Here is a 1073426-nt window from a genome sequence, read left to right as displayed (position 1 = left end):
ATCCAGCTCCATTATAGCCTCTTCGTCCTGGCAATCATCGGAACTGGTGGTGTCTTCACAGGCACCAATCCCTCCTACCGGTCCTGGGAGCTCGAGCACCATTTAAAGACATCGCAGGCCAAGTTTATCATCACCGAGCCTGACCTGGCGTCCTCAGTGATGACTTCAGCTCAGCAGGTCGGTATATGCCATGACCACATCTGGGTCTATGATCCCAACGGGAGTGCCATGCTCTCCACCGGCCTGCAATCCTGGACAACGCTCTTAGACCATGTCGAGTCGGACTGGCTGCGACCTATCGCCCCGAAGAAGACTACGGCCGCTCGCTTCTTCAGCAGCGGAACTACCGGCCTTCCCAAGGCCGTGGAAATCACCCACCACAATCTGCTTGCTCAGCATTGCCTTGTGTTTGAGGCACATCCAAGACCGTATCGAGTGGGTCACATATCCTTGTGTTGCTCACTCTGTTGCCCAACTAATAACAACAGATGACATTCCTCATCGCTCTTCCCGTCTTCCATGCCGCCATAGCCCCCCTCGTACACATCAGCGCCCTCCGCTCCGGCTATATAATGTACATCATGCGTCGCTTTGACCTGACCCGATATCTTGACCTAATCAATCAATACCCCATCACAGATCTCATCATCGTTCCACCCATCCTCCACGCGCTAGAAACATCCACCCATCCCCACCGAGACACTGCACTCCGCAAACTGAAAAACATAGTCTGCGGCGCCGCCCCTCTGTCTCGAAACATGCAGGCTAAAGCAACCCGGCTCCTCGCACCCGGCGTGCCTCTGACGCAGGGTTGGGGCATGACCGAGTCATGCTGTGCATCGATGATGTTCCCCTACCCGGAATGTGACGAGACGGGGTCTGTGGGGAGACTTGTTCCAAACATAGAGGCGAAGTGCGTCCCTCTTCAAGACCTGCTTCCCAACAATCCGCATACCAAAACTCCTTATTAACATGTCGAACGTAGACTTCTCGATGATAATGGAAGACACATATCCGCCTCCAACACACCAGGGGAACTCTACATTCGTGGGCCCACAATTACATCGGGGTACTTCGACAACCCCATCGCGAACAACTCGTCCCTTGACACAGATGGGTGGCTCCGAACAGGTGATATAGCCATGTGCGACGCGGACACGCGGAAATGGTACATTATCGATCGCAAGAAGGATTTGATCAAGGTTCGCGGTTTTCAGGTTTCCCCATCAGAGATCGAGGCTGTGCTGTTGACGCATCCGCGCGTGGGTGATGTCGCTGTTATGGGTTTTGTTAGTGGTGATGGCGATGATGGTTGTTTGGAGCAACCACGCGCCTATGTGGTTTTGACGGCTGGGACTGAGTGTGTATCTGATATTATATTGGAGCAGTATGTGGCGGACAGGTTAGCAAGGTATAAGCAGTTGACTGGTGGGGTGAGGTTTGTTAAGGTCATACCGAGAAATGCGAGTGGGAAGATTCTTCGTCGGGGTTTGCTAGATGGGGACGGGATTGAGAGCGATGGGGGAAAGGGGAGTACAGTGAGGATTGGGGCCAAGTTGTGAGGACTGTTCGAGAAATCTACCAAATCAATGTTTCTGTGGACAGGTGGAAGATAAATCCCTGCACTAGTTGGCATTAGTGGAGGAGTGCCCAGCAACTATGCGGATATTGGACTCGGGTATATCGTAGTGAGCCAGCCATCGGACACGTTTGGACGGGTCATTCACTACGACCTTGGTAAAGGGTCAAGTGGTAGGCAATTCGCACGGCGTTTAGTAGGCATTAGACCTCGGCATGGTCCGACTCAGATTCCAACTTTTAGAACCAGAGTCGGATCGCGACTCTCTCAGGCTCGATTTAGGTTCGAACCTAAGGGATCCGGAATTGCATAGTTCTACTCAATTTCCATTCAGACAAACCTAGCACTGTCGAGTGCCCGCGATTGATCGAATTACATCAATGCAGGGTCCTTGTCATTGCCTGATCCAGATGGGACCCTACACCTAAACCCCCGCTTGTATATTATTTTCCTCAAGTGGTATCAGGAACAGAAAAGCCCTCCATCTTCCAAAGAATGTTCCAAATCCTTTATAAAGTGTATACCTCACATAAACCCCACGTGTATGATTTTTCCCATACTGGCATGCGGGAACAAAGAACGGAGAGGGCGGCCCCTAATAAGCCCCTACCATAGGCCGTAGGCCCAAGAAAAAAGCCTAAAGCATATTGTGGGCCCGAAAACCAGGCCTAAAGCCTACCTATTTATGGGTTGCGCTGGGTTAGGCTTTGGGCTTTATGGGCTCTATAGAAGCCTAGTTCTGTAGAAGCCTAGTAAGAAGCTAATGTAAAGACTATATTTATATTATAAGGCTATTAACTTTATTACATGTAGAAGACTAAATGTACTGGGAGCAAACATGTAGTGGTGACCACTTCTAACAGCTATGCCTCTTATTGGTGTTCGAGTTATCTATGCGGTTGCTAGTGCGTTTGCTCATCACACGGCCTCCGGAGGCAGCTTGCCAGTGCGCGTTATCTTCGGTACTCTCCCCGAGCTCCTGGTGATGGTCAACTATTTAACAGCCGGAGTGGTCACCCGGAACTTACCTCGCAACCGTGTGGAACAGAGACCTGAGCCGGCATACGACACGGCCTACACCTCTATATGAGACTGACTTAAAAACCCTCTTCTTTTCTATGACAGCTGTCTTTAGCGTGCTTTTTTTTTATAAAACATGATTGATAAGAAAAGTCTGGATCTTTATTCCCCTCATTTCTTTGAGAAACTCATAAAAAAGTGCTATGGCTCTATTTGGCGATTTAGTTGTGCCCAGATCTAGCTCAAGCGCAGCAGCTTTATTGTGTCCAGGATGCGGCGATAAATTAAGAATATAAATAATATACTCAATTCTCAAGCCAATTAAATCAATCAATATTTTCCCTTGACACTTCCTATGTAACTATAGCTTGGCTCAGGGGCGTGCTCAGTTGTAGCCAAAAGCGGCAAGGTCTAAGCACTAAAACGGAAACCCATCGGTCTAGAGGGCCTTGGAATACCTGGGCACTTTAATAATGCAAGTACCTTTCATAGGCTTCTTTAGAGAAGCTGTTAGTTCATCAACGCTATAGTACACAGTGTCCTACTTCCATCCCAAGTATTCCCCGTGGATTATAACTGGTCTTACAACTAGATCCCAATGCAGAAAATCGCTGGTCTAGCCAAAGGTCGTCCAACCTATGTTTTTTAAGGAAACTAGACCCGATGTACCTGAACGGGTACCTGCACAATATTGTGTAACTTTTGAGATCATAGTACTCACCCGGTGAGAAAATACGATCAACGGGAAAGTGTCCTCCGAGTATCTATGTAACCTAGATCTATGTATATAGCTTCCAGGTTCAAAATTTGCCACCTCATGAAGCTTATAGCACAAAACTTCCGAAAAACCTATTTGGAAGATTTGAAGATATCCGAATCAATTCTCCGATGTGTTAAAAATGAGAAATATAGTCTGTTCTAGTCCGTCATAGAGATAGACGTAGTCTGTTATAGTCTGAAAACAGCTGTACCTGCGGATCCGTTCCCGTCTCCACATCCCCACTGCAGCTTGAAACCCAAAGTCCAATGCTACAATGTAGTATATGCATTTATTAAGACTGAATTTACAAAAGATCAAAGCGTAAAACCCACTTTTAAAAAAACAAGTCAAAAAACCCGAAGGACAAAGCGTTGAGGGGTTGATGTCACATGTTGAGAGGTCCCCGCGCTGGATTTCCTTGATCTGGACCATCTTCTCTCCACTCCCCAGCTCCCCCCAGCTCTCCCCACCAGATATGTCTTCTACCATTGACAGCTCCAACATTCCTACAGATGGCACAGGTAAGCTTGAAATTACTCGCATTTTCAAATAGAATTCTAATTCTAACCAAAAAAAAAAAAATTTAGGTGTTATCCAGCTGGATCCTTGGCTGGAACCCCATCGCGATGTCTTGAAGCACAGATACCAGGTAGTTGAGGAATGGGCCAAGACCATCAATGAAACAGAGGGTGGCTTGGACAAGTTCAGCAAGGTGAATTATATGTCCATCGATTGCTATTCTCTAAACTAATGCACTTATCAGGGCTACGAAACCTTCGGACTACATGCACAACCCAACGGGGAAATCAAATACCAAGAATGGGCACCAAACGCAACAGAGGCTTCTTTGGTCGGCGAATTCAGTACGTTGTGGACGAGCCATATTTGAGGAGCTTGACTGAGACTCGCAGACAACTGGGACGTCAATGCCAACCCCATGACGAAGAACAGCTTCGGCATCTGGAATGTAACCGTACCAGCGAAGGACGGCGCCGCCGCTATTCCCCACGACAGCAAGATCAAGGTAAGCATATCAGCCCTACACATCAATAGAGCATCCCGCTAATATCCCCACAGATCACAATGGTTCTCCCCAGCGGCGAGCGCATCTACCGAATCCCCGCTTGGATCAAGCGCGTAGTCCAAGACCTGACCGTGTCGCCGGCATACGATGCCGTTTTCTGGAACCCGCCCGCGGAAGACGTATACAAGTTCCAGCACCCGCGGCCCAAGAAGCCTGAGAGTCTACGCATCTACGAGGCCCACGTCGGCATCTCGTCACCGGAGACTAGAGTCGCTACATACAAGGAGTTCACGAAGAACATGCTCCCCCGCATTAAGTATCTGGGATATAATGCAATTCAGCTAATGGCCATCATGGAACATGCGTACTATGCTAGCTTCGGGTACCAGGTGAACAACTTCTTCGCGGCGAGCAGTCGCTACGGATCCCCAGAGGATCTGAAGGAGCTTGTTGATACAGCCCACAGCTTGGGACTGGTTGTGCTGCTTGATGTGGTTCACAGCCATGCCTCCAAGAACGTCATTGATGGACTCAATGAGTTCGATGGAACGGATCACCTCTACTTCCACGCCGGTGCCAAGGGCCGTCATGAGCTGTGGGACAGTCGTCTGTTCAACTATGGAAGCCACGAGGTTCTACGTTTCCTTTTGAGTAATTTGCGCTTCTGGATGGAAGAGTATGGATTCGATGGATACCGCTTCGATGGTGTGACCAGCATGCTCTATTCACACCACGGTATCGGAACGTACGTGCATTCTTCTACTATATTTCTGAAGAGCCTGCTAACTAAAAGAAATAGTGGCTTCTCCGGTGGGTACCACGAGTACTTCGGACCATCTGTCGACGAGGAGGGCGTAACATACCTCACCCTCGCAAACGAGATGTTGCACGAACTCTACCCAGACTGCATCACAGTCGCAGAGGATGTCTCCGGCATGCCTGCACTGTGTCTACCCCACAAGCTAGGCGGTGCTGGCTTCGACTACCGCCTCGCAATGGCCATCCCAGATATGTGGATCAAGCTCCTGAAGGAAAGCACAGACGACGAGTGGGACATGGCCAACATCTCCTTCACGCTCACCAACCGCCGCCACGGCGAGAAGACCATTGCCTATGCCGAAAGCCACGACCAAGCGTAAGTCCAATCCTCGAGCACCTCCAACCACCCATCCATCCATCCAGTCAAACCAACCAACCAACCAACTAACATAAATCCCCACAGCCTCGTCGGCGACAAGACCCTAATGATGTGGCTCTGCGACAAAGAGATGTACACACACATGTCGACACTAACTGAATTCACCCCCGTAATCGAGCGCGGCATGGCCCTACACAAAATGATCCGGCTCGTAACCCACGCTCTGGGCGGCGAAGGCTACCTAAACTTCGAAGGCAACGAATTCGGACACCCAGAATGGCTTGATTTCCCACGTGCCGGAAACGACAATTCCTTCTGGTACGCTCGCCGCCAACTAAACCTAACTGAAGACCCTCTTCTACGGTACAAGTTCCTGAACGAGTTCGATCGCGGGATGCAGCTGGCCGAGCAGAAGTACGGATGGCTTTCTGCGCCGCAGGCGTATATCAGTTTGAAGAATGAGAGTGACAAGGTTCTTGTCTTTGAAAGGGCTGGGTTGCTTTGGATCTTCAATTTCAATTCCAAGAAGAGCTTTACGGATTATCGTGTTGGGGTTGATGTCCCTGGTACGTATCGTATTGTGCTAGATACCGATGAGAAGGAGTTCGGTGGGTTTGGGAGGAATGTTAAGGAGACGAGGTTCTTTACTACTGATTTGAGTTGGAATGGGAGGGGGAATTTTGTGCAGGTTTATATTCCTACTCGGACTGCTTTGGTATGTTGTCTTCTCTCCTTTCTTTGCTTTTTCGTCTGTCTTTCTGTGTTTGGTTTACTGACTTTATGTGTCTACAGGTCCTGGCTCTGGAAGATACTCTGTAATGTGAACGTGGATGCCAGTCCATGTCTGTGTCTTGCACACGGCCGAGTCGGGGGTTCAATATCTTGTGCTGGCTAATGCTGGTTCTGGGTGTTGTTCTTTGATGGTGTGCTTGTCACGACTTCTTCGATGGGTAATGTCCTGCATTTTGTTTCTAATCACAACTATCTATGTCTAGCAGTCTCATATCATATACATTGTTTTTTTTAACGCATTCGCCATTGTAGACTGGACAGAGAAAGCTTTTAAGATACTGTGCTGCACGCTTCTCTGTAAGTAAGAATAATTTGAAATGGACCAGATCATATAATTTGGACAAGTAAAGTGATGAGAACGAACTACGACCGAGCTAATATACATAAACCAGCTAGCTGTATATGGAAATGCACATCCACATCTCCCAAACCATCCATGAACTAACTACATCACACTAGATCTACCCCTACACCTACAATTGCTACATCTACATCTACATCTACAAAAACCCAGGACACAATCACAAAGGAAATGTCGAGAATCAGGTTTTGAACTCTAAATACACAAAATAATGAAACACGCCGGTCGAGGGGGGGTTTGTGTAAGGTATCTCCAATCCAGACCGGCTTTAAAATCCCATCAACTCGCTAAGATAGACGAACGCATATCAACCTCCCCCAAACCACCAACGTAAACCCCGAAACTCCTCATCCTCAAATTCCCAACACCACGATTCAGCCCTCAATAATCCCAGTCATTTCATTTTCCCTTGCTCGGGTTCCTTTCGGATCGAGTCTAGAAAGAACGAAACAAGGGTATTCCAACGTTGAGCGACGACGATGCAGTGCAAAATGGAAGTGAAATCAAATCCCTTTCTTCGTTGCATTTTGTTTTTTCTCTTAGATCGGGTAATGTACATTGTAATATACACGCCTCGAAAAAGGGAAAATGATGTTGTCGCATACAACGTTGGAACGTTTTGAGTGTTCTGACAAAGGGAATTAAAATGAAAACTGGGAGAACCAATAGAGAATAGGTGAGGGATAAGAGAGGAAAAAAAGGAGAGAAGGAGCTTGAAGATGGAAGGGGGAAGTTAAGACGGGCGCTAGCTAGCAAATGACAAAATTACATTTAGGCCTTGTTCTCAAGCTCAGCGAGAATCTTCTCACCCTTGGCGCGAGCGGCGTTGATGTCACCAACCATGTAGAAGGCGGCCTCGGGGAGGTCGTCACCCTCACCAGCAATGATGGCCTTGAAGGAGGCGATGGTGTCCTTCAAGTCAACAAGGGTACCCTCGATACCAGTGAAGACCTGGGCGACGGCGAAGGGCTGGGACAGGAAACGCTGGAGCTTACGGGCACGCTCGACGGTGAGCTTATCAGCCTCGGACAACTCATCCATACCGAGAATGGCAATGATATCCTGGAGGGACTTGTACTCCTGGAGCATCTGCTGGACACGGGTGGCGGTGTTGTAGTGCTCGTCACCGATGATACGGGGGTCGAGCATACGGGACTTGGAGTCGAGAGGGTCGACAGCGGGGTAGATACCCAACTCGGAGATACCACGAGACAACACAGTGGTGGCGTCCAAGTGAGCGAAGGTGGTGGCGGGGGCAGGATCAGTCAGATCGTCAGCGGGCACGTAAACGGCCTGGACGGAGGTGATAGAACCCTTCTGGGTGGTGGTGATACGCTCCTGCATGACACCCATGTCAACAGCCAGGGTAGGCTGGTAACCGACGGCAGAGGGGATACGACCCAAAAGGGCAGACACCTCGGAACCGGCCTGGGTGAAACGGAAAATGTTGTCAATGAAGAGCAGCACGTCCTGACCCTCCTCGTCACGGAAGTACTCGGCAATGGTCAGACCGGTCAGGGCAACACGGGCACGGGCACCGGGGGCTCGTTCATCTGACCGAACACAAGGGCGACCTTGGATTCACCCTCAAGCTGGATGACACCGGTCTCCTGCATCTCGTGGTACAGATCGTTACCCTCACGGGTACGCTCACCGACACCACAGAACACGGAGTAACCACCGTGGGCCTTGGCGATGTTGTTCTAAAAAAGGTCAAAAGTGTAAGCCATTTGATCCCGAGTTTTTCAATGCAAGAAAGAGAAAGAGGGCAATTCTTACAATCAGCTCCTGAATGAACACGGTCTTACCGACACCGGCACCACCGAAGAGACCAATCTTACCACCACGGGCGTAGGGGGCGAGCAAGTCGACAACCTTGATACCGGTGACGAGAATCTCGGCAGAGGTGGACTGGTCGACGAACGCAGGGGGATCGGCGTGAATGGGAGCGAACTTGGTGGCCTTGACGGGACCACGCTCGTCAATGGGGTCACCAGTGACGTTGATGATACGGCCGAGAGTGGCGGGACCGACGGGGATGGTGATGGGAGCACCAGTGTCCTCGGCGATGACACCACGGGAGAGACCCTCGGTACCTTTAGATGACGTTAGTTGAAGCTCTCATACAACTATAGGGTCACCGCTCAGTGGGTCCCCCAATCGGGTAGGGAACGACACGGTGGCCCGAGAAAGGGGTGAGGAAGGGGGTGTGAAGCTTACCGTCCATGGCAATAGTACGGACGACATTCTCACCCAAGTGTTGCTAGAAGGCGATTGTTAGCTTGTGTTGCAGACTTGAAATCAAGGTTCAGCCAATCAGATCACGTACAGCAACCTCCAGAACGAGCTTCTGGCCGTTGTTGGTGGTGGTAATGGCGTTGTAAATGGCAGGGAGCTTCTCTCCGCTGAACTTCACTGTAATATGGCGAATAGAAAGTCAGATACGGTTTTGTTGATGATTTTGGGGTTGATTGCGATGGTTTCGGTGATGGATTGGGTCCAGGGAAAAGATTTTCGCGTGGTCCCCATTTCCGTCAGGAGTCGACAACACGTACCGTCAACGACGGCACCAATGACCTGGTGAACCTTTCCAGTCAAAGTGGCATCGGAGCTAGCGAAGCGGGCAGTGAGAGCCGGGAGAGCATTGGAGCGGATAGGCTGGAAAGCGCGGGCGACGGGGGTCGTCCGGGCAAAAGCAGCCCTCCCAAAGGACCGGGCGAGACCGCTAGAGAGAATAAAAAAATTAGTTTCGATAAGAAAAGGAGAAGAGGATTCAATTGATGATCAAATCATACCTCTTGAACATAATGACGGTGTTGAAGAGCGAGATGTGATGAAAGGAAGAGGTGAGGTTGGAACGGGAAAAGAGGGAAGAAGAGGAAGGGAAGAGGTTGGTGGATGGGGACTGGTCGCCCTTAGCCTTTCCGGGGCGGTTTTGCCGACGATCCCGTGATGAACCGAGCACCAACTTGAGCTTTCTACAGGGAAAAGAGCTTAATTTTCTAATTGAGAATGGTTTTTTAGATATCAATCTTGCTCTCTATTAATTTTAAATATCCATTGAGACAAATCTTGTCTAGTGAGGTGGTGACCGAGGAAAGAGCTCAACCCGTTGCTCTGGAATTCGCGCACACACACCGGGGCTTGGCGGCCGGGTGCAGGGGGAGCCACAGCATATTATTGCCTTTTTTTTCTCAATGACATCGTTCCCCGGGAGAAACCTTAGAAATCTTTATGATATTGAAAGAGAAGTAAGCTAATCATTAAGGTGTTTCAAAGGGTATACAAAGTATATTGTGAAAGTCAATGGCCCCTTTGGTCCGAATATCGGAAAAACTCTGACGTGTTGGGGGGTCAACCAGTTCCGAATCGATAGACCTTGTTAGTATTTAGTAACTACGGAGTAGTTATATAATTATATTTACTATATTCATTATAATTTATGTTGATTCATGTTTATATTGTTTTTCTACATAATCTCCATAGAAACAACGGACCTAACCCTTATTATATCCCTTTGTTACCCTCGAAACCATGTTCCCGCAGGGATTCTCCGCAGTTACGTTGGCTTCCGATTCACTCCGTAGACCACGCCATGTCGGAGTAGGAAACTATTACACGTATTTTTTATATATCTTATACTCATCAAAAGCTCATGTTCTATGGCTACAAAAGAGATACATTGATTATAGCACAGTACGGGATACACGCATTTTCCAATGCTTGCCAAGAAAGATAGAATGGGGGAACAGTCAACAGTCGCGCGCACGGGCGGAGATCCATCCTCCGATACAAAGACATGTCGAACATGGCTATGGAAAGAGTAGCTGGCAATAAAATCGACTTCTAGGTCGTGCGATGGGTGTCGCCGTCCGCGCGTAGATATCAAATCATTCCCGGTCGGGCAACGAGTACACCTATGACTTCTCGGCAGGGGGCTCTGGACGAAGCCCTTGCCTTCGTAACCCTCTTTGCTGATACCGTGAATGGGGTTGATCTTCTCTTTCTGTAGTCGGATAGGTTAGCATCGTCCAATATGTCTGGGGCAGAGACTTCTCTCCCGCCTGCGATTGAAAAGGGGGTGAAGGGATATGTACCAGAGCATATTCGTTGGAGGCCTCCTGCCACTCCTTGGACATGGTGCCAGGCTGCTTGCCGGCAAAGGCGTGGACGGTGTAGAAGAGAGCAACGGAGACAGCAGTGAGCTGGAGAACCTTGGCGAACACGCGCAAGCCCTCACCCTTGGGGGCCTGGGCGCGGGGACCGTGGGCACCGAAGGCAATGTAGTAAGCTGTAGGAAAGAAAGAATTGAAGTCAGCGAAAGATGACTACTTATAAAGACAATTGTGGATGTTCGAGGGGTCACGCCATCCCGAGACCAATAACCTCGGAAGGCTCAGGGTAGTCGAAGCGAAAGGCTGCCTTTCAAGCCCACTTGTTCTAGGGATATCACATACCAGCCTTCTTCTCCTGGAGGGTCAACGAGTGCCAGTCGACCTTCATGCGGTCACGGAGCTGCATCCAGAGCTCGGCCTGCTCCTGAGGGGGCATGCCCTCCCAGCGCTTCTCGATGTTGGCGAGGGTAGGGTTGGGAATGGCATGGTCCGAAGCAGCGCGGGTCTGCAGGGCGTTCACAGAGGCAGTCGGGGCAGCACGGATGGCCGCGGTGCTGCGAGGGACAGCGCGAGAGATGGTGCGAAGAAACATTGTGCGGCAGGCGGGAGGTGGCAGCACCACGTCGAAATCGGGTTCAATTGAGGTAATTAGAGGGAGGTCGAGGGGTTGGAAGCCAGAGAGCACGCCAGGGCACGGCTTAGGAGAGAGTGGAGGAGGATCGTGGATGGGGAATGACTTGAAGACGTTTCTTGTGGTTTGAGGTGGAAAGGCGAGGATCCGGTCGGGACTAGCGCAGTTTTGGTTTGGCTGCCTCCTCATTGGTTCATCGCCCAAACCGGCTCTCTCTACCCAGTAAGCATCATCATCATTTTCAAATATGGCATGATGTTGATATTCTTGGGCTTATCGAACTTCTTTTTTTATTTTCGACCGTTATTATTCCTCTATCCGCAAATTTCCCCAATTTCAACCTGTCGCTCAAGTCTTTTGGCCATGGTCGGAATCTTTAGCCGCCTTTATAAACTAGCCCCAGTCAAGCAATAACTTTGCAAGAAAAGCCAGGAATTGTTCGGTTTGCTTAACTATTCTACAATTCGACATGCATCCTGAGGTTCTCGTCACCCACCATGTGCAAAATAAACCAACAGGCAGCAAGATTCGGTGCCCGATTACCCAAATACCCTCAAACCTGAGGTGAAAAAAAATCATTCAGAACGATTGGAACAAGCTGGAAATGAAATCAAGACTCTTTCAGGCCTCTCGCGAAATGAAAACAAACACGGGCCAAGTCGTAACGGTCTTGCATTGCAACTAAGAAGAAAGTGGGAGAACGATGTGCAGAGAAGGATATGAATTGATCGTTCCGCGGCGCCGTCAAGGGCGCACCCCTATCAGTCGCGCAGCCCGGATCCAGCCGGCGCTATCATCTATGCCTTGCCACCGCTGGCCTCCTTCAGGACTGTCTTCCACTCGATGTCGGACTTGTCATCGGCGTGGATGGAAGTGACGACGTTGAGGGCGTTCTTGAGAACCTCGCGGGTACTGGCGTAGATCATGGACCACTGAAAATGAAATTAGTCATTGCGTTTGAGCCTGGGGCTGGGCCTTGGTCTGGTGGGAATCTTACGAGGGTGGGGGGTCTCGCTAGGCACCCAGGAGATGAAGATAATCTTGGAGCTGTGAGAACAATCCAGTCAGCGGGGGTTGTCTAAGAAACAATTGCGGAAATGGTAATGCGCACCGCTTGCCCTCGCCGGCAATCTCGTACTCGACATCGTAGACGGCGTAACGGGGAGAGGCACGGCCCTGGCTGTCCTTGGCATCGGCGAGCTCGTTGCGGAAGACCTCGTAGTCCTGGTCCTTGCCAACCGAGTCTACGACAACCGACTTCTTGTCGTCGGCGATCTTGTAGATGATGTACTTGGTCTTTCCGTGGCTGCGGCTGAAGTCTTGGAAGGCAGTGATGCAGTCATCCTGGATCTGGACACTGTAGGGGGCGAATGTCAATAAATGGTGAAAGTGAGGGGAAATAGGTCGCGAGCGCGGGAACCGACGACGACTTACCCGGATGCGAGCTGCGCAATATCATAGTCAGTACTGGATTTTGTATACCATGGGTTTGGGGGTCAATACTAACCGACATGATGGCTTATGTAGATGAGGGAGACAAAAAAGGACGGGGCTGTCTAGTGCTATGTCAGTGGCTGAGATGGCCAAACTCAGGGGGTCCCTCGAGCTTCTTGGTTTGACATGAGAAGTCAAAGTAGCATGCCCTCCAATGACTTACAAGAATTGAAGGAGGCGGAGATCGAGCGACGGGGACGGATGAGACGGGGAAGATGGAGTTTGAGGGGTGAATTGTTTCCCAGGTGTTGCCATGGCCATAGTGGGGGTGGCTGCACGTGATATCAGACTTTTGATAATTCGAGTGCTCGGTACCTGTTTACAAGTTGAATAGCATGTAGATAATTGATCTTATAGGGTTTGTTTTTAGGATTTTTAGGATTTCCGAGGCTGTTAGGGGTTTTGACCTGAAAAATGGGGGAAATGGCATATAGTGACTGGTGTATGAGCTGATATGAAACAATATTTGTGTCCTCATGAGTTGTTTCCTTTTGCAGTCTCGAAGTATCAGGTACTCCGGACATTATGTACACTAGGATTTGAAATCACATCATCTTAGGCTATAGCTGCATAACATGTACTACATACATACCGACAACATAGATGTTCTGAGCCTCCAATGTGGGTGTCTGCGGGCTAAAATTGGCCGGGTCAACCATGGGACACGTCAGTGGCTATTTTTGTCCTGGCCCACCATGTACTTTGTGCTTGATGCATACAGTACCGAGTAGTTTTGACTATGTCTACTATTTTACTACCTAATCAAAAATTTTCAATATAAACATATAACTTGGTAAGAGTAGGAATGTAACTTCATACCCAAAATATATATTTTCGCATACACTCCGGAAAAGTGTATGTGTGTATATATATAACTTCATACCGGACCAATATATATATTCGAACCAAAAATCCAAAAAACACGTAAATATCACATCGGACGAATTCATTTCTCATTCCTAAATCCATAAACAACATTAAACGGACCTAAGTATATAGTTATGCACCACCCCCAATCCCAACCCCAACCTAACCCCTAGGACCTACATATGTAGATACACACAAAACACAGAAGCCTAAACCTTCGCCGCCGGCGCAAACTTAGCCCTCATCTTATCCGCCACCAACTTCTCATCATAAATGAAGTTAACACTGTCATGCGCAGCAGTCGCCTCCGCCCAGCGCTTGAACCTAGGAGCCTGCTCGAGCAAAGTCGACAACTTAGCAGAAACAAGACCATGCTCAGGCTTCGCAAAGCTCAAAATCCGCAACAAGAACGATCCGGACTGAACCTCCGCCAGGGTCAATTTCTCACTACCACCAAAGAACGGACCCTTGCCCTCCGTGTCTGCCAGAAGGGGCTCGACCTCCTTCACGACGGCAGCGACGAGCTGCTCGGCGGCGGCATCGCGCTCGGTCTCATCGGCGGCACGGATACTTGCGAAGAAGGATGGGAGGACTTTGCTGAAGAAGGCATCGACAAAGAAGCTGAGACGGGCGCGGTAGAGGGCGTTTTCGGTTGGGGAGGATGGGGGGAGGAGGTGGGTTTGGTGGGCGTCTGCGAGGAATTGGGCCACGATGCCGGATTCGGTCACGATAGTTCCATTGTAAGTGATGGTGGGGACCAGGCCGCGCTGTTGGTGAGGTTAGTATATGGGTTATAGGTTATAGTGTATGAGGCGTGGTACGTAGTGTAGGTGGTGTGTAGATAAAAAGAGTGGGGTGTTGGGGAAAGAGGGCTCGTCACTTACTGGGTTGATCTCCAGATACCACGGCTCGCGCGGTGTGTTCAAGTCGATTATGACCTCTTCATACTCGAGGCCGATTTCCTTAAGGGCGATGTGTGCGCGGTGAGCCCAGGGGCACAGGTGGTTGGTGTAGAGGACGATCTTTGGGGAGGACATGATGGATTGATGTGTGGTAGTTGTGTAGAAGTACCTAAGATGCTAGGGAGGGAAGTTATATAGAAGAAGACACGCCATTATAAATGACATTGCGAAATGAGGGGTTGGATTAGTAAAATGCAATTGTTAATCAATCGCGAAATCGAGCTTAACTCCGTTGCCGTTTCCCGTTCCGCGTTCGCGGCTAAGGAGCAGATGTGGGGGAACCTGAAGACAATCATCCTTTGATTATATATCTAAGGCAATAGAGGCAATAGAGGCAATAGAGGGAATAGAGGGAATAGAGAAATTATTGTACCTTAATTAAGGTCCTTGGATAAAATTGGTCTAATTATGTACATACATTAAAGCGTGCACTATATGTGTCCGATATCTTCTGATCAACCTTCAGCGGCGCTCATCCATCGGGGTATAGAAGTAGTCTCAAGTGGCAAACCGAGGTGTAGTACGTAAAAAGACCGGAAATGTGCTCCAAGAGCAAAGAGCACATTGACCGAGCCCGATGCGCCAGCGACCGGTTCCACACGGATCAAGTGGAAGAAGATAATGGGGAAAAAAGTGTCAAAATAAGGAAAAGACGAGATGACCGTCATAAAATGGGGGGTATATCGAATACGAGTATAAAATGAGCATTGAGTCGATGTTTGAGATCGTTTGGGGGATGGCCAGCCGGGGCGTAAAAAAGCACAGGACGGAACAGAAGGATCAACGCGCTGTCGTCAAGACGTAATTTGGCATGAAAACTTAGAATTGAGAACCGTGCTCAAACGTCCTCGTCTTCCTGGCCGCCATCGATGATCTTGTGCCAGTGTTGCGGCAGACAGATGCAGACCAAGGGGAAGGCCTTGATCTCGCCTGATGGCATGGGCGACGAAGGATGCATCCGTGAGCCATTCGAGACACCACTGTCGCGTTGTTCACGGTAGTGCATGTCTTGGTCCTCGGCGCGCTCTGGAAGTCGCACACCCGTTGCCCAGCCGTCGTCCCAGATGCCAATTACCCTCAACATCTCACCTCGGTCGAGTTCGAATTCGTCACCTGCGCGTGGCGAGTACGCCCAAAGGACGGCAACCTTGTCGCCAGCGTGAATCTCATCTTGAGAGTAGTAGTCGCGGAAATAAGACAGCTGCTCAGATCGACCACTGGTTACTGCTTCGGGGAAGAGTATTGGTTTGTCGGGCCGGAGCGAGGCGAGCTGTCGCTTTCTAGTCCTGCCAGAATCGAGTTGCTCGAGAGTGAGCCATGACGTTTGCCGGTTACTGGTGGGATTCTCTTGGACATAGCTCCTGGACTGGCACCCGTCCCTTCTGAGTCTGACATGTCGCTGTACTTGGCTCCGCTGCCGTACATTGCCGCGGAGGTGCGCGAATAGGCGGGCGATGATTGACTGGGCATTTCGCGAAGTGCAGACATCCGTGTGACTCGACCTCCTGGCACCATGTTGTATGACGTTGGGCTTGGGGGCTGCTGCATTGATGACGATCCGCCCTTTCTCTGTGGGTTTGGTTGATTGAGTGCAGCTTCGTTTTGGGTCTCACGACGACGGCGGCGCATGAAAATGCAAAGGAAGGCGAGGAGAGCAGCGAGAATGGCAGCTCCTGCAACGGCGCCAATTACGATTCCGGCAATTGCGCCGCCCGATAAGCCATGGCTAGGACTTCCAGTGGCGGAGGGTGACGGCGTGAGAGGTGGTAGAGTAACAGTCGGTACTGCGACACCGTCACAGCGACTCGTGGCATTGGATTTCGTGCAGCAGCTATCGGTCCCATTGGCACAAAAAGTGCAGAGACCAATGGTATTTGTCGCAAAGCCGCAGTTGTCCGGCTCATTCGCAGCTCCCTTGATACAATCTCCAGAAAGGGCGTTGGATGGTTTTTCGCAGATGGTCAATTCGGCGTAGATTAGGTCCGTGTAGTTCTTCTCGCTACTGGTGCATAACTCTGTATTTGCCATGGTCTCCTGCTCACTCCGGGCCCAAAGTGCGCATGTATCGACGCAAATTGGTACCGATTCAGCCGTGGAAAGTTTGCAGTCGGATATGGAGCTTTGCACGACACTACTGCACAGAACACTGGTTGTATACTGCGCATAGTAGTTGTTGGGCGCGCTCGAATTCATGCCTTGGCATCCCAGTAAGTCATCATACCTGGGGCTGTTAGTGACTCTTCTCCCGGTCCATTGGTGCCAACACATACTTTGTCGAAATATATGATCCATTGATATAGTTCTTTAATGAATTATCGAAATCCGTCAGATTCGATACGCTCTTGAGGAAAGGGCTAGCAGTGCATTGTCAGCAATCGTTTCCCCCTCCCCATGCCCAATCGGGCGCATTTCCACTCACAAGTCGGCATATAGGCTGGAACTGGTTGAAATGGACGAGCTACTCCAGGCAGGGCAGGCACTTGACCCCTTGAGGGAAATGCAGTTCGGCATTCCGGGCAATATTGGCGGTCTGGCCTTGTAAATGGCCCCCCTTTGGGTTATATCGGCGCGGAATGTGTCAGGCTGCGATCGAGAATGTTTCCAGCAGTGATGCGAATCGGATATTCGAATGGGAGAATCGGATAAAATGTGTCGACCCCAGGTCGAAACTCAAGCTCGAAGAGAAGAAAAACGCGTGAAAGGCAGGTAAACGAGTGACTAGGGGTTCTCAACACCCGGAAGGAAAGGTCAACCGAGCCCCGTAAGCCTGAATTCGAAAAACGGAGAAAGAGATGACAAGACGAAGTTCTAAGATTGGAAAAGACAAGATTAGACCTTCAAGATGGTCTGGGCTTGTGGGTAACAGGGGGCTAGGGAGATGAACTGCTGGGAAAAAAGGGCAATTATGAAACACGGGAAATAGGCATAATCGGCAGTACAGGATCAGACACGCTAAGGTCAATCTTGTTATATTATTCCATACAGAGTAAATGGAACTTGAAGAAAGACAAGGATAACTAATATCATGAAAAAAGGGGGTGGGGGGGAAGTAGGTCCGCGTTGTTTATCTTTTTTCCTCTCTTTTATTCTCCGGACTCTTTGGGTATCCAAATTCAATTGGGATTGAATTTCTACCTGGTACATAGTACATAGATTGTACTCTATAATACAAACATACGACAATGACAACGGTCATCCAAGTTGATTATGATTGGCGTTTATTGTCAGATTCTGACTCTGACTCTGTTCATCACCAGCCTCGCTAGTGACCCGTTAGCGGCTGGAGGAGACGATCGCTATCACCTTTTGCCGTCTGGAAAAACTCGAAAACTTGGGGAAACTACCAGTCTCTGGAGCTTAACAGTAATTTCCCGAGTTTCCCTTGCTTCCTGCACAGAATTTGGCAAATAGATATAGCACATTTCAACGTTGTGAGCTATCGGTTGAGAATGCGAGGGATTGATATGCAGACGGAATACGGAGTACGGAGTACAGGGTACCCGGTCGCAAGCAGCAGGTACCCGGCAGCCGCATGTACCAGGTACTTCCACAACTAAGTACATGTTAGTCGAAACTGCCCCCCCGGCTTGGGCAGATATCTGACGAGTCTGATTTATTCTATAGATCAGTAAATTTACTTACACCTTACATTTAAATAGATAGAAAGTGTATACTCCGTATTGTAGAAGGTTATACTCCGTACAATAACCAACGTTATGCGATGTATGATGTACAATGTAGGGCTCTGGCGAATTATAGATCAGTCATGTGACCATTGACATCATCTGATCTGGACCAGGCTGCCGTCAGACAATCTGCGACTCGTCCAAACGGTGGAAAACCTCACCATTACCACAAATTTCCAGTGTGCTTAATACAACTCACATTTTTCTATCAGATCTCAGAGACACCGTGAGCCATGTGCAGCTCCGACATCTTCCTAGCGGTCCTCGCCGTCTTCTTCCCGCCTATTGCAGGTAAGTCTAAACCCGCAAACCCACCTGCACTCGGTAGTCACAATGCTAACCAAACCCTTGCATCAACAGTCTGGGTCAAGGCTGGGTTCTGTACCGCAGACTCGATCATCAACATAACCCTCACCCTACTCTGCTTTTTCCCGGGTCTCATCCACGCATGGTACATCATCCTCAAGTATCCGGAACCAAACTATGATGATGCAGCCTACGAGCCCATCCCTGGTGGTGGCAGTCGACGTCGCGATCTAGAGAACGGCAATGTTACCTATTACTACGTCTCTCACCAGCCTAGCCAACACCCCTCCCAGCGTGGATATGGCACAGTCAACCCTCAAGGCCAGCAGGCGCCTGCTCCAGCAAACAAATCACACAACCAGACCGAAGATAGTGGGAATGCGGGGAGCAGCAGCGCGCCCCCGCCACCCACTTATGCCGAGGCTGTGAAGGGTGACAACAAGGTGCAGAGTCAGGAATGAGTATGAGGCTCAACTCGTTGGCTGTGCTTGTGGGTGGCATCCTCGGCTTGCCATTATCTCATCGGCCACTTTGTTCCCGACCCGGTTGTACTATCCATACCCCTCTGCTTTGCTGTTCTTGTACACGCACTTCCTAAGAACTGCATCGTTATGTTATGACTTGACGAAGGAATGTGCTATGTAATTCTGAATTTTTGATTTTGTTCACTGACTGTGGATGTTCTTCGATTGTATGTTCTTTCTAAGGCTCTGGACGCGTGATACTATACCGATACTTTCTATCCTAGCCTTGGGTGACATTTAGCACTAACTAGGCCTTTGGGTTGGCAAGTCCTAGATATAAATCATTATCAAAGCCCCACTTAAATAATTTCCACGTTGAAATGTGTTTAGTATTTTTTTGGACCCTTGTGGCATAGAATTTAGTGAAAAGCAAAGGATAGTATATTGATCTGACAATCAATATATCACTTGTACTAGAACCGAAACTAGCATTGGTATATGGCCCAGAGCACAAGTTGAGTTTTAAGAAACTAGAAAGTTGCTTGGTTCCCAAGAGTTTAGGCATTAGTTACTTCTCACTCTAACCAATTATCGGAGTTATGCCTTGCTAGATACGCAGTTCTAGTGTGTTAAATACATACCGAAGGATAGTGTATTGATTAAATGCCATTCGCGCGTGTATTTTCTCCGCATATTGCGGGAAATACTAATAAAGCTTCAGGTTTCAGCCTCCTACGTCGGCACTACCTAGGGCCGATGTTTGTTTAGCCTCACATGTGCCAAGGTAAGGCGGGTTAAGAATTGCGATGCCTAGCATTCGCTAATCTGAGATCGTCATCGAGACTAGAATTGACACCAGAGAACTAGTGTCAGCCTAGCTTCGACCACATTTCTTCTCTCATCGTTCTTTTATAGTACTATGACTGACCGGGAGTTCATATTTAAGAAAACCGACAGACTGATCCTACGTGAATGGGCCTATCTTTTGTCTCGTGAGAAAAGTACACGAACTACCAATACGGCCTCCGGCGGGATCCCCGGGCTGCGACTAAGCCTAAACAATAAATTTGAACATAACAGGAAACGCCAACGGCGCCATGTCTTACTATCCTAGTTAATTCGTAGCTAATTTGTAATCACTTCCTTAGCTATACGCTAGGCATCGAGAAACTGTACTATGATCATCTACCTGGTGGAATTAACTACCCTCCACAAATACTAAAAACCCACTAAATTCCAGGCATCTATTTCGGTACGGAGTACATCTTCCCCAGCATGAGATGCTCTTTGACTAGGCTTCACTTAGTAGGGTAACATCATAGCAAATTCACGGGGATATACGCACTGTTTTCAGGAGTATTTATTTTGTTATCTTCCACGAATCACCATGGGCTTACAGCATTGCGCGAGTCAAGCAATACAGAACAGGCAACAAGGAGAATCTTATTTAACTCATCGTATTGACCTCGAAGTGTTAGAATTTTTATACAACATATAAAGTTCTGTTCCTGTATCCACTTCCACTCTCTTCGGGCTACAGAGCCTCAATTCAACTCGATCCTGTGCCTGGCATGGAATTGTCAAGATGCATGAACGACATTTCCTTTGGTCCTGCTGTCGAAGGTTGCCGCGGAAACTTTGACTTTACGCTGAAGTTCGAAAAAATAATCCTCTCGATACTGCCGTCCGCTATTTTTATTGCATTGTCGGTCCCTCGAGGCATTTACCTCGCCCGCAGACCGATAATAGTGGGCGGCACAACCTTCCGATTTACCAAGATCGTGCGTTTTCATTCGGCTCCTACTGAACATTGGAACAACTTGACTAATATGCCTTGGAATCTATGAAGGCAACAGGGGCAATATATACAGTCTTGCAGCTTGCTCTCCTCATTATCAGCAGCATTGAACCATCTGAGCTGCATGGCTTGTCCATCACAGCCGATGTGTTAAGCTTTGTTGCGGCGATAGCCATATCCGTCCTGATTTCTCTAGAGCATTCCCGCTCACCTCGGCCCTCTATTTTGCTCAGCGCCTTTCTATCCCTGACTATCCTCTTTGATATCGCGCAAGTGCGATCCCTCTGGCTGCTGGCCCAGAGCTACAATGAGATTACCTATGTGAGGATTTTCACGGCAGCCATTGTCTGGAAGGCTGTTCTGGTCTTGTTGCAATCACTACATCTCCAGAGCTGGTTATCCTGGGACCAAAAAACGCATAGTCCCGAAGAAACCACTGGGCTATATGGACTAGGCAGCTTCTTCTGGCTCAACCCCCTCTTCCTGTCAGGATACAAAACGATTCTGAATTTGTCAGATCTTTTTCCACTTGACAATAGTGTTTCTGTGGAGACCCTACAAGCATCCTTTGGCCAGTATATCAAGCACGCCGAGTTTCACGGAGACAAATATGGCTTGACGAAAACACTTCTTCGCGCGTTGGCAGTCCCAATCCTGCTGCCAGTGGCTCCTCGCATTGCCCTGATCGGATTTACTCTATGTCAACCTTTGCTTATCGAAGCCGTTTTGAACTCGCTCGAGGAACCTCAAACCTACCTGACTACTAATAAGGGCTACGGTTTGATTGGTGCTACGATCCTGGTCTACATAGGAATGCCACTTGCTACTGCTCTTTATTGGTATCTGCATGAACGAGCTTTGTTCATGTCACGGGCACTTTTGGTCTCTGCGATATATGACAAGACGATAAAGGCAAAGACTTCGGCCGCGGACGACTCGGCCGCTGTTACGCTTATGAGCAGCGATGTCGAAAGGATCAGGATGGGTCTCATGCAGCTTCACGAGTTCTGGGCAAATCCTATCCAGGTAGCTATTGTGTGTTGGTTACTTCAGCGCCAGCTTGGCACGGCATTTGTGGCTCCTGTGGTCGTCGTCCTTATTTGCATTGTCGCCTCAACTGTCCTAATGCGTTTTATTGGCCCGAGGCAAATGGCTTGGATGAAAAGCATCCAGAGGCGGGTCGGCCACACAGCGAATGTCATTGGTAATATGAAACATTTGAAGATATCGGGGCTCACCGCACCCGTTGAAGAGTCAATTCAAAGGCTGCGTCTTGAAGAGTTGAAGGCTGGAGGCCACTTCCGTGCTTTTCTCGTGGGTTCTGTGGGAATTGGATTCACGCCAGTTCTCTTGGGCCCTATCTTTGCATTCGCTCTCTCATCTCGCGAACTGAATGTTACGACTATATTCACGTCACTGTCATATCTCCAGCTTCTCTCAGGACCATTGTCATTGCTATTTCAAGTTCTTCCTCAGTTGCTTGCGGCGTTTTCGTGCCTGACACGAATTCAAGCGTTCCTTGAGAAAGAGCCTAGGGAAGACTTCCGTCAAATTTTGGGAACAAATGCATTGTCCAAGAAAGAGCATTCGAGTGAAAAATTGCCATCGAGCGTAGAGATCAAAAACGCAGACTTTGGCTGGGAAAAGGATGTCTCGACTTTGAAGAACATCAATGTTTCCATGTCCCAGGGATTGAATATGGTTATTGGTCCCGTTGCCTCTGGGAAGTCGACGTTATGCAAAGCTTTGCTTGGAGAAACTCCCATTGCATCTGGAGAAGTTCTCATAAGAACCAAATATCACAGGATCGGATACTGCGATCAAGTTTCCTTCCTCCCCAACGAAACCATCAGGGACACCATCATAGGCTTCTCAAATTTTGACGAGGAAAGATATGCCAATGTTATCGAAGCAACAATGCTCTCTCAGGACCTGCCTCTTCTCTCTAAAGGAGACCAAACCAAGATCGGCAGTGACGGACTCGCTCTCAGTGGTGGACAGAAACAGCGAATCTCACTTGCCAGAGCATTGTATCTCCAATGCGATGTGCTTATTCTTGACGATGCCCTTGGTGGACTAGACTCCAACACAGAAGAACACATCTTCCATAATGTTTTTGGACCTTCAGGAATCCTCAAGGCAAGAGAGGCAGTTGTGATACTTTGTACAAACGCCATCCGACACCTCCCATCAGCCGATTATATCGTTGCACTGGGAACTGACGGCACCGTCGTGGAACAAGGTCGTTTCCCTGATCTTGTTGCGAATCACCAATACGTTCATAGCCTTGGAGTCCAGGCTGACGCCAACGGTATATCCCACCCAACAACAATACCCAAGATACCACAGCCCGGGATTGAGATTCAAACGAAGTCGGGCCAGGCAAGCACTGCCGACGATGAAGCATCCGTTGCCGAAACCGATGACAAGAAATCGAGCAGAAAACTGGGTGACCTTTCCATCTTCGCACACTACTGCCGGAGCATTGGTACTTTCTGGCTCAGCAGCTTCTTCTTGATTGGTCTTCTTTGCGGATTCTTTTACAACTTCCCTACGATCTGGCTAAGCTACTGGGGCACAGATTCTTTCACTCGATCAAAATCTTTCTACATTGGTATATACGCTTTTTTCCAATGTCTGGCCTTAACTACAGTCATCAGCGAGGCAGCCATCGGCATGATATTAATCATTCGCAACGCTGGGTCACGTCTACACGAGGCAGCATTGCGAACAGTTATTTCCGCGCCGCTGCGTTTCTTCTCCCAGACAGACACGGGAATTGTCACAAATCTGTTCTCCCAGGATATGACGCTTCTTGATGGCGAGCTTCCACAGGCTTTGATCAATACGTCCCTACAAACCTGGATCGCGGTAGGTGGGGCGGCAGTTGTTGCAACATCGTCTCCCTATATTCTCGTCGCTTATCCCTTCATTGTGGTGATTCTTTACGGCGTTCAGAGATTCTATCTCCGCACATCTCGCCAACTTCGGCTGTTGGATCTAGAGGCAAAAAGCCCGCTTTAGTATGTCTCCATTGTTACTGTATTATGGTATCCTTTACTAATTCTTAATGTCTCTAGCACGCACTTCTTGGATACGATCAAAGGCGCAGCCACCCTGCGAGCTTTTGGTTGGATAGAGGACTCCGTCTCTGTAAACCATGCTCTTTTAGACACCTCGCAACGCCCTGCTTACCAGTTGAGCATGATACAGCGATGGCTGTCCTTTGTGCTCGACATGGTCGTGGCGGTTATTGCATTGTTAGTGGTCACTCTTACTACTCAACTTCGTCCCAGCACTGGCTTCACCGGTGCGAGTTTGGTGTCAATTATGACCCTTGGGAAAACTTTGGCTACTCTGGTGCAAATGTATACGTTGCTGGAGACCTCAATTGGAGCCGTCTCCCGCTTAAAGTCTTTTAGCGACAATACTGTTCCGGAAGATCTACCTGGCGAGGATGGCATTCCCCCAACTGCATGGCCAGTGAAAGGCAGGATCGAAGTCAAAAATATGTCTGCATCATACGGCGGTGCCGAATCAACCGAGAAGTCGGAAGGCTCGGACAAGCTTGCGCTTCGAGATCTTACATTCACAATTGAAGGGGGACAAAAAGTAGCAATTTGCGGAAGAACAGGAAGGTGAGTCTGAAACGATCTTTAAGCAGATATATTCATCGGTGTTCATTAGTGCTTAAAACTGACGGTTACTTTTAACAGCGGTAAATCCTCTATCATTCTCCTCCTACTACGCCTCTTAGAGCCACTTCTTCCATGCACTGGCGAACTCACCATTGACGATGTCTCACTCCTGACAATCGACCGCTCCACCTTGCGCCTGCGGATTATCGCAGTGCCCCAAGATTCAACATTCTTCCCCGACGGCACTCCCTTCCTCAAAAACCTCGACCCATTCAATGTTGCGAACGAGGAGGAGTGCCAGGCAGTGCTCGAAATGACAGGGTTATGGGCCCTGGTATCTGAGCGCGGAGGGCTCACCGCCGGACTGAGTGCCGATGGGCTTAGCCATGGCCAGAAGCAGCTGTTCAACCTGGCAAGGGCGGTCCTGCGTCGGCGTGTTCATGCTCGCCATCTAAATACCGAAATTGGGGATGCTTACATCAAGTCGCGCACTTCCGCAACTGAGGCTCCGGGTGACACTGGTGTCCTTATCCTGGACGAGGTCAACCGTGGTGTTGATATGGCGACGCAGAAGACCATGCAGGATATTATACAGCGTGAGTTTGCAGGATACACTGTTGTTATGGTCAGTCATGGGCTCGATATGGTTATGGATTTCGATAAGGTTTTTGTTATGGATGAAGGTAGGCTCGTGGAGGAGGGCAAGCCGATTCAATTGGTTGACGAGGTGGACAGTCGGTTTAGAGAGCTGTGGATGGTTGGAAAGCATGAAGTTCCCTCGGCAGTTGAGTAGTTTGATCAGACCTATATTATTTGTTCTCAGTATGTCTCTGCTCTTGTTACATAGTTTCTTTCCCTTTGTTATATATATATATATATATATTTTTTTTTTTCCCTAGTGCTTCAAGATTTTTACTGCTTGTTGTGTTTCTTTGTAGCCGGAGCTATGGATGTCGGTGGCATGAGGAAGTGGGAGAACCCAGGAAAAACCATTTCACTAATATGTCAGAACATTAAATGCAATTACTCAAATATGTATATACTACATATGTATACAATAGGACATTTCAAGATTATATTCATAGAAACATGCGAAACGTGCTACACTAACAGCAATCTGATAAGGCTATCCGAGGCCAAGTCCCGTCCCGAGATGATCCTAGTTCTCTTTCGCACCACCACCACCTCCTGCCACAACCCTGTGGCCCTCGTTTTGGCCATGCAGTCTATGCCACAGCTGCTTAGGCAATCTTTCCGGTCAAGCCTCCAACTCACAAGCACCTCCTCCCCAGTACGAGCGCACTTCCGCCCTGCATTCTCCGTCACCAGATCGACTCCGCGGAGCTTCTCCGCCTGCGTACAATGTCAATTCCGCCGACAGCTGGGCTTATATTCGGCCTTCAATGACCGAGAGAAGTTCTCCGCTGATACGGAGAGGTTAATCAGGGAAAAGGAGAAGGAACTGGCTGATTTGGAGCTCGCCTCGCGCGACCCGGCCCCGATCCCAGGTGTGGAGGCGGGCAGTTCCCTCGATTCCGTACCTCCTGTGACAGAAACCAATGAGACCACCGCACAACCACAAACAAAGGAGAACGAAAAGGACCAGTCAGCTTCGGCTGAGGAAGATGTTAGTTCCGCTGGTGCAAACAGCGGGGGCCTGCCCTCGTACCTGGAAAGCCGTCGGTCAAAATGGTCCAAGCAATTCAGCACAATGATGGACAATGTGCAATCCAATGTCTTTGTAGCGGGTCAGCGTTTAAACGACCTGACTGGATATTCCAGCATTGAAGCTCTGAAGAACGATATCCAGTTCCACGGTATGTAGCATACGACCACCGCCCAAACCCCAACCCGCTCAATCCCAGGTACTAATCCTGCCCAATCATCCAGAGAACCGACTCCGCACCGCCCGATTGAAGGTCAAGCAAGCCAAAGAAGAGTACGCCGCAGCAATTAACCGCCGCTCAACCTCCCAACGCGAAGTAAACGAGCTCCTCCAACGCAAGCACGCCTGGTCCTCAACAGACCTGGAGCGATTCACTCTCCTCTACCGCAACGACCACACAAACGAGGTTGCCGAGACCGAAACCTCGCAAGCTCTATCAGCCGCAGAGCGCGAAGCCGAGGAGGCAGCCGGACAACTGAGCAAGAGCATCCTCTCCCGATACCACGAGGAGCAAGTCTGGTCTGACAAGATCCGCCGCATGTCGACATGGGGAACATGGGGTTTGATGGGCATGAACGTCCTACTATTCCTTGTCTTCCAGATCCTCGTGGAGCCGTGGCGTCGGAAGCGACTCGTCAAGGGATTCGAGGACAAGGTTGTTGAAGCATTAGAGAAAGAGAAGATCCTGAATCGGGCCATGTTTGCCGAGAACGCTGTTTCGATCTCGGCGTTGCCGAATACCACCATCCTCCCCGAGGTCATTGATTCTACCGACGAGAACCTGGTCGAGACCGCTCCTTCTCTTTTGATTGAGCCGAAGCTTGTTAAGCTGGAGACAGATGCAGCCACTACGGGGTCTGTCATCTCGGTGACTGACGCTAATGCATCCCAGTCTCTCCAGACTCGTCTCGCGAACATTACTGCGCCGGTTCTGTCGCTCGAGTACTGGAAGCAGGTGGTTGGCGAGTTCTTCAGTGACCGCAGCATTGCTGCCTCCCAATACGATCTCACTACTGTGGCTCTTCAGAGTGCGGCAGCTGGTGCAGCTGTGACGGGCCTACTTCTCGCCCTGATCGGATCTCGGTAAAAGAATCATTCCCTTTGAGCATGTTATATTGCATTACCAGCGAGAACTCAACATCTGGTTCATGTTTGGTCTTTTTGGATAATAACTTGCCCTTTTGCTTGGGGTGGTTATACTTGTACATACAATTGAGAAAAATAGATAAGCAGTTGGATATAACCTTGGAATTGAATTTAGTGTACGACTACTTGAGCGTTGTCTGGATATATATCAAAACACCGAAGCATTGGTGTTAATTGTGGCTATTACAAAAAGAATTAAAGAAGCGTTGATCTAGAACAAAGGAAATAACATGACTAGGTGATACACTAAACAAAGAACATATGTACTTAAGGAGACCATAGGATATCCTCTGAACTCCACAGCTCGTGTGTTTGCCATGGAGAAAGATCAAGATCCAGGAAGATAGGAACAAAGGAAGAAAGAGGCTCATTTTTTTGTCCATATTAAAACACAGGTCTCTTAATCTTGACAAGACACACGGCCGCTCTGTCTAAAAAAGGGGAAAAACAACACACACAAGCACAAGCACATACACAGATAGATAGGACACATAATCCATCCATCTTTATCTCATCGACACTTCTAATGAGACAGTCCGCCCGTTGGCGGCGATCAAAAAAAGGGTGTATTCGAAATTCGCTTAACCGATAACCAGGGTCTCCTCCTCGGGGAAGCTGTAGGTGGGGACCTCCAAGTTAAGAGGGGCAGGGCCTCTGCGAATGCGACCGGAGATATCGTAGTGGGAACCGTGGCAGGGGCAGAACCAGCCGCCGTAGTCACCGGCCTCACCGATGGGGACACAACCCAAGTGGGTGCAGACACCTGTAGAGGGAGAAGGAGAGTTAGAATGTTGGGAGGTTTGCCAATCGCAGGTTTACTTACCGAGCATGACGAGCCACTCGGGACGCTGGACGCGGTCCTCATCGGGCTGGGGGTCACGGAGACCCTCCCACTTGGCCTCACGGGCCTCATCGATCTCGCTCTGGGTGCGGTGACGGATGAAGACGGGCTTACCACGCCACTTGATGATGACCTGTTGGAAAGGGTGTTAGATAGGGATACTGGGTACTGGAATGTGTCGAATGAGGTGGCGAATGGAAACACGTACGTTCTTGCCCTCAGGGATGGCACCGAGAGAGATCTCGACCTTGGCCTGGGCCAGGACATCGGCGGAGGCGGACATGTTGACCAGGAAATCTGGAGAGAAAGGAATAACATCAGTCGTGTGTTCAAAGTCGCCCGAATTTCCCGATAATTCAACAATCTTGTTCAATCCCTTGTATTCCATGCCAATGTTGTTTCCCATCTCTTTCTGATTCGAGGAGTTCGCAAAAACCTACCCTGAACAGTGGCCTTGGCACCGACAGCGCTTGCCAGACCGAGGGAGCCGGCCATGAAGTAGGAGAAGACCTGGTTGGAGCGGGGCGACTTGTTGGACTTGTACTTGCTGAAGTTGGGGATCTTCAGGGTCGAGCCACGCTCGTTAGCGCTGGCGAAGGGAGATTCGAAGGACGACTTCGCATCGGCAACTCCCCTCCGCTGCTGGCAGGAGGTGACGGCGGCGCGGGAAGTGGGCAGCTGCTGCCGAGCGACGGTGCGCAGCAGAGTGCTGGAAGCGGAGGAGAGCGACATTGTGAGGGCAATTGACCACGGAGGGAATTGAGCCGCGAGTTGTGGAGAGCGAGGTGAGGATGGAGGGTGGATGAAGTCGGAAGTTGAGGTTGGAGCCAGAGCTTTCGCTAGCGATCGGAATCACGGGGCCTGTCATTGGCTGATCAGTTCCCGTTCACTCCCTAACAAGAAAAACATTCTTACTTCTATACTATTTGTATATAAGTTATATTTAAACGTATTTAAACTTATTTCTATTGATGATATTGTTTAATTATTGCTTATGTTTTAAAACTGACTCGTCAATTGTATACTATCTCCTTTTCTTTTCTGTCAATATCTAACCCGACCCAATGCGACCATACAAATCCCAAAACCAATGCGCAGGGAAACCCATCAGAAAACTCCTATGCAAATAACAAAATTCAAAAAGCAAAAAGGACACTATAGAGCAATCAATCTTGCATCTCCACATCATGGTCATGGGTGGCCACGGGCTCGACTGTTCGGTCCGCAATCAACGCGCTTACAGGGACCATAGGCCGAGGAACCGACGGAGATGTTGCCTTCGAGTCTTCTCTTTGTGGGGTGGCATCTCCCGTAGCTGTGCCATTTTCTGGTGCCGGAGGTGCACCAGTACCGTTGAGAGTACGCTGGCCCTTCTCCATGGCGCCTTGATTCGCCGCATCCTTCGCCTTCTTTTCTTTGAATTGTTTGTAGGTCGTAGTCTTAGGGATCACGTCGGAAAGGAACTCGAGATTGTCGGTGTGTGATACCGCCGAAGCTATTGCAGGTTAATATGCTGTTTGACTCTTGCCAACTATAGGCATGATAGGCATCACCAACCAAGATCTTTGTACTGGACGGTCTTGCGTGGTTTTCGCTCAGATTTGACCACGTTGTGCCCTTGCTCAGCAAGATATTGGATGAACATCTCCTAAATCTAGTATTAGCCGGTGTGCGAGTCATGGAGGTAGAGGGTTTGGCGTACGGTAGCCATGGCGATAACGAAGGTTGCGTTGTTCGAACATTGTACGATATCCTCGTCCAACTGGATAATCTTCTTGATTCGAGCAACTATAGAAACGTGTTAGTATGCCGCCTTAAAGTAATAGTAGTGTCTGGGGCGTACTCGGAAGTGCGCTCTGTCCGGTGATCTCATCCGGCTCTCCCACGGTTTTTGGAGCCATGATGTTTAATTCTGGTGGGATAAAGTATTGGCCGAACAAAAGTATACAATTTGCAGTATGCGCTAGTCCAATATTCCCGTTGTAGACGTAAGTGGGCGCGAGCGTGGAGTCGAGGAAGAGTAAAACGCGTGGCCGCGTTATCTCAGGAGGCTCCCCGTTATCGATCCATGGATACTTGGCGACTTCGCTTTGTCACATCATCTACTTTCAAGACCTCTATTCACCTCTTCTGAATTGTCGCCTATAGAGGTGTTGAACAGAAGCACCTCAGAGGGATCTGACTTCAAATCTGGCGAGTTCGTCCTCTCGCAGCGAATTGCGACGTCCATCGCGGACACAAGAACAGATCATCGAGCCAACCTTAAATCGATTATGCTGACCCTACCCCCTCGATCAATGTTATGACCTCTCCACGCCTCTCCCCGGCCTTTGATAGGTCCCTTTCAGTTTCACGAGAGCGACGCAGCTCCCGAAGGCCATCTGGTCGTTCTATTCCCCCATCGACCAACAAGCCGATTCCGACAACCAAGAAGCACCCGCCATTTCAGAGGAGATCAGTGGGATCAAGCGCTATGAAGATTTTACCACAATAGACTGGGTTCAAGATGCTGTCTACGAGCAGTCACGGCGGCGCGCGAAACGGCGCAGCGGCACTAGATTCTGGGATCAGGAAGGCATTTTGGGCTGGAGACGGAAAATGTACGAGTCATACGATGCAGGCCAAGCATGGCTTGTTGTTACGCTTGTGGGAATGGCAATTGGATTAAACTCAGCTTTGCTCAATATCATCACGGAATGGCTCTCTGATATTAAGCTGGGCCATTGTACTACCGCATTCTATCTCAACGAGTCTTTCTGCTGCTGGGGCGCTGAGAATGGTATGTTCAGTAGGTTGTACAGCAAAATCATTATAAACTAACCCTTTCCCTTTGATAGGCTGCCCTGAGTGGAAACATTGGACTTCATTTTGGCTGTTCAATTATGTTTTCTATTTCTTTGGCGCGGTAAGACCTATGCCCGACTAATTAATACTTGAGAGATTATGAATCCATAGGCTAATTTGCGAGGTAGTTACTACTTTCATCCATCGCCGCAGTCCTGGTCAAATCATTTGCGCCGTATGCCGCAGGCTCTGGTATCTCAGAGATCAAATGCATTATTGCTGGCTTCGTCATGAAGGGTTTCCTAGGTGCTTGGACTCTTCTAATCAAGTCGATTGCCCTTCCACTGGCTATTGCGTCGGGTTTGTCTGTTGGCAAAGAGGGGCCCTAGTGTGCATTTTGCCGTGTGTACCGGAAACGTGATATCACGGTTCTTTGGTAAATACAAACAAAATGCATCAAAGACGAGAGAAATCTTGACTGCCTCGGCGGCAGCTGGTGTGGCTGTCGCTTTTGGCAGTCCAATTGGAGGCGTGCTGTTCTCTCTAGAGGTGAGTTCAATAGCGCGCTACCTCATGGGACGAAAGCTGACAGTAATTAGGAAATGGCAAACTATTTCCCCCTCAAGACTCTTTGGCGCAGTTATTTCTGTGCCTTGGTCGCAACGAGTGTGCTGGCGGTACGTTCCCCATATTGTCAATTGATTCTGGACCATACCTGATCCATTATAGGCTGTCAATCCTTTCAGAACTGGTCAATTGGTCATGTTCCAAGTGGAGTATGATCGCACATGGCACTTTTTCGAGCTCCTCTTCTTTATTGGCCTCGGTGTCTTCGGTGGACTTTACGGCGCATTCGTAATGAAATGGAACCTTCGAATGGCTGCCTTCCGCAAGAAATACCTTTCACAGTGGCCCATAACCGAGTCAGTTGTTCTCGCGGGACTCACTGCGATCCTGTGCTATCCCAACATGTTTCTGAAGATCAACATGACCGCAATGATGGAGATCTTATTCCGCGAATGTGAAGGTGGCCATGACTACGAAGGACTATGCGAGTACGAACACACCCCTCTATAGGCATGAGAGGACACTACTGATTTATTGCAGATCCAAGAACCGATGGCCGATGGTCTTCTCACTAGCTATTGCGACTGTTCTTCGCACTGGCCTGGTAATTATTTCCTACGGCTGCAAGGTACCAGCTGGTATCTTCGTGCCTTCGATGGCCGTCGGGGCTTCGTTCGGCCGCATGGTTGGAATCATGGTACAGGCATTATATGAATCATTCCCGCAATCGGCATTCTTTGCTTCGTGTGACCCAGATGTTCCTTGCATTACGCCGGGAACATATGCGTTCCTGGGAGCTGGGGCAGCCCTTAGTGGAATCATGCATCTGACCATCTCTGTAACGGTCATTATGTTCGAGCTGACTGGCGCACTGACCTACATTCTACCGACCATGGTAAGTCTTCATTCCAAATGGCATTTTTTTCGTTTGACCACACTGACATTCTTGTACAGATCGTGGTAGGCGTCACCAAAGCCGTTGGTGACCGATTCGGCAGCGGCGGTATCGCCGATCGAATGATTTGGTTCAACGGGTTCCCATTCCTAGACAACAAAGAAGACCACGTCTTCAACGTACCTGTATCCCACGCAATGACCACAGGCCCGCTCTCGGTGCCAGCATCGGATTTCCCCGTACGCGAAGCAGAACATCTCCTAAACGACAACAAGTTCCAAGGCTTCCCCGTCGTGGAAGACCGCACTTCCAAAACCCTAGTCGGATACATCGGCCGAACCGAACTCCGATATGCTATCGACCGCGCCCGCAGCCAAGGCATGGTCGCGCCAAACGCCCGGTGTGTATTCACCAAAGACGCAGCTGATGCAGCCATTGCGCGCAGGGCATCCGTCTCGCACCACGCTCGGTCAGATACATTCGATGCAATCGAGCAGAGCGCTGGAGCATCTTTCGTCGATTTCTCACGATATGTCGACCACACACCGCTGACCGTTCACCCGCGCCATCCTCTCGAAACGGTCATGGAGATTTTCAAGAAGATGGGCCCGCGCGTTATTCTCGTCGAGCACCGCGGTAAACTCACCGGCTTGGTTACTGTCAAGGACTGCTTGAAGTATCAGTTCAAGGTCGAAGCCGAGGAACATACTCTGGCAGCGACGAGTTCTTCTGAATTCGGTGCGCTTGGTGGACATCTGAATAACCCTGCTCCTGAAACACTGGAAGACCGCTTGTGGCGGCTCATTCAGAATGTCGCTGGGTTTGTGTCTGGTAAGGTCTCTCGCCGGCCGGTCCGGCCGCGTGACCGCACTGTACCTAGGCAATCGGAGCCGGCGGATACCACAGCAGGCAGGGATGATGATGCAGCGGTAGAATTGGAGGATAGAGAGGATCGGCCGATGATCCCATGAAAAGCGGGATCGCTACGTTGCTATGTTCGTACGTTACCTTACGTTAATTGACAGATGATTGCTACATATCAAGCGTTGCTCGTCCATCTATTTCCCCATTGCAAGCTCCAATATGTTCAAGCCGACAGAGGCAAGAGTTGGAATTCCGTATATCTCACCAGAGTAAAAGGTGCCCAATAAATCTACACTGACTAACCCTATCACACCTTACTCCCGTTTAACTTTATACGGAGGTTACTGCAACTAGGATGGTTTAACTCGGAACTATGAACTACGTCCTAGGAACAAGATATCATGTTTGCTAGTATCGTTTGTTTGTTTTTGGATTTTCAAGGCAGAAGTTGCTGTGTAGTTCGATGAGGTGAGTCAGAAAAAATGGTAAAATGTATTCATCTCAAGGCAAGTGAGGTGCATGATATCATCCCCTTCTCTAAGCCATATCTCCACTAATGCCCCCTTGGATCGCAATTGTCAAGGCAATTCTGGCGAATGTATCCACGCCCTGTGCACTGGAAACCAACTATACGTTCGTGCTGTAGTCTTGGCATGATTCTACGTAGTATATTGCGACCGTTGATGGTGAGTCGCACGCCGTCCATCCTTTTATTCGGAAGGTGGTCACGTAGGACATCGCTCAAGTTTGTGATCAAAAGGTATTGAGTTGTCTCCCGATTTGTGTCGATCTTCCTGACGATCTCCTCAACCATCCTGGCTAGAGTCAAACGGTCGATCTCCCTTTGGATTTGTTCAACTTTTGGGTTATTCGCCGCCGCGTTCGGGGAGTCAAACGTTCAGCGTCATCGGGAATATGGAAGTCCGATTCTAGGGAGGGAAGACTGATGTGGGAATCACGTTCAGAGAAATCGCGAGGGGGTTCGGACATTGAAATTTCGTAATGTGAAGTTCGTAGCAGGCGGACAGCTAAGAGGTCACAGGCGGGTGAAGTAGATGGGGGTGACATGACTGCGGTATGCTTGTTGTGGATCTCCCTTCGCGGATTAGAGAAAGCTGCTACAGCTTCCCTCGGTGATGTATCGATTCTTCAGCAGCCTCCATTAACATTCAGGTCATGTTGATAAGAATGTTCCGAAATCTCCAAGCACGATACGGCCAGCGTGCTTAGGTGCGCTACGGGCCGTATTCCTGCATTTCGTTGTGGATGGATCGGATGTTCATGTGGATTCTTCAGCAAACCCTACACTGGGTATCTTGCGATTCATTTCCGTCCAATCGTCCAAATTATTTGTTCTAAGTTCCATACTTGACTGGTTGGATTGCCAACCAACAAATCATCATTTCGGCGGTCTCTTGCCATAGAACTTCTGTACTTGACCGAGATTCATCGGTCCAGGCTTCTAGGTCCACTCGCACTCGCATTCTGGCGAGTGGTGTGAACGACAATGACAGAGTGATATGGTCGCCATGGCGCGTTTCTTATATTCGAGTTCCTCTGTCACCACTAGGCATCTTGACATAACTGAGGATATGATTCCGAGACAATGACTTCAAGGGGTAGGGGGAACTTCCCTCAATCTCGATCCCAGACATCTGTTAAGCTCTTTGCTCCAAATCTCCCTTGATTTCTTGGTGATAGGTGGGGGGCTCTATGCACGCCTAGAGACCATGTCATTTCCGGTACATCCTCTATCCGAGGACTTTTGGCAATGTACCCCCAGCATCCCATAAACATGGGATGCGTGGAGCCTTGCCCAGGACGGCTATGGAGGAAGTCAGAAGGTGACTGTAAGCACGATAAGTAAGAAAATGACACAATAATCAACGTGATTTCACTCACCGGATGGCCTGTTTTCTCCTTTGGCCCGAATAGGGTATATCAGGTATGAGGGTGAGCCTTGAGATGGTCCTTTCAAAAAGAACGGGATCTCTAACTTGAGTGTGTGAGGTAAAAAGTGAAAAGTACGGGATCAAGAGGGAAAGAGAAAATATCGACCTTGAACCGTCCAGAAGTGGTCAAAATCAGGAAAGTGCATGTCTCCAATCCTCGTGACCAGGTACAATCCAGTCCAACATACCATCCAATAACTTACCTTCTCACTACCCTCATCACCTCCAACTGTGACTCATCCAATGATAAAAAGGATACCTGCCATGCTCTTCGGATCACCAAAATAAACACCAACAAGGCTCTTGCCACCTGAACAGTGAACAAGGAAAGGGCACACGGAAAGGATCGTGATATTGGAGGGGCTCGGATACAAAGGTCAACGACCTTGATAACCATCACCGAGATACCACCAATATGTTCGCCATTAGCTGGGTCCACAATCAGCGCGTAGCGAAAAACCAAACCAACCCCGTTATACCCGGGCGGAGTTGGAGATCGTCCCTTATGGGCGCGAGTTTCTTGTGGAGACTCTTCATGATTCTCGTTGCATTTCCATACACTACCAGATCTCCATTGGTGGGGTTGGCCTTTGCTGCACAATCTGCCGAGACATCATGGGAATATATTCAATTCCACCGTGTCTCACTGTGTCTGCACTGCATTGGAGAGCTAGCGTTCTCCTAATATCATCTGATCCTCATGGGAGCAACTTCAGAGACGTTATTGAAGCCCACAATAAGCTACGAAAACTTGCCAAAGCCATGGACATCCCAAGGGGAGACAGCAAGCCAAGTTATACCGCTTTGTCTCTTGTGCTCTCATAGCCTCGTTGATGGAGTGAAGAAATGCCAGCTTGTGGAAATTGCCACTGGGGCAAACTAGGGAGCATGATGCCCAGGCCAGGCTTTATTCGTCTGAATGACGAAAATCCGTATGAACATGTTCCTCTGCCGGACCGGTATATTGGAATGAATATTGGGTATGGGCCAAAACCGCCATCGCCATATTCATGAACATGTACTAATATGTGCACATCAGTATGTCTTTCCTAGTCATCTTTGACCCTGACTGCCTTCTACGTGGAGCCTGAACCGTCGAAATCCGAGGAGATAGATGGCCCGGTCCCATCTCCTTCCGATCACTTCAGCCAAGTGTGCAACCCGGAAATGGACGGCTCTGCTACCATGTCTCCTCTTCTCTTGCCTGAAAAGGAATCAAACATGAGGAACCAAGCACGAGTGGCCATCGGACAAGCAGAAGAGTGACGACGCAGAGGCTTCTGAAAAGCCTAGGAAATCACCGTTATGAGATTCCAAGTGCAATAACCGCCTGATGCAATTCGAGAACAGCGACTAAAGCCACGGTCAACAAGGTTCAGAGGCCGAGCGACTTCAAATGCTTTGAGCACCAGTATCATAATGTCTCGGACGTTCTTGGATTGAGCACCAACGTTGAACGCCAAGTAAAGTTGGTAGGAAACTCAAAGTCCCTTGGGATGTTGGGTTGTTCGATGAGCCGCATATACGTACATAGCTTCTGTTGTCAATACCGAGCGCCTCGAACACAATGGACCATCACCAAACCGGAGGATCATAGTCGTCATCATATCCCCCCTCACCTCCGCGAGCTATCATCCGAGGCTATCACCGTAGGCGAGGGATGGGAGTACACGCGACATTCATTGTTGTCTCATTCTGGTAGTAGTTCCTTCTCTTTTTTCTCTTGTTTTCCCAAAGTGAGTGAGTGCTGTCGATAAGTACAAATATAGTCGACATGTTCTATAGTGGCTCTTGAAACTAAATTGAGCAATGCACACAGAGTAACTCTTCTTATAGGTCTAATTCTCACATCACGTAGAGCATGTATTCCATGGCTTTTGTGCGACAAGGCCACGTCGTATACCGAAAGTTTGTTGATCACGTTGAGCAACAAATGGTCAGGAGGATTCGGCAAAGACGGCACCTTTTTCCTGTAAAGCGACACTGTATTGAGTCAACAGAAAGGATAAAGTTCGGAAGATAGCATAAGTTGGAGGAAAGGAGGTGCGAAGTACTAAAACTTGATGTTGGCGCGAGGGCCTTAGAAGAAATCCGTTTGACCTTCCTATTCCTTTTTCTCTTATTTTTCCCCCGAGTTCTGTCGGTATTCATACATAATATACAATTATTTTGATTCTATCCTGCTTCCCTCCAATATCTTTTGATATCATGGTTCGTTTGTATGTGTTATTGCTTTTGTAGACTCGTCATCCCCCGTATCACTTCCTTCTCTCCTCGTGAAAAGTGAGAGCGGAATACTATCTCTACGGTAGCGACGTGGAGTACTTTGACTTCGACTACCCGAAGGATAAACTCGGTGGCTGGCAGAGTGTGATTCCCCGGTGCTGCTAGGAACCAGTCTTGGAAATAGCTTGGTCATGATCGGCTTGGTTGCCGGGATGCTGGCAGCAATGATAGCGACAGCCATTTCAATTCCTGACCAAATAGATATCCCAAAGGTATCCCAGGAGGGATCCGAGCTTTGATAAAATTTCACAATATAGGCCATCCGCACGATGCTGGCTATACATGCACTGTTTTATCTAGTTAGCACTAATGCGTGTATCAAATAAAGAGCACACTTTGCACATACAAGGAGCCCAATGATAGCAAACCGGCGATGATGAATCTTTTCCCAGTTCTAAGATGAAGCCCCAGAACTGTTTTCAGTGGCAAGAGAAGAATCCAAATATCCGTCACCAGAGACAGCGCGGCAGTCGCATACCAAAACGGAATAGATGGGAAGCAGGTATAATGTTTATATTTCTGTTCGTCGTAGACAGCATCGACCGGGGAGCACTGAAAGATGGTCGCGAGGATAATTGCGACACTCATGGCTGTGACGAATGCGATTGTTGCAAGGGAGATTATTCGGATGTTAGGAAACACGCGTAGGTATAGCAGACATATTGATACCTTGATCAGACCGCTGATTAGGGTATAAATGATGTGAGTCACGTATTGAACCTATATGTCGAACATCGATTAGCTTTCTTCTTGTGATTTATGTCCCTATTTCTCCTATACCTTCGCTGTAGGCACCACATCTGCTTTGGGGACATCCCATTTGTGTCTCCCTGTGCCATACTTGACTCCTAGTCATAACATATCAGAGATGGGATGATCATATAAAGGGCAGAGGGCGTACCAAGTCCCGCGATCACCACATTCAAAATTGCGAAGATCATCGCGGCCACCATCATCCAGTCATCTACACCCAACATTTTCACAATGAAGACCCTTGAAACCACGCGAAGGCCCACAATGAGCGTCGCGACGCCTGTTATCGTGCCATTGATGATCAGCAATAGGGGTCCACGGTTCTCAATCTAGACGGATATACAGTTAGAGAAAACCCCATGGGGAGAATGTTTCGCCTTTGGGTGGGACCTTGACTTACTTCGGATCGCGGGTGAAAGAATGTCTCCATAATACGTCGATGTCCGACTCAAAGTGAGGAGAAAGGGCACGAACTAAACCGCCATGGAAGCCCCATATTAAACGGTCTCTATACCAGAAAAATTTAAGGGATTTTTTCCAGCTGTCGGGATAAATAGTATATTGGCGACTGGGGTGCAATCGCTGACATGGCTAGGTCAATGACGTTACAGAAGTCCGTTCTCATTGTAGAAATATTATTCCGCCGGGTCCTAACTCCCCCCGGAACTTAAAATTAACTTCATACGGAGAACGGAGTATATACCACTTTTATAACTATGGCGTATTCTATTGCAATTTAACTACGGAGTATACTAAAGGAGGATCCCATGTGATATGATTCGATGTACCCAGGCATAGCGATAGCCTTGTATTAAATGCCTTAGTTCGAATGGATCCGTACAAGGTATGTAGGGGTGAAATGAAATCTAGGGCCGATACAGCCCCGAAGTGAAACAATTGGTATTGCCAAGACAGAATACTTCTGGCCCCCTAAACTTGTCGCGATTACGGGGTACTCCGTAACCTAATTATTATTGCAATCTCCGTATCTCGCTTTCACCTACGGAGCACCGATCGCACTACTCCGTACGGAGTACCTAATTGACCAAGGCTTTGTCAGTGGATGTTGAGACATACCTAGACCCGGCGTTTTACCTCGGTGGAGAAGCACATTGTAAGGAGCGAATGGCGCTGTGAAGGGCTTAGAAAAAATGCGGAACTATGACTAGTCGATAATAGTTCGGGCCTGGCCTTTTAGCCTATGCCCCGGATAATATGTAGTACCCTGTCCTCGGTGCGAACTATATCTACAGGAACATGCTAGTGATAGACTTCTAATCCATATTGGTTATAGGCACCTAGAATCAAGCGGTGAAACTCCACCCTCCACGCGTCTTCCAATATAGTTTGCTGGGATGTTTAGTCCTTTGGAAATTAATGCTCCTATTAACTACCCTAGTACCTTAAACCTTGAACCTTGAATTGCTTTCTTTTTTGTTTTGCTTTACACACCTCTCGGCCTGCCAAGCACATCCTGATGCCTTCTCTTTTGCAGAAACTCCTGTTGGGAATTCCCCTGGCATGCCTAGCAACCGGCCATGCCCTCACTGATTCCGTCAGCTCGAATTACAAGATCGATGTTCACTCTCATGTCGTTCCACCCATCTGGAGGGAGGAATTGATCTCTGCAGGCTACCCAGTCAAGAATGGTACTTTGTATACAGATGGCTTCCCTGTCTCGAATTGGACACTGGATTCCCACATTACCACCATGAACAGCCTTGAGGTGAATTATTCGACAATCAGTGTCAGCGCCCCCGGCGTCTTCTTCCCTAAAAGAGGCCAAAAAGGCCAAATCTTTAGCCCGCAGAGTCAACCTCCAGCTTCATAAATACACTCGAACTTACCCAACTCGACTTGGAGCTCTCTGCCTTCTTCCTCTCCCTTACGTTGACGAGGCCGTCGAGGAGTTGAAGGTACCCTTCCACCCCTAGTAGATCATATCAAAACCTGGCCAAATCTAACTCTGAAATTGTAGTTTTGTCTAGATACCCTTGGTTTTGTCGGCGTGGGACTGTACACCAACGCCAATGGCACATATTTGGGTGACAAATCCCTCGACCCCGTCTTCTCGGCCTTGGACAAACGCAATGCCAGCGTGTTTGTCCATCCAGCCTCTCCGGAATGCACATCTGTCGCCAATGGCTGGCCCATTCCGATGACCGAGTATCCTTTTGATACCGTCCGTGCCATTGAGAACATGCTACTGACTGGTCAGCGTGCGCAATATCCGGATATCAAGATGATTTTTGCTCACGGTGGTGGCGCAATCCCCTTCCTGGCTACCCGCATCGCTGGAATGGCCTCCCTTCCCTGGTTGGGTGGGCTGTCAGTCCCTGAATCCCTGGCGCAACTCGCCGGATATTATTTTGATACCGCGGCCTCGACTTCTGCTATTCAATTGGCGGCTCTGAGGAGCTTTGTTGGCACAGATCAGATCGTGGTTGGAACTGATTGTAAGTGGACAGTACTAGTAACGTCCCCGAGATGTGCAGGTGCGGTATACTAACACGCCCAGATCCGTATGTTCCTGCCTCACAGGCATCGGCGGGATTATCCGCGATGCAGGTTAATGGTAACTTTACCACAGTGGAAATGGGTCAGATCAATAATCTGAATGCTTTGAAAATCTTCCCGCGGATTGTCAAGGCTTTGAAGCTCCACTGAGAGATGTATATTAAGCATTGCTTGTAGGTGGATAATTACTAACATAGAACACGAAAAGAGCTCGGGGCTCTTTTTAATTACTGCATTCTTGATTAGCGAGCTACTTCACATCTATAATCCATTTTTCCATTTTTTTTTCTTTGTCTGATGATGTTACCTACACGAACCCTCTGAAACAGACCGACTCCGTGGACAAAGCAGTGACGGACTATAGCAAGCAAGACACCAGATATATAGCTTCCGGACAGGCGAAATGTACTCCCGAGGCTCAGTATGTCCATGACCCTCTCAACTTTTCTGTCTTTCCCCGCCCCTCCCCCCTCCTCAGCTCATAACTTGCAATCCCAAAGAGGAGGGCTAACCTAGAACGTGGGTGGTACCAACCCCAATGCACCATATAGACCACTTCACACATATGCTAATGAAGTACATTTGATATTGTCAGTCTTTGGGGTTCCAAATTGTGCAGTGAGGTGCAGTTTTTAGTTCAGATATTTCTTACAATGATGCGCTGAAATGAAGTGAATTTGAATTTGAATTTGAATTTGAATTTGATATTGTTTACATTCACATAAGACTAAAGCAGAAAAGCAGACAGACACATAGAACAACTTCCACCCGAATCATCTTAGCGTATCTCTGCAAGCGCAGCCACTCTGTGTAAAACCTGTTGTAAAGCCGGACCAGAGTAGCTGAAGCCCTTATCCTTCGGATCAACAAAGCAGAATTGGAACGGACGACATAGTTTTTTATCCAGAGACTCCTTCTCGAGTGGGTATTCTGGGATCTTCCGAAAGCTCAGAAACTTGTTCTGTTCTATTACACTGTGGAGAACCAAACTGTCAAGATGGTACGCACCTCCACCCAACTCGCGGAGAATGGACCTCCAGCCTCCAAACTCCAGGTGTACAAAAGAGAAAGTCGCACGGCGAAGAGAACCTATGACGCTGTAAAGAAAGATCGCCAAAGCAGCCGAAGATTGGAATGACATCCGAGAGAATGTCAACTCTTGTAGTTCTGGCAAGCACCCAACCGATGAAATCTGGGCGAAAAGTGGAGCTGCTTCGCACTTCCAGCTGAAAAGGATCGCAAGTTTTCGGAGAGATTTGGCACATTGGATCATGCTCGCCATCCAATCAAGCGTATCGCGCTCGGCATCCGGAAGCGCAAGGCTCAGTTCTTTGAGGTGGGCGAAGGCTGGGATCCTAGAATTGGTGATAGGAAACAGAGTCAGGTTATCGTTGTCCCCGTGGGCCCTTCTTCTGTTTTTAATTATATCTATCGAGAAATATTCCATTCGAACGTGCTCAGTAGCTATAGCTTCGAGGACAACGCCAGTGGCCTCGTCAAGCGTGATGCCGTCGCAGCCGAGATGTGTGGTTGTATAGATTGAATTGCGCAGCTCGAAGGATTGGCAATTGGAAAATCGTTTAACCACATCTCGCCACGCTTGGATATAGGTTTCTTCTGATGTAGTATGAGGGGATAATGGTCCCAGGCAACCTTGTGAATTCCTGACGATCTCTAACTTGCGGACAGAGGGGCAAAAGATGGCGTCGTTGGCTGCTTCCTCGACCCGGGTAAGTGACTTTGGTGAAAGATCGGTCTTCAATGTGTGCACGAAAGTCTGTACGAAGTGGTGAAGGCTGCCCTGGTACATCGCTCGACAAGTGAGCCGAAAAGCGCATAGTTCGGGGGATTCGGTAAACTTGGCGATTTCCGCCAGTATTTCAACTGGGAGACTATGCATGCCTGATGAGCATCCTATTTGGATCCCCATACTGGACTGAGGAGTAGGAAACTCGATAAGATGAATTTGGATGCAAGAAATATGTGGGTTGGAAGGAGAAGAAGAATAGTTGGACAGTCGAAGATAAACAACGAAATCGTAGGGGACTTGGTAATAAAAAATAAAGGAAGTATCCGGGAAAGGAGATATTAGTATAGGATTCTTATGAAGCGAATAAGATAGAGATGGATGAAAGAAAGATAGTGAGTTTGACAAAAGAGAATAACGGTGAGTGGGAAGAAGAAGAAAAAGAACAGTTGGGAGTTGGGCAGTGGAAGTAAAACAACGAATTCGAAGCTCCGGTCCTCTTTTTGGGAACTATAAGGTTTATCGATAAAGGCAGTATAAACTGGTCACATCAAGGCCGCTCCTCTTTTGATCCATAGGGCATCGGAGCCACATGCATTTAACTGTATATAGTTTTGTTATCAAACCATGACATAGGGGAACAATAACACATGACAGTAATATATGAGAGGGAGTAAAGGCATAATCTGAAGTTATATTAAGCCATATATAATTAGGGTGGTATGACTGAAGGCCTGGGTTGTCAGGCAGGTGCGCAGGCGAAAATATAGATCAAGCTCGATGAGCATAACCCTTTCCCCGTCATGATTTGATGCCGATATGGTAATACAAAGTGATGAAAGGAAATTGGACAGTTTTTTGCCCACTGTGGAAGGTCCAATTGGTAAGGTCAAGATCGGGCTGATCCAGTAGTTTCCAGGTTTCCTTCGCGGTGCGGGTTCGGAGACAGGATATAAGCCCATCAATGAAGATAGTTAGAGGCGCCACGGGTAGAACGAATGTAAAAAATAGATGGACTGGTGAATCCCAGTACCAAACAAGAGTTACACAGAAAGTCCAGAAGAAGACTAGAGGCGAGCACAGACAAGTCCAAAGATCGCGGGATGTGATTTCGAATATGCTGAAGGGAATTGAATTAGCTAATGCAATAAATGCAATAAATGGTATTGATTTGATTATAACTTGCATAAACGAGTCCGCGGTCTCAACTGCACTCTTCAGAATTCCCGCTGCATCGTCATCTCCAAAGTGGTGGAAACAGATGTTGAAGATCCGACACTCTTTTTTCGAACTTGCTGCAAATCGAGGAACAGCTCGAGCATCTACCGGGCTCTCAATATAGGTAACGTTCTGCTGCTTCTTCGAAATTCGCTCCCACTCTTCAACATGGGGGTAAAGATCGCTTAAAATAAACTGAACAGGGCCATTGCCTTCGGACTCAAGTTCTTTGTTGAGCTCTGATTCGAGGACTGGCGTAGGCCCACCGGCACCGGCGCAGATGTCCAGAACTGTGTATGAGGAAAGATCTTTGAGATGCTCTTTGAAAACCGCACATGCCTGTTTGGCAAGACTTCCATGGCTCCACCCAGGAATTCGGAGATTCCACAGTTGGGTGAGAACCAGTTGCTCATGTTGGTGAAGCCATGCGGGGCACCAGGTTTGATCGCCAATCTCTAGAAGATGTGATCGAGGCCAAGAGAATAGTTGCATCGTGTGTGTTTCAAGATACTGGTGAGAAGAGTTGTCTAGTGAAAGAACGCGAGATAGGCTGCTGGCAGGGAAATTGCCCAGTCACGTGCTGCCACACAGACTCTGGTGTCACTTTTCAAATAAAAACACTGCGACAACAGAATACACGTTCCGTTGATTGTTTGATATCTCTGGAAGGTTGTGTCCCCTTAGATATCACCTGTGGCTGTATCTAGGGCCCCTCGGGATGTTTTCCCCGCCAAATCCACAACTCCTTTGGAATATATAGTTTTAATCTCCAGGTCGAGGAGTGTGTTTTATGCCATGGTATATTGATTTCATCTCCTATGGACTAAGCCTGAAATCCTACGTATCCATCGATATATTGCCTGCATACGAAGTGCATGGTGGTCTCACTCGAAATTCCCACTAGTCCTAATCCGGAACTCAACGCAGTCCAGGGAACATCACTTTGACATCAACGGAAAACATGAAGGTTGTTATTATTGGTGGAGGTCTAGGTGGCCTAGCCTGTGCAGTTGCCTGTCGCCGTGAAAGCATTGATGTGGAAATTCTTGAGCGGTCCCCTGAAGTCCACGAAGTTGGGGCAGGCATCCAAATCCCACCAAATGGCGGTAGGATAATGCGCGACTTCGGCCTACTTCCCCAACTACTCGAGAAAGGAAGTCAGGTGCAACAAGTAGATTTTCGAAGGTACAAAGATGGTCGCCTTCTGCGATCAATGCCATTTGGAGATGATATCACGGAGGAGTTCGGGGTGCCGTGGATGTGCGTGACTGGCCTGATCCTAATGTTTACAGACACTCTTAACCGCTTTGCAGAATTATTCATCGGGTGGAGTACCATCGCATTCTTCTTGATGAAGCAATCCGACTTGGTGCGGTTCTCCAACTCGGGGCAGACGTAAAGGATGTTTACACCAAGCAGCCAGCCGTTCTCCTCGCTGACGGGAGATGCATATCGGCAGATGTTGTGATTGGTGCTGACGGTAAGTTGATAGTTCCTTTGCCGGTTATATCGTTTTCTATCACTGACAAGGAAAGGCCAAATGTCTACGGTCAGAAAGGCTGTTCTTGGATCTCCTCATTCTCCAGTCCCTACGGGCGACATGGCCTATCGAGCAACCTTTTCACGAGAACAGCTGGAGGCTTTGGGTGATGAAAAGGTAAATGAACTGTGTCAGAAAATTGCAGTTACAAGTTGGCTGGGACCGGAGAAGCATACTATTTTCTACCCTCTCCGGGGTGGAAAGGAGTTCAATCTTGTTCTCATGCGGCCCGATAATTTATCATCGGACTCTCGCAGGGCGCAGGGAGATATTAACGAGATGCGAGAGAGTTATGCTGACTGGGATGAAACGTAAGGACTCCTGGGATAGTCGACTCTGATTCCCCTCTAATATGCTTCTCGCTTTTCTAGATTGCAAAAGCTGGTTTCTTGTGTGCCATCGGTATATAAATGGAAACTGACCCATCTCTCCGAGCTGGAATCTTGGACCAAGGTTGGTACATCACCATGTCCTTTCAATCACAAACTCGCTAATTGGGACACACTAGGGATCTGTTGCTTTACTTGGTGATGCCTGCCACCCCACTCTGCCATATCAGGCACAAGGGGCTGCGATTGCCGTCGAAGACGGGGCAGTCATTGGCAAGCTTCTTGGTCTATTGCAGGCTCATTATCTGGACCCTAAAAATTCTGGAAGCAACCCGTCAATATCAATGCGATCTTCAGCCCAAGATCTCACGGCTACTGTTCTAACCCTCTACGAAAAATGCCGGAAGGGACGCACAAGCCGAAACGTTCAAGGAGCAATCATGAATCGGAAGCTTTTCCACATCCCAGATGGCACTTTGCAAATGATTAGAGATTTTCTGTTGGGGTATGCAGGAGTTACCCGGAAGAGTGATTGGACCTGGCTGTCTTCGTTCCGACAAGGGCAGACCCTCGGTCTAGATGTGCTGGGGGACTGTGAAAAGGTCTTCGGGGAGTGGAGATTGACACACTAATTGCACATCGTATGATGATGGGTACTGGCTATACGGGTAATACTGCGTATCTATCGTCGGAGCTTGAACCGTTTTCAGTCTCGTAGATTGGGTACATACAATTAAATTAATCTGAATCCACTCGCTCAGTATTCCCGGTGGTCTCTCTCTCTTCCCTTGGAAAGAACGTTACCTAAGTGCGTATATCGCCAGACCAAGAATTACACTGACATACCATTTTTTTCCAACAGCGATGATGCTACCTTAGCTCCAAGCTTCCACGGGGTTACTCGAACACTACACATACCAGCTTCCAACCCCTCGCGACCGGCTCTACCTGCGGCTTTCCTATTGTCTGTAGGTGTAGCTAAATTTAACCTAATGGACCAATCCATGCCCAGGTAGTTTCTAGATGTCGTGATCTCTGGAACAAGATAAATTAGCTCGTCGTTTGAGCCTGAAAATCACCCAAAATCGGTCTACCGGGACTAGTGTTACCCCAGGGAATACCCCCATCAGGGACCGGGCACCTTCTACGCCACTATGGGGACCAGAGCCTCATGCTTAGTGGCTGTGGTAGATGCTCGGCCACAGTTTGTAAGATCCGTGAGATTTTGATAGTTCGAAGAAGTCCGATTTTGGGCATTTTCAGACCCAAACAATGAGGCAATTCATCTCGATCTGGCGTCGATTATGTCGATTGTGTCGATTATCGTCGAATCAAAGACAACCATTAACCGGATATGTGTGGGAAAGTGACAGGGTGCACAACCCCCTTGTTCAAGACCAATGCGAAAATGAAAAAAGATAAACCTCCAGTGGGTTTGCAGTTTGCAGGGTTACAAATCAAACGCCAGGCCAGATTATTCACCGCCTATATAACTTTATTCTGCCGCCCGTCGCCTCCGTTAAATCCGATCGGCCAGTCGGGACCCCGAACTCCCGTACTATCGCCGGGGAAGACGAAGAAGTTCCGAAAAAAGGAAAATCCAAAGAAAAAGAACCGGAAGAAAAACGTGACTCACTGCCAGGGACCCCCCTTTTTCCAAGATTTTCAAGGAATAGCTTGATGCTGATTGGTGTCTATCTACTCCGTCTTACTTTTTCAGCCACCTGACCTGTTTGACGTTTAAAACCCTCAGTGTGGATTCCCGCTTACTATGCACGGCACTACGGAGTAGAGTACCGCAGTACTGGAGACTTGTTCTCGATGTATCTTCGAGATGACCCGTCGGGAAACCCCCGCGCTACAGGGAAGATCTGATATGCCAGATACAATGCATCAATGTACTAGTACAATCATCTCGTAAAAAGTGAGATACATAGTTAAATCAAAGGAATGAAGCGGAGCAGTCACAAAATATTACGTAGGTTGTAGATTCCAGAGTCCGAAGTATCAAGAGGATTCTCCGGAGAAGATCGGCCCTAAGGAAGTGGTCCACCTGTGAGACTCCATCTCCTTCCAGAAAGTCTACGGGTAAATATTATGACTTGCCTCCCCCCTTCGTTTCTTTTTCAGGCTACCACTATTCTCTCTTTTCACACAATTTTCGGGCCCTGGTCAACAGGTCCTTTTTAATATTATTCTCTTAATCTTGCATTTGCGCGTTCATTGGCGACAGACAGTCGTCAAATGAACCTGCACTTTCGATATTATCTTGAGTGCAAGGTAAGAAAAAAAAGGCACGTGAGATTTATTGACAACAGTACTAACTGGGATTAACAGCATCGCCTCTTTGTTCTAAAGAGGTCGCCCATCAGATAAATGGTTTTCAAACCATTCACCCACCTCGCGCGCCAGAGTTTCACCAAAGCCTTTACTCACGGCTATGCTCAATCCGTAGTCGCTGCGTCGCAGTCCTACGCGTCGACCGCCCCCTTTAACCCTCTCGCCCAACCCGCCAAATTCTCCCGCACAACCCAATTACAGAATGCGTTCTCCAATGCGTCCAGTTCGTCCGGCGCTGGCGCCAAGGCAAGCCAGGGAGGATCAGGAAATGGAGATCTCGGTTTAGCGGCCTATTATGCCGCATGGCAGAACGCCCAACAGACCGGGGATGATAGCGACTGGACTCAGTTCGAGTTCAAGCGCCGTATTGGCTGGAAGCCAACCGAGGACGCGGACAACGTTAACGAAGACCGGGCTGCATCCGATCTATCTCCCCCTCATCCTACCAAGGCTGCCGTGAACGAAGATGTTAGTGCGCAAGTGGAGGAAGCCGTGGCTCGTGAGATTCAGATTCAGGAGGAACAGGCACAGGCCGAGGAGGCTGCGCTGGGCGCAGAAGCGAGTGTTGAACCGGCTGTGGAGGATGTCGCCGTTCCGGAAGTGTCTGAAGCCAACCACATTGCTTCGGATCGCATTGTGCAACTGGCCAACTCCCACAAATTTGCAGAAATTCCCGCTGCGTTCGAAACTCTGCTCCGAGAGGGATATACTCCGACTGTCGTGGCATATAATGCCCTGCTGGTCGCTGCCATCCGTCTTCACCCTGATGCTGCCCAGGCCATCCCCAAGGCCCTCGATGTCTACTCCGACATGCTTCGTCGTAGGGTAATTCCCGATGAAGATACCTATGAGACTCTGGTTCAGCTTCTGGTCACCCGGGCCCATGATATCATTAAGGCCAAGGAGACACTGGAGCAGGAACGCGTTCGATTCGGTGGTATGGAAGAGCCTGGCAAGTTCATGCTTCAGTCAAGTGAATTGGAGCGGGATCTTCTCGCTGAGGATACTTCCCTGTCCATCGCTGTCAAGCTCTTTGATACCGCTACCGCGCGACACAACCGTCTTGTGTTCCCGGGCGATATGTACCGTCATCTTATCATTGCCTGTGCCAAGGAAGGCAAGGTGGAGGATATGATCCGGATTTACGCCCACATGGAATCGCAGAAGATGACTCCGCATGCCACTATCTTCCCCTCCATGATCACCGCATTTGCTTCCACTGGAGATCTGCGGAGTGCCGTTGAATGTTACAACGAGTACCGAGGGCTCGCAGTCTCCGATGACAGCGGTGTCTTCAGTATCGTTCAGCGCCAGGATGGCCAGGTCTATGCTGCTTTGATCCGTGCTTACCTGTCCTGCGGTAAAGAGGAGGGTGCCACGCAGTTCCTTAATCGGATTCGTTCTTCGTTCGACGAGGTAACCGAAGGTCGTCAAGACCGGTGGTCTGCAGTGGAGTCTGTGATTGTCGAGGAGGCACTTGTGCAACACTCGCTCAACATGGGCGACCACAGCAAGGCATTGGAGCAGGCCAAGAATGAGTTGCATGATGAAGCTCGGAATCAGGCCATTTCCCGCATCTGTATTGCTGCAGCCGATGCAGGCGATCTCCCCACCGCTTCAGCGGCTTACGATAGTCTGCCCACTGCACCTGACGTACGACAGAACCCAGCTATTTCCCTGCTGGCCCTTCAAGTCCGCCGGGGCAATGTTTCCGCTGCCCGTTCTTTGTGGATCATGCTGAACACGGTGGGTCAGGCAACCCCGGATCTGGTCCAGCCGACAGCTATGTATGCCGTCGCTCTGCTCAAGAGTGGGAATGTCGAGGAAGGTCTTCACCAGGCCCGCCACATGTTTAAGCGTATCCGCAACGCCACCCAAGATCAACACGCTGCCGTCGCCAGAGAACAGATTACCGAGTCACTTCACCTCTTCGGTCGCGTCCTTATGCAGTCCGCTGTGATTCTTTCCCCTCAATCGTCTATGACCCTGTTGTGGTCCATGCTAGAGAATGGTGGTCTAGTGTCTCCTCTCGCTGAGCACGCTGTCGCCAACCTTGGTCCCATCGGTATCTCCCAGCTCAAGGCTGCCGACCTCACCCTGGCGCTCCAAGTCCAGGCAGGCATGCTGGTCAGCAGCGGTTCCATGCTGTTCGATGTCGCTCATCCCGTTCGCTTTGCCCACATGCTCGACGTCGCTCTGTCTTCTGCTCTCCCTCTGGATCTCTACACCACTGGCCTCGTCGACCAGGCCGTTGGCAAGCTCTTTGTCAGCCGCCCTGATGTCGTCAAGAAGTGGCAAGACTATCTGGAGGCTGGCTCCCAGACCTCCGCTTCACCTTCGCAGGTGTTCCTTTCGTCTGATCGTCAAAGCCCCGTCTCCATGGCGGAGACCTCGATCACTACTCCGTCTGCGGCTCCCGAATCGTTTGATCCCTATGCTCACGCGACCGACTTCCGCGGATCCGCTCTCATCGCAGAGGAACTTGAGAAGACCAGTGGACGTACCGAGGCTCACCTCAATGAGGCTCTGACTCGTCTGAACAACATGCGCCGCATTGGTCGTCACCCGCGCTACATCACCTATGCTAAGCTGATTACCGCCGCGGCCAAGGCTGGTCGCATGACCCTGGCTCACGACATCCATAACATGGCACGGGCTGATGTTCCCCTCGATATGAACTTCAGTGTTGTCAAATACGGTTGGGTCTCCATTCTCGATGCCATGGTTGCTGCTTGCCTCACCCTTGGCGACCGTCAACTTGCTGCTCAGTACCACCAGGAGCTTCTCACTCTCGGTTCCGCACCCTCGGCTAACACTTTCGGCTTGTACATCACTACCCTCAAGGAGTCTACCAAGACCTTCGACGAGGCCACTGAGGCCCTCAAGGTCTTCCACCGTGCCGTCGCTGAAGGCGTGGAGCCTACCTCCTTCCTGTACAACGCGCTGATCGGCAAGCTGGGCAAGGCCCGCCGCATTGACGACTGCCTTGCGTACTTCGCCGAGATGCGTGCCAACAATGTGCGCCCGACCAGTGTTACCTACGGAACCATTGTGAATGCTCTCTGCCGTGTCAGCGACGAGCGCTTTGCCGAGGAGATGTTCGAAGAGATGGAGTCCATGCCCAACTACAAGCCGCGTCCCGCGCCTTACAACTCCATGATCCAGTACTTCCTCAACACCAAGCGCGACATCAGCAAAGTCCTAGCCTACTACGAGCGCATGCAGACCCGCAACATCCAGCCCACCCTACACACCTACAAGCTTCTCATTGACGCACACGCCTCCCTGGAGCCAGTGAACATGGGCGCCGCCGAAGCCGTGCTGGAATCCATGAAGGCCGCAGGCCACCAGCCGGATGCTGTGCACTACGCCTCGCTAGTGCACGCCAAGGGCTGCGTTCTGCACGACCTCGACGGCGCACGCAAAGTTTTCGACGCCGTTGTCTCCGACCGCCGTGTTCGTCTCCAGCCATGCCTCTACCAAGCCCTCTTCGAGTCAATGGTCGCCAACCACCGCGTTGCCGACACCGAGGAAGTCGTCCAGAACATGCTCACACGCAAGGTCGAGATGACCGCCTACATTGCCAACACTCTGATCCACGGCTGGGCCGCCGAGGGTAACGTGTCCAAGGCCAAGGCCATCTATGACAGCATCGGTATTCAGAAGCGAGAGCCTAGCACCTACGAAGCGATGACCCGTGCGTTCCTGAGCGCCGAGGATCGCACCAGTGCCGCCACCATCGTCCAGGAGATGATGTCGCGCGGATACCCTTCTGCGGTGGCCGGCAAGATCGTTGATCTCATCGGTGGAGCTTCCGCCTCTCTTTAAATTCTCTTGCCTATTTTGTGACCAGGTGATACCCATTTAATGTTTTGCACCCCTACAATCTCTCTGCCAGGGCTGGATCCCTGTGTTGGGATATTTCCGGTTCGGCGTTTGCAGGGCGGCAGTTGGATATACCTGGAGGGATATCTATTTGTTTTTCTTCCCTGATTTATATATTTTGGCATCCAGCGAAGGTTCGGCGTTTATTCCGGTGATAAAAAGAGGCGTGCATTGAAGCACTGTATACCATTGTTTTTTTTTTTTTTATGTCCATAGACACATCTCAACTCTCCCACCGCGTTATAGACGCAAATATCAAAATGAAAAAAATTGAATGAGTCAAAAATATATTTTCCTATCTTTGATATATATACTTAGGTGCATTGTAGTATTTTCCGAAGAGATGGCATGACGTCTCGGAAGGTTCCGGTGAGACCCAAACATCCACACTTCATAGAATTCCTATTGCGGAAATCATAGCTTCTTGGAACTTGGCCTAACTTCAGCTAATCCCTGGCAATTGAGACATTACACTTATTCTGTTCCCTCCCCATTTTAATGCAGACCCGGTTACCCTTCACTTTCCGTTTAACCGTTGACTCATTCCTCCGCACCGTTCCCCGCCAACCCCGCCAACTTCGATATTCCACAACCAACCAACCCAGCAATCGCAAACCAGCAATGGACCACGAACATCATACAGACGCTCATCGGCGCCCGAAGAAGCTAATCTGTAAGTGTACTCTACATACCGAGCCAATCCCTCTACACCAAGCCAATCCTTCTACACAAAGATCCCTCCTCATCCTCCTCCCCCCATGCCTCCAAACCTCAAGCTAACCCTCCAAACCCCAGTCGCACCAGGCGACATTGCACCAAACTCCAATGAACCAACCCCAGAACCACAACCCCAAGCAATCCCCGCCCCAACAACCACCCTAGAAGCCCTCCGCACGTCAACTTCAACCCCAAACTCCACAACGGAAACCGAAGTCCTCTCGAACGCCGCACGCGCCCACCAATTCGGCACAAACCCACCATTAACAATCTCTCAAATCCACGGCACAAACCCACTCCACCAATTCAACACCTGGTTCCGCGACCCCCGCCTCCCAGCCTCCTCCGCGCCAGAGACATGCACTCTATCAACAGCCTCGCTCCCCTCAGGCCGCGTCAGCGCGCGCGTCGTATACCTCAAAGAACTCGACGAGCGTGGCTGGGTTGTCTACAGTAACTGGGGTAGTCGTGAAGGCAAAGGCGGACAAGTTTTCGGAGGCGCGAGTGGTGATACGCTAGATGCCATGCCGGAACCGGACTCGGACTCGGAACAAGCTACCATCACGGCGGAGGTCGGGTCTGGAAATAAATGGGGCGCACTGACGTTTAGCTGGGCGAGTGTTGAGCGGCAGGTTAGGGTTGAGGGGTTGCTTGAGCCGCTGAGCAGGGAGGAGAGTGAGTTGTATTGGCGGACGCGTGAGCGGGGCAGTCGTATTGGGGGATGGGCCAGTTGGCAGAGTCGGGTTTTGTGGGCTGCGGAGCCTGAGCAGATGGCGGAGAATCAGAGGAGGAAGAGTGTGGTTAGCTTGCAGGGGGAAGGGAGATCGGGTTATTCCGCTGGATATTGAGCTGACGGATGTTGAGGATGGGAGGGCATTGTTGGAGGCTAAGGTTAAGGAGATGGAGGAGAGGTTTGCGGGTGTTGAGGATATTCCCTTGCCGCCGTTTTGGGGTGGTGTTAGGCTTGTGCCGGAGTCTGTGGAGTTCTGGCAGGGACGTCGGAGTCGCTTGCATGATCGGTTCCGATATGTGCGTGTTGAGGGGCAGGGCGAGGATGCTAAGTGGCGGGTTCAGAGGTTGTCGCCATAGGGGTGGATATAGATTAGTTGCATTTCTACTGGTATTGTACTTGGCCTTTTAAATTAAACAAGTGTTGTTCGAGTCACGATCTATGGATGTCTGATGTTTCGTGTCGATCATCCATATCAGCTTATCGCAATCCTTATCGATTATCAGTCTTGGCACGCGACCTCCTTCAACGTCACTCTAAAACATCTAGCCCTTGAGTCCTACGCTACTTGGATATAGTCTGCAATTCTATAAAAAACAGTCCGATATATCACTGGATATACAGTTATATCTCCACCGCAGCCATGTCAGCCTCAACGCCTCCGTCAATCCCCCAATCCTCCACATCCCCCTGGATCATCCTCGCAGTAACGAGCGGCGCCTTCGCTGCATTGAACGGTGTTTTCGCGAAATTGTATGTGGATAATTCACTCCATAACTCAGTATCGGAGCAATGCTCTATAAGCTATAAGCATATATGCTATAAGCTATACGATCCGTGTAACCCCGAAGTTAACCTCGGAACGTTTCACAGAACCACGGACGACCACACAACGGCCTTCGCACAATCCCTCGCCCACCTCTTCGGTCTAGAGTCATCGCCGGTGATTGAGATGCTTACTCGAGGTGTATGTTTACACCCTTCTCTTAATATTTCTAAAACCCGAGTTCAAAGATTATCCATCTATTTACTACAACATATATGTATAACTACATATATATAAATGTTACATATACTAACCAAACATTTTCCACAGGCCTGCCTCGGCCTAAACGTCCTCTGCAACATAATAATGTGGGCACTCTTCACACGCGCGCTAACAGCCGGTCCATCCACGGTTAAAGTCTCGATCACGAATACGGCGTCGAATTTCCTGGCGACAGCGGTTTTTGGAATGATTGTTTTTCAGGAGGCTGTTGGCGGGCTTTGGTGGTTGGGGGCTGCGATGATGGGGGCTGGGTGTATTTTGGTTGGGATGCGGGAGGGGGCTTAGATTTTGGATTGCGTTGAGATTTAGGTGTTATATATATGTTTTTTTTTTAGATCTATAGTTTAATTCATATGGAGATCTTGGATATGTTGATGGGCTTTTGGTTTGGCTTTGATAGTAGTTGTACGGAAGTTGAGGGTGGGGTTGTTAGATGGATTAATATATTTGGGTATTTGCAATGAGGTAAGACGTGAGTGACATGGTGTGAATTAAAGAGAAGTGAAGCTGTTGAGGCTCCTACCTTGAGCTACCTCACTCGTTGCATTCTTTGAAAATGACCACTATCCACGACCCTTGATGCAATTCGAGATCCCCCGAATGATTTGGGTAATTTTAGTTCTGATTATATAGATAAGGCAGCGAAACTTCTTTCAACACCCAGAAAGCACGCGGCAGATAAATCTGCTCGACTTCACCCTATCACCTATCATTGCTCTCTTTACTGTCAGTATTAGCTGGATATATCGAGGTTGGTAAACCCATCTCTATATATCATGTCTCTACTTGATCGGTATTCACCCTACACATATATGATACCTTGTCTTTGTCCTTAGCACCTAGGTACTAACTATAGAAATAGTCGGGACACCGGGGCTCATGGCCTAACTTTTGGCTAGCCTATCCGCTTCTAGATTACTTATATCACAAAAATCGGCCTTACAAGTTGGTTATCCATCTTTCAGAGATCTCTAATAAACACTCACCGTGATGGATGATGATATAGAAAGCTATATAACCAAAGCCTTCCTCGAACTAGAAGCAATCCAAAGAGGAATTGATGATAGACAGGGCTTATGGATGTCAAAACATGTCGCCAAGCGTTATAATTAATCCCCAACATGTCAAACCATTCCGGTCGAAAGCCTCCTCTGCTGTCCCTCGTCTGTTCCTAAGGGGAAAGGCATTGAGTTCTCACGAAGACAACTGAAGGAAATCGTAGAGACGATTTGGGAAGCTAAGCCACTACCCTAGGGAGCCTAGAACGTGCAATTGGGAAAGACATGAGGAAGGTAGAATCTGCGCTTCGCTACATCATTGGTGATCATTCCGACCTACCCTATGCACGCGGCTAATTGGCCGATTCCCACACTACATACAGGTGTCAGATTTCAATTTGCGACAGCGCGCGAGAGCTACTGCTGCTGGTGCATTCAACACTTCCTCCCATGGATGCCTGTTTTATTCCCTCCTTAATAGTAGTCTAAGAAAAGTAAAAGTAGTGAGATGAGAGTGGGGAGAAAGTGAGGTGAGAATGAGATGAAAGTAAGGTCAAAGGAAAGGAGCAAGGTGAAGGTGGGGTAAATTCACTGAGATGTCAGATATAATGAAAAACAAATGTGTGCAGTACCTGAGATTCTGTCATAGCTCATTGTGCCAACCAACGAAGATATGGCGGACACCTTGGTCTAGCGGTTTGAAAGTTTGCAGTGTATCTCTTATCCCTCAAATCGCTTTCCAGGGTGTCTGCCCACTTTACACTTTACATGTCGTCTATACCCGGCACCGTGCTGATCGCCGGTCAATCCAGTTCATGAACTTTTATTTCTTTTAACCTTCGACGCTCTACCCTCTCATCCATAGCATCCATCTATCTAATAGACTGCTTTCTTCGATTTGATCTATTGCTCATAGATCTCTTCGCTTATACATCTTGACTCTTGCCCGATAGGCCACAGGGTCACCCAGATCTGACATTTGGGTAGGATTGCGGTGTATTCTACTCACACCTCCCAGTATAATACTTGTTAAAGATGAGTAAGAAAATACAAAAGCATGCATTTGTTTTATTGTACCCAATACTGCCACAAATCCTCAAACAAATCACGCTATGTGATACATGTTCCAGAGCTTCCGGTTCCCTAAGGAAGACATCCGAAAGCACATCCAACATGCCGGCAGCGGCGGGCTTCTATAATCAAATATAATATTCCAGCCTCGAGTTTCCAACATATCTATCGATGTTTAGAATGCCAGCATCCTAAACCGCCTCCAGGTTCAACTTCAGCGAGTCTGCAAGTGAAGTCCAACCAGGTCTTCCCAAAGCCTGAAGCAAGGCCAGACCACGTCCGTTGGATATTTCAGAGATATCCTTCTGGCTCGGGTCCGTGAAATCATCGACCCATTGGTGATTGGGTCGTAGTTCACGAAGATGCTTCATCACGTCACTGCCTAGGAGTAAGCTATGTTCACTTTAACGAAAATGAGTAATCGAACGTACTTCCAAGTGAAATGCTCGCCGTATGCGATGATACGTTCATTTTTGACATCAGGGTTTGTCAAAGCCGCCACGTGCAGACGTGCGGAATCTTGCACGTCGACAAACCATTCTATGAGAATAATTAGCAAGGCATACCTCCCATCAAGCGAGCGGCGTGAGATTTAAGTCTAAGAATACAGAAGAAAAAGTGGACCATGCCGAATCTTCGCCACAGCTAGGGGGAAACTCACGATAGTCGACTGTTTTGGCCCATTCGGTATTCCCATTGAAGATCTGCTTCACAAAGTCTCCGGAACTGGATGGAATAGAAGGATCCAGGACTTTGCCGAAATTGACGCCCAGGACAATAGAGCTCACGACAAAAGGCGCCTTTTTCTCAGTCGCGTACTTGAAAACAGCTTGCTCGGCCTGTGTTTTGCTCGCCGCATAAACCGACAAGGCACGATCCATTGTGTAAGGCGGAGGAGCCCACGCCTTCTCAACGGCCTCCTCATTGTAGGAGGTTTCATCCAGCTTTTGAGCAACATTGAACACCGCAGGTGCAAGAGCAGTTGTCGATGCAGTGTAAACAAAACTCTTGACTGACGGTGATTGCATCGCCGAATCAAGGATGGAGTGCGCAGAGGAGACAACCTCTGTGACGACAATGTTGGGATCAGGGTTGAAGCTCACATTGCTGGCAACATGAGCTATGCCGGAGACGCCTAGAAGTTTACGTTAGTGGGTGCGGTAGAAAGCAGAGGATGTTGTATCTTAAAACAACCTTTGACGGCCTCGTCAAAGGCCCCAGGCTTGGAGATGTCTTGGACAACCACCAAGTCCACTTGCCCTGCCCCAAACTTGCTCTCCCAATTCCTAAGCAAACCTGCAGCCTTTTCGACATTTCGAACAGTTCCACGGACTTTGAAGCCCGCCTGGAGCAATTGGTCAGCAACGTGAGAGCCAATATAGCCGGTAATGCCGGTAACCAGCACGGTCGAGCCCAAAGGTAAAGTGGAAGCCATAGCGAATATTTGAATCGAAGTGTAGAGTGCTTGCAGTGTGTCCAAAGAGAGTTGTAGAGATTGTGCTGAAATTCAAACGGGAGACTTCTGATTAAATAGCCACGAGAAACTCCCCTGACGAACCTTAATAAATTAGGGTATGAGCTTTCTGCTTTGTAATCTAATTATTTTGTCTAACTATCAGTATATTTGATGGAAATAAAAATGGAAATGATAGCCAATGATTGGAAATACTTGATTGGAAATACATGGATCGAACCTTTTGGAATGCTTGGCTTGAAACGTTATCTCTCTGATAAATAGGCGGTGACAGTGAGGTCAAAATATAGTCTGAGTGTATAATTTCCTATTACTTCGTTGTACCGGGCATTGCATTAGCCTGCAGAGAAAGGAACAAGGTATCGGAAAATGACAATGGAAGGGGGAATAACTCTTCTTGGACTGTGAGCAGCCCTACTATACTTACCAAGTCCAACTCTCCCATTCCTACACCTGGTCCGAATCAGGTCCTTGTTCGTGTGAATGCCATCTCACTTAACCATCGTGACCATACCGTTCTTCATCACACTTACCCTCTGCCAACGAAAGCGAGTCTTGTCCCATGTAGTGATGGTGCAGGTACCGTGGTTAGCACAGGACCAGGTTCTTCCTGGGAGACCCGCTGTGGAGAGGCAGTTATCTTGCATCCAAACACGTGGCTGCAGGGAGACCTGAGCAACTTTGATGTGGAGAGCGTGTTAGGGGGTGGTGATGCACATGGTACTTTGACCAAGTACATCGTGCTGGATGATGTGCAAGTTTTGGAGTCGCCGACCAATTTGACTGTGGAGGAGGCTTCGACTTTGCCAACGGCTGCCTTGACAGCTTGGAATGCGCTTTTCATGGGTCCTATCCCATGCCAACCTGGCATTTCAATTTTGACTCAAGGAACTGGTGGCGTTAGCTCTTTCGCAATACAGGTATGGATAGAATTACCTCTCGCACATTTGAACCTCCCTGTTTCACGTTATGTCCCCACATTATTATTATGAGAGCGCTCCTTTCCTCTAATTTTACTCTACTGACCATGTGCTGTTTTGAAATAGTTGGCTGCCGCTGCAGGTGCCACTATAATCGCGACATCCTCCTCCGATGAAAAACTTAAAGTTGCTAAGCAGCTAGGTGCCACCCACTTGATAAATTATCACAAGACACCGAATTGGTCGGAAGAGGTCCTTCACATTACGAATGGCCGTGGGGTTGATCATGTAGTGAATGTCGCTGGTTCAAGCACCATTGAGGAATCACTGCTCAGCGTGCGGCAGGGCGGAGTTGTGTCAGTCCTGGGTATGCTTTCAGAGTCGAAGAAAACAGATCTGGTGCCAATGCTTATGATGGGAGGGAAAACACGTGAGTGGAGCTAGTGAATAAGCTACTTGGAACCCAACTTAGTTAGCTAACACATAAACAGTCCGAGGCGTTCTTGGAGCAGGAAACAAGGAGATGCATGAACAACTGGTGAAGTTCCTCCAACATCATGATATACATCCTACTATTGCGCGGGTTTTTGAATTTGATCAGGCTGTTGATGGATTCGCATATATGGCAAAGCACAGCGAAGTCGGAAAGATCATCATTAGAGCCTAGAAACTTATAGCTATCACCAGGGACCCTGTATAAAACTACATAATCGGGATGAAGTGCCCACCTGGGCAGATTAGTATTAGTCCCTTGGGCCTAATTATCAGGCCCCAGCCTCCATCCTAATGACTCCCCGGTTATACATTAAAATGTCGTCTGTACGATTTACACTTTCTCCGTCTTTTTCTGTCTTCTAACTATACAACCGAGAAGGGGGAGAAAATACCCAAAGGAAGCACATCTGAAATAAAATCTAAAAAAGACTGCTGAAAAGATTACCAAGAAAAGACATAACAAGAAAGCATAAGCGGCCCACTATTCCCTGGACAAAACAACATGGCAAGAATGTTCTTTCAGGCATCAGCAACCACTCTTCTGCTTATTCGAGGATGATTTGCTCGGATTGGCATCAGAATACGTGCGCAGGGAAATCGCCAGCAAATGCCACCGATATCCTCCATATCACTTCTGACCGTTGTATTCCAAGGCCCGAATTCATACATTTTGAGAAACGGACGGAGCGATTTCGGGCCGAGTGTATTGTTGAGATATTGAATATAACTTTTGTCATGCTCCGCGAAGGTGATGAGTATCTGGTGACGGTCCTGTGGTATGTGATGACGACTCAGAGTTGTAACATGGCCAGTCAAATGGTTTTAGGGGTGTATAAGAGAGGGCGACCTTACCTGCCCGGGAGGTTCAAAGCGCCAGTGAGATCAGGATCTGATTTTATCCACCATATGGGTGGCTTCTTGCATACAGATAGAATTCCTTATATCTCAGGCCGCAAAGCCCGCACTTGGCGCCAGACAAGAGAAAACCGAACCATACACCTTATCAATACCTTGCTCCCCTGTTCGCTTCTTCTAAGCAAGTTGAGATCTTCATCAATTGTCGTCAAATTTAAGATGAGGCACTCAAACGGGAGCGGGCTACTCGTCGCCACACGTTGGCTAGGATTGAGAACCTAATCAAGCAAACCCCGAGTTACTTGGTTCTTCCTGGTAACAGAAATGTAGCTCTTATGATGTATGATAATGAAATTGCCATCTCATGTCTTCCCAGAAACGATGTCTACAACTTGAATAATGAAGATTGCATTTGGGCTCCAAAATAAATCCAGTCGACTGGTAGCTTAGAAGTAGGATGCACTGTATTTTGTATTCTAGTAGTTCCAAGGCTTATCTCAGTATGGGGATGGTCATGCTCCCGCCGCGATTGATTATTTTGTTTGCGGCAATGCGGGGAAATTGCGATGGGTAGCAGCTCTGATTGGTCAATTGTTGATGCCTTGCGTGGTGGAAGGAATTGAGCCTCATCTATATATAGATTCCTGCTGGTCCACCACTGATTCATGTCCATTTGACAGATCATGCTACTAGGTAACTGTTTGTAAGAAATTACGGATCATGGAGCTTGCACGGTGCTCAACTAATACACGACTTTGAGATGTTGACCACAACATTGGATCTCAACATAGCCAACGGAAGAGACGATGTCTTGTACAGGCTTTCTCGGACTACCATTATACCAGGCATCCAATCACGAGGTCATGCCTGGAAGAATGTAGCCCATCGAGTCCTCTGCGGTTCTGGAAGAACACGCATACACCAAGCTGACAGCCCACCCGCAAACGCAAAATCCGCGGTCTCCCATTTCTCTGCAAGTCTCTCCTTCCATTGTTCTATCCAGATAATCTGTTTCTCGCCATCAGAAGAAACCAAGGGCACCATGCCTTTAGGCACGCGTTCAGAAGGCCGAAGAAGCCGGCCGGTATAAAAGAATTTGTGCTCAGGATTGCAAATACCCGGGATTTTGGAAAGATCGCCCGACTCACACTGACGGTAACATTGTTGACAAAATGTTGAGAACGCACAAGAACGGCAGAAATACCAGTATTGCATGGTCCCAGTTTCCCGCTTGCAGCCCGAACAGTCGGTGCAACGGTCGTATACCGTATCAGAATATAAGTCCAAGGCATCGTCTATATCATTATTGTCATCACCACCAGTGCCGGCATCCAGAAACCGATCCTCGTCATCGGTCAGTTGCACATTTTGGAGTTCATCAGAGACTTCAAGCTGCACATCATCGTCGGATAACTTGGTAGTACCTGTCCTATTGCGAGCCACGCTCGTTCGTGGCTCTGTTTCTTGCTTGATCAAGTATAAGGCTGCCTCGAGATCTTCGTCGCTATCTGTGACGGCAAGGAATACGCCGAAAAGTCGTATATAGGCATCTATGTCGTTTGAAGGATCATCATCTGATAGCAAAGAGATACACTCTTTGACACACCACCGGAGAGCATATCTGGCGTTTGCGATATCCCCACGGTCCCGGAGCCAACTCGACAGGACTAGACAGATGTCGTTGAGTTCACTGTTTTCCTTCAGAATTAAAGGCTGTTCACAGAAATAGATATCGACATCTTCTAGGCACAGGGAAGCTAGTTTACTCATTGCCCGCATGCGAGGACCCCTGTCCCAGCTTTCAGAGGAGACCGAGGAGACAACCTCATACCAACCCTGTACCGCTGCATCTCGTTGCCCCTTTTCAAATAAGACTGTCGCGAGGCGGTATTTAATTTCCACGGGGTAATCAGATTCAGCATCGACTTTCTTCAGGACTCTGGCGATAACATCAAGATAATTCTGATCGTAGCGGTTCAGGGCATAATGAATGACCCTATACATCATGAAAGCTCGTAAAATGCAACATCTGAGGATGAGGCCCTCAAAATCCATAGGTATGCTTCTACTAATGCTGGCTGTCTCCTCGAAATGAGTGAAAGCAAGATCAAACACGGACCGCAGACGGTGCGGTTGGTTCAATTCCAAGAAGGTCATGAAGAAGGGTAAAAATTCATAATCGCGGTTCTCGCTTTTATGTTCCAGGAACAGATTCCACGCTTCCTCTGTGGTTGCAATTGCATCATCTGTCAAATTGGCACGATGTTTCATTTGCGCCTTATTTAGCAAGCGATTGATATCATCATCGGCGTCATGATCCTCATCACCCACGAAGGTGCTCCACAGGGACTCCGATAATTCAAGATGCTTCAATGCCTCTTCGTGCATTCCAACCTTAGTATATGCACGAGCCATGTCTCTGTGAATGACGAACAAGGACTCGCCACTGAATGCCGAAGTTGATTGGTTTCCGTCGAGCGAAATTTGAAAATGCTCAAGAGCTTGTGCGTAGCAGTGTTTCATGAGCGACTGAGCAACTCGCGCATGCCACATAGGTGTCTGCTGAAGGTTTTGTGACTGGGCAGGAATCAAGACGCTGGAAGGCTCTCTATGATCCCACAATACTTCTGATATCTTTGATGTTATATCGTCTGCACTAGACTCCTTTATTCCTCTTTTCATCGCATTGTATACTGTCAAAATGACAGGGACGATGTCAGGCAATGCATCATTATACTTAATTTCCTCTGGTTCTAGCCAGAGTTTGCTCCAGCGGGTTACCAGAAATGACAGGAGAACTGTGAAGGGACATGCATCACTTGCAACCGCTGATGCTCGGGCGTGATCCACAAAGCTCTGTTTTTGACCTGGAAGAAGCCAATGGAGTACAATCTCGGCCCTCTTATTTGCGGTATCTTGATCTTGAGCGTCCAGCCAGTATGAACCGAGCTCTGATGGCTCGCCAATTAGGTAAGGTGTGTGTGCGGTAATACCCCTGACAGTTATTGCATCAAGGAACCACTCTTTATCTTTCCTATTGCTGAAGCTAAACAGACTCGCAAGCAAGGTGGAAATATCTCCTCGTAGATTTCCCGCCTTTTCAGGATTCGCACGGGTGAGATGTGATGGCAGGAAACTCCCAGCATATACCCAGAGCTCTCCCATGAATTTCTCGGAACAGGGCGTGTACCACTCGTTCATGGCATAGAGTAAAACATATAGGAAGTTTGCTTCGGCTTGATCGACGTTAACATGGATTGGCCCAGACGACTGCGCAGACGTCCGGAAAAATTCATAGAAGGAGCTATGCCGAAGTGTCACAACCCGACCGTCTTCGTCTTCATCAAGGTCATATTCGTCATCGTTGGCTCTTATATAAAACAGAGAGGAGTAAATCGTACGAATATCATCTTCAAGATTCATGAACTCCTCCTTCAGGGTGAGCTCGAGGATAATTTCAAGCTGCTGCACAGTCAGTGGCTTTTGAGCCAAAGCGACAAAGGAGAGCAAGATGTTCAATTGCTCAATTTGTGATGCAGGCTCCGCTCGCTCGGATGTCTCATCATCAGACAACCCCTCCCACTCGGATAGTTCTTTACTCAGACGCTGCAGTTCCTCACGAAGCATCGCGCTGATTCCTCGTGGCATTGTCCTGACCACTTTTCGGATCTGCTCTTTGGTTCGACAGCGCAAAACAGATTTGATGACGAGATTGGCCCATTCCCACATGCCCTCAGCTTCCTGGCTGATCTCGCTGATAGTTTCTTTGAGCAAATCAGGATGTCCACGAAATAATTTGGTCTTCTGTAGTTTCTGCGAAACGTATTCGTGGAGGTCGTCCTTATTCTCCTGGTTACCGACTTCAATCTCCGGGATCCAGTCCAACGAATGCTCGTCGAGCATGGCACGCACCGAATCCCTACTAAGAAGCACGATTCGTAAAGGGACGGCTCGGCTGATATTATCTTCTGCTAAAAAGCCTTTCTCCAGCAGACTGAAAAGGACTTCTTGTTCCTCTGTGTCAGCCTCATCAATACCGTCAATCACCAAACATGCTGTGGTGGCTGATGGGACGTCGGTAAAGTAATTTAAGAAGAGTTTCTCCCAAAGGACGTAATTGTTCCCCGCGTCTTCTTTCATGCAGAACTCTTCGGCATGCACCGCAAAGCTAGATTGTTGTGTGGCTAACTGCCATGCTATGGTTCGCAGGGCTTTGTTGAGGGAACGTAAATCGGCATCGTTGTTCTTGTAAAAGAAAGAGGCAACCATGGGTGCCGGGGTCACGGGTGACTCGTTTGAAAGTTCGGTGATAATTTTTGATGCCAGATGAGATTTACCTACTCCAGGGCCACCATGAAGCCAGAGGAGCGGTTGAGATCCTTGCCACCAGGACCGAAGCCTATCTTCAACCCAGCTACCGGATCCCGGTATGCGATTCTGGGTGATGGAAGAAAAGACCTGGCCTGATGCGGAAACCGGATCTAATGCAGCTTTGACCATTTCCATCCTCTCGCGATCCTTTCTATCATCATCTCTATTCAGCAATTCCTCGGTATTTCTCAGAGCTTGATGGGTGAGATTCAGCCCATGGGCAGAAACCATCATATGCTCCTGGCTTGTCAGCTCCTCTAGCTCACCTAGCAAAGAGCTAATTGACGTATCGTTAACAAATATATTCTTTGCCCACTTTGAAAGTCTCGCCTTGAGTGAACCTTGGCTCAAGAGCTTTTGTGACGCTGCGCAAACTCTTAGAGAATTAACCAGCACTTTCACGATGATTGTTTTCATTCCCTCGCTGAGGGTGATCCCCTTGTATGAGTCCAGACGCAGAGCGAAGTTGCCCAGCTTATGAAATAGGTCGAGGATCCCGTTGAATACGTCACTGACCCTGCGCGCCGCTCGGACCAGAAGGAGCATTGCACCCATGATCGATGATGCTGGAGGGAAAGCTGCAGCGACAGCACCAGCAATCAGGTCACCCCAACTTTCAAAGGGCGCCATAACCATCTGCATTGCATGTAAAAGGGGCCGTTTTTTCATTCGAAAATCTTCAAAGTTGTCCTTTTCGGATTCTAGCTGGCGAGACAGGTCCTCAGGCCCCTGTACTTTGGGGAAACGCTCCGCCGTTAACGAAATCCCGGTTTCCTTGCCATAGTCCTCGCAGGCACTATGCCAGAGAGACGGCAGACTATCGGAAGGCTCCCTTGCAGTCACTACCATGGTGAGCAGGTGATTCAAATTCTACAGAAATGGAAAAAGAGGGAGGTGCACACATGTTGTTCATAGAAATGAAATCTCGTGAATTCAGTCTTATAATCCCCCGCAATAGTGGGGGCTGGTATTTCACGCTGCCAAGGTTCCTTATTAGGAATAGTTGGGTGCAGTAAGCCCTCCAGAGCTGAGTATCTCGTATACAACATAAGCTGGCGTTGTCAGAACCTCATAAGAGCTATCACATGTAGAAGCCATTTCTGCTAGGAACTTCCTAATGTTCTGATATTTGGGACCCTCTATAAGTGGGTGTAAACTATGTAGCGACCTCTAACAACCTCTAAATATAAATTAACCATCAATAAACCGTTGATCTTTTTATAGGCCTACAAGTAACCTATTTACGACTATATATATAGTCAATTTTAGCATACTTAGAAGATACATATGATGGTGGAGAACTAGATCCTTACTACGTATTAGGCCCTGTGTAATTTATTATGTAATCTTTTATGTACATCTGGGCAGATCTCGAGGATACAAGTAGCAGATAGTTAACTATAGATTGATAATACTCGTTCCTACGCCTCTCTCATTTCACTTCTTGGGCTGATCGCCCGGGTTCTTTTGTATGCAAGGTTGGGTATGAAGCTGAATTGAGAGTGTTGAATTGACCCGTATACCATCGAGCATACAGCCTCCAGCGTTCTCCTCTTCAATATGTACATATATGTAGGTGCATAGAACGGAAAAATCTGAGAGACTCTCCGTAAATGCCCAGACCGCTCGACCGTGAATGTCATGACATGGGCCGGGGTTTTGCTTGTGCTTGCATGCTGAACGGAACGACAGTTTGCTTCTGGGGCTTATTTATATTGTGCCTCAAGTGTCAATTTATTTATATTTCAGACCCACTGGATGTATAGGTGGGACAACTTGGAGAATTTTTCTTCATCACACCCATCTTAGCGACCAACATTAAGGTTAGAAGTTCGATGTCATGCCCAGGTCGCACCTGGCCCCGGAGGCCCCGCATCTAGAGCAGGGCCCAAAGCGACCCACAAGGGAACAGATAAGAATTAACCAGTTGAATCGTGTATGGCCAACGTCTACGAACATTGACCTCTCAGTCTCATCACACATAAAAATCTGACGTGTGTACCAGCAGCCTAAGCACGGTTAAATCGTAAAAGAATTTCCCCGCCATAGCCATTCCTTTCCCTAACACCTCCGGGTATCAAGAATGAACCAAGTGTTTTTTTACCGGATACAACAAAAAGTGAAAACTAAATGTATCTACCATAATATTTGATCTTAAAGAGTGTGTGATTGTTTAAGAGTTAAAAGAAGAAACACATCAAATAATCAATGATCTTGAAGGGTGTGTTAAGGGACAAACTTAGTATATATATATCAGTCAATATCAACCATATATATTTATTACACTGCTCCCCAGACACAGATGGGGACTATGCTGATCTTTCTTGCGGTAAGACGTCAAACTACCCCAGCGCGTGACCGTAACTGATGTAGCTGGATTATCAGAGCCCTGACTTTGTGAATGGCGAGAGTGTATTGAGTGGATGGCCGATCAAATGCGTAATCTCCATAATTGACAGCAGGTCACAAGTAACCACGGGAAGTAGTGGGGTATAGTAGTAAAGACCCCTCTCTCGTCACTGACACTCGTTTATTTTTCTTCTGCATCAATCATACTACCTATGTTGTCTATACCATTGGAGTAAGCTGAAGTCCAAGCCCAGGCACCGTGCGCGTAGTAGATGTGGGCTAATCACCGTTTTGGCCGAAAAAGGCAGCTCGGACCAACAGGAAATTCGTGTAGTAACAAATGCTATTTCTCCAAATCTGCTTCGGAGACCTGAAATGCTTGTTTGATCTACATACGTATCTTTCAACTCCTCACTTTTTTTTTAACCAAAAAAAATAATAATAATAATAATAATAATTCAGCCTTGTCCCCCACTTGATGCTTGTATCTGCTGGTAACTACACACATACAACAGTACTTTGTTATCCACTAATGCATGGCTTGAACTATGACGTGAGAATAATTATAAATGATATTCATTATGACTCACACCATAGACTTGTACAAGTGCATATTCTAATCTACTTACCCTTATCCTCCCTCAGTTCTACATAAAGATACCCTCCTATATTTCGGCTGAGCCGGAGATAGAATCAACGCCAAGTGCGTTCTTTATACGGAGTAGGAGCATAATACTCCATCTGGAATCCACGTGACCGGAGGCAATACGGGAATACGGGAAACAGGGTCTCTCGGACTCGGAGCTCGGGAGCTCTTGAGTTTTCGCCCGGACGATCTATGTGGGTCTCCAATATCAAGTCCCTCATACTTTGTTCAATCACATTCACAATCCGTTTAGGGCTTATTTCCTTTATTTTGGATTTTGGTTGGTAATCAAAGCAAAAAAAAAAAACAAAAAGCTTCTCGAAGGTTTGATATCGTGGAATATTCGTTTTCAGAACCTTGGAAGTTCTGGAACACTTCGAACGTTGTGTAACACGGGAGAAAGTTCCGGGAGCCATGGGTATTTCAACGGCTAAACGGAAGTTCATGGATATAGTATTTGGTGGGGGTTATACTTTTATATATTGTACATTTCATATTTGACATCCCACATTGGGGGATCGGCGTGTACAATGATGTTGACTCACCGATTATCATGTATCAAGATATACCCATATAGAATACCGTACTTTGTATTCAAACTATAGAGGTGGGCCTAGATCGCCGCTCCAATGACGGTGCTAATTTCCTTTAAGGAACCCGCGTCATCCGCACCTGGACATGTCGTAGTCGCATACAACGACCCCGTATCTCCTCCGCCACAGCTGAATCTCGGAATTCGGAGAGAGAACGTAAGGCCCTAGACAAAGGATAGCAAAAAAGTGAAGCAATTGGGAAGTATGCTTCTTGGTTATCCGAATGGAAAAATCCCATTCTCCGGATCTCTGCCGTCTTAAACCGATCAACCCATTATTGCCGGGATAACCGGTCAGAGCTTCCATGTCTGGTGACGAAACCCACTATGTGGCTACGGAACCATACATCTGTCTTGGCAAATGGCTCACTCGTATTAATCCTGGACAAAGAGATTGACCGTGCTTATAAATCGGGCCATATCCCCTACAGGGCTGGGGCCACTGGCTACTACACATCCTCCTTTCCTCCTGGGCGACGATACCTAGTATATACCTCTTTTTATATTGTTACTAGCTTGTACAAAGCTCATCCACCATGGCACAAACACTCTCGGAGACACCACAACATCCCGGACGCAGCGGACGAGGCTCGGAAAGTGATAGCTCGCTCGACGAGATCGCGCAGGAGAAGCACAATGCGCTGGTGACAACACTCGGTCGTCATGGGAAGGACCTTGACAATTCAGCATCCCCGAAGCGGTGGAAGAGTTTCTGGACGGCATTCCGACACCTCGCGCACCTGACCCCAAAACAAGTTGACGATTTCATGGCGTCATATGTCATCTATAACCTTGACTGGTCCGATGAAAAGCAAATGACCGAGTCTCTGGGCCCCAACTACCAAGAGAAAGTTGGCGATTGCTTGAAATCCTATTACGGAGTCCTGAACCACCTTTGCGCACTGGGCGATGTCGAAAAAATGTACATCCCACCCTGGATGAACCCCAAGTCCAGCGTTCTGGAGAACCAGATCCTGTACGAGCGCTCAATTGCACAAGATATTGGCCTGGGAAGAGGGAAGAAGGTGCTGGATCTGGGTTGTGGTCGCGGGCGCGTCGCAGCCCACATGGCGCAACACACCGGTGCCCAGGTAACGGGTCTCAACATCGACCCGAACCAGGTCGAGCAGGCGACGACCTTTAACAAGGAGCGCGGACTCCAGAATAACTTCGTCACACAAGATTTCAACGACCTTCCTCTGCCCTTCGCCGACGAGAGCTTCGATGCATTTTACCAGATCCAAGCACTAAGTCTGTGCAAGGATCTTCCCGCGCTGTTCCGCGAGATCTTCCGTGTCGTCAAGCCGGGCTCGAAGATCTCCCTGCTGGACTGGATTAGCTTGCCGGCTTACGACGCTAGTAATCCGGAACACGCGGAGCTCATGCGCCGCGTCAAGCCGCTCATTGGTGCTGTCGGTACACCCACGCAGGAAAGCCTTGAGGCGGCGTTGAAGGAAGCTGGGTTTGAGGTTGTGCGGTCGGAGAACGCTAGTATCGATGGTCTCCAGGCCCCGCTTATCGATACCGTCGATGTATACTTCCGCACCCTGCGCCAAGCAATCCTTGCACTGGTCAAGGTGCACGTGCTGCCACGACACTTCAAGACTTTGATCAACCGTCTATGTTTGGATGGTCAGGCTTTTGTTAAGATGGATCGTATGCGTCTGGCTACGACAAGTTATAGTATCATTGCACAGAAGCCTAAGGCGTAGGCTTGGCACAAGGTTCCTCGGCGGGGCGGGGACACGTGAGGCAGTTGGACGGAATTGCATAATTCCCTGCTATCAGACCTCGGGACTCTGCGGACATCAAAAGTCGGATCAATACATTCCAGAGCACACCCTCCTTCCACCTCCACGCCGTCGCCCCTCACGAATCGATTGGGCATCTCGACACACAATACATACCCTGTACATTTATAATCAACGGATTAGAAGGTTGTCGGATTTGCGAATGGGGGAGTTTCGGTCATTTATTTTTTATTTTTTATTTTTTTCATTCTTTTTAGTGGTTTCTTGAGCAATAAGGGGTTTTCATGAAGGGAGTTCAACTGCATATACATCGGTCTGATTCACAATACATAATTTATTCAAATATATCTTATTCTGAATGACTATCTAGTAAAGAAGCAATAAAACAAAGCAAATAAAATAAATAAATACTCAGAAAGCATGAAATGAAGTTAAAGAATCCCCCCAAAAAAAAAGAGGAAAAAAAAGCAAAAGAAAAAAGAAGAGGTCGCGCCCGGGATCGAACCGGGATTGCTGGTATCAGAAACCAGAGTGATGGCCATTACACTACACAACCAACTTTTTTGATGTACGGAAATCGTTATATTGTTACAAGAGGCTGATCTTCTATTCTACTTTTCTTTCTGCAACATCCCCACTAGTCCCTATTAGGAGAATTCCATACACCCTTGTACCCCTCTAGAATCTGGGAAATGTTCAAGTCTCCTTTGAGCTGCATCTGCATGGCAGCGTAAGCTCAGCACATCTTATCTGCACTGTTCCAACCTGCTCCTTCCCCCTCTCCAAACCAACCCTCGTGACCGCGGGGCAGTCCCTCCATAATCTTCAAGCGCCCCGTAGATCCCATCCCGGCTTTTTTTTTCCCCCACAACAATCATATCTCCAATTTACCAGTACTTCATGTCTCCTTTACCGTCTTCCGTCACAGCGCTGTCTGCGCCGGGCAAGGTTCTTTTAACCGGTGGCTATCTCGTTCTAGACCGCGGGTACACGGGTACCGTGTTTGCGCTCGATGCCCGCATCCATGTTATTGTCCAGCAGCTGAGGAGGGGTCACCGCCGTGGGGCATCAGGATCTGGGCCCGCTGTTAGTGTTGAGGCACCGTCTAATTCGAGCGCCGAGGACCAGGATGGCCAGGATACGGTTGTTGTGCGTTCCCCGCAGTTCCTCAATGCGGTGTGGGAATATGGTGTGCAGCGATGTGGGAATGGTGGGGGTGTCAAGGTCATCCAGAAGGGAGATGGGTATGCTTGGCTGTGTCTATCTCTTTTCGCGAACACAATTGACTAACATCACCTTGCTTTCTCGTTAGACCGCGCAACCCCTTTGTCGAGACCTCTCTCAGCTATGCATTGACGTATATCAGCTACGTTGCCGATTCTAAGGACTTCGGGTCCCTGTCTGTCACTATCATGGCTGACAGCGACTACTACTCCGAAACCGCTGCCTCCAGGGGCCCGGCGTCGCAAGGACGTGGTGAGCGATTTGTTAACTTCGGCGTTCCTCTGTTCGAAGCCCACAAGACGGGATTGGGTTCTTCAGCTGCTCTTGTTACTGCGCTTGTCTCTGCCTTGGTTATTCACCGCACCATGCAGCCGGAGGACCTCGGTGCTGGTCGGGACAAACTCCATAACCTCGCTCAAGCGGCCCACTGCGCAGCCCAGGGTAAAGTCGGATCTGGATTCGATGTTGCTAGCGCTGTCTACGGTTCGTGCCTCTACCGACGATTCTCGCCGTCAATTCTGGAGTCCCTTGGTGATGTAGGCTCGGCTGGTTTCGAGGAGCGCCTCTTCCCCATTGTGGAGGACTCCGATCCCGAGCATCCATGGGACACCGAGTGTGTTGACTTTGGCATGCAGCTCCCCCGTGGGATGCAGCTGGTTCTGTGCGACGTGGACTGTGGTTCCCAGACACCCTCAATGGTCAAGAAGGTTCTCGAATGGCGAAATAACAACCGCAAGGAAGCCGATATTCTCTGGGCTAGTCTCCAGAATAACAACGAGCGACTCCGTCAAGAGCTCAAGCGCCAGGCTCAACATCCGGATGCTAACCCCGAAGGCGACTTTTCTGATATTCGCACCCTTATTCAGCGAACACGCCAGCATATTCGCACGATGACCCGCCGGACGGGCGTCCCCATTGAACCAAGTGTGCAGACCGAGCTGTTAGACAGTGTTTCAGAGATCGAAGGTGTCATTGGCGGTGTCGTCCCGGGGGCTGGAGGATACGATGCCATCGCGCTCCTGATCCAGGATGATCCCACTGTAATTGCGCGTCTGAGAGAGCATCTTACAAACTGGACGAGCTCGATCGAGGATGACTTTGGAGGCAAGATCGGCAACGTACGACTGTTAGGTGTGCAGCATGGATCTGAAGGTGCGAAAAACGAAATGCTGGAGCAATATGCCGGTTGGGTCTAGGTTGCTCTCCAAAACAAGGCAACCGGTGTCCCAGCCCACCATGACTTATCAACAACGTGTTTCGGCTACCAGCTTAGCCTCCCCTATTGCATCCTGGGCTGGACCCTCCAGAAAATACACCGGCCTGTAGGATAATTAATTGCCCACATTATGGGCTGAAACATCGACTTTGATTCGGGTGTGCTTTCTATCTTTTACCTCCCCCTACTCGTGCGCTCGACCAGTACCCACCTATCTGCATCTCTATCTTCAGACTTAGCCCCCCTGCATATGCACTACAAGTCCTATGCTTGGCCGAGGGTTGCTCGTTCCCTTTTTCTTTTCCCCGACGTCCCCCTGCGTGCGACCGTGGTCTGTTTGCCAGGTGTTTCAATATGGACTGGACTGCTCTCAAGGGAATGAACTGCGCACGTTGATATTCTTCAACTTCATGATACCTAGCATATGAGATATTGAATACACATAGAATCCACTTGCATTTCATGACAGTGAAACCATGAAACAATGACAACTGCATGTTTACTCCGTATTATAGTCATGAGATCCCAGTCGTCGTACGGAGTACAGAGCGTACAGAGCTACATATGTGGAGAAAGTGACCTGTCTTTATGCAACTATCCCGAGATGTCCAGATCTACTCCGTACATAGTAATTAACGATGTAGCATACAAACAAGACTTCTCTTGGCCTAACTAATTTCCCCGGATCTTCAATTAATATTCCTCATCGATATTTATAATAATTACTACAATATTAATATCCTAAAGTGCTAAAGTACTAAATTATTAACAAATTATTATTATTTTTCTTTGACTCAAAAATAGGGGAAAATTAAGGGAAAATAAGGGAAAATAAGGGAAAATAAGGGAAGATAATTTGGCAGTTTCAAGGTCGCTCAACCAGGGTCAAGAAAGTGTCTGAAAGTGTCTGTTAGGCTTGCAGATCCCCTTTTGCCTTCTTTCTTCCCTCTTCAACCTATTCAAATTTCAAATACAATCGAATATCTATTTGGGAGGGAGGTACATATATGTACAGCCATTCCATTCCATCCATTCCATCCACACTAGTTGAGGTATTATCTTGCGCCTCCCGCTTAGTCCTGTCTTGACTCCTCACATTTACATCTCTCCCTCTATCTCCTCCCCATTCCAACTCTCAATACCCTTCCTTTCCAAATCCCCGTTGACAGCCCCTTTCCAACGGGGAAAAGTCAATCGTCACCTGCCATCGGGGCATCTCAAAATGTCTGCAACGCTTCACCCGGAGTCGGGGTCAACCTGCAGAGATATCAACCAACCCCCAATCACAGCATCTCCGCAGGATCAACAGACCACGGCCCCAACCACCGAGCTCCAACCCCAATCAGATCTTGTCGCTGATACGTCCATCCCTTCTGTCCATGATCAAACACCCGCGACCCAGGCCCAGAACCACCCCGCAACTGGCTCAAGTGGCGAAACTGAATCCGCCCCCGTGACAACATCACCTACAACCACCAACCCTCCTCAAGCCGACAACGCACCCGCTGTCGTGCTGGCACACACCACTACACCGCCTTCAATGGATACCGAAGAGCCAAAGACTGCGCCCGAGACCTCAACGGAGCACTCCGACGACGGCTCTGGGAAGGAACTCGAGGAGGATACCGATGCTGGTCCGTCGCTGGTGATTACGCTGTTGTTGACGACGGGGTCGCGACACCCGTTCACTATCGATGGGAAATATCTAAAGAAGCGATCGGTGAATGTTGAGAACTACGATCCGTTCTTGATGAGCGTTTACACCCTTAAGGAGTTGATCTGGCGCGAATGGAGATCTGGTAAGAATTCACCCCCGACCTAGACCTCTACATGGGGATCGGATGGGCAGAATACATCTTGATGTGTGATGTCATGGAATAAAAATAGTTAAGCTAACACTGTTGTCGATGTAGATTGGGAAACCCGTCCTTCGTCACCGAGCTCTATCCGTCTTATTTCCTTCGGGAAGTTGTTGGATGATAAGTCGCCTGTTTCTGGTATGTTTTTGTCGCAGATGAATGGGTTGCCATGGTTATAGACTTTGATGCTAACAACCCGACTAGACTCCAAGTTCAGCAAGGAGCATCCAAACGTCGTCCATATGACTGTCAAGCCCCAAGAAGTCGTCGACGAGGAAGACGCAAAGGGAGCAAAGGCACAGTACAGCCGGGAGCGCGAAGCCAGTGAGCGCAGCCCCGGATGTCGATGTGTGATTCTATAATCTCGCTCCCCCCCAGCTACGGGTCTCATGTGTGAACGGCCTGCTCCCGGAAACGATGATTTTCTGTTGCGTACATCCTTCCGCCATGATACCTAACCTTTCCTCCCTTGTCCGTCTTTTGCCAACCCTTCATTCTCTGTCTACCTGCTATTGCAGCGATACGCCTAATTCTGCCTGGACGCAGGATCAACATCCCTGTTTTGCCGAGTCAACATGGGCGCTCTGGAAGCGGCGTTTGGACATTTATTTCCTCTGACTGGACCTACCATCCTGGGACTATGGGTTTCGACTTATTCCTCTTATTTCTGTGCCATGTCTGGATCCCCCTCTTGTTCTGTCATCGCCATATCGTCTGCATGCGGGCCTCATTCATCTATCCATGGATCTTCTCTACTGGAGTGCTTCGGGTTTTCTTTTCGACTGTGTCTTCCGAGGGCTCGATCTGAGATTCATTCTTTGCTTTTCGCATTGCTGTCACCATTATTCTTACCCCGATTTCTCGATATATACCCCCTCCAATCCAACTTTCCTTTTCTTTGTTCTCTATCATTTCCTCTGTGTGCTTCCTTTCCTCGTGGACTTTCGTGTACTTACGACTTTGACCCGTTGTTCCTTCTTTTCCTTATGTTTCATTGCTTTTGCTTGCTTTTATAACGGCCTAGGGTGATTACTAGTAGTGTACAGGGTGTTTTTGGACAAGGCCCCACGGTTGATATATTTCTTTGTCATATATTAAATTACTTCTAAAGCGCCTATATATTCCCGCGGTCTTGATTAGAATTGCTAGTTAGGCACTTGAGGTTGACGAACAATCTGGAGTAGCATACTGTTCATTTATACTTTAGAAGCCTTGAATATATATTACGGCTGCAGGTGGATTTTGCAGTACTGCTTGGTAGAAATAGACCATGGAATTGATTCAATATTTCGAGAGTACCGCACTGTCTTAATAACAGACAGACAGACACGTCGGAAATGCATCAAGCCCAGTGATCTATCATTCTATTTGACGACATAAAGGTAGGAGTATGACGAGGGACGTAAGAGGAGAATAGTAGAACACATCGACATAGAAAAGCAGAGAACCAAAAGAACACCATATCATCAAAGCCATTAGAAATCCATCTTGAGCCTCTTCTCCATCTCATCATGGAAAGCAGGCGGCTCACGGAGGTCATCACCTGAAGAGCAACCAAGTTAGCCAAAAACACATCCAACCCTCCCAAATATAAGAATGCAACATACCATGGTAGATATCCTCCCACTGAACCTCACTATCCCGACCTCCAATAACAAGAATATCCTCATGAACATTCCCACCCCGCACACCGCCAAGAACAGCAGGTCGGAAAGTCCCATCCCGAACAATCTTCAGCTCCATCCCGCGACGAATGGGCTCCGCAATTCCATACGCCCGACGCAGTCCCTCCATCTTCATGGCGTCCTGTGTAGCCCGCCACGCGAGGAGTCGGGCCTCGAGAGGGTGCGTAGATGATGGAACCTCGCTGCTGGAGTTCGTGGACGACGCGTGCGCCGTGGCGGTCTGCGTGAGCTTGTTGCGGAGAGTATCCGGGAGTCCGGGGGCGGAGGGGGCACCCTTAGATGGACGGGGTGCTTGAAGGCTTGCTTGTTGGCGGGTTGTGAGGTTGCTGGTTTGTGTTGCGTTGCCGCTTGGGGGGGGCGATGCGGAGTGACTGGGGTAGTTTTGTTAGTTTATGTGGTTTGAAATTGGGGTTCAGGTGAATTGAAGATTTCAAGGATGGGAGCTTAGGGATAGTTGATGGTGGTTCTAGATGCTTTGCTTATGGGCTGGACTCCAGGGTGAGGTCCCGGGGTCCGTAGCTTGATAACGTACCATGATGACGGATGGATAATGCTAGGATTTTCAAGATCAAGGGTCGAAATCACAGATTGGATAACTCTGGACGTGTATTCAAAGCTTGAAAAGATAGAAAAAGTAGAAACAAGAGCCAAAGGGAAGGATGCAAGATGACAAGCACCGATGATGCTCCAGGCAGAGAGAAGCAGCGCGGCCAGCTCCTACGCCAGACGGGAGAGACCAACAACGCAAAACCAACCAACGACCATCCAAAATCACGTGCCCTCCACTTCCGCCGGGCCAACTCAATTCTATCGCGAGATTCTTCAGCGAAAGGGGACCCAATACGCACATCTCACACCACCCACAATGACCCAATTATTCTCCCCAATAGCCCTCCGGGCTCTACGGACCCTCATCCACCGTCCTGCGGTCTCATCGCCCCTCTGCCGCACAATCACCACATCACCCGCTATCTCCTTCGCCGCGAAACAATCCCCCATCACCTCCCGCCTCAACTTCCACCCCGTCTTCCGCACAGCTGCTGCCGGCTTCGCTGCCGTGCCCAAGCGGCAATTCTCTAGCTCGCCGATCATCCGCGCTACGTACAACCAGGTCCGTCGCGGTATTCGGACTGGACAGCGGGCTCGTCGTGGTGGATCGCCTGCGCTGAAGGGTACACCTGGGTTGAAGGGTGTTTGTCTTAAGACTGGTGTTACCAAGCCTAAGAAGCCTAACTCCGGTGAGAGGAAGGTTGCAAGAGTGCGGTTGAGTTCTGGAAAGGTCATTACTGCTTATATTCCTGGTGAAGGTAAGATTTACTTGCAATTGGATTGGGCTGGTGTTGGGAAGAGGATTCTGTGGATTCTGTTTCCGGTGCTGGTCTTTTTTTTGACGGGATTTTGGCTAATTTTCTTCTACAGGCCACAATATCCAGCAGCATAGTGTTGTCCAGGTCCGTGGTGGACGTGCTCAGGATTGTCCTGGTGTGAAATATACCCTTGTTCGTGGTGCGATGGATTTGGTAAGTTCTTTTCTTTTCCCTTCCGTTGATATATATCCACTTTCGGGGTGTGTATGTCTTTCTAGATCTTTTACTAATTGTATGTTACTAGGGTGGTGTTGGAAGCCGCATGACGAGTCGCTCGAAGTACGGTGCGAAGAAGCCGAAGACCAACTAAGAAGGATTCGGAGATACAGGTTGATTGTGATTGACCTGCTGTGAGATTATACAATTTTTGGCTTTGTTTTGAGCAGCTGCTGTATAAGAGATAGCCTCATGGGGCTACTTGGATTTTGCTTTTTTTGCTCTTCGCTGAGCAACGCCTGTTCATATTTGCATGTAACACTACGGATTGCGACTGTTTATTATCATATTATCTCTTTCGATATTCAAGCTCTTTAAAGTCAACTGTGTTGATATCTTTGAAATTTTAAGAGGTATAGAAAATGGCCCCGGGAATATCACCTTACTCCGGACCTAACAGAAAAGACCCCAAACAAGGACGAACGCTCGAAAATCAATAGTAACACATGTCAGGCATCGAAGTAAAACCTCTTGAAGGTAACGCGATAACGGGAATCAAAATGAAACAGTTGAAAGGTAAATGTGCAGCATTTTCCCCAAGCATGGTAAAATCAATAGCATATTGCTTCATTCAGGTGATATACCCACCACAAGCAGAGCAGTGGGCAAAGTGCACCGGATTCTACCAAGGTTTTGTAGTTGCCGCGCAAACGGGTGACACTGTCAGCCTCCAAAAATGCGCAGCGCTTCGTATCTAGACGAGACAACCGACCCGCGCATTGTCGGTAATAAGGAAACGACTGGGCCATCCTTCAATGGATCCAGAGGGTCATGAGCAAAATGAGTAAATCAGTCGTATTTCGTGTCCCATCCGTTCGGCTTCTCCGTCTTGGTAATATCGAACCAATGCTTGGTGCCTGTATCGCAATTAGTTTCGTACTAGAGGTATAGATCAGTGGGGGTATAGACATACAAGAGTAATCCTTCCAGTCGAAGTTATCCTTCGGTTGGCAGGAACATCTCAAGTCGAGGCGTTTCTTTTCATCCGAGGGGCAATGTGTGAATGGGACATGGTAGTACGCGATGTCATCCCAGAAGTGGATTTCCTCTTTCTTCAACATCATAGAAGCGGCAATGGAGTGAACCGGTGCGTCGCCCCATCGCTCATAGAAGAAACCACCGTCCTTGTCCAAAGAAGTGAAATAGTCAATATAAGCGTCGGACCGCAGCCACTCCAAGCTGCCAATTTCAAAGTTGGACCACTAACAGAAAGATTAGAGAGGTTGGAGTTTCACCTAGTTTGAGGTACTTACGAAGTGGCAGTTGTTGTATGTTTCTCCGCCGTCATTGCTGATGAATTCCATGGCATTTCCCTCGGAGATATACTCAGGGTGGTTACCTGTGAACTTTTTCACGCTATCCCACAGGGTAGGAATGGTCGCCGCATACTCATACAGACTGATGACAAAGCTGTACTTCTTGTTGTTCTCTTTCATGAAGCGGAACGGATCAGAGTCGACATCACAGTAGAGCTCAATGCTAGGCTCAACGCGCCAGTAGTACTCAAAGTTCATCATGAGCGGGTGGCGGAAGAAGAACCCGGACTCGTAACGGCACATATGGCGGTAACTCTCCGAGCCGCCGTAAATAATCTTCTTGCGGTCCATTTCCTGTCGCGCTTCTTTGGCCTTGTCCTGGTCGATCCACTCTGGATATGACCAGTGTTCTTCGGGGATGAGGCCATAATGAGTTTTGCCGGAGACCAGTGCGGTGGTCAATTTCTTGAACTCGTCATCGAACTCTTCGTCGTTCAGGAATACCCAATCATAGTTGTAGTTGTGGTTGAAGCGGTCTTCGACTGTTCGAATGGACTTGACCATATCCCAAAGGTCGGAATTGCGCGCGAGGGTGACAAAGGTGGCATTTACACGTTCGCCATGGTGTGAACCGATAACTTGCGGTTTTTGCGACTTGACTGAATCGTATGTGGGGGTCTTGGGTGTAGGAGTGGTTAACCCGGTGGTAGGCATCGGGATGGAGGATTTTGAGACGAAGAAGAAGAGCGCCAGTGCCTACTGGACGTTAGCAATGGACATCCGTGAGCATGACAGAGAGACTCACCACGACGGCAAAGACTAGATAGCGCGCATATCGAATAGTGATAGACATGGCGATGTGGGGGAGGAACAATGATGATTCCCCGATTAGTGGCAAGGCAACAACAGAGGTCAGATCGGCGCAGTTAGAACCAATCTAAATTAAAAAGCGAGCGACATCAATGGAGAATAAGACAAAATTAAGATTGAGGAGTAGTCAGTGGAAATCCCGAAGGTGTTTTAGGGGGCGGAGGGGAGATTAAAGGTGGAAAAGGTCAAAGGCCGCGCAAGACAATGACAACCGCTTTCAGCCACTTGGGGTGTCATCCAATTTGAGACATTCTAGTGCTCAGGGGATATTATTAGGGTCCCGGGGTGGGTTAGTGAGATCTATGTTCATTCGATATTCGATGGAGATAATGATGTCAAATCCACTTTGAAAAAAAAAGAGATAAAGGGGGAAAGGGTTCTCGTTATACAAGTTGACAAGGGTCTCTCTTATCAATTTCTTATTGTTACTATATTGTTACTATTCGAGTGTGTATATACTCCGTACATTATGGATATATGTAGTTATATATATCAGGTGGACTCGAAAGTGCTTAAATAGCCCTATAACATCTTATCTCCTTTCAATAGACATTTCTTTACATATTCAAAGCTGTAAAGCTGCACATCAGAAGTGAAGATCGACAGCTGTGGCTTGGCAAAAAGCACTTTCTGCCTGAGGCATCCGCACTCCAGAACTTCCCGTCCATCGATCGCACCTTTCCCTCAACCTCCCCCACTAAGCTATTCACCTCCCCACCTCTTTCCCATCATTTCTCATCCAGAGGATGGCTTTCTTTGGATTTGATACAACCCTACCCAGGGACCGTGATGGTACCGGGGCCAAGGGGTTCTTCGAGAACCCAGATCCCTTCGCCGATATTGCTCGAGCTAATGCGCTGGGAGATGACGACGTGTGAGCCTATCTTTTTTAATGGCTTGGAGTGGGCCATTATACTTATCATCATTTAGGATTGATTTCGAGGATACCTACGATGGTCTCGGAGACCAGCTTTCCGACGACCAGGACGAGTTCAACGATGACACGTTTGGCGGAGCCGGGCCCGATACATCTGTTGGCAGAGACTTTGATTTCTTTGGAAAGACTGCTCAGGTTTCCGACGCCATTGGCGAGGAGCAGGTTCGCTTTAGCCTACAGAATCCCAATGCGGGTCGAGTTGCCCCTCAGCCCGTCCAAGCTCCTGTTCAGCAGGCTGCCCCCCAGCAGACCACTAAGCGCTCAGGCTATGAGAAGTACTCGGACCCTGGCTATATTCCAGACTTGCAAGCCAAATCTAGTGTATGGGGTGTGTCGCAGAAGAAAACTGAACCCGCTGCCGCTGCTGCCCCGAGCCGGAAGATGATGAGCTTGGAAGAGGTCGAAGCACAAATGCGTTATCATGGCCATACTTCCGCGACCCCAGCCGCAGAAGCCTTTTTGCGATCCATGGTGGAGCAGCCTCAGTACCCACCTCAGCTCCAGCACCTTCAGACACTTCCTGATGGGTTCCCTCCGGTGCCTCCCGAGTTCATCCAAGCACAGATGAAACAGGGCCACCTACCCCCGCAAATGTCACACCCACCGCCTGGTATGCCAGAGCTCTACGGTGGCCCTGGACATATGCCACCCGGCGGGCCATTGCATATGATGCAAAACGCCAACCTCCCCCCGCAGAACATGCCGCCTCCTGGCCCACGCCATGGAGGGCCACCCCAGGTCCAGGCCCAGCGCCCTCAGCAACCTCTGCCGCAGCAACCTCTTCAACATCAGCAAGGGCTGCCTCCTACCCGGGGCTCCAACAATGGAATGCCGGTGATCACTAACCCGCAGCAACTCATGCATCTCACAGAAGAGCAGCGTAACAGTTATTTAGTAGAGGATGCCAAGCGAGCAAAGCGCAATCACAAGATTTTCCTCCTGTCGCGCGGCAATGGTCTGATGACCCCGCAGGACAAGAATTTCATCACCCGTATCCAGTTGCAACAGCTGGTCGCGGCTGCTGGAAATGTCGCAGATTCGGACCCTGAGGCTGTGCTGGCGGAGGACTTCTACTACCAGGTCTACAGCCAGATTCGTGGCGCACCGCGCCAACACCCCCACCAACCCCTTGGTCACTTCGCCCAGACCTATCTTCTTCAGACAGGTAACCGGCTCGGCGGGCATCGTCGGGGCAATTTCCAGAGCGCCGATAACCACATGCAGCGAATGCAGCAGCAGGTCCAGCGTGCCGTAGAGGCAGCAAAGGCCAAGCCCAAGAATAAGCAGCTCATCATTGAGGGCAGCTTGGGCAAGATCTCATTTAGCAATGCCAAGGCCCCCAAGCCGATGCTGAACATTAAGCGCCCTGATAGCTCAGAGGGACCTAAGCCCAAGAAGCAGTCGGACCTAAGTCTCAGTGATCGCAAGTCGATCCTTACGAATCTCGAAGGTGTTTACAGTGCATTGATGGCGATGGAAGACATGGAGCGCACGATGCCGCCACCCCCCGAAGAAGGCGACGCCGAGGCGATCCAAGAACACATGGAATGGAGACAGAGACTTCACTCGCTCAACCAGAAATTGTGGCGGTCATTGAAGGTGATGGAACCTATTGTCCCCAACTCGACGACACCACACCCCTTCATCGCATTCTTGTCATACCCCAAGGGCAAGAAGGCCATTCCCCGCATCTTCCGTCACATTGACCAGGAACAACGTGTCACTATTCTCACCATGATTGTCGTCCACCTGGATAGCCTTGATGTGGTCCGTCTTGCTCAGCCCGTGCCCGGCGAGGCCCAGCCCTCGCTCGGTGTGCGCGAAGCCATTGACCTTTTCTCGCTGGCCGTCATGCCCTGCCTTTTGGGATATGTGAATGAGGCGCCATTCAACATTATTATTGGTCTTTTGGGATTGGTCATCAACCAAACCCATGTGCAGACCGTAGCTCGCACCAAGGTTGGCTTGGGTATTTTGACCATGTTGCTCAGCCGCGCCGAGATCGTCAAGGAGGCTGGTCAGGCGTCCGAGCACGATTGGCAGCAGTGGGTTGAGAAGTTCAACGTGCTGTTTGATACTTTGGAACTCGGCTTGAATGACATTTTCCCTGGATCGATCAGCTCCGGCGATGATATGTATGTGTGGCAGTTCCTTGCCGCCGTGGGCATTGGTGCCAGTCCTGAGCAGCAGCAGCGTCTGGTTATTGCCGTTAAGTGAGTGCTTCCGTTTCGATATAGTGATACGCGACAACAGTGCTAATCAATTTCTTACAGGGACCGAGTCATGGAAACCGTTGGATACAGCAAGACCCTTCCTGCCGATATGGGCAGTCAGCGTCTGAACAACGTCAACCTTTTCATGCGAGCTATTGGTCTGGACGTTGAGCTTCTCGGCTAAACACCTCGGTTAATTAGGCTAATCTAATTTTGAGCCTCCCTGGGTATCTACCCTTGGCGTGTTAACCACTTCTGCCCAAGCTTTTTCAGACTTGAATGAATGAGAATGAGCCCCGAGGCCTTGAGTACTCCATATGCTCATGGCAATGCTGAAATGCTGAAATGCTGAAATGCAACGCTATCTACCACTATCTACAAGGGACAAAAACAGGTACTACCGTCCGTACCTGAACCCGGTTTTATTTTACATTTTTTTTCCCAATACCAATTTCACTTCTACGTTCTATATTCAAACAGTAAATAATAATATGTGGAAAATTCCCCGGGAACGGGCTGGACCCCTTACATATCTTATTCGGCATTGAAATGACGTTTGCAGGAAATTTCGGTGTCTCGGGGGATTGGGTGATTTCTCTTTGCCATTCCACATCCCTGCATATCCTTGCCCGTTTTGAGACAGTGGGCTGTTTTCACTTCCCCGGTCAGAACACATCGAGTATATAATGTCCGCATCAATAATCAAGAGTCTAATATACCTCAAATAGGAGCAGAAAAGGAAATTATAAGAGGTACAAATGCGTAGATTAATGGATATTTGGGAAATTAATCCTAAACTAAAACAAATAACAAAAACACCCAACGTCAAACCTGGCCGCATCATCGCATATCCACGTGGGGAGACGGCCCAGGTCCCCCCACCTCCAATTTCCCCTTAAAAAGCCCTCGTCCGCTTTTTACTCCGGACTCTTCGTGTTTTACCGTCTTCCTATTAATTATTACCCGGAATTTCAATCATGTCTGCTGGTTCAGTTCTTGTTGCTGGGTAAGTGGTTGAATTACCTCTTTAGCTTACATTGGAAACTAACGCCCCGCTAGTGGCACGGGCTACATTGGCTCGTTCACCACCCTCGCCCTTCTCGAGGCTGGTTACAAGGTCGTCGTTGTTGACAACCTGTACAACTCTTCCCGTGAAGCTCTCAACCGCATTGAGCTTATCTGTGGCACAAAGCCCGAGTTCTACGAGCTCGATGTCACCGTGGAGAACAGCTTCGACCAGGTGTTCGAGGCCCACCCCGACATTGACAGCGTTATCCACTTCGCTGCCCTGAAGGTATGTATACGATGAGAAGAGGAGGAAAAAATAACCCCTATCGTATAACCCAATGGCTAATCTAATTGTCCTATTCTAGGCTGTTGGCGAGTCTGGCGAGAAGCCCCTGGACTACTACCTGGTCAACGTCTACGGCACCATCAACCTCTTGCGCTCCATGGTCAAGAACAATGTCACCAACATCGTCTTCTCCAGCTCCGCCACCGTTTACGGTGATGCCACCCGCTTCCCCAACATGATCCCCATCCCCGAGGACTGCCCTCTGGGCCCCACCAACCCCTACGGCAACACCAAGTTCGCCGTCGAGAACGCCATCACCGACCTGATCAATGCCCAGCGCAACAACGCCATCAAGGCCGGCAATGAGGCCGAGGCCAAGAAGTGGAACGGTGCTCTGCTCCGCTACTTCAACCCCGCCGGTGCCCACCCCAGCGGTATTATGGGCGAGGACCCCCAGGGTGTCCCCTACAACCTTCTCCCTCTTCTTGCCCAGGTTGCTACTGGCAAGCGCGAGAAGTTGATGGTCTTCGGTGATGGTATGCAACCCCCACCCCCTCACCGTATCCTCCCCATTAGCAAAAGCCCCAATCTAACATTTCCCCCTAGACTACGCTTCCCACGACGGAACTGCCATCCGCGATTACATCCACATTCTGGATCTCGCAGACGGCCACCTCAAGGCTCTGAAGTACCTCCGCGCCAACAACCCCGGTGTCCGCGCCTGGAACTTGGGTACCGGAAAGGGCAGCACCGTCTACGAGATGGTCCGCGCCTTCTCCAACGCCGTCGGAAAGGACCAGCCCTACGAGGTTGCTCCCCGTCGTGCTGGAGATGTCCTCAACCTCACTGCTAACCCTACCCGCGCTAACACCGAGCTCGGATGGAAGGCTGAGCGTACCCTCGAGCAGGCTTGCGAGGATCTCTGGCTCTGGACTAAGAACAACCCCCAGGGTTACCGTCAGGAGCCCCCTGCTGAGTTGCTCGCTCAGCTCAAGAAGTAAATTTACTTCGAGTGATGTGATCTTGTTTGAGGCTTGTAATGGATCTTGCCTTTGTTGATATAGAAATCCTGAAACCCTGGATTTAGTTGGTAGAATACATGAAACGAATTTCCTTTTTTTGTCATGCTTGGTCTATAATTTTGAGCTTGTCTTCTCTTTTATCGCAGAGTTTTAGCCCTTAACTCCATCTATATAATAATATCATGCCCATACCTACATACCAAAAAAAAAAATAGATATACACATACACATATCTTCTCTTATTTCTGACCCTTCCGACTCCTCCTCGATCCCTCAGTCTTCTTTCCCTTCTTCTCAGCAGCCTCCTTCTTAACCTTCTCATCCTCAACCTTCTGCTTCTCAATCTTAACCTCCTTCTTCTCGAAAGCCCTCATAATAGCACTCTCCTTCTCCGCCTCTTCAACCATCTTCCCACTAAACTCCCAAAGCTTCTTCCCAACCTCATCATTCCGCACATCAGCCCGCGCATAATCCATCTCCCGACATTCCTTAATCAACCATCCACCCGCACCCCGTCCATATTGCTGCTCCATAGCCGCATACAGAATACTCTGCGCACCCTGCGTAGGCGACTTGAACACCAACCACCAAATAGGCCAGGTAATCAAGTACAACAAAAGACCCCACAACGACCCACCAGTCAACCACCGCCGCATCCCCGGAGTCCGCGTCAGACCAGGATCAACAACGATAACCCGCGTGCAAGGCGGCAGACTATCCGGCCGCTCGTAGGAATTCAAATGCCGCTGGAACGAGTGCGCGAAGATAGTCAATGCAAGCTTGCTGAGCGCGTACACGCCCTTCGGCTGTTCGTACAGAGCCGGGGAAGTCTTCGTCCGTTTCGTGACAACCTTTTGTTTCCCGCGTGCTACCGACTCCAGATTGCTGAAGTTGCCGCCGATGTAGCTAGAGCATGTTGTGAAGATCACGCGTACGTCCCGGTGTGCGGGCTGGGCGCGCAGTGCTGGGCTGAGGATGCTGAGGAGGTGGAAGTTGGCCAGGTAGTTTGTTTGCCATTCTTGGTCGATGCCGTCGATTGTTAGGGTGCGCGGTGCCGAGGGCTCAGCTATGCCGCCCGCGAGGATTATGCCGTCTAGTCGACGGGGTGGGATGTTGTCGATCCATTTTGTTGCGAAGGTGCGGATGGAGTGCAGGGAGGAGAGGTCGACTTGTTCGGCGTAGATGAGGGGATTTTTCGTGCTGGTGCGTAGGTCGTCGATGTATTCGGAGAGGAAGAGGTCTGAGGGTGGTTGGCGGGTTAGGAGGATTACTTGGGCGCCGCGAGTTGCAAGCTCGCGGACGACTTCTGCGCCTATTCCGGACGTTCCGCCCTGATGGGTTTGATGTTTGTTAGATTTGGCTAATTGGATGGTTGGACGATGCTTGATGGGTGTCTTACCGTCACCATTATGACTTTTGATCGCATCATTCGCTCGGAGCCGTTGCGGGCTCCTTCGAAATAGTATTTCAGTGCCGCCAGGGCTAGCACCCATGGTGCTATGCGGAGGACTGTCCAGGCATACGGGATGGACGAGACGCCATCCCGGAGACCCTGGGCAATGATGGGGATGGGCATATTTAATTGAGATGTGAAGATGTGAAGAGAAAGGACAGGTGTGTGTCCAAAGGGATTTCTCCAACGTACACGTCCGCATCTCCGCTTATCTCTTATCGCCACCATTTTAATTCCGCTCCGCCCCCCCAATCTTCTTTCGCTCTTCTTCCTTTTCTCGCCTTCACAGCTCTACAATTCTCAACCATGGCCTCCGAGGACGAAGATTATTTCCTCCCACCGGAGCAACAACGCCCCTTCAGCTCTGGCATCCGCCGAAAACGCGTGCAGTTCGTGCGCTCCTCCGATCTGGATACTACAACAGCCCCAACTCCCTCCTCTTCCTCCGGCACCAGCATCGCAGACAAATACCTCTCTATTGTGATGAGCCAACCAGCCGCAAGTACATCACCGAGCACACCAACCCAGCGCGCACCCTCACCACCAATCCGCACACACTCCGCGCCACCAACTCAAGACATAATCCCCCCGCCTCCACCCACAGAGCCCGCACCCGCGCCAACCCCTGCGACAGAATACTGCGAAGTGTGCAAACTACCTGTCCCCAGAGCTACAGAAAATGCAACAGACAAAGAACTACGTCCCCACGAAGCCTCCCTCGCGCACCAGATCTGTCTCACTCACTCACACCCGCCATCCCACCTTGACCGCACGCGCTCAGGTCTCCGATACCTCTCCACCTACGGCTGGGATCCTGATAGCAGACTTGGGCTCGGTGCATCGGGTCGTGAGGGAATTCGTGAACCTATCAAACCCCGTGCTAAACATGGTACGGCTGGACTGGGGACGGGCCTTGATCGGGATGGAGATCCGTTGCCGCCTAGACCTGCGCCGGTGAAGGTGCAGAAGCTTAATGCTAAGCAGGCGCGGGATAAGATCGCGGAGGATAAGAAGAGGGCGGAGAGGATAAGGAAGGCTTTTTATCAGAATGATGAGGTTTTGAAGTATCTTGGGGAGGGGGTTTAGGTGGTGGGCTTTTATGGATGGATATGCTTCAATTGTTCTTTTTTGGTCTTGATTTTGTGTTCGGTGATACCCCTATTTGTTGTTTTATTTGTTCCAAGAATATCTAGTCACTTATGCGGCCTTGTCATGTTTTTTGGTCTCTCTTTTTAGATGTACATGAAGGTTGTTAAAAAAAAAGCATAATTATTCTGCGCAAGAGACTTGTCTATGTATAACCCTCGATATTTGATGGGTGTAGAAGCCACTGTCGCAGGACTTACTCTCATAGAGTGTGTTACAGACTTGTAGCCCCTTCTTATAAAAGATAGGCATGTTTTAGTTATATTCTAGAATATAATCAAATTTATGTGGATATCCGTTTCAAATAGAGATATACAATTTGTTTCTGTTTGAGTGCTTGAATATTTACCGTTGGCATTGTAAATTGAAACTGGTGTCCAGATTCTACCTAACATAAACTGTAGTACAATGAATACATTCCCATGAATTGAGTCTTTATAGGACTCATCTTGGGGAATAAATGAAAAAAAAAACCGCTGACAATAGCGCCTTGAATGCTAGGGACCAGACCAGACCAACAGAAAGACAAGGAAAAGAATGGTATCACAAAAGCGCTGGACGGGGACAGCAGGACACAGAAAACAGCGTGGGATCAAGAGAAATAGAAATGGCGAATGCTACTTGAAGAAACGGTATTTTTTCTCCTTCTTCTCCTTCTTGTCCTTGTCTTTCTTGTCCTTATCTTTCTTGTCCTTCTTGTCGTGCTTCCCGCTGCCAGATGAGGCAGGGCTGCTTCCGCTTCCGTTTCCGTTTATTGACATACCAGCCATCAGTGCCTCGGGCGGAGCTGGCGGGTTGAGGTGCGCTGTTGAGACTGGCTTCTTCTGTGGTGGGGGAGTGGGAGCTGGAGGGGCCTCGCGCTCGAAGAGATGGGCCGGGGCAGTGGGTTTGGGGCGCTCGTATGGGAGGTCGAGACGACGCCGGTCAATACCAAGGTCCCCTACCTGGCGAAGGAAGAGACCCGGGGTCAACATGTGAGTTGTGGCAAGGTAGACGTCCCGGTTGTATGCCGCTGAGATTTCGTGACAGGCCCGTGACTCGCCGTAGGTGGCACCACCGGCCATAAAGACGATTATGCGCTGTCGAGGCTGGTCGACGGATCTTGTGCGTGCCCAGGTCGGTTTTGCGCTGCGCAAAGAGGCTTGCTGTGACTGCATTTCTTGGGCAACTATAGCGCCGTCCGTTTCGGTGTGCGGACGTGTGAAGGGGAAAGTAGTCGGGTCCAGATTGCCCTGAAGCTGGTCTTCGAGCATCTGCTTGATAGCTAGCTCGTACCGGTTTAGGCTGAGTTCCTCTGATTCGGGTGGTGGGTTTCGTCGGTTGAAAAGAGGTTGCACTGGTGGCTTTTCATCCTTTAGAGGTTTCTCGACACGAACTCCAAGGAGTTCGAGGTTGGCAATCACCCCGCCGTCTTGTGGTGGGAGTCCAGCATGCGCCATGAGTTTGCGAATGTCACCACCTAGCAATCCACCACGATACATGATATACAGAAGTATCAGTCGAAGCCGATCTGGATGTACGACTGAGTCGTCATCGAGGAGCTGTACGAGTTGCGCTGCGAGGTTCTTTGCCTTTTTGTAGTTCTCATCCAGACCTGTGGCGAATGACTGCTCGGTAGAGCTCACTTCCAAGAGTTTGCGGGACTGGAAGTAGTTCATACACTCTTCTGCCATATTGAGGTGCAGCGTGTAGGCGTCCTTACCTTGTTGGAATTCTGTTAGTCCGCCCAACATATCCTTGATGGTGTTCACGTTAGATTTGTCGTTACTGAAAAAAAGGCCCTAGTTAGTATTCCGACTCTAGTATGGGGGTGGCCCGTTGAAACTCACTCGTCTGCAAACTGAGGGTTTGCTGCTCGGAATTTGGCAAAGTCCTCGCCCAGTTTTCCAAGCACATCCTTCATATGCATATGGCGGTAGTCCACCCAGACTCGGTCATTCTCGCCAATCTCCATCTCCTTAACCTCCTCATTTTTGTTGCCCTTGTTTAAAACTGTCTTATAGGTGACTTTGTCTCCATCTGTGACAGGAAGAAGATCATGGACCATGGCTTGGTATGTAAACTCGTGAATGAGGGGCGCGAACAAATCCATGGAACGGTCTACTACGAGTAGGACGCCTCGGGGGCGGTTTGTTTGGGGCGGGAAGTCACGCTGATACTGCGCAAACTGGTCCAATTCATTTTGAATGAAACGCGCCAAGTGAGAGCACATAACTCCGGCTTCGTGAGTCGGAGACCGGGGCCGATAGTACCGAATCACGGGGTATTCACCCAGAGAAGCGCAAAGAGAGACGATCTTGATTCAATGTCAGCAAGCTCAATTGGAATACTTGGAGGGTATATCTTGCCTTCTGGGCCAATTCTTCTAAATGGCGCCGAATCAAGTTATTGCAAGCCGGGTGGAAGAGCATCGGGAAGCTCCACGGGTCCCGGAATGTGATCAAGCGGGATTCTCTGGGGTAGAAATTGATGTTCATAGTGTAAAAGTCTGCAATGCGCTCGCGCGCCATTTGGGACCGGTCAAGTCGAGATCGCAGCTGCGGGTCGAGGGCTATAAGCTGTGTGAGCGAAATGACGTCGTGATGGCTTCGGGTTCACCAGCCCACTAACATGAAGTCCACACCAAGAATGCCTTTCTGTATCGGCCCACCTCGAAATCTGCCATCAGACAGTCGACCACGTACGATTCCGGGGACAATATGTACAACGCGTCCATATCGGGATTGGACGGTCGTCGATGTTCGATCTGCTCGACGTCTGTGGTGTGGTGGTGATTAGTGAGATCGCTTGAGTCGCAAAGAACAAGACGAGCTCACTGGAAACATTGAGATTGAGAATTTCCTCCTCCTTCACAGCGCCGTCGACCAATTTCTTGCTGGTCTCATCGACCACCAGAACTTTCCACTATTAAGGGGAGGGTTGCCGTCAGTATCCGCGGTAGAGGGGTTGATTGGAGGGGTCGGGCTCACCTCATGGCCACCGGTATTGCGGATTGTGTTCAGTATAACTATTACAGACAGTATCAGGTCAGCCAGGGGTTCTTGCAAGAAGTAGTAGAAGCAGTCACCCACAGTCGCGTTGAATGTTAATTATCGAGGAGCCCATGATGGCGGGCAGCCCACAGCTTGGGGCTTTAGGGTGAAGTCTGGAACAGAAATGTAAGAGCACAAAAAGAAAAGCAGAAAGAAAGTAAGGAAGATTGAATAGAGGTTTAGTTCAAGGAGGAGGAGAGGTGGCCGTCTGAGGTATATGAAGGGAAGATGGTTTTCCCCACCATTGGAGCTTTAAAGTGGATCAAGTCGATAAGGGAACTTTTTGGTTTCTCTCCTTATGTCCCTTGTTCTTTAATCTACCCTTTCTCTTTGTTACGGACTTTCTTTGTTCTCGAATTGTTCCTCTCTACGGGATTGGAGCCCCCGTCGTCTAGGAATGCAGCCATGGACTGGCGTTAGTCGCTCCCTCACCTTGCGACCTTTGGCTCGTTTCGCTGTACGATCCTTCGCCACAACCTCGATTCTACAACGCTCGAGAAAGGTCAAACCCGAGATCTCCACAGACAGGAAAGACACAAAAAAAGGAAAATCACATGGAGGAGGTTCGGCCGCAAGGTCCACCCGACAGGATATTGCGGCCGCACGAGATTTCAACGAATTGGTGGATGCGACCCTGCGCGATGTATACAACAAGTTGAATAAATCAGGCGACTCACTAGAAGGATGGACCCAATTCGAGCGCCAAATAAAAAATGCCTGCAAATCAGATGATAAGAAGGCATCTGCACAATGGGGACCCCTTCGGCAAACAAAGGTAGCGCTGCAAAAGGCCTACCTGGCCTCCGGAATTCAGGGCCTGCGGGAGGAGATGGAATACATGCAGTATTCGGAAAACATCACCGCCAGGTTCTCAGCACCCATCTTAGAAGCACAGCAAGAAGTGGCCGACCTTCGATGGCCAGCCGAGTGGTATCCGCGCGCACGATCGATGCAGCGAACAATCCATCTCCATGTCGGGCCGACGAATTCCGGAAAAACCTACCATGCACTACAGCGGCTGGCGAAAAGCAAGAATGGATTCTACGCAGGTCCGCTAAGATTGCTCGCGCAAGAAGTATATCATCGATTCAAGGCAGATGGGGTTCCATGCAGTCTCGTCACTGGTGATGATGTCAAATTTCCCGACGATGATCAGGTGCCGCGCATTACCAGCAATACCGTGGAAATGGTTAGCCTGGGGCAGGAATACGATGTTGGCGTGATCGATGAGATCCAAATGATTGCTAACTCGTCAAGAGGATGGGCATGGACTCGAGCGTTCCTCGGTGCTCAGGTAGCCGAACTGCACCTGTGCGGTGAAACCCGCGCTATACCGTTGATTCGGGAGCTATGTGCACTTACGGGAGATAATTTGGAGGTCCACCGCTACGAACGTCTGAACGCCTTGGAGGTGATGCCGCACAGTCTGAAGGGTAATCTTAATAGCCTTGAAAAGGGTGACTGTATAGTCGTCTTCTCCCGGAAAGGTATACACGCCATGAAGGCAGACATTGAGAAGACCACCGGCAGACGCGCAGCCATCGTTTATGGTGGTCTGCCAGCAGAGATTCGGACCCAACAGGCAAATTTATTCAATGACCCAGATAATGACTATGACTTTCTCGTGGCGAGTGACGCGATTGGCATGGGTCTTAACCTGTGAGTTCTACACTCCCCGTTTATATCTGTACTCCATACTAACCAACAATAGGAGCTGCAAACGTGTTATTTTTGACACCCTCGTAAAGCGTGTCCCGACTGGACTTCAACGGCTTACTGTCCCCGAGATTAAACAAATTGGTGGACGTGCTGGTCGATATCGCCCAGCCAATGCCACGGGAAGCACAAATGAGGAGCCTAACGTGGGGCTGATCTCCTGTCTCGAAGAGGTTGACCTTCCGTATATTCAGCAAGCCCTGAAGTTGGAACCCCCACCGCTGAGTGCGGCAGGCATCTTCCCCCCAGAATCTGTTTTCCGGAAATTCGCTGCCTACTTCCCACCAGGCGTACCTTTCGAATATCTGATCAAGCGGGTCTTGGATATTGCCAAGGTCAACCCTTTGTTCTTCTTGTGTGATCCTAGCAGTCAGTTGGAAAACGCCGAAATTATCGACACTGTTAAAGGACTGCCGTTTGAAGACCAGTTAAAGTTCATGGTTTCTCCAATGGACCGTAAAAGTTCAGGTGCGCGTGATGTTACCGGTGCTATGGCGGATTGTGTAGCCGAACATCATGAAGGGCGACTGTTGGACATCGCCTATCTCAACCTGGAAGTCATCGAGCAGCCCGTTTCTGGCAGCAACGACTATTTGCATGATCTGGAGAGCCTTCATAGGGCAGTCATCTTGTACCTGTGGCTCAGTTTCCGATTCGGCGGTGTCTTCACTGACCGAACTCTGGCAAGCCATGTCAAGGAACTTGTTGAGGAGCGGATGGTTCGAGCATTGACTGAATTCTCCGCCAACAAGAGGTTGCGGAAGGGTGCTTCTCTGAAGCGCCAGATTGCCTTGCAGAAACAGCTGTTGGAGCAGGAACGCATGGGAGTTGCTGGAGACTGGATGCAACCATCTGGTGAAGGAGAGCAGATGGAAATAAATCTCTCCGAAGAAGCTGCTTCGGAGGTTGGGGAGGCTGCAGAGGGTGAGTCGTCCGACGCTGATCTCTCATTATATGAGTCCTCACCAGACGCGGAGGGGGAGCAAGAGGGTGCATCCCCGGACTTGGAAGACTCGGAGTCTGACTCTAAGGAGTCGTACTATGACACAGAAGTCCCCAAAGAGTGATGAATATGTACAACAAGAAATATGTATATTAGATGTATAAAACCGATCTCCAATACCTAATACCTTCAGACTTATTTTACTCTTACTTCTTTCCTCTATTGTGCGTATCTTTCGGCTTGCATTCACATTTTGATGCAATATGTTTGAAGATCTCCGACATTTACTATATTATATTGTCCCCATAAATTGATGAAGTCGCACTTGACTGTTTTCCAGCTGCTAATAAAAGTGCATACCGGCTTATCTTATCGGTGGCAACTTCGGCTGCACTAATTTTCCGCCTTCAAGATCCCGAACCGCGAGGGAAGAGCTACAGAGTAGCAGTGTTTTGCGCGCTCGCCAATTTAAACGTCACTTCTCCAGCTTTGCTGGCTCTATCTTTTATCTGGTCGGATATCTTTTGTCCCACCGCCCATCATGGATGACCTCGAGTCTCTGGAGCTGTTCTCGCTCGTCTCGCGCGTGACGAACGAGTTCGAGAATCACCTGGGAATCGCCGACAAGACCCTCGCAGAGTTCGTGATCGATCAGCACCTCAAATGCAACGGCAAGTTTTCCGATTTCAAGAAATTTTTTGACGACATGGGCGGCGAATTCCCCCAAAGTCTCTTGGAGAGTGTCGACCGCATGGTGCTCACGATGCACCCCAAGTACAAGGGAAAGAAAGCAGAGAATGACAAGGGAACTTCTGATGCCAACGACGATATGGCTTTGCTTGATGCTTTAGAGCAAAAGTCTCGCGTGTTCAAAGGCCTTGCGGTCCCCGATACGGAGAAGCGCTGGGCGGAAGAAGACTACACAGATCGCCAAGCGGCAGACGAGGCCGACGCACAAGCAGGTGCGATGGACGACACTTTCGCCATGCTTGAGGGCTTGGCAGGAAAACCGAAGGAGAACAAACCACATACATCGAGAAACGACCGTGGAACGAGGAAGCGGAGCCGGAGCCCCGAGCACAACGATTACGACCGTGGACGGCGCAGAGACAAATACCGCTCGCGATCAAGGTCTCGAAGTGCCCAGCGTTATAGCAAAAATGATGACCTCGTGGACGAGTTCGGCAGATCAATTGGAAAATACAACAACCGGGAAGACAGCCGTCGCAATGGCCATGGTGACCGTCGGAGACACCGTGATCGTGACGAGGATGATGATTTCCGCCGTCCTCCACCTGTCGAGCTAGATGACCACCCCGTTCTGTTTAAGATCTATGATGGAACTGTCACGGGTGTGAAGGATTTTGGTGCTTTTGTGAATCTAAAGGGCGTCAAGGGGAAGGTGGATGGTCTTGTTCACGTTTCAGCAATGCAAGAAGGGGCGCGAGTCAATCACCCCTCAGATTTGGTTTCGCGCGGACAACCAGTCAAAGTCAAAGTCGCTAGTATCGAAGGTACTCGCATCGGACTGTCCATGAAGGAGGTGGATCAAGCGACAGGCATGGATCTGGTTCCCCAGAAGCGCCTTGCTTCTGGTGCCAATATGGAACGTCTCGATGGTGCATTCGCAGATGATAGGTATGGCAGCCTCGGCTCCGATGTGCCCGTTATTGAAGGATCCGGAGGTCGGCCAATGAGGAACCGAAAGCGCATGACTTCGCCAGAGCGGTGGGAGATCAGACAATTGATTGCCTCCGGTGTAGCCTCTGCAGCAGACTATCCCGATATCGACGAGGAATATAACGCAACGCTCACCGGCGAAGGCACTTTTGAAGAGGAGGAAGATATCGACATTGAGGTCAAAGACGAGGAGCCTCCTTTCTTGGCTGGCCAGACGAAACAATCCCTCGAGCTTTCTCCTATTCGTGTTGTCAAGGCTCCCGATGGTTCAATGAACCGTTCTGCAATGGCAGGCACCAACCTTGCTAAGGAGAGACGCGAGCTGAAGCAGCAGGAAGCACAGGACAAGGCGGCCGAAAAGGCGGCGAATGTTGATCTAAATGCTCAATGGCAGGATCCCATGGTTGCACCAGAAGAGCGAAAGTTTGCCGCTGATCTTCGGAGTGCGCAGCAGCCCAAGCAGGACGAAGCTGTCCCAGAGTGGAAGAGAGTGACGATGGGCAAGAACACGTCCTTTGGAAAGCGGACGACTATGTCCATGAAGCAACAACGCGAGTCTCTGCCCGTCTACAAGTTCCGGAAGCAATTGCTGGATGCAGTGAAGGACAATCAAATGATGATTGTCGTCGGAGATACGGGCTCTGGAAAGACCACGCAGTTGACGCAATACCTGGCCGAGGGTGGATATGGAAACAATGGAATCATTGGTTGCACCCAGCCTCGCCGTGTTGCTGCCATGTCGGTGGCTAAACGTGTGGCTGAGGAAGTTGGCTGCAAGCTTGGAGCAGAGGTTGGATATACCATCCGTTTCGAGGATTGTACCAGCCCAGACACCAAGATCAAGTACATGACCGATGGAATGCTTCAGAGAGAAATTCTTCTGGATCCAGACCTCAAGAGATACTCCGTTATCATGCTTGACGAAGCGCACGAGCGGACAATCGCAACTGATATCCTCTTCGGATTGTTGAAAAAGACAGTCAAACGACGACCCGACCTCAGATTGATCATCACCTCCGCCACACTTGACGCTGAAAAGTTCTCCGAATATTTCCACGGTTGCCCCATTTTCTCCATTCCCGGCCGAACTTTCCCTGTCGAAGTCATGTACTCTAAAGAGCCCGAATCCGATTATCTGGATGCTGCACTTATCACTGTCATGCAAATTCATTTGACAGAACCGCAAGGTGACATTCTGGTGTTCTTAACGGGACAAGAAGAGATTGATACAGCATGTGAGATCTTATTCGAGCGAATGAAAGCTTTGGGGCCTACTGTCCCTGAGCTGGTCATCCTACCTGTCTATTCTGCACTACCCAGCGAGATGCAGAGTAGGATTTTCGATCCGGCACCTCCAGGCGGACGTAAAGTCGTCATTGCAACGAATATTGCAGAGACCTCCATCACAATTGATCAGATTTACTACGTCATTGATCCCGGTTTCGTGAAGCAGAACGCCTACGATCCGAAGCTCGGTATGGATTCTCTTGTGGTGACCCCAATTTCTCAAGCGCAAGCCAAGCAAAGAGCCGGCCGTGCCGGAAGAACAGGGCCTGGAAAATGTTTCCGATTGTATACGGAGGCTGCCTATCAGTCTGAAATGCTTCCAACAACCATTCCCGAAATTCAGCGTCAGAACCTCTCACACACCATTCTCATGCTCAAGGCAATGGGTATCAACGACCTTCTCCACTTCGATTTCATGGACCCACCGCCTACCAACACCATGTTGACAGCACTTGAAGAACTATATGCCTTGTCGGCGCTTGACGATGAAGGTCTTTTGACTCGCCTCGGACGAAAGATGGCTGATTTCCCCATGGAGCCTGCGCTTGCCAAGGTGCTCATTGCATCTGTGGATGCAGGCTGCTCCGATGAAATGCTTAGCATTGTCGCCATGCTGTCCATCCAGTCTGTCTTCTACCGCCCGAAAGAAAAGCAGCAACAAGCAGACCAGAAGAAGTCGAAATTCCACGATCCGCACGGCGATCATCTGACCCTCCTCAATGTATACAATGGGTGGAAGAACGCAGGCTTTAACAACTCCTGGTGTTTCGAGAACTTCATCCAAGCACGACAGATCAAGCGCGCCCAAGATGTGCGCCAGCAGCTGATGGGTATCATGAACCGCTACAAGCACCGCATTGTCTCTTGCGGCCGGGATACCATGAAAGTGCGACAGTCCCTGTGTACCGGCTTCTTCCGCAACGCAGCGCGCAAAGACCCCCAGGAGGGATACAAGACCCTGGTGGAAGGAACGCCCGTGTACATGCACCCCAGTTCCGCAATGTTCGGTAAACCGGCCGAGCACGTTATCTACCACACCTTGGTCCTCACGACTAAGGAGTACATGCACTGTACTACTGCCATTGAGCCGAAATGGCTCGTGGAGGCGGCGCCAACTTTCTTCAAGGTTGCACCTACGGATCGATTGTCGAAGCGTAAGAAGGCGGAACGCATCCAACCTCTGCACAACCGCTTTGCTGGCGAAGACGATTGGCGTATCTCTGCCCAGCGGCGGCAGGGCAGAGGTGGCGGTGGTGGAACTTGGGGTTGATTTTTCTTGTCTTTCCAATATACCAGGCATGGTTGCAATCATGAGTTTTTTTTTTCTTGTGTCTTATATCTCTTTACCGTTGTGCTTTTGCATGAATCATTTAGCTTAAAATATGGGAGTTGCTTGTTTTGGATCTAGTTTTTGTATGATATCTAGATGGGAATGTTATTGGTTCTTCCATTCACCACCAAGCATTCTAAATGATACTGGCATCCTGCTAGCAAAAAGCCCTTGTCGTAAATAAACTAAACCTTCCTAAGTAGTGCAGAGTATATATAATCGACCATCTCACTATAAATATACAAAAACTTCTTATCAGGCCGGGGTACATGTTGCTTTGATCCCTTCCTAAGTCAACCAGAGCTAATGTAGGATAGTTTGTTTTACGGGGAGGTGGAATGGTAGCCATCAAAATGCAGTGGAATTAGACCACGAGGGAGATTGACACTCGGGAAATGCGTCCTGGTAGATGAGGGCCATCGCAATCCATCTGGTCATGTCAGTAGGTTCCACAGAGTAGCAAGCATGCCAAATGGTTTTCTAGCTTACAGGTTCTTCGTTTGCGTGTAGTGCCAGCAATGCCAGAAGTGGAGGGTTTGGTCTTCTTGGTATTACTCGCGTCAATCATAACCTATGACTTTTGTAATTTCGCGAAGCTGGTGAGCGAGAGTCTTTTTGCGGTGGACGTCCATTGTGTCAATCTTGCGCTGAGTGTCTTCCTTGAGAGTCTTAATCTGGGAGGTCTTTTCCATCATTTTTAAGCACAACTCAATCTGTTTATGAGGAGCCGCGCTATTCAGCTCGGTATTGAGGGCTGCGATATCCTTCATGAGGTCCTTCAACTCAGCCATTTGGCTTTTGATGACATCTCTAGTGTGATCCATGACTGGAAGAGTGAAGTGATAGGTAAATCAATGGGTTTGATGGGAGGATATCTAGAAGAAGTAGAAGAAGGTGAAGCGGCAAAGAAGTTGGGATGGAAAGGAAGGGATCTAAGAATCAGATGGTGTAAATAGCCCATTGAAGCCCTTTGCTAGGTGTCAGGATGGGTTAAAATGTGAGAGTTGAAAATATAAATATAGGGCCATCATTACCAAATATTATGTTGTATATATTGAAAAGTGCTTCTTATGGCGTTCATACATATACAACAGACATTTGGAAAGTCATTTTAAAAAGATATCTACAATGACATCTGAAAAGACAGTATAAGGCCGTATAAGCAGCCAACCATTTAATTGATTCTTCATGATTATACACTATAGTAATTCTAAAGGGTTAAACCCGTACACGCCCCAAAAGCTAATTGTCCGAGAGTCATATGGCATACTCCGTAGAATCTGATAATGATCAGCATTAGACACAACAATACAGAGACTGTTAGCTTGTTAACACTGCAGGACCCCGATAAGCCCGTTGTATGTATCCGGGCCATTCATATCGCCGTCAATAGAGTATTAAGTGCCATTCCCATACAGGGATGTTGCTGACAGGCTGTCTAAGCCATCATTTCGAGGATATCGTGTAAAGGACGGACAGAAATGGACCAGATATGTACAAAAGTGAAGGATGGAGATGATGTCTCCACTTATCGGAGGCTAATAGCACACCGCCCTGGTATTCATCGGGCAGAAGGAGGCGGTGTATCCACACTTTTGTACCGGGCGGGGAGCCCTCGACCAATCAACGAGCTGGAAATGTCGATGGTATCGGAACATCGATAAAAAAAAAAATAAGTTACAACACCAACCCATCAAATCATGTCGCACATCACAGAGCATCCCTCTCGGGCGAAGAGAAGAAAGCTCGATGATCCTAAGCCAGAGAAACTGACCGTCACATCCAATATCAAGTCTGCTGCTTCATTGCGTGGACTGTTGGCTGTCCAGCAAAATGCCCCGTTGGCAAAGCAAGGTGAGGCAGATCGCAAGCCACCCAAAGCTACACCAAACCTGACTAGAAGATAGGTATAATCAAGTTTAAAGAGTTTCTGCTGTCAATTGCACAGACAGAAAAAGAGAGCGAAAAAGCAGAGAAATTGCGTGTCCTCAAGGAGTATTGCGATAAGCAAATCACCAACTCCGGGAAGGAGGATGAAACCTCAGTGTGCTTTGCAGACATCATCCAATCTTGGTCATTTGGCGATAGCAATAACAATGAGCCTTTATTGACTAGTGTCCCTTCTGTTCTTGCGATCTTCCTTAAGACGATTTCGTCGGAACTGGAGTTCCGGGAATTCGGAATCGCGCTTTGCAAGCATCTGCTGCAGAAAGATCAGCTGAGATTGTTCAACCGCGGTCTGACAGCAACCAAGTCTAAAGAACACTTGATCTCACCATGTCTCCGTTTGCTTACGGAGATCGTGACTTTGACGGCGGAGCAGTGGCACGACAGCTGTACCTTCGCCGGTACATTACCTTTAAGCGACTGGAGGTCTTCTTGACCCCCAACAAAGCACAGGAGATCTCAGAGGATGAGTCCAACAAGTCGACCCTCAGACGCAACGCTCAGCGATACCTGCTAGCGAACCTGAGAGTTCAGCATGCCTCTGAGAAGAATGATATCATTGAACAGCACAAGATCACCAGGTCTTTCCTCGAATACATCCGAAAAGATCCGCGGGACACTGTACTAGAAATTATCAAGGCTATCGAGAGAGACGTGGTACAAGACTCCGCTCTGTCTCGCAAATCGAAGAGCAAGTTTTTCAACAGACACAATCTCGAACGACTGGTCACGCTGTATGGCTATGATCGCGAGTCAGACGAACCTAATGCTGGAGGTGTTATCATCGCCAATGAGATCCACCGAGTCATGATGAATGTGTGCAAAACTGCCGGACTCGGCGTTCTCCTCCCCGAGACCGGCTGGTATCCCGTCGGAACCGACCCAGAGACCTTAGCTGTTGATGATGATGCATGCATTGAATTGGGCCTGGATTCCCCTATATACGTCGACAAATACCGGGATTCTGTCCCCGTGCGCAATGGCTCCCTTTCATTCCTTATTCAGTGCCTTCGGCCTGATGTGGATAGTCTGCAGATTGAACTGCTGGTATCAATCTTCAGAGTGGCACCGGAGCTCGTTGCCGATTACTTCTCGAGGAAAACTATGTTTATTTCAGACCCCAAGGCCACCCCTTCGTGGATGGCCGAGTCCGCTTTCCTTTTCTCAACTGTGCAGTTACCTGTACCTGCAAACTGTGGCTGGAAGGATAAGCAGCCTATCCTGCCACCGCCGGTTTCTATCGTTATTGAAAATATTCTCCCTCGCCCCCTCGGTCAGAAGATTATGACCCGCTGCCTCAACCAGAATGCAGAGATTATCACCCTGTTCGCTGTGCGAATTCTGACTCTCGCATTCACTAAACTGCGGGCTGTCCTCAAAATCTTCCAGGCGGATCACGGCCAAGGCCAGCTATTCTGGAACCAGGCTTCTGCCAAGTTGCTGGCAGAGTTCTCTCGCCGGTGCCCCGCTGTCAAGGATGTCGTTGTTCTCTTCCGACGAACAGAAAAGGATGACCTGACCCAGCAAGAAGCGGTTGCTGAACTTCTAACCTGTTACTATGAAGTGATGCCAGACATTGCTCTGGAGGAAAACTTTGACGTCTCACTAGTCTTGGTTGATGTTCTCAAGCGCCTGGAAGCCCCAGACGTTAGCGCAGATGATTCCGAATCGCTTTTGAGCCAACTTCAGAGCATCCTCCAGATCGCACAACAGTCTGCTTCATTGCGTTGGTGGCAAAAGCCGGCATCCATGCAGTATTCACCCTTCACCTCGATCCTCAAGGTTCTCATGGACACCTCAGACAAGGACTCTTCGCGCCGTATCTCTACCCTGCTCAAGACTGTTCTGGTTGATAACTCTGTTCTGCAAAGCTCCCCACACGCATTTGCCTCTGTCTTGTCCAGCCTTGAGAATTCCGAGGCTGATGCTTTGCACCAACAACTGGTCTTCTTTGACAACTGTGTCTCACGTGTCGCTAAGAAGCCCGTTCACTACTTGGATTTGCTACAGTCATTATCCGAGGATGCGTCTAGAACTACTAGCGCGCTTGTTGCTGCCATTGTTGAGCAATGGCCATTTGTCGTCAAGAGCGGTGATGCATCCATGGAGGCTGCCGTTGGAGCCTGGGTCGCAAGTCTTCTGGGTAATCTGAAGCAGGCGGGCGAGAGCACCAAGGTGCTCAAAGCTGCTCGGGATGCGTTGGTTGAAGCAACCGAGACTAAGAAAATCAAGTCTCTTCTTAAGAAGTCCCTGAAGGAGGCAGATAATGTCGATGATGAGGACAAGATGGACATTGACTCTGGCTCTAATGTGCCTAGTTCATCCAACAAAGCCTCTACCGTTGACCTCGATGAGATCTTTGGATCTCTGCCCACCGAAGGCACAACCCACAATGCCCTGAATAAATGGGAAAGAGAGGACATTGCAGAAGCAGTGGATCAGGGCCACGTCGCCGAGTTGATGCTATGCCTTTGTTCTCAGCACGAAGAAATCCGAAGACAGGCCTTCGCCAACATTATTCGCTTCATGGCCAAACTCAAGGAATCCACCTACGCTGAATGGCGCACGGTGTTTACTCTATCCGGTGAGCTCCTGGAGACAGTCAACAACATTGGCATGGAGAAGCCCGTTCCTTGGATCGTTGGCGAGTGCGCTGCAAACTGCCTAGAGGTTCTCACGGATCCCCTCCACAAGGTCTACGGCAAAGTCAACAAATTCCTGCAGAAGGCACCATCTTGGGAAGTCGAGAAGATCCCAACATACTGGGTTGACAAAATCCTCCTACACGAGCCTGAGTTGGATGACGGATATTTCGATGAGATCGACTGGCTTCTGAATCTGTTTATCAAGGCACTCCGAACCGAGGCTGTAAGTTTCTACCTTTTCAGTTTTATATTCCAAACCCACAATTGCTAACACATTGAATGTAGGATATGGAGGTTTACCGACGAGCCAATGTCTTCGAGCGCATTCTTTCCCTCTACCAGTCCCCAACCCTTGGCCCCGCAGCCCGACGAAAGATCCTGCACATCGTGTACCGCGCCGCCCAGGTCGGTGGCAGTACTACCCTGATCACGCGTTCTGGTGTCATCAGCTGGATCCAAATCCAAGCTGCAGAGGCTGGTCCCAAGGAGGTTGCTCAGCTTGCGGCACTTGCACGTGCTTTGTATGAGAAGTGTGATCGTGAGCGAGTCGATGGCTGGAGTAATGGGACTCTTGGACGGGTCGTTGATGAGATTCAGGCGCAAGTTTGAGGCATTGGGATTTGTACAATAGCAGATTGGATCATTGGCGTTCTTTCCTTTCTGGTCCTGTGTAGTTGGGTGAAATTAACTGTCACATATCCATCTATCTTCTACAATATACTATTACACATACCCAATCAGGGTGCTACTGGTTTTGAAGTCCAGGGTCATGATCTTCACATGATGTACTGCGATTGCGTATTTACCCATTGACTACGACTCCCCCATTCGGATGCAAGCTTTGGCCAGAGATAAAGCTACTATCCTGACTTGCAAGGAAGACGAAACATGTTGCAACCTCACTAGGCTGTCCCGGGCGGCCCATTGGTGTACCGCTGAACTGTTCCTTGGCGGAGGTAGTCATGGTTGCTGGGATTAAAGGGGTCCAGACTAGACATGTTCTTATTAGTTTTTATATATTTGTGTTCAGTTTCGGTCTGTTGAACTTACTTGGTCCAGGACACACACAGTTCACCCGGATTCCATTCTTGACTTGCTGGTTAGACAATCCCCTGGTAAAGGCAACGATGGCTCCTTTTGTGGATGTATAATCAAGCAGATCAGGGCGACCAATATAGTGGTTGACCGAAGCGCAGTTGATTATCGTGGAGCCGTTCTTCAAGTGAGGAATCGTGTACTTGGAGAGATAGAAGATGGGATGGATATTAGTGTCGAATGTGCTTTCCCATTGAGACCTATAGAAACGTGTTAATGTCGGATTCCAGCAGAAAAGAAACAAGAAGTAGAAGAAACGTACTCTTCCAAATCCTTGATATCGTCAATCATCGTTTGAGTCCCAGCATTATTGACGAGGATATCAATTCCACCCAAGCTCTTAAGGGCAGTATCAACCACCTTTTGGCAGTTCTTTTTATCCCTGATATCGGTTGCAAAGCAATGACAGCTTTGTCCGGTTTCTTCCACTCGTCGCTTGGTCTCCTGCGCATCTGTTTCCTCTTCGGGCAGATACGTGATGAGGCTAGATGCCCCTTCCATGGCAAATAGAATAGCAACTGCGCGACCGATTCCTGAATCACCACCAGTAATAATGGCCTTCTTCCCAGAAAGCTTTCCCGCAGCTTTATAGGTCTGGTACCCATTATCCTCAGTTGGGAGTTTGCTAGAGGTGGGCTTGGGATCTTCCATTTCAGCCTGTAAGCCAGGCTTTTTGTGATGCTCTATAGGAATTTGATGGCCTGTAGTAATTATTAACAAGAGCGAAATTACTATTTCATAAAATTTTAACTTACCCTGCTCAAATTGAGATTGAGGTCCCCGTGAGGGCTTTTCCACTTCCTGTTGCATAGTGATTTCGGACTGTTGTAGTAACAGAAATAAAATAGTATGAAGTTCAGTGAGAGATCCAAATAATATACTTATATATGCAGTTTAATATAAGATGTATATACATTACTTTTTGTAGGATCGATCGCGTCAGAATGACGCATATTCATTTCACAACCTGTTCATGTTCCCAAATCCTGCTTCAGCATCTTGATCTCTTGGCCCTCTTGATTTTGGATCCTAAATTATCCACATGTTTTCTCTTTTTTCCCTTTTCTACTTCTTCTTCTGTGTACTGTAGACACAGTGAAATTAGCCAAAAGTGGGCGCGTAAGGCCTAAACATCTCCGGATTAGTATAGTCCACGTCGCATACTTAATCGTTGAATTTTCGAGACCTACGTTCTCCATGCTCTAAATTTCTATCATATTGTTTTCTATGTTTAAATTCTTACAATTGAAACAAATCATATGTTACCAGAGTTCATATCCTACATTTTATGGCTCCTACTAATAAAAGGGCGATAAGACCGTCTAGGATTCTCGCACTGTTCATTACATGTACTTGTACGCGATATAAATATTTATATGTGTAATTCCTGAACACGAAACTGATTTACCGGCAATTCAAAAACCCCCAAAGCTTCTAAACCTGCGTGGAAGGGCTATATACACTCGTCTTTTGGACCCGCGCAGCGAACTGTCGCATCAGCCCTTGTAGAGAAAGACACTCCGATATTCCTATAGTTTCTGTTATGGTGTCAGTCAATTTGTCCACCACTTCAACCAATATGAAAATATATGCCTACCACCAATCGCTGTTATTGTCGGTTCGACTTTTCAGCAATCCGTTGAAACACCGCCGACGGCTCTAGGAACGTCTCTGCCCGATAGCACTTCACATGCCCGGCATCGTCCTTCCGGACAGAGAACACGGCAAAACCAGGAATGGTGATTTCATCGGTGTCTAGGCTGTCTCCTTTGACAAGATACCGGATGGTCGCGGCTTGATAGATACGAGGGGCGACATAGTCGAAGTAGCGAATATCGTGAACCATCATGTCTAGTTGGCCGAGGACGGTCTTGAACATCTGTCGCACCTCGCTGCCCTTGATCGCGGGGTTATTTGCATATTGCATCTCCATATCGTCGGTCATGAATTCGTCCAGCCACTGATCGGCGTTGAGGGTAGCACTCGCCCGGTGGAACTAATCGATATAAGTTGGTTGTCTTGCTTTGCTAGAAGAAATAGGCTTACCGCTTCTAGCCACTCCAACACGGCGGCGTTATCAAGCTCGGGGCCGGCTGACATTATGAGAATAAAACGAGGGTTTGGGTATGGGATATTTTGGAATGCAAAGTAAAATGGGCTTTTAAGGCTGGGGATTAATAGTTGATTGTACTAGGTTTATAGAAATATGTTATATCTTATATAGACTGAGCAAATAGGTTAGGAGCTGGGGAGTAATGGCGTCGGAGAAGAATGGATTCGGAGATGAATGGCTTCGGAGAGAAATAGCTCGGAGAGAAATGGCTCGGGAACGAAACGATATAGCTGAGACTAGACTAACGGTCTATATGAATAATTCTAGATATAGATATTTTAAATACAACTACATGCAATGATATTATTTTATCCTCGTATTGTTACACTTCCAAATTTACTCCCAAAGCTGATAATCTGGGAAATACTTCTCATGAATCCTCCGAGCATATTCCACCAGCGCCGGGTAACTGTTCACAATCTGCTTGGTTTCCGGAGCCCTTCCGAAAAGTCAGCATCCATCAACAGGTATGTGCCATAAGGCACAGCTTGGAAAAGTGCACTTACGCTCCACAGACCAAACCCGAGACCACAAAGCCAAACAACACAGCATCAGCCTCGGTGGGTGCATCGCCGCCCCACACCCAGAACGGCCCCTCCCGATCCCGATGCTGGGCATACGCAGCCGATACAAGCCCGTCAACAGATTCCCAGATTTCCCGTCGGAATGCAGCGATTTCCTCGCCTGAAAAGAGGCCGGTTCCTTGACCCTGCATGTTACGGACGTTCTTATTGTAGATTATGTTGCCGACAATCACCTGTACAGGCCAAGGTACACCGGCCAGGATCTTCGAGCGCATAGTGTAATAGTTTACCACCCACCGCTCGTGGCCCTGATAGAAATAGAGCTTATCCTCTAGTAGGGCCTTGAGGGAAAGATCCTGGGCTTTCTCTACGGGAGAGAGTCGGCGATTGAGATCTTCCAGATATCCAGACTCAATGAATGACTTTGCGATTAGGGTGGAGTCGGAGATCGATTGAGACTGCCCATCGCGCTCGAGTGTGATGTATGGTACCTTGCCCCTAGGGCCTTTTGGGGGTGAGCCTGTGTCGACGTTGTAGCTGATATCGCCAAAACGCAAGCGGGCCTCGAGCTTAGTGACAAATGGCGACCAGGTGTAGCAGCCTTTTTCGGGGAAGCCCCGGAAAATGGTGATGGTGGGGGCTGACTTGAGGGATGCGGCCATAATGAGCTAAGATGGATGGGTGATGAGGGTTGAGAGAGAACTGTGGTAGTATTGGACAGTCTACTATTTGAGAGTCTACTCTTGGATAGTGGAAGTAACAAGAAAGCGGGAATATAAAGAGCTAGAGGCAGAGGGAGACTTGGGAAATATACAACGGCTAGATGTAGCCGCATCGGAGCCTAAATAAAGAACATAAGCGCGATGGTCTAGAACCAATAAATATAGAACTAACTATACCTCTAGCGCAACGAATACGAATAATCTATAGGCGGTAACGGTAGTTTGGTGATGGAAATCTAGTCCTCGGTTTTTGGCAGCTACCGGGCCGAACCTCAGCACGGCCCGGCGTCTGCGGGTTTTGGCCCTGCGCCACTTTCACTTATTTTTTGGAAAGAGGAACCCCAGAAGAAAGGAAGGATACAATAGTATATTCTATTATATATTATAATATTGTAGAATATCGCAGGCATAAACTTTGACTGCCTAGACTAGCTCACGATTTTTCATTGGCTTATTTATAGGTTCCTAATTCTGTACAAAACATTTAGATTAGATCTATAACATTTGGTTTTTGTAACTAATCTTACCAGATGAATACTATTTAGATAATAAACTACACGTTCAACTATCTTCTGTGCGGATTAAATCAAGAGTTATAGTATTGACAATTAGAATAATAGAAATTTGCCATTGACACTTTCAGCATTGAATTCAAGTATAAAGAGCCTTCCCCCCCCATAACACAGGAACTCTACTCACACCCACTGTTTCTTTTTTACTCATCTCTATTATCATGAAATTTTTGTTGTTATTAAATTGTGGAACGTCTGGTGTTATATTGATGGTCATTATACATTTCATTTCACTTCAGTTCACCTTCACTTACTTTCACCTCATTCTGTTTTTACTCTGCTTTCACTTTGTCCCTTCTTCGGTCTCTGTTACTCTCTCTATTATGATAGCTTATGAGATTGCTAAACATTTGGGTCAAGGGCACCCGAGGGTAATTGCCTCATTACGCTCATCTGAACTTTAATCTTTCCTTCCCATCAGGTCCCCTATTCACCTACATCTCCTTTCACAGGCACAGCAAGATGTCTATTCTCGGATATTCTGGAATCCTGTTAGGTACACAGGCTACCTTCCATACGCCCTCACACCAGGCGTGGGCTCTCGAGGAGAAACTCACCGAGGATTTCCAAAGAATGACCAAGCGTGAACCTGAGTTGGGTGGTGGACCTTCCTTCGCCGTGTTCAAGTACCTCTGCCACAGTGCGACAGACAGTAACAAGAAGGCATAGGCATTCATGAGAATTTACTTTCAGATTCCCAACCCCGGAACAGAGTACCAGCAGCCCGAGCTTCTAAGACAGCAGGCTGCTCCACCTCGCGAGCATTTGGAGCTACAAGCGTTAAAGGATCTCAGAGAACAACACTGTGATGTGGTCCTAACACTCCTCGCCTACATAGAAGGAAAGCAGGGCAGTGATGGCCTCGTCCCAGATTGTTATATAACACATCTTGTGTGGGACATGGTCCCCGGGAAGCCACTTGATACGGGTCAGTTCTGGAGGACTGAATCGGCGCTGTTGCGTGAGGCTGTCCAGATGAAGTTCCGTGAGATCTGGGAGTATGTTCACAGAGCCCCTATTCACGCGTCGAGTGTGAAATTAACAAACCTAGGAGAGTTGAAACGTCATGGATGGCAACCAGGACTCCCTATTTTGCAGAAGATTATCTACGACGAGTCAACCGGGGATCTGTATGTGATATACGCCATAGAAAACCAAAATAGACTAATTATCTTTAGGCATATTGCAGGTTTCCGAGGCCCCGAGCGCTTCGATCCCGGCGAGAAATTTTCCGACCTGACCTTTGTCCTCTGGCGTTTAACTAGGCCACCTAGGAGGACCGGTTGGGAGAAAGACCCTACTAAGTGGGCCTGGTGATCAGCATGGATGTTTATTTCCCTTGCCTGAGCCAGACGCACTCTAATTCAATATTTGCTGCAATTACAGAAATAGAAGTTGAGATCATTCTACATATCCCCTGTTAATGGTTGAGTAGAGGAGATTCCCCCTCGGTTCATCCCGATTTAGAAATAGCGTGCCGCAGGCGATGTAACAGTTACGCCTAGAGGAAGGCGATATTAGTTCTCATGAAATGCTGAAGGTGAATCACCAAAGCGCGAGAATTGTCCTGATTCAGCGGTGATGCGACTCCAGGGCCGAGGCCCCGGGCTTAGTCCACCACGTCGGAATACCGCATCCCCGGGTTTTGGGAGGTTCAGCCCCATTGGTATTAACAATGAGATATTTAAGGGGTTGTAATAGAGTTGTTGTTTGAGAGAGCGGTCCTTATGCGGACTTTGCGGGACCCTTCTGCCGTATCATATTGGCGGGTTTTGGCGCAGCTGCTAAACCCGATATCCGGAATGTAGACAAATCCAGAATCTGTATTGTCGGTGTCTGACGCAATGATTCAATCCGAGCTTCCATCTTTTCTTTCAATCCGAGCTTCCAATCTTTTCTTTCACCGTATAAAGTCTGAAGCGACTCGAATTAAATATTTTGTGACAATTTACTAGGGAAGTTCTTACACCATCAACATGGATTCTGATATCTTAACAAAAGTCGTTGCAATTTCGTCATCCTTTTGGCTGTCAGGTATGTATCTCTCTATCTCTAATAAAGAAAGGGCAGTATACTGAACATGTCAATAACACAGGCGAAATATTCACCTACTCTTGGGGTGCAGTGCCTGCAGTCTTGGTCGCTACCCCAACCTCCCAGCATTTGGCTGCAAAGCAGTGGGCCGCATTTTACCACAAGGGTCACGCATTGGGACCACCTTTTGCCATCCTCGGAGCAGGGGGCTTTGTTTGGTTGGCTTTGAAGTCCCACTCCTTGTTGTACTGGGGAGCTGCAATCCTCAATGTTGGTATTGTGCCATGGACACTCCTCACCATGTTACCAACAAACACGAGCATATTCGAGGTTGCGAATAGGAAAGATTCGTCGGAAACCCCCGTGGGCGATGAAACACAATTGGCTCCCCTGCTGAACAGATGGGCGAGTCTCAATGCCATTCGCTCGTTTTTCCCGTTCGTGGGTGGTGTTTTGGGATTGCTAGCAGCCTTGCGCTAATCCCTATACTACCTATCCTACCTATGCCGGGTAGAACAACCGAGTCTTACCACAATCTGAGCGTGGAGTACTTTGGCTTAATGGTCTGTTGCTGCTTGCTATTTTATCCGACTGGCGTCTGCTTGCTTGCCACTCCGACACCGGCGTCGAGGTGTGCAACCTGCTGATGGGCCGGCGCCGGGGCGGTGCGACGTGGAAGGGCTGCGAGTCTCAGCGGTGGCACTGGCGTGGGGCTATCGGAATGTTTGACGGCGGAGTCACGGCGTATAAAAGTGCTTGACGAAGAGGAGGAGCCCCGTACGGAACTGAGGGCCACGAGTAGCCGGCGGAAGTTTAAGCGGAGGTCCAACTGTTCGAGATGCCAAGGTTGACGAGGCTGATGCAAATTGAGATTGAGGCTGTGAGAAAGTCATAGCAGTATCATACAAAGCCTAAATTTTCTGTTAGTTGTGCAGGTATCACTTTTTAGATACTGCAGGTATTTGTGGTAGTGTTAGATTTGGTCTGCCTTAACATTGTAGAAAATTCAATGAAAAGGAACTAGGAAATTGTATAAAACCCGGATGAAAGTAAATAATTCTTTGATAGACAAAGTAGCTACCATTATGGAGTAGATAGAGACCTGCAGTACCTTGAAATTGAGCTGCGGAAGGTCTTGGCAAGTGCTTATATAAGCTCAACCCCTCCGAAATCGTCAGGTCCCAACCGATTCGGAATATCTGCTGACTGCGCTTTGTGAGACGACCAGAACCTCGAACCGCTATTCACATCTGCGAAACCTTTGCACAGCTGACAAGATGCCCCCAAAACCAATATCCAGCGCTATCTCAAGCAGTCGCTCGACCACATCTTCCAGAACAACAAGAAATGGGTCTCGTCGAAGAAAGAGACAGATGCCACCTTTTTTGACAAGCTTTCTGCTGGACAATCGCCCGACTATCTGTAAGTAACATAGACATGACCTCGTCCTCGTCAAAATTGTTCATGTCGGGACACGTCTAACGACCACTCAGGTACATAGGTTGTAGCGATAGCCGTGTCCCTGCCAACGAGATCATGGGTCTGGAGGCGGGTGAGGTCTTCGTTCACCGTAATATCGCCAACCTAGTGCCCAATGTCGACCTCAATGTCATGTCCGTGATCAACTATGCTGTGCGACACTTGAAGGTCAAGCACATCATTGTGTGCGGCCACTACAACTGTGGCGGGGTCAAGGCGGCCTTGACACCTGCTGACCTGGGTCTCCTCAACCCATGGCTTCGAAACATCCGTGACGTTTATCGCTTGCACGAGAAGGAACTCGACGAGATCCCCGACGAGCACGCGAGATACAATCGTTTGATTGAACTCAACGTGATGGAATCCTGTCGGAATATCATCAAGACCGCGGCTGTCCAGCAGAGCTACCAAGAGAATGAGTACCCCATCGTTCACGGTTGGGTTTTCGATCTCGGCGACGGACTGCTGAAGGACCTCAAGGTTGACTTCGAGGCTGAGTTGGCGGATGTGCAGAAAATATACTGTCTGTCCTCGGGTTCCAGCTCGGAGCATTGAATGGTCGCGATCACAATTGCCGACTGCCAGTCACGACTTGGGCGTTCGGTTTGTTGTTGCTCGGCCTGCATCTTTCAGACTTCTCTTCCGATGTGATTCGCCCTATCTCCATGGAGGCGTGCATACGTTTTTGTGGGAGTGAGTGATCTGTCATAGTCAGCTTTTCCTGTTCATCGATCAGTTCTGCTTCTTGTTTCTTGTTCATGCCCCTCTGCGCGCAGTAGACACCAGGCATATCAATCATGCGGAATTGAAGAATCTCCATCCAGTTGTAGAAAAGGTAAATGGGAAAGAAAGCCATGGAATGAAATGGGCGGTTCATTGGCAGAGAGAAAGAGACAGGAAGGGTGTCTGAACAACTGTCCTAGTGGTTCTGCTCCCCGTCCGTCGCTCGATAGGCCTTCTGGGTCTCTGGATCATACAGGATCCCATGGACATGTAATCTTCCTAGTGTAATTGAACTGGTGACTTCGGGTAATTTGTGTGTAGTCTCGCAGGACAGGTCGCCATCAATGATCATATTGCGAAGGTTTCTGAGCACGAGCAGGTGGTGGGATATTCAGGACGGCATAGTCAAATCCATATAACCGAGGTTTCCTGTTAAAGAGTAGGTATATAGTTTCCAAGGTTGCCTTGAGAGGCTCGTCAGGATCTGAAGTCGCATTTCGCTCATGCTACCATTGAAGGGTAAGTAAGTAGTGTTGTGGGATGCTGCAGACCTCTGGGCGAGGTATCGCGGAGAACAAGAAATGTCAAGTTGCAAGGGGATTTCGGCAAAGAACTGTTCACTGGGTGCCTTGCCGATCGTTATCCCATTGGGTGCGTATGTGTCTCATGGCAGTCGAACTGCCGGGGCCGATGGTCGGTTCCGAGATATTACCGATTCGGCCGAAAGCTCCACGTTGGAGGCTAACCTTGGATTGTTGCAACCCGTTTCACAACCAAAATGGGAAATATCCCGACTTCCAGTTCACCTTTGGGAAGGCACAACCTGGAATGTACGGAGTACTCCTGACAGATTAAATATGTTTCAAGGTTGTAATTGGGCTGGACTCAATGGCACACTTAGCTACATACAATACGTAGTATGTAGTCACTTATGGATTTAAAGTTTGAGCTCCCGGGGTCCTTACGACCTTCCAAGATTGGCAAGGCTGGCAACCCCGCAGAGAGTCGGGGACTAAATTAGGTCATCCCATTTGCCGTGGGAATGATCACATGGTTTTGAGACAGTCCTTCAAGTTCCAGAACTCCTGGTCTTGAGGTTCGGGATATATTCCAATATATTCCTTTGGAAAAAATCCATTCATCTCGGATTCACCAAATATGTTCAATTAGCAAAATGAAAGCGAGCTAGATGATTTGCCGGCTATTCGGGTAGGGCACAATATCTTTTATCTAGTAACAAAATACTTCATTTCATCCAGTTCACCGCAGCTCCTCCCATTTGGAGCGCAGACCTTCTTATATGCAAGTGTATAATCGCTCGCGCAACCTCGTCTCTTCGCATTCACTCCGTTCCATGCAATTGGCCTGCACCTCTTGGCACCTTCGGGCGTATAGCGCCGCACCACGAGCCGCAGCGAAGGTTGGATATATTACGAGTTTGATATTGACAACGTCAGGCGAGCGTTTAGATATAGAATCTCCCAAGGTAGCTAGGGAGCGAGGGTGCGAGGGTGCGTTACGCTTTCGCCTGCTAAAAGGAGATGCGTAAGGGGATATTCAAATTCCCGCGGGAGAGGATCTGGAGTTGGGAACGAAGGTGGTCCCATAACGCGGCTTCCTTTTTCTCGAGAAGATGGTCTAGTCCAAGATCGTAATCTACGAGCTGGCCTCAACACGAGTAATCCGATTAAAAGCTTCGTTGGTGATACCTTCCACGATGCGAGTATATAAGAGATTGCGGTTAGAGGATACAAAAAGCACAGTAAGATCGGGTGACTGCAAATTCGTCATTGCAATGGGACAGATCCAGGTAATCAGTGCATAGTCCATAATCATTCGCCGCATAAACAGCATCTACTTCCACTATCCAATTTGCGTAATAAATACTACCACCTACCCATGTGCGCAAATCTAACATTCGAAGTGCAGCGTTAAGTGTCGCTGGTTTAAGCAATGGAAAGCCGGGATCCGTAGCCACGAATGGGCTGTGGGTTGGATTGGGCTTTGCGGAGAGCTGGGCGTGCAGGATTCCAGGGAATTCAGGTGAATGGGCTGAAGGGGTTAAAGAGTAGGGCAGCAAGAGGGACTTTTGAATGACCAAACAGTTCGACCTGGCAGTGACCGGGACATCAGGCCGGACTTTGGCGGTACTTGGCGCTATAGGTGTTCGAATCTTCCGGGAGGGTGGGGCCAAAAAAACATGATATTAAGCTTTAGCGTTGACCGTGGCATTGGATTCAACTGCCTCGTTTTCCCAATGCTAGAGCCTACAGGGTAGATGAGACCATGAAAACACACTGCATTGTGGTAGTTGTATGAAGATGTTATGGAGGAGAGGAGAGTACTAGACTACTACTATGGACGGTAAGGATCATGTGGCCGATGAGAGATATCAACACCCAACTTATCGATCTGCAGTGCACATCATTCCCTCGTTGACTCGGTCGCTAGCCAAGACTCTCAGCGAGTTTATAGTCAACTGGAGATTGAGAATGACCCTGGCTCAACGGGAGAGCCAGGTTGAGGCCTAATAGATACCGTCTAAGCAGCTCTAGTCAGACTCACAGGCGTAGCAAAGTCCACGCCGGCTTAGGTGGAAGGATGAGATATCCTACATTTCAAATAAGATAAAAAAATGGTACAAACAAATTGGGGCTGGTATCAGCCATGAAGCTAAATATCGGCGGTATATGCAATGCTCATTCCTCTAATTCCAGCTCCGGATATTGTGGGAGCTGCCAGGTTTCCTTCTCATCCTTCATCAGCACCTTAACTAGGCTATCTATCTTAAGCTTCGATAGAGTTGCCAGAGCAAAGTATGATATATTTAACCCGAGCTTGGAGCGAAAGATGGCGAGATTCATGGGGGGAAGTTGCTGAACTTTTTCCACGTAAGGTCGTAGCACTGTTTCATAAGATTCTAGCGCTGCGCCGACGTTGTCTCCATGTCTCGCGAGTTCGCCCGCAAGCACGTATGCTCCGACGAGTGATGCCGTGGTTCCAAGCCCAGTTAAAACACTCGGGCAGTATCCGGCATCGCCCAGCAGAACAACTCGCCCTTTGGACAATGTGTCCACTTTGACCTGAACAACCGAGGTCATGTAGAAGTCATCAGAAGTCCGCATCTCGGCAAGGACTCGTTTGCTTTCCCATCCAAAATCCTTATATAACGTTTCCCATAGGTCTTTCTGTTTCTCAACCGGCTGTCCAACCATCTCCTTTAACTTGTCTGTGGTGGATGCCGTAAGCATGGCTTGCGTAAAGTCCTTGTGCGCGCAGCGAAGCGACAGCACTTTGAGCCCAGGTAGAAGACAGCTTTTGAACAAGGTACTGTCGAACTCTTCCTCTGATTTTGGCATATGGAAGTATGCGACCGAGTAGCCCGTATATTTGAGCGTGGAATCGAAGTCCTTCTTTGGCTCCCATAGCATACGCCGCGTCAGGGAGTTCTGGCCATCCGCACCGACAACAAGATCGTAATCGTCCGAAGAGCCATCTGAGAATACGACGTTGACTTTGGAGTCAAGCTGTGTAAACTCAATCGCATGTTTTCCGAAAAGGTACCGCAGCCTCTGCGGCTCTTTTCCTGGGGTTTTTGTAGCGATCGCTTTGCTCCCTTCATATAACACCGCTACCAGGTCCGCCCTCATGATCTCATATTCGCTTGTCACACCTTTGTATCCTTCACCGGTTTCGTTGACGTTGAACCTCGCCCACTCTCTGCCTTTCGTGTCAACGAAAGTGAAAGCTGTCTCGTGTATACTCCTTGCTCGGACCGCATCGATCAGTCCCAGCCCCTTCATCAGCGGGGTACCATATGACTTCAAATCAAGCTGGGTTCCACCGGTACGGAACTTGGATGCTCTCTCGACTATAGTGATATCGTGACCTTGTTTGGACCGCACGAGGAAGTTGGCGAGGGCTGTGCCGGCGATGCCAGCACCGTTGATAAGAATTTTCAGAGGCATTGCGGAAGAGCAATGAGCAGGGGCGTTGGATGAGATAACGAATTTCTTCTCGTTTGAATATTTACTTATTTGAATCTTAATACTATCAATCATGAGACGCCTTACTGATGTGGTGCTCTTTATACACTCGTCAACGGACGTATGCGGCTGCGGAGCTAGCGACGGACGTAAGCCTCAGAGGTCGTAGAGCGGATGTAAGGAGAGCGGGCATAACAAAATCATATAATGACGGACGTAAGCCTCAGGGGTCTTAAAGCAGCTTTAGCAGAGCGGGTGTAACAAACCCACCTAGTAAGGGGCCTAGCCGGTCCTATATGCGCATAAGAAAACATGCAAAAATCAAAAATCCGAATGCCTTGCAGATCGACATCGTGACTGCCAGACGCCCATTAAGGTCGCCAGGCGCACCTACGGCACAAACCGTTTCTTCGCCTCAGCCAAATTTCTTACGGCCGAGAGCAGCGCCGCCTTTGTCCGCTTCTTCAAGTTCCAGCACACCACCAATGGAGAGACTTCGTCGGCACCGAAGACCGGCATTCTCGTGCCTGGGAGATCTGTGCTCACATGGCGTCTCCGTCGCGGTTCAGTGTGTGCACAAGGTCTTTCGAGATGCGCCCGTGACCTCCCCCGTCCAAAGCAGTACGCATAGTCGGACAAATGTCTCCTCGCCAGTTGATACCCCATCCTAGTGTACCCAAAGCCGAAAATGTCGCACACATAGAACCGTAAACGAAAAGGGCAGCGTGAGTTCCAGGCCTCTCGTCGCCAGAGCGGATATATCACAATCCACACCAGGCACTCGCGGGGCAAACAAAAGCCACTGCAGCTCAGATCCCACCAACCACCCGTGCCGAAGATGAGCAGCCAAGTAAACATGCTCTTCTACAACGAATACAGCATCTCGAGAATCGTCTGGCAACGAGTCCCGTACCTATGCACTCTGAGCCGGGAGGGACAGTGATAGGTCGCCAGCCGGTGCATCAAGGTACACGGGTCAGCCTTCACAAGACAAGGACCTTAAAATGGAGCTACTGGGTGAGTATGACTGAGACGATGCGGGCGTCACTTTCTCCTTTTTGGATGGAGTACCGGAAAATTTGCTTTGAGACTTTGACCTGGAATCCTTTTTGCCTGATCTGTGGCTTTCGTGGCCTAAATCTTCTGTTGGAGGCTGTTCATACGGTTGGGCCCCAAATGGAAGGTTGAATTGGGCATTCTAGATCTAGTATGAGCTGCCAAACAATGAACCCCTGATCTGACTAGCTTTTTTCCATGTTTACTGATGAAGCCATGGGACTGGCATCACGCAACGAAGCGGAGAATCAGTCTCCAGGGCGATACCTAGGCAGCAGCAAATTGACGTCCAGATTCGCACTTGTCCACGACTAGATGCCTTTAAGCCGACGCTAACATTGCTTGTTCCGAATAGCGCTCTGTGGGCAGGTTTGCATCCGTTTCGGTTTTCTTGTAGCAAAGCGAGGTTGGGCTAGAGTGACAGAGTATGGTTGTAGTGGTAAGGCGAGGCTAGAGAGATAGAAACTGATAGGAAAAGAAGGGTAGTTATAGCTTTTACTCATGATTAGAAATGTACCTTTTTGCTACACGGGCTGAAAATTTAGGTGATATCTGCGCTGAGTGCCATGAATAGAGCGGCGAGCCGCCCGCCCACGCCCGAACCGTGAGCGCTAGGCGACCACCAACTTAGACATGCTGTTGTATGTTTCTTTGGTCTATCATAGGTAGTATTAAGATGTAGATTGACCAAGTAGTTAGTTGTAGAAAATTTACTACGGGATGAGGTGGTACTGGGAGATAAATCTTTTCCAAGTATATATCAACTTTTTGACCATTAAACTACTTGATTTCACCAAGATCCTAGATAATATTTTAGGTTTCATTCCAGCCAATCTATTCAACGATTTTTCAACTTGAATACCGCTGGCTCATTATAATACCAGTTCGTATAAAAAAGTCCTCGCAATATGGCGCCCGCCATAATCAATCAATTCACCTACATAGTTAGTTAGCATTAAAAGAAGTTTATTGTTGCCCAAGCAAGGGGCAATCAAGATCATATTGAAGACTCATGAAAAAATCAGCAATTGCCACCTTCCGGTCCGAGGGAACACGTCCTCTTGAAATGGCCGCATACGGAACAGCGAGCACTAAGAAAGATAGGTTTCACTGTCTCGAGGGGCTCCAGGGATATATCAAGATGGGAGGTTACAGATTTTTATGTTCGTTATTGGGATAGATCTCCCCAAATTGTCGTGGATTATTTGTGAGTAGCCAGTGGTCTCACAATTTAAGGAATAAGCTTCACAACACACCATGAGAGCTAGCCATTGATATCAGCCCTGTATTTGCATCAGGTATCAGTTTCCAGAATCATTTTATCTAATAAAGACAATAATGACTCAATATTGCCACCAATTGGTTAAAGTTTCAAGTGGAACACCTATTCTCTCTTGCACGACTATTTGAAGAAACATAAACTGCGTCGCATAGCATAAACCAGGTTGATACATCAGGTACAGACTTCAATACACCTCTGCGTAGATGTCTTTCCATGGTGAAGTAAGCATTCATTATAAATAAAACACGCACTCCGTAGAAGTCAACTCCGTGAGATTGTTCCTCTTCGCATTGCACAAACGGACCACTCAACCCTTGCGTTCAGGATCACTCCCTAGCCTAGTCTTATTGTACTCCTCATCCGAGACGGCGTCAAGCCATGATGTTGCACCATGGGCAATAGCTTGGTGGATCAGATAGCTTCCATCACTCGCCCCATGCCAATGTGTTACTCCTGGAGGACACCAAGCAAGGTCTCCCACCATCAAACGCTGGGGTTTGCCTCCTTCATCGCAAATCCAGCCAGATCCTGCGACAACGCGTAACAGTTGACCGCCATGATGGGTATGCCAATTAGTTCGGGCACCTGGCAGAAATAAGACATCCGCAATTGTTGTTTCGTTATCTTCGTGAATCGTATCAATCCAGCCATGCCCTGTGAAATGTTCATCTCCAAGAGAAACATTACTGCCGCTCAATTGGGGAGTGTGGATGATGGTTGAGACAGGCTCAGACGAAGTGAGCTTATGCAGCAGAAAGATGAGGAGGAAAACAGGGCGCCACATATCGGTAATCGGATTATTGCATCAATTGGATAGGGTTTCTCGAGACAGAGAGGTTAAAAGATGAACACTGAAGACAGTAGGCTTATATATGCTTATATGTTCCTCAGAGTCGCTTGCTTCCGACAAGTTGCCTATAAGAGCCATTTCAACAAATAGCCAAGAACAGGCATACCCCTTTATTTCCCCTTCACCTTACAGGTACAGATCACACCATTTTGAGACAGAGGACGATCCTGAGGAATGCACGCTACTTACAGAGGGTCTGTGGGGATTTTGTAGGTGGAATTTTGGGTGTATTCTCGGGTTATCCCGCAAAATGGTACCAGGGTCTTGGTGGATATGGTGTTACAACATAGTTCAAGGTGACCCTGGTCACGAGTCATAATAATTGGCACCACTTAAAGCTTTTCGGCTGCCTGCGAGATTTACTATGAATGATGCCCCCCGTATGATCTTTTATGAATGAGCCATCCCGAAATGGTATCGCCAAGAATCCTGACGTGCTGAAAGATCCGTCAACCATGACTAGATCGATTGATGGATGGAAGATCGACGTTAGTGATCGGCAGTGTGGGGAATAATGTAAATTGATGACACCTAGAGCGTTATTGGTCTACCTAAGATGTTACCGAAATGGACGCGTGAACTGCTGTTCCCTCTTAGCCAAATTGGGCGGGTCACAATTATTATTTGAAAGCAGTCGCTAGTTGTAGGTAGCTAAAATGATTCCGTGGGATAGTTTGTAGTAGTATCAGGAACGATCAGCAGAATATGGGGTATCTCAATACCTCTGGGGTATGTAAAGAGTCGCATTGACAGTGACCGAACACTACTGCTCTGGTGGCATAAAACGGAGCATATTGGAAATTGGGTAGTTTAGAGAAATTAGTTTAAAACAAACCTATAAAAAAAAACCAGGGCTTGAAACAGGCAGGCAGATGGCGGCAATAATCGCGAATAATCGCGTGCCAAGGTTGTGTCGGTCATCGACCCTGGAGATAGGTAAACCCCACCAATCGGCAAGAAGAAATGTCATCAAGTTGCAGCTAACAGCCTAGTTCCCTTCGCCAGCCAATTACCAAACATATCATGACCCCACTGATCAACATTACATAGTGGAGAGAATTTAATCTGCACATTCACACTGATGTTCGGACACACAATGAATTCCACCTAATCTGCAATTATTCTAGAAACTGGCCAAGGAACATATACCATTGCCCATTGCCCCAGAGCGACATATGTGATATGCAGCTAAGAGGAAATCGGATCTGGAAGGACCACATTGTCCGAAATCACATATACCTGGATCGAGATTGAGGTCTTAGAACTTAGGAACTGCATCAAAGTCAAGTCCGAAACTCTGCAAGTGGTCAGGATGGCATGCTGATGTCTCCCCAAACGCCCCTGTCGATCTCGAACAACGTCGTTGCCTGATCATTTCCTAAGTTACCCACCCTATGGCAGCCCCCTCTCCCTCCTATACTAATTCCCCGTAGTCACTGCGAAAATATTCGAGCCTAGTTCTGGAGTCATGCGCCACACTTGCAATCCTTCAACGGGCGTACTTTCTTATCACTATATAAACACTATATAAAACACATCGTTTATTGTATGGAAGTGACGTTAGCTTCTAGAACATTGTAAATTACGTAGGCTAAGTATTTTTCATCATTTCTTGTTTCTTTTAACGTCAAAAAGTGAGTGCCAACGAGTATCTGGGTATTGGCAATGGGGCTGTGCACCTTGCTGTTTGCGTTGGGTGCTTGGCCTTTATTCTGATTGTTTGGCTTATAATGGTGCTGCTCTTGGCTAACTCGCATCCATGATTTCAGTCCCACACGCTCTTAAGTGATCTATGGTGTAAGAACCGCGGGGATCTGCCCACCTTTTCTGATTAGCTGATAGTTTGCATAGTACTGATTATTTCGTTCAGAAACTGCGGAATGTTCCTGCATATCGCACCACGGCTAGAACGGTTCGCATGTAAAGGTCGACATGGACCGTTAACCTGTCACCGTGAAATCACTTCCAAGACTCAAGAGTCAATTTGAACAGTCTTGACCTTCGGTATAGATTTGCCAAGCAACGGGATATAGTTCGAAATTCCCAAGTCTGACGACGGACTTGGCATCTTCCCCCGCGGCGGAACTGTTATGGGTTTGAAATTTAGCATCCGAAGTTTTTCCGAACCGGAATCTATTCCTGACCCGTGCTATGAAGCTGGCTGGATGAACCTGAATGACTGTTCCTGAGATAAGCGGGCAAACTAATTTAAATGCCACAGTATAAGAACTTATAAGGAGGACAAAGAAGCCTTGATAACTCCCACACGAACATCCCGAGGTTTTGCCTACCTATTCCAATCTGACTACTATTATCCAGTCTCATTTGCTGGTCGATCTCCATCATGAGATTCAAATCTTTGATTTTACAATTCTTATCGCTTTCAAGCTTGAGTCACAGTACCTCCATCCAGGCTCGGACTCAACCAGTCGCTACTATCACAAACGGTACGCTGATTGGAACTCGAAACTCGCATTATAAACAAGATTTCTTCCTCGGTATCCCGTACGCACAGCCACCAGTTGGAGATCTCAGATTCAACCAACCACAGACCATCAATCAATCGTGGTCTGAAAAACAAGCAACGGCCTATGGCCCTTGGTGTCACTCTCTCCCTTTAACTTTACCTGGTTATACACAGACAGGCTTTGAACATGAGGAGAGCGAAGATTGTCTAACCCTCAATGTCATACGACCGAGTGGAGTTAGTGACAATGCTTCTTTGCCTGTTCTAGTCTGGATCTACGGCGGTGGATTCTCAGAAGGAGGTAGTGCCGATCAAAGATACAACATGTCTTTCCTTATACAAGAATCTGTTAAAATGGGTCAACCTACAATTGGAGTTAGCTTCAATTACCGACTTTCTGGATTTGGATTCCTACAAGGCCGTGCGGTCAATGAGTCTGGTGCCGCAAATATTGGTCTCTATGACCAACGACTTGCTCTTCATTGGATCCAAGAGAACATCATGGCATTCGGTGGAGACCCGTCCAGAGTCACAATCCAAGGAGAATCGGCCGGTGCTGTATCAGTTGGACACCACTTCCTCGCATATGGAGGACGCGACGACGGGCTGTTTCATGCAGGTATTGCTGAAAGTGGCGGGCCTCTCACCACAAGAGCTTTGATCTCTCTGGATGAACAGGATGTCCTTTATAACCGTGTCCTCAACTCGACCAACTGCACAGGTGAAGATGATACACTCCAATGCCTTCGCTCCGTACCAGTAGACGCTCTGAAGGCTGCCTTTGAAGGTGTTGGCTTCTATCCCGTCATGGATGGCGGGATTATCACGAATACCCCCTCCATCGCTCTGAGGGATGGCCGCTTCGTGAAGCGTCCGCTTCTTATCGGAGCTAATACAAATGAAGGAGCTGCATTCTCGTACAGCAGAGGCCGTGGGCTGAACACTTCAGCCGACTTCCGCAATATGATTGTTCAGTATAGTGGGAACAAGGTTATCAAAAACAGTACTCTTGAATATCTTGTTGATCAATATCTCAACAGACTGTCCCCCAAAGTGGCCCAGGCTCAACTAGGGTCTGTTCTCTTATCTCCAAGTCCTGAATTTGGTCGTCTCTGGGGAAAAGTGACACTTTACGCGGGAGACTACCAGTTCAATGCTGGTAGACGTTATACCACGCAGAAATGGGCCCAATACGGCGTTCCTTCGTATAGCTATCGCTTTGATGCCGTGCCTAATGGTATACCACGTGAGACCATGGGGGCCACACACTTCCAGGAAGTTTCCTTCGTTTTCAAAAATTTTGATGGCGACGGGTATCAGGTCAATCCACTGGAATCAAACTCCACGGAACTTCAGCAGAGTTACCATGATCTGAGCACGCTCATGAGCCAAATGTGGCTGAACTTTGCAAATACACTGACCCCAAATGGTCACCAAAGTAAGCTTACACTCACCCCCAACAACCCTTTTGTTGCAGACTATTTTGCTAACTTCGCAATAGATTTGAAAGCAAACGTGACCTGGCCCGTTTATAGGAATGGAAATGGGACAAACATCGTGTTCCACTTGAATGGTACCTATCTGGAGCCTGATAACTGGAGGGCAAATGCTATTAGACGCCTGATTGGTTCCTTACACGAGTTCAAGCTTTAATCTTGTTGATATGGTCTGGATATCCTTCTTTATGCTACAAACTGTTCTATATTATTATTATGTCGTTTGGTGGATTCTGGAATGGTAAATAAACCCAATCCGCTTCACCATATAGGATGGCGCAATGTCAAATCCACTATACACATTCTAACATTTCCATTGTCTCACACGTAACATAATCGTTTTTCTACCAATGAGGCATATATTTGGCCGTTGACATGGCGATATTTTTGCTCGGGGTCCTCACGCAAATTATAACTAGTCAGTGTTTTAGTTTCATATTAGATAACTTACTTAATGCTTGCCCTGACTTGCATACCGTTGGCTCGTCACAATCTGGCTTCGTGCAAACAATTTCTCGCAAACTACTGCCCTCCATAATTAAACAGTATATACTGCATCATTAGTTTTAATATGTGGTTTTTGTTTTCCGGGCAGGGTTCAGTCTCATTTGTATACAGGAGACTTATGAACTACCTAGCAATGTGAACCCATTGCGGGTTTGCGGGTTTGCGGGATTTGGCTCAGTCTAGGCATGGGCTTAGCCCTTATCACCCTAAGGGTGAGAATTCTTCCCCCGTTCTCATCCCTCCCGCCTCAGTCTCAAGACCTCTTCACCTATATCACCCGCACTCAACCTAGAGTGCCGCTTAGGTGCCAGGGCCAATTTAAGTATTGACTGCATAGAATATGTGGCTTAAGTACGGCTAAGCGGACGGGAAGCCCTGTTTCCCACACCCTACGGTAGTATGTATCGTGCAACGTATGGGAGTGAAGTATAGATTGCTATCAATTGACAATCGACTAGTGGGATATGAAAATGACCGTCGGTCGTGCGCGCCGTACTGACCCTCTCGGCTGAACTATAGTATCCATATTAACGCTAAATCCGACGAGTAATATAAATAAATAAGGCTTCCTAACGGTAAGAAAGTAGATCGATCGTAACTAGAATTTTCAGGGACTATTTGAAGTATAGTTAGAAAGCTGTTTCCCGGGTTTTAGACTTCGGCAGAACCCATTTTGGTCGGAACCTCCGACTCGTATTCAGCCCGTACTCAGTCCAGTTGTCTGAAATCTGTTGTTGCCGTATTGACACTGATTCATCGACTAGAAATATCCCGACGATGGCCAACTCGGGGTTATATAACCCAGCTTGTCTACAGTCATTGTTGAGCGAAGTAGCGAGCCCGACTTAGCGAGTAGGGTCTCGCGGTCTCGAATAGTCGCATAATATTGTATACTGTTAGTACCATTAAGGTACGCTAACTTATTTTGGATAGCATGTCGAACTTGGGAATATTTATGGAGAAGAACATCAAGACCGAGGATAATTCTAATGAAAAAGAGTCTACCCCATCGCCGATGCATTAAGTCTTTGGTGACCATTTCACGGCTAGAAAAAGAGACATCTATACCGGTGGTACTTATACTCTCATAATGGAGCGGTGTTTTTAATCAATGTATCGCAATTGTGTACTCTATACTAGTAAGAATATCAAAGTCATTGACTGGTAGCTATTTACCACTCCTACTAAGGAAGTTAGTAGTGTAGTATTTGTTATTAGTATGGCCGCCGATTGAGCCTGGACTATTATTTTTCTCTACTTCTACGGCAAGGGCATACGTTTGATTAGGAAGTAGTTTGGATAAGCTAAACCTTAATTGTAAACGGAAGTATCTACATATGTATATTGCTCGTTATTGTTGAAGTGAAGTGTATCGAATCTACTAAATCGCTCGGTCATCTTTCAGGCAAGCTGTGAGGCTTGTGAGGTTGCAGTAGCCAATGCATTATTAGCCACGTGCGAATGACTGATTCCGTGTTGCTGACACGTCAGATGTTCAGGGGCGTGCAGTATAGTGGTGTGGTGTTCAGTCATTCAGGTGAATGGTCTGAAGAGTAGACTCGAATTCCGAGATTGAACTAAATGATTATATAATCAATTTTACAAGTCTCCCGGAACTTACGAGTCTCCCCGAACTGAACCCCCCCGTATTGTCTCATGGATGGAAAGTTCTAGGGAGGGGATATGCGCCACTACTTATATAGACGACCTTTCTCTTTTACACAAATTCTTCGATTTTATCACTTGCAAGGGCCCACAAAAATGGACGACGGGTTGTTATACCCCATTGTCTGCATACAATTTATTCCACACTATGTAACCGAGACCCTTCGCTAGTTATGCATCCCATATTGTTCTGATTCAAGTCCATAGATCCTTACTCATATTATCGTCAGCGCCTACCGCCGAAGCTTTCTTTCACCGCACCGCCTCTACGTCGTTGAAGATGACGACAACATCGAAAGCTACGCAACAAGCGCCTCGAACGCGCATTTTGAATACGACACATCTGCGTTCCACGGGAAAACCATCGATGATATTATTTGCATTCTTCAAGAAAGGGTTACTGGAAACACAGTAGCCAAAAACGTGTTCTACATTGCGGACGACCGGACGATCAGGGATCATAGCTTACTCCTGGTTCATGTTCAACCCAAAGAGAAGGATCAAACCTTCCTTAGCGTCCGACTCGCATGTGAATTTGTAAACCTGATGGCGAGATCTTTCCCATATCCCGAATCCCGAAGATTCATCCAGGATTTTCAGAACGACGTCGATGACGATGGCGTGTATCGGGGTGGGAGAAAAGACCCTTACATATATTGTGGGACACGGACTTCTTATCTAGATGAACACGATGCATTAGAATAGGGCGAACTAAAAGCCCTATCTAATTGCTTCCCTCGCGCTGGAATCCATCTTTATCTTCCGGACGTGTAAAAGATCATTCTTGACGCTAACTAGTTCCACGTTCAACCATATATTCATCGGACTAGTTCTCTGATGGATATCATATGAATATATTCTTGTACCACAAGGACCAACGGTTAGGCCTGCGTGCCCAAAGGGGCCTGAATAGACTGAAGAATAGGGCGTTCGAGGATTTCTAAATAAAAAAAACTTTCAAAAACATACAACAGTGAGGATTCGCTGGTGGTCACCCACCCAACTACTAACTCACCGGCGTGTGGCTTAAGTACGGCTGAGCGGACGGGAAGCCCTGTTTTCCACACCCTATGGTCGTATGTATCAGGTCGTGTGTGGGAGAGAATTATAGATTGTAGCCGATTTGGAATCACTGGTAAATTTGGCATAGCGCGGCTGGGGTCGTAGGAGTGAGTGCGCTATAGACAGGGGGGAGAAGTTGTATCAGAAGAAAATACAAAGTATAATACTCTGACAAAGAGCTCTAATCAACACGAAAACTCTCCATAACGCTAATAAAATTTCCATGCAATGATTTCTAGCTAATTAGGTCCGTGATCCGGTCTCGTCTTCCATATGACAACATCTGCCCCCAAGAAATGTTCAGGGAGGTAGCCGTGCCAAGCGCCCAATAGACCTGCCGGATATTGGTGTGCGCCCCAGCAAACGCCAATTTCCCAAAAATCTAGCAATTAGGTATCTTTTATACGACTTGCTTATACAAAAAGTACTTAGGCACCCCGTAGACATAACATAGTAGTAATAATTCTTATTTTAATATAGAAGAATAATAATCATTTAAAAATGACACAAGATAAAAAAGGTTATACGGAGAAATATAGATACTATCCTGATTTTAGTATACATAATATTCTTTGCCGGAGTTTGATTAAATAATATAGACTTCTTTTATACTATATATATCTGCTTATATCTTCCCTAATTACAGAGTAACTTGAGAGTCGAGATGACTTTTATGGCGCCTAAGTATCTTTTATATGGGTAAGTCATATAAAAGATACCTAATTTCTAGATTTGTATATTGGGCGCTTGGTACGGCTACACTACACCAGAGTCACGATTCTAAGACCCCTTCCACCCTATATCATACACCGGATAAATATCCAGAATGGTTACCCTCATGTCCCATGGGTCCTCTTTCTTCCCACGTTGGTTTTTTATGAACGGCTAGGGAATTCCCGAGAGCAGGGATGCACAAGTCGGAACCGGTGACTTGATTTTCTTTATGTCGCCGGTCCGACCCATTATTACCAGACGATTTCTACACCACGCGCTTCAACGCGATTTACACAATTAGATTGAGAATATGTCTTTGTCTCCAGATGAGATCGGAACTACCAAATCAAAACATGCTGGCGGTACTGCCCAACCCCAACATGAGAATAGTACTGAGGAACCAGAGGGAAACCCAACGGCGATGCACGGTTTCAAGCTCTGGGCTATTTTCATCGGTATATGCTTCGGTGCGTTCTTGATGTCCTTGGATATCTTCGTTATCGCAACAGTACTATTATCACCCCCCGTCCTGTCCCAGGAAATCAGATCATCTGACACCATGGATAGGCCATTCCATCCATCACGTCCGACTTTAAGGATACGTCGCAGCTGGCATGGTATCCGGCTGCCTATTCACTCACGACATGCGCATTGACTCCGCTGGCAGGAAAGCTAAGCGTAACCTTTCCCCTACGCTGGATCTACATTATATTCTTTTCCATATTTATGATCGGAAGCCTTATCTGTGGCTTTGCTCCAAATAGCAACAGCTTTATTGCGGGTCGTGCAGTTGCAGGCATCGGGGCATCCGGCGTCGCGAGTGGTGGGTTTATTATTGTTCTTACGGTTGCTTCGGATAAAGCGAAGCCGCTCCTTATGGGTATCTGTAGCAGTTGCTTTGCTATGGGTCTAATCCTTGCACCTGTTATAGGAGGTGCTTTCACGCAAAAGGCAACGTGGCGGTGGTGTTTTTGGGTCAACCTTCCTCCAGGTGCTGTGACATTAGTTGCAATGTTTTTGTTCTTCACACCTCCATCGATCCAGCGCGATCGGACAGCTCTCCAGCGGATTAGGAATCTCGATCTTATTGGATGTGCAATCTTTATTCCCGCTATCTTTATGCTGCTTCTCGCTATGATGTGGGGTGGCACGGAAAAGCCCTGGGGGTCGGCAACAATCATCGGTCTCTTTGTGGGGTCAGGTGTGATGCTCATACTGTTTGTTATCTGGGAGCATTTTAAGGGCGATGACGCTATGATACCGGAGAATCTCATTACCAGACGAACCGTCGCCTTCAGTGTTTTCTTTTCCTTCTGTCATTTCGGGTCTCTCGGCATCCTGAACTACTACCTTCCAGAGTGGTTTCAAGCCGTGGAAGGCGTAAGTCCACTAGAAAGTGGTACGCGGATTCTAGCTTCAGTTCTCGCTCAGATCGTGGGAACACTATCTTCCGGTATTCTGGGTAAGCCCAATGCTCGCAGTTTACCTGAAAGGTCTCAGAGGCTAAAACTACACAGCGCGGAAACTCAACTTCTATAACCCATGGCTCTTCGCTGGGCCTCTTTTTATGTGCACGGCCGCAGCGCTGTACACCCAATTCACGCCTTATAATACACCATCCAGCCATTGGATCGGTTTCCAAGTCATCCAGGGTCTCGGGGTTGGTATGGCTCAGCAAATGCCTTCTCTCATCGTCCAACTAGCAGTCCATGATAAAGCGGAGCTTATGCCCGCTGCCGTCTCTCTCAACTTATTCTTCCAATATCTGGGTGCTACAGTCACACAAGTTATCGGAGGCATCGTGTTCCGTTCAATTCTGGGCAAAACCTTGGACGACCATGGTCTAAGTGCTACACAGATAGCGTTATTATCTGCCGCTGGGACTGCCAATATTCGTGAAATCACCAATGCGAATTTCCCCAGACTATTGCGTCCAGTTTTGGAGTCTTATAACAAAGCTATCACTTCCACATTTGTGAGTGGCCCTTCCCGAGGCGAGGGTGCAGAGGGATTTTAGCTGACTGGTGGATATTTATAGTTTGTTGCAGTTGGTACGACATCCGCCGCATTCTGTTTTGCTTTCGGTGTTAAGTGGACAAGAATCCATGCGGTAAAGAGTACTGATCCTGAAGCGGAAGAGGTTGAGCAGAAGTAGGACCCTGGCAAGCCTCTTCTACGAGTCTTGGGGGTAATAGTAAGCCATTATCCGCGTACAGCAAGTCAGGAAGTGATCAATGTTGAGATTGATGAAGCAGGGAGAAAGACTCAGTAAGCTATCTACTACGCTACGTATTTAGCTATAGATCTCTGGCATATAAATTCTACAGGCGAACTTTCTGATAGTATAGAACATAGCATAGAACATTTGAACATTCAATAGATGAATGTAAAAAGGACTGTGAAATCTTCAAAAGATTTACTTGGTAAATCGAACGCCACATGTGCATTTTAAACGTTCGAGCCTATTTTAGGAAACACATTTGCAAGGCTAGTGCTTAGTAGAAAGCCGACGGCCTAAGCGTTGGACGGCAAGTACAATGGCTTCTCCAAAATATTAGGCGTTTCAATACCCTTGGAAATCGCCTTCTATAGGGACATGAGGTCAAAATTCCGCCCAATATCCAATATTCTAGGGCCCAATTTGGAGATCCCACTGTAGAAATACGGTATGAACCCACTATTTTACGACCTAAATGAGTACTATTAACTGGGAGTGCTGTAAAGCACTAATACAGCAACTCAGTTGGTGCATGGGTTGATCAAAAGCAGGCGGCGAAGGAATTAATTATTATTTATTCCAATTTAATTATAGCTCAATTTCAAACCCATTAAGATATGATCACTCCAGGCCTGGTAAGTGAACTGACCTGGGGCTCTGTCCTCCACTACGCACTGACCTCTCCCGTTCGCTCCTTAATGTACGGTCTTGTCATGTAATCTTGCGGCAGTAGTTAAATATAGTAGTTAGATAGATTTAATAGATACACTCCTACAACTGTCCGAATTCCCTTCTTAGCTAGCGTCCTAGGTTCCTTTATATCGTCGGGGAGAAAGCCCGACTACGAGTGCTGAATCGACCCGTATACCAGAGAGCATACAGCCGGGAGCGTTCCCCTCTGAAATATTTCATATATCATACATTAGTTGTAATTTGCGGATCTCACGTCAGGCATGGACTTGAAAAAAAAATGAACTAAAGTGGATCATACATATGTACCTGATTGATAGCTACGTTTCATCTAATTTTTACCCCACCTGCGAACGGAGTGCCTACGAGCTTCATCCCCCAGTACTATTTAGTGGACATCGGAACCTGCAAAATTTTCAAGGGAGATTAAATCCCCGCGGCACTTAACGTTCTGAAGTCAGATCCTCTTGCCGAATGATTGACCAAGCTGGACGGCAACTACGCCGAATCTCAAATTTCCCGAGCTGGAAGATTGGCCCCCTGGTGGTCCACCCCTGGTTGGCATGGAAGCCCTGGCGCTTACAGAACCTGGTTACAGACAGTTAGTATCCTGAGCGGGGTATAGACATACGTACGCTTGATCGGCCAAATGACTGGGGGCCAAAATATGTGGGAATACTTTGCGCCTATCTTGCTCCCTGGCCCCTCGAGAGTAGGCAGTTGAGAACGCGACCACCAATGGTGATCGACCCGCTACCAGACTCTCGGCTCATCCACGGCCTATAGTTGTCGCTTTCTATGGTGGGGCAATCACGGAGGGCACGAGTGGGATGCAGACTACGATTTAGTGCCCTCTAGGCTGATATTGGTGGGAAGCTAACTGTAAAAGGTATGATTTATGCCAATGTCGTTCAACAAACAGGAATTAAAGAGAGTTGCCGCCCGAGGTCTTTTTAAACCCACCTTTGTAATACATACACACATGTCAACATCGTTCTACTTTATCTTTTATTATATAACTAGCACGGCGGGATGATGCGTGTAGAATCCAACGGCCAGGGGAAGCTCCGAGCGGCGTGTGACCGATGTCACGAACTCAAAAATCGATGTACACGGACCGGTGGATCAGAGAGTCGGTGCGATCGGTGTGAGAGGCTTGATATAGACTGCGTGTACAATACCTGTGCCCAGATGGGTCGCCCAAGAGTCTTTCGGCCCGCTCATAAAAGCACCTCAGCTGGTGCCGGCGACACTCATGTGAGGCACATAGCTAAACGACGGGCCGCCCGGTCAGGACAACAGCCTACCGCCAACACCAACTTAACGCCCGTTGAACATGTTGAACATGTTGATCCAACATCTAGTAGAACTCCCAAGAATCCCGAACCCATTCTTGGTCTTCTGGACCCTTCCCTTATCCCTCAAGGTACATACGCACGCAATGAGCCCGCACTCAGGGACTGGCAGGTGGCGCAAAACAACCCCTGGTTAGCCATACCCAGCGAGGATATGGACTGGTATTTACAACCATATTCTTCCAACTTCACCAATCCCCCCCCATGATGACCCAACAGTTGGGCATGACCAATCATATAATCCAGTGGACTCCCAACACGGATACAAAGGAGGGATTTCAGATAACGCGAATTCTGCAATGGGGATGTCGGAAAAAGCAATTCCGGCGAATATTGGCATGGATGAACTTCTGCGGCTGCAGTGCCATTTGAACGATCTGTTGACAGGCGCGAGTGAGTCAGCCACAACCCACCAGCTGGCCTTGAATGAAGTGATGGTGGCATGTAAAGATCTGTTAGAGTTGCTCCCAGGTCCCCAATCGGACTGCAGCAGGCCATCCACCCCCGGGCGTTCTCAGGACAATTCTTGTCACGCCGCATTAGACCCACTGAGGATAAACTACATTGCTGTATTGCAGGTAGCTACGTCTTATGCATATGTGCTACAGCTGCTCGATCTCGCAGTTGATAATCTCAAGCCCCAAGCTGGGAACTTGGCGCTTGTCAGCCCGGGCATTTTCAATCTTGAGTCACCACCGGCAATAAGAACTTCCGTGAGGGCTTACATGGTTTTCAACATGGTTCATCAACTGCGCGACGCTATCAACCTGCTGACACCTGAACACAAGGGAATACCGTCACCCCATGTATCACCCATAGGCATGTTGCAAATAGCCACTACGACAAATTCCATGCAAGCTGCCGTGTATATGGTGCATGAGATGGAGACGTCGTTACTTGAGAAGTTATCACAAGTTATGAACAGTCCATAGTCAGGGCCAATGGTGCTCGGGGTTAGTGGAAACCATGTATGCTTTAAATAGTATGTCTTACATCATGATAGTTCCGTCGAATACCTATGTTGAATACCGCAGTGAAATACGGACTACAGGACATTGAAACTATATAACCCATTGGTTTGTTGTAACGTTTTTCGCAATAGCAGCCTACATACTATGTATATTACTAACCTAACCCAATCATCTAGCAATTGATCCCCTATTCCAGGATTACAACCCACGATGCCTAATATATTCTGAATAGTTTATTCGACGCCTTTTTTTTCGGTTCATTGTACAATATATTATATTTCTACTTCTAATCAGGTACATACGACCATAGGGCGTGGAAAACAGGGCTTCCCGTCCGCTCGGCCGTACTTAAGCCATATGATCTACGCAGCCGATTCTTGAGGTGGACGTTAAAGTGGCAAGGAAAATTTGACTTGGAATGAGTGTGAGTGATATATGTGAGATTTCTGGAGACTGGGGTGAGAGGGTGGTGACAATTCTGACATCAGGTGATAGACGCCCCTGTGCCTAGTACCTAGGTATATTGCAGTGGGGGAATTGCTTTTTACCCCTCTCATCTCTCGCCTTAATCTCTCTACTCACTTCCTCTCCCTTCCTTTCTCTCTTCTCTCTCTCTTTCTCTACTGAACCTCACGCCAACATGGACTTCCCTACCCGGGATATATTCCCTTTCCGTCTGGATATACAGTTAGGGAAAGACTGGTATTGTGTAAGCTGACTCTACGTTGCTTTGTAATATCCAACTCTGATCAACGTCTAGTGTCTTGAAAATTGTAAATCATACAACGCGGCAGACGCAAAAAAATGTGGTGAATGTCAGCATGAGAAATGTGCGCAATGCCAAGGCCCGACATATGGGATGTCTCAAGTGGCATATATGTATATCTGTGTAAAAAGCCCCTACCCACTCCACTGTCGGAAATCTACTGACGATTCAGTGTCAATGCGGTGATGGTCCGAAACTGTATAATATGCAACCAACGTGTTACGTATGCAGCCATCAAGCATGTTCTAATTGCCCCACTGCTCAGTGAATTCAAACTTGTTTCCCTTGCCCATGTCTCCACCGGGGAAGTATCGTCTGCAGTCCCACGGCTGCTGTGATTGTGCCACCTGTGAGACAGATGAGACAAAGCCAGTATTTCCACCATGCGTTCTCGCTGCCGACTTGGTTCATACTGAAGATACCCTATTTTGTGCATTAGTATAGCAACTAGTATAAGAAACTGCGTAACGCACCGTCACCAGAGTCACAGGGAGGTATATCTGGCTTTGCATTAGCTAGGCTTAGCAGATAAGTGACGAGACCCACTATACTGATATACGTCAAAAGACGGATATTGTCCCCCTGGCGGGTGGCCGTGATACTTTCTGCGAGGGAGGAAGCATTTACCAGCTTAGAATATATTAGAGAAATATGCAAGTGTGAGTTCGGCAAACTAGACCCGACATACCACATCCGACATCTTCTCCAATGTTTCGATCTGCTGGTCCAAAATCATCTGGACGGTAGCCAGCTCGGCGGTAAATTGGCGCACCTGATAAAAACACTCGCGGAACCTGTCGTACAGGGCGCCCTCGGCTTCAAGTTCAAAATAGACGCCATTGTTCGCGTCAAAGGAGACTAGCGTCGCGATTACTCTGGCTAATAGGTTACGAAGCCTCCGTAATGTGCCTAGGATCCAAGTATATTCTTTCGTTTTTCTCAGAGACGGGTCGTCCTCCAGGAATAAGTCATCCTAGTCAGAAATTCAGATTGTGTAGATAGTAAGATTGCAAAAAGTCCTGTAGAGTGGGTATTTACGTGCTTGTCAAGATTCCCCGCGATGATCTCCATCAAGACCGCCCATTCCATTGTGATCTGACTCATGCGAATGACTAAGATGGAAAGGAAATAGTATCGAGGGTCCCAAATAGGAAACCGGCTCATCCGCAGACCCGACGATGGCCCATCCACCTCATCCTGGAGGTACTCGGCGATCGGGTTGCTGGCTCGGAAGTACGCATCCTCACAGAAAAAGGCGGTCCAGAAGAAGTCATCAACCCCGAACACGATCAGGGATAGTTGGGCCTCGTAAACGGCATCCTGACCAGAAAGACGAAAGAGACGGTGTTTCCGAAGTCGTCGATTGTCTTGGAGTCGGTAGTCGTCTCGTCGAAGGGCGTAATGTGGCAGGTGGAATTCAAGGGTGAATCCACGCGTCTAGATTGATTGTCAGCGATCCTTTCATTTCTTCTTCCAGAGTGGAAATACCTGCGAGACTCCCATGTACGAGTCAAACGCCACGTATCGTGACAGAAATGACCGCACCTGGGGAAGATGCATATAATTGACGTTCGAGATCAACGCGAGGGCCACCAGAGGTGTCAAATCGACCATATATCTGTTAAATTAGACACAGTTTACCAATAACAAGGGGTAAATACATGATTCGGCGCTCTGCACGACCTGATCTCTAGAGGAGACGTCAGTAAAATAGAACCAGTATCCAGATGAAAAGGAACGTACATCTTGATTAAGATGCGTGTAGAGTGTCTCCGCATCCACGCCGCAGACACGAACATTCAACCCCTCAGGAGGGCGTCGCATATACTCTTCGGACCCCCATTGTCGAACTGACAGGAAAGACGCACTTTCTGGCATGCTCATAATCTTTAAGCATGGATCACACCGGTCATCGATCACAGCAAGCACTCGCCTATCTGCTGGTGAACTTTGGCCGCCCCCGATAATGTCTGTGAACGAACGCAGGGCTCCAGTCTGTCCAAGAAAGAGTTTCAGCAGCTCATGGCGCCGGGGTGGAGATAGATTTGGGTTAACTCTGTGGAAGAACTCGTCAATCACTGATCCATCGGCGGGGACGCGTAATCGATTATCCTGTCCGTGATAGAGGGTCGTCTGACGGATAGAAAATTCTTTGCGCCATTTCAGAGAGCGTAGCGGAGGACGAATAGGGCTGATGAGGGTCTCCATGGAGTGGAAGCTGGAAGGGAAACTGTGAGGGCCGGAAGAGCCCGTTTTTGTGAACGCTTGATACGTGCATAACCAACCTAGCGTTGCTCAGCCCGATTAGGCACCTACGCATCCCAGGACAGCCCATATAAGCAAAGAATAGTACTCAGAGCATGGACAGCAGCTGAGTTTGCCCCAAAACCCAGCGCTATATACATAATCAAGCAAAAATTTCAACCAAATGTTCGTGCTCATAAATAGAGCTCTCGGTAATACCATGAATGAGATACAGCCTTAGGGGGAGGACCTTTGAGCTATCTTACAAGCCATACCAGGAGAGATGCCCGATAGGCATATACTGAGAAAACCCGTTACTAGAGGGGGGTGTCATTTGTTTAGCAGTTTCGTGTAAAATATACTCGACGAGATCCCACCCCCATCATCTACATAAAGGGTCTACAGAACCGAGGGATCGACGGCCATACCTATGGACTACCATGTTTCAAACCAGGATTCCGAAGTTAATGCACTGTATAAGAGTGTAGAGGCAAATCGGATTTCGAATACCAGTGTGAGGTGAAACACAAGATCATTTCTAAAATTTGGGGTAGTGACTAAATATGATCGAATTGAAGATATCCGAAAGGTTTAATATATTGCCACCGGATGTGATGTATAACAAGGTGGTTTAAAGGCCACTGAGTGAAAATCACCCGCCTTCACCCGAGCGCCGCACTGACCTTCCTAGCTGAGCGGCAGTTGACAGTCATTGGATTATAGCGTTCATTCTGGACAACTACACTCTTGGCACCTGCACACAGCCTCAATTGCCAGCTCAGCGAGATTTCAGGCATCAAAACGTCAGAAACACTTATTCCACATACGTCGCACAACTCCTCTTCCAACAAATCAACGATTCTCCTCGTTCATGGCGGATTCTCCGATGGCCAGGAGTGGGACGCTGTATGGCCGCTTCTCGTCGCCTACCACGTGCTAATTCCCGACCTCCCTGCCCACGGGCGATCGCTTGAGACTAAACCTCTGGAAATTAACGACGCTGCTCGCCCTCTTGCAAGTCTGATCGAAGCTAAAGCACAGAAGCAAATAGCTCATGTAGTCGCCATCAGTATTGGCGCACATGTCGCCGCTACTATGGCCGCGCAGTATCCCGAGCGTGTCCAAACCCTGATCGTTTCCGGCTTCAACCTCTTTGCGCCAAACCTTATCTCGCCTATATTGCCATACCTAGTCTACGCTGCGCAAAGGACTAGCGGCCGTAGCGGGTGTGGGCACTTATTTACAACGTGTGATATATTTAATATACTGTTTTCGTCACGAGATTTAGAGCCTATCGCAGCCCGGTCATTAGTGGTGGCCGCAACGAGAGGAATTAGCGCCGACAATTTTAGCCATTCTCGCCGGCTGTTCGAGACGGTAATGGATAACGAGAGTAGGCTGGTGCAGCACCGGGGCATGCGTCATCCATGGAACGCGGATGAACCACAGCTCTTTGCGAATGTAGTGATAAGCTGGATTATGGGCGGGGATTTACCAGATAGTTTCGAGCCGATTCCTTGACTTTCTCTCACAGCGACTTGACATTTATGGGGTATATTCAAATCACAAGATAGGATAGTCAGGCACATATGGCACTTCGAGACAGTTAACCAGGTCATTCATTGAATTGAATGCTTTGCCATCTTCACACCGTTACAACAAACTTGAAATTCATGTCCTTCGAGCAAAGAATCTGAAAGTGCATAGTGACCTTGAATCAATCAAGTATTGGGGGTACATTACTACGTGGTTCCACCTTGCCTACCCACACCTTGCAGTTACAGTGGTACCACGCCGCCCTGCAGCGAAAGCCTTGAGCTGTGCCTTCCTTCTGGCTGAAAGAAGGAAGGCTGAAACTCCCTATCGCTCAAGATAGATCCACTAAGAGAGACCATATCTCAGAAACCTTAGACCAAGTATACACATGCAAAACTGTGAACATTACGTTCCTTTCAAGGTAAGTAGCCCTCCCGTATAGAAATGAATAAACTTTAGCTAAACGAATCCGGTCTGAAAGTTGAAAATGACTCTGTCGAACGAAATCGGTTCTTTCAAGGAGAAGGGGATGTCGGAAGTTCTGTTGAACGGAGCGACAGCGCGAGTGAACGAGGAAGGAGCGAGAGCGAACGGTTACCGATTCGAGGTAAGAAGCTTCCCTCATAATCAGTTGCACAGGCCAGCTAAGGAGAAAAATAGAGCGCCGAAGGACTTGAGGAATCTTACTGGGCCAATATCGACCATGCCGCTGTTGAGCTCTTTGAGTGCACCCTTACTAGTGGTGATGGGTTGGTCTCGCCGGCAGACTACATTCACCACATCAACATCCCCCGGGGAAACCACTTGGCTCACCAAGCATCTATCATCAGCGCAGCATGAGCAATTGTGATGGGCGAATATACCAACTCGAATGATGTCCTGTTTGGAGAGCTCAAAGGCGGCAAAATCTCGCCACTCTGAGTGCCCCTGAAGCAAGAGGACACCATTGAGAGCTTATTGCATCGCGTTGAGGAGAATCGGAAGGTGACCTAAGTCACTCTAGCCGCGTCGCTGCGCAAGGTCCAATGTGTTATTGCGTTCTATGAGCATGACGGAATGGAGGCCAGACCATATATTGGTCCGCTGAATGACGAAGTCATGCAGGTTAACTTCTTTCTTCATGCGAGCCGCATACACATCAAGGTGCCCTACGATCAAGTATCTGTGGAGACATCAAGAATTCACAGGCTATTTCAGCAGCTAGGCCATGTTCTCACCCAATTGTACGAAAACCCGGGGGAGACTGCCCTGGGGAAAGTGAGCAGCGTCACTGCAGAGGACATTAACGACATGGCGGAGTGGAACATGGGTTCTCGCAAATCCTATGTCTTGGATTCCATCAATACTAGCTTTGAGCGGCAGGTGATGGCTTCGCTTGATTCCTAGGCTATCAATGGGTGGGATGGGAGTCTATCGTACGCTCAACTCTACAATCGGGCTAATTTACTGGCCAACTTCCTCTATGAGACTGGAGTCCGGCCACATGGTCTCGTGCCTCTCGCATTCGAAAAATCAGTGTGGTTCACTATATCTATTTTGGCAGTACTGAAGGTCGGAGCGGCCATAGTGCCACTGGATCCTGACTGGCCGAGGTGAGCGTCGGGTGTACATCGTGAAGGACGCTGGAAGCCGCTTGGCTCTCACGAATGTGGTCAGATTCATAGACGACCATCCGGAACTTACGGTAATTAATGTCAGCGAGATGGTATGGGCGCCGCAGACGGAGCCCAAGAGCAATTTCGCGCATACTGTCACGCCCGCGCACGCCGCTTATGCGTTCTATACTTCGGGCTCAACTGGGCTGCCTAAGGGATGTATCATCGAACATGGTGCATTCGTGGCCTCAACATTAGAGCGGGTGAAGGCCCTCGGTCGTAATAGAAGCTCTCGTATGCTTCAAGCGACAACTTATACTTTCGATCCTGCAATGGAGGACATCCTGACCACACTCCCCGTTGGCGGCTGTGTCTGTGTTCCCAGTAAGCAGGAATATATGAACAACCTCAGCGGAGCAATTTGCAAGTACAAAGCCAGCACATTGAACATTACACCCAGCTTTGTCCGGTCTCTGCGTCCGGAGCAGGTGCCCTCGTTGAAGACGTTGATCCTAGGAGGCGAGAAGATGAACGACCGGATCTTGGAAACTTGGGCAGGGGCAGTGTCACTGCTCAACGCATACGGTCTTATGGAATGTTGCATCAAGAGTACAATAAACCGTGTTAGTGCCGATGCAGATCCACGCAACATCGGTTATCCCGCCGGCTGCTCCATCTGGCTAACCCGGCCTCATGATCACGATACGCTGGCAGCTATCGGCACGGTCGGAGAGATTCTAATCCAGGGCCCGAATCTCGCGCGTGAATATCTTAATCGACCAGAGCTAACCGCACAATCGTTTCCTCAGAATCTGCGCTGGGCATCCCAAGCTGGACTAGGCAGCGACACACGATTCTACAAGACAGGAGACCTAGCGCGTTTCAATCCAGATGGCTCGATTTGTCTTCTTGGCAGAAAGGACAATCAAGTCAAGATACATGGGCAACGTATCGAGCTGGGAGAAATTGACTATCATCTGCGCCAGAGTTTCCCCGCTGAGGCCGAAGCGATTGCCGGTGTGGTAACCTTCAAAGACCGAGAAACCCCATATCTCGTGGCTTTTGTACAGATGGTGAACCAGCGCTAATCTCAGATCAAGGCAACCGGTGTTCTGGCGCTTCTCGAGGATCCAGCTCAGGTGCACCAGCTGCAAACAAGTGCAGTCGAACGACTATCGAGGGTACTGCCGACTTACATGGTACCATCGGTCTTTTTGCCCATCCAAAGCTTCCTCTACTTCTCTAATAGCAAGACATCTCGACGAGGCATGTGCGAACAAGCCACAAATATGTTTCTGGAGACCATTCTGAAGAAGTTGGGCCGGGTGGGCCATGAAACCCATGACAATTCCTCATGGTCTGCGGATGCGCTGGCTCTCCGCCAACTTTGGGCGACAGCACTCTGCCTGGATACGAAGATGATCGGAGTCGAAGACAATTTCTCCTGTCTGGGAGGCGATTCATTGGCGGCCATCGAGCTGGCGCGCTTGTGTCGATCCCAGAACGTCGATCTAACCGTCGACGACATCATGCGATGCCCAACCATTCTCACTCACTTGGAAGACAAGCACGACCGCCGAGCGAATGGCGGGACTGCTCAAACAGCCCCCTTCGCGCTGTTGGAGAAGAGTACAGATATAAGCAAGCTGTGCGAAGAGGTCTCGAAGCCGTGTCAAGTTGACGTGGGCTCACCTACACCGGGAAAGGGTGTAGGTGAGTGCTTAGTCACAATTACTAGGTTACCTAGTCCGACCCAGACCCATCGGGTTTACGGGTTCGGGTTGCGGGTTAGAACTTCTTACCCATTCTCGGGTTTTGGCGCAGACTAACTGAGGCTACTATACAGCACATTCATTCTCACCAGAGGAGATAAATGAGCCAGGAGCATCAGCCCAACTGGCCGATGTCATCGCCACATTTGTTGAATGACCAAAAACCGGTAAACCCCTTCCAATAAATCAGTCGGGAGCCTAGACCTTGACATGACGCTTGCATAACTGAGGGAGGTGCCATGGAATGCTTGGCACATTTTATCCATGGCCCGCTCGCAATGATCCAGAGTAATCTAGAACCAAGTTCAAAGACCACAGAAGATACCTAGGATACAAGGCAGGGATTATTGCACATTTTATTACTGAAAAGATAATTAAAAATGGTTGTCGGATACTGGGCATGTGAAACACTGGCTGTCAACAGATGGTATTTTAAACGAACACACATGCGCTCACTACTTCATTTTGTTCAATAAAAGCTATTAACCACCACCCTGGACTGTCTGTGTAATTACGATAACTACATATATTGCTGCAATTGCTTCATCCAACTTTTGCCCGCCATACCTTAGCTACCGTTGATCTCTTCGCCATGACCACTATCGTCGTCCCACCAGCAGAGGTCAATCCAAATATGGCGCCCGACCACGAGGTCAGCCTCTTGCTCGACCCGGAAAATGTCCTCACCGCTGCACACGAGCTAACGGACTCCATCCAATCGGCCTTTGATGTGAAACCGCCCGTCACCATAATAAATGTGCAGTTCCTTGACACGAATGATAAAGAGATTTATTCCTCCAACTGGAGCACTCGGATCCGCAAGTTTGAAAATGAGGGTAAACTCGAGCTAACGTATAAGAGGCGGTATACCATCACAAACAGCAACATCAACACCGCTCTTGATGTGGCTAACGAGGATGGTTTCAATGCTACCGACAAGAAATACGAGGCACAGGTCGAATGGGATTTCCAGATGAAAACACTTTCTATTTCCCGCAAGAAAAAAGGACTGGATGTTGGGATTGGCCATACGGACCTGCCGGTGGAAAGTGACTCGCGTCAGATGCTAGTCGACGAAGCGCCAGACAAGTTCGACAAATGGAAGCCTTACAAATCGCAGCCAAACAAATGGCATCCTAAAACCTGGGGCACCAGCGCCTTGAAGGAATCGCGCATTTTCGGTCCGGTCCTCATGAGTCGCTTCACAGGTTCGTGGAATGGGCTAAAGCTTTACCTCGAGATCTGGCCGCTGCGGAACTCCACGGGTACAGGCATTGAACACTTCGTCGAGGCTTCTTTCAAGACAGACTCCGAAACAACCGCTTCCGTTGAGCAGAGCAATCTAGTGGCCTTCTTGAAGAGTAAGAATTGGTTACTTCAACAGGACTCGTCAATGACGAAGCTCATTATGGGCCGTTATTGATGGGCAAAGTTAGTGGGCCCTCGGTTCGTTCTTTACTTGACTTCCGCGACGAAGGGTCCAGGAATGAAAACGTGGCATAGGCACGGTAGGTTAAATTGCTGATCAGACCGAACCGAGCTGGGTCTCTGTTGTCTAGGTTCTCCGTTTGCTATCGTGTATATTACACCGAAACTGCCGTTTCTTATTACTAAAGTCGTGTGATGGTCTTATAATATTTGGCTACTCTGTAGGACGTAAGTTAATAACTTTTCAGTCAGTAGAGCAAAATCGCTCTAACCGTGACGAGAGAGAATGTTTTAATAGCTCCTAATCATATCCCCAGACTTCGGACCAGTGACAGAATTTTCCTGAATTCCTCGAGCTAGTCTCTTTCAGACCTTGTCGCATAAAGAGGGTATGCGAGAAAAATAACAAGACGAGGCCAATCACGGATGTTTTCAATTCGCAAATGGCTCCATACAAATCAGTATGCTAAATTTACATTTGTCGACCCCGTTCTCATGCTAGTCATCTACTCTTTATTAGACTCTTCAGGGCTAGACCTCGGCATGACCCATGGGTGGGTTTGGGTCAAGACTGTTGAGTATCACGGTGGCTGAACCTTGCAGCAGGGATTGGGAAGCTGCATTTGTTGCTCAGGGTAGTGGATCCTACGAGCTGTGAGCTCGGTAGGTTAGCGACTGTAAGAGAGAGAGATGGTGATCACAAGGGTCAGATTGGATTGTAAGGCTATTGGTGTTAATCAAATTGTTCCTGAAGTATGCCCAAATCTGTTTAGTATCAGTCGCAGCCTCGGCCCTATGTCTTTCAGTCCCACATCTGCTCTCTAGCTTTAGGCTCTGTAGCGACGTCAAATGATAACATGGCAGTCGGGCTGCGGCTGTCACCATCCTCATGTGTATGGAGTAGATTTACGCTTTTGTCTTTAGACAGGCAATAATAATGATATTGATTAGTAGCAATAAAGGTAGTTATAGATACGACATAAGCCTACATCTCTAGATAACTAAACGCCATCAATATCGAGACACCAATGACCTATAATGACTTACTAGAACATTACAGTAACTAGTGGCTGATAGGATTCCCAATCTAACTATGTCGTCCGGATATTATATAATTGTGGATATTTTAGTCCTTATGTAGGCTAGAGATTGACCTCCACTCCAAAAGATAGTTCAGTTCCTTGCAAACATGTTACATGGATTTAGAAAGGCAGAATAAATCATAAGAGCGACGGCACAGGGGGCATTTTTTGGGCTTCAGTAACAAGATAGCAATAAAAGCATATCTTAGAGATATCAATCGAGCGTGTTTGGGTGCACCTTCCTAATTAGCCCTTTCAATTGTTTCTCTAGTCGAGACGCTTCAAACATGGGGATCTTGCGATGACTATTCTTTAAAACCCACCCAGAGCCATCCGACTCCTCCAAGACATGAGAAGGCCAATAAGCTGGCCTATCAGGGGACTGAAGGTTACGTGACGTGACCGATTCATGAATACTTTCGTTGGTGATGTCTTCTTCATGACCGAGAGCTTTGCACCCTAGCGGTTTTCGCGCTGAACGACCTTGAGAGGATTTTAAAAGTGTCGAGATACTCCACTTAACCGGATTAGCATCACCAGAACTTGTGGCCCAAGGCGTCGAGCTCTCTGGGTTGACTCGTTGCGAAAATCCATCATGAAAATAATCAAGATCGATGGAGAGTTGGCCGTCTTTCGTGCATTGAGAGACCATCCACGCTAGTGCAATGTCGGCTAGCCTTGGATCTGGAGCTCCACCACCCACGTCCGTATGGTAGCCTGAAAACCATACCTGACAAAGCTCTTGCCCGGCATTCTGTTTTGGAACATACCATAGTACGGGCTCATATGTGTTCCTTGATTCATCGAGCGATAGGGCCTGGAATGCATGTTGGACATCCGGCGAGAGGATAGTGTTTGGCAGTTCAAATTTCTCCCCTGCGCACCAGCTCAACCAGCTATCATGAAATCCAACCGTGTCCCAGACCCCGATAATCTTGACCGTAAACTGTTCCAAAGGCTTTGCTCGAAATCCAATGCGAAGACGCAAATTGGAATCTTGGTATTTCTCTCTATCAGCGGAAGTGGCTGTCTTTTTCACCATGTAGTAGTCGTTGTAAACAGTGGCGAAATTGTCCATCCCACGGGAGGTAAGTAAACCGAAGCTAGTGACGAGGCCAGCGACAGCCCGTGCTGTGTAAGCACCTCGAGAGAATCCGAAGAAGAATATTTCATCCCCGTCATCGAAGTTATCAGCAAGAAAGCTATATGCTGCCCTGACGTTAGAACTGAGGCCCAAGCCAATTGCCCCTTTTAGGTTAAGAAGAAGAAACTGTCAGTAATTATAGGAAGAGACAGAACAGAGGGTAGGAATGACATACCTCCACCTAATTTATCACCAATAAGACCGGTTCCAACACCCCTCTGATAATACACTATCTGCGATATACGCTTTTTCTGGCCGTTTTCCTCAGTATACCCCGTACGACTGATTGCCCGACTTATGCGAGTCACATTTGTCGGTGGCTGAAATGTATCTCCTGTTGCGTTTGCCCAAGTACCTATAAATCTATAAGGACAGGCTGTTATTACTTGGGAAAGGCAAATGTTTAAACATACCGTCGCAACAGACGACGAGTCGCTTGCGGTTGGACCAAGGAAATGTGTCTGTTTCTGGTAATACAGAAGCCATAATATATAGCGTCCTAAACTATGTCTCTTTTCCACATTAACAGGTTTGTTCTAGAGTGGGATTTTTAAAAACACATAATTCAAGTGTCAAGAGTAGAGGGAGGGCCTTACTATTTCAATATACAGACCGAGAATTAGATGTCTCTGCTTGGTACAATTGTAGGCAAGGATCTGGGCAATGTGATGTTTAAATAACTGACGTACCATACAAAAGTAGCTAGTCATGTGGATGATATTCGTAGATACAAACAACCCCTCGTCATATATATGTTGACCCCATGATAATGGTCATATCACGCCACTGACGTACTACTGGCAACATAGAACAATAACTAATGATCATTTTGATGTTTCAAAGCTGTTTTTACAGTTTAAGCTTATTAGCTTATTCTGCATGATACGCAGTTTCATTAATTGTCTACAAAACCAATAGGGATGTTCCACTGGTACAATACTCAGAGTGATATTCTTGGCATGAGACATTTTAGTCCCTCATACTTAAAATAAAATAAAACTAAAACCATTGGGCATGTTCCACTGGTACAATGCTCAGGATGATTGATCTTCTTGGCATGAGACATTTTAGTCCCTCATACTTAAAATAAAATAAAACCAAAACCATTGGGCACGAAGCTTTTGGTGCCACTAGATATAACCACAAAACGCCGCTCTGAATTGTGATCATCTACTGAAAAACGAAAATCTGGTAATTTATGCTAATCTGTCCATCTTGATGATCTCATGCTCGAAAGACTTGTCACCAGTAGATAGATGTGAGATCATTGTTTAGGTGTACCGCATTCCAGAGTTAGGGTGTGCAATGCTTTGCAACCTTGATTAAGATTTAGAGCCAGATCTAGAGCCCGTTCTCACTCATGCGCGAGGAGGTACTGTTATGGAAGGCGCGAAAGGCCTCCCTTAGTCCGACAGCCTCCAGAAGCAACTTGGAACTCAATTAGCTCAGTGGGCTCTTATTTAACAAGAAAGATCCTGGTTATCTTCAACCGTGTCGAAAGTGGGTATCTTGTTGCAGGTGATCAATTTCTATATCCGTTGATCTCTTTCCAGCACCGGAAGACAGAAGCATATCGTGGGTTACCGTGCCCATGGAATCCCTAACCACCGTTCGCGATGGGAGATGCTCCGCAATCGACCGTTCCAGGCTTCGAGGTATGATGCGTTGGTAATAGTCATGAGATTGAAGCAGAGAATTCTCTCAATCTTTGCCTCTCGTGCTGGCCAGGGATATAAAATACCCGTTGAACTCCGGCGTAAAGATCACTCCTCGCTCTACTGGAGAACTGTGTAGTACCAACTGAACACTCAGATTTACCGTTATCGTCCTATTGTGAGAAACAAAATGGGAGTTCGTGACTACGGAATTTGGAAGGGAACCCCGGTCCTTTACGAGTTTGAGGATCGCTATGAGGACCATGATTCCCCTCATCTGTCGCTGTACTACCATGACAACGAAGGCGACCCGCCAGGTTTCGATCGTGACTTTCGACGCAACAACAGGGGCCATCCACCAAATCCCAACCACCCAAAGGAAATTCCGGGCCTCTTCCGTGCAGCAATCAATATCAAATCCACGGATGATGAGACTCGACTTGCCTATTGGGTGAAAGATAACATGGAGGACCATCTTATTGTCCAGAAATTGACCGGGCTGGACTTTGACTTTAATCCAATCAATAGCGTGCCTGAGCTCAATGGCGAAGGCCTCGACTATATCCGGGGTAACCTCTTCAATTCAAGGAGCGGCCGTGTGCTTTTGCATGACATTCCAGGCACCAACAACGATATAATCGATGTCCTGGAGCCCGAAATCACTAAAGCAATTGAAAAAAAGGCGACCATATATTTGTTCGGTTCTAAGTTCGATACGAATAATGGAATTCACGAAGTCCATATGAATCAGGGTAACATCGGGAACTTTACCCATAGTGATGGAGTCTTTCAGGATGGAGGTCTTCTCATCCAGTACGAGGATCACTGGACTGGCATTTTTATTGCATTTGCCTCCCAGGCAATACACACCGATGATAATACTGGCCATAAAATCCCTGGCAACACTCTGACGTGGGGGGACTTCCTACCCAAGGATATTGAGGAGAATTCGGTGACCATTACGAAAGCGCTCGTCAACCCACGTGAACGGGATGATAGCTCTGCAAGAGACAAGGAGTCAGTGACGCTTGAAAACTTTACAAATCGCCGAGTATCCTTGTCATCATGGACGTTGCGTAACTCCGCTGGTGATGTCCAAGAGCTTCCTCAAAATGCAGTCTTGGCCGCCGGGGAATCCAAGGACTTTGACGTACCCAACTGTCCCCTTGACAATAATGGTGATACAATTACTTTATGCAACAAAGAGGGACTGAGGGTCGATGGAGTGAGCTATCGACGCCGCCAGGGACAGACTGAAGGCCATTCTATTGTTTTTACCCACTGATTTCAGCCAACTTGTAACTACCTCAGGGTGTGTCTACACTCTGCATTTGAGTGAGGCCAAAGACGCAGACCACTAATAAAAGTCGAGCAAACCAGAAAAACACTACTGCTGCCTGGAGTATCGATTTTTGTGTTAGCTCTTTTTGTGCTAAAAGTGTATTTATTGTGTTAAAAGTGGTTTTATTCTAGGTCGATTCTATTCAAGTTACTTTCCGAACATACAAGATGAAAATAGTGCAAGATGTTTTTGGACTAGATATAATACTTATTAATATTAATGACTTCTCTTAGCGAGCCGCTAGCCCCGCCGGCGGGTAAAGTCCGCGACCCTACCCTTCTGCGTGGCCGGAGGTTATATGAGAGCACGCAAGTAGCCAGATGTTAACCGTAGTTCAACAAGAGAGGACCTCATGTAGGTCCATGCTGTCACATTTTGGTCTTCTGGTAAGTATTCCTCAAAGACTCTAGTAAAATCTCTTGTAATCTCTTCCATAGTCTCCTTGAGGTTCCTTATGCATCTTGGAAGTTGATAGTTTCTTCAATATTAGCTGGCATAAAGTACGAGCAACCAATCTTTCTTGTCAGACAATCAGCTTCTGAAGAGACCTTGCACCGAGGATATGCAGCTCAGCTATCTTCGCCTGGATCTCATGGTCTGTTGTCTTTCCCGGTTGACCAAGTTCTGGCAAAACATCCAATGTGGGCATAATGTACTGGCTTGAGACAGCATTATAGACATCCCATGCCTTTGAAGCAAAAATAAATCTTGTCTTCATGTCGAATGTATTTTTCAAAATTTCCTGGTAGAATTTCAATCAAACTAGAACGTATAGAAACAACATCGGAGAGGAAAAGGGCTTGCCATTTAAATCCCCGGATCAACGAAGCTATCCCACCTCTTAAAGCCACTGTAGACCCGCTTGCTCCGCTTTACAGTGTTGCTGATAATTTTGTTCATGTCAAGCAGAAAACGCATGAATGTTCTATCAAGTCGTTGAAGATCTGTCACCCTGTTAATAGACCTTTCCACGATATGTGCGACCCCATCCTGTGGCATTCAAGGTCAGTTTCAGTTTCAATCATCTGGATGATGAAGCAACTGACAATCAACTTTGAGTCTTCACTTAACTGTGCCAATGCTGCTTCAAGGTGGGCTCTAGGCTCTTCGAGTTCGTGAATCTCTTGTTCCCATTTTGCTTGAGCCTGCTCCATGTTCAAAAGATCTGCCTTCAGAGTCACGGAGTGCGCAAAGGCAAGCACGCCAATGGCTACGACCGCAGGGGCCAGGGTGACGCCTTCCAAGACAGTGATAATTAATGCGGGCACGCCACAGCGCGTGACTTTGCGTTCATTTATAGGCCTGGAAGTTTCATAGGAGTAGCCTTGGTAACTCACCTAGTCTCTCAACGTTGCTTTCATACCACTCCTTCTTCTCTCGAACTTTCTGCATTTGCTCCTCTTTCTCCTTCATTATCACCTCTTCTTTTCTTTTCTGGTCTTCTTTCTGCTCTTTCTCCATCTGCTATATTCTTCTCCAGTTTCTATTCCTGTACATACGACCATAGGGTGTGGAAAACAGGGCTTCCCGTCCGCTCAGCCGTACTTAAGCCACACGCCGGTGAGTTAGTAGTTGGGTGGGTGACCACCAGCGAATCCTCACTGTTGTATGTTTTTGATTTTTTTGGACGTTTGTCCCTATGTATCAGATTTTCACCAGCACATACATACATACCTGGATACAAGTAATGTTTCATCAACTGAGAGATGAGTGTTTTATAAAGGCTGGCTTACAGTTCTAGAATGTTGAGAATTTCCCCTGGGGATGTGTTGGCTTCATTCTATCGATTGTCTGGTGATTCATGTAGCTCATCACCACATAAGTTATTGATCGATTAGTACTTTAAGTAGACTTGGCCAGTCTAGGTTGGATCCGGGGGGCGGAAGTAGTTTGGGAACACACAGGTTTTTAGGAGTAGCTGCATTTTTGTCCAAATACCGAGGCTTCTATTCGAACTTCGCCCAGACGGAGTTGGGTCCGTTCTTCGAGGATGTGTGTCGCATGCTAGTAGGAGCTAGTACTAAACTGTATTGACTGAAGAATAAGCCTATGTTGTTTTGAAAAAAGGTAGGATAAGAGTGGAAGGACACGCCAGGGGTTTAGGGGCGTGTAGGATATTCATGTATCCTCCTCCATAACGTACCCGGTAGATAACTAACTAGTGGTGTTTTTAGCATTCAGGCGAATAGGCTGGAGTGATAAAAATGATAAAAAGTACAATCAAAAAGACAAAAAACATACAACAGTGAGGATTCGCTGGTGGTCACCCACCCAACTACTAACTCACCGGCGTGTGGCTTAAGTACGGCTGAGCGGACGGGAAGCCCTGTTTTCCACACCCTATGGTCGTATGTGCTTGAGGTTATGGTGAGAAGAATTATAGTCGGCAATCAAGCAGTGAAATCACAGACATAAAGAATCATCATCGGGATGACTTCGGCCGATTCACCATATAAGACTAGTGGATTTCGTGGCGATAGATGGTTCCTTGCAAGTTTTGCTCTTCAGGTTGAATGAGGGGTTTGGAAGGATTTCAGCCTGCAAAAGGAGTATTCCTTGGCTATATAACAGGCCCACTTCCGAAGTTAAAAGGGCCCTAATTAGAGACCTCGGATGTGGCTGGCAATTCAGCCCGTTGGGCTTTCAGAGACAAGTAATTCCATAAGGACTGAAGAAATTTATATATCGAACGTCTATCCATTATACTGCGAGACGGTCAAGCGTATCGCTTCGTTAGAGTGGGCTCCACGGTGCCCGATGACGTGAAGCTGCAGTGTCCCTTTCCCAGTTCATCCCCTTCGGAGTTGATCGACTCGACCGGCAGGCTAGTGGTCTGACCCCACTTCAATTTTCCCCGGATTGCAACATCTAGGTTCTCATGGGTGGGTGGATGACAGGCGGCACTGATGGCAGCAGAACAAGATGCCGCTAATGGGGCGTTTGACTTGAGTCGCCTGAGTCTCAATATACACAATGTAAGTATCATAACAACCCCGACTAAGACCGAAAAGAGGATCAAAGTAGAGGAGTAGCCTAGACTACTGGTACTCCATAATTCTCGGTCGAGCGCTGTGTATGTAACTTTCTCCAGATAGAAGATTGATTGGGAAATTGTCCAGTGGAGGGTCATGTATAGGAGAAGAACAGGCACGCTGTAGCAGTACGGAATTCTGAGCCAATATGTCGATCGCTGTTGGCTACTCTTGACAGGCCAAGTGACACGGAGCACCTTGCGTTCGATTCCGTAGGAGCTATACTCAGCAGCAGCTAGCATACTAGTCAGTACCGCGTTGTAGCAGTAGTAGCATATTGTAACCGCAAGCTGCGGTATGTTGGCAAATACCACAGATTGTAGCATGCCTTTAACACCAACAACATCGAAGGTGTAATAGTCGCTTTCATCCACATCTGATGAGAAAAGATTCTTAAACTGGCTCGTTGAAATCCATTGCCATCGCTGTCCTGCAAACCGACAAAAAACATAACGATTCTGGTGATCAGGGTTATAAAACATCTAGTGTGATTATTAGCCAACTTTCCCTTGAGAGTCAATAATCAAGAATCTGTGTGAATGAATGTGAGATATACGAAGATAGAGTTGCGATCCAATAAGGATAAAGAATAGTGGAATCTCAACGGCGGCAGACTTTTGTACTGACTGACTGGCTTCGCAAATGTTTTGTTCCCATTTGCAGAATGTCGGTCGATGTAGAAAAGGGTACTGCGGGTGGATATTATCGAAATAGGCCCGTGATAGATTAGCCGAAACACTCGGTGATGGTAGTCGTATTGTTCTATCTGGACGTATATCAGAATGACTCTCTTCTGTGTCTTCAATATTACGTGGTGACGATGATGATTGCTCGCTTTTGAGGCCCATTGTTGCACTGATGATCCTCGAGAATGAGACCGCTGACGAAGGACCGAAATAGTGGGGCTCACCACCTGCGGTATTGAAACACAGCAGGGAAAATTCAGAAGAGAGATGGTCGACTTGCCCAGCGTCATCACTTGGAAGTGATGGTGATGCTGCATTCGTATGTGAAGAACTCGTGTATGCCCCCGGTGAGTCCCGTAATTGGGTGAATGTAAAGCTTCCAACGTCTGGACCGAGGTCACTGGAACAAACGGAGTAATAGGTTCGATGTTCGTGAGCTCATGCTGATCATCTTCTCCTAAAGGTATGTCGGGAAGTGATTCTCGAAGACGGGCTTCCAGATAAACCACGCGCGATTCAAGCGACTGCATGTAGTCAGTCACGCGGGCGATGTAACCCCGTGGCAGGGTCTTCGACCTGACATTCTGCGCCACATCAGTCAAGGCCACCAACCTAAATGAGCAATCAACATACCTTGCTGGTTTCTCAAACAATGATTGCATTTCAGCGTTTGCCCATTGCACTAACCATATGTCAACCTATATGTATTTCTCACTCTTCGTACGACTTTCACCTTCAGTTTCTTGCGCTTACACCCGATACAAGCCAGCATTGTCCGCTCCCCAAGCCTTGGTCTCTTTGGTGCATTTCTCATGATTCAAAGACTTCTTAGACAGTATGTTGATATGTTCGACAGTATCGCGGGGAGATAAAACGGTTGAGATAACGTGACCAATGGCATTTGATCTACCATTTACCCCTCAATCCTTTTTTTTCACTCGAAGTCCGTATAATCTGTATAGCTACATTAATGATGGATTGTCGTGCCTAAGAGGGTTCAGTCCTATCCCCATCTTGTTCTTACAACTACGAAGTGCGGATATTGACAGGTGTTCCCACAGCTCGGGCAATGCGGAACTAGGTCTAATTGAGATTGTCCAATTTGTGGCTAACATGAGGAGTTTCAATTGGCAATTCGGGAGGAACCGAGCATTATTGGCGGGGGCCACCCCCTGATAACATACCGGGAGAATCCGAAGTCCAATGAGTGATAGCGCAAGAGATATGATGCACGCAATCAGAAACCCGAGAGATTACACACGATACCCGAAAGGTTTCAAAAACATACAAGTGCAATTTGGAATCTGAAAACTAATTCGAGAATCTCCCCGCCAATGAAACCATGGCCGATCAGGAAGACGGAAGACATGATGAAATAGTTGGATGAGTTTCTCGGTTGATCAAGTGCGGTAGAGTGAAATGAAGTGCGATAAATTGCGATCCATTGAGGTCAATGAGTCTTCCATTTTAAAGTCTTCGAAGTTCAACTAATGATGCAATGGCTAGGAAATATGGATGAATAACCCTAGAAAACTCGATAAAACCGATCGGAGACACCTGTATAAGGTTGGTTTGTAAGCTTCACTCTACATCTCTTCAACTACATATGCAATTAGTATCTAGGTACCATGATTTAAGATACTAAACCTTGAGTAATTTGATTTAATTATGTTCGCAAGCTAACGTCACACATTTCTCATCGTGGAGTTTGCATCTATAGTAGATAGAAATTACTATGAATTGAAGAACCCCGAGCATCTAGTATACCCTGCCACTATAGGTAGCATTGTTAGCAAAGTGAACATGGCTAACGTTCAAATTTTTGTCATTAAAATATCAAGGTTCAGGGAAAAGCCGAAACCAATAATCATCCAATACCAGACCTATCTTGTTCACCGGTTGAAACTCTCCTTTCTAAAGCATAGTTGGCTTTTCTTGTCGATGAATATTGCGCAAACCCCAATATCATTCTCGGAATATCAAATTAACACCTCTAATATACATTCAAAGTGACCAAGTATAGTGGATCTGTACATCGATCTGACAAACACATCTGAAGCTAACCGCCGGTATTCACTCTAGCACACAGCGGAACGCCACGGAACATTGAATGGTTCCCAGTTTAGCGACTACCATAGTACGAATTCACCGGGCTAGGTCCCTGGGCACTCCCGATAGAAGTCTCAAACTGCAGTCTCCACCACTCGACCAACTCACGGTTTTCCATGAAAGTTGCAAATTGAGTGAGAGCCGTGAATTCATCGTCCCACACGCTTGTAGACTCAGAAGACAAGTCCTTCCGTACCACGTAGCCCCCACTACCCTGCTGGCGCTCGTCGCTAAGCAACCAGCTCATAAACAATTTCGCACTTTCAGGGCGAGGGGTAGAAGCAAAAATAGCACCAGTCTGTGGCCAGAGCAAAGCAGCGTCTTCGGGGGTTTTGCTAGCCAGGTTTTTCGCACCGCTCAAGTTTGTGGTGAAAGACAACGAGCGAGTTGAATTGGTCTCGGCAATGTAGTCAGCAGGTTCGCCAGTTCCCCGAACCCACTGAACGTCCTGCTCGACGATTGATTCAAACCATTCCCAACCATATTTGTCGATGATGACAGAGAAAAGGTAGGTGATAGCGTCGTCGTCATTGGGATACGTCAAACTCAATTTGCTCTTCCACTCTGGGCGGACAAAGTCTCCATAGGAGGATGGGACATTAGACTCGTTCAATAGTCCGGTATTGTAAATGAGATCTCCAAATTGATCTAAAAAGAATAGAGCCAGTTAGCTTAGGAAAGGATTTATGAAGTGGGAAGACATGATCATGTTGCTCACATATAAATGCTCCCACAAAGGCACCATGGGGATCCTTGACCGCGGTATAAACCTCCTCCCATTTCAACGGCTTGTAAGGCAGCAGCCGTCCTTCCCTCTTCCAGCGACCGAAATCGTGGAGCGTCTGCAACACCGCAATGTCTGCGCCGTCGGTTCCATTGCGTTGGAACTGACGATTGACTCGGCTGTCATGATATTTTGAAACATCGACAGTTAGGTTGAGCTTGATTTCGGGGAATCTTGCTTGCCATGCTTCAATGGTCGATACACCCTGGCTTACAGCTTTTCAACAGTGTCAGTAAGAACTCGATCGCAATTTAAGAAAGGTGTTATTACCATCGCCTCCCCAAAGAACAATTAGGTCACCCGTCTCCTTCTTAGCAGCCTCGTAAATTTCGTCCAAAGTTCGATTCTCAATAGCAGGATCATGGCTGGGGTAGGAGTTCCAATTGGGCAGCACGCTGCAGCGACCAAGGTCGGCCAGGCCCAAGAGGCCAAGGATAAGTGATTGTCCAGCGATCTTCATAGCAGCTTCAATCGGGGGATTGAGTTCAAATGTCAAGGAGACTAGGTGAACAAGTGTTGTGATGGCTAATAAGGGCTCTCATAGACATTATATATAACCATGCATGTATGTACAATTGATCTGTAGACGGAATTTTTCCGCGGTTATGTGAAATTAGGGGATTCTAAGTTTATCTGTGTTATTATGAAGCAGGTAATAGGGTGGCAAAATTAAAAAAACCAAGAGGAAATGAGAATAGGGGTGAGCCAAAGTACGGTGTTGTGATAGTCGTTGCTTGGGTGGAGTTTTGAGCCAAGCAACTTGATTTAAAATCTGAGACATTTCAACGTTGTCGTTTTCCGCAGTCTCCAGATTGCTCTTAGTAAGGTAGCCACATAGATTGATAACTACGGAGATAGTGCATGATGACTTGCGAATATCCCTACCTAGTTAGAACAAACCCCTTAATTGAAAATAGCTCAAACTTAGGAATGTCTGTCGATTCAATCCATCATACTCCGTACATGCTTCGCTATCAATAGTTAGCTACACCCTACCTAGGCAAGAGCAGCAAGTTTACAAAGTATTAGTTAGGAAAAGTCCTGGAATTGAAGCATAATCGTATTGTAAGGTCGCTGGATACCAACGGCATTCTTGCATACTACTTACAATTTTCCAAGCCCGAGAACTTCCTTGCGAAGGAAATTAAACTGTCATCCGGCAGATCCTGCCAGTAAATAACGAGAATATGGGTCCGTTTATTCGCTGTGGATACATGTCATTTCGGAAATTTTTCCATCTTACTGTGCAGATTCTGGATTGAGAGCATGCGTCGTTGTGTTCAATCCCAAAAAAGGTATCCGTGAGCATGCTCACTCATTTGAACTTGCAACCGAGTGTACTTTTTATAGAGCTAGCTGCCCAAGAAAACGTGACCAATTTCTCCCAGTCTTCAAATGCACAACCATCCCAGCCAAGAAATGAGGCCGAGTCATCGAATTCCTTCCCCATCTCCATTCCCGAGAGACTTGAAATTTGCGTAAACCCCGGGGGTGAACCGGCGGCTCACGTTTGTAATTTTTCCATCAACCAATACTCATCGTCTCGATTCTCAACTGGTAGACTATCAAGGGACATGATTTTGCTTACAGGCCGATCTGGATAATTCCCGGCTCCGGCGCAAGATCTGCTCCTGCCGTCTGTAGACATCGGCCTGGAGATTTTTGAGATTATCATGATACCGCTCTGCCTGTTGGCTCCTGGTAGAAAGCTTCTTTAGGACCCCCTATTGCGTCTTGGAGCTCTTTTGTTAACTCTACACTGAAACCTTCTTCCATAAATAATGCAAGGCCCACAATAAGCGCTGTGGCAAAGCTCACGGCTCTTGAAATATCAAATTAGTCTTTGTTTACGTTCTTGCTGGGATTACTCACTGTAGTACGATGGTGTATAGCGTTCAATGTCATATGCCTGAATATAATACCTGATGCCTTGTTTTGGCTTGGCAGTAAAATGAAAATAAGTAAATTTCTAATCTATTTTGGGCGGCGGCCTAGTGACAAAGCCACCCCGGGATCTTCTTTTCTATATATCTCCTCTCACATTTTTTCAGATTTCATATATTAACCTATTCTATTAGAAGATTTTACACCTAGTCTTACGGTATCTTTCTAGCTATGACCGTGAAGAAGAATTATATTTAAAGAAAAGACGTTCAACGGAACTTCCAAAAAAGAAAAGAAAGAACCTTTCAGTGTAGCTTCTGGACTTTGATATCAAGAAACATCTCTCTTCTGGCAACTTGGATGAACAGGCACTAGCCATGAAAAACGTCACTATCAATTGAAACTGAGGCAGGGAGGGGAAGCAGACGATGAAAAGGGACAGTGGGAAGCAAGGAATGGGAGCTGGAAGGTAGGAGTTGCACTCCACTACAATCATTATTTAATTTCTTATATATGGTTTTGGATATATGTTTCGGTTTATGGGTTTTACGGGTTACAGGAATGGGCTGGTTTCACACTCTTTACGGTCGACATCTGTACACTCTTTGGGATGCACAGGATGCTTTTGGCAGGAAGTCACAATGTTCAAAGAGGAAGGAATGACTTCAAAAGTTAATTCGCTCCAAGGCTAGCAGAAGTATTCTATTTAGTCTTTCACGCATTTTTCAGATCCAAGTGGAACAGATCTCAGTGCCGTGAAGATGGGGTCAAAATAAGGTCGTCTGCTAAACAACAAGCCGCTAGTCATCGTAGAACGGTGGGGATCAACTCTGAAGGTATTCTCATTTTGATTGGTCAAGATCTATAGCCTCGTCAATTTATCAAACTCATCCATAGTTCAATTGTTACGACTTGACAGTATGGCTAGAACAGCCTCCATTTAGATAGTTGTATCGAGTACTCGCCTCCACGTACTTGGAACATTGTAAGAGCGAATTCAGTATGACCCGTTCTCTCCATAGCTATGTCAATCATGTAGAACAAAGATCTGAAGAAGTTACTCTTCATTATTAGTATTAGTGCTCCAGGTAGAACTCCTCAGCTGCTCACAAGAAGCAAGCAGTAAGTATATATGTACATAGTTCACTATCGGCTTGGCATTCACGTTCCCTGCAAACAAGCCAAACTCTTTCCCCCTCCCCCCCGCAAGCACAATACCTGTGGGCCCGACGGGTCCCCATCTCCACATTCCTTCACTCCACGTAGAACTAACCAGCATTATGGGACACTCTTGCTGCGGAGGCACGTCCTCTCAACAAGATGCGCCTCACAAATCTGAGGTGAAAGAATCCGATACTTTGTCTGCGACTTGTTATGGCGGTGCGCCAACGGAAAAGTCCAATCAGCAGAGCTCTTGCGGGGGCCGTGCTTTCCAAAACAACAAAACAAGTAACAATAGCACTACAGCTTCCTCTACCGAAGTTGAACAGTCCTGGTGCAACAAACCTACGACTTCTTATAAGGGTAAGGCTCGCCCCGAAGATTGCAAGGGAGGCTGCTGCAACGACCAGCCTACTGAGGCTATTGGTGAAAAGGATATCCCTTCTTGTGGTGCTTCTGCTTGCAAGGAAGCTTGTTGTGTAGGAAATCCTACCAGTGAAGCTGGGAAGTCAGACTACAGTGTTTTCTGCTCCAGGACCCCATTGTTCTGCGACCCTGCTACTTCAGTTGAACCTCCTGTGGCAGAGTGCTGCGAGGGCAAGTCTTCGCCCTGCTGTAATGAGACGTGCCTCGACCGCCTGGCTTTACGTGAATGTGATATGGGGTCAAGCATTCATTGCATGGAAGCATGTGGATACTGTATGTTGAAATGGAGTGGCTTATTGTCATATTACTCTACTGACTTTGGGTGCAATGCAGCTTTTTCCTCGACATCTACACCGGCGGATGGCGCAAAGATCAACCGTAGAGCTTGCGACCATCACCACCGTTCGGTTAGAGAGCAGTATGCTGCTAAGCTTTCAGCGCTCGGGTGTATCTGCCGTGCTCTTCTTGCCCTAGGCAAAGAATCATGCTGCGAGCCCCAGAAGCGCGCTTCGCTGGGAAAGGGGTGGTGTTCTGAAAGACCACTGAAACAGTCTTTTTCGCTCAGCTCGGTCGAATCTCGCCACACAAGTGGCATGTCTCCAAGTCGATCGCCGCGTCGAAGTACCGAGCATGGCAGGAAGGACAAAGTTGCACGTGGTATTGAAGGCTGTGCCAGCAGAGGTTGCTCTTCCAAATCATGTTGCAAACCTAATGTTACCACATCCAGTGTCAACTTCACTGATCCCTGTGCCCCCGAAACTGACGAAATAAAAGGTAAGTCTGCAAATGGTTCCTGCGCTGATATTTGCTGTACCTTGAAAAAGCCTACTCTTCCAAAAGACAAAGACAAGAAGAGTGGGGCTTTTAGTATCACCCCCGATCTAGAGGGCCAGGCCACAGGCGTCGAGCACGTGGCTCTTTCGATATCTGGTATGACCTGCACTGGCTGCGAGACGAAACTCAACAGAACCCTCGCGACAGTGACAGGCGTAAAGAACTTGAGGACAAGTCTGGTTCTCTCTCGGGCTGAATTCGACTTGGACCTCAATCTCTCAACTGTGGACTTTATTATGAAGCATCTAGAGCGGACTACAGAATTCAAATGCGAGACCATCACCAGTAATGGGTCAACTATGGATATTGTCGTTTCTGGAGATCCATTTTCGATCGCCAACCAGGCTTGGCCGGAAGGCGTGAGTGACATATCGCTCGTCGAGGGGTGTACTGTTCGTGTTTCTTTTAACCCGGAAGTGGTTGGGGCACGAGATCTCATTGAAAAACACTGGGGCGAGACTGCAAAGCTTGCGTCCACCTGTGCTGACCCAGCACTCGCAGCTGGAAGCAAGCATGTCCGCCTTTCCGGACTCATGACTCTGTTGTCTGCAATCCTCACTATCCCAGTGTTAGTCATGGCATGGGCCCCCATCCCCGACAGAGAAATTGCCTATAGCTCTGCCTCACTAGCTTTGGCTACTGTTATTCAGGTTGTGATAGCAGGGCCGTTTTACCCTAAAGCTTTGAAGGCTCTTCTCTTTTCGCGAGTCATTGAGATGGATCTTCTTATTGTGTTGAGTACCAGTGCGGCATACATCTTCTCTGTTGTGTCTTTCGGCTTTCTCATTTCTGGTAAACCTCTTTTTACTGGCCAGTTCTTCGAGACAAGCACCCTTCTAGTTACGTTGATCATGTTCGGACGATATATCGCCACCCTTGCCCGACAAAAAGCGGTGGAGTCAATCTCTATTCGATCACTTCAAGCTCAGACTGCCCTTCTCGTGGACAAATCAAACTCTTCAGAGGCCAAGGAAATCGATGTTAGGCTACTGCAATATGGAGACACCTTCAAAGTTCTTCCTGATATGAGAATCCCAACCGACGGAACTGTCATATCTGGTTCATCTGAAGTAAACGAGTCAATGCTCACTGGAGAGTCCCGACCTGTTGAAAAGAATCCCAAGTCGCGTGTCATTGGGGGGACAATGAACGGGTCGGGAAGCCTAATTGTCAGGCTAACTCGCCTCCCGGGCGACAACGCCATCAACACCATCGCTGCCATGGTCGATGAAGCCAAGCTTTCTAAACCAAAGATCCAAGAGCTTGCCGACAAGGTGGCTTCATATTTTGTTCCTGTCATTGTTGGCTTGACTATCATCACATTTGTGGTTTGGGTTGCTGTTGGCATAGCAATGCAAGGCAAGACCGGTTCCGAAGCAACCGTTCAGGCTGTCACCTACGCCATCACCGTGCTTATCGTCTCCTGCCCTTGCGCCATTGGACTTGCCGTACCGATGGTGGTTGTAATCTGCAGCGGTATCGCCGCGGAACGAGGAGTGATATTCAAGTCCGCGCATGCTATTGAAGTCGCCCACAAGGCCTCTCACGTGGTCCTTGACAAGACAGGAACCCTGACCCAAGGAAAGCTCGGCGTAGCTGTTGAGCACTACCTTGAAAACGGAGAATCAAGTCTGTCACTTCTTTTAGGCTTGGTTGGCGACAGCAAGCACCCGGTTTCGGTTGCTGTCAATAATCATCTTGCCCACAAGGAAATTGTTGCAACAGCTGTCCCCAACGTCAAAAGCTTGACTGGCCGAGGTGTAGAAGCAAGACTAGGTAGTCAAACGCTGCAAGCTGGGAATTCTCGCTGGCTAGAGCTTTCCGCACATCCCTTGGTGCAGCCGGTTCTCTCGCAAGGCTATACTGCGTTCTGCTTCGCCATCGACGGCGCACTACTTGCGGTATTCGGTCTCGAGGATTCTCTCCGAGCTGATGCAAGGCACGTGGTCAATACTCTACAGAGACGCGGCGTGTCAGTCCATGTGGTATCAGGCGACGACGAAGGTGCTGTGCAGAATGTGGCCACCAAGTTACAAATTCCCGATAGCCATATTCATGCTCGTAGCTCTCCGTCGGACAAGCAGTTATACATCAAAGATCTGCTAAGTAATTGTTCGGACGGTAAAGTGCCAATTGTCATCTTTTGCGGGGATGGCACTAATGACGCCGTGGCGCTCGCCCAGGCAACTATCGGCGTTCATATGAACGAAGGTAGTGACGTTGCCAAATCTGCAGCCGATGTCGTGCTTATGCGTCCGGATCTGTCTGGCCTTGTCACCATGATGGATGCCAGCAAGGTCTCTGTGAGACGTATCAAATTCAACTTCGTTTGGAGCTTCGTGTACAACACATTTGCCGTGCTCCTTGCGGCTGGGGCCTTCGTGAATGCCAGAATTCCGCCCCAGTTTGCGGGGCTGGGAGAGCTAATAAGCGTGCTACCCGTGATCATCGCTGCTGTGCTCTTGCGGTGGTCTAAGATTTAGCTTGTGGGTAAAACAATCGTTTATTTTATCCAGATTATCTTCTCGCAACCGAAGTGATCTTTTTGGTGGGCTAGTGTATCTTTTGATATGCCAGCGTGGCTTTGTGAGTCAATGTACGGAAAGCTGATTGTTTTCAACAAACAATCCTCTGCATCTCTTATGAAATCTAACGTTTTTATTTTCTTTTATATAATTTCTCCGTATTAGTATAAAAATGGGTTCCAATACCGTGTGAGATGAGATGAGAGAAAGGAAGAAGATATGGGAGAAATTGTTCCATTTTATCTTCAGACTCTTCCATTTCTTTTAGCGGTTTTCTATATAAATATGTTCGGTCATAGACACATACAATTAGTTTGTCTTGTAGGTTTTGTTTATCAAACATGGCAATGACAGGTGATATGAAAACTTGTGGCTGGCACTGTCATATGAGTCTGTAGCGTTTGACCAGGTAAGACCGAAGGATATATAGATTTCTGAGACATGGGGATAAAACGCGACCGCATTGTATAGCACTCGCACTGCTATAAATCGCATTTGCCATTGAATATGAACCCCTGGATTTGTTCTTAAGTATGAAGATAAAATACAACTAAATTTCATGGGACTTGTATATTATCGTAGAATGCATTTGTTGCTTAACATTGACCCTTAGATACGTTCTTGGATATAAAGATAAAACGTGACTTGATTGTATAGACCTTACCTTGTTGTAGATCGCGTTTACTGTTCAATATCGACGTTTAGATGTATTCTTAGATATAACGATGAAATGCGATACAACTTTATATCACTGGCACTGTTATAGATCGCATTTAGTGTTCAGCATTGACGCTTCGAATTGTTCTTGAATATAAAATATGAAAATAGCCCAAATATAGATGATACATCACTTTCCATATTTGCTCACCAACTGGCGAATGTAAAGTTGGCTCCCGAAACTCTGGTCACCGCCATCGCCACAAGGTGGCTTGTGTGCTTCTCCTCATCCAACCTCTTTTCCCATAACCACCCAACGCTGCCTGTTACCTATTCACCATATTTTGCTTGAGATATTCCATACCTTCGCATACCCCCCTTTGATTCCCCTATCTGGTTTTGTTACCCCTTCAACCAATGAACCGATCATCGCCGTGAAGAAGACCACACACACACACAACCTCACAGACCGAGCCGCCATGGCGCGACGGTACGAGATCGATGAGCTGATATGGCTCCGCGGCTCGCCCCTTGTCGCAAAACCTCCTGGTCTGCCTCCAATTGAAGAGTGGATGTATGTTGGCTCCAATGATCGCAATTCTTTGGCTGTCCCGCACTGTCAACGTCAAGACTGACCGCAACCTCTAGGCCTCAACCTGACCCAACAACCACACAACGCAAACCCCACGGCACCCGTGATGCCAGTAATCCGACCGAGACTGGCACAAACAGAAGACCTAGCTTTTTTGAAGCCAAACATATCTCTCGGGGGTCCAACTCTGGTATTATTATCTCCCTTTCTATCGATCATCAGACATCCTGATCGATCTGTAATGGATGCACTTGCTAATGTGGACTCTTTATCTTTTTAGAGGACATTGTACTCGGCCCCCGAAAACCGCCTTTGCTTCATCTCGCATTGGCGGCAAAGGCTCGTTTGATCAGACAGACCGACCCGCGGTGCGGCCAAACGATTCGGACGAAACGAAGAACGACCGATTCAACTTCAGAGACAAGTTTTTCAAGGACCGCGATGCCCCGGATAAAGAGTTAGATCGACGAGAGGCCAAGCCAGGGCCACTGACTGCCCGACGTGGGGAAAGAGAGGACTGGAATGCCGGGCGCCCACGTCGCACATTCGGCCCAGATGAGCAGGAGCGCAAGCCCAGGCGAAACGGCGAGTTTGATCGATGGGAAAACAAAGAAGGACCTCGCGATCCCAATGCTGAACGGGTGGCCCGTGACAAAGATGGCCGATTCCCCACTCGGAAAGAAGGACAGCCCCCGCGATCCAAATATGAAGGAAGCTGGTTCCGCGAGGAACAGGCCCAAGAGGGCGCTGACGCCGATGACGATAAAGCGCCGTTGCGCAACCGAGAATGGCGCCAAAACCAGACCCGACACGGTACCGAACGTGAGTGGAACCGTGGCGCCAAATTTGAACAAGAACCTGAATGGCTGGATGCCAATGACCGAGACGAACCACGACGAGCACACACTCAGGAGGACTTTGAACGGTGGAAAGAGCGTATGAAGGCTGGATCTGGATCATCCGCACAACCCCCGGCACACGCTGAGGAGAAGAGAGAAGCACACGTTGAAGAGCAAAAGCCAGAGACCCGCCGTACTGATGGTGAGATTTTCAGCAATTCCGGCGCTCAGTTCATGTCCGACGAGTCGATGGAACGATTCTTCGGACTATTAGGTGATTCGAAGGCTCAGCCTCAGACCCCAGAAGTCAGTACTCCTATCGCTGCCGATCCAGTTGCCAAAAAGGAACCCTCTCCATTTCCTGGGAAGCCTGGAAAGTCATCTCGTTTTGCGGGTCTCTTTAGCCCCATGCCAGAGAGCCCTGCCAGAGAGCCCGAGCCGATGCCTTATTTCAATGCCCCACCCCAGCCCCAGCATTATCAACAGCCGCCTCAGCCGGCGCCTGAGAGTATGCCTTTCCCATCCCACAGTGCGGACCAAGAAGGCTTCCAGCGCATTCTACAGATGCTTGGTGGACAACGCTCGGAGAATTCTACGCCGCACGAAATGGGTCTGCCCCAGCAGCAACGGAATATCTCCATGATGCATGCCGAGCAGCAACATGCCGCCCTATCTCTGTCATCTCCTTCCAGGGAACACCCCCATCGATCTGATTACATGGGCACTGGCCCTGAGAATCCAATGGCCCAAGTTGGCCCCAAGGATCCCCAGGCGCTGGAGAGGGCCCACTTGCTTCGTTTGATGCAGCAAGTCCGAGTCGGTCCACCACCTGCGGGTCATCTACCCCAGCAGTCTCCCAACCCGGGCATTGCCCCTCCCCCAGGTCTGATGCCGGAAGGCATGCCACGTCCTCCGCCAGGACTTTCTTCCCAAAAGACGCCCACTTTCCTCGACGACCCGGCCATTGCCAACATGCAGCGACCAGATAGCGAGCACCTCCGTCGCCGACCTGCAAATGGTCCGCCCATGGGATTCTTTGATGATATGCCGTTCCCTCAGGGTAATCAGGGCCCCATGACCCCGGGTGGTCCTATTACTCCGGGTGGCTCACGGCCTCCTCAGGGCCCGAGTCAGCCTCCTATGCCGCTTCAGCGACCCCCGGGTCTCGAGCATCTACCACCTCCTGGATGGACTGGCCAACCTGTCCCCCAGCAGGGTAATGTACCAAGCCCTATGGGCCCTCCTGGAATATCCAATCCAGGCCGCGGCATGAACCCCAACTTCCCCCCGGCATGCTTCCTATGCCCGGAAACGCGCCTCCTATGAATGAGCGCCAAGGTTTCCCTCGCGGTCTGCCTCCAGGCATGATGCCACCTCCGGGTTACATGAACGGCCCTCCCCCTGGCTTCCCTCCTATGCCACCAAACCCTGAGGCCATGATGGGACTTGGTCCCGGTGGTCAGGGTCCCTTTGGGCCTGGCAACCCTGGCCCACAGGGCCCTCCTCCCTCATCTAGACACCTTCTGGAGATGTTCGGCCAGTCCAACGGCGGTGACGTCCGCGGTGGTATGGTCGGTCCTGGCCAGTTCAGATAAACGGAAGATATTGGAAAATGATTTCTAACGCCTCCTTACATTTTCGCACCATTTACCACTGCCCAGTGACTATTTATGATTATCTACGCTAGCTTGGTGAAGCCGATGTACAGGAGCACGTGATCTCAGGTTTCCATTTTCCCTCCACCCAGATCCCACGGTAACGTCACACTTCCTTTTGAGAGAACAAAATACCCATTTTCTTGTCTTTTTTTCCGTTCCTCGATGTATTTGCTCATGCCTCATGCCATTTGGGCAAAGTGATGCCCGTGTTCAATAACTGCCCCCCTACTCCGCGTTTAAGCCTTTGCTGCGTTGGATTTGGCTTCTCTGGTGTGATTTTGCTGCATCTATTACCGGGCCTTTTCTTTTTCCTCTCCCCTTCATATTTTCCTTGGTGTTCTTGAAATCTCTCAAGAGCGATGTGTCCTTGCTGTGTCTTCTGGTGTTGGATCTGATGAGTATAGTCGTGACGACTATAACTCGGGGTTGGCAATATGTGTCGATAAGGTGGTGGATGGATGGTCTCTTAACTATGACTTTATTGGGTCTCTGTTCTTCGCTGTTTAACCAGTAGACCCATACTTTGTTTCTATAGATACCTGACCAGCCACAATCTATCCACCATTTTTTCAAGACTGGGATCCTTGTAAAATGTTCCATTTTCAAATATGTCTCGGCCCCGGTCTCATGTCAAGTCTAGAACAATTTCTATCTTGCGGCTCCCATATCAATCAAACACGTGACCCTATTGCAGCCCAGAGGTAATACCCCACTACATACATGGATATGTATTACCCTTCCTTGGTTCTGAACAAGATATAATATTGCTCCCTTCTATACCATGGTACATAATTTATTTATTTGCTACAGTGGTTGCAGAGTGTTCCTTTTCTGGTTACGTATCGGCTGGGATCTTCTCCGTCTCGCTCTCGCTCTCTTTGTATCCTTGAGACCCTTTGATAGAACAGGCTTGTATTTGTGGTGGAACTTCATGACCAGATCACCAGTTATTGTGAACTATCGCATATAAAATTTCAATAATTTTAATGGCGATTACAATGTATCTTTTTATAAACACATCGCGGGCAAAAGCTATGGTTGGAATTACCTAGCTTGTACCCCGCATGCCGTGAGCTGATTCGGTGAGGTGAACGCACGTGACAACTCTTGCCCCCATCGATCTATAAAAACGAACTATGGAATGACCTCTAATGCCGGACCATATTTGGAGACCCATAACAATGTGCACTTGTTAATAATAATAATAATAATAATAATAAAACAGATAAAATGTTATTTTGATGTTCTTATTCTAATGTAAAATCATTTGGAAACCCCAACATCGTGAGACTGTCTCGTCAACTCAATTTCCAAGGTAGTTGGACTCCGACAACTCGGCGACTAAGCTTGCATGAACGCAGCTCGCATGAGCGTAGCTCGCATGGATGACGACTAATCGAAGTAAAAATCTCCAAGTCTCCTTCCTGGACATAAGTAACGAGGGGTATAAATCCCATTTGTCTCCAATCTTGTCTCTGTCGTTACCCGACACAGTGCCAACGCCGACACTACCTTGTACACAAAACAGTCCAGGGTTAGGCCAACGAGCATCGAGGGCAAATTCTGAAGCTTCAAGTTATCTCATATTGTAATTCAAACAGCCAAATATACCCCCTGTGTTGATTCCATGCTAACATCCTCGAAACACAGGCAACGCGTTTGGGCCAATCGGTGTGGGTTACTACTCGATCCTTTGAATCAACGATATTGCAACATGTCTTATCCTAAGGTATGATCTCTGAAGTCCTTTTTCCAAGTCAAACATATTGGTTGGCTGGAGACATCCGCGATGTCAAGGCTCGCGTCGCTCGCGAAGGGCATTGTATACTAATTGAATCGCTGAGTAGTCTCACAAGATGGACCCTTCCAACGTCGAGGTGAACCTCACAGTGGGCGAAGATAGGGTTAGTGAATTTCTCGGCGCTTACCTCGTTCGCACGCGCGCTGTCTATTTGTGTCCCAAAAAGCTAATGTTTGACGCTCTCGCGCGTCCACCACTTAGGTCGCTCACATCGAGATCAAACTTGCGTTTCCTCCCCTGCCACCCCCCACCCCCACCCCCGGAGGAAGACCACTTTGACACAGACCCTGCCACTGCATACAACTCTACCGGAGTGAAGCGCAAGCGCGAGACTACCCCAGAAAGTGAGCAGGCAAGTTCAGTTATCGACGCTGTTTACACGGACTACTCGCCTTCTTTTGGCGACTCTCCCCTGTATCGGCTTGGTAGGTTTTCCCCTTTGATCCCATCTTCTTTTTATTCTTAAATAATTGGACGAGAAACTCATCATTCCAAATCTAGGAACTGAGGAAATTGATGACAAGCGTGAGCCTACTCCCGGTGCAATGGCTCCCCTGGATCCCCGGGAGCTACCTGATCCCTCACCCATTACCACTCCCAACACGCGCGTCTGGGAATCTCACCGTCCTTCGAATTTCAACTTCACCATTTACGAGGACCCAGAGGGCCAGGAGACTCCCCATGTCAGCCCTTTGCACGAAAGCTTCAACGGTATCGAAGAGGACAAAGAGAACATCTTTCTCACTTCTTCCGACTATGCTAACTCTGATGAGGAAGAGGAAGACACTCGACCCAACCTCGCTGGACGTGAACCTTCCATCGGACTTCTTGATGCCTTCGGTCTCCCACTCAATCGTGAAATGTCTGATTTCGTCCGACCTACTACCCGCCCAATCTTCGAACGCCACATGCGCCGCGGCCGAGAGGTCCTCCAGACCCTCTGGGTTGACGAGCCACAGGTCCGCGAGGAGCATGATGGTCGGTTGCATAATGACGCTCTGACTGACACCCAGGCTCAGGACATTGTTGAAGAGAGCATCCAACGAGGTCGAGCTAGACTCCGCTCTGACCGTCAGCCTGCTTTGCGTGAGAGTGCCCCCATCCAGGATCCGGCCACCTTTAACAATGTTCGCCGCGTCCTTGATTTCCAGCAGCCCGAGTCTAGTCGCCCCACCACTCCCGAGCTAAACGAGGGTCGCCGCTCTGTCACCCCCGAGGAAACCGAGGAGTCCCAGCAGTCTCAGCTGGAGGAGGAGCAGGATCAGTAATCTGGGGACCTACAGCTTCGTGGTCTGAGATTGTTCGCGATCTGAAACTGTTATGGTCTGAAAGTCTCCACTCAAATTTGTGTTCTTACTTCGAATACGCTTTTACGATTCACGGCATGTATGATTAGTTTATTGATAGCCGATGAATCTGTGCTGTTAGTTTACCAAACAAAAAGTGCTTTCTGCGTAAACATTCTCGTAATACTAGATCTCTTTTTAGATCTCTCTTGAGACATCTTTCTCGATATCTTTCGAGGGGTCTTTTGAGAGGTCTTTTCAGATAGCTATAAATCTCTATGTAAAATAATCAACCGCATACTAATCCGCAATTTTTATAAAACGACCTTTCCATATATGATTCCAGTATAATGAACAAAGCCATCACTTCTCGTATCCTATTTGTATAGCTTAATTAGGCCTATTGGGATATCGGGTAAAATTCATATTGACCAGCTAAAATTTGGCGTCGCTTCTGCTATGCAAATGCACTGAGCATCCTAGAAAAGACTTCCTCCACTAAAATTAAAGACCTGTTTCAGCCATAAGCAGTTCATCTCAAATCCCTCCCGCGACGCACAATTCCATGGTCCATATCTTTCCTGTTTTTGGTGTGTTGTTGTTTTTCATCCTTTTTTTGGTGTCCTTTCGTATGCATCAGGACGGGTAGCCTCCTTTCCTTTCGTTCTCGCTCCACATTTCCTTGCCCATGCTTCTGCTATAATGATACCAGCAAGCTAGCTCTGTTTATTAGAAGGCGCAGCTCAAATGGCCTTTCCTGTGGCAATGGCTCTGGCAGTGGCTTTGGGCGTAGATTTGGACGCGCGGGTGCGCGCGGGATTTGATGCGCCTTGGGCTGCATCTTTGTGTGGTAAGACCCTGAATCCCTTCGTCGGGTCATCAATGACTTCGCCAAACATCTCCAGCAGTTCCTTGAGCGTGCTGCGGTCCATAAGCACATTTTGACTCATAACCTCGCTGATCTGCTTGGCTTTGCGCTTCTGGGTCCTGTCCATCCAATCGTCAATGGACCCTTTGACCATGAAAATGATGCATTCGACATCTCGCTGTTGACCAATCCGCCAAAGACGAAAGAACGCCTATTATTTCACAAGTTAGCTAACACCGGGAGTTTCAATTCTCATTTACAACTTACTTGGTCTTGGACAGGTTCGTTCCACCATAGGTCAACCAGTATGCACTTGTTTGCAACAGAGAAATCAAGACCTAGACCACCTGTCTTAATCGATGAAATCATGATCTTCGTTTCATCGTCACTCCGGAAATTATCCAGATGAATTTCTCGTGACCTATTGGCCATTCGACCCGTAATCTGGTAAAGCCATGTTAGATATGCGCTCTGTTGGTTCATTGTTTTCGAAAAACTTACTTGAGAGCATTTCCAGCCGTTATCTTCACACAAGTACTTCAAAATCCTAGTGCTGTTGACATACTGCGTAAAGATCACGATCTTTGCGGTGCTGTCTTCTTCAAACCACTTTTTGACTTGAGACCTGATTGCATCAAATTTGGCGCCTGGCATAGATCTCCCAAATTCTGCTATCCAGTCTTGTTCTTTGTCAACCTCTTCTTCACAGGGAACATCACCCTCGTCGGGGTTTTCGTCTTCCGCTGTCTTGGTTCTCATGTTCGCTGTTGTCGCTTTCGTCCTCAAATTCGATTAGATTCCCGTCGGCCAATAACCATTCCGAGAAAGTGGAACCACGGCCTGTATCCGTCCGGTGTCTCTTGGATTGGCCTTCCCTTGCTGTACTTGTCTCTGGTGTGGCTGGTCGCGTTTGCTGGCCCTCTTGTCCAAGAGAAGAAGACTTGGCAGCCTCGACTGGAGGTGTGTCAAAGTCATCGTAGATTCCGTAGAATGCAGCCTTTCTGATCGGAATTCTACACACACGGCACGATCGAGCGACGCCATCAGTGTTTCTTTCTTCATCGGGCAGTGCGTCAAAACAGTCTTCGCAGTAAAGGTGTTGACAGTCCGTGATAATAGCCCTTGTTGGGAGCCCCTCACAGCCAGGACAGAACCAGGTGCGATGGTCGCTTTCATAGTATGCTTCTCGTCTCAAGAGATCTTTGATTCTATCCTCGAACTTTGACACAAGCTTTGCGCAATTGCCGGGCGGGCGTGGTCGAAGATTTTCGTTTTGTGCTTCAGATGTTAGAGGAGCTGTAGGCATTCCCGTTCGATATTTCCCTGCAATACAACACTTCGCAAGTTTGCTTGATGGAGACGGGTTTCCCGGGCTTGTTTCATCCTTCACCCAAGCCTTTAACCGTGTAACCAGTGTGGTGTTGAAATTGCACACTCGCTTGAGGTAATCTTCTGCGGTGAGTGGATGACTAGCGAACATCTGTAGCTTTAGGATCATTGTCAAAACACATTTTCTCTGCTTTTTCATTAGAGTCGCTATAGCAATTTTAGTAGTGAATTCAGTTTACTGCAGTCTTGGAGGGCTTCCAAGCTCACAATTGACTTTCTCGAGGAACTTCTCCGCGATTGCGCTGTAGATCTGCTTCTCAGCTGGGTAGAACTCAATCTTAACCTCCTTCAGATTGAATCTTTTGAGCTCAATAAGGGGTCTTCCCATATGACGGCTCTCGTGCGTCTTGCGGTGGATGATGGCTCGAAGCGTATTGATCAACCGATTTTTACCATGGTGCGTCCCCTAAATTGGCAAAATATTGTTAAATGTTAAATCCCTTGAACAAAAGCAAAACTTACATCGCAGTAGTTATGCATGAACACTTCGTAGGGGTGGCTGTTGGGGACATCGATGAATGTAAATAAAGCATAAAGTTCATCAACGGAGCTATGTCGGAGAGTCAGTCCAGAATTCCTTCTCGAATCCATTTCAAACATGGCCTGTGCTCACTTATGCAAAGGTGTTCCGGTTAAAGCCCATTTGAAATTCCCACTTAGAGAACGAACTGCAATCGATGTCCTGGTCATCCTGTTCCTGATGATATGTGCTTCTGTGGGCTATACTTAGTGCCAGTCTCCTTTGGTTTCCATATCCAATAATGATTCACTTACCATCAAGAATGATCCTATGCCAGTGTATTTGATGAAAAACACCTGCTTTCTCGTCATATTCCTGATTCCACCACATTTCGATGGCGGCTTCAGTCTTCATGTCAGGGGGCAACTTTAGATTAGGATAGGAAGAAGATATATCTGAGTACGTTGTCAATCTAGCTATTATTAGTAAGGATGTAGTGTGTCTCTGGTTGGAAGCAGCACTTACACAATGTTGCATTGCCTGAGATAGTGGACGAGGTTATTGGTTTTCACCCGTGCACCAGAGCAATGTGCAATGACGGTCCCGGCTGCTTCAGTGTCACAATGTTGCCGAATCTGCGACATCCTATGACATTCAGTATTAAAGCAGGATATTTAGTCTTCCTGAAGGAGGGGTCGTACCAGGTCTCTATCAAATTTCTCGGGGCGACAATCAGTGTCGGACCTTCTGGCTCAGTTGGCACTTTTCGATTCACAATGCACGCTAGAAATGCTTAGTTCTGTATTCCACCACAGTCTCTTGGCTCGATTTCCCTTACCCAGTGTCGACAGGGTCTTGCCAAAGCCCATCACATCACAGAGTAAACCACTTTTCAGCTTGCTCGAGGAAGTCTCGCGTTTACACTATATCGATCAGTAAATTTGAGGTTCAAAGGAAGAAACCCGAACTCACCATCCAAGAGGCAGCCAATACCTGCTCTAGACGTCAGCCGTTTATTTGGTTAAAGTCAATGTAGAAATGGACACAAACCTGGTTCACCATTAGGGGTGTTACCAGCCCTCTGACCTTCCATTTTCCTTTACCGTCTGACCTTGCTGATGGATTAAATGTCTGTGTCGCTTCATTCAGGATGGATATGTCTCCACGTGCTTCAGCCTGTTCTGCAACTGGGATACTAGCGAGCATCTCTCTGAAAGCCTTCTGCTTGTTTTTCTCCGTAGAGACAAACCCGGGGGGTAAAGGATCCTTTCCGTTTTTGGGACCATCATCGCGTCGGAAAATTCTTTGGATTTCTTCATTCGATAACAACGTGTGTGGACGTCGAGGTTTTTTCCGGTTTCCTCTTGCCTTAGGTGCTTCCTCCGTTTCAGTTTCAGGTTCAGTTTCAGGTTCCTTGGCCTTGGCACGCTTTCCAAGTCCTTCCTTTAAAAGCAACTGAGCAAGGCCAATTTCTTTGGCCTTTTGAATCCCCGCTGTCGATACTCGTGTAACCACTCGCTTTACTCGAGCAGGCTTTTTCAACTCTGACTGAGTTTGCTCTTTGGGCTGAGAGTCTTTGGATTGAGACTGTTCTTTCAAGGCAGGGCGAGAAGAATTATCGCCCTCAGACCCCTCTTCCGATTTTGCTTGTGCAGTCAGATCAAAATGCTTGTCATTCCTAACCTTTCTCCTTCGTTGGAGCTCTTCTTCTCTCCGGTTTTCGAACTCAATCTGCTGTTCGATGGAAGGGGATTGCAGGCTTTGAAATTGTTCCTGGTATTCATTGAATCTAGGTCCGTCAGATTACCATCTCCATGAAGAGGTTCCCTCAACACTTACCCAGAAACATGATCTTCGTCTAGCCCAAGCAACGGATCGCTGGTGCTGGGGGAGATAGATCGTGGGGAATCATAATCCTGTACAAACAAGCTTTCCACAGGGTGGTCAATAATTTCAATCGGTGTCATAGCCGTCTTCTGGCGCTTGTTAATGGCAGTCCATAATTCAGCACGTGGCATCGGACGTTTTTGAGCTGATGGATTGTCGTTATCTTCTGTGAGGTCAATGACGAGACGTCCTTCAAATTGCTGGACATTGTTGAACTCCTGTGGTTCCATTTTGATTCCTGGTTCCAGTTTGATATTTGGTTCTTGTTTGATGGTCAATGGATTGCACCTGTCCCAGGTTTTGATTCCATGGCCGTTCTCATCGAGAAACTCTTTCTTGATCTGTGGCCGGTTTAATCCACCAAAGGTAGATTGATCATTATCCGAACTCTGCAGTGCTAGGTATATTGTGTTTTCAGACATGTATTGGGTCCCCTCGTTGGGTCTGAAAGTGAGATGGTGATCGTTCAGTTTGAGATGGGAATAAGGCATCTCGGGGGCCCTGTTCTTGCGGGTTTCCTTCTCTTTTTCGGAGGACTGCATGTTGACCATGTAAGGATGCAGGAAGGTAAGAGCTAAAGGGTATAAACTGGATTGTAGAGGGCAATGGAGCAAGTAGGGGTGTGAATATGAGAGAGGAGGGATGTTCGGTGGGATGGACAGAAGCCTTTATACCCACCACCACAGAGACGAAGCAACCAGAACGGGATTGCTTAGGATTTGAAAATAATAGAAACAATATGAAGGCACTGACTCATTGTATAGTATTAGGAGTAGAAGAAGGCAGATGTATAGGGTAGAGGTAGAAAGAAAATATGAGTATTCGGTGAGATAGACAGAAGCCTTTTATAATCACCACAGAGACTAAGCAATTAGACGTGGATTATCTAGAGTTTGGAAATAACAGAAACAACATTAGGGCACTAGCCAATTATATAGCACTAGGGGTATAAAAGTGGGAGAGTACAGATAGATAGAGTAAAAGTGAAAATGGAGGATACGAAGTAGGAGAGAGGATGGATGTTCGGTAGGGAGGAAGTAGAAGCCTTTTATAACCACCACTTCTATGGCTTGACATTTAGAAACACGAAGCAATCAGATGCGGATTTTCTCGAGTTTAGTAAGCTGAATAACAGTTTTGGCGAATCGCGTGGTATTAAGGGTATGAAAGTGAGAGAAGACGTACGTATATTCGCTGTGAAGGGCGTAGAAGCTTTTATGACGACCACCCGTAATGAGACGAAGCAATCAGGTGAAAGCCAGTTCGAGCTTGGTTTTGTAATTATAGATGATAGTGTCATAACGGGAATATGAAGGAAGAAGGTATAGTGCGAAGGAAACAAAACCCTCTTATGACCACCACGTCCAGGTTTGAAACCTAGGGAGACGAGGCAACCAAATACAAATTGACTCGGGTTTGGCAGCAACAGAATAAGGGGCCTGGCTAATTTTGTACTATCAGGAGTATGAAAGGGGCAGAAAATGGAGAGATGTATTGTGTGACAGTAGAAAGAAATTATATGGCGGGGAAAAAGGTTATTTGGCCACACCCGCTGGTATATCAAGACTCAAATTTTGCTTGGCACTATAGACGACAATGTGGGAACTAGAATGCGAAGCAGGAGAGATGAAAGATATAGTGTGAAGGGGCCAAAAGCCTTTTATAACCACGGGGTCTAGGAAGACCAAGCAACCAGATGGTAAGTAGGTCGGGTGAGCTGTTTCTATAGAGAATACCATCGCTCCGGCAATGCGGAGGACAGCGGAAGGATGTGTGGTGTGAAGGGCACGAAGGTCGTTTATAATAACCAGCCCCAGGAATCGAAATAGAGAAAGAACCTGAATATCATTCTTAATATAGGGATGAAACTTGAGCTCCGGATCCTATCTTAGAGGTCTATCGTGACGGCCGATTCATTAGGGCTATCGTCACTATCTTCATTGCTCGTACTTTAATCCATATGGTCATGAGATGTCTAGCCTAATTTAACTAGTTTTTGATGTACATTCCTTTCATCTATTTTCGACTTAATAATACACTATTTTAGGATAGTTGTATGATGCTTCTATAAAGAGAACAGTCGCCCGCTTATACAGCCCCTATATCACCTATCTAGTACCTACGTATATCCTTTTAGACCTAAGAACGGATATATAAAAAAATGCGGCATCCCCAGGGCATTAACGCGGGTACCAAAAAAGACAAAGAAAAAGACATCGAACAGACATGTTGAAATATTGCTTTGATAGTACAGCTAAGAAGGATATCGAAGATGATGCAGGTAAGAAGTCTGTCGAATGGTTCTTACATTTCAACTCATAAAATACCTCAATATTATCTTTCCAGTCAACAATCTTGACTCCTTTAAAGTCCATTCACCTTCTAGCCCACACTGTGACCCCCAAAAGCGCCCACTCGATCCCTCATAAATCGTTGGCTGAATAAGGCCAAACATCGTTCCCAACAAACATTGTATCTCTTACCATCTCTGCTTGATCTTCTACGTGATCTTCATAAACCCTATTTGCTCAAGTCCGAAAATATTACTGAAGCATCATATATTTTACACTCGAACTATCTCTTCTCGTCTTCTCGTCTCTCATTCTCGATTTATCTTTCCTACTATACTCTTCCTACACCTAGACACTCTCAACTTATCCCTATTTCCCTTCTTTATTCTTTCAACATCTACTCCATTCCTGCCATTGTCACGGTCTTCGCCGTTCACTTCCTCAATATCTCTCCCTGTACTCAGTTTCCCATCCGTATCTCTCATTTCTTCGTCATATTTCTTAACACCAACTTATATTTTCTCATTGATTCTACGATCTCTGGTTCACTGATCTTCGACTCTCAGATCTCCAACCATCATTCTCTCGCCAACCCCTGCTTCAGTCCACTCAACTCGGCTCTTTTCGTCACCCCTGCTTCAGTCCACTCAACTCGGCTCTTTTCGTCACCCCTGCTCTAAATCCATTCTTCGCATCAACTCGAAATGGATCAACGCATTGAAGAAATCACGAGGCCAGTTGAGGAAGTTCCAAAAGAGCCTCCTAAAAAGGCTCCAAGCGAGCGTTTAAAGGAGGCTCCAAAAGAAACTTCAAGCGAGGCTTCAATTCCTGTCGCCGATATGCAGGTAAAAACTGAGCCAGGGGACCAGGCAACCAGTCCCGCCAAATTCCCACACCTGGAAGTCAGCATCACAAGTGTCAAGCCAAATGAGCAACTCCGCAAGGTTCTTCTCGGTCTGAACAAAGTGCACAACAATGAGGACCCCGAGCCAAATGAGTTACCCAACAATCCCGAGCAAGAATCGCTGGATCAAACAGACTCGGAGGAAAGCTCCGACAACGATCAAGCTTCCGATGAAGATTACGAATCTTCCTCGGATGATGAATCTGATGCTGATGAAGAGGAACCGTCTTCTGATGATGGTTCCGTGTTTGATCCCAAGGAATCGTCGACCAAGCCAACAAAAAAACGGCCCTCAAAAGAGCGACAAAAGAAGGCGAGGAATCCGTTAACCATGAATGAGCAGGTCAAGAGCTTGATGAGCAGCGACATACTGAGCGCTGCAAATGCGAATGCAATCGATATGTACCAAATCCCTGTTTCCCAGAAAAAGGATAAGTCAAAAGCGCTCGCGGAGGAGGTTTCGAAGCTTTCAATTGAGGACCAGCCGCAAGCCAAGAAGGACGCGAACGCACTAATTGAGTACTCTAAGAGGTTCACTCCTTCAGCGAAAATTGTGGATATGAATTGGCAGGTCGGCGGACTCAACACGTTGTTGAAACACCATCAGGTTCGAATCTCTATCAAACCGAATTTATGATATGTGACTAACTATTGAAAAAGCTCAAGGCTGCTGCGTGGATGGTGAGCTTGGTATTTAGGTGTTGTTACATGATGTTTAGCTAACTTAATAGCATGACCGCGAAAACTCAACGGAAGAGCCATATGGAGGCTTGCTCTGCGACGAGATGGGCCTCGGGAAAACACTCACAGTTCTCGGTAAGAACTAAGAATATAAAGCTATGGTATCAGAAAGCTTACATTTTTACAAGCAACTATCGCGCACGAAAAAATCCCACATCGTTCACACGCTCCTACCCTACTCGTTGTTCCAAGAAGCTTGATTGGTCAGTGGTATGTCACACTCCTAGACTCATGAAATAAGACTGTTTTATTAACTTGGCTGTTATAGGATCAGTCAAATTAATGCCCATTGCGTATCAAAGATAAGCGACAGCGTTTTCGAGTATTGCACCGGTTCACAAGCAAGCCAGAGCGATACTGTGAAAGCGATGAAAGCAAAGCGTATTGTGTAAGACAACATTTGAAGCCGGTTACTGTCTGCTTTATGTCTAATGACTGACTTTATAGGATTACCACATATGAGCAAATCTGCAATTCATATCCGAAGTTGAAGCCACCAGTGACGAACAAGTCTCCCGAAGAGCTTGATGTCTTGAAGGAGAAAGAATTCAATCTCAGAGCTGGACCTTTCCATAAGGTTGAGTGGCACCGGATCGTCCTTGATGGTATGTACGTTGGCGTTGCTATAACATATCCACATTGATACTAATCCAACCTTGTAGAAGCTCATGCAATCAAGAACAAAGATTCCGCAACCTCTATCGCTGTCCGAGCCTTGAAAGGCAAATTCAAATGGGCCATGAGCGGAACACCTTTACACAAGTAAGCATCAGCTACTGTGGGTTTGAAATGACTGGAATCATGTGTACTAACTATATGTTCCAGCGGCGCGGAAGAACTGTACCCATATCTTCATTTCATCTTTACCTCGGGAAGAATGGAGTATGAGACTTTCTTGAAGAGGTATTCCAATGTTAGTATCATGAAGCCTTTACTTCAAAATCTGAAACTAACCTTTCACTAAGGGGTTGGACAACATCCTGGAAACCGTGCTACACCGCAGCACATACAGTACGCGGCTTCTTGGCAAGCCGATCGTCACACTTCCAGGATTCAACAGCCGAGTCGTGGAGGTCGAGCTTTGCGCAGCTGAAAGACTGCTTTACAGGGAAATCCAGGACCTCGGTATCGCGATGATCGAGGGTAAGCTTGGCAATTCTAGTGATGAGCAACGCGCTAACACAACCTATCAGGTACGGCTGATACAAAACAAAAACAAAGCAGATGCATCTTCGCCGTTATAACAATGCTGAGAATGTTTGTGAGCCACCCGCTCCTCATTCAAAAGTCTCTCGAGGCCGTTCTCAACACAGGTGTCATTGAAGGGCTCAAAGATATGGCACAACTGGAAGGTGTGACCGAGACCACATCTGGAATCATTATCGACTTGATTCTCGCTCTGGCAAACAAGATCGCTTCCCGGCCAAGGCTTCCAGGAAATTTTTCCGAGCTTCGGGACATATATTACAAAACCATCGTCCACATCCGTCTACACGAGGGGAAGTATCAGGAATTTCTACGCAGGCAATGCCCTCGTTGCGAAGAAGTTGTCACAGAAGATAAGTCATTTGTTGTCACGTCCTGTCAACACCTTTACTGTAAAGGATGTTTTGATCAACTTCCCGACCCAAACGGAAAAATCGATACTATCCCCCGAGTCTGCACCTCCTGCCAGAACCCCATCGAGGAGGCCGGATATTCCGATGATGCGCCAGAGAACTCACCAAAGAAAGGCACACCAAAGAAAAGAAAGCAGTCAAAGCCAAAGCCAAAGGGCAAAAAGATTTTTGACAGCCGAACTCCAAAGTTCTTCAAACAAAAGTACCTACGCAAAGATCTATCAGATGATGATTGGGGTGAGCCCAGTGATGATGAGGATGATTGGATTTCGCGGGTTGGCGATAGCATGCCATCCGCGAAAACCACAGCGGTTCGAGAACTCGTCACAAACTGGGTGAAAGAGGATGAGGACGTCAAGATCGTGATCTTCGTTCAGTTCCTGAAGACTGTCCGGCTTCTTCAGTACATGTGTGAGGAAGAGGGCTGGAAATACACAGTTGTACGTCCAAGGTTGGGAAAAGGCAACAAGTCATAATAACTAACAACATCCATACAGATTACAGGCAGGGTATCTCCCATCTCGCGTGATAAGCAAATCGAGCAATTCGGCGAGGAGAAGGACATCAAGATCATGATTTCTTCCCTGAGGACTGGTGGCGTCGGTCTCAATCTGACTATGGCTAACAAGTGCATCCTCGTGGATCCTTGGTGGAATGAAGCAATCCAGGACCAGGTAAGGGAGCCAGAATTCAGATCACAGAAGGGTTGAAAGGTCAATAGCAAGCTGACAATGAATTTTCTAGGCGTACTGTCGGCTGTACCGCATCGGACAACTGCGCGTTGTGGAATCGGTCCAGGTTGTGGCCAAAGGATCCATTGACGACTATATGATCGAGTTGCAGAAAAGGAAGACCCGGAATATCCGTCAAGTGTTCAGTGCAGAGGCGCTCAAGGAGATCCTTGGTCTCTCTGGGGAAATCTGTGAAAAGCCAAACGGTGGATTTTCCATTTTCAACAACAAGGGAAACAAGCATGCCAACGCTTGGGTCCGGGTTGTCGAATCGGGGGTCCTTAACGAGGCGGAATCTTCGGAAGAAGACTAAAGAGGCTGGTTACTAGGCGAAGAAGAAAAGAGAAGAAAATATAAAAAAAAAAAAAAAATGAAAAGGAGGAAAGGAGCAGAGCGGAGGATTTGAGCAGTGGCTTATTTCAGCTTCGGCTGCGAAGGGCATTTTATTCTTATTGCACTGCCCATGGTGTTTCCTGGGCAGGCATGTACACACTCGTTTACAATCATTTGACTTCAGACAAGTGACCCTGCTTTTTAGTCGATGGTCTAAATTATAAAAGACTTGGAAACGTATAAATAAAAGAGGAAAAATCATCCATATTATTCAGAGCCCTAACCAAAAGTGGTCGGGTGAATATAATACATCATGTAATAAATACTCGAAATCAAGAATCGTCAAGCATAGTCCACGATGTCCAATTGTATGGCCAAAATCCTCACAACATAACATTGACATGAGACATGAACAAGCACCACCGATTGATTACTTTAAAAATTATAGAAAGGAAAAGCGAAAGGCGCGGGAAGTGTGTAAGCTCCGGGAACCAATCTTAGATGGACAAATATAACAAAATGCCCGAGTTAGAGCCAGCCAGTCAAGTGGACTAGCCAGCTGGGTATCACAGAAGAAACCAGGTCGGCAATGGCATGTCTGTATACAAGGCGTATGAACAGGATGCATGCGCCGGCCGGTGAGACAGAACATTGACTAGACATTCGAACGAGAACTACATCAAGATCGAGCAGGGAGAGAGGGCGTTTAGTAGTCAATCTTCTCCTCGTAGATGGGGGGCTGTCCCTTCTCCTCGTTCCATTGGATCTTGCATTTCTCGTCGAGATAGGCATCCTCGTCCGTGATGGGGATGACGCGCGAGGTGTGCGCGACTTCCTGGGAGCTGACTCCGAGGGCGTCGCGGGGAATCCAGAGAAGAGGAGGCTGCGAGGTGATGGCGGGGTGGCAGTAGGCGTCACGCTCGACTTCAGCGGGGTAAACTGGGATCTCCGAGGGCTTGGGAACCAGCTTGCGCAGCTGGTGGTAGTTGTGGTACAGGTCCGGACGCAGGAACTTGGTGAACATGTTCGGCTTAGGCGCCGAGGACGAAGTATCAGTGAGACCCTTCTCGGCAGAGTCGACGCTGCCGAGGCCATTGTCCACGTTGGCGACGCCGCTGTCGCGGGGGGCCGAGATGGAGCCGCTGGCGCCGTTCAGGTCGTCATCCTTCGACTTCTCGTTCAAGGTACTGACGTTGCCTTTCTCCGCGGCGAGCAGACTCTCCTCCTCGGCCTCGAGGTTCTTGGGCAAGTAGTTGAGGAGGGGCTCCATGGCGGTGTTCATCGAGATGTGGAACAGGATGACAAAGATCAACAAGATGATCATCAGGATAAGGGGACCGAGAGCCATTCTGTTGGCACCGGTGCCAATGGCGAACAGGCCAATCAGACAAACCATGGACAGATAGCAGCCGACAGTGAGCTGCTGCAGACCACGGGTGTAGGACCGGCCCTGGGTGTCAATAGTTGCGTTCGATACGTACAACAGGTTGTACCGGAAGGCGAAATAGAACAGGTAGAGACCAATGGTACCGAAGCCCATGACAAGCGGCGCAATGCAGGAGTAGACAATTGCTATAACGAAAGTAAGTATCGTAATCAAAATACACCAATTAGGGGGGGTTAACATACCAACGACGGTCAACAATGTGAAGGCAGGGTAAACAGTGCCCCATCCGAGACCAGCCAAGCTTGACCAACGAGTGTACATCTTGCGAGGGGTGCTATCGAGCAATCTGCCCAGGATCTTGCCGAGGATGAGGCCAGCAATCTGGAGAAGAGCACCGGCGCTGAACGACAATCCCTGCAAAATGATGTAGGAGATGTAGAAATTGGATGCGGTAGGGATCTTCTGGGCTAGCAGCGAAGCAGCTGAGGATGGGTTGTCCATGATAGATTTAACGACACTGGTGGCGGATGAGGCAACAGTCACCACCAGGAAGACCTGAACAACTTGGAAAGCGAAGTACCAATTCTGGACGGTCAGTTCAACGGCAGCGAGACTAGGAGCGCCACCCAACTTCGCCATCAGGCGAAGGATGATAGGGACCAGCGCCATCAGGACAGCCATCATGACAGTGGGCAAAAGACCGGTAATAACACCCTTAATCCAGGACGGAACACTGTCGATGAACTTCAGGAAAGGAACGATCTTGGTCAAAGAGTCAATGTTGGAAATAGCACCAACCACGGCAGTGGGAATGGCCCAGAAGACGATCATAGCACAAACGAAAGCAAGGGTGGCAGCGTAGCGACCGAGACGTTCCCACCACTTGATGCGGAGGTTGGACCAGATAACCTGAGTAGGGTCTAAACCAATGTAGCGAGGGCTCATGTGCAGAGGGAGGTTGTGGGCGACAGACTGGAAAGCAGACTGGGCATCAGCCTGATTGTAGAACTCGACAAAGACGGAGGCGACCAGCTTGGTTTCACCAGCGCGGTGCTTGGCCTGCAATTCCTCGATTTCGGGAGAGAGACGCGCGATTTCCGAACGGGCCCAGTTGATAGTATCAACCTTCTCGCCAATGAGCATCTTGAGACGGTGGGTGGGACGTTTCTTAGCCTCCACCCAGCGAGCAGCAACGGAGCCAGACTCATCATCAAACTGGCCATTGCCAATGTCAGTCTCGGGGTTCTCAGCCGAGCCCTGCTTCTTCAGGGCCTTAGCGCGCGCCTTGTTAGCAAGCACAATGAGCTTAGTCTCCGCACCCTCGAGCTTCATGGCAGCAGCGTCACGCTCCTTGACTTTCTCCTCGAGCTCCTTGGTATCGGTTGCGATCCAGACATTCTTGACCTTGTCGCGGCCGAACATGGTGCGAAGCTTGTCCTTATTCAAGAGGTCCTGGGTAACGGTCGTGAACAAAACGGTGCGAGAGGAGAGGCGGCTAGCGTAGGCGGGCGAGAAAAGGTACGCCTGGCGCAGGTTAATATAGAAGAGGTGCTCGCGGGTGATCATGAAGAAGATGAAGCCGACAAAGATCCAGGCGAGGAAGCAATGGGCGTAGTAACGACCGTATTGAGTATCGGCAATATTCGAGATGCTCAGCTTGTTGAGTTGGATCTTTCCACCACCACCAGTGGCATTGACAGGCCACAAGATGGGGAAAGTGATACAGCAACCGACGAACAAGATGACGGAGCACAATTTGAGGAAACGAAGCATGAGGTAGGCATCCATCGAGTGATGCTGCAGGACGTAGGTGTCGGGTAGCTGGTACATGGCCTTGATCCAGTTCCAGCTTCCGGTCGGAGTCTCGGGGGAGCGCTGCCAGGGACGAAGGTATCCAATGTAGGTTCGGGGCATATACATTCTGCGATTGCTCTTACGCAGGATGATGAAGAGCAACACCATCACAACGAAGGAGATGAGGGCGGGGATTAGGGTGGTGAGCAGGCCAGACAGGGACGGCGTGGTGTCCTGCGGGTTATCGCTCTAGTATCGTTAGTAAAGATCCAGCTACCTTAGGTGTGCGACAGGGCTTACCGAGTCCCTGGCAACCAGCCAGTGGACGGCGTCGTTGGCCATTCTGAAGGTATTCGCAATGGGTATATTCAAAATGTCCAAAAAACACAATTCAAATTCAAATTCACGTGTGTGAAGGATCGGGGGGAAGGGAGAGGGGGGGAGGGGGTTAAGTCTCCCCAGGTATGAGGAAAAATAAAAAAGATAAGGGAAAAAAAAGAGAAAGAGAGAGAGAGAAGCTTAAAGTTTAGTAAGGACCCATGGAACCCATGGACAACAGGGAGGAGAGGGGCTAGGATCTTCGATCTGTCTACGTAATTGGAGCACCTTCGATAATGTTTTCGTGTTATTTGGGGATATTTTCCTATTTTGGAATTTTTCATTTTTTAATTTTTGTTTTTCTTTCTGTTTTGCTCATTTTTCCTATTTTTTTTCTCTTTTTTTCTCCTGCAATTGAACTTAAATATCACAATCTAGCGTTGGCCAATCCATGGGTGGCAAGTGGGCAATCCAGACTTTTGTCCGCTGTGGTTGAGATATGACCCAAAGATCCATCCATGTTCGTCGCAATCAATGATCCATCCACGGGTGGCCCCATGGCTCTTATTCAATCACATGGAATGAATTTCTCTTTTCTTTTTTAATATACCGAGTACGGAGTAAAAAAATTGGATTTTCACACCCGATCCAATTTTTCCAGCCTTCGACACGGACATCTCCGCCACACAACCCCAGCCACATCTACCCTGTACAACCGAAATGAGCTACCGTAGCTACTTAGCTACTTTACCCGACGATCATGACGCTCAATTGACAAGGATGTTAATTAATTCGAATTGTGCAAGGGATGCTGGGAGACAAAAACAAACTTCTTGGAATACTTTGTAGGTACGGAGTACTCCGTACAGAATCCTCGGTCGCACATATTCGAAATTTAGGAAAGTCCCAGGGAATTTATCTTTCGGGCCTTGGAGAATCCAGGGGTATGTAAATTGTGTCTCCACAGGTCAATATCGGAGTCCAGGAAGATGTGAGGTTTGTTCGATGCTTTTTTTTTATTGCTCTTACAATTGCTATTGCTTTTTTCTTTTACTTTCTACTTTGTCAGTGGACTATTAACTTCATTGCGGTCGTGTCATTGCATGCCTATTCCCACTACGGAGTAAGTCATGAGGTGATCGTCAAATGATAATTTCATACCAAACACGGAGTACCTGAGCTGGGTCCAATAACTCCCGTAGATCGGGATTTGTCGCCACACAGAGCGCTAAGGCTAGCTAGTGGGCTACACTATTGACCCGAATCTGTGTGTTCGGTGGGGCTAATATTTGCATGAAACCCCCTTCGCGAGTCCATCAGTGTTGTACTCCGTAGGTAAAGTTACCGAGCCCTAAGACGACCATGACATTCTCACAACTTGAAACCTTAGCTGCGCCCCCAAACAACAGGGGCTGCATTTATTACTCCGTATACGTCAATGAAAAAAAAAAAAATCTATGTAACATTCTGGATTCTACCTAGGTATCATGAATCGTGGGTGATGAATTGATCTCCTGTAATGTATATTGTAACGTTAGAGTTACAACCAGCGAATTGTATGACGATCGATCTCACAATTCACGGGTGCATAGCTGTAGGCGACGCAACACGCCTACCTAGGTACGGGCGGTACATACGTATTTGGTTAGCGTCGGGTGAGTTTGTGGAGATATCTCGGCGTTACGCATGCGCTTGGGACTCATGGAGACCCGATCTTTCTTTGCCAAGTCGTGTGGCAACGTCTAAAGGATCATAGATTTTTCTTTATTTTTTGCTTATGATATATGCAGAGAATATCAAATTGTCGGAAAATCTGGAAGGGGCAACCGGCCCTGGAGCTTCCAAGGTTCCCCCTTCCTTAGTCTCCACCTGGGCACTGGGGTGAACTCAATGACGCTTAGACTTATCCTGGTACTCGGGTCCAGGACTGCCAAGATTTTTCACTCGTGCCTGAGTTGTGTGTTGACACCATAGTATACCGGACAGAGTAGGTGTGTTGAGTTAATCAAAAAAAAAAAAATTATCATTGAGAATTATGTAAACTATGTCGAAGGTCCTCTTCAAATGCAGTGACCCCACGGATAGGTCTTTGAAAAGATAAGAAACTCATCAGAATCTCATTAAACTGGAACTGAAGATCTGGCCGTAGCCGTTTGTGCGCCTGGAGCAGCTCGCCAGTGGACCATCCCCGTTCGGGATCTTGTAGATCGGAATCATGTCCTTCCTCCAGCAGCAACCATAGAAGGGTTTCACAGGCTGGATCTCGATCGAGATGGTGCTGTTTCACCGTCGTACATAAAAAGCGAAGGTATCGGTCAGTCTTGTTTGGGGACTCCTGGAAATCCCACAATGCAGCCGTGATATAAATGAGCGCCGCCGTTCGGCTGACCTCTTGGGTATGCGCATCGCGGACCACATAAACGCGCGCCTCGGGCGGCACTTGCGAGGGCCGCGGTCCACTAGACAGCAGGGAAAATAGAGGACTTTCCATCTCGAAAGCCTTGAGTCTATAGGGTGCTTGGAGGATGTATTCGGGGGAGCTGTGTTTTCGCATAAGGTCTTCAGCTCCGCGCAGAAAAGTGAGCAGCCATTGCTGCTCGGTCAAACTGATCGGGGGGCCTTCTGGCATCATAAGGTATCGGATGTAGTGGATAAATACTTCCACAGGCCTGTTGGTTCCTGTTCTCGGTCGCATAACCTGCACCGCCCGATCGACATATGTGTGGGCCAGTTGCCGGCTCCCGAAGCGCCCTTCGTGCAAGGCCATTCCACCCAAGGCCATTGCAAGATCATCCACCCCGACTAGCGCCAAGCCTGAGGTAGCATCATCGATAAGTTTCGCAGCTTGAACAACATGGCGCTGAATTTCGGTGCTATCGGACATGCCGTACAGTTGTGCTTTCCACCGCGCGCAGTATGACAGGACTACTGCCTTGAATGAGAGAACGTTTCCCATAGCAGTACGGAAAATCTGGTTTTTCACGTGAAGGTTCTGCCCGGACCAGTACGTCAACTTGTTCCTCCAATAATCAGCCAATTCAATATCTAGGCTGTCGTATTCCATTGGGAGACTGGCAAACGGATCCCTTCGCGAAGCATCGAGTATCGTGATCGGCGACCCAATGTGTTGTACCATGGATGTATGAGGTTGTGATTTCAGATTTGAGAATCTGATTTGTAGCTGTATCATACCATGAGATTAGCATCCCGATCCATCGTCTTGCAACTAAGCCTACACCTAGATTAGGCTAGCCTTGGCTGTGGCCTAGATACTTGACTAAAGGAAAGTGATTCCCATACCGAAGTTTCCCCGTTTGGGGGGGATTGCGCAGCTGTCGAAGGCGACTCCAGTCGCGTCTGTTCGACAGTTCCTACCTCTTTCTTCGCCGGATGTGAGGTATAATCTGGGGTTTTCTCTGTGGGGGATATCCCGCGTGACATTTTGTGCTGTTTCCTTTTTTCCTGTACATGGTGACGCATAACATGAGCGCGCTTTTCTTTGGATGACGAGTTCTGATCAACAAAGTAGAAGTGTTGGTTCTTAGGTGCGTTCGTCGATTCAGCGGCGCGTCGTCGCTTTCCAGGTTTGGCTGTTTTGGGGCCATGCCCAGATGCAGAAGGTGCTGGTTGGGAAGATTCCGCTGGTTTGTGCATGCAAGTTGAGAGGTTGGCCCGTAACGGCGGGCCGGAGGGCTTACCCGATGCATCCGTGTCAGACGGGCCCAACGGCGGGACGGCGCTGGGCCTGGTCGGTGTCGATACTAACCGACGTTCGTTCTCAGACATGTCGAGCTGCAAAAAAAAAATAGATTTCCTTTGATGACACAATAAAGCAATCAAGACTGCATAACCAAGCAATGGTTACCAAGATTCCTCCAACCAAGGACTCGAGATTTGGAAGAAACCATCGCAAGACATCCAAGTCCTATAGCATGACAGTGTCAGAAGGTTCACGGAGAATATGTACGGAAGAAAGGGTGCAGAGGAAACCACGCTAGCACAGAACAGTTCTAACTTACAAGGTAATACAACGCGAGGGGAATATAATTCCCCGGGAGGGAATAATGGGATGGTTTCAGATGCTCCAGTGCGGGCACCACCCCGGGGGAAGAGGAGCTCTTATATAAGCGCCAAGCATCAACCATTTACCCAATGTAATTTCCAACCTCCGAAGGTGACCCATACCTACATATGTACATACATAAGCACATATACATATATATATATATCAGAAAAACAAGCATGAACTGCTTATTGACCTGTTCGCTGTCCTACTTGGGACTTGAAAATGATCTCGGATTTACATTTGGAGTACGGAGTATATTGTATTCCATTTCAAATATATATATTACGGAGTACGCCGAACTATAAAGTAGTACTCGGGATTTGGGATATGTCATTTAAAGTGGGCTTCTGGCGGAGGGGACTCACGGTCCTATCTCCTTATTTGTCACTTGTTGAATGAAAAGGGGTGTTGATTTGCAACTCTTATTTATTAGGATTGACAAATAATTCCGGTCATAGCTGTAGTTTCCAAGTCTGTACTGTCCTATTCCCCTTTAATTTCATACGTAAATGTAAGATAGATATGTTTCAGGATTTGAAGACCAGAAGTTAGGCTATAACTTCGGAAACATCGGGAGCTAGCATTTGTGCGCCTTATGAGAACGATAGTGGGGGCACTAAGCGGAAGACTCAATGTTATTTGCAGTGAAGATGAGGAGGACCTACTTCCTATATGGGTTAGCGTATATGCTTACATACGGAAACCACTTAACGCGTCGGTGTGGGATCAACTATTCTTCCGAACACGCGTTCGCGTCGCGCTTTAGTTGCCCAAGGAGACCCGCGAAGGAGACCCACGAAAAACTAAGATAGCAAACTGAGTCGACGATATCACCTCTCCACATTTCTTTTTCCCCCTTCAAGACGTGGGAGCTTAATACCCTTTTTTTACATTGGCCATTTTTAGCCGATTAGCTCTCTGCCATGTCTTCCCTTTTCGACGCCGTGATCCAGTCCGAGCTGGGCTCTGCGCCTTCTCGTCTCCGATCCGACAATCTGCCCAGCTCCCGACGCTCAGAGAGCAATGGCCCTATGAGTGATATGAATGCCTTCCCAGATGACCAAGTTGTCGGAGCGGGAAGCTCGGCAGTCAGCCGTATGCGAAACCCATATGCCCCTGGCCCCCCGCCGGTGGTCGATGAGGCGGCAGAGAAAGTCCAGCAGGCATTTGAAGAGCTGCTCGAGTCATACATCGATGAACCCTCATCTTCTGCGCCACCCTCATCAGGGGAGTTTCTTAGTGACAAGTATTATATTGCCCAGATCAAGGGGATGAAAAAATTCGAGCTGTCGACTCTCTACGTTGATTTCACACACATCCTTAATCCTGTCTTGGCAGATGCCATTGCCGGCCAATACTATCGATTCCAACCCTTCCTCACCAAAGGACTTCACAATCTCATCGCCAAATACGAACCTGAATACTTCGTCTCCCACCGAATGACTGCCAGCGCCTCTTCGCGAGCCAGTACCTCAGTTGCCTCAGCATATGCGGGCGTTTCAGATAACCCCGACCTTGAGCGTCAGATCCGCGAGAAGACTCGCCACCAACAAACTGACAAATTGTTTGCCCTTGCATTTTACAACCTGCCTCTGGTTTCCAGACTGCGACAACTTCGGACGAATCAGATCGGGAAATTGCTGTCCGTCTCTGGAACTGTTACAAGAACTTCGGAAGTTAGACCAGAATTGTCGCTGGGAACTTTTATCTGTGAAGGTTGCAAGACTGTCGTCCCGAATGTTGAACAAACTTTCAAATATACTGAGCCAACGGAGTGCCCCAACAACACCTGCGGTAACCGCGTGGGATGGCGCCTGGATATCGGAAAGAGTACATTTGTCGATTGGCAAAAAGTCAAGCTCCAGGAATCATCGCACGAAATTCCAACTGGTAGCATGCCTCGCACAATGGATGTCATCTTGCGTGGTGAGATGGTTGATCGCGCCAAGGCCGGTGAACGCTGCGTCTTTACAGGTACCTTGATTGTCGTTCCTGATGTCAGTCAATTGGGTCTTCCCGGTGTGCGTCCTGAGGCCGTCCGCGATGACAATTCCTTCCGAGGTAACGAGGTCGGTGGTAGCGGAGTTTCTGGATTGAAGTCTCTGGGCGTGCGCGATCTGACTTACCGGTTGGCCTTCCTATCCTGCATGGTTACCCCAGACACAACCACTCCTGGCCAGAAGCCAGAGCAGCAGCTGAGTGGCCAGTCAAATAACATCCTGGCCTCCTTGAACCAGAACCAGGAGGCTGATATCGGGGATGAGTCAGCCCAAGAAGCTTTCTTGCAAAGTCTTACTCCGGCCGAAGTCCAGGATCTTAAGCGACTGGTGCACTCCGAATATATTTACGCCCGACTTGTGGACTCGATTGCCCCCATGATCTGGGGTCATCGTCAAATCAAAAAGGGTCTACTTTTGCAGTTGATCGGTGGTGTTGGCAAGTCGACATCAATTGAGAGCCTGAAACTTCGTGGTGATATCAACATCTGTATTGTTGGCGATCCATCGACCAGTAAGAGTCAGTTCTTGAAGTAAGTTTTGTCATCTCCTCACATATAGCACTTGGTTACTGACATGGCTCCTTAGATACGTCTGCTCATTGCACCCTCGTGCAGTATACACCAGTGGTAAAGCCTCATCGGCAGCTGGTTTGACAGCTTCAGTGGTGAAGGATCCCGAGACAGGCGAGTTCACCATTGAAGCCGGTGCCCTGATGCTTGCGGTAAGTTCTAAATGTGGCTGCGATTAAGTTTGCGTTCAACGCTAACATTTTCCTTGTAGAACGGTGGTGGTATTTGTGCCATTGACGAGTTCGATAAAATGGATATCGCCGATCAGGTCGCTATTCACGAAGCCATGGAACAGCAGACAATCTCCATTGCTAAGGCTGGTATCCATACTACTCTGAATGCCCGTGCATCCATCCTCGCTGCTGCTAACCCCGTTAATGGTCGCTACGACCCAAAACAAACTCTTCGGAACAACTTGAACTTCAGCGCTCCCATTATGAGTCGTTTCGATGTGTTCTTTGTTATCCGTGATGATCCAAAGGAGTCCGTTGACCGCAGCTTAGCCGAGCACATTGTCAACGTGCACATGAACCGTGATGAGGCTGTTGAGCCCGAACTGAGCACAGAACAACTGCAGCGCTACATCCGCTTCGCCCGCACATTCCGCCCCGTCTTCACTGACGAGGCGAAGACACTGTTGGTCGAGAAATACAAGGAGCTGCGCTCCAATGATGCCCAGGGAGGTGTGGGCCGCTCTTCATACCGTATCACCGTTCGTCAGCTCGAGTCTTTGATCCGTTTGTCCGAGGCTGTCGCCAAGGCCAACTGTGTCGAAGAGATCACTCCCAAGTTCGTCATCGAGGCATACGATCTTCTCCGCCAGAGTATCGTGACTGTTGAGAAAGATGATGTTGAGATTGAAGATGATGTCCCTACTCACGCCAACGGCGCCGATGAAGACCAGGAGATGGCCGATGGCGACAATGAGGGTGATAGCCCCATGCGTGATATCGCAGAACCTGCCCCAGCCCCTGCCCAGCCGGAACGCCAGAAGACCAAGATCACTTACGACAAGTACGCCAAGATCCTGAACCTGGTCGTCCGGCGTGTACACGAGGACGAAGTGAACTCGGGTGAAGGTGTCGAGCAAGAAGATCTTCTACTCTGGTACCTGGAGCAAATTGAGGGTGAACTCAACACCGAAGATGATTACGAGCGTGAGCGCGAGTTGGCAGGCAAGGTCTTGAAACGCATGGTCAAGGTTAGTCGACCTTCCTTTGCTACGGCAATATCTGCAAATTCCCATCAAGTACATGTGACTAACAAAATTATTCTATAGGACAAACTCCTGCTGCGTATCTCCGGGTCTGGTCTCACAGATGGAACTGGCGATGACGCCCAGCAAAATGACGGGAAGGTTCTTTTCGTCATGCATCCGGATTGTGCCTACGAGGAGATGTGAGATGGGATTGTGCTTTCTGTCTCTTGAATATGTTGCTTTTTCTTTATTTCGTACTGTCTATCTTTCAGGGCCGGGCTATGTTGGGCATTTTCAATGGGTTAAATAGAAGGAGCAGGGGGTTATGAGTGATGATATCCGTTTAGTTGCGTCTTATATTCAATAGGACATGAATGATACTGAATTCAAATCAATCCAAATTTCACAACGCTAATTGAATCCTGACACCCTCGACCTTGGCGATAGAGCCTCCCGATCTTCCCCGAGAATAGGGCAGATGTGTGTTTCGAATCCCAGCACGATGAATCGGTTCGCTGCGGCTTTCCAGCCCAATCGTGGCTATTCGCCTCCATATATGGAGCAAAGAAGATAGAGCGCGGCGTTCCTCATCATAAAATGATAGGACCAAGATGTCCTGTGGAGCACAGCCCGCTACAACCAGTTTCTCTACTAGAGTAGTGATGAAGTTCACATATTCTGGATTTAGAAGGGATGTTCCCTGCTTGCGGCGTCAAACTGACGATTTCGCCACCGAGACAAAGAATGATGTTCCAGGAGCACAGGTGAAGAGGTTCACCATTTCCTCGAAAAACCTGATTGAGTGTGGTCTTCCTTTACACGATGGGTGAGTTCTGAGTCGACCACCACAGAACTGCTCGCTCACATGCTTGCAAATATCACCCGTCATTCTATACTGCACATTTAATTCCGTGTAGGGGTGTCCAGTCTTGATCATTCTCAATTTAAGAACGTCAGAGGCTCGCAAAAGGTTGAATTCGTAGAAACGATTAAAGTGTGCGATGTAGGTCTCTTTTTGGGCCTCCGCTTCTCGAAGCAAGCCAATCATCCGAATAGCCTCGTATTTCCTCTCGTTAAGAAACACAGTGAATGGGTTTGGGGTGTGGGTGAGTATCTCATACGGATCGGCGTACCCATATTCGGACATGCTCGGCCATCCAGACTTTATTGGAAGGCCCAAAAGGCCAAACTCCGGTGTCATTGGAGATCCGTATATTTTTATCTTCCGGGCTTGCTGCTCCCTCAATGCGGGGACTGGGAGTTCTAGCAACACTGCTTCATTTTGCAAATAATGAATCCCAGTCCAATCCAATACCTTGCGCTTCGCAGCACCAAGTCCCTCACGCGTAAGAAACTTCATCTCGCTCATTTCATCCAGAATAAGGTCGTGGTTTCCCGCGATTCAAGGGTGCTATGGGCTATTAAGTCGCCCGCGTGGATTAGGATGTCTCCGGGTGGCAGAGAAGGGGTTGCATTGTGCGTATCTGAAATGCACATTATGCTAATTGGAGGGTGATTCGAGTTATTTTGAAGAGGAATTATCAAATAACAATAAATAGCATCACTATGTTAGAACCCGGATTAACATAGAGTAGTGTGGAAGGTGGGCGAATTCAAATCCCACACCTTTATAAGTGAAAAAATGATTCAGATTTTAGGAAGTCACAATACGTTACAAGGCATCCAAAACCAATAAGAAGCTTTGGTAGTTCAGTGGTAGAATACTACTCTTCCATATCATTTCATCCGAAGTGGTTGATAAGTAGTGGCCGGGGTTCGATTCCCCGTCAATGCAATATCTTTTATCTTTTTGGTCCACATATGTTCATGTTTCGAATTATGAAGTGATTAATTACTTTTTTTTTTGGTTATTAGACAATAGATATTGCACGGTTGTTCTAAAATAACTACAATTGCAAGGTACAATCCCAATCAATGACATCCATGGATGGATATCGAATCTCGGGAAGTCAATAACTCTTATAACCATGGTCGGCCAGTAACTCAATATTATATATATATATATATATATATATATTCAATATTTTACTCCGTATACCGCACATGACTTCTCGAGTATTGCAAAATGAGTGATTTAGTCATTGGATTGAGAAATACCAGTCAATCAGTAACCTGGCTCTCTATTACTGAGATATCTTCGATTTATTCTGCCATAGAATACAGTGTAGGTATCCCAACTGCAGATAGAATCGATGATATCTCGTACTTTACAATAGTACCTGTGAACATGTGACACGTAGGTACTTTTGTCAAGACTAAGGTGATTGACTTCGTACTCGTATTTAATCCACTCAAATCACCCCCATTCCCCTGCAAGTAAGCTTCTTTCGAGTGCCCCAGGTGGATTTTACCTTTTGACAATCAAATACCCGCATAAAGTTTATGCGGTGTATCATCACACCACGTACGGAGTAGTATACCTACAAGCGAGATTTGATTCTGCCGCAATTTAGATATCACATTCAGAAGTACCAATATCTCCCCTGAAAGAATTGAAATAACAGAAACTAGCAGAGTCTTCCCTGCTAGCAAGCTAGTAGAATCCTGTGACCCTCTTGCCAAGGAGGGAAGGAGGTTACTATAGCCTATGCACCGTGTTCACATCCTTGTTGTAAATTCAGCACTAACAGAGAAAGGGCCACTGCCGTCAAGCGTCATGGAGGGGGCCTGGTTGTTATTCGGGATTAACTGCGGTAGGATACCGTGGTGGCTTGCTTGGCTTGCTATGTCCTTTGACACCTGTCAATTCTGGCTAGTGGGAGTGGGGTCGATAATATCAATTTAAAATACAAATTTTGGGTTGTAATTTATGCTTGTTTTTGTTGATGTCTGACATGTAGACTGTAAATGCATCATTGAATCTCTTATTAAGGGGTAGGACACATTTCTGCATGTACAGACATGAAGCACTGTTGAACCATCAAAAAAACAATTCGTTAATGTAGAACGACTCAAAAATTTCTCCCCCGTCTTACATCGTACTTTCATCCCGTAAACAAAAAAAAAAAAAAAAACAACAACTGGAATAATGATCCGCGCTACCTAAAAGGGGAAGGTAAAGTTGACAGCGAATTGATCGGCATAGAGACGGGCGGGGGTTCGGTATACAATACATATTAAATTACTATACTTATACTGTATTAATATTAATATTAAGAGTGTCAACTTCGAGGCTAAGCATCTTCCTTAATATATTCCATGTTTTTATTAGATTGAAATAAGATCTTCCAATTTAGAGCCTGTGCTCAAGGTGAGACGATTATCAAGGGGACATTAGAGATAGCGATTCTCTCGGAAGAACGAGAAAGAAGGAATATAATACTAATACGGATAGACTGTATTCAAGATGGTTCAGTTACGTACTTCGTATATTCGAGAAGCAAGATCCCTGCACTTGCATGCTGCCCGGTGGGAGCCACCATATATATTATTATATACATTATCATTATGTTAGCTGCCACATCTATCGACCGAAAGAAAATGTGTCTAGACCATGCATAGTAATATCATGTCCACGCACACACCCGAAGCTAAACCAGAGGCGTTTTTTTTTTAGCACATAGTACAACTGTACTCTATACTCCGTAGTTATGGAGAGTATGTATGTCTCAGCTGAATTTTCTCCCAAGGCATAGCGAAAGATGTGTACAAAGTACTTCTTCGCACGTAGAAAAACAAGGCTTTTCTCTAGTAAGCACAAGTAGGCACCCTTAATGGGTCGCATGATGTACATTGTACCTCGTACTCCACAGCAGTGTGTGCCATGCATGCATACGTACAAATCCTTTGAAGATGTACTTTGAACCTGAAACAAATTAAGGAAATTGCCGCCCTAGCCCTCGTGGTTGTCGTGGGGAACTAGGAAGATGATCTGAGCGACAATACACACGAGTGATACTCTATGATCTGTTATGGAGTATACAGCATATAGTTGTACAAAGAACTGAAGTTTACCCCTAGTTAAGGCCCCCCCCACTTGTGTCTTCAAGCTACTATGTTACCAGACTGTTTACTTAACTAGGAAGGTTGGGTATCACTGGCTCCTGGACCCCACAACGGAGCCTGGCGACCTTGCTTGGCGAATCACTCAAAAGACATGCATGCCGTTGTCTTCCCGTACCGAGACAGGGGACGGCAACGGTTATGCATTAGGATATTGCCGAGCTGAATCCAGGATTATTACAGGGAAGACAAGGATAATGACAAGGATCCAAATTCATTTGTACATTTTCACATTATTGGCGGAACTTGACTCAAATCCGTTGGAATGTTGGGGCCACCACGCCATCAACGTACGGTGTAGTACTCCGTACAATTCTTTATCGTATGTTGTAGACCTTATATGTATGGAAACTTGGTAATAAAGCTGAAATATCCATGAAAAAAACACCTCAAATTCCTGCCATAAATATGTACTGAGAATGGATGCAAGGAACGCAGAGAGGCCCAGGAAACTCAATGGGCAAGGACAGAAGCAGAAACATAAATAACAATAAAAACGCCGATTCCAACGCCGTGCTCCCTTGGGAATGAGTCATGAGCTGATGCAAGAGACAGGCAGGAGATATGTACCCCCAAACAAGGACAAGATTGAAAAAATTGATCAAAGACAGTGAGAAAGAACAGTAAAACATGGATCGCAAATAAGGGAATGAATGGAGTAATTGGTATGCGCGCCCCAGTAACTACAAATCAGAACACAATCAAAGATGCAGAAAGGCAAAAAAAAAATGGAAGGCCAATCAAAGAGAAGGAGATGGTCTCAACAGATCAAAGGTATCAACTGGCTGTAAAGGTTTTGCTGGAAGGGTTTCAACACACGCTAAATCGCTAATATGAGGTCAAGTGTTGGCGTTGCTAGTGTTTACACTCGGATCCGGGTGGATCGGAATGCAGTGATGTCAATCGACTCAGCCGAAAGAGATGAGTTATCATCGACTTCAATGGGGCCTGTCGTGGCCATCGAGGGCTTGTTCGCAGCTATGGCAGCAACCATGGCGAGTCGGGCCGCGGATGGAGTAGGGGGCGGCTTGGGAGGTCCTTCTTCTGCGGTCCCGTCTTGTTGTTTTTGCTCGTGTTCTTCTTGTTGTTTCTTTTCTGCCATGATACGGTCGACCTCGTTGATAGCCGCCTCGAGTAGCATCTTGAATTTCTCCTCCACGCCATCCAATTCCGTGCCACAGTCGCCAGATCGGAGGACTTGGTAAGCTGCTGTCTCGCAAAGCGCATGAGCAAGTTCCAACTGCTTGTCTGCGAAGTCAAAAGGGGAGTCTTTCCGAAGTGCGCTGGTCCCAGAGATACCGACAACTCCAGATGTGGTCCGGGTGCTGCGAACACAAGAGAGTGACCCTGTCTGTCCCAATCCACTCGGCATATTCATCATGCCTTTGCTCAACAAGCCCGAGCGCAGTCCAGTGCGCGGCATCAATGACATCTGTCCTCGTCTGATGTTGTTCCTGGCCACCCCGATATCGCGTACAATTGTCTCGAGCGTCTGTTGTGTATGGCCATCATATTCAATGATGACATTGTGCCGTGTGCTTACCAACATGTTGTGTTCTTCATTGGACTCGACTGATGGGGCCTCATCTGTAGTGCGCTTGCGGCCTGAACGTTGGCCTTGCTCGGGCGCATCCTGTGGTGTCTCCAGGGCCAGAGGTTCTGGGCTGGGACCCTTTCTTTCTGCGATCGGAACGAGGTCATTGGTGTGGATGGAGCAAACAGAGCTGTTTTTGCGTCGGCGGGACTTGAAGGTTGCGTGGCGTCTGTACGCTTCGGAGTATTCATCATGTTTTTTGTGAGTGTGTGCTGCGAGCTCTGAAACGCGAGTGATCCATGCAGGAATGTTGTCTTTCATGTGGGTGAAGGCCCCTAGAGCATCCATTGATGCCATGGCCATAAGAAATTATTGAATCCCCCGGTGCCACCCTTTTCAGAGGCTCGAAATCAAAGAATGGGCGGTCAAAGTATTATAATCAGGTAGGTGTTTCTGTTGTTCGTTTCGTCGTAAATCGTGAGTTCGACCAGAATTCGTAAGGGTGGAGAGACAAAAAGGGGACGAAGAAAGCGAGAAGAGAAGCGATCAGTAACCCCTCAATGATATATGATCTGCAGTTCAAAGTGCAAGTAACGGTGAAGCAGAGAGGGGGAAAGATGAAGAGAATAAAAGAACCTTTGGGAGAGAAATCGAAGAGTATGGTATTGGTATTGTAAATACTTTGTTTAGTGGGTCATACCTTGGTACGGAGTACGGGGGTACCGTATATTAATAATATTAATATATATCTCCGTACACTACTCCGTACACTAACTTACCTGACGTATATTTGATAGGAATCCCGTGTACACCCTGCACATCTTAGGGCTAACTGCATCTACGACTCCTCGTCTTTCATTAATGATTGGACCGCTTGTACCATCATCACTCAAGCGGTGAGGTGGATTACTGCATGTGTCAGTGTCAGTTCATGCAGACTAAAGAGTAGTGTTGCCATAGGGAACTGAGTACCTAGGCATACGGAGTACTCCGTGCTCCATTAGTACTTTAGAGGAATTGAATATGGTCTTGGGCAAAAAAGTTGGTGATGATCATTATGAGAATGAGCCTGATCATCCAAACGCTGTACTCAAGCCACCCATTCTTCGGAAAGTTCAGTCTCCCAGCAACCGAAATACATGGGGATATTCCCGGAGACCTGGAGATTGTTGAAGTAGACCAGACAAAATAGAAACAAAAAGATAATTAAATTTGATGAGAACCCTGTACTCCGTACGGAGTACCTAGGTACTTTGTAGACATCAACCGGGTACCTTTCCTAAGATAGGTTTGACACGTAACGGTCGGGGACCAAAAACCGGGGACTCGGGGATCACGGGGAATACAAGTATTATGAAAGTCAAATACTCAAATACCGTCAATACCTTGGAACCATGGAAAAAAGCAAATGGAGCTGGGACACACTATTGGGGAGCCGGACGATCCCTCCCGCGGAAGAGCCGGGAGTGTCCCTGGTTGGAGGTCCGGGTCCCACTGTGTTTTGATACGCAACGGTGGTTGGCTGATCGGTGGAAATCGAGAGCTGGCCATTGGCATTCGCTAATGTACAGTCCTGGGAAATTCCCTGTATCCAAATGTCCATATCAGGTCCCCTCCAAACCACTTTGAAAATAATATGTATATTCTTTTTAACGCCTACGAAGTACATTGACTTTTCTAGATCTAGGCTTCACACGTGAAATACAAATAACTCGTTCAACATTGGGGTATGCTAGTATGGAATATACATGTCGAATCTACTACCACCTAGGTATAGGGGTTTATTTTTACAAGGGACGATTCGAGTTCGAAAATCAATGGATTAAGTAGGTGTCCAGGGGACACCAGAAACGTTTCTCGAAAACAAAACAAACAGATCCATGGGTGCCGACCAGGCTCACGTGGCTTCAAGCCACGTGAATTATCCTAACCTGGTCGCGTACCTAGGTACTTCCCATATCAGGGACCGAAGAATGTCCTCTCAGATCAAAACCACTCAAATCTCAACTGACCGCAAATATCCACCCCAAAGCATGAGGACCAAAGAAACTAGGACCGAGGCGTGGGAAGGGTGCGGTGATGTACGTTGAGAACGCTCAACGACCAGAGACGGCCCAGGTCTGAATCCAGCCATCGACAGTGTGCTGGATAGCCTGGGCGGCGGCGAGGGTCTCACGGTGGGCCTCATTCAAGGCCTGGGGAGCGGCGAGGCCATTGCGGTGAGCCTCGTTGAAGGCCTGCATGCTCCTCTCCAGTCTCTGGAGGTTGTCCTGAAGGGTACGCGCCCAGATGGCGTGGACGGACATGGTGGAGGAGGCATGGAGGTTATCGGGGGAGAGGTCACGGGGCCCGGTCTGAGACTCGGGGGCGGCGGTGGTGTTGGCGCGGCGAGTGCGCTTGGTGGGTTTCTTCACCACCGGCTTCTCCTCGGCCTCAGAGGGCAGGGAGGAAAGCTCGTCGCTGGAGTCCGCCGGAACGGGACTCATCTCCTATATCCATGCGTTAGCTGGGTGACAAAACCAAGTAGAAGCCAGAGGGTTGATGTTACGTACCTTGGCCTTGGCCTTAGCCTCGGCGGCCTTGCGGCGGCCTCTGGTGGCTACGCCGGGGGGAGCGACAGGGGCGGGAGTCGCCGCGGGAGTTGGGACGGGAGGAGGAGGAGGAGGACCGGAGGGGGGAAGACATGCTGGCTGTGACAGCTTCAGCCTCAGTGACCTTCACAGGTTGGTTACGGTGGATGCACCGCTTCTTCTTGGCCTTGCAGTCAGCACAGGCAGGGTTATTGTTGGGCATTTTGATGTTGGACACTCTTTGAATGTGCCGGTGGTAAGGGATGAGCTGGGATAATGCGGGTAAGAGAATGAGATTTGAGGGGACTCACTTTTACTAATGAGATTAGAGCAATTGAGAAGTGAAAGGCGTCGCGCGTGTGACGCGGATTAGTCGTTGTCTTAGTCGTTGTATTAGTCGTTGTGGTCGATTTGCGACAGCCCTGGAGGTTGGCAAGAGTGAGATTCCTTTAAAGCATGCGACAACCAGAAAGACAACAACCAGAAAGACAACCAGAAAACGACACGACCTCACACCAAGCAAACCACCCGTGGACGCAAATCAAGCAGATTTGATAATCACACCCACTCGACGCATCCTCCAACAAACACCTACGGAAACTACCAAGATATTGAATGGGGGTCTTTGTTCACAATATTCCATTAATGCGCATAGATACAGAGCCTTATAACTTGAGATGAAAACATCCAACGTAGATAGCCCAATTCATGCTTATTCTTTGGAATACAAGTGCACCTAAATGTATAGAAAATACAAGTTTTTGCAGTACTGGTAGAATCACGGCCACAATTCAACCTCATTCCACCGAGAACCATCGTCTCCTTCAATCAACGTCCAGTTCCATCTTTTGGCGTCCTCTTGATCAGTAAGATCTAAACGCTCAACCTCCTCCGGTCGAATGACGACAACTCGGAAATTTGCCCTTGCAATGGAGTCATGAAGGTCCAGAACCTCTTGACCTAGTTTGAGATCCGGTTGGCTGGGAGTTGAGGATCTAGGTTGTCCAGGGTGAGGGTTTCGGAAAGAACCTATATTCCCAGTCAGTATGGGCTACCGATGATAGGAAAACAGGGCTTTCAATCTGGTATAAGATCAATGTAGGAATAAAACACAAGAACCAAGATAGAGACAACCAACATACCTCTTGCGATAGGGGAGTGGTTTGCAAAGTATTTTGTGACAGCCTTTTCCCATGTCCACTTTGCGACGTCACTGTCATTACCCCCTTGACCCTTAATGCTTTTCTTATCTCATTTCGAGAAGTCTTCTCTTCCTCTGCATCCTCTCCACTTGGGTTGCCGATTGCATATGCCGTCCCCTTGATGCGCCACTGAGTCATGAGATCCTTTAGCCAGAACACTGCTTCAATCGCGTGACCAGAGGACTCCAGCTGAGGAAGCTTGTCCATTCGAGCATCGGTGGTAAATGACAGCATGTCACTTTCGAACACGGGTGGATTGCCACCACCTTCCACCTGCTGATCCATAGCTTCCTGGCCCTTATGGTGGAGCTCGAGTTCTGGGAAGAAACCACGACAGCCGCAGGTTCGCACGCGAGGTACAGGACGCTGTTGAGCATTGTAGCCAATTGTTGCAATTGTGAATTTATATCCAGGTGTTTGTTCGAGATGAGAGCTAAGGATATCGCGCCATGGGGCAGGCTGTAGGTTCTCTGACGGTGTACTCATTGTGGCAGCCTTTGTTGACAGACTCAAAGAACTGTTGGGGAAACTTCCACTGTATGCTTTGATTGCACCGAGGCGCCGTAGGGCTACCTGCAGAGAGCTTTGATGGCCGATAGAAGCTGAAGCTGGAACCATATGTCAGGATGAAGGTCTTGACCTTTTTCTCTCGCAAACGCCGACGATCAGATTGGCGGGGTAGAACTGATTTCTAATACTGGGTTCAGCCTGCAAGGTGAGAGTAATGGGGAGAGAATATCGATTGGGTGTTATGCGTACATGTATATATGTACGAAGCAAATTTGGAGTAGAATTAGAGATAAGCGTAGAAGAAGAGTGACATGGACCATGGTTGGTCAATATGGAGTGACATCACGTTTCGATGGTCCGTGCATAATTATGTGCAGCATCTGTGGTGGAGACTTGCAATCGCCAACCAAAAACTCAAATGAAACCCAATCGACATAAGTTGCCATGCATAGGTTTCAAAGGGCATGCATCTGGAAGAGATTGGCAAATGAATGCCGATTTGAAGTGAAATTGGCTGTCAATCGGCCGATCTTTTCGTCCCCTATCTATTCAATAAACAAATCGGCCCGACAGTACTCAACACCACGAAATGTCCCTTGCGAAATCCCAGCACGCCAACTAGAATCCAAAACCCATCCACTAGGATGGGAACAAATTCAAGCTCAGGTTGAGCCCTATTTCGGTGACAATTGGAATTTCGCCAGCGAGAAGGAGAAAAAGGGGTTCCTTTATATTGGGCTCTCCCGCGCCTTTAGTCACTTTTTCCCATTGACGCTAGATGATCGCATTGATTTGACATGCAAGATGCTTTACTTGTCTTTACTTATTGATGGTGAGTTCTCATGACCGGAGGTTGGGTTTGAACATCTATTGACCTTTGAGATAGATCAACTTGAAAAAATGAGTTTTACACAAATGCTGTCCTATCGGGACAGGGTTATGACAATTGCCCTTGGAACAGCGAGCCCCGACAGAAGTATCTGCCTTGAGTGGATGCTTCACGATACTGTCCTGGCCATGCGAAGTATGGATGAGGTTCTGGCAAATGACGTTGCCCAGGGATTTTGTCAACTTCTGCAGGCTCAGGCATCTCAAGAGAGGAGCACAATAAAAACTCTCGGATCATACCTCAAATTTAGGGAGATAGATGTAGGCAGACCGTATGTATTGTCATTGTTGCTTATTTTCGGATATCATTGTTGAGTACTGATGGCTAGTTTAGATTCTACACAGCTCTCGTTAGATTCGGTGCCAAGCTCTATCTCACTACCCCTGAACTCAAAAAGACCGCTGCTTTGGAAAGCACCGCATTTAGGCATGTCAGTGTTATGAATGATATATATAGCTGGGAGCGAGAATGGAAGGTATACCAGGCGAACCCAACCGACGGTGCCCGGCCATTTTCCGCCATCTACATTCTTGCCAACGAGACAGGGCTACCATATCCAGCATGCAAGCGCTTGATGTATAGCTACTGTCGAGAATTGGAGCTCGCTCTCAAGCAATCCACTGATGAAATTCGACACAACAACAGAGAAAGCTGGACACAAGATCTCGAGATGTACATCAAGGGTCTGGAATACTTTATGTGCGGCATCGAGTTATGGAGTCAGTGGACTCCGCGATACCGACAATGAGGCCTCTTAATTTCCGGATCAGGACTATCTTGACGCAGATCCCATCAGTAATCCGAGCCTTCGCGGCTACCTGTATGAAGATTTGTTCGAATAAGGAATTGACTGAGTTGTATATTATCTCTGACTACGGATCGAGAAGGATATTCAAGAAGCACATAGATTCAAGAAGTATATAGAGAGTCATATAATTTACAGCACCACAAAATGGAGATCAGAAGTCCCTGAGCTTGAAGCTTTAACTAGGTTTGGACTCATATTCCTTTTAGGACCTGCCCTGACCGGACGCTTGGGTTTATCTGATGGACCAGTTTGTTGATTTGATAAAATTAAATATTACATACAATTAGACGCTAAGTTATTCCTAAGCTTGCTCGTTATTGGCATTCACTGACCGTCTCTCATCTCGATAACCCTTAAATGCGTAGATCGCACTGAGGAACATCCCTAATCCACCAAGACCAATAGCCAAATATAAAGCGCCCCTATATCCTTTCAGAAGATCATCGGGGGTGTGACCTCCGTTGTTTATGTGAACTTCCACAGTACCGGCGAGTCCCAAACTCAGCGAGATGCTGTAGTTGACGACAGTAGTCACCAAGGATGCAGCGACACCCTGATGCTCGCGCTCGACCGCATTCGACAACATTAGAGTCGCTGCAGGAAAGGACATATCCATACCCCAAGGGATAACTAACAAACAAACGAATGTCAGGGCCCAATAGGTCTGATGCACCGGAGCAATTGCAATCAGAACATTGCCTAACGTGAAGGCAGTCATCGACAACAGCATGATCAGCCCGGGGCGCATGCGGCCCATCAGCCATCCAGTGACAACACATGCGATGATGCCCATCGGGCCCACGGGGACAAACTGAGCAGAGGCTAGAAGCGGAGTCACCAGACGGAATTTTTCTTCGAATCGCCAGAAGTAGTAGATCCAAATTCCGAATGACCCCCAACCGCAGGCAACACAGCCAAGGACAAACGAGACATCGCGACTGAATGCGTGGAACGGTATGAGGGGGTGTTCGGCTACCCAGAATTCCACACAGAAGAACGCCGCGATCAGCAAAATTCCAATGATCAGAAGGACATAGACGTAGGGTTCGCTCCATCCCACGATAGGCGCCTGGTTCCAAGCGATGTTCACAAGCACTAGGCCGCCGATACCGCAAGCTCCGCCGAGCACATCAAGAGCTTTTAACAGGCCCAAGAAGGATTTGTCGAAGGGTGTATCATGGTGAATAGACGGGACCACGAGCAGGCCTAATCCAGCGCAACAGAGAGAAACGATAGCCTGGGTCCAATATGTCCAGGGCCACCAGGCCAGCTGAGAGAAGATCGCACCGAAGACAGTTCCCAAAAGGGAACTGTTCGGGGCAGCGGCACCGAATATGGCAAAAATCATATTCTTTCTCTTTCCTTGTTGGTAAGTGGCTCCAAGAATAGCCAATGCGTTGGGCAGCAGCAATGCACCACCGATGCCTTGGAAGACACGCGCAAAGATGAAGAGTATATAGTTAGAATAGACGCTGAGACCTGCAACAAGAGACCAGAGCGCAGTCCAGCAGAATCCGATGATGAAAATTCGACGATAGCCGAATAGATCGCCGCACCGGCCAGACACCAGGATGAATGTGCCAACAGTCAAGGAGTACCCAGCCATGAACCAGCTCAAAATGCCGGGGTCATCTATACCAAAGCTATCGCCGACAATATCAAGCGGCGAAAGACATACTCCAACATTGGTTTGTGTCATAAATTGACCCATGCAAACAATGGCAACGAAAAGGACCTCGCGGATGGGCGAGAAAGTCGAAGCGAGTGATCGCGCCGACTCGACCGGCTTTAGATTCATGCTGTTGTCCCCCATTATCAACCAGAATCATATATCCAACCTCTCCAGGTGTTGGGGAAAAGAGTGAAGGATATGAAGTGGAAGATTTGAGTCGGTAGTTCTTAGGTCCATCTCCCATTTATTTTTTTTTAGGGGTGGCCAGGCCTATGGCGTTAGAAAAAAAGAGCTGGGTCTTGCAGGAGAGATGGAAATAGCGTTGCCGCTGATTATGGCTTGTCCTGTTAAAATTCATAGCTGACAACCTTTTGTGGGCCACATCGTGAATTTGATCCACCACGAACTGCGAAAGACGTTCGGCTTCGGAGTTGACTTCAATCATATCAGCAAGACGAAACCTCAAAATTCTGACTGAAATAAGAAGTGCCATTCTAGTGCTATTCTAGTGCCCATGATATCTGAGTGCGGGAGAAACGGGGACTCATTCTTCATTCGATGGTGGGTGTTGTCGATATTCTAGATGATTTTATATCCGATAATTCGGATATCCGGCAATAAGTTTTACGCCACAACTCTGGATTTGATTTATTAATTTATTTACATATCCATAACGCACGCGTTTCAAACGAGGGTTTTCTATAGAATCACCCAAAAAGGCCAATTTGTAACCCGACGGTGTAGGGCTACTGTGGACTATTGACGAGAAAATTATGACTTCTCGGAGGTGCGATAAGACACTTAATCGTCTATTTAAGAAATTAACCCGGCCACATATGAACACGTCCCGTCGCGTCCATATGAGCACGCACTCAGTCGGAGTAAATATCTTCATAGTGATGGAACTAATCACATTTACATCTTTTTCATCTATATTCTATATTCTATATTCCATATTCTGTCATTCCTCTCATGCTTCTAGCTTTAACACCGATGGAGTGGCGAATATTTAAAGAGACTCATAATAATTTCCCATCTTTCATATAGATGCTGAAGTAAGGTACCAGTGAATGCTGTTAGAACAAAGCCAACCTCGAACCAGCCCCAAAGAAGAAAATGCGATGAACCCATAGGTCGACCCCTCGGGGTAGAATGGCTTAAATTGTACTCCGTAGTTGGACTTGTTTTCCGTATTCTCCTTATATACTCCGAGCTCGTCATATGAGAAGCCAATCACTCCAGAAGGATCCCGCCAATCACTTAATATTGCGTGGCAATCGCCATAGCCAGTCTCAATCCTGTCAGATAAGATATCTCCAAACTTATGGCCAACCAAATTAGTTCAAGCCATCAAAAAGAAGTTAGATCTGGTGGAGACTGAGAGCACTAGAGTCTGGTCCTGATTATCAAGCACTGCGGGGGGACTAACCGGGGAATTCCGATTAAAAACATTGACTTGTCTAAATAATAATTCAAAGAGATTGCTTTTTTTATATTTCATTTCAATATATATACATATGTTATATATGTTACATATAATTGCTTTTTCCCCTCATCAATACCCGATTTATGCAACACCGTTAGATCGGCAATCATGACAGCTCCACTGGACCTGTCACATCACTTGTCCTATGCGACCAAGAACAAGAAACCCAGCAGTGTCAAGGGGTTCTATAAATACTTCCAGACACCCGGAATTGCTAACTTCGCTGGAGGTAAAAAAAAAAAAGGAAGATAATTCCACTTACTTCTAGCATATACTAATTTGACTAGGTCTGCCACATGCATCCTATTTCCCCTATGATACACTCGAAGCAAAAGTCGCTCTACCCCAGCGATTCGAATCCAAAGATAAAAAAGATTCACACTCCGGCCGAGTAACAGTCCCCAAGGAGAGTACCACACCAGATATCACTCGCAAAATCGACTTAACAACCGCCCTCCAATATGGCACCGCCGAAGGATACCCTCCTTTAACTACTTTTCTGCGTTCGTTCACAAGAGACCATCTCCATCCAAATGTACCATATGTGGGGGGTCCCGAGGTGGTGTTGACCTGTGGATCGACCGATGGCTTTTCCAAGGCCATTGAAGCATTCACGAATATATGGAATCCCGACCGGGATTGGATCCAGCAGCGGGAGGGTGTCTTGTGTGAGGAGTTTGCTTATATGAATGCTATCCAGACGGTGTCGCCTCGCGGGTTGAATGTCGTCGGTGTCGTGATGGATGGTCAGGGTATGCTTGCTAGTGGGAAAGGGGGATTGCAGGATGTGTTGGAAAATTGGGATTTCCGGCGTGGCAGACGGCCTCATTTGATGTATACTGTGTCGTGAGTATAGATCCTTGGCAAAGAAACGGAAAAGCAGAAAGAAAAAAAAAAGAGGTGAATGTGTGCTGACAGGATGACAAGAACTGGCCAAAATCCCACTGGAGGAACTCTCTCTGTCGAACGCCGAAAGGAGATCTACGCCCTCTGTCAGAAATACGACGTGATTATCATCGAGGACGAGCCATACTGGAACTTGCAGTTCCCATCCGCTTATGAAAAGACGGTTCATTACCGTGGCTCATCTTCACAACCAAATCTATACACCAAGAACTACAACGCAGAAGGCAAATCCTCAGGCTACGCCTACCTGGACTCACTCGTCCCTTCCTATCTATCCATCGACACAGAGGGTCGAGTAGTGCGACTCGATACATTCTCCAAGACCATTGCACCGGGTAGTCGTCTCGGCTGGATCACAGCGCAGCCGGCTATCATCGAACGTCTCACTCGTATAACAGAAGTGTCAACTCAACAACCATCCGGATTTGTTCAATCACTAATAGCGGAAATGATCATTGGTCAACAGGATGATAAATCCACCAAATCATCCAAACAGATCGCTTCAGGCTGGCACATGGACGGTTGGGTACGGTGGCTGGAAGGGTTACGCGCCAGGTATGAAACGCGCATGCAGGCTATGTGCACGATTCTAGAAGAGAACAAGTATCTCTTCCATGGATCGAGTGAAGACCACATCGATGCCTGGGAGGTCGTTGATCGACTGCAGATGTATGAGTTTGTCTGGCCGATGGGTGGCATGTTCGTGTGGGTTGAGACTCGGGTTGATACCCATCCCTTGTGCTCACAATATCCCCCCCGAGCGACTCGGACAGGCGCTTTGGATTCATTTGACCAAGAAACCCTATCTTTGTCTGGTCGGCCCTGGATCAATGTTCGCTGCGACACCTGCATCTGCCCAGAAAGCTTATCGATATATTCGTCTTTCTTTTGCCCCTATGGAGGATGATGAGGTGGCACTTTTCACCCAGAGATTGGTGGAAGGGTTCCGGTCGTTTTGGCTGCGCAAGGATCTTGATGGCTTGGGTGATGAGGATGCAGTGGATGCTTTGGATCTACCGGGTGTTAACTTTTTAGGGAACGGGTGCTGATCGACTGAAATTGTTTCAGAATGTTCTTAGATAGAAACGCCACGAATCAACAATGACTGAGATCCCTTGTATTGTGGCACAACGTACGGAGTACAAGTAACGTGGATAGATACTTCAAAGTCAAGACTACAAATACAATAAAAAGCCCAGCCCGAGCATGTTCCAATCGAAGATCTTGAAGATCATGTAGAATTTGTGGAGATCTTGACCACGTTCCTGGCGATCCCGCAGATTCCCGGTGGATGCCCCTTGAAATCCCCGATGCCTGCAGAACAAATGGACCATGTGCAGCCAAATTAATGGTCCAAATGCGCGCTCTAGTTGAACAGGTTATTTGCGCTACGGAGTAGATATTGATGAAACCATGGTAGAAATCATTCTTCTCATCTGCACATGCCACGGAGCTTCTACCCTTAATTCAAAAGTTGGTGCTGCTACCTCAAATGTTTCAGTACTAGCCCGTCGTGTTGGATATACAACATAGTATTTTGTTTAGTGCCCTCTGTCTGACAAAAACTGTTCTCGAATCACGACATTGTACTTTGGCAGGGTCCTCCGTGATTAGGGTGGAAAATCTCCGCATTGTATCCACAAGTGACGCGACTCGCCACTTGTCTTCTAACATTTCAAGGGGCTACCCTTTTATTTTATCAGATCAAAAGTGTAAATCTCAAGTTCCCCAAAAAAGGATACCAATCAACGAAGTAGTTACAATGGTTACCTACAAAGTACATAAGTACTCCGTAGATATGTAGATATGGAGTACGGAGTACTGAGTATACCTAGGTAGGATGTTAACATGGCCGGATTTTGCATAGCCCCCTGGGACATAATCTCGCTCACTGAAACAGATGATACGAGAACGAGATAAAACACAGCAGAGTCCGGTTATCTTTGTGTGTCTTAGGAAAAGTTTCACGAAGTGGAGATTCGGCACGATCTACATTCCGAAAGGAAGAAGATCGGCATGCCGTTATTATTAATCCCGACTCTTCCAAGGTGGATACTTTCTTACTTTCTTCCTGACTAAAGATGAGTAAGATCCACTGCGGCCATCTTCCGCTGATTGAAGTGGATCGATGGAAGAGAGATTATAGCATCAACTAGGGACTTATGTATTGAGAGGCACTACAGGAACTTTAAAACTTGCTTACCGGCGCCATAACGGGAAAACAACGGAGATTTGAGGTGTCAGGATTCTTCTTATATCCACAATTGTAACCTCAGAAGGATTTACTTCTAATTTCGGTCGCCACTTGCTGGGCTTACGCCTTGGCTATGTATCCGATTCGGGAATAGAATGCCTACAGAGTAGTGGTAGATAGTGGTAAATAGTGGATTCTTCTGTTCTTCCCTTGGCTACGGAGTACGGAGCAACAGGCACGTAAATCGCGTGTTGAGGAATTAGTCTGATCTGACAAAGTGTTCTGTCATGTTCCTGAATCAAAGGTGGATCGCCATGCTTGCAAATCATAGTGGAACCCAGAGGTATAAATCGTTCATGTAGCCACGAGGAAATCACTAGGAAATAAGCTCTGTTATATTCCTTGTTGAACACTCTCCCCTAGAACCGGGATTATAGCAATCATGCGCAGCCTCTTCGGACTTGCCCTGCTTCCACTAGCAGTTGCAGTTCCCCATGCCTCCCACAAGTCGGACTCGACTTACGATTACATCGTTGTCGGAGGTGGCACCAGTGGCCTCGTTGTTGCAAACCGACTGTCCGAGCAAAAGAACACCACGGTCCTCGTGATCGAAGCTGGCGGCTCCGTATACAACAACCCAAACGTGACCAACACTCTCGGATACGGCAAAGCGTTCGGTACAGACATTGACTGGGCCTACGAAACGACAGCCCAAGAATATGCCGGTGGATACTCACAAGTCGTGCGTGCCGGAAAGGCACTCGGAGGAACATCCACCATCAACGGCATGGCCTACCTCCGTGCCCAGGCAGCCCAGATCGACGCGTGGGAGGCCATCGGAAACAAGGGCTGGAACTGGAAGAATCTTCTCCCCTACTTCAAGAAGAGCGAGAAATTGCAAGATCCGGCCAATTACCCATTCTTGGAGGGATCGGGTGTTGCCTTTGACCCGGCCTACCACGGCTTTACTGGGCCCGTGAAGGTTGGCTGGTCTTCAACACAGTTGAACGACGGTCTGGCTCAGAAGTTGAACGCTACCTACCAGAACCTCGATGTTCCTGTTCCCTACAACCGGGATGCCAACAGCGGAGACATGGTCGGATACAGTCTGTATCCCAAGACGGTTGATGCCGACCTCAACATCCGTGAGGATGCTGCTCGTGCCTACTATTACCCTTACCAGAACAGAACCAACCTCCATGTCTGGCTCAACACACACGCCAACAAGATTACCTGGAAGCATGGACACGAGGCCACCGCAAGCGGTGTCGAAGTCACTCTTTCCAACGGCAAGAAGACCGTGGTGAAGGCTACCCGTGAAGTAATTCTCGCTGCTGGCGCATTGAAATCTCCCGTTCTGCTCGAGCTTTCCGGAGTCGGAAACCCACAGTAAGCATAGCACTGCCTCCGTTCAACATTTGACGAAAGCTAACCCAAACTCCCCAACTAGCATTCTTTCCAAGCATGGAATCGCCACCAAGGTTAACCTGCCAACTGTCGGCGAAAACCTGCAGGATCAAATGAACAACGGCCTCCAGTTCGAGTCAAAGAAGAACTACGGCAGCGACAAGAGCGCCGACTACGTCGCCTATCCCTCTGCTGACCAGCTCTTCCCCAACTCCACCGCACTGGGAGCTGAACTCCTTCGCAAGCTTCCCGCTTATGCAGCTCAGGTTGCCTCCGCCAACGGCAACATCACCAAAGCCCGCGACATCTACCGTTTCTTCAAGATCCAGTGGGATCTGATCTTCAAGGATGAAATTCCTGTTGCAGAGATCCTCCTATCGGCATCTGGATCCGCATACAGCAGCGAATACTGGGGCTCTGTTCCCTTCTCTCGCGGCAGCGTTCACCTTTCTTCCGCAGACCCCACCGCGCCCGCTATCATTGACCCCAAGTACTTCATGCTGGACTTTGATCTCCACGCTCAGGCACAGGCGGCACGGTTTATTCGTGATATCTTCAAGACTGAGCCATTTGCTGATATGGCTGGTGCCGAGATCACTCCCGGCCTTTCTACTGTTGCTGCGGGTGCGGATGACAAGGCCTGGTCCACTTTTATTTACAGCAAGTGTACGTGCATCGTTCGACTTGCCGAGAGAAATTTGGTGGGAATGCCATTGCTAACATTTCGTTTCACTAGACCGATCAAACTTCCACCCGATTACCACAGCCGGCATGCTGCCCAAGGAGCTTGGTGGTGTTGTCGATACGTCGCTGAAGGTTTACGGAACCTCGAACGTTCGTGTCGTGGATGCTTCCGTCATGCCTTTCCAGGTCTGCGGTCACCTCCAGAGCACCGTGTATGCGGTTGCTGAGCGTGCCGCCGATATCATCAAGGAGCAGTCGTAATTTCACATCGTGCTCCTATATTAACATAGTGTACGAATATTGAACAACTAGTATTTATTCTGAACAACAATAATCGGCCGTTCTGTAGCTTCTGTACTTGAGGACGTAGATCTTCAACAATCGGGTATATTTGGCTTATGGTCATGCTATCGAGGCTATATTTAATTCAACCTTGTTATTTTTTAGGATATCTGTTGAGATGTCTCTTTTTTTAGATACTCTTGCGTTATGAATCACGTTTCTGGTGCTATCTATACATTACAACAAAGTAGTACAAGTCATATTAGCTAATCTCCAAGAAATACTATAAATGCCTTCCAAGACGAATATAAACAATCAGCAACCCGTTACCACACATATCGGAATTGTCGGTCTTGTTTATCCGTGAGGTCTGTCTGTGGCAACCCATTCTCGTCCAGTTTGACCTCTTGATCCACACTAACAACACCAGAACTGGCAGCTTGTTCATCACGTTGCTTATTATCCCATACACACAAGAAGCGGAATAAAACCACCACGACGAAAAGCAGACACCATGTCACGATGGATGTTATCACACCCTCCGTATAACGAGGGCTGTGAGTCCATAGTTGAGGCGAGGCAATGCAGGCAGCACAGTAACCGATGAAAAACATGCCGTTCACAACAGCGCGTTTTGTATTTCCCTTGAAATTAGATGCCGCAAGTGAAAGAAGTATTGTCATAGAAGCAGTAATGCATGAAGACTGAAATAGAATGGGTTAGCAACAAAAACCTGGCCCAGTCAATAGAAATACATACCAGCCACGATGCAACTATTAAACCCCATCGCGCACTCACGTCCAACTTCATCAAGAACACAGTCCCAATCAGAGGTGGGATAATAAGAATAAGAATGACCAGCGTTCGCTGATTAGGGAGGATAAACACTAGACCGACACCGATCCACAACAAAGCAATTTGCACAGCCCCCGAAGGAGCCGTGTATAGCATAGTCTCGAGATTAGTATATCCAATCGACTTGATTACAAGAGATGCAAAAGTCAATACCGGCGACTGCATGCATACCAAAACACCAAACCAAAAGACAACCCACGCCTTGGGATCCATTATTGCCTCTTTGAGCTGGGCAACAGAAAAAGAGGACTTGTCACCGCCATCCCGGTCCTGTGCCATGCGTAAAGACAGGACTTCCCTCTCGCGAGCACTCAAGAACCATGCATCTTTGGGGCCATTCGGCATAAGGAAAAAGAACGCCACGCCGGCAGCAGAAGTTATCGCGCCACAGATGATAAACAGCACGCGCCAGGGAGCGATTGGAAGTGAGGAGTTTTTGCCAATGCCATACATCAGGAAGCAGCCTAGAACCTGTGCGAGACCATTCATGGAAATCCATAATGCCGTGCGGACATTGTGTTCTTTCTTTCGATACCAGATACTGGTGATTGTTACGAAGGCAGGCGAGACGGCGCCTTCGCTGAAGCCAAGAAGGAAGCGTACGGTGGCAAATCCGGCGAAATTCTTCGGTGCTGCAAGGCACATGCATACAATGCCCCAGATAATTCTGAATTGGCGGTTAGCACATGATGGGAATAGACATAGTACATAATACCGCGAAAGCAAACTTACACAGTCACACCGACAAATTTGGTCAAGGGGAGTCGGCTCATGAGATAAATAAATGGATACTCGGCGACCAGTTGGCCAACATAGAAGATTGAGCTCGACCATGAGTATTGCGAGCTGGTCATGTTGAGGTCTTCAATCAGACCGAAGACACCAGCATAGCTGAGACTCTGCTTGTCAAGATATTGTAGAAAAAACACGAAGCACATCTGGAAGTATGCATCATTAGCCTGAAAAAACAACCGAGGTAGCTTGAACCCCTTACCAGAGGCAAAACGACCAAGTCAATTTTGCGCAGGACAGCTTTCTCTTCCTCCTTGGTGTAACTTCCATGAAGATCAAGTACTTCACCACTTGCTTGGTCGGCATTGTCGCTGCTCGTAGCATGCTTCTTCAAGTTGTCCATGGGTGGAATTGGTGCCCCTTGATATATCAATGTTTTGGATTTGGACAAGCTTAGACTTGACTCAACAAAATAGTTAAAGATGAGATTTAAATTTCCAAAATAAAATGAGTATGCCCCGGATTTCCCCCTGCTATAAACGAAGGCTTATCATTCAATTGACGAAAGATGCGGAGAAGGTACATCGGATCGATGGCGTCGGGAATCTGTCGATCAATTTGCCGAATCTGACATCTCTGTTTTCTCTCTTGCTCGTTGGGTATTTAAATTCTATGAAATTCCATTAAACTCCATATCTTTAACTTATCCAACATTCTTTCATACTACATATCCCACATATCCCACAATCCCATCATGTCACAAACCATTCTACCTGGCTCGGACATCAAGCCATGGACCCGCCCCGCACCGCAGGGATATAAATTCATCAACGCCAACGTCGTCGATGTTGAATCAGGCAAAATCAAAGAAAACACAACCCTCATAGCCACCGAAGGCAGAATAACATATGTCGGCCCAGAATCATCCATCCCAGCCTTACAAACCAAACTCCAAACAGTAGACTGCCAAGGCAAATACCTCTGCCCCGGTTTATTTGATGCCCATGTGCATCTATGCGCAGTCCCAGGCTTCAGCGACTTATCCAAAGCCTTTGGAAACCCAAATGACGTCCAACTCTTACGCCAGCCTTACACAGCCTCGCAGATGCTGCACCGCGGCTTCACCAGCATCCGCGATTGTGGCGGTGCCCAGCTTGCTTTGAAAGAAGCTATCGAAGACGGCGTCTTCCCCGGCCCACGCATATTCATTGCAGGACATGCCCTCTCGCAATTTGGTGGCCATGGTGATCTGCGCGGCCCGCACGAGGCTACGGCATGCTGTGGCGGTACCCATAGCAATAATCACTTGGGCCGTATGTGCAACGGTGTGCCGGAGTGCATGGCTGCGGTCCGTGAGGAGATTCGCTGCGGTGCGGACTTTATCAAGATTATGGGCTCTGGTGGTGTGGCTTCGCCAACGGATAAGCTGGAGCATCTGCAGTTTACAGCCGCAGAGATTCAGGCCATGGTGGAATGTGCCGATAATGCTGGCACTTTTGTCACCGCTCATGCATACACCGTCAAGGCTATCCGGCATTGTATCGATAATGGTGTCCGTGGTATTGAACATGGGAACTTCGTCGATCCATCCACTGCAAAGTTGATGGCGGAGAAGGGAGTCTACTTGACCCCTACACTTATCACGTATGCTCAGATGGCTTCCGAGCGGTGGAAGAACTATCTGCCCATTGAGTCTCAGACAAAGAACTCGATCGTGTTGAAGTCCGGTCTTGAGGCTTTGAGGGTTGCCTCGGAGGCTGGTGTGATTATGTGTTATGGCTCTGATTTGCTGGGCTCGATGGGCTCTGCGCAGACCCATGAATTTGCACTGCGATCGCAGGTTTTGTCGTCACTGGAGATCCTGCGTAGTGCTACTGTGAATCCAGCGACGATGATGGGATACGCGGATGAGCTAGGTCAAATCAAGGAGGGATTCTATGCTGACCTCGTGATTCTAAATAAGAATCCGCTTGAAGATGTGACCGTCTTTGATAAGCCTGATGAACATGTGCTGGGCGTGATGAAGGATGGTCGTGTCTATAAAAGTAGGTGGGATGCGTTGCTAGAGGATGGTCATATTCCCGTGAGAGTACAATGATTATGTTGTTGCGCACTGCACTGCATTGAATGGCGGTTGGTGTTGTGAGTGTGAAGACAGAAATAAACACGTACGAATCAAATATGGTTTCACTTCCTTCCTCATTATTGTCCTTGATATTTATGTAAACCCAGAGAAGTCGAGGACGTCGATCCCAGTCAAGCCCATGAGAAAAGTTGGATCATCACTCTGGAGTCCCGACAGAAGGTCATACTCGATAGGCTGGAACTCACGCAGCATAGTTGAGCCATGTGCTAGGGTTTGAGGGATTGAGCTTTCCGAGATGTACGGTTCACCAGCAGTTCTCCAATCGGACATATTCTCGTTTGACTGTGGGTGTAGTACAGTATGTGAAAGCGGAACAGCGGACTCTACCTCATAGATTGCTCTTTGATCTAATGCCCGAGGATGTTCCAATCTAGCAAGCCATTCAGCCCATTGATTGTAATCAGATGCGGAGGCCGAAGCTTGTACATCTTGCGTTTCGTTGGCCGTAGAGGACGCCCGATGGAGCTTCTCCGCGGCCTCGTTTGTTATCAACTGTACAGCCTCCACAAATTTCACGCCCAATTTGGCTGTCATGTTCCCAGTTGCCATTCTCCGAAGGCAATCTAAACCAAACTTCACTCGAGCATTGTATCCTGAATCGCGTTCCGTAACCCCAGCCACTAGTGTCACGATCGTTGCAATACTGCATCCCTGGAAGTCGGTGAAGGAGAAACGAGTGATGTTGCGGGTTTTTGTCAGATCTTCGAATAGTAGGAGAAGTTTTCTGCCGGCCTTGGCACAATATCGAGATTGCCTCAAAGCAGCGTCGCTTGGATCAGGAGGGCGCGACGCAGGAAACATATGGCAGCGAAGCCTCGTTCGGGCGACAGTTACGAGGGCGACTTTGCCCATTGTTATCCACGCATAGTAGTAATTCAAATAGAGATGAAAGATCGTACGGTATCTTGAGTCTTTTGGGTCCGTGTTGTCAAGCCTGAAGTCTGGTGGTAAAGACTTCTTCCATTGTCGAAGCTCAGACTCCAGGGCTTCGGATTCTGACCCCTCTTCCGCTTCGGTGAGAGCGCTGCTTGAATAAAATATAAGTTTATATTGTTCTATCAGAGTTGACGCAACATACCATGGTTCGGCAATTCGATCAAGGATCTTGATAAGACGACTGTACGCCATCTGGAATTGAATATTGTTGTATCTTTGCAGGCGATCGAGTGCCGGGAGAGGCGATGGATGTGGCACTTTGATTAGATTGGCATCAATAGAGCGAGGTTTGCTTAGTTTGACGGTAGTACATCTGAAGTGGTTAGTTAGGTTGAGCCTGACGATGATTTTGTTATTTACCTCTCAAGGGAATAGATTGACCACCATAACCGACACCGGACCTCTCTCTCCCGATCATCAACTACTTGATCCTCCGGGTTGAGATGAAGATCAAATGCCAGGGCTTTGCGCAAAGCCAAGCCCATATAGATATAGGATGATCCAATGGCATTTGCTGGCATTAGGTAGACACCTAATAGAAAAGGCGCTTGAATGGATCGGAGACAGGGTCGGTCAATCAGGGCGGGGATAAGCGTTTTGGCATGAGTGTAGAACACTTGGCCCAAATCATCATTATCCCGATGTAGGCTGACTGCGAATCCTTCTGGTCTTTCTAGTGGCGTCCATTGGCTGCCTAGTGCGAATGTTGCCATTGCAAGACAGACAAAGCTCAAATCAGATCTCAACGGCGAGTTGGTGTCCATGTAAAATTGGTCGATATCGGACAGCATTTGGTCCTGGTCCAAGTAAAAAAATGTATCTGTTCCGTGTTTAATTAATACCGAAATTAGGAAGTCGGCAACTGGTCGTGGGGGAATGCATCAATTGCTGCACGTAAACATGCCATCTCAGATGGATGGGGTACCTTTGGACGCGTCATATGCTTGAATTCGTTAGTTAGCATGGATTGAGAATCACAATATGAATATGACTCACAGCCTGCATGGCGACCATGTCTCTTTGTTCGGGAGCAGCATCTCTATCTAGCGAAAAGGCCTCCCTCAAGCGGGAGAGGATGTTTGGCCACGGGGCCCTCTTAGATTGACCTGCAACAACATGTTCGGCGAGCCTTTGGGACAAGACTGATGCCGGAGAAAGTGGATCATTGTGGTTGACACTATCTTGCAATAGCTGGGGTTGGCTAGTGCTTGATGTAATGGGTACGCTAGGTTCAATGAGGTCAATAGACGCAGTATCTTGAACAGAAGCCGATCTCTCCCTATCTCCTGTTACATAGATGTTTTCTCAAAGGTGATCGACTCACTACCTTCTAAACCTGCAGATTAGATTATTCGTAAAGCATCGTTGACATCTTCCCGGCATTGCCTCCACACACTTGCTTTTTCTGGTCTTGCAGCGATCGCATCTGGGCCAGTCAGTGGATACGCATCATGTCGGATGAATCAAACATACGCTCGGGGTGCTCTTTTGCGATCCTTGTCGGCAACCCGTCTCCTCCTTCGTCGTTTTGAGGCAGAGTCCATATTCAATTTGGCCAGTTATCCGAAGGGGGACCTGCAAAGGATAAGAAAAAGGACAATTTCCCGAAACTCGGCAATTTGGCCCGTTATCTACCCCACACTCCCTAATCATTGGCAATATCTGAATTGATTAAAGATTAAAGAATACGAGATAATTGGGGTAGCTTGACTCACAGCCCATATCTGGCTGATGGGTAAATTATGTGTCGGTGATTCAAGGCATGATACTACCAATAGGAAACTGCAGGCATCTGATCTTCTTCCCCCTTATTTGCTGGTTTGCGTGCTTCAATGGTTCCACGTTGGGATACCGTTCGAATTGACAATCTCATCATTCTTATGGCCGTCTCCCTCTCAGCTCCTAGCCGAGTATGGGTCTTGCGCATTGTCATCCCTCTGGATCGCACTGATCCCCATAGAATCCCGATACCATAACCAGAGCATGTCCTGTTGTTCCCGATCCAAGGCAAGGAATTGCCTACAAAGTTGAATCTCAGCCGAGCTGCGTAGCTCTAACAGCCGAATTTCCTCGTCCCGGTTTTCCCGCCTCAGTCGTTGGATGGACGGTAGCCCAGAAAGGATATTGGTGATGTTTGCCTCCACTCCACGTACCCGGGCAAGTGCACGGTGGAGGTTTTCAATATCAAATAACAAAATCTGGAATTCCTTGAAAGAGGATGCAGGGGTATGCGACAAGTTCGGGGGGATGGCGATTTCAAGGTAGAAACTGAGATCTTCCCCGTAGTACTGCACCAAGCTGTGTTGGTGTTCAGGAGACAGAGCTTCGAATGTCGTTTGGGCTTTTTGTACAGCCTGATCAGCGCTCTCTTCCTGGTCCCGCGCAAACCGAGTCACCTTTTCGACAGCTCTCTGGATTTCCGAGTGCTGGGTGCTGATATTTGGGAACGAGTCCAGAAAGCGATAAGTAGTCAGACAGCAATTCGTCGCATGGACAACTGTTTTCAAGTCATCAAGAGCTTGACGAAGCTCTGGAGCTAAGAATTGCTCATCAGTTGACGACTAGGTGGCAGGGGAGAGGTGTTAGCGTAATCATCCTAAAGTTATCTAGGTAGCTATACCCATATATACTCACTTCAGCCATCTCTTTGAAAGTTTGAAAGGCAGTTGTGTTAGACGGGATACGAGGATAAAGATGGAGTGCTTAGAGAAATGGAGGCTCTGGGACACCTGTTTGTTCAGGCCAAAGATTGTAATTGATTCATCTCAAAAGATTCAGTAAAACCTAAAACAGTATCCTTTCTGTATCTTTTCTTCTTCTTTTTTTATCTCAAAAGCAGAAAGATATCGGAAGGTTGTGAAGCTGATGTAATTTCCCTGCAGGTGACTTCTTAAAGTGGTGACTGCCCAAGTTCATTCCAGCAACTCATCTTCCTCCTCCTCCTCTCACAGCACTCTCACATCTTCAGCCATGGGGTTAGTTCATCTATCATCCAAAATATTACATTGCTAACAAGAAAGTTACACGCACTATTATGCCATACATGTCTGGGATACTCCTGAATGGCAAAAGGCCTGGGGCCAGCTCATCCAAGATGTCCCCAACATCATCAAAGAAGCCCGGGTTCCTCTCAGTGGCCCAATCGAGGATGAAGACGAGATCACACCAGTGGTTGTGGACTCCGAGAAAGGCATATACCTGAACGGGGTTGGAAGAAATGCCCATGAACCCTTCATACTGTGCAAGCCGGGCAAGTGGACTTTCTGCAAGACTGCTCGAAAGCCATATGATGTTGTCGTCACATCTCTCCTTCTCAGGATTTGGATGCTGGCACCGAAGAACCTGGATCTTGGGTATGCTACATTTTACCTCCATCCAGATAATTCATGCTAATTATCTATAGCTCTGATGGTGGCTATGAAGACTGGGCCGATGCGCGTGACCTCTGTGCCACCTTGTGGCCTGGAGAGCCGATCGATGCCATGTGGGCACAGGGTGATGAGGAAAATGACGAAGCCAAAGATGAAAGTGACCAAGCCAATTAAATACGCAAGCCTACCTTTTAGGGGCCACTGAACCACTGAATTTTCCTATGTTTTATTCGGTTCTCTATATGGCTCACACTGATCACCTTGACATGCCGAGATCATGAACTTACTCTTTATTTTTCTTTCAAGCTTCTATCAAAACGTCCTTTACACATAGAATCCGAGGGTTGCGGGGGTTTCCCTAGGATCAGCCGTGCCGGTGAAACACAACTAGTCTCGTTTCTTTTCTCAGTCCGGGTTCTTCCCGCCAAAAGAAGCGATATAGGTGCCATGGGACAAAATCCCCTTTTCAGGTATTGACGATGCCTGAATTATGACTGACAGAAACAATGAGGATAGTTGAATTAATAGGTACCTGTGTATTACAGACACCTTAACAAAGAAGGTACCCTATCCGTTCTGTGGGTTGATTTACTATCAGGCAAAAATGCTATTTGTACTATACAAATTTATATGATCACCACATTTCAAGGTTTTTATAGCTTACAGCTCATAGGGTCTCGTCGTGTATTTTTAGATGTTCTTTTTTGGTGTCTTCTTAGATATCTGTTTTAGATATATGTAAAGGTGATAAGAAGCAATACTTTTTGCAGACGACCTTTCTACATACGTGTACGTAATTATATGTTTATGCATCCCGAAACGGGGGCTTTCTCGCATGACACGTATACTGCTGGATATCAATCCTGTTTTGTGACCTTAGTTAACAACTATTCACTCACTCAACCAACAATCCATTCACGTTCTTGTCGGTCGTCCCAGGCGACTGGAACTAGATACCCTTCATCTGGCCATGGTACAAAGCTGGCAATAGATTTGATTGTCCCCAGGGCTTCATATCGTGCATAATGGACTGACTTCTCCGTCGTTTGCAGTGACACCACTGCACACGATCTCAGTGATCCAGGAAGAGACCCTTCTGACCCGTGCACAATAATCCCGTACGTTTTATTTGGCTCGAAAACGACAGGGACTTCAGTCTTCACCAGACATACACTGGGCATGTTGTCGGCATCTTCAAGATTATGCTCTTTGATCCACTGCAACCAGGTCTGATGTCCCTGGTCATTGTCGATGTCAAAGAGGCCAAGGTCAAACACGATGCGGGACGGGAACAACCACGACGGGTAAAGGGTAATCTGAAGTCCGCGGGGTGTAATATTTCCTGGTCCGCCGGAGAGGTATTGGATTTCTTCAGTATACTGGCACACTTTCATTGCCCAGCGCATCCCCTCTTCTTCGAACCGTGGCCCGGGCTGGAATAGCACGCCTTGAGGAAAATTGTCAATCAGGCTGTAGAACTTTCTCATCCGTTCATCGGAACCCTTGACCTGGAGAATTTCCTTCACGTCGAGATTGAGGATTCCCGCTAGAATAATTGGACGATCGGCTGCCTTGCTGGTGGCTCGCGTGGCTACATTAAACCAATTCCATCGAATTAGTTGATCTTTGGTAACGTCGCTTTTGTCAAATGGACTAGCAACTAGGTTGACAAAGCGTTCGAATTTGGATGTGGAGACAATAGTAAGGTTAAAGAAGCTGAACCAAACACCCATGGCGAAGTTTGCAATCCTCTCCTGCATGACGGGGAGTTTCCCTCGGTCAAGCTTGGTCAGGAGTTCGTCGGCAATAGTGGCAATGTTGACTGCCTTGTCAGAGAACAGCACGTACAGCCTGCTCTTAGCGGCCAGTCCTTCTTGAAGCGTCCATAACCGGCGCATCCAACCCGAACAGTGCAGCACCCTCAGGAGAAGCTCTAGGTGACTTGTAGAGCTGGCGCTCACATGTCTCATTTCCGAATCAATGATCATCGTCCGGTAAGCTATAATCGGTTAGGTCACCACCTAAGAACGTCCAGTAGTTTGTTAAAAGCTCGCACTAACCATCCTCGTATACTTCACGAATGCGCTGAATCGCCAGGCTCCGAACGTCGGACTGATGTGGTATGCACAAGGTGTCAATCCATAACAGTACTGAATCGCCTCTGCGCAGAGTTTGGCTGCCCGCGAAATGGGCAAGTCGAGCCGCGCTAGTGTGCAGTGCTGCAAATGGACCGCCCTCATAGCGAGGGACATATTCACCGCCAGTGAGGACACGCCTTGCCTCCTCGTAAAGGAGTCTTAATTGGCAGTTCGGGAGACTGTTACCTTCTGTGTTGCCGAGCCCATCGGACCACACATGCGAGATGGTCAAGTATTGCTTCCCGATGCTCTTGCTCACAATATTAACCTTGAAATTCTGGTTGCCGAGCTCGTCCACGTCATCAGGTGTGAGCATCAAAAGGGGAACCCCTCCATCCCGGAGAATTGTATGCAGCTGCTCGATATTTGCCTGGAGGTGCGAACAAGTGCAATCTTCTTGTACGTGCCGAGTGACATATTCGCTCTCATCGACGTTGTTAGCCACGCATTCCGTATTCTTGCAGAACTTGTGCGTTATCTTGTTCCAGCCAGGCTTGACACGCATTAACTGAAGCAGATACGCCGGGGTGTCCACTCCACCACCGGCCACGCGGCACTTCGCTGCCTCCAAGGGGCACCATCCCTCTGCGACCATGCGCTTAGTCTCACTTTCTCCGGTGAACATCCATCGCTGGACATGACGGGTCTGGGTCTGAGGACCGTCTCGCTTGACTGCAATGTTCCAGAAAACATAGCAGACCAGCCGAATGGCCAATGACATTTCATCCCGCACATAATAATTTCCATACCCAGAAAGTTGCTCGCAGACTTTCTTGACAATGTCAACGGCTCGCTCGCCAAGTTTCCTCTTCTTCCATTCCTTGGCGTTTTCGACATATTTATGGAGATGCTTTGTCGTGATGTACTGCTGGGGGTCTTCTTCCTTGCACAGGAGAAAATCAGACTGATCCAGCTGGTCCCCGAACACATAGTGGAGCATGCCGAAGTAGAGCCAGCACTCTATTCCAGAGTGGAATCCCTGTGGGATTCTGCGTAGAGGGAACTTTTCAGCTCCTGTTTCCAATTTCCACCCATGGCGGACTGGGAACTGGTCCCAATTGCCTCCATCGTATAGTGAACCGTTGTACTTGATTCGAAGAGGCCTCGGGGGTTCATCAGGGAAGAACACATGCTCCGCCATTGTGATAGTCTGCCCAACGAGGGACTTTCACAGGCGCACTTTTCCAGTCAGATGAAGCCCCGCGCCAGCATAGCGCTAAAACGCTAGTCTCGTACTGGTTGGTCGGTTCCCGTGCCAAGAAATGCTCGTATTTGCTCTCCACGTTGTTGTCTCCCGAGGTCGTTTGCTGCTAAACTGTTTTCCTTGTCTTCATGCTTCCCATCTTCGTATTCAGCCTCTGTTGCTCCAATATGTATTTTCAGGTCATATATAAGTAGTAATTCTGTGATATGATATGTTATTCTTTCTACGCCGTGGCATTTTAAGCCCTGAACACAATGGAGTCCTAGTGACAAGTAAAAATTGGAGAAGGCGTGCGTAGTCGCGTACAATTATTCGGAGTAGAAGAAAGCAGTTGTTTGCGCATGGAAAGCAAAGTTTTGGAACACAATGCATGCATGAAACGACGGCTCTTTCTCCTTTGCTTGGATCAACAAGAGAGAATACCACCCGCGGGGGCAGGACTTGGTGGAAAACTGTCATAAACTGCGGTATCGTACACCACTTTTCAGCCTGCCTGCGTCCTGCGCATCTGTTTGTTAAACTCTTTCCCTTTCGCCGCCCGTAGTAGCTGGCGTCGAAGTTCCGGTTCATCGCTGGACCACCATTTTTCCTCCCACGGTTGTAGGCCGCCGCCTCCAGGAAAGAACTCTGGGAGCAGAGCTCGACCAGCCCCCTTGAAGTCCAACTCGAGCTCCATCAGGGTATGCATTACCTTGAATTCAGCGAATACCATTGGTATCGGACTTGTTTCACTCCCTGAGTTCGGATGCATAGCCAGTCGAATCGGTATTCCCAACATCTCCGGCTGACGCGGAGCCCCGGCCGTGATAAGATTTTGCACCATGCCAATGCCTCCCACCGCGAGTAGATACCATGCATGGTCCTGAATCCCCGTGCTGCTGAGGAGAAGCATGAGCCACAGCACCGTTAACAGGAACGTCATCATGCGCGTAGTATTGCCAGGGCTCATCAGTCGTATCAATAGGCTCCTACGTGCCCGTGCCCGCCCCTCCTCGTCCTTTGGCAACTGCCCCCCAGCCATGTCTTCCAAATCCAACCCGCCCTTCGACCCTCGCACCACGATCACATGCTGCATGCCATTACCAAGCGTCAATGCAACATCCTTGCGCTTATCCAAGATTCGACACGCCCACTTCTCCTTCCGCCACTGCGGCAGCGCACCAGACACATAGGCCAGGATGGTTCCGGCCACTGTCACCAGGAAGATACTCCAGTCTCCGTACAAGCCAAACGGTATCGCACTGATGCCTAGTTGAACCACCGTCACGATGATTCCTAGCCAGTGCACCCAGTCATGACCAGGTCTCGCCACAGGATAGCTGCCATCCAGCGCCCACTCGTAAACAGCAACGCAGAGACGCGCCTGGTAGGGGCTCACAAATTTGCGAGGATTGGCGTATGTTTCTGCCGTTGCTGCGCCCTTCTCTGACATCTCCGTGTCTGCAACCCCGGCTTCCTCATCCCCGTACAAGACCGGGTGGTTTTCCAGTCGCTGTTCCACTTCTTCCGGCATCCAATATTCGTAATTCTGAAACACCCGCCCCAAAGTCCAGGACCGGTTGAATCGAGTATACCCCGTGCTTAGGTTGATTACCCGGAGCGAAGAGTCAGGGCTTGGGGGCATCATGTTGTCCTCGCTTTGGGCAGTGAGTAGTGCCGAGATAGCGTACGACACCCATCCGAAAGAGAAGGTGACCGGGGTGATAGGTCCGCCGGAGAGGGCTGCTAGAGCGAGCCCAATGACATCTCCGCCAATAATCAAGAGGATCGAGAACAAGTCCGATGGATTGACCCACTGTGCGCGGAAACTGGCTGCTGCTTGATCCATACTGTGGAAAAGCTGGATTCTACAGCTTCGGTCAGCATTCGATGAGAGAAGACTTCACCTGCAGTAGCGCTGGGGCCCCGGGGCTAAACGCTAAACCTCGCTTACATCACGAAAAAGGCGGTAGAGAATCAGGCATGTTAACATTGGAAGGCGCCAATTCCCCTACGAGCCGCATCCGACCCCTGGCCGTTAGATATTGGTGCTTGAATATGCCTTATTTTCTTACCTGAATTGTGCGGGCAGAAAATAAAGATACATGCCCGAATTACTATAAATTAGCCCTTAGTAAGTAAAGAAGTACCTGGATTCTTTAAGGTTGACAAAATCAACACCTTACAAAATAAGAATATGACGCTATTCGCACCCATACAAATCCTATGATTCGTTTATTTCTAGGCGTTGCCCAGATGAAGCCTTCCCACTACGTAATCCTCCAGTACCCAATCTCGTACGCTTGCTCTAGCCGCGGTTCGAAACCATCCTTGAGTAATAGCTTCACAATCGTCAGATAATGGGATGTACTCGGTCAGGGCGGGAGGGGGCGCTTTACCGGCTAGAAATAGGCGATAGGCGATGGTGGGAATAGCTTCAATATTACCGGGGAGCTGGAGTTTCATTTACAATACACTGTATAGAGCGGTATAATAAGGCGGTAGACGGTCAGGCACCAATACCATTACAAACCACATTACAAACCACATCCGACCCCTGCCCAGGTGGCCGCTATACACCTGCGTAGCCGACAACCTTGGAAATCGTGGTGTTTTTAACTTCGGCATAACATAGTCTGGTGATTCGCTCCCCACCGCACTAGGCAGGTTTGGGTACTTGAGAACGAAGAAATTATATATAGTAGGTTCTAATCGCGGTCAGAAATAATGGTAGATATACCCACCCTCTACAGAGCATATTTCTAACGCCCGTCAGAAATAATAGTAGATATACCTAGCAGTCCATAGTCAGCTAATATTCAAATTGATAAAATACCATGCATAGCCCATTACAAGTCCCTGGGAAAATAATATTAACTAGCTAGCACAAAAATCATGTCAGTTCACCCATCGAGATAGATAGGTGGAAAGGGCAAAGGACAGCACTCTGAGGTTTGATTACAGGAACAGGTCAAATTGAAAGTTGTAGCTAATAGGTGGGTGATGTGATACTCGTCAGAGAAGAGCACCTCTATTCACAGTACAAAGGGACATGGCGATATTGATGATATTGAGCAATATCCCATAATCCCTTTGCTCGTTGTGAACAAATATCGTCACGCACCGCTGGAATTGCGACGTGCTTAGTCATCTCAATCAACAAAGGCCACACTTCAGGTTGACGGAGAATTTGTAAATGACTGGACTTTGGATCTCGAAAATCCCATTGTCTCGACCATACTTCTTGTCCAAATTCTGCACCCAAACTCGAACTGTATTCAAAACCGCAAGAATGCCAATCACCACAAATTTCAAACTGCCAAGTTCGGCGAAAGAGCTGGCGCTGAGCCCGGACTCGAAATTATTCATTGCCTTCATATCTTCACCAGATCCAATTACCAATCAACCTTGGTGCCCAGACGTACGGGATGCCTTGCCACATATCAACAAGGCATTTGAAGGAGATGATGCGCCAGAATTAGCTATTATCGAGGTTGGACAAAAGCCTGAGTAAGTTTTACCATTGTCGTGCCTAAACTTGTGATGTTTTCTTTCCAAATTATATTGAAAACATGTCATCCGATACATTGAGCTGATATCTATCAGATGGGGTAACCCTCGGAATGTATACCGCACAACGTGGGGCACTAACAACATTCCCGCGCTGGTACGCTATGAGCAAGTCAATGGGAAAGTCACCGAGACGGGAAGATTGGTGGAAGCTGAAATTCTCAACAAGAAAAGACTCCGGGAATTCATTGTCTAATGGTATCTGCCCATACCAAATTGCACTCGATATCTTTAAGTTACTGGTCGGTTTGCTGGCTATCAAACCCAAATGTCAGTTGCGTCACGCGAAACATGGATTTACCACCATCTGAGATCTCGGAGTATTGTGAAACAGGCGTAAATAATACCAGTAGATACTCTTTATACATATTTTGTCCATCCGTAGAAAGAATCATAAATATCCCGAGGATGTCTTAAACCTTGAATCCACCAGGCATTAGAGTCTGGAAAACACCCCGAGAATCATACTTCTGCGCAATATCACGGAGCTTTTGGTGGTTCTCAGTACCATAGCCAGGGAAGATAGACTGGAATCCAGCAGCATCGCCAATGTAGTTAAAGGCATCGTAGAGACCGGCCTTCTGGGTAGCATTGTTAATCTTGTACGTTGTCTCTTCCACCCAGGAAGCAACAATTTCATCGTAAGCCGACCCAATCCACTCAACCACCTCCGCGTAGCAGAGATAGACCTGCGAGGAGTCCAGGCCGAGGGCGTTCCCGCCACGAGCCTCGGAGGCCTTCATCCAGTCGGCGCCGATAGGTTGCCAGTCCAGCTGAATAGTGGAGATATTGGCGGTAGGGACCTGCGCGTACAGCTTGGGGAGCTCGTTGAAAAAGGTTTGGTTGATGATACTGATTCCACTGAGGAGCTCCTTGTAGCTTGTGCCCTTAACGGTTCCGGCGACGAATACGTCACTAAGTCTAGTTAGCTACTAGTCCATGGTATTCCGAGCGGAAGATCATACTTGATGCCATCAACCACCACTACGGCTGTTTCAGCGGTAAATTCGGCGACCGTCTTAAAATCAAGGGTGCTGCTAATAGCTGGGATATCGGTAAACGGCTTGAAGATATCGGGGTAACTGATGGTGTCGCTGTCGTAGAACAGAATCACGGAGGCGAGAGTAGTCTCTCCGGGCACAAGGGCCGGTACAATGTGCGTCTTGGGGTCATAGATGTCAGATGCGTAGGTAGCCGCAGCCTAATGAAACTAGTTAGTAGCCAATCCTAAAGCAACCAAAAACACCAATATGACATACCGCCAGGAATTGATCTATGTGCTCAGCAGATACGGTGTGCGTACCAGCCCAGACCTTGACTGACTTGATAGTCTCCAAGTCGAACCGGGTGACGATGCCGAAGTTACTACTTCCACCCTTCAAGGCCCAGAACAGATCCGGATGGCTTGTCTTGTTAGCTTCCACAATCGAGCCATCGGCAAGAACAATCTCGTAGTTGACAACGGTATCACAGCCGAAACCAATCTGGTTACCGTAGAAGTTGACACCGCCGGCGAGTAGCAACCCAGGCACACCGACAGGACCGAGACGACCACCAGCAGCAGTCAATTCGAACTTCTCCAGATATTCGTAGACATCACTCCACCTAAACCGAGGTAAGTAAATATTATCACCGGTGCAAACAGAACGAAGCAAAGAACTAACCGGTGAGAAGGGCCAATGGACACAATGGACTGATCCTTCGACAACTCCAAAGTAGTCAAGTTCGACATAACAATCAAAACACCATCATCGATATTATTGGAGCCCTGCGACCATCAGAACAGGGTCAAACATCTTATTATAATTAGTAACTTGAAGATCAAAAACCTACCCGAATACCCATGTGTCCACCGCCCCGAACAGCGAACTGAGCATTGGCATTGGCCAGCGCCACGATACCCTCCGCAAGCTGCGCGCTGGACTGCGGTCGGAACACACAACCAGGGGCCATCAACTCTGTGTTTGACCAAAAGTTCGCTGCCTCGTACTTGTAGATACTGCTGCTGGCGAAGAACAAAGAATCCCCCAGGGGCGTTTGCAGCGCCTTACAGCCTGCCGCGACATTTGGCGATGTAGCAGCGACTGTCGATGCTGCAATTACGCCAACTAGCGAGAACATGGCTAATGTTATGCGCATGGTGAATGAGTATACCTGGGTAGTATACAACTTTGGAAACCTGGTCAATGGAGAGCGGGGTGAAACGACAGGGATGGGAGTCTTGGCTATTCACTGCCTGGGTTGTTACTAGATATGGGCGTAATTCTGAATGACTCTGGGGCTACTCCGGCTTGTCTAGCTTCTCTAGCTTCTCTAGCTTGCCCCCTAGCCAGTTCAGATTGGATTGTTTTGGGCGGGGAGTTCATTTCATCCACTTCGTATATAGTGGAGCCATTTTGCCGAAATTGTGATCGACGATACAGCTGTTGTAGGGTATGTGGTAGGGTGATATGTATAGGATTCCAACGAGATTCTATTTCTATGATCCGTGTGCGGAGTAAACTATATACAATTGAATGATATACATTGCCTTGAATGTGAAGATGTGGGATTTCTTCAAGTCGTCCAGGGGGCTGGAAGCTTCCGACCCACCTGAACTTATAGAACCTGAACATGATTGGATTGAAATATCGGACTAAGCATGCAGCATTTGTTTACGTGAGGTGTTATAGGGTATCTATCTCCACTATATCTTTTGCCCATCTCACAACCTCGTCCCATTCCTCACTGTGGTGCATAAGATGCTCAGCAAGGCTTTGTACTATTGTCTTTCCAGCCACTCTAGCCCACCACATCCCCTCAAGACGTCCCAGCAGAGCTCCCCAGCAAATGTATATAAGTAATGCTAAAGGCTCTTCGCTTTGAACTTGTTCGACAAAATCCCCACCAGCCATAACTATCCACGGAATGACCATTCCTTCGGCTAGAGCACAATGCTCAAGTGTATCGATAGCGTGTCCATAGATCTTTTGTGATGGACCGTCGATACCACAGCAAAGCTTCTTTAAAACGGGAGGGAGGGTGCCATCTTCCGAAAACAAGAACGTTGGATCAGCTCCAGACCAAGGTTGAATGATAAAATGAAATGGCCCTTCATCAAGTGACGGGCGAGCCTGGTCAATGATCGAATGAATTCCTTTCACCAAATGGAAAAGAGATTTTAAATCAGGGGGCACTCTCACTCTGGTCGCGAGCTTATCATCGGTGTTGCTTTCCAGTGATGGGGAAATAACAGTACAAGCCATCATTACCACCGAACACGCAAAAAGCGCATCGCAGTTTATTGGTGACACGTTTTCAAGTTCTATCCGAAAGGCAGGCAATGATCTGCTCTGGTAATGTAGGGCATCACCTAGAAATTCTGCCTTTTTTGAACTGTGTATAGGGAGTTCAGCCGCCATGTGAAATGACGTAAGGGCTAGCAGTCCGTCCATCAGGAATGGGTAATGCAGTGCTTGTTCTACCACGTATGTTTGGAAAACTTCTTTCAGTATTGGCGAGAAACTACTGCATGTTTTCAGTGTCCAATGATGCATCAGTTGCAATTCCCGTGTGCGGGAAACCGATGGAGTGCTCGGAGTACTCTGAACAAATCCAGGAAGCGGCCTTTGATGTGAGTTTTCAGGCCCCGTATTCTGTAACTGCGTACTTGTTGGTGGATGTTTCTCGTCATATGTCCCAGTCCAGCTGGAAGGTCGAAAAGGGTTACTGGTGTATTCACACACTGCATTTCGAGCCTTGCAAGTCGCGCAAGGAGGTCCACTTTCGTCACATTTTATCCGCCGTTTCTTACATCGGTTGCAACCATCCCGGGATTTCGTGTGAGGGCGTCTCTGGGGCATGTCACGATGAATTTATGAATTCTGCGCCGACATGAGGTTGAACAGGAAGGTAATAAGCATTCCAAGGCAAAATATTAATCCGTTGCTATATCTGAAGGGCGGTGAGGTTATCTGTCTCTCAGATGTTGTATGCTTGAAAGATTCTCCCAACATCGGATTCACTTATGTATTACAAATATAGGGCATCTTTCCCACCCATTTCCCCTCAATCGCCTCATCCAAAACCCATCTCGCAACACTAGCCCTACTAATCCATGTGTTATCTATCCCACTACCCAAGTAGGTTGCATTAACCGGTGCCTCCTTTCCGTTTGTAAGCCCCCCAACTCGAAATAATCCCCATCGGAGGCCATCTGTGTCGGATGAGGAAGAAATCGCTTCTCCGACACCTACCATCTCCTGATATTGACCAGAACTGAATAGCTTCATGAACCATTTTCCTGCCCACCACATCGATGTTATAACATCAGATTCATCTCTGAAAGATGGAGTGCAAAGGATGAGAATACGGGTTATGTTTTGGGAGGCGAGTTTTGGAATGAGGATTTTGTAGGCATCTGTCAAAGGCTAGATAATCTGTCAGTATCCCATCAAGACGTTACAATGATTATAGAATGAGCTCATACTGTGCCCTGCACTCCAAATGCTGGTCCTGCAAAAGAGATAAAGATGTCTGCTCCACATTTTGCGGCTTCTTCCAGGTCCGAATCGGCCTCAAGCGTGCCTACAATAATCTCTGTTCCTTCGCTCAGGCGGATGTGTTCGGGAACTTTGTTGGCATTTCGGACAAATAGTGTAAGACGATGCCCTTCATTAAGAGCGATATCACAGAATAGACGGCCGATAGCACCTAGGTCACATTCAAGTTAGAAATTCTGCATCGGATCGAATGATAGAGTGATGAATACCAGAAGCCCCTAGAACAAGAATATGCATCTTTTTCGAAATTCTTCAAGTGTTTTAGCTTTGAATCGGAGATTTGAAAGAAAGTCTCTGGGGAGGGCATTTTATACTGCGTAGGTAGTGGACTATAGATGATGCCAAGCATTAGCCCCACCAGAATACGCATCTTGTTTGCCAAAAACGGCAATTTAAACGCAGTCTTCTAGTGAGGCAGATCTTTGAACGTCAGGCCAATCAACACCCTGTTAAGGAAAGGTCAACATCAGTCCTGGCCACTGATAGATATCCGCTTCGAACGTATGATCTGCGAAGGCTATCGCCACTCTTCTAGTACCTTCCCTCGGACGTCCATCTACAATCCCGACAGTTAAATGGGGCCCACGGCTATATAAAGGCTGGGTACGTGTGGGTGGAGAGATGAGCGGAACGGCCCCTTTTACGGATTTGTGTATAAAGCTGAGGCCTTTTGGTTACAATTCATCTCCGGCTAATAGTCTTGACCCTCACTGCATCAGATTAGTGGACTATGCTATATTGTATCTTTGACTCACTTGGCTTTACCGAATAGGGACAACGTAAAAATAAACGTGAAGTGGGACTGAAGATAATAATGTGAGGCTTTGACCTTCCACGAAGCGTAAGATTAGAGAGAGAGTGAAGAGGAAAGGAAGAAATAGTAAGGTAAATATAGGGCAGGTATACCCAGGTGTATAGCAAATAGCAAAGCCAGGTATACTTAAGGTACTACTTAACTTCTTATAAATCAAAAAAGATCTTGTCCCCCGAGAAGATTGATGGCTTGCGCGAGCTTTTCTCTGCGGGCAGTAGGTGCCCATATTTTTGTCAGTGGGTTCCTTGTCATCCTTTTTGACTCAATCCACGACATTCAAGCCGTATATGAGGGAGACTGTATCATAGAAGTCGGGGGGTTACGAACAGTCTATAATGATTATAGACTTGAACCCAGCGCCAACATCTTTATATCCGGTATAGAAGTTAGCGAAAAACATAAGAGTCTCGTATAACGATAATGTTTTCCGACTAGATCCTAAGAGCTAAGAGCGCTCTTTTATGCTTCCGCCGTCTACTACCCTAGTCTGACACTTATGTAATTGGAGACGTACGAAGTTCAAATAAGAAAAATAAGGTTTCTCGGATTAGGAAATAGGTTTAGCTGGCGACAGAGAAGAAAGGGTAAGTTTCTTCCCTTTTTCCCGTACTTACTACTAAGGACTCCGAATTATTTATCTAGATCGGTATTATCTCCTATATATTCGACGATCTAAGTTCAGTTCTTCCGTTTCCCGCTAGCCATCGGCACTACCTTAGCCTTATTATAGACGACAACCTACCTCAACTTATCAGCCCGCCTAGCTATGCCGTTATATCAGAATAGGCGTTATACTCCAGTATACTCACCAGGTCTAATATATACCTAACCCGGATGAACACAATTGTTAGGAAGTAGGTTCCACTCGAAGGAACGGTGGACCCTAATGCAATCAGAAACACAACGCTCATAGGGACCGAGTACCTATGGGACCGCACTACGTATTCATAGACCGCGTCACTTTATGGAAGACGAATATGCTTTTTTTTACCAACCTCGTATATACCTTAAAAAAACATTTAAAGTATAGCTCAAAGGATATCTCAAAAGACAACTAAAATGGACATAAAATGGCCGTACAAGCGGCCGATAATAATTTTTGTCTTTTATATGCCTCCGGCGATGAAAGAAGCGGCGAGTAGTTATGAACCAGTGGCATACTTAGTTGCCCGTAAAGCACTCGTTAAGTGTGTGTTTTTTTTTGTTTTGTTTTTGTTTTGTTTTTGTTTTTTTCACTCCCTGAATCAATACGGTCTTCCATAATTTCCACAGGCAATAACCAACACCGGGGAGGGATTCCCGCATATATCCGCGCCGTAATAAAGAACAGGCCGATTCAGACCGTCGAGTGTTCTCGGCCCTCTAGAAACCTTCAGTTTGTTCTGGCTTAGGGTTGTTTGACGATTCTCAGAAATTCTTGCTCTTTGCTGTCATTTTGAGACCACCCGGGCCACCATATGACTTATCATGTGGCCGTCGTTTAGTCTTAGTCTCATAGTTAGACAGAGAGAATGGATCATTCCTCCCGCACTAGTTTTTGCTGTTACGGATTCATAGTATGGCCTGCTGCGTTTAGCCTTCGCTCGGCCTTTACATCCCCAATTCTGCCTAAGTGTTATTTATTATGGAGCTCATTCGTTGTCAGAGGAATCAGAGTCTGTGGAGATTCCACTATCGTTCAGGTACTGGAACATCACTTGTCTTACGTGATCGCCATACAATACGAGACTTAGTCCCGTTAGAGTAGTCAAGCCCCTTCTAATATGTTGAAAATAGCTTTCAAGCATGAAAGGCGGCTCGGGTCAACACGCGGGATGAAATGTTAAACTGAGGAAATAGAGGAATTTGGGGTAGGCTCGTATTATGTGGGACACTGCTTGAATGATATTTGATATTTGATTGTTGATTAATTATATTTTCCATCGGATCTGCATTATACGAGCTCTGTCCCTTTTTATCCCTGGCACCCTGTCACTATACTGAGGTTGTAAGGAATGAAGAACTCGTATTGCACAGCCCTTGCCTGCCAAACCTTATTATCCCTGAATGATAGTCCCGATCTGAGAATCTAAGAATAGCTTCATTCTAATTCCCCGCGAAACTTAGTTGAATCTCGCCCCGGTCGATGTTGAAAATGAACTTCACATTGGCCTGTACAGAGTATACGGGTTGTTGATCCCAACCCAGATCAGGAATAGTTGTCCTCGTTTTGGTTCGTGTTATTGACAGAACGCGCGATGGCATACGAGCTTTACGAGCATGGTTTTCCCAATTATATTGATAGCATCATCTCGTAGAAGAAGCTTGGAGAAGATATAAATTCATCAAGTCCCTCCATGTCTATTTTCTTTCCAGTGACTTGTTCCTTGCTGGTGTGACCAACATCAATTATCACCACAACAATGCATTTTAAAAGTACTCTCCTCTGTCTCTCCATTACAGCTCCCTTCTCGGCAGCCTACCATCTGGCTGTTACCGATCAGCACTCCAAGTCCGTTCGCGTCTTCCCACGAGATGCTTCCAAATGGAACAAAGACGCCATTCACTGGTCTTTCACTGCCGACCTGAACCCATGGCCCTGGCAAAAGGATGTTTGGGCCGACCTTTCTGAAGTCAAAATCCGCAAAACTGCTGACCGGGGTCTGGTTGCCCTGGTCGCTGCTTCAGGTGGCAAAGTTGGCATGGTCGATATCAAATCGGGGCAGAAGTCCACGACGATAGACGATGTCGTCTGGTCAGCAACACCTGATGGTAACCCGCATTCCCTCGAACGAATCCCTTATCTAGGAGCATTTGTTGCTGCAAGCTCGGCCTCCCATAAGCTGACGCTGTATGTTCCAACTGATGCGTCAGATGTCAATAATCTGAAAAAGATCAAGAAGAGCCATGAATATACTGTTCAAAAGGCTCATGGGGTGCTCTGGCATGGTGGCAAGTTATGGGCCATCGGAGAGGATTACCTTCACAAATATGATGTGGTGGGGAAAGGGAAGGACATCGAGCTCGAGAGGGATGGGAAACCAATCCCTTTGCCTAAGGTGAAAGGCAGGGCGAGAAATGGGCACGATCTTTCTGCCAGTTACAAGGATGATGACATCTTGCTGTTGACGCATACCGCAGCTGCGTATAAGTACAACACAACCAGTGGGGAATTTGATGTTCTCATGGGGGTCGATAAGCTGAAGTCTCTGGTTCAGCATTCTTCTGGAGAGTATGCCTGGGTACGCGGGGCAAAAGGTGATATGGGACAGTATGTGTCGTTTAGTGATGAGAGTGCACCCAAGACCGTAACGGATAAAAGAGGGTGGGATGATGCTGAATTCTACAAGGCGAGGATCTTTGATCCTGGGTATGAATGATCCCTGGGTATCGGGTTGATGTATATATCAGAAGCAAAATCGTACAGAGGAATTTGTTTGACATGTAGCATACAGTTTTGTGTTGAGATTACATCTCGCTCCAATGCAAACTCCATACTTCACAGGGATTGAAGCTATATAAGACAGCGGTGGTGAAGCTATGGAGACGAACCTCATCTTTATATCGAGTGGGGAACTCCAATAAGCGACGAAACCGCCATGGGCTGGTAGATGCGTCGTCAAGTAAAGGATAGTCGGCAGGCGAACCTTTAGTCTTAATGCTGCTTGAAGTACGCACCTCGGTGATTGTTACTCCAGATGCAGCCTGATAGACTAACACGGTATTTTCTGTTGAAGCACCAGATGGTCTTTTTCAATTTGATGCTCACAATTCACAGCTGGGATTTTATTTCCAATCCCAAACTAGGGGCACATGAATAAATGAATACCCAGATACGATACACACTGAACCCCACCCGGTCAGAAAAAAAAACCCAGAAAGCTAAGCTCCAGAGAAGAAAAGAAAGACAACAAAACGCGATTGCATGTTCATGATCCATGACACAACCCAAGAGAGAGTCAGATATCATCTCTCACATCTGCATGGCCTCATCACCATCGACATCCGCTCCACCGGGTATCCGTCCCTCGTTAAGCTCTTTCTCCAACCTGGTGATCTCCTGCAGACTCTTCGCGTCGCGAATCAACTTCTCAACGCGTTTGCGCTCCTTGTCTGTGAGCTGTACTCGGACACCCTTTTCAGCGGGGGTGCGTTCAGCCGGGGTGGAGACGTCAAAGGTGCGGGACTTGACACCCAGAATCTTGGATGCGAGAGATGATGGTGCCTCGTAGGTGCCGAAGAGTTCTTTAGCCGTGGCGCGCTCTGCGTCAGTTACTTTCTGGAAGTCAAGGAAGCGAATAGAGGGAATGCGCCAGATGAGCCAGTATCGGTAGTTCTAAGAGAACCAGTCAGCTTAGCTTCCAACAGAATCAAGGCCGTATAATATATATAGCCAGATCTAACTAGTATATGCATGAAGGGCTAAACAAACCTCTTTGCGTGCCACTGGATTTTGGAGGAGAGACAAGTGTGTCAGCCGTCCCAAGGTCCGCAGCGGATCGAGGTCGGCAAGTTCAGACACATTGTTTTCAGTCAGGACCAGGGTCGTCAGGTTAGGCACTGAAGTAGCGAGTGCCGGTTGGATGTGATTGATACGGTTGCGGGCGAGGAGGAGGGTGCGGAGGCGAGGGAAGTGGGGGAAGTTTCCGAGAGAAGAGATGTCATTATCGGTGAAGTCGATCGCATCTTGATCCTAGGAGGCGTCAACATCGGGTTCGCATAGGAATAACTGGGTTGACTGCGGACCAAGAAATTGGTCTAGCAGCAACATGGAGAGAGACAATAGAGACAAATATGTCTCAAAATTTGGGAAGAATCACAGCACTTACTTTGGCGATACCCAGGTTCTCAATTGTGGGGATCTTGTGACCTACACGACCACACAAAAAGACGATATCAATCCAGCTCTTATCAAAAGTGTAGTACCTGTTCTTTTCAGGCAGGTTTGTAGTGGGTGAACGCACCTCGGAGATCCAGCTCACGATCTGTGAGCGGATTGATATATGTTAGGGAACTTTGAATGAGCTCAGCGGTCAAGCGCATGGTGACGGTGGTGGCGGTTACCAAAAGTAAGTGGTGTATGAGATGGTGAGTTTATCGCGACGGCATAGGGGAAGTGTTCTGGAAGAATATTGAACAAGCTTAGTGAATCAATGCAACGAGTCAATCGGAAGCTACTTGCGCCAGTTTCTCTCTACATCATTTTTGCCAGGCGGTGACAAAGCTGTCACGTGATAACAATATGCCTGGAAATATTGGCATCAACGTGACCTGGGTGCTTGAACATCGAACATGTAACTACCTACATATCTCCAGGCTTACCAGGTAGCATAGTCGATTGATGAGTATTAACACTAAGATGTACAATTCAAATGCAGGATAGACCTTGGCAATGTATTAATCTATATTCAGGGGAAAAAAACATTCTCAGCCATTAATAGTACACACCTCATTACATGTAAATCACCGGCCGGAGATCAAAAGCACCGCAACCAACCGACAAAAAGGTACTCCAGAGCACAGTGTTTGAAATATGATATGAAGAATCGAAAGCAGCCTGCCACAGCGCACGCAACTCGATAAAAAAGATGAACTCCCTTTGCATATGAAAAAGAAGAAAAAGAAAAACCAGACAGCGCCGAAATGAATCGACGCATGTTAAAACAATCAAACTCCAATTGAAAATGCCATGCAGTGTAAGTAATTATGCATAATTCGGGTCAGGGGAATATGTCGCGTTAGTCGTCGGCCAGGGGGGTCATGCTGGGTGATTTTTGGTGGGATCTTGTTGGACTGCCAGCTCTTGATCGACGGCCGTTGGTTGTAGGGCCTAGGGCAATGGGAGCCAGGTGGTCCCTGCTCTCCGTCCTGACTACCAAGCCTGCTCGATCCATAGCGATGCCTGAGCCACCGCCACCACCGCTAATCCCAAGACCAATCGTCCCCGTCGAACTATTATCTAACGCGTATTTGAAACTGGGAGTGTTGCTGTTGCTGCCCCAGCTCGACGCTCGCTTCGGTGGTCCCAGTCTAGCCGAGTCTGCCTCGGAAAGACGTCCACCATCCTCGCTCCCGTCGGACTCGGTAGCACCAAGCTCGTAATCTTGAGCACCGTCCTCGAGAACTCGCTCGTAAGAGGGGGTGCTTCGACTGATGAATGGCAGCATCGATTTGAGTCCCTTTCGTTTCTTAGGGTGATTAGGGTGCGATGGCCCACCACGGCGTAACACGTTACTCACGCGGTTGAAGATCCGTGATCGACGGCTGCGTCCGCACAAGAAGAAACCGGCCATTACAATAATGAGCATGAAGAGGACGAAGCCTGGGATCCGGCGCGGGGAATCACCGTCAAATAGTGTGTCATGCCAGTGCTCACTGTGGAAGCTGTCTGAATCCGGTAGTAGTTGAACACTGGGATACTGGAAGTCGGCCGGGATACCGTGCAGGTTGCTGCCAAATCCAACCGGGAGACCTCCTTCGATCTCTAGAGGTACCTGAGAAGATGCATACAAGACGATCTTACCCAAAGTCCAACTCACTTCGGTCGAGTCAATCTTGTTGACTGCCTGGAACGCATCAAGATAGCCCTTTTCTTTTCCATGAGCCAAGACTTCTTTAGTTCCATTGTGCGAAGAGCCCGTTGTATCCTCCAAACCCACGCGAGGCACTCCAATGCCATCATGTAGCATATTGATGATCCATGATGCCTTGAAGCATACTTCGTGGGCCTTTTGACGATCAACTTTCTTTCCCCATTTGTGCTGTTCAAGGCCGTGCTCAATGGAGTCCCAGTCTTGAGAGCAGAACATTTGAACCCGTTCTTGATATGTGTTGAAGTCGTATGCTTTATCCTTGTATCCCATCTCGAAAATCTCGTGGGTGGTATGCCAGTATTCGCTGATCCCGATAAAATGGTTCACATCAAAGTCGATAGCTGGAACGTGGATACCGTTTAACAGACACGGTTCATCTGCACACGGAGCATCCTTGTCCAGCAATGGGAATGTCTGACGGAGACATTCGTCGAATTTGCCTGTACCTAGCAGGTATGTTTCCGTCTCACTCGCCGACACGACTTTACCGTCAAGCGTAGTCCGTAATCCACTGGGAAGACAAGGGTCGGGCAACTCTTTGATATCTGGCCCAATTGCCGTCCGTAAAGCATCTAGATAGCGTCTTCGGGCTTCGTGCACGCCGAACTCCAACCACGAAGTGACAAACACCCTGTGCTCTTGAACCGATCCATCAATATTCCGCAATCGCAACAATTTGAGGTCCTCGGCATGCTTTTCTGTCTCCGTAACATTCGGAGCGAATGCAATTTGGGCCGATGCGCCACCCATATCGAGGAATCCGTAGGTGTTGTGCCCCTTTCCATGGTCGTGCTTTTCCGGGGCATCAAAGGATCCCATCAAGTAATTTGTCGCAATCCATCCATATAGTCCTTCTGTCACACCCGGAATCACTTGGATGTGAACACCACAGTCTGGTAGCAAAAAGTCCGAGTTGTCACGGGCATAAGAGCAGATCTGATCCAGAAGCAATTGTCGCTCGAGGTTTCCTAGCAGTCGCATGCCCGCAGTGGCGAGGAGAAATATGGGTGTATCCTTGGCATCCTCGGCAGGAACGATTCCCTTGGCGTGGTCTAACAGTTGAGCGAGATGGTCTGATCCAACCAATTCGGGTCTATTGGCGAATGAAGAAACACCTTTTTCGCAGGTGGGTTAGTGTCGGGTTGTTGGTTGATATTGACTCACGGACTCACCAGGGTGAATCTTCTTCGTCCATTCCTCCTTGGTTTTGATTTCCGGTAGCGATTTCAACTCCTCCACATCGGCGTGCTTTCGTGCAGCGGCATTTCGTAGCCATCGGTAAACGTGTACGCGAGTCCCCTATACGGTTGATTAGTGATCTGACTCCGAGTCTCCCAACCCAGGCCGACATACAGACGATCCCGCGTCCAGGACAACACCATAACGCCCTAATAAAAAGGTCAATTTGCCGCATCATGAAAAGTGGAGGTGGGTCTACATACATTTGCCCATTTGGACTTTTGATTATTCGCAGATCATGACAGACTTGTCAAAAAAGAAAGAGAACAATTCTTCAAATTAAAGAGCAAGAATATGGGGTAAACGAATGACAGGAAGTACAGAAGACTTGAGAGAGAAGAGAAAGAGAGAGGAGAGAGGGACTCCAGCCAAGAAAGATAAGGAGAGTGCCAAAAGCGGCCTGGACGCGACGACTCCGGGGCGGTACGAAACATGACGGGCCGCACTAGGAATTTTAAGTGGCGAAAAGGGCCCAGATTGGTCTGGATTCGGGAAAGTGGGGTCATTTAAGGGTAATGTAACTTTCTGTGACCACTTAATCCCTGTTTTTTTTTTTTTTTTTTTTTTTTCTTTTTTCAGCTTATTTTCATTTCATCGTACAATACCACGAAGTATAGCAGTATAATAGAATAACTAGGATTACTACTCCGGAGTCTAACATCTATAGTAACAAATATCGACAATATTATTGTACTCTCTCGAATATACCACATACACCAAGGTTATTTACTCCTGCAGATGTGTACACGTCTCACTGCGGCATGCAGATTAAACGTTTTAATCTTGACAGGGACAATTCAACTTGGATCCTGACTATCTCAACTTCATTATTTATTGTAGATACATATGTGTTATGGAGTACATTGTAAGCGGATATGTATTCCAGCCTCGTCATCATGGAATGTAAGTTGAAAAGGACCCTCGAACAGGGCTTACAGGGCTTACAGGGCTTACAGGACACTAGAATGCCGGGGAGAGGGGAAAGTATACGTCAGCCCCTCCCTTCCCCGGCCTTGGAAGCCGGAGATTCGTTGCGTCACTCTGGTGAAGGGTATATATGTCTTGGCCAAGGCTTTTCATGTTTTTCCCTGTGACTAGAATGATAAAGATAATCCCTATTATGGTAAATAAGCCTTTTCCCATGTATGAAATAAATGCGACCACTAGTTAGTATATGGATACTACCTAGTATCACTTACTATGCTCGGATTTAACACAAATTACAAGTCACAACTTTTTTTTTTTTTTTAGACATCTCTAAAATATCATTCATAAAAGAGAGGCAAACAAAAGGACAGAAATAAAATTAGAAACATTGAGGTTAGTAGATCCGAGACAGGTTACATGTTCTACATACAATTATGGGGGCTGGAGTCACAAGATGTGGTTGTAACCCTGTCACGTCTTGGTTTCCTGAGAGCCAACCACTACAGGAACCTGCCCATCAAGCATACTCCTGGGTGATGAAGACCCGCATAAATCGTTGAGGAGCACCCGCTCACCAATCTGCTCATCGATAAACTGCGCGCGGTCCAGGCCAACCATTTCTGCCTCCTCATCCACTCGCAACTGCATCCCCGGTATGAACTTGAGAATGTAGAGCAGGATACACGAGACAATAAAAGAATATGCCGAGATAGCACACACTTCGGCCAATTGTTTCCCAACTTGCACTCCATTGCCGTCAATACCCCCAGTAGCCTCGGTCACGCCATCCAACGCCGCAATAGACTGCGACGCAAAGATCCCGGTAAGGAAGGCCCCCACCATCCCACCGATACCGTGCAGCTTGAATACATCCATCCCCTCATCTATGTGTAACCATTCATTGATGTCTTGGAGGAGGGCACAAACGATACTCGTGAGAAACCCGATGAGGGCAGCAAGCCACACGGACACAAATCCGGCCGCTGGCGTGATGCCAACTAGCCCTGCGATTGCGCCTTCGCACGCTCCTACCACCGAAAACTTACCGCGGTGTTTGATATAGTCAACCAGCACCCATCCTAGTACTCCTGTGCAAGCCGCAGTATTGGTGTTAAATGCCGCTAGCATTGCCCGCACGCTAGCATTGAGCGCCGAGCCGCCCTAGGAGATGACTACTGTCAGATTTGGGTTCAGAAAAAAAAAGGGGCACAGGTATAACATACGTTAAACCCGAACCATCCAAACCAGATCAAGGCCGTCCCCAAGAAGACTAAGGTGGTGTTGTGGGGTTTCGCCTGTGAAGGGCGGTCGATATTCTTGCGCTTCCCCAGGACAAAGGCATAAGCCAATGCCGACCAGCCAGATGCGATGTGAACCGGGCCGCCACCGGCGAAATCAAGCGACGGGAGATTATACAACCACCCGTTGCTGTTCCAGGTCCAACAGGCTAGGGGACAGTAGACGACGGTCGCCCAGCAGAAGCTGAAGATGAGCGAGGGGATCATGTTGCCTCGTTCGAATGCTCCGCCGACAACGATCATGACCTGCCGCAGGATTCCATTAGTTTTGACTTCGCGACATTGAGTTGCGAGGTATTGATTACCGTGCACGCGCAGAATAGAAGCTGATAAAAGCAGAATACAATCTCTGGGAGATCGGCCGAGCCAGGTGATGGTGCAACCATCACACCTCTCAGACCAAAGTTCTTAAGGGTCCCAATGAATGGACTTGCATCCCGAGCATAGGCCAACGAGTAACCCCAGAACATCCATTGAAACGTTGTTCTGGCGAGATCTTTGTTAGTACGATGTACACGTGGGGTTGGAAGCAGACCTCGACATACACAGCCACAACCATGAACGCCTGGAAGAGTAATGCCAGCGCTGATTTTCTGCGTGCGAGCCCACTGTATAGAAGGCCGATCCCGGGGATGATCAACCAAACAATGAACGCGCAGAAGATGATGTAGGTATAGTTCCATTCAACGCCTGCGTATTGAGCATTTACGTCGACCTTGAGTGGGTCTCCACCTGTTGGGGTAGACGCATTGTATACTGGCTATATTATATGACCATGTCAGCTGTGTGCAAGTGTCATTTCAATACGTAGACTTACGCTGTCGGCCATGATGGGAGCTAGAATGGATCGCAATCCTCAATTCTTGGTTCGGGGGTCCGCAGCACATATATTCTCTAGTAGAGTGGACCTTCACATGGCTCATAATAGCTGGAGTAATGATTTCCAAGGATCTTATCTATTTTATGACAGCAGCCAAGACTCCATTGCATCAATGGGGAGGTTTAGATCTATAGTAATCACCCACGATTCATGGGAAATCCCCGGGTCCCTGCAATTTCTATGACTGTCAGATCGATTATTGACGATAAGAAGACTTAATCCGATCTGATCTAAGATAAGGATCCGAGAGGATGTTTTTCATGGAGTTTTAACCATCCAATTACATCTTGTTCTCGTGTTCACCCCCGGATCTTACAACCCTCTAGGGCTTAGGCTGTTATCGAACGGGCTATCTTATCTGGGGGACAAGCTTGGCATATGGTTTACACATGTCTTGGACTTTGAACAGTCCCGAAAATAATTCGGAGTGGTTGTATATTAAAGGAAGTATTACTCCGTATATTAAAAGCGAATAGGGTACCAAACCAGGATCTAAGTGTCCCTGTATAAATACCTCCAAAGCCTCGTCCTCACAAAGTCCCCACCCAATAGTTCCTTTCTCCCCACGTTGCCATCAGCCAGACTACACTACTACCAGAATAAACCTCATGATCATAGACCAACTTGCGATCCCTTACATATCTTTATATTCTAGATCATAAGATATGAATCTTGTGGTTAGAATAAAAGCTGTGGGGCTTTCTTATTCTTTCTTATTATTGAGGCTGAGTAGTCACTGTGGGGCATGTCATAGGAGATCTAAGACACAGAGACCAGCCAGTCGCCCAACTCTACTCCATACCTAGGTAGAATTGAACTACTCGGTAGGTAATAATCAGTTACTGACCAACCTATCATTTGGCGTATAGAATCGTGATCAGGATGTTGCATCTTTGGCTGGAGGAGTTTCACCGCACACTTGGTACGAAACCTGAGCCAGTGTTTGAAGCTATTAAATATTATTGCAGTTTCATTTGTCTAGGTAAAATTCTGAAATTGATGCTATCTTGACATGTTGATTAGGGGGGCTTTTTATAGATACGTATATTAGTGGGCGCGTAGAGTGGGGTCTATTATTATGCCTCATGTATTGACATTGGTCAGATATATAGATATAGATACAACCTAGGAATGTGATTGCTGCATAAGCCAGCTTCATGAGTAATTTCTTTCCAAAGTCAAAGGGCAGATTCACTTGATTTAGCCATCTCATCCAATACTTTCAGCCCTATAATATTGTGATGGACCCCACGGGAGGCTGAGCCCAGAGAGGATAAGAATAGAAATGGGAATGCTGTGGCTAGGGCGCCTATTAGATATGTATACTCCGTACTTGTGGAATAACACTCCATACTACGTATAGACTCCATACTATATAGATTATGATGTAAAGAGAGCATACAACTTGCACAGCCACACCTTGTGAGCCGTTCCCCAGTGAGGCTCCGTGGGAGAAAAAAAAGCGGAGCATTTTTTGGGAATTCCTGTTTCTTCTTTGAACAAGGCTGACAGGCATTTACCTGTGCCACAGACTAAGCTGTAATAGATTAGTTAGATTATTTATATTAGTTATATTAGTATATTAATATATGTTCTTATTGGAGATTCTCTTGTTAGTCCTGCATAAAATTATAAGTGGAGGGATGCGCCCGGCGCTTGTTCAGCTGTCCCCCTCATCTCCGACTGATCTTCGGCCCCCATCGCTTCTTTTTTTTTCTCTCTTGAATCTTCCCTCTTCATTTACTCTTTGCTTTTTGATTTTCAAGTTCAAGTTTAATATTTGGGGCATCGTCTGTCCAGTTCCCTCACCTTATGTATTGGGAGCGCCAAAAGACCATACCAGGACAAGGTCATCAGGACACAACAGGACACCAAAAACAAGGCAACAAACTCCAATATATAATCACAGAACTGCCTGCATATATTATATCCAACACCCCCAACTCGATGCTTTTTTAATCAGCTTGATTTGATACTTCCCATTTTCGCGGTCAATCTTAGGCTAATTGACCGCCGTTTGAATATGTCGCGCGCCTCCCCACTCAGCGCTCAGGGGCAATCGCCAACAGATGCGATTCAAGATCGATATGCTCCGGATCCTTACCTGTCAGCCGCATCCGATCCGGAGGAAGTCTTCTTTCAGGCCAGTGCCATTCGACTAACGCCAACACCATCGCGGGGAAGTCCTGGCCACAGTGCGGGACCTGGCTCATCCCCTCGTGAGGACGCTCGGATCGACTCCACAATCCAGGGCTATTTGAACCCGAGAACAAGTGATCATACGGACCGAAGCACTTGCACCTCCCCTATCTCTGATACAAGTGTCTTCGTGGAGCCAAAAGATATCGAACTGGATAGTGGTTCGACATGGCAAAATGAAAACCTGCCATCATGCAGGATTGGGGAGGGTAATGTGCCCGTCGATTCGGCATGGGGTTCGTCCATGGCACCGAATGCCTTTCAGTGGACGAGCTCGGACCGCAACCCGAACCCGATTCCATCATCCACGCTGGCAGGTCTAGAGCCTCATAGCAATTCTAGCGCACAACACTCAATCCCCACCTCGTATCAGGCTGGCCTCGGTGTCTTGAACGCAGCCGCCGAGCCATCAAGACTCCGCGTCTTGACCAACGAGGAGTCGACCACCGAGCTGACGTCGAGCCCAACTAGGGGAAGAAGCCCCGTCGTCAAAATTACAACTTTCACCCGGGGCGATTCGCCCGCGGAACGCAGCACGTCACCGCAAGGACGTTTCGGCCAGTCCTTTTCACACCTATCTGCTAACCCAAGCGAGCTGGAAGACGAAGATGATGGTGATCATCACTCGGTCTCGTCTGTTCCCGTGAAGCGATCTAAGGACGGCGGATGGATTCCAAACCCATCAACCCATCTAGCTGGCATTGATCCAAGGTCCCGTGGAGATGAATTTGTACCAAGTCCCAATGATATTCATTTTCAGCGAGAAAGGAACGAAAAGAATGAGGACATTTCCCACTGGTCTGTATCGGTAAGCGCCGCCAACAGTGATGCCGGTGGGGACTCGCCTAGTCCACCACGCCCACGCCCACACCATGTTTCCAGGAGACTTCGAGCGAGGAGTACCGGCGATCACCCTTTGAAACAAGAAGATTATTTCAACCTAAAATCCCGCACCAGAGACGCATCATTCCCTGGACCCGGTGTACTAGTTCATGAGAGCAGCGACGACATCAGCGAAGATGAAGCAAGCATTGGCACTTACTCCGACGAGCCCTCAGCCGATGCAGATGAACCTGGCAGATATGATCGCAGCACCCCCGATGTCTATTCATCTTTCTCTCCGACCGAAGCTGAAGAAAGTGTGCGTCTTTATCCCTGGCATGATCCCCCCCCGCGATGCGACACCCAGATTGCAAGCGATGCAGCCGGACAGCTCTACCGACGCTATGATAGCTTTTAACAAACGTGTGCGAGATCTTGAAACGGCATCGCTCGCGGCAACCATTGATAACAATAGCATTATCAATGTTAGTGCATCTCTTGAGAACTTTTCCTTCACCGAACAACCCAAGAAACGCACCAGTCTGTTTAAGCGTCAATTTCTGCAGGCATCCTCGATTCTGAAGCGCCAAGCATCTGACCTTTCCATTGGTCAATCTAATAGCTACCCCGGGCTTCCCCATCGTGATACAGAGGACACACCGGCAAAACCGAGTTATTCACCACGAAATGGGTTCCTGCACCGTCGCCATTCGCGGTCGCCAAGCTTGAGCAACGCACTTCTTTCAATGACCAGCCAAATGACGGCTATCGGGGGTAGTCAGCCTGTCCAAGCAATATCGCCTACACCCTCACCGAATCCGGAGAGGGGTTCCTTGAACATCCAATTTAAAGGTCGAGGTCGAAGCAGAAGCGAGATCCCCCGACCAAGTAGCCCCGGGCTAATTAATCTTATGACCGCTCATGGTGGACCACCAGTTCCAAACATCACATCGCCTCGAGTCAGTTCGGACACCGATCAAACACCCAGAAGTACACCTGTGGACCCTGAAACCGGAGGCGCCGAAGATGAGAATGATATGGACACCAGTAACAACAAAGGCGTGGTTATGGATTTCCCTGCTGTTCAAAGTCTCCCAGTACCCACAATCGAAGGGTTCAGATCGCAGATCATGCAATTGAATCCAAGGCTTGAGCCGGCTTTGATTCACCGCCTATCACATGAGCAAAATCGTCGATACAAGATCTTGGTTGATTTGCAGCAGAAGCATTCTATTGCAGCTGCCAACCATACGTGTAAATCCGGCAACTTTTGTACTGTTCAGGGAGGGCAACCCACTCTGTTGCAGGACCCCAAGGCCCCCAACGATCCTGAGGCAGGACAGATCCAGTTCCAAGTGACAAGTTTCAGTTATGGACATGAGCAACAGTATTCTCCAGAGGACGGCACGGGGGCCGCGACACAGTTCCCTCCCGGAGTGCCCCTTCCGCCAGTCACTCGTCTTCCCGCCCGGTTTGAGTGCCCCATTTGCTTCGAAGTAAAAACATTCCAAAAACCATCCGACTGGTCCAAACACGTTCACGAGGATGTGCAGCCATTTACTTGCACATTCCCCCACTGCACCGAGCCCAAGTCATTCAAGCGTAAAGCAGACTGGGTTCGCCATGAGAACGAGAAACACCGGCACCTGGAGTGGTGGACTTGTACATTCCCCGAGTGCAACCACAAATGCTATCGTAAGGACAATTTCGTTCAGCATTTGGTGCGGGAACACAAAATGCCCGAGCCCAAGATCAAAAAGACGGGCAAGGCTTCTAGCACGGTGGATGCTGAGGCTGTACCGAATAGCCGAAGGGAGCAAGAGCTTGATCGATTATGGAAAATGGTCGAAGAATGTCGGCATGACACCACGCAGGCCCCCCAGCAGGAGCCATGCCGCTTCTGCGGGAATGTCTGTAGTGAGTGGAGAAAGTTGTCAGTCCACCTTGGCAAACACCTGGAGCAACTAGCCCTGCCCGTTTTACGATTAGCAAAGCCGAGCAACGCTCCAACCCATGTCGCCAACCCCAGCCAAGTGGAGACAAATCGCGGATCAGTGGCTGCAACCTATCCCTCTGTCGCGCCATATCACCCTGGACACGGAGGACCCGAAACGGCCTCCACTCATCTGCAGCCGCAGTATGCGATCCGAAACACTAGCACGCCCGCCAACCCGGCGTTCTCAATCAACAACGTCCCGCTGACAAATTATTCCACCATCTCTGGCGGCGAACTTTCCATGGAGCCCGAGTCCATGACAGACTCTCTCACCCCTGATCAGTTCTCAGCATACACGCAAACGACAGACCAATTTGGCCAAACTACACTCCATCCCACTCAGGGCCAGGTCTATCCCCTGCATCAGAACTCGGTGACGTACCCACCGCCTTATAACGCCGTTCCGAGATCGAGATCCCCCGAGGCAGATCTCATGCAGCCCTCGTATCCCCTCGCTCAGTTTCTCCCTCATCCCTCTTTGTATCCCGATAATTACCCGGCTTACCAACCCATGGAGTCCAACATCCCCTACACTTCTGCGACTTACTCTTCTGGATGTTCCTCTCAAATGTGATTATAGATACGATTCCCTTGAGATCATCTTCCCCCCCTTTTTTGTTCTTTTCTTCTTTCCCCCCACTTTTTTTTTTTTTTTCCATTACTGCCGATTCCCCTTCCCCGTTCTACTATGAATTCTTCCAGATCAGCTGCATCGTAATCGATGGCACATGATCACTAGAAGGAATTCCTGTACCCTTTTTCCAGCATCAGCAGAGTTATGCAAGCAGATCCCAATTTTATGCATTTCTGGAATGATGACTATGATGATGATTTATCATGATCCTTTTTTTCGCATGTACTCTCAATATCTCTGTACATATTTTGGGCGCTCGGGAATTCCGTTTCAGACCGAATGGCGTATTTGCTAAACGGCGATGTGCATGGCATATGAGAGATCAGATTTATGTTTTGGCTTTTCCTCTTCTGTACTAGGCTGTTCCCACTTTCGACATGGTTCCACGGTTCATAACATAAAGTGTACCAGCCCTGGAGTGGACATCTGGAGATCAAATGGTAATCTGAGACATACGAGGTATACGAGACGAGACCGAGTATCTATTCGATTAACATCATAAATTCAAATACTTTCGTTTCAAAGTTAGACAACCCCCTTGACTCCTAAATCCGAAACTGCATAACATGTTCTCCGTCCTCCGTATCGCGTATAAACGTGCGAATTTATCTTATTTATCCCTTGCGGCACGAACATGGCAAGCGAGTATCGCCGTCGATCAGCAATGTCGATCGTCTGTCCTGTCACAGCCCAATCCGGACCTTGCTCCCTTGCAGCCCCCTCCTCCCTTTTACAGACTTATCTTAAGATCCCCATGAGGGGCTGGATTTGTCTTGCATGCCTCGTGCAGAGGGACTAACGACATTTTCTGTAGGTGTGTAGGTGTGTGGGTGTGATACGTGTAAACTATGGATTTATCTCAGATTATGTTAGAAGCGGGCTGAATCAACCCCGGGAACCCCGGGAGATGAGGGGAAAGTAGAGCCGATCGTCAATCGGACGACCTTTAAGGTGATGGTCCATTATTGGATATGAATCATCAGCCTCATTGTTAGAGAAGATATCATCACAATAGTTACCTCCTGTATACTCTTTACTCTGTACCAAATTATAATATTTACCCGGGTGAAGGGGCTGTGCAATCAAGGGATGACATGTTGCATTCCACGCTGGCAACACGCGAGGGTGAACTTTGTCTTAGCCCTTTTACCTTTCAAATTTCAGTATTGCTTTTTATTTTTATTTTTATTTTATTTTTATCAATTTCTTCCTTTTTCTTTTCTTTTTTTTGAGCATATTCCTAATCATGTTCGCTTAACACATTCCAACCCTTGAATCGCCTATCGCGTGGTGAAGTCAACCGGCTCGGGGCGAGGGTGTGGAGCTTGCGTGTAGGGTTTGGCATTTGCATGCATCGTGAGCCTTTTAATACTGTGCCCCTCCCATTTTGACTGGCTTATTCTCTCTCGACTTTACGAATTTTTCTTTCTTTTTTATTCAAGACTCGATTAGTATAATATAGCTATGGAGGTTCGTGCCCTGCTTACTCTATAACACCCCAGCTCTCCACATGAATCAATCATAATCTAACTCCACCCCAAGGAAACACAGCTGGACTGGAATGACTCCACAGATGTCCTCCAAGGCATCATGGTTGGACATGAAGGACATGATATGTCTGATTCTAAATCTTCACTCCCCTTTGATGCCGCAAACCCACTACTAGACCTCCAACTTGGATCGCTCGATCCAACACTTAACCCACTCCTAGGCCAATGGCCTTCACATTCCCGAGACCTATACTACTCCCAATACACTCACTCCCGTCTGACAGGCGATCAAGATGCCTGGAATCCGCTGCTGGCCACCGGTGTTCCGGCCGCTTCGTCCATCTCACATATGAACATGCCTGCCCAGATGCCCGACCAGGATTGCTGCTTCTCGCACCATCGATATAGTGAACCCTCTGAGAACGGGAGCCAGTACATGGATAGCTATCACTCTACAGATTCCGGGTACGGTGCGACCAGCTGTGCAACGCAATCTGTGGTTGCTTCGTCGTACAGCGTGGATTCCTCGAGCCCTCACATGGACATGGCAGAGAATATGTCCACCGAGTCGGGGTCTTCGTTTGATCGTCCCCAGTATGGGTCTGTGTCTGAGCCATCTTACACATCAGAGTTCATGAGCTCGCCGTCGCAGTTGGTTGATACCTCGATGCGATGCGAGCATCCATCGTGCAAGTGGGTTGGGAAATGTCCTTCGGACAAAAGGTGCGTCGTTTGGGTTTCGGTTTGAAATGGGGATGGCAGGAAACTAACTTCGACAGAAAACACGAGGCTCGCCACAAGAAGCAATTCAAATGTGACGTCCCAAATTGCCCGCGGAAGGACGGGTTCGGCACCATTAACGATCTTGCTCGTCACAAGAAATGCGTTCACAATAAAGAGCCCGAGCGTGGGCCCAAGATGACGTACATGTGTTTCGGGGCAAATTGCCCTCGCCCGAACAAGAGGTGGCCGCGTCTCGATAATTTCAAGCAACATCTGAACCGGATGCATCATGAAGAGGATGGGGAGGCACTCCTAAAAAAGTGGGTTCAAAATGAGAAATGCAATGTTCCAAATACTAATTTACAAATAGGTCCATGGATTGGTATGAGAAAGTCATCCTCGACCAACCAGAACAGAGCTTGGATGAGCGTAGCTCAAGGGATGAGTCGGTATTAGAGCCGGAAGAAGACGAGGTGTCCGTCCAGTCGACCGCCGATCTCAAGCTGGAATACGGTTCCATATCTCAACAGAGGACTGATATCTTCACATTTGGTGCTGCCACGCCGAGACCCCCTCAGTATACTACGCCGCCTAGTGCAGACTCGACATCTTCTCAATTTCCCGCCTTTGGCTCCCTAGGTCTGTCAAGAACAAGGCAAGATTCGTCCGCTGAACGCGGTATCACGAGGCCCGATGGATCGGTTGCAGACGCAGCTGATAACTTAATCAACGCCATGACTAAGATGATGAACAACCGCGGGCGGAGATCAAGTCAGAATATTGATGAGGGGATCGATCTTGAAACCGACGCCGCTCAGCTCTCTCAGCCCCAGCGGCAAATGCTGCAGAAAGTGCTTTCGGTGGCCCTGGAACGGTTATCCGAAGACAACGAAATCACCACACAGGAACCTGATAGCGAAAAACGTGGTTGGTTCCAATGTGACGCATGTCCAAAGCAGACCCGGCTCCGCTGCGAAATGAAGTAAGCCACCCCCGGCCACTTCCGTATTCTTATCAGGGTTCTAACCACAAACATCATCAGGAAACACCAGAAACGTCACGACCGACCCTACGGTTGTACATTCCCCCACTGTGCCAAGTCCTTTGGCAGCAAAGCTGACTGGAAGCGCCATGAGAGCTCCCAGCATTTCAATGTGCCAAGTTGGTTCTGCACAGAACATGATGTGCAAACAGGCGCCTCATGCGAGCGGTTGTTCTATCGAGTCGACACATATACCCACCACCTGCGGCAGCATGGGATTCACGAATATCACGTCGCAGCTTCGGCTGGCAATAACCGGCTCGACCTGGCTGGCCAGTCGCATTTCTGGTGTGGCTTCTGTAACCACAGAGTCCCACTACAGAACCATGGCCCCGAGGCCCTGGATGAGAGGTTCAATCACATTGATATTGAGCATTTCAAGAAAGGAGAGAGGGGTCAAGACTGGCGGTTCCCGCCTTCATCGCTCCAGGGGGACAAGATGGATCATTCCAAGGATGTTGCGGCACAGACGTTTGACCACAGTCGGAAGGCTGCAACGACTGGCGAGCGGAAACGCAAGTATTCCGCGGCATGACATACCAGGGACTTTGAATCCTGGAATCCTGGCTTCTCGTAATATAATAAGGATATTCTGCAATATTTGGTTTATTGGGATCATCAAGACAATGTTTCTCCAAGTCTGGAAGCGTCATGGCATTATTCAAAGCCACAGTATAATATGGTGCTGAGCATCAATGAAACATAATATGGTACATGTTTTCTCAAGATTCTCTCAAGATTGGATTCATTTCTGAGTGCTAGTAATCTCCCGGGCCTCTTTCTCTAGCACGGCCACTTTCTCTGTAAGAAGGTAAGCAACATGCATGATGTAATAGTAATTAATTAATTCTCGCTGATCTCACCATTCTTCGCCACCTTGATCTCATCCATCTCCAACTTCAACCAAGTCCAATAAAGGACTTGATAGACGAACACGCCCCCCAAGAAGACCTTGGCGAAGGGGCCAGTAAAGGTCCGATATTGGTTCATCTGGATAGAACATTAGAAGGTTTCAATTTAACCCTGCAGTCTGAAAGAAAACCATAGACATACCCCTTCCTTGTATGCACTTGGCTTCTGTGATGAGTTGAATATGGCTTGTGTGGAGGTGAAGGTGCGTCGGCTCATGGGAACTCGAGCAGATTGAAAAGACATCGCAATCGGTGTTAACCGACGAGCTGATTGCGAGAACATATTGTGATTTTTAAGGTGTCTTCTTTCTCGTTGATATCCAAGGAGACGCGCCAGGGTGATGTTGAAGTTCGTGTTCCATTTCGGGTATGGCGGTCTTGGCATTTGTTCCTCAGGTGTCGATTTATTATACCTCTCGCTTCTCCTTCTCTCGTGATGATACAGCTTATCCAAAACAAGTCCAGATAAAAGGGGGTCAAGAGATTTTTGTTCTTCAAAGGTCCACTTTCTTCATTTCGGAGTTTATTACTTTCAACACACAGAGCTAATCTTTTCGGGCGCCGGCGCATGACCACCGAATGATGGCATGTATAGTCCTAACCTTTGCAGTGAAAGTACCATACATCTAATTCATCTCCAAAAACATCTCCTCCAGTATGTTCTGCAAAACGGAGTCTATGTAGATCGAAACGACCTACAACTATCAACAATCCCGATGGAAAACCAGATTCGTGTACGGCAAAGGCAACAAAACAGCTCGTTGTCGGGTCGTTCTCCTCGTAAAGCTTACCACGTGTGATTGCCATGTCCGTGAATTTGCTCAAGAGGAGGAAACACTGAAAGAAAAGGGTCGGACACTCCGAAAATTGCGAGATGCCGACAAAGACGAATCACGGCTCCAGAAACTAGATGAAGAGCAAGAGGTGCTCCAGAAGAAATACTGGTATCAGGAATGGGAGCTCTACAATTGGCAATGCGGCATTCCCAGTGGCCCTATAAAACTTGCCTATGCATCATTAAGAAAGGATCCGAAATGATACATGCGAAAGGAACTAATCCAGGATTGTGCTGGGTGAGGTGGTTGCTGCGGGCGTAGCTGTGGGTGCTGCGAGAAACGCGAGCCTACTCCCGGACGGAACATGAGAGTCGGACACACTGCATCACTGGGTGAGGTTACTGCTTGAGCTTTCGAGAATGTGAGCTCACTAGAACGGAGAAGGACAAGATTAGAGATAGGCTTATAACGACTCTCCAGCACTCGAATAGAGTTTATCTTCTCACATTGTCTCACGCTTACTTACGCTTACTTGTTAAAGGGCGAAAACGTCGAGAAGGCCGAGCATGTTGACCTGGTGTCAAATCGGTTCAAATGGAGGGAACTTACCGGAAAGGAGTAGGTGGCTACTCGTGAAATGATGCCTTTGACACTTTGGCTTAAAGTTGAAGATTTAACGGGTGGACTATAGACAGATATCCAAAGGATTCCATTGCTATTCTAAAAATACATATCTAGAAAAAAAAAGGGGGGCAATTCCTATAATGTCATGGTATTAACGCAAGAGGAACTGCCAAGGTATATATTGGAAAGTCTCTACGATTTTCATCAGTACTTTCATACGGCATAAGTGAAATAATGTCAATAAAAAAGTCCTCACAGCAAATTAGAAGACTGAGAATAAGATAAATTGCACTGGAAAGACAGCAATGTATTTTCTGAATTGGCGGGATGGGTGAAATGAGTATCGGTGCTTGTCCAGGTTGTAGATCTCCAGGGCCGCAGGGCAGCACGAGCCACTGCTGAGTCAGCGGCACATGATATCAGGTCCGGTCGAAAGCGTCGCAGAAAAAAGACAACCAAAAGGAAAAAACAAAGGGCCCTATTCTCGTCTTCTTCATGTCCCAAATTGCCCTCTGACACCTCCTGTCATCATTGTATCATGTCACTCCCCCACACCTCCATCAATCCTGAATGTGGCGTATTGGGGCATCAAAATGACCGAAACTATCCATTTAGCTAATTCTGGAGAAGAATGCAGCACTACAATAGCTCGATTCATGGGGGCTTGATTCATGGACTGAAGGGTGACAATGGCCATTGAAGCAATTCCCCCCATTGAGAGAGGGTGGCACGTGCGCTTTGTTGACTAATTATGGGCGCCACAATAAGTGGCTGATACATTTTGGCAGTCAGCCCCAATGAGCGCGAGTCCTTTCCGCCCTTCTTCCCTGAAGTCTTTGTTCCTCGAGTTCCCATCGTCTTCTACTTTCTTTTACTTACAACAATTCTTTCCGTGTAATACGCATCTATCTTGGTGGCTGACAGCTTTCCAACACTTTTGTTTTCCCACGCGTTCCCGAGTCCGTGAGACCCTTCCACCTCTGCCCCAATTGCGCTCCACCACCGTGCCGTCTCCGCTAACATACTGATCAGCAATTGTCGGGAAGAAAGTATCAAGGTTGCTGTTGCGACAGGCAGTTTTTTTCCTCTTCGATCGAGTGGTCCAGCTGTTGCTGGCGACAACTGAACCATTCGTAAGTGCTGTCTCTCCTGCCCGCATCGCGCAACGTCGACATCCCGCCTCTTTGCATCTTTATATCTTCCTTATTATCAGGGCATCTGAACCCCTTGACTGTGCTCTCATTGTGCTTTCCAAATTGGAGTGGTTTGTGCTGACTCTGTGGTTCCAAAGTGATCCCCTAATCACCAAAACTCCGTCATGGCTCGTGGCGCAAAGCGTACCCTGGACGAGGTTGCCAACAAGTCCGACTCCGACGACGAGGACTACAGCGACCATGCTCACTACTCGCGTTCGACCGGCCGGAAGTCGAAGGCCAGCCCCAAGAAAAGGTCGCGGCCGGCCCCAAAGAAGAGACGGCGCAGCTCAGACGACGGTCTCACCTCGGAGGAAGACCCGTCCGAGGATTCTGAGTTCGACGAGGTGGAAGAAGAATCGGAGGAGGAGGAGGAGGAAGTTGAACGCAATGTCAGAGGAACCGCACGTCGACGAACCACCCAGAGCCGTCGCCCGCAATACGAGGAACCTGATTCGGAAGAAGACCCGCTCATCGATGATGGTGAGAACGAGACTCGAGATCCTGCTGCACGCAAGAGCACCGTCATCACGTTGAAACTCCCTCCCAACTACTTGGCTTACTCTAAACGTGTAACCCGCCGTACCCGTGACGCTTCAGAGGATATCTACGCCCTTACCAACTCTGGTCGTCATGTACACACCGTTGAGCGAGGTACACATACTCCAGAAGCTGAGATTCCATCCTTGTCTCGCCGCATTTCCAGAGTCGACCGCTTGGCCAAGCGCACGATCATCGATGAAGAGGATGAAGACGCCGAAGGACATGAGGATGTCGAGGATGTCATCAACGAAACGACTATCCAAGGCTCGCAAATGGAGGTGCTGGAAAGTGACGTGCCTCAAGGCGGTGCTGAGGGTGATACATTGCCTGCAAATGATGGAGACCACGACCCAATTGATGAAGAAATGCCGGATGAAGACGTTGTCCCTGAATCGGAAAATGGCGACGCGAAGATTGATCATTCCGAACACACTGATGAACCCCCAACTACTCGGCGACGAGGCAGGCTATCCCACGAGCAACCTCACGAGGAGAATACCGCGCAAGACGCCGAGACAAATGAAGAATCGCAGCTACGTCGATCCAGCCGTAAGCAGCCGTCTCGAAGCTCACAGCGGAAAAGCAAAAATGAAGAAAGTGATTTCGAGCCAGAGGAGGAGCTATCGAATGATGAGGAGGAAGACTCGGAGCCTGAATCGCGTGCCTCACCTCGCAAAGAACTTCGAGCTCGCGAGGAAGCCGAGGATAGCTCTGCCAGTCGGCGCCCTGGTCTACGCCAACGGCCTTCTCGAAAGCGCGCCCCTTCAGAGGAGGCAGAAGAACTCGCTGAAGAATTGGAAGACCTTACTGGCCGTGCCCGTCGCCGTGCGAAGCAAGCGGTCGTGTACGAGAAACCACGTCGCAATCGAAAGGACGTTGATTATCGCATTATTCGACCCGAAATGTTTCAGCCCAATGAAGACACTGACAACGAAGTGATAGGGTCTCCATCCCGGCGTGGCCGTGGAGGTGGAGGCTGGCAGCGTACTTTGTTCTCCACGTTGGGCCCATTCGGTGGGGGTGGTAATTCGGCAATTCTCGGTGTACCTGGTGGCCCTACTGCAGTCGGAGGAGCGGACAGCGATAGCAGTGATGATGAAGGTGCTCAACAGCCAAATCGTGCTCCTGGTGTTGGAATTGCAGCCACCCACAACCAGTCGGCTGACCCTGGTCAGAACTCGGCCGGTACACCTGCAAACCTTGGCAAGTTCAATAACAAGCAGGCTTTGGCTGACGCTGATCCCCTGGGGGTTGATATGAATGTCAACTTTGACCATGTTGGTGGTTTGCAAGGCCACATTGACCAGTTAAAGGAAATGGTTTCTTTGCCGCTGCTGTACCCGGAAATATTTCAGCGTTTCAAAATAACTCCTCCTCGTGGTGTTCTATTCCACGGTCCTCCTGGTACCGGAAAGACGCTGATGGCTCGTGCTTTAGCCAACAGCGTGAGCTCAGAAGGACGCAAGGTCACATTCTACATGAGAAAGGGTGCGGATGCACTGAGCAAATGGGTCGGTGAGGCTGAGCGACAACTTCGGCTTCTTTTCGAAGAAGCGCGTAAGAACCAGCCCAGTATCATCTTCTTTGATGAGATTGACGGTAAATGAAGCCCCTCTGAACTCATAGTTGACAATTGCTAATATTCTATACTAGGTTTGGCTCCTGTGAGATCCAGCAAACAAGAGCAAATTCATGCCTCCATTGTCTCGACCCTACTTGCCTTGATGGACGGCATGGATGGCCGTGGTCAAGTAGTTGTCATCGGTGCTACCAATCGACCTGACTCTGTTGATCCTGCTCTTCGCCGACCTGGTCGTTTTGACCGCGAATTTTATTTCTCGCTACCTAATATCGAAGCCCGTCGTGCTATTCTCGACATTCACACCAAGGAATGGGATCCCCCGCTTCCAAGCAACATTAAAGATGAATTGGCGGATATGACCAAGGGATATGGCGGTGCTGATTTGCGAGCGCTTTGCACCGAGGCTGCAATCAATGCCGTACAAAGAAGATACCCCCAAATCTACAAATCAGATCAAAAGCTCGTGATTGATCCGAAGACAATCGAGGTGGCCCCTAAAGATTTCATGCTGGCAATCAAGAAGATGGTGCCCTCTTCAGAGCGGTCGACCTCATCTGGTGCGACTGCCCTCCCTCCGAACATTGAACCCCTGCTTCGTCATCCATTGTCCGAAATCAAATCCTTGCTGTCCGAGATTCTCCCACAGCGAAAGAAACTTACTGCTCTCGAGGAGGCCCAATACGAGGAGCCTGATGATGGTGCAGGCTTCACCCGAGAGCTCCTTTTGCAAGAGTTTGATCGCTCGCGTGTCTTCCGACCCCGACTCCTTCTTCGGGGCCCCCATGGCATGGGCCAGCAATACCTCGCAGCCGCACTACTGCATGTGTTTGAGGGCCTACATGTTCAGGCGTTCGATCTTCCCACTTTGTTGAGCGACTCAACCCGCTCTCCAGAGGCAGCTGTCATCCAGCTCTTTACCGAAGTCAAGAGACACAAGCCGAGTGTGATTTACATCCCCAACATTCAACTGTGGTTCCATACTGTCGGACCTACTGTGATTTCTACGTTCATGAGTCTTTTGCGGTCGGTGCCTCCTTCTGACCCAGTTCTTTTGCTTGGCATTCTTGAATCACAAGAAGAGGAACTGGATGAGGGTCTACTGAAGAACATGTTTGGGTTTTCCAAGAAGAACCTGTATGATCTATCTGCTCCAAATCATGATGCGCGTCGTGAATTCTTTGGAAAGATCATTGAATTTGTCAAGACTCCTCCAAAAGGATTCCCCAACCCCGAAAATCGCAAACTTCGTCAACTTGAACAACTGGAAGTCGCGCCACCTCCACCTCCCAAACCCGAGGCAGAACTCACCAAGGAGGAGATCAAGGCCCAAAGGAAGAAAGATTACATATCCTTGAATCTTTTGAAAACCCGAATTCAACCTATCATGGATCAGGTCAAGAGGTACAAGCGTTTCAGGTCGGGCGTAATCGATGAATCCCAAATCCGATACTTGTGGGAGGAAGAAAATCCCAACATTGTTACCAGTGATCTTCCCCCGGATCAACAAAACACATTCCGGCCTTATGAGAAAGCATACGACAAACATGGTGTGTTGGGTCTCCGTGAAACTGCCACTGGGAAATTCTACTACAACTTGGAGATCGTGACAATTGAAAAACGCCTTGCAAACGGATACTACAAGCGTGCCATCGACTTCGTGGCGGATATAAAGCGAATGGTCAAGGATGCTCGTCAGACCGGTGACCCGGAACGCATTTTGCGGTCAAGTGAACTTTTGACCAATGTCGAAGTTGATATCGCCAGTGTTATGGTGGCCGAACCAGCTCTTATGGCAGAGTGTGAGCAAGTCTATTTGCGTGAGATGGCTCGCGAAAAGGAGGCTGCGGAGCGTGAGAAACGTGCCCAAGAGGAGAATGCAGCTCTCATTCCTGACCCTACCAATGAGTCGCACGGCAACACTGAATCGGCCCTTTCGACTGGCCCAATTCAACTGGGCGAGGAGTTCCCTGACAATGAGGATGATAGAAAAGCAGCTTCACGTCCCGTGACCCCCACGTCCCAGTACAAGAGTTTCGCCAATGGAGATCATCACGGAGGTGGTTCGGATCTCAACGAGTTTGGTTCCCATGCTGTCGGCGCGAGCAATGGTACCCATGGAGATGGAGACGGCGACGTTTTCATGTCTAATTCTGATGATCACTCAGGTAGCAAGGACACCCAGGGGAGCTCATTCGGGCCCTCTGCACAGCCGAAGCCTCCTTATTCCCACACGGCACCTTCTCAGCAGATTCGTCGAGAATCTGGTCTTTCCAGCTTCTCTCAGCGAGGCCCCATGACTCCAATGGCTCCCGGATCTCAGCCCGCTGATTACATCAATGAAGCATCCACTACTCAGACGACTTCTGATAAGAAATCCTCCGAGCATCTGTCAAATCAAAATGACCACACTCAAAGCCCCCATGTCTCGAGAACCGACTACCCCGACCTTACTCAATACCCCGATCGCGTGTCGCAGGAAGACCACCTGCCCGATACCCAGCAAAATGACAGCAGTCAGCCTTCTCCCAATCCCCGGGACTCACTGCTTAGCAATGCAGACACCCAGGAGAACAGTGGTTTGAATGGAAGCCTGTCGCAGTCGAAGCCGCAACCCCCGCTGTTCGACGCACCCAACATACCAGCCACCAATGCTTCGGCTAACTTGCAATCGATCCTGAGCGAAGAGCCCCATGAGCCATTCGTCCTCGATCTTGAGGTTGTTGAGCGTCTGCACACGCAGCTAACCCTGTCAACCAGCGGATTCTCAGTGGAGCAGCTGGAGCAAATTAACACCAATCTGATGGACTACGTGTGGCACATGCGTGGAGAATGGAACCGTACTCGCGTCGCCGATGGTCTCGGCAAAACATACAATGCAGTCTTAGAAGACATGCAGGCGATGCAGGAGATCGGGCCTATCAGCCAACAAACCAAGGATATCCTGGCCAACCTGAGTTTCCAGTGAGAGCTGGCTGATGGGTAATTCCAAACTTTCACCCTTTTCTCTCTTTTTTTGTCCCTTTTCTTACTTTGTCAATATGTTGACGTTCATATTCCCCTTTGATCTGGCGATGGTTTTTTTCCCCTTCTTTTTTGTTTTTGTTTTCTTCCTCGTGGCGACATGGATGGATAGGGGGAGCAAATGTGTCAATTACCCAATTTTCTTAATTGTTTATGCAAAAATTAGTTTTAGTGGGTTATTTAACATAGGAAATGTATGTAGACTATGAGAATAATGGTCCAAAATGTTGTTTCCCTTCGTAATTGTAACTCTTCACTCTTCGTGGCTTTTTTATACTTGAGAATGAACATGTGACGTGACCCACTAAACACCCTGGCCTTTCGAGCTTGACCAACACCACATTTCGCAACTTCAAGACCCTTCTTTTCTTTATTTCACCTCCCACTGGTACAGCTTGAGTATTTCTACCTCATCCTATTTCCCGGACCTTCAATCCCTATATTCTTGTCCCAAAAACCATATCGCCGCAATGTTCGACGTGGACTGGCTCAGTCTCGCCGTCCCAATCGCCTACCTAGGCATTCTCTTGGGATCGCTTGCTACATTCTCCTCCCTCTACCGCAAGCGCAAGTCCCGTATGTGAAATAATCTCAGAAAGCCTCGAGCTCTCAACGTCCAACCATCTCGCGCGCCGACGTGTCCGATTGTCCTTGAATGCTAATATACGATTTGTGAATATAGACAAGGCAGCATCTCTAGAGCCATGGTTCCCCGCCCACCTCCAGCGCGATATCTACTTCTCTCTCCTCCATCTTGAACCCTCAGCAACCTCCACAAAAGAGAAGAAGGCCCCCGCCATCCCCGACTCTATCTTCAAGGCTTCTCTTCTCCGTCGCGCAGCCGAAGACATCCGTCGCATTATGGCACTGCGCAGCCAGAAGCAAGCTCTCACAACACTCGTTCAACGTGGTAGTGTCGGGGATGATCTCTGGCAGCGATTCCAGCGCGCGGAGAAGGAGATGGAAGACGAGGTCAAGGATGTAGTTTCAGAGGTATGATAAGCTCTGTTTTCCGTCACCGATAAACCATTCTTCTTGGCGAACAAATGATCGTATATGCTGTTCTGCTTTGCTAACCAAAATAAAACAGGCCAACGCCTATGTCCCCGGCTGGGGCCAGACTATCTTCCAGTCCGCCAACGAAATGATGAATAACGATATCTACCGCAAGCGCATGGACGATCAACAAAAGAAATTGGAAGAGGAGCGCCAGTGGTGGAGCAAGAAGAAGACGAGTATCCAGGAGGGATTTATGAAGGAGTTGAATGAGGGCTCGGCCGCTTCTACCGAAGAGGCGAAGACTACCAGCACCACAACCAAGTCCGTTGAGGCTCCTCCCACAACCTCTACCGCCGGTACTTCTGTCCAGGGCAGTGATGACGATGCTGTTCTTGTGGAGGCTGAAACATCCTCGAATACGCCTGCTTCTCCGCCAAGCGCAAAGAAGAAGGCCAAGGGCAAGAAATAGATATGACTTTTTTCCTCTGTTTTTTTCTGTTTTTTTCCAGTTTTTTTGTACTTTTATCTGGGGTTCAAAATACACTCTCATTGCTAGGGGTTTTGGGCCACGGGTTCAGGAATTACATTATTATACCAGTTATAGTTATGGGTGAGAGATTGAATAGTCAGGAAACCTATCAATATATCACGAACCGGCAAATTCAAGGCCAGATTCAAGTCCGAAGTAAAGATAATGCTCAAATTCAACGTTTTTTTTATATGGACATCTACCAGTCATGTGACTATATCGTTGCCCTATAGTACGCACATTATCTAGGTACTAGGTGGTATAGACTGCGCGCATGTCTAGTAGAATGGATAAGGATAATATCAGTTTGAGAAATACTACATTCTCCAATACGCTGCAAGGTAATGCCACCAGGTAGTCTGACTACAGAGCACAAAACTAGCTGTCCATTTGCCGAATTACTGGAAACTAATCCATAGGAAATAAGTGACAATGAGGGTTTTTAAGTAATAATAGAAGGACAAGGCCTAGGGTATCAATGCCCTAGTTTTCTGCCAAAGACAATCACATTTCCCGAGGATAGGTCCTGAATAGAGATGGTGTCTTGGAAAATAACGCTAAACATACATGATAGAACCATCTCTAAAAAAATCTTTGTGGATATTGAATCAGGAGTGGTTTGAGGAAGGGGTTCTCAAGTGGACTCGGTTCCCGGATAAGGCTTTGGGCGGGGATAGGTAAAGATCGGGGTGGGTTGAGGTAGAGGTGGCCACTTTTTAACTTGAGACTGCAGAGCCAGATGGTCCCCTAGGAGTGTATCATAGCTTTGTATCCTATCCCGGAGTGCTGTCACTTCTGCGTTCTGCACTGTCAATAGAGCAGACATGGTCTGGTTGACTGAGTATTGGTTATTTCGGTCCCGCTGAGTCATGCGCAATTTATGTAGTAGCATGGCCGTCTTAGTATCGTTCTGAGTACTGTTAGGGACTTGGGAAGATAGAGCAGGAATGGATGGACTAGCCAATTCGGAATGGATAGCGGAAGACGTCGCTGGGGATGATGTTGTCTGCGTCGGGGATAGGTTCTCTGAACTTGAAGAGACCTTCCAGAAGAGATATTGCCCGACTAGACACGGATTACACGAATGAAGGAGCTGCGCAGGCATTTTGAACCTCCCCTTCTCCACGGTTTCGAGAAGGTGGGCGTATTCAGTGCGGATTTGGCCTCTCCATCGGAAGGCTGTTTTGTACTTTTTTCGGATGCCGGGCTTAAAGAAAGCCAATGTCTTGATTTGTTCGTGGGTTAAGCGTTCCTTCTCCAACCCTTTAAGGTCTGCGGGCAGATCCTCCTCCGTATTCCAATCCAATTGCCACGAGGTCTCGTTGCTAGGGGTAGCCATGACTTCATGATAGTAGTGATACACAGGATCGGTTTTTCTTCGTTCAAGGTGTCTCATTAAATCCGGATGTTTGCTCACTGATCTAGTGCAAATTTCTCTCCATTCCCCTCGGGCAGGCTCGGCGGGAGTTGGGTCAGGGCCAGATCTCACTTTCTTGTTCGGGGTTGGGTCAGGAGTCTGAGGTCGGGGTCGCTTTTGGTTGACAATCCGAGAGGCTACTCTCTTCTCTGGTTCAGATTCAGGATCTAGTTCAGATTCGGTTCTCGGTTCTGAATCCCAGTCCATATCCGCCAAATTAGAGGCTGAGTCACGAGTAGGTACATGAGGACTCGGTGTTCGAGGTCGGTTTTTCTTAGATGGAAAGCTTGCCGGGGGTTGGGTTTTCCCAGACTTGTGGTGCCCAGGGATGATTCCATTGCTATGGATGTGGGCTGGTGGAACTAGCTCCTCGGGATGAATTGGACCAGTTGAGTAGACTGGATTACTCGCAGATTGCAGTCCCTGAAACGAATTCTCGAGAGTAGGTAGCCGAGTGGCCGTATACCCTTCCAGGCCCGATGGTGGTGGCAGGAATAGGTCATAACCTAAGCTTGGGAATTCGGGGTAGGGATAGTCTCCGGGTTGCAGTTGACTGGCGTAAGATATCAATTGTGGTCGTGTATCCCGGATCGGGATATGAGACGGATGGTGTAGGCCTAGTTGGAACGAGGTGTTGCTATAGGCCGTGGTCCCGTACATAGCTCGTGGATTGAGGGCTGGTTGAGACGGGTCCCTTCTAGGTCTCATCGCCTGGCCAAGCAGAGCCTGCAAGCTCTGCGCCGACATTGAGCTTGTGGGATTTCCGGTCATTGGTTCAAGCGAGTTGGGAGTTCATGGAGGTAAGGCTAGATATTGACCCGACGTCTAGCTGTAGAGGGTTGGGTGGAACAGCTGGATTGGCGTGACAATCCTGTGGACTGGAGCAGGTAGGGAAGGAAAAGAAACATTGAGCTCAGGTAGTGAGGGGGGAGGAGATATAAAGAGGAAAAAAGAGGAGGAGAGGGAAGATCAAGGTAGAGAGGAAAGATGGTGGATGTTACATCAATCTAAGTACATTATGTCTAAACAACCAAATAATATACACAACCCTAGTTAATTTGGGTGTAAAACAAAACCCGTCAAACGCCAATATTTCCCATGCAATGGAATAGCTTGATTGACATGGTCAATTACAGAAGCTTGCTATCGTCTACCCCCAAGGGTGGCCCCAAGTCGATATGTTCAGCCAACATCTCCTTCGCTGCTACCTCGAGTTTATTTTCGACTTGAATTGGATCCAAGGCATCTGCTCGGCTCATCACGATCCGTAGTAGACTGGCCATAATCTCCAGTTGATACTGTTCCATCTCACGTGGATCCAGCTGTTCAAGACTCAATCCTTGCAATCGCAGGTTTTCAGCTTTGCGATCACCCAACAATTCTAACAAACGGCTAACTTGGCCGATATTCTCTTTGCTTCGTGGCGTCGAAGACAAGCGGCGGAGGCGCCGTTTCGGAGTGTCGGCCGGTACACCAGCAAGTCGTGCAATTTGAAGTACTATCATGCGGGCAGTCGTGTCATCAGGTGCGAAGCCGAAGGTTGAATGCATCGAGTGTATGACGACCAATGTGCCGGGGAGGTCTTTGGAGAGACAGAAACATCGCACAATCTGATCAAATAGAGCTCTAGGAATCTGTGCTTGGGTGTTTTTCTGGGTGCGAGGAGATAACTCGGAGTACCAGGATATCATGTTGGCATAGAGCTGACGTGCTGATGGAAAGCCCGCATCGAAGGCAGTACGCCCACGGTCGTATTGGAGCTTGGCACAGTCCCAGAGGCAGGCATATGTTTCCATGTCGGGCCGGATGGCGGTAGACATCGTCTGGAACTTGGCCCAAAGTTGTTTCACGTCTTGCTTTCGGAGCTCTGCGTATAGAAGGTGGTTCATGAAGTAAGAGTTCGGCTTGATATGAGCATCCCCAAGGCACTTGACCAAGTATTTGACCATGTCATCGTCACCTCGGCGTGTGTAATGAAGAAGAAGGATAGAGAATGTCTCGATGCTCGCAGGGGGGACCTCTCTCTGCATAAACCGGGGCATGCGTGCAGACTCTGTCTCCCCAGATCTGACTCGAAGCTGAGGGGAAATCTCGGCTGGTTGGTATCGCCTCCATACAACATCGATGCGCTTCTGGATCATGGCCCAGCCAAGTCGCTCTGCCTTGTCGCGTGCACTAGTATTCCCATCACGGAGCCAGCCCGCAATGATTCCATTCAAGTGCTTACTATCAGGTTTGACACACCGCTCATACATAAGTTCAATGACTAGAGCAGCAGAGTCGACCTCGCCCATACCAATGAGCTTCTTCATCCAACTGGCATAGAAGAACCGATTCTGAAACTGGCGAGGCAACACCTTGAGTGCCGATAAAGAGACCTTGTTTACCTCATTTTCGTTGATGCTTGATGCATGAAGATTACCCGCCAGACCCAACGCGGCTTTGTACAAAGCAGTCGAGTCATTGGCTGGGTCTTTTCCGGTCACCATCATATCCTTGAAGATTGCAACTGCAGTATCCAATCGACCAGCCGTGAGAAGGGCAATGCTGATTTGATCATAGTCTTCCATGGTCATATCTGAGCCCAAGAATGTCTTCAACTGCAGATAAAGTGCCCAGGCTTTTACTTCAGCCTCCTTTCCGGGCAGTCTTCCCCATGCTGTGATGACAGGAATGAGTACACGCGGCTGACGAGTTCGGTCATTTGCCAGGAAAGCCAAAGCAATATCTTGAGCTCGTTGTGGGTTGTTGTCTGCAGCAAACAACTGCACTCCGAGCTTCCAGTATTCTTCTAAATCCTCCTTCTTTTGGGACAGCTCTGCTTGATATGCCTCCCATTGCTCCAGGGCAAGGTTGGTGGAGCCATTTTCATGCAGAGATGTGATATAGAATAGGATTTGAGGCGTAGCCAGTTCATGGCCGATAGATTTAGCGTCCTGGACCAGGATTTGCAAATGCGTTGAGCGTGTAGCCTGGTCAGTCTCTCCTGCTGCTTGTGCCTCCCATATTGTTTCAAGTGCCCTCTCAGGCATTATTGTTAAAAAGCCTGGGATGGTCTGCTTGCATCGTCGGTACCACCTCCATAAGTCTTGTCGAGCCCGCTCGTCTGACATCTTTCCTTGGAGTTGTCGTAGGGAATTGTTGAACTTTATAGCGTAAGGATGAGACTCCGCCCCTGCACGCTTTGCTGCGGCAGATCGCCTGGCGGCTAGTTTGCGCCGACTCTTGACGCCATCCTCCCAATTCTCTTCTTCCCTGGCGAGACCTTCAAACTCCTCTCGTAGCATATCATCAAGCTCTTCGTCGAAAACCTGATCTAATCCAGGCTCGTCTGCAGGCTGAGGATTTTCCTCGTCAAATTTTCTCAGAGCTTCTAAGGCAATCTTGCGGTCCTCTTCTGGCAAACTCTTGATGAAAGGGCTGTTGGGAGCGAAAGGTCCCTCCTCCAAAACCTTCAATTCCTCCTGGAGCTTCGCGAGCTCCTTTTTGACCTCATCTCGCTCCTCATTATCTTCAGCTTCGGGATCGATTTTGCGTCGTGATTTGCTCTCGAGGGATTCTTGTTCGTAAAATGTGACTTTGTCGTTCGGTCCGCCAAATTTAAGACGCTGCGGAGCTACGGCGGAGAAGGCCCGGCGTGGAGCGCGTGTCGATGGGCTGCGGGCCACATGCTGACACCAACGGGCTCCTTGAATAGCCTGGCGCAGCATGAAGTCTGAAGTCAATCGGTCATCGAATGCGACCAAAAAAGTTGGAGAAGCGAAGAAGTTCAAGTTCGGGAGAGAACCAATTATCGCCTGATTGGGTTTAGCGTCCTGTCGCGCTTCCGCCCTTGAAGTCATCCCCATTGCGATAACCAAGTCCTTTCGAGCAGCAACATGGATGCTGATGGATTGAACGATGCCTTGGGCTTGTCAAATGACAAGTCCCAAAACCTGGTCTGTCTTGAGATTTGGTATGGACCTTGAGGTTGCGTGCTAACAAATCATCACAGGGTGCGTACATCTACCAACCGCCCAAACATGGAAAATCGGTGGGCGAGCGACCTTCGAAGCGCCGCAAAGTCTCGTCAACTACCGACAAGGACGAGCAGCCTGATCGACAACATTTTGTGCCCCTTTTGAATGGAGACGAGAATGCCGAGTCCGTCCAATTACGATATGATGCCTATCAGGAGCTCTGGTCAAAGCAACAACACAAGATTCAGGTCAGTCAGGCAAATTAATGGGTGGTCATAGGGATAAATTACTCACAAAGCCTCAAGAATATCCTCGAGGATGTCGATGCTGGAGTTCTGACGGATGTGTTGTCCTTTGTCAGAGACACCTCGCCTCAGACGTACGTCCCTATCCCAATGCGATCCACGAACGTGCTCTAACTAGGGCTTTAGATGTGATGGATGTATTCCTACAGCTCTGGTGACAGTTGGTTCAAATGTATCTTCACTCAGCAGATTGCTATCACGGCTTAATGGTCAATTGATATCGACCGAAGAAGGCAGTGTTGTGGTATTGGAATCAGGGGACGCTCCCAATTTGAAAACAACGTTGAAGAACATTATCCGAGCTACCGTTACAAACACGGATGGCAATGATGGATACCAAAAGTTTCTTACAGATCGTGCTGTATGTGGTCGTATTAAAAGCATTGGATTATTGTACTAACCGTTCACCAGGGACCTCGACTTCTTGGTTACGATTTAGACCTTCTTCACGACTATGTGCAGAGGAAGGGGACCAAGAAATTGGTCCTAGCTCTTCGAGATAGTGAGGCTTTTGACCCTGGCCTCTTGACCGATCTTTTGTCTCTATTCAAGTGCGATTGACGTTCCAGACTTTAGTCGATCTTCTAGCTGACCTTCTACTAGATCATGGCTTGACCGTATACCATTCACCGTCTTACTGGGCATCTCTACCTCTGTAGAGCTGTTCGAAGGCAGACTGCCTCGCTCGTGTGTTGCTCTCCTTCGGGGAAAGCATTTTGAGGTCCAAGAAGCCGGAAACTGTGTCGATCGCATCTATGAGGCTCTCCAGACTGACCCAAACACCAATCTTTGGCTAGGTCGCAACGTCACCAGCACTCTGTTTGAGAACACAAGTGACTATTTTCAAAGTCCAGAGGCATTCAGTCGCATGGTCAAGGTGAGAACTGTCCCGAATAGTTTTAAAAACAGACATCTAATTTTTCTAGTATGCATACATGTCTCATTTCTTCGCAAATCCTCTGGCGGTACTAGTAGCCAACCCGGGTTCTACGGTTCTCGCCCAAAACAAGCTTTGTGAGGCCGTCAGAAACCTGCCATCATTCCGAATGTAAGTGTCTCCGGTTCTCATCTTGTATCTCCACTAATTCCGTTCAAGGTTCTGCGAGGACCTAGTCGAAGAGGGCTCTATCAAGCAAGTCCGAGATATGCTAGAAGATGATGAATATCTTATTCAAGAGACGCCCAAGTACCTGGATGCAAACCAGCAAAGAATGCAAAACATGTTCCAGGCAGTCCGCGTCGTACATACCTGCCTTCAATACACACAGAGCGCAAAAAAAACCAATGTGTCGGACCTTTCCATTCGCGCACTCTCTGGCGAACTGTCTGAGTCTACTATTGTGGAAGAAATGGTCGCCACGGCGAAGACTCTAGATTCTGACAAACTGGATGAACTCCTCGTCCGTCTCCGGAAGATTATAACGAGTCCAGAAGCCGATGCAATCCAAGAAGATCTCAGGACTTTATTGGAAACGTGCTTGGACTCCGGTCCACTGCGTAGTGGATACAACATCAACAGCACCGTCACAAAAACCACTGTCGTCCAGCAGCGTATCCGACTAAGCAAAGGGCAGGCCGATCTCTCGGAACAAGCCGTGGAATATACCAACATCGTCGACCGACTGGTTGCTCTTTTGCAAGTGCATCTCACAGAAACCCTTATCAACCCACAAGATCTGTTTCTACATGAAGCCTTCTTGTTTGATCTGCGAAATCCATTGAAGGAAACATTTGCCCCACGGCCGCGCTTTGCAATCGAGCGCGCCCTAGCTACTCCCTTTGATTACCTGCTTTCCTCCTCGGATCTAACTATGACCAAGGTCTCGGCCAAGCAACCTGCCACCGCAATTCTTTATCAGTTGTACCTTGATTCAGGCGCTCTGGTGAACGTCCATGATCTCTGGCAGGCTTTCTATGGTGTATTTGAAACTGAAGAGGCTGGTGGATGCGATGACCGAGTCGTAATGTCTTTGTTCTATGGTGCTCTCTCAGAACTAAAGGCATTCGGTGTGATCAAGAACAGTCGGAAGAAGACTGACCACTTGGCCAAATCAGCGTGGATGGGGCTTTAGTTTTATATTAAGGTTCAAATGAGATTCATTGCACATCATATTTCTGGCGTTGGGTATCATGAACATAAAAATACAGTAGCTAACAGGCTACATATGTAGTTTTGAAACTAGTTGTCTGTTGTAGACAAGTTGAAGATCATAAAGAGCACACACTCACCGCGATCAATCCATAGGTCGTTGAATGATGTCGTCATTTCCAATTGGCCGTCCACCGTCGCTCAAAACCATAGCTTCTCTCCTGCGTCGACGAAGCGCTTGCTCTTCGGCACTCCCCTCCTGAAGTCTACGCGAAGGAGTTCGGCCAAAGGAGCCCCCTACCTCATCCGCATCTACCATCCAAACATCACTATCCGCATCGTCCTCATCATCATGGTCATTTTCTTCAATCATGCTGCCCATTAGTCCATGTTTCCGCAGCTGCTTGATCCCATCGGGGTGCGAGGAAAGCGTGCTGAAAATCGCGCTCATGACTACGTCATCTGACCACCAAGTTTTCATGAGGATCACCACGTCCCGCCGGCGAGAAGGCTCAGCTATTGCACAGGGGAACGGATATCTAGAGAGCCATCGACTGATGATCCCCGCTTCCAGTGCACCGGGTATGTTCTCTGGCAACAGAACATTCAGAATGTTCAGCGCCTTCTTCTCTCCCATCGGTCGTGTCTTTGGCAAAATGGGCGAATTGGTCGTAGACGTCTTCTCCACATGTTCTTCTAGTAGGTTGCAAAGGCAGTTGATGATGGCGGTAAAGGTGGGTACGTCGGCGAGTCGACTGCAAATGGAGGTTCGAGTTACTGCAAAACAATATGAACATTCATAGACTGTCAAAATGAGGCAGATTGGGTGGCATACGGGCTCGGTTGGAAACTAAAAAGTTCAATGCATTCAGAGCTCGTCGTTGTTGAACCTTGTTCTTGGACGCCAGTTCCTCCAATAGTAAGTCACGAGTATCTCCCTTGGTAGATCGTTCTGAAATGATGCGCAAAGCCCTAGAAAGTATTAGCTGGCGCACAAAGTGGCTCGAGAGAGCATTGTTTTGGCGTACGCGGCTCGGAGATCATGGCTTGTGCTTTGAGAAAGCTTCAAGAGGGTGTCTAACTTGAGGGCTATATGATTCGTTAGTACCGTAACATATTGGATATAGATATCTGCGCACCTTCTTCTGTTCCCTCGCTGATGATCTTGTCTTCCTTTTCAACATGTTTAATTTCTGTAAGATCGACGACTTGGCGGAGGTCTGTAGCGATGCCGCGGATGGCAAAGAACAGTGAGACGCCTAGATAAGTTAATCATCTGAGCCGAGCTCAATTCATCGGGTGGATGCGCCCATACCTAGGCATAGCCATAGCACTCCATCCCCAGAAAAGGGAGCCATAGTGGTTGTGAGAGTTGGAGAGATGCGGAGAACACAATCGGCAGAATCTTGATCGGCGCAGGCCGCGGAGGCGGTGTACCTGATTTTTTTGATGAGAATCACGACGGGGAAAAAAACTCGCAACTCTCGAATTCAAACCCAATCTCACAAAATGCCGCCTTCTCAGCTAAAACAGCTGAAGGCTTCGCTCCGTGAAAATGGAGTTCTTGGTCCTCAGAAGTCTAAGAAAGAAAAACGACAAAATGCGAAGACCGGAGTCGGTGCGAAGAATCGCAACCAGCGCGAGGTCGCTTTGCAAGCCATTCGAGATCGGTTCAACCCTTTCGAGATCAAAACGATAAACAAATCCAGCAAGTTCGATGTCACAACCAGAGACGGCAATACGACCGCTGGAGGTGGCGCTCGCCCAGGTGTTACGAAATCACTGGGTGAAGAAAGAGTAGGTTTATCTACTTTCCTCAAGTACTACCATTACAAAGCTGACCTCAATTAGCGACGCGCCACTCTTCTGAAAGAGATGAATAGCCGAAACAAGGTCGGTGGGCTTATCGATCGTCGGTTCGGTGAGAATGATCCCACCATGACACCCGAGGAACGGGCCGCCGAGAGATTTGCGCGAGAGAGCCAGAGAAAGATGCGGAAGGAGTCCATGTTCAACCTCGAGGACGATGAGGATGAGATGCAGCTTACTCACATGGGTCAATCTTTGTCGTTCGATGGGCCGAACCAAGACGACTTCGAGGCCGGAGACTTGGATGATGCGGAATCCGACGAGGAAGCGTCACGGAAACGGAAGCGATTCCCCGATGGCGATGAAACTCAGGACCAGGATCAGGAGGACTTTATCGACTATGGAGACGAAGAACAGCCAGGGCGCAAAAAGACCAAGGCCGAGGTCATGAAAGAAGTCATTGCCAAGTCCAAATTCTACAAAGCGGAACGGCAACAGGCCAAGGATGACGATGAAGACCTACGGGAAGCTTTGGATAAGGAACTTCCTGATCTTTTCGAGGCTCTGCGGGGCATCAAGCCTGCGCCCAAGGCTCCCAAGCCAGAGGCACCGAAGCAGGATTTCTCAGAGATGAACCCAGAGCGTGCTGCCATGCTGGAAGAGTCGCAAAACAGCAAGGATCCAGAGAAGGAATACGATCAGCGCCTCAGGCAAATGACATTCGATCAGCGATCAAAACCCACAGATCGCACGAAGACCGAAGAGGAGAAGGCGGAGGAAGAGGCTGAGCGACTCAAGAAACTTGAGAACGATCGCCTTCGACGTATGCGTGGAGAGCAGCTCACTGATGATGAGGAAGACAATATGGATCAGGACGAAATTCCCGAGGATGACGAGTCGGAAATTGACGATGCTATGCATTTCGGCCTTCCGGCTTACCCCACTGAAACACGCCCTGAACTCGGCGTGGAAGATGAAGATGATTTCATCATCGACGAAGATCTAGTCGAGACAGATTCAAATGCCAGCCTCGATATGGGTGACAGTGACATGGAAGAGGAGGAAGGTTCGTCAAGCGATGAGTCTGACGGGCCAGATGGGGAGGATGATAACATCAACGGAATGACGCTACCGACAGAAGATTCCGCTGCCGCTTCGACTGCTGTCGAGGTTAACAAGGAGGCAAACGGAAAACTCGCATTCACGTATCCTTGCCCAAAGGACCATGAAAGCTTCCTGAGTATCACGAAGAACGTGCCTGTCGAGGAAATCCCGACAGTCATCCAGCGCATTCGAGCATTGCATCATCCCCGGCTCAGGCCTGGCAACAAGGACAAGCTTGGCCGATTTGCTGAAATTCTTGTTGAACATGTTTCTTACATGGGCAACAAGACTGAGCAGCCTCCATTTGCCATCCTGGAGAATATCATTCGTCACATCCATTCTTTGGCCAAGACCCATCCTTTGAATGTGACAATCGCATGCCGAGCGCAACTTCGTGAGATTGGCAAGGAACGCCCACTCAATCTCCTGCCCGGCGACCTTATCCTGCTTACTGGCCTCTCAACCTTCTTCCCCACATCAGATCACTTCCATACAACAGCCACACCCGCTCATCTCTGCCTGGCGCGGTACCTGGGTCAGTGTACCACCACCTCACTCGCAGACGTTGCAAGTGGTACATTTGCCGCAAGTCTTTGCCTCCAATATCAGAAGGCCTCCAAGAGATATATGCCGGAGTTTATTAACTACACTCTAAATGCTCTTTGCAATCTTGCTCCTACAGAGCCAACTGTCAAGTTCGGAGCCTTCCCCTACAGAAAGTCACAGGAATCTGTTCAACTCGTGCCCTCCAAGAAGGTCACACCTCGCAAGCTGCAATTCCGCGATGTGACCACTTCTTCTTCTGACCCTCAGGCGCAGGAGGAGCTTAAGATCTCCCTCCTCACCACTCTCGTGTCTCTCCTTGGTTCCGCTTCCGATATTTGGGCCGAGAAATCTGCTTTCACCGAGATCTTCACACCGGTCCGTGCAGTTCTGCAGTACATCCGCCAATCCCTCAAGGGCAAGGTCTACGCGGCAGCCCAGGAGCCCATCCAGAGCACCCTAGATAAGATCGATGCCCATCTCGCACAGGCTCGTCTCGTTCGTCGCCCGCTGTTCCTCCACAACCACAAACCCCTGGCCATCAAGACAGCCATTCCGAAGTTCGAGGAGAACTTCAACCCAGACAAGCACTACGATCCCGACCGCGAGCGTGCCGAGTCCAACCGTCTCAAGAAGGAGTTGAAGCGCGAGCGCAAGGGCGCCATGCGCGAGCTCCGCAAGGACGCCAGCTTCGTTGCTCGCGAGCAGCTGCGCGAGAAGAAGGAGCGCGACTCCGAGTACGAGAAGAAGTACAAGCGTCTTGTTGCGGAGATTCAAAGCCAGGAGGGCCGTGCCGCCAACGAGTACGAGCGGGCACGTGGCAGGCGGTAATCTTGCTTTTTGCAATTTACATTTCAACTTCCTGTTTCACGTCTGTTCTTTTTTTTCCCTTTATATATCACACTTGGTTGTGCATCCTGTTGGGCTGGTATATACATCATTGTTCATCTGGCGTAAGGCTGGGAATAAAAGTCAAGTTCATCGAGATCCACAATATCTACAAAATTCGCTAGTCCTTTTTTTTCTTTTCGTAAAGAATTGACTTGTTCAAGGTTATTCACAGTTTCAATTCCTTCCAAGGGGTATATATACTATATGCTACTGCTTCAGATCAAGACCAATGCTGGTCAAATATTTACATCGGTTTCTCTGTCCCTGTGGCACTGTCTCCATTCTAGTCTCATTGGTTCGAATGAAGATTCGCTGATATCCATCACCACCTTGACCCCAAGTCTCCCATTTGGGGCTCGAAGGAAGACGTTTGGTGTTTGGATCCAGAGACGTAATGAAGCTTGACCAGTAACCCTGCATCACAGGCATGATACCTGCGTTGGTGGTGTAGTACGAAGCTGGAACTTTGTGCCCAGTATTGGCCGGACCCCAGATCGCGTTCACTTCGATGGTATGCGGTGTGCCCAATCCCGAGTACTCGTCGTCGGGGTCCTGAACTGCGTAGTGGTAGTTCCAGCTTGGGACACCTGCGGCGGCGTAAATGGAAGAGATGTCAATTCCGGGACAGATGTAGCGAATCTCGCCGTACGCCGTGCTTGCCGGCCGCCAGTAGGGCCCAGCGCCAGGGAATTCCTTCGTCTGGTTTGGAGTAAGATATATACTGTTGATCCTGGCAAGATGGGTCTGTGTTATTGCTGGGAATTGGTTCTGGATGAACGTATCTGCCTCGTCGACGCTGGAGATGCTCTTGGTAACGAATCTCGTGCCTTCATTGGTGTCATCGCCAAATATCACTGGCACCTTGATGAATTTGCCTTCATGGAAGAGGCGATACGTGTAGTCTGGCACTAGGTCCTCGTCGATTGTGGGACCGTACAGGTATAACGGCTTCCCTTGTGCTCCTGGGTTGGGTCTTTCGACGTTCTTCGCCTGCAAAGCACTGACATCGAGGTTACGCAGGCATGCCAGGGTGTTTTGACTACTGTCACATGCCGTCGCAGTTACCAGGGCGTCATACGCAAATTGACTTTCGGTAACATTGAGCATCTGGGCAAAGCTTTGTGACTCTGCAGCAGCTCCAATAAACAGGCCTTCATCTCTTCCGCCATACGCCGAGAGCATGAGAGTCACCGAGGCAGCACCTGCACTACCACCACCAATGACAACATGTTGGGGGTCTCCTCCAAACTAGAGACAATGTCAGAACCCTGATATCAAACAACAAAGTCACACGGGAAGAAGGAAGAATGACAGCTTGACCTACCTTGCTGATATGCTTCTGGACCCACTTGAGTGCCTTGCGTTGGTCTTTCAGGCCATTGTTTAGACTGGCTCCTTGTTCAACCTCTTCTCCGGCAAGAAATCCATAGGGTCCAACCCGGTAGTTGAAAGTGACCACCACCATATTGTTTCCAGATGCCTCGATCAACCCAGTGCCGTTATAGTTGGCATTTGAATTGACTGCAAACCCTCCTCCTTGGATCCAAAAGAAGACAGGCAGTTTCTTGGAACCTTCTACTGCAGCTGTGGGGGCATATATATCAAGGAAGAGACAGTCCTCTGAGGTTCCTAGTGGGACTGCCTGGCCTTCACTTGCTGCCGTGGGGATACATATGCTTCCATGCTAGTAGTGAATGGTCAGTAGCTATCTATCTAGGAAGAACTGAACACACAAGAGGTGCATACCTTGGTTGCTTGCTGTATTCCCTCGACCGACAAGGGATCCTGCGGGGCAGCAAATCGCAGATCTCCTACAGGAGGAGCGGCAAACCGCATACCAAGCCACTGTGTGACTCCGGAGTATGCATAACCCTCATACTTAGCATAGCCCAAATCTACCACTGTAGAAGCTGATGCTAGGGATAGCAAAGTGCAGATAGCAAAGAACTTAGTCATGGTGTCTGGCAGTCTGATTGTGAACCGGTGGATGCCATGGTTTATAAAGTGCTCCGCGGACACAAAAGAAAAGCCGACCCTTGTCGATCGAAGTCACGGTGACAACGCATAGCACTCGGCTATCGGAAGATAATACGGGGACAAAGCCCTTGCGCCACTGTTGCTTTATTGAGATATGCATACTTCGACGCTTGCGGGGATGTGTCACATGTGCAGCAATGGAGCTTTTCGGAGAAGAAGAGCGTCCATAAAAGACACAATGCATAGGTTTTTCTACCCGTCAGCAGACTAGTCGGTCCCAGAAGTAGATGATAGACACAAAAGTCCATGATTTAGGCGTTCTTATGAGTTATTTTGCTACCAAAGCAACTATCTAGTCAGATACACTCTACGCCACATACTTTTAGGGGAAAAGGGACTGTGAGACATTGAAAGACACCTGAAACCATTCAATCTAAGGGTCTAAACAAAGAAGGGATATATGCTCTAGGGGAAGTTGTCCTAATAGATACCTCGATACTCTAGATAGCTTCTTTGTTTATGTCACACCATGTAGGTTGTTTTTGTTTGATCTTCCACATTTGTTCCCCAATGAGATAGATCAAAAATGATTTTAAATGGAATCTAGTTTATACCAAATTTAAAATAGCGCATATAATGGTAATGTACAAGTGTCCAAATGGACTAAATAGGGACTAAATATGAACTAAATGGATTAAATGTGCCCAAAGTACATCGAAGAGCCCCAAAATTAATTTGGAAAGCCCCACTCCCCCGCAAAACCCAAAGCGTTTTCTTTCCGCCTGCGGATCTGCCATCTCCCGGTCCTTCTCCCTTTTTCACTTATTTGGGGCTTTAGGACTTTTAGACCATACTTTAACTCTTGGCATGATGGCTTCAGAAGATGAAGATGACTATATGAATATGGTCATTGAGGAACCCACTCAAAAGGAGACCTTCACCCAAAAAAAGCGCCGCGAACTACGAGAGGTACCGTATCCTCCACATTCTAACCTCAACGCCCATCTCTGTCTTCGGCTAAATACCAAATCAATTCTAACATTCTTTTCCATATGCAGGCCGAAGCCCGAGGCCGAGTCCCATCCAAAGCCGAACGCGCCGCTCGGGAAGCCGCCCGCCGAGAGGAAGCCTTGGCCACAAGCACCCTCAACCCCACCAACAAAGGATTCCAAATGATGGCAAAGCTTGGGTTCAAGCCTGGTGGGGTACTGGGCAAACCTGGTGCCAATGACTCTGACACTACCAACACTCCCGATTTCCTAAAATCACGCGCTGAACCGCTAAACCTAACCTTGAAAGAAAACCGTGGCGGAATCGGGTTGGACACGGAGAAAAAGCGCAAGCTCCGCGAGGAAGCAGAAGAAGCAGCGAAGAGAATTAAACATGAAGAGGGAAGTTACCGAGATCGCGTTCGTGAAGAGCGCGAGTTGAAACGCATCGAAGCCCAGGTGCACGCGGCGCAGAAAGTTGCAGAGAGGCTGGATGGGGAATCGGAGAGTGGGGCTACCACCGACAAAGAGAAAGAACAAGGGCCCTCGGCCAAGGTCAACAAAGAAGAAGAAGGTGACTCCACAGATCCTAGTCAAGCACGCGACGGACCCGATGCCCCCGCGACAAAGAAGAAGCCGATCAAGCTCACATCCCAAATCAATGTCCTTTACCGCGGTCTTATCCGTGAGCGCGAACGGAAGGATAGTGACCGCCAGGCACGCCATGCTCTCCAATCCTCACTCCCTTCATCCTTCTTCCCCAAACTACGGCTACCAGAATACAATGACCCGACCATGGACCGGGAGGATAAAAGGGCCCTTGGCCGTGAACTGGACAGTGAACCGGATCAGAATACCTCCACATTGGAGATAGAGTTAGAAGAAGACGACGAGGAGCTCGATGCCTTCAATGCGCTAGAGCCGGCTGAGCGGCTACGCAAGCTGGTCCTCTTTCTGCGTGAGACATACCGGTATTGCTTCTGGTGCAAATATACCTACGAAACCGATCTTGAGCTGGAAGGGTGTCCCGGCCTGACCGAAGAGGATCACGATTGATATATTCAAGCCGTTTGTACCATACGGGATCCCTCTTGACATAACAATGAGCTGACGGTTTTGGTATCGTACCTAGCACGTAGCCCAACCTCTTACGAAAAGGTTTGTATCTCTACAAAATGTTACATTTATGTCACGAATGCCCAAAAAAAGTATTCATTATAAACATGCAGCTTCAGTCCTTCTTGTTAAACCATAATATACACGAGGTCCTTGGTATCATAAAAAAAAAGTATGTAGATAAGAAGAGAAAGAGAAAAAGAAAAAGGAAAGGAAAGGAAAAAGAAAACATAACAGCCTTGATAGGACCTGTACTTCCTGCGCAGGAGATTATGCAATATATGCTGGGAGTATGCAATATATGCTGGGATCATGCAATATATGCTCTCGAGGTCATTTATACCAACGCACTCGATATGACAAGGATATCAACAAATTATACGAGTTGATCAACCAACTCCTCGACCGAACGATTCTTACATTTCTGTAGGATCTGGTAACACGACTCGCAAATGCGCAAGCAGCAGAACACACAGCGATGCCGGATCTCAATGTCAAATTTCTGACAGGTCATACACGGCATTGGACACCACGTATTCTGCGCCACGGGCATAGCGCGGTGCTGCTGGTAGCATGTGAGATGGATCTCATTCAATTTCGGCGCCACGGGTTCAACATCCGGAGGGACGAAGGGTGAGGGGGCCAGTTCCTCGCGCGGCAGTTCTGGGACTGCTAGTGGCGGTTCGGCACTGTCGGGGGTTGGGATGAAGTCTTCTGGCAGGGGGGAGTTGGGCTCATCGGCAGGAGCTGGAGCTGGGGCCTGAGCAAGGGTCGGGACTTGAGGTGGGGGGAGTATGTCACTGGGGTTGGCTGTTGTTGAGGCGCGTGGAAATCAGGCTGTGATTTCTTGGTTCGCATACCTGTCATCCGAGGGGGAGACTGCGTTGGGACAGGGACCCGTTCCACTGGGCGTCGTTCTGGGATTGCATTTCCGGGAATTGGAGGGAAGTATGGGTTGTTGGATGAGGCTGGAATGTCCACTTTCGGGGGAACTGGTAGTTCCTTGTCCGGCGGGGGGGGCCGGCTTTGGTGGTGGAGGGGCAGGAAAGGCTGCCGGTTTAGGCGAGGTTGATTCATCGGACGGCAAGTCAGACGGCAAATCCGATGGCAAGTCGGATTTCTTTTGGAAAGAGAATTGTGATTTCGTTGCTGAAGACTTCAGTGCTGCGAGCGAAGGCACACGAAGGCCGCGAGGGCGCTTCTCGGAATCGAAGATTGCCATATTCGGTCAATTATGTGTATATTTATCTCACACCAGTTTGAATATATGAAATGGATCAAGATCAAGCCTTTTAAAGGGAGACAAAGTAATTTAAGGAGAGAAAGAATAGGAAAATTAAGAGAAAAAAAAATAATCGTCAAGTGTAAGAATCCACTCGATAATTAGCATCCAATTGTTAGCCGATCCAAATGTGCATTATGGTATTATGATATGGTCTATACTCCTATGAAAACCTATGAAAACCTATTAAACCACATTCCACCTCAAATTACTCGAATCTATTGGCTATCCATCCATCCATCCATCCCTCCAATCTACCCTGTTTCAGATAGTGGAGATGGGGATCGGTCTAAAAAGCGCTAAGAAAAAAAAATAGATCTATCGATTTTGTAATATAACGTGCTCTGGTTATACGAGTTAGATTATACTAGTAGATTATAGTCAAATTATATAGTAGATTATACGAGATAAGCTGTGTTGAGATTGGATTATTACCCCTGAACTCATTAATAGATATCCATTCCTACTGATATCATATCGAGATCCGATGGTTCCTGGATCCATCATATGTCGACCTCAAATTCTCATCATTATCTTTTTATTTCTTTCTTTTTTTTATGGCACTTTGCTTATATTTCAGCAAATGATTTCAAATTCATTATTTAGCGATCGGGTTCAGCAACGGGTATATACGACCTGCGTTCTCGTGCGGCCTAAATCAGTTAGTACATTGCCACAAAAGATCTACCAAATAGGCATTGGCCTACCTCGACATATCGCTCAATCCATGGCTTGCAGGCAGCCCAAGCCAGTAGTCCACCGGTAGCAAAAATAAAAATAAACACTACCGCCTCGTCTTTCCGTGAATCTCGCTCTAATATCGCAGAACCCTCCGTCAGCACATCTCTTATCACATCCAATTCGGTTCCTCTCGCCTAGTCCATGGGTCCGGCAAATCACTTACGGAAGCAAGTCGTGTATACATCTTCCTCCTTGGCGCCTTTGCAGGTCGGTAGCTCGTAATCGAGACAGAACTTGCGATTGCAATCATTACAGCTCAGGGATCGGTATTTCTGAGCTCGTTTGATGTATTCATCGGTATGCTCAATCTCGGAGCTAAGAGAGTCGTGCTCGTAAAAGCGGAGGACGTGGTCGATGCCGGAGGAAGTTTCAGACTTGGCGGGATTGAGGGGGATGATCGTACTATTGGAGAAACAGGTGCATTTGCAGAACGAAGTTGGTGCTGTAGGCATTGAGTATTAGTATCACATAAATATCGACGCAAAGATGGTAGCCATTGGATCTCCCACTTGGCGCATTGGGGCGTCGGAGAAGAGAGGCGAGCACTTACTGGATGCTGCTACCAATGATGTGACAGACAAAAATGTAAAGAGTAGCAGCAGCAGCTGTATACTGCGCTGTGAGGACCAGGTAGAAGACATCCTGGGCACGCAGTGGACAATGCGACAAGTCCTGGGTTGGCGCGAGTTTAATGACGATGGATGGTCACATGACTGCGTACGCAATTCGACAAAGACCAGCCCTGGGGCGAAGAAAGGTGTCTATAAGTTTTTTTGTTTTTGTTTTTGTTTTTTTTTTGTTAACATATATATCTATATATTATGCTTATATTTGATCAACTTGGAAAGGAAATTTGGCTTAAATTACATAGTATTTGTTGTTGAAGGGCCACTGGCAGCCTTACTATGTATACAGTACCACATCAGAGTCACATCAGAGTCTAGATACACATCACTCAACTTCCCAGAAAACTCTCGGATTTTTCAAATCTATGACTTTCCCTTAATTCCCTTCTTCCGGTTGTCTCTCTGTCTCTGCTCCTTGGCAGCATCACGTCGCCTCTTCTTCCAAGCGCGATTGTTGTCACCGCGATTCTCCCAGAACCACTTGGCGAACTCGGTTTCTTCCATTTTTACGCCGGCTTGCGCTCGAGCTTTTGTGACAGGACTGTCAATCGAAGCGTCCTCATCATCCGAGTCCTCACTCTCGTTCCACGTCATGTGTCGGGTCGCCGCAGTAGTGTCGGGAGTGGGAGCTGCACTGCGCTGACCTCGGTTTTGTAGGTCGTTCTTTGTGAAGGGTGTGAAAGGTGTCTGCGGTTCAGCCATTTGAGGCTCATCCTCGGATTCAATGTCATTGCCAAAGAAGCTGAATCCAGCCTCGGCCTCGGGAGCTGGCTGGTCATCGGATGCTGTCGGGGCGGCCCGCTTGAAAAGAGCCTCAAGGGGGTGGACCTCCTTGGCAGATGAATTTTGTTCTGCCTCTTGCGCAGCCTCTGTGGGTATCTCATCCGAGTCCGGCTGGTTCGGTGTATCAGCATCACCGTCGTTAGCCTCCGTAGACTTGGCGGTCTCTTCTTGGTGCGGCTTGACATCCTCGTCGTCAGAAGATGAAGATGAATCTTCAGGATTCTCATCGGCCTTGCTCTCATCCACGTCGCTCTCCGAGTCACTGCCCTCGTCTGAAGATGAGCCACTCGACGAGGTATAATCTTCAGACTCGGATGATTCCTCTGGAGTCTTTTCTTTGCGCGAAGGCTTTTTCGTCTCTTTGGCAGCCAATTTGGCAGCTCGGCGCTTCTCCTTGGCTCCTGGAATCTGACCAGGCCGATAATTATCCTTCGAGATCTTTTCGCTGGCAGGTTCTCTCAGATTCCCGGTGGAATCCACCCAGCCTTTTCCATCTTCAAATGTAGCCGTAGGCGCTGCGCTTTCCTCCGCGGTGCGCAGGAAGCTTGGCTGGGTCACCGTCTTCTCAAATTCATGGATGACATTATCCTTGGACTTTTTCTTCTTCTTTGCTTTCTTATCGTCGGAAGTTGCGTCAGATGCTCGATTGGGTGGGATCGTTGCTCGGAACAGGCATTCGGATTTGTCGGTGTACTTGGACTTGGATTGCAATTTCTCTTCCTTGCTCTTCTTCTTCTCTTTCTTCTCCGACTTTCGTCTTTCCTGCTTGGCATCACTGGACTCGGTCCATCCTCGTTTCACTTTGCGGCCTGCGGGAAGCTCAAAGCCTTCCACCACACCGTCCTCGGGCGTTTCCTTCTTGGACTTCTTAGACTTTTTCTTGGCGCTAGAGGGGGCTTCAGGCACCACATCCTCTTCCTCCCGATGTCTCTTTTGAGGGCGGGCGGCCTCGACTTTGAACTTCTTGCCCTTGAGGATGGAGCCGTTCAACTTCTTCTTGATCTTCTCAGCTTCCATATTTGGCAGAGTCACGTATCCGTAATTATTTTCAGGGAAGGTTGAAATCTCGTGGAAAGATATTTCTGTGGCCAAGTTGCGAATAGATGCTGGCAGCACAGACGGAAGGATCTCCTGGGTGAAAGGCGTGATATGCAGTCTGGTTGTTTCAGTCATTGCCAGAGGATGCTTGGTAGATGAGAAAGAGTAGGGGTATCACTAATGCATGGCCTGTGGAGGATGTCAAGGTTACAAGGGTAAATTGGGGAAAGATTCCACACCTTCAACACCGCTCTTCAACCTTTTTTTTTTTGGCAAAAAAATAATGTCCAGACAGATTTTATGCCACCGCCTTCTTAAGTATGTGTGGTCATTGGCTAAGATGGTTCCGAGGTTAAAGATCACATGTTGGCCTGGTATGTTGGCCTGAATTGGCCTGAATTGGCCTGGATTGGCTATTTCTGCCTGACTATTCCCTAAGGATATCCATGCATGTACCCAATGACTTCACCTTCCAATTCACATAGTTAATTAGGTAATCTTTTAGATCTGCAAAGTGCAGCATCTTAAGGCGTATGATGTATACATCTTAAAAGTGGAGTGTGGAGTGTACTTTGTAATCTGCCCATGACTTGACGATGACGAGGATCAACTGATGATCCTGGGTTGAGTAGTAAAAAGCTTGCTATTTACCTAGGTAACCTGTTTATACGTTAATAGTTAGTAAATAACTACATGTACAAAGTATATTATATCTAGGTAGTTACATGCGTTTATATCAAGACCTAGGTAGTCATGTATAACTCGATAACTATATAACCAATTAGTCTAGACCTTTTAAAATGAGATAAACAAGTATGCTTTGCCCACTTATGAAATATTAAATCCCCCCAAAAATAAAACAAAAATAACATCCGCCACATCCGATATTTTCTTTCTTTCGAATTGAATTGAATCTTTTGAATCTGTACTCTGTAAACACTTGGAAATTGTGCTTGGGGGGTTCCTCACCGATCTCACTTCCCCAGTTACTCCGGACAGATCACAACCCCCCCGCTCTGAGAGTTACTCCTCTTACCTCCACTCTACTATTAGCCTTCCAACTTTCTGCTCTTAACCTCTTCTCCTTTACCCTTTCCTCTACCCCATTTCTGTCCACCAATACAACCCTTCCCCCTCCTTCCCCCTTGGGGGCCTTTTCCGCCATATCCGATTCGGATCACCGTGACTGTGAATTAATCTTTCCCCCTCACATCCTCGCATCCTCACATCTATCTGGACTCCAACATGGGAAACTCCCAAACCAAGGAGTCGCGCTCCGCAGCCCCGTCAAGTCGTCGGAGTCAATTATCCCCGGGCGCTTCCGATGCCTCAAGTCGGCCGTATCATGGTTCTCGATCAGCAAGAGGCAGTCGGCCTGATCTTTCGATTCTTGGAATCAGCAATCATGATCGAGAGGTGGCCACATTAGAACATCGGCGGGAGACAAAGCAAGAACGCGAGGCCCGTCGCTTGGAGAAGGAACGGGTGGCGCGTCTCAAAGAGAGGGAGCGTAGTATGAAGGAGGAGCATGTCGACGGAGGTTATCTCGTGACACAGGGTGTGTATGTGGGGACAGAAGACTACAATAAGGTAGTGGTGCGCCAACTGATGGTAGGTTTGCCTGAAATACCCCCTCGATGCGAAATAGCCAAGGCTGACGGCAGGGTTAGATCGAACGCCGACTGGCTCCCTTCTGGAGAGGTCTCAATGACTTCTCGGAGTCGTGGGCTGAGCATCAGATTATGGCGGCTGCACGAGGGATGCCCATTCCCCAGCCCGACGAGATCCCGCCCGAGTTAGAGTACAAATTGTCCAAGATCCCGGACAAAGCCCCCGTCGATCCAACAAATATTCAGCATCTTACAGTGCCGATCACGTCCAGGTCGCAATCTTATAATTCAGATGCTTCGCAGTCCTCCAACCCCCCTCAATCATTACCCTCCGCATCTCCGATCGCTTCTGGGACATCCACCTCCCCTCTCTTCCGAACCAGGGCGAAGACTTTGGCTGCTTTGACTACCTCCAAGCATAACTCACAGACAGATCTAACGCCCCGGGAACTGCAGCTTCCCAAGGACCCATTTGTGAATGGACAGCCCATCGAAGTGAATTTGTACAAAGACGCAAGCGAATGTCCTATCTGTTTCCTCTACTATCCGCCGTACTTAAACCGTACCCGATGCTGCGATCAACCTATTTGCTCCGAGTGCTTCGTGCAGATCAAGCGCCCGGACCCGCACACTCCAGAGCATGGAGAGCCTAGCGCGAATGCGCCTTCGGTCGAGGGAGAGCAGGCGGAGGCAACCGAGTCACAGTTGGTCTCCGAGCCCTCGGCGTGCCCCTTCTGTGTCCAGCCTGAGTTCGGAGTCACCTATGCACCGCCCTCGTTCCGCCGGGGCCTGACTTATGCTGCAGACCCCAGTGCCCGGCTCTCCCCTAACTTCACTTCCCCCGTATCTTCCACCTCCTCCTTATCATCTGCCACTGCCCCCGTGCCGGGTCGCCGCCGTGCGACCTCACTATCGGCCACTGACCCCACAGTGGTTACAACCGATAGGATTCGACCAGACTGGGCGACCAAATTATCGAATGCACGAGCCCACGCGGCACGTCGATCCGCGGCAGCGACTGCCCTTCACACGGCGGCGTATTTAATCAACCCCAGTACATCTCAGAGTGACTCGCGTGGGTTTGGTATCGGACGGCGCGGAATGCGAAGAGCCACTGGTGGAGAAGGGTATAGCGGCCGGACCGCTTCACCCGCCCTTAATGCGCTAGCTTTCTTGACGGAGCGTACGGGTGCTGATCGGACGCCTAGAGCAACTGGACAAGACACCGATTCTGCTTCTGCCGAAGAGGGTGCGAGTAACCCGGCTGCTGGTCGATCAAGTTCAAGGCGCAATCGAATTGACGATCTTGAGGAAATGATGATGATGGAAGCTATCCGCCTGAGCTTGGCCAGCGAAGACGAGCGCCTCAAACGGGAGGAGAAAGAGGCAAGAAAAGAGGCCAAAAAGAGAGAGAAGGAGAAGGGAGAAAGAGGCCAAGAAGGCCGATAAGGTGGCTCGCAAGACTGGCTTGTACAGTAATAATGCTAGCGCCTCCGCTTTGGATGTCCTTGGCGAATCCAGTTTAGGTAAGGGGAGTAGCTCATCCTCTGTCATAGGCGAGGATGTCATTGGTGAAGAAATCGCAGCTGGTAGCAAAGGCAAGGGAGTTGACCGCACACTGCCATCGACTGCAGAAGAAACGAACCCCCCTACGCTGCTTGATCCAGCAGCACCAGCAAGCCATTCGGCGGATCAGTCCGAGCCGTCCCGACAGTCTCACCTGCGACAGGTCTCCAGTGCCTCTTCATCGTTCTCTTCTGTCATGGAAACTACCCCAGAGGATGGCGCAAGCGGTCCCGCTACTGGAGAGGGCAACACCAACTCTCTTGAGCCAATGTTCAATTTTCGCAGTTTAGCTGCCGTGATTGGAGATGAGGAGAAAGTGGATGACTCTGCGGAACACGTTGAGGATACCTCTAACAAGCCACAAACAGAGGGCTCTTCCTCGAGTGCCACTCCGTCGGTCCACCAGCCTTTCACCGAGGTGAACCCCGAATCAGCGCCTATCATTGAGTCTCGTGAGGAGTCTCGTGATCATTCTGGTACCCTTCCAAAGGAACTTGAGACTCGCTCTGTCGAGATCACCAGTTCCCCCACGCATCCGGAAGCTACTTTGTGAACCCTTTGGTTTTGTTTCTGTTTCTGTTTCTGTTTCTATTTTTTTTCCCCCAGTTTGGCTTTGTTTGGTATCTAGATACAATCCGGACCGCATGGCATGTGTGGATTAGCCGGCGCATGGGATTGATCACTGGTGAAGGCATATCTCTGCTTATCTTTTTCTAAGCTCATTGTTTTTTTTTTTTTTTTACCTGCCACGTCGGGCCTTCCATATCATCATTTCTTACTTTCTGGTCAAGGATAGAAATTTTTTGTGTTTAGCATTCAGATCGGTGAATAGTGAGATTTCTGATTTCTTCAAACTATCTATGCAAGGAATATGTCGATGGGTAGATACATACAACTATGACAACTTTGTACATACGTATAATCTTGAATAGTCGGCTGCTAATGTAGCTTCCTTGACGATGTATTTTAGTAATCTGATCCATTTGGCTTAAAATGATGTAAGCGATATACTCTATTATCCTTCTACAATATATTTTCATTATATAAACGTGCAAAGCAACCTTGGAAAGAAGTACATACCTATATGTAAGTATATATGCGGCTGATTTATGGGTCCAACTCAAATTACTCTATGACTTGTGATTGGTCAAGAAGGGTTTAAGAAAGCAGAGTGGGGAAACCTTGGAAGACTCCCGAAGTCCATTGTTGTTTATTTGTCTCACATCATATATATAAAATTATAATATCATGTCATGTTATATCATATTATTAACCTAATAGTTAGCTATTATTGAACAATATCCAATATCCTCGACCATTGCCAAGATACCCGAACAAAATATGGTTCGCCACCCAAAGAGTTTTCATCACAACGTGGGAAGTGTTAAATTACATATATAAAACAAGATCCTCAAAAGTTAAAATAGATCCATATTTTAGTTATATGACTATTTATGTGGCTATTTATAAAGTATTAGGAATGCTTAATTGCGTTAGGTAGGGATCAGGGTCAGATGTTGTTCGTTCTCGGCGGTGGAAAAAAGGTTTCTTACCAAGGTTCTCCCTCTCCGACCTTTCAACCTCACCCCTTCTCCCACCTTGTCTTTGGTTTACACACCCCAGAAAATACAGAAGTCGACACTCTTGAGACAATAATAAAAATAGAAAGCAAGAAAGCAAGAAAGAGAGCAGCCCTCCCGCTCCGCTCATAAGGTACGAGCAGTGCGGTGGATAACAAGATCAACTTGACACTGCCGGGGTGGATTGCCGTAAGATTTGAACTGCTTCTGAAGAACTATGGCATTGACACCACAGGTAAGATCTCATCCGTCGCCCGATAGCTTTCCAACAGCACAGCTTTTCCTCCTAGGTATGTTTTATCCCGGGCTCGTACTTGGCAATGACTAACACAACAACAGCAATATGCCGGATTGCAGAGCCCATCGCCTTAACTTCTATCTTCCCCTATTCGTGGGTGATGGTCAAGGACTTTCACATGGATAATGGCAACAATGCCTCCTTCTATGCCGGTATTCTGATTTCGGCATTCTCGCTCGCAGAGGCTCTGACCGGTATGTTCTGGGGTGCTCTTTCAGATCGCGTCGGCCGGAAACCCATCCTTATATCTGGCTGCGTGGGGACTATGGCCTCTTTGATCCTGGTAGGGATGGCCCCGAACTTTTGGGTCGCGCTCGCTGGTCGAGCTCTTGGTGGAGCCTTGAATGGGAATATTGGAGTAATTCAAACAATGGTTGGCGAGCTTGTCAGACGACCTGAGCATGAACGTGAGTCTATTACCATTCTGTCATATCTAGTGGAGTTGGGGGGCCTAATATTGCACACAGCTCGAGCGTATGCCATCATGCCTTTTGTTTGGTCAATTGGAACGATTATCGGCCCAGGTATGTATAGCCTTCGTCTTTACATGATTGGATTTTACTGCAAATGCTAATTACATCCAGCTATTGGAGGCTTGCTAGCAAAGCCCACTGAGGGGTTTCCCTCCCTGTTCCCAGCCGATGGCCTGTTTGGCAAATTTCCCTACCTTTTGCCCAACCTCGTTTGCTGTGTTCTACTGATCCTCAGCATTATCGGCAGCTGGCTGTTCCTGCAAGAGACTCATCCAGACATGCCACCTAGCGGGACCTATGGACATTTCGACCAAGCAGCTGAGCAGCCGCTTCTGGTTACATCTGGCGCAACTGCCAATGCTGGCGTGGACCTGCGAGCGGAGTCTTACGGGACCTTTAACCGGGTTCACCTGCATAATGATGAGAGTTGGAGTGTGCAAGCCGATGGCTCCTCGCCTACGTGGAAGAAGTTACCAAAGCCCAAAGCTCTTACCTGGCAAGTCATTATGCTTGTTGTTGCGTTGGCTATCTTTACTTACCACTCAATGACATATGACCATCTCTTGCCCATATTCTTGCAGGACAAGGACCCGCGAGGATCATCACATCCGCACCACTCGCCCTTTGACATTCCGGGCGGAGTCGGTCTTTCCACTCGAACTGTGGGTGTGATCATGTCCACCGATGGCATCATCGCCCTTGTCATCCAGAGCATCATTTTCCCCATCCTGGCACATTACCTGGGAATCTGGCGGCTCTTTGTCATCGTTACGGTGCTCCATCCAATCGCATACTTCATGGTTCCCTTCCTAGTCTTCTTGCCACGCCAGCTCATCTATATCGGTATTTATGCTTGCTTGATCGTTCGCAATACCCTGTCCATTATCGACTATCCTATCCTCTTGATTCTCATCAAGCAAGCTAGCCCCTCAGACTCCGTCATGGGCAAAATCAATGGCTTCGCTGCTTCCGCTGGGGCTGCATCTCGGACTCTTGCCCCTCCGATATCCGGCTTGCTTTACAGTTCTGGGGCTGAGATTGGCTGCACTGCTCTTGCCTGGTGGGGGAGTAGTCTCGTTGCGCTCATCGGCGCTTTACAGCTGTGGTTCCTCCACCGCGATAAACGATCATCAGTAACCGTGGAGCCAGCAGCCGTGTGTCATTATGTTGCTCTTCCAGAGCAGCCACACGACGACATCGTTCATATCATTGTCAATGGAGATGATGCGTGCACAGAAGGGGCAATAGTCTCGGATTAGGAAACAAAGGGCGAATAGGGACTTTTTTTATGTATCTAGAGTTCTAAGTTCATAAGTTCATAAGTTCATAAGTTCATAAATTCATAAATTCATAAATATTATGATATAATCAACAAAGGTATTGGAAATTGTTCTCTCTTGTAGGATGTTCCACCTCATCCAACAAGGGATCATGCTTTCTATCGATTCTACATGGTATATATAGTCTGCTAATCAGTATTCTTCTAGCTATAACATCGATGAGCAAAGAGACATCAGAGTGATATTTTGCATACGGCGACCCTAATACTATGAGGCAAATGGATCAGATACAGAGGTTATTGTGTTGTATAGTCCGAGGCTCTGAGGCTCCGATTAGATAGTTTGGGTGCACCTTTCCCAATTAGGCTTAGTTTTGTTTACCCAGCAACGTCAACACGGCAACTCTTTTTGTATACACAAACTCTGCCTTGCTCTGCTTTCTTTTTGTCCAACTGAACGGGCTCGGAAAACAGTCCAGAGACGACTTTTTTTTACGACTAACCTTTTTCCCCCTCTCATTCCCCAGGGGTGCTCTTGCTTTCATAATGCCAAATCCACTCTCGCCCCTCTCATCTTCCTACCAGAATGCGCGCGCACAATCTCAAATGGCGAATTCTTCGCCCTTTCTTCACAAGACCCTTGACCAACCCTCAGAACATGTTGCCCCTTCAAGTCCATTGAAAAAAGGATGGACAGGCCACGCGGCGCCGAGTCCGAATACCTATGATGAAAACGAAGCCCACTACCCTAACGAACCCGAGAACGAGTATGAACACGAGAATGACGATTTCAATGATGCCGAGTCATATCAACCCGGCGCCAGCTCACCGTTCCAGTTTGATGGTCGCGAAGATACCGTGGATTTCCAGAAGCTGCGCGAAATGCGACAGACCTCGTCCCAGTCACACCCACAACTTGAACCGCTAGAGGAGGAGAGCCCTATGAGCTCTCCATTCCGTCCACATGCAATGGAAGATACAGTTGATTTTCGAGGGTTGCGTGAAGTGCAGCCCATGTCACCTGGCTTGGACAAGCGGCTGGATCTAGGGGAGCCAATAAGCTCTCCCTTCCGTCCTAACGCCAGTGAAGATACAGTGGATTTCCAAAATATGCATAGAGAGCAACAGTCGTCTCCCCTACCATGCCCACAACTTGAGCCGCTGCAGGAGGAGAGCCCCGGAAGTTCGCCGTTCCGACCTCATGTCCGAGAAGAGACAGTGGATTTTCAAAAACTGCGCGAGGTCCAGCCCATGTCTCCTGGATTGGGACGGCGGCTAGCTCTAGAGGATCCAGAAAGCTCCCCGTTTCGCCCTGATGCGCGGGACGAGACGGTTGACTTCGATCGCTTGCGCGAAATGCAGAATGACTCGCCAATTCCTAAATCGCGGCCATTGCCCGATCCCGCTAGTTCACCTTTCCGCCATGAGGCAAGAAACATAACAGCCGATCCATCGGAACAAGATGATATGCAACAAGATCCGTCAATGGTGTCTAAGTATCCTTCGCCTATTGTGGCACCGAACTCGCCCATCGGCCCTGAAATACTAGAGACGCCGGCTGATTCACCGAAGCTGCGCGAGTTGAAACAAGACTCACCGGTGGCGTCTAAGCGTTCATCATTTGCTGCGGAATCGAACTTGCCCGTCTGTGCCGAAGCAGCAGAGACAGTTGATTCTCCCAAGGTACATGCACATGTAAAGTCACCGGTAGCATCCAACTCCTCTTCCCCTATTCCAGGACCTACTTCATCCTTCCGACCGAGTCCCAAGGAAAGCACCATCGATCTTCATGAGTCGCGCCAGATTTCTCGTGCATCACTTGGGGTGAGTGACCAGCGCTCAGTTGCAGCAACTCCCCGCAAAAGATCTTATGACCAAACACCCCAGGATCTGGAGGACGATTTACAGATGAATGAGCGCCATAAGAAGGGTATGGTGAGTCGGCCAGATGCACCAGCGATTCACATCAATGCCGAAGAGGAGCCGAGTGTACTCCATGACCAGAGCGTCCTCTCCACTACAAGTGCCGTCCACGACCGATCAGCAATTGGCAACAGCATGATAGAGGACAGACGCAATGAAGGAATGAGCACAGTACTCCATGAAGATGGCGACAAAGAGAATATCTCACATGAGAATTCGATGGTCGACGACTCAATGGATGACACTTGCTTGAGCACATTCTCCGCCATGCCTGACATGACTACATTTGCAAAGCTTCGCGCCCAGTCGCCGATGAAGTCAATGCGAGACAGTGTCGCCCCTAGCCCAGCTCCCACTAGGGACGGGCATCGACACAGTGTTGATCCAACCACCCCGGGAACCGGTCGCAGGGCATACAGGGCGAGTGCCTATCTAGATGGAAATTCGCCAATGGGATCGCCTACACCGAGACCCAGAGGCCCTCGGGACATGGCTCATCCAGTTGACTCTACCAATCTTCTTGATTTCTCCGATCAAATGAATTTCTTCCCTCGTCAATCTATGCCAAGTACTCGCTTCTCCCCCTCGCGGCGTTCGCCTATGCGATCTGCCCGGCAATCCATTCGATCTCCCGGGAAGATGTCGTCCCTGCTGGACTTTGATATTCCGGCTGCACCTACACCTCGATCCATTCCCACAGTCACTCCCCCGTGAATTGGAGTCATTGAAGTCCGGCTTCTTGTCTGACATATCTTCGCTCAAAGCCACTCTCAGTGGCAAAGAGGCCGAGGTTGCCAGCCTAAAGCAAGCAGTAGCAGACGCGGAGAGACGAGTCGGTGAAGCGCTGGAAGAAGTACGCAACGAAGCCGCCGGCAAAGAGGTGCTGGAGATGGAACAGGCCGAGTGGGAACGTCGAGTTAATGAGATGGAAACTGTTCTGCGGTCTGCCCGCTCCGAACTAGTGGAGGGAGAGCGTGAGCGTGACCGTCTGTCCCGAAAGGCAGAAGAGGCCGAGAAAAACAAGGAGACTTTAGAAGGCAAAGTTGTCGAGCTCGAAAGTCAGCTTTCCGCTGCACGTGCTGCGGCTGTGTCTAGCACTAGTAAGGCTAGCTCATCTCACAAGTCTTCCAACTCGGCTGAGGATACTGCTCGCGAAGTTCAGGATGCCGTGGAAAAGGTCGCTCGTGAGCTTCATGTGCTCTACAAGGGCAAGCACGAAACTAAGGTTGCGGCCTTGAAAAAGAGCTACGAGTCTCGCTGGGAGAAACGTTTGCGTGAGGCAGAGAAGAAACTCACTGCTGCACGCGAGGAGAATGAACATCTCCGTGTCGAACGTGATACTGCGCAATCCGATTCAATGGGCGCGGCTAACAACAGTTACTTCGCTCGCGAGAATGACGAGCACGAGGCCGAGAAGCGTGCCATGGAGGCCCAGATCAAGGGTCTGCAGCGAGAAATGGCTGCTCTGAAGGACGATACCGAACGAATTCGTGCAAATCTGGAATCCGAACGTGCCGAGAAGGGCGAGCTTGTTGCTGCTGTTGACGAGTGGCTAGCCATGCAGCAGGCGCCCGTCCCATCTCAACCTCGAGACCGCGAGCCCTCTGTGGCATCTTCTGTGCACAATGACCACGTTGACGAACCAGCTCGACCATCTCGCGAAGTCACCCCCGACGACTTCCGTCTCAGTGTCAGTCGTTCTGTGTCTGGAAGCATCCGTCCCCCTGCCACTACGGAAAAGAGGATCCCTAGATTCGGTGCTCCCGGCGGTCATTCTCGTGGTAATAGCGGTGGCAGATCTGGCATTGCAATGCCTACTCCCGGCCGAGGCGGGATTATGAGTTCAATTGAGAGGATGGGCCGTGGTGGTGTTTAGGGTGTTTATGGATATTACTCGAATACTTGTTTTGTTTCTTTTTTCTTTTCTTTTCTTTTCTTTTTTTTTCTTTTTTTTTTCTTCATGGGTCATTCTTATCTTGATTCCCCGACAGCAGATGTGATTTGCGGTTTACCTAAATTTGGTTTATGATGTTTATGTCTGCTTCTATTTCTCGGCGTCTGTTCAGATTGGTCCACGCAGGGTGGGAGGTGTTTATTGGAATTGGATGTCTCGACAGTGATATGAAATGATGTAACGAATCCAAAGATCCATTTTATGATTTTCAAAACCATCCTAGGCAGTGAGTAAACGACTGGAGTCTTGCTGTGCCGTTGGGGAGCATCAGAGGAATCTCGGATGCCAACATTGCAGTCGGTGTGCTCTTAGTTATTTTTTTCCCAGATCCAATTCCCTATTTTCAAGTATATTAACACATAAAAATATCAGCATTGAAATAAACCCAGCTCACCAGCTCATGGATGAACAACCGAGACACTAAGAGATGAAAGACAATGGGGCCAGCGGCTATCTATAGGCTATATGAGGCCTAACAAAAGAGTGCTTGCAGGAAGCAACATACACATCCAACAACATTGTATATTAGGATAACCAGCATATACCTCCTCCTCCTCCTCCTCCTCCTCCTCCTTTTCCCCTCTCGACTGTATTCTATTAGCAAAATGTATCCTCTCGACATCCTTATTGCTAGCTCGAATTTTACTGCAGCAACGATCTTTAGCATACACATCCATCGCTTCGTTGCCGACAGTTCCTTGGCTATCACCGCTGCAGAGCGTTTGTGGAATCACTGGTCAACAAATATCCTGCAATGGCTCTCCCGTCCTGGTAAAGACCTAACCTGTCCATTTACGGATATGACCACGCTGACCAGTCGCAGATATCTTCGCCGCCATCACAGCGTGGTGAATCGCTTTCACCCTTGTCATGGCGCTCTTCATGTTTCTTGGATTTGGACCGACGGGGATTATCGCAGGTCTTCTGTGCCACTTTCTGTAGGGGGGATTGTTTGAAGTCGTGCTAACCCCGGTCTGTAGGATCTTTGGCGGCTGCGTTTCAGTCGTATGGTGGATTTACCCCAGCGGGGGGCATATTCGCAACTTTGACTAGTATGGCGATGCTAGGTACACTCATACCCCTGGGCATGCTTATCGCTTCAGCTTTTGCAATGGGTGTTGCGGTTGTGGTGTGGAAAGTAGCATCCTAGAAAGACATTTTTGATCTATGTACACATCCGACCTAACTCCGTCTCAATACGGGAGTCATCTTGAAATACCGGAACATACATCCTCTAACCATGGAATGTCATTGCCACCGTGCCAAAGGAAAAAAGAAAAGAAAAAGAAAAAGAAATCCCCCCCGGAAATGGCAATTTCTGACGGGGTCCACGGGTGATGGATACGGGGCACCCGAGTGTCACGCGCAAAAAATATACAATTAATACAATTACATATATTATACTCCGTATAGATATTATATATATATCATGTATTATATATTATAGAGGATTCCTCTTATCAGTCCGTAGCCAATGATTCATTGGAAGTTTCCTATTCTCCCCGCATTTGGAGGGGCAAGTACGCCATGACCCCGACTTTTGGGAAAACGATCTAAGCTGACATCCAATCCAAGGTTTAGCTTGTGGCTGAGACTTCGGCTTTCCCCCGGACTGGGAAAACGTGGGGTGAAATCATGCCGGACTGCCGCGTATTTCCCTCTGAACGCTTGGCAATTTGACATCCTCCATCTCTTTGAGTTATTTGGTCGTTTGGTTATTTTAACTTGTTATTAGTGACATGTCTGAGGGGATACATGCATGTTCCGCAATCTGTTCCGCAATCCTGCAGCCATGATTGTATTGAGTTGCATTTGCGTATATGTCATATAAAAGCTTTATTCCGGAACTACAGAGTACTTGAATCGTATCAGATCAGATCTAGATGGAGATTGTATATTTTGTGATCTAGAGAGATATTATGAATATATATATGAATATATATATATACATGTGTATATATAACCTCTCCGCTTGAAACTGATCGGTTCCGGTTCGGATGACAAAGTCGGCAATGTATCGGAGCATGTAAGCTTTTGTCTTTCGCCCTTGGACTTCCAAGTTCCTTTTTTCGGAAATTCTAAAGAGGAACTAGGTCACGATTACCCTCTACCCCAGGATCTGGTGATTTCGTGGGATTTATCTGGGGCAACGGAATATGCCGGGCAGAAATAAAAATTTCAAGATCCGGTAATTAAAAAGAAAGTGACCTTTGCCAGGTTCGTGATTGGCGTCCCACTGGATCCGCTCTCAGTCTCGTGAGGGACAGAATTCTTCATTTCTTTGATGTTCTCCATTGGGGAATTCCCGGTTTTGAGGTTTTTGAGAGTATGGCGTCATTGTGGCCATATTTGAATATCTCGAATGGAATGGACAGTCAAAAGTAAAAAATAAAAAGTAAAAAGTAAAAAGTAAAAAAAGTAAAATGAACTTGAAGGCATAGAGTGAGTACCTTAGGTATGTACTTGGAGAATGTTACATGCGTTCTTCCGGAAATCGGCACTTTGGGTCCACGTGAGGGTAAACTCGGCAGGCCGTGTGAAACACGGTGCGGGATATACATCAATTCATTTGGGCCCGTTCAGGGGTACTCCACGGATTCCGGCTAGTTCACCGTCGTTATTCCGGGGCGTGGATGTGGATTGTGGGTAGTGCAATACAATATGTAGAGTCAAATAACTATGAGAACTAAACAATATAACTTGTAACATAGATAAAGTACTCCAGACAAAGCATAACATACCTATTGTACAAAGTACAATCATTTAATTGTCGCACAGAAGAACGGTGTTCCACCTGTAGAAGGCCTAGACTGGAAGATTAATAATAATATAACAGAGCTGCGTCAAAATGGAGCCTTTAGGGCCGTGCTATTACGTAGGTATAGCCGGGTTATGATATTACATGTAAGGAATCAACGATGAAATTCTGTATAGTTTTGGATATATATAAAATAGTTGGATCTTTACATTGATATATACATACATACATATATATATTGTATGGAGCATAGAGTATATTAGCATTGTGTATAGTCCAGTATGTACAACATAAATATGTTTAATTTGAAAAGGTAAGACACCAAGAGTGATATTACTCATCGGTCCAGACGTTCAGACACCCTCAAAAGGGCTAATCTCCCTCCACATGGGCTCCGCTTGTCGGAGACTGGAGAACTCTCTCCAGTCTTGGCTGAAAAGTCTGGGTCGGGGGAATGTGCGAAAATCCTGAAAACTCCCCTTTTCCCACGTTGACCCGCAATCTAGGATCTTCACGGGGTTTTATTTGATTTATTTGATTTATTTTAGCTCTGTTTTTGTTGGTCGGTGTTTCTCGGAGGATGAGGGACCCACTTTGAAAAGAGGGAATAAGAGTCTGAATTCTGAATATGCTATCCAGAGTTAAGGGGGAACGTTTATCAAGAGATTCAATGTGAACTGCTTCAAAATTTCGTACTTATAAGAGACTAGTATGGGTTGAGTCTATAGCCGACTTAATAGGAAGATATAGCCGACCTTTAGGTGTATAGTGTTTTTGAAGAGAATGATATCATAGACCGATAGACTTTCACATGGAGCCCCCAAAGACACCTGGACACGTAACGTGACCGGGCCGAGGGACGGTACAGACCAAACAGAAGCCAAACAAAGGCCAACCAAAAGGCCAAACAAAGGCCGCAACGGTGTCCGAAGTACCCCGGTTTGACGGCCTTAGCCCCCTGAGTTAGTGGCATATTACCTAACTAGGCAATCCTGACAATACCGTATAATATTTTTTGAAATACATGGGGGAAACCAGTAATTTATTCCGTAATTGATTCCCTGCGGATCTCTTCCCCCTCAAACCTTGGCTTGTTGGTGGATTCAACCATGGTAATAGAAAGTGTGGGAACCTGGGGCATAACTTATTTTGGATTTTTCAATTTAAATAAAAAAAGGATTCCTCTCTCGATTTTCTACTTTGGACTTCTTTTTCCCTTTTTCTCTTCTTTTCCCTCTTCACATGTTAAAACACATCGTTCCCCCTTCAGTTCTCTATCACATGCCCAGTGTCTCTATATAACTCGAATGTCCCCCATTCGCCCCCGGACGCAATAACACAACATGACTGATACCGAATCTGGGAAAAGAAAGGCCTCCACGGCCGGACTCTCCGCTCATAACCGTCCCGTGAAGAGACGCGCCTCCAAAGCCTGCTGCTGTTGCCGTGCCCGTAAAGTGCGATGTGACGTGGTTGAGAATGGCTCTCCATGCACGAATTGCCGGTTAGATCAGGTGGAGTGTGTGGTCACAGAGAGTAAACGCAGAAAGTTCGTGGAATTGAAATCCAATTTACCAATGATAAGAGTCACTGACATGTGGGATCTAGGAAATCTCGCGTTGAAATAGAGAACCACTCCGAATCTCCAGAGGCCTCAGAGGAGAATCCTTTCCATCGACTCAGTGATCTTTCAGGCTTGGCCGATTTGGTGCCAACGTCCCCCTCGCAGGCCTCGGTGGATTTTGACCAGGGTCAACATATGCCTCATCTGCTATGTTCGTCAATTCTTTCCAAACTTCTGAAGGACTCCATTTGGCTGACAAGCAAAACACAACAAAACAGATCAAAATCAGGCTCAACGCATCGGCTCTGATGATCACTATCGACGCCGTATGGCCCCGAACCCAGCAGTTCCCGCCTCAATGCCATTGGCGAATGTGACTTCGCAAATCCAGCAACTTTTAGACCCCAATTTTGGCAATACACAATCTGCCAGTGGGTTCTTACCAGATTACATCCGAGGACTCCCCGCACGGCTTCAGAAAGAGGATATTGACTACTTGGCTGTCAAGGGTGCCTTGACCATCCCCGACGTGGCGCTACGAAACGAACTATTGAAGAGCTACATCCACTATGTTCACACCTATATGCCCTTGCTCGACCTGGAGGAGTTCTTGCAGAATATCGTCCAGAACGATGGAATCCACCGCATCAGTCTGTTGCTTTTCCAGGCCGTCATGTTCGCCGGTGTCGCCTTCATTGATATGAAGCATCTGCAAGCCGCCGGCTACCAGACCCGCAAGGTTGCCCGAAAGGTCTTCTTCCAACGTGCCCGTCTCCTGTACGATTTCGACTACGAGGTGGACCGCATCTCGCTCGTGCAATCGCTTTTGCTCATGACCTACTGGTACGAGACTCCCGATGACCAGAAGGACACCTGGCATTGGATGGGTGTCAGTTTGTCTTTGGCCCACACCATCGGCCTACATCGGGATCCCGGAAACTCGCGGATGGATGTGCGTCGCCAACGCATGTGGAAGCGGATCTGGTGGAGCACTTACACCCGTGATCGACTGATTGCCCTGGGTATGCGACGGCCCATGCGTGTCAAGGATGACGATTGTGATGTGCCCATGCTGAGCCTCGATGATTTTGAATTTCACCCTTTCTCGCCCGAGATCGTAGCGATCGTTGGCAACTCGGAGATTCTCCAGAATGTCAGCCATCAGCGCGAGCTCGCCTTGATGTTCATTGAGAAAGCAAAACTCTGTCTCTGTGTCAGTCACGTATTATCTGCCCAGTACTCGGTCCTTAGCCATAAGTTTGGTGGCACCATGGAGACCACGATGATGCTCGTCCCGAAGAAATCCACTGCGGAGACTTTCGAGGTACGAAGTTGTGACCAGGAGTTGGAGGACTGGCTGGCCAACCTCCCCGTCGAAACCCAATATGTAGCCTCTAGTGGATCGAAGCTATCTGAAGCAGACGAAGTGCTTCACTCCCACCGTGCCTTGTTGAAGATGGTCTATCTCACCACATCTAGCGCTCTGCACCGCCCACAAGTCCTCCCCGCCATCCCCTACCCATCTACAGACGCCGAACTCCAGGACATGTCCCGGAACAAGGTGCGATTCGCTGCAGTCGAGATCACTGCCATCGCTCAGGACCTGCATTGCCTCGACCTGACCCGGTACTATCCCACCACCGGCGTCACAGTCCTCCTACCCGCAGTGATCATCCATCTCCTCGACATCAAGTCCACGGACCCAAGCATCCGCATGACCAGTCTCCAACGCTTCTATCAATGCATGCGCATCCTCCAGCGCCTGCGTGAGATCTACGCCTCCGCAGACTTCGCCACCTCCTTCCTTGAAGCCGCAATCCGAAAAGCAGGCATCCAGCTCACCGTCTCCCCCAAGACGTCCAGTCTTCTTCCGCCTCATCACATCCCCCCGATCAACCTACCGCATCCCCAGACCCCTTCCAATCCACCACCACTGCCGTTCCCTCCCGTCTGCACACCCTGACGCCCCCGCCGGATTCTCTTGCTCAGAAGATTCCGGACCTTACATACCCCAAACTCTCCGGTCCTTCCGCGGGCGGACGGTCTACCGGAGACCTTTTCGCTTCGACGCCACCGCACTCCGACGGAAGCGAAAACGGCAGCACAAATAACCTCAATCCGAATGCCAACCGCAACAAGGATCGTGATGCCTTTGCTATGCCCTCTGAAATGAGTCTCACTGAACTCATGGATCTGGCGAATGATGCCGAGGTTACCCAGAATGACTTCGATGCCCTCATCAACTTTGACGATCCGGGCAATACCGATTTCTTTGCTGATGACAACGCCCAACAACATGGTGCCCCGGTTCAGGAGAAGGGGTTTGATTTCGACGTTGATAACGTGAACATGATGGGCTTTGATGCTGATACGAAGGCTGTTGATTTCGCCCATCTGGCGGATAACGGCATGTCCGAGCATGAGTCTATGAAGCTTTCAGACTGAATACCACATTCGAGAGCCAACTCGGGCTTGGCTACAGTCAATCCCTGACTTTTAAATACGATGGACGGCTCCTCGTGTGCCCTGGGTATATTCTACCTACCTACTGGAAGGTTGCACAGGCGAGCGGCTCGGCACTAAAATTCATGCTGCATCATGTATAGTTTCTTTTTTCAATTTTTTTTTATATACACAGCATATATTTATAATGATGATGATTATGACTGCGGTTCATTCGTTTGCCCTTGAGTCTCCATAAAAATAGGATCCCAGAAATGGGTGGGAAGAGAGATATCTAGGAAATCTCCAAACAAGGTGTCAATATCTGTAAACCCATCCTGCATAGATGTATCTAGATCGTCCACCGGAGGTTGGAGAACGTCCATTGTGATTTCCGGCGCCGGGGATACAGCTGCAATTCCATCGCTGTTATTGCGCTGCCTCTTGGCTCGGGGGGGGATCATTGCCCTGGGGTGCGGGATTGATCGACTCTAGCCTCTTTGATACTGAGCTATCGGTAATGACTGGTTTGTGCGAGGACTCTGCTACCTCTTGTAGCAGAGGTGAACCCGTATGGTTTGTCTGAGAGGATTGTGGGTTGCCTTGAATCTGGCGCAGGGCTTTTTGACCCAGCCGGGCCATCGCCTCGGCGGAATACCAATAAGGGCTAAGATTTTCTAGGACAGAACGGCACGCCTCAAGACTAGCTTTCGCTCGGTCAAGGTGCGTAATAAGTTTGCTCGAGCGGAGTTGCCGGTACGAAACACCCATCGACAAGGTGACAGAGTATGGCACGATCGGAAGAGGTGGTAGGTCATCTGCACACTCCGAGGCGACGATGGAGTGAATTCGAACAGCTGCTAGTCCTTGTCTGACCGAAGAGAGCCTGGTGCCATCAATATTCTCGGTGGGTTTATACCGACAGGACAAAATAGCAACAGAATGGTAATAAAGCTCCAAGAATCCTGCTCGCGGTTAGTTCGAAGCCCCGACAAAGACAGGAGAGATCTCTATGACAGGCATACCTAGGGTAGCAAAATCCAGATCACCTTGGGTGTCCTCCCCCACAATATCCTCAAATGCAGGGAAACCCTCTTCCCACCCGCTAGTGGTTTCTGCGGAGGGTCGGTAGAACGAAATCACAGTTGCGAGCAGATCTGACACGGCAAGCCACACCTCAAAAGCCCCTCGTGACGTCTGATCGCTGACATTGGGTTTCACGATCCCGATATCGCGGTCAGCTAGAAGAACCGGTCGGCCACCGATACTTGCATGCATCTTGTCCAATGTCCATAGACACCAGAAGAGTTTAGTCAGGGAATCGGTGGAGGTTTGATTTGGCCGGCCGAGATGTAATCCTACCGTCTGGGCCTGGTGGATAGCTTGACAGAGGTGTGAAGATGCTGCCTCGGCCCCTTCGAGGCCCTCACAGTGCAAAGACATTAGTGCAAGAACACGGATCCGTGTCAACCGATCCGGTTCTAGCTCTGCGTTCATAGCGACAACCAATCCCTTGTAAATCTCAGAACAGAATTGGCGTGACGGTAGGATTGGGCCGCCTGGCACAAGGCGTAAGTGGGGACTGGCTGCGCGGGTCTTTGCTGCGGCGAGGCAGATGGCCTTTTCAAGGAACACTGATGCCGAACCTTCTGATTGAGCTTCGCAAAACCCCTGGTCAACTATTGGTACAATATGATTGACCTTGGAGAAGTAGATAGCGGACAAAGGCTGGCGCGTCGCGAGGGGTAGTTGTTCGCATGCTTGCATCCCCGCGATAAACCGTTGGTGAAGTAATGATGCAATGGTTTGGCCATCGACTGCCCTTTGCGTTGGGGGATTGGCTGCATATTCTTCGGCTGTGGTTTGTCCTCTCTGTACGCTCCGAGGCTTCGCTTTCTGTGCAGCTGGGGAGTTGATCCAGAGCCCGATACGATCCCGGAGAGGGCTTCCAGTCGGCTCATCTAATCTTTCCCGAATCAGGGATTCTGGATTGAGATCGCCCACAAATCGCTCGGTAGTAGGGACCGAAAACGATGCTGGACCATCAGATATTGTTTGCAGTGGGTCTATGTGCGCGGATACAGAAAGCTGTTCGCGATTCAAGTCATCTCTGTGGATGTGCCTCCCAGGGTCATTGTCCACTTGGGGTGGTGACTGTCGATTCAGATCATTGGAGGGCTCCCATTTAGGGATTAAATGTCGGCACCGTTTCTGTTGCAATGTTAGACGGAGGCCATTGCTGGAATCAATGTTTCTATCGTGTACGCACCTTTGATCGTTGGCACGTGGGACAAGCTCGCAAGGCTCGAGTGCGATTCCGCGACTGAGGGATATCCGGAAGCCAAGTGAGTTCCATCTAAGAAACCCATTTACGGAGGTGTAATTCCTTGGGTAAAAAAAAAAAAGTAGTATACTTCTTACCTCTTACTTTATTTAGTTATCTAATTTCCCTAATCTTCTTAGGGGATGTTGTTAGATACCTCCCCTTGAGGTAATCTCACCGCCACCTGAAAATACAGTACCGCCTTCCTAATTGGGTGGTTGCAGAAATCGATTACTCTTGTAGCTCTTATCGATAAGAGCTTATCGATAAGTAATAAGCTTAGGTACATGAGGTCGTATCGTGTATGCATTTACCCCTATACAGACATATACATGGACATTTTCAATAGATTGAAATGGATTGAAACGACAATTAGCTAGTGTACATTATACAGATCGGTCCGAAATCGATCTGAACATCCTATGAAATGCGCTTGAACCTTTGAACTCCTTAAGTATCCATGGCTGAAACAACATTGAAACAAACATAGCCAACGCAAGACTCTTCTCGGTCAGGAGGATGACATGTATGCATGCAGTTGAAGAAGCCTAAACTAGTTTTGAAACATTCTCTGCTGCTTCAGCTGCCACTAGGGCTTCAATAGCATCATCATCATCAAACTCATCATCAACCTTGCCAGGCTGGACTTTGACATCCTCAGTCTTGGCAGGTTGAGGCTCAACTGGCACTTTGTTGGTCAAAGCGGTTGAATCATCCTTGTCAGAGACACAAGGGGCCGGCAGAGGCTTTTTGGACGGTACTAGGCTCCAATCAATGATTCCATCTTCTCCGTATCGCGAAGCAAGCCAATCATTGCACTTCTTGAAGTGCCCGTTTTTGAACTATGTATATATCATCATGTCAGCGAAGAAGGCGTTTAAAGGACAAATTCATAGAGGATGATCTACTCACGAAGCCATTATGCGCGCTCAGAGGACTGGGATGGACAGATTGTAGGATGCAATGCTTCTCTTTGTTGATTTTTGCCACTCTGGTTCCGGCAGGCCGGCCCCAAGCAAGGAAGACGACGCCGTTGGTTCGGACTCGAGCAACGAGGTCGATAACCTTTTGTGTGAATTTCTCCCAGCCCTTGTTGGAATGACTGTTGGCTTGGTGGGCACGAACAGTAAGGCAAGTGTTGAGCATCAGGATGCCACGCTCAGCCCAAGGTATGAGTAGCCCCCCATTATTGGGGGTGACTCGAAGTCAGGGTAGTCGATCTTGATACCCTTGTAGATATTGACCAATGATGGCGGGGCTCGTACAGGGGCACGGACGGAGAAACATAGCCCATGAGCTTGGTTGTGATTGTGATACGGATCCTGGCCAATGATGACCACTTTGACATTGTGCAGCGGGGTGTGTCGGGACCTACAGTCTGATCAGCATACGGATTGGGCCCAAGTAGGGTGTGGTCCAATTTACCAAGAATAGATATCCTCCTCTGGCGGGAAAACCTTGACATTGGAATCTTTCTCCTTCTTCAGGAATCGCTTGAGGTTCAAGAATTCAGTGCTGACCACTTCATCCTTCAAGTGAGCCAGCCAGCTCTCATCTAAGGTCTCAATTTCCAACTTCAATAGTTCCTTTTGTTCTGGTGTCAGGGAAGCAACCCATTTTGCCTTATCAAAACTGCTTGACCGTGGGGTTGGAGCTGAAGTTGAAGTTGATTGATTGCCCGGGGGTTCGGCTTTGGAGCTCCAAAAAATGCAGTGATGCTTCCACCTTTGGGTTTTTTCGAGTCAGGGCCGGAGAGATGCTCTGATTTTCGTTTTATGGCAGGGCTGACCATGATGGATGGGTAAATATGAAGACTAATGGGGATTGACCACAGAAAGTTGGAAGTTGTCAGGAGCTCCGGGGCGATAAGAGAATAAGAGATCGACGCGTTTCACGCGACGCGATTGATCAGCCAGGCTGAGCTTGGCTGAAATCGATGTTGTACAGAGGACAAGTCACAAAATAATAACAATTAGAATAATTCACTGATTCACTGATTTACTGATTTACTGATTTACTGATTTACTGATTTACTGATTTACTGATTTACTGATTTACTGATTTACTGATTTACTGATTTACTGATTTACTGATTTACTGATTTACTGATTTACTGATTTACTGATTTACTGATTTACTGATTTACTCTAGACCACTATAAGTCTGGACTTTGATAACAACGATCTACAGGGAATAGATGGCATCGAATATAGTCCAAGTTCAGACAAAGAATACAACATATGAAGTTACACATTCAAATCCCGAGTAAGCACTTAAAGCTCATCGTGAATATCCTTCTCATCGGATGCGGGAGACTCAGTGGCCTTGGGGGCCGCAGTGACCTCGGGACGCTCCTCGGGTGTCTTGGCGCCATCGGCCAGGCCGTCCACCTGGTACTTGCCGTTCTCCTTGATGAAGGTAACGAGGTCCTCAACGGTACGGGATCCGGCGTACTCAATAGGGGAGTCCTTGGCACCAGCGGGGTAGAGCTTGATAGTGGGGAAGCCAGTGATGGAATCGGGCACATCGTTGGCAGTGGCATCAATCTTGGCCACGGTGACCTTCTCGTTCAACTCAGGGACATCGGCGTACAGCGCAGCAAGTTCCTCGTACTTGGGAGCAAGTCTGGTGAGAGTGGGTTAGAGATGGAACAAATGGTAGATGAGCTGTATGAAAACTTACGACTTGCAGTGTCCGCACCAGGGAGCGTAAAATTCAACCAGGACATCCTTCTCGTTGTCAATGACAACCTCCTGGTAGTTGCGGCCAACAACAACGGTAACAGATCCCTCCTGAGTCTCGGGAATGGGCTCGGACTTGAGGCTAGGCTCAACCTTGCCGTCAAGGACGTCCTTGATGAACTTGCCGACATCCTTGGCATCGACCTTCTTGTTCTGGTCGTAAGGGTACTTGGCGTTCTTGGTAGTATCCTGGATAGCGAAAGCAGGGAACTTCTCGGGCTCAAGGTTGAGGTTACCAGCGTGAGCGCCGAAGAGCTTAGCATCAAGGGTAACAATGTTAATAGCTCCACGGTGGCTCTCAGCGATGGGACGGAAATCAGCAGCGAACTGCTCGCGCTCCTCGGGAGTCTCGGCGAAGATGTAAGCCAGGGGGATACCGGCCTAACCATTGTAGAAAGTTAGTTTCTTTTCTTGCTCAAATGCGAGATAGAAGAGGCTAGACGTACCGCCATGTACTTTGAGTAAGTCTCGGGACCAAGCTCGCCAACAAGAGGAGTGCTAGCGGTCTTCACCCATTCGAGGATGGCCTCATCCTCCAGCTTTCCGTCGTACACAGCCTTCTTCTCATCGAAGTCCTTGTAGAGAACAATCGAGGGCTGCTTGGCGCCCTCGGCCTTGGCGAGAGCAGCGTCGTTGGAGGCAGCGAAGAGGAAGTTGTCACGCTGGGATTCAGCGAACGAAGTGAAGCTCTCGTTGGCGGCCTTGTCATCAGAAGCCACGTATCCGATAATCACAATCTTGTCCAAGGCCTTGAATTCCTCCAGGTTCTCCTCATTCACGTTCGAGACGGCGGGCATGGACTGCTTGGTCATGTATGAAACGATTCTATTGGAGCAACGCGTTAGTTTCAAAAGGGCAATAACCATCAATTCGGAATGACTTACGCGTCGGACTTGCGGGCACCAGCGTAGGGCTTGTGTGAGTCGGGGCCACGGAAGACCTTCAGAGTAGGGTAGCCATCAACTTCGTAGGTTCGGCACAGCTCCTCCTCCTCGGTGCAATCCACCTTGACCACAGGGATATCCTTGGCCTTCAGCTCTGTGGCAGCCTCTTCATACTTGGGGGCAAGGGCCTTGCAGTGACCGCACCAAGGTGCATAGAACTCAGCAAGCACCAAAGGGTGCTCCTTGACGAATTCATCAAAGGTATCGGTTGTCAAGGTGACGACATTGGTGTCAGCGTCGGCAACTTCGGGCTCAGCAGCATGAACCGCTGCAGTAGCTCCAAGGAGGCTTAGGACTAGAGGGGCGAAAGACCGCATAATGAAGACTCTTAAATCAAACAAAAGCCCAAAATGCTCAAGGTTGAATAAAAGAAAGTAGAGACAAGCTTAAAAGGTCCAGAGAGGGAAGGTTTTATTGGGGGGTGGGCACTTGAGGACAGTTTGTTCACTAAAGGTGGAGCTTTGTGACTGGGCTATGCAGGGCTGCAAGGGCGGACCTTTTCCCTTCAGGTACCTGGTACCTCGACAACCAGGCCAATTTATAGGGAAATTGGAAGTACTCCGTACATGGCACTTAGTAATTTATTATAATAACTACATGTAACTAGTTCCCTAGGTATGCATATATAGTAATAGTCTATAATGGTAACGGAGACATGCCCTTGATATTTGACGCATATCTGCGTTGTTGACAAGTGGCCTGTATTTACATATTTACATATTAATTTAACCATGTAATCTACAGAGTACATAGGTACATATGGGCTAGATATATGTATCCCCTATTAAAACATTGATTTCCCTTCATAGATTTACTCCGAGGCTAGTTTATCAATAGGTAGATCCCGAAAATAAAAATAAAAAAACAAAGTAATTCTCGTACTTGTCAACATCACAGTCAAACATACTCCGTACTTTAATCTTCACTCCTCAATCGAATCCCCTGTGGGTTGACCGTTAGATATGGTCCCATACTCAGACCCTTGTGGCATGCTATCCAATTCGGCCCCCAACGCTAAGGCATCTCGTTTCCCACGGTCAACATCCACCAAAAGCATAAGTGGGAGTGGCACAATAATTAAAACCGCCAAGAACACAAATGCCGGTCGAATCTCACCGTAGCGATCCGTAATGGCGCCAACAATGGCTGGCCCGAAAATGCTAGACCCTTTGTCGGTAATTGCATAAAGCGCGTAGAAAGCTGCTTCGTAACCTGGGGGAATGAGTTGCCCGAAGAAACTTCGACAGTATGAGGATAGTCCACCCATGACAAGGCCATAAACGGCCCCCAAAGGATACATTTCCCAAGGCTGATGTAGACCAAGCCCCACGCGTTGCACAGCAGGAATGAATCCAAGAAGACCATACAGCGGAATGAGCTCAAACAGGATAATGCACGCAATGATTGTCTGTGAGGCTCGTAGATTCAAGAGATTCGATATGTAGCTCCAAGAGAATGCACCGAGCACTCCTGCAAGCATGACGATCACATTGATCAGTCCCAGGGCAGCAGGTTTCATGTTCAGTTGGGTTTTTGCAAACAGTACAGCAGTGCCACTGACAGTGGCAATTCCATCACTGAGAAGGAACCAGGCAGCAAGGAAGATCACGATATCTTTCAGTTGTCGCGCCCGCGCCACAGTTTTTCCAAGAGATTTCCAGGCATATGCCATGTATCCGATCCACGAATGGAGTGGTTTGCCATCGCTGCCGGACAAAGGCGGACCTGGCCGAGTGCGCAGCCACAAAGCTGCCGGGATGGTAAAAACAAACCACCATAGCCCAATCAAGAAAAGTACAAGGCGTAGTGAGAATGTTGGTGGACGTACGACCACAACAACTAAAATAGAAAACACCTGTAGAATCACTGCCCCGATATAGCCTATACCGATGCCATTGGATGAAATTCTAGTTGAGAGTTTAAGCTCCAGGGAAGTGATAGTGGCGGCGGTCGTTTTTGTGGCTTCCCTGTTAGGCCCGAGTAGCGGCGTGGAGTCATCCACGTCTGTTCGGCTAATATCCCCGGTCGAGGATAACAAAGGGTCGCCCCTAGGGCTCGTCACATTATCACCTGACAGCGTCGACTCTTCACTTTCCTTGAGCGATGGGTGGTGGCGGACCAGAACAGGTAGAAACGAATTTAGAAGGACAAAAGACGCACCAAAGCAAGTATTTGAGATGATTGCAAGCAGTCCACCTAGGAGGTAAACTTTGGGGACCACAACCAAAAACAACATGGTCGCAACCGAGCCAATGAAAGCAAAGACAATCAAGAGTTTTTTGCGATAGGTTCCATGGTCAGCGGCCCCTGACATTGAAATTATCAGGACTGCCTGAACCAACACGCTCAATGAAAAGGTATATAGGGCAAAGCTTGCCGTGTTGATTTCAGCGCCGAGGAAGTAGATGATGCATTGACCGCCATCTGACACCTGGGGGAAATATACTGGTGCATCCGAGCCGGGTGGTGGCAGCGAGGGGCTCCAGGTTTCGCTGCACGGTGTGGTTTTGTCAGACAGCAGAACGCCCCGATCTCGAGCCATCTGCTCCAGCGTTATCGGAAGAAATGAACCTTTCTCAGATCAGATACAGTCTAGGATGAAGATGTATGGAAGTAGAAGCACACGTACCCATAGCACAAACTACAAAGACCTCGGCCGCCCAGCCATAGCAATACCAGCCAGCAAGCTCCCTGTTGCTGGTCGGCCGGGTGTCATCGCCAGGATATTGAGGAAGAGACTCAACATTCTCCTGTATACTCACACTCATGGCTGGCGAGGGAAAGCCAGATTCATGGCCAGAAAAAAAAACCGAAACAAGAAGGCATACAGTATTGTAAGGTGATAAAGCTCAGTTAAAAGTCATTTGGGTTAACAATGCCCAGGTAGTAGGAGTGTTGGGTGATGGGATCAAAGGGATGTGAGGTCATATGAAGGGTCAATGCTGACTTGGGGGGGAGCTCTTACAAGGTATTATGGTATTGGGAAGTCACTGAGAACTTCATGGCCAATATTAAATTGTACTGTCGTGGTTGTAGCAGTACTTCCAATAATACATGGGTTTATTACCATACTGACCAAAGTGATACATCACAATACAAGGCACCAAGACATTCAGGCATTCAGGCATTCAGGCATCGAATAGAAGGCGGTAGGGTAAATGCATGCAGCGCATCGCGCTTTCATCAAATCATCTTGGGCTTGAGATATTATTGTTGACCCAGTCCTCTTCTGGGTACTCATTTTCTCTCTAGGTGCTTCTTCTCCAGATGATCTATGAAACTTTAAATTTGCCTCAGTTACTTTGACCGTTACTCTCTACCTTTCGTTTCCTGCCAGCCCACCAGATTGTTTTGCTGCATTCCTCGCATTGCGACAACCCTGCTATTATCCTTGAAATAATTTAGATCCCCGATCGCGCCTCTCATCATAGCTAGTCGCTAGACAGGTCGAAGCTGAAACCTGTGCAATCCGGAGCATTTCCCACTGATTCCGATCCCGACCCGTGGCCATCCTCGCCCGAGCCTCGATCGACGTTTGAGGCCCATTTGAAGCCAAAGCCGTACGCCAAGCTCCTCCGATTATGAGCGTGGCGTTCTGTTTGCACGGCCCGTGAAACGCATGGCATTAGATTGAGGACCTACCTGTGGCCTTATCTTTGATTTCGGCTTCCCTTCCTACCCAGCGTCGACTGGATCGAGCCCGGAGCAGTGCCTGTGTTGCGTCGCTTGTTCTGCGCCGTGCAGAGGGCCAAGGAGGGGAAAGCTTCGACAGACACTCCCAAAGCAGCTAGGCTGTGCTTCCAGAAATGCCCGGTGTCGTCATGGACAATGTCAACATTGAGGGATCTGTCCGCCGACCGGGCCTCAATGAGGCCAGAAATGGTGTACCTAATGCCTTTGATAATGCCGAAAAGTCTGGTCAGCTCTCTGGCATGAATGGGTCAGCTTACGTCAATGGCGCATCGAGTGGAATTGCTCCTTCGGATCAACATCCAAGAACGCTCGCAGATAAGGCAGTGGAAATTGTCCCGACATCGCCATTCAAACTACCACATATCACACAAGGGTTCTTTCCGTTCGGGACATTGGTCAATCGCTCAGTACAGGAATGTTGGAATGAGCTCTCGGAGTTGATCACAGAATTGGCTGCGATACAAGTGCCAGCCTCGGGTGGTTCGATATCAAGCAATGGAAAACCAGCCGGCAACCAGTCATCGGAGAATGTGCATAAGAAGTTGCGACTGTTGGATTTCGCTCATGCGAAGAGAGCCGAGTTCATCAAACTCCTAGTCCTCTCTCAATGGAGTCGCCAAGCTGCAGATGTCAGTAGACTCATTGATATCCAAGGGTTCATTCGCACACGACACCAATCATACGACGCAGCTCTCCAGTATGTTGGCGAAGTGAAACGAGATCTTGTTCGAGCACAAGTCGCCAACCCGGATTTAAAAACGGCGGTTGAGGTATTATCAAAGGGACGGGTCGCCTCTTTGCCAGATGTGAGTCTCCCCAATGGATTCGCAACCTGTAACAATCTAACATCTGACATAGCTCGGTTATAAACCCCCTATGCCACTGACGGCACGAGCAACACTCAAAAAGCTACTTAAACTCAACCGAATCATCAGCGTGCGATTGGCATTACACGATTCAGTGCCGCCGCCATTGCGCAATTACCGGGTCCATGATGGCCGGGTGACATTCACAATCTCTGGTGAATTTGAACTCGATCTCTCAGTCGCGGAAGAGTCAAAGTCTTCACAGTTTTTCTTTGTAGACATTCGCTTCCTTTTCTCGCCATCATCGCCTATCCCCAAAGGTCGAATATTCAATGAACTTGATGGTAAGATTAACGATCTACTCCGTGATGATGGTTTGACGGGATGTTTCCAATTTCTCCATGGTCTCGTTCTTACGAACAAAATCAACATTCTCTTCAAGCAAGCCGTGGACCTTTCTCGGGGCCTCTGGGCAGATGCGTTGCGTATCGAGCTACTACACCGAACACTTGTTGTTCAGTACTGGCCTCAGAGATCGGGGCCGAAGAGCTGGCTCGAAATCGGAGTCAAGAGTGGTCACCGCGGTGGCAGTTCTAGCGACCCGAAGCCTGGGATATCCCATCTCGGCTTCCGATGGATGCGTGACGGCCAGCAGGTCAGCAGCGATGCTATTCGGTTTAACCCAGGTGATCTATCTATGGAGCTTATTTTGAGAAGCGTCATTGCTTTACACACGTCACATCTTCTCTCTACCGCATTTACCACCCTCAAAAAGCATGTTCTGTTCTCGAATCACACACTATCACTACAGGCTCAACTATCACCAACAGAACCTGGAGATTGTCGCCTTGATGTGCAACTCACAGCCTCACGTTCTCTTCGGGTTTCTATCGAACCTATGTCAGGGTCCATTACCATGTGTGGGACACCACATGTGTCGGAACGTCTCGATGGTGATCGAGGGCTCTATAAATCATCGATTGAAGAGATATTATCTCGTGTCGCCCGCCTGCGATGTATCACTGCGGTGGATGAGATTGACTCCGGCACAAAGGCACTCGGTCTCGAACCTGTGAACCAGAGAGTACTTGGGCTTGATCCCCGCAAGTTGTTCCCTCCTGGTGTAATGCGGACCGCTTTCTTCACTCATCGGCTTTGGAACCGGCACTGGGTCGCTGCAGCGACCAGTAGCATGGATGGTGACCGCTGGTGGCTTGTTCAACTTCGGCCAACCGAGGCAACGAAAATGGGACCATTTTATAGTATTGGCGATCATAGCGCGGGTGCTCCGCAGGCCCATGTGGTCAGTGAAACTCTTGTTCCTCTGCAGAGACGACTCAACTACACAACGTGCGCCGAGCTGGTCCATGGGCTTACTGGGATCCTGGCGATCCATGCCAATGCGCGTTATCTGGCAGACTTGCCAGCCATGAATTTCTGGCCAACATTCAAAGAATTGCAGCTAGAAGCGGATCTCACAGTCCCGGATCTCTTATTCAACTATAGTTCGTCCACACTTCCACCTGCTTTCCGGGTCACCTTGCCCTTCGGGGCAAAGAAACAGTCGCAGTTCAAAGAAATGATTCGACTGGTTTTCCATGGAATCGACAGCCAGACCCGTTCTGTCATAATGATGGCTCACGGCAGTTTGAAAACCCGCATCAAATCCTTAGTCCCACTTGTCTCAAATACGGATCCTTCTTTGGTTATTGAAGACACGGGCTCTGGCTTCGCGCTTCGTTTGCTTGTGCCAGCTGGGCATTCTGTCGTCGCTTGTCTGTTTGAACTCTTGCAGCGACTTGAGTGTGTTCTCTCTATTCTTCAATCCCTCATCCGGAAAGGAATGGAGCCCCGATCTTTGTCCTTGTCGCGAATTGATTTTGCCTACGGGCCCGAGAACAAATTCTCTGCCTTCTTTGATATGAGCGCTAAGGGGCCTTCTCTGTCTGACTACGTTGACGTTGCAGATGCTATTTCGAAGAATACCCCACTTTTCCAACTGAAGCTGGGCATCAAATTCGAAAGCTCCAGCCCTCATCGTCGGATTCAAGAGCCCCTCACTGTGGCTTTGAACCAGCGGTTCACTGAAGCCGGTGTTGAATCAACCCTCCAGCTCTTGGCTACCACCCTTCCTCTGCTGCGGTCATTGGATCAGATCACTCCTCAATCGAATCAGACGGATCTGTCAATCGTGCACGTCATCGCGCGTAAACCGACTGTATACCTGATTCATTATCCTCGGCTGAGGTCTCGTTTCCACTTAAGTGCAGTGATGCACCAGGATCACTTGGTCTGGATGTTAAGGGATGCCAACGGAATGGACCAGTCTGGTCGGGTCCAAGTTTCTGCTTTTATACAAGAGAAACTCTACCAGTCCAAAGGCGAGGGCTGGAATGGCCTTGGAGATGGAGCGGTAGCGAGTATCAACAAGGTTGGGAACCTCATACTCGAGCTTCATGAGTGCCTTAATGCTCCGCATCTTCAACTCGACAGAGAAGTGGAAGTCAAACCTGAGCAAATTCCCAAACAATTGCACATCCAAGGTTCAACATCTGCCGCTCTGCAACCACTGGGAAATACCGATGTCATCACCATTGACTAAGAATTGCCATGGCCCGTGATTCCCATCCCCGTCTTCTCCAGGGCTTCGGCGTAGCTCAATATCTTTGATTTGAGCCTTTTCCGTTTTAATGCAAGAGCAACCACAATGTTCTCTTCACGATGTATTCCTAGGTCTCAATATGACATAGCATCTAAATGTATTTCTGTTCATGATGCGTGACATTCAATTAACTAAATCGTTCCTACTAGGTTAACAGCGCTCTTCTCTGATCTTCCCCCGGTTGCGTAGCACATCGTACTCAACCCATCTGGCCATGGGAGCACCACCTTCCGGTAGCAAGCGCCCGGGGTTCATAACATGACAGCCCTCGTAAGTCATGCAAAACGGTGCAGCCTCGGGGTCTGCAAGTACCAATGCGGTTGGCAGCGGGTACAACTGCAGGGCTGAGGCATGGTCCCATAGGACGGGCCGCAATGGTAGCGGAAATGGGGAAATTGTTCCCTGGTCCAGGATAGTCTTGACGAGTCTGCGGGCCATTGACGCTCCAGACGAGGCGGTTGCAGCCTTGGTTCCCTGTTGCTGGCCCATATCTTCGATTTGGCTCTCGCCCTCGGCAAAGACCACATCACCGGCAGTAGTGCTCGAAGGTTCATGCATTGTAACATCTGACTCATTGTCAAGGGTGGTGTTGACAGCGCTTCGTCTCAGCCTTCCCGATATATCATCTCGGAAGATGGCGATGTCATGCACTGGCCCGAACCACGAAAGACGTGCCGGATTTGAAGTCCAAATTGCATCGCCTGCGGGTTCGGGGGCTTGTGACCTATTCAGCTCTGAGTTCGCCGTAGCAAATGCGCGTCTGACTCGAGAGGTGAACAGTTCCGGGATGGGTTGTCTTGGTACTGTTGAGGCTGCACCAGCAGAGAATGCCGATGCCCAAGGATCATTATCACCGGGCACGAATACAAAGGTCGAGTGTTGTAGCAACGCGGGGAAATCGGACAAGACCAGCGCCAAAGAGTCAAAGTATTCCTTGTATTCGATACTCCCGGCTCGGCCACCTCCGCTGATAATAGCTTTCTGCGAAAAGTTACCGATCAAGACAAAGGCTTGTGGGCGTTCAGCAAGAGACAGATCATTGTAGGTGCTGAATACCTTCTTCAGGGCGTCCAATGTCTTCATGTTGTCTAGATTGACTTCGCTCATGATAGCGACTTTGAGCCTGGTTGTTTCTGGTGCTTCCTGGTCCCCTCGTAGGCATTTTTCCTGGATTCTTCTCATCCGTGCACCCTGGGCACGTTCACTTCCCAATCCGAGAAAGTCAACCCATCCAAATCCACCACTAGAACTCAGCTGTCCGCTGCCGTGGCTGTTGCTTGTTCCTAGCGAGATATCACGTCGCTCACAGGGAGGTCCGCAAATTGATATACCGACAAACTGGCCTCCGATTGCACCTCCGATTCCTGTATTTCCTCCCAACGCAGCACCTTTTACCATCTCTTCCTCTTCGTATATACCATCGACAAGCACAATCATGCCTGGTGCAAACCACGCGCCATCTTCGGGTATCATTCGGGCATGGCTCAAGTCCAACGCTACACTTCCAGTCAAGTCCACCAGGGACAAGTCTCCAGTAGGGGAAATTGCAAGCAATCCTAATAGTAGATGCGAGGTTCCACTTCTGCCGAGCAAATTTGCGATTGGCGTCAGTTTATAGGATTGCCGGTGGGCAATATTGGACGAAGAACGTTGCAGTGAAGGAACACCCGCGACACCCAATGAGCTTTGAAAAGATTCATTGCGGAGCAATCGCTGATACACAAGATTGTATCGATCTCGGAATAGTGCAGTTTTGTAAGATGGCGATGGAAACAAGGATGGCTTTGACTTCAATGCTTCGAAGTATTTCTTGTCGACGTTATACGTCAAGCGCGGAAGATCAAAAGCGTCGATCACCTTGAGCCAATGCCTTGGGTGAAGTGACAGCTGTGTGTCGTCTTCCTCGGTAGCCCCTTGTTTAGAGGTATCACCCGCTATTTCAACCCGTCCATCATCTACACCCAGGCTGGATGCCTTCAAGGAACCATCTTGGGAGGTCGTTTTCCCAACAACAACCCTTCCACCACTCATACTACCCTCGAGGGTTTGCAATATTGTCTTTAGGGATGCTCCTTTCCCTTCCTCAACAATTACGCCTCCGCCGGCTCTTTTCCATATCTTGGCAACCTCATCCAGAACTCGTTCTGCTAGGCCTTCCTCGCGCCATCCCGAGCCACAGTTCTTGCCCACAAACACTGCTAGCGTTTGAAGCGCAGATGATGATATTGTGAGGTTATGTTTGCGAGTGAATGTTCGAAAGGCTACTGGGCGTAGAGTTGATGGGGGAAGTAAGATTGGTAAAATCGAGGTTTTGGAGGGAGGCGCGTTTCCCTTGGGTATTCGAAATGGACGTGCTGGTGTTCCAAACGCAGGCGATGACGAAGGAATAGGGTCCCCTGTCGCCATTCTGAAGCGATCAGGATGTCGCGGTGTCGAGGCGTCCATATTGTCTCAATGTTTCAAGAAACGCGATCGAGATAAATTTGGTACCGGTTCCGAAGCTCAAGCAAGATTCAATTCAGAATAGAAAAGGCTCTGGTAAAGATTCAGATAAAATGCATAATAAGAGGGGGGAAGGAGGGAGGAGACAGAGAGAGAGAGAGAGAGAGAGAGAGAGAGAGAGATCCAGAATTCAATTAAATCAAAGACGCGTGACACGCGCGCCGGAGCTAAAGCTTCTTCCAATCTCTTTCTCTCTCGCTCTCTCTTTTTTTTCCACTTCACTCGACTCTCCTACTTTGGTCTTTTTTTTAATTATTAAGACTATCCTTTTCCTTTCTCACTCTGTTTCTTCTTTCAAATACTCTTCACCAAAATCATATTCACCATGGCTAATCTACAAGATGTTCAATCTCCCGTCTCGGAGCAAGAGAAACGAACCCAACTCGATGACTTGATCGCACGGGCTGCTGCAAAGGATGCGACCAAAGATCATGACTCTGCCTCCGAGTTGTACTCCCAAGCTACTGAACTTCAGGCCGAACTCAACGGCGAATTGTCCCCCGAGAATGCCGATTTACTCTATGCCTACGGAAAGTCGTTGTACAATGTGGCTGTGAGTAAAAGTGATGTGCTTGGGTCCAAGGTAGCTGGAGAGCAGCAACCACAATCCGGCACCGCATCTTCAACAAATACATCTTCCGCCGGATCGAAATCCACCAGTGATTCCCTTGTTCAAGACGCGATCGCCAATTCTATGACGAAAAAGTCGTCTTCCGCCAAGCACGCAGAGAGAGAACCAGAGCCCACAGAATCCAAGCCATTCTTCCAATTTACGGGAGACGAGAACTTTGTCGACTCCGACAACGAGGATGAGGAAACTGCTGAGCAAGCCGAGGATGAAGAAGAAGAAGACGATTTCGCCAATGCCTTTGAGGTCTTGGATCTTGCCCGTGTTCTGTACCTTAAGAAGTTGAGTGCTGCCGAGGAAAATGACGGGGGCAAAGGAAAATCGACTGTGGTGTCCTCGGACATCAAGCACATCAAAGAAAGAATCGCAGACACGCACGACCTTCAAGCTGAAATTTCACTGGAAGCAGAAAGATTCAGCGAAGCGGTTACTGATTTGAGAACTGTTCTCGAATTGAGAAACTCGCTATATCCTCTGGAAGATCCCTCTGTTGCTGAATGCCATTACAAGCTCTCCCTCGCCCTCGAATTCGCATCAGTCCAACAAGGCGGCGAGGAGGATGGCAACGATAAACCCAAAGTTGATGAAGAGATGAGGAAAGAAGCCGCCACCCAAATGGAACATGCCATTGCGAGCTGCAAGGTCCGAATGGCCCAGGAGGAGAAGAAACTTGAGGCCGAGAAAGACGGGGATGAGGACAAGGCAACTGCGACCAAGCGAAAGATCGCCAATGTCAAGGAGATCATCACCGAGATGGAACAAAGGGTAAGTGATTCCTCTCTCGTCTGTCTTTTCTATATTTTGTTCGAACTCGTTAATAATGAAATAAACCAGCTTGTTGATCTGCGCCGACCACCTGTCTCAATTGAACAGAATGACCAAGCCAATGATGCTATGCTAAAGGGTGTTCTGGGTCAGATTATCGGTCAGTCCGCGACGGACCAGAAAGCTCAGCTTGACGCAGCTAGCAAGGGAGCAACAGATCTGTCTGCCTTTGTCAAACGTAAGCCTGCAAAGCAGGCATCCCAACAACCTGAAACTGCCTCAAAAAGGCCTGCTGAGGAATCTGCGGAGAATGGCTCTAAGCGATCTCGCGTGGATGATGCTTCTTCGTGAACAAGGTGGTCTTGCATCCTCTGACCGAACCGGAATGTTCTTTCTTTCTCTTTTATACATACTAGAACCCATCTAAATTACCAGGGTGTTAATGAATTCAATGAATCGGATCCCGTGCGATAATGCCGGACTTTCCAAAAAGAAAATAGATCATAGATCACGAACTCTTGTTCGCTGGTATTATAATGGATTCTTATCTAATGGGAGAAAAGAAAAGGTAGGAGGAAAAGACAAAGACATCAAGGTTGCTCAAAAGGGTATCATGTCACATTATGCAATGGCCCACAGGATCCATCCCCCGGATTTTCTATAGCTTATGAGATTCCCCACATCGCAGGACGACGTTTGATCTCACGGTTTCTCCGACGTGCAGCAAGTCCAGGGCTCCATATTCCGGCGAACAGGTCCTCGCACTCATCTTCGTCCTGGCTGTCAAACTCCGTATCTGCTGGGCTAGACTCAATTTCATGTCGGTGATCGGCTTGCATAGTCTGATTCACACCGGGTGGGGATTCCCAGCATGAAGAGGCGGCGATTTTCTTAGTTTCCAGAATGAACTTGCCGACCTTGTACCGCTGTGATTCTTCTTCCGCTGCAACATACTTCCAGCCCAGGACACTGTCACAGAATGTGCAGCTAACATCGCTGACTGTATGTGCTCCCGTAACAAGCTGACGAGGAACTGGACGCTGCAATATCGTATTGGGGAGTGAGGCTGTTGGTGAAGACGAGGCGCTGACCGACACAGCAGTGGCTACTGGCTCCGCCGACACAAGATAGGCACGGCCATGGCGACCTGTGAACCCTTTGCTGATAATTTGGGAGGTCCAGCACAGATGTGAGGCACAGCCTGCACAGCGCAGATAGGAAACATGACCGTCGAGATACTTCTCGGTCTTGGTGTTTTGGGGTCTATGATCCGTTGGAGAAAGCCCCGCACTGCGTTTTGTAGAAAACACAGCAGGAAGGAGGAATTTGGGGAACTGAAGAGATTTGACGCGTTCCTTCGACATTTTAGGAGATGTTTAACCAGAAGTCTTCACTCTGATAGAACCTTAAAAGGTTTCCCAAGGTTGGGAGTGATGCCCAAGTCAAGAGATGAATTTAGGTGAGGTCATCTATGACTTATCTCTTATCTTATCCGTGCGGCTTTTTTTCCCGCAAAAGCGGGGGAAAGTGACATTCTCATTAGAACAGTAGACATACATTATTATATATACTATATCATATAGTATATAGAATAGTATAAAGCACAATACACATGAAAATTAACTGGAAAAAAATGAAGCGATACTCGATACTCGGAATAAGATATTTGCCTTGCGCAACAAGCTCAAGCATCAAGATACTAAAAGAAAAAAAAAAGGGTAGGGGGGAGGTCCATAAACTCCAGTCCAAAACGATGTAAGCGAATCATGGATGCTATCGCTAGACTTCAGCAACCAAGAAAAGCCATCTATTACTAAGACATGACCCTTGGTCACCACGTGAGACCCAGGGTGCCAAGGTGGTGAGGTTGAATCCACACCATCCTAGACTTCGCACGAGCTCCATCTCATCAGTGCGCTGGGAGCGACTGACACAGGCAACTATTTGCGAGCACCCAAAGGTAGCAATATCGGCAAGTTCAAACAGAGCAATCAAGCTGAGGAAGAAGGTCAGCGGATGAATCAAAAACACATGGAGGCCAGCCACTAAAAACAAGGGGTGTGCATACCCTGATTTGAGGCCGTGTTCAAGTGCACGGTCCTCGAAGAAGACGAACAATGTCCGCTCCTTATTGTGTTCAGCCACAAATCCGCGGTAGATAGCATCACCAGAGTAATCCCACACTTCTATCCATAGCTGGATTCGATGACGAGGGTTCCCGACTTGATTTGACTGGATATTTTCGAACGCATCCATCCCCAGTGACTCCTGTCCCACGGAATTCCTCTCACCCAGGAATGTCGCAGACAGTCTGTCACAGAAGAGTCTCTCACACTCTTCCGGGATGTTATGCGCTGCCTCCCCCCTTGTACTCTGGCTTATTTCCAGGCCAGATTCGTTCCGCGCGGGAATCGAGGATGTCGTGGGGAGGACTTAGAAGAGACGATTTAGTCCCCGAAGGGACCTCAGGGATACCACTGTACCCCTAAATTTGAAAATTAGATACCGAGCAACATTGATGCGATTTGGCGTTACGAGGTACTTACCGGCACCCAGGGTAGTGCAGTAGTGGAAGCCGTGGACCTCGGAGGTCGACGACTCAGCACTGTAGCAAGTAGCGAGAACAGTGCTCTGGGAGTCTTGGTCGAGGAACCGCTGCATTTGATTGGAATTACTACTGTGGTTATTCATATATTTCGCCATGATAGTCGATCTTTCAGGTAATTGTTCTGGGAGGGATTTGATGGATGGTTGTAGGTCAAGATATCGAACTAGATCGAAATTTGAAATTTGAAGTAAGTGGAGAAGACACGATGAAGACGGTTGGTTTTTTTTTGGAGTGATAAAGAATTCGAATGGTCTTGATGTTGAACCGAGGAAAGTGAGAGAAGTTGGATGGTGTGGACGGATGTGGACGGTGGAAGTCGAGACGGTGTGAATTGGGCGATTTTCCCCAGTCACCTGACCCTCTCTCTGACCTTCTCTCTCCCTCTCTGTCTCTATTCTTTTAACATATGGAACTATTATTTTGATTCTATTTCCTCAATTTTTCTCCCATTAACTCTTATTATTCTGATTGTTTCGTCTCGTATACATGATTTCTAGCCATTCAAATCTATCAAAAGTGTGTGATCAATACCAAGTTCTAAAGTGATCGGAGTATTAATGCCTAACGGAGAAAACAGTAAGGAACAGTGTCGTTTTTTACCACCTTCATAATACACCTTAAAAGATATATAGAAAGACCACTAAAAAGACATGAGAAGGTCGCATAACAGGCCGACCATTCTTGTTTATATTGATTGAACAGCTAATGCTAGATATTAATGCATAAGCCATGTCAGGCCCTAGGGGGAGTGCGTAAGAGAGAAATAATTCAAGGTTGGATTATTCTTATTGCAGCTATGGTAGTAGTAGTACACATTCTGAAGAAGGTTAAAAGAAAAAAGAAAAGAAAAGAAACCTCCCAGGATGACATGAGAACGAGAAAAACACATAAAAAAGAAAAAGGGGGAAAGCCGCTCTAGATAATATGCATATTCACAGTGTACTAGGAAAACCATAATGCAAATCCATATAAGCCATGGTCAGCATTTAGCTATTCAGAGCTCCCTGTAATCGCTAGGCCGAACTCGTCGGTTTCTAGCCTGATGACGTTGCGGATTCACAGGTTGACGGAAATATGGTGAATCTTCTTCCCGGGAGTATGGTGTGCTGAAAGCCGTTCGTTGCTGATTTGAGAAGTTGTTCATTCCAGAGTTTGGTCCCTGGAAGCCATTCTGGGGCATGGGGAACATCATTGACGGGTCACCATTGAACATATTGGGAAATCCGTTGGGCATACCACCATTGCTTTGATCGAACATTCCAGCTTGAAGGGGATTGAAAGGCATGTTCATGGGATTCCACCCCGGGCCCATGCCACTGGGAAAGCCATTGGCAGACGCCATCGCCATGGGATTCATAAACCCCATGGCTTCATTACCGAATCCAGGAGCTGAGAAAGGCATCATAGGCATGCCTTGCATTGGTCCAAAGCCGTTGAAGGGCATCTCCTGATTATTAAAATTGGATGGGGCAACACCAGGTGCACCGTCTTGAACGCTATTAGCCTGGGTCGGAACATCGGAGTGACCGTCATCTGCCTTCTGTTTCTTTGGCACATTACCCAGCTCGGGGTTTACGGTTTCACTCCGGCTGGTAGGCTCGTCCTCGGCAGGTCTTTTCTTGGATTGTGTGGGCGCTGTCTCTTGAATTTGATTGGGCGGGCTCTGCTCTTTGTTGGCGGAAGATTCCTTGGCTTCAGTTTCGGAGATCTCGGGGACAGGAGTACCATCCGGGCCTGCAGGGATCTTTTCCTTCTCTTTCCTGGCTTCAGCCTTGTCGGCTTCATATTCCTTAATTTTTGATGCCGATTCATCATCAGGAGTGAGGTTATCAAGTAAGACACCCTCAGTAGCACATCCCGGGCAAACAAAGTCACTTTCAATCAAGGCATTTGAAATACAATCATTGCAATATGTCCTCTGGCAACATGGTGTCTTTGTTGGCTCTAAAAACATCCTCTTGTCAATTGGACACTCCAGACCTCGAGCTTGCAATGCTTTGCTCTCTTCGGCTGCTGCTGCTTCGGCTGCTGCTGCCGCCGATGCCTTCGCCTTCTCTTGGTACAGTTCCCAGGCTGCTTTGTCTGGCTTTGCAATGACAAAATCACCATCAGCATTCACCATGACCCCGGTATTCCTTGAATCTTCAGTAGAGCCATCGGGGGCCAGAGATTCTGGTTTGTCGACTTTGGTTTGAAGTGAGCGTGGTATGCCAGTTGATCGCTTGACTCGATATTTGCCGTCAAACTTGGGGTCGTTATTCGTAGGGCATGCTTGGATCCAGTGGCCTACGTACAAAGGTTAGCGGTCTGTGGGGTATGATTATTGAGCTAGAGGTGCATACCTTTTTCCCGGCAGCGATAGCAAAGATACCCTGGAGGCGGAGGGTGGTCGGGTACATTGACGGGTTTCCCTCTGCCACGACCAAACGGTACGGGTGTTGCACTAAATGAAATCAATATCTCCAATATAATCGAGAGTCCGGTTAAGAGTGCTCTTACTTTGCCATTTCTTGTTGTTGCTCCTGCCATTGGCTAGCCTGTAGGTTGAACAGAGCGTTGATCTTCTCTTCTTCTGTTTGTGCATTATTGAGTTCGAGGACGTTGTTGTTCACGGATTGTCCCGTTCCGGGTGCTACTCGGCTCATCGAGGGTTCGTTGCGAGGGGCACTGCGAGCATTGACTGGCATCTTGCCTGAAACATAACGAGCAGCACCGCCCTTCCCAGGGCGCGCTGCTGGCAATCGGCGGGCGATCACGGAAGTTGACCGAGGGATTATGGTGGTGTCATCGTCGTATTCTGTTAGATGTCAGAAGAATTCCTGTTAATAAGGAGCAAATGGAGCAAATTGGAACAAACATACCCTCTCTGGTGTCCTCGTTGTAGATCGACAGCTCAAAATCACTCCCATCGCCCAATCTACTTTGGCTGATAATCTCTCTTTTGAGCTCAAAGACCGAAATACCAGTGCCATCGAAGGTGACCCTTGAGGGTTCTTTCTGGGACTTGAATTTGAAATGAACGGACGATGACATTGTATTCAATTTGGGGGGGGAGGTGATGCAACAAAGATGGCCGCGGGTGTATTAAGACCCAGATTTAGAGGCACCGCCGCCGTGTACAGTGAGCAATAGGGGATAATAGAGGGAAAGAAACACTCGTGAGATGAAGTGAAACTGGTGTATCACCAGTCACAACAAAAAAAAAAGAGGTCGGGAAACAGATTTTATCTGCTCAAATGACAGAGAAAGCACGAGATATTTTTTTAAAAAAAAAAAAGCAGAGATCAATAGACCACTGAGACAATGGAATGTGTGAATGAATCTTTTTGAATGCTGAATGGTGAGTGTTCAGGTCACTGCATACAAATGGAGATCAAAGAATTGATGAATACGATGATCGAAGGAACACTGGCGCTGAATAAAAAAAGGTGTATTCTTGGAAGAGAGATTTGATGGTCTGCCCCGTCCTTCAAGTGATTCGCAGAGCCACCCTAGCACCCTGACCTGTGTGATTGGACCTATCTGGAGATCCTTGCAGACACCAAATCCAGTTATAGAGAGACCCTGTTAGGAATGAGTAAATCCACTGTCAAACAAGCGCTGGAGACCGTATCGCAGATGTCAGGTAATGTGGTTGATCACGAGACAGTGTCATCGAAGGGTAAAACAGAAGGCCAAAATTTAGCAAGAGGGGAGTTAGGAGAAATAATGGATGTGCGGGAATGGTGAGGGTGGGATCTGGGGGTTTTTTTTCGTAGCACCGCAGGCTAATGACTGGGGGAAGGAGAAGGTGAAGTGGCAAGTGAGGAAAAGTCAGATGATTTGGACGCTGCTTCCACCGCCTTCTAGACCGCTTTTGATCATGGTTAGAGTTACCACGTGACCTTCTGGGCCGGAAACATAGTTTGTTATAGTTAGTTGTACAAAGTAGTTAGTTATGTAGATTCTGTCTGTATCTTAATTGTTTAATAATAATTCTAGCACTATCTACTATTCTCTGTGGCACAGAGGCCCTTTAAGTATCGAGGGCATGGAATTCATCATCAAAAATATTGTATATTAAACTTTTTTTTGGAGGGGGTGAACTTCATTTAAACTGTATACATAGTAATCTTAGTTGATGAGCTCCATCCTCATGATCTCTATCCTCTATTCTCGTATAAAAACATAAAAGTTGCAAAAGATGCCCATGTGAAAACATCACAGCTTCGACGCAGCCGAGTCTTTAGATCTCAGCCTCAAATTGGCGGACCAGGAATCCCTCGGTTTGCAGGTGGTCTTTCACTTGAGTCACAGTATATTCACCGCGGTGGAACTAGGACAGGATTAGAAAGTCTGTTGCAAGAAAAGATAATTGGAAGAATATGAACTTACCATTCCTGCTCCCAATGCTGCATCAGTGGTGGTTTTGTTGAAGACCTCTGCAAAGTGCGCAGGTACTCCAGCCCCACTTGAAGCAATGACGGGAATCTTGATTGAAGCTTTGACATCTCTGATCAATTCTAGATCAAATCCACTGTTGCTTCCATCTTTATCAATGCAATTCAGAAGAATTTCACCAGCTCCCATGGCCTCGACAGCCTGCACAAGCTGTTGCACATCGATATCGCGAGTTTCCCTGCCACCTTTGACGGTGCACTGATACCAGCAGAAACTTTGCCCATTTGAGTTGGGGAACTGGGTCTTAATTGTGTGGTGGTGGGTGTCTTCTGGCTTATCCACATATACCCGCTTGGGGTCGACACTCACCACAACAGCCTGTTTCCCATAGGCCTTGGATATCGTCTCGATTGCTGTTTGGCCACTCAACTTCTCACCGGCGTTGTAGTAGTCCTCAGCGGCAAAGACAGAATCGGAGCCAACGCTGACTTTATCGGCTCCGGACTTGAAATACATCGTGGCCACATCCAGAGCAGGGACCCGGGTGCCATCAGTATCGACGGTGTCTTTGATTCCTCCGCCAATGGTCAAAGGCACAAAGACCGTCTCAGATGTTCGTCGCAGAATTTCAAGCATGGGCGTATCAGCAATAGGACAGTTTCGGAAAGAGGTGATATTCAAAAAGGTCACTTCATCTGCTCCTTGCTCGTAATATTTCTTAGCCATGTCAACAGGCTTACCAAGGTTGCGAACGCTGCCGCCAGCGTCTGCTCCACTCTTCTCTCGGACATCATATTGGTCGCCCTTGGTGACAACCAAGTCACCAGAGTCGTTTGTCCGAACGTCGAGGCACGCAATAACGCGACGAGTGAGCCCATTTTCTTTGCCAGTGACCAGGTCCTTTGAGAGCGACTGGAATTGATCGCCATTCAAGAATGCGCGTATGGCTCGTAGCCCAGCCACGCCACTCTTCTCCGGGTGAAATTGAGCGCCAAATATGTTACCCCGACTGATAGCTCCGATGAACTCTTCCTCACCGTATGTGGCTGTAGCCACCGACCAGCCATCACTTTCCAATACGCCCGGGTTGTAGGGGGCCGCATAAGAGTGGACGTAATAATACTTGCTGGTCGGCCTCAGACCATAAAAGCTTTCGTGTTTTGTGCCATCAGATCCAGTGTTGATTGCGGAATTCCATCCAATGTGCGGTACACTCTTCGAGGTATCGTCGAATTTTTGAATGCGCATAGGAATCACACCCAGCCCTGGAACGTCATTGTCCTCCTCTGAGCCCTGGAAAAGGGCTTGCAGACCAACACAGATTCCCATAAAAGGCTTCCCTGCTTGGATGTGCTGTCGGATAGGCTCCAAGAATCCTCCTTTCTCCAATTGGGAAAGACAATGGCCAAAATGGCCAACGCCAGGGAGTATCAGTTTCTAATATTCCATGGTTAGCAATGGCACGATTGCGAGCCAATCATGGTGGAATTGGTCCGGGGCCTTTGACTAACATCAGCATTCTTCACATCCTCCGGGGATTTAACCCATTCGACATCATATCCGACTTGGTTGATCGCATTGACCAAGGAACGGATGTTTCCCGCAACATAGTCCAGCAAGTGGACAGTAGGCATGGCTGTAGGGACTTGGGCCAAAAGCACACTGGTGATCGCAGCTAGCAGCGGGTAAGTAAGGTATTGGACTATCGAGGTTGAGCTACCAACACAGTAAAGAATCCAGCGATAAAGACCGTCGAGGGGTTCTTGAGGACCCCGCCAAAATTCGCACGCTGAGTCATACCTTTTTTTTTTCTGCCAGACAAAATGCGGAGAAAAGAGGTACATTGGGGTACCTCTTTAAAACGTAAAATTACTATGTAATCTAGGTTCTTTTTATGGTTTATAAGTACCTGTGAGTCATACATACATGTATGTACCTAGGACATTTAGTCTCCATCAATGACTTCCTCTTTAGTTACCATGTCATCTAGGCAAGTTACTTTGTACAACAACTTTGCCATACCCCTGGGGTGGTTCAAATGTTTAGTTACTGATGTAGGTGTTTCCTCTTCACTCAGGTTAAATTGCCCCGCGCCCTCACTGTTGCATTGTAGGTTATTGGTTTTCGGCTGTGACTGGTCTCTCGGATGCCTGAAGATAGATGAGTCCATTTGTAGGCTGTAAGCTTATAGTCAGTTATGTATAAAAGAGGTGAGGGTGTAGAAGGAAGATTAGATACCGGGTGGAATTGCCGTAGCCGTACGCCTGCTTCTTGTAGGATGGCTGCACTCTGTAGGTCCAAGTTCGATTAATTGGAACCCTTGAAACGGACAAGCATTGACTTACGTCGCTATCCATGTTGTACCCTTGAGAGTAAACGACCTCCGAAATTCCAACTTGGGCTATCTTGACAGTGCATGTCAGGCAGGGACATCTACAATTCAGTAAGCTTTTACCTTTGGCACGGTTCAGTGAAGAATGAAGTACACTTACGTATCACAGTAGAGTATCGCCCCCTCTCGAATCCGCTCTCGGCCTGCTTCCAGTAATGCATTTTCTTCGGCGTGAAGGCAAAGACAGGTTGAGAGACCGACTCCTCCTCCATCCCCGCGATTGCACCGTGGACCTATAAGGATTTTTAGTGAGCGAGATGAACAATAGGGCCATTGGGATTATTCGGTTCGGGGAAGCATCGTACATCCACCTTGGTTGCAGTTCTGGAGATGCCGTGGTGTCCCATTGTATCCCGTACTGATGACACGACTCTCCCGGACGAGCACACACCCCACTCTTCTTTTCATGCAGTTGCTTCTTTGGGCGGCAAGAGAGGCCAGCTGCATGAAATATTGATCCCAGTTTGGCCTCAGCCGTTGTTCATCTGCCAGGTCGAGGATTTCCAAAGCCGAGTGTAGCTCTTCGAGGGAAGAAGAGGAGTTGAATAGGCGCAACTGTGCTTTGTCGGTCAAGTAAACACGCCCAATATCCTTGTCGTAAAGATTATGGTCGTTCCACATAACGAACTTTTCAAGCTCAGGCGGATCCAGTTGTCTTCTCCAACATCTTTTTGTTTATAAAAGTAAAACAGTCAGCGCCGGGGCTTCGGTCAACACATAAAATCACGAACCTGTCGGCAAATCGTTTCCATCGGAGGCTGACTGGTGCATCGACGCTCACAAGGAGGAAGAAGGGGCGTAAGAGGAATCGATCCAGGGTAGTGGCATCTGCAATGTCTGTGGTAACCCAGCGTTCTTGCCATCTTTTTGTCGCAAAGTCGAGTAGAGAGTCGGGATCTTGAAATGTAAGTTCTGGCGACTTGGGGTCCTCTTTCTTTCTGATTTCTGACGCTTGCAGTCGCAAGTCATCTCCCGACTCAGGGAGATGGGATTGGGATTTGTTGGCGAGTTCAAGAAGCTGAAACCCTTGCTGAATCAGGTACTCGGCAATTGCATGTTTGCCAGCGCAAATGCCTTTTGATGTGTATCCTCGTTAGTTCATCCGGTGTGGGGGGGGTGAAAGATTGATTTGCGACAATTATCTGCTGACCTCCACATAAGCCGATGAGCATTTTCAGGTGTTGAATACTTGTACTGTGCAAAAGAGGGAAAGAGGGAAAGAGGGAAAGAAAAGAAGCAGAGTGCCCAAGTGGGGCAGAGTAAAGTGAAAGTCGCGACGCGATCTTATCGGCCTGATCTTATCAGCCTAATAGGGAATGTTCCAATTCCAAAAGTTAGGCCGAAGAGATAGTACCTGTGTAAGTATTGTATATGTATGTATTATAAGTACTGTACCGTATCTATATATATGTTTATGTAGATCGCGTGTTCAGCATAAGTCAGCTGTTAATCTCACGAGACATGGGTGCCCAGGTGATTGTAACCTGGTTGATTTAATATGTATACAGAGTAGAGAGTGTTAACTATATATTTAACTATATATAATTATATATACATGTACATATGTATTCTAAAAAATCCACTATTGTTGACCTTATAAAGCATACCTGGAGATAAAACCCGTGGACCTTGAGATTATCGATAAGCCCCTCTCTCGTGACATCAGACCCTTGGACCTCCTTTGACACTTCTCCCCCAACTTAACTATTACATGCAACCTTCCAAGTCTGTATCATTCAGAGACTTGATAATCTCTTCTCTCTATTTCTCTGGTCCTCCGAAATGCAGTACACACCGTTTGCTTCCGACATCGAATTACCTTTCTATACTTCACTGGCTTCCCATAAGATCAACCATGACAAACTAGATGACGCTGCCCGGCCCGTTCTAGGACTATACGAGATCCGCCCGTCTGATCCCGAGGCTGCTTCCTGTCGAATTCAAATTCATGGAAATGCCCTCACCAGCAGCGAGTAAGATATAACGAAATTGTTCAAAAGGACCATTCTAACAGCGACCTAGGGTCCCAGCTGGCCACTACAGAGCAGAGGGCATGATCAAAAATGTTAATACCATTGAGGAATATCGAAACATGGACAGATCCCAACTGCTCCATCAAGCTGGACAAATGGTAGGGATAACCATAACTAGTTGCCTCAAGAGGGAAAGAGAGATATACATGCTAATGAAAACTCCAAAGATATGGGATGCCATTCACGATGGAACAATACTTTCATGTCCCTCCTTACTATGCAGTTTTGTGATTGTATCTTTTGCAGACCTCAAAAAATACAAGTTTCACTACTGGTTTGCTTTCCCAGCAATCCACTCAGATCCTCCATGGGTCCCCGTGCAACCATCAGATCAAGCACCCCAGCTACACCAGGATCATAATATTGACAATTACAAGGGAAAACATCTATCTCCACATGAGAGCACTGCCTTGGTGGAAGCAGTGCAAACATGGTCATATATTGTGGATCATCGACAACGAGGGTTCTTTTTAGCTCGAAGAGCCAGACAGCGTTCCGATAACGTATCCTCAGGCCATTCTGAGACGAAGAATACCCAACAAGACGATACATCAAATAGCAGCTGGCAGATAGCGTCACTTTCCGAATATGAAAATGGGTTTTTCAAGAATGTCGCTGCTGAAGACCGCTATTTCTGTTTCTCAGACCCATCAAATTATGAGCAGGCCCCAGGCTGGATGTTACGAAACCTTCTCGTTTTGATCAAGCAGCGATGGGGCATCGAACGGGTGCAGTTGATACGTTATCGCGACGTGCACGCGAGGCGTGATCAGGGGCGCAGTACAGTAATTCAGCTGGAGTCAAGTTCAAAACAAGAGGTCCAGACTCCGATATTACTGCAAACTCCAAAGATGTTGCCGCTGCCAAAAGTGACTGGCTGGGAACGTAACTCGACTGGGAAACTGGCCGGGAGAATTGTTAATCTCACAGAGTACATGGATCCCAAGAGGTATGGAGTTAATTTGGAGATACCCAACCCGAAAACTTGATCAAGGGAGCTAATATTTCCCTAAAGATTAGCAGATCAGTCGGTTGATCTCAACCTCAAGCTTATTAAATGGCGAATCAGCCCGACGCTCGATCTTGAGAAAATCAAACACACGAAATGTCTCTTGCTAGGAGCCGGTACATTGGGCAGCTACGTCTCCCGGAATTTGTTGGTATGTAGAAATCAATTTCCGCGCTCGGAAACACATGTTCTAATCATCATCTATACATACAGGGGTGGGGCGTGAAGAAGATTACTTTCGTCGACAACGGGACCGTTTCATTTTCTAACCCTGTTCGGCAGCCACTATTCAATTTTGAAGATTGTTTGAACGGTGGCGCACGAAAGGCACATCGGGCATCCGAAGCTTTAACCCAAATTTACCCGGGAGTAGAGACTACAGGTCATGCGCTCTCGGTGCCTATGGCAGGCCATCCTATGGTGGACGAGGAGGTGACAAGGGCCGATTTCGATCGTCTGAAAACACTCATTGATGAACACGATGCTATCTTCCTCCTTATGGACACCCGAGAGTCACGATGGCTGCCCACGGTGATGGGGAAGGCGGCAGGGAAAATCGTGATGAATGCAGCTCTAGGGTTTGATTCCTTCGTGGTGATGCGTCATGGTATCATGAAGGATGAAAATCCAGCCGAGCTTGGGTGCTATTTCTGCAACGATGTGGTAGCACCAGCTAATGTAAGAATACCCAAAAGAGGGGCCCGCTTTATACGGAGCTGACTGCAGGATAGTCTATTAAAGATCAAACCCTTGACCAGCAGTGTACAGTGACCCGCCCTGGAGTGGCTCCTATAGCCTCTGCACTTTTGGTGGAGCTTTTTGTGTCACTACTTCAGCACCCCCAAGGCGCTGCCGCACCGGCCCCCGTGGCCCGCAACACTGAGCGTGATGATCATCCCTTAGGCATCGTGCCCCACCAAATACGAGGATTTCTCTCCAACTTCGAGAACTTGTCTGTCACCGGCAAAAGTTATCCAAGCTGCAGTGCATGCTCGGACAAAGTTGTCAGTGCATACCGCGAGCAGGGTTGGGACTTCGTGCGAAGAGCCTTGAACGAACATGGCTATGTGGAAGAATTGAGTGGACTAAAAGAGGTCAGTCGGTACATGTAAAACGATTCAATCCCAAACTGACACGTATAAAGGTCCATGAGAAGGCGGAAGCAGCACTCGCCGATATTGACTGGGATGAGGCATCTGACAATGAAGAGATCGAGATCCTTTAGGTAGACAGCGTGATTCGGCTCTTCGGATACGCTGTGATCTGCCGACATGTAAGTCCGGGATAGCTTTAGTCTCACGATTTTCGCTCTAGGCCAACGAAAAAGGCTTCCTTGGATTCCTGCCAATTGCTTTAGTTGGTGGATGTGTATAAATTGGACAAGGCAAATCCTACACTGCGAGATGATTCAGGTTTTAGACGATGAACCTTTTTAAATAATTCCTTCAGCTGCTGCTCCAGTTCTTTGTCTTCGGCGCCTTGGTAGAATTTGCAGACGAAATGACCGCCTGCCTTCAAAACATCCGAACTGAAGCGCAAAGCCGCGTGGCAGAGATCCTGCATAAAGTCAGAAGGGGTTCACACCCATCAAGGGAGTAACAGGAATTCATACCATGCTTCCAGCATGATCTCTGAAGCTGACACCGCTGGTGTTCATCATCCTATTATAAGGAGCACTTAGACTTCGTTTCCAGAAACCGGAGGTCTGGTGCCAGGGAGCAGACATATCGCTAAGAACCACATCTACCGTTCTTTCAAGTATTTTATCGCCCCTCATATCCGTCTTCTCGGCCTCGATAGTGCATTCAGGATCCGAATTCGGTTCCAATAGACTGACATTGGACTCGTCCAGAAAGCCGGGTTGGCGCGGCCTCCCTCTCTCTGGACTGCGGAGAAAGTCTCGGATGTATGTTTGAATTTCGGGTGCGAGGAAATTGCCTTGGATTGTAGACACTCCTTTTGGTGGTTGAGCCGGGATGATATCGACGCCGAGGACTCGACCATGCGGTTGGGTACGGCTTGCAGCAACCTTCTCTGGCAGTTAATTACGGCCCATTTGACAGAAAAAGGGGAAGAAGTAAGTCAAAGGGGGAAAAAAGGAATGACCAACACACCTGCGACCATGACCCTGGAGCATAACCCTAAATGCAACGAATTAAACAATAATTCAAGTTCAGGTTGAATGACTAGCATACCAAGTCAACAACTGTCTGCCCAGCCCTGAAGATTCGATATTTCTCATCAATCTAACGACAGATGCCAGGGTGTCAGATCAACCCAGAAAAAAATAGAGTAATGTCAGTGCTGGATTACCTGCAGCAATTTGAAAGCAGCACGGCTTTTCAGCCCTTGGACAGCTGCCTCCCTGGTGAACTGGTCCTTTTGCTGCCGGGCTTGCCAGCGCTTGGATGATGCATGCCTTGCTTGACCAATTGCCTGCCAGTGATAGGCATTCTGCGAAAATCGAATCGAACGTAAAGCAAACATAATGCGAATTGAACAATGTCAGGGGAAATAATTGGAGTCAGAGTCTTGAGAGCAAGAAGCTTTTTAGTTCTGCCGGCAAAACAGATAGGACCGCCCAACCCTCGAGTCGGACAGCTCTTATCTATTACCTGCATCATATATGTACAACTTATGTAGTTAATAGTTAACTACATAGTTAACTAGTTATAAAATACACTATGTAGAGCCTGGACCAATAGAAATGAATATTTCTTCGGGTATATCCATTAAAACCGTCTGCGATCTTTCTTCAAGGGAGAAAATCCCATGGGCACTGCCCCAAGACCAAGCGCCCGTGGTAGACTAGTGGTACCAGGTTGTGTTCTACTCCCCAGCGTTGAAGCCCGACCATTTCCTATTGCAAGTTTTCGCCCAAATTTCTTATTGGGTTGAGGCTCTTCTTCTTCTTCTTCATCCTCGTCCTCAAACAAACTTCGATCCCGCTGACCACCAAGTTTGCGTTTTTTTGGCTTGGCCTGTTCATGCTCAAACTGCTCATGTAATTCATCAGTCTCAGTGGCTGGTACCCTGCGATCTAAGCGATGGGTTGGTTTCTTGAACTCATTTTCCGGCGCTGAGACAGGAATTGCGCCATCACGTGCCCTTGATTTGGTAAATTTGGTGATTGGGATGCGGTCTTCTGTTGGAGATAGTTGGCGCCGGAGGGCAGAACCCATACGCTTTGTTTCCCCCAAAGTACTCTGCTTGCCAAGTGGTCCAGAAGGAGTGTCGGTATCTCCAAGAATATCGTCTTCGTCTCCAACTGAGCTCATTGGCGAATCCGAAGGTGCCCCTGTGCGATTCAAGAAGGGGGTGATGGAAAACGCCGACTTATCACCAGGCATGGCCGAATCCCTCTTCAATTTCTCTTGCACACGAACAGCCCCAGGAGTTGCAATTGTCACGCCGGCATGGCCACTCGGACCGGGGCGCTGAAGCGGGACTGTTCGAGAACTGGATCCAGAGTCATTTCCGGCGTGTGATTTGAGGCTGCGTCGCTGCTGAATTTCAATTTGGGTTTCCTGGAGCTTGTCCTTGGTTGACCGTAATTGTTGTTTGAGCGAATCGATCTTTCCTTCTAACGTCGCCCGCTGGTTGGCCCATGACGAGTGCTGATGGTGGTTGTCTCGTTCCTGCTGCTGTCTGGCTCGTAATTCTCCTGCTAGCTGATTCCGCAACTCTTCAACTCGGGCAGAGAGCTGAGTGATCTCTATCAATTGCTGTGATCCCTTGGCCTGGGTACGTTCATGGGCATGTTTTTCATTGTCCAGTTGAAGTTCCAGAGAGTTTATTTGCCGTTCCATCTCATGTTTCTCGGAAATGATAGCTTGATAAGATGCATTTTGCGCTTTGAACCGCTCAAGCTCTGACTGTAGAGTCGAAAGGTCTTTGGAGAGATGAATTTTCTCTGTAAGGATAGTATTGTAACTGGTCGAACTATTTTTCTGGGCTGAGAGTTCTTCCTGTTGCTGTCAACATGACAGATTATGAATCCAGCCTCTACATCGAGTTAAGACTTACTTTGAGTCGGTTAATCTCACTCGAGGACGCCTGTGCTTGAAGCTCCAAATGATCGATTTCCTGGCAAGCCTCCTGAAGTTGAGCACATGCCTCTGAATCAGCACTTGTGAGTCCCAAAAGATGCCCATTTGCTTCCTCCAACTGGGATCTGAGAGCGTCGTTCTCGAATTTTGAGAGCAAGAGCTCCATGCGTTGTACGCGGTCCCTCTCGCAATCCAGAAGACGAGCGGAATCCGAAAGAGTCTTCTCATACTCCTTCTCTAGCCGCATAGTCCTCATGGACATTTCAAACTGCATGATCAAGTTAGAACATTGAGCAAATGCCCATCGATCCAGGGAAGAAGCCACATACATCCAAGGCGGATGCTTCTTTGGCCATTGCCATGACGACAGGATCCACAATAAGACAGTAGCCCTTTGATATAAAGAAAATAGAAAGGAAAGGCCTATAGGTTAAATTATACCTCTCCAGAGCCAAAAAAAAATACCTAGGTAAGATATGTGGTGTTGTATCCAATGTTTAAAAGTATATGATATAAATCGTCACAAAGGAAGACGCGCCGGTGTTTTGGCGTCCGCCCCCGAGGATATATTAAGTAAGCCGATATGCCCGCCCGATTACGTTGATAGTGGACACCTAGACTTTATCACTTCAACGTGTTCAAACATCTTCAATTGCAACCGATTGATAATTTTTTCAATCAATTGCACTTTATAACTAACGTGTTCAAAGCTGTCCAGCTCCTTGGAATGTCAAAATGAAGCTCTGGACAGCCCTTTTTCTCCTTTTCTCAGTCGTGTCCGGCGTCCTGTCTGCGAGCTCAACACCGGACAAGTTTGCAAAATACCAATCCCTGTCTCGTTCGGGGTCTGTTGATCTAGACAGTGCGTCATATGAAGACCTCACCTCGGCACCTCGGGATTATTATGCTGTGGTTATCCTAACTGCCACGGATCCTCGTTTTGGCTGCATCCTATGCCGCGAATTTGAATCCGAATGGGACCTGATCGCCCGAAGCTGGACTAAGGGCACCAAGCCTGATGACCTCAAGGTAGTCTTTGGAACACTGGACTTTGATAATGGCAAGGCTGTTTTCCAAAAGGTAGAGCATCTTGCATCTTTACTCAAGACTGAGCTATATGACATCCGACTAACCTAACCAGCTCATGCTGCAAACTGCACCCGTACTCCTTGTCTTCCCTCCTACCATCGGTGCCTTTGCCAAGGTTGAAGGGAATCCCCTCCGGTTTGATTTCACAGGGTATGTTTTTCCACCAAGGCTCTTGCGCCGGGTCCCTATCTCACTGACACATCAATCCCAAACAGCCCGGTGTCAGCCGACCAGGTCTACTCCTGGATTGGACGTCATTTGCCCGAAGGCCCTAAGCCTCAACTAGTTCGACCCATCAACTACATGCGGATTGTATCAGCGATCACAATTCTGATGGCAGTGGTGACCGCTATTGCGGTCCTTTCTCCCTACCTGCTACCAATTATCCAGAACCGAAACCTTTGGGCTGCAATCAGCCTTATCGCTATTCTTCTGTTTACGAGTGGTCAAATGTTCAACCACATCCGAAAGGTTCCATATGTTGCTGGTGATGGCAAAGGTGGTATTAGCTATTTTGCTGGTGGATTCCAGAACCAGTTCGGGATGGAAACTCAAATTGTCGCTGCCATATGTAAGTGATAATCACGAGGCTCATTGATACTAAGCGTCATCCCCATGCCGAGCTCCTAGGTTAACATTTGGATCGCACAGACGCCGTTCTCTCCTTTGCTACGATCGCACTTGCACTGAAGGTTCCCCGGATGGAAGATGTCAAGGGTCAGCAGCTGGCTGTCTTGATCTGGGCAACTGTTCTTTTTGCAACATACAGCTTCCTTCTCAGTGTCTTCAAAACCAAGAATGGTGGTTATCCATTCTATCTGCCTCCGTTTTAGAACGTTCAAGAGTCTACCTGGTCAATAGCCTGAAGACGGCAGGCAGTACCTGGAAACATATCTGTCTACAAATGATCATTGATATCCTAGTGGTTAGATATCTCTAGGGCTTCCTGTATATGATGACAGAAGTTCACATCGATCAGGACCACTTGGAGGAACCACGGTGCTTGGCGAATTTTGACCCATAGTGCCTCTTGTCCTTTACCATGAAAATTTCTGCATAACAAAGACATGATAGAGGGTTCTTTCAGAAGAAATTTCACAATTAGCCTGTAGGCACACTTGACTATGCCTAGCCCAGTAGGACTCCAGGGGACCTTGGGGGCTACTTGTAAGCAAGTATACAGGCCCCGGGCCAAGTGGAATTCTAAGTAGATTATATAGATTTATTGTAGATACCTATATGAAAATTATCCCTTTTATATATGTATTGACCTTGAAAGATTGTTCTTGATTTCATCTGGTAGATATCTCTCCCATTCCTTGAAACAGGCCCATAGGCCCTAAGTACCTAGGCCCCACCTATGTGTTCACATCCTCTCCTTTACAACCCCTTCCCATATGAATCCTACAACTTCCGCGGTCGGCTTGAAGTCTTGATTTCCTTGATTTGAGCATACCTCATTGCGTCCACTGTCATAGCTGGGTTAAATCACAGACATGGCTAAACCTGACGATGCCCATATGGGCAAGATTCTGGCGTCGTCAGCCACGGGCACAAGCTTTCTGATCCTGATTCAATTGGCGTCCAGGATATTTACCTTTGCCTCAAACCAATTGATTTTACGCACCCTTTCACCCGTCGTACTGGGAATAGCAGCGCAACTGGAGCTCTTCCAGGTTTCCATCCTGTATTTCTCGAGGGAAAGTATTCGGATGGCCATCCAAAGACAGCCTATTCCATCTTCGCCCGACAAAGGATCTTCCCTTGAAACAGATGCTGTAGCAACACATTCGCAATCTGTGGCGTCTCAAGCAGTAGTGAACGTGTCCTACTTGAGTCTCGCCCTTGGGATTCCTTCTAGTCTGGTGCTAGCTATGCTTTACCAGCGCTTTGTCCCAGAGGAAGCATCGGAGACCGCCTTCTTTTACCACAGTGTCATCTTGGTCGGAGCTGCGGCGCTCATGGAACTTAGCATCGAGCCCTTTTTCTCGGTGGTGCAGCAACATATGCTTTATGAGAAACGTGCTGTTGTTGAAATGCCAGCGGCATTTCTGAGAAGTGCGGTGACATCCTCCGCCTTTATATATGCTTCTCAAGCCAACTATGACCTCGGTGTGCTACCATTTGCTCTTGGTCACCTCAGTTACTCGCTGGCACTCATCTGTGGCTACTCGCTGGTCCTACTCAGAGGAACCAACACAACCCGGTTCTCTTTCTTATTGACACGTATACAATCCAGGTAAGACTGACTTGATCTCGTCCAGGCTATAGCACGAAGAACGACCCAGTGACCTTTCATAGTGACCCATCTAACTACTTTCTTGGGCGGTTCTCACGCCAGTTAACGTCGCTTGCTGCGAATGTCTTTTTCCAATCTCTGGTAAAGCATTTGCTCACACAGGGCGACACTATGATGCTTGCAGCCCTTTCGGGTCTAGAAGATCAGGGCATATATTCTCTTGCGTCCAACTATGGTGGGCTCATTGCACGGATCATCTTTCAGCCACTGGAAGAGAGCAGCCGGAACTTATTCTCGGCACTACTGAGCCGCGATGAGGGCGGGAAGCTGAAGAGTATTCATATCCGCACTACCAGAGATCACCTCGTAGATCTTCTACGAGCGTACCAGTTGATGTCAATCTTGATAATCCCTTTGGGCCCAATGATGGTTCCTCAATTGTTGCATATCCTGGGAGGCCGTCAATGGGCTTCCCCCAAAATCAGGGACCTGCTCTCCGTCTATTGCTATTATATTCCATTTTTGGCATTTAATGGGATTACTGAAGCGTTTGTGTCATCTGCAGCAAATTCGCAACAGATACGGAAGCAAACAGCGTGGATGGGTGTCTTTTCCGCCTGCTATGCCTTAGCGGCCTATATGTTCCTAGAAGTAGGAAACTTGGGTGCGTATGGATTGGTCCTGGCCAACATTGTGAATATGGTGGTTCGAACTTTTTGGAGTTACAGTTTTATCAAATCGTACCTCCATCGAAATGGATGTAGCCTGTACACGAGTGAGGTGGCCATCCGGCCTGCTAGCTTCATTCTGTGTGCTCTGGCGAGCTGTTTCTTGGGCCGATTTGGCCTGGAATTGGGAATTATCAAAGCATGTGCCTTAAGTGGCAGCTATGCTCTCCTTATGTGAGTACTGATCTGATCTGATGTTGATTTGTTCTTAACGCCTAACGAAATAACATAAAATAATAGAATCTATATAGAAAGGGAATATTTGATGGGCCAATTGACAAGGCTTCGTCACATTTTATCCTCCAGATCCTCCAGCAAAGGCACCAAGTCGGAATAAACCCAATTAATCGTCAAATGTGATCTTTGTTGCTGTTTTGTCCATATCAACGTCCTTGTAAAAGGCACCGTAAACGTCGTGCTGCTTCTTCTTGACTGTTGTGCCAAACTTCAACAGCGCCTCTGGCACATCTTGCTTAGCTGCCTTGAGAACATTGATCAATCTATTTCACCATTAGCATTGCCCTGATAATTCTTCTGTTCAAGGATAGGAGAAATATGAGTAACATACCCGCCAGACAGTCCCTTGTCAGCTTCAGTAAACATAGTGATGGCAAGGCCCTCAGCCCCAGCACGTCCAGTTCTTCCAATTCGGTGCACGTAGTCCTCAACGGTAAGAGGGAAGGTCACATTAATCACCAATTTCACGTTTGGGATATCGAGACCACGCGCCGCCACATCGGTTGCAACAAGAACGGTAGCATTGCCTTTCTTGAAAGCATCAAGATTTCGGAATCTATCGGATTGGTTCAAATCACCATGAATACCGGCGACTGCAAATCCCTTGTTTCTGATAAGATTTTCAATGCGCATAGCCTCCTTCTTGTAGAGGCAGAAAACCAGGACTTTCTCGGGCGATGAATGGCCACGCTGGGATTTAGTGAGCAGTTGCACAAGTCGGCCCTCCTTGTCTCGGCCATCAACAACCTCGACGACCTGCTTGATCCTTGTGTTGGCTCGGGGATCCGCAGATGGGTCTCCGCCAATGGTAACAGTCACCGGGGTCTTCATAAAGGTTGCTGCAAGATCCCGAACTGACCGGGGCCATGTTGCCGTAAACATGACAGTCTGTCTCCTGGAGACGGGCATTGGCTTGACGATGTCCTTGATATCCTGCTCAAATCCTTTGTCAAGCATACGATCTGCCTCATCCAAGACGAGGTAGTTGACCTTTCCAAGATCAATCGAACCATCATTCTGGAGATCCTTGAGACGGCCAGGGGTGGCAACCACAATGGCGGCCTTTTGAAGAGCCCGACGCTGTTCATCTTTACCCACACCACCATAAATGCACGTCACCTGAGTCTTCTCAGTGCCGCCAAATTTAACAAGCTGGTCATAAATCTGCATTGCAAGCTCTCTCGTTGGTGAAATAATCACTGCCTTGGGTTGACAAGGCTTGCTTGGCTTGGAGTCGATCAATTTCTTCAGACACGGCAAGCCAAAACCCAGGGTCTTGCCACTTCCAGTCTCTGCGATACCAATCACATCACGGCCAGCAAAAAGAAGAGGCCAGGTAGTGGACTGAATCGGCGTTGGCGCAGGGAAAGACTTCAACTGAGTGTACAGACCAGCATCACATTCGGGTAGGTGATCAAACGAAAGGATTGGGCGGAATTGGGAGGCGTCGGGTGAGGAAGGATCAGAGATTTTGATCACGTTCTTGGTCAAGAAACTGTCAATTTCTGACTGAGGGATCTCAGATAGAGCAGACGCATCAGAATAAGACGCAGTCTTCTCATCTCCATTTTCCTGCTTATCTTTAGAAGCTTTTGCGGGCTTCTCGGACTTTTCGGACTTGGACTTTTTTTTCGGTCGCTGCTCAGTTGCCTCGAGATGGCTTCGCTTACCCATGATGAGGATTGTAGAAAGAGTATATAACAAAATATTAAAATATTATTGGAATAAAAGATAAAGAGCAGACTGAATTCTCAGCCTGGATTATTCCAGCAGAAAAACAGGAAGAAGAAAAAAAAAAAAAAAAAAGGCAATGGTGTATTGCCATTGGTTTCCGTCTTTGTTGGCTTACCGCCTTACACCTTACACCCGTGGATAGTTCACGGATATACCCCTAGGCCATCCATGGATGTGTATGTATGTTTCTCATCCTGAAACTCCTGTGGTAATGCTCTGCCTAGGTGTGGGGTGATAGCCCAGATTGATTGCTAACACTAAAAGTAACAGTATGATAATGTGTGATAATGAAAATTACTAGTTGAGGCTTTTTTTTAAAATTTCTTGGACATACTAAATAGGCGAGAAAGAACAAATGTAAAGTAAGAAGCCATAAATAGAATGATCATGGCGCAGCTCGAGCAGTATAAAAGTACAGATGAACATTGATGGAAAAGCTCTGAGCGGATGTAGAAATAGTAAAACTAGTACAAGGCTGGACAAAGCTGGACAAAGATATTTCCTTACTTCCCATGTACTCACTCAATGCTGTAGGAGTCAATGATGTTGGCAAGGCGAGTGGCTTCATCCGAGTAATTGATTGCTTGGGAGGATGAGACCTGATATCGCACACTGGATGGCATAATTAGTATGAAGTTCACATGATTGGAATTATTGTCATTTCATCATTCTTACCGCTGCTGGTCGCCGAAATTGTCCATCTGAGCTCGGCATCTGAAGCTCCAGGTCTGGCAATTGGCAGCCTGGAAGACTTCACCAAAAGCAGTTGGATCGTCTTCGCGAAGTTGCATTAACTCGTCGGCCGTTGTGCCCATGATGTTTCTTCCAGTGTCATCAAAACAGCTAAGCCAAAGCTGGCCAGTATGGTCACTGACACTAATAGGCATGATGAAGCGATACTCAGGCTTCGGGTGGGTCTTGTCACACTTTTCGCACCGCCACTGTCCTGGATCAAGTTCCGTTACCTTCTTGTTGCAGTTTTCAGAAAGGCAGGCAGGGTAGCACCAGGTGGAATCCTGCTTGATGTAGATCACAGTTGCTTTCAGGGAGAAGTAATCAGGAGTTTCAGACATGCCAAGCTGCTCTTCACGAATTTGTGCAATGGTTTTGAGCCGATCTGTTTTGCCCGTGGAGTTGGTCGCATTTGACAAGGAAGCATGGGATGCAAAGTTTTCCGACCTGCCTTGAGCGTCATACCAACCTCTGAGTCGGTGAGCCTCCCCAATGTCAGGGTCAACAGTCATTGAGCCCGAACTTAGAAGACTTAAACTCCTTCCGCCAAAGTCAGAAACCTTGACCCCCTTGAAGGCAACAACAGACTCAGGCGCCACACTAAAATTGGTTGCAGTTGCACCCCAGATTGTCAAGCGGACAGAAAATCCTGTGTTATCGACCAGCGTAAGCTCACGTTTATCATATGGTTTGCCGGTGCTTTTTGATGTAATCTGGGAGGTCTCCCCAACATCCTTCAGCACGCCAATGACATCGGTGGTCGTGTCTTTTTCAACAGTCTGCAAATCAGCAACGGTGGTGAAGTTGAATCGAATCTGAGGGACATCATTTTGCTCCTCGGCCTATCACAAAATGTGAGCGACGCATTTGGTTTGTAAAGAGATAGATGTTACCTTCTCAACGATGGTATCTCTCTCAAATGTGAGTTCATAATCGTTGTTGAGATTTGTGAATTGTTTCTTGGCAATTTGGACCCGGCAGGGACTCGAAATGTAATAAACACTGCCCTCCTGGAAGAGTTCATAGAGCATGTCACACTGTTCATTGAAACCGGTTGCTCGAATTTCACCACTGTCGTCCAGCAAATTCACACTGAACAGTTTACCCTCACCATTCTTGTTATGCCATGTTTTGATGCTGGACTTGCTCGTGCATCGCGCTTTCATCGTCCATTTGTTGGAATAAGGGGAGATGGCTTCAATCGGGAAGATTGTGGCATGGGCGGAGGAAGTAGACATAGGGGCGGACATTGGCTGGGCTCGCCTGTTTGGCTGAGCCTGTGCACCCTCCATCTTGGAGCCGTAAAACCCGTTGCTGGATATTGTTGTCGGTTGGCCCACTTCCTCTTCCTCGGCTTTGACTTCAAGTGGTTTAGGTTCACCGATTTTTTCGGCCTCGCCCAGTTCCTTTAGAACCTCAAGGTCCAAGATGATGAGGATTCTATAATAGTCAGCACAATCAAAATTGATAGAGTTCCCTCACATACTTCTTTCCCTTGACAGAGTTTGATTGAAATGACTTGAGTCGTACGAAAGATCCCTTTCGGAGAGACCCATCCGTCACCACCGAGTTGGCTTCTTGAAACAGTCAGTAACCCCGTTACAAAGAGTACCGAAAGGACAGCACATACGAGTAGCAAGCATGGTTTGAACATAGTTTGCAATATCACTGAAAACAGCCCGGTAACGTTCTGGTTGGTTGGGTTGAGCTGGTAATGCCTTGATCTGAACGCATTGAACAATAGGCTCTCGTACTTGGGGTTTGGTTTCATCAAAGATGGCACTGTTAATCAAACACATGATTAACAAATATAGAGATGTTTGTATCAAATGGATACAAACCTTAGAGCCCCAATAGTGACTTGGGATGCTGCCTCGGAAGCCATGATGTGATGAATTCAATTTTCAATAATTGACACAGTCGAGAAAGAAGTATTGGGAAGAAACTGAAAATGATAGAATGAAGGGATAGATCGGGGAAATAAAAAGAGGAAGAAGAAGTAGAGGTAGAGGTAGAAAGCAAAGAAGACCAAACTTGACAGAGCAAGTCCAGATCAAGTTGCAAAGTAGTTGTAGGACAAGGTTGGAAACGCGTGTTGAGAAAAATAACGCGTTAAGTGGCACAACGCCCCCACCACATGACTTGGTGCCTCAGGATAAAATTGATAACAGCACGTGCAGGCGGTGAGGAGCAACCCCACGCATCGTAGCTTTGGCTTGATCTGCGGTATCTGATGTTCTCTCTTTTGTCATCTTTGCTTTCAATGGGATACTGTCACGTCTTCTGAAGTCTCTGTCAAAAAGCCAAGAATTATTATTGGCACTTCGTTCTGAATTCCCGAGATACCCTCTCTGGATATGGCCTCTTGTGTCCATACCGGTGCTGCGGGTTTGTGACATCACCTTGATAATCGCAAATCGAGCTAATGGAGAACACTCCTTTATAGATCTAAATCCACCAGGATCCTCCCAGGCGGTTTATCGAGAAGACTGCACTCAGTGCTTTGATTCTATTGTATGCCAGCCACCTTAGTCCCTATACTACTCTACTGACTCTGACCTTGAAAGGACGATGATGCTGGTCTGAATGTTTGTCTCCATTGCTTCAATGGTGGATGTGCTGGAAACAGAGACCATGCCCTGCTTCATTACAAGAGATTTGGTCATTCACTGGCCTTGAACATTCGAAGGACCCTCAAAAAAGTGCAGGTATAGCCTCCAAACACTTCCTGAGCTTGTGACCAATGATTCTCACACCTCTGATTTATAGCGCGACGAGCCTCCACCGAAAATTTCAAAACTTTCCATCGCAGCCGAAACAGAAGAGGATAGATATGACATTGCTACGTCAGTGGTGTGCTATTCGTGCTCTCAGGACAATGTGGACAAAGCCAGTGGCAAGCTTCCTGCTGTCATTGAAGGTGTTATGACCGCAATGACTTTCTCAAAAAAGGAAGAAGTCAAAGCTTGGGAGCAAGAGTTTGTTCCCTGCGAGCATACACTCTGTCTAGTTCAACAAGACAACACGCAAGCCGTGTCGACGGGTATTGATCCCCTGCAATACTCGACTGGGGCCGGTGCTAACGAAATTGCAGATTCAAACCATTGCTCAGAGTGTGACTTGGGCGAGAACCTATGGCTGTGTCTGGAGTGTGGGAACAAGGGTTGTGGGCGAAGTCAATTCGGTGGGAGCAAGGGAAACTCACATGGGCTTACTCACGCAACTTCAACATCCCATGCTGTGGCTGTCAAGCTCGGCTCTATCACGGCAGAAGGCTCCGCTGATATCTACTGCTATAAGTGCAACGAAGAAAGAGTAGACCCCGAACTGGCGACCCACCTTGCGCACTGGGGAATCTACTTGGCTGGACGTGAGAAGACAGAGAAGAGTCTGATGGAGATGCAGGTCGAGCACAATCTAAAATGGGAATTTTCAATGACGACCGAGGATGGACGGGAGCTGACACCGGTCTTTGGGCCTGCATTTACAGGCCTAGCGAATCTTGGAAACAGCTGCTATCTCTCCAGTATCATGCAGTGCATTTTTTCTGTGGCTGGATTTCGTGAGCGATACTATCAGCTGTCGGAAGAGCCACCACTCTGCCAAGCACCAGCACAGGACCTTGAGACACAATTGAGAAAGCTTGCCGATGGTTTACTCTCAGGCCGGTATTCTCAACCTGATTCTCGCGTTATGTTGTCCGCGAACATCCCAGAAGTCGCTCACCAGAAAGGTCTAGCACCCGCAATGTTCAAGTATCTTATTGGGCAAGGTCATGAGGAGTTTGCGACCATGAGACAGCAGGATGCATTTGAATTTCTTCTTCACCTATTCAAGTCGGTCAGCCTATCGAAACACACCAGCCCGCAGATTAACCCGGTACAGGACTTTCGCTTCCAAGTTGAGCAGCGTCTTCAATGTTTGCATTGCAAGAAAGTCCGCTACAAAGTGGACGAGCAAGATAACATTTCGGTTGCTGTTCCCGCACGTCCTGCTGCCACTTCTGATGCAACAGGAAAGCAATATGAATCTGTGGATTTGTCAGAGTGTCTAGACATCTTTACTTCGACAGAGGTCGTCGAGCTTACATGTCCCTCTTGTGGCAGCCAAGGTGGCTTTTCGAAGCAGTCATCCTTCAAGACATTGCCTCGGGAATTGGTGGTCAATGCTCGTCGGTTTGAGCTCGTCAACTGGGTTCCTACAAAGTTGGATATCCCTGTGCTGGTCGACGATAAGCCACTTGATTTCAGCTCTTACCTTGCTGGTGAGCATGATGCGAGTGAGGAGCAACTCCCGGACATTGAAGAATCCAACATATTTGTCCCGAATCCGGAAGCGCTTGACCAACTAATGGGCATGGGGTTCCCTGCTGTGAGGTGTGGGAAAGCTCTGCATGCCACTGGTAACCTGGATCCGGAAGCTGCCATGAATTGGCTGTTTGCCCACATGGAAGATCCAGACATTGATGAACCGCTGGTGCTCGATCGAGTCGGAACCTCTAGTTCTACTGCGCAAGATGCGACAAAAATTGCCCAGCTAGGAGATATGGGAATTGAAGCGTCTCGTGCCCAGAGAGCATTGGCTGCGACCGACGGCGATGTTAACAGGGCACTTGATTGGGTTTTCACTCACCCAGATGATGTGGTGGAAAAGGAAGAGCCGGGTGTCGGCGATCACGACGCACCGTCTCATGGTGGCTCGGTTGGTATCACCAGCTTACCCGCTCGCTATGAATTAAGGTCGATTGTATGCCACAAAGGCACATCTGTTCATGCAGGGTGAGTTGTTTGATATATTTCTATTCTCATTTCCTTGGGTTAAACTAACACATGCTAAGGCATTATGTTGCTGTGATTCGCAAAACATTTCCAGGTCAAAATGGCCTGTCTTGGGTGATGTTCAATGATGAAAAGGTTGTCAAGTTCGAAGATATCGAGGCGATGAAGAAAACCGCATATCTTTACTTCTTCACACGGGTCTAGTGGTGTTTTAGGGTCCCTAGGTCAACCCTGGTGCACCTATGTTGTTCTCTTGTGATATTAGCACGTAAGTAGACGGATTAAATATCTATGCTTTGTTTTATCTCTACCCTATATGGATATCCCTGGGTACTTTTAAAATAGTCCTATCCGATTCTCAATGACAGAAATTGCCGTGTACAACAAAGATAGGTATAATAGAGACGTTTGGCAAGCCACTCTATTTACTAATGCATTTAGGTAGGCAGGGCTTGGGGTTTAAATTATTTCCAAGATTTATTTTAATCTGTGATTACTAACCTGTAGATGGATTACGATATCACCCATGGACGGGCGGGTGGGCATTGCCCACGGGCCTCATGTGAGCGGGAAATAGGCCCTATCGAGAGGCTTATGGACGGGCCGTGGGCGTCGTAGGCGCCCGTGGGCCTTTTTGTTGGGTAAAATTCCTTTAACCTCGTAAGTCATAATGTTTATGTTTTTTTTCTGTATATATTTAAATAATTTGATATTATATATATAGTAGTAGTAGTAGTAGAATGTAGTAGGTTTAGAGGCCTTTATATAATAACTTAATATACAATTACTTTTTTAACCAGGGTTAGAAATAAGCTTTGACAGCGTTTATATAATAACTTAAGTATTTATTATAGTTATATATTTATACTAATATAAAAATTAATTATTACTAGATTTATTACGCTATGGTGGATAAAGATCCTTACGGCTTGGAATAGACCCCAGCAGAGCCTATTTTAGGTCAGAGCCTCCGACCAAAACCCAACCTATTAGGTTTGGGGTTTCACCCTCTGTAACCTAACCTAGCCCAAACCCAATTAGTTGAACCTAATAGCCTAATAATAACCTATTTAAACCCATTTTTATATAAAATATAGGTCTTAGCGTTTATAACGATACTAAGTTATTTAAATAACTATTTTTTATAAGTATTCTAGTTTATTTATCGAATATTACTATATTATCACTAGACCTGGCAGTGACCCGCGGGTGACCCTCACGACTCTCGAACCGCCCCGCCACTGGGGCGGTTCGAGGGTCCAACCTTCCGACCCTGAGGGTAGTCTACCTAGAGGTTGGACCCTCGGAGGGTCGTTAAACAAGATAAACAGGAAAATCTCGTGATATATATAATTTATATAGATTTGCCCTATATTTTTGAGTATCCTGATTACACGTCCGAAGTTCTTTAATATTAATTTTTGGTAGTATATTATTATAAAAACTTACATTATATTCTTAGACCTGGTTCCTATCTACTAGACTACTATATATCTATTAAGCCTTTTTGAAACCTTCCGAACTCTTCTAGACGATCGAGGGAGAGGAATTTCGCCCTCTTTATCTATAATATCCTTAGCACTAGATTATATCTTATCGCCTTTGCTTAGTAAGCTACTTCTTTATCTCCTCCTAAGTATAATATTAGATAATAGTTATAAAGTAGGTAGTAACTATACTACTTACTTCTATTAAAGCTATAATCTCCTAGGAAGATAGGTACTCTTAGAGAATTAGCCGCTAATTCTCCTATAGATTAAATCTTATTATATGTATAAATATTATAATAATATAGATTATCTTTAGCTTTAGTAAACCTCGCCGGTAATAATAAATATTACGTATAAAGTTAAATAGTCGCTCTATATCTATACTAGTAGCTAGGATAGATATAATATTATAGGTAGTATTTATAAGAATCGGCTATTTATATTAGTTTTCTTTCTAGAATATACGAGGTAATAAACGCTATAGGGCTAGATATTTATTAATATTAGTTAGATATAAAGAATAAGGATAGACCGTTAGACTTACCGGAATTAAAATATTAAGTTAGCTTATCCTCCTATAGAGCGATAGACTACTAGGAGTTATTTAACTCTAATATAGATTTAAGCTCGGATATTCTAACCCTAAATAATAGACTACTTAGTAATAACTAACTATCCCTGCTATTAATCCGCTCCTTATAGCGCTTAACCTAAATCTTAAGACTATCTCGGTAAATAGCCTTCTAGCTAGCTTCGCTAAGATTATCTAATTCATATTCTTTTACCAAAAAGTATTAAAGCTTTTAAGATAGAGATAAAATTATACTAATAATATAAAGATACCTATCGATACTATCTATATCTTTATAGTATTTTAAAAGCTTTTCTAATATAGCTTTAAGAGTAAATTATATAAGCTATTTCTATAGAACCTTCTTCTAAGTATAACGATCGCTTTCTTAAGATAGTTAAAAAGGCTGTTATATATACTAAAGATAAGATAGATACTCGAGTCTTTAGTCTTATAAATTAGACTTATAAACTTATAGAATAGTTTAAGAGTAAAGAGTAAATATTTAATCTACCTCTATTCTTCTAGACTTAGTATAAAGTAAGGCTGCTTATACTACGAGTAGAGGGTATCGAATATTAGCTATAGTCTCTTTACTTACTAGAGTATTAGGAAAGTTAAATTCTACCGTATCCTAATATCTTAGATTGGAATAAGCTTAGGCTCTTTATCCTAGAGAGTATAAAATATATCTCGCCGCTATAGGCTTATATTAATATAAATAGTAAGGTTGCGAATAGACTGCGGCATATCCGCCCCAATAGATATCAGATCGATCCTTATATCCGCAATTTGCGGATATTGGATATAAGTTGATATCCACATCCGCACTGCGGATATAAGTTCATATCTATATCCGCACTAGCATAACTCTCGCTTACTTTCCCCCTTATAGCCTATTATATAATCTTAATACAGCTTACTAATATTTCCTTACTACTAAAATAAACGTATATTTAGTCCTAATAGAACCAACCCCTTAAATCGACAGTCAGTACTTTAAAATTTTAGGAAATAGATATATATCGAAGGTCTCCTTATACGGTATTTATAGGTAGTCTTATAGTTTTCTTCGTCCGATATTATATTATAAAGGTCGCTATAGATTAACAATTTTATAGTAAGTTATATATAGAAATATATATTTACCTACTATTAGCTATAATAAACTTTATAGGAAATAGAATATAGAAAATCAAAACTATTATTATTTAATAAAATCTTTCAATTTTAGGCTTAAATAAAAGTTAAAAGTCCCAACTATCTACTAATTATTTTTTTAATTCGTTCCGACTACTAGAACTTAAGAAATCCGAGATAGAAGTTCTCGAAATACAGACTTTATAAGTTTCGAGGTCTTACGGATATCTTATAGATATCTATAAAATATCTATAATATATCTATAATATATCTATAATATATCTATAATATATCTATAATATATCTATAAAATATCTTATAAAATATCTATAAGATATCCGTAATATCCTTAAGATATCCTTAAGATCTATAGGATATCCTCTAATTATCCGTACTAATATATAATATAGCTAATTATCTAGATAAACTATATTAAAAGTAAGTCTAAGTTAGAATATCTTAGTATATTTACTTTACCCCTAAAAACCTCTACTAGTTTAGATATAAGCCTCTCTATTCTTTTAAATACCCTACTATATTATATAATATAATCGTTAACTTCTTAATATCTTAATTATAGTTCTTATTTACTAATTTAGATATAGATTTAGCTTCTAATCGGATTTATCCTAATAACTTCTCTGATTTTTTAGGTATCTAAATACTAGTCCTATCGATATTACCGACTTATTTAACTCGTTTAATCTTTACGCCCTTATCCCTTACTTATATCAGACCTCCCCTTTAAAAATACTAGGTTTTATATCTATCTAATTCTATATATAATAATATAGAGGACTTATAGAATAAATTTATTAGTTATTAGCTTATAACTAAGTATAGATCTTAGTCTAATATAAAGAATACAATTCGATAGGAATTAAAAAGCAAATCGGATATCTAGAATAGCTTCTACTAGGTTACGAATAATAAAAATAAAAAGCCGAAGATTATATATAAGGCATACCTCTATATAATTAGCTATCTAAGATTAGACCTCGTCCTTACCCGTATAGACTCGGAACCGACCCGACCCTCAACCCGTATTTTGCGGGTTTCGAGTCCTTACCTAGGACTCGCGGGTAGAACTCGGAGGGCTAGGGAATTAGTACGGGTCACCCGTAGGCTTATTTCGGGTCTATAAATAGGACAAATACCTAATTCTTAGTAGTTATATTAATAATAAAAACTTAGTTTATATTTTTGATTATTCTTATATTTTTCACTTTCTATCTTATAGCTTCTAATTTCTATTTTCTTTATAGTTGAATTTAGAGAAAATAAGGGCATTCTAATTATAAAATAACTATCTTATCGTTATATTATAACTATTTAGACATACTAAGCGTACTCGCGCCCTTCTAGTTATACGGTTAACTAGAAGATCTATATCGTTCTTAATATTATCTTCTTTAATACCCTTATCCTCGCTATTTCTATCGTCCTCGTTAACAGATACGATACTTCTCCGCCGTTTTCCTAAAATAACTATACTTAGCTATAGTATCTCTACTACTATAATATTATCCTCCTTATTATTACTAATCGGTTTTAGATTATTTATACCGTTTTCGCGTTCTTCGCCTTCCGCTTATATTTCTTAGAATAAGAGATACTTATTTAATAGTAGACGCTCCTTATCCTCTATCTTAAACTTTAATATAAATATATAAATTATAAGCTCTTAAATAGTCGATAGTTTTAGAGAACCCTAATAGTAATAATATATATCGCGTATAGAGTTAAAAAGTCGCTTAACTCTAGCTCTAGTAGTTAGAATAGTAAGTATATCCCGCGCTAAATTAGTAAGCGTAGGGAATATATATTTATTCTCTCTTTAAAAAATATAAGGCGTAGTCGTAATAGTAGCTATATTTAGGGTTAGTTATAATATAATAAGGAGGTCTAAAGTACTTACGACTATTAAGATACTAGCTTAGTTCGTTATTAACTAATAATACCTCTAATAGAGGTAGTACCTACCTATATATCTTCTTAAGTTTAGATAGTCCTAAGTTTAAAGATACCGCTCTAGGCTCCCCTCTATATATAAGACAGTACTTATATAGTTTAAAGCGATCTTTAAGACTCTTCTAATACCGACCTCGCTAATTAACCTCCGGATCCTTCTAATCTTAACTTATAAAGAATTAGAGCTTATTTTATAGGAATATAATAGTACTAATTATATAAAGATTACTATATATATTATTAGTTATACTATAGTACTATAATAGTTTAGTTTTAGTAACCCTAAGGGTATTAAGTATTACCTTTTTCTATAGAACTTTCTTCTATTAAAGCCGTACTTTGGATTACTTAAGATAAGTAAATAGCTTATTATATATACTAAATACTAAGTAGATAGTAGTATCCTTTATCTATAAAAGTATAGTAGTAAATTAGTAGAAGGGATAGGTAATCTAGAGAAGATATTTAACTTAGCGCTATTACTCGCGAGTAATTATAAGCTCGTCTATCTAGTATTACTTATAGAATAGCTTAAGAAATAGTTAAAGCCTTTTTATATATTAGAGTATTAAAAAAATCGAGTTCTAGTAAGTCTTTATATCTTAAATTAGTATAAGCTTTAGTTCTATAGACTAAAGCTTATATAATAAATCCCGCTATTATAGACTTATATTAATAAAAACTACTAGTTACCTAATCTATAATAGTATTAAGATTAGCGTTAAGTATAGATCTAGGGCTAAAGTCTTACCTTATCTAGAGTATAGATAATCTTAAACGTTTTAAATAGTTTTATTAAAGGACTTTTATAAGGGCGTTTACCCCGGCCTTTATACTAATCTAACTTAGCTATCTTATTTATTAGTATTACTTTTATTTTACTAAAAGGATTATTAAGGCTTAGTTAGATTATATATATAATATATAGTATTTAGATAATAGCTAAATTATTATTAATCTTAAGTAAGTTAATTAAGTTTTAGAGACTCGATATTAGCGTATTATTATTTAAAGCGTTATCTATTATAATAGCGAGTATATAGTTTATAATATTATATTATTATAGAAGTAATATCAAAATAGTATTAAGATTAATACTAAAATAAGATCTAGAAAGAGGCTTAAAACTAAGAAGGATCTCTCGATACTCCTAATCTTAGTTAAGAAAATAGCCTATTATAGCTATAAAAGCCTATTAAAATAGTAATATCTAGCAATCTAATATAAGCGATAGCTTAGTATTAGGGGGAAGTTTTCGAAGAATATCTTATTATATCTTAAGAATAAAGTCCTTAAGCTGATATCTTATAACTTTAGAAGATAGTATTTAGAGGGGTATTATAGGAAGTCGAGTATAAGAAATAACCTCTAAAAGACTATATACTTAATAAATTAGAAAGAGAGACGAGATATAGTAATTAACCTAAGAATCGATCGCTCCTATCTATCCTAGGAGAAAGATACTAGCTTAGTAGTAAGGCTACTCGCCTAGTATATAAGTTAGAATATAATAGGCTATATAGATTTAATAGTCTTACTATATATTCTATAGCTTTCTTAATATTTAGCCTTCTAGTAGTATTCCGGTAATTAACCCCTATAATATACTTATTTATTAAAGATATTCTACTACGGCTAGCTCCTAAGTAATTAAGGACTCGGTTATAATTCCTATATATTATATAAGGTTTTTTATTATAAATATCGGCTACCTAGTCGAATTTATCCTATTATTTAGCGGAATATTTCCTATCCTACTTTACCTTCTTCTACTTCCTAAAATATATATAGATCTACTAGGCTATAAAGTCGGTATTATCTTCTATTATCTAAAGAATATATTATTTTATATAATTAGGACTAATCTATTATAGATTATCGGGGACGGAAGGGGGTAACGAAGATCGCGCGAAATCGGAAGGAGGTAAGGAGTTTTAGCTCCCTATAGGTTTAGGTATCTAGAGCTAGAGAACTAATAGATCGTTAGTAAAGTCGAATAAGGTATTATTAAGCTAACTATTATTATTATAGAGAGATAACTATAAATCAGAGAAAAACGAACGCTAAGATATAATAATTATATATCCTTCTAATATAATTAAGTAAAAGATAAAGGAATTAAGGATATACTCTTTTTTACGACTATAGGTCTTAAATAAATATACGATAGGACTTACTATAGATTTTAGTATCCTAGTTACTATAGATAGATATATTATATCTATAGACCTACTTTAGTTCAATTTTATCGTTAATTAGTTATATATTTATAGGTTATAAGGGTAACCCTTATAACCTATAATAAAGTCTTAGTAGTTTTAAACTCTAATTTAAATAGGGTTATAATCTCTAATTACTATTTAGAGTTATATTTTATATAATCTAAGGGTTTCTAATAAACCTAAATAAAAGATCTTATAATTAATATTAGAGTAAGATAAAATCTAGTAGGAGATTTATAGTTAAAAATAGAAAGATAAAATAGTAGAATTTAGCTAAAGTATAGACTCTATACTTATAGGTAAAATATATATTTCTCTTATAATATATAGACTACTAAAATATCCTTCTACTATAATTTAAACCTAGATTCTAGTATTTTTATTGCTTAAAACTAGTATAAGGTATACTATAAATAAGATATATATAATGATTTCCTAAATTTATATATAGTTAGGAAGAGTTATTATAAGTAAAGAGAAGGGTAAACAAAACAATAGTAAATAATAGTAATTTATCAAATGAATTATCTATTTTGTGTAGCTCAATTAGGAAATAATTATGTATTTGCGGGTGACGCGGGTCGGTGAGGGTAAGTCTTGGCGGAGCAATGCGGGTTGAGGGTCGGCTCCCAATTCCCTCTGAGAGAACCGACCCGCATGCGGGTCGGTTTTCAATTCCAGTTTGAGGGACTCGGTGCGGGTGAGGACGAGGTCTAGCCTTAAGGGCCTTTAGTATAGCCTTTTCTAAGGCACTTTCTTTCGTCGAAGGCGGGTCTATACCTACTTAAAATAGGTAAATAGTCGGTTATAGACTCGGAATATATTATATATTGTTATTACCTTAATCTTTAATAGGCTAACGGTCTATTTATAGAAAGGCTTTATAATATAGAGTAAGTATTCGATCTGCCGCTACTCGCTTTTACTTAGCTAGAATTCTAGGCGCTAATATTCTATATAATATCTTTAGTAGCTACCGGAAAGTCGATTAGCGCGCTAGAGTATAAGATATATTGAGTTCTACCGACTTCATATATCCTAGATTGGAGTAAGCCTCGGTTCTTTACTTTATAGATTTAGAAATACCTCCCGTCGCTATAGACTAGTATTAATAAAAACCGTAAAGGCCCGTACCTAGTAGTATAGTAATTAGTATAAAATGAAATTATAAGAATACTTTTATTACTTTACCTTAGCTAGTATATAAATAATTCCCCTTTGTCTCTTTTCTTATTAAAGAATACTCCTGTTTTCTTCTAACTAGACTATTACCGTTTTATCGTTTTTTAGATCAGCCTTTATTAGGCTAAGGAGATCTTTTAGACTCAATTAAATTATATAAGTAAGGTATAGAACCCGTATAATTTCGGTAAAATTAGGAAGCTCTATCCGTTCGATTGAATTATATAGACTATTAACTAAGGTCTTATTATTTAACGTATTATCTATAGTAATTATAATTACTCGATTTATAATATTCTGCTACTAAAGAATCTTAAGGAGAATATCTACAAGATTAGAGCCTATATACTAGCCGTAAACTAGTATAAAACCTAAAAGGATCTTATAATAATCCTAATTAGTATCTATAAAATAACCTATAATTGCTATAAATGCCTATTAGAAGGGCGAAGTCTAGTAATTAAGGGTAAGCTTCTATTAAGAAAGCTAAGCCTCTGTAATAAGATCTTCGAATTCTTTATACCGAAGGACCTCGAATAGAAAGCGTAAGTTCGCTATAAATTTAACTTAAGCTCTTTCGAATCGCTATTAGTTAAAGACCTTATAGGTAACTAGTTAGGCGAGTAGACTAAATATAATAAAAGTATTAGTATGAGATAGATAGAATATAGAATTAGATATATATAATACTATAAGTTCGAGTGATTGCTATATATCCTATTATATAGACCCCTTTTTCGATATAGTTATATATACGCGACTAGATAAATACATAGCGAGTAACCTTAAACTATTTACTAATAAGGATAGGTATAAAATTGCTTTTCTATATCTCCGACAGAGTACTATTAGTTTCCTAGTTTAGAAGTAGGCTTCTTAATTAAAGTGCTTCTAAGCGGTAGAGGTATACCTTATATCAAAGTTCACTTTATGTAGCGGAGGGTATAGTTATATACCTACTGTATAACGCTACTACTTAATAAAGTCGGGTTTGTTTATTAAAGTCTAAAGAACCTAGAACTTCTGATATTTAGGACCGATACGACGGAGGGTTAGAGGAATTGGATTTAGCTCTATTTAGAGGATTAAAGATTCGGGCCCGCTATAAATTGGCTACTAGCTAATTGAATAATCTAGCATAAGGGGCTTATTAATAATACTAATACTATAGACTGAAGAAGGTAGAGGGTTTCCCGCTTAGGAGAACGAAACCTAGGATAAAGGGCTAGCCTTAATATATAGTTTATATTAAGATATACTCGAATAATAATTCTATCAAAATAGAAGAGGGTATAAAAAGGATATCTCTGAAGCCTACCTTTACAATTAGGAGAGTCGCGTCTAGTTACTAGTAGATTCTAAATAATAAGTAGCGCGACTATATATTATAAATAGGTAACGACCTACTTATTATATCTTACTTATTAGTTTATTTAATAGGACTTCTGTAAGACTCCTGTAGGACTCCCGTAGGACTCCTATATAAAGGGGAAGTTAATAGATCTAAGGGTATCTAGAATCCCCTATAACTTTAATTAGAAAATCTTTACTTTTAAACCTACTTTATCCTAAAATTTTATAATAACTATATAGTAGAGAATAGTAATTCTAAGATAAAAATAAATAACTTAGGGGTAATATTTCTTATAGTATAAGAATTAATTATATTTTACTATATATCTATCGAATTTTTATAATTATAATAATATTTAAGAAATATAGTTTAGTACCTTACGTAAATATATATATCTTACTTAACTACTTCTACCAAATATAATATTTATGTCTCTTTTATACCTATAGGCGATAATAGTCTATTATATAACTTTTTATCTCAAAGGAAGATACTTTTTAATATAGACTTAAGTTATTTATATACTTAATTGCAGACTATATTATATAAAAAAACCATATTGGTTGATATTGGAGGTAGGGACGCTTATATACCTATAAATAACAGTATTTTATCTAATTACTTTACAGATTTGTATAGCCGAAAGAGGAAATTCTTAGCAAAATTATGCTAGCGTAGGACTACTAGGGTTATGGGACTAGAATCTTTTTAGTCCTATCTATGTGAGTAGATGGGACCAGGATATAGGACCAAAATTTTTTTAGTCCCATGGGAGTTGTCAAGGCCTAGCTAGTACTATTATAGGGATAGATAGAATATTCCTTACTATCCTTACTAGGGTCGGGAAGCTTTACTTATATTCCTTCTAGGGGAAACTTTCTATCGCTTAGTTCTATAAATAAGATATTATATAATCTTATTATTATCTAGTTTTATAAGCTCTTCTAATAGCTAGTTTTAGGATATATAAGTAGTATTAAGATTATAGTTATTATTCTTATTAATAGCTACTCTAGAAGTCTCTAGTGCCGCTAGATCATTAGTATTATAAGTAAGTATCTTCCTATATCGATTAAACTCTCGGTTTAGGACCTCTTGATAACGATTTATATAATTAATATCGCCCTACCAATCAGTCGAGGAAAAGTACCGGACCTTCTTTAATAGAGAGAAGATTATTACTAGAGCGTAGATATTACTATAAGGCTTATATTCGGTAGTAGTATAGTACTTAAAGAGCTTTTTCTTTACTATTTAGAGTACCTATAATATCCGTTTCTTCTAGATTATACCTTTATTCTTAAGCTTCGCTTTAGCTATATTGAGATAGAAGAAAAGCTTATTATAAATACTACAGATATTATATATAGTAATATCCTTAGTCTTTAATAGTATTGTTATAAAATTAAAAAAGAGCTTTATTAGAAGAAGATATTTAACTTAATACTACTCTTCTTAATCGAGTTTAAAATAAAGATATTAATAATTAGTATAATACTAATTATAGAATAGCTAGAGCTTCTTAGCCTAATTAAGTATTAGAAATATTAAATTCTATCGTATCCGAATATCTTAGATTAGAATTAATATAGGCTCCGGCTAAAGGGCTATAAATACCTCCCGACGTTATAGGCTTATATTAATAAAGACTATTAGTCCTCGGACCTTCTATACTTTTATTAGTTTAGCTATTATAAGGATCTAGGGGTAGAAGATATACCTTTTTTAATATATCTATAATCTTAATACCGCTAGAGATATTATACTTATTCTAGAAAGAGTAAGTTTTTTCGTTAGACTACTCTAACTCAATCTCCTTATTACTTAGTACTATATTAAGCTTCCTAAAAAGCTTATTAAGACTTAGCTAGATTATATACGTAATATAGAAGATATAGAAGATTAAGATATCTAATAAATACTAAGACTAAAGATTCTCTTAGATACTCTATATTAAAATATTATTATTAGTTACGTTATCTATAGTTACTAATAGGATATAATCCGAGATACTATATTCTATTAGGATCTAGATTATAGTTTTACTAAGATTTTTACTAATATAGAAGCTATAGAGAGACTTAAAGCCTAGAAGAATCTTATAATAATCCTAGTTATAATCGATATAGTAACTAGTAATAGCTATAAAGGCCTACTAGAAAGAAGAAGTCTAGTAATCTAAGGCTATCGATAGCTAGTACCCCTCTAGAAGTCTCTATAGAATCCCCTTTTAGTTATTCTAGACTATAATATCGGGATAACGTCGAATAGTTCGTACTAATAGAGTTATAAGTTTAGTAGATAATTACTAAGTAACCTCTAATATATAGTAGAATTAGGGGTATTCGATTACTCGAAAGGGTAGATATATATTTAAAATAAATCTTAGAATAGTATCGAAGAGACGGTTTTAGGTAAATAATATACTAGTAGTACCTAGCTAGATTATAGTACTTAATATTAGCTATTAAATTATAAAGAAAACGAGTAAAGACGACTTATCGCCTTATCGTACCTCGACCTAAAGACTAACTTACCTACTATAGTAATACTAGTTAAATAACCCGATTAATATACTATTCTTTTAATAAGCTAGTCGATTCTTAAGCTACTTTTCTTTAAATATATTTTAGTTTTAAAGTATAGTATTATAGGCGAAGAACTAGTACGTCGGAATCTTAGATAGCTAATTATATAGAGGTATACCTTATATATAACCTTCGGCTTTTTATTTTTATTATTCGTAACCTAGTAGAAGCTATTCTAGATATCCGATTTACTTTTTAATTCCTATCGAATTATATTCTTTATATTAGACTAAGATCTATACTTAGTTATAAGCTACTAACTAATAAATTTATTCTATAAGTCCTCTATATTATTATATATAGAATTAGATAGATATAAAATCTAGTACTTTTAAAGAGGAGGTCTAACGCGGGTAAGGGATAAGGGTATAAAGGTTAAATAAGTTAAATAAGTCGGCGATATCGATAGGACTAGTATTTAGATACCTAAAAAATCAGAGAAGTTATTAGGATAAATCCGATTAGAAGCTAAATCTATATCCGAATTAGTAAATAAGAACTATAATTAAGATATTAAGAAGTTAACAATTATAATATATAATATAATAGGGTACTTAAACGAATAGAGAGGCTTATATCTAAACTAGTAGAGATTTTTAGGGGTAAAGTAAATATATTAGGATATTCTAACTTAGACTTACTTTTAATATAGTTTATCTAGATAATTAGTTATATTATATACTAGTATAGATAATTAGAGGATATCCTATAGATCTTAAGGATATCTTAAGGATATTACGGATATCTTATAGATATTTTATAGATATTTTATAGATATCTATAAGATATCCGTAAGACCTCGAAACTCGTAAAGTCCGTATTTCGAGAACTTCTATCTCGGATTTCTTAAGTTCTAGTAGTCGGAACGAATTAAAAAAATAATTAGTAGATAGTTAGGACTTTTAACTTTTATTTAAGCCTAAAATTAAAAGAATTTATCTAATAATACTAGTTTCAATTTTCTATATTCTATTTCCTATAAAGTTTATTATAGTTAATAGTAGGTAAATATATATTTCTATATATAACTTACTATAAAATCGTTTATCTATAGCTATCTTTATAATATAACGTCGGACTAAGAAAACTATAAGACTACCTATAAATATTATATAAGGAGACGTTCGATATATATCTATTTCCTAAAATTTCAATATACCGACTGTCGATATAAGGGGCTGGTTCTATTAGGACTAAATATACGTTTATTTCAGTAGTAAGGAAATATTAGTAAGCTGTATTAAGATTATATAATAGGCTATAAGGGGGAAAGTAAGCGAGAGTTATACTAGAACAGATATAGATATGAACTTATATCCGCAGTACGGATGTGGATATCAACTCATATCCAATATCTGCAAATTGCGGATATAAGGATCGATCTGATATCCATTGGAGCGAATACGCCGCAGTCTATCCTAAACTATTTATAAAATACCTTTAACGTATACTTTAGTATTTATAAGTTCTTTTCGGTAGGCCTTCGATCGAAAACGCTAATACTATTATAGTCTGTAGTTTAAGATTCGTTAGACTAAATACTTATCCGAGAAGATCCAATTTGAAATATTATTACCCGACTATATACAGTACTATCGTCGAACAAAACGATATCGTTAGCAAGCTAAATATCTTCCGATCGGGATTTTCCTTTTTATCCTATATTTAATAAGGCCGGTTGGCCTTAAAATATTAATAATAGACGAGCGAGAAGGGTGACTAGGTATAGTAGTACTTAGCTCCCTATAGGTCTAAAAGGATACCGGCGGGCTAGAATATAAATTAAATAAAGAGTTCTATTACTAAAGATCTTTAGACGGCCGGTACGAGGTCTTAAATCTAGACTCTAGTATTACTAGAAGCGTTTGATTGTATTATAGATAGTTTTGCGGGTATATCTAAAATCAAGGCTAGCTTCGACTACGTAGTACCGCTCTAGTAACTATAAATAATAGCTAAGCGTTAGGTTAGGATATAGATAGTTCACCTTTTTTTGTACGTCGTAAACCTAGTATATCCTTCGTCAATACTATAGGGAGGTGTAGGAGAGAGAAAAAAATACGGGTGGTTGTTAGGGTGATTTACGAAGTAGGGTAGTGGGTAAAGACTTATTGAACCCTATAGTAGATATAGTAAAAGTAAATACTTAGTACTAATATGAAAAACTCTATTATCTTATTATATATATCTATATATCTATATATAGATACTAGTCATATGTTCTTACCCACTGCCCTACTTCAATCTGACCTAACAACCAACCTATGTTTTTTTTTTCTCTTCCTACACCACCCATACGACTTCGAATCTAATAAAAATAGGACTAAAAAATAGCAAATCGGCGTAGCTTTCTACTAAGCAAAGAGCAGCTATCATATACGCCTATAATAATAGTACTATCTAGGTTTAATTAGCTACCGATTTTAGCTATACGCGTAAGACTATTTTCAATACTATTTATTAAGCGCTATCTAGAAGATAAAAAATTGGAAAATCGTAAGAAAACTAGCCGTCCCTCTGTATTTACTAAATAAGCCTATTATTATATTCTTTTATAGGCCTATCGGTATCCGTTTTAGACCTATAAGTAGCTAAGTACTACTATAGCTTAGTATCTATTACCCTTTACTATATATATATCGAATTTTAGAGAGATTTAAACTTAGAAACGGCGATCGAGACGGAAGATACTAATTAAGCCCTCTCTTATATAAAAGAGGCTTAGATTTAGAAGAAAATAGCGTTAGGAAAGCTTTTAATTATAGATCTTTTCGGATAAGTATTCGGTAGAACGAACCTCTAACTTTAGATTATAATAGTACTTCCGTATAACCTTAGAGGGCCTTCGAAAGGACTTTATAAATACGAAGGCTTATATTAAAGATATTTTATAAATAATTTAGGCTAGAATCTAGCTTAGTAGTCGAATAAAATTAGTTATTATAGAATAAGATAAGGACTTATCTTCGGGGCGAGGTTATACTACAAATTTATATATATAAGCGCTTAAAGAAGGTTTAGTATCAATCTATACCCCCTATATAGTATTTTAGTAAGATAACGTAAAGATTTATATAGCTTTAGTAGTAATACGAGAGTGGTTTAAAGCCTATAGAATATATATTAAGAGCTAGCCTATATATTTACCCGATTTAAACCCGATTGAACCGGTATAGCGCTAGTTAAAAGTAAAGCTTTTTATATTATTTCCGGAGCTTATTAGTATAGGAAGGAGCGAGACTAACTAGCTTTATTTTAAATAATACCTAGTGAAAGTATAGGATATATTAGATTAGTCGAAGATAGATATATTAGTATTAAGTATAGGAAGACGTTTAAAGGCAGTACGGAAGGCGAAGGGGTATTATATAAAATATTAAGCGAGAAATTTATTGTGTGATTATTAAGCTTACTTATATTTTTATTTGAAGTATTAAAACTTATAAATAGTAGTGTAGTGTAGTATGTAGTAGATATATATATTTGGTGACGGAAGCTATAAAACTGGAGTGGGTAAGAATATGTGGTAGGTGATGTATATATATTTGAATAGGTTGGGTGAAAATGCGGGTGGGTAAAGACTTAATAATAGGTATGTAGTATAGTCGGCTTTATCGGGCTTATTATATAGTATATTTAATTATTCTCTAACTAATTTATTATTATTCTAGAGTTTACTATAAGCTTTAACGAACGTATTAAACCTTCTAATAATAGGGGTTTTCTTTAGTTGTTAATGTAGAGACATATAAGGATAATAATCCTTCTTTAGTACTCTTATTATATCTTAGGGTTTAGTATATAAGTAATCTTGGATTAGGTTTCTTTATTAATAGCAATAGGCTGTTTACCCCTATTAATAGTCTTCTATGTCGGAGTTATTCTAATTAGTTCGGAATCGGAGTCTTAGTTTTGTAGTACTAAGACTAGTTATAATAATAGTTTATATAGTCGTACTACTTCGTAAAAAGGGTTTAAATAATACTTATAATTATATCACTACGTCTTTTTAAATAAAGAGTATATTAAACGAAGATTTTAAGTATAGAGAAAGAAAGAAGCGATTGGTAGGGACTAGAAGTAATTTATAGGTCCTACTCCTTGCTTAGTACAAATATTATAAATATCTATCTTCCTCGCTTAGCGTTCTCAAATATCTTAGTTAGGAAATAACCCTAGTCGGTAACAACTGGTAGAACTCTGAATCGTTATATATACTATCTTTTCTTTATTCCATATAGAGTATAACTATAAAGAGATACTATTTAGCGAGTAAGCATAGTATGAAATCGATATCTTCTTTATATTAATTACTAGGCCCTTCTTTAATTATATAATATAACTATAAAAGACTGAAGATATTACTACCTATGATATATATAGGATCTATAATAAGCTATACCGAAAGTATATTCTATAAGAGAAATAGATATTAGAGGTTATTAAAGCTAGTTAGTCTAAACTTAAAAAAGTTTTACTCCTAAGCTAATAATCTTTAAAGGAATATCTTTATAATTGATATAACACTTATATTAGTAAATAAATTTAAATTCTTTCTTTCTAATAATTAAGATTAAAAATAATAAGATATCTATTAACTTACTTTTAAATAAGCGTTTATTCTATATTAAGTATAGGTTAAAATAAGTACTTATAATCTATAAAGCTCTCTAATAATAGCCCGACTAAACTTGAAAGTAGAAGTAATACTTAAATAAAAGAGATATGTAATGTATTTCAAAACCGAGCGCCTATTACCCCTAAGTAGCTACCTTACCTAAATTTATTTATTTCAAGTATCAATTTCTTAATTAAAACCCTATTAAATTCGATATACTAAAATCATCTATCTAGCCGGGTATCTATTAAATCTATATTAGGTTTCTCTATACCTACCATATCTTAGTTTTAGACTTCGGTACGACCTACTCTAACCCGAACCTAACCTAACCCGAACCTAACCTAAAATAGGTTTAAGGTCTATTACTTCGACCTAACAATAGGTTTTAAGTTATAAGGTATAACCCTAAACCGATTAGGTAACCTATTAGGGCCCTAATATAGTATAAACTAGATAAATAGACTTCTAACATATAACTATATAATTAATATATTTTTTACTTATAATATCAAGTATCTTATTTATAACGCTCTTCTATGATAAATTAAGAGTATTTAAATTGATTAAATTAGGATATATTTTTCTAATATTACTTAATATCCTTATCTACCCTACTCTTATACTTCCTCTCTAAAGCCCGTCCCTAAGTTATAGCCTCTAATAACTCTAGCTCTATTACCTCTTTATTTATATCTATTAAATAAGGATACTTCTTTTATAGTCTAATATCTACTTATTCTTCCTTTTTATTATTACTAATTAGGTTAAACTTAATATCCCCTAATGTATTCGGTAAGCGAGTAGGCTATATAAGCTAGTAGGCTACCCCGAAATACTATACTAAAGGCGATTTTATATCTTAATAATAACGTATTGATACTACTTATAGAGAACGTTAGTAACTAGATTACTAGCTATATTCTAAACTTTTTGAGAGATTTAAATTATTATTTATTGATTTTGCCAAAAATAATTATTTTATAAAAAAAAACATATAACTCAATTCGTACTTATTTAGAATTTATAAAACTTTATAAATATATTAGGATCTTTATTTTTAAGACTATAATATTATAAGAATATAATATATTTTGTAGCCGTCGAGATATAAAGTATCTATAGAACGCCTTTAGTATAGTATTTCGGGGTAGCCTACTTGCTTAGTGAATACGTTATATATTTATCGTTCTACTCTTTTACTATTTTAATATTAGCAAGTATAAAGAACTATTTAGACTAATTTACTTTAATATCTTTAATATTCAATCTTATTATATATAGAAATAATATAAGCTCTTTAATTATTTCGGACTTTAGATAACTATATTAATGGTAAGAAATATCCTAAGTAGTATTAAAAAGCTAGTCGATACTAGTACTAATTACTAAGATAGAGATAATATCGCGAGTAAATAATATAATTATAAAAATACGAGATTACTTTTTCTATTAGATTTAAAAAGATTTAATATTAATTAGATCTAATAGTATAAATATATAAATATTATCCTATATAAAGAAGAAATAGATTATAAATATATATTACTATTAAGATATTATATTATCTTATTACGAACTAGCTTTATACATATCTTATTTCTTTTTAGTATTCTATTTAGCCTAGAACTAGATAATACTATTGTTAAAAGTATCGTGGAACCTCTTAATATATCTAATTACTATTAATAAAATAGCTAGTGATAACTATAGACGCCTAATTATATAGAGAAATCTAGTAATCTAATATAATTAAGATTTTTATATTATTGGGTATTATTTAGAGGATAGATTTCTATCATTCTATAATTATATTATATAAACGACGACGTATTATAGTAGTAGTAGGTATCGGAGAGAGAGATAGTATAATGCGGGCTAATTAGAATAGCTTATAAAATATCAGAGATCTAATAAGGTAGAATAGAAGTTAATTAAGAGTAACAAATTATAGAAGATACTGATAGAAATAGACGGGTACGACAATATATGGTAAATCTGATATATGTAAATACTCTAACTAAAATGACAAAATCCGCTCTTTTCCAATCTCGGCGGATATAGCTGATTAAGTAATATATATATTTTTGTATAACGTATTCGGTAAGCGAGTGGGCCATGTAAGCCAGTGGGCCACCCGACCCAACCTACCAATTTTAAATACAAATATGTCAACCAAAACGCCATTAAATTAAATATAGTAAAATCATCTATCTAGCTAGGCATCTATTAATCTTATGTCCTATTTTACCACAACCACTACACTTTAGCGGGGCCCGTGTACGTGGTTGTAAAGCCGGCGAAGGGCTTCTTCGTAGAGGGGAGGGAGGTACTTTAATTGCTTCCACCGGCTCAGTATCCAATTGAGAAGCTTCCTGTACTGTAAGGCCTGCTTCTACCTGTATCTAACTCCGGGATTTGCCTCGCTTTTGCTTTTGCTTCTCGTTGGCGGCGCGTAATTCCTTGATTTCTTGCGCTTATAAAATATGACTTTATAGCTGGAGCTGGAAGCCTTTTATAAGCTGGTTTAATACACGATCTGATGGGCTAGGCGGGCTTCGAGATCCTGTACGAAGTAAAGCTTTGATTGACGAAGCTTATCGACGTAGATCTTTCTCTGTAAACGGAGTTTTTGGCGTAAAATTCCGGCTTGATTCACTCCCCCGGCTTGGAGGGGGGTTAGGGTTCGAAGCCGAATATTAAGCTTAGAGATCACTCTCTCCGGTTTAAAAGGGACTAAACCGGCTGCCCCGAAGCTATTTTTAATAGTCTCCGGTTTAAAAGCTTCAATTCGTGCGAGAGGGTATACTTTGAGGAAGTCAAGTTTGTTAATATGATTGATCCCGTTCTATATCTTAGTTTCAACTATCCGACCGTACGTACGTTTTAACACCGCAAAACAACCAATATCAAGAGGTTGTAAAAGATGAGATAAATATATAGGTATACAGATTGGTATCACCTTATTTTGCTCGCAAACTTCGTCAAATTGAGGTGTTAAATGACTTCCGTAGCTATCAAGTATTAAAAGCCGGTATATCCCCTTCGTACGCGAAGTACTAGGAATAAAGAGCTTCTTAAGCTACCGAAGTCCAATTTTATCAGAGGTCCAACTATTAGGACTAACTTCAAAGCGCCAATCCCCCGGGAGGCCGTCAAACCATGATTTAATAAAGACTTTGCCTTTAAAAATCATACACAGAGGAAGGACCCAGCCAGAAGCATTCGTATATTTAACCACTGTTACCCATTCACGATTTCTAGGTTGTAAAACCGGCCTCCGACCGTAGTATTCACTCCTCGTAATAACCTTCGCAGTTACAGTCAATCCCATAGCAAAACCAGTCTCATCAAAGTTATAAATATCGTCGGGATCGATTCCAAATTGAAGGATTGTCTTTTAAACCAAATCAAACCACTCCCTAATGATTTTAGGGTCTTCGCATTTCGCGCGCTCGTAATTATATTGTTTCGAGAATCGAGAGGAGAGGAGAGGACGCCGTTTCACAAAGTTATATACCCATTTTTCGCCGACCGAAAGAACTGGGGTAGTTCCACGCTTTTGAAGCAGAAGATCTGCTATTTCTCGTACTATAGAGGGCCGAGGGGCTGCTCCACGTAGATCTATAGAGAGTATCCATTTTTCAAGAGATTCCTCCTCAGTTTCAGTCAATTTATGGTTGTTGGCGCGTGTTTCAGGACGAAAGAGATCACCAGTAAGGCGGCGTTGTAAAGTTATACGCGGTATATTAAAACGACGCGCCAATTCGCGAATTGAAGAGATTTCTTTATTTTTAAAAGCCTGGATAGCTAATAAAATCCTACCCTCTTGCTCTGCTGAATTGCTAGAGGATCGGGAGCGAATTGGTGGCATAGTGGGTGGTTGAACTAACTAAGTGCTAATTCATGGACGCGTTTTGGGTTGGGTGGCCCACTGGCTTACATGGCCCACTCGCTTACCGAATACGTTAGTACCGTTATTATAACGGTCTATTAATTTTCCGGTTTATAAAGACCTAGTAATTTCAGTATATATAAATGTATAGTACTCGATATACCCCCCGGTTCTTAAAGACTGTATCTCTTCTAACTACTTTGTAACTGCTTCGTAAATAATTCGTAAGTAATTTTAACTAACCTCGCCTATCTCCCTACTAATCTCGGCTCAAATCGTCGATTTATATAGTTTCCGTAAAATAGCCTCTATTTTTAGAGGTTATATAACGAATTATATAACCTATATCCCTTATTTTAACTAACTCTCTAAAGTATTCCTACTTCTGCTTCGTTAGAGCTTTAGTAAGCCTATCTACTCGTATTGTAGTAGTTAGTACCTAGTCTATATATACTCGACCTACGCTAACTTCTTACTTTATCTAGTATCGATTAATATTAATATACCGGAGGTTTATATATATCGCGGCCCCTTCCTTCGTTAATAAATCGATAGTTTACTAATTATTATATATAATAGATAGTAAGTAATCTAGTTTAAAGCCTAATATATTAAGTACTTATCGCTATTACTATATAGTTTGTCCTACCTCTATTAAAACTAGTAGTTCGGCCTTAATAGTCGATATAGTAATAGTCTTATACTTAGTAGCCTTCTAATCGATTAGGCTACTATATAATTTATAGATATACCCCTCCGAATAACGTATCGTTTATAGATTTAACCGATTTCGCCGCTATCGTTAAGGTTATATCTCGATTTCTAGATTAATCCTCTATATCTAGATTTTTATTTAATATTCTAATACCATATCTAATAGTCTAAAATCATATCTTATAGAGATATTATATAATATAATTAGCTAGTTATATCTATATATTTTAGTCTTAGATTTATAAGGAATTTAGCTACTTTAAAGGTTACTTTTATAGTATCTACTCTAGTAATAGTAGTATACTATATAGATCTAACCTTAGTCTAGAAACTATAAATCTATTATCGTAATACTACCCTATCATGAGGCACTAAAAGGCTTAATAACTACTTAGAACTAGCTTATATCTAGTTCTCGAAGCCCCTATTGCTTCTTTAGATTTTAATCTAGTAAAGCGGCCTCTTTAGCCTATTTAGAGTAATTAACGGTAATAATATCGTCTATATAAAAGAAGATAATAATATCTTCAATTATAAAGATATATAGATCTTCTTCTACTAGGGTAAAGCCTTATTTTACTAGTATCTTTATTAATTCTTACTACTAAAGCCTTAGTAATATACGTAATCTATAAAGGGCTCTATATAGGAGCTAGTACTAATTTAGTACTTTAAAACCTAGTAGATACTTAATATAAACCTTACTTTCTAGTATTAAATTTAGGAATATAGTAACTATATCTCTCTAAATTATATCTAAATTAAAAGCGGTAACTAGTACTCTTACTATTTTAATAGCTAGTATAGTAGCTCTTTTTTTCTTTAGTTAATATCTACTATAGACCTCCTCTTATATAGATTCTTACTTAAACCTCTCGAGTATACTATCTATATTAAATTTATATATAAATACCTACTTTAATAGTAATATCTAGATACTATTTTTATTCGGTAATATAATCTAAGAGAAAGTCTCTTTAGCCTTTAAAGTCTTAATTTTAAATTCCGCCGCTATCTTTAATTATATAGTAAAAGAATAGATTTTTATCTACTTTTAGTTCTCTAGTAGTAGAGCTATCTAGTCTCTATATAGTCTATTTTATATATTAAACTTCTTTATAATGCCTATTATGAAGGTATATAAAAGGTCTAATAGCTTAGTTAATAGCGTCTTATCTAGTAATAGATATATAGTATAGTTTAGATCTACCTTTAGCCTCTATATTTTAGGGCCTAACATAATATTGGATTTATTAATTAATATAGAGATCTCTCTAATAGGCCGATCTTCTAGCTCTAGAGTAGGTATATACTATATCTCTTATCATAATTAACGCTTTATCTCTACTTTATCTTTATTATATTAATCCCCCTCTCCCCCTTTAGCTTCGATCGACTATATAATATTAATTAGATCTAGCGAAGATAATAAGATAGGATATCTCTTATATAGCGTACTCTTAATCGTAGTAACTGATAATATTACTCTTTATAGTAAAGGTCTCTATAGTAATATAGAAAAGCTTTTAGGGATCTATTTATAATCCTTTAACTCTATTATTAAAATAGGTTCTACTACTAAAGTAGGCCCTACTAGCAACTTTAGTATTGAAGGTAAATTAGGTATTTCTTTTAAAGAGGGGACCTTGAGTATTACCTCCCTATTATCTCTTAGAGTTTAAGCTTACTAACGTATTTCACCAGTGAGCTGCGCACACCCACGAGCTGCGCACCCCACCCAGCCTACTAATTTCAAATGTAAATATGTCAACCAAAACTCCATTAAATTAAATACACTAAAATCATAATCTATCTGGATATGTTTCTCTTCTATGCCCTGGCAATCTGCATATTCCATAGGCCCGGGGGGGGCGTATACGTGGCTGTATAGCTAGTTCTCTAGGTATGCCGGCGCTAGGGGGAGGTGCTTCAGTTGCTTCCTGTTGCTGTATATTTAATGCAGAGGCTTCTTGAACTGAAAGGCCTTCTTCAGTAGGAATAGGCCTTCGGGATCGAGTACGCTTTTGCTTATGCTTCTCGTTGGCGGCGCGTAATTCCTTGATTTCTTGCGCTTGTAAAATATAACTTTGTAGCTGGAGCTGGAAGCCTTTTATAAGCTGGTTTAATGTACGATCTGATAGGCTGGGCGGGCTTCGAGATCTTATACGAAGTAAAGCTTTGATTGACGAAGCTTATCGACGTAGATCTTTCTCTGTAAATGGAGTTTTTGGCGTAAAATTCCGGCTTGATTCACTCCCCCGGCTTAGAGGGGGGGTTGGGGTTCGAAGCCGAATATTAAGCTTAGAGATCACTCTCTCCGGTTCAAAAGGGACTAAACCGGCTACCCCGAAGCTATTTTTAATAGTCTCCGGTTTAAAAGCTTCAATTCGTACGAGAGGGTATACTTCGAGGAAGTTAAGTTTGTCAATATAATTAATCCCGTTCCGCATCTTAGTTTCAACCATCCGACCGTACGCACGTTTTAACACCGTAAAACAACCAATATCTAGAGGTTGTAAAAGATGAGACGAATGCGTAGGCATATAGATTGGTATTACCTTATTTTACTCGCAAATTTCGTCAAATTGAGGTATTAAATAACTTCCGTGGCCATTAAGTATCAAAAGCCGGTATATCCCCTTTATACGCGAAGTACTAGGAATAAAGAGCTTCTTAAGCCACCGAAGTCCAATTTTATCAGAGGTCCAACTATTAGGACTGACTTCGAAGCGCTAATCCCCCGGAAGGCCGTCAAGCTATAATTCAATAAAGACTTTACCTTTAAAAATCATATACAGAGGAAGGGCCTATCTAGAAGTATTCGTACATTCAATTATAGTTACCTATTCACGATTTCTAGGTTGTAAAACCGGCCTCCGACCGTAGTATTCACTCCTCGTAATAACCTTCGCAGTTGCAGTCAATCCTATTACAAAACCGGTCTTATCAAAGTTATAGATATCGTCAGGGTCGATTCCAAATTGAAGGATTGTCTTTTGAACTAAATCAAACCACTCCCTAATGATTTTAGGGTCTTCGCATTTCGCACGCTCGTAGTTATAACGTTTCGAGAATCGAGAGGAAAGAAGAGGACGTCGTTTTACGAATTTCGTAACCCAATTTTGGCCGACCGAAAGAACCGGGGTAGTTCCACGCTTTTGAAGCAGAAGATCCGCCATTTCTCGTACCATAGAGGGCCGGGGGGCTGCTCCACGTAGATCCATAGAGAGAATCCATTTTTCAAGAGATTCCTCCTCAGTTTCAGACAATTTATGGTTGTTGGCGCGTGTTTCAGCGCGAAAGGTAGTCCCACGAAGGCGCGTTCGAAGGGTTGATTCGGGTACGTCAAAACGGCGCGCTGCTTCGCGAAGAGCGCTGATTTCTTGCCTCTTAATAGCCTGTATAGCTAATAAGATTCTACCCTCTCTCTCCATTGAATTTTGAGAAGATTGAGTACGAATTGGTGGCATAGTGGGTGGTTGAAGAAGAAGGGGGTAAATTAGTTGACGCGTTTTAGGTGGGGTGCGCAGCTCGTTAGTGTGCGCAGCTCGTTGGTGTGCGCAGCTCACTGGTGAAATACGTTACTAAGTCTAAAAGAGTAGCGATAGATTAATTATCTTCTTTAGATTATATATCTTTCTTTAAATTTACTACTCTTCTTTCTAGAGCTAAGGATATTAGTATTTATATAATCTTTACTATCTATAATAAATAAGCTCTTTAGCTACCTTAAAATAGAAGAAGGTTATAAAGAAGTAGCTTATATTTACTTCTCTTAAGATAGTAGATTAGTACTATTCTCTTACTTTAATAACAGCTTAACTTTTTTAAAGGAAAGGATTAGGATAATCTAGTTAATAATTAGTATATTATCTATTAAGTATATCTTAAAGAATATTTTTAGTCCTATAAGAAACTTTATTTAGATATATAATTATTATATAGAGCTTAATTATCTATAATTACGATTTTCGTGCTTAAAATATAATATAGGACAGAAGATTCTTAGCCCTTAATATTAGGTAAATATAATAAGCCTAAGAAATACCTTAATAGTAGTAAGTTGTATCTTTTTATTATCTATCTTATATTAACTTATATTTAAGGTATTAACCGGGTCGTCGAACTACGGCTACCGCCTTCGCGGTATCCGGGTTCCCGGGTCTAATTGCATTTTTTCCTAACTACCTATTTTTAAAAATTCACTACATCCTCAATTCTTTATATTATATCTCCGGATTTAGAAGATCGTATTACTAATACCTTAATAGCTTTCTATACTAAAAAGAAGCTAAATATTAAGGTTATCGCTAAAGAGTTCGGTATTAGCTATAGTATATTAAGAGGACGGCTTAAAGGTCGTAAGTCTCGAAACGACTATATACCTTACCTAATAAAGTATGAGAAACCGAGTAAGAAAAGGTATTAATTCTATAGATCGATATCTTAGATTAGGCTTATTCTCTACTATCTACTACCTAAATTTAATATACTACGCTATAAATTATCCGGTATTATAACCCCTCTCGGATACTCCGTAAAAATTAAGCTTATGACTTTATCGCTCGTCTACTACTATACTTTAAATATCTTACCTAAAAACTAATAGAGAAAGTATAGTTTTAGGCTATAGAACCTAGTTATATTATTACTTAGTATAATCGTCTATAAATTACGTTTAAAGGCTATAATATTAGCCCGAGAAATCTATATAATTTTAACGAAACCGGGTTTCGAATTAGCGAAAGGAAGGCTTAAAGGTTATTTTAGCCTAACGTAATTTATATAATAGTACCGATAGCTAAGCCGAATCGCTTACCTGTATTAAACAAATCTTAGCTATAGGTTAAGTTATACCGCTATAGCTTTTAGTAAAAGGATAACTCTATATAGAAAGTTAGTTTCTTAATACTAATTTACTAAATAATTATATAATTTATCTAACTCTAAATAGCTAGACTAATAAAATTATTAGTTTTATATAGCTCTAGATATTCGATAAATTTATATTATTATATATTAAAAATAGGGAATATTATTTTCTTTTAATAGATAATTATAGTTTATATTTAACCTATAATTTTATTAAATTTTATTAGATAAAATATATTATTCCTTAGTACTTATTCTATATATAATATATAATTACTAACCTCTCGATGATATATATTTCTTAGTCTTTAAGTATTACTATAGATAATATAATAATAAGAGTATTCTTTAGGATAGTAATATATAATATAAAGCTAATTTCTTTATAGGTATTTATAATATATATATACGATTATTAACTGAGTAGATAATTTGATATAAGTTCCGAGAAATGAGAATTTAGCCTATTAATTTAAATAAAAGTCTTAAAGAATTAAAGTTAGTAGATAATAATCTCCCCGAAATATTAGGGTTTATAGTTTATAATATTATATCTAGAATAATACTACCTCTACTATTAAATTTACTATCTATAACTATTTAAAAACTCTAAAAGCGAGTAGTAAAGTTATAAAGTATATATAAAACGATACTATAATTTCTTTAAAGGTATAGGATAGTCTTTCTTATATTTAGGAGGTAGACTTACTTTTACTAAGGTTAGTACTTAATTCGCGGAGGATAATATTCGTATTTTATAACGGAAAAAGTAATTTAATACTACTAAAATAAAGCGTAGGCTACTTAAACTAAGCCCTTGTTTAGTAAAGAACTATAAAAAAATACATCTCCGACTATACCGACCGAGAAAGACTATAGATTTTAATAGATCTTAGAAAGCTTAGCGGGAAGTAGCTATTTTGAAAGCGATTAACGATAGCGATATTAAAAACCCGGGTGATATTGAGGATAATAATAGTATAGAAATAGCCCGGGAATAGATAGATAATCTTTATTGTATTAATTTAGAAGGTTATACTATTTAAATTCAATAAATTAGTTAGTGTTGGGGGACAAAAATGCAATTAGACCCGGGATTCAATTAGATCCGGGAACCCGGACACCGTAAAGGCGATAGCCGCAGTTCGACGACCCGGTTATATATATATCTACTATATGCTATACTGTACTACTCTTTATAGGTTTTATTAATTTAAATCAAAATATAAGTAAGCTTAATACCTATATAATAAATTTCTCGCTTAATATCTTATATAATATCACTTTACCTTCTATACTACCTTGAAACGTATTACTACCCCTAAATAGCTACCCTACCTAAATTTATCAATTTTCAATATCAATTCCTTAACTAAAACTCTATTAAATTAAATTTACTAAAATTATCTACCTACTTAGGAATCTATTAAATCTATACCTAGTTTCTCTATACCTACTATACTTTAGTATAGCCTATATATATAGTTTTAAAGCCCGTACTTTATATATACCGGTATCGGGAGGAGGTACTTTATCTACTTTTACTAGCTTAGTAACTAACTGAAAAGCTTATTAAATTAATAGGTCTTTTTCGGTAGATATCTACCTTTTAAGATCTTACATATTTTTACTTCTACTTCTTATTAGCGGCGCGTAATTCCTTATTTTCCTCGGTAAGTAAGATAGTATCTTATATTATAACATAGAAGCCTTCTATAAGCTACTTTAATATATAATCTAATAAGCTAGACGGGCTTTAAGATCTTATACGAAATAAGCTTTAATCAATAGAGGCTATCGATATAGGTCTTTCTCTATAAAAGTGGTTTTAGGATAAAATTCCGGCTTAAATTACTCGGTATTTAAAGTTAAATATTAAGCTTTATAAACTTAGTCGGGTATAAATAGTATTAAACTAGTTACTCCGAGGCTAGTATAAAAATTAATATTATATTATTTACTTATAAATTTCGTTAAATTTCGATATTAAATAACTATTATAACTATTAAGTATTAGAAGCTAATACCCTTTAATATATAATAAAGTAGTTAATATAAAGGGCTTTTTAAGCTATTACAGGCTAATTTTATTAGAAGTCTAACTATTTGGGCTAACTTTAAAACACTAATTATCTAGAAAGCCATTAAACTATAATTTAATAAAGACTTGACCTTTAAAAATTATATATAGAAGGGCCTAATTAGAAGTATCTATATACTTAGTAGTTATCTACTCTCAATTTCTAGATTATAAGAGTAAATGCCGACTATAGTATTTACTCCTTATAATAACCTTCGTGGTTATAGTTAATCCTATTATATAACTAGTTTTATTATAGTTATCAATATTATTAAGATCGATTCTAAATTAAATAATAATTTTTTTTAACTAAATCGAATTACTTTCTAATAATTTCGGGTCTTTATATTTCGCGCGCTGATACGCGTGATATTGAAAGTATTTATAGTAAGAATGATAGAGCTGATATCTCTATTTTTAAAAGCCTAGATAGCTAATAAGACCCTACCCTCTTACTCTATTAAATCTTTAGAGCTTTAAGGGTATATTAGTAGTATAGTAGGTAGTTAAGGAGAGAAGCAGGGTTTAAATTAATTAACGCGTTTTGTAAGGGAGTAGCTATTTAGGGGTTACTAGTAGCCGCTCGGTAGTATAGTACGTTATATAAAGAGATATAAGCTAACTAAAAGAAGAGATATATAACTGATACTTATTATTTTAACCCTATAAATAATAATAATAATAATAATGATGATGATATAGAGGATTAGACTTCGGCACAACCCACTCCAACCCGGACCCAACTAGATTGCGACATCGCCCGTCCACAGTAGGCGGTGGGCTATTTGGATTTTCGCGTGCCCGTCTATAATGCCTAAGGCCCACGGGCATACCCACTATACCCACAATTGCATAAAGTCACCTAAAATAGACGTATAACTCGCTGACTTTATATAATAAATAACTGTTATTTATACCTATTTTACTAACTCTATATAAAATCGCGGTTTTAATCTATAATATCTATAAATTTTACTACAATATCTAAGTATATAAGAAACTAATATATATATAATACAACTTAGAATAAATTTTAATTGAAATATACAATATTATATAGTATTTTTATTAAATTATTAAATTATACTATAACAGTTTAAAGATATATATTTAAGTTAGTAATATATACCTACTATTTTCTATAAGTAAAATACTACTTATAGATTCTACTTTATCACTTACTCTAGCATATTTCTTATAGGTAGATCGAAAGTAAATTAGTATAATTCTTATTTTATAAGCTTATATTACTAAATTCTATTAATTAAATCACTAAAAGATTTATATTATTATTCTAAGAGTTTTAAATCCTTCGATTATAACTTAAAATAGGTATTTAGGTATATATCTATAGGTATATCTATAGATATATCTATAGATAAAGATACTTATAGCTAATTGGCTTATAGTAGATAATAGGTCTATACTTAATTTACGATCTATTAGATCTATATAAAGTACCCTTTACTAGTAACCCCTATTTTATATAGTCGTAAGTTACCTATTATAAGTAGAAAGCTACGCCGATTTACTATTTTTTAGTCCTATTTTTATTAGATTCGAAGTAGTATAGGTAGTATAGGAAGAGAAAAAAAATATAGGTTAGTTATTAGGTCAGATTGAAGTAGGGTAGTAGGTAAGAACATATAACTAGTATCTGTATCTACATTGAACTATATAGTACAACACTACCTATTACTTAATTTACTTTTAATAAAGATAGGGTTTAAGCCCTACTATCCTTAGTTAAAATATACTTAATATTTAGTATAATAACCCTTAGCCTTTTATATAGCCTTATATCTCCGCTCTATATTCAGAATCAGCCTATCAATTTTCGCCTATAGTATTTCCTGCTACGTATATATAATATAGCGCTTAAAATAAGCCTAATCCTTCTTCGAACGACCTATATATATTAGCTGAGGATATAATTCGAATAACCTTATTTTTAACTATCTCTATACTAATTTAATCGGGTTTAAATTAGGTAAGTATATAGGGTAATCTTTAATATATATACTATACTTTTCAAACTAGTTTTAGGTATTTTTAGTGATATAAATCTTTATATTATCCTATTAGAAGATATAACCCGGTCGATAATTCTTAATTAACCCTTTTTTAAGCGTATTAATATATAATATTACAGTATACCCTTTTTTTTTAGAGACTTAAGGTCTATTTTAACCTCCTAGTCTATTATAATAAATAATAAATAACTACGAAGCTAGATTATACTATAAAATATCTACTCGGCCCAACTCCCAGGTGGGAGTTGGGCCGCACGGGCTCGATGCAAAAACTGGCTCGATGCAAATTTTCGCCCACCCACCATTTTTAACACCATTATACTACCCCTAAACATGCCTTTTTCATCTCAAAACCTGGAAGATCGAATTGATAGTGCTTTAAAAGCCTACCATGCAAGCGAGAAGCCTGTGATTTCAGTGCTGGCGCGTGAATTTGATATTCCGTACTATACCCTAAGGGGTAGAATCAACGGTCGCAAATCTCTTACCGGTCGTCCTGGGACCAACAAAGCCCTAGGTATAGAGCAAGAAGGTGCATTGATTCATTGGATCGATACCCTAAATACTGCAAATGCTCCGCCAACTGCAGATATGATCCAGAAGTGTGCATTGCAAATTCTTCATCGCCAAGATCTAGATCTAGATCTTGGTAAAAATTGGGCATACCGTTTTATTAAACGCCTACCTAATAAATACGCCTATATTAAGCAAAAACCAATGGAAAAGGACCGCCTACAAGCAGTTACACCTGGCCATCTTACTACTTGGTATACTCGCTTAGGTAGTACTATTCAGCGGTTGCAAATCGGTTCGAAGAATATCTACAACTTTGACGAAAGCGGCTTTAAAATTGGCGAAGGAAAAGCTCGAAAAGTTGTTTCGACTAAAGCTGGTCAATCTGCTAGTATTGGAACTGGCGGGCCTAGTGAAACTCTTACTTCAATTGAATGTATTGCTGCCGATGGCTGGGTAATGCCACCTTGGTTTTTAGTAAATGGTGAATTTCATATGGAGAATTGGTATAGGACTACCAATCTCCCTAACGATTATTGGATTACCCCTACACCTAATGGTTGGACCGACGATATAATAGCCTTTCAATGGCTTCAATCATTTGAAGAAATCACTAAAAATCGCTGTACAAAGACGGGTTTTCGGCTTCTTCTTATGGATAATCACGGCTCTTATCTTACCTTTGAATTCGTCAAATTCTGTGAGGATCATCAGATTATACCTTACTGTTTCATCCCACATACAACGCATATATGCCAGCCGCTTAACGATGTGCCGTTTCAAGTACTAAAACATTATTTTCGTAAGAATAATAATGTTATAGTACAGTGGGGTGGCTCAGTAAAGCAAAAATCTGACTTTTTTTCTAGCATTGATAAGGTTCGAAATCAAGCCTTTAAAAGCCGTACAATACGTTCTGGCTTTACGAAATGCGGGATTTCTCCTTTAAATGCAGATATTGCTTTAGAGAAGCTAGGATGGAATGATCCTGATATTCCAGAGCCAGTACTAGAGGTATGGGATAGTGATACCCCCCTCCAGAGTCAAGCTCTATACCAAATTCGCCGGTAATAGATCTTAAAACCTTCAGAAAATACGCTGAAAAAATACGAAAAAAAACCGACGAAATTGGAGATCAGATTGATGCTATTTCTCCAAAGCTACGCCGTCAACTAGCTCCATTTCTAGCTGGTGCGCTTACTTTGGTAGAGGCCGGCGCTCAATATGCACATGACAATGTTGATATTTTGGATCTAAAACGACGGAGGGAGGCCAATAAAAGCAAACGGAGGGTGAATATGGGTGGTCCTCTTACTTCATTAGATGCAAATAGGCATATTAAAGTGAGAGATGGGGTGGAGAGGAAGAAATTAATACAGCAGGCGAAGAAGAAGTGGATTGCATCTGCTACTGCAGAAGCAACTGCTGCCGCCAGGACGTCGAAATCGGGGGATTTAAATAGTGCATAAGAAAGCGCTGGACTAGATGAATCTGTAAATATTAAATATACGATAGATACTATAGGGGAAGGTTGTTAAATGGGATGTTTAAATTGATGGGTTGTTTAATTTTTGCATCGAGCCCGTACGGCCCAATTCCCGGGAGCGGGAATTGGGCCGTGCATTAGGCCGAGTATAATATATCTTTAATATATACTTTCGTATTTATAAGATCTCTTTAGTAGTACTCCTACTAAAAATACTATACCTAAATTAGTCCGGAATTCGAGGTTTATTAAATAGAGTATTTATCCGAAAAGATCTAATTTGAAACGCTATTCCTAAACTAGTTTTATAACTAACATTATATAAATTGATATCGTTAGTAAGATAGATCCTTTCTAATTAGGATCGTATGTTTCGATTAGTAGTTTTTAATTCCGAGTTACTTTAAAACCTTAATAATTAGTAATTATAATAATAAATCGGGTAGATATATACTTAGCTATTTAAACGTCTAATCTAGGTACCGCCGGGCTTTAATAAATAGATAATATAGAGTTCGATTATTAAATAATCTTAGCCGGCCGCTTCGAGGTAAAGATTCGACGGTTTAGTAGTTTTAGAAGCGATTAATAGTATTATAAATAGTCTTCCGAGTATATCTAAAATCAAGCGCTAGCTACGTTTGCGAAGCTCTATTTCTATAAGTAAAGAGGATCGCCGTACGCTGAGCTAGGGATAGCCTACCTTTTCTCTTTTAAATAGGCTATTTTCTACCGCTATTATAGTATAGGAAGGTAGTATAAAAGAGAGAAAAAAAATAATACCTCGTTATTAGGTAATATTAAAGTAGGGTAGTAAAGACTTAATAACAGGTATATATTATTAAGTTTAAAAAGGAACTCGAGAAGGCTATTATTTATCGAGACAATATAACTAATATATAAAATAATATTCCCTTTCGACTTATAAATTTATAGAATATAAATATCACAAATTCCGGTATACCTATTATAGAGACCGCTACTACTTATAAGATTATTAAGATACCTAATATACTAATATTTAGTAATAATAAAGATATCCGATTAAAAACCTAAGAAACTATTATACAATAGAAACTTAAGCCTAATACCAACTATTACCTACTATCTATCTATCGTAAGCTCTATATATAGAGTCGTTATAAAGATAAGACCTAATTATATTTTATAACTTATATAAGTACCTATATTCGGTAAGCGAGTAGTCTATATAAGCTAGTAGTCCACTACCACTAAAAACCGTCGATAGATTAGTACTTAGTTAATTCAACTACCTACTATACTACTAATTCGCTCCCGATCCTCTAGCAATGTAGTAAAGTAAGAGGGTAGGGTCTTATTAGCTTTCTAGGCTATTAAGATCAAGCAAATAATCTCTATTTATAAAGTAGCGCGCTATTTCGAAGTTCTAAAGCTAACTATCCTCTATCGTCTAAAGAGTACTCCTTACCGCACGAATTCTTATATAAATTTATATAAATTAATAGATCTTAAAGAGCAATATTTTTAAAAATAGATTATCCCTATAGATTCTTATAGATTAGCCTCTCGCCCTTCTATTATAAGAAATAGTAGATCTTCTTTAATAATATAGAATTACTTTAACTCTTTCAGTCGGCAAAAAATAGATTTATAATTTTATTAAACAATATCCTCTTTCTTCCCGATTCTCGAGATACTATAATTATAAACGTATAGAATATAAACACCTAGAGATTATTTAAAGGTAAAGTCTTTATAACTTATTATGCCTAGCTTAATATCTTATATCTTACTAATTCTTATAGTAAAAAAGCTAGATAAAGGTCTTTATTTCTATATAGATTTTAGAAGGTTAATTATAATAATTAAGACAGACTATTACATTTTTCCTTTAACTAATAAACTATTATAATCAACTAGTAAGGCTAAGATTCTTATATAATTTAATATAAAAGAAGATTTCTATCGGATTAGTTGAATTCTAGAGCGGAGGATCTTACAACTTTCTATATAAGGTACAGATTATTTAAATATAAGATTACGCCTTTTAGATTAATAAATAGACCAATAACCTTCTAAAGATTTATAAACGGTATATTTAGAGAATATCTAAACCAGTATATAGTTATATTAGAGATATTATCTTAATTTATAGTAAGAATAGTAAAGATTATAGTTGTTAAGTACGTAAAGTACTTTACGAATTATAAGATTAGTCTTTAAGTAATATTATCGAAATCTAAGTTCTCGGTAGATAAGACTAAATTCTTAGAGTTTATTATAGGTATTAATAATATTAGAATAGGTTTAGAAAAGACCTAAATTATTTAGTCTACCTCTTTTAGAGTTTTATCTTTGAAGCATATAAAGCTATAGTTTCTTTTTTAGTAAGTAATATTAGTTCATCTATAACTATATATTTTTTTTAGTTTTAGTTATATATCCCTTATATTATTTTACTCAATAATCATAGGTATAAAAGAGATAAATTCATTCAATATAATAGAATCTTATAATATAATATAATTATTAATATCTCTTATAAATATTATATTCCTTACTATAGTAACTATATGATAGATCCACAAAGTTATAATTATATAAAATATATATATTAATTCTATAGTGATAATAAATAATAATGGATACTTTATAAACCTACTAAAATTAATATAAATATAAAAGAAATTATAAAAATAGTAAATAAAATTAACAATAAAAATACTTTATTTTAAGACGTAATATTAAATATTTGAAAATCAGAGTAATAAAATATTAAATTGTAACTCCTTTCTAATAAAGTAATTAGATATTAAAGATATTCTATCTATTTAAAATTTAATCAAATTAAATTATCTTCTTAATAAATGTAATATTTAGATATTTAGGCCTGTATCCTCTTTAGTCCTGAAAAGGATAGGCTTATCTTTTCTTATTAGCGATTCTTCTTTAGTTTATATTATCTAAGAATCTTAGAATTATAATAGATTTCTATATATTTTTTAAGATAACATACCATTTCTATTTAATTAAGAGTTACTATTAATTATCATACTATCTATCTGATAGGATTCACTCAATTTTTTATTCGTCTTTAATATCTTTAAATTCTATATATATCGCGAATTTAGCGTTTTCAAGTATAGATTTAAATGATAAAATATAAATTACTATATAGAGTTTTTATATACTTTCTAATAGCTTTAAATAGTAATTATCTAATCTCAATCTTTCTTTAATTTTAAGTAGTTTTAGTTTTAAGTAGAGTAAGTTATTACTGGATCGCTTAATTCTCATTTTAATATTGTAATGTAATAGATAAATCTTTTCCCTTTTTCTTAGGTTAGATCCCTCTTTATAGTAATTATAATAATACTTCTTTTATATATTAATCAATAAAGTTAATATCTCTAGCTAGTTATATATATTTCTCTAGTTCGCTAGTCTTTAGCCTTACTAATTCCGCTATAACTCTCTGATTATATAGTTTTCTATATACCACTAGATTATATCTAGAGTTTATAAAAAATAGTATCTTATTTATTATAGAATATACTGTATTATTATATATTTATTATACCAGTATTAATAGTCTTAGTTATCTTACTAGTAGTTTATATAGTAATATAGATCGTATATTATAAAGAGTCTAAGCTTAATACCTATTAATCTATCAGTGATTTACCTCTATTTAATATAGTGTTACTTAATATCTTATAATTTACGACTATATACTTTAATATAATATTCAATATTCACCGGTATTAATAGTTTCGGTAGTTAGGATTATATAGGCATACTTAGTAGGCCTATCGACTATAACTACCATTATATTATATCTTTTAAAGATTAGTAGTTTTATAATAAAATCTGTTATAATCTATTCCTACAACTTAGTATCTTTAATAGCTATAATTCTTTATGGGATATATATTGTACTAACTTATCTTATTGTATATATCATATATTCTAGTATAAAATTGGACTTTTCGTTATATACGTATTTAAAAATAATAGTTTCATCCTTTTGATTTTTAGGTATCTATATATAATATTATTATAGTATATTTTAATAACTTTATTCTGTAGTTTAAATTCATATAGGTAGAATAATCTAATTTTATCCTTAATAAACTTACTACTTTATTTAATAAATTAATTAAGTCTATCTTCTTTTATTATATCTCTAATTTAGTATAGGAAGTTACTATCCGTTAGTTCTATTATTACCACTAATAATTATCTAATATATAAAATAGTACTATCCAAATTTTATTTTTAAACTATAGATTCCGCTATTTTAATATTAAGTTAGTAGCCTAAGGCCTCTAGACAGTAATCTATATCCCACTCCTAATTGAAATCGATTAATAAGAACCGTATATAATAAGAAGTAGTAAGTAGAATAGTACATTCTTTACTATATAAACATAAATCTAGCAAGGTAGAAATAAGATTAGCGGAAAATAAGTCATTTAGTAGTACAAATAAGTAATACCTAAATTTGCACTATTTCTAAGGCATTAAATTGCCTAATCGGGTTAAAGGGTGGTGTCATCCAGGGAAAGGGGGGGGCGTATATATATACTTAATATTATATTAAAACTATATTTCATTTCTCTTATATTTAACTTCTTATACGTACTCCGAATTATATTTTTTAACCGTAATTAGAAAATTACTCCTAGGAGGTAGGTATATATATTATTATCTCTCATTATAGTTAGAAAAGTTCTTCTAAAAGCGTATATAAAATATTTTTAAGGGATCTTCTAGGGGAGTAAGTAATAAAAATAGGTTTTCTTTGATTAGACCTATTTAAATAGAGCTTATATAGCTAATTATAGCTTACATCTTTTAATCTATCTACTTTATCATAAGACTAAGGTATTTACTATTTATATACCTTTCTACTCTAAGTATATACTCTCTCTACCTCTCCCCTTTATCTTTATAGTATTCCTAGTTCAGTCATAATACCCTAAAGCTAGTATTCTAACTTTTTACCTACTCTTCATAATACGGATATAGGATAATCGTAGCTATCTTCGGGTATTTAGAGTTATAACTAATAATATATCCAATAATTTAACTAATAATAAGATAATAGTTAAGGCTATAGTAGACGCTCTCTGGCGATAAAATAGTAATCTAAATACCCTATCTTACTTATATTTAGACTTCGGCACAACCCACTCTAACCCGGACCCAACCCAACCCAAAATGGGTTTTAGGTCCATTGCTTCGACCCAACGATGGGTTTTGGGTTATAGCTCATAACCCAAAACCTATTGGGTAACCTATTGGGGCCCCAATATAGTGTAAACTAGACAAACAGACTTCTAGCGTGTAACTGTATAATTAATGCATTTTTTGCTTATAATATTGAGTATTTTACTTACAGCGCTCTTCTAGAAAAAATGAAGAATAAATCAAATAATTGAACTAGTATATATTTCTCTAATATTGCTTAAAATCCTCATCTGCCCTACTCTTACGCTTCCTCCCTAAGGCCCGTCTCTGAGTTGCAGTCTCTAGTAACTCTAGCTCTGTTACCTCTATATCTATATCTATTAAATAAGGAGATATCTCTCGTAGTCTATTATCTACTCCTTCTTCCTCTTTATTATCACTAATTAATATAAGCTTAGTATCCTCTATATATTTATCGTTCTGCTCCTTTACTAACTTAATCTCAGCTAGTATAAAGAACTGCTCAAGCTGCTTTACCTCATTATCCTTAATATTAAATCTTGTTATATATAGAAATAATATAAGCTCCTCGATTGTTTCGGACTTAAGACGACTACGGCGGTAGTAACAAATATCCCGAGTAGTATTAAAGAGCCGTTCGATACTAGTACTAGTTACTAGGATAGAGAGAATATTACGAGTAAGTAACGCAATCGTAGGGAAACGAGATTAGTTCTCCCGCTAGAATTGAAGAGGTTTAATATTAATTAGATCTAGTAGTATAAATACATTAGTATTATCCTATATAGGGAAGAAATAGATCATAAATATACTACTATTAAGATATTGAGTTATCTTATTACTAGCTGGTTTTACGGATATCTTATTGCTCTTTGGTATTATATTTAGCCTAGAGCTAGATAATACTATTGTTAGAGTATTAGTCGGTCCTTAATTTATTATAAGGCGCTCTTAATACGGAATTAATAATTACTAGAATGATTTCCGGTAGGTATTACGCTAGTAAGGCTCCTAATTATTAGATAGAAAGAACTGAAATCTACTGTTAGGTACTAGTATTGTCCTAACTATATAGATATATCCTTTAAGATTGTCGGTTTAAGAGTAGTACTTATTAAGTTTTAAGCGACCAGCTATAAGTACTTTAAGTATATCTGATTTCTATAGAATACGCTTACGTTTAAGTAGCGCCTCTACTTTAAAAAGTAATTAAAGAGGGTATTATAAATCTTAAAGATAAGATATATAGTAACCTCCTTTATCTTCGAGAGCTCTATTATATAGTTAAAGAATAGCCGAGTAATTTATAGAAGATAGTTAATTTGACGCTATTCTTAAGTATTAAGTAATATCTCCTTATAGTTATACTCCTTATAGAAGGGCTAGAAGAAACTACGTAGTCTCTTTATACGATAAAGTATTAAGAAGGTAGAATTCTACCGAGTCCTTATATCCTAGATTAGAATAAGCTAGGATCCCTTTTCTTAAAGTCGGAGAAAGGCCGCCTAGCGTTACGGACTTATATAGATATATATAGTAAGATAACGGACCTTATTTAAGGTATATAAGATCCTCTATATCTAATACTGAGTATTTGCCTTTACTACAGATAACTTCTAATCAGTCCACTTTATTTCTATATTCTTATTTAGAGGGATAGCCTTTAAACGATTAAGGAGCTAATTTAAATAAAGCTAGATAATATAGGTAAGATAGGGTATTCGGATTACTATTATATCGCTAGAGAGCGCCTACTAAATAGCCTTAACTATTATCTTATTATTAATTATATTATCAGTTGTAACTCTAAATACCCGATCCTAGATCTTATACTCAACTAGAGTTTTAAGAAGTATACTACTTAGATTTAAACCGGTATAGGAGCTATAAAGTAGTTTAAATCTAAGAAGAACCTCTTAGTATACCTAGTTACTATTAATAAAATAGCTAGTAATAGCTATAAACGCCTAATTATATAGAGAAGTCTAGTAATCTAATACGATCGAGATTTTTGCGTTATTAGGTAGTATTTAGAGGATAGATTTCTATCGTTCTATAATCATATTATATAAACGACGACGTATTATAGTAGTAGAGGGTATTAGAGGGAGAGATAGTACAGAGCGCGCTAATCGGAATAGCTTATAGAATATTAGATATTCGATAAGATAGAATAGAAGTCGATTAAGGGTAAGAAATTAGAGAAGATACTCTTCCTATACCGATTATAAAAAAGGAGCCTCTAGTAAGCCGTAATCCTATATATCTAGGAGTATTAGGGAAATTAGATAGCTAAATAAAGAGGTAAGGAGATACTACTTTTTAAAGGAACTAGGTAATTTCTCCTTTCCCTCCCTATTAAGCTTTACGACAGCCTACTATCTTTAAATACTTTAATATTGTTAAGGTACTATAATAGCCCTTTCCGCTAGATAATAGAGAATAAGGATACTCTAGGATCTTTAAGCAGCGCTTATATATTACCTTTAGCGTACTATCTTTAGTATAGGCAACTTAGTCGAAGTTGCTCTATATATTTAAATTGCGATTTAAATCCTAGGAAATCTTACTTTTCTGCCTATAGTCGGTTTATAGCTACTACTCAACCTATTTTTTATATACTATATTATTATAAAGTATATATACCTTTCTCCGATCGGGGCTAACGCGAGTAAGAGAGTATAGAATTAGTAGAAGGTTAGGGGGCTAAAGAAAGTCAGTATTAATAGTATTAAAAGGCTTAATTATAAGCTAGCTACTAGATAGGGTTAGAACTCGAGAAGAGGGTATAAGATAGCTAAGGTTATCTATATCCGTATCGTAAAGAGTAGGTAAAAGGTCAGAATACTAGCTTTAGGATATTACGACCGAAAAGGGGAATACTATAGAGGTAAAAGGGAAAGGCAGAGAGAGTATATACTTATAAGAGAAGGGTATATAAACGGTAAATACTTTAGTCCTATAGTAAAGTAGATAGATTAAAAGATATAAGCTATAATATTATTTAATTAGCTATATAAGCTCTATTTAAATAGGTCTAACCTAAGAGAACCTAACAGGACCCAATAGAACCTATCAAGACCTAAGAGAACCTATTTATAACCTATCAAAACCTAAGAGAACCCATTTATAACCCATCGAAACCTAAGAGAACCTATTTATAACCTATTGAAGCCTAAGAAGACCTATTTATAACCTACTCCCCTAGAAGATCCCTCAAAAATATTTTATTTACCCTCCCAGAAGAGCTTTTCTATCCGCGGTCAGAGATAATAATATATATACCTAGACTTCGGCAGAACCCATTTTGGGTCGGAGTGTCCGACCCAAAACCCAATGGGTTAAACCCAATAACCCAATAATAACCCATTTAAACCCATTTTTACATAAAAATTCATAAAATTCATAAAATCCAAGTCTTAGCATTTTTAAATATACTTTTTTAATAGTATAAAATACTTTTTATATAAATTTGTTTTTGTTTTGAAATTGAGTTACTATACTAGATATATATATATATTCAAATCTTTGAATTTCAACCATATAATTTTTTGGTTTGTTTTGTTTGCACTATATTAGGGCCCCAATAGGTTACCCAATAGGTTTTAGGTTATAAGCTATAACCCAAAACCTATCGTTAGGTCGAAGCAATGGACCCAAAACCTATTTTGGGTTGGGTTGGGTTGGGTTGGGTCCGGGTTAGAGTGGGTTATACCGAAGTCTACTCCTAACGCGAAAGCTAGAGCTAGAGCCGGAGCTAATACTAATCCGAAAGCTAGTTTAGATTAGTTCTAGACCTTCTTAGCCCTTAGTCATATATTTTACTACTCGCTCTAGATACCCTTACGCGAATTAAGCCTAACCGTATTAACGAGTTTATTATCTATATACTAGAAATGATAAAGGAGTTCGTGGATTAGTAGCTTAAGACTGGCTATAGTAGGTCGAAGTAAAATCTTAATTAGGATATAAGTCCTACTAAACGTCGTATAGATTGCTAGAAAGGGTTCTAATAAGTTGCAAATACTAAAGATAGAAAGCTAGGCATTATATACAAACGTTATCGTATAGTTCTCGTATATCTAGCTACGAATTATATAGGGATATTAACAATATAGAAGCACCTTAATAGTCTAAGATATAGATAACGAGTACCGAAGTAGGTACTCTAGGGAACTAGTAGTGTCTACTAGCTACTTAGTAACGTAGTATATTTACCTATATTTCTTATTGAATATTAAGACGAATCCTTAATTAACTATATTTTAGACTAAGAGAAGATTAGTACCTACCTTTATATAGTAAATATAGGAGTAGAAGCTATTTAATCTAATTACTGTATTATATTTACCCTTCCTCTTTATCGAGTATTAAGAATTCTACGACCTTATCTCTTACGCCTAACTAATACCTATACTACTAAGTATCCTATTAAGAAAGGTTATTTGTAAGCGTCTCCGAGAGTTCGTTAAAGAGTCTTAATAAAAGACTCTATAACAGCTCCTACCTAGTATAAAGATATTAATTGCCCTTAACTGTTAGACTTCGCTATTTAAATATACCTTTATAGCTATTATAGGATACTTTTTAGACTAGGAATAAGAGTATCGTAAGGTACTCCTTAGCTTTAAGCTAATTTCTAGTACTTATTCTAGCGTTAACCTTAGTGAAGTTATTATTCGAATTCTATAACAGTACTAGATTATTTACCGTATACTAGCGATAATAACTAATAATACGTCTAATAATAAGACACTTATTATAGCGGTGAATAAGTTAATTAAGGATCTATAGTCAGACCCGGAGATAGATTCGATAATTGTTTAAATACCTTATCTTACCTATATTATTTAACTGAGTCTACTTGATTTACTTAGTAAGATTAAGGCTTCGCCGAGGAATAATAATACTAAGTTAGAATTACCTAACGATCGGTTACGTTAACTCCGCTCGCGCTAATAGAAGCATAAGATCGCTAATATATTAAATAAGGTATACTTCTATTTATAAACTATAAATAATACTAACTATTACTTATAGGTCCGAGGTCTTATAGTCTTTATTAACAGGAGCCCTTAATATAAAGAAAACTTCTTAAACCTCTAGTCTAATACTTAGTTATAGCTCCTCCTAATCTAGGATATTCGTATACGATAGAACTCGACGTTCCTAATACTCCGGCGGGTAAGAAGACTTTATATTATATACAATTCGTACTATACGGACTTTAATTAACCCTATTTTATATTAAATTTAGAGGGGTAGCGATAGATTGACTATCTACTTTATATCCTCTAGCCTTTTTTTATATTTACTATATTAGTATATCGTACTAAAGACTCGAGTATCTACCTTATCTTTAGGATCTATAATAAGCTCTTTAATTATCTTAAAAGGTTAATATCTTAACTTTAGCGGAAGAAGGTTTACTAGAAATAAATAATACTCTCTTCCTTTAAAGCTATAAAAGAGAAATTGATCAAATACTATAGTATAACTAATAGTATTAAGGGTAATCTCTATATAATTAGGACAATCCTAGTACCGTCGAATAAAATACAATTCTTTTTAATAAGTAATTAGGATCTAGATTTAGAGACTAGAAAGGACTATAAAAAGGAATACCGTAAGAGTCTCTAGTCACTTTTAGAGAGGTATCGCTAATATATACTATCAGATATAGTTTAGTCTAATAGCTATTTAATAATAACCGAGTTAGAGCTTAAGAGAGTATATAGGCGTGATCTTTTAAAGGGATTAACTAGTCCGTAATATAATAAGCTTACTAAATATCTCTAGAGTAGTAAGTTAGCACTAAGTCTATATAATTATAAAACTAATATTCTTAGATACTATCGATAGTTTAGCTAGACTCTTCTAGAATAATTATTAAAGAGAGTTCCCTATTCTTACCCGTATTGCTCGTAATATTATATCAATTCTAGCGACTAGTGCTAGAGTTAAACGTCTTTTTAACTCTGCCCGGGATATATACTACTACTCTTAGCAGTTACTGCCGGGAAGCGCCCTATAGTCTTTTCTAGTGATAAGGAGGAATCTGAAGGCGATGAACTTCTAGAGATAGATAAGGACAGGGTCTCCGTATCGCCTGACCTACCTGATATATAGTATCGTATATTAGGTAGGATACGGAAGAAATCGAGACTACTAGATAGGTATATAACTTAATAGTTTAACTCTTAAGAATATACTGTATAATAGATATTATCACTACAAATGTGAGAATTAAAGCCCTATTCAAACATGAAACTATGACCTATAATATACACTTAATCCTCTTGTAAGGCTATACAGTAATAAATCTTTAGCTTACAATTACAAAAGAATATAGCCCAATTCTATATAATTTATACAATTACCCCTAAGTCACGTTTCTAGTATATTAGTCATAGTTTTCGCACCTTGGGGGCACCTCAGGGTTATCCTTATGAGGTACGGTGCTCAACCTACCGCACCTGAGGGTCGGAATCTTTGAACCTACACCGCCCAAATGGAGGTGCAGGTGCAGGGTCGGTAGGGTTACCCGAGGTGCAGTGCCAGGTCTACTAATACCAAGCCTAAAGTATTATTATCTCTATTCTTTGAGTAATTAAAATACCCAAAAAAACAGTGGCATTCTTCATAGGTTATACAGGTCACATTTTTCTATATGTTTGCACTATTCACAGTCCTATAGGAGTCCTATCAAAGTCCCATGGGAGCGGACTGGACCGCTTAGTCCCATTCTTGGCACTCCCATAGGACCACTCCCATAGGAGTTGGCAAGGTCTATTTCTAACCGCGGTCAGAGATAATAATATATATATCTACCCCCCCAGAAGGGCTTTTCTGACCGCGGTTAGAAATAATAATATATATACCTACCTCCTAGAAGTGATTTTCCGACTGCGGTCAGAAAATATAAGAGAAGAGAAATATAGCTTTAATATAATATCAATTGTATATAAAATCAAATAAGAATAAGATATTTCTATTTACATTCATAGTTACCCTATAATATATATATACTCCCCTCTACCACAAATATATATTTTCAATAGTCCACAGTCAATAAATGCTTAAATTAATAGAACACCACTATACTATAATTAATATGAATTTTTATCAGTAATCAATATAATACAAAGCCTATTAGCTTCAAATTCAAGGTAATTATATAAATTTTCCAACTTAATATTGTGATAATATAGCAATATTTGATAAACAAACCAGAATAGCTGTAAAAAACAGTAATTTATTTAAATGACTTAGCATTGTTATGAACGCCAAGACCTATCTTTTATACAAAAATGGGTTCAAATGGGTTATTATTGGGTTATTGGGTTTAACCCATTGGGTTTTGGGTCAGAGGTTCCGACCCAAAATGGGTTCTGCCGCGATCCTTATATCCGCAAATTGCGGATATTGGATATAAGTTGATATCCACATCCGTACTGCGGATATGAGTTCATATCCATATCCGCACTAGCATAACTCTCGCTTACTTTCCCCCTTATAGCCTATTATATGATCTTAATACAGCTTACCAATATTTCCTTACTACTGAAATAAATGTATGTTTAGTCCTAACAGAACTAACCCCTTACTTAAATCGACGGTCGGTACTTTAAAATTTTAGGAAATATATATATATCGAAGGTCTCCTTATACAGTATTTATAGGTAGTCTTATAGTTTTCTTAGTCTGATATTATATTATAAAGGTAGCCGTAGATTAACGATTTTGTAGTAAGTTATATATAGAAATATATATTTACCTACTATTAACTATAATAAACTTCGTAGGAAATAGAATATAGAAAATCAAAACTATTATTATTTGATAAATTCTTTTAATTTTAGGCTTAAATAAAAGCTAAAAGTCCTATCTATCTACTAATTATTTTTTTAATTCGTTCCGACTACTAGAACTTAAGAAATCCGAGATAGAAGTTCTCGAAATACGGACTTAACGAGTTTCGAGGTCTTATAGATATCTACAAAATATCTATAGGATATCCTCTAATTATCCGTACTAATATATAATATAGCTAATTATCTAAGTAAACTATATTAAAAGTAAGTCTAAGTCAGAATATCCTAATATATTTACTTTACCCCTAAAAACCTCTACTAGTTTAGATATAAGCCTCTCTATTCTTTTAAGTACCCTACTATATTATATATTATAATTATTAACTTCTTAATATCTTAATTATAGTTCTTATTTACTAATTCGGATATAGATTTAGCTTCTAATCGGATTTATCCTAGACCTTACCAACTCCCATAGGAGTGCTAAGAATGGGACTAAGCGGTCCAGTCCGCTCCTATAGGACTTTGATGGGACTCCTATAGGACTGTAAACAGTGCAAATATGGAGAAAAATGTGACCTGCATAACTTATAAAGAATACTACTATTTTTTTAGGTATTTTAATTACTTAAAAAATAGAGATAATAATACTTTGGGCTTAGTATTAGGACAAAAATAGTAGATTTATAGTACTATATCTAGAGCGCAATTTCTGATAGATAGTAGAATTTGATATTTTAATAGCTATTAAAAAATTCTATATTAATCTATCTCTATTATATATAAGTATATAAATCATTATCTCTTCGTCGCTTACGTTCTCTTTAGGGACGTTATTAACTGAACGGAATTACTAGTAATTAGTAGCGTATAGAATAATCTAGCTCTACCTCTTCTATAGCGGTATCTATATTATCTAGATTAACGTTATTAGCTTTATCGTCTATATTATCTTCGCTATCTTTACTATTACTAATTAGCTCTAATATATAGTTAGGAAGTCCTACCTCCCTTTATTTATTAATCTCTATTCTTTCGTCTTAGTTAAGAACGGATTTAGGTTAAATAGTATCCTTAGTTTCTTTATCTCTAATATTAAATCTTAATAAATAATAGAGTATTATTATATCTTAAATTATCGATTTATTTAAAGAGCCCCGTCGGTAATAGTAAATATCGCGAGTAGTACTAAAGAGACGCTTAATACCTGCGCCTATAGCTGGGATCGAAAAGACGTCTTATATAAGTCCTATAAGTATCGGAAAGTTACGCGTATTCTCCCTTTAGAAATAGTATAGATTCGTTACGCTCTATTCTATAGAGAGTTAGTAATATAGTTTATAAAATAGTAAAAAGATAGTATAAATCTACTAAGATTAAGATATCTTTTAAGTTCTTCTTCCTAATTAGTAGCTTTTAATAGTAGTAGGGGCGGTAACTGATCCTTAGCGAGAAGGCTTACTATTTTATTCTCTATATAATATACCGAAGGTATCGCTATAAGTAGTACTTCTCTTTCTAGCTGATATTTTGAATAGTCTTTAAGATAGCTATAAAGCGAAGACTTATATATATTATATTAAGAGGAAATAGTATTATTAAGCTAAACCTAATCTAACTATTCTAGGTCTTTAAAAAACTTAAGCTTATATTAGGGAGTAAGAATAATACCTATAGCGTATAAGCTACTATAGGCTTCCTCTATTAATTAGTAGTATACCGAAAGCTTTTCCCTTCTAGCTTTAAGAGCCGCTAATATAGCCTTCTTCTAGGGTACCTTCTTATAACAAAGTCGGGCCTAAGATTATTTAAAATATATAAATAGCCGGTTATATATTATAAAAATATTATAAATAGTTATTATCTTAATCTTTAATAGACCGACCGTTTATTTATAGAAAGGCTTTATAATATAGAGTAGGTAATCGATTTAGCGCTACTCCTCTTTACTAATATAGAACTTAGGGCGCTAGTACTCTATATAATACTACTAGAATATTATCTAAAGGCGCTTAGTACGCTAGAGTATAAGATATATAGAATTCTACCGAGTACGGATATCTTAGATTAGAGCTAGCTTTATTCTGTCGCTCTAGAGATTTAGAAAGGCCTCCCGTCGCTATAGGCTAGTATTAATAAATATAGTAAAAGCGCGAACCTATAATTATAATTAATATAAGATATCTTTATAGAGGTTAGATATATATCTTTATAAGTATATAAATAATTCCCTTCTATAGCTTTACTTACTAAAGGATACTCCTATTTTCTTCTAACTATACGGTCGCGGTTTTATTATTCTTTAGATTAGCCTTTATTAAGCTAAGAAGATCTTTTAGACTTAGCTAAATTATATAAGTAAGATATAGAACCTATATAATCTTAGTAGAATCCGGGAGATCTATCTATCGGATTAATTTATAAAGACTTTCAACTATAGTTTTATTATTTAATATATTATTAGTAGTAATTGTAATTACCCTATTAACGATCCTATAGTTAGAAAGAATACCGAGGAGAACCTCTACTAAGTAAGCGCCGGTATACTAGCTATAAACCGGTATAAAGCCTAGAAGTATCTTATAATATACCTAATCGATATCTATAAAATACCTTATAATCGCTATAAACGTTTATTAGAATAGTAAGGTCTAGTAGTTAAGAGTAATCGAGAGCTTTATTTTAGCGGGGAGGTAGGAGAGTAGTTTTTACTATTCTACCTAGATAATCGATTAGAGTCGATACTATATAGTTTTCGGTAAAAGAAGGCTTAAAGGTTATAGTAAAAGCTATACCTCTACTATAAGATCTTAGAATTCTTAATACCGGAGGATTTAAAATAGAAAGCGAGAGTTTATAATAAATTTTACCTAGGCTCTCTTAAATCTTTATAGATTAAAGGCCTTTCGAGTAGATATACGGTTTAACTAAGAATAATATAGAAGTTAGCCTTAAATAGATTATTTATAAAACCCTAGTCTTACCGAAAGTTTAAACGATTATTATATATCCTATTAGGTTAAGTCCTTTTATACGCTAGTTTTATATACGCGGCTACTTAAGTATATAGTTAGGGATTTCGACCTATTTAAGGTTAATAATAGATACGATAGTATCTTTCTATATCTCCGATAGAGTATTATTAGTTTTCTAGTTTAATAGTATACTATCTAGTTAAACTAATCTTAAGCAGAAGATATATATTATACTTCGAAGTTTACTTTATAGAGTAGAGGGTATAGATAAGTACTAGTTATATTCCTCTATTATTTAATAAACTCTACCTTATTCTCTATAGTCTAGAGAATCTAGAACTTTTGATTTTATAGACCGATTTAACGAAGACTAGGTAGAAGAGGTATTAATTTAATTTCGGACTAAACAACTAAAGATAGTAGTACGCTATAAATCGGCTATTAGCTAATCGAATAGTCTAATATAAGAGGTTTATCTATTAAATTAAGATTATAAAGTAAAGATAGTAAAGATATCCTAATTTATAAAGAGGTAATCTAGGACGAAGGGCTAGCTTTAATATAAAGATCGTATTAAGATATAATATTCTAATAATTATTATATTATAAAGGACTAGGGTAAAGAGGGGAGGGACTTAAGAGTATAATAAGGATAGAATAATCTTAACTTACCTCTTAAAAATCTTCTAATTAACGATCGTATCTATCCTCTATACCTTAAATACTCTATAGTAGGCCGAGTAATAATTAGCGCGAAGATAGATTATAAGATAGTAAGACCTTCTATTTATAGCTCCCCGATTAGTTAAGTAAGCTTTAGAATAGTAGGGGTCCTACGGTTATCCTAGACTACGACATCGCCCATAGACGGGCGGGTGGGCAGTGCCCACGGGCCTTATGTAAGCGGGCGATAGGCACTATCAATACGCCCATGGACGGGCCCTACCCTTAGGGCCCATTGTCCATGGACACCGTGGGCGCCCGTGGGCCTTTTTAGTAAGCAAAATTAGCGCAACACGTGATTTTAATTGACAGATTTCAAAATATTTCAACTAAATTTATATTCTTTATATATTTACAATCATAATTCCGGATTTTTAATAGAATATATATAAATATATATACTATAATTTACTATATATCTAATTTTTATATATATTTAAGACAACTTTATATAATGGTGGGCATCGTGAGCATGCCCGCCGTGGGCATGCTCACGATGCCCACCATTGTATAAAGTCACCCAAAATGGACGTATAACTCGCTGACTTTGCATAATAAATAACTGTTATTTATACCTGTTTTGCCAACTCTATATAAAATGGCAGTTTTAATCTACAACATCTATAAATTTTACTGAAATATCTATGTATATGAGAAACTAGTATATATATAATACGAATTGGAATAAAATTTTAATCGAAATATATTATATTGTGTGGTATTTTTATTAACTTATTAAATCATACTGTAACAGCTTAAAGATATATATTTAAGTTAGTAGTATATACCTAGCATTTTATATAAGTAAAATACTACTTATAGATTCTACTTTATCTCTTACTCTAGTATATTTCTTATAGGTAGATCGAAAGATAATTAGTATAATTCTTATTTTATAAGCTTATATCACTAAATTCTGTTAATTATATCACTTAAAGACTTATATTATTATTCTAGGAGTTTTAAATCCTTCGATTGTAACTTAAGATAGGCGTTTAGGTATATTCCTATAGGCGTGCCTACGGGCGTACCTACGGGTATACCTATAGACAAAGATACTTATAGCCAATCAGCTTATAATATATAGTAGGTCTATACTCAATTTACGATCTATTAGATCTATATAAAGCACCCCTTTTACTAGTAATCCTCGTTTTATACGGTCGCAAGTTACCTATTATAAGTTTAGATTACTTACTCTCCTATAGTCGTTATATTATCCCTTATATTATATTAACTATATCCTAATCTAGTACCTATACCGTAGGGCCTTCTTCACTTCCTCCGAGCTCCTAACTAGACCTCTCTTACGTCGCCGATATATTTGATCCTAACCTTAATCTAAATATTGATCCTAGTCTCTTTAACAGCTAATAGACTTCTATCTTACTAATAGAGTCCGAGTTTACTTAACCGGCTATTCTTAATTACTCTCTTAAACGTATCGGCCCCGATCGGAGAAAGCAGTTTATCCTCTACAACGCGATAAATAACGCGTCTAAAGTAAAGTTTATCGAGTAGTAGCGTACTATAGTACGCGGCAGTAGTATTAAAATATAATAAAGGCTACGATAGGATATAAAATATATATCAGATATCTAGGAGAACTTCGACTAGGTAGTATATTATATTATAGGCGAACCTTTAATTATATATCGGACGTATAGGATTATATTACCTTATCTAAGTATAAAGCAAAGCGGTACTAATATACTTAAGCGGTATCTAGCCTTAGGTAAATACTAAAAGGGTAGTAAAAGTAAGTCTATATAATAGTCGATTAAGGAGACTATATAGTATATACCGGTAAGTCTTATATTATTATACCCTTTAAGATAACTAATATATTATATATTAGGCACTAGAGTTATCTTATAACTTAAAATTCTCGAATAATAAATAGGAAAGAGAGTAGATTAAATATCTTACTAGTCTGAACCTCCCTTTCCGGATACTTAAGAGGAAGCAATTTACTTCCTTAATTCGAATAGTATAAAAGGCTCTAGCTAAACCTACTTTACTCTATCCTTATACTACTTAATACCGGCTTAAGAAATTAGTCGACGAGGAGTAATATTCAATTCTCGCTATCTTACTATAAGATATAAAGCTCTTAATTGCCCTCGACTACTAGATATCGCCTTTTTAGTAGGCATTTATAGTAATTATAGGGTACTTTATCGACCGAGACTAGAATTACTGTAAGCTCCTACTTAGTTTCGAACCACTTAATAAGGCGTATTCTAGTATAAATCTAAGTAAAGTACTTATAGAGATCTTTAAGAAGCTTAATATTACTAATCGTATATTAGCGATTATATTAGATAACGCGTTAAATAATATAACTTTAGTATAGGCAGTTTAAGACTCTATTAACTCCCTTAAACTACCGAATAGCCCGGTAGTTATTCGAATCCCTTATCTTATATATATTATCTAGCTAAGCCTTCGCGAGCTACTTAGATCGGTAAAGGCCGATCCCTAGAACGATACTATAGATCGGAATATTTTAGATATCTAAGTCTAAGCCTAAGCTCGATCGCTCTGTACTTTATAGAGTAAATAAGTTATTATATAAACCCTTATTAAGGTAAGTATATCACTTTATTTATTACTTAATATATCTAATAACTATCTAGATTCGAGGGCTTACTATATTTATTAATATAAGCCCCTAACGTCGCGATAATTTCTTCCGTCTCTAGACTAATAAAGTAAAACTTACGCCTATCTAAGATATCCGTACCCGCTAGAATTCTACCTTCTTAATACTTCGTCGTACGAAACGCCTTAATAAGCCCTATGATAAATACTATAATAATATTAGAACTTAGAAATATAAACTTAGTAAGGCAGAATAGCGGTAGGTCGACTACCTCCTATATATCACAGAGCCGTTCTATCGCTTTACTATAGTACTTTTAAAGACTAAAGAGATAATAGTATATTATATTTTTAGTATTTATAACGCCCTCTTTAAGTACTTTAAGGAATTGATTGTACGACTTACTCCGAAAACTATACCTTAGAAGAAGGCGATACTATAAGCCCTTAATACTAGGATAGTAAAGCTTACCTCTTACTATATAAAGACGAAAGAGATCTATAGTAGTCTCTATACGATTAGAATAATTCTTATACCCTAGTATAAGCTTTACTTCTTCTTAAGTAAGGCGTAAGGTATATCGGAGAACGATATAAACTAGAGTAATTAGTATAAGGAAACGCTTCGCTAGTTTATAGCTCTTTATACCTAAAGATATACTCAAACACAGTCCCTACGAGAAGAGTAACCCCCTAAGCGTTACTTAGCTAGTATAAGTAATCTAGACGCCCTCCTTAACCTTCTACCTTATATCTACTCTAATCTATTAACGTCGGAGTACAAACTTACTAAATACCTTAAAAAGCGTATATTATATTCACTATTATTACGAGTAGGAATACTAATACCTATAATAGTAAGGAGAAAGGTCGATCCTTTACAATTCTAGAAGGAATATAAGAATAAATTCCTAATTCTTTCTAGTATTGCTCGCGATATTCTCTCTATTCCTATAATAGGCGCTAGAGTTAAACGTCTTTTTAATTTAGTACGGGATATCTACTACTACCGATATAAGCGGCTAAGTATAAAGATAGTCTAGGATATTATAATATTCCGGTATAAAACCCAGTTCGATATTGAAATAGAAGAACTACCCGATAAGGATACGTCCTTAGATTCAATATAAGAAATAGACGAATAGAGAGAGGCTAAGCTTACTACTAATATACCTAAACTAATTAGCGATAGTAAGGATTCCGAGGATAATAATCCTATTAGACTGATTGAGTATAAGTTTATAATAGAGAGTCAGCTTCCTTATCCTTCTATAGTACTAAATACGCGGAAGCGATAGAGAAGTAAGCTAGTCGATAGCGAAGATAAGAGCAGTCCTTATCTCCCTTATTATAGAGATAAGGGTAGTACTTAGACTGCGACATCGCCCGTCCATGGGCACTAGAAAGTGTCCACGGCCCGTGGGCCTTTTGAAATTCGACGCCCATCGCCCATCCTTATGCAAAAATAATGCAAAAATTACCCTATTCGGCGATTTTATGTACATAACTAGTTCTTGGCAGTACCCACCGTGCCAAGAGTGCCCGCATATGTCTTGGCGACGCTAAAAATGTCTCCACAAAAACGGGCGTTGTCGCAGTCTAGTAGTACTTAAAAGCGCCCTAGTTTAAGAGAAGTAAGGAAGCGTAGTAAACCTAATAATAATCAATTTATATCGTATTAGTATAAATATATAAATATAATAAATACCTAAGTTATTATATAAAGGCTTCTAAGGCTCATTTCTAACCCCGGTCAAAAAAGTGACAATATATCAAGTTATTATATAAAGGCTTCTAAAGCTTATTTCTGACCTCGGTTAGAAAATTGACAGTAGTATTAAGTCATTATATATATAATCGAATTACTTAAAAATACAGAGAAAAAATGCATAAATAATATAGGTCACGAGGTTAAGAAATTCTACTTACTAAAAAGGCCTATAGGCGCCCACGGTATCTATGGACAATAGGCCCTAAGGGTAGGGCCCGTCCATGGGCGTATGGATAGTGCCCATCGCCCGCTTATATAAGGCCCGTGGGCACTGCCCACCCGCCCGTCCATAGGCGATGTCGTAGTCTACCGTGGACGGGCGATGTCGCAGTCTAGGTTATCCTATAGGAGTCCCGCGGGAGTCCTATTAAGTTAGGGGTATAGTTAGTTTTAAGGGTTAACCCGATCCCCTAGTATTTTGATAGAATTTCTTATATAAAGGCTTCTAAAGCTTAATTTTCTAACCCTAGTTAAAAAACTAATAGTCGTATTAAATTATTATATAAAGGCTTCTACTACTATTTTTCTAACCTCGGTTAGAAAATTAATAGTCGTATTAAATTATTATATAAAGGCTTCTAAAGCTTAGACCTGGCAGTGACCCTCCGGGTGGTCCATGATCTTAGACCCTCCACCCGACCCTCCAAGGGTCGCTCGCGGGTGACCCTCCACGACCCGCAGCGACCCTCGGATGCATAAATTTCGAGCGCTAAGCCTAATTAAGGTGGATAAAACTGCTTACGTCTCTTAATAAAATACAGTTATTTACATCTGTTTTGTCCACTAGATTATGATCACCAATTTATTGTAACGGGCCAGAGCCCGGCTTGGATCACGTGAGGCACGTGCCCATAACATACATAAACCCCCATCGCCAGTAGATAGTTACCTTTTCTCTAAGATTGATGTAAACAGCATGTTGGCCTAGCCTAATTGAATCAATAAAGCTTCAGCCCTTCACATACATCAATCTTCCGATTCTTATCGTTAAACCATCGGACCCCAACGGAAAAGCCCTAGAAGCGACAATCCCTAGACATAGCAGAAGAATTACCCCTGAATCACCCCCGATTCAGCGACGAAGCACCAACAGAATACTAGTAACCATAGAACCTCAGGCTCAGCAGAGTACACCCCCACAGTAGGTGGAAGCTATAATGCAACAGATGATAAGGAATCAATAAGCCTATAGCGAAGTAATAGAGCAGTTCACTACCTCCTAATAGCGGATAGTAACTGCACAAGAGTAGTACGCGGCAACCTAGGAACGACTCTCCGCCGTATAAGGAGAGCGAATCCGCCGCCTCGAAGAGATAATAGTACAATAAGGTATCAGCAATCAAACCGATAAGATTACTAGCGAAACGGTCACGGAATAAGTACGAACCGCTACCGAAACGCCGTCGAGTATCGGAGAGCCCTACCGCCGACTAAGAGCGAGACTCCCCGACCTAGTGTTATTCGTAGGAAGTGTAAATGACTGGCCTATATAGCGTATCACGATAGAAAATAAACTAGCAGTCGATAGCGAAGCTATTAGTGCTATATACGAACAATTTATATACGTATTCTCCCGGCTAGAGAAGCTCGCCTAGAAGAATACCGGGACGTATATAAAATACCGACGAAACGACGGTACCCCGGAAGAGCTCCTAGATTACCTAGAAAAGATCTATAGTAACCTAAACGTATAAGTACGGGCTGCCCGACGCCTTTATTAGATCAATCAATCTGAAGGTATAGCTTTCTCGAAATTCCTACTACGGCTAGAAAAGGAGTTCGCCGACGCTAGAGCACTAGAATAGCCCGACGAAGCTAAGCGACAGATCTTACTCGGTTCCCTAAATCGAACTATAAGCAATTCGCTAATAAATTGTGGTATACCCGCTATCTTCTAAGGCTTAATCTCCCGTCTTTACGAAATTAGTACAGATATAGACGCGTTAAATATAAGTAAACCGCCTACTCGCCGCTCTACGAAATCTATAGATAAAATAGATTAGACCCCGACGGTATCGGTAAACCGCGTCGATCCGTACGCGAATCACTAATAAATCAGTCGCGAACGCTACGAACAACTAAAGAGAGTATAATAGGTTAGTGAAGAAGAGATAAGCAGCCGCTAGGAAGAAGGCCGCTGCCTACGTTATAGAAAGCCCGGCTATTAGATTTCGGAGTGCCCGCTCTTACTAGTAAGACGCCTAGAGCAGAAAAACCGCGTGGCGGTAAGTAAGCCGAAAAGGAAGAAGGATCGCGATAGTAGCGAAAAGCCGCCGAAATATAAACGAACCGCCCGTATTAATAAATCGCGAGTAGTAGTCGAGGAAGATACCGAACCTAGTTCGATAGAAGAGAGCGTACAGACTAATAGTAAGTCGGAAAACGAGTAGCTCCTATTCTTAGCCGCGAGTAGGAGCGAAAGAGGGTCGAGAAACTAGACAGAAGCGAGGAACTACCGTTCCTAATTAACGTTAGAGTAAATAGAATCTAGTTTATAGAAGCACTAGTCGATCATAGCTATCTAAGCTACGCAATAGTAAATAGAGTACTCGCTAAATCTCTCGACCTTCCGCGTATATAGATTCGTCCCTAATAGCTAGACAGAGTAATAGCGAATTAGGGCCGAATTACCTACGTCACGTATTTCAATACGGATATCTACGGCCACTAGAACGGTACGATCTTTACGTATATTATTAAGGACTAGATAGACAAAATCATTCTTAGCCTCCCGTAGATTAAGGACGTCGATAGAATATACTCGCCGAGTAAAGGATATATAGACATTTTCTCTAAAACTAGAGAGAAAACTAGATACTAGAATCGAAAGAATAGGACTATCGGACCGGTCGGTATAAAAGCACTACGTATTAACCGCGCTTTAGCTAAGTCGATTCGGCAGCTATTCGATAGTACCCCTCGACCGGATCGTCTATAGATTGGGAAAGTCACGCTAGACAATATCGATAAAGCACTACGACCTAAGAAGTATATCGATTTGAAGGAAAAGCTACCGAAACGGTACTAGTAATAGCTAGATATCTTTAGCTAACAGTTAGCTGATAAGCTACCACTATATCGACCTAGAATCGACTATAAGATACTACTGAATCGCGACCGAAATAGTAACGAAGAATACCCGCCTTACAGTCCACTATACGGAATAAATAAAGAGGAGCTTTTATACCTACGAAAAACGTTAACAGATCTACTAGATAAGAACTTTATCTGTATTAGTAAGTTACCCGCAGCCGCCCTAGTACTCCTAGTGAGGAAACCGGGCGGGGGAGTTCGATTCTATATCGATTATAGGGGGTTAAACGACCTAAGCGTAAAAGATCGCTATCTACTACCCCTTATCCGAGAAACCCTACGGAATATAGCGAAAGCGAAGTAGTTTACGAAACTAGATATCATCGTAGCGTTTCACAAAGTACGGGTAGTACTAGGAGAGGAATAGAAGATAGCGTTTCGTACCCGATACGGCCTCTTTAAGTAGAATATTACGCCTTTTAGCCTTACCGGAGCGCTAGCGACATTCTAACGGTTTATCAACTAAACCCTATAAGAGTACCTCGACGACTTTATATCAGCGTATATCGACGATATTATTATTTACTCTAGCGGTTCGATAGAGGATTACCGCCGAAAAGTATACGAAGTACTACGGAAGCTTAAGGACGCGGGGTTGCAATATGATATTGGAAAGTCGGAGTTCGAACAGAGCTCTATTAAATACCTTGGATTTATTATCCGTATAGGCGAGGGAATTCACGTAGACCCGAAGAAAGTGGAAGCAATACGTACGTAGGAAGCCCCGAAATCAGTACGCGATATACGCGGATTCCTCGGATTCGCCAACTTCTATAGATCGTTTATACCCCGATTCGCTGCCTTATCGGTACCGTTAACCCGGCTTACGAAGAAGGACGTAGTATTCCAATAGGATAAAGCTTGCCAGCAGTCCTTCACAGAACTCAAGGACCTCTTTATTAACGCCCTAATCCTAGTATACTTCGAAGAAGAAAGAGAGACGGTAGTAGAAACCGATATATCCGGATAGGCTATAGGAGCTGTACTATCTCAACTAGACTGCGGCACGATCCGCAATATCCGCGGATATCCATAATCCATATCCGCAAAGTGCGGATTTGGATATTTTTTGATATCCAATATCCGCAGCCTTAAGGATTTGGATATAGACCTCATATCCATTGGATATCTGCGGATATCCAATGGATATCAAACAGAGCAAACACGCTAAGACATGCCAAGAAACTTCCTATTTAGGAGGTTATATGACTAAAATCCATAGAGATATGCATAAAAATTACTAGATCTAGTAATTTTAGCGAGATTTTACTAGTGCGGATATCCAAGGATATCCGCACTGCGGATATGGATATCAACTGATATCCGCACTGCGGATGTGGATATCAACTCATATCCAATATCCGCAATTTGCGGATATAAGGATCGATCTGATATCCATTGGAGCGGATATGCCGCAGTCTAATCTCAACGATAAGACGACGGCCAGTTGGCCCCCTGTGCCTATATCTCGCAGAAATTGACCCTAGTAGAGTCGAACTACGAGATCCACGACAAGGAGTTGCTAGCGATCATACGCGTATTACAGGAATAGAGGCCTAAGTTAAAGATAGTCCCACGATTCACTATCGTAACGGACCATAAAAACCTACGATACTTTAACAAAGCGCAGCACCTTAATAAACGGTAGATGAGATAGGCAGGCTTAATGGTAGAATTCGACTTCACGTTATACTATCGGCCTAGAAAGCTTACAGTGCTTCCCGATACACTCTTACGACGGGGCCAAGATATACCATAGGATGCTACTGACGAACGACTATCGAATCGGTTCCGAACCCTCTTCGAAAAGGTCTCGGTTCGACTAAGCAGACTAAGATAAGCAGTCACCGATGCCTTAAAGGAAGAAGCGCGATTAGACTTCAATACCCTAGTTTCCCTCTTTAAAGAACCCGAGTTATAGGAGGAATAGAAGAAGGGTAGGGCGACAGATAGTATATATCAGCTATACTCCTAAGCTCTATAGTAGGGAGACCGCTGAATCGCCGCCGAAACGGGCGTAAAGACTAGCCTATCGGAATATTACCTCGATAAACGAGGGCTACTATATTTCCGCTAGTGATTATAGATCCTAGACAGCGAGCTATTACGCATAGGGATTATCTAGAAGATTCACAATTCTTATATCACCGGGTACCTAGGACGAGACGCTATATACTCGATACTATCTCGACGGTTCTTCTAGCCCGGCGTAGCTAAAGATATACGACAATTCCTACGAAACTGTACGGTATATAGAAGGAGTACAGTTTAGCGCGATACGAAATATAGGTTATTAAAACCGTTACCGATTCCCTAACGAATCTAGGCCGAAATAGTAATAGATTTTATTATAGACCTACCCCCGTTAAAGGAAAACGGAGCTACGAATCTATTAGTTATAACAGATAGGTTGACAAAAGGGGTTATCTTAATTAGTATAATAGAAATCACGGCAGGACGGGTAGCGGAAGTCTTCTTAACGTATTTCTATATATACTACGGACTCCCGCTAACAATTACGAGCGACCGAGGCTCGTAATTCGTAGGTAGGTTCTAGCGAATCGTCTATAAGAAACTATCGATTTAGCGACGATTATCTACCGCCTTCTACCCCCAATTAGATAGAGCAACAGAGCGAGCGAACTAAGAGGTCGAACGGATTATATAAACGTTTATTGCCTACGCTTAGGACGACTGGATAGGGCTACTACTAATAGTAGCTATCGCGATTAATAACCGAGACGCCTCCTTAATAGGTTTATCCCCGTTCTTCTTTACCTATAGGTATTATATCGACCCCTTAGGAATCGAAGACAGTAGTACGAACGCTCTCGGAACAATAATAACTCAGCCCGTACGCGCTAGCGAAACGTTCGTGAATCGACTACGAGAAGCCACCGATTAGGCATAGTTAGCGATTGCAGTAGCGTAGGAGAAGCAGTAGGAATATACAAACCGATCTCGGTAAGCAGCACCTACCTACTATATAGGAGATCGGGTATAGTTGAACCTACGAAACGTACGCTCTCAGCGCCCGTCGAAGAAACTAGACTAGATTTATATACAATACTAGACTGCGACATCGCCCATGGACGGGCGGGTGGGCAGTGCCCACGGGCCTTATGTAAGCGGGCGATGGGCACTATCAATACGCCCATGGACGGGCCCTACCCTTAGGGCCCATTGTCCATGGACACCGTGGGCGCCCGTGGGCCTTTTTAGTAAGCAAAATTAGCGCAACACGTGATTTTAATTGACAGATTTCAAAATATTTCAACTAAATTTATATTTTTTATATATTTACAATCATAATTCCGGATTTTTTAATAAGATATATATAAATATATATACTATAATTTACTATATATCTAATTTTTATATATATTTAAGACAACTTTATATAATGGTGGGCATGCCCGTGGGCCTTGGGCGTTATGGACGGGCACTCGAAAATCCAAATAGCCCAAGGCCCACCGTGGACGGGCGATGGGCACCTTCTAGGTGCCCATGGACGGGCGATGTCGCAGTCTATACAATACCAAGTTGAAGAGGTACCTACGTCCTACACTATGCGCCTCAATGTGCCTTCTAGCATACACCTAGTCTTCCACGTAGAGTTGATTCGACCTACCGCAACGGACCCGTTTCCGTCACAAATAGACTGCGACATCGCCCGTCCATGGGCACTAGAAAGTGTCCACGGCCCGTGGGCCTTTTGAAATTCGACGCCCATCGCCCATCCTTATGCAAAAATAATGCAAAAATTACCCTATTCGGTGATTTTATGTACATAACTAGTTCTTGGCAGTACCCACCGTGCCAAGAGTGCCCGCATATGTCTTGGCGACGCTAAAAATGTCTCCACAAAAACGGGCGTTGTCGCAGTCTAGTCACAAATCGTGGACGATTCGCAGCTACCCCTAGTTCTAGTCGATGGCGAGCTGGAGTACGAAGTTGAAGAAATATTGTCGATACGGGAGAAACGAGTTGGTAGGGGAATACAGACTGAGGTTCTGGTGAAATGGGTGGGATATGCAGAAACGATATAGGAGAGGTTGGATCTGGTTGAGAGCTGCTCAGCACTTGATGACTACGAACGACGATACGGGCCCGTTCCGAGGCCCTCTCGGCACCGTTTCAACGCCGACGGCAACATCATCGTGCCTATTGTGAGGATCAATCTAAAGGGGGGTACTGTAACGGGCCAGAGCCCGGCTTGGATCACGTGAGGCACGTGCCCATAACATACATAAACCCCCATCGCCAGTAGATAGTTACCTTTTCTCTAAGATTGATGTAAACAGCATGTTGGCCTAGCCTAATTGAATCAATAAAGCTTCAGCCCTTCACATTTATGACCATCCAAGTTGTTAAATATTCTAAAGTTATTTAATAATATTATATTTCAAGTATGGTTCTCTCAGTTCTGTACTTTTTTTATACTATGCGACCGTATGGAACTAGTACTTAGTGAGGTAGAAGTAATCAGTCTGTATCATAGTAGAAATATATATTGAAGATATATATCTATATATATGATATTGCTTAAAAGAAATATATTTTGTTTCTACCCTTTGGATATAAGAGAATTATATCCAAACTAGTTTAGAAGGCTTTATACAATAACTAGATATACTATCTATTTTCTGACCTTAGTTAGAAATATAGGGTTTAAAAGGCTTTATACAATAACCGGGTCGTCGAACTGCGGCCACCGCCTTCGCGGTGTCCGGGTTCCCGGGTCTAATTGCATTCCGGGTCTAATTGCATTTTTGTCCACCAATACCAACTAATTCATTGGATTTAAATAGGTTCGCCTTCTAAATCAACATAATAAAGGCCATCTATCCATTCATTGGCCATTTCTGCGCCTGTTTCGCCCTGAATTTCTCCTGAATCTTCAATGTCGCCGTCCTCAATTGCTTTCAAAATAGCTGCATCCCGCCATGATTTCTTAGATCGGTTGAACATCTGCAGCCTTTCTCGGTCGGCGCGGTCAGATATATGTTTTTTACAGTCCTTAACTAAGCGAGGGCCTAGTTCAGGAAGCCTACGCTTTGTTCTAGCAGTATCGGACTGTTTTTTCCGTCGTAAAATGCGAATATTGTCCTCCGCGAATTGAGCACCAACCTCGGTAAGAGCGAGCCCGCCTTCTAAAATGCGAGTAAGGCTATCCTGCACCTTCGGCGAAATTGTAGTATCGTTTTGTATATGCTTTACGACCTTACTACTCGCTTTTCGGAGTTTTTGAACTGTCGTAGGTGGTGAATTTGGTAGTAAACTTAATGGTAGGGGTGGTGTAGTTCCGGAAGCAATATTATGAACTATAAAACTAGGCATTTCGGGAAGATTATCGTTATCCAAGCCTAATTTCTCAAGGCCTTTATCCGAATTAATCGGCCAAATATTAGTTTCTCGGAACCCGTGTCGAATTGTCCGCTCGGTTAATGATCGTATACGTATATCATGAATACCCGCGAAAAAATTAGCTTTGTGTTTCGTATCACTACCCTAAAAAGCAGTCTCGTTATTGTATTGTTTATAGTAATGCTTTAAGACTGAGAAAGGTATATTATCGAGAGGTTGGCAACTATATGTTGTATGTAGAATAAAGCAGTAAGGAATAATACGTTTTCTCTAACAAAATTCAATAAAATTATAGGTCAAATGTGAACTATGATTATCTATTAAAAGAAGACGATATTCCCCCTTTTTAATACGTAATGATATAAACTTATCGAATACTTAGAGCTATATAAAACTAATGATTTCATCAGTCCAGCCATTTAGGGTTAGACAAATTGTATAGTTGTCTGGTAAATTGGTGTCGATAAACTAACTTTCTATATAGAATTGTCCCTTAACTAAGAACTATAGCGGTATAACCCAACCCGTAGCTGAGACACATTTAATACCGGTAAGCGATTCGGCTTAACCACCGGTACTATTATATGAATTGCCCCGGGCTGAAACAATCTTTTGAGCCTTCCCTTCGCCAATTCGAAACCCGGTTTCGTCGAAATTGTATAGATTTCTCGGGCTAATATTATAGCTTTTGAGCGTAATTTGTAGACGATCGTACTAAGTAATAACATAACTAGGTTCCGTAGCCTAAAACCGTGCTTTCTCCCTTAGCTTTTAGGTAAGATGCTTAAAGCGTGGTAGTAGACGAGCAATAAAATTGTAAGCCCAGTTTTTTCCGAGCGTGCGGGCGGGGTCGTGACGCCGAACAATTTGTAAAGCAGTACATTGAATTTGGGCTGTAGATAGTGGAGAATAAGCCTGATCTAAGGTATCAATCCATAGAATTAATGCCTTTTCTTGCTCGGTTTCTAATGCTTTGTTGGGTGAGGTACGGTCGTTTCGAGACTTACGACCTTTAAGCCGTCCTCTTAACATGCCGTAGCTAGACCTGGCACTGTACCTCGGGTAACCCTACCGACCCTGCACCTGCACCTCTATTTGGGCGGTGTAGGTTCAAAGATTCCGACCCTTAGGTGCGGTAGGTTGAGTACCGCACCTTATGAGGGTAACCCTAAGGTGCCCCTAAGGTACGAAAACTATGACTAATATGCTAGAAACGTGACTTGGGGGTAATTGTATAAATTATATAGAATTGGGCTGTATTCTTTTGTAATTGTAAGCTAAAGATTTATTACTGTATAGCCTTATAAGAGGATTGAGTGTATATTATAGGTCATAGTTTTATATTTGAATAGGGCTTCAATTCTTATATTTACAGTAATAATATCTATTATATAGTATGTTCTTAAGAGTTAAACTATTAAGTTATATACCTATCTAGTAGTCTCGATTTCTTCCGTATCCTACCTAATATACGATACTGTGTATTAGGTAGGTCAGGCGATACGGAGACCCTACCCTTATCTATCTCCGGAAGTTCATCGCCTTTAGATTCCTCCTTATTACCAGAAAAGACTATAGGGCGCTTCCCGGCAGCAACTGCTAAGAGTGGTAGTATATTATAATATACCTTAATATCTTCCTTATTATTACTAATAGCGTCGAAGGAGTATATCTAGATATTAAGTGCTTCAGCTAAAGCTGCTATTTTATGATCTATAAGATACTCTTATAGAATTAGCCGCTGCTCCTCCTTCAAGTCAAATCTTATTATATATATATATAATATAATATCGCGAATAGTCTCTAGGTTTAATAAACCCCGGCGGTAGTAGTATATATCCCGGGCAGAGTTAAAAAGACGTTCAACTCCAGCACTAGTCGCTAGAATTGATATAATATCACGGGTAATACGGGTAAGAATAGGGAACTCTCTTTAATAATTCTTCTAGAAGAGTCTAGCTGAACTATCGATAGTATCTAAGAATATTAGTTTTATAATTATATAGACTTAGTACTAACTTACTACTAGACTGCGGCACGATCCGCAATATCCGCGGATATCCACAATCCATATCCGCAAAGTGCGGATTTGGATATTTTTGATATCCAATATCCGCAGCCTTGAGGATTTGGATATAGACCTCATATCCATTGGATATCTGCGGATATCCAATGGATATCAAACAGAGCAAACACGCTAAGACATGCCAAGAAACTTCCTATTTAGGAGGTCATATGACTAAAATCCATAGAGATATGCATAAAAATTACTAGATCTAGTAATTTTAGCGAGATTTTACTAGTGCGGATATCCAAGGATATCCGCACTGCGGATATGGATATCAACTGATATCCGCACTGCGGATGTGGATATCAACTCATATCCAATATCCGCAATTTGCGGATATAAGGATCGATCTGATATCCATTGGAGCGGATATGCCGCAGTCTACTTACTACTCTAAAGATATTTAGTAAGCTTGTTATATTACGGACTAGTTAATCCCTTTAAAAGATCACGCCTATATACCCTCTTAAGCTCTAACTCGGTTATTATTAAATAGCTATCAGACTAAACTATATCTAATAGTATATATTAGCGATACCTCTCTAAAAGTAACTAGAGACTCTTACGGTATTCCTTTCTATAGTCCTTTCTAGTCTCTAGATCTAGGTCCCAATTACTTATTGAAAAGAATTATATTTTGTTTAACAGTACTAGGATTGTCCTAATTACATAGAGATTACCCTCAATACTATTAGTTATACTATAGTATTTGATCAATTTCTCTTTTGCAGCTTTAAGGGAAGAGAGTATTATTTATTTCTAGTAAACCTTCTTCCGCTAAAGTTAAGATATTAACCTTTTAAGATAATTAAAGAGCTTATTATAGATCCTAAAGATAAGATAGATACTCGAGTCTTTAGTACAATATACTAATATAGTGAATATAAAAAAAGGCTAGAGGATATAAAGTAGATAGTCAATCTATCGCTACCCCTCTGAATTTAATACGAAATAGGGTTAATTGAAGTCTATATAGTACGAATTGTACGTAGTATAAAGTCTTCTTACCCGCCGGAGTATTAGGAATATCGAGTTCTATCGTATACGAATATCCTAGATTAGGAGGAGCTATAACTGAGTATTAGACTAGAGATTTAAGAAGTTTTCTTTACGTTAAGGGCTCCTATTAATAAAAACTATAAGACCTCGGACCTATAAGTAATAGTTAGTATTATTTATAGTTTATAAATAGAAGTATACCTTATTTAATATATCAGCGATCTTATACTTCTATTAGCGCGAGTAGAGTTGATATAACCGATTGTTAGGTAATTCTAACTTAGTATTATTATTCCTCGGCGAAGCCTTAATCTTACTAAGTAAATTAAGTAGACTCAGTTAAATAATATAGGTAAGATAAGGTACTTAAATAATTATCGAATCTATCTCCGGGTCTAACTGTAGATCCTTAATTGACTTATTTACCGCTATAATAAGTATCTTATTATTAAACGTATTATTAGTTATTACCGCTAGTATACGGTGAATAATCTGGTACTGTTGTAGAATTCGAATAACAACTTTACTAAGATTAACGCTAGAATAAGTACTAGAAATTAGCTTAAAGCTAAGGAGTACCTTACGATACTCCTATTCCTAGTCTAAAAAGTATCCTATAATAGCTATAAAGGCATATTTAAATAGCGAAGTCTAATAGTTAAGGGCAATCGATATCTTTATACTAGGTAGGAGCTATTATAGAGTCTTTTATTAAGACTCTTTAACGAACTCTCGGAGACGTTTACAAATAACCTTTCTTAATAGGATACTTAGTAGTATAGGTACTAGTTAGGTATAAGAGATAAGGTCGTAGAATTCTTAATACTCGATAAAGAGGAAGGGTAAATATAATATAGTGATTAGATTAAGTAGCTTCTACTCCTATATTTACTATATAAAGGTAGGTAGTAGTCTTCTCTTAGCCTAAAATATAGTTAATTAAGGATTCGTCTTAATATTTAATAAGAAATATAGGTAAATATACTGCGTGATTAAGTAGCTAGTAGATACTACTAGTTCCCTAGAGTGCCTACTTCGGTACTCGTTATCTATATCTTAGACTATTAAGGTGCTTCTATATTATTAATATCCCTATATAATTCATAGCTGGATACGCGAGAACTGTGCGACAATATTTATATATAACGCCTAGCTTTCTATCTTTAGTATTTGCAACTTATTAGAATCCTTTCTAGTAATCTATACGACGTTTAGTAGGACTTATATCCTAATTAAGATTTTACTTCGACCTACTATAGCTAGTCTTAAGCTACTAATCTACAAACTCCTTTGTTATTTCTAGTATACAGATAATAAACTCGTTGATACGGTTAGGCTTAATTCGCGTAAGGATATCTAGAGCGAGTAGTGAAATATATAACTAAGGGCTAAGAAGGTCTAGAACTGATCTAAACTAGCTTTCGGATTGGTATTGGCTCCGGCTCTGGCTCTGGCTTTCGCGTTAGGAGAGGGAGTCTTCGGGGAGGAGGAAGTATAACGCGTTATATAGTACCCCGTCTTAACTATCGAAGTAAGACGATAGGTAGATGTCTAAGAGCTGAGATATAGTAGGTTTAGTTAGCTAGATACTAGAGAAGAAGAAGATAAAAAATATACTGATTGCTTTATATAAAAAGATATATAATCTTTTTGGGGCCTCTATTTAACCCTATTTAAGATACTAGAATTGATCTATTATCTTAAGTATCTATAAGTAGATCCTATTAGCTAGTTCAGTAGGTAATTTGTATAGTAACCCTACCGTACCTCAATATACCTTACCGTACCTAAGGGGTAAACCTAATTAAACCTTATCGTACCTCGGTATACCTCGCTATACCTTAGGGGTAAACCTAAATAAACCTCACTATACCTTAAAGTAACCCTTAGGTTGAGAAAATATTATAATTAGAACAGCTAAGTCTAACAACTGGGAAGTTTGAACTCAATTTATGATATATCTGTATTAGATATTCTTAATTCTCTAAGACAATATAATAGAAGAAGATTTGACGGTTACAATAATATCAAAATAAGGTGATTTTGACAACATCTTGAAGTTCTTTACACAAAACTGTAGTTATACGTTTAAAGATATATAAGGTAAACAGTATACTCGATATATATATCTGCAACTTTATATACTATTTTGTTAATAACCCTTATTGACCACTTCCAACGTCGAATTTCTTTATATTTATTTAGAGTTTATAGGTAAAAATACCTACTGTTTACTTTTATATAAGTATTTGTTCATAAATCCTTATGTTGATAGAGTATTCACTGATATGGCTTCAGGCTAACGGAACAGGTGTAAAAAACAGAGATAAATCATCTATTTTATCCAGCCAAAAGGGGTAAGGTATCAGAAATTTATGCATATGCGGGTTGATGAGGGTAACCCTGCACCGAACCTGTCGACCCTCAGGTGCGGGTTAGGTGCGAAGGTCCGCACCTGAACCTCCTGAGGTGCAGGTGCAGGTGCGGAGGTACTGTACCTGTGGGCGGTGTAATGCCAGGTCTAGCCGTAGCTAATGCCGAATTCCTCGGCGATGGCCTTGACATTTGGCTTCTTTTTAGCATGGCAAGCTGCTAAGGCATTGGTAATGCGATCCTCTAAATCTGGAGACATAATATAAAGAATTGAGGGTGTAGTAAATTTTTAAAAGTAGGTGGTTGGGAAAAAATGCAATTAGACCCGGAATGAAATTAGACCCGGGAACCCGGACACCGCGAAGGCGGTGGCCGCAGTTCAACGACCCGGTTAACTGGATATACTGTCTAATTTCTGACTGAGGTCAGAAATATAGGGTTTAGAAGGCTTTATACAATAACTGGACATACTATCTATTTTCTAACTGAGGTCAGAAATATAGGGTTTAGAAGGCTTTGTATAATAACTGGACACACTATCTATTTTCCGACCGAGGTCAGAAACATAAGGTTCATTAAGGGTCCGGACGAGGTTCATTGAGGGTCCGGACGAGGTTTATGAAGGGTCTACAAGATTCATTAAGGGTCTACGAGGTTCGTTACAGGTGACCCTTATAAACTAACCAATAGTAATAGTTTATTAAATAGGTTGATAGATCTACTTAGTAAAAATAGTAAATTTTAGTCCTTTACACTTTAATTATAGAAAAGAATTTACTATAAGTTATCTACTCCTTACTACGTTTATATTTACCTATATTAAATATATCACAATTTTCTAATACTTATACTTCCTTAAACTACGAGGGGGCTTCGTTAGACGCTCTTCAATACCTTCTCCCTAACGATACACTATTCACAACCCCTTACGCGTTAAGAAGTCAACAAACCTTAATATCGGCATACGATAGTTATCAGTTCGCCCCTCTCAGCTCTTCGCAATATATACCTTTACCTCCTTATCTTACGATACTAAATCCCGACCGTATCAATTCCTTCGCCTTATACTATGATATAATAAGTAAGGAATTTGTTAAATAGTGGCTTTAGACAGAATTCGGGAAGTCTAAACGCGTAAACTAGGATACGCGCTATTAAGTAGAATACTAGAACAATTTCGACTAAGTAGCGAATACTAAAGATAGGAAGCTAGGTATAATATATAAGCAATATCGGAAGGTTCTTAATTATCTAGCAGCTGCTTATATAGGTATATTATCTATAAATAAGTATAGGAAGGGGGTTAACTATACCAAATTCGCGTTAAGAAGACCGAATATTAAGAATTTACTTAAGATAGCTATATATTATATCCCCTTATATTATCTTCGTTACTAAATTATCTATAGGTATTAAATAAACTAGCTCTTATCTTCTTATAGGATATTTAGGAGCAAAAGCTACTAAGTCTTATTACTGTTTTATATCTCCTATTTTTATTCCTTAAATACTAGGAGTTTGCCGATATTATTAAATATATACGCCTTACTCTGACTATACTAACTATTCCCTTACGACGAACTATCCGTAAACGGTTAAAGGTATTTATTAATAAATATTAAGAAAGACTCCTCTAGAGTCTACTACTAAAGATAAAGCTCTCTCTTATACTAGACTGTTAGATATCGCTATTTCAGTAGGCGTTTATAGTAGTAATAGGCTACTTTCTAGACGAAGATTAGGAATACCGCGAGGTTCTCCTTAGCTTCGAGCTACTCTCTAGTATATACTCTAGATCGAATCTTAATAAAGTTGTTACTTAGATATTATAAAAATATAATATTCTTAATCGAGTACTTATAATTACTACCGATAATACCTGTAACGGGCCAGAGCCCGGCTTGGATCACGTGAGGCACGTGCCCATAACATACATAAACCCCCATCGCCAGTAGATAGTTACCTTTTCTCTAAGATTGATGTAAACAGCATGTTGGCCTAGCCTAATTGAATCAATAAAGCTTCAGCCCTTCACATACATCAATCTTCCGATTCTTATCGTTAAACCATCGGACCCCAACGGAAAAGCCCTAGAAGCGACAATCCCTAGGCATAGCAGAAGAATTACCCCTGAATCACCCCCGATTCAGCGACGAAGCACCAACAGAATACCAGTAACCATGGAACCTCAGGCTCAGCAGAGTACACCCCCACAGTGGGTGGAAGCTATAATGCAACAGATGATGAGGAATCAACAAGCCCATGGCGAAGCAATGGAGCAGTTCACTACCTCCCAACAGCGGATGGTGACTGCACAAGAGCAGCACGCGGCAACCCAGGAACGACTCTCTGCCGCACAAGGAGAGCGAATCCGCCGCCTCGAAGAGATGATAGCACAACAAGGCATCAGCAATCAAACCGATGAGATCACTAGCGAAACGGTCACGGAACAAGTACGAACCGCCACCGAAACACCGTCGAGTATCGGAGAGCCCTACCGCCGACCAAGAGCGAGACTCCCCGACCCAGTGTTATTCGCGGGAAGTGTAAATGACTGGCCTACATGGCGCATCACGATGGAAAACAAACTGGCAGTCGATGGCGAAGCTATTGGTGCCACACACGAACAATTTATGTACGTATTCTCCCGGCTAGAGAAGCTCGCCTGGAAGAACACCGGGACGTATGTGAAACACCGACGAAACGACGGCACCCCGGAAGAGCTCCTAGATTACCTAGAAAAGATCTATGGTGACCCAAACGCACAAGCACGGGCTGCCCGACGCCTTCACCAGATCAATCAATCTGAAGGTATGGCTTTCTCGAAATTCCTACCACGGCTAGAAAAGGAGTTCGCCGACGCTGGAGCACTAGAATGGCCCGACGAAGCTAAGCGACAGATCTTGCTCGGTTCCCTAAATCGAACTATGAGCAATTCGCTGATGAATCGTGGTATACCCGCCACCTTCCAAGGCTTAATCTCCCGTCTTCACGAAATTAGCACAGATATGGACGCGTTGAACATAAGTAAACCGCCCACTCGCCGCTCTACGAAATCTGTAGATGAAATGGATTGGACCCCGACGGTATCGGTAAACCGCGTCGATCCGCACGCGAATCACCGACGAATCAGTCGCGAACGCCACGAACGACCAAAGAGAGCACAATGGGTTAGTGAAGAAGAGATAAGCAGCCGCCGGGAAGAAGGCCGCTGCCTACGTTGTGGAAAGCCCGGCTGCTGGATTTCGGAGTGCCCGCTCTTACCAGCAAGACGCCCAGAGCAGAAAAACCGCGTGGCGGCAAGCAAGCCGAAAAGGAAGGAGGATCGCGACAGTAGCGAAAAGCCGCCGAAACATAAACGAACCGCCCGTATCAAGAAATCGCGAGCAGTAGTCGAGGAAGATACCGAACCTAGTTCGACAGAAGAGAGCGTACAGACCAATAGTGAGTCGGAAAACGAGTAGCTCCTGTTCTTAGCCGCGAGCAGGAGCGAAAGGGGGTCGAGAAACTAGACAGAAGCGAGGAACCACCGTTCCTAGTTGACGTTAGAGTGAATGGAATCCAGTTTGCAGAAGCACTAGTCGATCATGGCTGTCTAAGCTACGCAACAGTAAATGGAGCACTCGCTAAATCTCTCGACCTTCCGCGCATACAGATTCGTCCCCGACAGCTAGACGGAGTGGTAGCGAATCAGGGCCGAATCACCCACGTCACGTATTTCAATGCGGATATCCACGGCCACCAGAACGGTACGATCTTTGCGTATATCATTGAGGACCAGATAGACGAAATCATTCTTGGCCTCCCGTGGATCAAGGACGTCGATGGAATATACTCGCCGAACAAAGGATATATGGACATTTTCTCTAAAACCAGAGAGAAAACCAGATGCTGGAATCGAAAGAATAGGACCATCGGACCGGTCGGTACAAAAGCACTACGTGTTAACCGCGCTTCAGCCAAGTCGATTCGGCAGCTATTCGATAGCACCCCTCGACCGGATCGCCTACAGATTGGGAAAGTCACGCTAGACGATATCGACAAAGCACTACGACCTAAGAAGCATGTCGATTTGAAGGAAAAGCTACCGAAACGGTACTGGCAATGGCTGGATGTCTTTAGCCAACAGTTAGCTGATAAGCTACCACCACATCGACCTGGAATCGACCATAAGATACCACTGAATCGCGACCGAAATGGTAACGAAGAACACCCGCCTTACGGTCCACTATACGGAATGAATAAAGAGGAGCTTTTATACCTACGAAAAACGTTGACAGATCTACTGGATAAGAACTTCATCCGTGTTAGCAAGTCACCCGCAGCCGCCCCAGTACTCCTAGTGAGGAAACCGGGCGGGGGAGTTCGATTCTGTGTCGATTATAGGGGGTTAAACGACCTAAGCGTAAAAGATCGCTATCCACTACCCCTTATCCGAGAAACCCTACGGAATATGGCGAAAGCGAAGTGGTTTACGAAACTGGATATCATCGCAGCGTTTCACAAAGTACGGGTAGCACCAGGAGAGGAATGGAAGACAGCGTTTCGTACCCGATACGGCCTCTTTGAGTGGAATGTTACGCCTTTTGGCCTCACCGGAGCGCCAGCGACATTCCAACGGTTCATCAACCAAACCCTACAAGAGTACCTCGACGACTTTGTATCAGCGTATGTCGACGACATCATCATTTACTCTAGCGGTTCGATAGAGGATCACCGCCGAAAAGTACACGAAGTGCTACGGAAGCTTAAGGACGCGGGGTTGCAATGCGACATTGGAAAGTCGGAGTTCGAACAGAGCTCTGTTAAATACCTTGGATTCATTATCCGTGCAGGCGAGGGAATTCACGTGGACCCGAAGAAAGTGGAAGCAATACGTGCGTGGGAAGCCCCGAAATCAGTACGCGATGTGCGCGGATTCCTCGGATTCGCCAACTTCTATAGATCGTTTATACCCCGATTCGCTGCCTTATCGGCACCGTTGACCCGGCTCACGAAGAAGGACGTGGTGTTCCAATGGGATGAAGCTTGCCAGCAGTCCTTCACAGAACTTAAGGACCTCTTTATTAATGCCCCAATCCTAGCACACTTCGAAGAAGAAAGAGAGACGGTAGTAGAAACCGATGCATCCGGATGGGCTACGGGAGCTGTACTATCTCAACGACAAGACGACGGCCAGTTGGCCCCCTGTGCCTATATCTCGCAGAAATTGACCCCAGCAGAGTCGAACTACGAGATCCACGACAAGGAGTTGCTAGCGATCATACGCGCACTACGGGAATGGAGGCCTGAGTTGAAGATGGTCCCACGATTCACTATCGTAACAGACCATAAAAACCTACGATACTTCAACAAAGCGCAGCACCTTAGTGAACGGCAGATGAGATGGGCAGGCTTAATGGCAGAATTCGACTTCACGTTACACTATCGGCCTGGGAAGCTCGCAGTGCTTCCCGATGCACTCTCACGACGGGGCCAAGATATGCCACAGGATGCTACTGACGAACGACTATCGAATCGGTTCCGAACCCTCTTCGAAAAGGTCTCGGTTCGACTGAGCAGACCAAGACAAGCAGTCACCGATGCCTCAGAGGAAGAAGCGCGATTAGACTTCAATACCCCAGTTTCCCTCTTTGAAGAACCCGAGTTACAGGAGGAATGGAAGAAGGGCAGGGCGACAGATGGCACATATCAGCTATACTCCCAAGCTCTACAGCAGGGAGACCGCCGAATCGCCGCCGAAACGGGCGTGAAGACTAGCCTATCGGAATGTCACCTCGATGAACGAGGGCTACTATGTTTCCGCCAGCGATTATGGATCCCAGACAGCGAGCCATTACGCACAGGGATCATCCAGAAGATTCACGATTCTCATATCACCGGGCACCCAGGACGAGATGCCACATACTCGATACTATCTCGACGGTTCTTCTGGCCCGGCGCAGCCAAAGATGTACGACGATTCCTACGAAACTATACGGTATGTGGAAGGAGCACAGTCTGGCGCGATACGAAACACGGGTTGTTAAAACCGTTACCGATTCCCCAACGAATCTGGGCCGAAATAGCAATGGATTTCATCACAGACCTACCCCCGTCGAAGGAAAACGGAGCCACGAATCTATTGGTTATAACGGATAGGTTGACAAAAGGGGTCATCTTAATTGGTATGACAGAAATCACGGCAGGACGGGTGGCGGAAGTCTTCTTAACGCATTTCTATATGCACCACGGACTCCCGCTAACGATCACGAGCGACCGAGGCTCGCAATTCGTAGGTGGGTTCTGGCGAATCGTCTGCGAGAAACTATCGATTCAGCGACGATTATCTACCGCCTTCCACCCCCAATCAGATGGAGCAACAGAGCGAGCGAACCAAGAGGTCGAACGGATCATGCGAACGTTCATTGCCTACGCTCAGGACGACTGGATGGGGCTACTACCAATAGTAGCCATCGCGATTAACAACCGAGACGCCTCCTCAACAGGTTTATCCCCGTTCTTCTTTACCCATGGGTATCATATCGACCCCCTAGGAATCGAAGACAGTAGTACGAACGCTCTCGGAACAATGATGACTCAGCCCGCACGCGCTGGCGAAACGTTCGTGAATCGACTACGAGAAGCCACCGATTGGGCACAGTCAGCGATTGCAGTAGCGCAGGAGAAGCAGCAGGAACATGCAAACCGATCTCGGCAAGCAGCACCTACCTACCATGTAGGAGATCGGGTATGGTTGAACCTACGAAACGTGCGCTCTCAGCGCCCGTCGAAGAAACTAGACTGGATTCATGCACAATACCAAGTTGAAGAGGTGCCTACGTCCCACACTGTGCGCCTCAATGTGCCTTCTGGCATACACCCAGTCTTCCACGTAGAGTTGATTCGACCTGCCGCAACGGACCCGTTTCCGTCACAAATCGTGGACGATTCGCAGCCACCCCCAGTTCTAGTCGATGGCGAGCTGGAGTACGAAGTTGAAGAAATATTGTCGACACGGGAGAAACGAGTTGGTAGGGGAATACAGACTGAGGTTCTGGTGAAATGGGTGGGATATGCAGAAACGACATGGGAGAGGTTGGATCTGGTTGAGAGCTGCTCAGCACTTGATGACTACGAACGACGATACGGGCCCGTTCCGAGGCCCTCTCGGCACCGTTTCAACGCCGACGGCGACATCATCGTGCCTATTGTGAGGATCAATCTAAAGGGGGGGTACTGTAACGGGCCAGAGCCCGGCTTGGATCACGTGAGGCACGTGCCCATAACATACATAAACCCCCATCGCCAGTAGATAGTTACCTTTTCTCTAAGATTGATGTAAACAGCATGTTGGCCTAGCCTAATTGAATCAATAAAGCTTCAGCCCTTCACAATACCTTAAATAATATAATATTAGTTTAGGCTGTAAACGACTCAGTAAAGACTATCCAACTAAATACTGATTCTACGATTATTCGTATTCCTTATATTACTTATATTATCTAAATCAGTCTTACGGATTTGCTTAGGAAGATAAAGGTAGACTGCGACATCGCCCGTCCATGGGCACTAGAAAGTGTCCACGGCCCGTGGGCCTTTTGAAATTCGACGCCCATCGCCCATCCTTATGCAAAAATAATGCAAAAATTACCCTATTCGGCGATTTTATGTACATAACTAGTTCTTGGCAGTACCCACCGTGCCAAGAGTGCCCGCATATGTCTTGGCGACGCTAAAAATGTCTCCACAAAAACGGGCGTTGTCGCAGTCTAGATAAAGGTATCCCTAAGTAATAATACTACTGAGTTAAACTAATCTAATGATCGTATAAGGGTATTACGTATACGCTAAAGAAAGTATAAGATCGCAGATATACTTAATAAGATATACTATATTCTAAGTATTACTTCTATATACTAATATCTCTTTTAGGTTCGTAATCTTACTATTTATATTAACGTAAGCCTATAGCGGCGGGATATATTTTATACTCTTTAGGATAAAGAGCCTAAGCTTATTCCAATCTAAGATATTAGGATATAGTAGAATTTAACTTTCCTAATACTCCGGCGAGTAAAGAGACTATAGCTAGTATTCGATACCTTCTACTCGCAGTACGAGTAGCCTCACTTTATACTAAGCCTAGGAGAATAGAGGCAGATTGAATATCTGCTCTTTATTCTTAAACTATTTTATAAGTTTATAAGTCTTATTTCTAAGACTAAAGACTCGAGTATCTACCTTATCTTTAGTATATATAACCGCCTTTTTAACTATCTTAAGAAGGCGATCGCTATACTTCAGCGGAAGAAGGTTCTATAGAAACAGCTTATACAATCTGCCCTTAAAGCTACGTTAGAAAAGCTTTCAAAATACTATAAGGATATAGATAGCATCGATTAGACTGCGACATCGCCCATGGACGGGCGGGTGGGTAGTGCCCACGGGCCTTATGTAAGCGGGCGATAGGCACTATCCATACGCCCATAGACGGGCCCTACCCTTAGGGCCTATTGTCTATAGATACCGTGGGCGCCTATGGGCCTTTTTAGTAAGCAGAATTTCTTGACCTCGTGACCTATATTATTTATACATTTTTTCTCTGTATTTTTAAGTAATTCGATTATATATATAATAACTTAATACTACTGTCAATTTTCTGACCGAGGTCAGAAATAAACTTTAGAAGCCTTTATATAACAACTTAATATATTGTCACTTTTTTGACCGGGGTCAGAAATAAGCCTTAAAAGCCTTTATATAATAACTTAGGCATTTATTATATTTATATATTCACACTAATACGATACAAATTGATCATTATTAGATTTACTACGCTTCCTTACTTCTCTTAAACTAAGGCGCTTTTAAGTACTACCCTTATCTCTATAATAAGAGAGATAAGGACTACTCTTATCTTCGCTATCGACTAGCTTACTTCTCTATCGCTTCCGCGTACTTAATACTATAGAAGGACGAGGAAGCTGACTCTCTATTATAAACTTATACTCGATCAGTCTAATAGGATTATTATCCTCGGAATCCTTACTATCGCTAATTAGTTTAGGTATATTAATAGTAAGCTCAGCCTCTCTCTATTCGTCTACTTCTTATATTAAATCTAAGGACGTATCCTTATCGGGTAGTTCTTCTATTTTAATATCGAACTAGGTTTTATACCGGAATATTATAATATCCTAAACTGTCTTCGTACTTAGCCGCCTATATCGGTAGTAGTAGATATCCTATACTAAATTAAAAAGACGTTTAACTCTAGCGCCTATTATAGGAATAGAGAGAATATCGCGAGCAATACTAGAAAGAATTAGGAATTTATTCTTATATTCCTTCTAGAATTATAAAGGATCGACCTTTCTCCTTACTATTATAGGTATTAGTATTCCTACTTATAATAACAGTAAATATAATATACGCTTTTTAAGGTATCTAGTAAGTTCGTACTCCGACGTTAATAGATTAGAGTAGATATAAGGTAGAAGATTAAGAAGGGCGTCTAGATCACTTATACTAGCTAAGTAACGTTTAGAGGGTTACTCTTCTTATAGAGACCGTATCTAAGTATATCTTTAGGCGTAAAGAGCTATAAACTAGCGAAGCGTTTCCTTATACTAATTACTCTAGTTTATATCGTTCTCCGATATACCCTACGCCTTACTTAAGAAGAAGTAAAGCTTATATTAGGGTATAAGAATTATTCTAATCGCGTAGAGACTACTATAGATCTCTTTCGTCTTTATATAGTAAGAGGTAAGCTTTATTATCCTAGTATTAAGGGCTTATAGTATCGCCTTCTTCTAAGATATAGTTTTCGGAGTAAGTCGTACAATCGATTCCTCGAAGTACTTAAAGAGGGTGTTATAAATACTAAAAATATAATATACTATTATCTCTTTAATCTTTAAAAGTATTATAGTAAAGCGATAGAACGGCTCTATAATATATAGGAGGTAGTCGACCTACTACTATTCTATCTTATTAAGTTTATATTTCTAAGTCCTAATATTATTATAGTATTTATCGTAGGGCTTATTAAGGCGTTTTATATAACGAAGTATTAAAAAGGTAGAATTCTAGTAAGTACGGATATCTTAGATAGACGTAAGTTTTACTCTATTAGTCTAGAGATAGAAGAAATCATCGCGACGTTAGGGGCTTATATTAATAAATATAGTAAGCCCTCGAATCTAGATAGTTATTAGATATATTAAGTGATAAATAAAGTAATATACTTACCTTAATAAGGGTTTATATAATAACTTATTTACTTTATAAAGTATAGAGCGATCGAGCTTAGGCTTAGACTTAGATATCTAAAATATTCCGATCTATAGTATTATTCTAGGGATCGGCCTTTACCGATCTAAGTAGCTCGCGAAGGCTTAGCTAGATAATATATATAAGATAAGGGATTTAAATAACTACCGGGCTACTCGGTAGTTTAAGGGAGTTAATAGAGTCTTAAACTACCTATACTAAAGTTATATTATTTAATACGTTATCTAATATAATCGCTAATATACGATTAGTAATATTAAGCTTCTTAAAGATCTCTATAAGTACTTTACTTAGATTTATACTAGAATACGTCCTATTAAGTAGTTCGAAACTAAGTAGGAGCTTATAGTAATTCTAGTCTCGGTTAATAAAGTACCCTATAATTACTATAAATGCCTACTAAAAAGGCGATATCTAGTAGTCGAGAGCAATTAAGACCTTCGTATCTTATAGTAAGGTAGCGAGAATTGAATATTACTCCTTATCGACTAATTTCTTAAGCCGGCGTTAAACAGTACGAGGATAGAATAAAGTAGGTTTAGCTAGAGCCTTTTATACTATTCGAATTAAGGAAGTAAATTACTTCCTTTTAAGTATCCGGAAAGAGAGGTTCAGACTAGTAAGATATTCAATCTACTCTCTTTCCTATTTATTATTCGAGAATTTTAAGTTATAAGATAACTCTAGTACCTAATATATAATATATTAGTTATCTTAAAGGGTATAATAATATAAGACTTACCGGTATATATTATATAGTCTCCTTAATCGACTATTATATAGACTTACTTTTACTACCCTTTTAGCATTTACCTAAGGCTAGATACCGCTTAAGTATATTAGTACCGCTTTACTTTATACTTAGATAAGATAATATAACCCTATACGTCCGATATATAACTAAAGGTTCGCCTATAATATAATATACTACCTAGTCGAAGTTCTCCTAGATATCTGATATATATTTTGTATCCTATTATAGCCTTTATTATATCTCAGTACTACTACCGCGTACTATAGTACGCTACTACTCAATAAACTTTACTTTAGACGCGTTATTTATCGCGTTATAGAGGATAAACTACTTTCTCCGATCGGGGCCGACGCGTTTAAGAGAGTAATTAAGAATAGCCGGTTAAGTAAACTCGGACTCTATTAGTAAGATAGAAGTCTATTAGCTATTAAAGAGACTAGGATCAATATTTAGATTAAGGTTAGGATTAAATATATCAGCGACGTAGGAGAGGTCTAGTTAGGAGCTCGGAGGAAGTAAAGAAGGCCCTATAGTATAGGCACTAGGTTAGGATATAGTTAATATAATATAAGAGATAGACTGCGGCACGATCCGCAATATCCGCGGATATCCACAATCCATATCCGCAAAGTGCGGATTTGGATATTTTTTGATATCCAATATCCGCAGCCTTGAGGATTTGGATATAGACCTCATATCCATTGGATATCTGCGGATATCCAATGGATATCAAACAGAGCAAACACGCTAAGACATGCCAAGAAACTTCCTATTTAGGAGGTCATATGACTAAAATCCATAGAGATATGCATAAAAATTACTAGATCTAGTAATTTTAGCGAGATTTTACTAGTGCGGATATCCAAGGATATCCGCAATTTGCGGATATAAGGATCGATCTGATATCCATTGGAGCGGATATGCCGCAGTCTACGGCCAGTACTAGCAGAAAGGATAGTGCAGTTCAGTCTCAATCGTCACAGTAACTGTACTACTTACCTCTATTAAAGCTGCGATCTCCTAGGAAGATAGGTACTCTTAGAGAATTAGCCGCTGATTCTCCTATAGATTAAACCTTATTATATATATAAATATTATAATATCCTAGATTATCTTCGGCTTTAGTGAACCTCGCCGGTAATAACAAATATTACGCGCAGAGTTAAATAGTCGCTCTACGCCTATACTAGTAGCTGGGATAGACATAATATCACGGGCAATACTTGTAAGAATCGGCTATTTGTATTAGTTTTCTTTCTAGAATACACGAGGTAATAAACGCTACGGGGCTATATATTTATTAATATTAGTTAGATATAAAGGATAAGGATAGATCGTTAGACTTACTAGAATTAGACTGCGGCATATCCGCTCCAATGGATATCAGATCGATCCTTATATCCGCAAATTGCGGATATTGGATATGAGTTGATATCCACATCCGCAGTGCGGATATCAGTTGATATCTATATCCGCACTAGTAAAATCTCGCTAAAATTACTAGATCTAGTAATTTTTATGTATATCTCTATGGATTTTAGTCATATGACCTCCTAAATAGGAAGTTTCTTGGCATGTCTTAGCGTGTTTGCTCTGTTTGATATCCATTGGATATCCGCAGATATCCAATGGATATGAGGTCTATATCCAAATCCTCAAGGCTGCGGATATTGGATATCAAAAAATATCCAAATCCGCACTTTGCGGATATGGATTGTGGATATCCGCGGATATTGCGGATCGTGCCGCAGTCTAACTGGCCGCCTGCGGGGGTTTCTGCCAGATGTCTCCGACTTATAGATGTTTGTATGGTTTGTATGAGGAGACAGGACCAGGACCCACAAAGGTCCTGCTAGGCAGGTTTCCTTTCTTCTTCTTTCCTTTTACTCCCTGTACTTAATATTCTCGTTAAAATGCACTCTTTTGTTTAAGAACTGGCTGGTAACATAATATTAAGTACCATTCTCAATTTCACGAAGCAGTACGACTGTACGGACCATCTATTACGATTAGTCCCGGTCACGCTTCACCCCACTTCCCGTTCCTTAGCATCGTACAAGCTAAGACTCGACCCGAACCGAATTTAGTCTAACCAATCACGATGGTTGGTACTAAACGATACCCGATGAACCGTGGTAAGCAGCCGGTTGCTGCTATGCCTAATAATAAAGAAACTCCTAAATATATGACAGATGTTCACGAACCGAAGACCCTAATTACCGAACCGATAAGACTAGTTAAGACTAGAGAATCTGACGAAGATAATAATAACGCTAGAGAAGGATCTTCCTCTATACGCGATCGACTATAGAATACCCTATCGAAGGAACGATTCTATAAACTTCTTCGTTAGTATAAGAAGCTGGAATAGAAAAACTAGGAACTTAAAGACGAGCTTATAGTTCTTCTTATAGAAAGAGTTAAAGCTACTGATACGATTAAGAGCTTTAAGATCGAGCGTAACGAAGCGATCGCTTACTATAAATATATAATTAGAGCTTGTAATAGCCTTATATACTAGCTCGTAAATCGTACTAGCGTACCGATTATAGAGGCTGGTCGGAAGACTACGAAGATACTAGATACTCCGATACTTAGTGACGGTAAATAAGTCCGATTTGAGACCTAGGAGACTGTAATACGATAGAAGCTTAAGGCAAACGCTGACTACTACCCGTTGCCTATTTATCGTAAGCTCTATATATAGAGTCGTTGTAAAGGTAAGGCTCAGTTATATATTATACCCCGAATAGGTTCTGATTCTAGTAACCCGTATATAGACGCCGAAGATATAATCGTCTATCTAAAGACTGTTTTTACGAACCCGAACCGACGTACCGAAGCCTATATTACCTACTATAAACTAATAATAAAGCTAAAGGATAGCTTTACTGACTTCCTTACTAAGTTTATATAGCTCGCTAAAGAGGCTGCTGTGATTAAAGAAAACTATAAACGTGATTTATACTCGAAGCTACTATACCTACTATAAAGCTAGGTAATATAGGCAGTCAACTAGGATATTATAACGTTCGAATCTTTCTCTAAGACCTACTAGAGTATATCTTATAAGATTAGTCTCTAGTAAGAGGTAAAGACTACTTCCCGTATACGATCTACTGCTATTACCGGCAGTAATATAGGAATAACTACGAAGTCGATATATATTCCCCGCGTAAAACGCGAAGAAAGCTCTAACCCCGGAAGACTCTCGAACTCTAAGCGAGATACCTTAATAAAAGAAGGTCGATACTTTAACTGTAAGGAGTAAGGATATATCACTCGCGAATATCTAAAGAAGAAGCTAGCTGGTACTATTATTATAGCCTACCCTTCTCCCTATATTATTAAACTTAACGACGATAAAGATAATAACTAGGGAAAAGCTGATACCTAGGTTAAGTCTCCTGTCTAGGTAGACAGAAGGTATCACTATACTCGTTAGATTTATATAAGTTAATAGGCGGTCCTAGAGATAGTTTAGTTTTTAATACTAGACTGATATATAATAGACGCTCTTTCTCTATTTTAGCGTTTAGTAATACTAGAGTAGATAGATATATATTCTTAAATCGAGGATTAAGTGTACTCCTCGGTAAACGATTTAGATTGAAAGCAGAAAGCATAGGACAAGAGTGTCCTATTCGAGGATTTGACGGAAAGCTTAGTAAGCCGATCATATATACTACTTTTCTTACGATATACGTAGATAGCAGAGTGTAGTAGTAAATTCCGATACTAATCGCGGATCTCGGAAAATACGATATGATTCTTAGAAGGAAATAGTTTGTAGATTATAACGTCTTACTAGACTGTCGTTGGTATCGGATAATCTAGCTAGATAAAAAGACGCTCTTAGACTGCGGCATATCCGCTCCAATGGATATCAGATCGATCCTTATATCCGCAAATTGCGGATATTGGATATGAGTTGATATCCACATCCGCAGTGCGGATATCAGTTGATATCCATATCCGCAGTGCGGATATCCTTGGATATCCGCACTAGTAAAATCTCGCTAAAATTACTAGATCTAGTAATTTTTATGCATATCTCTATGGATTTTAGTCATATGACCTCCTAAATAGGAAGTTTCTTGGCATGTCTTAGCGTGTTTGCTCTGTTTGATATCCATTGGATATCCGCAGATATCCAATGGATATGAGGTCTATATCCAAATCCTCAAGGCTGCGGATATTGGATATCAAAAAATATCCAAATCCGCACTTTGCGGATATGGATTGTGGATATCCGCGGATATTGCGGATCGTGCCGCAGTCTAGACGCTCTTCGACGATATATCAAGTAAGATAGTAGTACCAACGCCTACTGCTATTCTCTAGAAACCGAAGCTAAATCCTGATTATTAAGCTGATATTGATCGACGAGACCGTCTTTTCGGTCGAGAAGAATCGAAAACAAAGGACAATTATAGATATATACAAGAACGGCAGTACGGATTAGACCTTACCAACTCCCATGGGAGTGGTCCCATGGGAGTGCCAAGAATGGGACTAAGCAGTCTAGTCCGCTCCTATAGGACTTTGATGGGACTCCCATAGGACTGTAAACAGTATAAACATATAGAAAAATGTGACCTATATAACTTATGAAGAATGCCACTGTTTTTTTGGGTATTTTAATTACTTAAAGAATAGAGATAATAATACTTTGGGCTTAGTATTAGGACAAAAATAGTAGATTTACAGTACTATATCTAGAGCGCAATTTCTGATAGACAGTAGAATTTAATATTTTAATAGCTATTAAAAAATTCTATACTAATCTATCTCTATTATATGTAAGTATACAAATCATTATCTCTTCGTCGCTTGCGTTCTCTTTAGGGACGTTATTGACTAAACGGAATCACTAGTAATTAGTAGCGTATAGAATAATCTAGCTTTGCCTCTTCTATAGCGGTATCTATATTGTCTGGATTAACGTTATCGGCTTTATCGTCTATACTGTCTTCGCTATCTTTACTATTACTGATTGGCTCTAGCGTATAGTTAGGAAGTCCTACCTCCCTTTATTCGTTAATCTCTGTTCTTTCGTCTTAGTTAAGAACGGATTTAGGTTGAATAGTATCCTTAATTTCTTTATCTCTAATATTAAACCTTAATAAATAATAGAGTATTATTAGATCTTAAATCGTCGATTTATTTAAAGAGCCCTGTCGGTAATAGTAAATATCGCGAGCAGTACTAAAGAGACGCTTAATACCTGCGCCTATAGCTGGGATCGAAAAGACGTCCCGTATAAGTCCTACGAGTATCGGAAAGTTACGCGTATTCTCCCTCTAGAAATAGTATAGATTCGTTACGCTCTATTCTATAGAGAGTTAGTAACGTAGTTTATAAAATAGTAAAAGGATAGTATAAACTTACTAAGATTGAGATATCCCTTAAGTTCTTCTTCCTAACTAGTAGCTTTTAATAGTAGTAGGGGCGGTAGCTGATCCTTAGCGAGAAGGCTTACTATTTTATCCTCTATATAATATACCGAAGGTATCGCTATAGGTAGTACTTCCCTTTCTAGCTAATATTTCGAATAGTCTTTAAAATAGCTATAAAGCGAAGACTTATATATATTATACTAAGAGGAAATAGTATTATTGAGCTGAACCTAACCTAACTATTCTAGGTCTTTAAAAAACTTGAGCTTATACTAGGGAGTAAGAATAGTACCTATAGCGTATAAGCTATTATAGGCTTCCTCTGTTAATTGGTAGTATACCGAAAGCTTTTCCCCTCTAGCTTTAAGAGCCGCTAGTATAGCCTTCTTCTAGGGTACCTTCTTACGATAAAGTCGGGCCTAGGATTATTTAAAATATATAAATAGCCGGTTATATACTATAAAAATATTATAAATAGTTATTATCTTAATCTTTAATAGACCGACCGTCTACTTATAGAAAGGCTTTGTGATATAGAGTAGGTAATCGATTTAACGCTACTCCCCTTTACTGATATAGAACTTAGGGTACTAGTACTCTATATAATACCGCTAGAATATTGTCTAAAGGCGCTTAGTACGTTAGAGTATAAGATATATAGAATTCTACCGAGTACGGATATCTTAGATTAGAGCTAGCTTTATTCCGTCGCTCTAGAGATTTAGAAAGGCCTCCTGTCGCTATAGACTAGTATTAATAAATATAGTAAAAGCGCGAACCTATAATTATAATTAATATAAGATATCTTTATAGAGGTTAGATATATATCTTTATAAGTATATAAATAATTCTCTTCTATAGCTTTACTTACTAAAGGATACTCCTATTTTCTTCTAACTATATAGTCGCAGTTTTATTATTCTTTAGATTGGCCTTTATTAAGCTAAGAAGATCTTTTAGACTTAGCTGAATTATATAAGTAAGGTATAGAACCTATATAATCTTAGTAGAATCCGGGAGATCTATCTATCGGATCGATTTATAAAGACTTTTAACTATAGTTTTATTATTTAATATATTATTAGTAGTAATTGTAATTACCCTATTAATAATCCTATAGTTAGAAAGAATACCGAAGAGAACCTCTACTAAGTAAGCGCCGGTATACTAGCTATAAACCGGTATAAAGCCTAGAAATATCTTATAATATACCCAATCGATATCTATAAAATACCTTATAATCGCTATAAACGCTTATTAGAATAGTAAGGTCTAGTAGTTAAGAGTAATTAAGAGCTTTACTCTAGTAGGGAGGTAGGAGAGTAGCTTTTACTGTTCTACCTAGACAATCGATTAGAGTCGATACCGTATAGTTTTCGGTAAAAGAAGGCTTAAAGGTTGTAGTAAAAGCTATACCTCTACTATAAGATCTTAGAATTCTTAGTGCCGGAGGATTTGAAATAGAAGGCGAGAGTTTACGATAAATTTTACCTAGGCTCTCTCAAATCTTTATAGATTAAAGGCCTTTCGAGTAGATATATAGTTTGACTAAGAATAATATAGAAGTTAGCCTTAGATAGATTATTTATAAGACCCTAGTCTTACCGAAAGTTTAAACGATTGTTATATATCCTATTAGGTTGAGTCCTTTTATACGCTAGTTTTGTATACGCGGCTACTTAAGTACGCAGTTAGGGATTTCGACCTATTTAAGGTTAATAATAGGTACGATAGTATCTTTCTATATCTCTAATAGAGTGCTATTAGTTTTCTAGTTTGATAGTGTGCTACCTAGTTAAACTAATCCTAAGCAGAAGATATATATTGTGCTTCGAAGTTCACTTTATAGAGTAGAGGGTATAGATAAGTACTAGTTGTATTCCTCTACTATTTAATAAACTCTACCTTATTCTCTATAGTCTAGAGAACCTAGAACTTTTGATTTTGTAGACCGATTCGACGAAGACTAGGTAGAAGAGGTATTAATTCAATTTCGGACTAAACGATTAAGGATAGTAGTACGCTATAAATCGGCTGCTAGCTAATCGAATAGTCTGGTATAAGGGGTTTATCTATCAAATCAAGATTATAGAGTAAAGATAGTAGAGGTATCCCAATTTACGAGGAGGCAATCTAGGACGAAGGGCTAGCCTCAGTATAAAGATCGTATTAAGACATAATATTCTAATAATTATTATATCGTAGAGGACTAGGGTAAAGAGGGGAGGGACTTAGGAGTATAATAAGGATAGAATAATCTTAACTTACCTCTCAAAAATCTTCTAATTAACGATCGTATCTATCCTCTATACCTTAAGTACTCTATAGTAGGCCGAGTAATAACTAGCGCGAAGATAGATTATAAGATAGTAAGACCTTCTATTTATAGCTCCCCGATTAGTTAAGTAAGCTTTATAATAGTAGGGGTCCTATAGGTATCCTATAGGAGTCCCGCGGGAGTCCTATAGGAGTCCTATAGGAGTCCTATTAAGTCAGGGGTATAGTCAGTTTTAAGGGTCAACCCGATCCCCTAGCATTTTGATAGAATTTCTTATATAAAGGCTTCTAAAGCTCAATTTTCTGACCCTAGTTAAAAAACTGATAGTCGTATTAAATTATTATATCTTCTACTGCTATTTTTCTAACCTCGGTCAGAAAATTGATAGTCGTATTAAGTTATTATATAAAGGCTTCTAAAGCTTATTTTTCTGACCTCGGTTAGAAAATTAGTAGTAGTATCAAATTATTATACTTCTAAACCTACTATATACTAATACTACTACTATATATATATAATTAAATTACTTAAAAATATAAAGAAAAAATATATAAATAATATAGGTTACGAGGTTAAGGAATTCTACTTAGTTACTAAAAAGGCCTTAAGGCCCGTAGGCAGTACCTACCCGCCCGTCTATAGGCGATATCGCAGTCTAAATATTAATTTCTATACTAATAATATGATATTAAGAGTAGTTTTAAAATAAAAGGATAAAATAAAGACCTATCTATAGTATCTAATACTATAAAAAAAAAGGATTTATTATATTTTAGTATAATTTTTAATATATATAGAGCTTAGTTGAAACTAGAGAGTATAGTATATATATGAATATATATATCTCTACTAACTGACTATAATACTAAGTTAACAACTTCTTCTTAATCTCCTATACCTAATTTTATATATTTGAGCTTACTTTTGCTTAAATATAATATTTAAATATATAGCTGAGATATTTATCTTCTATTTTTAATAGTATACTATATAAAAAAGTTAGATTACTACAAACTTGAAGTGAGAATATTGATACACCTATAAAAAACAGTATTTTATCTGCTAAGTTAGCATTTTTATACAACCAAAATAGGAAATGCTTAGCAAAAATATGTATGCTATAGGACTATATAGGAGTCCTATCACTCCCATAGGACTCCTATAGGACCACTATGGTAATAGGACCAAAATTTTGGCTAGTCCCATAGGAGTGATAGGACCAGGATATGGGACCAAAATTTTTCTAGTCCCATAGGAGTTGGCAAGGTCTAGTACGGATATTGGTAGATCGAAGAATAACGGAAGATAAGCCGTAATCTAAACGACGAAAGCAAGATAGCGGTCTCGAAGACTTAACGATAAGAGAAATTACTATCGATCGATATTAGTACTATTGGAGGTATCGGTTTTAATAGACTCTACGAGAAAGGAAGGGTTAGCAGAGAAGTCGAAACCTTTACAACTTCGCTCTATAAGATTGACTATATTATCGATATAAAGAGCGTATAGACTCGGGACCCCGAAATTAATTAGATCTTAATAACTCTCCCGAAAGAATACTATAACCTAGTAGAAGTCTTTTCGAAGAAAAAATCCGATAAGTTACTACCCTATAGACCTAGTATAGATTATAATATTATTCTTAAGGTAGAAGCGTAACCCGGATATTATCCTCTCTATAAGCTGTTACTTAAAGAGTTGAAAGCAGCGAAGAAATATATCCTCGATAATCTTAAAAAAGGATTTATCGTTCTAAGTTCAGCTCTATATATATCCCCGATCTTAATAGTAAGAAAACCTAATAGGGGACTTCGATTCTATATTGATTTCCGAAGACTGAACGTAATTATAAAGAAAGACTATTACCCTCTACTACTAATCAATAAGGTACTATAACAAACGAGTAAGGCTAAGATCTATACGAAGCTTAATATCTAGTAAGGCTTCTACCGAATTCGTTTAATACTAGGGGCAGAGGACCTTATTATATTCCGTATAAGATATAGATCCTTTAAGTATAAAGTAATACTATTCGGATTAACGAACGGACCTGTAACCTTTTAAAGATTTATAAATAACGTTCTTCGAGAATACCTAGACGAATACGCGGTTACCTTTATAGATAATATCTTGATCTATAGTAAAAACGTTAAAGATTACTAGCGATAGGTTAGAGAGGTACTCTATCGTCTATAAAAAGTAGGGTTATAAGTTATATTATTAAAATCTAAATTCTCTATAAAGAGGACTAAGTTCCTCGGATTTATTATAAGTACTAATAGTATAGCCGTTAATCTAGAGAAGATTCGTATAGTCTAGTCGTAGATAGTACCGACTATAGTAAAAGGAGTATAGTTATTCCTAGGATTCTATAATTTCTACCGACAATTTATTTAAGGATATAGTATAATTTTAAAGTTATTATATCGGTTAATAAGATAAGACGTCCCGTTCGAGTAGTTAGAGAATTATAAGAAGGTATTCTAGACTCTAAAGAAGAAGCTAGTTAGTATACTAATCCTCCGGCACTATAATCTAGTTTAACGGACCCGGGTTGAGATAGATATATCCGACGGAGTTCTAGAAGTAATACTCTCTTAATACTATAAGAAGGAAGATTTTTAGTACCTAGTAGCGTTCTATTCGAAGACAATATAACCTATAGAATTGAACTACGAAGTACGCGATAAAGAGCTTCTCGCGATTGTTCGCGCTTTATAGGAATAGAGACCTAAACTCGAAGGTCTATTCTAGAAGGATCGTTTCGAGATTCTTACTAACTATTAGTCACTTAAGTACTTTATAATAACCCGACAAATAAACTAACGATAGACGAGATAGAATAAGTTCCTATCTTAGTTCCGTTTCGTAATTAAATACCGTCCCGGGAAGAAGAATATTATTACTAATATTTTATTACGAAAAGAGTCTCCTTATATAGATAACGGACGATAGTTTATAATACTTCCGAAAGACTGTCTTAAGGAAGGAGTTTACCTAATCTATTTAGCTCCTATTTACTCTAAAGAGGCAGAGATAGTAGGGATCGTTAAACGGATAAAGTAAGCTAATTGTTAGAGTTTAGAGTTAGACGAATTCCGTTAAAAAGTATAGGAAGGGGGTGGTTCTCGATAGATAATATAGGACGGATTACTCCTTTATAAAGGACGGCTCGAAGTACTAGACGACGGGGATCTCCGTACTCGACTGCTTAATAAGATATACCGGCAACCTTTAACGGCCTATCTAGGAATAGAAAAGATAAAGAAGCTAGTTTCGATAAGATATTACTAGTATAGATAGGTAACTAACGTAAAACGATATATTGACAACTGCCTGATCTATAAGCGTATAAAGGCCTAGAGAGATCGAGTACCTAGATTGTTACGACCTCTGCCGATTCCGGAGCGACCTTAGTAGTATCTCTCTATAGATTTCCATTCGTTCCCGAAGGACCGCTACGGGTACGACGTAGTTTTTATAGTCGTAGACCGTTTAAGCAAAAGACCGATATCGATCCCTTATTAAAAGGAAATAAAGGCTAAGTAGATAGCTCGTTTATTTATTAACTATATTATCCGAATCATAGGAATTCTAGAGACAATTGTCTCCGACCGTAGAGGTCAGTTTATCTCCGAATTCTAGACTGAATTCTATAGGATCCTTAGAATCAAGAGAAAACTGTTAATGGCTTACTACCCCTAGACGGATGGACAGAGTGAGATCGCAAATTAATATATAGACTTCGGCACAACCCACTCTAACCCGGACCCAACCCAACCCAACCCAACCCAAAATGGGTTTTAGGTCCATTGCTTCGACCCAACGATGGGTTTTGGGTTATAGCTCATAACCCAAAACCCATTGGGTAACCCATTGGGGCCCCAATATAGTGCAAACAAAACAAACCAAAAAATTATATGGTTGAAATTCAAAGATTTGAATATATATATATATCTAGCATAGTAACTCAATTTCAAAACAAAAACAAATTTATATAAAAAGCATTTTATACTATTAAAAAAGTATATTAAAAAATGCCAAGACTTGGATTTTATGAATTTTATGAATTTTTATGCAAAAATGGGTTCAAATGGGTTATTATTAGGTTATTGGGTTTAACCCATTGGGTTTTGGGTTGGGTTTTGGGTCGGACACTCCGACCCAAAATGGGTTCTGCCGAAGTCTATTAATATATAGTATAGAGATTACGACCGTATATCGAGTAGAACTAGGACAACTAGTCGGAGATCTTACCGATAGTTGATTTCGCTGCCTCGATCCTCCCTTAGGATACAATAAAGAAGTCACCTTTCTTTGTAGAAAGAGGATACGAACCTTCGATAACGTTCGACTGGAAAGATCAGGAGACGGTAACTCTAAACGAGTAAGATACGGTACAAATACTCTCCGAGTTATAGGACATCTAGACTCAGACAAAGGAGCAAATCGCGAAGTCGCAGTAATTGCAGATTCGTTAAGCGAATAAATATCGTCGAGAAGAGGATTTCGGAATTAGTGATTCGGTATTCGTTACAACTAAGGACTAGTTATAAGATCGATCTAGCAGGAAGCTTTCCTATCTAGCGAGTGGACTATATAAGATTATCGAGAAGGTAGGCAACTCCTACAAGATAGATCTTCCGGAAGCGATTCGAGTGTACCCTATCTTCTATCTAAGCAAGTTACGGAAGGTAGCGACGACAGAGCCTCTGGAGGGACAATATATAGATCCGTCTCCACTAATATAGGTCGGAGAGATAGACGAATAGGAAGTCGAAAAGATTCTAGACGTCAGATTGTACTATAGGAAGTTACAATACAGAGTACAATAGGTGGGACATAACCTCGATTTACAATAGTATCCTGCCGGCGACATGAAACATACACTAAGGAAAATACAGGAGTTCTATGCGCAGTACCCTGCAAAGCCCGGTCCCCCTATACGTTTATAGGAATGGCTTAATGCTGATGAAGAAGACCGAGTCCTCGAAGATCACGTTGATGACAACAAGCCAGTATTCAGGGACTGAATGCATTCTTAGTCGGGGGTTATGTGACGATTGAGACTGAACTGTACTATCCTTTCTGCCAGTACTGGCCGCCTGCGGGGGTTTCTGCCAGATGTCTCCGACTTGTAGATGTTTGCATGGTTTGTATGAGGAGACAGGACTAGGACCCACAAAGGTCCTGCCAGGCAGGTTTCCTTTCTTCTTCTTTCCTTTTACTCCCTGTACTTAATATTCTCGTTGAAATGCACTCTTTTGTTTAAGAACTGGCTGGTAACAGTTACTACCTCGTTTGAACCAATCAGTAATACTGAGGAAGATATAGTTTAGACTGCGACATCGCCCGTCCATGGGCACCTAGAAGGTGCCCATCGCCCGTCCACGGTGGGCCTTGGGCTATTTGGATTTTCGAGTGCCCGTCCATAACGCCCAAGGCCCACGGGCATGCCCACCATTATATAAAGTTGTCTTAAATATATATAAAAATTAGATATATAGTAAATTATAGTATATATATTTATATATATCTTATTAAAAATCCGGAATTATGATTGTAAATATATAAAAAATATAAATTTAGTTGAAATATTTTGAAATCTGTCAATTAAAATCACGTGTTGCGCTAATTTTGCTTACTAAAAAGGCCCACGGGCGCCCACGGTGTCCATGGACAATGGGCCCTAAGGGTAGGGCCCGTCCATGGGCGTATTGATAGTGCCCATCGCCCGCTTACATAAGGCCCGTGGGCACTGCCCACCCGCCCGTCCATGGGCGATGTCGCAGTCTAATATAGTTAAAGGAAGTCAGTCACTACCTACTTTACTACCATTACCCAATATTGTACTTAGGAGGAGACAAAGAAGTGGCTCACTAAGCGAAGGCGATAAGATACAATCTAGTACCGAGGATAGTATAGATAAAGAGGGCGAAATTCCTCTCCCTCGATCGTCTAGAAGAGTTCGGAAGGTTTTAAAAAGGCTCAATGAATATATAGTAGTCTAGTAGATAGGAACTAGGTTCAAGAATATAACATAAGTTTTTATAATAATATATCACCAAAAATTAATGTTAAAGAACTTCGGACATGTAATCAGGATACTTAAAAATATAGGGCAAATCTACATAAATTATATATGTCACGAGATTTGCCTGTTTGTCTCGTTTGACGACCCTCAGGGTCGGAAGGTTGGACCCTCGAACCGCCCCAGTGGCGGGGCGGTTCGAGGGTCGTGAGGGTCACCCGCGGGTCACTGCCAGGTCTACTAAAGCTTATTTTTCTTACCTCGGTTAGAAAATTAGTAGTAGTATTAAATTATTATACTTCTAAACCTACTATATACTAATACTACTACTATATATATATAATTAAATTACTTAAAAATATAAAGAAAAAATAGATATATAATATAGGTTATAAGATTAAGGAATTCTACTTAGTTACTAAAAAGGCCTTAAGGCCTATAGGTAGTATCTACCCGCCTATCTATAGGCGATATCGTAGTCTAGATATTAATTTCTATACTAATAATATAATATTAAGAGTAGTTTTAAAATAAAAGGATAAAATAAAGACCTATGGTATCTAATACTAGACTGCGACATCGCCCATGGACGGGCGGGTGGGCAGTGCCCACGGGCCTTATGTAAGCGGGCGATGGGCACTATCAATACGCCCATGGACGGGCCCTACCCTTAGGGCCCATTGTCCATGGACACCGTGGGCGCCCGTGGGCCTTTTTAGTAAGCAAAATTAGCGCAACACGTGATTTTAATTGACAGATTTCAAAATATTTCAACTAAATTTATATTTTTTATATATTTACAATCATAATTCCGGATTTTTAATAAGATATATATAAATATATATACTATAATTTACTATATATCTAATTTTTATATATATTTAAGACAACTTTATATAATGGTGGGCATCGTGGGCATGCCCGCCGTGGGCATGCCCGTGGGCCTTGGGCGTTATGGACGGGCACTCGAAAATCCAAATAGCCCAAGGCCCACCGTGGACGGGCGATGGGCACCTCCTAGGTGCCCATGGACGGGCGATGTCGCAGTCTATCTAATACTATAAAAAAAAAAAGGATTTATTATATTTTAGTATAATTTTTAATATATATAGAGCTTAGTTAAAACTAGAGAGTATAGTATATATATAAATATATATATCTCTACTAACTAACTATAATACTAAGTTAACAACTTCTTCTTAATCTCCTATACCTAATTTTATATATTTGAGCTTACTTTTACTTGAATATAATATTTAAATATATAGCTGAGATATTTATCTTCTATTTTTAATAGTATACTATATAAAAAAGTTAGATTGCTATAAACTTGAAGTGAGAATGTTGATATACCTATAAAAAACAGTATTTTATCTGCTGAGTTAGCATTTTTGTGCAACTAAAATAGGAAATACTTAGCAAAAATATGTATGCTATGGGACCATATAGGAGTCCCATCACTCCCATGGGAGTGATGGGACCAGGATATGGGACCAAAATTTTTCTAGTCCCATGGGAGTTGGCAAGGTCTATGCTGGACCATCCACCGCTTTCCCCTCTTTCTCCACAAGCCCGATGCATGATCGAGGAGGTTGCTGGAATAGCATCCCCGTCCAACTTGCCCCCTCTCTGAAGAAGGGCTCATCATCCTGAGGATGACTCTGAGGTATCTCTACCTCTACTTCCATGGGCGGTGGTCCCCACTCCTGTGCCCGCCTTCCGCAAAACCATGGCCATATACAGTCTTTTATTAATGGGTTGCGAATCCCCTATACCCTTGCGGCAGAGTGTATCGAACAGGCTTCAAAAACAGGGCGGCTTGCAGGTCGGACGAGTATTTGATTAGACCGTGCCATCTCCGGCAGACCCTTTGCGCCGACGTGAGTAATGTACGCATGTCGGTTTTGAGCAGGATCATCTCGAGGATCTCGGTTATAAGAAAAATCCTGTGTGGATTTAGAGACTCCATCTTTCAAAAACAAGGTGAAAGGTGTGTTATAGTAAGAAGATGGTTCTTCAAGAAAATATTGGCCATACGTTAGTAGAGTACTCAACTTAGGTACAGTTTCGGGCAAGCTCTTCCAAAGTTGCCCTAACTGGCTTAGTCGAGCGGGTGGGGCTTACCTTTCCAAGGTTCTGTACAACGGAACGACCCAATCATTTCATTCCAAGCCTAGCTATATGTAGGCAAGGGCGTTCCTGACAAATTTCCAACGTTCCTTTACGACTGTTATTGTCCAGCCCTTAGCCATATATAACCCTACGGCTAGGCTTTATACTAGGGCTTAGTATTATACGGTCTACTCCGGGGGACTACCTAGAGGCGAGGTTTATACTATCGCGGGAGGCTCTTCTCCTTAGGATTAGGTGGAATTGAATTGATGAGTTTACTGATAGAAAAGAAAGACTGGTAATGGGTTGACGATAACTTAAGAACTACAATTACACCGCTGGGGATTGTCCCCCCAGCCAGCGGAGGCGGTCTTCCACGCCCGCTCTCCTTCCCTCCGGCAGAAAACATAATACCGTCCGTCCTGTATCCGTTAATTGATCATCCCGAGAATTGATCCCTCAGAGATACCCCTGAAGACTTGCCGTCACCCCCGACGACAATTGGCGGAACCCTTCATCTCCCCCTTGGCGTTGACGATAACTCCTGCGCTATCCTCAAGGTACAGGAAGATACCGTCAGGGCGGCGCCCGGCTTGCTCGGGCAGACAACGACAGCGAGCACAACCTTCTGCGGAGCTCGGCTTTTCCTTCTTGACGGTGGCCATGACCATGTCTCCGATCACCAGCAACGGGGAGATGGTTTAGGCGGGCTCTGTCCATTTTATGCATTTCCTTCATCAGAATCGGTCTCACTATCGAGACCTATGTAGTCCTTCGCTTCTGGGCGACCAGCGATCTGTAAATTGAGGGCACGTTGTTGAAAGTCGTTGTAGGCGCGGGAGCCATTTTGTATGTATTCCAGGTGCATAACCAGGTGACGCGTAGACATCTCAGCCGTCATAGAGAGAGCCTCTTCCTGTTTCTGTTCGTCAGACGTGGGTACGGTCCGGGCGACCCCGAAACCCTCCAGCGTTTCCTCTCGTCGCAGGACCTCTGCTTCCAGGGCTTGTCTCTCTGTAGGCTCAAATCGATAGGAGGCCGCTCCTGTAGCTAGATGGAAACGATAATACAAATCATAATAATCTAGCCTCATGGCGCGTCTCTTCGCATGTTTGGATTCTTGTTCGGGCGACCTCGTTAGCAAACGTGAACGCTTAACAGCCTTGGGTAACTTCCTCGGGGAAGCCGACGCGGTCTCACGAGCGGAGTCTGGATGCGGGTAGAGTCGTTCCTCGAAGTCAGCTGGTCGATGAGGCTTATTGACGTCTGAGGAACTCGGGTCGTCGCTAGATGGCATAGGTGTAACATGATCCCTCTCGGAGCGCTTACGGGCCGGCGTCCGGAAATCTCTGTTCTTCTCTGCGATCCCTGCAGTGGGATTCCCTCCATCCACGCTGGATTTCTTGCCCATGTCGACCTCCCTCGGTGGGATATTCACCCCCCTTGATTTCGTAGGCGGCTCCTTGGGATCGGGCGCTGAAGGAACCAATGATCCCTTGGGGGTGTGAGCTTCCTTGGACGCAGCGACAAGTTCGTTGGCCCCCGCGGCTGGCTCAAAGACAGACGCCGCGGGATCCGAAGTTTTCGTAGAGATGTCGGTCACCTTGGATACGACCCCTGGTCCCCGGGATGCGGTATCCGGTCCTCGCGACTTGGTACCAGACCCTATCGGCTTCGTGCTTGGCTCCTTTAGCACAGTCGGAACCGAGACCTTCTCGGGCCTATCAGATTTCTTGGATTCAGCGTCGGGTCGAGCCGGGGGCTTCTTGGGATCGCCGGATCCCTTAGGTGAGGCATCGGACTCGGTTTCCTTCGCTACCGGCTTCTTGGGAGCAGGTGCGACTGGGGCTACAGATTTCTTAGAGGTGTCAGGTTTCGTAAGCGCAGTACCTGACCCTTCCGACCCCGCCGACGCTGGTGGATTAGACGATTTTATCCGTTTTCTCAAGCCCGAGGGTTGCGTCCGGTCGTCGTCCCCCTCGCCTCCCCGTATCTTTCTCGGGCGATCTGCAGATCCTCTCTGCGAGGTGGATGATTCATGCTCTTCCTGGCGCTGTTCCTCTCGTCGTTTCTCTATTTCTTTTCGGAAATCAGCTGCGGTGCGCTTCACGGCCTCTCGGAACGGATCCTCCACACGTTTCCTCGTGATGCCTAGGTCTTTCTTCAGCTGGTCCATGGCCTCCTGGTCGGCTAGATCCTTGTCCGATCTCTCCCAGTGTGATCCCTCCGGCGGAGCTGTTCGTTTGTCCCAGCTCGGAGCTAGCCAGTAGCTCAGTGTCGTCGGATGCACGCTAGGGTCCTGGCTTGTCTCCTGTTGGTACTCCCTGCGCTCTAGCATTTCAGCCCTGCGTCGTTCGTCGCGGATCTGGATGGACTTTTCCTCTTCCGGGGTACGGGGCCAGCAGACCTGGTCCTCCGCAACTGAGCTATGTATCACTTCGTTACCACCAAGCCGCCCCTTCTTTTTGTACGTGAACTCCCTTAGCTTTTGGAAGACAATGGCCTCGTAATCGTCGAAGCCCGCTGGACGACGGCTAGGGACCTTAGTCCCTGTCTCCGGGATTGCGAGTGGAACCGATGTCTCCTCGTGATCCGTCGGAAATCGGCCGAATATCGATGCCCCCCACTAGCTCTAGACGCATCGGGGGCGTCTTCATATCGCTGAGAGACTCGCTCACGAGACGATCCAGAGCTATTAAGGCTTCTCCTAGTAGATGTCGGTGAAGAGCACGAGCCCTCCGTGTCGAGAAGAGAGTGTTACTATGCTCCGCCAGGATTTGATCTCGTACGGTGACCATAACATCGATATGTCTGGAGAAGTTCCAGAAAAGTTCCTGGAGCGCATGCTCATCCACCTTCTCCTCGAGGACACTGTAATGATGGTATGGTGTAGACTGGGCGCTATTTATTGCGCTGTTCATGCGTTGGACCACCCTCGCGCGCTTTTCCCATGGATCGACACTCCTTCCGAAGTCTCGATCGCGGAAGAGAGGGATAGGATAATCGTTAGAGATCAGCCGCTTCTTTCGTCTCTCTCGTTCTACGACTCGGTAGTCGTCTAGGAGGCTGCTCTGGAGAGTAGGGAGGTTCATCGCGACTCCCATATTCCACCGTTCACGCATCCAGGCGTAGAGATAGGACGATTGGGCTTTATCCTTCAGGCTTTGCAATACCGTATGTTCCCTAAAAAAGCTGACCAAGGCCGCGGAGCAATTCTGAGCTTTAACTCGCTTTGGGATCGACCGCGGCAGCTCCCCATAAATATTGACCATTCCTACGTTCCATCTCGCGACCACTCCGACTGTAAAGTTCGGAAAAACCACTCGGTAGTACATTCTCGGCCCGGACGTGGGGCTCCCGCGACGGAGGATTGATAGGGGTGAACGGGGGCGTCATCACGATGATCCGATCGTGCTCTGGCGGATTTGAAAGAGAAGGTGGAATCAGAAGGTAAGGGATGGGATATAGTGGGGGTGGATGAGAAGAGTGGGAGCTGGTGGAGAGAGGGAAGAAGAAATAGAGAGAGGAAGAGAGAAAGGAAGCAAGAAGGGAAAGAGGGGAGTAAGAGGGGAGAGTAAGAGGGGAGGGAGGGTCTCCTCGATATTCTCTCTTCAGGCAGTCGCAACGACAATAAAACAAAATAATACAATTCGTCATGGATATATTTCAAACAAAACATCGTCCCATGATTCGGAACACGTCCAGCAACAACAATTCTCAACGACATTCGAATCCTCCGATGATTCCGACCGCCCTCGTATTAATAACTCTCGCGGCGACACTCCGCGGGTCCCTCGTTCTGACTCTCCAGGTCCTCGATCCCCCCGGGGGCCGGATCCTTGGCCTACCTGTACTGTTGACGGGACCCATCGCTATCAACAGACCCGATTCCCTGCATCGCTGAGATGCCTATGGAGCCCAGCAGAGATCGACCGACCGCTGCCCTAGGAGCAGAGCCATCGATATCGCCGACCGATCCACTTCGTACGGTGGCATGGGAGCCGTCCATGGGATCACGCTGTCATTAAAATGGAATTCTTCATTCTCGCGACGGTAGTATAGACGCATACTTGCTCGTTTTGGATCCGTACAATCGAGTCACCATGGGCCGAAACCCGGCCTGGGTTGATCTTCACAATCTTCCTGGGCCCAAACCACTTCGGGGCTAGTTTATCTTTGTTACCTTTCTCTCTCAGATCCCGGACGAGCACTAAGTAAGTGAGTCCCCTCTTGGAAAGCTTCGCGCCGAGAATTCGACTTCAGGCGTTCTTTCTCCTCCGCCAAGGCATTAGTCAAAGCGATTGCCTCCATGTCTTCCTGCCTGCGCTGTCATACTGTGGCTCCATCCTCGTGATCCTGGGGACTGGACCTTCCTCCCGGAGACGATACCGCTCTAGACAGTTTGCCCTCAATTTTGTCCAGTCTCCCAGAGCCTCACTACTCAGACGGTTGTGCCAGGTGTCGGCACGTTCTACCACATTTTGTCTGAAGAGAAGTCGACAGTCGCGGTCCTTCTTGTTTTAGGGAACTTTCTCGTCCGATTGGTGGGCTTCTCCCTCCCTTGGACTCAGCTGTTCCTAGTTCGGAAGGCTCGTCCCCGATGACTGCCCCTCGCAGCTCTTGCCTAGCGGAGGCAAAATGGGCAGTGTCTGCTAGAATGGCACCAGCGGCCAGCTACCATAGGTCGTCACTATCAAAAGGCTTCGAAAGTCCTTCCTGTAGATCTCCGGGGGACTACCTAAAGGCGAGGTTTATGCTATCGTGGGAGGCTCTTCTCCTTAGGATTAGGTGGAATTGATGAGTTTCCTGGTAGAAAAGAAAGACTGGCAATGGGTTGACGATAATTTAAGAACTACAATTATGTCGCTAGGGATTGTCCCCACTAGCCGGCGGAGGCGGTCTCTCTCCTACGCGCCCTTCCTCCGGCAGAAAACATAATAACTACCCTGTCCTTTAACTACCCCGTCCGTTATCCGTTAATTGATCCTCCCGAGAATTGATCCCTAGGTCCTTTGTCCCACTTGTAGATCTTCAATGGAAAATTCATGGCCTTGACAGGGGGAAATTCGGAGATTCCCGAGATCTTACTCTTGTATTCATGATGAATAAGAACTTGATTAATGGTAGAGGCTAATCCAACCTAGAAAAATGGAGATATGACCTGTGAATAGCTTCGAAAATACAATTGAATTAATTATAGTATGGTGGAAATCTGTGCGATATCAATTGTGGGGCAAGCATAAGATCTTGGCTAAGCATTTTGGGGTAGCCTACTCCGTATACCATCTCAAATTCGGACTAAAGTTGCTTCCCCTTCGCTCAGCAAATCATAACCCGTACACACATCCACCCCCGGTGGTCGCTTACAGGTAGCTGGTAACTAGTACCTACTTATATTTATATATTCTTTATATCCCCTCCATTGTTTAAAAGGTATGTAGTCGATACCCGATTTTATGCCTAGACTTTCGGATCTTCAGGTCATAAGCTTCATTCCCCCCCGGGGAAAACTCCGGGGTTTTTTTTGGTTCATGTTTATGTGGGATGGAAGTGGAGCATGTGAAATTAATTAAATGCGATGTAACCCCCAAGAGGGATCTTGGCAACATGATAATGATGTGAATATATTTGTATAAAATATATGTATATATACCTAGGTATGCCATTATCTTAGGTAAAAGAGGCTGAGAAACAGATCGAGATCCCACCCAGAGCTATGGACATATGGACCATGACACAAGCCCAAACTCCAAGAAATCTCCAAGGGAGAACTCCCCGAAACAAGGAATATAGAACCACCAGCCCTGTACATAATAGGAACGCGATGAAACAGCTCGTCCCCATTTCCCGACTTCGAATGTTGTTGGATGTGATCCTTTCCGACGGGGCTGAGCACCTTCCATAAGAAACAGTACGACACGACGACGTGTGATGGGCCGAGACGCTAAGTTTGGATAATAACACCTTTGCGGCCGATCGCTTCTTCAATATGGAATCCAAAGACGAGTCGGTAGAGGTCACGGAGCCAGGAGTATTGGCCGCTTTGCAGCATTGCCTGGCATGCATGCGCGACATCAATGGCACTCACCCGGGCTTGCAGACCAACGCTTCTGAACGTCGGGTCAAACGCCACAACCTTTCTATAATTCTTCAATAAGGACGTCTGCCACATGGCGGAGCCAAATGCATCCGACGGAAGTGATTTCACAAAAGACGAGAGATTCTGCTTCCCACCCCGTTGATAACCACTCATGATAGCGGCTTTAGTGATCAGGATCTTTAGTCGCGTGAGGTTCGGATCTTCCGAGATAGTGGTCACTGTGTTGGCCGAGGATGCCGTGTGACTAGATGACCTAGACTGCTCCGAAATGCTGGATGCATTGGATGACCACTTGGTATGAGGGTTACTATGCCCGTTCCCATAACCCAGTACAAGTATATTCGGAATCGGAGCGTCGTCAGGTGAGGCCGTTGCAGTGTCCTCGAATATGGTGGTTGGAGTCTCGGGGTTGCCGAGTTGGCTCATTGGGTCGCCGAAATCTAGCTCCGATTGTTGCGACGTTTGATGAAATACCTGCGAGAACGTGGTTTGGCTCGGACGAGGTGTTCCCCGATCCGAGTTGCGCAAATTATGGAGGGTCCAGCCCTCACGGAAAAGATCGCAAAGCTCCCAGCAGGCTTGAACCGCAGACCCCAACAACTCCTCATCCAGTGGCTTCTCTTCCCTCTTGCTTTGGCGAATGCTGAACAACATCTCGGCTAATGTCCAACATGCACTCAGCAGAGAGTCTGTCTCCGTGATGCGGGTGCGCTGCTTCATGAGACGGTGGCACAAGGTAATATAGAAATCCAAGGTTCTTTCGCGAAAGGCATCGGGAAGATTCCGATCGTGAGTGTTGTACAGATGGTTATTCAGCTCAAAACTCACTCGTAAAACCGAGTCAGATAGGTCAGTATCACGAATACGGGCTTCGAATAGCGCCTGGCAGAAATCCCGACAGAGATCAAGAGTCGGATGGATTTGCGATGCGTAGTCGTCATCGCGTGTGTCATAAAGTTTCTGGCATAGTCTCCAACATGACCGCCATGCATCCTCTTGCATATCATCACTGTGGGATTTGAGGAGACGTTCTCGATGAATATAACTAAGATTGGCCAGCGTATTGCATAGTGTCCAGCATTCGTCGAGAGCAGCTCTTAGGGCATTGATTTCAGCCTCTTTGCTGGTTAGTCCTGGATCAAAATTAGTGTCATTTGCTACAGCTCAAATGTATCTGCGTTCATGTTATACCTTCAGGGATATCTTTGGAAAAGGGTCAGCAAGGGCTATCATGGATCGACACATGACTTAAAAATAAATTGGCTATATTACCTTGTAAGCTACTCGAACGAGTGCGTCTCTCAAACTCTTCAAACTCATATCTTGTTTGTGCGCGTGGTGTCGCTCGTTCGGTACAATCGTTGTCGAGACTGAGGGATGTTGTCAACGGAGGTGGCGATATCGGACTATTGCCGAACTGCATGCATAATTCTCATTAGATATATAACCCGGCGAGGGGCTATCATGAAAATACTTTTCTCGGCCTTGGAGGTATATTTATTATGTCAGTTTGCTCATCTGAACCGACTGATGGCGACTGTGACTCCGCTGTGTCCTTGAAAGTAGGCTGCATTGGCGCCTAGGTAGATTCACCATTAGCCAACGCGACAGTAATCCTCGTGGGACTCATACAAAATCACCAAATCCTGGCGGAGCATGTATCACCGACTGTGGTTCATCGTCGTCCGATCTGCTGTTTCCCACATGATTTGGGTATTCGGTTTGAATCTATAGTGTGAGCCCGACTGAGATTCCTAGCCCACAATTTGTACATACTGTAAGCTCTGGCTGAGGAGGAGGAACCCCAGATCCACGTACAGGATCAGGAGAGCTTTCATTTCCCTTTGAATCATCGCAATCATCGCAATCGTCGCAGTCCTCTTCATTGGCCGAGGCCCCCGATAAGCTGTTTATCGGCTCAGAAGCGGAGAAGCGGGAACTCTCATTCCCATCGAGGATCCCATCGAGAGACCTATTTTTATCCATCAGCGATGTCCTTGAAGAAACTAGTAACTGTCTTACATTGATCCCGGGCGTGGAGAATAGTAGGCCGGACTTGAAGAGTTGACGTGGTATGGTAGGACAGATAGCGGTGACCTGACGGCCATGGCCGAGTGTATAGGGTATCAGAAAACAAAGCTCAAGTTAAAGTGGAATAAATTAAAAAAGAGGATGGGAGAGGGGGGGAGCAACACTTGAGGGAGAGCTGAGCCCGGTCCCTTATCGCTTACCTAGCGCATACTACACGTGATGTCTATTCCTTCAATACATCTTCATACTTTGGATGGTTAGGATGAGGGGGGTGGTTATATAACTTATATTAGATATGGCGTTGAGTAGGAGTTCCTCAATTGACATTGACAATGTCCTAATCTGTAAATTGAGGGTCAATTGCAGGAAGAACCTTGAAAAGGCCTTCAGAAAAAAAAGTGTACTGTGAAGCAATTCCATGTATAGTTATTCCGTTCTAGTAATCCATCTTCGATCTCTGATTGGTTGGAATTGAAGGAAGCGCTTTTGTCCTGAATGCGGGATAGTCTGATGCAGCTCCCCTCGATCTAAGTGGCTGATGGAGTTCGAGATGCATGTTCATCACGGCGCCTATTCGACCCCTCGGGAATTTGCGAATTTACGAATTGTATTTCTTCTTGGGTTGCATAGCTTTGGGCTTTGCGAATCTCAAGATCAAACCGGTCATTGCCAATTGTCATGTAGGAACATGACAATGCCTATAAGGTCTGAGTATGTTATGTCAGAGAATCAATTCACTCTGTAATTCTGACAAATATACTTCCAACCAACAGAGGGCTATTATGCACGAAACTAGTCACAGCTCAAGGGTGGACGAAGAGATACAAATAACCAAGCAGAGTGGCGTTTGGGGAACAACAGGGTAGGGTTGAGCTACAAATGGTGTTTTCCCAAGGTTGGGCTAGACTGCAAGCTGCTGAGCTGTAAAATTCATTGAAGATGATGATAACCAAAACGCAAATACCTCCCTTGACGCCATATGTGTAGAGTGCAACGCCCTAAATGCAAATACCGGAAACACCTCTTGAGGAACTTCCTCCCATCTCTGGTGGAGCCTGGGCCACCCGTCGCATCTCAAACCACTTCACTGCCCCCAGAGAAATCCAAACCCGGCATTTGAATGTGGAGATCAGCCAAAAAACCAATGACCACCTCATTAGGCTTAAGATGGTGGTGTTTCTTTTTTTTTTCTCGCAAACTTCGATATGTTCCCCATGTCTTCTGGCTCACAGAAGGTAAAAAGTTGGCCTAGCATGACCGGACAGTAGGGGAGAAGAGGGTATTTGTGTGATGTTTTGACCGAAAAGCCTCGGCTTGAGTCGATGGACAGGTTGACTGGCGTAAGGAATCGTTTGGCTTATACTTGAGCCTTGGAGCGATCTTTCTCGGCAGAATTGTAACTGTCCAGAATGAGCAACAATCACCGAAATCCTCAAATGACAAGAGACGTACCGGAGAAGTTTCTCGATCAGATCAACGTGGGTCATGATCATTCGCCGGCAGCAGTACCGCCTGCAGCCAAGTTGGTCCATAGCGTCGCTGTAAAAAAATGTTTGTTAACCAGGCATAGATGCCATAGACTGGAGGCTGCCATACCCATCTGGAACCCCGTCGTCCAAAAGCTGCAGGTAACGCTCCCAAAGGTCACCGACAACCTAGAATCGGGAGTTTAGTAAAGGATCATATCATGACGAGCTCAAAAGTAGCTGATTACCTTGCCACAGGAGAAACAACGGACGGGGATAATCATTTCGGCGATTCAACTTGGGATATGATTCGGAGAATGAGAAATCGAACAAGCAAGGATTGGAGATGAATGATGTCGCTTTGAGCCAGACTTTTTTTCCCGCGAAGATCGAAAGGTCGATCTAACCCAATCAGGAGAACTGCGATTTTCTGCCAAAGATCCCCGCCTTCTTTTTCCCTTGGGAAAAAAAAAGTAGACGGATCTGCCATGAATATCCCCAGACTGAAGTCTTTACAACTGTCACTCAATTAGCAAGAATTATGATTGTCTGAGTCGCATCAACTTACATTTGAAGGGTTTTCTTTTCTTTTGGTCTTTTTCTCGATCTTGCTTCACCCGCAAAAATGGTGGCCAATCAGTCAGCACGACAGCAAAAACGATCCCGGCTTAGCGATGCGGCCTCTGAGAAGCCTGCCAGGTCAAATGAAGAGCGATCCAAAAGGCGTAGAGTCTCCGGAGCCAACGAAAACCAAAGCCTGCAGACAGTTGAGCCAACCGACGCTGTGAACGAGGGTTCCAGTGGCGATGTCCAGACACAAGATGTTGAGACAAAGCAAAAAAGCCCCGCGCCATGGTCTTTCTCACGCCCTGTTGGCGGCCGTTACAACAATTTAGATCCAATCCTGACCGAAGATGAAGCGTGAGGACTCTTTTCTGTCGACAGAGAGTGAGACGCATTCTAACCTTTTTTTCTATTATAGATATCTCCTGGTGGGACTCGACACAGCCGTTCAAGTATTCGCAACCTCAACCTCTCGCCTGTCACGTACATTGCAAATGGAAGCTGGCCAACAGATCATTGGGTTCAGCATCTGCCCCGAGGACCAGGAAAGTCTCTATATCTTCACGTCTTCGGGCTCTATCAGCAAATGGAATTGGAGTTCCGGGAAGCGCATCGCCCGCTGGGAGACCACTTGTACCACCGTCTCAATGAGCCTAGCCTCGGTGGGAAAAGAAGGAAGCACGGCTCCTATTTCATTCTCTATCATCTCGCAAAAGGATGGAAAAAGGCAAATTTCAATCAACACACTGGGGGACAAGAAGATCCAAGGTACCACTGCCCTCGAGACCAGCCAGAAGATCAATAGTATCAAGGTCACCCATGACGGCCGAGTGATCATCGCTAGTGATGGTAAACATCTCTTTATGGGTACTACAACCAGCGCAGAGCTTGAAAACCTTGAGACTGTCCAGTACACCTGGCGCGAGGCGACTCTGCCTGTCAATGCTACTTGCTTTGACATCCAGATCCAAGGCTCGGAATCCATCGATCTGGTAGTGGGAGAGAGTTGCGGTTCTATCTTGATTTACCAAAATGTTTTGAATACGCTCTTCGGCAAGGATTTCAGTGATAAGAGGTCTTCGCCTAGGAAGTTACATTGGCACCGCGGCTCTGTGAACACTGTGCGTTGGTCTAAAGACGGTATGTCTACTTGTATACATGTGTTTTTGAGAGAGGTGTTGCTCACATTAATCAGGAAACTACATTATCTCGGGTGGTCAGGAGTCGGTCATGGTTCTCTGGCAATTGGACACTGGCCGGAAGCAATTCCTTCCTCATCTTTCTTCCCCTATTTGCAACATCGTCGTCTCCACCAGTGGCAGCTCATACGTGGTTAAATTGGCCGACAACTCAGTTATGATCTTGTCAACAAGAGAATTGCAACCTCTCACCACCATCACAGGATTGCAGCTGTGCCCAGACATGTCAGGCTCTGTGGAATCCTCAAAGGGATCTGTTGTGGCGAAATTGCACCCGCAGCAACCAGAGCGATTGATTGTGGCCGTTCCTGCTTCCCACCAGCTTACTCAAAACCAGCATGGGTCCCAGCCTGCAAATGCGGCTGTGCTTCAGACATATGATATCCGTGCCAACTCCAATATCTCCCGCCAAGCCCTTGCGCGAACCAATGCGACCACTTTGAGCGTCAGCCCTGAAGGGTCTCAAATTGTCGCACCCGATGTTAAGCACTTGGATATAGTGCACGATGCGAAGTGGATGGCTACGGTTGATACCTGGGCCCCTCATCCCCAGGATGTGGAAGCCCTAGATCGCTCTTCTAATGCTAAATCCACCGCCGCCCTCCGCCCGGAGGTCTTTTTGAAGTTCTGGAAGTGGGACGCTTCCTCTGATACATGGGAACTGGTCACACGTGTTGACGGTCCTCATTTCTCCAAAAACCACCACTCAGCTGTACTTGGTCTCGTGTCTCGGCCTGGTGCCCACGAGTTTGCAACCCTAGGTGCCGACTCTGTCCTCCGCTTCTGGTGTCCAACTGCGAAATACCGAAGCGGGCTAAAGGCTAAAGATCAACCAGAACAACTTTTGAACACATGGAAGTGTCGTGGTACCGTTGACCTGGAGGGATGTCTCAATTCAACCGAAGATTCTTCTCTGGATGCGGCTTGCATGAGTTTCTCCGAGGATGGTTCAGTCCTGGCCGTCTGCCTGCCGTCGACATCGGCTGCAAATGATGGTCTCGTTCTCCTGATTGATGCACGAAACTGCTCTGTGCACTACCGACGCACCAGTGTTTTCCTTGGAAACCCCTGCTCAACGAGTTTCCTGGGAAGCCATTTGATCGTTGCTTCTACTCACTCAGTGGCTGTCTGGGATACGGTCGACGATGTCGTCAAGACTATTCAGTCGTCGGAGTCTGTGGATTCGCCTGCCGGAAACTCACAGCTCATTGCCGTGAATGCGAGAACGAAGTCACTGGCAATCGTTACGAGTTCGTCACACAAGAAACGACGCAAGGTTCGATTCCAAATCAAGATCTACGACGTCCCATCCTTCGAAGTGGTCTTCCAGGAAACCCTGCAGACCTCCCCGGTTGCACTGCTCTCAGATGCTTATTCCGGTGATTACATCGTCGTTGATTCCGCGGCAACTGTGCAGCGACTTGGATGTCTGGATAAGGCTTCCCAGAAGAGCCAGAACAACCAGTCTCGTGATGTGTCCGGCCAAATCGACAATGGATTGGCAACTCTCTTCAACCGGGGACCGGAGAGGCTTCTTGCTCAATCTGACGAGGTGGAAGACTTTTCTGCCCAAACCAAGGGACTGGCTAGTGTATTTGGTGAGACTCCCTCGTTCTCCTTGCCCGCTATTGGAGTCCTTTTCAGGAACGTGGTCCAAACACTCGGCGCCAACTAAGCTGATTGTTTTGGTCCACGGCGGTTTCTTTTTCGGTGCACGGGTGTAGCGGTTGACAGGGGTTTTCTGTTTTTGAACATTGGAATTGTGAACAGCGAACAATGTAGTATATGTATATGGTTCACCTTAGGTAGCCCCCAAAACTTCATGATTTATCTTTTACTACACAAGCCCTGGTGGTGCTGACCATCCCGTAATGCACACTTGTGTCTAGAGAACCAGAGATTGATGTATTCCTAACCATCCAAGGAAGAAAGAACCTCTTATTTATCTTATTCCTTGCGGTAAACTTCCATTTGTTATCCTAAAATGGGGGTAATAACACTGTTTAGCTAAACCGAATCTACGCCTTGCCACCAGGGCTGACGGTTTTCAGATCTGTCCCAAGGTAAAATCAAGCAACGCCTTCCTGTCGTGGACATGGGTCAAGTACGCATCCAATTCGTGATCATCGTCGATTGAGAATGGAATCTCATTCCCTTCCTCATCCCTGTCAATGCCCTCGATTCGGGTGATGATTGAATAGGGATACCTGGCACCGATCAATTGCCGGAGCTCTTCCACTGTTCGAGTGGCTAGCTTTTCGAGCCAGGGTTTTTGGGTTGTTTCTTGCGACTGGTCCTTCGAACCAACCTGGAACCAGACGGGGGTATGTAGTAGTGCAGAGCTTAGCATAGGATCCACATACTCAAAGCCATTGCCTGCGTCGTGGTGTGGATTGGTCGTGAAGGATGGGTCGTTCGCAGCCTGGAGTAGTGAGGGGTCAATTTGCATATCGCCAATCTCAGTAGCCGTAATGGGTGCACTGGCCAGCGCCTGAGAGGCTAAAGTACTAATCCCATTGCTGATCTCGTTTCCTAGCATGCTGCTCATAGATGAGGTTGTTGGAGTTGGGTTTCGAGATTCGGTACGTGCCGAGGATCTCTTACGTGCCGGATCTCGCTTTGTCTGGTCGTCTCGAAGTCTCTTCATTACATCACGACAGAGTACTTCCAGGGCCTTTAGTCTGTTGCCGTGATCTGGGTCGGCTGGCCCAGGTGCGAGGATTTGCTGAAGCAGCTCTGAATTCGCAATCCATTGCTCTTTCAGCTCTCTCCAGTGTTCATCGCCGGCTTCTAACTTGCTTGTGAAATGATCCACCTTCAAGGTGTCATAGAACGCATTTCGGATCTGTCGACTTTCTTCCGGGTTGATCCCCAGGGCGTTCTTCGCCTCTGCGATTGTCATGCGTCTTTCCAGAGTCCGCATTCGTTTGGTGACATCGGTGCACACAACATCGAGGGCAAGGGCCTTTGCATCGCGCTGAGTAGGATCTGTATTAAACACCTGTTGGAGGTGTGGGGATTCTTGGATCAATTTGTCTTTCGCAGCTTGCCATCTCTCAGGACCAGCTGCGGTTTTCTTGATGAAGCCTGCTTCTTCGCAGATTCGCTGGAAATGGTCTCTAGTCTGGCGGTACATAGTGTTGTCTAGGCTGAGATACTGCTTGCTCTCATCGATAGTTGTCTCCGACGGAAAGCGTGGAGGCCCGGGAGGGTCAGCCGGCAGCCCGGCCCATCCTCGAGTTCGACGACGACGTTTTCGCGAAGCCCAACGTTCTGCACTTTCGGTCTTTAGGCGGTCCAATCGCTCTTGGCGTTTTGCGATGACCTCTGGGGAAAGAGCGGGGGACGCGGTGGCTGGACGTTCAGCATCTGGTTGTGTAGGAAGAGGATGCGGATCATCGAGTGCGCTTTCGACCTTGTAGACCTCCTGTTGCAGGGCAAGCAGGCCCTCATCCTCCGGCGGGACAGCTTGTTCCTCGACATTTGACTGTGACTTCATTCCGTTGGGGACTCGCAGCAGCCAGCGATTCTTTGCACGCACTCGCATTAATTCCCTCTCTTTAATCTCGAAGCCTTCATCGTTCAATATACGAAGCATATCCCGCTGGCTTGTGTTTCGTTCCCAAAGCTGTTTGACTCGGGCGACGAGCTCGATATTCTTGTGCGCTGGATTCTGTTTTGACGGAAAGCCCCATCGTTTGAATTGAGTTTGAAAGGCACGTTTGCTAGAGAAGAAGCGAAAATCAATTGGTGTTCAACGGATAAAAGCAAAGATATATACACTTACCTTGGCGCAAACTGACAGGCAGTTCGCATGTAGTCCATGATCTCCTCCAACGCCTTTTTTTCCTGAATGTACATCTGGAAGCAGATTTCCCGCTTGCCAGACCAATCGTACACCATGATGAAGGAGACGCTCCCCTCCGTGGAGGCGCGTCTGTTGGAAGAAATAGATAGAGCTGGAAGATGTGGAGCTTATCAGGCGGTTGTTGTCGCTGCTGTGCGCCGTAGTCTTTGGGGGAATTTGGGGAAGACGCGGACAGCGCAGCTTGAGCACGTGACCATATATACCCCTTGACAGCATTTACAACATTAGACGTTTACATTTACAAAGAACGATTGTATAATGGTATGAATTTCATTTCATAATTTGGTCTGGTACCTTTGGGGAATCATATCCCACATTTCTCGTTTCCCATGCATAAAAAAATGCCCTCGGAGATGCTATGTCCTTTATCCCTAGGACACTCGACCTGCGATTGCCTAGAGATGGCAAACGCATGCGTTGCAAAGACAGCAATCCAGACGCCGTGTATCCTGCTCATATCGAGCCATATCCCCATAAAGGTGCAAAGGAAAAAAAAAAAAAACTCCTAGATCAAACACCAGGGGAACAAACAAATCGCTCGCTCATTGGAAGTATGAACTTGGAACAAAAAGAAAAGGGGGCTAAACAAAGGAAAAAAAAAACATAAGAAAAAAATTCGAAAGATATTAGAATCAATGAAGTTTCTTGATCTTTCGTCGCAGTTTGAACACTCGAGTTCGAAGCCAGGTCATAAAGAGAACCCATGTGCTCTTGGATTGGGATTTCCATGAGGCGGAAGGCTCCTCGCTCCCATGCACGATGGATCTTTGGGGCTTCTCGGAGATCTCCTCTCTAGACTGCACAGGAGACTCAAGATCTTCCGACATGTGTCGTTTCAAGCGACGTCGGGAGCCCCTCTCTTCGGCTTTGATTTGTTGTTTTTCGAGCCGACGGTTTTTAGCGGCCTCTTTTTCCTCAAATGCCTGACGGGCAGCCTGGACTGTGGCTGCACGGGAAATAGGATCGGTGCTAGTTCGAGTTCGGGATCGGAAAACGAAGTCGAGAGACGTTCTAGACATCGGAGATGCAGCACCATCAGTCTCCCGCGAATACCCAAAGGAAGGTCGGCTGGTCACATTGGTTTGTGAAATACCGGGGAGACGGGTGAAAGAATCATCTTGGATCTGCAATGACAGCCGGGGTAGGGCCAAGCCTGAAGAAGTACGGTTTTCTTGGATAGAAGAAGGTTCCGACTCGGGGCTTTCATCCAATTCTTCGCTATCATGGCTCAACTCCTCGTAGGACTGGCCCAATGGTGGAGTGTACGCTCGAGGCGTCTGCCGCATGGGATGCACATACTGTGATCCGGGCTTGCTCGCAGTTGAACCCGAGCCATTTGAGAACTGAGATGTTCCACTGGTAGATCGATTGTGGAGACCAGAAGGTGTCCTCTTGTAAGTCACACCTGCGAGGGTCTCGCTACGTTGCTCCCGCTCGAAGTTCATGTAAATTCCCAACCCCTCTTGGTCAGTGGAGGATCGGGACAAATCGATTGAGGTCGACGGCGCATCGTCCCGGGAGAGTTTCCGTAGAATGGGCTTGATATGGACCTTGGGTTTCATAGATTTGCTTTTGTGGGAGCGAGAGTCAAGCGCTTCGGAGGATATATTGCGTGTAGAAGCATTCATCAACTGGTGTTCCGAGTTCCACGGTTCTTCGCCGGGTGTGGTATTATGCGTGGCCATGCTTGAAGCCATGGAGCTGCGCGCTTTCAGGTTGACAGGGGAATGCGAGTTGTCGGCCACATTGGAAAAGGAGAATTGATCTTGGGAGTTGTTGGGATCTCGAGACGGAAAGATATGATAAGATGCAGCCCGTCCAGTTTCAATGCCTGGTCTCGCCTTTATAGGACGTTGGAGCGATCCAGACTCCCCCACTAGTCGGTTTTTCATAACGGGAAAGACCGACTCACGGGAGTACGAATCGTCGACGCGCGCCATAGTCGGAACCTCTTCAAGTCACGGCTTTTTAGTAACGGACTGTGTGATGCATGATTGTCAACACCAGCCGAATGAGAACCAAAGTATGGAGAGTTCAGAATTCAAGACCGAGGATGGGTGGGGAAGATTGTGAAAAGAGGAGATCGTAAGAGATCCCAAGTAATAGTAATCAAGAGGGGGCGCGCATCAGCGCATCAGCACATCAGCGGGGAAACGGAAGACTAAGATAAGCGCTTATGGCGGGAGAGATAAAGGATCTGACATTTGTGGTCAGGGTAGAACCTTGAAAGAGTAGAAGAGAGAGAGAAGACAGATAGAAAGGAGGTAAGCAAGTAATTTTGAAGAGGGGAATAGCAATAGATATAATTCAAGAAGAAAAAGGGGACGGCGGTGAAGCCGGAGACAGACGGGATCGAGACCGCATGCGGCTTTGTCTTCTCTCTCTCTCTCTCTCTCTCTCCTATTTCCCCCTATATTATCCCCTTTCCTCCTATTATTGGATCTTCCAATCCTTCTAGTCCTTCTAGTTCTTCTAGTTCTGTCTAGTTTGATTAGTTTATTTCGATTAGTTTAAATGAGTTCGTTTAGTTTGATTAGTTTGTGTGGTTCGTCTGATTTCATCTTATTTTAATTTATTCCCCCTATACTCCGTCATCCTATACCCCCATCTACACGATATCCAAGATCATCCAAGGTTATACATAAAAAAAAGTCCTCCCGTTCATGATTTTTATTACCTTCATATATATCTAAGCAGACATTAAAAGACATATGAAAAGAACATATAAAAATTACATTCAAAAACACAGAGGGTTTTTAGATCTAACATCTCTAATACCATGATAACTAGTACGGAGTACATAGTACCCTATAATACAATAACTCTCCTGAAATATGTTGTACGTATCCGTTGCGTATTCATACGTATGTATTGGTCTATATATATCCACACGTATCCATACATACCCATACGTATCTATACGGACCGATGCCAAGGATATGCCAAGACCTAGGTACAAGCCAAGCCCGTCTGACGATTCCCCCCACCAAAAGAATGTTTTGACACTGTGTTGTACATGGTGGGGTGGACTATTTTGGTCTTTTCTTCTTTCTCTTTCTCTTTCTCTTTCTTGTCTTCTTGTCCTCTTTTCTTTTTCTTCCCTTCTTTCTTGCACATACAATATCATCCCCGATCATTGTACTACTTCTCAACCATGGGTCTGTCTCTGCAGAGCCTGGGGTTGTCCCTGTTGATTCTGGTTGCTTTCTCCGGTCAGGCATATGCATTTGGCGCTGGTAATATCGCTTCTCTTTCCCGCCTCGAAGGTCAAAACTGGCGTCATGGAGACATCGAGGATGCCCTTCTGGCTCTCTATATGGCAAGAGTCGCCGGTGGTAAGAAATTCGGCAAGCTGGACGTGAAGCGCGTCTACTTCGGTAATTGGTTACGTGATTACAGCCAAGCAGTCGATGTGGGCACCGTCAAGTATGTTAGTGCCGAAGCTATCCGTATCCTGCTCTGGGTGCTAGGCTTCATGAGCTTTGGGTGAGTAGTAAATGTGGAGATCGAATATCGAGGCTGTTGGACATTGCGCTGAGACCTATAAAAGATACGGAACCAAGGAGTTTGAGGTCACGACGGAACGCCTGGGATGTTACCAACCCACGGAACATATCGATAACCCCTTGGGATACGCCACGGGCGAGGATGCGCGTGACTACGATCGTCGACTGCGTGGCCCCGTCGACGAAGAGCGAGAGCTTTCGGTAGACCCCCGCACCGGTATGGAGTCTGATCCTGCGGTGGTCGATATTGGACTAACCCAACTGGAAACACAGGCTTGAAACATTACATCGCAACGGAGGACGTAGGTATCGACACCTCGGCTGCGTTGATTCGCCGTGTACTCGGTCGCTCAATTCAGATGGGTCGTCGTTATGGCCAATCCAGGAACAAGGACGACCTATATGAAGCTCTACGATTGTTGGGCACTGGATTGCACTGCCTGGAAGATTACGCTGCCCACTCTAACTACACTGAGCTCAGTCTGATTGAACTGGGAGAGACAGAGGTCTTCCCTCACGTCGGACGAGACACCAAACTGCAGGTGAACGGTGTCGATAACGAAGTCTATCCAATCGTGACTGGTACCTTTGGTGGAGTTGATTTCTTCCATTCCGTACTGGGAGAGTTGTCCGATAAAACAATGCAGTCTGAAATTGAATCCTTGGAGAATGTTGTCGCCCAATCGGAGAACCAGGATTCCTCCGAGAGTTTCTTGCAGACTCTCCTAAGCAAGATTCCCGATGGTCTGCTTGGTGACAGCAGCGACCAGACTGGCCAGATGGATGACTTCAAGTCAAAGGCAGATGATGCCAAGCATGACAGCGAAAACGTCAATCCGCGTGAACCTGAAGAGTGGACACTCTACCTGGACAATGTTCAGAAGCAGATCTACCCGGTCCTCGAGTGGCATGACAACCTGTTGAAACGAATCAATGAGGCCATCGAAAAGATCCCAGTCTTGCCCGAGCTGATCGAGCAAATTCAGGATCAAATCACCATTTTTGTCTTCTCTATTTTGGCTCCTTATGTTCTTCCCATTATCAAGCAGGTTAAGTCCGAGCTCGAAACTGGTTCATCCGAAGTGATTCAGAGCAGCCGGGAGCAACAACACATTGTGTTCAACGATGATGACTGCTCAAACCCTACCCACTCAATGCTCTCAAAAGACCACTTCTCAAACATTTTGAATGAGCCCGCTGGTCGTATTGCGTCAGCTGTTGTCAAATGGTCAGTTCCTCAGCTTATGTCATGCTGGGACGATGAGAATGCCGATATCGACCGGACTCTCGACAGAATCATTTCGGGTGTTTTCCATCACCCCGCTCTTCGTGAGTCTGGACGTGACGGAGCTGCCGATATGCGTCAAATCATGTTCTCCACGGTCGAGAAGTGGTGGAGCGAGAAGGATGACGAGGAACGGGATATCCTCCGCGAGCAGCTGAGCCGCGATGGTGTCCTTGAAGGCAGGAACCATAAGGATGGCGTGCAAGATTGCGGGCACGGTTGTGGCAAGCCGCTCGCTCTTCCCAAGCCTCACGGCAGCTCTGGTGAAGGCCAAGGGTCCGGTGGCTCCGGTGGCTCTGGTATTGAGAACCTAGCCTCGGAGGCCGTAGGAGGAGGCGCATTCGGCGGTATACTCGGTGGACTCGTAGGAGGGATGGGCTCTATGCTTCTCAACAACAGCGGTTCGAAGCCTGATAGGGAGAGCCCAGAGCCTCAGAACTATGACAGTGGGAATTCTTACCAGAGTCGACCCCAACATGAGAGCCACGAACAATATGGAGGGAACTCGTTTGGTCAAATGCAGCCCCCTCACCAGAGTGGATATGGACAACCAAGCGAGCCAGGCTACGGAGGCTACGGTCAGCCCCCGGTTCATCGCGAAGAATACCGTCCTCGTCCCGACGGATACGAATATCAGAGCGAAACTGTCTATCAACAGCCACCTGCGCGCCGCGATGAGTACTCTAGCTACGCACCTCCAGCGGAGAACTTCCGCCGCGAGGAGCACTACCAATACCAGTCGGAAAGCCAGGGATACTATCAGGAGCAGACACGGGAGACCTACCAAAGTGGCCACTCCGAATATCAGCGTACAGAGACACACTATGGACACGGAGGCCCGCCTCCCCGTGAGGAATATGGGCAGTAAGTTAACTTGATTATTTGTTATTGGCTGGTCTCTTATATTGACCGCAATATACAGGGAGTTCTCTGGATATGGTAGACCGCAGCCTGGCTACAATGATTTTGAGAATTCTGGCTATAGGCCCCAGGAAGGATATGGTCAGCGAGAGGGCGGCGATGGATACCGCGCCGAGCGACAATATGAGCGACAATATGAGGGCGAGGAGCGCCCCAGGTACCGTTCGGGCTCTCGCAGTGGGGGTAGCGATGAGGAACGTTCTCACCGACACCACCGACACCACCATCATCACCATGAACGGTCTGGTTCAGATTCGGATTAGGTAGTCTCGACAGTAGACCCCCAGGATACAGTGTTGGGCTAGTGGAAGATCCTGTCGCAATGGATGAATATACAGACATCTACCATTCCTTGACCTCTCCGGGAGCCGGTTGTTCAGTGCGAATAACCTTGTCACAGTTGAGCAGGCGGAGTGGATCAAGAGCCAATTTCAGCTAGGAATGCAAATATGAGTATTAGTGGTATGCTTCATGGGCGTAGACAAAGGGTATATTTAGATTTGGGGCAGGAGGGGAAAGGGGAAACGAATGAGAATGTATGTGACAGCTTACCCGGCGCATTGTGTTGATTGTAGTTTCACCCAACTCGTGCTCGAGGTAATCTCGCTTGACGAGACCAACACCGTGCTCCCCGGTGACAGTGCCCTCCATCTCCACAGCGCGTTTCACCATGCGGTGCACGACTCCCTCCGCTATAGCCTTCTCACTGTCGCTGAAGAGGATGATCGCTATCAGCTGTTAGCGTATGTCGAATGTCGAACGACCTCTGGGTTATGTCAAATCAAGGCAATAATAGCTTACCGTGGAAGTTGCCATCTCCAACATGGCCACAGATTCCGGCTAACAGGCCATTCTTGGTCATATCTTCCTTGGTTGCCTCCATGATATCGGGCAACCTGCTCATCGGGACTGCAACATCGGTCGTCCAGACGTGGTCATCCGGATTCTTTTTCATCGCCATGACACTCCACAGCGCCTGTTTGCGAGCACTCCAGAGTTCTTCCATTTCAGACTTGCCACGGGCAAACTCGAAGGTATTTCCCGAAGTTTTAGACACGATCTTTTGCACCATCCCAATCTGCTCCTTGACCGCATTTGGGGTACCAGTGAACTTGAAGAATAGGGTGGGGGACTCCTTCCACTGACGGCTGGTAGTCTTGCTGGCATTGATGCACCTCATCTGGATATCATCCAAAATCTCAACACCAGCGACAGGGATACCGGCCTCCACCACGTTGGTTACACACTCGGCAGCATTCTGAATAGTGCCAAAGCTTGCGACAGCAACATTCTCGCTCTGGGGCTTGACCGTCAGCTTCAATGTCGCCTCCGTTACCAGACCAAGAGTGCCTTCGCTGCCAATAAACAGCTTAGTCAAGTCATAACCAGCGCTAGACTTCCTCGGCCGCTGCCGAGTCTTGATAATGGTGCCATCGGCGAGGACAACAGTGAGCGACAACACCCACTCACGCATCGTCCCGTATCGGTAGGCATTAGTTCCCGAGCATCCTGTTCCGACCATACCACCAATCATCGCACCCGGACCAGGATCTGGTGGGAAGAAAAGGCCATCTTTGGCAATCTCCTCGTTCAACTCTTCCCATCCAACAGCAGGCTGGACAACAACATCCAAGTCACGCTTGTGGAGCTCCAAGATGCGGTCCATGCGACGGAAATCCACGCACACGCCACCTCTCGTAGATGCAAAATGTCCCTCCAAGCTCGTGCCGCCGGAGTAAGGGGTGACGGGAATAACGCGCTGGTGACAGACCTTCATGATGCGCGAGACCTCCTCGGTACTTGACGGGTAGAGGATCAAGAAGGGCTTCTCATCCTCTTTCTGCGAATAGGAGGACCAATCGGATCCGGCATGCGATTCCAGGTCTCCACTTGCAGTCGAGACATTTTCCTTGCCCAAAATTTCGACGAAATCAGCCCACGCTGCTTGGAGGTTGGAAGGAGAGACGTTGTGTTTTGGAGCCTCGATCTCAGAGAGGGGGTCGTAGACGAGGAGGGTAAAGCTGCGGGTTTGATAGATCCGAGGTAATAGGCACCAGTTGAGAAGAAAACCAAAGCTACAGCGCGATTACAGATTTAGTTAGCCAATGACCTATCCAGAGGGGGGGAAAGCAGGATTATCTCGGCATCGCATACCGAAGACCAGGGCGGCAGAGCGACCTGCGGGGGACTGGGTCTGATATTGGGCGAATTTCTCTTGTTCGGCACGCTCGCGCTTCAGACGTTGTTGGGTGCTTTCGTATAGTTGACTCTTGAATGATTGGTTTTCCTTGGCTTGCTTAGCCGAGGATGCAAAATGACGCAGGAGGCGGGGGGGTGGTCGAGTCCGGAGACTCCGCGCCCCTAGAATGAGAGCATTGAAGACCATTGCGATGTGTAGAAGAAGTGAACCTCTCGAGGCTTTCCAAGCTGTCAGGAAGCTCTCGGAGAGACTGAGAGGTGAGAGGTGGAGGACGGACCGAGTTCCGGGGTCTTGGCATCCGGGCCGATACTTTTTTTTTTTTCCAGCTTTGAAGGGATCTATAGAGACACTACATAATAGTATATAAGTATATAAGTGTATATAAGTGTATAATAGTGTATAAGTGTATATAAGTATATATAATAGAGATAGCGTATAATAGGATATAATAGTATCCTATCTAACTATATCCGAGTACAGTAAAATTAACGGATACGTCACTTGACCAAAATGGTCACATGTCCCCTCTATTATTACCATTTGTGACTTCACACAGGAAGGAGAATCCCGCGAGGAAAAGAGTCCGGTTAATATCATCGCGGCTAAAAAAGATAGAAAAAGGCTCCACATCCAATGTGGAACTTGTCTCTGCGGGGAGCTCTTCGGTTCAATTCAAACTGGATTCTCCCGGTTATTCTTTTTCCTTTTCCAGAGTTTCTCTTATATATATATATATCTCTCTCTCTCTCTATTCAAAGATTCCACTAGTCTCGCTCAATATATTATCTCCTTCTCTACTATTCTCTCCATCCCCCCTCCCCCGCATTGTTGCCAATTTCCCCGGAATTCCCATTGCCCCTCCAAACACATAATGGCCGCAGCTCAGGTAGGACTCGACTCACAGTTGAAAATAATACAAGTCTAACAGATACCCAGAACCTTTCATTCGTCCTTCAGGGCATCCATAAGGTCAAGTTTGAAGACCGCCCAGTTCCCGAGCTGAAGAACCCTCACGATGTGATTATCAATGTCAAGTACACCGGTATCTGCGGCAGTGATGTATGTACCATGCTCCAGAAACAGTTATGACCCAGATTAACTAATCTCCGCCATAGGTGCACTACTGGGAACACGGCTCGATCGGTTCATTCGTTGTGAAAGACCCCATGGTCCTCGGACACGAGTCAGCAGGCATCATCAGCCAAGTCGGATCAGCCGTCAAGACCCTAAAGGTGGGTGACCGGGTCGCTATGGAGCCTGGCACCTGCTGCCGCCGATGCGAGCCCTGCAAGGCCGGAAAGTACAACCTGTGCGAGGACATGCGCTTCGCCGCGACCCCGCCCTATGACGGCACCCTGGCCAAGTACTATACTCTCCCCGAGGACTTCTGCTACAAGCTCCCCGATCACATCTCCCTGCAGGAGGGAGCACTCATGGAGCCCCTCAGTGTTGCAGTGCACATCGTGCGCCAAGCCAACGTCAGCCCAGGCCAGTCGGTGGTGGTATTCGGTGCTGGCCCGGTGGGCTTGCTTTGCTGCGCTGTGGCGACTGCGTTTGGCGCCTCCAAGGTCATCGCCGTGGATATCCAGCAGCAGCGTCTGGACTTTGCCAAGGACTACGCCACTACATCGACATTCATGCCAGGCAAGGTTGCGGCTACCGAGAACGCCGAGCGCCTGAGAGAAGAGAATGGGCTCGGCGCTGGCGCCGATGTGGCGATTGATGCTTCGGGCGCCGAGCCTTCTGTGCACACGGGCATCCATGTCCTGCGCAATGGAGGCACATACGTCCAGGGTGGCATGGGCCGCAGCGAGATCCAGTTCCCTATCATGGCAGCTTGCTCCAAGGAGCTGACCATCAAGGGTAGCTTCCGATATGGCAGCGGAGACTACAAGCTTGCCGTTGGGCTGGTTTCATCCGGCAAGGTTGACGTTAAGAAGTTGATTACCGGAACAGTCAAGTTCGAGCAAGCCGAGCAGGCCTTTATCGAGGTCAAGGCTGGCAAGGGCATTAAGACTCTAATTGCCGGTATTGATGTGTAAATTCCGTTATAGAATTAAAACACTGGGGATAAATGGGGGCGTTGGGTTTCTATTTCTATTTTATAGCCGATTGTGAACGAGAGATGAATCAAAAGTTGATGTGCAATAACTCCTCTTGGGGGCCTGAACTGTCGGGCAAATACAGTAACATGTAGAAATGATCAAGGTCAACGAAGGGGGGTATCGTGCAGTGTAGTAAAGCGAAAGACCAAACCAAAACAGAACAAAGAAACAAATGTACTCGGGGTAATACCATACTAACAACACCCTTGATTTGGGCGACTTCCAGAGCCCAGGCGGAAAACATCCTCCCATTCCCTCATCCCGCTCTTCCAGTTAGGTGTGCCAGGAGTTTTGCCTTTTCGACGGCTCCTGCGCTGTAGAGGCACGGAGTTATCGTCCAACGTCGCTCGACTTCTGATACTCGAAGCGTCGCTACCCCCATATAAACCTCCATCCCCGTACTGGATGCCACTCTGTGGGTCATCGGGGTCAATCTCACCGAGCTCGATCTTGGTCAAGATGATCCGCGCCAGCCGATTAAAGACTTCCTCCACGCCATCCCCCGTCAGAGCCGAGATCTCCACAGCGACGGGGATATTCGACTTTGCAGCCCAGTGGGATGTCTCCTCGGAGCTAACCTCTCTGCCTTCTGAGGCACGAGTGGCCGTCAATCTAGTCCCCGTCCCCATCAGGCTGGTGGAGCGAATCGACCCATTCACATCCCAGGGGATCGACGACTGTCTGCTAGACGTACTAGACGGGGTCGGAGGTGGGCGGGAATTATCTTCGAAATCAGACTGGGCGTCGGAGGTCAGGTCAGCTTTATTCCCAGCTAGGATGACGGACAGATTCGGGGAAGCAAGGGCGCGGGCATCCATGAGGAAGGTCGGGAGGGAGGCGAAGGAGGCGTAGGAGGCAACATCGTAGATGAGGATTGCACCTGCTGCGCCGCGATAGTATGATCTTGAAACCGATCGAAAGCGTTCTGTGCCTGCTGTATCCCAGAGCTGGAGTTTGATGCGTCTCCGGCGTGAACCCGTGCCGAGTTTCACGATACGCGAGGCAAATTCCACGCCGATGGTTTGGGAGGAGAGTACTCGCCCTGAATAAAAAGATATGTCAGTAAGAGAGAGAGAGAGAAAGAGGATTGGGGGGTGGTTGTACATTCATCTTTCACGAAGCGGTGTAGTACACAAGACCTGTAATTCAAGGATCCCAAGGATCCGACGTCAGCCGATGATCTAAGCTTGTATGTAACCATGGATACCGAGGTACCTATAGGAGGTATAGGATTAAGATAGTTAATACTCACTTTCCAGCACCGCTTGGTCCTAAAAGGATGACTTTGGCGAGGTAATCGTACATGCTCCCCAGCTCCTATGGATTGTATTAGCGGTCTCCGGGGAATTAGGGGGAGATTCATGTACCTGGTCTGGGAGCGAGGAAGTGGAAGAGGCATTTGAAAGACCTCTTTGACGTGCCATGAGCGTAGGGAAATGAATTATTGGGGTGGGTGAATATGAAAGAGAAGGGTAGCTTTGATGGGGGGAAAGTTGGGTGCCCGACCGGTGGTCTTGCACTATTACTATTACTATTGGAGTGTATCTATATATCTATATATATTATTGTATACTACTCCGTACTATATATTAACTATATGAACTATTAAATATTTCTAATAGAAATATCATGTTCGATCCTTTCATAAAAAAAAAAGTAAAAAGTAATTAACGTGCTTTGATACCTCGGTACTTCGTATTCAAACAAGGCGCATTTCTAACGTATAGACTTTTTACTCTATTACTCTATTATATTACTCTAACAAAGGAGAGTTTCTTACACTTTGGGGCTTGGAGCAAGGCTCATTCGACGTGGATTTACAGGGCGTAGATTGACGTAGTGTTTGGAGTATGGAGTATTATGAATAATAAAGTAATATCGTAAGATATAGTGATGAGGCTCAGTAGATAATACCGTAGATAATACCTAGGATATATAGGTATATCTTGAAGACTTAAGAAATCATGCCTATTAAGGCTACTCCGTATACTCTGTACTCCATATAAAGGTCATCCATATGTGGAGAAACAGGGATTGAGAGATCTACAATGTACATATGCACATACTACCTAAGTACTCCGTATGCACAATTATATCATTTCGACAGTGGCAACTTTGAAACCATGGAAGTTTGGAAGTTTTCTAGAAAAGAGAAAAGAAATGACGAGAGTGGCAGTGCTTACGGGGTATATACTCCGCTCATAATATACCTGGGTAGTTAATATGGTTGATCCCTTTCGTATTCGTTTGACTAAAAGGGGCGGAGGGTCAGGGTCCGAGGCTGAGTATTTTGGCTTTGATGAATTTTTTATTGTCATTTTAATTCCTTGGAATTGCTTAAATCTACGCATTTTGAACCCTTTCTTATGTTCTTGGAGCCCAAAATCCTTTGAGTCGGACTGAGTTCATCAGAATTTCGTCATACCGTTACTTCCTTTACTTCGGTACTTCAGTACTTCACTTCGCTTGGATTTCTCCTTTTTAACATCTTCTCCATCCTTCTATTCTACTACTCAATACTCAATACTCACCATGAAGTTCACTTGGGCGACAACGCTCCTTTTACTTTCTACCAGGGTCACGGCCCTGACCATCCCTCACACCGAGCCTACCGATCTCATTGAACGAGATGTGGTCTCCCTGGATCCCTTGGATTCCACCCGGGATACAGATGTCATAACCCTGGAAAAACGGCGGGGCGGTGGTGGAGGAAGCAGAGGCGGCAGCAGCGGTTCGTCCGGCGGTTCGTCCAGCAGTTCATCCAGCAGCGGAGGAAGCAGTGGAGGCCGCACCGGTTCTTCTTCTTCCGGTTCCTCCGGTTCCTCCGGCTCCAGTGGCTCCAGTGGCAGTAGTGGTAGCAGTGGAAGCAGTCGCAGTGGTTCAAGCAATGTTGGTGGTACAACCAGTAGCGGCTCTGGCACTCGAGCAACCTACGGTGGAGGAAACTACTATGCTGGTGGTGCGCGCACTCCCTACAAGTCTGGCTCCCGGTCCGCTGGAGGAATCGCCCCCTACGTTCTCGGTGGAGCTGCACTGGGCTTCTTCCCGGGTCTTTGGCTGTACAGCGCCTATGCCTACCCCTACAGCCACCACTACAACTACTACAATGACCAGGACCACAAAAACGAGTCGCTCCCCATTGTCTGTGTGTGCCAGGAGTACTCCGAGTGTGGCTGCGACGACAACACTAACCGCACCTACTACGAGTCCCTCTTCAACGGCACCGTGCCCAAGAACTCCAGTCTGGTGCGTGTGGTCGATGTGAACGGCACTCAGACCATCTACATCAATGGTACCTTGGCCAATGGCACCACCGCCGCCGCCGATGAAAGCTCGAGTTCGAGTAGCACCTCCTCGGCATCCGGGCCTGTTGCGAAGGTCCTGCATGCTAGCGGGTACTGGGTGACGGTTGCCGTGGTAGTGGCCGCCGTTTGGGGATTCTAAATGACAAATCATGCTTTTGCTTTCTGTTGTTTTTTGCTTTCTGACTGCTAGGTTATTATGGCTCCACCTGGCTTGTGTTGATGATGAGCCTTAATGCTATGATAAATGATTGGGATGGATGTTTGCTTGTGACTTTGATACCCCCGGCTTAGGAACTTGTGGCCTGTACAACGGTATTGTTTATATCCATAAGCGCTTTGTTTCTGATAATGTGAAGGCGATATTGAATTGGACCTGAAATTGTACAGAAGTGAAGAACAAGTAGAGACGCGTGGATATTCCTAAATTGGACTAGTTGTATCGTCCGAAAGGGTTGAAGTAATTATGAGTCTGAGAAAGACATTCAACAGAAGAGAAAGATCGGAAAGTTTCTGATCTAGAGGCCCGAAAACCACAATTCTTGACAACGTCGCCGAACATATGTTGGCTGATATACTAATGTATACTGCTATGCAGGTAGGAGTGATCTCCCAAGAATTCTTCATGCCTTGGTGCCTTGGTGCCTTAATGCCTTGGTACCTGTCCCGTTCTTGGAAACTCCCTTTCTCCCCTTTCTCTTGAACTTGCAACCTTCTCCTGTTCTAAACAGTGTCACTCTTTTGTTCTCCCAGCTATTACATTCTTTCATAAGCTGCATTCACTCTTTTGACTCGAATTACTCTCTCTTCGCAATTCGTAATTCGCAACTTGCAATTCTCAATTCTCAATTCGCAATATCATAACAACTTTGAACCAAACATCAACAATGCAGTTCACCAAGGCTCTCCTCTTCCTCTCGGCCCTCGCGCCCGTCGCGTTCGCCGCTGAATCTGCCTCAGCCGACTGTATCACCAAGACCGTCACTCTGGTGCCCTCCGGATACACTGCTCCCCCGTCGTCCACCCCGACTCCTACTCCAACCTCAACCTCGATCGAAACTTCTTCGTCGACCTGGACGCCTGTCATCACTAGCACTCCTTCCTCCAGTGCTACCCCTTCCATGAGCCACATTGCCAGCTCCTCTACCCCCCTGATCAAGGCTAGCAGCACCCCCCTCGGTGAGAGTGCCTCGGCTACTCCTTCCGCCCCTGCTACCGCCGGTGCTGCTTCAATCCACCTCCCTGGTTTCATGGCTGCTGGTGCAGCCGCCATCGCCGGTGTTCTCATGATCTAAACTCCATTTTCTGACTCATTTGAACGAGTGAATGTTTGAGTTGCCTCCCCGATCTTGGTGTCGACTTTTGTCGCATTGCATCCAATGTCAACCTTTGATACTGGACTGCTTCGGCCATCTAGAATGGCCTCCACTTGATCCTTCCCATGTTTTATTTTGGGAGATATTTTCTTCTTTACATATTCTTTCTTCCTAACATACCGTTTCTTTTTCTACCTACTTTCTGGTTACGGTGGTTTTGATGTGTTTTCCGATGTTTATTTTCTGATGTTTATACCCTTTTCTTTTCCCTTCGATACTCCCCCTTTTGATCTCATCCAAGCATTTTTTTGACCTTAATGCTACTTCCTTTCTGTCTTGGTTGACTTTGGATTCTTTCTCCACATTGATGCTTGCATCTTTGCTCTTGGATGTCATACTACTACTGTTACTTGACGAGTGTAAGACTTATGAGCTTTACTTTTTTTATGCAATTGATACATTTCATTGTGGCTACGTTTCACCTTTGCTTAATCTGTAATCTTTCAACCATGAGCGGAGCGTATGGTCTTTAGATATAATAGTCTGAATTTCTAGCTTCTCGATGATAGCTTAGCTATGGCTTCATCTACGGCATATGCTTGACAAAAGAACTGGCTGAATCAAGCGCATCGATAATCGTGAATAACTTAGGAGAGGATTGAAACTGATCTTATCTACTACAATGACCCCAAGAACGGGCACACCAAAAAAATATCGTACAGAAAGGTGAGCTGGAACTAGCCTACTCTTTGGAGAAAGCAGCTTCATATCTGTCGAGCAAGTTAGCCAACATCCCTCGACTCAGCAAACGACACAACATACCTCTTGCCTCGGAAGGCCCACAATCCCCAGTTTCCACAAGAAACATCATGAGGGTCCTGATCATTTAGATCCCAGCGCAGACTGCGGAAGATATTCTCCCCGGGCTCAAGGAGCACGTCAAATTCTCCACGGCACTTCTCACTCACCCAGTTAATATCACGCTCCAGATCCCACTGGGTATACCCAGTACAGATGATAGGAACCTTAGTCTCAAGCAACTGGGGCAGCGTCTCCTCCCACTCATGCGAGCTAGCCGGGTGACCCAGACCAGGGTGGAAGAGCATAAAGCAATCAAGGTAAGGATCGAAGGGACCGAAATACTGCGCCTTGTTCATAGTGTGGAAGTAGTCCACGTAGGTAGTGATCTTCATCTGGCCACCGAGTCTGTCCTCGACGATGCCGCCGAAGGGGTTCTCAGGTGTGCGCTCGGGAAGCGGATACTCTCCGTCTCGATTCGCCATGCTCTCCGGTCCGATGAAGATGAGGTGCAGCAGGGCGCGGGGGTACATGTACTGCAGCTGCAGCCAGACGTCGCGGGGGAGGGACGACTCTGCGCGGGCGCCGAGAATGAAGATTCGTACCGGGGGCGCCTTCAAGCGGAGACCCTTAACGTCGATGCTTTCACCGGCTTTAGGCGGGTGGAGGGAGTAACGGAGGGCTGGGGATGAATTAGTTTGCCGTGTGGAACTATTATGCTGCACAGAATCAGGACTTACCACTCAGACTCTTCAATCCCTCCGGTGTGAGTCGTCCACCGGAACGAACACTGTACGGGCTAAGCTCGTGCAGGACACTGCCGATTGTCTGGGGGTAGGTTAGCATGCGCGTAACCTGACGCATGGAGCGGTCGTCGTTGATAGCTGCGAATTCACGGGTGTAGAGGTAAGTGTCCCAGTTAGTCATGTTGATAACGAAGTTATCATCCTGAGGACCGGGGTAATGGAATTCAGGGAAGAAGCGGCCGGAGTTCAGGTCGTGGTCGTCTTCATTGATCTGGCGCAGCGTGTCACAGATCTCGAGGTGAGCCTCGAAGTCATCCATCCAGTGGCCCTCGGAGCAGTAGACAGGCACACCACAGTCAGGGCACTCGAAGTGCGAATGGGCCGGGGGCAGGTTTGCATCGTCGGTGGTTTTTCTGGCTTCGGGGTCGTGCGGCGAGACGGCCGCGCGGGTCTGCTGGTGGCTTGGGTGCGGGCAGAAGGCATTTTGCTTGATGAACTCCGCGCGTTTGCGGATTGCCGGCGAGGGCGAATTCGAGAAGGAGTGGAACAGGTTGTCTGGTTTCAGGACGGCCCGAGGGTTGACGGAGGACCCGGTTGCCGTGTGAGCTGCCCGTTGGGGGACAGGCGAAGGCGAGGACTTGGGAGCACAGCAGGACTGGCTGTGTGTGTGCTTGGGCTGCTCTGGGGCGCTACCCAGCGATCGGTTGTTCCGTTGCGAGCCAAAGCTGCGGATGAAAGACGGGGAGATGGGGCTTCTTCTCCGCGTGGTGGCGAGGCTCTGCAGGCGAGCCTGAGGGGCTGAGGCCCGAACTCCTTGACGGAGAACCTGTAGGCACTGGACACAAGTGTATCCTGCCATTGTGATGTCAATTGGTTGTGGAGGGGAACTGATCAGACCACGGGATAGCTCTGGGGATGTTTTTGCGGCGACACGTGACTGAGACCATCTATGAAACGGAGATATCTTCAACTTGGGCTTTGAATTGTCAGTTTTATTGTGTCAATTAGGTGGATTTTATTTAAAGATAATTCTATTTACTATCTGATCTTGCTCAGGTGAGCGCATATCCACAAGAAAGCTATCCAGAATTCATTCGTTTGTTTTTATGACAATTGAGAGTCTTGTACAAAGCAACCAAGCCAAAATAGCAAGCCAAGTACTTCTCAGAAGATATCCTCGGATCGACTCCAATCCTGCGCATCTCTGGACTCCCAGTATTTTCCATTATGAGCCCAGAATTCCTCCCCGGTAATAGGACACTTGTCACGGGTGAACCATTGCGGCGCGTAGACCTCGCCGTTGGTTTCGCGTTCTCTGCGCTTGGCACGCTGCTTCTCTTCCACACGGTGCTTCTCATCAGCAGCCAAATCATATTCGCCATCTTCCATAGCACGCTGGTCGGGTCGCCGCCTGGTATCGGTAGGAGGGAGCCACTCCTTCAGGGACTCGGGGAGAGCATTGAGCGTGATGACGAATGGAGTCAGGTTGAAAGGTATACCAGTAGGACGAGCATGAGCCTGCCAGACCAAAAAGGTCTTGGCAGACTCGGGATCCTGGCCGGAGACAGGCGCCTCAAAGCCGGGGGGTGTGGCGAGCGTAGATCTTATCGTTCCAGCGACCACCAATGCTCCACTTGGGGGAGCCTTCGCTGTCGACGACCTTTCCTGTCACCTGGTAGGCTGATGAGGCCTTCCAGCCACGGGGCTTGAAGTCAAGGTAGCAAACTTCGCCGGTGGTCCAGTTCTTGATTTCCATCAGACCGTAGTTGTCCACTGTGGGGTTACCGGTGATGATGCCGATGACCGACGAGGTCACCTTCTTCCATGTGTAAAGTTCTTCTCCGCCGGTGGAAGGTCGCAGCTTCAGGAACCATGTGCCCAGTAGGTTAATGTCGAAGGATTTGCCGTAGAACTTGGACTTGAGGGAGGATTCACCCTGAATACGTAGTTTTGCTTAGCCCTGTGGACAGACATTGGGTTACGAAATCGGATGTACTTACCCAGTAGTCCCATTTGGGCGACTCGGCCCACGCAGCTCCAATCGGTGGGTGGTGGCTGACTTGCTCCACAAAGAATCGATAGCCCTTGTCCGGACGCACATACTCGAAGGTTTCACCTAGAAGAGGGTTGAAGGGCTTTGCGACACGGCCAATGGTCGAGGCATATTCACTTGCAGCGTACGAGGCGACGTATACCAGGCGTTCCATTGAATCGGTCCGACCGGCAGCGATATCAAGGAGGTCAGTATATTCAAGATCCTCAGCTACTCGCTGAAGCAGTGAAGTTGGTTCGTTGAAGGATACCGGGAGTGTCATCTTCGTCATGTCCTTTCCAATCATAGATTTCAGGATGCTCTAAACAGTAGTTAGTACTGCCGAATAAAGGAAGAAGGAAACACCACAGCTTACCCATAAGGAGATCTTTGGCCGATCATCAGCATCCATCTTAAGTCGCTCTCTAATGGGATCCTCATAGCCCTTGAAGGAGGGTGCAATGATAGTACTCTTCACAGCCCGAAGCTCAGCACTCTCATCTTTAGGTTGTTCTATATTGTCCTTCTCGGCATTCAAGTCCTCCACCTCGATTTCACCAGCATCAATAGCATCGAAGAATTCTTCTCCGTCCGACTCTGAACCACAGAGACTACTGAGCTTGGAGTAGGTCGATGGGTTGCGACTGAGTGCGGGTATCGTGGATAGTTTCTGTGCAGGCTGAGCTCCCTCATTTATCGCCTCGGTGACGCCAGCTTCAGTTTGGCTGTCCTCAAGATTCTGGTTGTCTGTTGTCAAATGGGGAGTCCCACCGGCGATAGAACGGCTACTGCCTGTTGCGCTCTCCAGGGCTTCCTTCAGAGCTCGCTTGGTCCGCTTCCGCTTCTCTTCAGACTCGCCCATCTTGGATTGCAGCTCCTCATGCTCGCGGGCCACACGTGCCATGCTTTCTTCCCACATCTGACGAATGGCCTCCTCTCTACTGAGACGAGACTGCCAATAAGAGTCTCGGTCCCGTGAGATCTTGAGCAGATTCTGCACTAGACCCTTGAGGCTGCTGACTGCAGCTTCATAGGCACCAAGGGCCTGTTCCAGGGCTGGATCCGCGATGGTCATTTCCGGATTTTTGGATTTCTCGGCCTGTAGCGAGGCAGCCACATTTGCAAGAAGATCCAACTGAAGCTTCGCAGATTGTGCGGTGATATTGAGAGCATCCTTATCAGCGGCTGGCATCTCATTCTCGTGGCTTGAACCATAGTCGATGAATTCTTCATCCTCGCCCTCTCCATCTGGCGCAGATGTGACATGGCTGATTACTCTATTCATGTCGTTTGGTGCAAGGACCTGGTCATAAGAACCACCATAGGCGGAGCTATCCTCGTCTCCGGGGGGATATCCAGGGTGGTGCGGGATGCATAAGTACTGAGCCTTGTACCAGTGCTGCTACCACCGCCCAAAGATGGAGGAGCGAGACCCCTTGTGCTGGGCTTGTGAGAAAGGCCAGACTCCGATGGTGCATCCGTAGGGCGTCCTTCTGTCTGATCGATCTTAGCCTGGCGAAGCACCTCCGCATTCTTCGACCGCTGACGCTCCTCCTCCTTCGCCTCATCCTTAGCCCACTGGATAGCATTGTTGAGAGACCAGAACCAGCGTTTTGCCTCTACAACATGGTTGGCCTTGAGGTGGTATTTGACCGATGACTTCCCGTGAATTTCAAAGCGCGTCTTGTCCTGCGCATCCATGTTAAGTCTAGCAATCTTCATGTTGATCGCACCGCGACAGGCAGAGCCTGCATCATCTATAGAGCTTGTTAGAAGGGGTTGGTGGCACGAGGAGCGATGACAAGACTGAAGATAACACTTGAACTTACCCTGATGCTTATAATAACTCAAGACTCCATCCTCCAGAACGAACCAGCGCAACTTGTACCCCGTTGTGTAATTCGTCCATTTCTTGAGATAGCCTCTCATCTCGCGGGCGTCCTTACCTGCAAGCGGTGCATCGCCAACCGAAACGCGACCGGCAAGGCCTTGGGCATTACTATTTCCGAGAATAGCCCTTTCCTGGATACCGCGCTGAGCAATAACAGCAGCGGGTGATCTCTTCAAGAGAGCGCGGGTTTTATCATCTTTGGTAACATCCTGCGGTAGCTTCCCCTTCTTATCACGACGGAAAGGATCCGCGCCATGTGTCAGAAGGATTTCGATGAGCTGCGCATCTTTATTTCTAGCACCCTCGTGCAGAAGCGTGCCACCGGAATGGGCTGTCGTCAGGTCGGTAACCAGATCGTAGCTGTTCACATCCATGATACCCTCCACTCGAGGTTCCTCGAGTAAAGCTTCCAAGCCCTTATAATCAGATTTTCCAATCAAAGCCTGGATTTCCTGGTTCTTGCTATCAATGAAGAGAGACCGCGCAAGTTGCAGTTGCTGGAAGATTTCAGGGGTACGGGCCAAATCGAGAGCCGTCTGACCCCGATAGTTGACAATAGAATCGTTGATAGATGGACGGTTCAACAATTCGCGAACGAGCGGGGCCCGGCCCAGTTGGGCGGCAATGTGAAGTGGCGTGTTTCCATCCCGATCTCGCGAGTTGATATCCAGGTCCTCCGCGGTGGACAGCACATATTCCACGACTTGGGGTTCGGCACACTGCAGAGCCAAATGGAGGACGGTCGTGCCGTTGAGAGCACTCACGCCCTGCGGGTCGGTAGTATCCTTAATGGCCTTGGAGATGGCGGTGGTATCACCGCTGCGCAAGATCTCGAAGAGACGAAAGGTGCGAACGGACTGCTCGAGTGACATGCTGCCGGCCTCCATTTGGTTCAAGGAAGGCAAGTCTTCCACTGGGTCCATGTCCTCGGCGGATTCTTGAATGGCCGGTGGCGGACTCAAGTCTTGGCCTTGTTTGCGACGGCTGTGGCGGCTGCTGCTGCGGGTGTGTTTCAACGAGCTGGGGCTTGAGGAGGCGGAGGCGACCGAGTTGGTGTCTCCGCTATCATCGGGGTCTTTGTCTTCGCCCCTGGACTTGTCACGATGGAGGAGGGCAAGTGCTATTGAGCTTCGAGAGCGCCTGTGTTTGTGCCTGAAAAACAGTGGAATATCAGTATAAAGTACGTACACCGTGTACTCCGTTCACATGTGACTACTTCGAAGGTCACAGGCTCAGAATAAATAGACCAAGGCAGTTAAGCCAAGGTATTCCCCGGGCCCCGGAGTCTCACAACTGTCATGATGCATGATGAACCATGGATCGAGAGTTTCCTAGTACCAAACTTCAAAGTTGGAAAACAAAGACTTACCCTTCGGGTTTATCAGACATCCTTGCACACTGGACTATATCCAATAGTGTCGTCTGAGGTTGAGGACTTTGGAATGAAATTCGGGGGGGGTTCTCGGGCCCTTGTTTGGGGGGCAAATGATGTTGATTTCCGCCTTGGCATGAGGGTACACTACAAAGGTAGGAACCTCTCGAGTCATCTTTTTTTTTTCAGGTCGATGTTACAATATGGTGAACTGAGGACGGTAGTATTCATTGTACAGGTATTTATACAAAGCAAGCCCATATCGGCTATACAGGCCATAGATCATTGAGACCATCTATATCTATCATACAGTATACCTAACCTTGGAATATACAGAAGCTCGTAGCTTATCGAGTCTCCCCACTAACCAAGATCACAACGCTACCCAATTGTCGCTTCAAGTCTTCCTTGCCAACATCGTGAGTATCCTCTACCTCACCCCACATATCAGTCTGCCAGGTCACCTCCAGACTCGACGCCTCAGCCGCCTCCTCAATGCCGAACTTTTTCGTCTCGGGTCGTTGAATATGGCGGAAGTTCTCACTCCATTCCACCACCAGGCGGACCGCGATGAGAAGACTCTTGGAAGCAAGGATTGCCCGCTCAAGGCCAGCCAGGTCATGTGCAGACAGTTCGGAAACCCAGGTGCGGATACTGTCTTTCGTACCCTTCGGCTGGGAGAGGGGGATGATGCTGTTGGCGTCGAGGATAGGAATGATTTCAAGGCCAGGCCAGACCTTGGTGGACAAAAAGCTCATGACGTTCCCCGCGATTCTCATTTGAATCTGGCGAAGAGACTCGATGGGCTTTCCGTCGTCCGTTGTCCGTTCCAACGCGTGCCGTTGTCGCTCGGGCTCCCAGCAAAGTAGTGTATCAGTATCTAGGTAACGCATGGCAGTGGTGATAATCTGTTTTCTAGTGATGCTGTTGCCCTCGGCATCTTCGCGGGCGATATCGGTGGCGCGGGCTGCGAGGGAGGTCATGGGGATAAGGTGGCTTCTGAGAGCCTGCTGGGCAGAGGTCATCACATCCCACTCCAGTGCAACAGCGTGGGCAAGGTGAGGCTTTGTGGAAGGGATAGATAAAACTTCTTTCGCCGGGGTTCTAACGGGTCGCTTATCAAGCAGGACTTGATATTCGTCTGTAGAAGTGAATATGTTAGCTGAAGAGTTATCACCAGACGAGATCACTGAGAAAGACAGCCAATGCCCATTTCGCTCATACCTGACTTTCCATGCACATGGACATCCTTCCAAAACCGCTTCTTCAGCGCAGCGGTGAGCTTGTATCGCGATGCTTCGCCCTCGGAAGCTGGGAGCTCTGCATCGCTGGATTGTGAAATGTCCTTGAATTCTGATGACGGGGTAGCCGGAGCTTTAGGAGGAGGGCCGTGTGCCGTCACTGGGTGTGCCACGGCTGATCTGAAGGGAGACGAGTGGATGCGCCGACATAACGAAACAGGATGACGGGCAGCGGCGAATAGCTGCGAGGGAAGCGCAGCGCGAGCAAAAGCGACCATCTCTTAAAAGAAGGGCCCTTGGCAATTGATTATATTAGAGAAAGAAAGGGTTGAAGGACGATTATTGGTTCCTGGATCCAAAGGAGTTGGGAACTCGAACATTTTGGCCCGGGAAGTCTTGGCTTGCCGCGCCACATCTTAATCCCAAAGGGGATCTGTACATATAAGTACTACTTAACTAGTTAACCAGTTAACTGGTTTAACTACCTGACTAGGTATCAAAGTACAATCTACATAGATTGTCTCGCTCATATACATAAGAAATGACAATTATCTGCTCATTTTGACACTATTTTCTTACCACACCCACACCTCTTTGGACTGGTTCTAGACCAAATCATCTGCATGGCTCATCTGCATGGCATCAGAATTGGAAACTATGACATGCCTTCCCTCCGAAGTAGCTTTACAAGATAGGGCTCTATTCTCGATATACATCCCTAGTCAAATAATATGCGTATATTCCAATCAATTAGAAATTATCTGCAGTTTGAGAAAGCAACGAGAAAAAGACTAAAAGTTCAGAATACCACCTCGCATCTAAGAAAAAGGACCAAAAAAAAAAGCTCTCACAGAAAACTCAGGGGAATCAAAGCTGAACAGCAAAATGAGACGCAAAGAGTCAAGCACAGAACAATCGCAAAACGACCTCCGCCCATGCTTTTGTAATTTACAAGAAGAGAAGGGGAAAAAGCCTCGATGATATCGAGACCACCATTTTGTTTTTGATAACCAGGCAATGTGCAGAGAAAAGAAAAACAATGGGCAGAAGTAAAGAAGCCAACCATAAAGTGATATATCACTGGTATCACTCATTGGTTAGAGGACTGATATTGGAGAGGAAGAGCGTTGCCACTTTGAAGCTCGTATCACACTCTCGGTAACTTGGCGACACAGGCCAAATAGACTGGGCAGAAGGTTTGGCGGGGAAGGATAAAGGTCAGGGCGGATCTAGAATCAAAGCAGAGCATATGGGTGTCGTCACGGCGTTTCGTCATGATATAAAGGGCCAAGTCAATGGGCTAGAAGTTCTCCCCTGTTCCCAGTACAACCAATGAGATATGGTAGACTATATCGAGGGGAAAGGGAACAGGGAATGGTTCTTCGGTAGGAGAATCGAAGAACTCATTTAATGAGATATTGCGGATAATACGGTTGCTTCATTCGATCGGCATCCGTCCGCTTCTTCATACGCTCAGCGTCATAATCATCGGCACCATCACGGCTACCCCATGTTGTCTGTAAAAAAAAACTCAAAGTCAGTCCAGGTCTGTATGTAAAAAGTATGCGAATCAAATCAGAAAGGCAGATGCGCGATCTACGGGGAAATAGGAGAATAGTGGGTAAACGGAGCAAGCGAGATGATCAAAGCGTTGTGATGCAGAGTTGTCATAGGAGGAAGGTTGCGCTTGGATACACTCGTATGCAGATAAGGAAAAAATAGGGAAAAAATAGGAAAAAAAACCAAAAATAGGGGGGAAAGTGAAAGATAAAAGGAGAATTAAAAAGAATTAAACATACCACATTCAATGTCATCACGGCATACATCTTAATCGCACCGTGTAAATAACCGAAGATGATGGAGACTGGTAGTAAGAACACATCGACGGGATAGCGAAGATAATGACCCAACAGCTTAATCCACTTGCTAGTGAAGATCCAGAGGTAGAGCATAGTCATAGATTGATCGTGGAATGACTCTCCCCACGATCCAGTCGCCTTGTGGCACAACCAGACCAGTAAAATGTCGCCTAAAAAGGCAGGCGGCGACAAAGTGGTCAGGTGAACGGCATAGGCACTCCAGGGTTGACGACTATAGAAAATGTTAGCTCTGTTCTGCAGGCGAAAAGTGATTTCTTTGTTTCTCCAAGGTCACACCACAGCCTTACACCTAGACTCGGAAAAGGTCTCTTTTTGATCCGATCAAAGAGAAAGGAGAGAAAAATACAAGACCGAGATGGAGGGAAAGGAAAGGTAAAAGAGAAGAAAGAGAAGGTAAGACAACTCCAAAAGGGAAAAAAAAAGTTGCACTCACTGCCAAATGTGCTTCTCGTGAAACATCGAGGTCAGATTGCTCCGCCAATTACTTCTGGACCAGCGGGCGCATTGCTTCAAGAAACGAGGGTTGTCCTCGAGAGTTGTCAGCACCTCCGCCTCTGGGTGGTACTGCATATAAGTTTCCCATCCGTGCGAGACCATCCAACGGGTGATAAAGTTATCATCGTCGGCGTTGAGTTGATACTTGCCCCACCACCACTCTTCATTGGTGAAAGCGTAGGTGAAGGCCTCATTCTGCAGAATTCGCGTCCGATACGCCACCGTTCGTCCCGACATGCAGGGAAGTCCACCGTCCACATGGGTAGTTGCGCCGCAGTCGAAGTTGCGTCGTTCCAGGTACAAGGCACCCAAGAAGCCCCAGAGGCGTTGTGAGAGGCTCGGCGCAATGGCCCGGCGCAATCGCTGGCAGGTCACCACACCACCATATTTCTCATCCTTTTCGAAGGGGGCTAGAATCCAAGGGAGCAAGGTACGTGGCCAGCTCACGTCGTCATCGGCGAGAAGAGTAATGGCGGTTCGGACCTCGGGAATGGCTTCGGTCATTTGACGGCGCTTGTTGGGGTGCTTGACAGTGAACAAACGGATGCGAGATTTCGATGCTGGCATGGCGCTCAGCATGCGCTCAGCCTTGGTGCGATTGGCTTCGATTGTCACCAAGAGCAATTCGAAGGGTTGATTGTCGAGAATTGTCCGGATCGTCTCCACCAGCTCATCGCCACAGCCCTCCAACGATGGAATGATCACCGTCACATCTTGCGATGTCAGTTTGGGATTCTCCGGTGGTGGGATTGGCTTGAATGACCAAAAGGAGAACAAGTTGAACACGAGCCGGGTATAACGATAGAGACTGGTTCCTGGTTAGCTATGTGGTAGTGGTCGGATTGAGCTCCCAGGCCTATACTCACAAGAGTGTGACGAATGCTCGCATAAATGGGAATGCCATGGTGTGAAACTCGACTGTCCCCACGTAACCCTAACTATTTTCTTTGGGGCAGATTCTCTTTTAGAGATGTAGAGGTATACAACATTCAAATGTGCTGTAGCTATTGACCAAGTCTGGTAGTCAATTGCCTCTGTCGGCTTCGTCAATCCAAGTCTTTAACGAATGTCAAGGAGACAATGCTTCCTTCAATTCCAAAGGAAAATAGAGAGGAAAAGGGAAAAGAAAAAAAAGGAAGATGAGTACTTTGATTGAGGGAGGGAGAGATTAAAGTAGGAAGAAAGGCAGCACATGCGAACTAAACAAAATAAATAGGATACTCTTGAATATAATATTTTAATATTTTAATATAAAATGATTAAAATGATTTAAATGATTTTTAAAAAAATAGTCCATAATAGTCAAATAGTGGTAAAATAATCGTAAAAATCCCTAAAATCACTAAAAACCAAAAGCCGAACTAAAAAAGCTATGCCCCAGTCTTGGTTGTCGTTTTGAGTGTGCTGCAGGTAGGTTTTGCCTCGTGCGTCAGAGACCCTGGATCTAGAGGCCGTCCATGAGTGGGGGATATTGGCGGCCCATGCAGAGTATTCATTTTACATATCTTACATACCGAGATATATTTATATTTATATACATAATATACATCTATAGATGTATATCTGAATGTACATACTTTATATCATGTGGACAAATATATATCAAATTCAAGGTTTCAAAAGGAAAATTACAAAGTTCAGCTTGCTCATGCTCAACATGTTCACCCTGTGGGGAACATATGCATGTACCTTTCTTGTTTTTTTTTTTTTTTGTTCGTCTTTTTACTTTTTTAATTTATACTAACTCGTTTAGTGATTTTAGTGATTTAGTGATTTAGTGATTTTACAGTAAAAAATAAGATCGTGGATAGGCAACGGTTTGGGTTGGATGCATAAGGGATACCTGATAGTTTGGTTCTTTCTAAGCAATGCAACCCTACGAAAGGTACTTTGTTCCCAGGTACCATAGAAATAATATGTATTATTATTATTTATATATCGGCAAAAAGGCAACACAACAATTCAAAATGGAGAACATATCCGATCATGCACGACTACACTCTTTGCCTCGGAACTCCAATGACTTGCCATTGGTGCTCAGGCAACCGGAACTCATGGCCACAGATCTGAGATATCTCTATTTATATATGCGCTCAGAATTTACGGAGTACGTTGGACCATATTCTCTAGCTTTGATAAAACGGTGATTTGTGGAACAATTGCGACTTTCTGACAATAACACACCATTCTAATTAGCGTGGTCCGCAGCAAAATGGAGTCCAGAGAAGATCCGCCAAAAGTACCCGGGCTAATAAGGCGTTCTATTTTTTTACCTCATTTCTTTTTTTTTCTGTACAGAGTAAGATTAAGCAGATTAAAACTAGCGTGCATATTGGTCGGAGCAAAGTGCCTAGGTGTAACTTGGAGTCGAATGCTTATTACATGTAGTACTACTACCTAACTCATAGTAGTACTAATAGTAGTACTATAGTCGTCCGTACTAGTCGTCCAAATGTTAAAAAAAGGTCAAGTGAAAAACAAAAAAATGCAAAAAACAAAAATACGGGTAACGGGTAATCCTGGTGGCGATCGCTAAAGGTGCCCGTGTAACAGCCTGTTCCTCTTCACAGTGGGGCAATACCCGGTATGCCCAGATTGGATTTTTATATAGGAATATTACTAAGAGTTTATAAAGATATGAGAAAATGGGGAAATTGAAGGCAATGGCCATGAGGGAAACGTATGAAAACGTGTCAAAAGGGCAAAAAAGGAAGGGAAAAAAAGAGCATGCCGACAGATCGCCTGATTGCGCGTTTAATGCCGAAGGGCAACCAGCTGCCTCGGTGGCGTGAAGGTAAATATCCCGGTCACGAGTATACTGGAATGTGAATGAAAGTGGAAGTGGAAGCGAACCTGGACCGTGCTTACAGTAGTATAATATAGTTAGTAGGATATAACTCATATTGGCATAAGAATTTAGTATCGAATATCGAATATCTAATATCCCTCACTAGGTATGTTGTGTATATACTATGCTATATCATTACCCTATTTTATACCTCCTACCCTATTTACTCTACTCCGTAGTTAGTTATACCACGTAGCATGTAGCATATGCTCAATCCAGACACATCCCCTTATGAAACCAGGATCATGATTGGTACCATCCTCACGAACCCGGTCATCTCCTTCCTTTCAGAGGTAACAACCGCTGACTTCGCGCCAGTGTGTCGCTTTGGCGTCTAACGGTGTTCCAGCCTTAGCGGAATGGGGGCACGGCCGGAGAGGATGGGATTAATGCATCTGCAAAAGGCCTAATATGGATATATCGTTGGTCGTGATCGTCCAAACTCGCAATCTGGTACTTTTGAGATCAATGGCTAGGACCTCTTCTCTTTTCATCGGGTTCTACAAGTGGTAATCCAACGTGTTTTTTTTTTTCCCTCTCTTTTCTATTTTCTTATCTGCAACAGTTCCATCTGGGTTCTCTGCATATGCAGATTCCGTACCTTGTATATTTAGCGTGCTGTGCTCTACTTTCTCCCGGCCGAGCCGATGAGGACTCTTTTTGAAAAGTACAAAATAGCCACGGTCTCCGACCGTGCCCAGATCACGTCTTGAGTGAAACAGACGCGTATCTCGGCTGCACGGACTCCCCGTAATGTATTGAACCCGCTTCAACTCCACCGGCAGCCGGGAATGGCCGGATTTTCTACTACACTTTTCAATATGATTTGTGAAAGGGGAGAAAGAGGGAGGGGGGGTTGTGGATTTCCGTGGGTTTACGCATAGACCCGAAGTCAGTCCGGGATATCAAATAAATGAGGTGGGGGCTAAACGGGATCCTCGACTGTCACGGGAAAAAGGGGCGATGACATGCAGTCGATCAGACCTTTTTTGCCTTTTTTTTGCCCTTTTTCCCTTCGGCCATACCCATTTTGAGATGATATTCTGTTACCCCATTCAGCTTTAGCTCAACTCTTCTATCGTACCTTAGGTGCCTAGTATTATTCAGAAATTTAGATCGGCTGTGGGGGGAGGGGGCAGGATTCGTAACTTTCTCAGTGGATCGAACAAAGATACTACTCCGTACATAAACCCATTGTGATATCCTGATTTTACCCCTCAGTTAGGAGAGAAAAAAATAAGTCCACATTGAAAACCCACATCACATCATACAATGTCTGAAAATCCGAAAATACCTAGGGAGTAGGTATACCTTGGTAAAGTATACTCCGTATATGGCAACGTAATAGCTGTAGGAGCTAGGACGATCGAGCTGTAGTTCCCGTGTAAATAGGATGATCTTGGCCGGGGTATCACTCTCTGATTCAAAAGTGGAAACATCCGTGCCATTCTAGCCGCTCTCTGGTGGGTTAGCTGCAGCAAATATGCCCTGGGCTTTTTGGTGGCTGGTCTCGGGATTATCGCCGACTTTGATTCTCCACTTGGTATTGAAAATACTGGTATTTTTTTCTTTTTTGAACGGTAAATTGTGTTTAGGAGAACACACGGCCGGCTTCTCCGTTTTAAAGCTACATACTCCGTACATTCATGGATATATATACGATATATATTCGATATCTGGATGGACACATGCAATTATATTGGTTAACCCTATCTCCTATAGCACTTTGACTTTGATGGCTTTGGTCATGAATTCTGAACTCTCGGTCCGACACTGCGGCTCTGGTGTAATTGCATCTTATAGACTCGTGGGCAGATCAGACGCATGTTCGTAAACGAACATGGCGAGCACCGAGCGCACGCTTATCTCCGTATTGCTGACAGTGCGCGTTACTCTTTCCTACTTTGTAGGTATTGACTACCGAGGTGAAGTCTAGCTACATGTAGTATATTCAATATATTATATAACTATTTAGTATGTTGTATACATTGTGTATATTTAGCATTGTGTATATTTAGTACATTTATTGATATGAGCCTCACTTGTACTCTCCTCTTTCATTTCTCTCTGGTCTCTCTTGTCTTTCCTTAGTTCCACCATTGTCATATATACATATATAACAGCTGTATCAATATCAAACCCTAGGATGTGAACCAAGAACTCTCCGAACTCGTCCCCCCCCTGCAAAAGGACAAAGATCGTAATCCCCTCGGCGCATCCTGACGTCAACTAAAACGATTTCCTGCCGTTCATGCAGCTGGGATAGACCGGGGATACGGAACAGCGGCAGAGACGCACCTGCTCATCAGGCATAGGACCGTGGTAGCGGAACTGCACCTCGTGCATCCCCCCGGCCACTAATGCGCTGCAGTTACCAGGAAGACCGTGGCCGAGAATAAAGGGAAATTAAAAATAAAAATACCGTTCTAGAACACACGTGCAGAAGCTCATTTACGCTATGCAGGGTACGTCTCCTCGGCGTTAGCCGTTGAAATAGGCCGTGCAAATTAGTCCACGGACATGGAGACGTTAGCCGTTTTGTTGACTTTTGATACATAGTATGTATTTCTAACCTGAGCCCATATTAAAGCTATTTTGGACTGTGTGATCAAGGCATAGCTAAACGGGGCATATCAAAGCATAAATCCATGAGCCATAAAAATGCGAGAAAAAAGAAAGAGTAAAAGGTTCAGCCCTATGACCTGGCCCTGGACCTGGATCTGGACCTGGACCTGGACCTCCTTACTTGGCAGATATCACACGTTCATTCCGGCTTCCATAGCCAGCCTGCAGGGTCAAAACAAGACTCGAAATCGACGCCACCGAACAACCCAATCGCCCCATAGAGGTCATAGTCCCCTTCCAAGCCTTCAACACCTCCAGAATCCGCATCGACCTCCTCATGCAGATCCCAACCCCCAGATCGGCATCCATTCCGCGTGAAGAAGATATGCACCTTGCATCTCTTGCTCTTCTCGTCTCCACTGTAGATATTCTCCGGCAGCTCAAACTCCATCCCCAACCCAACCGTCTCACCTACCTTAAACGCCGTAGTAAAATCCCGACCCCCAAATGAATCATTCACAAATCGACATCCATCATCCGAGAACACTCCCAACCCACCTCTCTCCCAACCAGGTGATCTCCATGACGGATAAGGCTGGGCAGCAAACCCAATGGAAAGCCCACTACAATCCTGGGGTGTCGGTCCCGCCCTCAGGGCTAATAATTTCACCTCAAAGTAGATGGTTTTCTTCTGCTCACGCACAAACGGCGAGTCCGCAGCCGGGAAGTACATGGGCAACTGGGTAAGAATGACACAATCCGCATTCCCATCAGCACTGTGTCCACACCAGCGACCACGTGCAACGGCCGAGACATGACCACGCAGCTCGGCTGGCTGCACGGGTCGAAGGTCGTAAGTCTGCACGTCATGATAGACTGCAGTTGAGGGCTGAGCTGGGAGCCAGAGGGGCACGGAGTCACAGAAATCATGGGCGCGCTGGGCGTCGTCTTCCGAGGCGTTCCCCGTGCCTGAAATTAGATAGCCGGTGATTGGGGGTGGTGGAAATGTGGCTGTGTCTGGGACTGCTTCTTGCCAGTTGTGATATGGAGGTGGATGGCCTGAGGCTGCAGTCTGTGGCTGGGTACCGGAGATCCCCCAGGATTGTTGTGATGCATCATAACTTGGCGGTAAGTCGTGGGGTTGGGACATTGTGTAGCTTTTCTTTGGTGTTACCGGGTAACAGTTTTTTTAAGGCTGGTGGTGCAGAGTCGGGGAGATGTAAAAGGTGAGATTTTGATTTTGATGCCAAGCGGAGGGGTGTGACTCCTTGACTTTGGGCTTCGTATTGGATTCTCTCATTCTGACAGTTTCACCTTTTCAAGAGTTTGGAATTGGACCGATTTCGTTTCTTTGGATTTGAGTGTTGGTTTTGGATTTGAATTCTCTTTTTAATTTACACACCTAGGTATACATAGTATAGAAGATTATATGTAGATATATATATCTAACCATCTAACCATCTATAAATCGACAGATCAGAAAAAAAAAAAAACAAGAAAAGCACTAAGAATAGCCATAGCCAATAGCCCCCAGGTGGGTTTCAGCTGCAGCCAATGCACATTCGGAATTTCTTCGATTCTCGACTGTGACTGCTTTTTATCTTTTCCTTTCCATTTTCTTTCTTTTTCTTCTTTTTCTTCGTGTTTTCCTTTGGCCGTGGGCCTTTGTCCCTCGTTTTTGTTTCTCTGCTTGACTTGCGACTTGCGACTTGCGACTTGCGACTTGCGACTTACGACTCACTCACGTCCCACGTCTCACGTCTCACGATTCATGATTCCTTGATCCCCGGGCTATTTCCTAGTCCAATGTCACTCGCTTCTTTTCAGATCAGACATTCGCTCAACCAGTTCAACGCCAATGGAGGCCTCCACAAATCCGCCCCGCAGGGCCCGTCGATCATCCATCTCGGACCACATCCACCGCGTCTTTAGCAAATCCAAGGATGTAAGTGAACCACAGTAAAAAAAAAGTGGAGGAACTTCATTTGACCCCTTGAAGAAACGCCACAGTCAAAATGGTGAATTTGTTCCCCCGGTTCCGTTTCAAGCCCGCGAAGCTCTCGCACATGAGGCAGCAACCGACGATAATTCTCATACGAGACACTCTCTGTACGATGAGACAGGGCCCAGCTCGCTCTCTTACTCCACCAACTCTCGCTTGCCCTCCACCGGTACACCTGGCTCAAGTCTATCAGTCGCAAACGGGGCCCCTGTAGAGGATGAGACTCCGACCCAACAAATGACGCCCTTGCCTAACCATCCCAGCGCAGATGTAGACAATATCTGCAAATCGCCAACCTGGGAAAAACCTAAAAAGAAAGAAAAGCGAGTCACAAAGCGCCTGGAAGCCGAGAGAAAGGAATTTGAGAAGCGCTTGCTAGCACTGGAGGATGCCCAATCCAAGGCCGACCCCGGAGTCTATGGAAGATCCTCTCGCCGCTTGACCAAGAAACAACCCGTGAGCAACTCAAGCCGAAGCTCCAGTGCAAATTCAGAACGTCCGAGATCGTCAAGTGGCCTGTCCTCGATTTTCCGGCGTTCACGCCGGAATTCAAATTCGAGTGAGCAAGATTCTCCGTCTGCCGAGTCTAGCCAGCTGAGGACTGATACGAACCCACCATCTCTGCCTTTGACTCTACCGGAAAGGTTTGGAACGGCCATCACCCGGGAGCTACAGTCCACGCATGGCACCGCACTAAACCTATCCGCTTCGCACAAAATCTCCAACCCAACCCAGAATAACCGGTTGCACGCCTCGGCAAAGTCTGATGATCTCCGTGAGAACTGGAGAATGGCTGAAGCCTGGAAGACAAAGGATGGACGTGAAACCAATCGGTCAGTGTCAGAGCAGATTCCCAGCCGTACTCGGTCCATGATTGGAAAAGGTACTCGAAACGGCAAGACACTAGCATCGGGCGATCTGGACAGGAAGTTGTTTTCTGCAGCTCTGAAGCATGACCGGAAGAGTGTGCCCGCGGCAGGTAATCCCCTTGATCGTGCGACTCGCAATGACCGTTCTGGCAGGGCTTCTAGCATGCCGATGTCGCAAAGCATGAGCCAGCCCAACTTCTATTCATCCGGTCATCCTGATTCGCCTGCTCAAGTTATCACGGCTCGTCAGTTGCAGGAGTTAACACCTCCAGAAACTCCCGACAATCCGCCGAGTCCATCCAGTGCCAGGCCGTATCCACCACCACTCAGCCCAGCACTAATACTTGCTAGGAAGAGTCGAGTGGATCCCTTCCCGCGAGCATACAAGTCGTCTCCCCTCGCGCTGAATCCTGCAAATACGGCTGAATCGTCCCAAAATGATTCCAGGATTCCAAACCCACCGACAGCACAAAACCTTGATGCAAAGCCACCCCAGTCCATACAATCCCCCGCTCAACCTCATCCCGAGGATCGGGGAAGAAGCCGATTACCTATCGCTTCATCGCATACCCCCAAGCGAACTTCAAGCCGTTTCAAGGAAGACTTCCAAGAAACTCCACAGTCGATTGAACTGCCACAGATCCCAGTCAAGAGCGACAGACGGAGTCTCGAAATTCGGAGAATGCCAACCACGTCAGACGATACCCTAAAAGACATTCCGGCGTCTACTTTCCAGGTAACCGTCAGATCTCCATTGCATACAGGAAGTGTTTCACCTGGCGAGAGAAACAACCAAACGTCTAAAGACCTGTCGGATGATAATTATATTGTTCCTGCGAGATCTCCCCGTCGAGCTTCTCGCACTTCCACCGAACTCCCTGGAAACATTCTTGCTATTGGAGGACCCGGAGGATTCATACCAGGACATAGCCGCAGTCCTTCGTACACCTCCTCTCATGACGGCCATTCAAACTATGATACTGCTGACGAAGATGCACCTGAATCTCCTGAATTCAAACGAAATTCGCTGACTCGCGTGGATACCACTCCCTCGGCCTCTGCTGCTGAAACTTCAGTCGCACAGGAAGCTCCCGTCAGCCCCCTCATTCAAGCCAGTACACAGCCAGGTATCCAATCTGGCATCCAACACGGCACCCAGTCCATCACGCAACCTGACATCCAACCTAGCACCCAACCCAGCACCCAGCCTATCTTACAGCCTATCCAGCAGCCCGCCTCTCTCCCCAATGGTTACCGGGGCATACAACCTGGCATACAACCTGACACTCAGCCCGACTTTCATCCTAGCATGCAGCCCAGCACCCAACTGGGTACCCAATCTGGCAGCCCCCAACCCCGTCCAGGTCCCATGAGCATCCTCAAACGAAGATCCCAAAAAGCGAAAGCAGCCCGCACCCCACAAACCATCGCCAAGATCTTCGTAATCTGCTGTCGCTGCAAGTACTGGCACGACCTACCTTCCGAAGTCTACGCGCGTCTCGCCTGCCCCGAGCGTCTGGGGTCAGATTCCAAGCTGGGTGGATCCCGCTCCAAGAAACAACCCGACAGTGGTACCCACAAGCTGACCGGCTCACGATCGCTGCCATTCGGTCAATTACCAGCTCCCCATGCTACCCAGGGCACGCCCGATCTACGGCCTGCGCCTCTTACTCCCCGGAAGGTGACCTGCTGCTGGTGTGGACATAACATGAGCCGGTCTTGTTGTGAGGGTTGGACCACTGTTGTTGAGATGCGTGAGCGTCACCACTGAGTGCGATGGGCTCCACGACATTGATGACACTTATTGAAAAAAATCTGAAAGCCACCTATGATATGAACGACTATCATGATGTTATGATCTTCTTTTTTCCCCTCTCTTTCTAGTTTCATGTCTTGTGTTTGGGATTTCTGTATCTGCACTCATGTCCTTGATGGTTACGATCTTTGGGCTATCTTACAGACAGTTTCCCATAGAGTAATTGAATCAAATGTATGTGAATTGAAGCATGACTCTAATCAAATCTACGCGTACTCGACTGTAAATGTATTCGGTGACTACCTAGGTGACTAGCTCTACCATTAAAGAGGGAGTGAGTAAACACCCCTAATGTATTCCGTGGGACTTGTAAGTGACTATAATGCCCAAACGCTTAGCCACTTGTCAAAGAACACACACGAGAAAGCCCCGTTTGATTTGGGCGTGGATCTGCATGGGCCTCAACAATGTTGATGTCTCATGCATGGGCACCCGGGTTGCTACGGAACCCTCCCCCTATGCTGTCACATGGAGGTTACGGTGAAAGGGTGGGTGGGAGGTCGAGAGGGAGAGGGCTGGGGGGCGAAGAGAAGAGAGAAGAAGAGGAAGAGGAAGAAAGGTGGGAGGGGGCCTCTTATAGGACCACACCCCAGGTTCCTTCCTTAAATTGACACTCTCCAACACACCTTCCCTCATAGTCCTATATCCCCCATGTCACCCAATTTATACTCTCTTCCTATAGAAAGCAAGCCCCTTCTTCTTCTTCTTCTTCTTCTTCTTCTTCTTCTTCTTCTTCTTCTTCTTCTTCTTCTTCTTCTTCTTCTTCTTCCTCTTCTTCTTCTTCTTCTTCATCCTCTTGTTCATCCTTGTCCCCCCGGGGAATCCTTCCGACTCTTCAAGATGACCAGCAGAAAGAGCCCACGTTCACCACCTTCCTTTCTCACGTTACATGTCTCTCATTAACCAGGCCGTCATTGTCGATATCTTCATGGATTATAGATGTTCGGTGAGGCATTACTAGTAGGACCCAAGGACAGTGGCACCTGTTCCTCAGTATTTTGGCCTTTTTCTCGCTTGATATCTTGTTATATTGTTATATTAATAGCAGTATTACCACAGATGAATCGAATGACTCAGATGTAGATACCATGCCCTTGACTCGTTCAGTTTGTAGACATCACCTCGTTTGCCTATGGAGGCAAAGGTGATATAGGGAAGTTCCAGGAGCCTAGCAGCCCAGAAACGCTTGGTGCAACCTTCTCCTCCAATACCTCTCTATACTGATGGCGATGAAAAGTATTTCCTGGTTATATGGGTAATTTTTACCTTGATTTCCAGGCAAAATGTGGGATGGAATTGTTACAAGGTTCACGCTGGATGCTGATGTTATGTTATGCATTCTTGTATGAAGTTTCAAAGGACATGTCACAATAAAGATTGAAAATTTTCATTTCTTTTTGAGTTCTGTTAGTCAATCCATTCATTGAGAACAGTCGTGAGAACAGTCTTGATAGATAGTATATCCCCCACACCTCAAAGTGGCAGAAAATTGGCGGTAGAGACATGCTGAGTCATCGTTCTTTATTTTTCCCGCCTTTTCTTTTTTTTTTTTTTTTCCAACTTCCTCTGGACACTCTCTGGACACCCAGTGGACATTCAAGCCATCCCTCGGAATTCAATGCTATTCTGATCTATGGTGTCTATCAATCCATAACTATAAACTAACCCAATTACAGATATATATCAACTCCCAGACACGTTCTGTCACCTGCAACTCCTCAATCCAGCTGCCCCAGTCCATTTGGACATGCTCAAGGGCTCTCCTTCTGGAGAACAGTTACCACAGCGCTACGTCTTGTGGCCGTGACCGACTGGAGCTGGATTGCGAGCTGGGTACTCTCGGGTACTCATGCTCACTTTTGAAATACAAAAGTTGCCAGAGCAAGCAAAGGGCCTTCATAGTTCATGTTATACTTGCTCGAGTCTTTCCCTTTGGGAATTTCACTTTGTCTACGAGAGCATGACTCCTTGCGCATCTACATTCATCAGTTTAGATCGAATCGAATCTATTGCTTTCCCACGTATCTATCTTTCTCCCAAAACTACAGCTTGCTCTTCGAGTCACCAACAATATTCACAACAACCTTTCCCCAAGTTTCTCTCCCACCCAATGCCTGCAAAGCCCTGGGCACACTCTCCAACCCAACAAAGCTCTCATCCTTGAACGCTGTTCCCCTGAACTTCCCCTGCTTAACAAGGTCAAAGATTCCTTGCCAAACCTCACCCACAGTCTCCGTCTCAAACTTGGCATACTGCCCCCAATGCAAGCCAACAATACTCACATTCTTCAACAGCACCCGATTCAGCGCAACCTTCTCAATCTTTCCTGCCGCAAACCCAATAACCAACAACCGCGCATTCCACGCCACACACTTCAAACTGGTCTCAATCATCCCAACAGGATCATAAACGATATCCACCCCAGCAGCCCCATTTCCCTTCCTATTCTCCTTGCAAATCCCCTTCACAATCTCCGGCCACGCCTTATTGGTGTAATCAACCACATAATCTGCCCCAAACTCCTTAGCAATCACCCTCTTCCTCTCGGTTCCGGCAGTAGCAATAACAGTCGCTCCCATAGCCTTAGCAATCTGCACAGCAGCAAGTCCGACTCCACCCGCAGCCGCATGGACAAGAACCCAGTCCCTGGCCTTCACGCCAGCTCGCTGCACAAGACCGCCATACGAGGTCGGCGCCGTGACGAATAGGCCCGCGGCATCTTCAAAGCTCCACCCCTCCGGTATGGGGAGGAGGGTTTGCTCTGCGGCTAGGACATGTGTGGCGTAGGCTCCTTGTGTAGCGCCGAAGACACGGTCACCGAGCTTGTAGCGGTTGTTTGGGGAGGTGGGCACGGCGATGATTGTGCCGGCGAATTCAGCGCCACCGATCCAGGGAAGCGGCGGTTGGTTTTGGTATTTGCCTTGGATTTGGAGGATATCGAAGAAGTTTGTGCCGGCTGAGTGGATTTCGATGAGGTATTTGTCCGCTGTTGGGGTTGGGGTTGGGACGGTTGTTACTTTTAGGTCTAGAGGGCCCTATAAGTGGGTGGTTAATTTGGGGTTGGAGTTTGGGATTGGGGGTTGGCTGTAGGTACCTTGACGTATTCGCTGACTTGGACGGCACGCATTTTGATGGTGGTCAGAATGTATATTGGGATTGAGGTGATAAGTTCTGAACTTTTGGAGTGAAGACCTCGGGAGATTGAAGGGGATGTTCAAATAAAAAGAGCTCTGGAAGGGGCGCATGGGGTTTCCCCGCAAGATGCCGAGGTTCCTCTTCGGGTAACTAATTGGGTCTTGGCATTTATAGAACACTTGGTCTATTTGTGTGATATTGATATAAATAGTATACATGGGGTTTGCGTAAGCCTTGAATGGTCTTATATGGTTGGCCTAAGGTTACATTAGAACCGTTGTATGTAAGGACACTCTGATGGGTTCTGCATGTTCTTTCATATTAGATGTATGTGAAGGGTAATATGCATAAACAGTACAGAAGCTTTTTTAGCTTTTTTTTTTATATATAAATGAAGATAGTATACATATGCATAATATAGATGCGTCAATCTTAATTAATCAATAGGTATCAATATATACAGTTTCCTTTTCATCCAAACTCCCCCAAACCAAAACATAATCGGGTATGACAAAACAAACAACCACCCATATTTCACACAAAAAGGTATCGAGGTAACAAGGTATCAATGTATCACAGGTATCACAGGTATTTAACAGAAAGAAGAGCGTCAGTGCAAGTTATAACCTAGTATCCAATGCCCGGAGGCTTCTGCACATAATGGTCATGGCCCATGTAAGGCATGATTGGAGCACACATCACCGAATGAGGCCCACCGGACTGGGTATGCGGCGGCGAGGCCATAGGATGCGAGTGGCCATGAGGCTGGGTATGTGGGAGCATCTGCTTCCTATCATGTTCGGGCCGGGCAGACAGGTGGCCAGCCATATCATACTGCAACGACATAGCACGCTTCCAATTCTTGGCATCATAGGCATGAGGGTACTCTGGTACCTCACCGTAGTGGTGGTGGTACTGGGGATGGTAGAGTTGGGCTTGTGGAAGGTAGCCGTTCATCGACGGCGTCATGGGAGCAGCCGTGGACTGGGGGATGGCTGGGGGAGTGATAGCTTCAAAAGGCAGCGAGTACCACTGAGATGGGTTGAGGCCATAGTCTACTGAAACAGCACGGGGTGTCCAGCCAATGCTGCCGGGGGTCGTTGCCGTGCCTGGGCTTGGGAGGCACGATTCGGGTGAGAGTGGGTAGGCTGGGTAGGATGGAGCCACGGCGGAGGTTGTGTTCAGCATGAGACCTTCACCGATTGGGGAGGTGTGGGAGTGGTCAAAGGATGTGCTTGTTGGACTGAGTTCTGAATAAGAGACGGCTGTTGTGCGGTCTGGAATGAGGATATGTTCGCCGGAGGGGCTTGGGGTGAGTTGTTGGATCATTGGAGAGCTCCATTTCTGGTCCTGGTCTGGGACGGGATGTCCGTAGTTGGGTTGTGTCATGGGCCATTCATGGCGGGTTGGTGTCTCTCTTGTTGGTAATGATGGTAGTGGTCTTTGAATGGTGGATGCTTTGCGGTTCGCATCCTTGTCTGAATCTTGGTCTTCTCCAGATGCTGCAACCAGACTCTTCTTTCGGGTCTGGCGGGATGGCTTGGTCACTCGCCATTTCTTCAGTCTGCTTCGTAGTTGGGTTTCACTGGATGTGTTAGTTGATAGTCCATGATAGAGTCCATAATAGAGTCCGGATATCGGTATCGGACAGGGAATATGAACATGAATGTGTACACACCTAGGATTGAAATCATCGGTACGTATCTGCTTGATAACTTGCTTCAAGGGCCATTCGTCTTCCATATACAACTTGGAAATCAATGCCTTCTTCTTCTCCCATACATCGGATGAGATGGATGTCTTCATTGTTGACGCACAGTCCAGGGGAGAGTGGAAAGGGGGGGGAATAGTTAACGAAGATCGAGGTGATCAACAAAAAACAGACAGGAAACGGGCGAGACGACGATTATTATATGTGAAGAGGAATAAATAATAAAAATATAAAAATATAAAAAAAAATAGAATAAGGTGAGTGGTTTGTTAGGGCCACACCTAACCCATCTCCCATCTCCCATCCACCCAGTTCCCAGTTCCCACTTCTCACCTCTCACCTCCACATCTCCATTGTCTCGGTTCTGTCATTATGGAACCCTACAGCACACAATCTATCCATTGGGGATCCATTGGGTCTTAGCGTCCGTGGCGTCCAGCACGCGGGCGATCATCAACGAGATTCGCAAAGCAAACTCCATTGGTTATAGATCTCGACGATCAGGGCGATGTCATTACTCCAAGTGGAGCACATCACCCAAGCGGAACAGCTCACCTACTAGGTCTTACTATCCCCAGTTGAGTGCTTGGCGCGTTGGAACAAAGCGGATATGGGAATTCGATTGATCATCTCCCTCTCTACGGTGTACGGGCTTTGAATGTTTCTTTTCTTTTCTTTCATTCACGAGGTGACCTATCGAGATGATATTCAGATCCATGTGTTAGGTCCATTTACCCGATTAAGTCCGACGAGAATGGGTGAAATCCCAGCAGAACGGTCCGTACGAAGACAACACGGCCTATAGTTCCCCAGGAGTGATTTACTGTGCATTGGGACCCGGTTCAAGGCCCCAGTTTTATCCCAATACGGTCATACTCCAACCCAGATAAGCCCTCCTCTCACCCGCGGATGGCGTCTTAGGCCTTATGGTCGCCGATCACCGCCACCTCGGGATCCTCTCAAATGGACGGTACTGACGGTTCCGACGGTTCTGCACCGGACGTCTATCCAAAAGCAGAGGCCGTTGACTCCAAACCCTTTCTGTCCACTGGAGATAACCATGTGCTACAAATTCAATTCCGAGAAAAGCAGAATCATGTGGTGAAATCCAGCATTCGAAAGGGCCCGCATTACTATAGGAAAAGAGCGGTGCCTATCCCCCAGACCACCAAGGCGCCTATGCTTTTTTTCTTTTCATTTCTTTTCATTAATTTTTTTTTTTTTTTTTTTACGGCTGGAAGTGAACCCGCTAAGGCATATGGTGTCAGAACTAGTGCAAAGCCCCCTCTTGACTTACACCAATGGTGACAGGCCCGTGGAGTACCAGTTCGTGCGAGTGCCAATCGATCTGGCAAAGTGATCGGCGACGATCTGCCCGGAGGGTACTCAATTGTGGATTTATTGACCTTCACGTTGGTGACAATGCTGGGTTCCCCCTTTAAACGGGATTATTCAAACCAGCACGGAGTACGGAGTACCAAGTAATCGACAAGAGAAAAATATGAGAGACATTCAACATCCAAAGATGCACGGTCCCGACACTGCATGAAAAGCCAGTGCCAATCATTACTTGCGTTCCTCGACCTGCATATGTCACATCTCGCGCGAACTGCAGATGTCCGGCTTCGGCTGTTGGATCTCCCATCTCCCCATCTCTGGTCCATCTCCAGGCCATCTCCATATCTTCACCTTCACCCATGGGTGAGAATTTCTTATTCCGTCCCCATCCGCTACTTCGGGAATGAAAATCTGGAGAAATGCCGACTTCTGATCTGAGATATTACTGTCATTGGCCAGATATGAAAAAAAAAACCCCCTCTCTTTGTTTTCTAACATATTATAAGCTACTGCTCCATATTCAATCTCGGGACTCCAACGAGGCAATGAGACATCCGATAGCGCAATCGGCATTTGCTCACCCGCGCGCCTCCAAACTAAAAGGGAGAGATCCCTTTGACATGTCTACAGCCGCCCTACAAAGAAATATCTGTTGTTCTGGGCCTTATGGTTTTATCTTCTCTCTTTTTTCTTTCTCTCCCCGGTCCAATAACGAAATGCCATCTATCTATCTACAGCTTGTCAAAATATCACAACATACTTCGGACAGGGATAAATCAAGTCAATGATGTAAATTGTATCGAGATCCCCGGATCACCGTGGATCTGCTGCACCTCCAACGAGGTACTTTCCAAAAGCTTAATGAAGTACGGAGTCTCTCCGCGAAAGCCCTAACTTGCTCCCTATTCTCCTCTCACCCGAGTTCGGGGGAGACATTTGGAAGATCAGTGGATCCCTGACTCCAACAAGTCAAACTCACGTCAAATCAACAAATCAACGTGCACATCGGTAAATACTCGGTGACATTCCCAATATCTCCTTTGCACCCACTTTTTTTTCTTCTTGAGATCATGTGCAAGAAACGTGCTCCGTATCCGAGGCGTATCTCAGGCTGGACTGCAGAATGAGGCTCCACTTCCTACTTCCTCATGGTTCACGTTGTCTCCACCATTACTTCAACCACGCGGTCGCTTTCAATATCCTTCCAAGGTTGATCGGAGAACACTTACCGAGGTAAGTGAGAATTGGCTTTGGGGAGGGGAGATCGACCCATGGTCCTCATTGGAGTATTTTGAAGATATCAGACAAGAATAGGGGGAAAGCCGAGATGATCGCCATTTGTTTTCTTCATGATAATTTCCATGGATGCATATATATTATACTACCTAGGTATATTATACTATATTTACATAAATACATTAAGATAGTTATACAGATATTAAAATAGGACAGACAACATGAAGACCGGATTCACTATTGAGTACCAACTACACCGTACTACTACTCCATACTACTCCATCCACGATGTAACATGGCTTCTCCTACTCCACTGCAACCTACTCCGTATGTACAATAACAATAGACAATTCCCCGGTTCCCACGCTATTGATATTAATATATAAAGATCAAACTAAATCCCAATAGCCTCTGAGATCCAAGGGTCCGACAGTTGGAGTCAAAAAGATCTGCCTATGCCGACCCAGGATGGATGCCGGCCCACTCGTCTAGTTAAGGATAATCTCCGGCAAATAGACTATTGATTTGAAAATTAATTAGTGCGGATTTGCGTGGATATGAGTCTATTTCTGCCAATTGATTTCTATTATCTTGGGGTAATGTAGGATTTTAACACATTTGAATGGGAAAAGAATAGAGTATAAGGAAAAAGTCATGAATAAAGACAGCTAATCAGAAGAGAAGAAGAAAAAAAAAAACCATTATAACATCTCAAACGCCTAGATTATACATAGAGACTATTACAAAAAGCTCATCGAGAGAAAACAGGGGAATATTGAAACATGAAACGGAGTGGAGTCAAAAAGGAGGTGAATGAGCATTGATCTCGCAATGGCTCTAGCGACGCCTCTTGAGATGATGCTCCTTGCCCTTCTTGGATTTCTTCTTGCTCTTATCCGCCGGCAAAACCAGGGGTTCATCCCTCATGTTCCACTCCATGAAGCGCAAGAGATAGTCATCAATGTGACCAGGTTCCGATTCTCCATCGGGTTGGTCACCAGACACGTGTGGAACCGGCGTAGCCCCATCTTCCACGGCCAAGGGCGTTCCCGCCTGAGCCGGAGTTCCATGCGAGACGCTGTGCTCCTCGAAATCGCCATCGTCGGCGTGCTCCTGTTCTTTCTGGGCGTTCTTCGCTGCATCCAGATCCTCCTTGTCTTCGGCGGCTTCGAAGACCCGGGTTCCACCGACGCGGTTGCCGAGGACTCGGTCCATGGCGGCACTTGCTTCGTCTTGCCCGTCGCGCTCGTCGGGTTCGGCTATCTCTTGCGCGTTCAGCTTGGTGAAGTAGTCGGTGGTGAACTCGCCTTCTTGGATGATGACATCGTCCAGCATGCGCTTCTGGTTGGCTTTGCGGAGAATATTGGATTCAATGGTATACTCGGATACGAAGCGGTAGATATGGACATCGCGTGTTTGACCGATACGGTGGCACCGATCCTGACATTGCTTGTCCATAGCCGGGTTCCAGTCTAGATCGTAGAAGATGACTGTGTCGGCGCCCGTGAGATTAATACCGAGACCACCGGATCGACTGGATAGGATGAAAGCGAGGATGCGGGGATCGCTATTGAATCGTTCCGTGAGCATTTGTCGGGACTCCACTTTCGTAGTTCCGTCGAGGCGGAGATAGCGATGGCCATGGATATTGAGGAACTGTTCGAGGATGTCGAGCATCTTGGTCATTTGAGTAAAGATCAAGGCTCGATGGCCGCCGGCTTTGAGGTCACGTAGGAGTTTGTCAAGGCGCTGGAGTTTTCCGCAGTCGTATTGAAGCAATCTCTTATCCGGGAATGCAATAGAGAGGCGCATCCGTGCCTCATGGAAAGGATCGTATGGCGGGTTTGGGCGATTATTCGTCAAAAGCCGGGTCTCGACAGGGGTCAAGGCGGCTTCGTTCATGCCTGCGGCGACGGCAGCGGGGGTGACGCAGGCGAATCTCTGGACATAGCCATGCATCTCAAGCGCCCGTTCCTCAACGGTCAAAATCATCGACGCGAGGACGGAGGATCGGCTTGACAACCAGTCGGCCATTGAACGCTTGCGTAGCGGTGCATTAGATAGCGCGTGTTCCTTGGTCCCAGCCCGGAGGAATTCGATAAGGCTACTACCGTATACAGGCCGACGGCCGTGCCGCTTGGACTCGAAGTAGAGACATCGCTCTAATTCTGCCATTCTTCTCTTGCGACAGGCGTTCTCCAATGACTCTAAGATGGTCTGCATGTTGGATCCATCAAAGCCCATCTCCCAGTTGGTTCGGTTATACTGGCGTTCTCGAAGAGTCTTGAACGGGCCAATAGCCATCAGCCTGATACTGTCGTCGGCCAGCCGCCGTGAGATATCTTCCCGTGATACGGGCGCGAGGTTGAGGAAATCCAAATCGATCTTGGTGAGTGGGTGTTCAAAGAGGAGTCGGCGTCGAACGAGGGATTCCTTGATATTGAAGTCCATAGCCACGGATCGCGGCATTGCAAAGGAGGTGGAGATGGGTCGAGTTTCAAAGAGATCGGGGTGATTGCACACTTTGCGGAGTTGCATTAGACAGTGGATGATGGAGAGGAAATTCCCGGACGCGAGGGTCTCTTTGGTCTGGGCCATCGACATGAAGCCGTCGTAGAGGTATCGCTGACGTTTTGATAGCCTACAGTAGACCACATGCTCGTACTTGCCAGGCATTTGCTTCTCGACATCGGCCTTCAGTCGACGAAGAAGGTACGGGCGGAGAACAGTGTGAAGTTTGGTGATCACGCCCTTGGCCTCTTCGTCCATAGTCTCCCTGCCGTGCTCCAGAATCTGTTCAACAGGGCGCCGGAACCATTCAGAGAAATCCTTTAAATCAGCGAACCCATCAACACCACCATTAGTACCATCCGAAGGCATCAGGAAGAACAAAAGAGACCACAGTTCCGTGAGGTTATTCTGGAGGGGTGTACCCGTTAGGAGAAGCCTAGCACGGGACTTGAACGTAAGAAGGGCTTGCCACCTCTGTGAGCGGAAGTTCTTGATGTTGTGTGCTTCGTCAAGAATCATGTAGTGCCAGTCCTTTCGCTTGAGAGACATTTGGTCCTGCAAAACGAGTTGGTACGATGTAATCAACACGTTCCAGGCGTTGTCATCTGTCCAGCCTCGGCGTTTCTGTTTGCGTTCTTCTTGGTTGCCGTAGTAAGTCATAATTTTGAATCCCGGGCACCATTTCTTGAACTCCATTTCCCAGTTGAGCATGACACTGGTGGGCACGACTACCAAATGCGGCCCCCAGACACCATGGTCCACTGCAAGGTGGGCAAGAAGGGCAATGGTTTGAATCGTTTTGCCCAGACCCATCTCATCTGCCAGGATACCATTGATGCGGTTTTTGTAGAGACCCGCAAGCCAATCCAATCCGTAGTGTTGGTATTCACGTAGTGTACCACGCAAGATCTGTGGAATGGGTGTCTGTAGGCCTGGAGCAGGCGAGTGGCTTATTTGCAATGCCTTTTCGATTGCAGGCTCAAGCGATGAGACGGACTCAGGCTCGGATGGCTTGGTTGCAAAGGTTCCCGGTGATGGCTCACTGGACATATCCCCGCTTGGTCGGATGTCATCAACGTGATCTACTTCCATAGGTTGGGGACGATCGATGTCATCCGCGATGTCAGCAGGAGTTGCCTCCTCGGTCTCTGGCTTGGAAGAGTCCGACTCGTGGAGTGGGTCAATGCCATGTGCGATACCATCAGTGGCTGCATCCTCGGTTTCGGCTTCGGCTTCGGCGAGTTCCTCTTCCACTGGGGTATTCACGGCAGGTGTTTCGCCTCCAGTGGCAGGAGAGGCTTCAGAAGCATTAGCAATATGTAAGGGTGTGCCTTCTGTTGAAGTGCCCTCGCTGGTCGTTGGTCTAATTGGGACCAGGGAGACTTCATCTTGGTCTTCGAAATCAATGTCATCTTCACCCTCCGATGCGGATTTGATATCAATGTCTTGTTCGCGGCCCTCAGCTGAAGCTTCATGGCCATCTTTTGGTACAGGGGTTTCATTTTTCGAGAAGAAACCCAGCAAGCCAGATCTGGTTTCATCGTCTTCATCCGACTCCTCCTCACTCAAGTCTTCTTCTTCTTCCTCTTCGTCACTATCACCCATATCATCATCCATGTCTGTGGAGGCATCACTATCATCCATCAACACTGAATCGACCTCGTCTAGTTGATTGTCGTCGGGGGTAGCATGTGAATCGAGGTCACCTAAAACAGCATCAGGCTCCAAGGACTCGTTGGGGTTGGTCATTGCCGTGCTGCCTGAGGCTATGGACATCCGGTCGGTATAGTCCTCAGTCGGTAAGTTGGCGTACTTTAGCCGGAGCTCTTCTGCGGTCAATGTGGCGTCGTCGTCCACATTAGCCTCGTCGTCGGTTCCGGATTCAGAATCTGACATGTTACTCTCGTCTTCTTCGTCGGGGCCAGACGAAAAGCCTGATACGTTATCCTCGTCGTCACTCGTCACTGGAGCATCGCTGGGCAATTCGCCCAAAATCTCCGATCGACGTTTCTCGAAGAGCATAGTCGACTTCTTGATGGCGCGATCAAGAGCCTGCTGATCTTCCATCTTCCGCTCTTCTTCCCAACGTGCTAGGCGGACCCTATCAATATCGGCACGGGTCAGGTCGAACATCTTCTGGAGATCCTTTGACAGCTGCTTGCGTTTTCCACGCATCTCCTCCTGCTGCTCACGTAGAATATCTTCGGGATTCTTGTGGCGTTTCCGATAAGCGTCAGCACACCACTGCGCAAACAGTTTGGCTGTTTGCCGGTGGCGTTTGTGTTCTTTGTCAAGGAGCTTCTGGAAATAGAGCGCGTGGGAAACCAAGTGATCCTGGTGGGAGTATTGTGGGGGAGGTTCCTCCTGCTGTTCCGTGATATATGCCGAGCAGACTTGCGCACTCAAGGGCCCACCAGGCTCAGCGGCAGTCATAACTTCATGACGTTTGCGTGCCTCTACTGCAGCCTCCTCCTCTGACAAGATATTTGAGCTATCATTTTGATATACCCATTCTCTGAAAGACGTGTGTTTCTTCTGCGGTATGTGGCCGGGGTGTCGAATAGGAAGGACAGGCTTGTTCAATTTAATGCGCAATTTTGGAATTTTCAATGATCCTTGTTCGAGCTCCTTGCCATCCATATTCACATCATCTGAAGCTGCATTGACCTCCTGTGATAAATTCGAAAGGGATTGGCGATCACGAAGAGAGCGAGAACTAGTACCGTTCGCATTGGCACCAGACGGGCGAGGAAGGGTAGCGGAGCTGCGGGATTTGGCGCGCGAATGGCTTGGTTTCGGTGCTGGAGATTGTGAGATGCGTAGCGGCTTGTTGGCCGCGACGCGCGACGGCGCTCTAGGCGATCCATTGGCAGTGGCCTTTCCTCCCAGTTTCCCATTGACGTCGGCGCGTGACTGCGTTACCGATAGCGGCGAGGATGTAGCCGGCTTGCTTCCATCACGAGAGGACTTGCCAACATTCTTATTCTGAGCCCCCCGCGTATGCCTCTTGTCCGACCCAGGTTGAAGCTCGATTGGGACGGCGTTTGTCCGCGAAGACCTGCGCTTGCCTTCGGAGAGGAACGATGTAGGTCCCTCAAAGCCAGCCTTTTTCCAAGGCGGGGATGGTGGTCTGGGAGTGGTCCGTTGTGACGAGGAGGAATCTGTGAGTCTTCGTTTCTTCGATGGGGGTTCTTCGGGTTGATGAACAGCTTCGACGTCTTTCGGCTCGGGAGGAATCGACTCGCGAGGGGCAGAATCCGACGAGTTTTCGATTATAGACCCGTTGAGCGGTGTCAAATCGGATACAGGCGTTACGCGTTCATCTTGGGGTGATGGGCCGTTGGGGGTGCCGTTTTGCATGACTTGTAGCCGCAGACGACAGGGGCCGTTGGCGGCAGGTGACCCCAGTTATCCCAACAATGACGCAGTCGAAGTAGAAGATTTTGGCATCAGCAAATAGGGACTATCGAGTAGAGATACTACACGAAGTTTAACATGCTTATCGGCGCTGTAGCGTGGACGGGGACGGAAAAACAACGGAGATGATGAGAATACGTGGAGAGTGGTTTTTTTCCTTCGGGCGAGCAATTACCTGGTCGCGCCGGCGCGTGGATGCCTGAAGTCTTGTGACTGGCTGCCTCAGGCCACAACATTCCGCAAACCTCCATCCGTTCATCATCGATATTCAACCCCCTCTACCCAATTGGCTCTCTTGCCTTCCTTTGACAACTCATTTGTTGCTTGTCTTTCAGCATAACCGTGAGTCTCTTTATTTAGCTCCATCTTATCTTCAACGACTCTCCAGCCTTTCTGACCTTCAATTCCTCTCCTAGATGCTGTCTCAACGGATCCTAGCCCGGCGCCTGCCCCAGGTTGCCGCCCGAGCAATTGCTCCTCGCGCATCCTTCTCCCAGATCCCAGCTCTCCGTGCTGCTGAGGTTGACGATCCCCTACAGGTATGGCACCCATATGGCACATATACGATCTCTCTACTTGGTATCCGAGAACCTAACCTCCGACACAGAACAACAACTACCCCAACCCTCCCGCATTGAAGCGGGCACACAGAGACCCCCACGGTGGCTGGTGGGATGCGCAAGAAAAGCGCAACTTTGGCGAGCCTGTGCACGAGGACAACGAAATCCTTGGTGTCTTCAGTCCCGAGCAATATACCCACGTCACGGCCGGCAAGGGCTTCTTCCACCTCGGATGCTTCGTCGCTGCTTTCCTCGGCCTGGTTGGCGTTGTCAGCCTGAACTACCCTGACAAGCCGAGTGTCCCCAAGGCCTACGTCGATGGTCTGGAGAAGGAGCTGGGAGGTCCCAATGCTTTGCCGGTATGTATTGGCCATGATATTCACAAGGACCTCTTGCAAGGGCAACAGAGCTAACCATTTGCTTTAGGCTCACAAGTCCGGCGACAAGTGGTGATTGACATCTGGTTTCTCTTTTTGTTTGTGTAAATACCAGTACGATTTTCTATCCTCGCGTCTTTGGGGACTGGTGGTCGATTCACCAGTCCCATGTTTCATCAAACCCCGAAAAAGCCCGATCGCATGCTCGGAATGAATTTGGATTAAAACTACTTTTTGTGCGTGTCGTATGTGCCGATATCTTACATTGATCCATTTGAAAGTTATCATGGATGCTATAGTTAAGATAACACTACGATATCCTTTTGGGTTGTCTTTTAAATATTTCGGGGGGATATCCTTCTAGATGTCTTGTTAGATTTCTTGGAATCATCCTTCTGAGTATCTTTTTAGAGGTAATCTTTGACTTTGAGGTCAATATTGATCTTCTGAAATAACCACGAAACCCTTGCAGCTTTATCAGTTTAGCCTCATCCAGGGAGAACAAGGATCAGGTCTCCTTGGACCAGCAATACGCAATAAGCACTTGTATAGAGAAGGAAAAGAACAGAAATGATAATAAACCCCGTAGTATAGTCAGGGTAAACATAGCATTGTTTTTGGGCGGGACGCCTCTACGTCAGTTGGTTCGGGAGCTTTTTGTTTCACTTCCCACCCCCCTCCCTCTCCCCCCTTCAAATAAATAAACCCACCACTCCAGCTTTGTGCCTTTCACTTCGGTTTGAAAGGAAGAAAAAAATTCTTTTGAAAAATCCGCTTCTCGGTGCTGGGTGCTGGGTACTTCTCAACTATCTCCATGGTCCCACGCTATCTATTACCTCCTAACGCTGCACGAATTTAATTGACAACTCCATGTCGACAGCATCTACCCAATCCCGAGGAGTCAACCGACGGATTAACAGCCTCCAAAATGAGGGTCGTCATTCGCGCAACTCCTCTGTATCGCGACGCCGCCCCCTAAGCGCCAACGTGGCATACAGCCATGCCATTCGGGTCGCCTACCTTGCCTATCTCCTCAATCCTCGCTCTCGTCGCATCCAAAATGCCCCCGTCGCGCCGGCGCGGCCAAAACGATCAGCCACTATGCATGATTTAATGAGCGATTTCTCCTTGGTCAGGGACTCCAAAAGCACCAGGATTCCGCATGGCTTCGTGTCCGAATTGGAGAAGCGGTTGACTGGCGTCTTGATGGGAAAGGAGAAAAGGAAGGAATATCAGGATCACCTGGTGGTGCGGACATTCGCTGTCTTTCTCAACGTTCTGAAAGAGGACTCGTTCCGCAAACGCATGGAGAAGGACCGCCGAGCTGAAGATCTGCTCCTGATTTTCTACTCCAACGCAGTCAAAGAGATGGGCAAGGGCAAAGAACAAGACGATGATAGCTGGAAGTTCATGGTCGATCGACATGTTGCGCTTTTTGTCCGACTTCTTGCCCTCACCTTGAAAGATCACGAGTGGTCCAAGGACCGCCCAGAATTGGCCAATCGATTAACGGTGCTGGAGAACAAGCTTCTCCTACAAGATCAGGACCTCATGCAAACTAATGGGCCTGCATCTACGACAGAGAGTGTTGGCACATTGAGTTATAACGTGAAAGATATGCCCCTGGTGCAACATGTGGCCAAGATCTTTGGGATGACCACATCCGAAGCACAATCCGAGATCGATAAACACAAGTCCACCTGGACCGAAAAGGCCGCTCTGCAGGACCTGAAGACCTATCAAGCCCATCTGAACCTCCAGACACATAAAACCTTGTCAAGAGAGGATTTTGAGTCGGACGAGGGTTATGATGCCTGGAAAAAGAGCGAAGGCCCTGATCTCTCACAGATGATGCTCGCAATCATGCAATCCCACCCCGACCTAGCCAAGAGTACCCCGGGGTCTCTTCCTCAATTTAATTCGAGTTCCCACGACAACTCCGACTTATCAAGGACATCGTCTGGTCGGACTGACAGAACATCTTCTATCATTGATCAGCCTGTTGATTTGAGTGGGCTTTCTCTAGAACAGTCAGATGAATCCGATACATACACATTCATACCATCTGACCCTAGGTCTTTGTACAAATACATCTTGACCCAGACCTTGACCCATGATCTGCGGGATCGGGAGTTTGAAGCTACTCAGGCCACCTCTGATGTGCCTTCAATGAAACTGTTGTCAAAGCAGTCAACGGAGATGCTTAATGAGATATGTCTCCGCTGGCGGATTCCAGCCTGCTCCCGGGTTGTGCTGTTCCTCGAGGTGGCTCAGACTAAATTTGTTGACAATGAGATTGACCTCGACACCCTTGACTCGGCGTTTACTTTTGTGAAAGAAGTGCCTACCGGGGAGAACCGCAAGCGCAGTAGCTTTGTGCCTTCCACAGTCTTTGATCGGCGACGATGGACCATACATGATCTTCAAACGATGCAAACGCTGCTATCCAAACTTCATGAGGCTTTGCTCCGAGAGCTATATGAGGCTATGATGGACTGCTTTGAGGCAAAGCCACGCCCACTCGGTCCAGTTATGTACATTCTTGACACCCACGTCCAGATGGATCCCAGCTATGTTGAGGATCCTGAAGACATCAATCGATTCAGCACGTATGTGCAAGAAGGACTTGCCGAAAAAGCAACAGCAAAATATCAAAGCCTTCTTAGTCAACTAATCCCCATGGAGCAAGAGGCTTGGGATCCCGATCATGTCATTCAGCTTGGAGACGCAATCTCAAAACTTGCGCTAAAGATCCAGAAACGCTACCGCAATAACCCGGAGATCATGGGGTGGGTTTTTTTTTCTTTCTCGTCTGTCTAGTTGATCAGTCCCTAACTTACAAGTAGTGTGAACCCCTATACCACCTTGTGTCATAACGTACTCCCTATGTTCGCCGAGGATGTACATGAAATGATCATTAGAATTCTCGAGCAGGCAAAAGCGCGCGGTGAGGAGATCGCTATTGACGAGGGCTTCGACTTATACAAGCAGCTCGCTACGATCAGGCGGTTATTCCATAACACCCATGAGGAGTAAGCTCCTAGACTCCCATACTATTTCTATGAAATTACTAACTTATCTTAGTGCTCCATTCCCATTCCATGTGGAGAGTCTCCTTCAAGACTTCGTCTGGAGATGGCTTCGTCTGACTGATCAAAAGATCATGGATTGGGTCAACCAAGCCACAAGACAAGATCCATTCGCCGTTCGTGCAGATGGAACAACAGACCTTGCGCCTGAAAACGATCGTCACAGTGTGTCGGTCATTGACATTTTCCGGTCTTTCAACCAAGTTGTTGAAAGTATGGTGCAACTAGAGTGGGACGATGATCTTCAATATGCGAAGTTCATGACGCATCTCTCTAATTCAATTGGAAAAGGCGTGGCAACGTACTGTGAATCCTTAGAGAAGATGTTCACGCGGGAGATGGATCGTCTCACACCCGAGCAGGAGGCAGCATTGAACCAAACCACCCAAGAAAAGCTGATGCAGTTCGCCAAAGACACCTGGACAAACAAGGATAAAATCGAGCCCTTCCAATTCTCGTCGGAGGTACGTTATTGTCCCTTTCGACTAGGGAAATATCTCGGCTAACATTTTCCACAGTCCCTGGTAAAACTGAACAATATTGAGTATGCACTTGCTCAGCTCGACAAACTCGAAAGTGACATCAACGTCGACGGGTGTGCCGAAGTCATTGCAAGAAATACTCCGCCTCAGCTCAAGAAGGTCCGCAAGTCTACCACCTATGTCTTCACAATCAAGGTGGTGGAGGCAGAGGACTTGAAAGCATGCGACATTGGTGGTGGCAGCGATCCATATGTCGTCTTGACGGACGAATATCAGAAGCGAATTGCCAAAACTCGCATCATCTACAATAATCTTAATCCCCGATGGGAGGATGCCGTGGATCTCACTACGCAAGGCCCTCTGAATATGATCGCCACCATCTGGGACTGGGATGCAGTGGGCGATCACGACTATGTTGGTCGCACGTCAATCAAGCTGGATCCCGTTCACTTCAGTGATTTCTTGCCAAGAGAGTATTGGCTCGACCTGGATACCCAGGGTCGGCTTCTGCTTCGAGTCAGTATGGAAGGCGAGCGAGACGACATCCAGTTCTACTTCGGCAAGGCTTTCCGTACACTCAAACGAACTGAAAGGGATATGACTCGAAAGATCACAGAAAAGCTTTCGGCATATATCAGTCACTGCCTTTCCCGGCGAACACTCAAGTCTTTGCTCTCTCGCGGACTCAGTATATCTAGTGTCTCGAGCTTCTTAAATCGCAACCGAGCGCAACCAGCTCCTGCCGGACCCACCCCGGCAGATGTCGAAAACGCACTGACTCCTCTGTTCAATTACTTCAATGACAACTTCGCCATCATGAACAAAACCCTCACACCCGAAGCCATGAAGATGGTGATGGCTCGCCTGTGGAAGGAAGTGCTCGCTACTATCGAGAGTCTACTTGTACCACCTCTGTCGGATAAGCCATCCCACCAGAAGCCATTAACCATCCAAGAAGTCGACATCGTATCACGCTGGCTCGTGCTACTGCTGAACTTCTTCCATGCGGTTGACGACGAAACCGGCGAGGCAAACGGCGTCCCAATCGATATCCTGAAATCACCCAAATATCACGAAATTCAATCTCTGAATTTCTTCTACTTCGAACCATCGGAGCATCTCATTCGCACCTCAGAGCGGATGGCCTCGGCGACTGTCAACCGCCAACAAGCAGCCCGCAACCGCAACTCGGCTCCTGTCCACCTCGGTGCCACAGGTGCCGGCTACGGCGGCTTGGGTCTTCCTGCTGCCCGTCGCGCCAAGAGTATCATGCTTTCCCGCAATTTAGGCACGATGAGAAAGGCCAAGGAGGAGAAACGGCGGGAGGCGCAGGCTGATCCGAACGACGACATGATCCTGCGTATTCTTCGCATGCGCCCTGAAGCTGCCGGCTATCTTCGCGATCGTAGTCGTCAAAAGGAAAGACTTGCGGCCGCTGCTGCTGCCGATGCTATCGTGAAACAGAGTCTGATGGCCGGTGCTGGAAGCCGCATGAGCGGTATCATCCCCCGCGGCAGGTGAACATCCACCTTTCTAGCAAGCTCTCCTACCTTTCAGCTTTTATTTCCTCTATTTTCCTTATCCATCAAGCCAGTAATGTTGTGTTCTTTTATTTTTTCTTTCTTCCCTCTTCTCCATTTCCTTCGTATCTTGCATTCTGTCTCATTAAGCATGGACCCTTGACTCTTATGATTCCCAATTTGGCATCTGCTTGTACTCGCGCATGTATGTTCCTCGAGAGAAACGGGATCGGAAATGGAAATAATCAAGATGAAGATTTTCCCGAGGATTTCTACAACATAATTCGATCGAATTCATTCTTATTCTTATTCTAAAGTGTCTTTTATATCGTTTTTCATGACTCGAATAGAAGTAAGTCCTAGATTAAATCGATTCCGGAATCTACTCCAGAGCAATGCACTCAATCTCAACGGGCACACCCTTGGGCAGCTGGTGAACAGCAACACAGCTACGAGCAGGCTTGTGAACGAAGAACTTCTCGTAAGTAGCGTTCATCTCAGCGAAGTTGGCCATATCAGTCAGGAAGACCTAAGAAAAAGAACTCAAGATCAGCAAAGCGGTCCTTCTTCTCATAGCTTGTGTATACTTCTTCCTGACGAAGCCAAGTCCAGAAACATCACAATAACAAAAGTCCAAGGGAGAAAACACATACATTGACCTTGACGATCTTGTCCACGCTGGAGCCAGCAGCGGTCAGGATAGCCTTGATGTTATCGCAGCAAACCTGTGTCTTGGCGCCGATGTTGCCCTCAACCAAGTTGGCGGAGGAGTCAGCGGGGATCTGGCCGGAGACGAAGATCTGGCCGTTGGCGCGGATGGCCTGGGACTGTGGTTTGATTGTTAGATGGTTATCTTGTAATTGTATAATGTGTAGGTATGTGGAATTGGTGTGTTGGAGTGGATTGTTTCGGTATGGAGGGGTAGCTCCCAAGGTAGATGGAGCTGGAATTGCAGATGGAGGGGGGACGACGACGTACGTAAGGGCCGGCAGCTATAGGAGATGTGGGTTAGCTATTGCTCTTTGTTTGTTTTGATTCTTTTTCTGGAACTGGGTCTGCTTTCGATGTCTAATAGACAGGAGAGGAAGCATAGCTGGCGGGACTTGACTTGACTTACGAGGGCAGGCATCCTTAGCGGAGATGATGGACATGTTGGCAGACATTATAGAAGGGAATTGAGGTCTGAGTGGGATTGAAGGACGGAGGATTTGAGATAGAGATAGAAGACGAGGAGTAATTCGTAGCATCGGGAAGAGAAGAGGTTAATTATAGGAAAGGTGATGATAACGAAGGTGCCCCGCTCTGCAAGTTTCCCTCGGAGAGCGTCAATGCTCCCCGATGAAGTCATGCTTTTACTTTACGTTATGGATTTGGTCGTTATTGTTGTTATTGTAGCTGTTATATATATTATATTGGACTTTGTATTAAATCGAGATTCAATTGGGCTAATGCAATAGCAATGCTTGCTTTAAAAAAAATTAAGTCGTTTCGTCGTGATGCGTTAAAAGCCTGCGCCTTCCATGAACATACTATACATGTCAAGATTCTTCAGGGTCATGATTTGCCCAGGTTGCCGAACTGCCGCAATAGGTTGGCAGTCTCCTCGGCAGAGTACCCAAAGAAGACGGGGCCATTGAAGGTGAGGTGGGAGGGAGTTGAGAATGTTGAGGGCATGTCGGGTTTCGTAGTCGAGCCCTCGCTCACATGAGCAGTCGGAGCAACCTGGGGAACAGGCACTTGATCTGCGACAGCATCCTTGGGCCAGGTCTTCGGCCACTCACCAGTCCAGGGGGTCTCGGTTTCAGGCTTTGGAACTTCGGCCTTTGGTTTATTGTGGCCGAATGGACAACCGGGTTTCTTTGGTGTAGCAATGGCATTGTCCTCGGGCCTTTCATCACTCCGAGATGTCTCCATTTCGGGCTTTGCGGCTTCGGGCTTTGATTTGCCGTGACCGAATGGACAGCCGCCGGTGGGCTTAGCACTAAGGACGTCGACATCGGTGGGTTTATCAGGGTTGTCGGCTTGAGGTTCGGGAGATGTGGGGATAGACGCCGAACCAGAGAACGGGGCTGAGGCAGGAGGAAGATGTGTGACAGGCACTGAAATGCCCCAAGGCCTGCTTGGGGATTCACCCACGCGGACTTCACGGAGGGGACGGTCAAAGTGACTCTGGCGGTTATCATCCTCATTCTTATCCTCTTCGTTCTTCTCCTCGTCCTCCTCGTTCTGGGCACTGAGTGTACTGGGATCCACATTCTCAGCCCATTTCTCAACACGTTCACTCGACGCAGAATGCGAGGAGTGGCCTTCCCCGTTGGTTTGACGGTCCGGCAAGAAGGCTTGGTGCTTGACACCTAAGCCAGCGATCATGCTGGTCAAACCACCATATTTGGCATCCAGTTGTCTCATGTCCTGGGGGTTTCGCTGATAACGCTTGACGCAAATTGCGTGACTGCGGGGGATCTCATGTTTGTGTCGTTCAACGTATTCGGCGATTTCTTCTGGGGAGTGTTGATCGAGGAATCGGATCGGGCATCGGGAGACGGGGCATCCTCCTTTTGATGACGGGGCCGATGGGGTGTGGCTAGAGCGTCGGTCTTCGAGTTCAGCCTTGATTGGGTCCAAATGCTCGTGGCCGCAGGTGGCTTCGATCTGGACCTTCGGCGCAAAATTTTTCCCACTGGGGGCCTCACTAGCATTTGCACTCTGCATCTTATTCGGTTTGGAGAAGGGGCAATGTAGATTTCCCTGGGTGCCATTCGTTGTGAAGTCCTTCTCCAGCGTGATTGCTGGAGCCGGTGCTTGCGCGAGGATGCACGAGTTGGAGGATATTTGGGAGAGACTATCTTGAGAACGGAGCAGAGATTTGCATCCTTTGACTCCATTCTTGATAGCCAAGAAAGTATTTTCGTCTACATTTTGATGTGCAACGAGGGTCTTGATTACATCCATGGAATTCAACGGTTGTTCCTCAACGCGAGGCTTGCTGTGTACGAGGCCCTGACGGTATTCTTCTTGCTGGGCGAGCAGCTTGTTTTGAACGTCAAATGCACGATGTCTATCTTGAGGAGGCAGAATTTCTATCACATCTGTGTACTGCAAGATACAAAGTTAGCAATGTTCATCTTGTCAAATGTCATAACAGCCAGGCAGTCATGGTCTCAATCAGATAATACATGTTAATCCGTCATTGCCACAAAGTGACTCCTGATCTAGAGCTTTTCCTCGTCATGCGAGACCAGTATGCGGAAGCAGGGGGAAGGGGGAGAAAGGAGTGTGTATTTACCTGTTTGAAGACATTATCCATGTGCTGAAACAGCTCATTTTGTCTGTGAGTCAGCCGGTACACGGTTAGTAGGAGTGCATCGAAAGCTTTGCCCACGGCCTCGAGCTGGTCATGGTGCAGATCCGGCTGCATCTCGGCAATCATAGCAGGTGACATTGAATGTATTACAGGGTATCAGAAAAAATTCATCTGAGATGGAAGTGGCCTGTTGAGGCTCTCAAACTTCAAAAGCATGAGAGATGGAAAAAAGGAAAACAGGCGGATTTATAGCGATTGGGTCGACACCGGAAAAACTTGAAGCGAGGTGGTCTGTGCTGATCATGTGAGGGGGCTATCCCGTTTTAGGCTTGGGGCCGAGGCCGAGTATACTTCGATGTACCAAGGGGGGTACAAAGATCTACCTTTTTCACTTTGAATAAGGTATCTATATGCAGGTACATGCAGGTACATAGAAGCGGAAACTTATCAGTAGACTATGTGAGAGTTTATAGTGTCTTGGAAGTGTAAGTGTGAGACAATGAGCCAGTACAGTCAATCTGCCCACCTGGGGGTATCCAGGTGAGATTACTTGAAGAACATATGATTGTTTTTGTGGCTTTGGGTATTTGGTGCTCTGGCTTATGGTGTATAAATAATGTAAAATTACGTGTTTGTGTGATTTCTAATCTATGAAATCAACACTCACCGAGCGGATGTTGGGGTATATATATATTTGCAATAAGCGGTCCAGATTAAAACATATATACTCCGTATATGATTGGTGGTAGCTAGATTACAGTAGAAGCAAACATAGGAGTTGATATTATATTACACAATAATTCAAGCCGAATCAATCCAATTATAATTTTAATTTTGGAAGCGTTGACTCTATTCATTTCGAACTCCCACCATCTTTGGCTTATGTAGCACTATATTGCAGCCTCCTTCAACAGCCCGGCCGGGCTAGCTCAATCGGTAGAGCGTAAGACTCTTAATCTTAAGGCTGCGGGTTCGACCCCCGCGTTCGGCTATTCCTAAAAACCAAACCTGAGATTTCTTTTTTTGTTCTTTTATTTGATTTATGAACTATGATTTATAACCGAGTATCCCCTTCCCCTGTTGATCTCGGTCATTTATTTAGTGTTTTGTTTATATCGTACTTTTGTTCTGTCCCTCAGCCCAAATGAGGGGCGGATCATTATACAATTACACAGAGAACGGACAAATCCCCCCCCACCATCTGCACAACAGACATCCCGGCATGCAGCGCGCATGTCTGTTTCCAGTAAAGCCACTGTGATGAGTTTCAGATCACGTCGTGGCCTACGACATTCTATTGGCCCGGGGCTAGGTGTAATGGCTGTATGATGTGTCAAGGCCATCCGGCGCATATCCGTTCAGATGGTCTGATCCAATGCCGTCCTAAATATCCGGTCTGGACAACATCCAGGGTGAGTCATTTATGATGACCTCTTGAGATAGTTTGGTAGTTTTAGTTCTAGTTCGGGTTTCTGCCTGCTGGACCCCTAAAGTAACCCTAAACCCCAGGTCGTAGTTCAACGGTCTAGGCTTTTGGACAACTGGAACACAAAGGGATGACGAAGGAGTGGTATCAGTTTGCGACAACAGTCCCCTGACGATGAGGGGACTGAGCACTAAGTTTACGGGGGGTTAATTAGGGTCTCGCAGATCCGACCCCGGTTGGGCATATCTAAGAGCTACGCTGTACTCCGTGGTTTGTACGAATATAGTAAGGTGTACTCGGTATACTTACTAGTTTACTAGTGTTTGTAGTAAGTACGGTAGTTGTACCTTCTAGAAAGAAGATGCAATTGCGTGACCGCAGTATCAAGGTATTTTACCGTGGCGGGATCTGACCGCTGATTTGTATACATTACTGTGTATACTTTGGTATATTTGATCTAGAATATCTATTATAGTACTATATATCACTATATATATCGCTATATATAGTAGTATATTATTATATATTACTATATATACATCTATAACATGTATAAAGTATATAAAGTATATATAGTAATGCAAATATGGAATATAAAATACTCCAAAGGTCAAAAAAACAAGTAACGATCTAGACCTGAGGGGCAAACCGATTATCCTTATCTGTAATTTTCACCCATTTCCTTTTTTTTCCCTCCAAATATTTTTTGGTTTTTTTAATTTTTTAAACCCTTTTACTTCAAAGCCTCTTTCCCCCTCTTTCCCCCCTTCCTTTCTATCATCATGTCCTCCACTCTCCCAGATGCCTCCAAAGTCGGACTCCCCGCCTCCGATGCCACCAGCGCCGCCGAACTCGCCAGTCTTAAGGTAAGACTTCGCGCGGCCCTGCGCCAGTTCCCGGATTTCCCCTCTCCCGGAATCTTGTTCGAGGATATCCTTCCTATCTTCGCCGATCCTTCTCTGCACGAGGCCCTGATCCGCTCCCTGGAACTTCACATCATCGCCAACCACGGTGATCAGAAGCCCGATGTCATTGTCGGCCTCGAGGCCCGTGGCTTCCTGATGGGTCCCAGCCTGGCGCTGCGTCTGGGTGCTAGCTTCGTCCCCGTGCGCAAGCAGGGCAAGCTCCCCGGTCCTTGCGAGACCCAGGGCTACGAGAAGGAGTATGGTCAGGATTTCTTCCAGATGCAGGCCGGTTCCATCAAGCCCGGCCAGAAGGTCCTGGTCATTGATGACATTATTGCTACTGGTATGTGATGAGAATCTCCGGTACTTAAATACCCTTCGTACTAATAAACTATTTTTAGGTGGCTCTGCCAAGGCCGGTGGTGAGCTGATCCAGAAGATGGGCGGCGAGCTCCTCGGTTTCATCTTCCTCCTCGAACTTGAGTTCCTCCACGGACGCGACAAGCTCCCCGCGCCGGTTTACACTCTCCTCTCTGGCCAGGCTTAATTTATACACACACCGCTTTCTCAAAAAAAAATCATTCTCTTTCTGCGACGATCTCAACTGCCGATTATAATGACCCCATCCTTTCCAAAAGCCCGACCACACCCGATCTTGCGGTGAGCGTCTGCCATCCGCTCCTCCCGGGCCCAATCAAACAATTCACTCGAACTTCGAGTCTGGAGCCTTGTTTCGCTGGTCGACGGCACCCGCCACAGCTGGCGCAGAGCTGCCCGGATAATATCCCCAATATAGACAAATAGCTTTTATCAATGCAACTTGATATGTGTATAAACTGGCTACTCCTATCTTCTTATTGTAATAGAATAGGTTTCTGTTGAACCTGACATGACCCAAAGATATTGATATACTTTTTGGAATGCATCTTATCAATCTATAGTATTTCACTCCTTAGGAATGAACTTCCTCATCACCTCCTCCACCCATTCCTCGGGAACCCCTAAATCCACAGATTCCCGAATAGCCCGATTCATCCTCGCAATATACTCAAATTTCGGCCCCGAAAGCTTCACGCAGTTCTCATCGACATAAACCAAAACAGGCACCTTCCCCTCATCCAGCCCCGCCCTAAACTTCTCCGCCCCATCCAACCATTTCACAACATCCGCCTCGACAAACCACTTATTATAAGAGCCCCTTCCCTGCACTTTGGGCCTAATAGAAACAGGCACACCATCCCCAGGCCCCGCATCAATAGCAGATGTATCAACACCCTCATAACCATCTAGAATCCTCTCATCGCCAACATCCATCTGGTAAAGAACACCGTAGACAGTATCCTCGGACCCGGAGATTGGGATCTTATGCGCAGTCTCGGAGTCTTGATTCGCAACGCGCAGACCAGGTGGTGGGAGGACATTTGCGTAGCCGGCTTCGCAGATTAACCAGCGCCAGTGCGGGAGGGTTGCGATTGCTAGTGGAGTGGAGGAGTGGGTTGGATTTATGCGACAGCGGGTTTTCATTTGGGATGGCGAGAGATTGGAGCCGTAGGCGAAGTAGAGATATTTTGGATATTCAAGTGGGTTTAGGGCTGGCGGGGGGGGTTGGGGCCTGGGTGTGTTTTTCTGCTGGTTGCAGGGTGATTGGATCGGAAGACATTGTTTCTGATGAAATTGGATTGGATTGGATATTGTTATGTGTAGTTCGATGTGGAAGGGAGGAGTTGAGAAGAGGTAGGAATATGAGTCAAAAGAGTAAACATGTGCATAAGCTTAGCTCCGATTGCGTTATTTTCATATCAATCTCTACATATGAGGTCCAACCCATCTCTACTACTATACTTCTTTTTACTTAGGCGTATACAAAGGCAGTAAGGAAAAGAACTTTTCTATGTATAACTTTTGATCGAATCTCTGCGTTATAATTTACCTACATTGGCCCGAAAAAGTGCTGTTCAATTAGTCTATATGAAGTACTAAACTACCGGGGATCTATAGAAATAGAGATATTAACCTATATAGATATTGTTGGCGGAATTAGGGAAGCCCAAGCTGGTTAAATTCTTCCTATTTCTAAATAACCTCATCCTGCACGTCTTCGAAGTCTCACGGCCACCTTCTTCGTAGGTGGTAACGTCCCGTATGGCGCCCATCGTGTGTCCGGCCTGACCTGTTCAGCTTGCTGAACATCGACCAGCTCACATTCAAACAATTCCAAGAGCAATCCCAGCGTGCCAATGATTTCATTCTTGGCGAAATGGCGACCTGGGCACATACGGTGACCTCCACCGTAAGGCATCCAACATTCAGCCAAGCCTTCAAGACTGAATTTTGCATCTTTGTCCTTTTGAACAAGAAAGCGTTCTGGCCAGAATTCATCCAGAGGTTTGGCAACGCTCTCGGGTCTTGTGGCTGCCCAGGCTTGTCTGTTATAAGCCGTAACCGAAGAGAATATTGTCATTATTATATTTTTGCCAATAGTATAATCTGAATCTAGCCTGAAGTTGGCATCTTCATTTGTGCGTATTGTGGTGGTTGTGACGCGGAGGCGTAATACTTCTGCGTAAGTGGATTGCAGCAAAGGTTTAGTGGAAAACTTGGGAATATCCAAATCGCCAGTTTCGGGCTTCAGACAACCTTGGAGCTCGATCTTGAGATTTTCTTGTAATTCCAAGTCCTTGAAAGATTCGAGAATATACCAGAAAACAGCGGGAACGGCATTTGCATTAGATCTGGGAGGCCATTCAGTCGAGCACGTTTCCTTTTAAAATGAGGAATTACTTACCCAAAAAGAAGGGCAAGGTTCTCCGATACGATTGAGTCGTTATTCATGCCATACTTCCTCATATAATCTTCACGCGCTTTGATGTATTTGGACCCGAAGAATTTATCCCACTCGGGCCCGTCTTCCCCATGCTGCCTATAATCCGATTCGCGATTTGCGAGCCGATTCCATGCTTTGATATTCGCCAGCAAGCGATCCCGAGTCTTGTATTCCGATGGAATCATCCACCGAGGCAAGCCACGGGAATAGTTGGGGACCTGATGCTCGAATTCCCAAAAGTCCTCCACGATGCCAGGATACATTTCTAGCAGTTGCAAACCCATCATAGCTTCAATAACCGAGGGAGTAATCTGACTCTGCAGCCATGTGTAAAAATCCGAGATCTCTATCCAACTATCAGTTGGAATCTCGAGCCCAACTAGCCTGTTCTTGAGAACTGAAAGGTATCTCTCTGAGATTGCTAGGAGGTGTTTTCCAGACAAGTACTTGAGACTGGTCTTCGCTTGGAAATCATGCATATGCTCCGGCTTTTTTCCCGGTGTTGAGGCGCTGGGATCATGAGCAGCATAGAAGTGCAAATATTCTTTGGGCGTACAGAACCATTTCTCCATGACAAATGCCATCATAGGTCTGTTTGTCAGGGTTCTAGAAGACCGTAGTATGGATCTAATATGAATTGGGTTGACAATCATTGTGAATCCGAAGGGTCCAGCGCGGACTCCAATGGGTGAAAGATAACCCCAGCGTTTACTAAAGTACTTGTTAGGTAATATCACGACTGCGTATAACTAAGTGACTGACACCGTGTTATCCAGGAAGCTGGCCACGCTCCATCCTAGGTCAAAGGCATGGTATAGTCCTGGGAGGTAGTATGGAAGGGTTGGTGCTGGTTTTCCGGGCCTCTGGCTGTTTCGAGTCCAGATGAAGTTAAAAAAGGATAGCGTATATGTTGAAACAAGAAGCGTCAACAAGGCGAGGACTGCGACTTGGAAAGACGTAGAAAATATGCCAAGGGCTGGATTGACAAACAATGGACTTTCCTAGGAAATAAAAAATGCTATTAGCAAACTGAAGCTAAATCTGGTCCAGTTTGAGACATGCATGGATACCTGGTAGAGTATCAGAAGCTTGCTGTGACTCTCAGAGATGTTCCCTGTGCTGGAGGAGACCCCTTTCAAAATATATGAAGCCATGAGTGCAGAAACAGAAATCTTTTTGAATATATTCCCGGCGAAAGGGCATTATAGCTGATTTAATATACAAGTGCGAGTGTATCCTGATATGTACTAGTTCAAAATGGGCAAGCTTACAGTGGACTCTGCATCTACCCATGTCAACCCCGTCGGGGACCGTTAATAAAATAGATTGTTTCCCTATTATTTGGTATCCAATGGGGTTCCTTCAAATACAAAATATATCTAGGCTTATGGTCGCTGGCGTATCCACAATGCATCATGTCTAGGGAGCCAATAGCTTCGAGGACATCAACCTCCGCTTATAGGTTCTTTTTGGAGGGAACGATGGATTGTCGGGACACTCCCACCATGGCCGAGTAGCTTTGGTACATACAGACTATAGTGACAAATTAGCATTATCATTCAACAATAGGCGATAAGCGTTTAGCGAAAGTGAATTGCTTACAGCCTGGAATAAGAATCCAAAAGGAGTTGAGGAAGATGAAGTATCCCCAATAGTAGAAAGTCTCTGGACGAGAATAAGACACTCCATGGTAGGATTCCTCTAAAATGCTTGTCCCATAATACAAGACGTCGCCATAGAATTGGCCCATAGAGACAATGATCTGTGTTGGATGGCGGTGCGGAGACTCCGTAACGATCATCCATGCGATGGAATAGCATAGAGGTCCCCATGCAAACTGTGTAAGATTTTAGTATAATTATTTACAGGCGAAGATGTAGCACACTTACGGCTGTAATCGACTCCATACAAAGTACGAATGGCTCCATAGTCATGTATCGAGAATCAGCCTTGGCATACTCCTTCCACATTTGACCAAGAAGATCTAGCCTACGTGGCATTGTCTTGTGGTTATACACAAAGTACCCTTCTAGAATGAAGTGTATACATCCACCTAAGGAGTGTTAACCAGGCTTTATCCGGTGTGGATGTAATATTGAACTTACTAAAGATGAACCATCCCACCAGAATCTTATCTGCTCGCGATATACTCGGTTTTATCGTCTTTAGAACAAAAGAACTAAACCCGATAATACCAACGGTTGCAATAGCAAAAACGCCAAGAAGTGCAGGGATGCTCATAGTATTGGCGACATAACCAATAGCATTGAGTCCTGGGGGTAAAATGGGTGATTTGGTATGGTTGCCATGTTCTTCAGGGAAATGGATTCCAGGGAATCAATCGATAAGAGTGGTGCCCACACGATTTGGTGTATGCGAATGGGCCAGAAACGAAACTACATAGCTGATAGAAGCTTTTAAGGATTGGGAGAGATTGAGACGGGCCGTGCCTGGATGTGAACACGCCACTCGGAACGAGCTTCTGCACCGATTCTTATTAAATATAGCAAGGATTGGTGGTAGCCTACGCCAATCACTCCGTGCGTGTGGACTTCCCCGCTTAGATATGAAGTGCGGCGGGTACTATGTGTATATTAGTTTGGACTTCCCGAGCCAATTAAGAACATTCAGTTAGAGAATAACAGGGCGTGGTTGGTCACAGACAAGGCCGTGGATTAGATCTTCCCCGTTGTAGAGCAAAAATGGCCCCTATCGCAGTCCCCTTTCCATCTAGGCATACTCGGACATTCCAAACCCGTTAATCCCGATGGTCCGAAAACAATCCTCTGGTCAAATATTCTCATGTCAATTGACAAGAGCAATATGGAGCATATAACCTCGCACCGGGAGATTGGTCTTGACATGTTTGGTCTCATAATATTACACTTGCCTAACTAATTACTGCATAGCTGTATCATCTTGATTGTATCCAAGCGGAAGCCAATAGTGGTTGATAGTGGCATATGGGGCCAAATTAAGGTTCTCTTGGATGCCAATGACATATTCCAACACCATGGACATTAACTCTGATGGTAGTAGAAACCCCATATTGCCTTGCTTAAGGGAGGCTAAGGAAGTCTTGGAGATATGATGTAGAAATAGTTTGGACAGGAACTGCTCTGATAGGAGGCTGGGGTTGAGCTACTTATTACTTTAAAATTACCATTGCATATTGAGTTGGAACCGGTAATCATATTTTTCAGCTTAGAATCTTAAATTTCAAGATGAAAGATTGTTTAATGTGTTACGTACTTCCCTATTCGGATGTTTTGAAGGTAAAATACATCCATGGATACAGAGATAAGTATCCATGGAGATCGAAGTTGTCTGCCATGGGACGTTGGTATACTATGCCTTTTGGAAAGCTGGACTGAAGATATCTCTATCTACTTTGTCTCATCCCGAGAGAAGAGCGTCTACCAATACGCCACAATGCCGAGCTCGAAGCACGACATCGAATCCAACTCCTACGGCAACTCGAAAACGAACACTGGAAATGCTGCGTGGTGTGTATGAAGTTACACCCGCGCTCGGCATTTAAGCCCTCCAGACAATCCACGAAAGCGAGCTCTTGCTACGAGTGTGGTTTACTTACTAGTCACCCTGACGTACAAGTCGTAATCAAAACGGCCCTTATGACTAAATCCGTCAAGGGGATCTCAAATTCAAATCTTCGTATGTGGGCAATGCCTACGATTTCGAATTATCGAAGGGATTACCTGGCGCGCTGAATGGTATCTGTCCACACAAGGAGACCAAGAAGTGGCTCAGGCAATTCTTTATCGAAACGGGATTGGATTACTCTGTGTGTTGCAGGGGAGTTGTAACACCAATGAAGACAGAGCCCCATCTTATAAAGATCCTTACTGTGAGGAATTTAGGTTATAGAAACTGGAATCAGCGAGGATGGAAGAACAATCGGGATGATCGCGGTTGAACTTATTATATAGCGAGGACACACTTGATATTTGACTATATTGTGAGACTGGTTCACCCGAGAGAACTTGCTGTCATATCGTTATATCGTCTATTTTTTATCTGAGGCTGAAGTCCGGAGTTAGAGTTCCAACCCTTGCAAGGCGATGATCAACCACTTCACACCTTTCGGTCATTAATGACCGATATATCTCCACTAGATCTCCACTAGATATCCCCACAAGTGACTATCCGACTGAAATAACTCGATGGCCAATTGCGGGGGTTGTCTATTCGTGCATCCACATACCGGAAACCAACTTCCGCCAGAATTTGATATATCAAGTCTTCCACAAGTCAAAGGATTCTATATTTTCAATTCTAAAAAGAAAAATACAAGAAAAATCCAAAATGGCACCCAACAAACTAGCAATCGCCAGTCTCTCCTTGAGCCAATATCCTGGCCACCTCCTCGACCACAAAATCCGCGCCGCAGCCCAAGCCGGCAGCGCGGGAATCGAAATAGTCTACAACGACCTCCTCACCTACAGCCAAAACCAAAACATCTCTATCCACATAGGAGCCCAAAGAATCTACACCCTCTGCCAGGAAACAAACATCCAAGTCCTCTCTCTAGCCCCCTTCGAAAACTTCGAAGGTTCAACAACCCCTCTAAAAGAAAGACTCACTCTCGCCGCGCACTGGCTCGAGATCGCCCGTCTACTGCATGCACCTTACCTACAAGTCCCATCAATCTTCACAGCAGACTGCAGTCGCGATGAAAAAATAATCATCTCCGACCTCCAGCAACTATCCGACCTAGCCAGCTCCATCAAGCCAATAGTATCAATCGCCTACGAGCCCCTGTCATGGGGAACAAACTGCTCAACCTGGGAAAGCGCGCTGTCAACCGTGCAGCGGGTTGACCGTGCGAATTTCGGACTGTGTCTGGATACCTTCCATGAAGGGACGCGGTTGTGGGGTGATAATGCTTCTCCGACGGGATTGCAGATGGATGCGGAGACGAAGTTGAGGGATTCGTTGAGGAGGTTTGTGCGGGATTGTCCGCGGGAGAAGATTTTCTATGTGCAGCTTTCTGATGCGGAGAGGTTTGAGACGCCTTATTCGTTGGCGCATCCGTGGGCGTTGCCTGGTGAGGCGAAGGAGTTTACTTGGTCGAAGCATGCGAGACCTTTTCCTTTGGAGGTTGAGCTTGGGGCGTATCTGCCTGTTGTTGAGATTGCCAGGGCGTGGATTGTGGAGATTGGGTTTGAGGGGTGGGTTTCCATGGAGGTTTTTGATCGGAGGATGAGGGATGGGAAGGTTAGTCCTGAGGCTGCGGCTAGGCGGGCGGTTGAGTCGTGGAGGAAGGTTCAGGTTGAGATGGAGGGTAAGTCGAGGCTTTGAGTTGAAGGGTATTGTGGGTTGTATATAGAACTAGGGTGGATGGTGAGTATAGTAGACTATTATCAAATGAATCCAGTTCGATTCTCTGTGAGCTGGAGGGTTTGACTATACAAGTCTAAACCTATGTACATCTGTGAAACATAAAACAAGCGCCCACAAATGATCCGAGAGTCTTCCAAAAGGGTATAGTATATCTGTGTGAATATTCAAACAATGTGTAAATTCGTGATTGGGACACCACGAGAGCGCATGCTATATCGTCTCTTGACTCCGATGCCGTTTGCATGGCGTAGTAGCTCATATGTTTCCTCTCCGCCACCGACCATGACCATGCTGATGAGGTAGTTTCGTGGAATGCCGCTGGCTGTCATTTGAGCTTCATCGAGGTGTGGACGGATGAGAGTGGATTCAGCGCGGACGGCGGCGAGCGCAGAGCGAGACCCAGTTTGTTTCGTTGACTCTTTCCTCTGCTCGTGGAACCCGTGTGGTGGCACGTCATCGTATGAAACGACGACAATTAACTTCAGCGCGGATCGCGTTGGTCGGTATGCAGGGATGTTGCGAAGCTTTTCCGAGAATGTGCAGCCGCCACGTTTGATAACAAGGACTTCGTGGTTATGGGCGACCTCGCGGGGAATACCCTCGTTGCAGAGATCACCGGCGAAGTATATACTTGACCACGACAGGCGGTCTGTCGATGGGTTGCCGAGTAAGGACATTGTAACTGCATCTTCAATATCTGGAAGCGGGCTGGCCCCAATGCCTGAAGAGATAGCAGCGGGGAGAGTCAACCTGAGTGGAGCGGGTTCGGTCGGTTCGTTGTGAAGTAATGACGACACCGAGTGCATCAGAGACGATAGCATGGCTCTTACTGTTGAGTCCGGGGAGTCAACAATTGCGGCATCGTTGACCGAAGAGGCGGGGCTGTGGCCTGCGAGACGGGGCTCTGGTGGGTGTGGACTTTCTGGTTGAGTTTCTTCATCTCGTGGATGAGCCGAAGCATTACGTCGGCGAGAGGGCTCTGGGAGAACGTCAATGACGAGGTCAAGCATGGCATTGTCGCGAACACGGGTGAAGTTCGGATCATACGGATCGACGACATCAAAGGTGATTTGGCGAGAGAGGTATACCTTCTCATCTTTGCCCAATGGCACATTGTTGATCACCTGCACCCGGTACCCGTCTTCCTCCTCCCCAGTTGTGGCTGTTGGGGGTTCCAACCGTACATCCTGAACCATACTCAATCGGAGTCCTCCAATTGTTTTTACAAGTACTCCGTCTAGGACACGTTCCAAAGCTCCAGGTCCCATGTTTACGCCGCCTGGGAGTGATGGGAATGAGATGTCGAGCGTGGGCCGAACGGCCATGGGCGCGCTGGTGGCGTTGAATGGGACAAGTTGAGGTGGCAGCGTCCACGGGTAGAATGTGTAATTGGTTGGTGATGAAAGGTCAGACACAAAGACGCTCTGATGTCCAGGTGAGTCTTTCAAAATAGGACCTGCGGCCACTCCTCGATCAGGCATCAGATCCAGCCGCGCCAAGTTGGCAGCATGGAAGATGTCTGTTCGGGATGCCGTGGAGGACACGCCGAAGAATGGAGAGGGGATAATTTGACATACTCCCTCGGCAATGTCCTGACCTTGAGATGGCGTTTGCGGCGGGCGAGGTGTAGATGCCGATTTTTTCGGAATGATGAGAGGATGGCCTTCGGTGTTAAAAACCCAGGGAGCATCGATCTTGTTCAATGGATGCTCCAGGTCAAACAGCAGGTAGAGATATTTGGCTGTCTCTCCAATGAAGAAACTTTCCATCCGGTCGATGAGCTCACCAGTCAAAACATTCCGAATGCCAGCCCAACCACACTTGGTCCAGCAACGCCGCTTGAGGTCGCTGAGAACCATCTCTCCAACATGCAGATACCAAGGATCTTGAGTTGCGCGATAAATGTAGTAGTTGGACTCGATGAACTCGGGCCGACCTCCATACCACGGCATACCGTTGTCGATGTCACCAGTAGCCACGTTCCATCGTTCAGGGATGCCCGAGTAACGTGTCCAAATGGCGGTAGTCAGCAAATGAATTTGGATAGCTTCATCTAGCTTTCCATCCAGGGCAAGGACTCCCGGATAGAAAGCGCTCAGGCTATCAATCCAAAACGCTCGCGTCGCACCGGTGATCACATCCCCTACAATAAGGTGGGGATGTTGATAACCTTCGCCTCGGAATAGGTGGCGATTGATCGCGGTGTGAGATTCTTCCCAGACCTGTCGGAAGGCCTCGGCAGTATGCTGGTATTCCGTTAGAGGAGCATAGTACGAGTCCAATGCCGCCCAAGGACTGTCAGAGTTGAAAGGCAGACGCTCGCCCTCGGACAGAAGAACATGAGCTTTGACGGCATACTCGTAGAAGCTGTCAATACCGGCGCCGATCTACTAACAATTAGCTTATACTTCTACCTGTCAAAAGAGATCCTGCTTACTCCGGCCCATGGTCCCACCCATTTCCCCGACTCGACATCAATGCCAAATCCAAGCAGTCCGATGTCACTCCGGCGGTTCCAGACCGCCCAAAATGCTCTCTTACCCAAGTCCTCGTATCGCCCATCACCGGTGAGTCGGCTCAAGACGGTCAGCTCAAGGACCAGACTACCTGCGCCGGCGCTACAAGTCTCAGCAGGCTCAGATGCCGAGTTTTTGGATTTGCGCTTGCCCCCGGCATCTCGGGTGTTGGGATTTAAAGGCGCATTCTCATAGAATGGGATCCCGTGGCGCAAGTTGACCCGAGGGTAGGGAAGGCCCGTCTCTGTATAGAATGCAGGGAGCAAACGGTGGGCCAGATCCACAGCAAGTCGAAGTAGTTGGCCATCATAAACAAAGCCATTGCTCCATCGGATGCCGTGGTCACTTTCTATAAACATACTTTTATCCCATGCGCTGGCGAAGGCAGCTTCCCGTTCTGATGGCTCGTATCCGGTGATGGGTAGCTCGCCGACGGCGAAGAGATGGGCGCTGAGCAATCCACCTGGAATAAGTTAGCAGGAGTACATTAAAAAAAAAGCCGGAAATTGAGCACATGCGACATATCGATAAGTCGATAAGCTATGAAGGGGAAGTAATCATACCGAGTCCTCGAATCACAGTTTCAAACAATTGTACCTTGCTATCCAGATCAAAGCCCCTTGACCGCTCACCCTGACCAGCAGGGCCGTCTGAGCCATCACCATACAACCTAACAAAACCCTCGACACCATCCTGGAAATGCGCTAAGGCTCGCTCGCCACTGTCCGGGCTCGAGGACAGGATGGCCAACGTCGACAAGCTGTCAATCAAGGTCAAGGAATAATTTCCCAGCACATCATTATTCTCGGGATTCTTCTCGTCGCGAACAAGAGGGCCACATGTCAGGGCGCGTAATTCGTCTTCGGGGAACGCGTATTGGAGGTAGTTCTCGAAACCATGGAAGAACATGCGCTCAGTTTCTTGTCTGCGGGAGGACAGGGATGTATTAGTTAATTTGTATGGCTCTTTGAAGAAGATTGACTGTAGCATATAACTAGCATACCTTAGTTCTTTGACTTGGCTATCTCGCATGCCATGAACGACGGTGAGCCATAACAGGATGGCCCAAACCACCATGCAGGCGGAGCGGAGGTTAAACATCACCTCCGTCGCGTGCGCTTCGAGCAGATCTGAGCGCCGTAGGGGTCATGGATGGGGCGCCAGATGGCCTTTTATTTAAGACCTCTCTGAAAAGAGACTGTTCAAGGTGATCACCCTGTTCAAGTGGAGTGGGAAGGGGATTCGGCCAGATAAGCCTCTGGGGAATCTTTTTTCTTCCCGCTTATTGCATCATTCCATACTATACTATGTTGTATACTTTGTTTGTACAACTTATAGATTGAAGATTTATAAAAAAGTAGTTTATTAGCAGTTTATACTAATTTATAGATGTAAACATATTATGCATTGTAGACTTTAAGTGCTACCCTACTATATATACCGTGGATACAGATACCAGATATAGAATAAACAATGATAATGATAATGTATGAAATGTCTTGATTATAACAATTTACTACAGAAACCGAAGAAATCAAGCTTGACTTATTTACTCAAGTCGAAGGAAAGAAAAAAAAATTACACCTATTAAGAGGTAGCTGTACAGGTATCAAAATAGGTATCATTCATTCTCTCATCAACCCTACTTGCCCAGCGAATCAAGGGTTATACATATAAAAGGCGTTTTGCACATTCTAAGCCATTATAGCTACATCACTAATAAAGGGAACATATTAAAACTTTTAAAAGGACGCCGCCAAGCCGTTTATGACCATTATTCCATAGGGTACATAGATAAAGCTAGGATATACGCAAACGCCTGAACCCTGCTTAATATACAACGACTGCAAGATCATACTCTAAGCTTGTATGTCAGCAGCAGACGCATCGAAAACATGGAGTGATATAATCCCACCATTCCCTTTATCCTTCAAGAGAAACGTCCCTCTGTGTGCCCGGAAACGTAGGCATCGTCAGAATGCTTCGATGGCAGGGGAACACCCAGGCCACTGTTCACTGGTGACAGAGCGAACGTGTATGTGTATGTTGGTCCAAAGGAGAGATCATAACCACGACCTTTCTGTTTCCAACCTTCACGTCTAAGTGCCAAAAAATGCTTGGCCACACCGTAGAATTGTACACATAGTATAAAGACCTGCAAGATGAGCACGGCATGCCCGACGGTGCTTGAGACGGGGGAGCTCCGGTACGGAGGGCCAGAACTACGTTGGAGGTTAGCAACGAATCTTCCAGATAACCTCATACTTTGAGAAAGTAGAAACTTGAAAAGGTTGGAACGATATACAAGTTGTATAATCATCTAAGATGGCAAAGGCATAGCCTCATCCACAATATTCCTGCAAGAGGAGCAAGCGGATTAGGATGGTCATCATCATGCCCTTTACATCGTTAGACTGCGACGATTGAAATAGTTGCTATTGATGAAGTTAGCAACGAGGTATTCAAGTAGCATGCTTGTAACAGTATCACTGGAGTTCAAGAGCAGATGTCGAACTAGCCGGACATTAAGATTGTCCAATTCCTACATTGCCCCTAGGTCAACCTAATACAAAAGCCGCATATGACTGTTCTTGTGGATAACCTGAAATGTTCAAGAGCAGGATTGCTTTGAAATTTAGTTCTTATTGTACAATTCATAGATCCGGATGCATAGCCGGACAAAGTCACCCCTGGAAGCTGGAAGATGCTCTCTGACTTGGGTAGCACAAGCCGCGTCCAGATCGGGAACGGATGCACATGGCATTTGAAAAAATGAATTTGACGCCCGCTGATCTTCATTAAAACATTAATACCTATCATATATGCTTATTTGCCCAGCTCTCCAAGCACCAGGTTCCGATCGGAGGAACAAGAAACAACTGTGACCAGGTTAGAAATTGTGGGCTGGCTTGAAAACAGGGGAAATACTCACTGATCGGTTCATCATTGGGGGAGAAGCGCACGTCATTGACAGTGCCCTTATGACCGGGAAGTTTATACAGCAATTTGCCGGTCTTGGCCTCCCAAACAACCACAGTGCGATCGCCACTACCTGCGGCAATCTTCTCGCCCTTGGGATCCCAGCTGGCACGGATAAGGTTCTTCTCCAATCCGACGGGAGCGCCATCGTAGGTCTTCACTTGACGGTTGGTAGGGGCGAAGGGACGAATGTCCCATGTGCGAACAGTAGAGTCATGAGAGTTCGACAGCAAAGTCTGTGAGTCTGGCGAGATTTGTAGCGATGTGATGGTATCTGTGTGTCCGGCCATCGAGTAGACTATGGCCTTCTTCCGAATATCCCAGGCGTGGATTGTATTGTCAATACCTCCACTGTAGATCTCATTACCTGCTTCGGACAATGCCACTGCGGTAATAGGGAGTTCGGTCTGGAGGTAATCCAGAGCATCCTTCTGCCGAGGATCCCAGATACCGATGGACCCATCATCACTACCACTGACTAGAAGCTCTTGTCCTCTTTTGCTGATATCGAGGCAGTTGATGATCTCCTCATGGCCCACGTGACGACGTACTCGTTCCCCGGTCTCGACATCCCAGCTTCCGAGGGTCATGTCTGCGGATGCCGAGAATAGTGCCCGCGAATCGCGTGACCACTGAAGATCCAACACAGCCCCCCGGTGACCGGTCAATTGGCCATAGTTTTCGCATTGTCCGTATGTATTCCACAGTACTGTTCAAGAAATCTCGATCAGTAACATATTCGGCGGCCGCATTCCCGGATAAAGATGAGACATACAGATGGAACGATCCATGGATCCAGATGCGATATGTTGCGCGGTAGGGTCGAATCGAACTGCGAAGACTTCACCAGAGTGGCCTGGTAGGTTCCTTCTATTAGCGCGTGTATAGCGACAAATTGGCGACAATATCTCACCTGTCAGCTCCATGATAGGAGCATCCAAACCACTTGTGCGAGGAACCTGTAGACTCGAATTAGCTGGTTATATTCTGTGAAAGCCCCCTGAGCTTCAACGATGAATCTGGCGCGTACAGATTGAATGAGAGCTCCATTTTGAGAGGAGCCCTTCACAAGCTCGGTTCCTGCGTTTTCGGCGGCCTTGTTCCGCTTGACCACGAGCTGGTGCGAGGTACCAAAGCCCTCTGGAGCAGGGCGCTTTTCACCAGACATTATCACAGCAAGCACCTCTGTTGAATTTGGAGAGGTAAAAGAATTGGTTGGTGACCAATCGCGACTTAGAGCGAAAGTAGTGGAGAGCAAAAGTTCAGGGCGAGAAGCTGCGGGAAGAATGATAATCCCACCTAGGCTCGGCGGTGAGCGTGCTGTGTCCGGCGGACGAAAGCGACCATCGAGGCTTAATCGTATTGCGATGACTTTTGTCCGGCAGAAAATAACATGGTAATTTACCCCACTCACCAAGTAGTATACGTATTAATTAAAAGGCGGAGAAAGGAGCGGTGAACAAAATCAACCAATAGAATAAAAGTTCAACATGGTCAGTCTCGTCGCCTGTAGGATGACCGTGTACAATCAGCAACTCCAGCAATCACGGACTCCCCACAATCACCCTGATCAGCAGTTGACAGTCACATTTACCTCTGTTTGTCTGGATTTTACTTAATTTTCCTCTTTCATCAACAACCAGAGTCACCAGAGCATAATCCTAAAGATGTCGTCCACGAAAACCTCAAGAATAGGAGAAGAGTAAGTGGAACTCCCAAAATCGGACGCCTTATCCAGTGGACCTTCTACTAATCAATGACTTTTGAACAGAATATGGAAGTCAGTAAGCCCCAGTGCCCGAATACTGGGACCCCAGAAGCGTTGACCGATTGACTGCACTGTATCTCCGTCCTCGAACTCGAACTAATCAGCTTTCTTCATATGCGCAGAACAAGAGTCGATAAAGTCAACGCGGAGCTGGTCACATTAACCTACGGAACAATTGTCGCACAATTATGCCAAGACTACGATAGCAACTACCAGGATGTCAACAAACAGTTGGACAAGATGGGATACAATATCGGAATGCGACTCATTGAAGACTTCCTGGCCAAGTCAGGTGTCGGCCGATGCGCCAACTTCCGGGAGACCGCTGATATGATCGCGAAGGTGGGAGTTACCCTAAGACATGGGGAATGGAGATAATAAAGCTATGATGGCTGACAATCTGATCAGGTTGGCTTTAAGATCTTCCTGAACGTCACACCTACAGTCACAAACTGGACGAGTGACAACACCCAGTTCTCCCTTATCTTTGAAGACAACCCCTTGGCGGACTTTGTGGAGCTTCCCGATGATGGGCGGGCTCAGGACGAGCTATGGTTCTCCAATATTTTGTGTGGCGTCCTCCGGGGGTCCCTGGAGATGGTAAGTTACTAGCACCCCGGTCCATTGGAGTGGGTTCCCTTGTTCCGGGCCCCATCGCTGACCCAGATTTTAGGTTCAAATGCAGATCGAGGCGCACTTTGTCAGTGATGTGCTACGCGGAGATGATACTACGGAGATGCGGGTCTCCCTCGTACGATACATTGAGGATGAGATGCCACCGGAGGAAGAGTAATAACCTTGTGAGATGTGCATTTACACTACTTTGAAGAATGGGCGTTCTGGGGTTCCTCATTGGTTCTTTTTATTTTATTTTAGGGGGATAGCCCTGGAGGGTCCCCTTACTCGTCATTATTGTTTCCGATAATCACTCTATTTGTACTCCGTACACCTGTCTTTTCGCAAATTAGGGTTTATGATGTATCCTGCACTACACCACGCGATTTATCACTGGCATAGGTTGATACATTATAAGAATTCATTTTGGCATCAGATTTTGGAAGAAGAAAAACAAAAAAACAAAACTGGGAATCGGGGCAAGGTGAATTTACGATCAGTCCATCGAAATCGCATGATCTCCCTTTTTTTCCTTTTTATACGTGTAGATCCCTCGGCGAATCTGCCGTTCAGGAGCTTGATCTGTATGGTCATGACCAAACATGTATTGTAGACTAAACCTGCAGTTCGGTCAAGTATATCTTAACGTATATAGTTTCCGGTGGGCACGTAAATAGCGGTCAAGGGAACATCCAGGTTAATGTATTTGTCAAGTATTGTATGTCACAAACGTAACACCATACCGGTTCTGTATCACTATCTCCGCCGCCCCTCAACTCTTTACAGATCGAATTTCCCTCCTTTCCATCTTTTCTCAACCTCTACCTAGACAGGACTTGTCCACAGCAATTGATTCTTCTCTCAATTTGTTCAATTCTCCTAGATCGCTCCATCTTCGGTATATTCAACCTTCGTGGTGGTCGTGAAATAGTGGCTTACCCTTTACTTTTTAGACTCCCGCTGGGATCCATCGCAGGGCCCATCAGGTATCATATCACCCTTCTGACTTTCCTTCCTGCTTCCCTTTCTTTTTCTATATTTGTTCAAACCACCATGTTACCACATATATCTTGCATTTCTTTTCCGATCATTCGCTGATGACGGTTTCTATTTTGTCGCAGACCGCAAATTCAATGGTTATCAGATCGGTGCATTCCCAGAAATACGCTTGACAGCGCCATCCCCAGCCCCGACCTCCGACCAGGTTGATCCGCTCCGAACAAGCGATTCTCCCGCAGAGCGCAGCGCCTGTCAATGTACGTCCCCCCCCGGCTCTCTCTCACTGAATCCGTTCTCCTCTTCCCACTGTGAGATCCACATCTCTTAGACTCCCCTTTTCTATTCTTTAATCTGTTCTTTTTTTTCTGTTTCTTGTCCTTGGGTCTTCTTTTTCTTTGTACACGGGTTTGGTGATCTCCTGTCCGCGATTCTGCCCGATCGGGTGTCTGGCGCCGCCCCCCATACCAACCACCTCACTTGTGCGCTTTTTTCCGCCTCCTTGTACCTCCGTCATCGCCCACCCCCATATAGACTGCGCACTTGCTCCTGCACTTGGTCATTTCAAGCGTTTAATCCTCTGGCAAGCGCTCATCAATTTCTCCAGTCAGAGACACCGAACCTACTTCGTCTGCGCCTCCGAACCTCCATCCTCTCGTTTCTACCCCGTCGCGTGGTTTCTCCAGAAGAGACGCCACCGGTGATCTTCCGCGATAATATACCCATTTCATCGTTACGCACACGCGTTGCTCAGCCTGCGAGCATTCGATATTCCTTCAAAAGCGCTGACCGCTTTGCCTCCGCATCAATTCCTACGCGTCGCTTCTATCACCCCGCGTTAGGCTTGATAGCCTGAAACGGAGGTCGCGCGTCGGAAGCTTCTTATATCCGATTTGAAAATCTCACGATACAACAGGCAAGGGTGGCTGCAGTCCCACCGTTCGCCACCATGAACCAAATGAATGTCGGGATGAACCCCGGGGCTGGGGGCCCTGTGGGTGGAGTTCCTATGATCAACAACGGATCCACGGCTTCTCGTAACGACGGCACTATGAACAACCCCGAAGTCATGATCAATAACCTCAACACCTATATCTATGATTACTTTTTGAAGCGTGGGTACCATGATTGCGCTCGCGCTCTCTTGCAAGATGAAAACATCAAACTCAATACCGACAACAATTCCAAGACGAGTCCTGGAAATCGGCGTGATGGCGATGTCAATGGCATGGACCCTGATGCTATGATGACCGATGGGAAGGATGGCGACAAGATCAAGATCCCAGATGATCTCCCTCGTCCAAATATTCCTAACGAGAGCCCCTCTTCATTCCTCCTCGATTGGTTCAGCCTTTTCTGGGAGTTCTTCTGGGCTCAACGCAAGAAGGGAAATAGCACTGATATTAGGCAATACCTACAGCACAACCAGGTGTGTGAACGATCGTCTTCATCGAGGGCTTGGAAGATGGATGGACTAATCCTGATTATTATTACTGTTCTAGAACTTCATGCGTCTGCGAGAACAGCAACACAATCAATTTATGAGGCAGCAACCCATGATGCCCGGCCAGATGAACCAGCTCCGGAGACAGAATGGCATGGTGCCTCCTAACCTGCAGAAAACAGTGCTGCAGAACAACACCACTGGACTGTATGCTCTATCTGAATATCTTCTTCCCCATGCGGAGTCTTAAGTTGGGGGTGGACGTGCTGATGAGATTTTTTCTAGCTCGCAACAACAACAGATGGCGCAGTACCAGAAGACCCAGCAGCTGCAAATGATGCAACAGATGCAACGCGATCCGGACATGGAGATGGGGGGACATCGACCACAGTCACCAGCCTCTGCCGACAACGCTCCCTCGCCGTCGAAACGCCCCCGTCTTGAAGGCGCCGTCAACGGACAGCAACTGGCACCGAATGGCCGTGGACAAGTACAAGGAATGCCTGGACAGCCCAACCCGCAGGCTATGATGATGCAGAATGGAATGCAGAGGGGAATGACTCCGGCACAGTTCCAGCAGTTCCAGGGACAAGCTGCGCAACAGAAATCTATGCAGGTATATGCTCAAAACTTGGCCCTTCATCACTCTCGCTCAGCATCGAATTCCCAGGGTATCCCAAATGGTGGCATGATGAATCCCGGTGTTATGGCCAATCAGGCGGATCTGGTGCCGATGCCAGACGGCCAAGGAATGTATCCTATGGCCGCTGGTCCTGAGTACTACGGTGCAAACGGTCAACTTGCCCAGGTCCGACCCGGTGGTCTACAGACACCTGGCAGTCAGCATGGTAACCATGCTCTTCAAGATTATCAGATGCAGCTTATGCTGCTTGAACAGCAGAATAAGCGGCGTTTGATGATGGCTCGTCAAGAGCAAGATAGCATGGCCCGCACTGACGGCCAGCCCCAGATGCCCGGACAGGGAGGTTTGCCACCAGGTACTTCCCCGGGCAGCAGGGCGGGCGCGTCTCCCAATCCTAGCGACCAAATGAAACGAGGCACACCGAAGATGCCTCCGACTGGACTTCCCGGGTCCCCAAGCGCCGGCGACATGTCCCAGCGTGGATCACCCGGATCCATGAACCTCAACGGTGGTCCGATACCCCCAGAGATTGCGGCTCAGTTCTTCCCTGGACCGAATATGCGACCTCCTAGTTCTAACCCTGCCTTCACCGGAGCTCAAATGGGTCAGCCGATTCCGGCCAATGCCGGCCAGCGTATGCCTAGTGGACAATGGCAGCCAGGACAACCGCAGATGCCCCCGCAGCATTCGCCTGCGAACCAGCCCCAGGCTGGAACCCCGCAGGAACGAAGCGCGATGCCTCCGCCCTCGGCGCCACCTGTCACGGGTCCTAACGCTGGTCGTGGCCAGCCGGCGTCACCTCAGACGGCTGGGAACGCGCCACCAACGCCCCAGCAGACCGCCAAGGCTCCACCCAAGGGCAAGAAGGAAGCTAAGGACACCCGCAAGGTTTGTATACTCTCGAATAATGCTACAATCTTTGTATCCGCTAATTTGAATTCAAGCGACCCAACAAGAAGCAAGCTGCTGCTGCTGCTGCCAGTGCGGCCGCAGATGCGACTCCATCCACGGAAGCCGCAGAGCCACCGACCCCATCGACCCCCGTCACGCCCCAGCATCCCAACTCTTTCAATGCTAAGAATGGAGCGAATGGAGCGAACGGGCCAGCTCAACCGGCACAGCCTGCATCGGCACCTGCTCCTCAGACCATGGTGCAGCAGCCCCCTGATCAACAGCAATCTTTCACTGACCTCAGCATTCCTGATGTATGTTCTTTCACCATCTCACCTCGCCTGCCACAATTATGCGTTTACTGACTCTTACCAAAGGCTTCTGCATTCAACCTTGACTTCAGCGCACTGGAAAATCCAGACATTCTGGAGAACTTCGACTTTGACACATTCCTCAACACGGATGCCGACGCCACTGGATTTGGGTTTGACCCCAGCATATCCTATTCGGCCGATGGTGTTGAGACAGGTGCCGGTGATGGCCTGTGAACGTGTAAAAGTCTTGACGGTCCTTCAGGTGCTTCACCTCCGATATACCCTTGTTTGTACATTTGATCATTGCTCTAGTGCGTTTTCGCGGATACTCGATCTGTTCTGTTTTCTTGTCTCCCAATTATCTGGATATGTGTGTTCTGCGCATGTGCTGTTGTGAGATTGGCGTTGTTGTATCTTGTTCATCGCATCGTCTCCTGTCCCTCCCCTTGCTCGTCCTAGGAAGCCAGCATCCACCAACTGATACCAGGGACTGCTTGGACTGACCGGGGCTCTTCTGTATTCGAGATTAGTGCACTGTGACCTACGAGTTTTCTTGGCTTCTCTTCCTTTCTTTCTATTATTACTATTATTACTTGTGGATGTGGTTACTTAATTCCTTGCTTTGCCTGTCTGTACGGGCAACGTTGATACCTCTCAGTATGAAGTCCAATTCCCCACGGCTGATCCAGTGCACTTTCTTCCTTTCATTTCTCAGGATTTCCCTGACCTTTTTTTTGTCACATCTTCTCTCTTTTGATTCATCTCGAACAATCTTCCAACAAATGCCGGCCGTTTTTTTTTTTTTTTTTTTCTTTTTGTCTTTGATTACCAGTATCACTGGTAGTGGACTCTTCCATCTCTCTACTTCTATCACCCAGGCCATATATCCTGTGGTTTTCTTCTCTTCTCCTTTTCCTCTCTCCACCTCTTGCCTGTACTCTCGGATCAGACTCAGATACCCCTTTACTCCCGCCCAGCCTATGTCATCACTGAAACTAGACATAGGAGGGACCAGAAGGGAAAATGGAACTGGTACAAAAAGGAACCAACCCAAAAGAACCAGGAATTCCTCGACTCTACTTGTTGTCGCTGTTGGTGTTGGTGTGTTGATGGGATGTGACCGGATTGATATTGGGTTTGGATATTCCCCTGCTAGCAGATTCAAGGAGTTTCAATGTCGTTATGGTTATGCGTTTCATGTTATTTTTTTTCCTGGTCTCAAAATATGGATCTGAATTCAGATCTGGACAGTTATTTCCCCGTCCAACTTCCTCCAGTCTCCAGTTTCCAGTAGATGTAGACAAACAGCCTGCATGGTAGAGACAGTATAAGCAAGTCAATTTAGTAGCCTCGTCTTAATGCAGATTTGAAGTCCTTTGTGGACTTGTATACTCAGTAAGTCTCACAGACACGTATGTCATGTTGATACCGTTCACGGGTACCTGGGTATTACCATATTGGAAGTCGGAAGGAAGTCAGAAGTCCATAATGCTACTTTTCCTAATTAGGAAGGGCCCTCACATATAAAGTCCTCCCATTTCCTCCTTTCTCTTCCTTTCATCTTCCCTCTTCACACTCCCTCTCTTCCCCTATCCTCCCCTCTTTCGCCTCCATCATCCTCCATCATCCCTCCTCTCTCCTCCATCCTCCCCCCTTACCCATCATCCATCTTTTTCATCCTCTCCCCTCCATGGTCTGCCATCCATGGTCTACCATCTCTCTATCCATTTTATGAAGCACATGTTTGTTCCCCTTTGCATTTGTTCCATTCTTCTCTGCTACCCACATGACAGTGCACCACCCTTGTTGTTTTCTCTTACACACTCTGTGAGCTTTTTTTCCTGTCAGCCTTTCCCGATATTTCCCCTGGTCATATTGTACTATCCTGATACTTGCATGATCTGACGTCTTATACAGACACATGACTTGTGCGAGACAACAGTTTATTTGCAGTGCATCTGGGATATTTACGGTACGTCCCCTCTGCAAACGAGACGACAACTGGCTGACACTTCTGTTTCATCAGGTACCCTCGTTTCAGTCTTTCAACCTTTGGTTTGAGACAGGTCTCGAGACAACCCTCCGAAGGCACAGCTCACTGTGGGATTCCTATTCTGAAGGCTGTCACTGGTCACACGTTCCCAGGCTGATACTTGAACGCTCCAAAAGGGTCATGAGTCTTCTTATGTCACCCAAAGGAACATTGATAAGTCCCTGTGTACTCATGAGACGACACATGGCTGACATTGTTCCTTTCACAAGTACACCAGTCAACCGATACTCTGACCTCTGGCCAGAAACAGTTTTTGACACAGCCTTCCACCGGAAATGTGAGCTTGCCCCGTGAAGAGGACTCTGAGGGCATTCTCTGACGTCTGACTGCGCGCAAGCGTATCACGTCTTTGGGGAGCCAAACCCGGGCCATCTGAGACCCACTGTGGTATCGTCCTGGGGGAGGTGAGTGGTGGGCTATCTGAGACCCAGCGTGGCCTCGACCCAGAGGAGTGGTGTTGCCCAGTGAAGATAAGTCTGAGGGCATTCTTGACGTCTGACTGCGCGCAAGCGTATCACGTCTTTGGGGAGGTGAAGGATGGGCTATCTGAGACCCGGCGTGGCCTCGTCCCAGAGGGGGAGGACTCCGATGGCAGACAGGGGGAGGACATAGGACGGCCACCCACCGGGGCTATAGGCATATACGTTCTACGAGATGGGAGGCGGAGGATAACCCATGGTACCCGAGGAATACACTTCCGAGGGATTACAGGCATGGATTCTCTGAATCCTTGGGTGGCCACAGACGCTATCAAACTCCAAATTTTTGGGCCTTTTCCACCAGAGACAGCACTCTGGTTACATCTACAGCTTGATTCATTGCAATTCGAATCTTGCTGATGAGACGGACACTTACACTCTGCAAGTTTGACCTCGGTCTGCTTGTTTGTCTTGTCTCTCCAACCACTTGAACCATTAGTCAGGGACAGCGCCCTGGCATTAGATAGTATCTGAATCAATCTTTCTTTTTATTTGATTTTCTTTTGTAGCCAAATGTATTCTTGTAGAGGGGTTGATGAACTGGACCAAGGTATTCCTGTATATCCAAACCAAGTATAGCAAGCAGATTGAAGTTGCTAGAAAGATGTTCGAGAATCTTGGAGTTTGTTAACATTAGGGAGGCACTTTTAACATGGTTAGTGTAAGTGTCTTGCAATGCTACCTAGGTGGTCATTTGGTCTTGTGGTGTTTTGGAACGTAATAGTAACACGTTCTTGAGCGGATTTCTAGATACAACGTCAATGATCGATGTTGTAGCTGGAACAGTAAGCAGAATCAAGCCACAGTGAGGACTAATGGGGACGTCGCGAAGGAGGGACACCACTTGCAGTGAATGTATTGTTGGTGGGTGCAGAATCCTGAATCAATGTTAGGCCAGGAATTGATGGCCAGGAGGTTGCTGGCCGTGCTGTTGCTGATGCTGATGCTGATCATGTGGCTGCGAAGGGTAGCGAACCAAAACTGGCTGGCCCTGAGGATACGACTGTCTCGAGGAGGTGGGCGTGTTGTTAGTAGGTGCAGGACGTTGGATCAAGGTCAAGCCAGGGATCGGCGGCTGAGAGGCAGGGTGTTGGCCATAAGATCGCTGGCCCTAGGTATCCATAGGCAATTCAGCGGATAATTGATTCTGATGACTAGCCATAGCACCATGTTGGCCCTGGTAATAGGCGTACTGCTGTATATGACAAGCCCAGTTTCATCCTGGCTGGCAGAGATTGCTGTCTAGGTGGTGTGCATAAACAAACAAAGAGAGAAGATGGGTGGTAGATGCTCCTGTGAGGGAGAGATGGTTGTGAGATGAAGCATGAAAACGAGAAAAGGCACGAGGAGGAGAAGAAGAAGAAGAAGAAGAAGAGAAGAGAAAGGGGAGAGGGAGGGAAGAAAGCGAAGCCGTTATATAGTCGTCAGGTGGACCAGAAGGCGGTTGAGAAGGCGGTTGACGTTGACCAGGCACGAGGTTTGAAACTGCCTTGTGCTATCACTTAATGTCAGGTATATGCCAGGTATTCAATACCCATACTACTTCCATTGTTATATCATGTTTGAATAAACAGTAACAGTAGTATAGGCATTGCATGTATGGAGCAGCACTTCGCATAGCGAAAGAGGGATAAAGACCCTTCATAATATCATGCAATGGAACACGCATTGATTGAAGTTCGCATAGAACAGTATTCCTATTGACTCCATGTGTGAAAGGCTTTGATTGAAGTTCGGACAAAGATGTAGCATTGTGGACTTCACAGATATATGAACTGCATTCCAGGTAGAACAGTATTCGTGCTAAATTTGGTTAGTATAAGACGTATCCATTGCTTTAAACAGAGTCATACATTCACCTGTTAGCTTCATGTAGTAAAAAGTGTTGAACAAGGTTCGCATGGCATGTTTTTTTTAAGGTTTCAGACTGTGTAAGAGTATCGATTGGAGTCATCATACAAAAAAGTACACTTCTCAACTTCTACAGCAAAATACGTAGAAGTCGAAGTTCATGTAGAACGTATACCTGTCAATTTTGATTAGTGAAGGACGTATCAATTGCAATTTAAATAAGAGGTTGTACCTTTATTAACTTCATGTAGTAGAAATTGAACGAAGTGCACATAAAGTATGTTTGTCGATTGAAGTTCGTATACAACAGTATAATTGTCAGCCCCACAGAGTAAAAAGTGTATTGGTTGAAGCTCGCATAAAAGATACATGTCGGCTTCATGTCAAGACTGAACTGAAACAAATGAATGAGGTAGGTAAGTATAAGTTGAAAAGCATCACCGCAGCCAGTTCGATCTTATAAAACCGATTCATTCTCATCCTGCGCATTTTCGACATTCTTGGGGTTGCAGGTTTCCTTCGTAGCCTCCTTACCGTTAGGTTGCGCTTTTGGGGTCTCCTGACTGGCCTCTTTCTGAGTCTCCTTCTTGCTCTGGACTTTCTCACTCGGACTTGCCCCAGGTTTGAATGGGGTCAAGTTCTTGGGCTCGCTTGATCCTGAAATATCACGGGTGCTCGCTTGTGAAATTTCTCTGAGCGTGGATGCACGGCGGCTTCGAGTCTTGTAGCCTGCATATCGAGCTTCGGCTGCGGAAGAAGGCTTTGAGGCAGATGTTGCACTAGCAGAAGTGGAGGGAGTATTAGAGGGTGCGCGAGTACCCGCTGGAGGCGCTTTCGTTGGAGTTAGAGCTTGAATCAACTCATTGTATTGCTCATCGTCAAGGCATGAATTGATACTAGGTTGCTTGCTGTGTTCGTAGCTCATCCCAGTCATGCTAGATGAAATGGCCCGGCTGCTGGTTGATCCCGTAGAAACATAATCTGGCATTGGGACATCCTCGCGGGAGGATCTAGCACCACGCTGTCGCCAGGCTCTATCATCAACGAAGGCTTCGATGGCAGGTTCCACAATGTATGCATCCTGCGGGTCCCATCGAGGTTCTTGGGGATAGCCATTCCATTGTGTGGAAGGAATTGGGAAGCCACGGTTAGGAGTCCAAGCATTGTAAGTTGATGAAGCACTGCCGCTGTAAGTAGCTGCATTGCTGCTAGACTGGCTGCTCGTGTTAGCCGTGATTGTAATTCGATGTTCGGGTCTGCCAGGCTTGCTTGGTGAATGCCCATGAGCGCCATCGCCAACTACCTTGGAGGTACCATATCTCGCTGCCGACCCATACCGGGATGCATTCGGAATAGCAAGCCACATGTTGGGATTAGGCCAAGCAATGTCAGAGAATTCCAGCACATCTAGTGGTGCATGTTGGAAAGAAAAAGCAATGACATGCTTGTATCGTTCGAATGGGGGTGAGCGATTGGGGCGAGAGAAACCTTCTGCAATGACAACCTTGATTCTACCCTGAGAATCCCCAGCATCCCAATGTTTCTGCTGCAGTATCTCAAAATGAAATGGAGGGAATCGAAGGGTGTCTTGGTTTCCATCTCGGTCAAGATCTGCTTCAACCGTGAGAACTTGGAATCAAAGGAAGAGAAGAGGAGTTGCATACTAGAGCTCAGATCTGCCAAATGAGGGTCAGTAGCTATTCAATAAAAAGCAAGACAGGGGAATGAAAGATGAATCCAAGCGAAGGGAAATTTCTAGAAGCTTGAAAGTACGTTCCGACGACGTAAGCGACGATGTAAACGCGCGCAACTTACCCATAATCTGTGGCCAAGTAGTTCTCTGTCCATAGATACTGCCCCTGAAAGAAATCAGCTCAATCTGATCATCAGAGTGCATACACCGTAAAATACTCACGCAGCAAAAACCCCATCAATAAAGATCCGAACCTCAAAGAGTAAAACATCCTCTGGTTCCATGTTGGACTCGATCTGGACACTGGGATGTGGCCTCTCCCAACTATGAACTGAGACCTGAAACGGACTGTCTTTGGGCAGACTCGGAATGAATGTTGTGAGAACTGGCAACTGGTTAAAAACGCCTTGCTCGGGATGGTGTGTATGATGGCCAAGGAAGACTGCATTGTGTAGATAGGGCGAGTCTTTATCCTTGGTCACAAAGCATTGTGTCTTGAACTCTTGGATAGGAACCTTCGAGCCTTCAGGGAAAAGAAGGACATCCCAGTTTCTGTAGCGCATGGTGTCATGGGTAAAAAAAAGGATGAAGGATGGATTGCTCATGACGAATATGGTCGAAGCTGGTCGAAGCTGGGTATACACAAAATGGAAGTCGTGTGGGCGGTATACAGCAACAGAGTCGTTGTTGCCAAAAATGATATCCAAGTATCCAAGTATCCGAATAACATCGAAAATAGTAGGAGGTATATCTATATGCCTATCGATAGACTATCGATAGGAAGTAGATGTGAGTACATATGGACATAGTTATGTATACAATTCAATACAATTGTTCACTTTTTCTCATGCGGTGAATACTAGCCCTAAGGACTGTAGCTATATAAGCACACAAGGAAGTAAAGAGATGAAGGGATGGACATTCCAGTGTCTAGGAAATAAGAGGTTTACAATGGCCCAGAAGAATTGTCTCTGGACCAGTTCAGGTGAAATCTTAGCCCTAACCCAGTAGACTTTTAAGACATCATATAGCAGACAGGAGACAACAGAAAACAGACAACAGACAGAAATACACCAAACTAACCACCAGGGACCAACTACCTGAACAACCAGATATGCTGGAGTCCATTGAAGCCTCCACCTATTGGACCAGCCATAGGGGCAATGTTTATATAGGTAGATCCAGAAGCAAAGAGCCGACGATACAATACCAGGAGAATGGAGAGCTTGATAGTGCAATGCAAACACCAAACAAGCATACAGGACATTATTGCATACGATCAAAGCAATTTAGAATCGACAAACGCTGAGGCGCACGAAAGAAAGCGTGTTGTACAAGCCGGCATTCAGTCTTCAACAAGGAAGAAACGAGGGTAAAAAAAAAGCACAACGCAAAGATTCTCAAAGCGAACATAATTCAATTTAGCTGCTTGAAGAAAAGAAAAAAAAAGAAAAAAAAGGAACAAAGGAAATAAGGTGGTAACGGTGGGGGGGAAATGGAACTTTTCGCAGAATGCCTGCCCAAGGAGTATAAGGGAAAAAGAAGCGCATGACAATTCGGACTTCCATTACACGCAAACAAAGACCCAGTGGCGGGAAACCCCGTTAGCATCAGGGCAGAGAGACATCGAAAATAAGATAACGAAAAAATAATAAAATACGAAAAGGTCGCAGAGGAGTGTGGGGGAAAAAACGGGGGAAATCAAAAGGAAAGATACATAAGAACAAGACAGATCAGAAAGGGGATAAAGCTCAGATCTTGCTAAGGTAATAGCGCTCACGTAAAAAGGAAATGCGTAGCACAGGAGACAAATGCTCATCAAGAGCTATAGCCTTGGCCAAGAAACCAGGGAACGAATTTGTTACACAATAGAATCATCATTGGAATGACACAAATAACTCCTGCTGGTGCTTTCAATCAAAGGGAAACGCTTACTGGAAGAGTGTGTCAGCCGACCGCCTGCTTCACATTTGATCCGGGATCGGGCTGCCAGGGTGATCGCTCACCTTCATGGGGGCAAACCCGCCATACTGGTGGGCCGGGGGCATGCCCATGGAGGGGTACATGGGAGGCGGCGGGGGAGCAGGGCGGTAGGGGCTGCCGGCGGGGCCGGAGTTGTTCTGGGAGCGGCCCCAGCTCAGGCGCACGCGGGAGTTACCGATGGGGTAGCCCTGCATCTGGTTGATGGCCATCTCGGCGGCGTGGCGCTGCACGAATTGGACGAAACCACAGCCCTTTCCAGGGGGAATCTTAACGTAGGTGATTTCTCCGAAGCCCTGGAAGAAAGAGCGGAGCTCATCCTCGGTAACGTAGCCGGACAGACCACCGACGAAAACAGTGGTGTTGTTGGGGTCGGTGAACTGGTTCATGGGCTGGGGAGCACCGTAGAAAGGCATAGGAGGGCCACCCATGGGAGGGTACATGCCAGCGGGACCGGGCATACCCATGGCAGCAGCACCGTTGCCACCAACACCGGGACCCTTGTTCTTGGGGGTAGCGGTGGAGATACGCATGGGGCGGTTGCCACAGTAGACACCCTGCATCTCGGTGAGAGCACGCTGCTGGTCGTTCTCGTCGGAGAAGCGAACGAAGCCGTAGCCGCGGGACATGCCGCTGATGGGGTCGGTCATGATCTTAGCAGACTTGCAAGAGGGGAAGCGGCTCTGGAAGAGGGAGACGAGGACGTATTCGTTAACCTCAGGGCCGAGGTCACCGACGAAGATGGAGTACTCGGGGCCACGGTCATCACGGCTGGAACAAGGGGGGTCAGTTTAGAGACGGGAGGAAGCGAAACGAAACGGGATTCTCGCTTACCTGCGATCGGCAAGGCCGCCACCGGTAGCCCAGTTGAGCTTGAAGACCCGGTTGGTGTTGGGCATGGGGGTACCGTTCAGAGAAAGGGCCTTGGCAGCGGCGGCAGGCGAAGCGAAATCGACGAAGCAGTATCCAGCATTGCTCCTACTACCCACATTAGAAACAATTTTGGGACATTCCAAATGATAATTACGGTGTCTTACCCAGAGAACTTGTCACGGATCATCTTGACGTTGACCTGCTCACCCATCTGGAACCAGAGGTTGCGGATGAAGTTCTCGTCGATCCAGGGCTCGAGCTCACCCATCCAGAGGGTGGTCTTGCCATCGGCACCCTGCTGGGGGACGGGAGCGGAGTTGGCGTCACCAGGAGGGGGGCCCTGGAACTGAGCGGCGGAGGGGTCGGCCTGGCCGGTCATGGTGGTATCAACGGGAGCCGGGGCGCCAGCGGCGGCGGGGTCCTGCTGAGGGAAGTTTTCGTAGCCGTTGTAAGACATGGTTGCAAGAATCAAAGTCCGGAAAGTCGACGTAAGAATATAAGATGGCTGAGCGACTAGAACTTCGTGGAGTCGTTAAAGAAAGACCGGCGTGAGATCAAGTCGTAACGAAGCCAAGCAAAGAGACGGGCGTGAAAGGCTGGTAAAAGGATATAAATGTTAGATTATATCGATATCGATTGAAATTAAACCAGATCTGCACATGCGCAAGTAAAGCAAGGGAAGTGAGAAGTGAAAAGTGAAAAGTAGACAAAGGCACTCAAATCAAAGCAAGTGAACGAAACGATGCGGAAGAGAGAGGGAAAAAAAGTGGGTAGTCAGCATTTTGCGGGTTCTTCAGGCGCATATATGATTCCGAGCCTCAAAAAGAGGTGCCGGAAATCGCCAAGACCAGTGCTTCGGGCACCATCTAATCTGAATGATGATGGTAGCTATGATTGGAGGGTGGATTGGCCGAAGACGAACAATCCAAAGGCGAAAATCGGATGCGCGAGACGAAAATAGACTTGTTTCCACTTGGGTTGCTAGGCGATCATCATGCGTCGACCGTTTCCGTCGGTTCAATGTCCGAATGCGACCGTCCGCCCTCTCAATCCAGCACAATTTTCGGGAAATCCAGGCACCCTAGATCTGACCGATTCCTCATATTGACGATGATTTTGAGGTTTGAGTGTGTGCGACCGGTAGATAATCGTCCCGAAAGCGCTGGTCAAGGCGAAGGTGTTGGAAGCGTAGGCGAATCACCATAGTAAAATCGTGGAGAACCCTGCAAAGAAGCTCGCGATCTAGGGCTAACGCGCGCTGGGCTGCGCCAGGTGACATATATGGGGGGAGGGCATATTTTATTGAAACGATGAAACATGTAATATGCGACAAAAAAAAGACCACTTACCTAGATGATTCGAGGAAAACCTGGGAAAACACTGGAAATGCGCGAGGCAAAAAAGAGTAATCGGCAACAAGGGAGGAAAAGCAGAACTCCCGATAAACTAAACAGAAAATTGAAACCGAGATCTTCGAACAATAAGAAAAGGGAGGGGAAGGTAGGAGGGGAAAAGAAGAAAATGAAGAATTGGAAATCTCGCGAGATGAAGAGAGAGGGGAAGTGGGAAAACGCATTACGTGAGTCTGTGTATGGTATGTGTATTACAAGGTATGGTATGTTCCGTTCCAGAGTTGAAGTATGTAGTCATTACTAGTTACGGAGTACAACATAGTATATACTATATATTATATTGTATAATAGTAGGTAGAATAGGTTATAAAACTACATATATGTACTTTATGTATATACGTTTTATCAGTATCAATAGTATATAATAACTATCAACTAGTCGTACACTTTTAACCGGTAGTTGCAGAGTGCCTTGCCTCCGCCGATCAGAACTCTTTTCCTTTCTTTGACTCCAAGGCAGGTACGAAGTACTCCGTACAGATGCCAACAATATATAAACCACCTACATAATACTTATACATAACTATCCAAGCTGTCCCCAGATTCCTGTCAATGCTGCATGATATCAGTCATGCGGGGGCTCGCTAGATTCTTCATCGTTCCAGGATCCCGGGAAGCCCGGTAGAATTCAAGACGATACATCATAGCCTCTGACCCGAGGTCTACATTCAAAGTTCTTTTGCCGATGATCGACCCTAGCCTTTTTTTTTAGAGTCAGCTCTTCCGCTTATCCGTATGTTCAAACACACATAGCAAACACGTCGGAAGTGAAAGAGAAAGAAAGAAAAAAAAAGATCTAAACAAAATCCGATCAAATCTCGGTGAAAGACAGACGATCAAGGGGCAGGAAGCCCCAATGCATGAAATCTGCAAGGACCTGTCGCCGTCCTCGCAATGTGACTTGTCAATCGATCAGGTCTGTGTGGGCCTTTCCCGAGGTCATCGTCATATGCTGAGTAAGAGTAAGAGTACGGAGTAGGCGGAGCAAGATCAGGTACCTGTTGGGTACATACAGTTAATGGATCTGATATCTCATTTTATATGTGAAACTAGGGCTATCCATGAATGCATTATCAAGTATATGTAATACATATTATCCGATGGATTATGTCTACATATATCCATACTCCGTAGTAGGACTAGTAATATCATAAATAAGCAACCTGGGAAAGACAACTCTTGCAAACCTTGGAGAACAGACGCCACCGAACCATGGAACCCAACAGCCCCATACGGTAATTATATTTCCACAATACAGCAAGGTCACCCCAGATACCCGTCTAGCTGCAGCCCTGAGCTGAAAGTCCAGCTCCAATCTTCTCGAAGCAAGGTTCTCTAATCCATGTCCTGTAACTGACACGCAAGGATTACTCAACCCGGTCACCCCTCCCTTCGTATTCTACGAATACCTCAACCGCGCACGTCCGGTCATGAAAGAAATATGAAAGAATACCAGAAAAAGACATCAAAGAGAAAGAAAAAAAAAATTTAAAAAAAGGCTCCATCAGAACCATGGCAGACTTCTTATGCGGAGTTCTGCTCTTATTGGCCGGGCTTTGGGGGCCGCTCGTATTGGAATTACTACTTTACCAGCAGAGATTTTCATTCCATTCAAACAACCTGCTTGGCTGATCTCACTTTACGCGGTACGCGACACGGTTTTTTTAAAATATTGAATTACTGTATCCAGTAAATATGGTCCAGTGACATGCTTCCTACTACAACATATAGTTATGTACACTCCATACATTGTATCTTTTATTTTCTATGGAAGGGGTGTGCAAGGGATGATATTCATAACGGATGTTAGGTTTCAGATCCAACCCTCTTGTATGGAAACAAGCTAATCCAACCCTTGCATGGTAAGACACGGATTGGGAGCCTTGTACAGAATGCTTTAGAGTTAATAAGGTATATATAGCCCTAAACAATTCAGATAGACTACAACGTACATAAACCATCCCACTATATCCATAGCTCGGTTCTAATAAGATATAACATTTAACAGTTCTAACTTGGGCATATTCCAATCCAAATACCAAATATACGAACCATGGAAACAAAGCACCTCGTTCCCACCATCGGAAATATCATCCAAAGCACATATATATATCCCCTCCACCTAAGTATCATAACACGGCTACAATCTTATTTGATTTCACATGGCAAAAAAACTAGTCAAAGCATAATCAATTGTACAAAGTATATTGTATATCGCACATCTAAATTATAGCCCCTCGGACATACTACTGGTCATTGCACTCCCCGAGCTGTGCAGCCCCAGGCCACTAGCTGGCCCCGATAGCCCCCACTTTCAGGGCTCACATCCACTTAGTTCACTCCATTCTGACCAAAGAGAGTGCAAGCCCTGTCTGTGACTGATACCTGAATTCGAGGTACGGGCACGCTTACTGTATACTCCATTACTTTGATTACCGATTCCAGAGTCGGCATTTGTTGAGTGAATAATATTCGACTTTTTTTGCCTGGACCCCACTGGCTCTTGTTTTTTATTTTTTGGTCCTGATTTTTTTTCTTCTTTCACGAGCTAGAAGTTTCTAGAAGTAATATCTGGATCCATAAGTAATATTAGTACTATTCACTACGGAGTATCTATTGTACAGTGTGCAAGCTGAAGTGGGACTTTCTTTCTCCAGAACTATGTCACTATTTTGTGTGTGGCCTGAGCGTCTCGTATATTATTGAATGTACACCGACGTAATCGCAAGAGATCTGTTCTAAAAATATCCTCTTCACCATCTATTTATTACTTGGAGCCGCATGGGCAAAACACATAGATCAGGCAACAGGATAGAATATATATACTGAAACAGTTAAACTCATCCACCCCCTCCCTCCTTCGGATCTTGTTTGGTTTGTATACTCTGGGGCCACATAAGCAAACACATACAACATAGACACAACAGCGTAGAGAAAAATATATATATATATATCAATTACAAACAATTAAACTCATCCATCCCAGCCTCCACCTCAGGATCCTGCTCTGCAAGTAACATAAGACTCTTCTCATAAACCCGCGTAGCCTCCAACATCCACGGCTCATCGGCCTCATCACCACTATCCTCGTCCTCGTCATCTCCATTCCCATAACCATTAGCAGCATTACCCCTCTCATTCGACGTCGCCAAACAAGAAAAAACCTGATACCTAGTCCTCTCCGCCAAACTCCGAATCCGCACTTTCTGCGTCTCCGTGACGAGAGACTGGCCCGGCTGTGCGCCAGGCAGAACGGCACCAGTGAGTGGGTGCGTGCTTGTACACAGCGCTGCGAAGACGGAGTCGAACTTGTGGAAGATGTTTAGGGTTGGAGGGGCATCGAAAGGGAAGGCTGGGAGGGAAGTTTGGGTTAGGCCAGCTAGGGTTATGAGGGCTTCGGTTTGGATTGCCGCTGGATGGATTGGTTAGAATATAGAGTATACATGTAACAAGAAAATGAAGGAGAAATAAAAAGATAGTAAAGAAAGGGATATAGTATAAAATAATATAACCCTCTTTTACAGCATGGATGTATAAAATATAAAACTCACGTGTTGCCGACGCCCAAAGCGTATCAATAAGACCCTCCACATCCGCAGCAAGGTCTTTGAAGCTATCGTACCTGCGTTCCGAAGCGGGTGTATCCGGGGCATCCATGCCCATGTCGGATTTCATTTTTCGGTACGTGACTCTCTCTATGCCGGTGCTGATTTGGCCTCGGAGCTGGGTTTCTTCCTCCGAGCCCGAGGGAATGGGTTGGCTTCGCTGTTGAGGGAGTGATAGAGTTGGTGTCCATTCTGGTTGCGGATTTGAGCGGATGGTTATCGGGATTTCTATGTCTTCCCTGTTTCTGGATCTGGTTGGGAGGGAGATTGGGACATCCTCAAACTCGACGTCGGAGTCGGAGTCGGTTTCTTGGTCGTTTTGGATTAAGGCGGGAGACATCTTGGGTTTTGCCTCTCTCTTTTGATATGAATAGAACGGGTCGATTCCAATGATCACGATTCTCAATCTTGTTGAAGTTTTTATAGATAGAGGAGCAAAAAAATACCGAAAGAGGTGTAGTATGCCAGTGGGATAGGGCTGTTTCTTGCTGGATATATCGTGTGAAGCTTGCGTTTCAGCCTGGGCTTGGAGAATGCGATTTAACCGAGAGTAGTATCACATGATACAACTAACTGTAGCCCTTGATCTCTGATGTTTTCAAATTGTTTTATACTTTGACAGAGATATCAATCCCATCCGTAGTAAGATGTACGGTTTCTCCAGAGGTGGGATGTAACGCCAAGCGTTGGTCTGTGCGGATCCGGAATTGGAGACATCGACAGGTTGGGTTGGCTATGACAACTACAGACAATTGGAACTACATGTATATATAAATAATTGGATCATAAACTATTGATATTGAAATAGCATGTATGTATGTATCTAACCTATTTCGAACCACAATTAGCAGATGCAACACCAAGAAGCACAATAAATCCCAACAAGACAGAAGCTCCAGTTCAGAAAGCGAGAAGATATATAAGCTGGTGTTTGCAGTAATGGCATAACAGCGAGCAAAGCGCGTTTTGCTACTATGGCCCCAGCGTGTTCATCCTCGGAGAGAACATAACAAAAAAAGAAAAGCAAAAGCAAATACTCACATGTACATAGGACACCACCTCGAACCTTTTATCCTGTCATCGAAAAAAAGACACCCAGAACGCCATGCTATCATGCACCAGATTACTCAGGCTGTATAAAATGTCAGCATAACCACTCCCAAAAGACCAACCAAACAAGCAAGAGAAAGAAGAAAAACCTACTCGAATCTTCCCCTTCCGAGCCTTAATCTCCGCCAACTTCTTCTTATCCTCATCAAAGCGCCTAAGCAACTGGTTCTGTCTCTCCTTCCTCTTCTCCCGAGACTGGAACCGATAAAAGTCCTCAAGTCCCTCATTCTTCTTCTTCTGCTTCTCAACAAGCTCCCTCATCTCCTCCTCCCTCGCCACAGAATTCAACTTCGGTCCATGCGAAACAGTAACGAATCCATCCTCATCCGGCACAGCAAGACGCTTGTGATCCTCGCGCTTGCGCGCCTCAGATACCTGAGTGAACGTAGTCATGAACTCATTCACCGCCCGCAGCAACGTCCCGCGATCGGGGTACTGCATGCGCTCGTGCGCGATGTACCGGTTCAGTCCGAGGACGGGGATACGGTCTGTTGGCAGGCTGTCACCCCAGACGATGGTGGTGCCGCGCTTGGCGGCCTTGGTGGCGGCTTTCAGACTGGATTCCATGCTGGGCTTGTCGGCGAAGATGACGACTGCGTGGGCGCCGCTCTTTTGCAGTTTGCGGTCCCAGGTTGAGGGGAGGGTGATGTCGTCAAGGTAGCGTTCGAAGTCATCGGCGGTTACGCGCTTGCGCTTCTTTTTGGATTGGGTTAGGTTGGTTTCTGTGGTTGTTGCCGCTGCGCGCTTTTTGGTCTGCACATCTTCGAATTGGACTTTTTCTACGCGGCCTGCGGCAAGTTGTGTGCCGAAGAGGTGGCGGAGGTGGGCTTCTGTTGTGTCGATTGGGACATTCACGATGAAGAGGGAGCGGGTGGAATCTGGGTCTGGGATTCGGGGCTCGTGTGGTCGCATGTAGAGGTAGTGTGTTGCGGGTTTGGGGAAGAGGGGGGTTGTTGGGAGCTGGACGGGTAGGGTGGTGTACCCTTCCACCTTCACGGATTCGACCTTCATTTTGAATGGAGGTTTGATTGCCGGATTGTTGCGTTGATTGAGCTGAACTTTTTCTGCAGATTTGCTCTTGGCACAGAGTTTTGCCGGGGTGTCAGAGCGGCGGCGAAGGCGGTGAACCTCATAGTTAGGGCTTCGACTACATCGACATGAACATAACTTGAACTCTTTGCTATTCTAACCTATTATCTATGATATAAATTGACTAATGGTATAATATCATCACGGCGTCAAACCTGATACATCATGGAGATCGTGACCCCAGAGAATTTCCCTTAAAATCGATAAATCGTCTTGACCATACCCCCTTCAGGCCTTCTCAGGATCATTGATCCCACCATTGGTAATAACATAGATTGCTTCACGCTCAGCGCAGTCTTATATGGAATTAGAAAAGTGACAAACGCCAAAATATATCGAAGTACTCACCAGGAGAATCCTGGATCTTCGCAACTCGCTCATCACCACGACCTTTCCGAAGAAGCACGCGAGTAGTGGACGCGTGAGCGAGAACATGGCCACCAACGGGCTTGCGACCATCAGCTCCAGCAAAAAGAGCATTAGCACCGGGGTCACTCTGGACCTGGTTTGTCTAAATCGAAGCGTGAGCCACAACACCTCGAAACACATAAGCTCGCACTCACCATCAAGACACAAACATTGAACTCTGCAAGTCAAACTAATTTAGCCAACAGACACCAAAGAAAAAACACAAAACTAAAACCTCACCTTCGGCCATATGCGCCAGTTTCATCAAAAACTGATTCAACTTCTGCTGCCGATCCGCCAACTCCCCACGTCCACAATAATCAACCCGGAAACAGTTCATGATACTATCAATAACAAGCAACCGATACTCGCCACTGGCGAAAGCCTGAGAAAGCGTATTCAGTAGCTCGAGCTGGTGCTCGCTGTTCAGTGCGCGCGCATAGGAAATATTCTCCTGCGCAGTATCCGGATCCATACCAAACCGCTCGGCGATTTGGGCAATGCGCTCGGGTCGGAACGTGCCCTCTGTGTCGATGTAGGCGACTCTACCGGCTGCTCCGCCGGATTCTTTGGGTAGTTGGGCGATTACGGACATCGTGTGTGAGAGTTGTGTTTTGCCGCATCGGAATTCTCCGAAGACTTCGCTAATGCTCATGCTTTGGAAGCCGCTGATATGGTGTTAGATGGGGGTTGGCCGGGGTTTTAGCTTTGGGAATGGGTGTTATTGTACCCACCCATTGAGGATTGAATCAAATTGCTTGCTGCCGGTTGAGATACGGACGACTTTCTTGCGTTGGTGGTGGAGTTCCATTGCTGTGATGAAACCGGAGGCTGTGGGGAGACATTTTTGAATTGCTTCTTTGACCTTTTCGACTTTGACCTCGCTGAAACCTTTTATTTTCAAGAGGGTCTTGCGGGTGGCGCCGTGGACGGACTGGATGAATGGTTAGGTTGGGGATGGCATGGGCTTGGAAGATGCTTGGGGGTAAGGTGGTTAGGGTTGAGGCACTAACAGCAACAGTGTAGAAGCCATTGGCCTTTAGCTTGGTGATGTCGGCTGCTCCAATGCCATGGGCTTGGATGCCATCGATGTCTAGAATGAAGTTCTGCAATTGTAGATAATCCACTGGTTAGATTGACACCTCGAGGTTATGCATGAGGATGAAGTTTATTGTACCTCGTCATCGTCGAATCCATCACTTCCTACTGAGCCTGGCATCTTGATGAGATCAATTAGAGACGGCTCTGCTAAGACGTGTGATGGGGGAGAGTGTAGAGTGGACAAGAGATGTGAAGGGAGACTCGACTCAACCTGAGTGATCAAGGTCACGGGTTCGGACTGCTACTAAACACACCGCATCTATACTCTACAAGGACAAGATGATTGAGATATTTCTTTTTTAGATTCTCGAAATGTGTTCTCAGGACTCTTCCCATCTGGAAGTCCTCTTTCTTTCAAGTTGCAACGGTCCCCGAATCCAATTCCACTCAGCTTCCAACATATCCTCTCAATGCCACACTTCATCTCCTCGTTCTCTCCTTGGCCCCATTCAGGAAAACCGCAACCAAGAGTCGATCGAAAACCAAGAAAGATAATCCATGAGAATAGACAACAGACGCCAATTCGTAAGACTTGAAAAAAAGTCAAGTCGAGGACTTCGCGAAAAACAAAACCAAAAAGAACTTTTTCTGTTTGTTCGTCGTATACATGATAGGGTGTCAAAAAAAAAATAAGTAAAAAAAAAGAACAAGTTCCAAAAGGGTGAAACGGGGGAAATCAAAAGCTGTTGTTTTTAAGGTCCAGAACCAGACCCTCCCCAAAATAGAGGTCGTGATTTAAATATGTGCAAAGGAAGAAATGGCGGAGAGAAAGGACCGATCGAGGTATAGGGAAAGTGACCGTAATACAGAATCAAGGAAGAAAAGGAACTCCAGGCATTCCTCCAATTGCAGATGCATAGTGGAGAGACAGGGCCGAACACATTTAAGCGACGGCAGGAGTAGGAGCCGCAGCAGGGACAGTGCTAGCCTCAGTGGTAGTCTCAACAGCGGCGACAGCAGGAGCAGCAGCCACAGCGGGCGCGGCGGCAACGGGGGCAGCCTCGGCAGCAGCAACAGGAGCAGCGGCGCCCTCGTTGGTAGGGCAGTCGCGGGAGATGTGGCCAGCCTGGGCACACTTGTAGCAGACCTTACCGGCGGAGCTGAGGGGACCACCGTTAGGAGCGGTGCAGTCACGGGAGATGTGGCCGAGCTTGCCACAGGCGTAGCACTTCATGGCCTGAGCCTGGCAGTCACGGGCGAAGTGGTTGGGACCACCGCACTTGTAGCAGGTTGCGGCACGGGGGTAACCGCTGAATCCACCACGGAATCCACCCTGGAAGCCACCGCGAGCACCACCGGCACCGCGGCCAGCGGCGGGACCGGTAGGGGGAGCACCGGCTCCGGGAGCAGCGGGGTTGGTGCAGTTGCGCTGGAGTGGAGTTAGTAACTAGTCTGGTCCGAAGGTTCGAGACTGGGCTCGGGGGTTCGGAAACATACAGCAAGGTGGCCGGGCTGGCTGCAGTTGTAGCAGCGGCCGTTGGCACCACCGTTCAGGCGCAGGGTGGGGCAATCAGCCTGGACGTGACCGAGACCCTGGCAGTTGTAGCACTGCTTGGCTAGATGTTGTTAGCAAAGCTGGAATGGCGGGAGTTTGATATAGAGTGATCGCTTACTCTCGGTGGTACGGGGCAGAGGGCAGGCGCTCGACTCGTGGCCTATATGAATAACTTAGAAGCTTGTTTTTGGAGTACTATGACTCAGGATCGAACATACCGGGCTGCTTGCCTATGAAATGAGATGAATTAGCACTCAGTTAAGATAAGAGGATGACCTCTCGGGGAGATATTCACGTACAGTTGTAGCAGAGACGCTCAGTGGAAGAGCAGACCTCTACCGAGGGATTAGTTTGACCCCAGATCTAGCAAGCTCCCAAGCTATACTAACCAGCGTAGTGGCCAATAGTGCCACACTTGTAGCATGCACGACGAGACAACATCATTCTGGCGGTATTCTATCCATCGCAAGTCAGCCCGGTGCCGGGTTTATATGGTTTCGTATAGCTCCGTCGATAAGCAGCGTCTTCCCCTCCATTGCCGGAATTGTCGAAATGTGTAATGAACATACGTCGTCTGGTTTTGTTTTGACTTCAATTCCATTGTGTATCCGACGTTTTCCGAGTTGAGCACAATCGAATTTGCGGATCTCAAAAATTTTCGAGCGAAAGAGGGGAAGACGTAGATCGGCGGGGGAGAGCACGAGCTTGAACGGCGAACGCGAAACGCCATATCTCACTCACCCTCACAGTAACTCTTCTCAAATCCTTGTCAAAGTCTATAGTACCCTCTTTTGGTCAGCTTTTTTTTTTTTGAGAACCCTTGGAGAAAATGAGGCACGTTTCTGACAGCCCACTCAAGAAAAAAGTGGGACGCAGGGAACCACACAGAAAAAAAAGAAAAAGCAAAAACAAAGAACAAAGAACGAAGAATAAAAAAGAAATCGAATTCACTCACACTCAACAACTTCAATAACCTCAACTCCAACTGCGTTTTAATTAAGAGAATGCACAGAAAAGAGGAAAAGTGGAAAAGGAACAAACTCGTCAAACGGCTTTAGCTCCCGGGCTTTTCCGTATTGCGTAAGGCGTTTATTTACTATTTGTATGGTTGTATGGTTGTATATGTTGTATACTCGACTATATAACCAAAGGTAGTAATATAGGTAGGAGATAGGTAGTATGCTATATTTTCGATATTGAATGTTAGGGAATACCTTACCCCTACATTCCTACAGATCCATTCTCCCCAAAAAAGTGCAATGCAATTCATTTCTTCGTTCCAGATCTCCGTGAGATCCGACTGGTTACATCCTAATCTACTCTTCCCGCTCCAGGATGGCCGGTGCCTTAATTTCCCGTCCCTTGAGGAATTCCAGGTTTTCACCGGCCTGTAATGCATGTTAGTTGAGTCAAGATGGGAGAAAGAGGAAAGACACATACGTAGCTGATCAGAGGAGAAACTTCAACACCAACGGCTTCGCCTTCGGTAATAACAATACCACCAGCAGCCTCAACCCACCGTTGACCTTGGGCCATGATGTCTGCACGGCTGGTATCAGGGTCGTCCTCACCAGTACCACGGGCGTTCTTCAAAGGAGAGAACTCGTCGTGACGGTGCACCTCAAGGGTGGCGAACTTCTCCAGCGGGGTCATGGGGAACACGTCGAAGACGAACTGCTCCAGCTTGATACCGTTAGGCTTCTCGGGCTTGACAAGGTTACCAGTCTCGGTATCGACACAGGCAATCTTCTTGCGCGCCACGTGGTGGGGCAGCTGGTGAGCCCAGTTCTCGATCGACTCGAGGAACCGGAAGGAGTAGTAGTGATTGACGATGTTAGCGGCACGGTACTTGAGGACGTCGGGTTGCTTGGGGTCCTTGGCCTCGGCAGTCTCTTTGTCAATCTCAGAGTACTCGACAACATCAGGCTTGCCGTTCTTCAACAAGATCAGGCCCACGGACTCAGTGGCATTGCGCTTGCGCACCACCTTGGTAGCGATGTCGACGTTCTTGGAGGAAGCAAAGCCAATGAAGACCGGGTCGGCGACCTTGACAAGGCAGTTGTCCACTCCGTAGAGGTGGATGTGCTCGATGCCACGGCGGCGCATGTCCTCGCGCACACCGGAGACCACGAGGGCCTGGTAGATGCCTCCGTTTCCATCAGGGGCCACGGCGACCTATAATTCAGGGTCAACAAATCTCTCCCTACATGTTTTTTGAGCTACGCCCGTATACTACATACCTTGCCCTTGGTCTCGAGCAGAATCTTGCCGTCATTGGAGATACAAGGCAGAACACCCTGCTCGAAGATCATAACATTGCTCTTGTCGAGACCGAAGTAGTTGTTCTTCTCAAAGAACTCCTCGGTGGGTTTGCGTGTAGGTCCACTGGTCATGATGTACCAGGGGATGACCACGTTCTGACCACCGATGAGAGACTGCAGCTTGAGAATACGCTGAGCCTGTAATTGGAATAGCGACTTTTCGCTCAACAGACCAATGTCGAAGCAACCCTTGGGAGCAGAGCTGCCGAGTCGGGTGCCCTGTCCACCAGCCATCAAGACCACGGCCACCTTGTTCGCCGCCACCTCCTTCAGGCCAGCTTCGTACCATTTCTGAATATCTGAGGGGTCGGAGTCGAGGATGGAGGCGGAGGCAACTTCAGGGAGGGGCTCGAGGGTCACGGCCCCCTGCTCGGCGGGAGGAGGGTTGAGGGACTTGTCGGCCAGCTCGTTGATCCGAGTGGGGTCAAAGTTGGACAGCTGGTGGAAGAGCTGTGACTTCTCGACGGTGGTCAATTCCTCGACAAAGGCAAAGACATGCCCTTGTCCAGCATCTGTGTATTTCTTCTGTAGTGCTTGGAACTCCTCCACTGAGGGTTCACGGGGAACCTCTGAAGTGGCGGTGCCCTGGATCTTTCCAAGAACATTGGAGACAGCATCTTTGATTACGCTTGCCATTTTGGAGAATATTTTTTGGGATGAGAGAAAATCAGGAGAGATAAATTGGAAGAAAGGAGAAAGAAGAGGAAGGGGAAAAGTAAATAAAAATAAAAAAACGTGGGGTGAAGCTCCAAGCTGATTAAGTACTTCAAGTTACACCTTAAAGTCCACGCCACACGGTACATGTGCTCCAGTTGGCTAATATATCCCAGACTATTACGAACTTAGTGGACATCAGTTTATTTTTAGGGATCTGCAAAGGCGAATGATAGCGAATTGTCCATACAAGAAAGTGGCTAGCGAGCGCCGAGTGAGACCTGCCCACTGCCCAGTGGTATCCCACTAGTCAAAGCGGGGCCTTGGCTTGTTGCTACGGTAAGGGGCGAAGTCCCAAGTGGAGATGTACTATGTTCAGAGCATGTTGTACTATTTATTTGACATTGAATAGGGGATATTTGAATACTATCGTCGGTCACGATCATTGTACCGGCCTCGTTCTCTCCGTGAATCTCGCCGTGAATCTCTTCGTGAATCCCGTTGTGGACTCCGACTATAGGATCGACGACGGTACCGATCCCGTCCATCCCGACGGGGGCTTCGACTTCCTCGATCTCGACGAACACGACTGCGATCTGACGGAGCTTCCCGTGGGGCCTCGCGGGGTGGAGCTGGAACGCCCCTATTCTTGTTCTTGTCAAACATCATCCGATACCTAGCATCATCCTCATCGACAGGCGCATCGTCCAGCTCTCGGTACTGGCGTTTCGCTTCAAGGTCTGCAACACCACCAAATCCTCCTCTCTCCCGGCGCTTGGTGACTGTGGAGTTGCGCCAGCTTTCGGATAACTTGGATACCTGGGGTAAATTAGCATATTGGTCTAGGCAATAGTGGTGATGGGGGACTCTTACACTCTGTGAGAAATCCACATGTATCCGGTGGTCATCGATCAAGACACCCTGCATCTTGAAATAGGCCTGTTCACAGTCCTTTTGTTCCTCGAATTCAATGAACGCATATTGTAGACTGTCCCCGGTGCGCTTGTCCCGAATAACTTCGCAGGATAAGATCGTTCCAAATCGGCTGAAAATAAGATTCAGATCCTCATCTAGCATTGGTTAGCACAATATTACGGGTTCCGTAGGGGAATGCGACAAACCTTGCGTGACCGGATTAAGCTTGCAAACAAAAAGAATATTCTCTGGTGGCTTGACATCGGCGAACGGCAGATCTCCCACCATTTCTAATGTCAAGGCTTGTGCGCGAGCCTCACGCTCGCGACGGAGCTTGTCCATAGCCTCTTCATCCATATCATCATCCAAGTCTTCATCGTCCGCGATCCTGACCGTGGCCAATTGAGCCTTGGAGGGCACCGGACTTTCAGGTGGTTCAACCAGATTCGGCGGGTCATCGAAGGGATCGTCAAGGACAGTAGTGTGTCGAATGCGAATATCTTTTAATGGTCGACCTCGGTCGTCAATAAAGGATTCATTGATTTTCTCTAGGACATCAAAGCCCTCGACGACCTGGCCGAAAATCACGGCCTTGCCGTCTAAATAATCCAGATTGTCTCCGAGTGTAATGATGAATTGACTGGCGGCTATTCGTTGGTCGGGATCGTTCTTGGACGGTACCGTGGCCATGCTCACCGTGCCGCGCTCCAAGTGTTTCAACTTGCGCGACACCTCGAGCGGAAAAGTTCTTTTCGACGGTCCGTCCAGCAGACCCCAGACTGAAGATCCTCCATCGCTCTCGGGTGCGTCAGGACCAAGTGGGTCGCCGGTCTGGAAGGTGAAGTTCTTTTGGACGCTGTGGATGGGCGAGAAATTGTAGTACTTGAGCTTGCATAGCTTCAAGAAGCTAAAAGCACACCAAATGAGCTTAGTTTCAGGTTTCAGCAGACTGGGGAAAGCCAAGGAACGGAGCCACTCACTTGTTACACGCTTTGGGTGCATCATCGACCAACAGGTCAATTACAATATCGCCTAGGGAGGTCTCTAAAAGCGCGCTCATGGCGGGGAATCGGTCGCGAGATACCGAATTAGGCGCTTGGTTGACAACCTTGGAAGGCAAACCCTGATTTGGTAAGAAATAAAAGAGAGAGGTAGAGACAGGCAGCGATAGAGAGACAGAGAGACACTGAGACACTGAGAAAGTAAAAGTCCGAGAAATGTGAAATGCAAGAAGATGGAGCTTTGACCAATCACCGCCCGCGGGGATCCCCCAACCGCAAGGAACTGAGCCTCTGTGTTTCTTTCTTTTCTTTTCTTTTCTTTTTGTACTTTCTGTTTTTCTCCCTTTCTCTCCTTTTCTCTCTATTTTTACAAAGATTTTTCACGAATGGGTACTTGCTGCGTAACAGCTCTAGGGCTCTCCGGATGATCGACCCGGGAGACTTGTGCAACGGCGCTTGTCAATCAAGCTGCATATCTTCCGAATGTCCCCGTTGGACAAAATGGATATAACCTTACGCTTTTGAGATCGATGTGCAGCGGGTCTTATTAAGGGCCTTGATCGACCCTGGGATTCCAAGTTTGAACTGTTTGTGTGCTTATATCCCTCATGCAGCAGCAGGCCCAGCTAAAAGAAGCATCTCTTGGCAGAAATTCGACAAGTGGCTGATTGTTTACTGGATGCCAAATCCTGGGAGAGAGGCCAAGCCACCCTGTTGTACTCTTTCGCCTTCTCTTTCTTTCTCCACTGAGATCATGGTGTCTCGCAGCTTCCATGGGAGGTACACGGTCCTCTTCTTCTTTTTTTTTCTAGGACAGTACCAACTTCCCCCGTGAGCTGTTCCACAACAGAAACGTTGGGAAGGGGAAACGGGCGGCCTCCTGCAGCAGGATCCAACGGGTATCATCATCATCACAGACTAACTTCTTGGAAAAGAGCCACACACGTGGGATAGGATATGATCAATCCTGAATGAGCCTCTTGCCTAGACTTCTCTCGCCTTCTCGATTCTAGGGTGCAGAACTCCGGTCAGTCAGGGGTTGCGTCCACCGTATCGTCTGCAACAGAAGCCAGTCTCAATCCCAACATGTGTTCCTGGCGAGTCAACTCAGAGTCAGCTGGCATAGCCAGGGCTTTCTCCTGACTCTAGAATCGTAATTCCCACTTCCCCCGGATGTCGTGCATCGTCAAACCTTGAACTGCCGGACACTTGTCTAAATACTTGCTAAAGACTCCATGGGGTCTAAATTTGTATTTTGAAACCCCGACTTTGATTGCCTTCCCCACTGTTTTGGCTTTTTTTCTTTCTATGTCTCTCGTGTCCTGACACTGGATGTCTTGAGGTGAGTTAGAATGGGGGTTTACTATACTAATATTGGATAACCCCTTCTTACTTCTTTGCCCCATATCATACTGTAACATGAAACCCACTCTCCACATTAGCTCCAAGTAGTAAAGTGTGAACCTTGTAAGTATCCCAGAAGTTCATGCATCCCAGTCGGCACTTTTGAGATCCCCCCCTTTTAGCCTTTAACGTCGATCGTGATCAAGATCTGATGGATATCAGAGTCCATATACTTGGATAAGTACTATATCCCTTTCTCATTTTATCCTCATTTTATGGACTTGATTTGCTTTTTTATTCCCCCTTCCATTTCGATCTAGCTGCGTACCGAAAGCACTAAAGAACACTAGGATCGACCCCCATGTGTTGATCCCTGGATTTTTATAGAGCGCGCTTGGCTCGGGGAAGCCAACTCGTGCGCTTGTCAAAGTGACAGGTGTCATGAGAAATATTTTGCTATATTTTGCTATATTTTCTTTTTTCCTCTCTTTCTCTATTGAGACATTTGGAGCATCCTGAGACAGGCGTTTGGTTTTCCCTCCCTTTTGATTATATTATTGTTGTTATTTTCCCTTATGAAAGACCGTGCGTTTGCAAGATAACATATGTTCCAGACCTCGACAGCCGAGGAAGTTCGGACTATTTTAACCTGCAGCTATACCAAAAACTATCGAGCAAACATTCACGGACATTGGGACAAACTCCCCCGCGGATCGTCAGGTATCTGCAAACAGTAGCTCGGCAGTTGCCCGTTTTATTCTCTCTATCTCGTTGAATATCCTGAGATACACCAAGTTCTTGACTTTACTGTTTCCTCTTCTAGACATCTAAAAAAGAAAGAAAAAAGGCGGCTTCAAATTGGCTGAAACACTACCTACCGGAGCCCTCTCTGTCTGGTTCTCGTCATGGCTATCAGGTCATGTCCGTGTGACGTTACCTTGTGGAACCTCTTCTTAAAACGCCGGGGGACAATTTTCTGTTCATATCTGGGGGCAACTGGGGCTAACTAGGGCCAACTGGGGGAAATCCGGGCGGAACTCTGCATATAATTTGGAAATAGAATAATAGAATAGAAATACGAAACATTGGTAATAAAATAATAAGATAAATAGGGAATAGGAAATAAAATCGAAAAAAAGAAAGGAAAAAAAGAAAAGAAACCAGGTCCAGGGTACTTTTGGCCTATGTACTATGTATGTCTTCTTCTCTTGGATCTCAACACACAGGCAGCATCGATAGAATAATAATAATAAAATATATAGAAAAAAGCAGGGGAGCAAAAATATCGTATCATGTCTATATATTATAAAAAAAAAAAAGAGGCAATCAATCACACCGATTGTTACCAAAACATGGCTTAAATCTAGCCCTATTTCCCAGAGACATCTCTTTCACTTTCTACTTTCCACTTTCTTCTCAACATTGACTTATAGGCATTTACTCTGAACTTTTCTTCTGGGTATTTCAAGGTTTTTACTTTGCTGAACAGTGAACTGGGTTATTGTTCTTTGCCGATATTATGGATCACACATACGGCAATCTGTCTGGACTAGACCAAGCGCGGCATAACTCAACCATTTCTATGGCTCGATCCATGCGTGTGGCCAAACAGGAGCGCAGTCTTGTTGTAGAGCGGGACGAAAAGCCACGGAAACAGAGAAAGCGAGCCCTAGTCGCAGTAAGTTGCTCTCTCTATCTTGATCACCTGGCGATTTCTAACCCTCCCCCAGTGCAATCGATGCCGGAAGAGAAAAATCAAGTGTAACGGTGATCTAAACACTGGCCTGGCTTGCTCCAGCTGCCGCAGTGTTGGAGCTACTGAATGCCAATACATCCGAGTAGGTCCGAATCCACAATATCCACAATGAAGGAGTCACACTAACCTAGTTTCTTTTTGCTGCCCAGGTCAACTCTTTGGCTCCCGAAGACGCTGCTAGAGAGGCAGCTAGACTCTATGCAAACAAGGGCCAGGGAAGGTCAATCCTCATGGGCTCCCCTCAAATGCGAGCCCCATACCAGCGAGAAGATTATGAACTGGATGTCCAGTCCAACTTCTCACGACATGTCGGCATGGACCACTCCTATGATGACCAGTCAGGCTACCACGGCCAGGCATCACCAGGGTACATGCTGTCTAACACCCAGGGAGCAATGCTCGACTATGGTACCGCATGGAGCAACCGGGCCTGGGACCTCCACGGCAGACCCAACGGCGAGTTCTTCGAAGAACAAAGCACCAACATGAACCATGCATACGGCTTCGTCCTTCCAGGCCAAGCCATGTCAACTGAAATGCCTCATTCAACAGGAGCAATGACAGCCTACACAGACGCTGTAGACCGCACCCTCCCAACACCCCCAACCTGTCGAAGCCAACCCCAGCAAAACATCAGCCTCTCCACCCTCCCAGACGGCCTCTCGGGCATGTCCCTAGCCGCTGATTCAAAGGGCTGGAACTCACGGTACGCAACCGGACCAGACGGGCGGGCAGTGGCCATGCCCGCCGTCTCAAGCAACGGTCTCTGCAACAACAGCCCCTCAGCCCCAGCACGCATCAAATCAACCGACTCGGACGATGGAACACCAGACCTCGTCTTCGGATATATCCCCATGTCCACCACAGAAGATCCCTCTCCACTCCCCGCAGCCACATCCTCATCCATGGCCACCTCCGCTGCAAACCCACCTTACCCAGCCCTGGACACGATAGAGAACACTCTCGTGGGCGAGTACAACACATCGGGACGCAATTTTTCTCGCAATAGCAACGCGGGGCAGCGCCTGCACACGCTGACTTCTGATTGTTCTCCTGATGTGTATGGATATGCGAGCAGTGAGCACAGAAAGTCGAGGGGCATTGTCGAGGGTGATGTGCGTTGCTCGGCACCGACGCTCGTTAATGGCTTGCCCTATACGCGTGTTCGACATGCGGACTCGGCGGTTGGGCTGCCGTATGGTTTATTGGCTGATGGCTTGTCGGATTATGGGCGGTCGGTTGATCTTCATCGGTCTGCTATTTCACCGTTGGGTCATCAGGGGGCGTATTGAGTTGACTTCAATCTGTCTTTTGATCTCGTTGTACCAAACACAAGGTGTATACCTACCCTGATGAATTCTTCTTCATTGTTCTCTTCTTTTCCTGGTTGGTCTCTTGCTTGGTTTCTTTCTTTCCCACAAGATATACAAAAGAGATACCCATATCAAGGCCGTTTATGCCTGCCTTTGTTCTGCCCAATTAATGTCTTTCTTATGTCTGCTCTCTGTTTTTCTGTTTTTCTGTTTGTCGATTTGGTTTTCTATGTTTATTCTGTTTGTTTTGATTTATTGTTCTGTTGTCTTTTTCTGTTTGCTTATGTTCATCCAAAAGAGAAAAGATCCAGGAGGGCACACCCGTCCAAGATTACTTCCTAATACCCCAGAGTGGCTTTATGCAGTGATTTGTATCTGTGGTTCGATGTCTGTTTCAAAAATATGCTAATTTTTTTCATGCCATGTGTGTTTAGTCTTGTGGAATGTCTTATTTTATATTGCTACCACGAGGAACTCTCCGGTCTGTGATATGTGATATCCGCGTCTTGACTCGGGGATCGTGTCAATCCTAGTCTTGTGTCTTCTAGTCATTCTTCAAAGCGTGGAGGGTATTTCTCATTTGCCTTGTATGGCACATCTGAAAGTAATGTCTAGAAAGTAATGTCTTTCATCTACTCTATCTGTTCTTACTCAGTATCTATATCTCCATCCAATACCAAATACAACCTCCCAGCTAACGATCATATCCCCCAAATAATACAATACATATAATAAACCCCATTCCCATGTATTTCCAATTAACCGCAATAATAAAAAGCACAAACTAGGGCTAACCATGTGCCCTGCACCCCGGGACCAGCACCAGGATCCTTCCTAATTAACCATAAAGTAGCACACAAATCTCTACATCAGCGAACTCCTGACTCCCGCCCTAGACCAGGATGCAGTGATACAATGATCCAACCGGCCATGCCGTATACAACCCTGACATGGACGTGTTCGGGTACTGCCGGAAATCCTACGGTAGTAGATACGTATAGTCAAACGACCAGTATCCTAACTTGAACAAGTCCACGTGGAATTGGAATGTACTATTTCCATATGGGAAATTATATTTAAAGGGGAATATTGAGGGAAAGGGAATTTGTTCTAGGTTGTGTAATCTACGCCCATCGTACAAGCAATCCACCCCGAGGGATATACTTACACAGCCACTCCCGGCTGGCTTCCGTTCGGGGGCTTGTTATGCTAGATTTGATGGCTTGGTCTGGGAACTTGGTTCCTGCATTGTACCTACTGGTTTATTCTTTTATTTTATTCTTTAAAAAAAGTCGAATGGAGTGATTGGTTGGCTTTCAGTTGGGGTGGCTGTAGTGGGATTTAGATTGTTGCTGTATATGTAGGCGGACACTACATATATATAGTTATATGTATTTTGCTTACTCTACTAAATGAAGTAGTCCATTATTGCGAAATTATTACAATCAATCACAAGTTTGCTCCGGCAATGATCAGCTGCAACATTCAGCCGGCTCGTATAAGTCTTCAATCTTCAATGGCCCTAAATTAGGGCTTTAGCGCCTTGGGGCAATAACCTTCAAGTGACTATGTAACCTAATGCATTGACGGGATATTTTCCAAAAAATTTATTTCGGATATACAAAAGGAACTTGATTAACATGCTTGCACCTACTAAGATATTGTTTTCCGAAAAATGAGGACCAATCGCTCACATGGTGACGGCGGTTAGTGTTTCTTTTAATAGACACTCCCTTGTCCATACCCTACCACCCCAATTGGTTCAAGTATAATTATATCGAGATACTATAAACGCCCGCATTTGACTCATAGAAGAATAAACCCTTATAAGATGTACCTAAATTCAAGGACTTCCCACCCGTAGACATCACACCCCGCATTATCCAAAGCTGCCACGCCTGACCAGCGGACCGATTAAAGAAACCATGACATCCAAACTCCTCAAACCCCTCGCTGTATTCAGACGACAATCCTAATCCCATCAATACATCACATCAATCACGAACCTAGGTGACGCATAGCGCACGCTTTCCGAGGAACCATGCACCGAGTCCGATGGAATGACAGTCATCGAAACCACGTTTGATTTTATACTCAAACTCACAACTGAGTTCGATGACTTAGTAGTTGAGATGACGACAATTGAAACTCCTTCTCCCAAGCTAGAACCATCATATCCGCTTCAACACTATCGCATATTTCCAGAATATGGAACCGACTTCCTCTGGCGAGCCGAGGGGGACATTGGTGACGACCAGCAAGGATACACCGAGTCAGAAGAAGAACTCAGCTCGTACCCGTCTTCTGTGCTAGAGGTTTATTATGCATGGGTAGATCAGTAGAGCACTAACTGGGAGAAGAGAATTAAAGATACGCAGGACTATCATGCCCCCGTCTTCGCGGGTAGAATAGAACAGGTGGCATGGAATGTCGCTGGGTATATGCTGGCTTGGCGCATTGTTCTCAGTCCTGGTGTTGGAAGTATCGAATACACCCCTGGTTTTACGGATTATCTGCTTCAACGGGGGAAGGAATCCACTGTGATGGAAGGGTTCTTGAGAGATCAGATTGAGCTTTTCGCCATAGGGGCTAAGGGGCTGCCATGATGATTTCACTCTTCGGTTTTTGTGTACTTGATATAGTTGCATTGATATAGGCAAGACGAGGGCTGACTATTATATCAATTGAGTTAGACATGCTTCATTATATGAACTATGTACTCCGCATTGAAGCATAGAACATGGAGGGGCATGGGGACATGGGGACATGGCTTTATATAGACTGAGCCTAGACTACGCCGCAGAGGGGCTTGAGGCTACAGTCTGCAGATCCAACTACATCAGAGGATCCATGACCCCGTACAAGTGTACAAACGTACAAGTACAAGTACAGCTACAAGACCGCCAGACCGAGTGAAGAGAAACAAGTAAAATGTAATTTCATCCCGGGCAAACAGCCGAAGCCCGGATTCTCATAACCCCGGCCGTCTTCACGAAGACTGATGATCCCCTCCCCAAAAAAAAAACATACACACAAAGAACCACAACACTGACGCCCTGTTTGTAAATTTCCATGGGGATCGCCAGGTCTTTTTTTTTTTCTCGGGAATCACCAGCTCCAACAAGCACAGGAAGAAAAAAGAGTATCCGTCCACGATCTTCACCAATCAACGGGCATCATTTTGGATTTTAGTCTGATGTTCGCTGAAAAGGAAGATAAACCACTCCCCCCACACACGACCGACCGCACCTGGGTTCGGACAAGCCATAACCAGGTGGGAAACTCCAGAGCCAAAGCCGTCACCGCCATTATCTTTTCCATCGCGCCATGCCGCATCATCGGTCCATGTTGAATCGTGCGAATAGTTACAGATGAGGCGTTTAATCCTTGTTCTTCTTGGGGCCCTTGACCTTGGCGACACCGCGGAACTTCTTGGAGCGGTTCTTCCGTTGCTTGCCTGTAGGGAGAGGAAGGGGTTAGCAAAAGAGAATATTATAATATCATGTCTTTTTTGCGATTGATAATCGCAAAGACGAAGAGGAAAAACATACGCTGCTGGCGGGAAGCCTTCTCGATCTTGCTGGCGGCACCGATACGGACGAGACGGTAGTGGGGCTCGAACTTCTTGAGGGCCTCGGAGGAGTCGTAGACCAGAGCGAAGCCAGTGCTCTTACCACCACCGTACTGTGTGCGGAAACCGAAGACGGAGACCTGGTCCTTGTTGGACTTGTACAGGTCGGCCAGCTTCTCACGGAGCTCGTCCTTGGAGACGTTGGGGCGGTTGGGGTGGAGGACGTCCCTAGATATTCGCGAAAAGATGTCAGATCGGTGTTTTCTGGGTTTTCGATGCTTGTTTCTGTGTGTGTGTGCGTATTGCGAGTTCCGATTGTATTCCTCTTTCTCTTTCTTTCTTGTGTTGGGTGATTGTCGAATTTCCATGTTGCGCGCCTGCGATGCATTTCCCACACACAGATCCAAAACGAGGGGGAAAATCAGGGGGGTTCTTACACGACCATCTGCTTGCGGGCAAGCAGAGGGTTGCGGATGAACTTGCGAGTCCGCAGAGTGACGGGAGTGTCGGCCATTTTGGTGTGTGCGTTGGATGGAGGAAGTGTCGACGGGGTCTCTGAGGATGTCGAACTTTCAATTTTCGTGTGGTGTGGGCTCGGCTAGGGTAGACGCTAGCCTAAATAGGGTATCTGCCTCAGGCTATAATGACTAAGAAATATTCTGCCTAAGGCGGAAAGTGTTGATCAGCCCTTGCTTATGTCATTTCTGACTCATCCACTTTTTTCGCCCGGGGCTCCAATGATATCTGCCGCATTGATCTCCTGCGATATCAAATTCATTACTATGTGCATTCAGCAACCATGACCGACTCCATTGATAAATTAGCAGCGCAATATTTCCAGCTGGTCGAGCTGCAGAACTTGGCCCTCCCACCAGGCCCTGTACTGATCCAGCCAGCCGTGCAAGCAGCCTTGTACGAGCGCATGTTCAACGAAAATGCAGTCTTTCCTATCCCACCAGACAGCTACCGAAGCCGAGTGCTGAAACAGATTCTCTCACGCATCGAGGAATCAATTACCAACCCCGAGGAGGATGTATGCTTACCCACCTGTTTAAATCCTTTCGTTTTGAGTCTTGCATTTTGCATTTTAAACTTCCTTTTTTTTCCTTTTCTATCCCATGTACATCCACCTCACACCAATGCAAAACCAAATCCCACTTTTTAAATTCCTTGATGTTCCACATATCTAACCTCTTCCCTCTAATGAATACAGGAGATCAACGATGATCTCATGGAAAGCTGGAGTACACTAGTCTCCCAGCCGAAACCCTCAGCCCTGCAACAAGCGCAGCAACTGTCCTTAGTCAAGTACACAGCACCAAAATCTAGTACAGGAACCTGCCCAGAGCGCACTGTGACGATCTCTGAATCCCGCGGCCTGATTCTTTCAGGTGGAACCACCGGAAATAGAACATGGGAGGCTGCTCTGCACCTCGGTTCGTTCCTGGCGTCTGAAGCGGGCGAGGCTCTTGTGCGCGGTAAGCGTGTTATCGAATTGGGTGCTGGGACGGGCTTCTTGTCGCTTGTTTGTGCGTGCTATCTTGGTGTGCGCTCTGTTGTTGTTACTGATCGTGAGCCCGCGCTTATTGATAATATTCGTGATTGTGTCAAGCATAATTTGAATGGGCGCGAGTCCATTCCTATTTATCCTGCTGTTTGGGACTGGGGGACTCCATTGATGAGGGAGGGGGATCTTGCCGGGTTGGGTTCTGATGAGGGCGAGGAGGGGACTGGGCTGAGGTTTGATGTTGCTCTCGGTGCTGATCTGGTAGGTGTATTTATGGGCTGTTTACTTGGGTTTCATGCTTACATGTCTAGATCTATGATACCGATCTTGTTCCCTTACTCCTATCTACTGTGCGGGATCTTTTCGAAAACTACCACATTAAAGAATTTATCATTGCTGCGACTCTGCGCAATGAGCATACTTTCCGCACGTTCTTGAATGCCTGTGGTGAGTCTTGAATTCTTGATACAACGTTGATCGTCATGACTTATGCGCTAAACATTCACAGAAACCAACTCATTCGCCGTTGAAACCCTCCCGTTCGAATCTACACCATCAGAAGAACAGACGGGTTTCTTCCATTCGACCAGCATTCCAATCCGGACGTATCGGATTTCGCGGACGAAATAAGCAGCCATTCGAACTGCGTTTACATCACGAGGTAATGAGTATGAGTAGAGAATGTGATATCATGCAAATGATGCAAAAGTTAGTGATTGCATAAATCTCGTTGCTACTGTATATAACTAGCCCCAAGGGAACTCTATGCAAAATTGTTCAACTCGATCTTCTTGACGGGTAAAACTCCAATGATATTGAGGTACTCAATGAAGTCAAGTCCAAGACACACGATCTTGTCTAAAAAACATACATTGTGAAAGGACCAAAGAATGTACATCGTATCATCTAGACAGGTTAGGAAATCAAAGATGAAAGCATGGGTATCATCGCAACTCGCGCCATTCCAAACCAGGAATCCAAGAAATGCAACAAAACCGTGATAGCAGGATGCAAAAGTAAAAATAAAGAGATAATAGATGCAAGATTAAAACGAGTGTAGCCGCTAAAGAACAATGAATGTGCAGGTATTTAAGTTAGGAGGAATCTAGTGAATCTCTTCAGCTAGACTCTCTCGCAGCAGGTTTTCGTCTATGCTTTCAGCATGAATTGAGATCGGAGCAGGAGGCGGAGGCCGCAGGCCCATTATCGGACCCTTCTGGTTTACGCCTGGATGTCTGAAGCGAAGAGCCAGCGGGTCAACTGATTTGGGCGTGGATGTAGATGTAGAAGGTGACGATGCCACAGACGTGGTTACCGAGTTTGTCGGATCTTGCGAGTCACTGTCGGCTGAGACAGGTGCCACGCCCCATCGGCCTAGGACCCAACCTCCCATGCGGCGACTTAGGGTCGTAGATCTGCGAGGTCCAAGGGTTGAGGTTGAGCTGGTGCTAGTGCTTTCTGTGGATACTATAGATGCTGTATCGGACTTTGTGGGGTTTCCAGCAGCCATGGAGGCAAGCAATGATTGGGATGTGTGCCCCGAGCTTACTGCACGATCGGCTGTGATGGCTGGGGCTGAAACCACAGGGGGTGTTGAGAGTAGTTCGACACTGGGTGACAAGATGCGGCGAGGAATCCGCATGCCGGGATGCCAGTCACCCATTCGCTTGTGGCGACTGGTGGGTGTATGAATGTCCATTCCAGCAACGGAGACGGAGAGCAAGCTGTCATGAGAAGAAGATCTGCGCAAGGAGGAAGGCTGTACATGCATGGTAAAAATTTCGTCGGTGGTCGTCAGTGACTCACCCATGGGCGGAAAGTATGCTACCGATGGTGATGGTTCGGATTCTTCTGGGATAGCTGGCTCTCTTGTGGCATTATCGCCCATGTTCGAGAAGTCTTGGCGGTTATAGAGATCATCTTCATATCCGGATAGGTCGTCAGGTGCATCGTGGTGATCAAATCCACCCATTGGTCGGAATGGTATATCAAGACCCTTCAGGTTCCTTGCCTGCATCAAAGGCGAAGAGAACACGGTGCTTTCAGGGCTGGTAGGCTCGGAATAGTCGGCGCCACGCTCAACACGATCAAATATCGATGACGTTCGGAAAGCAGAGCGAGGAGAGCTTGCCAGCGAGTCTGCTGCATATGATTGTGAGGACCACCGGCGGGAGGATGAATGGGGCGGGATGGATACAGAGGTCTGCGACAGAATGGTTGACATAGAGGATCCAGATGACTGGGAGCGATGGAGGGCTCTTCGAGGCGATTGCGCCCGCGCCGCTGAGTGCATTGCTACCGGGCTTCCCAAAGCGGGGCGACGTTTCTTCACGCGACGGTTGAGCGTGCCTTTCTCCTTCTTCGTAGTTGGAGCTGGACTTGGTGTGTGGAAATGATGATGAATGTGTAATTCCTGAGATACGCGTCGTTCTTCCTTTGCTCGTAGCTCTTCGCTCAGCGTGGTCGAACGCCTTGGCTGTGTATTGTCCTCCTCATCGACGCCGGCCAGCGGCTGATGAGAGATAACCTGTTCCCGTAAATTCTGTACTTCTTCGTTCGAGCTTTGAAGCATGTCACGTAGCTCCATGATCCCGACCTGCAGATTGGCGTTGTCTTGCAATATGTCCTTGACGAAACGAGAGACTACGTTTGTACTACCGGCGTTGCGGTTGAGTTCAGAAGCGGCAGCGGCACCCTTAAGACGCCCTGCCGCGTTGTCCAGCTCGCGCTCCACAGCTCTCTTGCGCTCCATGCGTTGGACGAGGTCAGCATGTCGATCCCTCTCCTCGCGTGCCTCTTTCTCAATGCGGTCGACTTGATCGTGAAGATCTCGCAGGGTGGTTTCTGCTTGTTTCCACCGCTGGACGGCGGATTTCTCGTCTTCACGCACTGACACAAGGCTCTCTTGGAGTCTAGACTGCTCTGTCTCCATGAGAGCTAGTTGCGCCTCGAGTTCTGCGGCACGCGTCGCAGCAGCTGTCAGCCTTCGCAACTCAGATTCGGTGTTCTCCAGAGTTCTAGTTAGGGATTTGATATGGTCGTCAGACTCGGCGACCGCTTGATTCAAATTGTCAAGTTGCTCCAATAAACTGCGATTCTCTTCGATGATGCGCGCGTTTTCCGCTTGAGCTTGTTGCTTCTCGCGCTCTAGATCGTCAATGCTGTCGACCAACCGATGACGGTCCTCTTCCGCTTCAGCCATATAACTTTCATGACGGTGGAGCAAGGCCTGTAGGGCAAAAGTCAGTGATGATGCCTCAACGCTTGCTGCCTGAGCAGTATAATCATGAAAGGTAGCCATGACAGACGCCAACACAGTGCGAGAGAATGGGAGATCGTGATCTGAGGGAGGCCATCTTTCAAATGATGTGGAGTCTGCACAAGGTATGCAGAATGTGCAATCCGAGTGGTATAAATGAAACGGCAAAAGTAAAAAAAAGTAATTTGATACAAAGTGGTCTGTGAGGAATGATGAATTGATGTATCAAACAAATATGCATGGCTCAGCCAGCCGAAAAACAGCTTGGCGTCTAGTCATACCCAACCAACAGCACATCATTTCGGGCAGCTATATTCGAACAAGATACGTACCTGACCCAGTCTAGCAGCAGTCTCCAGATCCTTCTCCAAGCCCTCGAGAGCTACATTGTTATGCTCTAGTAAAGCACAATCATTGCGGCCACAGCAGCAGCGTAGGGTGGTGGAACCGCTGGAATGGGTAGGGATGCTGAGGATCTCAGCGCTATGTGGAGAATCCATTAAGAATGTGGCCCCTTGGGGGAGCTGAGTGTTTGGAGAGACCTGATCATCAGAGAACCTTGCAGCTTCGAGGTATCACAGACTCTCACAGACTCCATTTGATTTGAGAAAGCGGAGATCTCCGAGTTCAGCTTGGATGAGATAAGCCTCCAGGTGTTCACGAGGCCTTACCGCTTTGATATTGCTGCGTTTCACCGCCTTGAAGTATAGGAATGAAGTTGACGTCACAAATAATTGGATACAACAATGCTACTAGTAATGAGGCAAGGAGTTCAAAAGTGTTATTATAATAAGCTAGGAGTCTCTCAATGGAAATTGTAGTTATATTCAAGTTTAATTAAACGGACTAAACATTGGGAAATCACTGGTGAACATTCAAAAGTAATCCCAGAGGACTCATCATTCTGGCTAAGAGATACGTAGAAGTTAATTTGACAAAAAAAGAAAACAGGGGTAAAAAAGAAACAGAGAGTCATGAAAGTAAAAGTAAACCAACATGAAACATCTGAGATCGGTAGCTCCCTTCACAAGAAAGAAACATTAGTGAAGAAGCGAAAAGAACCAACCAGCGCCAATCAAAGCAGAATATCATCCCGAACATTAATAAACGCCCCAGCGCCGCCGTCTTCACTGATCTCGTTAACCAACACTTCAGTTTGTTGGTATAATCTTTCCAGTGCAGCAGCAGATGATTTGCCCAATGAGACTATATAGTGCCGAGTTAGCGTTCTTGCAAGTAGAAACATAAACAAAGAAGCAGAATAAATAGACCGAGCAACATACCGAGAATAGCGGAGTTCAACTCTTCGGCTACAGCCACCCGCCCCTCGGCATCGAGGTAATGACCATGCACAGACCTCTTCGGATCAGGATAAGCCACCAATGAGAAGATATCATCCAGCAGCTTCTTATCGCCGCCATTCTCATCAGTGGGGTAATCGGCACGCAGTTGCTGGCCATACTGTACTGCCTCAGTGAGGAGCTGGTTGAACTGTGCGACGACCTCGGGCTCTTCGGTCTCCATGCCGTCCGCAGCCCAGCCATCGCCATCCCCATCGTCGAGCTCCATCTCCTGATCGAAGACGGCATGCTCCTGCGAGCTGGAGGATGTTGAGCCCCGGCGCTTCGCGGCGGTTGCGGCGGAGAGTTCGTTGGACCGTCGCATCATTTCGAGGAATTTGCGGCAGCGCAGTTTGAAATGGATTTGCGGGTGGTCTTCTAGGACGTTGGAATAGTAGGCTTTGGTGTGCTTGAGGGCCTTGTCAATGTCGCCATCTAGGATTGCGGAGCGGATTTCTATGGGCTGTCAGCGAGGGCTTGGCGCCGGGAGGAATGTAGAGGTATAGGCTTACTGTTCCGGTTGATGGCTTCGCGGTCTTCCTCGACCTCGTATTTCTTTAGTGGCTCGTTGCGGCCGTTCTGCAGGGCTAGTGTCTCGGTGGCCACCTCTTGTGCGAATGCACGGGCTGTGTCTACATAACCATCATGGGCTAGGAACTGCGCAACTAACTCTTGCAAAAGTGTCGATTCGTCCAACGGCGGTTGCAGGCCAGCCGTGGATGTTTCGTTAATCTCTGATAGAATGTTGAATCTCTCTTGCTGGTAGGAATTAGCTTGACAACTTCCGAGTGTGTAATGCAGGAAGCACAAACCTTGACCATGCCATCGATATCAAAAACGAAAGGTTCCTGTCCAAAGTTCGTCTTGAGATGCACTGGCGGTAGTTTCTTCATTCCAACAGACGGGAAAAGGTTCGTACTGCGCAGATCGTTAAACGCATTTCCTGTCAAAGTTAGCCTAAAATATCCTAATCACAATCTACACAAAAACCTACCCAAGAAAACACCGTTCTTAGTGAAGAACGCAGATCCGGTAGAGAAATTGACACCACATCCGACTGTATCACCAGCACCAAAAGTCGGTCCATATGCTCGACCTTGGCCTTGGCTCTCACCAAAGAACGACTTTCCGTCATCGCCATGGTAAGCCCAGGATTCCGTCTCCCAACCGGGCAGCCTCTCGACGGACGCCTTGGGGCTAGAAAACCCAATACCGATCATGCTAGAAAGAAACAGTGAGCTTCGACAATAAATATCCACTGAGTAGCTGATTCACATACCCCTCCTTCGGCTTTGACTCAATCTTCACTTCAAAGTAATAGATCCCGCACTGCGGCGGCATAGGGTGATCCGCACGCAAGGCAGCGGCTTCATGGTCATGCTTGTGCATAGGACCAGTGTAGCGCACATCAAAGTTCTCGTTCGACAATTCTAGGCCGGAAAACTTGTCTACAGAACTCCACTGACTGGGCAGCGGCATGAGGGGATCGGCCGGGGTGGGCGGTTCTTTCTCTATGATCTCATATGTCATGCCGCGGTGCGACGGGGCGATGCGGGGCAAGTGGACATTGCTGGATGAGGCGGATAGGGGAGGATTGGATGTTGTAGATGAGGGGTCTCGTTGTTGGGTAGCGATCTTAGCGCGGTGAGCAGTCTCGAGACGGGCGATGTAGCGGGAGTTGCGGAGGTAGGATGGGGTGAGGAAGGCCGGGGCATCGGCGAGGCCTAGGCCGTGCGGAAACTCGGCCGGGCGTAGAAAGCCGGCATATTTGCGAGACCAGGGAGGAAGTGACTCTGTTGAACCTGTGTTTCTCCAGGCGGAGTTCATGTGCATGTCTGCGGCATCCACGCCGAACGGAGCCCGGTGGACTCGGCTGTCGGACGGGTAGAAGATTGGGTGGTAGTCGTTAAGGAGATGTGAGAAGGAACTAGAGATTGGGGGAAATGCGTTGCCAGATACTACTGAGGCGTAGGAGGAACGGCGTGGGATGGAGGAGATGTTGGGGTACGAGGTTGGAGCTCGAGCTCCACCGGATGGGGGAAAGGAGCATCGGCCATGATGTTCGCGGGTCGCCCCCCAAATGATGCCACGAAATCAAGGCCACCGTTTTCTGCGTTCCTGTTTGTTCGCTTCTGGCTTTTGGGGGGTCCACACTTTCTGATTTCGTTGATTTCGTTTGACTTGTTAAGGTTGAGGGGTACTGTAAGTGCGTGGTAGTAAGCGTTAGCCATTGTAGTAGTCTGAAGTGTGTGTGGATATAGCAACCTCTTTGTATAGTACTTTGTACGTAGTAGTCGAAGTCACTAGATGGGTAAAGTGCGTGGAATTAATATCTGCTTCGGATACTGAAGTGCGTGGAAAATAAAAGATAAGTAAAATAATGCGTGGAAACAAGGCGCTCACGGCAGAAGGGTGACGTTGCGTGACAGGTCCGAAAGCAGCACACCTTACCACGTCGGAACCTCACTATTCTATCGAAAAAGAAATACGAAGAGATCCAAAATTCTAAAAAAAAAAAAAACGTGCAGAGCCTAGTAATAGCGAAATAACTAGAGAAGAAATCACGAATCCTCTTGCATAGATTGCGGGGAAAAGGGAACTCGGATGTTATACGGAGTAAGGATAAGAAGGAAAAAGAGGGGAGAAGAATCTAATGTCACGAGCTGATGTGGACCAGAACAGTAAAGCTCGGCTACTGTACTACTAAGGGTCGGGCAGACAAGGACTTTGTTCAGATGTATACTTCCAAGTAGTAAGGTACCTAGGTAGATCCAAGTATATAACCCTATACCATCGAGTATAACCAGAACTTGAGCGAAATTAACTGTGTTATGCTCCCAGAGCAAAGATCCCTGAACAGAAGATAGAAACATGGCCGATAAACAGCAAAACAAGAAGTAAAGGGCTATAATACAGAACACACATACCGAGTGAAATAAGCTAGGTCCCCGGCTGACAACCTCCCGGGCACATAAAAAAAAATAAAAAAAACAAGCCCTTCGTACAGAAAAGCCATTAGCCATAAACACTTCCCTCCGACGCCAAACCCAGATCCGACATAAAACCCAAAGGAAAAGAAAAGAAACAGAAGACGCGCGAAATCTATAAGTACAGCACGAAAGACCACATCCGAACTCGTCAGTCATATTCAAGCTGTCATAGCAATGGCCGGCGACGAGGGCTCCACGAGATGAGAAGCAGGGGTGATATCACCATCCCCGGAGTTGCTCTTCTCGCTAGGCACCGCACTGCTGCCATTGGCCGTGTCGGTGCCGGGGGCATGGAGTGTAGGCTTGGTGTCGCTGTCGCCACTTTCCATCGCGGAGACTTTGCCATCGACCGAGTCGTCGGACTTGGACATAGTGGGTGTGCGCCAGGATGGGAGTTGCCACATAATGCCGGTAAAGCTGCGTAGCTGCAGGGGCTTGCGCTCCCATCTGCGACACGCGGCTCCGGTGCGGTCTAGTGCGCGCAGACCGGCATTGATGGCTCCCGTATTGGCTTTTGGTCCCAGGCGCGCTGCGGCCGGGTTTTTCGTAGCATCGCCTTCCTCACTAAGATAGATGAATATGTTAGTATTTGATTGGGTTTTTCCTGGCATTGTGGTGCTGCATTGGAGGGTATGTGTGTTAGGTTTGCTTACAGTCTGGGTTTCTTCTTGGGACCAGGGCGTCCCCGTGACTTTGCAGTAGGGTCGGTTTGTTCTTTTGTTCTTTTGTTGCCAGGCTTGGGACCCGGAACCCCCTTCCGACGCGGTGTATCGCCTGCAGTTGCCCCTGTGGCGGGTGTAGAAAGGGCGTCGGCGTCGGAGCCATTGTCGGCGGAAGATGGACGGACAGGAGGGAGCTCGGCGGATGAAGCTGGTGATGAGTTGTCGTTGGTTTTAATGTTGGGGGTATTATTTTGGCTGAGCTTGATCTTGGGACTGGCGAACTGCTGGAGGGTATCCCCAGATAGCTTTAGAACCACCATCAAGGAGTTGGATGAATTCTTGGCTCCAGCGCGAGAGCGACCATTTGGAGTGGCGGCGGGCATGGTGGATGATTGAGGGGGGTCGGGATTGCGCGAGTGTACCGGATATGGTTGGATGGACGAGAGGGGAATTTCTGGTGACGGAAGTGTAGGCAATTCACCGTGACGTGGTGTGTGTCTCTACCGCCCGTCTCTTATAGATGTAGAAGAAGTATGTGATGGTTGATCGCATAGTCCGGAGTGAAGAAGATGGGGGGAGGGGAAGAAAAGGAAAAGGGAAAAAGGAAAAACAAGGAAGGGGCGAAGTAAAAAGGGATCGTGGGCCCTCTCATCGTAGAAAAAACTCATTCAAGGTGAAGCACAGGGGATGTGTTGAAGGTGTGGACTTCGGCCTTGTACGGTCATTTTCGAATCTTACAAACTTCCAAAAGGTTGGAAAGTCACTTCGGGACCAACGGGGAGAGCTTAATACTGAACTGTGACAATACAATACCACATTACCGATATACATATGTACTTTCCTTTTTTTCTTTCTCTCGAGACCTTCCTTGTGATTAATTTGGGGTGAATACTTGAACTTCAACATCTTGAACATCTTGAACATTTTCATGATCTTCATGATCTTCAGAGTCATTGGGTGTCTCTTCTTTGCTTAGACAGAAACCCGACAGTCTGACCAATCTCTAATCTAACAAATCGCCCAAATAACCCAACCCTAACCCGTTGATGGATCTCATTCCACCCGCTGCATCCCGAAAAATAACTCATTGACCGCATGATGTCTTGAGAGATGCGCCCTTTTTTCCCCTTCTTTTAGTCTTTTACAAACAGAGAAACCTCACACCTCTTTGAGATCAAGTCCAGGTGGACCCGTTCTGAACAGATCTGGTGAGGGTATCACGAGTCTTCTCACAAAGCCCCCCTACAAAGTACGGGCACTACGGGTCGCCACTTCGGAAAGGTGAACTTCGATTAGTCCACGGGTGAACCAAAAGAATTTGCCAAATTACGCGACTGCCAAGGGATCGTCCAGAATAAAGCACAAAATAACTATATACTTAATCGATTACGAAGAATTTATGGATACAATATCTGGAAATATGTAAATATACATCTAACCTTCTAGTTTCAAGTCTACACCTGAAAATCCAATCAATCGCGCTTACTGTCACCCTCAGCCTTGCGTCGTTCAACCACTTGTGCCACAGCACGTTGCACCTCAGGACTGGACCGCACCCCGCCCAGGATCAGCCCTTCCTTCATACCCCGCCGGAGTGTTGATACACTCTCACGGTCACCACGGAAAGGTGCCAGACCCATCTGTAGCATCCGCGTCGCCTCCATATCCGTGCCGCGCGTCAACTGGATCAACTCTCCGATCCGCTGCACAGTCTGCGGCGATATCTTATCGTTTCCATTCCCATTCCCGGCAACCTTAGCAGTGGGCGGTGCAGCCTGGGAGATGAAAATGTGCAACATGATGGAGGCGCGGCGTGCCAGCGTCAGGATCTGGAAGGGGAGAAGGTAGAATGAGTTTTTAGGGAGCCAAGCTTGTAGCGCCACGGGGAGGTATGTGGTAGGCATGAACACAGCCTGGGGGTGCGTAATCAAGCCGAGTTCGAGGGTCAGCATTGCGGCGAACGTGTAGAACCGCCACTAACAACAGAGTCAGCTTATGCAATTGAAAGTCTTCCAGTAATTATCTTGTGGACTAACATAACGGCCCCAATTCGCCCACCATAGCCAGTTAAGCACAAGCATTGTGACAAACCCGCCGATATACTGCGGGACAACCGACTTGACCAACGAAGTCATCAGGAAGTCGCGCATGGTCTTCTGCTCGCCCCATCCGAGCATATCTGTCCCAAACCGGTCATACGCAAATCGCTTCACTGGGTCCACCAGTGTTTCCTGCGCCTGTCGAAGGTACAGGAAGTAAGCATCGGAACCGCTGTCCAGCCCGACTTTATCGGGGTGATATTGAGCTGCGAGCCGGCGGAATCGGGACTTGATTGCGCGTTCATCGGCAAAGGGTGATACACCTAGTGCTTGGTAGTAATCGCCTGCAAGCTGTACCTGGTAGAAGGTCTCGTAAAGCGTGTAGAGGAGGTAACTGGTGATCACGAAGATGAAGATACGGCGACGATGGCGCTCATACCGCGGAGTCTGAGGGAGTGGCTTGGGTTCACCCGCCCGTATGGTTATGCCATAGTAGACACTTTGTAAGAATGATGTGGCATACTGTCATTCATATCAGCTTCCATTCCACGTGTTGTATAGCTCCGCATCGCGCTCCACTCACATTGGGGAGAAAAGCCCATCCGAAGAAAGGCAAAAGCGACGCCATGTCGAATAAATCAATATCACCCAAATAGCCTCAACTGCACCATAGCAAACAAGAAATCAGAAAAATAAAAGATAGATCTCTAAGCGCCACTTGGCGTTTACAACAATAAGACCCCCCCAAAGAGCAGTTCCCCAAATAGTCCCGCCCCGTCACCGCCCAACCCCACCGCCTTCCCGTCCCGTCATACCAAAAGCCAAATGAAAAAAAAAAAAGTTCTCGACGCCGAAAGAAAAAAAAGAAGCACTTCAATCCCTCCACATCGACACGACAAGCTCCGTGGAGCGCCCAAATTGCCTCCACGATGGCAATTGACGCAATGGAAATCGACAACCTGCCGGTGCGCACAGCGGACGCCGAGCGCAAACGCAAATCCAAAAAGGACGCATCCTCATCCGCATCACCATCTAAAAAGCGAAAGCAAGCCCCATCTTCAAAAACTCCACAAATCAAAGACTCAATCCCCGAGTCGCCCTTCACCCTCACAACAGCAACCCTCTACCTGCCCCTGTCGCCCATCTCCATCTCGCCAACGCACGCGCTGGCCTCGCTGCTGGCCGAGCATCTCTCGCCACTGCTTCTGACCTACTTCCCCCGCTGAAGGGTGTCGTCTTGGCTTACTCCAATGCCTCGATCTCCAGCAAGCCGCCGGCTCATCCTCGCGCTTCCTCGGATTTGAACCCGCAGCCGCTTACACTCGCCAAAACAGCGGACGAGTACGGTGTCTTGTACGTCTACCTGACCGCTACGTTCTTGATGTTCCGGCCGCAGCGCGGACAGGCCCTTGACGGATGGGTGAATGTGCAGTCGGAGGGATTCCTCGGTGCTGTAGTGTTCAATCTGTTCTCTGTTGGTATTGAGCGCAAGCGTCTGCCTTCGAACTGGAAATGGGTTCCGCCCGGTGAGGAGGGTGAGACACCGGCTTTGACCGATGACGACTCAGGCTCTGATAAGGATATGGCGGATTTCGATGCCGAGAAGGAATGTTTCAAGCCTGCTTCGCTTTCTGCGGAGGAGATCGCCATTAACGGTGAGGAGGAGGATGAGTCTGCTCACACCGGTTACTTCCAGTCTGTTTCTGGGCACCGCGTGAGTGGCTCTGTGCGCTTCCGTGTTGTTGATGTGGATGTTATTCCCGGTTCTGAGCGGGATCGCGGGTTCCTCAGTATTGAGGGAACTATGCTTTCTGCTGAGGAGGAGGAGAGGCTCTCTGCATCTGAGCGCCAGGGACAGTCTTTGCCTCCTTCTTTCTTCCCTGCGTCTCAGAAGGTCTCTGGGTCTATCCCCGTGATGAACGTCCCGGCGGCGTCGGCGGTGCAGGAGCTCTCGACTGTGGATGTGCATCCTGATGCCAGCCCCAAGAAGGAGAAGAAGGAGAAAAAGGAAAAGAAAGAGAAGAAGGAGAAGACCGAGAAGAAAGAAAAGAAGTCCAAGTCTTCCAAGTCGAAGAGCAAGGACGAATAAATTCGCTCTGTATACATGTCCGCATGAGCACCGATATCATATATCACTGTTGACTACATCCTGGATGGGCGTTCCGGTTTGCTTGCTCTTATTTTCCCTTTCGAATTCGAATGTGTATATGCCAATTGAACATTTAAAACACTTGATTCAAACTATCCGACATATTCACTAATATCTAAACCCCAAATCCCAATATCCCATCAGACTTTAACGGTCAAAACATCCGCACCACCAACAATCTCCGCCTTCCGCAGCATCTTCCCAACCCTCATCAACTCCGCAGACTTAACCATAACCGGGTCAACTCCCATAGTAGCAACCGCCACAACAGTCTCCCCGGCCGTATAAAACGCAACAAACTTCGCGTCCCCCTTCTCCTGCAGAATCACATCATCATACCCATTAACCGGATTGCCACAGTATCTTAACTGCGACCCAAGCGCCGACCAAAACACCGGAATAAACGCCTTATATTTCAAAGACGACAGCGGACCACGCTGCGCATGCACGATAGCACGTGCAGCCGCACGTCCGGAATTCTGCGCGACGTTCCAGTGCTCGATGCGGACTGGCGAACCGCCAGCGTCAGCGCCAGGGCCGTGGTAAGGATATGTTGCTATATCGCCGACTGCGAAGACGGAGTCTTGCAAGCCTGGCACGAGGAAGTGGGAAGTTGTTTTGATAGAGCCGTCTTTTTCGAGGGTTATGGATTTGTTGTCGCGGAGGAAATCTGTTGCTGGGCGGACACCAACGCCTAGGATGACGAGGTTGGCCGGGAGGGTTGTTCCGTCTTTGAGATGGACTGCGCCGACGGTGCTGGTGTTTGAAGGGGAGGGTGTTGCGTGGCTTACGTTCGCTGAGAGGTTGAATTTGATGCCGGCTTTTTCTAGGTTCGATTGGAAGATTCGGCCGACTTGGGCGCCCATTACGCGCTCCATTGGGGCGGTTTCCATTCCAACGATTGTCACGTTGTGGGATTTTGAGAGGGCGTTGCCGACTTCCATGCCGATGAAGGAGCTGCCAATTACCACGATGTTTCGTTTTTCTTGGCCGGCGGCTGTGAGGATGGACTCCACATCTTGGATTGTGCGGAGGGTGAAGATGTTGTTGAGTTCGCCTTTGAAGCCTTCTAGTGGGAGTCTGCGTGGGACGCCACCTGTTGCTAGGACCAGTTTGGTGTAGGGGATGTTCTGGCCGGATTTGGTGGAGATGGATTTCTGCTCAAAGTCCACGGCCGTCACTTCATCTGTGATGGTTTTTATAGCGGCTTCGGCATACCACTCTCGTGGACGCCATTGGATCTTGGCAGGGTCTGTGATTAAAGCTTTGGATAGCTTGGTTCGATCTATGATTAGATCGGGCTCTTGAGAAATGATTGTAATCGACCCCGGGTATTTTAGCTCGCGGAGAGCTTGAATCAAGCCAAGAGTTCCACTTCCTCTGTTTAGTGTTAGTGTGGGTACCCCATTATCTGGATGAGATGAAATGTAGAAACATGTGCATAGGGCGTATGGGACATGCAGCGGCACTGGGGAGGCACTGGGAAGCAGGGAAGCAATGTGGAGTACTATGAATAGCATCCCAAAAAAAGACGAAAAATAAGAAAGTCATCGCCCAGAGGCGATCCGGCAACTCGAGATCAAGCGGCACTCGAGCTGAGGATGGGCGGGTTCCAAACAGGCGGTGCTCTAATTCTAACCCTCTATGCCTCTAACTCTATGTTTGTCGCCAGCAACAACCGCTTGGTCAAGTGCCCGCCCATCCATACATCCAGACCGACAAGTTGAATATATCACGCGAAATGTGCACAATGACGAGGTAAGAAAAAGAAAAAGAAAAGGGAGACTTACCCTCCAACGACAACAACCTTCTCCTTCGGCTCTGACACGCTACATTTCACCACTGGATTGCGCTGTCCTGCCTTGACATCTTCTTCTTTAGCAAGGATGTATACGCCATCTTCTTTTTCGAAGATTTCGAACTTGTTCAGCGCGTTGGGAGCTGGAGCATCTTCCACATCGCCAGTTGTGACATTGAAACAAGCTATATGTATAGTATCTTGTTAGCTCTTTGTTCTTTTCTTTTGGTTGAACAAAAGGAGAACTCACCTCCATGCCAGGGACATGTAAGCCTTCCATCTCCAGTAACAACACCATTCTTCAGTGGTGCTCCGTAATGCGTGCACCGTGGACTTAGGGCATGGACCTTGTCTTCCAGTTTGACGAGGAGAACTTTTCCATCTTCAATGCCTTCAATTTCGGCCTCGATCTTGTCTAGAGAGTTGAGGGATGCGAAGGAGGAGATATCTTTTAGTTTGTATTCTTGAGACATTGTTGATAGATTGGATAGATAGCGTTTTGATTGGATTGAGTTGAATGGAGATGAATGGGGGCTAGATATTGAAGGGATTGAAGAAGAAGAGGAGGAGGAGGAGGAGGAGGAGAAAGAGGAAGAGGTCCAGAGTAAGCTGGATATGCGGGGTGAGGGAATATGGCGTAATGACGAGAGTAGACAGTTACACCGCCGGGGTACTTGGAGAGATGGCCATGGACTGAGACGGTACATGATTGAAGGGGAGGAAAAGAGAGAATGGAAGAATAAGTTGGCCAAATAGGTTATTCTCTTTGTTTCAATCCATTGACCGAAATACTTTGAAGAGTGTATGTCGTGCAATATACCTGAAGTATACACAACTCCCATGACATCACTTGATAAATGAGTCCAACCAATCACCGTCAGGGTTTTGTCATTGATCTACAGGTATTCCAAGTTTATTATTATGGCTATGTACCTTGGTAGGTAGGTCTTGATCTGGCTAGATATTATGTATTAAAAGATAAAAGTATAAATGTGAGCAAAATACTTAACTATTTATCTCCTATAGGCGATTTATTTACTGTGGCTGGCTAAATAAAGATATATACTCAAAATAGTACACCGTATACACACGTATAGCTTGAAGTCCGTACCCCGCGCACTATGAGTGGACAGCTGCAAAATAATTCCCCCAGGACTGAAGTATACTACTACCTAGGTATGACACCACTAGGGGTTTGTCATCTGCAAGAACATTCAGAATAATCATAACATTGTATTGACTTTCAGCCGAAATAAAATAATGTCCAGGAATAAAATGAATGTGCAAGGTTCCTAGACGCCATCGCTCTGCGTCCATACATATACAGACAAGGTAAAATGTGAATAGTACATCCATATCTCTTCAACTTCAATAACGATCCATAAAGCATATTTTCAGAACTTTCGCGACGACCGTCTCTTCTTCTGATTGGAAGGACTGATACTCACTTCCACCATGTGTTGGAGTCTCCCCGTAGAAGCTCGGGGTGGACGTCTAGACGGGCGAGGAATGTCCTCATCACGTTGTGACTTCCCATACGCTGCAGATTTAGAGCGCTGGGATGGGTTGGAATTGGAGGTGCTGGGTTCAGGTGATTCATGTGGGCTGGAAGTGAGGTCAATCACTTCGGATGCCTGGGAGGCGGGGATTTGGGAGGCGGATTCGGGTTCATGCACCCGCTGGGAGAGTTTGGAGCGGGTGGATGTGGCGGGGGATCCCGTTTCAAATGTCGAAGGGAATGAGGCTTGTTTTTGAGATTGGGCATCCTGCTGGGCACTCGTTGGTAGGTTAGGAGAGCGCGAATTGGATACCCGTGGGGTGTCAAGCGGCGAGAAATTGAGGTCCAGGTAGGAGTGCTGTACACTGTCTTCCAACCGCTCGGGACTCTGATTGCTTTCACTGTTGTTGTCTTCGTTGTCCTTGTCGACATCGCTCGTGATGAGTGAATCGCCGGGCTCCGATGGACCATTCCTTAATCTGTTCAGAAGATCCTTCCACGATTCAGAAGAGCTGTTGGGGGCTACATTGTCTTTTTCTTTTTTCGTATCGTTTTTCACAAACATAGAATCAGATGCACCACCGTGACCATTACGGTCAATGGTGGACAAGAGTGAACCAGATTGAGGACCACTCTCCCCCGACTCGCCAGGCGGCACAAGATTTTCCTCAACAACCTGGCGTTCATGCTCTTGATGCTCAGACATTTCTTGGTCCTCAGGATCATCGGCAAAGGATTGATTTGCAGAAGCATATGACAAAGCGGAAGGATCCTCGTCTCGATTGACTAAAGCAGATGGCGTTTCTCCTCCGATGAGAGTATGGCCTTCAAGCTCGTGACTGAGCTCAGCACCAGGGGTCATTTGCTGCCAGGATCGAGCAGAGTGAAATCCAGTGAAAGAAGGCGAAGGGATTGGAGGTGTAATACTGCGCTCATCAGATCCTCTCTGGACTTGAATCTGCGGCACGCCTCTGCCAGGGGTTTGTTGGATAGGCTCATCGGGCATTCCAGGGGATTCACGCGGGGACTCAAGACGGCTGACTTCATTTCCAATGGTGACAAAGGTTGTGTCGTCAAGGTACATTTCTTCAGATAGGGCTGGTTGGGCATTCGGTACGGATTCTTGAACTACAGAGACACTTGGACATGTAAGCATGAGCCATCAATCAGAGTTTATTTCACTGACATGCTATCTTCTCGAGTATTATTCTGGTCCTCAGATTCAGCACCCGACTGTGCTGCGGGTTGAAGAAGCTTCGGATCACTGAGTTCTGCAAAGGCAAGCTCCCGATAGCCGTCATCCTCTCCCTCGTCATTGGCTAGGTCTGGTACTTCAAACTTGCTGAATCGACGGGGCTCGTCAGACTCGGATGCTGAACGGGGCTTTCGGTCTCGCTTGGCTAGTAGTACATTAATCACTCCATGATCTTTAACAGAGCGCACCTCAGCTACTCGGTACTCAGACATCTGAGGCTGCCAGTTCGTGGCTTTGGACATGTCTAGCTGCCGGAATGCAATGATTGCGCCGACCTTCGCTTCGCCCTCGGCCAAATCGGGCACTGAACTTATGTCGGCGGGGACCGCAGGTAGGTCATCGAAGGTAGATTTTTCAGGCTCAGGAGCATCGTCATAATTCATCTGATCTCCTTCAGCTTCGCCTGCATAATGACCTTCATAGTAGGGAGCAGCTTCGCCTTCCCAATGGCCCTCATAATGCGGATCGGCCTCACCTTCGTAATGACCCTGATGATTGGCTTGGTCATCTCCGCCTTGGTATTGCTCATCATAGCCGTAGTAATTCCCATTTTCATCGTATTCCTCCTGCTCCTCATATTCTTCGTAGACCTGAACACGCTGCTTTCTCTTCCGCTTCTTGTTGGGGCCCTTGAGCTCACGGATCAATGCATTGGCTTCTTGGTCCCAACGTTGAACGAATGGATAAGGAGGCGCGGTCATATCAACTTGGGGGTAGAGACACTCGACAGCACGGATGACAAGTTTGTTTTGCCAATCAATGTCAGATGCATCTTCGTCCTCTTGCATCTGGTCGGTCTCTTCCTGGGTGTCTTGCTTAGAAGGTTTGCTTCGGCGCCCGCCTGCACTAGCTTTGGCAGCGAGCTTTCTCCGTGTTTCCTCTTCATCTTCCTTGGTCTTCGGGGTTCGCATTCCGAGAGATCCAAACAGCATGCGCCGTGAGCTAGCAATGTCCAGGGTACGTCGGTTCGAAGGTTCCTGCCCCGGCTGGTCTTTTCCGGGAACTTCTTGTGAAACAGGGGTCTCTCCGACGACAGATGCGGCAGGCGGGACATTTTCCTTCTCTGATGTCTCGCTTACATCAACACCATTACCCGAGGCAAGATCGCGAAGCAGTTTCTGGCGCTTGGCTTCGAACTCTTTCTGCTCCTGTTCTTTCTTTTCTCTCTTTTGCTTCTTGCTGGAAGATTCGGCAGATACTTGTTCCGGTTCCACAGGCTCTTGGGGTTTCACGAATGGCTGCGGGTTAAGGTATTGTTCCGGAGTATGCCAGCCTCCGTGCCTGTTTTCCCATTCCCGCAATGCATCGAAGCCTGCTTGTTCGGGGAGAGCACCAAGCTCCTTGAGCTTTGATAGACGGCGGCGTAGTTTGATGCGGTTGTTACTCTTCTTGGTGCGGATGGACCCTTCACCAGGAGCGCCCACAGAAACTGGTTGCACTTTTTTGACGGGCGCAGGGGCTTCCTCTTCAGAATCCGAGTCTGATGAATCAGAGTCTTCGGAGCTTGAGGATGAATCAGAATCAGAATCAGAATCAGGTGCCTCTGCCGCAGGCTCCACTTCGCTCGAAGAATCATCATCGGAATCATCATCAGAATCGCTATCGGAGGAAGACGCAGACGAGTCGGATGAATCAGAGTCGGAAGTTTCAGCAGCACTTTCCTCCGCCTGTGGCGCCTGCGGAACTTGCGGAACTTGTGGGAGATCGGGCATATCCTGCTCATCTCCCTTGTTGAATCTCACAGCCTTGGAGGCCCTGGGAGAGGAGTCTTCTGCGCGAGACCGCTTGCTGGAAAGAGATGAAGCAGCTGCAAGTGACCCCTTGGAAGTTGGTCGCTTGACTATCGAGGTAGCCCGTAGTGGGTGCCCACTGGCATTCCGAGTCTGGTTTCTGATGTCAACAAATTGAGAAGGTTCTTCAAAGTCCTCTTTGAGCGCTTGGAGTTCGCTCTCCAATTCATCTTCCTCGATTTCAGGCATCTCAGACATGTCCGCTTCACTGTCAGATTCCGCGGTGTGGTCAACAGGATGGCGAATAACCGTGGCCATAGACTCTTCGTGCTCGGGGGGCACAATAGAAAGCTCCTTTCCGAACCCGGTGTTTGGGGGTGGAAGCCACTCTCCATCACCTTCCTCCTCGTCATGTACTTCGTCAGTCACAAACTCTGGAGCGTGCTCCCAGCCAGAGAAAACCGTGCGTCGCTTCTTCCTTGGGGGTATGGTGATTGCAGGTCGCGTAGAGGTAGTTCTTTTCAGGAAAGGTGACCCAAAAGGCACGCCGTCGATCAGATGCTTGCCCTCGGCAGTAATTTGGTGGCGACCACAGAGCTTTCGGGTCCGGAGATCTGCCAATTGAAGGGCGCGGATACTAGAAGGTGAGAAGTTAGTTCAGTGTAAGATATTAGAACAATTATTAGATGCACATACACAACTTCGTCTCCATCTCGGAGCAACCCATCGACCTCCATAAAATGAAGGCATTCCGAGCCAGCGACTTCGACAACGTAATCTTCCAATCCCCACTGGCCACTGAACTCCGCATCAAAGATACTTGGTTCGGTTTCCAGCGGCACGACTTCATTCACATCCTCGAGGAGTTGTGCAACCGTGTATCCGCCACTCGAGAAGGCGATATTTGGGGTGCGAGACGATGCGACAGCTGCTGTTGATGCCGGGCGATGAGTCCCATACTCGCCTAGTACAGAAGTCGACGAAGTTGTGGTCCACAGAATGCGCGTGACCGGCAGGCCATGCCGTGAGATAACAAGGTGGAGACGCATGGTGGATGGTGTCAGTCGCGAGCTAAATCATTGACGCGGTGAACGGACTTTTTTTTCGTGTTGCTGTTGAGGGGTTTCGAGTACTGGGCAATGTTTCGGTGCGGGGTTAATCCAGTCCAAGCTGGTCTAACGGAGTTTGATTAAGATACAATGTGAGGACAGATGCCCATAGGAATGGACATGAGCTCAAGTGGAAGAAGAAAGCAGAGCTCAATCCGCGTGGAGGATACGCTAGCCACTTTTGGACTAGCGTATATCATATTTTGGACTCATAGATACCCTATGCTGCTATGCATTGGTAGCATTTGAACACAACTGGCGAATGCTCAATATACCACGTAATAGTAATCCCAATCCTCGTAAATACTGATCATTTTGATTTTGCACATGTTCAACGATTGAACTTCGGTACGGGCGACTACATATACAACATACAAAGTACTGCGTAGAGTAGATAGGGCGGATCTTTGGATCGGTGAGATGTCAGAAAGGAAATGAATTCATCTTACACTCTTTATCTTCTATGTTGTATGTCGGTTGTGACATTCTTGCCCTATCTTCAAAGTGACCGGATTGGGGAGTCTGCCACTTAAACTGTTTTCATCCCAAGCAGCCACCATTCAACAATCGTGAGTAAGACTTAAGGACCGGAGATGTACATATTAGCTGTGGATATTAACCACTGTTGGGTACAGAGGAAATATGCCGAATTTATTCCCCCGTCAGATTGTTGAAGCTTACCTGCCACCTCTCAGACAAAGTGAGAAAAAGACAAGGTCGAGTACTCGACACCCAGTCACTTTCCATGGGCTACTGTGGCCATCGCCCAACTTTGTCACCGACGTCAAACACACTCACCAGCGCCATGTATGGGAAAGATCTGTGATCAAGGTCGACCTCGTATCGCGAAATCGCAATGACGTGGAGTCCTTCGTTGCTGATGAAGCGGGTGTATATGGCTGAATTGAGCAGAACATAGGACAAGTCCTGGGGACAGTTCTCGAAGTACGGGCCACTGGTATGCCACCGGTCCATAAATATCCCATTGAATATTACCTCGCCGCCTCTTTCATCACCGCCTTCTTGAGGCATATACAAGAATTTTAGTCGGCCGCTTATGCGGCCTTGTCATGTTCTTTTTAGATATCTTTTCAGATATTTTTTTTTAAATATATACGAAGACGGTAAAAAAGTATTTCCCAAGTGGGAAGAATGGGATGGATTCCACGATCCTACGTATATGTATAGTATTGTAGTAAATATGATGTTGAGTGTTTGACCTGCAACTTGTCAAACTCTCTCCACACCTCATCCAAATCACTCCGTTGATTCTCCCACACATCCTCAGCAATAATACTTTCTTCAGGGGGTTTTGAAATTCGAGTTTATGCCACTTCCGGCTACTCCATCTAAAATCATCTAGGACGAATCTTCTGGTCAAATGTTTACCTATGCTATCATTTCAAAACAGGAGAGTATTATATAACGCTCTTATAGGCACATCTCCGGGTCTAAATTCGCATATCGTCTTGACGAACCAGAGGAGTTCAGAGATCACTTCTTTTATCGATTTCAACTTGCCCTCCCAGACCGGAACCCCGGTGCTCTTATACCAGATATCGAAAAGAACAATGCGGATTGGAGGGAAGATGAGAAGGGCTGGCTGTGGTAGGAGTCATGGTCACACTGAGTGCTACAATAAGTGGGAATGAATTTCATGCCTGAGATACTCCCATAAACAAAATTATTTCCACATTGGCCTGATGCACACTGAATGATATCAGCTTCATTGAATTGAGCATATTCTTCAGACCAAGTGTGTCTCAAACGAATTATCACATTTAATAGGCGTTACACCCGATGAGTTCAATTAAAGATCCCCTAGACACTAACACCTCCAGAGACTTATGATGCATTTCAAGAACAAGATATTAAAAACACTTTTCATCACCGAAGTTTGATGGGGGTATTGAGTTCGAAGGTAGCAATAATGCAGTTTGTTTGATGGGTGATGCTATGAGTGTTGGAATAATCACTAGCGCTAAGTGCGATGAAGCTCCAATTAATTTCAAACCCACTGAGCATGAAAGAGGAGAGAATATGATCAAATTAGTGAAATCAAGCAACCTATTGAGCCCATTAGCCTCAAGGATTTGAACTTCGCGGCACAGGCTTCCGATTAGGAACACCCAAGTTCATAGGACGAAGATTATTCCGTGAAGGCTGGCGTTGCACAGGTTGGGGAACGTTCAGCTGATTTCCCGCAACAGGCTCATATTGCGGTGGACTTTCTTCATCAACGGTGCCCCGAGGAAGTTTCATCATACTCGCGGGACGTCTCACGGGGGATGCGGGAGGTGATCCAGATGGTGACTCCGGGGGTGTGGTAGGTAGCATGTCGAAGGACTCTGTGGAAGCACGATTGTCTCGACGACGAGGCGCCGAGGATCCTTCTGCCGCGGGCTCATCCTCAAGCGCCTTACCCGGTGGGGCTGCGGACTTGGAATCAGTTGGAGATTCTACTGTGCGTTGTGATGAGGCGTCTGGTGGGTGATACTCGCGGCGTGGTCCATCCACTGGACTCAGGTGGTCTCCCATGGCATCCTCGTAACTGGGCGGTGCGTCGTCATATGCATCTCCGGAATTGACAGGTACAGGCTCGCCGGTTGGCCGTGGTGGCATGGGTGGTCGGCTGCTTCCCACCTCTGTTGGCAAGCTGGGCTGGGGTTTCTGTTTAGAGGGTGATGATGATGGCTGAAGTGATGCAGCGGCCATTGCATCTAGAAGGGCCTGTGGTGGAGCAATTCCTGAGAATACTCTGACTGGCATTCGCAGGGGCAGAACAATAAGTTGAGGCTATGCCATGGTCAGCCAAGAGACAACTCTAGGGGTTGGTGATTCAACATACCTGGAATCCATGGGTCAAGCCCACTCGAATTTCCAGCTCGTAAGATCTTTCAATGTTACATGTCTCAAAGGACGGTGCCACCGAGTTAGGTAAGGGATATCGATTCCACAGGCTTGGATCAATAGTCCAATCAGTGCCTACGGGGTCATCTGGCTTGCCTAACGGGATACCCAGATTGCTGCGGCTCATGATAACCCATGAGTTAATTTCAGTGCGGTTGAGGTCATGGGCCAAAATTTTTGTGTAGGATATTAGTTCCACCTGCAACATCTGAAGGAAGATTGCGTCCGGTCCCTCGCTCAGCCTCTTGGCGAGGAGACGGAGGGGGACAGGTTCGTTGCAAGTGAGAATAGATGGGTTGGGGAGTCGAGCATCCACAGACACCCGAGGAGGCTCTGCATATGACTCTCGGGGCGCAGAAGCAGATCCCCGCGAGAAGATACTCTTTTTCTTAGATGCCATCTGCATTTTGGAGAATTGGTGTTGCCGCCTGGCGTAGGTTTCCTCGTTGGGATTCCCGACTCTTGGTGGCTCAATTGGAAGGAAATTGAGAGGCACAATCTGAGAAGCCAATTAGCGAGCACGACAATGGCATATTATCTGAGTATATCACTTACCGATCTGATATTTTCTTTGTAGAACTGCGGCCGGATGACTGTTGCCTTGACGAAGTATTTGATATCTGCTACGCCCGGGAACCCGCTTAAAGATGGTGGGAGAGTCTTTCTGACGTGTCGATTGGTGTCTTTAGCTACCTCAACTTTCAACCCGGAGAAGCTTAGATTCGTGAGCATGCTATTGGTGGTGCTGCATGAATTATTGAAGGGGAACTAGCGAAGCGTTAAAAGTGTTCTAATTGCCATAGAAAAAAGCTCTTTACCTTGAATTCGAAAGGATACTCATATGAGCCTGCGGCAAAGGTATATGTAGGCGCAGGGGACTCATTCTGCATCACACCCGGTGTTGGGAAGACGGTAGCAACCTTGTACAATATCTGCATTCGTTGATTAACCAATGCTCCAGTCGATATTTTATCTCCCCAATAACTACAATGAACCACATCCTCTTACCTTGTGGACCTCAAGCTCCGTTCGCTTCTTGTCCGAGTGCACATTTTGGGGGTGCTTGGGACCGGATAGACGAGTGCGACTCTCGCACTCCAGTTTGACCTGAATGGCCCCAATGGCTGCTTCCGTCGGTAGCTGTAGCACAACTTTGCCCTTCAGAAAATCCAGATTTGTATAATGGGTGTGGCGGCTGTCCAAGACGATATTTGCGGACATGGCGGCGGGCGCCCGGGCCCTGGCGGGGCTCTCTCTCTTCGGTTGGTGCCGGCGTTCGAAGGGTCAAATAGGGGAAACACGGTCGCTGGAAAATAATGCGACAAGTATCAAGCTGTTGGAAGATACGAGTAAGGCAACCTCAGCGCGAGACGTGGGCCTGTGAGATGAGGGGGAAATGCGGATTATATGCGAAGGATCTCGGGAATGACGTTTCGAGCGTTCGCGGGATCAACTGATTGCCAAGCAATATACAACTGCCACAGTTTTTCGGCATAAGCAGGGACTTTTGCAGAATTAAAGCCTAGAGGTCTAGGTTAGGCTTATATGCTGCGCCTCAATCAAATCACAGCCACATTTCTAAGACAAAAGGCCTCAATTCCGCTAGTATCCGGAAACTATAGGTTCAACTTGTGTCTGTACACTGTTTCATATTAAATTATTTTGAAATATGATCATCTATTTCACTAATTGGCAGATTTACTAGGTTAATTTCACCCAATAATATCTCCCTACACGAGTACACAGGCAAGAAGAGGAAGAAAAATATCCGGTTTCCAGCTCCAGGCACCAGAATTTCCCATATCAAACCCGAAGCCACAACAGGGCTGATGGAAATCCAATTATATCTTTCTCAAAGTCCCTCTTTGGCCAACATGTCTAGTGAACAGCTTATTAGTCTCAAGTGATCCAATCAGACCGTAACACATACCTGCAATATCCAAGTAAAATGCAATGGCGTTAAACCTGCATGAAGATCAGCATAATTCCCAAAATACAATCTGTAACCAACTAACTTTCGTTTGCTGCCTGTTACCTCTCCGACTAACCACTTAAGGCGGTTGGTCCAGTTGATCAGGTCTAGATGGCTCACGCCTACCAAGGTTCCTTTGTAGCCTGCATCGCCTCCCCAGCGGCTACTAGACACGCTGACTAGGCCATCATTGGGCCCTTCAATCTCCGCAAGCACTCGGTGTGAAAGCCGAAACGCAGACCATATGCTTGGCTCCACGGCTGCTCCATAGGAGAAATATCTGGGGAATGTTGGCAGGGCGTAAAGTGGGGAGAATATGTGGCACGCACCTGACATCATCCACATCTGGGGTATTGGGGTTGAAGGTCTCGGTCATGTATTTCCGTGTTAATTGAGCGAATGCTCCCGTCTCGACATTTAGTCGATTAAGGGCATAATAGATCTGAGGTAGGCGATCGGCTGCACAGAAATCAATGTTATCTTCTACGTCATCCCAGTAAGCGAGTAAATGGTGACGAACCTCCAATTTGATCAAGTACATAGTCCGCCACAGATGAGCCTGCTAGATAGTTAGCAAGAAGGCGAATAAAAGGCTATGATGGGCCAGACCTCGATGCGGAGATGCAATAGTGGTCAGTGACAAGACTTTGAACTTCTCCGGTCGTATGTGACTAATCATATATCGTGAATCAAGACCACTTTGCAAGTCATTAATTAGCTTGCGCTGTATAGTATGATCCTCTTGTTATGTCTCACCCCTAATCACAGGTAAGCATTAACTCTATCGCAATCATTTAAGGTGTCTCACCATGCTATGCCTATACAAAAATCAGTCAGAATATGTCAATATGTGTAGCCAGTAAATGAAGGTAACATACGCAATAATATTAACATCTTTTCCTCGAGCCCCAGCCTCGATATTTCGGGCCAATTGCTCAGCCCGCGCCTCAATAGAAGCCGATGGGGGTACTGTTGCTGTGATGACCTCAATACCTCGCGCAGTCAACGCCTCTTTAATTCCACGCCAATACTGAACACCGGGTAGATATGGGCCAGCAAGGCGCAATTCATCAAACCCGAGCAAGCCATGGGCGAGAACAACAGGATACTTTGGTGCAGCTAATCGCGAGTCAGCAATTGTCCCATACCGTTCAAATCTAGAGGAACGAACCATATTTATCACGGATGATTGAGTATTCATCGACAATTACTTTGCCATGGTCCTCTAATCGCGGTTCGAGACTTGGTCTGGGTCTGCATGGAGACCCGTGATATAACCTATTGTTAGAGTGGCATACAGTCTGGCCGTATGAGTAGCAGGCTATTGAAGACCGTTTGAGCGCATTCCGCGTAAGAACTGCATATTTCATTGTTCTGCGTCGTCCGCAGATAGGTTGTCGAACGAGACCTGGCACGGAATGACGCAACGGGAAACAGGGTTGGTGCCTCAGGCCAACATGGACTATACTTCTGTTTACCAAGAGCGTAACCTATACAAAAGGGAAAGAATTGTTTACTCAGCTAACTCTTCGAAAGTCCGTTCATTATAGTGAGTGTCTTTGATACGGGGAAATAATTCGAAACGACAATTAAACATCCCAAGATCTACTAATAGACAAGTTCCAACAGCCACTCTCATATCGCAGCAATTTTGACCATTCAATGGAATAATGTAGTCACTGTATACTCTAAAGTTGTTGCAGCGACATAGAAACTGCAATAATAGCGAGGACTGTGACGATCTTCTCTTGTGTCACGATTGCCTGTTGTGAGAGCCACCAAAGTGCTAGAGAGAACGGAGTCGCCCAGAAGAAAGACACGTAGGACAACATGGTTGGAACGTAATATTCCTGCGAATCTGAAATTATCTTGTACCGAACAAAGCATAATGTCCTATAAGAGGCAACTGATATAGCCCGGCGACGTATCTGAGTAGTAGAGACACCCCTTAAAACCAATAGCGTCACTGGCGGCAGTATGTGTTGCTAACGGTGACTCGTTGCCCTGATATCCATTTAACGGAAACGAGCACTGACACCTGCGTAGGGGTTTATCTAGCACATTGAATCATCCTGCGCCTCTCGTTGTCGTCGCCTGGTATCGAGTAAGAACAGCCACGGGTATCAGGGGTGTGTTGTCTGGATTGGTGGATTGGCGATGTATTTGAAGTTCGCCGAAGCATAGCCCTCCACAAGAGGTTAAGAGTAATCTGGGTCAATAAGGAAGAATAACCGTGTCGCGGTGGGCAGTACTCAGACTGGCCGCAGATCGAAAAGCCTAGATTCAAGCCATATATTTGGGAACACCATAGGATATGAATACGACATGTGTATTCCAATATGAGTGTGATCCAGACTCAATCAAGGTCATATACACAGGGTTAAACCAAAAAGAAACTGATATTGTCCGACAATTGGATATCGATGAACAGACACGCAAGCGCATTCACGCGAGGAAAGAAAAGATAACCCAGAATATCTACATTATGCCTTGATCTTCTCAGATGCCACGGGCTTGACGTCGGTCGTCACACGAATGAGGTCTGCGATCACCTTCTCGCCCTGCTTCTTGCCGGATTCCTTGATCTCCTGGAGCTTGACCTCGGCTTCCTTGTCGGCCTCCGCCTCGGATACCTTGTATCCGCTTGAGTGCTAGCGAAACATTCAGGTTAGCACTGTGTACTACCCTGGTTATAACCGCCATTTAGAAGCTGTATCTCACCTCGCCCTCAAACTTCTTGTACTCCTCTTCCTTCTGGTTCCTGTATTCCTCGATCTCCTTCTGGGCCTCTGATTTGGCGTCTCTTATCCGCTGGGTACGGTCTGTATTGTTGCGAAACAATTAGTTCGATGAAGCGAATGGCGATAGGTAAGTTTGTATTGCGTACACTCTCTGGCTAAATGTGATGTGACGTATTAGTGTCTGTGATAGGCAGCGATGAGGGGTAAGCGTAAGTTGGACTTACCTTTCTGCACAATCTTCTGAGCCTCTCTCTCGGCCTGACGGTTCTGTGGTTAGTATCTCCAGGCTGCGCTCAACATACAACCAAGACCTACATCGAGGAGGGTCTGAATGCCCGCGGAGTTCTGAGCCGACTGTTGTTCACCGTTAGCGACTGACCATCAATTCCGAGATAGACTACTCACCATATTTACTAGAGACCTCTGAGCTTTGAAAATAGGGTAAAGGGGAAATAGGGCTGGACAGGGACGATTAAACGGCGAGTCTGGAGCTCCAAGCCTAGGTCGATCGGAGCCACGCATCGCCCCCCAGAGCGGTGGGGGTTCTGCCACCAAACGCCGCCCGGTGATCGATAAACTGATAATCCCGGCCTCGTTTTGATGAACAGCTAACACGCCAGAACATTGTTTGTGACCATTGTTTGCTGAACCTCTGTATCGGGCCGTGCTCTCATTTATCTTGCCATGTCTCGCGCATCAAAACTCACATTAGCAGCCACTGGCCTCGGCACAATGGGTATTATCGGGTTTGTCCACTGGGCACAAGAGGCGGACAGAGCGGTATGCTACAGCTTCGATTCTCTATTTCTGGCATATACTTACTTTTTTTGGATGTTAGGCTATGCACAAAGGAGTCGAACGTGATATGGAAAAGCAGCGTATCCGACTAGAACGCCAGGCCGACTTTGAAATGCAAAAGGCCCTCGAGCAGGAGTACCTCAAGCTCCAGACGGTACATAGCACCACCGGTGACTCAAATACAACCAGTCAAAACACGAGTCCGGGGTCATGATGCATATGTTTGACTGTGGATATCAAGCTACGTTCTTTTGCGCGATCCAGTTCGCGATTCGGTCTGGATACGTTCTGGTTATACCAATGAATTCAACGGCGGGCCAGGTCGCTGATGCATGGGAACAAGGAGTTAAAGTTGTTTGCATATGTGATGCTGTACAAATATTTGAAACATGTGGTGTATAATATACCCTCATCTGTACCATATAACATGAAAATCGTCTCTCTGCCAATTTAGGTACTACCTAACCGATATCTTATACCCAATGCTGTAGTTTCCAGGTAATCCGAGTTGCACTGCAATCCCAAAGCAAGCTTAAGACCTATAGCATATACACACCAGTGTGGTGACAATCATCGGACATTCTGTTATGATTTTCAGGTCTATAATTATGGGGCCATGTCGTGTGGGCCGTTTACATGCTCTTGTGTAATATATTAGGTGTCGCTGTTAGTCGCGGGCATGTTTCTTTGGAGATCTGCTGACATTCCTTCTTATCGTCAATCAACTCCGAACACCCACCAAAGGTGTTCCTGGACACCACCATTGCGAGCTTCATCCGCGCCATGTGGGCTGTGGGCCCGTACCCATGTGCAACATAGCTTTTCATGGGATCTAGACTAAATGAGCTTTTGCTTACAATTATTGTACTACTATCTATTTATAAATCAACCAATTGGACTTTATTCGTGGCTATCGATTGGATATGGTTGAGTTACCGGAAACGGCATTCCCAATCCGGAAGTACGGATTCATACAACCCCCGAGTCTCGAATCAAACATGGGCTCTAAATCTAGCAATAATCTCATCTATCTCAAGCAAAGATTATTTTTCTTCTTCTCATCTACCATGAAAGGCCTGGCACCTGCTCGGTGATACCAGCCATGATTCAGCACCAAATGGCATTCAAACAACGACCCTTGAACTTCATTCTGGTAGTTCTATCAGTTATGTGTGTTTTTTGGGTCTCAATCAAATCATACAAGACGATTTATATCCCCAAGTCAGATGATAACCCTAGCAACAAGTTGCAGAGAGTCGCAAAAGTGTCCATGCTATACGGAGAGACGAACCATATTTACGAAAGAGCGCTGCAGAGCCATGAACGCCACGGGGAGCGATGGGGCTACCCCATGCATGTCCTGCGACAGGACATCGCGGTCGGATTTTGGAATAAACCGAGCTATCTGCTATCCTTGGTGATCAATGAATTGACCAAGCCAGCCGGCGAGAGAATGGAATGGTTGATGTATGTCTTTTCTTTTTGTATATGCTTGGGTAATACTGACTTTTGTAGGTGGGTAGATGCAGACTCGATTATACTCAACAACGACATCCCCGTTGAAGTCTTCCTTCCGCCATCAGACCTGAAAGATATCCACCTGGTGGCAACCCAGGACCAAAACGGCCTCAACACAGGAATTATGTTCCTCCATGTCCATTCTTGGATGATCAGTTTCCTTACCGAAACAATGGGTTACCCTCTTTACCTCCCTCAAATTGATCTCGGCCGGTCTGCCGACCAGGAAGGCATGAGACGTGTGCTCAACAAGACGACCGGGGGCCCAAAGGGACAGGGTTACGCGGATGGGGTCTCCTACCTGCCACGGCCATGGATTAACACCTACGAATGGGACTGGGCGTATGAAGGCAAATGGGGAGATCTGCTCGTCCACTTCCCAGGACTGGAGGAGCGCCGATGGCCACACATGGCTAAATGGTTGGATATCGTCGAGATGACTCCTCATGAGTGGAATTTGCCTCTTGAGGAAACTGGATATCTCAACAAGACCACAGTGTACTGGTCGCAGATTCGAAGTGCGAAGGAAAGTATCAAGTCTGCGGAGAAGAAACTGAAGTCTGGGGAAGCAGTGTCCGGAAATACCAAGGAGGCAGTCGGTGCGCTAAAGAACGCATTGCGTGAGAAATCAGACAATATGGAGCTGGTACAACAGCTGCTCCAGGATCTTAATGGGTTGATCGGGATAGCGTAGGTGTTCGATATGGGAGGCTTCATTCGTTATTGGCTTGTTCAAAATCTCTCTTACTGGATGAAATATTTCAAAATCTAGATTTGATTTAAGCAAATTCTCTTGCTCGCTCACCGTCCCAGACTTCTGTTTTAGAAAATACCACCTTTGTCGAATTCATCTGAACCTACCATGAATTGATTATCAATAGTATAGAGCATTCTCCAGAACTGCAAAAGCAGACTCGATGCTATAGGAAAGAAATAAATTCCCCAAGGGTGATGCATGGGGATCTTCGTTTTGGCAACATACTGTGGAACGAAGAGTTGCAGCGTGTTCTAATTATCGACTTCCACTGTTCGCAATTGAACTTCGAATTGAAGAGACGGGAAGTTCGGTCAAAGAAGAGGAGTTCAGGAGACGCAGCGTCGGAACCCCGGAAATCCATCCGGCTAGCCTTTTAGTTAATGGCGCAACTATATAATATAAGACTTGGAATGAGCGGGTGCGAAAAGTAAATAAAAGCGTGTTAGTTCTCCGGAGCAAAAAGCGACAAGAGGTGAGTACTCAAAATGGAAGGCAGAGGAAATGATATTCCATACTTCATCAACATTATGTCATGTCAATTGACACCCTATTCTATGCCAAATCTACAGATTGGATCTCCATTTTACATGCATACACCATCTCCATGCGCCATCCAAGGTCAGGACTAATGTTTCCTCGCCGAGTCACCGCCATCTTTACTTCGAGTCTGATAGCGTGTGTGCTCTTCTGGGCCTACTCCTGCTTGAACAGTATATTTATTGATCAACCATCGCAGTGCGAGATTACTCAAAGCAAAACGTTGAAACTGAACACTGACTTTAGTTTAGAAAACACTTTCAATGGACCATCAAAAGCCCCCCATACTCCTCCACAGTCCACAAACTATACAATCCGTATATACATCCCATTACTAAAACCATATTTGTCGGCCACACAGGGAAAATGTTCTGGATTGCGGAACCATTGAGGTTCACCGAACCATTAGGCAAGAATATCCTCATTTTGGACGTCGACAGCCGCCATCTTGATAGCCCAAAGGGTGTTTTGAGCAAGGCTCCATTGAACGCGACCGGACTTCCCCCAGATACCAGTGGAAGACTCAACCACTTTATGTTCGGTAGGTAGTCCGTCCCACTTCTATCTGCTTCCACTTTGTGATTGACGAGTGTAGCAATGATTCACGGCTACGACTACCGACTCGTTCAAATCCCCCAGACAGTCGGTCGATCTGCAACATGGACCAAGGTTACTGCGATCAGGGAAGCGTTAAAACACTACGAATACGTTGTATTTATAGATGCAGATGCCATGATGCCCTATCCCAATCTGCCCATGGAATGGCTATTCAACTACTGGGAGATCACTCCAGAGACTCTAGTTGCCATGGCTCTTGATCCAGACGCACCCCACAACCGTGATTGGAATAGCCGCACATTTCTTAACACGGGTTTTATTATTGCCCAACAAAGCCCTCGTACCCATGAACTCTTTGAGGCGTGGGAGAATTGCCCTAACGAAACGCGCTATCCAGAGTGCGGGAGGTGGGGTGGGGAATGGCCACATGAGCAATCTGCATTTGGAAACCATGTTAGGTATGACTTCAACAGATCGGAAGACATTCGTGTCTTGCCTTGTACAGAGGCAAATGGGTGCCCTGAGGTCGCAGCTACCGGGTGTGCTGGGGAGTTGGTGAGGCACTATTGGGGTGACAAGAGTTCGCTGCCGGCTGGTGTTGGGGATGCAATCTTACAGTACTTTTTGCCGCAGTTGCACGGGACTTTTTATCACAATTCTCGTGCTTTGGTGGTGAATAGGACTGAGCGTGTTTTTGCATGAAAACTATATGGAAGGGAGCGATGGATTGTGAGATTACCAGCCATGAAGAACATTTACATTTATATTTAATAGTATATTATATAAAAAATAGAGGAGTGATTGAATAGATCAAGTACTTTTGAGACGCAAATGTACTATAGGTTCTTTTGTTCACTTCCAGTATATATCTGAAGATGTACCAAGTGTGATTTCGAGTTTGCTGAATAGCAAGCAATAAGAGCTTTAAAAAGATAAAGCTGTCCATAGGTCAATCTTCGCTCTATCTCGAGAATCCCACAAGGTATCACACAAGTCATGCCAATTCAAAGGTCCTATGTTGTATATCAAACCTACCCAGGACATATATAATGAGGCCGGCTACCCTCGGAGGCCGGTAGCATTCCGGCCTCCGAACGCTAGGGAAGTTAAATTTGTGCTTATCGTCCAATCAAAAAGTGGGATCTGGTCATCAATGCTTGGCAGCGCATGGACTATAGAGCATACATCATGACTTGAGTAGACAACATTGCCCATTTATCCGTAATAGTGATCTATTAAGTAGCCAAATTTTTTATTATAAGCATTTTAAACACTTGGCTTAGCATACGCCTCCACAAAATTCCATCAAATCCCAGGAAAAGTAGTGAAACCGCCTTTCAAACCCTGTGCTGTATTGGGCCTAGCGCCATCCCGTGACCGTCCTCTGCCCTCTCTCACTGGGCAGTTGTATAGATCATATAGATGCTGAGATGGATGTCAAAATATCTTGTTTTGGCCGAATATACTCATATAAAGTGCCTCGAGTCTTAGCTAGGATAGACAAAGCCAATTTCCATCATGTAACATCGGATATTGCAGGATCCACGCTATCTCCTATTGTCTTTCGTAATGTGGACTTGAGGCCGGAATTGTTACCGGCCTCAAAGTATTATAAGAATCTGCTCCTCACCCGCCCAAAATCTCAGAATTCCAAGTCTCCTTTCATCTCTCAAAGTCTCCTGGCTTCTTCCTCATCTTTTTTACCCATTTTCCCTACTCCCTAGGCTCTTGACTTGGTCTTTAGCCTTTGACTTACACATCTACACTCTTCCCTACACTACCCCAACACATCCTTTATTCCCACACCCATATAGAATAGACTTAAGGTCTTTTCTTTCACTTAGTTCACCTGATATCATCATGACTCGAACCCAAGTGCCTTACCCTTCCCCTACTACCCTGAAGCGGTTCCCTCACATCCATGATGACCCTTCATCCGTCTCCCACTCGCTAGACCCCTTCACTATCACCACCAAGACAGGCTTCTTGCCCTATGAGACTGCCCCTGTCGAGCTGCCAGAGGCCTTCAGTGCCCTGCTGTCTCTCGTCAATCGTCTCCCTGTCGTCAGGCTCGATGGCAAGCCCGGTCTGTTGGCTACCTATGAGCTTGGTCCTGCTGTCAAGGCCGAGCTTACCGACCTGACTGATGAGGTCGAGAAGCTGGTCCTCGCTGATGGCTCGTATGACCGCTTCACTATTGCTGCGGTATTCCGTGACTACACCTTCCTGGCCTCTTCTTACCTGCTCGAGCCTTGCTGGGAGCACTGGAACAAGGACCCCGAAGGTGGCTATGGACTTGGTCGTGATGTCTTGCCCCAGTCTGTTGCTCGTCCTATGTATCGCTGTGCTGAGATGTAAGTCTTCTCTCTTCTTCCTTTTCTTTTATTACCTTAACATCTTGTGAATCATATTGATACACATCTTCATCATATAACAACTGTGTAACTAACACCCATCTCTAGCCTGGACCTACCACCTTTCATGTCATATGCTGCTTCATATGCTCTGTTCAACTACACCGTCGCCGACCCTGCCAAGGGTCTGAGCGAGTACTCTAACCTTCGTCTGATTCGCTCCTTCGAGAGAGGTCTCGACCCTAAGAGCTCCGAGGCAGGCTTCATCCTGACCCATGTAGACATGGTTAAAGAAACTGGCCCGCTCATTGGAGGTGTCCTGAAGATCGTTGATTCCCTTGAACAGCATGGCTCCCGACAGGAAATCAATGACGGATTCCGAGAGATCCTAAAGTCGATGGAGAAGATCGAAGCATCCATGGAAGGTATGTAACCCTAAACGTCCTAATAATCCCATCTTTAAGATCTTCTAACCTGACATTAAAATAGACATGTGGGGCAATTCCAAGCCATCAGAATACCTCTCATTCCGCGTCTTCATCTTCGGCATCACCAACCAATCCATGTTCCCGAACGGCGTGGTTTACGAAGGCTGCGAAGACAACAAGCCCCTCTACTTCCGTGGCGAGAGCGGTGCCAACGACAGCATCGTAAGAAACCAAACATTACCAAAAGAAATAAGTGATCAGCTTCAACTAACCAAACTCCAGATCCCCCTCCTAGACCACCTCTGCGAAATCCCCATGCCGGAAACACCCCTCACCAAAATCCTCCACGAATTCCGCGCCTATCGCCCCCTCCCCCACCGCGAATTCCTCACCTACATCCGCGAAAAGTCCGAAGAAATTGGCGTCCAAAAATACGCCATCCAAGACTCCGAGACCGCAGTTCTCTTCCTGCGCACACTGAACCACATCCGCAGTTTCCGCTGGCGACACTGGTTGTTCGCGCGTGAGTACATCATTCGTCGTACACCGCATCCCACTGCTACCGGTGGCAGTCCCATTGTAACCGTGAGTACAAGTCCTATTTCTCACTGTGTGAGTATCAGTATACTGATTGTTTTGGTGTTATAGTGGCTTCCGAATCAGCTCTCCGCCGTTATGGAGCTCATGGTCAAAATCTACGACGATAATCTTGCACCGAAGGATGGTGTCGCTGTTGTCAACGGCAAAGAGGATGTTATTGCCTCGCACAGGAAGCAGGTTGAGCCTATGATGGAACTTGTGCGTGATCAAAAGGAGAAGCTCGCTAGAGAAGTTGAGCGGTGGTGTCAGGAACGAGGGGTTTAGGTAGCTGCCCAGGTGGTTTTTGCTTGGTTCTCGCTTTATTAATGAATTTCTTGAGATTGTGAGACTGTGTTGTCCTCTATTCTCGTGTGTGTAACTGTCGGTATCTGTTACTATCTTGTCTATTTACCGATTCAAGCCGATGTTTCACTGCTAGGCCCAGGCTCAGTACGAAATCCCAATTGTAGAACTGTAATCCTTGGGTAAAGGAATTTGACTTTGTGTTTTGTATCAGCTGATGCCTATGCAAGGGTCTGTGCTAGTTGCTTCTTGGTCACATGTTCTTTACCGAGACGGACTAATAACCCACGAGGCTATTCTGAGGATAAAGGAGGCAGGTTCAAGATCAATTTCATATTCATATCACGTATCGTTTCCGCCTGAGTCCAGGTCATTATATTGTACAAGGGTGATGTCCTAGGCCATTGTGTAACATACGCCAGAGAGATCATCACCAGATATTGTCAATCCCTAGGTGACAATCTTGAGTCCCATTTGCCGGCCATAGTCAATGGCATCACGAGACACATCGTCGCATCCTTTTATGATTAAGGCGTCAAGCTTTTCAACGGCCAATTCATCATTCCGGGCATCCGCAAACATGCGAATGGTACAGCCGGTAATTCTCGTCTGCGACAAGTCAAGGATTCTCAGGTTTGGCAACATTTCCGACAGACGTTTAGCGAACAAATCATCCATGCCAGCCATGCAGGCAACTCCCAACTCGGTTAATTCTTTTAATTCTGGATTAAATTCGTCGAGAAGGTTAAGAATGTCGATGAGCACCGCGCTGTTCATGTTGTGGCAAAGGTTCACATGAAGGGTTCGGAGGGGAGCTTCGGAATGAAGTAGGAATATAACGAGTGTTGAGTGATTGACCCATGGGGTGTCATTGAATATCAAGGTCTTCAGGTTTGGGAGTTTATTCTGTCCCTCCAACAATGTATTTCCACCAAGGTGAGCAGGCCCGATGGACCCTGAGAAAAACCGTAGAGTCTCAAGGCAGGTTGGAAGGTTTTGATAGAAACCGGAATGGATAGTCGCGCCCCGAAGATCTAGTATTCGGAGCGGGGGAAGATATTCATTCTCTTGCACCGGGTGAAATCGGAATGATTGTGACCGAGCAGGATCCCAAACGAGCCCCAGCTCCTCTAGATTGGGATATACAGACTGAGTTGTGTTAGCGCAAGGACGAGATACCAAATACAGAGAAAGATTACCGATCCTAACCCCGGAATCACTTCCTGGAAGATCAAGCCGTGAGGATTTTCTTGCGAAGACCCAATAGTTAGACTCTTCATATTTGGGAGATGTTCAGGCCATGTCGACGTGGGTGGTGGCCCTCTGATAGGATTGTCCCAAACACGGAGAAAAACAGCTTTCTCAAGTTGCGAGAGGGTAGATAAAATACTCCCAACACACGCATGAGAAAGGCTGATGTCAGCCCCACAAACGAGACTCTTCAGACGTCGAAAATCTTTGGTTTTAAGGTAGAATTCTTTAGGATAGTCATAGCGAACCATCAACTCCAGGTGCTCTAGTTGAGGACATCTGCTCAGCATGTCGAGCACCTTGGGTGTGGTAGAGGGTACGAGATTTGTAATAGTAGCATTGGTCAGTTGCGCCCGCGATCGGTGGATGTAGTTCCGGATAGATGTCCAAGGTACACGAGATCTAGCTCCGGTGAGGTCAACCTGCATCCAGAGGCTAGTCAGACCACCCAAAAACCGGTTCCATCCTTTGCAGACGCGCATGATTGCCCTATATGATGTTGTGAGCTAGGGAATATTGGAGGTGAGGATGGAAACTTACACGACCTGTCTGAAGGAGAATTGCTGAAGCGTGAGTTCTGCGAGCTCTAGTGGCAGGATCGTGAATGGGTCGCGCCGGTTTCCTCCTGCTAGCTTATCCTGTAGTTTCTTGAGTAACTGCTCGAGAAGCTGAAGACAGTTAGTATGGGAAAAGAGACATAACGAAATAAATATCACACTGAAGAGTGAACAGAACAGAAAGCCAAGAAAGAGAAACTTACCCCACGGCCTGGGTGATCAGTTGGAAGTTTTTGGAGGGCATATTCATAGATGTCTCGGGCCTTGTTAAAGTTCCCATCTAGACATAGAACTTTTGCCAAGCGCAGATATCCCTTTTTCAAAGTCAGCGATGAACCCACAATTGAGAAGGAAGCAAAGAGGCGGATAATTACGCGGTCGTCGTTGGGTGCAAGCTTAACCATAGCCCTGGCATCAGCGCGGGCCTGGCTGTACTGCTTCAACTTGCAATATGTGGCGGCACGATTATCCAAAATTCCAGCATCCTCATTGTTTGCCACCAATGCCTAGATATATACATGATTAGTATGAATCGTGACGGAACAAACAAGATGGGGCGTACTTGAGTGAAGGACTCGATGGCGCCTTGGAGATCCCCAACTTTGTAAGCATTTTGGCCTGCTCGCTGAAGAGTAGCAGCCTGTTCTATGTCGGTCTTCTTTTTGGATGTTACTCCGCGTACTACACGCATATCTGGCCTTGAAGCCATGTTGAAGAGCAGATGCAAAGGCGGTTGGTGAGAATTAAGTAGTGGGGTAGGAGGGAGAGGTTTATTGCCACGCAAGGGACAAATAAGACGTAGGGGTTGGGTGATTTCCTTATCTCCACGCATTATGCACACAACGACGCACCATGTTACTATCAGATATCATTCAATGGCTTCTGGATTGTGGGTTGGATCTTCTATTTTTTTTTTGAAAAAATAAACAAAAATAAGCAAAACAAAAACAAAGCCAAACGAAATGTATTATGTTCAATTTGAATACCTCTACATGGAAATCTTCGAGTATATCAAACTAAATTAGAGCTTGTCTTGACTCGCGACTCAATTCCGCAATAAAACGGGCAGAATAAAAACATCTTGTCTCACCGCCAATAGAACTGCACACTTGGCACGAAAGGACCACCGCACCTCCGTGTTTACTTTCTTCCCCATTCGGCATTTGGAGTTATCTGCGTCGACAATAGAAGTGATCGCTGCCATGGAGTCGCATAACCTGCAGGCAGCTTCGACCTATGTCAACAACATCTTACTGGCAAGGGGATTGCTAAAAGGTGGTCGTGCGATCGATTTTGCCGACCCAGAAAACGAAGATGGAGGGATAGACGGCACCATGGCTCGTGTGATCAACTTGGTCAACGATTTGGTCTTGAGACGAGACGTGCGTGTGCTGCACTGAGATGCTACTTGACCAGCGACTGACAAATTTTAGCGCGAGTCCGAACACCGCGAGAGCTTATCTACAACTATTCGCACGCTGCAAGCCAGCGAGGTGGAACAGACCACGGAGATCGTATGTCTTCACTCTACTCATGTTGCACAGCGCGCTAACCTTCATCGTTTGTGTAGGGAAAACTGAAAACGAAGACATCCGAGTTGACTCGCTCGCTTGCTCTGGCAGAGGCGCAAACGCGCACGCTCAAGTCCAACATGTCCAGCGCCGAAGCGAACATTCGAAGTTTCAAGGAGCAAGTCCAGCGCATGAAGAGTACCGTCCAACAAGTCCGGGCGCAATGCGCCAATGATATCCGCAAGCGAGACCTGGAAATGCAGAAGCTCAAGTCGCATCTGGCTGAACGACAACGAGGCAAGCGCGAGGGTCTGAGTGTGACTACTATCAACATCAACCCTGCCTCCGATCGATCCCGTCTTTTGGCTAGCGGCGGAGAACGGGTAAATGACCCCGGTTATACCTTGAAGCAGGAGACTACCGACTTCTTGACCGAGTTATGCCAGCATCTCAGTGATGAAAATGATACCCTGATTGAGCTTGCGCGAAGCACTGTTCATACTTTGAAAGATCTACAAGGCTTGACGCAAGCTGAAAATGGGAATGGCGAGAATGAGCAGTCGGGTATGGCTATGAGCGTAGGAGCTCAGAAGTCTTCTGCGGGGCCTGTTACTTCGCTTCCAAGCTCGTGTGAAGAACTATCCGCTCACATGGAAGGTGTGCTAGAGCATCTACGTACACTGCTTACCAACCCGTCGTTCGTGCCTCTTGAAGAGGTTGAGATAAGAGACGAAGAGATCAAACGACTGCGAGAAGGCTGGGTGAAGATGGAATCCCGGTGGAAGCAGGCAGTTACCATGATGGGTGGGTGGCAGCGCCGTCTTGCGGATGGGGGAGATTCTGTCCAAGCGGATGAATTGAAGCGCGGCATGAATCTCGATCTCAGCATTAACTCAACCGAGGACATGAGCATGCAAAGCTTGCCAGAGTCCAATCCCATCCCGACAATCCTGGAGGACCAAGATGAGGAGGAAGATATGAGTGAACAGGAGGAGAAAGCACCAGACCCAGAGATGCTCAATCCCCCGAAGATGAGGTCCAAAATTCGCAAAGTACCCGAGCGACCCGATCGTGTTTTGAGGGAACGCAGTGAAAACACCATGACAAAGCGTCCCCGGAAGGTCTCGTTCACGCCAGGTTTGCAAGGCTCACCATGTGTGGACACTACCGACGACGATACCCTTAAAATCAAAGCCTACAAAGTCGAAACTGTGACCCGCAGGCCACCCAGGCGAAAGACCGAAACAAAGGAACCCCATCAGGTATGCAACCAGAATGATTTCCCAGGATATTCCCAATGATATTTCCAGGACTAATTCGCCCTACAGCTCAAATCCCACGAATCACTAAGCGTGCACCAAAAATTGGCCGCCGTCGAAGACGAGGCCCGTGCCGCTCAAAATGAGCAAAAGGAGCGCGAATCACGAAAGAGAAGCCGACCCGAGAAAGCTTCCAGGCCAGCAAATCGGCGTCGGAGTACTCTCACCACTGATGAGCTTGACGATCTCATGGGCGTGGCCCGGTGAAAAATCAATTGATACCCCCCACTAGTCTGCACTGTACATACATACTTGGAGCGAGTGCATGTAAATATGGAGTCACTTTTTCAAAATCGCGTACGATCAATATAAATCTAATAATGTATGCCTCTTCCAGAGTTAAAAATGGACCTCGGTAACTTGGCCTGCGGCTTCTCCGCATCATATGCCGAGCTTGTTTTGTGCATTTACCTCAAACCATTCAACCTCATAACCAAATCAAATTCAATACCTACTTCTATAATTCTACACCCTAGGAAACCTACCAAAAATCTCCCAATTACTCAATTCCATTCCCCAGCAACACAGCAAAACACCTACCTCGGCACATCTACACAGCGCAACCACCATCACCAAACAATGTCCCCTCCCGCAGAGCCAGACACCTTCAAAGGCTGGGTTGCCCATGATGCCAAAAGCCCCCTAACATACACAACCTACACCCCCAAACCCTTCACACCTACCGACGTCGAAATCTCCATCTCCCACTGCGGCATCTGCGGCACCGACATCCACACCCTCCGCTCAGGCTGGGGCCCCACCGACTACCCCTGCGTAGTCGGCCATGAGATAATCGGCACAGTAACACGACTGGGCAGCGCCATCGAATCCAACTCCACCCCTGACGCAATCCGTCTCGGCGATCGCGTCGGCATCGGCGCACAGAGCGGCGCCTGTCTACGCGCAGACTGCGAAGCCTGCGCCGACGGCGAGGAATCCTACTGCGCCCGTATGACAGGCACATACAACGGACGATACAGCGACAAGTCGAAGTCATACGGCGGGTTCGCTGATAAATGGCGCGGACCTGCGCATTTCGTATTCCAGATTCCGGATTCTCTTCCCTCGGCTGAGGCGGCGCCGTTGCTGTGTGCGGGTGTTACTGTTTTTGCGCCTTTGAGAAAGTACGGGGTTGGGCCTGGGAAGACGGTTGGGATTGTTGGGGTTGGGGGGCTGGGACATTTGGGGATTTTATTTGCTAGGGCTCTCGGGGCGGATCGTGTCGTTGCTATTTCGCGGTCGTCTGGGAAGAAGGCGGATGCTGTTGGCGGGCTTGGGGCTGATGGGTTTATTGCTACGGGTGAGGAGAAGGGGTGGGCTAAGAAATACTCGCGTTCGCTTGATGTTATCTTGTGTACGGTTTCGGCGCATGATATGCCCTTTGCGCAGTATTTGAGGTTGCTTAAGCGGGATGGGACCTTTGTGCAGGTTGGAGCGCCGGAGGATGCGTTGCCGCCGCTTATGGCTTGGAGTCTTATTCAGAAGGGGGTTAAGGTCACTGGGTCCAATATTGGTTCCCCCAGTGATATTCGGGCTATGTTGGCTTTGGCTGCGGAGAAGAGGGTCTTGCCTTGGATTCAGAAGAGGGATATGGTGGATGTTAATCAGGCGCTAGTGGATATGCATGAGGGGAAGGCGAGATATCGGTATGTGCTGCAAAATGGGAAGAAGGCGAAATTGTAGATTTGGGTTTAGATTAAATTCCCAGCCCCTCTATACGAGATGAGTTACGAACAAGCATCCATGGGATTCATCTCCACTTCCAACGTTTATCTTTTGGAAGGTCCACGGGAGTCTCCACTTGATAAAAATAATTAAGATTTTAAACTCTCGTATCTCGTACTACGATCCTAATTAGGACTAGTGGGTATCCACCTTATCCTTATCGGGACAAGATTACGAAGGTACGAGTATACGGAATCTCCTTTCCATAACTCCACGAATTTTTTTTTTTCCAAGGGTTACCTAGACCCCGTTTTAGATCTAGAGGAAAATTCTGAATTAGAACATATATAAGAGTGGAGAGAGTGGCCTTTTAGATTCAGTTTTCCAAGTCATTCAATTCAACCTGGCCTTGCCTTTTACCTACCCAATCTACATTCAAGATGTCTTCCCACGCCGGCTGGATCGCCTATGACTACTACCCTTCAATGGGTGCTGCAGTGGTATTCATTGTCTTATTTGCAATTGTCACTTTAATGCACACATTCCATCTGTTCCGTACGAGAACATGGTTCTTCATCCCGCTCTTGATTGGCGGATACTGTAAGTATATCCATTACCCCCAACAAACCCCAGATATCTCCAGTACTAACATACCTCCCAGTCGAGCTAGTTGGATATATTGGCCGCGCCATGTCATCAAAGCAGTCACCCGATTGGACCATCGGACCCTATGTTATGCAGAGCACATTGCTGCTCATTGCGCCGGCACTCTTCGCTGCCAGTATCTACATGGAATTGGGTCGGATTATCATTATGGTCAAGGGAGAGCGGCTTGCCCTGATTCGGGTTAACTGGATGACCAAGATCTTCGTCGCGGGTGATGTGTTGAGTTTCCTGATGCAGGCTTCTGGTATGCTTTCCTATCCCTCTGCCTGTTCATGATCGCTTTAGATCGATTGGGTCTTTCGAAGCTTAATGCTAATATACTCTCACAGGTGCGGGAATCATGGTCACCGGTGCAAACTCTACCAACCCCTCATCCTCCGTCAGCACCGGCCAGAACGTTATCATCGGCGGCCTCATTGTGCAAATTGTCTTCTTCGGCTTCTTCCTGCTCACGTCGCTCATCTTCCAGAAGCGTCTGGGCTCTCACGCTGAAGCTCGTGCGGTGGCGGACCAGTACCCATGGCGCAAGCATATGTGGGCGTTGCAATCGTCCAGTGTCCTTGTTCTCATTCGGTCCGTCGTTCGTGTCGTAGAGTATGTGCAGGGCACACATGGTTATCTCATGGAGCATGAGGTTTTCATTTATGTCTTTGATGGATTGTTGATGTTTGCGATGATGGTCATTCTGGTGATCATTCACCCTAGCGAGGTGAATTATCTTCTTGGAAGGGGAAATGTCGTCACGGCTATGGGTGGGTTGAAGGTCATGGAGGGCTCCAACGCGGTTTAACGGGTTCGGATCGGAATTTGTTGTGATTATTGTGGGAAGATTCAGGTGGAGATTCGAATTGTTTTTTGCATTTGTTTTTGTTATGGAATTTCTCCTGCGGTTTCAGCGTTTTGAACTTGGGTATACGAATATGAATATGAATAGAACAGAAAAATGCTTCAGAATGTCAACTCCCAACCTGTTCCAAAAAGTTAACACCAAGGATCTCTTTCATGGCCCACTGGATCAGCGGCCTCCACTGATCGTCCAATATTGCCCACACGGCTTTGGAGACCCTCACACACCACTCGTCAAAGCACCAGCGATGCTTCAAATATTGCAAGAGCACGCCATAGTGCGCTAGCATAACGAGTGCCAAAGGGTCTCGTTCGCGCAGCAACTCCATAAACCGAGGCTTCAAGCGGATCGCCCACTTCCCGGCAATCGTATTTGCTCTCATCCCGCTGTAGCACCAACTGAGCATTTCCTCGAGATTTGCAATAGACCCTTCGTAAACCTGAAGTTCATGATTCGGATCTCGCGCCCCGCAGGCTTTGTTCGCCTCGCGTAGTTGTTTCAGCATAGCAATCGTGTCCGTGGGCATCACACCCTGGGTCTCCTCGATCTGCAAAATCGGACCGAAAGAACTGTCCACTAGGAAACTCGTAAAATCCCGCGGGGCATAGATAACTTGCTGCACACCGCGAGTCAAAACAAGAACCTGGTACAGGTCATCGACGCATTCCCACGGATCCTGTGGGCCGGGCGTATGCGGGAATGCAAACGTGTAGATAACCACGATTCCCGCAAAAGCAAACATCGCCTTGGCATTACTCTCATTCACGTCACCCAGCATCTCCCGGAACAGCGCCAGCGCTTGATTCTGGTGCGCGACAGCACGATTAAGATATGACCCTCGACGGGTCGGTTCCGGTCCTGTTCGAGCAAGATGAAGCGATGACAGGGCCAGAATGCCGTGCATCAGGAATGGGTGCGAGAGGGCCTCTTCGGGCACGATGGTGCGCCAGATTGGATCGGTGCGCTCATTGCGCGACAGTGTTTGGAAGGTCGTGTCGCACCACTGTATCATCAGCTCTAGGTCGTTGAGGTTCAGTGCGGACCCGGCTGGGGTTGTGGCATTTTCGCTGCTGAGTTGGGTCAGGATTCCGAGGGACTCTGCGGCCGCCGCGCCTGTGGTTTGACTCGAGGGTGAACGAAGGCCCGATACGGGCTCGCCTGTCTGTCCGCTATCGGACCCATCATTTGCCCACAGTAGAGATGATGACGACCCGTACTCACACTCGGTGTGGCGATGGGCGCAGTTGTTGCAAGATGGTCGGGACTCGTCGCACTATAATTGGATAAGTGGGCTATTTTCACCTTTTTCTTTTCTCTTTCATACCTTCACTCGGCGCCTCTTACATTCCACGCAGCCGTGGCGAGATTTCCGATGTGGTCGTCGGAGCGCCATAGTCATGTGGTTATTGGATTCATAGTTTGAAAGAAGAAAAAAAACCGAGGTTATTGAATTCCCGATATTTAGGGTTGTTTTTTACCTTTTTAAGGGTAGGCAACAGGATTCGATCTATTCGGGGGCCTCGGGCCCCGTAGTATAATAGTATTATATAATCAAACCCTGTCGATCAAACCATCGAAAAAAAGGCTTGTCCTCTCTGAAACATTGTCTCGCATGCACTGCCTCCTTTACTTTTGGACATTCGGAGCGAGCTTTTCATTTCACCGTTCAGTCAGTTCTACTGTACAAATTACGAAGTAATTGGATAATATGCGTTGTATTCGGTAATTTTAAACAATTTTAAGAAATTTTAAGAGAATGTAGCAGTTGCGCTAAGGGTATTTCTCATAGCTAAAATAACGCTAAATAAACCGCAAGTGTCGTCCAATATTTCCGTGAGTCTGTGACCTTATAATTATGTGCTATTAATGAGACTTCCTCGGCCTAACAAATCCCTCCCCCACCGGCTGAAGAGCCCCCGGCAGCTCCCCCCGCTGCATTTGGTTTCGCCCGTCTGATCCTCTCGACTACGGCAATTCCTGAGATAAGAGCCATAAGGTAGAACCGCGGCCCTAGATTCGAGTAGATATCCAAGTAGCCATAGTCGATTTTCTTTGAAAAGATGCCACCAGATGAAAGCACCGCGACGACGGTCTGACCGTTCTCCTTGACTAGTTTATGGTTTCCAGATCCACTGCCAAGTGAGCTGGTTTGTTTCCAGGTGAAACTTTGCTTTGTGCCATCGTCTAGCTCCATGCGAAACCAATATGCGCGCTTAAAGATAAAGCCTTCTTTGTGCAGGTACTCCCACTTCATTTTGTTGAACCGTTCCGGGTCCGCTAGACCAATCTCACAGTCCGAGGAGAAGTGTCGGAACTTACACACTCCCACAACGGGCCCCTTGGAGTCAGGACTGTGGTGGAAAGTCAGGTCTGGTTTTCCTATTGTGAAGGTAGAGTTGTCGATGTGGTAGAGGTGTGTTTTGTCTGTTGTGCTGACATCGTAGTTCTCGCTCTTGGAGTTGTGAGTGATGTAATACTGGGCGGCTGGATTCATGATGGATGTGATGAACTTGAGAATGGTATCATTCGGAGTAGGTTTGTGATCATTTGTGATTATTTCCTAAGAGCTGGGGACCAGTGAGTTCGTTATATATCTAAATTCTCAGATCAAGTAGAGACTCAGCCCTCTTCGAACAAGTATTATACGAGTCCATCCTTGCAAGGCTGAGGTTATTAAGTGTGCCTCGTGAGCCCCCATGCAATCAGATGCGTGGGATTTGGCCCCCGACTGCTGATCCCTGCCTGATGATCCTGGCAGTGCAGGGTAGTTGACGGGGTAGGAGTTGTGCCAATTTAAAGAGGGGTACCCTGGCTTGGCACAACTCCTACCCCGTCAACCACCCCAACGGATCAATAGAGACGCTTGGCAAAAGTATTTAGGCAGAAAGGCTTTCGGGTCCATAGTCTGGAGTGTCACATAATCGTAAGCTCTTCCGCATTAAGCCTAATTAGGTATAGCCAATCCATCCTATAATTAATTAGATGTTCCCGTCTTTTTTAGGTGTACAACATATATGAAGGCGCGGGAAAAAAGCATACTTTCTGCTAGAGACTTTTCTATTTATAACCTCTAGCCGGCCACTTATGCGGCCTTCTCATGTCTTTTTGCTGGTTTTTTGGATGTTTTTCTTCAAAGGCTCTGTTCATTTGTATATGAAGGCGGTAAAAAAACCATATTCAGTGTAAGAGACTTTTTCCTATATAACCTTTGAATAGTCGGCCCAGTCTTGTCATCTCGTTTGAGATGTTCGTTTATATGTGTCTTTTTAAGGGTCTTTTTGATTGTATACGAAGGTTATGGAAAGACATTTGAAATATATTCTGTGTAAGACACTTTTCTGTCGACGGGTATGGCCTTTGATGATAGTATACCCGTGGACGTTCAAACGTCTCTACATGGTCATGGTGGCCACGTGATGGCCATCCGCTCTTTAGCCCGATCTTCAAGGCTTAAAAGTTGTATGAGTAAGCAAACCACGTGACTGATCTGAAGTAATATCACATGATCAAATTCTTGATGCCTGGATGCCTGATAACTTTCGCCGTCGCGTCGAAGCGGAAAGTGAAGGGCAAGAAAAACAAGCAACTCTGGAGAAGAGGGAACTTCTCCGACAAACAATCAACTGCATCGACCTTCTTCGCTGCCTGGCGAATCAGTCTTTGTCGATTGATATTGTCGTTTGTTCCATCTAACAGTTCTTAGAGCTGTTGCGGCCCAAAACTTGCATCCTCTGATGCCGTCAACCCGTCTCTTCTCATCCTGAACAACCCCACCCCGCGATGTCGTTCCAAGTACCCTACGAGTCCAGTCCACCTGAGACTCCAGATAAAGATCGCTCTCGCAGTCTCTGGAGCAATGTGTCGACCACGCCTGCTGGCCCGCCGCCGTCCTCTGCAGGGTCATTCATACCACATTCTACATCCAACATCAACGGTGGCTCGCGCATCAACTCCTTCTCCACAAACAATAGCGCATTCTCTACAAACCAGAACTCCTTCTCGAGAAATGACTTCTCCAACTCTGTCTTTACCAAATCCGGTAACATCAACACAAATGACAGCATCTTCGGGTCATCCTTTGGATCAACGGACTATGCCATGCCCAAGCAGACTAAAGCCCCTTCCTTCAAGCCCACAGCCAACTCTAGCCTTCGCTTCGGTGTGCCCAACGGAGGCGGATTTGGGGATTCAATGAATTTCGGACAGTCTAATGGGTTTGCCTCGTCACAAATGAGTGACTTTAATGAAGAGCAGGAAGACCAGATGGAACCGGAGGAACTCGAAGAAGAGGAAGCTGAAGAGGAAATGGACATGAGCACCCAGGATAGGTCTAAGAACTTCAACTTCTTAGACTCGGCTTTCGGGAACCCCTTTGGATCCCAGCCCTCCATGGGTGCGCAGCGCAAACCGATCTATTCGAATCCAAGCGATGCCAAGCGACCGAAGCTTGACGAGCACTGGGCGCACCAGTCGCCTGTCCGCAAGACCAACCTAGCCCCCAAAAAGCCGTCCGCGATGCCATCCATTCTTCACAACCTTGCGGCCAGATCCCGCATTGCCCCTGTTACAGAGCCAAGTGAGATGATTCTCAAAACGGAGGATGCCCTGGGAAAACTTTCCGACGAGCTCAAAGCTGCCGAATTCAAACACGTCGATTTCGATGCTGTATTGTCCAATGTATCAAAGGAACTGGCAGAGAGTTGGCAGACTTTCGCCGATGAAAGTGGGATTGACCGGCCCTACGGTGCCCATTCTGGAATTGGACCCGGGGAGAAGGCCCCCAACCTCGTCAAAGCTACCTTCTTGGCTTCATTGCTGCTCCAAATCCACCACCCTCCTCGTGAAGCACCTTCGACTGCCCACATCAACCCCATGCGCACCGGAGCTGCTGGTATGGTGAAAGCCATGACAAGACCCCCCGTTCCTAAGCCTCTACCCCAGATCTTGCTTGACTGGCTCAGCGAAAATCACGCATCGCAGACCAAGGATCTCCAAGCATTGAAATATGTGGAACCAAACCCGACCGCATCCACGAACTTCTGGGATATTATCATTGCCTCTGTGCTGCGTGGTCGCTTGACTGATGCCGCAGATGTTCTCCGTTCCGCAGACTTCAACCACGCCCGATCAGCGTTGGAGGATGGCCTACCGCAGCCTGGCTACCGCGGCGCACAACTACAAAACATCCAGCGCTGCATCAACAAGGCTCTTCAAATTCTAGAATCATGCCCTGGGACTCAATCTAAAGACTGGGAGGTCACTGGTATGGATTGGTCTCAATACCGGAAGCGCGTTCTTTCGGCTGTTACTGATCTGGAGGAATTCGCCGAGGGAGAGGAGCGGGATGAATCAATTGTGCCGGTCCCAGAGAATCGTTTCCAGGCCGTCAACTTTGGCTTGTCCACTTTTAACTCAAACAAGAACCCAATTTCATTCGCTCAATCGGCTCGCATGGCAGAAAGTCGTGTCCCATGGTCAATTTACCAGAGCTTGAGATCTATCTACCGAATTATTCTGGGTGACCCATCTGCTATCAAGGGTAAGTCTCAAGACTGGGTGGAGGCCACCATTGCCTTGACTGCTTGGTGGGATGGCGAGGATGACACTGGTTCCGGTATGGACTTTGGTGCTACCTCATCCAGCGACAACTTCCAAGATTTCTTGCGCTCGCGTGGCCCAAAGAACCATGTTCGCGCTGTTGATCGCAACATGCGTGGCGCCTACCTCGACCGCCTCGAACTAGCCCTGAGCCACACCACCACCGATGCGTCCGACAACGCTGATTTCCGACCCAATACACTCAGCAGCGTAGAGGTCGGCCTTGCATCTGTCTTCGAAGGCAACGTGCAGGGTGTATTGGAGCTAGTGCAGACATGGTCACTTTGCGTAGCTTCCGCTGTCGCAGAAGTTGCCAGCCTGGGAGGCTGGTTTGAGTCTGCAAGCAGCCAAAAGACACTGCCTGGTCTGTCTGAGAATGATCTTATGGTTCTTTCATACGGGCAGGATAGCAAGTCTCCGGCTCGCCATTTGCACAAGGACGATATTCTCCACAGTTACGCATTCGGGCTGTATGACCGAACCGTTATTGAGAACGAACACAGCTCCCGTGAAGGCTGGGAGCTGGCTATTGAGGTATTGAGCCGCTTCGACGATGCAAACCAGATGAAGAAGGCCGTATCCGAGATCGTGGATAAGCTTCCTTTGGAAAGCCCTGCTCAGTTGGATAAACTAGTGGTTCTCTGCTCGGAACTTGAGCTGGAGGATCAAGGGCGTCGGGTATCTGAGGTGAGTGATGGAAGGGAATTGCTGACTATCTGACCTAGTGCTAATTTATTGACAGCGATTCGGTGACATGTTGACTTCGAAATCCGAAAACTTCGGTCTAGCCCTCGTCTGCTATGCTCGTGCCCAGAGCCGACGCAAGGTCAAGTCAGTTGTCGATCTTTTGATCTCCTACAGCTTGGTTCAGTCACGCGCGTACCCTGCCACGGCCGATCTCGATGAACAACTGCGCGCTTTGATGAAGGAACCCAAAGCATGCCTATCGTCCATTGCCCAAATCGACGAAGAAGCTGCTCGGATTCTCCAGTTCTACCTCAGTGGTTACGCGACGCTGCGCCGGTTCTATGAGATCCGCGACGAGGAATTCGAACTGCAAGAGGGTCAGCGACCACGGTATAAGCCGTTGGCTCGGCGACGCGCCGCTGCGCAAGCCCTTGCGGCTGTCATTGGGAGTGCGGCAGATAATATTTACGGAGGTCTCTATGACCCAGACCGTGATTCCGCTGTGCAGGTGGATGGACTGCTCGCTCTGCTGGGTGAAGCTTGTGCGTTTGTGAATCGTGAGTCTCCCAATCTAACAACGTCAAATTTCTTCGTTAATACTAACCCCCAACCAGAACCCACTGCTGTGCTCTCTGTATCTCAACAATTTACCATCCTGTCCGCCATCGAGGATCTGGAAACCGTCACCCCCCGTGTATACGCACAGTGCGAGGAATGTTTCCGCTCTACCCTGCTTGAATATCAAGCATCAACTCGCGGGGGACTAGATGGACCCCCCTCCCCGCGCGCGCTATTGAAGAAATCCGTGTCCAATTTCTCCGCCTCCAGCTTCGCCTTCATCGGCAACGACATGCTCGAGTCAGCGCGCACACGCTCCGGTTCAGGATCAGGCCCTACATCTGTAGGCAGTTCGGGCGTCCTGGTTCCCGCGCCAGGCGACAAGGCCGCCGATCGCGGATGGGATTGGCGTGCCGGGCTTCCCGAGACTGCCAAGGGCGAGGATATCCTCCAGATGCTCCGACTGGGATTGGCACGCGGGTTGAGTCATAGCGCAATGGGATCGATCTGAAATTACGGCGTTAGAGTGAGATGGAGGCCTAGTTTTGAAAATGGGTGTTTTTAATCCGGGAAAATGATTTTAGCTTAGCCCACTTGCACACACACACACACAATAACTACTTGTTCGGGACCCCGCTTTGTCTTTGTGACAGGCGCTGTACGATATCAGACCTGCTATGCCACTTAATCCTTTCAGAGCCAGTACCTAGGCTCCCTGCATATCTTGTAGCAGCAGTGTATCTGCAATGTAATGCGAATTAAGTATCCAATTCGACCTTCCGATTACCGAAATCGGCAATCATCAGCAAGTGGGCTTGACCCCTCAGCCCTACGGCCTTTGACGGTTAACCCACAAGGTATCTCCGCCCATTCAACGGGGAAAACGTAGCGATTAGCGTCAAGCTAAAAAAAAAAACCGGTTCTTACGAATTACTCCATTGGTATTTCGTACTCGGTTCTCCATACATAGGCAACTCGGTTAACGTTAGCGTCAGCAGCTGAATGCGGGCGCCTAGTTCCACTCCAACACAACTTTCACAAAATGTCACCGCTTGAATGTTACAAAATTGTAAGAGAATAGATACTATTCGTATGGAAATATAATTGTCAATATGCGGTCAACAGCCCTATATCCATTAAGCCGCAGTAGTCGTGGGAATGACAGGGGGGGCTGTGTTAGAGGCTCTCTGACTCAAAAACGCCCCGATGTCCACTTGGGGCACTTTGGATTGACGATCGAACGTCTTTTAGCCAGTTATATCGCGATCCGTCATTCCTGGATCCAGTGATAACCAGTGATAATCAGTGATCTTGGTATTCACTTACTGTTCTGTGGCTGCACAGCCTGTGGCTCACCGACTCGCTGTACTGAATTGCTCATCGCGGGGTGGCCTTCTTCACTATGGGTTCACCGTCTTTACTTCCCTGCCACACTTTGTAGATCATTTTTTAGTGATATTATTACTGTTGTTACTATTACTGTGCCAAGTGAGACTTTTAGAGTCAGAGAGGTGAACATTCCAGCTGAGGGGATGGGACTGGACTGGTCTTTTTACTCTGCATCACCACCCCACTATCCTCCATAGTCACCCACTACCATACATGGAGGGGTAAAAATGGATACTCTGCTAGACTTGACCCATGGAGACAGCATGTAGATATCCAGTACCTGTCCAGTCCCTGTCTACATGGTGGAGTATCATTCACACTTCTCTTCAGCCCTATTAGCCGATTGGGCGCGCCCCGTTTGGTTTCTGCCTGGGGCTACAACCCATAGGGCTGAGGGGATATGGCCTTGGATCTACATGTTATTTTATTTTATTTTATTATTTTATAAGATTATATGATTATACTATTATTACAGTGGGTATATTATATTATATATCCATAATTATGGATCATATCCATCCTATGATCATTGCATATATAACGCCTAGTCCCTCTATATACAAACCCTCTCAGTTTGTCAAACCAGTCACTCCCTCTGATTTCATTTCGGGTCATTCTTTCGCGAGACAGCGTGCTTTTCTTCACTTGTCCGTTCTATTTTCTATTTTCTACTTCTGTTCATTCAATCGGCTGGTTCGCTTTCTCCCCTTCGAGTCTCAAACAAACAAACCATCCTTCAACCATCAACCCATTACCCCGATACTCCATATACCATACGAAATGTGTTACAAAGTTGTCGAACGATACTCTGTCTGCAAATGCCTCTACTTCGAGCACTCTATCGACCCTTGCTCTGCTTATGGACAGCGTGGCCATGGAGTACAGGAAAAGACTGTGCTGGTTGGTTATACCTGCGACAAGCACTCCGGACGAGGGATATATGCTGTTTCGCCTGGTGCGAGATGCTGGTCTGATTCTGGGTATGAGAGTCAGGGTTTGAGTGGAAATGAGAGTGGGAGTGAGGGTGAGGAGGGAGATTGGGAGATTTGAGATGGACTATGTGTTATGGCTGTGCCATTACCATTCCACGGGGGTTTCTGGTTGTTTCGGGTTATTTTTCTCCTTCTTTTTTTTCCTATTTGAAGCTCAATGTTGTGTGTCGAATGGGGGGTTCTTCCGGTATTTATTGTCGACACTGGTGTTGATGATTCCTAGTGCCGGGGAGCTCGTGGGAGTTATTCTGCACTCTCTTTTTCCGCGCTTTATCAATGCTGTGGTCGTTTCGGACTGCTCTGTGGGACATTGATTGGTTCCACTGTCTGCATTTTACTCAACCGGGTGTTGAATACCACCAAAATGGGCCGATATGAAATGCTGGTCCACATCTGGGACGGAGAGTACAGGGCGAGTGTGCGAACGAGATCGGGTAACGAAAATACGTGTGAGATTATGCGGTATGGATGATGGGCCAACGAAGAAGCATGATGTTTTCAAGATATAATGCATTGTGGGCGTTTCTTTTGTCTTTGAACGTGTCTGTCGCTATATGTCCTGCTTTTCTAGTTTGTATGAGGCAAGGACTGGTTCCTTCTTGTAGCAAGCGGTAGTAATCCATTGCATTCATTCTTTCCGTGATTCAAAGAAAAGACAGTTGGGCAATAAGAAGTTGAGCATTATCAAACAAAATGGTGACGGGATCGACGTCATATGCTTAGACCGAAGTGTCTACCACGGATCAATAGTGATAGGCGCAGACGGTAAACAGAAAAATCGGATATCTGATGCGCGACATCACCTTATTAAAGGCAACCCACTACAGCATTGGGATCCTGAGGAACCGTTCATATCAATGTTTAGGCTCTTTTACGCGGGGTGTTTCCCATAGCGTTACCTTCTGGTCGAGGATTCGACATCCAGACAGTGAGAAGGGAAGCCGAATATTTTAGCGGCCCGAAGTGTGGCTGGTTCTTCATATGTAACAAGGTGTCAAAGCCGACTAGCGAGCGAAAATATTATACCGAGAAGGATATTAAAGCCCTCACTGTGGAGTTTGTAGATTTCCGCTGGCTCGCACGGCCATTGTCGAGGTTGTCTGGTCGAGGATGTTGGGCGCAGGCCTGATGAAACTCCAGGAAGAAATCTTTCGGCACGGGAGTCTCTGGAAGATTGTGCTCCTGGGCGATTTTATGACTGATCTCGGGTTCGGGTTCAGCAATAGTGGTCAGGATGTTGTGGTGGTATGTAACTGTCTCACGGGGTATTCATCATAAAACCATTAGCGTAAAATATTGAAATTCAAAGACAGTACATTCCATTATCCAAGTACTTAATATCGCCTCTTCTATAGTACAGGGAACTTCTCTAATCTAATTAAGTTGGATCTCTAGCAATTGTGCACCAACCGCAGTGTCAGTACCATTCACATCGACGTTGACACCACTACCACCACCGGTGGTGACATAGATCTTATTCAATTGACCCTCACCCCTTCCGAAGAAAACACCCGTAGGCTCAGCAACTTCCGTCGAGTCCTCGGACCCGGCAATAATCTCACTACCAATGGCAGTCCCATTGCGGGTAAAGATAACCTGCTCGATTGTATTTCCAGCAGAGGTAGAAAGGTAAGCGAATTTGTAGTTGGCACCGTAAGTCGAGTTAAGGGCGAAACCACTGGGAGCAATAGCGAAATCATCAAACGCGCCGCCCTCGTAGATCAGCTGTCCCGTGCTGGCAGTGAGGTTGGGGTATAGCTTTGCGCGATACAAGGCGCTGTTGGCGGTCCAGTAGAGGAAGTTGTCTGACACTTTGATGCCATTGATGGAGGACATGAGGCTTTCTTGTTTGATGGCCTCCCAGGTACGACCGGTGCGGGTGTCAATTGCGAAGATGGAATCTTGAAAGGAGGCGGTAGCAAGTATAATTGTATCATTGAATCTTGCCAAGCCATTGAATCCGGTGGGCGCCGTAGGGCGACACAGGAGTTTGATTTTCGGATTGTCGCTGTCTTTGGTGAAATCGACCTCCCAAACGTGAGTCGCATTCTTTGGTGGATCTCGGATATTATCGGATGTGGTATTGGCTCCAGTCACGTAGAAGACATCGTGGGCACCTTCGGTGATACCGGAGAGACCCAGGACGGAGGTGAAATCCTTAATCACCTTCTTCCGTGGATGCTTTTCGCTGGGATCGAAAGACAGGAGATTGGCTGGAGGACCAATCTCAGTGGCTAGGATGTTGCCATTGGATCGTATGGCTAGGTTCTCTAACCAGGTGTCGTTGGAGGAGAACTGATAGAGGGTACGTGTCTTGAGCTCGGAAGCCGCGACAGCGCCTAGATAGAGAGCCAATGTAATGAATGAACGCATGCTGGGATATATAAAGGAATAAAAAAGACTTGCGAGGAAAGCGCACTGATAGAATTTGTCAATGAAAACTAGACTGGTCCCTAAGGAGTTTTATACCTCTGGCGCTATTGTACTAGTGCGGAATGATTAGATTATTGGTCGGTTTAGACCATGCGGCACATACTCATGCTTCACCTATAGATTCAGTCTCACGAGGCAAGATCAGCCAAAGTCTATAGAAGCCGGAAAGGGGATACGACTACGTTGAAACCCCTTCCAAGGTTGGCACTTCGTTTAACTCCGAGGGTGTCGGTCGACATACCCATTTCGGTGTTTAAGGCCGAATATCTCGGTGATAATCTCAGTTGATCAGAAGATCTACATATTATTGCCTACAATACGGAATAGCTGGCTTCTTCTGCTTCTGATTCATGGTAAATTCCGGACATCCGGTTTCTAATGCTTCCTTGGGTTTACAATTAAATAAGGTGTGACGCTAAGATTTAATTGTTTGAAGTGGACGGTGGGGATACAACGCGTATGTGGCTCGGTATAATCTTGGAACATTCAAGCGGATCTTTCAGGGGGCTCTAATGGGACGTGCTGGTACAGATTACGACGATCGCCGTTTGCACTTCCTTGAAAATATCGAAGTATAAAGTCCCCGGCCATCCAACAGCTTCAACCTTCCTCATTTTTCTTGGCTTCTCATCGTCTTTCGTTTGTATCAGGAATTCCGGTATTATCCATGCATTATAAATCTACTGCTGCAGCCATCTGCGGCATAGTGCCCATCGTCTCAGGCGCACTTTACAATACCGTCATCGAAACCAAGTATGGAGGCGTCCAGGGCTACCCTGCTTTCAATGCCTCCAACACCGGCAACTTGACCCATTGGAAGGATATCACCGTGTGGAAAGGCATCCCATTCGCCGCCACGACTGGAGGCCAGAACCGGTGGAAAGCCCCCCAAACGGCTAGCGCATGGAATGGGACATTGGATGCAAAAAACTGGGGAAATGTTTGCCCTTCAGCAACTGATGGCAATAACGACTACACCATTGACGAAGATTGCTTGAACCTCAATATCTGGAGTCCTGCCAATTCCACCAATGCTAAGCTCCCGGTGGTCATGTGGAGTTACCCAGCTCTCTCGACTGCGGCAGACGCCCTCTTTGATGGTGGTGGGATGGCAGACCAGGGCATTGTCTTTGTTAATTACAACTACCGTACTGGGTCCTTTGGATGGCTGGCCTCTCCAGAACTTACTGAGGAGTTTGGAAATGGACAAAACTCCTCTGGAAACTGGGGTATGCTCGACCAGTTCGCTGCCCTCAAGTGGATCAGGGCCAACATTGCCCATTTCGGAGGTGACCCAGATCACATCACTGTTATGGGTCAATCTGCTGGGTCTGCTGCAACTCAGCATATCTTAAATAGCCCCTTGACCAAGGGATTGATTAGTGGGGCTATAATTCAAAGTGGTGTTCGGGATCCACATGATCCTTTGTGTACCAGCCTTGCTGAGGCGTACGCGACCCTTGATTCCTCCTACTCCACAGCGAGCTCTTACTTAGAGAGTCTGAATGTCTCTAGTATTGCTGAGGCACGTGAACTACCTATGGCGAGCCTGGTCACGAACTTCCTGAGTTCGAACTTTGACTTCTCGGCCACGCTTGATTACTACGCCATCCCTGACACTTACTACAACACTTTAACCTACAAGTTAGCTCAAGATGTGCCTGTCATCACCGGCAACACAAAGGATGAAAGTGGTGCGAGTTATGGTTTGGATATCACCATGTCAGAGTACCTGACAGACCTCAACGAGACCTACAGTGGCCCCTGGGTGCAGCGCTTCCTTCGTCTCTATCCGGCATATGACAACACTACTGCTTCTGGAGCATACAATTCCCAGTTCACGGACCGCTCCAAGGTTGGCACATGGCTCTGGTCTCAGATGTGGAACAAGGCCTACAATAGCCCGGTATACAACTACTTCTGGGATCACGCTCCTCCTGGCCAGGACCAGGGTGCTTACCACGAGTCTGAGATCAACTATGTCCTAAACAACCTTTATGCTACCGACAACTCATGGACTGCAGAGGACTATGCCATCGCCAAGAAGATGAATGGATACTGGGCCAACTTCATCAAGAATGGAAACCCTAACGGTGATGGGTTGACTTCTTGGCCTGCCGTAAACTCGAGCGAGCTCGTTCAGCATGTTGGAAATGGATGGGGCCAGATCCCTGTCGCATTTAGCAAGAAGGTCGCCCTCTTTAGGTCATGGTTCAGTACCTTGAAGAAGTATTAAATTGATTTTAAACTTCCCTAGTGGGCAACTGTAATGGAACGAATTACAGTTGAATCAACTATTGTTTATATTCAATTGGGGTTTTCATGAAGGGCAGATGAAATTCCACCACTATTAAACAAATGGTAGACCTTTTATAGATCCGGCAGTAGACGAGATAAAAAGTATGATCATCATCATTCCTCACGCGCTAGCTTCCTCGGCTGAACTACGGTATAAACTCTTTGCATCGTACCATGTCTCTGAAACGCTCTGTGTCTTGGCCTCAGCCCGGGAAAGATATGTACCGGCCTTATTGTAAGGCTAGGATAATATTGCGGATTTAAACCACATGCATACAGCAGGGTCATAGCTTAATACAACTAAGCCAGACAATGTAATGCATGTACGAGCCCAGTCCCACATATCTTCAGGATTTTATCGTCAGACCATAACTATTCTTCTACAACTTGATGCGTACTTCAACGGCACTGACTACCTATTGAAGTTTAGCGCTTCGGGTTTATCAGATCAACCCCTTGAATTTCCCCCACACCGAGTGATCTGCGGCTCATCACAGCTTTAATAATAGAGCGTAACGGTGGGAACGCGTCACCTGGTCCTCAGATCGTCTCAATTTTATCATTCTCATACCTAGGCACTCTGCCGCTAATCAAGTTTCTACTTTATATAAACACACCCCTTCGGATTCAATGTATACTTAAACAGAAACCATTACCATTCGATCCATGACCATTTCCTTACATCACTGGGAAGATGAAGTTTTATGAAGACCTCGCCCGCGGGGCTGGCATCTTTGCCCTGCTTGCCGTGGCAGACGCAGCCCTGTACGACCAGACCATCAAGATTCCCCAGGGAAAGTTGCAGGGTGCAGCTGCCTTCAATAGCAGCAGTGCACCGTCCACCATCTCCAACTGGGAGGACATCTCCGTTTGGAAGGGTATTCCGTACGCAGGCACCACAGCCGGCGAATACCGCTGGAAACCACCCCAATCTGCCCCATCTTGGAACGGAACCTACAAGGCTACTTCCTTCGGAGCAAGCTGCCCCAGCCAGTCGGCTGGTGACGGTTACAGCGAGGACTGTCTCACCATAAACATATGGAGTCCCGCTACCTCGGCTAATGCCAAACTACCCGTCATGTTCTGGTCGTATGCTGCAGGCGGCGAATCCTCTCAGTCGACCTATGATGGTGCTGGTATGGCTGGTAAAGATATCGTCTTTGTCAGCTACAACTTCCGCACCGGACCCCTGGGCTGGCTCACTCTGCCTGAGCTGGAAAAGGAAACCGGCGCGACGGGCAACTACGGCTTGCTAGACCAGATTGCTGCTCTCAAATGGGTTCATGAGAACATTGCTACGTTCGGTGGAGACCCCGAGGCCATCACTGCCGCTGGACAATCCTTCGGCTCAGGAGCCAGCTACCACATCCTTAACAGTCCTCTCTCCAAAGGTCTGATTAAGGGAGTTATCGCAGAAAGTGGTATCAAGGACCCATACGACCCGAATATGGTGGGATACGGCAGTGACTACCGGAATATGTCCTGGGCCTTGGATTTCAGCAACACCTTCTATGAATCATTGAATGTTTCCAGTCTGGCAGAGCTGAGAGCCTTGGACCTTTCGACTGTGTTGACCGGAACTGGTACCACCGACTTCACCGGCTTTGACCCAGTACTGAACAATCACTCTATTCCCCACAAGTACATCGTTAGCTTGGAGGAGGGAGCGGCGAACAACGTACCAATCCTGGTTGGTAACAACAAGGATGAGGACGGCATCAATACGACCGCATCCTACAGCGTGGCAGAGTATGAAGAGGAGATCACCGCAATCTACGGGGACTATGCCGCCGGACTCCTGGCTCTTCACCCGGCCAACACCACCGCTGCCGCCACGAATGCCTACAATGCCATCTTGCGTGCGGGATACTGCACCTCCACCTGGTCCTTCGCCAACCGATGGAGCAAGACCTCCGATCAGCCTATTTACTACTACTTGTGGAGCTACGATCCCTCAAGTAGTGGTGCCACTCATGGTTCAGAGGTTGTGTATGCTCTGGGTAACTTATATGCTCAGTCCTCAAGCTACAGCGAGACTGACTACGAGGTTTCCGAGAAGATGTCGTCTTACTGGGCCAATTTCGTTAAGACTCAGAACCCCAATAAGGGAGGGTCGAGCACCAATGGGACATTGCCGTATTGGGGGGCTAATGTTCCCTCGCAAAACAGTCAGTTTGATTTGGGCACTTCCTGGAAAAAGATTCCCATCACTTCCAGTGCCAAGGAGAAGGAAGTCCTGTTGAAATATTTCAAGTCGGCTACTCCTAGTCCGTACTAGGTGTTTGTATATTATTGAGATCGCCTGAATCTGTCTGACAGGACTGGCAGCTACAAATAGCTTCCTCCCCCTCTGCTTCTTTTCCCCTACCCAGTACAGTTAGAGACTTCAATATAGTTAGACTGTCTGCTCTATCTCGTTGTATCTCAACATATACATTGTATTGGATGGAGGGCACATTGATATTTAGTGCACAGAAACTTATGATCCAGGAGCACTCTAGCTATGTCACAATTTACGCCTACAGTGTACTCTCATATAATTTACCATCTACATGCTAGATCTTGTATGTATCAGTGTAATTGGTGAAGTTAACCAGTTAAATTTATTCAACTCAAAGGTCAACGAAAATCTTGGAAATATTCACATCCGCCGGTCGGAAGGGATACGAAACTTCCCCAGACGCATCTTTCTCTTCGAACGTGGTCGTATGAAACTGCCCAATAATAGTCCCCTTGAACGGAGCCGGCGGGTTCGACCACACCTTTTGCACAGCATAAGAAACACTTTCAATCTGGATACCCCGGTACCCTTCAGCCGCCGAACGTCTCATCATCTCTTCAGCCAGAATTCTCATAAGCCCATGACCAGAATGAGACTGGAGGGTATTGGTAGCGTTGCGCATCAGCACTTGTCCACGGGCAGTGGGTTTCCACGACGCAGGATCGCGCTGGTCACGTTCTTCGAGGGAATGGTAGACTGTTTCGAATAAGGGGAGTGCTTCTATCAGAGGTTTTATCTTATCCGTGTCTAGCTCGTCGATCCCATCGTAGGCCATCGCAATTGAGACTAGTGGGAAGTCCATTTGCTCTGCGAGATCGCTTTCGGTGGCATTGTCATCTTCTAGATTCCAGTACAGTTTGCCCCCCGTGGCTGCGGATTCGGGTCGTTTGAATTGGTATTCTTTGTCGAAGATACCGAGGGACTTTCCTGAGTCGATTTGGTGCTTGATTAAATAGTGCGCATGTCGGAAACTCTGGTAGACTCGCTGGGTTTTGTTCTCGGGATACACAACCGGCCAGAGCGGGGAGTGGAATAGATTCGTATGAATGCAAATTGCCCGGGCCCATTCTTCATGTTCTGGTCCAAGAACGCGGATTTCATACTGAGGTGGGAGAGATGGAGCCATTTTGGTCAAAGTACGAAATTTAGAAAACGTCAGATGAGGGGGACGAGAAGACTATTAATACTCGTGCAGATCGTATTAGTTGCTTACTTAATTGTCAGCTACGGGGGGTGTAACCATTTCCTCTCTGGTGGAGTGATAAATATATAATTAATGTAACTTGATGTAACTTCATGTAACTAATGTAAGTATGGGATGTTATTTTATGGTAGGAAAATCATCAAGGTGGCTGCCTAGAGACCCGACCTAACTACTAGCAACACTTGAGGGATCCATTAAGTGGATTCTTAATCATTGGAATATGAAACTAGCGAGCCCCGAGCTAGTATCTCCCTAACCTCAGCTGTTTCATCAAGTGCACGCCTCCCAATGTGGAAATCATTAAGAGCTAGGATGAAAATATTCAACAAATGCTCCATTTTCTTCAAAATGACTCTATAAAAACACCTTTGCGTGGCCCAAGCATGCGCGTAACCCTTGTATTTGTTAATGGAGCCCTTTGAAATATTTTCGATTCCAGTTCTTTGAGATATGACCCAGCCCCCTTCTTCGGAGGATGAATTTCGAAACACATCCCAGTTCTCGCCGGTTATCTGTGACTTGTGTAGTCTGATTGATCGGCATAAGAGTGGCGTGGCTATGTCTTTAAATAACTTACACACCTTACATAGGTGTTGAAGATCTTCTCGGGTGCACACCTGTAGTTATGTTTTTACGACAAAGGCTCGTGGGATACACCAGTACTGGAATTTTACCCCAAAGATGAGGTCCTATATATACGGTATCTCTTAGGCGGCCTTATGGTGCTTTGTGTTCAATTTTAAACAGAGGTTAACATATAATGAGGGTTGCATTTACGAGTTGGGTAGAGTAGTATTCATGGAGGATGGCATTGACGGCCTAGTCCTCGCACTAACATCTTTCCAACGAGCTTGGACACCGATACGTGACCAACAAGGCAGCCTATTAATTAAATGACACTTCCTCCTACACTCTAGTAGCATGGTTGATCGAGCATGTCTCAAATGATAATCATCTTATACTCTTTTTCTTCCGGTCCATTCTTTCGAGGAGTTCATTGTGTTTTCTATGATAGCTCTGAAAGAATACTATAGAGATACCATAGTGATTGAAGAACTACTGGTTATTCGTTACCGGTGTCTATTAGCGAGACATCCAAGGCGGATTGTGTTCATGCATATCAAATATAGAGATGTCGTTGATCGTTGGACTCTAAAGGGCAGCTATACGGTCACGGAAAAGTTGCCGAGTTCGGTCAGGGTCAAGTGGGTCAAATACTCAGATATTAGGCACCAAATAGGAATAGCTTGAACACATTGGGCAAAAGGCGACGGGAGAAAGTAGTAGTGAATAGCAGAGTGAACAGGAGGTTAGGGGAGGGGAGACTGACCCACCGCGGAAAGTAGTTCCACCGAACACCCGAGAGACCACCTATAAAACGTACTTGGGAAACCCCCTGGGCACTTCTTTTTTCCAGAGATCTCTCATATCCCACGAGTCATTGATGTGAAGATATCAATGCCGTGCATTCGAATATTTCGAACACCGTTCGTGTCTAGTTGGTCGGATGTATTGGCACCTACCTTTCTTTTGAACCCGACAGAAGGCTTCGTCCTCTCAAGGGCTCACTGATGACGCCAATGGGCCCAGAAATCCAATCAGCAAAACATGTTACAGAGAAGCTTGCAATCTGCTAGAACACCGATGAACCAGGCAATGCCTATGATGTATGGCAACCGGAAGATTCGTGTCGTGATAAAGCAGCTCCCGAATGGGGGGTGATCACAAGCATTTCCCGTGGCCAATATCTGTCATGTTAATAAGATAGTTAACTGCGCTCTGTTTATGCTGCGATAATGAGAAACTAGAAGCGTGGCCAGCGCCCCTTCATGTAACCTCTCACCAGCCATTCATCACCCGCCACCAGTGCGGTAAAAGGACTGGCAAAGAGGAGGCGCAAGTCACTTGCGCCATATTGTATTTGCGATTTTGTGACGGCGAGTAATACACAGCGTCGACTTTTGCCCCTCGTTGATCCGCTCATATCCATCATCGCCCGTCATAGTACGGAAAGATGTAAAGTACGAGCAGCAAGAGAACGAGGATTATTTCCTATGTTCTAACCTACTGCCTCGGAAGTGTTAGTATGAGCAGTAAGTGGACGGACCTTTGCCTATGTTCTAGCCTACAGTTCTTTTTTCACTTCTGGCATGCCCATGAGGTTTTTCTGCTGAGGCCATATGCGATTTTCGGATCTGCACTCCTATGGTCTCTTCAGCGTCCGTTGAGAACCATACTCATGGTTCACGATGTACGCAAGGCGAATTCAATCTCGGTAAGTATTGTGCTGGTCTTCTGCGGTCACTATAGCTTGATTCCAATATCATCACGACTTTTTATCGACTTATTCAAATGCAAACCATGTCATTGAGTATCAACCTAACTTCCTCTTTTCGAGTAAAACCAACTTGCGTGCTCATACGGTCATTTATACAGTTCAAACATCTGTGGATGTCCACGGCAAAACCTTCTCCCCCCTTCCAATACCGCTACCTCCCCCTCCCTTATGCTCCGCCTACTTGACTGGGTGATTTGAGTTCTCTACGTGCAAGATACCGGAATGAGTCCCAGTCTGACTGGTGTAGCTGGTTATTCCTGGTGGATTGTATCTCACAAGATACAAATAAACAGGAAAAAAATATTAATGTCAACTCCAAATATATACATATGCCCATCAGCTTCGGCCATTTTCTTGCAGAGCTCAGGGGTCCATAAACAAAAAGACCAACCCGCCTATCGTAACACACACGAAAAATGCAGTCAGGATTCCAGCTCCTGCTTTGTCTGCCGTCGTGATAGGTGCCAACGTCGCAGGCGCTCCAGTTTTCCTCGTCCCAGCATTCGGGTCACTTGTGCCATTTCCTCCTGTGGCAGTTGACACTGGTTTTGAGGATGCGCCCAGGAATTTCAGCATAACAGCACTCATGATCTGACTCCCACTAATCGCGTTCTCCATTGAATTCTGTCCATCATATCCGCCGTACCAGTGGTTTCCACAGAGGTTTTCGTTGTTGCCGGTGCATGAATTTGCAGCACCTGCAGCGGAAATTTGGAGTTTTGGTAGGATCTTCTCCTTAAGCTCGGGGATGATCAATGCGATATCTGCAAGCCAGGACACCGTAAGGCCTTTGAAAAGTGGGCCATTGGCGTCTAAGTAGCATCGGCTCGATGCTTCGCAGTTCCAGTCTGTAATCACACCTCCGTGTTGGGGTAGGGCAAATGTAGTAAAGATTGCGTCCACTAGGTTGTTTGTGATATTGAGCCACTTGGCATCGTTCGTCTGCATGGTTTAGTATTAGCATGTCAAAACAGATAAGAAAAAAAAAAAAAAAAAAAAAACAATACTCACGTAGGCATACATATATGCAGCACCAGACGCAAAGGTACCATAGTTGTAGGTCCATCGGGTGTTGTCAGGAAGACTGCAACCATCAGGACCTCCAGTGCCTCCTCGGACACTATCTGCCACTGCCCAGGTTGTATCATTGACCAGATTCACATGGGTAGACCAATCCCAGACTTTCTCCGCCCATGTAGAGTATCCCTTCTCTTTTTTGAACCAAGCGAGACGAGCTGCGAGCATGAAAAAGCCACCGTTCGACACCGCGTTCTTCATGGTAAACCCACTTTGCCAGAGCTCCTTCTGCCAGCGAATACCACCTCCGCAAACAGTCGTGTCCCACCCTTTGCCATCTGGATCTTTCTGGTCATTGAAAACACCCTCTGCAAGGGTGAGCCAAGTATCACCCGTTGGTCGATTCGGGAAATTATACTCCGCTGCTGTGATCGCCGCGAGGCCCCAGAACATTTGATCGTCATTTCCCTATGGAAGAGTTAGCACGATGCGATTTCAGATCCTAAAGCGGGGTATTTACTATGCCTGTTGCCCACGTGGGCATAAAGTCTCCGGTCGAACTCCCCTGATGTTGCATTCCGATGCTGACCTCCTCGTTATAGGTTGTGTCGTTGGTCGCGTGCCAATAGTTGAGACAAGCCAGAAATAATGCGGCTCCTGTCCACCATGATCTTGAGATAAAACCCGGGTTATCCGTTCCATTTTCTTTGTACCATGTCATCATGTTGTATGTCGCGATACTTCCAGCATCTTTGATGGATTCTACTCATTGGGAAAAAAAAGAACATGGTAATTAGCAATTCAGCTCTTCGAAATCAGAGGGAGAATATATATTCCCCCGCGATCCCACTCCTTACGTTGATCGTTAACATCGAGGTTAATCGCGCAGACATGACTGGCAAGCGGTAGAATGCGCAAAGCCAGTATGGCTATATGCCCAGCACCTTTAACCCTCATCGTCCTGGTAAACCGCAGGTGCCGAGAGTAGCCAAGGAGTTGATTTTCTTGGCCGGTGGAGTTTGTTAAAGAAAAGGAACCTCAGGAACGTGATTAAGCAAATGTTTCAGCCTGGACGAGGCGAAGCATTCACCATTGTCTTTCATTGGAGTCCCTCAAACAAAGTGGGACCCCCTGAAATGGATGGGGCCAAACCCTCGGGGTGTGTTTCAATCAAATGATTCGTTAAAAAAAAATAGTTGTGTTAATGTACGGATACGGTGACTTTGAAAAGACTCCTATCACCGTCCCACATGTCTTACCCAATCTCCGTGCTGACTGGCAATGTGCAGAGGTGCCCGGATACTCCGGCTCCCCGCCTAACCACGCTATTTTTATAATTTCCCCTTTCCTTTACTGTCAACTCATTAAGTCCGAAAGTACGAAGTAAGCGCCAAGCGTGTAGGCTCTGCAGGGTCAAAGGGTCAATCAGGGTCGAGGTCCCACCTTTCGGCCCGTGGCGCAGGGCCCAGAGCCAAGACTATGTCCGTGAGGTCAACGGCTTGAGCCTACCTAGGAGGTAGGTATATATAAAAGTTAAACCATCACACACTTACATTTGCTACCCCAGAATATAGAATATAGTATTAGTTCACCACAGCCCCTATGTAATATTGCGCAACCGCATTGACCCCCTCGGTTTTTAGAATCATATTCCAAATCAGGGGATCTCGTCAGGGGTATATAAACCTTGGATTGTTAGTTTGAAACATTAATAATTCCCCCACCGTAGTATTTATTCACTATAACAATATAGTTATAGTAGGCCCTAACATGTGTTAGAGACCAGAGTCCTGTTCAACCCATCCGAAGTAAGGCTCAGTCGGTCAAACTTGTATGTCATGTATAGGTACTCCAACATATATTCCGATGCAGAGACAACCAGACGTTTTTGTTATGTCTGATCTTCTACTCCGTAGTCTAGCGGTTAAAGGCTCTTACCCCTTAGGAGTACCTACCTACCTAGGTAGGTCCCGAGTCCCGCTTAAGTACTAATGTCCCCACACGATGGATTACCTAAACTTGAACCAGTCTTTCCAAAGTGAGACAACGATATATTCCGTAAAAGGGCATTTACTTCTTTTTCCATTTCTGCCGGTAGATCCTCGGTTATGAACATACACAGCTAAAACAAAAATTTGAGTTATGGATCATTGAATAATATTGAATTCTATGAACAAATCCGTTTGAGCAAGTAATTGTACATTCTAAATATGTATGGTAGCCATGTAATCTACAAGAATAGTCCGTGAAGACCAGGCACAAAAAGAGTCATTTAGGCATTGGATGCGCAGGAGAAAGGCTTGTGTGCAGACTGCGCATTGATCCGAATGCTCGTTCCTGTAGCCCACAGACCCATTCCACACTATTTCGTATTAGCATCAAATTCTCATCAATCAAAAAGAACAAAACTTACAATCAAGCAGCACAGTGCAACAAGGAAGACGTTAAGCGCAGTTAAAGCCATCTTCCGTTTGCTCGCAAGGTACTGTCCACGGTTCATCTTCAACCAAAAGAGACCCTCCAGACCGAACGAGAACCAACTGCAGAATGCCGCGGCGATCATGTTGAGCAGATCATTGAACACGGGGATCGCGTTTGCAATCAACCATGCGATAGTCCACATGAGGAAAGTGATCAAGACCCAAGTACCGTATGAACGGAAGGACCTCTCGCTCATCATATGCGTGCCGCGGAACATCCGCACGTAAATGCACTTTGCGCCGACGTGGCAGATGACCACGCCAGCGATGACAATCGTACCGATGGAGATGCCGAATGCGATTTTCGAAACCAGTTCACTTGCACTCAGCAGGGCGGGGCTAAGGACGTCCGGCCCGGCGTACCGGTAGATTACTAGGGCAGTGACGAGATACAGTGATGTATCTGTTGCTTGGAAGACAATCAGGGCCTTGGGGTAATCACGTGGATCTGCGAGCTCGGACTGGAAGCTGAAGAATGACATGTGGCCGGAATAAGCGAGGACTATGTTGAGAGTAGCGGAGAAGCCGTTCATCAGAGTTGGGTTGGTAATGGCGTATGCTCTGGGATCGGGTGCCTCAATGCCAACAGCGATCATGGTGATCATTACGGCGGTGAAGATTGATAGCGAGGCTAATGGTTGTTAGTTTCAGTTTCAGCAGGAGAAAAGAGGTCTATCGTACAGATAATTCCCAGGTATGAAACTTCCTCCAGACGTCTTGAGAGGGTCAGGATGAAGCAGAGGATAGTTCCCACCAGACAGAAAATGATGGTACAAGCACCGTGGTTAGTAAGAGTGTTCATCATGATGGAGAATGTCAAGACATGAGCTCCCATAAGGAAGATGAAGCAGATGACCTGGGCGACATTGACGATCTCACGACCCCAGGGACCGAATAAGATATCTGCGGCATCTGCCATGTTGTGGACCTGGGGGTATCGCAATTTGAATTGGCCGACAACGTATCCAGTGTAGGTTGTCAAAGCTCCGATACCAACAATAATGATACAGCCACTGTCAGGATTAGCATGAGTTTATAAGCAAGTTCCAAGGAATTCTCATCAGACGTACGGGACTAAACCAAGGACTGCCATCGACGACGGGAGGGAGAGAACTCCCAATGAGACAGACTGAGCAATCATCACTATTGACTGTTTAGCTGTGGTCCATGATTTGATTTAGTTCATCTGGGGTATATGTACAAATTGCGCAGTTCCTGAATGTAAATCTGATTAGCTTTCTGCGTCGACTTGCTGAGAACCATTATGTGTGTCGACCTACCACCATTTCATAGTCCTGTAACGCACTCCACCGACCTCTTCTCCGGCGAAGGGATCTTCTGATTTGTCTAGATCCATGACTTTCTCCATGTCTTTCTCCATATCTTTTTCCATGTTGGTATTATCAATGTCTTTCTCCATGTTGGTGTTGTCAAAGGGTTGGTTGTAAGTTAGCGTTGACTCATTGAGCACCGGCGGCGATGTTTGGAGAAATCTCTGACAGCCATGGCCGGCCCCACTATTTTCTTGGTCTGGGGAAAGAGAACTACGAGGTAAAAAGAGCGAAGCAATGATTGTTTGAAAGATGCAAATAAAGGTGAGATTTTGAGCGGGATATTCGGAATATTCGGAATATTCGTAATATTGGCCGAAATGATCTTTCTATACACTGATTCTTCACCCATGTCGGAGGGGGGACAGTCGACAGGCATTATTGGGCCCTGTGCCTGGACAATGGCTATCACATTGAAAGATATAAAAGAAACCCCAGATTCTTACTTCTTCCCCGCATTAGGTGGAGCGTATCTGTAACGAGTAAGACTCTAATCTCTAATCTCCCCTATAAAAAAAGGGTTTGTTGGCGTCTTCGCAGGGGCATGCAGCACTTCCTGTTCCGTTCCGGTTCCGGGCCCACAGTCTCTGATAAGCTGGGAAATCTCTTTGCCGCAGAATCTGTTGAAACGAACTGAACATAGTTGAGTAGGGAATAGACATCATAATTATAATGAATTTATTCATTCTGTATGCTGTTGAACAGAGCATTGTTCAACCTTCCTCCTCTTCCATTGTAGTGAGCGATGTCCAAAGCAAATTCAGCCGGTCTCCTCGGAAGCGGATATCCTCTTCCGTGTTCCGTCCGGCTTACCGAACATTGAAAAACTATTTTTATTATAATCCTAATTTTCATACCAGCAAAAAGAAAAAAAATACAGAGTCCACTTTTTATTTGGTGGGGTCATTGAATTTGTATAAAATAGGAATTAATATTCAAGCTCATCACGATCTATCATCGGCCGGGGTCTATCTCGTCTAGAAGTAACTCACACCTACTCCTGATAACGCACAACCTTTTGCTTATCTATGACGTAAACCTAGTCCCTTATGTAACTATCCATACATAGAAAAGTCCCTCGTGTGGTTTATTTTTTTTTTTACCGCCTTCATATAGGTCTAAAAAGACATCTAAAAGACCACTTGTAAGGTATCTGAGAAGAACAAATAAAAACACGTTAGTATATTCTTGCCTATAATGACCCTGATACCATCCAGAGCCAGATAGATGGATCGGATTGTTGGCAGTCTTAAGTGCAAAACAGCTAGTAAAAGACTTCGCTGTGATGCGCAACTTGCTGAATTGGCAAGCAATGAATGGAAATGCAGGTTCAGAAGCTAAGCGCATGGAAAGGTTTGGAAGAGTAACGTGGAAGGGAGAGGGAAGCTAGTTGTACCTATAGGCACCGTCATCATTACTAAACTCGATCACTTCCTTAGAGCGTTGCCTGCTCTATCTACAATTGAGCGCTATTCATACCATTGGCCTTTTTTTACAGATCTACGTGCTCCCAAAAGAGCAGACCGCAGCCATGGCCGTTCTTTGGAATCTACAAACTAGTATATAAGCTCATGTGGGCATTCCAGCTAACCAGTCTATTTATACTACAGCGTGATGTGTCCAAACGCCATATAGGTGGCTGAAAATCTAAACTCAATGTTTAAATTGTGCTGTTTATTCGACCGGGGGAAGTGTGGTCAGCCATCCTAGGCAGGTGATGCTTTCGTCATATACGGAGGAATTAGAGAGATCGGTTCTTGATAGATCTTGGTAGTATCGTCTTTAAGCTAGCTAACCAAACGCATGAGACCAAGCGACAAGGAAGCTAGAAGGGTTACCCCCTAGTTCCTTCTGCGCATCAACTCTCCTTCTCACCACCTCCAGCCATTGCTTTCAGCATGTTTGATATCTTCCGCCATAACAGGGTGGTATTTATCCCGTTCTGTGGAGTTTAAGACTAGGAGAAACATCGCAAAGTTGTAGTCTTTCCATCGTGCGTCTGGATCGACGCGGGCAGCCCGCCTGAAACCGGAGATTTTTCTGCTTGTCATTAGAATGAGAGTGCAAAAGATAAGAGTAGAACACACCTGTCACCTGTGGTCTTGTCGAGTATGATTTTTGACGGGGACGGCAAGATCGGCTGGTACCCAAACTTTAACACTTCCCTAATTCTAGTCAGCCCCAATGATCATAATCAAGCCGTTTTGTAACATACGTGTAGGCCTTCTTGAACTTGTCACGGATGAATTCTCGTTTGTCGTACGGAAGACTCCAGAACTCATCAATATCAAGGGGATCTCCTGGGACCCTTTCCCATACTAGGTGTAAGATATATCCGCCAGGGACAAGGTCGTTTGCGTCCTGCTTGCCGATTTGATATCCAAGGAGGCGGGGGGTGACAGTACACCCGCTTTCTGTAAGATGCTTCAAGGCGTCCAGCTCCACGTGGCCATGGTCATGTAGGTTGGAGGCCTGCGCCTTTCGAACGCTAGAGCTATCAAGTCTAGTGCCATCTAGCGGAATTTGTTTGTAGATACGCATAAAGGCGAGCTTGTTCTCGTTCCCAGCACTAGGCCTACAAAGATATTTTCCAGCAGTGAATGCAGGTCCCATACCACTAGCGAAGTCACTTTGGGTGATAGGCCTCGATTCCTCATCCAGCTTGTTGATAATGATCCAGTCGCGAGGGGGGTAATAAGCAGAGTCCGGGGGGGTCACAGTATGTAGTAATTCTTTCACCAATCATCTTGGGGAGAACCTGGACGAACTCGATTTCGGGCATGGTGATAGAAAGAGGTGATGGTAAGAAACGAGAAATCATAGGAAGGTTGGATTAATGTGAAGGTGAAAATGACGAGATACCTAGGTCACTCTACCTACCTCTACCATTTGGGGCTTTCTTTTCTGAATACAACCACTTTTACGAATAAGCATTGTGATAGAAGACCAGACTGAAATAACCAACGCAAGTCGGGTTAAGTTGACTTTCTATTTTGTACATACAAATCAATTTAACCGCAATATAATGGATTAGGAGAACATTGACGTTATAGGGAAAAAAACAGTTGAAAATATCGAGGAACTAGGTCACAGCTTTATCAGGAAATATTTTCTCTGGGTAGCAGTCTCGATATAACAAGCGGATTATCGTCAGTTCATACCCGAATTGATTGCTTAATGCTATTATAATACTAGCTCTTGGGTATACCTTTTACCAGTGTAAGAATCAGAACTTTTATACCGGAACACTAGGATAGACACGAAAGGCGCTTCGGATACAAGGTAAAGTTCATTAGATCACGGTATTATTTATTGCTAATTTATACTCAAGTACATCGATCTCGTTTTGTTTTCTTAAATGATAAGTCGGGCATTGACACACTATTGCAGCTCTAATGCAAAACTAGCGCCTTCCTCCAAAACGACAAGTTATTTATTCTGTCTATCACTAGTATATGGGGCCATTCTTGCTTACACGTATAGGAGGATATACTATCGGAAATCTGGGAGGTCCACTAGGATTAGTAGGCTCTTTGTGTCGAATCATTGGTATCGTAACGTGCAAATAAGTTCCCATCCTTCTGGTTGATAAATATTTCTAAGGCATAGAAACCTAGCCCAAGAGCAATCTTGTGGACTTTAGTCGGGCCCCCTTGAAGGCGGGAAGTCAAAAATAGTCACTTCCCTTCTTTATACGCGTATAAGTATATTCGTGGCTCCACCGAACCGAGACAGTGAAGATGATCAACCTCTCCTAGCTTTCAAGCAACATTATACATTTTTAAAGGAGACATTTTTCCTCATACAAATTCTACAAATAAATCCGCAATTGTTACCAATCTGCTGCAAAGTATAGCGATTGAGACTCACCCCACCTGTATTTGGTCGAGCCCATTGACTGAATATTTTGCTGATTATGGCAAAACTTGAACCTTATAAGGGTGGCTACTATTTATGGAAATATGTTCCTTCAATCGCCGCTGCCATTATTTTCCTGCTTTGCTTCCTTGCCGCAACAATATTCCACTTCCGGAAGCTTTCACAGACTAGAGCGCGCTTCTGCACGGCATTTTCCATCGGCGGATTATGTTGTTCACCCCAAACCTAGACATGTTCAAAAACAAAGCTAATAAAATAAATAGTTGAGGTCGCAGGTTATGGCGGTCGCGCCGCAGCCCATCACGATACAGGCTCTATAATACCATATGCTATTCAAAACGTCTTCCTCCTCCTCGGTCCAACCCTATTTGCGGCATCTATTTATATGGTCTTGGGTCGTATCATCCGATGTCTACACGCCGAATCACACTCGCTCATTCGCATCAATTGGCTCACGAAAGTCTTTGTTTCCGGCGACGTTCTCTCGTTTTTGATCCAAGGCGGAGCTGCCGGTCTCATGGTTTCCGGGAGCAATTCCAAAATGGGTAGTAACATTGTTGTTGTCGGCCTCCTCATCCAAGTTATGATGTTTTGCTTTTTCATTCTCACATCTGTGATATTTGAAATTCGCATGTATCGACGTCCCACTGCTAAGACTTTCGCTGGAGGACTTGATTGGAAAAAGCACCTTCGGACGCTCTATGCTCTCAGTGCTCTGGTATTGATTCGGAGCGTTTTTCGAGTCTTTGAATACGCAGCTGGCTCTAATGGATACCTGATGGAGCATGAGTGGCCGATATATGTATTTGACGCATTACTGATGTTTTCAGTCATGGTCATCTGGGCAATCTGGCACCCTGGGACTTTGCAAAAGTTCCTCGAAGAGGAGAATGCTCAAATAAGGATGGATCATGAATTGAGATGACAAGTCTTGTTGGGAAGAACCATGGCACTGGTGTGGTTTTATTACATTCCGGTTAAGGCTTATATTGTCTATCGCATATTTTCCGATGTCAACTTGTGAGCAAGATGTTCCTAATCAATATAAAGACCGGGAAACCCAAAATAATTCGTCGGGTCGAGCACGGATTGATTGCACACAAGAAGAATAACAACTTCCGCTGCGTCGAACATCAGACAATCAGTTCAATCATACTTGCTAGCCATTGAAACATGTTACCTGCATAGCAACCGAATCAAGTTATGCAACAAAGTTGAAATGGACAAGTTCGAGTAGACGTGATCGATATTACACGCAGTTTTCATGTTCTATGATCTTCATGTTCGTAACTTATTGGCCAATTTTTGCATCTTAATCCTCACCAGGTCTATGGTATTCTTTTATCCAAATATTCCCCTATTATTGGCGTTGACGTTGGCCTGTAGGTAACTTAGTGTTACCCAGGATATCAAGAGCGGGTTAGTGAAGAGAATACATTAGTTGTTCCAAAGCACAATCAATTCATCAAACAGCAGTGGTAACTCAGCGGTAGAGTGTGAGATTGCAAGTATGCATCTATCTTGAAGTCCCGTGTTCGATCCACGGTCACTGCTTTTTTGGGCTTTTTTTGGGCTTTCTTTATTATTATCATTATTTACAATAATAGTGGAACTCAATTTTTTTTTTTGATCAAGTCTACTTGCATTAATCTACGATTCCTCTACGGTCCTACCATATATACAAAGTAGTTAGTAGCTTCATATGCCTATCATGAAGTTTATGTATGGTAACTCCTGTTTTCCTTTCTTGTGTAGAAAACCAACGCTATTTGACTAATATTTCATTCGCTGAGGTGAATACTTTTATGGAAGGAAACCAATGGGTTGTATTAAGCTAGCTGCCAGAGAGAGGGAGACAAAGATCAAACAAGGTAGGAGGCTATCCGCCTGATGCGGGAACGCAGTCTCAACAAATACGTAATGCGTAACAAACTCAGTAAATTACTGTATTGTTGATCATGTGACCTTTAGGTAATACCAGTTGACGTCACGTTATGTGTAGAAATTCCAAATATAGAAGCATGTGAAGCAATATTCCAAGGCTGGAGAATATTTAGAATAATATGAAATAAACATAGGTATATACCTATACATGTATCTTCAAAATTGTAGAAATCCATGTACTTTGGAGAGACTGGAGCTCAGTAACGGCCACTTAAACCTTGTCCCAACGTAATGTTTATCACGTCACGGACGGGCCCGTGTTCCCTTCCCATCCACAGTCCAGTTTCCATATCTGGAGGTTAATTTAACCGCAAACTTGAGACTTCTACCCCAGCATTACCTCGCGGCATACTCTAGGAACAATGCTCGCCACTCACTGGCTACCAGCCGCCCGGCTGAACATCAACCAAGCGCGAAAGTTCTCCCTACTTTCCACCCATGCTTCATTCCCCGCGACCATGTATCGATACCAGCTGGACCGCAAGGCTACACTATATGATGTGACCCAAGACGAGACCCGCCACAGGAAGGATGCAGTTAACGTATCTGCTGATGGGTTGGTTCATGCCACAATCTCGAAGTCCAGTCCCTGTCTGTAAATTCCTGTCGGGTTCTTGTGCAATAGAATCTAACTATCTACATGTCAGACTCTAATGGGCCAATTTTCATGCCGAATTCTCGTCTTATGCAGCAAATGCTGCGATTTGATTTCGACCGGTACCAGGAAGAGATCAGTGATGGGAAAGCTCTTATGGACCCCACTGTTATCTGTATTCCCCGAGGTATGGTTTTTTCCATGTTGGATTTTGAATGAAAATGGAAGCTTATGAGCTTAGGTACTCCTATCCCATCTGCGCTAGTACTATGGAGAGAGGGCATGTCCCGCTTCTCCCTGCAGCCTTCAAGTCCTATGGAAATCGAAAGTGAGTTCTTAGACAAAACAAAGGGGTGTGTTGAGCGGAGATTAACGATTTGCAGAGCTGAACGACGCGCTCAGCGAGTTTTATGAGAAATCCGCTACAGTTATCGGCGCACAGGAATGGATTGAGAAACATCCATACCGGGAGAGTTCTCCTGACGATAACGAGAAGGGATGGATGGAGGTGTAAATACCTGGGTCTTTCTCTGTCAACTGTAAAATACGTACAAAAATGCATGGATAGCATTATGGACTGCAGATTACGTAGGTAACACTTATTGCCTTGGCATCTGGGGCCACCTGTAAGACGAAACAGGTTAAAGTATAGCGGACTGGTGGTTGAGTGCATGTAATTATATCTCACTTGGTTTTAGAGCTGGAATTGCGGTATGGCAGGGGAAAGTGCCAAGGGAGGAAAGTATGCAAGTTGGCGAACACAACCAACTGTGAGAATAAGTGCATTTCCAATTCTAGTAAACGACAAGCGAGCGGTCATTCTGTTTAATTAATACCTATATATTCAGGTAATATGCGTGGAAATTACTGTTGATTTCATAATTGTTCCAAAATATTGTCTTTCAGCTGGTAATGTGGAATAAAGACTGCAAGTTCCAAAAAGTCCCAATCACTGCCTAAAACGAATTTCCAAGCCGTGGAAATCTCCACGGCCACCATCGGAAGGTATGATAGAAGAGAAGCTTGAATGACTCTAGCCACATTGAGCCACGTATCGTCCACAACCGTGCGTGCTGCAAGAATAATTACTGTCAGTTGAGGAATGCCTTCGGAATCGTCTTTATCTGCTCTTCCCACAACGTCCACAGGGTCAATATGGTCATCTTCAATGTCAAATTCTCGGAGAACAGCAAATATCCAACTCAGCATTCGACGTTGGAGTTCGTCAATGATAGGATAAAGCGGATGGCTGTCTTGAATTTCGTATGTTTCGGCGGGTAATGGGCATAGGTTTGGCCCCCCAACCCGAAAGTCATGGTTGATGAAACCGTCATCCATGAAATCACCGTCATCATCACTAGAGCCCAATAGCCGTCTATTTCTGCCGTCACTGCTCGCTTTGCCATCTTCATCCCTGAAGCGCCTGAGGGGTTGTGTTTGCTTGCTCGTATGGCGAACATGACTGCTTTTTTTGGCTCCTTTCTTCAGCACAACTACCGGAGACGCATAGGCCATCTCGAGGTTTGGGCCACTCCAGTCAATGAAAAATGGATCGACGGGCGTGATGGACGTGGATCGTGATGGAGGTATTTGGAGTGAAACTTGGAAGGATGGTTTGATGGTTTGATGGCCGTTGAAGTGAGGTGAGGGAGGGCAGCTTCGAGGCTTGAACAGAAGAAGAAGAGTGCAAAGAACATCTTCATTTAGTTGCATAGTTACAAGTTCTACATTGCCTAGCACATAGGGAAGGGACAAACATCAACCCTGAAAGACGCTGAGCAATTCCATCTCAGATGTGCTTGTGGTATTGATATTTACGACCCTTGTCGTATATGCTATACTTATAGGTATAGCAGTATATCTGTAGTTTATTCGGGTCTATTACATACTCTTTAGCTTGATATCATACAGATTGAATTCTAATAATCGGTTCATTTGTTTGCATTATGCAAGTAGCAGTAGATATATATATCTCAAGTTTTACCTGCAAGTATGATGGATTTTCCTTGGTGTAAAATTTAGCCATAGGCGACTACAGAAGGGTTTCAACCGAAATTATCCAGCAAGGCTTGAATTTTGAAGACATAACAACAGCCCTACCTAGGTAGGTAATAGTTTATAGACACTATTGGAAATAAAAGGAGTGCAAGATCTCTTGGTGTATAATAGTGGGCCCTCTTACATCAACTAGCATCATTGGTCTAGTGGTAGAATTCGTCGTTGCCATCGACGAGGCCCGTGTTCGATTCACGGATGATGCACAACAATTTCTTTTTTAATTTTTACATTACATTTTTAATGGCAATAATTTGCCCTTTTCTTTTGCAGATTGTCTAAAAATCGTAACTGCTATTCCAAGGAACGCAGTGAACAAAGGCAGATTTCAACACGTGCGATTTTTCTAGCAAACTATTATTGACTTACTCTACTCCGTACTAGAACATACAATTCCCGCAGTCTAGTGCACTACTGTGCAGCCAAGCCAAGCCTTTGAGATCGTTTCCAATCCGTCTTTCAACCAATCCGTCTCCAACGTTGTCGCAAAGTCAAACCCATGGTCACCATCCTGGCCATGAAGCTTAATAATTGCACCGGGCGCTTTTTCTCGCACTAAATCGGAGAATCGCTGAGAGTCTTCAAATGGCACGGCTGAATCCTGTTTCCCATGGAAAATGAAAGTTGGAGGCAGTTTCAGATTCCCAGCAGCAGCGAGATTCTCAACTCTGTTCATCGGGAAGAGATTGTCTTCTGACCCGAGGAACTCTAGGAATCGACCATTTTGAAATACCGAGAATGCCAGCTTGAGACGATCTGGGGGATTTGCAGCAGTAACCACAGTGGGCGAGGGCGTGGCTCGCATGGCTGAAATGTGTTCCTCAATAATCTCATTCGGAAAGTTGGGCACTCCAAGCATAGGTTTGGGATATGCCTCTGTGTAGAACTTTGATTTCACATCGAGAATTGGATAGGCCGCAATGACAGCATGAATTTCCGATGGATAACTGAGCGCCAGTTGCATAGCCAGATAGCCGCCTGATACTCGGGTTAGATCCTTTGTTCGCCATATTTAATACTACCATGGAAGACCTACCTGCGCTTTCCCCAAGAACGAGGAGCCTGCCAAGGTCTGGGATAATATGACCGTCGCTAGCATCTTTGATTGTCTTCGCAAATTGCTGACTGTGTAACCAATTCCAGAAATCATCCATATCTTCCAAAATCTCTTTTCCGGATACTTCAGGTAGCAAACGGTAGTTTGGTGCCACAATAACCGCCCCTGTTGATATGGCGTAGTCCAATGTCCAATTGGCGAACCAAACAGGATACCGACTTGAACCAGTGAACTATAGGTGGGTTAGTTCATGATCGAAGGGTCGTAGCGCAGTCTGCTCAGCGCAAATATAGCTCATACCAAAAATCCGCCATGGATCCGTATCATGACCGGGCATTTTGAAAGTTCTTGCTTCGTCAATATAGTCTGAGGGATGAGAATATCGGCATTGATGTGAGAACGACCCTCGTCAAAGCTTTTGTAAGTCGTGTTGATCACTTTGAATGGTTGATATTTATCAGCGTTGTCAAACATCGAAAGCACCTCCACCAGATGCAGATAAGGATCGGTTGCCATTTTGACGCTTAATGTCGGAAAAAAAGGGATAGAAGGAACGGAGCAAGGAGAGGTCATTTGTTTATGTACCCCTGCCTTTCGTAAGACCTAACACCATTGTGGAGTTAAGGGCAAAAGGAGAGGCCGAGTGGCCCGAGATACACATAGTCCGGGATGTCAGCAGTTGAGATAAGCTTTGGAGCTGCCTAAGTGGTTATGTAGATTGACTACATATATGTAAGTAAATCAAATGAACTTATTGGCCTCTGATTCTGTGGATATTAATAAATTAATGATAATGGAGCAAGACTACTTTGGCTGCACATACGACTCATCCAGCTATGGTCTTGTGAATCCCTATAGATGATGACATAGATGCTAATGCAACAGGCTGTCAGAACAGGTCTTTATAAAGCAACACAGAAAGGAAATCTCCTATCACATATGTCTTTGTCAATAATAAACAAATCAGAATCGAACCATCCTGATAGCAACGAATAGGAGCCTGTTCAACGTCCTCATAGATATTGCTCTACTTTGCTGCGAGGGAGTTGATACCTACATTGAACGGAGTGAGTCATCTCCGAGAAGACTAAGTGACGCGTCGGTAATCAACGTACCTTTCCGGCTTTACTCGTGCATATCTCCGAACATGCACGTTATAGCCGAGCGAGTGGTAAATGCGTTGGTGGGGGCCAATCCCTGTACGAATAGATGTCGCGGAAGATGGCAATACGTCCTTCTTTGATTTGAAAGCTTACACGAAATGAGCACATCAATCAGGATGAGCCCATTAAAAGGAAAAAGAAAAAAAAAAAAAAACTAAGATAAAATAAAGAAAGTGAACAGGAACAAGTACATAGCGAGGATGTAGAAAGGGTGCAAACAGGACAAACAGCTATCGGCATATCGGCGCGTTTCCCCGCTGTAAATCAATTGCGCAACTAAAGGAAAAAAAGAAAAGAAACTACAACAACCCGGCTATTTTCGCCTATTTAGCTCTCCAAATTGCCCTGCAACTTATCGCAATCTACAAATCTCCATTGATTTACCACTGATAGACCGGAACCCCCGGTTAAGCAACAAAATGGGCAAAGACGCGTCCCCGCCACAGGGCATTACATCCCTGCTGGACACAGATCTGTACAAGCTGACGATGCAATGCGCGGTCCTCAAATACTTCCCAGATGTTTGTGAGTAGCTCTTACCGAGGAATGGGGGGATCCGGGGCTGATCTGGACGCAGACGTGACCTACGGCTACACAAATCGGACCCCGCACATGAAACTGCAACGCGGGGCCTACAAATGGCTTTTGGAGCAGATGGACAGTAAGAATATCCTTCCTTGTCGCAATCATACAGCTTCTAACTAATGCGCGCCTAGAGCTGGCTGTGATTCGCGTCACTCCCGAAGAGCGCGAATGGCTCCGTCAAAAGTGCCCCTACCTCAACGACGAGTACCTTACCTTCCTAGAGACCTTCCACCTCAGACCCTCCGAGCATATCAAGATCAAGTTCGTGCCGGAACAAGATACAGGCAGTGATGAAGATGAAGGCAACGTGGAGTACATCATCGAGGGCCTCTGGCTCGACACCATCTTGTATGAAATTCCGCTGCTGGCACTGACCAGTCAAGCGTATTTCATGTTCACCGACAAGGACTGGGACTACGAAAATCAGGAAGAAAAGGCATACCAGAAGGGTTGCACTTTGCTCCAGAATGGCTGTGTGTTCTCTGAATTCGGCTCGCGCCGTCGCCGCGACTACCATACCCAGGACCTGGTTATGCAGGGACTATGCCGTGCCGCAGAGGAAGGAAAGAAGCAGGGCTGGCCCGGTGTGATGGCCGGAACTAGCAATGTGCACTTTGCTATGAAATACAATAAGGGTGCTGTCGGTACCGTGGCACACGAATGGTACATGACCATTGCGGCTATCACGGACGACTACCAGAAGGCCAACGAGTTGGCATTGAGTTACTGGCTTGGCTGTTTCGGGGAGGGGGTATGTAATCTTGAAATTCTTAATATTGAGAAATGTCACAGACTGACTAGAGAAACACAGGTTCTTGGAATCGCTCTCACTGACACCTTTGGCACGCCGGCTTTCCTGGATGCGTTCAGCAAGCCTATTTCAGTACCAAACCAGAAGGGTGACATTAATCCGAACACGAAAACCTACGCTCAGAGCTACGCCGGTGTCCGCCAAGATTCAGGTGACCCAGCGTTCTTTGTCAAGCTGGTCCGGGACTTTTACGATAGCCAGGGCATTACCGACACCAAGAGTGTGGTATTCTCAGATTCGCTGGATATTGAGCACTGTCTGGAATACAAAGCAATTGCCGAAAAGGCAGGATTTAGCCCTACCTTTGGTGTGGGAACATTCTTCACCAGTAAGTTTGAGTTTCGTAAACCCGCAACACGCAAGATACTGACAGGTCATCAGATGATTTTATTACCAAGTCAACCGGAAAGAAATCCAAGCCCCTCAACATTGTTATCAAGATCGCCACCGCGAACGGCAGTCCCGCTGTCAAGCTCAGCGACAATTTGGGCAAAAACATGGGCGATTCTGCCAAGGTCCAGGAAGTCAAGAAGAAGCTGGGCTATGTCGAGCGCGAGTGGGAAGAAGGCGATGAGAGTCGCCGCTGGACGAAGCAGGCATAGACTGTCTACCCTTGCCATACTATTACCCACCGAGTCATAGAATATTTGCTAAACATTTGCTGAGCATGAGCCATGATCACATTGATATTGGGGAGGCTGTTATTGATTTTCGCTAGACATAATGTGCCAACTCCATAGAGAATAAGAATACATGATATCCTTGAAGACATCTCAATCCCATCCTTCCGGAATGAGACTTTGCAGCGATGTACATCTGAGTCCTGCGCACTCATTGTTTACAACACTTCGACGTCCTCATCGTCTTCGTACTCTCCGTCCTCTTCATCCTTGTAGTATCCGTCCTCCTTATCTTCATACTCTTCGCCCTCTTCGATCTCTTCTTCGTACTTTACGTACTTTTCGTACTCGCCCTCATTGATCGGCGCCTCCACATCCAGCTGCTTCAAAGCCTCATCAACAAACCTCACAGCAGCCTGAATTTCAGCGATATCAGTTAAAACTTCAGCAGCAGATGCATATTCCCCTCGCCAACACTTCTCCACGATATGACCACCGAGATAATCATTCTTCGGATACTCCCCATTGGCAAAGCGAGCACTGATGATCTTCTCATCTTCAAAGCTATCCAACTCAGGGAAAACCTCATGACCATTAATGAGATGATAGAGAGCCGATCCGAGAGCGAAGAGATCAGTCCGATAACTCGCAGACCAGAGATTCTCCCTCGGCATGTACGACTTGGCGCATTCACGGGTCAATCCATCAAGCATGGTCAAGCCGGTCTCGCGCGAGATGACCAAACCCTGGAAGTCGGCGAGGATGATATCGAAATTGTCGTCGAGGAGGATATTGTGCAGACAGATATCGCAGTGGATGACGCGCTTGGAATGCACAAAACACAGAGTATCGACGATCTGCTCACACCAGTCGATGCGGCGCTCGAGTGTCTCGTACGGGTGGTTCTTGATGTAGTTGCGGAGTGTGCCGTTGGGGTAGTATTTCAGGATGAGACCGTCTTCGGCAAGACCTTTGGATTCGACGATTCGGGGGTGAGGACCGAGGATTTGCAGAATGCGGTACTCGATTTTGATGCTCATCAGATAGTTGGGATCGTTGAAGTCAGAGGCGTATTTCAGGACTGATTTATCGTTTAGTCGCCCGACATGGCAGGAGCCACGTGAGATCACTTCTTCCACACCCGGGGGAATGCGTTCGTTTGGATCTTCGTAGCTGCGTCGGCGGACTTGGCGGAGTACATGGCCTGTCACAGGGAGCTGTTGGGATGTAGGTTGGTTGTGTTCATGGCTAGGGGGCGTGTATGTTAGTACTCACGTTCTGTTTAGGGATATTCATCGTGCATAGATTGCGTATCACAGTAAACGATAATGATGGGTCAATGCAAGCATTTGGTGTATGGGAAAGAAGAGCATGATTGGAAATAGAGAGAAGAGACAGGCAATGTACTATACGCGCGTGAAGAGAATAACAAACGATCTTGATGCTGAGTTTCAGAGCACATAGCACACGGCAACGACTAAGCGGCTATACCAGGGGAAGCCATAGTATTCTATCTAAATATGAGGAATTGGGAGTATTTACCATGTAGTTAATCATCTGAATTGGAATAGCTAAACAGTCTTTATCTTGTGCGATGCTTTTGATAGCTTCTGGTGTTTTCTAGTTCTGAGTCCAGTGGCTATCAGAACATAATAGACTCCCAAGAGACACCTTCCTGACAGAGCTGGGCTTCAGTAAACATAAATCAAGACAAGTACAGTTGTATAAAAGAAATCAGCTTCTCCACTTTGATCGTGCCAATCAATCCATTCTAGGTCTCATAGGCGTCATTCTGGTACTAGCTCCTAAGGTCGCGACACCAACCACTTTCATCATGTCCCAGTTCCCACGCACAGGGAAGCTTCATTACCACAAGTACAAGAGGTTGCATTTGATTTTGAGATGAGCGCCTCGTCATAAATGGAATCATGTCAGCATGTGCAAGGATATCATTTATGTTGTAGTGGAGTACTACGAGGGGTAAAAGTAGAAGAAGTTGTTGGCCTTAGGTGATAATTCAGAGTTTAGATACCCTGTCCATCAAAATTCATCCAAAGTACGCTCAGTCTGCAAACAAACATGTATTCCTGCATGTTCAACAATGACAAAACGTTGACCTCGAACCAAAAGGTATATAGACATATTAAGGCGGTGCATGGTGGCTTTTTCTTTGTCGTATCTCTATTGACGGTCGTCGCATGACGTTTGGCATTACTTGGATCAGTGGATTTCATTTCGCACCCTTGTTTCTTTGCCAAGGGACATGCCCATTTCACTCGGTCATGCACATCTTCAGCATGTCTATCGGCACCTCGACTCATGAGTCATGGCGAATGTCTTGTCACATTTGAGATCCTTTGCGCGCGGACAAGGGAATTCGGAGCTCGAAGTATCCTTATCACCATGAATCCTCATTACGTGTGCTTCTGCCGCACGTTTGGAAGCAAATGTCTTGGTGCATCCGTTCTCATCTTTCAAGGGACAAACCTATTTGACCCTGTCATACGCCCTCGTCGCATGTGAATTTGCATTCCCTTTCGAGCAAAATGTCTTGTCGCAGCCAGGTTCTTTTGCGTGCGGGCAAGGAAAACTTGGTCTCGTTTGCTCACCGGCATGGATATTCTTCGCATGGTCTTTAGCGGTCTATTTAGAGCCAAATGTGGTAGAACACTCCTCCAACGCTTCTGCGTGGTCGCAGGCAAGCGCCGATGTCCAGGGAAGCCAGTCTTGGATTGAATACAACTCAAAATGTTCCCAGTCCTTTATGAACCCTGGCTCTGTCCCATGAGTATATCGAGTTGACTCCATAGTCGAGAAGCAGCTTGACAATATTTGTGTGACTACGAAGTGCTGCAGGAGTGAATTTCTCTTTTGGTCTCTGGAAAACTCCACCCACAAGGTTCCTCAAAGAGAGAAGACCCGAGGAACCAGCTGTTTCGGGAATCTGGGAGTAATCCTTTTCTTTGCACAACCAGCCAGTCAGGAAATGCTAGCAAACGTTAGAAAAGGCTGGTACAAACAGACCATTCAAATGGGCATACCCACTCGTATATAATGGATGCCACTGCCTGAAAAAAATTGATATACATATATATGGAATGGGGCCTGAGTCCGTAGACATCCTTTCAGCTTAGTATTTAAAGTATCACGGGATTGGGCAAGACAAAAAGAAAGCGGACCAAGTATGAGGTTGTTTCATAAGCTCTCTTTCACTTGTATATACATACCAGTCTATATCCTCAGTGATGTTTCTTCTCATTAACAAGAGATGAGAAGTGTTCCGACCCACCATTGGAGAGCAGAGCAATGATGTCGGTAACATGTGGGAGGGTGACACAGACATCAACTTGAGCGGTCTTTCCATCTGCGTACATTGTGCGTGCTTTGCATTTGGCTGCTTTCACCTTTTCTTGTCTTTCAGATCATGACCAGGCATTAAAACCAAATTTTTTGTGGTATCAAGCCGAGATATCATGGTGGATGGGAAATGGCCGACTTGAAGGATAAATCTGGGAGTTGGTTCAGAGAGGGAGAATGATGGCTTATATGCCCAGGTGTACAAACAAAGTCACTCAAGCCTAAGCATATGATTCACAAAGAATACCATTTCACAGCTATACAATGTGTGTCTGCTTTGCTTGAATTTATGCCTTGCAGGCCATTTTATGTAGTCTAGTGCATATATACAAAGGTAGACCAATTACTGTCTACTTCCATCTTCTTCCATAAAAAACCAGCCCTTTTATCAATTTGAGACACGAAGACAATCAAATATCAATGTCAATTCGTTGTAGTTATACACTAGAACATGTCATCCTCAGACTGGAACCCCAAATCCCGATCCAGATCGCCGGTGATTTCGGGCCTTGCATCATTCATTGATTGATGACGAGAATGAACGGAGCGAATGTCATCTGTATCGTTCAAAGTAAAAGAGAACGGATCGTGGTTGGTTTGATCATGATCTAGTGGAGGTGTTGTCTTTTCGGGCTTGGGGAAGGCTGTTGTGTTACTGTACTGATTCAAGTCGGTGTCTTGGAACAGCTCTTGTGCCCAATCAATGGTGTCTGGGTCTTGGGGTGGTGGTGACATATAGGGTTTATCTTGCTTATTGAGTTTCGTTGGATTGGGAGGGGTTTGAATGTCGGGGAAGGAGTCGATGTCGATGGAGAGAAAGTTGAAAGGATTATTGTCTATGATACCGAGGTCGGAATATTGGTCAAAATCATTGGGGAATAAAGGTGGCGCAGGTTCATGTGTGCTCAGCATACTGGGAGTTCTTTGATGCATGTCCTCTTGCGTAGACGTAGATGAGGTTCGTGCTTGTGGCTTGGGAGTCTCAGTTACACTAACGGGTGGATGTGGCTGGGCTTGGGAGATGGTGTTGGCATTGCTTGGTTTCCTGGTCGCCAAAGATGTGGCAGGAGCGTCGAGGTTGTATTCCATGACTTGAAAGAATGTACTGGAGGCACCTGCCTGCATCTTGATGGCGGCCTCGATGTTGGCAAACTCTTGGCCGGCAGCTGGATAAATATCCTTAAGACAATGAAGAACTCGGATACAACGATGGAAATTGTCCACACTGCTTTCCCGGACAGCGGGGTCATCGGACATAGTGTTGGCTAAATGCGCCACAGCGGCAGGTAGAATCACGGTCACGCCAGACTGCGGTAGGAACCTTGTCAGGTTGAGATGATTCAAGCCTTGAATTATATGTGTGATCCCTGCAGCAGCGTCGTTCATTTTCACGCGGGCAGCATTGCGCCAGTCCGTTCGCGATTTGGATTGATCTTTTGAAGCACCCGTCCAAGGCCGGTGAAGTGCGCTGCTAGTAGCATGGTAGAGCATGCGTAGCATCGCTCCGTGAAGCAGTAGCACATCCTCACCATCATGGAAATTCTTCCCTGACTTCGGAATGAATTGTGCATCTTTAGGGAGCGCACTAAGCCACGAGTCGAGTTTCTGGCCGCATCGCGCAAACTCAGACTCGGAAGCCTGTCGAGGAATAAGTGTGACCGTAGTTCGGTCTGTAGCTCCAAATTGGCGTTGAGATGGTGTATATTGCGCAAACAATACCCTACCAATACATTGACAAAGTTTCACTTTCTCGATGAACATTGTGGCGAGGCGTTTTTGATGTGACACATCTTGGAGTTGGCGGCAATAGAACTTGGCAACCACATAGGGCGAGAAAGGTTCAAAATCAAAATCGTCCAGTTTGAGCATGGGGACACTGCTCGTTCCATCATTAACCTGAAGCGGGCGCCGCATACCCATGGCGATCAAGCGATCTCGAGAGTACAGACACCACCAGAGTCGGGAACGGAGCCTTCGAGTCTTTATATCAATTTCACCCGATGCAGGGTCTTTATTTAAACCGATCGACTGTGCTTGTGTGTTACAGACTCCAATCCAATCCCATATATCTCGCTGTGGGCTGTTCTCCGAATCAGACCAGTAGGTCATCAATAGCAATGTTTGGAGAATCTCGATGCGATCCTCTTCGCAGTCGAGAGAATAGAGTAACTATCGATTATGCGTTAATTGGATAATCTTGTAGCCGGTTATAGGAAAACAAACCCTTAATCGAGTAAAGAACGCATTACGCGCACTTTTCCGGGTTGAGTACCCGGCATCTTGCAGATGCTTGAGGTCGACGAAAGCCGTACCAACAAACATGACTGCTTGGAAGAGTAAGATGCTAACATTTCCCTCCGGGTCATTTTCAGCCACACATCGTAAGAACTCTTGCAAATTCAAAACTGGCATGAAACTGTGCACCCATTGAATGTAGCAGCGAAGAAGCTCGTCCCGCAATCCACTCTCTGGAAGTGAGAGAGCACCACGAAATCGCAAGAATTCCAAATCCTCCGGGGCGATGCGAGCTGGTAGGGGTTTTAAAAACCGGGGTTCGTCGTCCAGCATCGCCGTCAGTGGATCAAAATCCGGGTCTATCAAATCTTGGACGGCAGACACCATATTTGATAGGGGCATCGCGTGCTGTACATCGCGATTTCCACGTGTCCGCCATATACCGGTAGGTTCTGACTCGTGTAGCCATGGAGCCTGCGGATCGTATCCATGAAGATGGTGGCGCTTAGCTGTCGGCTCCTGGCGAGATTCTGCCAACTTGCGTTTAAGACCGGGGGAGGAAGACATGAGCTCTCATGTATGTATCATTTGGCCCTGATTGGGAGTAAAAGTATGGTCGTTACACAGAGAGGTCAAAACATAAGCTGTTCTGCAATGGCAAGAAGGCGGTGTTCGGAACCGGGGAAATGTGGGGGCGCTCTGCGGGGTCTTGGCCCCCCTGGGGGAGATCGCCGCCTTTTCCAAATTTGGTTTGTCACCCTTCGTGTTGTGCATAGGTTCCATTCGAGACCGAAATTGGTAAAATTTAATTGGCCGAATTTATAACATTTCCAACATTGAAGGTTGATATAAAAAAAAAGTCCACAATAATGTATATAGTTATATATAGTTACATGTATCTTGATCATCTCTCATAAAATACCTGTCACTGTACGTAAAGTATCATAGTCCGTCGGTTCCGTCGGGTTGGGGTTTCCCATCTCAGCACCGCTTTTACAAGGCTCACCGAGTAAATACCAGTAAACCCATGTAATAAACGCGATCACATCCATTGAAGCACTGACGTCTGAAGGAGCAATCGGTACCCACAATACCATTTATTGGTGAAACTTTCTGATGGCCAGCCAGGACTATCCCTCCAACTGGGCATCTCTAAAAGTGCTTCATCCCCCGATTGCCACACTCAAAATACACCTTATGACGAGATAATGCAAATAGAGAATAGAGAGGCCCCAGGTTTTATATTGACCGATTCTATAGGCAAAAAGCCCTTTTACTTGGTTATGTATAGTGGCACGTGCGTAAGTACTCGAATATATATTAGATCTATATTCCACCTATATTTAGAACATGCACACAGCCTTCACCCTTTCATTATATCGGTGTCTCAGTTATATCCTTAGGCTTCTTCTGGCACTTGCTCAGTCATAGGTAGAAAACCCTTCTACGCTGGAAGGGAGGCGATTACCAAAAGAGAAGCGCTGGGAGAATTTGAAGAGAGTAGCTAACTATGGTTTTTTTTGGCGCTCAAGTGGATTCTACCCGAGAGAAAGATTGAAAAAATAACTGACACGAAGGGGACGCACTCATCTGGTTTAATCAAATTGTTCTAACATCGGAATCGTTCTAGTCCCATGTAATGCAATATTTATGTTTGTCTACCTAACGATTCCGTGCCCTGGTTGTGTCGACGGGGACGATGCGCTAGATGGGGCGGAAATTACCATGCCTGGAGTACTTATCCAAGCTGTAATGGTAGTGGGTACATGAATATTCTGGGCTAGTGCTCGTATGATTTGCATCGGTGTTAAGGGTGACAAGAGAGAAAATATGAATGTCATGGATTTTTATTGGGTAGTAGCACTACGTATCTAATGCGAATACGTATATCTCCAGGGTCATCTTGAATTGGGAATGGAGGAGGAAGAAGAAGGTCCTGCTAGATCTGTGGTACCCTGATTGAATATAGATGTCACTATAGTGCGCTGCCAAGATAATCATGTCAACTTATATCGCTCTCTATTTCAAGCATGAATTAAGATTGCTATAGCTCTCTTGTTTTACCTTATGTATTAAATGGCGCCCCACATGGATTCAATATTTTAGACAAGAAATGTATACATTTATCTCTACTTATTGGAGTCACCAATTAATGGGCATCCATTTGATGGTCGACATTCATAATATCGAGGAATGTAGAAGAAATGGGCTCTATTGAAACCAAGCGCGATAGCCTAGATACCTAATTCCGCCTCTTCCAACTCTTTAGGGACCAAGTCGTGATTATCATAGACCAAGGATTGGATTGTACCACAGCCGGACATCCGGCAAATGGCAAAATTCCTGATATTCATGAATCTCAAAACAAGACACAGCATGTCGGATAGTACATGCCGTGCCAATAAAATATTGTACACATTATCCAATCGAAAAACTACCGAGCGAAAGATGCCCACGCATCATGTTTTCCTTTGACCGACGCCGATATGCTTCCACAGTTTCAAAAGAGGGAGTCCGAGTCGTATCACCGGAGGTATAAAAGGCGTTATGATTTTACATACTGCGCGAAGTTAGATGATGTTCATTCGGTTGATCTCGATGCAGACGTGTCGGGTTGGCTGGACTTACGGAGGAAGGAGGAATTCTCCGAAGCTGGAGTGGAGGAACGCGATGCCGGCCTAAAACAGATATCGTCAGTTTCATGGATCACAATGGAATGTTGAAATTGCTGATTAGCCAAAACGTACACCGAAGATGACGATGCTGCGGACAATGGTCTTGTTCTCGGGGTTGGTGGCCTCGTCGTAGAGGGTGCTGACGAAGCCCTTCTGGGGGCGAGAGCCGGAGGGAACGATGCGCTGGTTAGGGGCCATTTTGTATGTGATATGAGAGACGAGTGTAGAGGACTTGTGTTGATGTTGATGTTGGAGTGATGATCGGACGTCGAGAAATCTGCGGCCTCGGAACGCTTGGCGTCGCTGCGTCTTTAGCTCTTATTGGTCACCGTATTACTTTTGCCCGCGTAGTGAAGGACGATGCGACAGCGTCGTCTGGCCTTTCCTTTATATTTATATTTTCCTCACTGCTGCTTTGAACGTTTCTCTCATATAATCAATCTCATTTGATATACCAGCGTGTCAGAGATTGGTTGCCTTCACATTGTCCACTTAACAGGCGTTTTAGCCGCAGCAACCATGACGAACGTCGATGAGCTCTTTAAAGTGAGTTCCAAGTCCGTCTACTTAACGAATGCATATCTGACGTCCAAAGAAACCATCTGCCACAGGTAGCGCTAAGCGCAAGTTCGAGCCCGTCCAAGATCCAAGTACGCCCTTTCCCCGCAAACGAGCTGGCCGCAAATCCTGACGATAACCAACAGATGAGGTCTACAAATCAGCAAAATTAGATGCAAGTGGGGATGTGCGATCAAAGGGGAAAGCGCCCATGGTGGAGGATGAAATTGACGATGGTGAAGCTGGACCCGAGCTCCCTCCAGACTTCGAAGATGACGTCCCAGATGACGAGGAGGGCCGCTTCTTCGGCGGTGGAATGGAGCAGAAGACAGCCCAGGCAATGGAATACATTGATCAGCAAGAGGAAGACGAGGCTCCGGTACGGAACTTGGGGTACACGGTATATGTGTCCAGGTGCTGACAGTACTCATCTAGCCCGAGAAGTTCGACTCTGCGTGGGTGCGTCGCTTCGCATTGAATTTCGAGAAGAAGATCTCCAAGAACGCTGAACTACGAGCAAAGTTTGAGAGTGATCCGCAAAAGTACGTGGATACCGGAGCAGCTGTATTTACTAGATGCTAATTATGCTGCAGGTTCATGGCTTCCGAGGCCGACTTGGATACTGAAATCAAAGGCTTGTCCATCCTGTCTGAGCATTCTGATCTATACGAGGAATTTGCTAAGATGGGGTGCGTCGCATCCTTGACCTCTCTCTTGTCGCATGAAAATGCCGACATTGCAATTGATGTCGTCCAGATAATCAATGAATTGACAGACGAGGATGTGGAGGCAGAGCAAGAACAATGGGATGCTCTTGTTAACGCAATGGTATGTTGTGGCATGATACTATGGGTCACAACGCTAACTATGACTAGATGGAGGCTGATCTCATCGAATTGCTCGCTCAAAATCTCTCCCGACTTGATGAAGGTTCTGAGACAGATCGGGCGGGAGTATACTATGTGCTAGGTGAGTATCATGTTTTTATTGAAAATGGGAGAATTTGCTAATTAGATACAGGTGTAATGGAAAACCTGGCCTCCCAGACATCACATGCGGAGAAAATTGGACAGGACGCTGCAATCTTGCCCTGGATCTTGTCTCGTATTCAGCGAAAAGAAGCGGCGGTCAGCCAAAACAAACAATATGCCGCAGAAATACTGGCAATCCTTTTACAGTCTACCCCAAAGAATCGCACGAAGTTTATTGAGCTCGACGGGATCGATATCCTCCTCCAGCTGCTCAGTGCATACCGGAAACGGGATCCAGCCAAGGACTCTGACGAGGAAGAATATGTCGAGAATCTGTTTGATGCTTTGATCTGCCTTGTCGAGGAAGATGCAGGGAAAGACAAGTTCGTGGAGGCCGAAGGAGTTGAGCTTGCGCTGATCATGCTCAAGGAAGGCAAGTTCAGTAAGCCACGTGCTTTGAGAGTTCTTGACCATGCCTTGGGCGGAGTGGGAGGTGCACCAGCCTGCGAGAGACTGGTCGAGGCAGCTGGCCTGAAGACAGTTTTCGGAATGTTCCTGAAGAAGGTAAGCTCGGTCTCTCACAGTGAAATTGCGTTGTGCTAATATCCATCCAGCAAGAGGGCCAAACTATTGAACATTTATTGGGAATATTTGCCTCCCTTCTCCGTCTTCTGCCCGGTGGTTCTGCTACTCGCATCCGGACGTTGGCCAAGTTTATGGAGAAGGACTACGCGAGGATCGAGAAGCTCGTCAATCTCCGGCGCGAGTATGCCGCGCGCGTGTCACCTGTCGAACAAGCCATTGAAAAAGAGCGCAGAACATTTGATAAAGAGGAGCAAGAACTTATGGCTGGCGAATGGTTGTCGAGGCGGTTGGATGCAGGTCTGTTCTCATTGCAGGTATGATTTCTCTTCTTTGCTGGCAAGGCTGTTCGCTAACTGCTCTAGACAATTGATGTTATTCTGGCATGGCTCATTGCTGAAGATGATGGAGCGAAGAAGAAGATTGTCTCACTTCTTGCGGACCGTGACGAAGATTTGTCCCTAATCCGCGGCACGTTGCAAGGTGAGTAACCCACATCGCTATAATAGTCGGAGCTAACTCGGGTAGAACAAATCGAAGGTCTCGGAGAGGATGAACCGGGCCATAAGGACTTGAAGGACATGTTGAGCACTCTTTTGCAGTTTGTTTGAACGACGACGGAATTGTAATGTATCATAATATCATTGTTACCAATAAATCACATCCAAAAGGTCCACACCTAGGAGCCAACATTCACAGAGATTCCACCCAGATATATTATGTCGTTCGGGTTCAATGTGTTGCTCTCATAGACCTCATTCCCGTCACTTATATATGAATTTTAATGTAAAGATGGCAGGCATTTAGTAGCTTTTAATTAGAGCCTGTAAGTGTGAGAAAATGGGTTTGTGCCTAAGAGTTTCATAGATTAAGGTTGTCGGGGAACGCGCATAAAATGCGTTTGTCGCTATATACATTCTTGCATGAGTCGATAAAACTCAAGTTTGCGACACGTCTTCAACTATCACCCCTCAATACAATCAATCCATACAATTTGTCAACATACATGATTCTATACCCTAATCTCTCTCTCATCATGATCTCCGCCATGTTTCCTTGGCGGCCAGGAGGAATCACGTGCATCTTCGACCACAATATTGCAAGGGCGGTGAAACAAAATCACGTGCAACCCACCCCATCGAGACTAGCGCCTGGCAGAGAAGCATCCAAACGTCTGGAGATCAGTCCCTTCATCGGAATATTGTCGGGGAGCCTCTCATTCATCCCCCCCAGTTTGTCAGCCTTGCCTTTTGCATCTGTCTCTGACTTCCTGACTTCTTTACAACTCCCACTTTCAGAAACTGACAGGCGGGCGTTGCAGCGCGCTGGGCGATTCTCGCGGAGCTGCTCCCACGCCGACGCGCCTTGCGCTTTTTTTGTTTCCTGTTTCAACTCTCTTCATTATTTTAATCAATATCTAACCCCAGTTTTCCGCAATCATGGCGGACTACGACGAGACATACGAGGAGGACTTTTACGATGAGGCGGATGAGGGCATCACCTCCGAGGATTGCTGGACGGTGATTTCGTCCTTTTTCGACTCGAAGGGTCTCGTCTCTCAGCAGCTAGACTCATTCGATGAATTCATCTCCTCGACGATGCAGGAGCTTGTGGAGGAGCAAGGCCAGGTGGTTCTCGACCAAACTCTCCCCCCTCCGAAGACGAAATCGAGCCGATCGTTGTGCGCCGTTACGAGCTCAAATTTGGTACTGTCATGCTTTCGCGCCCATCCGTTACAGAAGGCGATGGCGCGACCACGATCATGTTGCCCCAGGAAGCTCGTCTACGAAACCTCACTTACGCTTCCCCACTTTACCTCGGTGTCACAAAGAAGATTGTGGAAGGCCGTGAGAGGATCGGCAAGCCTAACAACGATGACGATGATAATGATGGCGAAACCGATGCAAAGACTCAAGGCACATACCTCGAGTGGAAAACGAAGCAGCTGCCCCAGGAGCAGATGAAGGAGGAGACAGTCTTCATTGGAAAGATGCCCATTATGCTGAAATCTAAATACTGTATCCTCAAGGATTTGAACGAATCGTCACTTTATGCTTGGAACGAGTGCCCCTACGACTCTGGTGGTTACTTCGTCATTAACGGCAGTGAGAAGGTTTTGATCGCCCAGGAGCGCAGTGCGGGCAACATCGTCCAAGTCTTCAAGAAGGCACCCCCCAGCCCGACACCATACATTGCCGAAATTCGAAGTGCAGTCGAGAAGGGCTCGCGCATGCTTTCATCGCTTACTTTGAAGCTGTTCGCCAAGGGTGACAGCGCCAAAGGAGGATTTGGCCCGACTATTCGCTCGACGCTTCCATATGTTAAGGCCGATATTCCAATCGTCGTTGTTTTCCGTGCGCTGGGCGTCGTTTCCGACGAAGATATCCTCAATCACATTTGCTATGACCGCAACGATACCCCCATGTTGGAGATGCTGAAGCCGTGTATTGAGGAGGGCTTTGTCATCCAGGACCGTGAAGTTGCCCTAGATTTCATTGCCAAGCGTGGGTCGTCACAGTCGAACCTGAACCACGATCGTCGTGTGCGCTACGCCCGGGATATTATGCAGAAGGAATTGCTGCCTCACATTTCTCAGAACGAGGGCAGCGAAACTCGCAAAGCTTTCTTCCTTGGATATATGGTGCACCGACTTCTTCAGTGTGCTTTGGGTCGCCGTGATGTCGATGACCGTGACCACTTCGGAAAGAAGCGACTTGATTTGGCTGGCCCGCTTTTGGCAAGTCTTTTCCGGACTCTTTTCACCCGAGTAACAAAGGATCTTCAGCGTTATGTGCAGCGATGCGTTGAGACCAATCGCGAAATTTATCTCAACATTGGTATTAAGGCTAGCACATTGACCGGTGGATTGAAGTATGCTCTTGCTACCGGTAACTGGGGCGAGCAGAAGAAGGCGGCTTCCGCTAAGGCTGGTGTGTCTCAGGTGCTGAGTCGTTACACATTCGCTTCCTCTTTGTCTCACTTGCGCCGAACCAACACACCCATTGGCAGAGATGGAAAGATTGCCAAACCTCGCCAACTCCATAATACTCATTGGGGCCTGGTCTGCCCGGCCGAGACACCCGAAGGTCAAGCTTGTGGTTTGGTCAAGAACCTGGCACTGATGTGTTACATCACAGTTGGTACACCTGCCGAGCCCATCGTGGACTTCATGATTCAACGTAACATGGAAGTCCTCGAGGAGTTTGAACCGCAAGTGACACCCAACGCGACAAAGGTGTTTGTCAATGGTGTCTGGGTGGGTATTCACCGGGACCCTTCGCACCTTGTTACTACGATGCAGAATCTGCGTCGACGAAACATGATCTCCCACGAAGTCAGTTTGATTCGTGACATTCGTGAACGGGAGTTCAAAATCTTCACTGATACTGGACGTGTATGTCGGCCACTGTTCGTTATCGATAACGACCCCAAGAGTGAGAACTCGGGTGGATTGGTCCTTAACAAGGACCACATTCGGAAGCTTGAGTCCGACAAAGACTTGCCAACAGACTTGGGCCCAGAAGAACGCCGGGAACAATACTTTGGATGGGATGGCCTGGTACGTTCTGGAGCAGTTGAGTATGTCGACGCCGAAGAAGAGGAAACCATCATGATTGTCATGACCCCCGAGGACCTTGAGATATCTCGCCAGCTTCAGGCCGGCTACGCTCTGCCAGAAGACGAAACCAGCGACCCCAACAAGCGTGTTCGGTCGATTCTCAGCCAGCGTGCCCACACCTGGACGCACTGCGAAATTCACCCTAGTATGATCTTGGGTGTTTGCGCCAGTATTATTCCTTTCCCGGATCACAACCAGTCGCCACGTAACACATATCAGTCTGCCATGGGTAAACAAGCCATGGGTGTTTTCTTAACGAACTTTTCCCAGCGCATGGAGACTATGGCCAACATTCTCTACTACCCGCAAAAGCCCTTGGCCACCACTCGGTCCATGGAGTTCCTGCGTTTCCGAGAGTTGCCCGCCGGTCAGAACGCTATTGTCGCTATTGCAACTTACTCTGGTTACAACCAGGAAGATTCCGTTATTATGAACCAGAGCAGTATTGATCGTGGTCTGTTCCGCAGTCTCTTCTACCGTACCTACGCGGATACTGAGAAGATGGTTGGACTGCAAGTTGTTGAAAGATTCGAGAAACCCATGCGGATTGACACCCTTGGCATGCGCAAGGGTACTTATGACAAGCTGGACGAGGACGGTATCGTTGCTCCCGGTGTCCGTGTCTCTGGAGAAGACATTATTATTGGAAAGACAGCTCCCTTGGCCGCCGATGCGGAGGAGCTCGGTCAGCGCACCAAAGCACACACCAAGATTGATGTGTCGACGCCTCTGCGTAGTACCGAGAACGGTATCGTTGATCAGGTGTTGATCTCCACTGGTAACGATGACCTGAAGTTCGTCAAGGTTCGCATGCGTACCACCAAGATCCCCCAGATTGGTGACAAGTTCGCCTCTCGTCACGGTCAGAAGGGTACTATTGGTATCACCTACCGACAGGAAGACATGCCTTTTACTCGGGAAGGTGTCGTTCCCGATCTGATTATTAACCCCCACGCCATTCCGTCTCGAATGACCATTGCCCATTTGATCGAATGTCAGCTCAGCAAGGTTTCCGCTCTTCGTGGATTCGAGGGTGATGCTACTCCTTTCACTGATGTCACTGTCGACTCCGTCTCTCGTCTGCTGCGTGAGCACGGCTACCAGTCGCGTGGTTTCGAGGTCATGTTTAACGGCCACACTGGTCGCAAGATGGTGGCGCAAGTGTTCCTGGGTCCTACCTACTACCAGCGTCTTCGCCACATGGTGGACGATAAGATCCACGCTCGTGCTCGTGGTCCCACTCAGATTCTGACTCGCCAGCCCGTGGAGGGTCGTGCCCGTGATGGTGGTCTCCGTTTCGGAGAGATGGAACGTGATTGTATGATCGCCCACGGTGCCAGTGCTTTCCTGAAGGAGCGTCTCTTTGATGTTTCTGATCCGTTCCGTGTTCATATTTGCGACGACTGCGGCCTGATGACACCGGTTGCGTAAGTTTAATCCCTACTTTATTGGTTTTTCATCGCACACCAAACTAACCGTCTTGATAGGAAACTGAAGAAGGGCCTTTTCGAGTGTCGTCTTTGCAACAACAAGCACCGTATCTCGCAAGTCCACATCCCCTACGCCGCCAAGCTGTTGTTCCAAGAGCTGGCCTCCATGAACATTGCCGCTCGGATGTTCACCGATCGCTCTGGGGTTTCGGTGCGTTGATTTACGGTTGCTCTCTTCATATTTGTACTTTAATGATCTTGCTGGAAAAATGCGCATCTGCTTGGCCTGTTTCGCGGCGTCTCGGAGGATCGTTGGCCATCGCATTACAATAACCGGCCCTACATACTTGAATTGAAACACTTTTTGTGTAGTTTTTTCCATTGCTCCTACCTAGGTAGATCTATAAGTAGAGTTGATGCTCCAACACATTCAACACGGCTATACCCCTTTCTTTTGTTATACACCTTAACCTTAACCTCTCTTGTCTCCTGTCGCCACACATATTTGAATCTACTGAGATATCCCGATCCCGGGTTCTGGGAAATCTAGTCGGGATTCGTGGCTACAACTACAAGAACCATCAATCTACAGTAAACATGAACGCAGGTCATATCTCATTATTCATTGGCACCTCAGAGTGAGACCTAAACCAAAGCATGAAACAAGTCCATGACATCGGAGGGATGTTCTTTGGTTGACGAGATACCGTTTTTCATCTTGGTCAGGCCTCCTTTGGATCCAGGAGGCTCAAGACAGATCTTGTCGTCTTAGGGCTTGTGCTGGTCAGATCGGGATCTTGACCGGTTCAAGATAAGCTTGTCGGAGTCCACGAGGCTGGATTCGATGATCCAGGGTGGATGTTGTCCACATCGAAATACCTAGGTATTGTAATCGATGGCTTCTTCTTCTTCTTCTTTAGCACTCTTCTTCCCCAATCCTCTCTCCTATTCCCCTTCTTTCTCCTCCCCTCTCAGCACACAATCCTCATCCCCGCCCAACCGCAGCGCGAAACCAGTCCACCCACGGCCCGGGCTGTTTTTGGTAAATTTTTTATGATTTTCAGAAATCAAAACAAACGCAATGACCAAGTCTCACCAGACCCGAACAAGTCAAGCGAAAGGAACAAATAGAGCAAAATAACCTAGCAAGGTCCCAAGAACCCGCCACATAATACCCCATCTACCGACGAACAACAATACCCTGACGACGAACAGCATTGCGAGCACGGGTGTACTCCTCATCACTCTCATACTCAGACTCCGAGCAGCTATCGTCCGAAGACTCAACGTATCCACAGCGCGAACCACCACAGTCAAGCTTGACACGGTCACCCTTGCGGGTGATACCGTAGCGCTCGCAGCGGCAGTGGACAGGGGGCTCACTCATAGACGAGAGCGAGGAAGGCGAAGTGGAGCCGGAGGACGACCGCGACGAAAGAGATGACCCCGCAGAGCTGGGCGGGCTGTTCGAGTACGAGTACTCATCTGACAGGCGGGAGCCCGCGAAGCGACGGGTGAGGTCGTCGACGGTTGGAGCGAAGTCTGCTTCGCGGAGTTGGCGGGAAGCGTAGTGCTTTGTTGGCTTTGGGTGCTGGATGCGCGAGGGGGACAGGGCGCGGCCAGTGGCGATGTTGCCGCGGCTGGTCTTTGGTGCGGATGATCGGGTGCTGGGCTTTCCGCCGGGAACATCGAGGATGTTGAGCTTGCGGCCGGTGGTGGGCTCGACGGTGTATTCGACGGCTGGGTCGTGGGATACGTGGTACCCGTCCATCATGTAGTAGTACCAGTAACGACCTCCGAGTTGGAGCATTGAGGTCTGGAAGCGGAACTTGCCGACCCAGGCGCCGGGCTTGTCTTCGCTGGAGAGCGGGATCTGGCGTTGGTAGTTGTCCCATGAACCGACCAGGTGGACGGTCTTGACGTTGGACGAGGTCCGGAGGGAGAACTTGAGTTGAACGGCGGCCATGATGAATCAAATGTAGACACAAAAATTGGAATTGTTAAAAAAAAGGGTTTGTCGTGAAGGCAAAAGATCAAGAGTATCGTATATAGCTAGAACAACCTAAAACTACCGGAGTTTGGGTTGTCAAAGTTGACTGGAAATATTGGACTCTTTGCTGATCTTTGGGAAACCGGTCCGACAAAGAAAAGAAGAATAATCGAGCGAGATTATATTAAAGTTGAGTTTGTTGTAGATATCTGTTAAACAGCGAAATCAAGTCGACCGGCGACAAGTAAAACTGTTAATAGTTGTAAAATTCGAGGAAAATCCGTAGCAAGGCAGAATCTCAAAGAGCACAGCTCGTTTGAGAGTAAAAAGGGTAAAAAAATTAGAATAGTATAGAAGATAAAGAAAGAAAAAAAAAGGTCCAGGCAACCAGTGCTCAGGATCACTCGAATAGGGCAGATATACACAACAAACGCTCGCTGAAGAAAAAAAGAGAGAAGAAATCCGCCTTGAGGTGGCTATGGCATTCTTTTAAGCAGGTCGATTCGATCAGCAGTGCAGAATCCATACTGGAGGTGAGCGGGTAATTGACGATGTTGGTTGGTTCAATGCAAGTTGCACTGTGATGTGCTGCCCTCTTGGCTGTGGCCAATGACTGACCAGCATTTAACGCTGGCGCTCGGACCAGAAGAGGAGAGAGTTTGTTGTACGAGAGGGCCATTGTCCAAGCAACTTCAAGGATTCAAGGATTGGAAGTCTGAAGAAGTTGTCAGCCTCATTAATTGTGGAGGGGGTATGTGTTGTCATGTCTAGACTTTGTTGAGCCTTGGGGGATCGGAGTCTCGGGAGATATGGGATGAGGTTGGACCGTCTCAACCCCTCATCTTCGTAGATAGGTTCTGGAAGTATGCGGGGAATGTGTGTCTCATGCCAATACAAAGAACTAGCAACATTAAAGACAGGATTTCAAAGGATCCTGGTGTGTGTTAATGTACTCTCCGAGATTAAAACATCCGAGTCACAGACGTCACCAGTCCTTCCTAATTGAAAATCCGCCGAGACTAAGACGCGGGATGAGATGCATTAGGCCCGATTGAATCAAAGACAGGCTGACCGGGATTATTGGAACAGGGATGATGGACAGGGATGATATTGAGGTGATTGTGCCATGTGGATGAAGTGCCGACCTTCTCCTTTTCCGCCTCTTCGGCAATTGTCTCTCTGTCTTTCTTTGTCTTCTTCCTCCTCTTAATATTCTTTCCCTCATTTTGAGAACAAAAAGAAAGAAAAAAAAGACACTTCAGTATAGAAATTGCGACCGGTGGATTTCCTTATCTCTCTGATTGGTCCAATCCTTCAATCCTTCTGCGATGGTAGAGGTGGGTAAAATATATTAACGACAAGGGGGCATCTGTAAGGCCGTTAGCGGATCCATGAGACACGCAAAGCACTAAACCTGGAAAGAGTCATGTATCCGTCTGGATCCTTGATGGGTTCTTTTGTCATTTCAATCCTCACAACGTGTTAAATAATGGAGTTCTTGTCTTTTGTCTTTGAAATTGCACTTCTTTTCTTTGAGTATTTCTAGCGATGGACAAATCAATCGAGATTGTAAGTGAATGCTTATAATCCAATTGACCGGGATCTAATATCAATAGGATCCGGTTTACTATGGCCGTGGAGGTGATAATTATGTAGATAGTGACTTTGCTTCGTGGGTATATGCACTAGACTACTATCAATCAATTCTAACCTAGACTTCAGTGAAACAACCTCTCTATCATCATCCGTCTATCGGGGAGTGTTTGAAAATGGAAGACGGTATGCATATGTTCGAATCTCCTGAGGTTGGACATTAACAATATATCAGCTATCAGACTGTGAGGGAAGGTGCATCTTGGTACATACCTGAACATCAACTCTACGATATGCCTTCTAATATTCCTCTAGGTTTCCATCCGACGACCAACAATTTGAGAGTTTAGAGGCAGGGTGAGTTATGATATCACCACACTAACACACATAACACTAACTCAACCAGTCACCTCCTGTGTATACTTCTAGACTCCAATACCGGCAACCCACTCTACCAGGCACCACTGAAAGACCCCAAAGTATAGACATACACCCAGAAACAAAGGAGCCATTGAAAGCCCTCACTGACCAAATGCAAGCAAATCCTGGATATCGGCACAGGCCGAGGCACCTGGGCCATGTAAGAGCACAACTTCCCCAACCCAAGAACACCAACTGACAAAATACAGCGATGTAGCCGACATGTTCCCAGATGGTAAGTACATGTATTCATACATATAATACCATAGCACCTAGACAGCGAGCTGACCAAACCAAGCAACTGTCAGAGGCGTAGACCTCTTCCCCCCACCAGGAGACTGGCTCCCCCCAAACTGCATCATGGAAGTCGACGACGTCCTACAGGAATGGACCTGGCGTCAACCCTTCGACCTAATCCACATGCGTCAGCTAATAGGCGCCTTCACGCCTGTTGAATGGGATGGTCTATTCGCTCAGTGTTACAAGTAAGCCTATCTACCCACGCCGCCTCAATACCTACTACCCTTACCCTACTTCCTTCCTGAATGCCTATCTAACACCAAAGTACCAGAAACCTAACCCCAGGTGGCTGGGTCGAACAAATAGAAGGCGACCCCCGAATCCAATGCTCAGATTCAAGCATGTCCCCAAATTCCAGTATGGTCCAGTTCACTGAAGCGGTATTCCGCGCCGGACAGGAATGGAATCACCCCCTCGATACGCTGGACACGATGCGTACGGCGATGGAAAAGGCCGGTTTTGTGGATATCCATGAGAATTTGTATAGGTGGCCTGTTGGTCCGTGGGCGCGTGACCCTACACTTAAGGAAGTGGGGAGGTTGCATTATCATCAGTGGATCGCTGGTATGGAGGGTTGGGGCATGTATCTTCTTACTAAATTTGGGGTTCCAGTGCCGTGGGCGAAGGAGGAGGTTTTGGTTTTGTTAGCGAAGGTTAGGAAGGAGCTGCAGGATCCGCACATTCATATGTGGCAGTATGCGTGAGTTTTCTTTTTTTATTTTACTCTATTGGATATTTGATAGAGCGGTTGAGCTAATGTTACATAGGAGGAGGGTTTGGGGGAGGAAGCCTACGGCGGAGGAGAAGGAGAAGGAAGAGGAAGGGAAGGTGAAGAGTGAGGAGGTTGATGCTAACGAAGTCTGAGTTATGTTTGTTTACTTGGTGTAATTGTTCTGAATAATATGAGGTACTAAGCTGGAAAGTCGACATGACCGGCAGATCATCCCTTAGTCCCCTCGTTCCGCTGCAAGGTGCAGTGGTAGTCGTTTGGAATAATCTGGCCCTTCAGAACTATCTAGCTCTTGGAGTAGATCCAAATCACTTCGAGTGACGTTTCGAATTAGCTCCTTGAAAGTGTTGTGATTTACTGTCCATATCGCACAATTAAACGCTTCAACGTCAAAATAATTTTTTGTTCGATCATATTTGAGCAAGATCATCCACGCTCTCCAAATTTACATGACTGTCTTGAGCTTGGCCGTATGTGTTCTGGGTAGTTTTAGAAGAGCATTTCAGCCTGGCGATCCCCGGACTTGAGATTGCTAAGCTTGAGGGTATTGAGCTTGCTGCTGTTGAGCCCGGAGCCTTCTAGCTTCATGAGATTTGTTGATCTGTTCCCACTCTTCTTCTTCGTCTGGACGAAGCTTTCTAGAGAAAAACTCTTGCAGCATGCTCTGACCTAAATACTGATAGCTTTTTTCAACGTCCTGTAGTGTTTCCATCACTTTCGTTTGGCCAAAGACATCTATAAAATCAAGAGGGATGCCAAAATTTTCTGGTCGCCTATTCCAACCAGCAACAAAAACATTTTGAACAATGCCGATAGCACCGATGCCAAGAAGAAACCAAGTGTTCGTCTTTAGACCCGATGCGGCGATAAGAAAAAGAACCCAAAGAGTCGAGAGTATTAGAAGAATAATTCGGGTAAGATTATTAGTAGAGGCATCAATGTTGCTCTGCCCCGATGCCAAATCTTCAAGATTCAAGCCATGTTTATTACCTAGGATGACGATAGCATGTTGGGCGCCGTTGCCTCTAGTAAGAACATAGGTCTCTTTAGACTTAGTCCGACATGCCCACTTTTCCTTCTTCCATTGTGGGAGAAGGCCCGTGGCAATGGCAAGCGCATTACCACACACTGTGATTAACAAAATACCCCAATCGCCAAACAGTCCACAGGGTATAGCTGCGATTCCCAGCTGAACTACCAAGACAAGCAAGCCGCTCCAGTAGACCATATCGCGCTTTGCTACGCCAGCACGACTTGTGTCACTTGGCTTATAGATAGTAACAACAAGGCCAGCTCTTGTTGGCTCCTCTGCATCCGTATCTCGGGCTTTCATCTCGATCCACTTTGTGGTCAAGAGCTCTCTAGTCTTTTGCTTGGTCGCAAGGTCGCTCCATATCTCAAAATCGCGCACAATTCTGCCTAGAACCCAGCTCGAATTGTTTCTTATTTGTCCGTTCTTGCCGTTGATGACTTTGCATTGGCAATCTGGGCTCTGTGGCATAAGCTTGTTTTCGCCAACGGCAGAGACAAGCGCGGAGACGGAATAAGCTACCCATCCTATTCGAGCGGGTTAAGTTAGCATATAGCTAGCGTCGGAATAGGGTATAGAGGCGCAGTACCAAATGAGAACGTGAAAGGCGTTAGTCCGCCATCTGCGAGTTGCGCCAGAGCGCGAGCGACGACATCACCGCCCAAAATGAGTAGGACACTGAAAATATCGCCTGGGTGGATATATTGATCCCTGAATTCATTCGAGGTTGTAGCTGGATTGAATCGAGAATCGCGGGGTATTAAGGTAGCGAGTAAAGGCGCCATAATATCTAACCCGGAATAGACAAATTGTATACGGAGTACGGAGTAGAGAGAACAGGAAAGCGATGAAGAACCCTTGGGTGCGAGTGAAAATACGAACTGAAGGTGTGGCAGGAGAAATTTGAGGAAATAGGGCTTCTCCACGGGACTAACTTGATCGCCTAGGCGGGGAAAGGGTCCAATGGATAGGGGATTCTGGGGGCTGGCGCAAAGCCGCATACGAAGACCACTTAAGTTATTGCGACTAATCATTGGATATAATGGCTGACATTAAAACACTAACCTCTTGGCACCTGTATACTGTATATAGCCACGTCAGAGCTTTGTTGATTGGTGTGTGGCTACAGCCTGCCTCTGCGCCCGCTACCTATCCTGAAGATCTCTGCGGTTTGGCTCGCAATGGGCAATTTGTGAATAGTGTGTCTGTAATATCAAAACATTAACATCACTCTGTCAATTACCCTTGAACCCTTCATGTGTGTCTATAAGTAAAGCTCGAAGCTGGAATTACACTTCTCTGCCACTAGTTAACACGTCATTAACAAAGAACTTAATTTATCAACAAGGCGGTTTGGCCGAGTGGTTAAGGCGATTGACTCGAAATCAATTCCATTCGTGGGCGCATGTTCGAATCATGCAGCCGTCGTGTCGTGCTTATCTTTTTGCCGTTTAAATCTAGAATCTAGAGAGAACTTGGCTCCGAAGACTCGAAGACAGGTACGGGCGACGATAGAGATCAGCGTCATACAACTCTCTCATTGGATATTGCTCTACCGCCTATTTCATCACCGCCTTCTTGAAGCATAAGCACTAATTTCAGGTACTTAGGAAGTAAAGGAAATGTTAGGAGGGTACTTTTATGATGAGTATGGTTTATAGTTTATGATTTAATGGTACACATTTTATGGCGTTTTTTTTTGATATCTTTTGTGCTGCTTGCTAGATGACTTTTGCACTTTGGAAAGGAAAAAACTTTTACGGTTTAACACTGTAAAGTATATACTTGTAAAATATTAATTAAATGCACTTAGAGAGTATACGTATGGCAGGTAGGTTGATATAATTGGAATAATTGGAGAGGTCGCCAGTACCATGGCCCCATTCACAAGAACAAGGAAGAAGACAGTAGCCTTCATTCTATAGAAGAGAAAGAGATCGTTGAGTTGTTCATAAAATAATTACTAGAACAAATAAGAGTTGGGGCAGATGGCTCAGGCTGTCTTTATATCTTTTGATGTAGGGATATGTCAGCTGGTCAAGTGTCAACAACACAATCTCACAATCTGTCCCACGAACTTTGATCCATAAGATTTTGTCTTCCTCCGTCTATCGGTATAAGTTTCAGATTTACCTGGGGATACAGTGAGCGAGATCGAATTCGCTAGTAGCGAAGTGCCGAATGTAACACCATTATGCCTGCTTTTGGACGTTTTCTATATAGTATCAACTTTTGCAGGCGCTTATATCTATTCCTGGGAAATCCCCGTCATACATACAAATGTGCATTTAATTCGGGGTTTACTTAGGCCGAAAATATTCCGGATTTGGGGTTACAAATTCAATGAAACTCCATTTCTCTTAAAAGGTAACATGTCAAATTTCAATAAATAATAAAATCGGCTACTTTAGCATCTAGCATAGACAGTTGATATTTGATTACAAAAGTGTATATTGCTCCTAGAGCTATGCATATATAGGTCTTTTGGTATCCTCGCATATTTTGTGGAGTATTCACGGGGATATTGTTAGCTTTACCTGAATTTAACACTTTCTAGGTGTAGGCTCCCTTTTTATTTAGCAGGTTCTAATGGTTTCCCTTCTGTGTAGATTATCGTTCTTCGTGCTATCTCTTCGCATAGTCGTTGAACGTGATTTTGTTCCTTTGTGGTCTTTCCTTTTATATAATTTACTTGAGTCCCACCAAATTAAATAGTCATGGTGCTGAGACTTTATTTAAAATATCTAGGAAGTTTTTGTTTGAGGACAAACAGGGCCTTGACACCTAAGGAACCAATCCTTCTATAACTATATCAAGCCTTCTGGTGCTTCTCTCTTTCACTTCACTTCACTTCACTTGCTTTTTTCTCACTCAGTAATAGCCGAGCACATACGCTGTATTTGTTGATCCCAGCCTGCCTTTCCGGGGACTGGCTGCTATATAGATTCCTCTGCTGTTTATCATCGAAGATGTTCTAGACATCAACCACTATCTATCACTGCCGTCAGGCTCTACACAAATGTATCTGTGAGTTAACTTCAAGATGGGTCATATACGAGAGATTTTGGTAATGACACCTGCACACTGCGATATACAGCTAATTTACGCCCCAAAAGATAACTCTCCTATAATAGCTTGATAACTACACCACTATATAACTAGCCTAAACAGGGAGCTGATCTAGAATGTTGATCTCCTCCGAAGAAAAAGCTCGGTATTTACTACGCTCATCATTGTGCCTTTTTTACCTTTCTTCTCTGACTTTCATTCTTGAAGTGAATGTGGCAAAAATGGCCATCCACCAGAAAGATGCAGGGCTCACTGACCCAGACTCCGAATCTCCCAACCGAGAACACAAATTAAAGCGAGCACATCAGGCAAACGACAAATGACAGCCTATCGAGGCGGCTTTGTTGGCCTTGTCACCCCTAACACCTTTCCAATCTCCAAAAAGCCGGATATGCCATAAATGGGCTAAAATACGAGACAAAATTGTTCACTATATGGAGCGGTCTGGGGTTTCTCATCACCTACGTGCGGTGGGGGAAAATTTCACTCTTAAGGGGAGCAAGACCGCTATTCTGGTGGTGCGCAATTCGAGCCGTCCCCGGAGCATTGAGACCGATTAAGCACGCATATTCGGAACCTGCTCGACAAGAACAACTTTCGGGACATGGCAGTCGAGTTCGTGAAAGGAGATATTGTCCGTGGATGATCTTGCTTGATTGGAAAGTAGTTGGATCGGCGACCTGAAGCTGTAAAGCTTTTCTGAGACTGGAATGTGTCCAATTGTCGCACACTGCCACCTGTCCTATTTTGATGACGGGCGACCACTATCACCCGGGGCCATGATCTACCTTCTATGCCTGGCTAGAATGTGGCTCTGAATGTGACCCCCTGTTCGGGCATATTTATTCCGTGCCATTGTCGAGCATGAAATTGAAGATCGTCATGTTATAACCCGCACCACGTATGAATACCCCATTTGTCCATAGGGTGACATTCAATTTTCGCAAGCTGGTGATTCTGGCTCGCTTGTGTTCCCCGAATCCCATGTGGTGCTCGGCGGCGTGATCTCTGCAAATGGCTTCATGCTTTTGCCCTCTTTTTTCACCCATATCGACGATATGATTGCGGACATAAAATATATCACACACACCTCGGATGTTGACCGAAGGCCAATAGCTCTTAAATGTTATCTTTGCATTTCTTGAAAGAAGTTTATTTCAGCAATAGTAGGTAGCCACCACGTATGCGGCCTCTGTCCTTGCTAGCTAGCGTAGGAAGTAGAACCCTCGAAAATCATGCGTCTCTTAATGATATAATGGAAGTTAAATTTATTTCACCGGCATCTTTTCGGCCACAGCAATAGCCTCCTATCTCATCCTGCTAAACGAGTCCAGAGTCGAGGTCCATCTGAATTATAGCCGCATAGATCGCAAGTGGAAGGAGAATGAAAATGTCCAAAGATAAAAGAATCAAACCAAGAATCACACCTTCCCAGAAAATTTCTTGTATCACTGTCCATATTGAAATCGATTTCCAAGATCGTTAAGGACGAGGAAATATTGCTTACATGGCGAGCGAGCTTAAATCCAACGAGAAGGCCCGTGGTGCCCCTAAACCCTTCAAATCAAGTTTGTAGAGCCTTTCTATAACGCCACTGTCGACTACCATCGAGTCTTCAAGAGGCATATATCCAAGTCCCGAGTATATCATCTCCGTAGTATGCAATCATTAGATGATGGAGACGCGTTTGTGTTGGGAGGTTCTGTTAGGATATATACACCAATGCCTTGTTTGTCGGGTTCTAATTAGCTGTCGAAGAATGTAGTATTTGTAAAATAGGAGGTCCAATCAATAGCATTCAAGTCTCTGCATTTCTATGTTGGTTCTCTTAGCAATTTATGGCTACCTATGTCTGGAGCCTTGATTAAATGGTATAAATTACAAAATACGGAAGATTAATAAATCCTCCCGTATGCCGGCCGGTCTTTATACGCCGACACAACGTCTACTGCCAAGATAGACATAACAATTTAGGTACGTATGTATGTACTTATAACTATAGGATTAGCCTACTCTAGGATAGCGGTGTAATACTCTGTATATGTATCCCTAATTCAATTTAGTCCTTTGTTATTAGACTGCTTTAGTGAACTAAGGACAGCTGTATTGACTGGTAGTAAAATATAGAGTTGTTAAATAAAAAGAAATTTTGAATCAGTTTTTTGATATAGAAAAAAATCAACACAAAAAAAGAAATAGCACGACGGCTGCATGATTCGAACATGCGCCCACGAATGGAATTGATTTCGAGTCAATCGCCTTAACCACTCGGCCAAACCGCCCGGTTGCTTATAAATATTTTTGATATATTGCATGGTGAAATCTTCATAAGTGTTGCAATGTGTGGTACCGCCACAAACAGCCCACCAACAGTCTACTATGTACTTAGTGCGCCACTGCATATCAACAAATTTAAGCATCTTTTATGTAGCAATTCCATCCAAAATATACATACTTACACGTAATATAATCGTAGACTGAATTTTTTTTTTTCAACGCTGAGCTTATTAGGAAAGCTCGCTCTACGTATGAATCGACTCCCTCCCTCCTTCTCTTAGTCCCCAGAGAGTAGACGCTAACAGCTAAAGAGACCAGACTCGTATCGAATAAAAATTGCGAAGACATAGCGCAGTGTGAACTATTTATTGGTACCAATGGGTTATTGTAAAAGAATGGAATGGCCCAGCAATTGTTTACAAACTTGAACCAGAGGCCAAAGGCTGTTACAAGCAATGTTGATGCCATAGCTAGGTACTACTACCTAAGTAGGTACTCTCACTTCCTGGAGAATTTTAAGGTTTGCCCAGACCCCTTGAGCCGCACATACTCTACCAAGGCTATATCCCCAAAGTCTCTCCACATTTCTCATCAACTCCCTTTATCCTTTCCAAATTCCTCATCAGTTTTAGCAAATTCTTCCATCCCATATTTTCTCAAGTGGGCTCAACAGCACTATCTCGCCTCAGATTTCAACAGCTCCCTAACCTGCACCTTCTTTTCTCACTGATACCTTCAAACCATCACCTTGCCTGAGGCGTCCACTGGACCCAGGTCCGAATTCCCACCTATCACGATGCGTGAAAAGCATATCCGCAAAAACTGCGAGCTTCAACCTGTCACCATGTCTCATTCTCTCACCGCAACCAGTCTTGATATTGAAGCCAAAGCGAAGCCCAGCTCATCATCATCTCATGGGGTCTCCGGCACCAGAAGCGCTATCGCATCCGATAATTCCTCCCCTGGTAACTCTGATTCATCATCTGATGATGGATCTGACACGTTCTCTTCCAATGGCTCCGACTTGTCTTCGCCTACTAGCTCATCCCCCATCACCCTCAACACAACCTTTCCAGAGAGCAACGTCTTAAAAATAAGCGGTTTGTTTGACGATTACCATAAGGAAAACCCGAATACTCAACCAATCGCTATCTGTGACACATCCTCCCTGTCCAATTCTGACGCTGAAACTGTTATTCTGCGCAACCCTGCTGCTCTGAATAACTCTGGCGCGGCCCCAGCCGATAACTGCAATGAAATCTCAAATTCTCAATCGAGCGCCACCTGGGACACATCTTCTCAGTCTGAATCTGACGCTGAAACCGTCATTTTGTGCAACGCTGCTACTAATAATCACTCTGACGCGGTCTCCGCCGGTAACCCCGGTTCCGATGAGTCCGGCGCTGTATGTGGTGGTTTCATTCAGGGGGATCATGATGTTGAAAAGAACGGCACGTCAGGTTCTGCCAGTGACAAAGGCTCCGACTCGTCCTCTCAGAATTGCTCCGACACGTTCTCCCTAGTCGGTCCCCACCCTCTCTCGCCTACTAGCTCGACTACATCATCACAAGCCTCCCTCGATATCGATGATGATGACGATGATGAGGTAAACTACCCCAAAGGCTCCCATAAAATTTGTGCCTACGCTTCTCCTGTCCAAGATGGCCGTCGCATCAGAACCAGCTGCGATAGCAATGATGACACTGGCATTTGGCACGTCGAACCGGATGGATTTATCAACGAATCCCAACGAGCCGGAGGGCCATTTCTTTGCTCTTTCCCAGTTAAGATGCAAAAATTGAAACCAAGTGACCCTCTTAGCGATGTTCTCGAGGATTGTGTCCTCGTTCGAAAAATTCTGGCAACTCTTGCTGAACACAATGTCTACCCAATCTCCATGAAGCTTAGAGAATGCAAGCACGAAAATGACTTTTTCAACTGGAAGCCTACTTTGATCTTCTCTGCCATTCGCAATACCTTCGATGACTCTTGGATCTTGGCATGTCGACAGGTCTGGAAACACTTCTCCGATGCCGGTCTTGCACACCTCAATATCGAAATATCGGACCCGGACGTGTACACGTTTTTCTTGCGGTGCCTTGAAAAATCCGACCCGCTTTGGCCAGTGAGCTTGGAGTTAAATCAAAGAATCATGGCCACAATTGATCATACGGATATGCAACTACTTTCAATGCCGCGTGTAGGAATGAACCAGAGCGAGAAAACATCACCGGCCGTTTTGATGACCGTACGCTTGCGGAGCAATCGAGACTGGCGCAATACGAGGGATCAGATTGTGGAGATTCTTGATGACTTCAATCTCCCTACGGTAGAGGTGATCATCATGAAGGGCGAAAACTCGAGAGGGTGAACTTAGCGGATAGAAAGACATTGACCAAGTCATCGGCCAGCAAGAATTGCCCATGCTACTACATAAAAATAATCAAACTAGTACTATGTGGCTTTTCATTATTATAATAGGGTTAGTAAGTAAGTAGTCTTCGTGTTTTACGGCTACTTTAACTAAGGGTTCTTATGGAAGAGCACAACGGCCGCATGATTCAAATGCGCCCACAGATAGAATTGAATTCTTGAGGATTAGTACAAGGGTTTAATCGTTAAGACAGTGATTATGATGAGACATCCTGAATCAATCTAAGAAGTACCGGGCCTCACCTTCAGCCGCACATCCACAGCTTTGGTGATCGTTTTGATATCGTTCAAAACATCCCCAATCGGCGTGAAGAAGGACATCATGTGGCTATTTCCGCCGGCAAAAAGCATACCCACTACCACATACGATTCGGTGAAGACGAACGAGCCAGAGTCCCCAGCTTGTGAAAACTGGACACCACTCTGTGGGCGAATCGGATGCTCATAGGTGGTGCGGGTAATTGTCGTACCATCTTCAATTTCGTGCGATAGTACGGCAGTGTCAAGGGTATCCTTTTTCCCTTTGCAATAGCCAGATCGCTGCCCATGAATGAACAGCGGCATGCCATCAAGATCTTCGGGTATGGGGGCGTCTTTCAGATAATTCCCGTCAGGTGTCTAAGAGGTAATATTATTAGCATTTGCTTCAGCCAAAATCACGCGAAAAAAGAAGTTTCACTATATTTTCCCCAACCCGATCATGCGGAACCTCAATAAGCGCCCAATCGAGATTGGATGGGGTGGTTGAACATGTTTCTCTGAAGCCTGAGCCAGCATACACGGGGCCGAAATACCCACGGTCCGCTTGTTTGAAGGCCTCGATATCTTGGAAAAATTCCTTCAGCTCGCACAGGGTACTGGTCATTCTGGAGAAAGCTTTTGCCGCATGTCGGCCGCAGATAGATTCGATATCGCCCTCCAATTCGCTGAATTGGACATATTCCTCATTCTCTTCTATCGCATGGATTGCATCTTTCAGGGATTTGATCTTCTCTTTGACAGCCGTACGACTCGGGTGTTGGACCTGAAGTTCCGTCCTCATATCGTCGTCTGGCGCGATCCCTTCCTGACGCCACACTCGGAGCCTCTTGACGAGGGCACGGTCTAGCCCGGTCTCTCTTGGATTGACGCAGTGAAAGCAAGTGAGTGCCATGGTCCTGTACTTGGCTTCCCCGGGCATCTTGAGTTCCAAAAACCCGCCAAGCGTGCCAGAACCCGAGGCATTATTCAGTGCCAGGCTTTGTCCGGGCATAGATGGTAGCTGTATCGCTCGACGGTCGAGCTCTTCTGCGTTGAGGCCGGATGCTCCCCGGACAAAATCCCCCCGTACAAAGTTGACTGCTACACCCGACAGGTAGTTGCTGTCGAGGAGCTCCCGAATCTTAACAATCGAGTGTTCTCGGTGGCTGGGCGGTTTCTCGGAATTGCAAATAACTAACACAGTGGTTGTACTGTCCCTAGGGTCGGGACTTCTTCCTCGACGAACGCACGTAATCATACATACACCGGTGTGGTTCATCTTGCGCACAATTGTGCGCAAGATCATCGGCCACGTTCGACATATGGGGTCACTCTTTGGGACAGGGAAGATATTGGTACTGCGCGAAGCCCTTGGGGCCTTGTGTTGGGGGCTCGCTGTAGAGCTCTGTGGCTTGGGGTCACACTGATGAACATTCCTTACCAGCTTGGAAGGTGGCATATTGCTTCTGAATGAGGTGGTGGGAACGGATGAGAGGTAATCTGGGAGCACGATCCGAGAGAACCTAACGAAGACGACCGGAAGAAACGACTGCAAGGTCGATTGAAAAGATGGTCGAAAATAGGGTTCAAAAGACGAGCGAAAAGACGACTAAAAAGACCGTTGGGATCATAAGAAAGAAGACTTCTGAAGTGATATCCGACGTGGATAGACCAAGGAAGGCATGTGCCCAGGTTTCAAACTGGGTGAAAGGTTGCCAGTAAAAGGAAAAGGGCTTGGAGAAGGTAGAACTTCTGGGGGTAGATGCTTTATGGTAATCGTAAGGGTTTCCGAAGATGGTTTCAAGTGGAAGAGGGTTGATGGCTGAAGAGAGTTGAGACTTGATGAATAGACTTTGTTTTCATGATATGGCGAGCCCCGAGTGCTCTGTCCAGGGTAGAAAGGTTTACTCAGACGGCAAAAAGCAAGATCACACAGGTCTGTTTTCAGGCAAACCTTCTTGCATAGCTCTTCAAGGTTATCAAGTAGATGGAAGCAGAATTGAGTTCCAAGGTTGTTATGATATTCGTCTCAAGATGATGTGTTTCGTTTCTCAAAAGTGATATCTTGAACTTCTACCGACCAAACATCACCCTCTAGAGTTACTCTCTTCGCACTTCTGTCTCCTTCGCATGCGTTCCGCTAGCTTGCACTTTAACCAAGCTCTATGATTTTTAGCTGGGCACTGAACTACTTCTCGGGCGCTAGGCCATTTGGCTTAAACCCGATAATTTAGTATAGCGCTAGAAATATATACACTAAACTGGCCATATATAGGAATATTTAGGGAGGGCTCGACGATCGTAGACCATATATATCCTGGAAAGCAAGCCACACAAGGCCGCGGGATTTTGATAGGTTGGTTAGATCTTCGAATTAGATCAAGCAGAGGCTATATAAGCATGGGAAGATCATCGATTGATTTATGTATAGCGCTTGAACTTATAAAATCATAAACAAACGATGCATCAAAGACAGCGAAATATCCAGAACAATAGTCAGAAGACTGAAATACGTTACAAACTCATTTAGGGTCCATGGATCAAATCCTTGACGACCATTTTCGTTATTCGAAAGACGCTTTCCAGATGGAAAATGCAGAATGATTTAACCTCGCCGCTATAACTAACAACTTATTAATTTCAATAAGAGCTCTATTAAAGCATGTCGGGCTTTGGTCCCATAATATTCTAACGGGCTTGTTTTGAAATCTAAATTCGCTCCAAAAAGGAGTCATTTTTTGACCAGTGACGTCTGCGATTGTATTTTCACTTTCTAAAATATAATCTAATAGTCTATAATTGTATAGATATAGTTCAAACCCCGAAATATAGTAGTGATTCAAAAATCTAAGTGTATAAGGTGGGAAAAAACGTCTATACTTCGGACTATCACGGTGCCGATCCGAAGATTACTCATGAATGAGTCAGCATATGTTCGACTTCAACCAATTTGTCACCTATGATGGGTGTCCGAATAACGACGTGAGAAAAGGCCAGGGCTTCATCTAGTCATCCGAATTCGGTACAATAAGATAAAACTCGGAACAAGTGCTTACATCGAGCCCGGTTGAGTTGTGTTTCACTTCCTCAACATCCATATAGGAGCCACCTTCAACCCGCCCTGCGACCGAATCCAAAATGGCACACGGTGCAGAGGACTGCGCAACTGTCCTGGAGCAGTTCGTCCACGATGTGGCGAATCTTCCAGCTGAGATCAACCACCTCATGGAGGAAATCCAGGCCAAGGACAAGGTTATGCAGGAGTGTCGCGCTACAATCAACTCTCGCGACAGCAGCATCCAGAAATTCATCAAACTGAACGGCAGTCTGACACCGAACCCAAAGGAAGAGCCATATAGCAAGACTATTCTACAGAACATGGACAAATCCCACGAACTGCAGAACGAGAAGATCCAGCTCAGCGAGAAAGCATGTGTCCTCCTTGATCGTCAGATCAAACGACTCGACGTGCGCATTCGCGATCTAGTCAACGAAGGCCTCCTCACCAACGACCCTCCTCTTCCTTCCCTCTTCGACTCAAAAAACAAATACCGCAACCCACCCAAGATCTTCCTCCCTGACTCCACACCTACCGACACCCCCGCCTACTCAACACCCCTCAACCCGACTTCCGGAAACGCGAACCCCATCCTGGCTGCTGCGCAGCGCTTGAATCAATCCACAACTCCTCGCGCCACCAGCTCCGCAGCCCAGCTCGGACAAACCACAGCACGCAACTCTGCACCGGCTACTCCAGCAGCAGCAGCTGTCGTACACCTCCAACAACGTCAACGTGAATCCTCTGCTGGGGCTGTGGACAGCAAGCGTCGCCGCTTGAACCCATCTCTTAATACCCTCCCCGTAGCTTCGTCGAATCTTCGTCAGTCCTCCATGGGTCCCGGTACACCGAAACCTGGTACACCGGCTGGCAGCCGAGCAGGCAGTGCCGGCCCCCGTTCTAGCATCGGGATCAAGAAGGCACTGACTAAAAAGGTCGCACCGCACCAGCAAGTGAAGAAACTGAAGACTGCGAGTGGAAAGCCGATCAAGCGCTCTTCCAGTGCTAGTGGTCGTATCAAGTCTTCGAAGAAGTCTCCTAATGGAGAAGGCGATGAGGATGATGACTCCATGCTCAGCAGTGCTGATACATCGGACTCCGACAAGAGTGACGGTGCTGCTGATGAGGATGTCGATGATGAGGATGAGGATGAGGGCAATGAGGATTCCAAGGTCTATTGTACCTGCCGCACTGTTAGCCATGGGGACATGGTGGCTTGCGATAATGACGAATGTCCCTATGAGTGGTTCCACTGGAAGTGTGTTGGCCTGACGCGCGAGCCGGTTGGGACTTGGTACTGCGATGAGTGCAGACGTACTCTGGGCAAGTGATTCTCTGTGCTCTTCCTTTTCTATGATCTGTATGACGGTTGATATACCCATGGCGTTTGAGGGATTTATATGGTGTTGGACTGGACTGGACAAAAAACATCTACTTGTTACTAGTTTAACTGCATAATTCAAATTTGTTTAAACGGAATCAATTTCATATTCTGCCTATTCTAGACAAAAACTGACACTAATCCCTGAGGGAAAAGGAAAACAGGAAGCAGATATTCCCTCCCCTAGGTATCCATTCCCAGCTACAGCCAAGCGTATGTCCAAGCCGTGCACATCCAGCGCCCAATATTCCCAGGGTCACCAGTGAGCCGGAGCCTAACCAAATCAAGTCGAAAACGCCATCGCTATGCACATATCCCCTTTTTTTGTTTCTTCCATGCAAAACATGTTGGCACACGGGCGCACACAGTACGCCGAAAGTCAGAAATCAGATATTCGTGGAAAAGCCATTGCCCGCCAGTCCACTCAGAACCCAAGCCCATTGCTCAGCCACGGATCAAAGTACTCACAGGTCTCGGGGCTGACTGCGCCGCCTGGTGCGCACAGCTTGAACACTGGGCACTGGCCGCAGGGGGCTTCCGTCATGCCGTTCTTCACAAGGTGCTTGTTTGCAACGGAGAGATCCTCGCCCTCGACGGGCGGCTTGCGGGATTGGTTCGCTTTGACGGCCTCAGGGCTCTTGAGGGATCTGTACCATTCGCCGTTTCCTAATGCGACGAGCTTGTTGTCGTAGCAAAGCATTTCGAGGAGTTGCACGATACTCTCTTCGCCCAGGCGGACGGGAGTAATGCCACTGTCATTGACGGCCGCGGTGATCTGCGCCACGGTCGGGTATCCTGTGTAACCGTGGGGGTAGGGGAGGTAGGTTTTCTCATCGGACCTGACGTCTGCCTTGCCGGAGGCGGTTTTGATGCGCTTGTTCTTGCGGTCTGAGGCTGGGACTTCGAACCAACTCTTCCGGCTCACGGTGTACTCGATGTAACCTGCAACACTGTTGATGAAGTTGGCGTCCAGTACACCGTCCGTGAACCAGGCTCCTCCGGTTACTTCTTCGCTCGGAGCAAGCCCGGCCAACATGTACATCTTGCGGCTGGGGTATTTGACATTGTGGAGGGATTTGATGTAATTTTTCCCTTCGAGGGCTTTCAGGCATCGGTCGAGAATCGACTTGTGCAGGTTCGTGCGGTTTCCGATGTGCCGCACCCAGATACCTGTTCGTTCTGTGGAGTGGATGACATTGTAGACCATGGCCTCGTCCGGGGTGAGGTTGCGGAGCCTGAAAGGGAGGAGGGGTTAGTTATGTGGTTTATCGACACAGAGATGCATGCGATTCCTACTTTTCGGCATCCTCGCGGTCAATGAGCTTCCACGTGAGCTTTCCATCTTTTTGGAGGAGTCGAAAGAGATTTTGATTGACGAGGCTCTGTGTGCATTCTAGCAGTAGCGCAACGTCGTTCTTTGGGATCACTTTGAGATTGAGGAAGTCGTTCTGATAGAACAGGTGATCAGGAGCAAATTCATTCACGCATGCGTCGTAAAGCTTGGAGGCAAGCTCGGCCACTTGGGACCCCGCGGAGGCCATTGTTGGAGATGCGACGGAGATATCAGGCAAAATCAAGGTTCAGTCGAAGAGGCTCGTGGTTTTTCATGTTCAAGGGAGGGTGCTAGAGTCAGGGAGTAAGTTAGAGGACCATGGTGTGTCGATGTCGGTAAATTTGAGTCACGAATGGATCACAAATGGTGTTTTTTTGGCGACTTTTTCTCAGCGGGGACTGGGTCTGACCTAAAAGGGTTTAGCCCCGCGGAGCTTCAATGTCAGCGTTAATGCCTGAGGTGTCTGTTGCCTGAGGCTTAAATTTATGATGCCTGAGGCAGTAGACTCCAACGGAAATTTCGAGAAGCTCCGGCCGATTGAGCTCATGACCTCAGCACTTTCAGTTCCTCGTAGTCTTGTTTTTGATCTGCATTACTCCTTTTTTTGAGCAATTTAGCATATCACTCAAAAATGGCTGACGCTTTGAAGGCAGAGGGCAACAAGGCCTTCTCTGCTAAGGACTATTCCACTGCTGTGTACGCGCTACCCCACCTTTCAACATTATGATTCCGTCAAAGCAGAAGCTGATAAAACCCCAGCGAGAAATTCTCCCAGGCCCTTGCCATCGAACCTGAAAACCACATTCTCTACTCCAACCGCTCCGCCGTCTACACCGCCCAGCACGAATACCAAAAAGCTCTCGAAGATGCCGAGAAGGCGATCGAGATCAAGCCCGATTGGTCCAAGGGCCATGCCCGCAAGGGTGCTGCGTACCGCGGTCTCGGAGATCTTTGTATGTTATTCTAGTTGCGCACAAAGTGATGGAACAACCTGTATTGTGACAAGGTGCTAACTGACAGCAGTGGCTGCCCACGATGCCTATGACGAGGCCCTGAAGATCGAGCCTGGCAACGCACAGGCCAAGTCCGGTCTGGAAGCAACCCAGCGCGCCATCAACGCGGAGGCTACCGCAGATGGTGTCAGCGGAGACCCAACTGGAGGTCTCGGTGGCATGTTCAACGACCCGGCTCTGTTCCAGAAGCTGGCCAACAACCCCAAGACCGCCTCCCTGCTGGGAGATGCTGAGTTCATGGCTAAGCTGCAGAAGATCCAACAGAACCCTAACAGTGTTGGAGAGGAGATCCGCGACCCTCGCTTCCTACAGGTCATGAGTGTGCTTCTCGGTATTGATATGAACTTTGGTGGCGAGGGAGCCGAGCCCCCTGCCCCCGCTGCTACCCCCAGCACCTCGCAGCCCAAGAAGGAGCCCACCCCGGAACCCGAACCAGTCGATGAGGAGGCACTCGCCAAGAAGCAGGCCAAGGAGGCTGCTGATGCCGAGAAGAAGATTGGAAACGATTTCTACAAGAAGAAGCAGCTCGATGAGGCCATTGAGCACTACAACAAGGCCTGGGACCTCTACAAGGACATCACCTACTTGAACAACATTGGTGCCGCCAAGTTCGAGAAGGCCGATTACGAAGGCACAATTGAGATCTGCCAAAAGGCCGTCGAGGAGGGCCGCGACTTGCGCGCCGACTTCAAGCTGATGGCCAAGGCCTACACTCGAATTGGTTCTTCATACGAGAAGCTCGGTGACCTCGCCAAGGCCATTGATTTCTACAACAAGTCTCTCATGGAGCACCGTACCCCTGATACCCTGACCAAGCTCCGCAATGCCGAGAAGACCAAGAGCACGACCGAGAAGAACGCCTACATTGACCCTGCCGAGGCCGAGAAGGCCCGCGAGCTCGGCCAGCAGAAGTTCCAGGAAGGTGACTGGCCCGGTGCCGTTGACGCCTTCACCGAGATGACCAAGCGTGCCCCCCAGGACCCCCGTGGTTACTCTAACCGTGCCGCCGCCCTCATCAAGCTGATGGCATTCCCCGGTGCCGTGCAGGACTGTGACGAGGCCATCAAGCGCGATCCCAAGTTCATCCGCGCGTACATGCGCAAGGGTGCTGCCCTGATCGCCATGAAGGAATACAACCGCGCCCTGGATACCTTCACCGAGGCTGCCGACCACGATGACGGCAAGCACGCTCGCGAGATCGAGCAGCAGCAGCAGAAGTGTCTGGACGCCCAGTTCAGCGCTCGCGCTGGTGAGACCGAGGAGCAGACCATGGCTCGTATCCAAAATGACCCCGAGGTAAGATTTGATCTGCTCTCCAAATAGGATTATTCAGCATGAAGTATACTAACCTTTTTTCCAGATCATGGCCGTCCTCCAGGACCCCGTTATGCAGAGCATTCTCCAGCAGGCTAAGAGCGATCCGGCTGCGCTGCAGGAGCACATGAAGAACTCGCAGGTGCGGATGAAGATCCAGAAGCTGATGGCTGCTGGTGTTATCCGCATGGGGCGGTAAATGCTTTGAGGGTGTAGAGCATTCGAGGGAATTGAATACGAATTGACACGATATATCTTGACCAGCATATTTTTTAGTTCCATATTGCTAAAATTCCATTCTGCTTCCATGCATTGAACTTGAAAATATTAATAGTGAGTACATATAGTAAGTACATACAGTACCTAGATTGTGTATTAGACTGCTGCAAACAATATGTAACATTGCCATTGTTGTTGCAACTATATCAATCAGTTCTCATAAATATATATCTCGGCCGGAATTAAATTGTACAATATATACTCTGTATTCCGTCAACGGAGAAGAGATACCAGCCCCGACATTAATCGTGTCCTACCTCGGCCTCAGCTCGGACCCGTTGACTTTATCTGGGCAGTTCGTAAGCCGAAAAAGTGAAAACGAAAAAAAAAAAGGAAAAAAAAACGCCACTCAAGTGGATGAGAGTGGGGGGTTTCCAGTCAGAAAATGAGAAGATCTTACCAAACTACTTTATCGATCCAATCATAACATCGCCATTGAGGAATTCAACATAGGTTTTGCTTTTATATTGTACCTAGGTAGTACAGAGTACGGAGTACAAAACACACAATACACAATACACAGTGGAAATAACCTCTCAGAAGGGCCAGTCTAGATGTGATAGATCAATTTATCATGCAGCACTTGGCTTGTCTATCATGATATTTAATACATATATATGTACGTACACATGTACTTTTAGTCCGTATATTATTGTACCATATCCGATTTCCGTGACGGAGTACTCCGTAGAGGTTCCTCGGTAAAGAAAACCCAGTCTCCATCTTCAAACCTGGTGGATAGAGCTTAGGCCGATCTACCTAATCGGGTATAGGGCACGATGTGTCGTCGATAGTGTGCGATGTGACCGGGTTTTTTTCTTACATTCTGGATGCATGCCACGTGTACCTCGAGATTGTTGGTTATTTGAAAGTACTTTGGCAATGAAAACATACCATACTTTCGTACTAGTACGGCATACAGAGCATACAGAGCATACAGAGCCCAGATTCCCCAAAATGTAGCATATCTCGTTGCCTAGAGTGGTAGGGCTGGGATACATAATAGCCACCTCAACTAAGTATTCCGTACATCTAGAGGCGAATATGAAATAAAGATCTCCGCAAAAAAAGGGGAAGCCAAGAAATAATTTCAAACCCTAAGAAGATGTACGAAGAACCGTGGGAAAAGAATTATCGACCCTCTTCATCCCTCATTGACCCTCTTTTGACCCTCTGTGGCGGTGCTCAAAGCTCGGGTCGAATCTAATAGTCGGAGTTTAGTCAATTACTCCCCTCAATTGACATTCTACAGGAACAATTGAATAGATACGGAGTAATTTATACATCCTTATAGACTAACACACCCATTGACTGATACACTCATAGGTAGATCCAAGTAGATCCCAGAGAATCCTAAAAATGAAAGGAATCTGATCCAGGGCGGCGTACGTCACTGATCTTCGATCGACCTGGGAGCTTCCGATCTCCCCTTTTTTTACTCTTTTCTTTCTTTTTATTGGACTTGGAATTAATATATACTCAAGAAAATAATAAATCATAATTTACTCCGTACATACATTTTATAAGGTATGTAATGGTAATATTCCATGTATCGTAAGAATCCCAGCCACAGTTCCCCTTGACGCAAGCGGCTGGGTAACAGCTCTGCCTGTCGGTCCACTCCTCTCTTTTGTTTTTTCTCTTTCTTTTCTTTCTCTCTGTAAATCAAGGACTTCGTACCTTGGTATACAATAAACACAGGTCATCCCGACTACGACCTCCACGCCCTATTCCCTGGTACGTTACTCAAATGTAGACTGTCTGCAAGCCAACATTCTTCCCCTCCCCCTCACCCAATCCGCCCACCCATGGATCCAATCTGACCACCTCCAGAACATCCCCGGCTCTCCCAATTCCCCCGACCTGAACACAACAACCAACCGGCGATATGGCGTCCGCCGACGCGGAGAACACAGCGAGCAAGATGGAGGCTACCATCGAGACTGCCCAGGAATTGCAAAAGGACCCGCAGTCAAGCGTTAATCCGGAAATCGTCGAGGAAAAGGTCGTTAAGGAAGCCCAGCAAGCTGGTGCTGCGGCATACCAATTTGACCCCGACGCCTCGCCTGAAGAAAAGGCTAATGCTGCCAAAGGGGTGTGTATCGCATAATGCCCGAGTTTCGTTCCGGCGCAATCACCGTGCTAACTGCTGTGTCTTTTAGCGATTGCCGCCTGATTTCCACCACCCCCCATAACCCGAAGGGTATTGCTGTAATTACGGATAAGGTGGGACTCAATGGGTGTTTCTCGATGCGATCGCGATTTCCATGCTAACCCTACGTAGACCGATGGCAAAGCAGACTATGAGCTCCCTCCACCGGAGTCTGCGACCGCCATTATGGCCGAGGAAGCCACACGAGAGAGTGCGGGTAAGCCCCTCGACGAGGATCTTCGATGGGCGCGCGACAGAACAGGTTGGGCCCCGAAGTTCGTCGATGAGAAGCAGGCAGCGGAGTTGGCCAATGAAGGTACATTGCTGGATCACGAGACGTTCTTGGAGGGGAGAATCCCCGATAAGTTCTTCGGTGATTGGTACCACAATTCTGGGATTATCGTCTTCGCCTGCTTGGCCTCGTGGATGGTCGCCGTGCTAGGTGGTGGTGTGGGTTGGGTTCTTATGGTCATGGCAGCATGCAGCACCTACTACCGCACCTCCATTCGACGAGTGCGCCGGAACTTCCGCGATGATATTAGCCGTGAAATGTCCAAGCAGCGCCTCGAGACCGACACTGAGAGTCTGGAGTGGATCAACAGCTTCCTCGTCAAGTTCTGGCCTATCTACGCCCCCGTTCTGTGCGACACTATCATCAACACCGTCGACCAGGTCCTTAGTACTTCCACCCCGGCATTCTTGGATAGCCTGCGTCTCAAGACCTTCGTCCTCGGTACCAAGCCTCCTCGCCTGGAGCACGTTAAGACCTACCCCAAGACTGACCCTGATACCGTCATCATGGACTGGAAGTTCAGCTTCACGCCCAATGACATTACGGATCTGACTGCGCGCCAGACAAAGGACAAGATCAACCCCAAGGTTGTGTTGGAGGTTCGTGTCGGTAAGGGTGTCGTGAGCAAGGGCCTCGACGTGATTGTCGAGGATATGGCTTGCACGGGCTTGATGCGTGTCAAGGTCAAGCTTCAAATTCCCTTCCCCCACATTGAGCGCGTGGATGTCTGCTTCCTGGACAAGCCCGAATTCGACTACGTCTGCAAGCCCCTCGGTGGTGATCACCTTGGATTCGATATCAACTTCATCCCCGGTCTGGAGTCCTTCATCAAGGACCAGATTCACGCCAACTTGCAGCCCATGATGTACGATCCGAACGTCTTCCCGATTGAGATTGCTAAGATGCTTGCTGGAAACCCCGTCGACCAGGCTATTGGTGTGGTCGCGATTACTCTGCACGGTGCTCAACAGCTCAAGAACCCCGATAAGTTCTCTGGTACTCCTGATCCGTACGCTGTGGTGTCTTTGAACAACCGCAATGAGCTCGGCCGTACGAAGATCGTCCATGATACCGACAGCCCCCGCTGGAACGAGACTATTTATGTGATCATTACCTCCTTCTCCGATGCCCTGTCTATTGCTGCATACGATTGGAACGAGTACCGCAAGGATAAGGAAATGGGTGTTGCTAGCTTCGCATTGGACAAACTCGAGCAGGAGCCTTCCCACGAGGGTATTTATCTGGAAGTGCAGGCCAGTGGCCGCCACCGCGGTGCCATCCAAGCCGATATCCGCTTCTTCCCCGTTCTCGAGGGACGGAAGAACGAGGCTGGCGAGGCTGAACCTGCCCCTGAAGTTAACACCGGTATCGCTCAGTTCACCGTGGAGCAGGCCAAGGACCTCGACGGAAGCAAGAGTCTGGTTGGCAAGCTGAACCCTTACGGTGTCCTCCTTCTCAACGGAAAGGAGATTCACATTACGAAGAAGCTCAAGCGCACCAACAACCCCATCTTCCAGAATGCCTCCAAGGAATTCCTCGTCACAGACCGAAAGAACGCTCGTCTGGGTCTTATTCTCAAGGATGATCGTGACATCATGCAGGATCCCATTATCGGCCGCTACCAGATCAAGATGAACGATATGCTGAAGATGATGGAGCGTGGCCAGCAGTGGTTCCATCTTCACGGTGCCAAGGACGGTCGTGTCAAGTTGACTCTCCAGTGGAAGCCTGTCGCCCTGGGCGGCATTGGCAGCGCTGGCTACATTGACCCCATCGGTGTCATGCGTTTCCACTTCAAGCGTGCGTCTAACCTGCGCAACCTGGAAGCCATGGGCAAGTCTGATCCCTACGCTCGCGTGTTGCTTTCCGGTGTCACCCGTGGCCGCACTGTCACTTTCCGTAACAACCTCAACCCCGAATGGGACGAGGTCGTTTACGTGCCTATTCGCAGCGCACGCGAGAAGCTGACCGTGGAAGTCATGGATGAGGAGACTATCAACAAGGACCGAACTCTTGGTTGGTGTGACCTCAATGCCTCCGACTTTGTTCGCGAGACCGAGAGCGGTGAATACGAGATCGACGATGAGAAGCAGGATATCACCAGCAGTCTGAAGATTAGCGGTGGCGCTGCCAAGGGAGAACTTCACTACAACGTTTCCTTCTTCCCGTCTGTGCCTGTCATCAACCCTGAGGATGAAGTTGAGGAGGAGGAGGAATCCTCAGACCTCCCTGCTACTCCTGGTCCGGACTCTACTGAATTCCCGAAGAAGGCTTTGCACGCGAAGTCTGCTAGCGTTGACTCCAAGGCTTCCAAGACGTCCAAGGCTCTGTCTAACGGCGCTACACCCATCACTAACGGAACTACCAATGGCGAGCCGGCTACTAACGGCCGCACCAGTCTGGAAACCACTACATCCCGCCCAATCAATGGTACCCTGTCTGAGACTGCGTCTGTTCGTTCCGTCAAGTCCATTCCCCGCACTTTCATCAGTGCGGAGGATCTCCCTAAATATGGTATGTCTTGCTTCGATATTCACGGCAGTTGTACAAAGCTAATTTGACTATAGAATCCGGTTTCATTGTGTTCAAGTTCCACGAGGGCCAGCTGGCCGTTCCCCACGTCCAGTTGGAGGTCTTGATGGACGATTACATGTTCCCCGCATATGTCTCATCTAAGATCCACACCACGACCGCCAAGTTCACTGACGTCGGCGAGGCATTCGTTCGCGAGCTCGAGTTCTCCAAGATCACTTTGCGTCTAGTTAGCAAGGATGATCCCAAGGACTCCAGCGAAGAGCACACAGTCGCCAAGCTGACTGGTGACACGCTGCCCACACTGATGCGTATGCTGTACACACCCACCGAGCTCGTCCTCCGCTCCCCATCCGGCGAGGTGAGCAAGGTCACCGTCAGCGCCCGGTACATTCCGACGGAAATGAAGCTCGACCCCACGGAGAGCATCAACAACATGGGTACCCTGCGCGTTGACGTCCACGATGCCGCCGAGCTGCCCGCTGCCGACCGCAACGGATTCAGCGACCCATTCTGCAAGTTCCGCTTGGACGACGAGACTGTGTTCAAGACCAAGGTTCAGAAGAAGACCCTGCACCCGGCCTGGAACGAGTACTTCGAGGTCCCCATCAAATCCCGCATTGGTGCCAACTTCCATGTGGATGTGTACGACTGGGACTTTGGTGACAAGGCTGACTTCCTCGGTGCCACGCCCATCGACCTGGAAGCTCTTGAGCCCTTCCAGGCCAAGGAAGTTACCCTTCCTCTTGACGGCAAATCAGGCGCGATTCGTCTGAGCCTGCTCTTCAAACCTACCTACGTGATCCGCGCCCGCCAAGGCTCCTCCACCTTCTCCGGCACCTTCGCTGTCCCCGGCAAGATCGTCGGCGCCCCCGTTAAGGGTGTTGGTTTCGTCGGTGGCAACGTCGTCCGCGGCGCCTCCTTCCTGAAGCACGGCCTCATGTCGCGCATCCACAAAGACAAAGGCGAAGACACCGCCTCCATCATGAACAGCATTGAGGAACCTGACAACGTCAGGGGCGACCGTCTCACCCCAGCCGCCTCCCTCGTCGACGGGTCCCCTTCCCCCGGCACCCCGCAGAAGGAACACAGCCGCAACCGCAGCACAGCCTCGCAGTTCGGTGATCGTCTCAGCGTCTTCGGCGGTGGCGGTTCCGGTGAGAAGGGCTCCGCCAACATCACCATCGTCTCCGCTGCGAACTTCCCCACCGATGCCAATCTCCGCGTCATCATCCGGGCCCAGGGTTCCAAGGGCTCCAAGGAAGTCCACAAGACCAAGGCGCACAAGAACTCTGCCGGTACCGTCACCTTTGACGACTCCTTCCGCGTGCCCAACACCACCGCCGACGCTCAGTACCAGGTCCGTGTCGTCAACCACGCCACCTTTGGCTCGGATGCTACCCTCGGTGAAGCGCCGTTCTTCGTTGATGACCAGGGTTCTGTCGCCGGCCAGGATAAGGCCATTACTGTTGGCGATGGTGTCGTCACTATTCGTTCCAGCTTTGTGCTTTCAGATGGTGGTTTGAGACCTACTACATCGCACTCGACCGCTGGTACTCCCGAACCCACTGATGGTCCGGGTAGCCCTGACTCGAGAAAGATGCCCCGTCGCAGCTTCTTGAGTAAGCGATCTGTTAGCGGTGTTTAAATCACTATGTTTTCTCCCTTATTATTATCCGTTTTGGAATTGCTTTGCCTATTGAGGCTGAAGAGTATATGAAAATATGAACTGCTTTCCCTTGTTACTAATTGTTTTTGTTTTTTGTTTTTTGTTTTTTTTGTGTTTTGTTGTGATATCCTTTTTTTCTCATTTTTTTCTCCCTATCAATATGAATTCAATTGTTGAGATGGTGGACATTTTGAGACATATCCCACGTAGCATGGAGATGACAGAATTTAAAATAGCCGAGTAAAAATAGTCAAGTCGAGAATCAATAGTTCACGCCACCCCAAAAAAGCCGAAAACAAGGCTGAGTCTAAGACCTCAGACCCAATGTCTCACTTTGGAATCTTAAAGGGGCTCCCGACGAGGGCATACTGACATTTTATATTTGGTATTCTTGTCACATTCTCGTGGCTTTAGCTTCTTTATATTAGAAAAAAATAAAAAAAAAAAAATTTGGTCTCGGGCCCTTCTTTTCCAGAATCTTTTTTTTTTCCTTTGAAACTTGGTTTGCACAGCCCTGAGTGATCTGCGCTTTGACGTTTAGGCCTCTTAGAATGTAGTACGTGAGGTGTAGATATATGACTTGTCAATGACTTGTCAATGACAGTGTTAGGGATCTGGATTTGTTGAGATGTGTACGGAGTATTCCGTAGTTTTTATTCGGTTGGATCTTATTTTTAGATCCCTTCAGCGGTACGGAATATATTAGCCTCATTTATTTAGGGAAGAGGCGTGGTGGAGACGATAATTTGCTTGTCCCACTGTTGCCACTTTGACCGGAGTTTTGTTTAAGAAGTCCAGCAGGATATTAGGCTAGAAGAATCACGGAGTTGAAGGAGAGATATTATTGGCAATCGTATTTGTTTGTAGTGTTAATAGGGAACATAGGGAATATTAGTAAAGAGAAAATTCTACTTGCATTCTGGGCTTTCCAATGTGTCTAGACAGGTCCTCACCTTGTACATTTTAGTAAAATAGTACGGGAGTACTTCGTGATACAAACTTAGCTCTATTGTATATTGTATATTGTGAAATACACAGGTCAGGTGAACATCCTATGCATCTTCACGTCTTGGAAGAGCACAGCATTTGATATAATTAGGAACCAAGTTCGAAACCATTGAAACCGACACTGAAACAAGACGAAAAAGGAGGATGAGAGCTTGTATCTGGTGGGGGTCTGAATCCTATAGGGACTAGCCCTTTTAAGGTGGAGAGGGAAAAGGGGTCTGGATTGACTGTGGACTGGACTTGTGTACTCCGGGCTTAGGGGTCTTAGGGTTTAGTTGATGGGTTGGATGGTTAAGGTGATAATTCTGTCAAACTATTACTCCGTACTATCGTGTTAATAGTGTTGTGTATTGTAGGTGCTAGTTCCCGAGCTCTAGCCCGTGGGCATGTCAGTGGCTGGTAACTGACGACATCGGGATGCAAGGAGGACTGAGCGAGATAAGAGAAGGGGAATGGCAATTGGAATATGGTAGAGGATGAGGAATACGAGAATGTAGATATGTACGAGGTACTAGATATAATTAGGATATTATATGAATTATTATCTTATTAGGATATTTATCTTATAAAAGTAGCTAACCAACCTACCTAAACCGGTCACAAATAACAAATAATATAAAATCACGGGGTCCCCCACTCTCCCTTTTCTCCCTCTCCCTTTCCTTTTATATCTGGAACTCTTCCTCTACTCTTCCCTATTTGCATTTTCCGTTAGGAATTGATCTGTGAGTTGTACCCTATGACGGCAGCTTGACATCCCAATGGATCGACAAGTGGCAATAATGAACCCCTCCTTTTTTTGGTGTTTGGCCATTCTGGACAGCTCTGAGCTGCTTAAATGGAGCCACGTTTCCCTCTTTTTTGGCCTGGAATCTTATCACTGACAATCATATTCCCTCATAATAGCCAGTTCCCTTCGAATCCATACCCATATCCCATAACTTATAACTCATAATGGGCTCCAAGGCTCTTCCCACTCACCTTCGGGCTCCCGAGAGCGAGGCTTTTGGTGGAAAGCACCATGGCAAGACTCAGTCGCACATGGTAAGTTCACTTCAGGCGGTGAATCCCTGAATCCTCGAATCTCGAAGCTTCGTTCTTGCTATTTTGGCCGTTCCTACTGTTTTTGGGGATTGTTTTGTTGTTTCCTGGACGCGTCAGACGAGAGAACGAACTTGTTCCTCTGTTTTCTTCCCTTCACCATCACGCTGTTCTCCCCTGCTCTATTTGTCGAATCATCCAATCTGCTTGTATTCAACCCCCCGGCAATTGTGTCTACCCCTCTCCTGACAATGGCTACCTTGGCCCCCCCCATTTGGTCCAGAGCTGACCCGTGAAACCTCCCACCAGGCATTCGAGAATGCCTCCACTAGCGTCGCCGCCTCACAAATGCGCAATGCCCTCAACGCCCTCGGTGACACCGTCACCGACCCCAACGAGAAGAAGCGCTTCGAGGCCGAGATGGACAACTTTTTCGCCCTGTTCCGCCGTTTCCTGAACGACAAGGCCAAGGGCAACTCCGTCAACTGGGACAAGATCGCCCCTCCCCAACCTTCCCAGGTTGTTGGCTACGATGACCTCGGTGCCGATGCCTCCGTCGAGTTCCTGAACAAGCTCGCCGTTGTCAAGCTCAACGGTGGTCTCGGTACCTCCATGGGTTGTGTTGGTCCCAAGTCCGTCATTGAGGTCCGTGAGGGCATGTCCTTCCTCGATCTCTCCGTGCGCCAGATTGAGCACCTCAACCGTAGCTTCAACGTCAACGTGCCTTTCGTCCTCATGAACTCCTTCAACACCGATCAGGACACCCAGTCCATTATCAAGAAGTACGAGGGCCACAACGTCGACATCATCACTTTCAACCAGTCGCGCTACCCCCGCATCATCAAGGACTCGCTCCTCCCCGCCCCCAAGAGCTTCGACTCTCCCCTCCAGGATTGGTACCCTCCCGGACACGGTGACGTTTTCGAGTCCCTGTACAACTCCGGCACTCTCGACAAGCTGATCGAGCGTGGTATCGAGTACATCTTCCTGTCCAACGCCGACAACCTCGGTGCCGTGGTTGATCTCCGCATCCTGCAGCACATGGTTGACTCCCAGGCCGAGTACATCATGGAGTTGACTGACAAGACCAAGGCTGACGTCAAGGGTGGTACCATTATCGATTCTGACGGCAAGGTCCGCCTGCTCGAGATCGCCCAGGTGCCCAAGGAGCACGTCAACGAGTTCAAGTCGATCAAGAAGTTCAAGTACTTCAACACCAACAACATCTGGCTCAACGTCCAGGCCATTAAGCGTGTCGTTGAGGAGAACGAGTTGGAGATGGAGATCATCCCCAACGAGAAGTCCATTCCCGCCGATAAGAAGGGCGAGGCCGATCAGGCTATCTACCAGCTGGAGACCGCCGTCGGTGCGGCCATCCGCCACTTCAAGAACGCCCACGGTGTCAACGTGCCCCGTCGCCGCTTCTTGCCCGTCAAGACCTGCTCCGATCTGATGGTCGTCAAGTCTGACCTGTACCGTCTCGAGCACGGCCAGCTGGTCATGGACCCTAACCGCTTCGGTGGTGTTCCCGTCATCAAGCTCGGTTCCGACTTCAAGAAGGTCTCCGACTTCCAGAAGCGCATCACCAGTATTCCTCGCATCGTCGAGCTGGACCACCTTACTATCACTGGACCTGTTAACCTCGGCCGTAACGTCACCCTTAAGGGAACTGTTATCATTGTCGCTTCCGAGGGTAGCACCATTGACGTTCCCCCTGGATCCGTGCTTGAGAACTGTGTTGTGCAGGGTAGCCTGAGAATCCTCGAGCACTAGATGTTTTCTGATTCTTCCGTGGATCACAGATCCGCAGCGTTTGACTTTTTTTTTACTCGTTTTAACTGGTACATCCGAGGCTATGGATTCCATGGAGTATGCAAAAGAAGTACTTGTATTACATTACAATAATCCAGCGTCTTTTTTCTTTCTTTCTTAATGGGTTTTTAGTCTAGACCTGACTTTGATTCCGAAGTACTATGATGTTGCTCCCCATTCTCAATGCATTACCAGTTCACTCGTTCAATATATTAAAACAATTATGTATGTAGATAGTGTAGTTGTATGGCTATTCATGTAAGTCTCTCTTCGCCACCAACTCGATATATACCCCCAAGAACTCCCCCAACGCCTCACATATAGTCTCGATAACATCAAATCCAAGCTTCAACTCCAAGCAAACATACGCTATTGCCTTCAGGCAAATAAACTTCAATAATAATAGGCGGGGAAAAGTTCCCCATGATATCTTCTCAACGTCATTCGCGGCAAAACAAATCCATTTGCCCTACTAAACCCTGCCCAAGCAGAACATCTCAAGTATATCGATCGTCCTACAATCATTTGAAACAGGATATACACTTGCACAACATGCATTCCTGATCTTGTACATTTTCAACTCTGTTTTTTATTGTATATTGTCCACAGTACATATTCGACTGTATATCTCGTCTTTTCTGACATATTCTATTTTTTTTACATACATTTCTTCACAAATTCATATTTTGAACCGTTCTAGTTTATATATTTCAAACACACATTTTATATTCTGCATTCAGAAGAAAACGAAAAAGCAAACGCAAAAGTATATCCAAGTCCACCCACTCATGTCGGAATATGAGTGGGCATCAACGCCGTCTTGTACCAGGTCCCTCACTTTCGGAGGATGACCAACACGAAAGCTACCATGAACATGACCTTGAAAATGATAGTCCACCGGCCGAGGAAGGGAAGGGTTCTGCGACGTGGAAGAAGAGGGTTTCGACTGCTTGTTTGGCTTGTAAGAAGTCGAAGAGGAAGGTGAGATTTATATACTCCTATACTACAGGTATATCCACATCTATATCAATTCCAAAACAAACTAACAAATCAAGTGCTCCGGCACATCCCCTTGTGCAAACTGCCAAACCTTCAAAAGAGTCTGCATCTTCGATGAATCCCTCGACCAACGCCGCCGCGTCGCCGCAAAAAGAACAGCAGACGAACTCTCCTACCACCGCGACCTCCTCTCAGACCTCTTCAAGCTCGTCCGCGAAGCAAACGAATCAGACGCTCTACACCTACTCACCATAATCAGACACAATGCCCCCGCCGACGAAATCCGCGCATACATAAACGAAACACTCGCTTCCCTTACATCAACATCAACATCGACAGCGCATAAACAGGAAACCGTCGCGAAGCTCGAAGATATGCGCCAGCTTATCAATGTCGAGGGTACAGGTCCGACTTTCAGAAGAAAGGTTATGGATATACATTTCCTTTGTGATTCGGCACCCTGCGAGGTTCCTGCGAAGCCCTGGACGAGGGTTACCGCTGATGCGGATTTGGTGTCGCATCTTGTTTCGTTGTATTTTGCGTGGGATTGGCCGTTTGCTGCGGTTTTGGATAAGGAGGTTTTTGTTAGGCATATGGCTAGGGGGGTTCTTGGGTCGGAGTTTTGTAGCCCGTTTTTGGTTAATGCGGTGCTCAGTAATGCTTGTGTGGGTATTTTCCTTTATTGGTGGGTGTTTTGGTTCAGTGGCTGATTGGTTTATTTAGTACTTCTCTGAGTTCTCTGAGGCTTATGTTGTTCCTGGTGATATCTCTTCGAAAGGATGTGATTTCCTTGCTGAGGCGGAAAGGTTGAGGGGCGAGGAGAGTTCGCAGCCTAGTTTGGCGGGATTGCAGGGGACATTGTTGATGTATGAGAGGTTTGTATAGACATCTTGAGACTGGTGATTGGGATGTTCTGACATTGGCAGGTATGCAATGTCCCGCGAAGACGATCTGGGATATATCATGCTGCACCAGGCCATTCGGATGGGTGAGGCATTGGGTCTGGTTGGCAGTACAGGACCCAGAATGGCTTCGGGAGAATTATCTCAGGACATGGATATCTCATGCAAGCGCACAGCCTGGGGTTTATTCAACGTTGACACGTAAGTGATCCCACTTAACACTTACCCTCCGGACGCGAATTCATATTAACACCCCCAGAATGGTCCATACATCCTTCCTCCGGCCAAGTCTGATAGACCACGTCAACATGGCCCGACTTGATATCAACCAATCCGAAGATCAAGCCCTCTGGCAACCATACCCAACCCACCGTGACCCACGCCCGTCATTCTTCAGTCAGTACTTCGACGAAGCATGCAACCTGTCGACAATTGCGCGCGATATCTCCCGCAGCATGTTCGCAGACCATAGGAGTAATACTGCCCTCGGACCCATCCACCGCCAGAGCCGCGAGGATCTATACGACCGTATTCGTCGCTGGCACGAGCTTCTCCCGGAGGACTTTGATGTGCGGTACAGACCAGCTCCGCATATCATTTTACTGAAGTAAGTAGAACCTCCCAAATCAATCCGTCAGCGAAAGCGAGAAAGCAAAATACTTATCCTATACAGAATGCGCTACAACGCCCTCATCATAAACCTCTTCAGCTGCATCTCCGAAGACGAAGTCCCACCCATCCCCTTCGAGCCCAAAACACCCGAAAGCCCACCACGCCACACCCCCGAGACGAAATACAACGCGCGGGAAGTAACGCAGAGCGCGGCACGCGGCATCGCATCCTTAACGCGTCTCCACAGACGCGAGTTCGGTGTTGGTCGTGTGCATCAGTTCGCCATGTATGCGATCAACCTTGCGCTGTTTACGATGCTCGAGCACGACTCGTTCGATGTGTTAGATGAGGATTTCCTCACTCTTGCGAGTGCGTTCTGTGTTGTCGCGAGTCGGTCTACGCTGGGAAGGAATCTGTTTCATATTTTCCGACAGTCGGTGAGGGCTAAGGCTCAGGGGTATCGGATTCGGGGGGCGAGTGCTGTTCCTGATGAATTGAAGGATTTGGTTGATGAGGCGTCGAAGGAGAGGGGATGTAGTCGGTTCGATGAGTATGCTGATGGGCTTGAGAAGTTGAACCAGAAGGATAAGTATCATGGGATTGGGGAGGGGAATGCGAAGGGGTTGCAGGATTATCCTGGACTTGGACTTTCGGATATGTTGGATCGGTATGAGAGTCTTAGTCTTGGAAAGGATGATGTCTTGGGGGAGAGGTATCGACCTGTTGGATGTTGATAGGAAAAGAGAAAAGAAAAATGGGATATGGGAAATGATGGAGACACAACATCCAATGTACTGGCATCGTCATCGTCGTAATCTCTCTATCTGCGTCATATGTCTCCAGGCACATTTCGCCTTAATTCGCCTTAATGGAGTGGCGACTCGGTTGTATGTGTTCCATAGATATAGTTCGTCCAGAGGTGTTCAGGGTGATATTCAAGGTGATATTCAAGGTGACACAAGGAGAATACTTTTGAATGAGACAGTTACTGACAGGTCAATGATTGATAATAAATAATAGGAGAATCCTAGATGATTGGGAGTTAATAGGTGTGTTTGTGTTTTATAGAAGTTGACGGTTAAGGTGTTCTCTGACGTCAAATCCCCAGTTCATCGACCCACCAAAGTGGCGAGGAGGATATCATGTCCATGGTGAGAGACTCTCCCATATTTGGGGAATATTTGGTAGATTTTGGGAAATTTCCAAAGTTGTTAAAACCAAAACATTCGAATCAAATCTCTGATCCCTGTTTCTCTTTGGAAATATTTTTCGACATGGGCTTGTCCCGCCTACTTTTGTAACCTCCCCTCTCTCCAACCTCATTAATATATATTCATTTCAATTATATTCAGAACATTGAGATCGATTGAATATGGATAATCTTGAAAATCAAGATGACACTTTCAACGGCTACGACTGGATGCCATTAAATGTCGGAGCTGTACTTCAACAGCCATATCCCACGCCTATTCCCTTTTCACCAATTCAGGCCCCAGCCGAAGCCTATTCACAGTATATGTCTGTCCCGCAAGCAGCTGGATCAGGAAGTACCGCACCAAAGGTAGCCATCCCTCGCCTAGCCGGTTCTGATGCTTTGCTACACGGGCGCCGACGGTCAGCGCGGGCCTGTGAGCCTTGTCGCCAGCGCAAGATCAAATGTGACGGTATCCGACCGTCGTGCGGACAATGTGCATATCACCACCACAGCTGCTTATACGAGGATGTGAAACGAGTGCGCGACCAGAAGCGACTCGGCTCCTTGCTCAAGCGAGTGGATGCATACGAAGCCCTTCTTCAAGAGTTAGAAAGCGAGGTGGACCCTCCTACAGCTCGAAAGATCAAAAAAGCATTAAAGGTATGTCCAGGCAATGTCAGATATCATGATTTAAGTCCCGAGTTCAGATTCTGACTGTTTGTCATTTGGCAAATTAAGTCCAAAAGTGGGGAATCCCCTAGAAACCCTAGAGACCATGTCGACTCAGATGATTCCGCTACATCTATCGGCTCACTCGATGCTATCGACCAGGTTGACGAAGACCTCAATCGGAATGAGGACACCCGTGCTGCGGGCTTCTTTGGGAAGAATTCAGAGGTCAATTGGATTCGCAAGCTGGATAGTGCTGTGGGGATGAAGAGTCCACAGGAACATGTGTCGAATTCTTTCCACATGGAGAGTCACCGTGATTCAGTGTCTGTTGATCAGCAGCAGCAACAGTCATTGGAAAAGCAAATTCCTACTTCGATGATGGATTATCATCTCGACAGTCTGGATATTCCATTGATTGAACCATGTGACCCATTAGATGTGCCCCCCCGGGAATTGGCAGATCGATACTTCGATGCATACCTGACCAACGTCCATCCTACGTTCAGTGCAATTCGGAAGATGACCTTCATCTCCCAGTATCAGAAGTTTTTCGATAATGCATTGAAACCACCCCGGAAATGGCTGGCCATTCTGAACATGATCTTTGCGATTGGGTGTCGCTATTGTCGACTCATAGATGACCCCCAACGCACCGACGAGGAAGACCTAGTATACCTGACCCGGGCACGCCATCTCGGTCTACACAGCAATGTGCTATTCGAGCACACCGATCTGCAGCAGATCCAACTCGAACTCCTCGTAGCAGTTTACCTGCTTTGTCTGGGACAGGTGAACCGGTAGCATCCTATTTCCCCATTCCCCCAGCACCATACCATAATACTAACCCCCCATCCCCAGAGCATCCAAATTTTCCAACATGGCCCTCCGCTCAGCTTTATCCCTCGGCATCAATCTCCGTCTAACAGACGACTGCACCAAAGACGCCGCTAAAGAAAGCCGTGGCCGCCTCTGGTGGTCCATCTACTACCTCGAACACCTCATAACTTCAATGACAGGCCGCGCGTCCTGCATCGGAGAAGGCCTCTGCTCCGTCCCCCTACCCCTCCCCTACGAAGAAGAAGCCTTCGATCAACCCGACGCCAAATGCCTCCTTCAAGATCCTGCCCTCCGCCAAGCCCAACTCCGCTCCACCCTCTTCGAAGCTCCCAGCCAACACCACTCCGCCGCATGGGTAACTACCTGCCCACCCTGTCCACCCCTCTTCTTCTACTTCCTCATCGACCTAACCCTCATAACCCACTCCCTCATAAATAAAGTCTACAGCATCGAAGGCCTCCGCAAAGGCCCACGTCAAGTAGAATACTACGTCCAGAAATTCAGTCTCCAAATGGACCGGTGGCTCTCAAAACTTCCTTTATGCTACTACTTCACCATCCCAAACTCAACCTCCTGGCACATAAACCATCTCCAACTAGACGACTTTTCCGGTCCTTTCATCCGCGAAAGAGTCTGTCTAGCAATGAACTACTACTCCGCCCGCATAACCCTCTGCAGACCATGTCTAAGCCACATCCATCAATCCCCACGCCACGCCCTGCCAACCGGTGAACCAACCGCTCGCGGGAAACTCCGCTCTGAAATGGCTACACATTGTCTGCAAGCTTCCTGTGCGCTTATCTCCGTCCTCCCAGAAGACCCGAATATGACATGGCTTGCCCGTGCTGCGCCTTGGTGGAGTTACTTGCATTTCCTCATGCAGGCCACTACGGCTCTATTACTGGGGTTATCGTATTATTCAGAACAACATACATATAACAGTCCGGACCGCGTGGATTCACTCCTTTCGCCTACTACGCCGCCCATTTCCCAGGGAGTCGGTGTTTTCCCGCTGCTGGCGGAGAAGGATTTGGGTACGGCTGTTTCGGCCACGAGGAAGGCGCTGTTTTGGCTTCATGCTACTGCTTCTGTGGATGCGGCGGCGCAGAGGGCATTTTTGATTTGTGATGGGATTGTTAGGAAGATTGCGCCTGGATTGGGGGTTGATTTGAGTGAGTGGCCTGATGGGAGTTGTTTTGAGGGGTTGGCAGAGGATAGAGAGAAGGGTTCTAGTGGGAATGAGAATGGGGATACGAGTGGGAATTGGGGGGGATAGTAGTAGAAATAATGGTCATGATAGTGGGAGTGGGATGGAAGCGTTTGAGGAATTGGTGGATTTTGAAGGTGGTGTTTTTTAGTTTCTAGTTGTATATTGATGAGAATATGATCGATGAAGCAATAACAGTCGCTTATATGGCCTGTATTAGTCTTTTATATAAAGGATACATTTTTACCGCCTTTATATATACATGAAAAGGATGCCTAAAAGGACCATTAAAAAGACCACTAAAAAGACATCACAAGGCCACATAAGCGGCCGATTATTCTTGTTAGTATACACGTTTTGAGAAGATGGTGATCCCTGCAGTGAGGCAGTATCCAACGAGAGAGTTATATCTCGCGTGGCATACATAGTCGCCCGTACTCCTGGTTGTTGAAACCGAAACATAGAATGATCAAACTTTTAGCAACACTTTTCATTTGAAGAGTATTGATCGAGCAGCTGTGGCGACTGGGAATTATCCAAGCGGCAGAAGCACGATGCCTTTATCGGGACATCGGCTACAGCCAGAGCTATTTTAACCGGCTGCTCGATGACAGCTGCTTCATCCATTTTCCCCAAACGAACTAGACACTCATGATACCCCTTCAGCGACCAGACATTGTTCGGATGACGACACGGCCGGATGATTGAGGTATCCATACCCAAATCTGCGCGATATGTCTTTGCTGCCTCTTCCAAGTGGCCCTGCTCCATCAACAGTGCAGCATACGCATGGCGAACAGGTTGCATCCATGACCAGGGTTCACTGTATGGCAGTTTGTCCTCATGGTCAATTGCACGACGGAGAGCCTCGAAGGCCTTATCGTAGTTGGCGCAACGGTATTCGATTTCTCCTTCTAACATTGCCCCAGCCACCTGGAGCACATCGACAATTGTACCATTGTATGCGCGACGAGTGATAGGAACCCGAGCCCATGCTTGGTGGAAGAGCTCCTGTTCCTTTTTGGCTGACGCTACGTCCCCTGTGGCGGCGAATGCGATGCCTCTGGCATAGTGGGTGACAGCAGTGGTGCCTGCATACAGAGATTGATCCCGGGGTAGCTCTTTTACCTTCAGCTCCTCCCACATGCCAAATCGTACCATCACATGTATGCGAATAGACATGAACTGCTCTAGCCAATCAGCCATAGGTGGGGACTGGATTCGAAGGACTTCTTCAGGCACGGTGGATTCCATGCGGGTGACGGCCTCAAGGGCAACCTTGGATTTACCAGCAAACATTGCTGCATAGATCAAAGAGTGGTAGTCGTGCAGCCGATAGAAAGTATAGAATTTGTTGGCACCTGACTTCTGGAAGTACTTGTCATCGGCGAGTGTTGATTTATGGTTTGAAGCGATAGAGCGCCGCCAGTCGCCAATGAGAATATCCAAATGGGTGGGCATGTGCTTGAGGTGACCAGCGTCGGGAACGAGGTCGCGTAGATGATCCGCAGCATTGATACCTAGCTCAGGAGTGGGCGACATTTCGATGAAGTGAATGTATAAGTGAAGAAGCCCGGGGTTGAGATATGCACCATCCTCTTCCTGTGCAAGCGCCTTCTCGAGCACTGCTTTTACCTCCATAGTAGGGGCTGCCGGGTTCGGCTTGCCGGTGAACAGATCCCATAGAGCCCAGGGGGCCATATTCATCAAGGCATCGGCATAAAGGGTGGCAATATTCAAGTCACTTCCGAATTCATCATATACTGGTTTCATCGCTACGGCATAGCCCTTGTTCAGGGCTGGGTAGTCTGCCGCAGGCTGGTTGGTCGGGAATCTAAATTGGATCGCGTCGATAAGAGCTTGTTCAAGTAGGGTTGCATTTCCCGCGTATTTCTTTGCTTGTCGTGAGGCATCATATCCTCGCTGCACACATGTGTGGAGATCCCCTTGGTCAAACGTCTCCCATGGCTTGTTGTAGTTTGGGCCAACCGCATAAGCCAAGCCCCAATAGGCCATAGCGCACGCAGGATCATGGGCAATAGCCTGCTCAAAGCAGTAGGCGCCTTCCATGTGGTTGAAAGAATATACCCATATCAGACCACGATTGAACCAAATCTGGGCGTCAGCGCTGGTGGTGGTGATGGTGTGGCCAAACGAGCTGAGGTCATAGTATTCGTCACTAGCTGGGACTGATGCAAGAGTTTCTCGAGTCATGATGAAGGTAACAAATGTTAAAAAAAATGGAGGTTATTTTGGGTAAACTTATCTGGGCTTTATATATATATATATATATAACTTGGGACTGAGGGGCGCATTCGGAGTCCAAAGCGGAAGTGGGGGACGGAGGTATAGGCGTTAGCTACCAAAGCCCGATTTCTAGTAAATATGGATGCCTTAATGCCTAGTTTTGGCCTGGTTCTTGACTGCTCATTACACCGCCCGATATAATATACTGTAAATTTTCAATACTTTCAAGTGATGATTAAGGGAAGTATCATAGTAATCCAGGTATTTTAATTCCTCTGCCGGTCTTAAGTCAGGCATCAAGGTACCAACATTTACCGGAAATAGGGGTTTGGCAGCTGGCGCCTATACCGCAGCGTACTCCAGCCCTTCGACTAACATCAAACACCGAAGACACCGAAGACACCGAAGACTCAATTACAGTAAAACCTATTTATGACGATATAATTTAGGCACGGGAAAATTATCGTTATAGTTGCGTAATCGCTAAATCCCGGTGCTATATATCGAATGTATATTTCAAGGTTATATACAAATTCAGCTCTAAAAAAGCTTCTGATATCGCTCTGCTTTTACCTTTTTAATTGGCTAAGATCGGCTAAAGGTTACGTGACTGACTAGTGAGGTATTTAGCTGGTTAGAAATTTTGCGTGGGAGAAGAGGGTAAATTAACGACAATCGTAGAAAGGAGGTTTGAACGATTTTTATACTCCGTATGGCGGATCAATTCAGACACCAGGTTTTGATCTCCGGGATCGTTATAAATATGTTTTACTACACTACTAATGATTGATACTTTAATCTAAACGTTTGCCTAAGCTCTGGTGTCACCGTCATTAGACAATGCGGACACCTTAACTCAACGTCTTATCATATTCATTTTCCCTTCTCGCCCTCGATGTTTAATCGGAAAGGTGTAGCTTCTATACCAAAATCATTCTGGGAAACATTTGAAGAGAGCCTCATAGGTGATGAAAAGTAGGATTTTTTACGTTTTCTTCGGCGAATACTATGCTGGCTCCCAGAAGGAAGACCGTCTGCTAAGTAATTGCTTTTTTATTCTTGGTTGATGTATGGTCTCTTTAAGTGAGACCATATATAGATCACGTCTTATTACACGTATTCATTCATTTGTTTATTCATATATTTCTCAATAACTCACGGGGAAGTTTTTACTTTAGGGGAAGCCCGCAGTGACACACTCTTACAAATCGCTGCAGTTACCATCCATTTCACTTATTGTGGCTTGCGCAACGCAAGGATAATTCTTATTTGCTCTAATATAAGATACGTCGAGGAATTCAGGTGAATTATGCGCGCCACTGCTAATGGGTTACGCCAGCTGAATGAACATCATGGGCACCTGCATAATCACCGCAGAATATCGATCAATATTTGGTCCGGTTACGACCTTCCGACCTGAAAACCCCTTATGTTGACGATGACGAAACACTAGTCCATTTAGCGAAACTACGTGTTGGCCTTTGCGTATAATATCTACCCTTCGCAATTGTGGCGTTGGAATCACGACGCATTCCATTCAACAATTCCTTCGATTTGAATTTATCATTTTAATTTTTCAAGATGGAATGTAAGCCAGCTATTACCACCGTCTCTCTTGGGTCATACAAGTTCCACAGTATCATAGACAAGATCGACGAAGCCGCACGAAATGGATTCAAGGCCGTCGAACTCTTCATCGATGACCTTGAAGCCCTTGCCAGAGACATCAACCCTGTACCTGCCAACTTTGCCCCTTCTCGCGACTCTGTATTAGCTGCTGCCCATCAAATCCGCGAGCAATGTGACAGTCTGGAAATTGTCATCCTTAACCTCCAGCCCCTGCGCTTCTACGAGGGTCTGGTTGATCGGAAAAAGCGCAACCAAATCCTAGATGAGGTACTGCCCGTATGGATGGATGCGCTCAAAATACTCGGCGCAGACACTATTCTAGTCCCCTCAAACTTCCTCCCCGAGGACCCTGAGACTGGACTTCCTCAGACAATCGGCGACTTGGACATAATCGTCGAAGATCTCCGTGAACTGGCTATCCGAGGCGCGCAACACGAACACTCCATCAAATTTGCTTACGAGGCACTTGCTTGGGGCACGCATGTCAACACTTGGGAAAAGTCTTGGGAAATCGTCCAGGCAGTCAATCGACCCAATTTCGGCCTTGCCCTGGATACGTTCAACATTGCCGGTGCCATCTACGCCGATCCAACCACAGAGGATGGTCGCGTTGCGGACACAGCTGAGGCCGATCTATTCGCCTCACTGGCCCGGATGGCTTCTACTCTGGATATCAGCAAGCTGTTTATCGTCCAGATAGCCGATGGCGAGCGTCTCAGCCAGCCACTGGGCCCGGGCCACCCTTTCTATGTTGCCGGTCAGCCCAGTCGACTGAGCTGGTCTCGAAACTGCCGGCTTTTTCTTTGTGAGAACGAGAGTGGTGGGTTCTTGCCTGTCCTCACCATATTGAAGGCTATCCTCGATCTCGGATGGACTGGATACCTTGCGTATGAGGTCTTCTCGCGTTCATTGGCAGATGCTGATCACCGGACACCGGCGCTACATGCAGAGAGGGGAAAGATATCTTGGCAGCGGCTTTGCAGGATTGCAGAGACTCAAATAAATCAGTCCGAAACTTCCAGTCCCAGAGGATTCAAATTAGGTGGAATGGGATTGCTAGAGACGGCGGTGCATGGGGTGGAGAGAGGGGTGGACTCAGGGGTCTCGCATGGTAGAATTGTGATATAAGAAATTTCTATATCTAGGCATGAATGAATCCAGGCAGTTTGGTATTTGGAAACTAAAAATAGCTATGGTCCTCCGTATATTCGTATTCCCCATAATCTTTCAATGCCGAGCTAATTGACCAATAACAATATTGAATGAATTTCCAAATATTTTGCGAAAGCACATAGTGCAGTCAACTAAAAGCAAGTATTTTGCTCAGCCCCAAATAAACAAATAAGGTCAAGCTGAATTTCTCGTAGGCACCTCAAATGCATCTTCATTAAGTCAATTCTTCCATTAATGACCACACGCATATACTAGCCACATTCAGCATGTTTGCGTTGGTCGATTGTGGCTGGCTGAGACGTGATGGCATATTTTCCGTGCATTTAAGGGAGCTATCGCTAAGACAATATGATAGTACGTAGCTGAAAAAAAAGGATGAAGTTAACCTGGAACCTGTCATATTATGGGGGAGAAAAAAACCATGTGATGCCCTGCACCTGTGATCAATGGATGCACTATTATTGGGTAGACTCAGCTCGCTTCTGTAAGATTGAGTTGCCCAATAAATGTTCTCTCTTCTTCTGCTCACGCAACTAAATAAAACAACCTCGCTGCGTCGGCGTTCATGCAGTCGAGTAGATTACGGAGATCTGCAAGGCACAGAGACTCGCCACTGCCACAATTATAATTTTGCGAGCATATTGTTGCTGATTGTACATTACGTACCTATCACTGGAAAAGATTATAGTCCTTCTTTGTCACCTATTGGTCCGAAGTATACACGAATATACATAAATTATAGTAAAAAGCACACTCAACATCCGTTATCGTTGACCTTGACCCTGTTCCCGTCAACTTCAGGAGCTGCCGACATGGAAAAGAACGACGAAAGCCCAGCGACCAAACATAGAATCCCAAGCACTAGTGTCATAAATCCCCAGCATAATTCATGTTTGATGAATCCACCAGCGATGGGACCGAGCGTTTGACCAGCTGCAAATGCCATGTTACAGAGTGCGTAGCCCCTTGCCTGTCCGCTGCTTTTCTCTTCTGTGATCCGGTGAAGGCTTTCAATCTTCCGGACTGCATTGGAGACATCTCCCATAATAATCGCTTGAACTGTTGTAAGACATACTCCGACGACGAATAGTAAGAAAATAAGTGCGATTTCATGATGGATGGTGTTTGCTTGTGTCCACCGCAGTGATACCGTAGGTACTGCCATCAAGAAGAATCCAGTTACCACAACCGTTCGTGGCACAAAATGCCTTACAAAGTGGGCAATTGGAATACCGAGGACGGAAGGTATTGTCAATGGGAGGAATACAAGTCCCGCGCCCAGACTAGACCAATGGTATGTGTCAAGCACGTACAGTGGAAGGGTCTGCATCTCAGTCAGCCTTGCCGTTCCTTATAAGGTAAGAAGCATAAGGTACCGTTTCAATGGCAGATAAAATGAAAGAAATGACAAGAACTGAAAATATCAAACCCAGGATGAGTGGATGTAGGAATTGGTAAAAGCTCAATGAATTATCGCCAGAGCCACTGTCACTGCTTTCCAATAGAGGAGAATTCTCCTGGTGATGTTTTTTGGTTTCATCTGTTTCTCTTCTAATTAGTATCTAGGAGCAAGAAAGAAAACGAACCCGCGACAGACCTCCATCTTCCTGTACAATCAACATCCGCAGAATAATGTCAACCGCAAGCAGTGCAATTGGGACACCGAAAGCACCAACAGTGCCAAATTGGGAAAACCTGTTTTCTCAGACATTTAGATCGTCAATGGGATAAATATGCGAGAAAACTTACAGGAAACAACCAGTCATAGGACCACAGAGCATTCCCCACGTTAATGATGCTGACCCGCAAGCCATATGCGAACCCAACTGTTCCGGACGGGATGTTTCAGCGATCATGCTCAGCCCTAAAACCCCCACTACAGCTCCTGACAGACCCTGGCATACTCGAGCTACGAGAAGCACCCAAACATTATTCGCAGAAATGAATAGGGCGGTCGCTAGGGCCATGGCGATGAAACCAGAAACCAATGGTGCTTGCCGAGTGCGATATTTGTCGCAGAAATATCCCACCACAGCTATAACTCGACCATTAATACGGGGGGGAGTGAATGGATAGTGGATTTACCCACGAGAGCCAAGTAAAAGAGCAGCGCCATAGGTCGCTAATAAAACAGACGACCATTTTTGAACTAAAAGCTGCCAGTCAAACAGGAGTTCCCAAGTTATGGAAACATAGATTGAAATTACCGTCCTTGGAAGCCATGTTGCCATGGCCCATCAATAAGAAAGGAAGAATAGGTACGATCTAGAAATTGGTATGTTAGATTGATGTGGTATCCTCAGATGAGCTAGAAACACTTACGATGCCATAGACGAAAGTGTCCTACCGTAACAATGCAAGGTTAGTTGGTGAGATGTGATTGCATCAAGATCACCTACCGTGAATAGTGCAAAACATAGAGCCACTAGTGTAAAGGTACCGGAGGACCTTGCTTTCCGGGTAAATATTTGCTGAATGGCCATGGTGAATATTGAAATTTTGGTGATCTAGTGAGTTGACAAATGCGAGACTCGGGAAAATAAAGCAAAAGATGGAGACACGAGGGTGGCTTGAGTTATGAGGAGCTGAAGACAAAGATGTGAAAACAAGGATGTGTAGCTGAAATAGCAAATAAACACACAAGTCGACGAGGAACAAGGCTGTGCAGTTCCTCAGGCAAAAAAGAAAAGAAACGAAAATCACCCATGTATTGTTAGTTACCACCATAGTTAGCTAACTAGCATGTACTCCATACGGAGTACTCCGTGCGTCAAATCCAGCTGGTTCTAACTTCAATAATATGCATGATGTATAAAATAAATCCACTGTAAATGTAAGTAGGAGCTGAGCTCTTGTAATACCCCTATCCCTACTCTGTGTATTGTCTGGAATTTATCTATTTATTCGGCCGTGGAATACATATGGTCGATAATATACAACTAGATTTCTAACTTCTTCACTCATTCGTCATCCTTCATCATGGCGCCCTCAATCGCAACCCTTGAACATGAGTCTTCTATTATACCCATCAACGGTTCCAAGCTACCAAAGAAAGCTCCCCTCCGATCCCACAAGGATTCGTCGATATTCCACTTACCCTGTGCGAATCTCATATTCTCGAGGCTGCGAACTCCCAATACTTGGAATACTTGGATCTAGAACTGGCCCAGAGTCTTGATTTCGAGTCCGTTCTCATTGTTTGTTGGCTACTGGTCATACATGGTTTCTCTCCTGTGAGAACCATGTACTTGGAATTCCACCCTGGGTCAAATCTGTGCTACATAGATGGCAAATCCCAAGGGACCGATTCGCACGCTCTGGAATTTTCCTCGGAGCGTCCACTGAAGGATCTTGTTCGGGATTTCTGTCGTATCAAGGCAGGCATTAGCTCGACTGACCCTGACGAAGGGTGGACTTCCGATGAGAGGAATCACCTTACTTCGGCTGTGCGCTATGCTGGTGACTGTCCAAATTTGAGAAGGGCACCTCTGTCTGCCAATTCGAATGTACCGTTTGCCTATCCTTATTTATTTATCCCCAGTCCTACAGCAGAAGCTGATCTTCTCTCGGTCTAGATCCCTAATCCAAAGTTGATGCTCAATGTGACGAATGACAATGACAAGCTACACGCGAGTCTTGCTTTCTCGTCACCTGAGATGTCCAAAGCATTCGCAACAAGCCTTCTTCACTCCTTGAACAAGGTCATCGCATCCATATACCGTTCCCCCGAAACATCCTTGGGCGACCTTGATCTATGCTCTGATCTTGACCTCATTCTCGTGCAAAAATTCACCAAGGATGTTTCGGACTCTCACGAGGTCTTGTTACACGACATGGCGATGGAACATGCGCGACTCACCCCAAACGCTCCCGCAATCTGTTCGTGGGATGGAAACTTCACTTATAGAGAATTGGATGATCTCACAACTCGTCTTGCTCTTTACTTGATCGATATTGGTGTTGGTCCCGAAACTTTCGTGCTCAGTTGTTTTGAAAAGTCCTCTTTTGCGATTATTGCTCGTCTGGCTATCTTGAAAGCCGGCGGGGCGTATATATCTATCGACGCAAGCGACCCTCCCATCTTCCTCGACTCAGTCGTGAGTCGCGTCAACGCTAAAATTATGCTCACATCACCTGAGTATGCATCGAAATATGCTTCCCTTGTTTCGAATGTCATTTCGATTACAGGAGATATGCTAAAAGACCTTCCCACGGGGCCGCTATCTTCCACTGTCAAACCGGGAAATGCCTGTCTGATTCTATTCACCTCCGGGAGTACAGGTCAGCCCAAGGGAATCATCCAGGAACATCGGTCTTACGCCACCGCAGTCCGCGATTACAACAAGGTCCTCGGTCTAGGCCGACACAGTCGCGTATTCCAGTTCGACGATTATGCATTTGACATCAGTAACAATGATTACCTCACAGCGTTGGCTGCCGGTGGCTGTTGTTGTGTTCCCACACCCGAAAAAACCATCTCTGGTCTGATTGAAAATATCAACCTCACAAACGCCAATATGAGCTTCATGACTCCAACAATTGCCATCCAACTCAGTTCCAAAGATGTCCCATCGCTACAGCTGCTATGTATCGGCGGCGAGCCCATGTCAAATGATCTACTCATGAAATGGGGTCCTCATGTGAAACTTGTAAATCAATACGGAATGGGTGAGGCCGCTACATTCTGCGCGTACAACGATAACCCGAAACCAGGCCATAATGCCGTTGTCGGGAAATCCGGTAGTGGTGCAATTTGGATTGCGAATCCCTCCTCGCCCGAGCGACCAGTACCTGTCGGCGCTGTTGGCGAGATCTTGATCGAAGGACCCCATCTCTCCCGTGGGTACTTGGATGATCTCTGCCAGAAACCAGATGTAGGATTCCTCACCACAGTCCCTCGGTGGATCGCGGATCTCCATCCGTCGCGAGCAACAACCTCGCGCATCTACCGGTCTGGTGATCTGGGTCGGTATCGCCACGATGGAACGGTGGAGCACATGGGTCGAAAGGACACACTTCTTAAACTCAACGGTGGTCGTGTTGAGTCGACTGAAGTGGAGTATATCCTTCGGAAGACTCTTTCACCGGGCGATTTTACCGTCGTCGATATGCTCGGCGAGATTGACGGGACCGACGACCCCATCCTAGTGGCATTTGTTTATCTCGGGGACAACCCGGCAAACCTTCTTCCAGGAATTTCAGATCATGAAATGTCGTTCCTTCCGATAACGAATCGTGTCCGGGTGAATAGTCTGGTCGAGACGATGCAGAGTGAAGTCTATAACACACTGCCAAAACACATGATGCCGAGCTTGTTTCTCCTTGTCGACCGGATCCCCCGTACAAGGTCTAACAAGCTTGATCGCAGAAAGTTGCATCAAATCGCTCAAAAGTGGTATATGGGGAGCCTGAGTGTGTAAGTATATTCTAATTCTTGTTTTTCGCCCGTTTGGGATTGGGTTTTTCTTGTTTTGGCCAGGTCCATGCGGCAGGCTAGGGGAGTTTCAGCTAACGCGTCGTTCGGGTGTCCACTCATCATGTACATTTATCATAGCTATGGTTTTCTCAAAACAAAACTGAGGAGGTCCTTGAGTTTAGAAATTGAAATTGTACCACTGCGTATCGGTAGCATTTGCATTAACTGTGGACCTTTTTTTTTGCCTAAGAGCTGCCCCTATATGGAGCAAGGCAACTAGGACTAAAAAATAGAGTTCACTATTTAATCTAATTAATCTAACCATGTGGAGGTTAAACAAAGCTAGTCATGCACAAATTGACAAAATGAGATTAGAACCGAGTATGTACTAAATTGAGAACATTAGATATATAAGAAAAAGAATAAAAACCACAGGCTAAGTAAACAATAGACGAAAACTGGAAAATGCCTGAGATGCCAATCACACAAAAGCGCGCAACGCCATAATAGGCCCACGAAAGTACTTGATACGAGACTTCATGGACGTAAAACGATCGATAAAACACACGTGACAGAGCCGATGAATGATATTAACACCGATGTTCTTTAGAATGAAATTCAAAATATACTGGTCAGAAGGGAAACTCCGGTCAATGAAGGTTGCATTTATTGAATGGAAACCATATTCCGAAGCGTATTCAGCACTAGGTTGGTTGCGGCTGCATCTGGACCTGGAAGGTATGCTGATGTTCATGCTGGGGTGCGGGTGGGGGAGGGGCCTGGCTCCGTTGGGGAATCGGAGGTCTGCGTTGCTGTCCTGGTATCCCGTGAACAGGCGACTCGGATGACATCGGGTGCTGCATCTGTTGTTGCATCGGAGATTGAAGATACGGCTGGTGAGGGAGGGGCCGAGGCGGGTGGACAGGAGAATGGTGATGCATTTGCATGTGTGGCATAGAGAGCGGTTGGCCAGGCTGCTGGGCCAGAGATTGGCTATGCGGCAAGTGGGAACCAGGTTGGGAGGACATATGTTGGTTCGGCTGCTGGTGCATGTGCTGGACTTGCGACTGCCCAATATGTTGATTGGCCTGCGCCTGTGAAGCTTGATTCTGTTGGAACATGTGGAGGTTCTGCTGCTGCGGCAGTGACTGGCCTTGAATCATCTGCGGGGGTGTCGGACCAGGTCTTTTGTGCGCCTCTTCATCGATCGAAGAGGTTGTACGGTTCAACGCTGTCGTTGTATCTGTGCCCTCACCCAGTTGAGGGTTGACGTCTGCCTGTGTCTGATCTCCACTGGCCGCAGCAGCGGCGGCAGCCGCAGCTGCAGCGGCCACATCAGCCTTGCGAGGTCTCCCACGTGGTCGGCCCGTGCCAGGCGCCTTTGGTTTGGCCGAAGCTGGCTTCCTTGGTTTAGGCGGTGGTAAAGGTTGACCCGTTGCGGCTGCCCACGCAATTTGATCAGCCTTACGAGGACGTCCACGTTTTCGCTTCAAAGGAGTTCCGTCAGGTCCTAGAATTGGCGTCCCCTTGGTTGTGATGTTGGTAGAGCCTGGAGCAGTCGGCGTCATGTTGGCAGTGAACGAAGCCTGTCCTGGTTGAGGTACTCCTGGAACCGACTCGCCGTTTTGGGCGGCCTGTGCGGCCTGCGCAGCAAGCCTGGCTGCGACTTCCTCCTTCCTCGGCCGTCCCCGACGACGCTTCGCAGGCGGAGTGGCAATCTGGTCACCCCCAACTGCAGCCACGGTGGGCATCTGCCCTTGTCCGTTGGGCTGTGTGGGGTTAGCGCTAGGAATGGCCGTGGGGGCACTTAGTTGAGGTTGGGCATGAGGCTGGCCCTGAGTCTGAACAGGTTGGGCTTGAGCCGGAGCAGTCTTCTTAGGTTTCGCTTTCTTCTTCGGTACAGGACTTGAGTCGTCAGCCTTCATAACCGGGCTGTCCGTGACGGAAGGGACAACCGGCGCAGCTGGCTGTGATGAAGGCACAGCAGCCGAATGCGGTCCCTGATAATGCTGGAATTGAGCTTGGTGCGGAGATGGCTGGAATTGTGTCTGCTGCTGGGAGAACTGCGTCTGGTGTGGGGCATACTGATGTTGCGATTGGGCTTGATGCTGTTGATATTGAGTTTGGTGGAACGGAGGCTGGGTGTGCTGGGAAAATGGTGACTGTTGTTGGTATGGGTTGTGCGCCTGAGTCTGGTGCTGTAATTTCTGCAACCTCTGCTGCTCCAATTGCTGCTTCTGCTGGTGCTCAAGTCGCTGCTGCTCCACCCGTTGCTGATGCTGTTTCTGATGCTCGAGCCTCTGTTGCTCTAGGCGTTGCTGCTGCTGCTGCTGCTGCTGCTGTTCCAGTATCTTCTGCTCATCCAGCTTTTGCTGTTCCAATTCCTTCTGTTGCTCAAGCCTCTGCTGCTGTTCTAAGCGTTGCTGCTGGATTTGCTTTTGCTGTTCCATCCTTTGCTGCTGCTCAAGTCGTTGCTGCTGGAACTGCTGCTGTTGAATCTGCTGTTGCAACTGTTGGTGCGTCTGCTGGGGCGATTGCGGTTGTGACTGCGGCTGGGCCTGTCGCTGTTGATTCATAGTGAACATAGACGGACTAGCCATAGAAGGACTGGCCGATGTATGACCATCCCTTTGTTGCATGCCTGCATGAGGTAGTCTGTTCATCCCCTGCTGTGGCGAAGCAACACTCATAGGATGTCCATGGGCAAGACCGGCTGTGCCCGGCTGCGGCCTAAGGTGCGCCATTGGATTAAACCCACGCTGGAGATTCTGTAGCCCCATGGGGTCTGGGCCACGAGACATCAGATCTGGGGAGCTCTGCGCTGCAAACTGGCCCGGAAACTGGCCGAAACTGCTGCTGGTTGGGTACCCACCTAATGATCCCGATGTCGGGGTCATCTTGCGCATATCAGGAGATTGCGACGCAGCGAAGTTCTGCTGAGGTTGGCCCCGAAAAATCGGCTTGTTACCCGGGAATGGACTGCCATGCTGTGGCAGCGGCGGCCCCGCACCTAGCAAAGGTGACTGGGCATGCTGACGTTGAGGCTGTGGACCCAACGGATGCTGGGGTTGGACACCTTGATGTTGCTGCTGTTGAGGCTGCTGCGGCTGTTGAGGGTGGAATGGGTGGCCACCGTAGTTCATCATTTTGACTCGATTTTAGAGATGCGCTGGCCTTGGCCGTAAGCGGCAGAGAATGAAGTGATCCAAAAGGGATCACGAAACATGCAAGGGCGAGGACGGCCAAATGATCGCGAGCTACCTTAAAAAAATGGAAATGTAGAATACAGAAGGGTAATTTTAACCAAGACTGTCACCGATGTCGCGCCAGCGCCGCTGATAATTCTATGCGGAGAATCGCCACCTGAGTCGCGCCGAGGCCGCGTGTTTGTTGTTCCTTGAAAGCCTGAGGCCACAAGGCAACAAGGCAATAAGCAACCGCGCACTGATTCCAAATTAGGCCTAGCGGCTACGGAGACCGAGGCGAGTCGGTAAGCGCAGTTCGAGAAAAATGAGTCGACGGTCGCTCAAAGGGATTCAGGGGGGGGCAGCTGGAGGGGATCCAGAGAGGCAGCGAAGGTGATCCAAATCTATTTGCTATTGGCCTTAACGGGATGTCAGGGCCCAGCAAAAGTAGATTGGAGATGAAGTGGATGACGCTGGGCTGGAATCCTCGATGGCGAGGGAAAAAAACATTAAAAAATAAAATAAAAAATAAAAAAAAAGAAATTGAAAAAAACGGAATTTTCAGATTCTCCTCTCCACATCACGTGATGCCTCACCAATCACCTTTCTACAAGTTACTGCGTATGTTGGTAGGCAACCCAGCTAGATATCACAGTCTATATTCATTTTATCATATAAAGTTGTCCCGTTTGAACATTTGAACTTCTGAACCTGCAATTTCTCTCCTCAATCCATCAATCCTATCCCTTTCCACTTGGTCATTTGCTTATCTTCCGCAATCCTTGTAAAGTATAGAAGGACAAGAATCACACCACACAGAGTACGTGCTACCTGAAACAAAAAATATATAGAGACATCATGCTGCTTTCCCAACATCCTTGTCCTCCGCTATCCGAGGATCTGCCAAACAGGGCGAGAAGGAAAAAATAAAAATAAAAAAATAAAAATAAAAAGCTTGAAACCGACCCCTTACAAAGTGCCAATACAGATTATGATCCACAATCAACCACAAATAGGGAACGGATCGGCACAATATTAGCCGAGCACTATATTGCCCATAGGTAAATCGATCTTGTCTTGGATATATCTTCGATCATCTTTTCAAGAATTTTCAAGAATTTTCGTTGAGGCTCTTTTCTATCTTTGCTTTTCTGACAAGAGGAATTGTTGCGCATGCAATTTCTATCTTTAATGATTTAGCACTTTAATAATTTGAGTTATCTGAGCCAAGATGATACAGGGGACGAAGTTGTATGTCGGATACCATATCATAAACACTACAGAGGACCTTTCTATGTATAATGGGAGACATAAACAATAAATCACTTACGTGTATTGTAAAATCTATATTGAAAGTAACTAGTACAGGCAACAACCTTAGATATATATAATCGATATTCAAGTGGATTATAACCCTGTCTGCTCTGCCACAAGATAATCGTCCCACACTTTCTTGATGTCATTCTGATAAATGAAATCCTTATCTCCATAAAGGAAGGAGTCAATCTTGGCTTGCAAAAAGACATCAAAATCCTTCTCTTGTGCTTGAAGTTGTTGCGTTTTATCGCGGATTTCGTCTAGATGCTGATACCTGCGAAGGGGTGGAAAAGCCGTGGTCAGACACAAGCCATTTTGCGCATAATCTCAAGTCCAAACTTACATCTTGGCATAGTACGGAGCCCTTATTTGTTCAAAGATCTCGAGAGCATCGCTTACAGGACGAGAAGCAAACCGAGTAAACTCGAGGGCCCGCGCGAGGATCCAACCATCCTCCATGGCAAACGTCGCCCCGGAACCAAATGCGCCTGGAAGGCCGTTAGCGTATGATAATAAGTCAAATCATAACACATGGACGTACCGGAAAGAGGGTGACTGGCATCTCCGATAAGGGCGACCTTGTCCCAGTGAGTGATCTTGTCCAGACGAGGTCCAGCGAATGTCGCAAACTCCCGCCATTCTCCTTCAGTCACCGCGCTTACTGCGTCTCTTATTCTTTGGTCGAATTTCTATTTTACATGTTAGCGATTGATGAAATTTTTCGTTCCTCTAAGGTATGCCGTACCTCAACACGCGATCCCACTTTCTCGTTGGTGGCAGGGATGCCCCAAAAGACTGTCTTGCCCGAGACGTCGGGTTCACGATAGGAACGAACGGTGATTTCAAAACGTGGATCTTTGGTCTCTTCCTCATCGTCCACATCGGAGAGATATACATGCCCAGCTTCGCCCCACCACCATGACGTTGTAGTCGTGATATCTGGGATATGAGCTAGACGAGACTTCGGAACAAGGACACGGAATGCACTGTTGCCTGTAAAGTGAAGCTGATGATCAGGTAATAGGACCCTACGTACAACCTATCCCACGAAATTGCGTCAGTCACACGTACTAGTTCCAACGCGAGAGGGTTGACGAACAGAATGTAGCCCGTCCGCCCCAACTACAATGTCTGCGATCGCCTCCGTTTGGTCTTGGAAAACTAAACGAACTCCTTGGCCCGAAAGATTCTCCAAAGATACCACCTTCTTGTCAAATTGGATCAAGCCCTCCGGAACTTGAGATAAGAGAGCTGACTGCAATCGGGTTCTGCGAGCACGGATTGCTCCTCGAGAATCTGCAGCCGAATTCTCAGGATGCTGAGTGACGTTCAAAACCTTCCCCGTGTAGGCATTTCTTTTGTGAATTTGAAGTCAACATATGCGCTAGTTAATACTGTGGTTAGAAAAGCATCGCTTACCTTTGGTGTGTATTGGATTTAGAACCTCCCTTTACCCCGTCACTGGCTCCAAGTAAATCCAGAACTCTCCATGCATTCGTACTTAGACTGATACCCGCGCCAGCCTCTCGGGGCTCTGTGTTTTTCTCATACAGAGTCACTTTTAGGAATGGCAGTTCCGAGAGAGCAATCGCCGTTCCTAATCCTCCAGGTCCTCCACCGACGATAGCAACCGAAGTCAATGCCTGTCCGACCATATTTGCGAAATAATTTTGTGTCTGGATGTGTCAGTTCTCAAAGTTTGTCTTGCTTATATATCCAAAATATTGCACCTGGTGGTCGGGAGTGGCCGGTAGATAACTACATCGCACGCCATACTGAGCATTGAATGTGCCATGCGGCACTAGTCTCCTATCCACCAATCCCACAAAAACCAAACCACCCCAAACAATCAGTCAATTCGGATAATAAAACCCCGCGTGTAAACTGTCATGCAATACTTCGTTTTGGCACGTGCGGGCCCGTTGGTGGTCGGTCGGACTGTTTCCTACTAGATGGGAGGACCAACGGTCCACACGGAGAGGTTTCTTTGTAGATAGACCTGTTTGTGAGTCAAGGGAATATTTCGGGAAAAAGAGAAAGCCACGTAGAAGCAAGTCGACTCCGCTCTCTGGTAATTTTGATGATTCAAATGTGGCTCCAGCCGAAGTACGCGGCCGCTTTGGAAGTAGTGGAGGGGAATTGTGGCATCCAACCCATCCTATAGAGATGCACAAAATTCTGTATAAATAGTGAACGTGGACTTGAATCACGGTGTACTTGGGTCTGGTAAGAGTGCGTCATTCCCGAATATCTTCGAAGTCGAAGTCCCATGTTAGGTTCCATGTCAGTGTACCTTATCATGGACGCATGGTGAGGGGATAGCCGTATCTTATACATGATTGCGATTAGCACGACCACGAACCGGACTTCACGGGTGAATTGATCAAGAGGTGCAGAATTAGCGAAGATGAGATTGACAAGGAGTCGCAGATATTTGGGTACTTGTCTGGCTTTACACTGAAAGATATCGCTGCTGGTATTGCTCCCCGTTCGATGCTGACTTAGGACGGAGTCGACAAATGTTTAAGTTCTCTCCGTGTTCGAGAAATCACCCCAAAGGATTACCAGCGCCATGAATTCTGGGACCAGAACCCGCCCCAGCGAGCCGATTCAGAACAAAACTCATCGTTTACATTTACTGATAGGATACGTTAGGTGTGACAGCATGAGGACAGACAGGTCGGAAAGTTATGATTGTTTGGGGAGATGTATCGGGTAACTACGATCCACGAAATTATCTTCTATTGGACGAAGGATGAAACAATATCACCAACAGAACCTTCTTTTTGACCTTCCTTCTAGTCAATTATTGATTTCATTCATATAGCCTCTAGGGTTCAATGTGCTTATGGCGGGTTATCCCGAGGTCTGCTAACTGATTCCAGGCCTGATATCAAAGAAGAACATGTCATTTCCATAGATACGTAAAAAATAGTCTAAAGGGTGTGTCGGTATCAACGGCCTAAAACATAGTGTAGGTAGATGAAACAAACAAAGAGAGATAGAAAGGCGCAAGACAAAGAACAGGAAGCACCTGCTTCATCCTTCAACAAGAAGCATGAACCGTGGGTTTGGCCCCAGGAAGAAACCCGTGAGCTTTGAAGAAACGCCTGTCACGAATGCATATAAACGCCAAAAGACCAGAAAGCCCACTTGAGAAAAAAGAGTTAGTAAAAAGAGCGACACCATTGCTTCAATTGATACGACTTACCACAGAAAGAAGACCAATGTAGCCGTAATCCCACCCAACGCTCGACTGCTCCCACTAGTCGACCCTGTAGTACCCATGATCGTGATAATGAACAGAGCGAACCAAAAAACGGTATCAATAATATTCAATATCATATACGCTTTTGTGCTTGCCCATCGTTTGAGTCGATCCATGTGAGTCGTCATTATTTGATAAGCCATGAAAACGGCTGATTTGATGCACTTTGGTTACGGGTTAGTGGATTCCATGCAAAATATTAGAGTATACCCAGAAAAAGTAACTTACCACAGCAATACCCCAAACATTTGTTCTTGTCTTCGGAGTCCCACTGTTGGCAATGCGTGCAATGATGAGAATGAAGACAATGAAGACCCAGGCCCCGATTATGATGTGGAGTCGGAACTTAAGCACCGGGCTTCTTTCGATTGATAAGTTCATTGTTGTGATGTGTGGCTTTTCTGTCGCTTTCTGATTTAATTGGCACCAGGGGGTTTAATCTGAGCACTGGTATGGGAGTGGTCGATTGCGGGGATCTTGAATAAATCTTAGATCAGTTCTTGGTATGGGGAAATCGACTTCTTTAAATATTGGATTATGCTTATTAGGCCTCGTAATCGTTTAGAATGCATACTTCAGGCAGTAGAATTCAAGATAATTTAAGAATAATTGTTGGGACCCTGACGAGGGCTAGTCTTGGCTCTACTTCGCATTCGTATTATTATCTTAATACGGAAATGATCACCCATAGCAACCAAATGTTCTGGATAAGACTTCTTTTCTAATTCATATTGTCTCCTGGTGATTACCGAAAGAAAAATGTGGCTCAAAAGGCTATTTCCGGCTCGCTGTACCGAAATATCGAATTTAAAGAGATTTTTAAGTTCATGCTCGGCGTCCAAGGTTGCCATTTCCTGGAGTCAATATACCGTCAATTAGCCTTGTCTACCACTTAAGTATGCCACTGGTTCATGACTCCCTCATTGGTTCATATTGCGAGGCATTAATTTAGATCCACTCTCACTTTACAAGTAGAAACAAATTAACTATATAGCTGAAGATAACGCTTGGTTAAAAAAAGATGTATAATCTGATCTTTATAGGGTTTAAGATTAATGGTTGGTCGCACTAGTATAAAGTTGATGAATTATATAGTTATATATAGAAAGGTCTATAAAAAACTCTTATATATGATATGCCTTTTTACCGCGCTGGTATATATCTAAAATGAATATAACAAGGCCGTATACGCGGCTGATCACAATTTTTGTCTCGTATATGCCTCCGGCGATGAATGAAGCAGTGAATGAAACAGTGAGGTAATATCTAATGAAAGACTTATAAACTGGTGGCATACTTATGATGAGAACATGGGTACAAATGGCACGAAGTAGACCAACCAAACATCACATGTGAATCTAGACAGACTCAGGTACGGTTCTGCGACCCAGATCCCAGTGACAACCCACGTTGGCGGAATATCAAGCAGGTTCTAATTGTGGCCCGGAGAAGAAATTAGAAGGGCTTGCAAATCCACACACGATCCGTAAGCCCAAGGTTTTCGTACTATATTATAATCAAGAAACCGATTAACCCCCGAACATGAGTCGACGTGAACCGGCCAATCTACGGACCTGAACTTTATTTCAATCACCCTGCCGATCCTAATCATGACGCTGAATTTAGAGAATGTCTAGGAAATATGAGCCTTTGCCTGTAAATCTACCCTACATATCAGCCGACGAAGGTTTTGGTTATTCCGCTCCAGTTCCATTTTTTTAGGCGACAAGGCTTAATCACCAGCAACCCAGAAAGGCGAGGGAATAAGGCCAGACTTGGATTCTTTGGTATAACCGCATTCTAACACCAAGCGATCCTTTCTATGGCTCACCCAAGCAAGCCCCCAAAATAATATTCGGTGCCGCTACTAATCGGTAGTCCCCCTCGTGGTTCCACTGTCAAACTTGATTTCCTTATGATTTAGGCGTGGGTCGAAAGCAAATCGGACGCTTTACTATATAGATCACTCTGCTTCGACTACCGATTCAATTGAATACAATCAGGTATATTTTCTTCTGATAACAAGGATCCAGATATTTCCAGTCCCAGAGTCCCCTTGCTACCCTGGCCCATCTCCCTATAGGAACACCCATGAACACTCATAGGGCCGTGGATCCTTGTACACTACTGTCCGCAGTATTTTGCAGGCCGTATAGGTCATGCTCCTAGTTTAGAATAATAAGGATAAAACTGTGTACTGTAGCTGGGCCTGTTCAGAGGCACTACGATCATGCTCAAATGTTTGCCTTTGACTTTAAAGCTTCCTTACCATTATCGTAATTCTAAATAAGGGTCATTGCTATTTCCTAAAGAAATCAATGGAGTGATATAGAATATTGCCAATATTTCTTATGTCGAGGATTCATTATTGAGTGACCATACCGTTTATGATAATATACTAGGACTATTTTAAATGAAATAGTTGGCCACTGTTCCTTCGATATAGCAATATAGGGCTCTATCCAACAATATACCGCTAGTATAGATATTCTGTTCGCTGGTATCTAAGTTTCCTATCGGCACGGACATAGTATATATAGCCCCATATCTAGGATGACGATCGTGTTCTTAGGGTACGGAAGCGGTGCTGGCATCACGCGGCCTATAGAAAAAGGTGAGCCTCTAATATAGGAAGAACAAAGGTATTTCGTACGTATTTTCGAGCGTGTCGATTGGGCTGATTATGATCTGTCGGACATCTTTGGTCGATTGGAAATTGGCGGGACTGAGATCTAGAAAGTGATCAGACAGGGTACAGCATGGGTCGAAATCAGTTTCACCACTTTGCTGTCATATAATCTCTCTTGAAACCTATTATGAAACACGGCAGGCTTAAAGCGGTTCTAAGTATTGAATTGTATTGAATTACATCAATGCGTGATAGAAGGTTCTATGAATTACTTGTAATACTCTTGCCAAAAATGCTGGAAACTCGTAGGCGACAATGATCCCACACTTTATTCGGAATCTTCCTCAGAGCTACTAAAAGAATCCAAAAGTTGCTCATCTTCCAAAGAATCAGAGTTATTGTCCCATGATCCGACCCCTTCGTCATCTGAGTCGTTCTCCGAAGAAGATACGCCAATATCACTCTGAGATACCCCATTTGCAGGACTACTATCTCGTGGGCTTCCATGAACCTCAGTATCCCAAGTCGATTGAGATTGCCCCAGAGAGTTCCGAGGACTCTCCTGTCTGGTATCAACCCCACTCGAGTACTCGTCTCCATCGAAACAAAAAGAAGTATCATCGTCGTCCTGGAGAGACCTTTTACTTCTATGCCCATCTGAGGAGCTAGAAGACTCCTCAGAACTACTCTCTCTTTTTCGTTTACGCCCAGCTAGGGTGCGACGTACAGGGGGGGGGCATAGTTATAAACTTTCGTTTTTGATTGATTAGCAACTGAAGGTTTACCTCATTTGTTTTTTTTCTTACTTATATTCATGGTACCGGTTGCGTTCCAAGTTCTTCCAAAGTTAGGACCACCTACAGTGGTTGTTATATCGCCAGTTTCTTCAAGGTAATGGTCGAGTTGTTAGTAAAATTTACCCACGTAACTGATTATTATTTACCTGGTGAAGAATGATGGTTTGTAACAGGTCCCGTATTAAAGCCCACCTGAAGGCCATGATTTCCATCATTGAAGGAAGCGGATGCCATATCCAGAGTATCCAGCGTTATCTTGAAGGCACATGAATCTGGGAGGGTTTACCTGCTTTTACCTTAAAAGCGGGGTTCTTGGGCTCGCAATCAGGTGATTATTTCGTGGCTCACCTATAGCCACATGTAAAGCCACTTAATTTACTCCAGCCACTTGCTTAGGTCCGCAGCTTGAAATAGACACTCTGATCACTAGGTCATATACATCTTTTACTAATGAACAGTCCCCGTGCTTCCATTCAATACAACCTTTGCTTGCCGAGAAAATAGAAGGATGACTTACGCTAGCTCTCTTGTTCTTCATCTGTCTAGACCTATTCAGACGGACATCTCTCAATATCTTATAGTGATGTGGCCACAGCTCTGCCTCACTTCCAAGGTTGGGATCTATCGGACCGTTGTATACTGAGGCAAAGACAATTGACTACGTTGGGTCGAGCTTAAGTACCCGGATCTACTCTTGGTCAAGCTTGAGTAACTCGAGTGGTCTAAAATGTACACTCCAATAATAAAATTAATGGAAGGGTTAATTCAATAACCATGGGAACGCGGCGGGGAGTTGATATAGTGTTTGAGGAACGGTAGTGTCTGGAAATGATTCCCCGAAGTCGATTATCTTGATAGACTGGGCCGAATTCCAAGAATGTATCCAACATAAGGTAGGCCTAACGATATGCCTAGGTATGCCCGGCTCTAGGTCTTTCCCGTCGCTCCTTCGGACGTGGCCAATTTCTGGCTTTCCTAGCATCTCAGTAAACTGCTTTCTCAGTTGCATTGTTCATACAAGGCACAGTAAAGGCCAAATTGCGGGTATGCAGATCTATATTATATGAGGATGATTCGAAATGTTCCTAGGAGAGTGGGGTGACTTACCTTTATGTGCAATATTCATTTGGTGCAAGCCATCAAGTCCGACAAGGCTTTGCTTGGCAATTATTTTGGCGAGCTTCCCAGGGAGTCTTCCGTTGGAAAAGTGTGTATCAATTGTGTCTGGAATGGTAGGCCCCACAAGCTCATATACCAGGCAATTGTAAGATCCATTTGGACCCTTCAGATCGAAGTTATCAAGTAAGTGCACTGTATGTTTTAGACGAGGGTACCGAAATCCCAACTTCTTCAGAGTTTCCAGCTCTCGCTTCTGCCCAATACAGTATATTTCAGCAACGGATATCTTGACAGCAACATAAATACCATCCCTACGGAGAGTTAATTTTTGGTTAGCTAGAATTACCGTAAGCGACACAACTTTGTACAACCTTTGATCTCTGGCCACCCACACTGTCGAGTAACCTCCCCATCCTAGTTTATGTAGCACTTTGTATCGTCCGGATTTCAGGCATTCTCCCAAGGTGACTGGGTGATAGCCGCCCTGGCGGTAGCGATGAAGTGGCTCCGCATCAACAGGGGAAATATAAAGGGGCTGATGGATCTGAGTCTTCCCTGGGTGGGTAGATATGGACTTGGATAGAATACAACGTCGCGAGATTCTCTTAAAGGGGATATAACGCCTCGACGCTACCCAGGAAATAGCCATGTAGGGACATCGAAGACTATTGACAGGCCGAGATTGTCGGGATGTAAACAATGGCCAATCACATGATCTGTCTAAGCGGTAAATTATGAGCTGGCACATAACATCTCGTTGACTCTCCCTTTCTGCTCTTTTTAATCTCGATACCATAATGCGTCCAAAATCCCCCCCCAATACACTTGCTATCATTGACAGGTGGCTATAAGTCCTTCCGTGCACCAGAGGCCCTATTTGTTCCTGCCGAGGCTCAGCCTGTTGGATCCTTTGCTGGACTTAAAACGAAGACATCTCAAGCCGAATTAAACTCAACATGATTAAATACCATGTATTCTTCCGGATCGCAAAAAAAAAATGAAGTCAATTTTTGCCTAAGCTATACTCGGCTATCGATGTTGTCTGACAATTTGGCTAAACGGAAATCCGAGCTAACTACTTCGTACGACAGAGCTAAATTAGCCAACGCGCTACTCCCGCAACTTATTTTCTCCTGTCGAAACTCTTTCATTGTGGGGTTGACTGGCAAAGAAATTTCGAATCACAATGTCTATACCCCAGACTAGCTAGCCGCATTTTAGCCTAATTTCCCCACGCTACCCCGGAAAATGGGCTATAGGCACTGAACCGGAAGATGTTCAGCTTCACCCCGGAGATTGCATGCCGGGGCCTTTACAAAGTTGGCTTAGCTTTGTTTGTAAAGGGAGGGGGTATATGGCTCTGGTCCAAAATTTGTCCGGTTTAAAGTAAGCTGCCTTTCCGCGTCGTTTGCTGCAGTATCCTCCTCATTCGCATTCATCGGTCACAATGCGCTCTTTCGTCGCAATCACAGCTTTGCTCGCTGGTCTTTCCCAGGCCGCACCCAAACACCAAGACCGCAACAATTACAACTTAAATGCCCTTGCCCAAGCTCGGGGTAAACAATGGTTTGGAACAGCTGCCGATATCCCCGGAACGGGTGAGACGACCGATGCTGCGTACTTGAAGATTCTGAACAGTCAGTTCGGCGAAATTACCCCGGCTAATGCACTGAAGGTATGTGGAATGCCATATCCAAACCCTACGCTTGAGTAATTCGCGACTAACAATTAATTATTGTCGTCCCACTAGTTCATGTATACAGAGCAAGAGCAAAACAAGTTCAACTTCACCGATGGCGACTACTTCATGGACCTAGCCGAGCGCTTCGACTCCAAAGTCCGCTGCCATAATCTCGTCTGGATGAGCCAGGTGTCAGATTTCGTCACCTCCAAGAATTGGACTGCCAAGGAGCTCACTGCTGTTATGAAAAACCATATCTTCAAAACGGTCCAGCATTTCGGCAAGCGCTGCGCTTCGTGGGATGTCGTCAATGAAGCCATCAACGACGACGGCACTTTCTCATCGAGTGTCTGGTACGATACAATTGGCGAGGAATACTTCTACCTCGCCTTCCAGTATGCGCAACAGGCTCTGTCTCAAATCGGTGCCAATGATGTCCAGCTCTACTACAACGACTACGGCATTGAGAACCCTGGCACCAAGGCCGATGCTGTTCTACAGCTTGTGAAGAATCTGCGCAAGCGCGGGATCCGCATTGACGGTATCGGTCTCGAGTCCCACTTCATTGTCGGCCAGACGCCTTCCCTTGCCGATCAGCTCGCTACCAAGAAGGCCTATATCAAAGCTGATTTGGATGTTATTGTCACGGAGCTTGATATTCGTTTTGCGGAGGAGCCGTACTATACTGCTGATGTGCAGAAGCAACAGGCTACGGACTACTACCTCACTGTTCAAAGCTGTCTTCAGGCTGGAAGTCGCTGTCTTGGTGTTGTTGTTTGGGACTTTTATGATAAATACTCCTGGGTCCCTGAAACCTTTGCTGGTCAGGGAGGCGCGACGCTTTTCAACGATACCCTCGAGGCTAAACCGGCGTATTACGCTGTTGTTGAAGCGCTTCAGGGCAAGAAGTGCACTGTTTGCTAGCTTATTGGTACTGTGTCGTATGTGGGACGTTGGAATTTATAAACAGAAATCAATTCTGGAACTCTTTGATCTTTACTACCACTGACTGATACTTCAAGTATGGAGGGTGCTTGTTATTTTTGTCAGCGCTGATTCAATTCAGAGTTTTGCCTCACTGAGCGGATAATATAGGTAATCTTATAATTATTAAGCCACATTTATCCAAATCTAGATTCACTCTTGCATCTTTGCCTGTGCCTCTGCCTCTGTCTTTGCAATTGCCCCCGGAGCAGCTGGCATTAGTGCGCCCGCAGGAGGCTCGTTCTTCCCTTTGAACTCATCGCACATTTGCTCGAACGTTACCCACTCCACTCCCTCATGGCTGTTGATATATTCAATGAGTCTGCGTAGTGTTAGTCTCACATTCACCAATGGCGTTTGACAGTGTAAAGTCTGAACATACCGCTCATGCATGAGCAAGACATGAGGCCGACCAGAGACATCGGGATGAATTGTCATGGGGAAGACAAACTCATCATACTCTCGATAGAAATAGTCGAAGTGATCCTGTATTAAGTAACACCGTCAGTGCGAGCCCCATGATCCAGAACGGAATAAATACTAACCTTCCAGATATCCTCAACATCCCGCGGATTAACCCACCCATGGCTATTCGCCGAATTCTTGATAAACATCATCGGCGGCAAATCATCAATATACCAACTACCAGGGATCTCCACAAGACCAGTAGTATTACCCTTGACGAGGGGCTTCATCCATGTCTCCGCCTTTTGCTTGTAATCGATCTTCGTCCACGTATCCCCAGTCCGAAGCCAGTACATCTGGCAATCCTCATGGGACATCGAATGATCATATTCAATCCCATAAGCAAGCAAGAGCTCAACCATCTCCGCACTGGCCTCCCACCATGGCGCGACAATTCCGCGTGGCGGCTTTCCGCAGAAATCCGTCAACATCTTATATGTCTTGTCAAGGATGTCGCGTTGTTGCTCCGTGGAGAGGTCGCAGGGATTCTCGTGCGAGTAACCGTGTAACCCAATCTCGTGCCCGGCGTCCCGGACCATTGCGCATTCTTCGGGAAAGGTGTCAAGGGTGTGGCCTGGGATGAACCATGTTGCTTTGATGTTGTATTTTTCGAATAGTTTAAGTACGCGGGGTGTGCCGACGTGTCCAGCCCAGAGACCTTTTCACGGAATTTGTTAGTACGACAGGTATGATTTTGGAGACACATTAGCTTACCTCGACTGATATCGCTCACGCTGTCCTCGCCTCCGTATGAGCCTAGCCAGCCGGCTACTGCGTCGATATCAACGCCGTAGCCAACAAGAACGCGCTTCTTGCCCATAATTATAGTAATTGAGTATTGTTGGTGATGAGAGAAGTTGAGATTGAGTCCAGAAAAGAAGAAAATATAATTGCTTTGGGGAATTGATTGAAATTAAGTAGGGGGGTATTGTTGACGTAAATATATAGTCCGCTCCAGAGCTACCCCCAACAATGTATCACGACAGACAAAGGTGGGGTGATTCCTAAACACTTTGGATCGTTTCTCTGAAATTGGAGATACGGAGGCTAGTCTACTGGATAGCTATTGATCTTGATCCCACTCATGATTTGCTCCAACTGCCACATTCGAGGCCGTCTTCTGTGCCTTGTGATCTTATCGCTATTCGAATGTGACGTTCATACTCTCCGACACTACCAAATGGAAATAGAACATACTGGTAATACAATGAACAAAGCTGGAATGAGAGGAAAAAGTCTCCAATAACTACCTCGAGAGAGAATTTAAATGAAGGCGGAGATTTGAGAGACCTATTTTTACCTCATAGTGTTGTCAGAGACTGGGGCTACAACATATGACCTTCAGAGTCAATGAAGGTCAATGACTTTAAGATAGAATTGACTAGCCCACTCTATAATTCCAGATTGTACATGTATCTTCAAAATCATCTTTTTGTAATCGGCGCTGGTTTCGATCCTTCATAGTTTCCCTTTCATGAAACCCCGAGTTTCATCTGCCACATACGAAGATCCTCCATATATTTGCTGCTGCAGTATTTTTGTGTTGACCTATTGGCTTAGTGTTAGTAGTATGAACAAAAGGCGTCACAGCAGGAGGGACATACGTGCTGAGGGCCAAGATCGGCCACTGTTTTCGCACCAAGGAGGCGCATGCATGTTTTCATCTCATCCGAGAGTACTAATAATATTACCAGGTCAGCAAGAAACAAATCCATGTCTTTGAGGGGAACAAACTTTGCAATGTCCTCTCGACCCCCGCAACCCCACCAGCAGCGAGACCCCAAAGAGCCGGCCTTCCTATTCCAACAGCCTTGGCCCCAAGACATAGAGCCTTGACAGCATCTGTACCACGACGAATGCCACCGTCCACCCACACTTCAACCTTATCAAACACATCTGGGCAGTATTTCCAAAGTTCAAGAAGAGTGTGCACAGCAGGAGGCGCTGTATCAAGGGATCTACCGCCATGGTTTGATAACACAATCCCCTTCACCAAAGGTGCATACCGAGCCGCCAGAATGGCGTCCTCGTGTGTCTGAATTCCCTTCAGTACAATAGGCTTGGTTGTATGCTGCGATAACCACTCAAGTGTATCTGCCCAAGTGAGCGATGGATCTGTCCCAGCAAACAGCTGGGCGCTGACACTTGCCGCTGTGTTGGCTTGGATGTTGATTCGCTCATCGTCTTCCCGCTTACCCGACACCGGTGCGTCGAGTGTCAATACGATGAACTTGATGCGATCCAATCGATTAACACGCGCCAACATACTCTCGCTCAATTGTCTGTTCAGCTGGACATAAAGCTGCCAGCCGAATATCTGTGATGGGGGCGCGTTCGCGACGATTTCCTCCGGAGACAGTGACGAGTTGTTCGCGATGATTTGGAGACCCCCGAAAGACGAACAACCTTCGGCAATTCCCTTTTCCCCTGCAGGGTGTCCTAGACGTGCCATTGCAGTTGGACTGACGAAGATCGGTAAACCGACTTTGTGGCCTAAGAGATTGGTTTCCAATTCACAGGTGCGGCAGTCAACAAATACTCGTGGTCGGAATAGAATTGAGCGATAGGCTTGCGTGTTCAGATGCTTTGATATCTTGTCGTCGGCCGCGGAAAAGTAGTACCCCCATGCCTTTTTGCTGATGACCTTTGTGGCTGCAGCTTCGATCTCGGCCAGGTTTAGCAGTGTGCTTAATGGCGCTTGGGTGATATCTTCCGGCGTAGAATTGGAAATTGGCTGCTCCTGTGGCTCGACCGTGCCTAGATATGAGTCCTCGATTTCTTTCAAGGTCTCAGAAGGATGGATTATGTCGAACTCCTCGGTGGCATCTCGTCCTCCCCAACGGAGGATTGCTTGTGTTCCGCCAGGATGACTGTCCAGGATCCCTGTAACCTCGTGGGAGTTAGTTAATTTGTATTTTTTAAGGGAAGGCCTGAATGCTCTTACATCATACACCTTTCCATAAAGTATAACCCAACAACTGTCTTTAGTGTTGTGTTCAGAAACTGGGAAGGTTAGTTCAATGGCCTCTACTCTCGATGTCCCTTTATCTGATAACAATCACTAACCTTCAGAAAGAGTAAACATCGCGGCTCAACTGTTTAGTTTAGATCAAACTAATCAATGGTTTCTGTATCTAAATAGGCGTGGTGTAAATTCCTATAGAATAACCTTACGTAGCCTTTCACTCCCATAACATTGACATCGCGTGCCCCCACCCTCACACTAGCCATTTTATATCAATGCTTTAGTATATTCCAATATTAATTGGATTATGAGTCAATAGGTGTAAGCTATGATGTTACGTATACTCTAGGTAAGGATCGGAGCTCTTATCTTGATATTGAGCTATGAGCACCCCCATCTTTGACCAGCCTGCATCCTGCGGTGTGGATACCTGTACCACTCCCTAAAGTTCTTTAATTAGTCAATTAGTTAATGAGTTTATTTTAGTTATTTGCGTAATTTGGAATATTCTAATTGGGCGATTAACCTTATGGGGCGCTGGATCTATGAGTGTGGTGGATTTGATATTCCATAGTATGACTTCAGGGATAATGGGACAATGTATCCATACGTTCTAACCACAACTGACTAAACAAAATCGTAGTATAACCATCTGTCCAAATTCCAATCTATGATGGTACACACAAAATCGCAAAGGATCTCCTCAGCCTGTCCATTACAGCGCATCGTGACCATGTGTCTCGAAGGGCAATCCTAGACACAACACGCCGACAACAATCCACAATGCCGCACTCGCATAGATTGGCGCAGTAGTGAATCCAGTTTGTGATGAGATAATACTAGCAACAAGTCCTCCGAATCGAAGAAGGGCAGCCGCTGTTCCAGAACCTGTTCCACGATGAGGAGCTGGGAATGATTCCGGAGTGAACGCGTACATGATAGCGTATTCTGCAGTACTGATTAGCGATAGAGTTAAACACCAGGTTAAATAGTATCTTACCAAAGTTGGCCAGAAGGCTAGTAACGCAAGAGAATGCCAAGTCAGCCGATGGAGTGTTGACTCCAACATATGCGAATAGGAACACGCCTGTGACAACGGCTGAAATTCCCATCATCCATCTTCTGCCCATGCGGGTGTTTACCGATACTGCGGCAGATAATGGTCCGACTATTCCGACAGCTGATGTGATACAGTAGTTCCGATATGTTAGGGAGAGAGAAGATGTTTCTGTGAATTTAGTGGCCAGGTAGGATGGCAAGAAGGCGAAGAACAGCGGGTATGCAATTCCTAAATAACAGTGTGAGCAGCGATATCTTAACAATAAGTAAAATCATCCGACTTACCAACTGTCAACCAGATGGCCCAGATGATCAATGTCTGTCTTCCGAGCTTTTTACTTGCGAACAGCGCACGGTAGTGCTCTCCTTTAAATGCTTGCATGTTCTCTTTCACGATTTCCTTCGTTGTCATCCGCTTAGATTCTCCTTCTTCGCTAGGTATATTGCCAAACCGAGCATCGATTGCTTGCAGCATCTGAAGCGTCAGAGGTTCTGGTTTGCCATTTTGCTTAGCAACGTAATTGATGGCGTTGACCGCATCCTGGTCTCTTCCCTTGGAAAGGAGATATCGGGGGGTTTCGGGTAGTTTGAAAACGAAAATGCGAACAAAGGTAAACGTGAGGGCTAAACCACCTAGAGTGATGAGTGTGTATCTCCTAGTGGTTGACTGTTAGCGAGGAAATATGTTGTGGATCGTATAGTATTTACCATCCCATGTTCTGACTTCGAGAACAGGTTTCAGGGGTGGCGTCAGTTGGGCAACTGAAGTGGGCTAAGAATACCCAAGAAATCAAGGACACGATCAATTGGCTCAGATTCCACCATGCTGAGAGAGCCGTGAGAAGATATTGATGACTGGGAGCGTCTGAATTAGCGAGAGTCCAGAGTGATATGGCCAACCCAAGTGTTCTCACCTTCCTGGGACAAATTCTAGGAATATCATCGAGTCAACAGGAACATTTCCACCCGCGGCAGTTCCAATAACAGCCCAAAGTGCACTGAATGCGATGAAATTCATGGATCCAGCAGCGGCACAGAGGAAGATACCAGCAATGAGTAGTGTAGAATTGAAGGCCGGCTTACGTCCGATGAGATCACTGGACAGACCCCAGAACGAAGCACCCAGAATCAGCCCAACATAATACGCAACTGAACTGTAGCTGACTTGTACAATGCCGGAGAACTCTTGCTTAATAGGGGGTTGGACACTACCAATGCCTTGGGAAGCAAACTATCGAGATATATGTTAGGAAAAGGGGGTTTCAGGAGAAAAGGAGTGACATTGCATACATTATCCACTATCCATCCAAAACCAGTAACGACGAAGAGTTTCCATTGAAACCTGGTAGTGTCGTGTCAATATCTCAATGCCTCAAAGTAGTGCTCAAGATTTGAGAGGTGTCAATACCAGCCCATGCCAATTTCTTCCATGCATTTTCCAACCAACTCGGACTTCAAACGGTATGCCTTAGTGGTTGAGGATCCGTAGAAATCTTCAACCTCATAATCATCAATCGTCGTCAATTTAGCAACTTCATAGTCAGGAGTGCTACTCTCCGCCGGCTGACTCTGCTTCTTGTCGGATTGAATTTCGTCCATCTTGCAATTGATGATTTGGTGAGGAACTCTTTGCTCTCATTGCAGGCAGATCAGTGTCATATGTCGCTCTCTTTTAGGGCTACGATGTGCCTGCTAATCCGGTGATCTTGGCTGATAGTCCGTATAGTTCAGATTGATACGGATGGATCCGGTTACCAAGAGTGGAGAGAAAATAATATGCCATCCCACTCTTGGGATCCGGGGATGCCTTGGATCGAATAGCTTAGACCAGGCCGAGACTTACTTCGTGGCGCTAATGTACTTGGCACTTCTCGACTGATTAAGCGAACAAAAAAAAACATCATTATTCCGTTATCTTTCGAGTTGCGTGATGTAAACCATGCAAATACTGGGTTGACCATATTCTGTACTCGTTCTCGTGTTCAATCTTCTTCGGCACTGGATATCAAATACGTGGAATGATCTCAATGAATTTCAATATGAGTAATACTAAGCACCGACCGCCGCAACAGCCGGAATGACGTCTGCCTTCTTTACATCCAAATCCTTCTTGAATGCCTCAGCGCGGCCGTAGCTCTCCTTGTAAGACGCCGTAACCATATCCTGCACAGTAATAGGACCGTATTTGGCAGGTTCACCCTCTTCACGACAGTTAGGCAAGCACTCGCAGATGTAATCTGGGTTTCCACTGAAGAAGAACGGAATCGAGTATCTCTCTTTGCCGGATTTGTTAATCACGCGATGGGTGTTCGATTTATATTTGTCATTCGCCATGCGCATGAAGAGGTTGCCCAAATTCACCACATAGGCTCCGGGAACGGGTTTGACCTATCGATCTCTGTCAGAGAGTCAAGGTTAAGAACATATCTTGATTGTAACTTACATCCAACCATTGTCCCGATGGTGCATCTAGTACTTGCAGCCCATCGACCTCGTCTTGCAGAAGGAGAGTAATGCATCCAAAGTCCGTATGCGCTCCAATTCCCCGGTTCAATTTCTCGTCGGTGTCCTGTGGCTGCGCTGGATAGTGTAGGTATCGCATTGTCGCAACAGCTCCGTCTGTGAGAGGATCGAAGAAGCTTGATTCAACTCCCAATGTTTGAGCCAGGACCCCCAGAACATCCTTTGCAAGATCGAATGTAGCGTGGTAGTATTCCATAGTTGTTTTCTGGAATTCCTCCTTGTTGGGAACTGTAGGTGGCCATTGGTTGGGACCACTGTTCAACTTCTTTTCCAGATAGTAAGGGTGGTCTTCGGGGATTTCCTCGCCGATGTACAGGCCTTCTTTCAGTTCGGGGCCGGTGCCCACTTCCAGCATTTGCGATCGGAGGAGTTCGTAGCCCCTGTTGAATGTATTGAGGTCTATTCGGTTAGCAGAATTCGCGATGAGTGGGTAGGAATCTTACTCTTGTCAACTTTCAATTTTTCTTCCAAAGGAAGATCAAAAAAGCGCTTGGAGCAATCCATGACGCGACGCTGCAAGTCCAGCGGGACGCGGTGGCCGGTGATCTGGAAAAAGCCGTTGTAGTGGCAACATTTCCGAATCTCTTCGATCAACTTGGTTTTCGCATCACTATCCTTTCCGTAGAATGGAGAGAAATCCAAGATGGGCGGAGCTGTTGGTTGAGACATTCGGGTGAATAAACTGATGAGCTGTGATTGTGTTTGCTTGTACAGATCGCGTTGCGTTCAATATATTTCCTTGGAATTCAAAAAGAGTAACCCCAAGTCCGTTGACCTTCGCAGAGAAGTCCGACATCTCAACTCCAACTAATTTGCCTAATCCAGCTCTAGCTGGAGCTCTAGAATTTGCCATGAAGGATGGGGGTAGGGACAAGGATGCACCAAGGATGGGGGTTAACGGTTGATTAAGCTGCGATAAGGGCCCGTAGGCGTGCGGGGAAGACATGGGGATATCAAAGAACAAAAGTACAATTTATATCCTATCTGGAGAATATGGAGATATGGGATTGGTCATACTTGGACATGGCTTGTCGCACTGTTGTACTACACCTGTGAACGTGAACATCAAGGGGTCGGAATGCTATACGAGGGGATGTTTCTCAGTATAAGAACCCGGTCAATTGACCTCCTCGCTATATATTTGGAAATGTACAATTCAAAAATCAATTATGATGTCTGAAATAAAGCCCACCGCAATAGCAAAGGGGCCCGATGCTGAATTAAACATTGGCGAAAGCACTACGTATACAGACCCCGAGGCCGAGACGTCCTATGTTAGGAAGATTGATTTCATTGTGCTTCCAACGCTATGCTTGGTAAGTTTTCAAACTTGATTCATCAGGGTACATGAAATATTTGCTAATTTTGAGGCATGTTCGATCGCACAGATGTACTTTTTTGACTGTATGGATCGGGTAAGTGCTTAGATGAAGACATTATCTTTTCCAAATGCGCTAACTATCATCCCAGAGCAATTTGGCAAATGCAAAGACAGATGGCCTTGAAAAGGACTTGAATCTGAAGGGGAATGACTATTCTCTATTGATCCTCCTGTTCTATATCCCCTTTGGGTTATTTGATTTACCATGGAATCTTTTAATAAAGAGATTTTCAGGGAGGATTATGTTGTCTCTAAGTGAGATTTTTTCAGCCCTTTCACGATTGCCATGAGCTTTGCTGACATATATATGAAAGTGTCTATTGTGTGGGGAGTTCTAGCACTCTGCCAATGCGCCGCTAAGGATTTTGGTTCTCTACTTGCAATTCGCATTATATTAGGTGTTTTCGAAGCTGGTTTCTTTGCCGGAGCTACTTTTTATCTCACTTTGTTCTATACGCGCGGAGAAATGGGATTCCGCCTGGCTATCATGCAGTCATTCGCAGTTCTCGCGTCTGCCTTTAGTGGGCTTATCTCCTTTGGGGCATTCCAGATAAATGACCCGGCAGTCAAAGGATGGCAGTGGTTATTTATTATTGAAGGATCCATGACACTACTCACCGGAGTTGTGGCATTCTTCCTACTACCAGATGGGGCACAGAAAGCCTGGTTTCTGAGTGACAGAGAGAGGGCAGCAGCGACGGCACGTCTACTTCGGGATACTTCGTCGGAGGTGGATACCCCATTTGATCTAAAGTCTGCCTTTGAGTCGTGGAGCGACTGGAAATTCCCGGTGTGGTGTCTGATTACATTCACATATCCTGTTGCCTATGCAACTGCAATGAATTTCTTCCCGTTGGTAAGTATCGAACCCCATATCGTCAAGGGTTGGCTGACAATGGCAGATTGTTCAACGATTGGGATACTCTGTCATTAAGACTAATCTTTGGACGGTGGCACCTAATCTCGTCGGGGCAGTATTCCTGCTCTGTGTGGCGAAATCATCCGACTATTTCCGCGAAAGAACGCTCCATATTGTCTTTTCTTTGGCAGTGTCATTAGTCGGAATGATTATATTAATCGCGATTGACGTTCAGAGCAACAAGGGAGTAGCGTACTTTGCTTGTTTTCTAATGGCAGCAGGGTCATATATTCCATCGTGTCTCGTCCACGCATGGCACAACAATAACAACGTACACGAGAACTCACGAGCTGCCAATACGGGCTTTTTTGTGGGACTGGGCAATTTCGCTGGAGTACTGAGCGCCGGTACATTCCGAACTCAATATGCACCAAAGTGAGAAACTCTGCTCTCATATGAATAGGCATCGCTAATTGAATAGGTATCTCCCAACTCTCATCGCAACTTGCTGTTGCAATGCAGTCTGCATTGTCCTCGTTCTCGGATTGGGAGGCTGGATGCGTATGGAAAATCATCGCCGAGACAGCAAACAGGGGCTAAGATTGAGAGAGAACCAGACTGATACCAGTCAGTTCAAGGAGGGTGAAAAGAGTCCAGAGTGGAGATACTTCCCTTGATATTTTTGGACCGCCTATAACATTGCAAACTATCCCTAGCTGAGAGAAATCCATGTTTCGACTTAATTTTGTTATACATTTAACCATGTCTAATCTGTAAATTCACCTATATCGCGGTTCGCTGAGCGGTTTATATATTTTTTAACGCGTCCTTATGTTGTATATACTGAAGGGAGAGGCCTGATATTTTTATACCTTTAACGTGTACTATTTTTCTCATGTCTAGCTATATCCCTATAGCCAATTGTTACTTTTCTACTTCCAACACCCTAAAAAATCAACAAACAGATATATTAGATTACAAAGCTCTACATCACCAAGAACAGGGGCTCCACACGCGGTGAATTACCGTTTTCTGATTTAATCCAACTGTTGATACCATGAGGTTTACACCATAGCATCTTATGATGTCCCCTGGAATATTTGGAGAACACCCCCAACCTCCGCGATGTCCCGGCCCTAGTGGCAAATCGACGAGCTCTAAGTGGCCGACACATTCATTGGCGCTAAATGCTCTCGATAAGAGCTTTGCATATCTCATAAAAATCATACCAATCAGCCATTAGCGCGATGCCGTCCCCGCATTCTTATCAGTAGACATCGGGGTTTACTCCGAGGAAATTATTGGCAAAAAAAAACATTGAAGTAGGCAGGCAGATCTCGTTTCGCACATTAGCAAGTTAAACATGAAAAATCAGGAAAAGCACCCCTGTCAACACCCAGGTTGCACTAAGAGCTTCACGCGCGCGGAGCATCTGCGTCGCCATGCGCTCAACCACGAGCAGGCTCGAAATGGGTATACCTGCGAGCGTTGTTCTGTTCATTTCCAACGCTCCGATCTGCTAGGTAAGAAGAGCTCGGTTCGATGGTTAACATGGGGCTGATATGTGTCCAGCGCGACATATGGAGCGACACGAGAAACGGGATCTTGAAGCTGGAGGGCCCGGGCAGGGTACTTTGAAGACCAGAAAGAGGACCCGAAGAGCCGAGGATGGTTCTATCATTGTTCGTCCTTCGCAGCGACAACTGAGGACTGCGGCTGCAACCCGATCCCCTATCTCGGCAAATAGTTCGAGCCAGGAACCAGAGTTGCGGGAGGAGGAACAGTATTTCCACAATGGTGTCCCCTTGTCACCACCTGGCTCGGGTACTGACCCGACTTCAATTTCTATGGATGATACGGATCCTTTCCTGGCTTCTTTGGTGCCCGCTGGGCCTTTTGAGCAATATGTTGAGCCGATGCCTGGACAGTTCGATGCAGCGGATGGATCTTTTGGTGTAGAGTTGGATGGAATAGGGGATTATTTTGGAATGGACACTGGTAAGCATGACTCCAAGTGGTCGCTCATAATTCATATTCTGATTGCAGCAGCAACCGATTTCAACCTCCCATTTGCAGCAACTTCCAATTATAATTGGCTATTCGATGTTTCCTCGCTCGACGATGCTTTCCATCAATTCAACCTCCCACTCGGATTCGACACAGCTCCCATTTTGGAACAGTTCGATTCAAATCCTACAGAAGCAATGGAAAAATACGACGGTCCATCCGCCCTTCTCATGGCGTCAATCATGGACAGAGGTGAAGCATTTGGAGAAACCAACTCACCCGCAGTACCCAGTCTTCCAGACCTGGACTGGATGTCTGGTGCGGCGACACTAGACCCCAACCCGCGAACAAATCTACCGATAATATCCGAAGAAGCACGAAAGGGGATTCTAGGAATAGTGGCACACGCACATCCGACAAATATCGATGGACACCCCATGGTCCTTGACTCGCCACTTCTGACACTTCCTGCGCTCCAGTCATACTGCGATATGTTCTTCGATCGGTTCAACACGACCTACCCGCTGATCCACCAGCATACGTTTGATCCCAGCACCGCACCACCAGTTTTCCTCGCGTCAATTCTCTTTATGGGCGCGACATACGGCTCCCGTGAGGCCCATCAATTAGCAGTGGAGGTCCACGATGTCCTGCGAAGCCAGCTCTTATGCCATCCGGATTTCTCACCGCAGGCTGACCTATGGGTTTTGCAAGCCATGCTCCTGATAGATTGTTTTGGCAAGATGCGAGCTGGACCAAAGCAGCGAGAGCGTGCCCAGTTGTTCCACTGTGTGTTGATTAAAATGATCAGGCGTAGCAACTGCTGTGGTATACGCGACTTGTCTAAACTGAATCAGTCAGGGGATTTGGATCAAGTCTGGCGACAAGCTATGGAGGAAGAACAGCGTAAGCGGGTAGCCATACATTGCTTTATGTGGGATACGCAGCACGCAGTGCTATTCTCTCAATCGCTGTGTATGTCTGCCTTCGAGATCAGATCTTCATTGCCCTGTGGTCCTGCGGTGTGGGATGCTGCTTCCGCTCGAGAGTGGTCACAGCACGCCTTCCGTGAAGAGAATCGCCCCTTCCTTACTGTTCTGAAGGGGTACATTACACCGGCGGCTGTTGCCAGACCTCGAGATCTGAATGTCTTTGCGCGAATCGTCGTGCTACACGGGTTAATGTCTGTGTCCGCGGACCTGAAACGTCGCGATCAAACAACCCTACGGTCGGAGACCCCGGAGCGTGTCGGAGCTTGGACGCCGCGTATGGGTCGGTCTTATGATCTGTGGAAGGTCGATTTCGACGCCGATTGCCTTGCTATTAAACTCGCTCAAACTGCTAGTCCTCGGCAATTCACAGGGCTCAAGATCTCCGGGTATGCCCTTTACCATGCAGCATATCTGGCATTGAATGTCGAGGTTCTCGATTTGCAGATCGTTGCCGGCGCGTGCCAGATCCTGGGACGTACAGTGACCGAGGCCGATCAGGCACGGTCGCTGAGGAACATTACGAGATGGCTTCAGGAAGAATCCGGACCATCATGTACGACTGCGCGACAAGCGGCATCTTTACTCCAAGACGCCGTGTTGAGTCTTCATGACTGGGACCAGGCTGATTCCTTCCACTTCCCTTGGTGTTTGTATCTCTGCACGTTAGCCTGCTGGGTTTTCCATCGTGGGCCCAATCTCACCTCTGACGAGAACCGGGTCAACACCGATCTATCTTCATTGATCGTGATGCTAACTAATTGTCCCAGTTTAGCGGAGCTAGCAGCGTTATCTGGGAAGTATTGTCCTCGCCCTCTCGCCGCGGCTATGGCTAAACAACTAGCAACAGTCCGATGGGCCGTTGTTCACGATGCTATGAAAGTTTTGATGAGATTGTCATGATAGTCTTTGTATTTGATAGTCAATATGTAGTATATCCAATCCGACATGTTGATCTGAACAAGTGTCCGCTATCTATGTCTATATTTATTTGGTATAGAAAGGATAATCGGTGTAACCTTTCTCGGCAGGATCAGCACCATAGAATGTTGTGCGATCATAAGGAGTCAAAGGCAAACCCTCCTTCAGGCGACGCGGCAGATCAGGGTTCGAGATGAAATAACGACCAAACACGACAGCATCCGCGCCATCGGCCGCAAGCTTAGAACCCGCATTTTCAGCATTGAAGCTTCCAGCTGCCAGGAGAGAGATGCCAGACTTCTTCAGGGTCGGCCGGAACACATCCAGTGACGGCTTATCCGAGGCAAGGGAGTCAATCTTGGCCGCTTCATCCATAACCTCGTCGAAACGAGGCTCAACCATGTGCACATATGCGGGCCGCGATTCCTCAGGAAGTCCAGCAATCAGCGAACACAGGGCAAGCCAATTGGCATTGGGGTTTGAATCCCGTGTGTCCTGGAAATAATTGTAGGGCGACAGACGGATGCCGACGCGGTCAGCTCCGATTTCGGCACTGACTGCTTTGAGGACTTCAAGGACGATGCGAGATCGCTTTTCGATGCTGCCACCGTATTCGTCGGTGCGGGTGTTGACATTGTCGTGGAGGAATTGGTCAAGAAGATATCCATTGGCACCTGGTTTGTTAGTTATAGCACATGGAATAAGACCGAAAGGATTCTTACCGTGAACCTCAACGCCATCAAATCCGGCCTCACGGGCTCGCTTTGCTGCACCAGCGTACTCCTTCACTGTATCTTGGATTTCCCCGATAGTCATGGCACGGGGTGGTGAAGCAGCGTACTCAGATCCATCAAGTGCGTTTCCGCTGATTGGGATCTCACTGGCTCCAAGAACTTCCTTTCCTTCAATGAAAGAGGAAACAGTGGCACGGCCAACATTCCACAGCTGACAGTATATATAACCACCCTTAGCATGCACGGCATCGGTAACCTTCTTCCAGCCAGCAATCTGCGAGGAAGTAAAGATACCTGGGACACCTGGGTATCCAGCAGCCTGAGAATGTTAGTTCACTAAACTAATGAAACCACTCAAATGGAAGAGAATTCACATACATGTCTGCTAATTGGAGTCGCCTCGGTCAACATAAACCCTCCCTCCGAAGCTCGCTGCGAGTAGTACTCGACATTAAGCTCATTGGGAACGTATACACCCTCAGACTCCTTGCTCGCTCTCATCCGCGTCAAGGGCGCCAAAATGACGCGGTGCTTAAGAGACAGAGCGCCCAGACGGACGGACTCGAACAAAGGATCGTTGATTGCGATTGAGCCCATTTTACAAGGATATATTGATTTTATGATTCGCCCATTTTGGCTTTGGCTAGGGTGGTATATATAGCTTGGAGGGGTATTCCATTTTTGTTTCCATTCTTGACCTTTCCATTCAAAGTGGGATGAGGGTTGAGGGTGTGTTGATCGACAATCAAAGAAGCAGGTTAACCCCCACTGTGAGCTCCCCCCCCCTCGAACACACGCAGGTGGGGCGTTCCTGTTTGAGCTACCGACTTTATGAGGGCAGGCTGGGCTGAGTACATGTCAGCACGACTCAGATCAGTCACGTGCAGAGCGCCTGATGCTCAATGCTCATTGGATGCTCAGTGATTACTCAGTGATCCTCAGTATCAGCAGACTATACCTGAAAGGGATTAGCCCTATTGGGTTGTTTATACTTAGTTCGTTGATGATATTGCTAGATCTAGAACCGGCTTCTTTAGGATTAGCCGTGCTCAAGCTGTGGGCTAGGTTGTTTAGAACAAATACCCAGTGCCCGTTTATCAATGTTCTTAGAAAGAGCTTGGAAGAATGATATTATTCTTTTTTTTTTGGCGTTTTAATACACTGAGACTTGTTCGAATATAATATGTTTATGATTTGATCAGGACCAAGTAATCATGTTTCTTCCTGTCCTGGGGCTTCCGAGCTCGTCACGGTTATGGATTTCGATGTGATTATTGCTAGCTCATCCGTATTGACGCTTGGCGGGTTCGGACACTTGTCCAGAAATTGAATCATTATAGGGCTAATGATACAGATCTAAGAATGGCTTCGTGTCACCGGTGAGCGAGCTCTGACCGATTTGCAATAAATGTGTTACGACCCATGAGACCCCGAGAACAGACCACTTGTCAACGCTGATCGATTTTCATGCCAGGTTGATCTGCAAACCGAGGGTCGAGTTCATCACCGCATTTCCGTAGAAGAACTCCGTGCTGTTAAAATCGATTAGTGGATGTAGACCGACGACAAGGACAGGCAATACATACCCAGCATTGCCGACATTGACATATGTGGACTCGGTAAAGATGCCCAGATTGGCAAGAGCGAGTAGCCAGTCCTTCAAATCGCCAGAGAAAGAGCCCTCAAACTGCTTGGTGGGCATTAGGGTGCTGACCGTTATCCCGGTGTCAGTATTGACGTCTTCGTACAGCGTCCACGAGGTCCCGAAGAGGTTGTCAATCGTGGCAGCTGGCCCATTGGTCCAGCCGATGGGGAGTTGGCCACCCTCGTACTGCAGCCACAGCATGAGCTCGTGCGAGGAGGACGACGTTGAGTCACCTTTGATATCATTGGTCATAAAGTCGAAGCAAATATTTCCTACTCGGATGAATGATCAATATAGAGAACGGGTTTGGGTACTGGGGGGGGGGTTCACACCCTTGAAATCAGTGGTGTTAGTACGCGTCCAGCTGTAGGTCGCTGGGATGGACTCGATAACGGATAGTTTGGTCTCGAGGTTCTGGGTCAGACCGACAAAGGAGTACCCTTTAGGGACGTTGTTCCTACAGTATATTCTTGGTCAGTCCCTGATATCGACGCAGAGTCAGTAACCTTACGTGCTCTCGACATAGTCGATGTTGGTTACACTGCTCCAGAGTACCTCCTCTGTACCGTTGTCGCTTGTGGTGACCCCATCATAATTTGTACATTGCGTGCCGACCATCCGAGCAGCATTGTACAGCATGTTGTAGACAATCCATGGCGTATTTGGAAGAATAAGGTTGGCGTAGTCTCCGCAAAGATCAGTGGGAGATTGAGCCCGAGAAGAAAGATCATTCAGTGCCGGAAGGGCGGAAACAGCATGGGTCAAGGACAGAGCCGCCAGGGCAAGAGACTGTCTGAAAAAAACCATGGTGAGATAATGCAATCTCCGAGACCAGCGGAGTGAGTTAATTGAAAGGACAGTATGAAGATGAGGTAGAGTACCAAACAGATCCTAGGTCTAGTTCTTCAGGGGAACTTTTTATCTTATAAATCGTAGCTCTTGTCCTTGACGATGTGGGGTTGATCTAGTTCTAACACCTAAGTGGGCCCTGTAAGCAAAGGCAATAGTAATGTGAAACTACGGATCGAAAACCCCTGTAACACACTTTAATTAAGAAGAACCTGCGAGGTGTATTATTATGGAAGGATTTTCTAGCCATCGAAAAGTCATTTAGTTACGGAAAGTAGAAGGATTGATTAATTAAACCCGAGAGACTACGGAGTGAATATTCACCACTCTTCTAGTAGGATCCAGAAGACCTCCTTACGGAGATTAGAGGAGCTGAACTCAGAAATTGAATGCTATCGGTAATGCGCGAAGGGTGCAACAGGCTGGGCGACCGAGTACCCATACGTTTGGATAGGGGTTTCTGGGCGTTCAACTTCTCCCTAGCTCCCTAGTCTGACTGACTCTACTCATGGTCAAACATTTGTTAGCAGTGTGGATTTCAAATAGATCTGACCTTTGCTTGTTGAGATTTTCTTTTTGTTGAGGTGCGACTGACAAGTTTGGAGGACTTAGGCTCATAGGATGTATGTCTCCACCTGCCTTTTAGGATGACGATCTTGTTGATTGTGATAAATCTGGGGTTTATGAGATCGGATTGCTAATTACTCTCTTTGGACTAGTCATGTTTATGGTGTCGATGTCAACGATGGGTACACAAAGAAACACCGGGGAGTTGGAAGACACTGTTCAAAATATATATCTGCATGTTGAACAGTATCCTGAAATCGTTATTTCACATACCACCACAGAATTGTATGAATGTGAAGAACACACTGACTTGAACTATACTATTAGAACAAACAAGAACTACTAGACAGAAAGAAAGGTTGAAAAGAAAGCACCATTATCATAATTTTGGAGATCGGGTTTGAAGAAACCCAGTTATCCAATGTGTAACTAACTCCATTTGTCTTGTAATTTCTCAAAACACATTCAACAAAGTAATTTAATAAAATATTACACCATGAAAGAGAAATAATGCTGCAACCGTTCCCCAATGACACCCACTTGTTCGGCATCCCAAGTATCAATAGCTCCAACATATCCATCGGGCCTCACTACAGCGATTCCGATCTTCTCCTGTTTCAAATCACCAAACCACTTCTCCGTACAACTTGGCCCTCCAATATTGTCCACATACAAGGTCCACCGACTAGTCTGCAGTATCTCCGGTAGATCGACAATCTCAAACTCGGACTGAGCAGACTGAGTGACCATCGCAAAAGTAAAAGCATTGGAGACAGCCGTGTAGCGCTGAACCTGAAGGAATTCATCTGATGGGGAATGCCCCCTTGGATGCTTGGTATATGACTGATTTGCTGTCACGCTGACACCGGCAAGAACAGACTGCAATTGTTGACAGATATTTTCAAGTGATGCTTGCGAGCGAGAAACATTCGGCACGAAAATATAGATTTTGAACTGGCCCAAAAGAGGAATATCCAACTGAATGTCGACCGGGTTAGCGTCAATATAGCGGGTGACTTTAGCTGGGAGTTGGAGCATTCCGGGTTGGAGGCGGGATGGGGTGGTCGGAGCTTGTGTCAACATTCCTGGACCATATTCGGCCCCGAGGCCGGATATAAATCGAATGTTGTCATCGAAGTTCTTGGCTAGTTCTGCGTCGCCTGCCGCGAAGGCTTTGCAGTGCTCTACGTCGAAGTTGATGAGGTCGTATGCGATCTTTTGTCTTTCTTCTTCGTAGGTCTGTAGTAAGGATGGTTTGGCCAGTCCTCGGACTAGGAGGTTGAGCTTCCATGCGAGGTTGAAGCTGTCGTGCATACTGGTGTTGGCACCTTGGGCTGCAAGAGCGGAGTGACAGTGACCGGCCTGTGTATTGATTAGATTATGGGCGACATGAGTTTGAAATCGAGTTCGACATACATCACCGGCAATAAATATCTGAGCTTCTGAATCCATGAAGCGTTTCGCAACCCGTTGACCCACAACATATGTTCCGAACCACTCCACTGTCTTCCATTCTAGGGTGAATGGATGCATTGCCTCTCTGGCACGGCTCATGACATACTCAGTGGTGGCTTTTGATTTTTCTACTCGCTCCCCGTCGGTGGAACTTAACTCAACGTATAATCGAGTCATGCCTTTTTCACGTGGAATCCACAAGATCGAACCTGCGGAATGAGACCGTAACGCGACTTTGCTCCATAGATCAGGGAAGTCGGTATCAATCACGCCTACATTATTAGCCAGATTCTCGTCAACAGATAGGATAAACGCACCATCTAGCACTCCCCATGCCGCGTTTGTTAATTCTCCCTCAAGCTCAGCATTTGGAATAAACGATCTGACTTTAGACCGAGCTCCATCGCATCCAACCAGATAATCCGCCCTGATCTTGCAAGGTGTATTTGTAGTAACATCCTCATACAAGATATCCAGTTGTCTCGTCCCATCCACACGCGCACAAGATACAAACTTGCTATTACGAGTGACGAACACCCCCCGTGCCTCCATATCATCTATCATGACCTCTTCAACCATTCCTTGGTGGGCTAACAGAATGTATGGATCGGAAGCACCAACGTGCTCGGGGTAGTGGATTTTGCGACCAGTGCGTTTGAGGGACTCGGTGGCGGTTGATTCCTGGTATTTTGTTAGGCAGATCCAACACCAGCAATTGATTCGCAACGTACCCAGAAAGAAATATCGTAAACTCGAGCTCCATTCTTCAGCAATGGATCCGCCAATCCGAGTTGTCTGAATGTCTCGATGGTCTTGGGTTGCATTCCATCGGCCTTGCCTGTGGATGTCTTGTCCGGACGATCGTCGAGAATCACCACGGCAATCCCAAAGCGAACAAGATTACATCTTCGAAGCTGTTAGCACCCGCTCCAATTGATGGAGGAATTTGACATACGCTAGCATCAACCCCGAGGGTCCTGCGCCCACCACCACAACGGTAGTGGTGGCATCGACAGGGCCAATTCTGTACCCTTCGTGGTCTGCACTTGGAGACATTATTGAGATTCAATTTGTATTTGTTGATTGACTTGATAAATTTCTTAATCCTTTTCTATCTTCTCTATTTATTCAAATTGTTCAAATCCATGCGGGGGAAAACCCCCACTCTTCACAGGTGTTTATCACCATCGTGTCACCCCACCGTCCACAACAATGTCCGACCCAGTCATGTACGAACTCGCGTCACTTGCGAGGAATACACACGCCCCCATGATATCTTCTGGTTCGGCAATTCGGCCGTTCATGGCCTCGGACTTCCAGCCGTCGAGGAGATGGGGGAACTGGCCATTAGCGCGTATCGGAGTACTCTGCTTGGGTGGGGACTTACTGAAGCTGTCATTTCTGTCTTCACGTATCCCGGAGAGATGGAATTGACTCGAATACCCTGTCGCGTGAGTTAGTGATATTCCTTGAAATTTGCGTTGCGATCCATCTCACATATTCAGCCACCTCTTTTGCGATCGCAGGACACATCGATCTCACTGCGCCTTTTGTGCCACAATAGGCGGAACATAGCTGGCTGCGCACAGCGATATGGCTTGCCATACTGGCCACTAAAATAATGCTCCCGTGTTTTGTCTTGTTCGCAATCATCTGCTTGGCTGCGAGCTGCGCAGTGAAGTAAAGTCCGAGGACGTTGATAGATAGTAGATCCTGATGATCCTTGTAGGTAAATTCGAGGAATGGAAGGTGGCGGTTAATACCGGCGCATGGGACGCATATGTCAAGAGCATTGTCAAAATCTTTCTGGAAACTGGCGAAGCCTTCTTCTAACGATTCCTGGGATGAGACGTCGACCCTGCTGTTGTTAGTGATTGAACCCTGAATGAATAATATTGAATCCACCCACTTGTAATACGCAGTTCGGACACCGCAATCCTTCTCAATTGCATGGAATCCTTCCTCAGGTGGAACAACATCAAAGACAGCTACATCGGCGCCAGCCTCGGCGAGTCCCCGCGCAAAGGCCAACCCGCAACCCCGAGCACCACCCGTCACCAGTGCCGTTCGCCCTTTCAAAGAAAACTGGCTCGGTTAGCTCGGATTCTCAAAAGAAAAGTGGGAGCACTCACTCTCGACATATCGTAGTGTAGCTGAATACCGTTTTGCTGTGTAGTGAAGCCCTTTCCACTCAGACATTCGTGCCTTTTAAGCTATCGGATAGTGGCATACCCGAACTAAGCTAACCCCCATCTTTGTCCATAGTTGGAGTCAAGTGAAGTAAAGATGGAGGGACCATCTCCGATGTGCCTATCTATCATAAGTAGTCCTGTACCACAGGATATCGGACGGTATTCAACAATCGAAACATCCCTCATCTGGGTTCTGTTACACACTGATCACAATGGCCCCTCCAATCTCCATCAAAGAGCAAGAAGTCCGCTCTCCATCATGTCAACTAAAGATCGTCATCGTCGGCGCGGGCCTTGCGGGTCTTGGGTCTGCGATCAGTTGTGCGCTCGCTGGACATGAAGTCCAGGTCCTCGAAGCGACACGAGAAATCAGAGAAGTCGGCGCTGGTATCCAGATTCTACCCAACAGCTCGCGTGTACTCCAACATTGGGGTCTTGAAAAGGCTCTTACGCCACACATGACGATTCCTCGGGTCTGCAATTTCCTGGGATGGAAGGGCAATCACATTTCGTCCTTGGACTTCCACGCATCGGAGAGTAACTACCCGGGAACTTGGTATCGCGACTTCCACCGTGCGGATTTACAACAATGTCTGGTCAAAAGAGCGCTCGAGTTGGGGGTCAATATTACCTGCAATGCTCGTGTAACGGATGTGACCGTGAGCGAAGATGGGACCACAGCTACTGCTACCGCAGCGGATGGGAGGCAATGGATTGGAGATCTTGTCATTGGGGCGGATGGAGTGTTTGGAAAATTGACGGAGGGATTACTGGGTCGAGTCGACCCTCCGGTGAAGACTGGAGATCTCGCATACCGCTTGCTGTTGTCAACGGAAGAGATGCGGAAGGATCCTGATCTTGCGGAATTGGTGACAGATCCCCAGGTCAACTACTGGTTGGGTCCGGATGCTCACGCAGGTGTGTTCTTCTCTTCATCCCATGGGTGCATTACTAATTATGTAGTGAATTATGTCCTTCGAGGCGGAGAGCTGTTCAACATGGTACTACTTGTCCCCGACGATATCCCAGAAGAATCATTGGCATCGACCATCGAAGGAAATGTGGAAGAGATGTGTGCTTTGTTCAAAGACTGGGATCCTCGGTACGCTCTATACTTCCCCTCAACCGCGAGTACATACTGACAAGCACAGCATCCCCAAACTCTTGAAGCTCTGTGAGTCTGTCCAGAAATGGCGACTTTGTATCCGATTCGGAGACTTTGATTGGACCCACCCATCCGGGGCGTTTGTGATGCTGGGCGATGCAGTCCACGCTACATTGCCGTACTTGGCCTCTGGGTATGATTCTAATTATTCTTAAATTTTACATTAGCTAACAGTTGTAGTGCTGGAATGTCCTTCGAGGATGGAGCAGTTCTAGGCGAATGCCTCTCTCGACTACCGAATAGCCCCGGCATCTCCAAGACCTCAGCCGAGTTCCTGACTGCAAAGCAACAAGCTCTTGCTATCTTCCAAGAGTGTCGTAAGCAGCGAACGAAGATGATTGTCGAGCGGGGAAATATCCAACAGTATCTTTATCACCTCCATGACGGCGATGAACAGGAAGAAAGAGATCGCAAGATGCAGATGGTTCCCACGCCCGAGGGAGAAGCATTGGCTTGGCGAGATCCCGGTTTGGCACCTAAATTGCTGGGATATGACCACATTGCAGACGTATGTATTCTTTTCTCTGGTTCTGGACTTCACTAACTGTACTCAGGTCGATCGTCGGTGGGGCAAATCAATAGGAACTAGCGTCGTTGAGTCGAGACTATAGATATTTGAAATTACATATTTTAGCTCGTTTAAAGTCAGTACAGCATACGCAGCAGTATGTATAATATACAGATCATCTGTTATAGTTCGATTTTGACTCGCATCAATAAGTTGCAGAAGATTCTTGGGGAAAGACGCCTTCAGGTCGGCTAGATGCAGGCTCGGAATTTCCAGAGGAAGTGGGTAGATAGTCCAAACTTAAGTTCCATCCTTTCTGGCCAACAGTGACAGCGACTAAGCGTCTACTTAGATCATAACTCACTTACTAAGTGCCGAACACCAACTTCTTACGCTTGGACTTAGTCTTTGTTTAGTTGGCGTATTGATTAATCTTTGCTTCAAATCGATTTCATTTCATCTCATTTGCGTAACGTACCCAGGTCATGTACAATAAAGACATAGAGGATGGATACTCAAGTAAATAGGTTTCAACGCCATAACAGCAGAAACCAGAAACCAGAAACCAATCAAGACAGTACACCAAATGATGTTGAGCAGAATGAAGGAGGGAATGACGGTCCAACGACGGTTTCATGCTACCGGCTCGAGAATGATTCGGCCGAATTCATGCATATTCGGACCAAATGGTTTGGTCACAAGGAAGGCATCGGTGTTTCCCCCATCCCCCAGACAATCATACTATCCACTCTCAAACGGCACAAACGCAATGAAGACCTCGGGGCGGTCTTGTGAAAAGTGATCGCAACAAAGAACGCGCTGTAGGTCAGAATCTCGAATACCACTACAACCCCAGAGATCAACCGGCAACGGTTTAGTGCCGGCACACGTTATCTACGTCGCCTTAAAATCGCAACTAGTATACCCATTGTCCTTATTTTAAAGTCATTTGTGTGAATTTCGTGTATTTAATCCACGGGTCGTACAATAAGTTGAAATCAAATATATAAAATGACGAGGTTGGGCGTTGCTACATATGTCATCGGAGTCCGCGGGACCCGAGGGAGGCCACTCTTATTTTAAGGTAGGGATGTGCATTCTCCATCTTCACCTTTTGACTGGTGCCTTCGGGACCCGCGGGAAGCCAACACGGCTCAGGGTTCCTGATACAGGGGCTTGGCGGGTTCCTATGACGAAAGATTCCCTAAGGGGCTTGTTCCTGCCCTCTTCTAACTAACATCGATTGTTTCTCATCAATTGCAGCGAAACAGATGTATCAAAGTGCCTAGAATGACTCGGAAAGAAACCAGTGATGTCACTCTTGACAGTGACATTAATTTCATACAGACACCGGTACCTAAGGCCTCGGCTTTCGCAACAACTGAAAGCTGTGGAATTCCCCCTGACAAATGTCAGTCTCTCAATAATCTTAGCCTTGCCCGATCAATTGCTAATATTTTTAGTCACCTGCCATTCACAATCCTCCTCTGCCGGCGGAAGGTCCTGGCAATGAGAGCTTTTCCAATGTCGTGTTGATCAGCGCCCTCCTGGGGGTTCCAGCTCTCCTAGCCTACATACTGGGCGGAGGTATGAAAACGACACTATTCCTCAGTCTCATTACCGGTTTGCCGGTCCTCATTGGGTTCTGGGCTTGGAAATCCACCTCTAGTCCTCGCATCAATGATAAGGTGAAACTGCCGGGTCGACCCATAGAGCACTATGTGACATTCAAAAACGAGGCCGATCGTGCGAAATGGAATGGAGGGAAACGCGTCCCTATGCAGACCTTCTGCGAATTGTACCTGGATGGCGCGGTGGATTTTAACGGGGATTGTTTGGACATTATGGAATATCGACACGATTGGGCCCACTTCGGATTTACCTGGGACCTGTTCAAATTCATTTTTCTGACCTTCGCAAGGGATGTGTTATTTCATACTAAGTCACAAGATGAAGAGCAGATCCGTCCAAATTACGACCGCGGTAATGATCACTACGCCTGGTTCCTCGGTCCCCGCATGATCTACACCTCCGGTATCATATCCGACACAGAGCGAGAGGAAACCCTGGAGGAAATGCAGGACAACAAGATGGCCATTGTTTGTGAAAAGCTCGCACTCAAGAAAGGCGAAACAATGCTGGATATTGGCTGTGGGTGGGGAACATTGGCGAGGTTTGCGAGTCTCAACTACGGAGCAAATGTGACAGGTCTCACTATTGCACGACACCAGACCGCATGGGGAAATGACGCTCTCCGAAAGGCTGGTGTCCCGGAGTCCCAAAGCCGTATCCTATGCATGGATTACCGTGACATTCCCCATATGAAGTATGATAAGATCACCCAGCTGGAGATGGGCGAGCATGTTGGTATCCGGAAATTGACCGGCTTCTTCCGCCAATGCTATGATATGCTACAAGATGACGGTGCCATGTATGTGCAGCTATCTGGTCTCCGGCAGGCATGGCAGTATGAGGACTTCATCTGGGGTTTGTATTTGAATAAATACATCTTCCGTGGCGCAGATGCTTCTACGCCCCTTTGGAATTACGTGAGATCACTGGAGCGAGCTGGATTTGAAATCAAAGGGTGAGTCCTAGAAGTATTCAAACTGTTGTGGCGGCACTAACCATGAATATCAATAGTGTTGACACCGTTGGGGTCCATTATTCCGGAACACTTTGGAGATGGTACCGCAACTGGCTCGGCAATACTGATACAATCAAGGCCAAATATGGCCAGCGATGGTTCAGAGTGAGATTCCTCCTACATCTTACGCCAATATTTATCTAACCTGAAATAGATTTGGGAGCTCTTCCTAGCCTGGTCAGTCATCGCCTCTCGCCAAGGGAGCGCCACTTGTTTCCAAATTCTGGTTGTCAAGAATTTGAACTCAACTCATCGTGTCAATGGAATCGCATCCCAGTTCGGGTTGTCTGCTGCACTTGAATCTAGCAGAAAGGCCGGAAAGTCGAAGCTGCAGACAGTGTGAGTGAAGCAGAGTCCGGTCGGCCGGGCCATTCTGGTAACAAAATATCCGAACCACGCCGTGTAGCAGGGCAATGGCCCTACATAGCACTTCAAGTACACGTATTATTCTCACGGACTGATATGTCTTGAGTGGACATAGGGCAAACCATACATGTTACCCCTGTGTTATGATATACTCACGTACTGAATCAACACTAAGAGTCATATCAACTTGTGGTGCGCGAGGAACAAAAGCGTAAATCAACGATGATGTGACCCAAAATATGTCTGCAGTAAGCTGGCCTGGAGGGGTCGGAGTCGGCACACTGAATGCTGGCACTGGAACAATACCAACATAGCAAATCCCAACCCAGGGTTGCTATTGACACTCATTCATGTGATTGTAGTCTATTATATCTGTAGTACAAAACTTTAGGATATCCGTAGGAACTATAGGTCCTATAGGATCTCCAACCAGGTTGCCGACTATAAATTCAAGCAGAATATCCATATTCTTTTTCGGGACAAAGGCAGCTGCAGTCGCCCATCGTGTCGATCCCCATAGAGCGGGGTATAATTTCTCGGCGAAAACCGATGGTACAAGAGTGCCACTAGGAGTTCCTCCCCCGTGTGTCTTTGGTATATAGAGAGATATCTCTATTATCTATATGTACGTAGTCAACATTGTTCCTTGTCGGATATCATGGTGTCACATATCTTTCTCGTTGAGATAGATGCCTGGTTTGTCACGCTGGCCGCTACATAATTAGGTCTCTGTTTGTTTGTAAAGAAATGCATCCTTTGTTCTTCTTCGGCGGAAGCCTCCCGTTTCTACTCCAATAACAAAAATCCTCTTCCGAGAAACATGGCTACACATTGTACAAGAAATGAGGAGCCAACAAAGATAATAGCAAGTAGACGATTAGTTTTGATACGGTTACGTATATCGTGACATACATAATCCATAACATCACGCAATAGGGTATCGACTCAAAATACCTGAAGTTTTCACTCAAGCATCATATGTGCGTAATGTGGGTCAGCGTTCTCTTTATTACGGTTTCGCTCTTCCAGGCCAATCTATCCTTGCTATTCCCAATGTGTCTCTAAATACCACCAGAAATGGTATCAGAGCTTCACCCCGTTCTGGGGTTTCCAATGTCAACGCAAACTGTCTCCGTTTCCTTGATTGATTGGTATATTCCCTTCCTGTATCAATCGAATTTCAAATCCTAGACATGAGCAATATACTAATGTTCTACAGCGGTGCTCACCTCGATCTTCCAGCAGAACAGTTCTTATATCCAAACATAGAAGGCCACGAGCGCCTTCGAATTCCTTCCTATTCATTTCTAATAACACACCCATCGAAAGGCCGGGTACTGTTTGATCTGTCTCTACGAAAGGATATTCAGAATCTCGCCCCAGTCATGGCCAATCGTATAAACAATCCAAGTGTGGGGTGGAAAGTGGCAGTGTCTCAGGACGTGCCCGACACACTGCTTGCGAACGGAATTGAACTACACGAGATGAAATCAATATTTTAGTCTCATCATCACTTTGATCACATTGGAGATCCTTCCGAATTTCCAAGCAGCACAGAGTTAGTTGTTGGGCCAAGGTTCACGGATGCATATACACCAGGGTATCCAGATAATCCGGATTCGCCGGTGAAATCAGCTGATTTGAAGGGGCGTCGAGTCAATGAACTTGATTTTGACAATTCTAAAGAGTCTATCTGCATTGGACGCTTCAAAGCTTTTGACTGGTTTGAAGACGGGAGCTTCTATTTATTGGATGTTCCGGGTCATGCGGCTGGTCATATATGTGGTTTTGCTCGTGTAAAGCCCGATTCTTTAATCTTAATGGGTGGGGTGAGTGGTCATTGATGTGTTTATTACAACAGCCGCGCTGACAGACATCAGGATTGTGCTCATCATCCCGGTGAATTTCGGCCGTCGAAGATTTCTCCTGTTCCTAGAGATGTTATTCCTTTGCATGTAGCAGTACATTCGAAACAGGCGTCCGTGTACCCCGGGAACATCACTGAAAAAATCAATAAAAGGAGTGACATCGAACGGTCACCAATCTACAAGGCCGCTGCAATGTTTACTCACGATATTGATAAATACCAGTGGAGTATGGAAGGTATCCAAGAAGTTGATGCCTGTGAAAGTGTGCTTGTGATCATAGCTCATGACAGTGGGATTTTGCCTGTGCTCCAACAGGCAAATGGGAAAGAATCATTCTTTCTTTTTCCAAAGTGGGAATTGACCGAATGGCAACATAATGAACTCAAGGAGGCTATCAAGTGGGTTTTCTTGTCCGATCTCGCAATACCGACTTGATTACAGCATGGAACATCTGCATTCCTTTGTTGCTGTGCAAAATCGCCCCAGAGCGGATTACACATGGATCATCTCTAAATGGCTACATCGACCCGAATTGGAAAAGACCGTCGTGCCAGTTTTCTTCAGTTGTATCGTAATGCCTGTGCGATGTAAAATCCCAACTATTCTCCCCGTCTTCACACTCGTTAGGTTCTCACCTCTTCCTCCCGAGCAGGGACAGGGGCGTTTTCACCAGGCATCAACAGATGCATGGGTCTACGAACATATTCTAGAAAGATGTAGCCCGCAGCATAAAACGTTTGGATTGGTTTGTGGGGTTCAACTCGGACACGTCCTATCCTGTTTATTTATACCTCACTAAGCTTTCAATTCATTGATTGGCTAGGTAGGTATAGGAGATGGTTCAGTACATGAATACCTTTTGGAAAAAGAAATGCCCGTCAGGAATGCACAGCCTAAAAGTCAATGCAGATCTTTCCAATATGCTGCCCGCCTGTCATAAAGTCAAGAGCCTTGATAACCTCATCACGGCCAAATTTGAAAACCTTCTCAACCGGAATCTGCAAGTTTTGCTTGCCAATGAAGCGAACAGCATCCTCAAGCATCTCCTTCGAGCCGACCATGATGCCACGCACAACAGCTCCCTTGCCCAAGGCAAGAAGGGCGACATCTGGCATCTCATCTTGGGATGCAAGAGACAAGAATCCAATACAAGAAATAATTCCACCGTACGCGATCGCTTCCAGAGATTGTTTCATTGTACCGGAGCCACCGTTCTCGAGAATGAAATCGACACCTTGCCCACCAGTGATCTTCTGAGCTTCAGCTGCCCAGTCGGGAGTCTTTTTGTAGTTGATAACATGATCGACTCCGTATTTCTCCTTCACATAGGCTAGCTTCTCATCGGAAGAGGATGTGATGATTGTGGTCGCACCAGCCGCTTTAGCCAACACTAGGCCGGTGATAGACACTCCTCCCGTACCTATTAATTAAATGTCAGCGCCATTGCCGAAAGACATAGAACAAGAATAGACGTATAGCCATGACATACCCTGGAAAAGAACAGTCTGGCCAGGCTTCAATGCCACGTTTCCATACAGAGAATTCCAAGCCGTCACACCAGTACAAACAACACTGGCCCACTGAGCGTAACTAAGTGTTGACGACTCAGGAACTTTTACCACGCTTTGGGCTGGGATTGTGATGTACTCTCTCAGAACCCCATCTGTAGGGCCGCCTAGGCCGGTCTGCCAAGTCTTGATAGGTCCATACAGAGTGGCTGGATCAAAGGCAGCGACAACTTTGTCACCTTTCGCAAACCCAGTCACTCCTTCGCCAACTTCGACGATATCGCCCGCAGCATCGGATCCCGGAACCACATTGTCCTTCACGGCAAATGGGTACTGACTAGTGGCGATAGCAACATCTCTGTAGTTGAGAGAAACGCTGCGGACTTTGATGAGGACTTCATGTTTTCCAACAATGGGACGAGGCTCAACATATGTTTGGATGTTTTTCCAAGAATCGCGAGTTGTGTGGCGAAGAACAGTGTGAGAAGACATTTTGATATGAAGTAAGGAGTTGAAGAGTCAGTTTTCACGGTTAAGCTTGAAATGTGGCAGGATGAAAGGGTCTATTTAACATTTACTTCTCTACGTAGTTAAAGGTAAAGCATCCGGTAGCTTTACTAATCTGTTGTTCTGTTCGCAGTTTCTACCCCATCTGAACCACATCGCATTTCTACCCCAAAGCTTAATCTGCTTACATATCAGTTTTGATTGCCCCAGTGGATGAACAAAGGCAGGAAATTACCAAATTGTGGAAACAGTGGAGCAAAATATATTACAAGCCCACTAGACTCCGTCCATGGGTCTGATGCTGGATGGGGTAGATATCGGGCACATATGGAGTAATTACCCCAGTTTCTTCGGAGGAATTGGAACCCGTCTTGCCTCACATTCCCCTTCCACAATACAGTCCAGAAATCTTCATATTGTCATTAGGCTAATGGTATTCTTTATTAGTTCGGAGTTCTAAGCCACAGTTAATTGCGGAGAGCGAATTGGGCAGAGGAATCAAGATTCGTTTTAAAAGGGATAGACTGGCGTAGAATGAACCAGGAAATTGTAAGGGAACTGTGACAGAGATGGCCAGACTTTCTACTCATCGTCTTTTATTTTGGTAACTTTTGGTGTATATATAAAATGTTACGACCCAACGCCATCACCCTTCAAATGCTTATATTTAATTGTGAGGGTTAATGAATACGCTAGTATGTCGGAAATGACCTAAAGTACTCTGTTTTCGAGATCCAACAACCTCAATACACCACTCGAGGAAAGTTTGAAACCCTTGTTCTGGATCTTCTTCATACCGCACCCAGTTCCGTCTAATGAATGCTTTCAATTCTGAGAAGAACTCCTCGATAGGATTTAAGTCAGGTGAGTAAGGCGGCAGATACACAAGCTTTACTCCTGCTTCAATACACATTTCCCCGATACGATCAGAACGATGAAAAGATGCGTTGTCCATGACTAGAACGGACTTAGGCTCAGGCCATCTTCCACAGTGCCGAAGAAGCTGACTAATGAAGTCCTCGAAGACTGCAGCATCCGTGGATCCCTGAAATATACGAGAGAGCACAATTCCATCTTGGTAATATGCGGGCAGTATCTGGTACCGCTGGTCACGATGGAAGTTGGCTACCTGCAATAGTGCTGTGCCTAACGGAGACCAGCCTGTCCGTCTGAACCCAATTCGTTTATCACATCCAGACTCATCCACATAGACCAAGTGATACGACTGAAAGTCCGACAGGTTATGCATATAAAAATATCGTATATCCGCATTCAGTTCCTTTGCTCTTTGTCGAGCCACCTTCTTCGACCAACCCACTGAAGCGAGAGCCCGTTTGAGGCTTGAATTTGTGACCTGGACACGGAACTCGTCCCATAAGAAGACTGTCATCTCATCCACATATAGCCCGGGCTTTTCGAGGAGGCGATCGTATAATACTTCTATCATCGGAGGAGTTATGCTTCGTCGTTGACCGACTCGAGTTGGGGGTGCTCTAACATTTCCAAACTGGCGGAGATTGTTGCTGATGTTGATGATGGAACGCTTACTATATCCAGCAGCTTTGGCCATTTGCGAGGCAGTCAATGATTTGCTCAATATTATGTGCTGGATCATTTCGAGCTTTGAGAGAGGGAGTCTTGGCGCCATATTGCGAAGAGAAGTCTGGACGTTGATGTAGGAGAGGTTTGGCAGAGGCAGTGGTTGACTGTCGCGGGGGGGGATAGGGAGCGACTCCATCTGCTCACCTTTGCTCACCCCTCTGTTCAGTGAGCAGGTAAAAGGAATCTGGGTGAAAAGTCTGGGGGATGCTGGCTATTATAAAATGCACGTGACATGGGCGATCTCGCAGTTCCTGGGAGCTTGGGGGCCTATCTCAAAGCTGCGGACCTCAAAAAAGTGGTTGCTTGGCTGAAAAACCTATACGTTAGTTTCACAATGACAACAACAATTTGCGATATCAAAGTATCTATCGTGTACTTGAAAGAGCGGGCAGCAATAAGCTCTCGAAGTGATACTGTCAAAGCATGCTTTTTACCCTGCGGGACCTGGCTGATTATCGCGTGCTGCGCTTGATCTGAGTGTTTTGGCTCGGGTCGATCCGGTTCCTGGGAAGGTACTGGTCCTGCCCCACGGCTCGACGTGGGTGGCCTGCAAATCTGGTCTCCTGTCTTAGCGCCGCGGAGCCGAGTCACCTGATGACGTACCCCTCCTTCAGTTGAGAGCCAGAAAAGAGCTTGTAATGAACTACAGAGAGGCAAATTTATACAACTATGGGGTCGACAAGCCACTCTGGTGTCAACTATGGAGCCCAGGTGGGAATTAATTATGGCACATTCACGGCAGACTTTCATCTGCCACCGGGTAAGTCAGGAACGGAACCAAACAAGGTCAAGATCGACTGACTAATTGCCGCTTCCCTCTAGAGCGGCCAGAAACTCCGCCTAGCCCTTTGTCAACTGTGCCATTCACGCGCGATCCAGATTTTGTCCGTCGCGAGACACTGCTTGATCAGATCTATAGTAAAAACTCGGTCGCGGGGTCGAGGATAGCGCTGATTGGCCTCGGCGGTGTTGGGTAAGTGTATTGCGGCTCTTACGTGGTCTATTGCTGACAAATGGAAGAAAATCGCAACTTGCGATCGAATACTCCTACCAAGTCCGATCCAAATCACCGGCAACATGGGTTTTCTGGGTCCATGCGAGTAATGAAGCCCGATTTGAGCAAAGTTTCCGGGACATCGCGGACCAGGTTAAAATCCCGGGTCGTCAAGATGCTAAAGTTAACATATTCAAACTGGTCGAAAACTGGCTCCGGGATGGAAAAATAGGAAATTGGGTTTGTGTCCTTGATAATGTTGATGACGATCAGCTTCTTTACTCGGGTCCGGTGGCAGGCAAGCGAGATCCGATGAGCGGCTCAACGATCGCCTCGACGAAACCACTCTTAGAATACGTTCCTAGGAGCCGGAATGGCTCTATCATTATCACGAGCCGGACTAGAGAGGTTGCGTTGAAGATAGTCCATCACAGTGACCTTATTGAGGTTAAACCTATGGAACAGTCCGAAGCGCTAGAGCTTCTCCAAAGAAAGCTTGAACAACCAGGACAGAGCGAAGAGAGTCGACAGCTAGTAAACGTGTTAGAGTCTATACCGCTAGCGATCGTACAGGCTGCTAGCTATATTCGAAATCGGGCGCCTCGGTCTTCGGTATCATAATACTTAAAAGATTTCCTACGGAGTGACCGTGAAGCAATAAAGCTTCTAAAAAAAGAGGCGGGTCACCTCTACCGGGACTGGGAAGCAAAGAACTCAATTTTGGTAACGTGGCAAATTTCATTTGACTATATACGCCAAACAAAGCCGTCAGCAGCGCAGTTGCTTTCTCTTATGAGCTTTTTCGATCGGCAAGGAATACCAGAGAACCTTATCCGGCATCAGCTAAAGGCCAACTATATATCAAATTCAGAACTTCTAAGTGACTCCAGTGATAGGGAGACATCTGAATCTGATTCAGGTCCCGATTTTGAAGATGACGTCGCAACACTTAGGGACTATTCATTTATATCTGTTATTGAAAACAGCACTCTCTTTACGATGCATCGGCTGGTGCAACTGACTACGCGCGCGTGGTTGAAATCCCATGGACAGATAGATCAATGGAAGGGTGAATTCATTAGCACCCTATACGACGAATTTCCCATAGGTGAATACGAAAATTGGGAGAGGTGCAGGCCACTATTTCCTCATGTCAAATCCGCAATGTCACAACAGCCAGCATCACCTGAGTGTTTACTAAAATGGGCTATGTTGCTTTATAGAGGTGCATGGTATGCGTCGCAGATTGGTAACATCACGGATGCGAGAGAAATGGCATTTCAATCAAGAAATCATAGAATGATTTTATTAGGTGATGAACACAAAGAAACCATTGATAGCACAAGCATACTGGCAACGGCATACTCGCAGGAGGGCCGATGGGAGGAGGCCGAGCAGCTCGAGGTGCAGGTGATAGAGACTCGCAAGACGAAGCTCGGCGAGGACCATCCCTCTACGCTGACCAGTATGGCCAACCTGGCGTCGACGTACAGGAACCAGGGTCGGTGGGAGGAGGCCGAGCAGCTCCAGGTGCAGGTGATAGAGACAAGCAAGACGAAGCTCGGCGAGGACCATCCCTCCACGCTGACCAGTATGGCCAACCTGGCGTCGACGTTTTGGAACCAGGGTCGGTGGGAGGAGGCCGAGCAGCTCCAGGTGCAGGTGATGGAGACGAGCAAGACGAAGCTCGGCGAGGACCATCCCAACACGCTGACCAGTATGGCCAACCTAGCATCGACGTTTTGGAACCAGGGCCGGTGGGAGGAGGCCGAGCAGCTCCAGGTGCAGGTGATAGAGACAAGCAAGACGAAGCTCGGCGAGGACCATCCCTCCACGCTGACCAGTATGGCCAACCTAGCATCGACATTTTGGAACCAGGGCCGGTGGGAGGAGGCCGAGCAACTCCAGGTGCAGGTGATGGAGACGAGCAAGACGAAGCTCGGCGAGGACCATCCCGACACGTTGACTAATATGGCTAATCTCGCTTTCACTTGGAAATCTTCAGCTCATGATGCCGAAGCGATCGACTTGCTACGAGACTGCTTAGCCAAGCAGAAGCAAACACTCGGCCTAAATCATCCGACAACTTTATCTACTTCTGAAACTTTGTTGGAATGGGAAACGAAAGCGATACGGGAACCTCAAGGGGAATGGGAAACCGATAGGGAATAGGAACGAAAGGGCTGGGTATAGATGCGTAGATATTATGCTTAGGGGTTTTATGTTTACACTGCGTTTTCTGCTTCACGTGTACTTCCCAAAGCGATGTCCCATCACAGATATACTTACTGCGCACTCCTCGAAGTGGACTGACCTTTTCGCTTTATTAAGCATCGCTACCAAATATATTGAGACAAGTGGAAGGAATCTCCTGTGTCAGTCAGCGAGCCTTAGGATGTTCGGATTGTGAAGTTAAATCATATTTCCCGATGTCAAACCGAAGCCGGCCGTGAATCCAGGAGATCAGCAATAATTGTAACGCTCTCGCCTATCACCTGAGAGATATTGAATACATGAAACCCTCCAAAGGTTTCCACCCACAGTCGAGCGGTAGATGCTGCGAGACGGCGGACTGCTTCCGCATCATCATCCGCCCAATTTAAAAGCTCGGTAAGATCTGCCTCTCTGATAACAGTATAAATCATGCGGAGGAGCTTACGCTCATCGTCCCGTAAATTTTGAACGCCAAACACTTCTATACATCGAGCAATCTCCTGGAGCCAATGGTTGAGAAGGAATGTACATTCAAGGTTGCAAAGCGAATGCTGCATGCTCCAGCTCAGCGTTTGAGTGCGTGCTATGAACTTTATTCCCGACCGGACAGGAACGCTTAGTGCGTGGATGCACTGCAAAACTGCACGGTCAAGAAACGGGGAACGTTGACAGACAGCAGGTCGGCCATCGATAAGGGCACGGGCAATTTCCTCGGCATTCCGAGTACTTAGTTGACGGTGCGGTCCTGTGTTGGCGTTGAGACGAATATATGCTAAGCGCAAAATTGCTGTCGCGTTGAATCCCATAGGACCTCTAGGAGATAAGGGATCCAGGGTGGACTCATAGGTTGCCTCCCAGGAATTTTGCCAAGCTCGCAGTGCCGATTCCATTGCCTGCACGAAGCTCATTGAAAAAGACCCGGTGGCTTGATCTACCAGAGAAGATGTGTTGCGAGCGAAGAAGATTTCTTGAAATAAGCCGTGGATGAGTACATAATTCGCGAAGGCAGAGATTGCCACCGGCTCGTGAATTTGATGCCCCTGGAGAATCTCTCCCAAAGCTTGCTGGAAGTTTCTGGAGTCAGGTATATGAAATCTTCGCATATGTCTCCATTCTTGGCGATTCGAGGCGTTCCATTCTTCGCCGCAAGATGGCAAGGTCAAAAGTACTTCCTGGTTCAGGATCGTAGGTGGAAAATGAAAGGCCAGGCATAGTAAGTTGGATTGAGCATATGCCACCCATAGTGTTCGACGGCGCTCCTCCGTCTCCACCCAGTCTTCCCAAGAAGATGTCTCGTGGCCTGCGTCCGGTTTAGAGATGCCGATTTCACGGACTAACATAGCGACTTGGCCGGACATCGAGAGTGAGTCACCCACTACAGCACGATCGCCCCATGATGCCACGGTCATCAAGGCTATAAGTCCCTGCAACAAACGTAAAAGCTTCGGAGTTTTTCTAGATAAACCAGTGTGAGCATCTTCATCGTTATTGATGGTAGGGCAGCTCTTCGGGGGATCTCGTATGTTCGAAGTATCCGCGTAGCCGTGGGAAGTCTTTGTTAGATCCGAAATTCCCAGGCCGCTGCGTTGGTCGAGACGCCAGTTGATGAGTGTCCGTGCGGCATGGTAAATCATGTACCCTTTTGCATCTTCAAAGCGATAGAACGCTCCCACCGCCGCCAGTGATAAAATGAGTTCTGTGCCGAGCGTGGACGCAGAGGAGGATGGGATGTGGAGGAATGGCATATGATCATGATAACTGCGAAAGAATCCTTCCAGGAAGCGAGAGACAGTGTGTCGGGAAGGCAAGGAAAAAGATGACGGGAGAACAAAGGCGAGCTCCTTGATGTCATTGGAAAGCCCTGCATAATCTGAAGGCGTCAGTTTCCAAGGGGAAACTGAAGGAGCATAATTCCCTTTCAATTCACGGTTTTGAGATGGATCTCCCTCTTCCTCGGCAGCGATGGGGTGATTTTCGTGGTCCATGTTGGGCTCTGTGTTTATGTCTAGGGGATTATTGATATTTGGTTGCCCTTGCTCTGCTTGTTCGGAGCTTTGCTGTTGCTCCACGAGAGGAACTTGATATTGTTGGGAAATATCCACTAAAGAGAGGTTCGTGTCGAAGAAGCTAGCAGGTAGAACCTCCGAAAATGGACGCGAATCGTTCCAAAGAAAGTCTAAATCATCGGTCTCATTCCACGGTATTGTTTGATCAGCAGTTTTCTCTGCCACAGTTCCCATGGGATCTGCTTCAATGGGGAATCCAATAGGGTCACTTTGAATGTCTGGCGGGTCGCAAGTAGGAATATGTTGGGATAAAGAGAACCCAGCCTCAGTAATGGTGGAGCCGGTCCCCTGGGTGCCATCAAGCTCAAGAGCGCCGAAAAGGTTCGATTCCCCATCCTGCTGGGGTAGCGAGGATGGATCATCAACATTTACATCAGAATACAGGGGGCTGTCCTTGTGAGACAGCCGTAGATGGCGCGTCAACATATCTCTTGAGAGACGGTCAGTACGCGCGATCTGATTAAAAGTCACACTTGCTTACTGTCGTGCAAATCTTCCGCCACATTCACATATGAAGGGCTTCTCGTGTGTATCTCCATAAATATTAGTCAATTGATAGGGGGATGTGAGTTAGGAAGTTTATCTCTTACGGGTGCGCTCATGTCGCCGAAGATGTTCTTGTCGCTTGAACTGCTTTTGGCAGAACCTGCAGGGCGGGACAAGAGAGCGTGGTCGGCCCATGGCCTCTGGCACTACGCCGTTGCGTCAATGAGGGCAGTAGACCTGTGGAGCTTTGATGATAGAAATATGGTGGCTGACCCGCAAGGCATTGATGAGCCGCAAATAGCGGGTCCGGTCATCATCATCATGTGACGAAAACCACGTGAGACAGTACAAAGCTTCCAGTCCAACCATGCAACAATTCTAAAGCACTTGGAATGATTAAATTACCCAAATAATGGAGACATTATTATAATGGTACGCCTGGCCATCAGGTTAAGCATAGAAAGATACATAAGATGAAGGTAGAATGTGGAAATATGAGGCTGAAGGTATATATAAATTATAGTAGTGCTAGGGTTCTGAGATATCTAGAGGACCAACCTAAGAAATAGCCCCCTTTAGGCCATAGGTAGACACCATGGTTTTTGGAGTGGCCTAGGGATGAAGTAATGACTGTACTCTTTCCCACAATTTATATAATAAGCCGTAGAGGTCTATGGCCTAGTTATCGTTAGTCGGTGGGGTAACAGCGTTATCGGGCCAAGGCTGTAAACCCCCATCTTTGACATTCCGAAGTTAACATGTTGTATAGGGTAAAATCCGATTTATTAACATAAATTATAATACGTAGTATCTTATCGCTTGACACATGTACTTCCCCACCCCCCCATTTTCAACCCCCTCACGACAACTAAGAGTACCTTGCTATATAGACGTGTTAGCCATAGTGCCTCGTAACCCAAATTTGACTCAAATTTGATTCAAACACATCATCCATTCAAAATGTGGCGGATTTTCGGTTCAGGAGTCACAGAAAAGAGGACCCTCCACGCGGTCTACCAGCATCATGGTATCGCTCAGAGGCAATATACCAATTGGAGAGACGGGCAATCTTCTCTAAGCGATGGATGCTGCTCACCCACTCCAGTCGTTTCAAGAAGCCGGGAGATTATCTGTCTTTCACAATTGCCAACTTCTCCTTTTTCCTTATCCAGGACCGAGACGGTACAATCAACAGCTTCCACAATGTCTGCCGTCACCGCGCATTCCCCGTTGTCCAATCTCCCTCCGGCACGACATCCATCCTGAGCTGCAAGTACCACGGATGGTCATACGGCCTGAAGGGTAATCTCGCCAAAGCTCCACGATTTGAAACAGTGCCAGATTTCGATAAAACCCAACACTCATTATTCCCAATCCATGTGCACGTCGACAAGGCTGGCTTTGTATGGGTCAATCTGCAAGCCGGTGAGACGGACGTGAAATGGGAAGATGATTACGAGAAGGTGGATGAGGAACCCCGCATGCAGGACTTTGACTTTGCCACCGAGTTCAAGTTCGATCATTACTGGGAGATGGAATTGGATGCGAACTGGAAGGGTGTCATTGAGAATTATAATGAGTGCTACCATTGCGCTACATCGCATCCGCTTATCAACGGCGTTTCGGATTTACCAAAATATCGGGTTGAGCCCAAGGCCCGGTATATGGAGCATCATATTTTCAATAAGGAGGGTTCTGATAGCCAGTTTCGACGGGCGATTACATACTTCTATCCTACGACTTCTGTTACGGTGACGTGAGTAGTATATTCTTACCCTTCCAGGTTGCCAAATGGCGGGGCTAACCTAACTAGTGATAAATTCTTCTATATCCAACGCATGATTCCTGTATCTGCTACTTCGAGCAAGATTGAGAACGAGGTTTACCGTCACCGGGATGCCACTGACGAAGAGTTCGAAAATATCAACGCGTTCTATAGACAGGTTCTCGACGAGGACAAGGAGCTTTGTGTTGGAACGCAGGAGAACCTAAGTGCTGGGGTTTTCACCAATGGTGAACTACACCCTAGTAAGGAGAAGGTAACATCCAACCATTTCACTACTACGGCAACAACTAACTGAGACATTAGGGACCTATACACTTCCAAAGTAGCGTCAGAAAAATGCTGACAGAACACCGAGAAAATGAAGAAAAGCAAGGAGGGGTGGAGATTTGGCCGGCCACCCCGAAAGCTCAGTCCTCGAAGGATTCGGTGCAAGATGAAGCCTTTTGCTCACAGTTGGAGGCATCTAGTTGTATGGCCAAACCGGAACTGGCATGGTAGCTAGATGCACGAGATTCTTGCTCTACTTGTTAGTGTTAGCTATGCAAAACAAACTTGTAACTATGATGTATGCTATCTCAGTCGATTACTATTATAGTTGTTTATCATCGTCTGTACAACGTTCATATTGTTCACTTTGGCCTAGTGGGAGAGGAAGAAGAATAGAAGAAATAGACAAGCACGACGACCTGTATCATAAATTCGCTAATCAATATAACCCCCCAAAACCAACAATAACCTATTTACTCAACCCAAGCGGGTTATCACCGGTCTGCTTCTGCCCCCCGAGACTAGAGACGCCACTCTGCACCCCCTGTCCTGCGCTCTTCGTTGTATTGCTGACACCCTCTGTCGCACCCGAGACGGTCTGTCCAAGTCCTGATGTTGCGTTGCCAACGGTTGAACCAAGGCCGCCAACTGTGCTTCCCAGTGTGTTTGTCACGCCGCCGACTGTCTTGCCCAAGGTATCGCCTAGGCCGCCGAGAAGTCCAGCTATTGATGTTTGGTTAATTGGGGTTTGGGTTTTAGGTTTGGTACATGGGGAACATACGGTTTTGCTCGTTGGACATGGTGGTTATATGGAAGAGGATGTGTGGTTTGTGTGTTGTAAGGATATGTAATTCGAAGTGTCCGATGTTTCAATACAGTGTTGATCGAGATTATGGTAGAGTCGCAGGCATCGCCGTCTTTATTTATATCAACGCCACGCTCTGAAACCGGTTACATAGCCATGATATCAGGTGCAACATGCGCTACTTTCTGGCAGCCACCATGATCTAGCTTGATATCTTGGATGTGCCAATCTGACGTATGGCTGCCCCCAATGTTCCCCGCAGCGTAGATAATAACAAATCGTTATTGGTTGATATTCTCCGATCACTTGTGGAGATTGGCTGAGAGACAGTTTCTAGAAAGTTTGTTATATTAAACGATAGTGGCGAATGGTGGATGACTGGTGAGGGCCTGTTGTTGTGATGTTGTTTCTAATTGGGAGAGGCCAGAGGTATGATGTCATTGGCTGTCCGATGCCTCAATTGGGTGGACCTGGCCAGGATATTTATATTAACTGTAGGATGATCTCATGTCCGACAAAATCATGGTCTGCAAGAGTGAATTGGTATTTGCGATTGAGGAGCACAAGGTTGTCACACATCCTGTGGAGCAGATCAATGTCCACCTCGGAAGTATTATGGGTGTAACGCATCGGCATATTTACAAACTCGCCTTTCCGCGAGACTCATATGGCATGAACAACACAAGAATGCCCGCCGCGATGAACAGGGCCCCGCTCACATAAACAGGAATAGCAGTTGTGAGATCAGCGAACATGGCAATGATGGGAGCCATGATGCCAAAGATGCGATTTGCAGACGCAGTTAACGCATTTCCCGTACCGCGGTCCTTGGTGAGGAAGATCTCGGGAGTATATGCATATAACACAGCATACATGAGGCTACTCATGAAATTAAAGGCGCAGTTCCAACCCAACAGAGCATTTGATGTGGTAGCTGTTGTCGACGCAAGAAGGAAGGCTCCAGTTATAGCTGTCGAGGAGCTGAGAGCACCCTTCCGGCCAAAGCCTGGTAGTTCAACCAGCATTCCACCAAGCAGACAGCCTGGGATGCCCATGACGGCAATAATCAACGAGTTCCGATACGTGATGTATGTCGACCCATCACCGAATTCGGCGCCTCGGGACTGCTGAATGTATGGAAGGAATGCGTTGTATAGTGGGAAGCCGAGACCTATGAATGCCCAGACGAGGATGATCAAGGTTGTAGCCCATGCTCGCTTAGGAGTATCAAAAAGAGCACGGATATGGTCGAACCGCACTGCCTCTAGACGTTGTCGGACGATGTTTGCCGCGGTAAAATGTTGTATCTCGCCCTGGTCCAAGGCGTCGAGCTCAGTTATCGTCAAATCAGATGTTTTTCCATTCCTTCTGGCGACTTCGTGGACAACTTTCACAGCCTGCTCATTCCTCCCCTTTCCCATGAGGTATTTGGGGGACTCGAAAATCGTGAAAAACACAAACCGACCAACAAACATAATCATCGCAATGCCACCCATCGTGATCATAAACCACCGCCACCCCATGTTGTCAGATTTCGTACATCCTTCTGCTGAATCACAAGTTCTATACCCAAGTAGCGGCCAACCGATCAAATTAGCGACCACCTGCGCCACAGCCCAGTCAATCGACAAGATAGTCAACAGGTACTGATGTGACCCAGGTAGGAACTCCAGAAAGATGGCCGAGTCAACAGGCAGATTGCCACCTACGCCAACAGACCACAAAGCGGCAAATGTACATATAGCCGCGAAATTGGGCGATCCCGCCGCGATCAGGCCAAACACCGCCGTTATTCCGATCGTCAAGTTGAACGCCCATCTGCGACCGAAAATATCGCATCCAAATCCCCAAAACACCGCACCGACGAGCAACCCGATGTTTTGCGCAAGCGTCAACAGTGGCGCTTTTGACGGATGGAACTCGTTTGACACTACGGGAAGAATCAGAGAGGTAACAATTGGCCACAGGTTGTCGCTCGCCCAGCCGAATCCAATCACGACGAAGAGCTGCCACTGGTATCGGCCCATGCCGATCGTCTGAATCGCATGGTTGAGAACCTCAGCTTTGGCTTTGTAATTCGCGTCGGGACCCTCATCTTGAGGGATAGTTGGGCTCTCGATCGCCGCTGGCTCGAGGCCAGGCGATTTAATCGCTTCTGACATGTCGTGTTGAGGACAGGAAAAAGGTAGGAACGCGGCATCGGGGGGGGAACACCCCAGCTTATAGGGTGACTTCCCGCATTCTCACTCTGACCCCATCGGATTGGAAGGTCCATGTGTCTAATCATATCCCACGCAGCAACTTGCAGATCAGCATAATTCGGGGACTTCTTTCTTTTCCATCTGCTTCGATTGGATGGTTTGATGGCGTGATCGATTGGTGGTTTGGTGTCAGATCCGTCCAAGCATTTACCCAAATCAGAAAAGACCGATCCTACCCTGCAGGCATTCCTGACTCATTACAGGGATGTTTTCCGTATCACGTGGGAGGTCCAGAGCGTTTCGCTTTTGACAAAATTGAAGCCTTTGAATATGCTGAAGAAACATTGCCCATTATTGAAACCCATGCAAACTTCAGACTATGCTATTCATCCTTGGGTGCTCAGCACCATTTCCGCTTCAGCGCCAAGGGACACATAGAGAACGGACGGGCAACTTCCCACAGCTCCTCTGAAGGAGTAATATCTTGTGTCTGAAGTTCACTTTGGCTCGATTAATAATAGGAGGATTTCAATTTACCCAAACCACTTATCCACGACTTTCCTCAAGCAGTCGCTACTTCACGACCGCGAGAATAGGTTCCAGGATAGGCGACCCCCGCTAGGTCTAAAACCGTTGGTGGAATGTCCATAACTGTTAAGAAAGAGTGCGTTTTAGCGTGGTCGGGGTGTTCAAGTTGCAGATATTGAACAATGCAGGGACAGCGTATTCCCCTACTCCCTCGGTACCATTATCGGCCATCATCACACATAAACAGTACAAATGTGTTCTCAAGTTCCCTTGTTGACTCGAGATAATTGAGCACACGCCCAGAATTGGCATCAATTTCCTGAACCTTAGCTGCGAAAACCTCTCATTGATTTTCTGGATCTCTTTCGCTCCTCATCAGCCATTTCATTCCAGCCTTTACCCAAAGACCCCTGAGCGGGCTTGCCGCCTTGATTTGGATATGGCAATCTTGGATGATGCCGAGTCTGTGTATAAGGTCCGCCATGATATGGCTCGGCCTGATTAGCACTATTCGTACAGAAATTATGCCCAAACTAGCCCTTAGCGGATTTTTTAAGCCCGTTCCGCTCTTAATAAAGACTTTGCAGAGTTCGCAGAGTCAAGGGAAAATCTCCGCTGTGCAAGAGTTCCCGCTTAGCATCTTCATCATGGGTGCAGATATATGGGAATCAATCCAGGGGGTATATGATTTGGTAATGTGGTAAATGAGTGGGATTCGGGGCTTGGATTCACAAATACACCGGTGAGAAACGAAACAGTACACAAAAGAGCGGCAATGGCGATGGGGCAACACAATATTGTGTGGTTGTTATATTACTATGTCGATCCTTTCGAGGGAGGAGCGCGCTGACAGCTGTGCAAAGCAGGTCTCATTCCTACGATGCATCATGCAATGTGAAGCTGATTGCATAAACGCCAGCAGAGTGGATCGGCAGCGTTAATCTTAAATCCGGGAGGGGGCTGACTCCATTTCGGGGCTACCCGAAGCCCCGATTAGGATTAGCATTGAAAGAACCCCAATTCTAGTCCATATTGATACAAACCTCGTATAGATCGATCATTCCAAGTATTTCAAATTCATTTCTCAAATTTCCGACATCAGCTTGTGTAATGCTCTAATGCTCAAATGCTGACCATATTCTTTCATCCGCTCATAGTGCTTGTTTCAACGTACCGGTACTATGAAAAACGCTCATGTTCGAAGTGCTTGATTTGACCTGCGTCTGATATAATCATTTAGAAGAACGTATATCTTAGACTGTCCTATTATCCACTTTGATCAAAGGTATCTCAAGTATCTACTCACCCCCAATCTGACGTAAGAAATTATATATTTCGGGGATTCAAGGAACGAGTGGCGCGTCTGCGCAAACTTCCCATCGCGCACTACAGTTCAACACAAAGGGCAACGCTACTGGATTCAAAATTAAGAAGTCCAATATGGGATGAGGTTCATATTCGAATACATTCTACGAACCATCTACCCATTAATGAGTGACAAGTAACATCCTCGTTCGAAGTTCGAACTTAGTATTGAGCTGAGTTCCGAAACACGGCTAGCAAATTGGTTGATGTTGGATCATTCCAAGTTGCCTCGGTAGTTCCAGCGGGAGACTGGCCAAAATACCACTCCATTCCCATCGACAGCACGCCCTCTGCTCTCCCTCTAGCACTTGGCTCCGCCCTCGGTGCCACCGTGGCACGAGCTGCGGCCACAGTCTTGGATCTCAGTCCACTTTCCATTCTTGCACTCGACCTTGCCACAAAAATATTCATTAGCAAACATGACGTGATAACTCAAGGTGATATGTTAACATACAATACCGGTTCTGTCACAGCCGCAGAAGTGTCGGTCTCCGTTGGATGATGCACAAGGGCTGTTTGTGCGTCTTTGAGCGGGATCATAGCCGGCTCCGCAGGTGTCTCGCTTGTCCAAGGCTGAAGCACTGACGGCAGTGGCGGCCATGAGGGTGAAGAGGATTGCAGTGACCTTCATTGTGAAAGAGGTGTTATGTATTGAAACGGGATTGTTTGTTTGAGATTGTTGATTGGCTAGAATTGCTTGATGTCTAAGATCACGTCTTTCTGGCAGGATATGTCGATATATTTATACTTCTTCAGACCAAATGCCAAATCGTCTCGGCTATCTCCTTGTCACGAATACATCCCATATTGTTGGAGTTGGGCGCCTTGTTTGCCAAAGTTATTCCTCAAAGCCAGAAACCGGCCCTCAATTCGATGTTGCATTGCAGCCATTTGATCAGACGATGATTCTAGGCCCCCGAGCTGCAGAAAAACAGCTCATAGAAATATTATTGTCTTTGCTCGAATAGTCGAATCTCCGCGTAGATCATTCTTGGCAGTTTTAGAACACGAATGAACTTCTGCTAGATCATTCCTATATGATTGAGTCTATGCACATAAGCCTGGACAAGTCATGGGGGCCGAAATCGGAAGTGGAAGCTCCGTTTTTTTGCTGCAAAAAAACGATTATGGATTGAGCAACTGATACTCAGTGTACAATTGAAGACGCGTCAAATGTACGCATTGGATTTCCAATGTAACTTAAGAAACTATCATTGAATCGTTCAATGTTCAAGCATAACATTGAGCTTACCATGGGGAACTCAATTGCATATCCCACTAACTCTATCAAGTATAATAGAGCGCCCAATGATGTCCAATGAAATACCTAGGAATCTAGGAGCTAGCCCAATTTCGAAATTAGAAGGGGTAGTACAGCATTGTCAGCTAAGAGAGTCTCATACTTGATGTTGACAAATCGAGTGGGCTCCCAAGGTTGCCCAACTTCCAAGGTTGTCCTCTTTAGAACACATGCGGGGCCCAGATATGCAGGAGGACTCGGAGATGAAGTAATCGATAATATAATTCATACTCGTTAATTATAGGTCTACGTTACATAAATTGTTTGTTCTGGTGGTCAGGTACCAGCATTAGAGGTGTCACATCCATAGTTTACTATGTAGATAGCAGGCTGAGACATCCAATACATACAGCTCAGTTCTTCCTCCCATTGCCCACCTTAATGATTGCCGATTTCAACCATTCAGGCCACCTAGGTAAGCTGTAAGGAGTACGTAAAACCAGCATGTCTTGGGTTACATGCATCAATTGGATTTTTGACAGGACGGGGCGGAGCGCGGGAGATCCACACGCCTCATTACCCCGTCTTTGTCAGAGACCCCTTTGCATGGCCTAACAGAAATCCCCGGCCTAATGGGAATATACGTTTTGTAAAGATTCAAATACAAATAGCACAAGTGGTAAATTCTCTGTTTTCAATATTTTGGTCTAGTAAATATGTCACTGAATTTGACATGAAAAACTACCTTTATAGAGTACTATTTCAACATCTAAAGTTATCGTTGTGATGGTGTGAAGGGCTGACCTGCATCTGCATGGGCTATAGTCTCTTGGCGAGGACTAGGTCTACCCCGCACAACATGGTGGAAGTCAAGGCCCAAATAAGTATGTAGTATGTAGTATGTACTCCGTAGGAATGTATCCCTTGAACTTCTTTATGGAATATTTTATTCCATAAACGGGACGGCCTAATCAAAGATGCAGAGACCCGTCCACAAGTGCATGGCCCCCAGCCCTGGAGCTTAAATTTCAACACCAAATAGTACTGATATAAGCAAAATGATACCGGTCATACTTAGTCCCCTGCGCACACCCTTCCAACCTTGGAATGTTCAGCTGAGTTCTACTGAGTTCAGCCCTGGTATAAGACCTGACAAGGCAAAGTGACTCGAGGCAACCATCATCTTTACTGTGCGTCAGTCTCAAAGCTAGGGCAACCATATGACCCGCTAACAAAGTCGGTGGACTTTATCTCTCTACAGTGGTCTCACAAAATTTACTGCGACGTCGATTCAAAGTTCGAAGTGTTTGAATTGTCCCGGCTATATACGCAAGCAAAACCTAGTGTCCCAAGCGAAACCAAGTCAGTTGCAAAATTCGACAGCAAGAAATGCTCATATCACAGAGAAAATCCCGCTGCTGAAGCTAACAGCCATTTCCAAAACCACTTGTTCGGACTCCAATGCTCCTCCCAATCATGTCCAAGATGACATCTTAGATCTCTTAGATCATGAGACGCTCGACCTGGTTCTTGATGGCGCGGATCTGAGCGGTCAGGTCACTGGCCTCGTTGGTGGTGATAGAGGCAGCGATAACGGGGCGGGAGACACCGGTGGCACGGCCAAGAGCCATCTTGCTGGGAACGTAGACGTAGGGAACCTAATTTAGATGGGATGATTAGTTTTGATTTTAGATAGAGCTTTGGGGTATTCGACTCACGTTCTTGTCCTCGGCCAAAAGAGGCAAGTGAAGGACGATAGCGAGGGGGCTGGTATCGGCGGCCATGATGACAAGCTCGGAGGTACCGCGGTTGAGGGACTTGGTGCACTCGTTGGCACCCTTCTTCAGCTGACGGTAGTGAGCGGCCTGCTGGACAAGGTCGAGGAGGCTCTGGGCGAGGGCCTCATCGGCGATGGGCCACGCTGCGGAAGTATCTTCGGCCATTGTTGTATTGTAGTTGGGAATTCAAACACCAGATCTTGAAGAAATGGCTCACTCGGGGGATCACGGCCGTGTAATTAAAACGGAAAATAAGTGAGATGTAGATTGAGGATGAGTTGAAGATGATCGTGGGAAATTTCCTGAGAGCGGACCGTTCACGCACACCGCCTGCTGAATTTGCACTTTTTTCTGCAGCTGGTGGGTACCCACTGCTCTTGTCTTATTGGTCGCCCCGGATATCCCGCCACCGAGGATTGGTGCCTGTTTTGTCAGGCCGAAAGGCGAAATCCGTTTTGTTCAGCATACTTCCAACCATGCCCACGAATATACGACATTGCTTGCTCAATGGTCTGCTAACCATTTGCTTAGGATCCCAATAATCAGTGTGGAAACATTAAGATACTAGGCTGTGGTCTATCGGTTGCTCTAACGAATGATAGAACCACCAACACCGTGTTATATATCTTAGAGACTGACTACCTATTGCGTACTGATACACTGTTTTATGCTCCAACACACACCTATTAAACTACTTTGGGTATTTACCGCAGTATTAAAAATACTATAGGGATACCCTCAACGCACGCCCAACTCTAGATATACCAGTATAATTTCAAGTACCTCTTTTATGTGAATCTTATAGAAAAGGTACATATTGCATCCAACCTGTGCGGCCTAAACTCCATTTGGGGTTCGGGCCGAGTGTTGGGCCGGGTATACAAGCGGGCTGAGAACTGCGGCCAGCGGCAGGCATACCTAAAGTAGTCTAGCAGGTGTGTCGGGATAAAACAGTGTGTTGGTAGTCGTTCTCTATATTAAGTTCCCTCCCCTGTCACCCTGTAGCGTTCGTATTTTCTAGTTTCTCTACCTCGGATACCGATAAGAAACAAAAACGGACCGATAATTCCGCTGAATTGTTGCAGAAATTGGCCAGGAATGGCGTGAAATACGAAGAGCTACGGGTACAGAAGGGTGTCGCTGTCTTGCACTAATCACATCTACACACTAATCGAGAAATTCTACAGCAATTCAGGCCTTCTTCAAAGCGTTGTCCATAACTCATAATAAAGGCTTTCATTTTTTTCACCAAAATTATTGGAGGCCTCAAACAATTCTCTTATATACAATGGGAATTTTATAATTCCATGCGTCTTAATATGCAAATTTCACGAAAACATCAAAACATTCAATCAGTGCCGTTCACAGTGGCAGAGGCAAGTCTGGAGCGAGCACGCAGTGCAGGACCAAACTTGAACAGAATGAACGGAATGAACGTCAAAACAGTCGCCACCAATGCCAACAACAATCCAGCGTACTGACTACCCATGTTGTGGAAGAACTGTGAAGCAAACAGCGGCGACACAGCACCGAGTGTGTTACGCATGAAACCCTGACCGGCAATGGCAGAGGAAGAGTGTTCTCCGTAACAATCGGCCGTGTAACTGTAGCACGACTCGAAGATGAAGAAGATACCAATAGTGATGAGGGCAAGTCCGATGATGGGGCCCATCCAGTGGAGACCCTTATACTGGGTGAAGCTGTAAATGAACAATCCGACGGGCAGCCAGACGGCTCCGCACAGGGCACCATACAAACGAGCTTCGGGTGCGACCTGAACGTTCGGGTCGGAGGAGAGGGACTTGTACTTGCGAATTTGAAGGAAGTTGAGACCAAATCCGATGGTGGTTCCGAGGCAGAGGGAGATGTAAGGAAGACCAGAGACACCCTCGTTCCAGCCACGCTTCTCCTGGAAGGTGATGGGGATCACGGAAAGGAAGAGGAAGGTCAGGAACCAGGCGAAACTGATCCACAGACCGAAGGCAAAAACGACAGGCTCGCTGAATAGCATCTTGACGGCCTTGACAGAGGAGTTGTGCAACATGTGTTTAATTCCAGGGGCTTCGATATCGTTGTGGGTAACGAAACGCTCATCGCCGGTAGCCTTGCGAATTGCCTTCGCGCGCTTGGCAAGACAAACACTGCCACGAGTTTCAGGGAGACAAATGATGATGACGATACCAAGGGGAATGTTGGCCAAACCCTGGATACCCTCGAGCCAGCGCCAGCCGAGAGCTTGATCGATGAAGCCGGCATAGATGGGTGCACCGACTGTACCAAGGATAGCGATGAAGGAGAAACAAGCCATAGGGATGGCACGGTGCTCAGGTGTGTACATATCTCCGAAAGTACCACCGACAAGAATGGTGCCGACACAACCAAACAGACCGAGCAGAGCACGGCAGACTAGGATAGTGGCAATGTTCTTGCCCAGAGCGAGACCGATGAACATAAGACAGAAGCAGACATAGGCACCGATATAGATGACCCGGCGGCCGGCCAACTCACAGAAAGGAGCGAGGAAAAGTGGAGCAATTGCACAAGTAAAGTTGAAGGTGAATAGACCAAGCTTGCCAATTAACTCTGTTGTACCGAGATCCTTTGCCATGCCTCCAATTCCGGAACTGTATGCTGTCGTGGCGAGACCGATGAAAAGTGTCATCAGGCAAAGCTGAGTGCTGATGAAGGCCTTCCGGCCTGAACCCCAGTTGAAGGGGTTCTCCTTGTCTCCATCAACGAAGTCAAGTACGATGAATTCTTGACCATTGTGCTGCACAGGCTTGGTGGCTGTAAGGGGAAGATCGACGTCGACCTCTTGCAATAAGCTGCTGTCATAGTGGTGGGTTTGCTCTTCTGAAAGTTCGTCTCGGTGTTTTCCTCCGACAATTAGACCCTTTGTCGTGTGTGTGTCGTGGGATGGGGTACTATCAGGTGAGGGAACATTCTCATTATGGGAAGCCGATACGGGCTGAGGATTCTTGTTGGCCTTCATGTTGTGTATAGTGTGGAAGGTGAAGGGAGGAAATGTCGATTCAGGGGAGAATGAATAAAACGGGGGTTGGGTGCCTTTCTATAATAATATTTAAGCGTTCACGCTCAAAATCTGCCTGTTATACGTCATGCTCCGGACTCCAGAATTTGGTGAGAACCGGGGCTGCGGGATTATACGGAGGGGTGGGGAAGGGTAATTCCAGGCAATGATGGATTATGATGGGAGCACCGAGCCGAGAAAGAGTCTGCTGATCAATGAATGAGTTGGACCACTAAGTAAGTAGTGGGTACGACGATAACTACGGATCCATGGAAACTCCTCGTGCCTGAGCCTTTTTCTGCTTGCCTTTGTTGGATGTAACTACTGTCTGGATCACTGAGAGAAATGCTATAACAGATATTTTCTCCAGTTCTCGTTTGTGGTATCCTTTTCTCCTTTGTGCATTCTCGAGCTCCAGCCTCTGGGGCACGCTTTGCACGCTTTGACCGCGTATAGATTTTTACAGACGGTGTCGGAACCAGGGGATTCATGTTTCGGACAAATGCCGTGGTTTAACTTTTCAATATATCGCCGACGATGGTCCGAATAACCTCCCGAGCCGACTTGATATGATTGGTCAACGGCCCCACATCAGCATGATACAGTCGGCATGCCGTTTTTCACTCGGCCGATGTACCCGAGTGAAGGGAGAAAGCGTGAGAGTCCAGGAACCCCCAATTCTTATACAAAAACTCATTTTCAAGTGCTACAGCATACATTTAAGTCGTAAATCAACTTGTTAGTGAGGTTATAACCATGCACTTACCATTTATTAAGCTTCGGGGTGACCCACTCGGGACCTGTTCCTCTTCCCAAGATTCTTCCCGGTGAGGCCGATTGCAGAAGAATGCCCGAGATTTGCCACTAAGTTGATGCCGAGGATATGATTGGCTGGGTGATCTTCGGGCTTTCGTATCCATTTATACGATCATTTCCAATAATATCCTGTGCCTGGACCAGCGCTTCCTGACCTTCCCCAACGGGTTCCTATTCCACCCCAAGTCTCCCCGAAGCCTCCGAGTCCGCTAATCCCGTTTCTCCTTAGATTCTGATATGTGTCCCATGGGGGAGACGAAAACGCAATTGCAATAAAATTCATTTTGTCTCCACTGGCTTAGTTGTCAACCGGCCGATCCGGCCATATTGTCGGTGCTCGGGTAGTCGGTCTCTTTCTCACGTTATGCTACGTGTCTCGTGCCTCGCATAAGGCGAGTTATCATTATGCAGTGTGTCTCGTCATAATCCAAATTCAATGTACGGAGTAACTTGCCCCCATCTTTGCATGGATCATACGGCCAAACAATCTCTCTATACTGCGTATGGGGTATACCTATCATATTGCAAAAGCATTTAATTTTATGACTTGGACCCTTTCCACAATATCCGTATTGAGGGGGAGCAATAAGGTTCTATTTCCCCGTCTTTCCCCCTCGCTTCAGTTTTTCGACCAGCTCACAAATCCTGCACCATAGAGCAAATAGTGTGGAAGACCTTCTCAATGACTGCACTTGATGTAGCCTGGAATTTATCAATTGCCAATTGGCTGCTGGGATTCGAGACGTGCTGTAATCGAAATCTCTGACGAGATCACACCACGTGTCTCGTGCAGTATGAACATAATGCCATTTTCGGCGCGTTCGGGACGCATAATAGTTTGTAGAATGAATTAGTGGCGAGCGTCTCGAACTGGATTAGAAGCACTTCAGAGTGTTGCAGTGGCATGCAGATGGGGTGACAACGGGGTTCGATTAAGCAAATAGTTGGACGGACTTATATCGGTCGCTTTTTGCGTCTATTCGGGGACTGGACCATGCGATTTCGCCACAGAACCGGTATGTTTGATGTCAAATGACTTGCAAAGATTTACACCATGCGAGATGACGCCGACCACATAATTCGGGCGTTCGGTGGGATGAGAGAAGAGGGGGTTGTTGACCTCATCGATCATTCCACAACTGGTTTGGAGGAAGAAAATAGTCGACTGGGGTGTCAGTCGATGGTTCAGCTGTTTTAGTGTAGAGGTTGTCCGCATCGGCTTGACAGAAACAATGGTATTTGTAATGTGGCTTGAGGGTCGGGTGCTTCGAATGATGGGTGTGCGGCGAATGTGCCGATACTAACGAGACATGTACTCTGGGATTTCCTATGTGACTAGTGTACAGTTGACTAGCTGCTAGACAATGGTTAGGAGCCTGCGACGTTGTAGAATTGCCCGAGAGCGTGTTAGTGAAGTCAAAGGACATATCCAGGCAGTCTGGGGAGGGATAATAATTAGATTTATCCTTGTAAAAGATAAGATGGCAACTTTACCTAACATTACCCCTCGGAATATCTCACAGTCGAGTTTTAGAGGCCCATTCCGTGCTCTACGCATACCCTATGCCTTGGAGTCAAGTTCTTTCAATGGTTCAGACTTGGTTTACGTACGATTCCACATTTTATTGGTTCGAATGTTGTTAGATTATTTTTGGATATAAAATCTTATCATCTGCAGAATTAGAGGCCTCCACCTTGCCTTCTTGGGCATAGAACAACCCTCAACACAAAACTATCACTCAGAATGTCGAATTAGCCTCGAGGATGTCAGCGACCAAATACCAAATTGAACACATGCAGACGTGCTCTCTGCATGCAGCAACCTTTGAGAGAAAAGTTATCTATTTATTAGGGACATTTCCTAAGTAGAGTTAGGTAGTATACCCCGTGGGGAGTAGTTCAATGTTAATGGAACTAACGGGCCAATCAGCTTTTAATCCTTGTTTGGTAAACAACGGCGATTCGATATCGAATTGCCTGTTTATCCGATCTGTGCTTGTATCTGCTCATGCTATATAATTCTGATATATTTCAATATTGGGGATTATTTCAGTTTCTTTCATTGACTTACCTGTTGAACGTTCTTAAGTATATTCCAAAATGCCGCAAAATTACGGTTCCGAATATACCGGCTCCAAGCTTACTAGCTACGGCTTGAAGTTTCATAACTGGCCAGGAGCTGGTGAGCAGGCTGCGGAGCATTTCGGTCTCTCCCATGCTGTGATCGTTCCGGCAAATGCTCGCCGCATATTGATCGGAGGTCAACTCGGAATTCGAGATGACGGTTCCATCCCCACAGACCCAGTGGAGGAAGCGGATATCGCCTTTGAACATGTTGAGCGTGCCCTGAAGGCTGCTGGCGTTGGAGACAATGCGTGGGAATACGTCTACAAGGTTTGGCATACTGAATGTGAAGTTACGTTAGAAATACGCAACTGATCCATTTCTCAATAGATTAATACCTACGAAGTCGCAATAGAGGGGCTTCAGAACGGTGTTAAGAAAGCAGCTCAGAAGTACTTGAAGCAGACACGCCCGGCGTGGACTGGTGTGAATGTGGCCTCTCTCGTGATGCCAGGTCTAGACCTGGCATTACACCGCCCACAGGTGCAGTACCTCCGCACCTGCACCTGCACCTCAGGAGGTTCAGGTGCGGACCTTCGCACCTGACCCGCACCTGAGGGTCGACAGGTTCGGTGCAGGGTTACCCTCATCAACCCGCATATGCATAAATTTCTGACACCTTACCCCTTTTGGCTGGATAAAATGGATGATTCATCTCTGTTTTTTACACCTGTTCCGTCAGCCTGAAGCCATATCAGTGAATACTCTATCAACATAAGGATTTATGAACAAATACTTATGTAAAAGTAAACAGTAGGTATTGTTACCTATAAACTCTAAATAAATACAAAGAAATTCGACGTTGGAAGTGGTCAATAAGGGTTATTGACAAAACAGCATGTAAAGTTGCAGATATATATATCGAGTATGCTGTTTACCTTATGTATCTTCAAAGGCATAACTACAGTTTTGTGTAAAGAACTTCAAGATGTTGTCAAAATCACCTTATTTTGATATCATTGTAACCGTCAAATCTTCTTCTATCATGTTGTCTTAGAGAATTAAGAATATCTAACACAGATACATCATGAATTGAGTTCAAACTTCCCAGTTGTTAGACTTAGCTGTTCTGATTATAATATTTTCTCAACCTGAGGGTTACTTTGAGGTGCAGTGAGGTTTATTCAGGTTTACCCCTGAGGTGTAGCGAGGTGTACCGAGGTGCGATGAGGTTTAATTAGGTTTACCCCTCAGGTGCGGTGAGGTGCACTGAGGTGCGGTAGGGTTACTATACAAATTACCCACTGAACTAGCCAATAGGATCTACTTATAGATACTCAAGATGATAGATCAATTCTAGCATCTTGAACAGGGTCAAACAGAGGCCCCAAGAAGATCATGTATCTTTTCATGTAAAGCAATCAGTACGTTTTTTATCTTCTTCTTCTCTAGTATCTAGCTAACTGAACCTACTATGTCTCAGCTCTCAGACATCTACCCATCGTCTCACTTCGATAGTCAAGACGGGGTGCCATATGACGCGTTACACTTCCTCCTCCCCGAAGACTCCCTCTCCCAACGCGAAAGCCAGAGCCAGAGCCAGAGCCGGAGCCAATACCAATCCGAAAGCCAGTTTGGATCAGTTCCAGACCTTCTTAGCCCTCAGTCACACATTTCACCACTCGCTCCAGACACCCTTGCGCGAATTAAGCCTGACCGTATCAACGAGTTCATTATCTGTACACCAGAAATGACAAAGGAGTTCGTGGATTGGTGGCTTAAGACTGGCTATGGTAGGTCGAAGCAAAATCTCAATTGGGATATAAGTCCTACCAAACGTCGTGCAGATTGCTGGAAAGGGTTCCAACAAGTTGCAAACACCAAAGATGGAAAGCCAGGCGTTATGTGCAAACGTTGTCGCACAGTTCTCGCGCATCCAGCTACGAATCATACAGGGACATCAACAATGCAGAAGCACCTTGATGGTCCAAGATGTAGACAACGAGTACCGAAGCAGGCACTCCAGGGAACTAGTAGTGTCCACCAGCTACTTAGTGACGCAGTATGTTTACCTATATTTCTTGTTGAATATTAAGACGAATCCTTAATTAACTATATTTCAGGCTGAGAGAAGACCAGTACCTACCTTTACACAGCAAATATGGGAGCAGAAGCTACTTAATCTGATCACTGTATCACATTTACCCTTCCTCTTTGTCGAGCATCAAGAATTCCACGACCTTATCTCTTACGCCCAACTAGCACCTACACTACCAAGCATCCCATCAAGAAAGGTTATTCGTGAGCGTCTCCGAGAGTTCGTCAAAGAGTCTCAACAAAAGACTCTACAACAGCTCCCACCCAGTGCAAAGATGTCGATTGCCCTTGACTGTTGGACTTCGCCATTTAAACATGCCTTCATGGCTATCACAGGATACTTTTTAGACCAGGAATGGGAGTATCGTGAGGTACTCCTTGGCTTTGAGCCAATTTCTGGTACTCATTCTGGCGTTAACCTTGGTGAAGTTGTTATTCGAATTCTACAACAGCACCAGATCATTCACCGTATACTAGCGGTGACAACTGATAATGCGTCTAATAATAAGACACTTATCACAGCGGTGAATGAGTCAATCAAGGATCTACAGTCAGACCCGGAGATAGATTCGACAATTGTTCAAGTGCCTTGTCTTGCCCATGTCATTCAACTGAGTCTACTTGATTTACTTGGTAAGATCAAGGCTTCGCCGAGGAATGATAATGCTGAGTCAGAATTACCTGACGATCGGTTACGTCAACTCCGCTCGCGCCAACAGAAGCATGAGATCGCTGATACATTAAACAAGGTATGCTTCTATTTATGAACTGTGAATAATACTAACTATTACTTATAGGTCCGAGGTCTTGCAGTTTTTATCAACGGGAGCCCTCAACGCAAAGAAAACTTCTTAAACCTCCAGTCCAATACTCAGTCACAGCTCCTCCCAATCCAGGATGTTCGTACACGATGGAACTCGACGTTCCTAATGCTCCGGCGGGCAAGAAGACTTTATACTACGTACAATTCGTACTGTGCGGACTTCAATCAACCCTATTTCGCATTAAATTCAGAGGGGTGGCGACAGATTGACTATCTACTTTGTATCCTCCAGCCTTTTTTTACATTCACCACATTGGTATGTCGTACCAAAGACTCGAGTATCCACCTTGTCTTCAGGATCTACAACAAGCTCTTTGATCATCTTGAAAGGTCAATATCTCAACTTCAGCGGAAGAAGGTTCACTGGAAACAAATGATGCTCTCTTCCCTTGAAGCTGCAAAAGAGAAATTGATCAAATACTATGGTATGACTGATAGTATTGAGGGTGATCTCTACGCAATTGGGACAATCCTAGCACCGTCGAACAAAATGCAATTCTTTTCAACAAGTGATTGGGACCCAGATCCAGAGACTGGAAAGGACTACAGAAAGGAATACCGTGAGAGTCTCCAGTCACTTTTAGAGAGGTATCGCCAACATGTACCATCAGATATGGTTCAGTCTGATAGCCATTTAATGACAACCGAGTCAGAGCTTGAGAGGGCATGTGGGCGTGATCTTTCAAAGGGATCAACTGGTCCGCAATATGACGAGCTCACTAAATATCTCCAGAGTGGTAAGTTAGCACTAAGTCTATATGATCATAAAACTAATATTCTTAGATACTATCGATGGTTCAGCTAGACTCTTCTGGAAGAATCATCAAAGAGAGTTCCCTATTCTTGCCCGCATTGCCCGTGATATCATGTCAATTCCAGCGACTGGTGCTGGAGTTGAACGTCTTTTTAACTCTGCCCGGGATATATGCCACTACCGCCGGGGTTCATTAAACCCAGAGACTATTCGCGATATCATGTTGTATATGTGTACAACAAGATTTGACTTGAAGGAGGAGCAGCGGCTAATTCTGCAAGAGTATCTTATGGATCATGAAATGGCAGCTTCAGCTGAAGCACTTGACATCCAGACACACTCCTTCGACGCTATCAGTGATGATGAGGAAGATGTTGAGGTACATCATGATATACCACCACTCTTAGCAGTTGCTGCCGGGAAGCGCCCTATGGTCTTTTCTGGTGATGAGGAGGAATCTGAAGGCGATGAACTTCCGGAGATAGATAAGGGCAGGGTCTCCGTGTCGCCTGACCTACCTGATACACAGCATCGTGTATCAGGTAGGATGCGGAAGAAATCGAGACTACTGGATGGGTATATAACTTAATAGTTTAACTCTTGAGAACATACTGTATAATAGATATTATCACTGCAAATGTGAGAATTGAAGCCCTATTCAAACATGAAACTATGACCTATGATATGCACTCAATCCTCTTGTAAGGCTATACAGTAATAAATCTTTAGCTTACAATTACAAAAGAATACAGCCCAATTCTACATAATTTATGCAATTACCCCCAAGTCACGTTTCTAGCATATTAGTCATAGTTTTCGCACCTCAGGGGCACCTCAGGGTTACCCTCATGAGGTGCGGTGCTCAACCTACCGCACCTGAGGGTCGGAATCTTTGAACCTACACCGCCCAAATGGAGGTGCAGGTGCAGGGTCGGTAGGGTTACCCGAGGTGCAGTGCCAGGTCTAGCCAGGTCTCCATTTAGAGATTGAAGTTGAGGCTTATCTTCCAAACTGACACTTGTCGCAATTGATGTGATTCTTAATGCCATATTTCGTGTGCTCTTTTTAGACTTTCTTTGTACATGAGTAATAAGTGTTGGAGAATTAGAGGATGTGTGCAAAGGTTGGTTGATAGTAAAATACATACTTCTTTCTAGATATGGCTTCAATGTTCCTATATGTTTAAGAAAAAACATGCAATTTCAACCAATCAGCATGTTAGCTCAGGGGAAGAGCGCCGGGCTCATAACCCGGAGGTACGTTTCACCGCAACCAATTTCACCTTAAAACATTCAACTAACAATCACAATAGGACCCTGGATCGAAACCAGGACATGCTATGTCTATCTTTTTTTTTTTTTTTTTTTTTTTCTTTACGTGGCTATCACTATTTAAACAAATCACTTTCACCTTTGTCAATATTCTAGTATATCACATGCGGGGGTGGGGTCTTTCAAAGTCCATCATTTTGACCACACTCGTCGGGGAACGCTATGACATCAGAAAGTCCACCCATGATTTATTCACTTTGCAAATATATAGCTCTGGAGCTACAATTAACAAGGTCTGTATGAGTGGGCCAAGAGCATCATGACTTCATTGACTCTCGGATATAGCTATATGCAAGATTCTTTCAATCATCTAGAAGCATTGTCCGGCCGGTTTGTTCCCCAGAGCATCATACTGATGTAACATATGGATGTTTGAAATTACATCGATATAAATGTATAAATATATACCTAGGTAATCAACTCAACAATCCCAGAGGATAGCCACAGTCAAAGTTTGTAAGCTCAATTTAGATCGTTACTTCCTAAAAACATGACGCAAAGCAGTTCACATCACCTTCACAGGTAATGCATCCATCCTACCCCAACCATGACATCTCGCTCACATTTGAAAGGGTCGGCAACTGGATGCCAGCAGACCACCAAGCCCACAAAGAATGGCTTGGGGGAATAATCAAGAAGGTCGACGACAATGATGACAAAACCCTCCATCCGGTCCTAGAGGAATTCAAAGAACTCATCGAGTCCAACACACGCATATACATGCTCTTGAGTTCAATGTTCAACGAAGTCCCACGAAACAAACGATACGGCCATGACCCAACAGGCAACCCCGAAATCCGCAACTATACCCATTTCCTGCTTGTTATCAACCACCTCCTTACCACTGCGCCGTCCTGGACCGACAAGGCACACCGCGTTGGGCTAGTTGGTCTCCCAATCAATGCCGTCCTCGACTGGCCCATGGGTACACCCAGTGGGTATGCAGCCTTCCTAGATCCCGAGATCAATGCGATGCTCAAGAAGATCTTGAATGTGTGGGGCGAGTTCCTACGCTCACCCGCTTCCGCTGATGTGCTCAATGACACCTCTCATGGATGGTTCGGTAAGACTGGCCTTCGGGATCTTACGGCTGTTGCAAAGGTTGGCGTGCAGGCTGAGACGGATTTGCAATTCCATGATATGTTCGAATGTGACCCGACTGCGCCAAATCACGGATTCCAGTCGTGGGATGACTTCTTCACCCGTACCTTGAGACCCGGAATACGCCCCGTTGAGGACCCGCAGGACGGAAGGGTTATCGCAAACGCCTGCGAGTCGAAGCCTTATAGGCTTGCGCGTCATGTTCATGCGCGTGACAAGTTCTGGATTAAGAGTCAGCCGTACTCTGTACTCGACATGCTAGGTCATGATGCTCTTGCGTCGCAGTTTGTTGGCGGCACTGTCTACCAGGCGTTCCTTAGTGCCTTGAGCTATCACCGTTGGCATTCGCCTGTTAGTGGCAAGGTCGTGAAGGCTTATGTTGTTGACGGTACTTACTATTCTGAGCCTCTGTTTGAAGGTGTTGGAAACCCGGAGGCCGAGCAAAAGGATATTGATATGGCGGGTCAAGTCACTTCGCAGGGATATATTACTTCAAGTGCGACACGGGCACTTATTTTCATTGAGGCCGATGATCCAGCCATTGGGTTGGTGGCGTTTATCGGAGTTGGTATGGCAGAGGTGTCTACTTGTGATATCACTGTCAAGGAGGGGGATAGATTGGAGAAAGGAGATGAACTTGGTATGTTCCACTTCGGTGGTTCAACACATTGTCTTCTTTTCCGGAGGGGTGTTCATGTGTCTGGGTTCCCAGAACCTGGAATGGAAGAGAACAAGCCTGTTCGAAGCAGACTGGCAGTTGTCTCGTGAGGGATGAGATGTATCTACTATCATACAAAATCTGCTTCAAAAAAGGAAATCGTATTAACGCAGTTGTCTCTTTTACTGATACTCGGTGGGTATAGTAGAACACTGCTATGAAAGAGGCAGGCATTCTAGAGCATCATCATAAATATGGTGATTTTGAAATTTCAATCACCTATGTTCATTGCTCATAGTTTATTGTCAAATGCCTACAGATCTACTAGTACTATAGATTGAAATGTTAACCAAACTCTTTTTGAGTACATGAATTTTACTGGAAAGATCCATCTCCAGGTTGTCTGTATACCACTACATACCACATGATAACTTCAAGCTGAACGACTACTTCGGAGAGTTTTAATACAGGCCAATTGGTAAAATATTTGTTATTTTTGTTTCCTTCACTTTGCAACATATCCTCTTGTAAATGTATCCAGCTCTATCAGGAGGAATACTGTCAGGAAAGAACTTCAACCTTCTTCTCGAACCAGATCATTTCCTTCAGCATTTTCTCCAACTGCAGACCCAAACTTGTGACTTGAGCATCTTCTATTACAAACTCCGCTTTTAAGATGTCATCACTGCCATCGAGCCAATCAGCAAGATGAGCCTCGAATTTTCGGTCATCGGACAAATGTTCGAATTTCAAGGTAAACCCCATTGAGCGATCCGTAGCATCGATGAAGAGCGCATCATCTCTGATTTGGACCAGTAAATTATGATACCCAGGATTCCAGTAGTTGCCAGCGTAAGCACTGAGAGGCATTGTCGGTGGCTGCGGGGTATTCCCTTTTGGTCTTTGTTCATTCACTTGGCCCTTCTGGATACCTTGACTTTTCTTCGCTTGGGTTTTCTTTTCCTGTTTCTTCTTCTCCTTCTTTTCCTGGTTCTTACTCACAGGATTTGCATCCTTCGCCTGGGCCTGGGGGTTTGGACCGCGAATTTCAACAGGTCGTGTGGCTTTGCTTTTGCTGTCATAAGATCCTTCGTCCGTGACTCCATGGAGATTGCCAATTAGCTTTTGGACAAGGGCCGTCGCAACGCCATTTACCCCATCTGAGTTTCCCATAATCACAGCACCGAATGAGAAATCAGGGAGAAAGAAGAAGCGACTTCCGAATCCAGAGAATACCCCATTATGGCCGACAACCATATGTCCTTTGTAAAAATAGATATCCAGGCCAGCAGCATATGCTACCGGTGAGGTGTACCGCTTCCGTCTTCCTGGGTTTGGATTCACAAAAGTTCGCAGACGAGTGAGCCCTTCATAGACATTTCTATTGATAGGTTCCTCGCGATTGATAAAAGCCTTGACAAATTTAATGAAGTCGTTCACGCTCGAAATGATAGACCCTGCGCCTTGGCCTTCTGGGTAGTCTGGACTTTCTAACCCACAATATGTTGAGTCGGCTTTTTTCCATGTGTAGCCAGTTGCCATGCGGGATTCGAATCCTTTTAATCGTGCGCTGCTGGGTTGAAGAGTAGTTGATGCCATGGCCAGAGGCTTGAAAAATCGCTCTTCGAGGAATGTACCAAAATCCTGTCCGCTCTTGACTTCCACAAGATGGGTTGCCACTGTATACATCATGTTGCAGTAAATATATCTTGATCGAATGGGAGCAGCGACAGGGAGATTCCTGAGGTTTCTTGTAATGGACTGAGCATTGTCTGGCTTCGCCGCTCGCACACTCATATACGAATCGTCATGGCTGGCGCAATGTCATTAGTCGTGAACTCAAACATGGAAGTTGAAAAATATTAGTTCACCTAGGCATCCCACTTCTATGACTTAAGATGTCTTCCACGGTGACTCCTTCTGTATATCCTTCTCCAGACATAACAAAGTCTTCGGGGAGAAGAGTCGACATCACGGCATCGTACTGAATATCCGGGAACATGTCATTATCGTCGACTAGCAATCCCACCGCTGCAGCAGTGAGTGATTTCGCAGACGATGCAATGTCAAACATCGTATCTGCTGTGCAAGGTATTTCGGGATCCAGGCTCGCATGTCCATACCCCGCAGAGGCAATTTGATCATTGTGTATGATTGCAATCGCTAGCCCCGGGACATGCTGCTGCTTCATCAACTCTGTCACATCCGACGCAAACCCTGACGAGTGAAAAAGATCCATATTGCGGATTTGACGAATTACCGGTGTGCGTTATGGAATGTCACTGTATAGGCCTGTTTATGTAGGTTCCAGGCAGTTTATGGGAAAATATCTCTGTTCAAATCTTGAAATGACAGATGCCACCTGGCATGAGAATGGGGGCCGGTCAGCTGCAAAGCTTAGTGTACATGCCGGTGCCAAGTAATTCTTAACGTTGCGGCCAGAGGATCGGCCCCCGAGCGGCCCCACAGGCGCTACGATATCATGGGCTGGGTTATGGCTCTCCGATCCTCCGTTTCCTCCGACTCCTCCGTTGCCTCATCCGGAAAATGATATAAATTAACTGAATATTCCATTCAATCAGAAGTCGCCATTCTATCTTTCATATCCTGGTATATTCCGATGAAATGGTTCCCCCACTTCGATTCCCCCACCGCGCTTCGGTCGCGCCCTTGAACACGCCGAGAACTAGTTTGACCAGCTCGCGAGGGAATGTCATCGCATCACAGACGTGCATAAGGCCGACATATCGCCCAGCATGTTCATCCGGTGCTTTTGGCTGTTCCTCCCGAAACAACCCTTTACCTCCGAGTCGACTTCAACTCGCACCCATGTCTACAATGCAGGCAACTCATGGCCACAGCCAGGCCTGCTGCAACATCCCACCTGTTGTCTCGGAAGGCTATGTCCCCAAAGGCTCATATGAGGAGCTTGGCGGAATGAAAACCTGTAAATGCCAACGGCACTCCTCAAGTTTTGCTATGACTCGGGCTAACAAAAGGCCTATGTAGATGTGACAGGCCCAGAGGAAGCTACCAAAGGAATTGTTGCTGTTTTCGATATTTTCGGCTACTTTGATCAGACTCTCCAAGGCGCTGATATCCTGTCAGCCAGCGATCACCACCAGAAATACAAAGTCTTCATGCCTGACTGGTTCAACGGCAGCCCATGCCCCGCTGAATGGTATAACGTGCTGCCCCACTTAAGGGAGCAACCGCTAACCAAGCCGGAATTAGGTACCCCCCTAACACCGAAGAAAAGCAGAAGAACTTAGGTGAGTGGTTTGGTAAAAATATGCCACAGGGTCCTGCGGCTGCTTTGCCTGTTTATATTGCCGCCCTTAAGGCTGCAAATCCATCTATTACCTCCTGGGGGCTCATCGGAGTGAGTCGGCTCTCTTTTACACTATGTCAGCTTCTCAATACTGATTAGAATAGTACTGCTGGGGTGGTAAGGTTGCTGAAATTGTGACGTCTGGCGAGGACAACCCATTCAAGATTGCTGCCGCCTGCCACCCGGCCATGGTTGATCCATCTGGGGCGGAGAAGATCGCTGTGCCGTACATCCTATTGGCGTCGGGGGAAGATCCTACTGAAGATGTCAAGCAATTTGAAAACAAGTTGACAGTGCCTCATCATGTGGAGACTTTTGGGGATCAAGTCCATGGCTGGATGGCTGCCCGTGCTGATCTGTCTAATCCCCGGGTACAGGAAGAGTACATTCGGGGTTACAAGACTGTGTTGGAATTCTTTGGAAAGCACTGGAACTAGGCCAGATGAGGGTATATATGTCTAAGTTTGGAAACTGTACGGTTTTATATCCAGAATAATGTTTGCGAAGCAAAGTGTACCAATTGAAACTTCTCGGCTCTTTGTGGCATCATTTGGATCGATCAGAATCTCGTCCAAGTAGAGTAAGATTACCGCAGATATGGCATGTGGCCACTCTTACTGGCGGATATGGACCAGGATCGACTTGCAGGTTGCATATGGCTACACTGTGAGCCTTGGGTCTAACTTGATCATTCAATCTACTCTAATTAATTAACTGGCCAGTTGATTACTCCAGGGGGGGCATTTTCACTTGTTGCTGAACGTAATCTCAAAGCAAATACTAAATGGTATTATTGTTATCCTCGAGGCGAAGGCAATCACATCGGTTGGAATCTGGCAAGTTAATTTAGTCTACGCGCTCGCGTGTGTACGGAGCTGCTCTCCGTACTTGTAAAAGAGGACAGGCGCTGGAACGAATGCCAACGCTATGAACCCCAACAAGGAATTCCCCCACCCATAGTTCAGACTGCTGTACATTGCGGGCCCGGCAAGGGGCAAGAATGTGCTGGAAATGTACCGCAGTAGATTGTTGGCTCCTAAGGCTGATGCCGCGGCCTCGGACCCGAAGACATCGATCAGGTACAGTTGTGAAGGTGTCTACATTGAAACATATTCGTAAACAAAATCGAGGCTATGACGATAGAGTGGGGAAAGCTTACAATTACGAAGAAAGCACCAAAGCCCATCAAGCTTGTACCAAGAATGGGAACAGACCAATGGATTTTGTAGTATGCCGTCCAGCCATAGAGGAACAAGCCTCCAGCCACGAACGGACTAAACTAGACCATGAGAAGAAGACGATACTCAGGCCGGGGTTGCTGCACGCCATCAGCTTTCATGCGTGCGGCCTTAACGTGACCGTTCAGCAAGTTGAAAAGCACCATGCTAATCACTAGCGCCACACCGAGTCCGAGATATGTGAGCCCCGAAATGGAGGTTGAGAATCCATATTGGCCCTCGAATACACTGATGAATGTGGTGAAGAGCAGATACGTCACACCAAACACCAGGGCTACGTAAAGGGATATCACGAAGAGAATGGGCGACCGCACAAGGAGCATTACCGGGCAGACCAGGACCTGCAGGAGGACTTGGCGGGGCGATAAGGTGCTGTCCAATTTCGAGCGCCAATTGAGATTCCCCGTACTAGCCCGCAGAGAAGCGGCCTTCCTCTCTAGTAGAACTTTGGGTTTGTTTCGCGCAGAACAAGCACAGCAGTGAACCCAAAAAATCCGCCAAGAATGGCAAGGAGCCAAAATGTCCAACGCCAGCTCTTACCGGCCGCTACAAAGCCCCCAATGACGGGACCGAGCACCTGAATAAGCAAAATCAGTTTTGTTCTGGGCTTGGCACACGGAGGATAACACTCACTGGCCCAGCAAGTGGACCCATACTAAACAATGCCATCGCTACCGCGCGTTGCTGCACGCTGGTAAGGTCTGCAATGGTTCCCCCACCCAATGCCATCAGAGTGCCGCCTGCACATCCCGAGATAAATCGAAAGATCATGAATTGGGCGGTGGTCTTGCTCAAAGCATTACCGATGATGAAGGTGACAAATATGGCCATGGCAGTGTGGTAAACGGGCACCCGACCATACATCTCACTCAATGGTGACATGAACATGGGGACAATTGCAATACCGAGAACATAGATTGTTACAGTGAGCGTGCTGACAACTGTAGAGGTGATGTGGAGATCGGCGGCGATATCCTTCGCCCCAGGTGCGCACATTGTGGGAGCCATGTTGCTTTCAAGAATATGTAAGCAATTTTCACAAAAGGCAAGTAAGAGCTGATGTATACAGGGAATAAGAGACAAGGGGACAAAAGTACGACATGTGGTCGCTTCGATCAACGAGGAAGTAATCAGGAGTACTAAAACATACGTAATCAACGCCAATATCCATCGAGATTATAACAACGTGCCCCCATCTTTTGCGCGGTGACCAGTTTTGAGGATTCTCACGGTCCTCGGGTCCGTCCCAGTCCACGATCCTAGAGGCGGCCTTCTTTTCTAGGCCAGCCTCCAGTTGGCTTGGGGCGAAGTTGGTGGAGCTTGCGGAGGAAGACATCCTTATGGCAAGGTGTGGAATAATGGCAAAGTAAAATGCTCTCTGTCAGCCTCCCCAGCGTTGCTCTGCTATTTAAATTCATTTTGAACGGAGGAATTGATTTCCCCTAAGGGCTTTCTTTCACATGGATCACGGAAATAGGAATTAGTGGCTGACAACGCAGCTTCAACATAACAGAAAGACGCATGTGCTGGCTTGTCAGGTCCCGTCATGGTGCTCCGATGCTAGCAGAGGATTCAAAATTGAAGAGACAGAGAGCTAGCCCGAAATGTAAACACATATCGAGAGAGATGCCGTCGTGGATCCACATCTATAGATATCAGACGCACGGACCGGACCGGGCGATCGGAGGGTCGGAGGGTCGGAGATCAGCTGACTTCCTGGACTTTGTTCGGTTTTCCTTTTGAGACAAGCTTCGTGTTTGATAAAGTTGGCTTGGGCTATTGAAGTTGCCTGATCGTGACCGCCGGCCACGAAAGTGGAGTATATTGAACCTGGAGAGAGCATCCGACAGTATCATAGAGCCGCTCGGGGATTGTTGCGATGTCAAGCACCAATCCAACACTTCCAATGGAACCAGAGCCAGCGCTTCCCGAGGCTGATTCTATATCACATCCTAGACCTAAACCAAGTCGGCAAAGGGACAAGCCGCAACTGTCATGTAACCCGTGCCGGCGCCGTAAGTAAGAAGAATCTCATTCCATGAACCTGTCCGTGGCCAGCACTCACAGGTCGATCTGTTCTCTTTTTGCTGTGCAGATCGCGATGTGATCGTCAAAACCCTTGCTCGTGCTGTTCTTCTCGAGGACAAATCTGCACATATGCCGATACATCGGGTTGCACTGGTATTTCAAAGCCTCAGTCCGCGGCTGCGCCCCCAGGGGTCCACGACCGACTGGTACAGCTAGAACGACTGGTCGTCTCGCTGATGAGCGACTCGGCGAATAAAGGCCAGCCTGTCCCCGTGCCTGTGCCAGACTCTGCCCGCTCGATTTCCCAGGGGACCCTTACCATGGATACTGTCATGGAAGCGCCGATAGATGGCCATTCGGAATGTGGCAGCATGCGTATCAGCGAGTCTGAGCTACGGTATGTAGGCGGTGATCACTGGGCTGCGATTCTCGATGGAATCGCGGATTGAAAGGACCATTTTGATCGCGATGAGCAATTACGACTAGCTAATACCCCAGACCAACTGCCAGACGACCTTGCACATGACCCGTCCCGGCTACGATCTGGGTATGCGCTACTCCTATACGGGTGCCGCAAGATCGCTTCTCGTGGCGAAATATTGGCAGCATTGCCCCCTAAGGCCGCCGTTGATCGCTACATATCTCGATTCTTTAAATTGTCTAGATCTAGTTTCTGCGTGTTTGTACTCCCCTTTGTGTTCTAATGGGGTCTGTATATCTGGTATTAACTATACTTACAGCAGCTGTTCATGGTCCAAGCTTTCTAAGAGAGGCAGGTTTTCTTCATCGCGAGAATTGAACATTTTCGCTGACGAAAGTAGTATGAGGCATTTTGGGCGAATCCATCTAGCGTTCCAATCATGTGGATCGGTCTTCTGTTCAGCATGGTCTGCCTTGCCTGTTTGACTACGGATACGTTCGACGCCGAAGTGGAACATCTATCACTTCAGATTGAGCTCTATCGAGAAAAGATTGTCCAATGCCTAGTGTTAGGCGAATATACTAGATCAGGGCCATATGTCCTTCAAACGGTGATCAACTACGTCTACGTCGAATTTTGCCTTCGTACAGACGCTGATCAAGATACGTGGTATTTGCTGGCCTTGGAAATAAATTTGGCCATGCAGATGGGCTACCACCACGATTCCAGTCATTTCCCTGGAATTTCTCCCTTTCAGGGAGAGATGCGTCGCCATCTGTGGGCGACGGTCTTGATGGGGGACACACTCGTGTCGAATCAAATGGGCATGCCACGCATGATATCCGACTCGAAATGGGATACAGCCGAACCGCGAAATTTGAATGACACGGACTTCGACGAACAGTCAAAAGACCTTCCTCCGTCGCGTCCATTGACCGAATACACTAATTCCCTCGGACTGATCGCTCGACGACGTATCTTGGCAGCACTGGGCACAGTGGCCGACCTCACAGACGCGGTTAAGCCATATAGTTATGCAGATGTGATGCATGTCGACGGCATACTGCAAGAGGCCATAGTCAGTATTCCGCCCCTTTTGCAGATGAAGCCCTTGGCGACGAGTGTGACGGACTCTCCACAGGTCATCATGTCGCGATTATTCTTGGGTCATATGGTCTATAAAGGCCAGATTGCTCTTCATCGCAGGTTTCTATATACAAGTCCGACTAATCCAGACGATGATCCAATGGGCTACTCGCGAAAAGTCTGCTTGGATGCTTCGCTGGGCATGCTGAATATCCAACACATGCTTGATGAGGAAACATGCCCGGGCGGCCAACTTCATACCATGAGGTTCCGCGTGACTTCCATTATGAACCATCAATTCCTCACCGCTACTATGGTACTATGTTCCATTCTGTATCGGGGGAAAGCATTACAGCGCGAGCAAGAAATTCGGGCATCCCTTCAAATCTGCAGGTCCATTTGGATGCGAAAGAGTCCCACTTCCAAGGAAGCAACAAAAGCCGCCGAAACAGTTAGTTTCGTCCTCGCAAAAGCCGGCGATAGTGGCAAGTCCAACCTCGGTTTCAGGCAAGATGTCTCCCGCGATTTACAAGGCAATGATCAAACGAACACCTTCCTCGAAAATTCTGCCAATTTTGCCGGTCAACCCCTGGACGAAGGACTGCTACTACCAGATTATATGAGTTTATTCGAGCGTGAGTCTCCAGTCGATCCTTGTCTCTTACCTGATCTGACTAGGCTATAGCCGATCGTTTTCTCGCGACAGGTTCCTTTGGAATGTGGACTTCGTCCAACCAGCAAGGTCAGCAATTCGGACCGAACTTCAACGCATTAGACAGACCATCTGACGGTGGGACGGCGATGAATATGCCAGGGCAACCATGGTAATAGCTAGGACTGTATATAGTACTACAACAACTTAGATCCGTTAACAGTGGACCCATGAGACTGATATCTTGCTCTGCACTTTTTATTGTAAGGAACCTGAAAACTAAGTTTAAACCATGTGGAGCGGCCGTTCCCTTCAAGCTGCCAACTAACGAAAGCCGTCGAGTCATATGCCAGCAAGCCTTTCACGAATAGAAACAAAACAGCTATATAATTCACATGGTTAATTTAGAAACCCAGAAAGAAAAATATCAACTAGTAATGGGGCTCTTAACTAAGTTACCGCAATACTCCGGAGTGGGTTTACGGAGTAAGGAGGCTGGGATTTCGAAGAGAGTTAAGCCTGGAAGATGGGGTCGAGTAACAAAGTATAAAACTCCCTAGCCTCCTTTCTTGGGTTCAACCGCACATCTTATTCGTAGATGGCCCATCCACATCGCGCGACTGACTCGCCGACCGGGTTCTAGCTGAACACCGGTCAAATGTGATTGGGTTACCTTGGCTCTTCGGCTTCTTGGCATCTGCACATGGCCGCATCTATCACACTTCCCAACAACACACCCCAGAACAAGGCTGACTACTAGGCCCTGTACAGAATAGGGCTTGTGTATACGAACTCCATTGCAGCAACGGGGGAAATGATTCGCCTATCAAATTATTAATCAAAACTGGGCTCTCAATTTCGAGGCTAAATATGTGCCTGGTGATTCTAGATGTCAGCTTTCAAGAGGATCATAGGTACATAATTAATATAGCTACACTCCATAGAATTGCCTGTGGTAGACAGTCTTCGCCCTGGAGCCTTTTAGTGCAATAGTAACCCTATACATTACCCTAGAGTAAGTTGGTCATTGATCGTGTTTGTTCTATCATACGAATTGTTCAGCCCATGCGCGGCAGCCGGTAAACACTGTGGCTGCCACTAGCCATGTGCCACAGCCAGCGCTCTATCACGTTAGAATATCCGCCACTCTTGGCATGACTATATTTAACATCAACCTAGGCACAGTGCCTAAGGATAAATTAGAGCCCGATTAATGTTGTGGAGGCGCAAGACTGGGCCACAGAAAGGCTCGGCCAGCCTCCCGCTCATTAGGTGGGGATTAGCTCTAGAATATTTTTAAGGAAAGACAGCCCTGTCGTTATAACTATATTGGCCTCTCTCATTGAGATTCCATCTCCGTTCCATCTATACTGGGCATAGCTAATCTTGTGTACAGCAGATTGGCCCCCACTTTTTGGGTCTGAATACTGGATATCTTTCATCAATATGCCGAGGCACATCCCCCGATCAACAACAAACTCTTATGGTTTTGATTATATTACCGTGGAGAGGAACGAGCCTCGATATGATTGTGTGTATATGCCTGCCCTTTGCGTTCTCACGGCTGTAGATGTAGCCAATGCTAATACTTACAAGTCGACAATACCGACTGCAAATTCCCACAATTTCCTCCGCGGTCTAGCAGGAAGCACACGCGACGCATGATAACATGCTCAATATGGACCGGCCTGGTGATCCTAGCATGTCTTTTAGTGCTCGGGATTGTCGTCATGGTCTTGTTCGCAGTAAGAACGGACAACACTGGATTCGATCCCAAAAGCTCGGAATACGCGTTGTACAAGAATACTATGTTCAAGGACTGTTACAACACGTCTGTGTCTGCCATCACATATAATTGCTCCGCTGTCAGAGCCTCTTTACAACATCAGAGCAACGTTGTGGGCTTGAACAAGCCGTCTTTGTCAATCCCGAACGATTCGAATGGGAATGGAACCATCTACAGCTGGTGCGAGATAATAAGCTGTTTCAATGACTTCAAGGTGGTACCATCTAAGCCATATTCATCGGCATTCTGGGCGACGAGCCTTGAAGTATGGATTAAGGCTTCCATCACTTTCGTCACGTCATTTTGGCAACTCCACAAGATCCAGAAAGCCCGGTACAACGACGATGATGCCTTCTGCGCAGGGTTAGAGTGGGATACTTGGGGTATCATGGCCTGGGATCTCGCTTCGTTTATCTGGTGGTGCTTTGGTTTTGTCAGATATGCCATGCTCCCAACGCAATACCCCATGCCTTCCATGCTAGGCTGGGTATCGCTATGGAAATATTGCTACATGATACATTATCATCCCTTTGAGTGTGTCCTCAGACCCTTTCCTAGAAGGGCACGAGCTGCAAGGTGGACACTGTATGTAGTAGCAACTCTGCAGTGGATAGCTTCAGTTTATCTCTGTGTGTTGATAGGTAAATGGGGCAAGCAGAGATTCTCAGGCTACCCTGCATATGAGTGTCTCGCGGCTCAGATTCAGGATGCACCTGGTACTTCGTCATGCTCAGCAGAGCAAATTTGCTCCAACGAGCCACTTTTCAAATATTGGGTCTTCCAGTATTCCGGCCAATGGATCGATGGTTACGTTTCTCTCGTGTGTCTAGTTGGTGCGCTTTCCCTTATTGCTATCGTGATGATATGTGCCCTCGGTGCATTCCCGTTGATCGCATCGATGGTTAAAGGGGGGAGTCCTGAAAAATGGAGGAAAAAAGCATCTACCTTTGATTTCGGGTTTGCCGGTAGTGTAGGTTTGGCAGGCATTGGGTGTCTGATTGTTGCTGGTTTGACTGGGTACGATGCATTCCAGGCACTCGACCGTTTTCGCGTGGGCGCTGTTGCATTTAACTGGGAATGCAAGGCGTTGCATGTTAATGTGAGCGCCTGGAGGTACTATTTGGATGTTGATTATGAGCTACCAGTACGGGCGGCTAAAATGTGGTTTAATTCCTGAGATCTAGTGTCCAATTTTGTTTTTGTTTTGACACTATATCACATTATATATTGCTCCATCATTAATATTATACTAGCTTATCGCAAAATGGACACTGTCTTCTTACGTGGGTGCCCCAGTGAAAGGCATGGTCGGCTTTGCAGTACACCATGTTGTGTTAGATTCGGCCTGATGTCTTCTGAGCAAACCCCCGCCATCTTGTCTTGGATAAAGAAGTTGCGAGGAGCGTGCCTAAATCTCCACCTAATACCGGTCAGTTCGAAAAGCTGGCGGGCAACCGAACGAGCCCTCCTTCAATTCCAGAATCACAGCACAAACGCAAGAGGTCGTTACTCGAGGCCGAGAATCTGATATCGCAAACAGATCCTTCCAAGAGGACCTGCCAACCCGCTTTTGGAACACCCGACGACATCATTTCTCTAGCTCTATCAAGCCCCACGACTAGCCAGAGTGAGCGAGCACGTTTATCGAGTCCATCACGCGCGAAAGCTGAACTAGCCGCTGCCAGCCCCCGCATGGCCTACATCCATGAATCTGCCGACCATAGAAGCGCCGCTGCGACTCAATTGCTAGCAGCTCTAACTCAGGATTCTGAGTTCTGCGATATTCACGATGTGGCTCGGAAAGTGTCGAATCCTTCGTGCCAATCTGCCACTAAATTGTGTAGTGGGGGTTCTTGGGTGAATAAGGTAGCACTGCCGCTATTCGAGGGCGCTATTGCAGAACTACCGTTAGAGTGTAGACGTGTGTATGTTTCATGAAGCCACCGTGTGTTTCTATCACTTGCTAATTCCTAGTAGCCAGACTGAGTCCATTGACCCCCAGTACCAACCTCGATATACAGTCCGCGATACATATACCCGCAAAATCGATTTTGTTGTCGGGCTTCCTGTGAACGATTGGGAAGTTGAATATGAACAGGCGGATCTCCATACTTCCGGGAAATCTTTCAGCCATATGACTCATCCACATACCGGGAAAAGTGTTCTGGGCCCTGGTGTTGAGATCAAAGCCGCGGATGGAAATTTGGTAGAAGTGCAAGTCCAGATTGGGGTATGGATGACAGGATTTCTGATGTGGGCTTTCGCACTGCGTAAAACCACGCAAGACTTGCCTCCACTTCTTGGTTGTACTGCTGTCAGAGAGGACTGAAAATTCTATATTGCTATTGGAGTTGGAGGGTCTGGCGTCTTGAAAGAAGTAGTAAGCATTATACTTCGGTGACTTGGTTACAACAGCTAACTAACTCATTGTCCCACAGCGTATATGGGGTCCTTTGTCTGACCTTGATGGTCGTATCACAAGTGTGAAATATACTACGTCTCTTTTGAAAACCCTTCATCGAGTCATGGAGTACACTGTCGGGCAGTACAAGGATGGGATTTTCAGAGCCATGACCTTTAGGTAAAGGCTTGTAACTGCAAAATCAATTATAATTTCTCAAACGTATCCAGTACTGAAGCTTCATTTACATCCTCAGCTCACCACTGTAATCCGGTTCATTTCTCTCGATGCCGAGCATGACGCGCATTGCCAAATCCGGAAAACTATAAATGCATGCGGTGTGTGATGTTGCCCCCTGCCAAATTATACCACCATTTTAGAGAAGTTTCTATTTACAGACTCATCCACCGGCTCCAGCTCTTTGAGAATATACTTAGAGATGAAGTCCAAGCTGGTGGTGTTGGTGTCGTCTGTGCTGTTGGGCCAGGTATTGGCCGAAGAACGCCACCCCCTTGTTACATCCCTTGGTGCTCTTCGCATATTGCATTACAACAACCTTGGCCCTCAGAACAATGGCACTTCGGCCGTTTTAGCACATGAACCCTCGAGGTATGCCGATGCGACTGCAAAATGCACCGCCATTGGCGAGAAGCTCTTTCCGTGGTCTTGGAGGCAAAATGACAGTCAAACCGAGCTCGGCTATGAGCTAGATTACCTCGTCTTTACGAAGGAGCTAGGAGCTGACGATTACCTGTGGCTGTCAACAGAACAGGACTCCCACAAGAACTGCTTTGCTCTCTCGATCTCCCATCGCCAGATTATACCGAAGCAATGTAGAGAGAAGCTACCGGCCCTCTGTACTTCAACTCCACCCGCAACAACCGATCTCGACGCAGCCGCAAGAGAAAATACGAAGCTAACTGTCACGTCCAATGATTATACATTCACCGGATATCGGGATGCACGATCCTTCCGCTTCCTGGGCGTGCCTTTTGCAAGTCCCCCAGTCGAGGACTTGCGCCTTGCCCCGCCCCAAGACTATACAGGAGCGAAGAACATCGAAGCGACCAGTATGGGGGATATATGCATTCAATCCCCCTCACCTCTTAGCAAGGTGTCTATTGATGGAATGTCCGAGAACTGTCTTTACCTGAACGTCTTCACCCCATTCCTCCCTCACGATGACACAAAGAGCACTGTGCTCCGCCCCGTGGCTGTTTATATGTATGGCGGTGCGTTCACAAACGGGGCTTCATCTCTGATTGAATATGACGGGGGAAACTTCGCCAGCCGCAGCGATGTGATCGTCGTCACGCTTAATTATCGCCTTGGAGCATTGGGCTTTCTCTCGACGGGGAACCTGACAACCGGAAATTACGGTATTCAAGATCAGATCATGGCTTTGAAATGGGTTCAAGAACACATTTCTGCCTTAGGAGGCGATCCATCCCGAGTCACTGTTTTTGGCCAGTCCTCTGGAGGCCAAAGTATCGTAGCTCTGCTCTCTAGCACTGCAGCAAAGGGTCTCTTCTCCGGCGCGTTGGTGCAATCAGCAAATTTCGATCTCCCATGGTTCCCTCATGATCTTTACTCCAAATACATCGCCCCAGAAGTCTCAAACGCAGTTGGCTGTGAGGGTAATGATTCCGAAGAAAGTCTCGTCAAGTGCCTTCGTTCCGTCCCGGCTTCAATGTATCTCGATAACTCAACCGAGTTCCAAAATGCCACAAAGACCTTCTCATCCAGCATCGCAAATTACTTCTACAACAGCACACAAGCAGCCGGTGCAGATGAGCCATTCATGCCAATGGTAGATGATACCGGATCGGGTGTGATCGACGGCCAGTTCCACGCCCTCCTAGCAAATAAAAGCCTCCCTATCAACGTCCCAACCATGTTCACCACTGTGCGGGACGAAGCAAGCCTCTACATGGGTGCTCTCAGCTTGATAAAAGCCCCATTTGCTACAATTCTCAATACCACATTCGGCGAGACTCTTGCTCAGAATATCATCGCCTCGGGTGCATACAATGTCAATGATTCGGACACCGGTGCCGTCCTCAACGCTGTTTCCGATACCCTGACGCACAGTGAATGGACTTGTCCACAGGGATATCTTCTCGATAACTCTAATTCCGCCTTCACTTCACTATACGAAATCCAAATAACAGATGGCCATGCACAGACGGCAAACATGCCGGATATCTGCTACCCGAATAGTGTATACAACGCTTCCTGTCATACCTCGGATAACCTGCCAGCGTGGGGTACCCTAAATGCCAAGACGCAAGATGTGAAACCGTACTACGATGATCGGGATATTCTTCACTCACAGCTTGTTCATGATGTATTTGGTGCGTTTTTCCGCGACAGGAACCCGAATCCGGATTTGGAGTTCTTGAAGGTCCGTGGCCCTGCGTACGCAAGTACACTTTCTATATTTGGTGGGGAGGATGGTTTTTCGATTGAGCAGTATACGGCCGATGAGAGGAAAATGACGCTTCTGGGGATGCCGCCGTCTAGTACGGCCAATGTTGAGAAGGAAGAAATCTGTGCTGTGCTGCGTGATTACGGGTTTACTTTCCAAAGAGCCCACCTTCATGATTGAATTGATATTGGGTTCTGTTTCTGTCGTTGATAAAACCCCTACACTGAACACTGAATGAAAACTGAAGATTGTAGAGCTCATATCACATTGAAAGCGCAGCGTTGCAAGACTTCATCACCCCTCAGTTACGCCGCTTAGTTTCAACCATCATAGGATCTACACGATGCACCTTTCAGCTTGAATTCGTGTGCCCTGATTATTTGGGCTTGTCATTTGAATTTCATTCGAATCGTGAGAATCATTGCTGCGAAGAAGCGTAAAAAGCCAGAAAAATGAAACGCCAAATCAAGAGGCCGGCCAAAAGCGAGAGTGTAATGTTAGATCTGTCGTCATAGAGGTAAGATGCCAAAGCTAATGGTCTGAGGCGTGGTGATAAAATATATCGTTGGGGCCAAAGGAGAGTGAACGTTTGTATGCTCAAAATGAGAAAACATGGTAGAAAGAAATTCGTTAAGTGTATCAACGTGCATCAGTCGTGGGCATTATTCGTAAATCGGGACCCTCCGCGAGGGAATGTATCCATCATCCTCAGGTACAGTTGCCGGGGGGTATCGCTTTGAGGCAGGGTTCCGAGGGCTCGCCCATCCGGTTGTGCGGGGATGGAATCCGGCACTGCTGTATGATCGGGGACGTTCAGACCCACTTCCTCCGCTACTGGGTCGACTATTACCTGTACTGCCACCACTGTAGCTTCCTCTTCTCATGTCATCTGCGGCGTAAGTACCTAGGTGTCTCGGCATCGCTCTTGGTGGCGGAGGAGTTGGTGACCTGTAGAAAGGTGGCTCTGGAGCAGCTGGCGTAGGGGCCGGGTCACCAAATATAAATTCACGGAACTTGACACCTGCTGTGCGTGATCGAGAACGGTCTTTTGGATTCTCCTTTGGGTAATCTCTCGGATCCCTATCTCTTGGATCCCTGTCTCTCAGATGATCTCTAGAGTAATCTCTCGGGTGAACCTTCGGCGAAGGCTCAGAGTTGGATTTGCTAGATCGTGAAGAGTAGCTTTCATGCCCACGGCGATGTCGGGAAGGACTTGTCGGCGATAGATCTCGGAATGGCCTGCGGGTGTAGGCCTCGTGGGAGTGCCGTCTGGCACTACTGTTGGAAGGTGGTGATAGATGACGCCGCTCCGAGTGCTTATTGGGTTTCGCACGGTCCTTGCGGCGGCGTGTAACCTCATCTGAAGACACATCAGAGACATCTGGAACCTCACCTGTCCCTGGGCTTAGTGGATGGCCGTGCCGGCCACCTTGGTCTCGTCCACCTGAACGTGCTGGACGCTCTCCCCATGGGGGAGGGGATGAAACTCTCGGGGTTGAAAAGCCTGGTCGATTCGTTCCAGGTCTACGTGCAGAAAATGCGGGATATTCCCCGCTGTAATTTCGGCGGTGGTGGCGATGACTGCTGGGCCGATCGGGTTCCGCATGACTATAACGCTTTGACGCCGCCCGGCGTGGACGTGAGAAGTAATCATCTTCGTCGGGTAGAGGATCCTTGCCACTGAAATGATAATGATATGTCCCAAAGTCTGGTGGCGAAGCACGCTTCGTGTGTCTTTTTAAATAGTCCTGTTCCAATCGCCGACTCACGCCTTCATGCCATTCCAACATCTCTGGGTCGGGCTCGGAAGGGAATGCGTCGCGAGGAATCGTTTTCGGAAAGATCTCGCCATTTACATCTGGAATATCCCAAAGGTTGACCGCATTTTGCAAATACACCGAGTGTTCATCTGGGTCCATCAACAGTTGTATTGTCTGCCACCGCACGAAGCCATTCGGAAGTAGGGACGGGATCGATGGGGGTTCATATGGGTTTGCTGAGGGCTGGAGGCTGTGGAAACATCCTAGTGACTGGTAGATGAATGACAGGGCTTGTCCCTTAGTCTCGAGGAATAAAGGGTCGTAGTTGCCGCCGACTTTGCGGTAAAAGGTAGCAAGTCGCTCGGGAGTGATATCAGTGGTGCCATTAGTATCAAAGGATGACTTTGGAGGTGTCAGTGTGGTCTTCAATACAGGTAGGGTCTAGAACTTACCATCAACTGTGCGATCCCCAGGCACAGCTGTTCGAGCAGTGGGGCTGGGCTCTTGTCTGGATTGATCAATGTACCCCATTGTATATCCGCCGAAGCCATGAATGCGGGGTATGAGATAGTGAGAAGTGCATGCAAGCAGATGCATCAAAGCATTTCATCTCACAGGCTTCGAGGTTGGGCGCGTGTCAAGAGAAAGTGACAGCGAAGACAAGAGCGGTCAGGCACACACGAGAAGCGGGACCCACTGCGGGGGAACCAAAGAACTGCGAACTATGAAAGTTCAATCACTACGTATAGATCTGATAGATCAAGTACAAAGAGGACATTGGAAAATCTGAGAATATTAAGATATCAAGACATATCTATATTTTTCTAAATTCACTAGAAACAAAATACATGTGACTTGATGTCATTCATACCCGTGACTCACATACAATGTTGCATGACTGTGAAGCCTGATGTGGCGCCGCATGACCCAATCAGCAGTTAATTGAGTCTCTTTGGCATTTAACATGATGGTAATCAATATACGGAGTAGACTTCCCCAAGGAATCAATCCCTCCTAGATGCCTAGAATGGGCGGATGATAGTAGTAAGAAGACTAGTACCTCCGAATCTTCCTTTGCATTGTGATCTATCTGTATTATATTCATATCCCCACAGCCTCACTTCACTCCACAACGAATTAATGAACCCGAAGTTTACTAAAAAATAAAAAAGATCACTATGACAACCATTAGGTTGTAATGGCAAGTTTCCAATTTAGTTTACCCACTTTCATACCCATACTCTTAAGTCACATGTTAGTTTAATGGCGATAGGGTCATGACATAATAGCTGCAGGCATCCATCCATAGATCCCCTGATCCCCCTGCAAGGTTAAATATTAAGCCGCAAAAGCACTTGGTAAATTATGTTCTCACAAACGTATTTTATATATTCTCGAGTTCCAATACGTCAAGTCTCAAATTACGCGTCTGGATCGAGGAAATATGAACTCATATAGTGCAACCTCCAATAGCTAGATATTCTAATGTTTCAAGGGAATATCCTGTGCTGCCATACTCGATGTGCCTAGTTGAAGCTGGCCAAGAATTAAGCCGTCGGAAGGTTGAGAAGAGATGCCACAGGAGATCCTTAATTGAGTGTGGCTTGGTATGACTTGCAGATATTAATCTTATCATAGACTTGGGTAGTAGATCAGATGGCAACGAAAAAAAAGTAAGTTAGAACAGTGCTCGAGTATGTATTGACAGTCAACGGAAGGCTCACGCTATAAAAGCTAGACGGAGGGGTGTGTATTTGTAGTTAGGAATCAACGCAATACGCAATGCAAAGTGAGGTCTATCGTCCATGAACGGAAACATGACTCTGTCCTATTTGCTTTATCTTCACTTTAAAGGGGATGGGTTTGATCTGATAAGCTTGAACCAATGAAATAACGAATCAAGGATGCGACAATACGAGTCAAATCATATTGTGCACGTGATGTAGAGCTGAGTAGGCCGAGCTGTGGGGTAATCTCTACATTATCCCTATGCTCGCGAGGTAGTTGACCGGAGAAAGATATGTGGAGTGCTTGCCCATTTTGATCCCCGTTTATACTCAAGACCGGGTAAAGCCCCCGTTGTCTCACCATGCCGAGAAGTGAGCTTGTGCGGGACATGGAATTGCCCACCAAGTTTTATCCAGATTCCACGCACCACTATTCCTATCAGCCAGATTACAGCAGTACTGGAACTAGATACAATAAGAAAGAGATATGGAAAAAGGACAAAACGCTCGGCCGAGGAGCATTTGGGATGGTTTGGCTCGAACGATGTGTGAGTGGAAACACAGTCAAGCTACGTGCTGTCAAAATCATCACTAAGGACCCAAACCCTTTACATCAAAAATACTGCGACCAGGAACTAAATGCAATTGCAAAGTTCTCGCAGATGAAGGTAAGTTGAGCTGCTCCTTTCTTAGGTGATAGAGACTAATATCTATTCACTCACAAAGTACGACGGTTTATTTGTGAGGTCTGTTGGATGGTTCGAAAATGAACATTCCCTCTATATTGCTATGGAACACATCAAGAATGGCGATCTTCATGATAATTTGAAAGGCCCATTGCCCGAGAAAGAAGTTCAACAGATTTCTTTTCAAATCTTGCGCGGTCTCCAACATCTCCATGATAACCACTTTATCCATCGAGACCTCAAACCCAAGGTAATCTTTTGCCCCTATATACCCAGCTGATAGGTATGGCTTTTACTAATAAAATAGTATTAGAATGTATTCGTCATGTCAACAGGTCCTCAATGGTGGGTCAAGATCGGTGACTTTGGTGTCAGCAAACGGTTCAATGAGGATGCCGCAAATCACACTCAAGTTGGCACTCCAAGATTCATGGCGCCTGAGATGCAGCATATATACCCCTCTAGACTCAGTCCTTCTCAAATTGAGACTCGTCGCCTTCATTTCGTATATGGTGTCGATATATGGTCGTTGGGCGTGATGGTATGCTATATGCTTTGCTATAGCTATCCATTTCCGACATTTCCCTCCTTGTACTCTTATGTCCAGACGTCAATTTTACCATCTAACATCTTACCACTCGCTATCAGCTCGAAAGCTCTTACCTTTTTGAAGGCTCTACTAGCCGCCGATGCTATGCTGCGACCATCTGCCAAGGAGGCCCTCGAGAATGCGTGGCTGCAAAACCTTGCTTCGTTTGATCTTGGCTTAGAAACAACTATCGCGGGGTTGAATCTTGGCACAGCAATCTCAGCCTCATCAGAAGCCTCAAACTCCTGGAATATTCCATCTCAATCCACTGAAGTATCCAAGAACCTGTCAACCAAGCATTCCACCATACAGTTCCCAACGAAAGGGACGCAGCCTCGGTCTTCTTCTCACAACGATAAACCCACTCTCAATTCTGTGTCCAGGCTAGATTCTACTGCTATGCCTAAAGAGAAGAAACCCAGCTCGTTGATGCAAGTTTTCCCCTATGTTGATGATGGAGGATGGAGGATGGAGGATGAATGCTAACAGCTCATGAACAGTGTGGCTAATGCTGTCTACGATGAAAACTCAGCTGTCACAGTTTCCGAAAAGACCATGGAGACCCTTCAATTATCACGTGGTGATACTGTCCTAATCAAGGAAAAGAACGGCAGGGACACTGTTTTGGTCGTCTTGTCTAGAAATAACCTAGAGGATGGATATGCTTACATTAACCGTGTGGTGCGTGACAACCTCCACGTCAGGGAAGGTGATGTTATCACTATGCGCTCTTACCTCAATATCCAATACGTAAGATTTTACCTTCTCTCCCCTTTTATCATGAGCTAACTTCTAGTTTTCGCCACTCAGGCCAAGCGTATTACCGTCCAGCCTACGGCAAATAACCTCGAAGGCTTCACTAGCTCTCTCTTTGATGTATACCTCACTATTTACTTCCGCAACGCATACCGCCCAATCCGAGGGGGCGATCGATTCACCGTAGGAGGTGACAAGCGAGAAGTGGAATTTAAAGTTGTTGAGATTGACCCTGCGGAGTATGGTGTTGTTGCGAATGACACAGTTATCCACTGTAGATGATTTCCAGTTTTATTTCTCGTCCAATACGGCAATGAACTTGATTATCAGTCCAATGCTGATGATATTGGGTATCTTGCATATTGATCACGGCTTTTCTGTTCAAGGGATACCAAGGGAAAACCAAGGTACCGAGCATTTCGCAGTCGTATGGCTAATTACTGTAAGTGAAAGGCCTTACTATTTGAGAAAATGAGCCGAATTGTTGATCAGATTATCTAGTCTCTTGACTGAAGTATTTATAGCGGTCTATGGTTGTGCCATTGGCACATGCTAAAATGTCCGGCTGCTCCTTTTCGCCCCCACACAGCGTTATCAGATCGCCAATAAAGTGTAATTGGGTTATACCACTGGCAGAGATCGCTGACATAATGGGAATTGATGAGATTCAAATTGTGGACGCTTCTAAGGAGGGATAGACGAATGGTAGGTGCATTTACAATGTTGGGACGGATTATATATAATATCCTCCCAGAAGGGGACACTGCCACTGGCCGCCGATTTTTCTTAGCGATGCCTATTTGATTATATTTCTTATCAGATTATATATGTACCGACATAAGTACTCGTAGATGCAAGATAAGCAGATCCCTGCAAGCGGCTTCCGTACTTTAATACGCATATTGTACGTCCATTAGATAGGGGCTTTCCCCATGCCCAGTCGAATTTCTTTGTGGACCTCTTTCTTTTCTCCCCCTCCTACTAACCAACTATTGCTGATATACTGGATCAATACAAGATGGTGTCAATGGCCGAGAATAGCGAGAGTGGTCTCACAAGGGCATCAGCTGGGCCCCCAAAATCCAGCCGGCCGCGGATGCTAGTTGTGATTAGCTGTCTATTTGTAGGATCCGGTGGAGTCTCAGTAGAAGCAGCCATGCCGGCTAACATTAATTTCTTAGTTATCATTATTCACGGCCGCTCTGGATTTTGTACGTCTTTTTTCCCGATACCCCGAAGACGAACGTCATTTAAGCTGACAAGTCTGCACCAAGACAATCACCAGTCCCGCCATTCCCACTATTGTTGCAGACTTCCGATCGGGTTCAGGTTACACCTGGATCGGATCTGCCTATCTCTTGGCAAATGCAACTTCCAGTCCAGTATGGGGGAAACTTAGCGATATCTGGGGACGCAAAGCAATGCTGCTGACTGCGGTCGCGGTCTTTTTTGTCGGTTCTCTCCTCTGCGCAGTATCAACCAATATGCCCATGTTTCTCAGTGGTCGTGCCATCCAGGGAAGCGGTTCGGGAGGCGTCGTTATCCTTGTCAATATCTGCATCACAGATATGTTTGATATAAGGTATATCGCAGACTATTACCTCCGATATGACTGCTGGGTCTCGCTAACAGTAACAAAGACGCAGGAGTATGTACCTGGGACTAACCAGTGTGGTCTGGGCACTGGCCAGTGGTATTGGTCCGGTCCTAGGCGGAGTGTTCACTCAACTCGTCTCATGGAGGTGGAATTGGTGGATCAACCTACCTTGCTGTGCATTGGCGTTTATCATGCTGATCTGGCTTCTCAATGTTGACGCTGGAGCAAGCCGACTATCTTTCCGATCTGGCCTGAAAAGACTTGACTGGCTTGGAATTGCCACCATTTTAGGAGTCACTTTGCTCCTTCTCCTGGGCCTGAATTTTGGAGGAGAAACTTTCCCGTGGAATTCACCAACGGTCTTATGTCTCATTGTATTCGGAGTCATCACCATCCCATTGTTCGTGCTCAGTGAAGTAAAATACGCCCGGTTTCCCATCATGCCAATGCGTCTTTTCAAACATCCCTCAAATATGGCATCATTGTTGGTTTGCTTTTGCCATGGTTTCGTGAGTGCTTTTTCGGTCATTTTCGGTCATTTATCTCACGATGTCAGCCATTAATTAAATGGATTTGAATCATTCAGGTCTATATCTCTGCCTTCTATTTCCTTCCTCTTTTCTTCCAGGCTGTGAAGGGAACATCGATCCTGACGTCGGGAGTTTTGATTCTTCCCATCGCTATCATTCAATGTCTTACAGGGATTGCCACAGGATTCGTCATAAAGCACACTGGTAAGAGACAAACACTTTGTTCCGTGCTGAATTTCCAGCTTACCCTCACCCACAGGCCACTTTTGCGAGCCCATCTGGACCGGAATGGCCGTATTAACACTAGGGTTCGGTTTATTCACTCTTTTCGACGAGCATATGTCGATAGTCAAAATTGCAGTGATTGAGGCTGTCGCTGGGTTTGGCGTAGGTATGAATTTCCAGTCGCCTCTGATCGCGCTGCAATCCCATGTTGCCTCGGACGATTTTGCAACTGCAACTGCAACTTTTGGGTTCACTCGCAATATCGCCACCTCTCTTTCTGTTGTCATCGGAGGAGTGGTCTTCCAACATAGCATGCAAACTCATGCCACAACACTTACAAATGTCCTTGGAGATGAGATGGCAGCACACTTTGACGGGTCTAGTGCGGAAGCCAATGTAGGCCTGATCGCATCACTCCCTGTCCACCAGCGCAATGCAGTCCGCATAGCGTATGTCGCTAGTCTTCGTTCCATGTGGATTTTGTATGTCTGCGTTGCCGCGGTAGGACTTTTGGCTAGCTTGATGGTCAACAAAAAGTCCCTTGAAGGCCCGACCGATAGAAAGTCAAATGGCCAGGTGTCAGAGGAACTGCAGTCCCACGAGCTGCCACGAATAACTCAAAATTCATCTCTCACATTCTAGCATGTTTCGAGGTGAAGTGCCATTGGAATATGCTAATCATTCCCGATGTTGTCGGTATAAAATTTTGATTCAAAGTGTATACTGCTAAATGTAGATATTTGACTACCAACCCATATCAAACGGCTTATACAGATACCTCCGAATCCCTTCCTTTTTCCCTTGTGTATACTCACATAAAAGCATGTTGCAAATATCACGATAGATTTCATGCGGTCCATAAAGAAAGATTTGGCCATGAGTATACAGTATCAGTAAGAGAGGGGTCGAGCAAGAAATCAACGTCTGGCTGGGCCAGGAACTCTTCCATGCTCTCTCCTAAAAAGGCCATATCGTTTGCATCGTTTGCCGGGGCAGTCGATTCAGGAATACCAGAGCCAGCGGTATTACCAAAAACCCCCAACTGGTTAGGGGCAGTAACAGCAAGAGAGTCAGTCGAGCTCTCTGCGACACGAGATAAATCACTGTGGAAATGGCCGCCCTCTGACGTTTGAATCTTATCCAAGCACTGCTTCACACATTCCAAATTATCGTAGAACTCGGTGGCAGCAAGATTCCCGTGGCTGCTCATCGCCCGGAGAATTTCGAAAGCTGCCTCGAACAAAGCGAAGTCATTGCTGTTCTCCGGGTATACCAGGCTAGATATAACCATTATCAGTGCCGAAGAGAAGAGATAGTGAGCATAGAAATATCCGAAGATCGGGACTGATCCGTTGGTCCATTCTTCCACAATCAGCGAGTGGGTATGTCTTGCAGCGTGAATACACGCATCACTAAGTGTTTTGAGAGTCTGGCGAATGTTCGTCTGCGCGTTATCTTCCGTGGTGGACTCCGGGGATGTAGCTTGAATCAACGCATGCAGAAGGATCGGCCGACTGGCTAGCATTATACACTACATTCAATTAGCCGACAATCCATTTCTGCATAGGCTGTCCACTTACCTGATTGAATTGAAGATGTAGTGATATGACGTTCATTGGAACGGGGCCGTCACGATTGAGCCGAATCTGCGAGGGAAGAGCACAGGACCACTCCTTGAGAGAGATGAGTAATTTTTGCTCCCGCTGCAGGAAAGACTCCGGGAACCTTTTTCGGCTATACACACGGTCAATGACCTGACCTGTGATCTTTGCCAACCCAATACTGGCGGTGAGGAATTCAGTGTCGGATGTGTGGTCATTGTGGATATCACCAGGCACATTTGATGGCATGTCAACGTAGATGTCTGCGTCGGAAATTTGAATCGGCCAGCCGACCTTCGAGCCGTACATTCGGTCAAATACATATATTGCCCACCATAGTCTGGTCCGATGCTCGCGCTGCACGGGGTCTGGGCACTTGCTTTCTGGGATATTGTGATTCAGCCCTACAGTTAAGCCTAGACGCATAGCGCTGCCAACCAACAGAAATGCCGAATGGCGTCGGTTTAAGAAAAACGAGTATAGTGACTGCAATTGTGAGTACATAAACCATGTGCAATAGAAGTGATAAATATCTTACCAAAAGTAAAAGAGTTTCAATATGTGCCAGGCTTGGTCGCTCCGGCAAGATGGGTATCATCGTCATCGCATTGACGTAATAGGCCACGCCGGGGACATTGCATTCAAGGCTCGGGGTTGATCGTGCAGAATATACTTCTCCAAGCGCGAAGAGAGCAAAGAATTTACATTTCAGCACGGGGTCGTCGAAGTTGTCCTTGCGATATGCATCCTCGAGCTCGTCGATGGTCGACTTTCGAAGAACCAAATGATACACCCGTGTGACCTGACTGAACACAATCTGAAGCAAAAGCCGAGCTCTTGGCAGGCTCGGCCATTCAATTGCGGGATTACATATTTTCATTAACGCAGTTTCCGGTGTGTACTGCGTTCGAGGCATGTGAGAAGTGGTCTCGCTTTTGGTAAGAACCTTTCGGAGTCTGGTGGCGAACGCCGTGCATGCTGCTTCACAGACGTGGATCGGTGGTAATGAAGGGTCATATGGTAGGAACCATGCCCGCTCACCGAGCATTGGATTTCGAACATGTGTGTCTGCATCTGGTTCGGGTAGATCTAGAAAATGGCGTAAGTCGGAGCCACCGGAAAGACTAAGGAAACTTTAAGTACCTTCATCATGCCCTTGGTGTTCTGTCGGTGTTAAGAGCCCAGGGGATTGTGATAATTGACTACGCAAGCGCTGGTTCTCGGCAGCCAGTTCCTCGAGATAACTGGTCGAATATTTAGTCTTGCAACGGCGTGTGCTTAGCTTAGTGGAGCATACCTCTCATGCACTTTAACTTGACGATCTCGGTTGACATAGTGGCATTCGGCAGGACAACCAGCCTGCCGACATTTAAGACATGGCTGGCCACCAGTGCATTTGATTTTGTGTGAGTGGCATCTCCGGCACCTTGAGACGTGACATTAGCGGCTAGACTCGGGGATGGGTTCTCCGGACTTACGCGATGGACTTCTTTTTCTGTTTTCTTATGGCTGCATCGCTGCTCGGTATCTTTAATGAGGAGGTCATATTTTAAAATATAGTAGACGGGCTATCAAGAAGATCCAGTACGGGGTAAAGAGTAAAATTGGAATTTCGCCGGACGATGTTGACCGGTGAAATTTCATGTTGCCGAGCCAATCACCGTCTAGGATTTGCCCTTATATGGACGAGTAAGTGTTGCCACCGGGGACGTAAGGGACATAACTCTCTCATTAAATAATCCATGGATATTGCTACAGTAATTTATATAGTTATCCTCTCTCGCTTGCATGTTTTCCAAGGTTCTAAGGTTAGGAGTCATCAGTATCAACTATTATATATAAAAAAGTGCTTTTTACGCCCCTTGGATTTATATATATTCATATAACAGACATTCAAAAAGATATCTAAAAAAAAATTCACATTTAGTCCCCCGTGTAAGTTGGATAAAAGAAATCATAGTATCTGATCATCCATCTCATCTCAAGGTAAATCGAAAGACATAGGCTCTTGAGAGAAACTATGGTTCAAGTCTGCCACCAGATCATCTAGAGAAGGATTGTTCCACGTAGGTGAGGTTGACGTTAAAGAATCGGTGAAAGACTCTGGTGTTTCAAGGTATTCATTTTGACCTTGGAAAAGGTCCGGTGAGATATCTCGTTCCCAACACCTGCTCATTCTGCAATCTTGAATCCAAGTCAGTAAGTATTCTTGATGGAAACCGAGAAGGGTTTTTCATACCAGAGTTCATGTCGTCGTCTCGCTCAATTGAATCACAGAGGTTGTGAAAATGCTTCGCTAACTGCGCTCGTGACTTCGCGACAAATTCGACTGCTGTTGCTCCATGAGAACCAAGAATACAGTTCATTTCTTCTCTTGCTCTGCCTGTACTCCAATCCAGACGACCTGTCAATGCCTGGCCTATGGCACTTGAGGCACTGCACCAGCTGTCCTCAATAAGGCCTGATTTCGCGGTATGATATTCGTGCGTTATTCTTTTAGTATCATGAACCTGCGGTTCTGGCTGCTCCCAGACCTTGTCGGAACTACCCGTATCGCACCTCTCACTCGGTTGATCGGGGAGTGTGGGGAATCTGTTGTCCAATCCAATCTGTGACAGGCTGAGAAAGTTTGAGGAGGAAAAGGTCGTTGGCCATAGGAGAATTTGCGGGAGGCACATAACCAAATCACCTGGCTGTACCAAGATCTCATGGGCTTCACCAAATACTTTGCATCCATCTCCATACTTTGGTTCTAACGGGCTCTGTGGCCATGAGTTGAATTCCTGATGAAACACTGGGACTAGTCGGATCTTTTGTGCAGTCTCACATGTCGGGAATATGATAGTACTATGGATGTCGCTCGTGCCTTCTCCTTGGGCCAGTAATTTAGTACGGGCGATTGGGACACCGAACCCTACATCGTCGCATTGGGAAACAGTGGTTACTTGGTATTGCCGTGGGCGATGAATTAGTTTCCGATTTTGGTCTGGTCTGCATGCGACTAGAATAGCATAATAAGCCGGATCCCGTTGTACCATTTGAGATATCATCCTGTAGCATTGCTGGACGAAATTTCGATTGAATGTCGAATTTGTATCTTCTTTAGTACCGCTTTTTTCAAGGTACTTCCGAACACGCCTGAACACACCAAACTCTTCCATGTAGGAAAAGAACCCAGGGATATAGAGAAATCCATCCCTTTGCCAACGCCACCACGCATCGGCAGACCCAGTATAACGATATAGCAGCTCCGTATTTGAACAAAGGTTGGCAGTAGGGGTACAGGTATGGCCTTCTATTGTGAAAGGCAAGTTAGCAGATATACGACAGCGACTGAGCATCTCACGTATGAGCCATGAAGGGGGAATTGACCGTACCTATGTAACTGTAACATCTACGAGAAGAGAATGCCTCCAATTTGTGAATTACCTCTGCTCTAGTGCTGTCACATGGATCCTCTGTGGGAATAAAGTGGGCTAGACGCCTCAGGTGCTCAGAGCAAAAGCTACCCCATGATATTGTGTATGCCCAGTCCACCAATGCTGTCAGAAGCTTTGTATCGAACCTCGCTTGAGGGGTAGTGATCAGGGCGATCAGTGGCAAGCATATAGGAATACATCCGCAGCACTGCCACTCATTTGGGTCTTTATTGGTTGGTAGCTCTTGTGTAGGCGAGGCTGCCAATGATAACGGGTTTTGCGATTGTATGTTTGGGAGGAATCGCGTTTCTGACTCAACGGTGGAAGGCGGAGTGTCAACCTCAGCGCAACTATCGGTGCCTTTGTTCTGAGCTGAACTCGAGGAGGTTTGGGATTTTCTTGCTTGAAACACTGTAAGCCGCATTCTTGGAGGTTCAACTGGATAATATCATGACTTACATCCCCGTGCTGCCAAGCGTGTCTGGGGTATCCCTAAAGTTTCCAATGCCCGTTGGACATCACTTGCCATGAGTCGATTCCGATTGCGTCCACGTTCTGGTCTGTTTTTCATGCTCTCTTCAAGGAGTGATAAGGAGTCTAAATGATTCAAGTGCTTGCTTAAACAGGCTGTCAATGAAAGCAAATGTTTGCTCCAAGTTAAGGGGCGAGTATGAATTGGAAGAGCCTTGTCGAAGGGAATTTTCCAGTACCGAAATATTGTTTGGATACTTGATCGTTTCGCTAGCTCCGATTTCTTATGTCGCTTCACAATCGGTTTTACCGTTTCTGTATATCCGATAGCCTTCCGGTAGTCGCCGAGGCTCTCATACCTCGTAGACCAAAGATCATTCTGGCATATCCAGTCCCACGCGGCACTGATGGATGACGCGACACGCTCATCGATTTCGGAACTTTTCGTCAAAAGGTCGGTTAAAACATCCAAGTGTTTATGCTCTGGTTTTCCATGTAATAGAGTCGCGATAAATGATTCAGAGGAGTATTCTATATCACTCGAGAAACTTTGTGCCACATGATCCATGATGAAATATTGATCTTAATCTTCAAATACTCAATGTATGTAGTCTTAATCGCTTCCTTTGACTCTTTTCCTATTGTTCAAAGAGAACTAATCGGTATATATACTTAGAACTTGAACTCAATTTGGGGGATTGCTTCTTTGCGCTTCTGGCTAGGTGCAGGGCACTTCTTTCAGTTGCCACAGACATCATGGAGTGGTGGGTGGTGGTCGTCATTTACAAATAACATTGATTACTGATAATATATCCGAAACTTTGACATTTGATTGCCCATAGATCGAGGCTGCTGAACGGTAGCGGCGGGTATGAACTAACAGGTCGCATGATTGCCTCTTACCTAGCTTTTATGGCACGGGAAGCCCGGAATTATGCACGTTCTAGTCTCTTGGGTGGATAGATCGACATTGGGGGAGGACAGGCTCTTCCAACCATACTGCATTAGACTTACTCTGACATGATGGTTCGATTCGTGTGAGACTGTACGCTCAAGCGGGAACCATAGTAGGGTATTTCCAAGGTTACCAGGCCCTGACCCCATTATTCATCCTAGTTCGATTCTAGATGCTTCCATCCCACTGACATCTGTCATAAACCTTATTGTCTATTCTGTGCCCCCCTTGGTGGATCGGAAGCGCGTGTGATTGATTGGATCTCGATACATACAGGTACCCAGGTATGGAGAGGAGGGAAAGGGTTCCTTTCCTGCTTTAAGTGGCTCTTTTCTTTTTCTTTTGGTTTCCTTGGCAAATAGAACGGGATGAAAAACACCACACATGATACTCTATACATTATATAGATGCACCAATGCACCAATCATAGGTATAGATTAACCTGTATCTAAGCAGTTGGAACATCATCAGCATCCTTTTATCAGGTTTTTTTTTTACATTGGTAGGGATATCAATGGCTCCCTTTGGCCTCCTGCTTCGTCCATTAGTCACATGCCACCCGGACGGAGTCTGGTGCATTTCTTCGAGGAATTGACGTAATGATGGTTGAATGATCTACGTGTCACTGCACCCAGAAAAGGAAAGAAATTTACCTGTTTCTGCATCTCAGATAACGATTCTTCATCCCAGCAGAGGGTCTAGTGTTTTGGGTAACACAACTTATATCAATTTAGCTCGGTCCCCTTCGAATGATATCGGGCTTCCTTAAACGACAGTGAACTGCAGGCCTGCATGGGGCCAATGTAATAAGCATCAGGGATGGAAATGCGATAGGGTACATGCTGCCCCTCATTGGTAAGAGTAATTTCCCTCGCTACGTGATGTGCACGGATCGTATATGCAAGCCCAACACCACACCAATATTTTGACTAAGTTATTTTGACGTATGCTTTTAGGAGGTCGCTATTATATGTTCATATTCGACTGTTGGATATTAGCTTTCAATTTATCTTTATACCTTGGGGGTTAAATTTATATTTATAGACTGTAGAAATGCAATATAAAGAAACGTTGTAGGTACACATATTGGCAAACGATGGTGGAATTATCATTAAATATATCTATCTATCTATCTATATATATATATATATTAGATCTCACTAATAATAACTGCTGAAATGATCAAGACAAGCCGAGCACCCGGTTTATTTGATCGGTTCCTATCAAATTTCGGCTCAAGTCCTTTTCTTTTGGGAGATGTGAATTTGCCGACTCGGTGGATATGTTTCTGGCATAGGAACCATGGAAGCATTTTGCGATCGGGCAAATGATATTTTGCCGTCCCCTCCTCCGAACTACAGTCGAACACAATTAGTATTTAAGTAATTCATGTCGTAGGGATTAGATTAAATAAGCATACGTCCTTGCATGATGAAGTTCTCAAATGTGGAATTCGTGGTTAATAGCTCGTCTGACTCGCCAATTTTCAAAACCCACGACATAATAGACGGCGAGATCATTTTTACACCTCACCAAGAAACCAACATTGAAGACATAAACATCACTCTTAAAGGTACGCGAGTAGTAGAGGTAGCACTACTTTCGTGATATTAATACAATAAATAGGCAGGACACGAATCGAACTGGAGAACATGAATACACATATTGCTCTGCCCCCCAATCGGCTCCTGAAACCCTTCCTAAGCATGGAGTTGCCGATTCACGATTACTGCTGGGATACAAACACGCTCAGACCTGGCAGGAGTTATCGAATGCCCTTCAAGTTCATCGTTCCCGAGGAACTTCCCATCCATGCGTGTCAACACCAATGCGCCAATCACCAAATCCAACAAGAACATCTGCAGCTACCTGCAAGTCTCAGCTACCGTGGCACACAGTACGACAAAATGCACGACATGTCACCTAAAATGGCAGAAGTAGTCTACAGTATCAACTTTGCGCTGCAGCAGCGAGATAGCAAGGCAAGGAGGCCAAAGAAAATCCAAGAAGCAACACATCCCGTGCAAATCCTTCCAACACGAACTGAGCATCCCCCAATTCTTGTCCCAAAAAAGAATAACTATTATCGACAGCGAACAGAAAAGTCATTATCCACGGGGTTGCTGCGACATTCACGTGGCAAACTCGCAGCCTGCTCTGCTCAACCACCAGCCATCCAGTTGGAAAGTTTCCAACCAAAGAATACAAATGCGTCAACTTCTGTGAAGATTGATCTTCGGTTTGACCCTTCTCATTCGGGTCAGTTGCCACCAAGTCTTCTTGCTGCCGAATTTCAGTTGCGGGCAATGACTTTCTTTGGGGTTGAGACATGGCAAGATTATCCAGATCTGAGTGACATTTCTACCTGGGGTTCACGGCGAGAATTCTGGTCTGATTATGTGGCAGTGACACTGACCAACGAAATAAAATTGGACTGGAATGCTCAGGAAGAAGGGGACCGCACGATCTTCACTGGATCAGTCGAGGCTTGCGTTTCACTGCCTACCCATCGACGCTATCCACCAACCTTCCATTCGTGTTTAGTGTCTCGGGTCTATGCCCTGAAGGCAACTTTGTTCTATGGAGTACATGGACAGACTCGAAGGAGATCATCCATATCGGTTTCTGTTCCAGTCGAGATTTATGCAACATGAGATATTCCAGCGACTTTATAATATAATTTTGTTCAGGCAATGTAGTCTAGCTGCCATGCGGCGCAATGTTTATTTGATCAGCTACCCGCGCGGACCAGCTTCGGGAAGTCATATCAGACACAATAATCTCTTCTTCGGCCTTTACCACAACAACCTCTTCGATCCAGACCCCGAGTTAATGCCGTACCAAATTCAGGCCCACATTCCTAAACCCCCTATCTACCAATACCATTGCTTGAATGCCATCGATGAACAATTTCATCACTGACGAATCTTGCATTTCAGTTTCGAACATTCCGCGATCGACATGCCATCCTTCCCTTGAACTGACATTCAGCCACAACAATAAACAATACGAGCACTCCATTCCTACCTCGCAGTACTTGCCTGCCTTGGCTTCTTGTTGATGGCCTAGCTTCGGGTGCTTTGCACACAAATTAGAACTGGACATGCCGCCGATCATGATTTGATTTGGTATTTTAGTCCTCGGGGAGTATGTACATGTGTCAACGGGTAGAATTCCACACGCGGGATTTGATCCCTAAGGCCCATCTAGCAGGAGAATAAGTGCAGCTGTTACCCCTAGCCCGTTTTCTCACAGTTGACGTGTTTCTCCTGTCAGCTGGTGAATTGCTGTCCATTATTCACCTCGCTACATCAACCGAACAAACCGACTTCCTCATCGATTGGACATCTCGACTACTATTAGACCACTTGTTTTTACTATTGCATCCTTATACATCGGCGATTGCTCTCTTCTCAGCCGGTCACGCGACTATCCCTTGAATCATCCTATCGATCATAACACAACAACATCGGAACCAACGCGTCCATCTCGGATTGATAACACATAATTTCATCATGGCTCTTGTTCGGGACCCATATTTCTGGAAACGGTTCTCAACTGCGGTCCACATGGATGAAGAGTCCAAAGCAGTCGTCCAGGGAGCCCAAACAAAACAAGATGAGTAAGATACCCTCGTCTACTATATCCTTAATGAACCTCAACTCACCCTTACAGGGCATCATGGCTTGACCGCGAACGACGAAAGAGCAAACGATCAATCATCTGGGGCTTTGTCATTTTCTTCGGCATTGTGCTCCTTATCGTTGTCGGCGTGGTTCTATGGTGGCTTTCAAAGAACAACTGGCTCCAACCTCGTCCGGATGACCCTTGATAACCGGGCTTTTTCCACGGGCGGCGTTTTTAATTTCTAATTTTTGCGTTTATTTGGAGTTTGCATGGCATTGGAGATATACCCGCCGCGCCTGCACACGGCGTTTGGCATTTTACTTAGATAGCTTTTACATAGAACTGCATACAATAGATAATTCAAAATCATACATCTCTATCTCATCTACTACGTACCTCGTTTATCTATCGATGTGCCCGTGGACCTATGATATACTTCACCTGCTCTGTCTAGCGCATACACTTGCCGTAACAGGCATAGCGTGTCTGGGGGTATGGCCTCTTATCTCTCCTGCGGACAAATCCCCGCCAGTGTTGTACTTGTCGGCATTTAGTGATTTTGTTCAACGTTTTGATTATTTCGAACACAAAAGCAGACACCAGATCAAATACAAAGTATATCTACCATAGCTTATATACACAAATATAGCCATAATAAAGAAAAGGCCGTGTATCCACGGCTAACCTCGGTGCTACCCGTCTAGCCGGGTCCTATCGCATTCCCCACTTCTCCAATTCCCCGCATCGTATAAGAACCCCGACTTCCCTTCCCCTTGTCTTCCTGTACACACACCGCCATTATGCTTCCTCCATTCGACTACTTTGCCTATCGGCGCATACGGTAAGCTTGTCTTTATTTCCCTCGTGTACACATGATCCAGAGCTAATATCTACAGCAACCAAAAACAAGCCGAACGAGAACTCCGCTTTACAGGTCTTCCGCATCCCTATCACCTTCGCATCGCCGACCAGGACCGAAAGATCATTGACCAGCCTATTGAGGAGCTTGTTCACGATGTGCAAGATTCGGCTGTCTCCCCACTCGATGTCCTCCGCACCTATGGAAAGGTAGCTAAGAGGGCTCAGGAGCGGACGAATTGCATTACCGAGCTGATGCTACCCGAGGCTGAGTCGTGGCTGGAGTCAGAAATCAACCTGAAGGGTCCACTGGCTGGCATTCCGGTCTCTTTGAAGGATTCTATTCATGTCAAGGGATTCGATGCTAGTGTTGGGTATGCTGCTCTGGCTGGAAATCCTATCTTGGAAGATGGTCCGATGGTGAAGCTCTTGAAAGACGCTGGTAAGACCGTGATCCCGCAGACAATTTTTCAATAGCTGGGCTGCGTACTGATTTTCACAGGTGCTGTTCCATATGCTAAGACTGCGCTGCCAATCACACTGCTCTCCTTTGAGTCCGATAACGGCCTCTGGGGTCAATGCCGCAACCCGCATGTCCCAGCATACTCGCCCGGTGGCTCAACTGGTGGAGAGGCAGCATTGCTAGCGCAGGGTGGCCGTATTGGTATTGGATCTGATGTTGCCGGCTCGGTGCGCGTGCCCGCCGCCTGGAGTGGTATCTATTCACTCCGATGCAGCACTGGCCGCTGGCCCAAGGGCGGCGTGAACACCAGCATGCCCGGACAGGAAGGTGTTCCTAGTGTATTTAGCCCTATGGCCCGCACCTTGAATGATCTGACATATTTCACTCGTGCAATTATCCGCATGGAGCCCTGGAAGTATGAGCACACAGTGCACCCCATTGCCTGGCGCAGTGAGGTGGAGTCCGAAGCTCAAAACAAGCCTCTTCGCGTTGGTCTGATGACCTCCGATGGTATGTGTTAATCACTTCATCTTGACAATGAACGTCAGTTACTTACAAAATCCCTAGGTGTCGTCCCCCCAACTCCAGCCATCGAGCGCGCCATCGCAAAAACAGTAGCCGCCCTCACTGAGGCCGGCCACACCGTCTCAGAAATCACCACCCCACCCAACGCAGACCCCTTCACCGGCCTAAACCTCGCCTCACAACTCCTCAACTCAGATGGCTGCCACCACTTCAACGCCAACCTCAAGAGCTTTGAACCCTCCGACCCAGGCGCCATCCAACTCTCCCGCATCGCCCACCTCCCCCGCCCCCTCCGCTACCTCTACTACCTCTACGTGCGCTATATCCGCCGCGACAAGGTCTCCGCCACTCTCATCCGTGACTTCGGTCCCAAGTCGTCCGCCCAGCTGTGGACCCTAACCGCTCAGCGCGAAGCCTTCCGTGCTGTCTGGCATAAGTGGTGGGACGCCGAACCCCAGCAATTCGATTTCATCCTGTGCCCCGTCAACGCTACCCCGGCTCTCCCGCACAAGGCCATGCACGATGCCGTCTCCTCGTGCGGTTACACCTTCCTGTGGAACTTGCTCGATTACTCCGCTGGGGTTCTCCCCGTCGGTCACGTAGATCCCATCCGCGATGCTCTCGCTGCACCTTATAAAACCGCCCTCAAGCGTCTAGGCTGTGACCATGGCATTGCTCGCGGTGCGTGGAAACACTATGACTCGGCTAAGATGGCTGGTCTCCCAACCGCCGTCCAGATCGTCGGTCGCCGATGGCAGGAGGAGCACGTACTTGGCTACATGGCCGTTGTGGAGAAGGCACTTGAGCAGTATAACGATCCGCAATCCGGTGAGAGCTGTCGGTATACCCTCTTGGAAATTGATTAAGCCGGACTAGCCCGGATTGCGTTGATTCGACAGGGAGTTCTTCCGGATTATTTGGTACCCCTCCATTACCCGTTAGTATATGCGTGCAGACATATGTAGCTAGATCTTATTTGGTATAGTTGCATATGCTGATAGGATTGATTGGATTCCTAAGTCAAGATTGAGACAATGAAATTCAGGTTCTCTCTGATTCAAAACCCGTTTTTTTTTTTTTTTTTGTTTTCCTCCTCTAACTCCTCCTGTCATGGGCTAAATGTAGTGTAATAGTGTAACCTATGATATGGGCTATAACTAACCTAGGGAGTGATCCGCATGTGGGGGGATTACTCTCGGGGTTCTGCCGACCTGCAGGTTTTACGAGTTTCTTGTCTATCCGCAGAAACCACTTTGTCTGGACTCGACTGAGTCGATTTATTTCCCATTCTTAACATCGACCTAATATACTCTTTATTACGTACTAACTACTCCATACATATAAATATTAAGAAATGTTATGGTCAATTAAAAAAAAAATCTCGCGATCGGTCAATACCCAGTGAACCTGTCACTCTTTGTCTTGGTCCATGCAGACCTGTCAGCGCTAACCCTAACCCCCCTGTACATTTCATGTATCCATCATGTCAGGGTGAGGTTCTCGGGGGACGGGGCTAACTTATGGTCCGTGTAGATAATTAGGTCGTTGCCTACTCCGTGGACACAGGCGAGATGCGCATACTCCGTATTGTCTCATGTTCTGGTTAGCTTGCATTAGAGAGAGAACCTAGCTCTGAAAGGAAATGAGGGAGGGGTTCAAAGACTGAAGATTAGTTGCATAAAGAGGCTAATTATAACAATACAAATATAGTATGTCTCTAATAGTATGCCTCTAAACTACTAACTACGGAGCAAATACGGAGTATATCAATTTCATCGACTGAATTTGCCCCTCGCGATCGACGGGGCTCCACCTATCAGAACCACTTTTTTTTCTTATTTTCGCAGAGGCCCCATCAGGAAAGGTTAAAGGCCGTTGACATATAATAGTGGAATGGTATTGTCAGGCTTCATCTGCCAAGCTCAGGCGGTTTCATGTCCGGTGATAAAATTTTAACGGGGACTGACAGTCTTGTAATACAAGATGTGTGTAATAGTCTGGCGTTCTGGATTATTTCCTCTGGGACTAGCCATTATGTGTCCACGATACTGGGATTTCCCGGGGAATGAGGGGATATTACTCGGTCTAGCCCATGCAAGAATATTGGAGCAAACCCCCCTCCCTATGAGGTTGATACTCTTACTACACATATTTATGCTATCGTATTCAACGGCCATACAAAGCTCTTTTCCTGGAACCTTAAGAAGGCCAGAAGGGTTGAAAGTTTCGATGAGTTGAGTCTATTCTACTCCTTGATCTCATCTTCCGAATAGTCGGTGCAATTGTACGTGCATCGCACTCACTACTAGTCCACTGCAGACTCCACTAGGCCAGAAATGCACGTAATAGTGATACGTGGAGGATTTGAATGAAATAAAAGCCAATTAATGGAATAAATACACAAAATAATAGTAATGATAGTAGAAATAGTAGAAATAATAGAGAAGAATTAAAACGGAGTATCAAAGTACGAATGATCTGCGGTCACGGGGGGTTCCGAGCTTCTTCCTTCTTTACCCTTTTTTTCCCCACTGCAACACCTTCAGAGCTGTCAAAAAAAAAAAAAGAAGAAGAAGAATATCAACGTCAGAAATGGGATTATCCATATCAGGGCTTGCCAATATCAATATCCATTCCCAATATCTTGTTTAAAACTCGATTATAAACCTCTCTTCTGAAAAGATCATGCAGGTTCTAGCTATCACATACATCTCTCACCGCTTACCGAGCCGGTGATATGATCTGAGATGGCATCAAGAAAGAGACAGTCTGCCTCCAAGAAGGACAGTATCCATTTCGTCAATGCCAGACCTGCCTCCGAGACCGAACGATTGAAAGCCCAGCGTCAGGTGCGTGCGCACGTTGGACGCTGGATTTCAGATCAAACAAAGGACCGATCCACCGGCGAATCATCCAATCTACGCGCCCAACCTGTCCGCAGCGCTGTTCCCCCTTACCCACCATTGACCGCACCCGTGCCAGTCTCTCCTCATTCAGCATCGTCTCGTGTCCCTCAGGCGCTCATCGTGGGAACAATCCCGGTCAAAGCTTCGTCTTTGCGACCGACTCCCGCTCCAGCCAGGCTGCATACCGAGACTCGCCGTTCCCGCCGTCGCAGGCCAGTGATAGCAGTGATAGCAGTAGCAGCGACGATGCGAGTACCATGTCCGAGTTCTCCCAGGCCCTCGCGGTCATCCGGTTCAATGATCGCTCTTCTCCTGAGCGGCTTGAACGCAATGTCTCTGGAGTCCTTGACCCGTTCGCCACATACCCCGCTCCGGCGAGCTTCGAGCCAGAGATAATTAATTTATCGGAGCGCTATCTCACAGGTGTGGTGTGGCCGGGACTTGCTCCGCGTCCACGGAACGTCAGAGCTACGGCGAATAAGTGGTTCGATCTGTCCATGGCGGACCCGGCTTTGTTTACGGCATTCATGTTTGGTTCGCTGTGTCACCTCCGTGTACAATGGCAGAATAACTGGGTACCCGGCACGGTATTTGGGCCGAAGGAACGTCGTGCGCTGGTGCTATGTGAAATAGAATCCATCAAGCTGATCAACGAGGCTGTTCACGATCCCGACCGCGCGGCCAGTGATGCTGTTCTCCTCAGTGTCATTTGCATGGCTCATCATCAGGCCGATGAGGAATCGGTGCACCAGCATCGCAGAACACCATTTAATCCGCCTTTCCCACGACTACAATGGATCGATGTCTATGGATGTCTGCCGCCCAATATGATTCACATCAAAGGATTATTGCAGATGGTCAAACTGCGCGGGGGTTTGGCAAACATTCACACAGATGGTCTGGCCGCGACAATTTCCTTGTATGTCTCGGATCTTTTTGTTTGTTTGTTTGTTTTTTTTTTTTTTTGTATTGACTGTCCATACTGACCACCCACAGCTCGGATATCATGAGTTGCAGCGTCCTCTGTGTCCACCCGTGCTTTGATTTCTGGCCCCTTGCCGATTACCGATTAGGCTTATCCATCCAAGAACTGCTCGGCTTCGGCCCATCAGACGTTGACCAGGGATTCGCCCGTTTGCAGGCAATCGGTGCTACCCGCCAAATGGCAGAAGCTTTCCAGGCGGTGCACACTTATATTGGCATCATCAAAGCGAGCCCGAATGTCACGCATGATGTCTCCTTGCTCGTCGACCAGCGCAATCTGACCCAACATACTCTCCTCTGTCTCGCTCCAGCCTCAGAGCTCCACACCTTCTTCTCCCATCCAACACACGCCGCCACCTATGAAGCCTGTCGTCTAGCGGCGCTAATCTTCGGGGTTGGCGTCCTCTTCCCAATCCCCGCACAGAACACACCCCTGAATACGCTAGCCCGCCGTATCCAATCCGTTCTCCTCCAACCCTCCTCCACAGGCTTGTGGACTTCATCATCCACGCGTTGCCCTCTAATTTGGATCTTGACCCTTGGCGGTATCGCAGCGAACGATACCCCTGAACGCGCCTGGTTCGCATCTGCTCTAGGAGATACTGCCCGCAAGACTGGTCTGAATTCATGGGCCAATGTCAAATCAGTCCTTGGTTCTATGTTATGGTACGATGCTGCCTGCGATGCTGCTGGGGAGGCTCTCTGGCAAGAGAACGCAGGCAGGTATAGCTACGCCATCCAATGAGCCCCAATTCCAACATTGGGAAACTCTCCGAACCCCCAGAAGCGCGCATCACCCGCTTCCTCTCTGGATCTACCCTCAGCTGTAATGACACAGTCCAGCTTCCTTACCTCCCCTCTACCACCATCCTTCCCTTCTCATCCTCACTATCGTTATCATCCTCGGTTTTCTTTTCCTGGGACATATACCATCTCAGTCACCAGCCACATTCTGGAACTTGGACATGGGGGCATACATAGATATACTCGCCGGTGCTTTGGACCACGCCGGATATATAAAAGTTTTGCATATACATGCCTTAACTCGCCGTGCTGTGAAACCCGAACACCCATCACCTGACCCCAGACACACCTGGGCAGGGTTTTTTTTTTTTTTCTTTGGATTACACTGGATATAATGCATCTACTTTTGGGTCTGCATTTGGATTATAATATCCCCCTAGCACAGGATATGGCTTTCTCATGTCTTGTTGCCTTTGGATGTTTGGGATACATCCGTACATAGTACATCTCTGTTTGGATTGAAGCCATTAGAGATAAAATACACAACGTTCCAATCTTCTCACAACGTTTGCAAGTTGGGCTATTCCATCCTCCCTTGCTATGTCTGCCTCATGGTCGTAGCTGTAGGGATGGATACGCATACAATGTACCATTCTCATATTCAATCACACTAGTATTAATGTTCCGTTCACCATTATATACTCAATGCAAGCAAATCACAACCACTAAAAATATGTACTCGCCGTATCATATAAACCCCAACCCCATACCCCTAAGCCCCATACCCTCTCCGAGCTTCTTCATTCCCCAACAACGGCTCCCTCTCTCTAACAGCCTGGCCCTGATCAACGCCATCCCTCCTCTTACCTTCCAAAACACTCGTCTGATAAGCAACAAACCCAACAAGCCCACCTCCAACCACAGCAACTAGAATCGTAAGCCCAAAATTAACAGGAACAGGATCCCCCTTCCAAACCCTTAAGGTAAGCGCATCAAGTCCCGCCTGTGCAAAATTCCCAACACCAGCAAGACAAATAATAAGCCCGTACACCTTCCCAAACGTCGCAAATCCAAACACCTTAGCCGCGTAGTCTGAAACAGCCGTGTAATAGAACGGTCGGTACAACACGAAGAGAATGATATTCCCATATGCCGCGGTCGGATGTGGTATACAACCCAGTACGCCAATGGTAGTTGCTAACACCACCAGGATAAATAGTACAGTTCGTGTCTGGAATATGTCTAGGAATGTACCGATGAATGGCACCGAGATCAGTCCGCCGACGGGTAGGAGGATGTCGAATATTGTGTTTATTTGTGCGGCTTCGTCTGCGGAGAGTAGGTAGGTGTATTGTGATCGAAGTGTTGCGACGAAGTAGTTTATTCGGAGCATCATTAGAACAGTGAAGGCTGTTATTAGAGCGAACCATGGCGTGCGGAGTTGGTTCAGTGCGCTGTGGCCGTGGAGAACGCCCCAGATTCCACCTGGTGTGGGGTTGGGAGTGGTTGGTTGTTGTTGTTGGTGCGTGTGGGAGTGCGGTGTTGTAGTACCATTGGTTCCCCTGGTTGGAGTATTCATATCGAGCGAGGTGTCGATGCTGGTGTGGAAGACGGCGTTGTTGATCGTGTTGCCGGACATCACGGATGATGTGCCATCTTCTAGTAGATCTTGGATGTGGCTGACGATACTTTGACGACGGAGTCGTCTGTTCATGCGCTGGCGCTCGCTCTCGCTGCGGTCATTGGCGGTGTCGTCTATGCGATCGTGCATCTCGTCTGAGACCTGCTCTTCGGCTTGTTGCACGAGCTCGCCGGCGGTTTTGTATGATGTTTGTGGCATTATGAATATCTGTGCTGCGATGATGAATACCGGTACGATGAGGTACACCGCGAAGAAATTGTTGATTGATACCAGACCATGTGTATGTTCACTTAACAGCCTGAAAAGCAGGAATAAAGCACTTGAGGCATCGAAGGCACCTGTCAGCATTGATAGAATCAGGCCGGATCGTGTGGGGAAGGTATTTGATAGATGGAAGGATGGAATGAATACAAATGGTCCACCCAATGCAAGGAATAGGTAACCCGGGATGTATCCATCGAATGGAAGCTTGCTAGCCGCCCCAAAGAGTGCTGCGCCTATGGCGAGACAGATACTGCCAATGACTCCACTGACTCGCGGTCCATAGGCGTCTAGGATGGTTCCTACGGGTAGGGCTGAGACATTGGTTACTACAGCGGCGATAGTGAACATCAAGTTCAGCCTGTTACGTGTAAGTATGCAAGTATGAGAGTGCTTGAACCAGGGTAAAAAAAAAAGCATACCGAATCTCTTGCCCATAGCACACATCGACATCTTCCTCAAGCTCCGCCTGGGAGCAGAGGTTGCGATATACTTTCTCTCGAATAAGGACGGGTTTGAGAGCTGCAAATCCGAAAACGACTCCAGCAGCTAGAAAGCAGTATATAACGGCTGTGCAAACCTGGGCTTTTACAAGTTAGCATATTCCTGTATATAAAAAAAAGGAAGTATAATTTGGGTTCCATCAACCTACCAATCCTCCTAGCAGCGCTTACTTCATAAGCGCCAGTAGTATCCGCCCAAGGCGTCCGAGCAACGGGTGTCCCTGGATCCTCGTGCACAGTCCGCTCCGCGGATCCCAGTCCCTGTTCTGAACACGAACCCGCACGTCCTTCACGGGTGGTCGTCGGTGAGAGACCTAGAAACGAGGGGCCGAAAAACGATGATTGATTGTCATGTGGATCCTCTGGGCTTTCGTTCCAGCCTGGCCCCGCATACGGGTTGAAATTCAGTCTGCTGTATGTGGAGGGAAATGACGACGACATGGACCCCTCGGGCAGATCTTGGTAAGAGTCTGGATCCGAATCCTCCGATTCGGGGTGACTGAGAAAGGCTGCGGGGTTGCGCTCCCATCCTTCAAGGAAGGAGATGCGGTTTAAGGACATGATTATAGCATTATAATTTGGATATTGGAAATTGGGTTTCACGATAGTAATAAGTAGAGCTGTGTAGTTCTAAGCTCTCCAGGAGCTACGAGGTCCGCAAGGATCCCCCAAGATAAGGAACTGGGAAGTTGGAAGAGCTTCACGATATGCATGGGTGCCTCATGTTCAAGGCCGCCATATGTCTTAATTTCAGGCATCGTCAGGCATCCATATCACAACCTCTTCCTCCCTCTCCGTTTCTCTCCTCTCTCACTAGCTCTTCTTCTCTCTTCTCCCATTTCCCCACAATTTATTCTTCCAAGGTTCTTTTCTTCTTTTCTCCTTCTTCGCTGCAACCATGGAGTGAAACGTTGCTGATTAAATGATGAATAATCCACTCGGTTTTTCGTTCCCCCGGAGCATTTGGCCTAAAGAGGCAGCTGATAACGAAAAGTACCTCACCCCCCACATATCCAGATGCAAATCGCCATTGTTTAGCGTTTGGACCTGCCGGGTTTTTAACTTTATAACATCGGGACTTGTCTCGCCTCTTCGGCATCCTACGGAGTACAACTTCGGGGAAGTACCAAGATCGACAGGGTTCGACTAGTCTGGAGTACTTTCTTTCAGTTTTTCCACGGGTTTGGATTTTAAAATTAAACAAAAAGCCAAATCTCATTTTCATCGGCAAAAGCTGACCCACAAGGCCAGATTATCAAGCCAATCCGGGTGTACCTAGGTATATTGCCAGTACAATGGTCACGGGGTAAATTATAAACAAAAGTCCCCTGTGAAAGATCAATGTGACCATGTGGCTCACTGGGGGACCGAGCAACCTTTTTTTTTTCTTCTCACGGGTGCCTGACCCAAGCCCGGTGAGACCAATCGGCAAATGAAAAGCCCAAAATTCGAATAACTTCAACGCTAATTCCGTCCCTAATTTCGTTCCGAAGCTTGTTGAACGCCTTTTCACGTCTTTTTTTAAGTTGAGCTGACAAACCGGATATATACCAATATATGCCAATCCTCCCGGTGTGGATGGAGACCATCCCGTTCCCAATTTCGTTCTATTGGCCGACAATCCTCATCTGAACCAGGGAGTGAACTAGGAATCTCCTTAAAACATGTAGACCCCTTTTTACGTCGCAGAGATAAGTGCAGACTATGGCAAAAAAGGAAAAAGGGGGTCTCGGCCATGATACAAGAAACTAAACTTGGCACACATCGGCGAAGTTCCCATGCCGAGAACCCGATACAAGCCGGGACTCCCATAGGAGTGACATGTCCCAGGATCTTCCTGGTTAGGTAACCGATCAGAACCTTTCGATCAAACCTTTTAGTGGGATATGTGGGGGAGCCGTTCATCCAACCAGAACCGGCAGAGGTCTGCCTAGACTCTGGTGTAGTGGAAATTGGAGATTTTTTTGGACCTGTGTTGAGCTAGGGTACTGAACGTTTTCCAATTCGGGTTATCCTTATGAGATTTTGAGCTAATTTCCAGTACATTTGAAACCCGCTATTCTACATTTCAACCACTGTTAGCTCTTCTTCTTCTCGAACTAATCTCCAACTAAACCCACGTACGGAGTACGGAGTACCCGCTGGATATATACCCCAACAAAGATACGCAATCCGTTAGTGATCTGCCAATTTATTTCTGTACCCACCCCATCTCCGACTCTGTATGGGCGTTTGGTCATCGACATGGATGAGTTTAATAGTCGGACTTGAGTAACTTGGCTTATTTACCTATCTACATATCCTCGGGCATTCTGAATATGCTTTCTGGAAGGTTTCCTTGTTTCCGATTGTACTTTTGACTGCGTAATGAGGGGATGGTTAGTTCTATTTTATTTTTTTGGATTCGTTTCCATATATTTGACACACTCGACTAATCCGCCTTTTCAGCCTCACATGTCGTCTGCGCCATCTGAAATGTACGTCGATGGATTGTAAAATATCTTTTCACTTCCGCACTAACAGAAATAGGTGATAAATCCGGCTCGAAATGTCTCCGCTGTCAACGCTCTGGCCGCGAATGTGTGCCGGCCCCCGGCAAATCTGAAGAGGTCTCTTTCCGACATGGCCAAAACCCGTCCCTGCGTGGAAAGGGGCCCCCGAGATATGGCGAGAGTGATCTTGCTTTCCCGGATGACCAGGTTTGGGTTGAAACATCTTCCGACTGTACGTGGAACGACCGCTTGGTATGTTTATTGTATACTAATCTCTCATAGTCGACTTCAAGGATGAAACAGATCAGACGGCAGCTGAATACTATGTGATACCTGTGCCAAGGCAGGTGTCAACTTCAAGGTCATCATCTGAACATTCGACACCTCCATCTACGATGGATTCTTCTTTGGCAACTCCGAACCCCGTCATTCCTGCTTATGCCGCAGGATCTCAATTGGGGTCAAGATCGAATTCGGTGAATTCCCCACGTGCACCTAACACGCCCATCGGCCAGCCGAGGCTATCAAATGTCACCGAAGCCTTTCTATTACGGCATTTTCAAAAGTACCTAGCACCGTGGGTAAGTTGACCCTTTGATCAAAATTCCCCACCCTCTAAACTAACAACCCAGCTCGACGCATTCAACCCTGAACGACACTTCTCGACAGATGTCATCGAGCGCGCGACTCAATCCCCATTATTATTGTATGCATGTCTAGCAGTCTCAGCATGTCACCTGTCCCGAACAACAAACTCCATCGCTGGCGACGTCGCACACGGATACCATGAGCGCTGTATCTCAATCATGCTCCCTGTCCTCGACAAGCCCGAGTTCGAAATCGGAATCGACATCCTCCTCTCATCAACAGTTATTCTACGATTTTTCGAATCAATCTCTTGTGCGTGGACAAGCAATCATCAATCTTGACCGCAAAAGAATTACCCCGGCTAATCCACCAAACAGCCCATAGTCCCCCAAACGATCAACAACACCATCTCTTGGCCGGTTCGGTGTATATCAGCTCCCACGTAGACTCTGCTATCTCCGGTGGACTAGCGTCAGCTTCATTCTGGGCATACGTCATTCAGGACATTCAATTCGCGCTCACCTATCAGAAATGCCTTCGGTTAACATTCGCCCCATTTGATGACCGCCTCCGACGGTGGTGGGCCGCTAAACCTGCCCTGACCGACGGAGACTGGACAAATCGAGCTATCTGGCTATTAGCCGAGACTATCGACTTTTGTTATAATATCTCCGGCCGAAGCCATGATGGGAGACTCGGAAGTCCGGGGGAGACTGCCCTCAGACACCGCATTTTGGAGTGGGAGCTTGGCCGACCGGATACGTTCGTGCCGTTGCATGTCTCACCGCCGGATCCTGGGAATGGGAAGCCTTTCCCTGTAGCTTGGTATACGAGCTTGTGGCATGGTATGTGACATATTCCTATATGTGAGTGCGATATACTGATTCTGGGTTTAGCTACTGCCATTCAACACATCTGTCTCACTAAATCGCTGATGCTCATTCGCGAACTCGAGTTTTATGATCGGAGCATGTTGAATTTAGAGCAGCCCGTCAAATTAAGGGTCCGTTTCTTTTCTACAAAACATCTCATTCTCTACTGACTCCGACAGAATGATCTCGCCGAAACGCTTAATTATATGTTCGGAATCGCTATATCTGCCGACGACGATCCTTCGCTGCGTATAACGGCCTGCCATGCTCTTTTTGCTTGTAGGTTTGCTCAGAATTTGATGGTGGGGAGTTTACTAATATCAACACAGGCGGTTTATGGGTCGAAGACCATGTCGTACAAGGTTTGCTGATTGATCTCCTTCGCCGAACGGAAAGGGAAAACGGCTGGCCGTGGGGATTTGTGCGCAACCAAGTTGTGCAAGCGTGGAGGCCGATGTAGTTATATACCCATTTTCTTTGCATATACCATGATATAGACCAATTGGAATGGCCCTTTTGGGGCGTCGATCGTGCTGTGAGGCTCAGGCAGCTCCACAAATCTGATCATACTACTTATGTACCTCTGTATTCAGAGGAAACAGCCACACGAAATATACACTAATTACGGAGACTTTATATTATTTGTGCTTATACTTCTTAGACTCATATGATAAAGCAGACTATGCTATGTAATATCTAAAGCAAAACTCGTAGTTCTGACCTGTGAACGTCGCACGGGGATGCAATACAAAGGTAGTTGAAGAAAAATACATAATGCATTTACCTACCATAAGAGAAAGGTATCCAAGTCAGAAATTTTCTCTAGCTAGTTTCTCATTCTCTCCTTTACCCGAGTTGAAAATACATGAAATTCGCAGCAACTTCCTACTCCGTGTACGAAGTAGGAGAAAAGGAAAAAGCAACAGGCTAGGGAAACCTGCATGGCTAAATACTCTACTCAGCTGGTTTGGGATTGACAGATAGGCTGAACGAACAAGGAGAAGAAACAGCAAGACATACCTAGAATCAACATCAAACGATGAATGAAGTTATACAAACGACTAGTATGCAAGCAGTTGAACAACTAAAACGCATAGATCTAGTATCTTTGCGCTATTTAAAAGAGGTAGTTGAAGTGATAGTAAGAGCCTATTATTTTCTAATCTATAAATAGAGATCCTATATCCGACTCCGGATATTCTGATACAGCCAATCCCTCCACTCCTGATCATTCACGATAGATCTTACACGGGCCTCAAGCCACTCTGTATTCCCCCAAAATCCCCACGAAGCCTGGAATCTACACCAGTCAACCAAAGCTGTCTCCCAGTGTCGTTTAAATGCTTCCCATTCATATAATTCCGATTCTTCCGACTCCTCATCCTGGAGGAGACTCATACGATACCGCTCAAGCAGTCCCCTCTCACCATCACACATCGACAGCTGCTCGGAAAAACTCCCATTGCCATCAACTAGCATATGCAGAGGGACCGAGCAGGTAAACAATTTGGCAAGGTCACAGACTCCCAAACCGAGTCCGACGTACTGGAAATCAAAGAACGCCACCTTGTCTCCATTAGTCGTCGTGAAAAGATTCTCCGACTTGACATCGCCATGGATATAAGACTCAATCGCCCTTCCACAGGGTGTTAAGAATAATGCAACCATCTCCGCCACAGAGAGGGACCTCCCTCCGGAGACCCCGCAAAGTACATCTGACCACTCCGAGTCTGTGTCCCGCGCAAGAGATGCATACTCTTTTCCCCGTGTCGCGAGGTACGTATATCCCCCATTCAACCACAACCCGTTGCCAACATCTTTGCCTGCGCTCTGCCTTCTACTGCTTTCTTCAAGCGGCGGTTGAACATATTCGTCAAGACTAGCTGACACCAGTCCCCGTGAGCGACTGTGGAACCCAGCTAACCAGTCTAGCGCCGCGCGCACCTGTGTGCGATTCAATGCACCCCTTTTCTCGCCCGCGACAGGGAATCCAGGACGCAGATCGACCATGATGGTAGCCATAAGACCTTTCAGTTCCGACGAGCCTTCCGCGTCATCCATGTCACGCGTCGAGGCAACGCATTTTGCAATGGCTATGTCGTCGCCCAGTTGCGGGACTACTTCGCTATAGAAGTACTGCTCTACCTCGTAGCTCAGCATTTTTCGTAGGTGGCCCTCATCGGCAGTGCTGCCGCTTTTTTGGGGCGGTGAGATGAGCTTTAGGATGAGCGGGTATGTCGTCCCCGCAATGCCTGGTTCTACCCCATACAGCTTGCTGAGATGTTCGGCTGCTTTGGTGGTGGTGGCTCGCGCTGTTATGGCGCATATTTGGCCATAACCGGCCCATAGGGTCTGGAGCTTGGTGCATGAGACGAGGTCGAGTGAGTGCTTTGAGAGCATGATACTAGCGACGCGCTTGGGGTCATGAGGGGTCATTTTGACTAGACGCAGGTCAAATTAATAACTGCAGGCCCAGAGATTTATATATTATTGGATATTATTGTGATGTTTTGGGACGCGAGATGTATAGTGGATCCTGTTTGCGAACCTGTTCAGGTTGTAGCTACGGAGCTGCGGAGAATGGAATTATCCGAGACGATCATATAGATTCCAATGAGATGTTGATTTAAGTTGATATAATCAAGGAGTTACTTGTAGGTGGCCTAGGTGGTCTGGTTATATACTTAGGGGATGTTGGTACCATGTGACATGCGACATGGGACTATCCCGGAAGGTGCGTTGGAGAATGTTCATTTTAGGAAGGAACCTGGGGTGTGGTCATATAAAAGGCCCTCTCCCACCTTTCTTCCTCTTCTTCTTCTCTTCTCCCTCCAACCCTCTCCCACTCAACTCCTCGCCGTAGCCCCCATGCGATAGCATAGGGGGAGGGTCTCTTAGCAACCCGGGTGCCTATGCATGAGACATCAACATTGTTGAGGCCCATGCAGATCCACGCCCAAATCAAACGGGGCTTTCTCGTGTGTGTTCTTTGACAAGTGGCTAAGCGTTTGGGCATTATAGTCACTTACAAGTCCCACGGAATACATTAGGGGTGTTTACTCACTCCACTTCAATTGTAGAGCTAGTCACCTGTATACATGTACTCAGGATTTCACATCGTTAGAAAAGGTAACTGTAATTATGTTCACTAATATAAGCAGTCTTCATGTAAACCCTATCCCCAAACATCCTCCTGCCACTTATTCTTCTTCTTAATCGTCTTACTCCAACCATTCACCTCATCATCACTCCACCCCTTAGCACCCTTCATACTCTGCCCAACAACCTTCTCAACTTCACGAGCCATACCAGCACGTCCACAGACATAGATATTACCACCCTCATCGATAATTCGAATCACATCTTCCCCGAACTCAGCAACCCGGTCCTGGACATACCGACGAGGCGTCCCCTCCAATCGAGAGAAGGCAGTCACAATACGCAACCGATCCCCCAACACTGTTTGCATTTCTTCCAATTCCTCGCGATAGATGTAATCTTCATTCGGGTTCCGACATCCAAAGAACAGAATCATTTCACCAACCTCCTTGCCGATCTTCAAAAGTTGACACCGCTCTGATAAGAATGCCCGGAAAGGCGCAATCCCTGTTCCGGCACCAACCATGACCAATGGCGTCTTTCCCAGAGCTGGGAGTTTGAATTTGCTTCGGCGGATATGAGCAAAGACTTTGCCGCCTTGGAGTGCGTCACTGGGGCCGTTTAGGTGGTAGGTGATTCCACTGGGATGGGACTGGGAGCAGGCTTGCTGGGAGATGGCGAGAAGGTAATTGGATGTTACACCGTGGATGAGCTCGTTGGGGTTCTCTGGGAGGGGGGTTGTTGATACGATCGCTGTGATGGAAGGTTTGCGGGGTGAGACCACGCTGCTGGATGAGATGGAATAGAATCGCGGTCGGATGTGAGGTAGTGTTTCGACAAGGTATGAGAGTGGAAGATTATCCCAAGGTCTGTCGGGGCAAGCCAGTTGCAACAGTCGGCCGAGGTTGATATATGTTTGGCTGATAAATTTGGCATATGCGTCCTTGTCTTGGCCGAGCGCGAGAAGATAGGCCTTTGCTTCCGGGGTGGGTGCGAATTGTGCCAGATCGCGAACGGTATCGCGGTTGACGGGGGCGCAGATCTCGAGGTAGTAGCGGAAAATGGCGATGGAGCTGGTCGGGGTTGGAATTGTGATTTTGGTTGCCGAGTCAAGTGCCTTGATACCAAGTGGAATATCGCGGCGCGAGGAGATCCCCAGAACATCGAGTAGTCGTTCAACTTCAATATCCGGGTTTCCGGGCCAGATAGCAAGGTGATCTCCAGTCTTGTACCCTAGCTCTGGCTGACTGGTTAGGTCGATGTCCATGTGAAGGCAGTGGCGGTTGGACGAAGTGAAGAGTTCCCTAGAGTCTGAAACGCTTAAAGTACGGATGGCTGAGGATTGGGCTGCTGCCTTTGGAGCCTCAACACGGTTGTTGGGTTCGCCATGATGCAGATCGATAGGCTCAAGAGATTCGTCTTCCTCGACTTTCAAGCTCGGGATGTATTTGGCTTCGGCCTCTTGGAATCCCAACTTGTCTTTGAAGATTGTGAAAAGATCCTCTTTCCATGACATGAAGTCTTCCTCCGTTGCCCCCTCTGCATCATTTGCCTTCCCAACAGGAAGAAGGGTTTGTGCACCGAACTTGTCCAAACCTTCAACTATAACATCGACAACTCTGTTGTAAAACTTGTAGTTGGTGTTTCCCAAACCGAAGGCAGCATATCGCAAGTTGGATAGCGAGACCTCGGTGGCTTTGGAGATCCAGCTCCAAAATTCCGCTGTGTTGTCACTAGGGTCTCCTTCACCGTATGTAGAAACAATAAAAATAGCCAACTTGGCGTTGGGGATTTCACTGATGGTGATCGGGTCATAGTCGGAGAGGTCAGCAGTCATAGCTTCTTGACCCCAGCGAATGGAGATCTCCCTGGCCAGACGGTGGGCAAAACCCTCTGCTGTGCCGGATTGAGACCCCCAGAATACCACTATATTCTTGCCTGTCTCTTCTAGTTTCTGTGCGATGTTGCGTGTCTCCTTGTTGGCTGAGCTAGCTTGTCCACCATTCTTTAGCTGAGGTCGTTCGTACCAGAGATGGTGTAATGGATCCGGTTTGTCCCATAATCGCCCTTTTGAAAGGTATGTGGCTCCAATTCCACCTAGCAGGGCCAGGGCAGCATAATCGGCTAGTCCTGTAGGTGTGGTGTATTTTGAGAGCTCTTGCAAGAGCTCCGGTGGGATATTGAGTGGGAAAGTCGCCATGGTCAAAGACAGGCTTGTGGATATTGTGAGGGGGTTCAATTATGCACAGAGGGAGCACCCTGCTTTTATATTACACGTACTAAGCATGTCAAGTGGAAATTGGGGAATCATGGCCATGACATAGGCTTTTGAACCCAAAGTGGCAATGATTATGTCTAATTCTCAGTATGGAACATGGATCTCGGGCAAAAGTGCGCAACTTGGATCTATGAAGACATCACGAATCGGGTTATATTCACCGCAGCTGGCCATGATCCACGTGGATGGGCAATGAGAAAGGCCCATTCGATGAGAATCCCCCTGTAAATTGCGGGGGAGATATCGCGGGGTAATCCACTTTGGAATGAACATCACAACCCTAATAAGAATGTCCCGAAGTGGGAATATTGCCCGGGCATCTACCCCTCCAAGCCAGGGCGGGGATTATATCCTTTCTCTCTCATGGCTTTACACCAGCGTGGGAGTGCGAAGAAAGTTGTTTCACCTATATTCTAGCTACACACATGTGGGGGAAATATCCAAAAAGTAAAGCACATTGATTTCACTCCCTCTTGGCACCTATATTTCAATACGTGGCCATTTATTATGTGTACTAACAAGAACCAAGCTTCGCTGTTTAGGGCCTAAGACTATAGGAGAAAGAAAACACAATTATATATACCACAAGCATGGCTAGCAATTTTTAGAACACGCCCCTCATGGTCTCGCCGAACTGGGATCGGCCACGAAGTCGAGTCATTTCGCTTGTAAACCCCCACAGGAATTAAGCGCTTGTTTCGTTCGGTTGAAGAAAAGAATGCCCCGCCAGTTCGCCTGCCGTCTTTCTCGCATCTGGATGTCAGACAAGCATTCCCTTGGCCAAATCCAGAAACGCTCCCCTCTCCTCTTCCCCAAGGAAGGAGGCTGTGGCGTCTAGTTTGCGATCGGGGATAAGATCCTCGTAGAGGAAGCAACCTAAGATATTTCGTGAGTCTGAGAATAATTCGTTCGAGACCGGAAACACAGTAATACCATTACTGTCAAAGAATGGCCCACAGAAGTACTCCTCCACAGTCTCGCATACTCTGCCGTCTTCTCGTCTGACATGTTCCGGCCACGAGTACTCTCGCATGCATTGATACCTTTGTATGATTTCTGGAGGGGGTGGGCCGAGTAAGGCGATCATTTCAGCGATGTGTAGTTTAGCATCGTAGCGACCATCTTGATCATGAATATGCCGAAATAGCTCTTTTCCTTCGATCATATCCCACAACTGGTCTGGCATTACTAGATGCAACAACTCTGGAGAATGATAGGACGTACTAGAACACCAAGATTCCAAATATCCACGGACATTTGCCACCCGTTACCCAAAATCACCTCTGGCGCCCGATAGTGATCTGGCTGAATAGGCCAAACGCCCCAGTCGTCGTCTTCTTCCAGTCTGGTTGCCAAGCCAAAGTCGACAAGCTGGGGTATACTTCTCGGGCTTTTGAGCGGCCCGAAGTTATTATGGGACTGGTACACTGGTCGTCCCGTTGAATCAATCTTGAAAGCCATTGGTGTTTCAAGCTGAGAATCTATGAAATCAGCAAGCACGGTTGGATCCTCGAATGACACCATAATGTTCTCAAGTTTTAGATCTAGGTAACCATCTTGGTTCAGTATTGCTGATAGGAAGGAAGGCCGAAGATAAACATACCTGTATGAACTGTCCTGCATTCTTTGTGCAGATAGTCAAGCCCCGTAAGAAGAGTACGAATGTGTGTTTTGATGAGAGGCAGTGGCATCTTTCTGCCTTCAAAGCGCCTCTGATACATCGACAGTGGCTCCCTCATAGGCGGATACACAAGACACCAATGAGAACCTTCTGGGCCTCTAATTTCGAAGGAGTCTAGTAATGTTCGGATATGTGAGCGACCGCGATGTGATGGGTCTGCTGTGGAAATATGCTCTTCAACATCGCGCTCATGACTAGCGGAGCTCGCATTATTATTGGCAATTTTCAACGCCACGATGTTCTCGAGCGTGTCGATATGTCTGTATATTTGTCAGAGAAAAGACAAAGAGCTTTGGATTGAAGGAATCATCGAAGACTACCCTTGCAAATCATGTGCGAGCCACACTGTTGAAGACACGCCCCAACCAACTTTGATCAAGGTTTGGTAACGATCGGCGAGTACATCTCCAGGTCTCACTGGGTAGAAGTACTTGGAATCGTATACTGGTGAGATCTCTTCGTCAACGAATATGTCGGGGGGTAAGCGTGGCCCGGGAGGTGGCATGGGGAACGGTTTCCTGCGAAGCAGGGCAGAGAAACGAGGATTAAACGGCCTCATGGTGTTCATTACAGAGTTACTCTTAAGTCGACGTGAGAGAATGATCTCTCTCATCGAAGAAGATCAAGCAACCCGGGCATATGGTCTCCCTAACAAATATGGCATGATATATATATGGGAAAGAACAGCACATGTTTTGTTATGATATTTTGGCCAGTTACCTACATTAAAAGCTCTTATGTAATCAATCTGACAGTAGAAAAGAGAGAAACCCAAAAGGCATCGAAAATAAAACCTAGAAAGTAGAAACGAAGAAAGAAATGGGCAAAGCAAAATGGTGATCCAGTCCCCTGGTCTGTCTTGTGATGTAGCAGACACCTCTGAAAAGAAAATTGGCTTATGGGTAGGACATTTGGCCCGGATTCTGGTAGCCAGAAAGCTGAGGTCTCGTTCGGAGTTCCATCTCTTTCTCTTCTTGAACCAAAGCGCAGCAGCCACACCAAACTGATACGCAGCAATCGCCACAACAGGATCCTTCAATGCCGTATTTTTCTCGCATTTCTCCTCGGGTAATAGTTTGCATGATCCACTGAACGCATCCCAGGCTAAGTACGGTCCATATCGCGCACTGAGATGGAGATGATGGTTAAATAGGTGTTCTCGTCAGGATGGCTGCAAGGGAGACTTACAGGACTGTTCACATAGCTAAAACTGCCCAAGCTAGGATCTTTGGACCTGGATTGAGTTTTTCCATATGTCAGGCATGGCAAAAAGCAGCTTTTTAAGCCTGTGGCTAGTTAGCTGCAATCACATCTAACAATCATACGCATGGGTGCCAACTTACAAAGCGTGCCAGGAGAACAGCAGTCAAATAGAGAATAGTTCCATTCTCGGCTTTGCGTAAGATCATGTCCATCTGTATTGGCTTGTTGATATGTTGGTGGGCTACTCGGCCAGGACTGATAGATCTTCTGCGACGGGTCCGCCATATCAAGAGTAGGTATGTACAAGAAATTAAACGAAGGAGTTATTGAGAAAAGGATGAGCTTGCCTGTTGACCTTTATATTCAATTACTGTGGAGCAGTACGAAACCCATTCACGAACCACAACAAATGGAAATTTGGATGTGTAGTGTATGGGTGACCAGCTCTATGAAGTATCCTCATGCAGCCCCGATTGGGAAGTTCGCATTCGTTTTCTACTATCGACCAATTACAGGTCGGGATTTCAAAATAAAAACGGGGACCCCAATAGTGGAGAACTATTAGCGTACTGCTCTCCGCCGATCAATCCCCGTATAGATGTAATGTTCAGTTGTAAAGCTCGTCATATTGGCAATATATTCATCAAAGAAGGTCTAGTAAGAAGATATAATTAAAAATAGAAAATCCTGGTCAAAATGATATCTCTATACTTCAGTCCCCAAATCCCGACGCCAAATTTTCACCGGCATATCACCCAAAATCAAATTCATCGTCTCCAACCGCTTCAATTCCCAACCGGGATAAGCAAGAGCAAACTCATACCGATGCACCATAGAAGCAACAGCCTTAGTCTGCTCCAGATATGAGATATTGCGACCAATGCAAGACCGAGCACCAGCAGAGAAGGCAATCAAATACGGCTGCAATGCCTTGCCTTCTTCTCCGAGCCATCTCTCAGGAATATACTGGTCTGCATTTGGGAACACACTCTCGTCACGGTGTGCCACGAGTGCAGACATGCTCACTGTCGTCTTACCGGCAACCCACTCACCGAGAATATTTGTACCTTCGGCAGGTGTTTCACGTGGAAGGCCGTGTGATGTCGGTGGGAAGATTCGTAGAGATTCATCCAAGCACGCTCGGAGATAGGGCAGATGCTTGACTTTGTCGTAATCGGCTACAACCTCGTCTTCATCGAGAACCGCGTCAAGCTCCGCTCGGAGCTTAGCTAGGGTTCGAGGGTTGCGGAGGAGCTGGTACATGACATTGGCGATGGCAACGGCCGTAGTCACACTACCGGCGTTCATCATGATGTTGCATTCGGCAACCACCTCGCCCCATTCGAGGTTATTGGGGTTTCCGTTCTTGTCTTCCATCAGAGCCTGGAAGAAGTCCTCGAGCTTTTCGCCGGCTTCATACCGTCGTAGTCTTTCATTGCCCCGGCGCCACATGATATTTTCCCAGTTGTCGGCGGATGTTTGCATTCGGTTAAAGAATGGAATCACGTTGATTAGTTTGTTGACAACGGGATACCATTGGTAGTTCCAGACGATGAGGGATTGCTTTCGAGCTGTTGGGTAGAGGGCTTCACGCAAGTTCGTCTCGTAAGTTGAACCATCCTTCCTTTCGGCGATGCAAACATCAGTACCGGAATCCAAGAAGCCTAGTTTCTCCGAGAGACCAATGTCGGCAATTGCATCAAGGGTGAAGAAGTTGGTCCACGCTCGGAGGTCAAGTGTGAGGTCCTTCTGATCAGGTGCAATTTTTCCAGATGAGACATCCGCAGAGGCAGGTGCAGTGCAAACTTGGTCAAAGTGCTTGAACATTCTTTGGACCTTGTCGGTGACTTTGTATTCCCACGTCTCCAGGTTCTTAAGGGCATATGCAGCAGAGAGGACCTTGCGCTTTCGGGCATGATCGGGCTTATCCACAACATCTGCCAGATTGTAGTGGGTTCCAGAGGTAATCACATACGATCCATCTTTGATACACTTGGTACTATGACCATAGATGTCTTTTATGGCCTTGACATCACCATAAGACAGCTGGTTTGGCCCTGTTCGAATGACGGGGTTCTTCTTGTGCAACTCGGCCAATTCCATTGACCGGAAACCACGCGAAGCCATGATCATGAATGGCACTGCTGAGAATCCGGAGAAGGGGGTGAGATTTGGGTATCTCCTCAGGCCTGGATGAGTCGGTCAGCAGTTGCCCTAGTATGTTCAAGCAAAGCATTGAACTAATTTCCTGGCAAATACCTTTTGGATCCCGAAGATATTCAATATAAGGGAAGACGAGGAAATATCCAAGAAGGAACAAGCCTAGCCCAGCTGCATAGGGAGCAGCCGAGATGGCCGTCAATACAGTGATCATGCTGTGTGGAAGATGATAGGAGGTTGAGTTGGGATTATAGACTGTGCAAAGCAGTGGAATGCCACGTCTAGAAGCAACAAGTCTTTGTCCGAATTGATTCGTCTCGAGCAAAGATTAATTGAGAAATTGGAAATGCTTAGGGTGCTGGCACGCAGGATAGCACTGATTTATATATCATCCATGGGTCGTCGTCCCCTCCGCCTCTTGCCTTGTGGATTGGGAGCAAATCTACCCAAAAGGAATGACATCTTCGGTTCCCCATATTGACCGTGTCAAGGTTCAAAGTGCAGACCCAAGCATCCAATGATCAACCATGTCTTGTTGTCTTGTGAGTTAGATCAGATCAGTTGCCTGTGCAGAGACGGGGTAAATTTCCCTCGTCGAAATATCTCGAAATCGGGAAACATTCCCCGCATTTGCGGGGAAGCAACCCCATTGCCGATCAACAGATGATACTAACACATATCAAACATATGTAGGCATTAGATACAGGCTATATGTCTCGACTAGAATAACAAGTTATCCATGGGTGTTTATGAGTTAGATAATGTCCTGGGGTATTTTATTCGGTGATCAATGGACATCCATGGTGGTTCGTAGTTTGCCTTGACTTCACCCAAATGCGAAAGGCATAGCTTCTCTAGTGTTTTTTATTTCGAAGATAATACATTTTGCAAGATGAGTAAAGTTGATATACATTCAAAATAGCAACGGGTATAATAGAGCAACAGAGGAGAATACAAAACACCCAACTAAACCACAACCCAGGCTTTAGAATAATCCGAAATTCCCATCCAAAGAAAGTGGGAATGTAAACAATCCATCATCCATCATAGTCCCCAACGTAAACCAAGGATCAGTGACATTCGGGTCCATGCCTACATCAGGTGCCATTCCCATCGGAGGAGCAAGTTGCATCCCAGCCACGGTGGACATGTCCGGGAATCCTTGAGTCTGCGTACTTGACGGTAGATCTGGGTAGTTCTGTGTGAGTTCCGTGGATGGATAGGGTTGATAGAAACCTCTTGTCTCGATTTGGTTGTCTGAACTCGGGAGACTGGTTGAGTATGATGCGCCAGACCAGCTGGTTTGGGGTGGGTCTGGCCCGAAACTGGATGATCCTGGCGTTGTCATTGGGTTGACTGTTGAATTCGGACTGTGGGTTGAGGAATAAGATTGTCCGGTTATCGAACGCTGGGGATTGGGATTATTCGATCGGTGTGCTGGGTCACCCATGGCTACTTCGCTGAGGAAATGGAGGGGTGTCATGCCCGGTGCCATCTGCGCTCTTGAATTGGCAGTTGCCGCGGTCGGAGTATCATGGCCCCGATGTGTCTGTCGGCGATCGGAGGGTTTCTGATCATTTGAAAAAGCCTCTTTTAATTCCCGACCATGATCTCCCTGGTCACGCTTTTTAATAAACCAATTGCGTAACAGCACCATTATGTTTCCAAATTTCGCCGCTCCACGGCCACCATCACGCGCCGCGGCGGCACGGTAATGTGCGATGACTTTATCCAGATAGTAATCCAGTTTAAGACTCTGCACGTCGAGAATCTGCCCGATTCGGCTGTCCGGCGACATGAACAGTGAGTATATCTTTATCAAACTGACCACGGGATACGTCGTCCGCGCTAATGATGTCGTAGGCAAAGATATAAGTTGGTCAATCTCAATGGCGCAAATGGTATCCAGACTTTCGTGAATGCAGCGGATGGCTGTAGTCAGCGTATCCATAACCGCCGCAATTGATGACGTGTGCAACTCATTCTGAGATGGAGAATTGTTGCCTGTGTTGTAGTCCACGCTCATGGCAGACTCATGTACGAAGAGATTCAGGACACGTTCTGTGTGAACCATTGCTCCTAGAGAAATGTCAGCCAGAAAATCAAAGATTATTCTTAAGACCAGGGCTTACCAGTGTAAAGTTCCTCCGGGACCTCTCCTCTCCACTGCGCCAATCGACCTTCAAGCAATTTTATATTATACCACGCATTACTGTCCGCGAAGGTAGAAATGGACCCGGGATCATCCGCAGAAAAGCGATGCCCAGCATCCTCCATTATCGCTCCCAGCTTTGCCCACCATTTCAATTTCCGGTCGGAGGGCAGGGCATCCGGGTGCTTTTCCAGAATATCAAGGCACTCATCCATGTACGGTTGCCAGGTGATCAAATGTACTCTCCTCAGAGCCGCCGACATCCTATCAAAGGTTAGTTACTGATTCCCACACAACAACAACCCGGCCTAATACTCACTGGACAGGTAAGTAATAGCAGCCAACCCAAGTCCGTCTTGCCTCCGGTCCATCTGGATCAAATGCCGGACCCGTTGGCTTTTTCATGATCAGTTCGCGGATCATATTGAAGCTCCGTCTATTTCCAGAAATGGGGCGGTTCAATCCAAGTTCCATCGCCATGACCGCAGCCATATGCGTCAAAGAATAGAACTTGATCTCGTCGAAGTTATCTGGTGGCAGATACCAGATAGAACATATCAAGATAGTCTGAACCAGCTCAAGTGACTTTTGGCCTTTGATAACAACAAACTCAGCGATCAAACGATATGTTTCATTCACGAGGGTCAGCTGTGCGTCGGGACTAAAGACGCCAACAGCAGCGGCGATGATCGCAAGGAACAAATGAGGTTTGTTGCGTCGAACCTCGCTCATCGTAGTCCCCGGCGGGAAAAACAACAAAAGGCATCTCTGGTGCCATCTGGTAGATATACCGCTCAAACGCCGCGTTGGCAGTGGTGTAATCTATAATCCCCCGGTCGATCATATCAGCAAACTCATTGCTAGCCTCGGGTTTCGGCGGCGGTGCAGAATCACCACCAACAGGTCTACGCCAATGCTTCGATGCATGGCTAGGAATCTGTTCCGCAGATGGACTACCCGGCCGCGAATACCGTGGCGCTAGCAACCCACCAGACGAATCCTTAACTTCGCCGGTATGCTGCCGTTTGCTCCCGGCTAGCTTCGACTCCCCACCCATCCACCTCCGACCAACCAGCTGCTCATCCCGCTGTCCAGACGGTGACGGCTGATGCCCCGCCCCACCAGAGAACAGCGCACCAGTTGAATTCGACACCTGCAGCGTCGCCGTCAGAGCATCGATTTTCCGCTCCAACTCCGCTACCCGGCTGTCGGTCTTTTTCTGTCGCTTGCGCGTCGGCGCCGTCACGACGCATGTCCGTCGCGCTTTCGCGCACCGCTTGCACGACCCCTCCGGGTGCGTTGGATCTGGGTCGCAGCGCACTTTCAGCTGTCGGCAGGGCTCGCACGCCCGCGACCGCTTGACGTCGCCTGATCCGTCGTGCGGCTCTGGAGACTGATTGCTGTCTGGACCCATCCCGAATGATGGGTGCGTGTCCCCGTGTCCATGGCCGTGCCCGTGCCCATCGCTATGTATATCCCGGCTTTGGTAAGGGTTCAGAGGTGCGTGGGAGGGTGGCTCCGGGTATTCCGGGCCTGTGCCCATTGTCGGTCGGGTCGGCGTGTAAAAAGGCCGTTGAGGCTCCCCGTCTCGCGTGTGTTGCAGCTGCGGGTCGATTTCCATTCAGTGCGGGGTTGTAATACCAATTCAACGACCAAATCGCTGTTATACATTAGCGTCAATTCGTCATTAGCGTAATTATTGGGTTTTGTCATTGTTTCTACGGAGTATGTCGTGATCGCTGCCAGCTCTTGGGGCTTTGCGACGGGAGAAATACACGGAGAACGGTGATCACAAACACCGATCACCGATGTGGAGGATCAACATGCCTCGGCGGGGTGGGTTTTGTCAAGGGGAATGAATACAACAAGTATAAGTATGCTTACCTCTCTCTCTCTCAGAATATCACTTAGTCCTGTTTGGCTCGTTTGTCACTTTGGGACCAGAAGTGAAGTGAAGTGCTTTTGATTTTGAGTTTCAACTAACATCTTAGGCGCCACGTGACCATAATCCTACCAAGGTGGACACATTATCATCTACGTCTTACTGATTTTATATTGAGATTGGATTAGATTCATCGATCATTATATCTCAATTGGGATCCGTACGCTGAGCGGGGGATATCAGAAACAAAATTCACAGACGCCGTAAACCAGAAGGTAGAAAAAGCAAAAAGCTAGGCTAAAGTAACAAAAAAGAAGATCTCTTGAACTTGACACAAGATAGATGTGCCCCTTATTATGAAAGCTTGTGGACAGGGCACTCCATCTTCCTCTCAAACCAATCAACAATGCAGTGCTTGTGGAACTTGCACAGGCATTCAAGGCGGGCCAGGGTCTGCCCAACCTCGTAGTCCTCCATACAGATCGTGCACTCCGCTGCCTGGCCATCCTCGCCAAGGCAGTCCTTCTCTGTGGCCACAAATGGAAGCATGCGGGCTGCCGGTGGAGGATGCGGCAGCGGAGGTCCTTGTTGCACAGATGATGCCCGGGGCGAGGCGGTCGGTCTCAAATAGCCCTCGATGCACGCCCGAGTGTGAGCTTGGCGCGCCTCAAGAGGCTGCTCGGGACTAAGTGGGAGAAATTGACGTCTACATACGGGGCAAAAATCGCCCTCGTCCGGTGCAGGTCCGCGGGGCGGGTTGCCCTCGCGACTGGAAAATGAACGGCGTGGTCGGCCTATGCCGGTGGCTGAGGGAACTAGGCGGGGTTGCGAATTTAGTTCGCTCAAGAACTGTGGCCGGTCATTTGCACCCACAGTCCGGCGTTCCTGACGAGCTTCATGGTTCTGGCTTGCACCCTGCGCATTTCGTGTCAATTCATAATGTATTGGGTAAAGTGATAGGGGAGAACTAACTGATGAGGCATGGTATGTGTTGGCCATAGTAGATGAAAGAGAATGAGTAGGCCGGTGGCCATGTGCCCGCACGGTACTGTAACCAAGGGGATTCGGGTTTGGATCTGGCACACATGGATTGCAAAGTCGTACTTCTTCGCCTCCACCCAGAGCAGGATTGAGTGTCGTTACTGTCCCTGTCCCTGTTGCTGATGCCGATGGTGGTGATGATAGAATAGGGTCGTCGCCTGTGAGATCGACGACCGGTGGAGGGTGGGAAGGCATTGCTGGGGAATCGGGGAGGAAGTCAATAAAGTCAGGAGGACGGACAATATATTGTCTGGGAATCGTGATCCGGTGTGGGGAACATGATGCACATACAACCCTCCCACATTTTCGACAGTGGTGCTTTCTGTGCCAGAAGCTGAAGACTATCCCACAGATCGGACATTCTGACACATCCGAATCTGCCTGCCATTTCGGGAGAGTCATGTCCGTAAGTGGTGGGGGTATATCATTGGGAAGAGGCGTAACGGAACGGGCTTGATTAATCCAAGGTGTTGGATTCTCCCGTCGAGAAATCCCCTGTCGTTGTTCGCCAGAAGTAGAAGCACGAGGCGCCCCTGGGGGAGAGGAAGAGATATCAATTGCTGTTGCAAATGACGAGCCAGGTGCTGCAGAAATAGAAGTCCTGCTGCGGGACGAAGGTAATACCATTGAAACAGATCGATGCGGCAGGATACTCCTAGAGGATCCCCCATTGTCTCGGGCCGGTCCAGCCGTGCCCCCAGATCGTCCCCATTGTGGCCTCGCATCCTCGCCGGTATTGGTCAACCGTCTTTTACGCTCTGAACCGGCGCGAATGGGGAAGGCTCTCGCCCTAGAGCTGCCTCCTTCATGGCCGCTGTAGCTTCCAGGTTGGATTGTCCCTTGTCCCTCTGGCCTTTCGCCTGGTCTCGTGCCTGCCCGCATCCTCGGCGGGGGGCTGGACGGAATCGGGCTGGATGATGCCGTGCTTGATCCAGGCATTATTATTGCTGCGTCGAATGGTATGGGCCCTCAGCGAGGTCTTGTTCAACACAGGCAACGAGATCGATCTCGGCCGTTGGGGTGACAGTCTTCATGAACTAGGTGGCGATGGAGGGGGAAATGGATGGCGGGGAAGTCGGAGATATAGATTTAGAGGACGGAGAGTGCCTTTTGCAATCTTGGGCTCAGCCTCAATGACGTTGACGCTTTTTGCCGAAGATCACATCAAGAAGTGACAGGATGATGCTTATCATGGAGCCAAGGCTGATTGGATCGGATTTAGGAGATGGATGAGGCTGAGAGTCTCGTGACTATGTTCACAAATGCCAGCTACGCAGTAGCGAGTACCAGCAGCAGGTGGAAATGATGAAAAGGAGTAAAACCAGCAGAGCAACACTTGATTTAGAGAGAAAGAGAAGAAATGATGTAAAGCATTGCGTGTTTGGCCGAGATACGGCTGTTATCGTGGGGCGGTCAGGGCGGTGGCGATTGACAATATCGGCCCGATCTGCCCGCGTATCATCGGCCTCGGTCGTTTCTGGTTGATGCTTTACTCGAAGCCTTGGTGCTCTGATCTGGATCTCATATTCAAATGATAAATCAAACATTCAGTTATTGTACATTATCCCCAAATAGATTACCATGAATTACCGTGTCTAGATATAAATGTTATAGATTAAGGAGGTTTTATAATGCATAAATAAGCATGGCCGCAGGATCCTTGCATGATATTGTCACTAGACAGCGAACCCTGCATGGCGATGCAACAGGAGATATACGCTGCTTGTCTATGCATTAATCACTCGTATCGATATTTCAAGGTATATCACGGCCTTTAACGTCATTTCTAGAAAGAACACTTATGAACAACCCTCATTAATTATGATCTCGGTACTACTATGTCCTAAGATTGATACAAGAATAGCCAAAATAGACAGGAGCAGAAAGAAGCAAAGCCTCCAAAAAGCAAACAGCATGTCGCTTGGATTAAACGACAGCCCGAAAGACAACAAAAAGCTAATGAGCTCACTCCCCATTAAGTGTACCTCGGGATCAGAGATAGAACGCCATCGCATCAATTTTATGTAGACGCACAAAGCAAGAAATAAATGGACAGACAGCAAGGAAATTCGTGATAGTGGCATCAATTCGCCAGTATTTCAGGGAGGAGATGTGGTGACGATATCGATAGAGGTAAATAGGAAATAAGTAGGGGGTAGGGGGATCCATGGAGAGGAACAGAGACAGAGATAAGAGAGGTAGATATCGAAGAAGAGGAATATACTGATTCAAAATACATATGATTGCCTTTTGTCATTGTTCTAGCGTCCGTGTCCGCTCAGCGCAGCTTCGTCAACAAGTTCTGCTGAGCTGCCTGTAAACGATGGCTCGTCGGGGCTCGCCTCGTGGATGTGGTCGTGTGCGCGATGTTGAGGTACGTATCCCATACTCGAGGGCCGTTCTGCTCGAGATCCCGTTTGCTGGCTCGAGGCGTTTGACCTTGTCCTTGAAGTAGAGGTCATAGACAAACCTCGTTCACGAGATGGCGAGCTACTCCCGCTGAAAGGCAGGCGCGCGGTGGTGGCGCCTTCTGGCTGGAGATGGTGCGCGGAGTGCCCAGAGCGCTCGCCCACCTCAGAGTTGTGCGATAGGGTCTCAGTTACAACTGGAAGGCCAGCCGCAGTTCCACCTGTGTCTTGTTCCCCTGGTGCCTGTGTGTGCCGAGAACCCGTTCGACTAGGCAACTCAATGCCACCGCCAACCGATGTATTAAGCGGTGGCAATACTGGTGGGCGTGCCTCGCTTGACCCCTCGGGGTCTTGGTCATTATCTGAATCCTGATAAGGAACATTGCTAGTTGACACATTTCGAGAATGGCTCGCGGATGGCGTGCCTGTATCATCCTGATACTGCTCGTTATAGTCTCCTCCTGGCGGGAATAGACCTGGGGGAGGCGCACGAGCACTTCGAACCACCTCAAATCCTTTGGCGTTGTCCTTGGTCTTCCCTTGGAGCAAGCTTCGGAACCAGCCCGTGGCAGACGAGACTGGGCCTGTGGGGTCGGCTGGCCCAGTTTTCAATTTTCGGGTTCCGCTGTGGGAAAGCGGTGGGCCTCGAACACCATAGTAGAAATCAACCTCGCGAACAGCATAGTCCTTCGGCTTGCGTGGGGTATCAAGCTCCATATCATCCTTCGGTGCTGCTAGATATGCCGGGATAGGTGTGGCCCGGCCAGACATGGTGCCATCTCCCAGGTCGTCTTCGGTTTTGACTGTTCGGCGGCTTGCTCTTGATTTCAAGAAGCCCCTTGACGGGCTTTTCCCTTTTTCGAGAGCAGCACTTCCCGGGGGGTTTTGCGCCCTGGGCGGGGTGGTCGATAATAGGGATCACGAGAGTTCGTTCCCATCATCGTACCGCTAGTAGGCGAGCTAGGGAAGCCAGCACCTTGATAGGCGGTTGAAGTAGGTGTAGGGAACCCACCACTGGGAGCACGACTGTGGGTGCCGCCTTGCGAGCTTGGGTAATCATAGACAGCGCTAGCTCTGCCATCACTGGCTGTGGCGCGGTTCAAAAGCAGACCCGAGCTCCCAGAGAGACTGCGGGGGCGCGATCCATCAAACTGAGAAGACATACGGTCATCACCGTGGCCAAGCATAGCAGCCTCTGACCCCATGCTCTGACGAGTGAGATCACGGCGCGGAGTACGCCTAGAGAGCTGGCGCATACCAAGCACCTTGGTCAAGCCGCCACGAGTGGCACCACCCGCACCAGCCAGTCTTGCCAAGACCTCGATCAATGTCTGCATGGCGTTGAGGAAGAACCCGAAGATGAGAACCATGGCGTGCAGCACAAGGATCAAATATCCGATCCAGCCTCGTGCCGCATCCGAAACTGTCAATGACGGCACAAAAATGACGCTCAAGATAACTGTCAAGAAACGAACAATGGAGAAGAGGCAGTGGTACAGGTTCATGTGAGTAGGGCCTGAGAAAGGTCGGAAAGCCAGCAGGGTTAGTACAGAGACAACTTCGCAAATGGCCAGCATTACCACCTGGGCAATGCCCGATGGCTGCAAAGCACCGATGGCTATCCCGCGGGCGATGTTCAAGACGATCGGGACGATACCGAAGGCCGCTGCATCGTCGCAGTATGTATTATATAACGGCCCATACAATAACACCGTAGGAAGATCATCGAAAAGGTGAGACTTGGGTCGGGTGGTAAGAATCACTCGAATGACCCAGATGGAGAAGGAAGCGACAATGACAAGCACCACGGCTGCCAAAGCAACACAGTAAGCGGTTGACTCACGAGCAAGGACCAGTTGAAAGAAGGAAAGGGAAACGATTGGCAACAGAAGGAAATTGAAAACAATACGAATGAGGTTGCCCAAGGTAAACGGCATGTTTCTGGCACGCAAATCCTGATCGGTGTTGTTTGCCAACTCACGATACAGCCATCTAAGCGCGAATGCGATCTGGAACAGCACCGTCACACAGGCCAGGATTACCAGCACCCATATCATCATACCGGGCCAGATATCCTGGGACGAGGCCATGCCAACCAGGTGGTTCAATCGGTCGAGGCCATAAGTTCCATTGACGACATATAAACCATCGACAACAGGATCGCGGCCCATGTCAGTGCTCACGAAACTCTGGTTGAACATGAGAGTCGACCACGCTCCCTGGCTCACTGCAGGTTGGAAGAAGCCTGGGTAATCCAAAGACAGCGAGCCCGTCAAGACAACGAATTGAAGGTATTGGAGGCAATCTGCAAAACCAGGAGTGACAAGGCGGAGAACATCCTCATCGCGGCCGTAGTTGCTTGTCCACCGAAACAGATCAGTTGTTCCCCAAGGGCTATACATGGCTGCAGTGATGGTCGCAATCCCCACGAGTATCAAAATGATAAGAGGCACGTAGGCGATGGCATTTTTGAGGGGTGCTCCGAAGTCCGGCGTGGCGCTCACTGAAACACAGGCGAGCTCAATCGCGGATGCATCTCCGGAGCGAACCCTCAGTAACGGGATGATCGTTCCGAACCGGTACGTTGAAAGCATATCGTGTTCAATGGTGAACGCTCGTAATGCGTCCAATTCACTCCTGCAAAAGACAGAGGGATTAGTTACACAGCAGAGAGCTTTCTGTTTCGGGAATAGCTTACAGGTTGTGGTTGAAGACCGGTCCCAGTGGGAGGGTACCTTGCGTGACCGAGTCACGGAAACGAGAGGCATTGTGAAAGGCCGTGAAGCTGAGAACATTGAGATCCGTCATCAGCGTGCTGTACATGTTGTTGGCACTGTACACATCCTGAATCTTGCCATCGGTCCAATTAGGATTTGTCCAGTCGGGGGAATCCGGTGACGGGTAATTTGCAGTTCGAGAAACGGTTCCCGACACATTGCCATAGACCGTGACGGCGAGTGTGTGTAGAGGGTTGGTAAGGTTGAATGTGACGGACACGTTGGTGGGAACGAATTGAAGTTGTAGAGGGTCGGATTCGAGGATGGTTTTCGATAGACAATTTTCAAAGTCCAATAGAACAGCAGCGGCTGGCGATGCAAAGCTCACTAAACAAAGCAGTGCAATCCACCACATGGGGCTCCATGATTGTGCTCGGCGTTTCGAAATGTTGCGCCATGGCCGACCTTGCAAAATATGTAATCCACTACGTCGCGGCCACCTGGTTCCTTTCCGTCGAGGGAAGGATGGATAGCCATCCAGCTCGGTCTCCGAGCTATACATGTCCACTTCGGGCATCCGGGATGACCTCCTCGGGGAGGTCAACCCCCGGCGTAAATGATCGAATCCACGTTGTGTTGACAATGGGTCGGTGTCGGGGTCTCGTCCACCGTGCGCACCCCTTCTCAGGGTCGATATTCACTCGAGATTTGATGGAAATATCACCGCAGGGAATGAACCAAGGATACTGAAGTCTTGCGTAATGGGGTTGAGGGGGGAGGGTTTCGAAGTTAGCCCGGTGCCTGGAGGTACGTAAACCTGCGTGCGTTGTAAGTCCGCTAAGTGGTCAAACGCGGCATATCCCGGAGGAAGATCGGAAGTCACAAGTAGAGCAAAACACCAGGAAAGTTGGAAAAAAAGTGGCTCAATTTTCGCAGTGGGTTGGTCTGTTGTTGTTGCTGCGCCTTGTTTGGTCTGGCCCTGGTGGAGTTTGACGGCTGACTACTCGACGATGGCTAATAATAGGCCTATACTATGTTTTTTTCTCGTTTAAAAAAAACCCCAAAAATAACAAAAATAACAAATAACAAAAAGCGAAGTAGGATGAACTAAATAATTATGAACTAAATACTCCGTACATGTCATAAAATAGAAAAATTATTCTTTATTATTTCCAATTCCACACAATTGCACCCACTATGTCGGCTAAAGTCGAAACCCCCGGAAATAATTAAGAGACCCTGAACTGAGTCTCTCGACATGGAACCTACTATTCTGTGTTAACATACCTATGGACAGAATTATCAGCTTCAATTATGAGGGGGGAGGGGGGGCAATGTCTTTATATGTTTTGTTTTAATCTTGTAATGATCAGGCGTTCCAGAACTCTTCTTCCTCGTATGACTTGACCGACTGTAAATAGTCGCTCAAAGCAGAATGTCTCACTTATTAACCAGTGATCCTACCATTCCCGAAGCTGAAGGCTTTAATTCGTGCCGATCAGTTTCCGGCAAGACCTGACGTCGGCTATGCCGTGGAACTATTTGGAAGGTTACTGTGGTGATATTGTCTCGGGTGTTGAATAGCTTGTCCCATTTCTACAAAACGGGGTGAGCCTGGTCGATATTTCAACCCAATCGGACAGAGTCAGTCGAGTGACAAACGAAGCTACCCCGTACAGGTAATGGCAACCCTTTCAGGGTCTAGTGCCCTGCATTAGCTCTCTTTAACTCCACTGGGGGTTTCAGCGAGGGAGATTTGTAGTGAGACAAATGCGGTGGCTTTAGGTCCTACTCGTTTATAGGTCCTGGTATGGAATGGGTATGGAAACTACATACATATGTAGTACATATGTATTTAGATCCCGGTTGCCTATATCATGTAGTGGTACGGAATATACGTAATATATATTCATCTTGGAAGGGTTAAGATTATATACAACTAGTTCTAGAAACTTGGAAGTATACTGAGTCACGAAATAACCGACATGTACAGAATATGTACGGAGTACTCCGTAGGGCTATACAACATCCTGTAGGGCTATACGACATGGCCCAATGTTTCACTCCCTAAGCCACGAAAAAATACCAAAAGTTTAACGCCACATGGAGTTCCTCATTTAATAGTCTCATTTTCATCTCACAAGTCTAATAACCTGAACCAACCTGGCCCCGTTAACCAAAAGCCACTTGCCTAATCCAGTACACTGTCTCTCCCTCAACAAATTGTACCGACTCAACATTCCTTTGTTACTCTCTTCAACCTTTGGCATTGCTGTCCAGAAAAAAATAATGTCTAATCATTGAATCGGGATCTAGCATTGCTCCTAGCTGGCTTCGATGTCTGGACCGGCTGCTGTGTGTTTCCCGTGGTTTTCCAAGATATAACTTTGAATGTCTCTGTGTGCCTCTGTCTGTAACAGCTCCACGACTCTCAATACCGCCGCTGTGAGATGATGGTACTGCATATTACTATTGTAAACACACAGAATAGATGCTGGCTAATATCTTGCTCCGTCCCTTGAGGTTTAGTATAGAAGGGTTTACGGAGTACAATGAACCTGACTAGCTTCAAACACGATAATGCCCTTTCTAGTATATTTCTCTTAAGGTCACATGATCTCCTACCGTAATAGGCAATATTGATTTCCCTCTCTTGTTGCATACATCCATGGATAGTTTTCAACCACCCTATGAAACCGTTGCATTGTCTTATTCGTATGATATTAGGTACTAGCTAATATCATACTCAAATACTTTTTTGAAGACTTTAGGGGACTTGATTTATTCACTTTTAGAGGTGTTATCGGGATGATATATCGCTTTCCTGTCAAGTGAGGATAGTTATTTAGCATCGGTCCGACGCAACAAAGATCATATAGACAAGGTCCCAACCGCCACAAGTAAGAGACAGTAAATGCAATCAATCGATTAGGCACGTTGCAAAGTAGCAGAGAACCATAGGGAGAAAATAAAGAGAAGCTTTCACCCTACACAAACAAGCAATAGATAGCCTCGGGAACCACCTGGGCAGACATCAACAACATTCACGTGACACATATACCAACACCAGGATTGCAACTCATTTTCCCGAAATTATATGAATACTTTAATATAGAGCTCGATGCGGTGTGAGATCACTGTCAATTACTGTTGGAATGTAAAGCTCGAACTTGACACCTGCTTGCTGCAAGACCTTCCTCCATGCTTCTAGGAACTCAAGATGAATAACTAGGTAGAACCCCGGATTTTGGTATGCCAAGCCACTGCCGTCTTCATTACATTGTCATACGTTTGTCCGACGCAGCGATGAGATTGGCTGTACTTCGAACCTTGTAAGCTCCACCAAAGACTACATAGTGAGTAAGCCGTTTCGTGACCGAGGTCCCGAAGCCGGAACGATCTACTTCAGGGTGTATGTAGGTATGAACCCTGGGTCTCACAGTCGGATATTAATTGTTTATATGCGGGGTGGTCCGAGCTATGTAATACCGTTAATCTCAATTTTCTGTATTCCTTGTTCTTTGCATATAGCGTGAGTTTTCAGTTGAACGATCTCCGGTCAAGGTGGCACTATTTAAGGTCAGTCAAGGGATCAGGCAGCGGGCTCTGGAATCTACTGGATCAGAGCAAGACATATAGCAGCGACAAGCAGAAGGACATTATACTCGCAGGTTGGGTGCAGATATCTACCGACATTCAGAGCATGCATATCCATGAATATATAGATATACGGGGTAGTAGATTCGAGACTTTGAGCAAAGGAGGGATCTTGCATGCCACTCTCTGGCGACGGGAGGACCAAAGGGGGAAGCCGACCCACGGGCATCTGATCAAATGCCAAGTTGAGGGAGAGACATTACAGCCAAGGATCCAATCTCGAGAGAAGCCACGAGGGCTACGAAATATTAAATAGGACATATTAACAAATGAACCAGCTAATCTGCCCATTACCTAGATTAGTCTCTAATTTCGGGCGCTAAGAAGCCCCTAGATGAGATTAGGCGAGATAGGTTAAGTACGAATATTTGATTTGATTTTTTTTTCCCTTAACATGAATTATATTAATTACTATGGAGTTAAAAAGGACAATGAAGTGGTAGATCATAGGGACAACTCATCGAATTATATATGACAATGTCACAATGGTGTGATTTAGGAATATCTTTGATCTTCAAAACTCCCAAAACTCGTCAGCGGTGGGTCTGTCGTTCCGATTAGGACTAGTGGAGTTTCAGTATGAGACGTGTCTATGCTGATTGGATAATTTATAGCCCTTGGTGGCTTGAAAAAAGGCGTTCGATGTGTTTGAGGTATGCATAGATGTATAGATATGGAATTGGAGCACATGTTAGTATAGATTAACTACTCCGTATGTTCCTAATATACCTGATTAACTGTCTCCTAAGACGGCTATTAATATATTTTGTTAACCCTATTAATATCCATGGATCCCATTTATCCATATTATTATACCCAAGTACCTAGGTACTACCCTCCGTAACCAGAGATCCACATAAGCCCGTCTCCACTGCGGCAATTGGTACCTGCGGAGTATCTCCAGGGCCCCCCTGATGTTGTCCTCGGGTGCGTGTGTGTGTACCTTCTTTCCTTCTTACCATCTGTCTCAGGCTGCTGGTCCAGCTACAATATCAAACTAATCTCTATACGGAGTCCGAGGTAAGTTGCTATTGATATATATATATATATATATATACATAATATATTTATTTATTTATTTTGGATATTTTGAGACTTTGAAATGAGCTAATCTTCCCTTTATAGTCGGAGCACGGGCGCTTCGATTAGCCACCCCTCCTTCCTGACATTTGATCCTGACACTTGACACTTGAGACTTGGGGACTATTTTGAGACACTCCAACACTCCAATACTCTTTCACTCTTCACACTTAACCTCCCACCTCTCCCTCTTGTTCTCCCCTTTGACTCTCCCCTCTCCCCTTCCCCCGCTATTCGATCTCAATCCTTATCAGACCTAAAGCCCCTGTCGATCCTGCGACCCTTCAACCCAAAGAGAGAGGGGATTTTCACAAGGACTGGTATCCTTGGTGTGTGTTTGCCATTGAGTGCGATGTGGACTGTGTCTACTCGCCCTCTTTCTTGTCATGTCTGCCGATGACCCGTTCTCCTTTCTGCCCGCGGAGCAGGCCAAACCCGCGAAAAAAACCCATTGGAAAACCAAACTGTTCTCCAAAGATAAGACTAAAGCTGCGTCACAGCAACATCAAGAAATCGCAGACTTCCTGAGCTCTCGTGCCCCAGAATCCGCCCCAGCTCCCCCGCCTATCGACCCGAGGTATATTCCTCCGCAAAACGGTGCCCATCGCTTTCCTTCCTCACAAGACGTCTCCGGATACCCTCCCTCCAAGCCAGTGCCAGCGCCAGCGCCAGCGCCAACAGCAGCGCCTGCCTTGCCTCGTGAGAACTATGCCCCTTACAATATCTCCGACCAATCCTCTACCGTGCCCCCAACTCCGCCCTCCGTTAAGCCCGGCGGTCGCAAAGGTAAAGGGCTGCGGGTGGGTTTCAGCCCGCAAACCCCAGAAATAATTGGTGAAGGAGGTGACGAGACGGAATCGCCAACAATTGAGATTTCGCGGGCTCGTGAGAGGTCGGACAGCAGGGGAACCCAGTCTGGCAATATCCCCCTCTCGGACCCTTCGCGATCGCATCTGCCAAACCTCCGGCTTGACACATCACTGGGCGATGACGATGCGCGATCCCAACAGGCCGCTTATTCGCCTCAGCATAATAGATCGGACTGGAAACCCCCGCTGATGCAAAATCCACAGGATGCAGACTTCCTGAGGACATTGCCTTTGAGCGAAAGCGGCTCTCGATTGTCGTTCCGTGGCGATAGCGAGGCGAGTTCGTTCGCACAACGCGTCCGCGACAAAATGCAAGCGGAGGAAGGTCGCGCATTGCATCATCGCTATGAGGAAGAGACATTGTCTCCCGGAGCTGAAGACGATGATGTCTCACCTCCCCCCAGCCCTCCCAGTCCTCCCAGTCCTGCCAGCCCGGAAGCGCCGATAAAAGCTTACAATCCTGAATTGACCAACGAAACAGCCCCAACGGCGGGACTTCCGCATGCACCATCAATTTCTCTGTCCATGAGGTCCATTGTCGATTCGATTCGGAACCCCCAAGCCCCTCAACACAACGCGCACCAACGAATCTCAGTCCCATCGACCCACGAATGCCTACGAATCTCATTCCAGGTAGCCCCGGCAAGGTTTCACCAACACAGCCCAAACCGCCACCCCAGGACCTACCTACATCAACCCAGACGTCACCTCCTAGTCGCGAAGGCCAAGAGCCGCCGCGCAGCACCCAACCTCCCAAGTTCTCTCTTCGAAGTATTGCCAACCAAGTTGGCGATACCGCATTTTCTGAATTCAAGGAGTATAATGCACAATATGAGGACTCTATTAAACTCGCGGCATCGGACGTTAAGCCATTGGTAGAAACATCGCTAGCAGAATGGATTCGGGCTGCGGTTTGGTGGTTTTTGCGAGGAAAGACACGATTGGAAGCATATGCCCGTTCTCGTTCGAAATTGCCACCTACTTACGCCAAACAGGCTGTGGTGGATCTTGGAAAGGCATTATGGATTAATGAAAATATTGTGCCTAGCCACCATGAACTCTCTCGATACGGCGCCAAAAGCGTTGATGCCGTACTGGCTGTTGCGAGTACCACCGGGGACAAGGAGTTGGCTGATCTTCTGAGTATACATCACACTCTCATCAATCACCTCCGGTCGCTATCCATGTCCATCAAACGAAATAATATCCTCGCCTCGGTTATCTCAGACGAAAGCTCTCCCAGTCAACTGGATACGAGTATCTGGCTGCGTTACCCTTTCTATGCGCCTGATGTCTCAGCAGTCCTATCTGGTGCGGCAACGAGATCAATGCTGGTAGATAACGCGGGCAAAATACCAAGTTTGGTCCATATGATGCCTTTGGCTGACACAAGTCGATACTTCAGCTATGGTAGCATGTTCGTACAGGTCTGCGTCAGCTCTAGTGATGATGACGGGCAACAGCAATATGCCATGCCCTGCGCCTTGACCATCGTCCGCGAACGAGCGGATTGGTATGTTTTTGCGGCAATCACTAGCCAAAGTCAACTTGTCAACATTTTGATTCAGTCCGACCGCAAGCAGGGACCGACTTGGGAGGATGTGGACTGGCAAGTCCGCTCCCATTCTATGCGAGTCAAGCTTCCTCGAGGATTCGAGTTGGACGTTATGTTCAAGGAAGAGGATTTCAAGACACTTTGGAATATCGTCAAATACACCCAGAAAGCGGAGAACAGTCTCCATCCGGAGGCGGGCGAGACTGTGGTATTTGAGGATACTCTCAAAGTTTTCCAATACATGGATCCGGGCACACCAAAGGCATTCCCTTCAGACCCCACAGAACGAAGCCGACTCCGTTTATTCGAGCGATCTGTCACCGTGACAGAAGGCACTGGTACTCGCAATGCGCATCGGGGATTCCGACTGGCTGTCCTGACTAGCCCGAAGGTCAAGACTTTGAGCAGCATTCGCCATACTTTGGGCAACGGGTCACCGATCGTATTTGGTCTCTTGCGAGGAGAGGACGGTGCTCCCGCCCTTCTTCTCAAAGTGACCGAGGACGGCCGTACGAGATCCATGTTGATGACTTTCCACGAGCCTGCCGAGCGCACGAAAATGCACTCTATCCTGCTCGGCATGATTCCACGGGATGGAGAGATCAAGTCGCCCGAATTCGCCATCCAGTCTTATTGCATTGAGCAGCCCGAAGATCCATTTACTGGCCAGCCCGCCGTCAAATATCTCCAGTTCCCCGCTGGAAGTGTTTCCGTTATTGACCAGGAGCATGCATACGTCGAACATGGTTATGGACCGACTATTCTATCGGAACATTTGAGGGCCTTTGTCGCCACTGAATGGGGCTCTGTCACAGATCGCATCAACTTAGGTGGGTTTTCTCTTTCTCCTCGCATAGAAACGGGATACTAATTTTGTCTAGGGCCTGGTGAATTGAAAATTGGATTGGATGTCCAGAACAAGTTGAGCATGAGCTTGTTCCGCTCCGCGCAACAGGATTTGACCCTTTCGCTCGCGGACAACCTCATTCGCCCTGAACTGATAGGACAATTAACCGGCTTCCTTGAGAAGCTTACGGCGAAGCCTATGGTCCGCCGACTGGAGTTCCCTACTATTCAGGGTATGTGTACTTGGAATATTTTGTTGGCTTTGCTAATCCCATTGTAGATCTTCATGCCTTCGAGGCAGCTGTTACTGGATTCCAGGTGCTTTACGATGGGTGGGTCTATCATATCTAGCCTTCTAGTGGAGATCTTGCTGACCAAACTAGTATGGCTACATCATTCACCATCTCCCGCCGACGGAGTATGGTGCCTATTTACAAGAAATGGGAAGCTGCCCTGGCACGCGTCCAGATCGTCCGACAAGAAAAGGTCGTTCAATTGCTTGCTTTCTTCGGGGACTTCCAGCATGGCACATGTATGAACTTTGTTCTGAAGGGCACTGATATTATGGAGTCCTTTGGCCGGTCCGGCAAATTCGGCATTCGTATGGTCGATGCCAAATTCGCACTGCCTAAGAAGGATGATAATCCAGCTTCCAACTTCGTATGCCTTGACATGCCCGAGTATCCCATCGAACACGACGATCTCACCGTTACCTTCGATACAGAGGCTTGTGAGTTTACACTTGTCTATCTCGTGCTGCTCTCTCACTAACTTTATTCGATAGCACGCGCAAGCTTCAAGGCAGCTCTTCCTGGATCAGTGCGAGAACCATCTCGCATGGGCTCCATCCGTCGATAAATATCTCCTGATTTTGATGACACGTGATCTGACTCATGATCTGACTCATTACGTGCTTCCCTCCCCCACTTCCCCCCCTCCCGAGACCGGATCCCGCATTTTCTGGTGTATTATAACTTGCTTGATGGGCCCTTTCTGTGCATACAATTCAAGAACCAAACATAGCATTTATTATCATGTCTCATTCTAGCGAAGCCATTGGCGCCTCCACGCGCTCCCTGCATGCCGATGATGCCTTGAACCTTGTTAAGGATGTCGCTCCTCCTATGCATCTCTCTACTACATTTCGTTATTCCAATGATCCAACCCAGCTAGTACCGGCTGCCGATGCCACCCCTGTATGCATCTTGCCTCAACGTTCTATGGTTCTATGTTCCTTGGCCTAACACATATCCAATGTAGTCTGACTTTGATGCAACCTCCCATATCTACTCGCGCATGTCCGCGCCCAATCCTACTCGTTTCGAGACAATCCTCTCTTCTCTCCTCCACGGTCAAGTTATAAGCTATTCCTCTGGCCTATCAGCCCTTCATGGTGCTCTCACCCTCCTCAACCCCCGCCACATCTCCGTCGGTGATGGTTATCACGGCTGTCATGGCGTCATCGCCCTCTTCACCCGCCTAACAGGCCTACAAAAGCTCCCCCTCGACTGCTCTCCTGACCAACTCGAAAAAGGAGATGTCATCCTCCTCGAAACACCCGTCAACCCCCAAGGCACCGCTTTCGACATCGCCTCCTACGCTGCCAAAGCCCACGCCCGCGGCGCATACCTTATCGTCGACAGCACCTTCGCCCCACCAGGCCTGCAAGAGCCATTCCAATTCGGCGCAGATATTATCATGCACTCAGGCACCAAGTATTTCGGCGGCCACAGCGATATGCTGTGCGGTGTCCTCGCTACAAATCGCGACGACTGGGCCGCCCAACTGAAAACCGACCGTCTCTTCATCGGAACTGTCATGGGTAGCATGGAGGGCTGGCTCGGTGTCCGCAGTCTGCGTACACTCGAGATCCGCGTCCAGCGCCAGAGCGAAAATGCCGCCCATCTCATTTCCTGGCTTAATGCTGCTCTACATGCGCCTAACCCCGCGCCTGGCAGTGACGAGGCAGCTGTGCAGGCTGTTCTTGGTGAGGTCCTTCATGCTAGTCTGCAGAAGGTAGAGGGTGACTGGTTGAAGAAGCAGATGCCTAATGGGTTCGGGCCTGTTTTCTCGATTATTATGAAGGAGATGCGCTTCGCTCGGGAGTTGCCCAGTAAATTGCATTTCTTCCAGCATGCTACTAGTTTGGGTGGCGTTGAGACGCTTATTGAGTGGAGGACTATGACGGATGCGACGGTTGATCGGAAGTTGTTGAGAATTAGTGTTGGGTTGGAGAACTGGGAGGATTTGAAGGCCGATATGGCGAGGGCATTTCGTGAGCTTGCGCAGTAGATAGTTCGAAGTAGTGTAAACTAAATAGAATGAATTCCCAGCTAGATACTGTTATACGATTATAGACCTTTAAAGATGGAAGTATAACCCCCTTATATGCTTATGTCCTTATATACAACCGTCTATTTACCCCGCATTGGGCAATTCTATTGGTCATCTAATCTCTTATCGAACTTCCATGGATCCTCTTATACCTCGAGACCTACAACATACACTTTCAACCTTCAACTTTCAACCTCTTCCCTCCCAATTCTCTTCTCTTCAGTCCCACCCATCATGCCGGAAACATTCACAATCCACTACTTCGCAACAGCATCCCAATACACAGCCAAAAACACAGAATCGCTCCCCGCGCCCCTGAAACTATCCGCTCTGTTTGGCGAACTCGAGCAGCGATACCCCGGCATTTCTCCCAAGGTCCTGTCTACCTGTGGTGTTAGTCTGAACGGGGAGTATGTTGATGTCGAGGAGGATACGGAGACCGTCATCCAGGCTGGGGGTGAGGTGGCTATTATTCCGCCTGTGAGTTCGGGGTAGAGGTTATTCAATTGAATACTTCTTTTTATGCTGGATGTACTTTATGAATCTTGAATTTGATTTGGTTTCATCTGAAATGGATTATTAATGCATGTGCTATAAGAATCATCATAAACGAAAGACATAAAAAGCAATTGATCCAACCCGTCCATCTCGTAACCATCCTAGATCCCAATATTCGATATACCCTTTCCCAAATCATAGAACCTCATAAACCAGCTGACCGATTACTCCAAACTTTTCACAGCAAGAGCCTTCTTCTTTTGCAACCACAAACAGACATTGCAAATAACAGAGAAGAAAAAGAGAATGCTAGAATTCGAATCCACAAGTTAGTAAAATCCTAACGAATGAAAACCGGATAGGAAACCAAGAAGAAAAGTAAGAACTCACCAAAGTGCAATACTCAACCCCCAAATAGCCTTCGTCTCAATACAAATCGCCTTCGAGGCCCCAATCCACGAAACATAATCAATCTTCCCACTAACACTGGCAATATAACTCGAAAGTCTCGATGCAAACGCATATGCTGTAGCATCCTTATCGCCCAGCTCCGCCAGCGTCGTACATTTCAAGTACGAGAGCGGCTTGCCGACGATGACGGCGACGACAATCAGTGCGATTAGTAGCAAAGCGTCGAGCACTGCGCAGGGTAGGAATGGGAGGATGTCGTCTGTGTACAGGATTGCGGTGATTATGCAATAGATTGCTGCGATGCAGGTCTGTAGTTGGAATCGTTAGTGAGATTGAGGATTTTTATAAGGAGATCTTGGCTTGAAGGAAGTATGTACTTGTGTATTGGAGGAGACTTGGAACTTACCACGCTGATTGTTCCAATTAGGATGTTTGGGGGTGTGGCGTTGCTGTTTACTATTACGCTGATGAACTTGGCCGTCATCCCGATTATGGCGATTAGGGAGCAGGCTTGGAAGAGGCGGGATAGTTGGAAGGTTACGCCGAGGGCACCGTAGCGGGGAGACATTTTGGAATAGACTGGATTGGAGGAATGAATGGGTATGAAGGGTCGACTGGCCGGGCTCGTTGTGTATGTGCCGATGTATCGAGAGTCGAGGATAGTATTCAAGCAACGATGCGGTAGATATATGTGGAATGAAAGGCTGTGAGGACTAGAAGGACTAGAAGAATTTGTAGAAATAACTAAGATAAGAAGAAAGGGAGTGTCTGAAAGAAAGTGAAGCTGATTGTGAGATTGAAGACCAGACTGGTTCGGCTCTTTATATAGACATCAACAAAGGTCTCTCAATGACATCAATTGTCCGAGGTCTAGACCGAATTAAATTAGCATCGAATCTAGACTCTCCGCTGGGCTATGTCTTTCTGTGTTACAGATTGGAGAAGCGCCGTACTCAATTGGATGAGTTGGCTTTCATTGAGCTCTCTGCCGTGTACAGCGATCGGCATGAATCGTAGCTTAAGATAGTACGGGAGCTCATAGCTCTTTGCTAAAGATGACATACGATTGGAAGAATACTTACAATAATATTATAATAAAGAAAATAGGTCCGATTGACGAATCCACCCTGGCGCTTGGAGGGAAACCCTAACTCGCCGCGGGTCGCTCTCAGCCACTCGTTCCCTGGGCGTCTGCAAATCTGAAGCAAGCGCCTACTTTTGATCTAATTATTGACTGGAGTGGGAAATGCACAGTAGATCAAGTTTCAGGGTATTGAATCTAGGCTCAATTATCAGCAAGGATGTTTATTTTTCTGTGGGGTCGCTTGGTAGCTACTTTAGTAACGGGAAATCCATACTACAAAATATATCATGGGCGGATCGCCGACGCATCTACTCCCCAACACTGTCCTTTCGAGTCATAATTAAAAACAATTGGATAAATCTTCGTAAATACAATTATAGATGAGTTAAATATATCCAATGCCTAGACCGCTCTTGAAGTCTAGCCAAGCCTCCAACCTCCACTGGTCCGCTTTTGGAAGAACCCTTGAGGATCATATGCCTTCCTCGTCTTCAGAGCAAGCGCCTTGGACTCGGGGCTAATACGTCCCCAGTAATCCTGGCGGTAGTATGCGTCATTCATAAACAATGGTCGATACACGTCGGGAAGAAGGCCCTTGTCGATGTTCTTCTGCACCAGGTTGCCCATTCCCTGGTAGAGTTCTACGGTGGCTGCATCGATCTTGTTGTCGTCGATGGATAGACCATGGGAGAAATCGAGCTCAATGATAATGTACGGTTGATCGGAGGGGAAGTCGAGGAGGTCCTGGGGGTTTGTTAGTAATCTGATCTCCGTTCTTGTTTTCATTGGGAATGGAATTCTTACTCCACCACGGTCCTTCGCCTTCTGGGAGAATGTCTTCGGTACGGGCTGGAAGGCAATTGAGCCTATGATCCCAGTCACTCCTAGTACGGACCCAGTCACGTCGCGGAAATGATCGTAGTACTCCTGGAGCGGGGCCGTTCCCACAGTCTTATTGGGAAGGGGCGTGGTCTCGGTGGCGATGGTATAGCGTTGCCCCCTAGTATATAGTTAGCAAATGACCCAAGGATTAGGAATTGTTCGTCTTACTTAAGAATGAAGAGATCGTTGTTCTTGAGTAGGTCGTAGTAGCTGTCAAAGGTCTTGGCTGTTGAGGTGTGTTTGATAGCAGTGAACTCATCGAAGACTCCAGAGGGGGGTTCGGGGCCGTCATAGAAGAGGAACAAAATACAGAGGTCAACCAAGAGACCGCGTTCGAATGTCACGATCATTGCCGCCTTGTCGTCAGGATACTCGTCAGTGAAGTTGCGCAATGCTGTGAGAATCTCGGGGGCTTTGTCGGCTGTGAAAACATAGTTGCCACCCCAGACCTTGTGATCTTGAGGATATGTCTGCATGGTGTATGCAGTAACAACTCCAAAGTTGTTGCCACCTCCCTTCAAGCTTTTGAAGAGGTCTGCCAAATGTTAGCGTTTCGACGATTACAAGGTTGGTATATTGTCACTCACCTGGGTTTTCGGTTTCGGTTGCGTGGACAATAGTACCATTGGCTAGGACAACTTCGTAGTCCAAGACATTGTTCGCAGCCCAGCCGTATTGGGTGCTCAGGAAACTCATACCACCTATACATTATTAGAGATAAATGTGGATGGCGCTCATATCTGAACCGCATACCTCCAAGCATATATCCACCGATTCCAACTCCTCCCATTCGACCTCCAACGATAGTCCGACCAGTTCCTTCAAGTCCTTTCTGGGCCTCTTCCCATGACAGACCAGGACCGATAACAGCAGTATGATCCTTGGGATTATAGTCAACCTGATCTAGGTTCTTAGTCGAAACCAGCAACCCGTCCTGAATACTAGCAAATCCATTGTTGGGATTATGTCCTCCGCTCTTGATGGCACTGTTTAAGGTTAGCCGATATCATTGCTGTTGGTTCAAGGATAGAACAGACAAGAGTGTATCCACGTCGTGAAGGTTCCTAATAACTTGTGACATCTCCGCTGCGCTGGACGGAGCTGCAATGCATGTTGGCTTGAGATCACCGCATGCCGTGGACCAATACTCGGTCAGATCAGTTTTGTATGCCAATGAAATACGGTATTCGATATCGATGCCACCGGCCTTGAGTGTTGCGCAGATATCTGCCATTGCCCGAGGGACAAGAGCCAGGGACAGCGCTAGGGCGCGCCATCCGTTGCTTGAGAGCATATTGTCAAAGGAAAGTAGACAATATAATTGATATATTATTCCAAAAAATGTACAAAAGAAAGGAATATGGGTTGATCCAGGGTCAGAGGGTATGACCTAACAGATACACAAGCTCCAAATCAGTTTGACAGTGCGGCCTATGGCTTTAGTTTATATAACACTTCGATAGCTTCGGCTTGGAAGACTCTATTATCGGAGGATATTCTTCAAGCCACTGACCGCACCTCTCTTGGAGAGTGGGCCCGACAGGAACTGAAACCAATCTATGGGAGCCAAGCGAAGAATCTTCCGCAGAAGCATTGTTTAGGGGGCTCCATTCCATTCAGGCCAGGGTCAAATCACGCGATTCTCAATTGAGCAGGTGCTCCTGCTTATCTAGACCGTTCCTTACCGGACTCGGTGGATGCATTTGGCTGAAGCTGCGGAGTATGCTCACAGTTCACAGGTAAAGTCGAGGCACATGGCAGCGAAACGGGCAAAAGTAAAACCTCGGATGCTCTGTGCATGCCTATGTTGGACAGGTCGTCCGAGTCAATTATGTCTGTGCTTGAGCTGAACTTGGCACATCCGAATGCCTATCTTATGCTGATCTCGACACATACAAGCATCGTATATTGTTGTAGGCACCTAATTTTCAAGCCAGACAAGGCCAGGACATGCGGTAGTGGGTCCCAATCGGGCAATTTCCGTGTAAATCGGCTAAACCTGCGGAATCTGTAGTATGAATTGAGTGAGAATGTAATAACCTTGTCCAGCGATCGACAGATCACCTCTGAGAGTTTGAGTTTGTCTAAACATGTACGGGGTATTCGGTGTTGGCGTGCCACTAGAGCCGATCGCTTTTCTTGGATGAACGGGGCTTCACTAGTTGGAAGTTAGTGGCACTAACCCAATCACCCAAAGTATATCATTGGTTGACGTTCACAAAAATTGAGACAAAAAAACTCGATCAAGTGAAACAAAAAAAAAGATCAGCAAGTGGAACTCCTTCGGCTTCAACCCGCCAAAACTTGCGGGCATTTGCCCCTGACATGCTGAAATCCGAAAGTTGCCCCTGGCCTCGCTTAAACCAACTAGGAAACGATACTCGCGACCTGTCAAGTTTCTTTTTTTGTGGACTTGTGGACTTGTGGACTTTGGCTCAACCGATAGATAATCCTAATCCTATTTGACTCATATGAAGTGTGCAGTTCGCTCCGAGGGGCCGAGGTGAGCCCAAGGGGACACGGAGAATACGGAGTAAACGATCACGAATACGTCTTCCCCGCTCATTGATCTTCGTCAATCTTTTCGGATAGAGGAAATACAATTGGAGATCGCGGGGAATTTAGATCAACACGCTCATGCTGAAAAGAGCCTGTTTATGAGGTTGTAGAGGTCGGGCATTGGTACTTTCGGAGCAAGGGAGCACAGGGTATGAAGTATAGTGCAATATCCAGTCCGATAGGCTGAACCAAGAGTATGGGTCAACACACAAGTCAACTCACTGACATCTCCGTACACCCTTGTGCCGCAGCTTCGGAGGAGTTCACCGGGATTGCAAATAGTTCGAGGCCCGTGTCTCGGGGACTATTGTACCTTGGCAGTCCGTGGACGACATTGTATCTACATGTACTATACAATAGTTATAGGAGATATGGATCCGTTGATTTCTTCTGGTGGATTAGGCTGGAATGTTGGATCTTATACTGTTATCCGGAGAATAACATACTGCTGCACTGCATACATATCCTGCAGCCCAAGACCATGAGATTATGGGGTTGCTTGACCATTCATCATTTACAGCCTAATTTGGGTACCTTTTCTTTTTTTAAAAAAAAAACCCTGACCAACACATTCTCGGATTTGATTGTATTGTGGTCCTATATAGGCCAATCATGTTCGTTTGACGTTAATTCATCCTAGTTTCACTTTGAAACAACCTGATAAATAGTTACGATGTTGCAGCATGTTATGATTTCGATTCAATGAGCTACCGTAGACAGGCCCTGATAGTATAACACAGGAAACGTAGAAAGCACCATGAGCCTGTAAAGCTATACCCCACTGCGATTAACTGGAGCAGGTCTATGCCATCCTCGAGAAACATTATGTATAAAACCGTACCTACATATGTAACTTGTCTCCACAGGTTCAGCTCTCCAGCGGCTCAGCCCGTTCCGCCCGATCACAAAGTGGAAACATGCGCATCGCCCCAAAATGTGGCTGTCAGGGTCGAATTCTAAAGATGAGTTACTCGACTGCTCGATAGCCCGATATAGGAATGTATACCAGGCCAAGGAAGTCGGTAAATGGTTGCCATTGCCGAATTCTGCTACAGCTGCAACTGAAGTCAAAGCACAGCGGACTTCGGGGCCCAACTCCGTCTGACACGGATATAACTCCGGAGTTACCGGCGGAGTTCTCTTTGGACATTAAAGCATCTAAGAAGCCTGTCCACCTACTTGTCTTCTAGCATAACATATCCAGTTAATATGGAGAGATCAAAACCGGCCGGACAACCCAGCACCTATGGCCAAGCTTGCATACACTGCTACAAGGCAAAGAGCAGATGTGTGCGTACCCCAAATGGCGACAGGTGTGAAAGGTCACAATGACAACTACCCTGGTAATTCAATGATACTCGGCTAATTATTTTCTTAGATGTTTCCGTCTTAAGAAAAGGTGCCAGCCATCAGAGTCGGTTCGCAAGCGTAATGCTCAGATGGCTGAAGAATCCGATACGCGCATCGCTCGGCTGGAAGACAAGATGGAGACCTTATTATCTGCAATGCAGTCGCTCGTTTCCCAGGGGGCTTCGGGTACTTCCGTCAATGCCCTTCAGTCACTTCAGCCAGTTCACTCCCTTGACGGAAACAGCATTTCATCATCCACGTCTTACTCGAATGGCACCCTAGTAAACACTAGCGCTGGGCTGACGGACTCGATCGCCACAGCATCACCACATACAAATCTGTTATTTTCGTCTCATCATTATTCTCTACCTTCCTCTATGCCATTGCCAAATCAAGCAGACGAACGCCTAGATTTCTTCCGCTCCCGAATGCTGCCATATTTCCCCTTCATCAATCTTACCCCCGACATGACAAGCTCGTATCTGCGCCAAAACAGACCTTTCTTGTTTCAAGCTATCTATACTGTTACTATATTCTCAACACAGGAAAAACTGATTCAAGTTGAGGAACTAAAGCGTGTCCTTTTCACCTCTGCTCTGCTCGAAGTCCAGTCAAATATCGACTTGCTGCTTGGATTACTAACTTACCTAGCATGGAGTACCGACGCTTTTCTTGGCAAAGCAGACCTCGTATCTCGCCTCATGATGCTCGCCATTTCATTAGTATATGACCTGCGGTTGTTCAAGCCGTCCTCACCAGACGTTCAAGTCATGATGTCTATTACCCAGGGACGGGATGATGACATTACTCAGAGCTCTAACGATCAAATGCCTGACGGGTTATTGGAAAAGCAGAGGGCATTGCTAGCTTGTTTCGTTTTGAGCTCTAAGTGCGTGTGGTCCTCATGATTCTCTTAGGGCCAACACATACTAACATGGTATGACTGTCCCTAGTGTTTCGTCACACCTTGGACGTCAAGATGCTATACGATGGACCCCTCAGATGGAAGAGGCGCTTCGAGTCATCACACTAAGCAAGTCATGCCCCGCGGATGAGTTATTTGTTTTCCAAGTACGCTTGCAGCTGTTAAAACAAAGAGCGGATTATGTTCGACAACAGGACGAGACGGATTGCACTCGCACAGGAACAGCTCCTGCAGCAGCCTCAGGCCCTCGCTTCCTGTATCTTAAGACTTTACGAGTGCAGCTACATGAACTAAGATCTTCCTTTCCCCCGGATCTTCAACATATAGGTAAGCGGTTTCTCGGGCGAATAACTTAGCAGATTATCTCTGCGGCGGTTGCTGATACCTTCGCCTGGGGCCAACCCAGGTTTGCCATGCAGACATCCTCAATACACACGTTCAGTATGTCGGACTATATATAAATCAGCTGGGTTATTCCATAAGTCGAGACTCGCTTGCTCTAGGTCAATCTGGACAGATTGGGGACAGTGGGACGTTATTGGACTTCCAGCGCCTCGAGTGCTTGTGGCAGTCGGTTGAGAATATCAAGTCGTGGCTGGACGAGTTCTACAAAATTCCTTGCTCAAAGCTTGTCGGACAACCCTTTCATTTTTGGTCACAGATGATTCTGAGCGTTACGCTTTTGAAATATCTATCAACACTCAAAGACCCGGAATGGGATTGCGAAGCGGTGCGGAGCACAGTTGACCTAACATCGACGATGGACTGTATGGTTCAAAAGCTCGATCAAAGCAGCAAGGAGCCAGAGCTTCAGTGCGATGATCATTTGCTCAAGCTTTTATCCAAGCTTTTGACCAAATGTCGGTTGTGGGCTGAAGCTCGATGGTCCATGGCTTCTCAGTTACAAGACGTGGAGACTAGGCCATGCGGGAGTGCCAACTCTGAGACAACCTATCACAATCACCATATTCCAGATCTAGACCAGATGACGTGGATGCAGTCAATGGATTTGGGAGACGACCAGTGGCTTGAAGGTGTACTGGGGATACCCACAACGTTCTATTAGTTAGCATTGTTTTGGGAATCCATGGTATTATGACATGAAACAGCATGATTTTCTATTGCATACTAGAACTACCAATAAAGGGCCAAGGAGATCCACTAGTTCTTCTCGGAGACTATGGTTTATATATGGTCTATTTGTGAAATTATACGGTTATATTTTATGACCAAGAGGGGGAGCATGATACCGAGTAATATCGATATGTTATAGCTTTATGACTCTTTGATGACAGATATCGTATTGGAGAAGTCTTTTAGCTATAACTCCATCTAAATAACAGGATATGAGACTATCTATTCAGTGTCCATAAAAGAAATGAGGTCCTCCCCGAACAAGCAAGACCCTATACTTCTGTACTGCGATGTGATTGGTCAAAAATGAACCCTGAAATCACGGGACAATTTTATACCGCCGAGGGCGGTATAGCAATTGCAGGCAGAATATACTTAGTTTTCGAGCCACCGGCGCATTCATTCTGCGCAAGCTCTGGCAATGGCACTTACAAGGATAAGGGCTTTGCAGAAGCTAACTGGTGCAAACCGGTCACCTGTGCTCTACACATGGCGACAGAACCGCACGGGATGTACGTCGACCGCATCCGCCACTCACCTTCCGGTGTTGTCTGGGGGCGACGCTTTTTGTCTACGAGAACGTTGGGGTCAGCTGAAACTGCTCCAGCTGATAGTGAGGTATGCTATACTAAGGAAGAGCCTGTTATTCACAGCTAATCTTTGTGTTATCTCAACAGGAAACATCCGAGCTAGACGAGCCCCCGAGAGTCCCCATCGATGGCAATATCCTTCTCAGGTCCCAATTCGAATTGCATGGAGACATTCGAACATATCTACGGAAATGGCAAGATACCAACCCCAATGACTTGGATCCGGTGCGCCGATCCGACTCCAAGCATCGGCCATTGGAATTGCCAGGTAAATCCATTGGCACAATGCCTAATGGCCGTGACACAGTCGATGCTTGGGGTGACCCAAACAGGAACCAGGAGCCTACGGATAAAGATGAATTTGAAGGTGAACACCTCGAGCAGGGCGACTTAATTGCCCGGTTGAACGCAGACGGAGTGTTCAATTACGCAATTTACGTGCGGTCTGTTCACAAACAGAAACAGTTCTACAATGGCAACGGGAACTGGCGCATTTGCTCCAACGCGGAGCTCGACTACGTTGTCAAAGGATTTGCACCTACTGAACTTGTCGAGCCTCTTACACCATGGTTCCCAGATGGCGAGGCTATCGCAAGCCAAGATATTCAGCTGGCCCCCGAGGGAGGTCTACCGAGGCCACTGGGTGCTCCTCTTCTGAGGATGATGGATAACTTCAAGACTCATATCTTGAAATTCTATAGAGAAAATTCCCAGATACTGGATAATCTTCACGATAAGGTGGCAGACGATACCGAAGTCCTTTGCTTGAGCCTTGAAGAATTGACAACGACTGCCCTTGGCATTGAGGAATCTGAGCTGAATAGCGTGAACATGTTTGCTGTTCATCAAGCTGTTCGCCGACATGCCTTCCTCATCGAAAAAGATGGCAGCTCCTTGTTCAGTCGGATGTATATTGTGCAGCCAAAACGGATTGCCGGCATTGTCAAACAGGTCGTCGACTGGACTCATGAACACCAAGAACATTGCGTTCGTGCCACAATGCGCAAAGACACCCAGGGGTCCAAAGACCACCCTATGCACCGATTTATCACCAAAGCACAGCGGTTGATTCGCCTTAGTAGAAGGCTCCGTTCACCGACTATTATGTCCAGTGTTGGTCCATCCTCCAACAGGTATTCGCCCGGTCAGGATGGAAACCCACTGGTGTTCCGCGAACTGCCCACCGAAAAGTTCACTGCAGAGGACCAAATGATCATTGAATATCTGCAGCTGTACTCAGTCCCTGCAATTGTCATGCCGTCAGGCACTCTGAGATCAACAGCAACACATATTATGCGTGCCACGGGGATGTACAATACACTTGGTCTGAGTGAGGCTTCAACACGTCTTTTGTTGCAGGAAATCGGCATCATAGCACCTTGGGAGAACCTTCTACCCCTTGATCAGTATCTGATGCTGCCTGGGCATGGCATATCGCTTGCAAGGGACATGGAGTTGGAAGAGATCGAGGAATCCTGCAGTAAGCTCACTGTCGATCAGTTGCAAGATTCCATGCAACACCTGAGGAAGGACTGGGGAGATATGCCAGTCTACTGTATCGATGATGTGACCGCGGAAGAAATTGATGACGGTATCTCGCTGGAGCCCATCCCAGGATCTCGTAATACATTCTGGGTGCATGTCCACGTTGCCAACCCAACAGCCTTTATTGAGCATGATAACCCTATCATCCAGTATGCAGCCTCACGACTCTTCACCTCCTACATCCCGGAACGCACTTATCCCATGCTTCCCAAGACTCTCACCGAGCCTCACTTTAGTTTGGCGGCTGGCCGGCCAGTACTCACATTCAGTGCGAAGATGAATCTTCGAGGAGAGATCTTGGATAGTGAGATCAAGAACGGGACAATCCACAATGTCATCAATCTCACTCACAAAACACTGCGCGACTTCTTCGACCCCGATTCCGAAGAAAAGTTGGAATCCTTTACCATAGGTGGCGAGTTCACCGAACCACCAGTACCACATGGTAAAACAATCCAACAAAGCCTGCGGCCCGAGGATAAAGATAGATTCCACATCATGCGTCAACTCATGCTCGCATTCCGCCAAACCCGTAGAAAGAACGGCGCCATGGACCTCACTCCTCTTAGCCCACAGCTTTCTGTTTCAGTCCAGTCAGGTAACGCCCCGATGCCGCCGTACGATTTACAATCCACAACCGGGCGCCACTATCTCGGTGACCCAATCATCCGGCTCAATGTGCATTCATACGATCCATACGACGTTCGCGACCAATCGCGGGACAATTTGGTCTCCCTGATCATGAATTTGGCCGGGCACATCTCCGGCCAATTCTGTGCCGCACGCAATATTCCCGTTGTCTACGACGGCACTTGGTACGATCCGGAGTACGGACGGGTTACCAACAAAAACCTGGCCAATTTCGGCGGTGAAGGTTTCTATGAGCTCAGCGTGCCACTGGGCTACTCTTCCACAACCCCGACTAAGCACCACACCATGGGCTTAGATACGTACGTCAAGAGTACCAGTCCGCTGCGTCGATACACGGATGTTATTGCGCATTACCAGATCGAGGCAGCATTGCGTTTCGAGCATGAACATGGCCGTCAGTTTGACGCTCTTGTTGATAGTCCCGATCCTGCAGAGATCGATCTAGTAGAAACAGACCCGGCAGAGACAGATCTAGCAGAGACCGCTACTCAAATTACCACCAATGACACAAACACCACTCCCACCGCTCTCCTCCCCTTCTCCAAATCCGACATCGACGCCCACCTAATCTACTCCCAGCCCCTGCGCAGACGTCTCAGAAATCTCGACAAATACTCCGCACAGCACTGGGCCTGTATGCTCCTCTTCCGCGCATTCTACTTCTCCGAGTGCAATCTCCCCGTCACATTCCCATGTCTGCTACGCACCCCGCGCATGAAACCTAGACATCTGGACGAGGAGTATGCCGGCGTCATCACCAGTCTCGGTGTGAACTGTTCGGTCACCATCCCCCAGGATTTCCCAGATAAAGATAAGCTCGATATCTTCTGCACGGTCGAAGCTCATATTACAGCTATCGATATGGCATCTCTACAGGTGACTTTGGAAGCGACTGAATTTGTGAAGCCATTTGAGAGGAAGGGCGAATGGGCTTGAGCTTAGGTTTGAATGACCAACTTGTACAATAATGTATTATATGCATCTCCAATAGGCATTGCCAATTTTTACATAATTCAAGGATTTTACGCCCTGGAGAGCATCGCTATGAAGCATTCGCAGGCACTTTCTGTTCAAGGACTCATCACCCCAGCACCCCGGAGGTTATCCTCCAAGTTTGTCACCCCATTTTGCTTCTCCCGCACTGGGGTATCGTTCTTCGGGAGGTAAGTATACAAAATCTCGAAGGCCAGAGCCATGAGTGTAGCAAAGCTGCTATGCAATCAGCCAATGGATGCATCGTTTTCGAAAGAATGTCACTTACAACGCAATGAAGCTGAATGCCTCGGCCGAATACTTTCGGCTACATACCGTCTGTCTGTTCCAGAGGTGGACATTGCAGCTGACGTGGTTGAAATTCAGAGACAGGAAGATGAATGCAGTGAGCCAGCTAGATAGGAGATGAGTATTTACTACGATAAACGTATATTGTTATACTTACAGGTAGGAAATTGCTGCGTCGGTCAGCATCAGAGGGAGAACATGCCATCTGCGACGTCTGGTAATGCAACTAGTGCTTAGTGTTATGCCGTAGATGACCGGAGTCAGGACCGCCTGTCAAGATTTTAGAATTTCTACAATATGAAGATATTAAGATCTGGTTGGAGTGATGTACCACCACCAAGGAGAAGATCACTGTAAGGGTTTTGGTCCCGCGGACTGCCCAGGCTGTGATTCCGAGGACGATGAATGAACTAATGCACTGGATGATATGGGCAATTGTTGAGATTGCACCACAGGGATGTTTGAAGAAGCCCATGTTGAGAATCAGTTTTTAATTTACCATTCTCTTGAAATCAATGATTGAATTGTTTGGAGAGTTGTTTTGCGAGAAGCTCGGGGTTTTCTTCCCTTTTTCCCCAGAATGGATGATATCACCACATGTGGCCAAAATCCAACACTGGTCTCTTATTGGCAAAAGCTATTATCATATCCACGGGTATGTATGTGATTAATTATGGATTGTTAGGTCAGACTGTACTACCTAAAAGTCAACTGGACGATCCGCCACGACTGGCCTAGGATACTTTTCACCCTGAGGGACGTGTCTCTTGGTACGAACAGACGGTAGGAGATCAATGACAAAAGAAAAGACAAAGAATGCAAATATAAGGGCGGCAACTGGTTCGGGTTAGCATCTGTTCCTACAATCAAACAGGGCTGAAATCTTACCCCATTCACAAACAGCTGCTGCGTTCTTCTTATTTCCAGATTTCATGCAGACGCCAAATGCAATTGCGACACCGAGTTCGCAGATAACGAAAAGAGCTTTGATCGCGAAGCTGACTATTAAGATGCGGGCTTGTGGGTGGTAGAATCGGCCGATTTGGATGTATTCCAGACACACCAGGATGGCGCAAACCACGTAGCTCGCTATGAACATACCCAAAAACCCGTTGTGGAGCTTATTGTGGTGCTTTGTGTCGAAGATAGATAGGAGAATGAGACCTAGAGCCCCAGCGATTGAGAAAAAAATGGACCCAATGGCACAGGTCTTGTCGAACCTCCCTTTGTTTCGGGCAAGTTGGCCGGCATGGCGAAGCCATCGCTCAGAGAGGAGACCGAGATCCATGAAGACGACTGTTACTACACTGCCTGCAATGAACAGCGGTTTGAGTCCCTCGGCTCCGATATGGGAAATGTAACTGGTTGTTCAATTGACTCAGTCTATGTTGTCGAGAGGTTCATTGTTGAGACTCACGGAATGGTGAGCCCTTCGCTCATGGTGGTATATATTGGCTTCCCGTCCGCCGCCCAAGTGGACAGCATGGCTACTAGTGTAGCTACAAGGCTGTTAGTAAAGTAAGCTCAATTCCTCGTGTATTTTCCCCTTACCTATCCACATGCACCCAGATATAACGGGGAAAAGCCAGAACGAGAGAATCCACATGGTGGCGTCTAATGCGACCCGTGGGGTACCGGAATCTTCAGATCGAAAGACTGTGGTGCCTGGGAAGAGCTTGTATTTATGATTGGTTGCAAGGGATACTCCTTTCCACAATTTCAATGTAAATGTCGCGCTGAAACATGAATGTGAAAAGGTCAGGGGTCGCAAGCAAGGGGGAAAATGCCAGATCTATGCCTGACAGCACAGATCCCTAGGAAATTAGAACTGCAACCCCACAGATCTGAGTTGCCGGATTCAGATTGTCCATGTAACTTCGCGGACAGCTTCTATCTCGGACGCGTCCCTCGGATCGGACCGGATGCTGACATCAGCAGATTTGGTGGAGTCTTTTTCAACCTCATCTCGATTGACCAGGGGGGTGGTCGTGTGATCAAGGCGAATACCCTGGAAGTATGTCTATATTTCGTGTCCAGATCATTGCCAACTGAGAGGCCTTTGATATATTTGGTGGCAGTAATAGTCATCATCGCTGCTCTAGCTGGGCCAGGAAATTCCAAAGTGAAGGAGGCGATTTGGTTCACGATGATTGCAAGTGCACTTCTTAATTGGAAGGTGGTGTAATGGTTTGGGAAACAGGAGTCTCAAAGGGATACGAGCACCAGCCGATTTGATATTTTATCGAGTCTAGCTGCTTGTTCGATCCAGCAGGGTGAAGAACATGTGACTCGATTAGATCCTTGAGCTTGGCATTGGAACATGCTGCTTCTTGGAAGACTATACAGCGAGACGCTCTCAAAAGCGTCCAGTGGTTATGTTGAATGATCCTATAGATGAGTTAAGTAGAAAGGGTTTTTGAATGGTCGTTGCGTGACAAACCTCGAAAAACATTCTGGATTGATATACTCTCAGCCATAGTGGCATAAGCAATACTATCGCTCAGCAAGGCCTTACAGATATATTGGATTTGCCCTGTAATGGCTGAAGCTACCAACGCTACTAATCTCACCTAGAGCACGTATAGATGGAGATCTGATTCAAGCGCTGGCAGACCTAGAACTTCGCCGCTCGTCAGTCAAGGATAAAGTGGCTTTATAGTACCAATCTGGATAACCAAATCCTAGGCCTTCTATTGGTCTCATAAAATTGCGGCTCACCAAATCGAGCTTCGGGATTTGGTATTTGTAGGGCCTGGTATGAAGGGATAAAGGTACCAAGAGATTTGAAAAATTCATCCCACATGGTCCATGCTGAGCAACTACCACATATGAAGGATTTGTGGATTTTGTATTTTCTGGGAATATTGTAATATCATGGTCAATGTCACTTTGACGAAGAAGAGAGTAAAAGCAGAGAGGAAGATGACTGGTCATGTGACTGGGAACTATATATCTCGATGACGTAACCACGCGACAACAACCTCAGGCACACTGGCAGTCTTAGAGTTTATATTTTATGGATAAATAGATTTTATGATCCTTTGAGCTATTGGCTGGGCTGTAGCTCCACTAATAAACAAATAAAAGAACCTGTCTTTCGTTGTCTTTACTTCCATACCCTATCACAGCCCCGGGGTACAGATGTACGAGGTAATGTACAACCAAGATGAGACAGTGTAAGAGCAAAATACGAAGTTTTAGCCACAGTGATCTCATTCCAGTTTATGCTGGTTGGCTATAGAATTGACCAGGATATGTTTAATACAATACCTGGCCAGGTGCATATAGTTGCATATAGTTGGCATACTTCTTGGCAGGGCCTCGATCATGACGCAATTGTTTGGGATTTCGGTCTATGGCGTTTAGCAGATCAAGGATGAGTGCCAGTTTAGCCCTTTTAATGACAATAAGTTGATTTAAGTGGCTGACTATGTAGCTAATAGGAAGCTCATCTCATGTACATCATACGCAATAGTACATCGTGACACCTCAAGGCGTTTGTTCTACTTTGTGGATGTTTGTACACCATCACATTGAAAATACGAACGTCATGAATCCTAATGTTTGCTTTAGTGCGTCGATGTACAAACGGGATATAAATACCCTCTTCTTTTCCCGATCTGGGGAAATCACTTCTTACCTTCATCAACCATATTCCACCATTTACTTCACTTCAACATTAAACAACTTTCATCAATACCATCAATATCAACATGCAGTTTGTACGCAAGGCTGAAGAGGCCATAACTGGCAAGAAGGGCGAGTCTCACGAATCGACGAAGTCCTCCAACCATGGACCTCACTCTTCCAACTTGGCCAACAAGCTTGACCCCCGTGTCGATAGTGATAAAGGTTTGTCATCCACTTCACCTTTTATCTCCCATGCCTCGGGGGTATTCAATGATACTAACTACCTCAGACAACCGTGCTGCTCACACCGATGCGACTGGTGCTGGTCTTGGAACCTCCCGGGACACCACAACTGCTACAGGCACTCACGGCACTCACGGCACTCACGGCACTACCTACGGCGCTACTCAAGGTTCTGGCACTACACACGGCACCTCAGATGTGACTGGCACCGGCGCTGGTCTTGGATCTACCCACGGCACTACTGGTAGCACCAATGTCGGTCCGCACAGTTCCAATATCGCCAACAAGGCCGATCCCCGCGTCGACTCTGACCGTGACAACCGTGCTCGCCACGAGGGTCTCACCGGTGCTGGCCTTGGATCTACTCATGGCACTACCCATGGCACCTCTGGTGTAACTGGTACTGGCGCTGGTCTCGGGTCTACCCACGGCACTACTGGTAGCACCAATGTCGGCCCCCACAGTTCCAACATCGCCAACAAGGCCGATCCCCGCGTCGACTCTGACCGTGACAACCGTGCTCGCCACGAGGGTCTCACCGGTGCTGGCCTTGGATCTGCTCATGGCACTACCCATGGTACCTCTGGTTTGACTGGCACTGGCGCCGGCCTTGGTTCTACTCACGACACCACTGCCACAGGCACTCACGGCTCAGCCTTCGGCTCTGGAACCGGTGTTCCTCGTAGCGCTCCCATTGCTACCCCCGGAAGCAGCAGCACCAATGCTGGACCTCACAGCTCTAACATCGCCAACAAGCTTGATCCCCGCGTTGACTCGGATCGTGACACCCGTCCTCAGCAGCAATCTACCCTTGGTAGTACTGGCACTGGTACTACTACCCACGGTTCCCACACTCGCGGTGCTACTGTTGGCTCGGCGATTGGTGGCTCTGGTCTTGGTACTGCTAGCCATCACGATGCTCCTGCTGGTAGTAGCTACAATACTCCTCCTGCTGGAACTACCACCGGTACTACCGGTCCTCATAGTTCAAGCATCGCCAACAAGCTTGATCCCCGTGTCGACTCGGATGCTGCCCGTGCTCAGAATGAGGGTCTTCACCGTCAGATCTAGGGACATTGAGAATTGGAGTTTGGTTTCCATTTTTATGGGAAAGGATAGGACACGCAGGTCTTGACATGATGCTACGAATTTGAAATTAGGAGCAAGCAATTTTGTTTTTTTATCGACACAATAAATGATTTAATTTTTCAATATATTTTGCTGGATACTATTGTACATGTTTTTCCCGAGTAGAGAGTAAATACGCCCACAGATCTTCATCACTCACCTCAACTCTAGGTCCAGGTAGATGTTCAATATTGTACAGTGTGGGTGTCCGATCTTCAAATACCAAAGACCTCCTTCACAAGTGCCTTCTTATTAACCTTCCCCATCGCATTCCTTGGAATAGCCTCCAAAACCTTCATCTCCTGCGGAATCTTAAAAGAAGCAAGAGAATTCTTCAGCGCGCGCCGCATATCCATGGGCCCCCACGATTGACCATTACGACCCGAAGCGGCCGCATCAGGAGCAAGAACAACCACAGCAGCGATCTTCTGACCCCACTGTTCAGAAGGGAGACCAACGACCGCAGCTTCGGTGACTTGGGGACTAGAGCAAAATCGTCAGTATAGATATTTCAAATGAAACCCGCTGAGAAACAACATACAGAGAAAGTAACTCCCTCTCGACCTCCAACGCGCTAACCTTCTCAGCTCCAGTCTTGATGATATCAACACTCTTCCGCCCCTGGATGAAATACATCGGTCCCTGAGCCCAAGCTCCGCTCGCCCCACTACCAGCTCCGTCAACTACCCTCCGAGTCGCGACATCGCCTGTACAGAACCACGCTCTGCCTCCATCGTCACTCTGCACGAAACTCTCGCGTGTGGCTTTCTCGTTTCCCCAGTAATGGTCGAAGATTGTTTCGCCGCGAAGCTGGATCTCGCCTTCGCGTTCTCGCCCATTGGGATTATTTTCTTCGATTGGGATTACCTCACCCGTCTCGAGATCAGCAAGTCGGGCCTCGACGCCTGGGAGTGGCCAGCCCACGCTGCCGTCGACGCGGTCTGCGCCGTCGAGGCCGCAGCTAATCGCCATGCCGACTTCGGTCATACCGAAACGTTCGAGGAGGACGTTTCCATTGCTGAGGTTTGTCCAGGCTGTCTTTGTTGGGGTTGGGAGAGCGGCGGAGCCGGAGATGTTCAGTCGGAGGTTTTGTGGGGAGATTCCTTCTTTTGAGGCCTTTTGAAGCTCAGGGGTTAGATTGGGGAAGGTGGCCATGAGGCGGTTGTAGATTGTTGGCACGGCAGTGAGGAATGTAATGGGTGATTTTGAGGTGTTGGATGGGAGGAAGGGTGCTGCTAGTCGTTTCCAGACTTTGTCCGGGTTGAAGGGGTACATGAACTCGATTGATGACCCTGCTACTATCGGTGCCACGATTGCATTTACCACGCCGTGGATGTGGTGAAGTGGGAGCAGGTGGAGAAGTCGGTCATCAGGTGTATACTTCCATGCTTCTAGTAGTGAAGATGCTTGCGCGGCCAGTGCCGATTGTGGGATCAGAACACCTTTCTGTTTCAAGTTAGGCCGAGTTCCTTTGGTGTAGGGAATTAACTGAACCTACCGGTCGATTCGTGGTCCCAGATGTGTACAACATCATCCCACCAGAAGAAGGCTGCTTCAGATCATGCAAGGTTACGCTCTCGCGACTCGATGCGCCCTCTGTGAGTTTATTTCGGATAGCAAACAGAGGCTCGTGCTCCAATCCCTCTCGCAGGATTTCCATGCCTTTATCAGCATACTTCTCAGTTGTCAGCAGCATCTTAGCCTGTGAATTATCCAGGATATACTTCAGCTCCCCAGTCGGGAAAGACGGCGAGAGCGGAAGGGCAATGGCATCACTAGCAAAGATCGCCAGCAGCGTCACTATATGCCTATTAGTATTCTATATATAGTCTTGGGTGTTCAAGACAACAGTACCTACGTAGTCATAGCTGTTCTCCGCGAGGAAGGCAACCCGCTCGCCAGCCAATTGGCCCTGCGCTTTCGCGGCCTTTTGTTCCAGATCGTCCTTAGCGCGGACGATGTCGGCAATTAAACTACCGTAGGTGAATGATCGGGAAGAGACGCTATGCACAACCGCTAGACTTTCAGGGTCATGGTTCTGGAGTGCGCGGAAGATATGTGTGTTGGGGAGAGTTGACAAGAGTCTCGCGCTGAGAGGTGTTCGCCGCGGAGTGAAGCAGATGCGCGCATTGGAACGCGAAAGCAGAGAGAGCAAACTGCTAGACATTTTGAATTTCGAATCTTTAATTTTAGTGATTCATCTCACAGCATACACCCCATATCAAGCAAAAAGAGGAGCAATTGAGGTGTCGAGGGGAAAAACAGGTTGATGTCATGAGAGTGAAGTTCCGAAATCGAAAACATCCGATTGGCTTCAATTGCGGACGTTTCTCTCCTCCTCCTACCTTCCTTTGATCGCTTCTTTTTTCTCTTTTCTTCTAAATGCTTCCTCGCAGTCTTCCGGGTCTGATCCCTCGCCGTCTCTTCTCTGTTTCTGCTAGGATGGCTTCCAATACCCCGCTGGAGGATGTCATGCGCGACAAGGTGAGCCACTCCGCTTTGTTGTTGACCACAATTGCTAATATATCTCCTCTTTTTTTTTATATAGATCGCTCACGCATTCACACCTTCCAAACTTGAGATCCGGAATGACTCTCACCTCCATGCGCACCACGCTGCAATGGAGGGGTCGGTGTCCAAGGAGACGCATTTCCAGTTCGTTCCTCCACATCCAAACATACACGGTGCACCAGCAAATATCTAATATCCCGCAGCGTGACAATTGTCTCTGATTCCTTCGAGTCGAAGATGCAACCCGCTCGACACCGCATGGTCTACGCATTGCTCAAGGAAGAGATGGCTCGTGAGGGCGGACTACATGCACTGCAATTGAAGACGAAGACACCAGCCGAGGAGCAGCGCGAGAAAGAGAGGAAGGAACAGGAGAAGAAAGAGAGGAAGGAGAAGGCATAGATAGCTGATTGATTCGGCGTTCAGGTGTTCCTTATTCTGAAAGAGTCTTGTCGAGTCAGATACCCCCAGACCATGACTCGAAATGCATGACACAATTACACTGCACAAATCACCTACGATTTCAAAACTCGACTACAGGCGGTATACATCAGATTCATGCGTGAAGGGATCGATTATTAGACAGTATTACATAGGTTCTAACGCCAGACAGGGGGGCCAAGGAAAGCAACACACTCTAGTATATACATCCATGCGCCGCGACATCATGAGCCCCGAAGCGACAATCATCAAGAGCCATCGCATGTTAGGCGCGGAGCAGCTGTACACGAACAAGCAGGTACAGCTAGGAGGCAAAGACACAAAAGAAAAGAGGGGTTGAAAGAGATTGCTTTTACACAAGAAGGAGAATGCGAATGGGTGGTATAACGAGGGGACAAAGAACAAATGGGAAGATGCGGAGATGCGTCGATCCCCGGGAAAGGTCGTACAAGGAGAAGGTAGGAAAGGGACGTAGTGTGCAAAGATCACTACTTCTTGTTGGCGTTGGTGACACCGACGGCCACACCGACGACGATACCAATAATAATGACTGGATAACTAGGTTAGCGGGTCGGCCAGATCGTGGTGTGCAGACAGGTAAATACTTACGGATGATAATCAGTGCATACCACTTCCAGCGCCGAGCGTTCTTTGCACTCTGAATAGCAGTGTCCAACTTGGTGTTGGCCTGCTCGACGTTGCGGTGTGTCTCCTCAGCTCCCTGTTGAATCTGCTGAACTGCAGGCTCCTGCTGGTGCACCAGCTCTGCGACCTCATTGTACAGGTGGCTCAGTTCAATCAAATCCTGCTCGATCTTTCGGATGGCGGCGGAACGCTGCAGAGTAGCCTGACGGGCATCGTTGGCCTGGCGAGTGCGAGTACCGGGAACCTATTTCTCAAATATTAGCAACTGACCACTAAAAAAAGGAGATTCCCTTCAGGCAAAACATACAACAAAGCTCTGTTCCTGTCCCATGAGGACATTCTGCACACCCTGCTCCAACTCCTCGGGGGTAGCTTCTGGGTTGGCAATCTCGTATCGGCGGCGCACTTGCTCCTCCAGGCGCTTCTGGAAGTCACTCTGTGCGCGCTGGTACTGCTCAATCTCACGACGCAGGTTGCGGCTGACGTTCTCGACCTGGCCCTGCACGCGCGAGTCACCGGATCCGGGGGTTTCCTTGATGCGCTTGAACTGATCGCGCAGGTAGCGCAGCGCAGTGTTGATCTCATCCTCAATGTAGTCGAGTGTTTGGCGGGAGGCCTGGTCTTCCTTGCCGGTGCTTGAGTCCAAAAGAGCCTTTTGGGCGGCGACCAACTGGGTCTCGCGCTTCTTGGTCAGCTCGGCGATGCCCTCGTTCATCTCCTTGCACTTGTTCAGAATCGCAGTGGGTCCACCAGATGAGGCCTGGTTGACGTTGGACATTTCTGTCAAGCAATTAGCATCTTAAAATCGTCGCAAGGCACTTGATTATCGGGTCAGCATACCATAGCCACCATTTCCTTGCTCTGCGGCACCAGCCTGGTTGTAGCCAGCGCCATATCCATAGCCCTGCTGTTCCTGGCCCCCATAGGGATTGCTCTGTTGCTGACTTCCGTACGGGTTGTACTGGCCGTAGCCGCCTGAGTTGTTATCCCCTAAGCTCTGGTACTAGGGAAAGTCGCGTCAGAAAGCAGATTCAGGGAATCAAGGAGGTTGACATTGGTTCACTCACACTCATGATGTGCAGATTCTCAGGTTCTCAGATGCGTGAAACAAGACAAGAATGGTAGGGGGGGAGATGAAGGAGGGAAGGGTGAGACGGGAGAAGTGGAGGTTGCGGCAGAAGTGCTGGCGGTGTCAGGACAGCAAAGCCAATAAGGTCCGGGTGTTAGTCGCGCTGAATAGCGAAATTAAGCATTAATTTGGGAAATTAAACGGGCTTGATGGGTTTAATGGGGTTTAATGGAGTTTCATGAGTTTCATAAATTTCATGGGCTTCGAATTTACTGATTGTTTTTCGGGGTCCCCCCTATTTTTAACAATTTCCTACAGAGTGGACAGTGCACCGTTGTTCCTACATTAATACGGGATACTACAGGTATGGAGTCGAGATTGACCATTCACCCTGTGTGGCTGAGCCTGTTCTATTTAAGACACCGTCGCAGATTGTGATTTGATGACCAGGAGTGGATCGGCATAGAGGTAGGATATATTTTCCAAGGTACCGGGTACTTGACTTTGATAGGTAATACCCACCTTTGAAGAGGTACCTAGTACTTGTTTTCAGGGTCTGGCCGTGGCAATGACAACGGGAGTCTGCACGTCATGATTATGATGTATCAACTTGATGAAAGACCTATGTATGTTAACTCCAGATTCCAATAGGAATCTAATCCAGTCAGCACTTCAAATGCTGTTACCTTGTCCGGGAGGCAAGTCGGAAATAGCATGCGCAGGGAACCTAACTTAGGGAACCTAAATAAGGAATCCAAATAGGGAATCTAAGCTGAAAATCGGACGTGGAACTCGTGAAACTTGACCAATCAGGACATTTGGGGTCTATGAGCCTCATCCCAGGCATCAACTAAAGTTATCTACTCCGTATTTGTTTAATGTATAGAACTAAGATGTCAGATCTATAATATTGATGCCTTTACATATAGAATGCATCATAAGTATGGCTGCCTGATCGAGGTATATCACCGCGAGGCTAACCAGGTTTATATAGGAAAATATTAAGGAATATCATAAAATATAGAAGTCATAATGGCTACTAACTAGTTACTAACTACTAACTGGCCATGGTGCCTAAACCGGTAACTCGTTACATGTTTGTTCACGTGGACACAAATACCCCTCCTTTTCACCTCCAACACACACACGCACTCTCTCTCTCTCTCTCTCTCTCTCTCTCTCTCTCTCTCTCTCTCTTTACCCCACAGCCGCTCGGACGCATCCACCACATGTACTTAGCTAAAGTCTCAAGGGATATTCGAAGGTTGCCATGAATTTCAACTAACGGTTTTCGTATAGGCACATCGCAGGCAAGTTAGCTTGTGCTCGGGAGCTGAGCTTCTTGAGGTTAGTGAGTGGAGTAGGTCTCATGCGAGGGTCTCAACTTCAATCACCTGGACATCTGTCTGAGGAGTTGCCTTCGACATGACAAGGGAACTCTATCAACGGCCCTTCTTGACTCAGGGTGGCTCTTGTACTAGGACATTCATTGCTTCTTCCAGTTGAGAGAACGCTGCCTATATTTATTTACCCAACTCCAATGGAAGCCGAGTCCTTCTGAAAACTCTCGATCCATACCCACAATTCTCCAAGAACACCTGAAAATTCTCATTTATAGCACTGGAGTGCGGTAGCTCCGGTCCAAACCATATGCATGGTTCCTTCTTTTGATCATGGGCCATGATGAAAACCATCTCAATGACAATCAAGGCAAATCGTCGAGGTTTATCGCAGCATGGTACATCTATCACACGTGAAAATCAACAGGAAACCCTCGCACAATGGCTATGAGCATGGTGGGATAGAAGTGGAAGCATGGAAGGAGCTCGGACTTCCGATTCGGGTGGGAACAGGCTATATGTAAGGTGAGCCGCTACCAGAATCAATTCGACTATACATCACACGAGGGCGTTGTTACCATAGCATTTCGACGACAATGGAAAGTCTATTGTCGCCATATACCATGCCACAAGTTCTAGTATACCGTAGCTATGTAGTTTGTCAACGTAAGCCAGGCTGTACTTCGCGTATAACATGTTGTGCATTGTATGGGTTTATTAGCGCCATTTCTCACCCTAGTCTCAACTTCAGCCCCCCCCCACCATAATCGTGACAGCTGAGCCTCTGGAACAACTGCAGATCACCTCCCGAGGTCCCTTATTGGGAATCTGTAAACTCGTCCTTTGCAATGAGCGGCCCAGGCAACTATCTTCCTCCAGCGCTGGGCACCGACGCGATCAGTCAACTGATCGTGTCTCTGGATCTCCCCATTCCAACCTCAATTAAACCTCTCCAAGTCATAGCGGGCTTCATTCTATTTATTTAATCCATTTTACAGCAGTCACCCAGATTCATACATCAAGCAGCTCCGTGCTTCCAGTCAATACCGATGGCTCAGTGCGTACTATCTGATCGAGCTTCATAAACATACTTGGGACGGCTATTTTGCCAACCCCATTCCTTCTCAGGGTTTCGCCAGCTTCGTGGCCTTCACCATCAGGTTGTCTTGATTGCTACATCTACACCATTCAAAAGCATTCCTCGCTTGAATCTTATATAGACCTCATTCAGAAGATTCGCGCTTTCATTGCTGCTATTCAGGAACGTGTCGAACAACTTAATCAGGTCATCTATGTCCTCGCACATAAAGATCTCCATTTTGCCAACCCACCTCGTGCCTTTTTGTGGAATATGAAATGGTCCCCCGAAGGATAAAGAGGACCAGACACGTATGAAAAAAGCTCTTTGGATCCATCTGTCATGAAAAGGGAGCGGGAAAGATCCTCGAAGATATGGAGTTGGATCCACTTCAAGAGCCAATGTAGACGGCAGGGAATTACATTCGTGCTATTGTGGAGGTGTCTCCCCGCGGTCAGGCGCAAGACTGAGTTGCACACTGGCGTGGGGTAGCCGAGGCGGCGATGGAGACGTTTGAGGTTTAGGAATTACTATACCACGAGGAAACCGAATGTGGTGCTCCGTAGTATACATTGATAATTCTTAGAATAAAGATAAGATGTGGAGTAGATGTGTTTCATATATGTATTGATTATTTTCATTTAAATTTATGATTCATATATACTAAATTAAAAGCATCATATCATACCACGTCTCACGATCTGCACAGCAGTTTTAGAACACACAGAGGGTCCTGCTCCGATGATGCAAGTAATGAAAGAAAAAGTACAATCCCAGCGTAGAGATGCTAACAATGCGAATGCCAATGCCCAAAGAAGAAAGAACAAAATATTACAAAAACACCAGTTCCCCAAGGTTTATTATTCCTTGGACTGGCGCCGTTCCGCCTCGGCGACAATGTCGTCATCGGCATCGAGGGCGTTCATGTCATCTTCAATCGCGTTCAGGTGACGGAAGATGGCGTAGAAGATGAGACCACACAAGAAGGATGCACAGGCAAGACCGGTGAACATCCACATGATGGCGGGATCGAAGGCGGCGGGAGTGAGGGCCTCGGCGAGAGCGGATCCGAAGGCGTTCGTGAGGAGGTACATCGACTGCACGAAGGACTTCATGCTGGGAGGTGCCTTGGTGTAGGCGTACTCGAGACCGGAGACGGAGGCGAAAATCTCAGACATACCGATGAACACGTAGGCCGGGGTTTGAATGGCGATGTGCACTCGGTTGCCTTGGGCGGAGCCATCGACCTCGGAGGCTGCGCAGAGAGGGTGGCCGTAGCAGGGACCAGCGGAGTAGATCAGGTGCTGCACGATAGCGGCGTACATCATGGCAAGCGAAGCGACGATGAAGCCAAGGGCGATACGGGTGATAGGGGGAAGGGGATCTTCAGGCGGCGCATCACGGGGTAGACACAGGTTTCGAGAATGGGGATGAAAACAATGATAGAGATGGGGTCAAAGTTCTGCATCAGATCGTTAGGAATGCCGTGGCCTTCCATCTGGCCGGCTTGGGTGACGAAGTTGCCGGAGAACTGTCCGTAGACAACCCAGTAGATCGGGTAGAAGGCGAACACGCGGCAGGCGACCAGGGCGCGCTTCAGCTCGTCGATGAAGTGGTCGTCCCAGTTGACAACCGACGTGCCATTGTGCTCGTTCTGCCATGAGGGCTTGGGGGCATCCATGTTGCGGTTCTTGATCATGATCCAGAGGGCGCGGAAAGCGTCCGTGATGATGGAGCCCTGGGGCGGGCGAACAACGTAGAACTTGCGGCCGAGAACGATGACCAGGGTACCGACCATGAACATGCAGAGACAGAGAAGGTAGGCGGGCCAGAAGTCGATGTACAGCTCCATGTAAGGGGTGGCGAGAAGGGAGAGCGAACCGAGGTTGATGCATCCGTAGAAGATCATGTAGATACGCTGAATGGTCAGGGCGGGGTCAATGACCACGCGCTCACCCTTCTTGGTGGTGGTGATGGCCATCTTCTTCCGCTTGTACTGATCGGCAATCAAAGGAGCCACGTTACTCTTGATACCACCGGTACCCAGACCGATGATCAAGATGGCGACAATGAAACCACCGATACCCGAGCCGTGCTCCAGGGCCGTGGGGATGGAGGTACAGACGAGGACGAGCAGACCAACCATGTAGACGATACAGAACAGCACAATGGTCTTGTACTTGCCGAGATACTGATCGGCGATGATGGCACCGAGGATGGGGGTAACATAACACCAGAACTGGAAGAAGGTCGTGAGACCGGTAGCACCCTGGTGATCCATACCGAGCGCACCACGTCCCTCGCTACCATCCCGAGGTCGCTGGACGTAGTTCTGGAACAGACCAGACATTCCGTAGTAGGTGAAACGTTCGCACAGCTCGACAACAGCCACTAACCAGGCGGAGAGGGGCAGGTTCTCAGCGATATGGCGCAGGGAGGCCTTCTCCGAGAGAGTGGGTTCGCCGCCATCCGGGGTGATCTGGTTCTCCTTGTCCAAATCGGCATCCATAGCCTTTTCATTCAGGACGACATGCTGGGTGACCTCCTCATTATCGTGCGGAGCTCTAAAGATAGGGTTAGTTGTACTCTGGGAGCTTCCAGACAGAAAGAGTACATACCCAGGAGTATCGATCTCACGGTCTGTGGACGCCATGGCTACGAGACCAGATTATGCCTTCTTGAAAACAAGAGGGCAAGGGAAAAATCACAAATCGGAGTAGAGAAAAGAGATCCAAAAAAAAACGGGTGTGAATAATACTATATATGCAATTTTTCATTACCCAACAACCGAATCTGAGTGGGACCGGAGGAGAGTCTTATCTCCCAAAAAAAAGTAAAAGAATAAATAAAAAACCAAATTGCACGCCATCGCCTATGCCCCCATACCACTAAGGCCCTTCTGAGAAGGTCGGACATGGCCTATTGTTCGCACGACCATGGACGCGATCGGCAGTGTTATCGTCCAACGGCGAATGGCTGAAGGCAAAATCCAATGTAACCAGACGGCGGAAATGAACAGTCAAGCAATAAAAGACCGAGCATCGGGTGGACTTTGACTCAGGTTCGGGTCAATCAGAGCAGCGAATGAGCTTGTCTTGCCATTTTGGCATCTGGGGATTTCTGGAAGGGCTAGTCCGAGCCCACTTTATGTTGTCGAATCACATTTGATATGTCCAGGCGGAGATTGCCGGTGAAGTTGAAAAATTTCCCAATTGAGAACGTTTCCGGAATTCGCCACGAGGGCAAATTATCTTTTGTGTGTTTTTGTTTTTTTCGTTTTTTTTTTTCGTTTTTTGGTTTCCTTGTTCAATAGCCGGAGTCAAGTCGATACTCCGACCTTTTTGATATCGTAATATATTAGTATCATTGACCGGGGATCTGAATTGTACACGGACGACTGGAGTACTGGAGTGCTGGAGTGCTGGTCGAATTTTCCTTGTGGACGCCTTCGGGTGAGGCGGCAGGGGTTGAGACCAGGGGCCGTTTTCGTCGAAGGCGAACTGATTGCGAGGTCAAACATACTCCGTATCTCCTTACTCCGTACGGAGTACTCCGTGCTCAATCACCATATGATTGTAAAAAAAAAGATCTCCAGTCTTCCTTGCCGAATGTAACGTTGGGGCCGATTTCCCCTCGTTTTCCCGTTGAGCTGCGTATGTCTCAAAGCTTGACCTTACCCGCTTACCCCGGCAATGACCTGCAACAATAGCCAATACCCTTCAATGCCAGCCGAAGCGATGACCTGAGAGAAACCATGTGTCGTTCCTATCGTGGTTTGGTCTAGTCTCGTGGTTCCGGGGTAATTATTCTCTCGTAAAAAAGTGTCGAAAGGCGATGGGAGGTGGATCTGTGTTTGAGTGCTCGGTGCCTGCCAAGCCCACAGAAGATAAGAGGGTTTCTGTTAGTCTTGTTCATTAGTAGGTGTGTAGGTGTATATAGCACTAGTCATCAAATATCATCTCATAAGATGAACAATTTTTGGGGGTATGTGAAAAGGGAAAAAGAGGAAGAAAAAAAAAGAGAATAAAGATTCCAAAAGATCAACAGGGACCCTCATGAATATATAAACACCAGGGGAAACAAGAGTCATAGCACACGCCCTTTGGGGCTCCGACTTCGCTTATGGACAAAGATGGACTTCAGGTCCACCAACAGGAGAACGGGAGAGCTTATCACCAACAGTTATCCTCACATGGCGTAAGCTCCCAAGCCTTGGGGGGCCTCTTGGGAGTCAGCCAAGCGACCGACGCCTTAAGAAAGAGAGTTCCACCAAGACTTCTCCAAGATATTGGCAAACCCGACACTGTCCGACACCGGCGCTAGAGATATATCACCCATCAAGTCCCCGCGATGAAATATATCAAATGTCAATTTCAACCTTGGATTTCATGAGGTTATCTGGACATGTGAATTGCGTGCTCTTCCATTGGCTTACCTAGGTACTTCCAATGTCTTACTTGCCAAGCCCAATTGAGTTATAGTGCTTACAGGTCTCTATCCCAAGTCCTCCCCTGTGTGATGCCTCCGCGACTTTCCGATTGAACAACTAGGACCATTCCAAGGTCGCTCTGTGTACGAGTAGTTGAGTCAATATGAACACATCACCGTTCCGACATCGCAAGAGCTCGGCTCCCGGCCGATATTATAGAGGGCTCTCAACGGAGTTTGGGGCAGGCACTCTGATATTGCGACACCAGGAGCCACTTAGAACATCACGGTGGATCTCCGTCGGTGACTACTAACTAACCTAGTGCTGACCGATGAACGCCATCGTACTTGTGTTGAGCATGGCTATCCATGAACCATCTCGAAGAAATACGATGGTTGTATCTTGAGGTATTGTTTCCAAATCTCCTTGCTAGGGAGTTTTATTCCCAGCTGAGACCTGGAAAAATATCAATGGAGCATACTGCGCTGGTCAGAGTTTTTTTTTTGGAAGCTTCCAAGGTCAATTACCTCTCTCTATAAATAACTACATCCCATTGGCTAGCTCGTACAGGATAACCTTCCACTGCAAGGCAATTGGACACCCCCCTCGTTCTCTCTACTCTCTCCTACTGGTGTGCTCGGCTGTAGTGCGCGAGCAATTGGTTTGGAGTAAACAGAACATCCAACTTACTACGGAGTAGCGTGTTCATGACTTCTCGACTTCATTGGAGATAAAGCAGGCTTAGTCGATTGGATTCTTAGCTGCGTGTCATCACTTTACAAGGGTTACAGGACAAAAAGACTTTCATGTGCATTCTATGGGATTGATCTTTCTAAGGCCACCAAGTCCGGAGATTTGGAAGGATGGATCTCCCTGTTGCCCTTGCGGCCGACGGTATCAATGGTTTATAGTGTCGGAGGGTGGACATCTCCATGGCATAAGATCAACACCTTGTCTTTAAGTATTTGCAATTTTAAGTTATACGAGCATAACCTGAAAGCACTCTTTGTCCCTGGGGTCTTGTTAAGATACTGAGCCACGAGGTCCTGTGCCAGGGAATCTACGGAGTAGCTGCTCCGGTTTTTCACCGGTGTGAGTTCCTATACGGAGTACTCTAGAGTGAATCGTGGGGCCATTTTCGCCGCAATTTTCACCATTCATTTCCCTTTGCAAACCCACCGGCGTTAGTTCGGTCTATTAATCTGGTACATAATGTATCTACTCCACAGCCTCAAGAAGCCCATCAATCGTCCATCTAGCTTTGTCTTCTCTTTGCTACGATTATGGCTCTTTTATGTATGGGAACATCATGTAATAAAGTGGGTTTAGAATACAGATTATCTACCAGCACTTGGTGAGTAACCTCTTAGATAGGCCCGGGAAGGCACAAGGGATTTGTCCCCTTCGGTTAACAGCCTCCAGAAAGGCAGAGAGCTAGTTCCTACGGTCGATAAGAAGCCAACAGGCAGTATATATATCCAGAATATGCTTAATACTGTAGTATCACATTATGAAAACTACAGGGTGGAGAGAATCCCTGGTTGATGCTTGTGTTAAAGGTCGTACATGTGCTTCTTTTTGGAAATTTCACTTTATTTCTTCAATAATTTTCCCTCTGCATATCCCCGTTAGTACTGGAAGGCTAATGAGGGACTCTTGGCTATCGGGGGTCTCCGCATCAACTCGGGTTTGTTTTCAGCTTCTGAGTAGAGTAAATATATATCCGAGATTGAAACTTATGTATGGCACAAAGGCACCTTATAAATATTAATTAAACCTTAACAAAACGCGTCATAGATCTAACATCTTAGTAATTGTCAGTTCTAACGGTCAAAATACCCAGGCAAATGCTTTTTATAATATCCATAACATTGTAGGAGTGAAAACCCACACTGCATCTATACCATGTGCTTACTCATAATGTACTATCCGATCCAAATATGTAGCGCTTTTAAAATAAAACACAGAAATAATACGTGCATTTGATAGTTGTTTGATCAGTCCCTGTGGAGAGCTAATTTGCCTATCTTAAATGTCGCAAGTATACAGCTTCACTACCCAAACAAGACATGGATCGCATGGTAAATGTCAATCTTGTAGGTAGTGGAGAATTTACACAAGCCTTTAATGTGTTTCATTTTGTACGTTGTGTTATCTAACAAATGGTTAATTCAAGCTGATTGAGCAATCTTTCAGTCATTAGCTACTGCATCCATACTATGTTTTGCTTTCTTCAAAAGCCTGCATTGTGGTGACCTTTGCCACTGAAAATAGGATTGTCCTTTCTATAGTGCAATGCGTCTTGTACGCGCACAAGTTTGCCAAATAGTTTCCCCTTCCTTCATCCAACCCATCTCGTAAGGTACACTGTAGTCTGGAGGAGTTGGGAGGCCCAGCTAAGTAAGCCGCTTGGGTGCATTGAGATATCGTTCCATGGCTCTGTCAGTTCTCGTTGCTACCCATTCATTCAAAAAGTTGCGGAACTTCAACACATCGGAGTCTAGTTTGCGGTGACAAGTCCATTCGATATTCTGCACCATATCTATGTTTCGATCCTAGTAAGGAATGCTCGTAAAATATGTATCGTTTGTAACGATCTCGTATGGTGTGAACATAACACTAGACACATCATCTCGACTATATAGTAGGTAGTCCTTTATATTGGCGGCCTAGTCAAGATCGAAGGGAAGAAGCTTGTCTGTTTCAGGGTCGACAAGTAATTTTCGGTGTGCAATATCTTGATGCATGATCCCTATTTCTAGGTTCAGGAAATCCACTACTTGGGTAAGCTGTTGTAGCCATTCAAATTGGACAGGCCTTTTTGGATCGGCATTTGCTAGCGTTTCACCTGGGATGTACTTTGTTGTGAATCTAATCACTCGAGACTCTACGTCTTCGAGAACGACGCAATCAAACGGTACTATATTAGAGTGCGGTGGCAGTTTGCTAAGTATGTTGGTCTCCTTCTAAGACATTTGTAGTCTTCGAGGTATGCGCAGAGGGTTGAATTTGAACGCGACCCTCTGACCATTATATGATGAGAGATCCACACCTGGTCCAAGCTGATCAGCTCTTGAAATTGAGAGAAATAGATTGTAGTATGATGCGCAAGCGATTGACAGAGTGAGAAGGGAATATATCCAATACATAATGTTTCATCCTCTTCCGGATTTATCGAGACTCCAGCAAGAAGCCCATCATCGTCATCTGTGATTGTACGGACTTCGGGCGAAAGATAATCGGCGAATTGCGCAAGAACTGAGTTCTCAATATTTTTGTCAGGTGGAAACAGCTTGGCCCTTCCTTTGACTTTGATATTGGTGTTGGGGTATACTGTCTGCCTTGCGAAGGGCGTTTTATATCTCCAAGGAAGCATGGCGGTGTAAATCCGCAGAACATGCTTGAAACTGAGCGCTTACTACCTAAAGCGCCTGTCCACAGATGGCTATACATTTAGGCTGCTGCTAAGCTACACCTACAACATAAGCGCATTCAAAACCCGCAGCTATACTCAGGTGTTTGATCTCGCCAAAACAGACCCAGCACGCCAACGCGAAAAGTTGAATGCATCCATGAACAGGTCATATTTGTATAGAATAATGTAAGGAAAATACCATCATACCGGCACGAGCTCGACCTCAACCATGGCAGAAGCCTCGTAAAATGTGTTTGGTAGAGTAAGATACAAGTCGCAAGCAATCAGGCCGTCCCTGCAGAACTATGCAGCGGGGCGGGCATAAGAGGGGGAACCTCGGTCCCTATGTGAATCAACCCCCAGTTTCCAGCACCGCACATCGAGTCGAGTCGAGTCAATTCCCCTCGATTCGTGTCGTCCGTAATCGTGAAATCTGCGCATCGCCATCCGTCCCCTGTTTTTCGTTTTTCATCCTCATCTGCACATCGCCACCTCAGCCAACCCCGTTTAAACGGTGTACTTGGCCTTTGCGCGCGTGCTACCGCTGTGTGCACTGTCGGTGTGGCCAGAGAACTCCACCACATCCGCCAAGTTGAGCCGCAGCACATCCTTGAATCGCTGACCAATTGCCTCGAGGACCTCCTTGCCCTGCGCCTGTGTGCGGGTGTGCTTATCGCCCTGGATGCTCTTGCCGACTGTACGTGTCCATAGACCGACACGGTAGAAGCCCTTGCGCACATTCACAACCACTCCCATCACTTCGTTGTCGTCATCTTTCTCGAGGGTCTCACCGATCGCGGCGAGCTGCGCGTGCAGCCAGAGTTCGTCGATGGGGACGGAGCGCTTGTCCTTGAACTGGTATGACCACTTTCCACCGTGCTTGTTTTGGGGGTCCTCCCACTCGGGTCGTACGCCCTTCTTGAAGAGGTGGTAGTCGGCCTTGAGGCCAAGTTCGGAGGTCGGCGTGATGTTGTTCTAATAGCGATCGAGGTTAGTGTGATTGTTAATCGGGGGAGACTTCGGATTGGACCTACATAGATGCCCCAGAATTCTTCCACGGAGCTGAAGGTAACCACCTCCTTAAGCAGATCGTTCCAGTTGTCGCCCTAATTTTCATGAGTAAGTACACTGAGGTCGATATATCCAACTGGTATCTCCTACCTTGCCACTGGGGGGCTTGGTGAACCACAGAGTCCACTCGTGCATAAGAGGGTGCTTCACGTTGAAGTCATCGGGGTTGTGGAAAACGGTGACGGCATCACCAGTCTGAGTCTCGGTGACAGGAGCGGAGTTCTCATCGGCAACAACCGGAGTACCGTTTTCTGCGACAGTAGCCATGATGAAGGGATATGGAGGGGGAAATCGAGTCGGAAAGTCGGAGGGGCGAGAATTTCAGGGAAAGCGCAAATCGGAGCTTTTCACACAAAGAAGGTAAGATAAATCCGAGCCTGGATCGAGTTAGCAGTAATAGTCTGCTCCAGGCAGTGTGAGATCAGAGTGGAGGTGAGCGACAATCGACTGCAAAGAGTGGAAGTTTTGAAGTTCGAGCCACAAAAACTTGCCTTGCCTCTTTGGGTTCTTCCGTAACATAATCAATTATCACTCCTGGGCACTAATATACCATATGATCTTCATTCACTTGACTCTTATTTCTATTTTGTATATCATTCATATATTCTATTAATTCTATTTGAATATTAAGATTCACATTCATACTATCTAGTATCCTACATGGCCGAAAAATGCAGAATAAAAATCTTCCCGAACACGATGCCTGAGGAATATAACCTAACAACCAAAAAGGACATCCTATATAATGGAGCGCCAACGTGAAAAAAACAAGCCCAAAATTAGCGAATAATGAAAACTTCAAAGGGTATCTCAAATTGCGGCTTGGAATTCTAGTTCTTCGCCGCTGTTCATCAGGCTAAGGAAGCAGTTCCACCCTGTTTAATTGTTAGTGTCTGAGGAAGGAGTACAACCAGCAACATTTGGAAGAAAAGTACTCACCCAAACTGATAACGTTGACAAACAACAAGCGCAGCTCTAGGGGGACAAATGTAAAGTTGACCCCCTGTACAAACGGCCAGACCATCAGGTTGGCTTTGTAGGCGGGAACAAAGGCAGTCTTCAACCGTTCCACGGGATCAACACCTTCCATGATGGCCATCGAGGATAGGAAACAGGTGAGCTGGATTGGGGCAAAGAAGACTTGATCGGCGGCAACACGGGCGGCGGTGGTGGATGCGGCGCCCTTGAGAACGACATGACGCTGGAGGATGCCAAACCAGGTAGTGGCAACAGGACCGAAGACGGCTAAAAGAACAAGGCATTGATCAGCAATGTACAAGTGACTCGAGACTTGAGACATATACACATACCTCCACCGTATAGAGCCATTCGCCCAGTGCGGGCAAAATCGTGCTTTTGGAGACCTTTCCGGTCAACAGCTTGCTGTGCTAGAACATCACCGCTGCCGAATAGAAACTATTGTAACAAGGATCAGGAGCTGGTCCGAGTGAAAGGGGGAAAGGAGATGATCGTACGGCACTGGTGATGCTTGCGGTGAGGATGGGCCTCTTTGCCAACTTGGACTGGTACCTGGTTGGAGAGTGTTGTGAGCTTCGATTCAAGGAGATAAGTAGCAAGGGAGACCTACCAGCGCAACATAACTGCAATTGAGCGGTGGTGAAAGAGATGACACAAGTAGAGAAGAGTGGAATAATGCAAAGAATGAACAAAAACGCAAGAGGAGGGACGCTGAAAGACTATTGAACTGGGGGCAACTGGGGAGGAAACAATCTTGAAATTGCGGAGTCGAGATTACCCTGTCGCATTGCTCAAATAGGAAATGCATCCGCCTGAAGCAGATTTTTGAAGTGACGTAGGGGAGTAGAATACCAACATTACGAGGTCTTGATTTGGTGCATAAACAGGATATATTGTTAAATATAGCTATAGCTAATAACCTCAACATTAATATAAAATCAATTTATACCTTCTTGCACAGTTTCAATGCCCCCTATAAACAACGACGATCAATCGATCTACTTCTGGGCCCCGTCAGGTGACACCGCCCTGGAAACCTTAAGTGCACGTGCCACCACCCCGATCAGGAACTTAGGGCATAGGGTCCCCACTAGGGCTGCCCGCTCGCTTAGCCCACCCGCGCAAATTTCGGGCAAACAGTGCTCAGCGCCGTGAATCTCGACGACCAACTCAATCCCGACAACCCTCCCCGTCGCTTCCCATAACAACATCAATATGGCTGACGCTGCTCCCCGTGGACGTGGTGGTTTCGGTTCGCGCGGCGACCGTGGTGGTGAGCGTGGACGTGGCCGTGGTGGCCGTCGCGGCCGTCGTGGCCCCAAGCAGGAGGAGAAGGAGTGGCAGCCCGTCACCAAGCTCGGCCGTCTCGTCAAGGCCGGCAAGATCACCTCCATGGAGCAGATCTACCTCCACTCTCTGCCCGTCAAGGAGTACCAGATTGTCGACTTCTTCCTTCCCAAGCTCAAGGATGAGGTTATGAAGGTACGGATCGACACACTTCTTTTGAAATTGGAGGATTGAGCGGGATTCGACTGGAATGCGACAATTGCACGCAATTGCGCAGTGGAAGCTCGAGCGGAGAAAAACGAATACATCGAAATCAGACCAGAAACTAACGTCAAATTTCAACCTACAGATCAAGCCCGTCCAGAAGCAGACCCGTGCCGGTCAGCGTACCCGTTTCAAGGCCATTGTCCTCATCGGTGACTCCGAGGGCCACATCGGTCTCGGAATCAAGACCTCCAAGGAAGTCGCCACTGCCATCCGTGCCGCTATCACCATCGCCAAGCTCGCTGTCCTCCCCGTCCGTCGCGGTTACTGGGGTACCAACCTTGGTGAGCCTCACTCTCTGCCCGTCAAGCAGAGTGGAAAGTGTGGTTCCGTCTCCGTCCGTGTAAGTTTTGTACAGTGGTTTGGCCCTTGTTTTCAGGGGCCAGTTGATCTGAAGAGATGGTTTCTAATGAATTACAGCTCATTCCCGCCCCCCGCGGTACCGGCCTTGTCGCTTCCCCCGCTGTCAAGCGTCTGCTCCAGCTCGCCGGTGTCCAGGACGCTTACACCTCCTCTTCCGGCTCCACCAAGACCCTCGAGAACACCCTCAAGGCCACCTTCGTCGCTGTCGTCAACACCTACGGTTTCCTTACCCCCAACCTGTGGGCCGAGAACAAGCTCATCCGCAGCCCTCTGGAGGAGTTCGGTGATGTCCTCCGCCAGGGCAAGAAGTACTAGGTTATGGATGATGCATGATTTTTGTTCGACAATTCCAATGGGTTTCTTTTAAAACTTCTCCCTCTGTGCTTGGCGATTAAAAGATGGTTCGTGTGTGCGAGAGACATCTCCGCACCGCTCTGGATGTATTTATCATGGGGAGGGACACAAAATAGCGAAGTCCACGGGCCATTTGCCAGCCAATTTGTTCTTTGAGCTGTAGTTGTATCCAGTAGGGCAGTAGGTTTTTTTGTTTTTTTTAACTTGCTTGATATCAGTTTGGCAATGTGCCAGTCTCTGGGTTTAAGCTTGCGTCTTCGACATCCAGCCTACAATATCGCTATGACAATCATCCATGGAAAGGTCGCTCAGGCAGCTCGATATGTAATCAAGCACCGGTCTACCTAGGTAGGGTCCCGCCCTGAGGTGGAGACTGGCATGTCTGACATCAGACCATGGGATACTATACTTGTCCCTGAAGAAACCTTTATATATAGACAATTCACAGCTCATACCCCACGTTTGTCAGAAGCCCAATATGGATGTGTGAAGTATCCACACTGGGGCACATAACGTATTTCACCCCATTGCTGGACACACCCTATAGCTGGACACCCACCCAAAACGCGTCAATTAATTTAACCCCTTTCTTCTTCTTCTTCTTCTTCTTCTTCTTCTTCTTCTTCTTCTTCCACCACCCACCATACCACCAATACGCTCCCGGAGCTCTAAAAATTCAATAGAGCAAGAGGGTAGTATCTTACTAGCTATCCAGGCTTTTAAGAATCGAGAATTCTCTTCAATTCGTGAAACCGCCCGCCGAGTCAATATACCGAATTCAACCCTCGCTACACGCCTCCATGGTGTAAAAAACCACGCGATTTCTCACGTCAGCCTACAGAAATTGACCCAGATTGAAGAGGAATCTCTTGAAAAATTGATTCTCTCTATGGATCTACGTGGAGCAGCCCCCCGGCCCTCTATGGTACGAGAAATGGCAAACCTTCAGAAGCGTGGAACCACCCCGCTTCTTCCAGTCGGCCAAAATCGGGTTACAAAATCCGTTGAACAACGTCCTCTTCTCTCCTCCCGATTCTCGAAACGGTATAACCCCGAGCGAGCGAAATGTGAAGACCCGAAAATCATCGGGGAGTGGTTTGATCTAGTTCAAAAGACAATCCTTCAATTTGGAATCGACCCCGACGATATCTATAACTTTGACGAGACCAGTTTCGCGATAGGGTCAACTGCAACTGCGAAGGTTATAACGAGGGGTGAGGACTACGGTCGGCGAGCAGTTTTACAACCTAGAAATCGAGAGTGGGTAACCACAATTGAGTGTATAAATGCTTCTGGCTGGGCCCTTCCTCCGTGTGTGATTTTTAAAGGCAAATTCTTTATTGAATCATGGTTTGAAGGCCTCCCGGGGGATTGGCGCTTCGAAGTTAGCCCTAACGGCTGGACCTCCGATCAAATTGGGCTTCGTTGGCTTGAGAAGCTCTTTATTCCTAGTACTTCTTTACGTACGAAGGGGGAGTACCGGCTTTTGATACTCAATGGCCACGGAAGTCATTTAACGCCTAAATTCAACGAAATTTGTGAGAAAAATAAGGTGATACCAATCTGTATGCCAGCGCATCCACCTCATCTTTTACAACCTCTTGATATGGGTTGTTTTGCGGTATTAAAACGATCGTATGGTCGGATGATTGAAACTATGATGCGGAACGGGATCAACCATATTGACAAACTTGACTTCCTCGAAGCATACCCTCTCGCACGAATTGAAGCCTTTAAATCGGAGATAGTTAAGAATAGCTTCTTAGCTACCGGTTTAGTCCCATTTGGACCCGACCGAGTGATTTCAAAGCATATTATCCGACTTCGAACCCCAACCCCCCTGCCAGCCAGGGTAGTGAATCAAGCCAGGATCTTACCCCAAAAACTCCTTTCACGGAGGAAGACCTACGTCAACAGGCTTCATTGCTTGAAGCTTTACTTCGTACAAGATCTCGAAGTCCGTCCAGCCCGTCAGATCGTGCATTCAACCAGCTTATGGAAGGCTTCCGTCTTATAATGCAAGGTGCGATCTTACTCGCCAAAGAAAACAAGAGATTACGTGCCGCCAACGCGAAGCAGAAGCAAAAGCGTATTTGATCCCGAAAGCAGATACCTGCTGAAGAAGGCCTCTCAGTTCAAGATGCAGATTACCAGGGTATAGAAGAGAAACATGTCCAGATAGATCAGTTAGTTGAATTAATTAAATGGCGTTATGGTTGAGATAAATGCATTTAAATTTAATAGGTTGGGTTGGGTGTCCAGCTATGAGGTGTATCCAGAAAATATAAATAGACATAAAAAATACCCCCGAAAAGAAAGAACAAGAGATTATAATGATTTCTAATGTATGCATGGATATATATATATATATATAGTAAAACCTAGTTATAACGACCCCGGATAAAACGATAACCCGGATATACCGATCGGAATCCGGTGTCTAAATTGATCCTCCATACAAAAATCGTTGATTCATTCTCTCTCATAAATCGTTATATCCAGGACTTTATACGTCAACTATAAAATGCCTCGCCGATCAATTCCAGCCTCCGAGAAGATTGCTCTTCGAGAGTACTCCCGAAACAACCCCTTACTTACGCATAAGCAACTCGCCAATTGGTTCTTTAATACCTACAATCATCGTATTTCTCAATCTACAGTCTCTGAAATCCTTTCCTCCCGATACCTCTATCTTGACGCCGAGGTTTCGAAGCACCAACTCAAAGCAAAACGTGCTCGGATAGCGCGGTGGCCTGACCTTGAAAAAGCCCTTCTCCATTGGATAAAACTCGCTAAATATCATATTCCTATAACCCAAAAGGTTATACGTGAAAAGGCACGTTTTTTCTGGGGCCAGCTACCTATCTATATAGGCGTTGAAATGCCTACATTTAGTAATGGTTGGCTGGCTGGGTTTCAACACCGTGGATCAATACAAAATCGTTTACATTATGGTGAAGATGGAAGCACCCCAGAGCTTACTTCTGAAGCTATGATTCCAATTCGTCAAGCTCTTCAATCATATAGCCCTCGGGATATATTTAATTGTGACGAAACAGGCCTTTTCTGGAAGCGTATTCCTGACCGAGACCTTTCAACCCGTTCTTTACCTGGAAGAAAGACGGAGAAGGCTAAAATTACAGCCTTGTTTTGTTGTAATGCAGATGGATCTGAGAAGCTAAAACCATGGTTTATTGGTATGTATGTCTTTATATTACTTCCTATACTATGCCAGGCCATGCCATGCAAAGCTAGCTAGGCCAGGCCCTGCTATATAAAGCTAGCTAAGCCAGGCCATATAATACTATTATTTCCTCTACTAATATATATTTTATAGGCACAGCTAAGAAACCCCGCGCTTTTACTGCTTCCCACATCAATATTAATAATCTTAATATACGTTGGAAGTCGAATGCAAAGGCCTGGATGACTAGCGAGATCTTTGAAGAATGGCTTCGGTGGTTTGACGCTTTGATGATTCATAGGAAGGTAGTACTTCTTATGGATAATTTCTCAGCGCATGAATCTGCAGTGAAGGCTATTAATAATAGTACTGCACCACTACAAAATACCCTGATTATATGGCTTCCCCCGAATTCAACATCCCGCTTCCAGCCACTTGATCAGGGTATTATTAATACGTGGAAGGTATATTGGAAGCGCCAATGGGTTAAATTCATGCTTTATGAATTTGATAGTGGCCGAGATCCTATAAGCTCAATGAATGTGCTAAAAGCCATTACATGGGGTATCCAAGCCTGGGAACTTGATATATCAGCTCTTACAATTAAGAGTTGCTTCCAAAAGGGGCTCTCAATATCACTTCTAGATACTACTACTAGTAGTAGTACTAGTAGTAATATACAGTTGCTAATTAATGAGATATCATCTGATATACTTATCATGCGGCCTTGGATTCCAAACCCAATGGATATTGAGCACTTTCTTAACCCAATTGATGAGCTTATTCAAGATAGTATTCATACTATTGATGATATAGTGCTCAGTGGGTTTCTTGGAGAGGTTGATGAGGATGATATAGTGGTTGAAGAGCCCCAGGTTCAATATAATGAAGCTATTGAGGCTTTAAAAACCCTTCGGTTATATGAAGAGCAGCAAGAACAGGGTGAAACCAAGTTAATTACTGCTCTACATAGACATGAGAGGTTAGTTGAAGCAAGGAAAATCGGACGGCAGAAGCAGAGCGATATTAGGAGCTTTTTTGTGGCCTGAATTTGTATATAAACCAGAAATATATATTTAATATATGGGACCTTGATGTAACGATTACCTGGCTTAGCGGGTCACCCGAATTAGGTTTAGCTCATGCGTCTTCCTTCATCCTCAACTTCATTTCATCCTAATTCAATCATGCCTCTTGCCTCCTTTCCAAATCTTGATTGTGATGGTTCCAGCATGACTCGAGAAAACCCTCACCCAATCCAGTCTGGAGAGCTTGACCGCCATGACCACCAGTGACCCTTCTTCCGGGGCATTCCCAACAAGGTTGCCACGTATGAAGGCGCCATGATACTGCTAGAAACTCTCATGCGAGCTTCTGCGTGAAAAAGCGAAGACTAGGCCAACGATAACCTTGAAAAAGGACATAAAGGGGCATTTTGCGACTTTCTCCCATCCAACCGGGCGAAAGGCTATACGAGTTCAGGCCCTTGAAATTCGACAATGGCTCAACGGAGATCGTTCTTTTTCATCGAGCCCCTCGATGCGGATGGCGCAGCCGCTCACTGATATATCCTCGCCTGTAGATGCCATCCGATTCTTTGGTGACAGATAGTGGGAGGAGCTCATGCAGTACGACGATAACATAGAAGATTTGGATTGCGTATCCACCAGGCCGACTAAAATTAGAATGAGACTTGCATAAAGAACCATCCCTGCCGCAATTTACTATCATATCTGGATGTCGCGTCAGTTATAGACTAAGGACCGTGTCAAACTTCTAGGATGTCTCGCGGACCGACACTAGCCCAAACCTAGACCCAAAAGGATAAGCGGATCGGTGGATCCAAGATCAGCGAGTATCAACCTTCCAAGCATCGAAGCATTCCCCCATTTTAAAAATTGATATCGGGTTGGCTAGTACTATGGTTTATAGGAAGCGACATTGGGGTAGCTAGTACTGTTGCTATTATTTGTAAAGCTGCTCTAGATTGGCATATGATATAGATATGAAACAAAATGCTTCAACATAGCGACAAAGGCATTCTGAGGATTCTGCAAGTACGATGGATCTGTCCCGATCCATACAGTTAGACTATAATGATGTTACGGCCTTCCTGGATACACAAAAAAAGCTGACACACCGACTTTCCAGGGCAAAAAATCTGTTCATCTTCGTCGCTGTGTTGTGATAGTCATGAAGAGCACCTTCGGATCTGCCCTTCCAAGCGGTGCCGTTGATTTCATCGCGGCCGACTATAGCATAATGAATTAACAATTGCTCGTACAGCCACCAACTACATACTTGATTGGATATGTTTTCGGGTCTATCCTTTTCAGTCCATTGTCAGAGACATATGGGCATTACGGTGCCTGATTAGGCCCAGTAGGGTTAGAGCTTTCTTCGTCCTACGCTTGGGAATACAACACGACAATAATGCGAGTTATACTAGCCAATATTATGTACATATTGGTAGAGTGTCTAGCATTCTTAACGGTGCAGGGCAAAGTATAAGAGCGAACGCACAGTATTGAACCGGAAGCCTCGATCTAGACCTCGGAACTGCTTGCGTGAATAGTACCTACCTCGAGTTCTTGTCTATACGGCGAGCGCACGCTTGAAGAGAACGCGCGCACAGTACATTTCCCTCATCTGACTGTCTCGTTCCATCTATTCTTCTCTCATCGCCTCCCATCTTGTCTCATCCTTCTAATAATCACTTTCATCCAATTTTCATTATTATTGATTCCAAATCAACATGAACAATCAATACGATCGTGCGATGCGTGAGCAATGGGACTCCAGCCTCATGGGAGCGCAGTTCTGGGACTATGTGACGAGAAGTTTCCAGGAACGTGCTAGAAATGAGGGACAAGGTATGTTTTTACATGTGCTGCATGCTTGTTATGTTGAATGCTTGACACACAAGCATGTCCATTGATATATACTTCGTGCTAATGATCTCATCTGCATCTAGCCCTAACTGGCCAATTGCCGCATCAAAGCTCTACCCAGTCGCCTTCCAAAAGTCATGTTCAGACTACAGTGACAAGCTCTACCGAGAAGAGTCCAAAGAAGCAGAAGAGTCGCTTGGAACTCTCTCGTCTGGCTTCTTTCAATAGCACCAGACTCCGAAACACCATTCATCCCTCCCCCCCAAGGACTCATACTCCAACCTCGCCTGAAAAGAGTCCCGAGACGAGCCAGAAGACTTCAAAGAAAGGTAGCCTGCGTCTTCCAAGACTGCCTTCCTTTACGTCTTCCAGTCTCAAGCGCCGAGGCCCAATCCTCGCTTCAACTACAGGCATTGTTGAACTCCAGAAGCCTACCCGGCCTTCCATCCTGTCTCCTTCGACCTTCCTTCCACCTGAATCTCCTCCTACTTTCTTCCCTCCTGAATATCCTATTCCTCCCATTACCACGGCCCCCCGTCCTGCCTTTCGTTCTCTCTACAGAGGACCGTCTGCTGCTAATCTAGATATTGTACCCCCCATAGCTCCCGAGGACCCTTATCCTTTTTCCACAATTTCTCCTAACCGTCGGAGCATTATCAGTTTTCAAGAGTGGCTTGAGCGACCAAGTGACCCTCTCCCTGAATCTGTGCCTACTCCTCGCCCAGCTCACAGTTCTCAAATAAACTTGATGGCTTACCTCAACGATGGTGGCACCTGGGATAATATCCCACGCACCAAGCCAGTTCTCGAACTGAACATGCTTTGTGATGCTCGCAAGGCCTCACCAAATGATCGTGTTGGTCCGGAAGATGACCAGATCATTTATAAAGGTACTATGTCTGATGCGGCCATTGAGGCCAATGTTCCTGTTGCGAACGAGACTGCGACTGACAGCCTGGGAGCCCACCACTCCCCCAAGGAACCAGAGGGTGAGGTTAAGATCAGAATCACCATTCCCTCTGAGGAGAACTTGCGACCTTTAGTCGAGTTTCGCAACCTGCGTGTGCTGCGTCTAACTGGTATGTTTAAATCATACCAGAGTGTCATCTGGCAGGCAGTCTGGTTGAACTCCCAGCTCACAACCCTCGAGCTGGAAATGACAGTGGGACTGGAAATCAAAAAGCCAGGTCCAAGGGGCTGGAAGCCCATCACGGATGGATGGGTGATGAATGTGAAGTCGTTTGGCGCGCCCGTTTACCAGTAAGTGACACCGAGCTGAGAGTTATCTGAAAGTGAGAGATGTGACATATGCTAACCTGACTGATCTATAGTGGCGAGCACGGCAACGGAGAGATCTCGAGCAAAATCGGGTACGGCGAGTACCTTGACAAGTTCTGCATCGAGAAGGCAAGGCTTCTTGCCGGCGCCACCAGGTTCCCCGTCCCCCGCTACCTGCCGGTCAAGCATCTCACCTTGGCCGGCTTCGCCGTGGACGGGGATGCGTTCGGGATGTGGTTCCGGAACCTCGAGGAGGTTCACTTCAAGAAGGACTGCATCGACTGCGGTTTCTGGTTGTCTCGCGCCCAGCGAGACGTTCGAGTTCGTCACTCGAACAACCTCGGAGTGGCCCGGGGTAATGACGGGCCCTCCGGGGCCAGCTCCATGGAGGAGCTCGATGAGGATGAGCTTGCCGAGCTCACCGCTGCGGTGGGAGGTCTGGGGGTCTCCAGGATGTGAACGGACGGTGTCCGCGTCCATCGGCGGCGGCACGCTCGCCAGAGCCTTCCCCAGGGGGTTCTGGTGAGCGTGCCGCCAGGGAAATACTATCATTCGGTTGTTGTTGTTGTGTACGAGTAAAAAAAAAGGAAAGAAAAAAAAAAAAACACACACTTGTTCAAGTCATTCTTGCTCCTTATGTAGAGTACGGAATAAATGGAACACATGTAAAACAGCAGGGCCAAGATAAAATATCAATATCATCATGCTCATACCTCATACCTCATACCTCAAGACCATTACTTAAATCAAACTGATCAAACTGAGAAGGGTGAAACTGATCCGCAAATGGGAGAAATATGACAGTCGACTGAAAGAAAAAGGACAAACATGCTATCATCTCATTTCCAATCTGAATGTGGGCGAAAAGTAATTTCCTTACGCACCCTCCTCGTCGGAGATACGAATAGCTCCCTCATTGCCGACACCATGGGACCAGAACCCTTCCACGTAGAGCGCACTGTAGATATTAGCATGTCGTCCGCATACACAGAGGTTCAGTCTGAAACTCACATTCCAGTGGCGCTCTCATGAGCCAACAGAAGCCAGTATCCAAGGACACCTTGCGTAAAGACATCCTGTATAGCGAAGAGGACAGTCTCCGCATCAACGCTCAGTTTAAGCGCAAGAGCACCAGCCGCGAGAGAACTACCCAACATTAGTAATCGTCCTGAACCGAGTTTAGAATGCTCTTTTGGATATATAACTCACATGGGGAACAGCGCTAGCATGGCAATGGCGGATCCAGAAATAGAGCCAAAGAAGCGTTGTGTCTGAGCATCCTTGCCCTTTGCCGCTTTCTGTGCATGGAAGCCTATATGGTGGATCACGACCAGGTAGGAAATACATGCAAGGGTCAGCCAGACCCAGCGCTCGGGCCCGTGGCCTGCAAAGATGCCGAATAGAGCTGCTGCCAGCATTACCAGGTGGGCGACAATGGCGATGAGTAGGTTTGCACCTGGTAGGCCGGACAGAAGGGCGAAGTTGATGAAGAGCAGGGGTGTTGTTAATGCCCAGTTTACATAGCGCAGCCATAGGACCTGGCGGATGTAGTCTGTGTGGGTGTCTGGGACATGCTTGTGGGATTCGTGGATTCTGGCGTGTTTGGTTGTTATGCCTTGGCCTGTTGAAAGGGCTAGGTAGATTATGAAGGAGATGGTGGTGATGAGGGAGGTCAGAATGTGGAAGATTCGTTTAGGCTGTAAAGATGTTAGATATATATATGTATAATAGAGGGGATATAGCGCATAGAAGAGATATGAACTCACCAGAGGAGCACGAGCGGCCAAAGTATAGAACACCAGCGAGGAGATGCCCATTAACACAGTGACAACCCTATAGATGTTAGTATGATCAGGCATTCAATATATATCTATAATATACACATACCATAGAGTCCGCTTTCCCACATCGTGAAGTTCCTGGAATACCTCAGATCCCGGAATGACAGTGGGAATAGGCGCCACTGAGGATGTGGTGGCGGGTGCCGTGAGAGTAGCAAACTGATCAAATGGAGGTTGAATCATGCTGAATTTGAAGAAGATGGGTAAAATAAGAAGTGAAGAAATGAAGAAGTGAAGAAAGAGAAAACTCCAGAGTATATGAGTATATGAATGATGATTCAATGTTGCATCGAAACAGGATTGGGGATGATTGGGGGCAACCGTCATTGACTGGATACTGTCGTCATAACCAATTATAACATTCACTACATGGATTATTCTATTATTCTACATGGATTGAATAGATCGAATGGATTAAAGAGACTAAAAAGATTAAATTCCATCCAGCTTGGTTTTGAATTTGAATGTTGGATGTCTCTAGATTGTTGGTTGCACTGCAGTTGTTAAATTGGCTGCCATGTCCAATGGAGATGATCGATATAATACATAAGTAATACACAAAGAAATAAGTATACAGGCTTGCACAGTGATCTAGGCATTTGCCTCATGCACCACTGTCTCACACCGGTCGCAGATCGCATTTTCGACCGCCACCGGCTCCGGAATGGCGTACCGCCAGCATCGTGGGCATTTAGAGGCCTGTGGCGCATACACATACACTTTGCCAGGTTGGCCACCTAGCTCAAATGTCTCCTCATATTGCCAGTCAGCATCCTTGATGTCATCTGGGAGAGGTTCACTGTGGGATGCTAGGGTGATGGAGGACACAACAAAGAGATCAGGGAGCTCTGACAGATACTGCTGGAATAATCCAGAGCTGCTGGGGAGCACAACGTGGACAAAGGATTGTAGGGAGGAGCCAAGCTGTTTTTTACTACGAGCCTGCTCCTGCAGGTTTTTGATGGCAGAGTGGACCACCGTCAGCTCCTGGTAGCTGGTGTCTAGAGCTAAATCCTGCCACTCCGGAGCCGGGGCAGAAATAATACGCTGCAGGGGGTGCTCAGATTGGGTACGGATGGACTCGGGAGTATGTTCCCACGTTTCTTCCACAAGTACTGGGGTGATGGGACCCAGTGTCTCTTGGAGATGATTGTAGATGTAGAACAAGGTCGTTTGCGCGGCACGGCGACTTGTGCTGTCCTCACCAAGGGTGTAGAGTCGGTCCTTGATCGCCTCCATGTAGAAAGCAGAAAACTCGAGGTTGGCCCACCGGTTCATCGTGCTCACACCCTTGTAGAACTCGAAGTTGTCACATGCCTTCTGCGACGTGAGTACCATGTCTGAGAGATGCTTGAGTGCAATTCGATCGACCAGCTGCAGCTGCCCGTATGGGACAACGTTCTTTGGGTTGAAATCGGCAAGGGCACCCAGCAATAACTTGAAGGTGACACGGAACTTGTGGAGGCTGGTGTTGACGGTCTGGAGTACCCGTTTTCCGATCACCACATCGCGCGTGTAGTCGCTGCTTGCCGCCCACATGCGAAGCGCATCGGGGCCAAGAGCGTCGTACACGGGTTCTTGGTTCTCTGGTTGCTTCTTTCCTTTGCCTTTGCGGGGTTTGAGAGGAGGCAGCAGAGTTCCATCCATGATGGTCTGCGGGTACATCACATTGCCAATGGATTTGCTCATTTTCCGCCCATGTTCATCCAGGGTGAAACCGTGGGTGATGAGATTCTTGAATGGCGCATGAGGCGTGGATTGACCCGAACCGAGTTGGTGTGAGATATACGTGAGGAGGCCAGACTGGAACCAACCGCGATGTTGATCAGAACCTTCGAGATACACGTCTGCTGGATGACTCCGACCTTCCATAGGGACATCGATCTCGGCCCAGCTAGTACCACTGTCAAACCAAACGTCCATGGTGTCGGTTCCACGTCGATATCCCGCTCCAGCCTCGTCCCGCAAGGACGGAGGAATCCATGCAGCATCGTCCGCACTGTCGGTCCACCAAGCATCGATTCCCCGCTCTTCAATTGTAGCCATGATATGTGAAACACTATCTTTAGTCAAGACAGCCTCTCCAGTAGTCCGGTGATAGATTGCAGGAATTGGAACACCCCACGCGCGCTGACGCGAGATACACCATTCATTTCGATTCTTCACAAAGTTCTCGAGTCGGTTCTTTCCAGTCTCGGGCACAAACCGGACATCTTCCAACGCCCGAAGAGCACTGCTGCGGATATCGGCTACATCGGCAAACCACTGTTCGGTTGCCCGAACAATGATCGGGAGCTTTGAGCGCCAGTCGTAAGGGTACTTGTGCTCGTACTTGTGTTGTGCAAGCAACTGATCACACGATTGGACCCATTCCAACACTGCAGTGTTACCTTCTCCCAAGACAGGCTTTCCAGCTAAACGTGTAGGATCGAGGGGCATGGCTTTATCTGTGAATTTGCCTTCATCGTTGACGGGAGCGAACACAGGAATGCCACGTGCAAGACATGCCTCGTAGTCGTCCATTCCATGACCAGGCGCGCAGTGAACCATGCCAGAGCCAGAATCAGCAGTAACAAAGTCCGCAGCGAAGATGGGCTGTGGCTGAGCTTCAGGTCCTTTGAATAGAGGTCGATACGTAGTTTTCTCTGCTAGCTCGGACCCCAGGATAGAGGGCACAATAACAGAGAGATCTTCTTTCAACATACTCTGGAGATATTCCAACCGCGACTGAGCGATAAGAAGATGGCCATGTTTTTCCGATAAGACAATAGTGTATTCCAAAGACTCGCTGACTGCAATGGCAGCATTGGCAGGCAGGGTCCAGGGAGTAGTGGTCCAAATCACAGCACTCACATCCTTTCCACGAAGAAGAGGATCCTCAGCGAGATACGTGGGGATATTGACAAGAGGGAACTTGACCAGAGCAGCGGTCGAGATATGGTCCTCCTTGTATTCGAGTTCAGCTTCCGCAAGAGCGGTACCCGTTGAAGGCGACCAGTAAACCGGCTTGAACTTTCGGTAGATGAGGCCTCGATCCACCATTTCCCGGAAGATACCCAATTGTCGCATCTCGAATTCCTTGTCCATGGTCTTCCAGTGGTTCTCCCAGTCGGCCATGACCGCGCAGCCACGGAACACTTTCATCTGCTCCTCCACAGTTTGTCTTGCCAGTTTCCGCGCGGACGTGCGAATAACGGCCGCGCTGACCGATCCGCTTGCAACGTCCGCATCTCGCAGGCCTTGTAGGGCTTTGAGCTCGATCGGCAGTCCATGGCAGTCCCAGCCCGGCACGTACCGCACTCTCTTCCCGCGACCCAATTGTACGCGACAGATGATATCCTTCAAGATCTTGTTGAGCGCATGACCAACATGTAGGTCGCCGTTCGCATAGGGTGGACCATCGTGCAAGACGAATGGTTGGTCGGCGGGCCTTTCGCGGCGTTGCCAGGCGTAAAGATCATCGGTGCATCGTTTTAGGTATTTGGTCCGATCGACAGGTGATACGCGTGGAGGAAATGAGGATTTAGGAAGTTTCAACGTCGAGGTCCATGAGCGAGGGATTGACCGCGCCAATTCGGGCATTGTCCAGCATATCCTAGAAAATGCTGAGAGGTTAAGAAGAGAAGAGAGTCTTGGCGTTGGACAAAACATGGCTTCTTCCCAAACGAGTTTAGACTCCGCCCTGGACTTCGACCCCGTTCCCCTGTTGACTACCTTTGTTGACTACCTTTGTATATACATATACATATACATATACATATCCATATATATATATATTTATATTTCTCCAAATTACTCCAGCCATTAGAAACCTAACCATGTCTCTGTTTCTTAATCTCCCGTTTGAGCTCCGAATACTTATCATCGAGCATGTGCTCTACACCCCGCTCAGCCCGCCTCTGACTCCTCTTGAATCGGATGGAGTCGAATATCATGACCTTACATATAATGCGTGGGTCAGTAGAGGTCGCAATGCGTATTATAACCATCAGAGCAAGCCCAACCCTTCAAACTGTCTGCCTCTTCTCCTCACAAATCATCAAATTTCGACCGAGACTCAGGTGATCCTCGGACGCAGGAAAGTCGACTACATTCTTGACATATCAGTCAAGGATGACTTGCGCCTCTTGTTGACTTGGCTGTCAGTACCATGTCTCACAACCCACATATCGACACTCTACGCGAATGTGCGTCTGTTCGGTCACATTATCGAGAAGCGCACCATCCGTAGCCAACTTGGCGACGGCGGTCGGCTAGGCTTCCATTGGTACTTCTATGCGGCATTAGAACGATTTTTCCGCTATGGTCCCGTGGGAGAAAAAAAGCGCAAAGAAGACGAGACTTCTAAATATCCTCGAAACACGAATGAATTCGAGGACCGGGGGATGTTGATCGATATACTCGTTCTTGACTTCCAGTCTGCGGAACTGGAACTTTCCTTCCCACCAGAGCATGTCACATACAAGCAGTGGTCGAGGCGACATTGGGGGCTGGATCGGGGAGACCAGAGTGAGACTTCAGAGACGTTGTCATCATATAAAACGCGCCCGGAGTGGCTCTGCGAATATCTGAAAGCCTGGATAAGCGGCCTTCTTTACATGAGTTATCATACTTCCAAATTCGGGCAGCCACTCTATGAGCGTATTGGGACCATTCGGATGCTTGTTGATGGACAACTATATCATGAATTTGATCTTGCGGCTTGGTTAGCTCGCCTACGGTTTACCGATCCAACCTCTATGATGGGTCATTTATCCACTGATGACAGACAGTCTGGATTTTGGAAATGGAAAAAAGAGACATTGCTGCGAAGGAAGGCCCAAGGGTTTCCTGTGATATGGCCATCGGATGATGAATTAGGACAAAGTGAGGTGTGATCATTCTATGTGTTCCGTGGGGTGTTAGAAGAACATCTGTGATATCAATAGGAAATTATAGAAAATTATAGAGAGATGCGCTTTATACTTACAATATATCATATTTTATTTTAGAGAGATATCCTGATGGAGTATACATTTGTTATGTATTTCCGCCATTATACTAGCTACAATGGAATATACCATTTGGATGATATTGCATCATGGCTTAGTATCTCCGATAATTTTGGAATAATTGGAAATAATTGGGAATAATTTGAATGCCAAGTTCTGAGCTATACATTCCAAACTAGGTCAATGTGGAGTGTCTCATAGGAGCCCGGGGCCATCGGGACCCGTGGAGTCCGCGGGACCCGCGGAACCCGTGAGCACTCTGTAACCCCCCTAGCAGAATTGCCTGCATGAATCAACATTAGAAGCACAAAAAGAGCGACATGTCTCGATAACTAGCTTGTAATTGTCTTTTATACACACATGCAAATAGAAAATCGGTTTGGAAGCAAAGCCGACTTGACTCTCTACTCGCCTGAGGGTGTTTCGCATGGATATCTAAATTCTCTACAATGGAGAAACAATCCGAGAAGGATCCAATTGATGCCCAGGGGCCCAATGAAGAAACGGATGCCTTTGGTGCATATCTGGTAAGGACATCCCCCTTCCATCGCTAGGTTGAAAGTCTAACGCCAAGCAGAGGATCTTTCACTATGGCTCATCCAAAGACTATACATTGCAAGCCATTGCAACTGCCTGCGCACTAGGGTCCGGTGTTGGCATGGCCCTTGTCAATCTAGTCTTTGGTCAGTTTATCACACTCATCACTGACTACACGGCGGGTCATACGGATGCTTCGAAGTTCCGAAGTGAATCTGCGAGACTCAGGTAAGTGCAACGCCCTAATCTAGATGGACAGGAAAGAACTAATATGAAAGAAAAAAAAAATAGTCTCTTCTTCTTCGTTATTGGCCTATGCCGATTCTTCCTCACTTACGGATACAGCACACTCTATACACTCGCCGCATACCGGATCACGCGAAATATTCGCCACCGGTACCTGAAAGCAGGCTTGAGCCAGGAAATTGCTTTCTTTGATTCCGGTACTAGCGGATCAATTGCGATGCAAGCTACTTCGAATGGACGACTAGTACAGGCTGGAATATCGGAAAAACTGGGGCTGATTGTCCAGGGCCTGTCCGCTTTTATATCGGCCTTCGTGCTAGCATTTGTCACTCAATGGAAGTTGACTCTCATTTGCTGCTGCATTGCCCCATCAATGCTTCTAGCTGTGGGTATCAGCTCCACATTTGAAGCTTCAATTGAAGCAAAAATCCTCAAAGTTCAGGCCCAAGCTGGATCTTTTGCAGAGAGCATCCTGTCAAGCGCTCGGACGGTACAGGCGTTCGGGCTTCGAAATCAGCTAATATGCGACTTTGACAAATTTTTGCAGGTTTCGAGAAAGCTCGGAAACAAGAAATCTCCTCTTTTTGGTTGCCTATTTGCCACGGAGTACACCATCATCTTTGCTGGGTTTGGCTTGTGCTTTTGGCAAGGCGTAAAAATGATATCTACCGGGGAGGTGGAGCAAGCTGGGGACATTTTCATGTTTGTTCAGTCTTTATCCTTTCAAAGCTGGCAATGCTAATCACGATACTCGTAGTGTGCTCATGTCCGTGATTGTGGCAGCTATAAGCTTGACCTCTATAATGCCTTATTTGATTGACTTTGTCCGCGCAGCCTCCGCGGCGGCAGAGCTATTCCGGCTGATGGACCGAAAGTCAAGAATCGATCCATTCGACGACTCCGGAGAAAGACCGACAGACGTGATGGGAGATCTCGACTTTAGTGGCATTTCGTTCGCGTACCCTACACGTCCTGATGTCAAGGTATTGGACGACTTCTCACTGCACATCCCGGCGGGCAAAACAACTGCGCTCGTGGGGGCAAGCGGGTCTGGAAAAAGCACCATCGTTGGACTGATTGAACGATGGTATGACCCTTTGTCTGGAACGATCAAGCTTGATGGCCAGCCAATAGAACTTTTCAACCTCAAATGGCTACGTCAGCAGGTTAGGCTTGTTCAACAAGAGCCCATTTTGTTTGCTGGTACAGTTGCTGAAAACATCGCGAATGGCCTTGTGGGTACTCCTTGGGAGAATGAATCCCCAATTGAAAAGCTGGCCCGGATACAGGATGCTGCTAAAATTGCCTTTGCCCACGATTTCATCACCCAACTTCCTAGCGGGTATGATACCGTTATTGGAGAGAGAGGCGGGCTACTATCCGGAGGTCAGAAGCAACGGGTTGCCATTGCTCGCAGCATTGTTTCCCAACCACAGATTCTTCTTCTGGATGAGGCAACGAGCGCACTTGATCCCCATGCCGAGGAAGTCGTCCAACAGGCATTGAACAATGTGTCCAAGGGGCGCACTACAATCACCATTGCACACAAATTAGCCACTATAAGAGATGCCGATAATATTGTCGTCATGGAACGTGGCCGTATTCTCGAGCAAGGTACGCATAACTCCCTTTTGGAATCGAATGGTGCATACGCACGATTGGTGCGGGCTCAGGATTTGTCTGTGGCGACGCAGGACCCCGAATCTGCCTCGGATAGCCAGGATGAAACAGACAAAGAGGATCATGTTATACTTGATGGTAAATTGACCCGCCACTCGACTACCACGCGATCAACTTCGGAGAAGCAGTTGAGTCGGGATGATTTTGACAATTGGAAAAGATTGGGTCTTCTTCACACAATCTGGAGATTGGTGAAATCCACCCCTGAGGTCAATTGGGCTTTGACGATCATGATTTTGGCTTGTTTAACAGGAGGTGAGGCTAGCATCTTGAACCCCTATCCCAGATTGAAACTGATCAAATTGTAGCTGCTGCATATCCCGGTCAAGCTATTTTGATGTCCAAACTCATTGAGGTCTTTCAATTCACAGGCTCAGCTATGCGGACAAAAGGGAACTTTTTTGCTCTCATGTTTTTCATTCTCGGGCTTGGATCTTTCGTCGCCTATTTTATTATCGGATGGACATCAAATATTGTTGCACAGGTAGGTCTCCTTTATTGATGGGCGCATCTTGACTCGACTAACCCAACAAGACCATGAACCACAAATACCGGAAGCAAGTCGTCAATGATATAATGAAGCAAGACCTGCAATTCTTCGATCGCACCGAGAACACTACGGGGGCACTAACCAGCCGTGCCGACTCTTATCCACAGGCCGTATTTGAGCTTATGGGCTTTAATGTTGGTCTAATGCTGGTTGCAACGACTGGTGTATTATCATGCTCCATCCTGGCAATGGCATATGCATGGAAACTTGGCCTTGTTGTTGTTTTAGCAGGACTTCCACCCATGCTCGTTTCCGGTTACGCTCGCATCCGAATGGAGGGTGCAATGGACCACAAGATTTCGAAGCTATTCTCGAAGAGCGCATCCATTGCCTCAGAGGCCGTGACGGCTATCCGGACAGTGTCTTCCTTGGCGATTGAGACATCGGTTTTGGAGCGATACACCCATGAGCTTGACCAAGCAATTGCCACATCCACGACGCCAGTGCTTTTCATCATGCTCCTTTTCGCATTCACCCAAACTGTTGAATACTCTTTTCAGGCTCTCGGTTTCTGGTATGTTTGTCTATCGTATCTCTTTCGCAGGCTCAAATGCCTTGTTCTCGGGTTTGTGATAGGATGCTGACCATCGGATCATCTCGACATAGGTATGGATGCCGACTTGTCTCATTTGGAGAGCTCAGCATGGTCAACTTTTTCATCGGTTTTCTAAGTGTATTCTTTTCTGGCCAACAAGCTTCAATACTTTTTGGCTTTTCAAGCAGTAAGATGCATTCCAAGGCTGTGTGGGAGGTAAAAGCTAGTTTCTAACAGTTATCCAGGCATGACAAAGGCAACAAATGCTGCCAATTACATATTTTGGCTTGAACAGCTCCAGCCTACAATTCGAGAGACTGGCGAAAACCGTGATATTGGCCCTGGCGACTTTAAATCTCTCCACTTGGAAAACCTGCAATTCTCTTACCCAATGAGACCTCACGCTCGCGTCCTACGTGGCATCGACCTTCATGTATGCCAGCCCATATCGTCACAAACTGTCCTTTCCCACTGCTAATACATTGTATAGATCAAAAAGGGTCAATTTGTCGCGTTTGTCGGCGCATCTGGCTGTGGAAAAAGTACCATGATCGGTATACTCGAACGTTTCTATGATCCAGTAGCCGGTCACATCAGAATCGATGCCCACACATTAGAGAGCATGAACCCTTGGCTGTATCGAGCGCAAGTAGCACTTGTACAGCAGGAACCCACCCTCTACCCTGGCACCATTCGCGAAAACATCGCCATGGGGACGCCTACTGGTAGCCCGTCAACGGTTTCTGACAACGACATTGAGGCTGCGTGTCGGGCTGCCAATGCGTGGGAATTTATCTCTTCTCTGCCCGATGGCCTTATGACCCTCTGTGGTGCCAATGGGACACAGCTCTCTGGCGGGCAGCGCCAACGCATCGCCATTGCCAGGGCGTTACTCCGGAATCCCCGTCTACTCCTACTAGATGAAGCAACAAGCGCGCTGGACACTCAATCGGAGAGAATTGTCCAAGATGCACTGAATGAGGCGGCTTCCCAAGGGGATAGAATCACGATCGCGGTTGCTCATCGCTTGTCAACTATTCGTCATGCGGATATGATTTGCGTGTTTGATGGGGGCAGGATCGTTGAGTCTGGAACCCATGAGGAATTATTGGTGAAAGGCCAGCTTTATCCGAAGATGTGCGAGGCTCAGAACCTAGGCACTTGATCAGGTGGAGCATTATATCTTCTGTGTCTTTTAAGGCGTGAGTTTAGTGGGTTTGTAATATTGCGGGTATTTGTTAGAAAACGCAACGGCGACTACAGAATGTCTAATTGATGGACTAGTGCATAGGTTATCATGTAATTAAATTGGAACAATTATATGTATGTATATATACATTATGAAGCCATTCGATCCATGTTCAGTCTCCTAGAGCTCCATATCTCCTAGTCTCAGCAACTTGTCAGTGTCCCATCCGTAAGGAACACTGTCATTCTCTAGTGGTTGTAACTTCTTTGCATATCAATGCAGATTGACTATCTCATTACAGAGATCTGGTGCTTCTTGTTCCGTTGAGATCCGAAAGATTCGATATCTTCACGTCCCCATTGGGTAGAATGTGGGGTAGACATGACATGACTCCAAGATAAATTGGAGTATAGAGCGGCTTGGAGGCCCGAATAATTCACCACGCTGGCCAATATGAGTCTTTCGATATAAAATGGCGTCCTCCCCGGGTTCCTTGCCGGAGGTCCTTCGGGGCAGCGGGTCCGCCCGAGGGAGCGGCAACCGTACATAGAACATTGTAGGGCAAAGGATCGGGATGGATCCCGATTTCTCGTTCAATTATCAAGTCGGTCTTGTTAGTCTGATCAAGTATAGAAGGACCTTGGCCCAAATGTCTCGAATGTCCCACCATAATCGTTTACACTGTTCTCCGCAAGTACATCAAAACTTTCTCTTGGCCGTACGTCTATACTTGGGAATTATGGAAGCGTCCAATATTCTGTGATTTTAACGCTACGTTGCTACAACGTCTCTTTTTCATAGTTGATGTCACAGAAGTAGAATTCAAATGCATAGAGATCAGTGATATAAGTTAACTTCGGTCCGTTGTGATAGTTTCAAAAGACATGTGAAACACCAAGCCCTCGGGAATGATTGTATATGAATCTAATTCAATCCCTTCTATACTGCCTCTCAGGTATTTCAAGTAGAATTCGAGTTATCCGCACAAGAGAAAGCAGCTGACCCGCCGGACTCCGCGTAGGAGTTGATGATCCCAACTACTGTTCCATAGGTGCCGGCAACTGTCAAAAAGCATCCAAATGCTATCACCAAGGCACTAAAGCAGACCATGGGCAGCCATGCTCTGGACTTGTCTCGGCCCGTAGCCCAGTTGTCATACAACCACATACAACCGTAGGGTTGGAAACATAGAATCGTTCCAAGCAAAGCACCGATGAGGGAGACCAGAGCGTCAAAGGCAGGAATTGTGCTAGCAATTATGTACGCAATCACAGTAACACCAAAGGTGCAGCCAAGCCAGGAGAGCCAGTGAGTTGGTGTGTTGCTATTCAGATGTGGAGACCCGCGAAGAAGGTGGACGAAGATGTACTTTGCAGGTATCTATAGAACGGTATAGATTAGTTGCATGTGCTATGATGCTTTGGTCTCTGTGGGCCTTACATGTATGACAATCGTCGTGGTAACAACCAGCCCTGGCAAGGCAACCCCATAGGCAATCTGCTTCACCACCCCGCCAGCTGAACCCAGAGCTGGTGAGGCGACATAGGAGCCGCAGTAGTAATAAATAACGCAGGCGATGACAGTGTAGATGGAACTCACACAGGCCTGGCAGATAAGTAAGGCTGGCGTGTATCGGCGAGGATTGCGCATCTCGGATACAATGGCGAAAAACCCAGGTGTGCCCGAGAACGAAAACGTGAGATTAGAGATCGCGGTAATACCCTTGACGAAGGATGGATTACCAACGATCTTGAAATCCGAGGACCAGGGCGTCTGATCCTGCGGTGCAGAAGGGGGGCGGTCTTGGACGCCAACGGCGATAGACACGGTCAGAACTAGAGGAGAATTTAAGGAAATGCTTCAATATGTATCAAGAGAGAAACAAACCTGCAGCAAGAATACATGGCAAGCCAACCCATGCAAGCCAGGTGATACGACCGAGTGTTCTCACACTGCTAGTAGCGAATCCAAGGAAGGCGGCAATGGCAGTGAAAGCTGCAGTGCATATACCATGAGTAGAAACTGCGTTTAACCCGATGGTAATTCCCAGTATACCAGAGGCACTGACAAATATGTAGTCTGGAAGGTCAGTGAAGTGGCCTATATAGTTGGAACTGGGGTACACCTACACAGGCAGAATACAACGGACAGCACCCAGCGACCAATTGGGCCAAACATCAAAGCTGCGGCATCATCGATACCATAAACCTCCCGATGGTTTAGTTTGAAGGTACCAATCACATATTCAGACCACGTAGTGATCCCACCGATAGCAAGTAGGCAAATCACACCTGGAACAATCCCCAGGGCATCGAAGGCACTCGGAATGGAGAGAATCCCCAATCCAATCTGAGACTTCATCATCAGAGTCACAGTTCCTAGAAAACCAACCTAAAGAAATGTCAGCTTGGTGTGAGGGTGACTATGCAATTCCAACTCGTTAATATGCACATTGCGGTAGTTTGGCCCGTCTTCTGTGATTTCTCCAAACACGACATCGTGAGTGGCAGTTTGTGTGGGCTTTGATGCGAGATCATCTTTTGTTTCGTCTGTGGGCTCGCCCTTGGGTGGTTCATAAACATCCATGATCAAGGTTGATGCAGAGTGTAAGTAGAATTGTCATTCCTTTCGAGAGATCCCTACATATCCTCTTTTATAACCCGCAAGAAAGTATTATTGTACATTCTCGACACCAATGAGAGCCAATGCGGATTCTATTACTCGTTTCAATCTATATAGGTCCCCACATGCCCCCGCACCCCTCATATCTCTCCCTGGAGAGATTCCTGTTATCATTTCAGGGGTGGGGGGTTGAAGTGTGTGAGTCGGGAAGTAACCCGAACCATTCTCTACATCGATATAGGCTTGGGGTCCTTGGACTCAAGTTCTTTCTTGTTTTTCTTTTTCTTCTGGATATTACTCGACTTGGAATATATCTTATTCTAAGCCAAGGAGCCTTGCATCCGAAGCATTGGGATCAGCGAGGCCGAGGGCAATTTCCTGCATCGGCTAGCACACCGACATGATGTGGCAATAGTTAGAATATGAAGCTATCGGGGGATGGACATTAGGTCCCTCCAATCTAGGTGTTTAAACAATACTCGGTCCTCTGAAGAATACCGAGAGAACCACAAGGCAAGGAACAAGGGAAATACTACCAAGTCCCAATTATCACCCAACAGGGACAAATCGTCTATTTAAAGATGTTATACATACCATCAAATCACTATATCTCAAGCACTAAACAAATCACATGCAATTTCTCCTATATCCAGCAATAGTTTATATACAGTGTAGTATATATTATATGGTTTTTGAGAAAGAGAAAGAGTAATCAGGACAGAGGGGGGGCATTTTCAGATACCCACCTGCAGGTTATCTATCAATTAATGGCCATATATAGTTTCACATTGAAAAAGAATGACTAGGATTATCATGATTCATAATGCATTGAAATATAGTATAGAGTATAGAGTATAAAAAAAGAAAGCGCTTGCAATAGTCTCAAATCAGTACACTGTCAAACAGCTCACGGCCCCATTCTTGAGAACTTCAAATAACAACCCCGGGAACCCGAAAAGCTCCGTGTTGCCTAATCCCCCATCTTGCCCATCTGAACCATTCCGAGGACCTTTGGCCGTGCTCTCCTCCCAGCCACCGAGGAACTCAACACTGCTCTCGGGACTGTCTCCCCAGCCACGGTTCAGCACCATTGGCCGCTGCAGAGCACGCTCCTCGGCAGGGCTGGCGTAAGATCCTTTCCAAGTAGCGCGCAGCCGCTCTGAGACTTCGTCATAGGGTGACTCCGAAGTCAGACAGTCCCCAGATTCATCCAATGGAATTATCCAGCGACTGCGGCGGTGACGATTGAACGGATAAGATCCTGGAACATTCCCATGAAGAATAATCTTTGTCACTGTGAGCTGGGAAGATGCTGGCTGCGGCGATGGATCTGGAAGACCGGAGGCGGGAAAAGCAGGTCCAGGTGTTGTGGGATACGAGATGAAGGCATCGAAGCCATGGTGGAAGTAATTCAAAAAGTAGTCTGCGGGCAGTGAGGTGGGGTCTCCAATATTGAAGGTAGCCATCTCTTCATCAGAATCATCAGTTACGCTGTTAGTAGATGAGTGATCGCCGTCCGGAATCTCGATTCCTCTGCCTGGAGAGGGGCTCAGGTGCAGGTCCCCACCCCCAGTTGCACGATGAATCGAGATTCGGCGGTCATTCTTACGATAGATTGCGTCGGGTGGACCGAAGTCGGCAATCAAATCCTGGGGAGTTGTCTCTCCCAGTGTGATATATAATGGAGAACCCGTCCTGCGAACCACTTCAAGTTTCCCAGCACCCAGAACATGCCACTCCTCGATTTCATCCGCCAGTGATTCTCGGGATTTGCCAATCAAAGCTGACGAGCGTGGGTACTGTGCCTGTTGCGTGAACAATTTCCCTCTAACCTCAGGCCATGATGACCCTTGGAAGACTGACATAGATGTGGCCGGAAGGGCGGCCGAAGAGGATAATAACGCTACAAAATCACACTGGTCGGACCAGGCAGAGTGCTGAAGGGGGAACGAGAATGCTACCCCGGGATACGAGAGCACGTAGGTGCCATATGGCGACTGAGGATCCGCCGGTGGTACATATTCTCCTGGGTATGAGGGACCGAACAAACGATTGTAGACATGCCGGAAGCTGGGACCGTGCGAAGACAAGGGTTGTTCTGCTGACTTCCCACCTTTGAGGACATCCTGGTTTTTGTATACCAGGTTCACTCGAGAGAAGTCGAGAACTTCAATCAAACGGAGCCTCTGGTCGGGACCGTCAAATCGAAGGCGCAGGCCATTTGAAGGTAACTGCAATATCACCGGTTTGCGAAGCGGATCTGCGGGGGAGTAGGATAGGTCGATAGCGGGATAGGTTTGTGGATACGACTTGACCCGGGTGAGGACATTATGGAGCGAAGCGCCCAGTGCTTTGGGAAGTATTAGTGGGAGTAGCTGAAAGGGTTGTGAGACTAGACAAAGAGACATACTGATGAACCCAAGTCCTTTCCCCGGGAATATCTGCGCCTGCGTTGGGGAAGTAGATGTAGTCATAGTGGTCTGTCTGTTTTCATGACCCGTCGACTATAGGTGGAGGATATCCCATGCGTTAATCGAGCTATGTTTATTAGTTAAAGGGGGAGGGGGAACGCCTAGAGGATGCGGAGATGTAGGGGAGTCAACATGATATGAGGGGGGATAGCGATAAGAGAGCGATGACGATAGCGCAGCCGACCGAGTCATGTGAGAGGGGGATATGACTGGATTATGTAAGGTTTGTTTATGTTTTCCCGTTTGAGACGGAGCTCCACTGATATACACAACGCTGAAAGACTCCGACGCAGTTAATGAAAAGATCGAATCGACTTTAAAATAACCCTCGAATAATACTGCAAATCCCACAATTACACTTCGAGTGTCGCATTGTCAACATGGCCGGCCCACCAAGGCCCCCGTCCACCCTCCCCACCACGAGGAGGTCGGGTTTGCGCCAACCGGTTCGGCGAGCAGGTTCGGCAGTCCCAGAACGCCATGCACCGTCGGGAGTGTCTACACCATCAGTCAGGTCCTCTGCAATGAGTGCACCGCGTGTGACAAGGAGCCCCGAAAAATCGAGCGCCGTGAGTAAGAGGAAGGAGAAAGATTTTGAACGAGAAATCAATGAGGACACAAGCATTCATGTGGTTGTGCGCTGTCGCGGCCGCAGCGATCGCGAGATCAAAGAGAACAACGGTGTAGTTTTGTCGACACCAGAAGGTGTGAAGGGAAAGACCCTCGACCTCTCAATGGGACCGAATGCAGTTTCAAACAAAACATATGCTTTCGACAAGGTCTTCTCCCCCGCCGCCGATCAAGCCACTGTCTACGAGGATGTGGTTGTGCCGGTCCTCGACGAGGTTAGTATAGTTACTGCATACAAAATTAAAGGACCGCGCTAATTCCTTGCAGATGTTGGCAGGTTACAATTGCACAATCTTCGCATACGGACAGACTGGAACGGGAAAGACATACACCATGTCAGGTGACATGACTGATACATTGGGCATCCTGTCGGATGATGCAGGAATTATTCCACGTACCCTCTACGCCTTATTTCACAAGCTCGAAGACACAGAAAGCACAGTGAAATGCTCATTTATTGAACTTTACAACGAGGAGCTCCGCGATCTTCTGTCATACGACGACAGTACCAAGCTCAAGATTTTCGAAAACGAGAAGAAGGGAGGACACAGCACAATGGTTCAGGGCATGGAGGAGACCTACATCGACTCTGCGTCCAGTGGAATCAAATTGCTTCAAACAGGCAGCCACAAGCGCCAAGTGGCAGCGACAAAATGCAATGACCTCAGTTCCCGAAGTCATACAGTTTTCACTATCACCGTTCTCACAAAGCGCACGACCGAATCTGGCGAGGACTATGTTAGCTCCGGCAAGTTGAACCTAGTTGATCTCGCAGGTAGTGAAAACATCGGCCGGAGCGGTGCAGAAAATAAACGAGCAACGGAGGCAGGCCTCATCAACAAGAGCTTACTCACTCTTGGAAGAGTGATCAACGCTCTGGTTGATAAGAGCTCACACATTCCTTACAGAGAATCAAAACTCACGAGACTGCTGCAAGATTCACTTGGAGGACGAACAAAAACATGCATCATCGCCACTGTTTCGCCCGCTCGCAACAACCTAGAGGAGACCATCTCTACCCTAGATTATGCTTTCCGAGCCAAGAACATCCGCAACAAACCCCAGATTAATTCTATCATCTCCAAAACCAAGCTTCTGCGTGATATCGGAATGGAAATTGAGAAGCTTAAGAGCGAGCTCATTGCCACTCGGCATCGCAATGGTGTCTACATGACACCTGATGCGTACGAAGAAATGACGATGGAAAGTGAATCGCGGCGAATCGTCAACGAAGAACAACGTGCCAAGATCGAGTCGATGGAGGCAAGCCTTCGCCACAAGGTCCAAGAGCTACTTTCTATCACGGGCAACTTCAACTCATTAAAGCACGACAATGAAGATACTCAGTCCAAGCTCAAAGAAACACGTGAAGTTCTCAACGAAACAGAACGGTTTTGGAAGGATACCCAGGAGAAGCTGGACGAGGAGAAGATTGTGCGGAAGGCCCATGAAAATACGGAAAAGCAACTTCGTCACATTGGTGCTGGCCTAGTGACTACTTTAAACGGTACCATTCGGGACGTGAATGGACTGCACGCGAAGTTGGATCGCAAAGATAACCTGGAGATTGACAACCGCCAAACCTGGCAGACCTCAACCGGTGAGGTATCGCATGTCACAGATCGGGTGGATGCTCGCATACAAATCTTCCAGACGCAGCATGCGAAGCTGCTCGGGGAGATGTCTGGCAAAATCCACCAATTCGTAGACCATGAACTGGACACTGTACAGTCTACCCGCTCCCACCTTAAGGATCTTGATGCCTCATTTGACAAGGCCGAAGCAGAGGCCAAGAATAACACATCCACTGCTCACAACGAGATGAATGAAGTTCTTGAGGAGATCAAGGTCCTTCGAGAAGAAGTTAAGTCCAAAGTGGGCGAAGGCCTGAATGGCTTGTCAGCTGCTGCTGCTCGAATCTCCGAAGAGGTTATTGGGGAGTTCTCGGAGTTCCACTCCCAACTTCACTCGTCATACAGCACACTCGGTAAGGACTTCAAAACCATGTTCGAAGACATGGCAAAGCACCTCGACGAACAGAAATCCGAGGTCCACAAACTACGTCTCGAGCTCCAGGCAGCTAACCGCCAGACGGTGGAGGCCAATAGAAAGGCTTCATCCAATCTAGCACAGATTCTGGAAGAGGAACATGCGAGTGCACAAGCCGAGCGTGAAAACCTTATGTCTCAAATTCGGGGACTCCTCGAGGACTCAAGCCATAAACAGAACAACCGTCTCAAGGGCAAATTTGATACCCTTCGCACCGACATTTCGGCATCAGGCGACTCTCTTGAGCAAGCAACTGCGCAGCACGACAGACATATTGATGAATGGATTTTCAAGGAGGAACAGTTTGCCAAGGACATCACTGCATCCAAGGATGAAATCAAAACCAGGATGCAAAATGACTGGGAGGTAAGACCGCCTGACATCTTTAGGTTGCGAAAGGAGGCTAACGAAAGTAGACTTTCGACCAGCGTAATGCCTCCATTCATCGGGCAACGGAGTCTGTGCACCAGGAAACTGTGCGGATTGTTGACGCTCAAATGAGCGACATGGGTACACAAATGGAGGCTTTGGATGACTTCGTTGCGAAAGCACGATCCCAAAATGGCCGCTTCCATGAATCGCACCTCGGCAGTTTGAATGCCATGGTTAAGAACGCCCGAGAGTCCCGCTCAAACGTCTATGGGCAACTCGATGGGTTCACTGGGCGAGTCGAGCAACTCCAGGATGATGTCGATATGCATACCGAGAACCTGGAACAAGCCACTGCACCTCTACACGCTGAAGTCCGCCAGCCACTTTTGGAAATGCGGTCCAACATCCAGAACCACCCCCTGAAAGAGTATGTCCCAACAGGTATAACCCCTCAGAAACGACGATACGAGTACCCTTCGGAAATGCCTCAAACGGAAGCTCATGACGGTCTTCGCACTCGACATCGGACATCCAAGCAGTTTACCGCCCTGCCATTCAGTGAGGAGGAACAACAGGACTCCCCTGCTCCCACTTCGCCCCAAGCTTCACCGCCCAAGAAGTTCGTGTATAATGATACCCCGGAAGAGGTAGGCCATTCTCTTCCATCATCCGCAGCCCCACCTTCCAACACTGGCCTTAGAGAAGTCGACCTAAACGTCGCCAGACCGGTCGTGTCTGATGGTGACGACGCACTACCTCCCACCAAGCTGGAAACCCCAGCGTTGGTCACATCCATGGACCTGGACGAAACGCCAGAAAAGGAAGAGCCAGAACCTTCCCGCAAACGGCGCCGCTCGAATTCAAACAGCATCCCCGAAACAAAACTCCCCAAAACTATGCTCTCAAAAAGGATGGCTGGCATGAAGGAGGGTCGTGAAAACATGGCCCCCTCAGCCATTGCCAGTGGCCGAAGATTTAGAAACCGCACCTCTGATTAGGTGCATTCCATGTTATTGTCCGCGCTTTTGTTTTGCTCTTCTTTTCTGACAATTTTTGATACCCGATAGTCGCTGGGCTTTCCACTCTGGGTTGGAGTTTTTGGCTGAGAAAACAGTGTTGGGTTGGACATTCTCTTGTATCTCTTTTTTGTCTAAATGCCATAGAAAGGCGATTGTACTTGGCGTTTCTGGTTTGGCTACATTGATATTCCTATAAGGATGTGAAATACGATCCTAATACCATACTTGATCTCTCCATTTGGGTTGATTCGTCTTGTATTCAAAGTATATTCATGAGGTTCACCCGGCACTAGTCTATGTAGGCTAGATTTAATACAAACACCGATGATTTCCACGTGAGGCGCCAAAAAAACAGGAATAATAAATCATCAAGAGTGTTCCGCCTCATGTTCTGCAGCATAAGCGGCACTGTCTCCCTCACCCTGAATAGTCTCTTTGGCTGTGTCTGGAGAGAAGGGATGCTGCACGAGTTCTTCCTCGTCGTGTTCTTCCTTCGAATCCGTATCCTCCGCAGCATCAATAATAACCTGCAACTCGCTCATCCGCTTCGCAAACTGATCCATCATCTCCTCAAGTGTGCTCTCCTTCTCCTTGCCACCCACCTTGATCGGCAGCCCACCTGTGCCACGGATCTTCAGCATCAACCCATGTCCTGGTAACTCTCCAGGATTATTATTCTCGAAAGTGGGCGCTGGCACCACTTCTGTGTTGAGGACCTGCCATGTTGATGAGAAGCTCTGCGCCGCAGTAACGCGATACTGTGGGTGTAGCTGGCCCTGATCTTGTGGGAGTGGGGAAGTGTTCGCTGGCGACGTGGATATGGACCTTGTCCCACCTCCGCCTTTGCCTGGTGCTAGCTGTTCAGTTATCGGACTAGTTTGCGCTGCCTCGGGTGTGTGTGGTGAGGGTTCTACGTCGAGGATGACATAGTTATCCCGGACGCCTGGAACGGGAGGTGGGAGTAGGGTGGTCTTGGCTAGGTTTGGGTCGGACGGGTCTTTGATCTCGTCCTGCAGATTGGACGCTTGGGTCTGCGCGATTTGGTCTTTCTTGGAATCGGAGAGGGCTTCTTGTTGTGCGGCCAAACTACGTAATGCTGCCTCTGTCAAAATATCGGTGTCATCGTCAGAGAATATGTAGTGGACCGTTGGGTGGTGGTAGTCTGAGGTATGGGCGTCTTCGATCAAAGTGAAGAACGGCTGGAATGCGGGGTGTGAGAGAGGTTGTTCTTGCCCTTCCTCGTGGTGGTCTTCAGGTTCATCCAAAGCTGCATCTTGGGAAGGCGATTCAATTGTTCTTGGGAGTTGGTGGGTTTCGTCTGTTGATGGGCGGCCCTCCGGCAGTTGCCCTCTTGAGTGTCGATCACTTGGCCGCAAAGAGGCGGTGCCAGGCCGAGAGGGTATTTCCTTGTGCAGGGACTGCCGGGATGAAGAAGTGGACAGGGGAGGATGATAGGGAGAGTTGTTCAGAGACATCTCCATAAGCCGAGGCTACATCATTCTGGAGAAGAGCTTAGGATAGGATGAAGTTCTGTATCGCGTGCGGAGAGCTTCTTATCGATAGCGCCACGTGACGATCGTACGAGAAGTGTGTACCTAGGTAGTTGAACTTGTACCTAGACGCATGTAGTTATTAAATGACTTTTATATTGGTAGATTTATTATCTCCCAGGGTGTCGCTTTCATTCTCCCTTCTTGAAAATTATAGAATGTCACATGATAGGTTACCAGGGTATGATCTACATTGACTTATCGATGGCTCGATCTGCAAGTATATATATCGACATATCGAACATCAAACAAGATAGACATGATGTGCCTATACAACCTGTAAGTACAATACTCTACTCCAAAAAAGTTAAAATTACACGTGAATAATAGTCGTCCTAGTAGGAATAGCCTTGTTGTGGAAGGATGAAGTATAAACTGCCCAGGTGGGATCCCGTGTTGACCAATTGAGGATAGTCTCTCCAACCACGGCATTAATTTGATGCTCAATTGAGACTGAGGTCCCATCAACTCTTCCAATTCAAGTTTGAATGCCCGATAAAAACACAAAGGGGTATCTCGAATTCGTCCGACAACGCCTTGATAACCATTGATGAGAAGGAAAAAAAAAAAACACACACACAGACACACGTATTATACAGTTATTCCTTGTCCTTCCATTCGAATTCTGGAGAAAAGTTAGCTCGGTATCACTGAGACAATTCAGAGAATGCATACTTTGTCGGCACATTGGACATAGTCCCTTGGAAGACTCCAAGTCAATCCAGGTCATCAAGCAATGCTGTTTCAAAAGGGTTGATCAGTCCAGTCCTAGCTTCAAATGTCCATTCCGCAGTCTTACCATGTGAAACGCGTGGTTACATCTTCCTTGCACTATAACAATCATCATAGTCAGTATTCAGCATGGAGTTGGGAGTAGGAAATGTCACTCACCAAGCGCGCAGTCGTCACCGGGGAATTTGCAAGTTGGACAAGTGCCATCGAACTGAACACGACAGATACCACACACTTCATCCTCGGGAATATCCCAGTGCCAAGTAGCAACGGCATTCCATTCTTTAATGGCGACCTTCATTGTGGAGGGTGGGATAGTGGAGAGCCAAGCTGAATGAGGTGAAAGAGGGAAAAGCATCGGTCAACAGCCGACGCTTATCTCTTATCGGCCTTATCACATGTTCTCCGCACCGTGGACCTCCACATATGCCGCCATAACACGCAATAGTACTCCTCTTATTGCTCTTCCCTGCCCTTCCGCTTCCTCTTACTCGTTGGTCTGACTTGCATTTTGCATATCTCCCTAAGCCTCTGCTGCCTCGTTATGTAAATTGGTCTTTAAAAGGCTCCTTTTCTCTCTCTCCACCATGGCTTTCGCAGCCAGATCTTTTGCTCCTGCTCGTCTCTTCCGCCCCAACATGTCCATCTCCACAGGGCTCCATACTCAGCGCAATGTCTCTTTTTCTTCGTATCTAGTGACACCAAAGCAGCTGAATGAAGCCCTCAAAAAGAACCCCACGACAAAAATCTCAACTTCCCCCCGCGTGATTCCCCTCTGTGCAGCATGGTTCATGCCGAACGACCCAGAGGGTCGCAAGGGAATTGACTCGTTCCGCAACTCACGCATCCCCCAGGCCCGATTCTTTGACCTTGATGCCATCAAAGATCAAGACTCGCCCTATCCACACATGCTGCCCACCTGCGAGACCTTTGCCGAGGCCATGAGTGAGCTGGGGATCCGTCGCGATGACTCGGTGGTAGTTTATGACACTGCCGAGGTAGGAATATTCAGTGCACCCCGTGTAGGCTGGACGCTGCGCGTATTTGGCCATTCTAATGTGCACATCCTCAACAACTATCGTCTCTGGGTCAAAGAAGGTCTTCCGACTGAGAGCGGCGAGCCAGCAGTGGTGGAGAAGTCCAAGTACCCTGTTCCAACATACGACTCGCGTCTAGTGATCTCCTTCCGGGAGATGAAGGAGTTGGCATTTGATTATGGCAAAGAGGGTGCAGAGGAAATAGAGATCCTAGATGCACGCTCCTATGGTCGTTGGGCTGGAACTGACCCAGAGCCGCGCCCTGGCCTGTCATCGGGTCATATCCCTGGCTCCAAGAGCCTGCCCTTCCAAGAGCTGCTGGATCCTGAAACAAAAGCCTATCTCCCTGCTGAAGACCTGCGAAAGGTGTTTGAGGCCCACAAGGTGGATCCAAACCAAACAATCATCAGCTCGTGCGGTACTGGCGTGACTGCCTCCATCATTGAGACAGCCCTGAGTGAGGCGGAATATGGCGACCCAAACCTGCGTCGGGTATATGACGGCAGCTGGACGTAAGTATATAAAGTTTCCCCTGTAATCTAAATGTTGCAACTAGTACTAATATGAACATCGAAACCAGTGAGTGGGCGCAACGAGTGAAGGAATCGGATGGCCTCATCAAGAAGGTGAAGTCATAGGCCGGAAAGATGGCTCTGGAACCCTTTTCTTCACGAAAATGATTGTTTTATTTCTCTTTCTTTCTCTCTACTCTTAGACTGTATCCCTCTTCGATATATAGAAACCCTCATTTCTCTCTCTTTTAAATTCGGCCTTGTTCCTGAAGCCCGCTTAGTCAGCATATTTCCAGAGGTCTCTGCCATCGCATCATTTCTCAAGGTGTGTTCTTTGGCCCCAAGCAGACTGTACTGTTACAAAGATGCTGCAGATGGAAACATCCTGTCAACTGGATTCTCATCGTGAGTGAAAATAATCCCGGCATTATCAACCGACGTCCCACTCCTCCCTCTTCCCCCCCCACATTCCCAGGTCCCTCCATCATCAAACCTCCTTCCTCAGCTCTAGGCCCGTGCTGACCGGCCCCGATTCAGTCGCGGTTGTCTACATTTCTAGTCTTCCGATATAGGGCGGTCTTTGACCTGTACCTCTCACTCACTACGAACACACGAATACACTCGTTCAATATCTGCCATGTCGACCGGACGCAAGGTCTTCCGATGTGCCGTGGACGAGACGGCCTTGTCCACCAATATTAGCGAAATCAAGAAATGGACCACTAATGGTGCTATCGACCTCGTGGTGCCTCTTTACAGTAAGTATCCGAATGTTGAGGAGACTCTGATTGCCTCATTTCAGCGCGCTTGCCGATCTAACCATTGTTCTCTAATTAGCACTTGAACGACTCCATGCGCTGAAGCGAGCGGGATCACAGGTCGCCATCAACGCCCGCGAAGCAGTTCGCTTTCTTGACCGGGTCACTTCCGGCAAGGATCACATCGCTGCCGACCGAGTTGTCCTCCAGGGCCCTATGGAACAATACGAGCGCTGGGAGGAGGCCGAGAAATTCTTCCTGCCGGAGTTCGAAGAGGAGCCCGAGGTAGTTGACGAGGCACTTGACAATAAAGAGCCAGCGACCGAACCCAGCGCCAAGGATACTTTGACCAAGAACGAGTCGGACGATCTGTCGCAAATGCTCTTGTCCAAGCTGAACTTCAAGAAGGACCCGGAGGCTGTGTCGATCACCTCCGTCGGCACCCCCAGCGGACCTGGATCGCGCACATCCTCTCGCAGCTCCCGTACCAGCCCCGAATGCGCCCAGCACGAGTCCAGCAATGGAACAGCCAAGAATAACAAGGCCAAGAGCAAAGCTTCTACCCACCAGCGCACCACCTCCGGATCCGTCATCCCGACCGCGCCGCCCGCTCTGCGCCCATTGCTGAGCGCTCTGCTCTGGCGGTTGCATACCGGCCCCGATGCAGAGAATTCGGCCAAGACTTGCATTCTGATCTCCAATGACCGTGCGACCCAGGTGTGGGCTCAAAAGTTTGGCATTGGTGTCAAGAACATTCTGCAGCTACGCACCGCTATCCAGTACGAGGAACGTGAGTACAAAAACCGCTGCAAATATGTTGAGAAGACTCAGACCCAACCCGCCGAGCCGAAGACCCTGTTGTCCTACGAGGAAGAGAGCGACGAGGATGAGCTAGTATTTGTTCCCCGCGGTCGTGGAAAAGGGAATCCCCGAGGTGCCTCGCGTGGTGGGGGGTCAACGAAAGGCTGCTCCGAAGGCTGCCGCGAAGGCTGCGCCACCTCCTGTTGAGCCTACTATCACTGTCGAAGTTCCTACCAAGCCTATTGACCCGGACTCTTTCAGCCGGTCTCTGGGTGGTGCAACCAAGCCGCACACTGTAGACTTGAGCACCCAACAGGCTGCCACCGGTGCCACCGGTGCCTCCCGCGGTAATGCTGGAGCCTCTCGTCGCTCATCCAATGGTCGCCGTGGTGGATCCTCGCGCGGTGCACGGGGCAATGGTCGTGGCCGTGGTAAACTCTGGGTTCCTTGATTAACACGGGCAGAACGGTCTATCCACGTCATCTGTTGATGATAGTAGACCGGAGTGTTTTGTGAACCAATGCATCCTGCACCGGACAGGGGTGTCTCTTTTCTCTTTGCTGGACTGCAACAACTCCCCCCTTAATGCGGGGGATCTGGATCTGGTGATCTGTCTTGCTTTGATTGCCTGCAGAGTGTGTCTTTTCCCTCTTCCCCCGGCATAAACCATCCCAGAACCCCGGCATGATCGGATCTCGGACACGAAAGGACATGAATCCCATGGTGGATTCAACCCGCGGCTGTGATGAGCTGCTTGGATATGTCTACTTCGGAAAATCTGTGCCCTCCCCCTTTCCCCCCCTTTTTCACCCTTTCCTTAGGAGACGGAGATGGGAGATCGTCAAATTGCGGAGACGTTGGGACGGTTGCTTTTCTTTTTTTTTTTTTTTTGCGCTGGGAGATGGTATCAAAGTGGATTGTACCTTTTTTTTTAATTTTATGATCTACTAGTATCCCAGTTCCAGATTATCCCAGATTATCCCAGTGAATTCAATTTACTCTTCGACTTTTCCCCCCTTGTCGTAGTACATATGTAGTTATAGTAGGTCGTTGTCTCTATGATGTCGATGTATAGACCGCCGCTTTCCCCGCGTGATTGTCCCACGGGACATCACTTGACTTTCGCCTTCTCCGGCGTTTAAATACTTCCCTCTCCTTCCTCTCTATCTCACCTCCTAATAATACTTGGAACACTTGGAACACTTTGAATATCACTACCTTGCTACAATGTCTTCCATTGAACAGTCCCTTCCCCCTACCCACGAGCGTCGCAACTCGCTGGAGAAACACCTCCAAACCCGCCCTGAAATACAGGACCTCAAGAACCGCCACATCCTGCTGGACACCAATGTAGCCCCGTGGGTGTTTCCGGGAAACTGTCCAGTTTCTTGAGATATGATTAACACAATGACAGAGCCCTTCAATCCGCCCGCCAGGAGCTCGACCGCCAGCGTGCTACAGACAGTCTGAAGAGGAACCTGGAGAAGAGACCTGAGAAGGACGAGCTGATTGAGCGTTTGTTCCCCTTCCTTTTCTCTTTTTCATTATGATTTGATATGTTCTCATTTTTCTACTTGATCTTGTACCTGAGATTGGTACCTGGGATTCCTCTCAGTATACTAACAACCCCGCCAAGGTAATATCCTCCCCGCAACCTCCGCGGCCCCCCGCGTTACAGGCCCATGCCCGTGAACTCGAGAAGCATATGCTGGCCGATAACCTCGAACATAAGATTCAGAATCGGCCACAACCTGAAGATCTGATTTCGCAGGGCATTCTCTCCGAGGATGAGAACCCCCGCTCCCCCTTTTGATTGTGGCTCTATGGAGTTCACATTGCCACGGCTTTGGCTCTTGGTGCTATGAGATATGGGGTGACACGATCGTTTTTTATGATGGCGTTTTTCTTCTTTGGTTCTTTGATTGTCTTTTCTTACACCCAACTTCAATGTTCAATGGGTGTTTTCTACAGTTTTTTTCTACAGTCTTTACCATTTTCAACTGGTGATGTCACCGTGACGCTACCTGTATAGCCATGTCAAATACGGAAATATGCGATTTCGATCCAAAAAATGTAGGAATAAGTCACTAATGGGGGTAATATTGGGGTATGGATATAGCAAAAGACTTGATCACATTACTACAGAAATATAGTTCCTGGCAGATGGAAAGCCATGTAAATCCTACCTGACCCCCGAACTATAACAGACTACATCAATGCACTGTGGTCATTTAAAAGCCATTGATCATTGCTGTATACCTCATGATATTTCTTTTTTTTTTTTTTTTTAGTAGGATGACACCTCCACGGCAGCCGACAGATCAGGTGTCCATCCACTCGGCCTCTCACTCCCACGAACGACAATCCCATACGCCGCCCGCTCAACCTTCTCTACACTGTTCTGCATCACATCTAGCTTCTTCGCCATATCCCGGAACATGTAATGCCGGGGTGGCACACTGAGTGCCTCAAACCCTGCACGCATAGCACGTAGATCAACCACAATGCCACCCTGCGACGAAGCGACCGTCGATTTCTCGCTTTCGTTTGCTGTGTTCTCGCTCGTTTGGATAGCGGTTGCGTTTCCAGAGCTCAGTGAAAGAACTGCGAAGCGCATCATCTCTCCGGTGAGATCGTACAGGCCCATTAGGTAGTCTTCTTCTGAAACGAGGATTTGTGGTGGGATGCGGGCGGAGCACTCGGCGTGAGTGATGAGCGTTTGTGTGCGTAGGTAGTGGTCAAAGGAGATGGCCTCGATGAATTCTTGAATTCCGGCGCTGATTTGGCGCTGGTATCGCCAACCATTGATGCCTAGTTGTTCGGGGACGACAGCTTCAAACAGCTCGCGGATTTGATCGAAGCGGGTTTGGTTTTCTTGGGCGATTTTGGGTGGGAGGGGTTGGTTCGTTGCGCGGACTCGTTGAAGGGCGAAGATACTAGACATCTCTCAGTTAGTGATGCTCTTCTTCAGCTTGAGGTGAGGTGGAAGGCATACATCTTCTTGCTCAGGGCGGTAATGTCGCGGCTTTTCTTGATAATACGCTCGCGGCGATCATGGTGCTCGTCCAGTTCGTCGCGGAAGTTCTCAAAGATTGAGAGGATTGAAGGAGCTGACTCTGCTTCGGCCATGATCGTATCTTTATTTGTATCTTTAGAATTTAGCTCGAGTGGCTGGCCTTCCCAGTCGCGTTTGGTACCCATTGGCAAAAAGTTGGGAGGTTGTTAAGTTCAGATCTCCCCGATCTCTCCGATAAGATATGAGATGATCCTCTTTTTCAACGTCCACAGGTTCACTATCTACATGTATCTAACTATTGCTAGTTGGTTATTTACAACTGTCATATCGGGCATTTTGAAGTGCTTTTGCTCATTGAAATAATTATTTCCACTGCTATATAGTATAGGTACTAGTTCATTCAACAGCTCATAGCTCATTCAACAACTTCGCAAGATGGTTGCCCCAGGTACCGGTATTTCAGAGGCTCACTTCCAAGACCAGTAACAATGACTGTCTGCTCATCGCCAGGGACAATGTCAATAGCGTTGTCTCCAAGCAGTACACCCTCTTGCTCCTCAAATACAAGACACTTGACCGGCTTGCGGGCACTGATCACCAACACCGTCTCACCAGATTTCCCTGTCTGTTTCTTAACCTCGACCTGTCGATCGGACAGATTGAGATACTTCAATGGCTGTGGCCAGTCGATATCCCGTGCCACAACCTGATTATTCACCCACAACCGGGCGGCGAGCACATGCGGTTCGCGCTCGGCGATGTGGTCGATAACACCATCAGTGATGATATCTGTGGTGCCATTGGCAGTAATGGTGACGTTTTCGTGCACGATAGGAGCCCGAATATCACGGCCGGTGTTGACCGATAGGAATCGCAGCTCGACACTGCCTTGGACGGTCTTTGGTTGATTGCTGGCAATCCAAAGCTCGTACTTGCTGGTCTTGGGTGGCTGGGCATGTGCCACGCTCCAGTCGTGGTGCTCACGGCGGACTCCGACGGCGATTGGGTTCATGACGCGCTTGACGGCGTAGTATGCGGGCTTCGGCTTGAGGAAGTAGTCCACGATGGCCCATGAGATTGTCGGCCAGCAGTCGTTCAGCTGCCAGAGCAGTGCACCACCGCAGTGTCGCTCATCGCCCCATTGCCGGCGCCAGCCTCGGTAACCAAACATCATGGTCTCTGCTTGTACAACTTGAGTGAGGTAGATGTAAGTCTAGAGATGTTAGCGTGAATCGAGGGTCATCATGGTGGGAGTCATACCTCAAGGTCTGTGGCGGTCCGTAGATTCTCTACGAGGTACGTCGCCAGTCTTCGTTCATGACCGTCGGCCTTGTTGTGGAAGTCAATCACATGGGATTGAGGGAACTTGTCTTCTGGGTTCTCGACAAAGTAGTCAATGGTAGAGAGGTGGGGGAATGCCTCCATTCCAAACTCGCTGTTGAACCGGCCGCCGAGAGTATCGAAGATTTGGTACTTCTCCTGCGTTCCATGCCATACTACTCTAGTGATTAGCGCAATAACTCGAAGTGTGTTGGGGAATGCATACCGTTCCACTGGTGCATATCACCAACAGTTGCATCTGACGATATCTTGCCATCTCCCCATGGACTTCCAGGGTGGTAGAATGTGCCGGGCGAGTATTCAGCCACCACGTCAGGAAGCAGCTTCTCATAAATGTATCGTGCGGGGAAATCTGTTTTCAACCAGCTCTCTGGGTCTTTGTCCTCGTAGTTGTAGGTCAAGCCTTCAGACTCTGCAACCTGATAATCCTCGTTGTTACCCGCATAGAGCACAATCGAAGGATGATGGCGCATACGCTCCAAATTGTAGATTGTCTCTTGACGGACAGATTCGAGCATCGTGGGCCATGTGGGATAATTGCCGCATCCAAACATGAAGTCTTGCCAGACCAGCACTCCCAATTCGTCGCAGGCCTCATAGAAGGAGTCGTCTTCATAAATACCACCACCCCAGACACTTGTTCAACGTCAGCTAAACCCACGTAAATCCTAGACTAAAAAAGAAAAAGCAACATACCGAATCATCACTTGTCTGCCAGCGACCATAAGCTCAATCCACTTGCGGTACCGCTCGGCACTAATAGCAGGGAGCAGACTATCCGCCGGAATCCAACATGAACCGCCGCAGAAGATGTCCATTCCATTAATTCGGAAGAAAAAGGATTTGCCGTGCTTATCAGGTTGTTGAACTACCTCGGCAGTCCGGATACCGAACTTCTTAGATGCCTGGTCAACCTGTTCACCGTTGCGAAGTAGCGACACCGATACATCGTACAGGGTCTGTTCGCCATATCCATGGGGCCACCACAGAGCCGGCTTGTCGACTGGGAATGATACTTGAGTGGTCTTCCCAGATACGGGAATAGTCTTGCTTGCAATCTCGTTCCCTTTCAAGCCTAAGCTAACCTGGGCCGTATATTCCCCTTCACTGACGCTCTCCACATCGATAACAGCCGTCACCTCAGCTGTCTGGTAGTCTGCAGAGAGCTGGGTTTGGGGCCACAGATTGGCCACGCGGGCCTGATACACCTCGAATCGAACGGCACGCCAGATGCCCGCAGTCATCAACACTGGACCCCAGTCCCAGCCCCAGTGATATTGGGCTTTCCGCACAGCCATACGCGATGGATCGCCGTTGAACCCGACCCATTTGTGTGTGGTATCCTGGACACGGAGCTCGCGTGCTTTGATGAGTGCACAATCGAACTCAATCTCGAGTGTGTGTTCGCCCTCGGCTTCCAATGCTTTGGTTACATCCACCCGGTGACCCAGGAACATGTTATCACTCTCCAGGATCACTTGCCCATCCAGTTTGACCTTGGCAAATGTATCGAGACCGTCGAAGACCAGGATAATGGAAGAGCCGGCGGGAGCGGATGGCTTCTCTACCACATTTCGGTAGACCCATGATTTCTCGTTGACCCAGCGGGCATCCAATTCTTTGAACCCAATATAAGGATCATCAAGCCTATTGAGAGAATACTATTAGATTGAAATCATTTGGTTTGGGGGAAAAAAACAGCTCACTTGTTGTTAGCAATGAGATCCTGTTGTACTACGGATGGGACCGTAGGTACTGGCAGCCATTCATCTGTGTCTCGGTCCTTGAAGGACCAGCCAGAAGACAGGGAGTGCACAAGCTTAGCCATTTTTGAAAAGCAATTGGCAATATATGAAGAAAGTAGTTTTGTCTGCCCCGGATTTATACATTGGGGAAACGACATGTCCTTATCGATAAGCCCGGAGAACCCCTTTCCCTTTTGGGAAAGACGAAACAGGCCGTGTTAAAAAAGGACTAGTGTGACACATGACACTGTATTTTTGCAAATCATGCTCTTCAAATACAATGAAACATGAGGAATTTGCAACTCTAGAAAATTACCGCGGAGTCTCCCCATGATTCAGCAATGTCCTCGAACCCTCTGGGGTTGGTATATCCCGAAGTTCATCCGGGAGCCTTGTTAGCCACGGCAAAGGTCCCGTCAAGCTCAAAATGCCATGCATTGATGATGCCCGGCTTCCTTTTTCATGAGTTTTACTCACTGGACTGATGGGCATGTGCGGAGTATATCATATGCTTCCCTCCCCCAAATGCAGACAGCTTCTTTCGGGCATCGACGACCTACGCACTTAATTTATTATTATTATTACACTTGTTGCACTAATTACCGTTAGTATGCATATGCGTGGGTGGTCACAAGTCACAACCGAACCAATGACCGTTGAACGTCGGCAAACAGTGGGCATCCTGCATCCTTCGGCTTCCTTTTCATAATTCCACAGGCTTGGCATGCCCCATGATAACTTCCATAGAGATCAATGATCAGAGTGCGGAGCTCTGCAGAGTGCTTGAATATCACATTGCCGAGTTTGTCTCTCTAGGCCTCTTTTCCCCCTTGAGAATACGAGAACGCGAGAACCCTGAACCGCCCTATGTCCCCATCTCGGCCACTTGACTGGAAAGAGACATTGGCGCGAAATTATCTTGGCACCGGACCCCCCCAGTGGCAAGTTGCACCATACAATTTAGGCACAATGCCCCTCCTGATACACGGGGTAAGCATAAGTGGACATGAGCACCAGCCCCTTGATTCGTGAAAATCCCTCATTTTCGGCGCCAGGCGTCGGGCTTAGAGCCATTATGGTATACTCCGTACGGAGGACACGGAGGATAGTCATAAAAATGAGAAGGTTTGACACTCTCGATTGGTGAAACAGATTGAAATATCCAGTCAAAGAGAAAATTTGCTGGTAATGGGTCACTGGACTACTGGACTACTGGACACCTTGACCCTCCCCCGGACTTAATCTCCCCATGCAAGAACGGACATGCACAGTGATCTTCCCCATACGATCGTCTAGTCCTGCAGGGCTCATGATTTTGTGCCAAAGTGAGTCTGGGGAAATTGCCCCTCAGTTTGGGGAATCCATGTCACTCTATGGGGTATCGAGTACCCTGCCATGCACGTTTAGTGGCGCGTGAATACCTGGAAGCGAAATTAGAAATTTCCCGTGAATGGCAGACATCTGCACCCCTGTTCATGCTGGCGTGGCAATTCCCGGCTGAAATGTTAGGCGACTCGGGACTGGACACCCTAGTTGACCCTATATAGTCCCCTGTTGATCATATATGCCGGGAGTTACTGATGGGGGAATCTTGATGTCAAACCGGAGGCTGAAAGGCCTTTCCTATTTTTTTTCCCTTCCTCTAATAGATCCGGAGAGAGGGAGAGAGAGAAGAGAGAATGTGTGCTCGTTTTCCCGCCAAGGAATAGTCCGGAGTCGCGGAGATCAGCCCATAATAATCCCAAGATAGACCAATCACTGTGACCCGACTGAGCCCGGACTCGAAAAAAAGCCTTGCAAGTTCGAATCTATCACTAAAATGCGGGGAGATTAAGCGGATCAGCCTATTTTTCTTTTCATTTTAGTCTGCCTTTCCCTTTTAATCTTCTGTTTTTCACCTATCTTAGGTGACTAGCTACTTTTCAGCAATATGAAGCATCAAATTTCTCATTTATCAACATCATAAGGACATCATTCTACACATGTTGCCCACCCAGTGACCACACGGTGGTCCTGAATTTTATATCCCCCCATATCAGTAACAATGTTCCATACATTCGAGGGGTTTGAGAACCCTACGGCAGCAACCCCTGCCCGCAACCGGTCTACAAGTGAAAGACGGGAATCCGTTAGTCGCCGGGTGACAACCTTGCGCGCTTGTACATCTTGTCGCCATCGCAAGATCAAGTGTGATGGCGAGAAGCCATGTGAGGCATGTCGGTGGTATAAGAAGTCAGACCAGTGTCATTATTCAGACCCGCGGCCATCGCGAAGGTGAGTCACTTGCTTATTTTCTTCTTCATGCCAACTATCTGACCAGTCTATGCTATACAGACATGTAGAAAAACTATCTACAACCCTGGAAGAGTATCGAAGTATCCTGGGAAAGTTATTCCCAAACGTCTCCCCAGAGTCTTTGGCAAATCTGCCACGGGAGAAACTCCTGGAGCTCACAACCGCCCCGTCGGGCTCTCACATGCAAACACTATCCCATCATGCCGATTCCCCATCGACATCGGCTTCCCTGGAAGCACATGTCTCACCTTTGTCAAATGACGATGACAACCTGGAGGCTCTGCAAACTATGCCCGAGGAGCTTCCGGATAGCCGGAATACTAGCTCCTCGGATCTGGTAGAGGGCGTCTCGGACGACGTTAATGGGCTGTCGCTCTCGGCTCGCCAGCCTTCATCTTACCTCGGTGTTTCATCTATCCAGGCTGTGATCAAGGTCATTGTCTGGTTAGATCCAGGCTGTGCCTCGTACTTTTCGCGAACTCCCGTGAACGAACAGGAGAACGCGGTAGGGTGGCCGCATCATGGGCCTACCACACCCCAACAACCCCTCATTCCACCCTCAGAGATGCAAATGCTCGATGCATATTTCCTCTATTTCCAAGCCTTCGCTCCTATGATAGATGAGCGCTCCTTCCGCGAGGCTTACTGCGCCGGCCGTCGGAGAGATGATCATTGGCTTGCTCTGCTGAACATCGTTCTTGCTCTCGGTTGCATTGCCGCTACAGGACCCGATGATGTAACACACCAGACATACTTCTTGCGGTGCAAGAGTCATCTAACTCTAACTTCCTTGGGAAGTTCCCATATCGAGACTATTCAGGCGCTGGGCCTGATGGGCGGCTGGTACTGCCACTATATCAGTCAGCCGAATCTAGCGTACTCCATTCTGGGTGCTGCGTTGCGTATGGCGGCTGCTCTGGGACTGCACAAGGAGTTTGCGGAGACTCGCCAAATACCGAGTTCGGCGAAATTAGCCTCTATGGATCTCAAGCGTCGCGTCTGGTGGTCTTTGTTCTGCATGGATACCTGGGCTGGCATGACACTAGGCCGGCCCAGTATGGGTCGGATGGGTTCCAACATTACAGTCAAACCTCCCCTTTGTCGAGACAAGGTAAGTCGTGTTCCTTTCTAGGAAAGAATGATCGTTTGACTAACGACGCTCTGATAGGGAGACGTCCTCGAGATCCTCCCCCTAGTGGAAAATATTCGCTTCGCTAAAATCGCAACCCAAGTCCAAGAGTCGCTCGCCGCAGCCCCGTTAGTCAAGCACCAGGAAATGGCCCACGCGGATGCACAGCTCCTCGAGTGGTGGGACAACCTCCCCTCTGTCCTGAAAGACCACGAGCCCTGCTCAGAGTCAATCAACACTGTCCGCACAGTCATGCGCTGGCGCTACTACAACCAGAGGATCCTCCTATACCGACCAACACTGCTCAACTACGCCATGCGCCGCGTGCCTTATATCGCACTGCGATCCGAGGAGCGCACCGCGATTGAAAAGTGCCGGGAAGTCGCAGAGGAATCTATTCAGAATATCGCTGCCACAGCGCAGCTTAATCAGCTCTGCGGATGGAATGCTGTCTGGTGGACCTTCCAGGCTTCTCTGGTTCCCTTGGTGGGATTGTTCCTCAACGATCCAACGGTAAATGACCCTCGCGCGTCTGTTGAGTCCTGTCAGGCGCAGGTGGAAATGGCCATGATGACTCTCGCCCGTATGCAGTCCTTTGGCCATACGGCGAAGCGGTCGCTGGATGCTATCTCGCGTATCTACGAGGCCAGCAAGCGGGGACAGGACCTCACCGATCCTGACTCCTCCGCTAGTATCCTTAGTGACTCTTATCCCGCTGGTCGGGATATCTCACTCATATTTCCACCGCCTGAACTGGGTCGTGGTAACGTGGCTATGGGCGAGAATGGGTTCCTTGACCCCCTCGCTACTACCCCATTTACGGATGATTCAGGGGGTCAGTATCTCTGGGAGTATCTGAGCTGGAGTGACAACAACTTGTGGCCAGGAACTGTCACTGATACCGATGGGGGAAACGATGTGATGACTTTGTTGACTTCTGATCACGACAAAGGCCCCAAATTCGGAGAGCAACCCGCATATTTTGATCCCATGCCCGATCCTGGGTATTTCGCAAATGGTGGACTTTATTACTGAACACTTGTTCTCTTCTATTCCCTTCTCTATTCTCTTCTCTATTCTCTTCTCTATTCTATTCTATTATTTTTGTTTCTATGAAATCTTTCGATTTAGCATGTTAGCATAGGGCATATGTGGGAAATGAATGTACGATTTTTATTTCAATGCTTCAAGTATATCAATGTACTGTATGATCTTATTTTTTTCTCATATTTCTCAGCTCTCACGATACCTTTGACAGGCCAGACATCAAGATTCAATTCCGACAGAAAAAGTGTGATAGAGGTATCATCTCCCAATTCAAATCGTACATTCATAGTGCGGCATAATATTGAGCCAGCGAATCTATCATTGCGTCTCGTCGTTCGGGATTTTCATACTCAAAGATCTTTTGAACGTGTCTGTTATGTTTCAGACTTGCAACCTGGCTATACGCATCACCGTATCCAACTGGACCGTCCAACTCCACAGGGTCTCTCCTGCGTTTGTCGTCGGAGCCTGAAAATGTTTCACTCGAGCCTAGGTGAGCAAGCGAGTTTCTGAGAACATCGCCAATGCTCACGTTTGCTACCAGAGGGAGTGAACCGAGGACCCTTGTATAGTACGGGATCAAAGTGCCGTTGGATACGATTGATGTGGTCACAGCTGTCAGGGTGAGTGCGCCTCGCCTGATGGCGGGGCCCTGTGAGCTGAGAACTTCGGTGAGGTTGCCTATTATCGTACTAATGTCGATCACACCTCTCAACGGGAAAGTGTTGTTGCCTGGTCTAAGCGTGACGTCTTTGACCGTTGCTTTCCCGATGACAAGGTCTGTATTGCCGCTCTTGAGGTCGAGTGTGATAGTGCCAACTTCGAAGCTGAGGATGGAAGGGTTTGGAAGTGTAATATTGGCAACGATGTTGGATCCATCATCCTCTGCCGGTAAGACGAAGGTGCTGTTTGCGATGGAGAAGTCTTTAAACTTGTCCAAAGCTATTTAGATTATTAACAAAACTGCCCACAGGTGTAAGGCCAGTCGAGTGAAGTACTCACTTGGAATTGCCACATCTTTATCCAATACAATGTGGTTTTTCAGGGCCCCGAGATATCCAGTGGTCACTCCATATAGTGAAAGTGTTGTTTTCTTTTGGAAGACTGCTTGGCTCACAAAGGTTTCCCAGGAAGTCATATTGAGAATTGGAGTCGACTGGTCGGTGACTCCGAGTGAATAATTCCCCTTAATGGTTTGCCCGGGGATCTCAATTCCTGCATATGCATTTTTATGACCGGCGGAGCGCACAAATACGTAAAAGACAACAGGATCGAGTCGAACGCCCATTGCGATCTTCAAGTTTACCTTTGCTTCTAGTGTCATCCGTACTGTATCTGTTGTTGGGTGCATCACTTTGGCATTGACGATTCGCAGATCCGATTTATTGACAACTAGTTGCGCGATGGCAGGGATTGCGACCAGGAAGCTTGTTTGGTAGAGTTAGTTTGATGATGAACAGGGGAATAAGCAAAATAGCACCTTGACTTACAAAACGGGTAAGAAAATAGCCAAGAATATCACGTTGGCGATGAGGTAGATGCACCAGAATCGCCTGCAATGCCGGCGGAATCTATTCTTTTTCGAGGTCGAGCTCACTGATCCGACCTTCTCGAGTCTTTCAGACTCATCAGAGTCTGGCTCGAGAAGCCCTCGATTGCCCCCAATAATATACTTTCCTATGCTCGGAGCCATGATAAGGTCTCTTTAATGGAGAGAAGAATACACAAGGAGATCTATCTATATAATCACCAAACCCTTATGGAATATGAAATTATCATATGTCTATGAAAAGATACCGCGGACCGGGGCGACAGTGAACTTTATAATATAGCTTCGTTTCCTTTGCGGGGTGATCGTCATCTTCTTGTGTTATTGTACGGTGGTATACGAGGTACGTAGATAAGGAGGACGACCCTGAAGTACGCCTCTGCCTAACAAACTGTGATCTCTGTCAAGACTAGCCGGGTTTGAATTGAAAAGATTCATAAGTAGTCTGTCATATTGCTTTTGGTATAAAAGTAGACCACATAATCTGACGGCACCTAACCTATCAGATTAAGTTATCCTGATTTAGCTGGTCAAATTCCAAATACAGAGAATGACTTTTTACGCAAGCGGTTCAAGTGATACAGATCCGAGGTGTAATAATGTGCCTCACTTGGCAGGAAGTGTGCTCAACATCTTGATTACGCTGCATATGCTTTTCGTTAAGGGTCTCGTTCAGAGTGCCTCGGTGTGGGTTTTGGCTATCATCTCACACAGTGTGAATGAAATTTCTTCTGAATCTTCGCTTATTGTAACTAGGGATATTTACGCAACATAGATGTGGGAATACCAATAAATGTGAATTTTGAGGCATTTACCTTATGCTCGGTAGTTGAAACATCAAGACCTGGGCCTAGGTATAAAAGTCCGTACTAGAAGCACGGAAATCCCTCTGGCTGTCTAATTTTCACATGAACCATTCTGTTGGCATTTCTGTTAACCGATCTAGAGAAGTTGGGACCTGAAGGGAGGTCTCAGGGTGTCACTGAGCCTATCTAGTAACCCCTCTTAGTGGCGTACTGACTACCTGCATCACCGTGTCAGCCAAGACATGGGAACATTCGATGTGACTGGCTTGGATTACTTCCAAGTTTGTAGATGATTAAAAATACGGTGACATCACACTGGTTCTTGTGGGACGTTCATCGTATATACGTACGAAGTAACCCTGGAGTGCAGGGGTGTTGAAATGCCCGCGATTCCATGGCCACTTCCCCGCATTTTGCAGCTCCAACGTGGATCAGTGGAGATTCCTTGTTTTTGTGGGGTTAAGGCCTTGGCTCGAGCAGTCAGTTCATTCTGCTTGATTGTATATTGTAGAGACAATGCACATGTGTCTTATATCTACCTGCTATATAGCAATACAGGGGCCAGTGGAAACATCGTGAAACCAATAAAAGATATACTATATCCAACTTTCAAACCTGAAGAATGCATCAAAAGTGACTGGCTAGTAAATAGTAGCGCTCTAGTCTTCAGGATGCTTCAATAACTGCATTATATACATGTTATATACATGTATGTATATGGCGAGGTATACTTCCAGTCCCGAAAAGGCAATCTCGTGGACACGGACCATGCTGAGTCAGCCGCGCATCAGGCCCCGGGGCCTAGGCGGAATGCGGCCCTGGCATCAACATCTTCCACGTAAACATCCGTCAATTTACCAAGCACGAATTATATGGAATGGAATTGAAGTGAATCAATTCAAACTCAAAGTTACTACGGATTTCAAGGCCGAAAAAAATTGGTTGGATGCGCAGTTCCTTACTTCCCTCGAAATACGCCAAGGGGTTCATCAAGACGCCCAATTATGCGAGCTAGCCATAAAAGACTATCTAGCAACCTTTAATTTCTTCATTTGGTTGTCATCAACGGAAAAAAAGATAAAAGGAAAAAAACCCCTTCCCTAATTCCAAGATAGAGAATGGCTCTCTTCAACTCTCCAGCGCGAGTCTTCCTTGCCGCAACAGCCCTCCGCCTCATTCTCCTCGTCTATGGAGGCTGGCAGGACGCGCATTCCGCTGTGAAATACACCGATATTGACTACATGGTATTCACTGATGCTGCGCGCTATGTTGCAAAGGGAGAGTCGCCCTATGCTCGCGATACTTACCGCTACACGCCACTCTTGGCGTGGATGCTTCTCCCAACTGCGTGGGTGGGTGCTGCACCTTGGTCAACATTGACTTTTGCCTTTGGAAAGGCGCTTTTTGCATTGTCCGATGTCTTTGCAGGATGGCTTGTTGTTCAGCTGCTTGTCCGATGCTATCGCTTTCCTGTCGAGCGCGCGCTGCGATATGTTGCCGCTGTTTGGCTATGGAATCCCATGGTTGCCAATATCAGTACTCGCGGTAGTTCGGAAGGACTGCTCGGAGTGCTTGTTGCGGCGCTTCTGTGGGCAACTTTGACCAAAAAGCCTATCCTTGCTGGGCTTATCCTGGGTCTTGCTGTACATTTCAAAATTTATCCGTTCATCTATGGTGTCTCCATTCTCTGGTGGTGGGATGCTGAGCGCGATGGGTCTGCAACGGCTGGCTCAGGTCTGCTGTCAAAGGCTTTCGGATTCATTACCCCGTCCCGGGTGAAGTTTACTGTCGCAGCACTGGCCAGTTTCGTGGCATTGAACCTCGTGATGTACCTTCAGTACGGCCAACCATTCCTGCATCATACATTCTTCCATCATCTTACTCGCATCGACCACCGCCACAATTTCTCTCCCTATAGTACACTACTATATCTGTCTGCTGCCGGAGGGGCGGAAACTCGCTTCGAGGCACTGGCCTTCCTCCCGCAACTAATCCTCGTGGTTGTCGCCTTGCCTCTTGTTCTAGCAAAGAAGAGCTTGACTACTGCAATGCTCGCCCAGACCTTTACCTTTGTCACTTTTAACAAAGTCTGTACTAGCCAGGTACGTGATCTCATTCGAAAGTGGTGGTACTGGTAGCTGACCAATCTAGTATTTCCTCTGGTACCTCATCCTGCTTCCGTTTTACCTACCCTCCTCCTCGCTTATTCGCAAACCGACTCTGGGCATATCAGCAGCCATACTATGGATTGCTGGACAGGTATGTATTGTCTACTTATCCTCTGATGCCACAATCCTCACTTGGGACACCAACTCTAACAAAACATGTAGGCTCTCTGGTTGCACCAAGGCTACAACCTCGAATTCCTAGGCCTACCGTCCTTCGTACCTGGACTGTTCCTCGCAGGGCTTTTCTTCTTCGCCGTGAATGTCTGGATTCTAGGCATCATTGTTCAGGATGGAGGGGAGGGTGCTAGTGAGATCGAAGTTGCACTGAAATGAGGGGGGGGACTACATGTATTTAATAGAGATGTGTACATAGTTACGGGATCCTAGATAAAAGCAACAATGATTGATCGGGACGACATTGAACTACATACAATACATACAAACCAACCCACGAGACATGCGTTATGGGTCAACATGACGGAGGGAATCAAGCCCACCGGCAAGAACACAAGAACATGATTCTCGGATTTCTCGGATTTCCTCGATTAGTAACTCCAATCGACGCATGACGTCGCAAGAGAGCGTTTTGTTAAACAGCAGCTTGCCCTCTTGGGAACGGCAAGTCAAAAACAGAAAACCAGTGCGGCAAGAAACAATGCATTGAGCACAGTTTCTGTTTTGCTTCTCCGAATCGGTAGGTGATTGCGCACTCTGAAACATTCACAGAAAAAAAAAAAGATTGAGGAGCATGAGGGATGATCATGCTTGAATTGCACATAGAAACCCGATATGCCGTAAAATGACATCCGCTGACGTGATATCACAAAAGGGGAGATTTTGAACGCTGAATAAGAAACTCGCTGAGATGTCGGAAACGATGAAGGGGTATTATGCTGAACGACGAGATGAATATATGAAAATCAGGCCAGAACGCCCAGGAAGAGATCGAGGTGAGCTGTGAGCCTAGTAAGGGTTGGAGCCGTCCGCAAGAAGACTGTACATGTTCACTTGGATACCTAGAGGGCGAACTCGGGGTATCAAAGCGCCCACGATTTGCTGGTCATTGTACTCCGCGGCTGTTCCATCAGTAAGCGCGATAAATGAGGCTAACGGTCGATTCATGCGCAAAGCTTCCAGGATGTCTTCACTCCACAGGCCTGTGCACTCGTTATTGACAAGTTGGAAATAGGGGTTCAGAGGTGGGCAAGTTGAGTCCAGGTCAATAAAACGGATCCGCAAGTACTCCAGGGCAGGGAGGACGGATAGACACTCGATTGCCTTGATCACCATGGCCTCAAAGGCATGAATAAACGCAATGCTGGTAATTCCGCCTATTCCTTGGCTCATCTGCGACCAGTGATGCGATTTGTCTACCTTTCTATTGTGACAGCACGCCTTGACTACAAGGTCCAGTGACCTGAGTCGAGAACCAGAACCCATTGCTGTTGCCCCTTGCCTCAATGTCTCAAAGAAGAACCAGCATACGCGACCAGTGTATGTAAAAGACTCTAAACGCGGAACTGTGCCTCCAAGCAGACTGCAGATTGGAGGAAGCGAGGTTCGAGGCCCAGAAAGCCCACCTAGCAAACTATCATTGTTGTAAAACCCCTCAAGACTAAGATTGATATGTCGGATTGTAGCTCGAGGGCGGGTGAGGATGTGTATCATGATGAAGTAGGCATTGATATGGGGCTGGGCCCAAGCACAATGCCATTCAGTCAAAGCTGGCAATGCCCGTGAAATGTTGTGCTAGTCGTCAAGTTGTCGCATCAGGTTCCAGGCACCTCGCATGATGAATGTTTGGATGTGCTCAAGAACAGGTAGGCGCTGTTGGATAAGAGCCTGCAGATTGTACATGCCACGACTGTGGCGGAAATGTTGGACCATAGGCGGGTTCTTACAGTGGCCACCCTCCAGAGTGAGAACTCGGGCAGCGGGGAAAAAGCGCCGAATAACCCCGAAGATTTCCTCCAAGGAAGCGTTGTTGGTTGCACAGTGATAATAAAACATCTCATTTCCCCGGTGGTGATCATGATCCCACTGCGTGGGTACAGCATGACCTGCAGCTGTCCGAGCGACATGTTGTTCCGCATCCAAGCGAGAAATGATTGGCCGAAGAACCCGATCTCCCCAGATAGGCATCCAAATTTCAATGTGACAGACGTGAGGGATCAAATGCGGGTTTCTCTTGAACCACCGCACACAGTGGGCCAATTCATCTCTGTTGCCCTTGATTCTGACTACATAAATCAGTCAATTGTCAGTGCAATCCGTTTGAGTTTTACTTTCACATTCAGATCAAACTCACTATGGCGGTAAATTCGGCTTTGAACAAGTCCAGTCCATACCCGGCAAGTCAATGCCAGGTCGGAAAGGGCCTTTCGCCGCGGATGATGGAGAGCCTTGCTCCAGTTTTGAGCAGAAGATTCACCATGTGCTGTATGGCTACCAGCCGAGGCTCTTTTGCCAAAGATATGATCCAGAATAATCTCATGGATCTCAACTGGAAGGTTCACGAATTGGATTGCCGACTGGGCCGGGGCTGAGATAGTCGACGCGGAGACTTCTGCGGGGAGATGAGATTGGTCCTCACTCGCGGGGATAGGGCTGGAGGGGTGGTTTTCACAGATATCCCCGGAAAGAGCATTTACACTGGTGCTGCAGTTTGATTTTCCTACGCTTGCAGGAACTGCAACAGGTACACTATCTAGCGTATTGACTGACACCAGCCCAGGAGGAGGAATTGCAGACATCATGAGAGGTGGTAGGGACGAGGATGAGAGCTGGGGAGTGTTAGAAGTCATTGATGGGACTTGCTCTCCTTTGAAAGAGCAACTGCAACCTGATTCCTAGAATTTGAAATACGTCAGTGAGCAAACAGGCCATGTTAGACTGTGCATATACACTGTATTCACCTCGCCGCTGTGGTTAACCGCTGATATCAAAGCCGCACCAGCCCGATGTTCGGTCTCGCTACAGACGAGAGATCTCGGTGGATCAAATTGGCGAAGAAAGGAGACAGGTTACAGGAATAGAGGGGCTTGCCGATCAGGCTGCTGGGCAGCTTGATGAGGCGGATTGGAGGGGGGATGGCGGGGAGAGAGATAAGCACGAACAAAAATGAAGAATTGAGAAGAAGATGAAAAGAAACAGAGAACCTACTAAAGAAGAAAAAGAAATGCAAAGTACATATGTAGAAGAAGAAAGCGACGATGTATGGAAGAAGGAGGTCGAATGTAAAAGAGGAGAGAGGTTGCGCGACACGGACCTTTTACTATTGGGGACACTTGATATTGGGACTTTTAAAGAACGGGAACGACGACTGTGATGAATAAAATAACGTGGATATGATCAGAATAGACCGAAGGTTGCATTATACATGTTATATTGAATTATGACTCTATCATGTTGTAGATCATATACGGCCGTGATAGTTACCTTGGCCCTTATAGTGGTGCCATCTTCGCAGAAAATGAGGAACATGACAGAGATGATCCATACATATGTACATATTTAGTTCGTGTGATTGGATTCAAGCTTTATTTACTTAGAAACACACATAACGCACAAATCGACTAAGGAATGAAAGGGTATCGATGCAGAATAGACGCTACAAAACTATTGCAAAGAAAAAAGAAAAGAAAAAGGTGTGTGCTACCGCTTACGCCTGAAACGGAAACGAAGGCCATCATCGCTGTCCGAATCGCGCTCCTCACGAGCTCGCTTTGGGCGTCGAACCGGAGTTGGGTCTGGAGTTGGTTCAGGCGAGGTGCGTACAGTTGCTGACAGCTCGGAGCGTGATGGAGCAACTTCACCACCACGATCGTCAGAGTTCGGACCTTCAGGCTCGATCCGAGAGTTCGTCTCAGCGGAATTGCTGGCCCAATAGTGATCGCCGATTCCGTAGTCTTTGCGAGTCACTTCTTCTAGAGGAACGATTACCGTCTGGATGCGAGCTCGACTACGCGACTCGCCTTTTCGCCGGAATTTTTTGAAGTTCTTGCGTCCATTCCATTGGTCGTCCCATCGGTCCGAGTTTTGATCCTCACGCGCTGGTGCATTGCGGACGGGAATTTCCATTTCTTCCACAATGGCCAGGTTCTTCAACTGGTCCACATCTACCTCACCTATGTCGGCTGGATATGACTCTTCCTCGGCCTTGCGTTGTTGCTCTTCATCTTCTCGGTGCTTTCGGGCGGCTTCAAGCACGTCGAGTTTAGGTCGCTTGCGCTTGGGGGCCTCAGATTCCGGGGCTACAGCCCCACCCTCCGGGTGATGGCGAGTCATCTCTGCACGACGACGCTTCATTGCACGGGCGCCCGGGAGAAGATCAGCGACCGTGTCCTCCTCGGGCTCTTCCTTTACTGGATTCAGGGATTGCATTGCTTGGGACGGCACTTGAGTTTCGAGATCCATGGTCTGAGTGGAGTTGATATTGGTGTCCTCTTCTTCAGGTGCATACACTGGGACAGATTCCATGTCAAATCCGTCATCAAAGGTCTTCATTTTACTGACGTATGCACGCACACGGGGTGTTTTGGCTCGAGCTGTCAAGGGCTGGCTAGGCTCAGGATCAGGGGGCGATACCGAGTCGGACACCACAGAAATTGCTCGTTGGGCTGTTTGCTCAGGCTCGGCCGCTGGTGTAGATGAGGAGAGCTGGCTAGAGCTCTCCTCTGTGGGCAAGGCACGACAAAGGGGTGATGCATCATTTCCCAGGATAGCGTCAAGGAACTCTCGTTGCTCTATCACGCGCTGGTCTGTCATTAGAGCAACTTCATTACCGACGTCAATAGACCATTGCTCGAGGTCTCCTTTTGATCGAAAGCGAACAAGAACGACACCACCGGAACCATGCCGCTCGCTACCCACACCTTTCCCTCCTGCTGCTTTTTTCATGAACCGAACGATATCTGCGGCAGTTGTGACCCCATCCTCAACCTGGTAGAAAAGCGCCTTTCCTTGGCCATTGTTGATTGGACCTTGCAGGTTTTCAAACTGAGCTGGATCACCGAAGATGAACGTATATCCCTCGAAGACATTAAGACGTTCGGAATTGGGAGCGAAAGCAGCGGCGGGGCGCTGGGTTGGCTCTTTACCGGGAGGCGGGAGATGTTGAGTTGGATCGGGCCACGCTGATTCAAAGTCTGTTTCGAGAGGACAGAGTGACTCAACGTTCTCAAGGTCACCGGGGGTAGCCGCGTAGACAAGTGCATCGATATATGAATCATCTACTATGTACTTCCCGTTGACGAGTGCCTGAAGACCCTTGGCTGTATTCCGTTTGCGTTGTACCACATGTGTTGTGTGATCGACAAGATAATCCATGATGGTTTTAATGTCAAGGTCTTCGAGACGTGAGCGAACATGGGCCAGAGGATCTTCACCTCGCACCTGCTTGGAGGAGGCTGACAAGGTGAGTACCACGGGTTCCCATTTGATCCTATAAAGGTCCTCAGCTGGTATTCAATATTCAATCCTATGAGAAGCAGATATACGTACCGGAGTGTATGCTGGTATTTCGCGAGCTTGATGACATGCTCGTCGCTCTTCTCCAACTTGCATTCTCCTTGGATTCTCCTCTCATCAACGACTGTTCCCTTCTTCGACTCCAAATCGGTTATAGTGATATCGGATCGCGCTCGTGGTGATAACTGGGCTGGAATTAGCCAGATAATGCATATTATCGCGGGGGAGTTAACCGTACCCCATCTCTGGGATTGACCGGTGAGATTTCAATGGTCATATGCTTGCGGGATATCGAATTGTGGTTGACAGCATGGCGGACTATTCAATAAGAGGTCAGTCCAATTGTGTGATCCTCCAACTAAAGTAGGCCATACCTCCGTCTCGATAGAATCGGCCAAATAGATACTTCTTTCCAGGGCGCAACCACACACGCTTCCCTATGAGGTTTTAGCAACCGATAGATCCACTTCGATCAAGTACCTCACCTTCCAGAAAATCACCGGTCGAATCTAGAATCCACATGACGACGAGTCGGAGATCATTATTGTCAGCACTAGGTTACGTCGCTGAGAGGCGCAGATTGAAACGCGTGTCCACGTGACTCCGCGTCAAATTGATTTCCGCGATCTCACTTCTTTCATTTCATCCATCAGCCATCGATGGGACTGTGGAAAATATGGAGCTTTCAGGGGAGAATCCTGCCAGTGACCCACAGCCTGAGTCTGCTCCTGACGAGGATTTTGACACTCTAAAATATCAACTACTCGGGCCCTCTTTAACCAAAGCGGGCCAAGACTCGGTAGATCAGCAAAAGGTGTGCTTGATGGTTGTATCTATATTTCGAGCTATAGCTGAAATCGAGTTTCCAGGTATCAGAGATTATCTACAATGCTTCCAAGGGCTCTAAGTTTTTTAATCACGAACAAGATCGGGATCGGAATCTCACGCTGAAAATCGAACGAATCTTAAAAGAAAAGGCACGGCTAGAACGTCTAGACTTGAGCAGTGAGCTACGACGTGCCGATGAATACCTCACTGAGCTTGAATTGAGCCGCGATCTTTCTCAGCATGTCATTCATGTGGATTGCGACGCGTTCTTTGCCGCCGTCGAAGAGCTTGACCGGCCCGAGTTAAAGACAGTGCCAATGGCGGTGGGTAAAGGAGTCCTGACCACCTGCAATTATCTGGCGAGGAAGTTTGGCGTTAGAAGTGGTATGGCTTCTTTTGTCGCGAAAAAGCTTTGCCCGCAGCTGGTTCTTTTGCCGATGAACTACGACAAATACACCGCAAAGGCCAAAGAAATTCGCGCCATCATGGCCGGATATGACCCTCTTTTCGAAAGTGCGAGTATAGACGAAGCCTATTTGAATATCACAGCATACTGCGACGAAAACCGTTTGGGGCCTCATGAGGTTGTGCAACGGATGCGTGTAGAGATATTGGAAACAACCAAGGTTTCTGTTTCAGCCGGGATCGGTGCTAATGCGAAGATCGCAAAGATTGCTTCCAACATCAACAAGCCTAATGGGCAATTTCAAGTCCCCAATGAACGTGAGGCAATCATGGAATTTATGCATGACCTGCCGGTCCGCAAAGTCAACGGAATTGGCCGAGTGTTTGAACGAGAGCTGGAATCAGTAGGCGTCAAAAAGTGTGGTGATATCTTCCCACATCGTGCTTTATTAACCAAGCTATTTGGAGAGAAGGCTTTCCAATTCTTGGCCCAGTGCTACCTCGGACTTGGGCGGACCAAAATCGAGCCTGTCGAGACCCACGAACGAAAAAGTGTCAGCACAGAGACCACGTTTCATGAGATTGGAGACAAGGAGGAACTGCGAGCGAAACTCTGGTGGGCTGCGCAAGAACTTGAAAAGGATCTGGCGCGGACTCAGTTCAAAGGCCGCACACTTGCCTTGAAAGTCAAACTGCATACCTTCGAGGTGCTCACACGCCAGACCGCTCCATCTCGTGCCGTCTGTCTGGCAAAAGACTTGTACTCCTTTGCCTTACCCATGCTCGCCAAGCTCGAGAAGGACATTCCCAACATAAAACTACGACTTCTTGGTCTTCGCTGCTCGAATTTAGTCAGTACTCAGAAGGTTGGGATTAACTTTTTCGGGGTAGCAACACAACCAAAACCCGCCACTGAACCTACATCTGAGTCCACTCCTGTATCGGCCTCTGGTATAAATACAGATCACGAGATTTGTGCCGAGGAGGCTTTCGAGGCAGCAGCCCGCCAGGAAATCCAGGACGAGATGAATGATCTAGAGCAGCTGAGTCAAGAAACACCCGATATTACTGTCATTCGTGGGCCGGAGGCCTCCGCGGCTCCAGAGGTGGTTGAAGCACCCCCGATGTGGGATTGTCCCATATGTACCCGGCCACAGAGTGCGGATGATCGCACATTCAACGAGCATGTGGACTTCTGTCTCTCTAGACAAACAATTCGCGAAGTGGTGCAGGACACCTCGGAAGCAACATCCTCGATACCTCACAATTCCAAGAAAAGGAAGACGCCATCACAGGCTGGTATTCCTGAAGTGGACCCAAAACAGAAGCGTCTTTTTTTCAATGACTTATTTTTTTTTTTTTTTTCGAAATGTCTTCGTCGATTTAGCGTGAACATTGATGATGTCTGAACTCACGAAAACATGCAATATGCCAGTCATTCTGACAGAACAGCACCGAGCTCCTATTCTCCACAGACTCAGGCTTAGTGCGGAATTGCAGCTATTATTGTTTTTATTGCAGGCTCACCGTTTCTCAAGTCCCCACTTGAAAGCAGCCAGATTCGGGATAGTAGCGGGATATCTAGGGGGAAGAAGGATACGAAGGATACAGGGGGTATTTCTTTTTTTTATATATATATTGGCAATGACATGCCAATCGAGGGACTTTGTAGAACGTCCCACCGATAATAATAACAACTATAACTACAACGTCGAGGTCTGTTCCCCCCCAAGATCAATAGTTCGACTCCCCTTGAAGTAAGGAATTCCACGTTGCGGTGAAGCGGCGCCCTAAACCCAATCGGGTGTCATTGTTTTCGTCACTTTCTCGACTTTCTCGACTTTCTTGATTTCTTGACCATTTTTCCCCTTCACATCAGGCCATTCCCCTGTTAAGACGAAAATAAACAGGGTGATCCTTTCTATTGGCTGATGCCATCATGCTCATGTCCTGTGGCACCTCGCAATGCCATGACTTGCACCCCCCGCAACTATGACCTACGATAAACAAAACAATGGCAGTCTCGCCAAACCATTTACGCCCACCCTTAGTGCTGCATTCCATAGGAGCAACAAATCTCCCCTGACACCAAAGCTTGCAAATCCAAGTCCAGGTCCATGTTCAGGATCAGGATTTCCCCGCCGCCTCGCACCACCCGACCACCCCTATTCCACCCCCTCCAAAGACGACTCCCCCGCGGTCCCGACCTTTCTAAGCGCCAACGTCACTCCACGATCTGGTCCTCGAACCACCCGGCGAGATGGCGCTATCTACTCCCCAAATACATCGCCTGCCCCGTCCCCCTCTCCACATACACCTTACTCCCAGTCCACAATCGGTTATGGCCGTCGAGACCGCAGCCCGGCTCGCGGGGTCAAGCCGGAACAGTCCCGAAGTCTGAGGGCAAAGACCTTGACGACAGAGAACCAGCCTATATCACGTCCCAATTCGTTCGCGGATATGACATCGGGAACTCCGCTGTTCTTCCATGCGTCCGATGCACGATCATCGCATCCTTCTGAACTGCCAGATGCCCCTCGCCCGAGGCCGCAGGGGAAGACATCCCCGGCCTCGAGCTTTATATATGCGAACGGAGACCAAGAGCGAAAATCCATAGGTGAACAACCGAATGGTACATCCACTTCTGCTAAACGTCGATCGGGTGGTCTTCCCCGCCCCCTGTCCGCCAGCAAACCAACACCTTCCTCCTCGCGCTTGAGTTCTCCCGGCCTTTCGGATGTGGCTTCACACCCGCCGGAAGATACCAGGCTACCATACCTCGCCAGCGCTGAGAATGGACTAGGAATTGTCCCGCGTCTTGGCTCGCCGTCGTCAAGTACAATAGGCGAGAAACCACGACCGCAACCGATCCGACATTCCAAGTCCTCAAGCGTCGACTCGGGTCGCCATGGCAATCATCCACAAGATAGCCTGCGACCAAGCCCAGTTATCGTATCCGGAAGCTATTCCGGTGAAGGAACAACGCCCGTGATGTCGGAGCAAATACCCACCCTTCGCCCTCGCATCTTCAGCAATGGATCCACCACCTCAACCGATACATACCCTCCTCCACCACTCAGTCCCGGAAAATCCGACGGTCCGAGCGAGGCGGCTCTCAATGCGCGCACCGAGCGCAAGATCATGGACTTGGAAATTAGCAATTCTTCATTACTAGCCATCAATCGTACTCTAGAGCGCGAAATGCGGCAACAAAAGGCGGAGCTCCGGCGGTTCCGGCGACTTAGCCGCTCCGGACGGATATCAATGGCACCTTCAACCCGTTCATTCTCCGGAGCGGCACTATCAGTAACTAGTGAGCTGGATGAAGGCGAAAGCGAGATTTCCAACCGGTCACAAGATGATATGTCCGACATCAGCGACGAGGATTCAACTGCGGACGAAAGCATCCTGAGTCCGGGCTCGCTGGCCGAGCATGATGCCAAGCATCGTGTCAATGATGAGAAACGGGTCATGCTTGACTTGGCACGGCATCAAGAGGTGCTGGTGGACAGCCAGAGGATGAATCAAAGTCTCAAGCGCTGTCTAGGATGGACCGAGGAACTCATCAAGGAAGGACAGCGGGCCCTTGAGTACAATGTCCACGTTCAAGATGTTGAGCTCGGTGGTCGAGTCCTAGCACCTGAGGAGTTGGGCGAAATTGGCGAGAGCGGTCGTGGTCTTCTGAGCCCTTCAACCGAATATAACGCCGTCTATTCTCCCGCGGAAACGTCTGAATTGTCATTTGTTGAATCGCCATCTATTGGAACACTATCTCCTACACCCTCTATTTCGGCTGATCCGAGTACATGATCCCATTTCTTGCCCACGTCTCCCGGTGGGACGATCAATTTTTTTTTTTTTTTTGACTTGTTCATACATTTGCACAATACCCCTTTTTGATGCCTTCCATTCTGAATTCGTCCCTTCATTTCTTCGATTGATACAGGCTATTATTTCACTCTTTTGGGCTTAGCGACTTGTACTATGAAACTCCGGGCTGCATACCTTTGTGTCATTGCGTTCACATTTTATTTCCATCAAACAAGATGGTCAGTGATAAACCTCTATATTCGATCATTTCATCCATCTTGAACGCTTTTTCTTGGCTATTTTGAAAGATACCCGATGTGCAATTATTTTTTTGTGTTTGTGCTCTGTTTCCATGCGCCCTAATTGACTCAACTGTTGGTTTAGTGTTGTATTCTTCATCATTCCATGTCTCGGTTCTTCTAGAAACGAAAGCCTAGAATACACTATGGTTACTCACGATCATGCAACTTGGAAAACGCGATTGTCATTATATCATGGTCAACATCATCAATATCACCAGCAGGGTTCACCCCAGGAGTCCCACATCATGGAAATGGACACTGTCCCATCCGCTGCTGACGGAGTGCCTTCTTGAAACCCTCCAATTCCTTGTACCCTTTGCCCTCAAAATACTTCGGTCCCAGGTCATGAGTGTGATACCCCTGTGGGTAATACTTGTCGCCGTCATCACCTGGCAACGGTCGCCCGAGCGCCCACTTAAACCACGCCATCGGCCCCCAGCGGTTCCAGACTGTGGGCTGCACATAGAATGGAGCTCCTTCGTATATCAGCACCCAGTTGCGACCATGTTTGTTCGGTTTATCAGTGAACACGTCCAAGCGCATAAAGTTAGGGCGTGGGAGTGATAGGTATCGCAGGTATAGTTGGCGGAGCTTGAATGTCAAGGTGAGTATACCGCTAAAGAATGCAGGGGGTTCTTCCATCCTAGAAAGCGAGTATATTAGACAGTTTGTATATGTGTGTAATCACCGATGAATCAAGATACATACATCATCGCAGTTCGCAGTCGATCTCCCATGAGATATGACACGAAGTATCCACCCAACGGCTTCAAGAAGTTTGGCACATTATATACCAACACGTCAATTGTCTTTTCCGCAATCTCCTTGTTGCGAGGGTGTGGCTGCATGTGTTGGACTTCGTACCGTTCGCTCCATGCACCAATCTCCTCCAACCAATGAATCCCGTCCTGGAAGCCAGTCTTTCCAGAGGGCAAAGCGGTATAGCTTATTCCCAGCGCATCGCCGAGACTCTTCCAGTATGTCCCGATAGCGCAACGTTCCATTTCAGTCATCTCGCGCCACTCGAATTGTTTCACGAACCGGATTGGCTCGAGGGCAAACAGGCTTAGTGTGTATAACATGTCGGCTTCGAGGATCTTGCCGCTGGCTCGGTAGCCTTTGTGCAGGAAGTTGGTTCGGGCTATTGCAGTCTGTGCTCGCTCGGAGCGTGGGTCAAACGCCATGAATTCACCGATCAGTGTACCTGTGTCGGCATATCGTTTGAATGACGTTGCAGAGTCTGATAACTGGGATGTCTTCAGGAGCAGGGTGGATATGGTTGGAATGCCATATGTCTGCGCATGTTAGCGTTGAGTCGTGCCCTTGGATGAGCTTCGCTTACACGGAAGAGAGCAAACTGCAGTGATTTGAGCACAATAAAGGGGAATTCGGTCTGCATGATTGCTTTTTGAATTGCCCAGGCATCTTGATCGGCCATGGTTCGCATAGACTGCCTAGTTCCATAGTAGCTATATTTATTGTGAAGTGCCTGCCGTCGTTGGAAACGCAGTGAAGATACTAATGCTAGATATGTTGCTAGTCCTAGCAGCACATATAGTATCTGCTGGTACGGCGAAGCTTGTAGCAAGGAGCTGAATGGCGGAACGTCCTTGATGCTGGACATATGGAGTAATGTCATCTCTATAGCAAGGTAATGAGAATAACTCTGTGGATATATATTTGAAAGATCTTCAGACGGAAATGGGTTTGATCAAGATAACATCACTACACTTGAATATATATACATTCATTTTTCTATTAACACACAGGCTCTATGACGATGAATACCTGTCAAGTGAAGCACAATATGGTAGATCTCATGTACAAACGAGCGGACCGAGGAATATACTCGCAGGCTCGCGCGGGGAAATTTCACAGTCCCAAATGCATAAATTTATGTATATGTGTGCACACAATGAAGTATTGTGCTAAATAAAACACCTACGAGTTATATTGAACTGTACAACAGAATTGTGTCTCCAATATACCGAGGTTTGCAATCAACTCCGGATCATTCGACCACACAAGCCCTCTAACACCGGATTTGGGGTAAGGTGTGAGATCCAATCAGATCCTCGTGAATCAGCATGATCGACAATATAACTCGCGATCTCGGCCGGAGGGATCAAACCCAACATCGTACGATATGTAAATCCCCTCTGGTGGTTTACTCTGGAGGTTGGGCCCTAATGTCACATGGGAAACAAGGACTCAAGTGCTAATCAAATGCCCGTTGTCCCCCGTTAGATGTGGTGACAATTTTTAAAAGGACGTTCGTGTGGTCTCTTCCTTTCTAGTTGTGCACACCATGATGTTGCCTGGTTCACTTGGTTTTGGGGACATGGTAGATGAGAGAGAATCAAACGTGTTTATATGCTAGGACTTCATCAGGTGCCAGGAAAGCAAGCCGTTCAAGTAAGGTAGTCTATGAGCAAATGTATATTTATCTAACTAGATAGAATTCCACTTCCCCATTCAAGGCTTTCTCGGCTGCCCATTGCCCACTTGGCTGGTGATGTTGTAGTCACCATAGCAAGCTTCCTGGTACATGGCCTCCTTGTTGAGATCGGGAATAGCGCTAAGGAACTTTTTGACCTTGCAGAACCCATTCACAGAACCATCACAGACCTTCAGACCATCCAGAGGCACGGGCGCATTATTCAACACAAATCGGATGTAGTCGGTAGTGTCAGACTCGGAGGACAGATCCGGGTTCTTGTACTTCTGCACCTGGAGATTCTTGAATGAGACATCCTTGGGGCAGGTCCAAATTTCAGAGTATAGACGAGCGCCAAAGGGAGTCATCTGATTCAGGTTGAAGGTACGGGGCGGCGCGTGCGCAACCGAGACAGGAAGGCCATGAGGACCGTACTTGAAGTAATCCAGACCCAAAGCAGTCAGTACGGACACGATGACATCGTCATGGGACATGTCCATGTACAGTGGCTGGTCGAGTGGGAAAGACTTGGTATTGTCATCGTACGTGTAGTTGATGCTACTATCACTGCTACCGATGAGCTTTGACTGGAGGCGGGCTGCTAGCTCCTGAACATATCCGATTCCCTGGGCACGGCCACTGGGGGAGCCAAAGCCGAAGTCACCGTAGAATTGGAGATCGATGTAGTATTCGAAGTCGCGCCACTCCTGCTCAGTGAAGAGCGCACAGAAAGAGGACTGGCCCAGAGTCGCATACTCATAGGGACACATATTAAACATCGCCAGGATGTCGGAAGTATCGAGTTTCAAATCCTCGGGAAGGTGTGCAGCAATGCGTTTCCGGGCGCTTTTGACCAAAGACGAAGCGAAGACCTCGGCAGCGTTGTCACCTGGCGCGATGCCCTTGGGACAGGACTCGGTCGACGATAAGGTGTTGTTAAAATCTTCGACCTCGGGGATAATAGTCAGATTATATTCCGGGTATGAGCTGTTGGCTCCTGTGTTTCCAAAGAAACCACTTAGCCACCAGCGAGCACTTTCCAAAATTCGAGGATACGAGGTCGTGCGGAACGTCGGCTTTGGGCGTGCGGTACCATTGGGATACACATTCAACGATGCATCCCAGGCCGCATCTCCATTTTCTGCGCGATAGAGTAATCGGCCGTACTGACTCCAGAATTGAGCGCCAGAAGTGGCTTCGGTGGCGGCGCCAGTGGGGAGTAGAGTGTTAAAACCAAGCATATACTCCCAATCATTCAAGAAAGCCAGAGCCCCTGAGCCGATCTTCTTGTTTGGATGCTTCTTGGTGTAGTTGACCAATTTTTGGGCGAAGTTCTCCATGCCTTCTCCATCCAGAAGCCATTGTGTCGGATATCGCTGGGCATGGCGGTGTAGCACATGGACCTGCGACAGTTCACACTCCGATGGGAATCCCTTGGAGATATTGAAACCTGATGCATCGGTATAGGGACTGAGGTTGGCCCAGCTTGTTTTCATATCAAACCCGGACGGATATGAGAGACCGGTGGGGCCAGCTGCGGCCGAGGAGGTTGCGGTCATTGCAGCAGTGCTGCCCACAAGGGCCAGCAGGGTCATGGTAGATGAGTATAGAGATGCCATATTTTGATGCTATCGTCTTTTTTTTTTCTTTGGACACGCGACCAATTTCCGAAAACAATTGCGAGGACCGACTTATTAGCAGACCACCTTATCTGCCCTTGTCTACTCTGTCTGCCCTGTGGAGAGGGATCGACCAATTATCTTTCCTTGTGTGGAATCGCGTTAGATTCCATAGATTCCGTAGACTTCTTCTCCGCCGTTTAAATCCGGCACGATGTGACCTTACGATCCTCATAGTGCTGTCATAGTGTTGTACGGAGTACTCCGAAGATAAACCTCTGAGTTGCGATATGCTTCAAGATCTTCAATCAGCCAAGGCCCGGGGAAAATGCTTGGCCTAAGCCGAATCCGATCCCGAGGTCCGTTGAACACAACAAAAGTCGAAATCCGAGATTTTCAAGATTTGACCGGGGTGATTAAATGGGCTTTTCTTTTGTATCGACCTGGTGATGCTCATAGAAAAGGTGGAAGAAGAACATTGGAGCTTTTACTTTCACTTTCACTTTCAGATCGACATACTTCATGTGGTGTGATTCATGGTGTGACTTGAACGATCTTCAACAGCCAAACAGTCAATCACTTAGCCTTTTCTCGCCCTCACAGTGAAGTGTGTAACTTAGCCCCGTGTTAGAAAGAACAAGAATGCTTTCGGGATTGGCTTACATCTTCGTGTTTTCGACACTATACCACCTACCGTACTAATAATATGTTATGTTAGTATTTGCTCCAATATGAGTACCAAGAGCATCTATGTCCATACAATCCGCATCAAACCGCTACCGTGCTGTTGCGACTAATCAAAGGGCATGAGAGGTATATAGTCCAATCTATCGCTCGAACAAACTGCGCGTCGCAAGCCACAGCCATCCAGTCGCTGTAAAAAGCAGAATCGTCAAGCCCGAGAAAGGGGTGAGAAGGTAAAAAGCAAACCCAACATGTATGTCCAGGATATAATGAACCGGCTATCAAGAAAGACCAGGTACGGAATGGAACTCAACCAAAAAAAAAGCGAGAGAAGAAAATGAGATGGATAATGAGGCAATCAAACAGTGGTCTCTTCCACAGGCTCTTTGCCGCCGTGGGTCTCCTCATGGTCGTGCTTGGACTTCTTCTTTTTCTTGTCCTTATCCTTCTCATCCTTGCCCTTTTTGCTCATTGCCTCGGCCATAAGCTGCTCGAAGGCCATGTAATCGCCCTCCTCCTCGGGGTCACGGGCGGCCTAAATGCCAGCGGTTAGCATGGTACTCTAATATGTGGGAAAACGTGTATATACCTTGGCGTAAATATTGCCGGCAATCACCAGCGCATGCGCACGCTCAATGCGTTTCTCAAGTCGAGTCCGCTTGTCGTTCAGAATCTGGTCACAAACGTCACGCAGGACACTCTGGATCTCGAACTTGCTACCACGCCACGCCGCAGCAAGAATCTTGCCAGTAACTCTCTTTTCGTATTCAGCCTTCTTCTCGTCAGTCCAGTCTTCCCCACCGCGTTCCTCCATCTTAGCCATCTCCTCCATAGTCATCTGCGCATCAATGGCTGTGGAGATGGTGGTCCATGTCTCCTTCGCAAGGGTGCCCTTATCCTTCAAGCGGGAGAAGAAGCCAGAGATACCTAGGAACTTCTGTGACTTGAGGAAGGAGGTACCCTTCTGAACATAGGTTTGACCGACAGCGTGGAGAATTTCCAGACCGAAAGATTCCATCTTCAAGTTCTCAACCTCTAGTCGGATCTTCTCCTCGAAAGCATGAGACACATCCTTGCCCTTGTCCGTCTCGGTCCAAACGCTCAAACGATCAATCAGCTTGTTTGCCAGTGTGTTGACACGATCTTCGCGAGCCTTTCTGCGTTCATCCTCGAAGGCGGTAAGACGTTCCTGTTGCTCCTTGGACAGACCCTTCTTTTTCTCCTTCTTACGCAGCTCCTTCTCCTCCTGGGACAGACCGGCTGCCTCCATGCGAGCTTCTTCCTCGGATTTGTCCATGAGGGCCTGTTGGCCGAAGTTTCGTCGAGGAGTGCTAGTGCCAGAGCTCTGGTCGGAGGTTGGCTTCTCGGAGGGACCGGCAGCTGCAGCTGCAGCTGCGGCTGCAGGTGCGGCCCCTGCCGCGGGATTGTGGGTTTCGGAAGTAGGAGCTGAATCGCCAGCTGTAGCCTTCACTTCTTCGTCGTGGATGTTGAGTTTCTCTTCCGCAGACTGGGCAAGTTCTTCCTCCTCCATTTCCTGCATCGTAATGTCCATTGTCGCGGTGAGGTCTTTCATAAGAGAAATTTCGCCGATAAGATCAACAAAGGCCTCGCCGCCGAAGATCATGCTGAAGAATTCGGACGGATCCTCTGCACAAGACAAATCAGAAACTTTGTGCTGGACATTGGCATACATGTGATGGACCTACCGAAACCACCACCAGGCACCGACTCCTCCTTGCCGAATTTGTCATATCGCTTGCGGAGATCTTCATTGCTCAGGACCTGGTATGCCTCACCAATCTATAGTAGCAGGACATCAGTCTCGTGCAATTTGCATCATTTCTAGGGGTTCACAATCATACCGCTTGGAAACGTTCGTGTGCGGTTTCATCTCCAGGATTCTTGTCTGCGAGAACATATTAGAGAGGCTGGAAAACATATATAAGGTCAGAGGCAAGCAAACCCGGGTGAGTGACAATAGCCAGCTTCCGGTATGCCTTCTTGATTTCCAGTTCGGTGGCCGTAGGTGGCACACCTAGGGCGTCGTAGTAGGCAGTATCGGCAACCATCGCAGCGACCGAGCCTAACTTGAGAAAACAGTGGGTTGAGGGAAGATATAAGTTCAAAAGAGTCAAAGGTCTGACGAGGAAAATAATAGACCTGTGCTGTTTAGGCAGAACCTCAAGATATTTTTCAGAAGTTGGCGCTGATATCATGTGGGGGGGAAAGACTTGTATGCATGGTTTGTTCCCAGTCACGTGTTAGCTAACTCTTCATTTAATCTGCTCTGGCCTTTTCCCCTTTTCCCTCCCCCCCATCTGCCGTTCCCCCAGGTTCTGTTGTTTTTTGTTTTTTTTTTTAATTTTATTTTCGGCTTCAAATTCCCTTCATCCCCTCCGGATCTTGTTTCTGTTCAAGATTGGGCTACTTTGCCTTTTACCAATTCCTTAAACATCCAGCCTACGCGCCTCTTCCCCGCCCATCATGGGTCTCATCGGCAATGCTCTCTACTACTCCTTTCACCCCATGCAGCTGAGGGCGATTCTCCAATGGTAAGCCCCGAGATTTTAAATGAACAAAATTCATCTTCTGCTTGCGAAGCTAATCATCCACGTCGCATAGGAAAGTCTGGCACAACCCGCCGCATGAGCGTAACGAGAAGAACGAGACCGAGAATCAGAAGATTTGTTTCAAGTTTTTGGATAAAACCAGCCGCAGCTTCAGTGCTGTGATCAAGGAGTTGCATCCCGAACTGTTGATTCCTATCTGCATTTTCTACTTGGTCCTCCGTGGGCTGGATACTATCGAGGATGACACTTCCATTCCCTTGGTTACCAAGGAACCTCTCCTGCGGGACTTCAAGGACATCCTGACGCAAGATGGCTGGACTTTCACTGGGAATCGGCCGGAGGAGAAGGACCGTGAGCTGCTGGTTCAGTTCAACCACGTCATCACCGAGTTCATGAACATGAAGCCTGAATACCAGGCTATCGTCAAGGACATCACCGAAAAGATGGGCAATGGCATGGCTGACTATGCCGTGAAGGCAGAGAAGGAGGATGCTAGTGTGAAGACCAAGGAGGAGTATGATCTGTACTGCTACTATGTCGCTGGATTGGTTGGCGAAGGCCTCACTCGCCTCTTTGTCGAGGCCGGGTTCGGTAACCCCGCTTTGTTGAAGCGCCCTAAGTTGCATAAGTCAATGGGTCTTTTCCTCCAAAAGACCAATATCATCCGTGATATCCGAGAGGACTTCGATGATAACCGACGATTCTGGCCCCAGGAAATTTGGTCCAAGCACGTCGACAACTTTGAAGATCTTTTCAAGCCAGAGCACCTTGACGCTGCCCTTAACTGCAGCTCGGAGATGGTCCTGAATGCACTGGAGCACGCCGAGGAATGCCTCTTCTACCTAGCCGGGTTACGGGAGCAGAGTGTCTTCAACTTCTGTGCAATCCCGCAGTCCATGGCTATTGCCACAATGGAGTTGTGTTTCCGCAACCCCGACATCTTCAAACGAAACATCAAGATTACCAAGGGAGACGCATGTGATCTCATGCAAAAGTCTACACAGAACTTGTCAGTGCTGTGCGACAGCTTCCGCCAGTATACTCGCAAAATTCACAAGAAAAATACTCCCAAGGATCCCAATTTCCTGAAGATCAGCATTGTCTGCGGACAGATTGAAAAGTTCATTGAAACGATCTTCCCGACGCAATCCGCCGAAGCCGCCAACCGCAAGGTCTCTGGTGAGCTCACTGCAGCCGAGCTACAGAGGAAGAAAGAAGACGACGAGAACAAGAATGATGTCTACTTCATGATGGCTCTCATGGGTGTTATCGTTGTCGTTATTGCTAGTCTCATGATCTTCGCCGCCTGGATGATGGGCGCCCGGTTCGACCTTGCCTTCAAGGAAATCACGTCTGGTAACTTCCGGCCGCCGGTTAAGAACCACCTTGAACACCCCGAGCTTTGATTGTCTTATTATTCTCACATCCACGGCGTTACGACCTTTTACTGTCTAATATTTTCGATTCCCCCTCCCGGCGGCATATGTTTTATTATTTTCTCGCCCGTCCCCGGTGCCCCCGATGTGTATTGATAATAACATAACTTTTTTTTTCTTCTTTCTCCCGCCTGACACAGCCTGACACATTTACCAACCCTCCAACCCATCAACCTTTCTAGCACGGATGTCAAATTGCGATCTGGCCCTTTCATGACCAAGGTTGCGCCGAAGAAGTGCTTATATCGAAATGGAGATTTATCTCCCTAGCCAGTGAGTACTAGATTTTTGTCCAACGGTTCGCCCGAGGTGGCAAACGTCCATTGAAGATCTGGAATATCACGTATATGTAAATTTTTGTATGTCTATAGGAAATGAACCCATCAACCCTGGGAGCTTGACTCTGTACTTTTCCAACATCGCTAAAAATAGACACCTTGAACTGCAGAACAATCCCCGAATCAGAAGTCTCTGCTTTCTCATCAACCCCAGATTTTGTCCTCTCTGCATTACTCCGTACTAATTTCTTTGATATCTTTGTATTTCTCGGCAATAAATTGCTTCCAACTGCCGTCCCATGCATTTTCGTTTTCCTCGCCCATCACTTTTGACATCTACCCCTCGGCCAGGTTTTCTTCCTCGAAACCTCAATCCAATGGGTTCCAGCAAGATGGCCTCTTCTTCTGGGGACTCGGGTGACCCGCCATTATCCGCGAGTGATTTCCGGACTTATAATCGCATGTCGGAACAAATGGAAGGATTTGTAAGCTTAATCGTACATTTCCGTATTTTCTTTGCACAATTCCACTAACTCTCATGCAGCACAGCCATTTCCGTTTAACATGGAACCAGCTTTGGGAGGCATGCGAAAGCTCTGGGAAACGGGGACTCTCAGCCCGCCAGATGATCATGATGGGCCTTCAATTCTGCTCCCAGTTGGATTTCCATCACTCCATCGAGGAGCAACACATCTTCCCCGTCCTGGCGAAAAAGATGCCTGAGTTTCGAAAGGAGCTCGAACTATTGAGTCAGCACAGACAGATTCATGCGGGACTTGAGAAACTCGAGAAGTATCTTGAGAAATGTCGGTCCGGCGAGGAAGATATGCGCCGCGAAGAGGTCAAGCGGTTGATGGAAGGGTTTGGCAAAGTTCTATGGACACACCTCGACCAAGAGGTTCAAACTCTTGGAGCTGCCAATATGCGCAAGTTCTGGTCTCTTGCCGAAATGCGTCGGCTCCCTATGTGATACTGAAGAACGGTGGTAAGGTCTTACATTTGAAGGCAAATTTTGACGATTTCATACGGCTTTTATCTTAAGACCATATATATATGTGTGTGTGTTTGTGTGTGTGTTTGTGTGTGTGTCCATTTGAATTAATTTGAACCTTAATATTTCCTGTTATTTTGAAAAAGGCAGTTTTGGTTTTGTTCCTAAGAGGTCTGATTCTGCTTCATCGATATCCCACGCGAAAGGTGTGCAGTTTGGGTTTGAACTGGCAGCCACTGTACAAAAATAGTTGGCTTCGTGTCAAGCGACCACTGGTAACAGGCTATACTGTTCCCGGAGGCTTGACCATGGCGGACCTCAGGAATGGGAACATGTTGTCATCCCTTGCTTGGTACCTAGGTATGTATGGACAACCGAACTCAGGTGGCATTGCAAGAAGGCTGTCACAAGCTTATTTGTTCAAAGACTTTCTATCACTGGACCCAGTTTAATTGTGTTTTCTGTTCATGATGTCTTCCAGAAGGACCGTCAACATCGGTAGATGCATTAAGAATGCCACGGTCAACAGTTCGAAGTGGTCACAAACAACCCACCAATATTGAACCACTGCAAAGCCTACATATGTAAAAATATTCAAACGAAATACAGTATGCATTGTTGGTCTTGAATAAGGTGCGTGTCACTCCAATTTGGTGAATCTCGTGGCAAATATCGGGGTCGCCGATCTTCGTCTGATCCGTCGTGGCTCCGCTGTCAGATGTTTCTGTCTTGAGGAATGTGCCTTGTCACAGAAACGCGCAAGCTCGGATGAGTTGCTCACTTGGTCTAGGTCTCACATCTTGACGATAACGGAAAAGGGAGCCTTGGCTTGGATCATGGACAATCGGCGGGAAAGAGAGAAGATCAACACAACTGCGCCAATTGCAGGTCATAAACCTGTGAATCCATGCTACTCGAATGCCCAGGAATAACCTGATTTTTTTTTCCGCTTTCCATATCTCCACTCTAGCGGGTCCATCATTGTATCTCATCTTGTGCTTGTGGTCATCAGTGCCACACCACGAGCTCTGTTTCCCCATGCGGATTGCGCATGATGTTGTGCCGCATGCAACTTACATGAGATGCAGGATATAAGTACCATCAAGGCTAAGCTCAAGAGATACTAGGCCAGTCATGTCATAGCTTCATCTTCTTTCTATCCATACCGTTCCAAGATCTTCTCAATCTCACTCCCGTCACCGCCAATATGAAGTTCACAACCACCACGATCCTGACTACCGCTATATTAGCAGGCAGCTCTCTCGCAGCCCCTCGAAACGGACTTGGGGACCGTCTACAGGCCCGTGGCGCTCTATCACGCCAGTCACTACCCGCCGAAAAGAAAGGCGTTCTGCTCAAGGAAGGGACCGAGGGAGCCGATGTCCAATACAGCAAGAACTGGGCTGGGGTGGTGCGCGAGAAGCCACCCGCCAGTGCTACCTACACCGCAGTGTCTGCAACGTTCACCGTCCCCGAGCCAACGGCCACTGATGACTCTGGCGATATGCAGGCTGTATCCGCCTGGGTCGGGATTGATGGTGATACTTACACCAAGGCCATTCTACAGACTGGTATCGATGCCTATACTCAGAATGGCCAACGGACATTCGACGCCTGGTACGAGTGGTATCCATTAAGTGCAGAGAATTTTGACCTTGAATTATCCGCGGGCGACGTTGTCGTCGCGAAGGTCGAGTCATTTTCACCCAGCAAGGGTGTTGCCATCATCGAGAACAAATCGAGCGGTCAGAGTGTTACGAAGACTCTGTCTGCACCATCGAGCTCCGCAACCCTTGGGGGCCAGAATGCCGAATGGATAGTTGAGGACTTCAACGCCGGTAACACTATGGTTCCCTTGGTCAACTTCGGTCAAGTCGACTTTACCGGTGCTCAGGCCGAGGCTGGTGGTAAGCGATACGGTGTCAACAACGCTGCCGTGCTGGATATCCAGCAGAACGGCGATGTGAAGGCCCATGTGGAAATCCGGAGTGATACTGAGTTCTCTGTTAGCTACCAGTAATTCAGTATACATATCCACGGAGGCCTTTTGATTTTGAAGTTGATGAGTTTGGCGTTTTGTACAACGGATAATATTCAATGAGACAAGGACACATTTGCCATCAATAAACTGGGAGGTATGAGAGAGTTTTATTAACCTCAATGTACAGCAATATTCGAAATTGGCTTCCGTGCTTTACACAGAGAAACTATCTTAAGCCCCCAAGACAACAGTGAACCGTCTAGGCCGAACTAGGCTAGGCTACAGATCATCCCTGCTCGTCAGAATAGAAATGTAAATTACCTGACAAAACAGATACACCAAGGTCATGAATAATCCGCTGAACGCTTTCTGTCCTCAGTCTCCCGACCAAGCATATGTAATTGAAGCCCACCACTTCACCTTCAACATTACCAGCCACGCACAAAATGACTCCAAATCTGCCCTCTTCTACTAGAGAATTTATTCGCGATATGATCTTGAGCAAATCACTTACCACATCCCAGATCGCCGATGCCGCTGGATGCAGTGCGCGTTCTATCACCACCATGCGTACCAATCTGCGGCAATTCGGTGATACTAAGACCCCTCCTATTCGAGCAGGTCGACCCGGTAGCATCATACCGCCAATGCTGGAGGCTCTCTGTGATAATCTGTTAGAAAAGCCTAGTCTCTACCTCGATAAAATGGCGCTTTTTCTGTGGGATGAGTTTGGCACATCTAACAACATCTAACATTAGGAGAGCGCTAATATCCAAGAAATAGTCAAAGAAAACATCTCGACAGAAAGTAAGGGAACGGAATGCCGATCTACGAGATTACTATCTATACAACCTGTCCGAGTTCCGGTCGTACCATCTTGTGTATATCGACGAGTCTGGATGCGACAAACGGATTGGCTTCAGGAGAACGGGTTGGTTACCGCTTAGGATCGCACCGGTCCAAATCTCTAAATTCTATCGCGATCAACGGTACTAGACACTACCAGTATACTCTCAAGATAGTATTGTTATGTCACGAGTATTTCGGGGCTCGACCGACGCATCGGTTTTTGAAGACTTTGTCGAGGAGCTTCTCTAGCATTGCGGGAAGTAGCCGGAGCCTAGGTCTATTTTGGTGATAGATAACGCCTCTTTCTACCATTCTAATCATATAGAAAAAATGTGTTCTGATGCGGGCGTGAAGTTGATATACTTGCCTCCCTACTCGCTTGACTTCAATCCTATCGAGGAGTTCTTCTCTAAGCTCAAGGCCTTCATTCGGAGACACTGGGTATTTTATGAAGATAATCCTGAATAAGGCTTTGATAGTTTTCTAGAGTGGTGTGTGGAACGCGTAGGCGAAAGGCAACAAAGTGCGAAAGGGTACTTTAGGTATGTAGGCTTCAACATTAAGGAGATATGATAGGAACATATAGTCAAATATATCATTATCATTCAAACTCTAGTGTATCTCAAAAACTAGAGGCAATTGGTGAATATAATGATTAATAGTGTATTCTGGCAAATTATCCGCGGTTGTTTATATATTGTATCTATCTCTACTTCATAACTTAAGCATACCTGCTGCACATAACTTCGCCCACTAGATTATCAAGAATGTCTCTGCTCACCCGCGATTGCTGCCAGTTACTATACTCCTCTACCGCTACATCGTGGAGACCAGGAATATCGATTGGATCAGAGGTAGGGGCTATCGAGGTGATTGAAGGGGAACGGTTTGCGCCTATTACATCGGCCACGACTGGCTGAGATATCTGATTGGGGAGTACAGTGATATTAATTGGAGGGTATATTGACCTGGGCGGAGCATTAGCATAGCTTTTCTGCCTTATGGTTCGCTCATCATCCTCCGCAAAGAGCTGCTCACAAAGGCTGTCCGCAATATCATTATGCGTTTCAAGTGTCCCGCCTTCCTCCATAAATTTAACAAGACTTGTCAATTGATATATTCGTAGTTTAGAGTGTCTTTTCTCTACTGGATCTTTCTAACAATACTAACCGTTATAGCGATATGGCGGGCCAGGATATCGTATCATCTAATATACCTCTCGCTATACCGAGGGCTGCCCAGAGGCGTCTTCGGCATCAAGTTGCGCATCTCGATCGCTAAGCATTCGTTTGGTGACCGAATTTCTCCCCCTTTTATCGGTTCTCGACAACGGAATGCTGTCTTCGATATAGTTCACGGATATTTTAAGCCGAAGCTCCTTACCCTAGCGGTATAGACTAGCCCATAAGAGCAGGTGCTTTTCTATAGCAGTCCAATCCATATCCGTGCCGTCAAAGCGTTTAGTCAGGTCGCGCTGGGATCGGTCATTTACAGAGAACCACAACGGTCGTATCATCAGGTCTTATCCGACGGTCGCGGGAGATTTTGTCTCGTAGGATTTTATATACTCTAGCCTATATCTATGGCTAATAGAGGCTTGGAATTTGAATAAGATCTTGCTCAGTGTCTTTGACTATGACCCGACGATTGAGAGTGACTCTCCATTCGATCAGGTATTAGATACAGTCTAACGGCTAATCACCTAGCGTACCCCCTGCATTTTCTACTGCTTCTTTAAGGCGTACTCGATCCGGTTGTATGTGGCGTAATGGGGACGAGCATTTATCTGCCACTTGCTCCGGGTCTAGTGAAGTAAAGCCTGTAGAGGGGGCCTATGCGGGACTGAAAAACCCAGGAGTTGGGGCATGCGACGGCGTGCTATCACACGACTGAAGAAACCTAGTTTGGAACGTATCATCATCATCCGAAGCGGAATGAGGCATTTTCTAGCAGCAAATACTACTGAGGAACCTAGAATAAGGTCATCAAAAGTCCGTCTACAACAGGATCAAGTAAGAGTGATTGAGAGAGATCTGTAGCTAACAGGACGAGCAGAGGGATAAGTAAGATGATGGATTAAGTTAAGTAAGCGTTCTTGGTAGCCGTGACGAGCGTGAGTTGTAGAGAAGTAAGCGTTCGTATAACGGATGGGGCTTGTCGACAAGATATAAGTGAGCTTAGAAACCCTAGCAACAGGTGCTGGTAGTTTGGTCTGTTTGCTTAAGTCTATTGTTCTAGACCACGGTTCCTATAGGGATTCCACAGGAACTTCTCACACGCTATGTGGGAACAGGGGTTCGTGCGACTACGCAGCTCCGCTTTACACCACGCCGAGACACTTGCTAACTACTAGAAAAAGGCCCGCACCTCCCTCGACAACACGACTCTTTCGGTTAGCTTTGTGCCTTTCTCCACTTTTGATATTGAATTTCTGGCGAGAAGAAAGCCGCCACGTCAGTTATTCTAAAGATAGAATGAGCAGCTGACAAGTTTGGCGCCCGGGTCACCTAAGAGTGGGGCTAACGATGGCCTTTATCTAAGGGTTGAGAACTTTGGTCTGCCCAAAAAACCAAGCATCCTACGCATAGTGTGTTGACTATGACTTCAATATCGTTTGGTAACACAAATTCGGGCCTCCAAGCTGGTATCGTGAATGGCACGGTTAATGCGCAGTTCAATCTGCCCGCGGGTAGGTTTCAAGGGCCTGGAGATACGGCATGTTGACTAATCGCCGCTTCTTGGCCCAGAACGACCGGAAACCCCACCGACTCCTCTCTCGACCGTCCCGTTCCGTCGCGACCCAGACTTTGTCAGTCGGGACACACTGCTCGATCAGATACATGAAAAGATCTCAGCTCCAGGGTCTAGAATAGCTCTAGTGGGCATCGGTGGTGTCGGGTTAGTGCAAAAAAGGTAGCGGGTGGGTTACTGCTGACAGGTCGAAAGGAAATCGCAACTTAGTATCGAATACTCCTATCGAGTTCGATACCAGTCGCCGACAACATGGGTTTTCTGGGTTCATGCAAGCAACGCGGCCCGGTTCGAGCAAAGTTTCCGGGATATCGCCGACCAGGCCAAAATTCTCGGGCGTAACGATCCCACAGTCAACATCTACCAACTAGTCGAAAGTTGGCTCCGGAGCGGCCAGAGAGGAAAGTGGTTATTAATTCTTGATAATGTTGATGATGATGGGTTCCTTCGCCAGCCCTCTGCAACAGGTCAGCAGAGTCTGAAGGTTGGCCAAACCAATGCCTTCACAAAGCCACTATTGGAATTTCTCCCCCGAAGCCCGAACGGATCAATAATGATCACAAGTCGGAGCCAAGAGGTGGCGTTGAGAATTGTTCATCACCAGGACGTCATTAAAGTCGAGCCAATGGAAAAGCTCGAGGCGATAGAGCTCCTCCAACGAAAGGTCGGGCTACCAGCAAAAACGCCTGACATTCTAAAGCTAGTGGAAGAACTAGACTTCATGCCACTAGCGATCATACAGGCGGCCGGCTATATCGTACATCGAGCGCCCCGCTGTTCGGTATCGCAGTACCTAGAAATATTTCGGAAGAGTGATCGTTCAGCGACAAAGCTTCTTGATTATGAGGCAGGTCACCTCTTTCGTGATTGGGAAGCAAAGAATTCGATTCTAGTCACATGGCAAATATCCTTCGATCATATTCGACATATAAGACCGTCGGCCACTGATTTGCTTTCTCTCATGAGCTTTTTTGACCGACAGGGAGTCTCAGAGAATCTTCTCCGATTTCATGACGAGACACAAAACGACGATTCGAACTCGCAGGAAATTGCGATCGAGTACAATGACGAAGATACAGATAGCACATCTGAATCCAACATAGATCATAATTTCGAGGATGATATAGCTACCCTAAGAGACTTTTCATTCATCTCCATCAACAGGGACAGCACAGTGTTCACGATGCATCGGCTAGTGCAGCTGACTGTGCGTATGTGGTTAAACGCCGATAGACAGCTAGAGCGATGGAAGGAGCAATATATCATGATCCTGTGGCAAAGGTTTCCGACAGGTGAATATGAAAATTGGGTGCAGTGCCAGTCGCTCTTTCCACATGTGAAATCAGCTATGTCCCAACGACCGGAATCACACGAGTTTCTAAGAAAATGGGCTGCGCTGCTTTATAAGGGGGCTTGGTATGCACAGAAAATCGGGCATATTATGGAATCACGAGATATGGCATCTGAATCACGGAACCAAAGATTATCAATGTTTGGATTGGATAGTGAACAGACTCTCGAAAGCTCTGAAATGTTAGCAGAAGGTTGCCGGCTTGGGGGACAGTGGGAAGAGGCGGAGCAGCTCTTTGTGCAGGTTATGGAGACTCGCAAGACGAAGCTCGGGGCCGACCATCCTTCCACGCTGACGAGTATGGCCAATCTGGCGTCGACGTTCTGGAACCAGGGCCGGTGGGAAGAGGCGGAGCAGCTTTTTGTGCAGGTTATGGAGACTCGCAAGACGAAGCTCGGGGCCGACCATCCTGACACGCTGACGAGTATGGCCAATCTGGCGTCGACGTTCTGGAAACAGGGCCGGTGGGAAGAGGCGGAGCAGCTTGAGGTGCAGGTCATGGAGACGAGCAAGACGAAGCTCGGGGCCGACCATCCTGACACGCTGACGAGTATGGCCAATCTGGCGTCGACGTTCTGGAAACAGGGCCGGTGGGAAGAGGCGGAGCAGCTTGAGGTGCAGGTCATGGAGACTCATAAGACGAAGCTCGGGGCCGACCATCCTGACACGCTGACGAGTATGGCCAATCTGGCGTCGACGTATAGGAACCAGGGCCGGTGGGAAGAGGCGGACCAGCTTGAGGTGCAGGTTATGAAGACTCGTAAGACGAAGCTCGGGGCCGACCATCCTGACACGCTGACGAGTATGGCCAATCTGGCGTCGACGTATAGGAACCAGGGCCGGTGGGAAGAGGCGGAGCAGCTTGAGGTGCAGGTTATGGAGACGAGCAAGACGAAGCTCGGGGCCGACCATCCTGACACGCTGACGAGTATGGCCAATCTGGCGTCGACGTATAGGAACCAGGGCCGGTGGGAAGAGGCGGAGCAGCTTGAGGTGCAGGTCATGGAGACTCACAAGACGAAGCTCGGGGCCGACCATCCCTCCACGCTGACGAGTATGGCCAATCTGGCGTCGACGTTCTGGAAACAGGGCCGGTGGGAAGAGGCGGAGCAGCTTGAGGTGCAGGTCATGGAGACGAGCAAGACGAAGCTCGGGGCCGACCATCCTGACACGCTGACGAGTATGGCCAATCTGGCGTCGACGTATAGGAACCAGGGCCGGTGGGAAGAGGCGGAGCAGCTTGAGGTGCAGGTCATGGAGACGAGCAAGACGAAGCTCGGGGCCGACCATCCTGACACGCTGACGAGTATGGCCAATCTGGCGTCGACGTTCTGGAACCAGGGCCGGTGGGAAGAGGCGGAGCAGCTCGAGGTGCAGGTTATGGAGACTCACAAGACGAAGCTCGGGGCCGACCATCCCTCCACGCTGACGAGTATGGCCAATCTGGCGTCGACGTATAGGAACCAGGGCCGGTGGGAAGAGGCGGACCAGCTCTTTGTGCAGGTTATGGAGACGAGCAAGACGAAGCTCGGGGCCGACCATCCTGACACGCTGACCAGTATGGCCAACCTGGCATCGACATTTTGGAACCAGGGCCGGTGGGAGGAGGCCGAGCAGCTTGAGGTGCAGGTTATGGAGACGAGCAAGACGAAGCTCGGGGCCGACCATCCTTCCACGCTGACGAGTATGGCCAATCTGGCGTCGACGTTCTGGAACCAGGGCCGGTGGGAAGAGGCGGAGCAGCTCTTTGTGCAGGTTATGGAGACTCGCAAGACGAAGCTCGGGGCCGACCATCCTGACACGCTGACGAGTATGGCCAATCTGGCGTCGACGTTCTGGAAACAGGGCCGGTGGGAAGAGGCGGAGCAGCTTGAGGTGCAGGTCATGGAGACGAGCAAGACGAAGCTCGGGGCCGACCATCCTGACACGCTGACGAGTATGGCCAATCTGGCGTCGACGTATAGGAACCAGGGCCGGTGGGAAGAGGCGGAGCAGCTTGAGGTGCAGGTCATGGAGACGAGCAAGACGAAGCTCGGGGCCGACCATCCTGACACGCTGACGAGTATGGCCAATCTGGCGTCGACGTATAGGAACCAGGGCCGGTGGGAAGAGGCGGAGCAGCTCGAGGTGCAGGTCATGGAGACTCGCAAGACGAAGCTCGGGGCCGACCATCCTGACACGCTGACGAGTATGGCCAATCTGGCGTCGACGTTCTGGAAACAGGGCCGGTGGGAAGAGGCGGAGCAGCTTGAGGTGCAGGTCATGGAGACTCATAAGACGAAGCTCGGGGCCGACCATCCTGACACGCTGACGAGTATGGCCAATCTGGCGTCGACGTTCTGGAACCAGGGCCGGTGGGAAGAGGCGGAGCAGCTTGAGGTGCAGGTTATGGAGACGAGCAAGACGAAGCTCGGGGCCGACCATCCTTCTACGCTGACGAGTATGGCCAATCTAGCGTCGACGTTCTGGAACCAGGGCCGGTGGGAAGAGGCGGAGCAGCTCGAGGTGCAGGTCATGGAGACTCGCAAGACGAAGCTCGGGGCCGACCATCCTGACACGCTGACGAGTATGGCCAATCTGGCGTCGACGTTCTGGAAACAGGGCCGGTGGGAAGAGGCGGAGCAGCTTGAGGTGCAGGTCATGGAGACGAGCAAGACGAAGCTCGGGGCCGACCATCCTGACACGCTGACGAGTATGGCCAATCTGGCGTCGACGTATAGGAACCAGGGCCGGTGGGAAGAGGCGGAGCAGCTTGAGGTGCAGGTCATGGAGACTCACAAGACGAAGCTCGGGGCCGACCATCCTGACACGCTGACGAGTATGGCCAATCTGGCGTCGACGTTCTGGAACCAGGGCCGGTGGGAAGAGGCGGAGCAGCTCGAGGTGCAGGTTATGGAGACGAGCAAGACGAAGCTCGGGGCCGACCATCCTTCCACGCTGACGAGTATGGCCAATCTGGCGTCGACGTATAGGAACCAGGGCCGGTGGGAAGAGGCGGAGCAGCTTGAGGTGCAGGTTATGAAGACTCGCAAGACGAAGCTCGGGGCCGACCATCCCTCCACGCTGACGAGTATGGCCAATCTGGCGTCGACGTATAGGAACCAGGGCCGGTGGGAAGAGGCGGAGCAGCTTGAGGTGCAGGTTATGGAGACGAGCAAGACGAAGCTCGGGGCCGACCATCCTGACACACTGATGAGTATGGCGAACCTTGCTTATACCCTTAAGTCATCAGCTCAAGACAAAGCCGCTTTAATATTGATGGCTGAATGCGTTCGACTTTGCGACCAAAAACTAGGCCCGGACCATCCGCATACTATGTCTTCCAAATCCACTTTAACCGCATGGCGCGGGCAGAGTGACTCCCTATTTTCCAAGGTCACTAAAGCGTCGACTGAAACCAAAGAGGATAATCAAATCCTAGCCAGTCCCACAACAATCTCTTCGCGAGCTTCTAAACCTAGCGGATATCGTAGGCGCACAATCTTTTCGCGCCTCTTCAGCAGAAAGTAGCATTCTTCCCTGTTCAAACGCTCTGGATTAGAGCTTTGCCGTAGCGAGAGCAAAAGATAGGGGGAAAATTATCCAAAAAATTCCGTTATTGCAGCGATGAACAGTGGTTTCTCACAGTAACGCAGTTAGATATTATATCCGGCAGTTACTTTCTATCGCGTACTAAAAACATAGCTTCTGATAGTTTCTCTGTGTAAAACATGGAAGCCAATTTCGAATATAGCTGTACTTCAATTTATAAAAAGAAACAAATGATTTACCACATCATATTACTTCAGGGTGAGGCCACTGTCCTATGACTGATTGTAGAGGTTGAATGTGAACAAGCGGACACGAGAGACGGTGAATCGGTGAATCGCACTTTGTTTTCCCTCTGGGCCAATTATGAGTCATCGTGGTTGTCTGTTAACTTTAAGTTTTAAGATCTATTGACTTTTGAACGTCTCACATTCATCGTCTTTCTGCTCATCATGAAAATCCAAATAGAGTTGGCGCAATTCCCCGAAGACACCGATTCCATCCTATCGTTGTTTTCTGGCTATGCTGCATCTCTCGGCATCGATCTCACCTTCCAATCGTTCCAAGAGGAACTTGATTCCCTTCCTGGGAAATATGACCTATCGCAAGCGGGATGTCTCTTGATCGCACGGGCAGACACCGGTGTTCGAGCACTTAATATGAACGGATTGGTCGACTCGATACCTTCCCAGTTTCCCTCTGCCCTTGGATGCGTGGCACTCCGGCGTAGTTCCGATGGTTGGTGCGAGATGAAGCGTCTGTATGTTCTCAAGGAAGCTCGTGGAGAACGCCTGGGTGAGAAACTCGTCGAAGCGATCCTTGCGCAAGCCAGAGATCTGGGCTACCGCGGGATGCGCCTAGACACACTGCCTGAAATGACAGCGGCACAACGATTATATCGGAAATATGGTTTTGTGGATATTGCACCGTATTACAAGACTCCAATTCAAAGAACGGTGTTTATGGGTTGTGAATTCTTATGATCATGATACCTTCATTTTGTTGCGACCTGTTCTTTTTCCTAGCCAGAATGTATCACAAAGGAAAGACGGCAAGAAAGCAAATGTGCCCAACCATGCAGTGTCTGTCGATCATGTCGACCCAACGATCTTCAACCCCTTTTTAAGCATCCGGTATCTTCCGTTTCATCTCCGAAGTTGTGTACTTGAAGATTTGCTACGACAATCTAGATTCTAGTGGCATATATAAATCCACTTTCCCGAGGCGACTCGGAGATAAGTGTCGGGAATTTCCGAATCAGGGACACGGATAAGAGAACATAACAGTATAAGTATGAGAAATTCATCACAGGAAACCAGTCGATAAATCTAAAAGTCCTAGAGCCTCTTCAATATGACAGTATCAAACCAGCCTCTTGATGTCCTCATCATCGGCGCCGGCATTGCCGGTCTTTCAGCAGCTATTGCTCTCGGAAAACAAGGGCATCGCGTTGTGGTATGCCCCCAGAAACAAGTATCAAGTTTGCTATAACATCAGTTTCTCATTTTACTCAGATTCTGGAAAAATCGGCTTTTTTGAGGGAGACAGGTGCCGCAATGCATTTGCCGCCGAATTGCACTGCCTTGCTACGCTGGATGGGCATTGATCCGACTGAGTTCGGGGGCACATTGCTTCGTGAGGTTAGATTTGCCCTTTGATCGGTGAAGCGGTTTATACTGATCGTTTGTGCTTCTTCAGATGCACCGATATAAATCTGACGGGGAGTTGAAGTACAAGAGAGAGTTCGCCGACATTCGTCATCATTGGCAAGCAGTAGGCGAATGAAGCGGATTAAGCTCGGACAACGGTCTAATTTCATAACAGGAGTGGTACCTCGTGCATCGCGTTGAGCTGCACAATCACCTGAAGCAACGTGCCCTTGAAACCGCAACGCTGTATACACAGTGTAAAATCACCGAGGTCAATCTGGAAGGGGATTGCCCATCAGTCACTCTCGATGATGGTCGCACCTTCAAAGCTGACATGCTTCTTGGCGCAGATGGACTGCATGTATGAATATCACATTATCAACACCTCTTTTTATCCAACTCTCGTCCCTATTCTGACTGTTTTCTAGTCCCAAGTGCGCCGGAGTATCGCCCCGGAATCTCCCTCCCCATATCCCGTCGGCAAGTCATGCTTTCGTTGGCTTCTCTCCACAGATCAATTAAGGCAACATGCAAGCACTGCGGATTTTGTGCGAGACACTGGCGTGTTTCTTGAGTGCGGATCTGGTGACCGACGGCTTGTGGCTTATCCTTGCTCTGATAGCAAAATCCTCAATATTTGTGCTTTTGTCCCTTTGAATGAAGTTCAGGCAGATGACCAAAGTGACAGTAAGGGTGTCACTTAGGGGTTGACATAGAAAGACACTGACAGATTGGCATTGATAGGTTGGCAGGCAGCTGGAGACAAGACTACAATTGTCAAGGCCTTTTCTAAATTTTCACCCGGTATCCAGCAAATCATTGCAAACGCAGGCAAGGATCTCAAAGTATACGATTTGTACGATATGGAAGCACTGCCAACCTGGACTCGAGGCCACGCCGCTCTTCTGGGAGATGCAGCACATCCGTTCCAGCCATGTAAGCAACGCAGTAGCTTCAAACCGACAACGAATGTGTGACATACACTGACAACTCGATAGATATGGGACAGGGAGGGGCTATGGCAATCGAAGATGCTGTCAGTATTGCCACCTTGCTTCCTCGTGGCACCACACCGCACGATATCCCCATGCGACTTGATATGTATCAAACGGCCCGTCGGCCAAGGGTCGATTTTGTCCTCTACTACACTCGGGTGAATGGACGGGATGAAAATGATGCAGCCGGCGATAGAATGCCACGTAAGTTTGCTCTTATAGCCGAGGAGTATACTCGAGCTGACAATGATAGCTGCGGAAATGGTGAAAATCATGAGTATTTGTTTCTCGCATAATGAGATTGAGCACTCTACAAGCTTGCTGAATGGTACGCCAACAGATAAATGTAGGTAATGAATGGTAGTGCACTGTGGAAAAAATGGGATAGGACAGTACATGTGCTCTCAAACGGTTGGCAGTGCCTCGAGAAGTTGTACTATTTGCGACGTTCACACGGAATGGGCACTGGAGGCTCGCAGGGGTTGAAGTTTTGTTTGCCCAAGTAAGAGCCGAGATAAGAATCAATAAGATGCCTTGTTATATATAAAGTGACTTGTTCAGTCAGCGGTTGTTATATCTGAACTGTATATTATATACAACCTCAGGCATCAATTTAATGTCGGATTGGTCTGTATTGTAAATGTAGGGGTCCAATCAGTGGTATTCAACTCTCTGTATTTCTGTATCGGCTCTTGGTACAATTTATATGGAGCCATGATTACATAACATTAATTACAAAAATGTGTAGGATTAATAAATCCCCCGGTATGCCGGTCGTCATGCTCCGACACACCCCCTCAGCTATCCCAGTATGGGATTGCTGGACTTGTTAGATCGGCATATTGATCTCCATGGTTTAATTGACTAGGCCATTAGATAGCCTATGTCCACCATCCTGAGCATCCTTAGGAAGCTCTCATGCTTCTGGCGAGATAGCATCTTTGTGAGTCCATCTGCGACCATGCTCGCCGTCGGCACCCATCGCACCATTATGCGTCCTTCTCTAACCTCTTGCCGAAGCCAATGATGATGAATATCGACATGCCGAAGCTTCGTTTCGAAGGCAGTGTCCTCACTAGTAAGTAGGCTGATCGTTCTCTCGTTGTCGCAGTCGATCGTCATATTGTGGGAGGGTTCAAAACCGAGGCTTTTTAGTAGTCGACGCCACCATTGAAGTTGCTTCCCTGTCTCTGATAGGCCTAGCAGCTCTGCTTCAGTGGTTGACGTTGTCACGGTGGGTTGCTTGCTCGCTTTCCAGTCAACTGGTCCACCATAAGCTTGACAGATGTAGCCTGCAGAGCTCTTTCGATCTGGGTGATCTCCGTATGAAGCATCGCTTGCGAACTGTATGGAATCGATTCCAGTGCTTACTGCGTCTGCACTATATTCAATAGCTAGGTTCCGGGTAGTATATAGGTAACTGATGACCCGGTCAGCTGCTTGGTGGTGCTGGGGCCCTGGATTCGTCAAGAACTGAGCTAGTCGAGCGGTGGCCTTTGCAGCATCTGGCCTAGTGATAGTGGTGGCATAGCCTGCGGATCCAACCTTCTTTTGATAGAGAAGGATCTCCTTCGGGGTGGCTACGCCTTGGTAAGGCGTCAATTCGTCAACTGGTAGTGGCGTATAGACAGGTGGTCGATCTGTCAAATTGTAGCGGGTAGCAATGCTTGTCATATAGCTATCTTGACATAGCCAGAGCTTCTTCTGCTTCCTATCGCGAATGATTCGGATATTGAGAAACCATGATGCTTCTCCATGATCTGTCAGCTCCCAGTGGGCTTCTAGATCTCGCTCCAATTGCATGGCTCTTGCCTTAGCATTTGCATGGCTAGCAATTAAGATATCATCCACATAGAAGAAGACTATTAGCCCTTCTCCGACGAAGACACAAGGGTCTTCTGGTGCTTGTTGCAGACCTAGTTTTCGGAGTACACTAGCTGCTTCTTGTTGCCAAAGACGTGGCGAGATCCGTAAGCCGTACAATGCTCGACGAAGCTTCCAGCATTTACCTAGGGACTGGAACCCTTCTGGCATCTGCGTATACGTCGGTTTCTCTTGGCTTAGTTTGCTATTCAGAAATGCAGTGACAGCATCTCGCTGACGGAGGTCTAGGTCAAAGGCAGCGACTAGTGCAAAGATCATTCTTGCTGTTCTTGCTGCTAGCGTAGCAGCTCTCTTTTCTTCATAGGTAATCGTCTCAAGATCCCCACGAACACAGATTCGAGCCTTCAATTTCAAAAGGTAACCGTCCTGGTCGAATTTGTATGCAAAAACCCATAGTAAGGGAAGGATTTGTATCCCTCGATCCTTTGGCTTTTCAATGACTTCGAATGTCTCTTTTTCAGATAGAGAGTGGATCTCTTTCTTCATTGCTGCGAGAAAACCTTGCTGAAAAGGATGATTTATGACATCCTTCCAGTACTTGGGTGGTGGTGGGAGATCATCTCGATGGCGGCGAGCGTTTGGTTTCTCGGCGTATAGACCAGCTGCAAATGCATGTAGTAGAGCCGGTGGCTCTTCTTCGTCAATACCCTGTACTATAGTGGTTGCATATGCAAAATCGTCATCTTGTTTTGCTTTGCGTATTCGACGTCCACTTAGTATGTTGCTGGCATCTATATTGCTGGAGATCTCTCTGCTTGGTGCTAGCAGTTCTGCCTGGAGCTGTCTTTCTAGCTCATTTTCCACCTCTCTATTGGGTTCTTCATTAGGTTCTCCATTGGCTTCTTCATTGGCTTCTTCATAGGCTTCTTCATGGGCCTGATCTTCACTGAGCAGTTGATCATCTAGATCATGCGTATCCACCCCCTGATCAGGGCCAGTTTCCACCCCTTGCTGTAAGCCAGTTTCTTCATTTGGTGGGGTTAATGGTGATGGATCTTGATCCTTCTGTATGTCCTGGATCTCACCGGCTTCTTTTCTGACCGAGGTCAGAAGTATAGGTGGTAGGCTTATTGGGGTAGGCATTAATGCCTGCCTGCTCACCCCCTGAAGTGGGGTGATCTCTCGGTAGTCAACCTCACTTAGCTGAATATCTTGTGAAGTATCTGGTAGAGTATCTGGTAGAGCATCTGGAAGAGCATCTAGAAGAGCATCTGGTAGAGCATCTGGAAGAGCATCTGGTAGAGCATCGTCGGTTTCATCTTGTCGGTTTTGATGCTCACTTTCCGGCGTACTAGTTGCTTCCTGGCTAGCGATCTGATGGTTGATGATTTGCGCCACTTCGTCGGGCGTAATCTCTTCTGGCTCTCTCACTAATGGTAGTGGAATAGGCTGAGATTTCTCATAGTCCGGCGAGTATTTACGTGCTTCATCAATGACTGCATCTCGTATATACCTCACTTTCCCACTGTGTGGAAACCAGATTTTGTAGATATTAGATGCCAAGTATCCGACTAGGAAGCCGACCTCTGCTCTTGGATTCATCTTATCTGACTGAACCTGCTTCTCAATACGACAGTACGCCAAGCTTCCATATAATCTAACATTTGCTAGATTGATCTTTGGGGCTGTTGGAGCAAATTCTCTTCTTACTTCTTCCCATGGTATTAACCACTTGTTCTCAGAAGCAATGTATGTAGGGGTGCGATTCAATAACCACACTGCAGCGCTTGCGAATTCAGGCCATAGGTCTTTCGGAAGCTTGCCTTCAAGAGAGAGCATACGCATACGGGTAATGATCATCCCGCCAGATCTCTCGGCATACCCATTCATCTCTGAGTGGCCGGGTGGAGTATGATATATCAAGATACCATCGCTTGTCAAACTGTGCTCCGCTGTTTTGCCTGCTGCAGCTTCATTGTCATAGTGAAATGCCTTGATAGGTAGATTCCACTGATTCCTTGCTAGCTGTACGAACTGGTTGATCGCCAGCTGGCATTCAGGCTTCACTTCATGTGTCATTATCCAATGGAATCGTACTCCTTCCATATAGAAATGAGATATCCATCGGTGTCTATTGTATGCTAGCGGCAGTTGTATGAGATCAAAGTGGATCCTTCCAAATCGTCCAAAAGTACGTCCTACTGGCCGGCGAGAGATCTGTTTTGGTGCTCTCCCAATATGACAGGTTTGGCATAATGAAGCTTCTTCTTGCTCTGCTTCCTGGAGGACTATACCATCTACCATAGTAGCAAGCTTAGCTACGGCACGGGGCTCAATATGAGCAAGTCTTCGGTGCCAGACGTCGGGGGATGCCTCTGATTTCTGCGGCTTTACTGACGTTCTTGATACTCTTGGTACCGGTACTAGTGAGCTTGCGCTTACGGCATATGCTTGTTGCGGTAGAACCTCTCCTGGTTCATCGAAAATCCAGAGGTTAAACTGGTCCCATAGATGTACATTGACAACAGGTAGATCCTTTGGATCTCGGATGCAGTTTGTACGTTGACACCAGGTGCCCCCCTTCTTCTTTAGCATCGCGTACGACACTAGATTTGTATGGAAGCTAGGCGAGTAGAGAGCATCACTCAATGTGATTTCCATTCTCCCTTTCTGTGGATGCTTGCCGACTAGTCGAACTTTGCCTCTCCCTAGCACCTGCGTAGTACTGTCACCAGTTGTCAAATCTATGACTTCCGGCGTAAAATCAATAAACAGTGCTCTGTTATTGCATACATGTGAACTGGACCCAGTGTCAAGAATCCATCGATTGCGGAGAGAGAGCTCGCCAGTCTTTGCAGCTGAGAGTGCATGCTTGCCAATCTGTATAGCTTCACTTAGTAGCTTGCCTTGGTGCTTGCCCTGGGGCTTGCCCTGAGGCTTGCTCTGAGGCCTGCTCTGAGGCTTACTCTGGTAGGTGGTGGCGAAGCTAACGTGGTTTGCAGATTCATGATGCTTTGATTTAGCTTCATTGACAGCTTTGTCGACCCATTGCTTCCACCCTGGATCATTTGCTAGCTTCTTTCTAGCTCTCTCTAGCTTCCCTTCGTCTAGGGTATATCCTTCTGGGCGTATAGCTTCATTCATGAGCCAGCAGTTGGCCACCTTGTGGTGTGGATGACCATTGCCACATGGACATTTTCTCTTCTCGAATGGAAGCTTCTCTTGCTTCGCTTCCGGCTTTGCTTCTCGATGACCTTGCCAGGTTGAAAAAGCACTTTTTGGAGCATTAGTTGAGGTCACAGTTTTGACGCCTATCTCCCGATTTATTGCACGGAATGATTCAAGAAGATCTCGAGTGTCATATTTCTTCTTATCCATAACAATCTCTTGGTATTTTCCTTGCCACCAGATTGGCAGTACCTCTTTAACTGCATATAGGAAGTCTCGATTGGAATCTGCATCGCTAATGCCGAGGCTAATAGCTTGCTCTCTTAGTGAATTCCACTTTTGAAGCCACTGCTCAATATCACCGGTTGGTTTCTGCATGGCAAAGACCTTCCAATTCATACGGATTTCTTCTTCGTACGCCGTTGACCGAGCAAATCTAGTCTTTAGGTATACAAGCCTCTCATACGGAGTACGATATGTGATCAGAGCAAGGTGATGCATTGGGTCGAGGTAGGTAAGGATGTACTCGTTGACATCACTTAGTCCTTTTGCTTGCTTCTCCCACTTCGTGTACTTCATTTTATACACGTCCATTCGATCTCGCCAAATCCTTCGATCCTTGTCATCGCCGTCCTCTGGGTATTCCGGTTCCACCGGTTCTTGGAGAGGTATAGATCTTATTGCTTGGGATTCGGTTGTCGTCGGGGGATCTGGGTTGCAAAGGTCCCATACGTTCTTTTGCATGGCATATAGCTGCACTTTTGCAAACCAAGTGAGCCACTGCGGCGAGTCCTTCAGTTTTTCGCCCTTCATGGCGGAGAGAATTGATGCTGCCTCCATTGCTGGATTCAGGGGTAGCTGGGAATAGCTTCACAATTGCTAATTCAGGGGTAGCTAGGAGGTTTCAAGGGGTAGAAAGCAGGCTTCTAGTAGTGTACTAGATACTATATCTCAAATAGTAATGCTTTCTTCGATGCGAACCGGGCTCATAACTGTCGGATTGGTCTGTATTGTAAATGTAGGGGTCCAATCAGTGGTATTCAACTCTCTGTATTTCTGTATCGGCTCTTGGTACAATTTATATGGAGCCATGATTACATAACATTAATTACAAAAATGTGTAGGATTAATAAATCCCCCGGTATGCCGGTCGTCATGCTCCGACATTTAATGCCTTAGGCTTTGATCAAGCTCGGGCCAATCACCATTCTTGGCCGCCGCGCCCCTTAATAAACAGTTAAGCCGGGGACTCCGTGAGAATCATGTAGAGAATGTCATCTGGATATTTAAGCCCAGGTTATCCGCCGGATTCATTTCGCGTCAGGCGGAAGCCCGTGTCAAACCCGAACTTGCGTGCTACGGCGCATGCCGATCAGCGGGAAGCAACAGCCTGGGCTGCTAGTACCCCATCCCTTGTGCCCCCATCACAACCCCCATCATATACGGACCTTTATGGACCACCGCCTCCGAGGCCTATAACTCCAGGCTCACTGCCGCGACCAAGGACAGCGGGGGCAACTTCATCCCCGATTCCTCCGCCGCCGCCGACGCCTGTTCAAAAGGCATACAGTGAAGCGCGGCATTTCCTCACCGGTCTAATCAATCGTCCAATAGAATCAAACAAGCATGTCACTATTTTGCGACATTCCCATGGACTAGTTTTCTACCGTGGACCCACCACATCGGTCGCTATATCAATCTTCTCTGATGCCCCCTTACCACCTGAACACACCTTGTGGTTACAGAGTAAAGGTTGGAGCGGGAAGACTGGGATGCAATTCAAGTCGTTCCTCCGTCTCCGAGATAGCTGGTTAGACGTGACCCCGGGTATGCCATTGAGGGCCGACCAGGTGATTCCAGATGATGAACGAGCGTGGCAACGTGACATCAAGAAATTTCGGAAGAAGGCTCCGCCTCGTCCGCGCGACACACATCAGCTACGTGAGACGGCCGTTGTGCGGATTCCCGCCGAAGCCGGCGATGGTTATTTCCAGCTAGTTCTCTGCCAGGGAGTCAAGAAGAAGGTGCTGGGCAATAGCCCCGTCTTCCGGGTGCTCTCTACATCCACTGCCCCCAGTTCTATCCGTGGCGCGAGCTTGAGCACGCTGCCCCTGGAGGTTGGAGCTATGATTGTGAGCCTTTACGCTCAAACTGCAGCGCGAACCGCGGCAGGTCCGGCTGCCATGGCCATTCAAGCCAAAACTGCTGCGATTCGTCCATCGTGGGTGACAAAGACTGTGGTCCAGAAGGCTTACACTACTAGTGGCATCGAAAATCGCGTGGGCGGTATTATCAATGGCCCTAAAGGTCCTATTGGTCGTTCTCAGATAAATGTAGCAGCGCCAGAAATAGCTGGAGGCGGCCCGGTCTCTATCGATGTCGGCCCCCAGCCACCATTCCCTATGACATTCAAAGCTCGCTGTCAAACGGATCAAATATCAGTCCCCAACAACCGTGATGATACACCGAAGTTGAGCTTGATTAGAATGCCCGACTGGGTGACGGAGCAGTTAAGGGGCTACTTTTTCGGCTGGGCTCGATTTGACACTGGGCCGAGCAAAGGTCCCTCAACTGGTGAATGGTGCCCAGCTATCTTGTCTGTGAGAGCATTAGATCCCCTCCAGGCGGTGAGAGTGAACTTGGCTCAAATATCGAAACGCGTGGTTGAAATTCGCCTGCTAGAGGATGTTCCTCTCCAAACAAGCAAAATCGAGATTCGGGTTTTGGGGTACCTTCGCGCTGAAATCCCACCACCCACCGGGACCACGAGCAAAGAGCTTGCTGAGGCACAAGCGGCAGCTGCAGAGGCGGCTTTGCTCGCTGATGTATACGACGCATCTGTTGTAATGGATACTCTGGCTCATCCTGCGTGGGCCGCGGAACACCCGGCGATCTCGGACCTTCAACAAAACTCGAGTTGGGTTGATCGCACAGTCGAGGGGTATACTAATATCATCACCCGTGGGCAGAAGTTGGTAGAACAAGTTCCATTGCACCTGGTTGGAGTTCGGTCTGTTACCGATGGGCTCCGAGAGAGCCAAGTTGCTGTAAACGGGTTTTATATAGTCCGCTAATCTTTGTCAATACGCTCATGGAGCCTGTTGCGGATCCACTACGGAGTTTAATATGTACAACATCGGATATATAATATCTTATTATTCAAGATGTGATTCTAGCCAGGCTAAATTCAGTTGGATGCCTCCAAATGCCCAGTATTTACAAACATATATAGTCTTCGTTAAATCAAAATCAACAGCACTCATGGTCCAACCGGAGGCTCCGAAGCCGCCAAGTTACATTGGCGGAACAATCGCACCTCGTCAGGTTTAAACGCACCAACCACAGAATGGAGCACACCGCGGTTGTTGAATAGCACCAGGTCATTATCCTCCCAGTCATGCGGATACACATACTGAGGGCTGATGGCTGGCCGCTGCAATCTATAGACAATATCCCGCACGCGGGCCAAGTCGTCGATCGTGGTTCCATCGGCGCAATGGATCCGGCGCACGGCAGAGGGATGGATCTGCAGGGCCAACTTGCCCGTCACTGGGTTTTTCCAGGTCATTGGGAAGATCATGATCTTACTAGGGTCAATAGGTGGCAGTTCTGAGTCGGATAACTCAAGGCCTTCCGAGTGCATACCGAGCCCCGTGGATCGGGAATGGGCTTGGCTCATCCAAATATATCTGTCATGGTGTTTAGTGCATTTGATCGAAACCATAGGCATATCACAGGAGATCTTACGGGTGAGGGGCATATTCCATTTTGCTCGTCTTGACAAACTCCTTATCTTCGGGGGAAAGAAGTTCAAACATCCGCTCACCACTGACAAATGCTGTTGTGCCAAGTGGTACATCCATTGTTTCTCCGGTTCCATCATCATACAATAATGTCTGCCGGCGGCCTTTGGGCACACTCACAGCCATGAGCGTTGTCACCTGGGGCGGGTATAGGTCGTATAGTGCAGCATCTATGTGCCAGCGATAAAACCGGGTGAATTCATAGTCCTCTTCGTCTGGGATGTGATCTTTGTGGAATGTACGGTGGTGGGGGTGTCGTAATGTGATATCTTTGAGACCCTCGTACGAATCAACGTGTCCATTCCCAATCACCTGCACTTGTGGCTGGTGAGGGACAGTTTTGAGATCAGGATGAAGAATGCTTCGCTTCGCATCGATGGTTTTGCCATGTCCATAGTTGTCGGAGACTGGGTCGAAGCGCTTGGTCAGCTCATACTGGGCTTTGGGTGATAGCCCTTTCTGGTGTTTGAACACCACGACGTGGTGCTCGTAGAGGGCCTTTCGAATTGTCCCAAACTGCTCATCTATATAATCGTCAACTTGTCCTCTTGTAGTTGGCAGGAATTCACGAACCTGTTAGATTTTCCAGATCAACACCTTGAATCTCAGCACCGAAATCAATGCTTGAGCCCGGAGGAGGTTGAAGCGGGCGAACAGTAAGAGGTAGCACGGCCATGGTTTCGGGATTCTTCGAGTTTTGAGGTTCACAGATCACAGTAGGATGCCTGTAGGATGTTCTACACGTAAGTATTTATAGTTGTGGGTCGATAATAAAAGGTCCAGTTCTCTAGACCAGATTGTGGACGGTCAACGGCGTATACCGAATCTCTACCGAATATGAGAGAGATTATGTGGGACGATGGGAATAATAAAGACGTTGCCACTGGCTATATCCCCAAAGGAATTATTTGATAAGCCAAAACTCTGAATTACGGAGCAATAAGATGTTGGGGCATCAGTTTCCATTGGACGTTACGGGGTATTAGGATGGTGATAAGGCGGGTGAGTAGTAGCAACACGCCCGCTCAAATATTTGATATTACGTCATAGAGCTAGCGAACACACCAAACACAACAAACATAACAAACACATCACAAATATCGGAAGATAGGTTCAAAGGGTAATTGCCTACTCCGTACTTCATCACTCCATTGCCCCCGAGGTCCCCTTACATTGCTATATATATCACCAAAACTTCCACCATGGACCACGTGGTTTTGGTGGTTGCTCAGCAGCAATGATTTCATCCAAACCAGTGTGCATATCAACTTCCTCTGGGCGCCATGCCCATGGATCACTCCAATACAGTGCCCGGTGTCCGAAGTAAAGAATTAAGAAAGCAGGAATACCGATGTATGCGGTGAAAAAGTTGCTCACAGACCATTCTGATGGGAAGAACACTGTGAACCCGTTGATGAGTACCATGAGAGTGGCACCCGCGAGGCCAAAGTAAACCCCATACGGCTGCAACTTTGATTTGTACGGTTGTTCAATGCCCTGTGCTTTGACGGCTTTGCGGAAGCGGAAAAACACCACAGAACAGCAGATCCATGAGATGAAGCCAGACGTGTTTGTGAAGTTGACGAACCAGTTGAACACAATCGAACTGGAGTTGCCAACAGCAAGATAAGCCAATGCCGAGAAGCAAGCTGAAACCGAAACAGCCCAGTATGGGACACCCCATCGGTTACAAGTCTTGAACACATGCGGTGCGTTTCCTGACATAGCCAAGGAGTAGAGCGACCGCGAAGACATGTACAGGAAGGAATTTCCCGCAGACCAGGCAGATGTCAAGACGGCAGCGTTCACGATGTGATCCAAAACCGGGATGCCGGCATTCTGTATGCCGATCACGAATGGAGATGAGCTTACCGTGCCATCGCCCTTGGTCAGACGACTAGCATCCGATGGGCAAATAACACCAATGGCTAGCACACCAAAGATGTAGAAGAACACCAACCGGTAAATGTATCTCCGAGCTGCCCGAGGTATATTGCGTCGAGGAGACTCCATCTCACCACCACTGATCACAATCAGCTCTGGGGCGAAGATGAACGCAATAGCGCTGGATACTGTGCATTTCAACAAGGCCACAAACCGACCCGAATCTCCGGTCGTGAGATACGCGTTGAATGGGCGCGGGTTCTTCCAATAATGAAAGCCCAGTCGCTGACGATTAGGTCCCCCACCCCAGAAGAGGATGAAGGACACCATCAACAAGCCGATCAGAGTGATGATCTTCACCCCAGCGAACCAGAACTCCGCCTCACCGTATACTCGAACGGGCATAAAGTTGAGGGCGATAATGATGACCATCATGATTGTGATCCACACGGCAATATTGATCGATCCACCGTGGTCCCAGTATCCAATAACCAGTCCAGCAGCTGTGATCTCGTATGGCACTAAGATTCCGAGAGAGTACCAGTACAGATATCCCATGGCGAAACCCATGCTCCGTGACACATAGCGGAATCCATGATAACTCATTGTTCCGCCATGTACTGGAAGGTAGGCGCCAACCTCAGCGATAGCTGTGACCAAACCATAAACCATGGCCGAGATGAAGATATAGCCTAAAAGAAGTGATGCAGGCCCTCCAGTGGCCAGGGCTTGACCGGAACCCACGAAAAGTCCTGACTTGTGTGAGGTTTTTTTTTTTTTTCTTTTCACGTTGAAAATCTGCAGACTTACCAGTTCCGATTGTGCCTCCGAGGGCCATTAGCTGAACATGGCGATTCTTCAAACCACGTTTAGTGGTGGTTGCATAACGATCATCGAGTAGATCGGCCTCGACCAAATTTCTAAGTGCTTTGCCCTTCTCGCTGATGGGATGATGATCACCCCTATAGTTGGGGGGTTCGGTCTCTATTTTCTCCATCTTTTGCAATAGCGAAAGGGGAAAATACTCGAAAAAAAAAATGAAACGATCGACGGGAATATGTGCTACATTTAAATACTTTTTTTTTTTTTTCTCCCAGCGCGGTTCTATCCCGTCGTATAGAGACCCTCAGCCATGCGATATTAAACCGCTATATTTCGGGTCGATGACTGGTCAGTAGAGGGGTCCGTGGCCGCTTAATGGCAGTTAAACCCGGACAAAGGTACAATCCTGGGGTAAGCGACTAGAGTTTTACCTGAAGGCAAGACTACCAGATCATGCGAGATCATGTAGGCGCTGATTCTGGTGATATCCATGATTACAACTTCTTTTTCCCGAAGTTTCCTGGTGTCTATGGTGTATAATCTGGTAGGATCAGATAAGGTAAATCTGACAAGGCTCCTATGATAGGTCCCACCCTGGTGCCTGTGGATAGCATTGCGGTAGAATGAAAGAAAAAAAATGTAACCTCAAAGATTCTGGTCGAGAACACGAGCAAACAGTGGCCCCTAAATGATAACAGCACCGGTCTGGTGACCGGTCTGTTGACCGGTCCGGGGGATGCTACAGGCCGCAATATAAGAGAAAAGAAAAACGCTGGGCAAAGGGACTGGGAAAAGAGACTGGGCAGAGACTGGACAAAGAGACTAGGTAAAGAGCAATATAAGAATTAAAAAAAACCTCGTATTGGAAAATGATGGGGGACAGTCGATACTACGCCAGAATAGGAAATATAGTTCATATCCAACGAATCAGAGGTCATTGTTATTCCATAATAGAACTAGCCTGCATGGGTCAAAGGTGCATACTAAGCTCAAACAAGCTACTCCGTATGCTGGGAATACATTTGGGCACATGGCACTTTCCAAGATCTCGTATTGTTGCATGACACCTCGTCTCTTTTGCTGTATGCTGTATCCTCGACCATGTGATCAAGAACCAAAAAAAACAAAAAAAAAAAAAAAAACATCCAGTAATACAAACCTTCCAATTATGCAACCAAGAGCAATTCCATGACCTGTCCATTTTCCCATTCGCACTGATCCATGACACCGCTGTAAAGGAAAATTCCCTCTTATTGGTTGTAGCGCTACAACCTAGGCTTGTCGACCAAGAACTCGTTTAGGTTAAATGTTGAGTAACATGAGCTTTGATATCGCATTTTTGAAGATTATTCAAGGTAGAAGGTTCGGGCGGGCTTTCATGCCGAACTTGGGTTTCATAGTGGTGAGATGTTGCACCCACGTGAATTTCTCTTGGATGATATTGTTAGCCCTTCTTATCTCCTGCCGATGCTCAGAGATCCAGTCGAATTGAATCTTGGTATGTTCTGCTTCTTGGAGTTCTTTTAAGAGGAGTTTGAATTCGTCAGCTTGGACATGACTGTGATACTTGGCTTTGAATAATGGGTAGTAGTAGAGATAGAGCAAAATATATTATCAATTGGCATGGTGAGGTATGTAATTAAAATATTGATGAAACAAGTTAGGTGTGTTGGACAGCAATCCCTTATGAGGTTGTACTCTGGAAGAGGACAAGGGAAGAGATCCCTTTAAATACCTCTGTCCTACTAGTAATTGCTCTCATATAACCTTTAATGACTCTATCGTTTTTTTCTCGTGGGACATGTTTATGGCCGATGCTTAGTTAGGAAACCGTCGTCATTTCGATGTAGGAACATGAAGCATACATGATTGACATTATAGCTGTACGGCTACACAATGTTAACTTAACTTACATTTTGTGAATCTATCACCGGGGCATAGAATATCAACATGGAGAGTGCCTCTTCAAAGTGTAACATAGTAGTATTCTGATTTGGGAGATGAGACGAGATCCCTCGATGCTCTGATAATGTCAAGGCGACGACCGGCCCCTGCAATCTAGGAAGGAATACCTCAATGCCGTCTAAAGGTAGTCTATGTACTCCGTATATCCTTCAAGCTCCAGACTTCCCCCACAATTCTCTAATCCTGGCAAGGCCCCTCATGTCATCGAATACCCCCACATCCCCCACCGCGGACCGAGACAGAACCTTCGGCATTCCGTGGATATTCCATTTGGAGTCCAGATTCACTATTGTTTTACATAGATGGCTCATTCGGGATCAGTTTATGTCATCTCCATAGATTTATTATTTGTATTTAATCGTTTATCCAATGCCGTGAGCATTCATTTCCTCCAGACAAGGGACTGCGGGGACTTGAAGCGCCCAAAGCAGACCGCCCAGACCCCGACGATGCCGTCCATTTGTTTCAAGCTTATATCTGAGATTAGGTTCCATATCCCCCAAGGCGAGATGCCTAGTGCATAACCAGGGCTGGTGTGAGATAGGAAGGACTTGAAGTCGTCGAGGGCTTGGGCTCTGCCATAAACCTGGGCACACCTTGTAGATTAGCGACCACCAGTTAGAAACTTGCAAGACCTTAATGCGGTCTGTATATATTCAACCGCTGAGGCCTCACTGCACGCTATATGATTAGCAGGTGGGACACTGGGAATCCGCATTGACGGCACGCAAGTTGGATACGCGCGTGTTGGGTGTCAGCCTCACGGGGCTCGAATATGGTCTCCTGAGGGCAAATATCCAAACTGGAGGATCTCTCGCGACGCACCTATACAACCCCACCTTAATTGTCGGCCTGGGTGAGACACACCCGGCAACAACCTTGTAAGTTTGGGGTGCATGTCACGCTCAGCGGGAACCCATGGACCTGACTGGACACCAAAGGTCTGACTCGGTCATTGAAGTGGATGAGATTCCTAAAACGTTCGCATTATGTGAGATGAGAAAATTTGGATCGTTGGTGTGCACGGTACGGAGTACTCTGTACTAAAATGGATTTGCGCCCGAATCTGTTGGGGGCAAATAAATACCAACCTTGGGAAGGCTTGGAAGTCTGACACCTCAGGCCTCAACATGTTGTCGGATTGGTCTGTATTGTAAATGTAGGGGTCCAATCAGTGGTATTCAACTCTCTGTATTTCTGTATCGGCTCTTGGTACAATTTATATGGAGCCATGATTACATAACATTAATTACAAAAATGTGTAGGATTAATAAATCCCCCGGTATGCCGGTCGTCATGCTCCGACACACCCCCTCAGCTATCCCAGTATGGGATTGCTGGACTTGTTAGATCGGCATATTGATCTCCATGGTTTAATTGACTAGGCCATTAGATAGCCTATGTCCACCATCCTGAGCATCCTTAGGAAGCTCTCATGCTTCTGGCGAGATAGCATCTTTGTGAGTCCATCTGCGACCATGCTCGCCGTCGGCACCCATCGCACCATTATGCGTCCTTCTCTAACCTCTTGCCGAAGCCAATGATGATGAATATCGACATGCCGAAGCTTCGTTTCGAAGGCAGTGTCCTCACTAGTAAGTAGGCTGATCGTTCTCTCGTTGTCGCAGTCGATCGTCATATTGTGGGAGGGTTCAAAACCGAGGCTTTTTAGTAGTCGACGCCACCATTGAAGTTGCTTCCCTGTCTCTGATAGGCCTAGCAGCTCTGCTTCAGTGGTTGACGTTGTCACGGTGGGTTGCTTGCTCGCTTTCCAGTCAACTGGTCCACCATAAGCTTGACAGATGTAGCCTGCAGAGCTCTTTCGATCTGGGTGATCTCCGTATGAAGCATCGCTTGCGAACTGTATGGAATCGATTCCAGTGCTTACTGCGTCTGCACTATATTCAATAGCTAGGTTCCGGGTAGTATATAGGTAACTGATGACCCGGTCAGCTGCTTGGTGGTGCTGGGGCCCTGGATTCGTCAAGAACTGAGCTAGTCGAGCGGTGGCCTTTGCAGCATCTGGCCTAGTGATAGTGGTGGCATAGCCTGCGGATCCAACCTTCTTTTGATAGAGAAGGATCTCCTTCGGGGTGGCTACGCCTTGGTAAGGCGTCAATTCGTCAACTGGTAGTGGCGTATAGACAGGTGGTCGATCTGTCAAATTGTAGCGGGTAGCAATGCTTGTCATATAGCTATCTTGACATAGCCAGAGCTTCTTCTGCTTCCTATCGCGAATGATTCGGATATTGAGAAACCATGATGCTTCTCCATGATCTGTCAGCTCCCAGTGGGCTTCTAGATCTCGCTCCAATTGCATGGCTCTTGCCTTAGCATTTGCATGGCTAGCAATTAAGATATCATCCACATAGAAGAAGACTATTAGCCCTTCTCCGACGAAGACACAAGGGTCTTCTGGTGCTTGTTGCAGACCTAGTTTTCGGAGTACACTAGCTGCTTCTTGTTGCCAAAGACGTGGCGAGATCCGTAAGCCGTACAATGCTCGACGAAGCTTCCAGCATTTACCTAGGGACTGGAACCCTTCTGGCATCTGCGTATACGTCGGTTTCTCTTGGCTTAGTTTGCTATTCAGAAATGCAGTGACAGCATCTCGCTGACGGAGGTCTAGGTCAAAGGCAGCGACTAGTGCAAAGATCATTCTTGCTGTTCTTGCTGCTAGCGTAGCAGCTCTCTTTTCTTCATAGGTAATCGTCTCAAGATCCCCACGAACACAGATTCGAGCCTTCAATTTCAAAAGGTAACCGTCCTGGTCGAATTTGTATGCAAAAACCCATAGTAAGGGAAGGATTTGTATCCCTCGATCCTTTGGCTTTTCAATGACTTCGAATGTCTCTTTTTCAGATAGAGAGTGGATCTCTTTCTTCATTGCTGCGAGAAAACCTTGCTGAAAAGGATGATTTATGACATCCTTCCAGTACTTGGGTGGTGGTGGGAGATCATCTCGATGGCGGCGAGCGTTTGGTTTCTCGGCGTATAGACCAGCTGCAAATGCATGTAGTAGAGCCGGTGGCTCTTCTTCGTCAATACCCTGTACTATAGTGGTTGCATATGCAAAATCGTCATCTTGTTTTGCTTTGCGTATTCGACGTCCACTTAGTATGTTGCTGGCATCTATATTGCTGGAGATCTCTCTGCTTGGTGCTAGCAGTTCTGCCTGGAGCTGTCTTTCTAGCTCATTTTCCACCTCTCTATTGGGTTCTTCATTAGGTTCTCCATTGGCTTCTTCATTGGCTTCTTCATAGGCTTCTTCATGGGCCTGATCTTCACTGAGCAGTTGATCATCTAGATCATGCGTATCCACCCCCTGATCAGGGCCAGTTTCCACCCCTTGCTGTAAGCCAGTTTCTTCATTTGGTGGGGTTAATGGTGATGGATCTTGATCCTTCTGTATGTCCTGGATCTCACCGGCTTCTTTTCTGACCGAGGTCAGAAGTATAGGTGGTAGGCTTATTGGGGTAGGCATTAATGCCTGCCTGCTCACCCCCTGAAGTGGGGTGATCTCTCGGTAGTCAACCTCACTTAGCTGAATATCTTGTGAAGTATCTGGTAGAGTATCTGGTAGAGCATCTGGAAGAGCATCTAGAAGAGCATCTGGTAGAGCATCTGGAAGAGCATCTGGTAGAGCATCGTCGGTTTCATCTTGTCGGTTTTGATGCTCACTTTCCGGCGTACTAGTTGCTTCCTGGCTAGCGATCTGATGGTTGATGATTTGCGCCACTTCGTCGGGCGTAATCTCTTCTGGCTCTCTCACTAATGGTAGTGGAATAGGCTGAGATTTCTCATAGTCCGGCGAGTATTTACGTGCTTCATCAATGACTGCATCTCGTATATACCTCACTTTCCCACTGTGTGGAAACCAGATTTTGTAGATATTAGATGCCAAGTATCCGACTAGGAAGCCGACCTCTGCTCTTGGATTCATCTTATCTGACTGAACCTGCTTCTCAATACGACAGTACGCCAAGCTTCCATATAATCTAACATTTGCTAGATTGATCTTTGGGGCTGTTGGAGCAAATTCTCTTCTTACTTCTTCCCATGGTATTAACCACTTGTTCTCAGAAGCAATGTATGTAGGGGTGCGATTCAATAACCACACTGCAGCGCTTGCGAATTCAGGCCATAGGTCTTTCGGAAGCTTGCCTTCAAGAGAGAGCATACGCATACGGGTAATGATCATCCCGCCAGATCTCTCGGCATACCCATTCATCTCTGAGTGGCCGGGTGGAGTATGATATATCAAGATACCATCGCTTGTCAAACTGTGCTCCGCTGTTTTGCCTGCTGCAGCTTCATTGTCATAGTGAAATGCCTTGATAGGTAGATTCCACTGATTCCTTGCTAGCTGTACGAACTGGTTGATCGCCAGCTGGCATTCAGGCTTCACTTCATGTGTCATTATCCAATGGAATCGTACTCCTTCCATATAGAAATGAGATATCCATCGGTGTCTATTGTATGCTAGCGGCAGTTGTATGAGATCAAAGTGGATCCTTCCAAATCGTCCAAAAGTACGTCCTACTGGCCGGCGAGAGATCTGTTTTGGTGCTCTCCCAATATGACAGGTTTGGCATAATGAAGCTTCTTCTTGCTCTGCTTCCTGGAGGACTATACCATCTACCATAGTAGCAAGCTTAGCTACGGCACGGGGCTCAATATGAGCAAGTCTTCGGTGCCAGACGTCGGGGGATGCCTCTGATTTCTGCGGCTTTACTGACGTTCTTGATACTCTTGGTACCGGTACTAGTGAGCTTGCGCTTACGGCATATGCTTGTTGCGGTAGAACCTCTCCTGGTTCATCGAAAATCCAGAGGTTAAACTGGTCCCATAGATGTACATTGACAACAGGTAGATCCTTTGGATCTCGGATGCAGTTTGTACGTTGACACCAGGTGCCCCCCTTCTTCTTTAGCATCGCGTACGACACTAGATTTGTATGGAAGCTAGGCGAGTAGAGAGCATCACTCAATGTGATTTCCATTCTCCCTTTCTGTGGATGCTTGCCGACTAGTCGAACTTTGCCTCTCCCTAGCACCTGCGTAGTACTGTCACCAGTTGTCAAATCTATGACTTCCGGCGTAAAATCAATAAACAGTGCTCTGTTATTGCATACATGTGAACTGGACCCAGTGTCAAGAATCCATCGATTGCGGAGAGAGAGCTCGCCAGTCTTTGCAGCTGAGAGTGCATGCTTGCCAATCTGTATAGCTTCACTTAGTAGCTTGCCTTGGTGCTTGCCCTGGGGCTTGCCCTGAGGCTTGCTCTGAGGCCTGCTCTGAGGCTTACTCTGGTAGGTGGTGGCGAAGCTAACGTGGTTTGCAGATTCATGATGCTTTGATTTAGCTTCATTGACAGCTTTGTCGACCCATTGCTTCCACCCTGGATCATTTGCTAGCTTCTTTCTAGCTCTCTCTAGCTTCCCTTCGTCTAGGGTATATCCTTCTGGGCGTATAGCTTCATTCATGAGCCAGCAGTTGGCCACCTTGTGGTGTGGATGACCATTGCCACATGGACATTTTCTCTTCTCGAATGGAAGCTTCTCTTGCTTCGCTTCCGGCTTTGCTTCTCGATGACCTTGCCAGGTTGAAAAAGCACTTTTTGGAGCATTAGTTGAGGTCACAGTTTTGACGCCTATCTCCCGATTTATTGCACGGAATGATTCAAGAAGATCTCGAGTGTCATATTTCTTCTTATCCATAACAATCTCTTGGTATTTTCCTTGCCACCAGATTGGCAGTACCTCTTTAACTGCATATAGGAAGTCTCGATTGGAATCTGCATCGCTAATGCCGAGGCTAATAGCTTGCTCTCTTAGTGAATTCCACTTTTGAAGCCACTGCTCAATATCACCGGTTGGTTTCTGCATGGCAAAGACCTTCCAATTCATACGGATTTCTTCTTCGTACGCCGTTGACCGAGCAAATCTAGTCTTTAGGTATACAAGCCTCTCATACGGAGTACGATATGTGATCAGAGCAAGGTGATGCATTGGGTCGAGGTAGGTAAGGATGTACTCGTTGACATCACTTAGTCCTTTTGCTTGCTTCTCCCACTTCGTGTACTTCATTTTATACACGTCCATTCGATCTCGCCAAATCCTTCGATCCTTGTCATCGCCGTCCTCTGGGTATTCCGGTTCCACCGGTTCTTGGAGAGGTATAGATCTTATTGCTTGGGATTCGGTTGTCGTCGGGGGATCTGGGTTGCAAAGGTCCCATACGTTCTTTTGCATGGCATATAGCTGCACTTTTGCAAACCAAGTGAGCCACTGCGGCGAGTCCTTCAGTTTTTCGCCCTTCATGGCGGAGAGAATTGATGCTGCCTCCATTGCTGGATTCAGGGGTAGCTGGGAATAGCTTCACAATTGCTAATTCAGGGGTAGCTAGGAGGTTTCAAGGGGTAGAAAGCAGGCTTCTAGTAGTGTACTAGATACTATATCTCAAATAGTAATGCTTTCTTCGATGCGAACCGGGCTCATAACTGTCGGATTGGTCTGTATTGTAAATGTAGGGGTCCAATCAGTGGTATTCAACTCTCTGTATTTCTGTATCGGCTCTTGGTACAATTTATATGGAGCCATGATTACATAACATTAATTACAAAAATGTGTAGGATTAATAAATCCCCCGGTATGCCGGTCGTCATGCTCCGACATTTAATGCCTTAGGCTTTGATCAAGCTCGGGCCAATCACCATTCTTGGCCGCCGCGCCCCTTAATAAACAGTTAAGCCGGGGACTCCGTGAGAATCATGTAGAGAATGTCATCTGGATATTTAAGCCCAGGTTATCCGCCGGATTCATTTCGCGTCAGGCGGAAGCCCGTGTCAAACCCGAACTTGCGTGCTACGGCGCATGCCGATCAGCGGGAAGCAACAGCCTGGGCTGCTAGTACCCCATCCCTTGTGCCCCCATCACAACCCCCATCATATACGGACCTTTATGGACCACCGCCTCCGAGGCCTATAACTCCAGGCTCACTGCCGCGACCAAGGACAGCGGGGGCAACTTCATCCCCGATTCCTCCGCCGCCGCCGACGCCTGTTCAAAAGGCATACAGTGAAGCGCGGCATTTCCTCACCGGTCTAATCAATCGTCCAATAGAATCAAACAAGCATGTCACTATTTTGCGACATTCCCATGGACTAGTTTTCTACCGTGGACCCACCACATCGGTCGCTATATCAATCTTCTCTGATGCCCCCTTACCACCTGAACACACCTTGTGGTTACAGAGTAAAGGTTGGAGCGGGAAGACTGGGATGCAATTCAAGTCGTTCCTCCGTCTCCGAGATAGCTGGTTAGACGTGACCCCGGGTATGCCATTGAGGGCCGACCAGGTGATTCCAGATGATGAACGAGCGTGGCAACGTGACATCAAGAAATTTCGGAAGAAGGCTCCGCCTCGTCCGCGCGACACACATCAGCTACGTGAGACGGCCGTTGTGCGGATTCCCGCCGAAGCCGGCGATGGTTATTTCCAGCTAGTTCTCTGCCAGGGAGTCAAGAAGAAGGTGCTGGGCAATAGCCCCGTCTTCCGGGTGCTCTCTACATCCACTGCCCCCAGTTCTATCCGTGGCGCGAGCTTGAGCACGCTGCCCCTGGAGGTTGGAGCTATGATTGTGAGCCTTTACGCTCAAACTGCAGCGCGAACCGCGGCAGGTCCGGCTGCCATGGCCATTCAAGCCAAAACTGCTGCGATTCGTCCATCGTGGGTGACAAAGACTGTGGTCCAGAAGGCTTACACTACTAGTGGCATCGAAAATCGCGTGGGCGGTATTATCAATGGCCCTAAAGGTCCTATTGGTCGTTCTCAGATAAATGTAGCAGCGCCAGAAATAGCTGGAGGCGGCCCGGTCTCTATCGATGTCGGCCCCCAGCCACCATTCCCTATGACATTCAAAGCTCGCTGTCAAACGGATCAAATATCAGTCCCCAACAACCGTGATGATACACCGAAGTTGAGCTTGATTAGAATGCCCGACTGGGTGACGGAGCAGTTAAGGGGCTACTTTTTCGGCTGGGCTCGATTTGACACTGGGCCGAGCAAAGGTCCCTCAACTGGTGAATGGTGCCCAGCTATCTTGTCTGTGAGAGCATTAGATCCCCTCCAGGCGGTGAGAGTGAACTTGGCTCAAATATCGAAACGCGTGGTTGAAATTCGCCTGCTAGAGGATGTTCCTCTCCAAACAAGCAAAATCGAGATTCGGGTTTTGGGGTACCTTCGCGCTGAAATCCCACCACCCACCGGGACCACGAGCAAAGAGCTTGCTGAGGCACAAGCGGCAGCTGCAGAGGCGGCTTTGCTCGCTGATGTATACGACGCATCTGTTGTAATGGATACTCTGGCTCATCCTGCGTGGGCCGCGGAACACCCGGCGATCTCGGACCTTCAACAAAACTCGAGTTGGGTTGATCGCACAGTCGAGGGGTATACTAATATCATCACCCGTGGGCAGAAGTTGGTAGAACAAGTTCCATTGCACCTGGTTGGAGTTCGGTCTGTTACCGATGGGCTCCGAGAGAGCCAAGTTGCTGTAAACGGGTTTTATATAGTCCGCTAATCTTTGTCAATACGCTCATGGAGCCTGTTGCGGATCCACTACGGAGTTTAATATGTACAACATCGGATATATAATATCTTATTATTCAAGATGTGATTCTAGCCAGGCTAAATTCAGTTGGATGCCTCCAAATGCCCAGTATTTACAAACATATATAGTCTTCGTTAAATCAAAATCAACAGCACTCATGGTCCAACCGGAGGCTCCGAAGCCGCCAAGTTACATTGGCGGAACAATCGCACCTCGTCAGGTTTAAACGCACCAACCACAGAATGGAGCACACCGCGGTTGTTGAATAGCACCAGGTCATTATCCTCCCAGTCATGCGGATACACATACTGAGGGCTGATGGCTGGCCGCTGCAATCTATAGACAATATCCCGCACGCGGGCCAAGTCGTCGATCGTGGTTCCATCGGCGCAATGGATCCGGCGCACGGCAGAGGGATGGATCTGCAGGGCCAACTTGCCCGTCACTGGGTTTTTCCAGGTCATTGGGAAGATCATGATCTTACTAGGGTCAATAGGTGGCAGTTCTGAGTCGGATAACTCAAGGCCTTCCGAGTGCATACCGAGCCCCGTGGATCGGGAATGGGCTTGGCTCATCCAAATATATCTGTCATGGTGTTTAGTGCATTTGATCGAAACCATAGGCATATCACAGGAGATCTTACGGGTGAGGGGCATATTCCATTTTGCTCGTCTTGACAAACTCCTTATCTTCGGGGGAAAGAAGTTCAAACATCCGCTCACCACTGACAAATGCTGTTGTGCCAAGTGGTACATCCATTGTTTCTCCGGTTCCATCATCATACAATAATGTCTGCCGGCGGCCTTTGGGCACACTCACAGCCATGAGCGTTGTCACCTGGGGCGGGTATAGGTCGTATAGTGCAGCATCTATGTGCCAGCGATAAAACCGGGTGAATTCATAGTCCTCTTCGTCTGGGATGTGATCTTTGTGGAATGTACGGTGGTGGGGGTGTCGTAATGTGATATCTTTGAGACCCTCGTACGAATCAACGTGTCCATTCCCAATCACCTGCACTTGTGGCTGGTGAGGGACAGTTTTGAGATCAGGATGAAGAATGCTTCGCTTCGCATCGATGGTTTTGCCATGTCCATAGTTGTCGGAGACTGGGTCGAAGCGCTTGGTCAGCTCATACTGGGCTTTGGGTGATAGCCCTTTCTGGTGTTTGAACACCACGACGTGGTGCTCGTAGAGGGCCTTTCGAATTGTCCCAAACTGCTCATCTATATAATCGTCAACTTGTCCTCTTGTAGTTGGCAGGAATTCACGAACCTGTTAGATTTTCCAGATCAACACCTTGAATCTCAGCACCGAAATCAATGCTTGAGCCCGGAGGAGGTTGAAGCGGGCGAACAGTAAGAGGTAGCACGGCCATGGTTTCGGGATTCTTCGAGTTTTGAGGTTCACAGATCACAGTAGGATGCCTGTAGGATGTTCTACACGTAAGTATTTATAGTTGTGGGTCGATAATAAAAGGTCCAGTTCTCTAGACCAGATTGTGGACGGTCAACGGCGTATACCGAATCTCTACCGAATATGAGAGAGATTATGTGGGACGATGGGAATAATAAAGACGTTGCCACTGGCTATATCCCCAAAGGAATTATTTGATAAGCCAAAACTCTGAATTACGGAGCAATAAGATGTTGGGGCATCAGTTTCCATTGGACGTTACGGGGTATTAGGATGGTGATAAGGCGGGTGAGTAGTAGCAACACGCCCGCTCAAATATTTGATATTACGTCATAGAGCTAGCGAACACACCAAACACAACAAACATAACAAACACATCACAAATATCGGAAGATAGGTTCAAAGGGTAATTGCCTACTCCGTACTTCATCACTCCATTGCCCCCGAGGTCCCCTTACATTGCTATATATATCACCAAAACTTCCACCATGGACCACGTGGTTTTGGTGGTTGCTCAGCAGCAATGATTTCATCCAAACCAGTGTGCATATCAACTTCCTCTGGGCGCCATGCCCATGGATCACTCCAATACAGTGCCCGGTGTCCGAAGTAAAGAATTAAGAAAGCAGGAATACCGATGTATGCGGTGAAAAAGTTGCTCACAGACCATTCTGATGGGAAGAACACTGTGAACCCGTTGATGAGTACCATGAGAGTGGCACCCGCGAGGCCAAAGTAAACCCCATACGGCTGCAACTTTGATTTGTACGGTTGTTCAATGCCCTGTGCTTTGACGGCTTTGCGGAAGCGGAAAAACACCACAGAACAGCAGATCCATGAGATGAAGCCAGACGTGTTTGTGAAGTTGACGAACCAGTTGAACACAATCGAACTGGAGTTGCCAACAGCAAGATAAGCCAATGCCGAGAAGCAAGCTGAAACCGAAACAGCCCAGTATGGGACACCCCATCGGTTACAAGTCTTGAACACATGCGGTGCGTTTCCTGACATAGCCAAGGAGTAGAGCGACCGCGAAGACATGTACAGGAAGGAATTTCCCGCAGACCAGGCAGATGTCAAGACGGCAGCGTTCACGATGTGATCCAAAACCGGGATGCCGGCATTCTGTATGCCGATCACGAATGGAGATGAGCTTACCGTGCCATCGCCCTTGGTCAGACGACTAGCATCCGATGGGCAAATAACACCAATGGCTAGCACACCAAAGATGTAGAAGAACACCAACCGGTAAATGTATCTCCGAGCTGCCCGAGGTATATTGCGTCGAGGAGACTCCATCTCACCACCACTGATCACAATCAGCTCTGGGGCGAAGATGAACGCAATAGCGCTGGATACTGTGCATTTCAACAAGGCCACAAACCGACCCGAATCTCCGGTCGTGAGATACGCGTTGAATGGGCGCGGGTTCTTCCAATAATGAAAGCCCAGTCGCTGACGATTAGGTCCCCCACCCCAGAAGAGGATGAAGGACACCATCAACAAGCCGATCAGAGTGATGATCTTCACCCCAGCGAACCAGAACTCCGCCTCACCGTATACTCGAACGGGCATAAAGTTGAGGGCGATAATGATGACCATCATGATTGTGATCCACACGGCAATATTGATCGATCCACCGTGGTCCCAGTATCCAATAACCAGTCCAGCAGCTGTGATCTCGTATGGCACTAAGATTCCGAGAGAGTACCAGTACAGATATCCCATGGCGAAACCCATGCTCCGTGACACATAGCGGAATCCATGATAACTCATTGTTCCGCCATGTACTGGAAGGTAGGCGCCAACCTCAGCGATAGCTGTGACCAAACCATAAACCATGGCCGAGATGAAGATATAGCCTAAAAGAAGTGATGCAGGCCCTCCAGTGGCCAGGGCTTGACCGGAACCCACGAAAAGTCCTGACTTGTGTGAGGTTTTTTTTTCTTTTCTTTTCACGTTGAAAATCTGCAGACTTACCAGTTCCGATTGTGCCTCCGAGGGCCATTAGCTGAACATGGCGATTCTTCAAACCACGTTTAGTGGTGGTTGCATAACGATCATCGAGTAGATCGGCCTCGACCAAATTTCTAAGTGCTTTGCCCTTCTCGCTGATGGGATGATGATCACCCCTATAGTTGGGGGGTTCGGTCTCTATTTTCTCCATCTTTTGCAATAGCGAAAGGGGAAAATACTCGAAAAAAAAAATGAAACGATCGACGGGAATATGTGCTACATTTAAATACTTTTTTTTTTTTTCTTTCTCCCAGCGCGGTTCTATCCCGTCGTATAGAGACCCTCAGCCATGCGATATTAAACCGCTATATTTCGGGTCGATGACTGGTCAGTAGAGGGGTCCGTGGCCGCTTAATGGCAGTTAAACCCGGACAAAGGTACAATCCTGGGGTAAGCGACTAGAGTTTTACCTGAAGGCAAGACTACCAGATCATGCGAGATCATGTAGGCGCTGATTCTGGTGATATCCATGATTACAACTTCTTTTTCCCGAAGTTTCCTGGTGTCTATGGTGTATAATCTGGTAGGATCAGATAAGGTAAATCTGACAAGGCTCCTATGATAGGTCCCACCCTGGTGCCTGTGGATAGCATTGCGGTAGAATGAAAGAAAAAAAATGTAACCTCAAAGATTCTGGTCGAGAACACGAGCAAACAGTGGCCCCTAAATGATAACAGCACCGGTCTGGTGACCGGTCTGTTGACCGGTCCGGGGGATGCTACAGGCCGCAATATAAGAGAAAAGAAAAACGCTGGGCAAAGGGACTGGGAAAAGAGACTGGGCAGAGACTGGACAAAGAGACTAGGTAAAGAGCAATATAAGAATTAAAAAAAACCTCGTATTGGAAAATGATGGGGGACAGTCGATACTACGCCAGAATAGGAAATATAGTTCATATCCAACGAATCAGAGGTCATTGTTATTCCATAATAGAACTAGCCTGCATGGGTCAAAGGTGCATACTAAGCTCAAACAAGCTACTCCGTATGCTGGGAATACATTTGGGCACATGGCACTTTCCAAGATCTCGTATTGTTGCATGACACCTCGTCTCTTTTGCTGTATGCTGTATCCTCGACCATGTGATCAAGAACCAAAAAAAAAAAAAAAAAAAAAAAAAAACATCCAGTAATACAAACCTTCCAATTATGCAACCAAGAGCAATTCCATGACCTGTCCATTTTCCCATTCGCACTGATCCATGACACCGCTGTAAAGGAAAATTCCCTCTTATTGGTTGTAGCGCTACAACCTAGGCTTGTCGACCAAGAACTCGTTTAGGTTAAATGTTGAGTAACATGAGCTTTGATATCGCATTTTTGAAGATTATTCAAGGTAGAAGGTTCGGGCGGGCTTTCATGCCGAACTTGGGTTTCATAGTGGTGAGATGTTGCACCCACGTGAATTTCTCTTGGATGATATTGTTAGCCCTTCTTATCTCCTGCCGATGCTCAGAGATCCAGTCGAATTGAATCTTGGTATGTTCTGCTTCTTGGAGTTCTTTTAAGAGGAGTTTGAATTCGTCAGCTTGGACATGACTGTGATACTTGGCTTTGAATAATGGGTAGTAGTAGAGATAGAGCAAAATATATTATCAATTGGCATGGTGAGGTATGTAATTAAAATATTGATGAAACAAGTTAGGTGTGTTGGACAGCAATCCCTTATGAGGTTGTACTCTGGAAGAGGACAAGGGAAGAGATCCCTTTAAATACCTCTGTCCTACTAGTAATTGCTCTCATATAACCTTTAATGACTCTATCGTTTTTTTCTCGTGGGACATGTTTATGGCCGATGCTTAGTTAGGAAACCGTCGTCATTTCGATGTAGGAACATGAAGCATACATGATTGACATTATAGCTGTACGGCTACACAATGTTAACTTAACTTACATTTTGTGAATCTATCACCGGGGCATAGAATATCAACATGGAGAGTGCCTCTTCAAAGTGTAACATAGTAGTATTCTGATTTGGGAGATGAGACGAGATCCCTCGATGCTCTGATAATGTCAAGGCGACGACCGGCCCCTGCAATCTAGGAAGGAATACCTCAATGCCGTCTAAAGGTAGTCTATGTACTCCGTATATCCTTCAAGCTCCAGACTTCCCCCACAATTCTCTAATCCTGGCAAGGCCCCTCATGTCATCGAATACCCCCACATCCCCCACCGCGGACCGAGACAGAACCTTCGGCATTCCGTGGATATTCCATTTGGAGTCCAGATTCACTATTGTTTTACATAGATGGCTCATTCGGGATCAGTTTATGTCATCTCCATAGATTTATTATTTGTATTTAATCGTTTATCCAATGCCGTGAGCATTCATTTCCTCCAGACAAGGGACTGCGGGGACTTGAAGCGCCCAAAGCAGACCGCCCAGACCCCGACGATGCCGTCCATTTGTTTCAAGCTTATATCTGAGATTAGGTTCCATATCCCCCAAGGCGAGATGCCTAGTGCATAACCAGGGCTGGTGTGAGATAGGAAGGACTTGAAGTCGTCGAGGGCTTGGGCTCTGCCATAAACCTGGGCACACCTTGTAGATTAGCGACCACCAGTTAGAAACTTGCAAGACCTTAATGCGGTCTGTATATATTCAACCGCTGAGGCCTCACTGCACGCTATATGATTAGCAGGTGGGACACTGGGAATCCGCATTGACGGCACGCAAGTTGGATACGCGCGTGTTGGGTGTCAGCCTCACGGGGCTCGAATATGGTCTCCTGAGGGCAAATATCCAAACTGGAGGATCTCTCGCGACGCACCTATACAACCCCACCTTAATTGTCGGCCTGGGTGAGACACACCCGGCAACAACCTTGTAAGTTTGGGGTGCATGTCACGCTCAGCGGGAACCCATGGACCTGACTGGACACCAAAGGTCTGACTCGGTCATTGAAGTGGATGAGATTCCTAAAACGTTCGCATTATGTGAGATGAGAAAATTTGGATCGTTGGTGTGCACGGTACGGAGTACTCTGTACTAAAATGGATTTGCGCCCGAATCTGTTGGGGGCAAATAAATACCAACCTTGGGAAGGCTTGGAAGTCTGACACCTCAGGCCTCAACATGTTGTCGGATTGGTCTGTATTGTAAATGTAGGGGTCCAATCAGTGGTATTCAACTCTCTGTATTTCTGTATCGGCTCTTGGTACAATTTATATGGAGCCATGATTACATAACATTAATTACAAAAATGTGTAGGATTAATAAATCCCCCGGTATGCCGGTCGTCATGCTCCGACACACCCCCTCAGCTATCCCAGTATGGGATTGCTGGACTTGTTAGATCGGCATATTGATCTCCATGGTTTAATTGACTAGGCCATTAGATAGCCTATGTCCACCATCCTGAGCATCCTTAGGAAGCTCTCATGCTTCTGGCGAGATAGCATCTTTGTGAGTCCATCTGCGACCATGCTCGCCGTCGGCACCCATCGCACCATTATGCGTCCTTCTCTAACCTCTTGCCGAAGCCAATGATGATGAATATCGACATGCCGAAGCTTCGTTTCGAAGGCAGTGTCCTCACTAGTAAGTAGGCTGATCGTTCTCTCGTTGTCGCAGTCGATCGTCATATTGTGGGAGGGTTCAAAACCGAGGCTTTTTAGTAGTCGACGCCACCATTGAAGTTGCTTCCCTGTCTCTGATAGGCCTAGCAGCTCTGCTTCAGTGGTTGACGTTGTCACGGTGGGTTGCTTGCTCGCTTTCCAGTCAACTGGTCCACCATAAGCTTGACAGATGTAGCCTGCAGAGCTCTTTCGATCTGGGTGATCTCCGTATGAAGCATCGCTTGCGAACTGTATGGAATCGATTCCAGTGCTTACTGCGTCTGCACTATATTCAATAGCTAGGTTCCGGGTAGTATATAGGTAACTGATGACCCGGTCAGCTGCTTGGTGGTGCTGGGGCCCTGGATTCGTCAAGAACTGAGCTAGTCGAGCGGTGGCCTTTGCAGCATCTGGCCTAGTGATAGTGGTGGCATAGCCTGCGGATCCAACCTTCTTTTGATAGAGAAGGATCTCCTTCGGGGTGGCTACGCCTTGGTAAGGCGTCAATTCGTCAACTGGTAGTGGCGTATAGACAGGTGGTCGATCTGTCAAATTGTAGCGGGTAGCAATGCTTGTCATATAGCTATCTTGACATAGCCAGAGCTTCTTCTGCTTCCTATCGCGAATGATTCGGATATTGAGAAACCATGATGCTTCTCCATGATCTGTCAGCTCCCAGTGGGCTTCTAGATCTCGCTCCAATTGCATGGCTCTTGCCTTAGCATTTGCATGGCTAGCAATTAAGATATCATCCACATAGAAGAAGACTATTAGCCCTTCTCCGACGAAGACACAAGGGTCTTCTGGTGCTTGTTGCAGACCTAGTTTTCGGAGTACACTAGCTGCTTCTTGTTGCCAAAGACGTGGCGAGATCCGTAAGCCGTACAATGCTCGACGAAGCTTCCAGCATTTACCTAGGGACTGGAACCCTTCTGGCATCTGCGTATACGTCGGTTTCTCTTGGCTTAGTTTGCTATTCAGAAATGCAGTGACAGCATCTCGCTGACGGAGGTCTAGGTCAAAGGCAGCGACTAGTGCAAAGATCATTCTTGCTGTTCTTGCTGCTAGCGTAGCAGCTCTCTTTTCTTCATAGGTAATCGTCTCAAGATCCCCACGAACACAGATTCGAGCCTTCAATTTCAAAAGGTAACCGTCCTGGTCGAATTTGTATGCAAAAACCCATAGTAAGGGAAGGATTTGTATCCCTCGATCCTTTGGCTTTTCAATGACTTCGAATGTCTCTTTTTCAGATAGAGAGTGGATCTCTTTCTTCATTGCTGCGAGAAAACCTTGCTGAAAAGGATGATTTATGACATCCTTCCAGTACTTGGGTGGTGGTGGGAGATCATCTCGATGGCGGCGAGCGTTTGGTTTCTCGGCGTATAGACCAGCTGCAAATGCATGTAGTAGAGCCGGTGGCTCTTCTTCGTCAATACCCTGTACTATAGTGGTTGCATATGCAAAATCGTCATCTTGTTTTGCTTTGCGTATTCGACGTCCACTTAGTATGTTGCTGGCATCTATATTGCTGGAGATCTCTCTGCTTGGTGCTAGCAGTTCTGCCTGGAGCTGTCTTTCTAGCTCATTTTCCACCTCTCTATTGGGTTCTTCATTAGGTTCTCCATTGGCTTCTTCATTGGCTTCTTCATAGGCTTCTTCATGGGCCTGATCTTCACTGAGCAGTTGATCATCTAGATCATGCGTATCCACCCCCTGATCAGGGCCAGTTTCCACCCCTTGCTGTAAGCCAGTTTCTTCATTTGGTGGGGTTAATGGTGATGGATCTTGATCCTTCTGTATGTCCTGGATCTCACCGGCTTCTTTTCTGACCGAGGTCAGAAGTATAGGTGGTAGGCTTATTGGGGTAGGCATTAATGCCTGCCTGCTCACCCCCTGAAGTGGGGTGATCTCTCGGTAGTCAACCTCACTTAGCTGAATATCTTGTGAAGTATCTGGTAGAGTATCTGGTAGAGCATCTGGAAGAGCATCTAGAAGAGCATCTGGTAGAGCATCTGGAAGAGCATCTGGTAGAGCATCGTCGGTTTCATCTTGTCGGTTTTGATGCTCACTTTCCGGCGTACTAGTTGCTTCCTGGCTAGCGATCTGATGGTTGATGATTTGCGCCACTTCGTCGGGCGTAATCTCTTCTGGCTCTCTCACTAATGGTAGTGGAATAGGCTGAGATTTCTCATAGTCCGGCGAGTATTTACGTGCTTCATCAATGACTGCATCTCGTATATACCTCACTTTCCCACTGTGTGGAAACCAGATTTTGTAGATATTAGATGCCAAGTATCCGACTAGGAAGCCGACCTCTGCTCTTGGATTCATCTTATCTGACTGGATCTGCCTCTCAATGCGGCAGTACGCCAAACTTCCATATAATCTAACATTTGCTAGATTGATCTTCGGGGCTGTTGGAGCAAATTCTCTTCTTACTTCTTCCCATGGTATTAACCACTTGTTCTCAGAAGCAATGTATGTAGGGGTACGGTTCAATAACCACACTGCAGCGCTTGCGAATTCAGGCCATAGGTCTTTCGGAAGCTTGCCTTCAAGAGAGAGCATACGCATACGGGTAATGATCATCCCGCCAGATCTCTCGGCATACCCATTCATCTCTGAGTGGCCGGGTGGAGTATGATATATCAAGATACCATCGCTTGTCAAACTGTGCTCCGCTGTTTTGCCTGCTGCAGCTTCATTGTCATAGTGAAATGCCTTGATAGGTAGATTCCACTGATTCCTTGCTAGCTGTACGAACTGGTTGATCGCCAGCTGGCATTCAGGCTTCACTTCATGTGTCATTATCCAATGGAATCGTACTCCTTCCATATAGAAATGAGATATCCATCGGTGTCTATTGTATGCTAGCGGCAGTTGTATGAGATCAAAGTGGATCCTTCCAAATCGTCCAAAAGTACGTCCTACTGGCCGGCGAGAGATCTGTTTTGGTGCTCTCCCAATATGACAGGTTTGGCATAATGAAGCTTCTTCTTGCTCTGCTTCCTGGAGGACTATACCATCTACCATAGTAGCAAGCTTAGCTACGGCGCGGGGCTCAATGTGAGCAAGTCGCCGATGCCAGATGTCAGCCGATGCCTTTGATTCCTGCGGCTTTACTGAGGATCTCTGTGTGGCATATGCTTGTTGCGGTAGAACCTCTCCTGGTTCATCGAAAATCCAGAGGTTAAACTGGTCCCATAGATGTACATTGACAACAGGTAGATCCTTTGGATCTCGGATGCAGTTTGTACGTTGACACCAGGTGCCCCCCTTCTTCTTTAGCATCGCGTACGACACTAGATTTGTATGGAAGCTAGGCGAGTAGAGAGCATCACTCAATGTGATTTCCATTCTCCCTTTCTGTGGATGCTTGCCGACTAGTCGAACTTTGCCTCTCCCTAGCACCTGCGTAGTACTGTCACCAGTTGTCAAATCTATGACTTCCGGCGTAAAATCAATAAACAGTGCTCTGTTATTGCATACATGTGAACTGGACCCAGTGTCAAGAATCCATCGATTGCGGAGAGAGAGCTCGCCAGTCTTTGCAGCTGAGAGTGCATGCTTGCCAATCTGTATAGCTTCACTTAGTAGCTTGCCTTGGTGCTTGCCCTGGGGCTTGCCCTGAGGCTTGCTCTGAGGCCTGCTCTGAGGCCTGCCCTGTTGCTTACTCTGGTAGGTGGTGGCGAAGCTAACGTGGTTTGCAGATTCATGATGCTTTGATTTAGCTTCATTGACAGCTTTGTCGACCCATTGCTTCCACCCTGGATCATTTGCTAGCTTCTTTCTAGCTCTCTCTAGCTTCCCTTCGTCTAGGGTATATCCTTCTGGGCGTATAGCTTCATTCATGAGCCAGCAGTTGGCCACCTTGTGGTGTGGATGACCATTGCCACATGGACATTTTCTCTTCTCGAATGGAAGCTTCTCTTGCTTCGCTTCCGGCTTTGCTTCTCGATGACCTTGCCAGGTTGAAAAAGCACTTTTTGGAGCATTAGTTGAGGTCACAGTTTTGACGCCTATCTCCCGATTCATTGCACGGAATGATTCAAGAAGATCTCGAGTGTCATATTTCTTCTTATCCATAACAATCTCTTGGTATTTTCCTTGCCACCAGATTGGCAGTACCTCTTTAACTGCATGTAGGAAGTCTCGATTGGAATCTGCATCGCTAATGCCGAGGCTAATAGCTTGCTCTCTTAGTGAATTCCACTTTTGAAGCCACTGCTCAATATCACCGGTTGGTTTCTGCATGGCAAAGACCTTCCAATTCATACGGATTTCTTCTTCGTACGCCGTTGACCGAGCAAATCTAGTCTTTAGGTATACAAGCCTCTCATACGGAGTACGATATGTGATCAGAGCAAGGTGATGCATTGGGTCGAGGTAGGTAAGGATGTACTCGTTGACATCACTTAGTCCTTTTGCTTGCTTCTCCCACTTCGTGTACTTCATTTTATACACGTCCATTCGATCTCGCCAAATCCTTCGATCCTTGTCATCGCCGTCCTCTGGGTATTCCGGTTCCACCGGTTCTTGGAGAGGTATAGATCTTATTGCTTGGGATTCGGTTGTCGTCGGGGGATCTGGGTTGCAAAGGTCCCATACGTTCTTTTGCATGGCATATAGCTGCACTTTTGCAAACCAAGTGAGCCACTGCGGCGAGTCCTTCAGTTTTTCGCCCTTCATGGCGGAGAGAATTGATGCTGCCTCCATTGCTGGATTCAGGGGTAGCTGGGAATAGCTTCACAATTGCTAATTCAGGGGTAGCTAGGAGGTTTCAAGGGGTAGAAAGCAGGCTTCTAGTAGTGTACTAGATACTATATCTCAAATAGTAATGCTTTCTTCGATGCGAACCGGGCTCATAACTGTCGGATTGGTCTGTATTGTAAATGTAGGGGTCCAATCAGTGGTATTCAACTCTCTGTATTTCTGTATCGGCTCTTGGTACAATTTATATGGAGCCATGATTACATAACATTAATTACAAAAATGTGTAGGATTAATAAATCCCCCGGTATGCCGGTCGTCATGCTCCGACACATGTCTAGTCCCACCTGTTTGTTACGACTGCTATGGAGCCGAATGGAGTATGTACTCCGTATGATGTTGAGCATTTATCAGACCCATATATATTGCGATTTTCATTGGAAGGAATTTACTCCGTAGAGAGCGCCCCGTTTGATTTCTGCCTAGGCTCTCGATAGGAAACCTCTCCGCACCGGACGCTTCAAGTTACCATCTGACTTTTGGTGATGGACAATTGACTACTCCATACGGAGTACACCGAGGTAATTGAGTAAAGTTGCAGCCAAGATTGCTGTGGCCAATGAAATATCTGCGCCGAAAGCCTGTGCCCCCTTTTTTAATTGAGGCTATCTCTATACTTGCGGGATGGCCTGTCAGAACACGGCTGGTATCGGAACCTGTCAGAGTCAGGGGGATATTTTAACTGCATATGTACAACATAAGTACACCGTATTTGGGGCATCAGTCCTGGTTGTTATCTGAATTCTTTTACTGTACGGAGTGCCTATATTGAAGAATAGAAAACAGATAATGTCGAAGAAATAATCAGGTTTTCATTTGCGCGGAGACCATTTCCCAAGACCAGGTGGGATTGCGGCCCCAGACCAACGCCTCCGACATCATGTTAACGGTGGTTCCATAGTACGTATTTGGATAGTTAAAGGTAACCCTGACACCATGTTGTGCCTATGCACCATATGTGTACGTCCGAAGTAAGCTAGGGATCTTTTGATAACCCGTTCAGCCTAGCCCTACAACATACATTGGACATTTGTACTCCTTACTCCTTACAGAAATAATAGAGCTCAACAACGCAACCCCCCGTCTTCTCAAAGGCTTCCAAAGTTCGAAACAAGGATGGACACTAGCCAGGTTTTGGATTGCAGAAGCAATATTATTGGTTGTTCCAGCAATCTCCCTGTCTCTCTGCGTACGTTGATTGGCTTAAAGTTTAATCGCGCTCGTGTCCTATGGATCGGGGTGGATCTGGAATGGGTCGTGTGGAACATAGTGGAGCCTGTGGGCGTATGTGGATGTCATTCGCTTACATTTAATCTGCTGGTCATATTTTCTCTTTGGGGGTTTTTTGGATTTTTTGGGTTTTATTTTCCTCAATTTTTGCCGTTAAGTGGCGTTTTTTTTTTTTTTTTTTTTTTTTTTTCCTATCTTTTGTTTTTGTATTTCTTATTTCTCCATCTCTTTTTCACATTCCTCTACTAGGATATATATATATCTGTACCAATCTGTACCGCATGCAGATCAGAAACATCACTCAATAACTTTCATTCCTCATGGCTGCCGATGATGCATTCCGTCGCCCTTCCGCGGTGACGGTTGAACAGGGTGTGAGTAGCTCCAATGCGGATCGTACCCTGGAGGATATGGGATACAAGCCTGAATTGGCTCGCAATCGATCGATCTGGCAAGTCACTTTCATGTGCTTCATTCTCTCTTCAGTTCCCTACGGCTTGTCGACCACTCTATACTACCCACTCGCCGCAGGTGGACCTGCCAATGTCATCTGGGGTTGGGTGATCATTTCTTTCTTGATTCTCTGTGTGGCTATCTCATTGGCGGAAATCACTTCGGTTTACCCAACTGCAGGTGGTGTCTATTATCAAACATTCGTCTTGTCACCCTTGTGGTGTCGTCGCGTTGCATCGTGGATCTGTGGCTGGTCCTACGTTGCAGGGAACATCACCATTACCCTCGCCGTCAATTTTGGAACTGCCCTGCTCTTCGTGAGCTGCCTGGATGTCTTTGAAAAATCGCCGGGTGTCGGAATCACAGATGATTTCCAGACATATCAGGTCTTCCTCATCTTCTTGGCCATTACCCTGTTAACGCACTCCATCTCGGCGTTTGGCAATAAATGGTTGCCATGGTTGGAGGTATGTACTCGCACGTGCCCCTTTACCCTATGGGGTAATAATACTGATCATCGGTTTTAGACATTCGCCATTTTCTGGACCATGGCCGGTCTACTCGCCATTATCGTTTGTCTGTTGGCTGTCGCGAAGCAAGGCCGTCACGATGCCGCATGGGTTTTTGGTCACTTTGAAACTCAGGCTGGGTGGCCTGCGGGGTGGTCATTCTTCATCGGTCTCTTGCAGGCTGCCTACGCCACATCGGCGACCGGCATGATTATCTCGTGAGTCCGACCTTCAATTAACCTTTATCAATTCGGCCGTCGCACATGCTAACATCTGATACCCGTTAGTCTCTGCGAGGAAGTCCAAGAGCCCGCTGTCATGGTCCCGAAGGCCATGGTTGGAACCATTGTCATCAACTTCATCGCCGGTCTTCTCTTCTTGATTCCCGTCTGCTTCGTCCTTCCCGATCTCACATACCTGGTCAACCTGGCTTCCGGTCAGCCCACCCCTGCCATCTTCAAAGCCGCTATCGGCAACTCGGCAGGCGCATTCTGTCTGCTGATTCCCCTCCTTGTGTTGGGTATTATTTGCGGTGTCGGTTGTGTGACCGCCACCTCTCGCTGTACTTGGGCCTTTGCCCGCGACGGCGGCATTCCCGGCTCGGGCTGGTGGAGCACCGTTAACAAGACCCTGGATATCCCTTTCAATGCTTTGTTATTGGGCATGGCTGTGGAAATTATTCTCGGTGTTATCTACTTCGGCTCTACTGCAGCGTACAATGCCTTCTCTGGTGTTGGTGTCATTTTCTTGACCACGAGTTATGCCTGCCCGATCGCCGTTTCCCTGATCTTCCGTGGCCGTGAAGATATCAAGAACGGTAGCTTCAACTTTGGAATCGTTGGCCTGATCGCTAACGTTATTGCTCTTGGTGAGTTGCCTCTGGAAATTTCATTAGTTACACGCGTGCGTTTCAACTAACCGTTCGATCAGGCTGGAGTCTTCTTGCAATTCCCCTGTTCTGCATGCCAACACTTAAATCTGTCACCAAGGAGAGCATGAACTATGCCTCTGTGGTCTTCGCTGGCTTCATTGCCATAGCTGCTGTCTGGTATGGTGTTTGGGGCTACAACAATTACCGTGGACCGCCAACCGACGCTGTAGAGCGGGATGAAAACTCCCCTGAGCCCTCAGCCTACGCCGAAGTCCCCAAGAAGACACCGAGTCATTGAACCTCTCTTACCCTCGCGACATCGAAATTCTCTTGCCATTGCGACATTGAAATTCTCTTGCCACCGCGACATTGAACTTCTCTTGCCCCCGCGACACCGAACCCTTTATACCCTCACGAGGACAGCCCATTCTAATTAATTCTAGAAAAGCACAGAGTTGCATGTATATAAGTATAAATACCCAATCAAAATAGTCATTTCTGCGCGACTTACATATTATAACCTACGCAGCTACTTCAAGAAACATGAAAAGAGCACACAGTTCGTGGTTCTTGTGTAGTAGATATAATATATTGAGGCCCATTGAAACAGCCGGATCCTGATTGTCTGCATCACATGGATATGTATCCACCCCCCAATGCAGCCCCACGAGTTATGAGGTCTAGGAGTCAATGGCTGCGATGTGGTCCGTCACCAGACAAGTAAATTCACTAGTTCCATAGTAGAAGGTGTTTCCATCATCAGCAGATTTTCCCGAACTCAGCGTGTCTCCATACTGCCAGTAGAGATCAGCTGCAATACCGGTGGTGTCCAGCGCTGTCTTCTGCCATGGAGCCTCAATGCCACAGTGATTAGAAGTGACACCGTACTCTTCAAAGAGACAGGGCTTTCCAGCTGCTGCACAGGCAGCTCCGTGGGATTTGACCCACCCGTTGCCCCAATCATTAGTGGTTCCCCCTGGTGTGAATACATTAGCAGGGTCCAGGCCAAGGGCAATGGAGAAATGATATACGTACAGCTCGATGGATAGAGATGGAATGTAGCAAAATCGATGGTATCAATCCCTAGATTCATTGTGAAGTTCAGACCCTCGTTGTAGCTGTAGGGATAGCTGCCATCAGACCCGGTGTCCAGCCCGAAGCCCTCTAGAAGATGAGTTAGACAATGGACCACATGACAGAGATTTGAAGGATCTAAATACCATCGCCAATGGCAACCATATGCTTTGAGTCCAGAGACTTGATATAGGCACTGGTAGACTCGATCCAGTTGTAAAGGACCGAAGTGTCACAGCCATTGCAGCGAGGCTCATTGGCCAACTCCCACGCAAAGACGGCAGGCGAGTCAATATATCGGGAAACAACAGCTTTGATGTAAGCACGGTAGGCCGTTTGAGCTGCAGTATTTGTATACCAACTTGTCTGGCTACCACCAAAGGCAGTGACGTACGCGGCCATACCCCCATAATCCGACCAGTTGTTGACGAAGTTAATGATCAGTTTCACATTCCGTGCCTCGGCGGAAGCAACCACATAGTCCAGGCGCTGTAGGCCATCTGCGCCGGTGTTGATGGTAGCAGTTCCATCTTTAAGGAGTTGGTAGTAAACAGTCCCAGAAGATGGAACAGTGTTGACATCGTTGAATCCCCAAACTCGGAGGATCCGGAGCCCAGATTCATCCATGTGGTCGAGTACAAGATCCACATCGTCATTGTTGGTGAGGAAGCCAATCCAGTAGGAATTAGAACCAGCAAAGTAGCTTTTCTTTCCATCAATTTCAAAATCCAGTCCATTTGTAGTGGGAAATCCTGTCCCCAGAGTACCGGTGGCGGTTGCCTTTGTTGTAGTGGTCGTTTTAGCTGTGGTTGTCAATAGAGTAGTGGTACTACCGCCAGAAGCTGGACCATTCCGTGTCAATCGATTGAACACAATTGCAAAATATGTGGGCACACTTACATGCGAGGCATTGGCTAAACCAGTCATTCTGGTATTGGCAAGTCCAGCCAGAGACACATGTTGTAGAGCCAGAATAACCGCTTCCGCCACATTGAGCGTACGGGGCAGCTTGGGCAGAGACCAAGCCGGCCAGAGATAGGATTGCTAGCGTTTTCATAATGATCCTATATTCTTGGTGCACTGCTGTTTGGCGACGGATGCAGGTAGGTGTAGATGTGAATATGTATATATATATATATATATATATCGGGAGTGCGGGGAATATTGGAAGACGGGGAACAACATCCGCCATGAATTAGGCAATCGAAATTATCCCATCGACTAGAGGATACATCAGGCCATAGAGTGTTCCTATCGAGCTTATGCTGCAAGCCCCCCGTGTTGTTTGCGGAATAATAGAGGCGGTAGTCCGCTTGCCATACACCAATGATTCAGCCTTTTGAAGGCCGAAGTCCATAAGCCAAACCACTTGCATTAGTATGCGGGGTATTTAAGAAATCCAGGACTGCATGAATCATCCGCACTTGCGGGGAGGCGAGTGCTGCGGAAATTGAAACGCGGAGTAATTGACACTTGTCTCAATCCGTCAAGGCGTTTCAGCCGCTGTACTTGGGAGAGGAGATGAGGAAAAAGTCATTGAAACTCAATAGTAATACAGGGGGTCTCGGCTGGCTAGCTCGACAGTTAGACTAATTTGTGATAATTGCAACAATATCGCTGCATACAACATATACCAGTGTTATATCTCCTTTTCTATTTCATTTTTCACATGTTTTTCTGAATTATCGCAGATTGCAAAGGATTAAGGACGCCTCATTCCTCAATCGCTCAAGGTTGACTCCAACTCTACGACGTAGCCTGTTGTATTCATTCATATCCGTTACGATCCTGGATGGATGTCCCTGCTGTTTAAATAAGTGGAACGGATTTTCAAAGTTCCCGATACTTTCCCCGACTTGGCACGGAATATCAAAGACGCCCGGTTTTTTTGGGGGGGCGGATCAACCGGCATATGTTGGGGAAACTACGGGGAACTCCGGAAAGAAATTACAAATTATGCGATATTATGTTCACCCCATGGGCATTACATAAATAACACCAATATCGAATATGCATAACCTGGCTTATTTGGGGGGATTGCAGCATAAATGTAGAAAGGTACCATGGAAATAGATCTTAAGAGTACGTAGGTATGTATGAAGTTGTATACGTATATGTATTGTAGACGAGATGAAATATAAATTACAAAGCATTGTGAAACTCTTTTTTTTAAAAAACAAGATAATTGAAAATTTCTTCCATGACGTAGGGTAACGGGTGTGGCGCTTTGGATGCCCCACCACTGACGACCTCGGGGCTCGGCACTCGGAATGCCAACACAATGCCGATGTGTTACGGGATTTATAACGGGATTGCGTTTTACATAAGCCGGAGACAGAGTAGATGCAAGGTCGTTTGTGTAGTGGGTATAGTGCTCGTCTCGTGCAAAGAGTGGCAATGGTAGTGATGTCTCAAGAGTATGTACTGCTTAGTATGTCGACACCGACCCCAGACTCCGCATTTCCCCTCGAACAAGTCCCCCTTCATGTCTGGAGATGATACTTCTCCCGGGGATGTTCTCACCGGGATACCGATGAGGAAATGAGTTACACGGGTTTAAATCCGGAGAGAACCCGGAGAGAACCCGGAGGGCCTGGGGAATGCCCAGGTTTTCTTTTCGGCATATGACCCACTGTTATTTCACAGGATTTGTTTGAGTATCCTGGCCCTGGCATTCTACAAAGTACGTCGATATGGACAAATCAAAATGAGAGAGACCTTGTTCTCGGCCTCTTTCTCTCGGCACCGACTAAAATATTCGAGCCCGAGTAAGTTCGGCACGGCCTTGGCCTATGAGCTTGAATCCGCCACCTCCCGACCCCTGCACCGAACAAATCGGCTATCCACTTAAAAACGGCGAACCAGAGGCCGATAATCTTTTGGAACCTGCCCTATATGGTTTTTCCCCCTGGTGGGGTGGCAGTGCAAGTCGGCTTCCGCCGGCTTGTTGACTGTTGTCATCCTTCTTGTGCAGCGGCCACGAGCATCGTCATCTCGCACAACTCACCTCTCCACAATTCGCTCCCCACTTTGAGTCTGGGTTTTATTTTATTTTCTTCCCACTATCTGATTACTGGATTACAAAAAGGCCCCTTCTCCCCAATGTTCCCCGAGGTTTCTTATTCCCCATGGGCTTGTTTCCCTCTATTCTTCTTTCATCATCATATTACTTCTGAGCTGGTCCTTTAGTCCTATCATATTTGTCAAATACAACTCGAAGTATCAACCCTTAGGACAGCTCGAAATACATTCCTCTTTCCCCAACCTACACCATGGGTGTCGAAGCGTCTTCCCACCATGGGGAGTCTATCACTCCGGCTCAACAGCCGAGTGTTCAGTCGTCCTTTCAAAATAGCCCTATTGAGAAGCCCATGCACCCCGAGGGCATTGATACACCGATCCCTCGGATAACTGTGCGCTCCTTGGTGATGGCTCTCTTTGTCTCGATGGGTGGTCTGCTGTTCGGATATGACACGGGTCAGATTTCCGGCTTCCAAGAAATGAGCAACTACTTGGAGCGGTATGGTGAGCTGAACGCAGATGGTTCTTACGCATTCAGCACCGTGCGCTCCGGTCTCATTGTCGGCTTACTGTCCATCGGTACGATGATCGGTGCCCTGGTTGGAGCCCCCGTCGCTGATATGTTGGGCCGGAAGTGGTCCATTACTCTCTGGTGCATGATCCTCAACGTCGGTTTGATTGTTCAAATTTCCTCCCCAGATGGTCACTGGTACCAGATGGTCGTTGGCCGTTGGGTCACTGGTCTCGGTGTCGGTGGCTGCTCGTTGCTTGTGCCCATGTACCAGGGTGAAAGTGCCCCCCCGCCATATCCGTGGTGCCATGATCAGTTGCTACCAGCTGTTCGTCACCCTCGGTATTTTTTTGGCGTACTGCATTAACTTGGGTACTCACACCTTGGATGGCACTGCTCAGTGGCGCATCACTCTCGGCATCACCTTCCTCTTTGCTCTGGTTCTCGGCGGTGGTATGGCATTTTTCCCCGAAAGCCCGCGTTATGAATTCCGCCACGGAAAGGCCGAGAGTGCCCAAAGCACTCTAGCCAAGCTCTATGGTATCCCAGAGAACCATGTCCGCATTCTGGAGGAAATGAGGGAGATTCGTGAACAGTTTGAAGCTGAGGCTGATGACCAGAAATGGCACGAATTCCTCACCGCTCCCTGCATGTTCTACCGTATTGCTCTCGGCATGGTCTTGCAGTCACTGCAGCAGCTTAGTGGTGCTAACTACTTCTTCTACTATGTAAGTTCCTACATCAATTGCCCTTTTTGTATTTTGCGGGAAAAATCGCTGACTGCAATATTCTTGACAGGGTACCACTATCTTCGAAGGTGCTGGTCTCTCAGACAGCTTTGTGACCCAGTGCATTCTCGGCGCTGTGAACTTCGGCACTACATTTGGTGGCTTGTATGTCGTAGAAAACTTCGGTCGCCGCAAGTCCCTAATCTTCGGAGCGATCTGGATGTTTGTCATGTTTATGATCTTCTCGTCCCTCGGCCATTTCGTTCTGGATGTGGAAACACCTACCAATACCCCCAATGCCGGCAAGGGTATGATTGTTGTCGCCTGCCTGTTTATTGCGGCATATGCCATGACCTGGGGTCCCATGGTTTGGGCTATTGTCGCAGAGCTTTTCCCTTCCAAGTACCGTGCCAAGGGTATGGCCTTAGCTACCGCAACCAACTGGCTGTGGAACTTCCTCATCAGCTTCTTCACAACTTTCATCACTAAGGAGATTGACTTTGCCTACGGATACGTCTTCGCTGGTTGTCTTTTCGTGGCTGTCGGCGTTGTCTACTTCTTTGTCATTGAAGGCAAGGGTCGCACCCTCGAGGAGCTCGACTGGATGTATGTCAACAAGGTTGTCCCATGGAAGAGCAGCAACTACGAGATTCCAGAACGCCACCAGGACTGGATCGCGGATGAGAACCCGTACGGTCGCAAGTCGCAGGGAACCCTGCACGCGGAGAATGCGTGAGTTCAAGGGCCTTTTGGGGGGGAAAAATCACTGTTTATTCTCTTTTTCTTTTTATCGGTGTTGCATTCTCATTTCATGATGCATGAACCTACATGACACGATATCATCTTGGGCCTGGAGTACTGGGTGGCATTATTGTGCACAATTACTTTCTTTGTATATATATAGGAGATCGATCATATACCTATTGCATTTATAGAATACAAGGCATTTTGCTTTATTTAACCTGACAACCTGAATTACACCCAAAACTGCGAGCTATGAAGCAAAGTTTGTACGTAGATGATTCAAGTGGTTAGGAGTATGTGTAATACATTATGGTTATCTCCTCTAGGAGGAATGTAACATTTTTTTTTGAAAGTCTAGATACGAGAGAAGCTGGCTTCTAGAGAGATGGAAAGTCAATACCCCATTACGTAGCCCTTTCAAATCAAGTAACGCAAGAGTAAGATATATTCCTGACAATTTTACGATTAAAAACATTCGAATAACAACATGGCACTGCGATCCATAACCAGAAGCCGGGCTTAATCCCGCTCTTCACGAGCCTGATATACACAGGCAAACTGATGAAGGCCTGTGAGTTTAAGGGACCTTAGTCTGTACGACACGCTTTCGATGTGCCTGCAGGAGCGCTGGAAGAAGTGCGACTCTTGGTCGAAGTTGTAGTGGTGGTCTGCACGGATGTGGTGAACGAAGATGTAGAGGCTTTGATAGAGCTTTTGGATCTAGCCGAACCAAGCCCCGCGACCAGTTTATCACCAAGAGACTTGATACTCTTTTCAAATGTCTTGCTGTCCTTCGCTTTCCAGTCTGCCTTGGATCCCGGAACTGCACTCTTTCCGGTGAAGCCAATGTACAAAACATCCTTTTCGCTATGTCCGCTGTCACCGGTAATGTCCTCCTTAGGGAAGCAGAGTTTAGCTAGAGAGATAGAAGCTTCTCCGGTGGAAGTTCCACCGTTGGTGTCACCCCAGATACCATAGTGCTGAGATAATCTTAGCAGGGAAAAGATCAAATAAGTTGAGGGTACAGTGGTGACGTACCAGTTGACCACCACACACAATCGCCATCACACTGAGATGCTCCATGCCGTGATCATCAGGCATAAATGAAGGCTTATGTTCCTCATTTCCAAAGACAACATAGGGGTGAATGTTGGCATCCAAGTCTTTGATGCCAAAGTGTTTCACTTCATCCTGGAACGCCGTGACACCTTGGCCACTTGGATCATTGGAGCAGCCCCCTTCGGAGTTATTAGCGCCATCACAATCGACGTCCATATCAGCGTACGCTCCCCCTTGGATGTACTGTGCAAGAAGATAGCCCCGTCTATGTCGCCGCAATAACCCATGTCGGTGCCTTTACCTCCATCGCTAAATCCTTTAGCAAGTAGGTTGTCGCATTTAGCAGCCTATGTATGTTAGAGTTATTGTATATGATTGACAGACAGGCAAGATTTACCTTGTGGGATTTGTAGATTTCTTGCAAATTGGCGGGGACCTCATATGCAAAAGCAAGTCCCGCGGAGCACAGAATCAAAGTACTGAGAACCTGCATCTTGAGAAGAAAAGATGAAGTGTATTGGGGTGTTGACTTGGAATGGATACATCATGAGAAAAGCGAAGGGTGTTGTGGAATATATACACCAACTACAGTTGTATATGTTGGATATGCAGGGGTAAATGAGAACAGTGGCCCACTCGGGCGAAATGATATACTCTTTCGAAACATCCTGCAGTGAATATTGACTGTAGGGCAATGTCCAAAACGGGTTACAGCATAAACCTGCCTATTATTATCCCACTAGCATACCATAAACGCCCAATGAGAGGCCGCAATCCGGTCATGCACTAATAAGCAAGTGGGCCCTAAATATCTAGTCTAGGGAAATGCATTAAATATTAGACACCCTAAATGATTATGCTTGGCTAAAAGAGGGACACCATGCACGGCGATTGTCGATCTTGGCCCTGTAACCTTGGGGAAAGGGGTGCTGATCATCCATCTTAGACCCTTGATGCAATTCTGGGGTAGGTCATGATGTTCTTTGTATCAACATGGCAAGCAAACGGTGAGGACTTCTGAAAAACCTCTACAAAATAGTCATCCGATTTTTTTTTCATTCGATTTTCTCTACATACAACGTATATCACATTTGGTGAGCGGGCGATTAAAGGGAAAAAAATCAAATATGAAACCTAGACAAGTCGCTTCATGTAGGAGATCGTGCCGATCAAATTGGAAAAAGTTGATCATGAGTCCCTCCGCCATGCAATGCGACGTCAGCTGAAGCATGTGAATAGAAGAAAGAGAATTAATTAAAAGACCAACTAACCAATCGGGAAGGTATTAAGAGGAATATGGCTTGGTATTATTCGGCCCCCACTGCACTCTGTATATACACCTCTAGAAAATCTATTCGGAAGTCAATCTTGCTAGTTTCGAGACTTGATTTTTTTTTCCTGATACCGACTGGTCTATACACGCAAAGTAAATGATTTTGCATACCGGAAATTTATAAAGTAACCCTGGAGGTTGAGATAATTCGTCAATTTCCGACGAATATTATTATAAGGCGATCATCCCAACCTTACCACTAGTTTGGGCATGGCAGTTTTCAGACCACTCTCACTATCTTAGTGAAATTCCCTTTTGGGGAAGACTCAAAACTATAGCTCGTAATCTCAAATGAGGTACTGATATATAGCTACACGAAGTCTCCTGCGTCCATGTATAAGGTATATAGAAAACTTAAAAGTCAAGTTGCAGACTTATTATCGGGCTTGGATAACAGGAGGCATCTTACAGTGATCTGCTTCGAGAGAATGGGCTAGAAATGGGTTATTTAGATACATTCGATACGCGTGATTCTATTAATGGCGTTGGAGTGTAAGCAAAACGGTGTTTGTATCGATAAAGGATTATCCGGTGCATAGCCGTGTCCTATTTCGAAAGAATGCTGTGAGTCTGCTCGAAATAAAGGCTGAAATTCTTTCGAAATATATGTTTACTCAGGCCTGCCAGGAGAACAAAGAATGTGTTCCAATCGATCATGGATAGAAGGGCTGCTGAACCCTAGGCAATTGTGGAGCTATCGTTAAGATATTTGGTTCTGTTGGGCTTGATTCTAAACCTGTCAAATATTATAGGTACAAACATATTCAAGAAAGTATAGAGGTTGAGTGCCATATCTACCAATTTTTAGTCTGCAGACTTGAGCATACAAATCGTCTCTCATTGTTTTTTCCTGAATTAGACGGGCTGCCGCAGTCTCCGAGACAAGCAAAGTTCCTCAAGTTTAGTACCGATAACCAAGACAGGCTGGCCACTACAAATTTTGCTATAAGATGCAACGGTCAGATTGAGAGATAAATGCGAATCAAGGTAGGCATTTGAGTTATAGGATGTTCGCTTCGGCATCGTCAGATATGGGTGTGGGTGGAAAGCAAAAGGGTCGGATTATAGGTAGTCTGACGAGTGTCTATGTGAATAATCATATTAATTTCAATCCCAAGAATACACCTAGAAGGACCGAAAATTAGACGAAAAGAAAATAATTTCAAATCCGTGGTTGGTGATTTCGAAAAGAAGAAAAGCGTAAAGCGAAGTGAACACTGCCCAGGTGCGGTAATGAAAGACATTGGATATTTCAGGCATGCGGTTTATCAATTTCTCTCTACGCGCCTAAGTCATCTTTGAATGCTTGCCAAGAGGTTATTTCGCACATGGGCAAAGTCATATGGAGATAAAATGGGAGCACGAAAACGCCGAATTAAGAAAGGTAATTGAAGTAATAGTTCTCGGGTTTAATACTGGATCGCACCTTATAGCATAGACTTCATTGTCAACGACCGAATCTAAATCTCGAAATCTCTGAATTTCGGAATATATAGATATGTATTTGGTGGGACTATAGTGTAAAGCTGTATAAAATTGAGATAAGAGGTTGAACTAGGGAAGTTCACTGTGAAACAACGGGAGGGCTGCGAGCACTTTTATCTGTGTAAGTTGAAATCCACGCTGTGATGCCCAGATCGTCACGGGACAATTGAACGGGATGCAAATAAATATCCACCCAGTAATCCGATCGCCCATCCATTGTGCGGTGTCAAGGCAAGGATTCAGAAATAGTTTGCAAAACTTGTCCGTATACTAGAAGCAAGAATTGCAAACCGCTGCTCAGAACCTCTGAATCATTTAGTGTCGAACGCTTATCATGGCCCTTAAGACTCAAGGTACTCCTCCTCGTTGAGAGCACTGATTTGGGCGTGGATATGGTTACTGAACCGTGACAGCGATGTGGCATCCGATCAATACTTGAATAATATGCTTGGGCTGCGATGTGATTTTGCCCTGAGAAATTGACGCCTGTAGAAGTCATGTTCGACAAAATGCGAACCAAATTTGAACAGCTTATATCAAGGTATAGAGCGCAAGTAGAAATCAGTCTCAGCCAGAATGAGTTGTGCGAGCGAAGTCGACTAGAAGACAACTCTTTATAGACTTCCTTGATAGGGAACCATATGGTATCGAGTTCGGCAAAGGATATCCAGGGTGTAATCAAGGATAATCTGGAGGGTTTTATTATATCAACCAGAGAGGGTATTGTTCTTCTTTTCAGTTCTTGGTGTAACAGTACCAAGGCATGGTTGTAGAGTTTGGGGTTGAGCTTGTTTGCAATGACAGCAAACCGGTGGATAGCTGATATGGCTAGGCTATCACAGCAACATAATTCAAGGACACACCACGGTCGCTGGAGAATCATGAGTAAGGACTCAACAATGTTTTCGCGGCCGACAATCTGGTGCTTAGAGAACTTTGAGGCATTTATAAGGAACCAAGGAAGGTTATCGTGAGGTGATATCTCTCGCGCAGGATTGAAAGGTGGATGCTTTAAACATGGCAAGGAGACAATGTTCACTGTGAATACATCGTCGGGGGTGACTAGAACAGGAATCACGCTTCCAACGACAGAAGCCGCCGATATAAGTTCTGCCTGAAACCCAGATTTGGATGATATGGTGCTCCAATCTGGTGAAGACGCGACAATAGAGTAGATAGCAAATGCGTCTCCTAGTGCAACCCCACCACCTTTGTCAAATGAAGCACAAAGTCGAGAGAGACCTTTCGGGTCGTAATTTTCAGTCTTATCCATAAATCCCTCGGTAGAGTGTGAAACCCTCACACCGAAGATGCTTCCACGTACATGCTCCGGTAAGGATTATGGTGGTGGCGGTATTGTAGGACGTGGGTGGATTTTCGTATAGGCGCATGGCCGATCACGTGTTTAGGAATTTGGACATTGTGATTCGCCTAACGTGGAGCTTAGATCAGACTCAGACCCCGTTTGTTCACAAATATGAGGAGCAGTTCTTCCTCTCTTCCATATACTCTCCTTGGTTGCCTATGAGGAAATCGTACATTACAAATGATATACGAACTAGAGGGATGAATACATAGGCGGTAGACTATGTTGCAGGTGAATAATAGGAGAGCCACGGCATACTGAGACTTAATTGCGAGTTGAAGCTCCCTTGCCTGCGGGAAAGTTCGTCTACCTTGTCGGGCGCTGTTTTGCTGACTGTTTATTGGATGAGGTGCGCCCATTGGAGGATCGCTCGAGATCGTCGGGTACGAACATACAAAGTACGATAGCGACTTCAGCTAGTAAGCACTAAACCTAATAAAGAAGGATTAGCGAAGTCGCGCGGGATCTTGAGTGGCTTTCCTCGTGTTTATTAACCTGGCAGACTTTCAATATTTTTTTTTTTTAAAAAAAAATAACAATGGGTCGTGAACCTTGTAGACTCGCCTGTCTTCCTTGAAATGCCATCATTGTCGCTGTATCTTCCAAGTCTCCTCTCGATAATTGGGCAAGCACAAGCCGAAAAGTTTCCGCAGTCACTAACAGACTTGCACGCTCAATTGAAGAAAGATGATGGAGTCACGTTTGACCCGCTCGGCGTCGCCGCCGTTCTCTACAACCCTCGCGTCGACAAAAGTGCAGCAAGACTTTATACTCAATTTGATCGAGGATTATTCATATGGCCACACCTGACAATGATCGGAGGAACTCTGCCACCTATGCAAATGCTCGTTGAACGCCTCAATGCCACGATGAAGTGGATCCATCCATCGATCAAACTATGCGCCCAAGATACCACGATGCTCCCCGTACGATCGGACGTATCGGGGAATGTATTTCGCCAGCTGCCACTCAACTTGAGTAACGCATGGCTGACTGATATAATATCCTTTCAAACATCCAAGCAACCTGGAAATGACTTCGTTGTCGTTTGTGTGGATGCCATGTACCGATCAATCGAAGAACGCCAGAAAAATGTCCGTCAGCAATCAGGAAACCTAAAGTGGCTTCTCGGGAAATGGACATTGGACTCGATTTGTCTGGCCAACGGAGCCATGCTAATAACCGGTATGGTGTGCGGGATTTTGACAGCCGACCTTTGGGCTTTTACCTTGTTTTTCCTATACAGCAGTCATTGGTTCGCCTCAGTGCTTATTTCTTTCACTTCGATGGTCAAGATTCATAAGCCAGATCATATCAAAAACGACATGCGGGATAGATATGCAGTGTATGAACGCGATGAGGGAGGCACTGTGATATTTAAAGGACCACAAAGGGAGCTTGAGGAATGGGCACGTTCCACTTGGGAATATGACCGGACCTGGGCAAAGGATTCTTTGCACTGGTTCTGGACCTTGACAGGGACATTCTCTGGTGTATCTTCGGTTGCATGTATGGTGAATATGAAGGGCGCTCTGCAACTGGCATTTTTGGGGGTTCTAGTATATTCGTCACTGGCTGAAATCGGCGCTACCAGGATTGCGCGTCACCTGCAAACCAAAGCTCATGGCCATATCTCTGTGGACAAAGTCTTGAATAACCCAACTCGAAGCCTAGCAATTATCCGTGCCACATTGCAAATTACCCCAGAATGCCGTCTCAAGGGTCTGGATTGGGTCAAGATGGGGCTACTTCCTCCAATGCAGGTCTTCCTGAAGATGCAGGAACTATTGAGAGAGATTTCAGAAATTGAACAAAGCATAGATCATCCTGGAGGTGCGGTGAAAGAAAAATGTGACAACTTCGTCAATGACGTGGATCCCTCTGAGCAGATGTTGGCCAAAAGGATAGTCAACGAAGTGACGAAGACACTGGGCTTTTGAAGCCTATTAAACAAGTCAACGGGTTTTACCTAGGGTTGGCTTAATGTACGTGGTTAGCACTTTGGTGAATGTCACACTTATTCTGAGGCTTGTTGCTTTCATGGTATTCTGTGATTTCTGTGGTTTCTTTTTCTTTTCCTGCATACATACCAGCCTAAAGAATTCTGCGAAGTTATATATATAGCATCTAGCCGTACACGAGAAATCTGAGAAATGCTAAAAATGCGACACGGCGAGAAGGTCACCTCTGGCTCATTATAGAATGTTTAACACCTTGCTGCTAGATCTTGCTTCCATACGCCTGTTTTGGATCCAGAAGATTAAGACTTGGAAGAAAACAAGAATCAGTCCCAAAATCACTAGGCCAATCATGATAAGGACCCCTCTCGGATAACTACCAGGTCGGTAGACTCATTATTAGCGTTGTAACATGGGTAAGATCTGAAAGCTTAGACTTACAATATAGCTGACTCGTCCGCTCGAAATATCTGGGTTCCCGCCATAAGCCCCCCCCGTAGCTGCCATGACAACTTCTTTTAGTTAGTAAAGAAAAGGCACGGCCCACAATAGGGGTAGTAGTCTTACACATTCTTCATGTGGAGGCAAGATTGTTAGCTCATCTATTTGGAGGAAAGCTAATAGGAAAGACTTGACTCACGCAACGCTTATGTTCCTCTCCTCAGAGCTCTTGCAGTTGATTTGGATCCAAGAATTGTGGATTGGGTGATACCCCACAGCCAGAGCATTAACTGCTGTCCAGAGTCCGAACTTGCCCCATTTATCCACACGGTGCATCATGATTCTTAGAATTACCAACGCGATCAAATAGACAAAGATAGCTACCATAACAGTAAGGCCCCTTTTGTTCGATTTGTCGCTCATCCATGCAAAAAGCAAGATCACGGGCAGAGTGAGCAAACTTCCGATTGCAGAAAGTGCATTTGCCTCAATCCGAGCAAAACCAAGTTGCATAAATATACTTGGAGTATATGTCGTAAGAGGGCTCCATGTAGCGAAGACGCAGCCTGTGGCAATGAAGTGCGGCCATTTGTGTACGTTGGTCAACGTCTTCCAAACTAATAGGAATGATATATGCGTTTTTCCAGGGGGAGCCAATGGTTTCTTCATTGGCCGAAGCACTCCGGCCTCCAAAATGTTCGCCTGATTAGACGAATCAGAGAGTTCCTTGTGTTCAGGAAGGAAGAAAAAGAGAATAATAGACACAGCAATGGAGAATAGACCCTCAACTACAGATTTGTTAGCATAGATTGGTGTCTAAGGGATCAGCCGTAATCGTACCGAGGAAGATCCATTGCCAGCCAAACAGACCATTTTTTCCGTCCAGCTTCAAGAGAGCAGCTCCAAGAAGCGGAGAAACAGCCGTTCCGCCAAACATGCCGAAGAAGAATATGGCGATTCGTTTTGTCAATTCTTGCTTGGTATACCAGGTAGAAAGTGTGTACATTGCACCAGGAATATATCCAGCCTCAGCAAGACCCAAAATTGTTCTAGTGAGTAGGAAACCTAACTTATTGCGTACAAATATTTGTAGGCAGGCTACTAGCCCGAATACGCAGACTTGTGCACTGATCCATTGGCGAGGACCAACCTAATTTAACTTAGTGAATCGTGTATCGTATCGCTAGGGATACGACATACCTTATGTAGGATAATGTTTGAAGGTATCTCAAGTACAATGACACCAAGGAACATCAGTTGATTTCCAAGATTGATAGTATTTTGGTCGACGGATATGGCGGATGCAAAATTTCCTGTGAGTGCGCTGGCAATGTTGGTCCTGTCGAGCTGATAGCTAGCGAACCCAACTACCAAAAGGGGTAACACTCGGAGGTCCGCTCTGTTAACTTGTCAACTCGATCATCCACCGGAGCCTTTAGTGAGTGGGTTCAAGAGGGGAAGGACATACATTCTCCGTTTGTGGTCGGAATACTTATTGTCACAATCCTCGATGTTGTCCATGGCATCGCGATGAGAACTGCACTTTGTAGATTTATCCATATTGTCATTCAAGGCAGACTCCATGTTTTCCAGTATCAGACACGAAGAGAATTGGCCAAAAACTTCGCAAGGCCTCTTTTCGTCATTAGGGGACCTTGTGGCCCATTTTAGAAGTTGAAAACCTTGGGGGTGATAAGATAATGTTATTCGGAAAACGACTAGAATGACAAAATGTACAAGATTAGTAACATTTAAAAAGATAACTACACGGAACTAATGAAAACAAGCCACTACAGGTGTTACAATGTGGCTCCTATTAACTAATTACTGAGCCCTCAAGACGTCCAGGGATGTCAAGATATAGTTACGAAAGTCTCATGTTCAATAAATTGAATAGCTAGCTATTTATCGACATATGTTGATCACAATAAAACACGGAATCAATGCCAGTTCAGCTTCAGTACGTCCTATCACTCAAATGATTCTTGGAATTGTGACGTCTGCGGAGAGCCTTGTATTCAAAGGCGGCAGTGAACCTGAGCATTGTTGAGGTTGATTGGAATTGCAGCGTGAGAATTGCCATCAAGGTCCAGATAGGTTTGCTGAGCAGTCAAGGTACCGATAGTAGCACCGTTGTTCGTGATGACACAATTAATAGATGGTGCAAAGTTGGTGAGCTGGGCGGCGGTTGCCTCAACAGTACCACCTGCTCCAATAGAGGTACCACTGAAGAGCGAGAATACGCTCTTATCGGTGTCATCGGCTTGGAATGTCACGCCAGCATATGCTCCAGATTGGTCATTGGACAGAGCCACGGTAACTTGGTTGGATTGGCGGACCTCCAGAGGAGTGGCAGAGATAGCGACTGCCATGAGAGGGACGATAACAGCAATGTCGAACTTCATTTTGAGATGTTTGGAGGGAGCTTTGCGAAATGCAATGATTTTCTTTCCAGGGAAGATCGATTGGAAGATTTAAGAACAAGGTTGGAGTAGAATGTTTTTTGGGGTGAATGGAATCACAATTCGCAGGAAGGAGGTTGATTTTATACCTTTCTTACTGGAATGCTGAGCTCCAACCCAAGGCTGAATTCTCCATAATCTTCTCATCTATGCTATTCTTATACACATCTCGCTGACGATACGAGCTGCCGCAACCGAGTTGGGTTTACTTTAGAGCACAGTTAGCTGATCCGCACAGCCCTTCGTATACTAATCAGGTGAGCTTCTAGATTAAGGCCACCCATTCCTATTCCATGTATACGTCCATGCGAGCAATAACCTTTACAACCAAATGAAGATGCCATTCTTGTGCACCTTAGATGATGCGTTTTAGCGGTTAACGCCGCATTCAAGAAATCCAAGCAATAAGATAAACTACTAGTTCAACCGTGAATAGTGAAAATGAAACTACAGGTAAAGATAGTATTCACGCACGAAAGCCATCGCGCCAGAGATGAATTTTCTATAGAGGGGTCCTAAGAGGTCCTAAGACTTGAGTAATGTATTTATGGATGTAGCTTTTCAGACACTAGGCAACCCACCGTCTAAATGAGTGCGCTGTTGGGCGACTAAAATCTAATGCATTGAAAGGATTATATGGATTTGGTAAATTTATTCTATCTAGACCCATATTTCTTTCGGATAGGCTAATTGATTCGAATAAAGATGCTCTATTAAATACACAAAAATGACAAGAAGTATCGATCAAATACACAGCCATGCTACCACGGGACCCATGTCTCATTCTTCAACATCAACCATAGAGAAGATAGAAATCAAAGACATTTATTTACCTAGTGAGTTATCTTGGGTTGGCAAATACGAAGAGGCCCGGCTCTAGGTTATACATCTAACATTTCAATTACGTGGAGCTGATGGCCAACCTCGTATTTCACCCCGCCATGTCTTACCATCTAAAAATATCTGGGTTCATTCTAAATGAGAGGGCTGGGTTTCACTGAGCCACTGTCATGCGTCTTGGAAATCTCGCGTGACGTACTATACACAGTTGTATACTTTAGATATGATTTCGCTCTTTGTCTTTTGAATATGGAATATTCTCCAAACTTGATTATCCGCAATGTGCGAGCCTGAGAAGCTACTACGTTAGTGAACTGTTTGGCGAAACAAATATGAAGGCTCACTTAAATCAAATAAAATTAAAATAAAATAGACTGTTAAGGTAGATTGGAAAAGGATGCGTAAATTACCCTATTAGTCGAATGTTAGAACTGTAAGCGTATACTCTACAGTCAGGCAGGGGGATAATATTTACATACGGTACTGTGCATATGAATTTAAGGGCCGGATAAAGCAACCTGGCTGCCCTTAGTGTATACATCTATCTGTACCTAAAAAAGGGCTGCTTAGAAAGCTTAGCAGGATATAGCACTGGCGTGGCTGAGTCAAGTCTAAGGAAGCAGTACACTTACTACAATATCGTAGATAGCTATAGAAGGTAATAACGATGCGAAACATTGGCAAATGCAGGGCATTCTAGGTCACCGTAGTCCAACGAGGCCAGGTAGTTCATGGCGATTTGTAGTGGACCAGTTGGTCTACCATATTTGTAATGTTTCTTGCGGTGTTCTATAAAACTCGGCGGTATACTATAGTAGTCGGTTCTCTGCATCTTAAGGCATGAGTGTACAAGGTAAGTGGGTGTCTAATTGCACGGGAAAAGAGCCATTTATTAAGGTGCGGTTCTCATACTAAGATCAAATCAAACAACGGTGCCATAAGTGCGCATAAACAGGTTGGACGGTCTCTCGCGAGAAGCAAATTCATCGTCCACAACATATTCAATTTCAGGCCCGTCCGCTTTGAACCCCATCTGACCATACACATGTCGACCCATACTGGACGCTTCGGTTATGGCTTCTAGGTCCCCACGTCGTTGTGCTTCATCAATGCCCCACTGCACGAGCTCTCGCGCGATGCCTTTCCGTTGGTGCGACGGATTGACGGCGCACATATCTAGGATCATAACCGCCGGCAGGGCTGCAGTGGCTTTCTCCTTGATTACTGCAGTGCGTCTTCTATGCAGAGAGGAAATTGTTTGACAGAGGTAGCGTTGTTCAGGCTCATTTCCGGGGTACAGCGTATTGAGGTCCATTGAATGTGCTAGGTCTTCCACTGGAGGATCACCGTAGCCCTCTACGCTGGAAGCTTGCACCCAAATACCGAAGCCCACAATGATGCGCCTCTGTTCAAACTGTGGACATGGCAGCGTAGCCTTGAGAAATATGGTGTTCGGGCGACCATTTTTGTCATTTGTTTTGTGGCGCCAGCGGGTGACCATCCTCTCGGCTCCAGATGCCCTCCCCTGAGGTGTGTCCCATCCTGGGTTCATGGCTATCCAGATCCCATCCTGCACTTGACGACCGAATGCCTCGCATACGCAGTCAAAAGCCTGAATGATATCCTCGGGTTGATCTATGATATCGATACGCAATCCGATATCGGCTCTCCGTTTCTGAGGGGCCATAACTGCGGGGTTGACTCGTCCAGTTGGTGTTTTTGTGCGTAGGTGCCAAATGACCTTTCAAGTTGAATACGTGTGAAGAAAGAAAAGGAGGTGTTAACGCCAAGGCTCTAATAGAGTGGACAATTCGTTGATTGGGTCTATATGACCACTCGTGTATAGATGATCTCACACACTGACTAATAGTGGACCATCTACAGAGTAGGTAGTGGGCGACCTCGGGAGGCTTTACTTTTACATAATAAATCAGGCATACCTAATGAAGAACACGTGGTCAAAACCAGGTCAGGGAATGCAACTTACATCAGTTGCCTGCATTTGCGATAGTGCATTTTGGGGTTCTATCGTTGGTCTTTGTCGAACTCGCCGTAACAGTTGATTCTGGGAGAGGCTCACTAGGCATGTTGTTGTGCGTGGGTGTCTTCGTTGTGGAGAAATCTGCTTTAGGGACCTTGGCATCCAATCCTGCTGGTTTAACAGTACAGAATGCGATGTGCGCAATAAGAAAATCTTCCACGGATAAGCCACAAAGGTGCATAAGCCACAAAGTTGCATAAAACATAAAAGATCCTCAGGGAAATGCAAACAAGGCAAATAGTGTAAATATCCCCACTTCCAACCAGAACTGGTTCCATTGGCCGGGTACCGAGGTATCCATGGATCCATGGACTTATCCGCTCCCCATATCAACAGTCCACTCAATAACAACGAACAAGCAAAAGCACCTTGGCAGCACTATTGTAATTTCCACTGGCGCAATTGTTGTCTCACCGTCCAATCAATAAAATGATTTCACCTAGCATTGTGCTTTCGGCAAATTTCGTGATTCGTTGATCTTCGAATGTGTGTAAAAGTTGAGGTTCGCCTCTCTCGGTCGGCTTCCGCGCTGGAGTACCAATTCGCCATCTACAATGCACATAGATACCGAGTAGCGTATCCAGCCCTGGAGGTACTGTCAATATATATGAGGATAAGCCAATATACTACTCTCATTGTTTATTGTTCGAAAGACTCTCCCTATGATGCCCGGAATCCTACCACGTGGGCCAGCCGTAGGCGTCCACGTATTGGGCTAGTCAGGGGACAGTCGACGCTAACGGCTAGGATGTTGTATAACGGAGATGGACCCGATTTTATATTTTAAAAGTCAGTACCTCTTAAGCTCTATTGTCATTATTATAAGAAACAAGACTCGCCACATCATCCCTCGTTAGATCGTGAAGTCAGAATATCATTCAAGATTAGCATCATGAAGAGCTCGATATTCTGTGCCCTGGCAGGTTTAGCCATGGTAGGTCTTTGCCAGCCACTAGCTCCGGAAAATGACATAGTGTTTTCGTCATCGAAGACCACTTCGAGTCCTCTTCAATATGCAGGCGGCAACGCCCCGTACTTTGCAGGTAAGAGTCTTGTTATCACGAGTCTTCTTGTTTACTGATATGCGATAGGCCCAAATGTGAACGGCATCGAGAACAAGACCCCAGAAAAATGCACTGTTCGGCAGGCTGCTTATGTTGTTAGACATGGTAGTAGGTATGTACGCTATCAAACTATATCATAACTGTAATGATTTTGACCTGAAGGCCGGCAGATTTCCAGATACTGGCTCATATGAATCCTGGGTCGCGCTTTACCACAAGGTACGTTATTCTTGCTTATATCCGCGGGTTTTTAGCCTTGCGAAATTCTCACTTTTCATCCCTTTCGATCAGATTCAAGCTGCAACACAACAAGACGGTTTTGAGGCTCGGGGATCGCTCAAGTTTATTCCTAAATGGAAGCCAGTATTGACAAATCCTACCTTGCAATTGGCACAGGAATCGATGACAGGGTGGAAAGAGGTACACAGCCAAACATGCAAAGCGATGATTAATTTGCTGATAAACTCTAGGCAGGTGATCTTGGTTACCAACTACGGTCTAGATGTAAGGATTTATTCATTGTACAAGTATGAAGTACTCGAGCTCACAAGGTTCAACAGATCCCGGATTTTATCAGGATGGCACTCCATTCCATGTGTGGGCTAATCAATACAAATCCCCAATCAATGAATCACGGGTGGTCCAAACTGCCAGAGCCTTTCTCAATGGATACCTCTATGAGTATGCTGATAGCTATGGTACTGTCGTCAGCGTGAACTCTACAGGATCTCCTGCTGCTATTGGCAACTCTCTTGGGCCTTCGGATTCCTGTCCCGCATTTGGTTCTATCTCTAGTGGAGGGAATAATGTGACGAATTGTAAGTTCCACGACGCGATTTCTGTTCTTCTCGTTAAGATTGATGTTCCTCACCTCAAACCTGTTTCCGGCGCAATATCCTTAACAATGTATGCTCACATTACTATAGGGGATGCTACCTGGCTACCAAGAGCCTTACATCGTATCAACTCTCAAATCAGAGGAAATCTTACGTTTGACGAAACTGATATACTTTTTTCCCCCTACCTGTGTGCCTACGAGAGCCAGATTGAAGGGCGTCTCAGCCCTTGGTGTGGTGTCTTTACAGAAAATGAACTGCGAAACTATGCATACTCACAGGACCTGAGCTATTTTTACGGCGTCGGGCCCGGTTCAATTGGTCCATCCAAGGTGCTTTTCCTTCCATTCCTGAAAAGTTTGCTTTCTCTCCTAGAGGCCGGTCCTGGACAGGTCGGCGTGGGAGCCAACGGCACTGAATTCAACATTCCGAATCTTATCATGGCTTTCACGAATGACAACCAACTTGCCGAGATGACTGCTGCCATGGGAATTTTCGATTTCGAAGCGCCTCTTCCCGATGATCACATACCAACCCACCACTTGTATAATGTGGCGCACTTCATCACCATGCGAGGGACTGTTGCTTTCGAAGTCATGGATTGCAATATCAACAAAGCCGTTGGCGGGCCCCACATCCGCATATTGTTCAATGATGCTGTTTATCCTATAGCCAGTTGTCAGAATGGCCCTGGAAGGAGCTGCGCATTATCCGATTACATTTCCTTGATTGATAAGAAGATTAGTGAGGCGGGTGATTTTTCGGATTACTGTAACCTGACGGAGTCGGGCCGCCCTGAAGCCGCTGCTGGGGCTAGTTTCTTCCAGGATCTTTCCCTAGACTTCTTAACCTTTGTCAATCCCTGATCTATAATTTGCTATAGCTTGAATGTTTATGTTTATACGGAGACCGGGGCTACTGGGTTTGGTCTAGGTACTGCTACACAATGGAAAACCTTGTTGATCAGCCCCATGGGATCTCCTACCTGTTCTGGGAATCGGTCGACTGGCGCGAAGCCTGCGGGGGAGAAGAATATGGTTGGTAGATATGATTTAATACATCTGAAAATTCCAAAAGCTGTATTCTTGGACATGGTCACTGGATGTATTAAATAACGCGAGATGAAGAGACTGTTTCAAAAACTGTTCATAACACGGGGCATCTTATGGGTGTGAGTAGTCTTGCACACTACTCAGTAAAATTTAGGACTAATATAATCGATATTCAAAAGAGTCGAATTCTAACCATTTTAAAAGGTTAACGATTCTACTGTGTAGTAGCCACTAAAATCTCCCAGATTGACATTCTCTCTCAAAGAGGAAAATAGTTATAAAGAAAGGGTTGGGCCATTTTCGAGTCTGGGTATATGCCTGACGGGCCTATAAGAGAATGGAAAGCGTTATGATAAAACGGTCGATGCAATGAATGATGTTCCTCTGCGCTTAGCATGATACGTAATAGTCCGAATATTCAATATTTACATGACTTGAACTTGCGTACACCAACCACAAACCTACGGACACGTTGCAATGTATGTACCCTGCATTGCATATATAAACCGTATCTTTGTTCGTACCCCTCTTAATGAGACTCCGCTTGTCGGTCTCAGAGCTGGTGCCATAGAAAGAAAGCGTTCGCTATGTCTCCTGTCAACCCTTCAAGCTCATGTCCAGGAAAGCACGACGCCCTACCGACCATGAGACGGTCAAGAGGGGCTCAGGGCCGACACAGACGTGATGCTAGTGAGGGATGGTTTCATTGGCTCATCAGGTGGGCAAGAATTTCCACACCCTGTACAGCCTCAGTGATGCAACCATAGTTATAATGACAAATCATGTCTTAAGTATTATGCATCTGCTTGTTTACAATATATCATGCGGTTGACTACCACAATTTGGTAACACGTCGCAAAAACCCCGCACTCGTATGCATAAAAATCACCGTATTTTCCCCTCTCACCTTTATACGGTCAATCTTACATTTTTCAATTTTCAATTTGCAAGATCTGCAAATTCAAAGTTGTAGTGCTGAGTTCATCGCCAAGGGCTTTGAACGAAGTTAGCGTTAAATCTTCGGCTCTTCACAACCTGGAGACGTCAGCGATTTTCCAACTCTCATCAGCCAAAGCGAAGAGGTGATATTTCTCATAGCAAAGGTCCTGCGTGGGATTTCACGTTCTTGGCATGATGATACACATGTGGACGAAATCGTCGTCTTCATTCTATATCCATTTCAGTCTCAACTGATACATATGTATGACGTGTCAAAATATCGCACGCACTAGATAACACAAAGTACCTCTGTCGATATGAGACAATAGCTGATTAAATAGCCAAGCTAAACCTCATCCTCCATTCTTCGGTCTATGCGAGGTAACTCGAAATATTCTTTTGGCTCTCGTATTATTTTTCTCAGATCCAATATGGTGATTTGTGTTCCTTGCAACACATCATTTCGCTCTCAACAAGCCTTGGAGCAACACCTTCAGTCGCCTAGGCATCGTTGCGAGCTTTGCAACAAATCCTTTCAATCCGCGCACTCAAAGCGTCAACACATCAGAAACGCAAAGAACCATTCCATGGAGAACCATCGCCCTGCAGTCAAAGCTGCGTCGCTGCAGATGCAAGTCAAAGACTGTCAGGAAGGAAATCACCAACCACCTGCACTGGTGATCGGAGCGATTGGGGATAATCTGTTTCCCCCTTATATAGGAGTACCTCGAACTGCGGTAACACCGGTCTTTAAAATGGCATGTCGCCTCCGTTTCATGAAACCTGATGTCGATATGCTACTGAGATGCATCGATACCCAGCTAGACACTATGGTTATCTCAGCGCTTATTGAAGCTGCCCTTCGGCTATTGCCGCCTGATAACTCATCTAGCGGTAGAGCCGAGGCGGAAGAAAGAATGCGGCAAAAGAAAGAGCGGGCGCTCATTCAAGAAACGTCTTTTATCGACAAAATGAGAAATTTCGGCTACCAATTTAAGACCGAGAGAGAGCAAAAGGAATTACGACTTAGCCCAACACCTGACATCCGGTTTCATGAGCCGGTGTCAGTGAATGGACATTCCTGCCACTGGATAGAATACAAGAACTACTTCGGTTTCAAAGCGAATCCATTTATCACCTCGAAAAACAAGAAGCAATTTAGGAAATATGTGTCTGGGTTAGGACCAGGTGCTGTTGTGTACAGATTAGGATATGAGATTGAACACATAGCAATGATTGGAGTCGAGACATTCCGGGAGGCTGAATTTCTCAACAACTTGGGACAAGAGTCAAGGCTACGAAATTGAGTGAACGAGCCATAAGAGAAGGTTTTGAATTTTTTTCTTGTGTGCATTTCGCATGGTGACATCAAGCCCGAGTGATCTAAATCTTTGAAACGCTTTTTGATGGTCGCTCTTGAATGTGTTTATAGGCGAATATCCAGATAATAGTAGTCAATATACTAGATATCAGTCAAGAGAGAGGGGCAGGGACGAGAAAGTTGTAGTAATGTCCACTTGTCTCCGTATTCCAGATTCCTAATCACCACTTCTGATTGGACGTCTCATATAGCGTTACAGCCTTATTAAGTTGACTCGGTATCTAGACTATCTCTAGCTATGCCACTTAGCTGCTTGGCGTATGAAAAAAGAAAAAGAAAAAGAAAAGTTCTACTGAATGACAAAAGTTCGAAGGTTTGACTCATATTGGAACAAGGATATATGGCACCAAGGTGTCTAGGTGTATTTCTCCGTCTTCTCAATTGATGGGGCTCGGCAGCCTCAATTTCAACATTTGATATCATACTCGGCTATAAATGCTACACTTAAATTATTTTCATCCAATAGTAAAAATATCTCAAGATCCTTGTCGAATTTATTGGCCCTAGGTGCGGCTACGATTGTTGCCACGTTTGGACGCACGGAGCCCTAGCCCGAGACACTCGAATGTGTAGTTTCATAGCCCCCGCATGCAGTTTATTGATCAGATGCCTCGATATTTCGTGCTTGTGCGCTTTGAATGGTGAATACCAAGACGATCGTGTCGAAATGCAAAACGACTCCTAAACCCCCCGTCCGTATCTAATAATCTGGTCCATGTCAGCTGCGAGACTCATTGAATGCATACAGAGCATTAAAAAAATGCGATATCCAATAGTATTTTGACTCAGTCACCCGAAATCACGATGCTATAACTAGCGCGGGTATCATGGTACTATACTTATTGGCGACGGCGCTGGTTGTTATTTTTCCAAGGTGGAGTAAGGAGTAGCATACGGCCAATCATGTCGCGCTACCTATAATGCCCGGCCTAGTTACTTATCACCCTAACACGTAAGCCAAACTACTACTTGTAAGTATTCGTATTGCCACTATCATAGGAGACCATTTGGAGTATCGGACACCTTCCACGCTGGAACTCGTGATATTTATCTGGACCAAAAATCAAAACCCAGAAGTATATCTCTTCTCTGGTTTTCCCGCAAGTTCAGCTTACATCAGTTATTATTGTCATCATCTCATTTACTAGCACCTGTCTCCTCTTTAAGAGATTGATATGAGCATCGACGGGTAATTTACCTCGGGCATGCTTGCATTCTACTAGTGCATGCAGACGTAGAGATAGCAGACCTGCCTGATAGCTGAAAGAGACTAGCATTTGTACAGGCGGAAGAAAATTGTCTCTAGAGGTGACATGCGTCTGACGTGTCTGCCATTCCTGCGATGTACAAATAATAAGTACTTAAACTCCGTGTCTTCTGCTAGTAAAAGAGCTGAAACAGGCTGTGCTTATTTCTACTCTGCCTATCTTTCAAGTCGAAGGAATTCATCATGAAAACCGTGGAGAGTGCTCAGTTGGGAACCACTCCGACATTGGCAGACCCTGCTTTGCTAGAAAAAAATCGATAAATTATTCGCCTGCAATGTCGGAGAATATATCAATCTGCCACAATTGGTCGTTGTCGGAGATCAGTCTAGCGGAAAGAGCTCTGTCTTGGAAGGCCTGACGAAATTGAAATTTCCTCGCAATAGTGGTTTGTGTACTCGATTTGCCACCCAGATTATCTTCAGAAGGGCTCCCAACTTGACCACACGCAAAGTAAATGGCTCAATCATTTCAACAATGAATAACGAGGGAAATGAGACTGCTGATTGGAGTATGTCTGATATTGAGGCATTGAGTGAAGGAGAGTTCGAGAATATGATGAATGAGGTAAGGTAGAGCCTTGAAGCACAATGATATGGTACTAACCTCGATTCAGGTTCATGAAGCAATGGGCTTGTCAACTTCAATCGATGATGGCCTACCCACTTTCTCCCACGACATCCTTCGATTAGAGATCCACGGACCACATGAGAATCACCTCAGTGTTATTGATGTCCCTGGAATTTTTAAAACGACCACCCCTGGACTTACCACCAAAGCAGACATTGTTCTAGTAAGAGACATGGTGCTTAGTTACATGCGCAATCCTCGCTCCATAATGCTAGCGGTTGTTCCAGCAAATGTGGACATTGCAACTCAAGAAATCATTGAGATTGCTAGAGAGCTTGACCCTGACGGGCAGAGGACATTGCGGATTCTCACTAAGCCAGATCTTGTTGATGAAGGAGCAGAAGATAAAATCATTGAACTTGTCGAGAGAAAGCCAGAGACACAAGGGCTAGGCTGGGTGGTAGTCAAAAATCTTGGGCAAAAGGATCTTCACGACTCATCCAAGATTCGTGACATCGAAGAAAAGAAGTTCAGAAGCTCGCCACCTTGGAGCCGTCTCTCCAAGCAAAACTATGGTATTGAAGCTCTTGGGTGGCGACTCCAAGCTCTTCTGGCCTCAAATGTGCGGCGGGAATTTCCAAAGGTGAGCTTCTTGTGCAGAGGCTAGATCTGCCTGAGCTAATTGGATCGAAGGTGCGATCTGAGGTTTCCAGGCGCCTCAAGGAATGCAGAAAGGCTCTTGAAAGCCTTGGGGCAGAACGCGAGTCCCCTGAGCAGCAAAGCCGATATCTGCTCGAAGTTGTATCAAAGTTCCAGCGCATCACAGAGAACGCTCTCCATACCAATTACGGGTCCCAGGATTCTTTCGATGAATATCATAGCTTAAGATTGGTAACTCTGGTAGCTAACCGAAATGCGCAATTTTCTGACGAAGTTTCCAACCAAGGGCATGTCTACTGCTTCAATACGCATAGCCATGATGATGACTCGGAAAATGATCCCAAAACATCAGTGACCTCCCCACCAAGTTCTGTCGGCGCCCAAGTTGGGGAAGATGAAAATAAGGAGAAAGACGCCTACAACGACATCAATTCTATACCCAGCAGAAAAATCGATATTTGCCATGACATTGAGGATATTTTGCATGATGGCGTCCAGATAGAGTATTCAAAGACACAAGGTATACTCTCTTGGATCGAGGATCTCTATCTAGAGTCCCGTGGATTTGAGCTTGGAAAATTTAGCTCTTCGATCCTTTCCACCGTCATGAAGAAACAATCTGCAAAATGGCCTCCTCTAGCCGAAGGCTACATTTGCGATATAATATCTATCGTTCACAACTTTATCAGCACAGCCTTGACAATATCCTGTGGCGATCACATACTACACTCAAATATTCTCTCGTTTTTGATGGATGGGCTAATTGAGAGGTATCGGAAATCTCTTTCAATGACGGACTTTCTCCTAAAAATTGAGAGAGAGGGAACACCGATGAGTCAAAATCATTACTTCAATAGTAATTTACAAAAGTGGTAAGTCTTGACCCCAATCTTTAGTTGACTGAGGCTTATTGAGTAACTCGAATTTTAGTCGCCAGGAACGAATAGCGTCTGCTGTTAAGAAGTCTTCGTTCACTGTGGATATGCATGATGGCTCAGAACGGGATTGTTATCAAGTTTGTGATCTTGTGAGAATTCATCACATGAGTAATTTTAAACAGACGGTCGAGGATATCCATGACATTCTGAAATCATACTATAAGGTCGCACGAAAAAGATTTGTTGACAATGTGTGCATGCAAGCGGCGGACTTTTATCTGGTCACTGGACCCGAGGCCCCGATGAATATCTTCTCGCCAGCTTGGGTCTATTGCCTTTCTCCTGATCAATTGGAACATATAGCCGGGGAGGAACTGTCCATTCGGAGGTAGATATTACTCCAGCCTATCCCATAGGGGGTTGCCTATATAGGCTGAGTGGGCGTCTATTAGCCGAATACAGGTAGACCTGGCAGTGACCCTCCGGATGGTCCATGATCTTGGGCCTTCCACCCGACCCTCCGAGGGTCAGGGTCATTCGTGGGCGACCCTGACCCTGACCCTGACCCTCGGATGCATAAATCCATAGCGCTAAGCCTAATCAAATTTGTGTAATTATTTACATAAAATCTATTTATAAGACAAATCTTGGCTGTTTGTCCTGTTTGACAACCCTCAGGGTCGGAAGGTTGGACCCTCGACGGGGCGGTCCGAGGGTCATGAGGGTCACCCGCGGGTCACTGCCAGGTCTAAATACGGGCACATACTAGAGCCTCTATGTAATGATATTTATGGATATTTTACATTTTATACTTACTCATACCATATATTCACTCGAATAAAACCCGCTTACTTTTGGCTATTTTATTTAATTGTAGCGAAGGGTTGAGGTTTCTCAACTGGATCGAACCCAAGTGAGGAATCTAGCGCCCGACGGTCACCTGAGAGCGGGGTAAAAGACAAGCTTGACTTTTAGGTGGAACTTTCGCTCGGCTTGTGGCAGCCCCATTTGCCGTACTGAATGTTCAGGATGAGCTCGACATCTTTTGGCAGTGCCAACACGGGTCTTCAATTTGGACATAACCATGGGACAATTAACATTTGTGTGTCAAAGTCCTTGGATAGCTGTGATAGGTTGACTAACACTTTTTGACCTAGACGGACCGGAAAACCTTGCACAGCAGATAGATAACAGTTCGCTCCGCCCTGTACCAGTTAAACAAAATCCGACTTACCATAGACGCAGAGCTGCTCAGGTCACTAGCATTCCCGCAGATGCTAGACCGGAAGGACAACATCGAGGCATGTCACACAAATACCTGCGAATGGATTTTGGAGTTGGACGAATACCGGTCGTGGAGGGATCAGCCCTGTGGTCTGCTATGGATTAAGGGCAAGCCGGGTGCGGGCAAATCGACCTTGATGGTTTTTCTACACGGCAAACTCCAGAAATTACATGACGCTAGCCATGGTGGTATTTGGCTCGACTTTTTCTTTACCGCCCGGGGCGTGGAGATGCAACGTACACCGCTAGGAATGCTCCGATCGTTACTGAACCAGATTTTTGTCCGTGACCCGACTATACGGCCTCAGGTGCGCGAGATCTATGAACAACGATGTAGGCAGTTTGGATTCGGTGAACGGAAGTGGCAATGGCCACGGACGGTGCTAGAAGAGTTACTGGCAAGTGCCATCCTGGCATCAGCCGCGAAACAGCGTATGACCATTTTTGTGGATGCGTTAGATGAGGCTGGTACTGAGTCCGCTCAGCAGCTCGCAGTATATTTCCAGCGTCTTGTTGATCGTGCCGAGAGAAAGAAGATAGCCCTTCAGGTCTATATTTCATGTCGCCACTATCCTATCTTGGAAAGTTCCCAGACAGTAGCGATACATGTTGAAGACCACAACCAAGGCGACATTGCTACATATATCAAGGATATGCTTCTTGAGACAGAGTTCGGAGACGCTTCTAGTCAAGGTATGAGAGAGGTGCTGGTGGAAGAACTAGCCCAGCAAGCTAAGGGTGTGTTCCAATGGGCCTATCTTATAATACCCCTTATCAAGCAAAGGGTTACCGAAGGAGAATCAATCAGTGATATCCGTGATTGGTTGGGCGAGGTTCCAGCCGGCCTGGAAAATGTCTACATATATATTCTGAGCAACGTGATCGCGGCTAACAATCGAGTTCAGTCATTCCTATTCTTTCAATGGATATGCCTGGCCGAGCGACCCTTGACTGTAGTCGAAATACGATACGCATTGGCGGCTGAAAATGCTCAAATATCGCCGTCTCGAACCATATGGGAGAAGCTCCACGGCTTTGTTGAAAGCAATGAACGTATGAAGCGAAGAGTCAAGGCTCTTGCTGGTGGACTGGCCGAAGTAGTCTCAAGCGGCAACGACGAGGAGACTATACAGGTAGTACACCAGTCAGTCAATGATTTCTTGCGCGCAAAAGGACTTCTACTTCTCTACCATAGCATCAGCGGTAGAACTGGGTCTATGGATATGGACACTATCCTCTTTCAGTCCCAGGCAACTCTCTACCGATCGTGCCTGGTATATCTTGCCACCATTTGTTCAAACAAACAGATGAGTCATTTTCAGAGGTCCAAAGATAACCTTGTCTGTGATCACCCATTTCTGAAATATACGACGATCAATATCTTTATTCATGCAGAAAAGGCCGCCGGCTCTCGAGGTGCCTTGCTGTATAATGAAAACGACATTCTGCAAGGAATGATCAGTGCTTGGATTCGAATATACCAGTGTCTTGATCCTAGTAGTGCAGCATGTCCAGCCATAGGGACAACTGTTTTACATATGGCAGCCTCTGCGAATCTGGTTGACGTGATAATACCCTTGTTGTTAGGCGATGAGTATATTGAAAAATCAAACAGAGTTGGTAATACGGCACTACACTTTGCAGCACAAGCTGGACACACTACAGCCGGCAAGATATTGCAGGAAAAAGGAGCGAATCGAGAAGCGAAGAACAACGGCGGAGCGACTCCTCTGATGGAGGCGGCCAGGTGTGGACATTTGGGATTTGTCGAATGGCTTCTAGAAGAGGGTGTGGAGATTAAGACAGGAGGTGGAGCTGCGCTACAGATAGCTGCATTGAAAGGTCACAGTGGGATTGTAGAGATCCTGCTCGAGGCCCGGGCCGATGTCAATGCCCAGGGTGGTAAATACGGCAATGCCTTACAGGCTGCTGCAGGTGCATATAATGGAAGTGCTGAGACAGTCAAGATCCTGCTCGACGCTCAGGCCGATGTCAATGCCCAGGGTGGTGAATTCGGCAATGCCTTACAGGCTGCTGCATATAATAGAAGTGCTGAGACAGTCAAGATCCTGCTCGACGCTCAGGCCGATGTCAATGCCCAGGGTGGTGAATACGGAAATGCCTTACAGGCTGCTGCATATAATGGAAGTGCTGAGACAGTCAGGATCCTGCTCGATGCTCAGGCCGATGTCAATGCCCAGGGTGGTGAATTCGGCAATGCCTTACAGGCTGCTGCATGGAGAGGAAGTGCTGAGACAGTCAAGATCCTGCTCGACGCTCAGGCCGATGTCAATGCCCAGGGTGGTGAATACGGCAATGCCCTACAGGCTGCTGCATGGAGAGGAAGTGCTGAGACAGTCAAGATCCTGCTCGATGCTCAGGCCGATGTCAATGCCCAGGGTGGTGAATTCGGCAATGCCTTACAGGCTGCTGCATGGAGAGGAAATGCTGAGATAGTCAAGATCCTGCTCGACGCTCAGGCCGATGTCAATGCCCAGGGTGGTAAATACGGCAATGCCCTACAGGCTGCTGCATATAATGGAAGTGCTGAGACAGTCAAGATCCTGCTCGATGCTCAGGCCGATGTCAATGCCCAGGGTGGTGAATACGGAAATGCCCTACAGGCTGCTGCATGGAGAGGAAGTGCTGAGACAGTCAAGATCCTGCTCGACGCTCAGGCCGATGTCAATGCTCAGGGTGGTGAATACGGCAACGCCCTTCAGGCTGCTGCAGGTGCATATAATGGAAGTGCTGAGACAGTCAAGATCCTGCTCGACGCTCAGGCCGATGTCAATGCCCAGGGTGGTCAATACGGCAATGCCTTACAGGCTGCTGCATGGAGAGGAAATGCTGAGACAGTCAAGATCCTACTCGACGCTCAGGCCGATATCAATGCCCTAGGTGGTGAATACGGATCATCTCTGTTGGCGGCTATCTACTCGGGCCATGCTGATGTTACTGGAATTCTTCTTTCTGCTGGCGCAGATGTAGGCCTTACAGATGGCCTCGATCAGACTCCTCTTCACATTGCAGCTTCAAAAGATAGGGCTCACCTTCTCTTTCTATTTCCGCAACTTGCTTCAGCTATCAATAAGCGCAACAAGCTCCTGCAAACCCCTCTCCACCTGGCTATCTGCTTTGGCCACATCCACTTCGCTATAAAACTTCTTCATCTTGGTGCCGACCCTTCTCTTCCAGACGGCTATGGCAGACATGCGATGGACTGGGCCGTCGGGCAAGGAACTTTGATACACCAAATACGTAAACGATGTCCTCGGCTCTCATTGACACCTCACGAAACTCAAAAATCAATTGTTCAACAATCCCTCTTCCACCTCTCCGATATTCTTCCTGAGCTCAGCCCGAATTACGCATGGTTAATTTTGCAACACTTAGCTCGGTATTTCCTATTTCTTAATAACACGACCAACGCACGCCATCTCTTTCAGTTTCGCCTTTCTCATAATAGCTTCCTTGCCACTCATATGATTAAGGCTATCTGCAATTTCTGCCATATGTCTATCACTGGGCCTCGGTCTGTATGCAGAATCTGTGCCAATATGGATATCTGTTCTTCCTGTGTACTCAAACACCCTTTTCATCACAGATTAAATCCAGATCAGAAACATGAAGTCTTTGAGGTGCCTGAACTTCCTGATAAGGAGTCTCAACTCACCGGACCAGTATCACAGCAATTGATTTACTTCCTCAATCAACATTCTTCTGAGCCTCTCGGGGAAAACAACAAGCAATCCGAGATGAAGCTATTGAAAGATTCCTCATCTTTACTATCACGGGAAATGAAAGCTCTGGTTCCATACGCTTTGTCAAAACCGGTAATAATATTCTGTGCGATCTTGTTCGGGCTACTGGCTACTTTCTTAAGGTCTTAGCCCTTTAAAGGTGTTTTAACTTAGTAAATCAATCAATCCATCAAAGTTCAATTAAGCTGTTGCAGTCTAACTAATTGCGTATGACTATGCAGGCGCTTCATCCAACTGAAGCAAGAGCTCTAAGCCAAACGCTGAGTGGGATCTTCTTGGAGAGGAAGCTCTGAAGATAGATACTAATACCTTGTATTGTACTAACTGACTGACTGACTCAGAGGAAAAGAGGAGAAAGGAACAGAGAGAAAGCTATTTAACCTACAGTCCTGGGACACGGGTTACGTGATCGCGCACCCCAACATGATCCTCTGCTTCCGGCCTTGCTCATTGAGTCCAGCCGCCGAATTAATTTATCTCCGTCGCCGAGCTCCTTGCGACGCTCAACTACGTCCTGACTGCCCGTGGACTGGAGTGTCAAGCCGCCCTGGGCCTGGTTCCAGATGCTGACGTCAAGAAACCGGACTGGTTCGAGAAGCGGCACGTTTCACACCTGGTCCAGGACTCTGCTCGCTTCGCGGGTGCAGAGCTGGACGATAACATTGGCAGTGGCTCAGACCACATCGAAAAGATCGGGAGTGCCAACACTGTAGAAGAGGCAGTCGAGGCCGTTGGAGCCGCGGTGCTGGACGATCTGAGCAAGTTGATTATCATGCCGGTGGACCGGATCCTGCTTCACCGGACGCTCGAGTCGTACGGAGTCGACTCGTTGGTGGTGGTTGAATTTCGCAACTGGGTCGTGGCGATGCTGGCTGCTGACATCTCGATTCTCGTCATTCGTGAGTCCAGGAGCATTGATAATCTGATCCAGTTGGTCGCGAGTAAATCGAGATTGGTCCCAGTCAAGCCCCAAGAAGCTGTGTCGAAGCTAGGTTGAAACGCCATAACTATGGATAAAGTTTATATAGTATTTTGCTTGTGTTGCACGGTACTAGTAGTATGGACTTACTTTCAGATATATATATTTTTCCTATACTGGGTTCGTTTATCAGTAATCCCCTGCTTCTCCTTTTTTCTTTCGTCAAGTGTACCTAATTATGTCTGCAAATTCTTATTGACATTCCAAGCACACAGTAGCTGCGGAATTTAAAGGTAGGGAGGGTGTGGGCGGCGAGTTTTATTGATCAGTGTCTCTATCTTAACAAGGAGTATGAAATAAGTAATCTTGGCATATCTCGTTGCGCACGACGCAAAAACTGCGGAGAATACCGCTGGTAGATTATAGCAATCATGACACATAAAATCAGCATTTCCGAAGCCCACCCGTGCTCAATGCGACCCCTGAGCTGTGTCGAAATTATTATCTGTCTTCTTGACTAGAATCACCCCCATAAGCCCGATCCGACAGTCCTCCTGAACTAACCTAAAATATGTGTAACGACCGTCAAGGCAGGAACCAGTTGGTGTTTGGCGCGTGACCCAGAAAAGTAAATATTGTGACTGTCTGGCCCAGCCGAATATGACATATTAGCAGAAGCATCAGCAACTGCAAATAAGTCTTCTCAACTCTGTGGCTCATCCCTAGTTCTAATATTCATGAGGAACTAACCCGTTTCGGGTTGTTGAACAAGGATGTGACAGCCGGGATTGCGGTAATCATGAACAGCAGCCATTCGAACGCACCAAAAGCCGTCGTCACCTTGAGCTCCGCGCACGAACTTTGTCCGGACGAGCAGGCATCGGTCGTCGAAACGTTGACAGCCACGGCAATGAAGCCGGCGAGCCACGAGAGGACAGCCACGGCCTCAGTGACTATACTAACGTATCTAATCGTCAGGCGACTTTCGAGGCCGGGCTCGACGAAGTGCCAGACGACGACCAGGACCGTCCAGACGGCACAGAACATCAGGAAACTCCATGCAACAGGGACACCGACATGAAGGGTGGCGTCACCGTCAAAGACGGGCGAGTCAACGTGGTCATCGTGTCCACGAAACACGTGAATCGCTATCGGGGTCAGTACTCTTAAGGCTTCAAGGGTGAGTTCGCGGTGCGTACCGTAGGCGTCTGTTCCAATGACAATGGGGGCGAAGAGCAGCTGCAGCGATCGCACGATGTAGTCGAAGCGGTTGTTCTCGGCCATATCTTATATATCGGGGTCAAGTTTTGTGGCAGGGAAGTGGTGGGCAGGTAATAAAGAAGTGAGGAGAAAAGAAAGGGAAAACAAAATGAGCAACAGAATCGCCCCTCCCGAAAAGACCGGTAAATAATGGAAACAAAGAAAAGGTGAGTTATTCACAACCTGTGGGCATGGCTGGTGCCTAGCACCATATATTCCCCAGTTAGATTTTACTTTTAATCCATTTTGAGATGCGTCGCCAAGCGGTCAAAAGAACCTTATCGTCCACGCCATGGCTATGAGAATAAAATACTAGTGTAAGTCTCCTGTAGGGAACGGGAGCGATTGGATCTCATCGGTTTCACTAAGACAGGGGTTATATCGACTTACGTGGCCTTGCCCTGTAAATAATAAATGGAAATTTCGGAAAGCGGAATGGTCTATGAACATAATGATGAATGTAACTGGTCAATTTCAATCCACGGCGAATTACGCTGGACCTATCTTACTACTCCGTAGTACATACAACCATTGCAAAGCAGATAACCCTCATGCCCTATATAGCCAGCGCCTCCGAAGATCCTCCTAGGCAATTTTCATGTTTGCTTTTCTCTGTAGATGATCATGATCTCCACACCACCGACTTTCCTTCCTTCTTTGCCCTTGGTCCCGCTCGAGGAGCCGGTCGGGGATTCATGCCTGGCAAAAAATCTTGCCAGGACCATCGGATCGGACCCAGCAGACAAGCGAGCCCACTTTGTCGAGGCAACAATCGATCGGGCATGGACCCCTGACGAAATCAGTGCTCGCGTCGCTCAGGTAGCGGCCGCCTTGTGCCCGGGCAAAAGTGGCATAAAATTGTCGCCATCTTGGCTTCCAACAGCGTAGGTCTCCTCGACAGCTCCTCATCGGGAAACGCCAATCTGAGTTGCCTCTAGGTCGACATTCTGATTCTTTCATGGGCTATCCACCGCATGGGCGGTGCTTGCCTCATGATGCAGCCTACGAGTTCGGCTGAGGAAATCGCAGGCCACTTCGATCGTGTGCCGCCGGTTGCCATGTTTGCCTCACAAGAGCTACTCCCTCTAGCCCAAGAAGCCGTTCAACTGAGCTCCCTATCAGATCTGCCGCTCTACAGGCTGTCCGTGCCTAGAGGAATGACCAACCTGTCCAGAATCACGACGCTTGATGACTTGATCGAAGTCGCTAAGGATCTACCTCCGGTGCAGAAGGGTGCTTTGTCTGTCAACGAAGCGAGTCGACGTGTGGCGTACTACTGTACCACGAGCGGCACATCTGGTTTCCAGGTAACTAATGCCACACGACTCTACATGTCTTGTGATACTGATCAGATATCTTTTTGTCGTTGCTTGGTAGCGCATCATGGCCATCACCCACAAAAAGCTCATCGCCAGCATCCTGCAGGCATCAGAGATCAGAGTTTCTAGAGACCACCAGAGAAGCAGGCTCCGCGATAGCTCTGGGTTGCCTGCCGTTCAGCCACATCTGTGGCTTTAACTTCATGGAGATCATGGCCTCTATCGCCAAATACCGCATTAATACACTTTATTTGGTAGTTCCTAGTCCGGCTCACGGGGACATCTGGAACGCAAGCTGATGGGTGTAGGTGCCGCCGATTATGAACGCTCTGTGGCGAAATGGAGCTACGTTGGCTCAATCCGACTTGAGCTCCGTTCGCTTGATCGTGTCGGGAGGTGGACCTCTGAGTAAAGAAGCATTTGCCAAGATGCAAGCCGTGTGCCCCCAAGTGCGAATTCTCGGTGGCTGGGGTAGGATTCTCCTGAGAGCGTAGTTTGAGCAATGATCTGACAATCAGTCAGGTCTGACCGAAACCTGCGGTGTCAGGTCCCTGTCATATATCAGCGACATCTTTCCGGGCTCGAGTGGGGTCTTGCTTCCGGGCGTCCGCATCCGATTGAAAAACGATAACGGCCGTGAGATTGAGACTCTCGAGGAAATGGGCGAGATCGAGATTGCCACTCCCAGCCTCGTGTGCGGGTACATTGACTCTGCCAGGGATGCGCTTCTCCCGCCTACAGACAATGCAGACTTCTGGTGGCCAACAGGCGACGTCGGCCTCTTCCGCACGGGCCCCAGCGGCGAGAACCATCTGTTCATTGTAGATCGTATCCGGGACATGGTCAAGGTCAAGGTGAGTGGGCGGCCCAAGACCAGGTGTGGTGTGAATCCCGCACCCTGGCCAACCTTTTACTTTAGCCCTGCCAACCTTGTTTGTAGGGCAACCAAGTCGCCCCTGGCCAAATCGAGGCGTATCTGATCCAACACGCCGCCGTCGCCGAGACCGCCGTCATCGGAATCCCTGACGAAGTAGCTGGTGAGCGAGTTCTGGCCTTCGTGGTCCGGGAGCCGTCGTATGCACCTGAGACGAGCGAGGATGATCTTCGAAGGGAAATCCGGGATTACAACGACCTTGAACTGCTTGAGGTTTGCCGTCTCCAGGACCGAATCATCTTCATCGATCAGATACCGAAAAGTGCGAGCGGCAAAATGCTTAAGCAAGAACTGAGGAAGCAGTTGTCTTCGCTTGATGTCCCCAGTCCCCTTCTCTCAACTTGATAAGTGAAAGCGTCTACGGCAGCGTAGGTATACAGGTTAGACTACAGTGCTTTCTTCAGCGACGTTATCTGGCCTCAACAGCGTTAGAAGACAAGTCGAAGCCAAAACTTCGATATTTAGTCAAGCATAGTACGCAAGTCTCCGCTGGATCTGCTCCCTTGATAGTTCCCTCAGCACGTCATGATCTCTCAGAAACCACATATGTATACGATTATGATATTACAAAGATAGCCAATAGTGAAAGAAGAGAGACCAGGTCATGTTAAGCTTGAGTTAGTTCGGGTCATTTGTTTATATAAAAAGAATCTATCTGTACCGATGTTCTTGTTCTTCTTGCATGCTTAACTTCAACGCTTTCTGCAAGTCCTCATCGTTCTCATCGTCCTCATCCTCTATCGCTGTTTCACGACCCTTACCTTTGTGTTGGTGTTGCGCTTCCAACAGACTCTGCTTCTTGATGTACTCTATCACAACCTCTTCTTCCGTCTTCTCCTGAGGCGTTTTCTCGTCACGCAGACCCCGATCTGTCTGGTGAACGTGCTGTGGGGACTGGAGTTTAGACACGAGTTCCATGTCGTCGTCATCATGTGCTGCGTCTCCGTTCGACGTGGCTTCAGCCGCATCCCACGATCTTGTGTTGGTAGAATACAGAGATGACTGTGAACTACTACCCATGTCGAGCGTGGTTCTGGTGAGGTCATGGGTCCAAGTATCTGCTGCGTCTCCGTTCGACGTGGCTTCAGCCGCATTCCACGATCTTGTGTTGGTAGAATGCAGAGATGACTGTGAAACACCACCCATGTCGAGCGTGGTTCTGGTGGGATCTTGGGTCCAAGCATTTGCATTGCTACCCGAATTCGTCTGTTGGTATACTTCCTGGGCTTCTCGTGTTACCTCGTTAGGGATCTCCTTTTCCTTTTCTTTTCCCTTTTTTTTCAGATCCTTCTGGATCAGCTTCCACCGAGCGATGACGTCCTGCTTTTCTGCTTCGGAGCCCTGCAGCCACTCCTCATAACCCTGAGCTGCCCTAGATGAGATGATGTAGCTCTGCACATCACTGCCGAACAACTTCTGCACCTCTTTGTTGACCCCCTGCATCGTATGCCCCAGGATACCGAAAAACGCTGCGCCTGGCTTGGCGATAAATCCCCCGAGTCCTTTACCAATTCCTTTCGCAAAGCCGCTGGCGCCCCCTTTCCTGGCGCCTCTCCAGGGCTGGGTGACCAGGCCAGTGACGCCATCGTACCAGCCATAGCCAAACTCTCTTCCTACTGCCTTCACGCCTGACTTGAAATCGCTAACTTTTTCTTGAGGGCGTACCGTATCGTCTCCCCAAAGCCTAGGCATGTTGTGAAAGCCTCTCGTCCAATTCACTGAAATATCTACGGGTCCTTGCACAACCGCCCTGGCGAAACGCCCGGCGCCTTTGCTCACATGCACGCCAGGCGGACGGAGGATGTCGGGTTGTTTGCCGGCGTCAGATTCAGTCCGACTGCGGGATGGACGTCGGCCAGGATAATCTTGTTTAGGCACGTTCGAAGGTCGAGTTGACCGACCAGAGAGGCTGGAAGAGTTCCGAGCAAGGGTGGGAGAAGAGTCTTCTCTGACAAATCTCTGCCTGGTACTTCGTCTAGATGAAATCGATGAATCCGATCTTTCCACGACAGGCGAGACCTCACTCCTGCTCGCGGTCGTCGTTCTCGATGCCGATGCCGATACTTGGGACTGCTGTCGGCTCCGCGCAGACGGCATCTGTAAAGCTCTCCACGTCTCCGAAGGAACACTAGCTAGCCCCATGGTCATGCCGCTGAAAGCCCTCACAAATGCTGTAAAACCTCCGGAGATCGGATCCCAGGGACCGTCGTCGGTGTGATATTCTTGTGGTCTGAAGAGCTTCAAGTCATCGAGATCCAACAGCTCTGCATTCGCCAAAGTACAGGCAGCAAAAGCACTCAACCTGACCTTGGTGCGCCTGACCCGCCACGCAGCAGGTCGGGATGGTGCGAGAGTGCAGCGGAGCCGGTCAGGGTTGAGGAATTCATGGAACGACTTAGCACCAGTGTCGCTGCCTCGCTCTGCCGCGATCTTGCTTGCGAGTTCTCTGGCGCGCTCCAGACATCTGGGGGTCAGACAGACGTTGATGGCCTCGGCTAGGTTGTCTACCGTGAGTTGTTTGTGGGGGATCGGATCGGGGCCTGCGCCTGCTCGCGCGATCATGGCGCCCCAGAAAGGCTGGTCTCCAAAGAAGGGAACGACCACCGTCGGCCGGCCTGCGGCGATGCCTGCTGCCGTGGTTCCGGCACCACCATGGTGCACGACGCACGAGACATGGTGGAAGAGCCAGTCGTGCGGTACGTTATCGAGCATGAAGACGCCGTCGGGGATACGCAGCTGATCGGCGCCCATACCTCCCCAGCCTTTTGAAAGGAGCACACGTTGGCCAGTCTTCCTCGCGGCGGCGAAAATGAGTTCCGTCAGCGTGTCGGGGTCGTCCAACACGATGCTCCCAAATCCCAAGTAGATGGGAGGTGGACCGGCGTTGAGAAATGCTTGTAAGTCAGAGGCAGGTGTGTAATCAGAGGCCGTGTCGAGAAAGTAGAATCCGGCGATGGATATGTGAGAGCCCCAGTCGTTCGGCTTGGGTATCAGGGCCGGAGACCAGCAGTAGGTGTGGGGGACTCTCAGACGATGAAGCATCCCGGGGGCCGAGATGGTACTTACGGGATCCAAATCGAGACACTTTACACGAAATCGATTGATGATATCACCGAGGCCCTGCCATGAGAGTAGTTCGATCAGGGCATAGCTGATGTAATTGGTAAGTTGAGGGTCGGCATTCGAGGCTTGAACGTTGGCCAGGGGATGAGGAAACGCCTGGGTAGGGGAATATGGCATAGTGAACATGATATGGAGCGGGATGCCGAGCTTCTCTGCGCAATGAATATGGGCAAAACTCGGGGGGTTGGCGATGATACAATCGGCAACAAAGTGGTTTGCTGGGCCAGAATTGCTTCCTGAAGAGGACTCAGAAAGGTTATCATCATCAGTTCCATCATCTGCTCTGTAACAGGACCGCCAGCAGCCCTGAATATATTCGGCAACATGTTTTCTTTGCTGGCCGACATTTCCGCTCAGCACGCCACGAAAGCCCGGCCTCAAGCCGGGATTCTTGACCATGAAGGCCATCAACCGGGTCGGGTCGCCGCCAATGCTGAAGAATTCCAGGCCATGCTGCTGAACAAAGTCCTGGAAGTTGGGGTGAGTGGCCAGACGGACACGATGGCCGTAGACGTCTTTCAAGACCTTTCCCAAGGCAACGAAGGGTTGTACATCTCCGCGAGAGCCCACGACCTGGATGACTATGTTCAAGGGCGGAGGGGGATGGGCTGGCGGGTCACCTCGCAGGGAAGGAGGAATATATGGGGGAGGGAGCGGACGACTGTCTTCGACATGTGGAGGGGGGCAATAAGCCGGGACAGTTGGCGACTGAAGTGATTGATGCGAATGGCGACACGGCCATCGTCGGTGAGCTGGGCACTGGTCCCCGTGCCATTCTTTTCATCGTGGATCTCGCCATAATGTTCGCCGTAGGCAGGGGGAGGCACGTCGTCCTCGGCCAGCTCTTGATCGTCGAGTCCGATCTGTGTTGAGGGCACCCGAGTGGATTGTTCCGGCGCGGTGCCCTTTGGAGGTTGCGTCACCATGATGTGAATGATGAATGAGACCAGGCAGGTTGGCTCACCTCCTTAATCACAGCTTCAGTTCTGTCTAAAGAATGACGCGGCAACTGCACTATACAGACTGAGGACCTCTGGAAATTGAAGCGAAGACGGGGTGCTAATATCAGGATTCAGGATGGAGGCCTAGTGAATAATGGAGACGGTAGAAGGCAGCAACAATGCACGAGGCAGCTGTTTCACATATGAATCTGATTGTCAATAACTAAGCCTTTAAAGGGTTGTGCGTTGGCCCGTGGCCCCGCTTTACAGGCATCACAATAACACTAATGTACTCCAATATGTTTTTGGTTGGCCAGAGGACAGACAGAACGATCTGATGGGGGCGGATTCGGACACTTCCGTAAATTCAATTCACACGGGTGCATCAGGGTGTCGATCTTCGCAACGTCTTGGCGTTGCGTCCCTCGAAATAATCCCCGTTAAGTAAAACATACAATCGCGTTCAACATACCTGCGTATATTAAGTTACTAGTAACTACTCCGTAGATCCCCTGCTAACGCTAATGTAAGTACTACTAGTACTACTAGTATTAGTATTAGGCGCCAACATTAGTATTTTTAAATAGCCAATCAGAGCGCTCTCTCTGGCCGGGTTATTTACCTTCTACTGCTCGAGTAAAGCACGACAGTGGCACCCGATGGAAAAGTGGGAGTTGTGAGTCTTGAGGATTCACAGCGGGGTTTTCTTAAGTAATGTCTGATGATGATGATGATGATGATGATGATGAATTCATTAACCCGATGTAGCTCGCTAATTACATACATGCTGCTATGCGGGGATTGCGTCCCAGGGCCCGCTCCCGACGGCAAATGGTGGTGAGTTCCCAGTACCCAGTACCCTATATACAGGACTCGGGAAATCGATTCTCGAGGTCCTGCAACCTGAATTGTAAGGCCACAAACCGGTCGGCGTAAATGTAAACAAGACAAAAGAAATTCAATGTAAAGAAAGCTTCTATCTGCGCAATATAGATGGTCGATCCCGCATTCCCCGCGGGCGCAGAGTGTCCCCTTCTCTCTGCAATACACCTGTCCCCTCCCCACTTCTTCGTCTCCCTTCCTCTGGCTCCCTGAATCACTAGGACTGCCAGGTCTGTGTAACGGATAAAGGATCCTTACAACATGAAAACAGAATTGTCACTTAACCTTATCGGCTGGGCCACGAGAGTGGAGCACCACTGATTCGTTGCTGACCCCATGTGATCAAAGCGGGGTATAGTGATAGATAACATAGGACTCCCCTGGATCCTGTTCCTCTTGGACAAGAGTTAGCCTTGTCACGTTGAAGACAATACAATCTGTTCCTCTCTCCTACCATCGTATCTTACCCGGTTGACAGGCCGTACACCTGAAAACAGTATACCTTTACAGGTTCACACACGTCCTCTGACGTAAAAGTACAATGATACAGCTGCGATATCGCAGCACCACTGCGAGCCAAATCATTAAGATCTGCGTTCGGTAGCATCTGTTGCAGCTCCTCATTTCCACTCCCTCTCCCACCGGCATCCTCATCACCGTCGATCCGATGTGAAAATACCATCAGGTCTCGATCCGAGTAGATGCCCGGAATCTCACCCCACTGCACAGGTTTGAGCGCATGGTTAGCGGTATCGTCCATGCTGGACGTCATAGGATGGCAGGCGGCACTGATAGCCGCACTACACTGTACCACTAGCGGCATCGGGAATTCAAAGCGGCGTAGGCTCAGGAGTATTGGGACGAGAAATAGCGAACCGCCAACGATAATAGCGAACAACATAGCAACAGGTGAGTAACCACACGTGGTAGACTGCGAGGAAGAGATAGGCTCGCCATTTATATCAAAGGGAGTGATCTGTACAAAGAACAAGCTTTCTGAGACGAGCCAGTGTAGAACCGCGGAGGCGACTAGGAGCGGGAGGCTGTATCGATACGGTAGTGAGAGGTAGTAAGTGGAGCGCTGGGCTCCACGGGGCCAGGAGACGCGTAGCGGTTTGCGATTTCGCGCGTAGTTGTTGTATTCCATGGCTCCGAGCATAGCGGTCAGCAGGGCATTGAGCATGAAGTAGGCGATTGAGACGAAGAGTTGTAGGACGTTGGGTAGGAGGATCATGGCGAATATTCCCGTTGCGCCGGGTGGGGTAGGTATTTCTATTAGAGTTGATGGGCGTGCTTCGCCCAGACTGTTATCCCAGATGGTTCCGCGAGACAAGTTGGAAAACCAGGGGATGGCGACGGTAACAGCGTAGATGCTCAGGCTAATTATGCATAGGCATCTGAGATATTAGTATAATTCATATTATTACACGGAGAGGCTTACAGGGTAATTGTAGAGATCCACAGTCCCGTGCTCACGGCTTGAAACCATCGTTTTCGGGAAGGTAGTTGAAGTGGAAGCTTTGAGTATGCTGGAATATCCAGCATTTTGTCCTTCTTTTTCGTCTTCCTGCGCCAGCCCTGAGACCCTTTGACGACCAGCCCCTTAGACAACAGACAGGCCCCCTCTGTCCTCAGATCTGGACAAGCAAGATAAGATGCGATCGCGTCCCCAATTGTAAGGAACAACTCCTGCCTACCATCGCGCGCGGTCAATAGCGCGCAGATAAGTTTTACTAAGTTACACCCAATAACAAGCAGACAAATTGGCGGGCTAAACATCATTCGGCAAGACTCGTCCCTAGGAACTGTCAAACAGTGTCCAATTCGACGTGCCTGCACCAGTCTCACCCCTCTGGGTGGTTGATAATAATTGCCAGGACAATGAACCGACAGAGAGATCGTCACATTTCCCTGGAAGGAAGCATTGACCCAATTAGAAGGATCGTCAAGTGCAGCCTGCACCTCGTCCTCGTGTGTGAATTGGTACAGAACGTCATCCAAGCGTTTGGTATCTGGCGTGTTGGGAATCCAAGAGCCCATTGAAACGTTCTTGAATCCGTTCTCGGTGGGGATCTGCGCCTGTATCAATTGAATAGATGGTTCAATTGGATGGACGCTCCATTCCTCTCCATCAACCATCTCATTCACAAGATCTTTGCTACAAACATCCTCACTACCACCCCCACTATCACACATCCATTCGAAGGTACTGCCATCAACGTTGGTCGCAATGGCATGTGGCCTTCCCATGAATCCCAAATGCTCGCCTTCTGGCATTGGATCCTCCGTCACCAAAACGAGCATCCTTTGCCCGGATACATAGTCTTGCGCGAAAGTGTCAATGCACTCTTGAATAGAAAGTCTCTTCAGATCCGAACGGCTCATCTCGGATCTAACCGTTTCTATATCCAGGCCAACGGAACTTTCAAAGCAATGATTCCATCCCGCCGACCCAGTTCCGTTCATCGGACCAGGCGGTGCTATTAGCACTACATACTCTGTCGGGCCGATTGAGAAAAAAATAGCGGAGTTGTAACTAGCAAGGAAGAATTCAATCAGTCACAGCCACTTATACAATATCAACAGCGTCCAAACCAACATCAAATGAATAGGCAGTGATGTAGCCAGTAAGATCCACCCAAGCAGCTGCCTCTTTCCCCGCTCCTTCCAAAGCAAGCCTCGGATATTCGGGACCCCGATAGGCAGCCAGACACGCTTACTATTAGACCTGGCCAGGAACCACGGGTGAACCTCACGAACCTCAAGGAGGTTCACCCACCCGGAGGTTAAGGTTCCATGACCTAGAACCTCCGGGCGGTTCTATCTTGGACCGAACCTCATGGAGGTTACCCGCGGGTGAACCTGAGGTTCAACAAGCATGACAAATAGGTAAAAAACGTGACTTGGGGTCAACTACATAAATTATGTAGAAATAGGCTGTATTCTCTCGTAATTATAAAACAACACTTCATTAATGTATGCCCTTACAGGAGGATTTAGTGCATATTATGGGTTCACTGGCTCAGCGTCGAATTAGGGTTTCAACTTTCAATCATCAATGGTTTATATTATATCTATAGTTCAGTGTCGGGTTATAGTTCTCAAGAGTCAAGATTCAAGTAATCAAGCTATATACCCATCTAGTAGTCTCGACTTCTTCCTTATTCTACCGGATGCACGATGCTGCGTATCAGGGAAGTCAGGTAAGGGTGATGCCCTATTCTTATCTAGATCCGCAAATTCATCGGCATCAGATTCTTCCTCATCGTCAGAATTAACCGCAGGCCGCTTTCCAGCGGCGACTACTGAGAGTAGCGGTGCGTCCGGGGTTGCATCAAGACGTATCTCGACATCCTCCTCATCATCACTAATAGCCTCGAAAGCATGTGTCTGGACATTAAGTGCTTCGGTCGAAGCGGCTATCTCATGGTCTAAAAGATACTCTTGGAGAATCAGCCGCTGCTCCTCCTTGATATCGAATCTTGTTGTACACATGTATAACATAATATCGCGAACAGTCTCTGGGTTTAACGACCCCCGGCGGTAGTGGCATACATCGCGGGCAGAGTTAAAAAGACGCTCAACTCCGGCACCAGTCGCTGGAATTGACATGATATCACGGGCAATGCTTGCAAGAATAGGGAATTCCCTCTGATGATCTTTCCAGAAGATCCGAATAGATCCTTTAATAGTTTCTAATTAGGTAAGGTTAGTTATATGATTTATAAAGTAGGCTTACTTACTTACCACTCTGGAGATATTTGGTGAGCTCGTCGTACTGCGGAGCAGTTAATCGTTGTGAAGAATCGCCGTTAAGAGCCTTCTCAAGCTCCGATTCAGTTGTGAATAACTGGCTATCAGATTGCATCATCTCTGATGGTATACGTTGGCTGTATCTCTCAAAAAAAGACTGAAGACTCTCGCGGTATTCTTTTCTATAGTCCTTTCCTGTCTTAGGATCTGGGTCCCAATCACTTGTTGAAAAGAACTCCATCTTGCTCGACGGCGCTAAGATCGTCCCAATTGCATAGAGATTGCCTTCGATACCATCTGTCTCGCCGTAGTATTTCTTCAGTTTCTCTTTCGCAGCATCGAGGGAGGAAAGCATTAGCTGTTTCCAGGGAACCTTCTTTCGACGAAGCTGACCCATTGATCTTTCAAGATGATCGAAGAGCTTATTGTAAATCCTAAAGACAAGGTGGATACTCGAGTCTTTAGTACGACAAACTAGCGTAGTGAGCGTGAAAAAGGGCTGAAGAATGCAAAGTAAATAGTCAATCTGTCGCCACCCCTCTGCACTTAATGTAAAATGGTGTTGATCATAGTCGGAACAGAACTTGTTGAATGCGATATGAAGCCTCTTCGCCCGTCGGAGCATTAGAAATGTCGAATTCCACCGTGTACGAACATCTTGGATTAGAAGAAGCCGGAGCGTATTACTAGGCTGGGTATTTAGGAAGGCTTCCTTACGTTGAGGGCTTCCGTTGATATAAACCGCAAGACCTCGGACCTATTAGGAATCAGAATAGTTAGTGTTATTGAATCATAATTCATGATTTCTAAATAGAAGCATACCTTGTTCAGAGTATCGGCGATCTCATGTTTCTGCTGGCGCGTACGAAGTAAACGTACACGATCATCAGACCATTCTATCTCGGCGTTATCATTCTTTGGCGAAGCCTTGATTTTACCAAGTAAATCAACTAGACTTAATTGAATAACATGCGCAAGGCAAGGCACTTGGACAATCGTAGAATCCGTCTCCATATGTAGCTTCTTGATTGAATCATTCACTGCTGCGATAAGTGTCTTATTGTTAGACGCATTATCAGTTGTCACCGCCAGCACTCGGTCAGCGATTTGGTGCTTTTGTAGGATCTGGATAACTACGTCCCCGAGGTTCACGCCAGTATGAGATCCAGAAATTGGCTCAAACCCAAGTAGGACCTCACGATACTCCCATTCCTGGTCTAGAAAGTATCCTGTGATAGCCATAAATGCGTGCTTGAATGGTGAAGTCCAGCAGTCAAGCGCAATCGACATTTTTGCACCAGATGGCAGCTGTTGTAGTGTCTCTTGTTGATACTCTGTAACGAAACCCCGGAGGCGGTCGCGAATCACCTTTCTTGATGGAACGCTCGGTAGTGTAGGTGCTAGCCGTGCGTAGGAAATGAGATCATGGAATTCTTGGTGCTCGACGAAGAGAAAGGGTAAATGTGATACAGTGATTAGGTTTAGAATCTTCTGTTCCCATGTTTGTTGGGTAAAGAGAGGCGCTGGTCTTCTCTCGGCCTAAAATATAGTGAATTTATTATTAGTATTGATATTGAGTATAGGCTATTTCGAACATACCGCGTCGCTAAGTAGTTGCTGGATATTACCCTTCTTCGTAATTCGCTGTCGACACCTTGGCCCATCAAGATGCTTCTGCATCGATGAGTTTCCAGTATGATTTGTAGCTGGATGCGTAAGAACTGTACGGCACCGATTGCACATAACGCCAGGCTTTCCATCTTTAGTATGTGCAACTTGTTGAAACCCAGTCCAGCAGTCTGCGCGACGGCTGACCTCCCAGTTTAGCCGCTTCTTCTTACCAAAATCAGTTTGAAGCCACCACTTAACGAATTCCGCGGACATGTCGGTAGTAAAGACGATATACTCGTTAATACTATCTGGCTTGATTCGCGTAAGGGTGTCTAGGGCCCGAGGTCCTGCACGAGATCGGACTTGGTTGTCTAGAAGGTCTGGAAGGTCCAGAACTGAATCAAACTGGCTTTCGCGTTGGTATAGCGTATCGTCAGGGGTAAGGTACTGTAGCGCGTCTAGCGGTAACCCTTCGAAGCTAGATGATGCGTAGCCGTAGCCGTCGGTAATCTGAGACATGATAACTTTAGTAAACCAGTACAACTTAGGGAAGATAATAAGGAACTCACTAGTTATTCTGTAGAAGTTACGGGGTCTTCTTGGGGCATCTGTTTATCCCTGTTCCATAATGCTTAAATTGATATATCAACTTTTATAAAGCCCTATCTATATCTGATTCGCTAGTATAGTGGATCACTATAGAAACGAACCTCAATAAACCTCAACGAACCTCAATAAACCTCAACGAACCTCAATAAACCTCAACGAACCTCAATAAACCTCAACGAACCTCAATAAACCTCAATAAACCTCAACGAACCTCAACGAACCTCAATGAACCTCAACGAACCTCAACGAGAACCTCAATGTAGGAAAAATAGAATGTCTAAGTCTAACAATTGGGACATTTAATCCGGATTCACGGTATATCTAGACCAATTAACATGAATTCTAAAAGACAAAGTAATAGAAGAAGATATAATGGTTTGAATGATATTAAAATGAGGGGGAATTAAACTGCATCTTTATAGTTTTCTTAAAGAACTGTAGTTCTACTAATAAAGATACACATACTTTACAGTGTCTGCGATATATATATCTACAACTTTACATGCTATTTTATCGATGACCTCTATTGACCACCCACCACGTCGATATCATCGGATATTACCTATAATTTATAGGTGACCACGCCTCCTATTTACTTTTCAATGACTATATCTTTATAATTCATTATATTGATAGAGTATTCAGTGGAAAGTCTATAGTTTAACGGAACAGCTGTAAAAAACAGAGATGAATCATCAATTTTATCCAGCCAAAAGAGGAAAGGCGTCAAGAAATTATGTATATGCAGGTTCATGCGGGTCGATGGAGGTTGAACCTCAAAGAACCTCTGGAGGTTAATGGGCGGTTGGAGGTTAGTAAGGTTGGAACCTCACCTCAAGAGGTGAGGTTCGAGGTTCCGGGGTAGGGACCCATGCGGAGGTTCAAAGCCAGGTCTATGTCAAACCTTGATAAACAACGGAGCATCATTAGATCTTGAATCGTCGATTCATTTAAAGAGCCCCGTCGGTAATGGCAAATATCGCGAGCAGTACTAAAGAGACGCTCAACACCTGCGCCTGTGGCTGGGATCGAAAAGACGTCCCGTGCAAGTCCTGCGAGTGTCGGAAAGTTACGCGCATTCTCCCTCCAGAAATGGCATGGATTCGTTGCGCTCCATTCTATAGAGAGTTAGTAACGTGGTTCGTAAAATAGTAAAAGGATAGTATAAACTTACCAAGATTGAGATATCCCTTAAGTTCTTCTTCCCAACCAGTGGCTTTTGATGGTAGTGGGGGCGGTGGCTGATCCTCAGCGAGAAGGCTTGCCATTTCATCCTCTGTATAATGTGCCGAAGGTATCGCTGTGGGTGGTACTTCCCTTTCTGGCTGATGTTTCGAATAGTCTTCAAGATGGCTATAAAGCGAAGACTTGTATATATCATGCCAAGAGGAAATAGTATCATTGAGCTGAACCTGACCTAACCATTCTGGGCCTTCAAAAAACTTGAGCTTATACTGGGGAGCAAGAATGGTACCTATGGCGTATAAGCTACCATGGGCTTCCTCTGTTAATTGGTAGTATACCGAAAGCTTTTCCCTTCCAGCTTCAAGAGCCGCTAGCATAGCCTTCTTCCAGGGCACCTTCTTACGACGAAGTCGGGCCTGGGATTGTTCAAAATGTGTGAATAGCCGGTTATATACCATAAAAACATTGTGAATGGTTGTTGTCTTGATCTTTGATAGACCGACCGTCCACTTGTAGAAAGGCTTTGTGATACAGAGTAGGTAATCGATTTGGCGCCACTCCCCTTTACTGATGTGGAACTCAGGGCGCTGGTGCTCTGTACAATACCGCTGGAATATTGTCTGAAGGCGCTTGGCACGCTGGAGCATAAGATATGTGGAATTCCACCGAGTGCGGACATCTTGGATTGGAGCCAGCTTTATTCCGTCGCTCTGGAGATTCAGAAAGGCCTCCCGTCGCTGTGGGCTAGCATTGATGAATACAGCAAAAGCGCGAACCTATAATCATGATTAATATAAGATACCTTTATAGAGGTTAGATATATACCTTTGCAAGTGTATAAATAATTCCCTTCTGTAGCTTTGCTTGCTGAAGGATGCTCCCATTTTCTTCTGACCATACGGTCGCGGTTTTATCATTCTTTGGATTGGCCTTCATCAAGCCAAGAAGATCTTTTAGACTCAGCTGAATCACATGGGCAAGGCATGGAACCCGTATAATCTCAGTGGAATCCGGGAGATCTATCTGTCGGATCGATTCACAAAGACTTTCAACCATGGTTTTGTTGTTTGACGCATTATCAGTAGTAATTGCAATCACCCTATCAACGATCCCATGGTCAGAAAGAACACCGAGGAGAACCTCTGCCAAGTGAGCGCCGGTATGCTGGCCATGAACCGGCATAAAGCCTAGAAGTATCTCATGATATACCCAATCGATATCCACAAAATACCCTGTGATCGCCATAAACGCTTGTTGGAATGGTGAGGTCCAGCAGTCAAGAGCAATCGAGAGCTTTGCCCCAGCGGGGAGGTGGGAGAGTAGCTTTTGCTGTTCTGCCTGGACAATCGATTGGAGTCGACGCCGCGCAGTTTTCGGTGAAAGAAGGCTCAAAGGTTGTGGTGAAAGCTGTGCCTCTGCTATAAGATCTTGGAATTCTTGGTGCCGGAGGATTTGAAATGGAAGGCGAGAGTTTGCGATAAATTTTACCTGGGCTCTCTCAAATCTTTGTAGATAGGCTTCCGCAGAACCCAACCGGACCCGGACCCAACCCGGACCCAACCCGGGTTTGGGTTGGGTCCGGGTCCAAAATCTCAACCCAGCGCTGGGTTCTGGGTTACTACCCTCAACCCGGACCCATACTGGGGCCCCAATTGGGTTACAAATAAGACAAATATACCAAGGAATCCTCACTGCATAATTTATACAATCTCTTATTGTAATTTTGGGTATTTCTCTTGCATCTTATCTATATCAAGAGTATGTAGATTTAGGGTAGGAAGATAATATTTTAGCTAACTAGTGATACTGGAAATTATCATCATCTCGCTGTTTACGCTTCCGTCCTGATAATCGGAGCTGCGTACCATTATCCGGTAGCTTAGGCTCAATCATATCATCTTCAATATCCTCTATCGCCTTATTCTCCTTATCCCCTTTATCTAGCTCTTCAGTATCACTAATTGGGTCTACTTCAACCCCATCGGGTCTCTCATCCTTCTCTTCCTTCGCCACTTCAATTTCGTCTTGTGTAAAAAACTCTTCAAGTCGCTTAGCCTCTTGCTCCTCAAGATCGAATCTTGAAGTACAAAGGAACATCATAAGCTCTTGGATTGTTTCGGACTTCATTCTTCCCCGGCGGTAATGACAGATATCTCGAGCGGTATTAAATAGTCGTTCAACACCAGCGCCTGTTGCTGGTATTGAGAGAATATCCCTTGCAAGAGCTGCAATAGCTGGAAAGCGGTGTTGATTCTCTCTCCAGAAACCAAGAGGCGCAATTTCAATCGTATCTATTAACTAGTTAGTAAAATATTAATATTATTTAGGGTTAACATACCACTATCGAGATATTGTGTTATCTCATCTGTGACTCCCGACAGCTGTCTTCTATTACTATTCAACATCTTATCAAGCTTCGAACTTGGTCGAGGTTGATTATAAGAAGGTTGCGAGTCTTGTATATGAGAAAGCCGATCTTGATATGGTACGAGAGCTTTTTGGAATGCCTGGCGATATTTATCGCGCCACTCTTGATCCCAGTCATCAGTTTGAAAGAATTGAAACTTATTCACAGGCGCAAGCATGGTACATATCGCAAAGATATACCCTCGGATATGATCAGTCTGAGAGTAATATTCGTCAAGCTTTAGTCGACTAGCTTCGAGCGCATCAAGCATCTGTTTCTTCCATAGAACACGCTTCCGTCTGAGCTGCTTCATTGACTGTTCAAGATGCTCAAAAAGCCGGTTGTATATCTTAAAAGTATAATGTGCAGTAATATCCCGAGTCTTTGAGAGTTGTAGAGTATAATCAAAGAATGGCTCCGTGATACAAAGAAGATAGTCAATTTGACGCCACTCTTCGGTATCTGGTAGCAGATCAAGACGAGCATACTCTTCACAAAAAGGGCCAAAAACAGACCGTAGTCTCTTCGCGCGGCGAAGCATTAGGAATGTTGAATTCCACCGGGTCTTCACATCTTGGATTGGGGCAATCTTGACTTTTTGGGGCTGGAGATTGTAAAAACTCTCCCGGCGCTGGGGACTAGCGTTCACATATATTGCAAGGTAACGAATCTTATTCAGCGTAGAAGAAATCCCTCGCTGCTGTTGTTGTGCATTCTGCTGGGCCATTTTAGACTGTTGATCAGTCCACTTTGTCTCTGTAGTCTCATTTTCTGGAACTGCCTTGATGTGTCCAAGAAGCTGGTTCAGGCTAAGTTGGATAACATGGGCAAGACAAGGAATTCGAATAACAATAACACCATCCGGTAAAACCTGTTGAAGGGATTCCATAAGAGTTTTGTTGTTTGATGCATTGTCTGTTGTCAGCCCAAACACCCTATCTTCGATTCCATGTTCTGTGAGGGTCTCTATCAGCGCACTACTTAGGTTTGCACCAGTATGCGCCCCATAAATAGGCTTGAAGTCTAGTAGCACCTCTCGATATACCCAGTCGCTATCAATGAAATAGCCAGTGATTGCTATAAACGCCTGTGAGAAGGGAGAGGTCCAGCAATCAAGGGCAATAGATATCTTTGAGTGAGATGGAAGCATCTGAAGCACACTCTGTTGCCGACTCTTAACTGTGCTTGATAGCCGACGACGAATTGTATCAGCAGAGGGGATAAACGGGGTGGATAGAGAGGTGCGAGCCATTTGAATTAGGCTCTGAAACGTTGGGTGCTCGATAAGTTGAAATGGGAGTCGATTAAGAGATAAGAAGGATAAAATCTCTTCCTCCCAGGCCTCTTGTGAGAAAGGAGCCTCGGTCGGAGTATCAT

The 1073426-nt window shown here is 47.0% G+C and overlaps 374 protein-coding genes across 374 annotated transcripts in view; 170 read left to right on the top strand and 204 right to left on the bottom strand.

Annotated features, from left to right (window-relative positions):
• N7487_007473 (acyl--CoA ligase) overlaps positions 1 to 1562 on the top strand; it is a gene marked incomplete at both ends in the record, with an annotated part of 1905 nt that extends 343 nt beyond the window's left edge. The window contains 3 exons of the mRNA XM_056875203.1: positions 7 to 435; positions 489 to 913; positions 986 to 1562. Of these exons, the coding sequence (XP_056727391.1) occupies positions 7 to 435; positions 489 to 913; positions 986 to 1562 (1431 nt within the window). The remainder of the gene's footprint in view (positions 1 to 6; positions 436 to 488; positions 914 to 985) is intronic.
• An 882-nt stretch (positions 1563 to 2444) lies between these two features.
• Positions 2445 to 2669, top strand: N7487_007472 (uncharacterized protein; the record flags this gene model as incomplete). Its single annotated transcript, XM_056875202.1, has 1 exon — positions 2445 to 2669. One exon carries the CDS (start codon positions 2445 to 2447, stop codon positions 2667 to 2669), a length of 225 nt encoding a protein of 74 aa, XP_056727390.1.
• A 1165-nt stretch (positions 2670 to 3834) lies between these two features.
• N7487_007471 (1,4-alpha-glucan branching enzyme GLC3) lies at positions 3835 to 6340 on the top strand (the record flags this gene model as incomplete). The annotated part of the gene is made up of 8 exons (XM_056875201.1): positions 3835 to 3880; positions 3947 to 4071; positions 4123 to 4222; positions 4271 to 4383; positions 4437 to 5128; positions 5183 to 5518; positions 5606 to 6236; positions 6314 to 6340. 8 exons carry the CDS (start codon positions 3835 to 3837, stop codon positions 6338 to 6340), a joined length of 2070 nt encoding a protein of 689 aa, XP_056727389.1.
• A 1105-nt stretch (positions 6341 to 7445) lies between these two features.
• On the bottom strand, positions 7446 to 11609 carry N7487_007470 (F1F0 ATP synthase subunit beta; the record flags this gene model as incomplete). Its single annotated transcript, XM_056875200.1, has 10 exons — positions 7446 to 8227; positions 8278 to 8377; positions 8454 to 8770; positions 8895 to 8937; positions 9004 to 9089; positions 9230 to 9399; positions 9470 to 9652; positions 10370 to 10680; positions 10772 to 10965; positions 11132 to 11609. The coding sequence occupies 10 exons, from the start codon at positions 11607 to 11609 to the stop codon at positions 7446 to 7448; spliced, it is 2664 nt and encodes an 887-aa protein (XP_056727388.1).
• Positions 11610 to 12217: 608 nt separating this feature from the next.
• Positions 12218 to 12933, bottom strand: N7487_007469 (actin-binding ADF family protein; the record flags this gene model as incomplete). The annotated part of the gene is made up of 5 exons (XM_056875199.1): positions 12218 to 12352; positions 12443 to 12467; positions 12532 to 12777; positions 12855 to 12865; positions 12928 to 12933. 5 exons carry the CDS (start codon positions 12931 to 12933, stop codon positions 12218 to 12220), a joined length of 423 nt encoding a protein of 140 aa, XP_056727387.1.
• A 1057-nt stretch (positions 12934 to 13990) lies between these two features.
• N7487_007468 (glutathione S-transferase family protein) lies at positions 13991 to 14818 on the bottom strand (the record flags this gene model as incomplete). Its single annotated transcript, XM_056875198.1, has 2 exons — positions 13991 to 14548; positions 14666 to 14818. The coding sequence occupies 2 exons, from the start codon at positions 14816 to 14818 to the stop codon at positions 13991 to 13993; spliced, it is 711 nt and encodes a 236-aa protein (XP_056727386.1).
• Positions 14819 to 15581: 763 nt separating this feature from the next.
• On the bottom strand, positions 15582 to 17254 carry N7487_007467 (SH3 domain protein; the record flags this gene model as incomplete). The annotated part of the gene is made up of 4 exons (XM_056875197.1): positions 15582 to 16013; positions 16079 to 16964; positions 17014 to 17097; positions 17163 to 17254. The coding sequence occupies 4 exons, from the start codon at positions 17252 to 17254 to the stop codon at positions 15582 to 15584; spliced, it is 1494 nt and encodes a 497-aa protein (XP_056727385.1).
• Positions 17255 to 18662: 1408 nt separating this feature from the next.
• Positions 18663 to 19196, top strand: N7487_007466 (putative stress response RCI peptide; the record flags this gene model as incomplete). Its single annotated transcript, XM_056875196.1, has 2 exons — positions 18663 to 18720; positions 18790 to 19196. 2 exons carry the CDS (start codon positions 18663 to 18665, stop codon positions 19194 to 19196), a joined length of 465 nt encoding a protein of 154 aa, XP_056727384.1.
• A 1846-nt stretch (positions 19197 to 21042) lies between these two features.
• Positions 21043 to 25428, top strand: N7487_007465 (uncharacterized protein; the record flags this gene model as incomplete). The annotated part of the gene is made up of 3 exons (XM_056875195.1): positions 21043 to 24020; positions 24078 to 24635; positions 24714 to 25428. 3 exons carry the CDS (start codon positions 21043 to 21045, stop codon positions 25426 to 25428), a joined length of 4251 nt encoding a protein of 1416 aa, XP_056727383.1.
• Positions 25429 to 25788: 360 nt separating this feature from the next.
• On the top strand, positions 25789 to 27388 carry she9 (putative mitochondrion biogenesis protein (She9); the record flags this gene model as incomplete). Its single annotated transcript, XM_056875194.1, has 2 exons — positions 25789 to 26452; positions 26526 to 27388. The coding sequence occupies 2 exons, from the start codon at positions 25789 to 25791 to the stop codon at positions 27386 to 27388; spliced, it is 1527 nt and encodes a 508-aa protein (XP_056727382.1).
• Positions 27389 to 28028: 640 nt separating this feature from the next.
• On the bottom strand, positions 28029 to 29020 carry rip1 (ubiquinol--cytochrome-c reductase catalytic subunit RIP1; the record flags this gene model as incomplete). The annotated part of the gene is made up of 4 exons (XM_056875193.1): positions 28029 to 28210; positions 28271 to 28421; positions 28497 to 28585; positions 28729 to 29020. 4 exons carry the CDS (start codon positions 29018 to 29020, stop codon positions 28029 to 28031), a joined length of 714 nt encoding a protein of 237 aa, XP_056727381.1.
• A 314-nt stretch (positions 29021 to 29334) lies between these two features.
• On the bottom strand, positions 29335 to 30196 carry N7487_007462 (histone-fold domain-containing protein). The gene is made up of 4 exons (XM_056875192.1): positions 30132 to 30196; positions 29991 to 30076; positions 29846 to 29936; positions 29335 to 29783 (listed from the first exon to the last, which is right to left on the bottom strand). Exons 1-4 carry the CDS (start codon positions 30187 to 30189, stop codon positions 29455 to 29457), a joined length of 564 nt encoding a protein of 187 aa, XP_056727380.1. The 5' UTR covers positions 30190 to 30196; the 3' UTR covers positions 29335 to 29454.
• Positions 30197 to 30561: 365 nt separating this feature from the next.
• N7487_007461 (chloride channel protein) lies at positions 30562 to 33505 on the top strand (the record flags this gene model as incomplete). The annotated part of the gene is made up of 9 exons (XM_056875191.1): positions 30562 to 30587; positions 30637 to 31067; positions 31126 to 31193; positions 31261 to 31440; positions 31535 to 31621; positions 31672 to 31749; positions 31802 to 32127; positions 32180 to 32534; positions 32594 to 33505. 9 exons carry the CDS (start codon positions 30562 to 30564, stop codon positions 33503 to 33505), a joined length of 2463 nt encoding a protein of 820 aa, XP_056727379.1.
• A 2871-nt stretch (positions 33506 to 36376) lies between these two features.
• On the top strand, positions 36377 to 36616 carry N7487_007460 (uncharacterized protein; the record flags this gene model as incomplete). Its single annotated transcript, XM_056875190.1, is given in 2 exon segments — positions 36377 to 36388; positions 36404 to 36616. 2 exon segments carry the CDS (start codon positions 36377 to 36379, stop codon positions 36614 to 36616), a joined length of 225 nt encoding a protein of 74 aa, XP_056727378.1.
• A 1338-nt stretch (positions 36617 to 37954) lies between these two features.
• N7487_007459 (uncharacterized protein) lies at positions 37955 to 38819 on the bottom strand (the record flags this gene model as incomplete). Its single annotated transcript, XM_056875189.1, has 4 exons — positions 37955 to 38356; positions 38417 to 38484; positions 38538 to 38718; positions 38790 to 38819. 4 exons carry the CDS (start codon positions 38817 to 38819, stop codon positions 37955 to 37957), a joined length of 681 nt encoding a protein of 226 aa, XP_056727377.1.
• Positions 38820 to 39866: 1047 nt separating this feature from the next.
• Positions 39867 to 41056, top strand: N7487_007458 (amidohydrolase family protein; the record flags this gene model as incomplete). Its single annotated transcript, XM_056875188.1, has 4 exons — positions 39867 to 40115; positions 40171 to 40305; positions 40368 to 40845; positions 40908 to 41056. The coding sequence occupies 4 exons, from the start codon at positions 39867 to 39869 to the stop codon at positions 41054 to 41056; spliced, it is 1011 nt and encodes a 336-aa protein (XP_056727376.1).
• Positions 41057 to 41684: 628 nt separating this feature from the next.
• Positions 41685 to 42716, bottom strand: N7487_007457 (uncharacterized protein; the record flags this gene model as incomplete). Its single annotated transcript, XM_056875187.1, has 1 exon — positions 41685 to 42716. One exon carries the CDS (start codon positions 42714 to 42716, stop codon positions 41685 to 41687), a length of 1032 nt encoding a protein of 343 aa, XP_056727375.1.
• Positions 42717 to 43454: 738 nt separating this feature from the next.
• N7487_007456 (uncharacterized protein) lies at positions 43455 to 44363 on the bottom strand (the record flags this gene model as incomplete). Its single annotated transcript, XM_056875186.1, has 1 exon — positions 43455 to 44363. One exon carries the CDS (start codon positions 44361 to 44363, stop codon positions 43455 to 43457), a length of 909 nt encoding a protein of 302 aa, XP_056727374.1.
• Positions 44364 to 44832: 469 nt separating this feature from the next.
• N7487_007455 (putative salicylate hydroxylase) lies at positions 44833 to 46372 on the top strand (the record flags this gene model as incomplete). Its single annotated transcript, XM_056875185.1, has 5 exons — positions 44833 to 45131; positions 45185 to 45351; positions 45407 to 45722; positions 45783 to 45864; positions 45920 to 46372. The coding sequence occupies 5 exons, from the start codon at positions 44833 to 44835 to the stop codon at positions 46370 to 46372; spliced, it is 1317 nt and encodes a 438-aa protein (XP_056727373.1).
• A 1744-nt stretch (positions 46373 to 48116) lies between these two features.
• On the top strand, positions 48117 to 51908 carry N7487_007454 (pentatricopeptide repeat protein; the record flags this gene model as incomplete). The annotated part of the gene is made up of 1 exon (XM_056875184.1): positions 48117 to 51908. The coding sequence occupies one exon, from the start codon at positions 48117 to 48119 to the stop codon at positions 51906 to 51908; it is 3792 nt and encodes a 1263-aa protein (XP_056727372.1).
• A 555-nt stretch (positions 51909 to 52463) lies between these two features.
• N7487_007453 (pyridoxamine-phosphate oxidase PDX3) lies at positions 52464 to 53771 on the top strand (the record flags this gene model as incomplete). Its single annotated transcript, XM_056875183.1, has 3 exons — positions 52464 to 52638; positions 52761 to 53482; positions 53532 to 53771. The coding sequence occupies 3 exons, from the start codon at positions 52464 to 52466 to the stop codon at positions 53769 to 53771; spliced, it is 1137 nt and encodes a 378-aa protein (XP_056727371.1).
• Positions 53772 to 54055: 284 nt separating this feature from the next.
• N7487_007452 (uncharacterized protein) lies at positions 54056 to 54745 on the top strand (the record flags this gene model as incomplete). The annotated part of the gene is made up of 3 exons (XM_056875182.1): positions 54056 to 54165; positions 54286 to 54379; positions 54509 to 54745. 3 exons carry the CDS (start codon positions 54056 to 54058, stop codon positions 54743 to 54745), a joined length of 441 nt encoding a protein of 146 aa, XP_056727370.1.
• A 1975-nt stretch (positions 54746 to 56720) lies between these two features.
• N7487_007451 (NAD-dependent epimerase/dehydratase) lies at positions 56721 to 57964 on the bottom strand (the record flags this gene model as incomplete). The annotated part of the gene is made up of 4 exons (XM_056875181.1): positions 56721 to 56907; positions 56961 to 57069; positions 57191 to 57664; positions 57724 to 57964. The coding sequence occupies 4 exons, from the start codon at positions 57962 to 57964 to the stop codon at positions 56721 to 56723; spliced, it is 1011 nt and encodes a 336-aa protein (XP_056727369.1).
• A 522-nt stretch (positions 57965 to 58486) lies between these two features.
• On the top strand, positions 58487 to 59590 carry N7487_007450 (zinc-dependent alcohol dehydrogenase family protein; the record flags this gene model as incomplete). Its single annotated transcript, XM_056875180.1, has 4 exons — positions 58487 to 58518; positions 58572 to 58923; positions 59050 to 59353; positions 59415 to 59590. 4 exons carry the CDS (start codon positions 58487 to 58489, stop codon positions 59588 to 59590), a joined length of 864 nt encoding a protein of 287 aa, XP_056727368.1.
• Positions 59591 to 61134: 1544 nt separating this feature from the next.
• Positions 61135 to 65493, bottom strand: N7487_007449 (NACHT domain protein; the record flags this gene model as incomplete). Its single annotated transcript, XM_056875179.1, has 1 exon — positions 61135 to 65493. One exon carries the CDS (start codon positions 65491 to 65493, stop codon positions 61135 to 61137), a length of 4359 nt encoding a protein of 1452 aa, XP_056727367.1.
• Positions 65494 to 68767: 3274 nt separating this feature from the next.
• Positions 68768 to 69943, top strand: N7487_007448 (class I SAM-dependent methyltransferase; the record flags this gene model as incomplete). Its single annotated transcript, XM_056875178.1, has 1 exon — positions 68768 to 69943. One exon carries the CDS (start codon positions 68768 to 68770, stop codon positions 69941 to 69943), a length of 1176 nt encoding a protein of 391 aa, XP_056727366.1.
• A 939-nt stretch (positions 69944 to 70882) lies between these two features.
• On the top strand, positions 70883 to 72402 carry erg8 (phosphomevalonate kinase; the record flags this gene model as incomplete). Its single annotated transcript, XM_056875177.1, has 2 exons — positions 70883 to 71226; positions 71295 to 72402. The coding sequence occupies 2 exons, from the start codon at positions 70883 to 70885 to the stop codon at positions 72400 to 72402; spliced, it is 1452 nt and encodes a 483-aa protein (XP_056727365.1).
• Positions 72403 to 73635: 1233 nt separating this feature from the next.
• N7487_007446 (uncharacterized protein) lies at positions 73636 to 74649 on the top strand. The gene is made up of 3 exons (XM_056875176.1): positions 73636 to 74221; positions 74336 to 74419; positions 74486 to 74649. Exons 1-3 carry the CDS (start codon positions 73645 to 73647, stop codon positions 74641 to 74643), a joined length of 819 nt encoding a protein of 272 aa, XP_056727364.1. The 5' UTR covers positions 73636 to 73644; the 3' UTR covers positions 74644 to 74649.
• Positions 74650 to 75756: 1107 nt separating this feature from the next.
• N7487_007445 (proteasome maturation protein) lies at positions 75757 to 76731 on the bottom strand (the record flags this gene model as incomplete). Its single annotated transcript, XM_056875175.1, has 3 exons — positions 75757 to 75824; positions 75889 to 76337; positions 76688 to 76731. The coding sequence occupies 3 exons, from the start codon at positions 76729 to 76731 to the stop codon at positions 75757 to 75759; spliced, it is 561 nt and encodes a 186-aa protein (XP_056727363.1).
• N7487_007444 (mitochondrial 37S ribosomal uS12m domain-containing protein) lies at positions 76646 to 77643 on the top strand (the record flags this gene model as incomplete). Its single annotated transcript, XM_056875174.1, has 3 exons — positions 76646 to 77273; positions 77386 to 77486; positions 77578 to 77643. The coding sequence occupies 3 exons, from the start codon at positions 76646 to 76648 to the stop codon at positions 77641 to 77643; spliced, it is 795 nt and encodes a 264-aa protein (XP_056727362.1).
• A 695-nt stretch (positions 77644 to 78338) lies between these two features.
• N7487_007443 (glycosyltransferase family 15 protein) lies at positions 78339 to 79658 on the bottom strand (the record flags this gene model as incomplete). Its single annotated transcript, XM_056875173.1, has 4 exons — positions 78339 to 78406; positions 78463 to 78751; positions 78803 to 79561; positions 79611 to 79658. 4 exons carry the CDS (start codon positions 79656 to 79658, stop codon positions 78339 to 78341), a joined length of 1164 nt encoding a protein of 387 aa, XP_056727361.1.
• A 763-nt stretch (positions 79659 to 80421) lies between these two features.
• N7487_007442 (deadenylation-dependent mRNA-decapping factor PAT1) lies at positions 80422 to 83009 on the top strand (the record flags this gene model as incomplete). The annotated part of the gene is made up of 3 exons (XM_056875172.1): positions 80422 to 80549; positions 80606 to 82825; positions 82886 to 83009. The coding sequence occupies 3 exons, from the start codon at positions 80422 to 80424 to the stop codon at positions 83007 to 83009; spliced, it is 2472 nt and encodes an 823-aa protein (XP_056727360.1).
• A 748-nt stretch (positions 83010 to 83757) lies between these two features.
• On the top strand, positions 83758 to 85233 carry N7487_007441 (NAD-dependent epimerase/dehydratase family protein). The gene is made up of 4 exons (XM_056875171.1): positions 83758 to 83831; positions 83885 to 84119; positions 84199 to 84655; positions 84726 to 85233. The coding sequence occupies exons 1-4, from the start codon at positions 83803 to 83805 to the stop codon at positions 85118 to 85120; spliced, it is 1116 nt and encodes a 371-aa protein (XP_056727359.1). The 5' UTR covers positions 83758 to 83802; the 3' UTR covers positions 85121 to 85233.
• Positions 85234 to 85380: 147 nt separating this feature from the next.
• On the bottom strand, positions 85381 to 86731 carry N7487_007440 (putative oxidoreductase; the record flags this gene model as incomplete). Its single annotated transcript, XM_056875170.1, has 2 exons — positions 86541 to 86731; positions 85381 to 86472 (listed from the first exon to the last, which is right to left on the bottom strand). Exons 1-2 carry the CDS (start codon positions 86715 to 86717, stop codon positions 85381 to 85383), a joined length of 1269 nt encoding a protein of 422 aa, XP_056727358.1. The 5' UTR covers positions 86718 to 86731.
• A 169-nt stretch (positions 86732 to 86900) lies between these two features.
• Positions 86901 to 87680, top strand: N7487_007439 (putative G-patch domain protein; the record flags this gene model as incomplete). The annotated part of the gene is made up of 1 exon (XM_056875169.1): positions 86901 to 87680. The coding sequence occupies one exon, from the start codon at positions 86901 to 86903 to the stop codon at positions 87678 to 87680; it is 780 nt and encodes a 259-aa protein (XP_056727357.1).
• A 677-nt stretch (positions 87681 to 88357) lies between these two features.
• N7487_007438 (Sec1 family protein) lies at positions 88358 to 90845 on the bottom strand (the record flags this gene model as incomplete). Its single annotated transcript, XM_056875168.1, has 7 exons — positions 88358 to 89507; positions 89570 to 90036; positions 90071 to 90291; positions 90351 to 90497; positions 90557 to 90644; positions 90710 to 90747; positions 90812 to 90845. The coding sequence occupies 7 exons, from the start codon at positions 90843 to 90845 to the stop codon at positions 88358 to 88360; spliced, it is 2145 nt and encodes a 714-aa protein (XP_056727356.1).
• Positions 90846 to 91169: 324 nt separating this feature from the next.
• N7487_007437 (ATP-dependent RNA helicase SUV3) lies at positions 91170 to 93555 on the top strand (the record flags this gene model as incomplete). Its single annotated transcript, XM_056875167.1, has 2 exons — positions 91170 to 92431; positions 92484 to 93555. 2 exons carry the CDS (start codon positions 91170 to 91172, stop codon positions 93553 to 93555), a joined length of 2334 nt encoding a protein of 777 aa, XP_056727355.1.
• Positions 93556 to 93972: 417 nt separating this feature from the next.
• N7487_007436 (uncharacterized protein) lies at positions 93973 to 97668 on the top strand (the record flags this gene model as incomplete). The annotated part of the gene is made up of 1 exon (XM_056875166.1): positions 93973 to 97668. The coding sequence occupies one exon, from the start codon at positions 93973 to 93975 to the stop codon at positions 97666 to 97668; it is 3696 nt and encodes a 1231-aa protein (XP_056727354.1).
• A 620-nt stretch (positions 97669 to 98288) lies between these two features.
• On the bottom strand, positions 98289 to 98552 carry N7487_007435 (uncharacterized protein; the record flags this gene model as incomplete). The annotated part of the gene is made up of 1 exon (XM_056875165.1): positions 98289 to 98552. One exon carries the CDS (start codon positions 98550 to 98552, stop codon positions 98289 to 98291), a length of 264 nt encoding a protein of 87 aa, XP_056727353.1.
• Positions 98553 to 99428: 876 nt separating this feature from the next.
• Positions 99429 to 102929, top strand: N7487_007434 (NPA1/URB1 family protein; the record flags this gene model as incomplete). The annotated part of the gene is made up of 4 exons (XM_056875164.1): positions 99429 to 99582; positions 99636 to 100076; positions 100139 to 102543; positions 102606 to 102929. 4 exons carry the CDS (start codon positions 99429 to 99431, stop codon positions 102927 to 102929), a joined length of 3324 nt encoding a protein of 1107 aa, XP_056727352.1.
• A 193-nt stretch (positions 102930 to 103122) lies between these two features.
• On the bottom strand, positions 103123 to 104225 carry N7487_007433 (uncharacterized protein; the record flags this gene model as incomplete). Its single annotated transcript, XM_056875163.1, has 4 exons — positions 103123 to 103310; positions 103371 to 103615; positions 103678 to 104116; positions 104171 to 104225. The coding sequence occupies 4 exons, from the start codon at positions 104223 to 104225 to the stop codon at positions 103123 to 103125; spliced, it is 927 nt and encodes a 308-aa protein (XP_056727351.1).
• Positions 104226 to 105024: 799 nt separating this feature from the next.
• Positions 105025 to 105515, bottom strand: N7487_007432 (uncharacterized protein; the record flags this gene model as incomplete). Its single annotated transcript, XM_056875162.1, has 2 exons — positions 105025 to 105411; positions 105462 to 105515. The coding sequence occupies 2 exons, from the start codon at positions 105513 to 105515 to the stop codon at positions 105025 to 105027; spliced, it is 441 nt and encodes a 146-aa protein (XP_056727350.1).
• Positions 105516 to 105864: 349 nt separating this feature from the next.
• Positions 105865 to 106714, bottom strand: N7487_007431 (glutathione S-transferase family protein; the record flags this gene model as incomplete). The annotated part of the gene is made up of 2 exons (XM_056875161.1): positions 105865 to 105967; positions 106035 to 106714. The coding sequence occupies 2 exons, from the start codon at positions 106712 to 106714 to the stop codon at positions 105865 to 105867; spliced, it is 783 nt and encodes a 260-aa protein (XP_056727349.1).
• Positions 106715 to 107808: 1094 nt separating this feature from the next.
• Positions 107809 to 108663, top strand: N7487_007430 (uncharacterized protein; the record flags this gene model as incomplete). Its single annotated transcript, XM_056875160.1, has 3 exons — positions 107809 to 107998; positions 108059 to 108476; positions 108525 to 108663. 3 exons carry the CDS (start codon positions 107809 to 107811, stop codon positions 108661 to 108663), a joined length of 747 nt encoding a protein of 248 aa, XP_056727348.1.
• A 659-nt stretch (positions 108664 to 109322) lies between these two features.
• On the top strand, positions 109323 to 109860 carry N7487_007429 (anthrone oxygenase family protein; the record flags this gene model as incomplete). The annotated part of the gene is made up of 2 exons (XM_056875159.1): positions 109323 to 109380; positions 109442 to 109860. The coding sequence occupies 2 exons, from the start codon at positions 109323 to 109325 to the stop codon at positions 109858 to 109860; spliced, it is 477 nt and encodes a 158-aa protein (XP_056727347.1).
• A 358-nt stretch (positions 109861 to 110218) lies between these two features.
• Positions 110219 to 111414, top strand: N7487_007428 (carbonic anhydrase; the record flags this gene model as incomplete). The annotated part of the gene is made up of 3 exons (XM_056875158.1): positions 110219 to 110260; positions 110681 to 110802; positions 110874 to 111414. The coding sequence occupies 3 exons, from the start codon at positions 110219 to 110221 to the stop codon at positions 111412 to 111414; spliced, it is 705 nt and encodes a 234-aa protein (XP_056727346.1).
• Positions 111415 to 114281: 2867 nt separating this feature from the next.
• Positions 114282 to 115550, bottom strand: N7487_007427 (Monooxygenase FAD-binding; the record flags this gene model as incomplete). Its single annotated transcript, XM_056875157.1, has 1 exon — positions 114282 to 115550. One exon carries the CDS (start codon positions 115548 to 115550, stop codon positions 114282 to 114284), a length of 1269 nt encoding a protein of 422 aa, XP_056727345.1.
• Positions 115551 to 115641: 91 nt separating this feature from the next.
• N7487_007426 (uncharacterized protein) lies at positions 115642 to 116199 on the top strand (the record flags this gene model as incomplete). The annotated part of the gene is made up of 2 exons (XM_056875156.1): positions 115642 to 115717; positions 115913 to 116199. The coding sequence occupies 2 exons, from the start codon at positions 115642 to 115644 to the stop codon at positions 116197 to 116199; spliced, it is 363 nt and encodes a 120-aa protein (XP_056727344.1).
• Positions 116200 to 118213: 2014 nt separating this feature from the next.
• N7487_007425 (cupin domain-containing protein) lies at positions 118214 to 118690 on the bottom strand (the record flags this gene model as incomplete). Its single annotated transcript, XM_056875155.1, has 1 exon — positions 118214 to 118690. The coding sequence occupies one exon, from the start codon at positions 118688 to 118690 to the stop codon at positions 118214 to 118216; it is 477 nt and encodes a 158-aa protein (XP_056727343.1).
• A 2410-nt stretch (positions 118691 to 121100) lies between these two features.
• Positions 121101 to 122876, top strand: N7487_007424 (uncharacterized protein; the record flags this gene model as incomplete). The annotated part of the gene is made up of 2 exons (XM_056875154.1): positions 121101 to 122661; positions 122725 to 122876. The coding sequence occupies 2 exons, from the start codon at positions 121101 to 121103 to the stop codon at positions 122874 to 122876; spliced, it is 1713 nt and encodes a 570-aa protein (XP_056727342.1).
• Positions 122877 to 124987: 2111 nt separating this feature from the next.
• On the top strand, positions 124988 to 125596 carry N7487_007423 (uncharacterized protein; the record flags this gene model as incomplete). The annotated part of the gene is made up of 3 exons (XM_056875153.1): positions 124988 to 125041; positions 125099 to 125522; positions 125574 to 125596. The coding sequence occupies 3 exons, from the start codon at positions 124988 to 124990 to the stop codon at positions 125594 to 125596; spliced, it is 501 nt and encodes a 166-aa protein (XP_056727341.1).
• A 1381-nt stretch (positions 125597 to 126977) lies between these two features.
• N7487_007422 (MDR family MFS transporter) lies at positions 126978 to 128822 on the top strand (the record flags this gene model as incomplete). The annotated part of the gene is made up of 4 exons (XM_056875152.1): positions 126978 to 127175; positions 127235 to 128129; positions 128185 to 128642; positions 128706 to 128822. 4 exons carry the CDS (start codon positions 126978 to 126980, stop codon positions 128820 to 128822), a joined length of 1668 nt encoding a protein of 555 aa, XP_056727340.1.
• Positions 128823 to 131229: 2407 nt separating this feature from the next.
• N7487_007421 (uncharacterized protein) lies at positions 131230 to 131862 on the top strand (the record flags this gene model as incomplete). Its single annotated transcript, XM_056875151.1, has 1 exon — positions 131230 to 131862. One exon carries the CDS (start codon positions 131230 to 131232, stop codon positions 131860 to 131862), a length of 633 nt encoding a protein of 210 aa, XP_056727339.1.
• A 1075-nt stretch (positions 131863 to 132937) lies between these two features.
• Positions 132938 to 134875, bottom strand: N7487_007420 (tumor suppressor protein LOH1CR12; the record flags this gene model as incomplete). Its single annotated transcript, XM_056875150.1, has 8 exons — positions 132938 to 133090; positions 133141 to 133167; positions 133214 to 133297; positions 133356 to 133640; positions 133706 to 134104; positions 134156 to 134285; positions 134329 to 134357; positions 134411 to 134875. The coding sequence occupies 8 exons, from the start codon at positions 134873 to 134875 to the stop codon at positions 132938 to 132940; spliced, it is 1572 nt and encodes a 523-aa protein (XP_056727338.1).
• A 466-nt stretch (positions 134876 to 135341) lies between these two features.
• N7487_007419 (alpha/beta fold hydrolase) lies at positions 135342 to 136432 on the top strand (the record flags this gene model as incomplete). The annotated part of the gene is made up of 2 exons (XM_056875149.1): positions 135342 to 135425; positions 135635 to 136432. 2 exons carry the CDS (start codon positions 135342 to 135344, stop codon positions 136430 to 136432), a joined length of 882 nt encoding a protein of 293 aa, XP_056727337.1.
• Positions 136433 to 136934: 502 nt separating this feature from the next.
• On the top strand, positions 136935 to 137287 carry N7487_007418 (uncharacterized protein; the record flags this gene model as incomplete). The annotated part of the gene is made up of 2 exons (XM_056875148.1): positions 136935 to 137054; positions 137108 to 137287. The coding sequence occupies 2 exons, from the start codon at positions 136935 to 136937 to the stop codon at positions 137285 to 137287; spliced, it is 300 nt and encodes a 99-aa protein (XP_056727336.1).
• Positions 137288 to 137503: 216 nt separating this feature from the next.
• On the top strand, positions 137504 to 139971 carry N7487_007417 (uncharacterized protein; the record flags this gene model as incomplete). Its single annotated transcript, XM_056875147.1, has 4 exons — positions 137504 to 137809; positions 138015 to 139064; positions 139143 to 139755; positions 139889 to 139971. The coding sequence occupies 4 exons, from the start codon at positions 137504 to 137506 to the stop codon at positions 139969 to 139971; spliced, it is 2052 nt and encodes a 683-aa protein (XP_056727335.1).
• A 435-nt stretch (positions 139972 to 140406) lies between these two features.
• N7487_007416 (uncharacterized protein) lies at positions 140407 to 141237 on the top strand (the record flags this gene model as incomplete). The annotated part of the gene is made up of 1 exon (XM_056875146.1): positions 140407 to 141237. The coding sequence occupies one exon, from the start codon at positions 140407 to 140409 to the stop codon at positions 141235 to 141237; it is 831 nt and encodes a 276-aa protein (XP_056727334.1).
• Positions 141238 to 142538: 1301 nt separating this feature from the next.
• On the bottom strand, positions 142539 to 143954 carry N7487_007415 (T6SS phospholipase effector Tle1-like catalytic domain-containing protein; the record flags this gene model as incomplete). The annotated part of the gene is made up of 3 exons (XM_056875145.1): positions 142539 to 143572; positions 143644 to 143823; positions 143882 to 143954. 3 exons carry the CDS (start codon positions 143952 to 143954, stop codon positions 142539 to 142541), a joined length of 1287 nt encoding a protein of 428 aa, XP_056727333.1.
• Positions 143955 to 145313: 1359 nt separating this feature from the next.
• Positions 145314 to 146408, top strand: N7487_007414 (uncharacterized protein; the record flags this gene model as incomplete). The annotated part of the gene is made up of 1 exon (XM_056875144.1): positions 145314 to 146408. One exon carries the CDS (start codon positions 145314 to 145316, stop codon positions 146406 to 146408), a length of 1095 nt encoding a protein of 364 aa, XP_056727332.1.
• Positions 146409 to 146988: 580 nt separating this feature from the next.
• N7487_007413 (uncharacterized protein) lies at positions 146989 to 147183 on the bottom strand (the record flags this gene model as incomplete). The annotated part of the gene is made up of 1 exon (XM_056875143.1): positions 146989 to 147183. One exon carries the CDS (start codon positions 147181 to 147183, stop codon positions 146989 to 146991), a length of 195 nt encoding a protein of 64 aa, XP_056727331.1.
• An 89-nt stretch (positions 147184 to 147272) lies between these two features.
• N7487_007412 (uncharacterized protein) lies at positions 147273 to 147857 on the bottom strand (the record flags this gene model as incomplete). The annotated part of the gene is made up of 3 exons (XM_056875142.1): positions 147273 to 147455; positions 147512 to 147747; positions 147803 to 147857. 3 exons carry the CDS (start codon positions 147855 to 147857, stop codon positions 147273 to 147275), a joined length of 474 nt encoding a protein of 157 aa, XP_056727330.1.
• A 1324-nt stretch (positions 147858 to 149181) lies between these two features.
• Positions 149182 to 149823, bottom strand: N7487_007411 (uncharacterized protein; the record flags this gene model as incomplete). Its single annotated transcript, XM_056875141.1, has 1 exon — positions 149182 to 149823. The coding sequence occupies one exon, from the start codon at positions 149821 to 149823 to the stop codon at positions 149182 to 149184; it is 642 nt and encodes a 213-aa protein (XP_056727329.1).
• A 2482-nt stretch (positions 149824 to 152305) lies between these two features.
• N7487_007410 (ABC transporter substrate-binding protein) lies at positions 152306 to 153536 on the bottom strand (the record flags this gene model as incomplete). Its single annotated transcript, XM_056875140.1, has 3 exons — positions 152306 to 152940; positions 153011 to 153292; positions 153347 to 153536. The coding sequence occupies 3 exons, from the start codon at positions 153534 to 153536 to the stop codon at positions 152306 to 152308; spliced, it is 1107 nt and encodes a 368-aa protein (XP_056727328.1).
• Positions 153537 to 156240: 2704 nt separating this feature from the next.
• Positions 156241 to 159864, top strand: N7487_007409 (heavy metal translocating P-type ATPase; the record flags this gene model as incomplete). The annotated part of the gene is made up of 2 exons (XM_056875139.1): positions 156241 to 156820; positions 156881 to 159864. The coding sequence occupies 2 exons, from the start codon at positions 156241 to 156243 to the stop codon at positions 159862 to 159864; spliced, it is 3564 nt and encodes a 1187-aa protein (XP_056727327.1).
• A 1178-nt stretch (positions 159865 to 161042) lies between these two features.
• N7487_007408 (uncharacterized protein) lies at positions 161043 to 163589 on the top strand (the record flags this gene model as incomplete). The annotated part of the gene is made up of 3 exons (XM_056875138.1): positions 161043 to 161137; positions 161436 to 163210; positions 163333 to 163589. The coding sequence occupies 3 exons, from the start codon at positions 161043 to 161045 to the stop codon at positions 163587 to 163589; spliced, it is 2127 nt and encodes a 708-aa protein (XP_056727326.1).
• Positions 163590 to 165508: 1919 nt separating this feature from the next.
• N7487_007407 (uncharacterized protein) lies at positions 165509 to 166721 on the top strand (the record flags this gene model as incomplete). The annotated part of the gene is made up of 2 exons (XM_056875137.1): positions 165509 to 165878; positions 165955 to 166721. 2 exons carry the CDS (start codon positions 165509 to 165511, stop codon positions 166719 to 166721), a joined length of 1137 nt encoding a protein of 378 aa, XP_056727325.1.
• A 761-nt stretch (positions 166722 to 167482) lies between these two features.
• Positions 167483 to 171894, bottom strand: N7487_007406 (DEAD/DEAH box helicase; the record flags this gene model as incomplete). Its single annotated transcript, XM_056875136.1, has 14 exons — positions 167483 to 167818; positions 167875 to 168051; positions 168109 to 168380; positions 168442 to 169143; positions 169204 to 169402; positions 169459 to 169546; positions 169610 to 169709; positions 169771 to 169928; positions 169982 to 170101; positions 170158 to 170239; positions 170295 to 170379; positions 170429 to 170449; positions 170507 to 171245; positions 171296 to 171894. The coding sequence occupies 14 exons, from the start codon at positions 171892 to 171894 to the stop codon at positions 167483 to 167485; spliced, it is 3678 nt and encodes a 1225-aa protein (XP_056727324.1).
• A 2444-nt stretch (positions 171895 to 174338) lies between these two features.
• On the top strand, positions 174339 to 177942 carry N7487_007405 (uncharacterized protein; the record flags this gene model as incomplete). Its single annotated transcript, XM_056875135.1, has 12 exons — positions 174339 to 175145; positions 175199 to 175219; positions 175270 to 175354; positions 175408 to 175489; positions 175548 to 175667; positions 175727 to 175884; positions 175942 to 176041; positions 176105 to 176192; positions 176245 to 176422; positions 176473 to 177338; positions 177396 to 177572; positions 177643 to 177942. 12 exons carry the CDS (start codon positions 174339 to 174341, stop codon positions 177940 to 177942), a joined length of 2982 nt encoding a protein of 993 aa, XP_056727323.1.
• A 726-nt stretch (positions 177943 to 178668) lies between these two features.
• N7487_007404 (uncharacterized protein) lies at positions 178669 to 181485 on the bottom strand (the record flags this gene model as incomplete). The annotated part of the gene is made up of 3 exons (XM_056875134.1): positions 178669 to 179534; positions 179592 to 181392; positions 181444 to 181485. 3 exons carry the CDS (start codon positions 181483 to 181485, stop codon positions 178669 to 178671), a joined length of 2709 nt encoding a protein of 902 aa, XP_056727322.1.
• Positions 181486 to 183484: 1999 nt separating this feature from the next.
• N7487_007403 (uncharacterized protein) lies at positions 183485 to 185247 on the bottom strand (the record flags this gene model as incomplete). The annotated part of the gene is made up of 2 exons (XM_056875133.1): positions 183485 to 184642; positions 184762 to 185247. The coding sequence occupies 2 exons, from the start codon at positions 185245 to 185247 to the stop codon at positions 183485 to 183487; spliced, it is 1644 nt and encodes a 547-aa protein (XP_056727321.1).
• A 1203-nt stretch (positions 185248 to 186450) lies between these two features.
• Positions 186451 to 189498, top strand: N7487_007402 (MCM DNA helicase complex subunit MCM6; the record flags this gene model as incomplete). Its single annotated transcript, XM_056875132.1, has 4 exons — positions 186451 to 188057; positions 188113 to 188248; positions 188308 to 189297; positions 189376 to 189498. The coding sequence occupies 4 exons, from the start codon at positions 186451 to 186453 to the stop codon at positions 189496 to 189498; spliced, it is 2856 nt and encodes a 951-aa protein (XP_056727320.1).
• Positions 189499 to 190006: 508 nt separating this feature from the next.
• Positions 190007 to 190663, bottom strand: N7487_007401 (uncharacterized protein; the record flags this gene model as incomplete). The annotated part of the gene is made up of 1 exon (XM_056875131.1): positions 190007 to 190663. The coding sequence occupies one exon, from the start codon at positions 190661 to 190663 to the stop codon at positions 190007 to 190009; it is 657 nt and encodes a 218-aa protein (XP_056727319.1).
• A 3516-nt stretch (positions 190664 to 194179) lies between these two features.
• Positions 194180 to 195199, bottom strand: N7487_007400 (uncharacterized protein; the record flags this gene model as incomplete). The annotated part of the gene is made up of 1 exon (XM_056875130.1): positions 194180 to 195199. The coding sequence occupies one exon, from the start codon at positions 195197 to 195199 to the stop codon at positions 194180 to 194182; it is 1020 nt and encodes a 339-aa protein (XP_056727318.1).
• Positions 195200 to 196947: 1748 nt separating this feature from the next.
• Positions 196948 to 197644, bottom strand: N7487_007399 (uncharacterized protein; the record flags this gene model as incomplete). The annotated part of the gene is made up of 3 exons (XM_056875129.1): positions 196948 to 197340; positions 197404 to 197537; positions 197584 to 197644. 3 exons carry the CDS (start codon positions 197642 to 197644, stop codon positions 196948 to 196950), a joined length of 588 nt encoding a protein of 195 aa, XP_056727317.1.
• Positions 197645 to 198381: 737 nt separating this feature from the next.
• On the bottom strand, positions 198382 to 199109 carry N7487_007398 (uncharacterized protein; the record flags this gene model as incomplete). The annotated part of the gene is made up of 2 exons (XM_056875128.1): positions 198382 to 198450; positions 198564 to 199109. 2 exons carry the CDS (start codon positions 199107 to 199109, stop codon positions 198382 to 198384), a joined length of 615 nt encoding a protein of 204 aa, XP_056727316.1.
• An 828-nt stretch (positions 199110 to 199937) lies between these two features.
• On the top strand, positions 199938 to 200770 carry N7487_007397 (uncharacterized protein; the record flags this gene model as incomplete). Its single annotated transcript, XM_056875127.1, has 3 exons — positions 199938 to 199965; positions 200020 to 200293; positions 200356 to 200770. The coding sequence occupies 3 exons, from the start codon at positions 199938 to 199940 to the stop codon at positions 200768 to 200770; spliced, it is 717 nt and encodes a 238-aa protein (XP_056727315.1).
• Positions 200771 to 201131: 361 nt separating this feature from the next.
• N7487_007396 (MFS transporter) lies at positions 201132 to 202643 on the bottom strand (the record flags this gene model as incomplete). The annotated part of the gene is made up of 1 exon (XM_056875126.1): positions 201132 to 202643. The coding sequence occupies one exon, from the start codon at positions 202641 to 202643 to the stop codon at positions 201132 to 201134; it is 1512 nt and encodes a 503-aa protein (XP_056727314.1).
• A 1453-nt stretch (positions 202644 to 204096) lies between these two features.
• Positions 204097 to 205943, top strand: N7487_007395 (putative aromatic amino acid aminotransferase; the record flags this gene model as incomplete). The annotated part of the gene is made up of 4 exons (XM_056875125.1): positions 204097 to 204217; positions 204276 to 204834; positions 204916 to 205615; positions 205668 to 205943. The coding sequence occupies 4 exons, from the start codon at positions 204097 to 204099 to the stop codon at positions 205941 to 205943; spliced, it is 1656 nt and encodes a 551-aa protein (XP_056727313.1).
• Positions 205944 to 207530: 1587 nt separating this feature from the next.
• On the top strand, positions 207531 to 209440 carry N7487_007394 (GMC family oxidoreductase; the record flags this gene model as incomplete). The annotated part of the gene is made up of 3 exons (XM_056875124.1): positions 207531 to 208477; positions 208539 to 209161; positions 209232 to 209440. The coding sequence occupies 3 exons, from the start codon at positions 207531 to 207533 to the stop codon at positions 209438 to 209440; spliced, it is 1779 nt and encodes a 592-aa protein (XP_056727312.1).
• Positions 209441 to 209787: 347 nt separating this feature from the next.
• Positions 209788 to 211451, bottom strand: N7487_007393 (uncharacterized protein; the record flags this gene model as incomplete). The annotated part of the gene is made up of 4 exons (XM_056875123.1): positions 209788 to 210165; positions 210221 to 210983; positions 211049 to 211254; positions 211311 to 211451. 4 exons carry the CDS (start codon positions 211449 to 211451, stop codon positions 209788 to 209790), a joined length of 1488 nt encoding a protein of 495 aa, XP_056727311.1.
• Positions 211452 to 211802: 351 nt separating this feature from the next.
• Positions 211803 to 213146, top strand: N7487_007392 (metal-dependent hydrolase family protein; the record flags this gene model as incomplete). The annotated part of the gene is made up of 1 exon (XM_056875122.1): positions 211803 to 213146. The coding sequence occupies one exon, from the start codon at positions 211803 to 211805 to the stop codon at positions 213144 to 213146; it is 1344 nt and encodes a 447-aa protein (XP_056727310.1).
• A 120-nt stretch (positions 213147 to 213266) lies between these two features.
• N7487_007391 (fungal specific transcription factor domain-containing protein) lies at positions 213267 to 215674 on the bottom strand (the record flags this gene model as incomplete). The annotated part of the gene is made up of 6 exons (XM_056875121.1): positions 213267 to 214218; positions 214273 to 214443; positions 214491 to 214950; positions 215031 to 215073; positions 215127 to 215409; positions 215604 to 215674. 6 exons carry the CDS (start codon positions 215672 to 215674, stop codon positions 213267 to 213269), a joined length of 1980 nt encoding a protein of 659 aa, XP_056727309.1.
• A 351-nt stretch (positions 215675 to 216025) lies between these two features.
• Positions 216026 to 216773, bottom strand: N7487_007390 (uncharacterized protein; the record flags this gene model as incomplete). Its single annotated transcript, XM_056875120.1, has 2 exons — positions 216026 to 216691; positions 216765 to 216773. 2 exons carry the CDS (start codon positions 216771 to 216773, stop codon positions 216026 to 216028), a joined length of 675 nt encoding a protein of 224 aa, XP_056727308.1.
• A 327-nt stretch (positions 216774 to 217100) lies between these two features.
• N7487_007389 (uncharacterized protein) lies at positions 217101 to 217675 on the top strand (the record flags this gene model as incomplete). Its single annotated transcript, XM_056875119.1, has 3 exons — positions 217101 to 217105; positions 217151 to 217483; positions 217534 to 217675. The coding sequence occupies 3 exons, from the start codon at positions 217101 to 217103 to the stop codon at positions 217673 to 217675; spliced, it is 480 nt and encodes a 159-aa protein (XP_056727307.1).
• A 725-nt stretch (positions 217676 to 218400) lies between these two features.
• Positions 218401 to 220780, bottom strand: N7487_007388 (uncharacterized protein; the record flags this gene model as incomplete). The annotated part of the gene is made up of 2 exons (XM_056875118.1): positions 218401 to 219500; positions 219562 to 220780. 2 exons carry the CDS (start codon positions 220778 to 220780, stop codon positions 218401 to 218403), a joined length of 2319 nt encoding a protein of 772 aa, XP_056727306.1.
• Positions 220781 to 221327: 547 nt separating this feature from the next.
• N7487_007387 (uncharacterized protein) lies at positions 221328 to 222671 on the bottom strand (the record flags this gene model as incomplete). Its single annotated transcript, XM_056875117.1, has 1 exon — positions 221328 to 222671. One exon carries the CDS (start codon positions 222669 to 222671, stop codon positions 221328 to 221330), a length of 1344 nt encoding a protein of 447 aa, XP_056727305.1.
• Positions 222672 to 224059: 1388 nt separating this feature from the next.
• N7487_007386 (uncharacterized protein) lies at positions 224060 to 224588 on the top strand (the record flags this gene model as incomplete). The annotated part of the gene is made up of 2 exons (XM_056875116.1): positions 224060 to 224332; positions 224429 to 224588. Exons 1-2 carry the CDS (start codon positions 224115 to 224117, stop codon positions 224586 to 224588), a joined length of 378 nt encoding a protein of 125 aa, XP_056727304.1. The 5' UTR covers positions 224060 to 224114.
• A 217-nt stretch (positions 224589 to 224805) lies between these two features.
• On the bottom strand, positions 224806 to 226531 carry N7487_007385 (FAD-binding oxidoreductase; the record flags this gene model as incomplete). The annotated part of the gene is made up of 5 exons (XM_056875115.1): positions 224806 to 225307; positions 225358 to 225593; positions 225652 to 225997; positions 226057 to 226160; positions 226226 to 226531. 5 exons carry the CDS (start codon positions 226529 to 226531, stop codon positions 224806 to 224808), a joined length of 1494 nt encoding a protein of 497 aa, XP_056727303.1.
• A 527-nt stretch (positions 226532 to 227058) lies between these two features.
• N7487_007384 (uncharacterized protein) lies at positions 227059 to 227637 on the bottom strand (the record flags this gene model as incomplete). Its single annotated transcript, XM_056875114.1, has 1 exon — positions 227059 to 227637. The coding sequence occupies one exon, from the start codon at positions 227635 to 227637 to the stop codon at positions 227059 to 227061; it is 579 nt and encodes a 192-aa protein (XP_056727302.1).
• Positions 227638 to 228396: 759 nt separating this feature from the next.
• N7487_007383 (NAD(P)-dependent oxidoreductase) lies at positions 228397 to 229170 on the bottom strand (the record flags this gene model as incomplete). Its single annotated transcript, XM_056875113.1, has 3 exons — positions 228397 to 228801; positions 228861 to 229084; positions 229143 to 229170. The coding sequence occupies 3 exons, from the start codon at positions 229168 to 229170 to the stop codon at positions 228397 to 228399; spliced, it is 657 nt and encodes a 218-aa protein (XP_056727301.1).
• A 2979-nt stretch (positions 229171 to 232149) lies between these two features.
• N7487_007382 (uncharacterized protein) lies at positions 232150 to 233106 on the top strand (the record flags this gene model as incomplete). Its single annotated transcript, XM_056875112.1, has 1 exon — positions 232150 to 233106. One exon carries the CDS (start codon positions 232150 to 232152, stop codon positions 233104 to 233106), a length of 957 nt encoding a protein of 318 aa, XP_056727300.1.
• Positions 233107 to 233699: 593 nt separating this feature from the next.
• On the bottom strand, positions 233700 to 234769 carry lea1 (U2 snRNP complex subunit LEA1; the record flags this gene model as incomplete). The annotated part of the gene is made up of 4 exons (XM_056875111.1): positions 233700 to 234062; positions 234159 to 234419; positions 234556 to 234596; positions 234691 to 234769. The coding sequence occupies 4 exons, from the start codon at positions 234767 to 234769 to the stop codon at positions 233700 to 233702; spliced, it is 744 nt and encodes a 247-aa protein (XP_056727299.1).
• Positions 234770 to 235464: 695 nt separating this feature from the next.
• Positions 235465 to 237905, bottom strand: N7487_007380 (putative nucleoside diphosphatase (Ynd1); the record flags this gene model as incomplete). Its single annotated transcript, XM_056875110.1, has 4 exons — positions 237762 to 237905; positions 237673 to 237707; positions 237492 to 237618; positions 235465 to 237434 (listed from the first exon to the last, which is right to left on the bottom strand). The coding sequence occupies exons 1-4, from the start codon at positions 237769 to 237771 to the stop codon at positions 235465 to 235467; spliced, it is 2142 nt and encodes a 713-aa protein (XP_056727298.1). The 5' UTR covers positions 237772 to 237905.
• Positions 237906 to 238956: 1051 nt separating this feature from the next.
• N7487_007379 (ammonium transporter) lies at positions 238957 to 240612 on the bottom strand (the record flags this gene model as incomplete). The annotated part of the gene is made up of 5 exons (XM_056875109.1): positions 238957 to 239646; positions 239709 to 240029; positions 240089 to 240269; positions 240329 to 240543; positions 240601 to 240612. 5 exons carry the CDS (start codon positions 240610 to 240612, stop codon positions 238957 to 238959), a joined length of 1419 nt encoding a protein of 472 aa, XP_056727297.1.
• Positions 240613 to 242686: 2074 nt separating this feature from the next.
• On the top strand, positions 242687 to 246254 carry N7487_007378 (putative C2H2 finger domain protein; the record flags this gene model as incomplete). Its single annotated transcript, XM_056875108.1, has 2 exons — positions 242687 to 244003; positions 244068 to 246254. The coding sequence occupies 2 exons, from the start codon at positions 242687 to 242689 to the stop codon at positions 246252 to 246254; spliced, it is 3504 nt and encodes a 1167-aa protein (XP_056727296.1).
• A 1524-nt stretch (positions 246255 to 247778) lies between these two features.
• N7487_007377 (putative C2H2 finger domain protein) lies at positions 247779 to 250104 on the top strand (the record flags this gene model as incomplete). The annotated part of the gene is made up of 5 exons (XM_056875107.1): positions 247779 to 247784; positions 247857 to 248527; positions 248584 to 248847; positions 248898 to 249509; positions 249570 to 250104. The coding sequence occupies 5 exons, from the start codon at positions 247779 to 247781 to the stop codon at positions 250102 to 250104; spliced, it is 2088 nt and encodes a 695-aa protein (XP_056727295.1).
• Positions 250105 to 250314: 210 nt separating this feature from the next.
• On the bottom strand, positions 250315 to 250763 carry N7487_007376 (uncharacterized protein; the record flags this gene model as incomplete). The annotated part of the gene is made up of 3 exons (XM_056875106.1): positions 250315 to 250370; positions 250433 to 250559; positions 250623 to 250763. 3 exons carry the CDS (start codon positions 250761 to 250763, stop codon positions 250315 to 250317), a joined length of 324 nt encoding a protein of 107 aa, XP_056727294.1.
• Positions 250764 to 251137: 374 nt separating this feature from the next.
• On the top strand, positions 251138 to 251518 carry N7487_007375 (uncharacterized protein; the record flags this gene model as incomplete). Its single annotated transcript, XM_056875105.1, has 2 exons — positions 251138 to 251160; positions 251209 to 251518. 2 exons carry the CDS (start codon positions 251138 to 251140, stop codon positions 251516 to 251518), a joined length of 333 nt encoding a protein of 110 aa, XP_056727293.1.
• Positions 251519 to 253198: 1680 nt separating this feature from the next.
• On the top strand, positions 253199 to 258163 carry N7487_007374 (chromatin segregase YTA7; the record flags this gene model as incomplete). The annotated part of the gene is made up of 2 exons (XM_056875104.1): positions 253199 to 255215; positions 255270 to 258163. 2 exons carry the CDS (start codon positions 253199 to 253201, stop codon positions 258161 to 258163), a joined length of 4911 nt encoding a protein of 1636 aa, XP_056727292.1.
• Positions 258164 to 258633: 470 nt separating this feature from the next.
• N7487_007373 (Sec63 complex subunit SEC66) lies at positions 258634 to 259687 on the top strand (the record flags this gene model as incomplete). Its single annotated transcript, XM_056875103.1, has 3 exons — positions 258634 to 258795; positions 258902 to 259212; positions 259310 to 259687. The coding sequence occupies exons 1-3, from the start codon at positions 258690 to 258692 to the stop codon at positions 259685 to 259687; spliced, it is 795 nt and encodes a 264-aa protein (XP_056727291.1). The 5' UTR covers positions 258634 to 258689.
• A 694-nt stretch (positions 259688 to 260381) lies between these two features.
• Positions 260382 to 261935, bottom strand: N7487_007372 (uncharacterized protein; the record flags this gene model as incomplete). Its single annotated transcript, XM_056875102.1, has 1 exon — positions 260382 to 261935. One exon carries the CDS (start codon positions 261933 to 261935, stop codon positions 260382 to 260384), a length of 1554 nt encoding a protein of 517 aa, XP_056727290.1.
• Positions 261936 to 262294: 359 nt separating this feature from the next.
• On the bottom strand, positions 262295 to 264874 carry N7487_007371 (pentatricopeptide repeat protein; the record flags this gene model as incomplete). Its single annotated transcript, XM_056875101.1, has 1 exon — positions 262295 to 264874. One exon carries the CDS (start codon positions 264872 to 264874, stop codon positions 262295 to 262297), a length of 2580 nt encoding a protein of 859 aa, XP_056727289.1.
• Positions 264875 to 265042: 168 nt separating this feature from the next.
• On the top strand, positions 265043 to 267500 carry N7487_007370 (uncharacterized protein; the record flags this gene model as incomplete). The annotated part of the gene is made up of 8 exons (XM_056875100.1): positions 265043 to 265102; positions 265159 to 265371; positions 265429 to 265502; positions 265555 to 265789; positions 265840 to 265979; positions 266032 to 266305; positions 266355 to 266476; positions 266525 to 267500. 8 exons carry the CDS (start codon positions 265043 to 265045, stop codon positions 267498 to 267500), a joined length of 2094 nt encoding a protein of 697 aa, XP_056727288.1.
• Positions 267501 to 267662: 162 nt separating this feature from the next.
• N7487_007369 (uncharacterized protein) lies at positions 267663 to 268887 on the bottom strand (the record flags this gene model as incomplete). The annotated part of the gene is made up of 5 exons (XM_056875099.1): positions 268833 to 268887; positions 268657 to 268776; positions 268546 to 268606; positions 268353 to 268489; positions 267663 to 268294 (listed from the first exon to the last, which is right to left on the bottom strand). The coding sequence occupies exons 1-5, from the start codon at positions 268873 to 268875 to the stop codon at positions 267663 to 267665; spliced, it is 993 nt and encodes a 330-aa protein (XP_056727287.1). The 5' UTR covers positions 268876 to 268887.
• A 139-nt stretch (positions 268888 to 269026) lies between these two features.
• N7487_007368 (snoRNA-binding rRNA-processing protein NOP14) lies at positions 269027 to 271804 on the top strand (the record flags this gene model as incomplete). The annotated part of the gene is made up of 2 exons (XM_056875098.1): positions 269027 to 269314; positions 269369 to 271804. 2 exons carry the CDS (start codon positions 269027 to 269029, stop codon positions 271802 to 271804), a joined length of 2724 nt encoding a protein of 907 aa, XP_056727286.1.
• Positions 271805 to 272071: 267 nt separating this feature from the next.
• On the bottom strand, positions 272072 to 273820 carry N7487_007367 (uncharacterized protein; the record flags this gene model as incomplete). The annotated part of the gene is made up of 3 exons (XM_056875097.1): positions 272072 to 273112; positions 273189 to 273548; positions 273611 to 273820. The coding sequence occupies 3 exons, from the start codon at positions 273818 to 273820 to the stop codon at positions 272072 to 272074; spliced, it is 1611 nt and encodes a 536-aa protein (XP_056727285.1).
• An 876-nt stretch (positions 273821 to 274696) lies between these two features.
• Positions 274697 to 275886, top strand: N7487_007366 (putative G-patch domain protein; the record flags this gene model as incomplete). The annotated part of the gene is made up of 2 exons (XM_056875096.1): positions 274697 to 274810; positions 274900 to 275886. Exons 1-2 carry the CDS (start codon positions 274709 to 274711, stop codon positions 275884 to 275886), a joined length of 1089 nt encoding a protein of 362 aa, XP_056727284.1. The 5' UTR covers positions 274697 to 274708.
• Positions 275887 to 276322: 436 nt separating this feature from the next.
• N7487_007365 (uncharacterized protein) lies at positions 276323 to 277168 on the bottom strand (the record flags this gene model as incomplete). The annotated part of the gene is made up of 2 exons (XM_056875095.1): positions 276323 to 276746; positions 276807 to 277168. The coding sequence occupies 2 exons, from the start codon at positions 277166 to 277168 to the stop codon at positions 276323 to 276325; spliced, it is 786 nt and encodes a 261-aa protein (XP_056727283.1).
• A 662-nt stretch (positions 277169 to 277830) lies between these two features.
• Positions 277831 to 278610, bottom strand: N7487_007364 (uncharacterized protein; the record flags this gene model as incomplete). Its single annotated transcript, XM_056875094.1, has 4 exons — positions 277831 to 277881; positions 277936 to 278042; positions 278133 to 278411; positions 278520 to 278610. The coding sequence occupies 4 exons, from the start codon at positions 278608 to 278610 to the stop codon at positions 277831 to 277833; spliced, it is 528 nt and encodes a 175-aa protein (XP_056727282.1).
• Positions 278611 to 278958: 348 nt separating this feature from the next.
• On the bottom strand, positions 278959 to 280551 carry N7487_007363 (uncharacterized protein; the record flags this gene model as incomplete). Its single annotated transcript, XM_056875093.1, has 1 exon — positions 278959 to 280551. The coding sequence occupies one exon, from the start codon at positions 280549 to 280551 to the stop codon at positions 278959 to 278961; it is 1593 nt and encodes a 530-aa protein (XP_056727281.1).
• A 1041-nt stretch (positions 280552 to 281592) lies between these two features.
• On the top strand, positions 281593 to 284145 carry sip5 (Sip5p; the record flags this gene model as incomplete). Its single annotated transcript, XM_056875092.1, has 4 exons — positions 281593 to 282027; positions 282087 to 283412; positions 283465 to 283552; positions 283583 to 284145. The coding sequence occupies exons 1-4, from the start codon at positions 281662 to 281664 to the stop codon at positions 284143 to 284145; spliced, it is 2343 nt and encodes a 780-aa protein (XP_056727280.1). The 5' UTR covers positions 281593 to 281661.
• A 1244-nt stretch (positions 284146 to 285389) lies between these two features.
• On the top strand, positions 285390 to 287202 carry N7487_007361 (MFS transporter; the record flags this gene model as incomplete). Its single annotated transcript, XM_056875091.1, has 4 exons — positions 285390 to 285462; positions 285512 to 285877; positions 285938 to 285994; positions 286055 to 287202. 4 exons carry the CDS (start codon positions 285390 to 285392, stop codon positions 287200 to 287202), a joined length of 1644 nt encoding a protein of 547 aa, XP_056727279.1.
• Positions 287203 to 287768: 566 nt separating this feature from the next.
• Positions 287769 to 291021, top strand: N7487_007360 (uncharacterized protein; the record flags this gene model as incomplete). The annotated part of the gene is made up of 2 exons (XM_056875090.1): positions 287769 to 289855; positions 289920 to 291021. The coding sequence occupies 2 exons, from the start codon at positions 287769 to 287771 to the stop codon at positions 291019 to 291021; spliced, it is 3189 nt and encodes a 1062-aa protein (XP_056727278.1).
• A 286-nt stretch (positions 291022 to 291307) lies between these two features.
• On the bottom strand, positions 291308 to 291983 carry N7487_007359 (uncharacterized protein; the record flags this gene model as incomplete). Its single annotated transcript, XM_056875089.1, has 5 exons — positions 291308 to 291436; positions 291494 to 291553; positions 291645 to 291686; positions 291771 to 291832; positions 291884 to 291983. The coding sequence occupies 5 exons, from the start codon at positions 291981 to 291983 to the stop codon at positions 291308 to 291310; spliced, it is 393 nt and encodes a 130-aa protein (XP_056727277.1).
• A 3110-nt stretch (positions 291984 to 295093) lies between these two features.
• On the top strand, positions 295094 to 297866 carry farB1 (putative C6 transcription factor (Ctf1B); the record flags this gene model as incomplete). The annotated part of the gene is made up of 4 exons (XM_056875088.1): positions 295094 to 295406; positions 295466 to 295632; positions 295700 to 297264; positions 297285 to 297866. Exons 1-4 carry the CDS (start codon positions 295201 to 295203, stop codon positions 297864 to 297866), a joined length of 2520 nt encoding a protein of 839 aa, XP_056727276.1. The 5' UTR covers positions 295094 to 295200.
• Positions 297867 to 298292: 426 nt separating this feature from the next.
• On the bottom strand, positions 298293 to 300219 carry N7487_007357 (transcription factor domain-containing protein; the record flags this gene model as incomplete). The annotated part of the gene is made up of 3 exons (XM_056875087.1): positions 298293 to 298828; positions 298889 to 300074; positions 300133 to 300219. 3 exons carry the CDS (start codon positions 300217 to 300219, stop codon positions 298293 to 298295), a joined length of 1809 nt encoding a protein of 602 aa, XP_056727275.1.
• A 515-nt stretch (positions 300220 to 300734) lies between these two features.
• N7487_007356 (uracil-DNA glycosylase) lies at positions 300735 to 301978 on the bottom strand (the record flags this gene model as incomplete). The annotated part of the gene is made up of 5 exons (XM_056875086.1): positions 300735 to 301028; positions 301099 to 301295; positions 301415 to 301557; positions 301612 to 301840; positions 301912 to 301978. The coding sequence occupies 5 exons, from the start codon at positions 301976 to 301978 to the stop codon at positions 300735 to 300737; spliced, it is 930 nt and encodes a 309-aa protein (XP_056727274.1).
• A 481-nt stretch (positions 301979 to 302459) lies between these two features.
• Positions 302460 to 304188, bottom strand: pdiA (protein disulfide isomerase PDI1; the record flags this gene model as incomplete). The annotated part of the gene is made up of 4 exons (XM_056875085.1): positions 302460 to 302811; positions 302869 to 303308; positions 303374 to 303752; positions 303812 to 304188. The coding sequence occupies 4 exons, from the start codon at positions 304186 to 304188 to the stop codon at positions 302460 to 302462; spliced, it is 1548 nt and encodes a 515-aa protein (XP_056727273.1).
• A 605-nt stretch (positions 304189 to 304793) lies between these two features.
• On the bottom strand, positions 304794 to 306639 carry atg22-1 (putative autophagy protein Atg22; the record flags this gene model as incomplete). Its single annotated transcript, XM_056875084.1, has 2 exons — positions 304794 to 306442; positions 306501 to 306639. The coding sequence occupies 2 exons, from the start codon at positions 306637 to 306639 to the stop codon at positions 304794 to 304796; spliced, it is 1788 nt and encodes a 595-aa protein (XP_056727272.1).
• A 344-nt stretch (positions 306640 to 306983) lies between these two features.
• On the bottom strand, positions 306984 to 307240 carry N7487_007353 (uncharacterized protein; the record flags this gene model as incomplete). Its single annotated transcript, XM_056875083.1, has 2 exons — positions 306984 to 307143; positions 307185 to 307240. The coding sequence occupies 2 exons, from the start codon at positions 307238 to 307240 to the stop codon at positions 306984 to 306986; spliced, it is 216 nt and encodes a 71-aa protein (XP_056727271.1).
• Positions 307241 to 307302: 62 nt separating this feature from the next.
• N7487_007352 (uncharacterized protein) lies at positions 307303 to 307497 on the bottom strand (the record flags this gene model as incomplete). Its single annotated transcript, XM_056875082.1, has 1 exon — positions 307303 to 307497. One exon carries the CDS (start codon positions 307495 to 307497, stop codon positions 307303 to 307305), a length of 195 nt encoding a protein of 64 aa, XP_056727270.1.
• A 180-nt stretch (positions 307498 to 307677) lies between these two features.
• On the top strand, positions 307678 to 310972 carry N7487_007351 (mediator of RNA polymerase II transcription subunit 14; the record flags this gene model as incomplete). Its single annotated transcript, XM_056875081.1, has 2 exons — positions 307678 to 308370; positions 308423 to 310972. The coding sequence occupies 2 exons, from the start codon at positions 307678 to 307680 to the stop codon at positions 310970 to 310972; spliced, it is 3243 nt and encodes a 1080-aa protein (XP_056727269.1).
• Positions 310973 to 311182: 210 nt separating this feature from the next.
• Positions 311183 to 313438, bottom strand: N7487_007350 (DNA polymerase epsilon noncatalytic subunit; the record flags this gene model as incomplete). The annotated part of the gene is made up of 1 exon (XM_056875080.1): positions 311183 to 313438. One exon carries the CDS (start codon positions 313436 to 313438, stop codon positions 311183 to 311185), a length of 2256 nt encoding a protein of 751 aa, XP_056727268.1.
• Positions 313439 to 313859: 421 nt separating this feature from the next.
• N7487_007349 (SHNi-TPR domain-containing protein) lies at positions 313860 to 315278 on the top strand (the record flags this gene model as incomplete). The annotated part of the gene is made up of 2 exons (XM_056875079.1): positions 313860 to 314927; positions 314997 to 315278. The coding sequence occupies 2 exons, from the start codon at positions 313860 to 313862 to the stop codon at positions 315276 to 315278; spliced, it is 1350 nt and encodes a 449-aa protein (XP_056727267.1).
• A 314-nt stretch (positions 315279 to 315592) lies between these two features.
• On the bottom strand, positions 315593 to 316291 carry N7487_007348 (yippee/mis18 family protein; the record flags this gene model as incomplete). Its single annotated transcript, XM_056875078.1, has 1 exon — positions 315593 to 316291. One exon carries the CDS (start codon positions 316289 to 316291, stop codon positions 315593 to 315595), a length of 699 nt encoding a protein of 232 aa, XP_056727266.1.
• A 415-nt stretch (positions 316292 to 316706) lies between these two features.
• Positions 316707 to 317588, bottom strand: N7487_007347 (ornithine decarboxylase antizyme; the record flags this gene model as incomplete). Its single annotated transcript, XM_056875077.1, has 3 exons — positions 316707 to 316923; positions 316996 to 317359; positions 317474 to 317588. 3 exons carry the CDS (start codon positions 317586 to 317588, stop codon positions 316707 to 316709), a joined length of 696 nt encoding a protein of 231 aa, XP_056727265.1.
• A 941-nt stretch (positions 317589 to 318529) lies between these two features.
• On the bottom strand, positions 318530 to 320568 carry N7487_007346 (cleavage polyadenylation factor subunit MPE1; the record flags this gene model as incomplete). Its single annotated transcript, XM_056875076.1, has 4 exons — positions 318530 to 319821; positions 319878 to 319978; positions 320035 to 320332; positions 320397 to 320568. 4 exons carry the CDS (start codon positions 320566 to 320568, stop codon positions 318530 to 318532), a joined length of 1863 nt encoding a protein of 620 aa, XP_056727264.1.
• A 1192-nt stretch (positions 320569 to 321760) lies between these two features.
• On the bottom strand, positions 321761 to 323549 carry N7487_007345 (imidazoleglycerol-phosphate synthase; the record flags this gene model as incomplete). The annotated part of the gene is made up of 3 exons (XM_056875075.1): positions 321761 to 321850; positions 321910 to 323352; positions 323427 to 323549. 3 exons carry the CDS (start codon positions 323547 to 323549, stop codon positions 321761 to 321763), a joined length of 1656 nt encoding a protein of 551 aa, XP_056727263.1.
• A 480-nt stretch (positions 323550 to 324029) lies between these two features.
• On the bottom strand, positions 324030 to 325479 carry N7487_007344 (deoxycytidine monophosphate deaminase; the record flags this gene model as incomplete). Its single annotated transcript, XM_056875074.1, has 7 exons — positions 324030 to 324092; positions 324154 to 324204; positions 324261 to 324348; positions 324408 to 324540; positions 324613 to 324974; positions 325039 to 325381; positions 325458 to 325479. 7 exons carry the CDS (start codon positions 325477 to 325479, stop codon positions 324030 to 324032), a joined length of 1062 nt encoding a protein of 353 aa, XP_056727262.1.
• Positions 325480 to 326089: 610 nt separating this feature from the next.
• Positions 326090 to 328574, top strand: N7487_007343 (putative autophagy ubiquitin-activating enzyme ApgG; the record flags this gene model as incomplete). Its single annotated transcript, XM_056875073.1, has 7 exons — positions 326090 to 326280; positions 326330 to 326438; positions 326508 to 327289; positions 327356 to 327500; positions 327563 to 328027; positions 328081 to 328443; positions 328494 to 328574. 7 exons carry the CDS (start codon positions 326090 to 326092, stop codon positions 328572 to 328574), a joined length of 2136 nt encoding a protein of 711 aa, XP_056727261.1.
• A 71-nt stretch (positions 328575 to 328645) lies between these two features.
• On the bottom strand, positions 328646 to 329836 carry N7487_007342 (RlmE family RNA methyltransferase; the record flags this gene model as incomplete). Its single annotated transcript, XM_056875072.1, has 6 exons — positions 328646 to 328690; positions 328745 to 328906; positions 328962 to 329378; positions 329464 to 329490; positions 329545 to 329595; positions 329663 to 329836. The coding sequence occupies 6 exons, from the start codon at positions 329834 to 329836 to the stop codon at positions 328646 to 328648; spliced, it is 876 nt and encodes a 291-aa protein (XP_056727260.1).
• Positions 329837 to 330081: 245 nt separating this feature from the next.
• Positions 330082 to 331760, bottom strand: N7487_007341 (uncharacterized protein; the record flags this gene model as incomplete). Its single annotated transcript, XM_056875071.1, has 3 exons — positions 330082 to 331317; positions 331376 to 331666; positions 331728 to 331760. The coding sequence occupies 3 exons, from the start codon at positions 331758 to 331760 to the stop codon at positions 330082 to 330084; spliced, it is 1560 nt and encodes a 519-aa protein (XP_056727259.1).
• Positions 331761 to 332133: 373 nt separating this feature from the next.
• N7487_007340 (OST3/OST6 family protein) lies at positions 332134 to 333320 on the top strand (the record flags this gene model as incomplete). The annotated part of the gene is made up of 4 exons (XM_056875070.1): positions 332134 to 332478; positions 332540 to 332637; positions 332703 to 333058; positions 333139 to 333320. 4 exons carry the CDS (start codon positions 332134 to 332136, stop codon positions 333318 to 333320), a joined length of 981 nt encoding a protein of 326 aa, XP_056727258.1.
• Positions 333321 to 333983: 663 nt separating this feature from the next.
• N7487_007339 (oligosaccharide translocation protein RFT1) lies at positions 333984 to 335632 on the top strand (the record flags this gene model as incomplete). The annotated part of the gene is made up of 2 exons (XM_056875069.1): positions 333984 to 334726; positions 334789 to 335632. 2 exons carry the CDS (start codon positions 333984 to 333986, stop codon positions 335630 to 335632), a joined length of 1587 nt encoding a protein of 528 aa, XP_056727257.1.
• A 165-nt stretch (positions 335633 to 335797) lies between these two features.
• On the bottom strand, positions 335798 to 337365 carry dbp3 (RNA-dependent ATPase DBP3; the record flags this gene model as incomplete). Its single annotated transcript, XM_056875068.1, has 2 exons — positions 335798 to 335954; positions 336023 to 337365. The coding sequence occupies 2 exons, from the start codon at positions 337363 to 337365 to the stop codon at positions 335798 to 335800; spliced, it is 1500 nt and encodes a 499-aa protein (XP_056727256.1).
• Positions 337366 to 337943: 578 nt separating this feature from the next.
• On the bottom strand, positions 337944 to 340042 carry N7487_007337 (replication factor A subunit protein RFA1; the record flags this gene model as incomplete). The annotated part of the gene is made up of 6 exons (XM_056875067.1): positions 337944 to 338037; positions 338101 to 338999; positions 339051 to 339597; positions 339644 to 339734; positions 339788 to 339939; positions 339999 to 340042. 6 exons carry the CDS (start codon positions 340040 to 340042, stop codon positions 337944 to 337946), a joined length of 1827 nt encoding a protein of 608 aa, XP_056727255.1.
• A 19-nt stretch (positions 340043 to 340061) lies between these two features.
• Positions 340062 to 340409, bottom strand: N7487_007336 (uncharacterized protein; the record flags this gene model as incomplete). Its single annotated transcript, XM_056875066.1, has 2 exons — positions 340062 to 340298; positions 340332 to 340409. 2 exons carry the CDS (start codon positions 340407 to 340409, stop codon positions 340062 to 340064), a joined length of 315 nt encoding a protein of 104 aa, XP_056727254.1.
• Positions 340410 to 340465: 56 nt separating this feature from the next.
• Positions 340466 to 343139, top strand: N7487_007335 (ubiquitin-specific protease UBP14; the record flags this gene model as incomplete). Its single annotated transcript, XM_056875065.1, has 5 exons — positions 340466 to 340545; positions 340604 to 340671; positions 340725 to 340865; positions 340927 to 342935; positions 342995 to 343139. The coding sequence occupies exons 1-5, from the start codon at positions 340515 to 340517 to the stop codon at positions 343137 to 343139; spliced, it is 2394 nt and encodes a 797-aa protein (XP_056727253.1). The 5' UTR covers positions 340466 to 340514.
• A 25815-nt stretch (positions 343140 to 368954) lies between these two features.
• On the top strand, positions 368955 to 369287 carry N7487_007334 (uncharacterized protein; the record flags this gene model as incomplete). Its single annotated transcript, XM_056875064.1, has 2 exons — positions 368955 to 369079; positions 369137 to 369287. Coding segments are annotated over 2 exons (276 nt in total), but the record flags the coding sequence as incomplete, so codon positions are not given.
• A 4712-nt stretch (positions 369288 to 373999) lies between these two features.
• N7487_007333 (uncharacterized protein) lies at positions 374000 to 375128 on the top strand (the record flags this gene model as incomplete). Its single annotated transcript, XM_056875063.1, has 2 exons — positions 374000 to 374981; positions 375049 to 375128. The coding sequence occupies 2 exons, from the start codon at positions 374000 to 374002 to the stop codon at positions 375126 to 375128; spliced, it is 1062 nt and encodes a 353-aa protein (XP_056727251.1).
• Positions 375129 to 437985: 62857 nt separating this feature from the next.
• N7487_007332 (60S ribosomal protein L23) lies at positions 437986 to 438171 on the bottom strand (the record flags this gene model as incomplete). Its single annotated transcript, XM_056875062.1, has 1 exon — positions 437986 to 438171. The coding sequence occupies one exon, from the start codon at positions 438169 to 438171 to the stop codon at positions 437986 to 437988; it is 186 nt and encodes a 61-aa protein (XP_056727250.1).
• A 50-nt stretch (positions 438172 to 438221) lies between these two features.
• Positions 438222 to 440592, bottom strand: N7487_007331 (uncharacterized protein; the record flags this gene model as incomplete). The annotated part of the gene is made up of 2 exons (XM_056875061.1): positions 438222 to 440126; positions 440179 to 440592. The coding sequence occupies 2 exons, from the start codon at positions 440590 to 440592 to the stop codon at positions 438222 to 438224; spliced, it is 2319 nt and encodes a 772-aa protein (XP_056727249.1).
• Positions 440593 to 443444: 2852 nt separating this feature from the next.
• Positions 443445 to 445708, bottom strand: N7487_007330 (uncharacterized protein; the record flags this gene model as incomplete). The annotated part of the gene is made up of 7 exons (XM_056875060.1): positions 443445 to 444733; positions 444792 to 444803; positions 444873 to 445017; positions 445075 to 445179; positions 445233 to 445328; positions 445377 to 445572; positions 445623 to 445708. The coding sequence occupies 7 exons, from the start codon at positions 445706 to 445708 to the stop codon at positions 443445 to 443447; spliced, it is 1929 nt and encodes a 642-aa protein (XP_056727248.1).
• A 1280-nt stretch (positions 445709 to 446988) lies between these two features.
• On the bottom strand, positions 446989 to 447381 carry N7487_007329 (DNA-directed RNA polymerase core subunit RPB10; the record flags this gene model as incomplete). The annotated part of the gene is made up of 4 exons (XM_056875059.1): positions 446989 to 447031; positions 447084 to 447170; positions 447228 to 447286; positions 447346 to 447381. The coding sequence occupies 4 exons, from the start codon at positions 447379 to 447381 to the stop codon at positions 446989 to 446991; spliced, it is 225 nt and encodes a 74-aa protein (XP_056727247.1).
• A 341-nt stretch (positions 447382 to 447722) lies between these two features.
• Positions 447723 to 450535, top strand: N7487_007328 (WD repeat protein; the record flags this gene model as incomplete). The annotated part of the gene is made up of 3 exons (XM_056875058.1): positions 447723 to 448018; positions 448080 to 448801; positions 448857 to 450535. The coding sequence occupies 3 exons, from the start codon at positions 447723 to 447725 to the stop codon at positions 450533 to 450535; spliced, it is 2697 nt and encodes an 898-aa protein (XP_056727246.1).
• A 372-nt stretch (positions 450536 to 450907) lies between these two features.
• Positions 450908 to 452763, bottom strand: N7487_007327 (Clr5 domain-containing protein; the record flags this gene model as incomplete). Its single annotated transcript, XM_056875057.1, has 2 exons — positions 450908 to 452585; positions 452648 to 452763. The coding sequence occupies 2 exons, from the start codon at positions 452761 to 452763 to the stop codon at positions 450908 to 450910; spliced, it is 1794 nt and encodes a 597-aa protein (XP_056727245.1).
• Positions 452764 to 453360: 597 nt separating this feature from the next.
• Positions 453361 to 454668, bottom strand: N7487_007326 (uncharacterized protein; the record flags this gene model as incomplete). Its single annotated transcript, XM_056875056.1, has 1 exon — positions 453361 to 454668. The coding sequence occupies one exon, from the start codon at positions 454666 to 454668 to the stop codon at positions 453361 to 453363; it is 1308 nt and encodes a 435-aa protein (XP_056727244.1).
• Positions 454669 to 455736: 1068 nt separating this feature from the next.
• Positions 455737 to 458703, top strand: N7487_007325 (Het-C domain-containing protein; the record flags this gene model as incomplete). The annotated part of the gene is made up of 4 exons (XM_056875055.1): positions 455737 to 456214; positions 456279 to 456451; positions 456508 to 458383; positions 458442 to 458703. Exons 1-4 carry the CDS (start codon positions 455745 to 455747, stop codon positions 458701 to 458703), a joined length of 2781 nt encoding a protein of 926 aa, XP_056727243.1. The 5' UTR covers positions 455737 to 455744.
• A 27-nt stretch (positions 458704 to 458730) lies between these two features.
• N7487_007324 (FAD-binding oxidoreductase) lies at positions 458731 to 460826 on the bottom strand (the record flags this gene model as incomplete). The annotated part of the gene is made up of 4 exons (XM_056875054.1): positions 458731 to 458875; positions 458993 to 459168; positions 459242 to 460515; positions 460591 to 460826. 4 exons carry the CDS (start codon positions 460824 to 460826, stop codon positions 458783 to 458785), a joined length of 1779 nt encoding a protein of 592 aa, XP_056727242.1. The 3' UTR covers positions 458731 to 458782.
• A 631-nt stretch (positions 460827 to 461457) lies between these two features.
• N7487_007323 (NAD(P)-dependent alcohol dehydrogenase) lies at positions 461458 to 462682 on the top strand (the record flags this gene model as incomplete). The annotated part of the gene is made up of 3 exons (XM_056875053.1): positions 461458 to 461526; positions 461577 to 461699; positions 461756 to 462682. Exons 1-3 carry the CDS (start codon positions 461512 to 461514, stop codon positions 462680 to 462682), a joined length of 1065 nt encoding a protein of 354 aa, XP_056727241.1. The 5' UTR covers positions 461458 to 461511.
• Positions 462683 to 462939: 257 nt separating this feature from the next.
• On the bottom strand, positions 462940 to 464174 carry N7487_007322 (putative Ras family GTPase (Rab4b); the record flags this gene model as incomplete). Its single annotated transcript, XM_056875052.1, has 4 exons — positions 464113 to 464174; positions 463998 to 464062; positions 463850 to 463884; positions 462940 to 463787 (listed from the first exon to the last, which is right to left on the bottom strand). The coding sequence occupies exons 1-4, from the start codon at positions 464167 to 464169 to the stop codon at positions 462940 to 462942; spliced, it is 1005 nt and encodes a 334-aa protein (XP_056727240.1). The 5' UTR covers positions 464170 to 464174.
• Positions 464175 to 465277: 1103 nt separating this feature from the next.
• N7487_007321 (uncharacterized protein) lies at positions 465278 to 466189 on the top strand (the record flags this gene model as incomplete). Its single annotated transcript, XM_056875051.1, has 1 exon — positions 465278 to 466189. One exon carries the CDS (start codon positions 465278 to 465280, stop codon positions 466187 to 466189), a length of 912 nt encoding a protein of 303 aa, XP_056727239.1.
• Positions 466190 to 466934: 745 nt separating this feature from the next.
• N7487_007320 (putative extracellular serine-rich protein) lies at positions 466935 to 467342 on the top strand (the record flags this gene model as incomplete). Its single annotated transcript, XM_056875050.1, has 1 exon — positions 466935 to 467342. The coding sequence occupies one exon, from the start codon at positions 466935 to 466937 to the stop codon at positions 467340 to 467342; it is 408 nt and encodes a 135-aa protein (XP_056727238.1).
• Positions 467343 to 468105: 763 nt separating this feature from the next.
• On the bottom strand, positions 468106 to 469766 carry N7487_007319 (putative mRNA processing protein (Mss51); the record flags this gene model as incomplete). The annotated part of the gene is made up of 3 exons (XM_056875049.1): positions 468106 to 468133; positions 468186 to 468843; positions 468902 to 469766. 3 exons carry the CDS (start codon positions 469764 to 469766, stop codon positions 468106 to 468108), a joined length of 1551 nt encoding a protein of 516 aa, XP_056727237.1.
• Positions 469767 to 470071: 305 nt separating this feature from the next.
• N7487_007318 (OSBP family protein) lies at positions 470072 to 474219 on the bottom strand (the record flags this gene model as incomplete). Its single annotated transcript, XM_056875048.1, has 7 exons — positions 470072 to 470556; positions 470609 to 470843; positions 470908 to 471261; positions 471316 to 472187; positions 472334 to 472696; positions 472769 to 473982; positions 474200 to 474219. 7 exons carry the CDS (start codon positions 474217 to 474219, stop codon positions 470072 to 470074), a joined length of 3543 nt encoding a protein of 1180 aa, XP_056727236.1.
• Positions 474220 to 474549: 330 nt separating this feature from the next.
• N7487_007317 (ATP synthase complex assembly protein ATP12) lies at positions 474550 to 475721 on the bottom strand (the record flags this gene model as incomplete). The annotated part of the gene is made up of 2 exons (XM_056875047.1): positions 474550 to 475343; positions 475427 to 475721. 2 exons carry the CDS (start codon positions 475719 to 475721, stop codon positions 474550 to 474552), a joined length of 1089 nt encoding a protein of 362 aa, XP_056727235.1.
• Positions 475722 to 476846: 1125 nt separating this feature from the next.
• Positions 476847 to 478722, bottom strand: N7487_007316 (glycosyltransferase family 2 protein; the record flags this gene model as incomplete). The annotated part of the gene is made up of 4 exons (XM_056875046.1): positions 476847 to 476960; positions 477243 to 477534; positions 477757 to 478626; positions 478685 to 478722. 4 exons carry the CDS (start codon positions 478720 to 478722, stop codon positions 476847 to 476849), a joined length of 1314 nt encoding a protein of 437 aa, XP_056727234.1.
• A 4708-nt stretch (positions 478723 to 483430) lies between these two features.
• N7487_007315 (SSH4 family protein) lies at positions 483431 to 484381 on the bottom strand (the record flags this gene model as incomplete). The annotated part of the gene is made up of 1 exon (XM_056875045.1): positions 483431 to 484381. The coding sequence occupies one exon, from the start codon at positions 484379 to 484381 to the stop codon at positions 483431 to 483433; it is 951 nt and encodes a 316-aa protein (XP_056727233.1).
• Positions 484382 to 485025: 644 nt separating this feature from the next.
• On the top strand, positions 485026 to 487873 carry N7487_007314 (uncharacterized protein; the record flags this gene model as incomplete). Its single annotated transcript, XM_056875044.1, has 2 exons — positions 485026 to 485176; positions 485231 to 487873. The coding sequence occupies exons 1-2, from the start codon at positions 485090 to 485092 to the stop codon at positions 487871 to 487873; spliced, it is 2730 nt and encodes a 909-aa protein (XP_056727232.1). The 5' UTR covers positions 485026 to 485089.
• A 721-nt stretch (positions 487874 to 488594) lies between these two features.
• N7487_007313 (uncharacterized protein) lies at positions 488595 to 488873 on the bottom strand (the record flags this gene model as incomplete). Its single annotated transcript, XM_056875043.1, has 2 exons — positions 488595 to 488751; positions 488803 to 488873. 2 exons carry the CDS (start codon positions 488871 to 488873, stop codon positions 488595 to 488597), a joined length of 228 nt encoding a protein of 75 aa, XP_056727231.1.
• Positions 488874 to 489960: 1087 nt separating this feature from the next.
• Positions 489961 to 491045, bottom strand: N7487_007312 (NADPH:quinone oxidoreductase family protein; the record flags this gene model as incomplete). The annotated part of the gene is made up of 2 exons (XM_056875042.1): positions 489961 to 490953; positions 491013 to 491045. The coding sequence occupies 2 exons, from the start codon at positions 491043 to 491045 to the stop codon at positions 489961 to 489963; spliced, it is 1026 nt and encodes a 341-aa protein (XP_056727230.1).
• Positions 491046 to 491680: 635 nt separating this feature from the next.
• On the bottom strand, positions 491681 to 492859 carry N7487_007311 (Clr5 domain-containing protein; the record flags this gene model as incomplete). Its single annotated transcript, XM_056875041.1, has 2 exons — positions 491681 to 492638; positions 492732 to 492859. 2 exons carry the CDS (start codon positions 492857 to 492859, stop codon positions 491681 to 491683), a joined length of 1086 nt encoding a protein of 361 aa, XP_056727229.1.
• Positions 492860 to 496175: 3316 nt separating this feature from the next.
• Positions 496176 to 501209, bottom strand: swr1 (putative SNF2 family helicase/ATPase (Swr1); the record flags this gene model as incomplete). The annotated part of the gene is made up of 1 exon (XM_056875040.1): positions 496176 to 501209. One exon carries the CDS (start codon positions 501207 to 501209, stop codon positions 496176 to 496178), a length of 5034 nt encoding a protein of 1677 aa, XP_056727228.1.
• A 473-nt stretch (positions 501210 to 501682) lies between these two features.
• N7487_007309 (uncharacterized protein) lies at positions 501683 to 502279 on the top strand (the record flags this gene model as incomplete). The annotated part of the gene is made up of 3 exons (XM_056875039.1): positions 501683 to 501805; positions 501874 to 502185; positions 502253 to 502279. 3 exons carry the CDS (start codon positions 501683 to 501685, stop codon positions 502277 to 502279), a joined length of 462 nt encoding a protein of 153 aa, XP_056727227.1.
• A 794-nt stretch (positions 502280 to 503073) lies between these two features.
• N7487_007308 (C2 domain protein) lies at positions 503074 to 507295 on the top strand (the record flags this gene model as incomplete). Its single annotated transcript, XM_056875038.1, has 4 exons — positions 503074 to 504992; positions 505050 to 505235; positions 505288 to 505756; positions 505811 to 507295. The coding sequence occupies 4 exons, from the start codon at positions 503074 to 503076 to the stop codon at positions 507293 to 507295; spliced, it is 4059 nt and encodes a 1352-aa protein (XP_056727226.1).
• A 381-nt stretch (positions 507296 to 507676) lies between these two features.
• N7487_007307 (uncharacterized protein) lies at positions 507677 to 508457 on the bottom strand (the record flags this gene model as incomplete). The annotated part of the gene is made up of 4 exons (XM_056875037.1): positions 507677 to 507823; positions 507948 to 508121; positions 508273 to 508286; positions 508412 to 508457. 4 exons carry the CDS (start codon positions 508455 to 508457, stop codon positions 507677 to 507679), a joined length of 381 nt encoding a protein of 126 aa, XP_056727225.1.
• Positions 508458 to 508848: 391 nt separating this feature from the next.
• On the bottom strand, positions 508849 to 510806 carry N7487_007306 (uncharacterized protein; the record flags this gene model as incomplete). The annotated part of the gene is made up of 2 exons (XM_056875036.1): positions 510581 to 510806; positions 508849 to 510390 (listed from the first exon to the last, which is right to left on the bottom strand). The coding sequence occupies exons 1-2, from the start codon at positions 510734 to 510736 to the stop codon at positions 508849 to 508851; spliced, it is 1698 nt and encodes a 565-aa protein (XP_056727224.1). The 5' UTR covers positions 510737 to 510806.
• A 2000-nt stretch (positions 510807 to 512806) lies between these two features.
• On the top strand, positions 512807 to 513476 carry N7487_007305 (adenine phosphoribosyltransferase APT1; the record flags this gene model as incomplete). The annotated part of the gene is made up of 2 exons (XM_056875035.1): positions 512807 to 513272; positions 513331 to 513476. The coding sequence occupies 2 exons, from the start codon at positions 512807 to 512809 to the stop codon at positions 513474 to 513476; spliced, it is 612 nt and encodes a 203-aa protein (XP_056727223.1).
• A 398-nt stretch (positions 513477 to 513874) lies between these two features.
• N7487_007304 (uncharacterized protein) lies at positions 513875 to 514453 on the bottom strand (the record flags this gene model as incomplete). Its single annotated transcript, XM_056875034.1, has 1 exon — positions 513875 to 514453. The coding sequence occupies one exon, from the start codon at positions 514451 to 514453 to the stop codon at positions 513875 to 513877; it is 579 nt and encodes a 192-aa protein (XP_056727222.1).
• A 559-nt stretch (positions 514454 to 515012) lies between these two features.
• On the bottom strand, positions 515013 to 516340 carry N7487_007303 (uncharacterized protein; the record flags this gene model as incomplete). Its single annotated transcript, XM_056875033.1, has 2 exons — positions 515013 to 515661; positions 515715 to 516340. The coding sequence occupies 2 exons, from the start codon at positions 516338 to 516340 to the stop codon at positions 515013 to 515015; spliced, it is 1275 nt and encodes a 424-aa protein (XP_056727221.1).
• An 869-nt stretch (positions 516341 to 517209) lies between these two features.
• N7487_007302 (EXPERA domain-containing protein) lies at positions 517210 to 518003 on the bottom strand (the record flags this gene model as incomplete). Its single annotated transcript, XM_056875032.1, has 4 exons — positions 517859 to 518003; positions 517643 to 517806; positions 517356 to 517590; positions 517210 to 517286 (listed from the first exon to the last, which is right to left on the bottom strand). Exons 1-4 carry the CDS (start codon positions 517992 to 517994, stop codon positions 517210 to 517212), a joined length of 612 nt encoding a protein of 203 aa, XP_056727220.1. The 5' UTR covers positions 517995 to 518003.
• Positions 518004 to 520079: 2076 nt separating this feature from the next.
• On the top strand, positions 520080 to 521075 carry N7487_007301 (sugar phosphate isomerase/epimerase family protein; the record flags this gene model as incomplete). Its single annotated transcript, XM_056875031.1, has 1 exon — positions 520080 to 521075. One exon carries the CDS (start codon positions 520080 to 520082, stop codon positions 521073 to 521075), a length of 996 nt encoding a protein of 331 aa, XP_056727219.1.
• Positions 521076 to 521281: 206 nt separating this feature from the next.
• N7487_007300 (uncharacterized protein) lies at positions 521282 to 524710 on the bottom strand (the record flags this gene model as incomplete). The annotated part of the gene is made up of 4 exons (XM_056875030.1): positions 521282 to 523504; positions 523555 to 524096; positions 524197 to 524558; positions 524637 to 524710. 4 exons carry the CDS (start codon positions 524708 to 524710, stop codon positions 521282 to 521284), a joined length of 3201 nt encoding a protein of 1066 aa, XP_056727218.1.
• Positions 524711 to 526271: 1561 nt separating this feature from the next.
• Positions 526272 to 527876, bottom strand: N7487_007299 (WD40 repeat domain-containing protein). The gene is made up of 5 exons (XM_056875029.1): positions 527643 to 527876; positions 527526 to 527571; positions 527388 to 527468; positions 526566 to 527321; positions 526272 to 526512 (listed from the first exon to the last, which is right to left on the bottom strand). Exons 1-5 carry the CDS (start codon positions 527778 to 527780, stop codon positions 526460 to 526462), a joined length of 1074 nt encoding a protein of 357 aa, XP_056727217.1. The 5' UTR covers positions 527781 to 527876; the 3' UTR covers positions 526272 to 526459.
• A 403-nt stretch (positions 527877 to 528279) lies between these two features.
• On the top strand, positions 528280 to 529173 carry N7487_007298 (TRAPP complex core subunit BET3; the record flags this gene model as incomplete). The annotated part of the gene is made up of 5 exons (XM_056875028.1): positions 528280 to 528314; positions 528384 to 528392; positions 528503 to 528722; positions 528789 to 528980; positions 529054 to 529173. The coding sequence occupies 5 exons, from the start codon at positions 528280 to 528282 to the stop codon at positions 529171 to 529173; spliced, it is 576 nt and encodes a 191-aa protein (XP_056727216.1).
• Positions 529174 to 530692: 1519 nt separating this feature from the next.
• On the top strand, positions 530693 to 534098 carry somA (putative cAMP-dependent protein kinase pathway protein (Som1)). Its single transcript, XM_056875027.1, has 5 exons — positions 530693 to 531420; positions 531494 to 531642; positions 531721 to 532966; positions 533023 to 533283; positions 533347 to 534098. The coding sequence occupies exons 1-5, from the start codon at positions 530941 to 530943 to the stop codon at positions 533515 to 533517; spliced, it is 2307 nt and encodes a 768-aa protein (XP_056727215.1). The 5' UTR covers positions 530693 to 530940; the 3' UTR covers positions 533518 to 534098.
• Positions 534099 to 536467: 2369 nt separating this feature from the next.
• N7487_007296 (uncharacterized protein) lies at positions 536468 to 536847 on the top strand (the record flags this gene model as incomplete). The annotated part of the gene is made up of 3 exons (XM_056875026.1): positions 536468 to 536476; positions 536502 to 536620; positions 536709 to 536847. The coding sequence occupies 3 exons, from the start codon at positions 536468 to 536470 to the stop codon at positions 536845 to 536847; spliced, it is 267 nt and encodes an 88-aa protein (XP_056727214.1).
• A 285-nt stretch (positions 536848 to 537132) lies between these two features.
• Positions 537133 to 537321, top strand: N7487_007295 (uncharacterized protein; the record flags this gene model as incomplete). Its single annotated transcript, XM_056875025.1, has 1 exon — positions 537133 to 537321. One exon carries the CDS (start codon positions 537133 to 537135, stop codon positions 537319 to 537321), a length of 189 nt encoding a protein of 62 aa, XP_056727213.1.
• An 802-nt stretch (positions 537322 to 538123) lies between these two features.
• N7487_007294 (uncharacterized protein) lies at positions 538124 to 539964 on the bottom strand (the record flags this gene model as incomplete). The annotated part of the gene is made up of 4 exons (XM_056875024.1): positions 538124 to 539277; positions 539331 to 539342; positions 539482 to 539525; positions 539582 to 539964. The coding sequence occupies 4 exons, from the start codon at positions 539962 to 539964 to the stop codon at positions 538124 to 538126; spliced, it is 1593 nt and encodes a 530-aa protein (XP_056727212.1).
• Positions 539965 to 541038: 1074 nt separating this feature from the next.
• N7487_007293 (RNA-binding protein) lies at positions 541039 to 542669 on the bottom strand (the record flags this gene model as incomplete). Its single annotated transcript, XM_056875023.1, has 3 exons — positions 541039 to 542110; positions 542174 to 542317; positions 542377 to 542669. The coding sequence occupies 3 exons, from the start codon at positions 542667 to 542669 to the stop codon at positions 541324 to 541326; spliced, it is 1224 nt and encodes a 407-aa protein (XP_056727211.1). The 3' UTR covers positions 541039 to 541323.
• Positions 542670 to 542744: 75 nt separating this feature from the next.
• Positions 542745 to 543788, bottom strand: N7487_007292 (uncharacterized protein; the record flags this gene model as incomplete). The annotated part of the gene is made up of 2 exons (XM_056875022.1): positions 542745 to 542808; positions 543562 to 543788. 2 exons carry the CDS (start codon positions 543786 to 543788, stop codon positions 542745 to 542747), a joined length of 291 nt encoding a protein of 96 aa, XP_056727210.1.
• Positions 543789 to 546581: 2793 nt separating this feature from the next.
• On the bottom strand, positions 546582 to 547569 carry N7487_007291 (general transcription factor IIH subunit TFB6 family; the record flags this gene model as incomplete). The annotated part of the gene is made up of 2 exons (XM_056875021.1): positions 546582 to 547036; positions 547176 to 547569. 2 exons carry the CDS (start codon positions 547567 to 547569, stop codon positions 546582 to 546584), a joined length of 849 nt encoding a protein of 282 aa, XP_056727209.1.
• Positions 547570 to 548352: 783 nt separating this feature from the next.
• On the bottom strand, positions 548353 to 549350 carry N7487_007290 (putative ribosomal small subunit assembly protein; the record flags this gene model as incomplete). Its single annotated transcript, XM_056875020.1, has 2 exons — positions 548353 to 548361; positions 548433 to 549350. 2 exons carry the CDS (start codon positions 549348 to 549350, stop codon positions 548353 to 548355), a joined length of 927 nt encoding a protein of 308 aa, XP_056727208.1.
• A 306-nt stretch (positions 549351 to 549656) lies between these two features.
• Positions 549657 to 551055, bottom strand: N7487_007289 (recombinase DMC1; the record flags this gene model as incomplete). The annotated part of the gene is made up of 7 exons (XM_056875019.1): positions 549657 to 549724; positions 549777 to 549939; positions 549992 to 550014; positions 550077 to 550504; positions 550571 to 550770; positions 550850 to 550942; positions 551014 to 551055. The coding sequence occupies 7 exons, from the start codon at positions 551053 to 551055 to the stop codon at positions 549657 to 549659; spliced, it is 1017 nt and encodes a 338-aa protein (XP_056727207.1).
• A 765-nt stretch (positions 551056 to 551820) lies between these two features.
• On the bottom strand, positions 551821 to 552876 carry gisB (putative zinc knuckle nucleic acid binding protein; the record flags this gene model as incomplete). The annotated part of the gene is made up of 6 exons (XM_056875018.1): positions 551821 to 552306; positions 552375 to 552493; positions 552551 to 552592; positions 552651 to 552662; positions 552732 to 552767; positions 552822 to 552876. 6 exons carry the CDS (start codon positions 552874 to 552876, stop codon positions 551821 to 551823), a joined length of 750 nt encoding a protein of 249 aa, XP_056727206.1.
• Positions 552877 to 553748: 872 nt separating this feature from the next.
• On the bottom strand, positions 553749 to 555389 carry N7487_007287 (UDP-N-acetylglucosamine diphosphorylase; the record flags this gene model as incomplete). Its single annotated transcript, XM_056875017.1, has 3 exons — positions 553749 to 553820; positions 553873 to 554607; positions 554673 to 555389. 3 exons carry the CDS (start codon positions 555387 to 555389, stop codon positions 553749 to 553751), a joined length of 1524 nt encoding a protein of 507 aa, XP_056727205.1.
• A 444-nt stretch (positions 555390 to 555833) lies between these two features.
• On the bottom strand, positions 555834 to 557395 carry N7487_007286 (PPIL4 family peptidylprolyl isomerase; the record flags this gene model as incomplete). Its single annotated transcript, XM_056875016.1, has 4 exons — positions 557303 to 557395; positions 556529 to 557229; positions 556281 to 556477; positions 555834 to 556226 (listed from the first exon to the last, which is right to left on the bottom strand). Exons 1-4 carry the CDS (start codon positions 557380 to 557382, stop codon positions 555834 to 555836), a joined length of 1371 nt encoding a protein of 456 aa, XP_056727204.1. The 5' UTR covers positions 557383 to 557395.
• A 2866-nt stretch (positions 557396 to 560261) lies between these two features.
• On the top strand, positions 560262 to 561715 carry N7487_007285 (uncharacterized protein; the record flags this gene model as incomplete). The annotated part of the gene is made up of 3 exons (XM_056875015.1): positions 560262 to 560345; positions 560398 to 560505; positions 560573 to 561715. 3 exons carry the CDS (start codon positions 560262 to 560264, stop codon positions 561713 to 561715), a joined length of 1335 nt encoding a protein of 444 aa, XP_056727203.1.
• Positions 561716 to 563661: 1946 nt separating this feature from the next.
• N7487_007284 (uncharacterized protein) lies at positions 563662 to 564342 on the top strand (the record flags this gene model as incomplete). Its single annotated transcript, XM_056875014.1, is given in 3 exon segments — positions 563662 to 563691; positions 563758 to 564066; positions 564079 to 564342. The coding sequence occupies 3 exon segments, from the start codon at positions 563662 to 563664 to the stop codon at positions 564340 to 564342; spliced, it is 603 nt and encodes a 200-aa protein (XP_056727202.1).
• A 307-nt stretch (positions 564343 to 564649) lies between these two features.
• N7487_007283 (40S ribosomal protein eS24) lies at positions 564650 to 565884 on the bottom strand. Its single transcript, XM_056875013.1, has 3 exons — positions 565745 to 565884; positions 565288 to 565535; positions 564650 to 565193 (listed from the first exon to the last, which is right to left on the bottom strand). Exons 1-3 carry the CDS (start codon positions 565819 to 565821, stop codon positions 565117 to 565119), a joined length of 402 nt encoding a protein of 133 aa, XP_056727201.1. The 5' UTR covers positions 565822 to 565884; the 3' UTR covers positions 564650 to 565116.
• A 222-nt stretch (positions 565885 to 566106) lies between these two features.
• N7487_007282 (protein-lysine N-methyltransferase) lies at positions 566107 to 567444 on the top strand (the record flags this gene model as incomplete). Its single annotated transcript, XM_056875012.1, has 4 exons — positions 566107 to 566340; positions 566521 to 567075; positions 567126 to 567261; positions 567323 to 567444. 4 exons carry the CDS (start codon positions 566107 to 566109, stop codon positions 567442 to 567444), a joined length of 1047 nt encoding a protein of 348 aa, XP_056727200.1.
• Positions 567445 to 567919: 475 nt separating this feature from the next.
• Positions 567920 to 570573, bottom strand: N7487_007281 (uncharacterized protein; the record flags this gene model as incomplete). The annotated part of the gene is made up of 3 exons (XM_056875011.1): positions 567920 to 570189; positions 570355 to 570382; positions 570406 to 570573. The coding sequence occupies 3 exons, from the start codon at positions 570571 to 570573 to the stop codon at positions 567920 to 567922; spliced, it is 2466 nt and encodes an 821-aa protein (XP_056727199.1).
• Positions 570574 to 570648: 75 nt separating this feature from the next.
• On the bottom strand, positions 570649 to 570976 carry N7487_007280 (uncharacterized protein; the record flags this gene model as incomplete). Its single annotated transcript, XM_056875010.1, has 2 exons — positions 570649 to 570822; positions 570947 to 570976. 2 exons carry the CDS (start codon positions 570974 to 570976, stop codon positions 570649 to 570651), a joined length of 204 nt encoding a protein of 67 aa, XP_056727198.1.
• A 172-nt stretch (positions 570977 to 571148) lies between these two features.
• On the bottom strand, positions 571149 to 573246 carry N7487_007279 (uncharacterized protein; the record flags this gene model as incomplete). The annotated part of the gene is made up of 6 exons (XM_056875009.1): positions 571149 to 571279; positions 571357 to 571869; positions 571926 to 572172; positions 572226 to 572356; positions 572408 to 572634; positions 572693 to 573246. 6 exons carry the CDS (start codon positions 573244 to 573246, stop codon positions 571149 to 571151), a joined length of 1803 nt encoding a protein of 600 aa, XP_056727197.1.
• A 125-nt stretch (positions 573247 to 573371) lies between these two features.
• Positions 573372 to 573644, bottom strand: N7487_007278 (SPla/RYanodine receptor SPRY; the record flags this gene model as incomplete). Its single annotated transcript, XM_056875008.1, has 1 exon — positions 573372 to 573644. One exon carries the CDS (start codon positions 573642 to 573644, stop codon positions 573372 to 573374), a length of 273 nt encoding a protein of 90 aa, XP_056727196.1.
• A 917-nt stretch (positions 573645 to 574561) lies between these two features.
• N7487_007277 (uncharacterized protein) lies at positions 574562 to 575448 on the bottom strand (the record flags this gene model as incomplete). Its single annotated transcript, XM_056875007.1, has 2 exons — positions 574562 to 574967; positions 575057 to 575448. 2 exons carry the CDS (start codon positions 575446 to 575448, stop codon positions 574562 to 574564), a joined length of 798 nt encoding a protein of 265 aa, XP_056727195.1.
• Positions 575449 to 576537: 1089 nt separating this feature from the next.
• N7487_007276 (J domain-containing protein) lies at positions 576538 to 577761 on the bottom strand (the record flags this gene model as incomplete). The annotated part of the gene is made up of 3 exons (XM_056875006.1): positions 577688 to 577761; positions 577102 to 577626; positions 576538 to 577041 (listed from the first exon to the last, which is right to left on the bottom strand). Exons 1-3 carry the CDS (start codon positions 577730 to 577732, stop codon positions 576538 to 576540), a joined length of 1074 nt encoding a protein of 357 aa, XP_056727194.1. The 5' UTR covers positions 577733 to 577761.
• Positions 577762 to 578033: 272 nt separating this feature from the next.
• On the top strand, positions 578034 to 579193 carry N7487_007275 (DNA-directed RNA polymerase I subunit RPA43; the record flags this gene model as incomplete). The annotated part of the gene is made up of 2 exons (XM_056875005.1): positions 578034 to 578197; positions 578221 to 579193. 2 exons carry the CDS (start codon positions 578034 to 578036, stop codon positions 579191 to 579193), a joined length of 1137 nt encoding a protein of 378 aa, XP_056727193.1.
• A 200-nt stretch (positions 579194 to 579393) lies between these two features.
• nfr1 (putative AIF-like mitochondrial oxidoreductase (Nfrl)) lies at positions 579394 to 581524 on the bottom strand (the record flags this gene model as incomplete). The annotated part of the gene is made up of 3 exons (XM_056875004.1): positions 579394 to 580633; positions 581044 to 581236; positions 581302 to 581524. 3 exons carry the CDS (start codon positions 581522 to 581524, stop codon positions 579394 to 579396), a joined length of 1656 nt encoding a protein of 551 aa, XP_056727192.1.
• Positions 581525 to 582445: 921 nt separating this feature from the next.
• N7487_007273 (uncharacterized protein) lies at positions 582446 to 586583 on the bottom strand (the record flags this gene model as incomplete). The annotated part of the gene is made up of 3 exons (XM_056875003.1): positions 582446 to 583688; positions 583736 to 586171; positions 586231 to 586583. The coding sequence occupies 3 exons, from the start codon at positions 586581 to 586583 to the stop codon at positions 582446 to 582448; spliced, it is 4032 nt and encodes a 1343-aa protein (XP_056727191.1).
• Positions 586584 to 588728: 2145 nt separating this feature from the next.
• On the bottom strand, positions 588729 to 590774 carry N7487_007272 (arrestin (or S-antigen), N-terminal domain protein; the record flags this gene model as incomplete). Its single annotated transcript, XM_056875002.1, has 5 exons — positions 588729 to 589439; positions 589492 to 590052; positions 590109 to 590321; positions 590372 to 590485; positions 590562 to 590774. The coding sequence occupies 5 exons, from the start codon at positions 590772 to 590774 to the stop codon at positions 588729 to 588731; spliced, it is 1812 nt and encodes a 603-aa protein (XP_056727190.1).
• Positions 590775 to 591405: 631 nt separating this feature from the next.
• On the bottom strand, positions 591406 to 592699 carry N7487_007271 (triglyceride lipase; the record flags this gene model as incomplete). Its single annotated transcript, XM_056875001.1, has 9 exons — positions 591406 to 591431; positions 591484 to 591518; positions 591602 to 591805; positions 591855 to 591984; positions 592046 to 592084; positions 592135 to 592223; positions 592282 to 592283; positions 592334 to 592343; positions 592404 to 592699. The coding sequence occupies 9 exons, from the start codon at positions 592697 to 592699 to the stop codon at positions 591406 to 591408; spliced, it is 831 nt and encodes a 276-aa protein (XP_056727189.1).
• A 1205-nt stretch (positions 592700 to 593904) lies between these two features.
• N7487_007270 (uncharacterized protein) lies at positions 593905 to 594788 on the bottom strand (the record flags this gene model as incomplete). The annotated part of the gene is made up of 5 exons (XM_056875000.1): positions 593905 to 594176; positions 594247 to 594347; positions 594491 to 594524; positions 594582 to 594620; positions 594672 to 594788. 5 exons carry the CDS (start codon positions 594786 to 594788, stop codon positions 594009 to 594011), a joined length of 459 nt encoding a protein of 152 aa, XP_056727188.1. The 3' UTR covers positions 593905 to 594008.
• Positions 594789 to 594941: 153 nt separating this feature from the next.
• Positions 594942 to 595286, top strand: N7487_007269 (protein PET117). The gene is made up of 2 exons (XM_056874999.1): positions 594942 to 595046; positions 595105 to 595286. The coding sequence occupies exons 1-2, from the start codon at positions 594951 to 594953 to the stop codon at positions 595276 to 595278; spliced, it is 270 nt and encodes an 89-aa protein (XP_056727187.1). The 5' UTR covers positions 594942 to 594950; the 3' UTR covers positions 595279 to 595286.
• A 946-nt stretch (positions 595287 to 596232) lies between these two features.
• Positions 596233 to 597276, top strand: N7487_007268 (glycosyltransferase family 34 protein; the record flags this gene model as incomplete). The annotated part of the gene is made up of 2 exons (XM_056874998.1): positions 596233 to 596531; positions 596580 to 597276. 2 exons carry the CDS (start codon positions 596233 to 596235, stop codon positions 597274 to 597276), a joined length of 996 nt encoding a protein of 331 aa, XP_056727186.1.
• A 966-nt stretch (positions 597277 to 598242) lies between these two features.
• N7487_007267 (uncharacterized protein) lies at positions 598243 to 599136 on the top strand (the record flags this gene model as incomplete). Its single annotated transcript, XM_056874997.1, has 2 exons — positions 598243 to 598417; positions 598472 to 599136. 2 exons carry the CDS (start codon positions 598243 to 598245, stop codon positions 599134 to 599136), a joined length of 840 nt encoding a protein of 279 aa, XP_056727185.1.
• Positions 599137 to 600294: 1158 nt separating this feature from the next.
• N7487_007266 (indoleamine 2,3-dioxygenase family protein) lies at positions 600295 to 602080 on the top strand (the record flags this gene model as incomplete). Its single annotated transcript, XM_056874996.1, has 5 exons — positions 600295 to 600788; positions 600897 to 601213; positions 601278 to 601438; positions 601499 to 601801; positions 601865 to 602080. 5 exons carry the CDS (start codon positions 600295 to 600297, stop codon positions 602078 to 602080), a joined length of 1491 nt encoding a protein of 496 aa, XP_056727184.1.
• Positions 602081 to 602548: 468 nt separating this feature from the next.
• N7487_007265 (Leucine Rich Repeat domain protein) lies at positions 602549 to 604615 on the bottom strand (the record flags this gene model as incomplete). Its single annotated transcript, XM_056874995.1, has 5 exons — positions 602549 to 603247; positions 603298 to 603838; positions 603890 to 604017; positions 604110 to 604412; positions 604469 to 604615. The coding sequence occupies 5 exons, from the start codon at positions 604613 to 604615 to the stop codon at positions 602549 to 602551; spliced, it is 1818 nt and encodes a 605-aa protein (XP_056727183.1).
• A 493-nt stretch (positions 604616 to 605108) lies between these two features.
• N7487_007264 (uncharacterized protein) lies at positions 605109 to 606943 on the top strand (the record flags this gene model as incomplete). Its single annotated transcript, XM_056874994.1, has 4 exons — positions 605109 to 605288; positions 605340 to 605420; positions 605477 to 606679; positions 606746 to 606943. The coding sequence occupies 4 exons, from the start codon at positions 605109 to 605111 to the stop codon at positions 606941 to 606943; spliced, it is 1662 nt and encodes a 553-aa protein (XP_056727182.1).
• A 372-nt stretch (positions 606944 to 607315) lies between these two features.
• N7487_007263 (NAD(P)-dependent alcohol dehydrogenase) lies at positions 607316 to 608419 on the top strand (the record flags this gene model as incomplete). The annotated part of the gene is made up of 1 exon (XM_056874993.1): positions 607316 to 608419. One exon carries the CDS (start codon positions 607316 to 607318, stop codon positions 608417 to 608419), a length of 1104 nt encoding a protein of 367 aa, XP_056727181.1.
• A 422-nt stretch (positions 608420 to 608841) lies between these two features.
• Positions 608842 to 609857, top strand: N7487_007262 (RTA1 domain-containing protein; the record flags this gene model as incomplete). Its single annotated transcript, XM_056874992.1, has 3 exons — positions 608842 to 609001; positions 609063 to 609311; positions 609397 to 609857. The coding sequence occupies 3 exons, from the start codon at positions 608842 to 608844 to the stop codon at positions 609855 to 609857; spliced, it is 870 nt and encodes a 289-aa protein (XP_056727180.1).
• A 166-nt stretch (positions 609858 to 610023) lies between these two features.
• Positions 610024 to 611339, bottom strand: N7487_007261 (Zn(II)2Cys6 transcription factor domain-containing protein; the record flags this gene model as incomplete). The annotated part of the gene is made up of 2 exons (XM_056874991.1): positions 611239 to 611339; positions 610024 to 611187 (listed from the first exon to the last, which is right to left on the bottom strand). Exons 1-2 carry the CDS (start codon positions 611311 to 611313, stop codon positions 610024 to 610026), a joined length of 1239 nt encoding a protein of 412 aa, XP_056727179.1. The 5' UTR covers positions 611314 to 611339.
• Positions 611340 to 611796: 457 nt separating this feature from the next.
• N7487_007260 (uncharacterized protein) lies at positions 611797 to 612408 on the bottom strand (the record flags this gene model as incomplete). Its single annotated transcript, XM_056874990.1, has 1 exon — positions 611797 to 612408. The coding sequence occupies one exon, from the start codon at positions 612406 to 612408 to the stop codon at positions 611797 to 611799; it is 612 nt and encodes a 203-aa protein (XP_056727178.1).
• Positions 612409 to 613694: 1286 nt separating this feature from the next.
• On the top strand, positions 613695 to 617268 carry N7487_007259 (putative nuclear pore complex subunit Nup85; the record flags this gene model as incomplete). The annotated part of the gene is made up of 3 exons (XM_056874989.1): positions 613695 to 616199; positions 616255 to 616756; positions 616814 to 617268. The coding sequence occupies 3 exons, from the start codon at positions 613695 to 613697 to the stop codon at positions 617266 to 617268; spliced, it is 3462 nt and encodes a 1153-aa protein (XP_056727177.1).
• Positions 617269 to 618926: 1658 nt separating this feature from the next.
• N7487_007258 (uncharacterized protein) lies at positions 618927 to 619196 on the top strand (the record flags this gene model as incomplete). The annotated part of the gene is made up of 1 exon (XM_056874988.1): positions 618927 to 619196. The coding sequence occupies one exon, from the start codon at positions 618927 to 618929 to the stop codon at positions 619194 to 619196; it is 270 nt and encodes an 89-aa protein (XP_056727176.1).
• A 1316-nt stretch (positions 619197 to 620512) lies between these two features.
• On the bottom strand, positions 620513 to 621511 carry N7487_007257 (uncharacterized protein; the record flags this gene model as incomplete). Its single annotated transcript, XM_056874987.1, has 1 exon — positions 620513 to 621511. The coding sequence occupies one exon, from the start codon at positions 621509 to 621511 to the stop codon at positions 620513 to 620515; it is 999 nt and encodes a 332-aa protein (XP_056727175.1).
• A 727-nt stretch (positions 621512 to 622238) lies between these two features.
• On the top strand, positions 622239 to 623807 carry N7487_007256 (carboxylesterase/lipase family protein; the record flags this gene model as incomplete). The annotated part of the gene is made up of 1 exon (XM_056874986.1): positions 622239 to 623807. One exon carries the CDS (start codon positions 622239 to 622241, stop codon positions 623805 to 623807), a length of 1569 nt encoding a protein of 522 aa, XP_056727174.1.
• Positions 623808 to 624563: 756 nt separating this feature from the next.
• N7487_007255 (carboxylesterase/lipase family protein) lies at positions 624564 to 626370 on the top strand (the record flags this gene model as incomplete). Its single annotated transcript, XM_056874985.1, has 2 exons — positions 624564 to 626037; positions 626360 to 626370. The coding sequence occupies 2 exons, from the start codon at positions 624564 to 624566 to the stop codon at positions 626368 to 626370; spliced, it is 1485 nt and encodes a 494-aa protein (XP_056727173.1).
• A 111-nt stretch (positions 626371 to 626481) lies between these two features.
• On the bottom strand, positions 626482 to 627276 carry N7487_007254 (uncharacterized protein; the record flags this gene model as incomplete). Its single annotated transcript, XM_056874984.1, has 1 exon — positions 626482 to 627276. One exon carries the CDS (start codon positions 627274 to 627276, stop codon positions 626482 to 626484), a length of 795 nt encoding a protein of 264 aa, XP_056727172.1.
• A 2779-nt stretch (positions 627277 to 630055) lies between these two features.
• N7487_007253 (glycoside hydrolase family 76 protein) lies at positions 630056 to 631433 on the bottom strand (the record flags this gene model as incomplete). Its single annotated transcript, XM_056874983.1, has 3 exons — positions 630056 to 630634; positions 630704 to 631177; positions 631230 to 631433. 3 exons carry the CDS (start codon positions 631431 to 631433, stop codon positions 630056 to 630058), a joined length of 1257 nt encoding a protein of 418 aa, XP_056727171.1.
• Positions 631434 to 632981: 1548 nt separating this feature from the next.
• N7487_007252 (uncharacterized protein) lies at positions 632982 to 634609 on the bottom strand (the record flags this gene model as incomplete). Its single annotated transcript, XM_056874982.1, has 6 exons — positions 632982 to 633071; positions 633123 to 633820; positions 633871 to 634202; positions 634260 to 634332; positions 634391 to 634404; positions 634470 to 634609. 6 exons carry the CDS (start codon positions 634607 to 634609, stop codon positions 632982 to 632984), a joined length of 1347 nt encoding a protein of 448 aa, XP_056727170.1.
• Positions 634610 to 636391: 1782 nt separating this feature from the next.
• On the bottom strand, positions 636392 to 637302 carry N7487_007251 (uncharacterized protein; the record flags this gene model as incomplete). Its single annotated transcript, XM_056874981.1, has 4 exons — positions 636392 to 636542; positions 636608 to 636685; positions 636736 to 637095; positions 637289 to 637302. 4 exons carry the CDS (start codon positions 637300 to 637302, stop codon positions 636392 to 636394), a joined length of 603 nt encoding a protein of 200 aa, XP_056727169.1.
• A 1134-nt stretch (positions 637303 to 638436) lies between these two features.
• Positions 638437 to 639324, top strand: N7487_007250 (RTA1 domain-containing protein; the record flags this gene model as incomplete). The annotated part of the gene is made up of 2 exons (XM_056874980.1): positions 638437 to 638608; positions 638663 to 639324. 2 exons carry the CDS (start codon positions 638437 to 638439, stop codon positions 639322 to 639324), a joined length of 834 nt encoding a protein of 277 aa, XP_056727168.1.
• Positions 639325 to 640705: 1381 nt separating this feature from the next.
• On the top strand, positions 640706 to 641452 carry N7487_007249 (uncharacterized protein; the record flags this gene model as incomplete). Its single annotated transcript, XM_056874979.1, has 4 exons — positions 640706 to 640934; positions 640991 to 641125; positions 641180 to 641266; positions 641322 to 641452. 4 exons carry the CDS (start codon positions 640706 to 640708, stop codon positions 641450 to 641452), a joined length of 582 nt encoding a protein of 193 aa, XP_056727167.1.
• Positions 641453 to 641814: 362 nt separating this feature from the next.
• Positions 641815 to 642651, bottom strand: N7487_007248 (uncharacterized protein; the record flags this gene model as incomplete). Its single annotated transcript, XM_056874978.1, has 1 exon — positions 641815 to 642651. One exon carries the CDS (start codon positions 642649 to 642651, stop codon positions 641815 to 641817), a length of 837 nt encoding a protein of 278 aa, XP_056727166.1.
• A 745-nt stretch (positions 642652 to 643396) lies between these two features.
• Positions 643397 to 644566, bottom strand: N7487_007247 (uncharacterized protein; the record flags this gene model as incomplete). The annotated part of the gene is made up of 3 exons (XM_056874977.1): positions 643397 to 643971; positions 644030 to 644282; positions 644351 to 644566. 3 exons carry the CDS (start codon positions 644564 to 644566, stop codon positions 643397 to 643399), a joined length of 1044 nt encoding a protein of 347 aa, XP_056727165.1.
• A 1066-nt stretch (positions 644567 to 645632) lies between these two features.
• N7487_007246 (nicotinate phosphoribosyltransferase) lies at positions 645633 to 647211 on the top strand (the record flags this gene model as incomplete). Its single annotated transcript, XM_056874976.1, has 5 exons — positions 645633 to 645738; positions 645791 to 645874; positions 645930 to 646549; positions 646610 to 646937; positions 646991 to 647211. The coding sequence occupies 5 exons, from the start codon at positions 645633 to 645635 to the stop codon at positions 647209 to 647211; spliced, it is 1359 nt and encodes a 452-aa protein (XP_056727164.1).
• A 236-nt stretch (positions 647212 to 647447) lies between these two features.
• On the bottom strand, positions 647448 to 648525 carry N7487_007245 (protein kinase family protein; the record flags this gene model as incomplete). Its single annotated transcript, XM_056874975.1, has 2 exons — positions 647448 to 648446; positions 648505 to 648525. 2 exons carry the CDS (start codon positions 648523 to 648525, stop codon positions 647448 to 647450), a joined length of 1020 nt encoding a protein of 339 aa, XP_056727163.1.
• A 2505-nt stretch (positions 648526 to 651030) lies between these two features.
• N7487_007244 (transcription factor domain-containing protein) lies at positions 651031 to 653388 on the bottom strand (the record flags this gene model as incomplete). Its single annotated transcript, XM_056874974.1, has 2 exons — positions 651031 to 652755; positions 652810 to 653388. 2 exons carry the CDS (start codon positions 653386 to 653388, stop codon positions 651031 to 651033), a joined length of 2304 nt encoding a protein of 767 aa, XP_056727162.1.
• Positions 653389 to 655128: 1740 nt separating this feature from the next.
• Positions 655129 to 655717, bottom strand: N7487_007243 (uncharacterized protein). Its single transcript, XM_056874973.1, has 3 exons — positions 655569 to 655717; positions 655450 to 655499; positions 655129 to 655381 (listed from the first exon to the last, which is right to left on the bottom strand). Exons 1-3 carry the CDS (start codon positions 655692 to 655694, stop codon positions 655375 to 655377), a joined length of 183 nt encoding a protein of 60 aa, XP_056727161.1. The 5' UTR covers positions 655695 to 655717; the 3' UTR covers positions 655129 to 655374.
• Positions 655718 to 656015: 298 nt separating this feature from the next.
• Positions 656016 to 658218, top strand: N7487_007242 (beta-catenin-like protein 1; the record flags this gene model as incomplete). Its single annotated transcript, XM_056874972.1, has 10 exons — positions 656016 to 656042; positions 656092 to 656146; positions 656201 to 656433; positions 656490 to 656596; positions 656648 to 656882; positions 656930 to 657023; positions 657075 to 657589; positions 657640 to 657924; positions 657973 to 658090; positions 658136 to 658218. 10 exons carry the CDS (start codon positions 656016 to 656018, stop codon positions 658216 to 658218), a joined length of 1752 nt encoding a protein of 583 aa, XP_056727160.1.
• An 828-nt stretch (positions 658219 to 659046) lies between these two features.
• Positions 659047 to 663015, top strand: N7487_007241 (DNA-directed RNA polymerase II subunit RPB2; the record flags this gene model as incomplete). The annotated part of the gene is made up of 3 exons (XM_056874971.1): positions 659047 to 659235; positions 659280 to 662653; positions 662714 to 663015. 3 exons carry the CDS (start codon positions 659047 to 659049, stop codon positions 662874 to 662876), a joined length of 3726 nt encoding a protein of 1241 aa, XP_056727159.1. The 3' UTR covers positions 662877 to 663015.
• Positions 663016 to 663313: 298 nt separating this feature from the next.
• Positions 663314 to 663697, top strand: N7487_007240 (uncharacterized protein; the record flags this gene model as incomplete). Its single annotated transcript, XM_056874970.1, has 2 exons — positions 663314 to 663350; positions 663468 to 663697. Coding segments are annotated over 2 exons (267 nt in total), but the record flags the coding sequence as incomplete, so codon positions are not given.
• Positions 663698 to 663836: 139 nt separating this feature from the next.
• esdC (GTP-binding protein EsdC) lies at positions 663837 to 664622 on the bottom strand (the record flags this gene model as incomplete). The annotated part of the gene is made up of 1 exon (XM_056874969.1): positions 663837 to 664622. The coding sequence occupies one exon, from the start codon at positions 664620 to 664622 to the stop codon at positions 663837 to 663839; it is 786 nt and encodes a 261-aa protein (XP_056727157.1).
• A 2397-nt stretch (positions 664623 to 667019) lies between these two features.
• On the top strand, positions 667020 to 667823 carry N7487_007238 (class I SAM-dependent methyltransferase; the record flags this gene model as incomplete). The annotated part of the gene is made up of 3 exons (XM_056874968.1): positions 667020 to 667144; positions 667231 to 667659; positions 667727 to 667823. 3 exons carry the CDS (start codon positions 667020 to 667022, stop codon positions 667821 to 667823), a joined length of 651 nt encoding a protein of 216 aa, XP_056727156.1.
• A 398-nt stretch (positions 667824 to 668221) lies between these two features.
• On the bottom strand, positions 668222 to 669504 carry N7487_007237 (uncharacterized protein; the record flags this gene model as incomplete). Its single annotated transcript, XM_056874967.1, has 2 exons — positions 668222 to 669246; positions 669309 to 669504. The coding sequence occupies 2 exons, from the start codon at positions 669502 to 669504 to the stop codon at positions 668222 to 668224; spliced, it is 1221 nt and encodes a 406-aa protein (XP_056727155.1).
• Positions 669505 to 674861: 5357 nt separating this feature from the next.
• On the top strand, positions 674862 to 676436 carry N7487_007236 (uncharacterized protein; the record flags this gene model as incomplete). Its single annotated transcript, XM_056874966.1, has 1 exon — positions 674862 to 676436. The coding sequence occupies one exon, from the start codon at positions 674862 to 674864 to the stop codon at positions 676434 to 676436; it is 1575 nt and encodes a 524-aa protein (XP_056727154.1).
• Positions 676437 to 676720: 284 nt separating this feature from the next.
• On the bottom strand, positions 676721 to 678197 carry N7487_007235 (uncharacterized protein; the record flags this gene model as incomplete). Its single annotated transcript, XM_056874965.1, has 2 exons — positions 676721 to 677116; positions 677208 to 678197. 2 exons carry the CDS (start codon positions 678195 to 678197, stop codon positions 676721 to 676723), a joined length of 1386 nt encoding a protein of 461 aa, XP_056727153.1.
• Positions 678198 to 679876: 1679 nt separating this feature from the next.
• Positions 679877 to 681127, top strand: N7487_007234 (putative PHD finger domain protein; the record flags this gene model as incomplete). The annotated part of the gene is made up of 1 exon (XM_056874964.1): positions 679877 to 681127. The coding sequence occupies one exon, from the start codon at positions 679877 to 679879 to the stop codon at positions 681125 to 681127; it is 1251 nt and encodes a 416-aa protein (XP_056727152.1).
• A 474-nt stretch (positions 681128 to 681601) lies between these two features.
• N7487_007233 (RPC34 RNA polymerase subunit family protein) lies at positions 681602 to 682718 on the bottom strand (the record flags this gene model as incomplete). Its single annotated transcript, XM_056874963.1, has 2 exons — positions 681602 to 682412; positions 682474 to 682718. The coding sequence occupies 2 exons, from the start codon at positions 682716 to 682718 to the stop codon at positions 681602 to 681604; spliced, it is 1056 nt and encodes a 351-aa protein (XP_056727151.1).
• Positions 682719 to 683141: 423 nt separating this feature from the next.
• Positions 683142 to 685036, top strand: sti1 (Hsp90 cochaperone STI1; the record flags this gene model as incomplete). Its single annotated transcript, XM_056874962.1, has 4 exons — positions 683142 to 683206; positions 683270 to 683463; positions 683534 to 684819; positions 684884 to 685036. 4 exons carry the CDS (start codon positions 683142 to 683144, stop codon positions 685034 to 685036), a joined length of 1698 nt encoding a protein of 565 aa, XP_056727150.1.
• Positions 685037 to 687004: 1968 nt separating this feature from the next.
• Positions 687005 to 691740, top strand: N7487_007231 (uncharacterized protein; the record flags this gene model as incomplete). The annotated part of the gene is made up of 3 exons (XM_056874961.1): positions 687005 to 687211; positions 687401 to 690074; positions 690128 to 691740. The coding sequence occupies 3 exons, from the start codon at positions 687005 to 687007 to the stop codon at positions 691738 to 691740; spliced, it is 4494 nt and encodes a 1497-aa protein (XP_056727149.1).
• A 1729-nt stretch (positions 691741 to 693469) lies between these two features.
• Positions 693470 to 695623, top strand: ugp1 (UTP glucose-1-phosphate uridylyltransferase). The gene is made up of 3 exons (XM_056874960.1): positions 693470 to 693494; positions 693676 to 693813; positions 694120 to 695623. The coding sequence occupies exons 2-3, from the start codon at positions 693724 to 693726 to the stop codon at positions 695581 to 695583; spliced, it is 1554 nt and encodes a 517-aa protein (XP_056727148.1). The 5' UTR covers positions 693470 to 693494; positions 693676 to 693723; the 3' UTR covers positions 695584 to 695623.
• A 797-nt stretch (positions 695624 to 696420) lies between these two features.
• Positions 696421 to 698869, top strand: N7487_007229 (uncharacterized protein; the record flags this gene model as incomplete). The annotated part of the gene is made up of 6 exons (XM_056874959.1): positions 696421 to 696603; positions 696678 to 697286; positions 697345 to 697496; positions 697548 to 697724; positions 697783 to 698130; positions 698197 to 698869. 6 exons carry the CDS (start codon positions 696421 to 696423, stop codon positions 698867 to 698869), a joined length of 2142 nt encoding a protein of 713 aa, XP_056727147.1.
• Positions 698870 to 699507: 638 nt separating this feature from the next.
• Positions 699508 to 702115, top strand: N7487_007228 (Zn(II)2Cys6 transcription factor; the record flags this gene model as incomplete). The annotated part of the gene is made up of 3 exons (XM_056874958.1): positions 699508 to 699990; positions 700069 to 700799; positions 700861 to 702115. 3 exons carry the CDS (start codon positions 699508 to 699510, stop codon positions 702113 to 702115), a joined length of 2469 nt encoding a protein of 822 aa, XP_056727146.1.
• Positions 702116 to 702578: 463 nt separating this feature from the next.
• On the bottom strand, positions 702579 to 704260 carry N7487_007227 (uncharacterized protein; the record flags this gene model as incomplete). Its single annotated transcript, XM_056874957.1, has 2 exons — positions 702579 to 702621; positions 702705 to 704260. 2 exons carry the CDS (start codon positions 704258 to 704260, stop codon positions 702579 to 702581), a joined length of 1599 nt encoding a protein of 532 aa, XP_056727145.1.
• A 1614-nt stretch (positions 704261 to 705874) lies between these two features.
• Positions 705875 to 707050, top strand: N7487_007226 (sugar phosphate isomerase/epimerase family protein; the record flags this gene model as incomplete). Its single annotated transcript, XM_056874956.1, has 1 exon — positions 705875 to 707050. The coding sequence occupies one exon, from the start codon at positions 705875 to 705877 to the stop codon at positions 707048 to 707050; it is 1176 nt and encodes a 391-aa protein (XP_056727144.1).
• Positions 707051 to 707849: 799 nt separating this feature from the next.
• Positions 707850 to 709578, bottom strand: N7487_007225 (MFS transporter; the record flags this gene model as incomplete). Its single annotated transcript, XM_056874955.1, has 8 exons — positions 707850 to 708419; positions 708472 to 708635; positions 708693 to 708790; positions 708845 to 709130; positions 709185 to 709244; positions 709303 to 709360; positions 709418 to 709438; positions 709495 to 709578. 8 exons carry the CDS (start codon positions 709576 to 709578, stop codon positions 707850 to 707852), a joined length of 1341 nt encoding a protein of 446 aa, XP_056727143.1.
• Positions 709579 to 710074: 496 nt separating this feature from the next.
• N7487_007224 (putative NRPS-like enzyme) lies at positions 710075 to 712515 on the top strand (the record flags this gene model as incomplete). Its single annotated transcript, XM_056874954.1, has 3 exons — positions 710075 to 710129; positions 710171 to 710601; positions 710671 to 712515. The coding sequence occupies 3 exons, from the start codon at positions 710075 to 710077 to the stop codon at positions 712513 to 712515; spliced, it is 2331 nt and encodes a 776-aa protein (XP_056727142.1).
• Positions 712516 to 713215: 700 nt separating this feature from the next.
• On the bottom strand, positions 713216 to 715657 carry N7487_007223 (uncharacterized protein; the record flags this gene model as incomplete). Its single annotated transcript, XM_056874953.1, has 1 exon — positions 713216 to 715657. One exon carries the CDS (start codon positions 715655 to 715657, stop codon positions 713216 to 713218), a length of 2442 nt encoding a protein of 813 aa, XP_056727141.1.
• Positions 715658 to 717103: 1446 nt separating this feature from the next.
• On the bottom strand, positions 717104 to 718668 carry N7487_007222 (uncharacterized protein; the record flags this gene model as incomplete). Its single annotated transcript, XM_056874952.1, has 6 exons — positions 717104 to 717287; positions 717357 to 717501; positions 717555 to 717702; positions 717759 to 718006; positions 718085 to 718368; positions 718433 to 718668. The coding sequence occupies 6 exons, from the start codon at positions 718666 to 718668 to the stop codon at positions 717104 to 717106; spliced, it is 1245 nt and encodes a 414-aa protein (XP_056727140.1).
• Positions 718669 to 720059: 1391 nt separating this feature from the next.
• Positions 720060 to 720662, bottom strand: N7487_007221 (uncharacterized protein; the record flags this gene model as incomplete). Its single annotated transcript, XM_056874951.1, has 3 exons — positions 720060 to 720165; positions 720225 to 720445; positions 720510 to 720662. 3 exons carry the CDS (start codon positions 720660 to 720662, stop codon positions 720060 to 720062), a joined length of 480 nt encoding a protein of 159 aa, XP_056727139.1.
• Positions 720663 to 723238: 2576 nt separating this feature from the next.
• Positions 723239 to 723910, bottom strand: N7487_007220 (uncharacterized protein; the record flags this gene model as incomplete). The annotated part of the gene is made up of 2 exons (XM_056874950.1): positions 723239 to 723538; positions 723854 to 723910. The coding sequence occupies 2 exons, from the start codon at positions 723908 to 723910 to the stop codon at positions 723239 to 723241; spliced, it is 357 nt and encodes a 118-aa protein (XP_056727138.1).
• A 780-nt stretch (positions 723911 to 724690) lies between these two features.
• On the bottom strand, positions 724691 to 725475 carry N7487_007219 (uncharacterized protein; the record flags this gene model as incomplete). The annotated part of the gene is made up of 3 exons (XM_056874949.1): positions 724691 to 724761; positions 724815 to 725137; positions 725219 to 725475. The coding sequence occupies 3 exons, from the start codon at positions 725473 to 725475 to the stop codon at positions 724691 to 724693; spliced, it is 651 nt and encodes a 216-aa protein (XP_056727137.1).
• Positions 725476 to 726273: 798 nt separating this feature from the next.
• On the top strand, positions 726274 to 727431 carry N7487_007218 (Glycoside hydrolase superfamily; the record flags this gene model as incomplete). Its single annotated transcript, XM_056874948.1, has 2 exons — positions 726274 to 726501; positions 726577 to 727431. 2 exons carry the CDS (start codon positions 726274 to 726276, stop codon positions 727429 to 727431), a joined length of 1083 nt encoding a protein of 360 aa, XP_056727136.1.
• Positions 727432 to 727644: 213 nt separating this feature from the next.
• Positions 727645 to 728776, bottom strand: N7487_007217 (polysaccharide deacetylase family protein; the record flags this gene model as incomplete). Its single annotated transcript, XM_056874947.1, has 4 exons — positions 727645 to 727813; positions 727874 to 727977; positions 728037 to 728614; positions 728671 to 728776. 4 exons carry the CDS (start codon positions 728774 to 728776, stop codon positions 727645 to 727647), a joined length of 957 nt encoding a protein of 318 aa, XP_056727135.1.
• An 867-nt stretch (positions 728777 to 729643) lies between these two features.
• N7487_007216 (uncharacterized protein) lies at positions 729644 to 731041 on the bottom strand (the record flags this gene model as incomplete). The annotated part of the gene is made up of 2 exons (XM_056874946.1): positions 729644 to 730839; positions 731023 to 731041. 2 exons carry the CDS (start codon positions 731039 to 731041, stop codon positions 729644 to 729646), a joined length of 1215 nt encoding a protein of 404 aa, XP_056727134.1.
• A 595-nt stretch (positions 731042 to 731636) lies between these two features.
• On the bottom strand, positions 731637 to 733579 carry N7487_007215 (MFS transporter; the record flags this gene model as incomplete). The annotated part of the gene is made up of 7 exons (XM_056874945.1): positions 731637 to 731869; positions 731922 to 732209; positions 732266 to 732636; positions 732689 to 732835; positions 732895 to 733211; positions 733271 to 733322; positions 733389 to 733579. 7 exons carry the CDS (start codon positions 733577 to 733579, stop codon positions 731637 to 731639), a joined length of 1599 nt encoding a protein of 532 aa, XP_056727133.1.
• A 450-nt stretch (positions 733580 to 734029) lies between these two features.
• Positions 734030 to 735172, bottom strand: encD (Fe(2+)/2-oxoglutarate-dependent oxygenase encD; the record flags this gene model as incomplete). Its single annotated transcript, XM_056874944.1, has 3 exons — positions 734030 to 734368; positions 734424 to 734902; positions 734947 to 735172. The coding sequence occupies 3 exons, from the start codon at positions 735170 to 735172 to the stop codon at positions 734030 to 734032; spliced, it is 1044 nt and encodes a 347-aa protein (XP_056727132.1).
• Positions 735173 to 735675: 503 nt separating this feature from the next.
• N7487_007213 (Major facilitator superfamily domain general substrate transporter) lies at positions 735676 to 737420 on the top strand (the record flags this gene model as incomplete). Its single annotated transcript, XM_056874943.1, has 6 exons — positions 735676 to 735819; positions 735874 to 735918; positions 735974 to 736139; positions 736199 to 736740; positions 736787 to 737178; positions 737225 to 737420. 6 exons carry the CDS (start codon positions 735676 to 735678, stop codon positions 737418 to 737420), a joined length of 1485 nt encoding a protein of 494 aa, XP_056727131.1.
• Positions 737421 to 738106: 686 nt separating this feature from the next.
• On the top strand, positions 738107 to 740642 carry N7487_007212 (uncharacterized protein; the record flags this gene model as incomplete). The annotated part of the gene is made up of 2 exons (XM_056874942.1): positions 738107 to 738266; positions 738316 to 740642. 2 exons carry the CDS (start codon positions 738107 to 738109, stop codon positions 740640 to 740642), a joined length of 2487 nt encoding a protein of 828 aa, XP_056727130.1.
• Positions 740643 to 740726: 84 nt separating this feature from the next.
• Positions 740727 to 741991, bottom strand: N7487_007211 (alkene reductase; the record flags this gene model as incomplete). Its single annotated transcript, XM_056874941.1, has 3 exons — positions 740727 to 741334; positions 741383 to 741713; positions 741773 to 741991. 3 exons carry the CDS (start codon positions 741989 to 741991, stop codon positions 740727 to 740729), a joined length of 1158 nt encoding a protein of 385 aa, XP_056727129.1.
• An 868-nt stretch (positions 741992 to 742859) lies between these two features.
• Positions 742860 to 743846, bottom strand: N7487_007210 (uncharacterized protein; the record flags this gene model as incomplete). Its single annotated transcript, XM_056874940.1, has 4 exons — positions 742860 to 742926; positions 742981 to 743311; positions 743372 to 743496; positions 743551 to 743846. The coding sequence occupies 4 exons, from the start codon at positions 743844 to 743846 to the stop codon at positions 742860 to 742862; spliced, it is 819 nt and encodes a 272-aa protein (XP_056727128.1).
• Positions 743847 to 744944: 1098 nt separating this feature from the next.
• Positions 744945 to 748109, bottom strand: N7487_007209 (Monooxygenase FAD-binding; the record flags this gene model as incomplete). The annotated part of the gene is made up of 9 exons (XM_056874939.1): positions 744945 to 745817; positions 745872 to 746591; positions 746642 to 746816; positions 746866 to 746950; positions 747112 to 747250; positions 747298 to 747354; positions 747408 to 747768; positions 747820 to 747982; positions 748043 to 748109. The coding sequence occupies 9 exons, from the start codon at positions 748107 to 748109 to the stop codon at positions 744945 to 744947; spliced, it is 2640 nt and encodes an 879-aa protein (XP_056727127.1).
• Positions 748110 to 748314: 205 nt separating this feature from the next.
• N7487_007208 (uncharacterized protein) lies at positions 748315 to 749878 on the top strand (the record flags this gene model as incomplete). Its single annotated transcript, XM_056874938.1, has 5 exons — positions 748315 to 749020; positions 749066 to 749204; positions 749254 to 749400; positions 749448 to 749775; positions 749822 to 749878. The coding sequence occupies 5 exons, from the start codon at positions 748315 to 748317 to the stop codon at positions 749876 to 749878; spliced, it is 1377 nt and encodes a 458-aa protein (XP_056727126.1).
• A 1187-nt stretch (positions 749879 to 751065) lies between these two features.
• N7487_007207 (uncharacterized protein) lies at positions 751066 to 752765 on the top strand (the record flags this gene model as incomplete). The annotated part of the gene is made up of 4 exons (XM_056874937.1): positions 751066 to 751128; positions 751239 to 752362; positions 752419 to 752527; positions 752577 to 752765. 4 exons carry the CDS (start codon positions 751066 to 751068, stop codon positions 752763 to 752765), a joined length of 1485 nt encoding a protein of 494 aa, XP_056727125.1.
• A 2784-nt stretch (positions 752766 to 755549) lies between these two features.
• Positions 755550 to 756656, bottom strand: N7487_007206 (zinc-dependent alcohol dehydrogenase family protein; the record flags this gene model as incomplete). The annotated part of the gene is made up of 2 exons (XM_056874936.1): positions 755550 to 756076; positions 756146 to 756656. 2 exons carry the CDS (start codon positions 756654 to 756656, stop codon positions 755550 to 755552), a joined length of 1038 nt encoding a protein of 345 aa, XP_056727124.1.
• A 2286-nt stretch (positions 756657 to 758942) lies between these two features.
• Positions 758943 to 761439, top strand: N7487_007205 (uncharacterized protein; the record flags this gene model as incomplete). Its single annotated transcript, XM_056874935.1, has 4 exons — positions 758943 to 759033; positions 759096 to 759246; positions 759294 to 759879; positions 759931 to 761439. 4 exons carry the CDS (start codon positions 758943 to 758945, stop codon positions 761437 to 761439), a joined length of 2337 nt encoding a protein of 778 aa, XP_056727123.1.
• Positions 761440 to 761699: 260 nt separating this feature from the next.
• N7487_007204 (uncharacterized protein) lies at positions 761700 to 764228 on the bottom strand (the record flags this gene model as incomplete). The annotated part of the gene is made up of 3 exons (XM_056874934.1): positions 761700 to 763977; positions 764029 to 764080; positions 764138 to 764228. 3 exons carry the CDS (start codon positions 764226 to 764228, stop codon positions 761700 to 761702), a joined length of 2421 nt encoding a protein of 806 aa, XP_056727122.1.
• An 890-nt stretch (positions 764229 to 765118) lies between these two features.
• On the top strand, positions 765119 to 766317 carry N7487_007203 (aromatic ring-hydroxylating oxygenase subunit alpha; the record flags this gene model as incomplete). The annotated part of the gene is made up of 3 exons (XM_056874933.1): positions 765119 to 765789; positions 765847 to 766072; positions 766123 to 766317. 3 exons carry the CDS (start codon positions 765119 to 765121, stop codon positions 766315 to 766317), a joined length of 1092 nt encoding a protein of 363 aa, XP_056727121.1.
• A 238-nt stretch (positions 766318 to 766555) lies between these two features.
• Positions 766556 to 766886, bottom strand: N7487_007202 (uncharacterized protein; the record flags this gene model as incomplete). The annotated part of the gene is made up of 2 exons (XM_056874932.1): positions 766556 to 766809; positions 766868 to 766886. The coding sequence occupies 2 exons, from the start codon at positions 766884 to 766886 to the stop codon at positions 766556 to 766558; spliced, it is 273 nt and encodes a 90-aa protein (XP_056727120.1).
• Positions 766887 to 767529: 643 nt separating this feature from the next.
• Positions 767530 to 769053, bottom strand: N7487_007201 (uncharacterized protein; the record flags this gene model as incomplete). The annotated part of the gene is made up of 1 exon (XM_056874931.1): positions 767530 to 769053. One exon carries the CDS (start codon positions 769051 to 769053, stop codon positions 767530 to 767532), a length of 1524 nt encoding a protein of 507 aa, XP_056727119.1.
• Positions 769054 to 771286: 2233 nt separating this feature from the next.
• N7487_007200 (uncharacterized protein) lies at positions 771287 to 771616 on the bottom strand (the record flags this gene model as incomplete). Its single annotated transcript, XM_056874930.1, has 2 exons — positions 771287 to 771376; positions 771440 to 771616. The coding sequence occupies 2 exons, from the start codon at positions 771614 to 771616 to the stop codon at positions 771287 to 771289; spliced, it is 267 nt and encodes an 88-aa protein (XP_056727118.1).
• Positions 771617 to 773727: 2111 nt separating this feature from the next.
• On the bottom strand, positions 773728 to 774168 carry N7487_007199 (uncharacterized protein; the record flags this gene model as incomplete). The annotated part of the gene is made up of 2 exons (XM_056874929.1): positions 773728 to 773883; positions 773944 to 774168. 2 exons carry the CDS (start codon positions 774166 to 774168, stop codon positions 773728 to 773730), a joined length of 381 nt encoding a protein of 126 aa, XP_056727117.1.
• Positions 774169 to 775351: 1183 nt separating this feature from the next.
• Positions 775352 to 776995, bottom strand: N7487_007198 (uncharacterized protein; the record flags this gene model as incomplete). The annotated part of the gene is made up of 1 exon (XM_056874928.1): positions 775352 to 776995. One exon carries the CDS (start codon positions 776993 to 776995, stop codon positions 775352 to 775354), a length of 1644 nt encoding a protein of 547 aa, XP_056727116.1.
• Positions 776996 to 779950: 2955 nt separating this feature from the next.
• On the top strand, positions 779951 to 780289 carry N7487_007197 (uncharacterized protein; the record flags this gene model as incomplete). The annotated part of the gene is made up of 1 exon (XM_056874927.1): positions 779951 to 780289. One exon carries the CDS (start codon positions 779951 to 779953, stop codon positions 780287 to 780289), a length of 339 nt encoding a protein of 112 aa, XP_056727115.1.
• Positions 780290 to 785444: 5155 nt separating this feature from the next.
• On the top strand, positions 785445 to 786788 carry N7487_007196 (uncharacterized protein; the record flags this gene model as incomplete). The annotated part of the gene is made up of 1 exon (XM_056874926.1): positions 785445 to 786788. The coding sequence occupies one exon, from the start codon at positions 785445 to 785447 to the stop codon at positions 786786 to 786788; it is 1344 nt and encodes a 447-aa protein (XP_056727114.1).
• Positions 786789 to 787239: 451 nt separating this feature from the next.
• N7487_007195 (Peptidase S12 Pab87-related C-terminal) lies at positions 787240 to 788917 on the bottom strand (the record flags this gene model as incomplete). Its single annotated transcript, XM_056874925.1, has 2 exons — positions 787240 to 788491; positions 788550 to 788917. The coding sequence occupies 2 exons, from the start codon at positions 788915 to 788917 to the stop codon at positions 787240 to 787242; spliced, it is 1620 nt and encodes a 539-aa protein (XP_056727113.1).
• Positions 788918 to 789507: 590 nt separating this feature from the next.
• On the top strand, positions 789508 to 790446 carry N7487_007194 (dienelactone hydrolase family protein; the record flags this gene model as incomplete). Its single annotated transcript, XM_056874924.1, has 4 exons — positions 789508 to 789625; positions 789688 to 789859; positions 789913 to 790060; positions 790114 to 790446. The coding sequence occupies 4 exons, from the start codon at positions 789508 to 789510 to the stop codon at positions 790444 to 790446; spliced, it is 771 nt and encodes a 256-aa protein (XP_056727112.1).
• Positions 790447 to 791288: 842 nt separating this feature from the next.
• Positions 791289 to 792255, bottom strand: N7487_007193 (uncharacterized protein; the record flags this gene model as incomplete). Its single annotated transcript, XM_056874923.1, has 3 exons — positions 791289 to 791683; positions 791788 to 791824; positions 791881 to 792255. The coding sequence occupies 3 exons, from the start codon at positions 792253 to 792255 to the stop codon at positions 791289 to 791291; spliced, it is 807 nt and encodes a 268-aa protein (XP_056727111.1).
• Positions 792256 to 793511: 1256 nt separating this feature from the next.
• Positions 793512 to 793724, top strand: N7487_007192 (uncharacterized protein; the record flags this gene model as incomplete). Its single annotated transcript, XM_056874922.1, has 1 exon — positions 793512 to 793724. One exon carries the CDS (start codon positions 793512 to 793514, stop codon positions 793722 to 793724), a length of 213 nt encoding a protein of 70 aa, XP_056727110.1.
• Positions 793725 to 794135: 411 nt separating this feature from the next.
• N7487_007191 (fungal specific transcription factor domain-containing protein) lies at positions 794136 to 795610 on the top strand (the record flags this gene model as incomplete). The annotated part of the gene is made up of 2 exons (XM_056874921.1): positions 794136 to 795417; positions 795468 to 795610. The coding sequence occupies 2 exons, from the start codon at positions 794136 to 794138 to the stop codon at positions 795608 to 795610; spliced, it is 1425 nt and encodes a 474-aa protein (XP_056727109.1).
• Positions 795611 to 798118: 2508 nt separating this feature from the next.
• Positions 798119 to 799805, top strand: N7487_007190 (uncharacterized protein; the record flags this gene model as incomplete). The annotated part of the gene is made up of 4 exons (XM_056874920.1): positions 798119 to 798364; positions 798655 to 799145; positions 799198 to 799450; positions 799659 to 799805. 4 exons carry the CDS (start codon positions 798119 to 798121, stop codon positions 799803 to 799805), a joined length of 1137 nt encoding a protein of 378 aa, XP_056727108.1.
• Positions 799806 to 800060: 255 nt separating this feature from the next.
• On the top strand, positions 800061 to 802229 carry N7487_007189 (putative cholinesterase; the record flags this gene model as incomplete). The annotated part of the gene is made up of 1 exon (XM_056874919.1): positions 800061 to 802229. The coding sequence occupies one exon, from the start codon at positions 800061 to 800063 to the stop codon at positions 802227 to 802229; it is 2169 nt and encodes a 722-aa protein (XP_056727107.1).
• A 482-nt stretch (positions 802230 to 802711) lies between these two features.
• Positions 802712 to 804360, bottom strand: N7487_007188 (uncharacterized protein; the record flags this gene model as incomplete). The annotated part of the gene is made up of 2 exons (XM_056874918.1): positions 802712 to 804211; positions 804262 to 804360. The coding sequence occupies 2 exons, from the start codon at positions 804358 to 804360 to the stop codon at positions 802712 to 802714; spliced, it is 1599 nt and encodes a 532-aa protein (XP_056727106.1).
• A 1538-nt stretch (positions 804361 to 805898) lies between these two features.
• On the top strand, positions 805899 to 810561 carry N7487_007187 (uncharacterized protein; the record flags this gene model as incomplete). The annotated part of the gene is made up of 11 exons (XM_056874917.1): positions 805899 to 806204; positions 806263 to 806472; positions 806536 to 806763; positions 806830 to 807149; positions 807312 to 807561; positions 807622 to 807841; positions 808749 to 808778; positions 808831 to 809149; positions 809214 to 809673; positions 809751 to 809898; positions 809954 to 810561. 11 exons carry the CDS (start codon positions 805899 to 805901, stop codon positions 810559 to 810561), a joined length of 3099 nt encoding a protein of 1032 aa, XP_056727105.1.
• Positions 810562 to 810766: 205 nt separating this feature from the next.
• Positions 810767 to 813066, bottom strand: N7487_007186 (Zn(II)2Cys6 transcription factor; the record flags this gene model as incomplete). The annotated part of the gene is made up of 6 exons (XM_056874916.1): positions 810767 to 811450; positions 811500 to 812006; positions 812059 to 812609; positions 812664 to 812764; positions 812818 to 812946; positions 812999 to 813066. The coding sequence occupies 6 exons, from the start codon at positions 813064 to 813066 to the stop codon at positions 810767 to 810769; spliced, it is 2040 nt and encodes a 679-aa protein (XP_056727104.1).
• Positions 813067 to 817796: 4730 nt separating this feature from the next.
• Positions 817797 to 819019, top strand: N7487_007185 (uncharacterized protein; the record flags this gene model as incomplete). Its single annotated transcript, XM_056874915.1, has 2 exons — positions 817797 to 817938; positions 817992 to 819019. The coding sequence occupies 2 exons, from the start codon at positions 817797 to 817799 to the stop codon at positions 819017 to 819019; spliced, it is 1170 nt and encodes a 389-aa protein (XP_056727103.1).
• An 861-nt stretch (positions 819020 to 819880) lies between these two features.
• On the top strand, positions 819881 to 820197 carry N7487_007184 (uncharacterized protein; the record flags this gene model as incomplete). Its single annotated transcript, XM_056874914.1, has 2 exons — positions 819881 to 819987; positions 820041 to 820197. The coding sequence occupies 2 exons, from the start codon at positions 819881 to 819883 to the stop codon at positions 820195 to 820197; spliced, it is 264 nt and encodes an 87-aa protein (XP_056727102.1).
• A 595-nt stretch (positions 820198 to 820792) lies between these two features.
• N7487_007183 (putative acetamidase) lies at positions 820793 to 822704 on the top strand (the record flags this gene model as incomplete). The annotated part of the gene is made up of 4 exons (XM_056874913.1): positions 820793 to 820833; positions 820889 to 821292; positions 821353 to 821823; positions 821881 to 822704. 4 exons carry the CDS (start codon positions 820793 to 820795, stop codon positions 822702 to 822704), a joined length of 1740 nt encoding a protein of 579 aa, XP_056727101.1.
• A 1881-nt stretch (positions 822705 to 824585) lies between these two features.
• Positions 824586 to 826473, top strand: N7487_007182 (uncharacterized protein; the record flags this gene model as incomplete). The annotated part of the gene is made up of 3 exons (XM_056874912.1): positions 824586 to 824687; positions 824780 to 825663; positions 825741 to 826473. 3 exons carry the CDS (start codon positions 824586 to 824588, stop codon positions 826471 to 826473), a joined length of 1719 nt encoding a protein of 572 aa, XP_056727100.1.
• A 771-nt stretch (positions 826474 to 827244) lies between these two features.
• N7487_007181 (putative MFS transporter Fmp42) lies at positions 827245 to 829439 on the bottom strand (the record flags this gene model as incomplete). The annotated part of the gene is made up of 3 exons (XM_056874911.1): positions 827245 to 828736; positions 828798 to 828960; positions 829028 to 829439. The coding sequence occupies 3 exons, from the start codon at positions 829437 to 829439 to the stop codon at positions 827245 to 827247; spliced, it is 2067 nt and encodes a 688-aa protein (XP_056727099.1).
• Positions 829440 to 831245: 1806 nt separating this feature from the next.
• On the top strand, positions 831246 to 833290 carry N7487_007180 (Zn(II)2Cys6 transcription factor; the record flags this gene model as incomplete). The annotated part of the gene is made up of 9 exons (XM_056874910.1): positions 831246 to 831256; positions 831327 to 831355; positions 831408 to 831602; positions 831653 to 831951; positions 832003 to 832270; positions 832336 to 832803; positions 832855 to 832961; positions 833010 to 833109; positions 833160 to 833290. The coding sequence occupies 9 exons, from the start codon at positions 831246 to 831248 to the stop codon at positions 833288 to 833290; spliced, it is 1608 nt and encodes a 535-aa protein (XP_056727098.1).
• Positions 833291 to 834009: 719 nt separating this feature from the next.
• On the bottom strand, positions 834010 to 835266 carry N7487_007179 (uncharacterized protein; the record flags this gene model as incomplete). Its single annotated transcript, XM_056874909.1, has 1 exon — positions 834010 to 835266. The coding sequence occupies one exon, from the start codon at positions 835264 to 835266 to the stop codon at positions 834010 to 834012; it is 1257 nt and encodes a 418-aa protein (XP_056727097.1).
• Positions 835267 to 836005: 739 nt separating this feature from the next.
• N7487_007178 (NADPH cytochrome P450 oxidoreductase family protein) lies at positions 836006 to 838129 on the bottom strand (the record flags this gene model as incomplete). Its single annotated transcript, XM_056874908.1, has 1 exon — positions 836006 to 838129. The coding sequence occupies one exon, from the start codon at positions 838127 to 838129 to the stop codon at positions 836006 to 836008; it is 2124 nt and encodes a 707-aa protein (XP_056727096.1).
• An 838-nt stretch (positions 838130 to 838967) lies between these two features.
• Positions 838968 to 840393, bottom strand: N7487_007177 (uncharacterized protein; the record flags this gene model as incomplete). The annotated part of the gene is made up of 4 exons (XM_056874907.1): positions 838968 to 839381; positions 839432 to 839751; positions 839811 to 840148; positions 840209 to 840393. The coding sequence occupies 4 exons, from the start codon at positions 840391 to 840393 to the stop codon at positions 838968 to 838970; spliced, it is 1257 nt and encodes a 418-aa protein (XP_056727095.1).
• Positions 840394 to 840784: 391 nt separating this feature from the next.
• N7487_007176 (PLAC8 family protein) lies at positions 840785 to 841303 on the bottom strand (the record flags this gene model as incomplete). The annotated part of the gene is made up of 2 exons (XM_056874906.1): positions 840785 to 841015; positions 841232 to 841303. The coding sequence occupies 2 exons, from the start codon at positions 841301 to 841303 to the stop codon at positions 840785 to 840787; spliced, it is 303 nt and encodes a 100-aa protein (XP_056727094.1).
• Positions 841304 to 841796: 493 nt separating this feature from the next.
• N7487_007175 (cytochrome P450) lies at positions 841797 to 843465 on the bottom strand (the record flags this gene model as incomplete). Its single annotated transcript, XM_056874905.1, has 2 exons — positions 841797 to 843280; positions 843351 to 843465. The coding sequence occupies 2 exons, from the start codon at positions 843463 to 843465 to the stop codon at positions 841797 to 841799; spliced, it is 1599 nt and encodes a 532-aa protein (XP_056727093.1).
• A 771-nt stretch (positions 843466 to 844236) lies between these two features.
• N7487_007174 (putative C6 transcription factor (War1)) lies at positions 844237 to 847024 on the bottom strand (the record flags this gene model as incomplete). The annotated part of the gene is given in 4 exon segments (XM_056874904.1): positions 844237 to 845330; positions 845384 to 845667; positions 845723 to 846181; positions 846195 to 847024. 4 exon segments carry the CDS (start codon positions 847022 to 847024, stop codon positions 844237 to 844239), a joined length of 2667 nt encoding a protein of 888 aa, XP_056727092.1.
• A 615-nt stretch (positions 847025 to 847639) lies between these two features.
• On the bottom strand, positions 847640 to 849265 carry N7487_007173 (phosphatidylinositol-3-phosphate-binding ubiquitin-protein ligase; the record flags this gene model as incomplete). The annotated part of the gene is made up of 1 exon (XM_056874903.1): positions 847640 to 849265. The coding sequence occupies one exon, from the start codon at positions 849263 to 849265 to the stop codon at positions 847640 to 847642; it is 1626 nt and encodes a 541-aa protein (XP_056727091.1).
• Positions 849266 to 850587: 1322 nt separating this feature from the next.
• N7487_007172 (uncharacterized protein) lies at positions 850588 to 854028 on the bottom strand (the record flags this gene model as incomplete). Its single annotated transcript, XM_056874902.1, has 3 exons — positions 850588 to 851588; positions 851681 to 853371; positions 853433 to 854028. 3 exons carry the CDS (start codon positions 854026 to 854028, stop codon positions 850588 to 850590), a joined length of 3288 nt encoding a protein of 1095 aa, XP_056727090.1.
• A 4546-nt stretch (positions 854029 to 858574) lies between these two features.
• N7487_007171 (uncharacterized protein) lies at positions 858575 to 862316 on the top strand (the record flags this gene model as incomplete). The annotated part of the gene is made up of 6 exons (XM_056874901.1): positions 858575 to 859587; positions 859653 to 861442; positions 861494 to 861691; positions 861739 to 861790; positions 861842 to 862188; positions 862243 to 862316. 6 exons carry the CDS (start codon positions 858575 to 858577, stop codon positions 862314 to 862316), a joined length of 3474 nt encoding a protein of 1157 aa, XP_056727089.1.
• Positions 862317 to 862492: 176 nt separating this feature from the next.
• On the top strand, positions 862493 to 863750 carry N7487_007170 (cystathionine gamma-synthase; the record flags this gene model as incomplete). The annotated part of the gene is made up of 2 exons (XM_056874900.1): positions 862493 to 862654; positions 862719 to 863750. 2 exons carry the CDS (start codon positions 862493 to 862495, stop codon positions 863748 to 863750), a joined length of 1194 nt encoding a protein of 397 aa, XP_056727088.1.
• A 276-nt stretch (positions 863751 to 864026) lies between these two features.
• N7487_007169 (MoaD/ThiS family protein) lies at positions 864027 to 864287 on the top strand (the record flags this gene model as incomplete). Its single annotated transcript, XM_056874899.1, has 1 exon — positions 864027 to 864287. The coding sequence occupies one exon, from the start codon at positions 864027 to 864029 to the stop codon at positions 864285 to 864287; it is 261 nt and encodes an 86-aa protein (XP_056727087.1).
• Positions 864288 to 864514: 227 nt separating this feature from the next.
• On the bottom strand, positions 864515 to 865269 carry N7487_007168 (uncharacterized protein; the record flags this gene model as incomplete). Its single annotated transcript, XM_056874898.1, has 3 exons — positions 864515 to 864599; positions 864681 to 865009; positions 865108 to 865269. The coding sequence occupies 3 exons, from the start codon at positions 865267 to 865269 to the stop codon at positions 864515 to 864517; spliced, it is 576 nt and encodes a 191-aa protein (XP_056727086.1).
• A 936-nt stretch (positions 865270 to 866205) lies between these two features.
• N7487_007167 (FAD-binding oxidoreductase) lies at positions 866206 to 867961 on the bottom strand (the record flags this gene model as incomplete). The annotated part of the gene is made up of 6 exons (XM_056874897.1): positions 866206 to 866529; positions 866590 to 866785; positions 866836 to 867202; positions 867255 to 867368; positions 867421 to 867653; positions 867705 to 867961. 6 exons carry the CDS (start codon positions 867959 to 867961, stop codon positions 866206 to 866208), a joined length of 1491 nt encoding a protein of 496 aa, XP_056727085.1.
• A 2474-nt stretch (positions 867962 to 870435) lies between these two features.
• On the top strand, positions 870436 to 871484 carry N7487_007166 (uncharacterized protein; the record flags this gene model as incomplete). The annotated part of the gene is made up of 2 exons (XM_056874896.1): positions 870436 to 870539; positions 870605 to 871484. The coding sequence occupies 2 exons, from the start codon at positions 870436 to 870438 to the stop codon at positions 871482 to 871484; spliced, it is 984 nt and encodes a 327-aa protein (XP_056727084.1).
• A 1457-nt stretch (positions 871485 to 872941) lies between these two features.
• On the top strand, positions 872942 to 876357 carry N7487_007165 (exoribonuclease II; the record flags this gene model as incomplete). Its single annotated transcript, XM_056874895.1, has 2 exons — positions 872942 to 873253; positions 873313 to 876357. 2 exons carry the CDS (start codon positions 872942 to 872944, stop codon positions 876355 to 876357), a joined length of 3357 nt encoding a protein of 1118 aa, XP_056727083.1.
• Positions 876358 to 876491: 134 nt separating this feature from the next.
• On the bottom strand, positions 876492 to 877177 carry N7487_007164 (MARVEL domain-containing protein; the record flags this gene model as incomplete). The annotated part of the gene is made up of 4 exons (XM_056874894.1): positions 876492 to 876630; positions 876683 to 876808; positions 876860 to 876972; positions 877034 to 877177. The coding sequence occupies 4 exons, from the start codon at positions 877175 to 877177 to the stop codon at positions 876492 to 876494; spliced, it is 522 nt and encodes a 173-aa protein (XP_056727082.1).
• Positions 877178 to 877402: 225 nt separating this feature from the next.
• Positions 877403 to 878308, bottom strand: N7487_007163 (Frag1/DRAM/Sfk1 family protein; the record flags this gene model as incomplete). Its single annotated transcript, XM_056874893.1, has 4 exons — positions 877403 to 877539; positions 877591 to 878063; positions 878120 to 878201; positions 878254 to 878308. 4 exons carry the CDS (start codon positions 878306 to 878308, stop codon positions 877403 to 877405), a joined length of 747 nt encoding a protein of 248 aa, XP_056727081.1.
• Positions 878309 to 880415: 2107 nt separating this feature from the next.
• N7487_007162 (uncharacterized protein) lies at positions 880416 to 881646 on the top strand (the record flags this gene model as incomplete). The annotated part of the gene is made up of 2 exons (XM_056874892.1): positions 880416 to 880554; positions 880622 to 881646. The coding sequence occupies 2 exons, from the start codon at positions 880416 to 880418 to the stop codon at positions 881644 to 881646; spliced, it is 1164 nt and encodes a 387-aa protein (XP_056727080.1).
• Positions 881647 to 881918: 272 nt separating this feature from the next.
• N7487_007161 (acyl-CoA synthetase) lies at positions 881919 to 883870 on the bottom strand (the record flags this gene model as incomplete). The annotated part of the gene is made up of 4 exons (XM_056874891.1): positions 881919 to 882186; positions 882245 to 883149; positions 883202 to 883503; positions 883558 to 883870. The coding sequence occupies 4 exons, from the start codon at positions 883868 to 883870 to the stop codon at positions 881919 to 881921; spliced, it is 1788 nt and encodes a 595-aa protein (XP_056727079.1).
• Positions 883871 to 884085: 215 nt separating this feature from the next.
• Positions 884086 to 884616, top strand: N7487_007160 (BolA family protein; the record flags this gene model as incomplete). The annotated part of the gene is made up of 3 exons (XM_056874890.1): positions 884086 to 884187; positions 884252 to 884358; positions 884418 to 884616. The coding sequence occupies 3 exons, from the start codon at positions 884086 to 884088 to the stop codon at positions 884614 to 884616; spliced, it is 408 nt and encodes a 135-aa protein (XP_056727078.1).
• Positions 884617 to 885143: 527 nt separating this feature from the next.
• On the bottom strand, positions 885144 to 886373 carry N7487_007159 (syntaxin; the record flags this gene model as incomplete). Its single annotated transcript, XM_056874889.1, has 5 exons — positions 885144 to 885205; positions 885265 to 885544; positions 885608 to 886080; positions 886141 to 886303; positions 886368 to 886373. The coding sequence occupies 5 exons, from the start codon at positions 886371 to 886373 to the stop codon at positions 885144 to 885146; spliced, it is 984 nt and encodes a 327-aa protein (XP_056727077.1).
• A 3274-nt stretch (positions 886374 to 889647) lies between these two features.
• N7487_007158 (uncharacterized protein) lies at positions 889648 to 891440 on the bottom strand (the record flags this gene model as incomplete). Its single annotated transcript, XM_056874888.1, has 3 exons — positions 889648 to 890091; positions 890151 to 891351; positions 891406 to 891440. The coding sequence occupies 3 exons, from the start codon at positions 891438 to 891440 to the stop codon at positions 889648 to 889650; spliced, it is 1680 nt and encodes a 559-aa protein (XP_056727076.1).
• Positions 891441 to 897138: 5698 nt separating this feature from the next.
• On the bottom strand, positions 897139 to 897969 carry N7487_007157 (eukaryotic translation initiation factor 4E; the record flags this gene model as incomplete). Its single annotated transcript, XM_056874887.1, has 3 exons — positions 897139 to 897606; positions 897666 to 897737; positions 897793 to 897969. 3 exons carry the CDS (start codon positions 897967 to 897969, stop codon positions 897139 to 897141), a joined length of 717 nt encoding a protein of 238 aa, XP_056727075.1.
• Positions 897970 to 898512: 543 nt separating this feature from the next.
• On the bottom strand, positions 898513 to 899301 carry N7487_007156 (Mpv17/PMP22 family protein; the record flags this gene model as incomplete). The annotated part of the gene is made up of 5 exons (XM_056874886.1): positions 898513 to 898577; positions 898642 to 898947; positions 899013 to 899118; positions 899178 to 899232; positions 899291 to 899301. The coding sequence occupies 5 exons, from the start codon at positions 899299 to 899301 to the stop codon at positions 898513 to 898515; spliced, it is 543 nt and encodes a 180-aa protein (XP_056727074.1).
• A 594-nt stretch (positions 899302 to 899895) lies between these two features.
• On the top strand, positions 899896 to 900909 carry N7487_007155 (40S ribosomal protein uS5; the record flags this gene model as incomplete). Its single annotated transcript, XM_056874885.1, has 3 exons — positions 899896 to 900162; positions 900317 to 900574; positions 900652 to 900909. 3 exons carry the CDS (start codon positions 899896 to 899898, stop codon positions 900907 to 900909), a joined length of 783 nt encoding a protein of 260 aa, XP_056727073.1.
• A 5978-nt stretch (positions 900910 to 906887) lies between these two features.
• On the top strand, positions 906888 to 908760 carry N7487_007154 (uncharacterized protein; the record flags this gene model as incomplete). Its single annotated transcript, XM_056874884.1, has 3 exons — positions 906888 to 907005; positions 907107 to 908283; positions 908355 to 908760. The coding sequence occupies 3 exons, from the start codon at positions 906888 to 906890 to the stop codon at positions 908758 to 908760; spliced, it is 1701 nt and encodes a 566-aa protein (XP_056727072.1).
• A 417-nt stretch (positions 908761 to 909177) lies between these two features.
• On the bottom strand, positions 909178 to 910325 carry N7487_007153 (opsin family protein; the record flags this gene model as incomplete). The annotated part of the gene is made up of 5 exons (XM_056874883.1): positions 909178 to 909259; positions 909313 to 909447; positions 909511 to 909998; positions 910068 to 910134; positions 910189 to 910325. The coding sequence occupies 5 exons, from the start codon at positions 910323 to 910325 to the stop codon at positions 909178 to 909180; spliced, it is 909 nt and encodes a 302-aa protein (XP_056727071.1).
• Positions 910326 to 910733: 408 nt separating this feature from the next.
• Positions 910734 to 913724, bottom strand: N7487_007152 (isoleucine--tRNA ligase ISM1; the record flags this gene model as incomplete). The annotated part of the gene is made up of 1 exon (XM_056874882.1): positions 910734 to 913724. One exon carries the CDS (start codon positions 913722 to 913724, stop codon positions 910734 to 910736), a length of 2991 nt encoding a protein of 996 aa, XP_056727070.1.
• A 236-nt stretch (positions 913725 to 913960) lies between these two features.
• Positions 913961 to 915019, top strand: N7487_007151 (uncharacterized protein; the record flags this gene model as incomplete). The annotated part of the gene is made up of 1 exon (XM_056874881.1): positions 913961 to 915019. One exon carries the CDS (start codon positions 913961 to 913963, stop codon positions 915017 to 915019), a length of 1059 nt encoding a protein of 352 aa, XP_056727069.1.
• Positions 915020 to 915582: 563 nt separating this feature from the next.
• Positions 915583 to 919846, top strand: N7487_007150 (ABC transporter ATP-binding protein; the record flags this gene model as incomplete). The annotated part of the gene is made up of 9 exons (XM_056874880.1): positions 915583 to 915660; positions 915711 to 915898; positions 915962 to 916618; positions 916674 to 917851; positions 917905 to 918080; positions 918131 to 918660; positions 918753 to 918868; positions 918927 to 919114; positions 919172 to 919846. 9 exons carry the CDS (start codon positions 915583 to 915585, stop codon positions 919844 to 919846), a joined length of 3786 nt encoding a protein of 1261 aa, XP_056727068.1.
• A 984-nt stretch (positions 919847 to 920830) lies between these two features.
• Positions 920831 to 922456, bottom strand: N7487_007149 (uncharacterized protein; the record flags this gene model as incomplete). The annotated part of the gene is made up of 5 exons (XM_056874879.1): positions 920831 to 921250; positions 921311 to 921705; positions 921758 to 921949; positions 922000 to 922261; positions 922322 to 922456. 5 exons carry the CDS (start codon positions 922454 to 922456, stop codon positions 920831 to 920833), a joined length of 1404 nt encoding a protein of 467 aa, XP_056727067.1.
• A 923-nt stretch (positions 922457 to 923379) lies between these two features.
• N7487_007148 (UPF0183 domain protein) lies at positions 923380 to 924966 on the bottom strand (the record flags this gene model as incomplete). Its single annotated transcript, XM_056874878.1, has 2 exons — positions 923380 to 924842; positions 924903 to 924966. 2 exons carry the CDS (start codon positions 924964 to 924966, stop codon positions 923380 to 923382), a joined length of 1527 nt encoding a protein of 508 aa, XP_056727066.1.
• Positions 924967 to 925343: 377 nt separating this feature from the next.
• Positions 925344 to 929012, top strand: N7487_007147 (putative kinesin family protein (BimC); the record flags this gene model as incomplete). Its single annotated transcript, XM_056874877.1, has 3 exons — positions 925344 to 925808; positions 925861 to 928008; positions 928059 to 929012. The coding sequence occupies 3 exons, from the start codon at positions 925344 to 925346 to the stop codon at positions 929010 to 929012; spliced, it is 3567 nt and encodes a 1188-aa protein (XP_056727065.1).
• Positions 929013 to 929401: 389 nt separating this feature from the next.
• On the bottom strand, positions 929402 to 930514 carry N7487_007146 (uncharacterized protein; the record flags this gene model as incomplete). Its single annotated transcript, XM_056874876.1, has 1 exon — positions 929402 to 930514. One exon carries the CDS (start codon positions 930512 to 930514, stop codon positions 929402 to 929404), a length of 1113 nt encoding a protein of 370 aa, XP_056727064.1.
• Positions 930515 to 931182: 668 nt separating this feature from the next.
• N7487_007145 (anaphase promoting complex subunit 11) lies at positions 931183 to 931616 on the bottom strand (the record flags this gene model as incomplete). The annotated part of the gene is made up of 4 exons (XM_056874875.1): positions 931183 to 931208; positions 931259 to 931322; positions 931383 to 931414; positions 931475 to 931616. 4 exons carry the CDS (start codon positions 931614 to 931616, stop codon positions 931183 to 931185), a joined length of 264 nt encoding a protein of 87 aa, XP_056727063.1.
• Positions 931617 to 931902: 286 nt separating this feature from the next.
• Positions 931903 to 933019, top strand: N7487_007144 (sulfurtransferase; the record flags this gene model as incomplete). The annotated part of the gene is made up of 2 exons (XM_056874874.1): positions 931903 to 932864; positions 932933 to 933019. The coding sequence occupies 2 exons, from the start codon at positions 931903 to 931905 to the stop codon at positions 932988 to 932990; spliced, it is 1020 nt and encodes a 339-aa protein (XP_056727062.1). The 3' UTR covers positions 932991 to 933019.
• Positions 933020 to 933501: 482 nt separating this feature from the next.
• N7487_007143 (uncharacterized protein) lies at positions 933502 to 934874 on the top strand (the record flags this gene model as incomplete). The annotated part of the gene is made up of 3 exons (XM_056874873.1): positions 933502 to 933622; positions 933702 to 934516; positions 934587 to 934874. 3 exons carry the CDS (start codon positions 933502 to 933504, stop codon positions 934872 to 934874), a joined length of 1224 nt encoding a protein of 407 aa, XP_056727061.1.
• A 776-nt stretch (positions 934875 to 935650) lies between these two features.
• N7487_007142 (RPEL repeat-containing protein) lies at positions 935651 to 936115 on the top strand (the record flags this gene model as incomplete). The annotated part of the gene is made up of 3 exons (XM_056874872.1): positions 935651 to 935781; positions 935838 to 935938; positions 936060 to 936115. The coding sequence occupies 3 exons, from the start codon at positions 935651 to 935653 to the stop codon at positions 936113 to 936115; spliced, it is 288 nt and encodes a 95-aa protein (XP_056727060.1).
• Positions 936116 to 936710: 595 nt separating this feature from the next.
• On the bottom strand, positions 936711 to 937624 carry N7487_007141 (translin family protein; the record flags this gene model as incomplete). The annotated part of the gene is made up of 2 exons (XM_056874871.1): positions 936711 to 937359; positions 937419 to 937624. 2 exons carry the CDS (start codon positions 937622 to 937624, stop codon positions 936711 to 936713), a joined length of 855 nt encoding a protein of 284 aa, XP_056727059.1.
• Positions 937625 to 937854: 230 nt separating this feature from the next.
• Positions 937855 to 940608, bottom strand: N7487_007140 (beta-mannosidase; the record flags this gene model as incomplete). Its single annotated transcript, XM_056874870.1, has 5 exons — positions 937855 to 938652; positions 938700 to 938935; positions 938986 to 939416; positions 939477 to 940427; positions 940487 to 940608. 5 exons carry the CDS (start codon positions 940606 to 940608, stop codon positions 937855 to 937857), a joined length of 2538 nt encoding a protein of 845 aa, XP_056727058.1.
• Positions 940609 to 942569: 1961 nt separating this feature from the next.
• N7487_007139 (uncharacterized protein) lies at positions 942570 to 944984 on the top strand (the record flags this gene model as incomplete). Its single annotated transcript, XM_056874869.1, has 3 exons — positions 942570 to 942799; positions 942860 to 943931; positions 943989 to 944984. The coding sequence occupies 3 exons, from the start codon at positions 942570 to 942572 to the stop codon at positions 944982 to 944984; spliced, it is 2298 nt and encodes a 765-aa protein (XP_056727057.1).
• Positions 944985 to 945279: 295 nt separating this feature from the next.
• On the bottom strand, positions 945280 to 946689 carry N7487_007138 (DUF3712 domain-containing protein; the record flags this gene model as incomplete). The annotated part of the gene is made up of 3 exons (XM_056874868.1): positions 945280 to 945938; positions 945999 to 946423; positions 946487 to 946689. The coding sequence occupies 3 exons, from the start codon at positions 946687 to 946689 to the stop codon at positions 945280 to 945282; spliced, it is 1287 nt and encodes a 428-aa protein (XP_056727056.1).
• Positions 946690 to 948469: 1780 nt separating this feature from the next.
• N7487_007137 (glycosylphosphatidylinositol-alpha 1,4 mannosyltransferase I) lies at positions 948470 to 949852 on the top strand (the record flags this gene model as incomplete). The annotated part of the gene is made up of 3 exons (XM_056874867.1): positions 948470 to 949453; positions 949503 to 949610; positions 949682 to 949852. 3 exons carry the CDS (start codon positions 948470 to 948472, stop codon positions 949850 to 949852), a joined length of 1263 nt encoding a protein of 420 aa, XP_056727055.1.
• A 630-nt stretch (positions 949853 to 950482) lies between these two features.
• N7487_007136 (uncharacterized protein) lies at positions 950483 to 951187 on the bottom strand (the record flags this gene model as incomplete). Its single annotated transcript, XM_056874866.1, has 1 exon — positions 950483 to 951187. One exon carries the CDS (start codon positions 951185 to 951187, stop codon positions 950483 to 950485), a length of 705 nt encoding a protein of 234 aa, XP_056727054.1.
• An 81-nt stretch (positions 951188 to 951268) lies between these two features.
• Positions 951269 to 952323, bottom strand: N7487_007135 (uncharacterized protein; the record flags this gene model as incomplete). The annotated part of the gene is made up of 2 exons (XM_056874865.1): positions 951269 to 951759; positions 951828 to 952323. 2 exons carry the CDS (start codon positions 952321 to 952323, stop codon positions 951269 to 951271), a joined length of 987 nt encoding a protein of 328 aa, XP_056727053.1.
• An 850-nt stretch (positions 952324 to 953173) lies between these two features.
• On the bottom strand, positions 953174 to 955510 carry N7487_007134 (DNA damage response protein RcaA; the record flags this gene model as incomplete). Its single annotated transcript, XM_056874864.1, has 5 exons — positions 953174 to 954962; positions 955022 to 955173; positions 955227 to 955306; positions 955363 to 955425; positions 955474 to 955510. 5 exons carry the CDS (start codon positions 955508 to 955510, stop codon positions 953174 to 953176), a joined length of 2121 nt encoding a protein of 706 aa, XP_056727052.1.
• Positions 955511 to 955664: 154 nt separating this feature from the next.
• Positions 955665 to 957708, top strand: N7487_007133 (Y-family DNA polymerase; the record flags this gene model as incomplete). Its single annotated transcript, XM_056874863.1, has 3 exons — positions 955665 to 955802; positions 955858 to 957550; positions 957674 to 957708. 3 exons carry the CDS (start codon positions 955665 to 955667, stop codon positions 957706 to 957708), a joined length of 1866 nt encoding a protein of 621 aa, XP_056727051.1.
• Positions 957709 to 958213: 505 nt separating this feature from the next.
• N7487_007132 (uncharacterized protein) lies at positions 958214 to 960031 on the top strand (the record flags this gene model as incomplete). The annotated part of the gene is made up of 1 exon (XM_056874862.1): positions 958214 to 960031. One exon carries the CDS (start codon positions 958214 to 958216, stop codon positions 960029 to 960031), a length of 1818 nt encoding a protein of 605 aa, XP_056727050.1.
• A 545-nt stretch (positions 960032 to 960576) lies between these two features.
• On the bottom strand, positions 960577 to 961771 carry N7487_007131 (uncharacterized protein; the record flags this gene model as incomplete). Its single annotated transcript, XM_056874861.1, has 3 exons — positions 960577 to 960976; positions 961042 to 961628; positions 961676 to 961771. The coding sequence occupies 3 exons, from the start codon at positions 961769 to 961771 to the stop codon at positions 960577 to 960579; spliced, it is 1083 nt and encodes a 360-aa protein (XP_056727049.1).
• Positions 961772 to 962808: 1037 nt separating this feature from the next.
• N7487_007130 (histidine phosphatase family protein) lies at positions 962809 to 964389 on the bottom strand (the record flags this gene model as incomplete). The annotated part of the gene is made up of 1 exon (XM_056874860.1): positions 962809 to 964389. One exon carries the CDS (start codon positions 964387 to 964389, stop codon positions 962809 to 962811), a length of 1581 nt encoding a protein of 526 aa, XP_056727048.1.
• Positions 964390 to 965424: 1035 nt separating this feature from the next.
• N7487_007129 (DnaJ domain protein) lies at positions 965425 to 967210 on the bottom strand. Its single transcript, XM_056874859.1, has 5 exons — positions 967037 to 967210; positions 966936 to 966979; positions 966780 to 966873; positions 965663 to 966720; positions 965425 to 965608 (listed from the first exon to the last, which is right to left on the bottom strand). The coding sequence occupies exons 1-5, from the start codon at positions 967140 to 967142 to the stop codon at positions 965432 to 965434; spliced, it is 1479 nt and encodes a 492-aa protein (XP_056727047.1). The 5' UTR covers positions 967143 to 967210; the 3' UTR covers positions 965425 to 965431.
• A 347-nt stretch (positions 967211 to 967557) lies between these two features.
• erg9 (bifunctional farnesyl-diphosphate farnesyltransferase/squalene synthase) lies at positions 967558 to 969049 on the top strand (the record flags this gene model as incomplete). Its single annotated transcript, XM_056874858.1, has 2 exons — positions 967558 to 967625; positions 967696 to 969049. 2 exons carry the CDS (start codon positions 967558 to 967560, stop codon positions 969047 to 969049), a joined length of 1422 nt encoding a protein of 473 aa, XP_056727046.1.
• A 675-nt stretch (positions 969050 to 969724) lies between these two features.
• Positions 969725 to 970327, top strand: N7487_007127 (hemerythrin domain-containing protein; the record flags this gene model as incomplete). Its single annotated transcript, XM_056874857.1, has 2 exons — positions 969725 to 969842; positions 969902 to 970327. Exons 1-2 carry the CDS (start codon positions 969735 to 969737, stop codon positions 970325 to 970327), a joined length of 534 nt encoding a protein of 177 aa, XP_056727045.1. The 5' UTR covers positions 969725 to 969734.
• A 1228-nt stretch (positions 970328 to 971555) lies between these two features.
• On the top strand, positions 971556 to 972368 carry N7487_007126 (A4/G1 family peptidase; the record flags this gene model as incomplete). Its single annotated transcript, XM_056874856.1, has 1 exon — positions 971556 to 972368. The coding sequence occupies one exon, from the start codon at positions 971556 to 971558 to the stop codon at positions 972366 to 972368; it is 813 nt and encodes a 270-aa protein (XP_056727044.1).
• Positions 972369 to 975776: 3408 nt separating this feature from the next.
• Positions 975777 to 980748, top strand: N7487_007125 (uncharacterized protein; the record flags this gene model as incomplete). Its single annotated transcript, XM_056874855.1, has 3 exons — positions 975777 to 975867; positions 975926 to 976076; positions 976125 to 980748. Coding segments are annotated over 3 exons (4866 nt in total), but the record flags the coding sequence as incomplete, so codon positions are not given.
• Positions 980749 to 981260: 512 nt separating this feature from the next.
• On the top strand, positions 981261 to 981791 carry N7487_007124 (uncharacterized protein; the record flags this gene model as incomplete). Its single annotated transcript, XM_056874854.1, has 1 exon — positions 981261 to 981791. The coding sequence occupies one exon, from the start codon at positions 981261 to 981263 to the stop codon at positions 981789 to 981791; it is 531 nt and encodes a 176-aa protein (XP_056727042.1).
• A 370-nt stretch (positions 981792 to 982161) lies between these two features.
• N7487_007123 (FAD-dependent oxidoreductase) lies at positions 982162 to 983806 on the top strand (the record flags this gene model as incomplete). The annotated part of the gene is made up of 8 exons (XM_056874853.1): positions 982162 to 982263; positions 982323 to 982448; positions 982507 to 982581; positions 982633 to 982818; positions 982886 to 983144; positions 983202 to 983393; positions 983456 to 983656; positions 983706 to 983806. The coding sequence occupies 8 exons, from the start codon at positions 982162 to 982164 to the stop codon at positions 983804 to 983806; spliced, it is 1242 nt and encodes a 413-aa protein (XP_056727041.1).
• Positions 983807 to 989715: 5909 nt separating this feature from the next.
• Positions 989716 to 991518, top strand: N7487_007122 (uncharacterized protein; the record flags this gene model as incomplete). The annotated part of the gene is made up of 1 exon (XM_056874852.1): positions 989716 to 991518. One exon carries the CDS (start codon positions 989716 to 989718, stop codon positions 991516 to 991518), a length of 1803 nt encoding a protein of 600 aa, XP_056727040.1.
• Positions 991519 to 991703: 185 nt separating this feature from the next.
• On the bottom strand, positions 991704 to 992923 carry N7487_007121 (TauD/TfdA dioxygenase family protein; the record flags this gene model as incomplete). Its single annotated transcript, XM_056874851.1, has 3 exons — positions 991704 to 992133; positions 992192 to 992771; positions 992821 to 992923. The coding sequence occupies 3 exons, from the start codon at positions 992921 to 992923 to the stop codon at positions 991704 to 991706; spliced, it is 1113 nt and encodes a 370-aa protein (XP_056727039.1).
• Positions 992924 to 993432: 509 nt separating this feature from the next.
• N7487_007120 (uncharacterized protein) lies at positions 993433 to 995128 on the bottom strand (the record flags this gene model as incomplete). The annotated part of the gene is made up of 2 exons (XM_056874850.1): positions 993433 to 994883; positions 994942 to 995128. 2 exons carry the CDS (start codon positions 995126 to 995128, stop codon positions 993433 to 993435), a joined length of 1638 nt encoding a protein of 545 aa, XP_056727038.1.
• An 8570-nt stretch (positions 995129 to 1003698) lies between these two features.
• On the top strand, positions 1003699 to 1005501 carry N7487_007119 (uncharacterized protein; the record flags this gene model as incomplete). Its single annotated transcript, XM_056874849.1, has 1 exon — positions 1003699 to 1005501. One exon carries the CDS (start codon positions 1003699 to 1003701, stop codon positions 1005499 to 1005501), a length of 1803 nt encoding a protein of 600 aa, XP_056727037.1.
• A 185-nt stretch (positions 1005502 to 1005686) lies between these two features.
• N7487_007118 (TauD/TfdA dioxygenase family protein) lies at positions 1005687 to 1006906 on the bottom strand (the record flags this gene model as incomplete). The annotated part of the gene is made up of 3 exons (XM_056874848.1): positions 1005687 to 1006116; positions 1006175 to 1006754; positions 1006804 to 1006906. The coding sequence occupies 3 exons, from the start codon at positions 1006904 to 1006906 to the stop codon at positions 1005687 to 1005689; spliced, it is 1113 nt and encodes a 370-aa protein (XP_056727036.1).
• Positions 1006907 to 1007415: 509 nt separating this feature from the next.
• N7487_007117 (uncharacterized protein) lies at positions 1007416 to 1009111 on the bottom strand (the record flags this gene model as incomplete). Its single annotated transcript, XM_056874847.1, has 2 exons — positions 1007416 to 1008866; positions 1008925 to 1009111. 2 exons carry the CDS (start codon positions 1009109 to 1009111, stop codon positions 1007416 to 1007418), a joined length of 1638 nt encoding a protein of 545 aa, XP_056727035.1.
• A 9726-nt stretch (positions 1009112 to 1018837) lies between these two features.
• N7487_007116 (uncharacterized protein) lies at positions 1018838 to 1020831 on the top strand (the record flags this gene model as incomplete). Its single annotated transcript, XM_056874846.1, has 4 exons — positions 1018838 to 1019437; positions 1019498 to 1019697; positions 1019767 to 1020347; positions 1020410 to 1020831. 4 exons carry the CDS (start codon positions 1018838 to 1018840, stop codon positions 1020646 to 1020648), a joined length of 1620 nt encoding a protein of 539 aa, XP_056727034.1. The 3' UTR covers positions 1020649 to 1020831.
• A 199-nt stretch (positions 1020832 to 1021030) lies between these two features.
• Positions 1021031 to 1022481, bottom strand: N7487_007115 (uncharacterized protein; the record flags this gene model as incomplete). Its single annotated transcript, XM_056874845.1, has 4 exons — positions 1021031 to 1021326; positions 1021386 to 1021514; positions 1021571 to 1022266; positions 1022325 to 1022481. The coding sequence occupies 4 exons, from the start codon at positions 1022479 to 1022481 to the stop codon at positions 1021031 to 1021033; spliced, it is 1278 nt and encodes a 425-aa protein (XP_056727033.1).
• A 2215-nt stretch (positions 1022482 to 1024696) lies between these two features.
• On the top strand, positions 1024697 to 1026420 carry N7487_007114 (sugar porter family MFS transporter; the record flags this gene model as incomplete). The annotated part of the gene is made up of 3 exons (XM_056874844.1): positions 1024697 to 1025223; positions 1025273 to 1025684; positions 1025755 to 1026420. The coding sequence occupies 3 exons, from the start codon at positions 1024697 to 1024699 to the stop codon at positions 1026418 to 1026420; spliced, it is 1605 nt and encodes a 534-aa protein (XP_056727032.1).
• A 595-nt stretch (positions 1026421 to 1027015) lies between these two features.
• On the bottom strand, positions 1027016 to 1028020 carry N7487_007113 (glycoside hydrolase family 75 protein; the record flags this gene model as incomplete). Its single annotated transcript, XM_056874843.1, is given in 4 exon segments — positions 1027016 to 1027408; positions 1027467 to 1027720; positions 1027732 to 1027834; positions 1027885 to 1028020. The coding sequence occupies 4 exon segments, from the start codon at positions 1027978 to 1027980 to the stop codon at positions 1027016 to 1027018; spliced, it is 846 nt and encodes a 281-aa protein (XP_056727031.1). The 5' UTR covers positions 1027981 to 1028020.
• Positions 1028021 to 1032249: 4229 nt separating this feature from the next.
• On the top strand, positions 1032250 to 1033611 carry N7487_007112 (uncharacterized protein; the record flags this gene model as incomplete). The annotated part of the gene is made up of 1 exon (XM_056874842.1): positions 1032250 to 1033611. One exon carries the CDS (start codon positions 1032250 to 1032252, stop codon positions 1033609 to 1033611), a length of 1362 nt encoding a protein of 453 aa, XP_056727030.1.
• Positions 1033612 to 1034265: 654 nt separating this feature from the next.
• On the bottom strand, positions 1034266 to 1035654 carry N7487_007111 (uncharacterized protein; the record flags this gene model as incomplete). The annotated part of the gene is made up of 4 exons (XM_056874841.1): positions 1034266 to 1034858; positions 1034911 to 1035220; positions 1035271 to 1035469; positions 1035539 to 1035654. 4 exons carry the CDS (start codon positions 1035652 to 1035654, stop codon positions 1034266 to 1034268), a joined length of 1218 nt encoding a protein of 405 aa, XP_056727029.1.
• Positions 1035655 to 1036088: 434 nt separating this feature from the next.
• N7487_007110 (uncharacterized protein) lies at positions 1036089 to 1036475 on the bottom strand (the record flags this gene model as incomplete). The annotated part of the gene is made up of 1 exon (XM_056874840.1): positions 1036089 to 1036475. The coding sequence occupies one exon, from the start codon at positions 1036473 to 1036475 to the stop codon at positions 1036089 to 1036091; it is 387 nt and encodes a 128-aa protein (XP_056727028.1).
• A 1819-nt stretch (positions 1036476 to 1038294) lies between these two features.
• N7487_007109 (GNAT family N-acetyltransferase) lies at positions 1038295 to 1039059 on the bottom strand (the record flags this gene model as incomplete). The annotated part of the gene is made up of 1 exon (XM_056874839.1): positions 1038295 to 1039059. One exon carries the CDS (start codon positions 1039057 to 1039059, stop codon positions 1038295 to 1038297), a length of 765 nt encoding a protein of 254 aa, XP_056727027.1.
• A 1243-nt stretch (positions 1039060 to 1040302) lies between these two features.
• On the top strand, positions 1040303 to 1042179 carry N7487_007108 (uncharacterized protein; the record flags this gene model as incomplete). Its single annotated transcript, XM_056874838.1, has 7 exons — positions 1040303 to 1040456; positions 1040505 to 1040589; positions 1040648 to 1040696; positions 1040769 to 1040897; positions 1040948 to 1040981; positions 1041038 to 1041295; positions 1041404 to 1042179. Coding segments are annotated over 7 exons (1485 nt in total), but the record flags the coding sequence as incomplete, so codon positions are not given.
• Positions 1042180 to 1044059: 1880 nt separating this feature from the next.
• On the top strand, positions 1044060 to 1044611 carry N7487_007107 (uncharacterized protein; the record flags this gene model as incomplete). The annotated part of the gene is made up of 1 exon (XM_056874837.1): positions 1044060 to 1044611. The coding sequence occupies one exon, from the start codon at positions 1044060 to 1044062 to the stop codon at positions 1044609 to 1044611; it is 552 nt and encodes a 183-aa protein (XP_056727025.1).
• Positions 1044612 to 1046199: 1588 nt separating this feature from the next.
• Positions 1046200 to 1048450, top strand: N7487_007106 (dynamin family protein; the record flags this gene model as incomplete). Its single annotated transcript, XM_056874836.1, has 4 exons — positions 1046200 to 1046517; positions 1046567 to 1047163; positions 1047214 to 1048052; positions 1048111 to 1048450. Coding segments are annotated over 4 exons (2094 nt in total), but the record flags the coding sequence as incomplete, so codon positions are not given.
• Positions 1048451 to 1049087: 637 nt separating this feature from the next.
• Positions 1049088 to 1054103, top strand: N7487_007105 (uncharacterized protein; the record flags this gene model as incomplete). The annotated part of the gene is made up of 6 exons (XM_056874835.1): positions 1049088 to 1049160; positions 1049298 to 1050616; positions 1050665 to 1052718; positions 1052812 to 1052877; positions 1052950 to 1053178; positions 1053597 to 1054103. The coding sequence occupies 6 exons, from the start codon at positions 1049088 to 1049090 to the stop codon at positions 1054101 to 1054103; spliced, it is 4248 nt and encodes a 1415-aa protein (XP_056727023.1).
• Positions 1054104 to 1054760: 657 nt separating this feature from the next.
• N7487_007104 (MARVEL domain-containing protein) lies at positions 1054761 to 1055309 on the bottom strand (the record flags this gene model as incomplete). Its single annotated transcript, XM_056874834.1, has 1 exon — positions 1054761 to 1055309. The coding sequence occupies one exon, from the start codon at positions 1055307 to 1055309 to the stop codon at positions 1054761 to 1054763; it is 549 nt and encodes a 182-aa protein (XP_056727022.1).
• Positions 1055310 to 1055909: 600 nt separating this feature from the next.
• N7487_007103 (AMP dependent ligase/synthetase) lies at positions 1055910 to 1056803 on the top strand (the record flags this gene model as incomplete). Its single annotated transcript, XM_056874833.1, has 3 exons — positions 1055910 to 1056104; positions 1056224 to 1056592; positions 1056663 to 1056803. The coding sequence occupies 3 exons, from the start codon at positions 1055910 to 1055912 to the stop codon at positions 1056801 to 1056803; spliced, it is 705 nt and encodes a 234-aa protein (XP_056727021.1).
• A 121-nt stretch (positions 1056804 to 1056924) lies between these two features.
• On the top strand, positions 1056925 to 1057883 carry N7487_007102 (uncharacterized protein; the record flags this gene model as incomplete). The annotated part of the gene is made up of 3 exons (XM_056874832.1): positions 1056925 to 1057075; positions 1057127 to 1057458; positions 1057545 to 1057883. 3 exons carry the CDS (start codon positions 1056925 to 1056927, stop codon positions 1057881 to 1057883), a joined length of 822 nt encoding a protein of 273 aa, XP_056727020.1.
• A 306-nt stretch (positions 1057884 to 1058189) lies between these two features.
• On the bottom strand, positions 1058190 to 1061587 carry N7487_007101 (glycosyltransferase; the record flags this gene model as incomplete). The annotated part of the gene is made up of 2 exons (XM_056874831.1): positions 1058190 to 1061242; positions 1061371 to 1061587. The coding sequence occupies 2 exons, from the start codon at positions 1061585 to 1061587 to the stop codon at positions 1058190 to 1058192; spliced, it is 3270 nt and encodes a 1089-aa protein (XP_056727019.1).
• An 875-nt stretch (positions 1061588 to 1062462) lies between these two features.
• On the bottom strand, positions 1062463 to 1065085 carry N7487_007100 (uncharacterized protein; the record flags this gene model as incomplete). Its single annotated transcript, XM_056874830.1, has 4 exons — positions 1062463 to 1062641; positions 1063052 to 1063881; positions 1063926 to 1065020; positions 1065060 to 1065085. 4 exons carry the CDS (start codon positions 1065083 to 1065085, stop codon positions 1062463 to 1062465), a joined length of 2130 nt encoding a protein of 709 aa, XP_056727018.1.
• Between the last annotated feature and the right edge of the window lie 8341 nt (positions 1065086 to 1073426).

Source organism: Penicillium crustosum (assembly GCF_028827405.1).
Source record: "Penicillium crustosum strain IBT 35664 chromosome Unknown utg000003l_segment0_segment0, whole genome shotgun sequence".
Taxonomy (NCBI): domain Eukaryota; kingdom Fungi; phylum Ascomycota; class Eurotiomycetes; order Eurotiales; family Aspergillaceae; genus Penicillium; species Penicillium crustosum.
Note: the sequence above shows the minus strand (reverse complement) of the source record. Positions and strands in the feature narration are given on the sequence as shown.

What these genes read in the sequence shown, in the direction of transcription:
- N7487_007462 (XM_056875192.1), bottom strand. Translation starts at nt 30,189, where the DNA reads ATGGCTCCAAAAACCGTGGGAGAGCCGGATGAGATCACCGGACAGAGC. An exon ending in CGGACAGAGCGCACTTCCGA is followed by an intron (nt 30,077 to 30,131) that starts GTACGCCCCAGA and finishes ACGTTTCTATAG; the next exon opens with TTGCTCGAATCAAGAAGATT. An exon ending in TCGTTATCGCCATGGCTACC is followed by an intron (nt 29,937 to 29,990) that starts GTACGCCAAACC and finishes TACTAGATTTAG; the next exon opens with GAGATGTTCATCCAATATCT.
- N7487_007129 (XM_056874859.1), bottom strand. Translation starts at nt 967,142, where the DNA reads ATGGTTGCCGATACTGCCTACTACGACGCCCTAGGTGTGCCACCTACG. An exon ending in GGTGCCTGGTGGTGGTTTCG is followed by an intron (nt 966,721 to 966,779) that starts GTAGGTCCATCA and finishes TGTCTTGTGCAG; the next exon opens with AGGATCCGTCCGAATTCTTC. An exon ending in CCGGCAATATTTACGCCAAG is followed by an intron (nt 965,609 to 965,662) that starts GTATATACACGT and finishes GCTGGCATTTAG; the next exon opens with GCCGCCCGTGACCCCGAGGA.
- N7487_007243 (XM_056874973.1), bottom strand. Translation starts at nt 655,694, where the DNA reads ATGGCCCCTAACCAGCGCATCGTTCCCTCCGGCTCTCGCCCCCAGAAG. An exon ending in GCAGCATCGTCATCTTCGGT is followed by an intron (nt 655,500 to 655,568) that starts GTACGTTTTGGC and finishes TATCTGTTTTAG; the next exon opens with GCCGGCATCGCGTTCCTCCA.
- N7487_007283 (XM_056875013.1), bottom strand. Translation starts at nt 565,821, where the DNA reads ATGGCCGACACTCCCGTCACTCTGCGGACTCGCAAGTTCATCCGCAAC. An exon ending in GCCCGCAAGCAGATGGTCGT is followed by an intron (nt 565,536 to 565,744) that starts GTAAGAACCCCC and finishes GCGAATATCTAG; the next exon opens with GGACGTCCTCCACCCCAACC. An exon ending in GAAGGCTTCCCGCCAGCAGC is followed by an intron (nt 565,194 to 565,287) that starts GTATGTTTTTCC and finishes CTCTCCCTACAG; the next exon opens with GCAAGCAACGGAAGAACCGC.
- N7487_007441 (XM_056875171.1), top strand. Translation starts at nt 83,803, where the DNA reads ATGTCTGCTGGTTCAGTTCTTGTTGCTGG. An exon ending in TCCACTTCGCTGCCCTGAAG is followed by an intron (nt 84,120 to 84,198) that starts GTATGTATACGA and finishes GTCCTATTCTAG; the next exon opens with GCTGTTGGCGAGTCTGGCGA. An exon ending in GTTGATGGTCTTCGGTGATG is followed by an intron (nt 84,656 to 84,725) that starts GTATGCAACCCC and finishes ATTTCCCCCTAG; the next exon opens with ACTACGCTTCCCACGACGGA.
- ugp1 (XM_056874960.1), top strand. Translation starts at nt 693,724, where the DNA reads ATGGGCTCCAAGGCTCTTCCCACTCACCTTCGGGCTCCCGAGAGCGAG. An exon ending in GCAAGACTCAGTCGCACATG is followed by an intron (nt 693,814 to 694,119) that starts GTAAGTTCACTT and finishes ACCTCCCACCAG; the next exon opens with GCATTCGAGAATGCCTCCAC.
- N7487_007269 (XM_056874999.1), top strand. Translation starts at nt 594,951, where the DNA reads ATGTCTCGCGCATCAAAACTCACATTAGCAGCCACTGGCCTCGGCACA. An exon ending in CACAAGAGGCGGACAGAGCG is followed by an intron (nt 595,047 to 595,104) that starts GTATGCTACAGC and finishes TTTGGATGTTAG; the next exon opens with GCTATGCACAAAGGAGTCGA.
- N7487_007446 (XM_056875176.1), top strand. Translation starts at nt 73,645, where the DNA reads ATGTCTGCAACGCTTCACCCGGAGTCGGGGTCAACCTGCAGAGATATC. An exon ending in CTGGCGCGAATGGAGATCTG is followed by an intron (nt 74,222 to 74,335) that starts GTAAGAATTCAC and finishes TTGTCGATGTAG; the next exon opens with ATTGGGAAACCCGTCCTTCG. An exon ending in TGATAAGTCGCCTGTTTCTG is followed by an intron (nt 74,420 to 74,485) that starts GTATGTTTTTGT and finishes CAACCCGACTAG; the next exon opens with ACTCCAAGTTCAGCAAGGAG.
- N7487_007299 (XM_056875029.1), bottom strand. Translation starts at nt 527,780, where the DNA reads ATGTCTGGTGAAAAGCGCCCTGCTCCAGAGGGCTTTGGTACCTCGCAC. An exon ending in ATGGAGCTCTCATTCAATCT is followed by an intron (nt 527,572 to 527,642) that starts GTACGCGCCAGA and finishes TCGAGTCTACAG; the next exon opens with GTTCCTCGCACAAGTGGTTT. An exon ending in CCCCAATGATGAACCGATCA is followed by an intron (nt 526,513 to 526,565) that starts GTGAGTATTTCC and finishes ACCTGGTCACAG; the next exon opens with TTGTTTCTTGTTCCTCCGAT.
- somA (XM_056875027.1), top strand. Translation starts at nt 530,941, where the DNA reads ATGAACCAAATGAATGTCGGGATGAACCCCGGGGCTGGGGGCCCTGTG. An exon ending in AATACCTACAGCACAACCAG is followed by an intron (nt 531,421 to 531,493) that starts GTGTGTGAACGA and finishes TTACTGTTCTAG; the next exon opens with AACTTCATGCGTCTGCGAGA. An exon ending in AAGCTAAGGACACCCGCAAG is followed by an intron (nt 532,967 to 533,022) that starts GTTTGTATACTC and finishes TTTGAATTCAAG; the next exon opens with CGACCCAACAAGAAGCAAGC.